The following is a 1,098,559-nucleotide window of genomic DNA, read 5'->3' as shown; positions in this document are numbered from 1 at the left end:
AAATGCCTGTAAAATAGTTTAAAAGCTCGTCAGTCTGTCTGAAACCTGTCAGTTTAACACTGGAGCCCATTTAAATAGCAGAAATTCTTGGGGAGTTATTGGCCATTTATAAGTCACCTGCCCATTTTATGGCCCCATGAAAATATCAATGGTGCTGCATTGTTGGGTGGTTTTGGGTTGGGTTTTTTGTTTGGTTTTTTTGGGTTGTTCTTTTTTCCTCATTTATTTATTTGTTTATTTATTTTCATTTTAGGCGATTTTGGGTTTATATGTGAGGTTGTTCTCCCAGCTGTCTTCCCTAGTCTTGCCTGGAGTGAAAGCTGGGTGAGTCCCTATCTCATGATCAGTATTCTTCGTGGACTCTTAGGCCATGTAGAGATTAGGAAACACTGATTTAGCAAAAGAGGGATGTTATTACCCTCTTGGTATGTTTCCTAAAACCATTTATGCAGCAGGAATGAGTGGTCTATATCTCTATGTGATAGTTAAACCCAGAGAAGAGAAACTTGGTTGAGCATATTGCAGCATTTTAAGTAACTGATTGAGTAACCAAAACCATTTGTCATTCCATGAATTAATGTAGATTTGGTCTGAAGAGCTGGGAAAGAAGAAGAAAATTTTGGAGGAAAATAGTACTTCCTTTTTATAAACTTATGGAAAAGATATGGCAATAAGAAATTTAACTCCTTATATTGAAGCTCAGTCTGACAAAGCACAGAAAATATTCTTCTAGGCACTGATTTAAGACTGTTCTCTTGCTTTCTACCAGAGAAGCACATTCTGGTGACACTGAAGGGTTGTTAAAAGGATTCAATGGATTCCTTTAAGTGTCTTAGGATAAACCTCATGCCCAGAAGGCAAACATCTCACTCTTCTTTTCTTTTCCACTCCTCTATATATGACATGTCACTCTGTTTATTGTGAAGAAATGTGTTTATTTTTATGTAGTGCGTGACCAAATGACCAGTTAGATATGTTGTATTAGCAGCTCTTGGAGAGGTAACACTTGCTTTTAAGTTTGCTGTGGCAGCACAGCTGTTGGGCCATAAAACATAATTGGAAAGTGAGTCACTTACCATTTTTTGAGATTCATCCCTCTACAGCATGAACAGAGCCACAGCCAGTGTGTGGACGTGCCTCAGAAAGGAGAATATCTAAGACTTGCTGTGTTGTTCTTATTTATGTAAAGGTAAAAATTTGCATAACATGCTTTTTGTAAGCAGCCATGTGAGATCCTTGGAGCAGTGTGTCTTATGGCTTTCACTGGTTAGGAGTGAATAAAGGTCTTCAGTGGAAAAAATTGACATTACAATGATATCCTATGTTGTGATCAAGTCCCTTGACATTTGTAACTCAATATAGAGATATTTCTTCATCTCCATGAAGAGAACTGGTATAAGAACACGTAAGAAGGTGTGTGATTCCATGGAATCATAATCACCTGTTCTGCACATTCACAGAACTGGTCAACATTTCTGACTTTTCAAACCCCTTGCCTGAAAAAGGATATATACTTTACAAAGAAGTAAAAGTAACTTTTCCCCATCCTTTGACTACCTTTCTGATAAATATTTTATGCTCAGTTCAGTGTCATTCCGCTTGCAGCCTTTGTGGTTTGCTGTGTTAAAAATATGGATTATATGGCACACCATGGTCTCAGGATTTTGAAATGTAATGGATAGTTTTAGATCATTTGTAGTGAAAATTAAATTTGTCAAATCCTGTTGTGGTTCTAGGATTAAAAATATGCTGTAGATAGGCTTAGCACTAGTCCTGATGTAATCACATTAAAACATTACTATCTCATTATACCAAGTGAGTCACTGGACTAGATGGAATATTTGTACTCTTTTGATCTACAGACTGTGCTTAACCAACACAAACACTGAAGTCACATTGCAAAGTACTGGACAAGGTTGTCAGCTGTCTGATTTTGCTGATATTCTTTCTAAGTATTTGCATATCAAAAATACTTAAATTATAATGCTATGATTGCTTCCATAAATATTTCCCATTTTTAGGTTAGAACATAATCATTTTAGTTCTTTTCCTCCTAAAGTTGAGTCCTGAATATGAGGTGTGCAGTTCTATCCTGGGTCTCTCTTTAGGTATCAGCAAGGTCTGTATTTTATGATTTGTGTCATTGAAGTCAGAGCATCTTGTTCCTCTAAGATCACTTTCATAATATATTCCCAACAGTGTCACATATTTTATAAAGAAAGATGTGTTCTTATGAATTAGTGATCTGTCAAAATTTCTGGCTGTTTTGATAAGCAAGTTTGCATAATAGAAAACAATACCAGTAGAAATACTAAGGATTTGTGTTTTATTTTAATTGGAAGTTTGATTATGAGTTTGTATATGTTCAATTTGATTTGCAACATGGCAGGATTTTTAACTTTGTGTGCTTTTTTTCTGGACTGTCAACAAACAGATATGCACACACACACAAAAATAAATTCCTAGAATGGATTCCTGCATGAAAACTTGAGAATCCATTGTTTCATTGTGCATAAAATTGCAGATTTTTAAACTAATATCATTAATTGCTTAAATAATACTTAGCAGTATTTTTTGCTTACTGCATGCTAAACATAATTCATCATTTGAATTAGAGTTTATAGTTAATACTGAGTAATTAAAAGCACAGTATCTAGTCTCTGTGCAAACAGTCACCCCACAGGTTACAGCAATGTCAGCACTTTTTATGAACTAACTTCATGGCATTAAAAAAACATGGAAAAATGGTTTGGATTTGTTTCCCTTTTTAAATAACTTTTTTTTTTTAATCATCTTTATTTCTCAGACAATGATGCTGTCTTCACCACCCCTTGTTTAGCTGTTGTCTCTGATTTAGTGTTATATCTGTGTATATAGGTCTGTTTCCATAGCAGAATTCTCACATCATATTGTGCCTCTCTCAGATATTCAGGGGAAAAGAAACAGCATGTATAGGCAAGACATAATAAGGAAGACATTTGATGTTTATCTTACCTTGCCCTACCTTGTTTCAGAGGCTTTCCCTGCTGGAGAGGAAGTTCTGGGTGGGAAAATAAGGGTTCTTCTGGAGAATAGGAACCTTTAAAATAACTGTATTCACAAGCTCTTCTGTTTGGCTTCTGCTCATCCAGTGCCTGAATCCATCCAGTTGAATACTGTCACATGTCAAAGCTTAAACATAAATAAATAACTATCTAAATAAAATAACAGCAGCTGAATTATTCCGAAGTCTTTCCCTAAATAACTGAAGAAAAATGAAAGATGATTCAACTTAGGCAAGCTGCAGTCTTCTCACAGACACTGTGTGAGTAGAATAAGAAAAAAATGATTGAGGAAATTATTCACTGTAAATTATTTTTGTAGTTCTAATGATGGGATAATCATCCAATGCGGTGTTTTGAGTTAATGTTGGAACAGCATCATTTGATTAATCTACTTTTTCTTTTTTTTCCTGTCAGTATTTCCTAAAGGAGAAAATGCTTTTTCATTTATACAAAGAATGTGTTGGGTCAATCACTGCACACTGTTGTTTGCCCTAGATTAAGGAAATTAATTTTCATATTCTAGGTATGATAATTCCTGGAGGCTTTTTTTCAATTGAAAAAAAAATCAAGCCATCTGCACCATGTATTTTATGATATTGTATGATAGTACAACAAATACATACAAACTTGAGCTGTGGATTTTTCTACCCTTCTTCAAACTGAGTTTGAGTATGTGTACACAGCAGATATGACTATAATTAATGCACATTTAGCCATCTTTAATTACCTGGCTTGGGCAAGACAAGAAATTTCACTAGATAAAATGCTGCACGGACTAATGATCTAAACTGTGCATTGCCATGGCTAGATCACTTTCAGGATCATTTTTTTAAAGCCAGACAAGGTCTCATGGTCTATTTTATGGACTGTGATCACAATAATTTCTCCTAAACTCATGACATGCTGCTGAACTTTTTGATAGGGAATTTTTTTATCTTTAACCATAAGGCACAAGTTAGTTTTGAATTACTTAAAACTGAAGTTGCTTGAAACAATTTTAATGTAAAGATTTTCAAAACAGAAAAGACAAGTTATTTTTGCTTAGACAAGAAGATTTAGCTTCAGTTTCATTTTGCCTATTTGATTCAGACTTCCAGAAGCATGATTTTTCTATAGTTTCAGTGTGAACTATTTGGATACTTCTGTTCACATTGGAACGGTGGATATCAGTGTAGATTGAACTAAAAAGTATTTGAGCCATTTTCAGTTCTACTTGCCCAGCATGTCATTAGGTCAAGATTTATGGAAGGTTAATTTTGATTTGCAAGATTAAGCTAAGAATTTTGATCAAGGTTGTGTTATAGGACCTAGTAATAAAAGAAAAAACAACAAAGTTAGACACAGGGATTTGTGCTTCTTGCACCATCCCAATCTAAATATGACCAATTATCCTAGAGCAAGCTACCAAGAAAAAGTTTTCTTGTAGCTGAAGGGTTGGAAAGACAGAGTTCTCTTAGGAATGAATTATTTGCCACAGGATAAAATTCTGAAAACTGAATTTGATAACACAGTCCATGATAGATCCTTACCTACGTTTGCATTGGCAAGGCTGCCATTGTCAAATAAGCATTCAGTGTTTAAAGTCTTTCATTACCACAGACATTCTCATGACAGTCAATAAAGATCACATTTCCTCCAAACAGTAACATACTATAGCAGTATTCTTGTTTTGGGGTTTTTACATACCTTCAATTTACTTCAAATTCAGTGCTTACTTAATGGAAGTCTTCCCACAATTCAAGCAAATTGCAATTCTTTTGTTCGTTAGTTTGGGTGGGTTTTTTTAAATCAGTTCTTTTAAAATCAGTTTTCATCTACTATTTCCTGTTACATAAACCATCCACTGAGAAATGCTGAAAAATCTTTTCCTGCAATTCTTCCCAAGACTTCACTGGTGTGCATCTGCAGTGGTTCGGCTTCTCCAATGGGTGCAGCTCCGGCCAGCCCTGCCGCCACTACATCCAGGGGCCACTTTGCCAGAGGCGTGGGCAAACTCGACCACGGTGCGGATAGTGCGCAGAATAGAGAGGCGGGACTCTCAGGGTGTGCAACCAAGGGGTGCGTGTTCCCAAGGCAGCGCTCCGGAGAGAGACACTGGCCTCGAGATGGCACGGCTCTTTATTGAGTGGGTTACAGGGGTGGGATTGCGTGGGACCAATCACAACCTTCAACCAAGGTATAATGAGGGAATGCACAACTTTTGAACCAATAATAAGTAACTTGGGGAGGAGGAATACATGATGAGGGGGTGGGGAAGTTATATAACTTAAAGATTGACACTTAACAGAAAGGTGGTAAACAACTATTATGGGATAGGGTTACCAGGACAACCAAGGTTTTGGCGGGAAAGTCTGGGGGAGGGAGAGAAGGGGAGAGGGAGAGGAAAGGAGAGAAGGAGAGGGAAGGAGAGGCCATCTTAAACAATAGTAATAATTACAAAATTATAAAACACAAATTATAAAACCAAACTGGAGCAGTGAAAACCCAATTGGAATTGAATTTAAGCACCACCACATGCATCAAATGTGGAGGTCTTTTGGAAAACGTCCTGATCCCTTTGCTCAGCCTGGCAGAAAAATGCCACTCAGGATAGAGCAGATGAAAGAATTCTTGATAGGGGCACTTGAGAAACACGTGGAAGGGAAACACTGTGACTGACATGCCTGAGGGAAAGTGAGCAGTGACAGACTGAAACGACTGTCATGACCAAGCAGAATCAATTCCTGCTCAATATTGCTGGGGTTGGAGACAGCCTTTCCTCATGCCACAGTCTGCACTGTTGCTGCTGATGTTTGAGGATCATTACTGCATAGAAACAATTATTGACATCAAAGAGTGAGGGAGAAATTATTATGGAGACACCTTAAGGTGGATTTTTGTTGTTTTCTGTGCAGAGTAAGATATGTAAGGCTTTTGAACAAACAAACTATTTGAGGTTTTATTTCCCACAGGAGTTTCAAGGCCCTTGGGTACCTGTTCTCTCTGTACAATAAACCTCCAAGATTACTGGTCATAGTGTTATTAATGTTACATTTATCCTCTAGTAGTTAGAGCCATCCTAATTCTCTGCCGCAACTTATTGCTATCTTCTCCCCCGTTGTTCTGATTGTTTCATTATTCTCCATCTCATCAGTTATTTGTTGACATGGTATTGGACTGGCTGAGTCCTGGCTTAAAGCACAGGATTTTTTTAAAGGACTGTACATTCTGTGTTCAGGGATGTGTCCAGGGATGTGTCCAGAAATAAAACTTCTGAAAAGCCCATACCCAAATCACCATCCATTAAAGTATAAGCAGACACTCAACCACAATATCTGACCCATGTTCTAACTCTGCTAATACTTGTTAGAAACACCCATCATTCCTAAAGGTATGAAAATTAGCAAAATGTGGCTAATTTTTACCTGTGAGAGGTATGAAGCTACAGGAAACTCCTCAATTACACAGTTTTTGTGGTTTTGTTTTTGGTTTTAATTTGGTTGGCTGCTTTCATTTTACAGTTTTCTTCATGTAAGCTGTGCTGTGAAATTAATGAAGACTTTAAAAAAATTCCACTTTCATTCGAGAAACCATGCACTTTTTAAGTACCACTGGAAATCTGTTCCCTATGTTGTTTCTTTCTGTATTTTTACAAACAGAAACTTAAATAAGGGCAGTATCAGGCAACCTGGAAGCTCAGATTGTGACATGATGTGATGGACCTTTGACTGTACACATTCAAGGTAGCAAAAGCTCTTAACAAATATTTAAGTGTTAGAAAGTAAAATAAAGTTGAGGCAAAGCAACAGAAGAGTAGAAATAAATACTTCTGAGTAAGTAATCTAATCTTTCACACTATATGGACACATAAGGATACAAAAAAGATAGGACAGATTTAGTGCTTGTGAATTTGCAGGTTGCAAATACTCGGAGCAGCTTCTGGATGGAGAACCTGAGCCCCTGGTAAGGAAAAAACTCTGCCAAACTCAGCCTTGGTGTCCTTGGTGGGGCTGGGGTGGAGACGAAATGAGTCTCCCATGAGTGTTGTACTGGCCCCACCAGGTAAATCTGAGAGAGGTGGAAGGAGGAGTGCAGGTTAGAACTGACCTTTCCCAGATTAATTACCAGCTCCTGAACTTCATTATGTTTCATCCACCATTCTCCATTGTTAATTCCCTGTACAACACGGTTTAATGCATATGTACCTGTCAGTCTGATTTTGTAGGAATTAATTAATAGCAGATGCATGTATGAATTTTAACATTTTTGCTGTTGTTTACCACATATATTTTACTTTGTACTGGGAGATCCTGGCTTAGAATACCCTTCCATATATGGTGTATTATATAATGATGTATTCCCTGTCAATCCAAATTAAAACTCCCCTGCACATATATATCTACATATGAAAAAAAAGAGAAAAAATTAAAATGTAACACTTATTAGAAATTTACACAAGAGGGTTTCTAAAATTATTTTTCCTACAGAAATTGGGTTCAAATTAAATGTCAAATATAATTTGATGTTAGAACTTTGAAATATATGATAGTCTTTAGAGAAAATCTAAGCACTCAGTCCTCCCAGCCAAATTGTTATTTGCATAATAGTGAGCTATAAGGTTATATATCATTATGTGGCAGAATGCCAGACCATAATCTGCACAGTAAAGCTACTGAAAAGCTCAATCTGAAAAGCATTCATCTTACAAAGGACTCTGCGTCTTCTATAAAATATGAAGCATATTGACTTTTTTTTTTCCTTGAGCAAACAGAGCACTGCAATCTATTTCCAGCATTCTTCTTGTTTGGCTGTGGTAGACACAAATGTAAAATGAATGTTGACATATTTGTTTAACACCCCTGAACAGATTAAACTGCTTCAGAACTTCTTCTGTAATCAGCCTTGAACAATATAAACAGTCACATCCCTGGATAGATTAAATTGTTTCAAAAGTTCTTCATTAATCAGCCAAGGAAAGTGAGATAAAACAAACCCCAAACCAGCATCCTTTGTCAGATATGCTGGGTTCACCTTCTGATAATATTAAATTTCACCATGGGGTATCTTTAGTCATATATGTATGTAGTTAGGACACTATTTTTAAATATTATTATCTAAAAAGTCCTAATTCCTGACAGATTCTCTGAATGAATGAATTCAGAAATAGCTATTATCTATGATTGGTTGTGAGAGGGAGGGGGCTTGTTTGTTTGTTTGTTTGTTTGTAGGGTGTTTTGTTTGTTTGTGGCTTTGGGGTTTTTTGTTTTTTCTTTTTTTTTTTGTTTGTTTGTTTGTTTGTTTTGGTTTTTTAAGAATTTAGTTTTATTTTCTTAATCTGTCTCACACTTACTTGACACTAAGAATTCTTCAGGAACTATAGTAGGAATTGCCCTTGTACACAATTATATTCATGTAATAAAGTTATTCCCATTTCAGCACAGCTATTTTGATTCATGCATTTAAGAAAATGACCTATAGGCAGAAATAAAAATTTCACAAACATGGGCAAGTTTGTCAATCATGATTGTTTAGGGCCAAAGTGTTTTGAACTTACTCTGGGCATTGATCATGCTGATATTTAGAGTTTACCTGAAGTCAGATACACATATTGAACAGGCAACACACATTGGACTCAACTCTCTTTTTAACAATTCAACATAAGGCTAATTTCCAAAGACAGAATTGCCTCCACATACCCTAAAAACCTTTGAAATTTAATGTTTCAGGTACTGGGAATTAATGTAGCTGAGAATGAAGGCAACGAAGAATGAATCCAATCCTAGCAAGTCACTGTTGCCAGGAGTTGTTGGTATTTCTTAAAAATGAACTCACTTGTTTTTGAAACAATAATCTGATACAACACTACTGACATCCAAAGGCAATTTCAACTGAAACTCAACAGTGGGACCTCTGAGCTGTATAAAATATGCAGCAACTTTTACATCAGTTTATTAGGTATGTAAAAAAGTTTTACCACCAAGCACATCATAGTTGAAAATTTTTCTTACAGGTCACTTAGGTAATTTTTATTAATGATAATTCATTTAAAGATTTATAAATTTTAGTATTTGTCATGCTTTTGATTGTTTTTCTCCAAACATCAGAACTGATATTTAAAGATATTCTGAGATAATAAAGCTTCTATAAATTCAAAACAGTAATCTCCTAAACAAAACCAAGAAACTGGATGAAAATTACAGAATCCAAAAATATATAATTACACATTTAAGGCAAAACCATGAAAGGTTATTTGAATAATTTCAGCAAAATTCCTTGTTTATAAGTATTACCTTGAGCTTAACTTTCAGAATTTTTTCAGAGATTTGTAGAACCTCTAAGCACTGCTAATTTCTTATTACATTCACTTTAAATTTTAATATAACATTTTTACATTAATATCATTAATGTCTAATTTTTATTAGGAAATATAATAAAATCATAAGAATATTTTCTTATTAAAAATTCCTTATGCTCTGTATTCTTCTAAATATTAAAAAAATGATTCAGAGGTGAAATGCCTGAATGCATGTGTTTTCTAGAGAACCAGGGCTCTGCTCTTGTGAGGGAAGACTCACAAATATTCCTAGGAAGGATTCTTGTTTATTGGCATTAATTAAAATAAACAAACCACCCTCTGCACTGACAGGGATATAAGTTCTAGTATTAGGATAAAAAATTATCACATCTTGCAATATTTTACTGATTTTTTTTGGTCTCAAAGGTCCAAAAGTGGTTTATTATGTTCATAAATGTGTTTTGTAAATGGTGAATAAATATCTTAAGGCAGACACCTTTGAACTGCTTTAGAAGGCAACAAATTAAATTATAAAGGATAAATAGTACATTAACTGGATAAACTAAAGAAACATATGTAGGAAAGATCATAACAAAGGAAGGTATCTCAAACTGACCTTTCAGAAACTTTTAAACTTCACTAGTAGATTACATTTCAAAAAGTCTGGTTATTGATTTCTATCAAATGACATTCTCACCATTATATAACTCTAAAATGCACTAAAAATGTGCACAAATGAGTGAAAAAAAGAGACACAGAAATCCACACATTCTGGCCTTGGTGAAAACAGCAGCAGTGCTCTGCAGAGGGGCCTTTTCTGAAGTGGCTTTTGGATAAAAAGTAAATTCTCATCAAGAAGTATTTTTTTAGGTCACTTCTAAGCAAGTGGGACTAGGGCTTTCTAGGAGCTTTGTCTTAGACAAAATAAATTTCCCAGTAACTTCTCATATCATGTTCCTATTTTGATGCTGAGTGAAAAAGAAAAAAAACAGGTTTTAGTTTTGTCTCAGCTCTGAACCCTGGTCATCTTATGTAATCCAATGATTTGTGTAAATTTAATTCTTTAGTGATTTGCATTCCTTTTTCACTTGGGTGTTATATATGCCACTTTCCTACTTTTCCTCAGAGGCCTCTTATTCCCTCCTTTTTCAAGGAGACAGTTCTGAATACACTTCAAAAACATATTTAAGCTCTGTGATTTAAATATGCATGGAGTATATGCACATAACTCCTTTTCAGAAGACAGGTAAGGTGATGAATTCTCAAATTCAAACCACTTTTTAATAAATGCTATTAGCAATTAGTGATTACTAATTAGTAATTAGAGGCCAAAACAACTTCAATCACTACACGTAAGAGTTTGAATCTTTGAGCTCAGTGAGTTTATGGCCAGTAAAATACCCCCAGATAAAAGCAGCACTCAGGAAATCAGATATTAGGAACCTGCCAGGTTCCTGAGTGCCCTTTGCCTGCTGCAGAATATAAATGCTCCCACATGTATTACAATTCTGGATGCAAACAGAGTGTGGGTGATGGTGCCCTCGGACAGGACAGTGTGTGAGATCTCAGCCAGAGTGACCAGCACAGGCTGGGAGGTTCCTGCCTGTGTTCCTTCTCTCTCAAACTCTGCTTGCCACTACCGGGAACAATCTGGTGACCCAGCAATGCCCTGGCAGTGCAGGAGAAACCCCTGTGAACTCCAGACTTTTATTATTATTATAATTAGCATCCTGAAGTAAAGACAATTCATTTAAAAGCAGTTTTTCTAGTTGAAGCACTGTGAAATACAGAGGTGACACCTGGTACAGGACGTCTTCTGACTATCACTTGTAAAGTAGATGAATGTCAGAGTTCATTATATGGCTGTTACATTTCAGTGAACTTTCTTTCAATAATCAATTCCAGTCCTGCAGATTTGGAGAGTCTGTCCTATTAGATCTAAATTAAATGCACCTCTGTGAACTTTCATTAAGAGCTTTTGTTTTACCTTTCCTCCCTTTGAGATGTGGTAACAGTACAACTGATGATTCTTCTTACTGCCACTGGATGCACAGGGTCTTGTTCACCTCATCCTTCTAATTGCAGTTGTTTTACAATGAGAACTTCTGCTTAAAAAAGCAGTAATCAAGCCCAAATCCCAACATTTCTAATATATGCTGCCCAAGTAGGAGTTTTTTTCTTTGAATTTCTAATTAAAAACCTTTCAGTGAACAACAGCTTGAGTCTGAAGCTGTCAGGTCCTTGTCCTTGATACATACAGGGGGGGAAACTATAAAAAAGCCAGAGAGAAGATTTTACTTTTAAAGAAGCTCCATTTTCTTGAGACATTTGTATTCCAATATTACTCTCTCTTTCTCATGGGAGCACAGCTCTACTCTTCAAATGAAAAAGAAATAATAAAACACATCAGGAAGAGTGGACCTCAGACCTACTCCTTCTCTCCTTCTCTTGGACTGTTATTTCCATATAGAAAGCTACTCTAATGGGACACTTGTAAATGGCAGGGAATTTAGCCCTTGTGGAGTCTTCTCCAGAAATTGGATTTTTGCTTAAGCAAACAGCAAACCATTCAGCAGGGGAAAAGCTATTTATTTGGCTGCCTGTTGAAGAGCCTCACAAAAATACAATTCAGTCTGCTGTGATTGGGGAAGTCAGTCCACTATGCACTGAAAAAAGAATCATTTTGCCTCACTTGGATGTTGAAACAATCTTTTAAGTGCAGTGAAAATTAATGTGAGATCAGTCCAAATTTTAAAATTTATTTAAAACAGAAATCATGTTATGATTTATCATTTATTTAAAACAGTAATGCATTTATCATTGGTTGGTAACTTAATAACAACCAGCAGTTGTCACTAAGAACAGATTTCACTAATGGCCATCAAAACTTCGCTTTTGCTTGTGCTTCTAGGTATCTGTCTAGTTTAGGGAGAAACTAAAACTCTAGGCAAATGGAAAGAAAATCAGGATGTTTTCTTCTTGTTTAGGCTTCTCCCTTTAATGCTCCACAGCCCTTCAGCTGAAAGATGCCATCAATATGAATGGTTGCCTCTAATTTGGACACTTTGTGCCCTTTTAATCTGTACCAAATAATTCATTTTTTAGTAGGAAATAGTTCCACCAGGGACATGAATCAGTTCTCTCTGCTGGACGTGGGTACCTGGCCATTGACAAGCAGAGCTCTCCTGTCCAGGGCAGTCTCTGTGTTTGTCACTTCCCAAAGCCAGATCTTGCTCACATGAAAACTTCCTGCAGAGATGAATCTGCAGGAATTGCCATAAGTTTGTTGGACATGAGTGGAAGCCACATCAGATGAAATCTCACTTTTCTTCTATAAACTTCAGTTTTCTATTTAATATTTTCTAAGCCTACTGACTGAAAGTTCTATGTAATCATCTAATTTTTTAGTGGCCCTAAAAGCTGTATTTTCAAAAAGTCTGTTGTTCCACATATTATTTTAATTTCAGAAACGTTATGTAAAAAGAGCTATTTTGTCCTTTTTCTTATGTTAATAATTAATGCTCATGCATTTTGTTCCAAAAGCAGATTTACAGAGTGAATGACAAAAATCTCATTTTCTCTCCAAATCTCCTCCACCAGTTGCATTCCACCCATATTTATTCCTACAGCAATAAGAATCCATGACAAGCTTTAGGGAATTATTTGGATTGGAAGAAGGAAACAGTTTAATGGGGAGGAAGAATGGCAGGAGAAGGATGGAAATGGCTGAGAATTCTTAGAGTGAATGGTTCTATTGTGATATTTAAGTGCTGCTTCAATTAGGGCTAAGTGAATCCTCACAACAAGGGAAACTGGCCTTTGCAGTTTTAACTGGGAGGCAGGTGATGATTAATTCTTTGGCATCTTTCTGTTCAGTCAGATATAGAATTGACTCAAGTGCTTTATAGAAGACGAAATAGCTCAGTGAATTAGGCTTCCTCTCCATTATGGAGTGAAAAAAATGTCATTAACAGAACTCCAGAGTGAAAGTCACCGTATTTGAGAGTTCTCTAAGCACTCAGTTCATGTTCATTCAGGAATTATTCACACGCTAGGGATGAACATTAAATTGTGGTCTTGAAACTTTTAAGCAGCGTGTGATTTCATGATGATGTTTTTCAATTACACATAATAGGATAGCTGTGAACTCTCCTATCTCTTCACCTTTTAGTATTTATAGATATGCTTCCCATAAATTAAACCATTCACAATCACATACAACAATTTATTTCACTAACTCTTCATATGCTCCTATGTAGCTATTAATATGCTTCCTTAGTCCTGATTTTAACTACTGGATTTGCTTTAACAGTTCCTGTTTTGTATTAGTTCCAGCATGTTGAGGCTGCATATAAATGTAGTAGGAAAATATCTTACTATCACAGTTCTCTGTGTATTTTGAATGTGGAGAATGTGTATGGTATCTTTATCAGTCTTTGTATAGCCGTAATTAATACCTGAATATATGCAAGAATCTGTAGGTGGAAAAGTCTTTGTGCAGCAGTGGCTGCAAAATCCCAGTTGCTTGGTAAATATCAAATCACAATGGCTGCACATAAGAAGGGAAAGCAGTATTTTTTTGAAGTAAATATCTGAATGTTGGTGGGTTTAAGGGGTGAGATACATTACTGTAAACAGACTGGAGGGAAGTCTGGGTAGTTCATGGCTGTGCTGTGTCTGCTGAGGATGCCCAGGTGATCCAGAGCCCAGGGCACTTGTTTGCTCCGAGTTTCCAGCTGACCAGGGCAGGAGTGATGAGCTCCTCACCTTGACCAGCAATGCCTCTTTGGCTCTGGTTTCACAGGCAGCAGCACAGGCTGAACGTTTGCAGGATGTTTACTGAACTACAGGGTGAATTCTGTTGGAATAAATGGAATGCTAGAAAGTTTAAAAAAAGCTGTAAGAACCAGGGGTTTTTTTTAAACACAGTAGACTGTGTTTTAAAACACAGTTGTAAAATTAAAGTGGCAAAGTCTCCATTTTATTAAGCAAAAGTAATTTGAAAATGCTGATTTTCTGTCTCTGTGGAAATCTCTATGCTGAGTTTGTGATACGTCTTTATTATGATACATAGTTTATATATAAAAACAGTATATAATGAAAAAAAAAAGTATCATTTTGGAGTGTTTTTAATTAACATCTTCTGATAATTTAAACACTTCCTGTGCTTATGCCAAATATGTTAATACCACAAAGATTTTCTTCTAATAACAGTAACTATAACTGAGTGTAAATGCATATGAATTCTCAATGGCACTGGGGGGCAAAATGCTCCAAAGGGACAGTAAATGTCTGTATTTTGTATTTTAGGGGAACAGCGGTGCAATTACTGTACAACCCTCACTTACCAACCATTTTAACATCAGTTTAATGTGTGTGGCAGTTCTCCCAGGATGACCTTGATGCTGTGCTGAGTGTTTTGCATTTTTTATCAGGCTCACGCAGATACAAAGAAATGTAATCCCACTTAATGGGATATTATATCCAAACCTTATTTAACATTTTATAAATTGTATTTATATAAAAGTTCCATCTATTTACAGTGTATTAAGCAAAATCCCTTTAGCTGGACCAGAGCACTTTTCCTAGTGCTCTGTGCATCTGATCACTTATTAGTTTGTACATGGAGAGATGCTATTTAAAGTCTTACAAACTCCCTTGAAGTAAATTGTACCCTCCAGCTAAACCTGACACAGTGCAAATAACACATACAGAATTCTGTGCAGTCTTCAGTGGCAAACTGCTGTTTCTGAGATCCCTCAGTGGCATCCCCAGCCTCAGCTGTGTGAGCCAAACTTTTGTGCTTTGGTACCTTTGAAAACTTCAAATGCTCTACAATGCTATCAGGGCAGTGGAGGAGCTGATCTCAAAGTCCACTATTAAAACTTCCCTCAAGGACATTTTCATTAGAACTTTGTACATGGACAGTTCAAAAGACTCGGCTATTGATTTTTGTTCAGAAATCCTCTCTCTCTTCTTGTTTTGTTCAACATTTTGACAGAATTTCAAACCCCACAAACTGGGCAGCAGTAGATTCCAGCTAGGATTTTATGCTGTTCATTTGATTTCTTCAGGCCACATCCTTCCTGTGTCCTTGTCAACACTACAAGGAGAGGAGCCGTCTTAGAAGATTTCCTAAAAGGCAGAAGCAATTTCACAGCAATCTAAAAAAAAAATCTGACCTTTCCACATACAGAAAATCTCTCTTAAGTAAATAACCTTTTTAGCTGTAAAATTTTGCTGAGACATTCATTTATCAAAACCATAGATAAAAATCACTCCATGTTTATCTCCTCACCATTAAAAAATTGCATTAAAAAGAAACTACCACCAATGAAAGTAGACTGTAGTAAAATACTTCTAGCAAACAAAATATTTTTTATAAGATTGAACTGTTGATTTAGAGTTCATGAAGTTGGAAGATGAGCAATTAATTATTACCATCTGCACTTCCTCTCCTTAGCCCTATTATCATTTTCATGGACACTGTGTAATGAGGTTCATTTAGCCTCAACTGCATTTCCGGGATATATAGTAGTTCAAAATTAATAGGATTTATGAAGAAGTTAATGAATGAGCAGTGTAATTATTCCTGTTTAAAGAAAAGCATGATCTACTTGATCTTTATTAAAGGTATTGCAGGTCTTTAATTGCTCAGTGCTTACATCTTACATTGATAGTTGACAAGGCTGATATTCCCTCTCCTTTCACTTGATTTCACTGAAGACATTTTGATATAACAAAAAATTCAAGATAAATCCTTTTCTGAGATGGAGCTAACCAGCCCTCTGTTGTTAAGAGGTTTCTTAAAGATTTTTACAGTGGTTTCTTTTTGTCTTTTCACATATCTACTCTGTTCTATTTTACTTTATTTTCATCTGTATCATCCTTCTTTATAAGACTTCTGAATTCCTAAGCTCTCAGACTTCAGAAGAACATTTAAATGAGTACTTACCATCACAAAGTGTATCTCTTATTCACCAAGACAAGTAAGCACAGTTAATTTCCTGAATGTACTTAAATCTTTATTCTCCAGACAGAACATCTCCACACACAGATGAGTTAGCCAGTATATAAATATAGTATATAGTATCAAGTATATTCAGAATATTAAAAATAATATTTTCATTAGCCTGTTGTTTTATGGGATTGAACCCCTCTGTCGAACCAATGTAATTTTACATAAGGAAGAGGAGCTTGTCATGTCATTCAGATTTCAGTATTTCAGCATTTTCTAATGTTTTGTTATTAAAACATTTCTTTGCAGAGTTTGGCTTCTGTTTTGGTTATGGTGTGAAAGTGGGAGGTCACCTGGACAATGAAATTTGAATTCTTCTCACAGCAGTACCAAGTGCATAGATCCCCAATTTAGTAACTTCTCGTAGTGAATAGATTACTGTGCTCACTTACTTTTGGATGTTCTGCTACCAGTCTATTCTTTTAGTATTTTTATAAATAATCCTTTAAAAGGTTGTATAAAACTATTGTTTCTCAAATCTCAGCTAGGCTACAGTCTCTCAAACACAAGAGGAAAACACAGTGTATATAAAGAGGAATCTTCAGCCCCAGTAGTGGTACTGAAGTTATTTTGCCAAGGCTAAAAGAGGAGATCAAAAGACACTGATCTGTTAAAAGACAGACCCTAAATAAATTGATGTATTTTTACAATGACAAGAAGGAGCTTATGATATGTTAGTGAAAAAGCTAGCAAGCCATGAAGTCTGATTCCGAGGCAGATACAGCGTGAGAGCTTTGTGAAAACCTGAGCTGCAGATCTGCACTGCACAAAATTGAGGTCAACCACACACATTTTGCAATCGGGGCCACTTGAATCTGAAATACAAAATGGTGAAATCCTCTTTCTGCTCCCACTTTCAGAAATAAGCTCCAAGATTTCCTCCTTGTCTGTGGTTTTGTCGTGGTGTTTCAGTGGCTCATTATGCAGTTCTTGCCTTCCCCTCCTGGCAGAGGGGCTCTGGAGTGGTTAAAGAGAGGCCAGCCAGGAGGGTCTGTTCTCCAGACACCCTTTCAGATAGCAGGAGAGATGGATGTTTTCCTGTTTCTCTGATTATTCAGTGGGTCTTTCCTAGCTGGCATTTTACCTCAATTTGTGGCATCAGTTGCCTCAGCGACACTGTGTAAAGCTGCTGCTGATCCTTGAATTCACAGCCTGCATTTTCTTCTTTAAGTGACCACACCTGTGAAGCTCACCATACAAGGCTTTTAAAGCTTTTCTCCTGTATTAAGAGTGTGCTGAAGAGATTGATCTAATTCAGAGTTAATGCAGACTTCTTCCTCTCTTCTCAATAAAAGCATTTTGCTTAGAGGAAGAGGCACTATGGAGGGTAAATCATTCGCATGAATATCCTCATTACCTGCAATGAGTTATGTTTCACAGAATATTCTGTGTTAGAAGGGCCCTACTAGGATCACCACAGTCCAATTCCTGGCCCTGCACAGGACAGCTCAAGAATCACACTTTGTGTCTGAGAGTTGTCCCAGCTCTTGGTTCTGTCTGTTTGTCAAAGTTCTGGTGTGTTCTGTGGGAAAAACAAACCAACAAACTAAACCAACTTGGGGCACTTCACAATTTTATAATTTGATCATTAATATTCAGGAAATCCATTTTCTCCCTGTACAGCTCACTGTTCCATCTCAGATTGAAATCTCATTGCAAAACTTAGAAACTTTTCAAAAATTTACTTTTTTTTTTTTTTTTCTTTATTTTTCCCCCCTAAGAACTGGTGAAGGATAAATAAAGACTTATTTACAAAACTCTATCTCTTCTCCAAACAATTAAATTACTTATCTTTTCAGAAATGCTTTACTATTTGAAGATAACAAAACCTTCAAATAGTAAAATGTTCATATTTATTACTGAAGGTAAATGTCTTTAAATTTCAGACTTGTCTTTACATTTCTAATTAATTGTGAAATCCTGTTTTCCATGTGAAAAACTAAGACAAATATTCTAGTTATCCAAGAGAGTGATACATTTATAGTTATGGCACATTGATTTATTAGGAACTATAAAATACCCTGTCCTGTTCTTTCCCACTGTTACCTGTTTTGTGCTCTTGATAAACACAGAAGTGGTTTAACAGAGGATTATTTGTCTTACTTCTCATGCTCACAGATAGTTGTGGAAGTTTATGGGAACAGGCTTTGGTTAATGGACTCTTGGCACCCAGCTGACACCAGCTGTGCCCCAGGCAGCTCCATGCTCATGTCATCTCTCTGGTACAGCTTTATCCTTGCACACATACACAAAGTCAGTCACAAAGTTTTTCTGTGTGGAAGGACGTTGGAATGAAAAGATTTTGTTGAACTTAATCTAATTATAGTCCTGCTGGATTTTATGTCCTCCCACAATATCTGGGGAGCTTTCTCTTAGTCTCTGATCAAGGAGTTCTGAAATGTTCTGTCTAAATATTACACTTTGGTGTGCACATTAGCATGGTGTAGATATAACACACACCCTCCTGTGCATATGAACATACACATCTCTTGCCATTAAAGATGAGAAAAGCTGAAAAAAATCCCCACCCCACCAGAAAAACCCATCCATCAGGTGACAACTTGTGCAGAGAGCTGTGAAGTCATCAAAGCAGTAACAAATGGCTGTAAAAATACCATATGATTCCTCTTCCTGCCTCCTTGGTGGGAACAGAACTGATGCAGAACCATTGGGCTGCAAACCAAGAAAGTGAGTAAACAAATTCCACTTCCAAATGGAACTCAGATTTGAGAAAATGCTATCAGGAAGAATCAAGTGTGGGAGAATGGAACAGAATTGTTTAGAAGGAAAAAAGGGCAACCCAGAAAGAAAAAAAATATATAAACAACAAAAACAGAGACGCAAAAATTGAGAGTATTAAGTGACATGATCCACGACTTTATTGAGATGCTTTCTTACGAGTTTAACTCCACTGATTTCCATGAAGCTGAACTGGTAAAATGCTAGTGATTTTTAAGGAGCTGGAGTAAAATTATACTACTCAAGCAATTTGGACAAATGAGTTAAAAGCTTGTAACAATAGGGGTGTCTTAAGAGGAGCAAATATTGCTCTCAACAGGAGTGTAAATAAGTCTTACTTGGTTTAATATTATCTTTCTTCAGCATTCCAGACAGTGAAAATACTAGAAACTAGTTTTTTCACTTGTTTCAAAAGATTTTATTTCAGCTTAGAAGTCAATGAAAAAATTCCATTGACTGCACAGGCATTAGCTCAGGCTCAGATAAAAGAGGGGATGATGAGCAGATTTTTCTCCCTTCACTTACTGGGTGAGCAAATAAGCTCCATACAGTCATCCACTGTTTGCTAATGTTGATTTGTTTACTTCACAAATTGGCTTCTAAAGCCTGGCAATGCTTCATTGCTGCCTCTCAATTCAACCAGGTTATCAGGATCTTCACCTTATAGATTCCATCTGCATCAGCTCATGAGCCCTTTTTGGTTATTCTCTACCTAATTTCAGGTTTCAGCTATTAGTTCTAATTATATTGTTTAGCAAAAGCTTATATTCTTTTATACGGTCTTAAATCTGGACAGAGGTCTAAATTCCAATATTTGGACTGTATGCTGACCTGGATTACTTAACTTATTCCAGCAATTGTGCTTGTTATTGATCAGAAGAGTCCAGCATTTAAAGGAACAAGCAGTGTTTTAATGCACAGTGAATTTGCATACAGGTGGAATATAAGAAGGCAGAGATGTGATGAAATAGCTGGGACTGAAAACAGGTTGTCTCTTTGAAGGAACCTATTTGAGATTTGGACATTTGGCCATGCCTGTCTTTTAATCCATTCACCAAGCTGAACATTTTTAATGGTGCCCAAAACAAGGTAAGAGGCAATGGGCACAAACTGAAACAGAAGAGGTTCCCTCAGAACAGAAGGAAAACCTTTTAAACTGAGGGTGACTGAGCACAGGTGGCCTGGAGAGGTTATGGAGTCCCTATCTTTGGAGATATTCAAAAACCATCTGGTCACTATCCTGCTCAGACTAATCTAAATTACCCTCTTTGAGCAAAGACATAGGGAAATGATGATTTCCAGATGTCTCTGCCGACCTTGACCATTTTGTGATACTGTAAATAATAATAGTCATACTTTTATAATATTTCTGTTTATGTTTTACAACTTAGAAACAAGCTTGATAATTCTTTAATGAAGAAAGTGCTAAATAAACTTAGGAGTCTTTCCTACCTTAAATCTACAGAGAAGAAAAACCATCCATAAAGACAATTTTCTGCTTTGCAAAAATCAATTAAGAATTATGAGCATCACTGTGTGGATGAGGAAATTCAGCTGAAAGGCGTGATTTCCTCAATGTTCCTGACAGTGACAGGAGCACCACCAGTCTGCCACTGGTTTGGTGGCTTAAACGGAAAGTGGTGATTTCAGAGGCTGCTCTGTGCACCGTTTAAATGAGTTGGGGTGCTTTGGAACACATTTACAGCCTTCACTCAGTCCCCTGGTTGTTAAGGTGTTAGTGGACTCTTAATCTTGTGATCCTGCAGTGCTCTATGCATGTTCTAATCACCTTGCCCTTAGAACTTTCTTTCCAGCTCCTAAATTACCAATCTTTTGGTTAAGCCGTTGATTTTTCAGCTTTTGATCTCCTAAATTTCTCATCTATTTTCTGTTTCCACTTTACCCTTTTGAATTCATTCTGTTGCTTCTCTCATTTGACACTGTAATATTTTTTGTGTCATTATCTTCCCTTCAACTTCTTTCCCTGAACTGTTTGGCCCAGGAAACCAAAGAGTTTGCTGTTTAATCCACTGTGTTCAGTTCCTTCCATTTCATGTGTGACAAGCAGTTCTTAGCAGTCACCTGTTAAATCACACACAGTTCTGGTGGGAGCGCACATAACCCTTTCCATTAGCAAAAACTTGATATACGGAGCTCAAATGTGATGGAGTCAGAGCAGCTCACATGAATCCCAGCAAATCGAGTCCCTTATCTTCTGAAATAAAAGCTTTTTGTTCCTAACAAAAATACTGACTCTGAGACCAGTGAGAGAAGCCCTTCTCAGAGACATTAACGTTAAAAACTTAATAATTTTTAAAATAGCACCAGTAAAAGGACAATTTGATTATAATGGTTGAAGTTCTATATGAGTCTCTCTAAGTTTGTAGAAGTGTTAAAAAATGTCCCATTGACAAGATTTCAGATTGGCTTCAAGATCAGAAAAATGTGTTTTTTCTTTCCTTTTGCCTTGAAGTAATGAAAGTGAAAGAAATGGCATTTTCCAGACTCCTTTATATCTAGGAACTTATTTAAATTAAAAAAATTAAAAATGAAAGGCACAATATTTGTGCATTTAATCTAATATTCACTAGCTGTTGACATTACAGTTCCCTGTGCAATCATATACAATTTCAATTAATAGTTTTAATTAAGTGCTGTTATAACCTTCAATCTTCTTTTCCACTTTTGCTGTTCCAGTCCTCAGTGATAGATCATTCTCAACTCTCTTTATTATTCTCCTTTCTCCTCCATTTAAATTTTTGCTGATGAATTTTTGTATTTGCTGTTAATGTTGTTTTCTTTTTATCCTACTTTAGTCCTTTTGTTAGAGATACTGCATTCCACAAGTTGTGTTCTTGTTCTTTGCCTTTTTTTTTGTATGTGCTGTTTTATTTCTACACCTCTGTTTATTTTCAAACATGCTCCAAATACGTGTATTTATTTTAATGACATTAAAATAATTGTGTTTATTGTGTACAAAAGGGTCGAAAAATGAGGGGGTTTTCATAAGTTTTGTTTGGTTTTTTGTTTGTTTTTACAACAAAACCTGCAATTTCTGCCTAAGAAAAAATTATGATCTCTTTTTTTGTAAAAGAAAAAATTGTATGTGTGTTCAATGCCTATCCTGGGCATCACTGTGTGACTGGTAAATTTTGAATTGCTGAACAATTCTAGCACATTTGAAAAAAAAAAAAAAAAAAAAAAAAAAAAAAAAAAAAAGTCAAAGGCAGTGGGTTTAAACATAATTTGTGCAAATTAAGCTCATCAGTTGAAACTTGGTTAATGCCCCTGTGGTAGAACACTGCCGTGCCAGTGAGGCTGATTTTGAACACCACCCTTCCTTAGCTCTGCTGCTCATACTTGTAAGCCCTTATAGGACATTTGAGCAGGATATAAGTGCAGATATAAATATTTCCCTGTGAGGAGGGCAGAGGGAAAGCCCCTGCTCCCAGTGCAGCCACAGGGAATGCAGCCAGACCCAGCACTCAGGGGGAGCAAACCAAGGCTTGTCCCCTGCTGCTTCCTCAAGAGCTTTTATTAGTGGGCAGAGATGGCAGCACTTACGTTGTTTTCTCACCAGAAGAAATTGTTCTCATCTTCTCAATAGAGACTGTGAATGTACAGCTGCTTTGCCAAGCTGAGCCACAAAAGTTCTTTTTTCTTTACTAAAGGAATCATTCCCGACACACCACATTCATTATTTTCCCTGCATAATGCAAAATTTAAAAATTGTCGTGGGTTTGTTTTTTGGGATTTCTTTTGGGGGGGGGGGGGGGGTGTGAATGGACCTTACATTTTGCAGTTTGTTTTTTTTTTTTTTTTTTTTTTATTTTATTTTATTTTTTTTTTTTGTTTTTTTTTTTTTTTTTTTAATGGCAATTTACACTGACTTTTTGGCTTTTTTCACAGTTTAAAAACTCAAGTATGATTTTTGTACAAATGTGATTAGATGTTATTTAAGATAAAAGCTGGATGTTTAATTTAGCAAGAAATTCATGTTCTTATAATGCATTCTGGGATAGACATTTTAGAACATCACCAACTTTCTGGATCATATCTGCTGTTTTCACTTAATTGCATGTCATGTAAGAATATCCACAACATTGAAAATTGTTCTTTGTCTTTTTTTCTTTTCATTTCTTCATCTAACTTACAAAGGAATTTTTTATCTATTCCTCACTTCCATAAACTTATCCTTCAATATCTTCCCAGTTAGTGAAATTAAAATAGCCCCATTTTATACATCATACCTATGTAGAAAATAGAACTGCAAAAGGTGTAAAGAAGTCAAAAGGTTGTCTCTCCATCTTCCTGTGGTAAAACAAGATTATCTAAATCTGTGATAATTATGTGACAAATATTTTGTCTAATTTGGCATTTAAAACCTTCAGTGTGTATTTCCTCATTTGTTCCTCCTAACCTACAGGATCTTAGGCTTCCTTAGCTAGATGCTATATTTCATATAATTTGTGCAGTTTGTCAGTGTTCTGTATGACAACCTGATCTTTTAACATGTTTGTGGTTCCTCCCTGTTTGCTCAAAGCTTTCAAAGAGCATTCCTTCTGTTCCCTCAATCAGCCAGAAAAAAATATTTCCACTCATCTACTGAATTCTACTCCATGCACGTTTCTCTTTACAGCTAAGCTCTAAGTGTGGTTTTTCAACCAGTTCTACCCTCAACTTTTCACAATTTCACAATTTTCTGTCTCTACAGTTAACTTCTGAAATGGCACATGAGGTAGTGTGACAAGACTTAATAAAGCAGAATATATGATATTTACTATGTGTCTCCTATGCAGACAGTTTTCTCACAGAAGGTAATTACCTCTCAGAATTTACTTAAGCAGGTTCCTTCTCCCTCCTCTGCTGCTGAACTTACACTTCCTTGTTCCCAAGTGGTGCTTCTGAGCTAACAGCCCCCTTTATTCTCAAACAACCAGAGAAAACCTGTGAGCACTTGTAGAAGGGCACAGGAGTAAGAAAGAGGCAAAAAATCCCTTCTGTCTGGGGATGTAAAATTGAAGCTTTTGTGTACCCTCTGTGAAAATGTTCCACGTAAGTGACATGTGAGGAGTCCAGGCTGCCTGAGCCTCTGTGAGCTTGGGACAGAGAGCAGGGCAGCTGTGCAGTCACTGTGATGTTGAACTGATCCCATTTAGGGGAGCTTGGTGCTCCCAGACTGCAGAGTTAAAGTGTCCACTGGTTACTCCTCTTTTCTAGTGGCACAATTGGAGCTAGCAGTGCTGCCAGGCAACTGTGTAGATTAGAGTATAAATGTGGGATATTGGTCTCCTCCTCTTTTATTCCATGTGTCATTTAATGACACCATATTTTATTTTATTTCATTTCATTTCATTTCATTTTAACTTATTTTCTGGTAAGCTTGTCATCACAGGGTTTTTTAAGTGCAAGCAGTCAGTCTTCTGCCTTAACATCCTTTTCCATCTTTTATAATTTTTGATGCCAGTTGTTGCATATATGTAAAAACCTTGTAAAAGAAAGGCCTTATAAATGGTGGCTTAGGCCTGTTATTTTAGCTAAGTGGAGCTGAATTTACAGCTAGCCTGTCAAGTTCCCATAAGAAAGAATCAGAGGAATGAGGATCACTTTGCATAACAATCTATTCTTGTTAAGAAAAATAAGTTGCACCTGCAAAACCTAAAATTCTATTCCATGAGAACCTGCAAAGAGAATATGTAAACACCCCTGTCAAGAAAGTCTTAGCAGGTATAAACACAAGCACCTTCTAACCAATGAATGGAGTAGCAGGAAAGTTACTACCAATTGGAGTTAATCACATCTTTGAAAACTGTACAAAAATGGGCTGTAACATTAAAGATTGGCTTTTCTGCGTGCAGAAACAAGAGTCCCATCTGATGGTGTTGCAGCAGCCAGTCTCACAAGCCCATTTGACAGGAGAACTCACCCTTGGACTGTAGCTGGATTGTGCCCAGACAGCACAGACTAGGGATTATAAGAATTACAACTAACAGAAATGTTATATTTCCCATTTCTTTGCTTTTGGGATTAATACAGTGATAAACTCATTTTCTGTTTGATGAATGAGAAGATTAATTTATAAGCAGTATGGCTGGAATCCCTTCTCTTCAAAATATTGGGGGTGGTAACATGCCCAGTTAGCATTATTCACTACTGAAAACTTGAACTTGGAATTTCAAGTTCAGCTATAATTTTTCAATAAATTAGTTGGGTGAAAAGCTGTTTGATGATTAAATATTATTGCTGTTTTAGTGAGCTACAAAACACAATGGTCAGAAATGTTTAAAAATAAACTTAGAAACCTTTAAACATATAGCAAAGGGATGACATTGGCAAAGGCTGTCAATAAATGAAACACTGATTTAAACAACCCTGGGACTCATTTGTCTTTCTGGACACTTAATAAAGTCTAAACATTAGAACAGAACTAACTGTGAACTAGTAGTGACACGTTTCCAGGTTACTCACAGTAGTGTCTATAGACAGTTGATTCACTGAACTAAATTTCAGAGGTGGTTTGAAATCTTTTCAACCAAAAACTGGAGGAATGGCTTTTCCCTCTAAAAATAAATTCAGGTACAATAAAGTTGGGGGTTTTTTTTCTAACTAACACTGAATATTGTGATGAGTATGATTTGCAAATTCTGTTCAGACTTCTTCTTCTCTTAAATAAATTCTAAAAACAGAAATAGTAAAGCAAAATTTCCCAGCTTGATTTAGTTTTTCCATTTCCATATTCTGTAAAAAATTTATGTAGTTTTTTTACAGACAACATACTTACTTTAGGCTATGAAATTTATATTTAGTCTGCTTTTGGCTAAATTATTGAGGTCACAATAGCTTTTTAATGTTCATCAGAGGTTTCCCAAGACAATAATATGAACCATTCTGAAAATCTGCATATGGAACTTCCCAAATTTTGGACTTTTTATTGGAACAAAATGCTAAAAGATTTGATAGCTGAAGTCTGATAAAAGCATTTTCTGGTTTTAATGTTTTTTGTATCCTCCTGATAAATATGTTCCTGATGTCTGTTTACAAAACTATTAACTGTCTTTTCATCTAGTATCTTGATATAATAACCAGAATGAAATAAATCCTACACAGGAATCCACACTGTGTCTAAATCCAGGCAGGACCCTGCAATCACTCACAGTAAATTGGTGCAGTCCTAACAATTCTGAATTAAAATTCTGAACCATAATGTAAGCCCAGCTGAAACAAGAACTTGTCTTTATGAACTCCTTTCTAATTCTCAATGGGATTTTTTTTGGATAATTAGAGAAAATTTAACTGTGGTTTGAGTGGATACTTATAGATTTAGCCTGTATACCTTACATGTGCTATCATGTTGCTCTAAGCTTTTTGCTTTAATCTCCCTGCAGCGGAGATTCTCACACAGCTTTATGTAAACTATGTATATATTTAGAACTTACCTATTTTGTTTGCATATTTGTCCTCTGGGAGGAGAAATATGATTGATGGTGATGTTCACTAACGAAGTCAAAGAGGTGGCAACCTCTGTAGCCAATCTTTTGCCTTCTGATCAAAGTGTATATAAGATGGAGTAAAAAAATTAAAATAGAGCTTCCCTGCCTGACCTTCTGCTGCCTGCCTCGTCCTCTGTGTGTCCAAAATAGCAACATCATTAGATTTTTTTTCATTTAAAAATGTATTTAATTAATAGATTTTTTTTGGGGGGAAAAGGTAGCATCTCCAGAATTAAACATCCTAGCTATAACCATATCCCAATGTGTGGTCCATGATCTGCAGATGTCAGAATATTTATTATAAGTAGAGGGAAGGGCTGTGTGTGTTTGGGATCTGCTGTCTCCAAGCCTTGCTCAGGTGCAGGCACCTCAGTAGCCCTGCTTTGGTCAGATCACTGCAGGACTTTTCAATCAATTCTTAGGAACTGATTACTATTTCAAAATACCACTTGGTCTTTTTCAACATGATAATGACGTAAAGGTGAGTCTCTCTTTTCTGTCAGCTGGAAACAACACATTTCCTTGGTTCTAGTAAGTTTGCATTGCTCTCTTTCACTTTCTTTCTCTGCATTCTGAATGCTCAGCCATCAGCAGAGTGCAAACTGGAAGTGCAGGCTTGGTTTTAATTTGCAATATATACTGAGGTGTTCTATTTAAAGAAAACAGTTGATTTCTTTGTCCTGACCATTTTTTCTGGCCAGAAATTTATTTTGATAAGTCACAAAAGTTCAGCAAAGAAAAGACAAAGGGTTTAGGCAAGAAGTCTCCCGGTCATAAAGTTTTCATTTTCTTTCCATCCTTTCTTATGAAAATTTGGTATTCATAAAGTTTTACATTTGTACTGAAAAAGAAGTTAATTAATGAAATTATTTGACAACCCTTCAATTTTTCCCAGCCCCTGTTACATCCAGAATGGTGACCGTCATCATGGTGCTTCACTGGTAAAACCAAAAATCCCTGTTACTACAGAACAACTCAGGTGTTACTCAGTGAAACATTGTCTTCTGCAAGGGCTACCTACTGGCAGGCAGGATAATGACAGGAAACAGTTTTCCTAATAGAAAATAGGATAATTTGAAGAAAATAAATAAGGTTTAGCAAACAACAGACACAAAACAAAAGAAAACAAAAAGGCTGAAATTATGGTATTGAATATTTGTCAAGCTGTTTATAAGCAGCTCATACAGAGATTCCAAAGGTAATGTCAGCCCACTCCAGCATTGACCAGTGATTCAATATGTGTTTTGTTTAAAAGAGTGATTAGCTTGAATCTTTGCTGTTTCAGTTTTGTGTTGTTAGTAAGCAGACGAAAATTTATTTTTAGAAAAATCACTCGTTAGTGACAAGAGTAATCTGTACTAGAATTTCTTGCTCAATTTAAAGTTATCATGACAACTGGTTATATTGGTAATATTTATGTAACATAGTGCAGCATTTAGTTTTAGGAAGGCTTGATCATCACAGAAGATTTAAAATGGGAGTATTACAGTAACAAGACAGAAATACAGTAACAAATACAATAACAAGAAATTTTAGTTACCTGTAATGACACATCAGCCAGCAGATTGCCTAAATACCTTTCAAAAACAGCTCTGGTAATTTGTTTTTCCTGCTTTGAGACAAATACCTTTTTTGTCTGCACAACACGTGAAGGATTGAGAAGCCAAATGTCCATTTCTCTGTGGAAAATAAGCAAAACAACTAAAGAAGAAAAACAAATCTATCTCCAAATCTTTTTGCATAATTCTTGCCAAATTCAAAGTCCTGGAAATACAAAAAAAAAAAAAAAAAAACCCTATAATAAATCTAGTGTAGTGATTGGAAGTACATTGTGCAGAACAGCATGAGATCTGAGGGTAATTTAAATAAGGTTAATATTGTGGTGGTTAAAACAGCATGTGAAAGTTGTTTGCTGTAGCTTATGTCCTGTTTTCATTCTCTTGCCATGCCAAGTCAATTCTCCTGATGAACATAACTGAGAAGTTATTTGTGCCAGTATTCACAATTTCTTACAACAGAAACTAAGTGCCAGTTCTTCTTGAATATGAAGAGAAATAATTCATAATGCCTTTGTCAGATTATTGGAATACATACATATGTATTATAGCAGGGAGTGTAGTTGCAAAAATTGAAAAATTGTCATAAGTACCAAGAGACTCATAAATGTCAGGAAGAAAATTCAATTGTCTCCAGCATTCAGATTTGAGAAAACCCACAGCAAATTTGCCATCATGCCTAGAGATCAAAGGGTGTCTTTGTCATTCTTCAGAATTAATCACAGGATCTTGACACACTTCTAAAATAATTCTATAAAAAGAGTGAAACTTTGCCAAAATTTTACATTGAAACATTACAAGCTTGAATTTAAACTTTAACTGTCATTGCAGGGAAGTTGAATGGGATTTAACCATGTCAGGAGATTGATTGACTGATTGGCTTGACAGTGCCTGGCCAGTATCGGGATAACAAAATATGTCTGTCACAAAAAGTTATAATAGAAAAGAGAGAAGACAAGATGAGGAGGCTGAGGTAGAATAAATACTGTAGCTGGGATGAATAGAATTCTAGACCCAGAGGAGTCTTCTAGGTGATTTGGTGTGGTATGGTTTTTGGTGTAATCATAAGAGTTGCTCCCGTGCAGGGAAGGAAATTTTGAAAAAAATTAATATATAAAGGGAACAATGTTGGAGAAAAGAGAATATGTAAAATGACCTTAAGATAGTCAATAGAGAGATCAAAGAGCAATCAGAAAACCTTTGCAAGAGAAAGTTCATTCAGGAGCAGAGACATTTCTCTTTACAGCCATAGTTTTGTAAATTATAAACCTGTTGATAGAAAAAAAAAAAAGTATTTTTCTCTAATACCACAAATAACAAGCTATGGTATGCCAACAACATACCATAATAATAATTATTAACATTTTTCATATCATTAAAATAAAATTTCCTCAAGTATTGAATCAATATATTTTGAAACAAGGCACAGTCCTGAAAATGGAAGTATATTATAGATAGCTTATGATCACAACTAGAGGTAAAACATAGTGATTTCTCTATTTACTGGATTATTGGCTGAGCTCTTGTTTCAGCAAAACACATTAATTCATCCTTTACTTGCAATTTCAGGGGGTGTTTTGGTGTTTTCTGGTTTATTTTGTTTTTGAGAGAAAGGGAGAGAGCAAGCACATCTTTGTTGTCTGTGACCTGGTGAACGAAATGGGCAGGACACAAACCAGCTCCGTGCTATTTGCATCCTCAGTCTGAAGCGCTGTGAATTGTTCTTGGTAACATGAATAGCAAATGAAAAAAGATCACAATTATTGTTAGAATTATCACTAGATGTTTCTCATCTTTTAGAATTCACAGCTGTAACCTTAGTGTTCTCCTTTTCTCTTGTGTTTTAAGGAATAAAAGTGATACCAACGACAACTCCCACTTCTTTGGGTTCCAAGCCTTGCTTACCCTTACTGTGTTACTGATATTTTTTCCCCACAACCATACAAAGATGTTCACATGCATAATGAAAGGATAATTATAAACTTCACATAGAATTTTGGTTTCTAAGGCTAAGTATTTTCAGAGCCAGGAGGTACTTTGAGTGCTTTATGATTACATTTACCAACAGCATGACAACATACACTTCAGTGTATTCAAAGGAAAACATAATCAGGTAGCCAAAGGACGACAATTATCTTTCATACTAATTGGCAAGTTCCTTTTAACCTTTAATTAACTGTGAATTTTCAATAGGTCTGAATACTCTTGTTAGGTTTCTTGCTGGTAGAAGGTCACAGAAATATCTTTTCTCTTGATTGCACAGATGCAGTATAAATAAAATATAGGTGCAGATACAATATATAAGGTCATAATCCTCATCTGCACTTTGAAGTGCATAAAGTATGAAAATCTTACACTGCTGAAAGCACTGGTGGTGCCAGGAGTTTTTACTTGTAGCTTCAAAAGAAATTTCAAATGGATTTTGCATTCTCAGTTTGTTTCTCTTGGCACATTTTTGATACAATCAGCAGCAGTTACTTGAAAGGCTCAGAAGTGATTAGCATAGAGCCTAATACACTTTCTTTAGATGCCGTCCTAGAGAATATTCCCTGCAGAGCAGAGGTTAAGATGCACAGAAGAAACAAAACGCTGCTCTCCTGAGTGCTCAGTTATTCAGCATTCTGAGACTGCTTCCTTCAGGACGTGCTGGTCCCTTTTGGTGGGTGGTTCATTAGCAAAACCACTAGAAATGCTGCATTTTCCAAGGATTTCTCTACCATATTATCTCTGCAGCCAGATATTTCACAGTGCAGTGTGTTCTTGTGTATTTGTCATGTAGACTGATGTATTCTAAATAAATAAAACATCTAGGAAATTGTGGCTAGAAAAATGTGTTAGAAAGGAAAAGGTTTGGATCACAACCCCTTGTGACAAGTTTTGCAGGGGTACAGGCAGTACAAGCAAGACCTCAGCCCAGTCCAGTCACATGGCTCACATTGATTTGTTTCCTGATTAAATAAAACAGGTAACAAAGCAATCTACATTGTGTGTGGGATGAGTAGTTTCTTGTTTCCAGCCTTGGGCAGCTTCCAGCTAAAAGCCAATGGGGAATCCTGGCACTGGTTTCTGAGTCCACAGGATCCACCTTGCCTTGGGACCAGGTTTTTCTCTTCTTTGTGCATTTTCCTTTCATGTTCTAGATGCAGCTGACTGCATTTAACTCTCTCTGTTACTGGTAAATACTGATAGAACTAATTTTTATAGAATTTTAAACCTTTTTTTCTGGTCAAATGCTACCTCTGAGATGCCTTTTTTCTCGTTTGGAGCATCATTCACATGTGCATTTTTTGTTATTTTGCACCAAATTGTTTTTAGTATCCCATTAGAGCAACCAGGTGAGCAGAGCTTCGCATTAGTGGATTTTCTGATTACTTGAGTCATAAGGAAGAAAGAGAAAATGTACAGTCTGTTACCCAAATTGCTGTTCTTAACAGAATCACCCAGATATTTGCGGGGGCAGGAGAGCCTGTCCAGTGTAAAAACAGCAGAATGCTATTCTGAAAAAGAAAAATTAGAAGTCAGGATAACCTTGGCTTCCTCTTGTCTTTCTAAACACATCCAAGTTTTACCTCCTCTTAGTCTGATCTCAGATACTGTGTGCATAACCTAGTAGAATTAACTGATGAAGCCCTTTCACCTCACTATATATGATAAAAACCTATTTCCATACAGAAAGAACATTTGCTAGGCAGTACAAGAAACTGGTTCCTAAATTGCTGTTGTGGAAAAATTGGAACTACATTCCTACTACATGCTGAACTATGTCAGTGGCAGTGTTAAAAAATCATTTTAAGGAATGAAGATTTTTGTAGGCTATTTTGGTTTTGCAAAGTATCATAATAACACTATAAATCGATGGAGGGTTGTTTTTTTATTTAATTCTGATAATGTCTTATCAACAATAGAGAGACTTTTTTTTTTTTTTAATAAAATAGGCTTGTACCAACATTTGAACTTGTCTGTGTAGTGTGAAAAACATAGATCTTACCAAATCTCGTATTACTGAGTGTATGCTACTTTTGTTTAAAATATGGTTTACTCAGAAATTCATAATGGACTGTTCATGATGAGTTTTCCTTTGGAATCAAGGCTATTTTTTGGAAATTATTTCCTATACTAAGGGACAAAAGGCTCACAAAGGTCATCTGTGGAATCTGTATCTCAGACCTGCTAAAATAAAGTGATGACACCTGATGCTGTTTGTCATCACCAGCATGTGAATGCCGGCAGCATTCACAAAGGTAATAGACGTGGAGCAGTCCCAGCAGAGACATACGTTGGGATATAAAGAAAAAAGTGATTCTATCAAGGGAAATACAACCTGTTACAAAATTACACCCTGAGTGAATTTTGCTCATAGGTGAATGAAGCTCTATGCCTTGCAAATAGCATATCTTCTCAGCAGTGGATTCGGAAGGAACAGTCATTCTCACTGGAACCCTGGAGAGGGGAAAATAAAACATTTTCAGAAATTGCTAAATTTGCTTTCCTGGATTTCATGTGATACTACAAGCCAGATCATTTTGGCTGTTCTCACATTGTGATTGTCTTTCCTTACGAGTAGTTCCACTAAAAATATAAGATTATTCACTTAGGCAAAAACCCTTTTCAAATTTCCAGACAGATATACAAGTCGGAAGAATTTGTCACCACTTACCAGCATTATTTAACATTCTTTCCCTTAAAAAGAGTGTAAGATGCTTTAGGATCCTGACTACTGAGTTGTAACCAACACGAACCTCTTTATCAGCAGTTGTAGTTGTTTCTCAGACTAACAGGGATGGTGAACAAAGCCCTCTTGCCGTGTCCCAGGCAGTGGGGGCTGATTGCTGTGGAGGCTCAGTGGAGCACGAGTGTGGCTGGAAGAGCTCTGCACTGGCCCTGAGAGAAAAGGTTTTCCTGACCTCTGTGTCAGCCTGTGTGGGGGTGCTGATTCTACTGCTTTGCTGTGTTTGAAAGGCTCAAACTATGGCTGGAATACCCAGCACACTTTGTCCCCAGACATTTGGGAAAATGGGACTGTATAGAACAAGTTCATTCACTTCCATGAACAGGAATTATCTGCCCCTTAGTAAATTCTTACAAGGAAATAAAGCATACTTCCTTGAGGGACTGATGAGCTGTGCTTCTAATGATAAATACTGTTTGTATGGATCTGAGAACTAAGAATTTCATTTGTAACCCTGACTCGTGATATTATTATTTTACATGACAAAAAATAGGTCAAATTTTTTACTTTCGTCAAATTTCAAGTTGTAAAAACCATCATTTATCTCAAAAGTAGTTGTACTTATGAAATCAAAGAGATGTCCATAAGCAAAGTGTAATACAGCCTAAAGGAAAGAACTGGATCTAATGTAGCAATTAGACTGATTTCATGACACCTCATTGGGGGTAAAAAGAAAAGAAACCCTTAAAAATGAAAGATTCATGTTTTAAAATGTTGCTTTTACCTTTCTCTTTTGGAGAAGTGATTATACTTTTGCTGCAGGAAGCATCAAACACCAGGTCAAAAAACACCAGGAGGCTGGGTTTGCTTTTCTTCTAGTCTGTTTGTAAGGGTTTGAGTGTTGTGAACTAATCAAGTGATCATTAGAGCTGTTTTCTTTGCACGTCACTGTAAAATAGTGGCTAAGAGTGCTGCAAAATGCAGGTGCAATCTGAAAATTAATGACTTCTAAGGATTGGCAGTGATGGTTTGTGTGGCTGTGTTTGCTTGTGCCTGTGTTCATCTGCTTTGTTACAGCTTGCTGTCTGTGTCAGAGGAGTTCTCCCTCATTGCTTCATTTTCAAAGAATCCTCTCAGTCAAAGTAGAACTCGATTTTCTTTGGTAGGAGCCCATTTCTGTTATGTAAAAGTAGCTATTGTCCTGAAGGAAAAAATAACTTAAAGATACTAATTGCTGGATGGGAAGTACCTTTATTTTAGCAAAGAACATTTTCTTCTTCACAGGTATTTCTTATACATGAAGATAAAACTGGACCAGTTTTCCCACAGTTACTTGAATCTCAGATGGTTGATCAAATCTGAGGCATAAATCACTGTATTTTTGGATTTCTATTCTAAATCATCAGTTCTAGAAAGCCCAGTACAATTTCAAACCCTAGAATTTGTTACAAAGAGCCAAGTCTGATTGTTCACTTTTATGTCATGAGGCTGCTGTTGGAAAGGTTCCCATGGGAAGTGTCAGTGCAGGGACAGGGACACAAGGGAGGGACATTGCCCCAAACACCCTGAACCAGTCTCTGGCCCTGACAGTACTCTCAAACTCTCAAACTGTGCAAAACATCTCTTTGTAAAGGTGCCAAATTATCCCTACAGTCTGAGGATTTTACTGACCACTATTTAAGCACACCAGGACATGGAATTCATGAGCTTTTTCTTTATTATCCCATCTGCCCATGCTTTAACCACAGGTCCCTTCCTTTCCTGCAGCCTTGCAAGCACTGGGACCTCTTGTCAGCAGCTGAGCCTGGCAGTCACTGAAGTTTTCACCCAAACTCAATATTGTGCTTGTAATAAGCAAACACAAAGCACAGAAGTCGTTGGAGGAAACGAGATGTTGACATGTTCAATTTCTGATAAAAATGAGCTGCTTGTTTATAACAATGACCAACAATATTTGGAGGAGACTGAGTGTAACTGTATATTTTGGAGGTTATGAAGTTCTGCTAAATTTTCCTAAGCTCAAAGGTAGACAGAAAGGTCAGAAGCATTGCCAAATGGCTTTTCTTCTCCTTCACAAGCGCTGAGAACTTGGAGAAATAGACAGGATTCATTCTTCTGCTTTCATTGTACAGTTTTTGCAAATGGAAGCTTTGGTACAAATAGTCAGGAAACGAATGAATTAAATGTCTTTTATAACATACACCTACTGTAGCCAGTAATGCTAATAATTCAAAATAAAGTATAAGCATCTTAGATCGAACAGGCAAATAAATCTGAATAATCCTGAACCTGACTATCTTCCATACCTGTTTGCTGCAGCGTTGTGGTCTTCTACATCATAAGTGGCTTGCTGCTTTTGGGGTTCTTTTGTTTGTTTGTTTTATTTTTGTTTTGTTTTTCTTTTTTCCTCCAATAGTGCAAAATGGTAGGACACCATACAATATTTTCTCATGTTTTCAAAATTTCAAGGTTGTGCATTTTTGCAACTTCACCTGAACCTCCACATGCATCCCATTGCTTGGAATTCCTGATTGAGGGTAAACATGATTTCATTTCTTCCAGGGTTGCTCGTCACAGGTGAGAGTATATAAATGCTACTTCTCAGCAGAGCACAGGAACTTGATAACAATAATGAACAGTTAAAGCTGGTCGGACACAGTTTAGTTTGGTCTCACTTTCCATTTGTAGCTGTAGTAAATCTCCCAGCAAAGGCCAGTGATGGCAGAATATTATAAAAGTTTAAAAGATTTGTTTGCATAAAGACCAAAATCAGAGACTTTGGGTGTTATGACCTCCTCAAGAGTTTCCTTTTGATATTTCATTTCTTCCCATCTACAGACAATTTTGAACCAACACAAGGGACACTTTTTTCTTGCACTGTTTTCTCACTGTCATTAGGCAGTACAAAAAGCTGTCAGGTGGTTTGACCATCAGAACTCCACTGCTTTTGAGAGTGTTACTAATATATTTGTCTATATCTTGTTGACATAATGGTGTTTATCTAAGTGCTTTGAATGCCTTTTCCCCTCCCACCATCAATTTAGGTTGTAAGTGCTTTGGTGCCAGAACTGCCTGTGTCTATATGTTTGTATAATGCCTATAGATTAGAGGAAAAGCCATTATATTATCTAGGCATTTCTCAGCCTCATATGACTTGCCAGGAGAGTGAAAATCTCTGAGCATATTCTCTTAAACAGGTACTTGCAAACATCATTTAAAAAGTTCAAAGCAGGCTAAGGTATGGCAGAAATGTCAGGGTGTTTATGCCATCATTCTTCTCTAATTTGTGAATTAGAAACACTTTGTTGGGAAGAATAAGCTTCCAAAACCTTATAAATGAAAAGATCTTCAGTTGGCTTGCCAAAAAAAAAAAAAAAAAAAAAAAAAAGCTTTCAGCTGTATCGAATTTTACAAAGAAAATGAAAAGAAAATGCAGAGACAGGAGAGCACACTAGTGCAGCCTTTGAACGTGTAATGGTGCTGGTGCCAGACTTCCCTACCTCTGAGTGCCAAGCTGGCACTTGCTGTAATCCTCCCCTTTCCTAGCATTGCACTCAGCAGTCAGAAAAACCTGGAATGAGTGGAAAGTGTTGATTTATCTCTGGGGAAATCCGATGCCAACATTCAAAAAGAGGATAAAGAGGATGAAATTAGACGGGAAAAACAGAAGAAGAAAAAGGAAAGGGGAATAGGAAAGAGAGGGAAAGGATAAAATGGGATATAAAACAGATACAAATGAGTTCAAAAGCATTTGAAAAAGAAATAACAGAAAATAATATTTACTGTGGAAGTAATAAAATTAAAGGTTTGCCATCAGTTCTACTGTGCATAAAATTGCATCTTGTCTCATAGTCATTTTCCATTGTGAGTACTTTCGTAGAAAGCAAAGATTCCCTTGCCAGAACTTCCCCATTAAGTTACACCCTGGGTGACCCAAGCAAAAGACTTGTTTTTTTTGTAAAACATCTGTTAGAATGATGTTTTACCAGGCATCAGACACAGTTTAAAGAGTCAAGAAGAAAGAGTAAAATGAAAACAAGGCACACACAAACAAAACAAAAATAAAACCAAAAATACCCTTGAATGAAAAAGGCAGAGGTTGTTCCTACCTAAATATGATCACCAAGGCCAAATGGACGTGCAAGAAGAGTCATGTTTGGATGACAGGGATTGATTGTCCCTGGGCATGTGGTTAGCACAGCAAATATTTCCCAAAATAGGACAGACAGAAATAGGATTTGTCCTGGGGTGCCACGTTATTGTTTAGTGGGACAGGGAAAAACCTTCTGAAAGAACATCTCACTCTCCTCCACATCTTAGCACTCACACTTGTATGTGAGGAGGCCAAGGGCAAGTTCACAGAAATTATCTGCAATACCTGGCTATTGTTTAGCTGGGTAATAAATTCACTTATCAATCTTTTTCCCTTCCTGAGTGGTCAAAGCTTGTTTTTGAAAAAAAGGAAATACTTCTATTATATACCAAAATAAATGTAGGGGAAATTTATTTCCTGGGTTTCTCAAAGAGTTATGTTATGCCTTAAAAAATCATATTTTATGTTCTGCAATAATCAGATTTCAAGATGCAGTGTATTTTTATAGTCTTCATTCATAATAACTCAGAATTCAACCATCTCCTTACTAAGTAAAGGGTGGCATCCCCCACTATGTATTTTAACACCTCCCCATCTGTGGGTGAAACTGTGCAATGTTTTTGAACAAATACTGAATAAACTGATACTCAAAATAAGAATGAACATCTTGGATAACATGTTATATATATTTATATAATTATTACTAACAAAAGATTCATTGGTCATTTCAGCATTTTGTTGGAGGAAAAAAGATTACAAAAACTTAAAGATTACTAAAAATATTTTCTGAAATGGAAGATTAAACAAAAAACAAAAAACAAACAAACAAAAGCAACATAGAGTTCCTAAGGGGAAAAAAAAAAAAAGATATTTTAATAAAAATCAGCTTTCTGTGCAGATAGTGAGGATTTTGATCTGATTTTAAAAATCTAATTAAGAAATCAGTGTGAAATTGTGTGTCCAATGTCCTGTCCTTTGCAGAATCCTCCTCCCCTGACTTTGAATAATGCTGAGGGTACCTGCCTGGGAATTCATAATTTAAAATGATTTGGTGATTTGCTGTTACTTATTTTGGAAGAAAATGCTCCCCAGGTATGAACTAGAGAAGAAGGATAGCAGAGATGAATTGTGTATGCAGCTCTGGAATTGTTCAAATTCAGCAGCAGCCTGAGCTAAAAATGATTACACATCTGGTGGACTGGGAGCTGCATGGTAGGAAACGTTAGTTTAATTTATAGAATTAATAAGCATGTGCATAAGTGCAATTTTAAAAGTGATAAAATGGTTCCTTTTGTGGTAGAAAGAGAAAAAAATCTATATTGGATATGTTACTGCAAATTAATCAAGACAATCAATTTTTTTAGTAAGTACAAATAAGATAGGTGCAAAAATGACAGGAAACATTTCAAATCAGAAGGTTCTAAGCTACGTGATAATTTTGTGTCCTTGTAAAATAGGAAGATACCACAACTGCTTTCCTCTTTATTTTCATTATTTCATTCCTTGTGGGCAAAATTCATGCAATTTACAGAAATAATAGGACTGTCCCTCAATGAAAGTTCTGATTTCTTGCAAAGTAATGCAAGGTCAGGAACAGAAATTATTGCTAAAGGAGAGGGTAAATTGTTTAGAATAGCATTTTGTTGCAGGAAAAATCTGCTTTCTTAATGAAGACTATTTTTATCTCAGGAAGATCGCACAATCTCCTCTGCTATGGTATCTGTAAGATTTTACATGATGTAGTTCTTAGTGCTCCATTGCTTTTTCTTTTACCAAATTTCTGTTCAAGAGTCACTGCACTATGATACTTAGAAATTCAAATTTTAATTCTTGGCAGGTGGCTGTTATTAGAAAAGAGGAAGAGGGAAAGGACAGGGAAAAAAACTTCTTGTAGTTGGAGATTTTCTGCAACTGTTCCATTTGACGAAGGAAGTGGTTACAGGTGATTGAAATAGTTCACTCTTGGCAGGAAATCTGTAATATTCCTGTGGCTTTCTGCATGCAGATGACAAGCTGCTGCCAGCTGTACAGCTCTGCCTGCTGCAGCTTCGGGGACTTCTGTGATTTCCATCCATTCAAATTGGTCCAAACCACTGAACTTATTCCCAGCTCCAGCGTTTGTAGAGCCAGACCAATTTGCCTTTATCACAACAGAGTTGCCGAAGGCTTTGTGAATTACAAGCTGTTTCTCATGTTTATTGATGGACTGATATTTGGGGAAGGACCAAAATAATAATAGTAAAAAAAGTACAGTTCATTTCCATTGGAATTGATTTCTTTCTTTCTTTCTTTCTGTCTTGCTTTTTACCTTCCAATTTTCCTTTCCCAATTTTTTTGGGGGGTAGTAGGAGGATGAGGAGACGTGCAGAGCTCAGTTTCTAAATGTGAGACCTCTGGGAGAAGGAACTGAAGTAATTGAATCGGATTAGACAAGCCAGCAGAACAAAGTCACATTCCATGAGGTTTTTCCAGCATTGAGTAGATGAATAGTAATTATTAAAGGATTAGTGCAAGTGTAAGATGTGGTCCACTCTGAATACTCTTCACCATATATAAACAAAAGCAATATGTAATATGTGCTATTTAAGCTTCTTTTTATCTGTAATAGATTTCTTTTAAGGCTGCAAGAACTTGAAAAAATCCTGCATGGTGAGTAAGCACTCTTACTGTTTTTTCAATAAAGAATTAAACCCTCTAAGCTTCAACTCTAAAGAGATTCTAAAGAGAGCTTAATTAAAGATACTTACTCTTGCTTTAAATTATGTCTACTCTCATTCTGACGGCTTTTGGTGGTTTTTTTTTTTTTTTTTTTCTTTTTTTTTTTTTTTTTTTTTTTTTTCTTTTGAAGTACATCAGTGAAGTAGAGGGAATATTTAAAAGCCACAGGTGGTATTTTTTGTGGTTTATGGGTGGTTTTTTTTGGGGGGGGGTTGTTTGGTTAGGGTTTTGTTGGCTGGTTGGTTGGTTTTTTGGGGTTTTTTTTTGGTTGGTTTTTTTTTTTTTTTTTGGTAGTTTCTTAGCTCTTATGGATTCACAATTATACTCATTTTTGGCCACAACTTTAAAAGTGACTTGCAAAGCTAATTTTAAACTAGATTTAAACCCCATTTTTGTAGATTTTCTGTATTCTTACTGTTGAAATGAGGACATTAGCCTGTAGTCTCAAAAACCCTTTAAAAAAAAACCAAACTGGGTTTTTCATTTCAAGTTTTATCTCCCAGTGCATTGTAAAGATGCCTTTAGATGCATTATCTGAGAGTACCACACGTATCAGAAGAATTATGCTTTACAACAGCTGTAGTTCCTGGGTGATTTTTCTGGAGAACCATGAAATAGCAGAGTAGGAGATGAATAAAGATGAGGTTATGGCTGTGATTCCTTGTTCCTACTTCATTTTGGAAAATATTGCAAATAGTTTTCTATATTCAGGATTGGATTGCTTTTATTCCCAAAAGACCCCTGCTCTTGGTATTTTTTCCACATATTTCATTTAATACAATTTTTTTGTTGTGGTTTCAGTTTCCCCCCTTTCTCTATATCATGAGATAAAAGAAATGAAGAGTAGATCAACCACCAGTTGATCACATTGTGGATTCACTGAGAATAACAGGAATTTATGGCTGAAGCAGAAAAAAAAACATTTGTCTTCCTGGAAATTTATTCAGGCCCTGCTCTTGGGAAATTCCATTGTCCTAACCTTTATATATGTTGTCATTTGGGCAATTCCAGGTGCTAGATCTAGAGGGTGAAGAACACTATTCTTTCTTTATTTATTTTATTTTTAACCTTCTTTAAGGCCAAATTTGTTGGTTTTGCTTCATTTTGAGCCAGGTAATCCCCACAGCTCTTTCTATTGTTTGTAATTGCTGTGTAGGATTGCATGGATTAAGGGTTGTGAATTTTTCAAGAATGTCTTCCTACAGAGTCTGAGGTTCTGTGGATACTCAGTTTTATGGACCCCAGAGGGCTGCAATCAGGGAATAAACATTGGGGCAGGATTGATGGACAGGAGGCAAAATCATGATTAGAGGGTTTGAAGACAAAACCAGAGACCAAGATATGGGAAGGGGAGATCCAGTCACTCAGAAAAGATTTGAAGATTTAAAATAAGACCTCTTACCATTAAAAAATTGCAATCTTCCTTCCTAGAAAGCATAAAATTTGGTCAGCCTGTGGAAACCACCTGCATTAATGGAGTGGGATGGAAGAGAGGATGGCCTTCCTACAAGGAACTGAGGAGGGGCACTGGGCCAGCTTCTCACACTTGCAGGGTGGGTACTAAATTCGAGGTCTCTTGAGCTTTCAGTAAACTCTAGGGAACATCTGTGCTGGTTGATAGACTGATAAGGCAAATGAGATTTGATTTCTTCTGCCTGGGAAAAAAGCTAGCCCTGAAATAAACAACCTACAGAACTAAAGAAATGACACACACAGAGAGAAGTGTCAGTGGTATGATTTGTGGTTTAGGTGTTTAGGTGTGCACACCTCTCAGGCAGAAGAACAGTCACCAGGAGCTCAAAGGAGTAAAGATTTGCTGCTGTTGTGGCACAGCCAGGAAGGGCATTTCCCGGGGCTGAGGGTGGGGTCATTGCCTGTCCTGGCAGAGTCACAGGCACAATATGAAACCACTATTACCACACTAAACCTTTCATTTGTGATCTCTTCGTGCCACTTCTGATGAGCAAAGGTCTAAGGCATAAAATATTTCTGCCAACTCGTCTTTGATCAAGAGATGTTTCTGCTGTCTGTATGGATCAGACTTTTGCTGTAATTGGCCTCACCAATTTTGTTCACACTTCAACTGTGAGGAATATGTAGCTCACCAGTAACAGGCTGTCTTGTGTTGATAACAAGCTTTTTTAATAAATCACTCAACCTTCCTATAATAATAAGACTTTCTGCTGTGTTTTCTTCTCAAAAGTAAAGAGAAAAAATAATTCTGCCACCTGGATTGTCGTTTTCTTGTCTGTCTTATTTTCATTCTTTTGTTGCATGACATGGTGCAATGTACACAATAAGACAGAAAGGAAATCTGCTGCTTTTCTTTATTTTGTGTTTTTCACGGCACACTACTTTTGTTCCAAAAGTCACAGAACCAAAGATATACTCAACTGGAGGACATGAGAAGAGAGATGAGGTGTGCAGATATGACCAGGAAAGCAAACAAAACAATGCCAGGCAAAACCCAGAGGAACAAGCTGTTTAAATGTTCAACTTCAAATTTTACACTTGTAGTAAGTAATAATCTATTGAAAATGGTCCAGTTTTAACTTCTTACAATTTTTAAACTAAGCTTTAAATTTTAGGATTTAAAACAATTACAAGAAGTCAGTTAGGGAAGATGTAAGAATACTCATGTGAGGTTTTCAATCAATTCAGTGGGCCTTGGATAAAACCCTGAGACACTGGACTGTCTGACAGGCCTTCTTCAAACACTAATCAGCTGTGACATCATGGTTCTATAATGCAGGTGCCTGCTGTCTCCTTTCCTAATGTTTAATTTTCACAGAGAATAAGGCTGAGAGGTTCCTGAAGACCAAAGACATTATCATATTCTCTATATATAATAAATATTGGGTTGAAAGGTGTTGTGCAATAGAAGACATTTTAGTATGGAGAAGAGGACAAGGTGTTCTGCCTGGGAAGAACAGGAGCAGCCTGTGGAGACCAACTGCATTCCTAGAGCAGGATGGAAAAGAGGATGGATGGCCTTGTCACAAGGAGCTGAGGGATTTAGGCCAACCTCTCACTGTGATGGTCACTTGTCATTAACCATCACAGACTTGAAGTATAATCACTTTTGATTATCAACTTTCTGAATTGTCCTTCATGTTGAAGCTGAAGCTTATCATGCCCTAAGCCAGGAAGAAGCCCCAGTTACTTTCCTGAAAATTTGAACCTGTTTATATGTACAATTCCACATGTGTACCCAGCCTCCTGTAGTCAGAGAGGTGTCTCTATGGTCTCTACTCTGGTTTTTAACTAAAATTAAAATGGTTTTTTGAAAGGAAATGTGTACAAAAGTTATATCACATAAGCACCAGAGGATCCAGATGAGGAAAATTTTAAAGGCAGGTACATCTGGCATTATCTTAAAGCTAAGAACCATATTTTCAAAGACAGGTAGGCACTGAGATTTTGAACATCTTACAGACACATAAATCCAGAAAGAGAGGCTTTAAAAAAATCCCCCTAGGCATTATTTGCCTGCTTAAAGGGCACTGAAAGTCAAGCTTTAGAAAATATGGGCTGTGGATACATTTTAAATCTTTCTCTTTTCCTTTCAAATTACTTTTCCCGTATCTTAGTAGATCTAGAATTACATAAAGTATGTGGCTACTACAATCTTAGACATAATGCTGAACACATTTCTTTATCTGTTGAATTTTAGTAGTGTCCAGAAATAGAGTCAAATTTCTTCTCTTCCTGCAAACAGCATCTAACAAGTCCAGCACCCTCCCATTGCTCAGCATATGTGCACCACACCTTTCACCAAGAGCTGCTCTTGTTTCCCTCCTCTGAGTATGTCTGCAACATTCCCAATTAAAATCTTCATCCCTTCCCTAATCAAGATTATGATCAGCTTCTTTTTCTCATTTTAAAAAGGATGTGAAAGCTTTCCTTCAAATCATTCTCTCTCAGATGCAAATAGTCATTTCTCCTTGTCTCACGGAGAAGTTCATGCTCTGGATCTAAAAAGGAACATGACAACATGAGTGCAAAGCCTGGAGCTGAGGCTGCCTTTGAAGAGGTTGTTTTTCTATAGGACTGCCTGGGTTAGCCATCAATGGTCAGGTGGCTTTTATGAAGGATCCAACTCCAAAATACACTAGGTGAGTTTGCACATTTTGCATTATCTCCAATCTCTGCTCTTCTGCATGGAGTAACTTTAAATACAGCAAATTTCATATTAAAATGGCTGAACACACACTTATTCTTTATCATTATTTTATTCAGCACACTTACAAAAACATACAAACATCCAATAACCTTTGGAAGATGTGATCTGTCTCTGTGAGTGAGATAACTGAATAGTAACAATTTTTAAATAGAAAACCTATAATTCAGCCTACCTGGCATCAAATCATACCAGACTGTTGCTCTTTAAGGAATATGCTACATCAGTAACAGCATTACTGGATGATAGGAAAAAGACTGTAATATTTATTTAGGTTGCAACAACAAAGCACATTTGGGGATCATTTGCTGGAGCACAAAGAAGATGGATAAAAATCAATATTGCATGTTGCCTACATAGCTATTTCATTCTCCAATTGTCAACAAGCAATAAATTGGTGCTAGAATTAGAATTCTGACATATCATTAATCAGAGGAGTAAATATGAAACAGCTTGATGAACCTTGGTATAAGAAACACAATTTGAAATAAAAAGTCATCCCACATGTGTCATTTCTTGCTAGGGCTTTATATAATTCAGCAAATTGTATCATAAATTTTGGCAAAAGGGACACTGGAGCTGTCAACTTAATTTTTTTAAAGGGAAAAGCTCAAAAGACAATATTAGTTCCATGTCACACAGAGTAATCCTGCCTTTTCTACTCTCTTATGGATTTAAATATTGTTTTCAGTAATGAGGGTGCAATCCTAGGAGAGTAGGTATGCACCTAATTTGGTACTTTAGAGTTACAGTATTTTATATCTGGTTTGATAGAGTTCTCTGATCCATCTTGATTTCTCTTTGGAATCCCCATAGCCGTTGTTTGCTCAGCCAGCTTTAGTCAGTATATTAATGAACTTCTATCAGTAATGAATTTGTTCCACTGAAGACAAACAGGAATTTTGCTGTCACCCTCCCCAGAGGCAAGGTTGGACTCATTTGTTGATGGTAGTCATACCATCACAGGCATCTTTGGAGTTTGTGCCAACATTCCAGCATTGCCTTTTAAAAAGAAGAAAAAAAAAATCTGTGTCTTGGCCAGCAGATTTTTTTTTTTTTTTTTTTTTTTTTTTTTTTTTTTTTTTTTTTCATTAGCATTTAGGTTGTATTCATGTTCAGCCCTTGTCTCTCAGGATTTGCTCTTCTCTATGATGAGTAATGAGCAGTACCTCTAATTCCACATTCTGATACTGAATAAAAAATGCTGTTCCCCACCAGGTGCTGTGGCACTGTAGACTTCCAGGACAAGGGCATCTCAAGGGACATCTCAAGAGCAGGAGCCACTCATGAGGTGTCCTTTCACTTTGATCTTGCTGTAGATCAAGATTAATGGGTTTAACAACAGAAGCTGCAGTTCAAATTGACAGTGCAAAACTTTTCCATCTCCTCTGCTACCAGAAAAAATAAAATAACACCTTTTCTATGTTCCTTTCCTAGACACCACAGGTTTCCACTTACTGCACATCTAGAGCAACTCTGCTCCTCTGCCATGCTCTGTAAGGAAAAGGGGGAAGAGCAGCACTGGAGGCAGGGGATGGGGAGTGCAGCCCAAATCCCACTCCTTTTCCTCTTGCTGCACTGGGATCCTGCTCAGGCTCAGGACAGCTGAGCTCTGCTGCCTGCAGGATGGGCAGGGCAGGGGTTGGGGCTTAGCAGGGCAAACAGGGGGCAAGGAAGGAAGATTGCAGGGCAAGAGGTTGGCACTGTAGGTGCTGTGGTAACACAGCATCAACATTTCCATGTTCCTTGTCTGCTGCGCCTGCAGAACGTTTTAGATGTCTAGATTTGCCATGTATCTCCTGCAGCAGTTTGATCATCCAACAGTATCTGCTCCTTGCTTGAAACACAGAATGGCTTTTTTGTGTCCATAGCCTACAGGAAGGGAAGAAATGGCAAGGTTCAAATTTCCTGTGTGCAGACTGTCCAGCCAGCAGTGTGTGTTGGCCACAGCCAGTAGCCTTTCTCTTAGTGGGGCTTTGCTTTTTTTTGGAGGAAGAAAAGTCTTAATAGCTTTTTTAACTTGAAAAACAAATCAAAGCCAACACCATCATGCTAGGGAAAAATAAGTCAAGACATGTAAAAAATTAGGCAGACCAAGAAAATACATTAGCAGTCATGTGTGAATCCTTCGGCCTAGGAAAAGGTAAATATTCATTGTTATGAGACTGTCATTAGTTGGATGATATTAATCACAGTTTTGGTTTTTTTTCTGGGAGTGATACATGGGTAATAAAGATGACATCAGGATCAAGTTTTTTGATGTGAAGATCTAGTGTAGAGGTAAAGCCCCTACAGTCTGCACTCTACCAACTGCAGTCTGATTTGAAAGGTTTGTGCCTGTGTAGCACCTGCCCCTACAGTGGCTGTGCTCACCTGCCTGTGGTAGGTGACAAACAGGAGTGTTTGTTGTCACCAGACTTGCTAAATCATACAAGGCCAGTGCTGTGATAATTCCCCCCTGTGTTTCTGCCATGGTGGGGCTGGTATTGGAGGGAATGGATGTTTGCTGTGGGGATGTGGCCGTTGTCAGGCTTAGCTGGAGTTTTCAGTGCCTCAGAGAGTTTTAGTTGTGCCTCTCTTCTGGGGTGGCCTTTAAGCCCAATTATTTGTGTGTGAGCATTAACTCTGTCACAGAGCAGTGTTTCCATCCTTGTGTGGTTCTGAAATAATCCTGTAATCCTTTCACATTCAAAGCTGTTACATAATGTGGGCCAAGTAAGTGCATGGTGTGGACTTTTGTCCTGTGTCACTGACACACTGAGCACTTAAACATCACACTGCTTTGTTGGAAAATCAAGGCATTAAAGAAGCAAAAAGTTGCATGAATTTAAAATAAGTCTTTGTAATTACCTGCATTTCAGGAACCAGATATATCCCAAATCTTCATATTTGGTCTAACCAAGCAAGATGTTCCTTGCTGTTTGTCTCAAAGCAGGGCAGACAATATTCTGGCTGGGGCAAGCTATACTACAAGTAAAATAAACATATTCTAGGCTGCCTGGATGCTCATTTTAACTCTCAGTAACTCTGAATATGTGTGTGGTCCAGAATAGTCTGCCCCTAGGTTATGTATATAAGTGTTCCTTGTGAGGTGTTGCTTTCATTAGCAGACAAACAATGCCATAAAGTTAAGAGTCACAGTTAACCTTTTAGCTTATGTAGCCAATTTTCCTGTTTCTTGTTTCACAAGCAAGGTATGTGCTCACAGACACCTCCAAGGCTGAAAGGAGAAGAGTGAGAACCAGTGAATGTTGTGAATCTTCTCAGTGTAACAGTTTCCAAAACACCTGCATTAATCAGGGTTGAATGGACCTAGTGTGAAAAATGGCTGAGCTGCTCAGTCTTTCTATTTTATGTGATTAATACAGAAAAGCTGTTTGGGGAGAAAGAAAACATATCTTTTGAATTTCTAGTCTTGAATAATTTTTTTGACAAAAATTCAAAGTATCAACAGATTCTGAAATGTAGAATGCATTAGTTGTGCAAAAAGCAGGGTTGTCTGTTTGAGGAAGGGCACCAGGATTTCACCAGCATTTCTTTCCTGTTTATGGAGATAGTGTTAAGCCTCTAATACAAGAACCAAGAAATCTAACCAAATGACTCAAAAGTGTGTGATCAACTTTACCTGATCTCTCAAAAATCTTAAGTTGCTGCATCTTAAACAGTTGTGTTTATAGGACTCTCTGCTCTTCTAACTGCCAAATAAATAAGGCAGCTTCTGTGCAAAAACTTGCTTCACTGGATTATCAATGACTTAAATTTGTGCTAATTTGCTCAACTGAGAACCAAGCTGAATAAATCTTTTTGGATTTTTCATGTCTTCAGTGTTAACATGGTTCAGCTGCTTCTGGAGTCTGAAACTGCCCATCGAATGATATTTTATGTTGGTTGGTGATCAGAGAATTTCCACAAGCAGAAATGTGACAGTCTGACAATATTTCTTTTCCCACTAAACATTAGCTCCTCAATTTGCAAAATAGGCTTTATTTCTTTTTATTAATTTCTAAATAAAGTCTGCCAAAGAGTATATAAATCCACTAGTCTGGACAAACAGTTGTGAGAGTTCCTGGGATTCAGTAGCAGATAACTGGTGGTTCTCAGACCTTGAAGGGCTTTTTTTCACCATGAGGTCTGAATGCAGCAGATACTTGTTTTTCCGACAGGAACAGAAGAGTAAAATTTCACAATAACTAATTATTGGTGAAATACAGATGGATAAATCCATACTGCCTGGATCTCTTTCACCCAAGGTACGTGTGGAAAGCCGTTGTCTAAATACAAAAGTCATACTAGTCTTGACTCTGTGACAAAATCCATCTTTCATTTTGGAATTTGTTCTGATTAAATATTAAATGTCAGCTCAGCTTTGATTTGTTCTGTTGACTAAACAGAAGAGTCCTCACCCTCCCTGTGTGAAATTCAGTCTGCCTTGGATTGAGGGAAATACCGGGTTCATTTGCTTTTAATAAGAAATTAAAGAACAACAAATACCTTATGGCTTAAGCTGAGAAATTGAGTAAGCAACTATAATCATGAAATAATTTAGTTTGGAAGTGGTCTCAGTCGCTCATCTTGACCAACCCTTACTCAGATAAGGCCCAAAGCACCCAGATCATGATCAACAAGGCTTTGCTTGGGTGCTATTGTGGCGGGGGATGTGATTTACATGTTTTATTCTCACAGGCAACTTGAGAAATCTTAAGAGCTCATGCTAACTTTTTAACTATGGATCAGAAAAGCAGATATTTTATTTGAGCCATTTATTAGTTTATGCATCTACTTGCAATGAAAAACTAAAATAATTTGGGGGAATAATTCCAGACAGATTCAAAATGCCAGTAACCTTCATCAAATTTAGTATTTGCTGAGGGTTTTTCCCCTTGTCTATTGGCCTCTCCAATGTGTTTTGCTTTTAAGATATTGGAGGATTAATCCAGCATATCTCTCTAGCTTTGCTCTCTGTGATCTCATAGGATAAACTTCGAATTAATTCCTCATACCCTTTCTGATAGAAAAGATAAGCCTTTAGATAAAATGTTATTTCAGTTGCTGTCTTATCCGGATGTTTGAGCTGCCAGTTAAATTGTAAATTAAAGGCTCAAAACTCTGGATTATGGACTCCAGCTTCATTATTAATGAAAAAATATGCTCTTTTCACAGTTTGTCATTTTTCCATCTTCCAAGAAAGTCAGAAAATATGTTGAGTCTTTCCACTCTCCTGTTTAAACAAACAAAAACAAAAAACAAAAAAAGAAAAACAAACAAACAAAAAAAATATATATACAGTGATACAATTCTGCCTTTGGAAAATGCAGCTTCTACCATAAATAACTGATTTGTACCTATTTTGTCCACCTAAATTCCTGGCCTGTGGAAAAGTGAAGTTACTTCCATAAGGCACTTCTTGCTTTGGAATAAAGAAAATCAGAATCGGGTTTCCCTTTTTATACCACCCTGCAAAGTTTGTGTCACAAATTTTCATGTGACAAACCCTTCCTCATTGGCATTTACCTCTGAATGCAGCCTGTCTGTTTGGCCACTTCCATTGACTCATTTTTCCATTCACACAGGGGAGATTTGTCTCAGTCATGACTTCATACTTATACATTAAGTCAATTAAATGATTAAATAACAACTCACCATACAATGTCAAAAGTATTGATTTTATTGGGCATCCCTACAAGTACAGCCATTCTTTATACAATGCTACATGTACTTACAGTTCTTATTTATGTGAAGTCTTTGTGCAGTTTTATTTTAGATTTTAAGAGGGAAATGTCATAAGAGAAGTGAATTATTGTAAGATCTGTGTGATGTTGATTGGTTCAGATAAAAGCTCTGGCTCTTTTTGTGGTATTATTTCTGGTCATAGCATATACAAGAGGAAAAGCTTATGGATGTGAAAAAATAAGTATTGAGAGATAGAAAAATAAAAAACAAAAGAAAGAAACAAAACCAAAAACAACAGGATAATATTTATCAACTTGATAGGCTTTATGTTCAGGATAACATGACAGGTAGGCAGGCCAATTCAGTAAGGTTAGGAAGTGACTAGCTAAGAAAATGGGAATTTTAACAATTCAGTGCTATGTGTGTATCTTCGTATTTTATCTCTTTACAAATGCTCAGTTCTCCAAAGCCTGTTCCAGTTGTTCTTTAAGGGCAGTGCTCCCATGAGGCAGAATGCACACTGGCCTTCTCTGCAGGGCCAGAGCTGTGTTCCCTCAGCTCACCCCAGCTGGACCATCCTGTCAGCTCACAGTCTTCAGCCTCAGAAACGGGCTTTGCTGCCTGCTGGTTCCATCCTGTGGTGCAGCCCACATGTATTTGCATTTTTTGTATCCTTTGTGTGTTAACTGACCTTGCAAATGGTGTTGTCACCCTTTGCTTGCAGAGGGCTGAGTATGGGAGCCAGATTCCCTTACAGGTTGGGGCTGTATTTAGTGAGGTGCTTTAGGACACTTTGGAATCAAAAGCATTATCAGTATGTACATTATTAATGTCAGAAAAAGTACTTTATAATAGAGTACAGGGTATATTGATGAATGTAACATCATTACTGCATTATTAGTAAAGAGCTGTGAATAGAATATGACAGGACAAAACCTGAAAGAAAATGTCTCTCATTTATTGGACATCCCCTTTTACAAAGTTTCTCTGTTTTCTGTTGCACAGCACATAACCACCTTGAGCCAAGGGAACTGTGGTGAGAAAGACTGAGGATCCTTTATTCATTGTGCAGGGCAAAAAAAAGAGACAGAGGTGTTGCTTCCTGTGTACAGAAAATGAGTATGCTGAAAGCAATTGCAGAAAGGAATCGTGAAAATGAGGCTGCTTTGAGAAACAGTCAGAGTAAACAAAAAAGACGAGGAGTGCTTTAACAGTTTATCTTTGTGGGAAAGTAGTAATAGTTCTTACGCAGTCCTACAGGAGACCTATTTTCTATTCTTAACTATTACAAGTTCAGTGTCTCTATTAATTATCCTCTGTGCTCCATTTTAAAGGCTATGAAAAACATTTATCTACCTTCCTAAAGCTCCAAAGCACGCTGTCTTTTAAACATTGCTTCTTTAGAGGGTTTTCATCTTCAGTGTTCAAAAATAACCAGTTAGTATACATTGCACCCATCTAAATAGAAAGATAAATTATTCTCTTGGTTAAGTCACAAATTTATGGGAGCCAAAGGTACTGCTGTGAGCAGTTGTGCACAACTCCACTTGTTCAGTGATTGCTGCCAGGGTGGGTGCCCTCAGGCACTCCTGCAGACTCCAGCCCTCAGGTTTTGTTCCTCCCAGGTTTCTCTCTTTGCCTCCATTTTAATAAAGACTATCTCCAGCTGTCCAGTTATTCAGGCAATTGAGTTACAGGAGATTTGCAAACTTTTTGGGTTCTTTTCATTTGTGTTGATCCATACTTCTTTCTTCTGGCATCTGCTTAAATCATAACTGTGGTAGGCCACGAAATTTACCACTTGCATACTAATCTTTCCTTAGATTTTCTGCTCTCTCTTTCTTTGTATTAAATGCAGATGCATGGATTCAAGGAGGAAAAGTTCTTCAATTGTGGTCTCACACCTCCAGATAATCAGTCACTCTGATGTGATCCATCCTTTTGACTATTATAGCTTACAAAACAGCGTAAAATAATCATGAGAGAGGATTTTTGTTTTCCATGGGTTAATGTCAGATGGAGTACAAATTGTGGTCTGGATTAAGATTATCTAACATCTCTGCTGTTTAGAAGAAATCCTAAATTATTCATTCAGAGTTCTCAGAATTAGAACCACATTCTCTTGTCAAAGGCCAAGGGCTAGTGAGAAGGATGTTGACTTTTTTGACTTTTTTTTTTTCATTGCACTGCTCATAAAATTTTGATTTTCCACAAAAAAAAAAAAAAAAACACTTTTCTACATAAGAACAACTTGAGTCAGTAGCAAGAACCTTTATAACACACAGCAAGCTGTGTCCACACTGGTTTTGGGGATTTCTTTCTGCAGTTTAAGATTTTATGTCAGGCACACCAGACAGCAGCTTTTGACGTGTTTTTTTTGTCCTATCGGTTTTTTGGTTTTGCTCCAGTAGCTGTAATTTACACAACAAGGGGTGTATATTATTATATTCACCACCAAGATAGAAGGAAACTTTGTGATCAGAACACATCTAACAGTGAGATGCCCTGAGTTTGTTGCCAGAGGTCTTTGTCAAGGATGCTCTTTTTCTTTTAAAGTAAAAATAGGTAGAATAAGTAAATAAAGTGACAATGTGCGTCCCTAGAGGAAGTATGAGTTGCTTCAGAATGAACAAAGCTGATATACTTAAGACCAAATCGTGCAAATTCTTGTTTCTGCTCTATTAAAACTGCTGCATTGTGATTAGAAAGAAAATAATGATTTAGGTAGGGCTGAAAAAGCTGATTAATTAATCCTCTCTGTTATTATTGTTATTGTAAAAAATGTAAGTCTATTCATTAGAAATTCAGGCTTTGATCACAGGAACCTGTCCTTTCATCTGAAAAATTTAGCCCATGAGTTTTTCAGTTGGGATTCTTTTCACATTGTGCCTTAAAAAATCCAGTATGTTACTCTCTTGTTAATTACTGTCTTGTCCAACTAATCTGTTCATTCCAGGGGGATTGAAGGGGAGAGTAACTGCTTGTCACTGCACTAAAAGCAACTCTCTAGTTTTTAAAGACTAAATAGATAGGAGTTTATGTGTCTTAGTCCATTAAATATTTAGTTTCTTAAAAACTTTGGCTTCATAGTACCCCGTTTTGTTGCACTATGAGGATCAACTTGAAAAATTATATAATTGATTCACCAATAATATCAGATGACTGACATACCTTTGCTTGCTAAAAAAAAAAAAATATATGAAAGAAAAAAAAGTGGACACTCAAAAATAAGGATCTGGATTCAGAAAATACTTGAAATAAAGAACAAGTATTTTCTTTCTGGTATTCCCACTTAGTGAATATATAGCAGTAAAACCTATTTCTGAGAGTGTTTTTGTCCAATATAGTCCTTATCTCTATAGAAGAGACCTGAGCAAGAAACTGTGCAATCCCAGGTTTCATGCACTCACCCTCACCTACTCTTCCCTCTCCCAAGTCACCTTTTATTCTTCCCATAGTGACAGTGTTCTGTACAAATGAGTTTTCCTTCTCTATTAAACTGATTCAAGTGGCCACCAGTACTACAGGGAGAGCCCCAAGTCATTGGGAAAGTTGTTTAAATAAACTCCACCTGTATGTAACAGATCCAGGAATTCCCAGAAGCCAGGCTGGGCACCTCCTTCACCTGTTTATTTGGCTGAAGCTGAGCTGGGATCCCACTGCCATGGAATAATGCCATAACTGCCATGGTTTTAGCAGAGCTGCTGGGCAGATGAGAAAGAAGCAGTTCCCAAAACCAGTCACCTTTCATGTTGTCTGTCTTGTCAAGGAGGAGCTAGATAGTTCTGACTCCATAAGATTGGAAGTTTGATTGTTGGATTAAATGTGCTGGAGAAAGCTGTAAAAAAAAATCATTTTTAAAAAGCCATACTGAATACAGAAGTTGAATAAAGAAGGAGGAAACACAACTCTGGAAATCAAATTAAATCATTTAATACAAATTATTTCTCACCCTCCTGTAGGCAGCCGCCTTGATGCTTGCAGCGTATTTGCATCTGTTTCAATCATAAAACTGACAGATTATTTTTCCTCTTCTGGAATGTTTTCCCAAATGGGCAGCAGGTGAAATAAACATTGTCATTACAGGCACAGGAATCAAAGGATGAGCTCCCAGCTCTGAACCAGCCCCACATTCCTGTCCTCTCCTATTCAAGAGTCCAAAGGTCACTGGCAGTACCAGGCTTATAAGGCACTGATGAATGTTTCATTTCTCTGTTACTTGGAGAAAACTTTACCATCTGTGTGCATGAAGAGAGAAAAAGACTTTTAAAGAAGCATTCAGAAAAGAGAACTCTTGCCGTCTTGATTAAATGTGAAGTCTTTTCAAAAAAACAGTTGTGTCCAGTTCTATACACTTCAAATTCTCTTAAATATTTCTTGATGCTGGTTGTGCAGGTCTATAAAAAGTATCTTTGCTGTTGGTCATAAAATATTTTTGCTTCTTTACAGAAAATATGTGTGAAAAATATTGCACTCATTTTTATCTAAAGTAAATATTAAACCCTTTATTTCAAAGGGAAATGATAAGCAATTTCTGGTTTAATTTTAACATTAGAAAATTAAAATCTGTATTTCAAGAATAAAATTACTTTGGAATGAACTTTGGGCAGAATCAATTTAAAGACTTCTAATGACTCTCATAGGTTTTGGACTGGGTCTGAAGAAGATAAATTATGAACCTACCTTCTTCTTCTCTCTCTAGGAACTCATGAGATCCTACCATCAGAGTGTAAATCTCAAAGGAACAGCTTGCTGCTGTGTTTATTTATCACCTCCTAAAGTTCATTGTAGTTCTTGGGGGAATCAGTTTAATTACAACAGTAAATACTGTTCTAAATTTTTTCACTCCATGATGAAAAAGTATGTAGCCATAATTACAGTCTGTGCATAGCATGTTTTGTCTCTGATTTACTTGTTTTCCAAAAAGCCATTTTCATGTGCTAATATTGCAGCAGGAGCAGCATCACATAGGCCACTCGAACAGCCAGGGCTCAGCACAAGGCTGGAGTCAGTGCAGAGCTTGCATTCTAAATAAACTCTGCCATAATTGTAACAATCAAAAAATGTGAAATCAAGGCAACAGGAACAGGGTTTTCAATTGTCACCCACCTGCACTGCTGAGCACGCACTGTTTGTGGCCTCCTCCTGGAGGTGACTTACATTATCCAGGGGCGGAAGGAAGGAGTGGAGACTGAAAGATCTGTGGCTTCTGCAGCCTTTCTCTTTTTAAACAAAGTGGTCTGAAGGTTTCCCAACTGCTTCACTGAACACAGTTTGTTGTGAAAAACAGTCACTTCTTTGTTTTTCTCCTTCTTTTTATTGCCATGCCATGTGCTTGCAGCGATGGCTTAAGCACTTAGCTGGAGGTGTGGAATCCAGTCCCTCAAGAGTGTGGAGAGGGAACAGAGTTTTGGGGGGATGCATGGTGGGTGGCTCTTGGAAAAAGAGGGCTGTGAGTCATATCTTGAAAACTTGATATTACAGGAGAGGTGGGCAGCCTGCTTTTATTCTGACTTTAATAACATCAGGGACAACTTACTCTTCACTCTTAATTGAAGTTCTCCTCCTGCAGGAGTTCAAAAAGAGCTTAGCAGGCTTGTGAGAATAAATGATTGTCTAACTGTCAAATAGCACAGACCACCTTGATTTTGTTGCTGCCAGGTCATCCAAAAGTGCCAGTGCTCCATAAAAGAATCAATCCTGTGAAAGCACTAGATGTCTGTTAATAGATTTTTTTTTCTCTCTCTCAAATAGAATTGGTTTTCTGTTGGTCTAAGGAGAGATTTCTCATGGATTCCCAACTATCATACTGATAAAATTAAAGCTGCACTAATTCACAGAAGTATAGCAACATATGAAGATGAAGGCTTTTCAAATTAAATCTTAGATCCAATCATTTGATGAACCAGAACATATTATCTTAAGCAGTAGCTGGTAAACTGATAGTAACATAGAGGAGGAAATCCTGGCACCATCCCATGAAATCTCTAATGTGTGTCAGAGAGACAGGCACAGGGAGATTTTTTTCCTTAATAAGTCATAAGGGTTATTTAATCTGCTCTTCTATACAGAACAAAGTATTTTTTAATATATTTACCAAATAAGTATATTAATATATTTTAGTCCCTTAGTTGAGGTGTAAATTAAATTCAGGGGTGAAGGAACACTTTGAAAGTTTCTTGGTGTGAGGTTTCTAAATGTCCCACTGAGAGCAGGTCTATAGATACAGAGCACAACATATAACACAGATTATTGTGCTCTGCTGATCATTGTTAAAAATACTTCATGGAAATAAGTCAGTTAAAATTAACTTATTTTGCTTGTGAAAGTCTTAAGTTTCACCAGGAAATACAGAATAAATCTTTTCTAGGAAAGAAAAACTGGAAGAGATCATAATATGTCTGATACCTTAGCATTATCCTTTCTGAAAAATACATCTGCTGTTTTATAAAACCACTAAATTAAATCCCATTTTCAGATAAAGATATTGAAATATTTTAGTATCTTTTTATGGAAGTAGTTGAATATAAGTTTAGTAAATATTTTGCATGTTTATATTGAACTCATTAAGCATTTTAGGTTTGGAGAAATATTTAATTTGCTGTCACAACATGTAGGACTAAAAGCGTGGGTTACTTACTATCACATTTTGGCAGAGAGGAGTAACATCTTTTCCTATATATACTGCATCATTAATTTTGAATTCAACATTTTTGGTCTGAGATATTTATTCAAAATTTTTCAATTATATTCTTAAAATAATGTCACATTCTTTGCTTAAAATTGATGTAATTTTTTTCATTGATAAGTCTTAAAAACAGTGAAAGAAACAATGTATATAGTTCAGCCACTATTTTAAACATGGCAACCAAAATAGAATTTTTCATTTTTTTCTTTTAAATTAGCTCTGGAGGAAAATATCTCATTGGAAGGTATTAGCAAAATAGATCTGACTAATGTCCTTATATTGTAAGCTGTAGATCTATATATCTATAATTACTTTTTTTGTCCTGATTTCAATCTAAGTACAGGCAGTTATAGGAGGGTGTGATGATTATCATGTTATTTATGCGGTGCAGGAGTTTCCATGGTCCCTTGAGAGATTTTGATCTCATTTTCCTGCTGGATAAAACTCCTGTTTTACTGCATGAGCAATTCTGAGATTCAGGGAGTCAATAGAACTCTGCTTCCCCAGGATATTCAGATCAACTTTCCCTCTTGGTTAATCCCTGAGGCAGAGAGCATGTCACCTCCAGCATCCAGAGAGACAGACTGCTTTATAATCAAGCTGTGTGCATCAACATCAGGCTCTGCAGAGCTGAAATTAGGAATGAGGGACAGAGCACGGGTATGTTTTAGGGTGTTTAGAGTCATATACTGATATATTCTTAGGCTAAATGGAAGGATCATACCTGTGATTTTGCTTTTCTCACCCAGGAGCACCAGATGTCATCATGAGCCTCCAGCACAAGCCCTTTTTCCAAGCACCTCACAGGCTACGAGGAAATAATTTCATACATCATAATTAGAGGGCTGATCTTGTCACATGCAAGTTCCAATTCATCTTCTGGGGCCTGCACGTAGCTCATATATCCTAAATCAATGCTCTCCTATCTTTTGATGCTTTCTGATTACACAGAAATGCTCTTTTTTTTTCTCCCACATCTTCTTCTCCCCTAGTAAATGGCTCTAGGGCACATCATTGAGGGTAGGGGCTTCACCAAGCTCTAATCACTGGCTGGTGTTCTACTGTTACTACTTTGTACATTCTCATCTTCAGTTTCCAGGCAGGTCACTGGAGCTCTGCTTGGCAAGTCAGTTTTGAAAAGAATGGAAATGATCATGTTTTAATAAGAGATGTATTAATTACAGATTCTGGCAAATAACTATTTACAAAATCTCCTCAGTGTGTTTTCACCACATCAGGAATTAATGTCAGGTGAAGACTTTTGTCTTCATGAAATGCTTGGCTCATGATTGGCACAGGCATTGAGTCAGAGACTGAAATAGCTCAGGACTCTACACAAGGAAGTGTGTTAAAAATAAATAAAAATATGAGCATTTGTAAAGAACAGGGACCTGGTTTTCTCTTCCTGTCTAAATTTGTAATCCTGCACTGAGCTAAGCTGTATTTAACAGCCTGAGAATTGGAATTAATGAGCAGTGCTGAACTCTAGCAGGTAAATCCTCCAGGGCTGCCATGACTCTGCAGAGGCCTTAATTATGAGAGTTCTTTGGTTTGGGATTTTGTTTTTGTTAGTTTGTTTTTTGTCTTGTTTTGTTTTTTGTACTGCCACCAAACAACTTGGAAAGGAGGCTTTCTAAACACAAAGAACAAAAGTGTAGTCCCTTAGCTTGCCATTTCTTTGCTAACTGTTATTTTGATATTGGAATTTAAGCTTGCCAAGCATTCTTAATGACAAAAATGGAACAGAATGAGGGATGTGTCAGCCCAGTTCAAAGTTTTTGCTGCTTTCCTAAGCAAAGGCAATTTAGAAGGCAGATGGAAGTTTTAAGGAGAGCAGGTTTAAGGGTTGTGTGGGGGCTGTTTACAGCAATATACAGGGAAACCAGCTTTTTGTTCTCTCTAAATGAGGTATGTGAAAGTCAAGGCTGTGACTAAGACTGCACAGTTGGCTACAGCAAGAATGGCTTGTTGAATTTGATTTTCTTGGGATTGTTGCTTACTCCCATTTTTATCACCACAGCGTCTTTGTAATTTTTCTCAAAGGTTGGGTATGAGAACATAATGCTCTTTGTGGAGTAATTAGGGTGCTCATATAACACAAGCAAACATGCCTCACTGCTGGAAACCTCTCCTTTAGAAATTATTTAGAGGGAATTTGCTCTCAGAGCCTTATAGAACAGCTCAGTGTAACAGAGGAGAGATTCCCATCCCACACAGAGGGCTGTTGTGAATGACTACAGCCTTTAAAGGGAGATTTACTTCACTCTGCACTTCAAAACTTAAGCAGGATCTGCTGAGTAAAGATTAAGCCATATAAATTGAAGTGGTTGGATTTTGTGTGAGATGATTTCCGTGGTAGACTTCGCCTGCTTTTACTTTGCATTAGAAGATGTGCAATTAGAAGCACTAAAAGCTACTAAAGAGGGGGTTGGACATAACATATATCACTCATACTCTCCCGCAATGGGAAGATGGGATGTATTTTTTCCAGCTCTAACAAATAATTCTCAGTACCATTTTGCTGCTTTTCACATGTTTTATTTTACAGTGTTTGTGTCTTGTCCAGGTACAACTTCCCACACTCACAAAAAAAGCCTGATGCCATTTCATTTTCAAACTTTGCAGTACAAGATGTCAAGGGTAAAGTCTGTAGCTAAAGGTGTTAGGACAAATCCACCCTGCAGCTTTATCTTTGGGAGCTCCACGTTCCTGTCTCACAGTTTCTGTGTGCACACACACCTTTGCAGTCAGGAGCCTCCTGTATATTTATGTTGCTTAAGATTCTCCCAGAGAAAGGCTTTTATGACCTTTCTGGGAGAAGCTTGAGGAGCTCTGTTGTTTGCAGAAGACTTTTGAAATTGAGCCATACAGTCAGAGCATTGCCTCTCTTTGTCCTGAGATTCCAGTCAGGTTTAGCTGAGGTATAAAGAGGGAGTTATCTGAGAAATTGCAGAACATGCATTTAAGCCTTCCAGGCTCTTTCCATTGCCAGAAGAATTTACTACTGGCAAAACCAGGACTAAATGGAAGGAAATGGGATAGAGATCTGAACCCATCACCTCCAGTAATCTGAGCAGGTTGGGTGAGGGTGTGATGCTCTCTGCACATAGAAAGTTCTGCTGAGCAGGAGCATTAGCAGTAACTGAGCCCTCCAACAAACAAACACTGTTATTTCTTCCTCCAGCTTTTGAGATCATCAAGATTATATTGACCCAATATAATATAGCAGTTTAAAATCCCATATAATTATATTATTGTCTCTGCTGGATTTGCTTTCAAATTAATTCTACTCAATGTTGTGGCAAATTAATTTTGGAAAGTCATTAGAAGCATCAAAGTAATCCCATTGTAAATCAGTTTGTTGCTGCTATATGAGCCAAAACCTCAAAATAATAAAAATAAAAAAATAGTTGTGAAGACATTAGTAACAGTAGCTGAAGGGTTAATTAGCCTTTAATTGAGTCATTACTTGACCAGACCAATTATAAGCCTATTCAGTGTGTGCCATTTACACAAGTTTTCCCTGATTTTTTCCTAAGGTAATAGGCCTAGCAGTTAGCTGGCTGCTGCTCCTGCTATGCTTCGGCAGCTGTCATTTTGACATATTTTCTGCTTTCTTTAGAAGAGAGAGGTTGATTGAATGTGAGAAAAGTGGAACTTTGACAGGCTGTCAGAATCCCTTGCAGCACAAACCTACCTGCCAGCTAACTTGCTTCAGGTTTATTTCAAAGAAGGTTTCCAGCACACAAACTTCTATTACTAGCCCAAGAAGGTCCTAAATAGGTTGCTTCCATTTTCTCAAAAATCTAAATTACATAATTTTCACTTCGAATTGGTTTAAATTTTGGGAATTACAAGTATGTCAGAGAAAGAAAAAACAAAATCAAATTCCCTTTCCCCTGTCCGTATGCAAAGGCCTAGGTGGATGAAACACATGCTGTTCTTTACATTCTTTCTTGGTTTTATTATTTTTTTTTGTAATCAGCTATTTGCCCTAAACCATGAGCAGCCTTCTGAAATTCTGAATTCCCTTCATGAAGTGGTCAGGAGTAAACATGCTGTAAATGATTATTCCTTATTAGGGGCTCAGGCTGGGAGGAGGTGCAGCTGCTGGTGCTAATGGAACCAAGCTGTTATAATTAATAGCAAACAACTAACTACCCACACAACACAGTCACCCCCTGACTCCCCCAGCCAGGCTGTTGGGGCAACCCCCAGAGCACTGCTGCTGTCCTCACAGCACCCAGTTAAGGGCTTGGAAAGCCCCTCTGGGTGATCTTTGCTTTCTGAGGCAGAAATGTGTGTCCCCGAGTTCTTCATCTGCAGGGAGCAGCTGCTGCCCTCTCAGCTCCTGTTTGAGTCACAGCCCTGGGTGATGCCAGCGTGGGCTGCTGGCCCTGGGCTGATTCTGTGAGCTCTCAGCATCCTCTGATTATCTGTTCCTGCAGGTGTGACGGGGCCACTGCTCTACAGGGTTAAATTAGCCCTGGGAAATATTCACACTGCATCTTCTCGGCAGGGGCTTTCCAATTCCTTGGCATGGAGTTTTCTGATAACTGTGCCTCCACCTGAATCAATAAATACCTGCAGAAATGATTCACTCAATTCACAAATGAGTGCTCTTTATAAAAGCAAAAAGAAAATAGAAATAAAATGATCTAAAGGAAAGAGACTTCTCATCATGCTGATCATACTGAGAAATGTGTTTATATTGTCATTTTCACTTTGCTTGGTGGCTTGCATGGAGGAGGTTAGGGTCAGATAATCCATCTGCATTATCAAGTGCCTTTTGAGGCACATCCATAACATGTGCCAGCTTTGGTATTTGCATTTACCTGTTTGCTGAATGCAGGTTCTTTTGCCAATGTGCAGGCAGGAATGGAGTTTTACCTATGAAAATCTTTCCTACAGTGATGAAATCAAACCTTACATTCTACTGTGGCCCAAAATATGATAATGTCATATACCATCTCTTCTGGAGCAGATCTGCTGTTCCTGCCAAAGAACTCCCAAAGCTGTGTCACTGAAGGGTGTGCCTAACCAGAGTCTCAGCTACCTCAAAGTCTCTGTCTCCTAATCACTGAAGGAAGTTTATGGAACTATTTAAAACTACATAGTAGCAGAATGGTGCAAAAGACAAAGTTTAGTGCAATGTAATTGACTGAGATACAAAGTGAGTTCCATGCCTGAGAGACAACCTGAGCGCACAGCAAACACACACCACACTTCCCAGCCCTCACCCTTTGACTCCAGTGGTTTTCCAGTACAATTATCCAAATCACTCTTCATTAAAACACTCAGACTTCCAAAACTGAGCACACGTTATGCAGCACCACCAGACACTATTACTCAAACAGGTAAGGCACAGCAATGAGAAGTCTTCCTCAAGACAATCCAGAATTTGCTTTTAGTAGGTCATCTTGCCTGCCTTTCTGCTTTTTTATCCACAGCCTTTACCACTGTACATAATAATTAGTCAAAAATGAAAAGATTGGGATTATTCAAACTGTGATTACCCAGTTAATCACTGGAAAACCAGAAATAACTTAGAAGTCCACTCTGTCCTGGGATTCCTTTCCACGCAGACATTAACAGAAAAAGAGTGGAAAATTTTGGAGCCTGGTAGACAATTATGTGGTCTCATTGCTCGAAAGGAAGAGTTCAGAAACACATTGTAGGGATTTCACTGTCAGAATAACTGAGACTTTTTATCTCATCTGGAGTGAAGAAAGTTTGCTGGAAATCTCATCAGAGCTCTAAGATCTAAAAGTTATATGCTTGCTACCTTTAAAAGTAAAACATGGCATTGGAAAGCAAGCTAGAAGTCCTGACTGTAACTCCAGTCCAGTTTTTCTGAAAGCAGGAAGGTGATGGATTAATGGTTAATGGTTATTGTTCACAAAGAATCTCTTAGATTTATACGTTCAGAGAATCTGATAATTCAGCCCAATTCAAGATTTCAAATAATGCTGCTCTACAAAGATGTTATTAGAAAAATTAATAATTAATAATTAATAATTAATAATAATCTATGTATTACTTTTCCATAGGAAAGATCTTTTCCTTTCCAGAGATATATTGCTCATGACATATAAAAAGTCATTTCTAGAAATAGATTTCCATAGACGTTTGTTTTTCCTCATATTTCTTTACTTATTTGACCACACTTTTATCATTTTTACTTAACAAATTTATGAGTTAGGAATAATTTCTGCTTAAGATATGCTTTGGACAAGCATGCAGTTGGTAAGATTTGCACATGAATCTATCTGTATGCAGAAAACCGTGTGCTATTCTGTGTAAAATATTCAAGGCAATATGAGGAGTGTGAGAATTCATACACAGTTTTGTTTGAATGCTAATAAATCATGGAATCACTTTGTTTTCTGGCCACAGGGACTTGCCACATAGGAAATATTCACTTCAACACACAAGAGTACCTTGTGCACAATTTTCCATCCCTCCTCAAATCATTGGCATTTGGGTAAAGAGCAGACATGTCCTCAGTGGCAAAGGAAAAGGAGTTTTCAAAGCATGTGCAGAGTACTTATCCTCCCATCCTTCAATTTGATGATGATAGTAATAATTGTTTAATTTTAATTTTATTACTCTTACAGTGATAGCTATAAAATCTTTGTGGTTTTGGCTGAAAAGGACAAATGTTCACGTGTCTGAGAGCACACAGAGTACTCAAGCTTCTGATTGCAAGTTAATTAATATTAGATTGGGTATCTGTACATTGCATTCAGGTTTATATGTTTAGTTGTATATTAGTACATGTGTTTGTGTCTGTAGAAATGTACACACACATATTTATATTTGCACTTATGCTAAATATTTATGTACATTTGGTTGGGTGCATTAATATGTACATATATATGCAGATATGGTTCTATTCCTTCCTGAAATCCTGTACTGTATTCATACTTTTACCAGAATCTTCCTCTAAGGCACTTTCTAAACTACATGCATTGAGGTAAGGAAGAGGATGGTCCTGCCAGGCAGTGTTTTGAAGTGGAAATGAGAAAGAGCTAATTTTCTTCACAACAGTAGGCACAACCAAAGACCTATCAATACAGTACAGGAGAGGCAGAGGAGGCAGAAACATGCTTTCATGTGAAATCGAAGTTGTCTAAGAATATCACTGTTGAAATCTTTAACATACTCCCTCTCTACAAAAAAAAAAAAAAAAAAAAAAAAAAAAAAAAAAAAAAAAGGGAAAGTGACAAGCCTATCTTTTTCTTTTCCAGTTCAATGACAAAAATCTTCTTTAAACTGACTCTACTACAGGGTAGCCATCTTACTTTGGAACAAAAAATGCTGTTTGTCACATTGGCCCTCTACTCCAAAGCACAAAAACACACAGACAAACCAATCCTCCTGGAAAAAAGGTCCATAATTATTATGGTACACCACCCTTCTTTCCAGGCCAAGGGCCAGCCTTTTAAAGGTAGGACTATTATTTCTCAATAGAGCAGAAAAATGTTTATAGAACCTTCAAGCTGAAAATGCCATGAGAACATTCTGGGCAGTCAAGACAGGGACCATGGAGGCAGGTTCACACCAGCTGCTGTTTCACTGTCCTTTGTGCTTCAGCAAGACCTGCTGGGAATTAAATCAGTGCTTTTGAAAGGAAACACTCTTCACTGTCCACCTGTGGCAGCACTTCAGCATCACCAGGGGCTGCAAGACCCTTGTCGAGTGCAAGGCTGAAAAGGCAAAATAGTATTTTCCAGCACAGTTTGTCCCTCACAGTAATGAAAGGAATTATTTTCCTTTTTGGATTGAAGTGAATAAACTAGAACAAACAGAGATTAAAATGCACGTCTTTGGTAACAGAGTAAAGACATTTACATACTGCACTTATAAACACCTATGAGGATCTACTTGATAGCACCTGGATGTTTGCAAAAGAAGAATAATTTGAAAGTATAGAAGAAAAAAACTTTTTATATAATTTCTTGTGGAAAAATCATTCTGGTGAAGATTCTAATCACAATAATCCTCTTTCACATATTTCATTTGTTCATCCTGAATGAGGGACTGGTTGAATTCTAAGGCCATTTCAGATTTGACAATGTGCCACAGAGTGGAGGAAAACAAGCAGCAAAGCCAAGGCAGCACACTTGTCATCCCTCCCCTCACAGGAAAGATAGTAAAGTAAACTTGGTTTCTTTTTCCTCACAGCCAATTTTCCTGTTCTGTGCAGAGCTGTTACACTGGTGTTGTGTTTCAGTTTTCTCCAAGCATATATCATGCTGTTTTAATTCTAATTACATGCATTTTCAGTAAAATAACAAATGGTTAATTTTCTTAATTAGCTTTGATATTTTAGCTTCCACATTGGTCTTTCAATATTTCATGCATATTTCGGTTGGGAAGTGATATAGTTCTATATTTCATATACATAAAACAATGTACATTTTTAATTTTTTTTTTTCTTATTTCATACTTAGACATGAACTTTTCATTTAAATGATGCAAGCCTATTTTTTTTTCTCACTTTTCTTCCCTCCTTAATGGTTATTAAGGAATAATTACTCTTTCCAGGGCTGTTACAGGAATAATTACAATAATGATTGAAATGATGGTTTGTGGTACACTAGTGTGAATGATACTTAGAGGCTGTTATTCATTTTCCTGGTTTAAGTCATTGTCTAGTACTTATCTAATAATTCTGACCTCAAGAAACTTCTACAATCATCTTACTGCAAATCTTGGCTCCCCAGAAGAGGAAACATTTCACAAACAGTGGTGTTGTCTGGAACAAAAATCAACAACAAACCCCCACAAACAAACATACAAAGCTTAAAAACAATCTGAGTGTTGTGACCTCAGCCCAAGCAGGCAGTGGGTTATGGTGGGTCTAAAAGGCTTGACAGGAGGTTCTCAGCTGTGGGTATTGGGGTTTCATTGCCCATCATGTTGGCACTTCTTTGGGGTCGATATGGAGACTTCTCTTTGTGCCAAATGAGCAGAATGCTCAGGATTGAGAAGATAGAAATTCATCTATCAAATACTATCATGGCTTATAGCTATTTTTTTGCTCTATGAAACATAATTTTTATAAGCTTCCCATTGCATAGAGATACACAAAATTAACAAAAAACACTTTATTTAAAGGGAAACACATTTGTATTAAAGAATGTGTTTGCATTTGTTTGTAGCAGCTGATAGCATCTGGGTATTTTCTATCAGCTCCCCAAAACTGAGGGGTTAGACCATTACCATGACCCTCCCTTAGGCAGACAGAACAGCCCTGGCTCACAGAGATGCTGCTTTTACAGAAGCTCTTCCATAACTTCTAATCCTGCCCTGGAGAGTGTCAGTGTAAATCCAGATTGGGAGGTGACAGCACTAAGATGAGAAATAAGAATCTACTTCTCTATTTATTTTTAACTAAAAAAAAAAAAAAAAAAATTGTGTATTTCTGGTCAGTTTAGTTACCATGAAGAGCTTTGTGTCTGCTGCTGGCTTGTGATTTAATTTCTTCTCCAGAGACTTATCTGCAAAAGTTTAATAATATTTTTATCATTGAGATTTAGTGTTATGATGTTGATGATAGAAATAGTAAACCAATAAACATGTGAGGCATAATGGGTTAATGCTTCTTAAGCATAGAGAAGGTCATAAAAGGAGGACATTGGAAAAGTAAAGTACAAAATAGTTTTGTTTTATGTTATTTTATGATTATTATTTTCTAAAACTAGGATAACCACTATATATATATAGATATAGATATATGAGGCAGGGAATTCTGTGTGAGGTGTTATACAGCACATTATATGTTCCTTACACAGAAATTCTCACATTCTTTGTGTTCTCAACCTGTAAAATATTTAGTTCCTGGGTAGTTCATTAATGCTTACAAATATGTTTTTGTGTTTGTCCCAAATCTGTAATATTGCAAAATCATGCCATCCTGGCATAAGACTCATGGTTTCTGCTTCAAATTTCTTTGTGGGAAAGAAAATAAAGAGTTCAGTGCAATTCACTCATAGCTGCATTAACCACTTCCTGACTGACAAATTCAATCAAAGTATTTCAGTGAAACACTTAAGCACATATACAGCATTGATATTTTGATGCACTAGCTTTATTCATCAGCCTGCCCCAATAAATAACCACACTCAGCAATTTTTCCTCATTCAACATGACCAAGAAATTTCTCAAGGAAACAGTACTTTGATCTCCATTGCTTGTGTTAGGCAGACAAAGTAGAAGTGATAGATAGATACAAATAGATGATAGATAATTGATAGAGAGATGATAGATGATAGATTAGCTACATGGATAGGTAGATAGCTGATAGCTGATAGATTAGATAGATAGATAGATGATAGATAGACAGATGACAGATACATGAGAAATACATGATAGATAGATAAATAGATAATTGATAGATGATAGATACACAATAGATAGTAGATAGATAGATAGATAGATAGATAGATAGATAGATAATAAATAGATAGATAGATACCTGTATTGTCAACTATTATTTGAGTCCTGGGTGGAGGGGAGCACCTTTTGCAATATGTCATTTACTGTTTTATAAAAACAGAAGTGTCACTGCCTGAGTTCAGATTAGGAAACTCAACCTGTCGTGTGTGTGATTTTTTTTTTTTTACAAAACTCTCCCTTTGCCCTACAACCTGAGTTTTTATGTGGTTTTATATTATTTTTTTCAATCAATAAAACTTCAGAGCCTTGCCTCCTCGTAGAGATCTAAGGTTAAGTTCCACACACTTTTTCTAAACAAAATCCCACAAAAGGCTCCCTGAGGACAGCTATTGATTAGGGCCCTGATGTTTGTCTCTATTACGTGGGGGATGAGTGCACTAAACACCTGGAAGTGCAGCCAGGCAGTTTCCTAAAGGGAAGGGCAGCACCTGGAAATGGTCAACCCCCAGGAACAGAAAGTGAGGTGAGAAGCTTGTCTCTTGTTAGGAACAGCAGGAATGGTGTAGAGTTAAAAAGGAGGAAAGGAAAGAAGTTGTTGTTGGATGTTGTTGTGTGAGCAGTTACTGTAGCAGTAACAGGGCAGGTGATGGAGCAGCAGATGCAGAGGAGAAATGGAGCAAAGGAGCTCCAGTGGAGGGATGGAGTGTGGCTGCCAGGCTGGGCTGTGGGACACTGGAGCAGGTTCACAATTCTCCCCCTTTGCTTTGGTCACATCATGGGGCCCTGATTCACACTCCCAGTGCCACTCTGCCAAATGCTCTTAGAGGAATATTTTCCTAGATATCATCAGTTGCCTGGACTCTGGACTATACAGTTCTTGTCTGGTCAAAGAGCCCATCAATGCACAGGCTTTTGGGCAACCGCCAAAACAGACACTAGACAGCTCAGGAATCATTGGGTCTTCCATAATCACCTCTGCCCCTTTGGCCATGGCTGGAGGACAAAGGGTTTCCAGCTGTCAGTTTATGTGTATTAACTGTATTATATACACTGTGTTTTGTTTTCACCTTTTTGGAATCTCTGGGAACTTCTGACAGGATTATAAAATGGAAAAGCAAGGATTACACACATCCTGAAAAATCAAATGATGGATATAGATTGCACTTTTAAATTGTCATCACATAAGTCTATTTTCAAAAAAAATATACAAGCTAGAAAAAGTGAAGCATTCCCCAACTACTCATGTGCCAAATATTTTTTAGTTTGCTTTTGTAGCCCTAGACTAAGCACCTAAATTAACTTCTGTAAAAAACCTGTTGCCTTTTCCTCCTAAATACACTTCTTTTCCAAAAGCTGAAATGAGAAAATGGATGTGGATATAGAGACAGAGTAAGAAAAGAATCCCAAGGAGATCCTGACCCTGTAATCTTTGATACTGCAGCCCAGCATGTTAACTTTAGGCCACTGTATCACATTGTGCAGAAGTGTAAGTTTAAATGCCAATGAACTCTGCAGATTTTCCAGTCTTTCACAGGTACAGAAACACCTGTACCAAACATATTTGTGTTAATCATTAAATAACCATCACAGGGTCCTTAATAACTGAGCTGTGCTACCTGAGCTACCCAGTGGAAATCCAGTGGGGGCAATAATTTTTACTTGTCTTTACACTGAAATGACATTTATGCTGAAGGATGAACAAACTTTAAGGCTTGTGACAATTTCAAATGTGCAGCACTTTTCTGAGAAGAGCATCTCAAAACCTGGCTCAAAAGTCTGGGTTCTATTTCCGCAGGCTGGTAAAAGAGTGACTTTGAGTGCCAACACAAATCAGGATGCTCCTATTATAACTCGGTTTATCTCTGACTTTTTCTCTCTGTAAATGGACAATGACTATGTTGGCAGCATTGCAAAATGCTCTGTGTGTGTATGTATCTATTTAAAGCAAATGAACGCATTCCATTTTTCTCACAAGGACTATTTTAAAATGTTTTGCATATTCAATCACCTCTATCTTTACAATAACATCAGCAGTGTGCTACAAAGACACTTCAGGGAAGGAAAAGTAGATTTTTAATAGTAGTGTATCACCTGCCATCTGGACACACTTAACACATGGTGAGATGTAAAGATTCAGCCATTTGTGGAATTTTATCCCAGAGCTCACTTTCAATCAGGTAAAGTCATGTCTAGGCAGGCACAGATGTTGTATGTACATAATGCAGTTCATTTAATTTATTGCCTACTTGTGTTAGACTAACTCTGCGCTGGGATTAGTGCAGAGCCACAGTGCTCTGCTGGGTGAACTAGTGACATTCCAGTTCAAAGGAGAGTGATCCATGCCATCCCCAGCGCATGGCAGCATGTATTTAAGAGCTTCAGCAAGGTGGAATATTCCCACTGATCCAGACCATGGTCATAGGAATGGAACAGTAATTTTGTTTATCATCTACCCATTGTGTGCATTGTGCTAAAAAATCCATAGTAGTGTCATCAGACTTTTCCACAAAATGAATATTGCAATTCTGGTGATTCTTCCTGTGTATTGCAGACCAGTGTGGATGTTTCCTATTCTTTCTGCCCATATCCTGCCTGTGGGCCCAGAGTGCACATCCTACTTTCTGTACCAGCTCTAGAATATATGATCCTGAAAACGTGGATGGAATCATGTGTGACATACACAGCTTTAACAGGAGACATGGCAGAGTGCTGCAAAAAATCCAAAATCTAAGTACAGTCTGAGGTGTTCTTTACCAGTTTGTTTAATTTACAGTTACATTTATGGAGGCAGCCATATTTATATGGCTCAAATTTCTCTGTAAATTCACCACATCCTTCTGTGTATTCATGTGTCTCTTTTTCCTACTCAGAAACACTCAAATTCTTCATTGTTTTTTTCTTTGTGTAAAAACGTAACTCTCCTCCTCATATTTTTGGAATACACATTCAGGCAGCAAAAGCAACCAATGACATAGATTACAATGATATAGCCAGGCACCCTGACTGATCCATAGATGTCCCTCTGTGATACTGATTTGTCACTATTTAGCAGAGATTAGATAGATAGATAGATAGATAGATAGATAGATAGACAGACAGACAGACACATAGGTGTGGCAGCTCCCATGCTCTGTCCTGAACCTGTATTCCCTGCCAGCACCACAAAACCCCACTCATATTTCACATATGCAGGATGGGATTGGTGAGGAAAAGCTGAAGGATGTATTTTGAAGATATCAGTGCTGACCATTGTCGCAATAGGACACAAAATAAAGATACCTGACTCCAGTCAGAAGGCAGCAGAAATCAGAAGGTTTATTTGCAATCCATTCAGCCCTTTTATAACACACTGTGCTAAAGGCGCGTTATTGGTCCGTAGCACTGACACCTCTCCATTGGCTCAGTAACAGAAATAGCAAACAACACCTGTTGGTGTGGGAAAGGAATATTGTTTACACAAGGTTGTTTTGGGAAAAAGAAAACTGTTGAAAAGTTTCCCTTGGGAAGAGCTCAGCAATTCTCAGGTTCAGAAAATATGGGTCCACAGACCTCCAGCTGGAGGATTAGGGTTGCCCACCATGGGGTCATGGCATGGGAGCTGTGCTCGTGCAGGTGACAGAGGGAAAGCAGGGAGGAGGCTCAGTGCCTCTGCAGGTACAAGAGGGACAGTAGGAGAACTGCAAAAGGCTGGCAGAGGTAGACCAGTCGGTTTCTGCTCTCCATTGGCAGATGGCACTAAAACATTTCACTCAGTTCTGTCCACGCCCAATCTGGTTTTGTTCTAGGGGAGCTGTAATCCTCCCGAGCCCACCATCTGTCACCCACCCTGCCATACGCATGAGGAGGTAGGCATGGACATCCTCCAGGGAAAGATGGTGACATCCATTTCCAGAACAGGGCTGCTATTCCCCACAACTGGGGATACTGAAATGTGCTAAAAATTCAGTGTTCCCCATCTACACATAGCATCTCTGCTGTACATCCTGTAGCTCAGGAAAGAGAGCTGTCTACTGCTTGGCCATTTCATTGATCCCCAAAAGGCTGGATGTTGTCTGGAATATGCCACTCAAAAGTTGACATTTAAAGTGTAAATTTAGCATTTGTCAAAATTTGCAGTCTGTATGTGATATCTTCCCTAGGAATATATTGCTCTTACAAAATTTTTCCTAATGCCAAAATACCCTTGGTTACCTCTAACAATAGCAAGCTTATCTTCCTTTCTATTTCTGCAGCTAGAGAAGGTCCTCATGAGTTTCTGCACAATAGAACATTGCACCTCCTTATTTCCCTGTTGAAGATGACATTCCTTCTTCTTGCCTTTGCTACACATTCAGGCTGCCTTTCATATATTAGAAGCTGTGTAAACAAGGCAAGTGGTAGAGAGTTTTGTGCATTACACATGAAGGTCAACAGCAAATGAAACAAGGGTTTGCAAGGTGTAATGGGGAAGCAAGTTTCAAATATTACTTGGAGTGATGACAGTCAGCCACCAGGATAAAACATCATCTCTCAAACTCCTAGGAAATTAGTGTATTTGTCCTTTTTTGTACTTGTTTCAGATTTCATGGCTGCCCATGCTGTCTTGCCCCACAGGATATTAAATAATAACAGTCTTCAGGCAGCAAAGAGAAGAACTAATTGTCATTATTCTTCTACTTCATCACTGCTGCTGTAATTGGAAGTTATCTCCTTATAATTGCATCTGTAGTGAATAGTAATTATAATTCTTATCATTAGCTTTTTCTTTTAATTAGTTTTTTTCCCTTATAAAATAATATTTTGTACTAGTTCTTGTCTGACTTAAGGGCACAAAGATGGTCACTCTATTGGCACTGTAGTCGCTGTGTTGTTAATTGCAAAGGTGGATTTTGCACAGCTCACAGTAAACCTGTGACATGAGCAGTAAAATGGAGTCAGGGAACAGCTGGAGAATATGAGCTGTGAATAGGAGAGCAGAGCTTTCATTTTAATCCTTCCTTAGTCTGTACGTGGAGTGCTGAACATAGAGGCTGAGTATTACTACTGAGTAGAGCTTTGAAACTAATTTAGATCAAACTGAATCAGTTAAAAGAACCAAAAAAGCAAGCTTGCCAGCTTTTACTCCAATCAAACAGATAGGTGTTTTTAAAGCTATATTTTTACACCAGCTTTTTGGCATATTTAAGTATGGGAGCAAACGTTTTATCAACAGAGTATAACCTATATGGAGGAAAGGATTCCTGAGCTCTCTCTGGAGTGTTTTTGCCCAGGTGAGAGTGGAAGTCTCATCTCTTTCCCAATAGCTCCATTTTGTTACCAAAAAAAATGTTCATTTCGTTTTTAAAATATTAATATTCTAGAATTGTACAGCATGATGCAAAAGAGAGGTGGACTATGAAGTTTTATGAGCTTCCCTTCCTTATACATCACATAAGCATGAGGCTCTCATGTGTCTGCTCACAAACTGAGAAAATGCTGATAGCTTTAGCAAATAATAAAGCATATTCTGACTGCCAAGTCTAAATTTAATTTGAGCTGTAAATATTCATTAAATACTATATTACTGTATGTTTGTGTGCTACCAGTATATTTTATAACATTCATTTGCAGGTCTAAACTGCAGTGTAGGATTGGGCTTGCAGCACCCAGATGAGTGAATACTGGTTATTCTGCAAATCATTTTTCTGATCTAATTTTTAGACCAGGCAGTAGGAGTATCTGTAGCTGCAAACACATGGTGGAAGGGTCTGCAGTGCACAATCAGCTCCATAAGCACATTCCACAGATTGTGATTGACAATATCTGCAGAATCTGGTCCCACTGTACCTCCTGCTATATTGTTGCTCAGTAGCTAAAACTACTATATGTGGGTTTTTTCAGCCTTTTTTTTTTAACCATCACTTTGAATCAGATGTGCTAGAAATCTCTCCTTCTCTTCATTTTTCAGCCTAGACTTAGTATTGTGCACATTCTTAAGACTTTGAAAAATCCTAATTTTCATCTGACACATAGCTTCTCCCAGCTCCAAAATTCTGGCACTATAAATTTGATCAAAACTTCTTTTTATTAGCAGGGTGTACTATATATAGATAGAACATATGTTTGACATTTTTATAGCAAAACACAGCCCATGTGTGTAGAAAATGGCATTATGAGTCAACTTACCTGTTTATTTACCTCTATGTTTTTTCCTTTAAAAAGTAAAAGAATTGACAGATGCAGAAGTTTAATTAAGAGGAAGCTATTTTGGCTTTCTGTTCACAAAAGAGAAAAATATATGAAACTACAAAACTTTGGCTTTTGAAATGGCACGATTTAACCCTTATATGAAAACTCTCTATATCTCCAACCCCTATTTATACACAGAGAGAGAAGTTTCCACTTGTTGGATGAAATCCTGCGTGCCAAGATGCAGCCTTTAGGGAATTTTTAACAATGAGTTATAAAACCCCAGGGAATGGGGATTTATAAGAGAAATGCTGACACAACCTTAACTAAAGTGGTGCAAAAAGCAAGGATACAATATAATTAAAACAACAGAAGCCGAGAATAGTGCTGCCTGTCAGTATCTGAGCAGGTCTCCTTGACAAGTTCTCTGATTTTTAGCTTTACAGCTTTAACAGCATCAACTGGTTTTTTCAAGGGTGATTTGTTGATTTGCTTTGTGGGGTTTTTTTCCTTCTTTTAACAGATGTATTAGAAAGAGTTTTATAAAACTGCAGCAGAAGGCAAAACAGCAGTGAAATGATTGAAGATGTGCATTTGAATCAGTTTGGTTTATAGGGATTACTTAGACTATATGAAAATCCGTGAAGGTCATAATGACATTTATGTCATTCTAAAACTGATGTGTGCTACTTTTCATTCCCTTTATACACTGAGCAATAAAAAATTTTAAACATACTGTTGAATTAAAAAGTAGTTGTTTTCAGCTTTTAGTGCAAAACAAACTTCTAAGGAAACATATTATGTAATCAAAAGTCACACCTTTTGGAACTAAATAACATTTTAAACTATGTTGCAATTTCACCACAATTAAATCCAAAAACCTACTCCAACAAATTAATGTGTCATTCCTACTAGCAAACATTTATGGGTGAGCTTTAAGCATTTAAAAAAAAAATGCTGAAGACTCCTATTCAGTGTTACTCCTGACTGAAGTCTGAGAGGCAGAAAAAGAAGTGGCTTCCATTCCATCTATGCCATCTACAACATTTCTCTTTAAAAGAATGACTTTTTAAAAATTTATTTTATTTTTATAGGCAGATCTATATTAAAAATTTGTCAGTATAAATGAATGCTACATTATAGTTTTCAGTAGGTATCTGATTTTTAATAGTCAAACATCTTGTCACATGGATTCCAAAATCAAATTAGTTGTATTCCTAAATTACCAAAATGAGAGCACACTCACTGAGGGGAGAAAATCAAGCTGAGATTCACAGATTTCCAACTCAAAGAACTGTGGACAACAGTGAAAATATACACTTGGTGTATATTGAAGGGCCCCTTATTAACGGAGGGTGGTTCACAAAGCATTTTGTCCTGTGCTAATTTATGCTGATGTGCTCTTCTGATTCTGTCCTACTAGTTATTCTATATAAACAGATTCCTTCTCCCATCTTGTAATCATAGATATATTTTAATAGATTCAATAAATTTAGTTTGTTCTAATTCCTTAATCCTTATTCTTTGAATAAGTGGAAGTCAAGTTTTACAGCTCTTGTTTAACCAGTGGCCTTTGAGCTGTGTGGCTTTGACCATCACAGCCTTGCAAAATCACAGCTGGCAGATATCAGTGATTATGCTTCTTTTCAAATATTACAATGGCTCCAGTTAAGTCTGAAGGTCCAAATAAATATATATCCATGGTTTGATATTGTGAAAGCTACATCCTTTGATCCTTATTGCTTTGAGTTGTCCCTGCAGATCCAGAGCAATATTTCACTCAAAGGACTGGTTGTGGCTACCAGAGGAACAAGGGATAGTTACCCAAAATATCCAAAATACCAGTTTTGTGTCACCCTCACCTCTTTAACACAAATGTAAAGCTCTGCCTACAAAATAGCTCCTTTGCTGGGTAAGTGAGAGAGAAAAGTAATTACTCCCAGTTCAAAATGACTGAAAATCAAGACAAACTTACTAAAGAGAAATATATTGCTCATGCTGTTTGCCTTAATGCTAATAAACCAGTTTTGGTGGTTTCCCCAGCAATTAGAAGCCTTTTCTAAAATACATTCCTAAATACTTATGTAAAAGAAGCACACACAGTATGGAATATATTTATTAACTAACTTTTAACTTCAAAGCTTTCCATTTTTACATAATTTCACCAGCAGAAGAAATTTTTTTTCAAAATATCCCTCTGAACTGTGTTTGGGCCTCTTAAAAAAATACAGCAATTGGAATGGATCAGCAGTTGGTAAAATTAGTCTAAAGTAACTGTTTATTCAGTGTGGCTCCAGTGTAATCCTAAAGCTTTAAAGAATTTCAAAACCTCACAAAATATAATTTTATCCTGAAGATATTAATTACTGTGGGGATAAATGTTATCAGTAAAATTCCTAACCCACAGATGGTGCAGCTGGAATGGGGATCAATCAGCAGAGGTCAAATTTCAGTAAATTGTGTCTCAGATTACATAAGGAATCACTGGACACTTGAAAACTAGACAGATTTCCAAGATTCAAGAGTTCATATTCCTATTTTAGGCTTTATTGGGATGCTTTTATACACCAACAAAATGATCCATGGCCAGATACTTTTATTAAAGTTATTAAGAGCATTCCTAAGGAGGTTTTGACATTTTTCAGATATTTTGTTAAGCCAGGAGAATTTTCCTAGTTCCATCCACGCATTGCCGCTAGAATAACACCCTTTTAAACACTCACACTGTGGCATAGTGGCATTTTTCTCTCGCTTAGCTCAAAGCTTTTCCTAGAACTCAGAGGAAAAAAAAATCTGCAAAGCAAATGTAGAACCTTGTTAGCAGCAAATATATTGATTTAAACATACATGCCGGGTTACATGGAAATTTCTGCTGTGAAATAGGAGCTCACAGCAAATTTGGAACATTTCAGTCTATGGACCAATATAAGGACTGCTGTTAGGGCTGATGTATCATAGAATGGAGTGGTCCCAGAGTACTGACACTCTTGAGCCAGAATTAGATAATCAGACTGTGATTTTTTGTCTCCACACCATGGTATTATGTTATGCAGGTGCATCAATGACTGTAAAGGTCTAGTTTGAAATTAAAAGTAACTTTTTTTTTTTTTTTTTTTTTTTTTTTTTTTTTGTATCTGGGTGTTCAAATGCAGTGGAACATTGTCTTTGAGACAGCTTGGTTACAGCTAGATGTTTTCTCTTCCCAAAAGAGATTTGAGATGCATTCATTACCTGGGCAGTGCTCATACAATGAAGAGGAAGATTCATTTTGGTAAGGGTTAGACATTTTTAACTAACACAAGAGGGTTTGTGTTATCTACCCCTGCTGTCCAAGTTTTCTGGGTATATCCTGGAGTGTTCATTTTCCTGCCACTGAAATATCTGGGGATTTGTGTGTTTCTCAAAGCAAAAATCTGTTTATATCTGTATTTATCCAGCATGGCTTGTAAATGTTCTCCTCAAATCGTTGACAGAGAACTTTGACAGAGTTCATGAATTTAAGCGGGTGGAATGGGAGTCAAGGTAAGGCAGGAGAAAGATCTGGAGATGATGGAATCCAACAGATGATGACACTCAGCAAAGGAGATGGGCTTCCCAAGGAAAGAGAAACAAAACCAAGGGCTTCTACTGCAGTTCTGAAGGAAAGGACCTGTTTGTTATAAATAGAAAGTGCTTCTCTGGGCACTGTGGTGGCTCAGAAAGTGCAGCCACTGAACTATACTGAAAACTTTTCTCTTATTTGAGGAAAACAGAGCAGGCTGTAAGGGACATTTCTGAATATCCTACTGCTTAATAGCAAAGTAGAACTGAAAATTGTAAAGATGGGAGAAAAAGATGAGAAAATAATGAACATTTTTCTATGTGTACATTGGAACAGATTAAGGTATGCTTTCAGGGACAGGGAAAACTGGAACACTTTTGATTTCAATCCTCTTTGTTTTGCTATATGCTTTTTTTCACATATATTGGTGGTCTTTCACTGCAATTTGGTTCATAATGCTCACATTACCATGATAGCTTAAACTGGCTTCAGTGAAGTTTGTATTTGTACAAGGTCACTGAACAAGGACAGGAAAAAACAATTAAAGGAGTGAAAATAATGAGGAAAAAAAGACTCTGAGAGCTTTGGAAGAGCTGTTACATTTCATAAAGATAAAAAGAGTCCCTCAATAAGCATTAGCCAAATGATCTTAAATTATTATAATGTGCTGAGCAAATAGTGTGCCAAAATACTGTACATGTATTGCTGGATAAATCAGATGCATTTAAAATCCCTCAGTATAATGCATCTCATTTTTTATCATAAATGCCTTAGTCCTCATCTCTCCCTGTGACTGGTAAGGGAGACTCAAACAGTCAAAGAGGAAATGTTTCATTTCTATTGCACAGAGAGCAGGTGAGGCACAACTATTTCAGGTGGAATATTCTATGCTGCTGCTTGAAGATGTTACGGCATTAATGCATCTTATCAGGGCAGCTGGCTAGAATACATGAATCCCCCTAATCCAGCTATTGAAAACTCTGTTCAAGGTGTACTGTATTATATTCTCATCAAAAATAAGCCCAAAAAATCTGAACAAAATCAAACCAAAACAAAACAAACCAAAACAAACCAAAAAAACTGAAACAAACCAACCAACAAAAAAAAATCCAACCAACCAAACAAACAAACAAAAAGCCAAACTACCCCATTACATCTTACAGTTAAGCACTTCAGAGGCATTTACAACCTAGAAAGAAATGATGAGAGTCTTCCCCGTTTTAAATGCACTTGGATGATTGGAATTCAAAATAACTGGCTGTTACCTCACAGTTTCTTAGATTTTCTGCTAAGGATTAAATAGAGGTTCACCCAAGGCCAATACAGGGTCACCCAAGTGGTTAATGTGACACTGATGTGACACACAGTCCCCAAAGTGGTGCAATGGCAGAGCTCTCCCCACTGCCAGCAGCCAGCACAAAATAATACCTCAGTCAATAGAAAACCTTGTTTTTGAGTGTCTGTAGGTCTGGTTCACCAACTGCTTTGTAGCAGTTTGGCCACATTGGGGGATCCTGATCCAACTGACCCCAACAGCTTTTTGTGTCTCTTACAACAGGGGTTCCAATTTGTTTTTCCACTTAAGTCGATATGAAGTCAGAAAGGCAAATGCATCCCTGGGTATAAATGATGGTGCCTGTCAAAACAGGCTCTATCACCATTACAAGTAAGAGTAAATCAGAGCAGTCCCCAGGATGTCATAATTTATGCTGGTGACATTTACCTTAGGTGGCTGGGGATTATCATATACCAAAAAGTCACATTTTCCGCCAATTTACATCACGTTAATCGTAGCTCAGCTAAACATAAAGATCCAGATTCAGATTTCAGTAGCATGTCATATCAGCTACCAAACATAAACCCAAAATCAGTTGCTATGGCTTCCAGCATTGACTGGTTCATCTGTGTTCAAATATTCTGATTCAAGGAAAGGGCTTTTTTAGAAATCAATTAGACCTTATCTATAAAACAATGTGGAAAGTCAGATTTAAAATAATTTGAAACTTCCTGGAAGTAAATAAAAGCTTAAGTCCAGCAAATCATTAGTTTATCTTCAAATTTAATAACTGTATCCAACACTGCATAAGTGACTTAAGAGCATTAGGGTTCTTAGCGTCTGTAAACTGCATTGTTGGGACTTGATTTTAAATATTTATAAGTCTACTATTAAGAACAAATCATTTTCTCAATCTATTTCACTAACAGAAATTATTTATAAGTATATCATTAATTATTTATATTTTCCTGGTATTATATTTACATTAATAATTAAATGCATCTAATTATTAAATCATATAAATAAGATTTCATTTCACTGATAAGTTGAAGTGCAAACAGCAGCTCCATCACTGACTGTAAACATTTGAAATGAGATACTCTTCAGTACCAAGCCCTTGTACATGTTAGGAGTCATGACACCAAACTGCTGAGGTAACTTCTCTCTCACTGTCTGTGGCACATTTTTGCTGTTCCTGTGACAGGTTTTGGGTTCTCCCAAGCAGATTGAGCTTTGTCCACCTCTCACAGGCATTACAGGTATTCAGTGTCCCCACAGTGACCTCACCTACCTCTGTGCTGTCTAATGACCGTTCCCCTTTGTAGGGCAATTGATTCACACGCCAGGGACCTCAGCCATCTCCTCATTAAAATTTGCAGAGTGTCCACAACTCAGTAGGATGTGTTGTCACAACAGGATAGGAAATAAAGATGCCTGACTCCAGTCAGAAGGCAGCAGAAATCAGAAGGTTTATTTGCAATCCATTCAGCCCTTTTATAACACACTGTGCTAAAGGCGCGTTATTGGTCCGTAGCACTGACACCTCTCCATTGGCTCAGTAACAGAAATAGCAAACAACACCTGTTGGTGTGGGAAAGGAATATTGTTTACACAAGGTTGTTTTGGGAAAAAGAAAACTGTTGAAAAGTTTTCCCTTGGGAAGAGCTCAGAAATTCTCAAGCTCAGAAAATATCAGGTCCACAATGTGTAACACTTCACCTTATTCCCAGGAGTGGTAACTCATCTCAAGGGACACTTTGATTTCTCCAATGCCCAAGATGTCCATTTCTGCAGGTCCCCAGCAGGATCAGCAGCAGCATCTCCAAGCCACAGCAGGGTGAGGATTGTGCTCCCTGCTACACATGATGACACAGTTAACAAGTGACTGATTTCTCATTCAGTGTTGTCTTATACAAAATATAATTCTATGATGAGTAAAATTTAACCTGCTTCAGCCCCTGATTCTGACAAAGTTAGTCTAGGTTCAAAAGCCTATCATTAGTCTATGTGAAGTCTTTTGGTGATTACAGTTCTTCAGCATAAACCTTCAGCTGACACAGTCCCACTGCTATTTCTGGTCTTTCCATTATCAGGGATTACTCATTTCTAGGGATAATGTGCAGGGGCCCATATGTGCAACTTTTTTGGCAGACAGACACAAAATCTTTGCATCTTTTGAATATGTGGAATGGCTATTTTCTGGCATTATTTGCTGGCATTGGAAGCAAATCAGCCTTTTGAACTTGGCACCTGAAGAACTCAGGTCTGGACTAATGAAATATGCTTTTAAAGATTTTTATGGTCCTCCTGGAAGCATTCATAAGAGGTCTTTTCAACTTTCCTTTCTCTTTATGAAGTGCCCTTGGGTATAGCCTAATTAATCATAGGCTAAAACTTCCTAGTAAATTACAAATAGTGTAGATTTTCCAAATGGTATTTTCTGTTGTTCATAGCAAGTAAACATCTGTTATAAATAGCTGCCCATAGTTGAAGGCAGACATAAAATGTTCATAAATGTTTATTATACACTCCATGTTTTCAGTACCAGCTTGATATTTTCTCCTCAGGTCTTTATTTCTTAATGTAATCCTGAAATCTTCAGTTACCTTCTCTCATCATGGTTTCTTTATTCTTTTAACCTATTTCCAGCCATGCTGGTTTATTGCAAAATAAAAATAAGAATAATGTCAATGATTTCCCACACAAATACACCCAAGAGAACACTTTAGGACAATTTGAAGTACAATGAGAAAGAGCTGAGGTGATGTCAATTTATATGAACTTTTAATTTGAGGCTAATACTAGAAGCAAATCATAATCTTCAAGGTGAAGAAGTACATTAGCTTCCTAATTAAGCTGCCTTTACCTCACCAATGAAAGTGACATTAATTAGTTAACATGCTTGTTTATCATTGTTTCCAATGCTATACAATCTGAATATTTATTTTCAAGAGATGATGCACTAGCATAGTATTCAAACAATGAAGAACATGCCATTGGCAGAAGAAAAAAAATCTAAGAAAGCTTCTCTATGTGTCTTACATTAGCATAGATTTTAAAAGCCATCCAGAACCCTATAGAAATGAGCTGGCAGCAAGTCTTCCCAGTTTTCTGTAGCAATGCATCTGCAATGACCCTTACTAAGCTCATTTATAACTAACTCAGATGCATCTGCATGAGCTGTAAGTGCTGCATGAATTTGAAATACATACCTGAGCTTTTTTGTATAGCCAAACTCTGTGAGATGGTGTCATATTAATCTATATGCTTGCTTGTTGATTATGGGCCTACTAGGTGTAAATAAAAGTATTTGGGTTTGCACTGTTCAAAATAAAGTTATGGAATCACAGAATGGTTTGGGCTGGAAGGGACCTAAAAAATCATCTAATTCCAACCACTGCCATGGGCAGGGATATTTTCCACTATTCCAGGTTTCTCCAAGCCTTGTCCAACCTGGCTCTGAACACTCCCAGGGATCCAGGGGCAGCCACAGCTTCTCTGGGCACCCTGTGCCAGGGCCTCCCACCCTCCCAGGGAAGGACTTTTTTCCTAATATCCAATCTAATCCCACTGTCAGTTTGAAGCCTTTGCCCCTTGTTCTGTCACTACACACCCCTGCAGTGAGTCCCTCTCCATCTTTCTAACACCCTTTGCTTTAGGTAATTGTTCCACATCGCTTTACATCGACCCCAGCCTTGCTTCCCTGTCAGTGTTTGGATATGTCAAATGCTAAAGCCACAAACGTGTGTATAAAATATTTTAAAGCTGGGTACAAGGGCAGAAAAAGCAGCAGCAGATTGGAACCTGTGCTCTCTTGTCAATAGAGATTTTGCTTCTCTGAACTCTCGTCCAATTTTCAATTAAAATTTAATGCTCTTTAGCATGATTAGGCAAGAATTTTAATCATAAGGCTGATTGACCTACATGTCTGAAAGGCTGAAAAATGCCACCTTACACAAATTTCCTCTGATTACAATTCGTGGTGGAACCAGTTATTTGGAAATGGAGTTGTGCAGACTCTGGGCACAAGGGTTTCAACAAGTGGCTTTCAAAGTTCATTGAAGCACTAGAGACAACTTATGTCATCTTAAAGAAGCGTGCAGTATTACCAAACTGTGCTCAGCTGCCAGAACACTTGTAGGGTTTCTAAGCTTTTTTTATAACTGAGGCAGGGCAGTTCATGATTTTCTGGTGGTTTTGTTTGTGTGTTTTGAGGTTTGAGCTTTGTGGGTTTTAGGGAAATTGATGGAGTAAATTTTAAACTGCAAAAATCCTGAGGGTGGCATTGGATCCTGATCAAGTCTTGGTCTGAGGATAATGAGATAAGATAAAGTTAATTCTTAGTAGGATATTAGTGGTGCAATATTGTGTACACTCAGATTTATCAATAATAAACATAGATGTGAAAATGGAAAAATATTTTGAAGCTCCAGCCAAAAGGGAAGCACTGAAACTCTTCCAGACAGTGTAGAGTGTCAAGTGTAATATAATAGAACTACAAAATTAATGAATTAAAAAATTAAAACTTGTGACCTTTTTCCTTGTGTGTTGCATGTTCTGGTATCCTCAAGACAGGGATGCTGAGACTCTCAGGTGTCATTTGTTGATTGTTGCAGGTCCTGAATTGATATTGACATTAACTTAATCTGTGCTTGAGGGGTTCAGCTTGGAAACTTAACATGGCTACAAAGAGATGCTGAAGGGATGCACTAACATGCCTAGAGATACTAAGAAATCTCATAAGTGATTAATTCATAAACCTTCCTTTGCTCAGGATTAAAATGGTCACTGGAATTGTTTCCCAGAAGAAAAATTTTCCCCCACGTCAAATTGGATTTGGGATGAGTAGGAATGAAAGTTTGCCTTTTTCTGTAGCTTGAGAGCACTTATGTGGATAACCTGAATGTTTTTTCCTTTAACAAATTCTTAGCTGTTGTAAGGACAGGGAAATCCATCACTGTGTTTAACAGCCCTTTTCCCCTACATTTGTGCCATGGGATCACAAGCCTGTTGAAGAACCCTGCAGGAGCTGCGGGAAGTATGGGATGAGGGCTGCTGGCTCATTCTTGTCAAATCACCTTTTCCTGGATGGCTAAATTCTCTGTCCAGTGGACCCCTTTCCATCCAAATCTTTCTGTGCTCTAGTATCCATGTCTGTAAGAAAGCCCACGGTGCAAATTCTCCATCGTTTTTAGATTCAGAGATCCACTATTAATGTAAATATTGTAAGGGATGTGCTGCTGATACTCCTGTGTGCAGATATCCTGACTTGGTGGGTTGTTTTTTTTTCTTTTATACTGATAGATATCCACTTCCAAAAGGGGTAAAAAATTGGCTTTTTCCAAGTATTTTTTATTCCTACTAAACATTAAGCAAATATAGTCATCTAAATATCTTTTTTAATGTCAAGAGTTCCATGAGTAGTAGTAGCTGGTCTAGATCTCATTATTTTATCTATTGAGTTATAGTTGTTTCTCTCACAAAATATGCCATTTTATCATTGAGACAAAATATCATCAACTAATCTGTAAATCTTCTCACCTTTCTTTTTACTACAAGTAATTAATCTATATCATTAGAAAACTTCAGCTCTTCCCCAGGCTGAACATATTGAACAGCACAGTCCTCAGCACAGTTCTCTGAAGGATTTGCCTGTAAAAACTGGCTATTTATTATCATGTCAGGGTATTTATCTGCAATATAATAGGGTATTTAATCCATGCAATAACTTTATATAAAATGTGTATATATTTATATATATATATGTGCATGTTATATATATTTATTTTTTAATTTATGTATAACATAAAATCATAGAATATTAAGTGGTTGGAATGGACCTTTAAGATTATCTAGTCCCAAGCATGGACATCTCCCACTAGGCTGGTCCAAGCCCTGCCCAGCCTGGCCTCCAACACTGCCAGGCTTTGTGCAGGTAATTTTACATATTAGAACATGGCTTTGCCTAGAAAAGTTAAGAGGTAAATAATGGGCCTCCTTCTGCCAGCTGAAAACAATGAATGAGAATTTGCAGTGTTTGAGTGGACAGGTAAAACTTTCTTCTGTACCTTGGGTGCATTTTTACCTTTGGTGGTCATGGCAGAGTTGCCCATGGGCACTGGAGTGTTACAGGGCATGCAGGATGTGCTCATCCATAGGCAAGGCTCTGAGCAGTTCTCTGAATTCCTTCTGTATACCTCAGGGCTCATGGAGCAATCCCAGTGGAAAAAAAAAAAAAAAAAAAAAAAAAACAACAAAAAAAAAAAAAACCCAGTCAAAAAATCACCAAGCTGGTTTGATATACCCTGTGCTATTTCTGTGAGCTGATAAGACTCTCCTTGGCTCCAGGAGGCTTTTGATCTATGGTGAGCCCAGTCTGACTGAGATTCAGAGTGCTTGGCCCCTGAGACATGAGAACCACTTTGTCATTTTCTTTCATTCCAGCCTTGCACCTGGAGGACAATTCCTCAAAATCACACAATCTATAAGGTTAATCTGGTTGTATCTGTATGAATATTTCACATGATACAGCACCTGTGCTTCCCTTTTAATCTCAAAGTTTCCCAGCTGTTTTAAACAATTGAAATCAGTCTTTAAAATTAAAAGCAGCTATGACACAAGCCCACATAAGATGACCCAGAAGTCAGTCTGAGTTTCATTGAGTTTCAGTGCTTGTGAGCTCAGGTGAAAGGAGGAGGCACAGGGCTGTCAGCATCCCAAAACAGATCCTGGTGTCTCCCCTCGCTCTGCTCCCAGTCAGGGGAGTTTCCTGGCTGCTCTCACCACAAATTCTCAGGGTGTGGCTGCTCAGGGACCAGCCAAGAGCCACCACCCCACAGCTCTTGGTGTTTCACTCGGTCCAGCTTTCCTGCCTGTGTGCCAACAGCAGCTCCTGCCTCCTCCTTTCACATAATTATAGTAAAACAACTCACTTCATACCCCATCCCCTCCCCTGCTTCCTCCCTCCATGCTCCATCCCAAAGACCATTTTGACCCTGACCTGCCTTAGCATGAAAATACATTTATTTTGCATATAATATTAGGGGCCTTCATCCCAGACAATGTTCCAGCTGTGTGAATCCCTGCCCAGGTGTCAGACATGAACTCACTCATTGGTGAGAAGGCAAGGGTCAGCAGGCACATGCAGAAAAATGCAACATGAAGCAATAAAACAACAGTCCTCCACATCATAAACAGGGATTTTATTTTTTTTAATGAGACCTAATAAAACCTGCAAACTAACTGATTCTTGGGTCTGTGCCTTGTTCCACCTTATTTACTTATTGGCAAATGTGAGAGCCAAAAAGTTGATTCTTTTCTGTTGACAGTAGCAGCATGCATCTTGCCAAGATTTTACTACATCAAAAATATATTTTAAAATTTGGGACTGTACAATTCAACTTCTAATCTGTTAGTTTATGTTTGCATAGACTCTCTTTACTACCATAAGGAGAAAGATTTATTTCACTGGAGGACGGAAAACTGTGTTTCTGTGAAATCCAACTGCATGTAAATGAGAAAACAGCTCCTCAGGAACTGCATCCTCTCATGTGGTTAATCAGGTGTGGAAGTTTTCCAAAAATATTTTAGAGGCACTGCTGTAAATTCAGAATAGAAATGGAAAATAATTTCCATTTCATTTTGGTGAGGAAAAAGAAGAAAAAGTTTTATTTGAATATTCTTAATATTATCAGAAAATTCAATACTTTCTCCATTTAAAAGAAAATCAAGTCAGGTACAGGCTACAAAGAGTTGGTTACTTTGCCATGAAGAGCACAGGGGAGCCCTGGCTGTGTGAGGCCCATAGAGGTTACAGGGAAGGCAGTGACAAGAGTGAAAATTGTTTGTGGTTGGGCAGGAGATCAATAAGGATCCCAGCCAGCCCCTCTCAGGTGCACGATAACACTGACGAGAGAGGAGTGACTGCAGCTTTTGTCTAAAGAATAACTTGTGCGCTGCACCAGGGCTCAATCTTGTGCTGCTGAATCTCCTCCTGAGGAGCCTGACCCAGTCCCACTGCCTGCTTCTAACAAATCATTTAGTAACTTCTTGTGTAAAGTGAGTTATTCCCTTTTCTGTGGCTTTACAACCAAAATCTCTTTAGTCAAAAGGTGTTGGCATTGAGCACTTGCAATCTCCTGTCCACCACATTTGACCTGAGTTTCCCAGTTTGAAATCAGTGTTCCCAGAGAGCAGCTACTTCTTCGGATGAAACAGATTTAAACCAGGAAATACCAATACATGGATTGCCTTATCTACATCTGACATTCCTGTCACTTCCCGACGTCGCCGTGATTTAACCTTGCCATCATCTGTTCTCTTCAGGAAGAAATTACAGCCCATTCCTCCTCTGATCTGTCAGCTTGGAGCAGCTGGCAACTTGTCAGCAGCCCTTCTGCAGATGGACATTTCACTGCTGAGAGACAATAGCCCAGCAATCTGTACGTACTCAGCCTTGACAAAATGACTTCATCATCAGTGGCCAAGGACTTCCTTTTCCCAGCGCTGTTCCCTCTGAGGATTTTTGCAGATTCATTGCTCACCTGCCTTCCCTTAATCCAGGATCTCTTGAGCAATCCTCCCCGTTATAAAGAATGAGCTCTAAGTGATGGAACAGGCTGCGCACAAAGATCAGGGGAAACAAGGCGACATCCTGTCCTAGATAGCTGAGGAAGTGGGAGTCTTAATAAAACAAGAACGTAGGTGGTGTATGCAAATCTTAATGAAATTTGTGATTTAAAATCACAACATTTTTTTAAATGTGGGTTTCCAAGTCTCATTAACTTTGAAAAAGAGGATTCATATTCTATTTAACTAGACTTCACATTGAGCCACTTTTCATTTACAGCATATTCCTAAAGGTAGAAGCAGCAGGGAGATGAAATGACTTCATTCACTGGAATTACAACTTCTTTTATATAAAACATTAATCATTTTATATATGACAACCTTATGCTTAATGTTGCTAGAATACTTCTCATAAAACATTATTTTGTGAGTGCATAGACTCCCCTACTGAGCACACAACAGCTTTCAGTGGATGTGCTAATCCAGTTTGAATATATGTATTATTTAATCTTCATTAAGATGCTGAAGTCTATACAATGTTAATTATTCATTTCTCATGTTCCTTGCACTTTATCGCAATTCATAATTTTCTTAATGAAAATGTAGTTTTTAATTATAACTGTAAAATTTGGATGAAACCTGCCTGGTAAGCATAAGCAGAAATTTCTTTTAGTTTTGCTAAGATTTCAGTATAGTATGAGAAGGGGAAATTCACCAAAATGTTGACAAAAGGGTGGCAAAAAATGAATGAACAACATTCAACCAAATATTCAACCAAGCAACATTGCCCCATCCCTCAGCACAGGCCACAGCAGTTCCAAGGATCACCAAGGACCCTTCTACTCACATTTGCTACATGGGAATCTAGATCCTGAGAGCACAGGGTGAATTTTAATCCAGTGCTCCTGCCTCCTTTCCATCAGCACCAGAATGTGGTAAGGTTCTGCAGGTAGAGTCAGGCATGTTTGTTTGAAAAGGTTTCCAGCAGGATGAGAAGACTGTCACACTACAGACAAACAAAAAAGGCTAAGTAGAATCAAAAGAAGCCATTATAGTTTCAACATCATTAAAGGAAATGTATTAAAACAGATGAAAAAAATTAGCGGAGAAATAGAAGAAAACAGGTACTGTGGGTTACTTTGAACAGAGATGAGGAGTAGAAATCATGTCTTTTTTCTAATATCGCAGGAAACAACTTACAGTAACAATTTTGAACTACTGCAGATTTTGATACAGAATAGTTTTTAAACTACAGCTAAGTGTCAAATTACAAATGCTCAACATGCTGGACTGACAGAGAGTGCATTTCATTGACTATTTATACAACATGGCAGAATAGTATATTCTGGCTTCTGTGAGGTTTGTTTCATTTTGAATATCTGTATTTTTAAGTGGCAAAGTACTCAAAAATGACCAGAGGGAGTGCAGTACCAGAGATGTGTACGTTAGCAGACAAATCATAGATGTGCGCCCTCTTTTCCTTCTTTCTGAGGTTCTGCAGGAATAAACTCAGAAATACTTACTTAGGCTTCATATTAGTATCCAGGGAAAACTAAAACATTTATGTCTCATAAAGGAAACCTCCGTGTCTTGGCTGCAAACCTTTGCCATGCCAGATTTAAACAAACTTTTGATGAAAGCTACTTGTGGAACCACCAGGGAGGAAATCACATCCTTTTAGCCTGAAAGATATCTTGACAAATATGAACCGCCACACGAGATTTGATATGAGCTGCAACTGCCACCCCTCATCTCTCTGGAATGCCATAGTTCAGTAGCTACACACCTTTGGTCAAATGCTCTGTGGCAGATCCCAGAGGAGTCAAGGAATATACCCTTTCTCATTAGTTATGTAGTCGTGAAATGACCTTTAGAATAATAAAAATTCTAATGGAAAAAAAAATATGTCTTGGGATATATTTTTGTCTATGTCTTGGGATATATTTTCCCACCTAGAATCTGACACCTCAGCTTTGGCTTTCAGAGCTACTCATGATCCTACTCATGATCCAAATCCCTAAATGGGCAAAATAACCTTGTTTATGAAGGTGCTTGTTCTCCCCTGCTCACCCGGGACTGGCTGAGCCAAACAACTCCCTTGGTCACTGTTGCCAGTCACCAAGGATGAGCTGTGTATGTGGGAAATAGTCAGGCAGGTGCATTTGTCATTTTCCTGAGTGGCAGTTAGAAGTGTCACCCTGCCAGACTGTCCCTCTTGCTGGGATTCATTTCCCCATGAGATCTCTGCTGCATTAATCTAAAATTGAACTTTATCACCTCCATGATGTTTTAAGAGTGGGAGATCATTACCTAAAATTCTTTGACCTCTTTGTTGCGACAAATGTCATGTCTCCATCCCCTATAGCCATTTTACGTTGCAATTTTACACATGTGAGAGGTGGTGGCTCACGAGATTTTACACACCCGGTTGTAATCTCTTGCAGAGATGATGTATTAGTTCTTTGCTCAGTTGTGTCTTGTTTATTTCCAAGTATTTCCATAAGAGGAAAGAAAGGTACCCTGCATTATAGGATGTATGATGGATGTGGCTGGAATATGTAATTTTAGAACCTCTTTTCATAGGGGTATTAATGGTTAATATTCTTCATTTTGGAGGTTTTTGAAAAAATATCGTCATTCCTTTGGTGCTGCAGACTTTCATAAAGCTGTTGTGACATTTAAGAAATTAGCTGTGAATAAATCAAGGATCCTCTGTGGAAGTGCAGAGCAATTGGGACTGTAGTTCTCATAAGCAAATAGCAATCACGGATGTTATTGCTTGGACTGGTTGATTTAGTGGAGAGATTTTTGGCTTATGTGTTATATCTGAACTATTCTGAGCACTGAGTGATTTTTAAAGTTAATATAAAAGCTAAAAATAAGTGTTTTAGTGCATTCCACTTTTTCTATGTTCTAGAAAACTTGTTTTATCTTAAGAGAGTTTGCAGTCCAAGAACACAATCACTCAAAAGAAATCTGTAGTAGCAGAGGAATTCTCTCTCCAGTTTGAAAGTACTTGTATTTAGAGAGAGGGGGAGAGAGGAGAGAGAATGCTTGTTACCATCCAATTTACTGACAAGGATGTGCAACCTAGACAAAAGGGTGCATTTCACTAATTTTCATCTTAAAGTTTTAAAATCTTTTTTTGTATGTCTTCCTTAGAACATAGTACTACTATACTACAGTTCCCACATATGCTTAAGAGGCAAATTTAAAATGCATTTTAAATGTTTCTTTAACTAAACCATTTTGTTTCTTCTTTAAAATTCATCACTTGCATATACCCTTTTCAAAGATATCTCCAATTTGCTTTTAAATAGGAATTATTTTTCTCCTGGCTGTCTAGCACAGCCTCACTGCACTGACCTGACCATGGTTCACTAAGAAATCACAGTGTCTTATATGAGAAATAACTAAGTCCCAAATCCCCCAAAAGGATTTATTTTTATATCATATTCAAGTGCTCTATCATCTGAGACTAGCATTAGCTAAGCTTCTATTGTTTTACTTAGAGTCACACTTGATAGCCATATTTTAGTCTCTAAAAAACTATAAAATAAAGCTCAAATATTTAAAACAGTGCTACTAAAAAATATATGAGTTCACAGAAACTGAAGGGTTTACGCCAAAAAGTTTCATGAGTCTCAAAGAAATAGTATTTCCTTAATTAAGCTTTTAAAAGCTTTTAAAATATTTATTTATTTATTGACAAATACATATTTTTCTCCTGCTAAAAAAAGTAAAGTAAAAACTATACTGAATTATGTTGAGATAAACCATTGAAAGCAAAGGTTGCATGATGAGGCTTCTGCAGTCTGTGCTGTTTTGCTTCAACAAGTACATGCTTTACTTCTCTGAAGTCCATTGATTTAAAAATACCCAAAAAATATTTGAGAAAAGATTGTGATGTATTTCAATTGCTTTTCATCTTTCTGTTTGTATTTAATCTTTAATGCGGAATGATTGATTGACAGTTGAGTTCTACACTAAAATCCTGCATTCCTCTGAGGTATTGGTTCAGCTGTAATTTGGAGCTGTCCCAGGAGAGGCAGTTCAATATTCCTATCTACTGGAACCCTGAAATAACCTGATAATGTCTGCTTTGTGGCGTGGTGTGTGCAGTGCAGCATCGTGCTGCTACCCAGATACTTGAGGGATTTTCTGTATGGATTTGAAATCCACCCTGTCTGAGGAAAGTTGCAATGCAGGAGTGCTGCACTCGTTATCTTGGAAGAGCATTGGCAGTGCTGCAGAGGGGTGTGGGCAACAGACTGGCCAAGAAAGAACAGAAACAGCAAGGCTGGGAGCAAAATGGCTCCCTGCTTTTTCAAAAATAAATTATAAAGATGATTCAGAGAGAAAAGGAATTGAATCATCCTATCACTGCTCATGGTGATAAGACAGTCTTGCAAATAGGCCAAGAGAAGCACAGTGGCAATCATGACAAACTACATAAAAATGCCAGTTGTGTTCAACTCTCCAGACTACTGTCCAGGAGGTGGGACAAAGCCAGGTGGAGATTTGCTTAAAAGCCTTTTTAATAGAGAGGTTTGACTTGGCATTAAAGACTTTGTTAACTGAAGGGAATGATGAAATAATTCATGCTCGTTTTAGTAACATGAATAATTTGTAGAAGGCTCACTTTAAAATACATTAAAATAACCTATATCTGCACAGTCACATACTACATATGTCTCCCCTACTCCATTTGGAAATCTGTGTATAACCAGGAGTATAATTTGAAATTTGGTGTCCCTGAAATGTAGTCACCCAGATGTACACCCAAAGTGAGAATATCAGATCACTGCTCTTGGTCAGACCAGTACAGAACACACACATACAAGGGTCAGCTCAGTGCAGGCCAAAGCATTTTGTTTATCCAGGTCTAAATGGAAAGTAGAGACATTTGATGCAAAGGGTCAGCATCTGTGTTGGAGGGTTTCCTCAGACCAGTTTGATTCTGTGAGCAGAACTGCCAGCATCACTTCAGGTGTCCTCCCAGCATTCCACGCATTCTGCTTTTTCTCTGCAGCACAAACGTAAGAGTGAAACCAGGAATAATTTGGAGACAAACCTCAAAAGCAACCCTTTGAAACAAACTTCTGACATCAGCACTCACCAAATTAAATCATTTCTGGTTGACCACAGATGAGGGTGCTGGGAAGGTTCAACATGAGCTGTGAACTCTGGAGTTTGTCCTGTGCTCAAAACACAAGGCTTTCTTCCTTGTTACAGAGTTAAAATTTGGCAGAAGTTTTAGCGGCACAAAAGGGAAATGCTTTCAGGAGAACACACACCCAGAATGGGTGCTCCAAACCTAAGGAGCACTATTTAAACATGACGTGAGAATGCCTCTTAAAACATTTCTTTGATGAAAGGAATTCACAATACAGATAACCTAATGGAGTCTTATTCCCAAATGAAGGGCAGTTACACTGACATTTGAAAAGGGACAAATCTCCCTTTGGCTTTGTTTGTAGCTAGAAATAACTTGAGTTACTACAAGGCAATTTCAACTGCCAGTTCCACAACTGGAACTCCACTGATGTCAAAGAATGTGGCTGTTGCATCTCTGTTCTCATGCAATTTTGCAAACTACTTTTTCCTAGAAAAGAGAGTTGAAACATTTGAAAATACACCAGTATTCAGTTTTATTTTCAATCCTTTTTTTTTTTTTTTTTTTTTTTTTTTGGTCAGGTATGAGTACTCTTTGTAAACAATTTATAGAGTTCTCACTTCCATCAGCTTCTGCTCAGCAGGTATTTGTTTTCAACAATGACTTGAACTTTAATAAGGTCACACCCATACTTTGTACTGTGTTGCTCCCAGAGATGAAAATTTAGGATTAAAATAGCAAAGCAAATCACAGGATTTTTAACTGCCATCCAGAAGCAAACTTAAAGTTTTGTTAGAATGCTTTCTGTGATTTTTTTTTTTTTTTTTTTTTTTTTTTTTTTTTTTTTTTTTTTTTGTTAAAAAGAAAGCGATGCTTTGCTTTGATTTCCTTAACACTGTTCTTTTATTCCAGATCTTCCTGTATTTACTTTTTTTTTTTTCCTGTTCTTTTGGTGTGCTTTCTTTGTGGAGCAGGATATTGGGTTCTTTAGGAATGTGCAAATTGGAAGAGCATTTATACACTGCATTTTCTCTGAACATCTACCTGGATTCCAAAACCCTGCCAGCTGTGCAGTGTTTTGCACAGTGCAAGTTACAGCCACATGCTCACTGTGCTTCAGCATTGCTGGCAAAATTATTTTGTTAACATTAATATAACCATTAGATTTAGCATCCTGTTAAAAATAGCTGTCACTGCCTGGTTCTGAACCACAAGAGCCACACTGATACCTGATTAAGTGAGGCAAATTCATAGACTTCAACTTCTCTGCAGTTTTTACCCACTGAAATGAAGGTCCAAATAAGTACTTGCATCTTCTTTGGAAGTACTCTTGGTATTTAACCCAGCAAAACCTGACTGAAATTGTCAGGGAAATTGGTTTGTATTCTTTTTAGGGAGTTTGAATAACTTCTTTACCATAATTAATCATTAAGTTCCTACTGATAAAGATAAATTATGCATGTACCTGGAAGTAGAAAATGTAGCCAAAAAGTAAACAACAATTTAAAAATATTTGTGTGTCTTTTCTTGGTTTTGTTGGTTTGGGTTTTTTGTTTTATGTTTGATTTGGTTTGGGGGTTTGTTTGTTTGTTTGTTTGTTTATTTGTTTTAACAAGTATCTGGTTTGTATTAACAATTGAAACCATCTTTTGGAGGTTACTGTATGTGATTGCCTGTTTGGAGTAAACTGTGTAGCAGAATGATGCTGGAATATGCTATTAGAAACATATTTCTAAAATTATAATATTTCTCAGTGTTTGCTAATGAAAATGAACTAAATACTCAATACTGAGTACTCCGTAACACTGAACTAATACTAAATGCCATCTGATGTTACATCTGCACTGAAAACAATAGTATTACTGTTAATACTACTAACACATATTGATAGGTGAGTAATTGAGCAGTTAACTGGAACATATGGTTGGTGCCATTAAAAGTGTCCTGTTTCGATGCCAAAAAGTTCTTGCGTGCAGAACAATTGTGAACAATCGATTGTGGCCACCCCCAAAGGAGCCAGCTGATGGTGAAAGCTCCTGTGCCTCTCTCAGCTGCCTTGACTGAAGGATGGTTCATTGGTGGGAATGGGTCTGACACTCCTAAAAATCTTCTCTACTTCTGTGGAGTGATGTTGGGGTGTGTGCAGGGCTCTGAAATTGCTCATTTGGAGCATCACTTTTCTAGCAGGTCTGGCTGTTCCCTGCCCAGCCCAAAGTCTCTGCAGCAGCTGAGGCACTGCTGGAGTTTGGTGTTTTGGGGTTCCCTGGTTTGTGGGCAGTGATGTGTGAGCTGCTGGAATGTCTCAGGAAGAGGCTGTGGCCTAGGGGATTTCTCCAGCAGGCTGCAAATGAAGCCCTGCTTGGTCCAGTGCTGTGCTGCCTGCGTGTGTATGTGTAAATTGGCTCTGCTGGAGAGCTGAGCCCGGGCACTGGAGGGGCACTTCTGGGGCTGTGAGGTTTAACCATGAGGATGGGTTAGATATGATGGACTTGCACTGAGGTACAGGTGCTACATATGAAAAAATATGAGCCTGGCTAGATTTACCCAGTGGTAATTTATGATGTTTGTTTCTCCTTTGTTTCAACTTTCCCCTATTCTCAGCTTACCCTTCCTGATAATGTCATTTTTAGGAACACAAACAGACTTAGATGTGTGGTTTCCAGAGCAAGCATAAATTTAAATCAAAGGTGAGGAGTTGTCTTTAAATCACCAGAAAGGAATTCTTCAATGTCTAATATATATATATATATATATATGTTTGGTTGTTTTTTTTTTTTTGCAATGAAGATATGCATGACCATAAGACAGGTTAAGATCTTTAATTTAACATGGAAACGAACTAAAAAGAGGACATTTTACTCTCACTGATTTTGCATTGAATAATTACATTTTAATGAATTAACTGCATTTCATAGACTTTAAATGAATGTGAAACTAATAACTGAACCCTTGCCACATGGTATTCTCATTGTGGGCTCAAAGTGAGACTCTCTTACCTACAAATTACATTCTCAGTTTCAGTGGTGAAAGGAAGCTGCTTACAATAACAAAAATTACAATCAGGTTTAATAGTTAAATCCATACAGGGTGCTGTTGTTTGATGTGTTCTATGTACTCTCAGTTGCATCTCTGTTTCTAAGGACCAGAGTAATTTGGAAACAATCAGGAAAACTTTTAGGTAGCCCTGTTCAATTTGGACTGTTCTGCCCCTAGAAACTTTCTGGTGTATGATGGCATTGTGGACTTTTTGCCAGGGTATGGGGAAGCTCCAGGTTTGATATCAGAACATTGTTCGAAGTACTTGGTTTGGGGGCCTTAAACTAAAAAAAAATAATAGGAGAAACTTTAGAGTGATGCACTCCTTTTGCCAGGAGACTGTTGAACTCTGATTGCAACTGCTTTCATAATAGAGTGTATTTATATGAGAAATACTTTGTGTGGTTACAATTTGACTTCTGTAAAACAGCTTGCACAAGCAGAGAGTTGGGAACGGCTCAATATCCACTGCTGATACTTGATTTTACAATTTCCTGGGTTTGCCTTGCTCTCTGAGTCACCAGACTTTCAGCTTTGCTTAGAGTTATCCACAGACACATATAGGTTAAAAATTAAGTCATCTTCCTGATTTTCATAAATTGTGGCATTAAGTTTTGCTAGGTGCAGTTGAAAGTATTCTAGTCTTTCATAAATTTCATACTAATAATGGGTGGTGTGATTGATTAATTTCCTTTTGAAGGGACGTGTTTGTGATTTTGGGTTGGATTGTTTTGTTTGCATTTGTTTTTACATTTTACTGCAAGTTATGCAAAGCCTTGTTTGAAAGCAAGCATCACAAAACATCTGGTAAAATTCACCCAGTTTGTGCTGACTCATTCTCTGTGTTATTGAGAATACTAAGTGGCCAGAAAGGAAACATGAATGAGAATGATAAGATTCAGTTTGCAGATGCTTATATTGATCATGTCTGATAAAATCTTGTATTAAACGGCTTTCATGGTCTTTGATTTTTAAACTCAGTGGCACATCTCTATCTCTTTTACAAGATCTAAATTAATCTACTTATTAGGGAGTTTAGAAAAATGCAAGTTACATTACAGAAATAATCATATGGCTCTGGTATTTATTTTTCTCATTACCAAACAAATCTCAAACATGGTAATGCTGTACCACAGGAACATAGGTAGTTCCTGACGTTTTTATCTCCAGGGAGCTTGACTATTAACCTAATTGCCTGGCTACTTAGAATGTGGAGGGGAAGAAAGGGATTTGAGACACCAACCCATAGTTTAAAGTTCTTTATAAATAAGAAGGTTGCAATTAACAATACACACTTTTAATAAGCTCTTAAATGTCTTGGGGCTATATAAATAGCTCTGCTCTGATGTATAAGTACCTCTCAAATAATTAAAAATGTAGCTATAGGTGCAATCTCTCACTCTTCCAAATGAGTTTCTTTTTTTTTTCCTCCTGCCTACTATCAGCTTGTAGCAACTTTGTCAGTAGAGTTCAGCAGGCTCATTATTTGTGTTTCAGAGGAGGAATTATTTAGGGAAAGCTAATTTAAAGGAATGAGTTCTGCAATTAGAAATGAAAGATTTGTATTTCATTCCATCCCAGTTTTTGAAGTTCCCTTTGTTGCAGTTGTACACTTTCATGTGTAAATTGCTTTGATAGGTTTGAGATAAGATTCATGTCAACCTTTCTAAGCCATTTCAGAAAAGTGTCTCAGGTTTTGTGAAAGACAACTTGTCAGGTTGCCGCTGCCCTGAAGCTTGGATTTGAATTACTGAGTATCTTTATGAACCAACTCACATTAATTAATCATTGGAAAATATATTCATGAATACTTGATACATTCACAGTGATTTCATGTTTAGCACTTAGTTTAACAAAACCTTATGGAAAGAAGCAGCATCCTGAATATCAAACTGACGCTGTGTTAACATCAAGCCATTGCTAAAAGCTCATGGATTGCTGAGGGTTGTCTCACAGATTCATGTTCAGTTTATGCCTTTGAAGGACAATAATCTTGAATCTTGAAGGATCCCCCCTTTACAAAAGGGTGTAACTTACTGTTTCAGAACTTGCCAGGGTAAAGAAAGAAAGCTCAGAGTCTTGCTGATTTTAAGTGGCAAAGGAGAGTTTATTTTGAGATGAGCTTAAAGATGTGCACTAATGAGATGCAGGAGTTACAGTAAGGGGCCTTAATTATTAAGAAATGTACTGACCTGAAATAGTTATATTTTTAGTAACAGGAGACTGTTATATAATGGTTATATCAGCAAACATTTTTATTTTAATTTTCTTCATATTCTTCAGTGACTTATTTTTATGTAAAGAGGAGCTTACAGGGCTCCTTCTCCTCCTTCCTTCTTTTCTTACTGATTTTCTCTGCTACTTAATGGGAAACTATTAGAACCTCCAAAAATTCTTAATAGCAATGCAGAAAGCCTAATAAGGTTATTCCCTCAACTTTCTTTGCAATGCTAACAAAAAAATTATGGGAGACCAATTACATTTGATCTCTTCTCACACCCTGGGGTGATCTCCTTGGCATGATTGGTGTCTGTTAAGCCTTCAGCATCTGAGGAGAATTCTGGAAAACATTCATGTCAGCAGAGATATTCCTCTCCTCACACATGTCATTCTGTTATTTTAGTGTGTACATATTGGTATGTAATAGGCATCAGTGACTAGGGGGTTCATCATCTGAAATACAGACATGGATCTGTTCAGACTGCAATATTCTCCAAAGGCAATAGGTATGACCTGTGAATATTTCATAGTGGAAGCATTGTTTTGGTGGTGGTTTGTTGTTTGATTTTTTGCGGGCTTTGGTGTTTTTTTTAACTAAAAAACAACCAACCAACCAACAAAAAACCAAGGGAAAAAAAAAAAAAAAAAAAAAAAAAAAAAAAAAAAAAAAAAAAACACAAAAACAAATAAAAATTGCTAGATAACATAATCTACCTTTAGTAAATTTCCCCTGTAGTCAAATTTGGTAAGTGACCTGAACTTCCATAATTCCTGGACAACAATCAGCAAGTACATGTCATGTTATTGCTGATGTTTGCTCCTTGCTCACTGTACACATGTAACACTTGGGATCATAAATGAAAGTTAGAAGCAAACACTTTTAGGGCCAGGATCCACTAAAACAAATACAATCCATGACAAACCCCAGCATATGTGCATGTAGCCAGAAAAGATAAGCTTTAACCACTGTCTTAGAAATCTAAATAAATTTTGGTCAAACTTTTTAACTGTCATTCATTATGAGAGATGTCCTTCATTTTGGAGCTGCTTTCACCTCTGGCCCACAAGCATTTGAAATTGGCTCACTGTGGCCGTTGTAATTATTTATGGGAGGAAAACTAAATCATGGAGCTGAGAAGTTCTAAAGTGTTATTGTTGGGAAAGGACAATATTAGTACATCAGTTAGAAGTGTTTTGGGTTGTGAAGCTTTTCTCATTAGGTTGCTTTCTCTTTTCAATCACTGGGTTTAACAGCTTAAAGTTTATAAATGGTAATAGAGAAATCCTGTTCACTCAATGAAGAGTGCATTTGAATTCTGACTCTGTACTAATGTTTCATTATGTGACTCCATTTTATATTAATTTCCAGTAACTGCACTTTCAGTTTCAAAATTGAAACTTGAAAAATTGTGACAAAATGTAGGCAGCAAGTATGTTCTGAGTATAATACAGTTGGCATCAAATTGCTATTTATGTATGAAGATCAAACATTCTGTAAATGAGTTTTTTCTTAATTGGTTTTCACCAAATTGATATATGGTTAACTAATCTTTCATCTATCACTAAGCAGTACTTCTGTTGTATTCAATCTTTTTAGTATATGTGAGCATGTATATTTATATTGTTTTGAAAGATTTGATAAAAACATATGGGGAAAAAAATGTATGTCGACATTTGCATGACCCCAGTTTTGATATTTAATTGAACTTCTTTGTGCAAGACCATGGGCTCTGTGTGAAATTCCTGCCCCTCAATTTCTGGTCTCCCTTTTTTCCTCCACTATAAGAATAAACATCTGTATCATGATTTAGCAAATGTGTAATTTGGCAACTTGGTGTGAAAGAATACTATGAATTTATTTTTGGAGAAGCATTGCTCTAAAAAGTTTCAGTCAATGAACAGGTTCAAGTACTTAAAATAAATAACTCTTCTAAGTATATATGACAAAATTTTTCTGTATGGTATATGAATGTCCAGAGGCATAACTCTCTCCTGTAAACATTAGAATCTGTGGCTTTAAGTGTACTTTTCCCCAAGAAATTATTTCCCAATATTCACTGTCACCGTATATGGTAGAAGTATTTATGAAACTTAGTTAATTTGTCAAGACTTTCCAAACTGCTCCTGGTTCCCTGGTTGGCTAAAATAAATATGGATGGGCATGGCTGGGTGGAATTGGAGGATGTGAGCTTCCTCAGCAGTGACCTTCACAAAAATGTGGAGAGGAAATTCTTCATACATAGTCTGCCTTTACCAGGTAAAGGTGTTTTGGGGATTTTACAGGCTCTGGACATTTGCAAGTTCCTACGAAACACAATAAACAGAAAATCCTAGCATTTCTGGGGAGAGAACAATTAATATAGTGGTGGCACCCAGACCATGTAATATTTGGAATTGTTTGGGGAAAAAAAAAAAGTGGGCAATCATGTAGGCTAAAATCTGTGGGCTGTTGAAAGGATCTGCAATCCCAGCTCAGGTGGTCATGACTCCCATTTGTGTTTACTACAGCTAAAATTCAGTGGTGATGCTGTTCATCTGCAGCCTAGTATTGTTCAAGTTAATAAAAGTCATTATTTAATTCATTATGTGAACTGTAGATAATGATTTGTAACTATAGTGACCCCCAGCAAAGGAGTTCCAAACCACTGCAAAGGAGCAGGGAAAAGTGTGTGAGAATTCTGTGGTGGGTCTGATGAGAAACTATCCCTTAGATCCTGCTGGCACAAATTATTTTACTCATCTGAAAAACCACAGTGCAGAGACCAAAGTTGAATGGAAATGGTGCTTGTATAAAAATAAAAGCTCAAACCACTTTGCACTTCAATTTAATTTAGTTACAGACATATATATATGTCTTCTTTAGGGCTTTTTTTGTTTTGTTTTGTGTTTTTGTTTGTTTGTTTGTTTCATTTTTGTTTTGTTTTGTTTTGTTTTTTTCTTTTTCTGACCAGAGAAACAGAAGCAGCTTAGAGAGTTGTGCAACACCTTCTGTATCTGGTGATTGCTGAAAAACGTCAAGATAGGATTTCATTTAGCTAACTAATATAGCACACACAAACAGATAATCAACTTTAATTCCTGATATGAGTGTCTCCTAACACATTCTAACTGTGGAAAAGAGACACCATCCTGCCAAAAGTGTGTCTGACAGTTTCCTCTATTTAACAATGGGTAATGCTGTAAGTTTTCCTGTATCAAAGGGAACATGTCATTTGCCCTGCTGTGTAGCATTATGAATGGCATTTAGTTTAGAGTTTTCTGTCTTTTGTAACATTCTCAAGTGATTTAATTTGCTCAGTGCAAAGTGAGAAACGCTATCATGACAGAAAGTTGTATATTTAAGTGGCAGATTTCTTCTTGCATCAAGGTCTCAGTGGGGGTTTTGGAAGAGAGTTCCAAAATATTCTGTTTCATGTAAAATACCATCATTTGTAATCATCAATGTTGACTAAAATAATGTAATCAGGAGTGAGGGCCACTCACAGTATATTTTATTTCTATAATGCAAATGATGAAGTTAGTATTATGGTAAGCCTTGTCATAGAAGTGGCTCTGCAGAACCATGAAAAATGTGCTGAAAAATCATGGGAAGATGGTAACTAACTTGATATTATCAGCCCATTCTTTGGTCCATTTTCGTCCATTCATGTTTTTCTTTTTCCTCACAGCACCAGTTATTTAAATGAAATAAATTCTCTTTCCCTGGTATCAGTCTTGGGAAGCTGTTGAAAATAGGAGCATTTAAAAAACTAAATTTTGTTGTTAAACATGGGGAGGTGCTGTTTCTTGTAGTCTTAATTCTCATTAAATGGGAGGGTTTCTGGTGGCTTGCTGCTATTTCTCCAAGCTATTTCCTTGTTTTCTACCTGGAAGAAAGTTGAGGCAGATATAAACATGCATATTGATATTGCTCTAAGTTTACTGGAGAAATTCCTGATATTCATTGTAAAACAAAGTAAGGCTACACGTCCAGGACATGCTTTTACTATGTATAAAGCATTCTGCAGTTCAAAGAATGATGACGGAAATCAACCCATTTGTTGATGGATAAGTTCCTACACTCCAGGAGGAATTTCCAACAGCAGTTGAGTATCTGAAGGGTCCTTTACTGTCCCTGCAAATATAAACATATGCACCTCATATGCATGACTGCTATTGAATATAGTATTTGTGATTGAGTTATGACAACTTATAGATTCAGAAAAATTCTGTAAATTCTGGCAGCAAAGAAAATGGAAAGCTTTTGTGTTTTAAAGTATTCAAACTGTCCTTTTCAAAATGCTCTGCTATTGTTTCAAAAGTCCTCAAATGCATGTTGGTGTTTCTGCATGTTTCAGTATCCAGTGGGAAGAGAGTTACCTAATAATTACCCAGTGGTATTTATTCTTCTGTCTAAAAAGGAATTTTTAAATGTGATAAAGCTTGGGATTGATTTAGGTCATTAGTATTTAAGCTTTATTAAATAGTATTTCAATATTTTAAGAGTACAGAACATATTTTTTACCCTAAATGTACATGCTTGTTTTCTGAAATGTCAAATATCTCTGCCACTCTGGGGGAAAAAAAAATCAAATTTCTATTAAGATATGCTGAATGAGTGTCCCTGTTCCCAAGCAACGCCCTTCACTGGTGTTTGCATTACTTCAGTCTGTTTCTAAGAGACAGTCATGCACACATTGATTGCAAGTACATGTATGACAAAATGTTTTCATTAGTGTGCTCTCAGGATTTCACATTTGACGTGATAGGAAACAGCACTTTGCATCAGGCACATGGTGCTTTCCTTTTCCCTTAACCTACAAGAAAGGAGACACACCTGCAGTGAAACTGCTCCTACCTGTACATACAGTACAATAATTCTCCTTCCTTCCTCTCCATAGTATCCATTCTATGTGTCCTTTTGTTCTTCTGCTCCTGTTTTCTTCAAAAATGTGTCCAAATTATCCAGCAGGGCCTGCCTATATTGGCCACTGCATCCCCTTGAAAGTTTGGAGATCCTCAGAGGTTTATCTGTGCTCAGCTGGAAGAGGATTTACCTCTACACCTGAGGATGTTCATGGATAACAACACTGCTGCAACAGATCTGGCTGCATTCTGAAATGAAGAAACCCTGAAAGACACCATTTGGGAGTATTGCACTTTTGTTGAGTATTTTAAGCCATATCTTGATTCTGTTCTCATATGTATTTCTAAAGCCCCCAGAGCCTCCTTCAATCTTTGTTCAGCAAAACAAAGTTTGTCGATTTTGTGCCAATGGCATGAGAAGACATCCCCTCCATCAATGACAGGATCTTTTAGAATGTTCATCTGCAACTGTCATGAATTTCAGTCACTGAGATACAGAACCATGTACTTCAGCAGTGCCTGCAAATCCAGGGTACAAGAGTTGGAGTTGTGCATTTCAGCAATGACATCTCTGTGCACGTCTGGCTTCCTGGGATTGCCAGAAACACAATTTCAGCTTCACCATTCTGAGTTTGAAAGACCTGGGATAGGAGCACAGCCAGTTGTTCATGTTCAGAGGTTTCATGTTCAGGTTTACTAACAGAAATTAGCCTTCCCTGTAGGACAGGGGCCCTAACTGGAGAGTTTACAGGGTTTTAAACTGGGTTTCATGTGGAACTGTAGGTTTGAACATACTTGTAAATCTTTCCATTTGGCTGGCAGAAGAAATACTTCCTTATATGTAAAGAGAGAAAAATCCTTAGTCAGAAAAGACTAAGCATTCAAGATAAAACATAAGCCTAGATGAAAACACTTATCTCATAAAGTGAGATATCTCAAAAATATCTGAAGATATATAAAGAGAGATATTGGCTAAAAAGACCCATGAAAATAGTCCTTAGTGTACCCCACCTCCCTCAAGCAGTAAGAATTGTCCTGAGGAAGTGATAGTTTGTTAAGTTCTTCCTTCTAAGTATTCACAGTAAATACTTTTTCTCTGATTCTTGTGATAGGGTTGTCCATTGTGTAAATTTAAAGGAAAAACCAAATTATATTATACCTTGCTAGAAGAGAAAAATAAATATAGACCAGAAAACATAATAATAGTGATGGAATTAAATCTGCATATCCTGGAAATGCAGATGGACTCTGCAGCTGTAGAGCAGCACAGGGTAAGAAGAAGAGAAGAAAAGATCAGAGAAAGATTGTAAATGTTACCTCTGAGTTTGTGCAAAGTTAGCTAAACCAAAATCAGTTACCCACAATACAGAGTAAAATGAAAAGTCTTTCAGGTTTAAGGGGAAAAAAAGCCAAAAATTCTTGTCTTTTTTTCTTGCCCATCTCTGGCCCACTTTCAGCTGAGTGGGAATATTTTTTTTTGATCCTGAACACCCAAATATTTGCAGTTCAGCAGCTACAGGCCAAGTTCCACACTGCAGCCCTGGCTTCCCTCACACACAGATCCACTTTCACATCCAGCTACCCTTAAAGTGCTCAGTGTCACCAGCAAGATTTCGAGGGCTGCAGGTTCAGCTCTCAGGCTCTGTACAAGCTGTTCCACAGTTTTGCTGTCAACGATAACAGATTTCAAAGGACAGTTTTCAGGAATACATAATGCCTGCTTTTCCTTCCCTAGTGATCTTTATTTGGAATGTATTTCTTTCATAGTGTTGATATTTAATTACAAATATGAATGCCTTTATGGGTATATACTACAGAGCAAAATTTTAATTATTCCTAACTAAAATTAGGAGTAGTTAGATATTATTAAGAAATAGTTCTGTTGGAAATACAGTCAAAGGATTTCAGCTTCTTTTTCTGTTTTTCTGCTTTCTTTTGTATGAAAATTATAACACTGATTTTCTCTGTTCTCAGTTCCTTCTTTGAAAGAAAAATCAGCAGCAGACTGGGCTTAGGGGTTCATCCAATGCTTTCTCAGCTGTGGGCATTCACTTTAAGTGTTAAGATGTAGAGGAACTGATTTAATTTCGTACATAGGTGGTGGTTTTAAATTTGCCAAATCTGAACCTTGTAGCATATGGTCCTCCACTCCTGTGTAGACCTAATTGATATTTGACATTCATGGCAGGCAGGGTTCCTGCATCCACCCAGCAGTGTGGAATACCAGCTGTTAGTGTGGATTTACTGCCTTGTTACAATCCTGGCCTCTGAGGGAGGAGAGGAAGAGGAGAAGGGGATGGAGATGTGCTTTGCTCAGAGTTTTTTTGGTTTTTTTGGTCTTTTATCTTGAGTACTATACTATTTAGCTTCTTAGGAATATATAATAGCCAATAAATACCTTTTTAGGTTGATTTGAAGAGTGTTTCTGAAGGGGGGAAAAAAGTTAGAATGGAATTAAACATTACTACAACATTATTTACAGCTAAAGAAATACCTACACTGAGATATTTAAAGAAATTAATTTTAGACCCAAATTTAATATATAACATGCATATTTTGGCATACAGCTAAGAATGAATGAGTAAGAAGACATGAGTAATCAGCATAAAAATAGATGTATTTGCAGATATTGCTTCAAGGAAATTAATAAAAATGAGAAAGCAGCAGCTGCAGTCTTTAACAATCATTTCCCCCACCTTGTTTCCTTTTTTTCCTTGACTGTAATGGGGAGAGGAGATGAGTCCTATGGTGTAGCTCCCCTCCCATACATGACATTCATGTATTTAGCATCACGGATCTGCCTATTTTCCTCATGTCATAGGGTAATAAATAAATGAGAAATGGAGGGTGGGGTTACTCTCCCAGTCTTTAAAGAAGTTGTTTTTATCTCTCTCACATTCATACAATTTCCTTTTGTTTCTCTGTTTTATGTCATTTCCAAATATGCAATGCCTTGCCACCTTTGTCCCAGTAATAACTGTGAGCAATGTACTTTATTATGTACTAAGGGCTGAATAATAATAAAAAAGAGTTTTGTTTTCAAAGGTGAATCAGCTCTCTATTAATAGTTTGAGATATTTTATAGTTATAACTAATATATCAGCTGTATGTACAAGGACTGACCTCTGAACTATTTCTTCCCAAAGCCAGTGAAAATGTCATTTTCTCATTAAGAAAGTTGCTGTGTGAAATGAGAGATCAAACAAATTAATTTAAAAGGCATATGACATCTGGGAAGAGAGACATTTAATCATTTGTTCCATGACTCAGAAGTGCAGACAGCTGCTTTTGCAATATTTTTTCGCAAAATATCTAAATATACTCAGGTAAAAGCATTCAGAGAATGCAATTTACCTGCTAAAGCTAGAGAGGGGGAAATGAGGGAATTTATTGTGGAGTTACAGTCAGTCTGTTCACTTAGCCAGGCCCTCTCTGCTCTCAGGTGTGGAGTGTCACTGGAGAAGGGAGAAATCTTGAGAATAAGAGAGAGGCAGAACATTCATGTGAGTTCTAAAATAATATTTAGAGTTATTTGGCTTTCCCCTTCATGCTCCTTGTATGGGTTTGTTTATTTATTATAAAGTTGGCTTTTTGCAAATACTGGAATGAATACTATATGTATAATTGTACCGTATTGTGTTTTGTTAATCAAGTTTAGAAAGGTGATGACTGTATTTTCTGATTGTGACATAGTGTGAATAGTGGAAAGACTAGGGTTTTTCTTTGTGACATCTGAGCTGACCACGCCGAGAATTTTGGGGGAAGGATCTTTACCTTATGGCCCTGCATGAAGGCTGCTGGATTTCTGGGGGTTTTTTATCAAAATAAAAACAACCAAAAACCTCAAGAAGAAAATTTATGAGACTCATGTTACCAGACTGAGTGGAGCCACCCACAAATATATCTACTAAATAAGATGATTGAAAAGACACAGCAATCCCTAAATATCAAAGTCTGAAAGAGTAAAAAGTGTGCTGCTGGCTGACTTTATTCCAGGCACCCTCTGCCAAGAAACTTTTGCTTTTTGTCTCCTAATTGTCTATTTTTATTTTTTATTAAACTTATAAATTTTTAAAAGAGAGCAGAACTCGTTTTTCACACTGTGCAAAGGCAAGAAATCTACCCCTACTCTCCTTCCCCTAGTGTTTTATATGATAGAGGAAATAGGAGGTTGGTATTAGGCAGCTGGACCAACTGGAAGGAGATTTCTTCATGCATCAGGCATGGTTCTGTATGAATTCTAACCATGCAGATCAAATTCCTACTGAATTCCTGACCTACTCCTTTGACTTCACTAGGATTTAGCTTGAATCCTGGGTGAAAAGGATGTTTCAAGGGTGACAGCTGTGCTAAATAGCTTTCTCATTCAAATTTCACAGGTAATGACCCTTAACAATACTGAGAATGTGTGTGCGTACATGTTTACATGATCCCAGACAGACACTTGTTCACTGAAATGTTTGGCAGCTCAGGAGATTTGAAGAAGATGCCATTGGAATAGCTTGCAGTTAAGGAACCATTTTGACTTCCATGAAAATCTCTCTTTCCCTAACTGTTTCATGGTTTTAAAGCAGGTACATGCTGTATAGATCGTGGGGGTGTGCAGGTGGGGTTTTTGGTATTGTGAGAAAACATGTGTTGATCATGTAACTCTGTAGGACAGCAGGCAACTATGGGACAACGTGTCTAATGGAATTAAATTTGGACTCTTTCTCACTTCTATATCTCTATCATTAGATGTGCATGATGAGAAATTGCACTGCAGGACAGCTCTCATGAAAATTCAGATGGCTGGCAGGTGATTCACAGATAGTTGTAAGCACAAGTGATTTGAAAACAGCAGGTGAACTTCCCTTACAGCAGTTTGCCAAACAAATTTGTTGAGAATAAATTCCTATTAGAGTTGGTTAAAGATTCTGAGAATTTATCTGGGATTGTCCTGATGTTGTGTTAAATCATGATTAATAAGATCTCAGTTTTAGAAGAGCATATGAAATTTCTCATACAATCTAAGCAAGGCACTCATTAGTAAATGAAAATGAGAAGAAATATGTAGCCTTTCTCATATGCTGACATTCCCACTTTGGATGGAATCCAAGTGAATATTGTGGCAATGTAACTTATTTTAGCTTTGTTGCCAGGTGAAAACGATTGGCTTGAAATCAGATTAAGTATTTATTTGTACTGAGACAAAAAAAGCCATAGTTTTGGATGAATACTTGTTAGTGACCAATAAACCTCAGCTGAGACCTCCAAGGTACATTTCTCCCTGTGAGGGACGCAGAGAGACCAACCTATAACTGTTCTTCTTTATTCAGGTATACAACCCACTCAGTCAGGTTTGTGATACTAGTGCAGATCTGTCTTTGAGCCAGCACTGAATAACAGTTAAATGCTGAAGGGTCAGAGCAGCATCTTCTATATAGCTAGATGTCCTAGCTGAGTTTTGTTGTAAATGGGAAAAACAATGTCTGCCTGTCTGCTGAAAACCACAGGCACGTTGCAAAGAACTAGCCCAAAGCAAATCAAAATCACTGGATGAATTGCTGAAGAAATAGGATTATAATAAATGACAAGAGAATCTTATGTTAAATGAAAGTATCAACGGATTATTAATCCTTTTTAATAATGAAAACACCAGCACAAATCAAAGCATTTAACTAAATAATTCAGTTAATGGATTAGTTATTTCTGTCACTGATGTCAAATATGTGAACAGATTACCTGTTTTGCATTTAATAGATTGTGACTTTTTTTGAAGTAAAAAAAGAGTGCTTACTGCCTTCAAGATCTTGATTATGATGCAAGTGCAGCAGTGTGTACATTTTAATGACTTACACAGCAGAAAAACTGTCGAATCTCACAACAACAAAACATGTCTCCACAATGATGAGAGAATTCAGTCTCCAGTTCCAGATGAGATTTTAAGCTCTGGCTGAAGGAACATGAAGTTTGAATGACAAATCAAAGAAAGCAATGCTTAAAGCAAAGAGGAGATTGTAGGTAACAGGCTATAGAGAAAAGCCACATTCAAATGAAACAAAACACATATGATTGAAGAGGGCAGATAAAGGAAGACTACAAGAGAAGAGAGGAGCAGGTCAGATACAACGAGTTATGGGAGACCTTGAGAAAAGAGATCAGAGAGGACATTAAAAAATAGATTGTCAACATCATATGGGGTACTCTCAAATGAGAGAGCTACAAGAGGATAAGCAGCTTTTGATGTGGAGGTACCAGCAGATGTTCTTTCAGAAAGACAATGATTACACAGTGTGCAGAGAGAGATGGAAAAGGAGCCCCACAGAGTGCTGAAGAGTGTCACCAGCGACTTTTTGCATATAGCACTAGAAATACTCAGTGCAAGCATCATTGCTGGCTTCCCATTAGAAATGAAAGGTGTGAGGAATAGCTTCCTGTCTTTTCCTTTTTTCTCTTCTCCCTGTTTCTTCTTGCCACTTTATAGGATATTAAAAGAAATAGAGTTAAGTCAGTTCATACCACAAAGGCTGAAAAAAGCACTTAAAAATGCCTGAAAGTAACACAAAGGACTGACAAAATCTGGCTCTCAACATACAGAAGACCTTGTTAGAGATTGTAATATGGGTCACTTTCAAAGAGATGCAGCTGTGTTGCATGAGCAAAATAAGTTTCCCAGGAAGGGCAGCTGGCAGCTTCACAGCTTCATTGAGGACATTTTCAAAGCAAGTAAAAGTAGCTTTGTGTTGCATTCACAGAAGTAAAGAATAGTTTGGGTAGGAAGGGACCTTTTAAAAGTCATCCCATCCAACCTCCCTGCCATGAGCAGAGAAATCTTCAGCTGGCTCACGTTGCTCAGAGCACCATCCAGCCTGACTCTGAGTATTTTCAGAGGTGGGGCAGCCACAGCCTTTCAGGGTAAACTCTGGGCCAGTGTTTTACCACCCTTCTTCCTTATATTTAATCTAGATCAACCCTCTATTATTCAAGACCATTACCCCTCTTCCTGGTGTGTCAGGCTGTGCTAAAATGTCTGTCCCTGACTGAGTACAGAAAGCTCCCTGGAGTCTTCTCTTCTCCAGGGTCAACAACCCCAGTTCTGTCTCCATGAGAGAGGTGCTCCATCCCTCTGATCATTTTCATGGCCTTCTCTGGACCCATTTCCAAAGGCCCATGTCCTTTTCATGGTGGGGACCCCAGAGATGGATGCAATAATCCAGATGGGGTCTTGACTGCAACTGTAAGGTGTATTATAAAGGGCTTTTTGTCAATGTCTCTTAGTAGAGTTGAGAGCAGTAAATAACTGCTCTGTCTCCAGCATTTATGATTCAGTTTAGCCAGATGAGTGCTTTGTGTTCTGCAACATAATTATGGGGTGTAGTTGCAAGGGGAGAAAAAATAGAACAGAATCAATGACTAAACTTTAAAAAAATCAAGTATTTCAAAGGCAGATACCACCTGGCACCTGGGTGTCAGAGTACCACTTAGAATATAGTGGCTTTAATTACTTTTTCAAACCTTTATGAGAGTAGTGAGCTATGAAAAAAAGAAATCTCTTGGTGAAAAAGTTAGTTTGCATTTTGTATTTTTTTTTAATATGAGTAATATGAGTAACATAGGAGTAGATATAATGAATATATGAGTGTATATATAACTTCATATATATAAAGTTAGTTATATAATGTTATATATTTAAAGTTAGTTTGCATGTCTTAATTTTTTAAAAGGCAATTAGCTTTTTCTATATGAGTAATATGAGTAACATAGGAGTATATATAATGAGTATATGAGTGTACATGTAATGAATATATATATATGGAAGTAACATGGGTTTTACTTTAGTTTGTAGAGGTTCCTAGGGTCAGGCAGGAACATTATTGATGAATTTCTTGAATTGTTGGATCACGTTACAAATTAAGTCTTGAAGTATCTCCAGTTATATATGACCAATTTTTAGCATTTTTTAGCATTTTTTGTGGAATATAGTAATTGTATAATTTTTTAATGTGGAGTTTATAATAATTTTAGAAAAGTCATAAGCAATTTTCTTAGTAAATCTGAAGTATAGAGATCACAGTGAGAAAATAATGTTTCTATCATTCTGTGTTGTCTTTTCCTGAAAGAGATGAAACCCTCAAATCAGACTGAAGCTTTTTTCTTACCAATATCTTCTATTTCTCTTGAAGAGGCATGGATTAGTCCATTTTCAAGGTGAAAGAAAAGAAGCAAAATTAAGGTACAAAAGGTTGTATAGGAACTCTGATAGAGTGCTGGGAACAGAACTTGGAGTTACATGACACATGTTTAATCCAGTAGACGACACTGCCTTGTGGGAATTGCTTAAAATCTCTTTACTTAGCTAGACCAAGTGTAAAATCCAGCTAATAAAGCTTAACTACCCTTGTAAAATGCTCTGAGGCCTACATAGGAAAAAGCACTGTGTGACTACAAAGCCAAGACAAGGCTGAGTTTTTTCCTTCCAATGATGAGTAAATAGGAAGAAAGATCTGAGCGATTTAGTATGACCCAGGGAGTAGTTACTGACTATGAAGCTGGAAGATGTCAGTGATGATTTCAAATGTATTTTTCCTGGGAGGAGAGCTGTCTGGACTGCATGTGCAGGTATTTTAGGCGATGAAGATGTGCATTTTTTTAAGTTATGAGTGACCAGAATAGCAGCTCTTATAACTTATGAATGAGTTGGGCCAGCATTACCTAGTCCTTCTGGAATTTAATACCACTATTATATATTGCTGAAGGTGTCCCTTTTAGAACAAAAGAAAAATTGAATAAAGGCAGCTTCTAAGGCTGTAAAGCTTTGCTTCCTCAGAAAGGCTTGTTGAAGGTGAATGTTGCTCCCTACCAGAAAGGGGATGCTTCACCCATCACACCATACACATTTGAGAATTAAAACAAGGTAATAAATTGGTAGTATCTCCAGAAATTTCACACTAGTGTCATGGTTTAACATAATTTAGTTTTTAGCTAAGGAAAAAAATCCATGAGCTGCAGAAGTGGTTCCCTGTAAGGACCTTGGCAGCTTCCTTTGGACCTGACAAAACCAACCAGCTGGCTAGTTTTGAGTACTGACATCCTGTTAAACCACTGAAAGCTGAACACGCCTCTGTGAGATTCATCTTTAAAAACTAAGTCTGAGGAAAGCTTTCTTGCTTCTATGTAGGAACTCTGCAGGTCTGAGATATTCTAGAAAAGCGTGGTTTTATTACAAGGGTCGTGGGTAAAGAGGGCTTTGCCTTCAGCCACCAGCCTGGGCTGAAGTGAAGCCCTAAAAGAGAAAGGGAGAGAGAGAGAGGGTATGAGGTAAGGGAGGTAAGAGCAAGAGGTAAGAGTAAGAGCAAGAGAGAGAGGACCTTATTACAATACATTATATCTCCTTTTGTGTTGAATATTCTAATTTACAGTGACCAACCGGTGCAAGATACAAAACTTACAAACTTTGCATGCAGCCTATGAGAACTATTATATTACCATATCATCGTATATTCTAAACTCTAAAGACTACTTTTCTTATCTACCTTTTCCCTGATGCCTTGGCAGGGTGGAGAGGGGCTACATCCTTGGGTCCTTTTGTTTTCTTTCCTTCAACCTGATTCCAGCTAATCACCGTCTTCCTGCCTGCCATGATCACATCTCAAAGCTGCCCTTCATTTCTATTTCACTCACAGGTTTTACATCTCCAGTATTTCTTACTAGACAATCATATCCGCAAGGCCTTCCTATCCCATCTTTCCCAACATTTCTGGCCTTTGAACAGGTATCTAGATGCTGGCTGGACTTAGCAGGGCTGGGATGTGCCCTACTCTGCTGCAGGGCAAGGCCGGGCACGGTGCAGATGAAGGTCTCTTGCTGCTGAGTTTTGCCAGCAACAGCCAGGCAGGTGGAGGAGAAGCCATCAGCCCATGGTGTGCTGCTGCTGCTGCTGCTGCTGCTGCTGCTGCTGCTGCTGCTGCTGCTGCTGCTGCTGCTGCTGCTGCTGCTGCTGAGTCCTAGCCTGGCTGCTGACATCCCAGCTGCCCAGCCCCAGTGCAGTGTGGCCATAAAATATCTTCCACTGCAAACAGCTCCGGACGCTGCCTGGCAGAGATGGAGTGACCAACAGTGAGGGGTAAATTCCTGATGCAAGGCCCGGGTAAGATTAACTTTGTCAGCGCTGTAAAACTCCCTAAAACAGATGAAACTTACAGACATCAATCCTCTCTCGAGTCAGAGGAAAGGAAAAGGTCAAGATACGTGAAGAGAACAACACAGAGACACCAAAGTCAGTGAAGAAGGAGGAGCCAAAGTCCAGAGAGAGAAGAAAGAGGAGATGCTTCCTAGGAGCTGGAGTTCTTTTGTAAGGCCATGGTGATGGACTGTGATACACTAGAATATCCCTGGAACTCATGAAAAGCGTAGGGGGGTCAGAGTGTTCAAACTGTAGACATGAGGAAAGGTACACATGCTGAAGCAAGCAGATGTTGAAGTGATCCAAAGAGAAGGTTGAATAGAGAGAGACAAGAGTGATGAAGACCCTTTGCCTCCAGGGAAGAACAAGACCTCTGTTCCCAGAGATGATCTTAGAGATACATGAAGAGAACCTTTGCTTCTGAACCGCTCATCCTTAAAAATTTATCCCATTGGCCAAAGATTGAGCCTTCAAAAACAGTTGTGGGAAAGCCATAAATCGAGGGGTGGGACTTTCACAAGGCAAACAGATTTCCATCTCCCAGGCGACTGATTCACTGTGACAGTCAAGCAACAAGAGAATTGTTTCTTGTGGAGAAGTCTCCATGGCATGGTAAGAGAGACTCCTTTCCCTAAGAGAACTGAAGAAAAACTATTTTGGAGATGGTAAATTGACTGAAAGTCCCAGGCTTTGTCTCTTTACTTTGTCAGGGGGAAAGAAAAGAGGAGGTGGTGGGAGGAGAAATGTTCTGAAGGTTTATTCTGATTTATTTTTTTGGGGTTTTTTTCTGTTTGGTTTGGTTTTTTTTTAAATTCCGTTAATAAAGTTTTCTTTACACCCTTTAAAATTTGGAGCCTGCTTTTCTCCCCTCCTAATCCTTATCTTGTAGCAGAAAGTGAGTAAATAATTCTAGTGGGTTCACCAGTGTTTTGGCCAGCATTAGACCCACTACATTAATTGGTGCATTGGCCAGGAAACTCAGATTGGCAAACCAAGACCACACAACTAGGCACAAAATTATTCCTATTAAATTATTACATATTCGTCATACACAGGAAAATGACCTCAAAGAATACTCTTTACTTTGGGTTTGGTGTAACATAATACACTGTGGTAAATGATATGTTGTAGAGACTGAAAAGATAAGGAAACAAAATCCCTAATCCAGATACAGCAAATTTAGATAATCATCAGGTAAACTCTTATCTCAAACTCAACAGTACATTTCTCCTGTGTTAATGAAAATATTTCATTTCCTCTCCTCATGTCTGTTTATAGTCTTCCAATTACTCCACTGCAATAAGCACACCTTATCCACAGGCTTCAGAAGATCACCTTTAGCTCCCAGCATGTTGCTTAAAGAAAGCAGTGAATGGTAGTGCATTAATAAGAGAAAAAATGTGTTATGACATGTATTTCTCTTTTGAAAATGTGTGAAAAAATTGTATACAGTACCACTGAAAATAGAGGATATAGGGTTGGCAAGCTTTGAAGAATTGTTAAAATGTGACACTTGTAGCACATATAATAACAGAACACAGAAACTTTGTGGGATTTTTAGTTTCAATTGAATGTTAGTCGTAGATTTTTGTCTCCTTATTTTTATTCTATTTGGCTAACAAAAAAAAAAAAAAAAAAAAAAAAAAAAAAAAAAAAAAAAAAAAAAGGCTTGTAAGGAAAATGCAGGAACTAAAAGCCTAAGAGAATAATACTTTTTGCCTATGTAGCAATAGAAAAAGCAGTTTTTAATATGCATATCTGCTTACACAGATATTCATATCCCGATGTAATTGAAAATCTTGTTTTACCTCTAAATTAAATATCAGCAAAGCACTAATCATACCAGTGAATTCAGCACATTTTCTGTTACCAGATTGGAATACCATCACATAACTGGGCTAAGATTTATGTAGTGTGTGACATTGAGAATATTTTCCAAAGGAGTATCACATCTCATTTGAGACAATGATGTAGACCTGGAATCTACACCTAAGGTCAAGTGGTGTGAATTTCTTACTCTTTAAGCAAAGTTTCACAGGCTTAGAACTGATTCATTTTCTGCCCACCTCCTCAGTTACTAACAATCTGATCCTCATGTGACTGGTCACAGTATAATCTGTGTTCTGTAATTTAAAACTGCTGTACCTTTAATCATCCTGTAATTTGAAAATTACCCTGTACCTGCAGATGGTACTGTAAAGGAACTGAATGCTGAACGTGGTTGTGTAGACAGTCTACTTATTACTCTGTTTTCTTAATCCTTCCTCTCCAATTATGAAATATAATCCTATTTGAATTTTCCATTCCAGTTTTAGAGATGTCTTATCATGTACAATCAGCATTTTATCAATTAATAGTTTATGACTAGTAAATGACATTTGATCTTTTATCTCTAAAAAAGGTAAAACTAGAAATAGAATTGCAAACAGTATTGGAAAATATTATTCTAATTGTTGATGAAGGTGTGTCACCATTTACCACTTTGTTTTTTTTTAAGAGTAAAACCACATGCAAGTGGTTGTTCTGCTTTGTGGAACATTGATAAAAGAAAAAGATTGTGCTTGGCAGATATTTTGTGCTATCCATTACTTTATGTCACAATTGTAAGTCACTGAATAAGGTGATTGTAGCTACTACTGCCCTCTTTAACGACAACCCCTTTCACAATAATTTTGCTGTAATACAGTATTGTCAGGAAATGCAATATGCTTTACCTTCGTGAGAAAACCTTTCTAATTGGAATTGCTGGACCCTGACTGACTTGTCACAGTTATATTCAGGGTGAAGGTGAATTCTTTAAGAAGTCTGATTGGGAAAATTAGACCATGCCTTCTCTGAAAGGGGATACATTCATATGCAAGATCTTTCTGCTTGAATTTTTTTTTTTTTTTTTAATTTTTTTTTTTTTTTTGTCTTCTACTATGTGAGGAGAACAATGGGCAGGGAGCAGGGGGGAAAGAGGCAGACGATGGCCTTTGAATAGTCTGACATGTTACAACTTAGCATTTAAAATACAGGAAAGGTGAACAAGCACTCTTGTGCTGGAAGAGTTAATAGATATCTCAAACTTGGGAACAGGTGGGGGAATTGCAGCTAAAGCCATTGAGCTTAATGAGAGTTAGTCATGCATTCTGATTGTTCAGATATTGGATGAGAGACCTGCAAGGCAAGTGCTTTTCCTGAGCCCCTGAAGTCAGGATAATAAATAGAAACAAATCATCTTCTAGTAATTAGCAGACATGTATATAAAGAATTCATGACAAAAAACCCATGACAGTTCCATTGCAGTGTAGGTAAACCATCACTGAGACACCCATCTGTCTACTTCATAGTACTGCTGCTATTATTATTTAGGAATTCTGGCAGCTGGTCTCTAATGTTTTCCTAAAATATGAATGAATCAAAGGAAAATCAGCTCAACAGGAATTATGTGGGTTATGCTGTGGTGGTGGAGGGTAGGCAGGAAGAGAAGCAAGGCTCAGACTTAGCTTTGCCTACCTCAGGTTTCTCACACAATGAGTATCATTAAAGATGCAATGTATAGACTGTGTTGATTTAATAGCACAAACAGATTATGGAACCTGTGATATACAGGAGGTCTCTGAAGACAGTGGAAAACTCCTTGAAATTAGTAGGTCAATTACTTTACATGTGGATATTGTCAGAAAAAAAAATAGTTGACCTTAAATGATGTGTAGATTATGCTCCTATGGTTATTGGCCAGAATAACTTTCATCTAAAGCCTTCAAAGCATTGATCAGCCAAATTTTTATGTTGGGCTCAGGCTCCTAATTTACATATTTAATTCCTGGCAGATTTCTCTCAGTAATTCGTGCATATGCAACTGTAAGCATTTTAATATGTTCTATCATTATAATGTAAAACAACCAGATCCTTGCTTTTTAAGGATGTCTTTCATTGATTTCTAGGAGCCTTAAATGACAGCTTACTGCAAAGCTAAATAAAATACTTGCCGTGATATACTGTTGTTTGCATTACATCATATTCAGAAAGTTGGTCTCAGAAGACCAGCTCTCAATGACAGAAGAATAAGTGTTACCTCATTTAAAAAGATGCTTCGTACATAGACGCTGCTGGCTTGGTTGTTACTCTTGCTTTGTGTAATAGAGAGTGAGCTTTTACAAGATCTGGCTCAAAAAGATTTATTTAGGCTACCAAACTATTATTATTTTTGATTTCAAGAGTAATGGTAAATGGGGAAAAACCAGTTGTTAAAACTCAAACTGAAATGTAAGCCTCGTTGGTTGTTGAAAGTACAACTGAAATCTTTGCTGATGCACTATGTAACTCTCGTGTTCTTAAGAAGGGGTTTCTTATGGCAGAGTTGAAGGAAATGGAAAAACATAAAATCAAAAATAAATTACTAGATATTAAATAGTTTTTATTGCCAAATCAGCAACACACACAGCTAATGGAAAATATTTTTTGCAGACAGATGGGATAGTCAGATCCCAGGAGCATAAATATGAAGTATCTGTTAAGATTCTTTTTTATACATTTGCATATAAATATAAACATCATTAGTAGGGGCTAATTGCCCTGTAGGAACTACAACATGAGCATTAGAATCTTCAGGATTGCTGTTTTTTGTTGGTTTTTGAGGGGGGTTAAGTATCTCCATTACCCATCATGTTCAGTATTGCATGGCTGCAACGGATAATTACGACCATTAAGAATCTCAATCACAAAATCAAAACCATTTGGACTGACTTCCAGGGCCGCCCAGCACAGTAAGTAACCATTGTTTTGCTCATGAATATTCATAAGGGTACTTTGATTTGACTTCCACAGTAGGGGGCTTGTAAAAAGCTCATCCACAGATTAGCCTCGACTGAAGATTCAACATCCAAGGTAACAAGATATCATACATGATGAAAGGCTTTGTAAAAGCAATGCATAAAGCCGGCATTTAGGTATTGCAGCTCCTCAGAAGAAAAACAGGAAAAGGGATTTCAAATATTTAGGCTTTTCAGTTTTAGTGACAGAAAAGGTCAAGGATCTACACTGTGATAGGCTTGGTTAATGTGGCAAGTTTCTGGGCAAAGAGCAGTTGAGTCATCAGTGATGGATGCTGTGGACTCGTATATAAGATTTGGGAGTCTGTAGGGTGCATGACAAAGACAGTGGTATTAGCACAGCAGTGTCAGTCAAAAAAACCTACAGGTGTTTCAAATATTGCTGTGTTGTTTCACACTTGAGAACTTGAATGGTGTTTGATTCAGTCTTAAGTTTAGACAAACCCTTGTTGACATTTAAAAAGCCCAACCAACCAAATGAAAACCCCATATTCATGACATTCAGCTAATCTTTGTTGCTCTGGAACAGAAGTGTTAAAATATGTATTAGAAAGAATACAAAAAAATCCATCTGGAAGCCTTCCCAATTTAAAAAACATGCAAATGCAATATTATCTAAAAATTAAGTGCTCTTTGTTGGAGTATCTGCATAACATAACACTTAGGAAGCTTTTACCATTCCATGACCTACACACTGTGGGATTTGGGAGCCATTGATTATTGCATGGAATGGTCTGTCAGGCAATCATGACTGATTATGCTGGTTTTTGTTTCATTCATCTGTCCATTTTCCAACTCCCCTGTCTTTCTCTGCTTCTCTATTTTTCTGTTCAGTACTCCTGGCCATTCTTTCCCTGTCAAATGCTGAACACTTCCTGATATTGCTTTAGAAAAGATCATTGGGGTTGAAGAACTGGGAGCTTTGGCCAGCCGTGTTATTTTCATGCAGATCCTCCTCATCCCATGCAACCTGCCCAGTGCCACATAGTGAATTCTTTCCCCACCTTCCAGTGCTGCTTAACACTCTGGCCTCTAACCCTGTGAAACTGGAACTTTGTGGTTCAAATATGTACCAAGTCAGGGAAAGAACTTCCAGCAGTCAAAGAGCAAAGATGAGAGCTTTGACTGCCTGGATAGGGAGGCAGATGCACAAACTGCCTGTAAACCTCATTCAGGGAGCCCAGCCCAGTCGGGCTGCACTGCTGTGGGAGCTGAATAAACACTGGGAGAGGTGACGAGCTGCTCATGTTAAAGGATATCATTCTCACAGTGATATTACAAGTCCCCCTTGAAAATTTCTATTGGAAATCAGCAGTTGTAACTATAGATGGTATTAAAATGTGTAGCAGCTTCTCTGACTGGCACAGCAGATAACACTTAAAATGGAGCAAAACATGTTTATATAAGTGTTGATAAGGTGTATATCTGCAGCAGCAAGGGGCTGAATTGCTGATTAGGAAGAGTACTCCTGGTCTTTAAGCACAGTGAGACTAATTCCTGTGAAAGTATAAAGCTTCTGTCTTCACTGGAATAGTACAAGGGGGGAAGTCCTTCAGTCTCATCCACTGCAGTAATTGGCAAGAGACACTCCTGCTCTCCTGACAGTGTGAAGTTCAAAGAAACTTCAGCGTTAATTGGATGTGCTTCATCCATTCATGAGCTTGAGTATATGCCAAATGAACTACATCACGTACTGCTCTATGTATAGGGGATGACAGCCCCTCTTTTTGTGGAAGGGCATTGAATAATGTGGATCTGAATAACCTGGAAAATCTGTTTTAAAGTTGGGGTATGCCATGATTAAAACCAAGGAAAATGTGAGGGGTTTGTTGGTTGGTTTTTTTTGTTTGTTTGTTTGTTTGTTTGCTTGTTTGTTTTTTTAATTCAGAACTTTTAATCACTCTGTGTCCAAAATTATTCTTTTTGTAAGGATATAGCTAATGGGTCCTTCATATGGCAAACTCAGCAGATTTTCATTTTGTGAGCATATGTGAGAAACCATTAATACACGTAGTGCTGTTTGAAACAGGAGTGTCTGCTTACAGCTGTTACTAACCACTCCTTTTAGTGTCTGTACTAAAATATAGCCTTAAAGGCAATTCAGCCCATACTTGACCATCAGCCTTACAATTTCCTCCACTGTTATAATAGTAAGAAAATATTATTCAAGCACATGGCAGCTGTGTGTAGAAAAATACAGAAAAGAGAGCAGGAAAGAAATAAAACCAGAATGAGCTTAGAGCACTATCAGTGACCATAGGTTTAAAAAGTATATTTTTAATAGGTTAAATGTATCTTATAAAAACATTTCAAAACAACCTGCTGCTTCAGCATCCTTTAATGGCAGAACATTACAGAACAGAAAACAATCAGCAGCCTGATTGTTTATCAGTTATCCAGTCTTGATTTGCAAAGTTCCCTTTTGCTGCTGTGACTTTTGTCCCTGCCAGCTCTGGGGCTTTTAGCTAAAACCAAGGCAGGGCAGTGAAGAAGCAAAACGTGAATGTCAGATCAGGCTATTAATGTGTAAGTTAGGGACTAAAATATGTATAACTGCGCACACAGGTTAGAAATTCTCCACTCGTAGCTCAGAAATGTACCAAACACTTGATGCAGGTATTCTGAAGATTTTATAACATAAAAGTCATATGTAAGAGAACAACTAGTTAAGTTCTTTTCCCTTTGTATTCTGTAATCTGATTTCAGAGATTTGGTAATGTCAAAACAAGTTAGACTTCTATATCAAAACAAACAATACAGTATATATTGCTATTGATATGTATAAACATTATTCTCTATTTTAAAATAGTGATTTAATATAATGTACTGAAATGGACTTTTTTTCTTGCTGCATCAGCACTATATTCCTGAAAAATTTGTTCCAATAATGCAGATTTCATGCAAAAACACTCCACTGAGAAAATTTGGCTTATTCTCAGCGTTATTTCATTCTCAGTGCCATCTAGAATCATCAGTTTGTCATGTGCAAGTGCAGGGACATAGCACACAGCATCGTGTACCTCTTCAAGTCACAGCAAATTGATCAAATTTTTGCCCTGCCGGAGCTCTAAGTGGATTAGGGAAAGTGGATTAGGTGGTCAGAAATGACTTTTTTTTAAGTGTTCACACATTGCATTGCAGATGTGCAGATGTCAAAGCAACTATTTAGTCTGGAAGTAGTTTGTTTGATAAAATGAAATGTGAATGAGAGTTCATGGAAGGTAGTTCTAATATATATGGTTGGGAGGGAAGAGGATTTTCCAGCCGTTTCCTGATGCCCCATTTCTCCAGCCTCAGCCTGGTCTCCCAGTGGTGCTGTAAAACCACTGGATCAAGGCTGCTCACTAAAATCTAGACTGGGAGCTTTAATGGAGAAAAGGCTTAGCTGAAGTATTTCTTCACAGTTCTTGTTTATTGCAAAGGTTTTGAAATTGAGGATTTAATTTAATTGATTTTTTTAAGAGGTATGCTTGTTGATAATTGTCACCCACCATTATAATGTATCCCACCATTAAAAATGCACAATATTTTGGGGGTAAACATCCCTTCTTTTATTTTTTCTTCTGCCTTTGTTGCAAATCTTGACAATCACATTGAAATATATGGTGAAAGGATTGTGGAATCAGTAAGATTTAAATATGCTATCCTATTAATTCCATAAGTGGAATTTAAAGGAGATTGCATGATATCTCCTGGATGGTTCAGGTCCTGTTAAGTGTTCAACAAAATGATTTTTGTTTTGCTACTCACCATTACCCTTTGACCACCTTAAAATTACTGTAAAAATTCAAATGCTCCCAATTTTCAAGATACGCTCTGAGTGAAAATTCTGTATCTTGGCAACCAGGAAGGGACAATTATTCTTTGGAAAAAGTCATCCTATCTGCCAAGATGAATTTATTATCATAATTGTTGCAAGGATATGTGAGTTTATCTCTTCTTTGACTCTCTTTACTGTAGGAGATATCCCAATTCATTGATATTGAAATTGGTGAAGTGGGTTTAATTCAATTCAAAGAAATTCATGTCTGGTGGTATAGAAGAGCTCTTTATACCATTTAAGATTTCTCATGCTTAGAGAAAAACAATGATGAATTTAAGCAATCTTGACTCACGATTGCTCTCTATCAAATATGAACAGCTTGGCATTTGTAATTTTTTAAATGTTGCAGACATACAACTCCCCCCAGTAAAAAGGAAAGAGATTTAATGCAAAGAACCTTCTACTTACAATGGACAGCTGCAATTGCCTAAGAAAACAGTTAAATAGCAGTGTCTTTCCTTTTTCTTTTCTAAGTCTTCAGTCTTAAAATTTAAATTATACAAGGAAATATTAGTTCTTTGTATCATTGTTCATTTAAATGCAGGACATGAACTTGAAGCAGAAAAGATACGGGGATATGTGAAAGTGAATCTGAACTTCTGAATTACATTAGAGAGGTTTAAATTCTTCTTTGAAGGATGAAGACAGAAGCAGATTTAGGCCTGTAAGATTAGCCACAGGAAATCATCAGCTAAATTAATAAGTAATTTGAGAATGAATGAATGGAATAGTAGAATTTTAAGAAGAGGCATTTGCTGATTAGCTTAGGTTTACACTGGAAATAAAAAGCTCTTTTCAGGTCACACCATAATGTGACCTTTTCATGGTGCTGATGTAAATCCAAGATGAATACAGGGGAACATGGCCCAGAACAAAAGCACAGACAGCTCTGGGCCCTCCCACACCAAGATCTCTGCATTTCTCTGCTGCTTTGGGTTGGGTTATCACTTACCATGGAGAGAGCAGTTCCAGTAAGGGAAGCAGGACAGCAAAACTCAATTGTGTTTTCTTCTTCCTACCCATTTAGGATATTTTTAAACTGGGTTTAAGCTATCAAAGATGTGGTGAATACAGAAGAGTTTTGTCTGACTGGAAATCTTCTGGGTTTTCTCAGCTGAGCATTTCACAGCTTTGAGACCATTTCAAGCATTACAAAAGTGGGAGGAGAAGCTCCCTGGCAGAGCAGGAGCCTTCAGGGGAGGATGGGAGTGCTGGAAGTGTCACAGGGGGTCCCCAGGGCAGGCAGGACAGCACCTCCTGCCACTGCTACTGCCCCTCCCCAGCCCTGCCCTGTCCTGCAGGTAACCCCCAGCCTCAGCTGCTGGAAACTCAGCTCTGCAAACAATCTCAGCTAAATAAATTGCAAAACTTATTTCGTATGCAAATTAATTTCAATCAATTTCCAAATTGAACTCAATCAAATTACTTCTTTCAGTATTCCATACCTGTCACTTGCCATCTCCCCATGTCGCCTACATCTTGTGCTCTGAGCAGGTGACTGTAAACAGGAACTGGATTTAAATACATCAGTGAGGCTGGCAGTGTCAAGATGGCTCCTTACCCAACCCTGCTCAAACTTTTAAATTAAAACATATTATTTGGTGATTTTCGTGAGTGTTTTCTTTCCAGTAAGATACTTGTATTTGGAAACAAAAACAAAACCAAACCAAACCAAACCAAACCAAACCAAACCAAACAAAAAAAAAAAAAAAAAAAAAAAAAAAAAAAAAAAAAAAAACACCACACCTGAACACAAACCCACTAATTTTATGTGAAAAGAAATAGAGATAAAATTCTGTGTTTTTACTTAATTTTTAAAATATACATTTGGATGTAATCAGGAGTTAAATAGCAAAATATGCAATAGTTTAATTCATGTAATAGAAAAAAACATTTTTAAAACTTATAGGAGATTTCTTTTCAGGTATGATGACTATCATGAGTTGAAAATAGTGGTTTATTTATTTGTTTTGTTTCAGGTTTAATAGTGAATCCAGGTATGAGACTTTATACTCCTTTTGTAATGAAAACTCATTGTAAAAATGAAAATTAGGCCAAGGGTGTGGTGCTCAGGTCCTCAAAATCAGACATACAAAAAAGAGTTGCTTTTGTCTCTGCTTAACTCCCTTGAAAGCTCAGCTCCTGCTTAGATGTTAGAGCCTTATAGGTGTGAAACTTCATCTGTCATCAGGATTGATAAAAACACAATTAAGTGTGTTCTTTTAAACAGTTCTTACTTTGGTGCCCCAGCATTTATCTAAATCTCCTGTAATATGGCCAGTGTTACCACTAAGGTGTGTGTGTCCCCATAGTCATCATGAGGGAGTTTAATGACCAACATTTACAATATTTTCAGTAATGACATTTACAAATATTTCCTCAGTCACTTGAAAGGAAAAGGAAATCTTGTGTGAAAACGCCAAGAGCTCTAAACTGAGAGTGTTGCTCTTTGTCACTCCAACCAGAATTTCCTTCAGCCATTAGCTTTTCTCTCATAAATGGAACAACAACGAAACAGAAGTGTACATACATAAACACCCATGCCTCTTTTTTTGTATTGCTAAAGTCTGTTGTGGCTGGGACTACTGATTATTTCATGGTAGCAGGAAATATTAAGGATATACTGGTAGGATATACAGGAAATATTAAGGAAATATTCAGACCTGACATTACAACCTTTATAATGTATCTACTCCCATTTCTGTACTTATATTACAGTGTAGCTCTTTGTGTATGTGTGACTGAAACAAAAATTCAAACCAGTGACTCACTGTCATGGAATAGGTTACTGGATTATTAATATTTTAACATTTTCCTTCGGCAAATATGAAAGCAATTGTAGCTAAGTGTAGGACTTAGTAGGAATAAACTGCTCCTGGGTACAAGTCAGGTGATTGTTGTCTGATTCAGTAGCATTATTTTAAGAGTAATGTATCAAAGGAGGGAATAATATTTCTTATCTTCTAATAAGACCTTTCTATATGAGTCACATTTGATAAAAGTCTCTTTGAGAAAAAGATCAAGTTCATTTTAAATAATCATGATTTGCATATTCCTATTATGACAGCTGCATTATTCTGAAAAGTGTGCTGTGCTATATCTATGACTTCTGAAAACAAAAAAGGTGAATTTCAGACTGTAAAAAAAAAAAAAATCAGAACAAATGTTCTCAGCATGTAATTAGGCCATGCATATCATGAACATTGTTCTTGTGACTGTTTTTATAATTTTTACATAGTTATTTCAGAAAGGTTAAAAATTATGCATGCAGTCTTTATTATATTACACACATAATTTGGAAAAAAGCATTTCTCTGCACTAAAAATAATAAAGAAATACATTCATTGTGTTGAGAAATTTATTTCTTGAGCCTCAAATAATTTAATTCCTTTTTATTCTATGCAAAAAGTAATTTTCTCCTAGGGGAAAATTATTGCTTAACTACTGTTATGTATTCACTGGCAGTCTTAGCCACTCAGCCAAAGATAGTTCTGAAAAGGAAGTAGAGAAAGCTGGTTGAAATGAAATCCTTAAACTAAATATGAAAAATAGAAGACTTAAGGTTTTATGTGCTTCTTTCACAAAGAATCCATAATGTTCCTGACATTAGAAAATCATTTAAAACAGAACTGCAGTAACTTTATCACTGTCCTATCATGGTTGCTTTAATGTATTTTAATGTAATGACCATTTAGATGTTTGTTTCAGTGAGAACTTTTATTCATTCCTAGGATAGGCATTTTTTTTTTAAAAAAAAGGGTTCTTGGCAGGAATGAAGAGATTCATTTTACATGCTTTTACCTGTTATTTACTTTGCTTTTGTTCTTGTTGGATTAGGTTGATAACTGGAGCATGGAGAGGGGGGCTGGTTTTGAGTAGAAACAATTTTCACAGCTCGTGTACCAGGAGTACCAGTCATGGCAGGCCTGGAATATTCACCCCCTCCAGCTGCTCATTCCTGGTCATGGAGAAGACATTTAAACAGACCAGTAAGGGTCATACTGATTAGCCTTTGGAATTTTCCAGCTATTTATTGCCAGCTTTGTTGTATTTCCATCAGGCTGTAGAGTTAAATTGAACTTTCAAAGAACCTCTGGATTATTGCTCAAACACTTGAGCTGAGTGCAAGTCATTGATTTCTTCCTCATTCCTTCCACCAGAACATGAGAGATGAGGTTTCTTTCCACCTGTGAAGGATCTCTGAGGGGGTGGGTTACCAGAGAAACCATTCCCAAGGATCAGGATTTAACATGGGGATTCCAGTATGCTTGTGTATAATACTGATGGGATTTATATGAGCAGTAGGTGTATCTGAGCAGTATCTTCAAGACAGAAATTCTGTCAGTTCAGGCAAAGAAAAATGAGATGTTTGTGCATTAATATATGGAGTATCTTCAGGACAGGATAGTAGCATGCTATGCTACTGTACAGTAGTATGTGTGTAAACCAATGGAGTCCTGGTGCTGGAACAGAGGCAACAGGGCATGGTTCTCATAGAAGATAGAAATAACAGGTGAGATGGAAACATTAATGGTTTGCCAGACTTAATCACTGCTATACTGTGCATGAAAAAGGAGACAATCTCTTTTATTACTAATATACTCTATAGAAAGGCCAAAAAAGTTGAGGTAAGCAAAAAACCCAACTGTTTTGAAACCTGATAAGTATAGGTATTGTTACTGTAGGTATTGATTATAGTTGAGATGGAAATAATCTACACTTAATGAGCCTTTTTTTCTATCTCTGTAACAAAGAAAAATATATATTTTTAAATTATTATTAGTATACTGGTTCCCAAAGTGAACCCTTATTCTCCAATCCTGTTCAGTGCTGAAGAGGCTGCCTGGATAAACAGACTTCATCCTGTCATGAAATCATAATATGCATTATGACATTATATTTTGTTGTCATGGAAGCAGTTGCAGTGATATTCCTGATTCTGATGTGAATCTTAACAAGTCTTTTACCAGCCATCAAGTTTCCATCTGAGGGCCAGGTTCTTGCCTGTGTTATGCATTTCCCTTCAGAGAGCCTGTCAGTCATTCATTACCAGGTCGCGTATCTGATGGAAACCAGCAATCCCACTAACCTTCACAGCCTTACACGCTTTCTCTTCTCATTACCATGTTGAGGTGACGAGAAAAGGCAGCAAAAGAAGCTTCTGCCATTAGCACAGGTGTTTTGTGGCCAGACAGATTTCAGGGAATGATCTTGCACGTTGAACTACAGAGAAATTGCGGCGAATCCTTGGGTTTGTGAGACTCAGAATAGAGTGGTTTGTGCATTCTCATTGTTGTTATTTACAAAATAGAGGTGTTGCACACACAGCAAAAATTGGATTTGCTTCCGTTATAGGCACTGCTGAATCTTTGTTCTCTCTCCACTGGCTCTGTTGCAGAGCTTCTTTGCTATAGAGTAGGTGAAAAGACAGACTTCTCAACTCCCAGTATTCAGTGCGCATTTGCAGTTTTCTCTTGGTTTGGTTTACAAGAAGAAATCTACCAGTAAAGACAAATCTTGAATATCTCTGCCTTTCCAAATGCTTCTCCTCGTTATGCCTCTGCATTTCATATGGCTGTACAAGTGCAACTGGGAAAGCAAGGTTGGCTGTCCCATTCTCAGGGCTGTTAAGGCATTCTGTTCTGAAGAATAGCATGGATACACTCCTGTTCACACAGTTCATTAATGTTACTGGGATGTCTGTGAGTGCCAGGCTTTGGCTATGTCTTATTGACTGCCCCAGCTAACCTCATTCTGTCAATCTGCTCCCAGCACCAACACAGAGCTGTTCTTGGCAGATGGCACAGAGCACGATTGTGAGAATGTGCTATCCCCCTGCTGACCCTGTGCACCAGTAGGAGTTCTGCTTAAATAATTCATGGCAAACTAACAGGGATTTCTCTTCCAATTTATTTTATTGTTTAGTCCAGGAAGCTATTGACGTATCGAGGTGTTCAAGCCTTTAACGTGCATCCAGAGAAGCCATTAGAATATTGGGACCACACACAGCTCTTGTGGAGCAGTAACAGTTGGTTTAGATGGCCGGATAAATTCAGTTTGCAGAATCATGTTTAATGGAGTCTGACTCCCCCTGGAATCCTGGGAGTCTGTACCTACCTTCAGACAAGACCAGGAAGGTTGGTAGAGTTTAGGCCCAGTAAATGTAAATTGTTTCATTACAGGGCTGTGTCATTCATTCATCATGGTGATCTCAGCTGAGGTGTGGCTGCATTTTTTGCTGTTTGAGAAAATGAAAAAATAGAAACAGTTATTTATATTTTTGGAGGTTCGACTGTCAAAATATTTTGGCAATACAGGATGAATTATTATTGTTCTGCTGGGTTTTTTAGTTTGAGAAAATGTAAACATTTTGCATACTGAAGGAAATGCATAGATGGAAAAGGCAAAGATGTTTTAATATCACTTTCAGACAAGAATAAATCCAGGTGTTATAAAAAAATCCACCAAAAAAACAGCATAGCACTTAAACATATGTTGGATTCATTTTAAAGGCAGTAGGTATTCCACAGGTGTCCTGTTTATTTAAATCCTAATTTCACAAATTAATAGATGTATAACTATGTGAAAGCCAAAGCCTAGGCCAGGTCAAAACTATAAAAAAATTAAGTATGATGAGAAGTTTGTACTGGATGTGCTGGCCAAGGAATCACTGAGCACAGTAACAGAACTGAGCTTTACCCATGAGAGCTTATTTCATCCAGAAGAGATGATTTCACTTCATGATTCTGTGTGTGCCTTATGGAAGAAGATTAATTCCAGCCAGCAGTGTGTGGGCAGGACAGCACACTCCTACTGCTGTACTACCCAGTACTTCCACTGCAGTATCTCCACCAGTGCAGTCCCTCTGAAGGCTTCAAAAATTGGGTTCACTGATGCTTAGGTCTCCTGGTGATCTGTAAAGAAAGAATTTTATCTATCTGTGCAATGATCTTTTCAAAACCCCATGCACTGCTTGTTCTTGACACTTGTAATATGGGGACTGAAGTACAATCTCTTTACTATTGATGAATTTTCTCCCTCTATGGCCAGGCATTGAAGCTCTAGCTTTTCTATTAAGCTGCAGGCAGCTGAGAATTTGAGATATAATATAAGATGCAATTTTTGGAACCAGAAAATGTGTTTAGCTTTATCATGTGATAACCCTTAAATATAATAGGTGCAGGGGAGTGTAACCATCATCTAAGAAACAACTTGCTGAAACAAAAGTTAGTTTTATTCCTGAAAGAATGGATTTTGGCATTGTCACCCCTCTTGGCTCCAAAGGTGTTCATCACACTTTCCCTCATATGTTTAGGTTATTAATTAGATTGATTTTTTTTTCCTAACACATATTTTGCTTCTCTTTAGTATCTGAAGAATGGCTATTATGAATAAATGTGTTTTTTCCAATGAAATCACTTTGTCCAATGAAAGATGTTATTTATTTCTGCATTTTTTTTTCTGCACTCAAATCATCATAGCTACAACAACACACCGACTCCAATTACTTCAGTGCAAGGATGTAGTCAAAATGCTTTATTGGACATCTGTCTTAAAGCTAGAAATGTAAAATTCTTTATACTTTCCTGGTTTGGATCAACCCAGAAATAGTTATATTCATATAACATGTAAAATTACTAAGTTTTATAATTAAAGATGAAGAAAGCAATGCTATCAAAGGCACTGAATTTTAACTGTATCTTTTACTTGTATTAATGATAAACTCACCACAGCACTTTAAGTGTTTCATTCTTTCTGCCATTTGAAATTCAAGCTAAAATCTTACAAATATATTGTGCCTCTTTTTTTAATCCATACAGAACTGAGATGCATTCTCTGTTAGGAATATCAAAGTGACCAAAAGTAGCAGTTTACACCTAAATATTAAAGTCATATGACAGTTTAAATACAGGTAATTATTTTGCACAAGCTTGCTGTTACAGTGGGATGCAGAGTGTAGCTATATTCCCACAATTACAGTCACATAGAAACTCACTTGTTGCTCACATTTTCATCCCATAATGTTACATGGAGGAATTGTTGAATGTACCATCATGAAGACAGAGCAACCACAAAAGTAGCCCCCAAGTTAAAGCTTTAAATTATCAAATTCCCAATACAAATTACAGCTCACTAAAATGTAATCCTGTGATTTCCAAGGTCAGGTTCCTTCCCCCGCCCCCCCGCCCTTACCATTTCCAACTTCTACAATTGGAAATAATAACTTCTACAGGATGAAATAATAATTCATGTCCTCCACAGACTAAACAGATTTATTAAGAATAAGATGTACTGAAGGAATGTAGGCCTTCAACCTGTAATCTTTAAAAAGATTGTGGCTTGATGAGTGTTTAACACAACCACAACATTTGAACATTTTGAATCCGCATCATCCTTTTGGTATTCAGAGTGGTAGTGATGTAACAGGAGATGTTCAGGGGGAATAAAGGCACTGTATCTACTCGGAAGTAGAAAAGCAGATAAACTGCACCCTTGAGAGGCAATGAAACACATGCTAGGGCAGAATAAATGTGCTTTGGAAAGGGTACAGCATACACTTCCCCCTTTCTCATTGTCCCATTTGTCTTTCTACAATGCCTCTTTGTGAAGGAGGAGGAAAAAAAGTAGGTTTTTTTAAAGCTGGTTTCCCCTTTACAGCATAGAGGTTTTATGGGTAAAATGAAGCACAGAAAGAGATACAGTGACAGCAGCCAAAGGCACTTTGTATTGCATTTAGCAATGTTATATATTTTTAAAATAAAGAACTTGAAAGCTTTTGGAGTGAACAGTAAAGGCTGTTATTAAGACAGGTGATCATCTGTCATCAAAAAGGGTTTGTTTCTTTGCCTGACACCTTCCTCGGGGGTCTTCTCACACATGAGATCTTTTTATAAGAGTAAAAGAAGTTTGTCACAGCTGCACAAGGTCCTTGAGAAGGCCCACAGCCTGAGAGCTGACTGAACTGCTCCTCTCATGCCTTCCTTTTCCATTCCCAAAGGTCAGAGGTAATTTTCATTAACCAGTAAAGTCTTTCCTGGTATAATAGAAGTCCCCAGTGTGGGGTTCCCTCTGGAAGTTTCTCATGGTGGCTGCTGTGGATTGCTGTGCCTGGTGGATTGTCAGCCCTGTCAGTGCTTGTGTTCAGCCATCCTGACCTGCACCTTCCCTCTCCCCAGTGCACCCTGGCCCTGTCAGGAAACACAGGAGCTTTGTCTGTCTCTGATACATTAGTCACAAGGAATCATCAGTAGTAGAAATGGTTGTAAGGAGTAGCTCTTATGGAAATAATTTGATTGTCATTTTGAACACTTTGGATTCCTCATTTACTTATATTTAATTGTGAAAATGCTTTTATTGCAAGCAATTGGTAATAGACTATTGTGCCACAGTAGATTTTTCACTTTTATTCAAATTTTACTGTAGTACAGCTAAACCAGGCTGACATTTTATTTTAACTTCCTAAATGAACTCAGAGTACCCATTATTTAGAACTGCTTAGAGAACTTGATAGCACTGGGAGCATTACCAGTGATTTTTAATCTAGAGTATAAATCTAGCAGCCTAGACTTCAGAAATAATTCAAATGAACAAATATGATACTACAGAACAGAGCTGCCTGAGGTACAGCACGGAAGTTTAAATAAAGAGACATCCTTATCTTGAAACCCAGTAACTAAAAAAAATTAATAAAATCACACCCCAAAATGTAGTAGTAGTTCCATGATCTGCCCTTGATTAGCTTATTTTAGTAGTTTTACTATTCTATAGTAGTTATACATAAATATATGTATTTATATACTGTGACTTCGTTGGACTTTATTGAAAAATATTTGGGGTTAATATTAATGATTTTGTTAATTTTAAAGATAAGTAAGGCTACTGGAAATTTATGAGTAAATTAACAGAAATTCAATATAAAGGAATAAAAATATCTGTAGTTAATTTATAAGTTATCTGTAGTTAATAAGGAAGAAAGTGGATTTAATTTCTCTTTAATTTTGATTGGCCAGTATTTTAGCTATCTTGCAGGAGAAAACCACTAGACAAGAAAGAAGTATATAAAGTCAAAATAAAAACATGATTACTGGTGGTTATACATGTGGACATTTATAAAGAGCTTAATTGAATAGGATGATTTTTCTCCCTCGAATAATGTAAACTACCAACCAACCATATGCAATTTGAACTTGTGTTTGCTATGAAAAGAAACTCTCTATTTCACACTTCTCAGTCAAATCAAAGCCTGGCTATCTGAACCAAACATGTTTCACCCTGTATGTACATATGAAGACAAACGGGATCACATCCAAAACAACGTGGGCTCTCCCCATTTTTTCAGTTGGAATAGGGGCATGAAAGGGTTAAGGGGCCTGACATTTAAGAGCTGTTTTGTGACACCTCTGGATTGCCAAAAAGACTCCCAGGCATTTTTCAGAGAAGATTCCTCTTCCACCAACCTGAGACAGAATCCAGGTCCCACTGAGAGTGTGAGGCTTCAGCCACCTTCCCCTGTGCTTCCCTTTCCTGTCCTGTCTCACATATCTGCTTTCCTGACATCCTCTCTTCTATTACCTTTTTTTTAGAAAAAGTCAGATTCACCTTACCAAAACTGTTTCCATACCCTCTTTTGACCAGACAGGAGTTATAAGCCCTGTTACAAACAGTCCTGAGCGAGTATGGATTTGCCATTCTCAAGGAACTGACAAGACCTTATGGTCTGTCTGTCTTTGCCCAGGAGGTTTGTCAGGAAATGAGAGACAGGTCTGAAAGCATGAGCTGCTGTCTTGTTTTTCCTTTTCTCATCCTTGTTCTATTGTTTTTCTGGGTTTGACATCAGTGAAAGACAGCTCTACCTCAATTTTAGTGTTTTTTTTTTTTCTCTTGAAAAATGACAGCTATTATTATCTTCCATCTCAAAAGCAGAAATAGATTTTATAGAATTTCTCTCTATTAAAGGAGCAAGGGAAAAAGAATCAGTGCCAAAAATAAAATCAATTTGTTGTTGCTTTGGTACTTAAAATACTACTGTTGCCTTTTCATCTGTATTCTTAAAAAAAGGTTGATTGCACTTTAAATGGAAACTCTTTACCACAGAGTTAATTCAACTGAAATCTATAAACTCAAAATCCTGCATTTTATTGAATTTTTTTTATGATACCGTGGAAAGGATCATCTTCATGATGGTGACTCTAATCCACCAAAATCAGCACAATGTGTGCCCATACAAGCCATCTGAAATGCTGAGAAGTTGCTGAGAACCTGAGAATAAATACTGACTTGTCCAAGAGACAACTTGCTTTTCAGTTATTAATCAGAAGATGTAGGTTTGCATGGTGACTTGGCAAATCACCATTACATAGAATTTTAAGTTTGCTGGCACAAAAAAAAAAAAAAAAAAAAAAAAAAAAACCAACTCCAATAAACCAAACAAAAACAAAACAAAACAAATAAAAACTAAACCAAACCAAACCAAACCAAACCAAAAAAAAAAAAAAAAAAAAAAAAAAGCAAAGCTGGGGCTTTCTCATTAGTGAAGAGCAGCTGGAAGGAAAGCAGGCATTGCAATGAGAGGCCATGGATAAACCTGTACATCTTTAACAGGGAATGCCATGCCATGCTCAGGGTTTTCTTCCTACAAATGATGCAACCCTGCAACCACAGCAGTCTGAAAAAGTTCTCAAAAGGAGTTGCTTGCACATTTCACAGGTATCACTCCCACTAAACCTTTCAGGGTACACCAGAAATGCATTTCTGCACAAAGCAGTTTGACTTTTTCCTTGTCCCCAACATCACACCTGGTGGTCCTGACTAGAGTTATGCCTAGAGTAGGACATTTTAAAAGAAATGGAATTTGCAAACAGGAGCCATTTGATGAAAAGATATATTTAAAAATCAGCCATATACTTTAGGCATTGAGTGAAGCAATAAATGTTACGTGTTGAGTGTATAATTACACTGAGAACTGTAGAGCTTTGAACACTTGGGTGTATTGAATACATCCTATGATTGTTATGGAGAACAATATTAAATATGTGATAAAACCAATCTCCAGGAGGAATCCCTCCACAGAGCATATTTCCACCTTTGCACAGTAGGTTTGTGTTGGAAGGCACAAGGCTGGAGCTGACCCAGTCTCCTTACACAGCCTTTTCTGAGCAGAGATGGTGATTTACTGTCAACACTTGAGTGCATTAAAATAATTTTTTCTTAATCTTCATGATAAATCGAACTAGTCACTGGTAAACTCAGATCTCTTATAGGGGATTTTCATAATTTTGTCATCTGAAGTGTATTTGTCTTAGAAAATATAGTAATACCTTCAGGTCAGAATAAGACTGCAGAAAGTGAAAGCTGTCAGCTCAAATAAAATGTAGATAGTAAACAAATAAAAATACAAATGCAAACTAGAGATCTGTACGTTTTAAAAAACTTTACTTTTATTTCAGTTGACATTTTGCTGAATGTCACTAAGAGTGAATAAACAAGCTAATGAGGTTTTAGCTAAATCTCTGCAAACAAGTTGTGAGTTTGGAAAAAAAAATATTGCTCATGCCTTAATCCCTGACTTCCTATTTTGGGACTGTTCAAGTGTCCCCTGGTTTGCAGTGATGCATTCATTCGACATGTGACCAGCATCAAAGGCATGAAATTCTGATTAACCATTTTTTTGGCACCTCACCTCTTCCAGTTTGAACTTGGAATCTCCTCCATGCACAGACCGCTAATGAGGAAATCCTTGCTTATGAATTCAATGCAGAATGAGAGAATTTTTTTTTCCTTTGCATAATGTTTGCTTTGAAGTCAGACAGTCCAAGAAAGTGATTGATCTCACCCAAGTTCATAACTTTTTCAAAGTACAGCCGATATCATTAAATTTTAATTAACCCTTTGAGCTCCTTCTATGATGTAAAGATGAGGAAACATCAAAGGCTTGTGTATTAGAGCAACACTGAAATCTTTTGAGCTGGCTTAGCCTTATTGAAGAAATCTAAGCTGCAAAATATTCCAGTTCCATAGTCAGCTCAGTTCTAGTTACTGCCCTGCTCGGTGTTAGGAGAGGCAGAGTAATTGTTACATCCTGAGCTTGGGCTATTTATATACTGTCAAACTAAACCCATCTTCCTGGAAATGTTTCTCCTTCTACTTTTAGTAGCCTATCTTAAAGAAAATGAATAGAAAATACAACCTTATTCTTTCTCCATTCCTTTGTGCTTGCTTTAGCTATTATAATCCTGGTTAGTTGTTTTAGGATTTAATAGGGATTAAATGATCTTCCATTGAAAAAATTTATCAAGGCCCCATGCTTTAAAATTCATCCTATGCACTTCCTGTTCTTGACAGGACAATTTCAGTTCAGAGGAAGCTTCACAGACTCCTAACTCCAAACCCCCTCACTTATGTGTGTAGGGACCTGCAGAAGGCTTTGAGAGGACCTGTGCTCTCAGGGCAAAGCCCAAGTTTGCCTCTGTGCTGTGAAATTATTTATACTACTGTGGAGTAGATCTGAAAGTATTCTGAACCACCTGCACATTGTGGTAAATAAATCCTCAGAGCACAGAGTGGGAATAAGGAGGTTTTTGCTGTGGAGGTCAAAAGACAAGACCTGGATGGATGGAGGAGCACTCTGCTCTCTTGATACCACAAATGCCTGGGATGCAGAGAGCAAGGGGAGAGAGGGGGAAAGAAGATAAGTAAATACTTCCCAGATTCCGCAAATGAGGCAAAAGGAAAGGTCAGGAAATGGACACTTTCTGCTGGATATGTCAGCCTTTGATCCATGTCCTGCTGATTCTCTTAAGGAAATTGGTTGTTAGAAGAAAAATAAGTCTGTTCTTCCTTTCTGGTCCTTTCATTAATAGTGATTATGGTAGAATGAATGTTTGATATGTAAAGAAAATGCTGGTGAAAAAAAAAAAGCATTATTTGTGATCATTTGTGATCGTTCCTAGAGAAATGGATATGTTTGATTGGGAGTTGGAGCATGTTAGGTCAGTCTGGGGAATTTCAAAAGAGAATCACTTGTCACTCTGAGGAGGGAGGTTGCTTGACAATATTGTGTATTGCATTTGCATTTCATGTTTAATGTTAAATGTGAAATGCCACATTCATATTTAATATATAGTGTATATTTAGTGTCCATTATAATTGTAGTGTCCATTTAGTATACATCTGTGCGGGGAAAAAAGTGATAAGCAGAGCACAGTTTTTCTTGTCTATCCCTGGAACATCCAGCACATGTTAAATGAGTGCAAATTCTTAGTTGGGAGGGTATTTTTTTTTGTGTTTTCAGCTACACCTGCTATCACAAGTGTATCAGTTTTTCCTGGATGGATTACATGGGCTTTTCTGTTGCCTGAGACAGCAAAAAATGAAATTAAGGCAACTGTTTCAGTGTTACTCTACTTCAAGAGCAGGAGACCTAATTTAGCTTGATCAAAATAGGATCAATTAAACCAATATATCAGAAGCAGGGATTAAAAATTTCCAAAGGTTTGTTTAGCTGAGGCAGAGCATTCCTCTACCACTTTCTAAGGTGACAAGAAGGTAGGTAATGAAAGGATTACTAAAATTATTTTCCTACCTGTCATCCCTAAATCTGCTTTAGGATTACAGAAAAGAACAGCACTGAATCTGTTTTCTCATGCATGAACAAAAGTGAAGTTGTGACATCTGGTAAATATGGAGCGAAAACAAACAAGTGAAAATGGAGAATTTGTAAGAAACGGTTTCCTTAAAAAGCCAAAATGTTCCGAGTCATCCCAGTGGCCTATATGCACACACATGTGTCACCTATTTCCTGGCAGAAAAAGAGAGACAGCAGATAGATTTGATAGATAAAGCTACATCATATTAAAGAAAATATTCAGCTGTTCAATACTGTGGCTGCTGCACACCCAGTTTCCTAAACACTTTTCTTAGAGGGGTGCCCAAATGTCAGTGAGCCAATGAGCTCAAGTAGCACCTGTCAGTGAAAGCATTAGGATGGATAATGCTACAAATAAGAGACACAGAATATCAGAAATGGTTTATTTTTGCTTCTTTTCATTGCTTTTATTTCATGAGTTCAGCACTCCTGTTTGGACAAGAGGAGATGCTTGGTGTTTGTTTGGGGGCTGGATTGGGTTTTTTTATTGGTTTGGGAAGACTGGGGAAAGGAGGCCGAGTTTTTTGATATTTGTTTAATTTTTAACCAGCAAATATTCCAGATACTCATTGCTGGCTTTCCTCTTGCTATTAATGCAGATGTGGCTGGTAAGCTGAAGTAGTAACAAAATCTGTTATTCTACCACGTACATAGTCACATAGTGCACCTTCATTTTTTATTCTTGGCTTGTATTTGCATTTTATATTTTTCCTGACTTTAAGCAACTTCTTGATCCTTAAGAAATTAGTGTGTGACTTTGTGAGCTGTTTATAGATTTAGAAGGCTGCAGGCTTCCAGACAACATGCAAATATTATGAGGACAGAGTCTATGTGTAAATAGGAGCTATTTTAGTTCCCTCTGATGGAGTACTTCAACAGAAGAGACTGAATTCAAGCAGACTCTATTTAGAAAACAATTTTGCCCTTGAGAAGGTGTAGAGACTTCAAAAAAGACAGGAAGTAAGCAGACCTCATTACAGTGATATGAATTACACTTATATCAGATTGGCTGGAAAACAAATGTCTGCGTTTGCATTTTGCTGCTCTTGTGCATTCCAGTGATCACGCGCTGCATTAACATTGCAACTGAACTGCTGCAAAGCAATTTGTGTACAGTCCAAATAATCAGGGATCCTCCATCTAGCTAATGGCAGCATTAGTCACACAATTCCAAACTTCATGGATTAAGAAGCATTGCTGGATCTAGAGGAATATTTATGCAATTAAAATGTTCAGATGTCAGTCACTGAAGGGCTAATCATTGAAGTTGTGCAGTTCATTTTTTGTGTGGCATTCAGTGCTATTCTTCCTAAAGATATTTGTATTTGATTTAAAGTAATTAAATGCCTTGATAATAGCTTAAATACAAGGGGCAGCTTAGCTGCATATGACTGCAAGGGTTGTGAATATGCCTTGTCCCCTAAATTTTTTTTTTTGATTATTCATTTGGTAAGGAAAAGGTGAAATTTTAAGTGTCATAACATTTATTGTGGTGGTCTCCATCCATTTATACTTCTGACCACCATCACACTCAAAGTGGTTTTGTCAGACTCCAAGGGAGAATCAGCTACCACGTCAAAGATTCTTTCCTATAAAATTTTTAGAAATTTAAAGAGTATCTGGATTTAAGCAGTTCTTTGTCCACACAAGCTACAGCCGCACAAGGCTCTTTCCCATGAATCCATTAAGATGCTACAAACGAAGCAGCAAAACACAACCTAACAATCTTTTTCAGCCTTGCATGTCCACTGCTCCCTGAGGGTCCTGCCTTGGGGCCTCTTGGCTCAGAGCCCCAAACAGTCATTTTCCTGTTTCCAGTTTTGTCAGACTAATTTTGCTCTGAACCTGTCTTCAAGGCCACATTGCCTACAGAAATCTTCCCTGCAGCTTTGTCTAAGTGATATTCTTCCTTGTTGTGTTGTACCTGTTGTTGATTGCTCTCCTGTTTCACCAAGAGGTGGTTGCATTTTAATGGCAGGTTTCATGATGCTTTGATGCAGCAGAGCAGCAGACAGAGTCTGCAAAGCAGTTAGCTTGAATCTCAGTTTGAAACATCATATTAAGAGTATTTACAGCTCATGTTTAACTGAAAGACATAACAGAAACCTAAGACAATTTTAAAGGCAATTACTTTAAATGAATTACTGATTATGTCTAACTGACATTCTAGTTTCCTGAAAATGTCACAAGGCTCTAAATTTTAAAGAAAGAAAAAAGAAAACTGAATTTACAGCGTGACATGTTCTTTTTTTTTTTTTTTTTTTTTTTTTTTTTTCTGTAATAGTGAAAGAGCAAAATCAAAATATGTGAAAAAGAAGAATGATAAGACTACAGGATAAATATTTCACAAGTTACATAAACAGTTGCTAGATGGGTGATCTGCTCATATTTTATGCCTTGTAATAAATTTTTTGTTAGATGGCTTCTCACCAATAGAAGCAAAATGACAATAGGAAAAATTGCAGAGGACTAATTCATCTGCTGTTATGAGTGCATTGCTTTTTCCAGAGTTGTATGAAATGTACCCCTTAGTTAAAGGGATAATATTAAAGATCAGTTACTCAGTGTGAGAATAGCATAATTACCAGGCAGGCCTCTCTGTCAGCCTTGTGGGGGCAGAAATGCTGCTGCTTCTTGCAAATGCAATTTAGTGTGGATTAAATGGGAATAAAAAAAGCTTTAACAGTATCGCTGTACTTTTACCATAGAAATGCTGTGTCATAAACCACAGCTAACACTGAAGCACACAACTAAATATTCTCCTTGGGCTACTTATTTTCTCTTTAAAACCTGGTGTTAAAGCAACTTTTGTTTTACTTGCAGTTGCTCTCAAGTGTCAGTAAATATGATTAGTATATAACAGAGAAATCAGCACCATTCCCTGACAGCCTGCCCATTATCCACGAGGCACTCAGGGCTCTGAGCTACCAATGTTTGTGCTTCTCTTGCTGGCACTGCAGGGCTTGCAAGGACTGCAGGATCAGGCAGGGACCAGCCCTGCTGACAGGGGTAATAAACACTTAGAGCAGAGCCACTGAAGGGACCCTCACTGGCTGCTGACTGAGCACAGAATTGCTGATGAGAGATGTTTGGGAGCTGCTTTATTTCTGTGGACAAAATGAATCTTCAGGATTAATTTTTATTTGTGCTTGTATATAGTTATGAAGTGATACGACTGCTTGGTTTATTCAAACATATATTTTTCATTTCTGATATGTTTAATTTTTTTTGTTTTTTTAATCCAAACCCACAAAGAGTGATACTGAGCTCGAGATACCTGTTGCTGGGCAGAACACAACATTTGGGTATTCAATTGACAAGGCACCCAGCTACCCACTTGAGAGCATAGTCCATATGGGAAGGGGAGAAGAAATCAGTTTTACATTTCCTGCCCTGTAAGGGAGAGAAATTAACTCCATGTGAATTTTGGCAGTATTTTAATGGTCTTCTAAAGGCTTACTGAGGACAACACAATGTGATGGAAGTATCAGAGTTGTTTTATATATTTTTAATATCTTTGAAAACAAAAGAATGGGTTGGGGTTTTTTTGGAGCTGAATGGAAGTCTGAAGAGTTTACCACTTAGAACTAGTCAAGGGGGAAAAGGCAGTTAGCTAAAATGCAAGAATTTCTGAAAAGGCAACTTCTCTTCTGGCATTACTGGCTTCAAATGATGTGTCCTCTGAGAGGAGCTTAGTTTGATGTAGCCACTTTGATAAAAGCTGAATAGAATATGAAAGAAAAAATAAAAAACAATTCTGAAGTTTTGAAGGTGTGCTGCAAAGGCTTCCCTTTTTATTGTTTTTTTGTTGTTGTTGTTGTTTTTTTGGTGTGGTGGGGTTTTTTTGTGATCCTGTTTTATTTTTCATATGAAAAGCACCTACATTTCTTTTCAAGTATTATTTCAAGAATTCAAAATCCATTGACCAAATGATATTAAAGATTAGGATTCCAACAGGTGGACATGTTCCTTAGGATGTTGTCGAAAGCTCAGCCTCTGACCTTTTTCATCTCATTAGAGATATGTATTTATTTACTGTAGATTGCCTAGTTAACTTTGGATTATGTATCTTGTAAAGCTGTGCTGCACAGAACTCAGGGCAAGTAAAACAAAACCTGTGGTGGTGCTCATGGGCACTCTCATTCCTGGCCAGGCCAGTTGAAGGGGGCACTGCTGGATTCCCAAGTGCTGGGCAGGATGTTTTCATATAAAGAGACACATATTTATGTATTAATTTCTGCACTACTGCAATTGATGTAGTTCTGATTAAATGCCCTAAAATCTCTTCCAAAACCCAACTGTTCTAATTACACTTATCTAATATTTGGGAAAGCCTAGTTACAAAACTGAGGTAACTGTTTAAAGGACACTTTCACCATAGGTGAGCTCAGCCTGCACTGGCACTGTTGCCCCATAGCCCAGCTGCACTTACTCTGATCAGTTTTAGGCACAAACCCAGCTCACTTAGCTGGAAAACCTTATCCTGGTCTATGTGGAAAAAGCAAAGTCCATGCAAAGCAGTCTCCAGTTTTTCATAATTACAGTAGCTGCTTATCCAAAGGGCAAACTGTCCACAGAAGATGCAGATCAAATGTTCTCTCATCCAATTGACATTTAACTTTATATTTTAGCAACTATGCTCTTTCCATATGATTCATTTTTATATGACATGTACACAAAAAAAATAAAAATACATTTTTGTAAGCCACCAATATTCTGCTGCCTTAGAAATGCTTAGAGAGAGGAGATTGAAGCAAATCTAACAACAAAATCAAAAGATCTGAACCACATTCATCCATAATGGCATTTTTTGCAATTTTTCCCCACAAAATAAAATTGAGCGCAGAGCTGTCAGGCTTTGTATATTTGTCAGTTTAAGAGCCAACAAATAGGAGAGCTTAGAAAAAAATCAGTAATTAATTTGAAAATTGTCATATCCAATGAAATATAGTAATAAGGACTAAACAGTTCTAAAAAGTTTCTGGCAAACTTTGAATGAACAGCCCTTCCTCCAACAGTGCCTGTAATATATAAAAATGTCTTTAGAAAAGCTTCCTTATTTATGGGGGTTTTTTTCTGTAGTTTAGTTCATTAGCTGCCACGTAAAGAACATTGCCTGTGTCTTGCTAACAGATTCAGCTCTTTAGCTATCAGCATGCCACATTCCCAGAGTTTCTGATTTTTGGCTTATCTTTTTTACTGACAGTGACTGTAATCATAGAATAATGCAATGGTTTGGGTCGCAAGATCCAATGTAATATGCAAACCAGCTTAGTTGTGCTTAATGTCTGTAGGTTTGTGTATGCATACTTGGTGAGGATACAGAACAAACCTGATACTTAGCTCCATTCAGGATAAATTCATTAAAACCAAGAAGTATCTTCCTCTTCTCTTACAGGACAAACAAACAGTCTTTTTATTTTACCTCATTTATTCTTGCTCAGGCTAGAAGAACCTGTTACAATTAATAGAATTGACCAAAAGAGAAGTTTTGTTAATGGGTGTGATATAGGCTTTAAATTTTTTTTTGCAGTTTCTGGTAAATCTGTATCTAAGTACTTGAAGTATTGTTGAAAACCTCAGAGCAGAACTTCTTTAGTGACAATGAGTTATTGTAACTGGTATCAGCCTGGGAGCTGATGCCATGAAAAGTGACGATGACTTGAGGATTAGAAGTAAGGAAATGGCTCAAACAATAAGAAATTATAAAACTGAGCACAGGCATCGCCCTTTTGTGAGCAGCTTCCCTTCAACTTCACTAAGAACTTTGTTGCTTTTAAAATGTTTCACAAAAACATAGTGAAAAAGTTTTCCTTTTGCACCCCAAATTGTTTGATGTTAATTTTAACATTTATTCCCAGGAGACTGCAAGGTTCCTGGTAGGGTAAACTAAGCAGCACCACCTCACTGAGTCTTTGTGTGCTGTTGTTCCTCTTGAGCCAAAAACTTTCTAGCAATGGGTGATCTTTTTTTGCTACAGTTTTTGAACAGCAGACAGGAATTTACTGGGGAGATTAAAGAAGTAGTCCTGTCTCGTTCCTCCCATTAGCATTGCAGAACATGGAACATGCTCATAGTCACACAAAGTCATTTCTCAATACCTGAATCACTATCACAGCAAGGTTCTGGTTTATCGCTAGAAGTCTTAGATGCTCTGGTAATACAAATAATAACTACACAAAAATTGTATCTTTTATTAAATGTCATTCTAAATAGACACTTCAATTAAGTAAGGAATAAGGAAAGGCATCTTTCATCTTCTTCCTTATATTGCTGGTAAAATGCAAACCACAGTTTAAAGAGTAGAACTGAATATGTCAATCTTTCATATCACCATCCTGCTCAAGTGATTCTAGAAATGACTGTTTAAATTAAGGAAATAGGTTTTACCTGTCACCCACCCCTAGACCTTCTTGCTGTTCCTATAGATTTTTTCTTTTGCTTTTTCACTATACACTTGATTGAAAAACCAACTGTGTTTCTGCCTTTTTATATTCCAGGATTCTTTGACTCTTTACAAATGCCAGCAGTCACACAGCTGTGAAAGAATCTTTTGATATTCACTTTTTTTTTTTTTTAATATAGAATTCAAATTTATTTTCATTCTATCTTTCATGCCTCTCAAGCTTTAAATCCTGTGGAGAAAAAAATATAGATGTGAACACAGAAGAAAAAAAATAACTAGTTTGAACTTAAGACTGTAGCCAACTCAAGCAGTGAGAATTATTTCGTTTCAGCAGAGGTGTGTGTGCATCTGTGATGAGGGAGATGGATGAAAGGAGATGAAAGTGGAGGGAGAAGATCTATGTATGTACATGTGTCACAATGTGCATGTATTTTTATATATATTCTTCAGAATGCACATAAACTCATAGCCCATATGAAACATGATATAAATAACACAATGGGAGACATTAGGTAAAACTAATAATTTGACTTTGGTCCTCTAGATCTGCAAGGCATTTGTGCTTAAAAAAAAAAAGGAGTAGCTACAACTGTTTCTATTTTTTTCTATACTTTCAGATTCCTAACCTTTGATCATTTCCCTGACCTGTGAGTTGTTTTCCCTGTGGTTTTGAAGATGTCTCTCTCAGGCTTACAGCTCCTAACTGGTGACTATTTTGGGGAAAGGAGCTCTTTTTTTTAATAATCTTTCTGTCTATGCTGACTTGAAGTCCAGTTTCCAATTTCTAGAGCACAATGATGCTTTTTAAGGAATGGAGTTGATACTGATTTACAGCAAGTTACTGTAAGGTAATAGAAGAGTTTTGACCACTCCCATTTTAAGAGCAGTATAAGTTGAATTCATCACTATAGAATCACATCTACAACATTACACAAAATCTACTGGCTGTACTTTCCAACACACAAACTTGCCATGCTATTTAGACCTTTATACTCATTGAAACTTGTAATTTAAAGAGTAAAAAGCACTCCAGTTTCATATCACTATGTTTCAGGATTTTACCAGCATAGAAGTTTTCCCAAATGAGTATTTCAGGTGACAGATGACTTTGTTGTGCCCCTTCCAAACAGCATCAGTGTCCAGTGCTCTGCTGAGGATTTTCTAGCAAAGGCACTGTTATGATCCCATTATTGAGAAATGCCTTTGTCCAAATTAAGATAGTCATAGACAATGAGGAAATTATGACTGGGTATGGTATTTCTTTAATACTAATTCATCTGTGTTTTATTTGGAAACAGCATCAAATTGTCCCAGGTACATTGTCAGCTTGAAGGGAAACATAGGAGATGTATTACTTTTCTTAACTGAGGATTCAGGTTTGTATCAATTCTTTTAAGCCACCCAAGAGGAGTAGAAAGGGGAGATGGAACCTAGAACAGCTTCTGAGAATGGAACAAAAATGGCAAGAACATCTTTGCACTGAAAAATATTTAGTGATGCACATAAGATGTTTCTACAGGCATTTCTATGGCTACGTGGAACAGTGTAAGGAAATGGGTGTGCACCAGGAGTGGGAAGTTATATTTCTGGAGGGGCTGATATAACACACAGAGCTTATCCCACAAAATGATATTGAGTCTTTTACAGCAAGGACTAAGTGTTACTCTACCTTTGATTGCAAAATATGCATTAAAAGAGAGAAATTATTAAAAGATCGAAATCATTTTCCAGGCAAGTGACTCTGTGCACTGTAACACTACAATTCTTTAAAAGCACTTTAAGGAGGGATATTAAATTAATGGTTTGAGAAAACAGTGGTTTTGTCTGGGGTTGGAAAGAGCCTAATTTCCTAAGTGCAATCCTTCAGTGATTCCAGCATCAATAACATGGTTTGTCACCTCCTGCAAATAAAAATAATTAAATTGTTCTTGGAGTATGCAGAGTTAATCTGAGATTTTCAATCTCTATGGGCACTGAAAGAAGTCATGTTTGCTGTGATAATACTACTAGTCAAAGGAAATAAGTGTAAGCATATAAAATCTGACACTAAAAATCCAAATTTTTATTGCTATAACTTGTAGGAAAACTCTTAGCAGGTCACATATGAAACGGAATATTACCGTGAGAAATGACCACTCACTATAAAATTTTAAAGCTTTATTAACCCTTAACACAACAAAGGGAGTGAATAAGGAGAAAGAGCCAGGTCTGGGTGCTGAGCTGCAGCCAGAGGCTTGTCCACAAAATGGCAGCTCTGCCTTTCATACCCCTGGTGCTGCATTAACCAAATATTCATGGTCATAAACAGTCCTTATAGGTCCCTGGCCCCTCCTGAAGTCTCCCAGTCGACTCTTCTTTGCCTTCCATTGCTGGAAACCTTCTTGCAGCTTGAATGGAGGTGAGATGATGTCATGGCAAATCCCCCCAGGGACAAGCTGGAACAGTCTGTGTTGGGAAGCTGTGACTGCCCCACCCCTGGAAGTGTTTAAGGTCAGGTTGGATGTTTAGTAGAACAACATTTTTTGAACAATTGACCAATTTGTCAGATTTTGAATTTTAAAGGTTTTTTTCCACAATTGATCAGAAGGGGTAAGTGCTATTTATTCTTTCAGAGTTCAGATGTAGATCACACCCAAACCTGCACTGGCTGAAAGTGCCAGCTGAGTACACGTCCCCAGCATCTGCCTTGGGTGAAAGAACTATGAATTTCTTAGCAGTGGGATGATACATGAAACAAGACTTCTCTGCTTTTGTGATGGCTGATATTTCAAAGTCTGCTGATGTCATTCCTTTAGAAATTGAATTCCAGGCACGTTGAATTCTGAGGGGGTATAAACTTGGTGGTATAATTGGGATTCTCTCGAGGTATTGCAGTGGACTTTGAGCCAGGACAGTTCCCTACAGCAGGGAAATAATGCACATACTGAGAGGATTTCAAGAGAGCAGACAATATAAAACATAAGACGTTTCAAGAAGCAAAAAGTAAAAAATGCATGGAATCTTATTTGTCAATTTTGCTATGTGCAAATGTATATGAACATTATATGCATTTTTACCTAATGTCTTGCTGAAGCCAAAATGAATGTTAAGTCATTGTGACAGAAGATGCCCTAGTAGATAGCATAGAAGCACTTTAAAACTTCTTAAAAATTCTGAAGCAATAGAAGAATCTGTTACCCTTTAGTCACCAGTACCTCCTGGTTGTATAATACATGGTTAAGTACAACATGACTAAGAAATACCTTTCTTGTCTAAAATATTTGTCTGATCCATCCTTTCCAGCTGTCTGCTATCTTATCTTTTGACCCCTCAGTCACACTGCTAATAGGATTTCTATAAACCAGCACAGCAGTGAACTTCATAGCTCAACAGATTAGTTCATGTGCTTTCATCTCTGGAACCTGGTTCAAGCTCAGTACTGACCAAGTGTACCATAATCCTCCTTTGGGCAGTCTCACTGAAAAAGGGAGTATGGACTATGCTATCTTCTAGAACTCAGCTGGAAGCTGGACCCCATGCAAGTGTCATTGCCTAACTTGGACATACTTTTTTTTTTTTTTTTTTTTTTTTTTTTTTTTTTTTTTTTTTTTTTTTAAGGTATCAGGCAAGCTTTGCAATGAATTTGTGTTTTCTGAGTGTCTACAGACACTAACTACAGTCTATCAGAAATTAACAGACCTACCAAAAAAATTACGGTTTCAAAACCTTTTCATTTTGAAATCTAATGAAATCCAACTATTAGAAATGTTAGCCAGGACAAACATTCCAAAGGATGGTGCTGCTTGATTTCAAATTTAAATTCTTTTATTTTTAAACTTTACTACTGAAAGCAAATGTAATTGTATTTATAAAAAAAGTAAAGTCTCAAATTGTCAAATCACAAGTCAAGTCACGACTCAAGTTGTTATGTTTAGCCAATTACAGTATAGCCAGGAAGGGTGTGGATAAGATTTGAGAAATGTGGCTGGATTCCTTCATTGCTGGTTTCAATAGCCCAGAGAACAGAGATGGACTTTTATTGTTTTGGTGGATCCCAAGATCTCCTGTCAGGGTTTTGATACCATTGCAGCACAGGCCAGGGTAAGGAGGAAGCTCCTTGCCCATTGCTGTATTGTGTCCAGGGTAAACAGTTTGGCAGCTCTTTGCAGAAAGATGAGTTCATTGAATACAACACTTTTTGCACAAAACCAGCAGTGCTTAGGACAGGTCAGCTGTGAGCAGCTACTGACAGGAGCCAGGATGTGATCTCTGCAGAGAAGGAATTTTTCCTGAGGCAAGTGCCCATAAGTGGGGCAGTGCACTTGTCTACCATTGTGAGATACGAGGTAAACAGAGCTGGTTTTCAGTTTCTTCGTGAATCTTAGGAGAAAATAATATTTTCCAGGGTTGTTGTTGTTTTGTTGTTTTTTTTTTAAATGCTGCTATCTTTCCGTGCTCTCCTGAATAGGAGACTGGAAATATAAATATCCTGCACCTAGTTCTTAGTAATGTAGAATTCACTTTATTTTTATTTTTATTTTTTCCCACACTGTCATGATAATAATGGTAGTACTTGGATTTTTTTTTTAAATAAAAGATAAAATACGAATAAAGCATTATATAACTTCTCTTCCTCTATATACAAGGGCTAGTTATTTATACAATGACTTCAGAAAAGCTGTTTCAGTTCCAGCTTTAAATGTTAATGCTAGTCTAGTGATCTGGCTCTGCAAGCTGTTCAATAGGCCAGTTCTGCATCTGTTGGAATAGACAGAATCCTGCATGGAGATAGGAACTTCACACATATGGATACCTTTGCAGAGCACAGATAGCAAGTCTTGCAAAGGTTATCCTTGCCAAATGTTCTTGTATTTATTGTGACAGTGTCTTTGTTGAATTCATTGAATGCAACTTCTCTTCCACCATCCATTTGATTTGCAAATGAATTCTTTTTGACTGTATTCACACCCCTTCTGTATTTGCTTTCCAACAGTATTCCAGCAAATTACTTTACTGGCAGGCACACTTCAGGAGCCAGCCAATTTTAAGTATTGCAAGAATATTCACAAAACCCAAAATTCTCATTCATAACTTCACACAGAGTTTTAAGATGAGCCTAATCTCAAAAAAGATAATCAGTGTATCACTGAGAATGAACAGTTCTTGGAACTTATGTTCATGGTCAAAACAGCTAAACTTGGAGTGTCAAATTACTGTTATCAATGGCCTGGGTATATGCTACAGATCAAGAATCATGGGTAGAAATGAAATTTATAATTATCTGAAGAATTATTTACAATATCTAAAGAGAACATCTGAAAAGAAAATATTTGCTTAAATTATTCCCATTTATCTGCTTGAACCGAATGTGTCAGAAAACAGTAAAAATGGACAGCACATTTACAGAGATCCTTATATTTCTTTCTTTTGTACTGGATAAAAGAACACATTGTTTAATAGTCAATGACCACTGGGTTCTGGGTGTTATATTACAGTTTTGTTGCTTCTTCAATTCACTATGTTTCTACTGTATCCAGACGTGAAGACTTGAATAGAAAAACATTGCCTGTTTCGTTAAATAGTTGAATATGCCTTCCACAGTCATTGATGTGACTCAAAATTAAACAGTGCAGTTATTTCCACTTTCAAGAACACTTTGCTTTGTGTGGAAATGCAGCAAAGACAAAATACTGTTCCAGGGGGTACTTGCAACAAGCAACAGCCACGAGTATGTGCATACAGCTCTGCTTAATCTGTGGAGGCCAAAATTCTTTAGTATCATTCACATTAGATTTTTTTTTTTTTTTTTTAAGGAAAATATATCTGGACATACGTATTTAATTTTTATTTTGAACATTTTCTGGTTCCTGTCCAACTTTCCCCTTTATCTCCTGCATACCAGCTTCCAGGTATCTGTCTCCTGACGGTAGAGATGTGTGGAGGATTAGTGCCTTGATTGGCAGGTTGGCTAACATTACAGTTCTGTTCATATGGAGCTTTCCTTCAAGTTCTAAAAAACTACCACAGGCAGCCCGGGAAAAAATTCTGTTTCCCTTGTTGCCAAACAGCACATACAACTCTAAATTCAAAGTGCAGTCTGAATTGGGATATCTTTATATAGTTCACATATCAATACAGATAGAATTATGGATAAAATAATAATTTTTGTCTTCCTGTTCAACAGCTCAGAGGAAAGGCAAGGTGTAACTCACAGGAATGACAAAGGAGCTTTGGGTCATCGATTGTATCTTATACCACTAAATGAATAGAGCAGAGTCTTTCTCCAATATATAGAAACAGGAACACTGTTTTTTAATGTCTAATCTATTCTATAACACTGTCTGTGTGTGGCTACAGATACATGAGATGTAGAGGGAGGGACAAGCTATTTAGGGCTGGGCTTGCCCGTGTCTTCTACATTATACCTTTTAAACATGATCCAATACTATCGAAGAAACTCTGTGTGAAATAGGAGTTAAATATTATGGGAAGCCATCATGAACAAAGCTTTTAGGATTATTTCCTTTTCATAAGCCACACTTTCTTTGCTCCCCAGAGGGAGACTTGCCAAAATTCTGATGACTGTCAGACTTCACACATTTCCAGACTTTTCCACACATCCGTGCCAGCCAGGCACTGACTCCACTCAGGCCAGGGAACAATTGACACAGCAGTGCTCCTCTAACATTTCCCCAACAACACAGGAGTGTCCCTGTAATATATGAAAATTCTTTGAAGGAATATTTCGAGGGCAAAACTGTTTCTTTACAAACTGATGGGAACAGGATGTACAATAGTCTGGCTGTAGTATGATTGAAAAGGACTTTGTGGTTTGTATCTGACTTGCAGGTGAATTATGAGTGCCTTGTTTTTGTGCAAATGAACCCATTTAACGTCGAGCTAAAAACAAGGATTGTCACTAAGGTCTGCAGACTGATTCTGATGTCAGGGCTAAAATACTGACAGTACTATGTGATTATGAGAGCACTTCAGAATCAGTGGCTTGTGTTCTGTTATTTGGATCAGAAACAAAAAGTACTGCTTGGTACAAAAAACAGTCCACAAGTCTAAATTTATCCTGTCTGTAATACCATTGCATTTCCTACTGTACAACTTCAACACAGCTGTCCCTAACTTAAATCACATCTACTACATCCTGTTTTCTATTTTAGGTCTTAAAATTAGAAAATGCCATCTCCCCTGTGCATTGTGTTCAAGAGAATAAGATAATTTCATCACACTTCTCCATGGAGGGTATTTTTAAAAAAAATTTTTTTAAAAAATATTTTTGGTTTTCCTCACATCAAAAGTATTCTGTAAGCCTTATACTAAAATACAAGGACAAAAGGAAAAAAAATAGAAAATTTATAATCTGTGAGGATCTAAGGGACTTAGGTAATTTGTTGTTTCTTAGTGTGCCTTCAACCATATTAATTTCTAACAATTTCACTGTAATTGCATTAGTTTCCATACTATTTCTTACTTTTGTGCAGTTATTTTTAGCTTTATGATCTCTATAGCTTTTCTGCTGGTATCTCCCTTATCAGACAGAGTTCTCAAGTTGAATAAAGTGGGAAAGTCAACAGAGCTTCTGTTCTGACTTTATTTTAAACAGTCTGTTGCTATTCACTTTTGAGTTTCCTTGTGGGGAGAAAACTTCTGCAGTTTAGATGATGCTATTTTGAGGTCTTTCACTTGAATCTCACTGCTGGCTAATTTGTAGGAGTTCAAGGAGGACTGCATATTATTTATACACTTTATGTTGTCAGAAGCCTGCCTTAATTTGTAAGACTGATAACTGAAATAAACCCAGATCCAAAGTGGAAAGTGGTTCTTTTAACAGAGACTCCCTTAGGAGTTGCTTGTAGGAAAATTCCATTAACCTTATCTTTGCAATGTCTTTTCCAAATTGCTTTTTTGCAGGTGGCAATTGCAGTCAAGCTCTTTGTGAGTGAGAGGTTCTAACACAGCTTTGGCCACGAAAGCCCTGTGCCTCTTGCACCTCATATCATTGACTCCTGATTGTTGTTTCTATCAGCTCTGCTGCTCACTCAGGATTCACCTTAAAGGTCTCCTTTAGGACAAGGAGAGTAATTCAAGAAACAAAGGCACCTCATTGAGCAACAAGTTTTCTTATTCTCAAACCTGTTTGGATGTGAGCCACTACCATTCTGAGTGGTTAAGTGATTTCTCAAATATGTTGCAGGAGGGAAAATTGTATCAAAATATTTGATATGCTTAGATTGCAAAATGAGCAGAAAAGAATCTAAAAATCGCATAAGCTGCATCTAAAAATCATCTTAACTGCGACTTCAGCTGGAATGAATGCACACACAACCCTCCTCCATCAAATCAAATCCAGACTTATTAAGTTATTAATATTTGATTAATTTGAGTGACCTTTATGCACTTTTGGTGCCTTCTGCAATCTGCAAATTGTGAAGTGACTGCAACTTTATTTTGGTCCCCTAAGAGATGATCCACAGTCCCTCTCAACAACTTAATCAGATCTGTCATTCAGGACTACAGGGGGAAGCATTGCTGGTAGGAAACTGAAAACTTGTAAAATATCGCAGCAGTCCAAAGTATTCCCTCGCTAATTGTCCTAATTAAATTGTTGTGCAAAAATTGGCAAGTGATTTAAATCCCAAGGGAAGATTTGCTGGGTTTTTTCTGAGCTAGTCCCACCAATAGCTGACCCTTAGAGCACTCATAAATCAGAATCTTGCATGAGGGGCCATTTAAGATTTCTTGTTTTGAAATTGCATCAAATAATTGATCAGAAATTGTAACTGGGATTATAGAACAAGATCAGAAATTAAATTTAGCAAATAATTGCAAAAATAATTGAAGTTATAAATCCTGAAAACTAAGAAAAAATTCCTTTTACTGCCCGGAGGGATGGGACTGGTGGCTCTGATTAGGATTAACACTAGGAGATGGGGAAATAAAGAGAACAGAGCAGTTTTAGATTGATTTACAATTATGACATATAACCTATTTCAAGAAAGAAAACAAAACTTTACAAACCTGTGTAAAGGTAGAATTTAAGATAAAAACTGTTATTTCCATTTCAAAGACTGCAATTTCTGAGAAGTGCTTTGATCATTTATAAATGGTCAACCAGGAAAACCTTGGGTGTCACACCAGGTCTTTGAGGTTCTTGTCTGAGCACCTCGTGTGTGGCTGCTGAGGTATTTGCTGAGCATAATGTTTGTCCATTAATTAAGATACATTTAAATGGATTTAATTCCTAGTTATAGGGAGGCAAAATAATATGTTTTTAGCAATTCTTATTTTCTTCATTAAAAAATTATCTCTGCTTCCGGCCACTTTTGAAAAACAAAAATGCTGCAAATGTAGCAATTTTAATTTTTTTAAAAAAACATTTCCTTGGGTTCTGTTAGCAGAGATCTAATCCTATTGCTGCTGAAAGCTCGAGGACTCTGACTGCTTTTGTGAATGAGGAGTAATTTGGGCTCACTGCTATAGATCCATGGAACACAGAGACTGTGTCAGTCTGCTCAGCACTGGCGAATTGTTTGGATTTATTTTAAAACAGTCTGAGGAAAATTCATCCTGTGTGTTAATCAAATGTTCTTAGAATTACGTATACATAAAAAACCCACTCCAGAAGACAAAGTGAGAACACAGATATTGTACAAAGCATAGTACAAATCAGTTTTTCTCCCACTTTATTCCCCATGGACTGATAGACATCAGGTGGCTTTCTGCCATTATTGAGTTTAGGGGCAAAATTATAAATTAATCTTATGGATATAGAAAAATAAAACAACCTCAAACCCTAGCACAGACTGTTCAGTGACACAGTGTCACCATTTATTCTCAAAATTATTTCCATTCCCTTTCTTTCATCTGTCACCAATTTTTACAGTTTCAGGCTTGTTTATTTGACTTGGTGTGTAACTTGTTAAAGCACTCTAACTACTCTTAATATTTTTTATTTATAGAAGTTTAACTGAAATTGAATCAGTGAAATTCAAGCTAAATATTAATAGCTTCCTGAACCATTTTTAGTGACACTTTCTAAAAAAGAGTAAGGAACAATTAGTATATCCTTGATAAAGCCACATTTGCAGAGAGAAAACTGTTCTTTCAAAGCATGAAACTGTTCTCATCTCACAAATGCTTATTTAACTACATCTGGTTCCATGTAATTTGAAACTAGGATGAAATCCAGAGGGTGCACCACGTACCAGAATTTCTGCATGGCTGCTCCTGTGCAGTTAACAAGGTTGGGCAGCTCTGTCTATAATTCATGGCTACTCAGAGGGTATCCTGGGTCTTCAAGCACAGCTTCATCGTGCAGAATTCAGATTTAGGGTTTGGTGTGGGGAACGCAGTGCTCAGTTCACCTCTGGGCTGCTGTGGTGCTGTGAACAGAGCAGGTTTCATGTTGCTGATGGAAGAAGTAAACAAGTGTAACTAAAGATCTTGATGAGAGTAGCCCTTGGCCTCCAGAGGTGATCTGAGTTGTAAACATGACGTTGTTGGAGGATGTTGCGATTAATAACGCCGCCTGCAAAAGAAAAATCTTGTGGCAGAAGAAATCTGAAACAAATAGGACGTGTCAGGATACATATTAAATATGTATTAAATGGGCTAATTTCTCATTCCTGTAATTGAAATGCTTATGGAGAATCTAATTAACCTTTCAAACGCTGATTCCCGAGTATTTTTGGCATCGAGAGCTATTTCTTGAGGAAAACATCAGATGCCAGCACCAAAACGTTTTGTTCTCTATTTATTTCATCTATCTCTCTGGAATAGCTTCAATTGAGTGTCAGAAATTAAATAATATGCTGTGCTTGTGGCTGTGCCCTGACCCAGCAGATTTCACTGCCACACCTTTGCCGAAGGGTCCTGAGGGCCTTTGGCCATTTGGAAGAGAGGGGTGGATTGGGTTGAGTTGTTTCTAGTTTTTTATCTGCCGTTTGCTGTTCTTTGGAGCATCACTAAACTGCAGAAGCTGAGTCAGCCCAGTCCCAGCACCTTGGTGCCACGGAGCCCAGGTTCCCTGGGTGTCCCCAGTCCTGTGGGAAGGGAGAAGCACCAGAGCTGGGAATGACCTGCCTGTGCTGCAGAGGGGCTTGTAGCTCACTTTTTCCTCTCCCTTTTCACTGTTAGTGAACAGTCATTTATATATGTATAGATAAGAATTGACAATATTAAATTATTTATATATTATGTATTATATTGGTATTTTATTATATCAGTATTACATTGCATAATATATAGTATAGATATAATTAATATACAATAATAATAATATATAATACAGAAATGTATTATAATGATTACACAATATACAATATTGCATATTAATTATACAAATAATATACAATATACAAAAGGTAACTTCATCTTGCTTTTACTTCTCTACAATAGAATGCCAGACAATTGTCAGCAATACAATAAGATGCTGAGCTCCAAGGTCTGGGTTTCCCTGAGTTCTGATGGATGTTTATGATTTAATGTAGGTGGGAAGTCAGGTAAGAGCTGCATTTCAAAAGAATTCATTACCGTTAAGGTCATGAATAGTCATAGGTGAGTTTAATATACCCCAGGTTTCCTTCCTGTGCTGCATAGAGGAGAAAATAAGTTCTACCTTGTTAGAAGCATTCAAATATGTAATTTCAAAATATTTGCTATTTTGCAGAACTTATCAACTAAAAAATACTTGATTTGGCCTAAATTTAGTGAGGCAAAGCCTCAAATCAAAAGGAAGGAGATTACCAAACCTTCCAGAGGCTTCCATCTCTTTCACTATAGGACTGTGTGCTTGGAGGAAAAGCCAGTCCTCAGGATCTCTTGGCACTTCAGTGGTTAAATTGTCCCTTTGGATCTTGCAGAACAGTATCAGTCATCTCATGTTAAGGGAAAAAAATGTCTAATCTTTGACAGAAATGAATTACCTCATATGGGACAGTCACATTTTGTCTGATGCTTGTTGTCAGCTTTCACTGGGAGATGAGGAACTAAGAAATAGATTTCATCAAGTTCTGAGATGAGAGGAAATGAAATCTTAGCAAAGAAAACAAGTTATGCCTCCAAAATGGATTGTACAAGCAAAAAGATCTATCAGGTGAAAACTGAATGTTAAAATAATTTGCCCAGAGATGACTTATGCAGTGCTGGAGAGACAGAAAAAGGTGAAGGGCCCTAATATTCCTAGTTTATCAAAGGCCTGTTTAAGTCATCTGAGTTCGCTGCTTGTCATTTTTTGCTGTCCTTGTTCTGTTGTGGTTTAGTTTTGTTTTTAATCCCCTGTAGGTATTTGCCAATGCTACACTTTTATAAAGCTCAAATGAGTTTCCTGTTCACTTCTCCCATCAATCTGTGACATAAATTTAATGATTATGCTGTAGTATATCCAGCTTTGCATGTAGTTCCACTCTGATGATCTCTTTTTTCAGAGCATTTCCTGTGTCACTAAGAAAGGGAAACTTGGAATCTGTCTCCTGGCAGATCAATAGTTCAGGTGCACTGAGATGTGGTCTTTTTCCAGAACTCATTTTAGGCAGAGTGGAAAAACAGAAAAATGGACAGGTCTCTGCTAATTTGGTCTGATCCAAAAATGTCAGTTTACAGAAGCTTTCTCATTACCTTCCTGCCACTGTCTCTTCTCCTAGTAATAATTTCCACTCTTTCAGCCATAAGGCCAGTCAAATGTAATTAAACAAAAAACCTAAACTGATTTATTAAGATTAAAAAATTATTATAATTGTACTGCATTTAGTTTCTATTTTTCTGCTTCACTTCACCACTTCTTGATAAAGTGTTTTTTGGCTCTTCTGTGACCTCTGAAAAATGGAGCAAAATGGAGGCTGGGACTTGATTCAGAGAAGTTGGTGATACATTATCCCAGTTCAACAAATACCAAATCTGTGAATAAAATGTAGCACTTCTGTGGCTGAGACTCTGTCTTCTTAAATGTGAAATATATTCTATAAGGCAAAGCCAGAGTTAAAAACATCACAAGAAGTTAGTGCTTGTACATTTTTCTAAATGTGTCATTCTAATACCCAGTAAATAAGATGGGTTTTCATTGTGGTCTGTCCCCACAATGTGAAACTCTAAATTGAGTAGAACTGTTGTTCTTGTATGGTTGGTTGGTTTGTTTTTCTATCAGGTGTGAAGTTTGTACTTTAAATGAAAAAAAGAAGCCTGATAAGAGACATAGACTGGAGTTATGTGGATTTGATGTGAATTAGAGTTCAGGGGGTTTTGTTTAAGTTCTGGACATAAATCCAAAATTATAACTAATACTCATTTATTGTTTTGCTGCTTTTAAGGTTTTATTTTGCTAAAAGTGGGCTTGGTATCACATTAGTTATTTTCTGCTCAAATTATGTAACACTAACAGAAAATGCACATACTCAGGAAGTTAATTTTTCTCTCTCCTAAAACAGGACTGGAGTCATTGAATGACCTTGGTGTTTTCAGTCAGCTGGACACAGAGGAATAAAAGCATGGATAACATTAGTGGTTGTCCTGGTTTACTGACTGTTCTCTTCCCTGAAGGGAACAGGTGCTTCTGGCTGAAATGTCAGAGTAGAAGTGAGTGGTTAAAATTGCTACTTTTTTGCTTTTTACTTGCAAACAATTTTCAGGATTATTGCTCATCAAGACAGAAGTAATTTGGATTTATTTGTAGGCTAAATAAAGCAAATAAGACTGTTTCCACCAAGATTGCCAGGTATTAAAACAAAACACAGAAGTTACATCATAGTTTGCAATTTTTTAAGTGTAACTCCCACTGCAGGAAAAAGTCACCATTTAAAATAATTGTGCATAACTCCTAAAATGTAAATCAGAGTCATTCATGTTGAAACCAGTGCTGTGCTTGAATCCAGGTGAACTATATTGTAAACCAGCTCTGTGCTGTATTCAGGTCCTGCTATCAGATGGGTGTTTTGGTGCCTGTAAATATCTGACTGGTTTTAGGAAGACCTGCAGCGTATTTGAGGTTCTTGGTCGTGTTGTCACGGGGCATTGATCCTTATTGCATCTGAAAACATTGATCTTCAGAAGAGGTTCTCTCAGTCCAGCCTGTGGAAAAAGAAATTTCTCATTGTCATAGTTGGCTACTCCTGTCCATTAGGGCACAAAAAATACATGAAATAAAGATCTTTGGACTGTACACGGTCCTGTGATTTTTGCAGTTAATGGAGATTGTTCTGGTTTACTTTGTTTTTCCATCTTGCCTCCTGGGTCATTTAGGGCTTGAGAAGGTTTTTTTCCCATGTTTCTGTGGTGAGCATTCTCTTGTGCTGTCTGTGTAGGTAGGAACGTTCACCTCCTGATGCTTTATGGGTGTTTCATTATCTGATGTTCACTGTCTTTTCACGCTCCCAACACCTGTCAGACACACCTTGTAATAGGAAGGAACAGTGTAAAGGATATGTTTGAATCTGCACTTGTTTGGCCTCCTGCTTGTGCCCTGTCATTGACAAGCAATTATACCTGTGCAGCTGCTGCAATATCCCCTGGGCATAAAACCTGATTGAGCTGTGCTTCTCTTTTTCTGCATAAACACAATAAATATAATAAACACCAAATATTTTTACCACAGAAGTTTTCACAAGTGGCAGGGTCTGTAGAAAGTGCTAAAGAGCTCAGACTGGGGACGATTAGCAGAGAATGTGGATGGGTGGTTCCAGTTCTGCTCTCTGAGCTCTGCACACTCCAAACAGTGAATTGCTGCTGACTGCAGGGACTGTGATACTGCAGAAGCTGCACAAAACACTCCTTCAGGCAGTGTCTGGTGCAGTGAGAAATGCTGGTAAGTGGTGGAGTAAATCAAAAGGATTTTATTTTTGAAACTATTACAGAGCACGTCCTGGATAAATTTAGCCATTAGCAGATGACATCTGTAAAATCTGATGGGGTAATATCTGTGCCCAGTTTGCAACTGTTTAGGAAGAGTGGGCTGAAAGCCACCAAACTGTTTGTTAGGTTCCTCCAACTGCCAGGCAGCTGAGGAGAAAACCAAAGGAAAGGAATTCTGGTACTCGTCAAGTGAGAGGAATGCCAAATGAAAAAGTGAGAGCTGAATGAATTGCAGATTCTGAAACTAAAATGTTGAGTAGCTCAAGTGTTTGAAATGAGTAAAAAACTTGGGTGTTTTGATAACACTCATGGAGGAGACCCTGTAATTAATGTAGTTACCCTGAGCAGCTCTTGTAACTCAAGCTAGCACACGGATGCAACGTGGGTTTTCTGTGTTGCATTTGAAATATTTGTCCATATTACCCACACTGCAACTCTGAATGAGGATTGGAGTGTTGCTCTGCATGTCTGCGTAACAAGACTCTCTCAGGCCCTTGTATTTAAAGGCAGAATTATTATTTTAAGCCAGTCTGGAAGACTGAAATCCATAAAAGCCATTAGACTGATTATCATCCTGTAACACTGTCAAAAATCATGTTAATTGGTGAGCGCAAGCCATCCTCTGCTAACAGCTTTTCTCTTTAATTGAATTTTTGCCAAATCGGTGTCATTGAGACTCTCTAATGGACATTTTTGCTCCTGGGGTGTTTTTTTGCTTAGATGTATGGAGTAGGACTGTGTTTTATTGTGTATTATTTTTCTGCTTGACAAAGATTGAAAGTTTTCAAGTGATTAGCATGACTGCTGGTAGCAATTGAGAAACGGATACCCAGAAAATTGTCATCAATGGTGTTACTCCTCTGATGTCAGTGTCCTGTAGTGTCTGGATGCTTTTTTTTTCTTTTATTTTGCATTTTGGGGCAGAGATAGGTGAGGAAGGTAATCAGTTGCCCAGCTGTGCCTCCCTTCTCTGCAACTAAAAGAGGTGTTCCTCAAGCAAATACATCATAATCCTTAGATCAAATTTGCTGCATCTGCATCTGCTGGGTTTTGTTTGGTGTTTTGTATGAGGGATTTGTTGGTTTCTTTCTTTGTTTGGTTTTTTGTTTGTTTGTTTGTTTGTTTTCAAGTGGTTTATCTTATCAACTGCTTTAATCTGAACCTTTTGCAGGTAGATCCCAAAGACATAGATTTTGGGATAGCTGGAGCACATTCTGTCACTACTTTCAATATCAAGTTATTTTCCCCATCTTTGAAGGGTTTTTGGCCATACTTTTGAGAGCTGACTTACTTTGTGGGTCATTTGTTCTATGATCTGGAGGTACAGCATCTCCTGTCTGTGCTTCATACCCTTGGTTGGAAATGCTGTTATCTCTATACAACTTTTTGCTCCTAAGATGGCCAAACAAAAGAGGATCTCTTTGGAATACTTTGCATTTTCCTTCATTTCCGCCAGATTTTCCTAAAAGCCTCTGGAAATCATTACTTTCACTGGATGGATTTACAGTGTAGATCAATCCCATTGGACACAGGTCTGCTTTCACTTGCCAGGTAGCTCTTGCTTTTGTTTGTTTGTTTTTTGGTTCATTTATATAAATTCCAGGAGTGGGAATTGATTACCCCTTCAGGAGAGATTACATATGAATGTGGAGGGACAATTAATGGTTATAGCGGTAAATGTCTGCCATTTTAATTCCAGTACTTGCAAAAAAACCCTCCAATATCTAGAGATGTATGGCCTGGAGAAAAATATGCTCTCAGATAAAGATGTGGAAATTATTTATGTTGATGTTTCAGTCCTTTACTTGAAACAGATACAAAAAAAGAAGTATACAGACTTTTCAGGAAATAAAACTTAAAATTTATTCTGTTTTGATTTTGCAGGATATGTAGGTATTTAATTTTTGTTATTGTGAATTAGATATAGTTAGATGATAATTATTTTGTCAAATTTTATATTTTTTTTTCTCTTCTGGTCCATGTCAATGCCTTTAGCTGTAGACTTTTGAGCTAGAAGTAGCATCAAGTGACCTCATGTAGTAAATCCTGCATATCTTTTAAAACTGGGGATAGAGTCTTTTTAAAGAGGACAAGACCAATTTAACACTAATTTTAATACCTGTCACTTAATTTAATTATAGTGAAACCCAGCTCTATGCTATTGCGGATTGTCCCTTTTCAGACCTTCTGTAAATTAGGCGTGGGATATTATTATTATTATTATTCTACTGGTTTCAGTATCCCTAATTATTTTCTTCCTGAGACAAAGAGTACCCATAGGTGCTTTCTGAAACTAAAAATAAAATAACAACTTTGGAAAGTTTCTAAAAGACAAAAAAGTTTATTTCATGCCTGTTTAAATAAATAAATGCCACCACATGGCTTTTATTAAAGATCTTACTGTAGCTGTAATGTGTTCATCATGCAGGTGTTCACTCTCCAGAACGGTGCTGATTTGTCCTCTTTGTTGCCTTTTTTAAGGTGATGACCTGCTGAATGCTTTCCTTGCTGATAACAATGTTTTCCTGCAGAGTTTAGTGGGATGTAAATTCTGTTGTACCCAATGCTGGCACCATCTTTTTGGTAAACTGGCATTTGTATGAGGGATGCCTCGTGCAGAAAAATAAGGCCACATTTCTGAATGTGAAATAAGGTGGTTGGATTCCTATTGTTGACTAAATATGTGCATTTATTATATATGAATAACAAAGCAGAAATTATCTTTTTTTTTTTCCTCTTACTGGATACTTCAGGACAGAAAAACACAAATTCCTGTACAAAACTGTGTATTTATTTGGGATAAAACACACAGAAAACATTTGACTTAATGGAGGGTCTGTGAAACTGCCTAAAAAGGCTTTGAAATGTGTTTTTAGACCCTATGCATTTTTTTCTGAAATTGTTTTTATGATTAAAAAGTAGTTTCAACTACTCAAGCTAATGTAATGCTAACTTTTACACTATTTTTGTTGCAAACTAGCTAATTACTCATCAGAAGAGTTAAAATAGCTCCTATCTATCCATTTTAGCTCAATATTTAAGTGACTGAACTAAATGAATGAAATGAACCAGTTGGTGTATCATGCTACTTTCTTTAAGCACTTCCTGATCTTGATTCAATTATATAATTAAGCAATGATTTTCATTATCACGATGATAAAATATAAATATTGTAAGTTCTACAAGCATAATTTTACTGTGTGACAAGCTGGTGTTTTGTAACAAGAAAGAATTTGTGTTTATTGTAGTAAATAAGAACATTTCCAAAGAGCAAGGGAGCCGTGCTGTGTTACTGAAAGTTGCACCAGTGTCACTTAGCCAGTCCTGAAGGAACTGTGAACAAGCCCAGAGAGTCAGAGCAGCTGCATCAAACAAACTGCTCCAAGTCATTGGCTCCCTGCTGCACAAATAGGTGTCAAACCTAACGCTTAAAACGTGCTGGGTACAACCAGTGACAGATCCAAACTGTGCACAGAAGGTGATGGAATTGTATCTTTTACTGCCTGTTGGTGTGTGTTGTGTCAGTTGCTGATACATGTGTTAAATATTATCTTTTAGTCTTGTCTTGGTTTCTCCTAAGCCACTTTTGTCAGTCTGCAGATTTGCTTTCCTTTAACTGGTTATTGGTGAGGTTTCTGTGGCCAGTGCTGGGTCTATGCCACATTTCCTGCCCTGATGCCTTGGGAAGGCTGACGTGAAACAGAGACTGGACAGAGCTGGAGAGTAAAGTAGGGATTTATTGAAAGGCCTCCAGGATACACCTTGGGCAGGACAAGAGCCTGACCAGGGCTACGCCCAAGGTGGACCCAAAATGGACAAACGGTCACGAGGTCTCACATTTTTATAAGTTTTGGTACATTTGCATTTTGGCGTTTAATTGTCCAATTCCAGCTCCAGGCTGTGAGGTCCCATCCTTCTTGTTCCTCCCTTTGTGCTTTTAGGCCTGAAAGTTGTCCTTGGTGTGCAGCAGGAAAAGGATTTGTTTTGTGTCCCTGCTCTGTGCAGAGCTGAGGGACACTGACTGTGAGCTCAAAACTGCACCCCTGGGCAGCACAGAACCTGAAATACATGAAAGCTCAAACTTAAGGCATCAGTTGCAATGGCATCACTAATCATAAAGGAGATATATTTACATCTGTTAGAGTTGTGTGCTTGGAAGTTTTTTCATCAATCTGTTAATGAACAATTATGAACATTTCTTTAAAGAATTCTTTAAATTTCTTTAAAGACCTCTAAGACAAATTGATTTTGCAGAACTTTCCAGCAGCTCTGAGTCTCCCTCAACTTTTATCACTACAAAAGATTTGCAAGTCTACTGGCAATTAAAATTATACAAAATGTATTTTCGAATGCACCTACTCTTGGCAGACTTTTGACTATTTTGCAGGTAGTGTTTTGTGAATACCTTCTATTAAGCAACTACCTGTGTTCAATAGCAAAAGAGATTTTGAATGTTTCACAGCAGGTGAAATGATTTAACCTAGAGCAGAGTAATTGCTTTTCTTAAAAAGGGCACTCACCTTTCCTGTGGACTTTTTTGCCAAATATAATTGTGGCTGTTAAAACGCAAAGCAGTTTTTAATTTTTTTTAAACAAAATTACATTCCTGAAACTAAAAGAACAGAGTGATCCTTTTGAGCGTAATAATTCAATCCCCAGTGTGTAAATGGCATTGACACTCAAGAAAAAGGCAAAGTTGAATGTGTATGGTTGTAACCGTTTTTCCCACTAATCACTTTCATTTTATCAAACAGCTGAAGAAGATTTAATTGTAGTCCCTTTAAAAAACAATTGTTCTGCTTTACTTGCCACTGCTGTCCCTCCATCTGCAAGAGGGCCCTGAGCAATCACTTTCATGACTTGAACATTTTCTTCCTGCACACACAGGCAAAACAAGAAGTAGCACTGAAGTCTGTTAGCATTTATGGAAACGTTTGTCACCAGAGACAACTTGGAGGGTGCCGTAACTTTGAATTGCAGCCTGCTGGGAAATTACACACGCTGGGCAAACCCCAGCTTGGCCAGGATTTCAGCAAAGCTCTGGAAAAGCAGTGTATATGTGCACTTCTGGATTGTGCTGGCTTGTGACTGAGTTCAGCTAAAAGCTTTTTTTTGTTTTGTTTTTGAAATTAGCTTTTCCCCAATCGAGTTTCCCTCTTAGCTTTCTCTGACCACTTCTGGTGGTTCTTAGTGCCTGTGCCAATATGTGAGACACTGGAGAGAAGTGCCATTTGTGATGTTTTTTCCTGAAGCTGAACCACTCTAACTTAGAAACCAGTAAGTGAAAAGAGAGTTAAAAAAAAGATATGGACAGTAAAGAATACACTGTATTGAAAGACGCCATAAATTCACAGCCACCAACTCTCCTTGTGCAGCCCTTTAGCCAGGAAATGTTGCAAACATAGCATAACTTACAAGGGGCAGAACATAGAGATTGGATCTCTTATATAATTCTGAGTCTAAAAATGTAATTAGGTCTATCTTTAAAGGCAGTTAATTTTCAAAGACTACTGGTTTTTTGGGGGTTTTTTTGTTTGTTTGTTTTTTAAGTATAGTAACAGGAAAAAATCTTAAAGGTATTTTTCTATCATTTTTGGACTTTTTGCATAAATCCTACGGACTGCTCACATAAATATATCTACAGACTGATGATTTTTAGTTATTCCAATGATGGTGCAATGTCTTATTTTTCAAAATCATATGATACATTTCACACCACTTTTTCCAGCTGTGTGTTTCTCGTGGTTTTGGGTTTGGCATGACTGAGACTAAACAGTGTCCAGACTCTGTCACCTGCTTTTCCTGTCATGGTGCCCTTAAGCTTTCAACATTCATGTAAAGGCCTGAAGTATCCTGGTGGAATTTGTGAAAATTTAAAACTTCACTGAGCACCTGGCAGCAAGTTAAGCTTTAGATGTTTCTCTTAAATGTGTTGGATACATATCTGATGACTTCCAAACAATCCAAAAAGGATAACAAGAGTCTGTCATTAGAGGACACGAAAGAAATACACTCACCCATCAGGTTGTGAGACAAAAAAGAAAGAGAGAAAGTTTATTTTGGTTTGGGGTTTAAATAGGGTTTGGAATTTGATCAAGGACTGGGGGACAAGAGTAACACCTCTCTGACCCCAGTGGTCAACTTAGAAATCTATCAATTTATTCTTCTCTCTGGAAAGGAATGTATTATTTACTAAACATCACTCTTTGTTTTTCTTACAATTCGTGAGAAAGCTTCAGCCTAAGAATGAAAACATCAGAAGGCTGAAAAATCAGGGTGACAAGAGTCTTCAATAAAATAGTGATAAGAAAGTGGGAGCAGACAATCCTAAATGCATTTCAAAAAGCCTAAGGAATCTTACTATGTCTAGGGTAAAATACAAGCAAGGAAAGAAAAAGAAAAATGTGCTTTTGAAAAGGATGACTCTGATCCATGAGTTATCTTCATGAACTCAGCAGAACAGTTATCCTCCCAGCACCCAGAAAATCGTCACTTCTGCTGTTTCTACCTTGCAATATTACATAAGTGCAGATTTAAAACATGAAAACTATTCACAGTTGTGCAAATACATCCAGAGTTTTTTTCAGACCTCTATCAAAGCTAAAAATGTTAAAACTGTGAAGTGTTCACTGGTTCTTTTTAATGAAAAATGAAATTAAAGAGAACTTTGGTTTTTTAGGCTAAGAATTTTCTTTTAACCTGACTTACCTGCCAGAAAGTAACCCCCTCTCTGTGAGTTGGTTTGTTTAGGCTGGTTTTAAAGTGCTCAGAGAGACCAAGTAAAAACAGGTATTTTGGACTATGAAATGGTTATTTAGTCTGAAATATGTCATAAGAATGTGTCATAAGAATATGTCATATTGGCAAAGGTAGTAGGCTGAGAATTTGTACCATCACACGTGTGAAATGATTGTCCTTTGCTGCTCCTTAGAACAGATGAATACCAATGTTGTTCAGTTGCTTTTTCCCAGTTCTCTGCTTTTCTTCATTAGGAGTTTTATGCTCTTCCTTGGGAACACTTTTCTTGAGCAACTAAATACTGCATTCTCAGTAGCTGCAATTTTCTGTGTGGCTTTAGTGGTCTTGCATTTCCTTGTTTGACACAACTGAACGGCTGTCTGGACTTTATTTCATACACAATTCTAACTTTTCTAAATTCACTATTCTCCATGCATTTGTCTTCTTTACCACGACCAGCCTTCAAAGCAATAATTTTTCTAGCCCATATTGCTGGCAATAGGAAAATTATGTTTTTCTAGTTGCTGGCTTAAAAGGATTTCCCATAAAACAGTATTTCAGATACTTACCAAGTCTTAAATAATGAACAGGGGGTTGAGGGTTCTTTTGTTCATGTAGGGGATAATAAAAAACAAGGCTTAGTAGAATCTGCATGAAAGTCACACCTTTTTAGTCTGGAGAGAGATTTCTAGCTAGATTTGTCTGAGTCTTATTTAAATCTGCATGTCTTCGGCTTCATGAATGTGGGTTTTTTGATAATTGCTTTGTTAGTCCTCTGACACTGAGTGACAGTACTTTTCAGTGCTTGACAGCCAAATCCATTGGCACACGACAGTCCTCATACACAGTGAGGTGTTTTCTTTCTGCCTGGTGACAGTAAGAGCTTTCAAGTTGACAGAGGGGGGCTAAGATGCCTTCACAAGTGAGAAGAAAGCTGAGAGAGGATGAGGAGGTTCTCTGTCAAAATAAAAGCATTCATTTAGTTCATCCTTCCAGCGTAATGAAATAAAGGGAAGATCTGATAGCTGCACGTTAAAACAAAATTTTATTTATGTGTTGCTTATGGAAAAATTATCACTAAATTTATTAGCAGGGTCCTCATGACTAGAAAATTTTTGCAGTAAGTGTAACAAATATTTCTTTTTCAGTGAGGTGATGAATGGTTTGATGTATAAAGAGAATATTTACATGTGAAGAGTATTGCAGTACATTCTGACAACTCATCTGTTAATTATTTTTTCTCAAGAAATAATTAGTATGGAATGTGTTTATTTAGGGTTTTTTTGTATTTTTTTTTTTTTTAATTTAAATCAAGATGAGTTTGAGAGTCTTATACAGTTTACAGTAACTCAAGGAATTTGCTGCTTGCATTTTAAATGCTGTGGACACTTTCCCATTATAAAATAATGATTTGATTAGTAAAAATTTCTGTAATTAATTCAAGGCATTCTTAGAACCTGAGTGGATAGAAGGCAAAAGGATGCCTGCACTAATGCTGTGCTTGCTGTATCCACGAGGGCAGTAGTATTAACTGGTCTTCTGTCTTCGGGGAAGCAGAGGGGACCAAAACAACCAAAGAACAAAAACCCAAACTAAGCCCTTGCTGAGCTCAGTCAGTCGGCAGTTAATTAACCATCAGGAAAAACTGTTTAATGAATGAGAAGATGAGTGGTTTATGTGATCAAAGGCAGGTGGGTTATTATGGATGGATGTTGCTGATTGCTGGCAATTTGTCTGTGCCTGGATCTTCTGCATGGATATTCATGGGAATGTCCCTTCTCTTCTGCCTTCGCAACTGGATTCCATTGCAGCAAGATTGCATTTGCATTTGTTCTTTATGTTCATGGTTGTTCTGATGCCTTAAGTTTGAGCTTTCATGTATTTCAGGTTCTGTGCTGCCCAGGGGTGCAGCTCTGAGCTCACAGTCAGTGTCACTCAGCTCTGCACACAGCAGGGACACAAAACAAATCCTTTTCCTGCTGCACACCAAGGACAACTTTCAGGCCCAAAAGCACAAACAAGGGTGGCTGAAGGAAGGAACAAGAAGGATGGGACCTCACAACCTGGAGCTGGAATTGGACAATTAAACCTCAATGTGCAAATGTACCAAAACTTATAAAAAAGTGAGACATTGTGACCAGAGGTCCATTTTGTGACCATTTTGGGTCCCCCTTGGGTGTAGCCCTGGCCAGGCCCTGTCCTGCCTAAGGTGTATCCTGGAGGCCTTTCAATAAATATCTACTTTATTCTCCAGCTCTGTCCAGTCTCTGTTTCAGGTCAGCCTTCCCAAGGCATCAATTCTCTCTTCCTGCCAAAATGCAAGGATTTAGGTGTTTGGGAGGCTGCAGCCTCAGTTATTGCTGGGCTCTAGGACCCAGGGATGCTCCTGAGGTTCAGTCTCCCTGTGATGGTCACTCCCTTGGCAATGTCCCTTTCAGGAAACACATCTGGAACAGGGGCCTGAGAGTGACCCCAAACCCAGGGCAGGTCATCCCTGCTCCAGTGCCAACTAATGCAATGCTGGTGGCACAGGACAAGGATGAGTTACAAGGACATTTCACCCACAACAGCTGGTGCACCACCTCCTCCTTTTAGTTCTAATGAGGAGGTTTCAGAAAAAAAAAAAGCCTATGTGTTTTTAGTGTGTGTAACATCTCTGTTTTACAATATTCCCCTAAAGTAAATGAATGCTCTTCTGAAATTAGTTTCATATTAAATCTATTTGTGTGCTTATGTTAAGGCCTGATAACTGACTTTTTTCTGACTAGAGTGCTGTTTTTCTCACAAGATATAGTCTTTAAATAATTTTGGTGTCATCCACCATCACAGTATTTTACAGCTCTAAGTTTCATACTGCAGTTCTTAGTACACCTGCACCACTTGTGCAGGAAATATTTTGGTGAGCAGTTTAAAGTCAGGCTTTTCTTTTTGTCTGTTTTATAAAACCTGTTTTGGGTCAGTTAATACCAGTCTTGATTTTGAAAACCTAGTTCATCCCAAGAAAATAATGGGTGACTTGAAAATTGAAATTTAGAAGCTCTGAATCTGTGAGTGCTTAGTGTTTTACTCTTTTGAAACACTTGAAAACTTTGAAGAGCACATGGGCATCAAATAAAAACATTAATCATTTTTTATGCCACATTCCAACTTAAATACTTGTTTTTCACATTTGTATCCATTTTGTTGCCTCTCAACCCGAAACTCACACTTTTCCTTTTATTTCCTGCTTTATTTCAAGTTTAGTTAAGTCTCACATGTTGCTCTGTCAGTTGCAGTTACTTCAATAGCACAGTAGTTGTTCCTGAAAATAGTGGAAATATTACCTGCTGAATGTTAGCAGAGCATGAACTAGTATTTTAAACAAATCATGTTGAAGAGAACCTAAACCAGTTTAAACTGATTCGAAAGGCAGCAATAACACATTTTAGACACTGTCACAGTGATAACTTCAGTAAATGTACGACGTTTCTTTGCTGCTTAAAAAAATAAATCTCTGTATGCTGCCAGCATGCAAGTTTAAAAAAGGCTTAATTTTTCTATTGCTCTCAATTATGTAATTAAGCCTTCAGATTGAATCATTTTAAATGGGGGTTTTTTTTGGTGATTTAATATTCTATAGAGTTTCTGTCTGTTCCCAAGACATCTTCAGTGAAAACATAACATTTCTTAAGATTGAATGAAAGTCCCTTGGAATGGTGCAATCTCTCCAGGTGATGTGCTCATGTCTTTCTGAAAACACTAAGTTGAAGAGTGAGTTTTAAAAGTGTTGTTGTGCAAGTTGATTATTCTTCATGTTCTTAGGCTTATTTGGGTTCCACTACAAGCACATGGGATTCTATGGAAATGTGTGATTTCCTCAGGGTCATTTAAAAGAAATTATCTCATTCTTACCTCTCTCTTTTTTTTTTTATTAACCACATAACACTGACATAAAGATTTTGAGCTTCAAAGTGTCCAGCACATTCTATCTTTGACAGTGTGGTTTATTTTTAATTGCATTTTAAGAAAGAAATGGCCCTACAACATCTAGCCTTATGCATTATATCAATTATCTTGGTGGAAGAAACACATAAAATACATTTAATTATAGGTCATAACCCAGCAAATCATAAAAATCCTGTTCTGAAGTAAATTGTTGCCACTAATTAGCTTTCCTGTTTGCCACTGCTAAAATAAATTCATGTCTTGTTATTGTTGGTTATTTTAGTGAATCCAAAAGGCATAAAATACTGATGTGTCCAATCACTGTGTAGTTTGATAACACTCAAGAATATATAAATGGAAATCTGTGTTTAATAGCTTTAAATATATTATGATGAGGTTTATTGTATTTTACTTTAAATTTAATTCATTTTAAACTTCTCTTGAATCCAGCAAGAAATGTGCTATTTTAAGTTCTGATTTTCAGTTTGATTTTTTGTTGGGCTACTTTTTTCTTTTTTCTTTTTTTTTCAGTAAAAGTATTTCCAAGAGGTTTGCACACTGCTGTGTGGGTTTGAACAGCAAAACTGAGATGTTTAATCAAGGAATGAAAGTGTTCATAATCAAGTGTAAGACCTTTGACGTAATAAACCACAAGGGTCCAAAGCAGAAGAAATGAACTAAATTTTCACCACGTATCAGGGACAATGGTTTGGCAAACAATGTGGAGAAAATCCCAACTACTGTCCACAGAGTTTCACTAATTTCAGTCTTTTTATCTGCAGAAAAACTTTTGAAAGTGCTGAACTCTCTTACTACCTAATTAATATCTAATTTAAATTAAATTTTAAGATTATGTAGGAGTTTGTTGCTGGTTTATCTAGGAAAGAGAACATAGCATGGAGGGATGTTGTCACATTAATAATCATATATTTTTTAAAAAGTGAAAAATCAGCCCTCTTTTCTCTCCCCATCCTTCATGTCAAATAGTAATCAGAAAATACTGAAGCATCTTTTTTTAAAAAACTTTTTGGTACTATGCTGTTAAGGTCAGAAAGAAAAAAGAGGATGAGAAGTTGAATCAATTGCTACTGTGAAGTAAAATACAGCACAGTTATGCCAAAGGGAAATGATAAGCAACATTTTAGGCTAGGCAATAGGTAGCATGATTTTTATTGTTAAATACCAAAAGCATTTTAAAGAGAAGAAGTGGGCAGGGGGCTCTGTGATAGACAAGGTGAGGATGTGAATAGAGGCAATGGGACTGACTTACAAGTTGTGCAGAAAGTTCTGTAACATCTGTTGAGTCATGGAGAACACTCTTCAAATTCTTGCCTTTGAACAATTGATACTGCAGTGTCCAAACATTGCTGAACCTGGAATGTGTTCCCGGTTTTATCTTGTCTATCTGGAGCATACAGACATTGCTGTGATTAAGAGGCCTTAAAAACTTGCACTGGAGATGCTGATTACAGAATAGAACCTGGAGGAGAATCTAAAAAATTTTTGTTTTTCCTAATGGACACAACAGATGAGTTCAGTGTCTCTTACTTCAGGGGAAAAAAATAAAAATGGAAGATGAGAAAGTTCAGGATGAGAAATTCCAGAGCAGTGCACATGAAGTGCTAAACCAGCCCTTACAGGATTACAGGTACTTTCTTAGGAAAAATTCTTTGTTGATCCACATAGGAAATCCAGTACTGAGGGACTAGAAGGAGCAGAAACAGGTCAGAGAGACATCACCATCTTTAACATGGATTAAAACCTGGAGGTATGATTAGTACTGTCCAGGTAACTTTGGGGATTTAATGTCCCGAGAGGTATTGTCACCTTGAGGACAATGAGTTCATAATTCAAAGAGCTGATCAGTATACTGAATGCAAAGTTTCTGAGAGTACCAAAATAACATCAGGGTGGTATTATATGAAGTTATATTCCCTCGAGGAAATGGCTGGAACAAGTGAGATCATCATGCTGAATAAAGCAGCAGCAAGGTGGGGCTGGGACTCACCAGGGAAAATCGGCAATTGTACGGAAGTGCAGAGGAGAAAGCACAGCAACAGATACATATATATGAGTTATTTAAGATGTTAATTGCATTTTTAATAGGTAAGGGAAATTGAGTCTGATTGATATGGAAGTTAAAGCAAGGAAGCATGGATAAGCGATCTCGTTAAGTGGGTGTATGATGGTAATGAAGGCAGGAAGGGGAGGGCTTTTGAGAGGGAGGGCTGGATTCCAACAAAACCTTGCTAGGCAATTATGAACTTGGTAAACTTGGAATTGAATTTGTAAGTTTGATTTAAATACAAGAATAAAAGAAATATTAAATATAAGAATAAAAAAATAATAAAAATAGAATCAAAAAAGAATAAAAAGAATGCTGCTGGTGGCCGCATCATGTAGCTAGGCTAACTGATGAATTTGCCCAAGAAATCAGAGCAATGCTCTGTCTTCTGTTCATGAATCTGACTGGGCACTGCCTCCCTAAAATTAACTAACTCCAGCTTTCCCTGTAAAATTGGCACAGGATTACTATTACAAGCAATAGGTGTTAATACATGAGGTTTGAAAACTAACAAGATCTCTAAGGTTAATTTTCATACTGTATATTTGAAATTTCTCTCATACGGTTTTCCTTCATGTAACAAGGACAAACAACCCTTTACACTGGAGACTACATGCTCCAGGAAAATAGTTTCTTGTTCCCAAGTCTTTGGAGAAAAAGACCAGTCTTTTACTGGAGTTGTTTGATGGAATATTATAGGAAAAAAAACCCCAAACATGTAATAGTATCAATTGTTTTACTCACAGGCAAAACAGATAAATGAAAATTACCCAAAAACACTGTCACATGGTGGATTGTTTGTTTGTTGTTGGATTATTTTCTCTCTGAAGTGAATGAAAGCAAATTAAGGGCTAATTTAGGATGGGAATAAAATCACTTAAAATTAGTGAGGCACACATGCTCTGAGATCTTCTCAATGACATTCTCTAGGTAGAAATCACTGAATTATTTAAGAAAAATATTATTAAAAAGAAAAAAGAGAAAAGTGCAGCCTTACTCTATATGAACATTTAGTTCTGATGTTAGAATATTAGTAACAGGGTACTGCAAGTCATTTGAAAAACTCCATATCTGAGACAATATGCAGACAATTTTGTTTTGCAGGTTTATGTGCTTAAAGCACCTGAGAAGCTGTGTTAGATACTGATAGGATTCCAAATTTAAAGTCTAAAGGGAATTGAAGACAATATCATTTGCTAGGCATGAGTAGATAAGTATTTTAGAATGCTGTGAAACTTGGAATTTTCTGATCTTATGTGAGTGTCCTTCAGAGAAAGCAAATGCTAGTTTTAGAGTAATAGCCAAATACAACTTGAATCCAATCAGAAAAAGCATTCGTTTTACTGAAGTCTTCAAATGATTGCTTAATGATAACAACTGAATGAGTTTCCAGCCCATAATCCAGGTTATGTAATGTATTGAAGATTTTCTGAGTTCTCTAAATGTATTTGTTACCACTGTTTATCCTCAGATTCATATCCAGTGTGGGCTGCAGCAAATCAGTCAATTAGGAGTGGTGGGTGGGGAGATGTCTCGGGGATTAAGGCACTCAGATATCTGTTTGTAAATCAGACAAATAAATAAAGAAAGGCAGTTGCCAGGATCTGTGGTTACCTAGATACTGGGCACTGTGACTCAGAAGCTTTTGATCTTTTATCACTCCATAGAAGTTTTTCTTCTGAGTTTGAAAATATCTGCTTTTCACTTTTAATACTTCATAAGATATTTATTTTCTGATAAGAACTACAGAAAATAATAACATAATATTAGTGCGTGTGTTGAACACTCTAGTCATTATAAAATCTATTTCTTTTTCTTTTGAGAATTTCCCAGGCCTTCCATTATTTTCTTAATCTCTACTTGAAATGGGATTTTTGTCCAATAAGAATAAACTTAAGTAAAACCTATATGTGTATTCATACAATACCACAATATTAATCTTTTGGTTCTTGCCATTAAAATAGCACTGTAATGTGTCCAGCAAGAAGCTTTGATTACTGCATATGCAGAATGAGCAGAAGAATTTGAGGCAAACTTAAAAGATACAGCCATATTTTCTGCTGGAAGTTTTTTCTCACTGACTGTAAAGAATACAAGAATTAGAGAGGAAGTAATATAAGAGGGAGCAAAAGTTGCAAAAATCTGCTGGAAGATAATAAATACTGAAATTAGTATGGTTTATATACCTTGAGTCAGGTTGCGTTCTAAAAATGACATGTCAGTTTTCTCTTAAATATTCAAGCCACATTTTAGCTCCTTGTCCCAAAATATATGATTATATCAAGTAGATGTATTTATATATGAACATTAAGGAAAAAATCATGGTTGATTTATGTTGTTTTTTATCATCTTAGCTGTAGCTGCCAAGCTGAACAAGACTTTCCTTTTATGAACTACCCTGTACCTTGTTTTGATATCCTGCATGGCTGAAACATTTAGAGCCAGTCAGTGCCCTGACTGGGGTTCTGAATGTCATTGAAAAGTGTTATACAATTGCAAATCCTAATGGTATTTCTCATATTTGATAGACTTGCCTTTTTATATAATTGTTCTAATATTGTTCTTGGCACTGCTCTTTCCATATGGGAGCCCAGGAGAACATGGCCAGCAACAGTTAAACCAATGACAACAGGAATTGTCTCCATCAATATCAAAGCTAACAGGAATTCCTTCCTCTATTTATTGAGACATTTTGTATCAGGTTTACCTCTTCCACCGGGCAAAATAAAAGGGTAATGCGAAAAAGGAAACAATTGCAGCATAGTGAAACTGATTTATGCGCTAGGAAGGAACTGCATTTCAAATGTAAGAATAGCTGTAACAATAACCCAGTGAAGGTAACTGGAGAGTCTCTTGAAGTAATTGTCTCTCAAAGCTCCAGCAATTAAGTACTTCTGGATCAAAATACTGTTTGCAAAATATTACTAAATTACTATATGAACCGAAATGTTCCAAACTTTAATACAGTGAACTGTGTGTATGTTTATTTTAGTAAACACTATTTGGTCATTCAAATTAACTAGGGGAAAAACCTTTTCCCTTGTTTGATCCAGTGGAGTTTCTAGTTTCCACTTTTAAGATAGTCAAGTATTCTGAAAAGGTGCATTTTGTGGGGAGGTGGACAAGACAGGTTGGACTTCTCAACCAGCTTAGTTGTGAGTCTTTTATGTTAAATTCCAGAGAAATATTTTGAAAGTTACTGACTTTGCAGGTTAGCTAATTTCACAAAATTTCAATTTGAAGACTGTAACTGCATGATTCTTCTACTGTGGGGAAAAATGCAGAATACTCCAGTGAACCTCCAGCTTGTATTTGTTAGTTGGGATGGTTAGTGACCTCTTCTATCAGTTTGCTGCAGTGAGAACTACAGACTTCTTTACAAATCTTCCTGTGGTCTATTATTCTCATTACTTCATAAGAAAATCTTCAAATTCTGATTGAAATGTTTGGGAAAATCCTAAATAGGGCTCCAATAGTCCCTTAATTGTCATATATGTCAGGTAATAGTGCCTTGTAAAATTCTGCCTGCAGAAGTGTGCCAAACATCATTTAGTTGTTAATTGCAGAGCATTCATGTCAAACTGTTCTTCATATTTCAACCTTTAATTTCTTTTGGCATCTGATTTGACACCTGATTTATTATCAATTGTTCTCTGTGGCGTGTGCGTACTTTGATATGTGATGACTGTGTTAAGTCAGACCTGTTAACTTTAGCCCAAGGCACCACTTGCCTGTTCTGTGCCATCTTGCAATCTTTTGTAACGTTTATTTGGAGAACAGAGGATTTACAGAAATCTATGACTAATCTTTCCAGTTTCAAAAGCCCATAATTTTCAGACTACTGCTTTCCTTCTAGGCTTGTATTTATTGCCTGGAAAGACAGACTGGTGGAGGAATGAATGGGAATGGGCTTGTCTGTGGCCTTCACTGGCTTTATTCACTCTGCCCTGACCTGGAAAGGACAGGCCCTTCATATGTTCAAAATTATCAATTAAGTGTGAAAGCATCATGCAGTGGTTTCACACAATAAACATCCCAGCTATGCAGCCTTTCATACTGAATTAAGACTGGGGAAAAGAGTCTTGTATTTCATGAAGCATATTTCATAAGGAAGTCATGATCTTGTACTCCCTGCTGGGAGGTACAAAATCATGGCTGAATTATGAATAGAAAGTCTGGACCAAATGGAATGCACTGGGAAATGTTTGCAGACATTAAAAATTTCATGTTATTTAGTGTGAGCTGAGAAACACTCCATAATTACTGACAGGTGGCCTGGAATAGGACACTAAAATTTCCTATGTAATTGTACATTGATGATACATTATGTGTATCCAGTTTGATTTTAGCATCAAGTCATCACATAATTATATATAAAGATTCTTTACAAGATACCTGTTATTTCTTCAGGATCCATTACAGTCCATCAGACAAAATACCAGTTCTGCTTTTTAAACTATCCATTATAATATTAGGATTTTTAAAATAAGGGTTGTTTACCCAATAGATTGTGAAGATTTTTTTAGAATAACTGTAAATAGATGGTTTGCTCCTAGTTAGGGAATTCTGAGATAGCGTAGTGGGTGTTGCGATTTTTTGCGACAGACAAAAATTCTGTGTGTCTTCGGGCTTGGGAAGGTTCAGTTAATAGAGTATTTATCTTGATTTTTATCAATAAGTAAAATACAGAGCACCTGCAGCCATCTGCATGCGAAAAATTTCTCTAAATGCAGAGACAGGAGTCATCCTGAAAGTCGAGTGAGCCCAGTGAAGTCCAACAAAAGATCAGGAATATGATCAGAATAAACATGAAGTGAAAAAGTTTTACAAGTGTTTGCAGCAAATTTAGGAATAAGTGACAAAAGATTGGTGTTGAGGTCATAGAGCATATTACTGGATATGGCATCCCCTTTTATATGTGGTAATTTTATTCGCTGAATGATTTGGAAAAGACTATGTTTTAACTTTAATGAGTCGCTATGAAGTTGAAATTACTTGCCAACACATTCATGTGTTTCAGTTGTTTTTTACACTGCATTTTACATGAGGGGAAATTGCAAATAGTAAATGTCAAGGATTCACTCGGGGCATTACAATTTCAGAGGCATGAAGCTAATACATATTTGTCTCATTACTGTCACCAGATTGAAGTTAGTCCATGGATGGCAAGAGCTCATAACTCATAGGAGACACAGTTACAAATGACCTGTGGGAGGTCACAGATATCGCAACTTCCTAAATTCACATTGCAGACGTGTTGTTAATAAGAAATGAGGTGCATGTTGTTCATCATATTTGACAAAGCCTGTTCTCACTGAAAAAGAGGTGAAGGGATTTTTTTTTTTGCTTTTCAGTCTCAGTTGATCACATCGTTGTAGATAATAATACATGGAAGAAGGAAGGCAGTGCCATCCTTTCAGTGATTTACTGAAGTCACCTGTGATCTTGCTGTATTAATACAATTGATACATTGTCCTATATAATTGGCCTGCTGATATTTCTCTTAAGTATCTCTGTAGTGCTGAAGGGCAATGAGTATTGTACGGGGGCTTTTAAATATGATTTGTATGAAGAGGTGTTTTATATTCTTCCCTGGCTCCAAAAAGTGGTGTAGAACTCACTGTAGCAATTCACAGTGGGCACATCTGAGCAACACAGCGTGTTAGCTTAATCAAGTTAGCACAGAGAGGCTGAAGAGCATTTTTAAGGTGTAATTCTGTGTCTGAAATGAACTGGGTAGGACTTTAACTGAGTTTTTCCAGTGTTTCACATAGTTATTAACTGAAGCTAAATGCTTTGCTTGTTTAGAATAATCAACAAGTTGTAGGATGGTATAACCTGGCTATATTTGCTTCACCTATTAAGACTGTGTGGGTTTAGGACTTATTTTTGATTATTGTGGAATAATCTGTGCTCTAGATTAAACACCCTCAAGCAGATGGTTAAGTTGCTGTTTAATGTGTACATCTGCACACTGGAACTGCTTGCCTGCCTATCGAATGGGGAAAGCTACAGTTAATGTATTAAATCATTTGCCTGACAACTGCGTTGTCTTTCTCTGTAATTCTGGGTGCAATTTCAGGTGTCAGCTTTGATTCATAAAGCCACACATGGTTTGATTCATAAAGCCATAGAGGAGTGTCTGATAGACTGCTGCTCTTCCTATTTGTGAGAAAGGTGTGACACTGGGTATGGATTAATCTCTTCAGTCACTTGGTGCACAAAGGACTGCGGGTGATAGAAGTGCTGTTTGGTGGGAGGGTGTCTAAGAAGCAAAAAGAAATAAATACTATTCACTGACAGCTATCAAACAGGTGTTTTAGCTCATTAGTTTAAAATATATTCTTTTTTCTGTTTGTCTGACTAAAGCGAATCTCAGCAGTTCAAGGAATCACAGAGGTTTCGAAATGAGAAACCATTGAGGACTGAAAAATATTTTCTTCACATTTTCAACAGAGTGTTTTTGCCTCTCTGGTAATATACTCTGAAAGCATGTCTTCAATGTGAGGTGTTTATATAAACAGCAACAATGATTTGAAACATTCTGGAGTGGAGTTTGTAGCTCTTTAAAACAGTTGTTGAAAACAAAACCCTGGAGAAACTTCATTGCATACACAAAGAATTTCCAGACATGGAAATAACTTGAATTGGCATTTTTTCTGCTCACCAAGTTTTCAGTAAATGAAGAAAAAGAAGAGGCAGCACAGAAAAAAGCATCACTGACAATTGGCAAGTAGATTGAGTGAAGAAAAACTGGGGAAAACTAAGAATATATGCTGAGTCTGAGAATCTACTAACTGGATTCTGAGATTGTGGAGTTATCCAAAACTCCAAATAGATTCATTCACCAATAGATTTGTTTCCTTAAGATGGGAATTCTAGGTTGTTTTGCATCCCTGATTTTCTAATTCATGACAATAGGAAGGGTGATTGGTGTGGGTTCCTGATAACTGGGAGGGGAAAAAAGAAAACATTCCCCTTTTCAGAAGGCCAAGAGGAGGATCTGAGGAGGCATTTGCACCTGCAGGAGGGAGCAGCCACCAGTCCCCTAGGCCTGATTGTCCTGGTCAGCCTGATATCTCTCTGAGGCTACTCCTGAAGTTCTCCTGCTGCCCCAAGGCTTTTGGCAAGGTGTGTCCTCACAGCCACAATGGACAGGTATGGTTGGTGTTAAGGACTGCCAGGTATGTGGAAAACTGGCAGGACTTGTGGACACAGAGTTGGCAGCTGGTCGGTAGCAGCAGCATCTTGCAATAGTAGCACCAGTGCTGATAAAAATCTTTATTAACAACTGGACTGATGAGAATGAACAGGGTATTCTGCTAGTCTGAGTGGGACTAAATCCAGAATAATAGTCTCACTACAAAGCAATGCTGCTACTCAACAAGATGCAGAGATGGTGTGAAAGAAGTCTTGGGAAGTACAGGAGCAGCCAGTGCATCTGGGGTGGGGTAACACCTCACAGGGGCTGGAGCCAGCAGACTCCACAACAGCTCTGCAGGGCAGGACATGTGGGGTGTCCTGGTGGACACTGAATTGGGCAAGACTCCAGGCTGCCTTTGTGGCAAAGGCCAGCTCTGGGCTGGGCTGTGTTCACAGAGAGTGTGAGCAGCAGGGCTGGGAAAGAGACCTGTGGGCACATCTGGAGTCTCCAGGGGTGCAGGCTGGGCTTCCCCAGTACAAGAAATAAATAAATGAGTGCGCTGGTGGAAGTCTGACAGAGGCCTGAGAGCCACTAGAATGTGGGCTGGAGCAAATCACTTATTAGGAATGGCTGTGCATTGAGTCCATTGATTTACAGAGATGTGAGGAGAGCCCTTTTGCTCAAAAACTCCAAACAAGGTAAACCAAATTCAACCAAAAAACCAAAACCTCACAGAAATAATACAAAAAAAAAAAAAAAAAAAAAAAAAAAAAAAAAAAAACCCACAACAAACATCTTCACAATTAAAAAAACCCCAAAACCTCACACAAAAACTCCTCCAAAATAAAACATGCTTTGTTCCCCTCCCCTCTAAACCCTCAGTCTCAAGAATAAAGACTCTGAATACTTACAGAGGAAAGTATGTCCATTACAAAAATTTCCAAAGTAATTTGGGTCTTTTTAAACTAGAGCAGTTCTTTCCTTACAGATGGGAAAGGCGACCTTTAAAACAGGCTTTATTGCTAAGATAACATATTGTATCTCTTTGTGCTTACATGGCAGTCAGGGGATTTTTTAGCATATAACATTCTTTTAGTCACTTCATCTCTGCAAATTAGCTAGCTTTGGAAATTAAATCTGAGTTAAACTGGTCTCTCCCAGATTTAAGTGTCTTGATTCAGAATATTTTGGGTTTGGTTGTGGGATTTTTTTTATTTTTTTTTTTCTTTTTCAGAAAAGGAAATAGGGGACCTTGATTGTGTCTAATGACAACCATTTTGTGTAAAGAAAAAGTTGACATTTATGCAAAAATACGAACTGCAAGAATGAATTCCATGTACCTTATCAAACCAAACAAACCCACCCTGTAGGTTTTGTAGAGTCTCAGAGCTCACAGCAAATACAAAGATAAATGGCCTAACACCTGATATAAACATGACTGTCAAGAATGAAGTTCAGTGTCATCCTTTCTGTAATTAATTCTTCCTTATATTGTAATGTTGCTTCCTGATGATAGCTTGGACAGAAGATCAGTCATTCTAATTTTTTCAGGAAGGCAGCATAATAAAATAACTATAATGTGATGATAATCTGTGAAATACAGTAGGAAATAAATGAGTTCTGTGGACAGAATTAGTCTGATGTTTTCCCCTCACCTGTTGTCTGTGTGCTGTCTCTCCTTTATTGGAAGACAGAGTGGCCAATTTCCTAGTTCAGGTGCACAGCTATAAGTAGCTTTTCATGTGCTTACCTTGGTAAGTAAACAGCAGTTTTCATTCAAACTATCAGCAGTTTGAGTATTTCTGGGTGATATGCAAATGATGCCTGTGACATGTTTTAGGAAATAATTTTCCTACCTACCAGGCAATTCCAGTCTGACATGTAGGCGACACACACTGTGCTGCTTTTGCCAGCTTTGTATATAACATGAGAACTCTGGAGTATTTTTATTGCTAAGGAAAGGCACTATTGGCCAATTCCTATTCCATTGACTCTTCTTGTTACAAGAGCAGTTTCAGACTGATGAGTCACTATTCATTTTGTTTGAAGCTTTGCATGTATATATTTTTTTACTATCTCATGTGTCAGCTAAAAATAACTCTCTTGCAGAAATGACAGAATAAATTTTATGAGGAAATAAAGTCTACTGCTCTGAACATGTCACTTGAGGCAAAAACAGTTGCTTATGTTGGCTGGAATGCTACTCTGATGTTTTTAAATAACTTCATTAGTCAATAAGATTCAGTTTAATTATTTAAGTGACAAAAAAATGAGTTTGGTACTTGCATGTATCCACTGTTTACTCTTTGTAGACTATTTATATTAGAGCTGAGAGCACTTACAAAACCCCATTTGGCTGGCAAAATACCTTTTTATTTACAAAACCAGAAGCTTTTAGCCACTGCAAGATTTCCAATGCTCCCTGCTGGGATCCCATGCTCACATTTTTTTGCCAGCAGGCACCACTTTCGGTTCATGGGAACCTGCTGTCACTAAAAGAGATTTTCCTTAGGTGTCTTTCCTTTTTATTGCAGCATCTGAGGAGACTGGTCCTTAGGAGAATCCTCCTTTTTGTCTTTCTGAAAAGCAGTCTGATATTCACTGTGCACATCTTTTGCTTGGACTGACATCTTTCAGTCACAGTCACCTAGAATTGTTTAGGTGGAAGAAAAGTTTGAGCTCATTTAGCCCAGTTGCCAACTCAGCACTGCCAAGTCACCACTAAACTACATCCCCCGGTGCCACATCTTCACATCTCTTAAACACCTCCAGGGGTGCTGACTCCACTGCTTTGCTGTTCAGTCTGTTCCAATGCCTGACCACCCTTTGAGTGAAGTTTTTCCTAATATCCAACCTAAACCTCCCCTGGTGCAACTAGAGGCTATTTCCTTTTGTCCTGTCACTTGTTACTTTCTTTTGGCTCTGGTAATACTGACATGATAAATAGGGGATATTGCTGGCCCAGGCTTGATGATAGAAGACAGATTCTGGTCTCTTTAGATTGATCCTTTGAATAGCTTCTACTGCTCCATCTTCCTTTAGACTGGAATGCAGGAACTTGTGTAGCTCCTGATGATTTAAAAATCATTGTGGCATTCATACTCTGTCCATGTGAGACAGTGGATCACTACAATGGAGCTTTTCTTCCATATACTGTGTTGAGAAGCCTGAACCCATTCCTTGTAGTTCTATTTCTCTTTTTGCAAAGCATTGTCAGGAGGAATCATGATTTCATCTTCTGATTCTCTGTGGTCATCCCTATGAGATTAAAAGGGCATTGCATAATAAAGTAACAGCAATAGAGCTGTTTCTTCTTTTTTACTTCTGCTTTGAGTAAGCTGGTACTTCAAAGAGTACACCATCTGCCTCATTTCAGAGATACTTGCTTCAAAGCTAGCCACATTTAACAAAAAGGCAGGTAGGAAAGACCCTCTAACACCCATTTCTGTTCTAAAAAGGGAGGAAAAAGCCCAACAACAATCTCTGGTTGAGTAGTTAGATTCTTTAGTAGAAACATGAAGTGCGTGGCACAGTGATACTTTTTAATAATATATCAGAAAAGAAGATATGCAGTTTCATCTTCTTGTCCAACAGATCATTTCTTTGATCAATTCTCTAGGCAAATTCTTTGTCTAAAAACAAAACATTATCAAGGAAAAGGCTTCATCCTAGAGACTAGGGTAGGTGTTTAACTGTGTTTAACTTCAGACTTCCCAGGCTGCAAACTGCACTTGATAGAACTGCGTGTGTTTTATGCCAAGCTCAGAAGAGTTGAGGCTCATGGTTTGCCATTTTCTCACTGTGAGAAATCAGACCTGATTCTGGCAGCAACTGACAGAAGGAGAGGACACAGTCTTAATCTGCGCCAAAGGAAATATAGGTTGGATATCAGGGAAAAGTTCTTTAGAGAAAGGGTGATACAGTACTAGAATGATCTGCCTGGGGAGGTGATGGAGTCACCATCCCTGGTGTGTTTAAAAAAAGACTGGATGTGTCACTCAGTCCCAGGGTTTAGTTGAGGTTGGGGTTGGGTTGGACTTGATGATCCTGGAGGTCTCTTCCAACCTGGTGATTCTGATTCTGATTCTGATATTGATTCTGATTCTGATTCTGTGTGCAGCACATCATGAAGTGCCTTCTTTGGCCCAGGAGGTTTGTTTTCTGCAGCTGGATCTTCAGTCAGGAGCCAAACTATTGATGAATTATCCAGAAAGTAAATTGTGTATGAGTTATGCACTGTGTTTTCATGCAGATGCATTGATTGACATAGCCTTAAAGGTATCTCCCCTTACTCATGAAAAGGAATAATCATACATTGTAGTGATTGTAGTTTAAATCCAGATCATGTTCTGTAGTACTGCAATGCTGATAGCTACAAGTTTGTTGCTTGTTACTTTTTTTTCTCCCAGCAGATTTAGCATAAACTTATTTACCTAATGGCTCTGATAGCAAAGTTCAGTTTATTCTTATTTAGCTTTTGACTATTCATAGTGTATTTTTCTGGTTTTTAAAGATTTATGAAAGAGAAATTTCTGCTTCCTGTATAGTCCAAGTGCTGCTCTTGGGGATAAATCAATTTATTTGCAGAGTTCTCATGCTGTGTAGTGTCATGCTATCAATCTGGTCCTGCTAGTATCAAGTGCTAGAACCAGAGTTCAAGAAAATTTGATAATTAACTGGCACTTCTGTGAGTGACTTTTACTTGGATAACAGAATTAAGAATTTTATCAATTCATGGTAAAAGTTTACAGCACGTCATCACGTTTCCTGAGATTACTGTGTTTAATAGCGTTTAGGATAAACAATGATATTTAAATTGAAGGTTGCCTTAGTTGGTTAATACACCTTGCAACTGACAAATACTTTTTAGTCTCATTGAGAATTGTGATTTTAGAAAATTTTTGCTTTATGTGGATTTTCATTTTTTCATCAAATTTGAATAACTTTAAAAGGGGCCTGCAATTTCTAACCACTTACAGGATTTTGTTTGCATCTCAGTTTATTTTTTTTCCAGACTTCTACCAATGTTTTCTACAGATATAAAAAATGCTTGAGAAGATAGTGAAGAAGTTGGAGTAGGAGTAAATAATCTAAATGTATCTTTTAGGAAGTGAATTCATCACTACTCTTTAATATTCTATTTTAGAAATCAAATCAGAAATCCTGAAAAACAAATATTCTGTCCCTCTTCACATCGGCTGTTAGTGGCTTTTCACCCTGACCTCATTGTGCAATTCAGTTTTGTTTTGTTGTCCCTTGGATTTGAAACCTCTTAATAGCATTCAACTGGAATCTTTTTGCTGCAGCTGAAGACAGCCCATAATTACTTGGACATGCATAAATGTGCCTAATGATTATCCAATGGGCTTTTCACCACTCTTACAGGGCTTTCACATAAGCTGTCTGTTCAGCTGGTGCAAGACAATCTGGCTAGATATTGTTGAGAGGTTTACTGAAGTCAAGACGTGACATTTCCTGTTTTCCTTTTAGCCACCAGGTTTGTGTTGAAGGAAGTCAGACTGAGCTGTCTAACAACTGATTTGCTCTCAGGAAAATTGTGTTGGTGGCTATTCATCTCATGGTTAATCTGCAAGTGCTTATAAATAGTCAGTTTAATATATGTGTTCGATCAGTTTGCCCAGGGCTGAGGCACAGCTGAGTGGTCTGTAATTGGTCTGTAATTCTGACTTGTCTTTGCTTTCCTTTGCCCTAATCTCTTTAGAAACAGGAAATAAAAACCCTATCTTAAACAAAAATGGTGGTTTTAGAGAAGGGCCATAAGAGCACAACAGCCATATGATTTCTGTCAGGAATAAAACTATGAGAGGATGTCCTCTGAACAAACACAAACACCCAGCAGCATTAGCTCTCCAGCTGCACTTGGCACTTCAGAAATCCTTGTGTATCAGCACAGAAGAATTATTTCTGAGTGTATCATATAATAAAAGGTATGTTTTCCTCAAGAGGATGTTAAAGACTGTAGGATGCTGAGGAGAAGTTCTAGGTCATTGGAGAAAGTCCAACCTGCACATTTCTGCAGCCATTATATGACTCCTCAAAATGTTGTTATTAGTGGGAGTACACCCATGCTGAGAAGAGTTCCTGTGTACAGCTGCGATGTTCCAGGTAGGGAATTGTCTTGTCAATAAAGCATTGCAGGTTCTGACACAGCCTCAGCTCAAACAAGCTTAGTACCTCCTTCACTTGATTTCAGTGTAATTACAGCAGACAAAAAGTCAGTCTGCCTTAGTTATAGTGCGGTATTTGTACACTTTCATCCTTCAGAGGTAATTCCACGCCGTACAGGATGTAAAATGTAAGAATAACAACTTTTGAGACACTTAAATACTGTAAATAATACTGGTTTTAAACATTTCTTCTGTAGTTCATGCTCAGAAATATTACTCTTTTTGTGTTAAGCTGGCTTTAGGTGGTTATAAAAAAAAAAATACTACCCCCATGGTATAACTAGTCAAAAATATTTATGGCAGCAGTTTTGCTGTGTTATGGGAATTAGTGCAATGACCTGATGAAATGTCAGTCTTGAAGTTGCCTAATGCAGCCACAACTGCTGCTTGTAAAACAGTTTAGCTGGTGGAATATTTTAGGCACTGTTTTGTCCAAATCTTGGTTTTTTTCCAAATGATGATGCTAAAAGGGCTACTCTGTTTGCCTGCTGTTTTATTTCCTGTGAAGTACATTTATACAGTGAACCTATGAATAAGGGCCTCAAACTGTACCTGGTTCAACTTCAAGATGTTAAGATTTATCATTAGTGCCATTAGGGATACACTTTGAGCAGAAAAACAAAGCTTGTTATTGAAAACTATTTTATAAAGCAAATTAACATAAGTCAATTGATCTCTTATTAGGATTAGTTGTAGTCTTTTGGAGTACTGAGCTCTTTTTCAAATTAATTGCCACATCTATGGCCATCCTGCCACAGAAGTATAAAAGAAGTAGCTAAAAAATGTGAATTTCCTCTCTGGGTATCAGGTAGATTCGATGTAATGCCCTGTGAACTATTTCAGAATGCTCCCTGCAAAATCTTAGTGTGACAAGGTGTCAGTTTTGACAGATCAGTGGTGAAGATTGCAGACTTGAATTAATAAAGGTCAGAATCGTCAACAGGAAGAGATGCCTGGTGGCATGTCAGCAAGCACTCAGACATGGCAGTGAAACTGCTGATACAGGAGAGAAAATGGAGACTTTGGGGACAGGCTGGGTCTTCTGCAATGGTAAATGCATTTTGCAATTTTATAGTTCTCTCAAAACTGACCGAGTTTTAATAGTTTAGGTAAAGCAAAAGAATGGCAAGTGTCTTGACATTTGAAAAAGTTGTGTTGTTCTCTGAGTAAAATGAACTCTTCTCTCCCCCCATGCATTTTGTCATGAAAAAAACACATTTATCTGCTGAGTGAATGTTAATGGCATGTGGCAATATGAAATAAATGAACTATCAGGTGCAGGCCTAATTTTCTTTCTTTAATCCCATACTTTGTATAAATACGTGGCCATTCATCTGATTTTTTGCCTCAAGTAAGTGTTTATTTGCCTACCTGTCTGCCCATCAGTCTGGCTAATATGCAACCTTTCAGTGCGGGCCAAACACTAAAAACTTTGTAAAAAGGTTAGGGAAGAGGAAGGATCACTTCTAAGAAAATAAAGGGCTCAGCTGTAGGGCAGTGCTCTTAGGGACATTGATCAGTGCCTGCATGAAGTGGTTGAATGCACCATTAGCAAGTTTGCTGATGTGGGAACAACGAGGTGCTGGTGACTCTTGAGGGAGGAACTGCCTTGTAGAGGATCTCAGGAGCTCAGGGAATCAGGCCTGCCTCTTCAACAATGGCAGCCTGCTCAGCCCTGAGTCACTCAGGCAGCTGGAGATGATCCTTGTTCCAACCAAGATATTCTGGTCTATTCCATTCTGAAATTAATGCATTGACACCCATGGGTGGGATAAATTAGATATGGAAAGTAAGTGCACTATCACACACTGGGAAAAGAGCAGTTCTCTAAACAGTTCTGTTAAAACCAAGACACCTGAGTCATAGTAAAGGCACCGGTTGCTTGGGTGAGGTGATGTGATACACCGATGGAATGTGATCAGAGAGAAAAGACAAGAGTCATTGCATACATTTTCCTTCATTCTGATATCATTCCTAGATTTGAATACATGATTATTAATGTATTGAGTGGGGTTTGCATGTGACAGAACTCCTTTTGTTAAATGCCACGAGCAGGTGACATTTGACAGTCTGAACCCTGACATAGTATCAGTCTTATTTTTAAAGTATAAAATTTGCTTCAGGCCATTATCTCCCTCTTTACTGTTACCCATTGCATAAAACTAATTGAGATTTAGCATTGCAGTTGGATGTTTTGCTCACATTATATATCCCTTCATTTACTTTGTCATTATTTTTCCTCCCATTTATCCTCAGGTTTATATTTTTAAATGCTTTTCTGGTGAATACACAGATAGTGAGGTATTTAACTTAGTTCAGAGAAAACATGTAAATGTGCTGAATGGTAATTTGGGGAATTCTTTAATGTCTATGTGCACATGTGTGCTGGTGTTTAATTATGGCTTAATACAGTGGAAATTCAGTAATGGAAAATGGTTGTGCCTTAAAAGAATCGTTGCTGCTCCAAAAGAACAAGAGGTTCTCTTTAGAGATTTAGATCTATTTTAAATTCTCTTTTTAGCAAGTGCTTTAATGAGTAGTGTCATCTTTCTTAAGTTATTCTTAAGGGACATTGCTCCATGTAAAGTCTTATTTGACTGTAGTGGAGGACTGGACAGTTGCCAGACCTCTGTGCTGTGTAGTTTGCTGGCTGAAACCAAAGAGATTCTCATTCTTAAACACCATAGGCAGTACAAATAAAGATTAGAAGCCTGAATTTTCTGCATAAAACTAATTTGTGTACATTTGGATTCTGCATCAGCCATGGTTGTGAAGCCCCTTTGTGTCTTTCAGAAAACAATCCTCCGAAATCAGAATTATGATTTCTGATTTGTCCAATTTGTGTGAGAAATCTGGGTTGAAGAAGCAACTGAATTCAGGACTTTATGACATTTTACAGGTGTGTGGACTTGTGGATTGTCATTCTTCTCAAAGAAGCAGGGTAACTGGAAGATTAATCTTGTGCCTGTGGAGGTTTACAGATGAGTTCTGTTCATTTCAGTGCTGCTGGTCCATAATGCAAGTGCTTAAATTTGCAATTAGTTAAATTGATCCCTGGTCTCTTGGTTTCAAGCTTGTACTGCAGTGTTAGATATTCAATCACAAAAGGAATGAATGATTTATGGTGTTTCATTAACTAAATCTTAGTTTAACAGTGCAAAAGTCAAGAGTGTTTGTTGCAAAATTTCTGTTCACAGAAGCAGATATAAGTTTCTCACTCATGCACTAGCAAAATGAACACTGATGTCAGTGAGTTTTGTGTTATGCTGAAAGGTAAAATTTAGTGCAGACCTTTGATGTGATCTCTGCCTGTCTATTCATACAGGACACCTGGACTGAAATGAAGCATCTGAAAATGAAGAATTTTTTAAAAGTCATAGAAAAACCAACTCTTGTAAAACTGCATGTTACCTGAACCAGGTGTTTTCCAGCAGAAATCTATTATTGTAGTGACTTCCAGGCAGTTGCTACACGCTTTGAAATATAAAACTTAACCACTGAATATATCATTGTTTGAACTAATTAATATCCAGTTTCCTGGATAAGGAGGTTTATTTACCAAGGGGATTTGGTATGACACAGTGTCTGCTGCTGGCTGAAAGTGATTGTGCCTGGTATGGATTCTGTGCAGTTTCCATCCTCTTCATGCTGTTCAGTGGAAATAAAATTGTCTTGCAGTAGCTGTGAGGGAAACATGGTTTTCATGTCCAGCTGCTCTCCACTTGCCAAAATCCAAGTGTGTTAAGTACTGCAAATGTGTAGTAAAGTCCTTCAGACTTTCAGAAATTAATAAGTGATGTATGCCAAAAATTGTTGCTAACCTTTCAGTGCATTATAAACTACATACAGATTTTTAAATGTTCTCCATCTTTATCCAGTAGGTAAAAAGGGCAGACTAGGTGATTTAATTCATGCTTTTTGGAATTGAGAATAAGGATATTGCAGATTTTCCTGAAGCCTTCTGCTTACATAGAGGATTTTCATATTGGAGGCAGTGCTCTTGGAAAAAATAAATAAGAATTTGTTTGGAGTGGAAGATCTCCACTTTGCATTTGACACAAAATTGTTAGCTACTCAAGAAGTTGAAAAATGGGAGTGAGTATAGATAACAACTACTCTATTACGTGATTAGAAATGTGTATGGAATCAGTTTGTCCCCCTGTTTGTGTGCAAACCATGTGAGTCCTGCTGTTTTATTAATCCAGGAATATTGCACCAGGGACAATGGACAATTATTCAGGGACAATGTCCACGTGTTGCTTTTTCTTTGGTTATACAGAAAAAAGACCTGAACCACTTAATATGACTTGCAGCTGTATTCAGTGTGATCGTGGGCCTTAGAGCTTCCAAATTATCTTTAAGACACAATTTAGAAGGAACGTGGATCTGAGAGAGCCTAAATTTACTGGTTAAGCAGGGGATTGTGTGCGTGTTGTTTGTTGCTCTGGGTTTGTAAATTAAACCTTAACACAGTTGTGACTGTGTTTGTTCCCCTTGGCTATTCAAGGCTTCTGTTTGATGAGCACTTGAGCTAATGAAAAAATGTTTCCTTCAGTTGTTATTTTGTCCACCCGGACTTTCAGCAGAAGAGGAAACTGGTGGAACAGTTTAATTCAAATGCAGGCAAGGAGAGGAGCTGAGAGGAGCAGGATACTGAATGAGGTGTGTGTTGAGGGGAGAGGAGCAAATTAAGAGGAGAGGAATGAGGGTTAATTGGAAAAGGGAATATAGATGGAAAGCACATGGAATAGCACAGACTGACCTGCTTTTTAAGCTTTGGCCTGCTCATTTATTAGGAATATATTTGTGTTTCTAAACCATCAGTTTCATGTGAGCAGTGCATTTTGTACCACCCTTATTGATTCCACCTTTATTTCACACCAAGAGGGAAGAAAGGTGGTGGCTCAAATGGTTTTTTCTCAGGCTGATTTGTTCAGTCCTTGCTGATGAACTAATTATCAACATCACTCTGCAGAGAATTATTTTTATTTGGAGGTATGCTTGTATTGAATGCTGTGGGAAGAAGGGGTATATTAAAAAAGACAGATTTAAGAGAAAATAAAGATCCCTACTATTCCAGTGTCAGATATCCTGAGGAATGTTTCTTATAGCTGTGCATTACAAAGCAGCTCTTCTTCAATATTTTTGCTCTTATCCTCTTTCACAGGATGAAGTGGATATCAGACTATTTCTAATTTATTTTTCCAACATTACCAGATTAAGATTGCAGGAACACCTTTAAACTCCTTTTGATGGTTGATTTTAGAGTTTGTGTCTTTAAATTGTCTCCTTTGTTTTCCTGGTCAGAGAGTGTCAGACCCAGGGAGTGCAGGTGACAGTGCCTTGCCCTGGTGGCATTTAATTTGTCCTTCAGGCCATTATAAGGAGAGCTGAAGCCTCTTCCTTAAATGCTTCTCAATAAGGGAACAAGAGATGTTCAAGGGCAAGTAGAACATTAGGTTTGCTTTCCAGAGGTTATGTGGACAAAAAATAGAACGTGATTTTTACACAAAAAGGGGACCGAAAATTGTGAGTTTTAATGAAAATTAGGTTATTTTCTGGGGAAAATTGACATTTCTCTTCATAGTCTTGCTGTTATGCATTGTTAAAGGTACAGAAATTAAATAAAGGCTGTCTTTCAGTCTCCATTCATCACTGTATATTGCCAATGACCAATGTAGTTTATTCCTTCTTTCTGACTTTGTCTTTGCATTATAAACCCAGTTCTGTGCCAGGTAAAGTGCTGGGGAGGGCCAGACTTTCCCTATAGAACCCGTCCTTTCTTTCTTGTCTATTCTCCCATTCTCCCTTTAAACAGAGCAAAAGACTACTCCTAATCCAGTAGTAAAGTTGGTGAATTAATTGCTCCATTGTGAACATACATAAGGGTTCATCTTGACATTGGAATGATTCCAGTAATTTTACATTATATTTAAAAGGCATACAATACCATTTCTCTGATTGATGATAGCTGTTAGAAGTAGATGCAAACTATCCTAGGTGTTCTGTTTTATTCTTTCTCTAAGTCATTGCCAACATGATTATAGTTTCTTCAAAGAAATAAAGTTATACTAAAAGTAAAAAGTTTTACTCAGATTAGATACATTTTGTCTCTTATTTAATTTGTCTTACACCTCGCAATAAATGGTAATTTTATGCTTTAATGCTTTTGAAGAATAACACCAGACTACAGCTCTATCTCATCCCTCTGAAGAATTGAGAAGCAAAGCATTCTACAGAACTGGAAACAAAGCAAAACAGTTTCCAAGGATTTCCCTTTTTATAAACATTGCTCAGTGGACAGTACTCTGCACGGAGGAGTCACAAGAGAGGTATCTATTTTCCAGAATATATATTAAACCAATTCTCAAGAACAAGGCTTTAAAATATTCAGATTTACGCTGTGGTTATGCTGCTAAATGACTAATCCATTCAAGTGTAAAGTGGCAGGGAGGGAAAACAGGAAAACACCATTTTCAGAAGATTTCTACTTCATAGGTCACCATCTCTTCTTATTTTTAAGATCATCCATAGCACTGTGCAGGAATTGAAAATTGTTCCCCAGTTTGTGGATGCTATTCTATAAGCTGCTTTGTTAAAGATTACTGATGCAGTACTGGACAGGAAAGAAAGCAGAGGATTTATGAGAAGCTGCTTTTCTACAGCAGTTCAGAGTTGGAGAGAGAAAGAATCAAGATAGGAGAGAGCCCACAGATTTTAAAAGATAAGTTGAATCTTGGAGAGATGTTTTAAAGGAGGTATGGAGGTCAGATGTGCGGATCCGGTAGGAAGTTTAAATCCAAGAAGTCTTTTATTAGGGAACGGAGGCTTCCAGGTGAGACAGGTTCCTGCAGACTGCAAACTATGGGAGGGATTTGTCTCGTTTCTTTTCTCCATGTTCTGTTTCTAATGGGGAAGGTGATGGAGTGGGTTTGAAAGAGGGAGAGCTCTGAATCTCTGGTGTTCTGTCTCAGGCTCTTAAGAGAGCAAGACTTCATTCATCTACACCTGAGCCAGGCTTATTGATGTGTGGTGTTTGCAGTGTGGACCCAGAGTGACTCAGAGAATTGCAGAACACTTCTTCCTTTTTCTCTCCTGCGTTGTGGATTCCAAGACTGGCTTAAGGCAGACTGAAAACTGTGAGGAGTCTTCCTGATAATGAAAGAGAGGGACAGCAATGTGGGCTATATTTTTTGATATCTGTGCAAAGAAAACATCTCCTTGCTTTTCTTAATGCTCATATAATCTAAACGAAAGGATTTTTTTTCTTTTAAAAATGCAATATTAAAAAAAAAGAGAGTAGTATTTCCATTAGTTCTCCAACTGCAGTGATAGATTCTGTTGAAGGAGCCTTTAAACCACCTGTATATATCCCTTGTTTTTAATTAAAATGCCATGTTATTGTAAAGAAATCCATTGAATGCAGCTGTAACTACATTGCTGGGTGTTGGTAATTCTGCAAACATAGTTCTGGAATATGGTTCCACTGTTCAATTGCACCCAGATATGGTGGTGGCTGGTTGAGGGTCTGGAGCTGGGACATAGAGGAATTATGCAAATATTCAGGTAAATAAAAAGAGGCAAAACTTACATTAATTAGTTTTGAATTTTTTATTTTTCTAAACACTAACCACCAGTCTTCCAATATTTTTACTTGGTTTTTTGATGTTAGTTTTTTTTGTTTTTAAATAAATTTGAATTAACCTCCTAATTACCTCAGGGTAATTACTTTCAGGGTGTTTGGGGGGTTTTTTTGTTCTGTGTTTTTAGGTAAAGCTGCATTAGAACAGTCTCCATTTTGGAATATGTGGACAAAGAAAAGGCAAAGAATTTGAATGCTAGGAGGTTAACAGTAGGAGTAGGAGAAACTTGAGCTAATTTAAAGTGTGTGTGTGAAGTTCAAAGTTGTACAACTGGAGAAGGCACTCCTTGTCAGAGTGGGAATGAAGTGATATTTCTGTGTTATGCAGTTTATTTGAAAAATAATTTTCATATTTCAGCTGTGGGATTGAGGGTCTTAAACTGTCACTCACTGCCAGTGTGCTGATCTGCTGTGTTACAGCTCTTTCAAGCTCTTGAATTCCTTCCCTTGTTTAAATGATAAAAGGACTTGTGCAATAATTGAGTTTGTGTAAAGGGAATATAAATCAAATGCATGATACCTGCCCAAAGTACAGCTACATTTTGGAGGAAAGAGGAAAATTAGCTTGAATATTTTAATGGTTTCAAAGGTTGTCAAGGATTAATTCCTAATCAGGTATTCTGATAGAAAAAAAAAAAAAAAAAAAAAAAAAAAAAAAAAGAGAAAATAAAAGAAGGGAGTCTGGCCACCTCTGGGACCATGCTTTCTAGATTTAAAGAGATACTGAGTTGGTAATGTTTTGCCATTTCATCAGACCTTTGAACTCCTGTGCCTCTTCCATCATTTAGCCAACTTGCACAGAAGGCCTTCGCACAAAATTTCCATGTTGAATAGGTCATGGTTGTTACTCTTGGCTGTCCATTTGCAGTAGCTAATGCAGATATTGTGTTTTAATAAAGCAAATTAAAAAGGAAAAAAAAATCCTTCCATTCCATCCAAAATGGCAGTGCTATTAAAGCTGTGCCATATGCCATCATTATTTTGAATCAGAAATCATATTCACTGCACAATGTTTAAGCAGAAGACTGTAAAATTGTCTTGCCATGTTGAGCAGGGCTGCTGGCAAGGCTCTGTGACCCATCTGGAGTGCTGCAGGCTCGTGTGAGGCTGGATCCCAATGCTTCAGTGGAAAATAGGAGCTGGAGAGCTTTGGGAACTGTGTGTGTACAACAATGCATCCCTGTGGGTACCAGGATGTATATACAGCAATGTATATAAAGTATAGCAGAGATACATCACACAAGCAAGAATTCTGAGGGCAAAGAATCTGTAGGTTCAGAAACTTCTTTGGGCTTTTAAAAGGTTTTTATATTTCTTTTTTCCCCTTTGGAATAGGAGTAGGATCATATTTATGATACTTAAGTATATATTTACTTTTAATATTTATTTATTTTTCTAAACAAATTCTCCTTTGGGGGAGGTTGGTTTTATTCTTTAAACATTTGCTTTCTGCTCTTTTCTTTAGACCTGCCATGCTTAAGAATGTTGATTAATTTTTTTTTTTTTTTCATTAAGCAAGAGCTTTGGCTCCATGTTGGTAAAGTGGAACTAACAACACAAAATAAGTTAGAGTTTTTCCTCTGCTTGTGGTGCTATGATTAAGTGACCTCCTTTCTACCTGAGATTGTTGGCATTTGGTTGGTTTGTTTTTTTTTGTTTCCAGCCACTTATCACCACAGTACCTTTCATCTAGGTCTGGTTTCTGTCATGACAGTCCAGAATGCACTGGTGCCCCACTGCTTCCTGTCCTCAGACAGGTAATCCCAAAACCTCATTCTTGTGAGATACAGTTTTAATCTACCATGGGAATGGGAATGTTAGGAGAACTCCCCCTCATCTGACTCTGTCCTTTGTGGGCTAGAGCACCCCATTTCCTTATTCCATTGAGTTTCTTGAGTGTGGGGTGCCCTCCTCAGTGCAGGTACCTAACAGCCTGATTGCACCAGCTAGTGTCTTCAATATTCTGCATTTCTGCATTTTGTTTTATGGGGTTTTTGTTCTAACACAAAAAGAGAGCATTCGATCTTTGAGAAGGTAGATGTTGCTTCTCTGTGGTTGGGGGCACCGTGTACAACCCCAGAGAGGTTTCACTGGAAAATCAGATGTGTTGTTACCCATCCTCCTTAAGAGAGGAACTTACAGGAAAAGCTGGCAGGAGTTGAAACATAATCAGGTAGCTTATTTAAGAGTAGATTTCAGGAGGGAGAGATGTCAGGTTCTGTTCCCAAATGTTGCTAAGTAAAGCTGCTGGTGAGCTTTGCCCCTTTTTGTGCTGCTCTGTTCACAAGAGGAAGGAGATGGTGATCAATAGGAGGCCTGGAGCTGCTGAAGAAAAGGACCTGTGGGAAGAATTTTTCTATGGGTTTGTTAACCTGGATTTGTTGGCATGTGTGGAGCTGGACACTGATGGACGACTTTAGTCCTTCAGTGTAGTAAACTGACTTTGCAGGTGCACTCTGTGTTTGAGCTGAGCCTTCTGACCCACAAAGCTCTTCCTTGTTTCTTATAGCATTTTCACTTGACATTACCTAGATGGCAAAATCAATATAAAGGTATTTTGTCTGCTCCTCATCCCACTTCCCGTGTGTTTCATTCGTGTCAGGAAAGCTTCCCATTTAGGCTGCTTGTCACACACTTGCTGGCAATGTTTGTCTGATCTTGTACATTAATTAGTACTGGCAGGAATGAGGAGTGTACAGGAGAGGAGACATGACCCAAAAATGTGTTTAAGTCATGTTCTCTCCTGGGATGCCTGTTCTTGCAAGTATATCTTAAAGCCATCTGTGTCTAGTTCCACGGCTTATCCACAAACTCAGTGGGCTCAAGCAAGAGGATTAATAATGGCTATTACACCACCACAATAGGAATTTCTGGTTACCTAAAAGCTTTAACTTCCTTTATTAACTCCTTTAAACTTTATATTTTAGTATCTGTTTGCTTTGTTAGAATTTTCCCTTACAGCCACCAATGCTGTATCCATAGACATCATTTTGTCAGGGCTTTTGGAAAAGCAGGTTTACTCTGTCTGCTGTCAGCTGCTCTCTGCTTAAGTATTGAGTAGCTGATGCCCTGAAAACGTGAACACTACTGATGCTGCCACTAAAAGGAACAAAATTTAAAAAAAAAAAAAAAAAAAAAAAAAAAAAAAAAAAAAAACAGAAAAATAATAAGTGTGGCTCTCTATGTTTGACTGCTTCTATGCCTAGCCATGGACATAGAGGTCGAATATAGGTTGGCTGGTCAGTACAAATAAAATACCACAAAAACCCTTGGAACTTAATCACAAGCCCTAGATTTTTTTAACAGGCACTGTGATCCCTCACAGTTTGTTTGCATTTCTTGAATCAGGACCTGAAACACCAAATCACAATAAAGATTTAACACTAAATGGATATTAGTTGTAGAAAGATGTCTACTGTAGAAAGGGATTCCATAGAGAGATGAGTTATCATGAGGTGTAAAGAGAAAGAAAGTGTAATTTAATATGATACAAAACAGCTTTTTATAAAGCTTTGACTATTGTTTCTGTTGTAGCTTAGCTCTTCCAAAACTACACAGAGCAATCCTAAGACTTGGAGAAGATCAATATTGTGTAAAGCTATTTCTATCCTCATCAGAACAAAAATCATTTCCACAGCCTTTGCTGAATGAATATCTAAGGGATCCCACATTAGAAATGATTCTGCTCATGTGCTGTGTGTGTAACAAAACCTCCTGTACTATTGTAAGGTCTCTTAGTCAAAGCTGGAGACTATATGGCTTCAGCCTCAGGGGTTTGGTAATTTAAAAGTCATTTGTGACATTTCACTTTTGAGATGAGAGGCATTTTTATATCTGTTAGTTAGACTTTCAGTCCTGTTTTCCTTTATTTTTTTGTTCTAAAATCCCTTTTTTGTCTTAGCTGTGCTACATGAAAGAATTGATGTAGGTAATAAACCTGACCTAGTTCTAGTCTTAAAAACTGCAACTGACAGTAACTTGTTAGGGAGTTTGATCTCCTGTGAACTAATCAAGGCTTAGGTGGTAGCCTCTATGGGAAGTAGGTGGTATCATAAAAATTCCCCAACAGGTAACTTTATAAATTGGAATGAAAAGTCGTAAGGAAAATGTCTGCAGAAATGCTTTCTTAGATGGCAGGGAACTGATATCTTTCTGACATACACAAAGACACGCAGTGGAAATACATCAGAGGCACAGGCATCCTTCAGTTTCTTAGCAAAAAAACAGAAATAATTATCAGCTTCAAATTATCAGTGATCCAGAAGGGAATGTATAGGTGTTAGTCAGGCTGTTCTTACTGAGCAGGAGAGGAGGGAGATTCCAGCTTACAAGGTACTCAATGACTAAAGCTCACATCAAGAATGAGGATCATTTAATTGGCAAGTTTCAACACCTGACACAGGCTTTCTAAACCAGGAAGAACTGCTGCAGTGAGAGCACACGTGTCATTTATAAGGAGTTCACCTGCTAACTATTATTGACCAGTGAACTAAGGAGCTCGCTGTCTTCTCTGTTGAATTATGATTTAAAGGGAAACATCAAACTCCAGAGATAAAAATCATCATGTCCTACTGACACTAGAGATGCACATCAGTTACTTGGTGTAGGATATAGCACCCATGGCAGTCAAACACTGCTTTCATACACAGATTTGCATTGTTCCAAAGCAAAATCACCCAAACTGGCGTGGCAGTTTGCAGGGTTGGAGGAATGCTGCTGATGCCCATGGGGCTGTGTCTGTAGTGAAATAGGCTGTGCAAGCTCAAAATAATCAGCAAAGGGCTTGGTTGTGGCAGTACAAGGGAAGGCATTTCTGGTTCTCTGCCTTCCTGGGCACACGTGGAGTGCAGAGGATGCAGTGCCAGTGCTTTGCATGCCTGAGTGAGTAAAGATTCATTTCTGTGTCATCTCACACATGCTGTAACCAGTGAACGTGCTAGATATGAGCAGAGCAGTGGTTCCAGGGCTGGGGCAGATTTCTTCCACTACCCAAGAAAACTGTAGTGTCATTATGCTTAATTTGAAAATGAAATAAAATAAAATTACTAATCTCTTTGGCTGGGCCTATCCATGCTTTCCTTGGGTTACTGATGTGAAAAGGACAACTCCAACTTGATTCCTATATCACATTTTGTGTATTGTTTAGTTTGAACATCAAGTTCATGTAGTTTTGGCCAAAACTCTAATGGCATGGATATCTGAATTTTAATGAAATTTATTAGTGGGAAACAGTGCATTTCAATGTTTGCTTCCTCAGGTTTCCAAATGGTGCAATAAGCCTCTAAATCTCAACCACATGTGGGCCCTATCAGAAGCTCATTGTGATCAGAGAAGATACCACCATGGGCTCCAGCAGGCCTGGTGTGATCAAGGGGGATAGCACAGCTCCCATCAGACTGTATTTCTTGTCCTTTCTGGGGAAGGTACAGCTAATGCATCCTAAATTACTAAAACTTTGCTTAGTGTAAATTCCATAAACCAGAAGAAAAAAAAGGATAAATAACACAAATTTTGCAGTGAAGACAACTGTGTTATTAAGACTGGTGACCTTTTTTTTTTCCTCTGAAATATATTCCAGATAAAAAGTTTTAGAGAATACGTTCATTCTCTCTGTGGCATTTATTTATGCAATAATGCATACAAAGCAATCTTTAACTATCACTGTATAGGATATCAAGTTATCTTTAATTATCACTACAGAATGGTTGCAAAATCAAATACTGTTGGCAATCAACATTCATTATACAATAGCATGATTGCATCTGTTCATATTACTAGATAAGCAGGGAAAATCAAAACAGTGTCTGATACATCCACTAAAACTGTCGGAGCAAAATATTGTATCTAACTCTCTTAATATATCTCAGTGACTTTCATCTGATTAAAGTCCAAAGATACATAACCACAGATGCAAATTTTCTAGTGCCTCAGAAATTAAATACTGTTATATTTCAACAGCCTGGATAGCTGGAACCATACTCCAGCTGACATGATTACAGGCACAGTATAAACTTATGATAGAGAGCTGTCTAAATCTCTGAGGCCGCAGGTGCAGGATTACAGCAAAGCCCATTGAAACATACAGCTTTCTGCCTAAATGCACGAGTGTGAAATTAATTAGGCAGTTGATCACATAATAAAAGTATGATGGATAATCTAATGGAAACTACCGGCTCAAAGTCAATAACAAACTTGATTCTTTTATTAGATGCAGCTGATTTTCAATTCCTCTATTTACAGGATTTTGTGCTTAATAGAAGACTTAATTTTATTTTTTTTTTTTTAAATGAGAACTTAGTGTATTTATCTCTGTTGGAAACTATAATGTGTAAGCAATGTAGAATTTGTAGATAGACATATCTGTAAGTAAATCTCTAAGATACTTGGCTGAAAAGCACATCAAAGTGCAGTGAAATAATGAGACAGGCTCCAGCTGTTGGATTCCAACAGCTTTTGATTTGTGCTCTAGTAGAAGCTCTAGGTTTTGATTCTCTGTTGATTATTTCCATGGTACTGGAGATGATTTGAGCATTATTTAAAAAATAGGCAGTATATAGCAAACAAAGTTGAGTTTGCAAACTGCATTTGAAAGGATATTTTGCTTCCTGATATGTTATTGCTTCTTATTCCTGTGCTCTCCATAACCAGCACCCCTTGTTAATAAAGTCCTTTTAAAATACATACATGGAAGATTTTACAAAAATAATAGGTAAGGTCATCAGATAATGGTGTGAACAAAAACTCCAGGAATGTCACTTTGCAGGCAGCTTTGCTATTTCCCTCTTGTGTAGAGAGGCTATTGTGGAAATTGTTTTTTCAGAGCTTTTTGAGGCTTTGCAAATCTTACCATGAGGCTGATCCTGTCAAGGAATTATTACCAGTAGAAAGCAAATACCATTAAAGAACTTTGGAGGCCTTGTAGAGGCCATGGGTTTAGAGTGAAATACATTGATCATACTGCTGTGTGAATGTGCTCATGGCACTGTGCAGATGAAGATCATGCTCTAGAGCAAATTAAAATAATCTGAACAGGTGATTGTCTGAGTTAAATTCCTCCTGATTTTTGTTTAGAATGACAGGCTAAAACTCAGGACACTTCAGGGAAAGTGTCGATTCTCAGTTGTTTCTAGGATTAAGGTTTACATCTGTTTCTACTGTAAATTTTAGGGGTCATTTATAATATTGGTGATGGATTACATGAAGGCTGTGGCTTGTTATTGGAATGACTGAATTCAATCAAGTATACTGGAAAATGTTTATGATTTTTAAAGTTTGCTCTTTTTCTGATGCAATTGGATATCTAAAGGTATGGGGATGTTTCCCTACAGTTTAGCCAAAGCTACTTAAAAAGGTATTAAGAAGCAAATCCTTTTTTTTTAATGTAACCTGGTGTTTCTGTTGAAATGGATTTCTTATTAGAGTAGGTTTTCTCATAGGTTTTGAACTTTACTTACAAGATGATATCACAGTGGGCAAACTACAAATGCTATTTAATAGTAGCAGGTGGCTATATTTGATATGCCTGATTCAAGCATTCCCTTCAGAACAAGTCCATTGTAATTTCAGTATCAAATATAGAAGCAGTCCAAGGAGCAGGAGTGAAAACACACTTACTGAATCTTGCATTATATATATAGCAGTCTGGAAAACCTTTCTAATAGGGATTGAAGGTGCTCACTATCATCTATTAGTTCATTCTCTGAGGGCAGTTTGAATCTGGTCAATCTAAACAGATATTTAGTCCAGGCATCCATGCCCTGTGTCCATGTGCTAGTTTGCTAACTAGGCTCTAATTTTCTCTGGTTGTGCATTAAAAGAGAAGAGTTGACTGTTAAAACACTTTGTGTGGGCTTTGAGCCCATTTGGAAGGGAACTATTGAATTGATATTCCAAGAGGTCTTGGATAGATGAATCCCTAATTTCTGCTGGGTTTAGACCTGTACAAGACTTGAAACTCTGAGGTCCTGCCTAAAGCTCAGGAATGAGTGATGCAGAAGTATGTGTCTAAAACTTTGGGAAATTTTGAAAACAAATGATGGATGGAGGTGAGAGTAAGCAGGTCTTTCTAAGACTAGTACTTGGGAATACACCTCTGCTACAGATCCTTCTATTTTGAGATGTGTTTAAACAGTGTGCTGTAAATATATTTGTAATGGTAAGAGAAGATTAAATCTACACCCTTCAATCCTTACATTCTTTAGTTTCCATGTGTGGTGCTGATTTATTATTTATTTTCTTGTAAATGTCTGACTTAAATATCCTAGAAAGAAGTCTTCACTTGATAGTAGGGCTTGTCTCTGCAATTTTACTTATTTTTCTTTTAATCTTTGTAATATTACTGTTTCCTTCTGAAATGTAAATTATGATGAGGCTAAGAAAGAGGTGAAGTCACATTTACTCAGAAGCCATTTACTCAGATTTAAAAAGAGCTCGTCAATCTACCTGTTGGGGTCTAGTACCAGTAAGACTCAAAAGAGTAAACTTTTATTTGTACATTTGCAAATTCATCCAGAAATTTTAAGAAACTGATTTTTAAATATTTAGAAGATCGTTCCTGTGGCAGTGTGTGCAGCTGAGGGGACAAGAAATAGGTGGCATAGGTTAGATTCTACAGATCTTTGGTTTGGGTCTTTGACAATGGCATGTGAACAAAACTTTCTCCCCCTGTGAAAACAAAGTGTTTCCTGGCTGCCACTCTCCAGTCCAGCAGCACAGTTACTGTTTGGGGTGGCAGCCAGGACCTCACTCTTTTTCTTATGGCAACAGTGAGGTTGAGAAGAATCTTGCTGTTTCATACAGTTGCATCATTCTGTTACACCCAAGTCTGAAAACAAAAATCCTTCAAAAGAGCAGTGCTATGAGTAAAAAAATAACCACTGAAAAAGTACATCAAGCTCATGCCTGTGCCATTATTTAATCATTTGAAACCCCTAAACAAGGACACCACAAGCCATTGACAACATTCAAAGTCAGAACAATCTTTGTGCCAGTGAGGAGAAGCTGTCAAAACAGGTCACAAATGTGTTTTTAAACTAATAGTACAGAAATTGAGTTTGAGGTTTAAATTCCTGATGTTAAAGGTTAAAACTGATCATCTATGCACTTTTAATTTAGTTTACCTTGAAAGAAATGGATCATCTGTATCTCTAAGTTCCATTGACAACCTATGAAGGAAGCAGTGGGAGCCGCCACACTTGTGCTAAGCATGTTTTGGCACCAAGATTTGTAGGAATGGATTTCCAAACAGCATCAAATTGCACTGAATATTAAGATGAAAATAATGAATATGCTGCTGTGTTATGCCCACTGAACACTTTGAGGGCTAGTGTAGGTATACAGCTTTTGTTCTCTAAACTAGTATTTGGTTTGATATTTGCAGATATTGTTGCTTCCATATATGGTGTGTAAATGCTAAGTGCAGCACCTGTGAGAAGTGACTAAAACATTAGGATACATGACATCTTCAGAGTATGGTAAATGCAATAGGAGGTGATGAATACATCACTGAACATCAGTGTAGGAATAGAATGCCATTTTCAAGATCAAAGTATTTATCAGGAGAAATCAAAACAAAGCAAATGACTGGGCTGGATACATAGCAAAACAATAAACTACTTTTTATTAAAAAGAGCTAAATGAATCATATTTATGCCTTATCTTTAATAATTGAGAGCACCAAGACTGAGGATTTGTGTTCTGGGAGTTCTAACTAGTCAGTAAGATCAGCTCTAACACTCTCATTTTAAAGATGGTCAATAAAATTAAATTTTAATGAGTGGCAATAAAAGGTAATACTTTCCATAGGAGGAAATGAAACACTAGCCTGAAGCTTTTGCTGTCTGTCATCAGCTTCAGTAGTGTGTTCTGTTCCCTCTTTCCTCTTTCCTCAAAGTATGATGATACTACAGTGATTTTAGGAAATGAAAATACCTTTAAGAGTACACTTTGTCCAAGCTGTCTTTTTGGCCGAATAATGGTGTTTCTATTGCTTTCATGATGCTTTTCCTGAGAAATACTTCTTTGTTAGTAATACCATATGCCATTTCAAGGTTCTGACATTTTCCTGCTTAATTCCTACATTGAATGAGGATTGGCTGGCTGAAGAATAAATATGGATGAATTAAAAGTGTTAAAACACAGGCATGTACCTCTGAGAAAAATTGTACTGGCTTTTCCAAAAGAAAAACCCTGAAAGCTAGTGGCCCGTCAAGGATTAATAAAAAAACAAGTAAGTTTTATGAGGGACATGAGGAGAGCAGAAGGGGAAGAAAAGAGAGAGGAGGAGAAAGGAGTGGCAACTTGCATCATTAAACTGGTAAACGGCCCTAGAATGTCAGCCTCCCTACTATCAGCAATGATTGGAATTAATCCAGGAACTCAGAATGGATCTGTAAATGTGTCTTCAATTGTAGCCTTTGGCATAGATTTACATGCTCAGTCCCTTGGGCACTGAATTTCATTTCCCCATTTGCTAAATGAGAACAATTTATCCTAAATCAACGATAATCAGAGTAAACACTATTATTAATTTATTGTTTCCAGACTAGAAAAAAAAAAAACCAGTAAAATGAAGCTCTCTTACTTTTATCAGTGCTTTCCCTACCCCTTTTGCCCTGAGGATCCTATTAGCAGAAAGCAGAGCAACTCTGTTTCATCAGAAATAAATTATGCCTCACTTTTTTAATGTAACTACTGAAGGGTTGTAAAGATTAGAAATACGTTTGAACCCACTATCACTTGATGTTGTTTTCCTTGATGTTCTGAGCTTCTTTAGGGGAATGAAACAACATGTTCTTCTGAAAGCCAAGAGCAGAGCTTTTTTTAAAAGAACACCAGCACAGATTTTGGGTTGATGGGAAATAATTTTGATTCTATACAGCAATATTTAAAGTAATACATAAGCAGTCTGAAACAGAGCTGTCATCATTCCTGGCATGTATAAGAGACAGAATGTTTGCAGGGCAAATAGGTGACAGAACCTGTCACCCTCATTTTTTAAATGATTAGGAAACTGTAATTCCTCAGAAAGAGTAGACTAATTCTCACTTTCTTCACAAAGGAGCCAAGGATGAAAAAACACCTTTAATTAATAAACACTGCTGGCACTACTTTGGTAACAAGCTGCTGTAAATGAAATTCTTAATTGCCTCTGAACATAGTATTGTATACAAACTCTTGTTACTCTTTAAGTGCTGGTCTTTTTTGTTGCTATTTTACATTTTTGTAGGAAGTAAAAGTAGCTTTGTCAACCTCCTTTCCATTTGTGGGGATCGCTGAGGTTAAAAATTCACCCAAAATGTTCTCTCATGATAGCTAGAAGAGACAGCCCTCAGTGCAAGGTAAATCCAAGCTAGATTAAGCTCTGTATGATGCTCCTGTTATTGAACCCAGGCTTTAACTCTCTAATGAAATTTTACAATGAAGAAAAATACTTTTAAAAAGTAATGACTTACAAAATAAATATATAAGAACAATAGATTTGTATATTTAAGATTTTGGTGCAAAGTGTTTTGGACTGTTCTACAAAGCTGTGCAAATAGTTATTTTTTTATTGTAGGATGTATTCTGAGATGATTTATTTTCTTAGATTAATCTTAAAATTAACTTTTCTTGGTTGTAACTGTCAAAGACTCCTTGACATAGGCAGGAGCTGCATCGTCTGGATTGGTGAAGAAAACACCAGAGAGAACCAGGATAAGGGTGTTTTGGCTCTGTGCAGTCACAATGCTTTAACATTTGAATTCTCAGAACTTTTATTCCCATTATTGGGAGTTTTGGAAATGCAAAGCTGTAAATGTTGGTAATTTGTGAAGCATTCCTGCATTGGCACTGTAGGAAAAGGCATCCAGCTCCATTCCTGCTTAGGGACTGAAAAGACAATGAAGAGGATGGGAGAAACAGGTGATGTCTTACATAGACATCTTCAGACCTACTGCAATGATTTTGATTATCGGAAAACTTTCATCAGGTTGTAGAATATTATTCAACTTTTTTTTTATTTTTAATTATGTCACATTTAAATACTCATGAAAAATGCTGAATTTGGGATCCATTAACTTAAACCTGATGGTGGCACCTAAAATAAACATTCCTGTTTTCTTCTTTTCAGGATTACTGAATGAGTGAATATACAGCAGTCTTGAAAAGAGCAGATGAAGACACTGGTAAGTAGCAAGACACTTTTCAATCCTGAGTACAAAAGGAAAACATGTTTGGAATGGTTATCCTTTCTTGGTTTGGTGCTCTGAGCAGTTCCACAAAAGTTATTTCAGCTGTTTAGCATAAAGCCTCTGGGATGCACTCAGTGCCCACCCAGACATGAGCATCCTGGGTGTATTTTGTCTGGGAATTTTTCTGTGTGGAGATTGGGCTTAGATGCAAAATGGATTATGAGGTTCAGCCTTTGCAGAAGGAGACCCTTGCACTCGGTAATAAAATCTGACACATGGGTTTAGAAGAGGATCAACAAGTATGAAGATGTAGCACTATAGATTTTTCCCAAACTATTGGGGGAAACTTAATTAAAGAAAAAAAAAAAAAAAAAAAAAAAAAAAAAAAAAAAAAAAAAAGGCATGGAATTTAAGGACACTTTCAGTTTAAATTTATTGGATGAATATTCTTCTGGCACAAAAGACATCCTTGCCAGCCAAGAGATCCAGTAGCTTCTTGTTTGTAAATGTCACCCATTAAGAGTATTTCCCAGTAACAGGACTTGGGAGTGGACATCCAGGCTCCCAGGCAAATCCCTGCCTCTTGCACCTCCCTTTAGGTGCTGCCTAATTGCTCTGAATCAGCACACAGACTGGAGGAGTGCTGCTCATTTTTATTCCAAATGAAGTGCTTTGGACAAAGTAGAGCAGATGCAGCCCCTCTGAATTCCCACAACAGATGGAAGAAGCAATTCTATTGCAGAATATTCTGGGAATGTTGAGTTATGACAGATTTGGCTTTAAATCCCTCCTTTCAGGTAGACAGAATAAGCTTTTAAAAGTTATTCTCCAATAATCTGGAAGCAGCTTTTTGACCCTTGGCCTTATAAGGTGAGGTGGGTGCACCCCAGTGTTTGATAGATTGCTGTTTGTTCAAAATATGTAATATTTCCTAATAAGAAAATAGTATCTTAATGGGACATTTTACACTCTGATGGTCAGAACCTAAACTTCTCGAATGTGAGGAAAGAGATAAATAACTATTGAGGTCAGAACACCATGACCTTTCTTTACCTTTGAAAAAGAGCTTGTTTGAAACTCCAAGGTATGTGGGACTGATATTTCCTTATGTTTATTATTCTATGCTTAACCTTTGAGGTTCATATTTTTGTTCTTTTTTTAAAATTTCTTTTTCTAACTATTCTAAAATTTAATATGGTAGTGTGACAGCTCTTGAATGCACAATCTATCATATCCAGAAATTAATTAAAAGGAAAAGTACATAAATGGCTACAGAAAGGAATGCGTGAACATCTTGTCCAAGATGGTTTAAGGTGCAGTTTCAAGGTCAGCGAGGACCATTCTGGGTCTGTGTTGCAGTCAGAGCAGCAGCTTTGATTTCCTCACCTCTGACCCCATATTTCTCCTTCCTACTTACCCTGGCAATTGCAAGGGTACAGAAACCCAGTCAGAGAAGAAAACAAACACCACTAAAACCCCCAACTGGCTCCCCCTCCTCTTCCCGTGACAACCCTGTCCTTCAGAAGGCACAAGAACATTTTTGCTGCAGGAGCAGGTTTGAATGTGATGTTGCTGTGCAGTTCTGCAGGTGGAATTGTCAGTGCAAGGGGGAGCAGCACAGGAACAGCAGCTTTAGGTACTTTTTTGGGTACTTTTTAGGTACTTTTTTGAGCCTGCGGGGGAGCCGCTTCTGAAAATGCTCAAGGCAGCAAAATCCAGAGAGCTTTTCCATGACTGAGAATAAATTTAAAATTATGGTATAAATGTTATTTCACAAGGTTCTATGATTCAGCTTCCTATAAGATAAAATTTTAGTTTTATCTTTAACCAGCAGTACGTATGGTTATAAACAGTGGTCTCCCTTTGGTGAGTGGCACTGAGTGCTGCAGATATCATTAGGTGCAATTTCACCCAATCAGTCATTTCTTAAAGTGAGTCAGTGTCATAAAGGTGGCTCGAGGTTTCTAGGAATCCTCACATTTAATGTTTATAAGCAGAAATAAAAAGGTACAGTTCAGATACTTTATTAGCACTTCAAATTTTACTTGCACTTTGGAAATTTGTATGTCTGATATTTATGTTGAAATACATTTGCATGTCTGATACTGTTATGTTTTAACACATTTGCATAAAAGGAGATTTAGAATTGTCTTTGTGATGTTGCTACAAATTCTTTGTCTGAAGAAATCCATGAGCAGCATGAAGATTCAAGAACTGTGGACCTAAAAATAAATACAAAAGGCAATGATCACAACCTACACATGGTGCCTAGCAGGGAAAAGTTTGTAACCCAGAAAATGTGCAGAACCATTCGTGTTATTCAAGGTCATCACAGTAAAGATAGCAAGTAAATTTCAGAGTTATCTTTAAGATTATTAGGACTGCTGGAAAATCAAGCCCTGACATTATCTACATAAGGAATAAATATGGTTAAATAGGAGTCAAACAGGTTTGTGACAGCTCTTATTTAAAATAGTTTTTTCATTACATAACTCTTCTCTTAATCCATGAATCAAAGATTAACACAGGAAAAAGAAATGTATATTACATGTATATTACAAAATACTTGCTATAGCTTAATTTCATGAGAAGTAGAAACTTAAAAAAGAAACATTCAGGGAATTATTAAAGTTTCTAGCAACTACCTGCCTTATAAGTTACCATAGTCTAAAAGAGTAGTCAAAGACTTCATTTAAAATTAAAGAAAGAAGAAAGAAATATAATAACTTTTAAATATAAATCTTATTTTGTAAACAGCTCTTACTGTATTGCAGATTCTTTTCAGTATAGTCAATGGCAAAATGCATTTATTACTAACTTACAATTTATTTATTTTAATAATTAGTTGGTAAGATCCAGCAAACTCCTGGGGAGTTCTGTCATGAAGAATTTTTAAATATAAGATCCACAGGTGTTTACAGCTGAATCACTCCCAATGTAGATCAGTCAAGTTTTAATAAAATGGTGGTGATAAAATTATCTACAGAAAGAAAAGAATATTTCAGCTTAAAATACATTTTAGAATAACCTGAACAAGGTACAGAATTTGTAAACCTAAATTAAAATTAAACCTAAATTGAAATTAAATGTGCAACCCACATCCCAGGTAACCCTTGTGACGAACGTGGATAGAATGATTATGCTTTGTGATGTCCTAAATGCATGGAAATTACATTGTACGTAATAAATGCCTGGAAAAATCATTTCCAGTTTTCAACTAATGGCCAAGCTTATAAACTTCATATTTAGAGGCTTTAAATGCACAGGAATATTTGACAGTTGCAATTGAAACAACTTACTATTCATTCTCAACTTAAAAAAAAAAAAAAAATCTGTCATATGAGAAATTTTTTTCCAGTAGTTGTATTTGCACAAACTGCTAGAAGGTAGTTTTTCTGTGTAAATCCAGAGTGGGGAATGGAAGACAGAAAGGAAAATTGGCTTTAGGAGAAAGGATGGTATCCTAGCCAACCACATCATGCATGACAAGGGCATGATAGCTCATCATGACAAGGAGTTAGAGAAAAGTGCAGTAATTTAGTGTAATCATATGTTTAGAGAAACATAATAAGTAAAAGGACTAATGAATGCAGGTAACACGGGTTTGTCTCCTGTGCTTGTCAGGGTCCTGTAAGTGAGTAAGTGTCATTTTGCTATGTGATAATAATACATCTTCTCCTTTATGCTTTCTGTCTTAACTATGTGAAACTCCATGCTCATAAGGTCAAAAGCTAATGCATATTGTGTGTGTGAACAGTAACCTATTCCAATGAGTGTATTTATCTTAGTTGCTTAAATAGCTGCAGTGCCACATCCTCCTGATCATCACTGGTGACTCCTGGCACTCGTCCTGTAACCACTGCATAACAACAGCCACTGAATTTGGTGTCCATGTAACCCAACCATGTCTTCTGCACATCTGATAGCTCTCGGGGATTAATAGTGTGCTTTCCTTGGAAATAGCTGGGCTGAAACTATGCTATCATTTGGGCACTATATTTGCATGCATATTATTTTCTATAATCTAAATAATTTCTATAGAAAGAGGGTGTGGAGTTGCTTGTTTTCAGCAAAATTGAGTCACATATTGTTGAGAAATTCTCTTCCTATTCCAGCCTCTCAGTAGAAAATCACTTTCTACATAAAGTCTAACAGTCAAAATGCAATAATTTCAAATTTTTTTGCCTTGAAAATGAGGAATAAATACTGGCAAAGTCAGTCTGTCAGCTAAATAAGCCTATACAGCATATTCCTTAAAAATGTAAATGTTACTTTAGAGCTTGGACTCGAGATTCAGATTCACCTGTGTAAGGACATGGTTTCTCTGAAAAGAATTCTTCTCATACAAGTTTTTCAAAACAGTGCTAATACTTTGTGTCTGGCAAGAAATGTATTAAACAGCCAACTAGCCTTTATTTGAAATTTTCTCCTCCAAAACTGAATAAAACAAAAGAAATATAGTCAAATGGAACTGAATTTTTTAAAACATTTTTCTTGTTCTGTTAGGGCAATCTCAGAAAGTCTGAGAGAATACAAACATGTTTCATCTCCAGTTTCATTCAATCTGTTTTCACTTTTTTTGACAATTCAAGATGGGTATTTGAGAATTTAACGTCAGTTCTTTCTTTTTTAACTCTCCCTTTCTTTCCAACTGTGCGCACTTATTTTATATATATGTCATTTCACACTTGTATTTTTCACTTACTCTGCTGGGAAAAGCAGGATAGTAAGACTGATGTTCACTTTCTGAAACGTGTTTTTCTTTCAGTTCTGTTTCCCTAAGGGGGTTAAAAGAAGGGAAATATAAAATGCTAAATTGGAAAATTTAGGCTTTTTACTGCCAATACAGAACAAAATGCTTGAAAGGGATGGGGGAAATCCAGGTTCCATTTTTCTGAATAAAGCAAGTTATCACCGAATCTCTATTTTGAAAAAAAAAAAGAAAACAATTGTCTTTTTCTTAGAAGAGAATGTTTAATAATACAAACTGGTTTTCTTCATGATGTTAGTGTGTAAAAAGTGGATGGACTCATGTTGTGACTCTTTTAGTGTGAAAAATCAGCTGTTAAAACACAATTTATACCTCTGCACTTAAATTACATCCATTGTGATTCTGTACAGCAATCTTTGAGGCAACATAGGCTGCAGCTCCTAGTTTATAGTGAAATTAATCTTCCCACTGTTAATGTAATTGTTTGCTCTGAAAAGTAAGACCCAAACTAACTCTTGGAGCTTGGTGGCTGAACAGATGTTTCCATGAGCTGTGTACTCAGTGCTGCAGTAGAGGGTGGACTTCAATCAGACACTTGTACAGCGAATTTCAGCCTATTTGGTTCATTGTGGCTGGTGGTGATTTCAAGATACAGAGCAGCCATGAGTTGCTCACTGAGCTGTTCCCTCAGTGACAAATATTCCTCTGCAACAGCACCTGATGCAGTGCCTGTGCTGGATCAAGGCACAGGGTGTCATTTCAGATATCCAGGGTCACAGGCTGATCATGGGGGAATGTCTGTAGTGGTTTGAAAGCAAAACAAGTGAGACACTCCAAGTCAGAAATACAATTTAATAGGAAGAAGAAAAAAAAAAGGTAAAATAAAATAAATGCAATAACACAAAGGAGCACTGACAGAGTCAGAACACAACCTGAGCAGGGTGGTGGGAGCAGTCCAGGTGAGGGGCTCTTCCTGAAGCAGTGATCCTGTAGAAAGGTCTGGTAGCTCTGCTCCTCTGGGAATCCAGTGGGTAAGGGCTACTTGTTCTGTCCCAAATCCCAGATTCTATCCAGGTGGGAATGCTTGGCTCCTCCCCCTGGGCGGAGCATCTCCCAATGGGATGAGGAGTCGTGCAGTGAGTCCTTGATGGCCCATTAAACAGAGAGAGCTCCTGGAGGGAGTTCCCTGTGAGTCATGGGCAAGGCATTGATGGGCCATGAGCAGAAGAGCCCAAAGGAGGGGCCTGGGAAACAGTGCCCCACCTGGTTCCAACAGCTCATGGAGATGGTGATAGAATAAACACTTTGTGTACATCCTACACTGCAACCCAGGACAATGGCAAACATCGTGCCCTGCCCTCCTGAGTAGCCCATCCCCTGTTGGTGCCCACAGGACAGAGAGTGCTGGGGATTTAATTAGCATGGTCAGTTTGATAACCAAGATGCCTTGGCAAGAACAAAGAGAAAATTGGGTCAAGATTGGCAACGGGAAAGAAGATTGAATCAACTTCTTCAAGCAAGAGATGTTGCAAAATGTATAAGTTCGTTTGTGTGATGTTTTAATTAATCATTGTAGTAAAAATTTACCAGTCTTCCTAGAATGGTATATAAGCACATGTAGCTCACAGTAAATTCAGATTCTGATCATCAGTCAGTCGTCCCTGTCCCTCTCTCAATCATTGATAATCCCCTCAGGCAGGCCTCTCTCCTTGGCCAGTTCACAATCTCCAAAGTTCTATTTGATATTTATTTAATGCCTGCATAGGACCATTTGCATGCCACTTCCCTCCCTTTTGGTTTATTCCCTCTAACCAGCTCACTCCAGCCATACACAGAATTTCTCTGGACAATGTGTTACCTCCTTTGGGCTGCCTCACATTCTGTATGACTACACACAGCGTGTTCCTGGTCCTCACCATCCACAACACTCTGTAACCATAGATACCCTGCACAATTCTAACAGGAACCTTCAAGGCTCCACATTTGCTCATGTAAATATTTTGATGAAAAGAGTGATTATATTTTTAGATCAAGGCTTCAACAAGAATATTAGTTTAAAACGTTGATTAAGAGAAGTAAAAGCATGTGCTCAGCAGTGTGTATCCCTAAGAGTAGAGGATGAAGTTGAATCTAAGATTCACAACTATTGCATGTTAGCATGAAGTGCTACTGAAAGATACTTTATTTTCATATTAGTGATCTCTCAAGGCTTGATCCAAGGTCTCTTGCAATGAAGATAAGACTTTCCATTGATTTTAATTTGCTTTGAAACATAGATCTTTTATAGTTTTAATTAATGACTTCAAAATTGTGTATTACACAATTTGTAAAGTCCTCAGGATTAATTCAAATTCAAAATATTATTGTTATATCCTATTCCAGTCTTATGCAGCATCCAGATCAACTACTTTGAAGGTATTCCACTGGAGAAATATTTGAACAGGTTTCTTTGAAGGGAGAAAAAAAATCCCATAGTTATTATGACAATATTTTTGATTTAATGTTGTCCTTAACCTCATTAGGACTTTTTTTATAACCTTCTTGTTTATTCTTTTTTTTTTTTTTTTTTTTTTTAAGCAGAAGTTCTGTCTTTGTATATGGCTATTAAAATCATACATTTTCAGGAGTAAATAAATTTAGGAGAACAGAAATGCATAATGCAGCACCCTTTTATCAAGGGCATATACCACACACCAGATGGAAAACAAACTGTGTTTACACCATTACCACTATCGCCACTGACACTACGAGATCTACAATATGTTATAGCAGCAGCTCCATTAACCTTGCTAGTTCTGTTACAGTTGTCTGGTACTTTGCCCAATCTGTGTTTGTTGTCAGCAAATGGATCAAATTAGGAGATTTTCATTCTGTTTAATGACCTTTTTCCTCCTTTCTCAATTTAGGCCATAGTTCATTCAAAATTGTTCTACTATTGCTCTGTAAAATATTGCAGATACATGGCTCTGGATCTGTCTGCTACTCCTCATGTAAATTGTGCCATCTTACCTCAGAGGTGAAACTTCGGAACAGCCATGGACAGCAAATGTGCTGTGAAAACACCAGTCCCACCTGGTGGGTGGTTGGTGATGTTCCCTGCTGAGGCTGCTGACCTTTATGAGCAGCATTAGGACACACTGATGTCCTTCAGTGCAGGCTTCCCCTCAGGACCTTTTGCTTTTCAAATGAGAGCAAACCTCACCACTCCTACTGCTGTTTTTAATGCAGTCATACTGACTCGTTTGACAACTTGGGAAGTGAGTGGGAATGTTTTATTTTGCTCAAATGAGTCACCTGGAAGAGGGATCCTGTTGCTCTGGCCTCGATGCCCTCCCTCCAGTCTAGGGAAACGATGCTCAGTCCCCAACCTGTGCCTGTCCCTGGAGAGGCACCTCACACCGTGCCATGATCAGCTGAGCTCAGCAGCATCCACTGCAGGCCATATGTTCCCACCCTGTGTTTGTGCTGCAGGAATTCACACGCAGCCACATGACAACCCAAGCCTGTGAACTGCTCCAGCCCAAACAGAACTGCTTGCTGCTGCTGTGAGTTTTGGCTGGATACATTTCCCACCTCGCTGTGTGGCTACAAGAGCACTTCCACCACAAGGGAGAACAGAGCCAAGTGGCTTTGTGTGCTGAGAAGAGCACAGGCACTCTCCTCCCTAATGATGCTTACCAGATTAAACTGATTGTGGGCTAAGATGTTATGTTAGCTAGAAAATTAGAGTGCCTCAGGAAGTCATTTTCAATTAGACTGTTATTTGGAATAAGGTGATGTCCTCCCTACACCTGCTGGCAGACACCTCAGCCCTTCCTTAGCATTCTTTATTTTTTCTTCCCTTGGCAGTTCAGTTCATTAAAATCATAAAGGAAACAAAGCTGTAGGGGTAGGAAAATTATATCAAAGACTGAGACAGAGGTAACCTGATACTGGCTTTGTGCAACCTCCCTTCCACTTCTTCCTGTTGTGTGAGCAGTGCTGAGCAGGCAGTTGTGATTTAGATAACACTCCTTGCCACAGCAAGCTGAATAACCTGCTGACCTTCAGTTCTATTGTGATACACAGGGTTCATTTTCTCTCAGCTAAAAGCAACTTATACTGAAGGGAAAATAAGGCCTGCTTCTCACTTTGGACAAGATTTAAGGCATCACATCAGCAGTCAGGCAGACGGAAATGGTTGGGGGTTTTCTACTGTATAAAACATGGTAAACTTAAAAGTTGGGATTGTTTTGGTACCCTTATATTGACCCACATCTTGCATGGAGAAAAAAAAGGTTATATGAGAAATTATGTGAGAAATAATGAAGGAAAAAGAATTTTAAGACTTTTAACTTTTCGGCAGCCTTTATTTTTAGTCAGGTTTAGTTCATGGGTGTGCTATTAGTAGTGTAATGTAGGTGCACCAATAAACTAAGAATAGCTTGTGCAAATTCTCTTTGAGGTTAATCTGTGGGTCAGAAATAAAATCATTGCAGTTTTGCATTTTTCTGGTATTTTCTGGAAAGATTTTTAAAGACTGCACCATGTTGGGAGAAAGCTTATCCTTCCATCTCTGCACTAAATCAATCACTAAACTGTGTATTTCTAATGAAGGAAGGGTATACTCTTCCAAGTAAAGAAGATTTTGATCTGCTCTTGAGAATTAGCAAAGACAAAGGGCTGAGCAGGGATTTTATTCAAGACTGCATTAAATGAAATATCTAATAACAACAACATAGTATGCACCTTTCTTCTTCATGGTAATTCTCAAAATATTTACAATTATTTATTTACTATAGCAAGTAGCATTTATTCTAATGTATTGGTATGAGGCACATTGCCTTCCATGTTTTCTTTCAAGATGAGAAATAATATTTCTGCCCATATATTGCTCCTTCTGAATTTATCACAACTATTTTCAAAAATATTTTTCTACCTGAAATTTCTCTGCATAGGCACAGTATATCTGCTGTCTGAGATTTCTTTTGTGTTTACTACTGGAGTTGGCTTCTCTGTCAAAGCAGATGAAGCCAAACAGTCATGGAACAGTTTTGGAAGGCTCCATGTGATCTGTCATATTTCCCTTTAACAGACTGCAGCATGAGAGTGAGACATGGGATCTCCTGTCACAGCAGAGATGGGGCTTTTCTGCATATCTGATAATAAAAGAGGTCACTTTTTAAACATCTTACCTTTTAGTAAATGGTTTAAGAGAAGCACTGGTGAGCCATCATTCATTCAAGCCTGCTATAGACAGCTCCTTGTAACAAGACAAGAGGGAAGCCCAAATTGATAACTGAGTTCTATCCATATCACTTGTGTATTCATTCCTTCCTGTACTTTGCCTGCAGTGTTTCTGAAAGATAATATAATGATAATATGAGAAGTGGATAGGAAGAACTGTTTAGACATAATGAGAAATAAGATATCCTAAAGTAGAATCTATCTGTTTCTCTTTTTCACTAACACTCTTGACATGATATGCTTCTAGAGGTTTTATTAAGAGCATGGTTTTATCTATAATGTGTGTGGGTAGATATGTAGAGGAGCAAGAGAAGGGAAGGAATAACAAAAGAGAATGAAACTAACAGGCTGTGAGTAGATACCAAGCTCTTGTGAAAGCATCAGTCAGGATGGGAAATGATAATCTTTCTTAACAAACAGAAAAACTGAACACGAATGCCCATGGACAAATAAAGAGTGACCCTGGTTGCTCCAGCACAGTTTGGTGTTGTATCTTTGTGAGGCTCCTGCTCCTTTGGCCATTCATTAGAGCAGTAAGTTTCTGTGCAGAGTATTTGGTTTTAATCAGATGTTCCTGCAGTTATGTTTGTGGGCACAGACCCAGAATCATGCAGAAAGGGCAGCAGTGCATGGACTTCATTGTTGTCCTGTCCTGTCCTGTCCTTTATGCTTTTAGAACATCTTAATTCCATTATTGGAATCCTGTCTTTATAGATATGCAACTTAAATCTATTCACTTCTTAGTAGCCTAAAAAGTAAATTCAGCCTATTCTTCAAAAGATTTGTTGGTTCTCAGAGTGTTACATATACACTATTGCTTCACAGCAGAGTGGTTTGGGTCTCAGGTGACACTAATTTTTGCCAGATTTGTTGCAACTTCCTATTCAATATCTTAACCCAATTTTCTGAGTGTTTAAATGCTAATCAAGGTTGTAGCTGGCAGGGGTGAATAGTGACAGGGATGAATAAAGCCATGGACACAAGGCTGCAGTGTGATTTAACTCATCTGAGTGTACTCATCCTCTCACTAAATCTAATCTCTTTCACTAAAGTCTGTAATAATTTGGAATCCTAATAACTACAGATCAAAATGTGTTTCAAAAGATAAATTCTATAGGTTTGTCTCATTTGTATTAAATTGTGCTGTTTTGTAGCTGAAAATCTATAGAAATTCCTGCAAGGCATTAATTGACTGAAATACAGAGCTTCACCCAGAGGAATGTAACCTATTGCTAGTGTTTCTAGGCACTTCTTAAAAATAAATAATATTAATGAGAAAAAATAAATATTTGTATTGCTTCTTCTGATTGTTTTGGTTTTAACAGTTCAATCTTAAAATCTATACAAAAAAAAAATATTTACTCTTACTAAAATACAACTGAAGAGGTGCAGCAGTACTTATAGGACCTGGGTAATGACAGCAGCAGCTTTTCATGACATCTGTTTGGTAGGCTTCAGAATGACCTTGTCAAAGTTAAAAGCTCATAGCATTCATATTTTTTTATAGCATTATGATTCTGCATAACAGTGCTAAAAACAAAACCACAGTATAATTATGCTGTCAATCAAGCTGCCAGAAAAGGCATTTTCCACTAGCTTTGCACCTACTAAACTGTAAATAATTTATAAAATTAGAAGTCAAGACTAAGTGGAGGCATTTTGGGTCTAGTTAAGCACTTGTCAGAGCTCTGTGCTTCAAGTGACCCCACACACTGAGCTCTGGGTTCTTACTTCTCTCCTGTGAGTGTGAAAATGGTCATTTGTCCTTGTACTGCTGTGCATGCACCTAATAAAAATACCAAGCTGTTAATAGAGCTGTGAACAGGTGTACAGTGGATGTTGTAATGATGTTTTATTCATTTGAATTTCCAGCCCATTTAGTCTCATCCAATGAACAACAAAAATATTTTCTTCATTATCTCCAATTAATGTAAATGTCAAATATTTGAATATATTATCACACTGATAATTCAGTACACTGGTTGATTTGTGGAGTATTTGCATTTAAGTGACAATTAAAACAAGGAGAAAAATAATCCAGAAGGGATGTTCTTATCTGTTGTCATGTTCTTACAGAGATGTTGGACTTGCTTCTCTGAGATCTTTTGCCTGTGGTTAACAAGTTATTTAAAGCCTTTGGGCTTACCATTGTTTGTATCTGGTATTTTAAAAAATGGTAGTAATTTTTTTTCAAATTATTAATTATTTGATATAGTAATATAGTATTATTTAATATAGTAATTATTTCAAAACAAGGGTTTAATGGCTATTCATTGTTCTGTTCAGCTGGGTTGGTGTTAATTTCCTCTCTGGTAACTGGTGCAGGCCTGATCGTGTTTTACACCGCAATGACACAGACTCTGAGATTCAGAGTAGATGACTCCTTTATTTTTGGGATGTGTCTCCCTTTTATACTATTTTAAACAGACCTATTTGATTGGTGAAACAGAGGCAAACCTCTTCACTCACATTGGTCAGACCAGAGGGACATCAAGAAGTCCCTCCTAGGAAAAGGAATGAATAACAAAGTTACAGTTACAAAAACATTTCTCCTGTTTACAGAAAATTCCCTGGGAAAAGAATTTCAGAAAACCAAAACACTCAGGCACGGAACCAGGACTACACAGGGCTGTGCTCTGGAATTCCTGGGAGATACCACAGGGCTGTTGGAGCTGCTGCTGGGCAGTGCTGGCACAGCCAGGGACTCTTCATCTTCCCCTGCTGCCCTGGCAGGGAGCAGCACAGGGAGCTGGGACAGCTGCCCTCAGCCCACCCCAGGGATGCTCCAGACATCTCCACAGTGTCCTGCTGAGCACTAAAACTGGGGACAGCTGGCCAGGGGTGGTGACCCACTGATCAGGGCATTGCTTAGAGGGTGGTGAGCGATCCCATTGGGCATCATTTAGTTTGTATATTCTTTTATCATTATTACTGTTTTCCCTTCCTCTTCTGTCCTGTTAAACTGTCTTTATCCTGACCCACGAGTTTTGCCTTTTCCCTGATTCTCTCCTCTTCTCTCAGTGGGAAGGGAGTGAATGGCTCTGTGGGGCTCTGTCTGCTGCCAGCTTAAACCACAGCACACTTTAAAATTCACTTGACAGATACTAATCTCTCACAACAGAGCTGTTCTGAGGGCAGAAGTCTGCTTTATGGATATATAAAACCAAATGTGCTCTGACAGGATGGAGGCAATAAAATAATTATCATGTGTTTATCTTTCAATAGCTCTCTCTCCTTTAACTTCTCTTGTGCTCATTTGTGACTCAGTCTGTCCTGCCCACTCGATTCTGGTGCTGCACAAGCAGGGAGGGGGCAGGTGGCACCTGAACCTGCGCCTGCAGGAGTAGGACTCTGCTGCTTTCAGGAGAACGCTGCTGGGAAGTTCTGCTTCCCAGCACAGCACACCTGGGACATTAGAAGCAATAAAATAATTATTGCACTCTCATGCTTAATTATTTAGCACCCCTAAAACTTCTGTCACTTGATTTGATTGGCAGATTGTTTACTGGGATTCTTACCAGTGTTTGGAGCCTAAATTCTTTCTATTTTTTTCCACTTTTTTTTCTCTTGTAGAGGTAAATTTTATATGAATTCCATACATGCAGAGAATAATTTCAAATCGCCTTTTCCCACATGAAGAAAATATGAAGCAAAAATAAATCAGGAATCCACGCAAACTACAGTTCATTATCACACCCTCTACATGGAAGGACTCATGTGGTCATAGCACATTTTCTCCAAGTTTTACATAAAATCAAAATCTGCTCTGTTGACAATATTGGACATGCTTAGTCTACTATTACTAACACTAGTGCGAGTCTCTATGGAAAGTTCTTAATTGTTGAAGAACCACAGAAACACTCAATAGCATTTCCTTCCTTCCCTCTACTTGTAAGAACTAAATATTAGTGGTGTTTCACCAAAAAAGAGGTTGTTGCCCTTTGTGCTGCTCAGCTGTATTTTTAGGAGTGAGTGTTAATTGCAGCATACCAAGATTGCGGTGTGCAAATCCATCCACTTCTGTTCCTTCTCTAAGAATTTAATTTTTATTATAATACATCACATTCTGTACCTTTTTAGACTAGTGAAGCCAAAAGACCTGCAGGTAGGATATGGTGCTTGTATTTTATTTTCTCTCACAAACCACAATTAGTTATTAGTTTACAGTAACTGGAATTCCAGATTTTTTGCAAAAAATGTCAGCCTCTTAATTGTCTACTCTTTTTTTCTGGTGATCCTCCTCTAATGCTGGGCTGTATAGTCTCCTCTGAGATTATCATGTTAGAGTTTGAGAAGGAACAAAATTGTACCTTCCCTCAGCATCATGGGAACAAAATAATTCGGGAAGATGGGAGAGTTCCAAGAGAACTGGATGTCTAGAGCACAGGGGGTGTTGCAAGAGCATCGGGACCATAGTTAGTTTAGCTTGTGCTAACTGAAATAACATGGTAAGTTGGGGCATAAATTCTAGGTCTGGCATTCAGAAGATGGCAGAAGTGGCTTAGTACCTCTGATTCACAAGATAAAATGAAACTGAAATATTAGGTAGGGAGAAATAGTGATAGATATGTAGATGGGAAAATATTTAGACTTTTTGCATACTTTTTGTATGAGTTGAGTGCTGTGAGAAATAATAAAAGGTTAATGTTTCTCTCCTTCTAAAGAAACTCCTCATCACTGTGATCTGACTTTAAAGCTGCTTTTGTTATGCCTACAGTGGTTCAAATCAAACTTCTGAATTTTTAGGGTTGCTTTGATTTTTTTCTGTTACCTTTGCAACATCATCAACATTCAGAGAACCAAATAATGATCCAGCAAGGTGTAAAGTAGTTGGCATTATTAATAAATCTAAAAGAGAAGGGACCTGAAGGGGAGCAGAGAGAGGATTCTTGGGAAGAGCATGCTTAAAGTTATTCCATTTCTGTAGCTGAGGTCGCAGGGGACTGTCTTGTGTGGTAAAGCTTTCATGCTTTATGATCACACAGAAAATTTAATCCCACTCTGGTTAAAAATGCCAGCTTCATGCCACTGCAGAAGGAAACATACAGCTTATGAATTTGCAGAATAAATACAAGAAGAAAATATTACAAAATGTGTTCAAGAAGGCTAACAGATTTTTATTATAAGTTCATAGTGAAAACATTGATAACAGATGAAATTTACTGGGTAAAACTATGCAAATAAAGAAATGGGTCAGAACTGTGAGAAGATCAAGTAATCTACTGTATTGCTTAAAGACCAGTTCTCATCAAAAAAGCTTTATACAATCCTCATTATGGTGTAAAGTATAGAAGACAAGATACTCTAGTAGAATAGGAATGAAATTTAGATGCAGTAGGTAAAATCAGAGATAGCACAAACTGGAAATAATGAAGGAACCTGTACACGTGAGCAAAGCTTTCTGGGACAAGGTATTTTAAGTTACAGAGAAGCTTTCTCTAACAACTTCCTCAAAAACTGTATCATGGTAAATTAAATGTATAATAAATATTAATTTTTTACCTGCAGACTACCCTGAATTTCAGAGGAGGGAAGGAAAACAGGAAAAAAATCCCAACACTTTAATTCTACAGGAGCCAGCAGGGGAGGGAAAGGTGAGGTCCAGGGGTTTTTTTAACCAAGAAGTTTCACTTAATTGCCTTCCCTTTGGTTTTGCTGAAGTCTTGGCATTTATAACTCCTCAAGTCACTGCTGTGTCGGGCACTGCCACCGCCTGGGCTTCTCTTTACTGCTGGGGAGGTGGGGGCACAAATCCATGTAAGCTGCTGCCCTGCTTCCCTCTCCTGTCACCGTCTCTTGAGGTGCTTTATGAAATAAGAGTTATTTTATGACAGTAAAAGCAAAAATGCTTCCATTTCATGGTTGTTTTGAGTCAGTCTTTTTATGTTCAATCCCTTTTATCCACGCTGTTCTGTGTCACTATCTTGGCAGTTGTTCGGCTTTGGGTCAGGGAAGCGTCTCAAGAGACTGCAGTTCAAGTGTGCCCAAAAAAGGAAAGGAAGGTTTTTTAATATAAGTGAAAACCTTTTTTTTCTTTATTTTTTGCCTGACTTAATATAAACTTTGAATCCAGGACATCACATGATTCAATTTCAAATTTCAGTGGCAAGTTGGATTTTTTTCCCTCAAAACAAGTTAATTGATCTATCCCTAGTTGAAAGTTATTTGTTATTCCCAAATTCTCTGTTGGTTTTAAATGTCCAAATGATTTTCTCAGAATCTTTGGCATTTAGGGATATGTGTAAATAATTGGTAATAAAAGGAAAAGATTGCAGTGGGTAAAGGGAATTAAATATCTTCCCATTTCATTCAGGGAATATATCATAAAGAAGATACTTAACCAGAGTTTTTAGAGTACTCTTATATGCATCCAACAAGTTAATCTCATTTCCCTGCAGTCATCATAACTAACTTCTATCAATGAATTTAGTGATTAGGACTACACCATACCTGACAAGCCTTCCCATGCACAATAATGTAAATTTTGGGAATTCATGGTTCAGAATTCACCTGGTGGAATTCAAACATGATGAGTGTCAAAACTTCAACACATAGTAATTTTTTGTAATTATGGACTATCATTTAAGTTATATTTTTACATCTAATCTGTGAATAAGGTTGGTTATTTCTGATCATTTGTAGTGCAACACAGAGATACAGTTAAAGGAAAAATAAAGAATGTATTTGAAAATAAACTAGGAAAATGTCAGTTCAAATTGTAATTTACCAATGAGTATCCAAAAAACCCCCAAACCCTGAACAAGAGCAGGAAAAAGCAAGGATGCTTTACAAATATCTTTCCCTTTGTAGTTTCCTTAGAAGAAATAGCAAATGTTCAACTCCAATGTATTTTAAGTAATTGATGAAGAACAATTTTCCTGGCAATTACTTTTAATGTCTATATCTCAGAGGATAATAATATTTGAGCCCCAGGCCGTGCAATTGTATCTTCTGCTGTCTGCATTAGAAATAATGCTTAGATTCATGTGCTTAATTCTCTAGTCCTTGCTCTCTTTGTAGCATTCTGCATCACAGCAAAAATATATTTGAATAAGTATGTTCCCTTTTTTCTAAAGTTATTTTAGAGTAACTGTGCTGTAGTATGTGTAGGGAGATAAACTAATCATAACATTGTGTGTGGTGCTAAAGGGCAACAGAAGTGTGCCTGAGTGGAGACAGATAAGCTTGTGCAGCTTTGAGAATTTTTAAAGCCACCATGTTTTGGACTTTTTTTGAAAAAATGTTAAAAAATTATTTCTGGCTTGCCCCTGAAAATGCTGCATTAATGAGATCACATGCAGCAGGAAGCTCAGATCTGAGCTGAGAAGCAAAAAAGATGGTATGATTTGCTCAAAATTCCTTTAACATCTTTTTTGTGTTAATGATTGAATGGCATGTGAGGGAATGGAGCCTCTATGGTGCATTTCTACAGCTCTGTACTCAGCAGCCAGGCCAACTCCAAGCCTGTTCAGTGATCCTTGCAAATTAGGGCTGCTTTAGGGATGTGACATGTCCCCATGGGCACCCCAGCAGATGAGAGCAGTTGGGAAGTAATAAGGCTCTGCCATTCAGGATCAGTGATTTATGACCCCAGAAATAATGCAGAGACTAACTGAAATCAGCCTTTCTACATACCATAATAATAACAAACACAATGGACACTTTGCTTAATATCAGTAGGTGTGCTTCTGTTTCTTGCAACAGCTTCCAGGAGGTGCAAGCCCAGGTTAACAGACAGACAATCAGCAGCCTCTTGGATTTTTTGTGGGTTTTTTTTTGTTGTTGTTGGGGTTTTTTTGGTTTTGTTTTTTTGTTTGTTTGGTTTTTTTGTTTTGTTTTTGGTTTTTTTGTTGTTGTTGGGTTTTTTGAGGTTTTTGTTGTTGTTGTTTGTTTGTTTGTTTGGGTTTTTTTTTGTTTTGTTTTGTTGGTTGTTTTTGATTTTGTTTTTTTTGTGGGTTTTTGGTTTTGGTTTTTGTTGTTGTTGTTGTTTGGGGTGGTTTTTTTTTTGGTGGTTTTTTTTGTGTTTTTTTTTTTTTTTTCTTTTTTTTTTTTTTTTTTTTTAAGGAGAATTTCTTTTTTCAGTTTGCACAAATGAGGCAGCTGCAGGCATCCAGAGCCATGCACACAGACATGGATAACATCCATGGGTGTGCACTGCTCTGCTTGTAAAAAACTTGCAACGAGGGCTTTGGTTATAAAGCTGACAAAACACTGTGGTTTTATATTATTTTACACAGACCAATTTGATTGGTGAAACAAAGACAAACCTCTTCAATCACATTGGTCAGAGCAGAGGGACATCAAGAAGTCCCTCCTAGGAAAAGGAATAACATACATACAGTTACAAAAACATTTCTCCTCTTTACAGAAAATTCCTTGGGAGAAGGAATTACATGTAACCATGGTCTGTTAGAGGAACTTTATCTATTGCACTGTGTGCCTGCTCACATCAGGACAAAACTTCATGGATTAACAGAACCAGCGGTGTTCAGGCTCATCAGGGTTTGTGGTTTTTTTGTGCTTTGGGAAGGCTATAAATGAAGAGTTAATTGAACAACAACAAAATAAGTATCAAGACAATCCCACAACCTATTTTTTGATAATTGTTTCTTCTCTTAAGAGAACATTACCTCTCTCACAGATGGTCAGAGTGATGCATTTGGGGAAATCAGCCAAACTTGGCTTTTTTCCTGGTTGCTCTGCTTAGTAACTGCAGCGTTTAACCCCAGAAGTATTATTTAACTTTGCTCCAGATACCGTTTTAATCAAAAGTACTTGACTTCACAGTTGGAAAACTCTTCTTAAGGTCTCTGAACACGATTTCTTTTTTTTTTCCTTTTTTATTTTTCTCTTTTTTAAAAATGTTTTTGACTTATGGAAACAAACTCTGCCAAAGAAAACTTTACTTACTTTCAAATCACTTGAAAAGGGATTCTTGAAATTGACTGGTAAAAAGGTTTAATGAATCAGGTTTGTCATATTAGTCGTATTAGTCCTAATGGCATATTAGTAGGAGCTGATTTTGCAATAGTCAAATCAGTGCTGTGGAGAAAAAAAAATATTTATTTTTACCTCATACATTGGCATGCATAGGAAGATTAAATAGTTGGGACACTCATGTGAAGCTGGGTGGTTTGACTGTTAGGATGAGAACATCCTCTAGGACTAAAATCCAAGACTTTGCCTCTCTTTTCTCTCTCCATCTTGTGAATCAGGCAGAAGAAAGGAGCTGTACATCTCACCTGTCCTTTTTCCTCCATCAAGGTCAGAAGCTTCCACAAAGGTTATACAGATACTATGTTTAGACATGAAACTGCAACTGAAACAATGATGTTTGGCTATGGCAGCTCATTCAGTGCAAGCTGAGCTCCTGTGGGATGGATGGAAAATCACCCTTCATTACTCTTGGGAAGAGCTCCTGTGATATTTCAGATGACCTGTAGTTTCGGTTTCTTACCCCATTGCTGTTCTGTGCCTTGAAGGCAGAGTTTCTTCACAGAGAAGTTTGATCTTTTGCCAGTCACTACCTTTGTGGAGATTATTCCCTTTCTCACAGTTCCTGGGTGAGCTGGGCTCCCATGCTGCAGGATGATTTGGGTTTGGCTCCACTATCTCAGCACATTCCTCTAAATAGACTTTTTTTTTTTTTTTTTTTTTTTTTTATCTCTCTCTACTTTTATCTTTGCTGTCTGTCTTTTTGTCCAAGCAAAATTTTATTTGTATGATAAGCATGAGTGTACCAGCCCACCTCTGGCACAGCTAGAAATTTCATTTATTTCCAACTCTGCTTTGCCTCCCCTCCACGGAGCTGAGATTAAGCTGGTTCCCACACTGTCACTCTGCAGCACAGGCAAGGATAGGGGGTCTAGAAAGACAGAAAACACTTGAGCCAGAAATTATTTTTTAAGAAATATTTTGCTCAGCTAAAACTATATTTATTTTTTTAAATATATTAAAGATTATTGTTTTTAAAATGCTAAAGATCAGCTGATTAATAAATCTCTCACCAAGAAAAGGAATTTTAAAAATGAACAAATAAAACCCCCATATTGATCCTCATAGTCATAGTCATCTACCAGGTGCAGTTAGGGCTGCTTGTATTAACTCTTCAAGTACCTTTGTACACATCCATCATTCTTCCAGAAAGAGAAAAGTTTCCTCAGAGAACTGTATTCCTTTCTGAGCACTCCACACTGTGGACAGGTCTCCTTTACCAGCACAGGTTGAAGCAACCTTTCCCACATGGCACGTTATCACTCTTACAGTTGACAGCAGAGCTTTTCCTGTTTGTTCTCACTAATCTATTTGAGTACAAAGATCTGGTTTAGAGCAAGTGAGCTCTTTGTAAACTGCTTAAAATAACCTGTGTGTTACAGGTTAGGGGGTTATGGAACACAGAGACGAGCAGTTTTCTGGCAAATGCAAAGGAGTGTTATTCTGATTTGGAGTGGCAAGACAAGTGTCTGTCCCACTGGAAAAGCCACTTGCCTGGCTGCTCATCTGTTAACACCTCTGCTGGAAATTATCCAGGACTTACTGGGGGAAAAGATTGTTTGTTTGTTTATTTAGTGTGGTGAAAAAGGATCTTATAACTGTCCATCAGCTAAAGAAATTCAATCTATTTAGATGTGCTAGAGAGGAAGTTTCTGATGCAAGTGTATATTTTGCTAAGGCATCCAAATATTAAAAGAAAATAGCCTGGTTTAATGGATTAAAAATAAATACTTCATTGTAGAGGTGTTTCTTAATGTTAAGCTGCTTGGTTTATTTCAGAGTAGCTGTAAAATATCAATGCATTATAGTTTGGGATTTGTCCATAATGAACAATCATGTTAACTTCTAATTTTTATATCTCTAAAAAAACCCACAGAAACAAATAAGTTCTATTAATTGCTTTTATTCAATTCCAATTATAATGATAGTATTTAATACCAGCTTACTAAAGGCCAGTACAAGTTACTTATTACCTACTTAGAGGACTTGTTCAGCTTTCTATTTATTGTTTGATGTTAACCAGAAGCGGTGCCTATTTGAAGAAGAAAGATTATTTCTGTCCCTTTACACATTGATATCATTCCATCAATATCTCTAAATCTCATGGAAATGTTTAGAGTGTAGTCAGTAATGTGCTGGAGAGTAACTGCTGTGAGCAGTCAAATGCTGCCCTGCAGACCCGATATCTTCTGAGCCTGAGAATTGCTGAGCTCTTTCCAAGCTTTCCAACTTTTCAACAGTTTTCTTTTCCCCAAAACAACCTTGTGTAAACAATATTCCTTTCCCATAACAACAGGTGTTTGCTATTTCTGTTCTTTAGGAGAGGTGTCAGTCCTATGGACCAGTAACGTGCTTTTGGCACAGCATGTTATAAAAGGGCTGAATGAATTGTAAATAAATTTTCTGATTTCTGCTGCCTCCTGACTGGAGTCAGGCACCTTTATTTCGTGTCCTATTGTGACAGTGCACTGCCCTAAAGTGACACCTGTGTGTCCCTGTGTCCTGGCATGGGGCTGGCCAGGACTTACAGACCAGGGAGAGAGCTGTGAATGAGGGTGGGAGGCTTGTTCTGAGGGAATGTTGAGTCACTGGGTAATTTCTGCAGGAAAGGGGATCATGGAAATGCGCAGTGGCAGCTGGTGGCACCAACAGCACTCCTGAACTTGGAATCCAGGTGTTGTGTCCAAATGGTCCTGCTGTGCTCCAGAGACTGTTCAGTGACTGCAGAGTGACCCAGCCTTGTTATCCAGATGTGGAGACTCTTTCCCCTGTGTCCTTGTGGGACTTTGTGGTGTTGATTCTCTTACCTCTCCTCCAGATGTAGCTCTCCCAGTTTGCCTCTCTGTCATACAAATTCTTTTTGAGCTCCTTCCTCTGCCTTGGAGTCTTTCAGGCTCCTGCCACAAGTCATAGTTGCTTCTGGTTCCAGTCTCCAGTGCTTTTAAAAAAGACAATTTTTGGGAGTAAGCTGGAAAAACCAGCTTACCAGGACCTCCATAATCAGAAACAATTGGCTAAAGATTTTTACAGAAAACTCATGGAGCTTGACAAATCTGCACACAGGCAGCTCTCTAAGAATTCTTTTGTTTATTGTGGGGTTTTTTCTCTTAGTAAAATGGCTTAAATAGTTTCACCACATCAGATTGCCTCGTTGCTTCAAGAATCTTTGTCCATGCCCTCTGGTAGCTGTATTGTGGAAAACACATTTATGTTTTGTCAAAGGAAAAAAAAAAACTAAACTAACAAAATAAATACTATGTATCAATAATGTGTATTCAGCTTCTTTTCAGTTAGGGATCTTTGTTTTCAAACTAAGGACAGTTGAGCTTTCTTACATTCAAGTCACAATTTTTCAAAGAAACCAAGGCAGCTCTTGTATTGTCTCAAGGTTGAACAACCTTGGAGAAGAAAAAAAGTGAAATGTGAAATTCTCTTACCTTTTCTACGCATTTTTCTTTTTTACAAAAATAATAGAAAAATTCATAAAGAAATTTAAATCTCCTCAAGCTGCATATCAAAGCACTTTTGGTCTGAATATAAGAACAAAAGTATGAAAAACTACTTTTTTTTTTCTAAACACAGATTTTAATTAGGAAGAAGGCCTGAGCCAGACTGTTTTTTTCAGGTCTGCACCAAACCAAGAGTTTAATTAGTCCAGAAAAAATCGAGAACTTGACATGCTCTATCAGGATTAAAGAGGCAAAGGCAAGGGGAATAGTCAGACACATTAGAAAACAGTTTTTTGTCAGCTAGGGGAATACCGTTAATCCATTTGTCAGACAGCATACATATACTACTCTCCAAGGCATTAACTAATTGTTCCTACATTAAAAATATTTTCTTATATAAGTTACGAATAAAAGGAACTTCTTTTATTCTCCTTTGGTTGCCTTTTTTTAATTTTTTTTTTTTTTTTTTTTTTTTTTTTTTAATCACAGTTTATTCAGTTGTGTTTTTACATATGTATTTAGCAGGTCAGTTGGATTCCAGATGATCCTCAGAGGTCCCTTGCAACCCCAACTGTTCTGTGATCTACTTTGTCAAATATTTCTGCCAGATTTTGGCAGATTGCCTTCACTAATAACATTAATTTACTATGTCATGTAACATACTTTGTTTACTATTTCATGTCTTTAAAAAAAATTGTCATGCAGTTCTATTTTCTTCAGTAACTGTCAGAAAATAGTAACTGAAATGAGTTTGTAATCAGTCCTCGTTGGGAGGCTGAGCAGAATACTGGAGTGGTCCATATGTCTCAGAGGTTCAGGTTGCAGTTTTCTTAATTAACTGCTGCTCAGCTTTTAAAGGGTAGCATCTCTAACACAGAGTAAAAATTAGTGTGATGTGAAATGATTCCTGTGCCATACTGCTGTACCTTGTGGGTTTGTTTGGAGTTTTTACGTCTGTTTTTAAGCTTGGTGAGTTACCATTTTAAATCAGCATGGGCACTGCCTGTTTTGCCATTGTGGTGCAGGTTTAATTTAGACAGTGAGAGTTGCCTGCTCATTCTTTAACAAATGAATAGAAACCTTTGTTTGCAAACATAACATTTTCTTCTGCATCTGTCCAATATATAAATTCCCACCAGCAAAATAAAAACTCTCCTACGATCCATCTGAGGGCTGCACTGATGGAGGTGCTCTGCAGCCCTTTGCAGTGTCAGCCCAGGGAGCTGGAGCAGCTCCCTCACCCTTTGGAGCTGCAGTCTGTCTGACTGATGAAGAGGTGTTGCACTCACATCTTTGGTTCAGCTGGATAGCAGCTCTGATGATTGGCAGGAGTGAGATAGCAAGGACAATGGTTGCTACAACATCTTCAGCCCCTCCTGACATTGGAAATAGGATGTTTCCTTCCTGTGCTCCAGCTTAGCCAGTGGTGCCTGTTAATGGATGATATCTTCGTCCTGACACCAACCAAGAGCATAAAGTGTTAGAGAGAAGAAATGTGCTAAATATAATCTGCAGACCCAATGTCAACTACATCTTCTGTCATCACCATTGAAAATACAGAAGTTCAGGATGTGATTTGTTTTTCCAGGTAGGAAATGCCCATGTTCTGTAGGATTTTAAAGTTTTATCCTACATCCTTTTGCTTTAAAAGAAGCAGACTTCATGTAAAGTCAGAGACTGTAAAGTTGTGACTTGCAGTCAGAGATCAAATAATTTCTTAGCAAATATGAGTAATATTAATTACAGAGTTCAAAGGTTCACCCAATTTAGAGTAGAAATATTGAGAATTAAGAAAGTTCCTTGGTTACTGAATTTGTAATGAGAAATGGTAGGAACTATCCTTAAAATTTGTATATGCAGGGAAAGCTGGAAAGACATTCACATAGCTGTGTGTTTGCAACATGGGGGTTTAGAAATAGGTCCAGAAATGGAAAATGGCAGGTATATATTTATATGGGCAGACTCAGGGTAAAAGAGGAAGTTTTGTCTACAGAAAAAAGTGTCTTAATTTATCCCATTTTGCTTCTTGGAAGGGCCAATAATTGCATATCTGCTGTCTTAGGTGTGTGTATGTACAACTGCAATCTGAAATGCTGCGTATTTTAAGAATAAAATAAAAAAGAGCAAACTGCACTCATTTGCTATAAATTAGCAGGGGAAAAAATTGTCCTGTAAACCACATATCGACACTGTTTTTTCTACGAGTCTTTTCTATATGTTTAATATGAGAACATTCAAGGGACAGCTCCTCAGTAAAGCCACATCACTTTACATTTGACCCTGGGAAGGCAGTGAATTATGGCAATAAGGTTTAGCATATTTTTGTCTTGTGGACTGAGACAGGGAAGGGGATTTCAACATGTCACATGAAACAAGCATTTCTCCTTAGTTCTTCCTGCTAAACGGAGTTACAAATGTAGAGGAGGCTGGATAATTGTTTTTCATCTCAGAAGAGGTAGGAAAGCTGTATGTGGTGACAACAGCAGTTTGACCTTTCTTCTTGCCAATCCAAACCTGTGATACCTGAGCACCCAAAACATGTCAGAGAAGGCTTTGTGCCACCTCCAAGCTCAGTTGCAGAGTGCAGCACCTGGAGTGACAGTGCTGAATGTCCTGCTGCACATAGGAGTGTCCATGGGGGGTGTTCATGGGGTGGAGCAGCAGATGTGCTTTACATTTCCATCCTGCCTCTGGTGCTACAGCAAAGCATATTCAGTAATTGTATTCTTACTGGGCCACTCGATAAATTGTAGTAGACTGCTTGTCTCGTCTCAATTCCTTTGGTAGTATTTTCCTCCCTGCACATCTATCTAGCTGTGTTTAAGAACTGGCTTCTACTTTATCTCCATTTGGTCCAGGATGACAAACTATTAATTCACTGGGTAAGCTGCTATTCAGTACAAAGAAATTGCTCTTAGTTCCTCGTGCACTCTGGCACAGGATTCCTGCACTGTGGAAGGGATCACAGAGTTTCCTGTGTGCAGGTACTTTGGGATTACCAACAATTTCTCCATGATGTCCAAAATTATTTGAAGATTTTGCCCACCTATTTTGTGTCTGAGCAGCTGACTGAGAGAGGCTGTGCTGCTGTGGGAAAAAGCTGCAGCTCCCTTATGGAGGCTGTTTATTCCCTGCTGTCCTGCCTGGGAGGTGAGTTTGGGTTTAGGGCAAGTCAGCTCTCAGAGGTGATGGAAGCTTTTGGGATGATGATGTCTGGCATTTTTACTGGTGGTGAGCTTCAAATGTGTCTGATCCAACCAGACTGAGGCCACTGCTGACTGAAATTTATGGAGCCAGTGGGAGAGAATTTCTGTAGGCAGATTTTAATGTTGAGATTTTGATGTTAACCCATCTTGAATTACACCTATTTGACAGGAGCAAGATGTGCAAAGAGACAAGAAATTCTTTCATCTTTATGTGCTGTAACCAAACTAAGCACAATACAGATGTAGGAACTGCCTGCAAATACTGTCAGATACAATTAACTTTCTTTGTAAGGAGTTAACATAGCTAACAGTGAGGTTCAAAGCTCCTGAAGAAGGCCAATGCAGTTTGGAAAGGAAAGACCTTTTTTTCTTTTTTTTTTTCTTTTTTTTTTTTTTTTTTTTTTTTTTTTTTTTTTTTTTTTGACAAAATAACATGGTGTTTGGCAGTTCCTTGTGGTAATGTTTTTCATTCTAAAGATGGAGTATCAGTTTCTTTGTCTAGCCAAGTGCCCCTGCCTCATACCAGAGAGGCAGAGTTTGACGTGAAACATCTCTAATTTGAAGACACCCTATCATAAAAGATGAAAACTTCCTGAATTTCATGTTGCTTCCCAGTTATCCTAAGAGCCTGTAAAAGTCATGACCTCGCTACTTAGAAGTAACTAAACAATTCTGTAGCGTATTTCATAACAAAAATTCTGTTTGCCAGCTTTTGCCATGGCTGTGTTTCTATTTTCACCTTGCTTTAGTTTTTATTATTATTATTATTATTATTATTATTATTTTCCCATTGCTCTTTAAGTGATGTACCTCTCTGCACCTTCAGATTTAAGCCAGTAAGGTAAAGCACACTGGAATTTAACTGTTCTTACTGAGTATGCTGTATACTGAGTATATTCTGCTCTGAAAGAAGAGCAAAAGTGATGTGCCAACTGTCTTGGCAGGCCTCTCTCAGCCAGGTGTGATTGCAGGTGGATACACATTTTCTGTCTGGAAGAATGTATCTGCCCAATATTAAATGGAACTAGGAGATACTAAATCATATGGAAAGTTTCAGCCACTTCTATTATGGTCCAATCACATGCAAGGCAAAAATGAAATACCATTTGAAAGAAACAATAACTACTCTGTTTTCAAATTCAATTACCTTTCCAAATGTATGTAAAATAGAATATACCTATGGGAAACAAAGCTGAAACTAGTGTGCTTGATTATTATACCACCAACACTTCCCGTGGCTTTTTATACCCAGCTCCCAAAGTGTAACATTCTGATTTTTAAATGAGCTAACCAGATATACATGCAAGACAGGCAACTTCTCTGTAAATGATCATATCATAGGAATCCTTATCCCATCTGCTCTCTCTCCCTGCAGCTGCCCTTTGTTTCCTGCTATTCCTGTCACGCAGTCCTGAAGAACCCACCACTGTTCACATAGCCCTTACTCGTCTGAGTAATCCACTTGAAGGCTTAGATATATTTCTGAAGGCTTTAGCTTTTAAATCTTGACTGCTGGGAAGAACAGCTTTTGGGGTTTGCTTTTTGGTGCCTTTTTTTTTTTATTTCTTTGGCTCTTTAAAAAATTTTGTTTAATGAGCTCACTATTGATAATATTAAGAGCAATGCATAAAGGGTTGCTCAGCATAAGGCTTTTTTTACTTCAGGCACGTTGTCTTTGTGGTGTCTCACGTAAGTTATAAGGATTTCCTTTGCTTCTTCTCTTTATATAGCACATAGTGCAATTAAGGACTCGGTACAAATAAAGAGGTTGAGGCGTATTTTAGAATTTATTGCATTTATTAAAGTATTCCAAACTCCCAACTTTTAAATAGAGCGATATCAATTTCAGATATTTAAGGGGATAAGTACCTATTGAGGATTTAGGGTAAGGTTGATTGAGGAAGTAAATCTACTTTCCAAATGTCTACAAAGAAAAATCAAACGAGAAATTCAGTATCAAAAACATCAAAGACAATAATGCAGTTGCTTTCATCTCCAGTGTGTGCTTGCACTTCAAAGAAAAGCAAAATGCTCACCCTTCCGCCAGTACCCCCGAAGGAGGATGAGCCTATAGTTGAAGATAAGTCTCCATCACTTCTTTGAGAGAACAGGGGAAATAGAAGTAAAATTTTGCACAGAAAAATAACAGCTTTATCGTATTTCTTTCTCTGTAATGGTTGTATCACAAGATGCTTCTCATACTCAAGAATCCTCTTGTTTCATTAAGGTATGCAAGTAATGCTGTACCCTTAAAACCCTGCTCTTCCCTCAAAAACTTTATTTTCTTTATCTCTCAAATGTAAGGATAAGGTGGTGTTCTCCGAGGTAATGTTCCTCATCCTAATTATCACTTCTGCAAAATGTGCTGACTGCACACAATTGAACATGTATATTTACTCACTCACATCCTCACATACTTTTTATCTTGGAATTGATGATGCTAGATTTAATTCTGTAAAGTCACTTTGTATTAACTGCTGTGTGAGGGGCATGCTCAGTAATTCTGGCAATGTGAGGAGAGAGAGAGAGGTGAATCAAACTGTAATGCCTGTCTAAACAGTTTGCTGTGAAAGCAGCAAATTTTAGGGCTGGCCATGTTATGGAAATTCATGCATGTAATGATTCCCCAAATCCAGATATGTGATTCAGCACTCTTGATTGTCAGTGAAAACATGTTCCCAAAACAATCCCTGGAAATTAAAAGGGAAAAAAAATCAGGACATTTTCCTTCTGTACTCTCTTTGGAGTTTTTTTATTTTTCAGGCAGAGGTTATTGCTAAAGATATGCAGTAAACTGAAAGCATGAAAATATCATAACTTTTATTTCTTTGAGTGAGAACAGGTTTAAAATGGTTGTTGAAATGAGACTAAATCCAGTTTTGGCTTTTTCTCCATGCTGCTTTAGCTCAGTTTCAAAGCTATCACTGATCAGGAAGCTTGACAGGCACAGTGTTTGCAAATCCTCACCAATGAGCAGTAACAAGATTTAAAAGTGAAAACTCTGAAGAGAGGTATTTTGCTCAGTCAGCTTTATAAATTCAGTTATTTAACCATCTGCAAGCTAGGCTTATTTTATTTTTTTCTATCAGATATAAATCCTACCCAAATAGGAGCGTCAGAGCCTAGTGAATATCATCACACAAAATAATTGTCCACACATTCACAGTTGTTTCATGACATACCAATCAGCTGAAAAGGAGTTCATAGCACAGTAAACTGAACAGGTTCACTTTTAAATGAAGATTCATACAAATAGAAAAAATTTGGAAGTAATTTTAGTGGGAAATGTGTCTTTGACCTTTTTTTTCTTGTATCTGTGGCAATGAATAGAAGTTTAATCACCAGGAGCAACCATTCTCCTTGCAGAATGTACATGGCCTGAACTGAAACCTTGTGGTCTGTCTGAGTCCAGTGAGCTACAAACAAGCTGGCAATTTCCAGGACTTAATGACAGTCATAAACAGGCCTTTAAGCACACTAGGGCTCCTGTGTTATATTTAAGTCACTGGTAGATTTTAGTGTTTTGGCAATGAATAACCTATTTAATTTCTTTTCCCCAGAGAACATTCCTCGGTTAGGGATCCAGGAGATTTTCTCTCAGTTTCCAGTATCATTCCCCTAAGTGTGGTGCCATTTCTGAGAAAAGGAAGAGTGGAATACAGATGAGAATTGATGCAAACTCCTATAATGGTGCTGCCCTGTTTTGTTGGGCACTCTTGCTGTTGTGTGAATGCATGGATATGTACATGTATTTAATAATAATCAGTATTTCTCACAAGATTAATCATAATGACCAACTGTCATGGTGGCATCATTTCAAGCAGCAGCTTGAAATGTTATTTCTGTGCCTGTTTGGACCTCTTCATTTGGAAGAGAAAGGGAATCTGTTGTTTCCTTTTCCACAAACTTGCTGCTTGTGGATTTTGTTCTGTGATTTTTTCTAGTCTCCACTGCACAGGTGAGATGATGGGATGTCTCAGTTTGGATGCTGTAGCTTTATGTTATTGTAATTAACAATATATTCTAGTTGGAATATATTCTAGTAGAAGGGGGTTTTTCAGCACCAGTCCATATGGTAAATGTGTAACTAGCTGGAGAATTACCGTAAGACTGAGGTATTTGGTAAAAGACAACAGGTCATCTAGAATGCCACTGAATGATGAACAGTAATAGAAAATTTAATGTCACTTGTTACACTGTTGTAACCAGTTCAAATGTGAACATTTACCAATAGATTTTTCTGCAGCTGTGTTACGGATCTGTTGGGTTATTTGCCCGAAATTTTCTGGTGCAGAGTTATGGATTTCTGAATGTGTCAAAATCAAGAAGGAGAATGCTATTTATGTCCTTACACAGTGGTCTGAATTTTCTCCACATCCTATGAGCTAGTTCTTGTTTATTCAATTATATTGTTAAAAATGTTAATTTCTATGCTTTAAAAATGACCTTTTAAATCAAGCCTTGATCTCATGCTATTCAGGTATTTATACAAATGTGCATTTTTCTGTGTATGTGTGTATTTATATGAAATATGTATATTAGCTATGCATATATCCAGGTGTTTCATATGTGTGTGGTGAAATACCTGATAGGTATATGAAGATATTTTATCTTAGAACAAGAGTGCCTGTGCTGGTTACAGTTTGATCCTGCTGTGAGGGTAGGCAAAATAAATGCGTTTTTTCTTGTTTCTTCCTCTGTTGGATGAATGTACTTTTTTGGATATGCTTTCAGAAACATAATGACACAGTTATGGCATTCTTCCTTCACGTCTGGAGCAAATTGATGACAGTCTGTCAAGTCTATCCTCAGCACTTCCAACTTCCAAAAAACGATAGTTTGGTGGGGTTTTTTGGTATTTTGGTTTTTTTGTGACAGGAATACAAAATCACTCTCATCCACCAGAGATGTTTTTATTTTTGAAGAACAGTCATAATCTGCTGGTTTTCTCTTCAAAGGATGAGTAATTTTGATACTTGCAATCCCGTGTGTTCAGTGAATACACAAGTGTGTTTGGAAATGTGGAGCACCACGCAAAGTCCTGTTCTTTCCTAGAAAATATGAAATCACTTATGCTTCCTGTGCAGAAGCAAGGACCTGTCACCCAGCCCACAATGGACGATGAGGGGAAAGGCACCAATGGGTGCAGGGTGGGTGTCTGGAGCCAGTAGTGCCCAGAAGTGTCCCCAGTGTCCCCAGCAGTGCCAGGTCCCTGGGCAGGCTGTTCCCAGCCCTTGGCTGAGTGCAGGTCCTGGATTTTGTTCAGCTCTTTGAATATCTAGAAAGAGAAGAAAGCAGAAAAACAAACCTCAGCCTTGAGAAACCCTGGCTTTCTTAGAGAAGTGATGAAAGAGCTGAAACATAATTCTGTTTTCTGAAAACAGAAAATTTATATCTTTGTTAATTAAAATCAAGCTGTCTCTGCACCAGCCATGAGACATTTATCTTTCTTGAATATCTGAATAACTACATTTAGAAAGCATGATGGTAGAGGTAATATTAAAGACATTAGATTTCCCATTTTTATTTGTTGTTAAAGTACTTTGGAGGAACATAATGTTTTGTAGCTTATCAGTGTGCAAAAGAGACTACCACAGTGAAATATAAATTTATTGCTTTCCACTGAGCAGTTTGTGCATGCAATGAGTAAAAAAAAAAAAAAAAAAAAAAAAAAAAAAAAGTCTAGTAGATACTTCACAGAATGCACAAATCTTGCCATTGTAGTTTCAAAAGCAAATGTGGAATTTGAGTGAGAGTCAATCATCACATTATTTAAACATTTTATTTTTTCCTGTGAATATTGAGTTGTTCTGGCATTTTAGTAATGCAAAACAGATGAAATCCTTTAAGGAGTTGCTGGCTGACACAAAAGCTTTTATTGTTTAAAAAAAAAAAAGTTAATCTCTTCAAAATGTTATTTTGTTGACAAAGTTACTTGCAATAATTAAGAAATTTAAATGAGTCACTCCCAGAGCTGTAACAATTGGGTATTATGGTTTCACAAGAAATAAGTGTTTCAGATATTAAATGTTCATATTGTGGCATAAAAAAATGCTTTGAGTCTTAAGAGTAGCTTATCTTCCAGTGGAATTAGCTGAGAACAATGAGCAGTGACTCTGATTCCACATTATTATTGGGAGATGGAAGTGTCTGGGGCTCCCTGTGCCACATCTCTGAGACAATCTGGTCCCTCGGTCTGATCAGGGATTCCTTTGAGCTCTGTGGAAAATCGAGCCTTCAGACTACTGCAGAAACATTAGAGACTTTTCTTTGAAATATTGTGCACTAAAAGCCAAGTCCATGTCTAAAGCAAATAAAGATAAAAATTCCTGTTGATTCCATCTATGCTTGATCATTCTGCTGTTTGCATTTCGGGGATTTTTCTGTTGCTCTTACAGAGACCAGTGTTAATCCCTCAGCAATTTTGCCCTGTGATTAAGTCAAAAGGTTTAAACTATTACAACTTCATTATGTATTTTTACACAAACGTTTCTGATTGCTTGAAATAGGAGGGTAAATTCAGAATAAAACTCCAGGGACTCACCTTATTTGGGGTTTTGTTTCTTTTTTAGTAAAGTCCAATATGATTGATTAATCTTCTTTTTCTTATCTCCTACATTTGTTCATGTAGCACCTATGAGAGGAGTCATGGTGTCTGTTGAAATAAATGGGCCTATAGAGCATGAGGTTAAATTCAATTCTTCTTGTGACTATGATTTTTGTGAGACTAATTGCAAAGGTCATGATTTTCCTTTGTCAGGGAGCCCCAGCTAAGGATGTCTTTGTTCTGAGCCCTTGGAAATGCCCCATACACATCCCTTTGGTCTTTATTACTGTTGCCTTGAAGCAATGCACTGCCTCACAGCAGAGTCAGGCACTGTATGAGAAAATAGCTTGTCATTTGGACAGAAAATATCGATTATTAGTTACAAGGAAAACTGGAAGATGATGTTTTTAATCTTGGCTTAAGTACATCAGGAGTTAAGAAAATACATTAATGCCCAACATAAGCAGGTACAGCATTTTATTTTTAATTTTACACACTTGTATCTTGAAAGAACAAGTATTTTCTAACTCATGTCCTACAAGCTAAGAAGGCAAACTAAACAAATGTAATTTAAAATTAGTGTATTAGATTTTCTACAAGAGTTTTAAAGGTGTTCTGCTATGGGCAGATTAAATTTGCAATGTTAAATTGAAAATTATTCACCTTTTGAATATACATATGCTATAGCTATAAAAACCTAGTATGAAAATGTATTACATGTGTAACCTTGATTAAGTCAGATTGTCCTTTGCAGGGGGATAGCAAATATTTTATTTGTCTTTAAAACTGTATTCCTCCCTGTTTAAATAATCCCCTGTCTCTGCATGAATGCCTGCACGTTAATGTTTAAATATGTTTAAATGTCAGTTATCTGGCATTAGAAAAAAACCTCATTAATGCCAGATATTAAGCAATTATCATGGCAGGGGAACTAAGGTTTACAAACACATTTCTGCATTCATTTATGATTTACTTGCAATCTTGATTTTATGCATATTAAAGCACAAATTAAAACAGGTGACAAATACTTAACATCAGTTTTTTAAAGGACAGAGAAAATAGACTTATCATTTACTTTAAAAATATATCATTTCAGTGACTGGAATGATTCTTAGGAATCTGGGAGACTGACACTTTGATTCTGCCCTAGAGCAGACTCATCCTCTTGGTCCTGAGCTTCCTTTGTGCACTGCAGCTCCCTGTTGGATATTCTGGTTTCCTCCTGTGATCCAGCAAATGGAGCTGACAGCTCTGATGTGTATGGGCTTAGCAATGGGCTCGGGTGCCACAGCCACCAGATCTGTTCTCTGGTGCAGGCAGACATTGGGGAAGGTTCACCCTGCCTGGTGCCTTTTGTCCTCAACCATGTGGCATTTTGTGTGTTTCAGCCTTTTGGGGAATAAAGGCTTTGGGCAGTGAAATAAAGCATGGTGTGTATAAATATGGGCTTAGGAGAATGCAAAACGAATTTACATTTTTTTACATTAGTCAGGACTTTTTGTTCATATTTGTTCAGTTTGTTGTCAGACTGGGAGATGTCAAAGCAAGACTTGGATAAAACAGTGGTGCTGTTGACTTCCCTTTCACTTTCAGTTTCCCAGGTGGTGCAACAGCTTTAAAACATGCCCTGAAGAATGGTTTCTTCATTTGCTGCTATTTTCCAGGGAGTTCAGCTCCCCCGAAACGATTTGTTTTGGTGCCTGAGAGACAACTTAGGACTTCTGGATACTGGAACCTGAGCTTTGTGCAGTAAGCAGTTGCACTGTGGCCGTGCCCTGGTGTGGGCAGGCAGAGGCAAAGCTGGGCTTTAATCCTGGAATATCCTGGATTCCCTCAAGTGCCTCTCAAGAGGGGTCGTGTCCCCATCCCGAGGGAGCAAACAGAACCCCTAAGGGCGCAGGCAGGTGAGCCAGCCCTGCAGTCCTGCTCCCTTGGGCCAGGGAGAGCAGCAGGAGCAGGAAAGGCAGGAAATTGCCCTTTTGGTGTTGGGGTGAAGTGCGTTGACTCCAGCTTGTGGAACAACAGGGAATTCACAGCACTGGGGGCTGAGGAAGAGACAAGCTGGACTGTGAGCACAGAGTTTAACATCAGTAAAACGTCTAGAGCTTATCTAACAATATTAAATTATCAAAAATATCCAGTAACTATTTCGAGGTTAAAGTCTACACACCCAGACAAGAGCTAAATTTTGTAGTTATTTATTGTCTGGGATTATTTTCATGAGAAGTAGTCTTATTTAAAAATAATGCATTTCTTTGCAGTTTGTGCCTATCTCAGGAGCTAAAGTCATTGGTAATGTTTGATTCTTTAGACAGAGGCACTAGAAACAAGTCATACTAGAAAACTGCTAAGCACAAAAGGCCTCTAATTCTGGTATTCCCAGATACTTTTAGTAAGTTTGCCTTAGCTGCGGTTTTAATTTAGCATTAACAAAGGGTTTTGTGATGTTTTATATGCTGTAATCTAATATTCAGCCTGTGATTTCATTCACAACTACTATACATTTAAATCTCAGTTTGGAAAGTAGATACCGCAGGAGAATAGTCTTCGAAAAATCTAAATTATCAGTTACGAGCCGATGTGAAACTTACAGTATTGAAACATCTTCTGAAATATGCATTAGAGAATCTTTAAAGAGATCATACAAAATTCATCAAAACCCACTTTTCAGAAGCAGCTACTTTTTCATCACGGTTCTACATGTCACTAGTTGTGGTTCCAAATTTTTTCAGGCATTTACATATAAACAAAATTCTGTATATGCACACACACACACAGCTCTCACTAAGTTGTATATGGGGAAAGAAAGCAGCTGTGCTGCTCTTGAGGTTTGGAAGCCTTTGGTGAAATATCTAAACTCGGAGTGTCTGGAGTTTGGGGATTGTGCAGGAACTTATTTCTGCAACACCTCGCTGTGTTTCAGCAGCAGATGGGGCAAATACAGCTAAGAATTTTGCTAATGGCCATCCATACTTGAGAGGTACAAATGTACTTTTCTACCTTCCATATATTTTTAATATTTTTTAACTCTTTCCTTGCTGGGACTCCTGTACAAGAACAGGTTGCTCCTTCAGTCAAATGCTCGAGAATGTCACAGCATCTGACCTTACCCGTGGTGCTCACAATTTTGGGGCATTTGTGCATCTATTTTGCTCATCCTTCTGTTTACTGTGCTGCCTCCATGTTTGTCTGGATTTCACCAATTTCTACCCTGCTGAGCAATTCATATCTGCTGAGACCATGTTACTCCTGTACATTGGGCCTGTGTGGCCCTTTAGCTGTGCATGTGTAAGAAACCCAACATCTGCCTTAAAAAGAAGACCAGAGAAGGAAGTATGGTAAAAAAATATTTTTTTAAGTCTCTCTCTTAAATGTCACTTTGCAAATTATGTGCTAATTATACATTTTTAGCTAACATAAAATATCTAAGCTTTTACTGCAAGGAACTTGACATTTAGGCACTTGTCCAGGAGACAGAGTGCCCAGATAGACATTAACTGAAATATCTATCAGAACCTAAACATCCTCAGCTAATTCATTATCTCAAAGCAACCTGTCCTGCAGCCAGAACAGACAGAAAGGGAAATTTTGACCAGCTTCTTTTTTCTGAATCGTTATAAAATTATTTTGACTCCTCTTGTTCCTCCCTAAAGCATTTAAATAACTCTCTAGTTGGTAAGTATTTTATTTCATGTAATAAATCCCTTTCCACATGTTGAATTGTATTTCCTTACACAGCATACCATTTCTAGTGAACCAAATTTTGAGAGCACCATGTCTAGCTTAGAATTAAAGGAAGAGTTTCATCTTGGGTCAGTTCTGTGCAGTATCAAGCACAGACAGCTGATATTTAAAACAAACAAACAGGGAGGGAGATTCCCAAAAAATCCTGTCTTGGTTTGATAAAACCACTGTGGATTCATCTGCATTGGCCTTTTCCTGAGGCCATAAAGGGAGAGGGTGTTTTCAGACAGGGTCTTTCAGACATTCCATGGGTGCTGGGGAGATTTGATTGCCCCCTTCCAGACTTGTGATTATTTTAGCACTGGCATGATTCTGAAGGACTGTAACATATTTTCCTTTGTTAACCTTTCTTATTCCACTGGATTATTTGGTCAGAGTCAAGAGACTTAAGATGATGGGTTTTACTCCTATGATTTGCCAACCCTTAGAACTGGTGTGGTGCCAGGTTCACTCTGAGCTGTCATTGGGCAAGTGTGTTCCAGCTACATCCACCTGTTTGTGCTCTGGCTGCCAGGACAGTGATTGCTTGTCAATTTGGCATCTTTGCCAGCACTAAATCCACTTTTTTTTTCTTTTTCTTTTTTTTTCTTTTTTTCCTCTCTTTTTTGGGGGAGAAAGGTAATTAGCGTTGGTAGCATCACAATTGTGTTTTATGGATTTTCAACAATATCAGGACAGGCAGGCTTTACACAGTGGCTTGTTGAATTATCTTTTTCTGTGTGTTTGAGTGAACACATGGATATTTCAGGTGGTACTTGTAACTATAAATCAGCAGATCTCAGCTGAAGGCACTCTGTCTTTTGTTAATTGGCTAAAGCTGTTAAAGGTAATCAATTCCTGCCTTCAGTTTGTCCCAATCTATGCTATTGCTTAGCTCACACAAAAACATTTGATCACATGTAGAGGCCTTTTGTTGGTTTGTTTTACCCAAACAATAGTGTTAACAGAAAGAAATAAAATCAGTAGCTGATCAAGACAGGTTTATCTATAACCTTTGTCATTAACAAATTAATATGAAGTAAGTTTGCTTGATTGTGCGAACATAAAACAGAATAAAGTCAATTAACTAATAACATGCATAAGGCATATCAGCCTGCCACTGTGTATTCTTTAGCACTGTGATTTGATGTGTGCCTTAGTACTAGTTTTGTTTGGATTTTCTGTTCTAGAAAACTTGATGGTCCTGTCAGCTTAGCTTTCAGATTGTTGTGGATTATGTCTGGGCCCAGTTTCTGGGGAGTTCTGCTTGTCACAAGTGCACTTAGCACTAGAAAGCAAAGGGATTGCACTTTCTGCAGGCTGTAGGTCTTGCTAATGGGTAGAGTATGAATTTCCCTGGCACAGTGCACCTCTGTGTGCTCCTTCATCACAGGTGAAGTCAGGCAGCAGACAGGGCAGGGGCCTTTTCTTCTGCCTTCATATTGTTAGTGCTGGGAGAGGGAAAAAAAGAGATGGCACCGAAGCAAGGGAATAATTAAACTGAATTTTCAGTGTATACAGGTTCTTCAAATGGACAGTTCTTTAACATACATTTCAGCAGGTCAGAGTTACAGGAAATGGATTGTTAATTTCTAGTTCTAATTACAATTCTGCAGAGATTTTCTTTTTTCCTCTCTGCAGACTCTCCCAAGCTTCCCACTGCAGTCCCTTTCCAAGCAAGAAAGAGGGTTCAGTGAGGAGCATTGGGACTAAGCAAGGGATATGTCCCCATTCTCAGGGGACACATTTCCCCAGGAAACAGCAAAATGTGTGTGTTACTTGCCCAGCTATAAACTTAGGCAAGCCTTGTAAATTGAGACTCTTCTGATACAAACCAATTTCTAATTCACTCTTTAAAATGTTTTTCACCATAACTGGTACTCTCCAGGTTTGATGCAAATTAACCAATTTTAGTCTTTCTAATCCTTTTTTATCATCTAGTAGATAAAACTCTACGAAGTTGCACATTTTTCATCATGGAGGAAAACAGAGGGCAGAGTTTAAGGCTGTAGTGTTACACGTCAGAATGGGCAAATCAATATTGTATGGCAGCTGGGACAGGCTGCACCTCTCAGCACCCAATTCTAAATAATTATCTTCCAGGAAACTCTAGGATTTTACTCTAAGAGAAAGGAGGACTTCTAGGAGTTCTAGAAGTTGTCCTCTTGATACCTGCCAGCTTTTTTAACTGTGAAAAAAGACAATTTAAGTCTTTTCCAGCAATACATTAGCCAATTTCAGGTAATTAGAGCTCTTGCCCTGGAGCTGGCTGGCTAATTTGTATTGGGCCAAAGAAAGAAAAAGGGAAAGGAATTTCATGGGATGCTTTTTCATTAGGCTCTTCTTATGGTCATGATACCTTTCTGCTGCCTCTCCATGGAGTTTGTCCCTCCCTGCAGATCCCAGTGCTGCAGGAGGTGCCCTGTGGGTGGTGTTGGAGGGCTCAGCTCCTCATGGGGGACACAATCCTGAACACAGGAAATCCTGAACACACCACTCTCCTCATCCCTCCCAAAAAACAGAGGTGCAAGGAGGACTTGGAAAAGGGAAATCACTGATGCAATGCAGCCATGGAGCCCCTGAGGTGTTAAATTCAGCCCTACAGGGGCTCTGTAGGAACACCCAGAGGAAAATGTGTCACTGGCATGTGAAGCCAGAAGCCTCACTCAGTCTCCTGAGGTGTTTGGCTTGTCTGCCTTCAAGTGTAGGCAAGTGTAGGCAAGTCTGACATTTTCATTGCCATGATACTCTTTTCAGCTCAAATGCTTTCTGAGGACATCAACAAAGGACAGGCTGCCATGACTCCAGGCCAGAATTGGTAGCTGGGATGGAGAAGGGAGAGCTAGAAATCTTACACTGCTCAGAGCAGTGGCATCCACCTTCTTATCTGACTAAAATAAATATCATGTTCAATTTGTGATTATTATTATTATTATTATTATTATTACCAAGAATACCACCTGCTGAGTAAGGGGATAAGTACCTCAAAGAAGCGGTGTGTAGCTCTGGTTCCATGCCTGAGGTGTTTTGGTTTCCTGAAATTCTTTTCCCAAGGAATTTTCTGTAATCAAGAGAAGTGTTTTTGTAACTGTACCTTTGTTATTCATTCCTTTTCCTAGGAGGGACTTCTTCTTGATGTCCCTCTGTTCTGACCAATGTGATTGAAAAGGTTTGTCTGTGTGTCACCAATCAAATTGGTCTGTGTAAAACAGTATAAAAGAGTCATCTTCAGCCTTCTGAGACTCAGAGTCTATGTTGTTGTGGTGTAAAACAGTGTCAGCAGTGCCCTGCCAGTGTCACCTTCGAGCAGAAGAGGGAGGTACATGAGTATGCACACATTTATTTTAGAGAGACACAAAGCCCAGTGAGAACTGGGGGGAACAGCACATGCTACAGATGTGCCCAAATGAGTATCAGGATGCATTAACTTAGTGCACTATTAATTTATTATATTTTGAAATAATAGTATAAAATAAACATAATTTCATCTTGCACATGAACTCTGAATTATGTTGTGTGGGTCATTCCAAAGGACAGAAGTGATCTTAGTCTGAACTACCACCACTAAACACTATAAATATGCCTAATGTCTGGTGTAATTACCACACTGCTATTTCTGTTCTGTGCTGAAATCAGAGTTGCCCTTCAGCTTTTGCACTACCAATTATCAAGATAAAATATGAAGTTGAATAATGTAAGTGGAATATAGCAAATAAAATAATAGTAAGAATCCAGTCCATATGGGGTTATTGGATGTATAGTGAACAGTGCAGCATGATCCTGCAGCATAAGCACTGTTATGCTGCCTGCTCAAATATTTGGAATTCATGGTGACAACACTTAAAATTAGGAAGGTTAATGACTAAACTGATTAGCAACAAAGAAGGCATTTGCAAACAAGTGAGTTATAGTCATTGCTATACAGTAAAACCTCTGAAAAACCCTTCATATCTTCAAAGAACTCTTTTCTGAAAAAGTGTCTTGACTGATCATAACAGGAAGCTCTGTCATGATTTTTCACCTTATGGAGCCTTTGGAAATGGACCCAGATGGATGGGCATGAAAGATGGTGATTTGGTCACTTTACACAAGCTGGTGTAGCAACATTTGAGGAAAAATGAAATGTGATTTTGAGTGAACACTGGTAGTGTGATTCAAGTCATATTTGGCCACCACCTTTGAAAGCTGAATGACCTGCTGCTTTATTTACTTACTCTTGGACAGAAAAATGTAAAGTCAAAGTCTGATCCATTAACCTCATGCAAACTGCACCCTGGCAGCTGCTCCTTATGAGCAGGGCATGTGAAAATAGAGAAAAATTCTCAGGCTGGACTGAACAGGCCTTTGTAGATGTGAAATATAGTAATGCATTCCTGAGGGAAGTTTACCACTGCCTGGAGGACAGGGATGCCTATCCCTTGTTAGGGATTGTAGCATAAATTTATTGCTTTCCCATCTGGATGCATTGACCTGGTGCAGTTTTTAATTTATTCTTATGTGCAAAGCCTGGTAACAACTGTAGGCATTACCAGTGAAAGGAGAAAAAAAGAAAAATCTCCAGAGTTGTCAGCCTTTGAAACATAAAGGAATTAAATTTAAAGGAGTGCAGTCTCATTATTGCATCTAAATTTTCTAAATGCCTCTATCCATTCCTTTCTGAGCCGGGATTTTTCTGTGTCTCATGCCTAATGATATTCAGAATTTATAGCAATATTTTCTGCTTCAGCCCTTGCATTTGTTGTGAGATTCCTGTTTCTCTAAGGAGGTCCTGCCTCACTGCTGTGCAGGGTCAGAACTCTGCATCACACTGTTCTGCAGGAAACCAGCCAGCAGAGTGTCAGGCACTCACAGGTACCCCACCTGCCAACTTGTATATTGGAATTGTTCCTGTTCAATACCATCAATTTAGTTCAGATATCTTCTGTAAAATAATACCTAGAAGCTGACCAGAAAATTCCGAGGGTGTTGCCAAGATCAGATCCCTATCTGCATACTTGTCCTTAAAACACATGGAAATAAAGACAGAGACCTGCAGCCCAGCTGCACTCTATAATGATGGAGTTTGCAGGGTACAGTGCTGATCAAGTTGGAATTGGCATCTACTTTGTCATGTTGGAAAGCAACTGAGGGAAGATTTGCTTTTGAAGATTTCTTGTAAAGAAATGGAACTCTCTTTTGAGCCAGTATGTTTTATATCTTCTCAATTTTCTTATGTGGGATCACTGCCATAGGTCTCAAGACCTTTATGTTAATTTATCTTTAGACATATTAAAAAAGCATTCATCCACATGATTTAGTTAGTTCAAAAAGAAAAAAAAAATAAGTGAAGACAAATACCTGGCTGTAGATACTGAGTAACATTTAAATCGATTGTAGGCTATTAAAGCTCATTGGTTCATCAAGGGTAAAAAAAATGTTAACAACTGAACTAGTGCTCATTCCCCTAGTCCTGATTTGTGTTCATAAGCATGAATACAGATGAATGGAATTAGGAGCAATACTATTTTCAAAGTATTTCAAATAATTTTCAAGTGGGGATTTCAACCTTAAATTTACAAAAAAAGTCTTTGGAGCAACACTGGTTTGGCTGATACTCGTTTTTTTAAAAAAATAACTCATCCATTTAGACACAAAGTATTGAAAACTTCTTTTCAAGAGATATTCAAGAGAATGTATTTTAGAGAATTTCAGTTTCACAGAGTTATATTTGATGCCATAAGTTAACTTCCATGATACATCTGGAGTTACTTCAGTGTAGTTCAATGTGGAACCATCTGTTAAAAGAGCAGCTCATTTCACTGAACCTCTGCTGTGCTCTGCTCCCTCTCATTGCCCCCCTGTGTCTGTGCTGAGGCTGTGTCCCCATGGCTGTACCTCCTCCTCCAGCTTCTCTTTTTCTCTTATTGACAAATCCACATATATTTCCTGCCTATTTTAGCTGCTGTTTACTTGGCAGAGAACTTGGATGGAAGTTGTCTTTGCCTTCATGAGTGTTAGCTCAGAACAACAGCAGGTTTTGCCCTGACTGCTCTCACTTGTGCCACCTTGACCCCACTCGCTGCTCCACATCCAGAAACTGTTTAGAAGTGTAAAGTAGATTTCTTTCAAAGGAAATAAATTCTGAAAATTCTTTCCACGGGGGCACAAAATGCATCTCAGCCCATAAAAGAAAAGTCCAAACAAATAACTGGCCCCTTCTGTACTTCTCAGATGTTTATTTAAGGATGGCAGCAGGGCACAAGGCTGAATGCATCCCAGAATAAGACATGGGAAGTACATACAGAGCACATGCAGGAACCTCAGCTACCAGCTGCTGCAACAATTGATTGCATCAAATGACTTGTTAATATAGATTAAAGTCTTAGTTGCTCACAGTGGTGGATATTTAAAAATCCATCATTCCAAATCACATTGATGGCTAAGGACCATTTGCCTTGCAGACCTGGGTTAAGGATGTTAGCACTCAATTACAGCACTAGAGAAGGTAGAGTCTGGCTGGCTGTAATGGCTTTTCACTGTTCTGATTGGTACAAGTCATGGCTTCCTCAAACAAAAGATTTTTCTGCTCATCTAGATTCCATAATTACAATAATTCTAAATTGAAAGCAGACATTGAGATCACTTTTATTATTTATGCTATTTTACAATATAGAGGCTTTTGCTCCTCCTTGGTCAATTTGTTGTGCAAATACATAAGAGGATGGTAGTTTTCCTCCCCCAGAGATTATAGAGTCTGTTCCCATTTTCTGATTCCTTGTTCCATCCTTGTATCCCTGTGACAACCAGACAGAGTACATTGTTTGAATTTTTACTAGAGTGAGGCTGGAGATGGGCTGGACAGCAATGAAGCTTTGCCAGCATCTACAGACCATTAGCATAAATTCTAGAAAATAGCTGAGTTCAAAGTCTGAGTCTGAGAAAATTGATGTGCATGATTCCAAGTACTATTTTCACACAGAAATACAAATGTTGAATATGCATGTGCAAGAGAAAGATTTTACTTATTCCAGAAATCTGGCTAAGACATTATTCCCACCAGGACATATGATCATTGAAAGAAAATGGAAAAGCATGGAAGCACCAGCTGTTTGTGAATGAATCAGATTTGGCCTGGTTAAAATCTGAGATGAATCAAATATGGTTTTGTTAGGATGATAAAGACTGATGAATTGAGCAAGGTTTAGAAACCCTCTAAGGATTTCTCTGAAGGCAGTGCCTGGCCAGTAAAAGTACCTATGCTGTTAAATAAATATGGAATCATTATTGGGCTATTTGCTTGTTCACCTTCAAGTTAAAGACTCTTTATCAGTTTCCTGCTGGCATCACCCTACAGAGTCCTATCAAAAGCAAATACCCTGAGCCTGACAGTCTCAGGCAGGAGGTCGGCAGTCTGTGTGTGCATGTGAGACCATGTGCAGTGCCTGTGTGCAGTGCAGGCTGTGTTTACCAAACTGAATTGTCTCTGCTTTGCTCAACTTCATTTTCAAGAGGAATTTGGATATCTTAAGTATGTGTTATATAAACACAAAAAATATTTTATGTAGGAGAAGGTTGCTTCTCTGACATTAGAGCTACTGTGTGAATTGTGTGCAAGTTGAATTTTCCAAGTAAATGTTTATGGCTTGTTTTAAAATGGGGGAAAAGGTCCCATTTATAACTACAGTGCTACTCTAAAATGCTTGTTTTAGCATTGGATACACAGCAGTGCATGATGGCTGGTGAGAAAAATAGGTGCAGTATTCTGTGTTTGTACTGTCACCTGCAGAAGGTTCAAGTGAAGAAGGAAGATCCTGTAATGTGACTTCAAGTTTACAAATAAATGAAAAAAAAAAAAAAAAACTGTTTTACAAACTGAAATTTTGTCAGCCATTAAATGAACAGTTTAGGGTGTACTTAGTGCACATGTTTAATTTACATGGGAGCATATTAGCAAGCACAGGTAAATATCTACGTGTAGATTTAGAATATCATGGCAGTATGATATAATACATGATATGGTATATATGATGTACTTTGTAGTACCACTGACACTTGGCATTTGCTGTTTTCAGCAGAAGTATTTCTAGTGTTCCAAACATTTGGAAGAATTCTGGCAGTGGGGAAATGCTGTCACTCCCAGTGATTTTAATGTCATACATTCAAAGAAGAATAACCCAGAAGCTGAAAAGTAGAAGCCTAAAGTTAACAAAAACCAACCTAATATGGAACTTTTAAAGAGCCTTTCTGAGGGCACCCACTCCACGTTATACCTCTGCCTCAAACTAAAATTGCACTTGGGTTGACTTTCTGCAAATCAAAGATGCTTTCTATTTAATTTCATTCAAATGTTTAGCTATGCTTCATTGTTACCACATTAGACAGCAAACACAAATCCAATAAAATATAAACCTTGCTTTCATTAAGTTGAAAGCAACTTGCTTGTTCAAAGTCTTTGAGATTGACTCTTTTAGAAAATAGTTTATTCTCAAAGGTAAGCAACCTTGGTCAACTTGAAGTGCTACTTAATCCCGTGGGAGTGATTGATTTTTTTTTTTTTTTCTTAGTCCACTGTCATGCAAATCATGAATTTACTTGATTCTGAGTTTATTTACTTAGATTAAGACAAAAGGTTGCTGGTAGCAGTTGTCTCTTTTCAAGGAGAAAAACACCACTACTGTAGTACTAATATTGCAATGTTGTCCTTCTCATGTTAATTGATGCTTTTAAATAGCAGTAATTAAAAGACTGTGTTCTTCCAAGTGTGTACTCACTCTGAAAACTGCAATTGTCATTTGAGAGGTAAGATGGTACAGATGATTTAGGTCACAACATCTAACACCAGTATGTTTAGGTAAATTTAGATTATTTCGAAATATAAGGGCAAGGTTGAGCATGACCTTAAGTGTAATACAGGCTTGATCATTACCAGAATTCTTTCCAATGACAAAACACTGTAGTTTTATTAAATGAGGGAAGCTGTTAGAAAAATGAGAGTTTGCATCTGTCTGTGCTGCTCAGAGTCCTCTGGTCCTGAGGCACTCCAGAGTCTGTCGATTTTGGTACAATAAAGCATCCAAGGAAAGCTTCTGGACTTGGGTGGGTGTCAGTGACTGAGCAGGTCTCAGACCTTACCCTGCTGTGCAGCACTGAGGGAGCCAAAATATGCCAGGTGTGTGTGGATGAGCCCAGGATGGTGAGTGCACCCTCACTTCCCTGTAACCTGCTGCTCATGTCTTGTCTTGTACAGGTTTGGGCAGTCAAGGATTTGAGTATGTTGTCTGTTGAGTCTGTGGGCTATATTTTGAGCCAAATGCTGTGCTTAGCATTTAGCTTTATTTTGCCTTGGCATGGTCACAGGGTAGAGTACACAGTCCCTCCCCAGTCCTATGGAATTCTCCATTTGAAGTCTGGTCACAATGTTAGACTTGGTATTGTCCCAGCTGGTACAGTGTGATGTATTTTAAAGTCTATTTTACTGGTAACCATGAGAGTTTTGTTTCCATGTTCCTTCAAATATTTACACACTTAGCTTTCTTTATACAAAGAAAGTTCAATAGTTTTATTTGCATTTAATAGAAAAAATGAAACAAGAACATAAAATTCTCTGCTCTGTTGGCCTGGGGGAGTCTTGTGAGCCACTAGGAAATTTACAGGATGAGATTGAGAAAGGCAAATTATTTACATCTCTAACCTCACTCCCTCCCTCCTCCTCTCTCTCTGAGCCTGTACCTGTGCCAGAAACTTTTTGTTTCCATAAAATGGAAAGATTGATTGACCCAGGCCAAGAATTGCCTATCTACTACAGGTTGCATGTGCACAAACCATACCAGAATTCATCACAGGTAAATTCTTGGTGGTATTTCCTGAGCTTGTATTTGGAGGAACAGGAAATAGGGAAAAGCTGGGGGAAAAAAAAAAAAAATATATATATATACATATGCTGTAAAAAAAAAAAAAGGTTTTTAATTTTTTTTAATGTTTTAGTCAAGTGGGCTCTTTCTGATTTTCTTTTAGAATTACACTATGAAGATGGCCAGACTTTGCTTTGGCCTCTGAAGAAAGATGGTTTTGCCTTCAAGCTTTTGAGCTGTCCCCACCAAAGAGACACTTCTTCTAGGGGTCAGAAATAATGGAAAAAACTAGGAACTAAAATCTTTTACTTTAATAGTGCCTTTTGACTGTAACATGAAAAACAAGCTTTTTGTTCCACCAGTCATTCATAATAGTCTTTTATTAGGTTTACTAGAAGAGTTTTATCATTTTTTTTCTGAAAAATGGGCAGCCACTCTGACATAAATCAAAATCTTTTTGCTACTGCTTTCCAAATGGATTATTTCAAATACTCCGATATAATACAAAGCATTTCAGAAAATGTGAATCATGTTATTTACAATGATAAGCACAAGAAAATAAAAGGATAAGATCAACTGGTGGGGTTTGTATTACCAATTTTTATTTTATTTTTGAGTTATTAATGGAAAATAGGGTTAGTGATTAGTGTTATATAATAAATGCTTATTAAAGTAATTTCCATGAAAGAATCCATAGTTCTGTTATTGCAGTATGGAAAATACACATAGTAATTATTGAATTGAAAGAGGTTTTGATTTTTGTTTAGGTTTTTTTTTCTAGTGAAAGCCTGAAAGAGTATAACTTTCAGGTTGGCTGAAGCATTTTAACTGGTATGAACTGGCTTGAGCTGTCTCAAACAATAATAAATGACATTGCTAGAAGACAACCATGGTAAATTGTTTGCTGCACTGCTATGCAGGTTACTGTTCCTTTGCCCCCCCCTCCTCCATGATCTCAATACTAATGACAGTAAGGGAATAAATGAAACTATTTCTCCAGAGTACGTCTAATTATGTTGGATTTTATGTCCAGGAAAATTAAGATATAATAGTACGTCAGCAGAACTGAGCCTGATACCACAAAGACAGTTTTGTTAGTATTGATCTCAGACTTGTTTGCAGTGGATTGGGGTGAAGGGAGAAATTGAATGAGTAAGTCCAGATTAGCACTGCTTAGCACTTTGTATTTATTAGAGTGGTAAACCACTGGAGTTGTAATTACTGGTCTGCATTACAAATTGCACCATTTTTATTCCTTGGGACTCGCACGTTTCGGTGAGAAGTCTGGGAAATTATTTTTTAATGTGCTTGTTAGCACAGCTGTCTGAATGCTTGGCTTCCATTACCAGTGACATCAGAGACTGTGCTCCCATCCAGGAGTGCTGGGCAGTGCATTTACCAGAGGTAAATTCCCTGCTCTGGGGGACTCGTGGATGTCTTTGAGCACACAAATGTGCTTCACAAATCTTCCTTCCTTGCTTCCTGAATTTTGAGAAAGTCACAAATATATTCTTACCCAGCCTCGTCCTTCCAGGTAACTAGAAGTCAGTGGGATTCACTGTCCTTCATGCACTGATAACTTCTATTTTAAAAGCATTTATGTAAAACTGGTAGAGATATATTTGAGAACCCAGAATCCAGCATGTTGCATCAAAAAACAGGGTGATAACTGACAGCTTTAGAAACTGTCTAAATTTAGACATCTGCAAATCGTGACATAATACTTTCTTTTCCACCTCTGACAACCCAGTATTAAAGTGCTTAAACTTGCAGCCCCATCCACCAGCCAGTTCTCACCTCCAGCAGTTTCCTGCAAACAGACTCCTCTAACACACAGAGTTCTGAGCAACACTGCTTTTTGTTTCTTTTTTTCATAAAACAACTTACTTACTGCTTATTTTTAACAGAAGCACTGCCTGGTTTCTTCATACATTTCCGTATTTTCTCATCTTCTTTTACTCAGTGCTCCTGTTGCAGAATAACTTTTTTTCACAGAGGATTTGTTCATAGGAAAAAAAATAAAATTTCTTGTAACAGCAATCATCTTTCTGTTTATTTCACTTCAGTCTAGGACAGGGTCATGTGGTTATACTCTGTGGCTCCGAAGAACAGAAGATGTTCACTAAAAGAGCTCTCCTGTGATGAAGTAGCAGAAACTGTGACTTTAACACAACACTGAGTTGTATTTCTTTAGGTATTATTTAGAGACAAGAATAACATAGTCGTGCCTGCAGACATGCACACCTCACCAGCAGTCATGGGTTTGATTCCATTTGAAGCTGAAACTCTCCTCTCTTTTCACGTTATAATGTAGGATGTCTGTTGGTTTCCTGCACTGTAAGAGCAGTTGACTTCCCTTATGTTTGGCTTATAAGATCTTTGGAACTATATTTTACACTCTGTGTAGGCATGACAATAAAGAGGCTTCTTCTTGTAACTGAACAGAGCTCAAATAGGGAGAGAAGGGAATAGTGTGTTTCTGTGTACTGCTCCCTTAATTAGGGCTCCAACCACAAGTGGGAGTCAGCAGAGGTCATTCCATTAGTTTTACTTTCCCAAGTTTTTTTCATACAATTAGATGGGTGAAGAATTATTTCTTAAGGAAAAATGAAATCCAAGATGCTCAAAACTAAGGGGTAGGTTCTGATAACAGTCAGGCAAGCTACTCCATCCAAATCTGGTCTTAAGCCTTGCCTCCTTCAGAATTCAGGACATTTCAAAATAGCTGTAGAAAAACAGTCTGTGTCATGTCAGCTGCTTCTTGATCAGTACAAAGTGACTGCAAACCAAAAATTCTTCATGCTTTGTTTTCCTGAGGTGTGGAGAAGTTCAGTTGTCTCCCATTATACCAGAACTCACAGAACCACGGATTCCCCCAGGCTGGAAAGTCCTCAGGGGGCCTGTAGTCCCACGTTCTGCTCAAAACAAAGTCAGTGCCGAATTCAGATCAGGTTGTTTGGGACCCTGTCAAGCTGACAACACCTTCAGGGACTGGGATTCCACAACCTTGCCTTTAAACCTGCTCCAGTGCTTTCTTACCCTCACAGTGAGCACTGTGCTGCTGGAATCTCCCCTGGTTCATGTTTTAGCCATTGTCTCATGGTGCAGCTCTGTGCAGGCTCAGGCTCCACTGTGACCTCCCCATGGGGGCTGGCAGATTGCTCTTCAGTGTTCTCAAACCTTTTCTTTTCCTGCCTAACCAGCCCTCTTCCCTCAGCCTCTCAGTTTAGGTCATGTCCTTCTACTCTCTCAAAAAAAGTTGAGAGATTATTTTTAGCCTTATTATTATTATTTTAGTTTCTAAATTGCAAAAAACTCCCATCAGCTCTTTTTTCCAGAAGACTCATAATCAGTGCAGTTCAGAAAGAAACTACACAAAACAAAGATGATCTTTTCCTTGTAAGTCACTTGAAATCTCCCAGCTGGGTCACCCTGCTGGAGTGTGAGATGAGTTGTGGTATTAAAATAGCAGAAGTGGAGCAGAAAGCTCAGACAGTGGTACAGCTGCCTCTCCTCTGCTCCGTGTCCCTGGAAGTGCACTGCCAGCTACCCAGGGCTATGAAGGAGTTTTAAAAACACTTTTTCCTTTTGTCATTCAGCAAAGATAAGGAAAACAAGGAAACAGAGTTGTGGGCTGGGCAGCAGAAGCAAGGTTTGAAGAGCAGAGCCAGGTGCATGCACTGTCATCCTGGTTTGGAAGGTTTGGGTCAGGCCCTGGTGCTCACACCTCTGAGTGTCTGAGTCTTTCTTGCTGCATGGAATGAAGACTTCATTTTCATCTATGTAGGCTAAGAAAGGGATAAGTATTGGACAGGAAAAAATATTTAAGAATATTGAAATTTTAAAAAAAAACCTCTTGGGGAAAAAATGGTATTTTTAAGACTTTAGGTCTTTATTTCTGTGATTGAGCATTCTGTCCTCTCTAAATTTCACTTTATAACAAAATAGGTAAGTAATGGTGAAATTAAAAATTAAAAAAAAAGAACCTTCAATATTTTTAAGGTATTTGATGATGCTTTAGCATTTTTCATGCTTTTTATGATGAATTGAAACAATCTCACAATATGTCTTTATTTTGATGTAACCAGATCTTTCAGTGAAAATTTGTTATCATTTCCTAACAGGCTTGATTCAGGAGAACAACTGAAATACAAGTCTATTGTTTTCATTGTATTTCATACAGAATTTCTAATAGTTCCATAATATATTGCAAATTTATTACCATGTAATCTCTGCAGGAATCGGGCAAGCAATATTCCTCCAGGTAGAGCACTTTATAGGCAGGTTGTCAACCACTGAAAAATAACAAGTTGACAATAGTTTGAAAAAGGATACCAAGCTAATGGAGCAGTGGCAAAAAAACTTGAGTTGTTAAAAGCATGATATATGAGAGAAGGGAAGAATGGGCAGAACAGTGTAACATGAAAAATGAATGGGCATTTCATTACAGAGGACTTCCCTCTTGTTTTCAAACACCTTGCTGCTTGCAGAATCCTGTGTGAATACTGAAAGTGGTTTGTTGGCAGCAGCCAGCTGTGTCAGATGCTTATATCTTCTCTAAGCAAGAAATTTGTATTGATGTGTCTTCCGTAAGTTTCCAAATTGCAGAGCCACGGTAAATAAAATGTCATTTCCTGAATAAATTAGGATTTTTTGCTATCATCTGAATTACTAATGTCATCCTGTGTAATGTAATGTTTCTGCCTCTCCTGAGGCAACCTCTTCAATTTTGCTTACACCTGTGGTTTAATATAGGACAGAAGGTCTTCCAAAGACTGATGCTCCCAGTGGAACACTGCTGATTTTCAAGAAAAGGCTTGAGAATTATTTTAGTGTTTCTAGGTAAACCTCCAGGTCTTCTGGTTTTTAATTTGAACAGGCCTGAACACATTTTGACGTGCAGGTATCAGCTCCCACTGGGAGCTGCTTTTGTTTTATAGCTCATACTCTTCACCTTCTAACCTCACAGAAGACAACTAAAATTGGTTTAATTTTCTTTGCTTAGCTTGCTTGACTGCTCCAGTGCTCACAAGTGGTTTGATGTAAAGTTATCTATCCCCTCTCTTGCTAGAATGAGATAAGTTCCATATCACATAGAGATCAATGGAACATTATAATGAATGATTTGGGAAAATAGTTGCAAGAGAGCTTTTTAAGGGTTGAAGTTGTGTTTTTCATCTGATGTATTTCATCTCACCACAGTTAGTACTTTTATGTGGAGCTTGTCCAGAACTATTCAGAATTTCTTCTTGAGGCCATATTGATATTTTCTTGTGAACACCATTTCTTTATCTGGGGTCCAAACTCTCTATTTATGTCAAAAAATACATGAAATGCATCAATCAAAACTGGTGTGCAAAACAGTTTAAGCAAATGAGTAATAATGATCTTTTATTCACTTAAACACCACGCAGTTCTATTTTAGACCAGGGAAAAGCTGAACAGTGACACAGAAGCACATTGGATGTGTGCTTGAGAACTGCAGCTTTTCACAGAAACATTCATCTCAATAACTTATCAAATACACTAAGTATTAACACTGAGCAATCATGCAGCAAATCAAAGACTTGCATTTCGATGGAATGAATTTTAAAGTAGATATCTCTTTGAGAAAAGTAGTACAAGTAAGATCCTGAGAAATTCTGTTACAAAAAAAAAATTAATTAAAACTGAGTTAAATTTTCCAAGGAGAGTGCTACTTGGCCAAAAGGTAAAATTTTGAGTTTTCCTTTACTATAAAAGGTTTCATATACTATACAACATTTTTTACCAGTCTTTATATTTTTTTCTCCTTAAATTATAAATTTAACTTTCTAAAGAAGGAAAGATTTGACTATAAAAGCATTTTATCTGGAATTCAAGTAGTCATTTCCTGCCAAGGCAAAACACTTTCATGACAATTTTGCTGATCAGAAATTTGGGGGAAATAATTTTAGTTTTATCCATGATAAAACCTCAACCAAATAAAAAAAATTTTTAAAAAAAGTGGTTAATAACACTGCAAAAGCATTATTTGCACATCTCTCAGAGTGATCAGAAGTCTCAGCATTTCAGAGGAACTCAGTGCAATGCAGTACAGTTGGGTAGGCAATCACTCTGAGAACAGGCTGGATTTTAAAGCTCCCAGAGTTAATGTCTACAGACCCAGGTAAATCCTGTTTATACTCTCAGGTGACGAGGCAGATCAGACAGATTGTATACAGAGACCTTTCTGAGTCCTGCATTTAACTGGTTGGCAAAAATTGCTTTCTTGGAAAGACTCCTGGTAATTGTAGGGGTTCTGAAACAAAGCAAAATGAGGTGATTAGAAAAACACTTCAGAATAAGATGATGATTGAAACTGAGTTTAGTCACACAAATATTCACAGTAATAGAGTTGTGTGGTTTTAATTGTTATGTAATCAAATATATTTAAATAATGTTTTATATTACAGCTGACTTCTATTGGTAGAGTTGTGTCAGCATTACTGGTTTTTTTGTTTGGGTTTCTTTTCAATGGAAATATTGACATGCCCAGGAACTCCTAAAGAAATGCTGCTGTTTCCAGTGGGTATGTAAAGGAATGAGCTTTATAAACTCATGTATTCCAAGAAATCCATGTACTGCTTTGAGCACATGGAGAATACTGGCAGATTTATTTGATGGCCAGCATTGCACCCAAGATAAACTATAAACTTGCATATCAGCCTTGCTGGGAATGCTGTTGTGTGAATCCTACTGCAGTTCAAGGGTGTCTGTGGTTGGTATCATTGGGAAAAGGGTCTGTGCTGGATAAAATACAGTTGAACATTCAGAGTTCTGCTATTTGGTTCCTAACTTTGTTATTTGGGCACCCTCTTCTCCTGGCTTTCCATGTCCTAAGGTAGGAATGCTGACATTTGTCATGGGCTTTGAGATTCAGAGCTGGAAGATGCTACCCAGGAGGAAGGTCCCATTCAAAGGCTGACAGACCTGATACATATCTTCACTGCAGAGTTGGACAGGGATGGTGGCATCAGAGAAATGAAGTCAAAGTTAAAAACATTTGTACCAACATTCTGCTTAGCAGAATGTTGCATTAAGGATTGTAGCTGATTTCCAAATTTAAAATGCATTTATTTCTGAAAGGTTTTCACAAAATGAGATGTTTATCTCCTTGCAACTTTTTTTATCCACATCTTGAGCCAACTCAAATATCAAGAAAAAAAAAAGACATAAAATATTGCATGCTGAGCTTCCAGTGACATAATTCTTAAGATTTTTAAAAAATTACTGCAAAGATCAGTCCAAATTGTAAAAATGACAGCTGCGTGAGTAAACATTTCCTCACTTTTTTTAAGAAAGCTCTGAAACTTAGATATGCAAATGAGTTAGGTCTTTTGAAAAAAATAGTCATTTGGAGAAAGGATCCCTGCTTAGAGCTCTCCTGAGTCACCAGGAGCTGTTTTGTCCATCACAGTGTAGATTATATATGAAAGCCATAGTAAAGCTGTATCATCTTTCTGAGTCTTTGCCCATTCTTTTTGCTTTCACCTGAAGATTTTCTGTTTCTGTTGATTCTTCACGTTTAGTTTCTGCAAGTATATAAAAAAAAAAGTGAGATGTCACCACAGTTTTTTATAAAAGCTGTTAAAGAGCTTTTTAAAGAGTTTCATCTCTTGGAGAGTTTTGATTGAGCGTCTTTGAACCTTTACTATTGCAAAATAGACCTTGAAATCTTGCTGGGGTTTTGAGTCATTTGAAGGAATTGTTCCACTGGGTTGAAAATATCACTGTTGTCAGACTCTTGGTCCAAGAGAAAAAAAACTTTTTCATGATCATCAAAATGAAGACTTCCTTAGAAACTTCACCGAGGGAGTAGTTTCATTACATTTTTTTTCTTTTTACTAGAACTGGGCTCTATTCTGTCTGATTGGTGTCAGTAGCTACTGTTTTAAAAAAGGCTTTCACTTAAATAATATTAAAAAATTATTCATTTCACAATTGCAATGCAACTTACATCCATTTGTTTTCCCTAAGAATTGTTAGAATCCGTCATAAGCCTCTCTGTTCCTCAATCAGTAATGCCCAATTCCGAAAATTTTGTTTTCCTCCACAGCTCTTTTATTTTTAGCAGGACAACCCTGAGGACTTTTGATTATAAGATCTTCTGACTACAACTTATGAGCTTAATAGCCATCATGCCATATTTATGGTCTTATATCACACTTCAGGGAAAGCTGCTGTGGCATGATTGCTGCGTTTGTTTGCAGCAGCCAAAGCCCCGGAGACGTCAGCGTTTAGCTGTGCCCTGAAATTGCTGAAGTGTGTTGTTCCACCAGGCTGGGTGGCCAACACAGCAACTCCAATAACAAATGGCTCTGGCTTTTTGGTGGGGAAGGAACAGCACGGGCATTGTGCTAAGGTTGCCTTCTGACTATTAGACAGTAATTTCTGAGGGAAAGAGCCTGCTGTTCTCTCACTTCTGAAATGAAACATGAGTATAACCTGGAATGAACCCGTGTCTTATGTTTTTATTCATTGTTTGTTGACCCTGTGGTCAACCCTCTTGTCACTATGATTAATCATTCAGACTCCTGTTGTCCAAATTCGAGCCTTTTCTGAAAGAGAAAATGGGGAGTGGAAGGAAATAAAACAAAGTATTAATGAAAGAAAATGGGTTAAACTTTGACATGATAATTTATACTTGGGCTAGCAAACCAACAGGAGTGCTCTTGTATGTGAGTGATTAATAGCTGCAATGGTTGCACGTGTGACAAGTGATTAATAAAGTTTGTGATTAAAAAAAGTCCTTCCTTTTCTTTTCCTTAAGTGTGCAAATCTTGGAACTCCACTTCTGTCTGCACAGTGGTTCAATTACAATGCAGACCGATTTGTAATTCAGATGTCACTCTCCATTACTCATGCAAAAGTCTTCAAAATAGAGTTCACTTGATCTGTTAAGTACTGAAGAACTGGGAAATTGAGCATGTCCCCAAAAGGCTTTCTAGTCTACAGGGAAAAAATGTCTGAGATGCAGCAGTTGCTTCATGTAACCTATCAATATGGAATTTATTACATATAAAACCAGTATTCTATTACTGTACAAACTAGTTACTAGATGCAAATTGAAGGTCTTGAATTGAATCTGTATTTCATACTTAGAGCAATAACTTGCATTAAATCTCAAACCTATCCAGATACAGCTGTGGTTTTATGTTTTTTCTTTCCCAGAAGTTAGATCATGCTGTGAAGAGGTACATAATCTGAATGGAAATAATTCAGAGTAGTAAACATGACAGCTTCAACCAAGTGCTGCTTATTAAATCCATACTTTCCCTTCTCCAAAAGTTAACAGCATTAGATGAAAATTTGCAAAAATTTGTTTACAACACCTCCTGCTAAATGACGTCTTTCAGAGCTCATTTGCAAATGCATCACATAGCAGGCCCCAGACTGCTCAAACTGTCACAGAATAATTAAATGGGTGTGTGGAGATGTAATTACACAGGAAGGTAAGAATGGCAGCAGTGATTCAGACCGAAGGTTCAGTTTGCTCTGTAGCCACTCTCCCAGCAGTGGGTGGAAGGGAGCAGATGCCTGGGGAAACAAGATTGAGGAGGAAATGATGTTTTGTGTATTATACTTCCCTGGTTTCTGGTAATCTGGAGCTTCCAGAGCTAGAATTTGAATTTACACCATCAAGTTTGATAGCTACCAATATATCATGAAGTCACATAAGCACTTTTTTTAAACCCATTTTTATTTTGTCCCCCATGACATTCCATGGCAGTTCCCTTTACAATTTCAAATATGAATTGCATGTTTTACCGTTTTAAACTTGCTGTGTGAGCATTTCTTTGCCGTTCTCCTAGTTCCTATTTCATGAGGGATGGTGAATAACCTTTTTTATGTTCTGTTTACTGTGCATGATTTTGTAGACCTGTTTCATATTTCCCTTAGGTCACCTATTTCAAGATGAAAACTTTCAGTCACTTCATCTTTTCTCCCATGAAATCTGTGGCACACATTCTAAACATCTTATTTAAGATGGGGATCAGTATCTGAAATAGATCCATCATGGATTTACACTGCAGTGTAATGATGCTTTTAGGGTTCATTCCAAATTTGTTTCTTAATAATTCCCGACATTCTTTTTGGCTGCCCCTGAGCCCAGAACTGGCATTTCCAAAGCATCATGTAAAAGGACTGCAAATTGCTTTCTTTAGCAATGCCTAGTGCACAAAATTTGAGAGGATTGCCGTATTAGTTTTGTTTCTTTGATTATTTTTAATGGTTTATACTTATTTAATAGTTTTCAGCATTTTCATCTTCTAGTATTTTACACAAATGTCAGTAAAATGAGGGTTAATAATTTTATGTGTCCCCACTTGGGTGCCATACTTATTTTCCTTCTCTACAGATATACACTGCTTATCAGGAAAAAGAAAATTTAATCTAAGGCTCCTTACAGTGCCCCCTTTGGCTTGTGTAATCTGCAATTTAGGGCTGCAGATTTACAGGCTTTACACTTTTCTTGAAGTCTAATAAGGCTGGACTGATGGATTGGCACAAAAGCAATATTAAAGGCCTGTTTCTTGAAATACCACCTCAGCTTATCATAATTTGTTGCAGCGACATGAAGTGAGATTTGTCTTTCATGCTCTTACAGATTAAAGTGCACAGAGAAAACAACACTTGTTCTAAAGTGACAAAGCAAGTGTTGTTGAAAAAATTGTATGAAAGCTACCAAATTTTATTCCTTTATAGGCATTAATGTAATATGGGAGGAAAAAAAAACCTCATCAAAAAAACTCCCTGAATGATGGTAATGTAATTGCTAGATTTGGGTGGTGATTTTTGGAACAATATTTGTTTTATTTGTTCACAGCTATGTTCTGGTTGCCCTGAAAGATTTCTTCAAATTATTTATGACCAGCAAAAATTACCTTTGACAGGACAAGACACTTAGGTTGGCGGGAAGACGGAACATTTTGTTTAATTTTTTTTATAATTTTAGAAGTGTGAAATTATTAAATTGAGGAAGTGAAGCCTAGGAAGAAGAGACTGGCATTGTTCTCAGTGTTCCCTGCTGGTTCAGGTCATTGTCTCTCTGGGAAAGTGAATAGTAGTCTATAATTGGAAATATCTTTCAGAAGAAAGGGAAGGACACAAGTTTGAGTCAGTATTCCAGTTTTTAAACTAAATACGAGCGTCAGCAAAAGCATTTGAGAGAAGCACACACTATAACATTTGAGAGTAGTGTGAGCTCGCTTGATATTTCATCAATAAATTTCTAATATTTGGCTGTGGGATATTTTTCTTCTTCAAACCAGTTTCTGTCCTAAAACATGACTTCCAAAACACAGCCTTGCATACTTTTCAGAATGAAGTAGAAGTTTTTGATGCTTTGACCATTAAAATATTATTTGATATTTATTGTTCAATGTCCCATTAAGCTTGGGATAAAATGGTCAGTACTCAGAGAATGTAGACTCATGAGGGCCTTTGGTTTGTGTGTTGAAAACTCCACAGAAGTTGACACCATTGTGTCTCTAGATTCAGATTTCTCCTCTGCCAGGAGCAGCCTGGCTCATTATTTTTTCAGAAATTATCTCCAAGCAAGTTGTGAAGTGGTATTAAACCCTCTATGGGTCTGTAGGTCTGTGGGCTCTTTGGGATGTGCAACCACTGACAGCGACTGCTGGAGAAACAGAGAAGGGTCCCTTCCTTTCCCTGCAGTTGCATTTTGATTTACAGCATTTCTTTAAAACAGAAAATTGCTGGGACTATTTCTATCTAAATAAATAAACACGTCTCAGTGTACTCACAGAGACCACAGTATTTACATTTAGCTGTTGATATTTTAATTAACAATTTAAGCATGTTGTTTGCCCTGCAAGTTCAGTGGGAAAAACTCTACAAATAAACAGCAGCTCCCTCTTGGACAATCACTCTGTAAATGAGCTTACTTTGTCAATAAGGCGCATGCCTATCAGCCCCTCCACGGCAGCAGGGGGCAAGGATGTTCATTTACTTAAGCAGTAGGTTATACTATTAGTGTGTGTGATTGCTGTTAATTAGAATATGTGTAGATGTCTCAGAGCTGCACAGTTTGTAATATAAAACCTTTAAGCGTTTAGGCTATTAATGAAGTCAATAAATGGTCCTATTAGGAGACTTTTTTTTTTCTGTTTTTATTACTTCCTGTCTGTTTTGCTGTTATTTATTATAATAATAGAATGGAAGTCAAAATATAGCCAAGGGTTATATAGAAACAGTAAGGCAGGGTTTTTACCTTGGGGAAGGGAGTGTAAGTACCAATGTTTACCCTGTAAGTCTGAAACAGGAATACATGGATAGTTCAGCTATGAATTTTAACTGACTTCCATCATGTCCATTTGATATTCAATTCAGTGTTAAAATATGCTTTTCATATCCCTTTGATTTGAAATAATTCAAACATTTGCTTAGTTTTCTAAATCCACCATAAATGTTCTCACACTTCCTTGTAAACAAGGTTACATGAATATATATATTTGAAAGATCAGAGTGTATGAATATGCATTTATAATTTTAATTTTAAAACCAAATATCTATAGCAAATCCTGAATTAATATCTTGGCTGTGCTGTGCTATTAGCTACATATAACGTCTCTCTGACATCAGCAGCAGGGTCGATTCAAACTCTTGTCACAGTGAACAGGACTTTCAAATGGATAATCTAAAGACAAGTTTCTATTTACACGGAAAAAGATCAGTTGATGGGAAATACTGTCCTACAAAAATAAATAATAGATTTTTATATGAAAACCCATACATTAGCTGAAAGCAAAGTCATAGCATTAGAAGTCTTCCATCTTAATCATGATACCATAACACCAGTCAGAATTTTGTCTGTCTAATGCCCATACAGAAGGAAATCCAGGCAGTGCAATGGGTATCTGGGCTGGCAAGACAGAGACACTTTCCTAAGCTCATGGTGGTTCAGGATTTCTAAGTGAGCTTGGAGGTACCTGCCCACACTCTGCCTGACTGTAATTGGAGGGGGAATGGGACATTGCCCAGCTTTCTGAGGCTGCACTCAATCCCCTTGCCTATGCCATTGATGAGACATTTAAATAAATTTAATATTCCAACACAGACCCCTGAGGGTCACCCCTTGTCACTGATCCCCATTGAGCCAATGACCAATGGCTCCAGCTGTGCCTTGGCCTTCCTCACCCCATCCCCAACAAACACATCCCTCTACTCTTTCCAGGATTCCTGTCCCTGCTTCCACTGCCTGCGAATTTGCTTCTTGCTCTTTAGTTTCTTGCCCTCCTTGCACGATTTCTTGTGCTCTGTGGAAAGCATCATTAAAGATCTGCCAGCTCAGCTCTGCTCCTTCTCCCTGAAGGCCTCCTCTTGACTCTACTCATCCAAGAGCTGGAAGTTTGCTTCCCTGAAATTCAGAGTCCTGAGTTAACTCTTTGTCTGGCCAGTGTCCCTAAGGACTGCAGACTCCACCATTGTGGGTCACTGATGCCTTCAGTGGGCTTTAATGGTCAGCTTGGCAGTACTGGGTTAATGGCTGCACTCAATGATCTTTTCCAGTCTAAATGATTCTGTGATTCCATGAAATGTCTCCCAGAAGCTGCTTTCACCAGAGTCCTTTTGGAATTTTCAGCCAGTGCCAGGAGCAGCAGCAGATGTGTTTGCAGAGGAAGTTCTCCAGCCATCAGCAGATTTGATGAGCTTGTACTTTGGCTGAGCTGCTGCAAAAAATGCTGGGCAGGGCTTCAAAGCCATATTGTGGAATTTGCAAGATAAATAGGACCTTGTTGAGCTCAGGAAATGCAACTAAATTTAAGAAGATGATCACTAAAATTTCCTAGAGCTAGAGTTGAAAGTCCCTCCTTCAGACCTTGTCTTGAGACAGAGTGCTCAGAAGTTGAAAAAACATGACCAGTGTGAGACCAAAAAATAAATTAAACACTGTAAGCTATCAGTGCCCTGGAATGACTTTTTAATTTTTTTACATCTGTATTCATGGCCATTTTTCATTTCAACAAAAACAAAAGAATGCTTTTCAAGACTTGTATTCTGAAACACTATACATTGTGATAGACTCTGTTCAAGCATAAGGTTAATTTAGTTACAAACTTCACATTAAATTGAACTGAATTGTTGGTGAGGTGCAGAATGGCAAAATTTAGGTAGTTTCTGAAAATACTTTTCATTATACATTTTTCTTTGCAACTTTTCAGTCAATATGATCTGCAAAGAAGACTTTAGATTATGCATTGTAGGTAGTCCAGCTATACCTACCCACATCATTATAGCATTGATCATGATCTCTTCAGAAGAGATGGGTTTATACTTTCTAGGATGAGTGGAGAAATGATTTTTGCATGGATCAGTGCAGATCTCAATAACTGTCATAAGGCTTTTTCTGCTTTATGCAGCAGATGCAGGGACTGTTCTGACAACGTAAGAAAAAAACTGATTATTTGAAACTCTTCTAGCAAATCTTCTAAGAACAAATTTCTCGTTACGTTTTCTTTATCAAAAAACCTGAACATGTGGGAGTTGACACAGAGACTGCAGAAATTTGGCACAAAAGTCTAGTTTACCCGTTAAAACAGGTACAGATTGCTTGATTACAACAGTAAGTGAAAGAGTGTTTTGTGGGCTTATTGATAACTAAAAATCATAGGAAAAGCAGCTTTGTGAATTTGCACAACAATTTAATTCTGCTTTTAATTTCAGAGGAGAATGACATTCTGTTTGAAAAGGAAGTTTGGTATGGTTCTTCTGTGGGTATCCATTCTCCATGAGTTGTGGTTCCATGGAAACAGTGATGTGCATGGAGAAGCCACCAAAACAAAACAAAAAATAAACAGTGTGCCCAGGCTGTGAAATGCCCCTCCCAATGCTTGTGCAGCGTTATTAAATGGATGAGAAATGGTCAACTTAATTGTCTACTTAATTATTTTCAATACAGCAATGTAACTCTATTAGAAATGTTTGTACTAAACACAGATTGCTTGAACTTTGACAGTGTACTAGCAGCTTATAATTTTATCTTTGAAAAACTGCCATCTGTATGCAAATATAAGGAAAAATGTGGATGCTTGCTCCTATTCAGTTTTGCAGCTCAGTTCAGGCATTTTCCAAGGAGGTATGCTGTACATGAGAGAGTTTCAAGACCAAATGAGATGTAGCCAAATTTCCACTCACTTCCTGGCAGAATAAGTCCAAAACTACAGAAGAGGCTTGATTTTATCAATCCTGAATATGGGCTCTTCAACTTGTGATCTCTCCACCTTCACACAGACCAGTGCTCAGAGGGCAGAGAGGAACAGAGGAAAAAGGATCTGTAGGTTTATTTTGCTACACCTTAAATGAGCAACTGGGTAAGGGGTATCAGAATTTCTTTAGTTCTATTGGAGTTTTGGGTCAGGTCTTCTAGACTATAAATAATATAAATATATGTATATGGATAGTTCTGCTTTGTCAGTACAGTCACCACATTGTAGGATTTGGAGATCACTTCATAATAATCAGTAAAACAATTATATTTATTTGTTGCTTTTTATATCAACTTTCCTTGGAAGTTAAGAATTCTTATTTTTCAGTCTGCTTTCTCTCTGTCTATTTTTGGGGCCCTGAGGGTTTCATTGGTATCAGTATTGAAGATCATCAGAGGAACAGGGTTTGAATATGTCTAGTTTATTTTTTTCATAAGCCTGTTGCAAGGCTTTGCATCAAATATTTTTTAACCTATAGTAAAAAAATGCTGGTGACAAAGAGCTTAAAGTCCCAGATACTATTATTTATTTCTACATTCCATTTTATCTAAATTATTTCAGTGGCCTATCCATGGTATGCCTATGCATTTCTGTATTTAAGCACTAAGTAGGTTGTTATCATCCTGATGCACATAAACATACAATATGGATTTCATTTCAAGATAATTTGTAAACAAACATGTACAAAGTACATAAAAGTCCTTGGAATATAATGTTCCACAAAGTCAACAAAAGAGTTTATAATAGTTTTAATCAGTGTAGTATATGGCAGTAATACAACACAATTTTGTGTAATGTAGAAGCATGCTTTTCCCTCTGTTAATTTTGTTACCAAAACCCACTTGTGATGACTATCAGCTCTCTTATATGTTGGTTATTGTGCAATGCTAAGTTAACTGGAGGTGGATAAAATCAGTTCTGAAAAACCCATTTTCAGATGAAGCCATTAAGTTATGCTGATACTGATCACTGCACTCTTTTCTAAGGTAAAAACGTCTCTGGTCTTGCAATGCTAAAAGTACCTTAAAGGCGCTCATTGGTGGGAGAGGGAGGATGAAACCTTCCCATTGCATTCCACCAATATTTACATCAAAAGTATAATCAAACCCTAAAGACAGTGATATTGCAGCTGAATTTTAGACTGCATAAAGTTTTTATGTGTCATAGCACAGAGAGACTGGAGACTTGGGTTGACAATTGAAACAATATGAGGAAGCCAATTTTCATGAAGTACTGAGTACTTTTTCTCTGTATTCTTATTTGAATGAGTTCAAGATCAGCACACAAATCCTAAAGCAACATCAGTGCTGAAATTTCTGTCCATAACACATGAACATAGCAGTGATGATGTTCAACCCTGTTTCAGAAGGACACAACAACCTTGAGAGATAAATTCATTTGTGATTCTCACTAGTACTAAGTTTTGGCGAGTGGATTAGTCACAGACAAACTTCCACCTGTCTGTAGCCTCTGACTTTGAGGCTTACTGCTGTTTCTTTTGTGATTGTCACAGGAAAATTCTAGATCAGATATTTTTGTACCTTGTAAGCCACTGCCTTTGGGTGCAACAAGCCAAGTCATACTAATTACAATTGCTGCAGTGTAATACCAGGCCCTGTTGTTTGTTCCTAATGCACCCTGCAGCCTAAACCCTGTGTTTCAATTCTCTTAAAAGCACTGACTTTTGGCAGCACCAAATCGGGAAAGGATTAAAAAGAGTACAATATGTAATTCCTGGTTGGTTTTGATATATTTTTTTTTTTTACATAGAGGAGGTAACAGATACTTCTGGATTGTCAGGCCTATCAGACTAGGGAGAAATTAATTCTGGGGAAAGGGTTTCTTAAAAGCACGAAGCAACTTGTATACACAGAGATTGATTTGTAGAGCTTGCAGGCCTGCTTTACTTCAGCTCCATTGAACTGTCTCCAGGTATGACATTTTAATGTTCTTGACAGAGAAATGAGGGCTGATGGGAATGTAAATATCTTGGAAGAAATAGGAGTTGTAACAATTACAGAGTAGATGTGAGAGGTGGAAGTGCTTTCTGTCAGGAAACCCTACTGCAGAGGGGCAGCACCCCAGGATTGCTGTTCTCCTGGTGCCTCTCATTGTACTGAGACATAGAAATGGAAATGATTAGGCAAGACTTAGCGTCAGCATCTCAAGTATAGTTATGAGCAACTACCTCATCATGAAAATGTCTATTTAGATTTCAGAACTGGTCTTGATACTGTTTAACGTCTTTTTACAGTGCATGCAACGTGTCATTCAGGTTTTTAGTGTTCTGATTTCAGCTATGTGAAAGTGCTGAAGGTAGAAACAGAGCACAGTCACAAAGATTAGGGTACTTTTCCAACCCCTAGTAAGAATTATGCTTAATGTGGTCTCTGACCACTGTGGTTCTCAGTGACTATATACCACTAAATTCTGACAGGAATAAGATTTTTAAGAGTAAATTAATTATTCTTAGGGATTACTAATGACAAGAGAAAAAAAAGATTTGTCATTGGAAATGTCAAGTGGAGAAACTGGGTCGTTTGTTGAGCTAAATCTAGTAACCAGACCCAGACTTATTTTTCAGATGGTATAGAAGATTATTGTGTATCAAAAGAAAAATCATGAAAAAGAGGCAGTGATGGCAGGGGTGCCTGTTACAAAAGTTATCACCTTCTGACTTAGAAGGCTGATTTTATTTCTACATTATTGTGCAGTCTTGTCTATCTGGTCTGTAACATCAGTAGAGAAGTATGTCTCTTCTTCCTCATTGATCATCCCTGATATATGGATGAACACCTTCTTCCTGTAAATCCTTCTGAAGTGTTGCACACTGGCTTCACCCCATTGTTAGAAAGCTGGCGTGGTGCCTTTGAGTTGGGATCTAAAACTTATCAAGAATGTGCTCCCCTCGGATCTTTAATGTACTTTGTGAGGGGCCCTTTTTATGGTATCTAATGATCTGTCCCACAAACGCACTGAATGCTGTCATCAGTCCCTTCAAGCTGCTCCTTATTCACTTTCCCTCTCCCTCTAAGGAACAGTTGAGTGGGAATATTTGAATCCAGCAAGAAAAGTGCTCCCTGTGTGAGTAACCTTTTTCAAACCTGGGAGAGGGATGATTTCTCTGAGACACCAGTCAGCAGATCCTGCTTATGCAAAGCACAGTCTTGGTGGTCACATTCCCCTCACTGAGGTATTGCTGCCTTTGAAAATTCCAGACAGGCACTCCAGCACCGAGACAGAGAGCACAGAATTTCATTTCTTGTGTTCTCTGATGTTGTATCTATACTATGACCTGTCAGGATCATACAGGGATTTCACAGAAGTCATGGTCTCTAGGAGGTTTTAGCCAACAAATAGGTTTTATTCTTGCAGTTGTGCAAAACATTTAGCATGCTAACCATAGCAATAAATAAAGCATAAAAAACTCAGAAGTGGACAGCAGCAATGCTGTAACAATCCCATTTTCCTCCCAAAATTAAAGATAAGAAAGCTAAGTCTCTATGCTTAATGCAGAGAGAGTTAAAAGTTTCAGTCTTAATTCTGATTTTCTGTTTGAAGTAAAAGATGTAATTTATTCAGTTCTAAGGTTTTTTCTTTAAAAGGGGGACAAAAGGAACTTCTATAAAGTTTTCAGCTGTTGTAGCAAGAAGAGTAGAGGGATTTCCAGGTATCAGCAGCTGTCTGTGTAGTTATTTCCACCTCTTGACTAGAGCAGTCAAAAAAGTGATGCTCAATAATCAGATCATGGTAAAGTTTCTTAATTTGTACAACTCTTCAAATTAATCCCTGTTTTGCAAACTGGCTACTGACCAGCCCAACAAAGACACACAGGAGAACAAAATCCACCAACACAGAGGACTGAAATGGCAGTGTCCTTTCTGTGCAGGAGCTGTTGGCTTAACTGATGATCTGCAGTTATGATCTGACAAAGCTCAGTCACCGAGTGAAGAAATGCTTGTCCTATAACAAAGCCCTGGGGACTGTAACTGGCACCATTTTAAGCCTGAGAAAATAATTTCAAATTTGGAGTAGAAGGACACAGTATTACTGTTCCTGCATTCCTCTGGTTTGCCACTATTGGTGGTCTTTTTGAAGAAAAAGGGCTGCAGTTCTCAAATTTGACAGAGGATGTTGCAACTGCTAAATATTTATGCCCATGTACTGCCACACAGTTGGCTACACACCCATGGATCACTGATACTACATTTACATTCAAGCATGGGTTAAATTTGTTAGATTTAAACTGCTGAAAGGACAACATTTTTTCTAATAGCAAAATAAATCTAAGAGTATCTCCCTGATGGCTGCAAGGCAGTTTTTGTTCTTTTGCCTTAGGAGTGGTAACAGCTGAATTGAAGTCAGTCAGCTCAAATGCGAAAATACACCATTATGGATGTAATTTCTTTCTAAGTGCTGGATACATAAATGGATTAGCTAACAAAGATGATTAAGTGTGGTTTTGGATGCCAGTCTACATATTCTGATGTGCAGCTCGGTCAACAAAGGAAAAAAAAAAAGAGAGATAAAAAAGGGAGAGGCTTTAGCCCCTTAGGCAAAGCTAATGTTGATGCTAATTAATTCAATGGACCTTGGATGAGGCCTGCTTTCCTCAGGGAGGTATTTGTCCTCATTCTTCACTCCTGGAATTTGTATCTTTCTGTCACTATGAACAAAGTTACCTTTAAAAAGTCATCTATGAATATAATCACGGTGACTGACTTTTATCTTAACCCTGTAGGTCAACAGTATAAAAAATAAGAGCATTCAGATTCAGGTCTCTTTGACCTTTTCAGACTCCATGAATCTGCTTAATTTTTTTTTTTTTTTTACGGCTGAAAATCATTTTTCTGGAGAAGAAAAAACCCAATTATTGCGGAATAGATCTATTAATAGAATGTGTTTGCTGAAAATGGGAATATCACCCTTTAATTACCATTGTCAAAAGAAGATTATTTAACTGCATTGCATTATCTCCACGTCGTTTTACCCCCCACAATATTATGGACAACTTTGTTATTTGTTAACAAAATATTACAGGGAAAGTAACCTGGCAGGAGTTATTCTGGGGGATTAGTGTGTTTCCTTAGTCGGTTCACTCCTGCAGCAGATTCTCAGCTGTAAATGTTTTTTCCTGCCTTCACTGTTGCACCTGGAATTGTGCTGTAGCTCAAAGCTGTTTCCTGTTCATTTGAATTTCCATTAGATGATACAATTAGCTGGTTGGTGCACCCTTGTTAGCCAGATAGATTATTTCCATTTGGATTCAATGATTCCGCTGAAAGCTCATGAAAATGCAGATTGAGAGGCTTAGCAGCTGAAATAAATAAATGGAAGTAAAGCTATGTGGCCGATCCATCACGCACCTCAGACTGGCCTTGCAGCTCTCTCAGGCAGTGCTGTCCCAGCTCGAGAAGGTTCTCAGTCACATTTAGTCACATCTTGTCACAGACACGGCCAATCCTTGGGCAATCCAGTTCTGCTCAGTGCTCCAGCCAGACGAAAAGCCCCGCGGTACCAAAGGGAACTGTGTGCCTTGTTAGCTGCTGATTTAGTGTCTCTAAATTCTAAAGCTACTGCACAACACTGTAATTACCTAGCCAGGTATATTTGATAGTATAATCTCATGTTTTCTTAAGGCTCTCACGAAAGATTTTGTTCCTTTAGCTAATTGACTGTGCACATTCAAGCCATGATTATCACAGAAGTAGCTTGTATACAACTCCCGAGTTGCATTGGGTTTCACTAAGTGTTGGGGGAGGTTCATTCCTTTTCTGAAAAGAGCCTCACAATAGAAATGTCTAAAACTACTTTAATAAGTAACTGTGTGTCTCCCAAGAGTGCTCATTCCTTCTGCTGTCCATTGGTTACTCTGCAGCACATTCAACACCAAATACAGATGATTAATAAAATCATATCCATTAAGTATTAGAAGTAAGAAGCTGTGAGCAAATACTGTAGGATTTGCTGATTCTCTTTGCTGTTCCCCAACTTCAGCACACAGGAGAAAATGCAGAGTGGGGAAAGCTGCACTCCAGCCTCCACTTCCCACTGTAAATGTGCTCGAACAGCTCTGGGTGATGGAGGGAGTCTCCAGTGGAAGCTGCTCCCCTCATCATCCTCACCAACCCCAACGTTGCATCCTCAGGGTCGCTCCTCTGGGGGCTGCTCACAGTCACAGGGGAGGCAACAAAAGCAAAGAGCTGTAACAGAGCTAAGATAAATCGTAGTCAGTTCTGATTTATTCTCATTTCCTGGCGTTTTTCATGACCCGAGGCCATTCTGGGGTGTGCCAGCAGGCAGCGGTGGCTCAGCAGTCCCTGTGTCACAGCACGAAGATGCCAACACCATCACAGGCTCTCCAGGAGCCAGGGGCCATTGAGGTATAAAAGCTATTAGAAATCCATGTGTGTGTGTGTGTATTTGTGCTCTGACTAATCCAGATTTAGATTTGGTCTCTGGAGCTGTTCTAGAAATTGAAACTCAAGTCATTAATACATAGTGCTGATAACACAGTGACTAAATTAATTTGTGAATTTATGTTGAGTAAATAAATAAATAGAACAGTAAGCCTTACCAAAGGGGAAAACCTAATAAAACCAAAGCCTCCCAATGTATGGGGACTCTTGTTTTAGCCACTCTTCTTCATAATGTTTCTCTCAAGTGTGAAGGAGAGGATCATCCAACTGATTGGATTAATAATAAATTTCCTTGATGCATTAATGGAAGGAGAAGTTACATACTAGGAGCAGGCAGAGAAAAATTTCATTCAGTCATTAATACCTCCAAAGATCAGTTCTGAGATAGGATCCTAAATAGTTGGGTTTTTACCTAAGGATATGATCGTATTTATTTATGTATTTTAGTAAAATTCTGAGTACACAATTCCATGTTTGCTTTGAGCATGTATTACTGATATTGGGGCAGGGAATTTCATTGCATTAGTTTGACTGCATTGAGGAAGGCAAAGCTTTTTGGTAATGAAAGATGGTTTTTTTTTTCTTTCAAGCACCTTTATCAGAACTTCCAACAAAAGCGGTATTACAGTTATAATCCTTGTCTACATGATTTATCTTAAAACCAAACAAAGGAACAAGAAACTTTGTGCTCAATTTCTGAGAATTTTTATGTCTTAAAAGAAGAAAAAAAGTAAGAGTCTTGTAGCCATGTAATGTGACTGAGAGGAGCAGGAGTGAAAGGAGCTGCCTCTTGCCTGCAGAGTGAGGATGGATGAGCAGAGTCAGAAATTAATTCTATGGGGTGGGGGTGGCTCTGTCTCACTGGCTCCCTCAGCCAAACCAGCACCTTTGTGGGCCCCCACTGGCATCCCCTCCTCAGACCTGCCAGTTCCAGAAAGAGAAAAACCAAAAAGGGTTTGTTCTGGTGCCTTGTGTCATCACTGCTGTTTTAGAGAAGAGCCTGTCACAGAGGGGAATTGCAAAGATACTTTCACTCTTATTACATATGTTTTTACTGAACTTACAAAGCTGCCAAACCAACTACTTCACTGAGCCCTGGAACTGTGTGTGAGCATGTGTGCACACAGCTTTTCCCCTTACAGATGCTGTTTTCCTTATGCCAGAAAGACGGTACAGCTGCTGCGTTGCCATTTTTTTATCACTTCACTTTTTCAAGTGTCTTCTTCCTTCTAAGCATGGGGTGGGGGAAAATGGCATTTCTAAATATATTCAGTAAGGATTTCTATTTGAATCTAATAGCTATTTATATGTATTCCCAAAAGATGCTATTGTGTGTAAGGCAAAATACCAGAGGTGATGAAGACAGGTATTGATTAACACCCCCAAAAAGGCTGGAAGGAAACAGCAGGAGCTGTCCAGCTGAAATCAGGCCAGCTCCTGCACAGTGTTCTCATTTTCATCACTGCTGCTGCTCTTTCCTTCACTTTTTTTTTCCTTAAATTTGTGTCTTGCACAGAATAGAATAGTGATGTTTGGGAATTAATCTCTGATAGATCTTACAAGCTGTTATAGGTAGCCCTTCCTGGTTGCAATATTATTCTAGTCTAAAGATAGAGGTGGAACTGGAAGAGATGGGTCTGAGATCTTAATCACTCTCATTTTGCTCTTATATTATCATGTCTTTTAAAAATTTTTGGTGATAATTGTTGTGATTTTTTATTATGTTATACTTTGGCACAGTCTCCAAGTGTTGGCAATTCCACTTCCATGTTCATAGCCTTATCAATTGAATGCATTTTGATCTCTATCTCTGTAACAAAAGGAATTAATTTTGTAGTGTGATTGTTTTATTTCCCCTTCATCATGTTAGAGCTGCTGAGCAGAAGATGTAGAACAAGTCAAGAAACAAGAAAGGTAAAACTTAAACTTTTATAGTTGTGTAGTTAGAAAAGAATTCAATAAGGAAAAAATTCTGGGTCTGACTACAAGACAGTCTTTTCACAGAAAACCCTGGAGTTATGGCCTGTGTGCATTGCTGTAACAAAGGTCCAAAACAGGCTGAGGCTCTTGGGGAAGCCTGGATTTCTCTTTCCTACCCTGTTTCCTGCTCTTGCCATTTGCAGGTCAAAACAACAGCAAAGCCAGACTATGTGTTCCCAAAAATGCAGGTGTGCATGAACGTACAACTCATTCACTGTCGCCCTGATCACTTTTAGCCTTCTGACGTTTGCATTTTTGCAGTGGAGTTTCTCACAGATTTTCATATAAAGAAAGTGATGTTATTACAACTGTCCTTCTTGTTTTTCACTCCTCTCTTGAGGAGGGACAATTGATGGACTTCTAGTTTAACCAGTGTGGTTGGAGAGGTGGCAACCTCATCCTCCAATCCATGGTCATTGTCCAAAATCTGTATAAACAGAAGGAGAAAAACAAACCTCTCTCTCTTTACCCTGATGACTTGACTGCGCGTGTATCGTTCATTTTATGTCGTATAGCGACAATTCACATGCTTCAATACAAGATTAACACAGAGCATTCATTGCCTTTGTGGCCACCTAGAGCACCTACAGGAACATCAAAAACACGAACAGGCCTACTCCTTGTCTCCAAACTCTCTCTATCTTGATGCACAGCCACTCTTATATTTGCAAAGCCCTCAAACCTTGGCTATAAATCCACCTAGAACTGTTGCCCTGATTATTGGCTTCCCTATCTCCAGCCTGGGTTGTTTCTTTTCAGTTTCTGGATTATTCCTACTTGCCAGCTACTGCAGCTTGATTGAAGTTCTCATTTCTCATGTCTTAAGCCCTGCACTGGGCCTTGAGTCCTCACAGAATCCAAACCCAGAACCCAAGCCCAGTTTATCCTGTCTCCAGTCTCACATCTTTCTAGGAGTTACTGCTGAGTGAAACGTCAAGTTTGCTCATGAATCACACATAAGCAGAGAGCAAAGTCACACAGAAAATGGGTGGATGGACTTTCACAAGACTACAGTTATTAGGGACAGGGCTTGCTAGAGAACTCTACTGAACAGCTTGTTTGTTTGCTATCAGCCTTTCTTTTTCTCTTTTCTTTTTATATTAAACCTCCTTTCCACTTCTTGTGCTTGTTTCTCCCCAGTTGCCTTGATTCCTTCTCATGTTCCCAAGAGCTGTTTAAAACAGCCCACAAATTGTGCAGGGTCCCACAGCCAGCCCTGCACTAAAATCAGTCATTGCTATGACACAGTAATTCACCCCTTCTTATCTTCAGGACTTGGAATGGTTCCCTCAACAGCCCATCATTCAGGAACAGCAGAGTTCTGTCTTTGGTATTGTCTTCACTATCTCCTTGTTGTTAGAGTTTGTGTTTCTGACGGTGATTTATTGCCTTTTCTGTCTCTTGTCGTTGCTTTTATGCTAAATAGCCTTTAACCAGGTACCCAGTCAAGCCCAATGTCTTTACTTGCCAGGTTGTCTTGTTGATGCAGCAGCAATTTAGTATCAATTCACATTTCATCTGTTCTTTAAATTCCAAACCAAAGCCAAAGGGAAATCATAAATCTGGATGTATGATGAACCCTGGCCAAGATGACAGAAATGTGTATGCCTGTTTCTGATATAAATTAGCCTTGTGTAATAATGCAGACTCAGTAGTAATTTCACTAAGGCACTTTATTACCCCCTACGTGTCACTGTGAGCCTGGCATGAGCATCTGGTAAGGAAGGAATAAAGCAGGATGCAATAACAAAATGCTCAGATTTCAAATGGGTTTGTGTGCATGACTGGACTGAGGTCAGGAGGAGCATCAGGCAGTGTGTGAGTTCCTGTTCCTGTGAGCCCAGGGCTGGGAGCCGTTTGTGGGATGGAGGGTTCCCTTCCTTGCTTTGTACAGCACAGGATTTGGTGCCAGGAATAATGCAGTATTCAACAGTAGCTTTGTATTCCTGCAGTGCTGGTGGCTCCCTTGCCACAAGGACCAAAATGCAGGATCACAGAGTGGTTCAGCTGAAGAGGAAAGGAAATGGGTTTGAATGTAAGGAGAGTGGCAAGATGGAAGGAATGGCGCAAGTGGTTTAGGTGCAGTGGGAAGCTTTTCAGTTCAAGGTCATAAATATGAATCTTTCCCGAGCTGGCAGTGACCAAAAGCCCAAACTATCTGAAAGCAACATCACCCAGTAATGACAGAGATTGGAAGCAAGAGAATAGAAAGGCATGAAAAGCTTTTGAATGTGCCCTTGTGGGCTAATACTGTTACACCAGTGAATAAGTCTCTTGAAGGCTGCGAGTCTGTGGCCATTTATCTGGTAGGCTTGCTATTCATCTCCTTTGAGTGTAGTGTAAATGTACTGTATTAGGGTCATGATGAGAGCAAACCTAAAACGTTTAAATATTAGAAACGAGTTAGCCAGCTATCCAGCAGGAAAGTACGAGCCAAACACAAAGAAAGCAGGGAAACAAAAGGTAACATTTGGAAAGAGGTGTCTGCACCGGGACTTGTGATCTTTCGACCAAGTCTGCTAAGGAGGGACTGTTTGATGCTCTGTAAGACAGCTTTTCTCTTGCAAAATGCAGATAGGATATTCAGTATTCTTTTCGAAAGTCTTCTGTCTGCTTGCAAAATATTTTATGGATACAAAAAGCAAGAATGTACAGAAACAAAATCATGTCTAGATTACTCAAAAGTTTAAAATGTTGATAACAGGAATTTTTCATAGAAGTGACTAAGGATAATTTCTGCTGCTTCTATTTCTGAAGTCTGAAGAAGGAAGTACTGAGAGTACAGAAAGTAGAAAAAAGGGGTTGGAATACAAGACTTGGAGTGTATTTTAGTTTTGACATAGGTAAAATTATCAAAATTATCTTGCCTTAATATCTCCAAAGACAAAATGAGATCAGGTTGAGGAGCTTGCAAGGAGAGCTGGCAAACCCCAGGCATTTGTTCATAGTTCACCATTGAAACAACATCTCTCATCTCTGCCTGTGCTGAGGGTCTGAAATCTGAGTCCAAATCCAGGTAACAGTTTGACTTTCAGAGTTTGTTTCTTTAGTAGAAACAGGAAAGTCAAGTCTACTCCCAGTTGTACTTTATGGAAGTATAAAATCCATATATAAAAAAGGAGGTAGGTCTTCCTGCCTGCCCTACTGCTTTCTTGCCTTTCACCAGAAAAGGAAAAAAAACCACCACCTTTAATAAAAAGTAAAACCCCCTAATTCATAGCCAGTGTTGAACAGGAACATTTTTCTAATCTTGAAAAGGATGGGAGAATTTCTCAGATGTGAAGTTGTAATCATAAAGGATTGGTAAAGCTTAGCTGTAATCCAACAGTATATAGCTTGGTTAAAACCCATTTAAATAAGCAAGGTGTATCACTGCTGATGGGAAAAAGGATGAGAGATTCTCTTCCCAATTGTGTGTTTCAGTATCTTTCAAAAACTTCAAAACAATTTTCAGAATTTTGTTGTGTGGATTCCTTGCTGTATTCCTTAGGGTACATCTTCTTTGGAGATGCATGCAACCTGTATTTCCTATTCTGTTTTCTGGACAGCAGCTTCACTAAGCTTTGAAAAGAGGATGTTAGCATTTTTTAAAGCCTTTTTTCTCCTTTTTTATTATATGAATCAGTGTTCTTGAAGGAGTCAAAGTTCAATCCTCCTGCTGCATTACAATGCCTTTCAGTCTAATATTAGAGAGCGAGTCCCATTTTACTTTGTAATACGGGGCTTCACTTCGGCATTAATTTCATTGGGAAAGCAGCTGCACTTATATTAGATTCCTTTAAAGCAAAATGGAAAATATACATTTATCAAATGACTTTCTTCCAGTAATGCTGCAGCAGTCTTTATTGCATCAAAGTTGTCAGCAATCAGCTCATCTCTCTGAATAAAGGGGTGCCAAATCACAATTTGTACAGAATAAGCAATGCACAAATTCTGTGGTAGGGGGACAGACAGACAGACACTGTCTCAGCCTGTACAAATGATGTGTTTATTTATGCTCATATCACACAAATTTGGGGAATATTTCCTACAGGTATGCAGAAAGTGACATCACATATTTAAAAATCACGCATTTGAAATTGTTTAGCCTAACAGACAAATAACATCTTATTACAAATTAAAGATCTTAAAATCAGCCTTTACAGCTTAATCTTTCTCTCCTGAGATTTTCTTTTTGTCTTCCAATGTGCTATTTAATGACTTTCATTTTTATCAGTTTCACAGTCCAGTTCAACACAGTTTTTACTGTCTGTCTCTGTAATCAGACTAACATTTAAACTGAATTTTTGTTTTGGAGAGTTTTTTTGTGTTGCTTGAGAAAATGCTAGGTTCAATTGAAATGTTAATGCAATTATAAATTTTTATGTTTAATTGTAACTATTCTGTATATCCATTTTTAAGATAAGAAAATATTGATATAGTATTCTTTGGTTATGCAGAGACACTAGAGTTAGCCACTTGATTATTCTCTTTTGACATGAAATAAAGGATACTTCAGCATTTATCAGAGTTGGTTCTATGGTTTAAATATAACAAACAAATTAAATATGAAGGACATAGACTTGTTGGAGTCCAGAAGAGGCTATGGAGATGCTCAGAGGGCTGGAGCCCCTCTGCTCTGGATACAGGCTGGGATTGTTCAGTTTGGAGAAGAGAAGGCTCTGGAGAGACCCTGGAGCATTTTTCAGTGCCTAAAGGGGCTCCAAGAGAGCTGGAAAGGAACTTTGGACAAAGATATTTAGTGACAGGGAAAGGGAGAATGGCTTTAACAGGAACCTGAGGAGGTTTGGCTTAGATATGAGGAGAAATTCCTCCCTGTGAGGATGGGAGGCCCTGGCACAGGTTGCCCAGAGAAGCAGTGGCTGCCCCTGGATCCCTGGAAATGTCCAAAGCCAGGTTGGACAAGGCTTGGAGAAACCTGGGCTAGAGGAAGCTGTCCCTGCCCATGGCAGTGGTGGAATGGGATGAGCTGTAAGGTCCCTTCCAATCCAAAGAGTTCCAGGATTATAGGAACTTCAGCGACACCTACTCTTGTAGAAATTGGGATGTAAGGTTAGGCAGTGGAGGTGGAAAGGAGGGAAGATATTTTTAGTTATTCCTGATATTAAGGTTTCTAACCCTGCCTATTGCACAAACACAGATTATCAGATCATTATACATTTATGGCAAAATCAATCTTAAAGTGTCAAATTAAATTTGAAATTTGGATAGTATCCTCAGCATGATTTTTACCCCATTTATTTAAAAATAACAGTATCACTTCATTTTCTGAGATAAAATGATCCCAGGAAAATTACACATGATAAATAGTAACAGATTGGAAAGGGAGAGGGGAGATCTCTCCTCTTCCACACTTTACCTACCTGTCAACCAAGATCCAGCCTGACCTGGAGAATAATTCAAATATTGGTGAATATGTTATCCTATAATAAACTAAATGAATCAAAGTAACAACAAACATGTTGTAATCATCTGGTTTCAAATTCTAGTACCCTGAGTATGTCTCTTCTGTGCTCACAGTAGGTATAGACAGCTGGTAGGGACAGACACCCCCAGTAAGACATCACTGGAATCAATGGAATTACTCTACTTGGAAAGCTCAACAACTCCACTGGCCTAGGTCTCTTTCATCTCTGTAGAGCTGAGAATCTTGATATCTTCAGTTTAATGTGTGCTGGCTGAGCCTTGCAGCAAAACACTCAGGGTTTGCAGCAGCAATCAGGAAACCCCACAATTAGGGTAAAGCTCCATTGCCAGCTGCCTTCTGGGTTGTCACACGCAGATGCAGCAAATAGCATACACTGGTTTTTTACTGGGTGGTGTAAATGAGCAGAAAGGCAGGCCAGAATTCATCGAAGCTATGGTAATTCTGTTCCCAAACTTACACTTTCCCAAAATTGTTATGCAAACCTTCAGCTAGAGCTTCTTCCTCAATGAGTTCCAAAACCTAGAAATTAAAAGGAAGAAAACTATCAACCCCCCCACAAAAACCCCAACTCCTTTAGTCACAGTTGTGTGAGACTGACTGATCTAAATGATCTTACCTCCCTGGGGAAGTATCTCTTTCTTTAATTAAGAGCACAGCCACTTGTCTGACATACTGGTATCTAGGAATTCTCTTGGACATGTCCATCAGCAGGATGAGGGAGACAGTGTGTCTGTGTAATTCATTTGGGGTTTGCAAAGAGCAGCAATCACTTCTTAGATAATGCATTAAAAATCTCATGTGAATTATAAAAAACAGCAAATAACCAAGAATGCAATCATAACTATTATATAGAATATAGAGCACATGTTCTATATGAAATATATAGAACATATATATATGTATATGAACATACATATATATATATACAAAATACACATCTATATATAAAGTATATACAATCATAAAATATCCTGAGTTGGAAGGGACACACAAAGTGGACATATGTGTATATATTTATATTTATATTTATATTTATATTCAGTTAGAGTTGTGATTATAATTATAGATATATTTATGTTTATATTTATATAAATTTATATTTAGTTAGAGTTAGAGATGTGGTTATCGTTTTATATATATATGTATGTTTATATTTATATATAAAAATATATAGGGGAGGTGTCCATATATATGTGTTTGTGTATGAAATCTTAGGCTTTTTCTTTCACCATGAAATTGCTTCAAGGATTTTCCAGGGTTCAGGGATGCAAGGTTGGTGTGCCTGTTTGTTCCACAGAGAACAACTGTATGCTATTATGATACTGAAATGCCATTGGAGCAGGCTTCAGTCAGGTACAACCAGGCCAAATTACCCTGGAATCAAGGAGTGCATTTTCCACTGACCCGTGTCCATGTCACTGAAGCAGTCAAACAAAGTAGAAAGATGTATCATGTTTCTCTGAATGAGTATGTAAATAAATTGGGAGATTCAGTCTGGTTGTTAGCTAGATGTTTACAAAAAGAGAAATGGAAATTAATAATCTAATTAATTTGAGTGTCTTCAAAATATAGGTGAATTAAGAACTGATTTGCCTCTTGTTTGAAAATATGTGGATCTTCCCCTGCTAAAGCTCCCTAAGGCATGACTATATTAACCTCAGATTTCAGGTTTCTAAAAGCACTCTCTCAGCAGTGATGAGAACAGCTGAAATCTTACACAACCCCTACTCTTGCCAGCCTTGGTCTAGAAAAACCCAGAATAACTTTAGCCAATGAATTAATGACTTTTGAGGTTTCTTTTTGCTTTTGTCTGTCTTGCCCATTTCCCCAGCCCCACTCAGTCACCTCACTGAGAACTGAGCTCAGAGGGATGGTTGGGGTGCCACTTGGAAATCAAATTGCCACCCCTTTTGGATAATGCAGGTGGGTTCCCTGCATCCCTCATGGGCAGAAAGATCCCTTTGCCAAGTCTAACGTCTCTCCAAGCCCTCCCAGACTCCCTGTGCCTGCACTCTGACAGCAAATCTATCCCAGTAATTCACTTGGCAGACAAATGCCATGGCACAGCTCCTCTCTTATTTGGGTGGCTAGACACAGACACAAAGGACGCGCTGTCCCTGGGGTCAGGCTGGGACAGCTGTCCCTGCTGTCCCCTCCTCATGCCCACTCTGGGACTGTGTCACTGCACTGCTCAGCAAAAGCTGTGTCACCAACCCTGTGTCACCAGCTCTGTGTCACCAACCCTGTGTCACCAAGAGCCCTACAGGAGCTCTTAGGACAGAAGTTAACTCCAGCCCACGATCTCTGTTACTTTACTCTGTGTGAAGATAACTCACATCAAAGGAATGTTTTAGCTGTGCTTTATTCTGCACCATAGCTCAGACTCCTCACACTTCAGTGTTAGACCAGCTTACAAATGCCTGCTTTCTTTTCCAGTGCTTTTAGTAGAAAAATATAATTTCATACCAAGATTTCTAGTCACGGCAGATTTTGTGTTCTCTGGTTTAAGGAAGAACTCTGAGGCTTGTTTTACATTCCTGAGCAGTAAAAAGTAGTTTTTACATGAAGAACTAAAAATAAGCAAATCAAGAAATTACAGAAACTTTGAATCCAGGCCTGCAGAGCCTGTGTTTCAGATAACTAATTTTTAGGTACAATTTTTTGGCAATTCTCTGCAAGTTTTGAGCTTTATGTGGAATTGGGGGCATAGTGCTGTCTTAGGTGCCAGATCTGTAGGTTGTTAGATGCAACTGAATACTATTAATTGTTTTAGAATTGGGCACAGCAAATTTGTGCTTATTAAGTTAGAAACTAAAAGGAAAAAATCAAGCAGTTACTCTGCCAGCTGATTATTGTGTTAGAAGTACAATCTATGCTTATTAAGTGATTATTCAATAATATGATGATAACTGAAGGAAAATACGGGTAATTTTATTTACCTGTGTGTTTCACTCTCTCTTGGCAAAAATTATACAAGTGTAGAGGTTGAAGATTCTGAGTCAAATTTCTAATAAGCCATAACTGCTACTCACAGTGACATTTTCCCCCCACTGGGAATCATGTCATGCATGTTTCCTTTTTTGAAGAAAAAAGTAGAAGGTTACAACAACTCCTTATGATTTTCTGCAAGTTACTATGCATTTATTATGATCATGACACTGAAGTCTGTACTCTTTTTTGACATGAGAGGAAAAAATGTAAGTAAAATGCTGCTTTCATAAGTTTTAAAACCAGAATTCCCACAGCATTGCACAGTTAGGTCTTACATTAAGCATTTATGGCAGCTACAAATTCACAGCATGGTTTTTGAGGCAGCAAAAAACCAGAATGAGTCCAATTGACATTTTACAGTCAGAACAAAGGTTTGAAAATGTACAGCTTATACATAACTACTTATGCATTACATATTGGCCCCTTAAAATAGAACTAAACTCAGTATCGCCCCTTCATGCAGTTAATTATTAGTAAATTAAGTCCTTCAATCATTCTGAATGCTGAAGAACATTCAATTATATAGTGCTTGCTAATTGGTGGCCAAAATCTGCCTTAATTTACACTCAGGAGTCAGTGATGTCCAGGAGGTTGTGGGCAGAGTGAGAGGGCAGAGTCTGGCCCTCTGAATAATGGATAAAGTAGAACAAAAGCAAAGAGCTCATTTGGAATGTCAGTGTGGATGTGCAGAGCCCTGTGTACAGGAGTGCACACCTCCAGGAGCTCAGAGCTGTGCAGCACTGTGACAGAGAGAGGAGGAAAACTCACTCCACTTCAGGGCCTTTCTTGAATAAAAATGATTTGTATGGATGTTCTGCAGTTTTGCTGTGAGCCTTGGGGAATGCCTTTGATGCACTTGATTAGGGAACAAGATCTCAACCTTGTAGACTCAGTAAGATCTTCACATGTTTAAATACAGATAATTAGTCTCAGTTCTCTCCTTTTTTCTTTCCTATTTTTTTAAACTTTCATCCTCATGATTTTGGTTTGAGTGGGTATTTTTTCCCCTTTCTTCCCCTATTCATTGATTATAAATATTTATTTAAATGCCAGCACAGTGCCTTGTTCCTAATTTATGCAATATAAATGACCATGGTTAATTTTTATTTTGGAAAAAAAGTTGATCCCTATTTTTAAAAGGATTTTAATAGGGAGTAGAAAACTCCTTCACATCTCTCAGTGCAGTGGAGTGAAATGCAGAGATGCTCAGTGGAGCTCCAAGCATGCTGACATGGAAATATCCCCCTGAGCTCAGGGGCAGCCTGGACAAGGTGGGAGGTGTTGCTCATCTGCACAAAGGATGGGCTTCTGCTGGGCTCCAGCCCTGCTGCAAGATCAGCAGGAGGAATTTGCTGTGCTGTGCTCAGCTCATGGCACAGCTCCCAGGGATGTGCTGGAAGCAAGATGAGGAGGAGATTGATGCCTTGGGAAGGCTGAACTGAAACAGAGACTGCACAGAGCTGGAGAACAAAGTAGGGGTTTATTGAAAGGCCTCCAGGATACACCTTGGGCAGGTCAGGGCCTGGCCAGGGCTACACCCAAGGTGGACCCAAAATGGTCACAAAATGGACAAATGGTCACAAAGTCTCACATTTTTATAAGTTTTGGTGCATTTGCATATTGGGGTTTAATGGCCCAATTCCAGCTTCAGTTTGTGAGATCCCATCCTTCTTGCTCTTCTCTTCAGCCCACCCTTGTTTGTGCTTTTGGGCCTGAAAGTTGTCCTTGGTGTTCATCAGGAAAAGGATTTGTTTTGTCTCCCTGGTCTGTGCAGAGCTGAGTGACACTGACTGTGAGCTCAGAACTGCACCCCTGGGCAGCACAGAGCCTTCAAATTCTCAGACTTGAGGCATCAGAATCAGGGGGAGCAGTTACCCTGGCCACAGCCAACAGGATGGATACAACCATTTCAAATGTCTGGAAAAGGTGTGATGACCCCTGGGGTTCAGGATCTCATCATCTGTTGGAACTCTGGGCACTGAGAATTTCAGAGTTTCTGTGCTGACAGGCACTGACCCCCAAGAAAACACTGCATTGAGCCGAGGCCTTGGAAAAAGCTTCCAAAACTGAGTAATATCACTGGGATTGTGGGTGTGGAATTTGAATAGAAGTGTGTGATATCACAGGGTGGAAAACTTAGAGCTTAAGGTTTTAGAATACAGTGATATACATAAAGCAAGATGGAGGTTTTAGGGCAGAGGCTGAGTTCTTCTTTTTCACCTTCTTCTTCATGGGTCTGGGTGGGATTTCGTAATTAGATAAGAAGAGTCCACATTGCAGGCCACGTGTGGTTGGTTATTGGGTTAAAAGTAAAAATAATTTAAATGTCATTTCTTAATTAGATAATTTATTTTTAAAAGGCCTTGTAGAAAAAGAGATAGAAACCATTTTTACTTAGATAACTGGAAGTGCTGTAGAACTCACGGTTTGTGATACTAATATAAGTAAGAATTAATAAACATCTAAGTCCAAACACTAAATACCATCTTGAGCATTTAATCCCAACTCTGGCCAAAAGAAGATAAATGCAGCAATTATCCATCATGCTTTGGCCTGTGGACTTATTTTATTTTGTGATTCTTTGCTGTCTTAAAAGATGGCGTATTCTGCTAAATCAGCATGAATTTAGCTTTGGAGCTGGGTAAATACGTGTGGCTGAGCCATTTTTTCCTACCATCATGGATGAAAGCTTGATTTTGAGCCTTATTGAACACAGTTTTGCTCTGATTATGCAGCTCTAAAGAGGCATTGGTCCAAGGTAAATGTTGGTCAAAGTGTATTCCACCGTATCTGGAAAATATTCCAGTAGTTTTAATTCTCTCTCTGTTGGCGGAGTTATTATTGACTGGGTCAAATTATTTACCTAAGGATTTATTCATTTTCCATATCTGTAAATAAATTCCCTTTCTCAGACAGGTGTTGCAAAGACAATTCACCTGCTTATCTCATGGACTTCAAACCTAATGTGATATAAGCAGGATATTTTAGTCTGTTTGCTGGTTTTCAGGAAGTGCCCATTTTGTGTATGGAAGGAAGAGGATCACAGACTCAGAATCTGGCATGCTGCTGTGTGAGAAACTTTTTATGAAGCCATGTGAGAATGATTTTGTAGGCACTGCACACTCTGCTAATTCTATGTCAGGTCATTATACAGTGAATGTAACAGGAATTCACTGTGTATATTTGTCCAAATTCTTGGTGCTGTTCTAGCGCTGAGGTGTCAAAAGCACAGCTCAGTGTCTTACCTTTAATCACTCTGCTGTGGCACAGGCTAAAAGGAAACACACCCTTCCTCCCCCCAGAAACAAGGAAAACTGCTATTTGTGTTCTGCTCTGGTGCACCAGTTCAAAATGGCTTTCTGTCTCGCTCCACTGGTTTCTTGGAGGTGGGGATTGATCTGAGAATCTCTTGCATGATATGTTTGAAATATTTATCTGAGGTTGAACTGTCAGGTGATGTCCAAGTCATTCATTACTAGGCAGCAGAGGGAGGCTGTGCTGTCAGGGAGTTTCCATTTTCATAACACACAGCTCTGTGGGTTTGTGTGCAGCGTGGTCTGTGCTTTAATGAACTTGGCAATGGGAGGAGATCATTGCAAGGTGTTTGATTTAAATGCTGAAAATTGCAATCTGAAGGTAACAGTAAATGATACCCAAACAGTATCTGTAATACTCAGGGTCTTTGCTTTCTTACTTCCAGATCCACAATTGTTCTTAGATTTTATTTTATTTTTTCTTTTCTTCTTTTCCTCTTGCCTGAAGATTTTTTAGTCTCTAAATGTGTCAGTGACTGGCTTGCAACCCAGTATAATTGGTACCTGGTAAATGACCTGTGTTTTGTTTCTTGATCTGAATCCTGCCTGATCTACCTGAGCTGAGTGAAACATGCCTTCAGGGTGCTGCAAAGTTTGCCATGATCAAAGAACTCAGGGCTTTTCTCACGATGTACCCAGGCACCAATAAACACTTGTCTTACCTCCTACAAACTGTAAGTCGAGTTTTGCTGCAGATTATTAGTATGAAATAAACCATGGGATGAAATCAGACATGTCATTTTTCCTGTTGTGCTCCTTCTCTTGTGCCAACATTATGCCATCATACAATGCTGCAGTGATATATACAGCCAAGCATGAAAGGTTTCATTATATTTTAGATTCCAGGGCGTGACAGACATTTTTACATTATACAAACTACCTAAAATTGTAGTTCTTAAACGTTTTCATTGTCTGAAAGGCAAATCTTGTAACTGTGGGATAGGAGTGTTATCTTTAGGTCAAATTACTGTGTGTTGAAGCATGACCCAATTTTCAGTTTAATGTGAATCCTATTTCTGGTTGTGCAAAAAAAATATAAGAAATACCCATTGACTGTGAGGTGCTTATTTCAGTTTTATTAAAGAGTTGCTGATTGCAAGTTATGGGATGCTATAAAATTGAAACTGCCTTATTTAAAAGCATTCTCTCTTGTGCAATGAGATAAGGTTGATTTTGTAGCTGTGTAGATATTGTGTGAGGTTATTTAGATAGTAGTTCTTCATCTGCAGATATTTTCTGTTCTTTCCCTTAAATAAAAGTCCTGACACTTTTGCATTTCGACAGTTAATCTTTAATTCTTCCCCATACCAATTAACTGCAAGCTATTAGAGAAACAATAAGCCATGAATCATCAGCTACAAGTAGCCAGAGTTTAACAGTCAAGAAATTGAGCATTTCTTAATCTTATATACCCTCAGCATCAAAGTGAATAAATCTAAGGTTAAAAAGAAAGGCTATCTCATTCCCCACTGCTTTAGGGAACAACATCTTTCTTTCTCTCTTGTTCGTCTGCCAATACAACACAAAAAAGGAAGGACCTGATTCTGTGATCCTTGATTTGTACAAGAAGCTTTTATTTCTATATCAGCCACACCAAGTAGGGTATAATATTAATAGACATTATCCACAGTACACAAAATTCATGAGAACAAACACCCTACTTCTGTAAACTTCAAGTTCTTTGGAGAATCCTCTCAAAAATGAATACTCCCTTTTCAAGGGTGTTATGTGAGGCAGTACAGCTATTCAATTAAGAGCCTTTGAATCCTATAAAAGCTTGTATTCTGCCTAACTAGGAACACATAAATATCTTCAGCTTTCTCAGAGTTACTCTTCTGTCAGAAGTTAAGCTGGGGGTTTGTGGATGTTGCTGGATCAGAGCCAGACCCTCCTGCATCTTGCAGAACAAAGTTGTGAGATCAAAAGGCTGAAGATGTGTCTGTGGTTAGAACTGCATGGGCACTGGGCTGCTTCATCTTAAACCTTTTGAAAATGATTGGTTAGTGCAGTGCTCCCTAAATACTGTCAGCAGCTACAGAAGGGTCTGTAGAGAGAATCGTTCAGGTCATAATCAGAATTAAAACAGTTGTCACCTGCTAAACACAATTGGAGCCTGGGCATTCACAGAAAGCCAGCTGTTTCTGCAGCAAGGGGCTGCATTTCACACAGGGCAAATGCATCTGGGAGAGTTTCACTAATGGGGTGTCTGTGAGTCAGGATTCCTGCACAGCCTGGCAAAGCATTTCACCCTAATAGGGCTCCTGCGATGGAGCTGAATTTCAGATCACTGGGAATGCTCTGCCTGCTTGGAACATTAAAATTCTGAGTGAAGCAGGCTCAGATTTGGATTTCTGCACCTGCTGATGAGATTGGTAAGCAGAGATAGGCTGGAATATTCTGGAGAATATTTCTCTGTGCAAAAACACATCCTCATCAGAAGTGACAGTCTGAAGGAGAAAGGAGTAAATGAAAAAGACTGTCTCAAACCTAAATTTGGAAATATTCTCAATCGCTGAAAGATATTGTACAAATGCTTTGAAGAAGCCTCACATCTGTCAAAATGATCTATTTTGTTGGTTATTTAAATATTTGATGGGAGGTGGCTTAATTCAGAGTAATTTCTTATTTCATAATCCATTCTTAATTTCCTAATTGGCATATTTTACAGATGTCTATGCAAACACTAACAAAATATTCACTCCAACACTGCAGTACAAGATTGAATTTAGTAGCTGGAGTAGCCAAGGAATATCATCAAGCAGCATCCATCTAGATACTTCATAAAGAAATGGTAAAACTTTTAATTCTGTGTGGTTTATATATTTTTAGTTTTGATAGTAAGAGTTTCAGACAACTGTAGTGTTACTGCACCCAAGGCCAGTGCTGGTTACTTACCATTGTCTTTCCTTTCTCAGCCATTTTTAGCATAATTCTAGGAAATTCTGGTACTATTTCCTTGCTCAGGTGTTCCACAAAAAACCCCCCATATTTAATCCAAAACCCACAGGAATCGATAAAATTCTGCTATCCTTCTTTTTTCCATGCAGTTTTGTGCCAAAGGAATTTCCACTATACCACCAAAGCTTCTAAAGTGTTTAAATAAATTAAATAGAAGAATTAATCAAATTCTATTCTGTATCATTAGGAGTAATGAATAACTAAAACTCCTACTCTGTTGGAGATGCAGAACTGTTTAATTCAAATTTCAGTGTCAACAATGCTGATATAAGGGAAACAAGTAAAAAATGTTAAAGGACTTGTTAAGGATATAGTTGTACAAAGATAAAAGTAAATGTTGAGATAGATACAATTTTATCTGCATTAAATCACTAATTTACTATCACATTAGACACGAACCAGAATGAAAATGTTTTCTTCTATCAGAATGAGTGCAATCAGGCCGGGAAGGGGCCTGAAAAATTCTACTGGACTCTCCATGATCTGAGGGCAGAATGCCCAGTCTGATATCTCCTTTCAGTGAAATTTCCTCACAATTGATATGTTTTCAAGAAGTCTATCAATGTGAAAGAACAAAGGCTTCTTTTAATCGAGAAGCCTCAATGATCTATTTCTTCAGCTTTCTTTGAGAATATCTGTAATCACTTCTACTTCAAAACTTGTCAGTGGTTATTGGGAGGGAGTTTCTGTTTATTTAAAGTCAAGGAAGCTTTGAAAGGAGTTGAAAAGAGGAGTGACAAGGTGGTGTGAAGGGTTTGAAGCAATCTGTATTTATAGGAATTCTCCCTTTGCAATGCAAATCCAGTGGGAAGGAGTGGGCTGTTACTTTCATGTTTAGGGTACAGATTCTCCCAGGCCAGTGATTTCTATAAGCAGGAATTCAAGCAGCTCATGCTGCTGTCTGTCTCTACTGCAACTTTTTTAGTTCAGTACCCTGAGAACCTTGTCCATGCACTCCAAGCTCTCTCTATTACACCCTGATTCCCAAAACAGCATGAACACAAAATACAGCAGAGCACCATTCCTTTTCTTTTCCTGTCTGTACGGAAATAGCAGACTGTGGTTGGTATCGGGAGATATTGGAAAAGAGGCAAGAATAAATCATATAAAGGGGTACAGAAATAGTCAATGTGGTTGTCTGTGTACTTTTAAATTTTGGAAGGATAATTCCTTCCCAGAAAAGGGAGGAGGAGCTGGAGAAATGAGTCCTTCAGGAGGTTGTGAGGACATTGCTGAAGCCCTCAGATAACATTTGGAAACACATTGAGAACTGAGCTGGGAACTTCCAGTCTTGGCTAAGAGACGCTACGTTTTGAGTCAAAACAGTAAAAACCCTTTTCCACCTCACTTTAGAGGGAGCTGCCATCAAAACTACAAATGATGGTACTAGCAGGCTTTTAATGGGGATTTATAGAATAAATGAAGGGCACATAAAACAATACTACAGACTGATTTGGAGTTACCAGCAGTTTATAAAATGTTGATTCCCTCATTTCAGTCCTTTGCCTTTCTGAGCAATGGGCTTATTCTTTGTCAAACTGTGAAACTGAACTACTTTTTAAAATCTCAAATCGGTATTTTATTTATCTGTAGTTTCACTTTTGTGTGGGAAAGTCAAAAAACAAACTCTAGTGAAATACTTTCCCCTCTTTAAAATCTATAATTATAAGAACTTTGTATTTCATTTCTCCTGGAAGTTGAATAACAATAACACTCCTCTAAAAGCATTTACATTTGAAAGAACAGTCTTGAAATTTTGATGCCCATTTCATACACCTTTATGTTGCTTCGCGTATCTGTCTCTCAGGTCAGCTCAGCGTCCGGCTGGACCACCCTGCTAGCTCTGATACACTCAACAGTACCTTCGCGTGGGTTTTTGGCTCCGCAGTCCTTTGCCTTAGCTGTCTCGGCCGTGGTTAGAAAGAGGGGACACTCCAGGCTCAGGGAGAAAAGGTTTTATTCGGGTAACTCAGGGAGCAGCCCCTGGTTCCAGGCCTGTGCCTCTGGGGAGTGACCCCGGGCCTCGGTTACAGGGGGTTTTTGTTCCCCCAAATCTCAGGGGTGGACACCAGTTACAGAGACCAATCACACAAAACCAGGTGGGTAGGGTCAAAATGCAATACACAACATTAACAAATCAGGTGAATTTGGGATGTGGTCCTGTGAGACCCACCAATCCCTGTCAGACACCTCTCCTGAAGGTTTTGGGGCCTGGGGGATGGTGGACATGTGGGGGAGAAGTACAATGGGATGGGGGAAAACACAATAGGACGATCGAAACCCAGGGCAGAGGATTAGAGTTGTCTTGGCAACTCTTATCAACCTCTGATAAGCACATTCCAAGACAGTAGCTTTACCTGGCTAGGGTTAAAGTCCAATTTACATCAAACCTACAACTAAGAAACTTATGATACTATTCCAGCACCCCCACACCTCCCCCTTTTTCTTTTATTTGTGTCACTGGTCTGGAGTGTATATATCTGATTCACACTCGCTGCTGGAGTCAGAGTCCGGTGGGAATTCGATGGCAGGTGTCACTGAATGCACTGGGGGGGCGGTAGTGGGGAAAATTGCATTCATGATCAGGCTTTTGACCAAACCAGAAGCAATGGCTACAATCAAGATGATGAACAGAAACAACTGTCCGGTTTTGATCCACGAGCTGGCGATGTTAGAGAGTCCAACACCTTTAAAGAGGTTATCAAACCAGTCCCCTGTTTCTTGTTTGATGGACTCGACCATTCCTCGCAGCTGCTGGATTGATGTTTTGATGATCTCAGCCTTAGATGACAAAACTCAGCAAAAAAGGGTTAGTTAAACAACCATCGAAAACACTCCTCTGGGGGAAACAGCTCTTCTGCTTCCCCTTCATGACAGAAAACCCAGGAGGGAAGAGTAATTGGGCTGGGAGGACTTGCCTCTGGGCCCGCATCCTCCTCCTCCTTTTTCCTCCTTCTCCAGGAGGCCACAGTGACCTGGGGTACTTTCATTTCTGAACCCTTGGGAACATAGGGTCTCACATTTCTGGAGGGGATCCACCGCAAACCGGTGGGAGTGGAGACACAGGCGTATCCGCGTCCCCAGGTTACTAAATCATGGGGACCCTGTATTTTCAACGTTTCTGGATCCTTGACAAGGACCTTTGGCCTTTCCCGGGGCTCCAACTGTGAGCTCCCACGGAAATGCCTTGTCACCGGCGGGTTCATGGTTTCAAAGGAACAGTTAAGAAAATTTAACGTGAACAAGGCACGGGCTAATCTTACAGACGGTGGCTCAATCTTGAGAATCGGTTGCTGTTGGCTGAGGACTCTTTTGAGGTTCTGGTGAGTCCTTTCTACAATCGCCTGGCCTGTCGGAGAGTGGGGGATCCCAGTTTTGTGTTCCACTCCCCATTGTTGCAGAAAACTGCAGAATTCTTTGGACCTGTATGCTGGACCATTGTCTGTTTTCAGGGACTTTGGGATGCCCAGGACAGAGAAAGCCTGGATGAGATGCTTGATAGCATCCCCAGCCTTCTCCCCTGTGTGGGCAGAAGCAAAAACCGCTCCTGAGAATGTGTCCACAGAGACGTGCACGTATTTCTGCCTCCCAAAGGGGGCAAAGTGCGTGACGTCTGTCTGCCACACTTCACAACTGGACAAACCACGGGGATTCACGCCTGTGGGCATGGATGGGATGGCATACCTGTGACATTGCGGACAGCCAGTCACAATCGCTTTGGCCTGGTCACGGGTTAAGTTAAACTGCCTGACCAGACCTGGCGCGTTTTGATGGTGAAGCTGATGACTGATTCTGGCTTGCTCAAAACGGTTTGGCAGAGGGGCTACCTCCACAGGGGCAGCGAGAGCATCGGCTCTCCTGTTCCCCTCTGCTATGAAACCTGGGAGCTCTGTATGCGACCTGGTGTGCATCACATAAAAGGGTTGCTTTCTGTGGGAAATCAGTTTGACCAGCTTGGAAAGCAACTTAAATAGAGTGACATTGGAAACCTCCTGCAGCACAGAATGTTCTGCTCTAGAAACTATCCCTGCAACATAACTTGAATCTGTTACCAAATTGAAAGGTCCAGGGAACGTCTCAAATGCTCTAACGACTGCGGCCAGCTCGGCAACCTGAGGTGATCCTTCCACCTCAACCACCTCTGATTCCCACCTCTGGGTGAGGGGGTCCCGCCAAGTCATAACTGATTTGTGGGACTTTCCGGACGCGTCAGTGAAGACGGTTAGAGCCTTAAGAGGCTCCTTGCTTTGGACACTTTTTAATTCCAATCGAAATTGGGCATCCGAATTGAAAATTTTGTGGGCAGGCCGATGAATAGAAATTTGACCAGGGTAGTTATCTAGGGCAAACTGCAGCGCTTCGTTCTCTTGAAGCAGATGCTCTAGCATAGCTTTTGTAATTTGACCAGATTTCAATTTGATTGGCATGTGAATGCACTCGAAGTCACAACCAGCCAGTTCCCTAAGGCGCATTCTGGCTTTCCTAATCAGGTCAGCCATCAATTCTTGTGGCTTTGTCATTCTTTTGGTCCTGTGGTGGCTCAGAAAGACCCACTCTATAATAGAGAGAGGATCTTCTTTGCTTTGGACCTCCCTTGATTTTTTGAGGGTTTTGTTGTTCCACTGAAAAATCATCCCATGGAGATGTGGCAGCTTTCCTAAGATGATGAAACGAAAAGGCAGGTCAGGTTTGCATCTGTTGGCCTGTCTGATGGACAATGCATGTTGAATGTTATCCAGTGCAATTTTTGCCTCTGGGGTGAGGGCCCTGGGTGAACTCAGTTCAGCTCCCCCTTTTAACAAATTGAAAAGGGGGGCCAGGTCTTCGGTAGAAAGGCCTAGCCAAGGTCTCACCCAATTCAGAGCTCCACACAGCTGATGGACATCTGCAAGGGTCTGAATTTGGGTTTTGATTTCCAATTTTTGAGGAACAATAGTCCTCTTCCCAATTTCCAGCCCTAGGTATTTCCAGGGTGGCATCTTTTGAATTTTGGATTCCTGTAGTTCAAAACCTGCACCAACTAGTGCAGCCACGGTGAGGTCAAGGGCATGTGCCAACAGGTCATCTGTTGGTGCAGAGATCAACACGTCATCGAAGTAATGTTGGATTATCACTTGGGGCACCGCTGCACGCACAGGTGCAAGCAGGGAAGCAACATACCTTTGACAGATCACTGGCGAAACTTTTAGACCCTGCGGAAGGACTCTCCACTGATACCTCTTTCGTGGAGCTTCTCGGTTCAAGGTGGGCACTGAGAATGCAAACCTTGGGGCATCATCAGGATGGAGGGGAATGTGAAAGAAACAGTCCTTTATGTCAATTACAGTCAAACTCCAGTTTTCGGGGAGCATGCTTGGGGCAGGCATCCCTGGTTGTAGGGATCCCATGTCCTCAATTACCTCATTAATTTTGCGGAGGTCATGGAGGAGCCTCCACCTGGTCTTATCTGCTTTCTGAATGACAAACACTGGAGAGTTCCACGGTGAAGTGGTCTCTTCAATGTGGCCCTTTTTCAGCTGTTCTTCCACAAGCTCATTGAGCGCCTTTAACTTCTGTTTAGAAAGTGGCCACTGCTCTATCCAGATTGGTTCATCTGACAGCCAATTCAGTTTCTGTATAGGGCGCTCCTCAGTGACCACTGCCTGAAAAACCTTTGGAGGGTCAGGAATGTTAATCGTGACTCCCCATTGGGACATCAAATCTCTTCCCCACAGAGGTTCATCAAAATCCAAAACAAATGGGCGTAGCGTGGCTATTTGCCCGTTTGGCCCTTCAATTGTCACTGCCTTTTTTGACTGCTTGGCTAGTTGCAAGCCTCCAATACCATTTACATGTTTGGCAATGTCCTGCAGTTCCCAATGTGATGGCCACATCCTTTCTGGGACGACCGTCACATCAGCAGCTGTGTCCCAAGCTCCTTTAAGGAGTTTGGATTCCCCACTCATAGAAAGCTTACAGAAATCTTTTGGCCTGTTTGGGCCTATCTTTTTTACCACAGCGACAGTGGTGTCTTTGTCGCTTTCTCCTTTGCCACTCTCTGTGGCACTTTCCTCTGGACTTGCTTTTACTGCAAGTCCTTGCACTGCAGGGATGGCCTGGGCAATAATTTGCCCTTTTGGTAGGAAGGTGGGTGGGTTTTCACTGCGGAGCCACACAACAAATCGCTCTGGGTCAGTTGTGATTGTCCCAGGGGCGATCTGTATGTCTGAGGGGGTGAACTTACAGTCCCCAATGACCACAAATTTTGTCTCCACCATGTGCCACGTGCCGGGTTCCTTTGAGACCATGGCTGTTTGCCACTGACTGTCCCGCAGGTGAAGAGGCTCAGCCAACTGGAGCTTAAATGGCTCATACCTATCCGCTGTTGTCAAGGATCCTGATGGCTCAGGCAATACTATGTGCCTCGGTTTCCCTTGTTTTGTCGGGTCCTGTGAAGAGAGAGACAAATCTGATTTAGGTGACCTTTTTTCTTTTTGGGTTGTTTGGGCTGCCCGATTGGGATCGTCACGCTGGGCAGTTCCGCGCTCTTGAATCAGTTTTTTGACACCCTGGTGTTCTTTTTGTTCTCCCTCCCCTCATGTTCCCTTTCCTGTTTTAAGAAATTGTCAAATTGTCCCTTCAATGGACACTGATTGATCCAGTGACCGCTTTTTCCACACAGAAAACACTGGCTGTTAGTGCGTGCAGGAGCGTTCTTCTTGTGTGGTTCTGGTGTTTTAGGTGTTTCCACAGCCGCAGCGGTGATTTTCTGGCGCGTTTTCCCCTCTCTAAGGGCTGGTTTTCTGCAGCGTGGGACGACGGCACTGACGGCTTGTAGCATCTCCTTGAGAGGAGGTGTCGAGCCTGGTTCTCTGGGTATCAGATTTATTGCAGCAGTGCACTCCTCGTTCGCATGAGAGAAAGCCAACTGCTGAATCACTTGTTTCTGTGCCTCCTCTCCATTAAATTGCTGTTCCACAGCTGAAGCAAGTCGCTCCACAAATTTGACATAGGGTTCTTGTGGTTCCTGAAAAATGTCTAAGTAATATTGTGAGGGGCCATCGGGCCGCATTTTCAGAAAGGCTTTGCATGCTTGATTAGCTACAAACTCAAGGACATTTTGGGGAATGTTGGTAGCCTGGTCTGCGGCTGCTTTCCAATCCCCTTCCCCTAACAGGTGGTTTAGGGTAATAGGATTGCCTGCATTATCAGTTGCTGTGGTTGGGTCCTCTAGCAAACCTGGCAATGCAGCTTTCAGCAGTTTTCTCCAAGTGACCTCCCATAGCTCAAATTCCATTTTGCTTGAGAGGCACTTGAAAATCTGCTTCAAATCAAAAGGTACAACTGTGATTCCACCAAAAGAAGTAAATAACAAGCCTTCGAAATAAGGACTATGTCTGCCATACTCCTTTAATGCCTTCATGAGGTCTTTAACAAGCGTCTGTGACAACGCTTTCCAGGTGGCTACCGTGGTTCCTTGCCCCCTGCTTCTTCGGTATGTCACCGGAGTAACTGTGGGTACCCCATCTGCATTGGCATTCCCGAGCTCCTGCTTCTCTCCCTCCCGGACCCCAGCCGCTGCCTCAGGTTCCCAGTGGTAAGCTGGGGGCTGCTCCCAGCCTGCCTGTGGCACGGGCGGCTGTGGCCGTTGAAAGCTTGGAAAGGCATTTCCCGAAAAAGGTGCAGTCGGGGACACCGTGTTCCCGAGTGGGGGGTAGGGCGGGGGCGGTGCCGGTGGGGCTCCCCCTGTGGGAGGTGGCTGCGGGGGGGCGGGCTGGGGCAGGGGCGGCGCCTCGCTCGCGCCGTGGGGGGGCGGCAGGAACGCGGGCTGGGGCAGGGGCGGCGCCTCGCTCACGCCGTGGGGGGGAGGGAAGGGGCTCCACGGCGCTGTGGGGTGCTGCTGCGGCGGGGGGAGAAAGGGAGGGGGGGCCACGGAGTCCGGTCTTTTCAGCCACTGTCCCGGGAACCCGGCAAAAGCGGCTGCAGCGCCGGCATTCGGTGGGGGGAGGGGAGCGGGCGGCTGCGTTTCCGGGAAGGGCGCCGGCAGCCCGGGCAGGGGAGGAGGGGCAGTCGGCAGCCCCGACGGGGGAGGGGGGGCTGGCAGTGCCGGCGGGGGAGGGGGGGCCGGCAGCGCCGGCGGCAGCGGCGAGCCCCACGCTGTTGGGGTTTTGCCCTGATCCCCTCCCGGTCCCAGGGGCAGGGGTGGGGGAGGTGGGGGGTGCAGGGCTTTTTCGGGACCACAAGGCTCGGGATAAATCGGTTCCGGAAAAGCAGGCTGAGGAAAAAGGGGGTGGGGTGGATAAGGAGTCTTCCCGGAGGAAGGAACCGCCCACTCCGGGGGCGGGGCGGGCAGGGGGAAGGTTCTGGGCGGAGTTGGGGCGGTGCCCTCACAGTAGGAGTGGGGTAAACCCCACCCCTGGCTCTGAGGGGGCGTGGGAAGGGGCGGGGGAAGGGGCGTGGGAAGGGGCGTGGGGAGGGGCGGGGGAAGGGGCGGGGGAAGGCCTTGTGAGGAAAAAGGGGGCGGGTACAGGGAGGGGCCAGTAGGAGGGGGCTGAAAGGGATTCTGGGAACAAGAAGGGGGAAGGGCACCAAGAGGCTGCACCTCGTGGCTGTCGCCATTATGGAGGCCTTTTCCTTTGTTCTCTGGGGAGGGGGGGGTCTCCGGGTCTCCCTTCGGGGGTTTCTCACAGCCGTTTTCGCTGCCGGACCCACCCGGGCTAGTTGGAGACTGGCGGTTTTCCTCGGCGAATGAGAAACGGACTCTGGGTTTGTTGGCTGGGGAAATCGGGGGGGTAGTGGGGGGGGTTTGGGCGTTCTGGCCAGCCAGACTGCCCCGGGAGCCCCGAACAGCCCGGCCGTGGCTGCGGGGCGCGGGGGACCCAGGAATTCTCAAAATGCTCGGAGAGGGGGATCCCCGGGGGGCCGGAGCATTTTTTAAAATACCTGGGGGGGTTTTGGGGGTTTTAGGAGACTTGGGGGGCTTGGGTGATTTCGGGGAGGGGAGAAGGGGAGACCTGGGGGGTTTAGGAGATTTCGGGGAGGCAGGGGGATGGGACCGGGGGGGCTGGGGGGACTTGGGAGAGGCAGGGGGAGGAGGATGGGGGGAAGGGACTGAGAGAACGCTCTGAGAGAATGCAACTTTGTTATCTTGCATTCCTGTGATCTCTTCTAAGGCAGCTTTTATTTGCCACGGCCAGAATGCAAATTTTGCAGCCAGGACGTCTCCTGACTTCCCTAATTTTTCCAACTTTTTAGAAGCATTTTCCCAGAACCAAATGCTGTTCACTTGGTCCGAATTAACATTCGGAAAATGCAAAAACAAATACCTAATAAACTTTTTCAGTTCCTTTTTTGAGTATTTAACTTTGGCAACAATTAAAACTCCAATTAAACTTTTAAAAACCTCTTTCTGGGTGGTGTTTAGTCCGTTTCCCATTCCGACTAGCTGTTATCCTTTTCCACCACCCCTTCCCAGCAAAACCACCCCCCAAATCCCTGTGGGCGTCCTTTCCTAGGGGTAAGGGCTTCCTTCGGGTGGACCCCCGGTCCCCCCCTGTCCCGTCCCTCCTAGGGTTCCCTGAGGCTTCCCAAGCCTCTGTGGTGAGTATCCTCCCCTCCCTTAGAGGAAATATACTCACCAAGCCCTCGGGACACTGGAGACGTTGCTGGGGCAACCACACGCCGGAAGGGACTCCTCTGGGCAGGAGCTGTTCCCTTCTCCCACCAGGGGTGCTTTTTTAGCAACCCCAGTGGCTCCGTGAGATGCTGAAGACCTCGGGACACGACAAGGCGACGTCCTCTCAGAAGGTCTCTGGGTCACAGGGTCCGAGTCTTTCTCGGCCCTCCGTGTCAGCTCCCACGGCACAGCGGGTCAAAAGGCGTCTGCAGGCCCCACAGTTGGCGCGCCAATCTGTTGCTTCGCGTATCTGTCTCTCAGGTCAGCTCAGCGTCCGGCTGGACCACCCTGCTAGCTCTGATACACTCAACAGTACCTTCGCGTGGGTTTTTGGCTCCGCAGTCCTTTGCCTTAGCTGTCTCGGCCGTGGTTAGAAAGAGGGGACACTCCAGGCTCAGGGAGAAAAGGTTTTATTCGGGTAACTCAGGGAGCAGCCCCTGGTTCCAGGCCTGTGCCTCTGGGGAGTGACCCCGGGCCTCGGTTACAGGGGGTTTTTGTTCCCCCAAATCTCAGGGGTGGACACCAGTTACAGAGACCAATCACACAAAACCAGGTGGGTAGGGTCAAAATGCAATACACAACATTAACAAATCAGGTGAATTTGGGATGTGGTCCTGTGAGACCCACCAATCCCTGTCAGACACCTCTCCTGAAGGTTTTGGGGCCTGGGGGATGGTGGACATGTGGGGGAGAAGTACAATGGGATGGGGGAAAACACAATAGGACGATCGAAACCCAGGGCAGAGGATTAGAGTTGTCTTGGCAACTCTTATCAACCTCTGATAAGCACATTCCAAGACAGTAGCTTTACCTGGCTAGGGTTAAAGTCCAATTTACATCAAACCTACAACTAAGAAACTTATGATACTATTCCAGCACCCCCACACCTTTACATCTCAAAGAACCCTGAATTTTAACTTAAAAGTCAATTTTAATCAGAATCTCTTCCACCATTATGGTTATTGTTATTTTTCTTTTTTATATATTTGAGGATAGTTATATATGTACATATGGTTCTTTCCTGCATGTATAAAACAATTGAAACCTTGATATATTCCTTGGTGGTTTTTGGGGTTTTGTTGGGGTTTTTTTGAGTTACACTTTCATTTCTAAAAATTTTTATCAGATTTTTCAGCTCTCCACTGGCCATAACAACCTAGACAGTATCTTCAAACTTTTTAAGGGGCAGAAACAGTATTCAGCTAGAGAATTACTCTGTGGCTTGGCAATTGGGAATTCTTTTGTTTGGTGGGGGCTTTTTGTGTGTTTGTTTTTTCTGATTATTTTTTCTTGTTTGCTATTTATGAAAAAGTTTTTAAAGTTGCATGGATTTTTTTGGCTATTACTTTTTGCAAGGAAAGTCCTTTATTTAGGGAAAATAATTCCCTAACCTTAAACTAATACCCTTTTTGTGTGGTGAGGACCTTCATCTTAATTCCCCAACTAATGCCATATTTACACTGGGTTTTTTTGGTTGTGTTTTTTTTTTTTTTTTTTTTTTTTAATGCTTACTGCATTCTATTGACATAAAATACCAATTTACTGAATTGTTGACTCTGGGGTATTACTTTGGTCACACAAGAATTTCTGTTCTTCAATTGTGGGATTCAACATCTTGTGGTTATGCAGTTAGAAATTACATTTTAAAAACCAAATGCAATTACACTTTTCATCAAAACCGATATTTCAACTTTTAGGACTTTCTGAAGAGTGGTGATGAGTAGTTGGCCTGAGATGCAGCTGCCCACTGCTGTTTAAGGACAAGAAAAGCTTTAGCCCTTGTGTTTTGGAAATAGACTTTTCTGGTTTCATTAGAAGCTGATATGTAGTAATACTCCAACAGTTCCAAAAGAATTGTGCCCCCTTCCCTTCTCCTGGAGTTACACAAAGTGGGATTGTGCTTGTCACTAAATAAGCACTTACATATTCTCTACCTTCCAGACTACCAGGAAATTCTAATAATGTTGTAGTAAATAAAGAGTAATGCAAGAGTTTCCGCATCATGGAAGCAAATATGAAATTGGTCTCATGGGATGTTCTCCTGATGCAGTCTGTCCAATCCAAGCTTTCAACATCTGAAATGTTATATGCAGAAAAAACATCAGATATTTAGTTAAGAAAAAACCCAAAAAACAAACCAACAAAAATAAAAACCCTTCAACAACCAAATACAATGGACACGGTTGTATTTTCCATGGCAGTTACTGCAGCAATGCCTGATTTAGTAAGTCCTATAGAATTAGGATTTAGCAATATGGTTTGGCAAACACAGTATAATGCCATTTAAATCTCTCCCTTGTCTCCCCAGAATCATCTTATTATAAAGTAGAACCATGAGTGGCATTACAAGGTAAATATCACCACATTCCATCAGCAGCTCCCCAAGCCTAAGCTCCAATATATGAACAAAGCTGAAAATGAAGAACTGGTTTTCAGTTCTGTTTAAAAAGCTGTGCTGGTTTTGGCTGGGGTACTTTGTAGCCAGCTGGGGTTCAACCACAACAAAAACAAACAAAATGAAAAAAAGACAAACAGAAAGGAATGTAAATGTGCAGTCAGAAGGGATTCTGCAGTTGTCATCCCTGGAACCAGCCGACTCCCACTGTGCCCCAGCACATATAAAGCTTTCTTCTTGCTGTCTTTCATTAAGTCCAGTTCACTGCCTTTTTTTCCTTCTGCCTTCTTCAGTGTTTTCTATGTTTTTTTCTGTTCTGCTGTTTCTAAAACAGCCCCTCAAATAGCGGAAGATGAGCAAATTGGCCTAGTTGTGAGAAAAAGTTGTTGAAAAACAGGGGGGGTGGAAATTTTTTCTGATGACTTTCCCAAAAGGAATGTCCTATTCCTGTTCCCAGAGGGTATCATTACATCATTGTCGTGTGAATTAGCACCTACTGTTCTCAGTGGGGAATTCACATCTTCTCACTCTGGCTTCTTTACCATCTGGCATTGGTTACACAGGTAACTTTTGACTATTTTGGTTATTTTCTGAGCAGGCATAATGTTTATAAATCACCTGTGCAGCATCTTCAAAGTAAAGCTGAGATTGAAAAGCAGTGCATTATCCCAAACTGTTGCTCTTGCCATACTGGTAAAGGAACATTTCTGAATCTTTGGGAAATGCTGCTGAGAGAGAAGGGCACCCACTCTAGTGAATGCTCTTAGCATTTCTTACCCTTTGTTGCTGTCTAACATTTGAAATAGCAAAAGTAATCAGGAGAAAAGAAAACATTTAATTTATATATGTGCATAATTCTGACCTTACAGAGGGGATTTAGAATTTAACCACATTCAGGACTATGAGAACTCAAGGGCAAAGCCTACCCTCCAGTTTATACAGCTGAAAACTCCAAAATACATTTCAGACTGCTTTGTACTCTCATATCAAAGCCTGAAAACACAGTGAAGTACTTGAATTTTGGTCTCTGGGGAGCACTGCTCTGCAGTCTGGGGTCCTGCACCACTTTCCAGTGATGTCTTTAGTGTGAAAGCATTTGCAAGGAGGGACTGGGTGTGGAGAGGAAGGAGAGACAGTGGGCTGTGAACACACAGACAAGAATACACTGACATAGGAGGTGACAGACTGGTGTTTCAGTCCTGGGCTCTGGCTCAGACATTTGGTGGATATGGCTCTTATCAGCAGCAAAAACTAAATAGTTCTCCCAAAGCTGAATCCTACAGTCAAGAACTAGTAACTTCCATGTTGTTTTACTCACAGTAACTGTGAATCTTGGTCAGGACCGTCAATAATGGAAATCAGTGTAGATCTACCAGGTTCAGCAGAGGGTTTAGATTCCCATCTTAGCTGTGTATTATTGGAACTGGACACACATTGGTAGACTTGCAGCCTTTTTGCAGCAATAAAGTTTGTAGTAGAAAGAAATGGAACTAACATATAAGTCATGGTAAGTTTTAATCCTGTGCTGTTTCTTTTTAGAAGTGGTTCACTCACTCTCATAATCACAGTGTATTATGTTGCTGCTTTACAATCACTCTCCAAATGCAAATCACTTCATTGGTTCCTTAGTGACAGCAAGCCCTGACAGCAGTAGGCACTTGGAATATGCCAGTAAGATTTTAACTGCTTTGAAATGGTTGCAAGGGACACTTGGGAGAGTTTTGGGAGATTACAATCAAGGCATTCCATCAGAGTGCCTTATTTCCACCACCAGCCCATATGCAATGAGCTAATAAGTGATTACTCACTTTGTGTCTTTATATTTGAGGACTAGGTAGAACATTTCATTCAGTGAACAATGATTGTATCTTCTCAAGGCATATGTGGCTCATTAATATTAATGAAGCTTGCACGTATTCATCTAAAAAGGGCTTATATCCTACATAATCACTATTTATCTAGGCAAATTTAGCTTCATCATTTTCTATTTACTAAAAATAAGTCCTGTGCAGTTGATTTATAACATCTTCCTGTTTTGTGTTGGGAATAGTTATCGTTGTCTCGATGCCTGGGAATGTGTAAGCACCTTGTGCTCACTTAAGGGAAGGAAGCCAAATGTGAGTCCAGACAAAGCATGTCCATTTGGCAGCTGTCCATCTGCCACGTGGGGAATCTATGGACAAGGAAGGTAAAGCGTGGTGTAAAATGCCAAGCACAGGGTTGCAGCAGGGATCAGAAGGGAGCAAATGCTATTCAGAGCTCTTTCCACACAAGGGCTTCTGACAAACCTGTTCCTTTCATTCCAGCTGAACTGTTGGCTCAACAAGCTGAGTTTCCCTTTAATCACTCAGAAATTATATTTGTAAAGAAGAAATGAGAAAGGGAACTCTGCCTTCACAGTACTGAAATGTGTTCACTGACATCACAATAATTTTTCCGAGTTCTTTTCACCAGTTCCATTAAAAAGTCATGCACTTAAAATGCTGCCTTTTTGAAACGAAGCTGAATATCAGCCAACTTTCAGAGATAACTGTAGCAGAAAATGAAATAGTGATGGGAATTTTTGAAACTTGGTGAGATGGCCATACCTGTAGCTCATGGCCCACAGTGAAAGCCATCTCTAAAGGTGAGGATATTCATAGCAACAGTCCAGTATTTGGGAATTGCAGTGAATAATTAGGTGAATCTCAGCTTCTGTGCAGTGTCCTGGGAAAAAGAATGCAGGTAATCCTTGGGGTGTACATAAAGGGAGGCTAAGTTCCAGAGGGATAAAATGTTGGTTCTGTACCTTATTTTTCTGACTCTGAATAATTTTATTCATTATTTCATGCCTCTGCTGCCAATATATAAAAGGGATATAATATACTGAAATTTAACCCATCCTGTTTCTTGAAGTTCTGGAGTTTCTGAGAGTGCAGCTCTGGGATATTCTACTCTTTCTTAATATATCCTTTTTAAGCAGGTGGCAAAGCTACTGTAGTCCCTGAGCATGAGAGGCTGCAAATAGAATTTCTCTTTCAAATTTAAAAGAAGACCTCTGATCATCTGCTATTATTTTACTCTTCAAATAAACTCCTTTTATTCCTCACCTGTGTAATCCTTTGTTACTTTGTGAATAGAGTCTGACAAAAACGTGCAGTCTCTTGGATGAGTTGCTTTGCCTCTGGGTTAGTCAGCTTCCAAGTCTACCAGGTTTCCGTATCATGGGCTAATTTATACCATTCCTGATTATCCCAACCTGAGGCCATTCTTTCAGGGACAAAGGCTCTCCCAGCAGCTCAACTAGCACAATTTTAAATGCCTTCTAGCCTTTTGGAGCATTCTGCTTGTTATAGGCTACTTGGTTGAATTCCAGATATCTTTTAAGTCCAGCTAAAGTAGTTTTAGCTGTCTTTCACACAGAGACATTTCTCAGTTCACACAATTTTGCCTTTTATTTAGGTAACATTTCTTTACTATGCCCATCTTTGCTAATTACCAGATTTTATTCTGTGAGTTTATGCCCTTCTAGTTCTGTAAACCAATGCCCCCTTGTATTAGTGTTCCTTTTGGATAAACCATTCATTATGTTACAAGCATAAAGACCAGAAATCAAGCCTTACATGCTCCCAAATGCCCTCGGTGTTCAAGTGTTCAAGCTTTCCTTTAATACAGTTTGACAGCTGGAGACAATTCCCTTGGTCCTGATCTTTGTCCTAGCCTATTCTTTAATATTCTTCTATAGATTTTATTGTCTGATTCTCCATTAGGCATCTCTAAGAGCACTTTTTGATACTCTCAGAACCTGGTGCTGGGATGTCCTGGTGCTCAGCTTGTAGATCTGTACCCCCTGATGTTGGGAACCCCTCATTCTTCCCCAACAATTTTGGAATCACTCTCGGCTTGAGGTAGCTTCAAGTTGAGTTCAAACAAAAAAAGTTTCTCGCGGTATCCAAAATGTTTGTGACAAATGTTTGAGACAAATGTTTGTGATGTGCAGAAGTTAAAAACATAAAATAAGAAAAGCAATATATCCTTTTATTTAAAACCACGATTTTCTTACCCCAAAATTACACTAGAAAGTGTTCTTTGTGTTTATCCAAGGGTTTTCTTCACACTACTATGGCAGGGATAAAGAAAAAGACAAAAATAGCTGTTCTTGTGACACCTGCCATTGTATTTCAAGCAATGTGATGAAGAGGAGAAGTCTAACACACCTTTTGAAGAGGATATTTCCTTGTGAGATAAGTTTTCTTGTCTTTGGTGTTCATTTTCCAGTTGTGAAAATAGAACTCAGTCTCTGCTGAATGATTTCAGCAGAAAAATCTCATGTTTTCCTTCAAGTGTTCAAACTTGCTTATGGATTTCTTTCTAGTTTGTCCCAAGCAATCACAGACATTTTATTTCTCATATATTTATACTGGTTTTATTTATTGCTTTGGTGTAGACTGTGATGCTTTTCTCTTGGCCAAACCTTCCTGTACTGTTTCTTTCTTGAATAAATGTTAAAAGAAATGTATGAAGGATGATTTTTAATTACAAAAGTGCTTTGAAAAGATTTTTTTTTACCTGTATAATTAGAAGACATTTTAAAAGAAAATTTTCCAGTCAATTAGTCCCTAGTGAAGCTCAATTTGTTTTACAAATTAACCTTTCCTTAAAATAACAGGATGATTTAATGCAAGAGTTATTCTGTTTCTTTCAGTCTGTACTGAGTTCTCTCTTCCACAGATGTACATCCCTCCAAAGTCAATAGCAGATACAATTTAAGTTAATAGGGTTTTGTTCCCTAAAGCTTGTATGTTGACTATGGAACACTGGAATACTAAAGCTGTTTCTAGAACTTTGAGTTGAGCTCTGGCTCAGAAAAAAAAAGTGTTTAATCTTGTTGGTGAATACTGCCCATGCATATTGGTGGCTGTAACAGCTCAGATAACAATTTATTTATTGAAAGGGAACATGTGATGCTCCTTCTGCATCCCACTGTGGCTGTGTGATGGTATGCAGGGGGGAAATTGGGGAAGGACAGTGGTGTCCCACCTCTGCTCTGCCAAGGTGCCTGTGTGGTTCACTTCAGCTGTTTTTAATGCTGGAATACTGCTGAGAACTAAATCTGGAAGAAAACCCTGGGGAAAAACTGATTTAGTTGTGTACTTTAGAAAATATGGCACGTATGAAAAGAACTGGGACTCTGACTGGTTTGCACATCTCTCCTGTCCTTAGGAAGGAATGTAGATGGACAAACACATCTTTCCTAAAGGCTTATTACTCTATGCTATGAGCAGAGGTGATGGTTGTAGGCAACCTGAATTCAGCTGGAGTTCTGCTACCTGCAGGGAAAATACTGACTGAGCTGGATATTGAAAGCACCTCAGGAGGCTGGGGTAAGGAAGCCAGTCTGTGTATTACTCCCAAGCTATTCTGAAGACAAAACCACAGCTAAGAGTTTTGTTTTAAATTATCCCTTCCTGCAGCCAGTGATAATTTTGAAGTGCCTTAGAACAGGAGCTGGCCTTTTTATTCATTTATTTTTTGATTGCAATGTTAAGCCAGATTTAGGCATAGCTATGAGCAAGTTTTATTGAAGTGAGAAGTCTGGGGTGGCTGGGTAGTTAAGTGGACTTATTCAGAGAGAGTCCTGCACAAAATCAGTGATTGGAGCACTTTTTTCCTTGATCCAGTCTCCTACTGGCATTAGCTGATGCTATGAAAGAAAAAAAATGCTGGTTAATGAGATTTTTGAGAGGTGGTTCAACCTGAAACCAGCAGAAGTATTGCAGAAAGGAGTGATCACAATGTAAAATAGTTACCTGATGCACACAGTGATGCCTGTTGTCTTAGAGATGTATATTGCCTGTGCCCTGGGCTCTGCACCACACTCACCTTGCCTGAGATTTCCTGTGGCCCATCAGCCTGATGATTTGGTGCAGCATTCACATAATGTGCCTGTCTGCTGTGGTGTGCAGCACTCAGAGCTCCCTGGCTCTTGCCCCAGCCTGTGACATCAGTAAAGTGCAGAGTGTGTCTGTGCACTGCCCTGTTCTCTGCTCTGTGCTCAGCCCGGTGTGGATCACTCTTGGACACACCTGGCACTCACAGCCTGGGGCCAGGTCATCCTCAGGAGGGATGTGGCAGCACTTCAGGGGAAATAGGGAATAGTTGCAAGGGTGTGCAATACATCTGGCTAATGATCTTATCTCCCCTGGGGGATCTTTTCCAATATCTTTTAAAAAGTTTGATCATTCACATTCAAGGGGGGAAGCAGAGGAACAAATACAGTGCCTGTCTCTGTTAAAGTGCCCAGACTTCCCCAGCTCCCTGTTTCCATTAGAAACTGCAGCTCTTTCAGTGCTGTGTCCATTTTGTTTAGGAATAAGTGCACTTTCAGATTTTCTGCTCAGGGCCAAATAAGCTCTTCTGTGTAAGGACTGCAGTAAGTGGTGCTCCCTTGTTTCCACCCTTCTGGACTGAGGTGACTTCACATGCTACGTGTGGGCTGTTATTGCTGGGTCAGTGCAAGGTTAGATACCTCACCATGGTTAACAGCAGTAATTTTTCAAAAAATGAATTTACCACGGTGGTCAAAAATAAAACAGCATGCAATATTGTAATTTGTCCCACCAAAACATGCAGTTTTAAATGAAGAAAAAATATGTCAGTAATGAATTATAGCTGATTTAGGTGACACCAGTAGAAATTTGAGAAAAGTTTTATTATGTTCTAATTCTTCTATGTTCATTCCTCAGTGCAAGTACTATACTTGGAACTAATTTTCATTTATTACACATTTCATAATACTATTAGTCTGATTAATTAATGCATAATACATCCTGGAGACTAATTTGTTTACTCCTAGAGGGCTCATTAGGAGTTGCTATATGAATGTGAGATTAGATTTTAAAGTGAGCCACCTTCTAAAGATTGAATCATATGTCTGCTTTGCAGTAAACTGGTAAATGAAAATCTGGTAATCTATATCCCTCATTGAGATGCAGAAGCGTGTTAAAAGTTTACTGAAGCTAGACACGTAGCTGGGCATTTCTCACAGTTAAAAAATACCTATTTCCTTATCACAGGTACAGCTTTACATATTTTGAGTTGAAATACTGATTTATTAGGACAATTTGTCACTCCTGTGGATCTGAATGCAGTAGCACAAGCATTTTTATTTTGCATTTAAATGCATGCAGTATTCTCTTAGGGCTTCAACTTTGTTATTTTACTTTTTAATGATGTTGTCTCACCAAAATGAATGGGTTAAACTCTGCACTGAAGTTCAGCATTCACCAAATACAGTAAGGTTTGGTCCAGTTCCCTCGAGTGCTGCGAGTCAGTCTAGATTTTGTTGCCCATTGCTGTAAACAAATGTCATATTGTTATAAGGTTTTGTCCAAATGACTTAACAGGAACTGTCATTTTTAAACCTTTTTTTTTTTTTTTTTTTTTTTTTTTTGTCCTAGAATGAATTCTGAATGTTTTGTAATACTGGTGCAAGCAGTATGAGAGGACTGAGTATCAGTACAGAGTCAGCTATGGCTTCTCTGGGAGTATACATACTTATGTAATTATTTATAAGTTCCATATACATCTGTCTTGGTTTATCTATATTATGTACATACATTAACAAAAATGCCTTATTCATTGGTACCCATCTAGTTCTGAACCAGCCATTAAAGCTGTTTTCATTCTTTCTGTTTTCTGTTACTCTTTCAAGTAGAACAGATCAATGCTTTTACAAAAGCTTTGTTTTAAGCCATGTTCTCCACAGACAGTTGATTTACAAATATTCTGAAGTCATTTATGGTCAAAGTTCCAGAAAAAAAAATCATTATGTCTTTTATTTCCAAAACTTAGATTGGAAAACTTACCAGTCAAGTTTATGTAATGACAGTTTTTATTGTCTGTTAACTATGCCTTTCTTATTGTGAAAAAACTCCCCTTTTCACAATATTGGGAACCTTATTTTTGAGCTCTGCCTTGATTAGGAGAATGTGAATCCACAACATGAAGAAAGTGAGTTACCTGAGCTTTTCTTTCATCCCCCTGCACAAAGAGTTCAAGCTAAAATAGCAATAACCTACAAAATCTGAGTTGTGATTTAACTGTCTTTATTCTTCTTTCAGGAAGAATATTTGCATTCTTCTTTATGCTACTGTGAAATCACAGATGTCCTGAAGTTTTTAGGTGGTGTCCCATTCTTTCTTTTCAGCTTTTTTCTTCTCCTCACAAAACCTTTCATCTCACTGAATAGAAATGATCTTCAAGTCAGTCTTTAGACTGAAATCTTAGCCCTGCTGAAGGAATTAGATTTGTTATTTATTTTAGAGCCTGGATTCTGAGTGTTAGCCTTTTGTTGGTTATAAAAAGTTCCGCGCATTTGTGCCTTTGGATGATTTTGTGGATGCTTACCAGAAATATCTGTTGTTTATGGCCAGTCAAGGCAGTCTATGTTCTGCATCATCCCAGAAGACCAGCACAGTGCTTCACTTGTTTGTTCTGTGTTCCAGTAAATATGATGTTTGGATTTGAAAGGACTTCACCTTGCGATGGGCTAAGTGTCCTTGGGCAGGTGCACACACAAAGCAGGAGCACATCTTTTGCTGGCTGCTTGTTGTGGTAGTTGAATACACTGTGTAAATCCTTGGCACCAGGACTTTGTCCTTGTGCTTGAAACAAAATGAAAGTCTTTCTTGAATTATGGAAAATGGAATTGCTCACTAATAGCTCTCAGCCTTATCAAGGTGAAGATGAAATAGAGTTTCCCATCACAGAAATGATAGCACAAATGCTTTTTGCTTACATGGTTTCTCTTTCTAGGTTTTGGGACAGAAATGTGTTGAAAAACTAACTGTATCTCTCTAAATTATCACCATCCTCCTAAACCCCATGGTGAGGTAGATTTCCTTCTCCAGCAGAGGTTCTGCAATAGCCAATAAACAAGCAGTTCTGAATTGAAATTGCCATTATAATATACATAACCTGTACATACAATATTGTCAACACTGTTTTATTTCAATGGTTATATCTTAAGTCAATTTATATACGTCAATGAAAATACTGGTATATTTTATTTAAAACTCCTATTTTTAGTGTATTTACTATTTAAAACTCCCTGAATTACACGCTACTTATAGACATATATCACTGAAAATTGGGTAGACAATAATCAATGTTTCTGGAATGTCACTGCACTCAAATTAGTGGTCAATTTAAAAGAAAAAGACCTCTTAAGAATTGTCCTATGTTTACTCCTCTGAGCCTTTTGAGTAATTCTGGGGACATTCCAAGAGACACCTGCACTGGATATAGGGCTGGTGTGGTAAGGAATAAGCTGATTGCCCTATTACTTAAGCTGATTACCCAATTCAAAACCTTTTGCTCACAAAATTCCCTTATTTCTTACCATCTGTAAACTCCAGCTTCAGTGACAGAGAAATACAAAGCCACCTCTACACCAGGGTTTGAATTTCTACTTTGCTGCTGGTGTTGTATACAAATGATCTTGATTTATGCTACCAATTAAGTTTGAGCCCAGGTTTTTGCCCTTGTGATGCATTGGCAGCTGCCCAGTGAGCACATCAAGAGGCTCTTTAGGTGTCAGGGTGGGCGTTGTGGAGAGAAGCATTTCTTGGATACCTCTCCTTGACAACACTGTCGGAAACACTTAGAGTTAAACCTTGATCCCTGGAATGCTGCAGAGTTTTGTTTTTTTGCTTCAGTGGGAAGAGAATGTGGCCCTGAAAGCAGTTAGTGGAGTGCCCAGGACAAGCTAATTTGTTTTGCTAACACAGTTCGGCTTTGTTAGAAAACACTTTTCAGAAAGAATTAAACTTCCCTCTGGTATGGACAGGATTAATGAAACTTCCTTCAGAGCCCATCAGCACCATTCATTTATAATCTACCAGAGCCACTGGTGTCTAGTGACAGGAGACACTGTCCAGTCCTTGTGGAAACCAGTAGGATCTGCTGTGCCAGTGGGTAAGCAAAGCTGACAAGCTGAGACATCTTGAGAGCTCTTTTGCAACAGCAGGTATTTTATGTGATTCAGAACAGGGCAAGCAAAGCTTGTCTTGATGAGTTTCCAGCATCTGTCCTTATCTGTTACTCCACAGGGCTGAGTAAAGTGTTTTACCTCAGCAATACCTCTGCCTGGAAGTTCAAGTAATGACTCTGGGAATCTCTCTTGCGTGACAGTTTTAAAGAAATGAATTCTTTATTATTAAGCACTTGTTTCCAAACTGCCTGAAACCATGTACAGAATACGCAAAGCATCTGACTGTCCTTCAGCAGTGTTGATTAAAGCTTAGATTATTTCAGCTCCTTAGAACAATTTGTCGTGCCATTGATATTCTCCTGACAGAGACCAGTGCTCATGTACAGAGAGCAGCTCCAACATCATCCAGAAGGTTTTGTGTTCAGCACTCAGCACTCTGTGCTGGGCTCCTTGCAAACCATCAAGAAAGAAGGGAAAATTCAGCACTTTTCCTTTTATTTTACCAGATTACAGTCTTTTAAAAAATTACATTGTCAGTAATTATCAACCAAGGAATGTTCTGCTGTGGTTTTGGGAAGCAGATATTTGTGGGTCACCTGAAAACACGTTCTGATGAGCTGCAGGTTTTACAGAGGTGTTTGCCTCTCTTGCCAGGGGTGGGCTGGGGTAGTCAGCACCAGCTGGAGCAGGAATGTACCTGTGTGCTCACTGAGCAATGTGCATTGCTTGGAAAAAGTGCAATTTACAGGGACCTGGGAATCTTTGACCTGCAGAACCGAAAGTTCCATCAGCAAGGGAGAATACTGGGGCATAAGACATTTCTGGCAATTCCTGACCCTTTGCATTGCTCAGAGTCATATTTCTGTATATTTTGTGTTGCTTACATTTGCCATAGAGACATATAATAACTAGTTATCGGGTTTTGTTTCACTTTTTAATTCCAATTCGTATTCGAACACCCACCACAAATTTGAATTTTTTCCAATATCATAGCTAAGAGAAAGGCCTGAGATGTAAATAGAGGCCAGCATTGCAGGATATTTTTTTCCTTATGAATATTGCTGGTGGAAAGTTTATTCTCCAGTTAACTCCTTAGAAGCTTGTCCAGTATTTCCAGACTAGCACAAGCTGAGAAGTTGTATTCATCATTTGAGATGAACAGTGATTAACCAGAACGAGGAAGAGTTGGAACAATTTTTAATGAAGTATATTTAACAAATTTGGAATTTCGGTTTGATATTAAGGCAAGGCATGGTATTATATGGTGTTGAAAAGCACCCTTTTCTTATGGGATGGAGGTTCAGAAGCATTTATCACCAAGGAGGGAGTGTCCATGTACGGCACTGGCCCATGGGATCAACTTAAAGGCACTGGAATTCTAAATTATACAACTGACTTAGAAATCCATGGTCAGTAATCTGCCAACAATGCCTTTATTTTAAAGATCACCTGTGCAGCTGATAGAATGTGTTTCCAAAGGAAAACTACTCTTTGTTTTTATGACACAGAGTGCACAGTAAGTTGTAATGAGCATGTGCACAGTAAACATTTAATTTCACTAAGCTTCCATAAGCATAATACAGGATGAATTCATAGTCAGCACTACCTCTGGCTGATTTCAGATATGTTGCACCAGAATAAAAAGACTTGATGTTTTCAATAGCAAGACAACTTGGGTCACACATTCAGCATTGCAATGGAAAAAAAAACTGTCTGTCCTCTCCTGTGTTTTCCAAGCTGTCCATTCATTTCAGCCTCTTGCTCTCTGCCACTACAAGCATTTGTGCAGCTGTGCCATGAAAGGGATAAGGGAGTTAATCCAGATAAAAAAATAATCTAGTATCATCTAATTTTGGAAAGCTTTCCTTTATTCATTTATCCTTCTTAATAGTAGCGAGACTTTAAAAAAACATTGTCAAAAGCAACAGTGTTCTTCTCCTAAGTGTAGCCATAAATGCTCTTATAGCAAAGGCATTGAATTTGGGCTCTTTCTGCACACAAAGCAGATTTTTTTCTGTGTTCTAGGGCACTTGTATGACATTATATTAGAAAACCTATTGTTTAAATCATCACTTGGCTTCTTGTCCTAGTTCACTTCACATCATGTCAGTTTGTCAGCAGTTGGCTTTTACTCCCACAACGGTTTCTAAAAGTCTGAACATATCAGTGTTCAATAAACTGCTGCAGGTGAGGTTCTGTGGAGCACAGCTGGGGTTCCCTGGCTGCACTGGCAGTGCCTGGGCTGGGTGCCCAGCCAGGGGCAGGCACTGCCTTCACAGCATTTGGGCTCTCCTTTGCTGTTTGCCTCAAATCTGATCATCTCATGAAATTTCCTGTGGAGTTATTCTGGGTTTAATTCATTTAATATTCTCAATTCACTGAGCTGCCTCAGGACAGTTTCACCCAGAGAAGAAGACAGTGAGCTGCCACTCTGTCCAGTGCTGGGGCCACAGGGGTGTCTGTGGTGGGAAGCAGAGTCACAGAAGGATGCTGGAAATTCAGGAGGGTTTGTACCAGCTCCAGTGAGGGGTCAGTGCCCTGCAGGGCTGTGCTCACTCTGCCTGGGCAGTCCTTGGGTGATGCTTTGGAAGGCTGACCTGAAACAGAGACTGCACAGAGCTGGAGAATAAGGAAGGTATTTATTGAAAGGGCTCCAGGATACACCTTGGGCAGGACAAGGCTGCACCCAGTCCACTACAAACAGCCACACACAAATGGCTGACAGGTCACAAGATCTCACATTTTTATAAGTTTTGGTCCATTTGCATATTGGGGTTTAGTTGTCCAATTCCAGCTCCAGGTTGTGAGGTCTCATCCTTCTTGTTCCTCCCATTCAGCCCACCCTTGTTTGTGCTTTTGGACCTGAAAGTTGTCCTTGGTCTTCAGCAGGAAAAGGATTTGTTTTGTCTCTCTCCCTGAAGAGAGCTGAGTGACACTGAATGCGAGGCTCAGAAATACATCCCTAGGCAGCACAGAATCTGCAAATATGGAAGTTAAAGCTTTAGGTATCATGGGAAGTCCCTGTGCCTTGCTCCTGTGATGGCCAGTCCAAAAATCAGGCACCATCCCTGAGCTCTGAACTGAGTGCAGGTTTGAGCCTCTGCCTGCCCTGAAACTGCAGAGCTCTAACAGGTGAATTGCTATGGCAATTACAGGAAAAAATTCAGTCTGATGTTATGTAAATCACTGACAGGAGGTGTCACCCTGACTGACTGAGGCCACAGAAACACGGCCATCTACACCAATAAGAACAAAATCTTCTCTCTAATCTTGCAGTCCATGTACTAAATTAAGATGAACTCCAAGTGGTGGACTAATGAGAATCATGACTTACATGTTTCTTTTAATTTAAAACCAAAATAATTGGTTGGATCTGAGTTATTGCTTGATTTGCATAGTTTAATGTGTGTTATAAATTAAAACCTTTTTTTTTAATTTTAAATTTATTGAAGTTTTTTTCACTCCCTGTACTTAATACTTTCACCTCTTTCCCAGGCTGCCTTCTCTTTGTCATTGTGAGCATTGCACAAGGACAGCTTCAGACAAGAAATATTCCCAGCTTTAAACAAGACTGCTTAAAAGTCTTCTTTGGGGAAAAAAACATACATAGAACATGATCCTTAGTAATCACATTAGCAGGAGACTACAGTCACTTCTTTTCACCTTGGCAAATTAGGATTTCCTTAGCATGCTTTTAATTTCCGAAGCTTGTCTTAATGAATACTCCAATCTCAGTAGGAAAAAATGGGAGAAATGTTGTCAGAAGATGTTGATTACACTCAGCAGTAAGTGTGCATTTGACAATAATATTTTGTTTTAACACAGGTGAACTGTAGATAGTGAGGTACCAAGGGAAAAAAAAAAAAAAAGAGTAAAAAACGTGATTCTGTAGGGGATGATCTTTCTAAAGATTTTTGCATTTAAGAAATGTGAAGGAAGGCTGTAATTTTGCTTATCAACTGGGTCAATAATCCATTCATGAAATTTTTTCCTATTTCTTTTACTTTGATGTTGATTTAGAGGGAAGATGACAAGAGAAAAAGAAGAAGAACAGGGTACAGAATGAAAGTCACTTTTTCATCACTACAAAACAGTAAAATAGTAATTTTTTCTGCCTGTTGATAGAGTAACAATCCTTGAATATTCAAAAAAATTTCAAAAATGGAAACATAACAGAGAATCTTCATGCTTTCATTTTTCTGAAATATATGATTTATATAAAACTGTCACAATTTTTTTTCATGGTGAAATACAAGGCTTATTCTAATAAAAGAAAAAAAGAAAGAAAAATTCTTCTCTTTAGAGGGAGCCAAACTAGGTTTGTATTTTTTACTGGCATAACAATTTTTAAAGCAAACTTCCCTCCATTTGTCCGTGTTTCCTGTGTGTGCCAGGAAGGCCCCAGGAGGATACGAGAACTTAGCTGAGATTTTCAGAAATAACTAATTATTTTATTTTCTTTATTTGCCAGACATTGAAAATCACATACGAAAACACCTTGATGCCCCAAATGATATTTTTTAGGTTCTTTTTTATTTCTCTTGCCTCCAATGTGAAAGTTTTTCAGAAACTTTCTGCCTGTCAGTTTGCACAGCCAGATCCAGCTTCTTAAACCAGGTAAGAGGATTTCTCAGCTGACAGTTTTAGTTGGTATCATTCTCCAGAGCAGTAGCTTTCTTCATGTTCGTGAGGATCAAAGCTGGCAGGACTAGACTTTAACGTCACAGAGATGTTTTCCAGCTGCATAAAGTGCAGGGAAAGGGGTGAAAATGGAAAGTGTGCTGGACATCACCAGACTCCTCACAACCCTGCTGTGGGTTAAGCCCTTTCTCTAATAATTTCCAGCGTCTGGGGTTGTCGCTAGATTGACATGAAAGGACCACATTGAGTTGGTCCAGTTGTGAGAACAAGAAAGAAGGATGTTTATTTGGGATTAGGGTTTAAATAGTTTTTGGAGTTTGATCATTGACTGGGCCATGAGGTTGACACCTCTTTGACCCCACTGGCCAAATTAGAAGTCCATCAATTGTCCCTCCCCCAGGAAGGAATGCACAGTTTACAAAACATCACTTCTTGTTTATGTTACATGTGTGAGAACTCCAGTACAGAAATGTAAAACATCAGAAAGCTGAAAAAATCAGGGTGACATGGGGTGATAATTTAGTAGCGATTTTCAGAAAGTGCTGCTTCCCAAATCCCTAGTGCTGCTCTCTGGAATTGTAACCTGTGGAGCTAAATGGGGAGAGCATCCCATTGCTCTTCGTTAATTCTGAGTTTCCTCAAATGATCTTTAGAAGTGTTTGGGTGCCCAGTGCTGAAGGGTCGCTGCTCACGTAGCAGTGCCAGGTCTCATTTTCTGCTGTTTTGCTTCTACTAGTAAATCACCCTTACTACAGATTGAGGTAAAGTTATTATTCATAAAATTAGAAACCAGATCTTTGAAAGAGCTGCTAGATAGGACATGCAAGACACGCAGTTAAACTGTGTTTATCCAAAAACTGAATTTAAGAGGCCTCTCTCTGTCTTTATCGAGTTTGGACCTTAGAGACAAACACATCCCCCCTCTGGTGAGGCTTTGTCACAGTACACAGACACCTTGCACCCCCAGGTGTGTTCAGAGGAGAAAATGACACCTCAGCCACGCTGTGCTAAACTTCACATCCTCTGTATTTCTTACGTGCCTTTGTTACATTTCACTTTGCTGATTAACCTTTTCTCCTTCCTCCCATTTTCAATCCTTTAAAGATTTTCTGAATCTTTATTTCAGTGAGAAAGGTTCATTCCTTTTCCCTCTGTTTTCCCCCTCCTGGGAGTGCTCAAAGCCCAGGAGCACGTTCAGTTGCAATATTGCATCTGTAGGCAGATGTGGAGCAGGATCAGTGATTAATTGCTGTTGGGCTAATGGCTTTGCAGTGGCTTAGCCAGCTGTGCAGCAGTGCCCTCTGCTCAGGGCTGGGGAGTGCTGAACCAAGTCCCTCTACATACCATTTGTAATTTCTTTGCCATGTTTTTCATATTAACATTTGGAATTAGTAGTAAGTTCAGGTCTGCTCACAAACATGCCCTGCAGATGCAGAGATACAGACATTTAACTGCTATGGTGTTCTGGAATGAGGGCTGGGAGGAATGTTAGACTGTTAAGAGCTTGTTTGGACACTACAGCTGGTAAAAACACTTAGCTTTACACAAAGGGAAAATAGAAATCAGAAGTGCTTTCTCTCTATGAGTATTTCATTTGGAGCTTACCTCAGAGAAATGTGGAAAGTCAAAATAGAGACGCTGCAAAAATAAAAATAAATGCTATTTCAATTAGATACTGTGCCAGTCTTTCCAAAAAGCTTCTTTTTGAAAACTCTCCCTTTCCAAAATGGGAGTTTTGCTGAAAACCCAGATACAAGGTGAAGGACAGACTGAAGCATGCAGCCTGCTGATCCAATGCTTCAGTGAGAACAGATGGTATTCTGAAACAGTCCATTTGTGATCATTCCATAATAAAGATTAAAGTTGCATATTCCCCAGCAGAGGTGCCATGGGCAGCTTGCCAACTCACGAGCAAGTTCTTGGCCCTCCTCTTCCAGCATTTGACTCCTTTTTGTTTTTTTCCTCTTATCTGAATCATACAATTTTCCAATGATAAATCTTCCTATAAAAAGTCAAGATAATGAAAAGGTTTTATATTCCCATTATTTTCCTGTGATAATAGTCTATTAAGTACAGTGGGAAATAGTTTTATTGTTGCAGTCCATAATCTCACAGTAGTGTTTTTAGTCATACACGTGTTGGAGCTTTCTCTGTTTCCAAGGTGTGTGAGGTTGATAATTAGACAATGAATGCAGGCCATTCTCTCACTGAATGTGTCCTTGTGAGCTCAGGGCTGTGGGGGTGTTGTAACAAGGCAGCATCTGTAAGTGACATTCCAATCACAGTTGGGAGTCAGATATAATTTATTTTTTTTTTTAAGTTGGCTGCAAAATGTTATTTTACTGGTCACAGTGGAGCTCTACCCTGCCAGGCCGTGGAGTAGCAGACAACCCTCTGATAACCTGGGATAGCAACACTGAAAGTATTTTACACTGCTCACAACTACCAGGTATACAGGTATTGCATCACACTTCTTAGCTTAGTGTAATGTGAATTTTGATGATACATTTCCTGTAAAATTGATAAGTGCCTTTTCAGAGGTCCATTCTTTTATGTTATTTTTTTAATTTTATTTTATTTTTCATGTAACTATGCTATGTCAGTTTCAGGACACTGTCCATATGTCATCTTATTGGTTTACATTTGAAATATATATGCATATTTATATACATGTATATAAATATACCTATATATACATATATACATATATGTGTGTATTATATATGTTATTACATAAGTTATATAATATCACATATAACTTATATTATGTATATAAGTTTTAAAAGCAGGGCTAGACCTCTGAATGCCCATACTAGTGTTTTACAATAATGCATGAACACATAGATATTCATGCCCTGCACATTGTTTTCTATTGCTAGATGGGAAACTAGAATTTTTCTTTTCCAGTGTAAACTTTGGCCTCCTCATGCTTCTTTCCTGCTTTTCTTTCTTGTATTTTTAAACCACTGTTAAATTATAGAAAGGCAGAAAGTATTGTACTGCAGGATCTTTAGTGTTATGCTAGCAGATAGCAGCGTTCCCACTTACTGGGTTTGGCATTCTCCTTTTTTTCTCTGTTCCTCTGTCTGAAAACATTTGCTTTTGGACATAAATGTAGTCACGTTGGTATCACATGAAATTTTAAGTATGGCAATATGGTTTGTGTAATTCCCAGAGGAGTGTGCTGTGTCTAGAGCCAGCAGTGATCTAAACAACTGAAGCCTGGGTGGGAGCGTGTCTTTGGAAATAACATGTAAATGTAAATAGTTTGACACCAGGTCTTTGGTGAATTTAAAATCAGGTAAGGGCAGTGGCAGATGTGTAGTAGAAGAAGGTCTGAAATGGTTGAAATGGTTTATACCTTCTGAGATTTTTAGTCCTGCATGTTTGACTTAGAGAGGGGGGTAGAGAGGGAGTTACTGATGGCAGCAGCAAAATAAATGGAATGCAATAAATAAAGATGTAATAAATGTGGACAGATGACTGTCCACTCCTTCACCTGCTGCTGGGGGGGAATGTGATGCTGTGACATGTTCCATACCTCTGTTTTGAAATTAGTCCAGTTACTCAAAAGAGAGACTACTTGACTATCTGTATTTAATCTGGGGAGTGGAGAGTTGTCCTGTTCTGGGAGGAGGGAAGGGAACTTTCCCCATTAGAAATAATTTTCTCATGGCCATGCAAAGCAATCGCTTCTGTTCTCACACTCAGGCAGAGTCAGAGAAAGGCTGTAAGACCATCAGAATACACAAAGTGGCAAGACTAAGGAGCAAGAAAAACACTACAGAAATTCTTACTTATATGTTTGGTTTATTAATTTAATCTTTTTTTCCTCTCTCTCCCTTAGTTAGTAATTCAGTTCTATCTCTCTTTTTTTGGCTGATTCATAATTTATATCCTGGCTTATGACAGGTTTGGATCTTTTTCTTGCTGTACACTTTTCAGCTGCTGAGCAGTAGCAGATGTAAAAGTGATACAGACAACGGGAAGAGCTGCTCCTCCCTGGGTTTAGCAATCACTTAGGCAAACGTTTACATAAAGAGTACCTGCATTTCTTCTGAGGGTTGGATCTCTACATAAAACCAAGGCTGGAATTTCGCTGTGCCTTGAAGTAGACACTGTTTAGCTACATTAAACAAAGTGTTTGCCAGGAGCCCGGTGTGAAGCTTTCCCCCTGTGCCTGTGTTCTCCCGACTGCAGGGATGTGAGGAGCTGAAAGCAAAGGATCTGCCTGGGAAGGGCAGAGCCGAGCTGGCAGTGGGAGATGTCCTTTGGGCAGTCACCGAGAGCACTGAACAGAAACTACAAATAGAAGGGTTTTGTTGCCTTCCTGTTTTACACTGTTTGAGTGTTAGTTACTGCAGGACGAGTGGCAGTATGGGCAAGACGTTCCCCATTGCCTCTTTCTTGTGAGAGCTGTTAAACAGCTTTTTGAATGTGCCTGCCACATTCTTGGTTTGTTTTCCTTTAACTTGGGCTTGTTTCTCTCATCCCTTGATTTCATGACTACTGTGAGATCACTCTGTGCAAAATGATTTTATAAATGGAGGTGGTTCTTCAGCTGATGTAAATCAGCCTTTAATGTTCTGGGGGTTTGACTGATTTCCATCACTTTATGATTCAGTGTTTACCTCCAGGCTTAACATTTAAAAACCAAAGATTTAAGTTGCAACCATTTCACACTGGTTTACAAAACAAATATTTTGAATCAACAGTCTTTGCTCCTAATTTAGGGGTAAACTTTTCAGTCACATCCAGGCAAGTGACAACAGTGTTATTGATCATTTTCTTTTGCACAGCTTTTAATTCTCGAAGTTGCTTTAAAGCAGAAGCACTTTCAAGAAGCACAGTGTTTGCTGCTTCATGCCTTTGGCCGCTGCAGCTAATTACCAAAATGTGCATTAAAAAAAGCATTTCTGTGCTCATCATCCTTTCCTGTCTGTGATTCATTCCAGGTTGCCACAATCAAGCATTTGCAGCATCACAGCTCGTTACGGAGTAAGTGGGTTTGATGTCACACAATCATTGTTTTCTTCCTGTGCCTGTAGCTGAGAAGGAACAGACTGTGATTAGGAGGGAAGTTGCTTCTGTGATGCACAGGCACACGTGAGGGCTCAGAAATCAGAAGTGAATAAAGAAGAGAATAGACAAAAATAAATAATTTAAAATAGAATTGTTCAAAGAGGCAATTTAAAGGCAATGACTGAAAAAAAAATATTCAAATGTGATGTTATATGAAAGATAAAAGGCAATTTGTGCACCTAGGATATATTTGTCCTGAAGAGATGAAGCAGGATTTAGAGTATTTATACCCAACTTGAATTAGTTGACAACTTCACTAAGGAATATTTTGTTGACTTAAAGAGATTGAACTCCAGCGCTGGGGAAGTGCAAACACAAATCCAAGAGTTAACACATAAGAAATCATAGCACAAGTCTCAAAACCTCGTTGTGTTTTCAGAGGTCCCTCCCTGCTAATCCTCTTTCCTGCTGGGTTGGTGCAGGTGCTTGTTGAGTGGCATCATAACCACCCTGTTCCATTCCCAGCTATAATGTGACTACTAACGCAAATACTGTTTTTTTCAGAACCCTGTGAGAATTATATTATTCTTATCAGTGTTAGATGTCCAAATATTAACTTTGAAAATGTCAGAAGATACACATGGTGACTATGATTTAATGATGCTGAGAAGCCATAACATATTTTGAATATAAAACTTTAAGTTTGTTTTGATTAATGCCAGCTCCTATTGAATATGCACTAATCTTTTTAACAGCAATTTTGCCAGTGTTGTTGTCAAATGACAGCGACTTTTAATTTAAATAGTTTCTTTTTGCATTCATTATTTTACTTTTCCTTTCAAGACAGTTGATTTCCATGGAAAACAAAACAAAAACTCCCAGGCCAAACCAAAGAGTTGGAATCATGCTAAGCCTTTTTGGACAGGTTTTAGGACAATTGGTAGCACTAATAAAGAACACGAGGAAGTTCTCCAATATTTTGCACACCAGCTGGAAGTTCATCAAGCTGTGTCCTTTTGATTCCAAAACACTAAGGAGAGATGTACTGCATTTTACAATCAGTTAATTGGGCTCATGGTACAAGGCTGAAGCCTTGTCAGCACTCTGAGAACTGCCTCTCCAAATGGAGTTTAGGCCAGATTCCAGACCTGATGTTCCTGGGAAGGTCACCAGATGATTTCCATGTGCCACAGGCTGGGGCTCACCAGCAGAAAGGCTGTGGCTCAGTGGGCCCCTCTGTAGTTTGTGTTCCTGCTGTGGCTCCTTCATTCCTTGTTTTGATTCCCAGCTCCTGTGACAGGGAGGATGAGCTGCACTGTAAGTAGTTGTTTGTTCAGGGTAACATCTGTTATGTCCAGAATTACATGGTGAAGCCTCAACAAGTAAGAAATGAGAAAAATTTCCACATCCAATTTGTGTGTACTAGTATATTATATCACACAAAATAACAAAAAACCCACCACCACCAGCAATTAGAATGATAATTAGTTTCCCCAGCTGTGCAGGGGGATTGGGTATTTAAGGCATTAAAAAGCAGGGGAACATAGACACAGTCAGTCAAAATCTGCTGTTGATCAGTGTCCCTAGGATGTGCATTTTTACTACTGGATCCAGTCCCAGAATTCTTTGGCTCTGTTTTGTATAATGTAGAGAACTTTCTCTGGTCCTTGCTGCCTTACAGCATCCCAGCTGTGGCTGGGCTCCCACTGCAGGAGCTCTGGGAACACCATTCTGGGGTGTCTGAGTGGGGCAGGGCTGGTGCAGGTCCCTGAGGTGCTGCCTTGCCAATGAAGCCATCAGGATCTATTTTGTGTCCTACCCCTGCTCTTACAAGATGCTGGAATTGCAGCCCATGTGGGGTCCTGGCAGCCAGCTGGAGTTTTCCCTGTGGGTTCTGATTTGTGGTGGGCTGTAAGGTGGGAGCCTGCAGAGGGGGAAGTGGAGGGTGCAGCAGGTACTGAACAGCAACACAGACTGGCAGGAATACAAATCAGCTCAAAGTTAGACCTGGAGAGAATCTTGAAAGTGATAGAGACGAACTCTATAAAAATTCACGTTATGTTTCAGAGAGGTTCTTTGAAACTCATTCCTGTGTGGAGCATATATTGTTAACACTCCACGGTGAGAGCCAAAGCAGAAATATATAGACTTAAAATAATTCTTCTGAGGTCAAATTAAAAGATTTCTCAAGCTCCTCAACTAATCACACACTCATTTATTAAAATCTATTTAAAGCATTCCATTGTTCTCTATAAATATTAATGTTTATTTTAATAAGTGCTTTACAGGTTTATTTCAATTGTATCTAAAACCCTCCAGTGGCTAGAAAACTTTGTATTCAAGTCCAGCAGTACAGGCAAATCCAGAATATATTTCTAAGATGTGGTAGCACACTCACTAATACTGTTATTAATGACAGCTCTTTTTGTTGTTGTTTTTGATTGCCACAGGAGAACACAGGAGCTTGCAGCTGGGATTCTTTGAAGCAACATTCCATTCCTCAGGGAGCTGTTATTTCTATAAAAACAATGAAATCAGTTAGCATAGGTAATAAAATAATTATACTAATTTATTTTGGCTATTAAGTGTTGAATCCCCTCAGCTAATCATCCACTTGAAGCTGTTACTCAAACTGCCCTGGTTGCTTTTGCCTCGAGGTTAAACATCATGAATTCTTATTCACGGATAGATCTATTTTTAATAAATTCCTGCAATGCTTTTCTTCTAGTTCTAATTTGAGAACTATTTCTTCTAGTTCTAATTTGAGCATTATCAATAACCTGAGGTAATGTTACTCATACTGTTGTTGGGATGGTCACAACACACAGAGTGACACAAAAAGTTCAGAAGGTTCCTTTCTTATGGCCCCATGCTGTCTTTTATACAGTTTTTACAAACTGAGGGCAACCTCTAATTGGTCAATAGCTTTCTTGTTTATTACTCTATTGGTTATTAAAAGGTATTTTACTCATTCATCAAATCTATCTATTCTAGGATTGTTCACATATTCTCTTTACTGATTCTCATGGGAGAAATCCCCTGTTATTACAAGTGCACTGATTTTTCACCCTCAGAATGGATTGTTGTGGTAATAGAACTTCTCATTCTCAAAACAGCTTCACATGGGAACTTACAAATTGCTTGTTAGCTGCACTTAGAAGAAATGACAGGGCAGCTTTTTACTCTGTTCCTACACATAACTAGTAAAGGATATTTCCCACTGTCCCACCGAAGGCATCAGTTATTTCTTGACTTGTTTGTATCTGGTTACAAACGTACTTGAGGCTCACCTGCTTCCAGTTCCAGGAAAAGCTGGTTGCTCACAGAGGAGAATTTATTCCTGGGGTGTTGGGGAAACCATCTCTGAGCTGGCTCAACTTCCTTCCACAGAAGGGCACCTCTTCCAGAGCAGGAGGAGCCCAATACTTGCTGTGCTGAAACCAATACAAATTGTTCTCTTTGATTAATTCAAACTTTTTTTAAATTGTGTGTGGTTGTGGCTCCCAATAAGCCCTTTAAATGACCAAATCAAAACAAAGGTCAATTTCTGCCTTAGCTCAGAAAATGTTGTTAGTCTTGGTAAGAGAAAAACTCTAGGTCTGTCTTTATTTTATAAGGCAAGAGTCCAGGGAATCTGTAAAAACTCTGATTCCATCTCCCCTTTACAGAATGCCTAATTATTCAGAGATATCAGGATTTGATCCTTCAGAATGGTATTGCTAAAGTACAATTGAATAAATTAATCATTTTATAAACTGACAACATTCAAACTCTGTCATGTCTAGAGAAGACCTAATTTTGTATGATTTACCATCTTTTCCCCTGTACTGACTCCAGTACTCTTGTCCTCAGTGAAGGAATTATGATTGTCTTTGGACACTTTGTGTGACATGGATGAACACATGTATACATAGAAGTGAGATACTATCAACCTCTCTGTGAATGTATGAATGTAAAATCATTTGAAATCAGTCAAAACTCTTCCAAAGACTTCATGAAGCATGAAGTCCATGTCCAGCAGGAGGTATTAACATGACCAAATTCAAGAGTGGGAATGGTTCCAGCAAGGTTTGCCCTCATGTAAAGCAATCTCATTCCTTTTCTCCAAGTCAGAGCCTTACAAGCATATGAAAAAATGAAAAATGTCTGTAGCAGCAATCTATATTGAAGCTGGGGCTGAAGTGGTAATTTTTAGCTGCTTTACTACTGTATTTTATCAGTCAGGCCACAAAAAGCAACAGTTCCTAAAGTAGTAAATCCCCTCAAAGAACAAAGTTGAATTTTTACATAAGTGAAAGAGAGATCCTAAGATTTGGGCAATCCAGAGTGGGGTTTCTTAGGTGGATGTGCTTCATTGTGATCATAAGGTTTAGGAAAGGTGTTTGGGATGGCAACTGTTGTGCTTTTCTGTTTGCTTTTTTGTTTGTTTGGATTTTGCCTCATAATGTTTAATAGCAGTGTCTGTTTTCAGGCAGTTTCACTGTTTGGTCCTCCTGGGAAGTGCTGGGGCAATCTTTCCTTCTAGAGGCCTCTGAATCTAAAAAAAAGCCCATTGTGCACTTTTAGTTAATTAAATGTAAATAAGCAAGAGGTAAGATTTATTGGAAAAATAATAAAAAATAACCCCTCTTCTAGTAATTACTCTGCTTCAAAAAATGAAAAGTTAAGGTCTAATTGGATAAATACAGGTGTGATTAAATTACAGAAATATTCGTAACTTATTCGACTTCACTGGGATTAATGACAAGTTAAACATGTGTACAATTGTTCATTGCTTCAAAGTATAAACTAGTTACTTTAATAGTTTACAAAATGCTTTCCATATTGTATTATTTGTAATTTTGTTGGCTAGAAAAGTGCAGGTTTTTATTTCCTCCGCAGTAGCAATACAACTGGGAGGAGAAAAGTTAATCATACATTATGCCACGGTTTTTCTTAAAGTCTCTGCTGTGGAGATTATTTGATTATTGAGCATCAAAGCTTTCACATGCATAAAGAAAAATGCTTGAAAATGAACTCAAAATATTCTATGGGGGAAATAAATAAGATTACAAAGCGGGCTTGTTTAGAGGTTGAACTTTGTAAAGACAGTTTCATGTTGTCAAACAGCTTGCTAATGGTTTTGAATGCTTTTGTTCATCAGTAGATAATTCAAGGTTTTCATTAAATCTTAGACCTTTATTTTCTGTTTTGACAAAAGTAGGCAATAGGAAAGTAAGTAGTACAAAAATAAGAATTTTCAGGTCAGGGAGTGTGTTCGTGTGGTGGCTAATTCATGAATATCACTGTACAAAATCTTACATTAAATAAAATTAGAACCAAGGCTCTAAGCTCACAGTCAAACAGTGCCCACAGACTTTTTCAGTCACCATGAAGCTTTTCCTCTCTTAAAGTGCAGCAAAACCCATTCATTTAAAAGACAGAAAAAAATTCTGTAAGTAATGGATTTAACACACTGGATAACCTTTTCATTAGACAATTATGTGTTTCAGTCCATGGGATATGAAGAGTATATTTTTTGTAGCATGTTTTCAGATGTCAATGACCCTATTTCATGGAATATAAGTCACACTGTGAATTTAAAGATCTGAAGAAAATCAATAGATGAGACATTGAAGACTCTTATATCAACTGAAAATATTTTTTGCCTTTTTTTTTTCTCTTTCTTTTTTAATTTATTTGCTGAAAGCTCAACTCAAACATCAAAAAATCATTGAAAGACTTGGATAATAATTACTAGAGTCTTGGATTCTACTGTAAAGAGCTTTTGTGTCCTCAAAGTATTTGATGTCCTAATCCACTAGGTACAATACCTTTGGGTAAGACACCAGGAGTGTGAGAGAGAGTTAATCCATGGAGGAATAATAAGTATTGCTCTACATCAATATTGAAAATCTTCTCTTACCTCCACAATCGATAAAATCCAACCTGTACAGACAAAATCCACACGAAACCAATCAATTAAGAGAATTACATTTTTAATAATGTGTGTGTGCATTTGGTGTTAATAACAGAGGAGACTTTTTCACAGCTATGCCTTTTGTTACAGCTTTAACCAGAGCTGAGAAAATTGGGCCATCCTTCAGCATCCTTCTCCCCAGCCACCATCCCTTCATGTCTGTGTTAAACAATCACCTTGTCCTTTCTCTCACCTTTCCCACGGACTTGCAGGTCCAGTGTGGGACACCCAAAATTTTAAGAGCCAGCCCCATTCCCAGGAGTGCATGATTAGGCATCTAAACACACGTTTCTCAGGAAAAAAAAAAAAGCCTGGATCAGCATATGCACTGATTATATGTAATCCAACAGGTTTAATCCTGAAAAAAAAGATGCCATTTATGAACACTTTAGTGATTTTAGGGATAATATTTTATATTCTCTTATTAAAGATATTTAGGAATTGCTCAGAGTCAGAGCTCTCTGCTTATTTCTCTCCAGTGCATGGATATAAACTGTGAAAGTCACTTGGATAGTGGAGCATGAGAGGAAGTGAAGAACACAACAGTGGAACAACAGCCCCAATCAAACTATCGTAGATTTCAAGGACACTTACCCTGCTACTTACTGAGAATTAATAATCATTTAACCTTTTTAAATGAACAAAACACCAGAAAAAATGGCAATTCTTAATGCAATATAAATTTAAACAGAAAATTAAGAAAAATCAAGCAGTGCAGGTTTACAAAGTAAATATTTATCAAACATTATTTGTTCAATTTGTTTCTAATCAAGTAGAATTGTGCACAAAAAATTGTAAGAATTTATCTGCAGGCTATAGTCAACTTAATACTGCACATGAGGGTGATTATGCATCTCCAAAATTGCTGATGAGGTAATTAAAAAAGTAAAAAAAAACTAAAAAAAAACAATCATAAGTTTCAGACTGACTTGGCAGCATTTTGACTCAAATAATTTGCCTGGACTTTTCTTGTTTTCCTCTAGTTCGAAGCATCAATTCATATTTGACTTTCAGCTTTAATGCAGTACAGGAATTTGGTTTGGTTGACAGAGTGCCATCCTCCCTGCAGGGACTTTAGAGAGTCTCTAGGAGGTTTTCTGGAAAGCCTTGAGAGGTCCAGGCAGGGCCTGATGCTGCTCCACAGCCCGTGCTGGGAACTGTGTGGGAACAAGGATTGCCATAAAGCAGTTGTAAGATACACACAGTTCTGTGGACTCAGACTCGGTATTTTCTGAGCCTGAGAATTGCTAGTGCTTCTCAAGGGAAACTTTTCAACAGTTTTTCCTTTTTCCCAAAACAACCTTGTGTAAACAATATTCCTTTCCTGATGCTGTAGTACACTACAATGACACAAAGACTCCAACCTCAGAAGGCTGAAAAAGTGGCTCCTTTATTCTGAGAAAATGTGTCACCTTTTATACCATTCTACACAGACTAATTTGATTGGTGACAAGAAAACAAACCCCTTCAATCACGTTGTTCAGACCAGAGGGACATCAAGAAGAAGTCCCTCCTAGGGAAAGAAGGTAAACATTTTTGCCGTTACCAAAACATGTCTCTTGTTTACAGAAAATTCCCTGGGAAAGGAATTTCAGAAACCAAAACATGTCAGCCATGAACCAGGGCTCCACTTTCCCAACACAACAGGTGCTATTTGCTATTTCTGTTACTGAGCCAATGGAGAGGTGTCAGTCCTATGGACCAATAACGTGCCTTTAGCACAGTGTGTTATAAAAGGGCTGAATGGATTGTAAATAAACCTTCTTATTTCTGCTGCTTCCTGACTGGAGTCAGGCATCTTTATTTTGTGTCCTGTTGTGACACAGTTCAGTGCTGCACATTCCTCTAGCTGAGAATTCATCATGCAAAACCTCATTTTGAGCTCCAAGTGGGAGAATGGGATATAAAGCTGCCCAAGATTTGTGACAAGAACAATGTGAGCATCAGACAGATGTGGATTACATTGGGAAAGAACATCTCAGGTAGGTCTGTGACTGTGAAATCTGTGACCAAGGAACATGAAAAGACCTCCTTAAGGCCAGAGCAGGACTTGGCTCTCCCATGCACCACCTCTACACCTCACCTCTCACACAACACTTCCTAAATCTTACATGCCCAAGTTGCCCACTTATGCTTATTTAGTTGGTCTAATAAGATCTGGATACTTTTCAGTATTGATTGGTGGAAGTGTGGCTTAGTGGCAGAATAATTACTTTTTTTAATCTTGGAACTGCCAGCCCTTACTAATCTAAACTGAAATTCAGCTTCTTCGATTAAGGCCTGCCATTACTAATTGTTTTTAAATGTTGCTTGGATGGTTCCAGTTCAAAAAGTTTAGTTTTCTGGCAATATCTTATAGTTCTACACTCAGTAATTCATTAAAACTCCATGTTCTGAGGCATGACCAAAGCAAGGAAGGGGAAGGTGATGGAAAATCCTGGAACAAAAGCTGGGTCTTGGAAAATAACTTTCAGAAAATAGCAGCTTAATGACTTCCTGTGCTGCACATGAGCTGCACCTTTATGTCCATCCATTCTTTGCATTAAACTGATGCATGTCTGATGGCAAGCAGGGCTGAGCCTGCCTGCCAGGCTCACATCTACTCATGCAGCTCTGGAGGAAAGGTCAGGTGAGGATAATATGTCAAAAGGGTGTAATTAAGATTCAGAAAGATTAATACCTGTGGTATTTAGTGAAATTGCCTTCTAGTGGAATGCTCATCTATTACTTTGATATTTAACATTTCTGCTGTTAAAATGTTAGTGCTTGTAAAAAGTACAAAATTGGCAGCAGATGTTTGGTTTATACACTCCTCTATTCCAAAAGGGAACCCTGTAGGGGAAGAAATCAGGTTGGGTTTTTTTAACCTGGAACTTCTCTGTGTAACTCTTTCATTATTTCCACTACAAATTTGTATTTGATAAGGTTGTTTAAATTATGTCAATCAGTTTGACAGGTGGTGCCAATTTGGGAGGGCAGAGGAGAACATTCCACTAAGAGTAGCTGAGATATGTGGAATGCTCCCCAGTGAAATGAAAATGATACATCTGTAGGATGAAGAGGAATAAATGTATTTAATTCAACATTAAGAGAAAGATCTTTTCAACATGATTCAGCACATACTTAATACATAATTGAAAGCAGATGAGGAGCCTCACTGGAGTTTGTGGTATGTAGGAGCTACAGTTCCTCTAACTATTCCAGCTACTACACAAACACATAAAAGATGGCACACTTCCCAAAAAGTTCATTTAAGGTGAGAAGAATAGTGCAAACTGATAACCCAAAGGAATTAAGGTTAAAATAGTAACTAGACAGATACGAATATAATAAAGGCATAACTTTTTCTTTTCCTTACTCATTATGAACATCCAAAGTGGGTCTTTTTTTCTTTTACACATTTCCTTTAAGTCTAAAATATATGCACAGTACACTGCTGAAAATTTTAGCACAACAAATTGGAATGAAAACGGGCACAATTTTCCTGAATTCTTTAAAAAAAAATCCATTTTTTAAATCTTTAGTTTCTAAAATAAATGGAAATTTTGCTTTATGGAGAAGTAGGTCCTGTAAGACATTTACATGAATCATACTTGTACAGATGAAGCCGATAATTAAGTGAGTCATATGTAGAGAACTTTTACATTTAATCAGTAAAACTTCTACATGACTTTGCTACAAGTAAAACAAGTCAAGGTTTAGAGTCCTGGCAGAACTAAATACACTGCATTGCTTGTTGTGACACAACATGTCCAGCCATTAAACTAAAAACTTCCCATTCGTATAAAAATAGGATTTAAATTGCATTCAAAGCAATGGAATTCAGACCTGTCACTGACATCACCACTGGAGCAAGTCATGTAAGAATTTACAAGAAAGCCCAAAATATCTGCAGTTCTGGAAGAAGTATAATTACTGTGTCATAGCACTATTTCATGCATTTAATCGTGGGAGCATTTTATTTACAAAAGTTCAAATATGTTTAGTTAATGTGATGAACAGTGTATGTCTATCTGTCCTGGCCTGAACCTGACTGTATTTCAGCTGAGCACAGAAGGGTATTCAACTGTTTCAGGATATTTCTGTTTTAAAGGAACTTTCCTTAGATATATTCTAAAGATTTGGGAAGATCTCTGTACTCAACAAAATAATTTATCTATTGGTAGGATTTTAATTCTTTTTTTATTCTAGGAGGAAGTGTTCAGCCTTCTCAAATTGACAGTTTTTAAAATCTCTTGTTATTCTGAAAGCTGGATAAAACTATGATAATTACTTCCCACAATCACATTATAAGTCACAACAATACATTTTGTAAGCAGCTAGGATGGATACAAGTTGGACAAAGTGATGTAGGAATTCAGAAGACAGCATCTCTAGGAGATTTTAAATAAATTCATTGGGTAGCTTACTGGAGGTTTCACTGTGTAAATCTGGTGGTTGAATATTATGTAATAATGTTTTTTTTCTCTGATCATTGAAAACAGATGTGAAAACAGAAACCAAAAAAATTACTTTGATGTCTTGTAAGACTCTGACAGAGATAATAACTTTGTATTCATATAAAAGACAAGGTTATCCCTCAGGCTGTTTTGAGAAAAGTGTGCCATTTGTTCACAATTATGCTGTAAGGACTCAGGGGTCACAAATATGGTGTTCTTTGGGGTTCCATGTTTGTTCTTTGGGGCTTTTTCTTATTTGAATATGTGGACTTACTGACTCTACTCAATTCACAGAACATTTTGTGGGGTCACAGCTGAAGGGCTTTGCTGCTTTGTGCAATTGCTGTGGTTGTTATATTCCTTTATTCCTCCATATCTTCACGTGGTTCTTGCTGTAACCTGCAATTCTCCTGCCCATGTTGGCAGCTGCAGTGTAACCCAGGAACTGCTCTCCCCATCACTGGTTTGTGACTGCACTTTAAAAAGTGGAATATATTTAGGGCTGCCTGCAGACCCACAGCTGGTGCTTTCACAGAAGTCCTCCTCAGACCACGATTTAGTTGGCATGACTCATGAAAAGTTTCCATCACTGTTTAGCATCACTGAGTTGTGTGTAACTACCAGGCACTGCCTTGTTTAAAATGCATGGAAATTATATATTCATCTTTTATGGCTTACTGGAAGAAATGTAAAAAAAAAAAAAAATGGGAATTAGGACTAGCAGAAGAGTAAAAGGAAAGAGAGTAAGCTGAGAAAGGGGAGAGATGAAAGTTTGTTTGCAGTAACAGGTGTGCTGTTCAGGATTCTTTCAGCTGGGTGTAGTGGAGTGTTGTGACTACAGAAGCTCTGATGGAGATCGTGGCTGAGTGGGGAGAAGTGGAAAAATATCTTGTGTGGGGTGGGATGGGGGATCAGCTCCAGCTGGAAAGGGACAAGGCAACTGTTAGAGCTCAAAGGAAATTTCAGTTGATGGGTGCTGAGGATTCAAGGAGGGTTAAAGGATTTGCAGTCCTTCTTACTGCCATTTATACTGGTGATTTTGGAACAGAGGGAAGATAAAAGGACGGGGCTGCAGCCTGGAAGAGGTTCTGGGCTCAGCATCACCCCCAGGGGTAAAAGGTCAGACATATCTTTTCCTTTCTGCTGTTGGACAGCAAGGAAATGTTGGAGCTGAGCCTTTCTGCTCTAGACACAGCACTCTGCTACTCTGGAACTGCCAAATACATACAGTAAAGCAAATTATTAAAAAACCTTGTTGAATACTACTTTAATTTGTCAGCATCTGATGGCAGAAGATAAATGTTCAGTGCCATAAAAAACTCATTTTTAACAATAAAGTAGACTGGACAAAGCAGCTAAAACACAGAATTTTAAAACTCATTCAGTCTTCACTCAAGCAGAATAGCCAATGAAGAGGGGAGTTCAGTAAGGATTGAGAGAGCAGTAAAAATGCCTTTAGTGAAGTCTCTCTAGGAAGTAGTTAAAATATAAACTCAAACCAGTATTTAATGGCCAGATATTTGCAGAACAAGGATAAATTCTGTAAGTACACCTGCTGGGATAATGGATTCGTTCACCCCTCCTTTTTATGCAGAAACAAGAAATAGAAATACTAGCCCAGGCATCTTATCTATTTAGAGTCAGAGATGCTTTACCTGCACACACCCAGGTTTTCTGTGTATGCAGCAACTACTCTTTGAATTATGTGAGTACTTGCTGGTTTCTCATTACTTCTGTTATCCACTTAATTAACTAGTTGTGTCTCTTAGCTCGTTATAAACTTTTTTTTCTTTTTTTTTCTTTTTTTTTTTTTTATTTTTGTGGCAACAAAGGCAATTGCATTGAAGACTTGAGAGGCAAGCAGAGGATTTTTGTCACTCATGAAGGCACGATGTGCCTTTGTAAACTGCAGGTATCAAAGCAGTTTTTCTGTTCTGTTTGGACACAGAGCGTAGTAACAGGGGGATAAGAGGCAGCTGTGCTTCAGACCACATGAGGTAATTTGCAGACACATTTTAATTGCCTTTTAGAGAGCATGAAGGAGTTCCAAATAGTCTAATGAGTTCCAGCAAACACCTGTGAAATGCTTTTAGCCCACCATGTAAAACAGAAATTAAGGAAGAAATAAAGCACAAATCCAGCATGTATGTCCTAATGGAGGTTAGGGAGAAAAAATGGATTTTCTTAAGTATTCACCACATTCTCTAAGACAGAAAAAAGAAGACTACAAACCGTTCTATAAATTCACACCAACAAAAAGCTAAAGAGACAAATTTCAGGAAATGGTCTTTGTAGATCAGTTAATATATGAGCCTTAGGAGCAGAGGCTCGTTTGAGGTTGAATTATAAATGGTTTCAATGCATAACTCTATTTTTAAGGATTATGTTGTAACTCAGCAAAGCAATTATGGTCTGTCTTAACTTCACTTGTAAAGGACTGTACCTGCTTAAACCAGAGGTGTTCTGGAGTGCTTTTGCTCCTTTGGGGCTTAAAAATAGCAGTGGAATCTCATTGCAAAGATCCTGCAAATGACTTAACATTAATCATATTTATGTCTATGTAATGTTCTGTATACATCTATTTCTGTTGGAATAAGGGGTTGAAAACCTCTGGTGATAGTGCTTTTGTTGTTTGTGTTCTATATTTTAACAGTTTAATGGAAATAGTACATGAAATCCTCAATGAAGTAGATCCTTTAGTTGGAGACTTGAATAACACAAGTTATTTACGCTTCTTATGCTTCAGCTGTATGAAATACAACTTATCACCCCATCAAGAGTGCCATGAGGTTTTGAATGGAAAAGATGAGAGATTTTTCCAAGTTGATTTTTCAAAAAAAAATTTAAGAAGTTTAGAAAGAAATATTCCAAACCCTACACAGTTATAAGCCTTATAGGAGGGAGAGATTGTGGACGCTGTTGTGTTGTGGCATGTCTTCCAAAATCTATAATGGGAGGATTTGCAGAAGGAAATTTTCTAAAATTTTTCTCTTTGACATTTAAAAAACGTCAAACAGTAACTCCTTTTTGCCCCCAAGAAATCCAGCAAGTTAATGGAAATTATATAAGTTGTACATTAAACATACTGTAAAAGTATATCAATTTGACAAGAAAAAGTGAATGTTTAATACTTGTCATTTGATCATTTGAACTTGCAAGGCTGATTTGTGGCATGCAATAATGCTTTCCTAGGCCTCTTTGGAGATGTTTCACTTCCCACATGATGAAAATGCTGAATGTTTGGTTTTATAGGGAAAGGAAGGAAAGTTTGCTGTTTGAATGACATGAATGAAATGACAGTTCATCTCTGGAATGAGACATTGTGCTCTAAGGCTGCTGTATCATTACTTCCTCAGCAATGAAAAATTCCATTAAAAATAATCTTTATCACACACTTTGTCGTAACTTCTTCCTCACTGGCAAGGACAAAACTCTTTAGGGCACATGAGTTGAAAGGAAAATTTTATGTGTACAGTGCAGGCTGTTGCTTAGCAGAGATATCAAACTGAGGGAGAAAGTGTGGAATATCCATTCCTCTCTTCTGGTTAATCCTTCAGGATTAATGTCCTCTGTTTTTCAGATGAAGTTCAGACATGAGTAGGAGATAAAGTAATCCATTTTTCATTTCCACAATAGAGACAGACTTGAGGGAAAAAATTCCCTATCAAGTACAAATTACACAATGCCTTCCATTTGGAATTTTTCATGGAATTGCAGAAGTTTTCCCCAGTTGTCCCAAAGGGACAGGTGACTATGATTCTTCCGAGCTCATCTCCTGGCCAGCTCTGCTCTTCAGAGACCATATAAAGGAGTTATTTCTTTGGGTCCAGATTTCAGACAGAGACGTGACCTCGCTTGGAAGAAAAGGAGTGGACTCACATTTGGTGTTACTTAGGAAGGTGTTTATTTAGGGCAAAGCCCTGGTGTCAGAGTGAGTGAGAGTGTGAGTGAGGATTTTGGGCTCTTACCTCCCCTTAAGTACAGGGGTGTTACTGATGGAAATGAGGGGGAGTGATTTAGGTACAGGGGCATTGACATGGCCATTTTGGGGCAAAAGGGGTGGGAGGATACCTGAAGCCTTGGCTGAACCACCTGGCTTTGCCAGAGCCATCAAGTGCCAGTGCGTGTCCATTGATAAGATACAATAGAAGGTGCAATAGACTGGGACAGGCTATTGAGGGGGTACAATGGGGAGGGAGAGGCCTATTGAGGGGGATAATGACAGGGACTAAGGAAAGGAGGGTGGGTGTAGGAACAAACTATTACAGAAACTCAATAATAAAAATCATACAGAACTTTAGAAATCTCAAAATGCAGGTTGCAACAGGTGGCATTGAGGTGGTGTGAGCACAGGAGCTGCTGCAGCACAGAGCCAGCAGCTGCCCCACACTGCCCCAAACTCTTGGGGTGAGGGACACAGGGCCTGAATGAAGGACATGACCACTGAACAGAAATGATCATTAAAGTTCCTGCAGTCAGGAAAAATCCATCATGAAGCTGCAGAAAACTGAAGGTGAGCCTCTGCACCTCAGGTGTTAATACTTCCAATAAAACTTAGAAAAGTCTCACAAAAAATATGTATTTCTTTTAGAAGTAAAGTGCTACATCCTCTTTTGCATATAAAAAGGTCTCTAAATTTAAGAGTGAGCAAGGCCTCTTACTTTTGTGGGAAGAGAACAAGATTTGTATTGACCAGCAGAGATGATTAACAGTGTAGGAGCCCTGTGGTCATACAAAGGAATTGAGGAATAAGAAGTTCTTCAATTATATTGAACTCAAGGAATCTTTAAGTTAATAAAATTCTTTTAAAATTCTGTTTGTGAGAAAACTCAGTGTTTTATAGTGAGTAACTTTTTTGAGACATTTTGAAAGAGAACAGTAAATCTGCATAATTTAGATTCTGTTTCATTTCAGTATAAAGTAATAGTAAAAGATATTTCTTTTACTATTACATTTTTAATATGTTGTGGTTTACTTGTTAATATAATTGTTAATTAGTATTATATGTCCTATTTTATAATACTTCCAAGTTATTCCTGCTCAGCATTTGAGTCCTTTGATAAAGTTCATTTCAACCTGATTTTCTATGGTGTTTGCAAAAATACTGCCAATGATTTAATCATAAAATCCACATTGAGCTGTAAGTTGCAAATAATAAAGTAACATGGTAATAAAGATCTGCCCAAGAACATTGCACATCATTGAAGTCAAGGCTTTGCAAGGTCTGTATTTTAAAAACAAATAAACTTCACTAGAAATAATAACGGACAGGATTAATTAACATTTTCATACTCATTCTATCCACATCCACCTCAGTTTCATTTTTCTTTCATTTTTATCTACTCAGTGTGTTCTTTTTCTCCTCTCCTTCCTTCATTCTCTGTGCTTTGAACAGATTCTTGTGTATGAAGACTGTTCTCTTTGTTCTGGATTAAAAATTGAGGAACTCTCATGAAAGATTCCTCTCTTTCATCCAAGCATTTCTTTTGTTTACCCCCTCCTCCTCTTTTGGCAGGTCTGAACATCTTTCACCAGCCTTCTCCAGATTTTGTAAAGCATCAGAGCACACTTAGCTCCAGCCACACCTCTTCATATCTCTGAGAATTTTCATCTTCTTGCTCTTATGTACCTTTAAAAGGGCTAAATAATGCAAGAGCATTAAAAATCAGTAAAACCATTATTCAGAATTTCATTATCCAAGTATTTGAGATAGGCAGGTTTGGGAGGCAGTGAGACTCTGCTTGTTTTTATTAATTAAATAAATAGGTATCTTTATTTCCTGGTATCTTTTAGAAACGAGTGTTTCATCTCATTATCATCATAAATACACTGCAGTATTACCAAGCACCACTCAGAAACATGACATCCCTGTGATAATGGCATTACCACTCTCCAGGATGGCCTGAGGAGTTCCCTGCAGCCAGAGTGTGCTGGAATTCTAAGGAAAGCTTTCCTTTGGTCTGTGTTTGCCAATAAATCCTCCTTCTATGGGGTGACTTTTGAATTGTTTCCTTTAAGGTGTCCATGCTCAGTACTTGGAGAGTCCTAAAGAGATTTGAGGGCTTTTTAAACAAAAAGGGTTGATATCTCCTAGTCATGTTTGTGAATAAAAATAGGAAGTTTATTTTGAAACTCAAGCTTTCCTTTAGTTTTTCTCTGAAATTACAGTAGAATCTCTGTCAAAGTTACAGTACTCTGTAACAGAGAGAGTCCTAATTTCAGAAAGAGGTTGTCAATGCTGGCTCTCTGTGGACTGTGAAATTCAGCCAGGAAAAAACTTTAGGCTGATAAACATTTGATAGGTATTGCCCAGGCTGAAGAATTTCTATGCTGGGAGCCTGGTCCAGCAATTCTTGCTCTGGTCCAACCAAGTAGCAAATGTACCTGTCCTACTGCTCAGGACTCAGGGAAAGGAGAGATAATTTGGGAGGAAAGGATACTTTCTGTTAAAATAAGAGCTGAAGAAAGAAAAACTCAGCATTCAGAAAGCCCAGTAAAATCTTAAGTAATCAAACTTAGGGGAAATAATCAAGGACTAAGAAAAAAAGCTTCAAAATACCTTACACTTATTTGCCAAAATTCATAGCAGCAAAGGGTTTGTAGCATTTGGGTCTTACAATATTTATGTCATTGTAGGGGGTAGAAAATGAAAAAATAGGTGGAAAAACATAATGAAAAGTGGTAGCCTGTTTTTGTTCCATGTACTAATGTACAGTTGCCGGGGATGGGTGCACAAAGCCAGAGCTGGGAAGAGAGGAGGGAGGTGTTAAATTATCTAATACTGAAGGTTGATCTAAATAATACAGGTTGATCTAAACCCAGCATGCTCTATATATGCATCGTTAAACAGGATAGAAATACCTGTGTGTAGCTGTGCATAATTGCAAATAGCTGTAGCACCATCCAGAAGTTTATCTCCAAAGAAGGTACAGGTAAAAGCATTTTAGAATCAAAATTATATCATCCTTCGTGAAATTTCTGATTGTGTTAAAGTAAGAAAGTTCTGTTACTTATTATGAAAATGCCTTGCTTTTCCATTTGCTTCATTATTGTGCCCTACATACTACAGAGTTGTCCCAAAATAAATATTAATAGAGTGTAATAGGTAAGAAGAAAAGAAGGATTTGCCCTGCTTTGTTAAGGCAAAGGATTCCCTGGCTAGATCTCCTCTGGCTAGAATGGATTGTTCTTTCCAGGGTTAAAGCCTGGCATCAAAGAAGAGCCTGTGTCCATAGCAAAGACAGGGGAGCTGAGTGAATTGAGTGAGGGACTGCCCAGGGTGTCAGCAGAAATCTGACAGTTTGGCACAGGCTTAGAGAGGGAGAAAGGCAGAAAATGAACAGGAGCCATCTGCTGCTCTTTGCCATGGACGAAACAAACCGGTGTGAGTGATGACCATCCCTGCTGGCCTTTTCTGCTCGTACCTTTTGTCTCCTTAATTTATATTTATATTTTTGAGTTAGTTACATTTTTCCCTGAGGACTCCTGTCACTGCAAACCCACCACAGGTTCCTGGGAGAAAACCCTCACGGACGGCAAAGTGCTACTGGAAGTTGTTGTCACAGACACTGTGGGGAAGATCCTGTGGATGCCAAAACCCCAACTGAGACACTGTCACAGACATGAGTGGAAACCAGACAGGTGCATTCTTGCCTCAGGAAGGGCTTGGATCACACAGACCTTGGCTGAGCACAGGAGTGTCAGAATTACACTAAAATGGAACCAGGGAGAGAGGGGCAGATGAGAGAGAAGCTGCTGTTATACAGCCAGTCATAATTAGGAAAGGGACATAAATATAAATATAAATATGAATATGAATTACTGTTCATCATCTTAAGTAAAGAGTTCAATCATCTGACTTTTTAAAAAGCAACATGTTTTTCCATTGAAATCCATTTCTATCACAAAAATTCATAATGTTCATAACAAAAATCTGGGATGTGAACCTTCTGCCTCTACATTTTTTGTTTAAACATGCAGTCACTCAGAACAGAGTAAATATTACTAAATGCTCCTAGTGAGAGCAGAGTAAACAAAGGGCAAATATTTAGAAATGTTTCATGTCTTTATCATGACTGTTTTTTACCTCTGCATTAAATGTTAAAAGTCACAGTAAATCTCTAGCACAACGCATGGTGAGTTTTATTTTAATCAAGGTAGAAAATGTGAGCTTTCTAAATTACAGAGATAATATTGTAAAAAGTTTGTGAAAGTAGGCTGCTGTAGGGTTTGAATTGGAGTCAGACCTCTGCTGCTGCCCTTCCACCATCAAACATTTGGAATGTATCATTAGGAATTTATGAAAAATTAACCCAAACCAAAATATCATCTTACACTGTCCTAAATAGGAGCCTCCTACTTGTAGGGTCTTTATTTGTATAAAATTAGCCGTCCACATATAGTCCTGTACCCACCATTGATTACCTAATTACACAATCACTCCATCAGTAAATCAGCACAACATCTGTGACCCTCCATGTCACTGCAGTCCCCCCTGTGATTCCCCAGGAGCTTTGCTGAGGCGGTTCTGCTGACATAATATATTCATTATCCATTAGATCTGGCACACGCTCTGCAGTGCTCAATTACAACACAATCGAGCGCAGGGCCCAGTGTCAGCCCATGTAATGACTTTCTGATTATCTGTCTTTAAATGATGAATGAAATGAAAATGTACTATTCAAACCCAATGGAAGATTGCCCGAGATGCTAAATGAAAATTTTACATACACGCTTTGTGGAAGGAGGGATGGGGTTAGAGGGCAAGGGTTTGCCTCACTTCGGAAAATAAAAGGTAGAAATCTTTTCTTAAGCCACCATAAAACCACCTGGTAAAAGTGTGCTGCTTTTAAAGGTGTGGTCTTGTGCCCATGTATTTTCTGACCATCTCAGATGTTTTCAGTCTCACAGTAACTCACTGGAAAGCTCTAAATTTCAACAATCTTTTTCAATTTTGTATTTTCTTTTTTGTTGGAAATATTTAATTGCTAGGGTCAACTCTGGGTTTAAGAAAATTTCTTTACATTGAAGTTTATTATGGACTTCCTGTGGAAGGAGTAATTTCTGATTAATTTTTTTAATTATATGAGTTATGCTAAATACTCAGTACTTCTGCACTGTAAAATATATTTCTATGTGGAATTCATCATTTTATAGCTTATTCTTAAAGACATCTTTGGGGGCAGCAGACCTGGCCTCCATTTTATCTTCAGATAACAAGATAAAAGATGTTCACCTTTATGATGAACATCTGTACTGCTGTGGAGTGCTGTAAAACCTGAGATAACCAATAAAGTAGATCACTGCCAGATGTGGTTTCTTACACAATTTCCTAAAATCCCAACTTCAAACAGTATGTAATCAAGTCTCATAGAGTAGGCTGTTACCTCATTAACACCACTTATCAATGTGGGAAATAATATTTTAACTGAACAGAATACCTCTAAGTAAACTACAACAAAATGAGAGGTATCTGTATATGCCAGGATTATAAATAGATGGGAGATTTGTGAGCAATCTGCTGTTCAAACAATTATGAAGCAGATGTTTGATGGTACAGTCATTTCTGTCTCTGTTTACATCTTCACTTATTTTGGTTATAATTGAAAATCCCATAAAGCCACATGTTGGAGTGCTCTTTGACTCTTGCTTAAATTAGAGCTTCCCATTTTACACCCTTCAGTCAGACCCTTCACATTTTTGAGTGGTGTGCAAGTTTGATGGGAAATGTAGCTCTGCTTTTTCAACCACAATGTGATCTGTGGAAGGGTTAATTTTTTTTTGCCAGAATACCATGGAACTTGTTTAAGGCTTTTCAAGTGCATCCACATATGTTTATTAACATCCTGATATCTCCATTCCAGTAGTATTTTTAATGCTAAATTATTTTCAACTGACACACACTGTAGACAAATTAATTTTGCTTCTTGTAAATCTTGTGTGCACATTCTAAGTATACACTGAGTGAGCAAATGCAATACCCAAATTTATGCTGTACAAAAACAAAGAAATGCAGTGGCACCCTCTGGAATTGGAAACAATGTCCAGTTCAGTAATAAAACTTGTGCTGTAGAGCAGCTGAAATAAATTTGGGTTTAGAAATATTGTCCTGTTTGGAGAGCTTGAGGGAAGGAATCAAAAGAAATGGTGTGTAGCTTACTGGTTCTTTATGATTTTTGTCAAATTTATGATTAAATTCCAGATGGAAATGAATTTGTGTTGAAAGTGGCATCACTAACTGAAAAACCTCCCAAAGGCTTCATTGCACTCAGGTGTGTGTTTGGGGGTGAGTCAGCCCATTCCAGAAGCAGAAACACTGAAAATATTTGTAGGCCCTTAAGAACTCAAAACCTTCTATTTTCCCCAGGCCCTAGGGTCTCATTTTGAGTAGATGTTCTATAATAAGCTTTCTGATAAAATACAGAGAAATATGCCAAGATAACGTGAGGTAGAGAGATGGTGTCAACAGAAAAAGAGACATTCATCCCTTACAAATACATTAGTTTAATCTAAACCAAGGGACTGCGTTGCTCTGGGCTGGTCTCAGGAATCCAGATGGATAATACAACCCCATGGAAGGAAATTGTGGACTCTATTAAATAGAAAGAGAAGACCTCCTGGTGAAATAACTTTAATAAATGCATTACTATTTTTCATCCTGCTCATACTATTTTAATCGTCATCAGAGAACTGTCCTATGCCTCTCTTATTTTGGCTTTTAAGAAACCAAGGGCTAATTTTTTTAGAAGCCAGTAAATTCTTTCAGTTGAATAATGTTTTGCCAGATGGTAAAAAAAATTCCTGCATGGAAATTTTTATTTTGAATGATAAAGATGTTTCCACCAAATTTATAGTACAGTCCTGTCCCCCATTAAAAAAAATAAAAATTCCCATGCTTTACTATTTTTACTTCTTTGTAGAACCCAAAACGTATGAAAGGCTGAAATGCCTGACAAGTAATTCTTGTTTTCTTCATTTAATTTTCTCTACTCTTTCCTCATTGGATATAATCCCCAGCAGCTCTGGAGATTTGTAGTATCAGGTAACAAAGCTGGGATAATGCAGCAGAGCACAAACCCTGGGCTGTTCCTTAAAAAGAGGATAGAGATGACCTCTGGAAGAATAATGCAATTTAGTGCTGCTCCACTGGATTTACTCCTGTTTGTGCTTGTTAGCGTTAGAAGGCAAAAAGCCAGATAGCAAGGAGAAAGAAAATGTGAGGAAAGTCAAATAAAGGTAAATGCTCAGGAAGATTGTAGTAATTTTATAACCTTCATATTAGATGAGAAAATCTGCAAGTTTACAAATTAAGTGGCATAAATACACATAAATACACATAAAATAATTATGAATTATAATTATATTGAAGGCTAATTATAGTATCTCTTTCTTCTGTAAATCAGGTGCTGATCTTCTGTAAATAACTCTAGTGAAATCTGATGAACAACATACATTTAGTATTTGTTAATATTTTAATGTTAGACAATTAGAATACAGATCAGAATTTTGTCATTCCTAGGAATTTTTTTCCTTGGTTCCTTTTTTCCTTTTCTTTCTTTCTTTCTTTCTTTCTTTCTTTCTTTCTTTCTTTCTTTCTTTCTTTCTTTCTTTCTTTCTTTCTTTCTTTCTTTCTTTCTCTCTCTCTTTCTTTCTCTCTCTCTTTCTTTCTCTCTCTCTTTCTCTCCTTCCTTCCTTCCTTCCTTCCTTCCTTCCTTCCTTCCTTCCTTCCTTCCTTCCTTCCTTCCACTTGACACTGGAGCTTTCCCTCCCTGGGCCAGGGGCTCTCCCAGCCTCTCTGGTTGCTGTGCCAGTGTCCAGCCAGTGGATAGAGAAATTCCATAGAGTGAACTGAAGAAATTTCACATACGTGGGAATTTCCATGTCAAGCCCAAGGGCTTTGGGGTGATGGGGAGTGAATGGAGTGCAGAGAGAGGCAGGACTTTCCTGCCCTCCTGGTGCTGACACTGTACCCACAAAAGAGCTCAAGGTGTCACCTTTGCTCTAAAGGAAGCCATCCAATGCTTGGATTAATCCTGGCCTGGGATACAACCCCCCTTGGGCTTGGAATTACCTCAAGTGATTTACAGCTCACGCTGAAAGGCTCCATTATATTCCCAGGCTTTGTTAGTGTCGTGGGCTGGATGATTTAGGATGGAGGCCATCAGAGGTTATTGTGTTGTCTGGATAACGTGAGGAGATTTCTGCTTGTGTTTCCCACTCATGTAGTTTTCTCAACCTTTTATCTGCAGGGCATATAGACTGAACTTTCAGGAAAGAGAGAAAAAAGAAATCCATTGTGGCAACCTGGTGGAAATGAGAGTGATCTTTCAATGGTCAGTTGTTATTTGCCTCTATTTTGTTTAATCAGGCACATGTAGAAATATACCACAGGTGTGTGTATATATATGTGATGCTGTGCAGGCAGTGAGGCTGAGAAGCACAGCCTGCAAGGACACTCTGAAAAGCTTAAGACGTCTGCTTTCCATGATCTCAACTACAGCTGCTCAAAGATGCTACAGTCTGAAAAAGAGTTTTTAGTTTCCCATGAGTAGCTAGAACATGGTGTTGATGCATTTCAGTGGTATTGGACATCATCTGCCAGCCCTATTATTCTCCTTGCTAGCGATAAAAAATATTTATACAAGTAAAAACTACAACTGTAAGGCTTATTTCTGGTCTTTGCTAGAATAGTGGTGTGTCCATTCCTGATCCATGTGTGTGTACACATTTGAGTAAACCCAGAAAAATGCAGAGGTGCTTGCCAAAGGAGTTTAAGCTTCTACTAAAATACACACAGATAGTGCTGGGAAGCAAACAGGCTTTTAATGAGAAAACTTCTTTTGCTACTAAATGGAAATAGAGTTTCAAGTCTCTTAGTAAAAATAACTTATAATCTCAAGCCTCTTATGGTATTAAACAGTAATATAAACACTCAACAACTGGAAGGCCAATGTTCTTGCAAGCCATGTGGGGTTTGTGAGTGTCTGTAGTTAATAGTTTTTCTCAGCAATGAGCACATTTCAAAGCCAGGTTTAAAACATTGGGCAATCGAGTCCAACCTTTCCTCCCATTTTCAGATTTGATCACTGTTTCCCTTCAGATAAATGACAAATACAAGAGGGCCAAATAAAGTTTTCCAGTTTCAGTTATGATCTTTTAGAACAGTGCCTTATAATTTGATAAAAACACAAAGCATAACATGCCTCAAGAGCTTATATAAACTCAATGAAGTTGGGCTTCTGTTTTCAAGGTAGCAGAGATTCCAGCCTCTCTCACTTGGTTGTCAGGTTTTGATTGACAATGATTTTCCTACAGTTATCCCCTGCTTCAAAATACCATGGGAAGGATATTATGCATTCCCAACCTGTCAGCTTTGGCTGCCTTACAGAGTGTTCAATTATGCTCTAATCGAATAGCTGCCCAGTGTAGGCCACATAATGACTTCCTGATTATCTGACTTTAAATGATAAATGAAATGAATACGTAACATTCTTTTCAAACACAGGATAGTCACTGAGCCAAATGAAAACTGATTTTGTGCCCTTTTGTCTGAAAAAAACAGAATTATATTTTACTGCAATTCCATTCAACAAGTTGTTCTGTGGCTTGTTTTGCCTTCATTAAGATAAACAGGGAATGAGTTTTCTAGGAAAATGCTGGTCTTTTTGTTTTCAAACAGATGCTGAAGGTGCTAGAGGCTGTTTTGATTGTTCTCCTTCCTCTCTTTACATTGACTTGTTACAAAGAGCAAGGTCAGATTGATATGATCAGTTCCTATTGGGAATATTTCAATACTTGCTGGCACTGCAACAAGTCTGTTTCAAGTAATGTTGTATAGACAACATTAAGGTCTGCATAAATTATTTAGTGGCAATAGTGCTAGATGTTTTTCATTTCCAGTCTGTGGTATTAGTGCTAAGCAACCAACAGAGCATTTGAAATCAAATAAACCTCTACCACCTCACTGGGAGAGCACACATTTATTATGCTGAAGTCAAAGGCTTGCCAGGGAGGTTCTTCAGCCTCTTTAGCCAACAGCCCATGATGGGCAGCTTTCTGAAGCACTTCAGCTTAGTTTTAGATATGATTGATTGTGTCAAACTTATTTGTGAAAAGTTGCCCTGACACAAAGACTTGATATAAAGTAGCCTCTGATTTTTGATCACAGTCTGACACTTGGGGCTTCTCTACCACTAGGAATATCATGTGATGCAATAGAGAAAAATAATATTTACATGAAGTTGAGCTCATTTTGAACTTTCTTAACTGAATAAAGCCTGGCAGCCCAGGCCCAACTTGTCAATGAAAGATGCACTTTGACCCCATTCTGAGCAATCCATCCCTAAGATCAGCTCCTGAATTTGCATTCTTTCTGATTTTCAGCCTAATGTGAAGATGCGACAGCCAAGTAAAATTCTCCAACTTGGCTGCTGCAGAATGGTCTTTTTAGTGCAATAGTTTTACAATTTTGTTCTTCTTAGGCAGATCATGTCCAGGAGTAGGATCTCAAGGGCCACTTAATTCTTGAAAATGCTCTAGTGATTGAAATATTTGAGAGAAACAACCCCTCTTCAGCAGTGTTTTGGGAACGACCCTTTCCCTGATGTGTAATGGAGGGATTGCTGATGATCCAGTCATGGCTGTGTGACACACACAGTGTGTCTCTGTGGCAGAGAGGGTGACAGAGGAGGCTGCACACCCCCCTCACCTGCTGGCATTTCAGTCCCAGGTGTGCCAGGCATGACCACGGGGGCTGACTTGAGCAGGAGGTCATTTCTGCAACTACCTGCAGAACTACCAACATTTCTGAACCACCTGTTGGATGTTTACATTGCCACCCCAAGGTTGATGTTTACATATTGCATGCTTTAAAATATAACATAGTTCATGCACTGTTGCATCTTTATGTCATAAGAGGAGCAGTGACTCGAGGAAGAATATTTTCTGGGAGGGAAGAGCTCAGGGTCCATGTCCATAGTGTGAGAGCCTGCAAGAGCAGAGTGAGGCAGAAGAATCTATCAGGCAGAGAGTCTGTGGATCTTGGCAATAACTTCTTCAAGTCAGCAGCCTGCCAATAAGAGATGATACTCCAGCTCATCTTAACTGCCTTCCTGTGCTATACAGCCCTGTTAGAGTCTGCAAAGTTAATTCAGCTTTATCCCTGTCATTTTTACTCAATTACTCTCTGTATTCCCATTCCTAGGGTTGGTAATATGTTTTACCAAATATGAGAATTGAATTACGTAAAGAAAATTATTTAATGTTTGAAAAAAATCTTGTTGCTTGGTAGGTTGTGATTCAGGAGATCACAAATATTTTCTCCTGTAACTTGAAAGAGACTAAAGTGATTTTATATTAGGTATAAAATAGCATCTATTTTGAAATGAAATAAGTATTCCAGGGTTCTGGAAATACATGGGGTTTCTAATTAAACTTCTTGGGGCTACATTGTAACAATGCCTCTAGCTACTACCTCACAGCTGGAGCACACAACACAGGTGAAACTAAGGGGTACCCGAGCTCTTGCACAGTTAAAGTACTTTCAGCTGCCCAAGTTCACTTGATTTTTGCACTGCTGTGCTTGTGATTCTTTAAATTAGCTACAGCTGAGCTGGCTGCAGCTAATGAATCTCTGCTGTGAGTGTTGTTATTTCCTTAGTACATCCAAAGGAAGACGGAGGAGATTTCTGGGTTTTGATCAGGTAAGGTAGTGTTTATAAATACAACAAATAGCATTTAATTAGCTAAAATGTATCTTTTTTTTCATTTTATTTTCTTCTAATTTATCTTTTGTGGTCTTTCTGCGCTAATTGTTATGATGCCAAACTGAGGTAATTATAGTGTGTGTCTGTAGTGCTGCAGGTACAATTCTCAGTTACAATGCAGGCAGACTAGTTCACTGTTCCTACCTCCTGCACTCTGCACCTCAGCACAATCAACCAGCTGAGTGTTTGCCCTGGTTATTTGGGTTTTTGTTGTTGTTGTTTTCTGTCCTTTTCTACTCTTTTATGTAGCTGCTGCATTCATTTTTGCCGTGCTTGAGATGCTTACTCAGAAGTGATGTCTGTATGTCACACTAATACAGGCACACTTTACCTAATTCTCTGAAATTCAGTAAAGGAGAAAGAAATATATGTAATTTAAAAGCTATTTTGAAAAACTAAATAATGTGAAATTAAGAAAGAAAGCTAAATCATGTGTTTCTTACTTTGTATCTTGTAAACACTTAGAGTGAGAAAAATTATAAATACAATTCTGAATATATTGTTTATTAAACAGATGAGGAGAATAGGAAAGCAATCAAAGATGCATTCTGTCTCTCTTCAAAAGTTGTTGTGGGAACAATGTGCCAATATATTTAGCCATACTTTATGAACTGTACTATTCTCTCTCTTTTACTTTCATTCCTCCCCATATCAGCCACGTAGCCTCATGCACAGGTATTGCTGGTTAATTCTTAAAGAGGGAAATCCAGCTAAATTAAATCTTTCTGTTCTGAACTCAGGCAATAGAAGAGGAGTTCTTTTATAAAGTGTTGGAGCTAAAGTGGAACATCCAATAGAAAGAAGGATAAAAGGTGGCAGCAGAAACACCTCTAACAGTCTCTGACCCCAGTTTTGCAGTGTGACAATCTCAGCTAGACCAGCATGGTCGTATTGTCCTTCCAAGTTGTGTAACATTTTGTTGGGCCCTAGAAATACTGGGTCACGATGGTGTGCAAACAGTTCATCGTGACCAGTATGAACACAAAACCAGAAAATCTTTTCTGAACCTCTAATAGATTAATGTGTGCCCCAATTATATTAATCAGGTAGGCAACCTGAGATAAATTTTTCATTTTTGAAGTCTGATTGCACAAGAAGCACAGTTGGTACAGACAGAACAGAATGGAAGCATCAGTAAAGGGAAAGGTGACCTGTTGTTAATTCCCCGGAATGAAGGTGTGTTGCTCCTTGATTATCAACAGTGAGAGATCAGAGAGGATGGCTCTTTTAAGAGGATAGTTTTCCTTTTATTGACTCTCCGAACTCAGATGAGTTCAGTTAAATATATAACTTAGGGTTGTGTCTGTGTGGAGGACTCAGGAATATTGCTGGGGTATGTGGCATGATGACCAATAGAGCTGTGTGGCAAGTTGTGCATTTCTCATTGTATCAAGATTGTTTCCTGTCAGGTTCAGTTGCTCCATGAAAAATTCAGGCACGAGCAGGAGTCCTGTGAGCTCACAGCAGCACTCCTTGAAGGCTCCTTCTGGCCTGCAGCAGTTTTCCCAGCAATTAGCAGGTGTTTAATTTTTCATGTTTGTTTTTGGTTGTTTTTTTCTTTAGTATTGGTTACTCTGTAGTAACGTGGTGATGCCTTGGGAAGGCTGACCTGAAACAGAGACTGAACAGAGCTAGAGAATAAAGTAGGGATTTATTGAAAGGCCTCCAGGATACACCTTGGGCAGGACAGGGCTTCATGTTTTTCAGATTCTGTGCTGCCCAGGGGTGAGTTCTGAGCTCACAGTCAGTGTCACTCAGCTCTGCACAGAGCAGGGACACAAAGCAAATCCTTTTCCTGCTGCACACCAAGGACAACTTTCAGGCCCAAAAGCACAAAGGGAGGAACAAGAAGGATGAGACCTCACAGCCTGAAGCTGTAATTGGACAATTAAACCCCAATATGCAAATGCACCAAAACTTATAAAAATGTAAGATCTCATGACCTATCAGCCATTTTGTAACCAAAAAAATTTTACACCACCTTGGGTGTAGCCCTGGTCAGGCTCTTGTCCTGCCCAAGGTGTATCCTGGAGGCCTTTCAATAAATCCCTACTTTATTCTCCAGCTCTGTGCAGTATCTGTTTCAGGTCATCCTTCCCAAGGCATCATATGCAATTGAGGATCATGAGATTGCAGCGAGTGTTTGAAGCTCATCAGCTGGACACAGAGCCTGGGGCAGTGGGGCTGCTCTGGGGGGCTGCTCCCCACCACTCCAGCCTGCCCACCATGTGCAGCTGCCAGAGGATTCCCTATGCACAGGGAAATGTTAAAATGACCTTGCACTGGAGTGGTGTTTAAAATCTTCTCTTTCATGTTGAATAAATGGGAGGGGGGGAAGGATGGGTCAGATGCTGTACAATGACAATTAGGATAATGGGTAACCTGTCATGCAAATGAGTCTAAAAGGCCTTTAATCATTGGGCCCGCAGGAGAAACGATCTGAATTTATAACTACTTGTTATAAATGCATTAAGAATAAATACTGGGAAAGGAAAAAGGACTATTTAACCTGAAGGAAAATGTGAATAAAAAACCTGGAAGGTACCATCTGGCCATGATCAAAGTGGATCTGTCCAGCTTACCAGGGATTGAGATTTGCCTTTGAAAAGTTCCATGGGGTCAGCAGAGCTGACTTATTTCAAGGCAGAATGATGGCAGCTGGCAAAGACTGTAAGAATGGGGGTAATTGCAGTAGCAAAGGATTGTCCAGTTACCCAGAATCTTTTCCAGACTGTTTCATCTTTTCCCTTATAAAATGATGCATCCAAGTCAAGACATTCTACCTCCTTTCATAACACAGAAGTGTAACCTTGCAGAATTAAATGCGGTGGGAGAGTAGTGGGTGGCATCTTTGGGAGCAGAGAGGGGCTATAAATAATCATTACTGCCTTATGAAGCTCAAAGGACTTAAGAAAGAAGAATGAGCTGAAATAATTACTTTTTTTTCTTTAAGCCCTGTCAATGTTGACATTTGACATAAGGTAGGGGAAGGGCCGTGAGCAAAACATAATGATTTTAAGCAGCAGCAAAATAAATTTCATTGCACAACAATGTTAAATGTATATTGTCTCATCATGTGTTAATGGTACCTTAACTACTGAGAGTAAGTAGGACAGCCACTAGACACTGTTTTTGAAAAAGGTAAGTGTGGCTTAATGAAGTTTTGTGTTTGAATATTGTAGAAATTTTATCTGAAGCCAATGCTAGTTGCTGGTTGCCTTTACCTTGTAATAAAAAGTTATCCACCTTGTCCCCTTTGCACACTAAGCCATCACTTACCTGTACTCCTCTGGCTGTGCTCTATGTAGACACCAGCTGTCAGATCAAATCAAATTCTTTTCCTTTATTCTGATGGTCATTTGAAAAATGTGTATTCAAGAATATGTTTTTGATTACAATGCTGTACATAATAATTACACTTGGAAGCAATTTGTCCAGGAAGGCACATGAGCTGTGAGGCAGTTGCATCAGCAGTTGACATTCTTTTAATGTGCATTAAATCATCCATGAAAAATGTTCTACTTAAAAATCAAAGGGAAGATATAGTTGATCTTATGTGGGATATGAGAGTATCTGAATAACATAGAATTATTACTTTTTAAAAAAATTCTGAAATTTTCAACCGTGTATGCTTTTGTATCCTGTCTGACTTAGCAAAGTTTGAGGGCTCTGATTATTTCATTACCAACTTCTATTTTGATTATTGGGAATGAAAACCAATTAAGGTGGGAAATTCAGCTGGGCTATAGATATTGAAGACTTTCTAGGCAACCAAAAGTAAATCTTCCAAAGCTGAATATATATATAGTTTACCTTAAAGACAGTTTTTCAGAGAATGAGATGTCATCTTGCAGTCCTTTATATTTACTGAGAAAAGGGAGGATATTCAAACACACAGAAAAGAACCCTAAAAGTCACTGTAGTTTCTGAATTTCAAATTAGGAGGAAGGGAAGAGTTAAGTCAACAAAGCCATTTGGTGTTTGTTTTCTCAACAAAATGGCAGCAATGTACAGGTAGATTGTACAAAGGAAGTCTGAGCTTTGTGTTGTTTGTCTGCAGATTTCAGAACAGGAGATGTGATTTAACACTGAAATATTTTCTTACCTGCTCCTTCCAACCCTCCAGCCCCCGCCCCCTCCCTTTTTCTGGATGTACGTGATAAATGGCAGATTCTCCCTGATGATATTCCTGTGGTACTCTGAAATAATTCTGCAGACATGGTAAAAGCTTTTAGAGACTGTAAAACTGATTATCTCTTCTGTAGCTCTTTTCATCTTCAAAGCACTTACCAACATTAACTAATTAATCCTCACAGCATCCCTCTGAATTAGATATCATTGCCATTATACAGATGGAGGAATTGAAGCAAACACTTTGTGAGTAGCTCCTGAGCACCAAGACATTTGTGACAGAGATGGAATTAGAATGCACAGACCTGCATGTCATTCTCTGGCTGAACTGCCCCACCATTCCTCTCTTGAGAAATGTACCTATAGGGATTGGTTATACACTTCTGTTAATGAAACTTTGTTAGGAATGGCTTTGATGGGAAATTTATCTATATTCAGTCAGACTATTGTCTTTTTAAATCCCCTTCTGCAATGTTTTCTGACTGGTGAAAGATTTGCTGAAAGATAAATCTCTCCTGTAGGATCACTGTCTGCTGATTGCAAACTCCAAAATTAAAGAGTAAGTGATTGTGGTGTTTAGGCGGGAAGCAGAAATTGGAAAACAAGCCTCATTCCTCTAGTCTGAATTTAGTGGCTTGTTTATCAAAGTACTTAGTATCATACAATTTAAACTTTAAAACATGCAAATTTACACTGTTGCTTTAATGAAATAACCTACACCATAGAGGGCTTGAGTTTTGAAAGTCCAGAGGACTGACAGAAGTTTCAGGTGTGGCTGAGAACTCTCCCATTTTAGGGGCGTGCTTTTTAACCATCTCGGGGGCTGATGAGCACTTATCTGCCTTTCTTTGATGTTGTGCAGCCCTTGCCTTTGAGGGGTTGTTTGCCAGAGCAGCTCCCGAGGTGCAGAGCGAGCACAGGGGTTGGTGAGCAGAAATTGGGGTTGCTGGTGCCAGGCTCCAGCTCTCTTTGGTCCCCACTGCTGGGGCTGCTCCTCAGCAGGGTGGGGGGATCGCTCTGCTCCTGTGGGAGCAAAGGGAGCAGCTCTGAGCAGCCCAGGCTGGGGGCTCAGGTGCTGTCAGTAAATACTGCTCAAAGTTCAGCAGACGTGCTCTTAAATTAATATTTAACCAGATTACTACATTTTGTCTGCTTCATTAATTTTTTATTAATTTATGAAAATGCTGTTGATGGAAGGAATATTGACGGTGTGTTTTTTGTTCTGGATGCTGGGCTTTTTTAATATCTTCTGGTAAATGGAAACTTGTCTTCCTTGTGAACACAAACCATCTAACAAGCCATATGGGGCAAATGCTCTAATAAGACAACAATTATTAGGGCATGATGCATTAATGTTTTATGTTGTTCATAACTCAGCTTTAAGAGATTAATAATGGAGATGTGAGGGGAATGCTGTCTTAAGTGTTTATGATTATGTTAATATTAAGACATAGTGTAGGAGAGAAAATTGCTTTCAGGTAGTTACTTCTATTGTTTGTAGAGAGAGTGTTGTGGAGGAAATATTCTTTCTGTCTTCTTCCAATAATTCTTAAGCAGTTCTGCTGAACTGGAGTTACAGGAGCAATTTGCCATGACTACAAATCTATGAGAACCTCTCATAACTTAACTTTCTTTTAAAAAATAATTCCAAAGTTCCAGAGCTGAAACTCTTTACCCCCGAATTATTGGGGAGTAAGACTTCCAGAACTTCAATGAATTTTGGAAATTTCAGAGTTTTTCTTTCTATATCTGGAACAAATCCTAATGGCTTAGAACTCTGTTATGATCTTACCTGTGCATTTGCATTTAGCCCTTGCACTCAGATTGACAAAGCCACTTATGGATAAACAGTTGTCCTTTCAAAAGGCAGAGAAGAATGCTTGGAAAGTTTGGAGGCAGCATTTAATTTACAAGGATTGGTTGAACAAACGTAGTAAGGAGAAGGGGGCGGGGGGGGGGGAGGGAAGAGATGAGTGCATTTCGTAAAGCTGTTTAATTGTGTGCAAAAAAAAAAAATAAATCTGAATGCAGTTATTTTTTCTTAGCTTTTTTTAAATTTAAGCAATCGCTGAATGTTCTCCTTTCTTCAAAAAGTCACCAAAACAAAAGTGCTTTTTGTGGGAGAAGAGAATTCTTTGCTATGTATTAGCAACCAACACACTTCAAAGTGATGGTGTGTCATTTTGTTGCTGTAGGTAGAATAAACATGTGGTACTCACACCTTTATGGAGCAATTCTGTCTGACCCTCCTCTGTCACAGAGTAATTGTAGCTGTGTGGTCTTCACTTGGCTCCATTCTTCTCTGTTGAATTTTTGCTCTCTGCACCTTCTCTTCAAGCCTTTGTCCTATTTTCTGATCAGAACCTGAACCCTGTAACAGCTGAGTTGAGCTTATAAGATGCTGAAGGGAGATAGAAGTTGTGCAATACGAGCTCACTTATGCAGAATTGCTCCTACTCCCAGCACACCACAAAGTTCTTTGTGTCTCTCTGCTGCTCTCGAGTGCCTGCACAGGGACTGTCACTGCTTCCCCCCAAAGTGTGAAACACACCACTGGTTATCACAGCCCAGCAGGCAGGGGACAGATATTTCCAAACAGCTCTGCTGCACCCTTATCTCAATGGCACTAATATTATCCCCTGCCAAAACAGACATGATATATTGAAGTATCTGTAACCCTTACAGGATCTCTGCATATTCCTTGAATTTAGCCTGCAGCAAGTCTGTCATCCATGGTGATCCTGATGTTGCAAAAGGCAGCTTAAAAATATCATCAGGGCATTGGTGCTGACTTAAAAGCAGCATAGGCACTACTGACCTGTGAATTGAGACATGTCCATTAAAATAGGCTGCCTGCTTTTCCTCCTTCCCTACTGCTTCTTTATGTGCTGGTAGTAGTCCCCTGTCCTGTTTGCAATCCTCTGTCAGATAGAGGTGGAGTTCAGATCAAAGCCACAAAACAGCCATAATCATAGCTAGGGTATCTAATTTTTACATAATTAACAATAGTTAAGAAAATAGATTCCAGTCCACAAAATTCTGTTTAAGTTTTGAGAAAACTTTCTTTATTTTTGCTAGCTGGTTTAAACCTAACACCATCATGTAGGAAAAAGGACAAGTCGAATACTGGAAACCTTTTTATGTTTTATTATCTACAATATTTGTGTACAGCAGTGCTCAATTACACCACAACAGTGCAGAGATCCAATCTTCACAATGTAATGACTTCCTGATGATCTGTCTTTAAATGATAAATGAAAAGAATATACTGCCTTCTAGCTGCATATACAACAAAGTTTATTGCCACCCCAAATTGCCTTTTATTCCTTGGGTGAGTGGGGAGGTGTAGAAGGAAGGTTGAAACCAGACTTTTTCCTAACCTGTCCTCAGGTTATATTTTTGGAATATATTTCCAGTGTTTTCCAATCTCCCTGAAACACATCTCCCTGAAATTCAAAGAGGGAAAGTGGCTGTAGGGAGGGTTAATCTTGGGATTTTACAGAAGAGTTTAGATCAAATCAAAACCCTCGGCTACTGGTGAGCCACAGGTTCTCCTTGATCATGTAAGTCCTTCCATCACCCTCTCCAGCACAGCACTTCTGAAATGCAGAAATCTGTCACTTCTGAGATAAAGCCACTAATCCACCTCTCTCCTTGACACATTCTCTGTTCAGTGGGCAGATTTCTTATATGGATATTTTCTGTCACTTTTGCCAGTACTACCTCTGTGTCATAAGCTGATGGCTTTAACCAGTGATTTTCTGTTTTTCAGACTTGACGCAGAAATCCAAACACCTCTCTGTGAAGTGTTTTCAGAGTTTATCCCCTGCTGAAAGTCTCCTCAAGGTAATGGTTGTGAATGACAGCAGGCGTATTGTAAGTTAAATTTTTGAAAAGTGTTTCTTGTTCATCCAAAGAGCTTGTGAATTCTATAGTCTGTGTTATTCCTCTGAGTATCAGCATCAGTCTTGCTACTCAAATATCTATAATTGTCCTTGGTCTGATTATTTTGGGGTAATTTTTAATCACACTTTCACTTTCCACGCTGTTGTGCAAGTTTTGCAATTTCATTACTCTGTGCCATCTTTTCCTCTTTTGCAATCACCCTATCTCTACATTCTGCCTGATTTTTTTCTCTCTGAAAAGTCAACTTGATTATTGCCTTTAACTGCTCTTAATTTTTTTGCCATGTCTGCTCAAGTATTTGGTGCTCGTTGCTATGAACTTATGCACTTTACTTTCGAAATATGTCTCAGTCTAGTTTCAGTGTGATTTTTATATAAAGTCATTGTGGAGATGTCAAAAGGATTTCCAGTGCAATGGTTCCTTTTGGATTCTTTAGTGGAAGGTTTATATATTCAAATCTTTAAGATTGTGTCTGTGTACATATATGTGAATTCATATGAATACCCACTTCTGTATGTGTGTATAAAAATATATGTGTACACATATATACTCTATATACAATATATACACCTGCAACTTTCACTGTCATGGTGAAAAGAAACCATATACATATGCCCATATCAGTGAGTGAAGCTCTCTTTTGAGAAGAGAGGACATTGTGATGACTGTAAGGTTCCTTATAATCTATTGATCTGCTTCCTGAGCTGTGGTGATAGTTTTGTGCTCTGCAGAATGAACAATATCCGTTGTATTAGAGGCTGCAGTCATAGGGGTTTGAGATTCCCACTGACGCTGGCAGCAGTCTGCTTGCCTCCTCTCGGGCTTCTTTTGTCAGGAAGTCCTATGATTTGGGAAAATAAAAATGTATGTGTTACTCCTGGTGCTTTGGCTCCCTGGTGAAAATTCAAGACCTGGGATGTAATCAGGAGTCTTTTGAAGTGCTTGCATTGATGGCTGTGACTGGCTTAGGTCTGGGTGCAGCAGGCTGGACAATTGCTCACCCTGCCTCACCAGTTTGTAGTCTGCTCTTGTAAGGAATGACTGAGGATGGGGTTTCTCTCTCTTCTTGTGGCCCTCCTAGCATTTCTTAATTATTTATTTCTCTAGGTGTTTAGAGGCCTGTTTTACAATGTGGTTCTTTCTCACAGCAGCAAGATCTTGTCAGCAGAAGATTATGGCAAGTATAAACTGGTGACAGGAGGGGTTGTTGTGTCTGTCTGCAGCTTCCCTTCCCACTTGCAAGTCAGAGATGTACTATTTCTGAATTTTGAGTCAACAACACTCAAGTGAGTTAAAGGCTTAAAAAGTTAAGATTATAGCTAGATGTATAGAAGCAATTTATATTAATTAAGATTTTAGCCAGAAGAGTAGCAGATTTTAGCCAGAACCAATGTAGGATAGTTAATTATTACCAGATGTAGTTAGTTAAAGTAAGACTATATATCCCTTGCTTGACTTAGTTGTGTTTGTAGAAGGAGACAAGAAAGATGAGCCATTGTGAAGATGAAAAAACCGTAGCTACTACACCTGGGCCCCAAAACCACTTGGAACCAAGCAGGAGAGTTTGCACTATGCCCAAGAGACCAGAGAGTCTGCCAACCACAACAAACAGGAAAAGTTTACTTCAAGAAAGGCACTTTGACTTTATCCTTCAAGACCCATTTCCAGACCCACCAACTCAATTTGAGCAAAGGATTGGCAGGCCTGAAAGGATTTTGGGTTCATTTTAATATTAAATGGTGGTATGTGGAGTCAGGTGATAAATATGTGTGAGCATATGAGATAATTGAATAGAAAGCAGGAGCACTGTGATGTTTGCACAGGTCTTTGTGAGGTTACTCCCTGTGTGATATATACATATCACTTTCTAACTTCAGCTAGTTGTAGAGTCTTTGTCCTTGCTTGATTTGCTTCATAAGGATGCTACTTTTATGATTTCACTGTTTGGATTAAAGACGATGGCAGGGTTGCTTGTATGTGCAGGTTACACAGAAGTGCCAGGTAAAAAATCTGTAGCACAATACATGGCACAGCCAGGCAAAATGTTCTGTTAGAAAAATTTAGACTGATAATTCTGGGAAAGTAGTAATCAAATTGGAGAAAATTAACTGACTTGTCAGGGGGAAGATGGGGTCAGAAACTTAGCGAAATGTAAGAGTTACACAAATTGACAATGGCAACTCCTAACCCTGTCACTTGGCATGTTTCATTTGGTCACTGTCTGTTGTCCTGTTTCCTTATCCCCATGACTGTCAGCCTCTGGTCCCAAAGGCTCTGGCATTTGTGATGCTAATGCACCACAACCTGTAAGCAAGTTGTTGGATCTGATCTCTCACTCTCTTACCTGAAAGGTCATCAGCCTCTAAGCAGGTCTCAGATATTCAAGTGCACTTTTCAGCTATGAACGCCGGTTTTGTGCATTAATTATTCAGCACTGATAAGAAAGGGAGAAAAACAACTTGGGGAAATTGATGTTTGTATCATAGGTCATCCATTCGATTGTGTTAATTATATTTATTCCTTCAGATCCCTAAATGAATTGGTCAGATTGTTCAAGCAGACAAAAATTTGAAATAGAGTTCCACTACTAGTTTTTTATGATAAGTGTATTAAATCCAGATGTGCCCCAAACAGCTGGACTAGAATATACAGTAGCAATTCACAGGAGATATTTTTACACACTGTGTATCAATGGGGTGCATTAATCCAGTTTCTCATGAGACAGTAATTACACTTAATAAAAATGTAACATAAATTTCAGCAATTCAAAGCCACATTCTCTGTGGGTTTTTTGTTGAGATTCATAGGCGAGCTCATGGTTTATGCAAAATTGTAACTTCACACCTTCCTTCTGCTTGGGAATTCTTTCTCTTCATCTAAAGTATCATTAAATGTGATCAATTCCATCTGGAACTGATACTTGAGTTTCAATCCCAGGGTTATTTGGGTTGTTTAGGTCCACAAACAACCTTGGAGGTCAGTTGAGGAAGAGATATTGGGTAGCCAGTTTCTTTTGTCTCTAAAAGTTTCCACTGCTTCTGCCTTGGTTTGCTGGCTCGTATAATGCAAAAAAGAACACTTCCAGAAGTGCATATTTGTGGAACTGCTTTAGAAACTTAAAGTACATTGTTTCAGAAACTATGGTAAAATAGCAGAAAATAATTTAAATACAACTGCAAATATTGAAGTTGGTACCTAGAGGGATTATAAACTAGGATTTTGCCAATCATGAATAAAAACCAAAGCTCCTGTAATTGCTGGTGTCCTGTGAAAACACTGGATGGAGAGAATAAAGAATTACGCAAGTAATTTGGGCTTCTCAGTAGTAATTGATATTTACTCACTAGTGGTGTTGGGGCTGTTCTTTTTAGGTTTTTGTGGGGTTTGTATTTTTGGTTTTGGTTGGGTTTTTTTTCTCAGATACATCAAATAGACTGTTTTACGATGACCTTCATCTAACACTGCTTGGTTGTGTAGGTTCTATGATAAAGCATTTGTGGGGGTCTTTCCTCCTCAGAGCTCTTTTCTTGTCTATAAGTCTTTCAGAAAATATCTTATTTCAGTTTAGTTCCTTCAAGTGTATGACCATTGTAGCACTTTCAAGAAATTTTGACGAGAATACTTCACAGCCAGCTACAACTATTTATAAACTTGAGGTTGTCTTTGATCCCGAATCAACTTTCAATTACCATTTTAGTTATGCTGGGGGAAAAAAAAGATTTTATCATATCCAGGATACAGCAAACTTGGGACGATGGAGTTATTTTAAGGCTTGTGGCACTAATTATAACTAACTCATTACCATACATTGTTGCTGGCACTCCACAATACTTGTTTATACAGAACTTGTCTGGCCGTTTACCATGTTCTAGTATTGGTTCTTTCTTTAGTAATAGATGACTTGCTTGATTACTTGAGTTGTGCTTTTTAATAATTGCTAAGATTTGGCTATTGAATACTGTCAGATTTTCCTTTTTGTAAATGTTAATTGGAGAGGGTAAGGCAGTAGTAGTTTTGGTTTTTTTAAATTTAGCTGCCTGGTGTTCCTCTTGCTCACTGAGTAAACAACAAAAAAATCCAACTTTATATTTTAACTTCCCCTATTTTAATCTTTTCATCAGTGCAGAGAAATTAATTGAAATAGTTGTTGTCCTCTCCAGCATCACATCCTGTATTTTAATGCCAAATACGTTCTTATGCCAATGTCTTTAGCAAAACAGAAAAGGGGGCTGTCCCTGAAGCAGAATACTGAGCACTGGTTTTATTTTTTACCATTGAGCCAATGGACATCTTAAAAATGTTTTTGAGGAATAGAATCCCTGTGACTCCTGTGGCAAAGCCTGCAGTGATTATCACAGCAGGCACTCCATTAAGAGACAACGTTCTCACATTAAAGTGGAATCTCCAAACTCTTCACTTTTCTTCCTGCAGTTTTCTTATGCAATAGTGATGTATCTTTTTCATGTCAGTAGAATGGGAACTTTATGATCAAAGGTGGCATTCACTTAATGTTAGTCTCTGTCTTAAGCATAAAGAGAAGAGACCTGAAGTAGAAAATGAAAGTACTGTGATGGTACTGTAATCTCTCAAGGTGTTAATCAGAAAGTGCCAGCAGAACCCTTGAAAGAGCAAAATGCAAAAAAAGCAAATAGAGAGTTGTGTAAAAGTACCAGAGGAAAGGTTGTGGGATATTTCATGTTCCTATTTTAACTTCAGGGTAGATTTTTGGGAAAAGGTCTTAGGGCAACATTGCTTTGCCAGTTATGTTGGATCAGTAGCTGTACATCTGCATTTAGAGCCCAAGTTCCTGAACACACCCATTCTTCACCTGCTGATCTAGGAAGTATCTGGGATGAGTGCTAAGCAAAAACAGAAATAAAATTATGTTAGTTGCACAGCAACTTCAGTGTATTTTTGCAGATGTAGAGAAGGGCAGGGGGTTGTGTATTTCTTAATCCAGCCAGTAACTTTCACGTGCTTAGAAAGGACATTTTAAATAAAATGGAAAAGCATTATATTCTTAATGCAATATTTAAGGTTATTTGCATTTTAATTCTTTTTTTAGAAAGCTGCAAGTTTTCTCTAGCAGTATTTACATATTTGGATATAAATGCCTTAATACATAAAATCCTTCTCACTTTCTACAAACTGAAGAGTAAACTCTGTTGTAATTATTTGCTCAAAAATCTTCTATGTATAGCTTGGCTGCAAGGCTGGTCATACCCAGAGTTCTTTAGGGAATGTTTACATAAATAGTTTGCTCGCATATCTATTTATAAACACGATTTGTGCAAATGCTGAAATAAATATTTGTTTTCCCTTACAGTATTACTATTTCTATTTGAATTACTAGAAGAATAATTAATGTGTAAATATCCTTTAGCTCATACAGCATAACTTTATACCTTCAAATTTTAGTTTCAAGTGAATAACCTTCAGTCAGTGTGGTTTCTTTAAATGTCTAAAAGCTATAGATTTTTGCTTACACCTTGGCCAAAAATGAATGGAAAAGTGACACATGACTGATGCTCCCATATGCAATTATGTTCTTGCCAGTGGAAGAAACCAATAGAAACAGGGAAATGCACCCCAGAGCTGTAGAGAAGTCATTGTTTTTTTGGGTGAGGATCCTGTGATTTATCCAAGAGCAGTTGTACTGTGGCACAGTGTGGCTTTGAGAGACAGCTCATCATAATCTCTGGGGCCATGACCTAACAGATTAAATAGAACGATGAGTTTGTGTTGTCAGAGCAATTCTGTCTAGAGGACAAAACATTTTATTTAGAGGGTAGATTGATGGGATTAAAGCTTTGCGTTTATTTCCTTTACACACTCAAATTTACTGTAAGTTGTTTTTTATTAAACCAGACGCTGGATTGCCAAAGGAATTATTTTAGGACAGATGATTTCATTTAAAAGAATATTGAAGGATCAAAACCCTAAGAATTTATTAGTAAACTCAGTCCCTGCCATTCCTTTGCACAAAAGCAACTTAATCTTTTCTTATTTCATATTTATTTTAACGTGCAGACTATTTCAAAGAATTGGAGGCATGTAATTCTGTCTCTTTATTCCTTTTCAGCACTAAATAAACTTGGAATGCTGCAAGGTATTGGAATAATCAAAAATTGAAATAATTCTTAAGTCTGTTTTCTTTAAATGCTTTTGAAAAATGGCACAAATAAATAGTATATATTATTTATCATCTCTTTACGTAGCTACACAGCTCTTCAGGATAAACAGATGAATACACATGAAAGCCTTTTCACAAATTTAATTCCTCGCTGTAAGAAAATTACCTAAATGTTTAAATAACCACTTTACACAGAGAGCTTTTTCATTGTCTTTCCCTTTCCTGTAGTTCTCAGCAGGTGTTTAAATGTTTTTTTTTTTTTTTTTTGCTTCAGACTATCAGTGTAAAGGAATACCAAAAAATGTGTTAGTTTTAGATAATTCAAAATTCCCTTTGCTCAGCTTCTTAGTTCGTAGTTATCTGTACGAATTAGAAATCTATTACTGAGTGTTCATTTTTCACCCAAATCTATTCACCAAGCATCAAAACTCATCAGTGAGATGGAGTAATGCCATTTAATTAGTCTTTGATATACAGTTAAATTAGGTCTTAATAAGGGGTAGTGCATCCTAAAATCAATTATCTCGCTTCTCTTAATAAGAGCAACTAATTAGTAGGTAAATCGCCACAGTTCCCCTTTTATCCTACAGGTTTTACAATCTTGTGGAAGAGATTAGGCTGAGGAAATTACTCCCTGGTAGCTCTGAGAAATTTTAGGGCATACCTTAGAAAATGTTTTTTCTAAATGAATTGCAAAACAGAAAAGAAACAAAAGAGAAATAGGAAAAAAACCCGACTTAATTTCTTGATAATTTTGCCCAAATTGCTTTTGTGAGGACCAAAACAAACACAAACGAGCTCTTGCCCTGCCTGGTGCACCCTATTCATGTACAGTGAGTTTCTGCCCTGGCATTTCTTCCAATGCAGTTATCAGCTATCCAAAATATCTATTTTCTTCATGGAGATCTGTCCAGCTGTAAACAAGGGATACTTTGTGGGCTTTAGGTACAGTCTTTACGAAATATGGTTTTATGTGGAGAATGGCTTTCTTTTAGGTGGAGAATCAGAATTCCAAAGCTGAAAATTATTGCCACACCATACAAAAGTGGCACAATGCTCATGGAAAAAAACGGGTTTTATCCACAGGTACCAAATTTTTTAATGTGTTTTAAGCAAAAAAGTGTTGCATTTGAAATTCCAGGCTTTTAGTTAAGACTTACAGCTTCCTCAAATGAAAATTTCTTCCATTTTTTAACTCTGTTCTCAATTACAACCACCGAACTGCTGGGAGATACTCATGGATAAAGGAGAGTTTTTTCAAGATGCTCAGGTTTTCTCCACCAGACCTGTCTGTCTCACATTGCTACTGGACTGCTGACTTTGATGGCCTCTAATTTCATCCAGTCATGTATGCCAATACACAGTATATTGCTATGGATTTGTCAATTTTGATGGTGCCTTGTTGATGTTTTGCTCTCGAAACATGGTGTCATTCTCTTTCCTTGGATTTTTTTTCCCCATGGTCAAAAGTTTGAAGGGAACTCAAGGACACACTTGTGATTAATCAACAAATGCAGAGGCTGTTCTTCATTCTTTTTCTGCTGCTGCTACTACATCCTGCATATACTAGTCCCTTCACACTAAACTTCCTTGCCAAGCATGTCAGAGAGATTTTATAACTGTGAAAGTGTGATGTTATTGCTTCAGTTTCCCTTATGCTTATTGTTGCAGCTTTTCTAGACACTTTCTGGTGTTAGTCATTAATGACAACACAGTGCCCCGGTTTAGAGAGTGAGAGGTTGCCGTCTGTTCTTTGTTTCTCCTCCCTGCTGCATTACTCATACTTTTTGTGGAAGGAAATGTTCTGCAAGCAACCATTCCTCCTTGAGACTTGGTGAGACAATGTAGGTTTTGACATCTATTTCTGATTCATCCCAGCAACTCAGTTCATGACCTCAATAGCACCAGAAGCTGGGAGAAGCAGCCCTCCTGTTGGACTTTGAGCTGGTCTGGGACAGGCAGTGAGAGTGGTGAATATCTCTGGCTCTCCAGACAGTGGCATTTGCAGCAGCATCTTTGATGTTATGGCAGTGATCTCCTTGTTGGTGATCAGCTTAACAGCAGAGAACACTGAACAAAACGTGTCCAATTTCCTTCTGTGTTCCCTGCATACAAGCACAGAATCTGTACACAAAATATTCCTAAGCCCTGATAGAGTGTAGATACCCAAATCTGTGCTCCATATCGTAATAGAGTATAGATGCCCATACCTGTGCTCCATACCCTAATAGAGTGTAGGTGCCTGTATCTGTGCTCCATCCCTAATGGAGTGTAGGCAGCAGTATCTGTGTCCCATACATGTGTTAATGAAATCAGCACAAACAGCCTGAGCATTCACAGAAAATACCTGTGGGTAGTGGGATGAGAGGGGCGGGACAACACTTAACAAAAACACTACTTTAGACTTCCTTTGGTACCTCAGCCAAGTTCTCAAGCCTTTTTATATCTTCTGACCCTCTCAGCAGTGGAAAATTCAGGATGGGGTGGAGATTTTCATAATCTACTATCCAGTCTAGGTGCAATTTAAGCATCATACTTCTACTGCTGACCTCGTGTTAAGAGGACTGAAAGAAATAAAATTAATTCATAGTGTGGCTTTGTGGCTGTGTTTTCTATGTATATGTGGGTGTCAAGATTCTGGATGGACACTAGTGGCAAATTTTAAGCTATTTAAAAAGCATATACTTTTTTAGTTTTTTGTTTAATTGAAATTGGAATGGTAGATTAAAATCATGGAATGGTTTAAAAAATTATTTATTAAAAATTATTTAGTTCCAACCCCTCTGCCATTGGCAGGGACACATTCCACTAAAAGTTAGACTAAAGTTGTAATTAGTAATGGAAAACTGTAGGCAGTTGGGTGGGAAAGCTGTTAAGCTCATTCCTCCCATTCTTGTTTGTATGCTGAATTTAGCATGTATGCAAATTCTCTTTAAAAAGTAGAAAAAGTCAACGTGCTTCAAAGTACAGCTGGAGAATGTAAAATATCAGCAATCCTTTCCCTGATCTCTGCAGATTAGATATGGTTCAGAATGGGTACTCAAAGGTCCTCACCTCCCACTCCTCCTTTTCCCCAGCTGTGCATTTTCTCTGAAGGCCAAGGTGGAGCCCAAGGGGGTCACTGGAGCTGAGCTGGGTTTCAGAGCCAGCTGTGCCCCCACACCTCTGAAGGGACTTTCTATTACAGTATTTTCTGAATTGCAGAAATAGGTTTGGATCAAACCACTGTCACAACAAGTATTAACGAGCTGTTTGAGTTAACAGAACGTAATTTTACAGAGTGAAAATGAATGTTAATTGCTAGGTTTTTTCAATTTATTGTGTAGCCCTCACAAAATTATTGTACCAGTTTTATGTTGTCTTTTGGATCTCACTCCTTTTTCTGTTTAGAGTGAACCTGGTTCAGATAGGAGTCTGTTCTTGAAAAATTTTGGTGGCATGCTAGTTTGAGAGAGTATCTAAGTCAGTATGTTTGCTCTTAAGTGAGATTCATTTTTCCCAAATGAGGACTAGGTGAAGAGAAATAAAAGATAACTTTTTCTTCTTGTCTGCTCCCTATTTTAATAGCAATGCATCTTTTCCCTGCCAAAGGGCATGGTGCAGTTGTGAAATCACCAGGCAGGACAAAAGGTCATCTCCAAAGGCCCTCTGTTTGTGTCTCCTCTGCCAGATTTTGTTGCACGACCCACAACTCTGTGAAGTGACCTGGGTTCTCCTCTTTGATCATATTTGTAAATCGCTGGAGCGGTTTTATGTAAAACTGAAAAAAACCCAGCTAAAATCAGCAACCTATGCTCGGTGTCAGGAATTATCAGCTGGGCAGGTCTGTTCTGCTCCCTGTCATCCTGTCTCCTCAAAGGAGCGAGCTCGGACATTTTGCTGCTGTCATGATTTACATCTGCAGCCTGCAAACAACAGCACCGAGAGCTGTTTGACAAGTGGCAGCTTCCCTGGTAAACAAATCAGGGATGCACTTAGAGTGATTAACAGGGACTGCCAGCGATTGAGGTGGGGTTGGTGCCTGGGACTGTTTGCCCTAAGCAGAGTTTCCTCTTTAGGACCAGTGGAAGAATGAAGAAACAAACAAAAAAATTACCTGGCTGCAGGTGTAATACTTGTGTAGGGTTCATATTCAGTTAGTAGTTTGTATGAAATTATTGCTGGTATTTGACCCACTGGCATTCTGTGGGTGTTATTGCAAAATCTGAGACCAGGGATCTCTATTGAATAAGATTTTTCTGAGGCAGCCAGTTGTTCTGTTGGGTAAGTAAAGGAAAGGAAATGTCAACCTGACAAAAGCCCTTTGCTGCAGTTACAGCTGGGACTTGGTGCACAAGGAGGAGGAATGGGCAACTTTGATACTGGGTGACAAACTTGCCCATGGGTACTTATTTTTATCCTGTCTTTGAATATTTGCAATATGATTTTTTTATGCATTCCAACACTTAATGTTCATGTAAGTGTTGTCTGCTGTGATCTTGAGGCAACTTTTCAGAGCTTCACCCCTGGGGTCAGAGGCCTGTTTTAAGAGCAATGCTTTGACATAAAAAACCATACAGGTGCTAAAGCAAAAATAAATTTGAATCACTAGGACAAAATCTCCCTGACATTAAGATGAGATGATCACTGTAGCAGTTGTTTATCCTGAACTGTTCAGAATGCTACTCTAACCTATAATTCAAATTACAATGTTATTTAAAACCACCAGACCTCTTCATGGCCAGAGACCAGTGAGTTTCCTGTCCTTTTCCATATCTGATTTGTTTAATCCTGCAGCAGTGCAAAGTGTGTGCAAAATACCACCAAAGAAGAAACACTGTGCAAGTATTTAAAAATAGCTTTCTGTTGCTATAAAGCCCTACACAGAGGAACTGGTGACAGAAATAACCTGTATGGCTGCATCCTGGTGTTCATTATTCATGAAGGGTTGTTAGTTCATCTAGAAATGTTCTTTGCTGGGTTTGCTGCTTCCCCACACATGCCTGTGTGATTTGTCTTCCTATTCCATATCTTCTCCTCAGTGACAGTGAGTTGTGCTGATTTAAAGGCTAAGATTGAGATCAGAACCAAAAGGCATCACAGGTTGAATGTTTTTATGTATTCATCTTTTCAGGAAGAATTTGATTCCTGTCCTCCCTCTCTTCTTTCAGATAAAGCATTCTACCCTCTCTGGGAGTCTGGGGAAAAACAAAAATGTCAGCAGCTGTTCAACAAATTATAAATTTCACCCAAATTTAAAATTTAATTTAAAATATTGAACCTTGACTTTTTAAATGCTAGAAAGTTTGATGTTTCTACATGAACTTGAATTTGCTTTCCACATTGATAGATGGCTATAAATATTCTTTACTCCATTGTCTGTTATTCATTTTATGTTTCATCTCTGTGCTTTGGGTAAACAGAACCCCCTAAAACAGTAACTGAAGAGTAACTTTCACATCCTGCTGCTTCCTTGCTATTGCAAGTATTTCATTCCTTGGTGGGTTTTTTTTTTCCTATTGTTTCTCACTTTCCTATTGTTTCTCTCAGATCTACAGTTTGTCTTCTCTTTTCCTTCTTCTTTTAATTTTCCCCTTTTTCCTCTCAATTTCTCTTTAATTCTACAGCCCTCAAGACACACCCCTGTACTAACATGAATATGAAGCAATGCCCTTCTCTATTCCCTTTCCTGCTGCAAGCCCTGGGGATTTGCCCCTCTCCAGAGGGAAAGCTCATTACAACCTGAGCCAAGGGCAGCATGTAGCAGTCAGAGTAAATTCAAACCTCTGCTCAGCCCCTCTGGCTCTCGCTCTGGGGAGGGTAATTTTGCCAACACTCTGCTTTACTCAGTGAAATATTAACACTTTGCCACACTGCTCAAGCTCCTTGGCATCAGGGAGTAGGATGGAGGATGGCACAGGGCAAAGCTGGGAAGGGAGGTGGCTGTGGCAATTCTCAGGTTGTTTTTCCACTCTCAGCAGCCTTTTCCCTGAGCAAGTGTGTGCTCTACCTGTGGCTGCAGCTGTGACACAGCTGGGTAAATGTGTAAATAGTAATTGACTCATCTTGACCCATTGTTCCATTTCAGAAACAGGTTATTTAACAAATGAATGTCAAATGCTTTCCCTTAATTCATGAATTGCACTGCTACTGCCTGGGAAGTGTTATGACTCTGAAGTTTGAGTTTTATAACAGAATCATTGTGAGTGTGTTACCATCCATTACGGCCCTGATAAATCCTGGCTCAATACTACACACTCACACAGGAATTTTAGATTATCAGGTTTATTTCTTTTGGAAACAACATTAAGGATGTGTTGTACATTGTCCAGTCTCATTTCATGCCACCAGGACAGTGAAAATGCTCTGTACAATTCCAATTCTTATTTCAGCCTGAATGTTACCCCCACTGTTGTGGTGCCTTTAGACTTGCATTTACAGAGAAACACTTATCAGGATAAGTAATTTATTCAGCACTTTTCACTTCACATTATGGTTATATTATCTGAAGACAGAATTACATAATGCACTCTCAGATATGAATATGGATTGTTTTGCTGCAAAGTGTGTGTGTGATTTGCCATCAGATATGGGAAATGCAAAAACAAATGTAGAAGGGCAAACATATCAGACATAGAGCTTTTATCTTGCTAAAGAGTTCAGAAGAAAAAGTTATTTTTGTTATTGTAATTCATGTTCTTATTTTGCTATGTTTCCATTTCAGTCAGTGGCCAATTTTATGATCCAAGCACTGAACGTGTGCAGAGTTTTCTAAATGACATGTGTTTAGAACTTGATGCTCATTCTCCTTTCATGAAGACCTCACAAAGCTACGAAGGATCAGCAGGTTCTGGGCCGTTTTCACAGGGAGAAGTCTCACATCAGAAGTTGTTTCCCTTTCCCAGCCTGTGGGGCCTCTCCCTCAGCCTGTGTCACCATGAGCTCTGAGAGGTGTTTTGCTGCCATTGATTTCACATTAGCTGCACGACAGTAATACTTTAAGCTTTCTAGGCTCCTGCTTTTTTTTTATCTTTTGAGTACAGATGCAGATTACACATCTCTCCCTTCTCTTGTGCTTACAGCCTGCTGCAGAGGAGGGGGGTGCACACTTCAACCAGTCATGAGCTAAAAGCTCCTGTCACAGCAAAGAACTTTTTCACCTGTCTGTATATACACAAACTCAGAGAGGAAATACTTTGGTCTTCCAAAAGCTCTGATGACTTTGAATCATTTATTTGCTGAAGCTCTTTGTGTCTATCTGTCCTGCATTGCATTTTTAATTTTGAGGGCACTCTGGTAACAAGGAATCTGTCATCACTGTGGGTGTCTGCGGTTCCTGTGTGATGAAGGGATGTTGTTTATTCCTGTTATTCTTTAGGCTATCATTGTGTTTAAAGAGGTTTTTACCCAAAGGGGGACTACAGTCTCATATTATAAGGCTCATTTGGGTCCTGATCCAAGGGAAATTATTATTCAGATGCTCTAGAGAACTGACAGATGTGACAGTATTGCTGTCCTCACTTGAACAAAGTAATTTTCATATATTTGCCCCCTGACCTTTGTCTTTATCATTAGTGTTGGATTTATCCTTGCCAGCTGCCCTGTCTGGACTTCTCAGCTTCTTTTAAATGTTGCTTGACATTTTGTCCATTCCTTAACCAAGTCTGAAAGGTCAGGGACTACTAACATATTTAAGGTAATATTCTCCATATTTTTGGGTCAGAATCTTTCCTCCTTTCCTGTTTTAAAGTGCAGGATTTAGTGAGACAAAATCAGATACTGCCTCAGCACAGATAATCCTGTGTACTCAAATAGGAAACAAATGATTGAACTATAAGAGGTATGAAATCATGATTTGAATACTAGAGATTTATTTCCTTTCAGCTGTTTGAGACATAGGTGTTCACATTTCCATTTCATTCTTCACAACCATGATAACAAAACAACTTCTGTTTCTATCGTGCCAGTTTCAATCTTGCACAGCTGTTGTGTAGGAGAGTCTAAGAAATAAACCCATCCATTTTTTGCACTTTCAATACCCTTTCGTGGAACAGGAAGCAGGTTCTGTCCTGCACTAGGTTGTGGATTTTGTTTGTTTTACAAAATTAACAACATAGGCAGATTTGTGTCTTGAGTAAATTTGTACATTCATTCTAAAGTTACCTCTTGTTTAGATGAGAATTCCTTGATTTTTAAAAAATTATTTCCATTTTTTACTCAAAAATTAAGCACAAATCTACTTCTTTTATTGTCTATGGGGTCTATATTCAGCTTAGAAATGCAAATAGCATTATGAATAAAAGTAAGAGAAATTATATTTACTATAATATCTTAAACACAACATTATTCTTACTATTTGTCTAAGACATTTATGTAAAACCTGAATATTCAAAATAATTTAGCCATATTTCTTCTGTTTATTGGTCTAGAACGAAATAATCTTTAATTGAGGTACTTAATTTAAATATCTCACCTTTAAAAATCAATTAAAGTCAATTACTACTGTTTGCTGGTAGGGTTATTTTTGATGATTGGTTGAATTTCAGCATCCTTGATAACTATTCAAAAGAATTCTGCCCATTTTAACCTGCTAAATTTTATGCACAGGTCTACATATGATTTTATTTTCTGTGTATTCCGTTGTGGAATAAAGTAACAAACCACAAAAGAGAAGCAGCATTTCTCCAATAATTTTAATGTCATGGCAGGTTTCTTTCACAGTTTTCCTGCAGAAAGTCCTAATAGTTCAGGTCTATAACTTAGATAACTTCAGGTCTATAAAATGGTCCTTTCCTATGCAGGCCTTGCAGTTTCAGATTAGATTGTCAGAGGAAGGATATGAGGGACTGAGTATTTGCAGTGTGGTCATTGCCCATAGGATGTGGGAAGATTCCTTCATTATTCAGTACACAATTTGTAGGAAATTGCTGAATTAATGTCCATTAGCAAATAACAGATTTTGAATCTGTAGCTCTCTTCATCAGATATATCAAGCTTTTTATCAGTCTCATAAGGAAACAGATATATGATATTCACGCTGAATTTTTTTTAATATCTTTTCATAGATTAGTTTGGTTTAGGTTGTTTGTTTTTTTTTTTTTTTATGAGGTAGGAATATTCTACAGTGTAAATCTAAATATGGAGACAAAATTATGCTGAACAATGAGGAACAGTATCTCTCATGTCACTGTAATGAAAGCAACAATAAATTCTACTTGCCCCTTCTGACTGGCTGTAATTACAGCATTGGCTGCAGTTCATTTGAAGAAAATTGTTTTGGGTGTTTTACCAATACAAATTATGACAAAAATATTTATGGAACTACTTAAGCAGCTTGTCAAAAATGTGCTTCCTCTGATAAAGAGAAAGAAACACCATTACAGAGTTCACATGGTGATTTTTAGGCTCTTCCTTTTCAGCATCCCTGTTCAGGAATTTAAAAAAAAACCTCCAACAAAAAGCTTATTTGTTGCTTTATCTTGTTGAAAGATTATCTTAGTAAAAATTCATAATGAGCATAAGAAAGTTCATCAGGGGAAAATGGGAACTCATATACCTGAGAGGAAATGACTGTGGAGTAACAGCACTGGGAGACCTTGAGGCAAAAGTGGGAGAACAAATGAGATGTTGATCTGCACTGAGATAGCTCAGAAGTGGTCACTGCTACCACGAGCAGCACATATAAAATGTTCTCAGTGTGGGGCAGGGGAAAAACCCTTTCAGCATGAGCTCATGAAATAATAAACTCAAGATACCACATTACTGATAAGTCTGATCAATTATAATCTGCTTAGAGAAAAGCACAGGTGATAAGGGAGCCTGAATCAGATTTAGGGAAAAACAATGCTTGGGAAATAGCAGCTTCATTTGACATTTTAAGGGATGTATTGTTCATCTACTCAACTACCCTGCAATAAAACGACAAGCTTTGTTATTGCAGCATGAAGATGCTGAAGGCCACGATTTTCTAAACTTTACAGGCAGACTGTTTCTTTGAGATGTGTAAGATGAGCTGCACGATATATTCCGTTTTCAGAGTGCAGTTACGTGCACAAGTATCTTCACAGTTTTACTTTGGTGTTTTTAAAGGGATTAAATATACATTTAATGTTGACTATCCAGGTGACTTACCTGGTTTTATTCAGAAGAGAGTAAATGGAAACCACAATGAAGGCGACTTAGATCACACACACACACATAGATATTTTACATGCCTACATGCAAATTAAACTAATGATCATTCTTCCTACGTGTCATAGTTATTTTTTTTCTTGTTGGAAATCAAATTTTTCAAAGTGCCCAGGGAACTAAATCCTCCAAAAGAAACAGGCACAAACAAACTCTTAAACTTGAATCCATAAAAATAAAAAATTGCAATAATTACATCAGTGAGAGTATTTTGAATTTCCTAATAAAGAGTTTAAAATACAAGGGCAACAGGCACAGTGGTTATCCAGAAAATAAAATATTTCTACAATCTTTTATCAGCAATCTCTTGAAGGTAACATTGATTTTTCTATGCTATTAACAAGAAGATTTAATCTCTTGGCACCATCTCTGGTAACTTGTTGGGCATTTCATCAAGCAATAGATATAAAAGTGAATCTATTTGACTCATTTTTTCATGTCCATGTTTGACACACTCTTTGAGTTGCCTAGTGCTGTTTTATTAATTATGTTCATTGTAATCCAGCAGCAGCAAACAGAAAGCAGATTCAGAGGGAATTCAGTTTCAGCTGGAGTACCATAAGCTGTTAGGTAACTGAAAACAACAGAGTTCAGGAAACATTAAAAATGTAGCTGTCAATTCAAGCTCTGTTCATCACAGGAAAATGCAGACTAATGAAACTGAGAGAAATGATGACGAATACGAGCGTATCCATTTTAGAAGTCGTCCAGAAAAGCTCCCACTCAATAATTTCAGGAGTGATTGAAAAGAGTATGTATGGTTCAGCAGAAATGAAGGTGGTGGTAGCATTGTTTGGATAATTGGTAATGTCAGGTATGAGGGCACTGGATATAGAAGAGGCTGTAAGCATGAACTATACCTTTGAAATTTTTTTCTCAATCAATGCTCCTGAAAAGTAAAAGGAAATGAAAATCTTAAGAAAAAGAAAGTATGAAAAGCCCCATTATATTATGTGAGAATATATTCTTGTATAAAAAACTTGTCACACAAGCAGAAGGGTACAGGTCTGCTTTCTCTGCTGAAGTGATGTGCAAAGCTGTTAGGTTAACCAGTAAGCAGAAGAGTTTATAGAAATCAGTACAGATATAGGTGTTTCTTTCAAAAATACTTGTTCAAAACAAGCTTGTTATATAAAACAGACTTGTTAGGAACAGAGGAACTGTTAGCCAGGCTTTGTCAGAAAAGGACCAAGACAGCAAATAAACTCTGTGTTCACACCATGCTTTGTCTAGAGTTTGAATTTACACTTTTTAAAATTGTGAATTCTAAAAGTATAGAAGAAAAGGCACTTCCAGCAAACACTGGGAATAAAGATCCAAATACTATCTTTACAGTTTTTATTGTATCTTTCACACTGAAATGTGTCGAATCAGTTGTAAAACTAACACTCTCATTCTGACCTTTCTTCTTTCACCTAGTGTTTTTCTGTCTCTGCTGTGTTTCACTGACTTTTTTTCAATATTCATCATAGCCAAAACACAAAGAAGTCAGTTAATATCTCAGCACTCCTCCCTTTTCTTCCTCACTCCTTTCAAAAAGACAATTCTTGTTCAGATCTGCAAGCCAGGTTGGGACTTGTCCTTTTGCCTGTTAAGTCAAAATCTCTCAGTATCTCCCTCAATAAAATGTAGCTGATTTGCTTCATCTTCATGGACATCACCTGTACTGCTACACCATTCTTTGCCTTGGTTCCTCTTCAGTCTCTAATAAAGGCAACAAATTACTTGTCTGACCTGGAAATTTATTATCTCAGTTATTCAGATCTTAAACTGTGTGACAGCAAACCCATCCTCAATTCTATGTTGTTCATGTAATTTTTTTTCCCATTAACCTGCCCCATGTTCCTGCATGAAACTTTTTTAGTTAGTTCTTTTTTGTTCCTGAAGTTTTGTCCATTGTCTTCTCTTTTTGAGCCTCTTGGTATAAAGGACCACTTCTTTTGAATCTTTGGACAATACCACCCAGATTTAATGTAGATAAACAGTTGAGGATCAGTTCCAGTCTCAACAGATCTGGTGCCTTTGCCACTTTAAGATAGAAATGTGAAGGACATTGTCTCCTTATAGAAAGTCTCTCTGTTCTGCACAGAAGTGTTTTGGGATAGCAAAACAAGTCCTGAGTACCAACTTTCCATTTCTCATTTCTATGCCACTGCAGTGGATTTCATCTTTTTTCAGTGTAGCCATTAAACCTCTGGGAAAAAAAAAAAAAAAAAAAAAAAAAAAAAAAAAAAAAAAAAAAAAAAAAAAATAGAGCAACCCAAACTGATAATTTGCACATTTACCAAAATGAAAGATATAAAATCTATGCAGATTGAAATTGGATAAATCAGTTTCAGAATTTCCAATGAGAGCAAAGGAATGGCAGAAGACTGCATTTAAGTCATCCAGAAAGCCTGCTTTTATCTAGCAGTTTGAGGGACAATGAAGGAAAAATTCAACATCCTTTTGTCCCATTCCATTGACCCAGAGATGCTCTAGTTAGCTTTACTTTCTTATAGTTTTTAGCTGTTATATCCATTTTGATTACTTTATGAAAGAGGTAAGGATAAGATGTGTGGGCTCAAACAGGTAAGGTTTGGCTTGTGGCTGTTGAGGAAAGAATTTGGGTGTGGGATCAACAATTTCCACCTTCCTTTCTTTGAGGTTGGGATTCACATGCGTGCACACTCCCCTGTCATCTTCCACACCAAGCCCAAGGGGTCTTAAACAATATTTTAGGTAACATACTAAGCATTTAATTTTCTTTAGAAGAACTCAATTATGCTAGAAATTAATAATTAAAAATTATAAATAGAATAAAGAAGAAAACATGAATATTGTGTCCTACGGCGACATTTTTCAGCATGATGTGTGGGGAATTAGGTGCAAAAATCCCATTTATGTTAATGGATCCTGCGTGTCTAATTCCTCATATAGTACAGTGCAAATTTACCCCCTGGTGTCTCTGATGGTACAGAGGGCCAGCACAGAGGGGGAGAAGAATGATTTATTTGATGATCTGTCAATCATAATGGCAACCACAGAAAATTGCAAAGCTGATTTTAACCTCTCTAGAAACAGCTAGTTAGACCATATGCTTTTTTTCTCTTGCCAGATGTCATCATTCATCAATTTCTCATTAAGGAAATGGCACTAAAAAATATTAAAGGGATATAGCTTTGTCTTTTTTTTTTTTCCTTTTTTTTTTTTTTTCCCAATGTCCAGAAAATCAAACAGTAATACCCAGGATGAGGTAACCTGTTTCAGCAGTAGAAGTACTCTATGCCTTGCAAGTTTTGCAACTACAGCTCAGCCTGAAGTGCTTAAACCTGTTGTGTTGTTTATTAAAAAGGTTTTACATGTTTACAATATTTCCATACTCAGAGATCATTTTTTAAAAATCTCTTTATTCTGATGACCCTTAATCCTGCAGAGTAATCTAGATATTCAGGGTATCATCTGAAGTTTGTATTTTCTTTCTGTGTCACTGGCCTGGAGTTCACCGATACCTACTTGAGCTCATTTAACCCATGTGGATAATAGGGGTCTCCTCTGCCTGCTGCTCTGTGTTTGGTATTTTAAAATGAACCAACCAAAACCAAAAATCACTGACAGGTAACAAAGATGTTAACATCAGAATAAGACATTATTTGTTCTTATTGTCTTGAAGGCTATCAAGAGTCAGTGTACAAAGAAAGCTTTATAGCTATGTAAGTTCTCATTTTTACTTCTGCACTGGTTAATTTTAAATATACCTAAATAGGGGCGTTTCCCTTTTTCCTTTTCCTTTTTTTTTTTTTTTTTGTTTTGTTTTGTTTTGTTTTTTGTTTTGTTTTGTTTTAAATATGTGCTTAAAACATCATGGAGAGCCACAGGACATCATTTTCCAAATATGACATACCCTCACTTCTAAATAACATCAACATGTTGTAAGAGTTTGGTAGGCTGCCGTTAAACAGCTGTTTTGTTATTAATATTTTATTGCCCTACATTTTCTAAGATATTTTGACACTAGCTATTATTTCAAATGCAGCTTTTCTTGGAGTTTTTAATGGTTTGTGTATATCTCTAGACAGTTTCAAGATCTTGAAGCTGTCATAACATGTTAAGTAGGCAAATCAGCTAACACAGTAGTTTCAAGAAAGATAATTTTCTTTGCATAACTTCAATCTGCATCATTTTGCATGACTTATTAACAGGAGCTGACTCATTGACAAACAAGGCATATAGCTTATGGAATCGAGAATGGTTCAGAGTGAATGTCTTCAAAAAGCTGAGCACTGATCAAAATTCTGAATTTTCTCTTGCTGACAGACAGTTCAGAATGTGCAGAGGCTGCTCGTGGTTAAGATTGCATTGGAAAGCTTTCCACGAGTATCTTACAGTTTTGATCTATATAAAATGTTTATCTTTACAACTGTCAGGACTTTATGCATGCAGCCTCACTCAGTATGTGAAATCTAAATTGCTCAGGGCCATATATGGAACTATGGTTGCTCCAACATTTTAATTTTCTTCTTTTCCTTCATTTACTCCTTCCATTCCTGGAGTAAGAGGGACAGTGCAGGTCAGAAGAATGGCAAAAATAGAGAGTTGTGACTGTTTTTTCCTTATAACCAGATCCTGTGCATGTGTTGAAAACTGTACGCTGTCATTGTGCTGCATCGCGATTAACCTGTGCCCTCCTGCCTGCCACCCTTCCCAGCCTGGGAGAGGATTCACAGCCTGTCAGAGCTGCAGGCTCAGTCTCTTCCAAACACTGCTGATTGCTCTGACTCTGTGTAGTGATGGGGTTTCTGATATGAACTGCTATCACAAGGCAGAAGGCCAAATTCTGTTTGTTTAGGAGCTCGTGTTAGACAAAACATCTGTCCTGGAGGTGAAAGGATTAATGCTTTATCTACTGAAGCAGGCCTCAGCCTTACCTTTTTCATAAAATGAATCACAAACCAGTAAAGACTGAATAGTGTTTTCACTTCTTGTGCTTTATAACAAAACAAAAGTTAGCAAGAACTATTGCTGTTCTTTTCTGGCTGGTTGTTTGTCAGGTGCTGTGATAGCGACTTCAGAAGAGTAACTGACTCCTGTCTCCACTCCAGCAGATGGTGGTTGTTTTGAAGCTTCATACCAAGCTCTGGGAGCAACTATCCTAAATCTGTGCTTGAGAGTTCTCATGAAAAGCAAAGAAAAAGCTGCCTGCATCCTTTGAGTGCAATTAAGAAGGTAGAAGTTGATGCTAAGTATTGGTCCTTTTTCAAGTAAAAGTCTGTATTCATTTCAAAGAAAATGTGAAGAAGTAAAGTCTTGAGGATTGAATTTTTAACAAATAAAGGTTTTGATATTTAAATCTTTCTAACTGTCATTTTGCTTAGTAGAAAGGAAGCAGCTCTTTTCACTTATTCTAAATAAGATTTATCAAGAGGACTGAAGTTTGAAAACAAAAATAAATATATATTTGATTTTTTAAATATTTGAAGAAATAATATGACTTAAACTACCTACATGATGACACTTTGACTGAAGAGAGGTTATCTGTTTTATGTGTATACATTACAAGAATACACCGAGAGCCAAATTTCTCTCTGCTGTCTGGGTGCAGTGCACTGCCCCAGTGACACAAAAACCAGCCCTTTGGATGTTGAGCAACTGAAGGGTTTCTGGTTATCAAAGTTCTGTGCAAGCCCTGTAGCAGAAAGCATTCTTCAAGCAGCAGAAGAGTGATTATGGCACTGATGCCTTTAAGTTTTTGCTTTCATGTTTTTCAGGGGTGTAGAGGTGCAGTTCTGAGCCTCACATTCAGTGTCACTCAGCTCTGCACAGGGTAGGTGGGCAAAACAAGTTCTTTTCCTGCTAAAGACCAAGGACAACTTTCATGCCTAAAAGCACAAACAGAGGTGGCTGAAGGGAGGAACAAGGATGAGACTTCACAGCCTGAAACTGGAATTGGACAATCAAACCCCAATATGCAAATGGACCAAAACTTATAAAAGTGTGAGACCTCATGACCACTCAGTCATTTTGTGACCATTTTAGGTCCACCTTGGGTGTAGCCCTGGTCCAGCCCAAGGTGTATCCTAAAGGCTTTTCAATAAATCCCTACTTTATTCTCCAGCTCTGTGCAGTCTCTGTGTCAGGTCAGCCTTCCCAAGGCACCAGCACTGCCCTGTCAGTGCTCCCAGGGGCAGAGAGGGCCCTGCAGCCATCAGCCACTACAGCAGGTGTGTCTGGGCTGGCTCCAGCCCTCCCCAGGGCTGTGCCCAGCTCAGCCTGCTCTGCAGTCCCACTGCCTGACCCTAGGAAGGCTGAGGACTCACCTGTGTGCTGAGGATGGGAAATGGGAGTCATAAAACTGGGAAAACTCTGATGTGGACATCCAGAGTCACAGCTGAGGTTCTGAGGGTCTGCAGAAGCAGCTGAGGTACAAGTTCTGAGAGGCAGCATTGGGCTGCTCCTGTGCCCAGCTGCAGCAGGGGGGTCTCACCTGAGCAGGGACCACCAGCCTGGCTTGATGTGTGAGGTATGATGTGTTATTCTGTTCTGGAGTATGACTGTTACCATGTAGTTTGTCTGCCTCCAAAAAACTGTTTGGCTTTTATTTCGTGCCCCTGCATTTTTATTATGGTTTGTATTAAAGGTGAGTAGGATGTCTGCTATCTTTTTGATCCTTGAGCATTTTATGAATTAAGTCATTATTAAATGGGGTAGGCAAGAAGAGAGAAAAGGAGAAGCAGCACAGTTTACTTAAAAGTAACTTGTCAGGCTCATTTAGAAACCTTGACCAGGCTCTTAATAATCCACTTACAGGCATTGCATGTTGGCTCAGTGGAGTAGTTGTGCAGCCTGTTAGCCCCCCTGTTCCTAAGGAACCCCAGCAGTGCTTCATTCTGGTGTTGAGAGATAAGCACCTGCATTTTGATTTATTTCTCTCTTGTTCTCATAAGTGGGGATAAAACCCTCAAGTTTCCAATGGCTGTCAGCAGACCAGTTAAAGGCTTTCTGCCTGAATACTGGGACAGAAAAGACTCCAGTTACTCGTGTTTCCTCTCTGTGAGATGTTTATAGGAATAGAAAATTCATCTGAATTTTATTTCATGAAATTCATAAATCAACTGCCTCATTAAAACAATTTCTGAAAATTGGGAGGGGAAAAAAAAAGGAGTAATAGCAGCAGAGTGCTCTTTTCTTCTCCTGGAATTAGATGTGCAGGGCAGATGAGCATCTCACAGATATATATGCAGCAGTCTATAGAATGAGGAACAGTAGACTTTAAGCACTGCTATGTAATTTTGATGCCCCATTCATTCCACCTGCTGGCCATGCCCCACACCTAGAAATGCATCATCTCTACACAGACATTAAAGCAGAATCAATATGAAGCAAATAAAATGGCCATTTTCATCCTTTATCCCAGCTCTTTTCCGTTCTGACTAATTTCAATGAATCACTTCTGAAATCACTTCTGAAATTATGTTCTTGAAAGCAAGAAAAATTTTTCCTCTCATATTATTTTCAGAAGTCCATTGTTCTGAGGAGGTGGAAGACTCAAAATGCTGTAAAAGAAAATACCACACCACAAGTTGTACAGAGGTGTAATAACCTTGATTGATTATGTTTTTTCTTTTAATGCATTTTAGCTAGAGATACAGGGACCTGGAGCATAAGGATTACTTGATATTCTATCATCAATGACTTTTGAGAAACTTTGAATAAATATATCTATTCCTGCTATCCATCTGGACCATTTTGTGATATGAATTACTTTCGACTGGAGATTTGAGTTTTAAAAAGTACTTTGAGGTGAGAAATCCATATGCCAAGGGTGATGAAGCATTCTATTCTCATAAATAATGTAGGCATTTTTGTGGCTTGTTTACAGAGTAGTAGATGCCCATTCACACTGGTCATTTTATCTGAGGGTCATGATCACCAGAAGTGTTCCAAGCACTTATGAAGTGTTAGCTGCAGACAAGAGCAATTCATTTCCTCCTGTGTCAGCAGTGGTTTAATTCCTCTAAGGAGAGGAGAGAAAAACACTGGAAATGTTTACTATTTTTAATTACTCTCTGCAGCTGAGTTACTCATAGGTGGAACAGTACAAATATGAGTGGACTGACTTAGAGCCGTGTTTTGCTGCCTTTTTTGGATTCACATAAAGACAAACCAAAATGGGAAACAGCGAAGGAACCTGGACACACCATGGTTTTTAACAGGGCCATGTTTTGAGACACTTTCTGAACACATCACCTTCAGTCATTGCTTTAGTACCATGAGCTGCTCCAGCCTTCTGTTTCTGTTCTGGGGATTGAGCCCCTGTGGCTGTGACCTGTCCCTGGTGATCTCTGCAGTCCCTTCCAGGATTATCACATACTGCCAGAGCCCTGGCTCCCTCATGAGCAGGGGGACTAGCTCAAATGTTGACTCCAGATTCATCATGAGCAGAGGGACTGTCTCAAATGTTGACTCCAGGTCCCAGCGCACACCACCTTAGATTAAGTGATTATTGGGGTGGCCAGGCCTGGAACAGTCCTGCCTTTACTTTTTTCTGCTTTTAAACTGTTTTTTTACCCTTTCTTGTCTAGTGACAATCTAGTGTCAGGATGTGGAGGGAATGTAGGGCACAGATATAATCAAAAATTGCTGGAGAGAGAGGCTGTGTGATGAGGATGGTGAACTAGATCACTGTGTGTTTGTAAAAGCACAGAAGTAGCCCAAGGGAAGGGCACAAACAGTCAGGGAGGGTGTTCTGGTGGAATCCTCGCTTAAATTGACCAAAACCACTGTGCAATCTCATGCTCAGCATGTCAGTCCTCATATGCATCAGCACAATTCTTTCTTGGGGACTCAAGGGTAATGCAAGGACAGAGCTGAGGTTTGCCTCTTAAGGAGCTGAATATCATTTCACACTATCCAGTGTTTAATTACCACCTGCAGATGAACATTTTCCAATAAAGAGCCCAGGAATGAGCTGCAATCCCAGCCTTGTACACAGTGAGTGCATTGCTTAGAGAAGCAAAGCTGTTATGGACAGAGAGCACGAATCCCCTGGGAAAATGAATCTCAGGCTAAACTGTAAGCTACAAGAATAAACCAGCAAAGCTGATTTGGGTCAATGTTGGAAATAAATAAATAAATCTTCATTTCTAATTTGCATGAGGGAATAATTAAAAAAAATTAAAAAGATGAGGCAGAGATGCAATATAATATCTTGGGATTATAAAATAAAATAAAATACACAATGGATATTCATCTAAAATTTTGCTTGCATAAGGTGATTCGGTGCTGTGTAATCCCTTCCAACCCACATAATGTAACTTTGGAAATATCATACACAGCTAAGATATGTAGGTTAATATTCAAATCTCCTATATATGTTCAAATCATGCATTTAATTGAGAATATGGTAAAGTCCTCTTTTATTTTTTCTTTTTTTTCCTTTTTTTTTTTTTTTAAACAAAGCAAGCAAACAGTCTTTGAAGGAATCTAGGGATGTGTGATACAAATAAAAGTGTGGATTTAAATGTCCCTCCACTGCAAGAGACATACTGTTCTTTTCAAGTCTCTTTGTGGATTAATCTTTGAAGGACAATATGAAAAATTTTATTTTTTTAATGCTTTATTTTCATCCTAAATTAACTTCTTCTTCTCTAACTCCTCTTGACTATTGAATGAACCCAAGGGTAAAATGCAGATTCTGTTTTAATCTTATTTTGCATAATACATTTGCACATTATGAGTCATGGTACCCAGAAGGAAAGAAGCAATGTTCAATTATATAATTCTGGAATTCTTTCTGCTAACTTTAATATTTTGATTCTCTTCATTTGTAGGATGTTAACAACAAGGCCATATTTTGAGATATGTGTTGACTAATAGGCACTTTTACTTTGAAGAATACCGGTGTGAAGTGTTTGTGGACTTTCAAAAATGCTGTGAAACTTTGGTTTATTTTTGTTGCAGCCAGATAACACAAATGACATGATGTGTGTGTCACCCTGATTTTTCAGCCTTCTGATGTTTTTACATTTCTGTACTGGAGTTCTCACGCTTGTAACATAAACAGAAACTAATGTTTTGTAAACAATACATTCCTTTCCAAGGAGAAAGACAAATTAATAGACTTCTAGTTTGACCAGTGGAGTCAGAAAAGTGTCAACCTCGTCCCCCAATCGCTGGTCAAAATCCAAACCCTATTTAAACCGCAAACCAAAATAAAATTCCTTCTTTTCTCATTTCTCAACCCAACAGACGAGAGTAGTTTTTTGTGTCTGTCTAGTAACGTGTGTGTTTTAAACAAAATTGTGCCTGAATATACATATTTGTTGTGCATGAGATCTCTGTGGCAGGCAAGATTTCTTGATACAGATAAGGTAGATCTTTGGTTTAATCAGATTTTGAAGAAGCACAAGAAAGTTTGAAGCTGTATAAATGCTTCTCTTTAAAGCTTCCCATATTTCAGAATACCCAGTGCTGGTTAAGCGCCTTCACTGCAATATTTGCCAGCAGCAGGTGCAGAATGGTGCTCAGCCTGTGCTGGGGGCTCAGTGTGTCTGGGGCCTCACATGCTCCTTCTTTGGCAGCATCAATGCAAAGACTGATGTGGCTGGTGGGATCCAAGACAGGTTGCTGAGATTGGGAATTCAGTCCAGTTCACTCTGCATGTGAAAAAGCTGACTCTGTAAAAGGGGGAGAATTTGCCCAAAATGGTCTGGGTTCTTCATGCATGTCCGTGCCTAAGTTTAAATGTGTTTCTTTCAAGCACTAAAACTGAAAAATCTGAATTTTGTTCTGTTTCTTGCTGCATTTGGTGAGTGTTCTCTATATTAAGGTTACAAACAGTTTTGAACAACTCTAACAACCTTGAAGGAGTAGCTCTGAAACACTTTGCTGAATGGAATCCTTTGTCTCTGGGGTTCTCTCACACACAAGGGGGTGTATGTGTATAAAAATTAAAAAGAATCATTTGGCACAGTATGCTGCATTTCAATTTAGCAAGGATCTAAAGAGTTACTGCAGTCTGATTTATTGTAGAGGCTCTGAAAAACGAGGTTTATATTGTCCTGAGCTGTTTCAATGGTGTTGCTGGCATGACACTATAATCCAAAGGACAGAATATCAATCAAGCCAGGATGTACAGGAATGTAAACAAGCTTTAGAAAAAGCATCCAACAGTTTGTTAAATAGACCACAACAAAACACGTCCATTATCATTGCAAAAATAGCTCTGAACTTAGTATGTCTAATTATCTGAGTAGCTTGGAAAAAACATAATTAATCCATCAGCAGTATAGGATATTCTAATTCGGATACTGGGTGGTGAGTTTTGTCATTATGCATATTTTTGTCAATATATTGGCATCTCCTAAAGATGAATAAATATAACATTTTTAATTTTTTTTTTCCTCATGGTATTATTCTGAAAGAGTTTAGGAATGTAGTCCAAATCCCAAGATATCTTTTGTTTTATTAATATCAAATGTTCTTTTTATTTAGTATTGAGAAAAGATATTTTTCTTTTCATTAATCTAATATTGTTGCCATTTTGGTCAGCCACCTCAGATTGTTTTGCTGCCTCACCTGTCACACCTTTGTATTGGATGCTTCAAAGTAATATATTTTGTTTACATTTCAATCATGCTGAGGGAGCCCACAGATGCTCCAGTGCTTTGTGCAGGGCTACCCAGTGCAGTGCTGGTTTCTGTGGAATGTGAGTTCTGTTATGAGGAGTTGACTGTGCTCCTTTGCAAAATCAGGGGGAATGTGCAGGAATTGACCCTCCAGCTGGTTAACCCAGCTCTGAGGTCTCTGGGTAGTTGCAGGGGAGCAAGGGTGAAGCTCTTGAGTCACTGTGGCATCTTCACCAGGGTCAGTTAATGCAGCTCTCTCTGAGAAGGTCTGGTGTCTTTTCAGATTTTATAGGGCTTCCAGAAACAGAAATTGTTCATTGGATTTATATATACACACCCATTAAGCCTCTTTGTAAGTCCTTTTAAATCTAGTTTGGATTCCAGGTGGTACATTTCTTCCCACTTTCTGCCTGCTCTCTTTTCATACAGATACTACTGAAACACACTGATCTCTTAAAACACAAACAAATATCTTTGGAGTTTGCAAATCAAATAATATTGGGGAAGAAATCAATATTTATGTTTCTCCCAGTTACAAAAGATGTCAGTCAAACCAATGCTGGAAACTAGTTTCAGGAACTTTCTCCTATTTCTGTTTTATTCTCTACCCCGTACTTTGCCTCTACCATATTGAATTATTGAATCTCAGTTCTCTGATGGCACTGAATAAGCACAAGTGAAAGTGTTACAGAAGTTTATGCAGATGTTGGTGTAAATATATTATCATTCACTTCACATTTGGCATTCATGGCTTCAGTTTGGCTCCCCACCTCTGTACACTTCCATCCTCTGATACGGCTGGCTCTGCCCTGCTTCCCCTGAGATGTGCAAATTCCAGAGCCCTCGGATAATGGATAGACAGTTCAACAGAGCAGCAGCTCCACAAGACTCAGCCTTTCCAAAATTAGCCAGCCATGGAGCTGTGTGTGGTGATGACACTTCATCTCAGCAAAGTGTTTTCCTAGTGGTTTACAGCTCTCATATCAGTAGGAGCCTTATCTAATTGCTCTGTTCACAGTATCTGCATGCGTATTTTTTTTTTTCACCCAAATACTTCACTAATGGCCAGTCCCTCTGCTTCTCAGTACTGAGACAACTGCACACTTCTGCCCTTTGCTGCCTGTCAGATTTGTTTCCCTGGGAGCTCCCTGGATGTTGTGTGTGAGATATCTTCAAGTCACAAACCTCTGAGAGGACTGTGAATTTGTTGAGGGCATTAACATTAAATCAAGCTTTTAAAATTTTATTATATCAGGAGAGTTCTTTCTTCTTTTCCTTTTATTTCCTTTCCTTTTTTCCTTTTCCATATGCCCTTTTCTGTCCCCTCTCCCCTCCTTTTTTTTTTTTTTTTCCCCTCTTTTTTTCCTATTTTGTTTTTGCTTTTCCAGAAATAGTATCCTTCTTTGAATTTCTGACATATCCTTTTTTTGGTCATTGTCAGTATGACAAGGGTGATCACAGAGCAGAAACCTGTACTGTGAACTGAGCAGAGAAGTTAAATAACTTTCTTCATAATGAAGCAAATCTTGGGTGTTGTTTTTTTTTTATTTCCAGTACTCTCTTAATAACTGTGTTTAAGTTAGCCTGAATTTTGGAATAGAAACACATGTATTCCACTGAATATTCTCCTGAGGGATTTGAGTCTGATCTCCACTGATGATATTCTCAGTGCATTATCTGACTCTTGTTTCAGCCTGTGGGTGATGTCCTGGCCCCAAAGCAATTAATTCAGGCACACAGCATTTTGATTTTTGGTTTGTGAAATACGTGTGTTCTGCTCATAGCCAGCTTTGTCAAACTCCCTCCAAAATCTGTATTTCATCCTGCATGGATACATCAATTGCAAGGTCTCGCTGCATTTCCAGTGTTGGTTTTCTGTAAGCCTAAAGAATTCAGGAAGGTTTGGGGTGTTTGGTTTTAGTTTTGGATATATCAGTTGTAGGCTACATGGTGAAAGTGCATACAATGGTCATTGTTTTCATTTCTTATCTCGTTTTGAGACAGCGACGTCCCGTCTAAAAAGTACCATAAATACAAACTGCACGTGCCAATTTGGTAATGCTGTGATGGCAAACAGGGTATTTGTGTGGCAAAAATCACAGGGCTTCGTGACTTCTTTAATGGCCAAGATGTCTATTTGTTCCCATCTTGACTACAAGAGGACTTTAATTCAGCTCAGTCTGCTTCCTACAAACTTTATTTTATGTAAACCCTGTTCCATGTCAGCAGCCCTGCTCTTGCCAGCCCCTCATGCACAGTGTGCCTCCTGTGCAGAGAAATAACCTGGGTGGGCACCAGTGCCCCCAGTCCTGATCATGAGCCATTTTTCCCTTTTTAGGCTCTTGGCATTTTTATTACAAAAGTTCAAATTGTATCTCATTAATTTCCCTTTCTTGATCAGCTGTCCAGCCTTTGATTCACTTTGTGGAATTCCCTCCTTGGTCTCAGGCAGCACCTGGACAGAGTCAGCTCCAGGCCCTGTTCCCACAACCTTGAGCCCAGCTCTGACTTTCAGAGCTTCTCACTAGAATTAGAACCAAAAACTGTTTGTGTAAAACCTGCAGATGTAAAGTATGGACCTGGAGGTGTTTTGTTTAAATGCTAAAAAATCTCAACTCCTTTCCTCTGAATGAGTGTTGTACCATATAACCTGTGCCCAAAAAGGTGATAAACCTCTTTGAAGAGGCAGATTTATTATTGAGGGAAAATGTACTGATATTAAATGTGGGGATGAGAATCCCCAGTACTGTGGGACTGATGGAGAATGGAAAAAAGCCTTTGGCAACCTTTTCAAAAATAACAATCAAAGTTAAAAGTGCATGGTTTTTCCCCAGTGATCTGATCCATGGCAGCAGTTGAAGATTGTGCAAGTGAATCTTTTAATCTAGATGGTGGATGAATGATGAAAATTTGATTTGATTATACTTCATTTCGGAGAATGAGTCACTAGTCCAACTATGAAAGCTCCTTTTTTTTGTCTGGCAGTTTAAATTGAGGAATATGTAGGCTAAAATGTCAGCCTTTGCAGAGTCACAGATAATGCACAGGAAGTCTATAGGAGACTGTTCCCAGATGCTGCTTGACTCTTCATTTTCTAATCGGAGAAGTTCCTTTATTGTGTGCTTGGATAGTAACTGAACAGAGATTTCAAGCAAGAAGGAAGCAAACTAAGTTCTGTTCTTGCCTTTTTGAAATATATTTGATATTAAGTTATTCTTGCCTTTTGTGTAGACATGGTGTAGCAGGTCTTCTGCATTTCAAATACTGTAAGATTCATGGAAAACAATATTACAGGCTTCGGAGAGGTGGTTTTTTTTGTTTTTCTTTTTTTCTTTTTTTCCTTGAATGACAGGGACAGGATTTCAGCTTGTAGTAAAACAAGAAAAAATGGTTAAAGGAATATTTATACCACTAGATATTTTAAAGGAAAATCTGAAATTCCACAAGTTCTTTTTGAGTCCTAACAGTACATTTTTTTACTGGTAGCTTGGTAAATGTAACAATGATACTGACTATTCCAATATATTTTCAAGAGGCATTCAGTATTGTTTACATTAAAATAATTTGGTAAATTAATTCTTCATGCCATGACTGATCAAGGCAAAAAAATACTGAGTATAAAAGTTTTGAGAAAAGGTCCCATTAACAATGACTTTAGAATAAAATCTCAGGACTCTATTAGTATTTATATTAATTTTTCACTAGAAATATTGATAATATAGCATGTACAAGAAACAGAACATTTTTTTTACTTTTTAAAACCAAAACAATAATAAACAAGCAATACAAAAGGGTTGTTTTTAAATATCAACAAAGGTCTTAAACAATCTAGTCTAAATATGTACTATGCATTATTTTATTAATCCTTACTGTTAAAGAATTTGTTTGAACATTACTTAAATTGGTATCACCTGCAAGGTAAAACTATATTATTCCTGAGGATAACAATATTTTTTTTTTGCTATCCCACTGTATGTGTAAGCTTCCATGAGACCAGTGTTTAGATACTTCTTTTTCTGTTATCTAACAAAATTAAAATAACTAAATATCAAAGGAAAAAAATGGCCGTGGGGTGGAATGTAGATCTCACTGTTCTGTGATTTTGCACATAACTTGTCTCCAGGGCTGGAAAGGGGTCTTGGCAATAGGATTTTACACCTCTGGAGAGCACTGATAGCAGGGCTTTCGTCTTCTCTGTTTAAATAAAATGTAGTGTGTGAGCAAACATAGAGCAAAACAAACTGGGGTGAAGGAGGAGAAGGGAGTGACAGGAGGGGCCCAGAGGTCCTGATGGGATCTGGGGGATGTTTCCCGAATAACTGAGTGCACCTTCATTTTACCCAGCAACAGGAGCAGTTTGTTACAGCCTTTCCCCCACATTTCCTGATTAGCTGTTCATGCAATGATTTGCACAGAATGAGGAGGGCTGGAATTCTCTCTCACCTTTCCTTCACAGTGGGTCTTTAAGCACGGCTGCAGTTAGCAGAGGATTGTAAATCAATATGTTATTACTCCCCTTATGGTGTGTTCTGCTTTCTGCTGCTCTCTGAGTGCAGACATTCAGGCATTGTAACTATCTGGTAAGATTGCATTGAAATCTGCACAATGCCTGGGTCCACACTTCACAGAGCTGCTCACAGGCACTTGTTGCCGTTCTGTTGTGCAAAGAGGAACCACATGAGCGTGGTGTTGTGATATTTTTTTTTCACAAAAGCATATTTTGCTATTCAGTGTAGGCTTTTTATACCCAGTAATTATGTCAAAAGCATTCATTTAGTGTTATCCTGATTTTCAGAGCTGCTGAACACAGTCATTTTTGCACTGAAGAGAATGAGCTGGTTTTGTTATCTTCAAAAGTATGGCCAGACAGGCACAGGGGAGTGATCCTGCTGCACCACAGTGAGTTTTTTACTCAGATTTTGCTTTTTGCAGTTCATAAGGGGCTCTTGCTGGCTGATGTCAGCTGTCCTGGAGGAAGATTTGAGCAGTGATCAGTTTCCTAACTGCATTCTCTAAATTATTTGCATCTGGGTAGAAGAAATCTTTGCTCTCTCTAAATATTCTGCAAGACTTGGTTTAAAATCAGGTATTGTCAGAGTTGTTAAAGTTTAAATACCCTCAGGTGAAAAAGCACCATTTCTCTCTCCACTTCATGTCCAATCACACAGCATTTACTTAGGGGTAAAAAAAAAAAAAAAAAAAAAAAAAACACCAAACCTAAAGCCCTAATTAAAAAAAAAAAAAAGTATTCTCCAGAAAACAAAGAAACTGTCTGCATTATCCCTAATTACAGACTGTCTACTTTGAAAACCACCCAGAAAAATATCACACTAGAATTACAGGGAAAGCAGTCCTCATTATCTCTCTTAGGAAATTAAAGAAATAGCAGTTTGCACAAAAATGTACAAATTTAAGGGGCATTTAAAATGGATCAAAAAGGGAGAAGCCAACCAATTTCCTTTATATTGCTATATTTAGAAATTAAAGAAAATGAGAAAAAAAATTATTTACTTTTATGAAACCATATTTCACTTTCTAAAGTGACTTTTATAAAAAAAATCTCTGCTGTGTAAAGGCTGAGTTGGTGAATTCTCAGAGTTCTCATGCATTGAAACCAGTGGACCCTGGAATTTGGGATCACTGCTGGTTCTGGAAAAGAACTGCTCTGTGCATGATTAGAAGATCCTGCTCCTGTTTTACACTCAGAGATTTGATGTTTGCCTGCTCTGGGACTGTGTTCAGTCATGGGAATAAAGGAAATAAAACCCTAGGAAAAAAAAGCCCAAAAGACTGAAAAATTAATAATTTAAATTAGAAGGACTGTTTAATTAGGACATTTTTATTATTGATTTTTTTTTGGCAGCTCTTCTTTAATTGTGATGCTTAGAAACACTTCAGACTGTTCATCTTTTGATCAACAAATTTTCCTAGGAAAACAAGAAATGCAGGCAGTTCTTCAGAAGAATTTAAAAAGCATTGTGTTCCAAGAAAACAAAATTAACACACCCTTACCCCCAAATATTAGTCAGGTAAAAGTAGAACAGCCAGCAAACACAGGTGATATAAACATAGATTTCATTCTATTGCTTTATAGACTGTTGTTTAAAGACAATTTAATGATGAAATAAATTTGTTTCAATTTTTCTGAAGACTTAGCTTTCAAGCATTTGTAATTTCCTTTGCTATGATGTAATTCTCAAAAAGGAATAATTGTAAACTCTTTTTTCTTTTAATTTTTTACACAGCAGATACAGATATGTTTGTTTAGGAATGTAGTTGCTGAATTTGGGCTCTTTATATTAAATGCCAGGAGGTTTTCTGATTTTCAAGCAACAAGCTTATTCAAAATTTGAGCAAACACTTCTCCAGTGTAATAAAGGATGTGCAAATAATGCAAGGGTAATTCAATATATATTTGTCTCTAGCAGCGACACTGAAGACTCTCTAGTCAGCACAGCCTCAAGTGTGTACATCTGTGATTTTTAACTTTTCATCATTTTACTTCCAATTTTTTAGCCAGTTCTTCCCTCCCCCTTCTTTTTCTCCATTAAGAAATAAGATCTTATTGAAAAGTCACCTTTCCTGTGGGTTCCCCGGGGTTATTTGGTCATAACAAGTAATATTGTAATTTCTGTTGAGGCTCTTTAGAGCTAATGAAAATTATCAACATGTCGCACAGCTGCATTTCAGTTTTGTTTGTCAAAGACCAGAACAGAATTGATTTTATAAATAGATACTAAATGTGAGCACAGAATATGCATACTGATGAGCTTGTGATAAAACTTTGTTTAGAAATACTTTTACAATTTACCCATGAAGAGGGAAAAAAAATTATATGTCAAACAGAACAATATAAAGCAATTTTTTATAAAGTCATTTATGCAACTGCATATCCTTCACAATTTATCTTCCATAAGTGTTTTGTTTTGTTTTTTTTCTTTATGCTCCTTGATGAGATAAAAGAAGGTTTTGTGTGTAGTAGAAAGGAATCACATGCTTGGAAAATAGAACATCTTATTTGACTGTGGCACAGATTCACTGAGTCCGACAGGAGTTTTTTAGATAAAGTTAGTTAAAATCAAATTGATCTGGGCACCCTTTCCCTACTTGAAGTCACTTGAAGTGAATGGATAATTCCTACTGCTTGTAGAATGATTAAATTTCTATTAAGCAACAGAGGAGGAGGAGCAGGGTTCTAGCCAAGCCTGGTTTCCAACACACTCTTCACCTTACAGACCTGCTGATCTTCTTGGTGTAACTTTCAGGTGTGTCTTTGGGATTATCCAAATTCATCTGCTGCAGTGACCTGGAAATATTTTCTCTCCAAACTTATTCCAATAATAAGACTATATGATTGTTAAAATAGAAAAGCTGCTTGGGTGGTGATATTGTGGCACTGGTTAACAGAGCTGTTTGTGTTGAGGAAAAAGAAGCAAATACCAGATATAAAGCGCTCTTTCCATCAAAGCTGAAATGTGTTTTGCTGTTTTGAATTAGGGAGCAGGTGTATGCCCACTAAGTGTCATCCAGCTGCCAAGGTACGACCTCAGTGAATACATAAAATATGAGTTTGGGCAAACTGTGCAGATGATGGAGCTGTAAAGTGGCTGGAATTGGAGGTGTCACTCTCGAGAGCTCGTGCACTCCAGCTAATGCTGGGTGGCCTCTGAAGCCTGCCTGACATTAAAAAGGTTGTTGTCTAAATCTCTGGTTCTAATAACCACTCTGGCTTGTGGTGTTTGGAAAATAATGTTTGTGCCACAAAACAGCTGAGGGTAGCTCTGAAAAAATAAACGTCATGGATGGGAAAGGAAAAAGCTGCTTAAATTCCCAGGTATTGGCCATTTGTACTGAGCATAACCAGCATGGCTGGTGTTGTTAAAAAGAGCAACAAGAGCAAAAACTGATATATTTAAAACACTGATCAGAACTGAAATAACCTTTGCAACATGCTTAAATGTTGAACTAAAATAAAAATAATTTTGCTGGGGTTTTTTGTTTGTTTGTTTGTTTTTTGTTTTTGTTTTGTTTTAAAAATTATTGTGTCTTCCCGTTAGTTTTCATATTATATCAAGAACAGTCAGTGATTAATTTTCCTTTAAGTTATAGATTGCCAGCTGTATCTCACCAAGAGGTTATTTTGTCACTGCTGTGCTTTGTACCCTTAAAGTGATTTAACTTTTTAGTAAGCACTCAAAAATAGTATGCATGGCTGAAAATTTTTGATTCAGCCATTCTGCAGAAGTGAGCATCATCCTTGGCTTTGATTTTGACAGATTAATACTTCTGCCTCCATCTCTCTAAATATAAAGTTGACAACATAGCTGATAGATTGGTCCTTTTCTTAAGTCTGCTCCTAAAACCTCATCGCTAGCTATGAATTTATGTCTTGTACAAAATTAATATGTAGAACAATGGCTGGCAGAGCATGATTCAGACTTAGGTCCTTAGTTTCTTTGGAGAGATAAAATGCATCTTTTATTTTTGAAGGAAAGGTATTTTTAAGTGTTTATCTGAATTCTCTAGTTTTGAGAATCTCGTTCTCAGTAGTTTAGGCCTGGGAGTGAGGGTAAATAGATGTACTGATGCAAATTCATGGTTTGGTTTCAAATTGGATTGGTCCTTGTAATTCTGTGCCACACATTTAACAGAAGGTGCCTTATACAAATTACATCTTGTTCAAAATGTAGCTGCCAGAATATTAATTTGAACAAAATATTCACAACCCACATTTTTTCCAACTTCTGGATCTTTTGCTGAATTTTCCAATCTGTTGATTCTGTGCTTCTCTGTATTTCCTGATTAACTGGCAAGTTTTTGAAAAAAAGCCATCTTAGGGATTCCTTGTGTTCTTCTGAACCCAGGCTGGTTCCTGGCTCTTTTGTCATGTCTTTTGCAAATCTGCTCGTTAGTCCAGCACATACAAATGAGTGGTCTGACTGTGTTTATTTGTGAGTTATTTCATTTCCATACAGACTGCATCAGTTCATCCTGGCTGATGCACAGGAGGTTTTTCCAGCCTCACTTAACTAGACCTGAGAGCCTGCCTTGGCTTTTCTGAGGGACTGAAGTGCTTTCAAGCGTGACTTTCACACCTGAGCTGGACGTGGCCCCTCTTCCACATCCTCAGCAGTGCTGGAGAAGAGCTCTGGGTGCAGACCAGGAGCTGCATCCTCCCTCCCCCTCTGGCCAGGCTTTGGGGTCACACCCCTGACTCGTGGGGGGCTGTTTGAGGATAACCTGAAAGAGTAGAGAGGAGGTTAGAGCTAAAGAATAATGTGTAAGCACCTGTCACAGGCTGGCAGAGGCAGCCTTCCATGGCAAGGGAACAGGAGATAGAACAGAGCTGTGAGGTCTGTGGGGTGGAGTGGGATGGGATGCAGGGATGGGATGGGGTGGGATGGGATGGGGTGCATGGATGGGATGGGGTGGGATGGGATGCAGGGATGGGATGCAGGGATGCAGGGATTCAGTGATGGGATTGGATAATGGGATGGGATGGCATGGCATGGGATGCAGGGATGCAAGGATGGGGTGTGGCTCCTACCTCATGTCTGTGTCCAGCCTCTCACAGCCTCTCACAAAACAGACTTTTAAACCAGTTGCAAAGTTGAAGATTACTTTAAGGGATATTAATACACTGGTTTGATTGTATTTGGATTGCTTCCTAAGGAGAAAATGTTATTTATATTATAACTGTCAGAGAATGGAAGAAGAATTGCCTTAACAAACGCATTACTTCCATGTGTTTATAGATCCAGACTCCCTTAGGGAATGCTGCCAAAGATGATATTCCTCACATTTGGTTTGTGTGTTGCATCTTACAGTAGAAAAATACATGTGGTAAAGGCATTATTATCCTCATAAATGAGGTCTTGATTAAAAAGAAAATTTATACATGTCCTTAAATCTCACTGAGGCCGGGGGGAGCATAAAAATAAGCTGAAAATTAAGTATATGTTCAGCATCTTTAATAACTTGACTATATTCTATCTCTGGGTCCAGAATTTTAGAAAATGTATTTTTGAAATTATTCAGATGTGGTGCAGTGTATTTATGAAATAAACATCCTTTTTCTTTCTTTTTTTTTTTTTTTTCCTATGTTTGTGTTTGTTTGAGGTTATTTTCACAATATACTGATTTCACAGGTTAGATTTAGCAATATGAAAGACTAAGTCTTTTACTGTGGTTTAATGGTGTCATAGTTTTAAAAAAGAATAGAAAGTAAATGTAAAGCAGTCCTGTTTTTAATCTCACTTTCAGGATAAGACATTTCCAGTGTAATCAAGGATAGCAGATTCTGGGTTACTCATTGGGCAAACCCTGTGTGCTTGCAGAGCTTTAGCTGTGGTACCTTAGGAAGAGGCTGCTCCAGTGCTCCCATCAGGACGGGGCTCATGGCTCTTAGAGCTGGCATGGAGCTCAGTGCCCAGGCCCTTGGCTTTAATTTTCTTTTAGAGTTCATTTCTGAGAAGGAATTTTCCATAAAAGACATGGCGGGAATGGCAGTGGCTGCTAAAGTTGAAGCTTCACGTTTTAGTCTCATGAAATCTTGATGTTGTTTTCTAAGGTGCCATAAAATCCAATGTCCTATTGAAGTCATTTTCCACTATGAGGTGAAGAGTAGGTTAAGGAAATATAGACAAAGAAATATTTATGAAATATATATTTTAGAAATATATATAAAATATATATTTTATAACATATAGTTCTGAAATATTTCTTACATACTTGGTCTTTCCACATTGTTTAAATATGCTCTCTCTATGCTTAATTAAAATTCTTAAGTCAAAATCTAAAAAAAATTTGGAAATGTGTCCTGCTCAGACGTAGAAAATGGCCAATGGAGTACAAACATGTGCTCACAACACACACTGACTCAATTCTTTTCTCTGCTAATACATTAAATTATATAAAACTTAAGGAAATACTATGACATTTGAAGCCTGGATTTAGTAAACTCGGACTGAGGAAAGGTGTTAGAGATTCTTGAGGAGGAGCAGGGGAGGCTGGCAGCTTTCTGCAGCTCGGTGCTGGTGTGGTGTTCCTTCCACAGCTGGGAATAAAGGAGCCCTTTGCTGCCCTCTCATTGGGAGGCAATTATCTATAACTGCTTAAAACAGGAGCAGGACTAGGACTGGATGGCATTGTCTCCATCCATCTTCCCTAGTGCACTTTACCTTATTTCATTGAGGGAATCACCATAAACATCAGTACAAGTTACAGAGAAATGTCTTTTGGGCCAGCAGTGCTCTAGTACTGCACTCCAAAGGTGAAATTTATTAATTTGCTGTAATACTGCACTTAAAAGGTGAGTAAAGTCCCCACAGTGCTGGGGGCTTTAGGGAGGACAGAAATGTACCATGAAGTCCTGTGGGCCTGATATTTCTGGGTTTGAGAAGTTTTTTCCTTGGGAAAAATTTAGCAGCTGCTAGTAGGCTAAAATCTCTCAGACACAGAAATATCAGGCCCACAAAGTCCTGCAAAGTAAAAAAAGAGAGACTTCAGGCAGCTCTTACATTTAGGAATGGAAGGTGTGGTTGTGAGCCTGAGTCTGCAGGAGGAAGGCAGATGTCTTCTCTTGGTCTATGGTATGAAGTGTGTTTCAAACCACTTGGAGCTGCTAACTGATAAATAAACAGCTTTCACTGGAAGCTTTTCAGGTGAATTTTTGGATTGTGTATAACAAGCAATGAAAATCTCGTAACACCGGAATGCAAAAAGCAATGTACCTTATCAGCTTTTGTGAAAAATAAACCATATTACATGTATTTACACTAATGGTATAATTAGACATTCAAATTACAGTATGTAAATACTTAGTAATCAGCTGAAATTTGCTTTGAAAAACAAGATAATTCCCTCAACACAGGCTACCTTAAAAGAATGTTAAGTTAGGAGAAACCCCACGAAAGTACAATGAGAAAATTAGCCTGCAGTAATCAAAACCTCAATAACAGGGGAGCAATGTGTAATTCCATCATTTCCTTTTGTGTGCAGCTATTTTTAATGATTCGAAGCCTAATCAGGTGATGTGCTGAGCACAGTGAAATAAATAGGAGTTCTCAAGGATCTGTAAAGCTAAAGCCTGGCTTACTCTAAGGATTTGCCTTATTCCACTAAAAAAGGAATCTCTCTTTTCCCTTGGGGAAACCTCTTGCTCTTCAGAAGATGTCTTGGAAGATACACAGAGTGAGGAGTTGGATGTGGCAATGAGCCACACAGTGAAACTACAGCCAAACATAACTTTAAAAGGCAGTCCCAGGCCCAGGGAGTTTTGCTGAATTAGCAGAACGTGTAGTATTTGTTATGGTTACTCCATCTCCACCTAAAGCTGTTCTAGATACAGAGCGTAAATAAAAACACTTCTCCCTGTGGAATGTTCCCCTTTCAGCGTGAAATAATCGAGCATCATTTTTGTAAATTGCTGGTTGTTGTTTTTGACTGACATGTTTACTCAGATAAAGTAACAGTTTTTCCTCAAAGAAATCTACTTAGTGTCTAGATGACATAAACATGGGGAGGGAGGTTGTGGAAGAAAGAATTCCCAAGAGCTCTTTACAGTTCTGCCTAGTTCTCTTTCAGGCTTACAGCCTTATTTAATGTTTTTCTTTCCCTAGTACTGCCTCAGTTACAGTCTATGTTTTCCTGTATCTGGAAAAAAGTGCATTTGTTGAGTGTGGGACTTGTGTTTGCTTGGGCAAAAACACCTTCTTGCTGTGTGGACTGAAGCTCATGAATCAATTATAGCCTGCACTGCTGCTGGTTTTGCTGGCTGACATGAGTGGATGTGAAAAGCCACACACTTTGCTTGACACTGATCTTTGCAACTCTGGCTTGCTTTACTTTTCTAAACGTGGCCCTTGTGGTGGGGAAATGAGCAGTGAGGGGCTGCAGTCTCCTGACACAAGTCAGCGTGGCTCTCAAGTGAGAAAATGTTCTTCAGGGCTGCTGATTCAGAAAATGATGGCTGAACCCTGTGTGCTGACACTTCTTCACTTCTGTGGTATGACAGGAAATGCAGAGAGTGAAGGGCTGAGAGACTTTGGAGATGATGAGAATTTTGGGAAAGAGTGAGGGAGGTGAGAGTGTCATGAGTTGTACCCCCAAGCCAAGTTTTCTTAGCAGATGGGAGGCTTTTAAAATTTAGTTCAGAATTACAATTAAATCTGAAGCAGCAATAAAAAAGCCAGTACAGCAACAGCACTAATGCTTTACTAAAATGATGACATGGTTGTATAACCAGTATTATTAATTTATACTCAGAAAAAAAAAAATAATATAATAACTATTGATGGTTAAAATCTTATTCTTCTTGGTCCCCAATACCCAAGTGGAGATATTTTCTTTCTGTGACAAAACTGGAAGATCTTGGATTATTTACCAGGCAGGGAACAACCATATTTTCCTTTCTGGCTATCCACAGTAGGTATGAGAGCCAGTAAATAGAGTTCTCAGGTCTGTCATCTCACTGCCTGGATCACTGAGGAGCCCCTGGCAGGTGCTGCAGCCAAGTGGGGTTTCCAGCCACCCAAGGACAGTGCCAGGGCATGGCTGGCTTTCCCAAACATGAAGTGTGCTGCTAAGGACATTTAGCAGGTGTGAGAGTTGCTGCCTTACACAGAAGGAGGATGGTGAGTGGATCAGCATCATCCCCTGGCTGCAGTGAGAGCCTGGAGCAGCTGCTCAGCCCCAGCTCCAGCCCCTCTGTGAGCCTGGACTGTGCCTTTGCCCTGGCACCTGCATTTCTGGGTGCTGAGCATCTGCTTGTGAAAGAGTACGAGATTATGTGCAGTAGCAACTTGGAAATGTTGAATCCTGGTCCTCTTGACCAGCTCCAGGCAGACTGCTCCTGCAGGCTGTGTGCTTGCAGGTTATTTATCCTAAAGCCTGACTTGGGTAAATTCACTGGTAAATTGAAGTAATCCGAGCATGGCAAGAGAACATCCTTTGTAATCCAAATGTGTGATCAGGATAACCATGAATATGCTTTGCACTGAATACATAAAGCAGCAGCTTAGAACACAGGGTTGCTGCAAAGGCAGGCATGGTGAGCAGCTTGTGGACTGCAGCTGGTGGGCTCCAGCAGTCACTCAGAGGGTACCACTGTCTCTGTACTGCATTGCAAAGTTATTTTGATTTGCTACCTCAGTGAAGGAAACCTTGATGAAAATCAACAAGTGACTTCTGGAAAGACTCTGGGCAGTGCTGTGATCCAAGATAACATGCAGAGGCTGGCAAGACTGAGTGGTTCCTCTTAAAACAGTGTAGTCATTACTACTGATTAAGATGCTAAAAGAATTTCTTTGACATTCCTGATATTTGGATTATTCTATCCATTTTTATTCACTAACTCTAAAAACAGATACCTGACTTTATAAAACCGTAGGATTTCCATGCAACAGATTCATGGTGGCATCTGTGGAATTTTGGGCAGTTTCCCAGTTTTTCTAGGCAAACAATGAATTGTCAGGCTCTAAAAGAAAGAACTACAGTCAAGAATTATAATAACCAAACAAATCCATAAGGATTTCCAGGAAACAACAATTGAACCCACCAGTCAAGATGGCAATGGCTTTAAAAAAAAAACTTCATTCCAAGATGGGCAAAATTCCCAGCATGGCAGCAACAGTTTCTCCAGTAACTCAGTTAAAGGCAATTTAGATCATTTACTCTGAGACAAAAGAGCATATCTGAACACACCATAGTCCAGGTACAAACCAAAAATAATGTCAGCTCTAAAATCCAGTGTAAGACTTCAGTGCTGTGCTCTTGCATACAGTGATTTTGTTTTTATGCCACCAGCCATCATGTATCCAAACTGCAGGCTCCTTACTTCATTACCCACTGGAAATACACACAGGAAAATACTCTCACAGTTGTCAAAGATTAATTTAAAATTACTAGCAGTTCAACAGCCAAAACTTGCCATAATGATCTATTTCTGTATAAAACAGGACTTTCTGGAAGTGTTCATTTTTTACCATTACATATTATCTTATCATGTCAATGAAGATAATGGTTCTGCGTAGTTTTCCCTTATCTGAGGGGATATATTTGATCAAAAAACTCTTTAAGCATTCTTATGTTAACACCCTCTGTCTAAAGGGAAACTGATAGCTTAGATTTCCTATGAGAGCTTATCATTGACCCCAATACACGGACATTTAGTCATGGCTTTCCCTTGAGCCTTGCTTATTTTTAATAGAACCAGAAGCTTCAAATCACAGCAATTTGAAAAATCTGATTCTCCTTCTTGTAATTGAAGATGTCTTGTCATCTGTGGGTTTGGACAAACGCTGTGCATGGCTTGTGTTCAGAGCAGCTCAGTGAAAAGCAGTGTCATTAATATTTGTCCCAGCCCTGCTGCTCTGTTTCCTCTTGTTGTTCCTTGTGTACGAAGCTGTCAGTGCTGCTGCTGACATCCTTCTTCGGGGAGACTTGATTAACATCACTGAGTTATTGGGAAGTGCTCAATTAGCAGAGTCTCACTCCTGGTGCTGACACCTGCTAAGCCTCCTGTGCTTTAAGGACAATATTCCTGCAGGACTTTTCAGGCCACGTGTTCGTGAGGCAGAGGAGGAGGGCAACAAGGAATTCTGATGTGTCTTTGGTGGGACCTGGCCAGGACACAGTGACAGGCATGGGGAAGGGGAGCCTGAAGGGATGTGAACATCCCAGGCACTTCAGTGGGTCAGAGGGACAGCAAGCCATGGATAAATAAAAGAGAATGAATGGGAGCCAAGTGCTTTGTCCTTAGGTTTCAGCTCAGTCTTTGGTATCTCCTCTTTTGTCCATGATAAATGATGATACCAAAAGATTTTTTGCTTTCCACTAAGTTCAAGCCCACTGTGCAAACCAATTTATTTCACTGTGAAGTGAAATTTCAGGATTTCAATTTCATGGACACAGCTATAAAGTGTCTAAGTGACACAGCTATAAACTGCCACTAAGAATTTGCGACTGTTATTTGTACTAATTAATAATCCCTTTCTGTGTCATTGTGTGCCAGTATTTCAATGCAAAATATTGCTTCTCAATTTCCCTTTATTAACCACACCCTGAATTCATTCTAAGCAAACAAAAAGGCCGGATTACTCCGGAATGCAGTCTCTGTCAAACTGTCAAGCACTTACAGGAAGAGAGCAATTAAGCCAAGCTGGAAGCAGTTTGAAGGCAGTCTCTGATGGGCAAAGGATCTCTCCCAGACCTTTGGCTGGCCATCAGATGTTAACACAGTGCAAGCATCTTCTTTATGGTTTTGAGAATGCATTTTCTTTCCGTGCTTCTTGGAGGTGTTCATCACCTGTTATCTGATCCTCCATCTCAGGAGGTACCTGGTTCTTACATTGTTGTTCTTTTCCAAATTCTGTATTATAGAATGCATGAACGTAGCTTGTCATGCCTGGATAAGGGAAACAGAGTATTTGGAATTAATTATTTCCAGTTTTAGTTGTTTTCAAAGCACTGAATATATTCTTTTTTTTTTCCCTGGTGTCTGAGTAACTCTTATTAGCCCAGACTTGGGAGAGCCACTAACTGCTTTTTTGTGTGGGTGGCACAGACTCCCTTCAGTAGCATTTGTTACTAGAAAGTACTTGGAACTTGAAGAAAGTCACTTTTCTTGGCACTGTTAAAAATAAAATGAATAAAAATAAAGGCTTTCAAGCATGTTCAGCTCATCAAAATATTAGCTTTGTTTTGATTTTGGTAATTTCCAAATGCATGAATGTGAGATGTGTGCTGTTTGGTGCAGCTGCAGTGACAAATTGAGATTGGCATGAAGGGTTTCAGCTCTGCAGCACCTTCCCTTGTGCCATGGCAGCCCAGCTGCCCTGAGCCCCTCCCTGGTGTCCCCAAGTCTCCCTGAGGCCACCATCCCTCCTGCCCTGGATGGACTTGATATTTTCTGAGCCTAAGAATTGCTGAGCTCTTCCCAAGGGAAACTTTCCAACAGTTTTCTTTCTCCCAAAACAACCTTGTGTAAACAATATCCTTTTCCATACCAGCAGGTGCTGTTTGCTATTTCTGTTACTGAGCCAATGGAGAGATGTCAGTCCTACGGACCAATAACGTGCCTTTAGCACAGCGTGTTATAAAAGGGCTGAATGGATTGTAAATAAACCTTCTGATTTCTATTGCACTCTGACTGGAGTCAGGCATCTTTATTTCCTGTCCTGTTGTGGCAGCCCTGGGGTTCCTTGAGTGCCCCCCTGGAGCCCCAGGCTGTGGGTTTGGCTCAGCTGGGAGCTGAGTGAGCAGCCCAGTCACAATCCCAGACTGAGGAGGAGCACAGCCATTGTAGTCCATCCTGAGAGACAGGAAAGTCCAGCCTGAGAGACAGGACAGTACAAATATCTCCCCCCTAGAGCTTTACCCTGAGGGTCTGAAGAGCAGCTGCTCCAGGAGGCATTCCTGACTGCACAGCCTGGACCCAGCCCTGCTCTCAAAGCCAGAGATCACATATTTTAGAGCTGTTGGGGCATTAAAATCATATAGATACATCCTGTAACTGTTGGGGTATCCCACGTGTTCTCTTGTGGTTGGGATGAAGGGAAGGTAAGGCACAGTGGCTCATATGGTGAATTACATTTGCACTTCTCTAACTGGAAAATGTGACACTGTGCTCAGGAAAAAAAAAATCTAAGGCTTTGAAATCAAAGGTGTGTTTTAACTTGTATTATGTATGACTGATTTCTCTTGTCCACTTCATACTTGATTTTCATCTTTCTCACTCATGTTGAACTTCCTGGTTTAAAATTTTAGGATTCATCCTCTACTGTGAGGTACTACATCTCCCTCTAATAATCTGTCATTTTCCAAACTGATTTTTCTTCCTTCTTTTTTCATTACAGTGCAGCACTGTTACTTTGCTGACCATATCTTTGGTTTCTCCCCATTCTTTTTTCTTCACTTCCATGTCTATGCCCAATGTTCTTTAACACACTCTCACCTTGTTTAATTGCTATTCCTTCTGAACTCTTCCAATTCTCACCTCCCTATTCTGAGTCCCATATTTCATCTGTGCCAATTTTTATTACTGTCACTTCTATCCGTGTCTCCCTCAAGCTCCCATCACCCTTTGTGTTAAGGCAAACTAATGATCAGGTGGGAAGTGTATCTGCTCTTTCATTTTTCCTTCTTTCAACACCCCTATGATGAATCCTGCCCTCTCTGATTGGCCCATGCAGTGATGATTGAGCTGTTGCTCAGACTTTCCCCCTGTCTTTCCACTGGCATGAGATGGAACTTCAAACCCTGAGAGCATCCAGCCCCGTCAGGAGCATGGGAGGCAGTAATTTACAAAGTGCATGTGTCTCAGGCACTTCCCCAAGTTATGAATGCAGAAAATGCTCTGTAGGACTCACTAATGAATCAGGATACAGCAGTGCCACTGCATTACGTAATCCTGCATCCCTCGAGATGAATGAATTATGGATACAAAACCATTATCACTTCCTCTTGGCAACATTTTCACTCTCTGTCAAGCTGTTTACCTGTGACTTGTTGGCAGTGCTTTATTTCCTTTCTCCCCCAGTATATTGCAAAGCTCCTGGAAGCTTTGTATTTGTATTATTTTTGTAGAGTTGCTTTAATTATTTTTCCCCTGAATTCCCTCTCCCTTTGCTATTACACCTTTAACATCTTAAAGCTTATATTTATTGTTTTATTCATTTGAATAATTTTAGTTCCATGAACGAGAAGTATCATATACTGCAAAGTGTTTTCAAAAGCACTAAGAAGTAAAATTGATAATACCAAGGTTCTACTGTATTTAGATTGGACTTTCTAATGTGGAAAATTCAAAAGTTCAGAGAGACCACAAGGAAAACTGCCTTTGTCAAAGTCTGGGTACCTAATCAGAAATATGAACATGTGGTGCAGGCCTCCTTTAAAATTCTGATTGTGACACTGGAAGAAAAACTTTATGAAAATGCAACTTCTCTTATTAATAAGCAAAGTAATTTTTTACATCTCCAACTAAGATTTGAGACTTTTTTATTTGAATGCAAATGTCCTCTCTTTCTGATCAAAAGGCCTATATGCCCTTCCCATGTGTGAAGTTCCTTTAATGGCATCTTTTCAAATATATCATAGTGCATATTCAGTATAATTTATAAATAATGTGGTGTCTTAGGTCAAAGCATCTTATAACATTGCATTCAGAAATGGGGATATGCAATCTTCAAGGCTCTGCTCCTGCAGAGGCAGGCACCATATTAATCTCCTTTTGGTTTTCATTTTCACTCTTACTTCTCTTTATAATCCACTTTCACAAGTGGGGTAACTAAAGTGAACAGAGAATATTGAAAGGAATGAGGGACTTGTCTTTACAAACAAACTGTGGGTCTGCTAGTAGATGAAACTGGCACTGAGAGATAAAAGAAACAATGGGAAGGATTCCACTGATTGATAAATGGAATGAGAGAAATTTGTCTTTACAAATGAACTGTAGGTCTGCTGATGAATAAAATTGGATACTGAGAGATGAAAGAAACAATGGGAAGAACCATAAATTCCATAGGAATTCCACTGATTGACACAAGAAAAAGAAATGGTGGGGGTATACATCAGAAGGGGGCATTAGGTGTTTCAGGAAGTCTGTACCTCTCAAGTACCTCAGCCAGTGGGGAAAGAGAGGGAAATGTGGCTGGGAAATTGGGATAAAAAGGAGGCTGCATCCTCTAAAAATTTGAGAGACCCCAGGGGAAATGCCCCATGGCTTCTCCCTTTATTTGAATAAAGTTACAGGACTCTTTCTCCTTTTTGGACATAAACCTCAGATGTTTGTGGATTAATTTTCCTGACAATGAGAATATGCCTTTAAAGTGCCCTGTGAATTGATTTCTATTAAAGCTGCCAGTGTAGGAATGGAGCAGTGAAACTGGCACAAAGTCAAATAGGAGATAGAGAGAGAGAGATTAATTCATTTTCTGTCACTACTGAGAGCAGAGTTCAAACCAATCCAAGGAGATAAAGAAGACTTTTTGCATGTGTGCTTAGTATGTGCAGTTGTCAGCAGTGAGGTGCTTCAGAGTGCTCTGCCCCAGCTCTGGGTTCAGAGAAGTGTCACAGCCCTGAGCACGAGGCTGGGCTTTGGGAGCAGCCCAGGACAGCAGCAGGGGATGAGTGAAGGAGCCACTGGAAGGGCCTGATTAAGGGATGCTGCACCAGAGACAAGCTGCCCCTTCCAATCCAATGGAAACTAACACTTCTTAACCAAATAGAAATGACAAAATGCGTTTGGTAGTTCTCTAGAAATGTTTGTAACACCTGTAGAAAGCAATAGAATAATTTTTAACTTTTTAAACCATGAGTTATATTTCTGTAATATTATTAAATCAATTTATTAAAGCTTTAGAAAAAAAAGAGATCTAGAGGTGTAATATTCTACTATTTTCCATTTTCTTCTGTGGAATATTGAAATAAAGGCTGAGGGCAAGTTGTACTCTTTTTAGCCGCAGTAAAATGGCAGTTTAGAAGAAAAAAAGTGGAGGATATGTCATCAGGATTTAACTGGATGGCAGGAGTAGCAGGTGAGCTTTTCTGCAGCAAAACAAAGGAGATGAGGCCATGCTTTTTAATTATGGCAGTATAAGCATGGACACTTTGTGCAACACCTACACAAGATGTAATCTCTAATGACAAATACCTCTAATACTCTGAGGAAATTTAGTTCAGTGCTGTTTCCACAAAGATGCTATTCTCTGAATTTATGTGGAAACTTCCCAGAACAGTTATTTTGGTTATAATAAAAACTGAGGCAAGAAAAATCTGATTTTTCTGGTGAGCCATAGCAGTAACTGGGTCTGTAGAGCAACGGAACTGGACTGTCACAGCACAGCAGCACAGCTGTCATCAGTGGTCTGTGGGAAGATTGCCTGATTTGTCTCCATGTTCTAAACCCAAAGATTCCAGTTCTTTAAAAGCCCTGTAAGCACAATCAGTATCTTTCATACTAGTTTTGCATGTTGCAGACATGAAATCACAAAAAAAGACAAATCTTGCAATATTGCTATTGCAGAAAAAGGTGTGAGTTTTTTATCTGCTAACTGGTTAATGGAGAGCTGTAGCTGTACTTTGCTTGAGCTCAGCTAAGGAGGCTGTGACTGGGCCAAGGACCCAGCGAAGCTCCCAGAACAGGGAACAAGGACATGATTTAGTCAAAAGGCATCACTTGGATCCCTCCTGGCTTTATTCTAAATACCTCTGCTCCTCTATTGTTTTCCTCTTCTTTTTGTTATATTCTTGGATGATCCTTTGCCTGGGTTCATGGAAGATTCTTTACAAAGTCTTTCTGGGATTACTTTGCTCTTTTAACAAGAAATGTCATACTGGGTCAAACAAGTTCAGCAGTGGCTCTGTGTAGGTATTTCTTCTCAGCATTTTGCCTGTAGGGTTTTTTTTTTTTTTTTTTTTCTCTCCATCTGTTAATTATATGTAGTGACTTATGAAGGATTATATTAAAACATTTAAAATAATTGGTATGATGAGGCTGCCAATAGGCACCATTATCACCAACAGGTGATGATTTTCTGCTTTGTCCCTTCTGATTGGGGATATTGCAGGGTAAGTCCAGCAATGGGAAAAGGAATGCTCATTAGGTTAAAGAAATGCTGGACTCGATTCATTTCTTAGGCACCATATCTTGACTGGTTTCACAGAATCACTCCTCATTTATATCAGTGTAATGCAGGAGAAAATAATTTTCTTAAACTGTACTATTGTATATGATTAATCTTGTGTTTTATCAGCCTAAAATGTATATATAGTATTTTTCATATTGATCTACATATCCTTCAAATCATAATCATGTATTTAAACTAAAATATTACCTGTTGTAACAGAGTAGTGGGTTTTTTTTATTCTGTAGGCTTCTTCATTATGTGATTTGGTCTTTGTCCTTTCTGTTTCCTGCAAGACTTGAGATTTTAAATATATATATAGATTTTTCAAATTCCTTGAGCAAAGGATTTTGTCCTCAATATACATCAGGAATTCTGATTGATGAGAGTTGAGTTGAGGTCTTGAAAATGTGTGGTCTAATATGCTGGAAAAGAAAGAATTTAATATAAATGTAGTTAAATGAAAATATTATTGTAATTTTCTGAAAGATTTTTTTTTTTCTCAACAGGGACAGATTAGAAGGACAATTTTGTGCAATTTTCTTAAAATTCTGAACTTGGTGCAAAATGTAAAAATTACATTTGTGGATAAGTAATTAAAAACTATTTAACATATTTCCTTACGAAGAAGCAGAAATGTTTATGGTTGGAGGAGTGGGTGGGACCTTATAGCTGTGGCAGAAAGCCTGAGAAATAGCAGGCACGTGGAAAGAGGGTTCAAAAATTGTCCTTCTGGAGCCCAGATAGATTGTTCTGGAGAGAAACCCTGAAGCCTCTGTGTGCACATCAATATCTGCCCAGATTATCAAGGAGCTGAAGAGTGGGAGCAGCCCAGTGCTGTATCAGACAGCGCCAGTCAGTCCTTTATTCAGCTCCCCTTTTTCAGTAGCAGAGCAGGTTCTATATTGGTGCTCCATTCACACACGACCTTCATGTCCTGAAGGATCAGGTTACCTTGTGTTGAACTTGAATTTACCCTTGAGGCTGGCCCTGCTTTCACTGAAGGTCTCAACCAGATGATTTCCAGAGGTTCTTTGTAGTCTGAATTATTCTGTATGATAATATGATGCAGAGGCTTGTTAATCAGCCTCTGTTGCCCATTTCTACAGGCAGCATAATTATTAAGGTGCAACGTCCCACTCAGGAGCTGAGTACATAATGAAAAACTAGTGATTAATTCACAAATTCTGTCTGAGATACAAATTGCAATATTGCTGTGTGTTTTTATTGTACAGATGTTCCCAAATACTGCTCGTGTTTGATGAAAAAGGTCTCCTGATCCTAAAAACACCCTAAATTTTAGCATAGTTACTAAACAGAAAGTGTACAGCAGCCTTGACCTTAGGCTGTTTATTATTTAATCCCATGCTTTAAAAAAAATAATCATATAACAGCAGTGACTGACAACTGAAAAGCAAGCATCCACAGTTTGTAAAATCATAAGCAATTTATAAGAGTGACGAAAGAAGGATACATTTGATTACTGTAATTAATGCTTTTTACCACAGAGCTTCAACAGCTACAGGGCAGAAAAGGAAAGAAGCTGTATTTAGGGTGAGGGTGCACAGAATCAGTGTACTGCACTTAAGTCCTCCAAAACTGTCTTCCTTATTCTTCTCTCCACCAAAAAACCCACAAAAAAACCCACCAAAAAAAAAAAAAAATCACACAACCCCACAAATAAGAAGCCCTGAGAAAGATTTTGGGGCATCTTTGGCATAATAAAGCTGTAGCTGCATTAAGAGAGTAAAATTACAGGAAGGAGGACTGGACATAAGGGGTGAATGTGAAGGAAGAGTCAGAGAGGTAAAGGCTCTAAATGAGGTACCATTAGTAAACCCTGTAAAAGGCAGGAAGGACATGCTTTTAAAATACATAAGAGGCCAGGGAATAACCAAAGGAATTGTCAGTCCTCTGCTTAAGAGAAATGTAAGTAGGAGAAATGAGGTATGTAGAGAGCTGAAAAGCTTAATAGCTATTTTGCCTTAGCCCTTCACTAAAATGATTGTAGTTAAAGGCTTAATGTGCTATCAGTAGTAACAGAGGTGAGATGGAATCAGGAAGGAACAGGTTAAAAAGTGCTTACCAATTTAACATGGAACACATTAAAATAATCTCTGGAGAGCCAGACAAAATTCTCCCTGGAGTGAGGTAGCATCAGTATCAAAGCCACTGGCAATTTAATTAGTGGATTCATGGAGGGGAGGGAATTTCAGGGGGGCTGGAAATGAATGTCATTGAATGAAATCAGGCAGGTATAAAATCCTCAAACTCAAATTTCACTTTTTCAATTCAGATCTGTAGACCCCAAGGAATACCCTGTGTTCTGCTCATTGTTCAGAGTGTGCATGGCCCTGCCTGGGCAGCCTGTGAACCTGTTCAGTTCTATTCAGTATTTCCTTTGGCAGTGGTCACTGCGTGGCCACCAGCCAGCCCTGCTGCCTGTGGGGACTCCTTCTGCAGAGACCTGGGCTGGGAGTGCCAAATGTGACACTCTATCATTTCCCACAACACTGACTCAGCCTCCCAGCCACCAGCAGCATGAGCTGGTTGATAATTCACATTATTTTTTAAAGTTGAGGGACTCAGCAATATTGTGCTAAACACACATGAAGAGGAAGCATGAAATCACTGTGCTTGCTGTCCAATCTTTTCTTTATAATTATTTCATAAGCTGCCATCTGTAATTAAGTTTAAAATGTCAGTGGTTCCATGGCATAGTGGTGTCATTGATAATAACATGTACACAATTATATAATCCTTTCTATTGGGAAACATTAAAAAATCATGGCTGGAAATGCATAATTTTTTAAAAAAAATTTTTTTTATTTATTTTTTTTTTTTTTTCAAAAAAAATTTTGCATAATGCATAATTTATTTTTTTTAAGAGCAGATAAAACAGAAATTTCAGTGGAGTTCTCTAACTGCGTATTCTTATTTTTGTTTTCATTTCTTTTTTCATTTTCTGTTTCTGCTAACAGGATATCTTTGAAACTAAAATATTTCTGGTTTTTCTCTATTAAACAGTCCTCCTCAGATAGGTCAGATACCCATTTTAGGCCAAGAAAGCAAACAACAGCAGTGGGCAGTTATGGTTTTGTTTTCAGAATAACACATGGGTCATTTCCTCTGGGAAAATTTGTCCAGATAGTTCAGTCACCTGTTTACACCCTTTCCAGTTTTCATGATGTGGAGGAGGTTATCCAAACCTCCCCTTTCTTTGGGGGCAGCTTATGCAACCGAGCACACGATTCTTCTGGCCCCTTAGGCTGTCACTGTTAAAATGTTCCATCAAAGCTGAAAACAGCTGCATATCAAGCCCTGGCAGGGGCATAGCAGCAGCTCAAAAATGTTGTTGGCCCTCCTCAGAATAAAAGAGCATGTTCAATAAAAGGAAAATGACAGATTTCTCCAGGCCCTCCTCTCCCCTGGGGCCCCTGTGGGAAGTCTGCTGTGCAGGAGTGGTTCTCACTCCATGGGCAAATCAGAGCGTTTGCAAATTCTGATCAGCAAAGCACAAGAGGAATGAAGTGCAACTTGCTTCACCCTATTTCTGTGAAAGATGATGTAAATAGTGCTGGGTTTATACAATATACATAGCATGCATAATTACCATATATGTAATGGTATGGATGGGTGTATATATGTATTTGTACAGAGTAAATCACTGCCGGCCTTTGTTGTTTCAGTTTCATATAATTTCATCACACTTCACTCTTCCCCTTCCTTCCCACCCTCCAAGCTGCTGGCCAAGACCATTTGTTTTCATCTTACCCACCTTTGAGGCCACATATTGTCACATCCCTGAGTTGTGATTCTGCTTGTAAATGGGAGAGTTGATGCATCCTGTCCAAATAACACGGGCAAAGCTCTCTCTTCTAGGCTGTCTCTGGTGACTTCTCAGTCTCATGTCCTCTGCTCAGCAGTTATTTCTGAAAGTCTCTCATTCTGTTTGTAAGCCCATCTGGGATTAGGCATTATGTTAACACAGTCCTGTGTGTGCCAAAGCCTTTGGAATTTCTCTGTAAATGATACAACAGATCCTCAGCTGTAGAGCAGCACCTTGGGAGTGGGTGGGGTGCACTCATGGTATGGAGGCTGTGCCATTACCAGGCTGCTGTTCACTGTCCTCAAAAAGCTGTGGTGAATGTGGGAAGTTCTTCATTGCAGTAAAAAACAAATACTACATCTGATTCAGGAAAGGCAAGGAGGGTACTCCAGGGAGAATCTGGGTGTCCTAGTGGAAAAGAAATTGACTAAAAGACAACTTAGCTCTCCTCTTAAAGGGGAAATTTGTTAGATCAGGTCAAGGTGACCTTCTAACCTTAACATTTTTGTGATTTTTTTATTTCTCTGGCTTGGGTAGGTATAGGATTCCCAGCTCTGGCCTCACAAGCTCATCCATCTTTATGTCCTTGTCCAGGAGCACTCCCAGAGCTGTGCGTGCACCAGGTGCTGGGGAGGTCTCTGATTTGTTCCTGGCTGCCAGAAGGGCTCTGGGCTCCATGGAGATGGCGTCAGGAATGTGCCTGTGGTCTGGCTTATCTGTATGGCTGTGCTGAGGGTGCTGGAAAAGCCTGTGGCATTTTCTGTCACCAGCGCATAGAAAAAATGTGCTCCTTCAAGGGGACCTTGAGACAGAGCAGGGTGGTGCTCACCCAGGAGCTGCTCTGGTTGCCAGAGCTCTAATTCCTGTTTGCCATCACCATAAATTGTGGTTGTAGCCATTTGGTGTTTATGGGCCCTTGTGCTGTGTCACAGGGGCTGGGTTCCAGGAGGCATTTGGGCTCAGCCTGTTTAATGTGTGCTGATATTTCTGCCAGCACTAAGCCATGTTGGACTAACATTACAAAATACCTGGGAGTTGTGCTCACCTGTTTTTTAAGGAGGTAAAAGCAAGAGGGCTCTTACATCCACAATATATATGGGACATTAGATGTATGAGTTACATGCAGCATGATAACAATTTCCCTGGAGACACCATGGGTGACAGTGAGGGCAGGGTGGTCTGAAGATAAGGACTATCTGCTATCTTGGCATGAAATATTAGTAGCAAACATTCAACATGGTTTGGTTTCTGTACTTTATTTCAGAAGCAGAATTAAATTGGTTTTGTTGCATTAAAACAAATAAGTAACCCTGTCAATGGTTGCACTTTATATAACTTTTTTAGATGGTGAACCATGTCAGCAAGGACAGATCATTTTAAGAAGCTGCCTTAAAGAAAGAGCAGAAAAAGAAACCTTTGTAATTATAAACCCTGGTTATGCAAGGTAGTCAGATATGGGGTTTTGGCTTGGGTTGTTGTTTCTCTTTTAAGATGACTTGTTTAGAAGTCCAGGTGTTAAAATGGAGGATTTTCACTCAGCATTTAAAATTAAATCGACCATCTGATTCCTGGTTGTGTAGTGCTCTGCCTGCAGTCTTTAGACTGAGCTTGTTCAGCTGTGCAGCAGCATTACTGTTTGCTCTTTGGGGCTTTGAACCTCACTGCTGCCCCTCCTCATTTTGCCATCATAAAATTCAAAACACTTGACGAGGAAAAGGACTTCACAGACTACAGCACAATCCTGCCTCCCCAACATCAAAGTGAGGACAGACTGTGAGATGAGCCATCCTGACCAACATGAAACAGGACTTTGACATTGTAATGCATTGACATCACTCTCGTTTAATCTTTTTTTCTCTTTTTTCTCTCTTCTTTTTCTTTTTTTTTTTTTTTAATTTATCTAGGACAGTAAAAAGAGGATATCCTAAGGACATTTTACAACATATACAACCTGTAACTAGCAGTGGTGTAAGATGCTTTTTCTTTAAAAACAGAATCAAATCTATCAAACAATCTAAGGGAATCGCATATAGGACCCAATGAGGTGAAGGCTACTTGCTGGCCACTAAAATTGATTTATTATACCAGTTTACAGCAAATAAATAGCATTTGATCCTGGTAAAACACTGAAAACATGAAAAAACATGAGCTTTATAGGGTACATCCAATAAATTCAACTCTTGCATAAAAATCATCTTTAATAATGACAAAAAAATTAAAATCCTCTTCTTTGCTATTCTAAATTCATCTTCAGGAAGCTAATGAATTATTACTGAAAAATATAGATCCTTAAATATAAGTTGGAAAAAAGTTATTGGAATCATATTATTGCTATAGGACAGTGGAGTTATTTAGAACCTGGGAAATGCCTGTGTTTGACCTGGGGTTCATGAAAGGCAGACGTTTACACACTCAGGAAAACTGTGAAGTGCTTTGTGCAGTAAATATCACAATGTCTTATTACCTGAAGATTACCACAAGTTTTCTATTAGGATAAGAGCTCTTTGCTAAATGCTAAAGTATTTGAATTACTGCACTGAAATACCTGTTGTTGTAATTATTCAACAGACAAATACTCAAAAATCTTTATCCTCAGGGTGACACTAACAGTCTACATGTTACATCTTGAAAGTGTCAAATTAATAAGAGTAAAATACTGAAAGAAAAAAAATTAAAAGCATGAAGAAAGAAAACCTAAAGCATGTTGGGGTATTTTCCAATGCTATCTGCAGCATAGCATGATGTGCTGTTTAGGCTCAGTAAGCAGGGCTGTAAATGAAAATTAAGTAATTGCTGCTGAGGAAAAAACACAAAATTTTAGGATTATTGTAGTTCTAGTGTTTTGACTTTTTTAACATGTAAGGAATAAGTTAAATGAGCATATGTCTCACTGACAGTACATCTTTGAGCTAAATTCTGTATTTATGGACATAATTTATTTATGAAATATTGCACAGAATATATTGATGAAAATAGTATGACCAGCATTATACTTATCTGATTAATAGATGATTATATTTTATTTCTGTAGGCTCCCCTTTTTTTTCATTAAACAAATATTTATCGATGACTAAAATAGAAGTTTCTTTTAAATACAATACAGTTTGCTGTGTATGGAATGTGAAGTCAAAACTTCACAGGAAAATATCAGCCCTTTAAATAATAATGTAAATAAAAATGTAAATAGCCTGCAAAAGTCAGCTTGAACATAAGTCAGTACAATTCATATCAGTGACTGAACTTGTTTTGTTCCTTTTTTCTTGACTTCTTTGTCTCTGGATGCATGAGAACATCCCTAGCACTGTTGTGATAAGTAATTATCTGTTGAATCATTTAGGGCTTGTGCAGTGAAGGTGGCACAGAGTGTACACCCCTGGCAGAACTGATAGGGAATGCTGGAGAGAAATAAGGCATTGCACAAAAGTAATAATATTTATGCTCTAGGTTTTTGGTTTGTTGTTTGTTTTCTTTGTGAGAAGCAGCTGCCTTTATCTCATCATCTCATAATCAGAACATTTATTTTGTATTATTCTGGGCTGTGACTTTTACACAGTGCTGTGCATTATGACAGGATGAAAAATATACATTAAAAGGATATGAAAATAAGATAAAAAAGTGTTTGAATTGTTAGTAAATACAGAAGAGGATCCTGCACCTCCTGCCCTCTCTGATGTAGGCACAAGTAAGCAAGTCCTGCTACATTTTTCAAGTGTGCTGAGGGTGTGCACGGAGAGAAGAGGAGAATGCTGATGTGCAGATAAGTGGTCACTGCTTTTGCTTTAGAAAGGACTTGGAACAAGCAAAGGAGGAAAGTCTTTTCCTGCAGCAATGCAGTGAAATCTGTTGTTGCTATGGTCTCAACTGGGTGCCTGGAAGCACTGATGTACATGTGAAATGTTTTCATATCACAAGCATATTAGCAATTGACTTGATACCAAGCACAGAAAAAGAAACCCATACTGTTCATGCATATCCTTGTTTTCTGCTTTTTTTGTATGCTGGTGTAAAGTGAGGGTGTTGTTGGCAGCCAGTTTGATGTCAGGTCTTTCTGTGATTCTTTCTTCATGCTCATCAGGGTGCCCACAGACTAAAGCCATCCAGCATGAAGAGATTCTTCACATCACAGTTGCAGAAGCAAAGTGCTTCTTGCCAGGCACAGAAAATACCAACAAACATTACATATTCACATTTCCCTTTTGTTGTTTAATAAGGGAAAGGTGTCCTGGTGATTGCTCAGCCATCAAGCAGGAAAAATCACAACTCCTTTTCTTCTGTTTTTGCTCTTTTGTCAACACAGAGTCTCCTTCCCTCAGCTGCTGCTGTAAACTATAGAGAGCCTATGGAGAGTCTCAATGGGAGACAGAATGGGGAAACAGGAAATTGCCCAGCTCAGTCACCAGTCACAAATGAAGGCTCTTCTCCTCTTGGCTGCATGTGGGTTCCTTTGTCAGCCAGAATTGTTTCCCTGATGTTCAGAGGCCTGTTTATATATTTGGGATACATCTCTTTCTTCAAACACTCTGCTGTAAGATTTATTATTGAGTTGTGTGTGTGCATGCACACACATGGATGTCCCCCCTGGTCTTTTTTTAGGGTTGTTTGGCTGTGGCAGCTCCCACCCCAGAGGTGTGGGGGTACAGGGCACTGTTCTGCAGTGGGGGCTGCCCTTGGAATAACCAACTCATGGAGGGTGTGTGTAAATAAAAATATTTGCCTCAAAGTCAGATTTGCTTGATTTTAGTGCTGCCACCCTCTCCTTCTCACTATTTGTACTGAGAGTTTCTCCTTGTCGAGAGATAGAAAATTTGTCCTCCTTTTTTTTTGTTTTGTTTTGTTTTTGTTTTCTTTTATCCTTTTCATGATGACAGAATCCAGATCACAGCAAAATATTGATGGAAATTCCTCCTTCTTTAGGCTTGAAATATCTTTATTAATCTTTGGGTCTACTAACTTACTCTGTCTGCCAGCATGAATTTGGCTCAGTTCCTTACATGACACTAAACCACTGCTAAACTACTGTTACTGTCCTAATCCTTTTTTGTATGTCAGTAGTTGCAATAAACCAGCCTGAAATACCATCATTAAACCAGCCTGAGATACTGAAATATCATCAGTATTCATAAATATTAATAATTTCTATTCTGGAGGGGGGGTGGGGGTGTTTGTTTGGTTTTGGTGGTGGTTTTTTTGTTGTTGCTGTTTTGGGTTTGGTTTTTGTGGGTGCATTTTTTGGTTTGGTGTTTTTGTTTTTAGTTTGTTTGGTTTTGAGTCTTTTGGATTTTTTGGGAGTTTTCAGGGGCGATTTTTTTTTTTTGTTTATAATAAGAAAGAATGGAAATTGAAATAAGTATGAAGCCTTCTCATTATTTTGGACAGTTCTGTTCTCATCCTTTGTGCTCATCTCAGTGGTAGGTGTGCACTTTTACTGCTTACAGAAGTGAACTGCAGTGTGCTGCAAATATATATACACACATAGGTATACATGTATATATATTCTTTCCTTCAAACAGACTCCATCTTCAAAGGGCCTTGTCTTTTCAGGCACTTGCTTGTTTTCCAAGTATTTTGAGGTTAATTTTTTTCTTACAGATAGAAAATTGTAGATGTAGAAAATCAGGCAGTGTTTCAACAGTGCTGTTTATGGAGACTAACCCAGTGTTTTACCAAATATCCACTTCTATGTCTCCTTAAATGTGTAAGTTGGGCCCAGCCTCCATTGCTGGCAGATCCTTTAGAAAATATTACATCTTAATGCTTGTCAAAACACTCTCATACTTGGACTTCTTTAGTAAATATACTATATTAAATATATTCTACAGTATACAGATAAAATTTAACTTTTTGGTAGCACCTGTAACAGAAGTATCTAGGAAAAATATAAGAAACATACAGATGAATGCTCAGGCAGTTAACTAGTGCCTTTTTTCTCAGATTGAAGTTATTTTGCCAGTACATTCTGATAGTAATTTTGTTTAATATGTTGATTTAGAAAGTATTTATACAAAGCTCATATATATTAATTTATATTTAGGGTACTGGGAACAATCCTTATGTAGCTCCATACTAGACCACATTGTGATTTCTGTTTTCATTATAAGATATGAATTTATATGACTGGCTGCTCTGGGAAGTTCTGGTAAGAGTTTTCTAATATATTGCTTGGCAAAATAATCATACTGTATTGAATGAATTCATACATTAGCATGACTCACATACAAGGCTGAACAGTTGCACAGTTAAGCCAGCCACTTCCAGTAAATAGAATGCAAAATCTCATGTTTATTTTAATTTTATTTACTGTATTGCATATGCATATTTTCATGTTTTTCCAAGTAAACATGATTACTCCCCCTGCCTGCACCACTCTAATTGGAAGATAGGAGTGGCAGATGGCTGAAAAACAACTTTCTCCAGTGGAGTTGTATTTTTCAGAAACTATATATCTTTTAGAAAGCAGGTCCCTATATATAAGTTTGGAAAGGTAACACTGAAAACCTGCCTGGTAGAAAACAGTTAAAGCTGTTTGACCAGAAGGTCTGGTCAAAATATAATTGTTTTTCACATAATTTTCTATTTAAAGAAAAGAAAATTAAAATGCTACCTGAAAAAGAAATATTAAGAGAGAAATTCAAGCGCAGAATATCAACACATTTGGAGTCTTTGAAACTGTCCTTTTCACTTTAGGAAATAATTTAAGTCTTGTTGAAAGTGCTTTTCATATCACTGTCTGCAAAGAGGATTTTTATTTCAGATACTGGATTAAAATCTAAATTTTTTCAGGATACAGAATTACTGAATCTCTTTCAACTCTCTTCAATATCTTAAGATTTCTGATTTAGAAAATTATTGTAGAATTTATCTTAACCTTTGGATGCTCCTCTTTGCATTGAATGGAGCACACAGGGTTCACAAGCATCTCCAAACACCCAGTTTTGCAGTCCACTCTCCTGTACAAGGTGGGATCTTTGTCATCATCCCCTCCCACCTGCCCTGAGAGCTCTGGGTCAGTATCTGCAATTCCCCAGATTAGGACTTGGACTGTAAAATTATATTGTGTGCTGAGTGTAGCTCATGGGAGGGTGAATCAGGGTGAGAGAGAAGTCACCACAGAGCACATCAGCTTTCCTTCTCTGGGATTACAGCCATGCAGATTCATGTTTAGTGTTTTAGTTGTGATAGTTGAGGCAAAGAGCAGTAAGGAGGTGACTTCTCACCCTCTGAGAAGCCTCTCATTACCCTCTGGTGGGATCCTTGCATATCATTCCTCTAATGGACATTCCCTGCTGTGCTGAATAGCAAGCTTGTTAAATAAGATTACACACAAACACAGGACAAGTGGGATTTATTCTGGTTTTTTTTTTTTTTTTTTAAGTGATAAGTAGGGAGAATCTTTTGCTGTAGTGTGTGTTAGAAAAGCATTGTGGAGTTTCACACAGTCCCTAATGGATGGGGAGGTGCAAAACAACACTGCAGCAGGGGATTTTGGAACATTCAGGGAAGGAAAGGTTTCTGGGGTTAAGGTGTCATTGCTGGGGTTTAGAAACTTGCATTTTTGTCTCCAATCAGGGTCTTGTTTTTTCAGCTGAAGTTGCAGCTAATTTGGGGCAGTGAGTGTTATCAAAATCTTGGGTTGTTTAAACTTGCTTCTTCTTCATTTACCTTTTGCTATAAAATCTGACATCTTGTAGGATTTTTTTTTAATCCATCACTATCTAACCTAATAATAGCACCACATGATATTTTGGGCTGGCTGGGACCTCAAGAGGCTGCAAGTCCAAACCACCTGTTGGAGCAGGGGCACCTCTCAGGTCAGCCCAGGCTCTGGGGTTAAAAACCTTCAAGGACAGGGACAGCACAGCTCCTTCAGTGCCTGAGCACCCTGTGACCCCACCAGCTTCTCCACAGTGGAGCAGAGCACAGTCTGAACCTTGCTGGAGGTAACTTGAGTTACAGGGTCACCTCCCAGATCTCAAACATTATTTAAGAGAACATTTGTATCAGGAAAAAGAATATGGAGGTGAGAGTAACAGAGTTTGATAAGAACATACCACATAACAATGAAATCTGTCTGTAAGGGATCAGTTTGCAGTGTGGTTGTTTCACTTGAGCTTAATTCTGCTGGAGTTATTCAGATCACCTGGAGTATCCAGATCACCTCTGTAATGAAGTTTCACTCAGATGATTAGTCCTGGAAAATGTGAAAAACAGGGGCAGAAGGGAAAACACATTCTCTGAAGTAAACATCTTAACCAGTAAATCAGCTGCTTACCCCATCCTTCACGGCAGGGACTCTGATGGGGTTTCTTGGTGGATTTTGAGTGACTGACAACTTTCAAGCCGTTTCTTATCAGCAAAATTAGGAAGAGCTCAGTAGTCCCTAAAGGAATTTGTACTAAGGACTGCTAACTTTTGTAAAGCATTAGGACAGTTGGGGAAAGAGGAAGAAGAGTTACAAGCAGTCTAAGAACTATGCAAACAAAATTATGAGTGAGAAGTTATTTTCATGCTAAGCATATTAAAATTATTTAGGATATGCTTATAACCTCATCTTAACATTTTTTTTGTGTGTTATCCTATTTTTTTTTTCATGAAAATGGATGGAAAACTTTCTTATAGCAGAGTGTGCACTAGAAATAAAACTAGTTGGAGGTATCAGTCCTTAACTCCAAGTCCCAAAATTCACTCTGGGTGATTTATGAGCAGTTGCTGCAAACTCTTCCTGGGGGTCATCACTGCTGCAGCCCCAGTGCCAGGGCAGTTGTCCACACTCCCCTCTCAGCAGCCAATGCTTCTGTATTTCTTTCATTTTCAGACGTATTAAAAATTTATCACAAACATTTAAAGGAGAAAAATGCATTGACTTTTCTGAAAGCAATTTGTTAATTAACATCAAAGGGATGAAATTTGCCTTGCATTGCCTGGTGAGTGGCATTCTTCCATCCTCCTGGTTGCCATGGGGATGAAGGAAACTCTTGTTCCGGGTCACTCCTAAATTTGCACATGAAAGCATTAGAGATTACTCCTGTCTAATCAAGTTATATGGAAAAGTTTAAAGGGAGGTACAATGTTTTACAGCCAGCAACCTTCAACAGAATAAAACACAATAGCTGCGAAAAAGGATTATCTCCTGCTTTTAAAAATATACTAGGAAAGTTCAAAATGGTATGAAAGCTTTTTTAGCCAAACATCTTGACATTTTTTTAATGCTATTTTACAAATGAGAAATGTAGAATAACATTTCTAATAGAGAATTAGTGTATGCATTGCCCAACTCTAGGGCTGGATTCAGCATAATGAAGAAGGGATGTGCTATGCATTCATTAAATGATTTTACTTTTGAACTTCAGATTCTTCTGTGTCAAAGTCCTTGATATTGTCACATCAGTATTGAGTACAAAAAAAAAATTGTTCCTCTGAGTATGAACTAAAATCTCAAAAGCAAAGAAGTCAGAACTGACACCAAACTTCCATGGCAGAGAAAATGGGGTTTTGTCCGAGCTTGTATTTTATTTTTATGTGTGGATCAGTGGGGTTTTTTCTCCTTTTTTGTTTGTTTGTTTGTTTCTTGTTTTTTGTTGTTGTTTCTGTTTATTTGTTTTAGGGGTATTATTTTATTTTTATTTATTCTTTGATGTTTATTACTTGTGGGTTCCAAATAACATGGCAATCATTTAAATGCTTTCTAAATGGAAAAGTGTAAAGCTTTAACAGCAATTCTGTAAACAGCTCCATTACAGAGCAGAACATGAAGGTACCTTAATTTTGAATATTTATGATTTAATGGTACTGCTCAGAGACCACAACTGAAGAAACATGATGAGTTCTTCAAGTTATCTTTTAAATTCAATATAAACAAGCATATAGTGTCCTTAATTATATATGAGGATACTCTTGCTATAAAATAGCATTGTTGTCATGGAAGCAATCAAGACTCAGCAACAAGGAAACTGTGTTTGATTGACCAAGGCTGGTTTTAACAATACAGTGAAAAAATATCCATTTTAAAGTGACTGCTGAAGAAATGGATATGCTTAAACATTGGCTTATTTTTCAGTACTAGACTGGTATTTTTCACTGGTAAACCAAAATACAAGATATTTTTGTTGTGGTATAAATAAGTACCACAAAAATACAGAAGGAGACTGTGCCTACCCACACATCCTCACTGAGGAGGGCTGAGCTGCAGCAGCAGGACTGAGTTACACATCCATGTTTGCCTGGGTGTGAGGAAGAGCCAATTAAGGATGTGTTAGTTATGTACACTCAGTAATCTTCATTTTTTATAATCCCATACTACCAGGAGATTCACATCTAAACCTCTTGATTCTCTTTCTGATGTTTGCTTCCCAATTTGAGATTTTTATGTGTGATTCTCCCCCCATTACTTTCTTATGGAGCAGGAATATGCTTATTTTCCAGAGCAGTCAATCTGATCTATTTGTCTGATCCATGACCTAGGTCCAAAAACTATTTGAATTTAGAGAGCTCTTCTGTTCTTCATCTTATTGGCTATTTTTAAGCTGGGTTTCTTTGTGGAATGGCTGTTCTTTGTATAAAAGTGGCCCTAACCACTTAGAAGCAAAGATATTGTGACATGAGTTGGCATATTTTCTGTTCTTCATTTTGGAAGTGTTTTGTCTACACCAGGAACAAAAGTGATACAGTGATTTTAGCTGACCAATTGCACATCATGAATAATGCAGAGTGAAATGAATAACTCATCAGGAACTCTGATGCTGAGATCTGTTCTCACCCAGGGTCCACTAATTGTGATCTGAATCATATAAAGTAGTGTGCTTATAAATGTGTTGTGAACAGAAAAAAGAATACAATCTCAAGCAGTATATTCAATAATTTTCCCAGCTTCAGTCACAACTTTTCATTTAAATTCAAAATCTTGTCCTTATTCTGTGCCCTATTTTGATCTGAAATGATAGAATTAATTTTTTTCCTTATTCAGCATTTAAGAACCATCCATTTCCCAATTCAGCTTTACAGCAAATCCCACTGTTGGTTACTTTTTAAACACACAAGCAAAACTACTTCATGAAAATGTATCAGAAGGACTAGATATTTACTGTGATTTTTCTCCCTTTCTCTGAGTTGCTGAAGGGAGGAAAAGAGAAAAACATGTTACGTTCCCTTTAGCCCTTTTCACATCCTTGAAATACACAATTTTATGTAATAAGCAATCGGCAATTCTCAGAAAAAATCTGTGGTTGTGAATGATGAATAACCATTGCATCACGTTGCATTTTCATTTTTATTTTCAAATTGTGATTCTACACTCAAAACTGAGTATAGAATGGATGTATTGATAATTTAATAGGAGATGAAAAGAGGGGTTTTTCTTTTCTTTTCTTTTAAATCAGTGCAAGTAAGAAAGAATGGTTACTTAAGGAATTATTTATTTTAGAAGATGCATTGTTAAGGAATGGAACCTGAGCAGCTTGCTAAACACATAGAGAGCAGAAGAGATGGAAAAGTGACTGAGAAGAAAGATGGGGTTTAAAAAGCAAGGAACAGAAAGCTGCCAGCTGAGGGCCCAGGTGTCCCTTCAAAGGAACTTCCAGACCTGGGTTTTGGGATTCTCATGTGGGAGAATGAGCACATCCCAAATTCCAGCTCCCTTCTTGCCTCCTGTGCCCTTTTCCATAATATCAGGATGTGGTGAGGTTGCTGAGAGGTGGGGGTGGCCTTTTGGGGACAGTTCACAGCAGGCAGCAGTGGCTGATGCCTTCAGGGACTGCCCAGGAATGGGTGGGGTTGAGCAGGTTCCTGCAGTGATCACCAGGAGTGTCAGTGCTTGGCTCCCCTGGCACTGAACTTGGGTGATCAATACATTTCTCTTCTCACAGAAATCGCTTGAAACATTTTAAGCTCCTTTCACCCCTCTTTGCTCATATTCAGAGCAATTTTCACAATGTCAGAGTTTCACAGAATCACAAGAGGAGTGAGAGCAAGTGGAGATGTTGTTTTTGCCCTGAACAGCCCCTGGTCCAGCTGGAGCAGCTCAGGGGGGTTCCCTCCATCCTCCCCACACTTGTCCCAGCCTGAGCAGAAAACGAAGTCAGACCAGTAATGTTCAGGGGCCTCGGTGACAGTGGCAGGCAGAAATGTGAGCATTTCTACTTAGTCAACATTGTTTTAAAGCTGGCACAGGTTTGCAGCAATGGGAAAGTTCATTCCTAACAGGCAAGGGCTGGCATCCCAAGCCTCAGGCTACAGTGAGATATAATTAACACCCTTTGACTCCCTCAGAAGGGAGTACAAAGCCATCTGAGCTGGGGAGGCTGGAAAACCCGGGTTCTGTTGCAGCTGAGATCTTCAAGGCTGAGGAACTTTGCTGAGAGAGTGAAGTCAGCACTGCTGCTTGATCTCTCCTGCTGATAATCTGGATATTGGGGACTGGGACTGTGGGATCTCCCACTAGCCTAAAAAACACCTTTTCCCTATTATTAACTAAATCATTAGAAGAATAAAAATGTGACATGTTAATATGAAATGCATGAGAACCTTCACAGTTATTTAAATTAGTTTTGATCCTCCTAAAAGGAAAAAAAATATAAAAAGGCATAAAAAAATTTGAAACAGTACTGTCTTGCAGCGTGAAATCTTTCTGGCATTGGTGAAGCAGGCTGTGTTCCACCTCTCCCAGTACTCATTGTTTTTTTCCAGATTTGTTACAGTAATATTGCTTTTCCCAGCACTATATTGTTGTGATAAACGCGCGCGTGTTTTCATCAGCCCTGAGTTTTGGCTTCAAGGAATCGATTCACGCTGGTATTTTTCACAAATAAGCCATTATAAGGACTTCTGAGAGAGAAAATAATTTCAGCTTTCAAAATGAATTGGCTGCCGAGATCAGGAGCTGGAAATGTCAGGTGTTGCACCTGCAGTTACCTTGGACTTTCAGGGTCATGAGCAGGCTCAGAAGTGAGAAAGAGCTTCCCTTCTAAAGGTGCTGGAATTCCTGAGAGTTCTTACCATTTCTGATTTATTTCTGGTGGTTATTTTAGGACAGATTCTTTAGCTTCTGAAAATATTTTATATGCTGTTTAATTGCTACAAATAGAATATAACTTGGCTGTTTGTTTGATTTCTCTAAAAATTGATGAATTTTGTGAGACGTGCAAGTGTTTCCAAAATACTCAGAAAAATGGATCATTCTCTAGTAGCTCCTTACCTTCTGAAACACTTATTTGCTTGCCAAAAATCAGGTGGAGTGTCCAGTTTTCTAGAGGTTTAATGGAATATAATCACTAACGATTTGCTAATTTTTTCTCCTAAGTGTTTGGTCATATGTCAGGCTGTGAGAATTAAATGGAAACAGAAATACAAGGGAATACTGTGAAGTAACAACTGTTGCTACACTACCGACATACACGTCCATACAGCATGTGTTGAGTTTGCTGTCTCTGAATTTCCTGGCAGGTTCCATATTTCAGTTATTTTGCTTTCCTTAGTTCATTGATCTGAAAAAGTAGAAGTAAAACTTCCACATTTACATAGTAGGGAACAAGAATCATAAGTTGCAAAATACTGCATTAACTTTTGAGTTCCTGCTAGGTATCAAATATACACACATCATTTCAGAGGCATCCCCCAGGTTTCTGTTCTATGAACACTTCTCAACTCATTCCAAATGAAAGTGACTGGAAGTACACTCGTGAATAATAATATAAAATATAGTATTAAGAGTTAATCCCATTAAATCTCCATCAGAGTCTGTAATTCTACCCATTTGTCATTCATGCAAAAGGAGATTTTTCAGGCACAGCTTTTAAAATGCCTCAGGTTCGTTTTACACTCTTCCTTAGCTCATAGGCTCAGAATAAAGAAGGGAAAGTGCTGGTAATGTAGACAGAAATGAAATGTGTTTGTTTCTCTCAGCTTTTTTTTTGTTCTGCGTGGCTCACAAACTGCTGTGTACTTGGCACTAAATCCACATGAGAAAGTAGAGTTATATTGTGAAATGGCAGCAGTTACTGCAGCATGGTTTCAGGACAAACTCACAGCTGTCAGCTTTTGGATCAGTCAAGTGTGGAGTTAGTGCAGGGAAAATGTTTAGCCTCAAGAGGGAGAAAGCCAGCTGCCATGTCCATTAGCACCCTTTGTTGACCATCCAAGAACACCAGCAGCATCCAAGGCTGCTCTGTCCCAGCTCTCTTTGCTGGAGGAAATTATTGGAAGATGCCCAGTAAGTGAGCAGAGAATGGCATGGGTGGAAATGAGGCAGAGGTGGAAATGCATTTATATTTTGAGGTATAGATTGTTTGATTCTTTGGGCATCCTCAAGTGAGATTTAATTTGTACCTGTCCTTTCAAAGAGAAAGGAATTGTTGGAACACAAGACAAGAGCAGAGAGCCCCTTTGCCCTGCATGGCAAATGCAGAAAGAACAGCCCCCTCCAAAGGATAATCAACGGAATGTGCTAATGTTTGAGCCAGCACTTTCAAAATCCTCAATTAATTTTGGGGCTGAGGAGATTGGGTGCTCAATCTGAGCACTCCAGCTGCACTTGAATTATCTGAGAGCATAGATGCTTGGGATCTCCTAAAATGAGAACCCAGCTGTTTCTGGTTGATAAGTCTAAAATTAGTAATCACTTTTGTCAATTTTATTTTAAATTAAAAATTAAGTGCTTTCATTCATTATTTGTATTACATCACAGCACTTGGGAGCCCAGTCACAAATCAGGACACTGCATCATTCAGTACATACAGGCAAAGAACAAAAGATTGTTCATGTCCCAGAGATCTTTCAGTTTAATGATAAGACTCTTTATAGAAAAGTAAAGAGTACAAGGATACACAAGACCTGACTCATCAGGATTGTTTAGGCATAACCAGCAGCCTAACCGGTGGTAATCTCATCCTTTGTAAAATTCTGTTGTCATAGTTTTGGGGGTTTTTGTGGGTTTGTTTTTGTTTTAAAGGAAAAAAATTAGGGGAAGATTGAAAAGAACCAAACCAGTAGCTCTTTTGGATTCCATGTCAAGATGTGCATCTCTCATCCCATTCACACATTGCTGCAGTTGATATTATATATATGATTATATACATAATTATATATATATAATATAACTGCACAGTTATATGATATATGATATGTCATATATGATATATCCATCCCTGCAATGGGTGCATTCAATTTCAATATGCGACCAGTTGTTCTTTTGCTAAACTTTTAACAGTTTGGTGGGGGTTTTGGGGTTTGTTTTGTTTTGTTTTTTGTTTTTTTTCCTTCAATTCTTCCCTTCTTCTTCTTCTTATTCTGGCACTATAATCAACAGATGAAGCATTACTTTTGTATAGATTATAGTTATTGAGTTGAATAATAACATAAGGCAAGACAGAGAAATTGCTGTTGATGTCCAGATAAACATTGCTCAATGGCAAGTCTCAACTTGAAAAGTAAAGAGAAGTTAAGTGCTAAGGAGAAAAGGGTACAGCTGACACTGTGATCAAAACTCACATATTAATGCAGTGCATTTGTATTCTGTACTACTTTCCTCTGGAGACTGTTTGTGTGTGTGTGTGTGTGCATAGAGTTGTGTTTTCCTGGGTTGTGTGGATGGATGAAAACAAAACATACAGGGAAATATCGGAGCACTTTGTTCTCCTTTTGTGTAGTGTTGCTATTATTCCCCAACTAATTCTTGTTATAAAACTGGAGCATTGTATTTCAATCTGGGAAAAAAAGAAAAGCCATTGTTTAAAAAACAATGTAGAGGCAGGAATTTGAGTCATGGCAGAACACTGTAAACACAAAAGATGAAATCCTCAGCAGGTTCCTGGAGTGTGGTTGTGTCGAGTCTCCTCAGCAGTGATGGTGAATCCTCACTGCTCTAAGTACATACTAGATAAAGAGTATTTATCTGTGCACTTATAACAAAAGGAGAAATCGTATTGACAATGTGGACAAAGAATTTTGGAGAGTTGTTTACAGTTTGCTGGAGTAGAAGAATAGTACAAAAGCTACTATACTATACAAAAGTGTATACTCACCGTTTCTTCATCATTTTTACTTTTCAATTAATTTTTATTTATGAGACCAAGCCAAAATTCTGAATCTGATCATCATATTTGGATGAGAGGAGGAAACAGATGTGAATTTTAGCATTCAGATATGTCCTAGCTATCTGACTGGCTCTCTGCTGGCTATTTTTTATGGTTTTAATCACTTCCTCAAGTACATGACACATTCTTGATCTGGGCCACCAACATTTTTCCATCTTGGCACAAAGCAATAAGGAATTATTTCACTGTGTAGGTGCAGGTGCAATGTGGAATTATCCTGAGTGCTCAGGCTTTCTAATTCAAATGAGACAATCATAGAAGGTTGTACAAACCCACTAATGGCCGAGAACACCCCTGAAATATCCATGTAAACATCCTACAAGAAATGTTCTCACACTGACCCCAAAGGCACTTTAATAAATCTGAAAGTTTCTTGTCTAGCTCAGTTTAAAATATTATCTTTACTTCAGACTTTCTTGTCTTCTGCAGGACCCTCTAGCCCTGAAAAGCTTTCTTATCCTCCTACACTCCATATTCAGCTTGCTCTTGATTACAGTTATTTCACCCCTGTAAGAATTCTACTTCCAAAAATACATATAAAAGCTTTTATTTCTCTGCTATTCAGCAGAAAATAACCACAGCATGGAGGCCACAGAGAACTGTGGATCCTGTTTCCTGCCTGCATTAAACAGCAGAGAACTGAGGCCATCAGGCCATTTCCATGCACCTCTGTGTGCCTCTCCTCTGGAGACCTGACATGGAGCTTTCTGTCTCTAATAAGTTCTTCCAGTTCATTTACAAAATCTGGTTTCCACACTCCAAAACAACATTTTGTCTGATTATTTAGAAATGTCTTTCACAATCACTTCCAGTGAAGGTCTTGTCCTGTCAGGAGAAAAGAGAAACAGGAAAAATGCAGCTCTGGCTTTAAATCCCAATCCTAAACAAGAGGGCATAATAATTTAAAAATCATTTTCTTCTAGATTATCAAGGCTTTACTTCCAGTTATCGCTGGGGAATCTTGAGCCAGTCTTAAAAAAACATTTTCAGGAAGATTCAGCAGTGTCTGATCTGGTCAGTTCCCAGAACTTCCAGAGGAAATAGTAATCCTCATGGTTCTCCATTCATGGGGAAGGGGACAAAGGAGACAATAGAGCAAACTGCCAAAAGGCCAGCCTTATTTATTTGAACTTTTTTTTTTCCTTTTTCCTTCAGGAATTAGAATTCTTACATTATCTTTAGCTGGTAAGGCAAGAAGGGGCAGTGTTAGAGGATCTCTTAGCTTAGCTGAAAGAAGATATCCCACAACCTTGATTTCCAGAGAGGGGTTATTATTATAAATAAAACAAGTCCTCTGAAAAGAAAGGTAAACAACAGGACAGTGTATCACTAGTTAGATACAGCTTTAGTGGTTTTTATTTCCCATTAGGTGATTTGGGTACACTTTAATGGAATTAAACCTAAATATTTATTCTGGAGGTGCTGTCAAAATAACAAATGTGAGGAGAATAAAATTGCAAGAAAATGTTGCCATGCTCCTGTTAATTAATGGTTTTACAAAGTAGAGACATAATAAGTGGGTGTGAAAGGGGGGGTGTTTGACCATTCCACCACCCCTTACAGCAAACCTACCTCTTTTAAAATTTTTAATCTATTGACATGTTGCAGCAGGAAAATCGAAGTGTCTTATTTCTCTATGGATTTGAATTTTCAGCAATTTCCTACTAACAGAGGGAATTTTTTCCCTCAGCATGGATGTTGATCATCACTGCAGCCCAGGTTTGAGCACAAGCTTGATTTGTAAAATTAACATCTTAATACAGAAAAAATTTTGTTTGACATCATTTGGTTTTTCATGCATGATTGTTAAATGTTCCCAGTTAGTCTCCCCTGCAACATCCTAAAGAGCTGTCCTTTTGCACAGCTGAATATCAGCTTTTCCTGGCTCTTTATTCACTCAACAGCCCTGCCCCAGCTGACAGAGTCCTCTCACAGCCCCTTCTCTGGTCTGTGGGTCACAAATTAACACCAGAACCTCCACAGGGCAAAGGAGGCTGATGGATGAGGCTCCCTCTGGGTTCCACTTTTCTGGATGCTTTGTTCATCACTTTGATGGAGTTAGAGATGTGATTTTGTGTCAGACAGGTCATGTAATCTGATTTCTGCATGTTTGCACGGAGTAGGTCTTTATCTAATTATTCCTGTATAGGAGGAATAACTTGTTTTTTCATGGTTAGTGTATTTTGGAAATCCATTCAGTCTGGGTTTAAAGATTTTAGGAAATGAGAATGTAAAAATTCATTTGGTCTTTTTTTTCCAGTGATTAGTTGATGTTAATGTAACATGTCATTGGAGTAGAAAAAGAGAAAAAAGATTCTGACATGACTATAACAGGAAAATTCTCAGCTTTAGAAATAGGAGATATTTCATTTGTTTAATTTTCCTCCTATTTATGAGTTACTAGAAATTTTTTGATAATCTGAATTGGAATTGGAGTAGGTTCTAGTAATAAATTCCATTAACTATTCTATTTACTATCTGAATTAAATAACATCAGAAGAAGAGTCTGTTGGTTTGTTTTCAGGTTTTTTTGTATATTATTTTAAGATTTTTTCATTTTTGTTCTCTGTAAAGGAAGTGATAGAACTAAGTGATAACTGTGGGGTTTTTTTGAATTTTTTACAGTCTTGTAGACATGTTTTTCAGTAAAAGGGTGAACACATAAACCAACACAAGATGTATATTTAGGAAACAGCAGTTACTGCAGAGCAGAGTCCTCTGAGATTTCAAAATCTAAGTGGGTGTTTCAAGCAATGTTTAGGTTTTGAACTAAGACTGCACAGGATGAATTTCACTGCCAGAAATGTGGAATTCCAAGAGGAACTCCAGTGCACATCTAGGAGTGTTTACTAAATAAGATTTTTTTTAAAGCTTTATTGTGTCATTCACAATTTAAAGACAAGCAATCAAAAACAACCCACAGTATCAGAAGAGTTTATTGCCTTAAATTTCATGATGTTTTCTTTACAAACTGTTGGTTTCTTTTTTTCATTAGAGTGAAAAAAACATTATGTATTCCCCTAATTCAAAACTTGTGAGACCACACAACTCTGTGGATTTTCTTCATCTTCTCATATTTTAATAATTTTCTTGCTGCAGTAGAGAGGATGGTAATAGAATGGGAACAACATTCTGGGAAAAACATCTAAAATTTCAAATGGTGGTAGAAAACCCCCGAGGAAAAAATATTTCCATCACAAAGTGTTCTCTTTTCAAGGAATCTTTGAAGTCTGTCATAGGACTCCACATTCAAAAATCTCCCTTCTTTGTTTCTTTTTTAAATTAATCATTTGAACATTTTTGGGGGCTTCAAATGTTTACTGGTGATTATTAAGACACTGAAATACCGAAAAAGACTCATGAGGCTGCATATTTACCCTCATAGCCTTTTTATATTTTATTTTGACAAACCATCAATTGGAATTTTTAATTCAAACTATTCTCAAATGTTGCAGCATTTTTTACACAGTATATTATCAAAGTATCGAGTCCTTTGATAAGGGTAATTAAAGATGCCAAGTTTGTTTCCTTAGCCCTGAGTCTGCAATTGCTTCGTCTTTCCTTCTCTTCATTACTGACTTCAGCTCTCTCTAGTTCTTCCCAGCAAAGCCAAAGGCAACTAAATGGGGGGATATTTATATCAGAATTTATGATAAACAATTGTTTTGGAATAGATAATAAAGCAATGAATGCACTGTAGAAAGTGCAATCACAGATTTTAAAAAGTCTACATTGATTATTGATGAGAGTTGTCTGATTAGAACAAGAGTCTTATTTGTCCTTTATATGGGATGATGGAAGAAATAATAAGAGCATTCCCTATTTTTCAGGAAAAAATATTTGAATAAGTTATATGAAATGATTCTTCAAAAAGAAATTAAATGTAGTAGAGAATTTGTGCATTTTAATGAAGCTTAAATGTAGGTTTTGTGATGTTTCACAAACTCAAACCTGCCACAGAGAAAGTGGTTGTTTTGAAAGAAATTATGCTTGGAATTAGAACTCAAATGTTATCCTTCTGAGATCATTTTCCCTGTCCTTAAGCTGGCACTGTATAAATTGGGTTTTTTAGTTTTTGTAGCCAGGGAATAAGGAATTCTCTAACATTCTGTAATTGTCTTGGTTTCACAACATAATACCAGTTTGTGTCACACACCCTGGCTGATCCTTTTCATTTTTATTCTCTTTGAGAGTGCTGGAACATGTTGGGCCCTGGAACTTGCCATTGGAATACATCCTAACAGAAATTTCAGTTCACAGAGCAGGGTCCTCTTTATTTCAGATTTGTGTAGCAGCGAACAAATTACAAGTATTTTAATAAAGGCAGCAGTGATAGCTGAGGAATAAGGTTTAGACTGAGTGTCTGTGCCAGGGAGTACATTAGTGAAAAATAAAAGCATGTGAAATGCCATGCTACTGACATGAGCTGATTATGATAATGCCTTAGTACAAATTTTTGAAAATCAGATACTGTAAAAATATACCATTAACTTTATGTTAATAAAATATTTTGCTTGATGCCTTTTAAATTATTCATTTGAAGTAGTCTAAAAATATAAAAGAACTCTTATTATCATTCAATTTACATGATTACTTTAAGTTCACTTTTTTGGTTTAACATAAACAGAGTATAAAATCCCCATCAAGGTTTTAGATATTTAAAAATGTATCATTTTTATGCAAAAATTGGAGCCTGTTAGGATGTTAGGGTTGTCATTAGTATAAATATAACTCCAATTTCTGATTTGAAACTATTTTACACATAGAAATTACTGCGTTTGCTGATTTGTCTCATTATTTCTACTTTGATTATTCATCTACTCTTTTGAAAAACACAGTTTTACAAAATAAAAGCTAAAAATCCATAAACTGACTTAATATTGCTCTGAGCCTTTCTTGTCAGTAGCACAGGAATCAAGGCAGCCAGGGAGGAGACATTGGGCTTATTGAATATGGGAGTTGTTATTTTCTAGGTGAGCTGAGCTGTCTGTGACCAGTGGCATCAATCCAAGTGTGGCTGGGGCACACAAGGACTCACCAAAAATTTCAAGTGGGGCAGGAATCCTTTTAATTTTTGACAAGGAAGACCCCATCAGCCATAGCAGGAAGGCTGAGAGACCTCTCTGCATTATCTGCTGGTGGCTGAAATTTGGGGCAGGTGTTGCCTGAGCCTCTGCTCTCTCTGCCTGTGTGAGATCACAGAATCAAACAACTTTCTGACATTCAGCATCGCTGTTTTTCCTAAAATTGGTGACAGCTTCTAGAGGCTCAAATGATTTGTTGTTGTTGTTGTTCTCCTTTCTATTTGACTGTGGAGTCTATTTCCTTTGGCTATCAGGACTATTTTAACAGCACAGACTTGTCCTCAGACTCCTGAGTGTGACTTGTCCATCTTCAGGAACACTCAGTCCCTCAAACACCAAAACTCCCCCTCTGTGAGACCCCCAGGCTCAGCGAGGGCTGGGAAAAGGATGGTGGTGGCAAAAGCCAAGTCTGAGCACTCAGTCCTGCAGTGATGGAGAGAATTTCATTTGGGACTTCCTGCGGAGAGCTGCGTGCACAGAGGCTGCGAGGCTGGGGAGATAAACCTTGGCCCTGGAAGGCGGCCACGGAATGAATCAGGCACAGCTTTGCAGCCATTCACGGGGGATACGGCCTGAAATCAACTCACCCTGCTCTGCCATCAGCCAGCATATGCAGGGGATTCTCACAGCTGCTGTGCTCGAGCCTTGTTTGTTGTGGGAGGTCACAGAAAATAGATGGTTTCATTTCTTATTTCTGAGAGTCATCTCTGTTTTCTGTGCTACAGACTTAATCCCCACCAAAGCCACTCTGGCTGAGAAACACTAGACAGTGTTATTTCCCTCTGATTAGCACTTTTTCCCAAATGGTTGTTTAATCTCCATATCTAGGTTAATTTGAAATAGCAACTGAGAATGTAGAGACTTCCAAGAAGGAAGGAAATATATTGTACTGCTTTGCTAAGAAATTATCTTCACAAAGTAAAAGCAGTGTGATGAGGTGTTCATATTAAAAGGCACTTTCCAGGCCTGCTACCATTCACTGTATCAGAATTTACAGACAGCAAAAATGTAATAATTCCTAAAGGGAGGTTCAGAAGTAAGTTAATATCATATATGAGTCACTGAAACTGATAAAGCCTGTCAGGGGATCTTTTCTTTCTTTAAACTTAGAAATCATCTTGTAGTGCATCATATCAGATCATGTCAGCCAAACAGGGACATGGTCCAGTGATGGCCTTGCGGGGTTAACATTTGGGCTTGGTGATCTTAAAGGCCTTTTCCAACCTAAGGGGTACTATGATTGTTCACTGTTACACCAGTTTGGATCCATCAGGAATTTTTTTTTAAAAATTGACATCATAGGGGGAAAAAAACCAAACATACCTTTAGCAGAGGAATTCAATACCTATTTCCACGTTCAGTTTTCATCCTGATTGTACAACTGTCTTGGCCAAAAGTAAAAAATGCTAAATTTGGTGCTTGTACAGCACATAACCCTACTAGCTGGAGAGAAAGCAGGGTGTTATGCAACAAAGAGTGATTTTACTTTGTACATTATCTTCTAGCTTCAGGGGCTTCTTAAAGTTTAATTTAGTTTCTTTTTTAGCTCTTATTTTCTTTGCTCTTTTTTTCTCCTTTTCTTTTTGGTCAGCTCTCACAGGGCTCACGCCAAGGTGTGAAATGCTCAGCATTGTTTTGCAGCAGTATTTGTCTCTCTGGGAGGAATCGGAGTTTGTTTCACTGGCAACTCTGAAATCACCTCTGGGTCTGTCATGTGGTTAAGCTGCAGATGGTTTGCATGAGTTGCTTGTTTGAACTGCATGAAATGTCCCTCCGGACTCTGCTGTGATTCTGAGGAATATATGCACTATCAGTCACATGAAAACCAATCCATGTTTCACTTTTCTGTGACATTAATCCTCACTAGCCATAGGTCTGCTTGGACAGTTCAGCTGAGGGGGGAGGCACCGGTGGGAAGGCAGAGGAAGCTCTAACAAACCTTTCCCTGGGTTAACCTCGGGAGATCCCACTGCAGATAGCCAGGGATGGATGGGGAAGGAAATTCTCACACAGAGGTTGATGTCAAATATCGCATTGGAAAGGAAACTTCTTTCTCCCTCAATGGATTGCCAGTACAAGGAGGTTTCAGATAAATACAATAAGTAGTTTTCTCCTTTGCAGTACCTTTTAAAGGAGGATTTCTCTTTTTCAGAGTATGAAACAGATGCTGTGGCGGTCAGGCTGCTTTCCTTCAGCACTGCAACATTTTCAGACTCAGCCATGCTTGATGTGAAAGCCACAGGCAAAGCTGCAGCTTTTGCTGTTGATGGTTTGTCACTCATCGAGTTTCCCTGGCACAATTTGTGTATGTGCAAATACAACGTCTTGTCATGCCGCGAGATATTTTAAATGTCAAAAAACCCTGGTTACCCTTTTCAGCAGCAGAGGATTACAATCCTTGCAAGGCATCATGGTTCAAAAAGAGATTACACAGCAGCTGGAACAATAGTAATGTTTCACATTGAAAATATGGAATATATTGAGGAGGGGAGGTTATTTGTGAATTTAGGGCTCATGAAAAGTGTTCAGTTATCATTTCAGGGGTTTCGTCTCTAATTATTGTTAACCTAAAACACCAGCACAGTGTGATTAGAGGCAGCAGGGCAATGTTTCTGAAAAGTTTATTCACCATTTAAATACTGAATTAGTACACTTTCAAATATTCTCATTATGTAAAATATGGACCACTTTGGAATGTCTGGAGAGAAATTCCAGAAGGGAAACACCTTGAGCGCTTAGTCCTTCTGAAAATCTCCCAATTACTCTTATCAAACTTCAAAAATTGCAAAATCTGAAGTTGTATTGCTCAGAATCATTATTTAGCTGGCTCACCAATTTTCAAATTAAATATATTCTATGCTATTTCAAAAATGCTGATTAATATTTTAATTAATCAGAGGCTGTCACTCTACCTGAATATTGGAATCCCACTAAAATGGGATATTTAATTTGAAATAACATGAATTGATGGTGGGAACAGGAGGACAGAAGGTTAGACTGGACAAACTCTGGGTAAATAAGGTGATAGCTGAACTACAAACTTATCTGAGGTTAATTAGACGTGGAATTGTCAATCTTGAGTTGTAGATGAGATACAGAAGTGTTTTACTAATGAGTTGATTTTAAGAAGTAACAGCTTTGGTGCGAAAAACTGGAAGCCAGCCTTGTTGCAATGGCTTTCCTACTGGCTTTCCCACCTTAAAATATTACTTTCATCCTGTGGCACAGCACTGGAATTGCAAGACTGAGAGCTGCACTTCTCCTCTTTCTCATGCAAGATCCAACCCGATGCACCAGCTGTGTGTGTCACAAGGCAAGCTGTGCTCAGCTCTCAGACCTCTGGGAAGTTCTGGTGACAATGTGACACTGTGGGCTCTGCAAATTACAGCGTGCAAACCTGGCACCTTCCCTCTTGCCTCTTTCTCTTCCAGGAAGTTGCAAACTAAAGAGAAAAGAAGAGCTTCTGTTTCCTTGTGAAGTAAAAGTTCCTAACCTGAGCTGTTTAATTTGTGAAAGGGGCATGGGGGTTGCTTTGACATGTTAAATTTTGTGTTCTTGGGGAGTCACTGTGTGTAAAGGCAGAGCTGGGATATGGGCTGGGGAGTGTCACAGCATCTAGGAAAGTCTCAGCACCTGTGTCTGTCCCAGCACCTGGGAATATCCCAGCGACTGTGAGTGTCCCAGCAGCTGCTCCCCATGGGGTGGCCTGGGGCTGGAGCAGTGCTCACAGCTCACTCTGCTCTCAGAGTCTGGAACTCTTTGCCCATGGCAGGTTTGTTTTATTTGTGTGGAAATTGCTCGGCCCTGACATTTGTGGTATGATTGTTGCTCTGGTCGCATCCTTCTCTGATTCATTGATCTGTGCTTTCTTTTCTGCTAACAAGGTATTGCATCCTCATTTATAAACCCTTGAAATTAGCAAAAGTTGTCACCATAATATTTTGGTTTAAACTGGGGATTTACAAATTGCTGAAAGGTCATCATGCCTGTAGGAAAAAAATGTGCTCTGGCTGCCAGTCCTGGCAGGGCTCATCCAAAAGGAGAGGCACCTCCCATGCAAGCCTAAAGTGTGGGCTCATGTTCTGAATTTGTGTTCTGAATTTTACCCTTAGCAGGGTTGGAAAAAATATCAGATTTGACAAAGAGCTGCCTTGCATAGTGCTGGAGAGTGTAGGTTTGATGCCATCCCACACTCTTTGGGGTGTGAAATATGCTGGGAAATTATCCCACACTACCTGTGATCAGCTGGGGAGTCTCCTGTGCTGTGCTACCACTAGACCAAGCCTAGGCAGGTCTGCCCTGAGGGAGGAGCCCTGTACTCCCCTCCTCTGCACCAGACAGAAAGGTAGAAAAGCAGATGATGTAGAAATTAAACTAGCAGTTTATCTGTCTAAAATACATTAAATATGATTTTAGAGATAATATTGAATAATATTAAATATAGCAGTAAATCCCAAATCAGTTTTTATTTTATAAAGAATTGGTTTGCAGAAGTTTTACAGATGCAGATCAAGGTGGCAGTAGCCAATTTTTTTTTCATTTCAGCACTCGTAAAGTTTAGTGGCAACTTTTGAAAATGTTTTGGGAGCTGTAGTCCTTCTCCCAGTTGATACATGTCAGAACTACCAAGCACAATGACAGATGTATTGTGTTCATATTTGCCAAGGAGAGAAGCAGAAAAGCGCTCAACAGTGAGTGAATGATTTCCATGCTAAATCCCAGGCATTATCCTTCACTTCATTTGGAGAAGTGAAATTTCTCACTCAGAAGGGACCAGGCTGTTGGGACTTACAAAATCTGTGCTGATCATGATGATAACAGACTGTGCAATACATGGAAAAATATTTTGCCAAAAGCTTCGCTAGCAAAAAGTTTTGCTTCATTTATAAATTTCAGACCTAAGACACTACTAATGGTCTCCTCAGAAAAGAGATCCTGACTGAACTATAATATGGATTTCTTCAGATAACACAGAGGGTTAAGACAGCAGGAGAAAAGAGAAGTTTTACAGGAACTCTTTATTTATTAACCAGGGCACATAGCTGGAAATGGAAATGGATCAGACAAGCTGGCAGATCATCAAGGATCATAGAGAAGTTTAATGGGGTTTGCCATTTTTCTATAGGATTCTGTCTCCCAACTATTGAGAAGTAGTTGTTGATAGCTGCCATAAAGGAAGAGTCACTCCCCAAGCAGCAGAAATTAACAGCAGTGTGCAGAAAATATCAGAATTCATTTTGGATATCAAGAAGTAAGAATAACAAAAAACAAGCATGAATGTATGAATAAAAACTTCTTCTTGCTCTTTAAAAAACAAAACAAAACAAAAAAAACTTTTAGAGACACTTGGAATGTAGAGAATAATAGATGTGCTGTTTGGATGTAAAATATTCTAAAAGGCATTTTCATCATCTTGGAGTCACTTTGGTAGCTCTGTCCCCTTTTGGAGAATTCTGGCTGCAAACAGGATTGTCCTTTTTTCAGATCCTCATTCCTCCAGAAAGAATACCTATTAATATTTTCAGTCATATTTATAAGTTGCCAACTCTCACAAATGGGTGTTTCAATGTCCCTCAAAAGGGAGGCGTGGGGACGCCCCACCACACCTACACAAAACCTGCTGGTGTTTGAATTTCCACAGGACATTCTTTTACAAATTACAGAGTCATAAAATGTCTCACTTATTGTAGGTTGGGTCTCTGAATGTATCATGGCTACTCCTAGTGTAATGTATTTTCTGCTGTAAATAAGATTCTGCTTACAAAGCCTGGCCCCCAGAAAACTTCAGTAAACAATGGACTGTCTCCTTTTGAAAAATATTTAGCTACAGAAGAAAAAAAAAAGGACAATAGATATCTGCTTGCTTTTCAGGTTTTTTTACCTTTCCTTTCTTCCTTTCTTTCTTAAACTCTGAATTTCTCATGGTTTATTCTTCATCCACCCCTAATATACTTCCATATTTTAATTCATTTAAGGCTACTAAAATTACTGACTTGCACAATGTTCGGAATTTTTAGCTGAACACAGTGAGCAAAAGTCTCTGCTTGAATACATAACTGAACACATACTGCTAAACCAGCAGCACTCAGCTGAGTGTAATAGCCAAATATGACTTGTGCAGTCACAGTTCATGAAGTCTTGTTCATTTGATGAGGAAACCTCCATCATGAACTTAATGCAAGAGGAATCTAGGCTGTTTAACATTACGAGTCCCTTAAATGCACTTTGAAGCAGCCTCTGATTCTTTAACTGTTTTCCAACCTGCACTAGACTCGAATCGTTGCACTCACATGTGTTCAGTTTTTGGTTAGTATTTTCACTCAACAAATATGGATTTGGCTTATGTACATAGCACAGAAACTGCTTACCATTTATGTTCTTTTTGACCTTTTTTTTTTTCAATTTGAAACTCTTAAGTCTGTTGAGGAAGAAAACTTACTTAATATGGGCAGAGTTACTTCAATTTAATTTTCTATTGTCATCTAGTTGCCTGCAAATCCATTTAGCAGGTTAACTGTTACATCAACCTTTTAAACAGATATATGTATGCTCTGTGTGTGTGTTGAGACAAGAATGGAAGTCCTCATCCCTGTTCTTAGAGAACTTGTATAAATCTTCATCCAACTCAAATGGCCAAATTTCTCACATGAAACCTTCTGCAATCTCTAAGTTCCTCTGTAAAATGTCAAAATTATATTTCTTACCAGAATTTTTTTTTTTTTTGCTGATCCAAGTCAGAATCTCAGATACTGATCCTTAATAAAAGGGCACTAAAAAATTCATGTTATTAAAATATCGTGACTTTGGAGGGGGTGATTATTTTAATGAGGAGAAGCAGAACTATCCCCTGCCTCCAAGTTTAGTTTACAGACTCTCTTTAGATGAAGTATTCTGCTCTGTTAAAAAAGATCATTTTCTGGAAAATGTAGGAAGGAAAGAAAATGGTCAAAACCCCAGCTACTATTATCTGGGTACCTACAGCGAGGAATCAAATTCCTGTGAGTGCCCAAGTTTTTATTAAAACTGCTAATGTCTTTTCTATTTAGATGCACATAAAATAAACAGCACATCAAATTTAATACATATATATAATCAATGATCTGAGATAAACTGTAGCCTTTATTCCAAATTTATAAGCATTATTCTCATTTATAATTGTATCCTCCATTGTAAGGCAAACACAATAGGAATTCTCATATTATTAAAAAAAAAAAAAAAAAAAGATATCAGATCTAGGGAACAATTATTCACTGTAGTTTCCTGTAATCTTCCAGAATCTTTTTCTTTTTGTGCAGATACTCCCTTATAAGTACATTAATAAAGAGTAAATCTAAACAAGATAAGAAGAGAAAATTAGAAGCCTTCTCAATACATTTTCTTCCCCACAGCAGGAATTACAAAATTATTTTGTTTCTTTTTTCCAGTTCTTTGCTGTTGCCCAGCCAACACCTGAGGGATCACGAACAAACCTGGGAGTAAGTAATTAAAATTCAAAGCTCCAGCATTCAGATAGTTTTTACACTTTCTTTTGCTTCCAAATAGCAAGGAATTTTCCAGACAAGCTTTTAATTAACAGGTGAGTTTAATTGATATGTGAGTTTTCTTTAAATGGAAAGGATCTCAGTGAGAAGTGTGGCAGGACTCTTTCATACTCTCAGTTTAAGACTGTTGGTTTGTTTGCACGTTGATGAATGTTTTCTTTAGTGAATAAATAAAACTGCAAATAACAAGTATTGGAAAGAGCTGAGGCAAAGTTAACTCAAATTATGCTGATTTTCATAGCACCTCCTCAAAGGAAACTCTAGCTTAGCTCTACCTGACAGAGATTAGCCTGTGGTCTGGAATAAGCAGCAAGGGATGGAAATTCATAGGCACCATAAGCAATCTGTTGTGATTAAATGAAGTTTAGGTGATTTCCTTGGGTTGGATCTAATTTCACTAAAGTTTGCCATCTAAAACACAGGTGACCACTGGATTTGTGTTCCAGCAAGTGGAGATTCAGAGTGTTGTTGAATCCACCTGAAAATAACCAGAGCCACATTCCATATGTGGCCAAAAACCTGGCTGCAGTGTGCCTTTGTACCTATAAGGATTAATTTCTTTGGAATTAAACATGAGCAGGGATTGCTACAGCAATGTTGTAGTCAAACACATAAAATTTGAGGTTCAGACAGGAACTTGAGAACTCAGCCACCCATCTAATTACCAAAACACCCATCCCTGTGCACTGACCAGCCAGTGAACACGCCTGTCCTTTCTTCTCAGACAGATGGTGCTTTCAGCATGCTGTAAGGTCACCAAATTCAAGCTGTTACAAACCAAAAAGCAGTTCCAAAGTAGTGCAGCTCTCACAGAGCTGGCTTTGCCAAGCAGCCCACTCTGCTGTAGTGTGGAGGAGCTGGTGCACGGGGCACAGTGGTGGCAGAATGTCACCGAGCGTCCGGGAGCCTGATCTAAGTCACTGCTTGGGACTGATCCAAGCATTGCAGAGCAAAGGCTTAAAGCCACCTTTAACTTCCCAGGAGTTGAATTTGGCATCGTAATTCCAACCCAAAGAGCTGGCTCAAAGCTTTATGAAATCGTAGAATATGTGAAAGCAAGCTGTGAAGATTTAATCCAGATAATATCACAGTGGTATAACGATGGGCTGGGGTAGCAACTGGGAGATTTGGCAGGGGCTGCGTTGCAAAATGGCCAGCATTTCCTTCTTCAGGATTATTATTTCTTTGTTAAAATAAAGGATAGGTTGTTAAAACAAATATTTTCAAAGTATTTCACCGTATAGTGAACAGTGAGCACTGCTGTACACTGAGAAACAAATTAATGAATCAAACATTGCAGCACTATCCACAGGGGCTCGTTTAAAAGCAAATGCATGACAGAGCTGGAAACCAGCTTAAATGCAAATGAGCGAATGTGATGAAATCTGTAATGTTTGATTCATTAATTTGTCTCTCATCGTACAGCAGTGATCATTGTTTAGCATGTGCTGCTAATGAAAGACCTTTACAGGCAGGGATTTCCAAATTTATAGATGGGCTTTACTTTAACAGAGGAGTTCTGTCACAAAATCCTTGATGGCCATGAGATTCCTGCATCTGTACTAATTAGTTTTTTAAAAAAAGAATTTAATATATATATTGGCTTTCCTATTATGCAGGCTAGCAGATGGAAAGAAGGAGAGCCAGCATTATCTGGTTCTCTAGTTTTCAAAGGCCACCAGCAGCTAATATGTTATAGTTTAAAGGAGGAAAATACTGGAAAAAAAAATCCCAGCTATGAGATGAAAATAAATCCCTCCTCACAGTCTTTAGGAACAATTAGTTTACAGATTTTAATCTACTGATGAAACAAGACTGAATCCTCAAAAGGGGTGGAGGAGGGTGGTCAGTGTTTTTTCCCTTTTATTAAAGTTAAGCCATGAAATGTCAGTCTGACCGATACAATGGTAATATATATTTAGTCTTGAACAGCAGTGACATCAGCCTCTATTTATCTGCTCCTTAACTCTCAGCCTGTAGCTCTGATTCCCTTCTCAGTCCTTCACATGACTCCAAATTGGGGCAGCTAGGACAGAAAAGTATTATCAAAGTAAACAGCCACTCTAAAGTGTATCTTGAAATGTATCACTTTGGGTTCCAATGGCAAACAAAATCCTACCCCAGCCTCAGCACTTGCAGCCTTGCCTGCAGAAATTTGTACAGGTCCCTTCCTGTTGGTTTTTCCACTTTGCTGGGATTCATCAGTGTGATGATGGCTTTGGTTGGTAAGGATTACCACGTGGCCTTTTGAGAGTTGGGTGGCCCCAACCTCCCAGCACACCAGGAGAAAAGAAAGAAGTCCTTTGTAGCATATCAGCAGCACAGAATAAAAAAAAAATTGGCTTGGTTAGGAACCACATTTCCAAGATTCCTGTTCCAAATCCAAACAACATGCACCAGGCCAATCTGTCTATTTATTTCCATTCTGTATTTACAGTGCAGTGACATTTAGGCAAGTACAGTGCTAATTGCCTTGCAGGTACCTCCTGGTATTGACATCTGCAATTAATCACTAAGCAGGCAACTCTTGATTCAAACATTCCGATTTTGATCACGTCGCCATAGAAATGTGATATATTTACCAGCTTCTCAAGACCTTTTATTTTTCTTTTTTTCTGACAGGACAGTTTCTGTTCTCTTGGCTTTTCCTGAGATTGCAAACTAAGATGTCAAATATTGTCTGCTACAAAACAGCTAGGTCTTGGGGGCAGCTGGGCAGGGTTGTAATGTCATTAGTAATGACATGTAAAGGTTTTTCTGTGAAAATGACTGTCTAAATAGAAAATCTGGTTCTGCTGTAAACAAGATTTGGTTTTTACAGCTTGCTATATACAGGAGCAAAACAATACATGCTTTTTCAATGGTTACCAAAATTATTTGAAAAAGAGGATTGAAATAGGCATTTAGAAGTGTATGAATTGTGATAAATATTTTCTCAGTGAAAGTTTTCTGAAGCCCACTGTCTGAAAATCTTCTGTCTTTTCCTTTGTTGGCTGCCAACAAAAGAAAAGACATCCACTTGCAAAGATATCAAAAAGTAAATTCCATGAAAATTCCATCTCTGTTTCCATATAGCATTAAACTTCAATCTTTTTTTTTGCCTAAATCTCTTTTTCTGTGTACAGTTTTTCACGCTACCCAGTTATTTTTCAGCTTCCTCAACACCATTTAAACTCCATTTCTCCACCCTATCTTCCTGCAGACCAACAGCCCTATGTATTCTGTCAGGATTCAAAATTATCTTGAAATTTCTAAGAAGAAAACTTTTAGTCCATTAGTAGCTAGTTCTGTTCTTCTAAAGCCAGTGGCAAAAAATCCTCCTCATGAACCACGACACAAGAATACTACAGTGTATTTTACATGAAACCATAGCTTTACCTGCTGTTTTCCTTTAATCCAGTTAAATTTTTATTTTGTAGCTGTTTCTGACCTTAGAAAACTGATATTTCATGTAATAGCTGCATCTTCTACCCTTGAACAACTATGACATTTAATTACCTTCTATTGCATGCTCCTCTTTTGAATGTATTGTTTCCTATTGTCTGCAATTAGAAATCCAGCCTGGAGTGGGCTTTCCACCCACGGCACAGGGATTGTGTGGCTTCTCCCTGACGTGTTGGCTGTGCCTTCTCTGCCTGGGCTGGGAGCAGGGTGAAGCAGGGCTGGGCAGAGGAGCTGTTGTGTCTTCCAGCCTGGGAGGGAAGTGCAGGTGCTGCCAGAGATCCAATGAGGAGTGCAGGGATAGAGAGCAGGCTCAGGAGGTGACTGGAGGCAGTCAGGGTGCTGAAATATTTATTGTCTGTAATCACCAAAGTGATTCCACAGCATTGGCATCAAAGGGTTAACAGAGTTACAGCAGGGACAAAGAATAAGTTGATCTTGGTCTTAGCAGGATTTTTTTTTGTCTCTCTTCTTTTGTATTTTTTGTATTATTCATTTCTGTCCATTATAGTAAATTCTTTGAAGTCCTACCTACCACACTTCTTTTTTCCTCAAAAACAGTTTTTGCTTGTTTTGAAATTCACAGTTCCATTGTGGCTCTTATGTTGATAAAGCATTCTCTCATGGTTATGTTTATTTCCATTTGTGGATCTATTGCTTCTCTCCTGAATGTTGTTCCATTTCTTAGCAGCCTCTTTTCACCATCTCTTTTAGCATGTCCAATCCTTTACATCAGTCTTTTGGAGGGTTTAATTCCTCAATTCTTCCTCTGATGGTATCAGACCTGTTTATGTTACCAGGCACAGCCAAAGAATTATAACTTGTATGCCCTGTTCCGCTTCATGCACATGTTTATTAGGGAGCTGGTAATGCTGTAAGAAGTTGCAGTAGCCACTGCCTGATGCAGTGTACAAAATTTACAGTGTAGTAATTCAAAAATGTGTTATCTCAAAAGAAGGTTGTTCTTAAGAACTTTGATTCAAGCTACAGCAGGTTGGTTTAGCTAGTTAGAGAAAACTTTTTAAACTTTCTTCTCTTTGCTTATTTTAGGTATTGTAGAAACTTTACAAATCAAAATGTGTTATTGCTAAACAAGTGAACTATTTCACAAGCCACTAGAGATATTATTTCAGCATTATACAAAGTGTTTCCACTGAACAACAAAAGGTTGCACTTTTCTCTTTAGTGAAATTCTATTTTAATGTTATGTGAAGTAGCTTTCAAAAGGGACAGTCACTACTCCTAGTCCACAGTCTATGTCCAAGGACATTTTTAGTTTTTTCAAGTGTTTATGAAATAGCTTTGTGGTTTATTCAGAGGCACAAGAAAACAATTGGAGATAAAGAAAGAAACTTGAAATTAATTTAAAAGTTATGATTACTTAAAAGCGTTTCCAAGGCACTGATCCACATGTTCAATATCTTGGAAGACACCTGGGATGGTGTGAAGACTGTGACATGATGTGGTTACTGCATCACCCCAGAGTGACCCACAGGAGCAGAGAGGCACAGGGGGATCTCTGAGCCCAGGAGTGGGTGTCCCTGCCTCAGAGCCCAGGAATGATTCCTGGGATGTGGTGTGCTGTGTACAGCACTGTCAGGCTGCCCCTGGGCCCTGCCTGCTGTAAAAGGGATTCTGTAATGCTGTTCCTCAGGGTCCCAAGTGGCAGAGCAGGTTTATTGGTTTTATTCTTGTCATTCTTCTTAAGGATTCTGCACTAAACTGTTGTAGTTGATATCATATCATTTTGCACTCCAATAAAAGCTTCAGAGGGCTTCAAGTACCTTTACCATGTTATCTAAAGTTTTTCATACCTTGTCTATGTAGCAATCCTATGGGCAGCTCCCCACAGCTCTGGTTCTTTCCCTCCTTCTTCTCTCTTCCTTCTGCAGTCCCAGCTCACTGCTCCCTGTCCCAGCACAGCCACCTAACCCTGACTGTCCCTTGCACAGTGGCTCACCTTATCTGTCCCTCACATGATCTCCTGTCCTTTCCTCCTCACAGCACAGCCAGGACACTCCAACTCACTCACTCTTTTATCACAGCCAGCTGTGAGGGCAAGGCTGTTCCCACTCTTTGGTAATTAACACAGCTGCAATATATTGGAGGCAGGATTGCCTCTAGCACTATCTCTATCTTCCCACGCTAAACAGACATACTTTGGTATGTGAAGAAAGGTTGAATGGGTAGTTTTCTAGGAGCGTAAATAAAACTGGAACTTTTTTTTTAATTTAAAAAGGGGTTGTTATTGTTTAATTGGAGCTGACCTGTGAAAGGTGATGAGTAACATCTGAACTCTAGTGAGGAATTCTGCTGCCATGACCACCTTCTCCCCATCCATGAGCCTTGACATAAGGATAAAAATCTTTGCCCTGCAGTAGTCCAGCACTGGAGCAGGTTTCCCAGGGAGGCTGTGAGTGTCCATCCCTTCATTCTTCCAAGCCTGGAATGACCCCTGTGTTGAGCTCAGGGTTGGGATTCCCTTGGTCTCATCCAGCCTCAGTTGTTCTTGTCCCCTCTGTTTGTAACCCCACACATTGTTGGTGCTGCCTTTTCCAGGCAGGAGCTGTTCAGAAATACCAGCACTGCTTGACTCATAGCCAGCACCTTCCCATGAATGAATGTCCAGGTATCTCTGAGAGGTGACACGGGTGGTTTGGAGAATAACTGGGACAGAATGAGCTGAAAGCACTTGTTAAAGGTCACCCATGCAGGCAGTTGTGACAGCCAACACATCTGCTGCTCCCCAGTGCTGCTCCCTTCATCCATGGCACACTCCTGTGTGACTGTAGAGGTGCAGGGGCTGGCTGGAGGAGTCTCCCTGAGCCACATGCCATCATGATGGAGACCCAAAAGGAGAGCAGCTTCTGAAGCATCATCCTGTGACTTCTCAGCAGGGCTGAGTGGTTTTGGGGTCCCTCTTCTGGGCTGGCTACTGTTCTCTAATAACATGAGCCCACTGCACCACCCTCAGATCTGTGTCCTGGACTGCCTGATGCCATTCCATGAGAGGGGCAATGTATTTTTGTGTTCCTACAATACAGAAGTTATGAGATGTTTTTAGATTATATTTTACATTAAAACTTTTGAGAAAACGTGGAACCCCCAGTATTAAAGCTCTCCTGTCTGTCAGAGGAAGCACAGGAGCCAGTACAGGTCTCTGAACCAGTCATCTGAAAAGGCTACACTGCACAGCAAACCCCTCCAAGTGGAGTTCACTGTGAAGTACATAAAACTAGATGAGCTGGTAGCACCTTATCACAGTATCCTTAGTGCCTTCATGATATTTCAGGAGAGCCCACAGGAGCTACCCTGGGACTGTCCCCAAACTGAGTGTGTGCTCACACCAAGCGTTACAGTGAGTTATGTTTGGTGTGTGGTGCTTCTTAGCAGCAGATTCCACCCTTTGTGTAAGTTATGGGTGTTATTAGCAACAGAAATTGATCCCCTGAAAGCAGCAGGACATGAACAGATCAGTTCTGAAGACTCATTACCAGGGTAAGCGAATACAATATATTATGTTTTGTAATGGATTCTCTTATTTAATTTTTAAGTACCACATGGGTTGATCAATCAAACAGCACTAGTACTGTCCATTTTCCTCTTGGGTAAAATTTAATTTAATATTTGTGAAGAATTTTTAAGAAATTAAGAAACGTTAAAGACATTGTAGAGAAAAATCTCAGAGACTTTCCAGTTAGTTAATTGGTCTTTCTTTAGATCTGAGTTTCCCCTCTTTGTGTTGTAAAACACAGGACTAAACCAATTTGGTGTTTAATCCCTAGAATATGCTGTGAACCTCACCTGTCTGTTTTTGTGTCAGTGCTTACTTGACTATGACTACAGATGGGAAAAATTGAATGGTAATAAGTCTCTTGCTTCTATTCAATATGCGATTTTCCGATGGTTTATGCTATTTCCATATATACATTTGCCGAGAACCAGTCTTTAAAATTACTTTTTACTTATCTTTGCGACTCTAAACTTTGAAGTAATACTTCAATGACAGCTGAACTGAGACATTGTAGCAGGCTCTGAAGAGACCTCTTGGTATTCTGTGCCATGCTAAAGAACTCCTTTGCTCTTGAAAGTTTTATCATGTAGGAGGCCATTAAAGTTACGAGTTTTGGGCTGGCAGGAATAAATCCTGCCCCGTGCTGATGATGTCATTACAGCGGTCAATAAAATACACGGGAGCAAACGCTGTTCGTGTTACTGAGATCAGCTAACCAAATCAGGATACACGAGCAATTAACTCTTTAATTAAGATGAATGGATGACATTAGCCCTCCTTAAACCCTGCTCGTCAGCATTTACAAATAGAAAAAGACGGATGTCTCCTTCCCCAGAAATCTGGCTTTTATTTTTCATTCTTTGACAGCGCCTCATTCTTTCCACTTTGTAAACAAATTCGCTGATGAACACTGCCAACCACAGAGATTTAAACAGCTCTGTTCAATCAGGGCTATTGCTCAGAGGTGATGTATATGGATTTAATTTATTTTCTTGGCAAGTTGCATTGAATCTATGTTTCTAATTAAGAAAAAATAAAGGGCTTCTGATGCCCAAATATATAAGATCATATGAATTCAATCAGCAGGACATGTTAGAGGCCACATAATTAAGCACTATGAAACTTCTTGCCTTTGAAGTGGGTTATTATTTCTGACAAAGGTGTGTGTGTAAAGTGAAGGAATAAAATCTCAGTTCTCTGTTCCTGAAAATCAGAATAATCTGTCTGGAAGAAGATAGATTACCTCTCCCTACTTTTAATGCATATATTGCAGTATATTTTCAGAAACATTCAAATTTCCCAATGATTGAAATGTTATTGCCCTTTTGTTTTCCAAAAAAATTGTAGGTTTCCCACTAATAAAGTCAATTTATTGCTCCTTTGTATTTTAATGATATACAGTTCATGCATAAATTCTGGAAAGGAATAGTCTTTTTTCCTGCTACCTGTATTCAAATAGGACACTCTCACATGTGGGACTCAGACTGGAATCAACATAACTGTTGAAAATAAGAATTTATTAGTATTTGCACTAAAATCCCATGTGTGTATAATGTCTTCAGGTACAACTGTTATCTGTATTGATGTTACTGTTGATGATTTCTGTGAAGCAGAATTTTGTGAGGCAACATTAGGATATTGCTTTCTACTTCTGCAACAAGTTCTTTGTTCAGAGTCAGAAATGCTGAGCATGTATTTAAAACCCAACTTCTCTGAAGAACAGAAAGTCTGTTGATATTTCCTCCCACTGTTGCATTGTCAACTGGGAAAAAACTCCCAAGTTCTTGTTTCAGGTGCAGCAGTGTAGGGTGCAGCAAAAAACCAGAAAAGTTCTTCCTTAAACATAGATTTTCACATTTTTGTTTGCTTAACAACAGTTAAGAATAATTTCATTTTCAGCTTTCATGTACACTTACCCACACATATAAAAACAGCAGTCCAAAATGTCTTGAAATGCATCATCTCTCTGTCCTGAGATGGAGCTATAGCCTCTGCTGGTGCCAGGTGCATGGAATAATTCAGATAATTTCCTGTGATGTTCTGTTAGCCACAAACCCCATCCAGTGCATAATTCTTATGAGATGATTTGCCAAGAATGTTTTAGGATTTTTTTTTAATTAAAAAAAAAAAAAAACCTAGTTTGAGAAGGTGGAGAGGTGTATATAGGAATGAAGATGGAAGTAGAAGGATTGATCATAACAACATGTAACTGTACCAGGATGTAGATAAGTTGGTGGCACTCACTGTCCTGGTGGCTTTATACCAGAGGAACTTCCCATTCCTGGTCCAGATGCATCCAGAACTGGCTTTAACTTTGCTTAGCTTGATCCAGCAAAGCAGAATTGAATTTTTGCCCCAATTTAAACAGAAAGGCACAGTAGTAGCACAATATTCTTGATGCCCTTTTCTGGTTCAAAACCTGTGGAGCCCTTTATGAAATGATCCCTTGACAGGCTGCACATAGTGAGGGACATAGGGGAAGGACAAGACTGGAGGAGCAATGGTGTCATTTCCTCTGTGTACACAGCGATTCCCATCTCTTCTGGGGTTATGGTTTGCCCAGCAGCCTCCCCTGCAGTGCAGCCACTAACCTGCCTAGGCAAGCTCTGGCTCCAGTGCTCTTCCTGCTGCGTGGCTGCTGCCATGCAAGACTGGAAGGTGGGGACATAATCCCTGCAAGCTATTTTTGCCATGCTGTCCTCATGGCACAAGGCCTGGGAGGACCTGTGGTATATTTCTGACTTTGTGCTTGCCATAGCCCAAGGCAGTGGCCCAGCAGTGCTGTCTGCAGCAGGACTGTCTCACCCACCATCAAAACACCCTCACCAGCAGCTTGTAGCTCTTCCCTGAAAATAGAAGGTGCAAAACTTCCCTACTCAGCGATCCTGACACAGGGAAATGTGGTGGAAATGGTGAGGAGATCAGCGGAGGAGGTGGATGATGACAGGGAAAAAGCCATCTGTGTTTCAAGCAGATTTTTTGGATTCCTGACAGAAAATGGAATAATGCAGCTATTTGAACTGCCCCATGATTGTCTTACCCACTAGTCCAGTCAAATGAGATATTCTTTCAAAAACCTCCAGATGATAAAAAAACCTACACGAACAGAGAAAGGATTTTGAAGGGCACAAACCCAAACTACACAGATTTTATAAGTGAACTCTTGCAGTTATTAAAATGTTTTGGCTCCGTAACAGGATAGAAATGTGCAGTTTTGCCAAAAGCTGGAAGGGGGGCCTGTGTGGAGGTGACAGTGTCACTGTCAGAGCTGGGGGAGCAGTTTGGCACAGGGGCTGCTGACGTGGGCAGAGCTGCACACACGTCTGTCTGCTCTGGGGGGTGTGCTGGGCACAGGAGCCTCACACGCTCCTGGGACTCCTTTTGCTGGGCTGTTGGAATCCATACTGATGGATTTGCTAGCAAGCTTTTCAAAACGAGCACTGGAAACAACATTTCATGAGTATCAGTAGCTTTTCAGTGTGGCGGTATGATGACTTTTCATAGTTTTAATGCTTATTCATAGTTAAACTTTTCACCAAATTTCCACGTTTGGATCACAATTTCCATCATTGTGAGTTTGGATGGCTTGAGATGTGGGATGTGAGGGTGCTTTTAGCCTCCAAGTCAGCCTCCCCTGGGGGTATCCCTGTGGGTGAGTGCCTGTCCAGTGCTGCCAGGTTGGAAGGATGCCCAGGTGCCATGGCTGTGGTTATCTGTGTCCATTCCTGCCCTTATCACAGCAGGCTCAGAGAGAAACCCCAGCCAGGACACGCAGCACAGGCTGGGCACAGCACAGGCTGCTTCCTGACAGGTAGGTATGGGCACAGCCTGGGACTCCTGCCACCTCTGTGTGCTCCCTGTCACCTCTGGGTGCCCCATTGTCATCCCTGTGTGCTCCCTGTCACCTCTGGGTGCTCCATTGCCACCTCTGGGTGCTCCATTGCCACCTCTGAGTGCTCCCTGTCACCTCTGGTGCTCCCTGTCACCTCTGTGTGCTCCCTGTCACCTCTGGGTGTTCCATTGTCACCTCCGTGTGCTCCCTGTCACCTCTGGGTGCTCCCCTGCTGCTGCCCACCTGCAGCACCAACATGGATCTGGATAAACTAATTCTCTGTAGTTGTGACTTTGCTTTGAATACAAGTGTTGGTCACTGCTTCTAGCAACAGCCACACCTTCAAGGTGAGTTCGAAGCCTTTGGCCTCCACATGCACATAATCCTGTCCCCAAAGTGATGCTGGCCTGGGATGAAGTCCTAAAGAAGAATTTAGTCCTTTGCTGTCTCAATCTGACATCATTCAGCTCTTTGAAATCTTAATAGAAAAAACATTGGAAATTTCATAGGGAATCTCTCCATAACAGAAAATCATTGATGACAATTAAAGATGGGTATGGGACTATAAAAGCCCAAGAAGCTGGGAAGTGAACCTGTTCAGACATTAATATAACTTATGCATCAGTTTTTAAAAGAAATTGGCAATTCTATTGCAGTCTAAGGCAGGAGTTTAAATTATTGTTAGATATACCTAAGCCTACGTTTCCCTATAGAGATGTAGATACAAAAATATTTTTGAATTCGTATATTTGTATATGTGGCTATAGGGAAAAGAAACTGAACTGTTCAAATTTTGCATCCAGCTGGTTGGGAAATTATTGTTCATGGAAAGGCAGCTCTGACCATTTATATATTTGTAAAAAAGTGAAGTGGTGCTGTTTAAAAATGTAAGAGGAAATAAAGATGGAAGACATGAAATAAATAAAAAGTCCATAGTGGAAATGGAGAATAATCAGAAAGAAAGTTGATTACTTCATTTTACAACTGACAATTCAGTGAAGTTTCTGTTTTAATATTATGTGCAAGCCAAACTGCCAGGTTTTATTTATCATCTGCTATAACTCTAGCTCTGGTCCAGGGTACTGGAAAACCTCTCTTGTAGAGTTTTACCTCTTTAACCTCAAATGAAAACTGGCATTCCATCTGGATAGTGTCCAATGTGTCACATTTTGGTAGTCATCAACCAGCTCGCCTTATAAATCAAGAGCACTGATTAAATAATCAAGATTTTTGAAATGCCTTGAGGGAGCTGTACGTTTTTTGCATCAGTGATTAGTATTCAGTGGCAATACTGAAATCTATTTGAGCTGCAGCTATAAAACTGCATTTTGCATACTAGGCATAATCAGAGAGATTATATTCAGAAAGTGTGCTTCCCCTAAGACAGCAGAAGGTTATGACTTTTGCCACGGCTCCATTGTTAGTTTAAGTGAGCTTTGTCCTTCCTGTTGTTCAGCCCTTCATTCACCAGAATAAAATCTTTTCTGCAGCTGTGGACTGGGAAAATGAAAACTTTAGGTAATAACTTTCATAGGGCAGCTGGTTAAAGAAAACTGTAGCCCCTGAATAGAAAGCAATTTTAATTAAAGATCTTTTTAGTTATTAAAGCTTAGTTTATATTGTGTCATTTCTTTTATTGTTGCAAGTTAGCATTTTGTCATTTAAATCATTCCCCCAAATCACATATTACTGGCAACAAGAGGGGCTGCAGTTTACAAAAGAGACAATAGTTATTGGCTGCAAGAGAGACTGGCTAAGAAATAAGTTATTGTTCATATCAAAAAATAGAATCTAAGCATTACATTCAGTAATGAACTTGTAAGAAGTACAGCAATATGAATCAAAAAAATGCTTTCCTGAAAACCCATGCTCAGGTTGTGCAAAACTTTGCAGGTTGTGTCAGTGGTTTCTGCCTCTCTCCCCCTCTCTAAAGGGTGGGTCCTGCCCCTCTGGGCACCTGCTGGCAGCTGAGTGAGAGAGCAGCTTGCCCCAAAGGCAGCAGTGACAACTGAGCTGAGTCCAGGCTGAGCTGCCTGGGAGCTCAAGGCTGTTGTCCACATGTAGAACCTGCCTGGGCAAAGCTGAGCATGCCATACCCTCCCTTCCTGCAGGTTCATCTTCCTAGCTCCCAGACACAAGGGTTTTAGCAGAGTGAAAGTGTATTTTTTACCCTTAGGATGGGCTGGAGAGCGTTCCCTGGACAGTGCTGTATCTCCCCAGGCTTGTTAGGATAGCATGTCGTGGTGTTAAAAGATTATATTTAAATTACCTTCACCTCAAACATTTAAAAAGTAAAAAAACCCAACCCAAGGCCTTGCAAGTGTCAAATGAATGTTTGTGCCTTGATGTGGAGCTTTGCCATACATAGATCCCTACATCCCATGTAACCTTGCAGTGAGGTGTAAGAATAATTAACACAGTCTGCATAAGTGGGATAATGCATGCTCCTCCTCACTGGCCTGGAGGTTATTGGAGATGATGGTGCACAATGATTTGGAAGGGGAAATGGCATTATGATTTGGGGCTGATCTGTGTCCCTTCCTAGCCCTGCCTTTGATGGATGCTCTGACAGCTCCCTGTATCAATTTGGAGCCCATTGGAGGCAATGGTATCAGTACAATGCCCATCCTGCCTACCAACAAATCTCCAGACCTGAAAACAGGGGGAGTTTGGTGTCACTGCCTCAGTTAGCCTTAGAAAGATAGTAACTTCTCCTGCAAGTTTTGCTTGTACCCTTGATTTACCATGACTACATCAATACCTTCATCTGCTTCATCTGCTAAAACCAGAGGAAATGGAGAGCCTGAGTTCATGGTCTTTTCACTCAAGTTACTCCTATACTCCAGTTCTACTCCTACACTGAAGTTCTGCCATGATGTCGAGGGGGATTCAAGCTTTATTCCACAAGTGAGAAAAGGTACCCGGAGTATTCTGGTCTGTAGCACAGGATATTTTTCCTTTCAGCTTTCATGTCTCTGCACTGGCTCTGTGCTCGATGTTAAATGGTTTCTGGCATAAATGCAGTTGGTGAGGAGAGGGATCTGCAGGGTGAAGGAATGGGATGAGGGCTCCATGCAGGGGGAGGATCTGCAGGGTGAATGGAATGGGCTCCATGGCCCCATTCTCAGGCAGGGATAGATTTCCTCAGAGCCAAAGCAGGCAGGCTGGGAGCTGGCTCTGCCCAGGGCTGTCACCTCCCCTGTGAGCAGGGGCTGCCTGTGAGGTGCTGACTTGGGCATGCTGAGGATCAAGTTAAACAGGTTCACATCAAAACCCGGCCCTCCTGTCCAGTGAAATCCTTACAAATCAGGTGGAAGTCCTTCCCTGAATGCAGCCTTTGGGCAGAAAGCACTATGGCACACACTGCTCCAAATGGGAGACTCAAAGCAGGTGAAGTATCATCAGATTCCTCCACAATGAAAGGAAGTGCTGGAAGATGTTGCTGCATTGTTTTGATAAACACATGAAAACATTGTTACAGACACACACAAAAAGCAGAAAAAGCTTAGGAGAAAAGTGTGGCTCCTAAAAACCCTCCCTTTTCTTTGTCCCATGATAGGAGTGACGTTACCAAATAAGCTCAGTTGTGGTCAAAATCATAGTCACTAAGATCCATTTTCTAGAGTACTCAAGCAGAAGCTGATCTTAGGTGAGGGGGAAAAAAGGATTAGGATGTAAATATTAATGATATTAAAATTATTAGATATTGTGTAATTTAAAACACACATTATATTTTTCTAGGGCAGATTCATAGCTAATTCCACTGGCACGTATTGTGTTAGAGTATGTGGAATTAGATCTCTGCATGTTCCAATTCAGTGCTTCTTCATTTCATACAGTAAATTGGAGATTAAAGATGTTTGACCCTCTCAGAGCATTGTTTTGGTGTTTGATGAATAAATGTCCTTCAAGTGCTCTGTTTGTTGGTTATCTGATACTGATGCAGACTTTGCTTGTCTTACTTTTTAAGACAGAAACATTTTTACCCTCTCCATTTCACCCTAATATAAAAATAAATAGCACACCTTGTGAGAACTTCAGCTACTTACTTTTTAAGTTCATTATTATTCAGTGCTGTTAACTTCCAAGCTACGGCAGTTACCAATTTACTGTTAATCAGCACACGATTTTCTAGTGTGGCTAAATCCTCCTGGTCTTTATTTTCCTAAAATTAATACTATACAATAATTTGTCATTGACCCTTGTTTCACGTCTTTCCTTCACTTGATTTCATCCTGTTGCCATCAAGCAATATGGACCAATAGCTTTTAAGGGGTTTTTTTGGTTCTTTATATATATATATATATATATATATATATATATATATATATATATATATTTTTTTTTTTTTTTTTTTTTTTTTTTTTTTTTTTTTTTTTTTTTGGGTCAAGCTTTACAGATTTGTCATTTAACTATTTTGCAATGCCACTTTTCTACACAGTTGGTTTCATTCAGTAGATCCCCTCTCTCCCTTGCTGCTTTGCCTGGAAATGTTTTTCTCTTGTTTTTATGGCTGTGATCAGCTGCTTTTCAAGTGTTTCCATGGGCTCCCAGTTCAAGCCTCCTATTTCACCTGGAATACATGCACTTCTCATTGGCTTTATTTGGATGTCTTTAATAAAGACCTAATGACTTTTTTTTTTCCTTCCCCAATCTGTGATATTTTCATTCTTTAGCTTTGAGTTACATCTTGGTATATGCAAGAGGTAAAGTACATGGGCAGATAGGATTCTTAACAGAAGGATAGGAAGGCAGTTTTGTGGTTTGGTAGAAAAATCAACTTTAGAGATGTAATGGCTCATGTGCTGGGTACAAAACATTACTAGTTGATCTCAGGAAAATTCTCTGCTAAGGTTTGTGAATGTTTTGGTGGGAGTGAGCAGGCAATACTGAGCAGAGCCCATTGAGGTGGGTATTTTAATTTGTGTGCCTCTTAGCTTAATACAGAACATTAAATTACTCTGCTGAATAATTAGGCATTTGTCAAGGAAAGTAGATACTTATAGATGGTTTGCTATGTTTCATTCTCTCCACCACAGATATGCTTACTACTCTATTGTTTAGCATGGAAAAAGTTCTCTGTATTCATCTATTCAGTCATGCACCTGAAATCTCATTCCCTTTGTGTCTGTACGTAAACATTTGACTCCAATTTTCTTAATTATTTTTTAGCTGTAAGTTCTCATAATGCAGTAACAGTGTGTTTTAGTTTATGTATTATTGTGAGTAAATGTTATCCTTGTGGGATCTGGAGCACTGTGGCCAGTTCTGGGCTCTCCAGTACTAAAGAGATCTGGAGGTACTGGAGAGAGTCCAGCAAAGGACCACGAAGGTGCTGAAGGACCTGAATCATCTCCGCAGGAGAGCTGGGACTGTTCAGCCACCCAGCCTGCCAAAGGGAGTGTTGGGGCTCTCAGGAATGTGTGGGAATTCCACAAGGGAGGCTGTGAGGAGGATGGAGCCAGGGTTCCTTCAGTGGTCCTCCAGTGCCAGCCCCAGAGGCAATGGGCACAAAGGGAAACTCAGGAGGCTCTGTGCTGTCCTGGGAGTGTGACACAGCCCTGGAGCAGGCTCTGTGCTGTCCTGGGAGTGTGACACAGCCCTGGAGCAGGCTCTGTGCTGTCCTGGCAGTGTGACAGCCCTGGAGCAAGGTCTCTCCTGCCCTGTGATGTCACTGATCCCAGGAGCAGAGTCCCTGCAGGGGCCTGGGGTGGCCACTCCTGGAGACATTCAGGAGTTGTCTGGGTGTGGTCCTGGGCAGCAGCTCTGAGATGGCCTTGCTTGAGCAGGGAGAAGATGATCCCCAGATGTTCCTGCTGGTGTCTTGGGAAGGCTGAAGAGAAATAGAGACTGCACAGACCTGGAGAATAAAGCAGATATTTATTGAAAGGCCTTTAGGGTACACCTTGGGCAGGACAAGAGCCTGACCACAGCTACACCCAAGGTGGACTAAGAATGGTGAGAAAATGGACCCCTTGTCATGAGATCTTACATTTTTATCAGTTTTGGTCCATTTGCATATTGGGGTTTAATTGTCCAATTACAGCTTCAGGTTGTGAGGTCCTGCCAACCTCAGCCAGTCTCAGATTCTCTGTGATTGTGATGACAATGATCAAACTGACCAGACATCAGTAAATGCAGTGAAAAGAGCCACCTTTATGCTGACATGCATGGCTGTGTTGGGTACCTGCAACTCCCAGTAAAATATGGCCACACTGCAGCAGTTAATTTAATAAAACACCAGTGGCTAAAATAGCATTGCTAAAATGAACATAAGGGATGTGATGCATTGTAGCTAAGAGCATACAAAAGTCTTTCAGTGGTATCTAAATGTTTCTTGTTTTCTCCCCTGATACTAGGGAAGCAGAGAGGCAGTAATAAACAGGATTTGAAAGAGTTGAAAAGGAAAATGACAAGAATAAGTGGTCTGAGTTTTTTTAAGTGTTTTACCTATTGATAGTTACTTGTAAAGAATTATCTAAGAAATAATATATTCAGCAAGTAACATAAGTAATGGAATTATACAAGGATCAAGTACTGTTTCATCAAGGGTTGAACTCCATGCCCACTGAATGCAATAGCCAGACTCTCATGGGCTTTAGATCAAACATCAAATAAAACAGTTTGATTAGTGCTGTTTGACCAGTATCACTGCAAGTCTGTGTGAACTTAGCCTCATGCTGTGTTTCCAGCATATTTATAATGATTCTAACGTAATGCTGACATGCTGTGGAACTTCAGACTAATAAACTCCGTGTATGTCAGTTTTAATTAATGAAAAAGCCCTTTGGCTCTTTTTTTAAACATTGGTGGATGTTTGTGTCTCTTTTCCAATTCACATGATATGAATCTTTATCACCTTGCAAACTAATGTTCTCCACACTAACCTGACAGGGTGAGCTGTACATGGGATGTAAAGGGATGTGTCTTGTCACAAATGCAGCTGCTCAGGGCAGGTACAATTCCCAGCCACTCAACCCCTGGCAGAATGAGGAGAAAACTCTGCAGGTTGTACATGGACAGTAGCACTGCCCACACCTCTGCAGCTCACACCTGTAGGAGGGAAAACAACCCCAATAACTGATAAAGTTTATAGGTTTGCAGTGATAGAAGCCTAAAGTTCAGCTGTGTGCTCCAGCCTGGGCAGGAGCTGCTCTGGCAGCACTGTCTGAAGTGGTGGAAGGTTTTTGTCTGTGAGAGTCCTTCCAGCAGCCAAACACTGCAGTGACATGTATCAGGGCATCTCCTGCATTCCTGCATTTCCTGCATTTCCTGCATTCCTGTAGTTTCTCCACGTGGAGAGGAAGGATCACTCACCTCTCTCTCACAACAACTGCACTCCAGCTGGCACACACTGCTCGAGCTGAACAATTCTGACAAGTATTTATAATAAGCTATTGCAGCTGTTCCAGCTCATTCTTTGCTTTTGTGTACCAGATTTTGCATTTAGTATTTTCTTTTATGATTTCATCTGTTATAGGAGCGAGATTACTCACAGATTCACTCCAAATAGTAACAACAAATTATCCTACCATTAACAGAGTTGTCTTATGTTTCTACTAGTAATGAAATATTTTTCCACAATTTAGGCTACATAAAGTGGAATAAACAGATATTCTGCTATTCCTTGATGGCCTTGCTTCTTCTCTGTAGGAGGCAGTGAGTCTTTCATTTCAGCTTGCTGTCCTCAAAGTTCATGCTATTTGGAGGCAAAGCTGTGGATGACAAACTACAAAGCTGACAGGAAAACATGCAAGGTTGATATATAAAACAAGCCACACTGCTCGTGCTTTGACTGCCATCACTGCTTTCAGGAAAATAAATAATACTGCCTCAGTCTAAGGCTCCTTAAGAGTTTCTTCAGCTTCCATGGGGAATATTGCAATTTCTTTCAGTCTAAATTTGGAACCTAAGGGCTCAGTTTTCTAAAACAAATTCAGAAAAGAACTATTTTCTTTTTTTTTTCCCCCAACCAAATTCATAGAAGAAAATAAGCTTGTATAACTTGTTCCCAAATTGAACAAAGCTAACAGAAATTGATGGTCCCTTTCATGAACTGTGAAAAATGCTGTGGATATTTCTCTGGTTTAACAACCGAGTGAAAACATTCTCTGTTCACCACTTCCTCTGCAAATTTTGCTGCAAGCACCAACAACTTTACACCAAGAAGACCCAAAGGAATTTTCCATCAAAGCAAAGCTGTGCATCACATGAGCAGGTGAAAATGTGATGGGGAAAGGTGTGATGTCTCTGTAAACTTAACCCATGCCAGCCTTCATCTAATGTGCAGCATTTTGCTTGATTTTCAAATTCCTGTGAATTTAGTAATTGAACATTATTCTTGTGGGAAAGTGAGTATTTGGCATTCATGTACATAATTATATGCTAATATATCCTTAAGAAAAAATAATCAGAATTCATCTTGTCTGTTAACATGCTTCAAATTGTGCATGTAATAGAAATGGATATTTAAAACATCTTTATTTCATTATCTCATTTATTATATTGTAGGTTGGCAACTAATTAGTATAGATATTTGAAGTTACAGATCGAGGGAACTAAATTAGCACACTATAATATAATTAATCAGAGAAAACTTTTATTCAGCAGCTAATCTATCAGCTACTTTGCTTCTTGTTGATACTCATAACTTTGATTAAGATTTTCAGTACTTTATTTAACATCATAGCTTGTTAATCTAAAATTCAGTGAAGTATCTACAATCTCTGAATAACATTCCTGGAAAAACTTGCAATGAAAAGCCTCCTGGTGCTCGACCTCATAGAAATTGGCTGTAGAGGCCACCAAGGGCGATCATGTGCCAACGGCCCCTTGGCAAAGGATGCCTCAGGGTATCAGACATGCTTTTCATTTTTGCCCTCCCCTCTAGTTATCTGTCACAATAGGACACAAAATAAAGATGCCTGACTCCAGTCAGAAAGCAGCAGAAATCAGAAGGTTTATTTACAATCCATTCAGCCCTTTTATAACACGCTGTGCTAAAGGCACGTTATTGGTCCATAGCACTGACACTGCTCCCATTGGCTCAGTAACAGAAGTAGCAAACAACACCTGTTGTAATGGGAAAGGAATATTGTTTACATGAGGTCGTTTTGGGAAAAACTGTTGAAAAGGTTCTCTTGAGAAGAGCTAGCTCTTCTCGAGCTCAGAAAATATTGAGTCCGCAGTTCTCCTCCTGTGCTTTCACATGTGCCAGCCATGAAGTGTTACAGCCACAGCTGAACGTGCTGGAAGAAAGCAGTGCTCCAAATCAGCACCAAGGTTCTTGCTTTAGAAACCTCCAGCACAGACAGAAACCCACAGAGGGCAGAGCTGGTGGTTTGTGAGCACTCCTGAAGTGCAACTTGTGCCTTAGAGCAGGGCAGGGTCTGTGCAGGTACTGGGCTCAATGGGGCTGGGGGATTCCTTACTTTCCTCCTGGAATTGCCATGCTCTTCCTGTCCTTTCATCTACCTACTGAGAGGCAAAAAATGCATGGTAAGATGTCAGAACTCAAAATTAATTATCCCTTCATAAAGTTCAGAAGAATTGTCCTGAGCTTCTGTCCTAGGTGAGTGATTGAGTACATCACTGGACAAGGGAAGGGCTGCAGATGATATTTACAGATATATATATATATATATATATATTTATCTGGACTTCTCTAAAGCCTCTGGAACACTCCTCAACTTCTTGAACAAATGAAACTGAAGCTACTATTCCAGAAGCAAGACTTACCTTGCCTATTTTCATTGCTAGTATAATTGTAAAGGCTTATTAAACTGTGAAACGAAACCTGTAAATGCCTAATCTGTACATTTTATAATCTGTAGGATTTTATCCAGTCAAATGGTTCCTACTTGCAACTTTCAACGTATGAATAAAATATCTGAGCAGCCCTTTGGAAATGCCAAGTGAACAGAATAACAGGGTATTGACCAGTCACTTGGAAACACTGCTTAGTCCATTTACTAAACGTTACAATATTTGAGTTGTTTTTACTGTAACATGGCGTTATTTAGAATATGCCAACAGAAAATGACTATTTTTAAAACCGTACTTTTTACTGGGGCAACGTATTGGTAAACTTCTAAAATTCCTAGTTTTTTGTTTCCCTGAGTCTTGTGTGAGTCTTTGGTGCATTTTGGCACACATGTAACCTGTATTCATACATTAACTGTGTATTTATGTTTGATAGTTATTTACAATTCATGCCTCACTGGTCATTTATATAATTTCACTTATCCTATCAGCCAGCCTTGACATTATCACATGACTCCAATTCGTTATTGACTAATGAACAGCAAATAGGTGAAGACTAAGCAAAGCAAATACCTTTTTAATAATAACAAACCAGAAACTGACAGAGTAGCAATAAAATATGTATAGCAAACACTTTCTTTTAACCAAAATCCCCTGTATGGGATGTTTGCAAATGTCATTGGACAGATTGCCTGCTAAAGCAATATTTCTGGCTCAAATAATGATATTAATACAATTGAACATGGATATCTGTTATAGGACACCATAACTCTTCAGAAAGTAAAACCAGTTTTCCTGACTTTTTTTTACCAAGGGGCTGTTATGCTTTCTGGGATATATTTGAAGGCTCTTTTCACCCAAATATCATTATATTCTGTTTAATTAAAGAAGAAAGTAGGAAATGTCATACAAATAGCTGTTGTATACTGGTGAGCAGCTTCAAGTATCTTTCAGGATTTTATTTTGAAAATTCAATAATGAGGAAAAGCTGTTGAGACCTAACATGCAAAACATTAGGAAGAGTAGAAGGATATACATTATGCATATATATAGTATATTGTATATTGTGTATTTTATATATATATTTGTATATATATAATGCAAAATTTTCCATTCTGTATATTTAGATGGATTTTTAGCTGTATTGTGTTATCAATAATTAATATTTGATATTACAAGTTTGTATGACACAGATTTCTTTAAACACCCATTTTTTAATGTGCATATGAAATAAAATGCACATATGTGGAACAGTAGGCTCTGCTAGGCTGCAATACTTTATATTATTAATATAATATAATATAATATAATATAATATAATATAATATAATATAATATATAGAATATAGAATAAAATTATTATATTATTACATTATTATATGGTATAGTTAGGTCTCCAGGATATTTATACTGTAATTTACTAGTTTTCATTTTTCCTTAATGTTGCTGGAAAGTAAAAAGCCAACTGCATCACTTTATGAAGTACACAATAAATGTCCATTTTACAGAACTGAACTCTGAACTCCGGTGTTACATCATGACACAGTTGATTTCTTTGTAAAAATTTGACTTGAATGGAGATCATCTGTAAATCATCATGAGTCAACACATTGATGGGCTTCTCCTCATGGAAATTCCCAGTGACATCAGCAGCCCCTCCTTAGTGAGAGCTGTGATGTGGATGTCAGCACAGTGCCAGCTCCCGGTCTCCGAAAAAACCCACAGTTTTTTGATGTTACAGTTCCAGCTCCTGGGACTTTCCTGTTCCAGCTCTTTTATTGGTGCAGAGAAGCTGCACTGGTAATACCAATGGTGGGAAACAGTGAACAAAAATGCACTTTATGCCTTCCCATTAGGAAATTAATATGCCTGTTCTCCTCCTTAGGCCTTCATCTTGCCATGAAATTAAAAACATGCAAGTCATAACTCTACTTAAACACATTTTTACTGACATCATTCATGGCCAAACGCTATCAGTAACCACGCACAGGTATCATTACTGTGTATGGTCTCTTACAAATAAATCAATAGTGGTGGAGGAATTAGAGACCTGCAGCAGGAGCAGGGTTTCACACAATCACCTGCTGAGGGCCAAAGGGGATCATTACACTGTGTAACCTGACCTTCTCTGCAGCATATCCTGTCATTTCATCCATTTACTCTGTTCTCAGCCCAATAACTTATGTTTGACTAACACAGCTCTCTTCTATTTGCCTTTATATTGAGTTTCTTGGCCAAAAATCCATTACCATTTTAGTCAGGTCTGCCAGCACCTGAAAGAACTTTGGAGGGTTTCTCGTGCTCTATCAGAAACCTGCCACTGGGAACGTGGGACCCAGTTCCTTTTAGCAGCAGTGATCATCCTCCAGTTCTGCAGCAGGCCATGGTCAGTGGTGTTTGTGTCAGGCTTTGGGATTCTTCTGAGTGAAATATGCATCAAAATATATTACTGCCTGCCCTAGTTTCTTGTTTGCAGGGTTTTTTTTAGGAAGTATTAACCATTTTTTAAGTAATTGGTCACATTAGCCAAAACCCAATGGTTCTGCAATTTTTAAAAGAAACATTATATACTCAAAACACATTCTGTCACCATACAGAGCCTTCCTCCCAATCTTTTTTTTTTTTAATTTTATGCAATTCATAACAACATCTGACAGGGTCTTGCTGGCATCAGATGAATTGAGAAGGATTTTTAAACAGGAAAGGGAGATTTGGGCAAGCACAGATTTGGACTGTGTGGTTGTTGCTACTGAGGTGGACATTGCCAGCATTCTTCAGCCTCCCAGATGAGCACTGGCTCATTAAATCACTCTGGTTTGTTTAAAACAGCCATCTCCTCCAGGCTGTTAGAGAATTGCATTCCCAGAATTTATTGTTTGTCTGTGGTGAACTCCTCTTTAATATGTATTTAGGAGAAATGTCTTTACATCACAGTCTTCTTCTTTTTTTTTTTTCCTCCCCCAGAGGAAATTTTAGGCCAAATAAAAATATATTTGATCATCGATACATAAAGTTAAACTATTTCAGTAAATTTGATTCCTGTAATATGTTCCTTAAGGTATTCCTTATATATGTGTGTGTATATATATATCTCATATATGTATGTGTGTATATATATATATAAAATATATATATAAAATATATATAAGGAAAATATATGTATATATATAAGGTATTCCTTATATATTCCATATATATATATCCTTATATATATATTATTCCTTAATCCCATTAAAAAACCCACAAAATAATAAAGCAAAGAGCAGATATCCCTCTCAGAGATCTCCTTGTAACTGAAGAGAGGAGGCTTTTATCTTGCTGGCTGGCTTAGAGCTGCTCTTTACTCTCTGTAAAGGTAATGAAGACTCGAAAATACAGCTGGATCTCTGAAATGAGGAGTCTCACTCCCTTCCTCAGAGTGCAGTTTGTGTTCCTGCAGACACCTCAGCCCGCTGGGTGAGACCTGTGGGGAGGTTGTTTGTGGATGCAGGGGCAGATCCCAGCCCCAGCTGCAGGAAACACACTGAAAGCACAAAATTAACCCCACAGACTGGCCTTTTTCCTGAATCCTTTACACCTCATTCAACAGTGGTAGAATATTTCCAACAGCAATAAGGAAAACGATGGCACCTTCATGCACAGACTGGGAAAGGTTTTACCTCCACAGATGAGCACGAGAGCTTTAAAATTAGAGTGGAAAATTAATTGGAGGGGAGCTAAGAGTTTGTGAGCACTGCTCACACCTGCCATCACTTCTGAGCAGTTGTTTTGTCACTGATTTAAAGGTGATCGTGCCTTTTTGGCAAACCTACTGCTATTCTTAATAAATTCATGGTACAAAGTATGGGAAGTACAGAAATGTTTATAATGAGCAGCAAAAATGAGGGATTTTATTAGGCTGTGTAACTATTGCTCCTGATTATTTTTAATTGGTGAAATAACAAATTCCTAGTTTATTTCTTTAATGTTTTGGCCTAATAACTGCAGGACTTTTTATGAAACATCCCTTTTGGATGCAGCTAAAGGCTTTTCCAGTGGTTTTGTACAGTAAATTTTAAATTAATCTCTGGTATGAGTTCAGAGAATCACAGAATCATCACATACATATTTGGGTGGGAAGAGGCCTTTAAAGGTCATCTAGGCCAACCCCCTGCCCTGAGCAGGGACACCTTCAACTAGAGTAGACTGTGTAGTTAATATCCATCTCTAGCAGTGGACTTATGAGTCTCCAGTAATGTGGTGCTGGGTTTTTACAGCTTTTTGTGTGATTTTTCAAATGAAATAATATTTTTCAACCAGTTCCCAAACACCAGTTCACATAGAAGCAATTGCATTATTATGCTATATATTATATACCTTTTATATAACACCTGATATACTGAGAGCAGCTGTCTCCAACAATCTGAGAAACAACTAATTGATTTAGTTATCTTTTTTAATTAAATGTATCACTGGGAAGTCAGACCTAATGAGTTACTTCTTCAAATTATTTTCCCTTCTCATACTGTTAGAATATTTATACAGAATTCTGTATATTTTCTTGCATCTAAATGAGACCATTCTTATTCATAACCTATTTAATATGAAAAACTATCCTCTGAAATTGATTCTAGTATAAAAAGGTGTACATGTGCACTGATATCCTTTCCTTGAGCAAAGCAGAAATTACCTTATTAATCATATTCAATTGTTATGGGTCTCCACTTTGAAAGAAGTTAGCCCTTATAGAAAACTGGGCTTCACAGGAATAAATGCCTCTAAAAAGATTTTCCTGGCAGGGAAAAACCACAACTGCCATACTCCAAAAAGATTTTGGTAGACCCAAGAAGAATGGATTTGTATCTGGAAAAAAAAAAAAAAACAAACTGACCTGAAACCCTTAAAAACAAACAAACAAAGAAACACACACACACACACACACACACACACACACACAAAAAAAAAAAAAAAAAAAAAAAAAAAAAAAAAAAAAAAAAAAAAAAACCACCAAAGATTAATCTCTTACTTTACCCAGTTAATCTATACAAATGCAGAAAAAGTTTTTTGGGCAGAGGCATTACAAAGCTCAGGAGTCCTATCCCTAAAGCACTGGCATCTGGTTTTAGTCAACTGTCGAGAACCACTTTAATTTAAATTCATTAATTTATTCACCAGTCCTTTGAAAGTGTCCTAGGATTTTCCTGTAGAAGTGCTCATTCTGAGGGAAGTAATGCATTAATTTGGAATTCATATGAATATTAGTCTGCTTATATTTTCTTAGCAGAACAGAAGTATTAGAAATAGCCAAAAAACCATCAAGCCATGTCATCAACTCTCCCTCTTCTAAAGAATAAAATTAACAGAAAATAACAGACACCCAGATATTTTGTTCCTATTTATTAACTCAGACCACCCTGCAACTCTTTACTGAAGTAATGACTGAGAACAAATTTCTAGTTTAATGAATGTAAGAAGGATGTTTAAAGAAAAAAATAAATATATTTGCTATCTCTTTTGTTTTGTGGCTTTATAAAATAGCAATAGGTTTGCTGGTTTGTCAGTGTTCACCCTCCAGACTGGCTCCTCCTGCATGGCCAAATTCAGCCCTTGGGTCAATGATACGGATTCTTCCAAGTGAGGAGATTGCTCAGTGGTTTGGAGCTGCTCTCAGCTATGCTGACCTGTTTCCAGCTTCATGGGATGTTTAAGCTGGAGACTAAAACATCTTATTGGATGGTGACACAGACAAAAATAATCACAGGAAAAATCCTATTATCAGATACATATTTTTAGTAATGAGAGAGCAGGATGTAGTCATGCAAGATGCTTAATCTCAAGGCCAACAACTCTTCAAATCACAATACAGTCGTAATATTTTCCATTTCCAAACAATGAGCAATCAAACATTAGCTAATTAAATGCTTTCAGTGGTGAAAGAAAATATAAAAATACATGAAATTATCAAATAAAAAACCAAGTGACTAATTTGTCAGCCGCAGCATCACTTTACAAATAGCAGCAGCCAAGTTATCCCTACACTGCATATCAATCAATTTTACTTTTTACAGCTGATAAGATATTCTCTAATTAAATTATGTTTTAATTGCCTTTGACTTTCAATGCAAGGAAAATGACAATATGCTTTCCATGAAAGTACTCCCTACTCATTTCTGTATGCTGTGACTGTCATTATGCAGTTAGCAGTTGTTCTGTAGCAGTATCAAGACTCCACATTTTCTCCTGAAACTGGGAGCCTTAAATAAATGTGATTTAGAAAAGGTTATTTTCTATATGCTAATATAATTCTTTTAATTGTTGCAAACACTGAGATCTGCCTACTTATAGTCTATTGCCATTCTCAGAGTTTTTCAAACAGCATCTCCAGAACCATTTGATCCCATGTGTGACTGCATTTACAATGAGAGTGCCAGTCCTGGAAAACACAACCTCCCAGTTTTCACACTGACTTACTTACTAATTACCTTTCAAAATATTTGGTTTTTATAAGCCTACCACGAAGTGCATAGATCGAAATCATACTGCTGCTTTATGATATGATAATTAGGTTAATTATAGCACAGAAATGTGTGTCAGGGAGAACGTGCCAGAATTAGGGCAGGCAGGAGCCCCGGCTCAGCCTCAGTCCTGCACAAGGACACAAGGGCTGCACTGGCAAACAGAACAGGCCCCAGAGGTCAGGGAGAACCAGCACCCTTCTCTCAGCGTCTCCTCTGCATCTGCAAAGCAAAGAGGGGGGAAAGAAGGACCAAATGTCTTGATAGTTCTCACTCTTCAATTCCGAACATACAGGAGTGGTTTGGGTGAAGGCATTTCGGATGATTCAAACCAGACTTCATCTTAATTCAGCTGAGAAGGAAAGGAAGGTAAGCAAGCTGCAAACAGACACTGCTGCAAGATACAAAAGCAAAGCCAGAAAAACAATAAAGAAGAGAGAACTTTCTCTGGGCTTCGAGATAAGCAGACAGAAGGAAATTTTGAAGTGCAGCCATACTGCATTTAGTTTGCTCTCTTACCCAAAAATTAATTTCTACACCAGTTACAAAGAAAACATCACCTCAAGGCTGTACATGAAGGCTTTGGTCACTCTGTGACACCATTACTCAACCTTTCATATTCACTTGTTGCCATATGGACTCAAAAGATTCTCCTTATGCTTGACTTAAAAATAAAGTCAGAAATGCTGCAGTTGTATTTTCCAGCCATTCCTCCAGTGAGCAGATAATGATACAGCCAGTGCTGAGATATTTGATGTAAGTAGTGGACATTTCAGTCACTGCATGAGTCCTTAATCTCCCTAGGATCCACAGGAAGAAAATTATTTGATATGATAGCGTTTGATATTACAAGTTGTATTTAACATTTCAAGGCTCATTTGAATCAGCTCAGCTCAGTGAACTGCTAAAGCAGACAGGACAACACATCCTGTCCTGAGGAGAAACCTATAGATGTGTTTAGTAGCCTAAAGGTATATTACAAAAAAATGAGTTGCTGAAGATGATTAGGCCCAAAATTTTATTGGTGCTGCTCATTTCAGCTGTGATTTGAAAGCCAGGCCTGGTGCATTACAGCACCAAGGGTGGATGGATCAGCAGCAGAAAACACACCTGAGCTCTCTGTGGTGCGCTGGGAGCTTCTCATGACAGAAATTCTGCTATGCCCCACAAATACCTGTAGAGCACAAGTTAGTGAAATTTCATATTGATGCAAAAATACTGTATCATAACTCTATATCCTGATTTCTTTCCCCCTGTGGTAATCCATTAGGATGCTAGAAAACTTGAGTTTTTAGTAGTGATATGCAGTAATATCTGCTTCCTGTGCCTTGGCTGCAAAACACCCCCTGTAAGCATTCAGCCAGGTTTCTACCCACAGCAAATAAATTAATAAGGATGTTTAGTCCTACCCACGTTAACACAGTGTTTTGCGGCCTCAGTATAAAATAGAAACAAAGAATAATTTCAGGGTTGTGTATTTTGTGGTACATTGAGGGTGGAATCCTAAACAGAAGGTTTTATGCCATTAGAAATTGTGTATTTGTACTTTTCAAAGAGCTTGGCTTCTTAGCACAGCACTCACACTTTCCAAGTGCTTTCTGCAGGTCTCTAAAAAGTGTGTGATAAAGGAGAGACAACCCTAAGGCTTCTCTTGGCTGGCCCATTCTCAGTGACCCAGAGGGACACATTTTGCCAGGGGATTGTTTCTGTCAGCAGGCCTGAAGGGTTAAACTTGCATTTTTATTTTCTAGAGACCAGACAGCTTTGGACAAGACATTTATTTCTGCTGGTGGTAAGAAGTGATGGCAAAGAAAGACAGGATACCATGTGCACATTTCCTTCTCATGGTGTTTCTTGGAGAGACAACATGAGTAAGGGGGTCTAAAAATCAAATTTTCACTAAATTCAAGAGAAAAAAAAGAGATTTTTTTTTACAGGAAGTCAAAATTTTTTGACTGACAATATTTTACTGCCTGATGTATAAGCTTGTATTTGTAGAATGAACAATTCTACCCAAGAGTGGTGCCTCTTAGGAAGCACAAAAGGATATGGTGATCCATCACCCAGTTCCTGCAGGAGAAGGTCTGCTGCAGGCTCTGAGAAGTCAGTAAAATTCTCTCCGTTAATTCCAATCAATTGTGGGTCATGCTCTAGATTTATAATAATTACATTTAAAGGGTTGTGATTAAAAACAAGCCCCAGGTTTTATAAATACAATGGGAATTAACACATACCTTACAAGATCTTTCACAAATGCAGTCAATGTGCATGGGTTTAATTTTTTTAGATGTGGAGTTTTTTTCTTTTTAGGAAATAATCACAATCCAGAGGAAAAGGTTGCAATCTACAGGAAGCTGGTAGGTCAAATTTTAAAATTATATAAATGCCAGTACAATTAGAGAGAAAAAAATGTAAGCAGTAAGGTAATGAAACTTGCATTTACTGGATATTCAGAGAATATGCAAAATCATTTAAATTTACATACTGAGGGGGTGAAAATGTGGTTTAGCAGAGGCAATTAACATGAGAAAGTAAGACAGATGCTGTGCAAATAATTCATAATGAATAATTTCTTTGCTCCATTATGTGTTTGCAAGTTTTCCAAACAAACTAGTTTTTCTGATGTATATGTTCAAACTGTTTGCTGAATAATATCTATGCATAATTTTTTATGTAATTCATTCATAAGCAGAACTTTTTGAATATTCAAGCTCTTTTTGAATGGGTATGTAGGTTGTGCAACACATTTCTCTTTTCCAATTGGAGAAACATGACTTATAGGTTCTGCTATGAATAATCACAATATTTAACAATATTTGCTTCATTATTTTACCAAACATTCCTGCTAGTAAACTCATTTGTTAAGATAATCATGGAAAAGGAGATGCAAACAAAAGCAAATAAATTAGTCTGGCATCCTCTCTTTTCTTTCTCACTTGAGAAAAATAATTTGCACTGTCCATAATTCTGTTTGTCTTTCATTAAAATATAGGAGGAAGCTGAAAATGCAAAATCATGGTCTTAGGCTTGGGTTTCCTGTGGCTGTGGAGTCACACAAGGCACAGAGTGCCAGCCCAGCCCTTGGGAGCTGGGGCTGCCTTGGCCCCTGCCCTGAGGGGCAGCACCTCTGCCTGTCCCTCCTGGCACAGCTGAATCCACTTCCTTTCTGGGAATCCACTTCCCTTCCATGAAATCCAATTCCCTTCCATGGAATCTACATCCTTTTCATGGAATCCGCGTCCCTTCCAGGTAATTCACTTTCCTTCCATGAAATCCACTTTCCTTCCAGGGAATCCTCATTCCTTCAATGGAATCTGCATCCCTTCCATGGAATCACATCCCTTCCATGGAATCCACATCCCCTCCATGGAATCTTCATCCCTTCCAGGGAATGCATTTCCCTTTCAGGGAATCTTCCCCCCTTCAGCATCCAAATGAGCGTTTGGAGCTCCATGTCCAGGGCATAAAGGAAAGGCTCCCACAGGAAGCTAATGAAGATGAATACACTGTTTGTTGGCAGGCAAGGTGATTAATTGCCAGAGGCAAGCTTAATTATGCCAGGAGTAACAACGGGGTCAGGGACAGACACAAGTTTTGTGTGGCCCATTGTTGGACATGTTTTTGAACATGAATGAATTAGTGTGGATTGTGTCTTCTTACATAACAGTCACATATTCTTAATTGTATTTAGAGTTGTATTTATTTGGAACACTGGAAAAGTCAGGTTTTTTGTAAATGAAGCAGGTCATCAGATCTGAGAGTCTGCCGCATTCTCGGGACAAATTGTGTATAATGAACTCAAAGATGAGTGAATTCCAGTTCCAGAATTTTGTTAGCAATGTAAAGACTTCATTTGATTCTCTAGATCTAATTTTATTTTGTACATGTTTTTATACTGAATATATTATATTTCAAAGTTTCTATTTCAGTTTACTATTTCAATAGCTATAATTAGGAGAGAAGTGATATTGGTATAAGTAAAATAAGTCTCAGGTTCCTCAAGAGACAGTGAATTTTTAGTTTTCTTTTTGAGGTACCTTTATATCCCACGGATACACTCTCATTGAGGATCTGACAGTCTCAGCTTACACCTTCTTTTTTTCCTGAAATCAGAAATTAGCCTGGAAATACCTTATGAGAGGAACAGTACAAAGGATCCCATGCACCTTTTAAATACTAACAAGACAGGAGAATGCAGAGAACACATAAACACAGTTCCACAAATGTCAGTTCTGCAAAAGTGTATAGAAGAATAAACTTGCTTAGCAAGTCCTCATGTTGGAGAGGGTTAACCAGCATTTACAAATTCCTTTGGAGGCAATGAAATGATGGCTTTAATGAGCACAGACAACTAAACTGTTTGAAAATACAGAAAAATTACAGTGAAGTGACATTAAATCTAGAAGGAAATTGTAGATCACTAAGTTGGCAGATTTTATATGGCAAACATGACATTTTTCAAAATGAGATGTATGTATTAAAATAAGAAAGGAACAGAAAAGAAAACACACATTAAACTAATCTTGTTGAGTAAATATTCTCTTTATTCCTTAGATTACTTGCATTCTCTGCCCCTTTTCAGCACTTTAAATTTCAACTTTATAAAACATCCAGACATAATAAACCCTTCATTTCAGTTTTGGTTTATTCTTTCCTATTTATCTACAGTTAAAAAAATCACGTTTTAGCATTTAGGAATTTCATTAGTGATTATCGGTATTTTTGTAACCTCAAAACAGACATTGTAGTTTATACATCCCTGAAAACATATATCCTGCTCAAACTTCCCATCCTTCTATGGCCACCTTAATTTCTTTTTTGTACTGCAGGAGCTCATGCTGGTAGAAGTGATAAATGGACGCGTTTCTTTGCATTATACATATTTACAGCAAGTAAACTGTGTCTCCCATATCACTTTATAAATCTATTGCCCAGCGCTGCTATAGCCAATGCATTAAATATTGGGCTTCTCGGGGACTGCTCAGTGCAGTTTAACACAACAGATAATGAAAGGAGATCAGGCATGAAAAGTCCCTCTTTATCTTGCACCTTTCGTCACACAAAGTAGCTGATAACAGCTAAGTTCATCATCCCTCTTTCACAGAGTATTCAGGAAATCAGGCACTTAAACCACGACCTTCACAGAGAGAGGACTGTGTCATCCTCTTAGTCAGGAGCAAAAAAAAAAAAAAAAAAAAGGGCTCTGATCCTGAATGGAGTTGTTGGATTTTGTCAGAAGATAAATTAAGCAGCTGAATACTTTCGTGTGCTTGCATGGAACTTCTTTTCAAGGAAATACTTTGCATTAAAAGAAAAGAGGGCATAAGGAGGCATAGAACATAAAAGTTAGCAATGAAAGATGGGGCAAATTTAGGGACAAACGGAGCAAAAGTAAAATTAACTAACAGCTTCCTTAAAGACTCATCTCTGATATTTAATTATTTTTATTAAAAATGCTGTGCAATGACAAAAAAGCTCATGCTACCTGTTGGGGGAAAAAAAAAAAAAAAAAAAAAAAGTTATCCCAATTCTGAAAATGTATGCTGGTTTATGATTATCTAGTATTTTTCATTCTCTTGATAGTTCTTGTGTACTACGAAAATGAGAAAAAAATTTGTTCTATTATATTTCATAATGGCAAGTGAGCCTATGAAAGCTAAAATATCCACCGATCTGTGAAAGTATTTTTTAACAAATTCTGCTTTCCCTCCCTCTAATTCCTCCCTCAGTGTCCAGAGTGATCTGATTTAAAAGGAACAAATTCTGTTGGTGAGGTTTCCATTGGCAGTTCATACAGGGGTAGACGTGCATCACTCAGAAGGCAAACTGCAACAACTGCATGTCTTGTTTTATATATGGGTATTTCTAGCTTTACCCTTTGTTGGCTTTTTTTTTTTTTTTTTTTTTTTTTTTTTTTTTTTTTTTTTTGGTGGGAGCAGTTTCAGGCTTTGTTGTTTTATTATTTGTGGTGGGTTTTTTGGGTTTAGTTTGGTTTGGTTCGGGTTTTTTTGGTTGGTTGGTTGGTTGGTTGGGTTTTCGTTTGGTTGGGTTTTTCTGTTCTCATCATTGTATCCCCAGTCATTCCTTGCATTTTAACATGCAGCTTCCAGCAGATGATTTGTCTGTACCAGTTCACAGGCTCACTGCTGAATACTGCAAACTTAACATTGCTTTTGAGGCAGGCTTCAAATCTTGGACTGACTGAAGTAATTTCAGTCTTATGTAAAATAGCTACTTCATCCTTTATACCTTCCTACTTGTTTTTTGTTTTTTTTTTTTTTTTCCTTTCCCTGTATTTTATTCCAGATATATTATTCTACCACTTCTTGTGGCTAAACCAATTTAAGTGACCTTTCACTTACATTAGGTACTAGAACTGTCTGTGTGTGGTGCCATTTACCTAAAACCAGCCTCATTCCACCTCGTGCAGAGTGTGTGTCTGTGGGGTACCTCATCCACAACAACACCCCTTCATGCAGAGCTGGGCTAAAACCACTCCTGACATCAGAAATAAATGTTTATTTTATCCTTACCTTACCTTGTCAGTGAACAAGGTGACACTTGAACATTGTTACTGCCCAGAACACCTCCTGATCTCCGTGAATTTTATCATAATCACCTGCTGGTGTTTTCTCCCACTCTCAAAAAGCAAAGGCATTTCTATATACAGACAAGTACACAAAGCAAATAGTCTTTCTTAACGTAATGGCTACAACATCTCAGTAATTGCAGCAGGAATACAAGTGAGTGTTCATCCTCTGTGGTGTCAGAGCCATTAAAATGGCTGAGAATTAACACTGCAATTACACTCAGACAGGAGCTTGCAAAGCCAGACTGAGGAGTAGTTAACAACTGTATCTTCCATTTATGTTACAACAGCAACAACAATACAGATTTCAGCGTTTGGGAACTGGCATCTACAAAGTCATTAGAAACCAGTATGACTCCAGTAACTGGGTGGGCCAGAGGAAGGTAAGAGATTCTTACCTGATTATCTGGGTCCTGATTCAGAGTAAGAATGGCTCTGATATTTATGTCTTTAGTTTAACATTTGTATTAGTGGTTTAGGATTATCACATAAGTATTCTTAGCACAGAAACCTCTGTGGAAGCAGTGCATCCTACCAACTCTTCAACAGTGACACTTAATTTTAACACCCACAATGTGTTTTTTCCTGAGAGCTGGACAATTTAAACACAAAAATTCTTCTCAGTGACCGGTGAATTCTCCTCTTGGTCAGCCAGGTGAGCAAAGACTCATCATTTGTTTCCAGCTGGTGCTAATCCACTTTACGCTTGGTTGACAGCCACATTCTTCCAAACTCCTTGCAACTATTTGTGGTCAGCTATAGGGAAAAAAGAGGTCAGGTGTGTAAGATCAGTTTCTTGTACACAGAACACACACCACAGCACATGGTGCTGTTCTGGTGAGTTTGGCACCCACGAGGGATGGCTGTGCTTACCGAACGTGCTCATCTGCAGACAGCAATTCCTCAAAGAACAACAGTGTTCCATGTCTGTAAAAGTCTTCACATTTTCTTAACTTTCCACTGAGCAGGGAGAAAGACTTTCCACCTTTTTTTTCCCTCTTCTTCTTCTTCCAAAACTGCAGCCTTGTTGATGGCTGTGCACTGGTGAGAGAAGCTCAAGCACATAGCAAGTGGCTTTCTACCTGCTCAGTGCTTCCATTTGAGCCACTTCAAAGACATGCTATCATTCTTACAAGGTGGATGGGCTGCCTATAAAAGGGAAAAAAAAAAAAAAAAAAAGGCTAAAGAGATTAAAGAGACTGGAAACTACCTGAAAATACTGGTGCAATTCAACACCTTTCTTTTCTTTTTGTTTGATGAATTACACGCAGGTTCTGGCAATATTTAGGAGGTGACACAAACTCCCTTATTGCGATGTCAAATATACACCACACTTACTGAGTTACCAAATATGGTAATTCCAGTGTGTTAAAATTCTTTATTATGCCACTCCTTCTCTGCTAGGTGCTCACTGCATGATACACAGCTGCTTCTCCCATACCATGGTGGGGTTACTTCCTTGGAACACAGAAATATTTACATGTGTATTTTTATTTTTATTTCATTATTTCTTACTATGTAATTGCAGACATAGGATTAAGAATGAAAATTGAACATTTAAATCAGGTGCAGTTACATGACTGACTAATGATATTGCAGTATATGTAATAAATGTAGGAAATTGTACCAATTAATTAAAATAATCCTCTTTACAACACATTAAAACATTTGAGAGGCATTGTTCAGGAAGATAAGCTCTCTCTTTATTCTGAAGAGTCCTATGCTGCTACAATGGATCATTGCATTTCACAATTAGCAGCTTACAGGGTTGGAAAAAATTACGATTATCAGCTGGAGTGACCTCTTGTGTGATGCCAGCCAGTGAACTTCCCCCAGGTAACCATTCCATCCATCCCATAACTTACACTTGAGATGCAATACAACTTTCAGACCGATCCTAGTTTGAGTCTAAGCAAGACCAGAATGCTCATTCCATAGGTAAAATGTTCCTACTACTAACAAGCTGCACTTCTAAAATTTCACCCTCATTGTAGAATATATTTATATAGCATCAGCTTCCAGAAATCCTTTTATCATGCCTGTTTTGATCAGGCTATAGCAGTGTGCGTGGTGGAGCACCTACATACTAATAGAGAAATAATGATCTATAGGGACACACTGAAAAATCAGCAGTTCCAGGTTGGAAAATTCAAACGTGTGCTTAAAAGGCAAGGGGACAAGCATCCAGCAGTTACCACCAGTAAACTGCTAATCTTTCTTGTTGCCTCTTTTTTCCTTTCCTTTCAAATCACTCTGAAGGTCAATTTTTCAAAGAAGTGTGAAAAGAGAGAGCCATGGCCCTTGTGAAAGTGGACAAGATGCTCTGGTGTCAGCAGGCTCTGTAAGTGACAAGGCAATTCTGAGAGCCCCTGAAGGCACTGAGGACTGGAGCTGGTGACATGTGCAGGCTCCAGGCTGTGCCTTTGCAGCAGCTCAGCCATGGAGCAGTGGCTGATGAGCCCGTGGGGCAGTGACACAGCTGCAGTCCCACTCCTCAGGCACCTTAATAAAAGCTGAAGAAATACACTTATATTCACTTCAGATTCACTGCTTGGAACTTAGTATTGAAGGTAGGCACCATGCACGCTCTTTCCTCCAAAGAACTAAATGGAGCTAATGTATTTAAAATGTGCTAAAGGAGGAGTAGCCTGTGGTCACCATTTACTGACTAATCCAGTAGTTAGAGACCTAACCCAAGAAATTCGGTGTTTGGGTTGTTCTCTGCAGCCTCATGCATATTTACTCCCACTCCCAGGAGAATATCCTTATCTGCAGATTAAAGGATGGGAACAAACCTGTCTTCCATTGAAGCTGTGCAACCACATCTAAAGGAATCCAAGATCAATTTAAACAGAGAACAAGAGGAAGAGAAAGGTGCCCTGTCTTCTGTTAGGACACTCACTTTAGAGAGAAGACACAGTTATCTTTCTAAAACCTACATTAATTTTCTCTCATATACTCTGGATTTACATAGTTAACATTAATCCTGAATGTGGACACAAAGCCAGCATTCCCACATTGGTCTTACTGCCTGAAATGTAACTTGTGGTTATTTTTGTTTTGGTACTCCCTGGCACCCATCCACTCCCAGCTGTCATCTTCACTAACACATAACAGTGAAAGCATGTACTCGGTTATTCACCAGGACAAACTAATGCTGCTTATTGTAAACTGCCTCTCAGAAGACAATCCCCCAGCCTGAAATGTCACCTGTGTTCTTTTCCACTCGATGCCTGACCTGGACTTCACCAGCTCTGTTGAACAAATGAGGCCACCTAACCAAGGCAAGGGGATTGGTCTGAACCATTAACCCATATCCATCATAATTGACCAATGACAAACACTTGCTGCATGGCATTTAATAAGCCAATTGCTTGTTCTCTCTCAAATCACTGGTCTGTTTAAGTAGCTTTGTAATATTCTGCACGCCACTCCAACGAGGTGACGGGTTCCAAATATCTTTAGACTGTATGAGCCGAATGAATTCTGATTTTTGTTAATGTGCCTAATCATCATAAGCATCAAGGCAAATGCTTTATGGACAGCTATTACAGACTTTCCATTACCTTTTCACTGACATCTGCATCCATCAAAACATAGTTTGACAAGATCTGCTTCCAAGTTCAGTGTAATTCTGTCTTTCTTTCCTGACAGGGACAACTCATTACTTAACTGCAATAAGCATTCTCTAGCATTCATTTTTGCAATCTAGTTCATTTTCAAGCAGAAATATTATTTTCAGTAAAATGATTGTCACAATACATCTGTACACAAGTTTCTCTGCAGAATCAACACATCACCACACACACATTAAAATCTTGACCACAGCTTTAGAGACAAGGACACATCTCGAAATCTGTGAAATGCCATGGGAAAAGATGAGGCCAGGGAGAAGATGTGGTTCTGTGGATCTTCACTCCTGTGAATAGATGCAGTCCTCAAGTATTGCATGTAATTTACCAAGCTCTACCATTATGCTCTGCTCTCCTCTTTTCTCAATTAACCTTGAAAAGCTGAGAGATGCTGCCCTGCTGGTTTCTGGATTGCCCCTTAAAACTCCTGCTCCTTGTTGACAGTTACAAAACTACAGCTGCAGTTGGAAAATTAACTCTGCTGTAGTTTCTCTCTAATCAGAAATTTACAGTGCACTTTCCCCAAGTACAGTGAACCCAATGTGCTCCAGTTTACTGCATTTCTCTACAGAGATTTTCTATGCTATGGAATATAGTCATGAGGTTGATCTGTGGCACTGTTAGCCCTGCATTGCCCCTGTGCAAGGCTCCTTTTCACTGCTGTTTCTGACTCCTGGCTCATTTCAGTTGCTACTTTCCTCCTGGCCTTGCCAAGACTATGTACAAAGTTTTGCAGGTTGCCATCAGCCTGTGCCTTGTACTTTGTCACTTTCTTGTTTTTGATCTACTTCGCTTTAACACTCCTGGTTTTGGTGCCATCGGTGGTCTGACAGATGTGTAGCAATATGGAGGGAGAAATTAAAGGTTCCAAAGGTTCTTAATTAAAGGTTCTTAATTAAAGAAATTAAGGAGAAATTAAAAATAATAGTCAACATTTAATTATTTCAGAGAAAAGATAAATATTCTGTGCACAATTTGGGAGCAGCATTATATACAACGGGATGCTTGAGGCTAAAGCAATTCTGCTCTGCAGAAGTGACAACAGTTGTTGCAACGGTTCTAACTTGTGGCAAAACGATGGAAGCGATTTTTTAACAATTCCTTTTCCCCCCCACCTTGCCCAGATTTTGTTGTTGCCTCCGCTCATTCCTCGGGCTGCGCAGAGGGGGCCGCGGGAAGGGACCCTCCATCCCCTCCCGGCCCGCACGGCCCCGACGGCGCGAGGAGCATCCTGACGCCGGAGCCCCGGGGCGTCCCCGCCTCCCGCGGCTCTGCGGCAGCGCCCGGCCGGGGCAGCCGCCCGCTGTGCGCGGGGACGGTCAAAGCAACAAGGACACGCTGGCGGCGGCGGCGGTGCTGCCGCTCCCATCCTCATCCCAGCCCTGTCCGCATCCCCGTCCCTGTCCCCGTCCCCGTCCCCGCTCGGCCGCCCCCCGCGCCGCCGCCGCGCGCTCCCGGCAGAGCGCGCGCCCGCGCGCCCGGCGCGGCCATTGGCTGCTGCGCGCGCGGCGCCCGCGGGGAGGGGCGCGCGCGCGCGGGGGTGTCGGGGCCGCGGGTGCGCGCCCGGCAGCGCGCGCTCCCCCCATCCCGCCCGGCGCGCGCCCCGTCCCCGAGCCCCGCGCGCGCTCCCCCCGCGGCCGCGGCTCCCGCGCTCCCCGGGGGCGGCGCGAGGCTGCGGCGCTGCTGCTGCTGCTTCTCCTGATCCTGCTGCTGCTGCTGCTGCTGCCCGGTGCCTCTGCTGCTGCCCGGGGCTTCTCCTGCTGCCCGGGGCTTCTCCTGCTGCCCGGGGCTTCTCCTGCTGCCCGGGGCTCCTTCCTCCCAGCTCTCCTGCTGCCCGGCGCTGCCTCTTCCCGGCGCTCCGCTCGTGGCGGGAGGGACGGGACGCGCAGCGAGAGCAGAGCGAAGGCGGGGAAGGGCAGGGAAGGAAGGAAAGAAGGAAGGAAGGGGTGTCCCCTCCTCACTGAAGGAATCCGCACCGGTGCGAAGTTATCGCCCAGAGACGGTGAGAGGCGCTCGGGCTGCTCAACCTGCCGCCGCCGCCGCTGCCGGTAAATGCTCTTCACTTCTGACTTGCCGCCGTGCCCGGGGCTCTCTCCGCTCCGCTCCCCGCCCGGCGGAGCCGCAGCGCTCGGGGCTCCGCGGCCCCGCCATCCCCGCGCTGCCAGCGCGCCCGCGGAGTTGCCAAGTTGCGCTGTGTGCTGCGTGTGCTGTGTGTGCTGTGTGTGCTGTGTGTGTGTGTCACAGCCGGGCGGGTGCCGAGCCGCGGGATTCAGCACTTGGAGAGGTCATTAGTTGCATGAGTTCCAGGGAAAGGAGGATTCTCTCTGTGCCTCTGCAATAACTGCCGCTGCTGCCTTTTCTGCCCGTTCATCCTCATCCTTAACCGCTGGTATTTCATGTATTTTCACGGTGTTTTAATGTTGTCTTTGGGGTTTTTTTTAAGCTGCTGGGTTTTAATGTATTTATTTACTTTCTTTTCCCCCTTTTCTTCCGAGATCGTAGTACTATGTTATTTTTTTATTTCTCCAGTGTTTGCCAACAGTGTGGGAAGGTATCGCTGATTCACAAACTATTGTCACAGTGCGTCTCGGTTAGGAACAGGCAGCAATAGGGGAAGGCAGGCATTTGTATTCCGAAAGGGAATTAAAAAAAATAAAATAAAAATGCTGCTTTGCATCATTGCTGCAGATTTGCGGGGAGCACTGAGGGCCGGTGGTATTTTGTTGTTTGTGAAGGTAGTAAACACAGAAGCGCTTTGGTGTTTCACACGGAGCCCTGCGATTGAGCTGTTGGGGAATCGCTGTGGATAATAAATTGGCGGCGGTGGAGGCAGGGATTGCTGGCATGTCTCACATCCCCGCTCAGACAGTGTGTGTACCGGCGTGTGCTGACACCGGAGCGGCCCCGCCGCACCTGCCCTGGAGTGGCACTTCCCCAGGAGACTGGTTTGTCTCCTGCAGACACCCAGCCTGGCATTTAACTGCCCAGTGGGTGCGAATTGAGCTCTGAACTCTCTGCCTTTGAACCAGACTCCTTTTTCAACACTTCTTGTTAGGATGCTTGTGTAAACATCCGTTTGTAGCAGTTTTGGGAGATTTAATAGCACTGATGTCTTAATATATGCTTTTATGTCGTTTTTTTCCACTTCATGCTTAAGTGTTGTGTACTTCTGAAACAGCTCGGAATGTAATGGCAAGTCTTGTCTCTGTGTGTGTGTGTGTGTGTCTGTGTGCATAAATATTTGAATATGTACATATAATGTTTGGCTTGTACTTGTTTAAATTTACAGAATCATGTCTTATGTGGACGAAACAGGTATTATAACAGAATTAAAATGCAGGAACACAGTATTAAAGGAGACTTTGTTTGTAAGGTTGAGTTGTGTAGTTAGATTATGTAAGATCAAAGACATTCCAAATGCATATGTCCTAGAGAAGTAAAGTCTAGAAGTAGCAGCATTCTAGCAATTTGAGAATAAAAAGCTTTGCTGTAACAATACAGAATGCAGGCTGTCAATAAGTCTCTGTAGCCATCCAGCATCCTCACAGGGCACTTCATGGAACGCTGCTTAAAATCCGTTGTGATTAAACCAGAGCCTCTGTTAAGGGCAGGGTTGATGAAAGGGTATCATCACCTGTTAGTTCGGTTACTTTAGGTAACGGGAATAGTTTACAGTGGTTGTACAGACTGAAAAGTTTGTCTTCAAACTTCAGAGGAATTGAGAAAGGCGGTTCTTTCCTTAAGATGTTTGTATCTGACATTCAGCTGGTTCAGAACCACTGTACAGAATAATGACTGGTACTTTTCTGAAGTCAGTTTTTACAAGGGGATGACAACCTAACGATCAGCAACATTTCTTGCTTTGTCAACATTTAAAATATATACAAACAATGTCTTTGAGCATCATTTTCCTGTGCCTTGGCAAATCAGTGACCAGGCTGATGATTAATTTGGCTTGGCCCATATGCTGAGGTTTCTAGTTGCTGAGTAATAAATAAAAACTAGTCTTACATTACACCCATATAGATTGTGTGGTATTCAAAAAGCCAACTGTGAGGTCTGAGCTTTAATTCATTTTGAGAGGGAAAACTTTTCTAGCACTGCCTTCTTAGTGTCCTGGCAATGCCTGACAACTCAAATAAGTAATTTTTAATCCAATTATTAACATGCTTTCAGCATGTTTCTTAAAGAAGTTTTGGTCCAGATAATGTTTGAATTTTTATTCTGCTTTTTAAAAAAAGCATTTCTACTAAGACAGTCTCATAGGAAACAATAACATTTTAGTTCTCTACATGCTTATTTTTTATAGGGATAATTAAAATAATGGTCTTTCTGTGTCATTAGATTTCAACTGCTTGTGTAGCATGGGGAGAATTAACACATGAACATCCCTAGTAATGTTTTCCTGTAATTAAACTGAACTATATTTTCACTTTCAATATTTCACACTAAAAGTCAAAGCTGCAGGGAAGAATTGAGGAGGCACTTTCTCTTGTTAGGTCACAGGGATTACCAGTGGTTATTGATTTGAAGGGGCTAATAGTTGCATTTCATTGCCTTTTTAAAGAACAGTTTTATTTCTGATATATATATATATACACATCAACTTTTCATATATGGATGTGGTTTTGGTATTTTCCTGTCAAATACTGACATTTCTGTTTCTGCAGTCAGAGAAAATTTCCTATGAACAGTTTTACATTAGAGTAAGTCATGGTGTCAACTGTATTAGTGATTGTGTGCTTATAATTATTTAGAGCACCATAGAAAAGGGAAAATGTTGAGTTCAATCAAGGTCAATGTCTAGACTTTCTTGCCTGAGAGGTCAAGCTGAACTGAAGGTCAAATTAGATGGAGACAAAGCTCCAGCCACTATTAGAGTACTCAAGTCAATATACCAATGTTTGGAAAGCTGTTTTGTGTTTGTTTGCAGTTTACTGTGAATTTAATCCCTCAATCCTTAATGTTTTGGGCAAAAGATGCACATAGGAGCACCACTGAAGTCCATGCCTAAAGATAAGACCAAAAAATTATTGGACTGATCCTTTAAACAATAATATTCTTTTTTATAAATGGATAGCTCTAAAAAGTTTGCCCTTCCCTGCCCTGGATCTGTAATAGAAAATACAACCTTACAATATAAATTAAATTCATTTCTACTAAACTAATTAAGATAAGAGATGTTTTAGTCCTGCCTTGCTCTTTCAGAAGGTTAATATTTAATGGAAATGGCAAGTTTTTTCCCAGGCGCTTTTTTTTTAACTATGCTTTACTTACAATTTCACAAGATCCTTATCAGGAAGAACAGTTTTATGTAACACTTACTGTGCTACAACAGAAAGGAAGGTTTTGCTGCTACTCAGAACGAGTAGAAGTGGTCCCCACTTTGTGACCGGAGGTGTCACATCCCAGAGCCTTCATGCCAACTGACAGTGACTCATCTTTATAATTTCCTCCTGCACAAAGCAGCTCCTGCTCAGAGTGCTTTTAGTGATGTACAAAATGACTCTGGCTGTGTCACACTGTTCCAGCCACAGGCTGGACCAGCTTTGTATCCTGCTCGTGTCTGCAGCCTCCAGGAGCCTCGAGTTCTCCTGCTCCTGTCTGAGAGTGGCTGAGCTGAGCAGCTGCAATCCTGCAATCCAGCCTGCCCTGAGCCACACACGGATTGGGAAGAGACTTGGGGCCACTCTCTGTTAGCTCAGTTTTGTGTCACAATTATTGGTCTTGTGTTGGGATCCCATAGTGCTAGTGAAGTTCAAATACATTGTTTTAAATCCACCTGGCTGACTAACTCAATATAATCAGACAGACTTTTCGGATAAGCAGGAAGCATGCTAAGCTTAGATATTATTCAGTTTTTATTATTTTTTAAATAGGTTCTTTTTAGTTGAATTGATTGACGTTCAGTGCCAAATAGTAATAAATTGTCTACTTTCATCTTTATTGCTGAGCATTAATAACCCAGTAGTCATCCAGACAGGGATGCAATTATAAGATTTTTAGTGACAAGCTGCACAACATTGGATTACAAACTTTTTCTGTTTAGCTGAGCAGGTTGTGAATGGATACATGGTGCACACACTGTATTACACCAGTGGCTGTATTCAGACCCATTCTGGGCAATGGTTTGGGAAACAACTGATCTTGTCATGTCTTTTTCCTTCCCTCAGTAACAGGTTTTGTAGAAGATACATTTCATTCTCTGATGAATGGAAATTAAGTTTCCATTGAAATAATGGAAATATTCCATGGAAATAATGGAAATTAAGTTTCACTGAGGTGGGGTGGTTTGGCTTTGGGGATATTTTAGTTTTGTGTTTGTTTGCTTTGAGTTTTTTTTTTTTGTTTTGTTTTTGTTTTTGTTTTTGTTTTTGTGTTTTTTTTTTTTTTTTTTTTTTTTTTTTTTTTTTTTTGTTTTTTTGTTTTTAACTATAATACAACGCAATATAGCAAAATTAAGAACAGAGTATCACCCTTTTTGGTTTTGGATAATAGGGTCTTCATTCTGTTTTTGTTCTGAAGAGATTTCTTAGCCAAAACACATTTAGGCAAAATATTAACTATTTTATTTAATGGTAATAGTAACCATTAGAACCAATAGTAACCATTCAGAACTATAAACATGTGTTAAAATAGTATAAAATACATGAATAGATACTCTTGAAGGATTTTCTTAGTAGTTTTGGGCACCCTGCCTTCAGCTTTAGCACTAGCCTTTAAAACTTTGGATTGGTCTCAGTTCTCCAGATTTATCTGTTGTTTCTCAGCCCACACAGACAAGGAAAACACCAGGGCTTATTCACAGGGGTGATGCAAGGCTATCTAAAATCCTTAGTGAGCACATCAGTGAAACACTCGGGGATAGAAATAGCTCCTGGGTCCAGTCTCGGTGGAGATGGCACGTGAGGAACATGGGCAGGCAGCAGTGGAAGGCCAGGCTTGGACCTCTGTCAGGAAGAGGCACCTGAGCAATGTTTTCATCTCAGGTGCTGCCTGGGGGGAGCAGTTTTCTTCCAGGTGTTCTTTGAGGGGAGCAGTGAAAGGGACAGAAACAAAATTATCTTCTGCTGCTTATCCTGGGCCATGTCAGGGCACAGAGATAGGAGTCAGTGTAAGTTTTTTGAACCACAGCCTGAAAGACCCAGGGAAGTTTTTTCCACCAGTGTGCAGATGGACAGAAGCAGATCCTGTCTCCAGGTGAGGGCTTCTGTGCCTCCTGGGGACTTAGAGGTGTGTTCCCTTAATTCTGAACAGGGTTGTATCCTTTTTTTTTTCTTACTATTGTTTTTTGGCCATGATTTTTAGGAAAGTCACTTCTCCTAAACAATTGAGTTTGGAGTGCTGTTTCTGCGGTGGTTTTGAGTGGCTCTGTACAGTGTTGTCAGCTGCATTGTAGCAAACTATCTTGTATTAAGTTTAAGAGGTGTGGATGACTATATTTAAGTGGAAACTATAAAAATCCTTTTATGAAGCCATTGTGTAGGAGTGTAGGGCTTAGATGTAAAACAGCAAAATACAGGAAGTCCTACTTAATATAAATAATAGATTTTTCTGAGTGTAATTGCCTAGTGACTTTTCTAATCTCTAAAAAAAGGAGAATAAATTATCATAATAGTGTGCTCCAAAACTGTACCACATACTAAACCAATGGTAAGCACCTTTTCCAACAATGACAACAACAGCAAAAAAGTTTAATATTTAGAAAAGCAGAATACCAGATATTGAAATATAACAATGACTCTGGAGAGAAGCTTTCTGATCTTGAAAATAAGGTTCACTTTACTTGCCAGTGTTTCGGGAAATACTGTGTTTGATTCAGATTCTGGAGGAAAAAATGAGTCAATTGAAATAAAGTAAATATTAAATTCATCCTAGTATATAAAAATACATTCCCTAGAGAGAAGTGCTGTACACTTTGTGCTTGCCACTTTAAATGAATTTTCTGAACCAAATAAAGCAAGCGATTTGCAGTTCTGCTGTCATTGTGTATATACCTAATTGACCATTACTAGAGAATTAGCCATTTAAAAAAAAATAGATATTTTTCATCCTAGTTCCCAACTGTAGATGCTGTAGGGTTGGATGTGCACGTGCAGGCTCTTGGTGCATTTGGTTTTGGGTCTGTTCTCTGGGAAATTCAGAAAGTCTTGGTCCTTCAGGAGGTAGTAAGAGCCTAGTCTGGAACACAGACTTTTCTCTTATGGGGTGTTTTCCAGGGTGGGCATTTCTCCTAACTTTTCTCCATGTACTTTTGACACAGAGAAAATATTTTCACTTTGTCTATGGTTTTTGAGAGAGTGAGCTCTGGTTGGTGTGCTTGTTTTCCATAAGAACATCCACAAAAATAAGCCCTGAAAGGATAGGAACATAATTTTCTCTCCTATTTCAACAGAGCTAACTGAGCATTAAAATAAAAAGGATTATTTTTGGGTCTCGCAAAAAAGATTTTTGTCAGACCCCTTCCAAACAGGGTAAAGTTTTAGGCAGATCTTATTTTATAGAAGAATTTTTGAATGAGTTGAAACTTCATACATTTAACTACAGCTTTGAGTAAACACAAAAGTACCATGGAAGTGGATCAGCATTTTTAATAATCTTGTAACAGTTTGATTTGCTTATGGTGTTTCTATAGCATGTACAGTGACCTAAAACATGATTGAGTTTATGCAAACATACATGTGACATATGGAGCTATCAATGAAGATACAAAAAATTCCCACAGTGAATGGCTTTGATCAGTTCCTTCTGTTTTGGGAACCTGTGGCCTAAATATCACTTAAAGAACATGCAAAAACTACAGCAAGGAAAGCTGTAAATTGCTATTGAGAGTGAGGCAATACAGAGCAGGCTTTTAAAGAAAGTTTACTCTTTAAAGATGAGCAGCTGCCAATAAGACAATGAAAAAATCCTGTTAGTTGCACTCTTAAGTTCAGTTCTTAATGTCCTTCTGGACTTGGTCTTGGATCTCTGGATGTGGAAAATCCTTGAGAAAACCCCCCAAAAAACTGTATAAAAGTATTTCTGTTAAGTCACCTGAAATAATTGCATCTGTTTGGTAGTTGATTCTTTTCAGAAAAGATTTATGAGAAGTAGACTGTCAGGTAGATTATGAATAATCTAGAAAGCAAGGACAGTAATAAAGATTTGTGTATAGCCTTGGCTGTAAGAGGAACTAAACCTTTTTTAGTTTTTGCAGAGAAGTCAGCTGGCCTTGCTTCTCTCCCAGCACAGAGACTAGCCTAAGTCTCCTCCTTTTCCCTGTCTCTCCAGCTGCTGGTTGTAGGCACAGAGCAGCCTGAGAAAAAGTCTTTCAGTGCAGTGCTAAATTTGGAGGTCACAGCTTTATTAAGCAATTCTGAAGTATGTGGTATTGCAGTGCAAATCCTAGCTGACACCAATGGCCTCAGCTGTGGAGTAAAGGAATAAGCTGTGCAGCTTGTCTTTTCTTTCAGCTTTTCTACCTGCTAAGGAATGCTGACTGAAATCCAGAACATTGTCACCTTCTTTCCTCTGTGCAACATACCTGAGGCTGAGAGGTGACACCAGAGTGGAGCTGCACATAACATATTTCAGATTCATGGCAGTGGTCAGGACCAGTGCTGAAGCACAATTTGCTTCAGCATTTTTCTAGGCTATCAAAGCCTCAATTATTTTTAGTATTCCTTATAAAGCAGGCCCTCTTAAAGGTGGAAATAGTACATGGTACTTTGTGTCACCATTGCAGGGCAAAGGAGAGGCACAATGTGGGTATCCAAAATGCCTTGCACAGGAGAAAGGCTTAGATAGCAAATCCTCCATGGATTGCTGTCGTAACTCTCTTCCCCCTGCTCCTTTCAGATCATTCCCCAGCAAGGTGCTACTCCTTTCTCCAGCAGCCTGCCTGTAAACAGCAGTCTCTTTCCTCCGGGGCATGAAGAAGGGGAGAAGGAGAAAAATACAGGGAATGAAGTAACCTGACTAAAGCTCAGCTGCTCTGGGGTGTGTCCCTCTCTCTCAGAGTGCACTGGGGGCCTGGGGCTCCAGCACTGGGTTGCTGTTCCTGGGTGAACACCTACAAGACCCCAAGCCCTGTGCCTGCCCTGCAGCAGTGGGGGGAAGAGCTGGCAGCTCCTCCTGGTAGTGTGTCCCTTGTTGTGAGGATTAGTAACTAATGAGTTGAATGAGAGAGACCTTTCCCTTGGCTTTCACAAGCAGATGTCACTGCTGGAGAGAAGAAGTGGTGAGAGGTGAGGAGAACCTGTGGATTGCCTGTGGAGTATTTATTCTTCTATTGAAGCTCTAATTACCTTACTACAACTCTTCTTCCATCTCTCCAGTAATCCCAGGGGCCTCTGCAAGTTCCTCTAGTTCAACTGGCATTCTGTATCAGCTACCTCCAGGCTTAAACTGCCTTTCTTTTTCCTTTAAAGGAGCAGGAATCACTTCCCTCTGTGTTTCTTAGTCCAAAATATAAGCCCTTAATAGATTTCTCTTTTACAGAGCAGCTTATGCATTACCTCCACACCTGTCACTCTGCCCATAACCTTCACTGACTGTGAATGTTGGAGTTAATACATTGTCATGTCTGTAAATCTTGTGTTGCAAGATTAAAATTTACAGTTGTCCCCCAGTTACCGTAAGGCCAGCTTCCAGATGACCTTTTCCCACACAAGGATACTGGGATGGAGAGATTTGTGTCATTCTCTTCACCTCAGCACTCTTCTTGGGGAAAGTCAGGATTTGGAGTCTGTTGATACTCCCCACATCGATGGCCATTCCCTACTTTCCTGGTGGTTCCTTGCAAAGGAGACAGCCTTTCCCATTCCTCTGCTCTTGCAGAAGAGAAGCACTATGAAGTGTGGGGTTTAGATCCTTTATAAAGCTGCTATGATTGCTGCTTTGTTCTGCCTCCATTTGCCAAAGGTTTTCCATCTAGCCCTGGATACAAAAGAGTCTCTGATTATTGAAAATTTCCTGGCCCCTGGAAAAAAGTGTTAGAAGTCTGATGTATAGTCAGACTGGGTTAGTCCTTGTCAGATGAAACCTGGTGGGTATTCAAAAAGTATTTAAGCAGCTTTTATGAAAATAAGTAATTCATCCTATGTATTATAGAATAGGAGGGTCTTTAAATTTGCAATATAAAATACTTGGATAAAATGACAATTAAGCTTGAATTGGGTACATTTGACTATTAGGGTCTGATCCTGAAAATAGTCATTATTGCAGTGCTGTTCAAATGACTGTGCATGAGAAAGGATCACTTGCTTAGGGCAGCCTCTACTGGAACACGTTTTCCCTATTGTTGTCCATTTGCAGTTTAGTTTAATAGATACATTTGAAAGAAGAACTCTTCTAAGATGGTTAGATGCCACTTCAATTTTGCTAATGAAATGCTGTGTTGTACTTAGTAGACCCTTATATTGCCACAGCAGAACCTGTCATTTATAGCTAGTAGGTATTATTTTCAAACTAAGCAGAAACAAACATACATGAGCTTGAACTTGTGGTAGTTGAAGTTAATTTATGCCTTTGAGTAATTCCAGTGACTTGGGATCAAACCTTGCTTATCCATGCTGCACTTTTAGCTGGGTAGGGAGGCTCACTTCTTGTTTCTAGGTGATTTTCTTTAAAGAAAAACAACAACAAATGAGGCTTGGCACCACACATTGCATAAAGAATTGCTGAGGTTAAAGGAAAACATGCTCAATACTTGGTTTGAGATTGCTTTCCATTAGGGCGGTGTGAGCAGAAGTGAAACCAGGGGCTCTCATGGTAGTTCAGGAGCAACTATGTGTTACTCCATCTGTGTCTTGCCTTGTTTGCAGGAGAGGATTCTGGCAGGCATGGCAGATGGAGGCTCTATGGCTGGTGTGCTGTTTCCTGGGTCCGGATAGTAAACTAGCAAAAATGTGCTTTAAAAATCTCTTCCTGTCTTCCTTATATCACTTATCTACTCTACATTTAAGTCCTGCACAGCTGGATGTAAAGCTCCAGGATCTAAGCTCCATAACCAAGGGTTATCTGACTTAGCTCAGTATGTTCATGAATATTTTGGACTGTAATTCCCCAAATTTCTTATGAATGTGTCTGTCTGTGTCAGAAATCATGGTCAGCATATTCCTGTGTATTTTAACATAATACTTGCTGTGTCAGGTGGTTGGGTTATTTATTTTCTGTGTCAGGTGGTGGTCATTTATGCCATGACCCTAAAAGGAATCTCTTTGGTTAGATGGGGGTACTTTTTTTCCCTTCCACTTTCCTTTCTCTCTTATCCCTACTCTGCCCTCCTCAGCCATGGCATTGCTGGGGAAAGTTTTACAAGTATATTTTAAAGTTTGGAGTTGACTGATTATCTTACTGCCAGAAGTTGTATGTTTGCTTGGTGCCATTTCCTCTGTTGTGTATGAATTTGTGTCCATTACCAGTAGATTATAGCTAAATGCTGAATGTTAGGAATTCATGTTTATTCCCACTTTGATTACTTGGAAGTCCACAGAGCTGTTTATTCAACTTCTCTACTTAGCAATTGTTTAACATCCCAGTTTGCTCACATAGTAAATCTGTAATAGCTTTTTGTATTATGGAAAACAATCCTTCCTTGAGTAAGGAAACAGTGCTGCAGGATAAGCTAATGCACTGAAAAATAAGTTTATTCTCCACTTAGAAAAAGGGCTGTTGCAGTCCTGCAGATAAGGGTCTGCATCTGTTGCCACTGAACAGCAGACAAAATTCTGCTGGTCTGTTCACACACTCAGCTCACAAACTGTGCTGTCCTTCCAGCCCTGACCTAGTAGGTGCATTTGGGAACTGGATTTATTGCCTGAAATATATCAGTTTTGTGGAAGGATGTGTGCCTTTGGGTTTGCTAATGACTCACCTTTTGCAATTGCAATTTTTTTTTGTTTGGTTTTTAATTGTGAATGTTTTGATTAGAAAGTGTTTTGGAAGATGATAGAAGTTGGATGATGTTCTAGTAGTGTAGGAGGGAAAAAAATTAATCCAATTTTTAATTTCAGATAAACAGCTTCATTATAGAGGCTATCTTCTCTCTTTGTGATTAGTCTGAACGTGGACAAGAGTCTTTTGAAAAAAAAAACAAACAACTGAGCTGGCTGTATTATTTTGGAAGTAAGTGGCAGCAAGATGGTCCATTCACTGATTGCTTTTAGCACCTTATGGAACCATATTCTTCTTTCAATTACCAGGGCTCATGTTTGGTTGAATAATGTTTAGCCCTTTTCTGCCAAATTCCTTTAGTGAGCAGGGTTGGATGTACCTCCCTGCTGACCAGGACTGTACCCTACACCTGTGCCTCCCCCAAATTAAAACTGGGTGGCAGCACTAAAATCCCACAGTGTCACCTTGTTTCCCATGTCCTTGTCATCTCTGAAGTCCTATGTTGACTAAAAGCTGAAATTCTAGAATACAAGAGCTGAGCTTTTCTTAACTCCTGGGATATGCCTGACAAGGAATATTTCAGTCTTCTCCAACTTAATCCATTATCCCCCTGAGTAATGGAATACAGTCGCTCACAGTGGAGTATGGTGTCTCAATGGGAAGCTTGTTTTTGGGAAAACGGAGTAAGTTGGATCTTGGAGCTGCCTGCTTTTCTTAAGTGGTTTATTTATAGCTGTCTCTGAGTCTGTTGCCTGTAAGTTATCAAAGACTTTGCAAAATGAATTTGCAGTTTCATTGCAGAGTAGCTTCTTTCACCATGAGACAGACTTTTTCTCCCCCTCCTCTTTCCTGTGTTACAGTTAAGGCTCGTTTTCAGGACACTCATCTTCTCTCCTGAGTGTCATGACTTGCAGTGGCAGAGACATTATCCCTACATGGATGTATAGCCAGCAAAGGAATGCTTAACCTGGTTGTTCTCCCAGCTCCCCCAGCTACCATTTCACAGCTTTTGCCTACTGTTCACTACAGTCTTGAGGTCCACAGGACTTCTCCTCAGACCCTATTGTCCTTCTTTTCCCACTTCCTTGCAGGAATTCCAGCCCAGAAAGATTATTTGTTCTTTACCCCAGCTGACAGAGTTGTTCAGTCCATGTACCCTTTGAACAACCCTGGTCACTGTGGGACTTCCTTAAAGCTTTCACCAAGTGAGACTGAGGTTAAAAATTAAGAGAAAACAAACCCCAAACCCCAAATCCCATTTCGAATGATAACAATAGCCAAGCACGGTGTATCTGCAGTGGCTGTGAAATCCTCACCATTACTGATATTACAGTACAGACTAGCCAGCCATCCATCTGGGATGATAGCATTACCATTGATACTGCCCTGCATGAAGGGGACAGATTAGACAACTTTGCAGTGGGCATCTCTCCCAGCTGTATTTTTCTGCAATGTACTGGACTAGAAGTTCATAATAGAAATAGGTAGATTTTAACAGATGTCTACCAAAAACCCTCTGACTTTTTTCAAGGTGTGTTTCTTAGAAATCAAAAGTATTTCTCAAGTGACTGGACTGGAATTTTGAGTGAGGACAGCAGAAAACATAGATAGTTAGAGAAGGGTAAAAAATTTTGTTCCTGGATACAAAAATCCTTGCAATGACAAGGTAGGATATTGTGTTGTTTCCATTAAAAAGTTTTTTTCCTTTTCAGGCTTCCTATCTAAGCAAGCCCTTTCTGTATGGAAAGGAGCTAAGACTGTGAGAAAGCTGTTTTACTGAGCTGTTCTGATCATGCTGCAGCAGCCTTTCTAACTACATAGCTGAAATCCTGCAGTAATAAGTATCTGTATATTCCAGGCAATTCATTTGGCATCATGTATCCTAAGAACAGCGTCCAAATAGCTGCTGAAACTTCACCAAGTGCCCTGCAAAGACAATGACAGTGTCCTTATCTGGTGACAGACCTGATGTGAGAAACAAAAGCTCAGAAAAGCAGATCATGATTTACATCATACAGAGACACTGTGAGGAGAGGATAATAGAGCAAGGTCTTCATGGTAGTCCCTGGAACGCACATGAAATGGACCAAGATGAAAGATTTAAGCTGTTATAGCTTTGTGAGGGAATGCCCTGCCTCTCTCCTTGTTTCCCTGTATTGCATCTTTTTAAAAGTGGAAATAGGTGCCCTCTGTGACTATCACTGTATCAGTACTGCAGAACAGCTCCTTGAACTCTGAATTCCTCTGAGGTATCCCCACATGCCCTAGATACTGCTGAGGCTTTCCCTAGAAAACAAAATGGCTCAGGAAAAATGACTGATTATCCAGGCTGGCATAACCTTCCCACATACTTTTCAAATATAAATTACAGTGGAATTAGCAAGTAAAATATTGGATATTGTCTCTTTTAATGCTGTCCTTTGAAATTAATGGTAATGATGATTCCCCAGTTTGGAGTACATGGTAGTGGCTTTCTAGTGACTAATTGCCTCAGTCAGTAATGTAATAGATTTCTGCAACATGATAACGAAGGAAATTCTAATGAAGGTTAGATAGCAAATGGCTACTGAATTGTTAGTTTAAAAAATCTGTCAAAACGTGTAATAATTTCTTCAGGTTTTGTTAGGAAGACTTTTTCACCCCTGGTGACAGAGCTGTGATCATTAAAGGTATTTCAGTGATTTTGTGGAAACTAGACCTATTCTGTCAGGCTCTGGAAGAAGGGAATTAATGCTGCTTAGCTTGATGCATGATGTTGAAGTCCAGCTGGGTTTTCAGACTTGTTAGGGGAGAGGCATTTTTAAAGCTGGCAGTGCAGGCAGGGCTGTGAAGTCTCATTGTGCTGTTTTACAGCACAGCCATCGTGGATGGCGAGATGCAAGGGAACAGATCGCTGTGGAAAGACAAATGTTTCCCGCTACGTGCCTTCACTGGAGATGACTAAATCAGCACCTTAGTGATGCAAGAATACCTGACTTCTAGACACTTTTGGCTTTGCAAGTTTGTAGGGTTTTTTGGTTTGCAATGTTGTGGGCTGTTACAGCAGTGGGATTCTGCAGGGGGTAGTGGTAGTGTTGATTTGGATTAATGGATGAGGCTTTTCATGTTCAGGCAAAGGACTTTTACAAGGACATTGGAAGGAATGTCTCATGTCTTGTAAACAATCTTGGAAATGCATTTCTAAACTGTGGCTAAAATCAAATGTGTTATTGTAGAATATTTTTTCCTCATTTGCATTTGTGAATCATTCATCTGTTTATCATCAGCTGGTGGTATTTCTGTAGTAAGTGAGTTTCCATTAGAAAACTCACACTGAAACTGCCTTTTCCTGTGAATCAGTAGTTTAGAGTGAAGGTAATACTGCAAAAGTATATTTCAAGTGAAGACTTGATCAGCAATCCTACATAAACCCCTTGCTTCTCAGAATGTGTTCTGAAAAAGCAAACACCATGTAGGCTGTTACTTTGTTTTTGTGCTGAGATAAATTTGTTTGGCTTTTGGAAGGCTATGCATGTCTACATATGATCTCCTTCAAAAAGAAGTGGGTGTGGGAAGTTTCTGATTATTGGTTCTGTGAAGATGGAAGAGTCTCAAATTTGTGTTAAGAGGAGGTACTAGCTATAAGATTATTATTGAATTAAATAATTCCTATCATGTCTGTTGAGCTTTTTAATACTAAAATATTGTTGCCTGTTTTGAGATTGGTATCTGAAAACTGGAAAGGAATACAGATACTTTCTTTTTAAAAAAAACAACTCTAAGTCTTCATCAGATACTAAGAGACTTCTTATGGTTGTTTTTAAAAAATCATTTTTATTCATTGTATTGGAAAAGGGGGTTATGCCTTCTTTCCAGATACAAAACAAAATCACAATATAGTACAAAGTACAGTATAGTACTTGATTGTACTACATGTGCAAAATATTGTTTTAAGATTAGATTTTTTCAAATTAAAAATAAATCAGGTTAGAACTACCGCAGAAAAAATATCTGTGTACTTCATTATGTTTCATTTAGCAATATGTTTCATTTTGCTCTAGCAAAACTAGGCAAATGAATACATGCAGTCTGCAAGTCTCAAATAATTTCACTATGTTAGAGAATTTAGAAGAAACTCTTAAAGCTTTATTAAGTTAGTGGCTCATTTTCTAAAACATTTCTCCCTTTAATTTGCTTCTCTGTTACACTTTCTACAATATGCGTTTTTGGGGCAAAACCCATCTGAACAGATTTCTCATACATCTTCAGCGTAGCGATTATTTCTGTGCAGTGACTGTTAAATCCTTGATTATGCTGTGGGAAAAATGTAATAAAGTTGCCTGTTCCTTTTCTGAGAAGGAATAGCTGTTGTGCTCTTAATACATTTGGTGTGGCACTTATGGAGCTTCCCGAGGTGAGATGTAAAGCAGGAAATTTATATATTGTTTAGCTGCTGCACTGAAGGTTACAAATTCATTTGCTTGTTGCAGCTATGCAGAGTGACAGGAATGCAGGTTAGAGGGCACAGAGTTAATGGTCCTGCTGGCTCTGAATTGGTTATGGTCCTAATCTCTGTGATTTTTCTTGTCTGTGATGCAGAAAACTAGAGAACGTGTTTTGTCTGTTGAGCAGTTCACGCTGCTGCCTGATGACCACGGCATGTCAAAACCTATTGCATAACATGCTGTTGTTATCTAATATTTACCTTTTGCTGGTGCAGCACTAGCCAGGCCTGGCTGTGGGCAGAAGTGCTTGGGTCAGTTCTGGGCAGCACCAGGAGTCACTTCAGCTCAGTCTCTGCTGCCTTTATCATGCCCTTGATACGAGAAATGGTTCTGTCCTGCAGGTGGGGAGGTAGTGAGACAGACCCTGCTCGGTCTGTGGTGACAATCACAGAGTCACTCACGTTGGACGAGACCTCCACAGCCATCGAGTCCAGCCTTTGGCTGATCCCCACCCTGTCAACCAGAGCAGAGCATTGAGTGCCAGGTCTGGTTATTCCTTGAACATCTCCAGGGCTGGGGACTCCCCCTCCTCCCTGGGCCACCCATTCCAAGGCCTGACCAGCCTTGCAGAGAACAAATTCTTCCTCATGTCCAACTGGAACTTCTTCTGGCACAGCTTGAAGCCACTTCTCCTTGTCCTGCTGATGGTTCCCTGGGAGCAGAATGGGAAGGTGCCCCCTGAGCCTCCTTTTCTCCAGGCTGAGCCCCCACAGCTCCCTCAGCTGCTCCTCATGTACTTAATCACTAAAGCAGAAGTACTAAGTGAATGGATTATGCTGATTCAGAAGGGCAGGAATTCTTAGATTCGGTATTGGGGTGAGCTGTTTTCTCCTCTCCCTTGAAGCAGTGATGCTGTTTTATTGTTTCATTGGCAGGGTACCCAGTGTGAGAAACTAAAAGAGTGGATGCCGATTCCTAAGAACAGAATTTTCATTTTGTAATCTGTGACAAGATGACAGAACATGAGAAAACATGATGGCCTTTCTCCCTCAGACATATCTATCAGTCTGGGGGTGAATGCACAGCCCGTGACAGCAGCCTGTGCAGATAAAGTACATGTGATGATTGGATACACAGGGATATGCCTGGCCATCTCCAAATTACATGCATAATCTATTGTGGGGGAACTTTTTAAACCCAAGTTTTTCCTGCACAGTTTATGAACTTTCATGCTTGATCTCAATCTGCTGGCACTTTGAATTCTAGGCTTGTCCAAGCTGTATGGAATGGTGAAACAAGGTTTATTTCATTATTCTCATTGCCATGTTCTCTGTTAGTGGACTTCTCATTTGTTGTGTGTGCTTGGAAGTGGAATATTGAAGCCCAGATAGTTGCACCCTAAAACCTTCCCACAGCTGGAAATTCAGGCTCCCCCTTAGCCATGATTTCTCTCTCACAAAGGATGTGGTGAGTGTAGCAAATGCCATGAATGAATTTAAAAATCTCATCTCACCTGCAGCCGACTCTTTTGATAGATCTGAAGAAAATAAGGTATTCCTTTATCCTGGACACGTGAAAGTATCATCTAGATCATCTAAAATTTGCATAGTAAGCACATCATTTCAGGGGAGCTTGGTAATAAAAGTGTGTGGTTTATCACCTTGGTTAAAGGTGATACAGTTCAGAAACAAGAAGTACAAGAAATAGGAATTCTGTCTGTGATTCAGACTGCAAGTACTATGGATTTCTTTCATTTTTTCACAGTTCACAGAAAATATATTCTCAAAGAGACTGTATTTTATAATACTAAAAAAAAAGAAAAACTGCCATAGCTATATTGGATTTTTAAGTCAGCTTTGATTCCTGCCCTGCTGAATAGAAATGGGCAGTCTGATGTGGAGTCTTCAGAATGCTTCACAAGTGACGGTCAAACACCTGGTGTTACATCGAAATTTATGGCAAATAGCTCTGCCTCACACAAGTGCTCATTATTCCACCAAAGAACCTGGGTTTGGTACCGTCTCTTATGCAGAATTGTTGAGATACATAAGAAGAAGCTTCTCTTTCATATTTCCTTCCCAGTATTTCAGACAGATTATGGAGAAGCTAACGTTTCATGGTCTTGGTGCACTTTCTGTTGCAGGAGATTTGAATGATTGCATCCCCATCTGGTCATTTGATGGGAACATTCTGAAGCTTTAACAGTCTGTTTAGATTCGATGACATTTCACAGCTTGGAGAGATCTTCCCCAGCATTACTGTGCTGTCTGATTGAGTCTGCATTTACCAGAGATTACAGTTGTGATTATATAACCAAGAGATGCAGGCAGATAGATAAAGATGAAAATCCTTTGTATTATTTGGCTTTGATTTTGTTTTGTTGTGGGTTGTTTTGTTTCGCTTTTCCCTCACAGATTGGAGTTGAATGTAGGAACTTGAGAGAAAGAACTAGAACACAGACTAGAGAAAAGAAGACAGTAAATTGCAGTTGGAAACCATATAAATCAGGGGTTTTGAGAAGTGCATTGCCTTTAATATATGCTATATATATAGATATATAAATATATATGTTTGTGTATGTGCCTACACACATTTGTGGAAAAGCTTACAATGCAGATGCCCTTGCTGTGATTTAAGAATTTTTTTTTTTCCCCTACAAAATGTTCTTTGTTAAGTGTTCATTTTTATCTGACCATTTTTTATTTGGGTGACGATGGTAGTGGTAAGTAGCTGTTTTGCAGTAGAAGAATTCAAACTTCATTAGGAAAACACAAAGCTATCTTCTTTGCCATCTTATTCTTTATGGAAGCAGGATTTTATACACAGCCCCATTAATTACAATTAACTATAGCATTCTAATTTGTTGACTTTATTTATTCAGAACTCTATTAGTGTTAAACAATTAATGGTAAGTTGAACTTTAAAGTGGATAAGAACGTCATTCTAAGCTGTAATAGCTTAGTGGATGAGCATATTGTCCTAAATTGGCTTAGCCGCATCGTTCAATGCTTGTTGTATACAGACTGTGTAATTATATGATGACTGAATGCTATTAAACCTATCTCTCTTTTAGGTGCACGTCATGATATCTTAGCAAATGTTCCTAAAACTTCCAGTTATGAAAAAATGTTGTTGTTAGCACTGTCTTTAAATGTTCACTGGATTAATTCTAGATCAATTTGCAAAAATATACAGGTCAGAGGATTTAACTTATTCCCTAAATCTGGTTTTGCAGGTGTGTTTACTGTTTGGCAGCATTGCTTTCCAGTTGTGCTGGGAGAAAAATTATTTTACCATTTGCTCAATAGCTTTATTCTTTTTCTATACGCTTTCACTTCCATAGGATTTGCATTTGTAACACGTTTTTCCATTTAACGTGCTTTATATTATTGTAGGAAATGGAGAAGAAAAATCGCCAAGCTGTTTAAAAATTCAAATAAATACTTGTTTGTCCTGTGAGTTACATTTGAATTCATTTTTTTTCCCCCAAACTGCTAAGTGCAGTGAGAACACAATCCATTGATGAAGTAATCAGTTTTCTAAAATAAAAATATGCTAGCACACACAGTTTAAAATAAATGTCTGTAGGAAGGATATTTTCTCTTTGCATTTGCATTAATGTGCGTGGGAAGGATATTTTCTCCTTACTTTCGCATTACAACCAGATGCACACACACACTCAGACACAGCTATTTATCTCTCTGTATTTATAAATATAGGCAACTCCTTTCAAGCCGTAGTAAGGCAGTGTGTGTGTAGTGGGAGCAGTCCAAGGCAGAAATAGTGTGACTGAAAACAGCTGTTGCATCCTGGTTCCCCCACTTGCTCCCAGGAGAAATAAAACGTTGCTTATCTCCAGACAGTAGTTGATTATTTTCTCCTACGCCCTGCCTGGCTGTTAGCGGGCTCGGGGACGAGATGAGGCAGACTCACAGCACCACATGCTCTGCTTAACTCCGGGAGAGGGAATTGTGCCCTTTGCAGGCTCTTCTTCCCCGTCAGCCAGCCAGCAGTGGCCTACACAGGAGAGTGACTAATTCGTGCTCTCTGACCTTCTGCATGTAAAACAAGCAATATTATCATCCTCATTTGCACTCCTTTATTATTTGCTCCAGCGATAACATCGGAGGTTCGCAGATGGATTTGAAGTGCCGCTGTCCTGGGTTCTGCCTGTGCAGGAATTGCAGCTTGCCCAGGAGGATGAGGGATGATGTAAACAGATTCCCAAGGGATCCTGGGCTCAGGTGTGCTCCCTGCAGCCCTGCTGCATGCCCAGTGCTGCTGTGCTTCCCTCCTGCTCTCCAGCAGCACTGGCTGCTCCCCTGTCCCCCAGGGTGCCAGCACCCCCCAGGGCTCCTGCACAGGCACAGTCAGCTCTGGTTTACCTTTAGCTTACCCTGTGCAATATCACCTACTAGGGAGTTAGGAGGTGTCTTACCTCCTGCCTCATTGCATAGACTGCCACAGCCTTGGGAGGGGATTATTTGGTGTTTAACCCACTATCTTCAAATCACCTTTAGCTCAGGTCAGGCAAGGGACAAAATGCTGACTGAAAGCAGTCAGTGTCCAATCAAAACAACAGCAAAATGTTGCTGCAAAGAGTGTAGATGAGAAGATTCTTAATCAGTTTTTAACTAAATGATCTCAGGAAGTTCTCCCTCACCTTCCAGCTGTCATCTGTCCTGTAGGTTTTCCTGGCCATCTTTCCTTTTGCACAGAAAAACTTGGTGAAACACAGCATTTACTGCCTATCCTGTTTGTCCTTGGCCTGAAAGGAGAAAGTTGTTTTCTTTCTCTCCAAAACTGGTTTATTTCTCATACCAGAAAACAGTGCAGCTGTTCCTGTAAATTAATGGGTTTTGTCACTTTCTGGAAGCTCCCTGTCTGTTACTCATGTTGTGTTCCCTGTACTTACCTGCCTGTTGGTGACTCCTCCGGTCCCCTTTTGGTGATTCAGTGTTTGTTTCCCAGCATGAACTCTGTTGTTGTTTTTTTCTTCCTGAACTTAGGATTTCTCTGTCTTCATCCTTAAACAAGCATAGTTGATATAAATGTCAAAAGGAGGTGAGTGTAGGTGGCTCCAGATTGAGAAGAGCACCGTGGTAATCACCATTCTGTGAACACCAGGGGCTTGGAGCAATTGACCTCCATCATCACAATTTCAGAGTACAGAAACACAGGGTTTCAGAGGCAAGGCAGAAGCACAAAACAGTAGGTCTAAATTAATTGCCATTTTAAATGACACCTTTCCAAATTTTCTTTTGACTCTGGCCCTCCCTAGCCTTTGTTGAGCAGCTCTCCAGAGCCCCGTATCAGTATGACTAAGGATGCTGAACATCATCTTTATCAGATCACATTGTCTTGAACAGATCACCCTTACCATGAGTGCACTTACACTCCATTTTCAGTGGTCTATCAAGAGCATCTTCATTAAGAAACCATTTTATATCAAGATTTTAGTGTGTTTTTCTCTTTGCCTATTTACAATTGGCACAACAGCTCTGCTTTTCTCTTTTGACATATATGGCATATTATATAAGAAGTTAACTCCTGAAGCTCAAGTTGGGCTGGTTTTGCCACATCACAAGTATTTTGTGGTCCAAGGCTGTGCTGATCCTTAGTCAGCTTGTGAGTTTTCCCTGTGGATTCAGATTTGGAGGAAAAGGCAGGCTAGATGTGGCATCATGACCCCACACTCCTTTATTGCATAAGAGGGAAAACTAAGCATGTGTGTTCAGAGGGAACAGATGTGGACAGTTAATTCTGTTGCCCTGACCAAGTGATTAAGGGAATTAAACCTGGCCCATTCCATTATGCTGAGTGTCCTTACACCCACTCCTGTTTAGAAGCAAAATGCTGCTTAAAGTGAAGAGTTATTGAAAAGCAGAGCACAAAACAAACATTATCAATCACACAAGTGACATCTAACCTGTGTGCCTAAACACATGCCTTGATGAATATGAGATTTCATTGCTGTGATCCATTGAATTAGACTTTTCAAAAAAAAGAATAGAGCGAGACACCCATTTGAGTTGTGCTTTGTGATTAGACTTCATGAAAATTGCATCTATTAAAAAGGAGTAGGGGAGTAAATGCACACAAAAATTACAGTGTGTTTTCTTTTTAGTGTTAAGATATATTTTGATACTGGTTTTAAAGAGTATTGCTCTATGCTTTTCTATCAAGTTTTGCCCTAGGGTGATGGTTTAGAATTTTTAATTTAACTTTGTCTGTCATGACAAATGTTGAGAACTAGACAGGTGGGAAACTGTGAAGTTGGTTTGAGAGGGAATTGTCAAGTACCTTCACTTCAGTGGATTTAGCAAACCAAATTTTACCAGTATACCATTGATTCTGCTTGCTGAATAAAAGCACAGTGTTATCTGTAAAATATGGCCATGCTAATAATTTGTAATTTTTCATAATTAAAGGGCCATAATATTCCAGAACTGCTCTCCTGTAATATTAATAGATGATTAAAGATGGGCTGCAACCTTGCACTTCAAGCTTTGACTTCAATTTGTATAATGTGGTGAATATAAAAGGAAGGGTTGCCAGCAGCTTGACTGGCTTTTCAAAACCTGAGGTGTTTTTAGCTAAACCCTAAATTCAGGTAACTGTGTAACTCATGAAGTGCTCTTATTTATTAGGATAGAAAATTGACATTGTCAGCCAAAAATAGATGAAAGGCAGGAAAAGGGTGAAAGTGGATGGCAGGTAAGTTCAGCAGCAGTTCTTTATAAAGACTTTTACCTCTTCCCTCAGAAGGGAGAGCGCTGTGATGTTTCTGCCATGCCACACCCTTGGACATACATTATGCTGTGTAGCCACCCCAGGCAGGTGGGTGATCAAGAAATGTGGTGGATCAAGGAAATGGCCTCTCTTACTTGGACTCAAAATCTGTGAGGATGCACAACCACTGTCATGTCTTCACCCTGTCTTCAAAGCCTCCTGCCTGTAGGTGAGGGCAGCAAAAGATAGATATCCTATTCTCTCTGTTCTTCACACTCTCTGCTTCTCTCAAGGAAATATTGGAGTTCAGCCCTATGACTTTCTGAAGCCGTAGCTGCAGCATAAAAAATAAATTGCGAAACCTCCCACATGTTTCTGAACAAGAGCTGTGAAACTTGTCTTTGGCAGTTGTTTCATTCTAATACTCATCAATATCCTGAGCTAAAGGAGACGTTCTGGAACTGCCCATAGAATGAGGACAGGGATGTTGTAGCTGTTAACTCCCTGAACTCTTAACTAAGTGGTGTCATTGAAGTTCTGTGGCTGGAAATGTTGGCGTTTGAATTTTACAGAAACTGATAGCTTAGACCACTGCTCACTAGGGAAGCATGTTCAAGTGTATTTTTCAAGTGTTGATGCATTAGACTTCTTAATTTTATGGTCCTGTGACTGAATGTAATTAATACTTTTAAATTAATTTAAAGCAACATACTTAGCATTCTGTATTAGTAGGAATTAATGCTAGTACCTGAGCAGAGTTACCTTGCAAATATTTGGTTTTGTTGCTGCTGTTTGTAAACAAAATGAAAGCCTTTTATTTGAAATGGAAAGAAAATACTTGGTTTTTCAAAACTAAACTAAGTCTAATTAGAGTATTTGAAGAGGAACTATATTTCAGGATTAAGGAACTAAAACTAATTTTTATTTTCCATGCTTGTAATATGCTGCAGAGTAGTTAATGTCAGACACATTTTTGTCAAGATATTGAACTTTGTTGGTTCTCTTTTACCATGGAGGTACCTTCAGCCTCAGTTTTTGGGCATATCTTAGACCAGTTGTTCTCATCATAGCTTTTGAGCTCTTCAAGGTGCAGTGGTATTTTTCAGTCTTTGAATAAAAGGTGTTTCTATACAAATTTTAACTTTACGTATCAGGAACAATTGTATCCTAACATAGTTGGGCTTTCACTGACTTTGGGGCTCATTTGCTTTGATTCTGGCTGTCCTTTATTTCTGCAAGCTTTGCAGCATCACAGATATTCTTACATAATCTTTCAGCCTGCTGCTTGCAGAGAAAAACTGGTAGGGGAAGACTGAATTTAATAATGATGAATGGAAGTACAATGAGCTGTTCCTCTTTGTTCTTAGTTGGAAGATTTGTGAACCTGAATCAGCTCTTCTCTACTCCTCCTCCTTCTTGCCAGTGCTGCACCCATGCCTGGAACAAAGTAGAGAACCCCTGGAATTTCCTCCTCTGGGCCATGAAGGAGTGGCTCCTGACCCCTCCACGGGCACAGGAGTTGTCCAGGGAATTGATTAGAATAGAAAAAAAAATTGAAGTGAGATTCAGAAGTGTAGCCCTGGTTTCTTGCCTGAGATATTTTGGTTTTCTGAAATTCTTTTCCCAAGGAATTTTCTGTAAACAAGAGAAGTGGTTTTGTACCTATGTTATTCATTCCTTTCCTAGGAGAGATTTCTTCTTGATGTCCCTCTAGTCTGACCAGTGTAATTGAAGGGTTTGCCTTTTTGCCACCAATCAAATTGGTCTGTGTAAAATAGTATATAAGGGAGACACATCCCAAAAATAAAGGAGTCATTTTCAGCCTTCTGAAGCTCAGAGTCTGTGTCGTTGTAGTGTAAAACAGTGTCACAGAAGTATGACTTTTGTTTTTCTAACCTGTAAAGCAGCATGGACTTTTTTTCCTTTCTCCTTGTGCAGACTTTTAGGAGCTATTCTTGGTTTCTAACTGAGCAGGATGACCCAGTAATCCCAACAGTGGCCAAAGGGGCACATCTCTTCCAGTGTCCTCCTCTGGGCAGGTGGGAGTGCTGGTGAAGCTGTGTGTGGTGATTAGTGTGGAAGGACAGAGAGGTTGGAAAGGTGCATTTATGTGTGTGCCCACGTATTTATTTCTGATAACATGAGCTGTCATGGAAAAGGTACAATAAATTCTGGGAGATTTTGGCTTAATTACCAGGTTTTTCTGGTTTCAGGACAAATTCACTTTGAAGTGTCCAGCTGATGTTGCACACGGGTGGTCTCTCCTAACTTTTAGCTGCTGTCTTTTGCCACACAACTGTTGGTGTGTTCTATTAATCTTGCAGTCATTGCCCTTCTGGTGGAATGCTGTTAGGTTTGTATCCTGCAGGATTTTGGAAAGAGCGGCAGAAGGAAAGACAAAATGCAAAGTTAGATGAACAAGATGAAAGAAGAGTCTTGGATCAAATGCTGCAATAGCAAGCAGCATTTTCTTTTTAAGTCATCCTAAGTCAAACACAAGGTAGAAATACCTGGGATACTTCTTGTCTAATAAACTAAACTGTGAAACCACTGTGGATCTATTCATCTGCAGCAAAGGATCCTCTCTGCTGGTTATTGTTACTATACTGGGGAAAGGAAGGAAAAAGAAAAGAGAAAATGCTTCATTTTTTTTCACTGCTGTCATCACTCATCCTAATGAGGACAAAAAAGGTTACCTCTACTAGGAGCATGATGCTTTCATGTACTCTGAAACCCACCTGTTCACTTCTTAATGAGGATGTGAGGTTTGGAGATACTATGATCGTGTTAGGTTATTTCTGAAATACATTACACAAGAAATAACTGTCAGCTGCCTATTTGGTAACCAAGACTTTAAATTCAGACATCTTGTGAAATGCTCTTGAAATAAATTTTGAAATCCTTTATTCTTACTGGTTTAGACCTTGTCAAGTGTCAGGCAACAGCAGTATTTGAGTCTTGGGGGCTTACAAGTTGCATTTTATGCAAACAGTTTTCAGCATCTGCACATATAATATGCAGTATATATGTATGTATATGTAAATAAATACTCAGATCAGCATCGTGGTTTGAATTTAGAGAAGATGTGACATCTATGAGCTTACAGAGATTATTAGTAGGATGAAACAGTTTTTCATAAGATATTTTGACACATCTGACCCATAAATTTCACCCGGTGTTCTGCTTCTGAGTTTGTGTATATGCCTTGGAGTTGAAGTGTCATCACCATCCTGTGTTTTACAGCTGGGCTGTAAAGGGGAGTCTGAAATTATTAACATGAGTAGGATATAGTTTTATTTTGAGACTGAAAGCTGTGGGTGAATTTAGAGAGGCTTTTTTTTTTTCTCCTTGGAAGTTAGGGCATACTGCACACCATATTTCATACAAAACAAGACATACAGCTTGTTTTTATCTTGCACCTGTGTGTTACTCCACTTGCTGCTAAGCGTGGAAAACATAAGAAGTCTATCTGTAAACTTCAGTGGTTAAACCCGTCTTGAATCTGATAGAAACAATTTGTTACAACCTCATTTGTGGTCACTGGAATCCTACAACGGTGAAAATACTAGCTTTGGAGCTTTGTCAGTAATCATAAAGGTAATCAGCTTTCTCAAGTTCTGCATGAACATCTTTAGGCACAAGGATGTTTTGCTCCACCTCTCTCCATTCTGTTCATGTTTTTGCTCCTGTTAAAAGCTGCACACATAGGCAGCAGATCCTCTGCAGGCTGCTATCAGATCATTTCAGCACTTCAGGGGAAAACCCAGCACTTGGACTTCCTCAAGCACTTTTACATAGAGCAAATTTGAGCTGGGACCAATTAGTATCTTTGTGTCTGTAGGTCATTTAGATTAGGCAGTTCACAGTTGCTTCCAGTGTTTATAGTTTTGTTTCATTTAATTAGTCTGCTTTAAAACTTGACCTTATGACTTCCAGTGAAACACAAGGGTTTTTTCAGCTTACTTGATAACAGATAGATCTGGCTGTTCACACAGCATGTGGGGGTTTGTTTGTTTGCTTTTTTTGGTTACTTACATGGTGTATGATAAGAAACCAGCTTGCCTGGGAGGCACAGGTTTACAGTAGCAATCAATTGTTTCCTCTAACACAACACAGTTAAACTTGATGGAAGAATTGCTTAAGTTGATTTGTGCTGAATAGCTGTCTGTTGTCAAAAATTCATTATGGTCATTGGCCTGCTAATAAAAGTAGCTCATAGAGCAAAGTAATTTGGAGTTAGAGGAGCAGATGTAGGCTCATTAGTGTCAAGGAGTCCACCATCAGGAGTTCAAGCTGAGTAATGATTAGCCAATGGAAAGCATGACTTAAAATCTTAACATTCTTTTAACCCTTGCACATACACATCTTTTGAGGGCCAGATTGACTTGCTAATTTACAAAGCAGTCTGTGTGTATCAGACTGCTTGAAAATCTGCTCAAGAGGTGGCAGGTGGGGTTAGTGGAAATTCAGAGACCAAGTTAATGCTCAGTGTGGAGAGGGGAAAGTGGGGGCACATCATCCTGCCCCCTCCTCCCCCATTTTATCAAGGATTGGGAGGGGGATTCATGATCTTTGTCCCTTGAATTTTTCCGAGGTCCCTAAGTAGTGCCATGGGCTTCACCCTAACTCTGAAAGTAATCTGTCTGTGTGCTTTCATGTTCTTTTATGTTTCATTTGAAGGGAGTAGAAGGAATTGTGGTGACTCGGCAAGATTTGGCTGTTACAGTGTTGCAAATCTGCCCTTGCTGTGACTGCTAGCATTTAACAGATTTTTAGGCTGATTTGAGATTCTTCACCTGATGCTTCTGGTACAGGAGTTCTTCTGTTGCCTCTTGAGTCTTTTATGAGCTATCCAGCACTGAGAAAGAGGCACACCCGCTAGTGCTGGGGCTGCCACCACTTTGCTCTTCTGTGATGCAACAACTTTGCTGGGACCTTGGAATAAGAAGAAAAAGATTGCAACACTGCCATAGTCTGCTCCAGAGGGTGCACAGTTCCACCAGTGAGTGAGTCGTGGTGTTGGTCTATGTGGGACAAGTTAAAGGACCATGGCATAATACCCATAATTTTTTAGTCATTCAGTTGTGTCTAGACCCGGACATCAGCTTGGAATCACTGAATGAAGAAGCACATGAAGATTTCTAATATTCCTGCAGCATATTCCCTCAGGTCATTATAGAAGGATTAGTGTTACATAAAGATCTTCATAATAAAAATTCATATTCTGATGAAAAATAGATTGTGTTTGTGAGAAACGACCTCTCACTTTAAAATTTCAAAGGTTTATTAAACCTTAACAAGTACAACAAATGACTGAATAAGGAAAAAGGGAAAAAGAGCAGCACTGGGAGAACACAGAACTAAACCGCCCTGTGCTCACCCACAAAATGGCTGCTCCGCCTTTTATACCCCTGGGGGTTGCAGCAGGTAACCCTGGCCCCGCCCAGAGCCTGCCAATCAACTCTTCCTCGCTATTCCATTGGTGGAGAGTGTGGTCTTGCCATTTGATTGGAGGTCAGGTGTTGCCATAGTGACAGGCAGGCCTCCCCAATGCCCCAACTGCCAAGGCCATCTCCTGATAACGATACAAGAGAAGGGGAAAGGGAGAATAAATCACAATAAAATGACTACACATCGATAAAACTTCTCTTTACACATAATATTAATCTCTTAATTGCAAGAGCCAGCCATCATATTACCCATCTATAACATGTTAACAACGTGAAACTACTGGAAGAGAATCATACACAATATATTAGAGAAGTGTAACATTTTGTCCTTCAACTTATTTTCCTTCCTGCTGTGTAGTTTTTGTTCACTTTCACAGAAGTATTTCCTGTATCTGGTAGATAAATGAAATGTTTGATAGGTATGCATTGGACAGAAATGCTTCTACTTGTGAAACATCAGCGTAGCTGTATCTTCTCATCTGCCTTTTAACTGTGATTTAGCTGAGAGCTGAGGCACAGTCCTTTCCATTAATCAGCACTGAATCAACTCTGCAAGCTTTATACTCAGATTTTAGTGGAGAAACCTTTATTTTTAAGCTTGCCAAACTCCACCCCTGAATTTTCTTTCTCTTGTAGGAGTTGATAACATCACTTAACACCTCAGGACAATTGGAACACTATTTCTAGTGGTGATTTAAGTGATAGTGATAATCTCTCTTCCTCTAGACAGACAGAATGCTCTAAGCTTAGGTCTGCACATAGAAGTGTAAAGAATATTTCAACTGCATTGTTTGGAAATATGTGTCTATTGTTTAATTTTTTTTCTTCTCTAAGGATTTAATACAGCTTTTCTATGAATAGAAGGTTGTTTGGGGTTTGTTATCCAGGCTATAAAGACAGAGAGGGGCACAGCAATGGGAGGTTTATTTGGTGGTGGTTGAAAATGGAAATTATCACCATTCCCATTATTAGAAAACTGCAAAATGAAACTTCTAATATAGAGCAAAATACATTTACAAAAAAAAAATCTCTGGACTACAAATTAGATAAATATTCAGTTTAATTGTAGATGGAATTTAAGGTCACATTTTGGAGAAAAACATTATGCTTTAGCTCAAAGATCTTATAAATAACTATGATTTCCTCCCTTTCACTTAACTATATGTCTGTATTTATCAATGTAAGTGCAAATATCTTATTTTTAATTAACTTTCTTGCAGAAATTATGTTTTAGCCACGTTTATGTTCCCATGTGGTTGCCTTTTTGTGCTTGTTATGCCACTTCTGTGACAACCACCTACACTGATTTATGATAAACAAAAATACTTACTATTAGGTGATGGTTTTGCAAGAAGTGTCTTTTCTTCAGTCTACTTTATCACTGTGTTGCTACTTAATTTTGCCTTTCAAAAAGCCCATTTGTTGGCACAGAATAAAACTGTCGTGAGCACAGACAGTGAAAAGCATCTCTGAAAAAATAAGGCAGATCTTGCTCTTTTCCACCTGGGTAGTGAGAGCATCACCCATCCCATTCCACTGGTCACAGCTCTAAGGGTGTAACAGGGTGGAAGTTCTATAGGAAAAGCAGACCACAATTTTCATTTTTTCTTGTTTTGACTTTTAGGTAGGCAGTGTGGGAAATGTTAAGGAGGAGAAATCATGGGTCACTGGAGAAATTCCTGTAATAGGATTTTGTGATGCGATATGAAGAAGTATAAATCCATCATCTGCCAGGCATAACAAAAATTGGAAGATAAAATTAACTAGTAAGACATTGCTTTATTCTCTCTTCTTTTTTTAATAATTTTTCAATTGTCATCCCAGGCTCTTCTGGCTTACACATCATAAGCTGTTAAATAAAATGAAGAATAGCATTAATGTACACTATTATTACAATGCGAAGTAATATTTGGCTCAATAAATGAACTGTTATCTGTCACAGAATCTGTCAAAGATAGGGACAAATGTTTTTCGCCTACTGGTCTGTGTATGGTGCTCTAAAGAGAATTTCAAATACCCATGTGCCCAAATTTTTAATTCTCTATTTACATGTCTGAATTAGTAAAATAAAAGAAAAATAAAAAGTAGGAGCACATTAGTATTTTAAAGATATTTTTATAGAATAAGTATAGAATCAGCACTCAATCAGGCTAGAATTCTATATTCAATTTTCCTTTATTAAAGCAGGGAGATCTGTGTAAATCACAGCCAGATACTCAATTTACCCCTGAAATCCATATGCTCTGTGTTACCTGCTGAAGCTGCAGGGCTGTCTGTGGTGTGTGCCTTGCCTGAGCCATTTTATTCAGTCCCCATCCCTGCTGTGCTCAGCTCGGGGCTGCTGGGCAGGGGGAACAGGAGCCCTTGGCAAGGGCACACAGACATCACAGAATCCTGCACAGTTTGAGTGGAGGCCTATCTTTAGGGATCCTGCACCTTGCACCACAACCAGACTGCTCAGTAATCAAAAGGGCTGTGGAGTGGGTTTGCCTTGAGGAGTTGGAGGGTTTCCTATGAGAAAGACTTTATTTGGTGCCTGACTGGCACACCTGGTGGATAAGCTGGGAACACGCTTCTGGTCATCTAAAATCTGTCTGTGTTTGGAGTATTGATAAGTGTCGTTGTAGGACACAAAAGAAAAATGAGAGACTCCAAATATTTCAGAAGGCAAAGAGCACAGAAAAAAGGCTTTTATTGTCCAATTCTTCCTACCTTTTATGAGGTGTTCCCATACAGACTGAACATGGTTGGTGAATAGGAACAACACCTCTTTAATGCCATGGGTTAAACCAGAGAAACAGCAAAACACCACCTGGAGAAAGGTTGTTTTGAGAAAGGAGAGTTGTTTGCCAAGATTGTTTTGAGAAGAAACTTTCTTGGGAAATTTTTCCTTGGGAAAAAGTTAGCAGCTGCCAGTAGGCTAAAATCTCTCAGTCCCAGAAATATCAGGCCCACAAATAAGCTTTTAGAAAAACCGTGCTGTGGCAGTGCAGGCTGAGGTGTAATGTCACAAATGTGACAGTCAGTGCCACTTTCTCAGGCTTGAGGGGATGGGGCTGTGACTCATTCCTTGAGCTCGAGGCTGTGGCTGCTGCAGCCACTGCTGGGATCACCTTGCCTGTGCTAGGAGCTTCTAGGGCTGGGGAGGCAGTGGTTTGGCACTATGGAGCTCCTTGAGGATCAGTTTCTGTTATTTGTTTGAGGAGGATGCTGTGGTGGTGTCTCCAAAGCAAACAGCCCTGGATTTGAATAATTTAAAGTCAGTACCAGCAAACTGCAAGCAAATGCTGATGGAATTATTTCCAGCATTCCTGGTCCTAGGAAAACATCCATTACAAATCTCTGGCTGTCCACCATGAAGAAAGGACAGAACTGGGAGAAGTTGGGACAGGAAGTCATTGGCTTCCACTTTACATTACAGTAAGATACACTGGCTGTGTCTTACTACAACAGTGGACTTGTTTAGGATCATACAAAAAGCTTTATTTTTCTCAGTTTCTTCCTTCTCTTAGCAGTCTCGGTAATACTTTCCTGAATAATTTTATGCTTGTCAGTTGTACTGTGCTGCTCTTTCATTAACAGAGAAATGAATATTATCCTTGCTACAAAAAGAGCTGAAGTCTTATATGGGTCATAAATCCTGTTGCAGTTTCTGGAATTCAGACCTGCTTGTCAGATCAAAGCGTTTAAATTCTGCCAAGGTACTTTTTCTTAACTTTGACTTTGTTTTTGCCAAGGGTGCATATATAGCATAGTCATCCAAGACTGTTTGGATATTCTCTCACTAAATATTGGCAGAGATCCACGTTAGCTGATATTTACATATTTGTATTTAAATGTTGGCGATAATATGTCTTGTTCTGTTAACCTTTCTGCTAACTACAGTGATAGGTTTGTATTTTAGCGTTGCTTTTACTTTACACCTTATTCAGCTTGTGACGTTTATTTTAAACAAATCCTTTCTTTGGTTCAGCGGCACTGCAAGTGTATATACAAAGTTACATTAAAAAATATATATCTTTATATATGTATCTATATCAACTAGTTAGGTTTGCACAGTGCAGTAAGACCCATGGAAGTTAATTCTCACCTCTAAAACAGAAGGGGCCTCTAGAGCTGTTTTAAAGACACAAGTTTATTTGCACTCTTCTTTCCTCCACTCAGAGGTCTTTCTGAATTAGTTTGGATAGTGCTTTCTGAGGAAAGACTGGGATTTTTAATATTATTTCTGTGAGCACTAATTTTTTCATAATTAAAGTATTTTATTATTTGATTCCAAATGCTGTTTTCCTCTTGACATTAAAAGGGACGAAGTAATCTCCAAATGAAGGAAAAAACCTGTAATTTGAAGTTTATATTCAATTCGCTTCACACTGTTATGAATTTTTACTTTTTCCTTTGGTGCAAAAAAAAATAAAAATATAATACTTAATTACAGTTAAAGACAAGATTAACTTCTCTCCCCGTGATTCAGACACTGGTCCTACTATCCTGACCCCTCATTAAGGTGCTTTTCTTAGACCTACTCACAGACAGAGCAGTGGTATCAGTTCTTGGGCTATTGCTGGATGATCAGGTAGCTGTGATTGCCAAGAAAGTTTGATTTTTAATTTATAAAAAATAAAATAAATTCTTTCTTGGTTGGTCATGTTTCCATAACAGGCAGCAGCTACTGGAGGGTCTTTTTCCAAGGCATCATTTGAGGTGCTCCAGAAGAATAAGATGTTGGAGTAGCTCTGGCTACTACTGAGGATCTTGCCCACTGCATTGCTTCATCTGTGTGTGTTTCTCCAGCCCTGGAGTTTATTCTTCATAGAACTTCCAGCTGGTGGCACCTGAATGCCTTCACCTCTCCTACTTTTCTCTGTGTTTTACTTCTTTAAAAGTCCTTTGATTAAGAGATCCCAAAGTTCAGAGTGTGCTGCAAGCTCTTTCCTTCCCCTTGTGGAGGGATCTGTTGGTCCCTTGGGGAGGAGGATGCAACTCAGTCACATTTGGAGACCTGGTGTAAAATGTTTTCTGGCTCTGAAGTAGCTCTGATCTATTGCCTTTTATGTGTAATATAATTATTTACACAAATATTTTGAAGTTAGCTAAAAAAGAAAGGTTAGAAAGTAAATAGATTATTTATGATTAATAATTCTGCCCTGTATGTAAATTGTAGAAGAATATTGACATCTGTTAGTGAGGTAGCAAGGTAACAAGTGATATAAATGAGCATAACAGCATTATAGCAATGCTTATTTGGAAGTTGTGGTAGCATGAACAGACTTTTTTAAGAGTGAAGCATTTTTCCTGAGGAGCTAAGAGGGATGACCAGAATTCTTTGGGATTTAAATTAGGTATCTCACTATTTTTGTTAACATAGTGTGCCCAGTTCCACTATGATAGTTTATCATACACTTCTGTGGTGCTGAATATTTTTTCTCTGAGCCTCAGCCTTGAAACATGGGTTGTGCTGTTATAATTTTCATTATAAATGATTTTATAGAGCTGCTGATATTCACTAATGAAAAATCAAATTCTCGAATATCCACAAAATTATGTTTAATTTACACATCTTTTATATATTCCTGTCAAATTAATACCTATACATTAATGGGTTCATGAATGACATCAAAAAGAAATCTTCTATTTGGATATTTTACATTCCTAGAGTTTTACTTTGTATTCTTCTCTACATTAACCTTGTTAAAAGCATTGAACTTGTGCATAACAGTCCTATTACTGCACTGAAATTCTGTTACTAAGTATTACATGTCTATTTGCCTTAGAGAAGTTGAACTGCTACCTGTAGGTAGCTTTTGAGGCTGAATTTGCTGAGTACCTATGTCTACAGCAGTGAACCAATGCACAGCCCTCAGCCGTGTAATTTTAGAATTTGGTGTCTTAATAAGATCAAATGAGTAATTACACACAGCTCAGCCTGCTGCCTTCACTCATGTTGAGTTGCAGTCTACACTGGGATTGATTATAGGGGAGGGAAGTGCAGTGCAACATTAAGAGAGTTGGTGTGTTTTAGGGTCTTTGTTTCAAAAATCAACAGCTCTGGGTAATGAAACTTGCTTGTAACTATTATAAACAACCAAATTAATCAAATATGGTATTTTTTTCTTTAATACTTAATAATGTTTTGACATAAAAGTCTTTGTGCTGTTCTTTTGCTGAGCTGGAGGTGTGTTATCGTTCTCTGGAGAGGTGGCAAACAACAGCTTTGGCTCTGACCCAGAGCAGTTGGATTTGTAGATTGGGGGTTTCAATAGCCAAGTTCTGTTACCAGGGTCACTGACCCTGTGGTCAGAGGTACAGAGCAGGGCTGAATGGGCTGGGATGGCTGGGTTTGTCACCTTATTTCCAGATGGAATGACACCTGAGCTGTGTTGCTGGAGTTTTGGCAGATGCACAACCCTTGGGACAGTGGGTACCCACAGCCAAGGTGTTTGATCCATGGCAGCTCTCTGAACATCTCCCTGCCTTCTCTGGGCTCTGGACTTCAGCAGAGTTCAGGTGTTCACTTTGGTGAATTGTCACAGCAGTACAGAATGAAATACAGTGGCAGGAAATGGGTGAATGGCACTGAAAAGCAGTATTTGAATGTCGTTCAGCATCTGAAATTCAGAAAAATGTGGAACATTCAGACTCTTACAGAAATTGTTGCTGAGTTACCATAGTCTATAAAGATAACTAAGGATATCAAAATCCTATAGTTGCCTCTGTAAAGGCAGAATCCAAAAAGTTTGGTCAGAAACAGAAAAGGATCTCTTTTGTCTACAGTGGAATTAAATTTGAAAAGCATTCTTCTGTATCTTAATATCCTCAGAATTTTTTTAAAAAAGGTCATTAACTATGCTTTATCTGCACTTGCACCATGACCTCATCTTACTGTGTCTGTCTCAGTTCTGGAGAGGACATGGCATGTTCATGGTAAGGACATGGTTAATGTCAAGGACATGGTAACATCAGATATTAATTCTAATACTCTCCATGTCTGCTTCTTTAGAGAAATCTTCTGTTCTGGAGACAGACTTGCAATAACTGCAGGTTGAACATCCAGACATCAGTGCTGGGAAGGATACTGTGAATCTTTCAAAAGACTCATTTACAAAGAAATAAGCAATAGGGATGTAATTCTCAGTATGTGCAGCTTTACAGGAAATGAATCATGAGCAAGCTTAATTTCAGTATTTAAAGAAGTTCAAAGGTTTGGCTGACAAAGGTGAAGGTGTAGCTCTAACAACCCTTTTAGAAAGACAGTTCTTTGCATTCCATGACATTCCAGCTTGAAAAATAGCACTGCCCTGTATCAGTGAAGCACAAGTTAAAAGGATTAAGAACTGGCCAACTGACAAACCTAAAAAATTAGTCATAATAATAGAGTGCAGCTCCATAGGGATCAGCACTGTGCCTGACACCATTTAACAGTTTCAGCATTGATCTGGAGTACATGGAACTGTGGTAAAATTTGCAAATGACTCAAAGATTACCAAAGCGGTAAATAATGAGGTCAGGGAGTAATACAGAATTATCTGTACTGATCCTGCCTGTATGCAGCCATAATTCTGATTCAGTCAGATGCTAAGCTTTACAGCTAAGCAGAAAAGGCATTTTAAGTGATGCTAATAAGAAGTGAAATAATGAGAAACTTCAGGACTCAGGAATGACAGATCAGCAGAAGTTTTATCTGACTGCAAGAAAGGGCCCAAACCGTCCTTACCTGGGTAGGCAGAGAAATGGGGAGTGCTGGACTGACCTGTGAGCATTGGGATCAAGTACCAAAGGAAATGGTGTCATCCATCTCTCTGAATCTTTACATCTAGAGTAGGAGTTTTGCCATTGCCTAACATGGATTCTTGGCCTCAAACCAGGAGTCATCAAATGCCACAGCATGTACAGGAACTAGAATTGCCCCTTGACCTTGAACTGGAACTATAAAAAGTGCAAAGTTGACTCACAAAATTGTTTGACAGACTTCTCTTGAGAAGCTGTTGTATCTAATGGGAAATTACTTGTCCCTTTAATTTAAGGTTGAAGCTTTATTTTTAGGCTCCACTTAAATGCGCCTTTTCCCACATACTAAATTTAGACAAATTAAATTGTCATTTTTTCTGGCACAATAACATGCTGGTCTAGAATGCTGGGCATTTTTTTGTTGCTTGTTTTTCCTTTTAGCTTTGAGGCAAAATGTGTATACGAATTAAAGGCTTCCCATGATGAGAGATGTTTTTCATATGCTTTTGTAACTTGTGATAAGAAGACATTTTGGCCTATGAATAAAACTGACTTTTGGCATAGAGAGTGAACTTCTTTCAAGACATGGAAAGTAGGAATATTTATTTCAAAATGTTTTAAGAGCAGATTTAGAGTTGAAACCTGAACACCTGTTGTCAGGCTTATACTAATCACCTGTGAACTTCTAAGTAGGGTGACAGAGTGCTGTGTTGTGGTGCTCACCTTCTTAAGGATCTTCACAGGGACTGGAAATTCTGTTGTGGCAGCGCTGGAAATGTGGAGGCTCTTGCCACTCTTTTCCAAGAGGTTTTGTGGTGGCAGATATCTCAGTATTTTACTTTTGCCTTGCGCTTTTTGTGCCTCAGCCCCTACACGGAGCCTTCCCATCAGTGGGGACGGAGCAGCATCATAGAGGGAGTGACAAATCCCTCTGAGGTGGGCTCAGCCTCAGAGCACTCACTGTGTGCAAATGAGAACTGCCTGCTGGGGAGTGCAGACCAGAACCCCTGTGCTTCCCCCTCTGCTCACAGCTGCTCTCCCCAGTGTCCTTCAGGCTCTTGGCCCCTCAGGTTGCTCAGAACTGGGCGGCATTTGTGTCCCATAAATAAGAAACTGCCAACTTCACTTGCCAAGAGGTTACATTTTCTCCTCTAGTCAGTGAAATATTTCAAGAATGATTCAGACTTGGATGTAGGTTAAGGAAATATTCTTTAGAAGTTTTACAAGAAGTGTAAGTGCCTATGGCTTGTCTGCCTTTAAACTCCTAACATTTGTGTTACCATTCCATCCACTATAAAAAGTTTTCTATAAAGTAGTATTTTTAGATATTAAAGATGAACTGATCTCATCTCCGACTTGAAAATTTTTTTGTAGTCATTGAATAAAGCAAAAAAATCAAGGCTGTTTTATTCACCTTTCTACATGTTTTGTTTTGTTGTGAGCTTTTTTGAAGTGTGGCCTGGATTTTTTGTTTCCCAGTCCTGACAAAATTTTAATTTGCTTTTTAAGTTAAATTGCAATGTTCTTTCAAATCACCTTCCAAAAGAAGGTTTCGTTAGAAAGCAGCTATCCAGAGCACCTGTGTGTGGCAGTGGTGTCTGTGGAAGGAGGGAATATCAGGATGGGAGAGATGCTTTCTGTTTTTCTTGTGAGTTAATTTTAATCTTTGCTATATTTCCATTAAATGTGACGATTTGAGCTGCTATAAAAAAAAGAAAAAAATGTGTTCATGTATTGCAAGACAGCAATGAGGGTGTCCTGCTGCTGAAACTATAGGTGGAGTATTGCAAGGTCATTACCTCGATAGCCTTTAAATGGAGTGCATGGTAATAAGATGTCCTTTGTTTTCTATAGACTGCACAAAAAACCTGTTGGAATCCATAGGAGTGACAGGGCAAACACATGATGAGGTTAGTATTATGTTCAGAAGAACAGTAAAAAAAATACATTCCCTCAGGAAAATTGGAGTTGCATAGTGTGAGATTGTAATACAGCCATGAAAGACCAGAGCCAAGTAGGAATTTTCTGCTCTCATTGAATAAGGCTCTACAGATCTTTTATCTTGATTCAGGCTCAGACATATGGTTATTATGCTGACTCACTTGGTAGTCGTGTGATGTGAGCCCTATTAACATGAACCCAGACTTGTAAAAACACTTGAGCTTTTCTTTAAGGTAAGGGGGAACTTAGGACAAAGAATTTGATAACAACAAAGCACCAACGCTAGAATGAATGTGTAGAATTGGGTGGCAAAGGTCAGAAGAATATTCTTGCTTCTCTTGTATGAATTAGGGCAAAAAGAAAAATCTTGGAAATAGGGCACTGGGAAATATGTCTTTGAGAAGAGGTTATTTTTATGGTATTCCAGTAAAGAACATGAAGTAAATCTTGCTTGGAGTGTCAAACACAGCAGCACGGAGGTGCTTGGAGTGTAGTCTGAGAAATTTGTAAAATTCACACCCAAAGTAGGGCCTTGAAGGCCAAGTACACCTGAACAGCTGAAAGTAAAGCACACAGCATGAGTATGAGGAAAGAGGAAGTTCTTTATTTCACACGTGGTGACCCCAAGATGAAGAAGGCAGATGAGCTCACACAGCAGAGTTGTGCTGCTGCAGAATGTGCTCCAGCTTACAGTTCTAACCAGTGAATCTTGTCAAAACCCAGAACCTCACTATTTTAATACAAGTCATTGCTTTTATCAATGGGAAAAGGAGAATATTCAGATTTTTGGAAACTTTTTCTTAAGACCATGAAAGATTCAGTCTTTGCATGATTCCCTTCATAACTTCAACCCCTGCCACACACACACCCCCGTGCAATGCTTTGAGGTGGTATAAAATCCTCATGCTGAACATGAGCATTTGACTATTGCACCAAATCGGGGCTGATCAAAAAATGCACAACAGTGCATTTTACCAGCCAGCACCATTCTCTGGGGTTTAGGAGGTGACATCAGTGGGTTTTGCACTGGACTTTTACCCATTAACCTGTCTCTGTATGAGGAATGCCACTGGTTAACTGGGACTTGGGGCATGCTTGAATGGCATTGATGGCTGGAGACTTGCTGTTGGAGGGGAGGGTTTTAAGGGCAAGAAATAGCAAGCAAAAGCAAGTAATAGTTGCAGTTCTACCAGTCATACACCATTAGATAACATGGCCAACTCCAGCCAAGCAGAAATGATAGCATCATACAAAAATAGGACTGGAGATGACTCTAACAGGGACTCTGGTTTGTTTCTTGCCTGAGGACAAGATTCAGTCTCTTAATGGCATTGGCATCAGGTATTTGGCTAAGCCACTTTTAAAGGCCCCAAATGGATGGTCAATTTATGAAACCTCTGTCCCACCTATCATTCTCTATCATTAAAAAGTATTTCATAACCTCAACCTTTACTTAGGTTTGTAAAATTTGCATGCTGCTGCTGGCTTCATGAATATGAATAAACCTCTTCCTTTTCTTTTTACTTTTGCATTATCTGCAGTTGAAAGTGTTTTATCTTATCCCATTCCCTTCTTCTACCACATCAACTCCTCTTTAGACTACACAATCGAGATTTTTTCATTCTGGTTTTATGTAGGTCATGTTTTGTCTGATTATCTTTGTGGCATTCTTCTGGACCTTGTCTGGCTTTCTTAGTTCTTGAAGTGCAAAGCTGCAAATTGTGCAGAACTGTGACTGAGCAGAGCTGGAAGGATTATTTCAGTCTGTTTTCTTGTTTATACAGCCCTATATAAATATAAACATTATATATATTTCGAGAGGGAGGAACAGCATGATATTGTTGATTCATGTGCAGCTTGTGATCTGCCGCAGCCAACAGCTTTTTTCCTTACTGCAGAATTACTTGTTTCTCATCTGTTTGTGTGCAGTTGAGTATTTTTGCATAAAGGAAAAATCATTTTCTCACTGTCATGGGTTCTTTTCTTCTGAAACATTTTGTCCATGTGCCAAGATGAATTTTAATTTGAAGCCTGTCCTGAGGAGTGCACCGCCTCCTCATCTCTATGTTGCTTCTAGATTGAAATACTCCATTTCATTCTGTATCATACTAGAATAGTTTAGTTCAGAAGGCTGTTTGTGCAAGCCCTTGCTGCAGCTGCTCAGTGAAGGTGTTTATTGTGCTAGATCCAGCACACATCCCTACAGATCTTGACACAATGCGTTGTATTTGGCCTGTGACCCCTTGAAGTATTCCGGAAATAGTTTTCTCCCTTTTCCCTGTACTTGTCTAACTCAACTGTGCTTCACTACCTTGGTCAGCTTGTCCCTTCTGTTGTCAGAGAAGGACATCAGTCCTTGTAGATGAAAAGATTTTTTTAAAATACCTGAATGGGCAAAAGAGTTGGATTTTTTGGGGGGTCAAACTGTGGGATTTTCAGAGGAAAAACACTTTAATTTCTCAGTACAGGGTTAAACAAAAGCTTTAGGTAGTCCATGTAAGCATTAACTGGCCCCTACCTGGAGGTTTTTAATCTGGCTTTTCCTTGAAGCAATACCTGGTTGTGAGTTGCATATTGTCAGGACATGGCTTTACTATTTATAATATAAAGTAATTCCAGCTGCATCTGCCCCTAAGTTGGGAGAATTCAGCTGCCTTCAGACTGCCAGGCTTTGACATTATGGGAAGAAGGGGCATTTGGGAAAAGTGTAGTATTGGTAATAGTTGTTGCCATAAATCCCCTGTTTTGATCAAATGCCGATCATCTTGAGGTAGATGGAGCTGCCTGATGAGCAGCTGGGTTGGGGCTCAGAGTTCTGAGTTCTGTGGGAGGTGTGTCAAGGGGAGAGGGAGGCAGAGCTGGGGTGAGGGAGCTGCAGTGGGGATAACCCAGCAGGGAGAGGTTCTGCAGCTCTATCCTGCAGGAATAATGATCAAATAGGGTCAGTGCCTGGATGGAGAAAAGCCTTGGCCATTGTGCTGTGGTGGGCTGGGTCAGGGCCTGGGTTAGGATTTGGTCCTGAGGCTGTGAGAGACTGTGGGACAGGTTCTGATGGGGACATTTGGCTGGATAAGCAAACTCATTTAAAATTAGAATTACAGATTTCTTTAACAAAGACCAAGTTAGAGCTACTTAATGGATTAAACCAATGTCTACTGCTGTACTTTTTTGGTACAAAATGTTCTGTGTGCTAAGCATGCAAAAGGAGCTTAATGGCAAGGTTTGATTTTTTTATTTTTTTAAAACTTTTTAATAAGGTGTGATTCATCTTTGCTATTCTCTAGTCTAATTAAAGATTAAAAATCCACCACAGAATAAAATTGTAACATCATTCTACAGTTGCATAATTTTGTAGCAGTTAAAAAGCATCGTTTCCAGTTCCTCTGCTACAAGTAAAGAATGTGGATGAGCTTGGGTATCCTGTACTGCCCCACGTTACAGCCTGCAGTGCTCATACTTTGCTCAGATCAAATTCCCTGGTGATATTGCTGCCCTCATCTTATGTTCAAGACAAGGGGACTTGATGGAAAAGATTTTCAGTAACTCGGGAAGTTTGGAATCAGGAAAAGCACAGACATTTATCATGTATATTCCTGTGTGCTCAGAAAAAAATGGGTGTTTTTCTTTTCTGGAGAGCTGGTACATTGTTTGTGATGTGAGGTGATAGATACTGCCTTGTTACCCGGTGATTTCACTGGGAAACAGAAGGCAGAAGTACCAAGACCTTTCCCAGTAATATCTGCAGATTTAGCAAAGCTCACTCATGGTGTGTTTAGGGGTGGGGGAGGAATGCTGAGGAGAGAAAAGCTAAAGTGCCCTAGTGAAAATTATTAGTCTTTACAGGCTGTATCTTTCACTGAAAGACTGTTCTGAGAAACTTAGCTGTGTTCTGTGTGTGGAGTTCTGTTCTAGCATGGTGTTTTAAGAAATCCTTCCTTGCTAATACTAAAATAAAAAAAAAAAATGTTGGAGAAGGACATCAGTCCTTGTAGATGAAAAGATTTTTTTTAAATACCTGAATGGGAAAAGAGCTGGATTTTTTTTTTTAATCTGGTTACAGGATAGCAGTGTTTATCATTCAGCCAACCAGAGGGCCTTTCTACAGACATCCTAACAAAAAGCCCTAATAATATTTTTAAAGCAGATTAGAAATAATCTTCCTGCATGACCTTGCCTCAGTGACCTCCTGGTGTGCTGCTTTCCAGTTGGGCTGTGCAGTAAAAGCAGCGTTTTGCTGCTGAGCAGGGAGTGTGAGAGGTGGAAATGTTGTGCCTTGATGTTCCCTGCTCAGCACAGAGCTGTAGTTCTGGTTTTGTGCCTGAGGTGTTTTGGTTTTCTGAAATTCTTTTTCCCAGGGAATTTTCTGTAAACAGGAGAAGTATTTTTGTAACTGTACCTATGTTTACATTCCTTTCCCTAGGAGGGACTTCTTCTCGATGTCCCTCTGGTCTGACCAATGTGAGTGAAGAGGTTTGTCTTTGTGTCACCAATCCAATTGGTCTGTGTAGAATAGTATAAAAGGGAGACACATTCCAAAAATAAAGGAGTAATTTTCAGCCTTCTGAAGTCAGAGACCATGTTGTTGTGGTGTACAACAGCGTGATCTGGACAGAAAATTCCCTGGGAAAAGAATTTCAGAGAACCAAAACACCTCAGGCACAAACCAGGGCTACACGGAGCCTCCTGCTCGCTGTGACACTCGGGGAGATAATGACACGCTGGGTGACACTGCAGCACACAGCAGCAAGAGAGAAAAGCACAAGACGGAGCATCTTCAAAACTTCTTTTTGCTTTAATTTGATCTCAATGTATAATTATTTAGTATGATTCCCTTGTTTACCAAGTAATTACAGCTTTAAAATCTGTTTGGGTTAGCATTTAGCTTCTCTCCATCCAAGGGGATCATAATATAGATGGAATATGTATTAGCCTGTTCTTGTGAGCAAAAGTAATTAAAAATATATCTTTATTATTTCTCAGTATGATAGCAACCTATAATAAATTTTGAAATTAGCTGTTCAAACAAAATTTCCAAGTAATGTGCTTCTCTTCCTTTGCATATAGAAAATTAAGTCAAACCTCTTTAGTTTTACAAGATTTTAATTAAATTAAGGGCTTCTAAAATGACATAGATTACAGAAGTGAAGCATGAGTGGTTTAGTACTGGGAAAAAAAAGTCTTGACACCAAAATTTAAACAGTGTAACACAAACATTAAAGTGGCCTTCAACAATGACTTGAGGATTAGAACTGTGGATATCAAGAATTAAAGGATTTTAAAGGAATAATCTTTCTGTTTTGATTATTACAAGCTAGTACTGATATATTTGACCTAGGGAAAAGCTTTTCCCTTTAGCTATGTGCCATCTAATAGCTTTTATTGTTGTTCTCATTATAAAGAGAATGTCTGTAAATGAGTGCTTGAATGTTTGCTATTTTTCTCATCTGTGGTAACACTGGGAGATAAATACAGAAAAGTAATTATTATTCCAACTTAATAATACAAGGTTGTTTTTAATGCACACACTTCCTAGATTGCAGTAGATGAAGATTTGTCTTCTAAAATTCTGATTGCTGTGAATCATCTTTTGAGGCTTCAAAGATGGTTTATGATACATAGACAAAGCAGAAGACACTTAATAGTGTTCTGACTTACACTGCAAGTAACTGAAGGAAGATTCACAGATAATTCTTATCTTTCTAAGCTCCTATATTATGTGGAACCCTGACATTCTTAAACTGACAGTCATTGTTTTACATTTACATTAGGCTTTTTGAAGTATTTTATTAACCCATACCTGTATATTCAGACATACAGCCACGCTGTAGGAGAAAATTCTAAATATAAATTCTAAAGATTTTTTTCTTAATAGCCTGGAAAATTCATGAGGTCTGTTTGTGGACTTAAAAACTGAATGAGAATTTGATACTTGAGTTACAATTCTGAAGAGTCTGAGCAAAGAAAGTGTGTGGTGTTCAAGAAATCATGATAAAATGCCAAATATTTTTATTTCTCTAATACTCTTAGGTTTTGTCTTGTTTGTTTCCCTTAAAAAATCCCCAAACAGTAATATTTTTGCTACCTTTATGAAAGTGTTTTCTCTGAAATATACATAGATGGAGAAATATTTAAAAGGACAGTGTTTTTGTTGTATGACATATTGAATTATAGGTATTCCAGAAGTATTTTGTGCAATCCTAATGTTTTGGCAGAACTGGAATATTGATAAATCATTTCAGGTTCTTGTATTTCTACATATACAGTAATTGGTAAAAAGCTTGGAAATGGAAAAAATTAAGAATTTACATTGTACATAGCTTTGCCCTTTTTTTCCCCTCCTAAGTATATGCTTAAAATGTTATTATTGCTGCCTCCTTTCTGTACTTGGCCTTCCAAAAAAACCTGAAATTGAATATCAGATATTTTCCATGTTCTGCCTGTTATGAAAGGATTTTGGAGTGTACCTTGAGCAGGGCAAATTTCAGCATAAACCTGAGCCAGTGTCACCTTTACTAACTTATTTAAACTACAGATCAAGATAAGACCAGCTTAATTTGAAGGCTAGTTTTGACTGACCATTACCAAAAATGAACTGAAATTGTTTGCTCAGTCACAGATAATGTATTTTGAGTTTCCTGTAGCTTCATGTCACACTCATGCACTTACAGATATTCAAGCAGCTCTACAGTGTAAGCACAAGATATTCAGGTCAGCAGGTTTGCCTGCAGAAAGTTGGGTATTTTGGCTCAGGACACAGCGTGGTGGTCGGGGCTTGGTGCAGAGGTGGATTCAGTGGTGCCCTTGGACCTGGCCATGATCCTCCAGGGTTCAGCCATCCCTGTGCCCCAGGGTGTGCAGGACTGCAGAGAAGGGGCTCTGAGGGCCCCTTGTGTCACCATAGGACACCAAATAAAGAAGTTTGACTCCAGTCAAAAGGCAAAAGTCAAAATCAGAAGGTTTATTTACAATCCATTCAGCCCTTTTATAACACGCTGCGCTAAAGGCACGTTATTGGTCCATAGCACTGACACCTCTCCATTGGCTCGGTAACAGAAATAGCAAACAACACCTGCTGTTATGGGAAAGGAATATTGTTTACACAAGGTTGTTTTGGGAAAAAGAAAACTGTTGAAAAGTTTTCCTTGGGAAGTGTTGTGCTGTGCATTTTGGGGTATTCCAAAGTTCTGTATGTTTTAGTTTTAGTTTTGTAATGGTTTATCCCTACACCCCCCTCCCCAATCCCCTGTGGTCTTTCCCTGATAACAGATCTTGTCAATCACTGCCACCCCACCCTGAGCCTGAAAAGTTCTAGTGAGGCTTCAGGGTGACTCAGATAGGTGTCAAGTTCCCACTCCCCTTTCTGTCCATAGATGGTCCTGCCAATTGTCCCCTGTCCTTGGTCACTTCCCCCATCCCCAGGATGGGTTCTGGGTATCTCCTTGCCCGGGAGACACCCCTGCTACTTAATGGGCAACCTGAGCCCCTGACAGTTCACTCTTCTGGTGGATTTTGGGGTTGAATAACTCTGTCTGCTTCCCACATGAGAGTCTTTCTTCTTCCAAGCCATAACCACGTTTCAGTCTGAGGTTCAGACCCAGCAAACACCAAAGGTCCAAGGCTGTACCCTCCATATGCAGACTGGTGAGAGAGCCAGCCAGTAAAGCTGCACTGGACACCAGCAGGGAAGAGCTCAGCAATTCTCAGGCTCAGAAAATATCAAGCCCACACCTTTGGACAGAGGAGCATCTTCACACAGCCCCTGAGGGTCCCCCCGGGGCTTGGACTGTGCAGAGAAGAGGGATGTTTCCCCTTGGCCAGGTGCAGCCAGGGTTGGTGGTCACTGTCATCAACCAGTCCATGCTCTTGCAAACTGTGACCCAAGTGCTAGAGATTTTAGATGGGTGCATTATTGAGTCTTTGTGGCGTGTGTTTTTTTTTAAATTTTGGAAAGAGCTTTTTTTACTTTTTTTTCCTCCCCATAAAGGGGGCTGTATCTGATGGAAAAAAACCCCAACTTTTACTTGAATATTTACTTGAATAAGATTTAGTAAAGCAGTAATTGTTTCTAGTGAGGCAGCAGTTAAAAATATCCTTGGGGTTTTGTTTGTTTGTTTGTTGGTTTGTTTGGGGTTTTTTTTGGTTTTTTTCCTTTTCTCCCTTGGTGGGAGGTAGCACAGACATGGGCATTTAATTGTTCTATTTACTGGTTATGCAGTACCCAGAGAAGAGGAGTGTTCAGTAGCTCTGTTTATTCTGTGCTTCCCCCTCCTCTGTCCTCTCTAATGATATTCAGGCTGTGGAGGGGTTGAAATATCATCCTCATATCTGAAGACAAATTTACATTTCACTCCAAACACCTTAATTTAATGAAGGTATTATGCTGTTGGTGGGTACTTAATTATGCTAGAGGCAGAGCTGAAATTTAATACTGTTCCACATGCAGGGAAGATTTACTAGTAGCTTATTTTCAAAAGTCCTCTAAAAGACTAATGCTTATGCAGTCTACTCTTGTGTTTTAAAGCAGATTAGAATAACCCAAACTTTCATAAATAAAATTTCATTTTAATTGCTCAATGAAGATAATGTATGTCTTTTTAGATTATGGGTTTTTGAGGAGATATCTGGATTAGCTGGCTCTGCAGTAATGATCAATGCAACATTTGCTGCCCTTAGCATCTAAACCTTGATGATTTACACCTAAACAAATGTAATCATTCAGGACAAGAAATGCTGTACATTCTCATCTTATGTATAAATCAAGGTGGCAATTTGAAAGTTATTGCAGAGCACACCTGTTGGTTTCTCTGTCACAGTTCCTCTCACACAGCAGAAATCTGCCTTTGCAGTCTCAGTCTACCATGTTCTTTCTAGTAAGAGGACACTTCTGTGAGGCATCATTTCTCAGCTTTGAGTCACAGCACCTTCTTTTCTCAGTCTATGGGTACCAGTGTGCTGGCTGCTGGAGGGGACTGTCACTGTGATGGGACATTTCTGAGAGCCTGAGGCTCCAGGAAAAGTCAGACAAGCATTATTTATGTACAAGTCCTAGGAAATCTCTTCAATGACAGTGAGAACCAGTCAGTAATTAGGAATAGCAGTAAAGCACTGTCAGGCCAGGCTGGCTGTGAGGTTGCTCAGTTTGAAATGCCTATGCTGGAGGGCTCTGTCCATAGCCAAAGCTGTCACTGCTCCACCACTGCTCTGCAAACACAATTTGTGCAGATCAAGCCCAGCTTATCTGTCTTTGTGGGTCAGTCTGCTGTGGCACAGCTGTTCTGGCTGGAGGTCAGTCCCACCCAGCTGCAGTCTGAGGGTCACTCAGCTCTGGCCTTCAGGGAGTTGCAGGCTGGATGTCACTGATGTGTATCTCCTGTGTTTATACACCTACACCGAGGTGGGTTTGCTTGTGGCTGTCTGGAGGGGTGTCTGGGTCCAGGGGAAACAGAATGGCTTTGAATATGCTGCAATACACAGATTAAATTGACACAGGACAGTAATGGGAAAATACAAGCTGGAATGTTGATGGGAGATGCCATAGTAGGTTTTATTGATGACAGAAGCAGTGTAACTGAGAACTCAGTGAAACAATAATATCAGCTAGTAATTTTATCTTAATTACAACCAACAATTTCCGTCCAGTGCATCAAGATACTGTACTGGGGTTTTGAGTTTTTTACTGCTGCTACTCTGTTGCCCAGGCAGTGAGATGTCTTGCCTGTTTGCTTTGCTTTGTTCAACTAAACTTGACAGAACTGTTTCTTCAGTTCATACTTTTTCTAATGAAGCATTTAAAACAAAATCTGGTGCCATTTTGGGGGGTACATTTTTTATTCAAAGCCATCATCTCATTTAAATGTGTGACAGTTTCATGCCTGATAACTTTCCTAGCACTAATTCCTTTTCACTGAGAACCTAAAATGACAGTTCCTGAGTCCTAGATGTCCTGTTTCTTGTCACTGGGCAAGAGAATTAGACTGAGTGACTTCAGCTGGGGAAACATCTGCTGTAGTTCTGAGCTGATTGCTGGCTTTTGGCTACCTCAGCTGTAAATCATTCTGTAGTTAAAAGAATCCATTTTGGAGTTTCTGAAGATAAGTCCTTACAGCAGCACCAAGTGTTAGAGCAGGGATCTTTTTAAAAGATGAGAAAAAACTTTCGAGCAATTTTGGATATGCTTCACTATTACTGGAACTGTTTATATTTGGGGGATTTCTTGATAGAAGGAATTTTTCAGTACAGCAGAACTTGGAGTCAGTGTTTCTGACCTCACAGTGAGTTTGGTACAGCAAGGGAGGTGCTATCTCATTTGGGCTGCTTGCCCCTTACTTAAAAACATCTTTACTTTCTGCCTTCAAGTAGTTGGGGAAGGAAACAAGTTCAGCAGATGTCTGGCTGTTGCTCCAAAGCTGAAGGCACATTCTGTGTGTGTTTCAGCTCCAAGAAGCCCTGCAGCAAGGCAGGTTTGTCCCAGGGGGGCTGAGGGTGTCCCCACTGTGCAGGGACAACAGCTGAGGACAGGGGACAAGGGACAGTGCAGGGTGAAGCATGTCCTGTCAGTGCCCTGCCAGTGGAGTCTGGGTGTGCTCCCCATCACAAAGTGCTGTGAATAGCAGGGATGTGGCTGTGCTGTGCAGGAGGAGTAGAAGGTTGCCTGATGGCATGTCTTGCTTTTCAGACTGATTTAATGCTTTTGCCATAATAACCAAAAGACTTAAGCAAACAGCTTTGATGTTTAATTCCTCCTTTGCTTTGAGACAACCTGTCGTTGTCTCTGGGCTTCCAGCACATTTTACTTTGAAACAAAAGAAATTAAAATCCTAAAGAGACTTAGTCTGGTATACTTTTCTTTCCTATGAAGCATATCCCTTATGTAAACAGCTTAGGTGAGGAGCATGTTATATTGGAGTTGGGACCTCAGCAATTACACTGGAGAAGTGGCAAGTCTCAAAAACAATATTATGTACATGATCAGCCTCGTAAACAGCGAGCTCAGGATTCTGGCTCTGTGTTGCAGTTAAGCATCTCTGACAAATCAGGGCTGCAGAGCCAGTGTGCCACTAGTGGAGGAGAAAAGACATCAGCACATGGAGGGAATGCTGCAGAGAGCACGGATCTGATGAGTTTGGAAGAAAAGGAAAGGTGGTTTATAAGCTGAAGGGACAGAGTAGCCAGCTATTTATTTTGCCAGCTAAGAGATGTGCCATTTGCCAACCATGAATGTTATCTACAAATCTGGACAAATATAGAAATGGAATGATTTTAACCAGTCACAAAAGTGAGATGAAAGTGCTGAGGTAATCCCTATTTAAAACTGCATTTTGGTATATTTTTTGTAAATATTAGTATTGTACAGATTGCTGGAGCATGTGGCATGTTTGTTTGCTTGCCACTCGTCTAAAGCAGCATACTCTTCAAAACATTAACAGCATATTCCTCTTGAGTTTTTAACTGTCATAAAAATGTTTCTGAGCAGTTTAAAACAGGGAATGAAACAACTGCAAGATGTAATCTCTGTCCTGTTTAGAGGAAGCAGAAAGGAAAATAACTTTAGTCACATTTCCCTGCAGATGTTCCACTTCACTATTATATGATATGGTGCACAAGAGATGCTTATGCAAGTGATATTTGACAGTGCCACCTATTGCTAGAAAAGCAGAACTCAAATATTTTTTGTTATGAGCATGCCTAAATTGAGCAGAAAAATGAATTAATCTTTTCATTATTTCAAGGTCATTTAGCTATGTAGATATAAGCTTGCCATTGTCTCTGAAATGGACTGCACTTTTCAAAACTGGATTTATCACACAGTTGCATCAGATAGTGAAATAAATTTCTGTTCCAGAAAACTTGCACTTATTGGCACGTGGTTGAATGGCAGTGACTGTATTTTAGTTAAATCTATTAAGCCTGATTGTTCCTCCCCTTTTAATTAATGACAGAAGATTGATCCTTAAAATCCTCAGATTGCTTTAGATTCAGCAAAACATGGGAAGTTAGTTTTTTCCAGCACTTAGAGTTTATGTTAATGTGAAGAGAATAAAATATTTTTTAACATGCTTCCAGAATTTCTATGAAAAGTAACTGGCTAATGATGAAAATTCTTTGAAGACAAAGACTTAATGATCTGGAGGCATCCTAATATTTCGTATCCTTTATCAGGTCTTTCAGTTAGCAAGCATGAAAGCTGATTTCTCTACCTGCCTTTTCAAGGATGGTATTTATTTTATTATAGAAGTCTAACTAATGCTAATGGTAGGAGTAATGAAAGATTTATAGGGACAGCCTGAGATCAATTTTAAGTTTTAATTGTGGGTTTTTATTACTGTTCCTTCTTACTGCCTCAGTCCTGTTTCTCATCTCTATTAGAAAGACATTGAACTGTCAACTTCCTCCCCATTTTTGGCTTGTAATTTTTAATGGAAAGAAAAAAAAAATTCTCTGTGTCGTTGGGTGTTTTTTGGTTTTTTTAATGGATCTAAATGGCAAGGTAAGAGCAGGAGAAAAAATGGAGGAGGTTGGGAACAATTTGCTCTTTCTCAGGTCCAGGCAGATATCTCTGAGGAGTTCATTGCTGCTTCACATAACTAATATTCTTTGGCTGAAGCTGTCCTCCTTCCTCAAAGCCAGACCAGTCTTCTGTTACTCCTGCTGAGCTTCTGAAGAACTGGGTTCCTGCAAAGCTTGAGGGAATCAAAGGAAGAAGCTCTCGAGTATATAGGTGTCTGTAGATTCAGAGAAGGTTCAGAAGGAAAAAATAAAGTATCACCTACCCATCTCCTGACCATAGAAAAATGGTGTGGAGAAATCTGACTTCATCATCCTCGTGAAGTTCAGGGCTGAAATCTAATTTAGCCAAAGTGAAAATGGCTTACTTATTTCATGGGTGAATTTTTGTGTGCTCTCTTTTCTTGAATCCCCTCTGCAGTCGGTTCCTATACATTTAATCTTCTGCTTTATCGTTGTAGCTCCCTGCTCTCTGGGTGTTCTTTAGCATCTCTCCACCTCTTTGGTCATTCTCCTGTTCATTCACCTGCCTCTCCCCCATCCATAGAACTGGAGCATCTGAGCCAAGCCAACAGACCCTCAATTCTTGCTGCGAGGTCTAAACCCCCTTTATAACTTTCCTTTGTGCAGATTCTGTAGATGTTAAAAGGAAAACGACTTTCAGCAGTTAAATGAGGTGTGTTCGGAGAGCTCTGTGTGCTGTCTGGTGATGGAGTTTCCTGTTCAGACGTGGCACAGTGTGCAGGCAGAGGCAGAGGACGCGGGTTCGGGGCCAGCAGAGGGCACTTCAGCCTGGAATGGGAATGTGCTCAGGGCTTTGCCTCCAAATCCCGCCGGATTGGCTACCTTGGATTAGAAATGAGATTTTTTCTTTTAAATGTTAATGAGAACCATTATTGGTATTTCTGTCGTGATTGGCGCTTTGTTGGCATTGTCTCCTACAAACTATCTGTTGTACAGTGGAAGAATTTGGGACTTAGAGGAGAAAAAAATGTTCCCCATTTAGTTTAAGGTGCGACTTTACTGAAAGAAATGTCACCTCTGTTGTGACCTTGTATCATCCGAAATTGAACATAATGGTGGATGTTACAACCATCCTTGAAAAAATTTTTCCCCAATGTAAAGCTTCTAATTTTTTTTTAGTTGTGATTTGATTTATTATTTTAATTAAAAAGCAGCTGAAATTGGAGAGCACTGCAACCTACTAACTGATTTTTGTGGATGACGGTGTAAGTTACCTAACAACAAATCACAATCTATTTCTCCTTCCAGTCCGGTGCCAATATTGTTATCTTGTAATACAATACTAACAGATGATTATAGCTGCCATTAATGCATTTAACAGGAGATGACAAATTTTATTATGATAAGAATCCCCTCGTGCTCTTTCATTTGCCCCGGTGTAAATCAGAAGTCACTGCCTTGGATTGAAAAGATTTGTTCTTGTGTAAGAGCTTACTGGTGTAAATGAGGATAGTCAAGCCTGACATGTGGTGATGTACCAAATTATATTACAGGATATTTAAATTCTGTCTCCCACTGTGAACAGCAGGATACCGTTTTTATCCTTCCTGTTGAATGCAGAATCACTTTTCCATTTATAAATTGAGCCTGAACAGAGAGCTCTTGGTATTGGCTGTTCCTCTGTTACTCCACATGCAGAGTATATTGAGACACCTGTTCATTCTTGTAAGGCAAACAACAAACAAACCAAAATACTTTCCTAAAAACAAATTGTTCTGTGATTAGTGGAACTAATGAAGCTTCACTGCCTGCAGGTTTCTGTTCTTTATCCCCAATCCCCACAGCAAGCCTCCCACCAGAAATCTTTACTAGTTTATCTTCACTCATATTTCATGGGATCTTCCCTTTGTCCTTTCTGCCCTGCAGTAACTCTGGTTGCTGTGTCCCTCCACCCTGTAAACCTTCCTGCAGGACCTTCTTCCTCAGGTGCTCCTGCCCTGTCACCATCCCTGCGGTGGTGGGTGGGAGCTGCTCAGGGAGCCAATTACAGCCTCAGGTATCTGAGGGGAGGATAATTCAAGTCTCTTGTTTTACTGCCTGACAGGTTTTCCCAGCACTCTGGGGAATTTAATATCTTCAAGGTGATTGCCCTCTGTTAAATTTCATAAAAATGGACCTGCAGATATGAAAAGTGGTTTTGTTCCCTACCCTTGTTCTGGTGATTGGTCTTTGTGACGAATTTTGGTTTTGTTAAACTGCTGCTCTTTTTCTGTCGTTTTCTCTTGTTTTGCAAATCAAGTGCAGTGGTTACCAGTGATGTTGTTGATTGGTTATAAAGCAAGCACAGATCAGGAAAGTAGAGTTTAGCTCCTTATTATTTTTTAAGGGAATGTTTGCAACTTAATATCTTGTAGCTCTGGCACTTGTGGACCATGTGATATCATTGCCCTTAGGCATCCCAAGAAGAAAAGTGGAAGATGAATGCCGAACATTTTGCCTGGAAGGAACTTCTAGAGTCCTACCTGTTCCTTGTACTTCAGAATCCCCTCTGGAGTTGTAGTCTGGCTCCCTGCTGGAGCAGGATGCTCAGGACACGTCCAGTTGGGTTTGGAGTATCTCCAGAGGTGGAGACACCACAGCCTCTCTGGGTGACCAGGTCCAGTGTTGGAACACCTGTACCCCTGGTTCTATCCCTGAGGTGTTCTGGTTTTCTGAAATTCTTTTCTGAAGGAATTTTCTGTAAACAGGAGAGATGATTTTGTAACTGTACCTTTGTTTTTCATTCCTTTTCCTAGGAGGGACTTCTTGATGTCCCTCTGCTCTGACCAATGTGAGTGAAGAGGTTTGTCTTTGTTTCACCAATCAAATTGGTCGGTGTAAAATAATATAAAAGGGAGACACATCCCAAAAGTAAAGGAGTCATTTTCAGCCTTCTGAATCTCGGAGTCTGTGTCGTTGTGGTGTAAAACAGTGTCAGACACCTGTGCTGGAGAGCAGAGCTTGGGTGCTGTCTCTGTGCCCCACTGCTCCTTGTCCTGTCCCTGAGCTCTGTGCAGGTGCACCCTCCCTCCAGGTGTGTGTGCTTCTGTTGGCAGATTTTGGTACCCAGAGCTACATAAGGCACCATGTTGGATTTTTTTTTTTCTTTTTAATCGTGTTACAAATGGTCAGCCACTCTGTTTTTAAAATCTTGTATTTTATTATTTTTTTCTTTTTTTTCATCAGCAATATTTGTTTGGATTTCTAAACACCTAGGTGCAGCTCACTGTATTCTTTTCTAAACCAAGTATTTTTTAAAGGGCCATTTGAAACTCTGTACGTTGAAATTTAGGTACTAATTACATTTTCCAGGGGTTTATTACCCAGCAGTTGAGCTGCCCTTGTATGTATGGGCATTTAAGATTTTTCATTGTAAAGGGGAAACCATTCAAACGTCTTGCCTATTATTGTGTCAGCAAAGCCAGGAGCAATCGGTGTCCTTTTAAGCTCTGCTTTATTCAGTGGCTATGTATAGATTCACTGTCTTAGCTTTTAATACTTGAAAATCCTATCTGAATGTATTTCTGCTCACTTCAGTGCTGTTCAGAGTATTCAAATACCAATACTCTTAAGTGAGGCCTTTAAGCTCGTTCAGTGCATTGAGTCTTCTCATGCACTGTATTTTTTATCAATATATGTGTAATGAAAACACCTGCAGGTTTTAAATTTGTCCTGTTTGCTCAGTGCAGAGTGATAGAGATGGCTGGGAGCAGAAGACTTACACCAAATCTCCTGGTGGAGATCAAATTTTCTCTTTGTGTTACTTTCCCAAAGGCTTATTAAAAAAACAAACCAAAATCCCCCAAACAAACAAAACAACCAAACAAAAGTATCTTGAGAAATATATATTTTTTAGATGAAACAGATTTTTAGATTACAACAGTTACCATATAAACATACTGAAAATAATAGTTCTGCAGATAAACTACAGTCAGTAGTTGGATGCTGGCAAAGAAGGTGCATGTGGCTCTTCAGGGATTAATGAATTCATATAATTATTTCTGTAACTGAGGGACTAATGATAAGCCATAAGCATTTACACATGGCACGTTTTATTGCTGTGTTGTGTCAAGGCCCTGAGCTGAGGAGTTGACAGCTATTGTAAGAGATGACGACAACAAAGAGAATCTACGTAGACAAAGTAAATCTATCTTTAAACTACAATTTATAAAAGTATGTTGACTTTAGTCTTATGATAAATAACCCTTATCTAAAAGACAATTGGCAAAGTGCTGCTTAATTCTCTGTGTATTGGGCACTGCTTGCTTTGAGATCATTTTGGAAGGGATAGCCCATACAAAGGTCAGATTTTTTATTGTAATTTTGAGGGGTTTTAATTAACTGTGAAGGCTCTTGCCTTTTCTCTTGCATAGGTGAGAGGTGATAGGACTTGAAAAAAACTTAAACTATTTTAGGATTTCAAAAGGCTTTTTGTATTTATGTGCATCATTCTATAAAAGTAATTGGATAAAAAGACCCAATATTGGATAAAAAGACCCAATAAAAATAGGTAAGAATTTCTCTAAACTGCTTAATGAAGCCTAATAGAAATCTGAATTTCAGATCACATTAGGGTTCTCATATGCTCTAATTTCAGATGACAGCTCTGGCTTGCCATGCAGTTGGCCTTTTATTTTGTGTCACGAATTAACCAACCGTGTGTTCTTATGCCACTGTTTTATTAGAGCTACACTTAAAGATGGGAAGATTTCATTACAGTGGTTATGTTACAAGTTACAGTAGAGGGAATAAAGGCAGTTTCAGTCCATATTCAGATATGGATAAATATAGAGGAATGAAAAATTCCTTCTAGTTTTCCACACTTCCTAATCATATGGGGGGTGCAAAATGCAGTTGCTGCTCATTAGCAGCGACGTATCAACACCAAGGGGCTGTGCTGCTCCTGCATCTGCTTCTGCTAATGGCTGACCAGTCCTGGATGACGCACAGAATATAGTCATAGTTCTTGAAAATGTGTACTTTTTGTGACACTATCTAAAACAGTGTCTGCAGGCTGTAGTTGAAGAAATGAGATCTACTAAAAACACGAAAGAGCAAAAAGCAACTGTGAACTTTGCAGGGCTTTTTATTGGTGGATTTTTTTTGTTTGCGTGTTTATTTTTTTGTTTGTTTGTTTCTTTTTTAATTTGCTGTTTACTGAAGTGGATTAACATCTCATAATGCCTCTTTTTCAGTGCTGTGGCTTGATTCTGTGTCTTTGAATCACACTGTCTTGTGGGTCTAAATACATTAGGTAATACGTAGGGCTTGATGTTGGATTAGCATTAAGCTTAGGGAAAGGTGAAAATATAACTTCTTGTCTTCATTTGCCAGTGCAGGAGGCATTATCAAAATGAGGTGTTAGTTACCCGCCAAATCATTCCTGTCTGTCTCTGTCTGGAGTTAGAGAGATGCCAAAGGGACTGGAAATAGGAGATGGGCTGCACTGATCGATGGCCCTAAGTGGATGCCTGGGGACAGGACAAGAGGCAGCCAGGATTGAAATGCCACTTAGGCTTTCCCAGGCTCGCAGCCCCTTTGGTCCAGGGACTTTCAGGGCTGGATGTGGCCTTGGCCTCTTGGGAAGCCTCAGTGGGGCTCTCCAAGGAGCTTTCTTGCCATTGCTTCAATCCTTGTAAACCTGCGGCCTCCCCAGCATTCCCTAACAAATGTGCATTTGCTGTGAAAAAAATTGTCTCTTTTAAGGAGGGGAGAAAAAAAAGGAAAAATAAAAAGAATTTTGAACTAGAGTGCGGCTAGTTCTGTTTATGTCTCCTGGTTCTTGTATGAAAGGAGTTGGGAAGGTCAGGATAACATGCCTTGTGGCTTTCTCTGTGGTGTCCTTTCCTCGGAGTGGTGGGATGTGGGCAAAGGGAAGTAAATTCAGTGCCTTGTGCAGTTTGCTGTTTTCAGGCTCTCCCAGGTGGGAGGAGGCAGTGCTGCCCTGGGGCAGAATCCTTCCTGCAGCACCCAGGCAGGGGAGGGGAAGGTGCTGGCTGGTGTATTGATGTGTGGTGCTGCTCCTCCTCTGATCTAATCCAACACAACGGGACTTGGCCCGTTAGTGTAAGGGCTGAACCCCAGTGCTGTGGTGTTGTGCTGGTCTGGGCAGTTTGCAGGATACCCTCCTGTGCAAGACTGCATCAAGCCAGAGGCATCTTACCCATGCTTTCAAATGTCTGCAGCAACTCAGTTTAGCTGCCCTTCACATACAGAAAGGAATGTGTATTTATACACAGTTATGTCTCTGAATGAGAGAGACTCTCCTGAAGTAACTTTATTCATCCCTTTTAAAGAGACAATATACTGCTTATCTGAGTAAGCCTGTAAATAATAATGCTTATCCACAGACAGTGGTTGGAATTGCAATTACTATTGATTTTTCATAAAATACTGTTGGAATAGTTCTTCATTTAGTGGAATGTTAAGCTTTGCTTATATCCAGTCCCCATTACACTTGTACTTCAGTGGTGCCTGGTGATGGTGCTGTGGATAGGTGCAGAGTTTCCTATATTCCCTCTGGAGAATGCTTCCCAATGCTGCCCCAGGTGCTCCACTGTGGAGTCTGGTGCAGTGTAAGGAAGGGAAGACCAGGACTGGACTTGCAGGGTGTTTTATGATTCAAGGCTGCAAATCCATGCCCGACTGCTGCTCCAGCAGCACTAAAGGACCGATACAGCTCCTCTCCCTGCCCTGCTGATACTCCTTTCACTGGTAGTCCCAGTTCCTTTCATCCTCTGGTGAGCTGTGTTTGGCCTAATGAGATCATTCACCTTGTCTACTCCCTCTCCTCCTCTCCTGGTGTTTGCTTTTTCACCCTGTGGCTGTCTCTTGCTAGTTCTGGTTACCATGATGCTCATCTTAGAAGCTTTCCAGTAGTTCTGAAGTTCATGGTACTCTGGCATTTTCACTGTGACTTTTACTCTTTTCTCTGTTTTATGCTTCTTAATTGGGAACTCTCAGTATGAAGTAATGGTAAATACAGTTATATTTATTTTCACACTTACAAGTGAAGCTCCTGATTAATTTCTTCTGGTTGGCTGTTTAATTTCTTCTTCTCTACTTGGCTGTTTGTTTCTATCATTTCTTTGAATCCCCTGGACTCAGTGGAGGCTCTGTGAGTTGTGATGTTTAGGTGTGCATGGATACAAAGACTTTGCACCTTTCAGTAATTACTGAGGTTTATGCTGTGGTCTGTACTCTGCTGAGACATTGATTAATGTTTTGGTTAGCTGAGCTATTTAAAAAGGAAATTTAAACCAAAACTCAGTATCAGGAGAGATTCTCCATGGTTTTCTCCTTGGCTGTAGAGCTTGGGGACTTTACTGGGTCAGCAGCCGAGGGTGTTCTGTGCTGCTCCCCTGCCCAGTGCCAGGGTGCCTTTTATGCATCTCACTCAGACATTTTCCTTCCTCCTTCCAACACCTTTTTTTTTCCTCCTGAGAAATTAATGAATTCTTCATTGTTGGCCTCTTCTTTACTCTCCAAATTATTGATGGATGTTTCCTGTTTACACAATGCTTTTTCAGTCCTTTGTTTTGTTAGTAAACAAGCAGTATTATTTGTAGATGTTAAATACACACCATACCTGCTCTGAAAAAACACTAAAAACTTTCCTTTCAGATATATATATATATTTTAAAATATATAGGAAAATATTTACTATAGTAATTTCTCCTCTAGAGGGTTTTTTTTTGTGCCTTTTTCTTTCAGGTTCTTCCTCTTGCAGTTTTAGGAACTCCTGATACCCTTGAACAGGACAGAGTCTTTGAAGTTTGTTGTCCAGGGATTTTAATCTATCCAAAACTCTGTTTGTAACTAGACATAGGCCATGGATGAGCCCCCCAGCAGTGGTGGTGAGTGATGCAGTTTTCAGTGAGCACAATTTTGCTTTGTTAGTGCCAGCTGTCCAGATTTGTTGGTGCAAAGGCTTCTTCCCACAGTTGCTGCTTGTTCAACACCATCTTTACTATTTTCCCATCGTAGCAACTTTAATTGCTTTGTGAAATCATGGTCATCTTCATGTTGGGATGGCCATGGTGCTTCCCTTCAGCTTCTGCAATGCTTTCCTCCTGGTCCTGGGGATAGGTATTTCAGTAGATATGTCAGACTGGTATATTTCTCATTTTTACTGCTTTTCTTTTTACTTGGATTAAGTTGCTGTGTCTCTGAAGATGTTACAAAGTTACTCCTGTGGTGTATTGGGGTTTTTATTCTGCTGTGATTCAGCTGCAATTTCTGCTCTCTGCCTCTTAAAGCAGTGATCTTTTCTTTTTTGTTGCTATCATTCCCATTCTTGCTGACTTTATTCAAAATTTCTCTTGAAAATATAAATTGTTGTCTTCAACTATTACTAATATTCATTAGAAAAAATATTTAAGCAAGACATTTGGAAATATATCAGTTATGAAGTACAAAACTTACATACTTGAGAAATCTATAATGTCTTCCTTTTTGTAATTTCATTTTTTTGTTCTACAGCTGCAATATATTGAAAAAACTTATGTTTATAATTTCATGGCTGTTAAAAGCTTTATTATTATTTTTCATTACCCAGAATTCAGTTAATTTCCATTTACTAATCTACCAGTCTCTCATATCTTCTGCTGACTAATAGGAAGAAAAAATACTTTTTCTTTCAAGATTGCCCTACAGCTTATAAACCCAATTTCCATTATATGTATTGGTGCAAGATGAGGAAAAACATATTTTGAAAGTTTTACTCCTTTTTATCAAGGACGCTATGTTATGATCACTATCACTTTAAGTAATTGGCACTTATGTTAAATATCAACTGAATAGAAATTTTAGATATTCCCTGATTGGTTGGAATGCTCAAAATTTTATAAATCATTATATATTTATATATAAGTTTATGTAAGTTTCTGGAGAATGATAACTGTATACATTGAATATAAAGTATGCACTGTGCATACCAGGTGGGTTGACATGAAAAGATTAGATTTTGTTTTTGAATACTGTGTACCAGTTTTTCTTGCAAATCATCTCTCTGCAAGCATCCCTCTGTCTTTATTGAAACACTGGCTACATTGCAAGACAATTATTCAAGTTACCAAAAAAAGAGGGGTGTATGAGATTGGAGCAGTGAGAAAAGTCCAGGACTTAATAGCCAAAACACAGATCTTTAATTTTCATTTGTCCTGGCCTTTGGGTGCAGTTGCAGGATGATCTCTTTTCTTCAGAGCCATTGGTGCAGTCTCAGAACAAATCAGTCTTGGGAAGCCATGCAGGGTGGTGTTTGTAAGATCAGTGCTGTGGGTTTGGTTTGGGATTTTTTCCTGCTGAGATCCATGACACAGGTTGTTCAGGAGAGGAATACAATATAATAGTTTGTGTTGTTTGGCACCAGAGCTATACCATCAGCTGTCAGCTCCTGCTCAGGACATCCCTGTGTGTGTCCCCACTCCTGCCCCATGCACCGACACTGCCTCCTCACATGGCAACACACTGGGCCAGAGGGGGGAACTGCTGCAGGCTAAAACTGTGCCAGGAGGAGACCAAAGGAACAGGGATGTTTTGGTGAGGTGCTCAGTGAGTGACCATCAGCTCCTGTGCAGGCTGAGAGGATCCAGGTGTTGCACAGCTGGGTGAGGAGTGAGCTGGTGGGAGCAGTGGTGCGTCTCCAGCCTGAACACAAAGCTGGTGGCTGCTGCTGCTGCTGTGTTCCTGTGGCTGAGCCTTGAGGAGAGAGGGGAACTGGAATTGCTGTGTCCCACAGCTGGTGACAGATTTCTGCATTGGCATGGCCAGTAAACGTGCACTTGTCCCTTATTTACTGGATATGTAAAAATGCTCATCACTCTGAGCTTACAGGTGAAGGCACCCAGACCTGTCCTGCAGCCTGCAAAGTGCTGTGTGATGCCAAATGCGAAGGAAATTTGGCATGTGATATTCACAGACACTTCTCCCATCTTCTGGTGCCAAGATCTCAGCCAATTAAAGCAGAGCAGTGTCCTTTGGGGAGTGGTGAGCAGGGAAGTGGTGAGCAGGGAGGGGCTGGCGCTGAGCAGCAGCAGGGTGAACTAGGGAGGCTGCCTGGCCTGGGGCCAGCAGTGTCAAAAATGAGCAGGAAATTGATTTAGTGAAGCTCTGAGTACCTTGTGCTAAATGATCTATTGACTAAAAAAAAAAAAAAAAAAAAAAGAAATAAAAATTAAAAATACTACTAATAAAACACAACATAGAGTGTGTACCAACCAGGACAAATTGTCTGTGTTATGTAGATTTTGCTGTTCCCTGGCTTTTAGATGCTTGCAGCTGTGATATTTCATTTCTATCATTACTCTGTGTGTAATCTATAACCTTCATCTAAGAAACACGACTCATTAATTAATCATTACCAAGGGCAAGACATGCAGCAGCATCAAGTGTGCCAAATCCTCTCTCAAAGTTTTTAAGTGTCTGACTGCTCGTAGATAGCATCTCAGCAATGCTGGCAGATTACTCTAAAGGACCAGATCTTGCAGCACGTACGAAATTTATGGGTTTTTATATCAGTTCTTCCAGTGGCACTCCAAGTCATTTTCAACTCTGCCTTGCATTTGTTTAACCCTCTTCATGCTGCTGCTCTGAGCCCTGCTGCTGTGGTTCCCAGCACTGCTGGGGATGGCAGCAGGGACATGAGGGTGGCAGTGGTGTAGACGGGCAGCCCTGGAGTTGTTAATACTCATGAGTGACTCACTGGCATTGATGTGAAATTATGGACATGGGCAAATTCTGCTGCCCTGGAGTTGTTAATGCTCATGTGTGCCTCATTGGCATTGATGTGTGTTGGAGCTCAGGGCATCCCTTTGGGTGCCCTGGATGGTCACAGACCTCAGTAGAGAGGCCTGGGACCTGAGAAAGAGGGTCTGGGGTCTGTGCAGGGGGGTTTGCCTGGCACAGAGCCCAGGAAGACACAGGCTTGGATTTTGGTTCATGTGAAAGAACATCCAACACAGAGAAGAGTCACAAGTGTCACAGATGCAAGTCACAAATTTGTAACAGATAGTAGTGTAGTTTATCGCCGTGTAGAAGATTTTGTTGTTTTGGGATTTTTAGAATGTAGGTGCAAGGGGACAAGATGGAGGAATTAGGGTGGAACTCTGAGTTCTTCTTCTCCCTTGACATCCATCTTCTGCAGTGATGTGGGCACAAGATAGTTTCAGTGGATTGGGTCAAAGTAGAAATGACTCTTCTAGTATAGGTGATAGACATTGGCACGAAATGGTAAATAACATCCACGTAGTTATCTGAATAAAAGCAGAGTGACCTCCCATCACGAGAGAGTCACATCATGTCCAAGCTGCTGTGAACACCTTGGCCAGACACAGAAATTTGTAAGATAAGAATTAATAAACAACGCGAGAAACCAAGCAAACCAAGACCTTGAGACTCCACATCATTCTCATGCCGAGCCCAGACTCAGACCCAAAACCTTCAGAGGTCAGAGAGGGAAAAACACTCCCTCAAACCCACTCGAACCACCAGCCTTGGAATCTCGGGCAGAGAAAACCATAAAACCCAAGAGATGTGGAGAGGTATTATGGACATGGGCAAACTCTGCTGCAGTGGGGTGGCCACTGTGGCTTCTCTTCTGAGAAACAGTGCACTTTTTAAACAGTGCAATTTTTATGCTGGTTGTTTAGTACCTGCCAAAATTATTTTTAAAGGATCTGGTATTATTCTAAGAGATGTGTGAAAGGAACTGTAGACCTGGTTCCATGCCTGAAGCGTTTTGGTTTTCTGAAATTCTTTTCCCAGAGAATTTTTTGTAAACAAGATAAATGTTTTTGTAACTGTACCTATGTTATTCATTCCTTTTCCTAGGAAAAACTTCTTGATGTCCCTCTAGTTTGACCAATATAATTGAAGAAGTTTGCCTTTGTTTCCCCAATCAAATTGGTCTGTGTAAAATAGTATGAAAAGGAGACACATCCCAAAAATAAAGGAGTAATTTTCAGCTTTCTGAATCTCAGAGTATATGGCATTGTGGTGTAAAACAGCATCAAGGAACAACTTCATTCCCTTTGGCTTTGCTCCTTTTCTTGCTTGTTTGTAAATACTGGTTGATGTTTACAAACACTTCTCCCCTGCTCTCTCACAGAAAGCTACTTCAAGGCAAAAAAGTATTAGAATCTGTCAGACTGTATTTTTAGTCAGTCTTGGTAACAAGTACTTTATTGACAACTCTGTAATGAAACATGAAACTTGTTTTGATTTTTATTAATTAATTTACTACATGGATTTGTGATGATTTTTCCGTGTTTGACTTGTTTGGATTTTGTTTGGTGGTGGCTTCTTTTTCTTTTCTTTTTAATTGTGGCCATGTGTCCTTCTGTCAGCCAACAGCTCCCTGTGATCAGTTTGAAAAGCCTGGGTGAGGTGGGTTCTGCTGAGGTTTAAAGATGTTTCTTGATGAGGTAGATTTTAGCTCTCACAAATTACTCATTGTTTTCCTGGGTGGCTTATCAGTGTCTGTATCTCTGTAACCCAACTCTGCTCTTACGGATCTTGCTGTTCCAAATCCAGCAGCTCCTGAAATGGTGATACACAAACAGGGAAGGTATAAAAGAATTAACACTCATAAGCAAATGCTGTAAATGGCACAGAATTACCAAAGCAAGAGGTAGGTATTAGAAGTGTAATTTGCACTTAGGCATAGTTTGATAGGATTGCACAAAAGGAAGTAAGCATAATAGTGAAAATAAGGAGATTATGAAAGTAAAGACTGCATCCCAAACCCTAATTAGTGAGGTTATCTGCATTTCAGCTTTCACATTTGCTCATTAAAAGCACTGGGGGTTTTTTTTCACCTTGATTCATATTCTTAGAAAATCTTATGCCAAGATTCTGGCCATAAAGACTTTTACATGATGCTAATGTTCAATGCGTCCAATTCTTTGTGTCCCAGGACACTTATTTTAAAAATTGGTGCTTTATGGAAAGCTGTTGGCCTGAAACACAGTTATGCCTATTCATTTCCAGGGAGATAAACCTCAGCAGTTAAACACTGCTAGTACATCAAGCTTCTTTTTTTAATCAAAAATAAGTCCCATTAATTTAAATTCAGTGAAAGCCATGGATAAAGCACTGTTAAATACTTCCAATGTTAAAAGAAAGTAGCCTAAAAGTTTAATGCATAACAGTAAACAGCATTACCATGCCTTTAAATGTTTTTGTACATACTGATGATTAAACATTTGGCTCCAATATTGATGTTCAACATGTCTGTTCCCCCCTCCAGCCTGTGAGGATTTTGTATTTTTTGAGTGGGATGCCATCAACTATTTGAATTTCTTTGGCAGAATGACCAGTCACTTCCTCCATAGCTTCTTGTTGTTCAGTTTCATAATACAAGGTGAAATATATGTTTCTTTCAAACCATCTTATATATGATTTTGGCTCTGCCTGGATCGTTTCATTGACCAGGTGGAAGTTGCTGAGGCTATGGACTTATTAAGTAATACTTGTTTTTCCAGCAATACTTTTGTGGATAATAGAAATTCTGAAGCAAATGTGGGGATCAACAGGTATTAGAAGGCATTGCATACTGAGAAAGAAAATAATAAATTGACAGAGAAAGCAACAAATGGTCTGTGAAGTGGTGACATCTAAGACTATTTTAATTTGAACTTTTTTGTAATAAAAATGCCCAGTGGAAAAAGTGTCATGATGTTAAAGTTTTGAGAAATGCTGCTTAAGATCATCATCTCTTTTTTGTTCTTTTGAACCGAGTAGGGAAGATACGGTCCCCTCTTATTTACTAGTTCAGCAATGTAAAAATTAAATTACTAAGCAATCTCTGTGCTTGAGTTTCTGCATTTGGGACAGGGAGGAGGGACAATAGGCGTATGGGAAGAGGAATCTAAAAAGTTTTTTTCTTACATCTCGTGTGGCTCCTTTTGGTGGTTAAAAACTGAGAGAGAGAAATACCAAAACACTCTTAAAGCCTTTGCTTACTGTTAGGATTGTACAAGGTGGTTTTGTTTGTTTGTTTGTTTGTTTGTTTTTTCTGAAAATTATACTTGTTTCTTTCTGACAGATCCATCTTGCCTTTCCCTGCCCAGTGCAGTAAGAATTGCCTCTCCCCTGATGAGCTAAAGACACGAGCCCTGGGGACTGCGGGACGGAGGCTGCCGACCTCCCGGTCAGTGAGTACCCACAACTGGAGTTCTGGGCTGCTTCCCTACAGATGTGTTTGTATTGTTGGCCAAAGTGCTTCCATCTATCCTTGAAAAGTGCCTGGGAAGATCTCTGCAGGAAAGTGTTTTTGTAGAGGAAAGCAATTTGTCTCAGCACTTTCCTGTAAAGTATCTACTTCAGTCTTTTCCAGCCCAACTGAATTACTTCAGAGGGCCCCACTGAAAGAAATATGCCTTTTTCCTGTCTGCCTGCACCTTCATTTGTGGGCATTGCTCATCCTGACAAATTCAGGATCAAATGAGGGTGTTAGGAATTTATTGCTCTTGGCATCAAAATAATTTTCCTTCACTCAGATGAGCCTTTTGTTGATTGTGAACACAACAAAAACTATTTAGTCTGTATGACTGGCTGCATATTCTATATCTCAGTATAGACAATATTTGTCATGCAGAGAAAAGACAGAGCAGAAACTTTTTCTTTATCTGTTCTTTCGTGGTTTCTCTTAACTGCTGGTCAGAATGCTCACAAGACACCTTACAATTAATTACTGTTGTACACATGCTCTGGGAATTCAGGTAATTATATAAAGTCCCACACTTATCCCAGTGTGTCCAGCAGTGGAAATGGGCTGCCCTGCTTTGGGGTAGCTGAAGAGTGAAGGGAACATAGCCTTCAGTTGATAGGTTCCTATCAGAAAAAAAAAACCCAACAAAACCAAAACAAACTTACGTTCAGAAAAAAGAAAATCTGGTGGGAATGTGCCAGTTTCTAAATTTCTTTGTATTGTTTTACAAGTCTAAGTCTCATGGCAGTTTTCTGCCAGTTCTGTACAGTTAGAAATATGAAACGGGATTCCTGAGTCTGTTTTGACTATTATAAATGTATCTATCTAGTCTATGTGTAAGTTATTTGTATATGCTTTGTGTATATGTTCCTGTATTTAAGGGATCTTCATGGCCCATCTTTAAGTAGTTAAAGAGCAGACTGGCAAGTACTTCCCATACCAAATTCTGGGAGAAGATAGTGGTGCAGAAGCTCTCACTTTTGCCCTGTATCACAGCAGCAGTTTGCCAGAGAAAGGTTGCAGAAGTAGGTCCTTGGTGAAAATTTTAAAACACCTGATAGCTCAATCTCAAATCCCCTACTGTAGTCTTGGTTTGTTTGTTTTTGCGGTCTGTTTTTTAAAATAACACCAAGTGATCCCTCAGGGTCAGACAGCAAGTCAGTAGGAAAGCCAAACATGAAACCAAATTCATAATTCCCTGCAGTAATTGAGGTTGAGAACATGCCTGCTTAAACTTTCATAATGGTGGCTACATCCTGTGCATTACTTATTTTCATTGCTCTGGAAAATGTTGAGGCCAGGAAGGATTTTCAGGTACTGAAGGGAAACTTTTTCTTACTGCTCTCCCTCATGTGTCTGGGGGAGTTTGCTCTGAGTTTGGTTTGAGTCAAGACACAGGCTGGGACATGGAGCTCAGTGGTGTTTGTGAGGAGCAGAGCTTTCAATCCCTGGCAATGAAATACTTGCTTTAGAGGATCCCCAGCAGCTCCTCCAGCTGAGAGAGGGCTCCTCACAGGGCCCCAGGACAGGGGAGGAGCACAAGCACCACAAGATCAGTGTGGTGCATCAGCTGATTTGGGGTTTGGGAGCTGTTCTGTACATGCCATGGGAGTTTCCCTTAGCTGCAGGTTTGGGCTTGGGGGTTTGCCCTGGGTTCTGTCCCAGGGGCTGGTGACATCGCTTGTTTTCAGCTGCTGTAGGTTCTGTTGTCAGCTTTGCAGTTTTGAGCTGGTACTGTCTGTTCTTTATTTCACTCCTAAACTTGTGTTCCTGTGGATTTCCTGGTGTGGTGAAGAAGTGCTGGTAACTTCCCAGTTAATTCCTTTTTGTCTGGTTTGCCCAGCACTTCAGCACTGCCTGTTTCTGCTTTTTGTTCTTTATGCATCTGTCAAAAACTCCATTCCCAAACAACTATGGAGACTCATTTCCCTCCATTGTGCCCTTCTGCAGCATCCTCTGTTCTTCAGAGGCTGTGACATCAATATTTCAGCATATTTGTTAGGTTTGCTTCTTTTTTTTAATTTGCTTTCTTTTCAACAAAGGCTGCTATCATCCCATCATGGTGGATCAAAGCCTTTAGAAAGTAACTACCTTAGAGGGAAAAGAAGTTTAACTTCTTGAACAAAACCCTTCTGGACTTATCCTCAAGAGAGGACTGAGTTTCTTAGCTTTATGCATCTTGACAGGAAATTTGCGTCTTGTGAGGGAGTTGGAAGAAAACAGCCTCTTCATCACTGCCAACTTCTGTGCTCTTCTTAGTTCCAGGTCTGGAGGATGCAAATTTTTTGGCATTTTTAGTGCTGCCATTCTGAAAAAAAAGAGCATATTCTGTATGGTTTGAAAACCTTCTGTAAATTCCCATTGGTATGAAGTCAAAACTCCTTGAGTTAATTGCTGGAGAGACTCTGTTTTTACTGTCAGACTTGGATGCCTCTGCCACGTTGGGTTTATTAGTTTGCAACGATTCTGAGAGGGAACAAATGTTAACTAATAACGTGTTCTTAAGTATTTGTATCTTTTATTTCTTAGGCAGCAAACTCCCAACCAGAGCTCGATAAGTTAAATATTAGCACTCAGAAATGGAGCCACAAAGCCAATGCAACTTCTGTTATTGATTTTTCTCCTGAGTAACTCTTTTGGCAGCAAAGGCAGATTTCCATCCTGTGTAAGCATCAAACTTACTTAGAGTAAATTACTCTCAATTATAAACTAAGCAATAAATCAGCATTGCTACAGTGTTTTCCTCCCATTCCTCACCCCATACCTGAAGTGTGTATCCCAAATAAGAAACAATGCATCAAAAAATAGATTTAATTTTATTTTTAAATAATTACAGAAAAATGGATGCTGTCCTGGAATTACCAGCAATAATTAAGCCTGATGAAAGATCAAGGATATACAATTAAAATAGGTCATTGTAATGTGATAATTACAGATGTAGAATTAAAGTGTTGCCCATGCTTTTGTAAATTATGCCATATCATCAAGTACCAGCTTTTTTACATTCTTTCTTTGTTATGAAATTCAGTAAGATATTAATGGGGACTACCACTTTTAGGAGTGGTTTTAAATTTATCAGGACATATGCCCACACATTGGCCTTAGCACTGCAAGCATATTTGTTGGGAGAGAAATTTATTTGGCAGCATTCTTAAAGACATAAGATTTGATATGAGAAGATGAAGCACTGCCATTTCTCAAGGAGCATGAGCAGATGAGAATTTGAATATTATTTTGGATAAATTCAGGTCTCTGTCAGATGTATGGAAGATGGGAATAATTCAAGCAATAAGTCCAGGATAATTACAAAAATAAATTACTGTATCTTAAAACATTTTAATGGACTCTGGATATGAGTGTTCAGACTGAGAAGGATATAGTGAGGAAAAACTAACTATATAAGAATGCCAAATTATCACTAAAGGTCAAGTAAAAATGTACTGGAAAAGATAGCTGGGTGTTTGAAGTCCTGTTGTTTGGTTTGTTTGGGTTTTTTTTTTGTTTTTTTTTTTTTTTTTTTTTTTTTTTGACTGACTACTATGTAGCATACAAAGTTGAGAGTTGATAAATAGATGCTGATAATATTTGTTACTTTATGAGAATTCTCTTGGAGTCAGGTACAAATATTAACAATAATCTGCATTCTGTGCCACATCATTGTATAATTCATATATTCTTCAAATACTTCAGTGGGATATGAGATTTTGTGTGAAAAAGGACATTGTATAATTCATATATTTTTCATAAACTTGAGTGGGATATGAACTTCTGTGTGAAAAAGGCTCTGTGGGGAAAAATATTTGAGCTTTGACCCTTGATTTTTCTAACTAAATTTTAATATATGTCGTAGTTTTAAAGAGAAAACTCAACTTTTGCCTTCTATGAGAATGTGGGACTGTGGGTGAAAGGGTGGGGAAAAATGCTGGAGATACTCAGGCTGGCCTGGAGTGGCAGCTTGGGGGAGATGTTAGGAAAACTAACATTTATATTAGTTATTCATATATGTTTGAATGCTTCTTAAAGTCAGACTGAAGGGGACAGATCTTGCCTAGAAACTCCAGAAGTGACATTCTGGGGCTGTCCTTAGAGAGCCCAAAGAAAACATGCTCATGACAGATTGTTCCCTATGAAATAGTCCGTGTAACCTGCTCCAAGCACTGAATAGGGGTATCTGACAGGAAGGGAAATGTAAAATCCTGTCTGTGCTGCAGTAATCTGCAAAAAAACCCTTTATTTATGGTTTTATCCCTTCCTTCCTGTACTAAAAACTCAGCATTGGCAATTCTAGATTTTTGTGCAACTCATTCTGCAGTCTTCCTGGAAACTTGGTGGAGTTTCAAAAGATGTTGTGTGTGTTTGAGAATGATGCAGCCTTTCTTGTTTGATGATGAATCCTGGGTTGAATTATTTCAGAGCTACCTTGTGAAAAGGGAAAGGTTCTCAGTCAGCATCTGTCCTGGAAGAAACCCTCTGTCTGTAATTGCTTCGTGACTGGAGTTTGAGGTGGTGTGACTGTGTAGGTGTCTGATAAATGTTTTTGGTGCAATGGAACACACATATGAAGAATGAGTGGATAAAGCTGCATTTCAGTTCCATTCATTGCAGAGCAGGCTGGTGCCTTTGCCTTCATCAACAGCTTATTTTTGTGTACTTAATGAAAAAAGAAAAAAAGAAGAAATCTTTATGAGAAGGGAATATTGGTAAATAGATGGCTTCTTTCAGGTTTTTCCTTTGCTTTTGATTGCACTGTTTGTGTTTCTAGAAGCAGCAGGTACAAATGAAAAATACAGTTAGAAAATACAGTCCAATTGTGAATCAGCCTGAAATTAAATCACAAGTTAACTTCTAGTCAGCAACCTGTATTTGCTTGGATAGGAGCTTCAAAAATCAGGTGTGATAGCAAGAAAACAGAAGGAGTAGATAAAAAACTAAACTGCCATCACAGTGAGAATCAGGATGTTCAGCATTCCCAGATGTTATTGTATGGGAAGCACCACGCCAGCAGTACTGACAGCTGTGTGTGCTGGGGCTGGGACATCAACCAGGGACAGGGAGCCTGAGGAGCAGCTCAGGTGTCACCCTGGAGATGGCTGCTGTGACTGCAGGAGGGGACAGACAGGGTGAGCAGGACACCTTGCAGGCTAAATCAGTTCTGCACACTGGGGAGGCCTCCAAGGGTGCTAAGGATGCCCCAGAGGAGCAGGGCAGGAGGGCCTGGGAGAGGCACAGGGCTGTGCTGAACTGCTCTGGGCCATTCCAGGGGCTCTGGGGGCCAGGTTCATCCACAGCACACACAGTTCTTGTTCTGCACTCTTATTCTGCCTTTGAACTTGAAGCTATGTGCAGGGAAGGTTGTGCTTTGCTACAACCTGTTGTCTTCCATGAACAACAACCTGTTGTTGTCATCAAGCTTTATTTACTCTTGATGTCACTGGACCTTCTACAACTTGCATTTACATAAATATGTCTCACAATGTTGGCACCTTTACAGTGACCTGAGATGGGAAAACAGCATGATTGCGATTGTCTTACGTGATCTACTCTAGAAAATCAAAATATACCTAGGGATGAGTTTCATCAAATTAATTTAGAATTATAAACTCAATGTAACTGGATTTTTATTTGAATTTACCTTGCACCTGCCCACCTATTTTACTGGCAGATGGGTCTAACCTTACCTTTTTGAGCATGTACAGCAGAAGCAGCTTTGCTTCATGCAGATCCTCACTGACCCAGCTTTTTATACCCCCTGGCAAGCTGCTCTGTGCTTGTACAACACCAGGTTAATTACAGCCCTGTGAACGTGTGCATTAAAGCAATCTGCCTACTGCTAGAGAGAAATTTTGTTATTTTGCTTTACAAGACTGCATTTTCTTATTTTCAATATTAGCTTTGTCACAACTGTCATGGGGCACATTTCACGGACAGTTGAAGTTTCCCTCACTTTAGCAGAAATCCAGTTTCTTATGCAGATACCCAATTTTGGGGATGAGTATCTGCAGCTACTCAAGACACAGAGATGCTGGTGAATGTGTCTAGGCATCTTCATTTGTTGTGCTGTGTTGTCTCTGAATAAATATGCAGAATATCTGGCAGTTGAGCAGCCACAATACAAAAGGAGAAACACACTGGTGTTTTGTTATGTGATAGCTGCCTGTGCCACTGATAATAAAGCTCATAGTTCAACCCAAGTGGAAGGAATTTTTCTTTTTAAAAGAATATTCTAAATATTTGACTTATCTCTCTCTTTTTTTTTGGTAGATCTCCTTAGCAACAGAAACAGATGTTTCTTTTCTCTTAGTCATTACATTCAAAGAAAGTAGCTGCTTCAAAAATAAAGAAAGCAATTTCTATGAATTGGGTAGCTATTAATTATTGCCAAGATGTTTTGGGATGATAATAAGATATGCAACAATTGGCTTTTTTCTTTAATTGAAATATAGCTATCTAGGTAACCTGTGCTGGTTAGGTGAGCTATAATCTACCTGCTCTTATAGTGCAGTTGTGTGATAAAGACAAGAGTGAGCTTGAATATTTCTGGTTTCTTGAGGAGATACATACTATTAATGTGCACCTAATGTTTTATTAATTCATGACTTCAAAGCAAGTCGGTGAAGAGTTTGCCTTGAAGACAAAGAACTAAATATTCATGGCCTTACAAATATATATTTTTGTATGTCAACTTACAATATGAAATGGTATTTTTAATTTTAAACATGGACTTTGTTTTACAGTGACGCTCTTTTTCAAATTACTGTCTATTTTTTCTCTGGATTTTGACTGTACAATTTTAAGCTTTTCCTTGGGTTTCAAAAGGGTTTACTGATCTGTGATCTTCATCTGTATGGGCACAAGTGCTTTCCTAATTCTCAAAAAATTGGCACATTTAGATGAGATTTAGAGAGAAATGAGTTAGGACTGCAGGATCAGGTTAGGGACTGGTCTCTGTAAGCCAGACAAAGAGTTACCTCTGAAATTTGGAGAGAAGGACTTTTGCTGCTCCCCTAGTCCTCAGTGATCCTCATTCAAGATAACTGCATGTGCATGGACCCACATATGTGCTTGAAAACCAGGGCAAAAAATGAACCTTCATTCCTGATAGTGTTAGTCTGTTTGGTTCATCACATGGAGGTTTAGTAGCAGTGTTGAGTGGAGGAAAACAGTTGTTCAGATGGGTGAAATTGGGAAGGCTTAACCTCAACTGGAGCTAAACTGAGTGCTCTTTTTTTACAAGCACATTCTCCTGCAGCACACACATCTGCAGCAGGAAAAAGAAAACAAAGCCTTTGACATGAACTTACTCCAAGAACCAACAAAACTCAGAGAAGGAGAAGCTGAAGAAGATCTGTGTTATGCCACAACCTTTAATCACATTTGTACTCTCCCTGATGCTTTCCTTTTTCTTTGTCTCTCTCCAACCCTGAAAATAATAATTCTGATTGGGACTCCTTTTATGTCGGTGGCAAAAATGGTTTTGAAAAGCTTTACCAAAGAACCATCTGGAACACATATGAGGGCCAAGAACAGTGAGAAGGAACTTCCTCCATGGCAGAGCTGATGAGCTGGGAGGAGCAGTGAGCACTAAACCCTGGCTGTAATCCTTTTACCTGGCCAGCACATCACACAGGTGGACAGGCTGCCCAAAGGCTGTTTCCTTGGGAGTTCTAGGGAGAAGGCCATACTGCCTCTTAGGTTTTGCTGAAGCAGTGCTGGAACCATCTGCATTCCAGTTAGATGTGCAGAGTAATCAAAAGTACAGATATGAAACCATCCCTGATTCCCTCAGTAAGTGCAGAATCTTTGTGTTTGCTGTATGCTGGAGGAGGGGCTGGTTACCACAGCTCCTCAGTGAGGAGAGGGCTGCAGGAATTTGGGCTAAGCAGCATGATTTGGGCAGGGCTGAATTTTAGGGAAAATGGGCACTGCTGTCTGTTCACCCCAGTGGACCTTCTGTGTCTGGGTGAGGAGTGAAGGTATCTCATGGGAGGACCTCAGAAGGGAAGGCTTTCATCAGTTGTGGCCAGGGACAGGGTTCCAAAAATGACAGTAATTTTTGTTGCAGGGAAGAATCTTAGAAAAGAACAAGACCTTGGTGTGTAGGCAGGGAGCAGCCTGCAATGGGTGTCTGCTTGTCTGTGGGCAGTCCTTGCCTGCTGCTGGCTGCTGAAGTGAGATAGGTGTTATTCCTACTCAGTGTGGAGTTTACTCAGTTTATTGTAGGTGAAACAAATATTGGCACTATAAAATAAGAGCAGCTAAATGAAATCTTACTGCCAGTGTCATCTTCTGAAAGTGAAATTTAGATGGGTATATCAGGTATATGAACTCTTCCAGCCTTTGGTTCATTGGGTTACTGCTGACTCTCTCCTAGCTGAATTCTTGAAGTAAGAGGCCTTTTCTGGGGAGCAGGAGATGGTGCAAAATCTTTCATGATAGCTGCAGATAAGGCAGTGAGGAAGCCTTTTGCCACTTGGAGAAATAATAATCATCAGTTTGGCTCTGTGCAAGATGCCCTGTTCTTGTAGCAGTGCCTGAAAGTTGGTGACCACAAAGTGGCAAAGGACTAAGTTGGTTTGTGATAAGAGCAGGAATTTCACTTCCCTGGTGTCTCCTTAACTGATCATCCAGCCATTTCAAATATTTCCCTCGGCGCCAGTTGCCTTGGTGTTTCCTGGATTTTGGAAAATCATTGCTTACATAATGGTGCTCTCTTGGAATAAATGTGGATCATTTCTACAGGGTGTTTTAGAGGAAATTGCAGATTTCTTTTGTCCTCTCTGTTTATTTCATATGTAAGCTGTCTGTTACTGTCCACAGATTTACTTACTTGCATAAGAGGGCATTTAGAAGAAAATGACTAATTTTCTCATCATTAAATTGGACTAGAAAATAACAAAGTGCTCTCAATGTCTACACAGTTCCATGGACACAGCTTTTCCAGTGCTCCTATAGCAAATGGGGCCTTTTAAACTTTCCTGGTAAATCACCCCTTAAGGTAAAATAGCTGATCGTTCTGCAGCTCTTTGTGATGTCTGTCCACAAGTTATTTTTAAAGACAGACTTGTCATGAAGAATACTTCTTTGATATAGGAAGAATGAACTCCACTCAGTTTAATGCTAATGAGAATACGACATGTAAAGTCAGTATTTTGAATTATATGTGAGAATATAGGGGTTAAATATACATTTTAATTGGGCTGAATATTCATAATATCTGTTGAGGGGTTTTTTCTGCATGAAAAATATGTGAACGTAATTTGTTGAATCAATATTCTTGACAGGACTGTTTCATCTGTGGTTTGTGTGTGGTTTGCCAGGGGCTGTGAGAGGATTGTTTTGGTTAGTTTGTTTGTTCTTAGTCTGACTTTAACAAAAAATCTGAATTATTTGCCTTGGGTTGGTTGTGTCACAAAGTTAAGCAGGCTCTTTGATGGCACTGTATAGAGTATGGTGACACAGTACTCCTGGAATAAAAGAAAATATATCACAAAGAAAGCAACGAAGAGTAATTGTATTCAAATGTTTGGCAACAACCATTTTAAGACTTCATAGTTACTTTAAGCTGAGGGTAAATTTTCAGTAAAAATGTTGCATACATTGGAATCACAGAACCCAAAATTAGGAAACGAGTTTAATTTTTTAATTTTACTGTCATGATTATTAATTATGGTGACTGACCCTAATCATGCACATATCAACACTGAAGACCAAATTTCAATATATATTCCAGATATACTCCTAAAAACATTACTATTTTAAATAAGCTTGTAATATAAACACCTTCACAGAACCTACTGTTGTGTGGGATTCATTGTGCTCTCTAGAGAATCTGTGGAAAAATGCTTTTCATCCACCAAAGGAAATAGGAAATTTGACAACATGCATTTGTCTACAAAATGTGAAGCAATATCTGATGAAATATGCTTTGTCAATAAAATAAATTGCCAAAAAAAATGTAATCCTTCCTCAAAATACGTTTAGCCTACACAGTGAAATAAGCCACTTCCACAAAGTGCATTTGGTTGTTTGAATTATTTTGATTTGCTGTCTATCAGAATCTGTAGGTAGTGTCTTGTCTTTTTTTTCTTGTCAGACACTGTATATCAGCTTTTTTTTATTACATATAGATAAAATACATTTAATTTGAGGGTAGACATTAGATAGGACAGCTATATGTATGTATATATATGTACACATATGTATGGAGTTGGTTATAAATTTAAAGGACACTTGGAGTCTGTTAAAAAGAAATGTGTTTGGCTAAACACAGATTTATTGCTAAGCTTTTGCATCTCAGGAAAAAAAATACACAGTACTACAATTGGATAGGATATTGCAGGTCTTTCTTAAGGCTTCTTCACCTTAAGTACAAATATTTTCCCAGTTGTGTCACAAGAAACATAGATAGAAACGTGTTTATTTTTATCATATGTAACAAAGTAGAAATTACTTTTGATATGGTATTTAACGTACAATGAATTAGCAGCTCTATAACTGTGCAATGCATGTTTATATAGAAACGGGTGAATTGGGGCACTGACATCACCTGGACATTGTGCAGTGCCCCAGGAAGTGTGTCTCCCTCCTTTCTCCTTCCAGCCAGGATGCTTCTGGAGGTAACTTTGTGTGGAGTGGGACTGCCTGAATGAAATAATAATGTAATAATTGTTGAGATGTTTTCACACTAATTTTGGAGGGTGTTATTATTATTCCTGTCCCTTGAGCTCCATGTTTCTGAGCTGGCACAATGATAATACATTGTAAAATCCACATGAGCGTGGGGCATCAGAAAGATGTGACAGAAAGCTCACTGGGCAAGCAGCAGACTCATCTATAGGACATATAGGAGCTGTTTTTCTCTGAACAGCTTAATCACTGAAATGAGAGACAAGCCCAAGTACCTGAGGATAACTTGAGTAAATGTCAGAGCTGTTGCATTTGCCTCTATTTTAGTGTAAATCAGGATTGCTCACTCCTTCCTCATGTGATTTAACACAGTAAATCTTCATGAGAGCTGCCTGAAAATTAATGGCAGTTGTAGAAGAAACTACGTAATAGGGCTTTAAATGATGGTTTTGAATTATGTATCATTTAATATTTCATTACATAATTGTATATAGCACAACTAATGGAATACCAATTAAAAAAAGAAGTAGTTATTTTTAAAATGTAGTTATTGAACATCAATCCTTTCTTTTTGCTTCAGCTTGTCAGTGCACCAGTGATTAAATTACAATTACTCTTCCCCCTAATAAATTTCACAGTTTAAATACCCTGAATAACATTGTTTTACATGAGTTTGGGAGACAGGGGTGCTGCCAGAGATTGGGACTACAAAATTGGTATTGAGGGATTTTTAGTGTATGAGACAGCAAGGTTTCTGAATTGGTATTTTCTGCATCTCTTCAACCTAGATTTTGAACTTTTTCACTATGTCTGCTGACTTTGATGAAAGGCTAAGAGATCTCAGAGATAACTAATTCCCTGCAAGCTGGCAGAGAATTTTAAATGCTTGTATTATGGGAACCTGTCAGAAGAGAGAACAGATTTCAAAATCTCAGCTCTAAAAAGTGTCCATTGGTGAATGCAGCTGGGAGGGCACCAAAGTCAATCAATCAACCCCAGACAAATACATTATATATCTGATCAGCAACTGAATTTCATCACTTCCACTGCTCACAGAATTAATAGCTTTGTTGAGAAATTAGCTGTGCATGGTTTCATCACAGAGGGTTAAAAATATATATAGTGTTTGGGTTTTGTGGGTTTTTTTTTTTTGTAGTTTGCACATATTGCTAGAAAATTTAGTAAAAAGCAAGATCTCACTTTAAATGGCTATTTTGAGTCTTCATGAAAAATTAATATAAATAGTGGGGAAAATTAAGTGAAAATGTGTATGGACCTGATAAAATTTGGTGAGGTTGTAGTGTAACTGTAGATAATTCCATATCCAGTCTCTGAGGTCGTCTCTTGCAGACTCTGCTGTATGTCTGCCCTTGGATGAAGAAATAAAAGTATCAAATTCTTTCCCATTATACTGAAATTGATTAGAGATAAACAATATTGAGTTTAATTAGTTTGAAGGAAGCCTAATAATTGGAAGGCAAAAATGACTGCTATTTCAATCCCGGTGTTCAAAGTGTACAGAAAATGCTGGAATTTTCTCTAGGTTAACATTGTGTTTAAGCATTCTAGTTGTTTCACAAAGAGAAAGGAAATGTGCCTGTTCATTTGGGTTTATTCGTAAGGTGGTATTACAGACAGAAAAATGGATGCACTTCAGGAATAAAATGCCCTCCATAAATTTTTAAAGTACATTTCTAAAATCTTGAAATGACGAATATTAAAACAGCTTTATACACACTGTGTTAGTGTTTCGTAGCAGCTGGCTAAAGTGATGGCAACCAATATTTTTATCCTTAATTTTACTGGTCCTGTGTCATTCTGTGTTAATGTGCTGTCCCAAGGATTTGAGTGTCTTTTGATTCCCCCTTGCAGCAGTTCCTTACACTTAAGTTATATTCTTTGGAGGAATGAACCAGCCTATTTCTCCGTGATACCCAGTGATATCATCTGTTGATCAGTGATAACAACTGCATGAAGAGCAGTCTTTAGAGCTGCTGGCCCTGAGCATCACTGCTGCAGAGCACAAAAAAGCAATGAGGGCATGGTGGTAGCTGTGGGCTCCCATTTAGCCTTGTGCTCCTGCCTTGTGTCACCTGCTCTCTTCCTCCATCGTCACCAACACCAAACCTCTTCAGGTCCCCTCTCACTAACAGGAGGATAACCTGACTTACAAATATTGGTTGCCAAGTGAACCAGGATCTTACTTGCCATTAAAAATTAGTAAATTAATGATTTTGTCTATAGCATGATAAGAATAATAACATTTCTAGATGGGATTGTATTAAACTCTGCAGGTAATTTACTGAAAACCTGTTCTCAAAGACTTGCAAAGGATTTTGGCATTCAGAGGTACTCTGCATGCACTTCTGTTGGGTTTTTAGTGCAATTTTTTTAATTATTTGACATGCCAGAGTGATTTCTGTCAATTTTAGTTTTCAGTGCAGCTTCTCTGTGCTTTATGACACAGCCTCTTTCCTAGAGCTGGTAGCCAGCTCCTTTAATCTGAGCTTTTCACTGTGGAGGCTTTGCAGCTTCTTCAGCCATGAACTGTTGACACGGAGGAGCTGCTGCTGTGGAACAAGGCTGTGTTTGCTCCTCAGGAGTGAGAAAATTATTGCCTGACATGGAAAGTGCCTTAAACTGGAGTTTTTGGTGTGCACTTGAAATTTCCTTCTTTCCTTTGACTGTGACATTTTTTGTCCCAGAATTTGTCAGGGACCAGTGGTCCTCGATGTGATGAAACTTAGTGCTTTGGTTTCCTCTCTGAATAAATACTGGATACTTCCAGTGTCCATTGTGGCCTCAGGAATCATATCCCATCAAAGTGGGAGAGTGATAATACACACCTTTGGAATTTCTGTCTTTCTGTAGTGCAGGTTTGGGTTTGTTTGTTTGTTTTAAATGCTGGGGTGTACTTTGATGCCCATGTTTTCAAATGGCTGCTTTTTAATTTCCCTTCTGTGTGACTGTGGCTGTGTAGGAAGGGAGCCCAGGGAGCAGAATTCATTGCAGAATTCCCCTGACTTCCCTTATTCCTCAGTACTGTCAGCATTGATTGGGAAGAGTTACCAAAACCAGGAATTACAGACATAACAATCAAAACAGTTCCATTTTCAGTCTTTCTTTGCCAGTCATGGGGGCTCCTGCTACATTGGAATAAAATTTTATGATAGTTTTCTTAATATAAACCTTACAGTATGTGTTGAAGACAGAATGTTAGAACTGGAATTTTGAGACAATTTGGTTTGTTTCTTTTTATATCAATATTCTTTATGAAAAATGTTGGCTTAAAAGTTGAGGAAAATGTATAATATTTGTGAAGATCAAATGATTCTTGATAGCACAGGGAAGATTCATTTCTTGGGAAGGGTAACTGCAGTCTGAATCCATAACTTAGAAAGATGAATCATTTGGAAAAGAAAGTCATAATAAACGTTCATTTAATTAGTTTTGCAGAAAAAAAAATATAGCAAGAAACGTTGACATTAAAAGAAGTATAATTTTAAATTAAGCTCTAAATGAGAATTGCTGTATTGATAAGTTCAACAAAAGCAACTGTCTAAGGAGGCTTCAAAAAGCAATGTGTACAATTTGTCAGAGTGAAATAGCTTTGTGCAAACATCTATTTTGGCAAATTATTGAAGTGAGCATTATGAATGCTTTTTTGAATGGAATGATATGCAAGCCTTCATCTAGGAGTTAATATATCACCTGGAAAAAGGACCAGTTATCTCTATGCAATTTTCAACAGTGTGAGTATAATTGCAGAAAGACCAAAATACAGCCTTCAAATTAAGGCAGGGAGCTTACAAGAAAAATTAAACAACCAGAATATAAATGGATTAGCAGAAGAGATGAACTTAAATATATAGGAATAAAAATTATCTCACATGAGATTGCTTACTATGTGAGTTTTACATTGATATGATATTATTATGTACTGATTGGTACATGAACATACTTAATTTTTTTTAAATAAATTTGGTCTGAAGGATTTCCATTGACCTTATGTACTGAGATGTTGCATCTTGTATTCTTTTAATGTGAGGTCGTAGAAGCACTGCAATGCAAGCCTGCAGTTGAATCCTTGAGAAAGCAATCTGTTAATTGTGTCTTTTAAATGTTTTATTATCAAAACCTACCAAAGAACATAAATATTTCCAATGCTTGCTGTTCTGATCCATTTTGTTTTAAAGACATTTGGTGTGGGCCTGATATTTCTGGGTCTGAGAGATTTCAGCCTGCTGGCAGCTGCTGACTTTTTCCCAAGGAAAAATTTCTCAAGAAAGTTTCTTCTCAAAACAATCTTGGCAAACAACTCCCCTTTCTCAAAACAACCTTTCTCCAGGTGGTGTTTTGCTGTTTCTCTGGTTTAACCAATGGGATCAGAAAGGTGTTGTTCCTATTCACCAACCATGTTCAGTCTGTATGGGAACACCTTATAAAAGGTAGTAAGAATTGGACAATAAAGCCTTTTTTCTGTGCTCTTTGCCTTCTGAAATATTTGGAGTCTTTCTTTCGTGTCCTACAGCGACAGTTTGGTTTGTGTAGGGAGAGTCCAAGTGATGTCACATTCAGGTGCAACTTCTCAGTTTGCATCTCTTGTTCAAAAAGAAACATTTCCAACTCAAAATAAAATTCCTTCTAGTATGGATAATTAAGCTCATGGCTGCAAACGACAGATGCTCCACCAAACCAAGACATTTTGTGTCTGAACTCTTGCCACAGGAAAGGGGAGCAGTGCAATAACACCTGCCCTGTGCAATGGAAGCGAAGGTGGTGTTTGAAGTCTTGAAAGCAGCAGAGACGTGAAATAGTTATTGACGTGAATGAGTAATTGATTGATCAGGTAATAACTATCCTAATTTAAACCTGACAAGGAAATTGATAATTGATATTGTTAAATCTGCTCTAATGAGGCAGAAAGGAGATGGAAGAAAGGCGAGAGTGCTGTGAGTCTGGTGTGAGAGTGGCTGTGATAAACAAATGCAGTGTGGGATGACTGGGAAACAATGGGACACGATTAAAGGTACAATTTTCTAGTCGTTTTTTAGACTGTAGGCATTATGTCCAGCATACACAATGGAGGAAAATGAGGGAAATTACTGAAACTAGGAAAACATGGCATTATGCTGTATTTGCAGAGAGTCTGCATGTGCCCTACATTGTTATTACATCCTAATTATTTTAAATGAGCTCTATAAAAGCATTATGTCATTCCTAAATTCTTGGTGAGTTTAAGCATCTGGGTTCTGATTTTCTTTGTTTTGTACGTTTTTGTTTGTTTTTTTTTTCTCACATTAGACACATAGGATTTGCAAATAATTAATAGATTTACTGCTTTTAAAATGTTAGTGTGTAATTTCCACTTCTAGGTAAGTTCTTGCACAGAACTGTATGTGGAAGAGAGCATGAAAACAACAATAACCTGAATTCACAGATTATTTCTTTTTGCTTAAATTATTGGTGGTTAACTGTCAAAATGCCACAGAAAAGAAGGTAAAAGTTACTGCTTCTTCCTGTTGTTTAATATATGCTTGTAATTTGGTAGCCTGCTCTCCAGGGTAATTAAAGATGTAGTTTATTCCCAGAATTCTGAGGGAAAAGATCAGAAACATTTCACTGAAGGACCAGACTATGTGCATTAGCCTCTAAGTATAGGGAAATAAGTTTATGGCTTGTAATAATTGTGATAATCATTGTGCTTGGGTAACTAAGAACCCTTTATTGATCATGTTAATTATTAACAGCTATCGAAGGTGCATTCTAAAAATGTTCACAAAATTAATCTACTGTACCAAGTTTTTATTTTCTGGGTTTCTTAATGAAAGTAATTTAAGCAATATTCAAGTTCAAATCAAATATAATTTGAATTATTAAAAAAAAAAGTACTCAATTGCATAAGTTTAAGACTAAAGAGTCTGTGCTACATCAGAAATTGTGCACAGATAGCAAAAAGAAAAGGAGCAGCAGTCCTAATTAGGATGATCTTGTATCCCATGTGGTTAGAATTTTTTTTTGACCCCAATGTAAATTCCAATTGCTTGAAACTGAAGTTTTGTGTGTTTCTAAAATTAACCAAAGCTAAACTGTGTTTTTCTAAGATAGAGTATTTAACATGTTATCACGCTACATTTTTTGGTAACCATTGCTCTGGAAAAATGAGGATTTTGAGTGGTTTTTATAGGGTGCTCCACTGGGGCTCAATGCAATTAAGAAACATCACTGTGATACAGATCACACTTGATTATAATAGTGGCCATTATGGAGGCAGAGAATGCTAAAAATAAAGTAGTTAAGCACCAACCTTACGTTCATAGTAGAAAGAACAAATACCATGAAAGCAGTATGTATCAACAGTATATTGAAAAATCATTTGATAATCAGGAAAATATGCTCTGATGGCAAAGTTACTCAAGATCTTTGTGTGCCACAGAACTTAATAATTTGGACTACAGAAGTCTTACTATTTTGGGGGAGTTTCATATAGAAATTTGTGTGCAAGAGGACTTGGGCTTTCTACTGCTTCTTTAACTGAACCCAGTGAGTGCAACTGTAGAATGAGGTATATCTGAACTTTAATGGAAATCTTGTTTCAAGAGAAAAAGAGGATGCTCTAATGAAAGTGGACCAACTCAAGTGAGGAGGCACATGCTCAAATATGCACATTATTGGAAATTACATGAATGAGGAAAAAAATTATGGTGATATATGAGTTGCTTCTGTCATCTCTTGGTCTGAAATGATTTTCTTTTATCAATGCATTTTTTCAGAGATAATGACATCTCCTGAACCAATCAGTTCCTATTGCCAGTGGCACTCAGCTCCTGTTAGCACCCTGTGGAACCATCAGATCAGATCAAGTGAATTAATCTGTGACCTGCCTGGTAAAGGACAGCAGCATTTATCATCTCTGAGCTCATCCCTCACAGCAGCACTGCCAGGGCTGCACTCCCTGCTCAGCAGAGCACTTCTCACCCAGTGAATGATCTTGAAGGGCCATGTCTGCATCCGTTGTGTCATGTTTAGCTTTTTAGAGCATGTGGTAATGAGGGCTGCGCACAAGTGGCACAGCAAAACAGACTGGTTTGGTTTTTACATTTGGAACATCCTGTTGGAACACAGAATTTTAGAACTGGAGGTGAGAAAATTCAGGCTGTAAATAAAAAGACATCTTGCAAGACTCAAGAGCAGGAAGAAAAGAAAATACAAAACATGTACCCCAACAAACTACAGAATTTTCTGAATATGGTATAAAATACCATAGGCGAGTTACTTAAGGACGCAGACTTGACATGGACTTGAAAAGACCATGACTTTTCCAGTTAGGAAAATGTAATATTCATTCTGCTTAACCTTGTAGCTGGGGCACTTTTAAGAGCAGAGGAAAAGGGATGCTTATTTAAGGATGTTTGTCCTTGGGTCTTAATGTGTGAAGCTCTTGGTCTGTGCTCTTTTCCTTGCTTCAGCCTGACCTTTCCTCTCCTCACCTCTAAATTTTACACTGACTTCCTCTACATTTGATAAAATCCTAAAGACAGATAAAATCTGCCAGAGATGCTGTAACCTCGAGGGAGGGCTGGAATTATTTTCCCCAGGTGTGCAAAATGGAAAATTGACTGGAATTTTGTGCCCATTCTCTCTGTTTCCTCTCATGACTTTTCTTTGGGTGGCTCTGGTGAGGCGTCCTGTCTGTGGCAGAGATTCCAGATGTGCTGAGCTCAGGACTGCCCCTGGGTCAGCATCCGCAGGGTGCAGGCAGGTACTGCCACTTCAGAATCTACCTGAGGAGCCTTGCGGACCAGGAGCAAGTCTGAGTTGTTGGAAGGGTGTGTATCAACAGGTAAAAAAAAAAAAATAATCCTGAGATTTAACCACATCCTATCCATTCAGTGTATATTTCTTTTGAATGATTCCTTGGTAGAAAGGCTCCCTCATCCACAGGATCCCTGGAATGAAGCCTGCTTTCCTGAATTATAAGCTCTCACTTTATTTTTTTTTTCTCCTTTTTCTCGTTTTCCTTATGGTTGGAGCATTTATTAGATTTCCCTCAAAGGAAATGCCTGACTTTTCATAACTGGAGGAGAAGAATCAAGTCTAATGTGATTATTGTTGTAGGAAGATCTGTGATTGTAAAAGTCTTAAGTACCATTTGTCCTTTAATGGTCTGCTTCTCTTAGGGATTTTCTTTTAAAAAATAAAATAAAATATAAAAATAACAAAAAAATGCTTTCATGAGTGTGCATAAGTGTCAAAGAAATCAAACTATCCTGTAATTTGTCTCATATAGCATAGAATTCAGCTATAATATAACTAGCTGATTAAAACTACACTTTTTGATAGAAATTTTAACATTTGAAATATAATGTCAGAAGATAAAAGATGAGAAAAACCTGAGATAAAGTTACTTGGTTTTGAGTTAGGGTTTTGTTTTGTTTTGTTTTGTTGTGTTTTTTCGTTAAGCTTTTGGCTTGTTCCAGCTGGACTGTGGAACAGTGAGAAAGAGGAATGGATTTCTCCGGCATCTGTTATGCCTGTGCTTTTTCCTTTTACAGATCTCATTTAGTGTCAGTGTCTGCCTTTGATTGTATATATTTCTTAACTGACATGATTTGTTTCAGTCTGGTGGCTAATTTAGTCTTTGTATTTCAGTCCTCCTTCCTTCCTCAGGAGCAGTTTGGTTGTCTGTGTGGTGGCTCTGCGGATATGAAGGATGGGTGCAATCTGCAGCTTTTGCAGGGTGCTCTTGTACCTCATGGATTAATGCCCATCTGTGATACAGGTGACTCAGCACTGACATCTCTCTTGACCACTAATGATATCTCACAGGGTTGTTTTTGTAGCAATACCTGTCCATATAATGATTTAATTATGTTTTTTGTCAAGGTCTGTCCGTCAAGTGATTTGCTGCTCTAATATCAATCATTTGAATACTAGTTCAGTACCTTCTAAGTGGATAGTGTCAAAGTATCAGACTTGTAATCAAGCTGAATTGAGCAAATTATCAAATTGTCAAGTCACTCTATCAAGGGGCACGTGCAGTTCAGTTGAAAAACCCCTCAACTTTTATGGCATAGCCTTTAAACAATTCATGTGCTTTCTCAGATTCCTGTGTTTATGTGTGGTTGTGGGTTTTTTTAAGACAATCTCTGACATTTTTAAGCTTTTTATCAGGGCTCTTAGCAGGCTGATGATCGTATGACTTGCCATTTCCAGGGGTATGTTTTCACCCTCAGTTGCCAGGTGCAGAGGGATAAGAAATAAAAGAAATAGTTTTTATTTGCATTTATCTCTTGCTCTCATTTCAGTGATCCATGAAACACTGTCTTGGTGTAGCTGTAGCCAGAATTTAACCAAGTATTCAAGAAAGTGCTTCAAAGCTGGTGGAGATGGCTGTATTCTAGGAAACCCTGGCACATGGTCCTGGGTTTGCTTTCTGCAGGATGCTGCTCTGTTCATCAGTTAACTGTTGTTCAGATACTGAATAGAGTTTGATATCAAGACTGGCAGTAATTGTGGTTGTAATGAATGGCTCAATGATTTTCAGTGGGCTGATGCTGTATGGGAAAATAATAATGCAAACAAATTGAGAAAAAATACTGCCTCAACTTCAACGAAGGCAGTTACTGTCATAGTTAAAAGAGCCAAATGGAGCTCATTTATTTTGTGAGAACTTGAGAAAGGACATTCTTGGCAAAGCGGTGGCTTTCCCTATGCTGATAATGGCCATTGAAAAGCCTTGCATTGAGACACACGTATGAGTCCTTTTTTGGCCAAAATAGAAACAGTGCAGGTAATTTAGTGAAACCAAAATGAACTTTTTCCTTTTGTTCGTGATGTTCTTACACCTTTATTAAAAATAATTGTTTCTTCAGTAGTATACATAGCTTGAATTAAGCTTCATGCCCATGGTGTTGAGAGGGATTCATTTTGTGTGTATTGTTTTGCAGTTTGGTAGTAGTTCATTCCTCATGTGCTGCAAGAAAATAGATAATCTTAGATGGTGTAGATTTGGCTTAAAGTTAAGTATTTTGGAGCTTTGATTCATGGCATTAATACTTCCTTAATTTTTCTAAGCCTTCTTGATGCAGCTAAGCAGGCAGAGAATGAAGGCTGTAAATATCAATTCTGTATTCACAGCAGGATTTCCTTGTCCCTAGCACAGGGTTTAAAGGAACCTATATATCAAAGAATTTGCATGTATAAAGGCAACTCTCAACTTTTTTTAAAATGCATTTTGCACTTTAAATCATATTCTAGTTCTTAGTTTGACATTTCAACCCCATGATCCATATCTTGGGCAATGCCAGAAGTCACTCAGTGCAAGCTGAATGGAAGGACAGGATTGTGCCTGGAGATGTCTGTGCTCTTCTCTTCACCAGTGCTAATGGGTAGTTGCTCCTTTGATTGCTGTTTTCCCCTCTGTCCTGTTCAGCATCACTTCTGGGTGTGGATGCACTGGACTGTGCTCAGCCTTTTGCAGTCAGATGTTTGCAGTGGTTTTGGTTAAATGTTAAATGTCACCAAGCGTGACACGTCCAAGGGGCAGTGTTCAGAACCTGCTGTTGAATCCAGTCACATAATCAATCCTTACTTTATTAGTATGAACTCAAATTAATAATAAACTGAGTTAATTGATGTATTGTCCAATACTGTTGTTTAAATGGCCATATTATTGACATACTTAATAAATCTTGTGACTATAATTGTGTGTTTGATTTTGCTTTGATATGACTGGGTTCATTTGTAGAGCCATTTCATGACACAAACAATGCATATGTTTGTGAACCTCAGTCTATAATATGTGTATTCTCAGACGTGGTCAGTTGGCGTTTAAATGGTCCTTAGATTGTCTCCTCCCAGTTAAGGAGTAACAATTTCAAGTTTCCTGGCCCCCTGTGTATCTTTATGGAAATAAGAGCAGCAGGATGCATTGTTTGGAACACCTCTGCCATTGCTGAGTTGCTGAAGCATGTCCTGACACCATTGATTAATACAGAATTGACTTCTGTCTTCTTTCTGCTACTTGGTGAGTTTGAATTAGAATATGCTAATATATCTTTGTACTGATTTCTTATAAATGGAATCCTGCAGCAAAGAAAACACCAATTGCATGGTCAAATGGGAGGAATGGTTAAATAAAGGAGAAGGCATCTAGGTAGCAGGCCTGAATCAAGTAGGAGCTGCTGACTTTTTAAAGGATTAATGGAGTCTGATTTTTGCCCCATCTCTGTTGAGGAAGTCAAACAAATCCTCTTGCTGCAACAATCAAGCAGTGGTGACATTGAAACTGAAAACCATCTCTCTAACTAACTTTATCTAAACTGACTCTCTTGCTATGACTGGTTTGTGAGTCAAGTGAGCAAAATCTTCATTATTTCTGTTACATTTTATGAATTGACCAATCCATATATCTTCCTCAACTTAAACCACATGTTGAGACAAATTAACTTAACCAAAAAGGTTCAAGAAGGAAGGAAAGAAGACTACATGAAATAAAATAGCTTCTCTATTTGAGCAGCATGCAGAATGAATTCTCCCTTATCTTATCATCAGGTATTTGTGCCATTTACAAATGCAAAATGACTGTGGGGATTGCTACACAAAATGGCATGAAGTCCTGCATTTGAAATAATATTACTTTTTATTTTTTCTTATGGAAACATTCTTGTACTTTAGAGGAACACATTAATTTTCCCATTTTCAGTGCTGGGTGTACATGGCCACGGACTCCCAGGAACTCAGGAGTGCCAGATTCCTGACTCTGTCCTCTGAAAGCAGAACAGATATTCTGCTCTGCTGGTTTTCAGCAGTAGGCACAAAACCCAGACATTGTAACGTGGCCAGGGGAGCACAAAGCCTTCACTGACCATATGGCCCTCTGGGGACCTGACTGTTTTCCTCTTGATTCCGTACCCCACTCCAGTGCTTGTCACTCCATAAATTAACCCACCTTTTCTCAAGCTCTTCCAACTATGTTTGTTCCAAGTTTGGAGAAGAATTCTGATAAGGATGTGTATTTTGTGAGGCCTGCTTCCTTCCATGATTCAGAGCTTGCTGGCACCTCTTTAAAAGAAGGATCAAGTAGAAGCCCTCCGGCACATCCTGCCAAACCTTTGATGGCACTGTCTGTCACAATCCTGGAGCACACTGACATCCCTTTAAAGTGGGCCAGGAACAGAATCCCACACCTGCTCCCTCCCGGTGCTAGTCGCTCTCACACAGTGACACGCTCCTTCCCTGGCAGCAGTGGCTCCTGCTAGCATTAAAAATTTACCTGGGGCACTTGCTCTGAATGTCTCTGGTTGTTTGAACATGACTTTTGAAGCTCCTTTTACCTCATGGCTCAGGAACCGAAGAGCATTTCTGTTATCCTGAGAGAAAGTGAAGGGTGCTTTGCCTGCTGTTTAGCTTGAGTCTGGAGTTAGTGATTCTATAGGTTCTTCTGCTGGATATTTTTATTAATGAATTTTTGTTGCATCTCTTCCGATTTGAAGACTGATAATTTGCCAGTTAACTTACCATCGAACAGAATATTGTTGTAATATTACTTTGAGTGCCACTCCTGCTGTTTTCTGAAATAAAGCAGAGTTTAGGAGTCTGTGACCTGCAGCCTGGGAATGGCTGGATGGCAAGAGGGGCCAAAATCACAGGAGTTTGCTCAACATGGTGTATTGGTGGCATCCTGTCGTCTGGATTGGGGGTTATCTTGTGCCTCAGCGTCTGTATTGAGGCAGATCTCTCACTTGGATGGAAAAATAAGTTTTTATCATGTGACTGTAGATTTCAGAATGGCTTGAATTACTCTGTACTTTTAAAATATGAAACTCTACCAAAGCATCAAAACGCCATTGGAGATTTACTCTCTGAATTTCCAATCCTCCTCTATGACTGTCTTTTTCTTTGCTTTCCCCCATGCCCTCCCTGACATCAAGTCACAGTTCTCAGGTCTGTGAAGTGTTGGTGTCCCAGCTCAGGCAGTGCTGGGTGGGTGCTGTCCCCTCCAGGTGAGGCCAGGCTGTGCTGGGGCACAGTGAGGACAGACAGGCAGTATTCTGGTGTCCAGTGCAGATTTACCAGGAGCTCTCTCAGGTCAGAATATGGAGGGTACAGCCTTGGACCTTTGGTGTTTGCTGGGTCTGAACTTCAGACTGAAACGTGGTTATGGCTTGGAAGAAGAAAGACTCTCATGTGGGAAGCAGATAGGTTTATTCAACCCCAAAATCCACCAGAAGAGTGAACTGTCAGGGGCTCAGGTTGTCCATTAGGTACCAGGGGTGTCTCCTGGGCAGGGAGATATCCAGAACCCATCCTGGGAATGGGGGAAGTGACCAAGGATGGGGGACAATTGGCAGGGCCATCTCTGGACAGAAAGGGGAGTGGGAACTTGACACCTCACTAGAAGCCTCACTAGAACTTTTCAGGCTTAGGGTGGCAGTGATTGACAAGATCTGTTATCAGGGAAAGACCACAGGGGATTGGGGATGGGGTGTTTAGGGATAAACCATCACAAAATTAAAAACGAATCGCACAGAATTTTAGAAAACCCCAAAAAGCACGCTGCAACAAGACAGCTCTTTGCTCAGCCCTGTTCCTGCCCTGCCTGTCACCAACACCAAACACTGGACAGTTGTCCTTGGAATCTGCTGGCAAACACCATTTTTAATAATAAGAAAATGAGCACCATTTTTAAAGCACCAGTGACTAGGAGCTCTCCAAAACACTGCTAATGCAATTGCTGTTTTCAAAGCACATTTTCTCTCTTCAGCCTTCCTTTCTTTCATGGGTGAACCCAAGGAGGGTGGAAGTTAAGGCAGCGTTGATTGCTCATGCTCTGGGGAGACGTTAGATTTTAAAACTGAGGATAGTTCTCTTCCCTAAACTGCTATTTGGATACACCTATTTACCTTCACCAAGTACTTTAATGAGATATGCATTATATTTTATTTTTTTCTTAATGCAAGAAATCTCTCTGGCATAATTAGAAACACAGTTACACTTCCTGCTGTGGCTTTGGAAAAAGTTGTAAGCATTGCTTACCTAATGGAAATTGGCAGCCCTTCTGTTGCTGTATTTTCAGCCTGTTTTACTTTAAGTCTAACCAAAAATAAAATTGAGGTATTTTCAGGCTGTTTTACTTTGAGTCAAACTGAAAGTAAATTTGAGGTATTTTCCTAAAAACATTCAAACCTTCTACTACTGAAAAGATGAAACTTTAGCTGAATTTCAACAGCCTCACATTTATATGAATAGATTCTTCTTTGAAATTGAGGGTTTGATCCATTCTTTCTTATAAAAAAGTTAGTTAAAAAAGAAAAAGGAAAAAATAAATCTTGCTTTAAAGGATTATGATTCTGAGAAGAGCATAGGTTAGCAACTTGTATTCAAATATACTGATTTTCTAAGGGTCATGAGTTTTCTCATTAAAAATTAAATTTATTTCATCATTCACTACTGCTGTGTCTAAGGTTTTCTCATTTTATTGAAGAAATGTCTGCATGTGAGTGAGGGTTTGTATGCAGATTTTGCATGTGTAGGTACCTCATTCTGTTAGAAACAACTTTGCATGGAAATGTTCAAGAGCTTTTTTTTTTTTTCTTGTTCTTTCTGGAGAACAAGTTACAATCAAATGTGCTTCTTAGTATGTGTGTGTCATGCATTATCTCATACTACAAAGGTTATATCTAATTTTTTTTATTATTATTCCACCACACCCCCCCCAAATGGATTTCAGGGAGCATGGGTTTTCTTGGTAGACACAATGACCCAATTTGGAGCCTTATAGATATATAGATATAAAGAAAATAGTGGGTATCATTGTAGCCACAACATGAACTCATTTTCAATCCTGGGAAGTTCCTGTGCATGCTGAATGAAGATTGAGGTGTGTGGTGGTGTCTCTTTAAGGTTATTGTGAGGAGTAAGGACATATGAAAATGATTCACCAGGACTGAGCTTGTCTCCAGGTTCCTGTAACAGGGAGATGATCTCAATCTGCCTTCATGCTGTTAAAATGATTCATAAGCCTCCCAGCAATCTCAAATGATGGAGTATTATTGCACCCTCTTAAAGTTGGGCACTGAGATAATTTGGCTGATGCTGGAGCAGGAATGTACCATCACCCCTGTGGCTCAACTTTCATTGAATAAATATGGCACACTGCTGCTTCTGTTCTCCTTGGGTGTGGAGGAACAATTAACATGTCAGAAAAGAAGAATCACAGAATGTTCTGGCTCCTTCCTGGAAAAGTGCAATTCCACACTGAGCTGCATTTTTGAAGTTACTGAGCAAGATTCAAGGTTTTATCTCCAGAATATCAGAGGAAGTCAGACTTATGCTTCATATGGAAAGATGTTACTGAAGTTGGAAGAACTTTATCACTGTGTTGCTTTAGCACTATCATATGTCTTAACAGGACACATTTTTATTGCTAGGGGTAAACAGGATCTGCAATATGGCAATATGATTACAGCAGTGGAGTTGTAAAGAAAAAGGGCTTTTGTGTAGATGTAGATAGCTATGATCGTGATTTCTTTTTCTTTTTTAGTTAAACAAAAAAACTTATCAACTGTCCACAATAACTCAGGGAGAACTGTTTATGAGCTGAAGATTTCCCTTCTGTTTGGTTGTAGGAGTGATACTATGAGAGATATTGAAAGCTTTTTAAAACTTGATTACAAAATGGCATACTTTTGGTCTTCTTACATTATGACCTTAATTGAAATGATAACTTCTTCCTGTGTTTTTTCATTTGTTTGTTTGTTTTGTTTTGTTAACTCCCTTACTGATGCTGTTTTACTATAACCACACAGACTCCAAGTTTTAGAAGGTTGAAAATGACTCCTTTATTTTTGGGATGTGTCTCCCTTTTATACTATTTTATACAGACCAATTTGATTGGTGACAAAAAGACAAACCTCTTCAATTATATTGGTCAGACCAAAGGGACATCAAAAATCCCTCCTAGGAAAAGGAATTAATAACATAACATATGTAGAGTTTACAAAACATCATTTCTGTTTACAGAAAATTCTCTGGGAAAAGAATTTCAGACAATGAAAACATCTCAGGCACAAAACCAGGGCTACATACCTACCTTCATTTGTTGAGGGGGCTTTGCTGGTGTGTCCCGCAGTGTGAAAAGGTTATGGTGAAACACAACTATTTCAAATTTCTAGTCCATAGTCTGAAATTTGCATGAGAAACGCTGTGAGTGGACTCATTAGGTGATGCTATTGAGAAACTGTTGCTAATTTTTGAGCAGATGTTTTCTGACTGGCAAATACATTTCTAAGAACAATGTGGAAATTTAGATTTGGTGTAACGTGAAATCAGTAGAAAGCAACTGCTACAATTTCTTATGCTCCAAGTGAGAATGAAGAGTGAGTGATTGGGGTTTTTTTGGGTTGTTTGATTTCATTCTAACGTAGATACAGTTTGCCAAAGTCAAAATAGTGATTGGAAGTTGAGCAGTAGTGGATGAGAAGCAAGTGTATGTTCATGTTAGTAAGTGTTTTGCAAAAGGCAAGTGGATTAGTGTAGTTTTCATAAATGAAATCTATTTGCAAATAAAGTGGTTGTGTTACTATTTTGTAAAAAAGATCAGAAATTAAAAATCTTAGAATTTGAAAAAAGGCAAGAATAGGCCACAGGCTGCAGCTAATAACTCTGCCACGTATTGAAATAATTGTGCAAAATGCTAACAATACCTTATTTAACAGAGCAGCAGTCTTGTCAGACAGCAATTCAAGTGGAGTTTGTGGAACTGTAGCATACTCTCATCTTTGATAACACCTCTCTGTCTTGAAGCATACTTTCTAAGTCATCTAGTTCAAAGGCAGTTCTCTTCTGAAATACATGACAGGATGTCTTTTACCTTTGCTTCTGCTTGTGTTTAACCCAGAGGACTCTGAGAATCATAATTTCTATAAATCAGAGCATACATTTTAACAGTAAGATGATTTGCATCTACCTTGAGAAAGATTTGTTACTTTTTAAGGGCTTCCTTAGTGCAAGTGCAGCTGTGAGTTGCCCTTGTTTGGGGCTGCCTGTTGTTCCCTGCTCCTGATGCAGCTGAAGTGCTCAGTGCCACAGAGAGAGGAGAGATAGACATGCCCTTAGTTTATATTGTGCTGTCACTGAAAAAAAACAAGATAAATGTGTGCCTTTGTGCTGATAAGGAAGTGTCCATAGCATGTACTCAATCTTTTAACTTGACTGCTGTGATGTACCCTGCTTATTAGGTCTCACCCTTCCTCTGGCCTGAGTGCAGTTCTGAAATCCAGTAGTTTTGCCTAAGACAAATCAGGTAATTCTGAACTACTGCAGCAATTCCATACCTTTACCTTCTGTTTTGTGAGAAATATTTCCTCTAGTACCCTGTTTCAGTCTCAGGAAGAACAGGAGATTATACAATCACACTGGATAAAAAATTGCTTCATCTCCTTTCAGCAGCATCCCTTTCTGCATCGTGTGCATGGTAACATTTGTGTTCTGGAGCCTTCAAAATACAAAGTGTCTGGAGTTTCTTCCCTTCAATCACAGTGACCGTGTACTTCTTTTTATCTGATTAGCAGTTTCTGACAGTCCTGTCTGTCTGAAATTTAGCCTGAAAACTCCCAGCCTCAGAACTGTGCCTGAAAATGCCATGTTTTGAAGGAGTCAAGGTTTTGCCTCTCAATTTCTAGATGAATGTAGTTTCCTAAGAGCTTCCTTTCGAGTCTCATCAGAAATTTCTGCATCACTGGATTTTTGACTTACGTATTTCCCACCCTTGATTGCTTGGAGGGCAATTCTTGCAGCTGCTGGCACTGATTGGTTTCTAAATATAGGGAAATCTTGCTGCAGGAAATTTTGAGACAGATCTGATAAAAGAAAAGGTGAGAAACTGTGTTATCAGAAAGTGGTGGTTGAAGGTCAGTTTTATGCAGGCTTCTGTAATTTATCTAGCTGCTACAACTTGAATGAGAAATTAAATTTACCCTTTTCTGGGCAGATCTCGAGTAATCAGTCTGTGGGTGAGGAATTAGACCAGATTTGTAGAATTAGTATTTACCTTTTCACTTTTGATTAAGGTGGACTGCTAAGTGGCATTGGAATTCCTCTGGGATTCACATGGTGAGTAAAATCAGGGATGTGGCTTTTCCCTTTCCCCCACAGGACCTGGCAGGGTTGTTTGTCACCTCACACTGGCTTTCAGCGTGGACCCTGCGTCCCCTGTTCTCATTCTCCACAGAAATTTAGCTCTGCATTAGTCAATCATTTACAACTTTTTCCTCAGAGTTCTCCACCAGTCAAAGTCACTGCCTTTGCAGTAAATGTCTGTGGGACTCCATCGCAGAGATGTTTAATTAAATGAAAAATTATTACTTCAGTGTGATAATTTTACAAACTTTAGTGCAGGAGAAAATCTTCTGCTTTCACCCCAGTGACTGTTGCACCTCATGCGAAACAGTGGCTGCTTCTCCCTCTTCCAGAGGTCTTGTTTTGCAAAAGAGGCAGACATCATTTATTATCAAAGAATAGATCACAATTAAATTCAGATAGTTTATATATATAGAAAACCACAACAGTTAAACAGGAGTTATTTTATCCATGTCACAGCTTGGGAGCTTGATTACAATTACTCTGTACTTAACCATGAAGCATCATCACATTATTTGTCTGGTACCATAGAAATACAAAAAAAATATAAGATTATCTGAACATAGGAGGACAGGAAAATGTTCAAGAGAGAGTAAGCCTATTGCATGAGGACTAGAACCTTCTCACTCCTGGGCACAGGAACTGGGAAAGCAGTATTTTCTTCTGCTCCCTGCTCTAAGGGACACGGAACAGTTCACATCTGGATTTTCAAACACACAGACTTCAAATGAGGAGCCTCGAAGCAGCTTCCTGTGTAATTAACCACTTCTGGGGAGCATTACAGAAAGATCATTTTAAGGGCTTAGAATGTAGTGCAGTGTGAATTGGTGCTCAGGACAATTGTACAGAAAGGCTGCATTAATCACAAAGAGGTGTCCACTCTCTGGAAGATGACTGCAAAGAGAACTGGAAGATGTATATAATCCTGAGCACTGAGCAGCTGCTACTGCTATAACAGCAAAAAACCCAGGCCCCGGGTTGGCTTTGGGTTTGAATGGTAAAGCTTGAAATTTGCTATCATTTGATTAGAAATGAACTTTTAAGAATTTTGATACCTGTTACCTGTTAGTTGCTACTAAGGAAGAGTAAAGCTAGGTTTTATGAAATTATTGCAATGTTTTATGACACTCTTGGGGAATATTCAAATGTCATCTTTCACTAACTTGTTTGTTTCCTGCCTTTAAATATAATTTTCTCTTTGAAGGATATTGCAGTCTATTTCACATTGTAACTTAAATGTTAATTCTTTATTTTATAGTTCCCTTTATTGTCAGTTATATGCTTTATTTTAAAAGCCTATTTCAGTCCTTAATGCAGTTTCATTTGTTGGACAGTAAGGTACATTCTGTCTTTAAAAAAATGTAATATCCTCATAATTAAAGTAATTATAGACTAGAGGAGCAAGATTCATGGGAATGGTATTATCCAGGGTGTTTTCTGCCCCAAATGTCTGTCTTTGTCCATTTATACTGTTATCTAGAGCAATAAAAGAATCCTCACATTTGCAAGGAAAAGGATGAAGAAGGTGTGTCAGTGTGTCCATAAATACAGGCGTGTATATCAGATAAACTAGTGACAAGCCTCGTGAATAAACTTCTGAGTAAAACCTAAATTCAAACAGTTGTAAGTACTACCATTATTTCCTTTACTTTGCCTTTTATCTTCCTTTTCTCATCACGTGCTAGAAATGTTCTGTATCCAATAGCAGATCTTGATCATTTATTATTAGCTAAAACTCTTTAATGTCCTCAGTGTTTCTCAGGACTGTGAAAGGAATGCAACCATCTCTGATTAGTCACAATTTTGGTCAGCTTCCCTTTCTGTCAATTTTTCCTAAAGCACCATGCAGTCCTTTCTGTGTATTTTTCCACCCCCAGAGCGGTGTTCCCTTTTCTGCTGCAAAGATCAATGCCAGAAGCCTGATGCTCACGAGCAATCCTATTATAGCAAACCAGTATTCACACACACACTGCGAGGAAACACTTCAGTAAAGAAACAGATTTAAGTTTAAAGCTTGCAAAGGATTACCACATACAGCATAGAAAAATCTTTTTTTTTTTTTTTAAATAATTACAAGTATCATAAAATTATCCCTTTAATGTGATTTAAGCACATCTTTGTGTCTGTAATAAGTATACATTTAATTTTGATGAGCTACTTGCAAATGAATTTACGACTGCTAGAAATGAGGATGCTTTTTTCAGTCACTTGTGTCAATTGCAGGGTAATTGGCTGGTTCTTCAGAGGACTTGTGGGAAAAGCATTGGAGTACTGTCAGCATTTGACTATGCTGTTTTATTTCCTTACTGTAAAGTACCCATAATTCAGCATAAGTTGCAGGCTCTAACCACAAAGATTATTTTATGCTAAAGAGCCTCTAAAAGCAAGGTCAAAATGCTGCCATGTGGACTGGGTGGAAATGTCAGCTACAACCTGTGTAAAGGCTGGAGAAGAGAGTGAAATGAAATGCATGCTGAACAGAACCTCTTAGTGCATGTCGTGTGCTCATGTTGCTCGAATGAATGCATTAATCAATGAGAATGTACATATGAACTCAAATGGAGCTCTATTTTTGCTGGCTCTTGTGCTGCTCTGTGAAAGTGATGGTTGATACAGCTGAAAAGGCAAAGTTGTGCATCTCATCTTTAAACCCAGATGAGTTGCTTCAAGACAGGCAGCTCTCAAAAACCTCGAGGTGGTGGCTGTTTGTGTGCATGCAGTGCAGCAGGAGCATTTTGGGGAAAGCTCCCAAAAATACTCCTATTTTCATCTAAGCTGTTGTATCTGGTGGAGGCAGGGGATGTGTATGTTGCAGATAACAAAGTGTCAGCGTGAATTTTTGTCCCTACTTATATGTGTTTAGGACAGATCATTGATGTTATTTTAATAAAGCCTTGTGTGTTCTGTTACAAATCCTGTGGTACAATCTGCTCTGGAAGAATATGAAATGGTTGGATAAACGTGGGTACTTGAAAATAATCTTTCTTCCATTCTGATTTTGAGATGAATACTGTTAAATAAGGCTTTCATTTAGCTGTGAGTTAATTTGGGGCAAACTCCTGCACTTAATATTTAGTAAATGGAAATGAAGGTGTCTCATGCTGATTGATTTTATTTTGCTCATATATTTTGGCCATTGCTCAAGCTGTGGCATTTTTGATACCAGCTAATTAGGTTCATTCTGAGTAGATGGACAGCCCAAGTGACTCAGCAGGGCAGAGTTAAATTACTTCTGTCCATCCTGCTAGGCTTGTTAGCAAGTCATGAATATCTTGATTATTTTCCCCCTTTTATTATTTGCTGTATTTCAGTGTTTTCTTCTTGTGAGTCATGGGCTAAAAATTAGCCTACAAGAAGGTTTTAGATACGTTGAGGGTGATTATCTTTCTCCTTTGAAATATCCCACAAACTGGCCCTGAAGGTTAGTGGAGAGGTGGGTTAGTGAGCTGAAGAGTGGCAGCTCTGTGCTAAAAATTCTGCAAAACTTTCCTATGTGAAGACCAGTGATATAATTAATTTACCTCAGAATAAATCCTGTATTTCATAACTGGTTTAAAAAATGAAATGTTAGAGAGCTGTTAACCTTGTGAGATCTTTGAGAATTAGAATCCTTTGGAACCAGGCAAAGGTGCAAAAGGCAGAGGATTTCACAGGATGGCACGATTTTGTCTCTGTTAGTCACTGCAGGAGCAGAGCTGGTACTACTGGGAGCACAGGGAAATAGATGCATCTCAGGGACAAAATGTTTTTCTATTAAACACAACCATAGTTTACATAGACAAACTGGTCTCACAAACCAAACAGTAAAAGCCATGCTCCTAATTTCTTTCTCAGGAGAGGCTTTTATGATTTTGCATTGTATTTTTCTTTAGCATTCATCTAAAGTACTTCCAGTACCTAGGACACTAATTGTTCAATAAGCAGCACCTGTTCTAAATGAATACCCCTCCAAGAATATTTGCTTTTATTTACCATTTCTTCCTGGATCTTGATAACTAGCTCGTCAGGCTGTTTGCTAAGCAATCTCTTTGATTCTCCCATGTATTACATTAAATATCAGTTGGGTAAGAAAAGCTGCAGTGCTGCCCCAGGGGTTTGCTGAGGTATCTGAGATCTCAGCTTGTTGGTGGGCCATGGTAACAGTGGCAGAGGCTTCTGACTCTGAATTTCCTGCTCACATTAATTAGGCAGAGATGTGAGTTTAGCAGGAGCAAAATGAGTCAGTGCTGGTCCTCAGCACACAGCTCCCTGTGAAAAATCTCATTCTGCTGCTGGGCTCTTAGCATACCAAAGAATATTTTTTCTTTTGAGTTGAAATTGTTCTGGTTTTTCAAGTATGACTCAGTAAATTTCCAAAGCAGATGTGCCTGGTACTCACCCATCCAGGCCTATCTGTAACCAGCATTTGCATAACGTCTGCACGTTCAAGGCCTGCTTGATGATCTTTTAAGATGATGAGGGGTTTTATTTTAAACTAAATATAAAGCCACTTTGAACTATGAGCATAAAATATTTAATCAAACTGTAATGCCTGGTGTGATAGATTCTGCAGGCGTAAGACACATTTGCATGGATGCTGGTTTATGTTCACAGGTGGAAATTTATTTAAACTTAATGTTGTTTGCTTGAAAAGACGGCTGGGCTTTTTTTCAGGGAAGTTTTTTTAAAAATGTATTTTTTTGATAATTTCTCTCTGTGAATATTAACTATTTCCAGAACCCTAACTTAAAGAATCTTCAGTTGAAAGTACCTTTTCAACATTCCTAGCACATGGGTAAGTGCTGTGGGTGCACATCTGCTTTGGACCCCCCTGGTTATATGGCACAGTTTCCTACCAACTGCCCAACTAATGGATTTAATGTTATTAATCCTCCAATGCTACACTTCTGGCTTACTCAGGGGTAGATCTTCCTCCTGTTTTTAAGAGGAGATTGTGAAGAGGGAAAGATGTGTGGACAGAATTGCAATGCAAATAAAGATTTGGACAGCATAAATAACAAAACTGTGAATACAGAAATCAAAATGGCCACTCTGTACCCACATTGCAGAGTGGAAATATTGTCTTTATTATATATGGAGCAATGTATTTAGGAAACAATAACACATAACTGCAATCATTGCTTTATTTTTCTTCGGTTTATTTATCTCAGCTAACACTGAATGGGTTGTTATCCCCCACAATTTTCTTTGTTCTAGCAGGATTGATTAATTCTGATGAAATATTACTCAGCCTAATTTCAGTAGTCAGCTTCTGGTAATTGCTTTGGTTACTAAATACCTGACATGAACTTTTTGTTTCCCAAATGGATTAGATTATCTAAGCACTGGGTTCCCTGTGGGCATTGAATTTTTCAGCTCATTTCCATCTGGGTTTTAATGCTTTTGTAACAATGAAAAAAGTTGGTTGAACTGAAAATGATTGATATGACTAAAAAGTTGTCTGAACCTTGGAGGGTTTTTTAGTGTTATTTTTTAATTTTTTTTCCCCTCTAACTTCTTACATGGCTGTACGAGAAATGCCTTCTAGACTTAATGAAGGAAAAGTGAAGCTCTACTTCTTATCATATTAATACAGTTTGGGGGTTCCCAAGAGAGAATTTCTCATTTGTCTCAAGGTGATTTTTTGTGTTGTACTTAAGTTGTCTGAATGATAAATAGTGCCCTACGTAAGTTGCTGGCTGTATGTGTAACAACGAGTAATACTGCATTTGAAAGTTTTCTGATAAACTGCAATCCAATTTTGCATGGAAAAGCTAAGATGAATTTTAACCACTTTTCACTGAAATTTCATCAGTCAATCTGGACTTATTAGGAAAGGAAAAATTATTCATTTAAACCTTCAGTGATTAGAGACTGACAAGATTATTTTATCAGAATCACTATTTTCAAGCAAAGGTACAAATTATCTAATTTATTTACCATATTTTAAAAAAATTCTATATAAATACCTGTTAGATACAGATACATTGGCATGCATATAGGTGCATACACAGCAATATATATATGGTTTTATACAAAATTCTGCATTGTTTAGCATTGTAAGGAGATCTTGAGATTAATTCTGAATTGCTTGCTAACTAACATTAGCATGCTTATTTCTCTCAAAATTTTTTTAGATAATTTTGTTATTTGCATTGATTCCACTTAAGAAGATGGTGGGTAGAATGTTACTGGCTTAGCTTCACCTGCAGCACAGTTCATCCTCAGCCAGACCATGGCACCCAATCCCACATATAAACTGATAACATCTATAAACGTGTATATGACACACGTGGGTTTGCAGGGGCTCCAAAGAAAGCTGCTCCTGCTTCCTGCACTGACTTGGATGGACAATTTAATAGTTTGCTCATAAACTGAGAGTTCTGCATGTGAGTAAATGATAAAACACTCTCTCAAGCTCTGAAAGCACACCATAGGAAACATTAAGCAGGTTAAAATGGACAGAACTGTTTCATGTGTGCAATATCAAAATACATTTCCCAGAGCTAAATCCAGGAAGAGAAGGAACACAGTGGCTGTTTTATACAACACTTAGCCAAAGAGCTGGCATGAAAAATAACTTCCACTTTATTTCCCATCGTGTTGCAATGGGGTCTGTGTCCTGAAAGTGAATAAATGTGATGTCTGTATTAAAAATAATGACTATGGGCATGAAGAAAATCATCTGAGCCTATTCTTTGTTACCCCCATGCAATAATTACATCATTACCATTTTGCAATATTTTTACTTGTAGTTACATTTAGTTTTCTAGATTACTTCACTCACCAATTGCCCTGAGTAACTAGAAAAGAAATTGTATTAGTAAGACTAAATTCTGAATATGTTCAGGGTAGAAACACCTGATAATGAAGATGTCTTACAGGATTGTTGAGTGTCAAGAAAGGTGTTTGTTCCGTTATCTTACAGAAACCTTTGCTTATGTCCTGACAGTGGCTGGCAGGAGCTCTGGTGCTGTGGGGAGAGCTGAGCTTGGGAAAGCCTTCAGTGAAACCATTCAGCTCTGTGCCCTGGCTGCTACACCTGGGACCTGGAGCAGTTCCTGCTCCTCCAGCCAAGCCCTGCAGGCTGATTCACAGGCTGGCAGTGCCAAGGGCAGGCTCCTGCAGGGTTTGGATCAGGCAGGGTGGACAGGGATGTGCTCAGACATCACCCATGCTCAGGAGCAGTGGGGCCCCTTGGCCTCCCCAGCCTTTGAAGAGCTCACCATCTGCTCTGCTGTCTGCAGATAAGAGTGTGTCTGCTCCTTGGCCTGGGCAGGAGAAGGGGCTGCAGGTGAAAAGCCTGAAACCCGTTGCATCCCCAGAGGCAGCTTCAAGGGGAACCTCACGGGATTTAGGTGTGCTTGCAGGCAAAGTTGGAAAAGGGAAGGGTGACAAGATGCAGGTTACGGATTTGGTGATGTGGGAGGAAGAAAGAAGATTCAAAGGGGAAATGACAGCTCCTGTAAGTGGTGAGAGCAGAGATGCAAATTTACATGGTGTCTTTCCAACCAAATTGGGTAGTTTTAGGGCCTCTGGAGTTAATTGCTGTTATTTCCATGGTGTTATGTAAACTGCTTTGGCATTTGTCTGCCTCAGTCTCCAAATGAATCATTTACTTTTTCCACCTGCTGCTATCACCTATTTAACTCTTCTGCTTCCAATTTCATGCTTACATCACTTCCACTTTTAATTCTTTATTAGCTTGCACCATTTTAGAGAAACTCAAAAGAAGTTTCTGATTTCAAGCTCCAAATAGTCTGTGGGAATATAAAACACACATTATGTGTCACTTTTCAAGGACACACTGTACAAGTGGCTTGCTGTAATCTGTTCTAGGATGCTTAAATTTTAAAAGGCACAAGATTTTGATAGCTGATTTTGTTTCTGTGTGTGACTATTTATATTTTTAGCGCATTTGATAAAGTACCATTACACAACCGCCTCTTGGCTCTGGTGTAAGGCTTTGTACCAATGTTTTTAATGCTTTGCAATGTGATTATGTAGCAATCTCTAGGTGTATTCAAAAGCAGGTTCCCTTTCTACTGCGATAGCTAAGTCATCTCCACCTTTGTATCCTCTACCTGACAGACCCTGACTCAAGTTTAAAACACTTGTCCTAATTTCTGAAACTTTTCTTCTAAACTGTATTTAAAACTTTCTGTTTTTAACATCCTCCTCTTTTCTTCTTTGCTGACTTTGTTCCAGTCTTCATCTTATGTCTGACCCACTTAAGTGCCTGTGACTTTCCCATTCTACTGCCTATAATTGAAGCTGTTTACTTTGCTTTGTGCCCAAAATACCCCTGTCTCTTCAGATCTGTTTTCAGACAGCAAGAACCCTCTTTGCTTGTAAGTCAGATTCTCCCACAGAGAACTTGTCACTGCCACAGCCCAGTGGCCGTGCTGAAATCACCTGCACCTGATTTCCAACAGCCCAGTTTGTGCTGAAACAGAAATTCTTTCATCTTCCCTGCCTCAAATGACCAAATCTGTCACTTCATGACAATTTTTTTTTTTTGGTCTTAATAAACAAACCCCATAATTTAGCAGATTGTTTTGTTTAATGACATTTGCAGCAAGGTAGCAACTGCGGGGCAGGAATAGGAGGGGGATTTTCACACAACTCTCCTCGCCTTCTAAGTCCATCACTGTGTTTTAGCCTATTCTCCCAGTGGGAAAGTGTGAAGTGTAAGTGCAGGCAGCAGAGCTGAGCTGGAATGTCCTGCAGAGATTCACTATCACAAAGGGTAATGCTGCTTTATCGATCCTTTCCATGCCGACTCCCACTGCTGTGTTAAGCCTGTAGCAAGTGCAACCTTTACAAAACAAGATCAAGAGATATGCTTTACCATTTAAGTTGAATACTGGCTTTAAAATAGGATAAAAGGATGTTTCTTAGGTGTGACATATTGTTGGCATTTTAGTGTATACATGATAAAAAAATCCACAGAGTGGAAATTTGCATTTATTGGAATAATTCTTTATTTTTTTGAGCCCTAGATCTGTGAATGCAAGTGATAGGGCCAGTAACTTTATATAAAGTATAACTTAGGAAAGGAAAACTATTTTTAACTTTGACCAGACAGCTTTCCTAGAGAATTCAAATTCCCATTTCTCCTCATATTCTGCAATATATTACAAAGTCATAATTTTGTTACTTATACTCTAGGAGTGAAAAAATACTGTCTAAAATTTAACAAAGACCAACACCCATTTTTTTGTAAATATTTTTGTGTTATTGCCAATTCTCTGCTGTACCCAATTCCATTTCAGCAGCAGTTGCCAAAGATGTTGATAACATTTTTCACTAGAGCTTGGTTAAAGCATTAGCTCTAACCCCAGGCTTTCAAAAGAGTGCTGGAGGACTTTTGGTTTTGCAGTGCAGATTCTTGTTTCCAGTGTTGGCCTGTACTTATGAAGAAATATATTCATGTAATAGACCTTAATTTCTATTTTGAAATTCAGCAGTAAAACATGGAGTGATGTAGATCTGCCCATGCTCTGTGTCTTACTGGACTGCATTTTATCTTCAGGTGACTGAGGCAGAGCTGGGGCCATTAAAAAAGCAAATGAAAGAGGGAGATTGTTCTGTTCATGTTCTAGCAGTGGAGTTTAGTTGTCTCCAGCCCAGCCCCTGGAACCAAAGGCCCTTTGTCCTTGAGTGCAGTGCCCAGGCTCAGCTTTGCAGACCTTTCCAGCTGTGGAAGGAGCTCTTCTGCAGCTTGGCCTTGAGGGAAACCTGAGCACCTTCTGCTAAAAGTTTTTATCTTAAAGTTATTGCAGTGACTGATTTAAAGAGAATGACCTCATCCACCAAAACCAATAACAGCAATGTTAAAAAAGAAAAAAAAAATCTAAAAAATCTCAAACAAAAACAAACAAAAAGCCCAAACACCACAAAAAAAAAAAAAAAAAAAAAAAAAAAAAAAAAAAACCAAAAAAAACCCCCCAAAAAACCACAAGAAACCTAAAAAGAACCAAACTAAAAACAAACCAGAAAACCCAAACACCAAACCAAAACACTCAAACAAACAAAACTCTCAACCAAAAAAAACCTCACCAAACCTAGATACCAACACATCTTTATTTCTTCATTATTTCTTCTTTATTTCTTCTTCTTTCCTTACTACAGTTGGGTCAGCACTTGTGCTCTTTAGCAAGGTCCAAACAAGTAATATGTGACCTGTATTATAAGAAAGTTGTGGATTTTCTGTATTCATGTTATGGAAGCAAAATTACAAAGGCTGCTGGGAAATTCAAAGGTTGGAATAAAACTCTGGTGATCTCAGTCATTTCTGTCTGTTGTGATTAACCTTGCTTGTCACATAGAGGATTTATCCAGAGGAGGAACTCAGCGATGAATTAGGAAGAATTTGGAAGCAAACTTGAGTCAGGAGTAAGAGCAAACACCTGTCAGGAAACCCTGTCTCACCCCCTCAGCATGGTTCCACCTTAGAACCTTCTGCCTGAAAGTTTTTGTAATGAATAACATGAATAAACATTCAAATTCTTCATATTGAATTGTAGAGTTAATGAAATTAGTGAGGTGCGTTGATTGCAGGGCAGTGACCCTCTGAGCACATTGTCTGCACAGGTCACTATTTGTAATGTGAAACAACAAAATGCAAAGAGGTGATTGACTGTCACTGAAGTCAGGCTTAGCACCACACTGTTCTTTTTGTTTCATGTGATGCAGATATATTTTTAGAAAAAAAAAAAATTCTAGAGTAAATGAGTTGTTAAAAAAAATTCATTTTGAGGGCAAAACCCCCAGGTAATAGTATTTGATTCTATTATTTTGACTGTGAATTGATTAAAAAAAAAACAAAACTAACTCTGGTATGTACATGCCACATGAATGGAATGCACAGAGCTTAGAAAGTACAATGCTATGAAGTAACTGATAAATAAGAGCAGAATTCCCTATTTTCTTAAATATTTTTAACACAGTCCTGCAGCAATTGAGAGAAGTGTTACATTGTTTTAAAACTTTTGATCCTTTAATGCTAATGACACATTAAATCAGTACTGTAGTATCTAATTATTATTATAATATTGTTATATAGTATGAGCACAATAACATTACAATATTTTATTGCTATGTTTAAGTAAAGGGAAAAGCACACCTTAATAAAGTTCTCCCTTTTGTTTATGATCCAGATTCCATGTCTGATAAGTTCTAGCAGAATTAATTAAAGTCTGAGGATGAACTCAGACCTGGAAGGGTGGACTGGAGAGATACTGTCTCAAAATGCAACATGTAGCTGACAGATAAGTTCCTTGTTAATTTAATTAGTTGGAACTTTTTAAAGGTTGGTTGATAGCAAACATCAAAACCTCCCTTCAAAAAGGCAGCTGTCAAATATGGGTACTTAGGTGAGAAATGTTCCTGAGAATGTTCTCATTTTTACCAGTGTTTATAAACCATAGATGGCTGTTGTCCCTTTTCAGGTTTGTTTATCTTACTCTGCAGTGTAATCAAGAATATTTCCAGAGGGGAAAAAAAGGGGGATAAGGTGTTTGGATTGGCAAATTGCAACCAGGACAGTTGTTGTTGTTGCTAGTGTTTTATCAAAAAGTTGTGGGTAAAGCCAGCTAAAAGGATCATGCTGGTAAAGTAAAACTAAATAAATTAAAACCCTCAATGCTTTTCAAAGTTACTAAACTGTATTGAACCTTTGGATAAAAACACATTATGTGGTAGTTTTAACAAAAATCCTTAAATTGATGCCACCACATTAAAACCAGTCATACAGTACAGCATAGTCAAAATATGGTACAGTTTCTAAAATACAGGAATTCAGGCTTTAGGAAAAAAAGTACTGTGTTATTATGCCTGCATTTGGTAATGCACAGTAATGTGCAGTACTTTCCTGATCCCCTAGAACCTTTCACCAAGCCATTAGTTTTTCGTGTTGTTAGAGGAAAGCCACACACGAGTAGTTTTGATAATCCATGGCTGGAAATTATTCCCCCTTGCAGTACTTGGTGTGTTGTAGGTGTGCTGCAGTCACATCTTGTGCCCTTGGGCTGCCTTGTGGGAGGCAGTAGCTGGGAGTAAGGAGATGACACCAGGAACTCCATCCATCCTCTCCCCAGGCACATTGTTTCCCACCCTGTCCCCTCCCAGGTTTGCAAGGGGGATGCTGCAGTGGACAGTGTCACTTGTGAATGGGCAGGTACTGGTGCCAGTCCAGTAATCTGTGCTTCTGACCTTTCTGTCCTGGAAGACAGCTTCCCTAGTGAAGAGTATGGGCTGGGATGAGTAATTCCAGCAGACTGGAGGTAGCACATGTCCTACACATTAAGCAATTCTGTAGAACAGTTACTCCAAACCCATTGACAATGCTTCAGCTGTGTATTTAAGAAAGGGTGCACTTCTCATGGAACTGTTTACGGTTTGGTGCTTCATTTTTAATTAATACTCATTGCAAATAAATGGGGAGGTGGTAATCACTGGATCAATGGCATGCTTGTGTTTCAGGGAAGCATTCTGAATAATTATTCCATTCTGATATTCTGGTTAATTCAAGTTGGGCTTTTTCCATCTGGATTATTTATAGGTAGCACAAGGCACATCCTTTTGAGACGTTCCAGTCTATTGTGTATGTATTATGCTTTTATGCAGGAGTACAGTAATAGTCCTTTAAATTTAGGTAATAAAATTCTAGAGTCATGAGAGAATACTTGTATTGAGTACTTGTATTTCAATACAAAGAGTACTTGTATCTCAATAAAAAGTATTGAGAGAATACTTTGGGTTTTCTGATGTGGCTTTCAGAGAGGTGCTGTATGTGTTTGCATGTCAAGGATTGCAAAATATAGATAAGGTAAAAGAACTGATGTATGTGTAGACTTAAAGTTTGCCCTGACTCTGAGTCAAATTGCTTTTGAGATTTAGAAGGGGGGAAAAAACTTCCATATTATCATTTTTGCACAGCTTTGCTATTTGGTTCCATTAGGGATTGGAAATGTGGAAATATTATGGAGTAGTTGCTGTCAATCTGAGCAAAATTGAACTCTCATTAGCCTCTCTATCAGGTGAAATCTTAAACCAAGGTCTTGACCACTTGTGGTCATTAAAGAACTTGCTCACTGCTTACAGGAGTAAAGGTGTTAAATACAGTGTCTTGGACAAATTCCAGCCTGTGAAATTAGGTTTGGCCTAAATTCCCTACCAGTTTATGCTTTCCTTCTTGTTCTTAACTAAAGTGTAATAATGTTTTGAGTTAATGAATGGATCCTCACATGTGTCCTAAGCATATCTGCTTTTCAGTGACAGAAAAACTTTGATGATAGTGTATCTTAGACCTTAATGGAGTAATAGAAACTAAAAAGTTACAGCAATCTTAAGTGGAAACCACAGTGTCAAAGCTTTACTATGCACCAGTTTGGTCATATATTGCCAAAAATATATATGCTGTGTTAGGGGAATCAAAGTACCTCGAGTTCAGCTCCTTTTTTCTATAGCTCAGGTAAGCTGGATCTACAGGAAAAAGCAGCAGAAACATGCAATGAAACAGAGGTTTAAACGTGGAAGAGCAGAATCTCTGCAGTCAGGACCAGGAGAGTGGTGTAATGTGCTCCTGATGAGCACAAGGGAAGAGCTGTCTCATTTCAGGGTTTTAGAAACGTACCAAACCTGTGTGCTCAAGCATCTCCTTGCACTTCAGGCATGGGCACTGTGCCAGGGTATTGCAGAGTAAGTCAGGCTGTTTCCACAAGTGACCTGCTCTGCCGTGACTCACTGAGCTTGTTCTTAGGTTGGCTCTTATTTTTTTGTCATTTATGGACAAACTATTGAATATCTTCATGGAATACAAGTAATCACACAGTAATATCAGACTTTTGATGCAGCATATTTACACCATTCCATCTTCCCTTAGTTTGAATGTCTCTTTCAATTAGTTATCTAGGATGTTTCTCTATTTTTTACCTTTTTCCTTTTTTTAATAGTAATATCCTAATTTTTCATACACTGCCTGTTTTCTACGTCTACCCAAGTACTTTTTAGTTCAGGCTATTTTAGCCTTTGAATTATGTATACTCAGCTTGTCAGTCAGGGCAGCTCTAGCAACATTTTTGTAGAAATTACTTCTCTAAGTCTTTTCCTCAAAGACATATTTCTGCTACATTAGAATCTGCTTTGAAATCCTATGAGAATACACTATAGAACCAGACAGCAAGCACATAGATAAGTAAAAAATTGTATATGAGCATCTGTTGTTAATAGTAGTAATTTTGTAATACTGCTAGGAATCCAAACGATTGTTCCTCACATGTTTACAAAATTTCATTCATTTCCTTCTTAATCTTTTTTTAATTTTGAAATATTTGTTTCCAAACATACCTTATAGAGAACATACATTTTCTTCAATATGTTATTGTTCTCCCCATCTCTTTTTACATGATAACTTGGTAAAGCAAGTGAAAAGTAAGCCAGTATTATTGTGAGAGCTGTAAAGATACGGGATGGAGTATCTTATGATTTTTAAGTTGATTTAAAAGTATTCAGATATAAAATTGCCATTGTTTAATTTAACGTGAAATTTAATGTTTTAAAAAGCAGGGGAGACTGAAGTGGTTGGGGGTCTGAAGCATGGGAAGGAAAAAAGTCAATATCTGTTTTTTTGCTTGGCATGGGTGAACACATGTCATGACAGGTCCTGAGCTGGTTCTCCAGCCAAAGTGAGAAGTAATTGCTGCACTTTTATTGTACAGACACTCAGGTACTTGGCATGGATCCCAAAGAGACATCTCTGGGGAAAGCAGCAGTCAGCTCTCCTGAAATACAGTGAGAATTTCACTTTTCTGAGGGGTGACAGATAAACCCTTGAACCTCTGCCTCATTAGGAGTTCATTGTGATGGATCTCAAGGAGAATTGCATTCCCCTCTCATAGGATAAGTTGGGCATTATGCCCATGTCTTGGTAGACACAAAGCTGCTCTTGCTCTAACTGGTTTTAGAGAAAAATATTTTCTTAGTCATTTTCTTTGCTATTTGATAAGAAAAATAGCAAATACAGTGTAAGATTTAGGAAGTTGTGTGATGTTTAAAGCAGGCAGAATTTTTCTTGCTCAGCTCTCTGTTCATTCACGACAGCCATGACAGACTGTGCTGGGCTTCAGTCTGCAACTCAAAGAGCTGAAAATTTACCAGAGGAGGTTTGGCTCTGTGCCTCCAGGAGCTGTTGTGCTACCATTGATCTAAATCATGGTCTCTAAGCCAGGCAAATGAAAATACTCACAAGTATTTTTTCAGGTATTTTCAGAAACCAGACCTTTTACACATACACAAGTGTATGTGTATATATGTATTAGTGATTAATTAATCAATTTTTAATAACTGCCTTCTGATATATTTTTGTTCAGTTCTCTGCTGCAAGAAGAAATCTATTTTTTCATTTAAAATTCGAAACTATATTCAGCAATTTCTTTGTTTCTTCATGCTGCAATCCAGCTAACTAGCTCCAAGTTGAAATCATATTGCTTTTCCTCATTTTCTACCTTAAATCTGCTTTAGACAGATTTTCACATAGGAATGTCCAGCACATCTAAAAGCAGGGACATATGTTGGATGTTTAATGTAAGGTAGATATAAAGTGAAAATAGCCTCCAATATGTTAAATATTTACTCTTTTGTTATCATGTAAACACATGAAGATAATAAATAGTAGTGTTACAATGTAGGAATAATACTTGCTGTGCATGTAGATGTAAATGCATTTTTATTAATTAAATTTTAATAAATTTAATGTCCAGTGTTCAGTAAATAATTTGCCACATTCTTGAGAGTAGTTAATAGCCCTGCTAGCTAAATTAGGACTATTAACTGATTTAGATTTCAAGAAATAGTTAAATGTGTATGTGATGGCACCACTGGTAAAATAATCTGGCAATCAGTTGAACACATTAAAGGATACATTCAATACCTGGTGTAGCTATTGGATAACTAAACAAATTTGTGAAAATCTGGGACTAAGTCACGAGGAGAAGTGATAGTAGAGGCCAACCTTCCTGGGGATATTCGTGGGGGCAAAGCCAGCAAAAGTGGTGGGCTAGAAGGCAAAATAGAAAAAATTTTGGCACAGGGAAAAGTGAGTGCCGTGAAACACAGCTGTGAAAATATTCTGTCTTCAATCCTGGTTTGAGGGGCCAGATACAAGGGGTAGGATCTGTCTGTGTGGGAGGTTGTGCTGACTCTGCTGCTCAGCCTTGGTGGTTGAAGATTTGTATTTGGCTGTACAACTGTGCAGCCTCAAATCTGCTGAAATGGAGGCACCTCTCAGCTTTCCTGTGCAGAAAAATTCTCCTTGAGGCAGAGATCCCAAAGTTCAAGTAACTAAAGTTAACTAGAAAGTTCCACTAGACACAAACACCCACACTCCACCCTACCCTCAATTCTCTATATTTCTGTAGTGATTGACAAAGGTGTTACTTTATTTCACTTTTAAAAATAGTGGAAGCTGAAGAATAAGGGTTATGTCTTGGTTCTGTTACAACATCTGCTGACTAGGAAGCCTCTTTTCCATTGAGATGCTTTGACTGATTTGGGAAATATGGCTCAAAAATTGTGTGAAATAGCTTGTCAGCATCAGAGTAGTGAGTCCCAAGTCTTCATTTCTTGATTGCACATATTGGACAAGGGTACAGCAGGCTGACAATGATTTTACTGCAGAAGTGGCAATAATGATTGGTTAATTTTAAACACATTTAAATCATCATTAAAAAATGGAATTTTTATTTTCCTCACAATCGGTGTTTTCTCATCAAAATCTGAAAATGGAAATTACACAGGGTAGAGGGGTGCTGTTCTTGATAGCCAGTCTGTAGGAGAGTGGAGGTTTGTGGACTGTGGATGGATGGACCAAGAAGAGCTTAAAACATGGCTGAGTTGCAAAACCCCACAGGCAAAGGTGGTAAAGCCAACTGACATAAAATTTCTAGGAATTCTTAAATGCTAAGTATGTCTGTTAATGGAAATGTCTTCACAACACGTGTATTGTCTCTTCCAAGGTTTCACAACAGAGACTTGATTTCACTACTGTGAAATTCAATGCCAATACTGTGGCAATTCAGAAGGAAACAGAGTAAGGATCCAAAGTTCCTTAAAGTTTTGCAGGAGGTGCTGGAGTGTCATGATTTCCATCAGATGAAGCATTTATCATCATCTTGTTTTCATGAGGGGTTTGGTTGGTTTGTCCTTCCAGTGTGAATTTGGGTTGGGTTTTTTTTTCTGATGCGTAGAGCTGCTGGTGCACCATTTATATACCTGTAATACCTGAGTGGCCCATGTTGCTTTATCTTCCTTTCCTGCTAATTTCCACTGACTTACACTTAAATGTTGACAAAATATGAAGTATTGTTGGATCAGAATTTCTGAGATAAATCAGTTATTTTGGGATTAGAAAGTCAGGTATAGCTGGTGCTTTGCTGCCAGGCCTGTGGAGCTTTGTGTCTTTTCATTGACATGCTTATGAAATAGAACCAAACGTGTGGAAACTTGTAATTAGTCTTTTTCCTCTATGCTAAACAAGTGTTGCTGTTGCCTTTTAAGGGAGTGTAGTTTCTTGCTGCCCTGGGGGCACAGGGGAAGGATGGAAGGAGTCAGTGGTCAGGCAAAGGCTGGTGGTCGGTTGATACCAGATGTCACCTTTGGAAGACTGAGACTGGTGAACTACTCCAAAAAGGCCTAAAAGTGGCAGCCATTGGGAAGTGTAAGCTATGTGCTTACAATGAGGTGCATAAAACATAAAGCAATATTAGTTTGTATTGTCACTGCTTTACAAACTACTTTGTCATAGCCACCCCGAGCTCCAGGAGAGAGCCCGTGGTCCCAGCTGCCTCATTGATCATATGCCACTAGTTGTTGCAGCACACACAATTGAATTGCTTTTCCCTCAGGGAAACAGTGTCTCCAGGTGTGCTAATAATAAAATTAATAGCTTAGAGAAACTGCTTGCCACAGCAGCTGTGGCTTTACAATGAGAGGATCGATTCCAGTGTTTAACTGTCCTAATTCCACAGTGGATACCCGGCTCAGCCACCGCTGAGATACGTTCAGCCTCACAGTTAATCAATACATCCCTGATTTAAAACAAAGAGCCAAGATTCAGGATTAGAAGTCTTTCTGAATAAAAAGATGTAGGTTAAAACTGTCAACACCCTTCAACTATCATCTTAACATAAAAAGTTCGGAGTGCTTCAGCTAGTGCCTCCACGGGAAGTGGATGTGATTCTACTGACTGTATCCCACTCATTTGGTGAAGCATTAGCTTGTAAATATTAGGATGTAAAATGGCACTTAAATCGTCTTGACCTGCCATTTTGTAGAGCTTCATGAATTCTGATTGTAATTGATAATATTACTTTAGTGTGAATAATGCGTGTAGTCATACACCGTAGTTATTACTGTCATGGAGCGCTGCTGTCAGTAGCCACAGATTTGACTGCCAGCAATGTGTCTTGAGGGGCACAAATGCTTCTCATATTGGATTTTGAGAAGATCCTGATTCTGAGTGCTTATAAATGTCAAGGTTTAGCCTGTGTATGAAAGAAAATATGCATTTTTATAAGTTGATAGTGGAAAGTGAAAGAGCATTAAACATTATTGGATATGGGGCTGAAATTTCAGTGACAGCTTCTTAGTTGCAAGAGAAATGAGAAAGACATCGAAAATCACAGCTTGTTTTCTAAAGTTAGGTAGGGTTTGTTTGTTTGTTTTTATTAAACTTGCAATTTGGGCTGATCATAGCCTTTATTGTTCCTTGTCTTGCTTATGTCCTTAGATGACAACAGTTCCACCACAATTTAGCACAGCGAGGAAGGGAGCTCTGAGACATTTCTGTCAGCCATTAAATTCTGCAGTTCCCTGCAGAGGGAAAGTAAATTCTCCTTTCCTCTCCCCTGGAGTTCAGTGAAAGGAATCAAAATCACCCCTCCCTATTGCATTCGATACCACCAGAAGAGTTTGGCTTCATTTGATTCTTGCAAATTTAGGAAATAAAAAGCTAACCATAAGAAGAAGTTTGAAAGTGATGCCCTAATCTAGTGGAGGCTTTGTAGGCAATGGGGAATTGGAGGTGGTACCAGACCTGGAAAAAAAAATCAAGCAGTTACGGAAGGAAAGACTTCTAAACAAATACATGTGTTAAAATGCTGTTCATACCCTAGCATAACCAGACCAAAATCAAGCCTCTGTGGTGTGTTTCTGAGGCAGATAACTTTAGATGGTTGCTGAGAGATACTGGTAGGAATGGAGGCAGACCTTTGTGGTTTTAATTGTTTGATTAAATAAATCTATTAGGGAAGGTGTTCTTTGAGTTACTTAAATGCATTGCTGGACACAGGCTTCCAATGGGGAAGCTCTTAAAGGTGCAAAAATTTGTTAAGCAGCAATCAAGTTTTCCCTAAATGGGGAACATGGCCTGCTGAGAATGAGCCTGTGTGGTGTTTTTCTGAGGCAGCAACATTGGATGGTTGCTGAGGGATATTGGTGTGCTGTGGCATCATCTCCCAAAAGATCTCACCAGCACTGTCAAAGTTCAGCCACTGTCCTTGGCAATAAAGAGACTTGGCAGGGAAAGGTGACAGGGATGAGAAGACCCAATAAAAAAAATTGGAAAGGGGCTTCAGCCACCTCCAGTTTACACCAGTGGGTAAAGCATTGCTTGTATGGATATGGGGAGCATCAACACTGAAGAAGTGCTGGTGGTTTTTGCAGGCCTGAGGTGTGCACAGTGCTCTTTGTCTCAGACACGTTGGTTTTTGCCCTGTGACTCTGGCCTTTATTTGCATTGCTTGTTCTGACAGATGTGGGAGAGGTCTGCACTTCTATTTTTATCAAGCATATTTTGGTGACTTTGCTTTATATTAAATTGCTTTAATTTTTTCAGCCTCTTAATGAATTAAACAAAGTCCAGAAGTTAAATGTCTCAGGATAACTAGTTTCAAGAGACTATCCAGGGCCAGGTCTAGATCTCTAATTAGTTGGGTTTTTTCTTTTCTTCTCTGTGTCCCAGTACCACACACACTTTATACACAAAGGTTGAGGGCAAGAGATAAAGAAAAATGTCAAGCAGCAACCAACTTTTCCCTAAATAGGGAGCGTGGCCTAATTGGGAGGGTGGGCAGGCTGAGAATGAGCCTGTGTGGCTCTTTCTGAGGCAGCAACTTTAGAAGATTTCTGGGATATATTGGTGGGAATGAAGGCAGACCCTTGTGGTTTTGATTGTTTGAATAAATAAATTTGTGAGGAAAAAATGTGCTTTGAGTTCCTTGGATACGCTGCTGGACACAGGCTCCCAATGGGGAAGCTCTTAAAGGTGCAAATTAGAGTTTGGTCTGTTGCTTCAATGCATTTGCAAGTAGTGGGGCTGAGAGTCTGGGAAGCGTTAGGAGATCTGTAGGATTGTGTTCTGGAAGGAATCCAAGAAATTGGTTTCATCTGAAGAACAGAGTTCAGATGGGAGATTAAAGAAATCATGTCTCTGCTGCTGCATGAGGCTGCCCATCTGAACGAGAAGTCTGCGTGAGGGGAGAAGCATAGAGGTCTCACAGAGATTTTTTAATTTTTTTTCCAGTTGGTGTCATTGCAGGAGAAGTTTTCCACTGATCTGTGGGAAATTTGGACTGCATTTCCAGTCTTTTCTCAACAGCTGTGAGCATTCAGCCCTTTATTTACTAAAAACTTTAATTTTCAAGAGATGAGTGTATGCTGCAGTGAATTTTTTTCTAAAGCTGTTTCAGGTAAAGCATATCCTTCCAACATACAAGTTGCTTCCTCACTTCAGGTTATATGGATTTTTATTAAACTGTAATATTATTGTTAAACCTCCTAAGATATTATTAAATCTGTTAAACCTTCTAGTGTGAGAGTCAGTTTTGCATAAGAAAAGTGGTCATATGGCAGTAGTGCCAATCCATGGCATTGGCCTAACTGGTTTTTGTTCCATTAGTCATTAATTTTTTTATGGTGCTTTAAAATGTATTCAGCTATAAGAGAACTAGTTTTAAAAGCTTCAGAGAAGCATCAGTAACTGACTAATAAGGAGACATAATTTAGTTTTCATTAATATTATACTTACTAGATTAAAACAATGAATTTTGATTAAATAGACTTGTATAAGAAGTCATTTTGATTAAGACACTCTCTTCATATAATGGATGTTGGTTCCATGTAGAGTAATGGATGAAAATTGCTGCTAGGAAAAAAGAAAAGAAAAGAAAAAAAAATGTATAGGAAGAGATGAAGGCAAAGGTTTTCCTCCATGGCTTGCCAATACTCACAAACTTGATTTAACAATTCTTTTGTCTGCTTTCAATTTTATGGAATTAAGAGTTGGCTTAGAGTAATGAAGTAGATTTAATTTTTTAAAGAACATCTTTAGGTGTTTTACTTTAGGCCTAGTAATATTTTTTATTTTTTCAAAAATAAATTTCAGCTAACCTGGAGGATTTTAATATTATGGTGTGGTCTTGAAAGATGCTAATTTAAAATTAAAATGTTTTTAAATTTAAAATGTGATTTAAAACCACAAAAAAATCTGAGGAGTTTCATTGGTACATTAGGATTGAGTATGTTTGTATGTAAATAAGAACCAATTTGTGGATGTGCTTGTAAGCTGGTTTCAAGGAAAGGCCCACAAACACAGATACACATATGTAATAAACCCTGTCAGAACTCTCTGTGCATCAAACCCTTGAATGTCTGTGGTGGAGCTGGTGTGGGGCTGGCTGGTGATGGGCTGGGCTGCAGGGGCAGGTCAAGGGTGTCTGGAGGGTCCCTTTAGGTCCTTTCCATAGGATTGAGGAACTCCAATGTTCCTTAGCTGAGTTCTGTTTCTGATGATTTAGATTGAGATGCTGGATTGAAATTCAGAGTCTGGGTCTTTGCAAAGCTGGGGGTTCAGCTCTCTCCTCTGGAATGAGGAGAAGGCAGCAGCTCTGTGGGAAGTGTTTTCCATCTCTTTGTACCCCCTCTGCATTCCCAGGGCCTTGGCTGGGGCAGCACAGAGGGGCCCTATCTGGAGAAAGTTCCTTTTAAATGACCATTATTGCTGCTGTGCTGACATAATCTGTGCCAGCCAAATTCAGTGCTAAAGCCCTGCTGAAACTAAATAAACTTTCATAAGGGGCAAGGCATGTTTTCTTTAACCCTTGGGCTATCTCCTTGATAAATTTCAAAGGTTTGCTGTGAGCAACAGAGGCGTTAGTACTTCCTAAGTATCTTGTAAAATATGAAGCTAAGCCTTGAATTAAGTTGTTAAGCTTTGTGCAAGTCATTTTACCAATCCCTCCTGTAGCATCCTAGCATAACTTCCCAAAATTGAAAGTTTGGGGTTGTGATGGCATTAAAAAGATAGTGCCACACAAGTGCAAATCCCTGTCTTTGATTTTTATTTTGATAATTTATTTAGCAATAACCTAAGTGGTATTTTGGTGTGGAAGAACAACTGTGTTGTATAAAAGCAGAGTATTTTATTTCATTTATAGGTTTGGGCTCTAGGAAGAAGGTGTTGCCAGGGATTAAGTGTAATCAAATTCCAACTCTCATCTCTTAAAAAGTAAACCAACAAATGAATGAAGGACAGAAAATATTTTCAGTCATTTCTACAATGTGTGGCTTTGTGTTGCATTGGAAATGCCAATAAGCTACAGTTTCAGAACAAAAGCATGGAAAAGAAATGTAAGTTCACAATAATTCAAAGGCCATGGTCTTTATTATCCTTTTAATGAATAGATGAATTACACTGCAATTTTATAAGCCTTCTGTGAATATTTTCTTTTCTGACACAATGACTGTTTATTCTCACTTGACTTCAATGAAATTATATGAGAGGTAAATGTAATTGTTGGTTACAATCTGAAATACTTTTTGATCAGTGTTGTCACTTTACTTTTCCTGTTGTTCAAACCCATCTTGCTGGAGAATATAAGGCTATAATACTTTTATAGGGTTTTAAACTTTTTTTCTTCCTGCTGTATTTTTCATCTTCCACTGGAGAGCCAGAACTTAGAGAAGGAGGATCTTCTCAAATCTTCTCTCCATCCCTAATATCTTTGCCAATTGTTATTCTGTTAGTCTGTCTTAGTTATTTTCTGGCATATACTAATCCTATTGCTTGATTGCACATCAGAGCTTTTGTCCATTAGAATTAAAGGATGTGCAATTCATTCTGTACTGGATACTTACAGGAGAAGCAGCACTGCCAGCGTGGATGCTCAAAGGGCAGAGATCAAAACTATTAAGTGTTGCTGCACTGAGTGACTGGAAGAGTCTTTCTTAGGCAGTTACAGAAAGTCTGTAAAAATAATTTTGAAAGAACAGTGTTATTTGTTAGATAATGTACAAAAGATAAGGCTGGCATGTATTTTCATACATAGATTCCCTAGACTCATGTGGGACATAAGCCCCTTAGGAAGGGAAAACAATTAATGTAGAAGCTTTAGGTCATAAATGTGAAATAAACCCTCTATCATTAATACCAGGTGATGTCAATCACTTTTCTCTTGCAAATAATCTCTATAAATAGAGCAATTACTACATAAGCAGTCAATTATGAACTATTGCATTGTGAAAAAAAACCCACAGTACATTGGCTTGCTGTCATTTCCAGTAAGGCTTTAACCTTTTACTAAAAACTAAGTAAGTGATTATGATTCAGTGGGAAGGACCTAGAAGAGCTGTTAAAAGAGAAGAAGAAAGTGGTGTTGCATAAAATCCCTTGCACAGGATGTAGGAATCCCAGTGTTCCTTAGCTGAGTTCTGTTCCCGATGATTTGGATTGAGATGCTGCATTGAAATGCAGAGCCTGGGTCTTTGCAGGGCCACAGGGGCCGCAATTACTGTTTGAGCTGTGAGAGGAAATGAGGTTTTTGGGAAAAATGTTCAGCTGCAGTTGAGTTCCTCAAGCCTTCATTCAGCAGGGTGCACAACACCAGGTGTTACAGGATTGACACAGCAGATGTGGGTTGTTTACAAACCTCTTTTTGTTGTTCCTGAATAAACTTTCCTCACATGCCTTAGAAGAATTCAGGTAGTCACTGAGTTACTGAGTTATGGACTACAGCTTCAGAAATTTGCACTCTTGTGTGCAAATGTTCATATGATACACTAAAACACCACCCTATTATTTAATGTTTCTGTTTCTTATTTGGGGTAAGTAGTGTCAGGGTAAGTAGTTCTTCCTGTGCTCCAGTGACACAATTGATTTCTTCTCACTGAGTTGTAGAATTAGGTGCAACCAGTGTGTATACTGGAAACACTCAGACTCTGGCATTGTTGAGAATTCTGTAGATACAGTTGGACACCACAGTGTTCCCATTCTGCACTAGAAATGGCCAGAATAAATAGAATGTTTAGATATTAAAATGTGGAGTGGTGTCTCTACTACCTGGAAAGAAGGAGAATGTGATACACACCTAGAACATCAAATCACCCTCCTAGAAAGGAAGGGTAAGGTCAGTTAGATACAAAAACTGGAGCCTCCACCAATGTGTTTGCAACCAGACTCAAGAAGTTTTGGACAAATTTATTAATTATAGTGAGGGAGCAGCCACATGTTCCTACTTTCATGTACAAGTCTCTTTGCTGTGATTTTGTGGCCTCCTAATCAACCGCTCTGCTTTTTTATTGAGTTGGGACTCTGTCCATTGCAGCCAGCACTCTGTAATAATACATTAAATGTCTGTGCATCATTAGTAAACCTGGGAAGAGAGATCTGACACCTCTTCATACATAATCAGTGATTCTTGGGTCCTTAAATGTCTGTTTCACAGCAAAAACAAGTATTTTGTTCCTATATTAATATTACAGAAAGATTTCTTCTGCCTCTCTGTTTGGGGGTGTGTTTAAATATGAAAGAAACCTCACTGTAGTATGTACATACACTGTGTAATATATAAGTAGTGCTCCCTGTGGAATAAGTTATCTATAACTGGCATGGTTTGTTTAGTGATTACTGTGCTGAAATTCTCCCTGCCAGCTCTGTGTCATCAGTGCTTTTGCAGGAGGCTGAGTTGCCTCACCTGGAAAAACTTTTGGAATTGTAGTTCAAGTGACTGTGGGAATCAAACAAGTTTTCCTTCTAGAAATAAACATTGTACAAAGTGAGACACGTTCCCAAAATTCCGTCTAGGAAAAGAGCTGTAACCTTTGTTTATCTGTACTAGCTGCAAATAATTGTAACTACTCCATGGTGAACATGTAGCTTGTTAGAAGCACTAGCATTTAACGGGATCAAATGATTAAAGTGAGCTCTTCAATCAAATACATCTGGAGACTAAAACAGGCTTTGGAGATACATACCTCAAACAGGAGGTAATTCTGTCTCTGAGATGCAGAGAAAAGCGAGATCAGGACCTACAGAGGAGTCAGAAATTGTGCAATCCCCGAGCATGGGGTGTAGTACTGCAGTTGCCTCCTGTTTTGGGAGCTGTTTCACATAACACTGCTCTGCTAGAACACAGGTTTATGAATAGGAAATTTAATTTTGAGACCTTTCGTGTATAAGGAATGAAGTTCTGAAGGGGTGAAAGTAAAGGAGAAAAAGAGATGTGTTTGTTGTTTAAATTATTATTCAAAATGTTGGAGTTGGTTGTTTTGAAAAATGCCTGGAGTGGATGAGATGCAGAGAAGTGGTTGGTGTTTAATTACACAGGACTGCCACCTAGCATCAGCTCACAGCTCTGAGCAGCAGCAGCCTTACAGCAGCAGCACTCACAGCTTTCCACTGAAATTCATTTTTTCTTTCCAACCTTGTTATTGGAGTATAAATGTCTCTGCTAAAAAAAGACAGCTCTTACATGGTAAACCTCTGATATTAACATTGAAAGCTTTTTAATTCAGACAAATGGAAACAGGGCTAGTAAAAGCTTTTTTGTTAAACAGATATAATTATATTACAGCTAATATTAATGGTTTCCAAGTTTGTCTAGGTAGATGCCACGTTAATAAATGTTACTATTTCAGCAGCTCTTAAAAAATCGGATTCTGCATTTAGTAGTGTTACTAAACTACTACTACTACTACTACTACTACTACTACTACTACTGTTAGTAGTGTTCTTTCAAATTCAAGCATTAACTGGAAAATGAAGAAACCTCTTCATGGCATTAGTGTACACACCCCAGATTTACATATTCCTAAAAGGAACAATATCTGTGGGATCATGATAAAGAGGGCCACAATAATCAAGTAGTCAATTCTGTATGTGGCAGCAATTAAATATTTTATGTTTGGAAATTTGTGAGATTTGTGAGGACAAATCTCACAAATTAGGATACTAACAAATAAACTTTCAATCAAATATCCTTTTAGTCTGAGTATGAATTAATCCTTCATATTTCTCTGAAGTGCAGTGTGAAGCCAGGACCCCAATCAAAAAGCTGCTTTACCTGAATGATTTGTTAGTGCTTTGTTCTATTTTCTTACATTTTATAGTAAGTAAAATGTTAAAAAAAAAATCTTAGAAATACCAAAATATTGCATTTAGATTGATTTTGTATTTAATGAGTCCTTTATAGGATGTAATACCAAGTGTTAATCAATAGACATGCCAGAATAACTTCCAATACAACCTTGTAGAGTTTTTAAAATTAATTCTTATTAAAATTATTGACTTGTTGTGACTTACTGGGGTTGCAACTGGAGCAGTTTTTCATCCTAATTAGGAGGTTAGGTTCCACTACTCAAACTGCAGATAATAGTGTAATGATTGTCATCTGGAAACATAAAAATCAATGTGAGATACTATCAAAATCTGCCAACTGTCACAAATTATGGAAATTGCTCACGGTTTTAAAAACACTGCTAAACAGTGTTTCTTTTTATTCTTTATAACATATTCAGGCACAGCTACTCAAGAGAGTCTCTATTAACATAAAGCAAGTGGTGCTCAGATGGTTATGGCCACCTCTTCATCTGTGATGTAATATACAAATATTTTATGAGAGATATGGAATAGTCTTCCTTTTACTGTATTAAAAATCAAATATCTTATTACAAAATTACATAGCAGGATTGTATTGTAGTTAACACTGCTCTGTTTTCTGGTCAATTATATCTGTTGATGCAGTAAAGAAATTGGAATGTAAAGATAATGGCCACACACATTTTCCTCACTGGTAACACCAGGAGAACTGGAAAATTTTAGGTCATTCTATAGATATATATTCCATCTTTTCTTTTACAGTCTTCACACTGCAATGTCAAGGGGCAGAAATGAGAGAAAGAGAAAAAAAGAATGTTAGTTGTCACTGGGGCTGTGCTTCAGTTCGAGGTTATTTATAGTGGTTTTGTTTTTAATATTTGATGTACACAGATCTTTCCTTCTCAGTCAGGTGTAACTGAAAACTCCTCTGCTATAATTGCCTTTGGAGGTCTATGGGAGGTTATAAAAACAGGATACGTTTGATTAGTCCTTTATAAATCACTAGGTGTTTTCCCATTCTATCTGCCCTGCCTGCAGAATTTATTCTCCCATTTTCTTATGTTCATAATGACAAAAATAGTGTTCTTCATTTGAATGTTAGTATATGTCATGTGTAAGGGGAAATGAGGAGCAAAACCTTTGGATTCAAACGGAAACTAAGCTGATGCTTGCAGGCAAATACTCACCAGCTTGCCTGGTTGGTCCTTGTCTCTTTGGAAGTACCTTAAAGCAGCTCATTGCAAGTTTTGTGATGAGGCACCACAAGTTCTGGGTCCAAATCTTGTATCTTATTTTTCCTTTCTGCTTTGTCATCTGTGTGCAGGTTGAATTGCTGACAATCCTCCATAAAAGTACTTTAAAATAATGTAGAGATTTAGAGATTAAAAAAACCACAAAATCACAGGTACTGAGGGAGGTGGCGTTCATTATCAGGGACATGGAGATTTTATTATTCACCATGACTCAGAAATTTAGAATCAACTGATTTGTAATGTGTGCTCTGATGAGTTGACTGAAATTTTAAGTGGTGTATTTAAATTTTAATGCAAACAAAATTTTGACAAAACCAAGACTTTTACCAGTGTGCAGCTTTGTGTTTTCACTGAAAAACAGCTTTGAAAATCATGATTCTGCCCCTGCTTGGGGCAGAAACTGGCAGAATCTCCAACTCATGAAAATCAACATATCTCCATCAGCTTAGTGGAGGTGAAGAGATCTATGGGAGTTGCAGAGATAATCATCATTATCTTTCTGTGAAGAAGATAAAACTGGTTTTAAAGATCTACCCAGTAGATTATGACATTATTTGAAAAATGTTTATTAACCTTGCACTGTTAAACAGAAAATAGCTTCTGGTATCTATCTGATCTATGAGGAGGTAAGATTTAAAACACTTGGGAGGGAAACAATAAACAGCTGTGCCCATGGTGAGCTTTGGAGAACATTCAGCTTTGTCCACATCTGGATTCAAACCTGCATGTTGTCTGGGTGAACTCAGTGGTCAGAAACTCTTTGAGTTGCTCAGATAGTGAACCAGACTTTGTTGGAAGAAAGCCTCTTCCTCAGCAGCAGTGCTATATTTCAAAATGCAAGTCTCATTAAATTCTTTCTGATATAAAACAAAGAAAATTGTGAGTACAATAATTAGAAGCATAGTAACCAGCACAAGCTGCTTTTCTCCATTAAAGTGTCAAATTCAATCCTCAATGTGAAAACAAAGCAAAATATAATTTTAGTGAAATGTTTGGGGAAAAAAGGGGAAATATTTTTTTGTTTGCAGACTCCTTAGAAGCAATTAAGCATTAGCTCTGTCAAATACTGAATTTTAGGTGAATTCAGTTTCAATTATGTGAACTATACATTCTTTGAAATTTGCCTAAAAAGAAAGTGGCTGCACATGTTTTGAAAGCATTCTAGTAATGCCTAACACCTTCCAAAGTACCTTTCAAGCAGTGAAATACATATTCAGCACATCTGTGTTCCTACAAGACTTGCAGTAATAATCAGATTGGTTAACTATACTTGTTTTTTGTTCTTTCTGAAGATTGATTTTAATGTTTTAATCGATTTGAGGCAGATGAACTCAGTTGTGTGTAAAATCTTATTTATTTGGGGACAAAAGGGAATTGAGTTTTGATAGAAAAAAAACTACCTTCTAGAGAGGAAAAGTCTTAGACTTCACATTTTAAGGCATGTTCAGCATTCTTAGAAATTCATCATTTTGGTCAGCATTACTCATTGGATATGGAATTTACTCTATTTTAGTGCATTTTGGATCCAGGATTGCAGTTATGAGTGTTGAAAAGTATTGTAGAAACAGGGATAGTGTATTAGTTATTTTTCTTTCATCAATCCATTTCTTCAATTGACTTTTCCTGCCTAGTAATGATTACTTCAAAGAGCTGCATATAAATGCACACAGTAGAAACTCATTAATTTTCAGTAATTTTGGAAATGCACATGAGGAATAGATGAATTCTGAAAATCTGTGTTATTGTCCCACGCTGGATTCATTTATAAGGAGAATTGTAGATCGTTGCAAATGCACTGCATCTAGAATTTGTGAAATCAAGACAAACAGGGAGAACAGTTTCTAGAAGTGCAGACAGGTTTGGAGAACACTCAAAATTAAGAAGTTTTGTGCTCTGGCGCAAAAATGGGTCATAATCAAGTAGCTGAGACCCCCAAAATGTTAATGAGGTTCTGATTACAAACAGGGAAAAAGAAAGTCTTGTAATCTTGTCAGTTCACTGCTCTGAAATGTGTGCATCATACTCTGACCTTTATTCGTTGTGGATTTTTAAACTCAATTATTTTATTTATTTTAAGTCTTTTAGTTTTACCTGCTGCACTACCTGGGCACTTCGTACCTATCTGCCCTTGGGCTATGTTTTGGGCACCTCCTGTGTCACTGGTTTTGTTACACACACCCTGCTCTGGAGCAGAACTCTGCCCCGAAGATTTGTCCATTGCTATTACTTTGTTTTTACTGTCTCAGGTTCTCATGTGAATCACAGAGGTTTGGTTTAACTGTGGAGCTTGAGCACAGAGTCTGTAATCTCGTGTGTGTGTGCGCTTTAGCAGAAATTTTGGGAGTTTTTCATGATATGACACTTTTCCTAGTTAAATTCCTAGTGGGAATGATAAGGAAATCTGCTTTTGGTCCCTCTGATAAATGATGTTATTTAGCAAAGTGAGGATTAGCCTGGTTCTACATAGATAAGTAGACCTATCCCAAGACTTATCTAATTTCTGGAATTCTTAGGAAGTATGGACAAATCTATAGAAAGACATAACTTTTTAAAACATTCTGATTCTTCATTAAACAAAATCTAATTAACTGATATGTCACAATTTCATGTTGAATTACAATTTTTAAGTCACATATATTTGAAGCCCTGATCTTACCATCTGTCTGGTGATGCACTTGCACTGTATCAGAACTAACATTAGTGCAGTCTAAATGGAGGCACAGCACTAGGGACAGTTTGTATTTCCTTCTTATCACTCACAACTCAATTTCTAAATGGGACATTTCCTAATTCTGCAGTCTTGATTATTGGAAAATATTCCAGCAGCCTCATGTAAGTTTTTTATACTGACTATAAAAAAACATTTCAGATGGATAAATGCCTTTGAGAAAGTCACATATCTATGATTTTTTTTCACCTGTGCAAAAGAGAGGAGAAACATTGCTTGTTCAGGCTAGAATTTCTAAGCTGCTTTCAACATTTCAGCCAGCCCATCTGGACAACTGAGGATTCCATCAAGATATTATGGAAGTGTATAGACTTCCCTGAATATATTTCTAGGAAATGAGATACAAGCAGTTTATTTTATGTTTAGGAATCACTCTTTTCAGTTAAAGGTTATTCCAGTTCCATAAATTCAGTTGCAGATGAGGTTATTGCAGGTCATTCTCTTGAGGAGTTGCCCCAAGCATTGAGATCTGTGTGTTAAGAATCTCTCCTTCGCAGATCTTCTAATATATAAATGTTACCATCAGTTCAGAATTGCAGAGATAACCCCAATGCATAAGCTGCTCTTAAGAAATTTATTTCTTTTCCCTTTAGTCTTTTTTTCATTTTATTATTTTAGTTCAGGATTATGCTATCAGGCTTCTTAAAAAATGTATTCAAAATTGAAGCTGAAAGTTGCCCAGAAGTTGTAAACTAAAACTAAATAATTCAAAAAATATATATTACATGAACAAGGGTTCATGCAAACTGCTTTGTTTCTTTGACAATATTTTTATGAGAATTATAAAAGGGCCTTAATGCCAAGTAAATAAATAGCATGTTTATTTATTGAAGAGAATACACATTGCAGAAGTTCAAGGAAAAGAATTTGTGAGTTATGTATGTGTAACAGATTTTGACTAAAACTTACTTTTCAATCAAAATTGTGAATCTGGGCAATCTTGTTAAATCGCTGAAGTTTGATTTCTGTTCCCAGTACTTAACTCTTAGTGTACTTGCTCAGTCTGGGGATTTCTTTTTTCTTATCTTGCATCTCAGGAAATGGGAATGAAACTGGACAGCTCAGTGATGTAAATGGAAATCTTTTGCTCCTATGGTAGCTGAAATTAAAAATAATGAATCACATATCTTTAATGCTGTTAGAATTGAAATCAATATTAATGGTTTAAACACATGCTCAGTTTGTTGTTGGTTGTTTAATTTTGCTTTTTTTTCCCACTCTAATTGAACAAATACTTGTTTTCTTTTTCTGTTTGCAGTTCCAGCTGCTTGTCAAAGCACAGAACTCTTGTCTGTAGGAAGCTGTCTGGTTCAGGGAGTGCTTTTTCCTGGAGGTGCAGGAATTACTGATGGAGGGGGTGTTCACTGCTGCTGCCTAATGCTCTGCACTGCATGGCTTTTCTATCACCTGTTACTCTGTGTTAGTGCAGAGGAACGAGCCTTGTCAAGGGTCATTGTCCTGCTTGAATCTCCATGGGAGTGCTGGAAGAGATGTCACTGACCCAACACCCAAATACACTTATCAGTCCTGCTCTTTTTTGGATAAGAGACTCTTTCTGGGAAGTATGAGGGACCACCACCTCCCCCTGCCGTGGTCTGAGCTCACAGACCCACCCTCCTGGGAGCTGCCTGTCACAGTCCCCACCACTGCTTGTGCACAACCAGCTTCTGTAGAGCAACATGTGCATATCAGTGATAATGGCAGCAAGGAAGGGATTTCTTTTCTCTCCTATACCTCTAATTTTTTATTTTAATAATTCATGAAAGTTTTCATGCAAGTTAGAATTCACGGAGGTAATTTGGGCAACTGAGTAAATTGGTAATGGGTATATAGATCATTTTACTTTAGGTCATTGTGTGTCTTGATATTGACCTAAAATTACAATCTGATGGCTCTTAATGTATATGAAAAGCTTTATCAGATATCTTTTCAGTTCAGTTTGCTAGTAAATTAGATTACAACTGTTCATAGTTTATTGATTTCAGTTCAGGATAATAAAGCATTTATAGTATTTGTTTCCAGTTTCCTTCCTGCTCTGAGAGGCAGAGATACAGGAGACTCTTCTTCCCACTGCCTGTGTGGGAGAATGACCTATTGCACCAGGGGAGGCTTTAAACAGCAGGGCTGCTGCTCTTTGCTCTCCTCTGCCTCAGTAACTTCTGTATCAATAGGGGATTGCAGTGCTGGGCTTGGGGAAGAGAAGCAGCTCTCTAAAGGGTGGAGCATTAGTAAAACCGCTGGTGGAAGGTGCAGTGGGATGTTACTTAGAGCACACTTTGTCCAGGGGACTGAGGTGCAGCTGTGGCTGCTGCCAGAGCCAGATGTGTGTGGGGGTGAGTTCATAAGCTTGGAAATACAGTGTGGAATTCTGGATAGCCCAGCAGGGATGGGAACTTGGGCCACAAATGGGGAAGCTACAAAGAAGGTGGTTAATTAGGACATTTTATTGACTCCGCACATCTCAACAACTACCAGCACTAATTCACATAATGGATATCTGTAAAATATTCCTTCTTTCACAGTTTGTGCTGGCCAGCTGCTCTCTCTCTAGTCCCAGGCCTAGTAGCTCATGCTCACCACAACCCTGCTTTGACTTAAATACAGCAGGAAGGAAACATTAACTGCGCCCACCAGCCCAGCTGAGACAAAATGCCAGCTGATTTTAGCTCCTATTGGCTAAAATCAGTGAGCCTTTTGAAGTTTGGCAGACAAGATTGTACAGGAAAAGAGAACATCACTAACTTCTGTGGAGTTGTGGGTTCACACCTACTGTCTGTGCCATACTCAGCAATGGAAGTAGAAATGGAAGGATTTTGTTAGTAAACCAGTATAACAATTTAAGTTTTGATTTCCCTTTTTTTATTCTGTTTTACAAGTCTTTAGATTTCCAGACAGAATAATGTACCATATGCCTGTGTATCACACTCAGATCTCAAGTTGGTCATTGGCCATATAGCTATAGGATAGGCCCAGATGAATGCTATGCTTCCTGGGGCTCCAAACAAAAGACAAAATCTTCAGTGAAAAGAGAATAGGCCTTGTATTGATTTACATGACACAGGAATGCGGCTCTGGCTGCTGGAGAGGTGAGTGTTAGAGGTTACAATTCCTTCTCATGTGTTGTTTTCTTTCGATTTATGGTAGTGTCATCACAACATATGGCAGAGTTGTTTTCTTTTGGGTTTGTTTTCACATTTTTAAGGGACTGTTTCAAAGTCAACACTGTCAAATGACATGTTTGGAAATGTATGAGCTTGCAGTAGGGCCCTGGGAATTGTGATAGAGCTTGTGCTTCTTACTTCTGTTAAATTGTGCTTTTAGTTCCTGCGCGTTTTCTTCACTCCAGAACTGTATTCCCTCACAGGTGTGTGCTGTGAAACTGCAGAAGGAACAAAGCCCATTCATTTTCCCTGGCACACCACACACACACACACACTGGGGTGTCATCAGTGTGACTGCAGCAGGACCCCACTGCAGTGGTGTCTGCTCCTCTGTGTGTGCAGACACAATGCTGCCTCTGCCTTATTGTGCTCTTCAAGCTCAGCATTCAGGTTTAAACCTGCAAGCTCAGATGATTTTTTAATGTTAAAAACCTCTGACTTTTTAAGCCTGCATGCTTAGCTCTACAAAGCTTGCCTTGTGTTTTTCCAAAATAAATAGTTCTTTTGGTTCTTCCTGCTTTTTAATGGTTATGGAACTTTTCCTAAATGAAGAACGTCATAGTCCCAGATCACTGAGGCTGGAAAGGACCTCTGGAGCTCACCTAATCCAAGTGTCAGTGTTGAACTAAGATTGGGTTGCTATGAGCTTTGTGTAGTTGAGTCTTGAAAATGAGCAGAATTCCCCAGCCCCTGCAGCAACCTCTACAGTGCATGTTTGCCCCCAGAGTGATTTTTACTTACTCCATTTCCATTCAGAATTTCCTGTACCTCATTTTGCGCTGGTGGTTTCTCACTGCCCTTTGGTTGCCCCCAGTAAAGCCCCATCTTTCTTTTCTCCATGGCTCACAGGAACAGCAAGGTCATTGCTGGCCATTTCTGATATTAAACAAGTCCAGTTCCTTCATCTCTCCACATAGATCCCATGTTCCAGGCCCTTGAGACACTGGCATCCTTCCCTGGACTTGCTCCAAATCGTGAGCATCTTTCTTGTTTTGTGTGAGAAGAACTCAGTGCAGTATTATTGCCATCTGTAAAGAACTGCTAAAAATAATGGTACTAAGAGATCTTTTACCTTGGTAGGTAATACAGAATTGGAACAAAGAGAGCATTTTAAGGCTTGTGTTTAACTTACAACAAGTTGGTTATGACCATAGAGAATTCTGGTTTCACAAGGTAAATTTTGTTAAACTGAGTTATTAATTTTGTTCTCTGTACTGAACATCTCACCCTTACAAAAAGAACTGACTAAGCTTTGGACCTCTCGTTAATTTTCTGTTTTGAAAAATAAAGCTATAAACTTGTTTAATCTGTCCAATATCTTTGGAGTATAGGCAATTTTAAACCACTATCAATTTCATATACTGCGGATAGAGATCAGGATGTCTGTATAGGTGTACAGATACAAGAAATACTTAGTTTAAAAATGTCTTCATTGAAGTGATAAATTTTATTTTGCAAGAGTCAATGATACAACTGGATGTGGTAGGTGAAACTGAATTTGCTTTAAATTTGCTTTAAATGCTTCTTGCCAGGTTCCCTTAGGTTTGGTCTCTGTCCTTGTCACAGAGTGCTGATGGCTTTGCCTGGGAAGTTCAGCCTCGGCCATCAGAGAATGTTGGGATCCCTGTGCTGGATGTGCGGCAATCCAGGCAGCAGATGGCAAAATTGTGGGGGCTGGCTTCAATGCAGGGAGCTTAGGCTCGTGAAGAAATTAGACACTGCAGCTTGGTTATTGTTCAATCTGTGAAAGGGCAACAGAGAGAAAGGACCAAATGGATTTTGCAAAGATTCCATGCACTTTTAAGAGCATTTCTTAACTTGTTTCTCCTTCCTGACTTTTCTTGCTGGGTGCAACTCTGGCACAGATGGTGAATAGGAGATGGTTGTTTGCATTTCTCATGTGGTGGCTCATCTGAGATGTCCCTACGTGAGCTCCCCTGTTCTGGGCTGGTGCAGCTTCAGCCCTCCCTGTCCCAACCCTCGCTGTCCCAACCCTCGCTGTCCCCAACCCTCGCTGTCCCCAACCCTCCCTGTCCCCAACCCTCGCTGTCCCCAACCCTCCCTGTCCCAACCCTCCCTGTCCCCAACCCTCCCTTGTCCCCAACCCTCGCTGTCCTCGGCTACCTTCAGGCACATCCTGCAGGGTGTTGGATGAGGATCTCATCCAGGGCTCAGGAGGCAGGATGGGTTTCTCTGTGCCAGCTCAGCCCCTGAGCAGCGACTGCTGGCACAGTGACACGGAGGAAAGCCCTCATCCACCAGTGAATGCCAGGCTTTCCTTAGAGACACCCACAGCCAGGAGCCAGGGAGCAGGACTATGGTCCTGTGTGAGAAATCTGCAGGAGGAAGCTGCAGTATGAGAGGGAATATTAGAGTATTAGAGTACATTCTGTCCTGAATGATTAGGTAGATAACAGAAGATAATGTCTGCTGAGGCGTGTGGCCTTTTCTCCAGAGAGATTTTCCTCCGGAGGGATTGGGGCATTTTTCTTCATGATTTGAGATGGAGCAGAGGATGTAGTGATGTCTGCACAGTGCCTGTACAATATTATGGGGTATTTGCTGCTTTTTGTGATCTTGGATTAGTTGGTTTTCTAGAAATGTGTTTTTCTTGACTGAGGTTATTAAAAAAAATCCATTAATCAAGATAACGCTCTGTGTCCTCTTCTGCTATGGTAATACAGGAGTAAACCTTGCACTGTAGATTTGGATGGACCAGTTTTTCAGGGTAGAAAACATTTCAGTTCCATCCCTGATGACTCCCTCATGTGTGGACTCTGGAAATTCACTTCAGATATGTTGAGTTACAGCTGGTCATTTTTTATAATGGTTGTGTTCATTGTATCCTTCACTGCAAGGTTTAATTAATTTCTATAAAGCAATTAATTTTCCCTTATTGAAAGGTGAACAACACTTGTTAGCTGAGAATCTTCCAGTGTAGCTTTCTCACTTCATTATGCAAAGTTTCATCGCTGGCTGAGGCGATCTAGAATTTAAAATGTTTCAGCAAATACTTGTGTGGAGGCTGTTGAGATATAATGCCATCCATTTTGTGTGCCTTATCATGATGTTCTGTTGTTTTCCATTCCTATTTCTTTTTTCTTTTAACTTTTTCTTTGCTTACCTTGAACCTTTTAAACAAAGAATCCCTTCAGGAAGCTGTTATTTCTGATAAAATCTGTGTGTTTACAAAGGTGGAGAATTCACAAGGAATAAGGCTACCAGTTTACACAAATAGAAACACTCACTTTTTTCTTCTTTTTTTTTTCCCTTTTTTCTTTGCCTTTGTTTTTCTCTGATAGAGTGTCTGAGCTTAGCTGAGTGAGCTATTCACATGTGTAATTTGGAATAGCTTTAGTGAAATTCTACTAAATACTATTAGGCATTTTAAAATACTGTTGATTTTTCTTACCCTATAAGTTTATACAGCCTCAACGGTGGTCTCTAGTAAAGCTTTGTACAATAAAATATTATAGATTGATCCCGCTAGCAGGGAGAAGTGTATTAAAGCCTCCTGTTAATAAGCAAATGAAAATTGTTGGTATCAAACTGAGGCAAGAGAGGTTCTGTGGAAGCTTTAAAGAAAGAAAGGGACTGTTTCTTAGACAGAATGAGAGAAAATGATGTAAGTGTAAAGAGAAAAGCAGGTGGTGTTCTTGACTGAAATGATAAAAAAAAAAGTACCTAAACCTGTAAGTGCTTGCATGATTTCTACATTTGAAGAGTTTTAAGAATAGTCTTGTAGAGGTTTGAAAATAGCTGAGAAACTTCTTCAGCAACATGATCATCTCACAGTGGGATGAGGTGTGCACAGGAGCTTTGCTGATCTCAGATTCTGGCAGAGTTCCCCCACACGGTGAATTCATCTGTAAACAAGAAGTGAAAGGCACATTCCTGGTGTTTCTCTCTTGGCTGATCTTGTACCCAGTGGCACAGGTTTTGCTGCTGCCAGCAGGAGTGGAGGTGCCCAATGGATGTAGAATTGTGGAGTGTTTCAGCATAAGGAAGTGAAAAATAATTTCAAAGGAACTGTCTTAAAATTCTTGGCATTAGACCTGCTTGGGTGCAAGAAAGGAAAAGTCTCTTGATATTACATTTCTCCAACTTGATAGCACAGTCAAATATTTGAAATCAAAATCCCTGAGTCTGCTAGGGAAGCGCCATGCCCAGGAGCTCCCAGAGACAGCCGATGTATTAGCGTGGGTGGGAAGGGAAGGCTCATGGATATGGACACCATTCAAGTGCTCCATGGAAACTCTGGGCATAAATAAAAAATTTAAAAGGTAAAGGAGCCTGACAAGAGGACAGAAAATACTGGTGAATAATTAAATGAACTAATGACTAAGTGTTGGTGAAAGCAAAACAGAGGAGGAGTGTTTGGAGCACAACTTATGCTCCAACTAGTATGGTGCCTTGGCTCTATTGTTGGCAAGGTTGAAAATCCCATGAAGTTAATTAAAGACAGCATTTTATCTAGGATTAGAATGAAAAAAATGCACCACCTGTAGACAATTAAATAAAACAAGTTGTCACTCCTTGTATGGCCATTTAGATCTGTCTCACTTCTATAAATGTGGATCAGTTTGATCAAGGACTTAATCAAAAATTATTTAGACAATTACTCCCTGTTTCAAAAGTGTTCTCTAGTGATAGGAAACTGTTATACAGAATCATTAAAGCATGCTTAACAGCATTGTCTTAATCACACAATGATAAATTATTCTACCTTTCTTCATTAATAGCAGTTTAGCAGTAGATAATATTATTGTTTATTCTTCCTAGGCAGTAAAAGAGTAACAGTGTTCTTTAGGCAATTACTTCTAGCAAACTTAGTCTTTTGAAGTAGCCAGTTTGTATTTGATCTTTAAATCATTTTGTGAACTTGTTCAGCTACACTAATTTTACATAATTAAATTGGATTGAGACCTTGGCTTTTTGTGTTGTTTTATTGTGGCTTGATTTTATTTATTTGTTTATTTATTTTAAACCCAACTGCATAGAGTGATGGAAGAATGTAGATAACAATTATACTGAGAGCAGGAAACTGAGCACTGGAACCTGGGGTTCTAAATGTGCAGCAAACTCACTTTGTGACCTCAGGTGGGATCTTGCCTTCATGATGTTTAACCTTTGCTGTAGAATAAGAATAATACAGATTTAGCTCTTGTGGCTACTCAAAAGCCTAATAAATATCTGTAAACAGCTTTGAGTTAGTAGTGGAAATATGTTATCCTTTGGTAAAATCTCTTTTTTTTCTTTTTCTGGAATGGGGGATAGTTAAGGCCTCACCCAGAAAAGAAGGAAATTTCCACTCTCCAACAGGAAAGACTTGAAAACTTTGCATGGTTTTGCCTCTGTATATCTGGGAAGAAAAGATGTGATTTCAGCCTCCTATATAACTACTAATGCTCTGCTTACTACCACTTTGGGGAAATTATTAGCCTTTCACTGAGAAATGAGCTTTTCTCACCTCTGAGTGACAGTGACACAGTGTCCTCATGGCTGCTGTAGGATGGGAATCAACAGGACAGTTGATGATGTCTCTTGATGATCAGCTCCTGAATTGTGTACTATCCCAATAAGATTTTAGTGAATTTCAAATAATTTTCAAGAAAAATCAACTAAATATTCTCTGTGGGCTGCTGAGGCACTATGTGAATATTGTTTGTGAAGTTTGCTATTTCTCATGCTCTCGGAGAAGGAAAAGCATTTGGTTTGTAGCAGCTGAACACAAAGACTTGGGTGGTTCATGCCTGCCCTGCTCTGCCTCAGACTGGGACACTGCAGGTGCTTTGCTGATAATGAAATTTTACTGGTGTGGTTTCCAAATCCGTGGTGCTCCCCAGCTTGTGCATAAACGAGAAGCCACATTTAAGGACATTTATGACTTTGTACCTGAATTTGTCTGGCAGCTTTTTCAGCGACCTCTGAGAAGGAAACTCCCTGTTTGGCCTTGGTGTCAGCTGTGGTTGTGAGTCCCTTTGGGACAGGGATGAGTCTGGGCTCACATCCACCAACCTTCCCTGCCCAATGGAAATGGGAATAAATTCAGGGGAGAATAAGGGGTTAATCTTTAGCAGTCAGTGGATGATGGGACACTCTTGGAGAACTGTCTCATAGCTCCTGGGCTTTTCACCAGTTCTGGATGGCATGTTGTTTTCTTAATAGAATGCTACTTTCACAATAGATTTAAGCAGTTCTGGGATTTATAAGAAGTTCCTGGAGTACAGAAATCTCCAAAGGTAGTATAGAAATAAAAACATGTATATTTAAACAGATAAAAATATGTATATGGGATAAATATTTAGCTCAGTGCTTGATTTTGTTATTGTGTATAAAATTTTGACTGCCCTTAGCCTGAAAATACTTCCTAGAGCTTTTTATTTATTAAAAGGAAAAAATAAAACAGGTTTTGTCTGCAGTAAAGCAGAACACAGAATGCCTATAAGCATTGTGTGTTTTATATTACTTAACTTGAGTCATTCATCACAACTGCTCTGACATAGCTGTTCACCATGTCATAATAAATATAGCTAATTTTCAACTTAATATAGAGTGCCCCACTAGAACGAAAATTCACTATTTGGACAGAAAAAAAAAAAAAGAAATAAAAAATTCAGAAGAACAATTTATCAATGAAAAATTAGGCTACACCAAACAGACTGTCCAAATATATTTCTGTTTTTGGTGCAGATCAAAACCAGCATACTTGACATCAATATTACTTCATCTTACAAAGTGCACATATTGTGGTGTTCTTAGTAGTAGTGTTTAGTTGAAAATTTCATTTTATTCATTACCTCTTTTTTTAATAGACAGAGTGGATCCAGAAGTAGAGATGTACTTTTTCACTGATATTAAAATCAGAAATAAATACAACAGTTAAATAACCATTTTAGGGTTTTTTGCCTGAAAATTTGTACAGCACAAAAGCTGAATAGTTGCATTTTCTCATTTCAAGAATAGTCTTTGCATAAAATAACGAACAGCATTTGAATCTCTGAATCACAAGCTTATTTCCAATTGCTGCTCCTGAAAAGGAGTCCAGGCTTTTAAAAGACCTTTTTTTTTTTTTTTTTTTTTTTTTTTAACGAACACATTGGTACATGGTGTGCTACTTATTTTAAATTAAAAAAAAGGGGGAAAAAAAAGAAAAAAGACTGTTTCCAACACTGTCTGCACTATTGCAATGTTTTGATTTAGTTATGCCAGGTGATGTGGGGGCACAGTATAAACGTGAAGTTCTTTGTTTCCCATGAACTTCCAAGTGATCCCTGGGCTCTGTGTGGTGTGAGTGGCAGTTCTAATGGCCCTGCACACTGTAATCATGTCAGGATCATTACAAAATGCAGCAAACAAGCCCATGACTTGAGTTAGAGAAATGTATGAATCACCTTTAAATTTACAGAGTTTTAGCATAAGCTTCACTAAGCCATGAAAATTCATTCTGAGCCCTCCCTCCATGGCTCCTATTGATTTGGCTGTGCTAACACAAAAAGGAGTGGTCAGGTTTTTTTAAACCCCCTAAACAAAAATCTATTTTTCATTTCTCTTCTCCTCAGCTTTTTCTTCTTTTGTCCTCTCTGTTCTTTTTTCCCCCTTGTCTGTGTTGTCCCTGCAGGATCTGCAGTGTTCCAATGCCCTTTTGCACTGCCCATAGTTATATTTTGGCTCTCATTCCCACTGCCAAAGTTATGTTCAGGTGCACAGTTGGTTTACAGAACCAGAATAAATCCTCTGCTGGGTGAATAGTGAGTCAGAAGTGTATCACACATGTGTAACTGGGGGCACTGGGATCTGTGTACATCAGCAGCAAATACAGCCTGAGCTGTTCATTGCTTTAGGTTGATTGCTGTGGTCCAGATCTGCTGGGACTGTATTCCTGTGAAACTTGACCAGCCCTTTAGCAGGCCATTACAAATAATTAATATTTTCTGAATAAACACCTTTCTCAGAAAGTTAGACAGAGCTCCTGTGTTTCTGAAATGATTAAACCAAAACTAGATGAGAAAAGCAGTTGAAGTCACTTGTTAGTGGTTGTGCTGCTCTGAAGTGTAAGTGGGTCAGAATGAGCTGTATTAGTTAAATCCTTTGAAACAAAAGAAATTATTAAATCAGTTATGATTTAGGTCAATTACTCAAAATAAACCATTCACAGAGTGCCCTTGAGACAGGCAAGTCAAAGAGTATCAGGAGCTCTGAACTCGAATTGCATCTCACCATTATTCTCTCAGCAAAACTATCACACCTCACCTTTCCAGGAATACAAACCATAAAGATTTCACTGTCTAACAGGAAAGGTGTTCAGCACTGAATCTCATCAGTATTTCATCTACTTAACATAAGCATGAAAAAAAAATGCGAAACAGATTTTCTAGGAGTGTTTCACACCTTAATTCACTGTGTTTTAAGGCATGTGTGGTGATGTCTAAATTTTGAGAATGGTTTGAGCATGATGCTCTGGAGCTGGTTTTTGCCTGGCTGCTTTAAGTTCAAAGAAATCCCCAAAGCACAGGTGAGGAGGAGAGAAGTATCTCTGAGAATATTTTGTTGTGTTCAGGTAGATGTATTTAGTCTCAGATGCTTGGCATTTGTCCTCATGTAATGGAAAAATAAGGAAAACTAAAACTAAAACTACTCTAATAAATATGAGAATTACATTGAACAAAAATTCCAGTAAAAATGTTATAATTTTATTGATAGCATTTGAAGGACCTACTAAAATTAGTAAAGTTCAAGAAATTTTTAATAGTCTGGTATCATAAAAATCAAGTTATTCACCAAACTATTCTGATGTCTGAGTCTTATAACAAGATTTTCCTTGTGTGAAAGATCAAAGTGAAGATTTTGGGACATTTCTACATTTATTTTCTTATGTTAGCCAGAGTTCCTGTTGCTCAGACATTGTGCTTCATGTTCTGCATGTGCAGATGGCTGAGGAATATTTCCAGGCACGGTCAGCAGTGGAACACTGCCTTACCATTTCCTTTTATTTTTGTATCTGTAGGGGAATTGCACAAAACTCTACAAAAGAATGGTTATTGAGGGAACAATTTCAAAAACTCTTGTCTGCCTAAGAAGATGCTTTAATAGGCTAATGTCCTGGAAATACTCAGAAGTTTTATCTCAGTCACAGTAAATCCTTCTTTTAACCACAGTAACAAGGAATTAAATGTTCTTTCAGGAACAATAGAAATCAGGCCAGACAGCTTTAAGTTTAGCAGTCATAAAAACAAAAAGCTGTTTGTTTGTCTGAACTGACAGACAATATAGAATTCATATGGAATGACAGGCTTTTGTGTTGAATAGCAGCATGAGGACTCCCAGAGTGTAATTAGCAGGTTTTGCTCAATGCTGTAGTGTCTATGTCTGTTTCTGTGTTTATAATTGTGATATATTGATATCTGAATTTGATGAGAGAATATTAATATGGGATCAAAGAGCCAGGCATTGTTAATCTAAATGATCATATATCTCCTGAAACTTCAAGAAACTGTTTGTGCCTCCAGTGTTAATGTGCTTTACAGTTAATGTGCTTTCCAGTTTAATCAATATCACAGGACCAAAGAACTGAACTAAAAAATTCAGATATGGAGGAGTCAGCTTAGCCATGTTATGTTCAGAGAGCTGAGAAACAGGAACGTGGATTGAATCTTTCTTTCTCTTTAATCTGAAGTTATAAAACAAACCTTGACAGTTTCAAGTGCCAAATGTCTCTGCTTTTGTTTTGGCTTTTCTGTATGTGTTGTTTTGTGACTTTTTTTTCCCTTCTGAAATGTTAAAAATAAATGAAAAAGAAGGAAAAAAGTGAGCATGTTTACACTTCTTATTCCTCACAGATTGCAGAATACCTGTGGGTGGCTTAAAGCAGCTGTTTCTCGTGGTTACCTAACTTTCTTCTTTAAAACGCAGAAAGAAAAAAAAAACCTAAAAAACCAAAAACCACAACAAGGCTAAATGTCAAATCTAAATGAAGGCAAGAAACCTTTTCTCTAGGTCACCAGCTCCTCTGGCCAAGTACATTTATTCTCTCTTAGGGCCATAATCTGTTTTAAAAAGCAATGATTTAGCCAATACTTGTGCCAGTTCTGTGACCTCTTCCCCTGCAGGTGCAAACAACTACCACAATGAAAGGCTTGGCTGCCTTCTTAGTGTTTTATCATCTTCTGCTGCAGTTTGTTCCTTTGGTGGCACAAGGAATCACTGCTGAAATGCTTTGGTGGTTCAGGCAAAGCTTCTGGCCTGGGCATGTTCTGCTGGCTGGGCTTGGCAGGGGGAGCCTGCACTAAGGGGGGACAGGGGCAAAGAAAAGCTCTTCAGCTGTCCCAGCTAAATTCTTGTTCGTTCACCTCCTTAGCCATGTAGAGAAAAGCAAGATGTTCTGTTCCAATTTTTGCTTATTAGCAAATGTGAGTATTTTTTTTAATGTGGGAAGATTTAATTTCCAGCAAAAAAAATTTTTGTCATGATATTTCTCAGGACTAGCACAGACTTGAGCATAGCATGCCATGAGAGAAAGACATACATACTAATACAACTGGAAATAATTAGTACCCCAGTGGGTAGGGTGTTTGTGCTTTTACTGTATTTCTTTCTTTCTACAGTAGCTTTCATTTTGCAGTTTTTGTATGCTAACGATGCATATATTAAAGTCTATATGCCACAGTAAGGGTGCCCTAATTAAGCACACTGTAAGAAACTCTATGGTCCATTGAACAAGGAGAGATTTAGACAGTTTTCAAGAGCTCCAAGTGCTGGGTTGGATAAACTGGTCATCTTGAGGGGTGGTGAAGAAGCTCATTCAGTCGCGTTCTGGGGTGCACAAGAGCAGCCAAACCCCAAAGTGTGCTCAGACACAGCCATGCAGGGATGTCAGGGTTGGGACAGACCTCTGGAGAGACCTTGTCCACCTTCAGAGCAGGGCCTTGGATTTCTGTTAGCCAGGGGCAATAAAATCAGTTGCTGCTGCTTGTGAACACATTGTTAAAAGACAATGTACAGCTCTGTAATGCATTAATGCTGAATAGGAATAATCTCCCCTTTGGAACTCTCCTGCATGCTTTAGTCTTAATTGCAAGCCATCCTGCAGGAAGAATGGGAAATAATTAAAGCTGGTTTGAGTCTACTTTCCTTCTGTTGCACAACAGAAACAAATATTGTTCTGTCAGTTCTGCGTTGTTACCAGAGTTCATTCAAAAATCAAAAGATGACAGTGTTTTTGTTTTATCATTATTTTTTTCAACCCTTGGATGATGTGATAATTTAGATAGAATGCAATTATTCTACAGCATTTATTTTTTTTTCTCCCTACCCATTCAGGTCAATTATTTCAATTTCTAGAGGATGCATCATGTGGGGCCTCCCTTTTCTTCCCGATCTGCGCCGCATTGTTCTTCAAGGACAAGTCAGAGAAAGCAGAATAAAACAAAACCCAGTGGCAGCATCACTTACTCTTTTTGTCATCCTTTCATGTTGTTAGGTGACAGTGAGTGACCCCAAGCAGAAGAGTGGCTCTCCTGGAAGCCCCGTGCCTGGCTGGGAACCATGGACATCAAGGACAGGAGGCACCGCTCGCTGACCAGGGGCCGCTGCGGGAAGCAGTGCCGCTACACGAGCTCCTCGCTGGACAGTGAGGACTGCAGGGTGCCCACACAGAAATCCTACAGCTCCAGTGAGACCCTGAAGGCCTATGACCACGACACCAGGATGCACTACGGGAACAGAGTGTCTGACCTGGTGCACAGGGAGTCGGACGAGTTTCCAAGGCAAGGTATGTTTAAAGTCAGAGCTGGCTTCTTATACAGTAATCCTTGGTGGGCAGTCTGCTCCTTGTTAAAGAGGTTTTAATGGAAGAGCTCTAGGAGAATGGATATTATCTTACCATTATTCCCACTGCTTTGTGCTAAATTCGAAGAGTGCTAAAGAGCACTGCTTTGTGCTAAATTTCTCAGAGTTCTGGTACTTTTGAAATCCACAATTTGTAAATGAGGCAAACCAAGATTCCCTGATCAAAACATTTGATAGACACAAATGCCCTGTCCCTTAACCAGAGGATGTCTTTTGCACAGATCTGGGGGTTAGCCAATGTGCTAACTTGGTATCCTGTTTCCTAGGTTAATTTTGGAAATGATAATGGCATTTTCACCTAAACGTGTCTTTCTTTAACACAGAATCTGTACTGATAATACAACTAAAACACAGTTATGGTAAAAACCCATATGGCCAACATACATTCATTATTCATCAGGTGCCTTGGATTTCCTTTCCTGTTTTTGAATGCTGTGTAACTGAACTGTGGGAATGGGAGTGCTGGTTCCTCTGGCTTCATTTTGTCACTGCTCACCCATATTGCTCACCCTTGACTTCATAAAAACTGAAAGGAGAAAACCCATCTAATTCCTTTTGTAATTGGCTGTAATTCAGCATTGCAGCCTACAACTGATATTCGAAATAACCTGCCTGTGTGAACTTGTAAGTTAGGAGAATTAATCTCTTATTTTATAAAATGGTGCCTGCTATGTCCAATGGATTAATGAATTAAAAATTTAAATGGTTTTCCTTGAAAAACCTGTAAATGTGCGCTGTACACATGTAGTTTTATTCTCATTTGTGTATTTGCTTGTCTCAAGAACTTGTAAGCCTCTGTGCTGAAACCATTAGTGAACACTGCTTCATAGGAACTGTGTTTAGTTATCTGGTTTACTTGTCCAAACAGCCAGGGGTTAAATTTGCATTCAATCAACAATTAGATTTGAATTAAAAGCCTTGACTCAGTGTTAGTTGAAGAATCAGATATGGTTCATACCAGCTAAGATACAGGCAGGTTTGATGGATAAATTTATGGGTTTTGTGCCCTTCTCAATGGAATGCAAATCATGTGGTACATAATTTCAATGTACCATAATTTAAATGCAGAAACTCTTCTGGTTTGTAGATGTGCTTGTTAACAGCATGTCATAGTTCTCTGCTACACATTCCTAATGTGGTGGCTCAGGGACTGGGAAGTTATCACACTTGTGGAAATCCTTCAGTGGAAGGTCATTTCTTACAGCTGATATCATGTCACACATCTTGTTTAAAACATTCTGACAGCAGCCACAATGTCTGTCTTCACCTTTAAATCAAACTAATAATTAGTGTCGATAATTAAGCTCTTGTCTAGTCCCTTGTTTCTCTCACATGTGTCTGCAGACATATGGGAGTGTTTGCTCTGTGCTTCTCTGTCCAACACCCAGTTCTGTTTTCTGGGGTAGTCTCTGTTCTTGGAGGGTGTTTGCCCAGAGGTGTTTAGGATGAAGCATCAAAGTTCACCTCGAATGTCAGAGCTGCTGGGGCCATTTTCACTGCAGTTTGTTCTACTTTACTGTACAGGAGTCATCTAAATATTACTTTTCCCTATCGGGATGATTGATGCTTCAGCTCAAGTGCCTCATTTTAGTTTGCAGGTCATTATTCAGCATTCCATAATGGTCTTTTCCTCTTGATTACTGATTTGAAAACTGTTCATCCTCCCTCTGCTCCTAATGTCTTCTTGTCTGCCCTCTTTACAAAGTGGAATGCAAATTGTTGGTAACTGAATTGAAACACTCAGATTTTTTTTTCTTATTGTTATTTTTGCCCCTACTAGTCTGTGTTGTTGTGTCTAAATAAATAGTGTTTATTTTAGAGAGTCAAAGTCATTTTTTGTTAGATAATGAGCAGCAACTCCTTATTTTCCTGCTTTTGTTAAGTTTAGAAAGCAATTTTTTTAGAAAATAAGTCTCTATGATGATTCTTTGCATCTGAAAGCCGGATATCTTTCTAATTGAATGGTTTTACTGACATGAAATTTGAGATAGTGTGACAGGCAGATCTAGATTAAGATTTGGTAGCTGTTCTCACTTTCTATATTAACATTAGGTAGATAAAAATGTGGTCCATATAGTAGAAAGTTCTGTTCATTACATCTTGTGCATGCAGTTTCCAGCTGCAGGCATCTAGGCATTTATACATTTAAATTCATCCTAACTTTGAGTGGGTGTTATGATGGGATTAAATTCTGTACGAAATAAACATCCTTAAAATAAATAGTCTTCAGACATTTTTTTTTCTTCTAGTAGAAAAAAGCTTGACATTTTTTAAAGGAATTGCAGGTATTTTCCTCAGTATTTTGTCTCTTCTATTAGAAAAGCTGCAAACTTTTGACTTACTGCAAAATATTTGGTTTGACCGTGGCCCTGGAACTGCTCACAGCTGTTTTTGAGCTGCTGCCTGTTGTACATTACTGGATTGGAAAATCTGTTAAGACAAAGTTCAATTCATTCTGCTTTTGTTTATCATGTTTGTCAGTGAAATGCTAATAACAAAACCTATATTCAGAGCTCAGAAATCTGATACAGTTCTTGCTGGGTTGCTTCAGTATTTTCCTGGGAGGGAAGAAGGTTGTTCAGACTTAGGAAAAGGTTTTAAGTGTTCCCAGTGACTGATGAGCTGCTGCTTAGAGGCCGCAGCTGCTCTGACAGTGCTTGGGCTGACCAGACTTTCTCTCCCTGCTCATATTCCCAATAACACCAAGATGAGATCTTTGATCATCTTGTCATCAAACCTGAGTCATCCTCAACTCCTCTGTTAAAATTAATGTATCCCTTCCAAATCCAGCTGAGTTTTGGCAATTACAGTTTTAATACTTCTCTCCAGGACCTGTGACCTTTTGGAAATGAAATGTTTTGAAACATAGATTTGGATTAAAGAAATTAAATAAAACTTTTTTCTCATATTCTGCCTAGAGTGGGAGCACATTTTAACTTTCACTTTGTCATGCAAAGGAAGGAGTGGCATTCTGCAGTCTGTTGATTCTTCATTATATCTGTATGCTTACACAATCAGAGGAAATTCAAGGTAGAGGCAAGAGGGCAGATTCTTTAACATGGAATCAGATGTAAAGCGGCTTGTGTGGGAAAAGGCCTCAAGGCAACTTTCCTCTTCTAGCCAGTACATATGGAACCTCCACTTCTCCTGAATCAACCTTACTTTGGTATTAATGATGACCTGAGAGAAACACGATCCCAGGGTAAAATATTGATTAGTGTGAGACAGTTGCCTTCAATTTTCCCTGTCTAGAAAGCATGGTCATATTGAGAAATAAAAAAATATAATTCGTGGAGCTTATTTAATAAAGGAAAGATGCTGAATAAAACCTCCCTCCCTTACCCTCTCCCTCCCCAAATCATAAAAGATGATAAGGTTCTTATTAAGTGATTTAAAAACATGAAAGCACTTTTCATCTGTGCTTTCATCTGTGTTGAAGTTGTTAATAATGGAGCAATGTAGCAGCATTACTAGACTAGCAAATAAATAAAAGTACAAACCTTTAGAGCAGCCTTCTGTCAGTATGCTTTCAAGAAAGGAAAAGCTAAGAAAGTCAAATGCAAACCTAACATTCCTCCTCTGATTTATACTCTAATATCAGTCAAGTGCCATTTCGAGTTGTAATAACAAGATGATCTGATAAACAGGAATTAAACCAAAACTTTGTGTATGTTAGATCTCAGTCACAATAAAAACCAGAAGAAAATATATTTAGAAGTGGATTTTCAGGGAGACATCATGGGATTGACTTTTGGTCTTTGGGGTATTTTTTTTTTTAAACATGCACAGATTGTTTTCTCTTGGTATTTTGTGGATTTGGGCTTTTGTTGGGTTTTTTTGTTTGTTTGTTTTGATTTTTTTTGGGGGGGGGGTTGGGTTTTTTGTTTGTTTTTGGTTTGGGTTTGTAATGTTTGGAGGCTTAATTTTGTTTGTGTGCTTGTTTTGTTTTGATTTCATTTTTCCTTCCGAGCAGGAGGCCCTCTGATTTGCAAATGATAGTTTAAATCAGTTGTGATAATCTCTTCCTTTTCACTTCCCGTATGTTCCCCTTCCCTCTTATTTTCTTGGCATGTCACCATTTTACATCTTCATCCATTGTGAGTATCTTTGCTGTGTGTGGCTGGGTGCTCAGACCTGACCACTGAGGGTGAGAGTGTCTGACCTGACTCACTGAATAAAAGCTCATCTTCGTCTCCTCTCACCTGCTGGACCAGCTGTGATGCTGCTGAGAACTCCAGTAATAATTCATGACACCAGTGCTGGCAAACGCAGCACTGTTCTAATATTAATGTGTATTTGTAGAATAAACAACAGCCAGACATAATATGAGAATTCTCTGTACAACACGCAGTTTCTCTCAGGGAATAACTTTTTATTCTTGGCAGTTTCCCACAACTGATCATTATTAAAAATCAGCATTTGTTTACAGTTTAAATTAGACACTCAGAGTGCAGGGACTTCTGATGCAAATATATAAGTATATATAGACTTATGCTTCTTTTTTTTTTACTTTTTTGATCTTTTATTTAGCTTTCAAAAAGAGCTTCTATGTTTTCTGCTTCTTTACTGGACTACTCATTAGCTGATGATTAAGTTAAACTAGGTTCTATTTTTTTTAACCATTTGCAAAGTTACCTGCACATTGTGTATGCCAGATATAAAAGGATAACCTCTAAAAACTAGATGTTATCAACATGTAGTAAACACACACACTGAATAAAAGAAAAAAATTAAAATTCTCAAGTCTACCCTAAAATAGGCTTTGTAACCATTTTCATGCAAATACCTTTTCAGAAGAACTTCAAAATTAATAGGAGATATGCTTTCTGTACTTCATAGTTTCAAATTTCTATCAAGCAAAAAGATCCTGTCCTTCATCAAAAGGTGTGTTTGCTCGTCCTGTAGTGCTGGAGTCTGACTGAGTGCTGAAGAAAACCTTTCCTTTGTGTACTTTTTTCCCTCCTCGTCCTTTTACTCTGCTATGTAATAGAATTGTAAGACTTTGGATACTGAAAATAATAATTTCTGATCTTATAAACCCTTCTCCATTTTCTCATACACATGTGAGCAAATACTCTTCTAAGAAGTTTGTTTGCACACATCTGTGGATGCTTTTTCTCATATTGAAATCTACTGTAAAGGGAAATAATGTACTTCATGGAGATGAAATCAGTTTTATTTTTAAAAAATATTTTAAATGAAAATAATTTTTGACTAATTCAAATAATGAAAATGGCTAACATTGAGCAAATCTTGCAAATTTGTTCAACCTTCTATGTCTTCTTGTCTTCCAAAGGATCTACAGTTCAACTGATATTTTTTAGGCTCTGGTTTTCAGCAAGAAGTGTTTGCAAGGGAGGCTGATTACTTCTGAGTTCTCAAGCTGATGGAGATAGATTCTTTTCTAACTCACCTGTTAACACTGAAATGTCAGATTTAAAAAACTTTTGCATTTGATCTGGATTTGAATTTGGCATCTCTGTCCTTGCATCTGAGGCATGTTCCAGAAAATAAGTTTTTACCTGTAGTCCTGAACTTGCTTTAGTGAATATCATTTTGTTTCTGTGTACTTGGGAATCTATCTAAAGCTTTTTTCTGATAAAGAGCATTTAGGCCATTTTCCTTCTCCTCCTCTTTTCTCATTATACAGGAAGAAAGAACTATTTAAATAAAACAGAGTTCAGCAAATATTTAACATACAAGAGCATTTATTTTGGATTATACTTTGTTGAACTCTCCAACACCACATGTTTTTAAGGTCTGCATCTTCAGAAAAAAAAAAAAAAAGGAAAGGATTAGATATTTGTATTTCAGTGGAGTGTGTGGAAGATGGGTTAAGCACCAGAGAGTATTCACTGCTCTAATGCACGAGTCAGTTTTCAGTTCAAGTGCATTGGGACCAGGGTTTAGGTGAGTTTTTGTTTACTCTGTAATTGTCTTTGCTGCTTTATTTTTTCCTCCCGTGTTCTTTTGAAATGTCTTACTACTGGGGACTAAATTCTAGACTCAGTGGACAGCTGGTTGATCCATGGTGATGATTGCTCTGTTTATATTTCCTCTGGCCTCCCTGTTTGTTCTCCTAATACCTCCAATGTATTAGGTGATTTTTAGAAGCTTTTAAAATATTGTGGCTGGATCCAAATGCACACATTTCACATAGTAAGAAAAACATAAGCAAAGTTTCAAACAAATAAAAACACCACCCAAAGCTCATCATCTTCCTTAGAGAACTGTGGGGGTTTTGGAGTTCAGTCCAAGTGCTGATGACCAATTCATTTAAAGGCTATAAATCAATAGCAAAACAAAAAGATAAGGAGGTATAATTGGGTAAGAAGGGCCCAGCATTTGTTCTGGCACTTGTTTTATATTATTTGTCTCTGGATTCAGAGTTCCAGGTCAGAGGATGTGCAGTTACCTTCCTTGGCCTGCTATTGGGTTCCTCATTAACTTTCATGAGACTCTTTCTACATTGATCCCAGTAAACTTTCCTTGAATTAAGCACATTCTCAAGTTGTGGAAACATCAGCAGACCGAAAATCCATGATTTCCACTGATGGGCAATGCCTGTGGGAGCTCAGCCTCCACGTAAAAAGCAGATGACAGCTTCTCTCTGGGCTTTGGAAACTGGCTTCAGTTTTAGCCACTAGGTCTGGTGATGCTCTTTTCTGTGTTATTGGAACACCCATAGTACCCAGGGTTTTTCTGTACAGATTTAATTAGATGCTGCAGTTCAGTCAGTTGTCTGTTCTGTGAACTGTCTGTCAATCTAAGTAGAGTTCTTCAAGCATCTGCCTGTATAATGTCATCTTCTGTTGTGAATTTTGACTTGGTGGTGGTTTCTCAACCCTTTCCTACATTTCAGTTTGTCTGTAATGGAAGTGAAGTATGCCATGGCAATGCCCTGTATGCCCCAGTGACGTAGGTAAAGACAAGTTGTAGACACAGTGATTTGTATAAAGGTGGTTCTTTGACACTATTTCATGTTTGTAAATCCAACTTCAAATTATCTTTTGCTGGTAGCAGTCAGTTCCTGTTGAAGTGCTGATCCTTTAAGGTTCCAAAATGGTTTCAGAGACTAGATAGCTGATTAGACAAAATAGCATGCAGATATCTTTATATATTGCCTTTTTTTTTTTTTTTTAATATGAGTGCTTAGCTGGAAGTGACTACAGTGAATGCAGAAGTACATGTCTGTGAATGTAGACCATATTGGAAACAGAGATTTACTGTCCCGAAGTGTAATGCTTACTCAGCCATCTGATGAGATTTGAGCACTAAACAGTTTGAGAGGGATGCATAAAGCTGTTTTATTACAAGATGCTGTTATGAATTGTAGCAGCTTTCCTTATGCTATGCTGCTGTTGCCAAACAAGTTGCATGGATGTAAGCAGTTTTATTTGTAATTACTTGCTTACATTTCCTTAGAATAGTTGGGTTATAGCTGTTTGTGATTCCTGCTCCTCCACTGGTGGCAATCTCTACATCCTGTTTAATTCAGAATGAAAAGAGATCTTTTTTTAAACTGTTGGGAGAAAAGCCTCTCTGAGGAATGCTGCTGCTAATATGGGAGGTGGAGTGGGGCTCAGATGTTTGTGTGTGTGGCAGAAACTTGTCAAAATGGATGCAGAAAGCTCAAAAAACTACTTGGCTGTTTCTTCATAATTCAGTGAAAAGTAGAAATCTCATTTTAGCTGAATTTGAGCAAGTCCAGAAAATGGAGAAATAAATCACTCACCTAAAGAAATGCTATGGAAAATACAGTAGTTAAGACCTACACTTTTTCCTAAACTTTAGTCAAAACCTGGATGTTACAAACTGAATTTAACACTTGAAACTGTTCTTGACAGAGCAGTGAAGGCAGTTCCTGTTTTCTTGCTTGAGTGTAGCTACAATTGCTTTTGATGATGCTGCTGGACTCTGTTTTCCTTAAGACAGTCAAATGTGTTCCTTATAACAATCCTTATAACTGCTTTCACAAAGTAAGATAGTTGTTTGAAGAAGATTGCAAGAGAAGAACATGTCTCTTCAGTGTAGTTTGTCCAGTGCAATTTGGAATATCCAATCTTGGTCTTCTGTTGATTGCCATGCAAGATTCTTCCTCAGCTTTAAAAAAACAAATTTACTTGGAAGAACTTATCAGTATCTGTCTGTTTTATCCCTAGCATTGCTCCTTCTTTGCATGTTCTGAGCCCAGGTGTGCCTTGCCAATCCTACTATTTTTAGACATCTTTTAGCTCCCTGTCCATCACTCTCATGTTCTTTCTTTCCTTATTGCCTCATTAATCCACTCTTGAGTTTGGAGTCTTGGTAGTTGCTGTTTGCTGTGTTTCTTCTCTTGGCATGTTTTTCCCAAGTATTCGTGTGTCATCTAGACCTTATAGGGATTTTCTTGTGCAAGGGGATGGCACCGAGCACTGCAGCTGAGGGGTTTTGTTTTGCAGTTCCACCACCATTTGTAGAATTTAAAGAAATGTCTAAAGCCAAGGAAATTTGAGCAGCTGGCTAACATCAGCTGTACTTTTGCACTGTTCCATGTGAAAACCACAGAATAGCTTGTGGTCAGTTTTTACCTAGAAGTGAGCAAGTTGTCCGCTGTCTGTGGAAAGAAGTGGAAGATTTGATTATGAAATTGATATTCATAATCATATTTGATTTTATAAATGTAAAGGCTCAGTTGCAGATGACTCAGTTCAGTACAACTTTGTCTTCTCAAATACATTAATCAATTCCATTTGTTTAAATACTAAAGTAAAAATTACCAGTATTTTAGGTTTTGCTACTTAGGCCAGAAGCAATGTTAGTCAGATAATTTAAAAAAAAAAAGATCATCAATTAGAACAAATTGCGTAAATGTTATTCCTTCAAGCAAACGGCCACTCTGTGGTAGCTGGTCTAGAACTGTATATTCACTTTTTAAAATTACTTCCAGTGGAGTACTGTGTTTTAAGGATGGCAGTTGATGATGATACATTAAACATTATAAACATAATAATAATTTTTCAACATAAAATTTATGTTGTTAGAGTACCAAAAAAAACTTTTTATAGATGGTAGTTAGTTTGACTTCATAGCAATATCTGACTTTCTTTTGAAGTTTTTCTGTCCCTGAGATAGGCATTTGAATGATATTGAAGAAAAGCTAAAATGGTACTTGGTCTCTGTGGGTAAAGTATTACCTTTGACTAAAATTATTTACGATATGCTAAAACTTTACTACACAAAAAGTGATAATCTGGGCTTTATTCTTGCTTAAGTAATCTTACCAAAGACTTAGAGAGGTGGAAAGAGTAATATTAGTTGCATAGTTTCTCTTTCTGAGGTGTTGGGGTTTAGTTTCTAGTGTGTCTGCTAAACTTGCTGCAAATATATTTTGACACTAATACTGAAGTCATTATAGCAAATAAAATTTTGTGTATGACTAGGCAACTAAGTGTGTGTGCTCCTATTAAGTTTGTTTCTAAATTCTTACAAAAATAAAACTCATAAGGCATTATTACCTTATGCGCTTCAAGCACTGAATTTATAAAGTAGGTAGTTAATAATATGAGGAATGATATATCACAGCTGTAATGCCATGTCTTCCAAAGTTAATGAATACTTACAGTTTTCATAATGAAAAATTAAAATAAGGTTAAAGTGGTTTATAAGACTGCCTACAGATCCAGCAGAAGTCTAATTAGAAGAAAGAACATTAAATTTGAGGGACTTAGAAATATATATTACCTAGTTATATATGGACTAAAATCCTGCACTTGTATTTAGAATTGCTCAAATGTGGACAATTCAACCAGAACACAGCACAGAAAAATGAAATGTTATTTGCTCTCTGAAATCACTGTGTACACAACAGATTATGGGTTTAGATGTCTTCAGTACTTCAGTTACGTGAGTCTCTCTTGTTGACTCAGTGCAACAATCTCTCATCCGTGTTTGCCCGTTTCTTTACCATTCCTGGGGTAAGATGAACCTTGGTGCTTGTTTTCCTATTACCAAACGTAATGGAGCTCTTGTTACTGTGCCATGGCAGGTCTGGGGCAGCTGCCACAGAGCAACACAAATGAGAGGCTGCTTTTGCATACCAAGGGCTGCTTGAGAGATCCCACTGCCCACAGCTGCTTGCTTGGGAGAGATGGTGCTGCACAGCTGAGACTCAGCTGGATTTGTGAAATTACCCCCAAAGAAAGCCTTGAACTTCCCTAGTGATGTTCAGAGCCCAAGAAGCTGCTGTGCTGTGTTCCTGTGTTGGGGCAGGGTGTGGCTCTGCTGGAAGAGGACAAACTGCCTTCTCTTCCCACAGGTGTTTGCCCAGGCAGGAGCCTGGGGAGGCTGACAATGTAAAAACTGAGATGATGTTGTCATACTGCGCTTCCCTGAACTTGTTCTTGCATTTTGTGTAATGCAGAATGACTGTAATTGAGAGTATCTTTGGGATAAGTTGCCTTTGTGGTTATCAAATATGTCAGCTGTGCTTTTTATGTTTATATGTCGGGTTTGTAACTCTTATAAGCTATTACTGCATGACAGACTCCTCCATCTTAATTTCAGCCTCTTAAATTCATTTTCTTCTTTCCTTTCTTTTGACAGCATAACAATATTACACCTTGATCCCAGGATATCAGTCCCACACGGGGTTTGCTGTGTGAGGCTTTTTGTGGCCATCACTACATGAGCAGAATTGTCCTTGTTAGCAAAATTCCTCTGAAGTATTGTTTTAGAGTGAAGTTTTCTTGATGTCTCTCTTTTCCCATTATGTCTACAGCTTGCAAAAGCATAATGGAATAGAATTTACCTAGTTTTTCTCCAGTATCTCTTTTACTCCTTAAGATCTTAGTATCCAATTTAAGAAAATGTACCTCAAAAGCTATTTCAGAAGTGTGGCAACTTATCCTCTTAACCACATAGGTGTGATATTTATAAAACAGAAACTTTGGCATTTTAAGATGTGATGATGATCTGTAGAGCAAGAAGGCAAAGGAAGTACTGGAATAAATAGAATTACTTGACAGAATAAAGAAACCTGAAAATATGAGGTAATTTTTTACAGATCTAACATTGTGGTTTAAAATATACAAATGTTTTATTGTTTAGTAGTACGGATTCACTTACTGAATTTAAAGTATCCATTTGCTCAGCTGTGAATAGTGGAGAATAAGGACTTAATTTAGATTCAATTTTTTCCCTGAAAATCATGATTTTTCTTAATATAGCATGGGTTTGAGTTCTAACTTAATTTAAATTTAATCTAATTATTTTAATTATCCCAGCATCATGGTTTTTTATCCTCATTGTGTGGGAAATCAAGGCACAGAGGAGCCTCAGAACCTTGTGCATGCCGAGAATACAGGGTTCGACCTGAGACTTTGATAAAGGCTTCCAAATTTAGAGACCATAAGTAAGAATGTAGGTTTGGAGTTTAAGCAGAGACATATTAAGCTGGGTAGTGGAAAGTTTTGAGGTTTTAAAGTTAAGATATAGAGGTAATTATAAAGGTAATAAGAAGTTTTAAGGTGTAGTTCTGAAGGATCGTTTGTCTCTATATGATTGGATAAAATTGCCCCCATTGTGGCAGAACATGTGGTACAGTTTAATTAGCCATTGGTGAGAAAGTTAAAACAATAACTGTGGCAGTAGATTTTTGGCTAATAAACCTTTAAATACCCATGTAACCTGTAGTCTTGTGGCCACTGACTCTGAACTCCTAGTGCATGAGGTGAAGATGTTCTCACTCTGTGAGGCTGAGGCAATAAATCATGTTTTAAGATGTCTCCCAGTGGTCCCATCTCTCATAATATCCCAAAATCATTGTTTAAGCTGTAATTGGAACAGGTCACGTTTGATAATCCTTTTCATACAATGGTTTGGGTTGGAGGGGACATCAAACCATCAAAACTATCTCATTCCCAGCCCCCTGCCATGGGCAGGGACACCTCCACCAGATCCATCCAGCCTGGCCCTGGAAATTCCCATGGAAGGGAACCACAGCCCCTCTGGGCAGCCTTTCCATTGAGAAGAAAAGAGGGAGTGACCATTTCAGACAGTAAAGAAAATACAGTTCTTAGTGCATTTGTCAGGCATAGGAAAGGTTTGTTTACATGTGTTTGCACCAGGGATCTGCAAACAAATAAATGGGTCAAAGTGATAGAGATTTACCTTAGATCCTCCTCAGGTGATGGGAATAATGTGCTGTAAGAGAGGAGTTACAGTTGCATATAAAAAAATGCTGTTACAGAAATGCGCAGTAAATTTCCACAAGTGATTAAATAAATTAAGCTCCTGGACACGTTTATGGTACTGTTTTCAAAACAGGAATTAAAATCTATGTCTCTGGAGGTTGTATGACTACTTAGCAAGGAAACAGACTCAAAGTTATTGGTGGCATCAGTGAATAACAAATATGCCTTTTTTAAACAAGATGTATTGTACCTCATATGTTTACTACATTTAGTCCAGCAGGATAATTTACTTAATGCTCTGCAACATTCCTGGGGGAAGAAAAAAAAAAGAAAAAGAAGCCAAATTGTTTGGCCTGAATTCATCTTGCTCATATGTAAGAAAATGACTAAAGTAAGTAGTTCATTTATTGTTTGTTCTTGTAAGAGAACGTCTTGCAGACATGATGGGTCTCAAAGAACTTTATCACTTCAGATTTCCAGACAGAGGGTGAAGTTGAGCTAAATCTCTGCACAAACTTTATCTCTCTGCAGCCTTTTACTGAAGGTATTTTTCTGTTGTCAGCAGCTCCAAGAGCAGAGTTCTGTGCTTTGGTTCTGCATTTGGTCTTTGCACAAACCTCCCTGTGAAAAAACCAAAGGAAATCTTTTAGCAGAGTGAGCACCTAAAGGACAAAGTAGACCCTGTTGCATAAGAGGGAAAACTGTGTTTTCTTATAATTTAACTCCCTGTTCCCCTTAAAACTCCTGTTCTATTTAACTCCTGTTCCACTTAAAAACCTTTTTGTAGGGACTATCTTAAATTTCTTATGACTCCAGGTTGTAAATTAACATACGGCGTAATCTGAAATGCAGATGAGGGGAGAGAGGGCACTTGTGGAAAGTGGCTTCTTGTCTTACTGTCAAGGAGACTGTTATGCTTGAAGTTTTATATTTCTGCTGAAATGCATAGATATTTTTGGATATGCAGGTGGTAGAGTGTGTCTGACAAATTTTCTGGTTGGTTTTTTTTTTTTTTTTTCTCTCAATGAATTCTGTGCAAGAGTCTTGGCAAAATATTTTGAATGCATTTGTGTTTTTTTCCCTTTTTTCTCTATATTCACTATTCAATTTTTTCTGATTTTTTTTATCTCAGTGGTCCTTTTTTACAGACTTTTAATCTGTGCAGAATGGTACTGGTAAATAAAGACTCATAAAATCACAGAAAAAAGAAATAAACCTAGTGAATTTAATAGAAGTGACCATATCTTCTGTGTTGAAAAGGTAAAGTGCATTTTCAATTATGAGGATTGATGTGGAAGAGAGTTGCCATGATAAAGAGAAGATGAACAAGGCTGGTCAGGAGCAATGCTGAAAGAGGCTAAAGAAAAAAGGTGTCAGTGTGGACTTTAGGGTGCTAATTCTGGCAGAGGCAGCAAGAAGAGAAAGCACTAGCAGAACTTGTGGAACAGGCTCTTATCTAAATTAATACTGAGATATTAAAAAAAGTGTGCTGAGGTACCTGAGTTTACTGGGGGCAGAGTGTGTGGTGCTTTATTCACTGCTCTTAAGCTCAGGCCATCCTGAACACACCAGGCAGTGTTTGCACAGCCCTGGATGAATTTGGAATTGTGTTTGTGGGGTCATTTTTGCCCACCTGCATTTTCTTTTATTTCCTCACAGTCTGTATTTGTCATGTGTGTGACCAAACTCCGAGAGACTGGAGCTTGAAGTGCTGTGCTGATGCAGGGCCTAGAGCCTATTTTAATTCTTTTTCTTTCTAATAATTACCCCTAAATAATTAATTGCCACGGTATATCTGAGTTCTCAGTACAAAGCTGTCACTTTGTTTTTTAGCATTTTCATTATGACATCATTAATGCTTGATTACAATGCTTGATTTTGACCACCAGTACTTCCCATGGATTTGAATTCTCAGTTCTCCTGTGTTGGGGCTGTGTTAAAGCAAATATCATTTTCCTAATGGGAAGTGAAATTTCACATCAGCAGGACAAGCATGTGCTGAGCTTGGCTTTATTTCTTCCATAAGAATGTAATATTTTATTATTATAGATAATGTCATATATATACATATCATAGTTTTATGTATGTAATTTCATTTTCTATTTATTTTATATAGACATTGTTCTTCCCTTCAGAAAGCAAATGTTATTGTAATTTTTGACAATGGGCATTTATTTAGTAAGAAAATAAATTTTACTTTCAGAGCTTTTCAATTAGAAAAGAAGAAAAGCAAACTGATTATTATGAACTATAAAATTATTCAGCACTGAATACCAGTAGATAATCCAGGGCACATTTTTTTCATCTATTTAACAGGCCTCTAAATTATAATGAACTTGTCTTGATGTGCATGTTAATTTGTGATGAAAGGTGGTAAATGAGAAGTTACCCAAGATTTAAAGTCTAAGAAAAACAACTTGAAATGCCTCTATTTCATCTTTTATGTAGCTAGAAATGATATAAAATGGAAGAAGACAGAGGTGAAATGCTTAAGAATGAAAAATGTATAGATTTTAAGTAATTCATATGGGTTTTTTCCTGAAGAAAACAAAAGCTAAGATTATATATGTCATGCTGATGTACCAAATCCTATTTAAGTAATTGAGATGTTTGGATTTTGGTATTTTTTGTCTTACTCTAACTCACATATTATGCCAGTGGGATAAATGATTTTGGTTCATTCCCATTTTACAGACAAAGTGCATGAGAAAAAAGATTAAGTGAGTTGCTCAGGGGCATGAATAACATTGTGAGCTGAAAAAGGCAAGAAAAATCTTTGCACTTTGATTAGTAATCCATTTTTATTTATATTAGCTAATATTTCCACTCTTGGTTGGTTTCCCTTTCTGTTGTCTGTGTTTTTAACTAATCAGAAATTATTTTTCAAACTTCTCTGATTAGTAAAACTTCAAGCCATCCATAAAAAGGGAGAGTTCAAATTCAGTTAATTCCATGTGTCTTGTTTCCATCTAATTTTTTGGTGTTTCTGGAAAATACATATTGCCTTTATCCATCACAAAAACTGTAATAATAATTTAAAAAAATAAAGATTAGAGTGCTTTTTTTGTTGTTACAAAATAGAATTTAAAAATATGAAGGTGAAGTCAAAGACATGCTTTTACTGGGTTTTATTAACATAGGAATTACTCCTGTTCAAGCAGCTTTATTAATACAATTTATTCAAAAAAGTTGTCTGAAACTGCTGGATTGGGGAGAACAAAAGACAGTCAAAGAAATAGGAAAGGTAGGCATCAAGGGACACAATAGTGGAGGCTCAGTGAGGGCTGGCACACCTTAGATAGGAGTTGTGAAATAAATGGCAGAAGAGGAGAAATGAGCTGAATTTGCACAAACTTCTAGGAGTAAGTCATCTAACTCTGACTTCAAGTGTGAATAACATCTCAGAAGTCAGTGATAACCATGTCTTTCATTGAGAATCCAGGTTTATTATCTCCCTGGGGTGACTCCTAGAGAAATGTCAGTAGTATTTGACTGAGCATGTTTGGGACTCTGCCTTGTTGGCTAAACCCAGGTCTCTCTATGGAGGATCTTTTCCAGAGACAGAATTTTTTATTGATCCTCGGAGTGTTGCTCTGAAAACTGACCACAGGCTTCATGGCAGTGGTACAGCCTTACTCCTTTGGTGCCAGGGGATCTAATTATAAATCACTTTTCCATTGGGAAAAGGCCACAGGTGGAGTGCAGCCCCTGAGCAGTGCATGGACCGCTTTGTTCCACTAAGAGAGAAAAGGGACAAACGTTCACCATGAGATGGGCATGGCCCCCTTCACACTGGGAATGTGCAGCACAAGGTTTGCAGCCACTCTTGGCCTGTTATCAGAGGAATTTTTGTCATAATAGTCTAGTTCCTTCATGGTTCAAGTGCACAAGAAATATTTCTGTTTGGAGTGTGCTGTTGTGGTCACTTGAGTCTTTCTAATACTGTTACTGATAACAACTTAGATTTCTTGTACCAGTATAATTTGCAGTTCCATGAGCAATTTTTATAGTGCCTAGTAAAAAAAATGAAGTAGCTAAGTCTTCTAGATGGGTTTATTCAGACTGTAATATCCTTCTAAGCACTGTAAATCTTTCATTGCATTAATTAAAAAAAACTGTAACAAGATCAGTTTCTGGTTTTCTGAAATTCAGGGTACATCTCCCTGTCAAAAATAAGCATTCCTTTAAGAAAATTATGGAGCCAACCTTGATTTAAAACATGAAGTAAAATTACAGGCTTTGAGTTTGTTGTCCTTTGGTCAATAATCTTCCTTTCTTCTGATCTGTAACACAGAGGGTAATGGTAGGAATTTCTTCTCTGTGTGCGATACTTCAGTATATTCACAAAGCATGATTTAGTTTAAACATGGGCTAAATATGCATGTATGGATTATATGTGTGGTGGCCAGCCTGGTCTGTTTGTGGAGAGGAGTTTCCTTATCCATCCATTTATATTGAGAATGCAAGAAAATAGGAGTTATCCTCAGGTAACTTTGCAGCACAGGATAAAGTCTTTAGAATTCATGAAACTTTAGAAAAAATGCATGCAAGAAGTATTTTAAAATCCAGGTAATTTGAAATATTCATGGTTAAACTAAACAACCCCATTCCTATATAATCTGATTAATTTAAAAATATGTTTGTAAAATTCAAAACATTTTACATGTGGACAGTGCTTGTAATTATCAGTGTCACCTAGAAAATTAAAGTATAGGTGTATCTAAATGAAGACACCAAGGAAAAAAAATCATATGGATTTAAAATAGTAGTTGAACTGCATTAATTCACTCTTATTCATTATTTTAGTGACCTTACTTCAGTTTCATTAGTTGAATTTTTGGAAGCCGTTACATCAAAGTAAAAGCTATTACATTTCTAAAAATCAGCATTTGTGTAGGTATACTTAGGAGTTTAATCTTCGCTTTTTTAACTTTTTGGGGTTTGTGCAGTTAAATTGTAACGCAGACACAAGCACAGATAATTCAGGTTATAGAGATCCCAGTGTCAGGCATTACAAGGCACCCATTCTGTGCACAATCCCAGCAGAATTCAGACTCCCATTCCCAGTAACAGTCGTGGCTGCAAATGATGTTCAGCTTCAGAACATTGGTGTCACAAGGATGGGGGCAAATATTTGTTCAGGTGCTTGCAAATAATGATGAAATATATTCTGAGTAACTAAGTGTCCAATATATAATCACCTTAATGGCCATGCTCTATGAAGGGTAATATTATCCTGAATTTTTCAGAATACTCTGAATATTTTTTTTGTGACATTTAATGGTTTTTTTTTTCTATTCAGAACATATGTAACAAAACCAAGAAATGTAAGCCAACTTCTTTATCGTGCCCATTACATTGTAACTTCTCTCCATTAATTTTTCTTCTAGCCTGAAAAAACAGGCTTGTTGCTCTTTCAGTTTGGAGGTGCCATTAACAAATTTAGTCCAAGGGTCACTGCCTATTCCAGTTCCTGCATGAGGCAGAAGGAATCAAGGTACATCTGATCCAGTCCTACATCACTTAGCACTGTGTGCAATGCAGTTGTAGGTTCACAGCAGCCATGAGCTTGTTCTTCCCCAGGCAGGAAACTGTCCCAGGGAAGGTCAGGCTGTGGTAGGGAGGATGCAGAAGTCAAGTTTATTGTTTAATACTGACCTCTCTCCCTCTTCTGTCTTGAACCATCCCCTTCATGATGTGTGGTATCATGTAAGTGCTGTGTTGTGGCTCATGTTTTATGAACCAAAAGACTGGAATTAGATAACTGCTTTTTTCCCAGCATTTCTTATGCTGGAATTGTCTTTTCCTTGTGTTTGCAGCTTTCTGATGCACAAGGCAAGGGCTGTTTCAGTCCTGATGAACGTGATGGAGCTGTTCACAAAGGGATTGTTTCTACACCATGCTGCCTTTAAAATGTATGCATAACATGCTGCTGGTTTGGAATTCAGCCTAAACATGACCTTGAGTAAATGGTTAATCTGAGTAAAAATTATTCTAATGGATATTTTTTTCATACCAGGGTTTCTTTTAATTCTAAAGCAGGAGGGAAGGTTTACACAGTGCTTGGTAACTTTCCTCCCCCACTTGAGAGGATTGCAGGTTAAGTGGGAATGGAGCCAACTCCCAGTTTCATGTCCTTGCAATTTCAGCTGGACTGTTCCTGTCAGGTTATAGCAGATATTGTCATACGTAAATGGATTCAAATCAAATAGAAATTACTTTAGATTTTTTTATATGAGTGTAATTCACCAAGCTGAGTCCTTATAAAATCCTATTAAATTCTGAAGTCTTTTTTTTAACATGTACTGAATACATAGAGCATTGCAAGCCTTCTTTTTTTTATAATGGGAAAATGTTTGGGGAGATAAAACCATAAGCTGTAACTCATCAAACGCTTGCAGACGAGGATTTTGTTTCCTAGTTGATTCACCTCCCTGTCCTTTTTTAAGCTTGAAAAATCACTTAGAGGTGGCTTGAGAGTAGAATATGGCTCATTGATAGGGAGGATTCCATGGAATTTATGGTGGGAAACTGAAAATGTGCTTCAACAAGTGAGGAAAAACAAGGGGAGTAAGGAGAGGTGTGGGAGCAGATATGTTTTTACTTGGGTCCATCCAACCGTTAATAAGCTCAGATTTGAGTCCTACTGGACTTTAATTAATAGCCCTCTGCTGGGAAACACAGGCTCTCTAAACCAGTGGTGAGGAATTCCAAAAAAAAAGAGCTAATCTGACAAGTATTATCTCTACAGGCATACAGAGAAATAAATGCTTTGTTGTAAGAAACACACCGTAACTGATCTGTGACCTCCCTGGCTAAAGCAACAGCCTAGGGAGGTTATTTTTGACTCTCAAAATGAGTGCTTGTGTTATCATTGCTGCTTACTGTGCTGCAGCTCACGAGGCTTGTTTCCTAATGTCCTTTTACCTGTAGAAGAAACGGATTAAGCTATTCTTGAAGTCAACTTCATAGAATGAAACAGATACCATGCTCTGGAATTTCATAGTGTTACCAGGGTTTGCCTGTACTGGGAAAAAATCAGAATACTTGGTAATTTTGTCTTGATGAAATCTCTGCCACTGAGGCTTGACTAGTAAACCCATAATATTTTATTTTTTGTAACTGAAGATGGTGTTCTGGTTGCCTGGCTTTACAGCTAAAGTAAGGCAGGACTCTGGGTAGGCTACATTGACTATAACTGTATCATGCAAATGAGCTGAGGGGAATTTACCCCTATATGCTTATTCTTTTACAATACCTTTAAAATTCTTTTAAGAGGAGCAAAGATTGAATTTATTCTATTAAGAAATTGCGTGGTGTATTTTCTCTTTGTGCTTTCTTTTTGCAGAATATTTTTTCCCTGTGCTTTTTCATATTTAGAACCTGTCTGAGTTGGACATGGAAGCCTAAAGGTTTTTCTGACAAATTGCTGAGGTCTATTAATTTGTATGGTTCGTTTGTGCTCTCCATAGTCAAACTGAATTTTCTGGTGCATACTTTGGTTGTGTAGGAAATGCAGTTCTATTTTAAAGTGATATCTAGTCCCTGTAATATTTTTTTTTCTATCAGTGTCAATGTATTTGGAAGACTGAGTCCCTGTAAGGTTGAAAAGAGTCACTTCAGGAAATAAAACTAAATTGTATGTGAGGATTTTGTGAAGAGAAGCTACAGTGGCTGGTGAAGGCTCTTACAGGAGTACTGAGGGGAGGAGAGGAGCTGTTTAATGCCAACTCTTCCTGTAGCCTGTCAATTTATTCATGCAGTGGACCTTGCAAGCCCAATCCACAGATGCTATTTTCTGCTCCTTACTGAATAAAACTCAGTGCTGGGTCCTGAGTGTAAAGATTAATTAGTCAGTGAGTGTTAAAGGTCTGTTAAAGCCATTATGGCGTGTGTCCACAGAGACAAATAGGGGCTATAAAACACTGTGTTCGAAACCTAATTTTACATGTGTATTTTTCATTAATAATAATGATGGTAGTAATAATTATGGTCTTTTCATTCTGAAAGCTCTCCAAGGACTAAATGCATAGTGCAGTGCATACTGTGTAGGAAGGATCATGCTTTCCATCACTGAAATGCAGGCTGTCAGAAGGCTGCCTTCGACTGATGGGGAGCTTAGGTTGTTGTTGGCCATTGCTCAGACAGCTGTGCAGTGCAGCTCCTCCAAGGAAGCTTCTCTGTCCACAACTAATTGTTTCCTGAGCTGAGGGTACTGGAAAATATGTGTCAAGTGTCAATGTTGAAAATGGCAATCAAAGAAATATATATATATAGTTATTTATGTTTTACTTGTTTTCTTTTTTTTTTTTTTTTTAGTTTGACTTCAAAAACATATTCTTCCATTTGATTGCCAGCTTTGAAATAAGCTTGGATTTACAACATTGTTGAATGTTTGGCTTTTTATCAGAAATTTTCAGCTAAGTTAATAATTTTTAGCAATTGGCATAGGTGGGAAGAATTTGTAAATATAAGCTTATGCATGAGTTGAAAATGTTCTTGCTCATTTCTCCGGACTAAACTGCAACTGTTCTGTGTGCACTGAGAATGAATGTCAGCATTACCAGCACCTTCAAAAATTAAATACTCCCCTTTGCATATTTTTCAGAGTTCTGTGGGGTTGAGTGACTTTTTTGTGTATATTTTTGGTATTTGGAACCAAAGCTGTAGGGAACTGAGATGAGTGAACCAGCTGATAGGGCCTATCACTCACAACCATTCCAGCATGCAAAGCTAGAATTGATTATAATGCTTGTAAAGGTATTTCTTCTTTTCTCAGAAAGAGGCTTAAGCAAGGAAGGAAGGGTTTATAAATGTTCCCAAAATTTGGGTTCGTTTCCCCCATTATGTCCAGCTATGGGGTCCTTGTTTGATACACAACACACAACCTTAATTTACAAAACCGACTATATATTTTTTCTATCCAGTTACAACTGAAAAAAGTTGTCAGCAGGATTGGAAGGGAACTTCTGGCTCTAGTTTGGGCTCTTGCTTTGTGCCGTGATTTCATCACAGTGCCACGTGTGAAAGATGCCAAGATGTAATAGATCAGAAATACAGAAGAAAAAAAAGATGGCATTTTCCGTTAAAAGCAATGGACTGTCAGGTCAGATTCCCATTGTTTTTCTCTGAATGCTTTCCAGACTTCTTGTTACACACTGACACCTTAGACAATTTTAAAAATCTGTTGGTTCTGTCCACAATGGAGGGGAGAATTCAGCAGTGTGTGCAAAAGTGTTTGGGGGCTTCTCCCTCTCTGTGGTTGTTTGACTCCTGCAGTGTTTAAGGGAAGCCTTGTTCCTTTAGGGGAGCAGTAAACTGTTGTTTCAGCCGTTGTGTTGATGTCAAACCCTGTGAGTACAGAAAAGAAATGGAAAGATGTTGATTTGTTGAACAGGCTTCCAGCATGAAGATGAGTGAATAGAAATGGATAGATATGATGACTGGTTTAGTGTCTATGTTACATGGAACTATGGAGAAGCAAGGCAAGGTTATTCCTGGAGAGAAGTTCAAGAGGGAGAAAGAAAAAGAAACAACTTAATGGCTCCTGCCATTTCTGTCTGCAAATGATAGATCACCAGGTATGTTTTGGAACCTCCATGGATAGTCATTCTAGAGGCTTTGAGAATTTAGTACTCTCACCAAAGAAATGGAATTAATCACTCACTTTAGCAACGTATTTTTATTAGCCAGTGAATGAATGAAGTCAAAGGGCTAATAGATGTAGTGAGCAGAGCACTTGCTTTTCAGCTGCAGGTCAAGCAGCAATTGCAGATCTCTGAGGAGCTCCTTTCCCAGAGACAACTTGGTTTCAGTTTGCTGAAGTGACTGTCAGAGCCAAGGGTGTGAGTGGCAGCTGTGCTTGTTCACCTCATCACAGTCCCTAATGCTGCCTGAAACCCATTCCAAACATTTCACATCTTCTAATGAAAGCTCAGTAACTCTGGTGTCATCTCTTAAAGTATAGAAGCATGCTTTATTCTAAGATAGTTATCATCAAAAAAAAGTATTTATTTTTGGGTCTAGTTCATTTTTGGAGTAATTTTACTGGTACGTGTAATATTGATTTTTTAGGAATTGTGAGGGCTGCAGAAGGTCTTGTGAAGACTGAGTAATTCAGAATATTTTAGATGCCTTTATTTGCCTTTCATTTGGCAGTCCATCAACACTACACTATTAAAATTGATACATGTGTTAAAATTAATACTTGAGTGTGACTGTTATTTCAGATATGTGTCAAGGTACTTGGCCATAATTTCCTACTTCTGTGTATGGTAATGATTCTTCACAAATATTCAAAATAGTTACAAACAGTTGCGATTTGGGCAAAAAAACCTTAATTTACATAAGGCAATCCATAATCAAAAATTGCAAATTGGGAGAATGCCTGTTTTTAGTCCTAACCTTTGATTTAGTTCTGGGCTTTTTCAAGCACTTGCCCATTTTGCTTGATATTTGTTATAATTCATGTGGTTGTATTTTGATGTAAATCTTTATGATTACCAGTGATTAGAGAAGCCAGTGCAGGCCATTAAGATGTCTGAGGAGGAAGAGTGCTTGCAATGAGCAGGGACAAAACGTGTCTGCAATTTGCAAACAAAAAGTAACAACAGCAAAAGTTTTAAACAAGAAACCTTTCAGAGGGAAAAAACAATGTCTGAGTAATCTCAGTGACCAAGGACTGAGAAGAGGCAACGATGTTTGTTGTAGATGGAGGGCAATACCACATTGTGTTTTTTTCATCTTCTTAAGCTTCTAAATCTCCCTTTCAGCCTTTTGCTGCAAAATTAGACTTTAATGTTTCATTATTTACATGCAATATGAATTCAGTCCTCTTAATAGTTAGTCTTCTCTCCACTTCATTGTTTTACTGTGTGCTTTTTGTAGATATTAGCCTTTCATTTTTATTGGCAAAATAATAAAAAAAAATTGAGTGCATTTTGAGCACCACAAATTAAGCTAATTTTTTACTGTTGCCTTTTAAATCTTAATGATGTATGTGTTATTGTATAAATCATGTGAATGGCTCATGTATAACACTAATAATAGCATTACCACTAACAAAAGAAAGCCAAGTTGTGAGTGGTGGATCTTGTATACTTTCTGTATGATTATGTCATAGGGAGTAGAGAGTAACAAAAGCCAGTAACGATGGATAATTTAATGCATACAGCATGGCTAGCAAATCAAGTGCCAGAAGTTGCATCTTAATTTGGGCAGATATTTTCTGGATTCCTTCTAAAAACCTCCACAAAAACCACAAATGCAGGTTGTGAATATAACATTGTAGGGTAGCAATTTATTGCACTATAATTTTGTTTATGGCACTACTGATCAGCAGTTTCACTGTGGTGGCTTAAAGCTTGACTTTTATTGGAATAGACATTTTGTGGAATAGCAATGACCAACAATTACATAGTTTTGTCATTTTCATATGGGTATCATTTATTAACAGCAATATCCAAATTAGCATTTCAGAGGCTGTTCAGGCTAGATGGTTTTAACTGCTCCTTCTCACATGAAAGTCTTAATTTCCTTCACAGCACGGACCTGTGAACTGTAGGAAATGACTGTGGGGTCTGTACCTGATAAATCTGCCTTCTAATGAGGGTCATGGCAATGTGGGGCTGCTGGGGAGGGAGTGTCCCAGGCAGCCCCCTCTGCTCTGGCCCCAGGTGTGGCGTGTCCAGAGGGCAGAGCTGGGCAGGAGGGGCTGTGCCAGCAGGGCAGAAGGTGCTTCAGCTCCTTGTGCCAGTACCCAGTGTCCTGGTTTAGAAAGACAGGTGTCTGCCAGGGAAGGCTGGAGCTTCCCTTGGAATAGAGGATGTAAACCCCCTCCCTCTGAATTATTGTAATTTTGCAATTAAGGGGACTTTCAGGCAAAGATATGAAGATATGGGAATAGGAATAACAGTTCTTTACTAGGTATATTAAAAATACAAATGTAGTCGTACAGAAGAAGAAAAAAAAAAAAAAAAAAAAAAAAAAAAAAAAAAAAAAAAAAGCAAACAAGGAAAAAAAAGTCCTAGAAACGCTACCATAGTCAGAATACAACCTGACACCCTGTTGGTCAGGGTGCTGGATGCAATCCAGTCAAGTCCTTCTGCAGTGACAGATGTGGTTCTGATGGAGCAGAGATGATCCTGTAGAAGGGTGTAGTTTCTCTCTGAAGGTCCAGTGATGGTGAGATGGGTCTGGTCTCCCTCTGGGAATCCAGCACAAACAGGCTGTGCTGCTGTTCTGAATGCCAGGTTTGATCCAGGTGGGAGTGCTGGGCTCCTCCCCCTGGGTGGAGCATCTCCCCATGGGATGATGGAATTGTATCAGCCCTGCAGTGAGCCTGGGTGGCCCATGGACAGCAGAGATCCCCTGGAGGGAGGATGGGTCCTAGAAGGGATAAGAACCCTGCCCCAGCTGGTTTGAACAGCTGCGCATTGACAGCAGACACTGCTCCCTGCCCCCCAGAGTTATGAGGAAAGGGTTATGCAAGAGATAAAGAAAACCACCTCCTCAGCCAGTTTCAAAGGATGGAAAACTGAATACAGATTTTTGGTTACATATTGCAACCCAGGACACCCTGGGAAGGGAAGGTGGCAGGCTCCAAGGTGGAGCAGCCCAAGGCACAAGGGCTCACCTGTTCCTGGTGAAGCTCCTCCAGGAACCAAGTGTTCCTGCCTGGGTGGGGATGGAGCTGCTGCTGCCCAGGCTCACAGAGAGGCCCTGGGGGTGAGCACAGGACAGAACCCCGCTCAGCACGAGCCCTTGTGGCTCTGGGGACTCTCCTTTGTGTTCCTGTGTCACTGTGTCCGTGATAATGAGATAGAAGGGACATCTCGGATTTGGCCTCCTTTAACAGGGTTAGGTGCTGGGGCTTTGGAGTCAATCTTTGACACATGTCACAGCTGTTAAGGTATGTATTAATACAAAATAATACATTTGTGTAGTGTTCAACTTTCCTGGAGCTGTCTATCAGAAAGTTCTGAAGTGGATTTCTTTAAAGACTCCCTGTCTCCTGAGGAAAAGGGGATAAGGCAGTGTGTCCCTGGACAGGATCTATGACTCATTATGTCAATCAAATTCCACTTCAGAGGGGAATAAAGAGATTTGTATCTCAAAGCTGTGCATAACGACTTCTTGGCTTTTCATTTCATATTTATGAGCGGTTTACTTTGAAGTGTTTATCAGGCAATACGCAGAAACATGAGAGAGCATTGCCTGAAACCATGTTCAAGTGTCTAATCTGTTAAATGCTTGCTGAGCAGGCTAGTTCATCAGTGTATGCAATGCAAAAAAGAGAGGAAAAAAATAAACTTTCTGGGGTTTTGAAGCAGAATCTTTATATTAACAATATAAAAAGGATTAATAATGCCAAGCATTTTGAAATAAATGTAATATATGAAACTTACAAAAGTTGGTTATGTTCTGTGTTAAGTAGATAAATAGTTCTTTGCTTGAAAGGAACCTTGACAGTACTTAATACCAAAACTATACAGTGCCACATCTGCTCTTAAGATGGGAATATACAGTATCCACAGGATTCTCACTGCTAATTTTGAAGCCTTGAGACATTCATAAGCACAGGCTGGTGTAGGTTTCTTTTTCCCCTCCAAAAAGGGCATTTCCTGATAACAGGAATGTTAAAAGCTGATTTTAAAAAAAAGCAGTGGCATTAGTCTGCAATGGAAAGAAATAGAGCAGTATTACCCATTTGCTGTGTGCTGTGCCTGCAGTGGGGCTCTGAAGAGGTGAGTATTGTTAAATAGGTCAAAAATTAAACCCCATAATTTTAGGTGAAATGGAAACCAAATAGCAATGTTCTTCTCATTTTCCTTTAGCTCCAGTGGGTTAGTTAGAAGAGCCCATGTGCCTCGTGGTGCTTATTCCAGTTACCTGTTCATATATTTTCTGCTACCTGTGCTTTAAAGTCAGGCTGGATGTGACTGGTCCAGGAGCTGTGTGAGGGTCAGGCTTTACTAATTCTGGCTGGATGTGACTGCTCCAGGGAATTGTGTGGGGTGGAGGCAGAGCCACTGCAGCCCCAGCCTGCAAACCCCCCTGGCAGTTCTGATGTGCACGAGGGCAGGGCAGTGGTTACCTGGGTGTGCCTGAGCTCCATGATTTCTATCCATGTTATCCTGCATTGAATTTGAGCTTGGAAGTGAAGTTGTTTTCTGTTTTCAAACATGTTCTTACATATTAGTAATATTAAGAAGGATCAACAGGAATATCACTATTTTGGTTTGTGATTTTTACCAAAAATTCTTTAAACAAAAGAAGTATCTTTTCCTCCTACAAAGAACTTATTTGAACTTGAATATCTTGATTTGTGGGTTCCTACTTTGGACTTCTTAAAGTTATCCCTAAAATAATTTAGATGACCACAGCTAATCTCAACTGTACACTTCGGATTATTTTAGCTATAGATTTCTGCTGTGACTTTCCAGGTCAGAAATCCTTGGAAACTTTTGGATTGTTCACTTTTCTGGATGGAGGGTTCTCTCCTCAGGCTTTCCTGTTCAATGATGAAATTATTCTCTCCTTGTTCCTATATCCATGCACATTGTTCACAAAATTCTCAGTTTAAAATAAAGAAACAAAATAAAAAACTGTGCAAAAAAAGACCCCAAAGCCCTCTAAAACTTATTCTGTGTTCAGTTCCCATAACAAAAGTAAGTTGTAGGAGAACTTATATCCAAGGGTAGTTTTGTGACATGTATGCCTGTTCTCTGAAGTCTTTAAAGAGATAACAAAAAAGAAAACAGAACAAGCAAATGCCTTTGAGAACCATAAATCTGCAATTTAAATAGAGGTGCTGGCAAGCCTTAATATGCTCAGCCACATCAGAGTTCATCAGTGTGAAAGTGATGGATAAATCTGAGTACCCAGAGCCTGTCACGGTGGCTTAAGCCACCTGAAGCCACCAGCCAGATCAGCTCTGTGCCCTGTCACACTGGTAATTAAGAACAGAGTTTTTTCCAATGAGACAGTGGCTACAAGGCCACAGGCAAGAGATGTCCAGCAGCACCAGACAGTGCTGCTGTCAGTATTCACGTCATGGGTGAAGAGTCTGGGAGCAGAATGGACGAGCTCTCATCCTGCCAGCAGCAGAGAGAAGAGGGTTTTCCCCATCCCTGTCCTCCAGTGCTGTCTTTACATCCTCCACACTCTCTTTCAAAGATTTTAGGTTCAGAACTGCTTGCTGCTTGTGACTCCCATATAACCAAAAGGGAATTATGTGAACTAGCCTAAAACGCTTCCTTGCAAAATGCTGGTAGACTGAAAAGTGTGAACTGGTGGGAGGATTAATAAATAATCCAATCTAATCTCCCTCTCACTAAATCCGAAGGGGTCTATAATTGGAGTCTGCAAACTCAAAAATAATAATGATGATGATGATAAATAAAAATAATAATGTAATCGTATGATGCCTAGGCATACTTGACCTTTATCAGTGAGATGTGAATTTATCATTTCACCTGATCTGCAGAGCACTTATGAAGCAAGTAAAGGCACTTAGCAATTGAGATGACGTGTGTGTTAAAAATAGTCAGATAACACAGCCTGCACAGTAACTCTCTTTCAAACCAACTGAATTTTGGTCTGATTTTGTAGTATTTGGTGTATTATCTCTTAAAAGTAATGCCTCACAAAGATTTTGGGGTTACGCTGAATTTTTTTTTTTTTATGCAGAGTTCAGTGACAGACAAGTGCAGTATTTTTTTTTAATTACAACTGGTTCTTGTGTAGAATATTTGATCTAGTAGGGGAAAATCATTCTTTTTAAAGTCAGTTTGTGAAAATCAAGGTCAACATTTCCCCATACATAAAAGATTATTTGACAAAATTGTTGTTCTAGCTGAGATATCTTGATAATTCCCCTTCAGAGGATTGCCACTGCCACCTGTTAAACTTAATGCAAAGTGATGGTATGAGCTTGACTCACTCTTTGGCACACTTGCATGTCCCTCTATTATTAACCAATAAAGTCAGTGTTGGCAGACCTTCAAATCTGAGACAAAAGTGAGAGGGAAGGGACAATAAAAGTGCAACAACTGGCCCTATTGTTCCAATGGAGTTTTCTCCCTTGGTACCTGATTATAAGATATTTATCTTTTACTCCAAAATTATAGTGTTCAAATTATTTTAATTTCATTATTCTCCAAATTTGGCATGAAGTTTATGTGGATTTTTTATGTGACTTTCAATTGATGTTCTCAGTTTAAAATGGAGGGGTTTTTTTGGGAGGGACCTCTTTATTTTAGGTGAATTATTTTCTCAGTCCTCAAAGTCATTTATATTGGTCTACTGATGGCACTCCTAGTAGGATTAGAAATGCAGAGTTAAAGGCTGGCATCTCTGTCATTTCTAAAACCTGTTAGGAGCAACATCATTCAGAATATAAACACAAGTTCTCAGCCAAATAATGCTTTAAACTTTTTATTCCACTGTACAGGTTACAATTTACCATTATTTCTAAGTGACATGGTATTTACAGTGAAGAAGCACCTTGTGACTAAAGAGCTGACAGCTGCTAGTGCTCAGAAATCTTTATATGTGCCTGGGGACCTTCATAAAATATAGAGTGTGCGTGTTCCTAGCTTGTGAAGCAAGGTATAGAGAAATAATTAGAGTTTTGTCTGTGTTGACAGCTGATTCAGGTTTTTTGAGAGTTCCCAATTAAACAGTTATGGAAGTATGAAAGCTTATTACCAGTGACTTCTGCTGTTTCTTGAGAGCACAGTTTATTTATCAAATCATGACCAGCAGTTTACTTTTTTTTTTTCCCCTTTTTAAATCTTGATTTAAGAGTATAAAAATGAGAAAAAAGGCTTTTCATTAATTCAGCAAAGTATCAACAGCTCGTTTATCCACTTGTTGTTTACTACAGATTTTTGTAGAACTTTTGCTAAATAATTGAACTCAGTTTAATGTATCAGTGAAGATAAACAGCCATACAGTGAATTTATCAAAAAAGTACCTTATACATGTATGTAGAAGGAGTCAACTGGAAACCAAGGAGAACTCACTGTCCTTTCCTGACATGATTGAAAATATTTTAACAACCAGAGCCCTAGACCTTCTGCACTAAGACTAGAAAGAAAATGACATTTTTTTACTGGTGAAAACTGACTTTAAATTCCGTGGGACCATGGTGTAATTATTGTACTACTTTGTGCCAAATGAGCCTAAGTGTGCATTGCAAACACATAATGTCAATATAGATACGAAATGGTAGCTCTCCTCTATCAGGATTGCACTTCATTCTTCCCTTATATTATCTTTAAAACTGACTACTCTTCCAAGTTTGCGTTTTCCATGGAGCTGCTGTTGTTATTCTTTCATAGGAAAATACTCTGGTTGTGTGACAGGAGATAGTATCAGGTGTTGAGCAGGTTGGTTAACATAAAAAAGCAAAATGAAAGTAATTCTTTCTGTGTTTTTTATGCTAGCTATCACTTTAAGTACACAGAGATTCCTAATCTTTTCCTGTGTTTCTGTGATGGATTTTATTTAGAAATTCACTCTCTTTTAAGAGAAAACAGGCATTTAACAATATTATTCCACAATTTGATCCATTTTGGGGCTGGGAATAGAAAATATGGACTCTAACTCTTTTTCATAAAATTCTATTTTAAAATTTCAAACAAAAAAACCACCCCTAACACCATCTCCAAAACCCACTATCACTTTGATGGCATTTGGACCAGGGCTGGGGTGTTTACAAGGACTTTATGATTTGCCACAAGGCTTCACATTCTTCTCTTTCTCTGCTGCTTGTAAAGGAAAATGTAACAGGAGCTGAATTTTATTCTCTGGGGGTTGCTTTGTTTGGAGACTGGACAGGGAGTATCTGAGTGGTTCTAAGATGGATGCTGGAGAAAATCCCTCCTGTTGCCTTCAGTAACTGTTGTGTTGGTTAAACCAAGGTGTCTCCAGCTTTGAATAGGAGATTCCAAGTGGGGGAGTCTTTCCCCTCTATCTGTCTGTGCATCTCTGCTGAAATAAGTAAATCTCCAGATTTACTGGAGGCTGAGTGCAGAATTGCTGGGATGTCTCAGGTGTGTCCAGGAGGTGCTGCTGGCCCAGGGGTCAGCTCTGAGCAGGGCTTCCCCCAGTGTTCTGCTGCCACACACAGAATAATAGGGGAGGCTCAGCCCAGAGTTTCCTCTTTGCTGGCACTTAATCAGCAAGGAGGAGGAGAAGGAGGAGAAGTGCCCCCAGGGAGAGCACAGAAGGGTGAAGCACAGAGGAGAGCAGAGCAATTGCTTACAGAATTGCATGCATCTATCTCCTTCAGGTTTGAGAATGGACAGTTGGTAGGAGTAGCACATCCCGTTGTAATAAATGAAGCTGTACTCCTTTTACTATTCCTCAGAGCTTGGAAAAGTTGGAAAGATTGGCTAAGAAAGTAAAGTGTTAGCCTGAAGAGTTGCACTTCAATGTGGGGTAGATAATAAAGAGTCATGTTTGCTGCCTAGCTCCATCCTCTTGTCTTCTCAAATCTGATTTTGTCTTTAATCAACATCAGCACTTGAGGAGAAAGCCATAAATGGGTACTTCTCTCTAAGCCAGCATATCATCAAAATCAGGCTCATGACCATGAGGTGATGCCAGAAATGTGGCTGATGGGATGGAGTGGGAAGGCCCTGACTGTGTTAGAGCTACTCAGCAATAGCTGAACCCTCACAGCCCCATACCAGTGGAGTGGAGAAAATCAACTCTATCCCAGCCAAAAGGGCATGGGCATGCCCAGCCTGGGCATCTCAGAGTCAGAAAGGAGCAAGGCAGATCATAAAACAGTGTTAAACAATTCTCCTGTCATTGATGGGAGAAGCTAGGAAATGAACTTTACATTCAAACCACGCATTGCAACGTGCACAAACATTTCTGTTTGCTGCTTCTAGTCAGTTCACTGCACAAGGGGCCATAGCAGACTGAATTTATAAAGAATTGAGCAAAATTAAGTGTGCATCAGAGATTTTTAAAAAGAGAGTCCTCTTCCATAGATTGGACCTAAATTGTGGTAGTCCTGCCAGTAAAATCATTATAGCTCTGAATATAAAAAGAAAAAAGGGAAAGGGTGGAATGTCTTAAATAGATATAGTTTTGTTATTTTTACTTTCTATAATTGATTGTACTAACAAAGACTGTGAGTGATATTTATCCTTTTGATTTTAGACTTAGCCCAGTCTTGAACTTGATGTCGTGTTGAAGGCACATTTATCTTATCTGTGCATTACTGGTTTCAGAGATCTTCCTCTGAGGCATCTTGTAGTGATCACAGCTGGATTAGATTAATCTTCAGAAGGGCAATTCATGCAGTTTGTGATCACCCAAATGAGACCTCTGCCTAGGGGTTAGGTGAAAGTAACCTTTGCTTAAATGGTGATGCTTTCTAGGCTTAGCAGGGATAATGAGTACAGCAGTACATCACTGAATTCAGCGCACTGTTAGTAAGTGTTTATATCCTAAATAACTGAAACAGTAAATTTCTGTACAAGGAAGTGCACTAAAGAGATAATAGAAGTAATGTCCTCATTTAAGGGAAAACATCTATTCTATTGAGAGACTATTCACAGCGTGTAGATTATGGGCAATGATGATCAAGTACATAACATTATATTACACTGCTAAACTAGAATACTGCTGGTCTGGTTTTGTGTGAGACATTATGTACACTCTAAGGGAGCAGCTGGGTTTAACTGCCTTCCTTTAATGAAAATCGTCTAGTGGTTTCTGCAGGAGGGGATGAAGGGACTGAGGGTGGAGACCACTAAACTCTGTTTCATGTGAAAAAGCAAAAACCTTGTGACTTTCTATTTTTGGTGCTGTGTTCTCCAAGGAAAAGGAGTTTCTTTCTTTTGCACCGATAAGGATCTGATGTTATTTATCTCTTTTAGTGTCTCCAGCAAGGTAGTAGATGCTACAAGAATCTGAAAAAAGCTTTCGGTGTGCAAGAGGGGATTCTGCCTGGACATTTCAGTCCTGCTTTGCCAGTGGCATTTCAGGGAGGGGCAGTTCAGTGCAAGCCCCAGGTGTAAGGGCTGCTGTCTCACACTGCAGGAAGCCACCCTCGTGCTGGCAGTGCAGTTTGGCTTGTGGGGCAGCCAGAAGCTGTGTGGGCACACAGCAGGGCAGTCTGAGTGGCCAGGGCATGGCAAGCAGTGGGACTGTTGCCTTTGCTTGTCCCCTACAAGGGCTATGCCTGAGCTCCCCACATCACTTAGAGCTGTGAGGATGATACTCCTTGAAGGAGACACTAAACCTTGACCCCAGGCCAGGCTGTGCCTGCCTTTCCTCTCACCAGTCCATAAGTGCTGCAGTTTGTGCTGGCACTAGGGCAAGGAGGGCTGAGTTGTTCTTGCTGAACTTTGTCATCAGAATTCCACACGGAGTATTCTGGCAGGCTGAGTAGATATGAAATGATCGAGGTACTTTTTCATCTTTTGTGAGAACTATATTTATCTGCAAAGTAATAGCAGGGTGCCCAAAGGAGGGCAGGCAGGCTGGGGAAGGGCTTTGAGGGGAAGCCATGTGAGGAGCTGCTGAGGGCACTTGGTCTGTACAACTGGAGAGGAGGAGAATGAGGAGAGACCTCATTCAACAGGGTATAGAAGGTTCCCATTCTGGGGAGGGGAAGAAGAGGGGCAGACACTGATCTCTGCTCTGTGGTGACAGTGACAGGATCCGAGGGAATGGCCTGAAGTTGTGTCAGGGGAGGTTTAGGTTGGATATTGGAAAAACAATCTTTATCCAGAGGATGGTTGGGCACAGGAACAAGGTCCCCAGGGAAGAGGTCACAGAACCTCCTGACACAGTTCAGGAGGTGTTTGGACAATGCTCCCAGGCACAGGATGTGATGGTTGGGCTGTCCTGGGCAGGGCCAGGAGTCGGAATCAATGATCCTATTCCAACTCAACTTACTCTATGAATTACTGGACAAATTATTTCTGTGCATCCAGACATTATTTATCCTCTACATGAATATACAAGAGTGGTCTACTGGTGGCATTAGTACCTTAATGTGCAATAATGGCTGAGTAAATGAGAGAAGAGTATGTTAGTGGAAGCAGTTCAGTGTCATTCAGGACATGTGGGCAGTTTCATTTTAGGAAAACAAGGCATGCAGGAGAACATGGTCCAGAATAAGTAAAGATCTAGAGAATTTAACTGTAGTATTTCCATCTTCCTTTTCTTCAGATTTTACAGTAAATTAAGGACTATGAAGATATCAGGAATTATAGAGATAATTTTCTATATTTCCGGATGTAAAATACATATCTGAAAACCTCTTTTTATATTTTTATGTATGTAGATGTGAAAAAAAAAAAAGATTATCCAAGGACAAGTTATTCTGCCATTATATGCTCCCTTACAGAAAAGTCTCAAATAATATTTTGCAGAAGCAAATGCCAAAAGTTAGTGTAAAAAGCTAATTTAAAATCTACTGGCAAAGAACATGTCTTTACTAGACAGGGAAATTTCTAGAATATTTCATGTCTACCATTAGGTCATAAGATTATAAAGGGATTTCTGAGAAGCAGCGTAGAAAATCCTTTCCCAGAGGTTCAGGGGCTGATTCCATTTGTGCTCTTGATATGATCCACTTCTCAATTTTTTAAAATTTGATCAGTTACTAGAAAATGCCAAGTTCCCAGATAATCAAACTCAAATGGGTGAATGAGTTTTGTGAATAGTGTGTTTCAGTGCCTATACCATTTTCCTCAGACAAAGTAAGAACAGGATGCTAATCAAAGTGAAATCATCTGGGCTTGTAAGGGCTGTTAAAATCCACAGAATATCATCAAAATGTTTTACTGTGTATGTACAACAGCTTAATTAAGCTAATATAGTCATAATTTATGTGTATTTATAGACATGCCACCAGCAAACAAGGAAATTTGAAAAACTGCATTTTCATGATGAGTTTAGTAATTTTAACATGTATCTAATGTCAACATGTACTCTACTTGGGGTGGGCTACTAAGATTCAGTTCAGTCCATTTTTTATATTAATTTTGCTTTGATTTTGATCTTTTTATTAATAAGTCTAAGGTTAGTTTGCTAATATAGTGGAAGCAAAACTCTAATCAATCAAACTGTTTTTGTTAAATGTCTTCTACTGAAATTGCACATGATTAAAGTTTACATTTTCCTTAAAAGTAGCTTTATCTGTCATGCTAGAACTCTTCACTTATTACAAAAAAAAACCAAAACAAATGAAGTGCCCTTGAGAAGCTGATTTTTAGGACAGTTGAGTTCCCTGCTTTTGACTAAACCACTAAACGTCTAATTACTACATTAAATATGAGCAGGCAGGTAAAATATGCTCCTAACTAGAAGGGTTTGGGTTAATTTGGTGTTGATGAAAGCTTTTTTCATGTCAGCCTTTTTATATTCTTTTTACACATTGCCACTAAATGCTCCATTCCTTGAGAATCATTGCCTGGTGAGAATTCTTCACCTGGTGCAGTGGTGATGGTGTCACTGTGGGGCTGTTTGAGCCCAGGGTGACAGAGCCACACCCAAGCCTGGGCATTGTGTGCTGAGGACATGGGTCAGACTAATCTGAGAAAGAAGTTCTAATAATTTAACAAAAAATATAGTTACCTTCTTTATTAATAGAAGACACGTATTTGCGTGTTTTATTTAGTGTATGAACTTCCATTGTTTAGTTTTATTCTGACAAATATATAGAGGAAGAGGAGAAAATATAAATCAATAATATTTGGACAAATAAAACTACTGGTTTAGAAACACAGAGCACAGAGCTGGTTTCCCTGTGAATGAAGAAATTAGTTAAATAATTGGCAGTTATATTGCCAGCAACTTCAGTCAGTTTTTTGTTTTTAGCCCAATAAAATGAAGCTCAAATTACTTTGCTTTTCAAAATCTTTGAAAGCCTTAGAGACCAGTGAATATTTCCCTTTATTTTTTTTTTTTTTTACTGCCCTGTTCATTACTGTAGGAAACATGTACATAAGCAGAAATCAGGCAGCAACTCTGGTCTTTGTGGGAACCCTGGGGGACTCTGTGTGCTTTAAAAATGTATAAGATTTTGTCCACTGAGTCGTTATTAACTGCTGGAGATCATGTGTTTTGACATTGTCTCAGAAAGTTTTGCCTTTAAACCAAATGACCTCTGATTCTGGTATTGATGCATTCTTTCTTCTGGAATTTTGGGGGAAAAGAAAGCAGTTACAATGTAAGGTCTGTCTTGGTTTCTTTAGCAGATATTAAATTACCAGTTGCACCAAATGTAAATATTAAATTGGTGACGAAGTTCCATGGTACCTCAGTGATGGATTTGTATTCTCTCACTATCTCTGTGAAAGACTTGTGTATATGAAAATGAGCTTCATTAAAAAAAAAAAAAATCTCTTTTTGAGTAATCAGATGCATTACTTCAAAGCTCATACTCTGTCCTGCAAATGTGAGGTTACATACACACTAAAGCAGGTCGTGTCATTAGCACTTGTCATGTGGTTTATGTTAATCACACACCTAAGTTACGTTGCAATAGGACATGAAATAAAGATGCCTGACTCCAGTCAGAAGGCAGTAGAAATCAGAAGGTTTATTTACAATCCATTCAGCCCTTTTATAACACACTGTGCTAAAGGCACGTTGTTGGTCCATAGGACTGACACCTCTCCATTGGCTCAGTAACAGAAATAGCAAACAACACCTGCTGGTATGGGAAAGGAATATTGTTTCCACAAGGTTGTTTTGGGAAAAAGAAAACCTTTGAAAAGTTTCCTTTGGGAAGAGCTCAGTAATTTTCAGGCTCAGAAAATATTGAGCTCACATAGTTACTAATTATTTGAGGCCAAAAAGGTAGCCTAAAATTTAGACCTGTCCTACCTTTTTTTTGTATATTTCATCCATTTTAGATACTTTCAGTATTTTCAAGGTTAAGTCTTGCTAGACCAGTGCACCAGAGATTTCTGTAAGTAATTCACAGAATCACAGAATGTGTAGCTTGGAAGAGACCTTTAAGATCATCAAGTCCAACCCAGTCCTAACACCTCAACTAGACCATGGCATCGAGTGCCACATCCAGTTTTGTTTAAACACATCCAGGGATGGTGACTCCACTACCTTCCTGGGCAGACTATTCCAGTAGTTAATCAGTCTTTCTGTGAAAAACTTCTTCCTAATATCCAACCTATATTTCCCCTGAAACATCTTAAGGCTGTGTCCTCTGACACTAGGGTATACAGCAGAACTGAGCAAAATTTTAAAAGTCCTGATATTTTCAAGCTGAAAACAAATCCCTAAGCTTTTAAAATTACTTCACTTTATATTTTTTCCCTTGTCCTCGTAGGCACCAACTTCACCCTGGCGGAGCTGGGCATCTGCGAGCCGTCCCCGCACCGCAGCGGGTACTGCTCGGACATGGGCATCCTGCACCAGGGCTACTCGCTGAGCGCTGGCTCCGACAACGACTCGGACACGGAGGGCGGCGTGTCCCCAGAGCACGCCATCCGCCTCTGGGGCAGGGGCATCAAATCCAGGAGGAGCTCCGGCCTCTCCAGCCGCGAGAACTCGGCCCTCACGCTCACTGACTCCGACAACGACAACAAGTCGGACGAGGAAAACGGTAGGCTTTGTCTGTAGCCCTGGTTTTGTGCCTGGGGTGTTTTGGTTTTATGAAATTCTGGAAGTCTTTTCCCAGGGAATTTTCTGTAAAAAAGAGACACATTTGTATAACTGTACTATGTTTACATTCCTTCCCTAGGAGGGACTTCTTCTTGATGTCCCTCTGGTCTGACCAATGGGATTGAAGAGGTTTGACTTTGTTTCACCAATCAAATTGGTCTGTGTAGAATAGCATTAAAAAGGGAGACGCATCCCAAAAATAAAGGAGTAATTTTCAGCCTTCTGAGGTCAGAGTCTTGTGTCACTTTTTCCTTCAGTTATTCCTAACCTCATAAGGGTGTGAGCATGCTTTAAAATACCAGTCTGCTTTCAAAGGTGAAGTTTGTGCTTTCTCAGTTTGACTAAGGCTGGTTTTTAGATGCGTTTTGGGATTTCTTAGGTCCATTTTGGGATTTCTTAGATGTGTTTTGGGAATTTTTAGATGTGTTTTGGGATTTTTTTAGATGCGTTTTGGGATTTTTTAGCATCACTATCAGGAAACAATTATGTGCGCCTTTATATGATAGATGTTGTTTGATCTTAGAATTTACTTTTCATGGTGTAATCTGTCACAGAAGTTTGTGCTCCGAGTATCTTAAATTAAACTTAATCATGAGAAGCAGAAAGAAATTTCCAAAGAGAAATAGTTTTTATATGTGATTTTTCTACACAGCTTGAAGTAATATTAATAATCCGCAATGTGCTGGTAGCTGTAACAATGATGTTAATTCGTAACAATCAGATTTAATTTCAGGTATTTTTTTCCATGGTTTTGAAGTTCTAAAAACAATTCTTTTCCTCTTTTATTACTGGTATTGGGGCGCTTTTGGAAAGCAAATCTATGCATCAGGCTGAGGCAGAACACTTGTGTTTAGTGTTGTTTAAAGTCACAGAAATGAGACTTCGGGCACAGCACCAATCACTTGTGACCAAACATCCTGACAGTGGTAGTGACCTGTGTTCAGCACTGTCCTCTCAGGTGCACATGTCCAAATTCAGATTATTTGTATGAATCGCCCTAAAATTCTTACCTGAGGAATTTTCTGGACTCACATAGGTTTAAACAGAACCCAAGAGGGAAAATAATAAAAAAGGATTTGCAGGAATTTGTCCTCCATCCTATAGCGTAATGAAAGTGCAAACTCATCTTAGTTAAAATAGGAATAATGGGGTTTGGATCTTGTTGTGAGGAGGTGGTGAAGAGGAACCTCCCTAATATTATCAACCCTCACAGCAACTGTTTCCAGCAGCTGATACCAGCTCTCTGCTTAGCATATTGGGGTCAAATTCTGTTTGATACCTGTCGGGTGCCTCTCAGAAGAGGATTTTTGTAGGTGCTTATTTTGGGCTTCTCTCTGTACTCACTGCCAGTTGTCTTGGCTTCGCAAAACGAGTGTGCCAGGTTCTGAAAACACAAGCAACTGCTTGTCAAAGCAAACAGGGCAAAATTACAGTTTATATGTTGATAGAAAGAAGTTCAGCAAAGTGCAATTGATTTTGTTTGTAACAGCAGTCTTTTTTTTGTTGATTTAAATTGAATCTTCAAGTAATATATCCTCTCCATAGGCATTAGCAGGATACATTTCTTCATCAAAACTAGGGAGGGAACGTGCATTTACTAATAGTGGTTTGTACAAGGAAGCCCATGTTTTAAAAAGAATCAGTGACTGGTTAATTGATTTTTCCTTTTAATGATACCGTTCACAGAAAATATGACAACTTCCATTGATTTTAGTACCATTTTGTTAAAGCTTCTGAGTGTAATTTCAAATTAAAAAAAACCCTGACTAATAGAATTTTGACATTATGGAATGACTTGGCATCAGTGCTGTACCAGAATTCACTTCTGTGCAGGTAGTTGTCTCCATTTCTGTGGCAGCAGTGTGTCACACCTTTTGTCTAAGAAAACATAATCTCAGAACCCACTTTTATACACACAGTCACAGAGTGATAAGAGAATGAGTCTGTTCACTTGTTTTCCATTTTCCTCATAATAAGTGAATTATTATGTAATTGGAAATACAAGGCAGTGAATCCATTTTTCGTGTTTCTAACAAGGAATAGGAGAAAGAACAACATGATCAAACAGCAAGCAAGTTCTAAACCAGTATGTGGAATTCATTTTGGGTTTCTCTGAGAAGGGTTTCTGTGTGTTTGGTTGTTTTAAAAAAACATCACGCAAGTATGAAGCAACTGTTGTGTACACAGAGGTGCTAACTTCAGTAAACTTTTTAGCCTTACTCTCTCACAAATCCTGGTTAGCTCAAAAATCAATGCTTCTTCACATCACTGATTTTATGAAGTTTTGGGATACATTATCATATAGATTGACAGTTGCCCCACTGGTTCAGCACCACAGTGTGGACACTTACAAAACCATCATTAATTTCTCACACTTGTGCCCAGCAGTGGTTTCCTACATAATAAACACTGTGTCCTTCAGAAGCAGATCAATAACCTGCTAGGTGTTCATCTTGAGAGGAAGTAACAAGAATCTATATTTCAAGAGAAATTTGTACTCTGATACAGTTTCGTATTTGCAGGATACCAGCAAAAAGCAAGACATTACTTGGTATGGAGACTTTACCCATTTATGCCCAGCAATATTAGAGGGAACTCATGATGCTTACACCTCTGAATTTATTGAAAGTACTGTTAAAGCTTTTTCTCCAAAACAGCTCAAGTGTTATGAAAGAGTAGTTCAACTCTAAAAGATGATTATTTTTTAAATATTGAGATGCTATCACAATTTAAACTTTAAAAAAAAACCCAAACAAACCATACCTCTCACAATTTTTTTGTGTCAATAAATCTATTTTGTCGTTTTGTCATCTCCAAGTAGCACAGAGGAAGCTTAATTTCTAAAAATTGCTCCCATTCAAATCCATTCACAGAGCTTGTGACCATTTTCTGCGCTTGTAGATTTAGTATGATTTAATTTTATCATAAACCAGAATGCTGTGAACCTTGAAATATTAGCAGGCTTGGAATGCTTATAGATAAATTGAAATAATGGAAACTCATTAAGTTCCATGTTTTACTGGGTATACTGAAATTCTTCCTAACAAAAAACTGTACTGATATTTTAAAAACACTTGTATTTTCAGAAGTCTGGTTAGTCTCTAAATTCTTACTGTATCTTGTAGTTTTTGCTGCTGTCTAGATGTGGCGATCTCTTCTTTAGACAGATCAATTCTGAATTTGTAACACAAATCTGTCATCTCATTGTTACTCAACGTGATGTGCTGGGTTGTGAGATTTAAGTAAACTAACTTTTTTTTTTTTTTTTTTTTTTTGATGCATACAAATGTAAAAGGCCAGTTAGAAATACAGATCACCTCTGATGTCATGTGCCAGCTTTGTGAGGACAGAAGGTGTGAGCTCTAGGGGATACAGCACTGTTCCTGAAAGCTTATTTTTATTTGGATTAAATCTTGTAACTATTTATTCCGAAACATCATGGCAAACTTCTCAAAAGGATTTTTTTTCATCAGTTGCCATGTTCTTTTCTAAGCCTATGCTATTTCTATTTCCAGAGTAAAGCTTATGGGCTGGTCATGTTTAGGTAGTGACCTTGAAGCAACTTCTTTTTCAGGGTTAGTTTCTCCTGGGATTTTTTTTGGGGGGGGTTTGTTTGTTTGGTTTTGGTTTTTGGGGAGTTTTGGGTGTTTTTTTTTTAAGTTGAACTGAAAATTATGTTGTTCTTAAGAATATAAAAAATTGTAAAATAAAGTTTAAAAAATCCATGAAAACATAATGATAAGGAGCATTTATTTACAGAATCTTTTTGCAACGTATCTGCAATTTTCTCTTTTCCTGGCTGCACTGTTCTTGAGTGACCAGTTATAGGCTGTGAGGAAAGCAGTGAAATTCAAGTGACATGAGGCAGATGGGAGTGAAAAGCTGCATGGACCAGTAACAGAGAAGAGAAAAGATAATCTGAGGTAGAGGAAAGGAAAATGGAAAAGTAGGATGTAAACTCAGGCAAATCTTGGTTTGAGAGCTGAAATGAAATTGTTGGCTCAAAGTGAACCCAGAAGGAGGGGTTTTAGTTTGATGTGAATCTAGAGCCTGGTAGTTCTGTTGTAAAAGAGAAAATTTAGAAATGGTGTTGGTGACTTTTTTCTTTTTTTTTTTTTTTTTGGTAGAAGGTTGTTCCCTTGACATTTTATCTTCTTGTACCATTATTCTATATAATGGATAGATAATGTCACTGGTAGAATGGGACATAACATAAAATGTTTATCACGAGATTTCTCTTCTGATATTATAATAGCACACACTTGAGATGTTTCTGGTTTACATTTGTGTGTCAGAAAAGGAAAAAAAAAAGCATCTTGATGGAGGAAAAGAATTGCCAGGACTGAAGCCACATTATTAAAATAATGTCAGATCAAAAAAAATATTATCAAGGCATGCTTTTATCTTAGTAGCTGCAATTCTGAGCTGAAAAGCAAGAGTAGAATGAATGGGGAGGAATAAAGCAATCCCAAACTTCAGCAGAACAAGGGAGAGTTCAAGGTCGTGCTGTGGTAATCTGGGCATGTTTTAAGGAAATGCACCACAAAACACTGTGGTTGTGGCAGCTCTTTGTACATAATGCCTATGAGAAGCAAAACATTTTGCTCCTAAGAACCATTTCTGTGTTGATAGCCCAGCTTGGGAGGGGTGTGGAAATGGAGCTTTATTGGAATGAGCCTGGGGAGTCCTGGCAGGGAACCCTGTAGGGCCTCTTCTTTTCCTCACTTCACCTTTTCTTCCTGGAGAAAATCTTCTGTTCTTCACCGACTCCAGCCCCAGGTGTGACAATTCCAGTCAGGTGGAAGGGTGCTGTAGGAGCTGCACTGGTATTTCAAGTTCAATATCCAGCAGTGTTTGCTATTTTAGACATACTGGTGACAGTGACTTTTATTATTCTTTCCATGTTGCTTTGGTGGTGGTTTTTACTGAAGTAATTAAAAGTTGAATATCAGACAATACCTGGTGTGCATATTACTTACTAAATGAAAGAGTGCCATGAATAAAGAAAAAAAAGTGGGAAAAATTAGAAGGTAAAATATGAAAAACTGTATTTGTGTTGTACTTCTGGTTGAATGAAAAATTAAATAAATTATATTTTTCTTTTCTTTTTTCCGGGCTACGAAGTTTTCAATTGTGATTTCCTATAGTAACTTCCCAAATGCATATGTAAATTTTAAAATCAAAACATGACCCCACCTCATAATTCAAACTGACCTCACAGTTTATCCTTGTTTCAAAATTTTATGAGCAGTATAATCTGAGCTCTTCCTGGGATGTTGTTAAATAGCAAACTCAGAATTACAATAGAAAAGATGTTATTGCATCAGAGGAGTTTACAAAAAGGCACCAGACACATGACAGCCAAGGAGTTTTTCTTACTTTTACTGTTGTAATTTTGACATGTTGTTATCAATATTTCATTTTTAATTTTTTTTTCAGCTTTCTATTTCACACTTCATAATTTGCAGGAAAGATTATAGCAACACTGTGGTTCTACTCTTGAGACTATTTTGGGTTTGTCGTACGCATGTTAATGTCTCTGAGTTGTAAGGGAGTAGAAAGTAGGAGCTTTTTATGTTGTTGATCCCAGAATTCTGTTTGGGTTAAACAAGTGGGAGATGAAGCTCACTTCCTAGAGTTCCACACCACGAAATACTCACTTTCACCAACAGGGGATACTTTCTTTGTTAATAAAAAGGGATGTTTTGGCAGTGGTGATGCAGTTGGAGCAGATCTGTATCGTCTTCAGCTTTGTATGTGGGAAATAAAACATGCCCTCATAATTTTGGGATAGAATATCGATATTTTGGGTGCAAGGAGCAGCAGGGAGGGCACAGACCTGCTCTGTATATCACAGTGGAGTGCTGGTTTCTGCAGGGAGAACTGTCTGGGAATGTTGTGCCTGTTTCTCTCCTGGAGCGCCCCAGGTAGCCTGGAAACAACAGGAGGAGCTGATCTGAACGAGGGGAGAGGAAGAGCTGTCACAGTTGTGCGATCTGCTGGGAGCTGAGAAAGTGGCCAGATGGTCCCAAGGAAATGATGGGATTTAAATGAAATGTCATACACTCAGAAAATGGCACCGCACACGTCACACATCTCCGAGGCTCCTGCAGGAGCAGAGCTGGGGAGGTTAGCTCCTGCATGGGCAGACTTCAGCTCTTCTTTAGGAAGGCTTGTAAAGTACTTTGTAAATGACAAATTTAGAAAGTCATTAAGCGCAGTATCAAAGCTCAGTTTCTTAAGTGGATCCAATTTTGATGTGCTCTCAAAACCTGAGGGCACTTCTGATAGGAAGTGGTTTCCTAATGAGGGAATTGACTAGCAGGGATGACTTTTAAAGACTTAACTACACATAAACTCAATTTGGTCCAGGTAAATGGCTTATGTATTCAGTGCAGAGGGAGTCTAGATGATGGGGTTAAGGACAAGAAATGGATATGTAGTACTGGTAAACTTTAAAGCCTTGTGTAAGACAGGAATATGAAATGACAGTATTAAAAAGCTTACACATTTGTTGCAATTTTAATATAACCCAGCAAGACTGCAGTGTAGGTTGGGAGGATGATGTGATGAATTACTGCTACACTGTCTGGTATATAGTGAAAGAGCTCAATAAATACTATCTGGAGCAGAGTGCTTGATGATATTCTAGAGATTAAGGATGGAGATGTGGCAAGACAGCTCTGCTTTGGTGGCCTAAAAGGGTAAACCCAAATGCCATCTTGACATTTAGTTGCTCACAGCTGACATTCAGCCCATGGGCAGCCATTAGATTTTCCATTCAGATCCGTGTTGACCTGAGAGATGTGCATCAGGATCTTGGGTTTCATCCTCCCAGGGATACAGGTGTTTCTAGCACTCAGGATTATAGGAGGAGTGGATGAAATGCTAAAATAAACAAGTAGAAAACCCAACACAAGTCCACAAAAACCCCAAACCAAACCAAAAAATCCTCTTGTATATGGTGGGGTGAGGTCTTACACCATGGATGTCTGTGCTGTTCTTCCCTTTTCATGACAGGCAGGGCTTCAGCACCTGTAAAATTTTCCATTGTCTCTAAAGTGACTCCAGTCCCACATTCTGTGCCCTGCTCTGGCACAGCATCATTGGGCTTTTTGTCCATATCCCACAGGAGGGCCTGCTGAAGCTGTATCCTGTTTGTAGTCTTTCTCTTCATGGTGTTTTTTTTGGATAATATGAATGCCCCCTCATAATTGAATGAACTAAGGCAATCAGGGATTGAGAGTGAGGAACTGGAGTCCGATATTTAGCCAGGAAACTGAGGAAAACAGAAATATGGGCTATCAGGAAAATACTGCAGCAGCTGGGTTCATAAACTGCTGAGGCTGGCTGGGATCTTCCTTTTTCCTGAATTCTAAGGAAAGAGCTTTTGCCTGCAGCTGTATCTACATCACTGTGTGAAGGTCACAACATGGAGAGCTTTTAAAAAAACCCTCTCAAAATAACCGCAAGATTTTTCAATTATTATTTAATCATGAGCCTTTCCATCTAGTAGAGAGAAATGATGAAACTATGTTTAACAAGAACTCCATTACAGCACATTATTCAGTTTGTCAATTATTAGTTTCATAAAAGAAAACTTAGATGATATAGGTCACCCAGGTAAGCAAGCAGCAGTGCCTTTGTTCAAACCATAACTGAGTTAGAATAATGCCTTTTTATTCTTTTCTATAAAAGAGATGTGTGTCTGATAAAGTCAATCCAGCTTGGTGCTAAATGCATTGTGTGTGGCTGATGAATGATAAAACCTTTGCAGGAAGGTCTGCAGGTTTGTCTGTACTTGGTGTTTAACTAAATTTATTAACGTGAAACAAAACCTATGTATTTTACATTTCCCTTGTAAACTGAAGCACAGATCACAGGAACCCATACTCTGACTTTATTTTGTCTTGCCTTTCAAGATGAGAAATTTTGCCCAAAGCTTCCTCTGAATTCGTCACACCAGAGACTGCAACCTTTCCTCTGTATGTCATCCCACTATTAATAATCTCCCTAATTACAAAGACTTGCATACTTCACTGATTAGTGCATAATTACGTCAAGGTACACACTGCTTTTTCTAGTCAATACTTCATTTATAGAGCTCAGTCTAGCCAGTGAGCTCAGGTGGTGCAGGGAATGCCTACTCTGACATGTGTAAAGTGACATGTCGATGGCTGGTTTATGTGTCATTATATTTTCTAAATGTTTCATGGGATGTGCTTTGTGTTTACTCTGCACACTCTTCTTTTCAAGGGATCTGGCAGCTTGGAGAAGGCAATGGATTTGAATTGATTGCAAATGTGATGTTGACGTGTAGGGTTCTACTCAGGTAAAGGTAGAATTCCTCTTCAGCTGGAAAATGGATAGGAAATGGTGCCTTACCCCTGTTAGTGCCAAAGGTTTCATATGTATATATTAGAATAAACAGAGCTTTGTGAAAACTAAATTATCCCATAGCTTATGAGTTTCAAAAGAGATTATTCATTTTTTTATTCTCTTTTATTATAAAACTTTTTTTCATTTAGTTCTTAAGTACTAAGTCATAAAAGATGCTTCCTAAGTTTCATTCCTTAGGTGAAAGGAGATAAAAATCTCCTTTTTGATGTTATTGGTGCTTGGGGTTTTTGTTTGGGAGGTTTTTATCCAAAACGGCTTTTTTTGGTGACTTTTTGCAGAAGCTCCTGTCAGAATTGAATGGCTTCTGTCATATACTATAGGAGCAACCTGAAAATTAACGTTTTTCTATGCTTTTAATTTCCTTATATTTCACACAGGTTAAAGGCAACTTTCTGCTTAATTTAAGCTTTTACAAGTTCCATACACTCTCCTTCCTTGGCAGTGATAAGGGAAGCACTTTTATCTATTTGTTCAGGCTCTCTGTAGCATTTGAAATCGCTGACTCTCTTCTCGGCACTCTTCCTGTAAGAAGCTCAGGGGATGATTGGCCATGATTCAGGAAGGCTGAAGCTCTGCCTCTCAAATCAAGTGAGAGATTTCTTATGAGCAGCTGTTTGTCCACTTGCCTGTGTAGTCTTTGGCTCACAGACCTCTCATCAAAGTTCTTCAACACCTCAAAAGCTGTTGGTAGCACCACAGAGACCATGCTGAAATCTCAACCATCTGTGAACAAGACACACTATCTCTGGTAGAACTAGAGGGCCATTTTTTCAATTTATATTTCATCTATATCATGGTTAAAGAACATCAGATTAGGCTTAATCCATAAAAGAAAGATGTGATGATACTGGGGAGATGGAAGTACCTTGAAGAACTTTCCTTTTCCTAAAGTTACCTGCTCTCAAAGGCTTGTTATCATTTTTCTTAAAGCTAACTCACTACAGTTTTCAGCTTGCAGTAGGAATCCTGTCCATGTAACAGAGTTAGGTGAAGAAGTAGCTTCAAATGTTTTTCCCAGCCCAAATAATTGACCCCATTATGTGCTTCTGTTTGTTTCCAGATGGTTCTTGTGCTAAAGCTACTGATTGTTGGAAGAGGCGCTGCTTCTATATGGCACCACTCCTTTTAGATGTGTAAGGAAACGGCAAGAGAAGTGACTTTGCCAAGAAAACTGGCAAAAGGGCTCTGTGTAGATTGAAGCAGTAGTTGAAACAACCCAGTGCTAAAACAGGGCTGTTTTCCTGGTCTCCATTTGAGTTTCTTACATTTCATCAGCACCACTTCCACTGTAGTGGTGTACAAACTCATTTCTGACAGTGAGAATAACCACAAGTTTCTGGGTGCTTAGTATTGTGCAGCACAACAGCACAGGTGGAGGAGGAAGAGGCAGTCCTCTGTGTGAATGAAGTCCCAGAAGAGGGTGTAGCTAGTTCAGAATAAGTTGCTAGTATATTCCGTGCTGGCTCCTGGAGGCACCTGCCCTAATACTGAACATGTGTAAGATCCTGAGGCTTGTATGTACTGTTTGTTCATTAGTCTGTGCTTGCATAGTCCATCTGTGCTCAGGTCTGAAAGAGAGATTTACACAAGCTGGACTCTAAGAAACAGTTGATTCCTGGAATGTATCACAAGTGTAGTTCATCCCCAGAGCATATCAGACTGTATTTAGATGCAATACCAACTCATATTTATACCTTCTGTCCTTTGATATTTTCTTTGGGCTCCCAAATACATAATGCAGCAATCTGGGTAAAGGAAATAAAGATATGAACTTATCAAGCTTGATTTCCTATAGGCTGAGATGGAAGAAGACACTTTGGTTTTTTAGTTTTCACTTTATTAAGAAACAGGCTAGTATTATTGAGAGCCTTCAAATAGCATCTCTCCGGGTCAGATCTTGCAGCTGAGCAGCTATTCAGTGGGAAGGATGACTTCTGTGGTTTCTGAAGTTGTTATAAATATCTCAGGAATTGCTGACTGTTCAAGTCATTCAGGCTTTTCAGTGGCACGTTGCTGATAGGGAGAAGATCATCACTGAGGGTGAAATTTGCCTGAAAGTCCAAGGAGCCCATGGAAACCGAAACTTCTTTGCCATGTTTGCCCTCTTCAAACTGAGATACCATCTTGTAAAAAGGCATAATATCATTGCACTACAGCAACATGCCTGTAGGCAAGGCACAATATGTGAGCATCATTTGTTTGCTCAGAGCCATGACTGTCATTCAGAAATATTGAAAGGTAGCAGTTGGGTTTTTTCACACAAATGGTTAAGGGACTTTTCTCAACATCAAATTAGTGTTCAAGAGTGAAAATATAGCTTCTGTTTCCTCAGATGCTGAGTTGTAAGAATGAGTAATTGTGATTCCTGGAGGAATTTATTTTGTTTTTTAGCTTGAGTGGCACTAGATAAATAGGTTTATCAGTTTTCCACAGAACACTTATATTTAGTAAACTTGAAATGAGATGAATTACAGTGAAGTTGCTCCTCTTTCCAGTTTTCTTTAGGAGGGGAATTATTTTAAGGAGTTGTGTGCTATTTATACCTCCCACATAATGCTATACCCTCAAGCTGTTTTACACAGTGTGGCTATGGACAAAACAAGGGAATGGCTGTAATTGCTTAATTGACTGGAGTTTGTCTTTTTTAGTTCTTTTTTTCTTTTTTTTTCTATTTAAACTTCTTTTTCTCAGTGAAATAGGACATCACTGACTCTTGTGTTAACAAGTTGTTTCTGATCAATTTTGTCAGTGCACAAAAAGTGTGGGGAAGGATTAGGTCAAGGTTAGGGCTCTGACCAGAGAGGCAAAGGAAAGAGGAGCCCAAGGAAGTTCCAGGTTTGGGGCAGCCAATGGAACACCACATCTGTGAGGGAAGCAGGAATCTGCCATCCAAACCAACTCTGCTCACCATGTGTGCTGGATGTGCTGCTCTTCAAAAGCAACCCAGAGCAGTTCAGAGAATAAGTTCTGAAAGTTAATCTGTATATAAATGCTGGTGTTCACTTTAAAACCCCATTAAGTACAGCAAACTTTCCAAGCTGTATTTCTGTAGCTAATAATATATGTAAATCAGTTCATTTTCTTCTTTCACAGAGTCCTCTACATTTTCAGTATTAAATAGTGAAATAATAATCCTTATGTGCCCAGTCCTGTCAATATATCCCTGGGCAGCTTCTCAAAGACTCCTTGAGTCTCAATCATCTATATTCATTTGCCAGTTCTAATTTTCTGGATAATTACTGCATATTTCAAGACCACTTCTGTTGTGATACTTAGCCAGATTTAATTCTTTCAGATACTTTATTTCTTAACCTATAATTTGACTTCCCTGAGAGTTTTTGAAGATGGGTATGCATATTCAGTTCAGCCCTAAATTTTGGGATTGAATCACACTCCAAGTGTGTCCTCTGTGTCAATCAGGACACCCTGTCCTGTCCCCTGAAGATTCTGTTTGTGGACTAAATGTCCTTTCACAGGAATAAGGACACTCTGTACATAGTGGAGCCCACTGTCAGCTCTTGTGGGTGACAGAGTGCCATCTAATCTTTCCAAATGAAGATTTCTATTAATTTAAAGCAGAATTTCTCATATGTTTTCACTTTTTTTGTGTGTGGTTTGAATTAATTAATTACATTTTACTTTTCTAGGTAGCGGGACAGATGAAGACAGTCAAATGTGATTACAATTATGTGGGGGTTTTGGGTTTTTTTTAAGGAAAATGTGACAAATGTGATAAATGTTAAGAGGCTGACCTATAAGCACAGCAGGCAGACATTAATAATCAGTGTTTTCTGTGTTATCATCAGTCCAGCTGTTTTGCTAAAGATGCTGAGAAAACACTCTGAGTAGAGCCAGTACTGCAGTGCTTCAGCCTGAAGACTGGAGCTGAGGGGGAGGATTTGGGCAGAATTCTGAGGACTTCACAGTCAACATCATGAAAATAAACAATTCTACATGGTGAAGAGTAAAGGAGGTAGAGCAGGCATCACTATGCTTTTTCTGGCTTTGGTCAGTTCCCTGATATTTTATATTAAAGGGTTTTTTTCTAGCTTTTTTTTTTTAACTGATACTTTTCACCATCTTTTTCCCCCATCATTTTCAATCTTGGTAAAAATATTATGGCATTTGCCTGTCTTTGTCTGAAAGATAATTTATTCCACTTTCCTACATTTTTTCTAATGTAACATAGTGCCTTGAGCTGAAGACATTAATGTGGTTCCAGATAATCTCCTAGTCTTGTTTGACACGTGATGGCTTAAAAGCACTCTTTATGAAGCAGAATATTACAGTATTAATGTGCAAAGTGGGGGTTATTCTCTTCCTCTTCATCTGATGAATTCTTTGCATGGTTTAAAACAAATGGAGGAACAGATCATCTTACAGAAATAATGATAATCCTGGAAAAATTATCTGAAGAAATCAATATTTTTCTTTTCCTGATTTTTGTCCCTCCTTGTTTAAGTCTAGTTCGTGAAGTAATGGAATGTTAAAAATGCTTCAGATCACTTCTGTGGTGATAAATTTTGACACACTTTCAAATATTGGTTTCATCTATTTCCTTTTTGTTAGTCTTCTTGTGCCATATGTACTGCAATATACTCTCATTTTTTTCTTAGCTTGAAAGAGATGTTGCTATTTTTTTCTACAAACAAAATCTTTTCAAACCATTTTAAATGTGATTTGAAGTATTTCTTGAGTTTCGCTGTTACGTCTCAGAGGAGTAGAACATATGTGGCAAGTTCTCCAGAAAGAACCTCTCAGAAGAACATATTAAAGATGAAATATAAGGATTTTTAGATCAAAAGGATAATGATTTTTTTAAATCTTTACCATGTGATAAATTAATCAGCAGGTATTATAAAGATGTACAAACTTGCACAAGGAGAGGGAAGAGAAGGAAGACGGTGACTTTGAAATTAGTGCAGACACAGAGCTGAGGCACTGTCAGGAGCTGGTTGTGAACCAACAGACAGAACTGTAACATATGCACTTGTTAGAAACCTGAGCTGTGTCACTATGAGCACCACGAGATAAACTGGTATGAGCTCGAAGCCCTCATTTCATCAGCTCTTGCATTGTGTTTGCAGAAGTGCAAATGACATTCTGCACCTCTGTTTGCAAGGTATTTGCAGGGTGCTGTGCCATGAAGAACTCGGGAGTGGTGCAGGGGCTTTCAGAAACCTTTGGTGCCTCTCAGACCCTCCTGGTGCTGTGGGCTGAGCTGGGGAAGATGGTTCTACCTTCCTGTGATTCCTCTAAAGAGCACAAACCTAAAATGATGCTTAAAGCTGCCAGTAATCAGCTAATGTACACCAGTATGAACCAAAGTTGTGCATTTCTGACAGGAATTCTAACAGACTTGACTCTATAACTGTGAAAAAAAATTGCTATTTAATAAAAGCCCAACAGATTTTCAGAGCAGCTAGACATATGTATCTAAAAGAAATGCTGGACCAAAACACCTCACACTATGATAATTTGTTTCAGATTTCATATGTGAGCATGTTGGGTGACTCATTCATGCTTTAAATGCAGTTGTGAGTGCATTTATCATTTGGCTGGTTAATATTTTTTGCACTAGAATACAAACATGGTGAAACCTGTTCTAACAGATCAGCTGTAAGACAAGCCAGCAGCAGGAAAGGAGAGTGCATTGGAGATTCTGACATCAGATTTGTAGATAAGCCATGCCTATAGTCCCAAAACAAAAATACACTGTAATTAAATTTATAGTCTTTATTACAGTCTATCTAATTTTTAAAGATCTATTTTACTTATTTATGGAGGGCTGAATTCCACAAGTCTGTGAGCTGTTATGATGTTATGTTATAAGCACAATAGGTTGTAATCAAGTTTAGTAAATCTCAACATTCAAAGGAATTCTTCAAGAATTAGAAACTAAGACCTTGGTTCTGCAAGTCCATGTAAGCTTAAATGATTCAGAGAACAATTTCATTATTATGATTGATTAATAATAATGAAGAAAAGTTCTGGCTTGCCTGCATAGAAACTGTGAATTTATGGCAATGTTACAAAAATCTGATGGTTGTATGTCTGGAACCTGGAATAAGCCTGCACAGCTCTAGCAGTGCTCGGTGTATCTGAGTGAAGTCCATACTCCATTTATTTGGGCACAATAAGCACTCACCATTTTGGGGAATGGCTGCAAACCTGATGTAGTTTGTTCTGTATCCTGATGGTCTGAAAATACTGACTTATCTTTTCAAGAGTTTCAGAAGTCTGAGGCATTAAAATGTCAGAGGCATTATTTTTTATAGCCTCTTTCTTATCTAATTGAAACATAAAGTCCAGTAAGTGAATTGTGATAATTTTGTACAGGAGCTTCTATGAAAGCTCCATCCCATTAGGTAAATGTGTTTTAGCTGCTGTTACTGAGGTGCTAATAGAGAGCCCTTGCCAAGCAGCCCTTTTTAGCAATAGCTAAAATTGCTAAATTTACATGAACTTAAACAGCTAAAATCATGTATGTTGAACAATCCCTTGATTTCTGCTTCATAATCTGAATAAATCATTTGGAAGGAAAATAATCTCATGGTAATTTTGTTACCTAAGGATTGCTGGTCACCCAGGTGTGCACTGACATGTAACAGGCAGCACCTGATCTGCCCTCCCAGCCCTGCCTGAATCACATCTAAGGTGGTGTCTCATGAGCCTCTGAGAATTCCTGCTGTCAGTGGGGACAGGAGCCACTGAGGAGCTCTGCCTTCCCTCTTGCACCCCACTCCTCTCAGTTTTTCCTGCTTCTTGTCCTCCCCCAAAAGCAAGGATCTCATCTCCTCCTTGCATAACACATCTTCCTTTTGACCATGTTCCTCTGGACATCTTGGCTGCTTGTTTTGCAACTCTTATCTGTCAGATTTTGGTTCTCACATGTTTTCCTGTGTCCTGTTTGTCCAACTGTGTCACAGCTCTGCTTTGGCCCCTGTGGGGTCATTATATTATCAATGTACTTAATTGAACTGTGTTACAAAATTCTTCAGTCTAATTGCTGTTGGTGCTTCTTGGAAAGTTAAATGTGAAAAAGTGTTTCTGTGCTGTTGGCACCTTGTGCTGGTTTATCCAGAGCTGCTCTGGCAGAAGGCAGGCAGCCTGCCTGAGGGATACAGCAGCCTCTGCTCTGGCTGGGCTGTCCCAGGACAAAAGGAAAAAGAAAAACTTAAAATGCCCTTTTAAAAACTATTCATATTAAATCTTTACAACCTTTATAGAACCAATTTCTGTCTATGGTGTCCAGAAAAGGGAGTGTCACAGAGATGGCGGCCAGAGGCACAGGGGACAGCATCACATGGAACTTTCACTGCTTGAGGGGCACAGGCTCGGTTAGGAGTGAGGGCTGAGTTAGGAGCCAAAGCTTGGTAAGGAAGGATTGTGTTAGGAGCCAGGGCTGGGTTTGGAAGGATTGGATTAGGAGTCAGGGCTGAGTTAGGAGTCCATCTCTCACTCAAAAATGTTTTGATTAATACTGTGATTGATACAGCAGGCAAATGTAGCAATAAATCATAGGACTTTGGTAATGTACATTGGAATCGAGTGCTGAAACCTGGTTTGGTGGTTTTTTGGATTTTATTTTGTTTTTTGTGGTTTTACCGCTTGTGGATTTCTGCCATGCCCATCACTGTATATCTGGTTTATTTTTGGTCAGCTCTGTTCTCAAGTGCTGAACACAACGTGCCCCAGAGCCCCAGCTGAGGCTGCCTGTGATTTGGGGGCAGTGGTGCTCACCTGTGAGGCAGCAATGCTGAGTTATCCCCGTGGCTGAGCAGGGGCCATTAGTGCATTGATTGCTGCTCCTGGCTGCTCTCCCGCCTCATGCCAGGTTTGAAACTGATTCTCAGAGACTGAGGAAGGAGATGCACAATCTGTACATTTATCAGTGGGAATGAAAGGATCGTTTTTGTTCAGACACAGGTGAGTTACTGCTTGTGTGGGCTTGAAGGCTACTGGCGAAAAAGATTTCCATAGAAAATAACCAGACAGGAAAAATGAGCTGGGCTTCTGAGGAGCTGAAGTATAAAATATGCAAATTACAAGATTTTGGCATACTGTCAGACTTAGACTTTTTCCCTTGATATACAGAATTTGTGTGACCTGCTCAGTCAAGCATCCTATTTCCAATAGATTTTTACAATGAAATTTGCAAGTGGTTTCCTTTTTTTTATTTTCTCTTCTTTTAGTGTGAGCGTTTTCTCACAGAAATTCCAGGTCCAGTTTGGAGCGTTGTGTTATGCTTTAGACATCTGTGTCCTTAAAACTTGAGTGAAAATACAAGATGCCTATTTGAATAACACGGTGTCACCAACAGAGCTTGAAAGTGATGTGAGAGGTGATGGTGCTTCCTTATGCTGCTCTCATCACACATCATGTAGTACATTCGGGCACGTATGTGGGTAGCTCTTTGAAAAAGAATAATAAACAGGTCCAAGATGTGATGTCAGATCTAGTTAATCAGTGTAATAGAAATACATTACCCTAAATCTTGGTTAGGAAAATAGTAATCAAAGTCTTGAGTTTCTTTTCATTTGGAGAGACAGATGGCATATCTGCTTAACGGCAAATATCCAAAAGAATTTTTTTTTAAATCCTATCTTTCAAAACATGGCAATCAGAATCATCTTGGAGAGGAACTATTAAATTTAATAAGCCATATGTTCAGTGAATTTACTTATTTTGTTCAAAGATGTAGACATAGAATTCACCTCTGTGTCCTTTTGTGTAAATTAACTGCCTTATTCTATGCTACACAATTAAGGTATTTAACAAAGTTCCAAATGTGCAACGTATTATTAGCCAAACACAGCTACTAGTTTTCATGTTGCTGAAATAAATGCATTTAGGTGAACAGTCTGCAGTTTACTAGAATTCCCTCTGTGGAGTTCAGCGTGTTTGAAGATCAGATTGACTGGCAGCTTCCTTGGTATACATAAAACAGATCTAAAATTATTTCAAATAGAAATTCTCTGAGGATTCTATCATCTTTGCCGTTCTGTTGTACTGAAGATGCAGATGTGCCAGACTGTTCTGCAGGATTATAAATGCATTATTGAAACCCTAATACACTCTCTAACAAATATATGCAGTGCAAGAGGTTTTCTTAGCCATCTTGTACCCACTCATTTTATTTATTTCATGTAATTGGCATGTTGTTCTGCTTTTATAGCTTGTTAAAATGAGATGTGAAAATGGCTGTAGCTAATGGCTGCTGGAAATCTTTTCCCATGGTAGGAAGGAGGGAAAAAAAAAGGCATTGCAGATTTTAAAGCACAGAGCTCTCCCAGTGAGAAGCAAAGATTAAAAAAGATGGATATAATGCATTGCTGTGTGTGGTAGAAGTGAGTTTTAATGACCTTGAATCCATAAATGAACATTGCAGACCATGTCCAAGCCCTGAAGTGGCATTTTGTGGTAGGGGCACTGCCTGGGGCAGGGCTGCCCCGGGCTGTGGGGCTGACACTGGCACAGCTGTGCTGCTAGGGAAGGGGGGTTTATTTCCTTCTGCACAGAAAATAATAAGAGAATACGTAGAATGAGGTGTGAATTTCTTCCTTTCCAAAGTGCAGGACTTGGCTCCAAGAAACTTAGAGAAGGTAAACTGTGGGCAGACATCAGCTCCTCCTTCCCTGGAGTCAGGGCATTCCATAAATTAACATGGTTTTATTCTGATATAGCAATGAACTGTGGGAGTCTGACCAGATAGAAATCCATGTGAATGTCCAGTATATGCATCACTAGGTTTAAAGCTTTGTTTTTCTCCTTGTCTACACTGTAGATACTGTCACACCATTTTATGTTATTTGAATTGCTGTCAGGGGAGGCACACAGTCCGTCCTGTGGTTCTTAAACATTTATTTTTTAAAACCACTTTAGTGGCTTTAGAAAATAAAAATTAAAATTACAGTGCTGCACACCATGATTTTAAATGGTGTGCAATTTTTTCCAAAAGTCTTTAGCAGCTCTTGGAACTTGAAAATATTTTAGTTTCAGGATTGGACCTGAGAAAGTGGAGGACAGCAGAGGAATTTTGGTGCATCAATAGTCTTCTCTATTACTAAGGGCATTGCATTGTCACACTATATTTAGTGAAATGGGCAAACTATCTTTATATTTCCACTTGATCTAGCAACCTGGATTTAGATCTAGGAACCTGTGGTTTGTTCCCTGGAAAGACATTAAATTGTAAATAGAAATAAAACCAAAATTTCCTCTTAAAAAAAGCATGTCTTGCAGAGCACTTGTTTTCTGGATTATACACTTATACTTCTCATGCAAGAAAAAATTTATTTGGATACCTAAAAAACAAATAAGACTTTTTCCATTATTAAAACATTTTTATGTTTTCATATTATTTTAATTAAAACATTATTATTAATGCTGGGAAAGGGCTTGAGTTTTGTTCTGTATATCCACATCCTTTTTTTTTTTTTTTTTTTTTTTAATCATTTCAGTGTAGCATTAGATTTCTATACAATAGCATAGCACCTCTAGATGTGTTCCAGAGAATGATCAACTGTTGTGTGCCCGTTCCCATGTGAAATATTGGTAAGATGAAGTATATCAAACACATTTATCTGCTGCAAATCAGTTTGTCTCAGAAAAGACTCAGTTAAATTATATAGAGCCTAATTTTTCTACTGATACACCTTCTGAATTTTATCTGATATACTGTATTTTTCTTCCCCAATAGGTCAAATGAATCATCCTTTACTTTCTCTTTTAGAACGGACAGTAAAAGTAAATTCAGCACATTCCATTTGTGTATAACCGGAGTGATTTACTGCACGGCTGAATATAAAATCATAAAACTTACAGGACATGGTTAATACATAACCATCAAAATAACAGAGTGCAATTCTAAATTTATGAGGCTGAACTTAACACTGAATATCAAATAAGAACCACATTGATTTCTGTAGCGCATGGCTTAAAAACACATTAGGTGGCATAACTGCAAGACAGTACATTGATTTAAGCGTAAAATGCATAGCACTCAATACTTCACCACCTAACGTTTCCCAGTAATGAACAAAGCTGTTGTATATTGATGAAAGGAAAATTATTTGTTTTGTTAGATTATGGTACTCGAGCAGATGCCTTCCTTTTAGGCTGGGTTGGCACAATTGGGATCACTCTTAGTAACAAGTGACACCGGACACCCGAACGAGAGGGTACACGGTGAACTCTGCATAATGTGTTTAAAGAAATATGTATTTGGTCTGGACTTAATGTAAGTCTGAATTCAGGCACCCTCATTTCAGGGAGGGTAGTTTGGCAGGTACAGAAGATTAATTGTGTTTTGGAGGCCTCTAATTGCCTTTAAAATGTTAAACATTTGCCTTCTTGAATCATGGCCAGAGAGTAAGTCTATAAATCTCTATCACCCTTCCTCAATGAGTTTTGCCAAAATTAACTCTATTTACATCAGGAAACACACTTTTTTTGCCGTATTTTAGGCCCCAATACACAAACTGTCTCAGCAAGTGAAGAGTTTCATTGACTTTAGTCTAAGGTCTCCAAAACATAAATTGAATTGACATTGGCGTTTCCTCTAGATTTAGTCTTAAGTAAAAAATTCCGTGTGGGGGTTGAAACTGGGTCTTTTGAGCATGATTTCCTCATAATGCACTGTATCCAGCGTGGTATCCTTGTTCTTTTTAATGCTCCAATAGTGCAAATGGGACTTGAAGCAGCTCAGCCAGAAGCTTCAGGTGAGAGTGGTCCTGGGCTGTGCTGGGAGAGAGAACAGCCAGGGAACAGTGCAGTGAGCTCTGCCCTTAGTGTCTTGTGTGAGGGAGTGCTGCTCATCAGCCTGTGAGACAGGACAGCAAAAACACCTTGCTCTTGAAGGATTTCACTATTTAGAACATCCAGGTGTGTCTGTTAGCTCCAGCTGTGCACACACACACTGGTGTGTTTTGGGTTCCCTGTACAAAGTGTGGCTACTCCCACAGTCTGTGGCCTCTGGCAGGATGTGCCCTTTGGGGTGAGTGCATTTCATGGCTGAAGTGAGCAGATATCAGCTCCAAATCTGTGTTGCACATTCAGAACATTCACACGGTGCTGTGTTGGTTGTGAATGTTTTAGAAGACAAATTGGATGCAGTTGCATCCTAGTCTTGCTTACATTTTGGGTTACTTTTTTTTTTATCCTGCAAAGTTTAAGTATTAGTCTTCATGACATGCAAAACGGTCTGAGGTATTGGAGAATAATGTTTTAATCATCATTGACATTTTCAGAGAAGATTAAAATTTAATAAAATTAATTGTCTATTTTTGAATGGCTCACTTTGCAGTTAATCACACACCTTTAGCTTCCACTGCAGATGGGTATTTCTTTTCTGCAGTGTTTTTTTACCTTGAAACTCACCTGTAATTCTGATAATTGATTAAGTTGTTGGTTATAATTTTTTCTTCAAATTAATGGAATGTAATTTTAAGTTATGCTTAGTGTGAAATAAACTGCTTTTTTCATCTTGTTGAAAGAACCTTTTCTAAATCGGTACAAATATTTTTTCTTTCCCTTTTAAAGGAAAATCTCCAACAGACTACAAGAATATCTTACTGGGGTTATATTTAATGGCAAGTATAGAATACATTGTTTTCACTGCTGTGCATCTCTAGTAATATAATTTGAAGTGCTAGGGCCCTTTGCATCCATTTCTGAATCTATTATTAGTTGATTAAATTAACTGGCTGGATCAGTACAGTGAGAAGAGACACAGTAATGATATTACAGAATTAGTATGCTATGATGAATTGTCAGGAAAAGTAACTGTGACAGCCCTGTGGCCATATGCACTTAGCCATGCAATTTATAGTCATTTGAAAAGCCAAGGACTTTTCAGTTTTGGTTAGGAAATTTGTTCTTGCTTTTGACAGAAGTTGAGGGATATGTGTGTCTCCAACAAGAGGGGGTTTACAGTGCCAACGTGAAAAGAAACCAAAGGCTCTCCTCAACTGCTAGCATTTGGGTAATTTACAAAGAACAAGCTTCAAAAAAGGATGATTTTTATTGTAGCTGTGCCAGTTCTTTTAAATAGATCATAATATGATAGTGCATAGTATATAATAGTGTGGTTCCTTTACAGTTGTAGAAAATAGTATTGCTTAGGGTAAGGTAAAAGTGAATGCAATCTTGTATCACAATTTCAGTAGTTATGGAGCACCACAAATTTTGGTACAGCAGCAATAGGGCCTTTTTAGGAGGACAGTAAATACAGCTGGGTTTTATTCTTGCAACTGATTTGAGGCTATTTAAAATGCTTTATTTTGTCTTTATGCAAGTATTTGTAAGTAAAATAAAGATTGCCAAACATCATCAAAATTACTGGTAGTTACTAGGTAATCACCATGTAAGAGTTGACTCATGGCCAATGCTCCAGCAATTCCCACTCTTTTCAGCTTGCCCTGCTTAGTTGCTGGACACTTGGAATTTAAATTTAAAATCTTGCTATTTTCACATTTACCATATTGTATGTTGGCTGTCTCTGTAATACTCTTAACCATCAAAGCCAATTACACAAATATATTTTCAAAGTAGTAACAGGCAGAGCCTGAATATAAAAGCAAGTGGACTAAGACAAAAGGCAGCTGATGGTGTAGTTAACACATTCTTTTTGTGAGCCTAATAAATGGTATATCAGCAGTACTATGGATCTGTAATCTTTGCTGAAAATCACTAGAATTCTTGTTGAACTATATGAAGTGGAGTGTTAAGTCTTTCTTCTTAATATTGGTTATGTCAGTTCAAACTTTTGTAAAGAAAAGGAAAATATGAAATAGGTTTTTGGTAGTTCAGTGACAGGCTGTAAGAGGAATTTTAATCTCACAGGAAGCCACTGAACAAGTGTCGATCCCTGCTGGGACCTCTTCCTGGTGTGTGGGTGCTGAGATGATCCTTGAGCCTGCTCTGTTTGCTGCCTGGTGCCCTGAGAGCAGAGCTGCTCCTGTCCTTGTCCCTGCTCCAGCAGATTTCCCTCAGAGCACGCTGCTTTAGGCTGTGGGAGGAAATACGATCTTGCATTTTCATAAAATAATTTCACTTTCTAATTTTAATTAGAGAAACATTTTCCCAGCTGCAGTCTGAGGCTGACCCCTAAAGGTTACTTGGTCCATGGGTATGACATAGCAGTTTATACACATGATCCCATCAATTCCACTCCTCTCTTCCTCTGCTTTGCTTTGTCACTAGAAAGTTTCTCTTAGTGTTTGAGATTTCTACCACAGTTGAAGGCCACTCTTCCTTGTTTGTTTTTTAATGAATAATGGATTTTTCCTTCTGTGTAAAATACTCTCTCTTAATTTATTAATTTGTAATCTTGCATTTGAGTTATATTAATTTTTCAGAGTTAATACAATAAGCAAAACATGTAGCAATAATACATTCAGAAAAATAATGGCCTCATCACTGTTTTTGGTAACAAGAACCTGCAGCAGTTTTTTTATTTTACTGGTAGAAGTCTTACTATTAATAAAGAGTTAAATACTGCTGTTAATACTGGTGTTAAGTAAGAAAATAATTTCTACAGTTCCTCAGTTTAAGCAAATACTCCCTTGACATCAAAGTAAAATATCTCAAGTACTTAAAAAATTAAATGTTAGTAGCTTAAATACTTAATTTTGTAAACCTAGATAAAGGTATTTTCAAGTAACAAAATGTATTGTTAGGTCTCTGTATTTGTATGGACTGACTTGAACAGAATCTTCGTTGAAGTTGTAACCTAATACTAATAATGGTGGTAGCTGGGGTTTTGTTTTGTGTTTTGCCTTTACCTTTATCATAGATCTATTTAAACCCATAGTCTGGTAAGGTAATAATTACTTACCATAATTACTGCATTTATCTCTTTGGATATTGATCAGCCCATGTTTCAGTGAGATTTTTGGTCTCATGATTTTATTTTTTGCATTTTGTGAGCTCTGTACTGTTACCTGTGTGCAGCCTCTGTAATAAACACTGCAGTCACATAGTCTAATCTTCCTGATCTATGTATTCATAACAATTAGTACTAAGTTACTCTCATGCTAATTTGCAACGGTAAGCTCTGAGTGTTGAGAAAAATCCCTAACCAGCCAACAAAAAAAACCAAACAAAAAACCCCTTCCCCCACAGCACGGTATAACAGACAAGGTAGTATTTCTTTTGAGTTGTTCTTTTTGCCACATTTACAGCATCATTATTTTAAAATACTTTTCTTGGTGTTACTATAGAAGCAGCTTCTGAGAATAGATGATCAAAAGTTGCCCTTGCAGGCTGCTGTTGGTCTCAGTGGGTGTTAGTGAGCGTAAGGCTGGAACCAAAATTTAAGCTGAGTAAAATTGAGGAGAGGCCTGAGATGAAAATAATTTTAATTTTTACTTGTCCTGCTTTTTATAGCAGGGAATTTTACAGTTAGGGTGTTTGTTTTGGGGTCATGTTACACTTGGGTGAACTGAAGGGATTAAACTTTGGTTCTCATCTCTGATTCACCCAATATAGAGGTAGATAAGCTTTTAGGATCTTGAGTGTGCACACAGAAGTGCTTTTGTAGTGTGTAGTCAGACTTTGGAGTATTTGTGTTTGGCAGTAACTTTTCATAGACAGAGATCACCATCTGGGAAAGAGCAACACATTATTTTGTTTCAAAATAAAACAAAAAAGAGCTTTGTTCACAGAAGCTATTTGGGATATGGACAATTCAGGAAGCTGTGGTGCTGTGACAGGCATCTGCTCCCTGCTGATGGATATCAGGTGCCACGACCCAGCAAAGAGCCTCTCCAGTGCCTGGACCACTGTGCTAAACACTCCTCAGAAATAACAGCGAGTTCAGGACGCTCTGAAAAAAAATATTGCCCAGGATATTTTGTCACCGTGTTCTGTATTTGGAATCTAAAGAGCACTTAAACCTGATGATGGTTGCTCTGGAGAGTCCACTCTTGCTGCCCGTGGAAATGAATGCCTTTGATGTCCGTGCACTGCAGAGAGACGCAGTGAGCAGCTAAATGCCTTAATGCATTCTGCCACCGAGCGATCTAAAAGCTTCCATGTGCATCGTGCAGCTTGTGCAGGAAGGTTTTCACTGTCAGCAAAGCAAAATGAATGCCTTTAGCTTTAAAGTTTAAATGCCTCGCTCAGCAGGGAGCCCAGAGAGATTTGTTCAACTGAAATGAGCTTATAATAAGGCTTTCATCCTAAGATAAGTAAGGACAACATTCAGGAGCTCTGTACTCCCTCACCAGAAAATACAAATAGCTTTCTCTATGTGTTATGATGCTGTTATTGTCTTTCATGTGATATGTTGCAATTCATGCTAATAGACATTTTCCATCCTGGGCTGCAGTAACGCCATGTTGTAGCTACATCACATCTAGATGTTCGAAAAAATAAGAGTTGCAGCTCACATATTAATTGGTTTGTTTATTTTAGCCCCCAGAAATGAGCGCTGGGATAATATCTACAGAAGGATTTGCAGTAGCAAGGTATTTTAAACCATTTAATTATGCTCAAACTTTACAGAGAGGTTCAAAATGCATTTAGAGAGATTCATAGCAAAAGAAAATCCATCACTGGCTATTAGACATGAAACACCTCTCCAGGCTTAGGCAGCCCCAGAGTTGCAGATTGCTTGAGGCTGAGAGTTGTGTGGGAGCTTTCCCTGTGCTTGCTGCTGCTGGAGATAAGGAACTGGGCAGGTCTGACCTGGTGTGGCTGTTTGTGTATTCTCACGCCTGGATCTGCTGATTTCCTACCCCACCCCAGTCATAATTATTCCTTCTTCAATCAAGAGGCACTGTTTGATCTGCAGGTTTCAGCTGGGATCATTAAAATAGCACTTATGGCTCGAGCCTCTGTCCACTCTTCTTTTCGTGTGGTGTTTGTTACAGGCTTTCTGAGTCCCTAATAAGCTGTTAACAAGCTGTCAATTATAGTGCTCATGCAAATTAGTGAGATAGACAGTGAGGGGCTGATGTGTACAGTATGCTATCTCAGAGGAGGTAAACTGAACCCTTCTAATTTTCATCACTGTCCTTGCAAAGCTGTCTTCATAACAGCTATAAAACATTCATCTTGTCTTTTCCTTTTTATCATGTTTACAAATTGAATGTAGTAGTTAAATATCAATTATTACAGGTCATATTTTGTGTTAAATACCAGGCATCTAAAAATAGAACAATGACATTTAGATCCCAAGGACTTCAATGAATCTGTCTTCATGCTGGTTTAAATGTCTTATTTACAATTTGCTGGGTTTCTGGGTTCACCAGAATCATCCTGCTTTCATTTCCACCACTGCCTTTGTATTTCCTATTCACTTGTTTTCATTATATCACTTTTTTGCTTGAAAATCCATTATTTCTTGGATTCTTTTTAACTCTTCCCCAAGGACTGTAAGCCAGGTACAAGTCTCTATATGCCAGTCATCAAAACTTCTCTGGCTGCTTATTATTTTTTTTTTCCAAGTAATTCTCAGAAGTGAAGTCTCATAGCTCATGCTCCTTATCTTGGTCAGGGCTCCCTCAGGAGCATACCATAAACCTAATCTCTTTCAAATTCTCCATCAAAATATCAACATAAATTTATTTGTGTCCCCTTGGTATCCATTAACTCTTGGAATACTCACCCAAAGTCATTTCATACCCTGTGTTACTCCACTTGGCTGTGTAAGCACAGATCATTTTGACCTTACTAGTTCCAGTTAAAATTCAAATGCTTCTGGTTTGTGCTTACTACTGCAATTTTTTTTTATCTGTTTTGAGGAAGTGGAACAAAGTAGCAATTGGTTGACTTTGCTGTTTGACCGGTGAAAGTGAAATTACTGATGGAGTACAAGTATCCAACATCTGACTGTGATGTTTAGCAAGATTTCAATTTAATAAAACGACTGGAAGATTTTAAAGAGTCACATAGAAAAAAACCCCTACTTCTCTGGTGAATTTTAAAGCTAAAATTATCATCAAAAGACTCCTCATTTGTGAGTTTCTCTTAAGTACATGTGTAATCATAACTGAGGAGGGGAAAAGGTGGGTTACCTGGGTTATCCAGTTGTGAGTGGAATTAAGTCCATGTCTGATTGTTCTCATCTCAAGTGGAAGTGTAAAAATTTTAGGCTTTTGGCACTTCACAGATAATTATGTTTTAGGGGGGACTGCATAAATAAATCAGATTTCAAAAGGCACGGTTCCATTCTGGGTTTGAAAGGTCCTTTTGAACAGACAGTTCTATTTGTGGGCTCACACTGGAGCTATGTGGATCCTTTTATTTAGTTATACTTTAAAAAGGCAATTGATATCCTGGGCTTAAGTCTGTGTTTGGGAACCACAGACTTTTAGGGGGAGGAAGGGCTAGAGATCATCTAGAGGTCACTGTCTTCTTCAGAAAGTCCTTTTTTTTCCTCCTACCACATGTCCCCCAGCACTGCACAGACTGACTGAGCCCCCAGCAGGGTGACTGCAGTGGAAGGGCCTCAGCACCTCAGTGACAGAATGCTCTGGTCACCTTGACTCCAACCTGCCAACAGCTGTGGGACAGCTGGATCACAATGGAGTCATCATCTTCCAGCCTGTAGTATTTGGCTCTTGAATTTCAAATATTTGAACCCAGCCTAGGAGTGCATAGGCATTAATTTAACTAGAGTTAAATACTCTTAACTGAGTGTTCTGCAGAAATTGAGTGGGTTATGTGCCTGCCGACGTGATTCTGCTGCATTAATATCAAGGACTGTTTTTCTTCTGTGAGCTGAATGGAATCAGGATCAAGAGCTAAGTAAAGTTAAACAGGCATTCATATTCATTCAGGAGCAGTACAAAATATGCATTCAAGTTGGTGCCATAATTTTCGTGTGATATCTGGTAAGCTTATTACTTAGCAAGAGCTATTAGATGAAGTTGGGCTCACAATTACAAGGAGACCCAATCAGGCTTTTGCTTCACAGAGCATGGATGACTGTAGGAAGCTGATTAGGATATTTGTAGGATATTAGTGGGAGGCTGAGGAGTTGTCATTCCCTTTTCTGAAAAGATGGATTTATTCAAAAAGCTATCTAATTGGATAGATAATTGATTAACTGAGAAATTATATTTTCAACAAAAAGCTGTCACCAGTCTGATAAAAAGCTTGTCCTTTACAGATTTTTTGGAATATAGGGACAGATGTCTTCCAGTGATCATTTCCCAGCTGGAAGTCTAAGAAACAAAAGAGTTGTAAGAGCATCATACTGTCAGGATGTGTTCAAAATTACTCTTTTTTTTTTTTTTTTTTTTTTTTTTTTTTTTTTTTTTTTTTATAGTCAACAACAACTGGCTGCAGCATCTGGCATTACTGTAGAGTTTTAGAATTGTTAATTCTACCAACTTTAGGTTGGAATAGCATTACAGACTGAAAACAACACAGTTTCTCATTGCTTTTCTTTTTTCTCAAAAACCTGTTTTATTGGTTCCAAATGTGTGTTTTGTAGTTAAAACAGGAGCCTCAGAGTTACTGATTGAATGCTTTGGGGCAACTGAAGGAGCCAGATATGATGATGGAAATATGAATTCTGTGTCTCTTCTCATCCCTGGTGGCTGCAGCCCCTGAGGAGCTGCTCAGAGATCAGTGGCAGTGCTTTGCCCTTCTCTGACAGAGCTGCACACAACAGGAACAGCTTCAGCTTCAACTCCTTCAGTGTTCTCTGAACACCCTGAAAGGCTTTCTTCAATCCTCATGGCCATGGGGTTTGGGCTGGGCTGTGGGTTTGGGTTTTAAGGTGCTGATTTCAAAGGTTTCTGACCCTGCCAATGATTAAGATCTGTCTGTAATGCACGACAGAATGGAATTCAGTCTATGACTGGGTAGGCCTTCTATATTTCACAAAAATAAAAGAAACTAAATAATACTTTTTTTGGGGAATTCTACTTCTCTTTTGAATAATCCAGTCTCCAGTCCTGTTTATGATGAGTCTCTGGGGTCTCGTGCTTCATATTCTTATGTTCTGTGTTACTGTGGTACCTGGCTGCTTTTCATGCATATGCTAATTCCCATTTCACACCCAGCCATCAAATGCGTGTATAGTTCAAGGCACAAATTGAAAGGCCAGATTTGAAAGTTAGGTTTGATTTTATTTTTTTTTTCTTTTTCTCCTGTTAAACCATCAGAGTTAATTTAAAATTTCACACATAGAGTCTGAATGCCTTGCTGTAAATCAAAAATAGCTGCCTTCAAATGAGCAAAGTTGTGATTGGAGATTAAGATAAGTAATAGAAAACATAAAGAATGTTCTGAAAAAATGGATGTTATAGAATCTGCCTCTAACTTCATGCAGAAAACTACTTGGCTTTTAAGACATTAAGAAAAAAAATACAAAGGTAACTTGACAACATTGAGAGTTTAACATGTTTTACACTTCTTGAAAATGGACTAAATCAGCTGTGCTAAATATACTTGTTAGTATTCAATTTATTTCCCAGTGTCTTGGAGGAACCATGCTAATGTTTGGACTTCTTAGTTTGTTTTGATTTCATAGCAGGAAATTGTATCCACGTAAGTGAGCATGCACTGAACAGCAATAAATCATTATTTCTCATATGACCAATATCAGCAGGAATCTCATACACTTCTCTGCTGGAGTTGATTTCTAAATTCATTGAATAATTATTGGTGCTGCTTTTCATATGTGACAAACATTCTTCTCTCTGACTCTGTTAAGTCTTACAGCGATGTTCACACACAACCCAACACACAAAGATTCTTATTTTTGGGATGTGCTAAAAGAAAGAATAAGGAACCCACATACATTTTAAAATAACATCTTAGGATGTACTGGGAACTTTGTACTATGCAGTTTAAGAAAAAAAAAAAAAATCTGACTCAGATGATTTTAATAACTTTTTAAACGTTGTGGTTTATCAAAATGCAGATATTTTATTGAAATGTTAATATTCATGTAATATCATGAGCTGTTTCTGTCATGAAAAATAATGTTGTCAATTTTAAATTATCATAACAAAAACGCAGTGATACAGGGTAAAGTGTCTCTACTGAATGCCAAATTCGGTGAAGCTCTCAAGGTTTTAGCAACAATTATGCAGATGGGAATGATCAATGGCTGCGTGGAACTTTATCTTTTGCTGTAGATCTAACACCAATTGTATCAGTGTCTTTTGGAGAAGTGCAATTGTTCTCATAATCCGGATCAGAAAAGCAATCTGAATTCCAGCTGGGCCGTATGTCTGTGGGATTATGTTCACAAAGCAGGGATGGGGAACTGGCGGGGGGGTTTGGAGCTGGGGCTGAGGAGGCTGAACTCACCCACATCTCAGGGATGTTCATTCACTTCAGCACCATCAGCACCACTGATCTGCTACCAGCTGAACTGGGGAAAAGTGATTGGTTCTCAAAATAAAATCAAAAGGACAGTTCTTCACAATTTAGAAGTAGATCTATTATAAATGTTGGTTAAGTCCATAACATCTTTGCCTGTCAGAACAGTGCAACAAATTACTGTTTCATTAATCAAAGGGTTAATTGAATTTTTAAATAAAACACTTCAGAAGTTCTTCTCTATGGAAGTGAGACATCAATTCACTAGAGAGGAGAAATCCTTTAATAGCCTGTAATTTAAATAGTTTTCCACCAAAATGAATTTATTGGGTATTGATTGGCTCCCAACTCAGTTTTAATACTGATTAAATATTACAACTTCATTTCAACACATCTGCTAGTTCTTTTTTTTTCCCTTCCCTTCCTTTTTTTTTCTCTTTTCTCTCCTATGAAAACCTGGGTAATTGGGTTCAATTAATTTTTGAAGTCATGTTTAGGATAAGATAGGTTCAGTGAGAAAAGCCAGTCTATTTGCAATGACTTTCCTTTCTTCCTTGTGAAAGTTCCCTTCTTAGCCCATGGCTTATGCCTTCCCACCAGAGAAAGCAGCAATTCTTCACACATTTCCTCTTCTAGAAGCTGCTTCACTTAAAACAATCAAATGTTTTCCCATGTATTTGCCATGTTATCTTTTGCTGCTCTCAAAGCCAAATCCTTTGAAAGCAAAGTTTAATTTTCTCAGGGCTCTTTAACAGTTTTAAATTTCAGGATTTTAAATTGGCTTCCATGAACTGAAATGTTGTGGAGTTGATTTATCATCAGTTAATGTGTTTCCCTCCCAGGTGACGGAGGTGGGATGTTTCAGGCAGTGCTGCTCCCTGGGCTTTTTTCCCCTCTCTGTGTGGCCTGTGTTCTGGCATCACCTGTCCATGTTCAACTAATTCATCAAAAATAACAGAAATAAATCTTATTTTATTTCTCAGATTATTTAGTGAATTTCTAGATGACTTCTTAGTCACACTTCGGGAATGAAGAGAGAAAAGAGAAGCTATATACATATATATGTTATATACATCCCCACAGGTGCACACCTGTCAGCCTCAGACAAGTTGTATCACTTAGAAGACTTGAAAGTTGACTTTGCCCTGGTGTCTCCTGAAGCAGCAATGCCTGCAGTGCCCAAAAGGAGGGGTTTGGTCCCCTCTCTGCAGAGCCAGACAGCACAGGCTGTACTGCAGGAGCTGGAGAGCTCCTGGTGATGTCCAGGCAAGGACAGCAGTGATGGGGCTTAGTGACATGTCTGAGAAATGAGATTGACGTGGAGACTGAGGGCTTTGGTCCGGCTGGGGAGCCATCCTGGTACACAGAGGATGTGTCTGCTTCCTCAAGCTTTCTTTGTGCAAATGCAGCCTCATTTGAAGCCCTACTTTGGCTGTATTATCATGGAACTGAACTTCTTTCTCTTTTTTTTTTTTTTTTTTAATCATCTGTAGAAGGCATGGAGGTATTTATTAAGAAAAGCTGTAATTATTAAAACATTAATTAAATGACAGTTTAGAGTATTTGCTTTTGATGGTCTGTTAGGTTAATAATGACTCAGAATGAATGTTGTTGTTTGTTCCTTGAGCATTCAGCATAATGGGATTTTTTTTTTCCTTTAGGTGTTCAGACTCCAAGATACACTTCTCATATTGGAGGGTGGTTAAGGCTTGTGGTACAGGTAAAATAACTCCTAAATGGAAACTGTGACATAAGTTTTGTTCCTTTTGCCTACAAATGATTGACCCTTTCAGCCTGGCTCAGTGTTGCACTCCCCTGGAATGCTGAGGGTGCATGGACAGGTGGTCGGTGGTACCCACAGCACCTCAGGGCTGCCTGAGAAGGTGGCTGAGGCAGCTAACAAAGCCCAGAGCTAAAATCAGATTGAAAGGTTCAGCTTTAGTGCTGAACAGCAGTGTTTGACACCTTTAAGAGCTGTCATTCTGTGTTGACATATTCAACAAAATCCTCTTGGGTCTGGATAGTATGTGAAACTTAAGGTAGCACTTCTGGTTGTGCTCACAAAGAGGTTTTTAAACATCCACACTTTAGTACAGTTATGCAGGAAGGTTTTAAAAATCTTCAGATATGTGAAACGTGCATCTGCTGCTGCCCACGGTACGTTGGTGACCCCATGCTGTGAGAAACTCCTAGCTGTATCATTTTGATAGATCTAATTAAAGTATCAGCAATTCAAATAAAATTAGCTTATATATATATCTTATACCTGTGCTTTTTTTGTTGCTTTTTTGCCTACATTTACGTGAGTCTTCATTTCTATTTTCCATGTAATATGTTATACCTCAGTGATGTGTTGGAAAGTGCTCTGAAATAAAAGGTCACCATAATTTCCATTACCCTACAAGTGTCCCTAAAGAGAACCACCCTTCCCAGTCAAGGTCTGCTGCTCCTTATCCCTTTGGTCTCACAGTCACTGATGAAGAGTTGCAGGGGTTTTGTTTCATTTTTCTGAGGGAATGAATATTTACATTTCCCTTTCCTCCGTGCGGGCAGATAAACACGCAGGATGGCATTTCTTATCTCCTTCACATAGCGCCGGATTGCAGACACTCAGTGTTCCTGGGATGTTCAGGTTTGTGATACTTTTGGAAATACATTTGGCAGCATTTCTTCGTACATCTTTCCCAGGAACAGCTGCAGCTTCTTTGCCTGTTGTGTTTTCCTTCTGTGATGGGTTGCAGTCAAGTGTAGTTATGGGAGATGGCTGCTTCCGCTTATGAGTGTTGGAGCCAAGCAAGTTTTGGCTAAGTTTTTGCTCTTCTTTCTTCTTTCTCTTTTCTTGTCATTCTCTCCTCTCTTGTATTTTGGCACTGTGCTGTGGGAGCAATAGCTTCAGCAAATTTGCTACAGGGGAAAAGGCAGAAGCTGCCATTACTGAGTATTACACAGTTAATACTGATGGAGTTTTTCTGACAGTAAAGAGCATTTCAGATGTTAAATCTGCTCTGCAGTTTTAGAAATATTTGTGGTTTGCATGGATGCCGAGGGTCTTTTTCATGCCCTGTTTTCTGAGGGTAGGACTAGGGGCCATGTGGTGGATGCAGAAGGATGGGACCTGTCAGCTCAGTGTGTTTGGCAGGTTCCTTTCCTCACAGGGTGCCACATTCCCTGGAAGGAGAGGGAGTCAGGAGTGAGTGTGGTGTTCTGGAGGGCTGCAGGTGGAGCCCAGCTCTCCTCAGGGTGCTGGTGAGGAGAGGAGCTGCTGAGCTGAGTGCCTGAGCTCAGCATGGACTACCAGTGACCTTCAGGAGGGGCAGGGTTTGATGGCTGGGTGTGGTGCCTGACATTTAGGGCAGTGTCAAGGTTGGAGGCAGGCAGAGCTGCAGCTGGTGACTGCAGTCCCTGCTCAAAGGATGCTAAACTCAAAATGTAATATCTGCTGCTTGTAGCTCTGGCTGTGTGTTAACCAGCCATGTGTAAACCAGGATGATGACCTTCACAAAACCCTCAGCCATTACTTAATTCAAACAAACTAAATGTTCGACCACTCACAAATATCGCAGAGGTTGAACGGGTGAAAAGGAAGATCAGAAGCTTCATGTGTATATAGAAATCACCAAGTTTAGAATTGTAATGGTATTCAAATGATTAGTTTACATCCAGATGGAAAGTTAGTTTTTTTATGCATAAAGTTACTGTGACATAGCATTTTATGCCCAAAGGCACAGATGTGACAGGTAACACCAGGTTTATGGGGTTTGCGATTGCTAGGTCTGTTGGTTTTGGTTTTGTATTTTCTCACTTAAAATATACATCACAATAATAATAATAATAATAATAATAATAATAATGTCTTTATCAGTTACTAGGTTGTCTTCATCTTGCTCCATTTTTTCATTTGGATGAATTAAGAAATCCAGGCAAGTTCTTTCTGTTGCTTATCTAGTACACTCACTATGTATATATATATATATTTAAATGTACTGTACCAGCAGATAAGAAATCAAGCTCAAGCTCACCTTCTGGTTCAGATTTAATGGTTTACGTCAAGGTAAAATTTTCACAGTACTTAAGTGAGATTTTTTACATGCCATCAGATGCAGACAGGAATTTCAGACTCCCACTAAAATTGATCTGTTTCCAGAATGAACATTGCCAAATCATGTAGGTGCTTCAGAGCATTTTACCCTGTTCCTTCCCATGCTTCATTGTTTGTGTGCAGTGACTTGCTTGAATAAATCTCTTTCTGTGGATTCTTCTTTTATCCAGAAAGATCTGTCAGAGGTCTCTCTCTTGTCCTGTATCATTATTACAGACCATCTTCCCTCTTCTCTGCATAACCTAAGTGGGGAATACCTCCCCAAAACCATGTCTCCAAAGCAGTTTGGGTCTATCCCAGCAGCCCTGTGTAAGCTCTCCCTTCTTTAACCCATCTCTTCAATGGGGCAGAGCCAGCAGCTTTTTCTCCTCTGTACCCAGGACTCACCTCCCTCTCTGACCAGTGCAGGCTGAACTGGACCCGTGGCTCTGGTCCCTCCCTCCAGGCAGCCCCTGAATCACCCAGGGAGGGATGAGCCCTGGGCTAGTGGCTCAGACAGGCTGGATTTGGGCTTTGTCCAGGGGGGAAGAGCAGGAGGTTCTGCCTGCCAGCCCTTATGGCAAACCTCGTGGGAGGGGGAGGCAGAGGCTGGGGGGAATTACTCTTTATACTCACAGGCTTTTTAAGCTGTGCAGATGTTACACTGCCCAGTGACTGCACACTGCAACTGAGAGTGATGGAGACCACCTAAATTTAAACCAGCAGCTTCCATGTACCTGCATGACTTGTGAAGATTTTGGCAATGTAGATTAGGTGATTAGGTAATGGCTTGTAGTCTTTTTTTTTTTTCCTAGGGTAGAATTAAAAATTTGTCCCTGATGTCCTCTTCCTTCTTCCATTTTTATTCAAGTAATTCAATTAATTAAACAAATTGTACTTCTTAAAATAGAATTTTACAGATTAACAGTTCTCTGCAACTAAATTTTAGTAAACATTAAATATCTTCTGGCTTCACAAAACTAGGAGCCTAAAGATAAGCAAGTATCTTGAAAAGCCTCACAGTATTTAGGAGTCCTTACATTTTTAGCAAGCTCTTTTCACTATAATCGGTAAGCTGCATTCTGCCTTTGATTTACTTTCCCTAACTACATTGATTTCCGTAGCTTAATATATATTTAATTTGTAAGGATGTGATTGCAACTAATACTACAGAGCTTTTAAAGGACAATAAATTCCACACTATGTTTTATAGATTTTTTTATTATTTTTTCTACTCCAAATATTTTAACCATTGAGGAAGGTATAATCTATCTCATTGTTAGATTCCCATGCATTTTTTATTTATTGCAATTTAGGTTGCATTGAGATGGAGTAGTGTGCTAACATTTTCCATTCTGCTTTCCAAAGTAGTTCTCTATTGGTAAACTGTTATCTGATTTATGAACTAATTTTTAAGGGAAATTCAGGCAGATACACAGTTCTTGGAGTTCCTTATCACTCAGTTTACTCCTATATTTGGGTGTACAGCTGATGTGGCTCATCCTTGCAGGGAAGGAGAGAAAAACTGCAGAATACCTGAAAAAAAAAAATAATTTGTCCTTTAGGTTGTTTGGGATGTAACCTATAATAAACTTTTTGGTTTATTCCTAAATCTAACAATGGACAGAGATGAGTGAAAGCAAGTGTTGGAACTAGACTATCCAGGAGAACTGTAACTGGTGTGGGTATCCAAGGTCATTCCAGAATTCTGCACATGTTGATTGCTTTTGTACCTCTCTGTTTTCCTTGGGGTCATCATGAAGTCTCAATTACCTCAGCTCTACCTTGTAATGCTCATTTTCAGATTTGATGATTTAAGCCGTGGTGGATTTAACAAATGCTGTGGGTACTGCAGGATATAATGACAATTTTATAGAATTGTACTGAAATTTGCATTTTGTAATTCAGGTGTTTTAGCAATAAGATAACATATGCCTTAGATTGTAGATTCCCACTGTATGGGAATTTGTACAGCTGTGTTGATTAATAGTGTTGACATAGGCTGTGTCTTTCCCTAAGAAAGGATCACCAAAATAAAGTTAAATCTGACAGTAAGAGAGAGTTCCCAACTGGAGGAGTGAGAAGGAAGCTTGAAAGGAGGAGGTTTGTGATTTAGCTCCACTAACGATTATTTGGATTTAGGAAAAGAGAGGAGGAAGTTACTCTAAGCAGAGGGGCTTCACATGACAAATATACTAGATCAGTTATTGCCAAGTATGGGATGGAAAACGAAGAAAAAAAGGAAAAGTGGCTTAGAAATTTCTTTTCCAGTCTCTGCTTATCAACACAAAACATCTGCTTCAGCAGTACCAGCTCCCACTAACACCGAGCACCGACACGGGGAAGCTGCTGCTCACACCAACACCCCCTGAGCTGCACTGCAGGGATTTGTGGTGTGTGCCTGAGGTGTGGGATGCTGCAGGTTAAACTGCAAATGGCTCCAGTGAACTTGGATCAGCATCACATATGGAAATTAGCGTTGGCACTATTAATTTTTGTTTGTTATAGTCTTAATGTTGCTAAGCTACAGAAGGAAATGGATCACGCTGAGGAAGTCTACAAGTTGCTGACTGTTTGCACAGAATCTTTTAAATATTACACTAATCCTGTGCTGTAGCTTAGCTTTTATTTAGTGTAAATAAAGTGGGTACTTTATGAAAAGCCACCATCTTAGTTTTAAAATATTCCTGTCTTTACTTGTTATGAGAATACTTCTACCTATAAATAGAGAAACAGCTTTGCTTAGATCAGCTGCTTCATCAGAGGAGTTCTTGGTCAGACATGTACAGGCCTGAATATGATCAGCTCCTCTGTAGTGCCAAAGAACAATACAGTTTTATTTAAGGCTTGCACAAGCTTTCATTTATAGCTAAATAAAGGAATTTTACAGGCAACACAGCCCAGGTTCAAACCCACAAATAAATACAAGTGAACTATGTCATGTTAATAATATTGCTTCCTAAGATGAAGTGCTTAACTTAACTCCCCCTATGAATTCCCAGGGCAGACACGGATTGTTAGAGCTTGAAATACAGAAGGTGAGTGCTTATGGTTTCTTAGGCTGATGGAGCAGCCAAAAGAAGAAAAGTGAAATGTTGACCTCAGGGTGGAATAGAAGCAATCTATGGATGCTTATTTCCTCTGCATCTCTCTCCCCCTCTCCCACCTTAGCATATCTTTTGATACTTTAGAAAAACTAAAAAGGGCAGGTTGATTTTTTTTTTTTCTTGCATTGACCATAAATTTAGCTGATTTGCATGATGACCCAAGCTCATTTGATGTTGAAGACTGAAAACATTTTAGGGAGGAGGTAAAGACAGACTTTTGATGTTTCTGTTTTTTCTTAATCCTCATGTTATGAACGCTTTAGGAAAGCATTACAGAGTCTTACTATAGAGAGCAGAATTTGTCATATGATAGTAAACAAGTATCAGTGTTTTAGAGTAGCAGTAAATGCATCAAATCTGTGAAGTAAGTTTGTTGTTTATACTTCTGAAAAAAAGTAACATTAGAGCCTGAAAGTATAGTACTTGTTCTGAAAATCTCTTACTGTTCTCCAGTCAGAATTTACAGCTCTCCTGCACTGCGGGGACCTGTGTCTTTGTATGTTTCTGTTGCCTCAGCTTGTTTGGCAGTGCCTTACTTTAGAGGACACGGAGTGTTTTGAACAGTCACAGAATTTTCACCTGCGTTTTCTGAATGAGTTTCCTCGTTGTCTTAGAACTGTTACAAAGTCTAATGAAATAGAGATGATTGTGTTAAACTCTATAAAAGTGTCGTTATCAGGCTTTAATTTTATATGTTGCATCAAATATATGGGTTTCATTTCAGAGCACATTAGAGGAGATACTTAGATGGTGTCTCCTCCAGAAGTAATTAAAATTATACTTAGTGTTAAAATGGTATATTAATTATTTCTAGGTGAGGTACTTCCTTCTGAAATGCATTCATTCTTTTTAGCAGTGGAAAGCTTATACTCAGCAAATAAGGACTTTGAGTAAACTGAGTATTTATCATATAGCAAAGTATTACAAATCAATTATTTAAACCATTGTTCTATTTCAATTCTATGAATATAATATCTTCCCAGGTGATTTATTTTGGAGATGCTTAGACATGCCATTCACTATCCCATGGGAGCTGGATTCAGAAATCAATTTGTGGCTCTTAAATATTAGATAATTTTAATTTCCTAGAAGGAATAAGAACCCATATGTGCTAACAAATACATAGGTGAAGAGTCCTTGATGCTAAGGATGCAGAAAACCAGTCCATGGTTAGCACATGAGACAGTTCAGTCAGAGCCAGTAATGAACCCACTACACACATGGAGTGGTTTCAATTACAGCTTTATGTGAGCAGACGGCATGGTGCCAGAAACAAAAGATTGAAACAATTTAAATGCTTCTCTTCATGGTTCAGATACTTGAGCCTCAGGTTTCTGTTCCCTTATTAATGTTCACTTTTATCTGTGCAGAACTCAGGCTTGGAAAATAGGAATTCACTGCTTGAATATGTAGAATGTCATCTTGTTAAAGGACGCTGTAGTATGATCTGGTAATATATCACTTAGTTAATTATTTGCTGTTTGATAGTTGCCTTCAAGGTTTATGTGCTCAAGGTCAAGAACTATATCTAGAAATTGCTAATTTGTCCCAGTCAAAATTAGAGAAGTTCTTCTAATAGACAGTTAGCAAAATAAAGGTCGCCGTCCCCTCTTCATGTAATTACTCAGCAGTTAAATCACTTACACCTCCAGCAGTGTCATCTTCTTCGCCACCTCCACAACCTGAGGGAGGGAGGGAGGCAACTTCTTGTGCCTGCGGAAAACTGCAGCCCCTGTTCCTCTTGTTGAAGGTGTCTCAGTGCCCCGTGCTCTCCGGGAAAGGGGAGCAATCACTGTTCCAGTGTGTGAGGTGCCCAAGCAGCCCTGGGTGCTGCCCTGCCAGGCTGGGCTCACCCTGGGCAGTGGGAGCTGCTCACTGCACTGCTCTGGGATGGCTGATGGGAAAGCCTGGAACTGCAAGGCTTGGCAGGCTCTGTGCCATGAACCATCAGCTTCTGCAGGCTTCTGCCTCCCTGGGTGTGATGGGACACTCAGGTTGCAGAGCAAGTGTTTTTTGGCAATGCCAAGCACTTTGGGGAGGAGACTGTGCAGGGGCACCTGTCCTGGGCTGCCCAGCTGTGGACCTGATATTTCTGGGTCTGAGAGATTTCAGCCTGCTGGCAGCTGCTAACTTTTTCCCAAGGAAAATTTTCTTAAGAAATTTTCTTCTCAAAACAACTCTCCTTTCTCAAAACAATCTTTCTGCAGGTGGTGTTTTCTGTTTCTCCAGTTTAACCCATGGCATTAAAGAGGTGTCGCTCCTATTCACCAACCATGTCAAGTCTGTATGGGAACACCTTATAAAAGGTAGTAAGAATTGGACAATAAAGCCTTTTTTCTGTGTTCTTTGCCTTCTGAAATATTTGGAGTCTTTCTTTTGTGTCCTACAGCAACGCAGCAAAGAGGGACATGGTGGCATTCTGTTGTGCAGGTCTGTGCTGTGGCCCTCTGCTCCCTTCATCTCTGTGACAGAGCCAAGGGCTCAGCAAGGGAAAGAGAATTAATCACTTTATAAGTGCTCTGAGATGTTTTCTAAAGACTTTGAGCACACTTTTAATGGAAGCAAGGCTTTCTAATAGCCTCAATATATTTATTTTTTTAAAACAGGCATAATAGATTTTCAGTTGTAAAGCTTATTAAAATGGAAGAATAATATAGTCAGGTTTCCAATTGCTGCTACGCTAAGTTATTATTGTAACAATTAAGCAAAGTAGGAATTGTAGAGTATTTAGTACTTTTCTTCCAGTGAAATCCTTTAATGTAACTGAAGGTATGTAGCTGCAAGCAGAAGGTTTGCCTTGATGTGTAAGTTGGTAGTTGGTAAAACTTATTTGCTTTGTACAGTTAAAGCAAATTAATAAAAAAGATATTGGAAAGGTAATTATCTATTTGTATACCTGTATTAGCATTTTACAACAGCAGTTGCTTAATAAAATAAGTTATCTTGATGCTTAATAAGTCCAGTGATACATATTTTCTTTAAAAAGTTAGATTGTATTCCATCCAACTAATTTTGTCAGACACCCAGAGTTGTTTCTGTTTAACTGTCACCATTCTAAAGGACTTGTTCAGGATTTTCTAGGAGTCACTCCTTTTTGCCATTCCAACTTGCATTTTGTGGTCTGTATTGCACTGCTTTGGCTTCCCACTCAGGAAGATTTGCCTGCCAACCGTGACCTATCTCACATAATCATTTGACATTCTTGAGCCAGCCTTCCTGGCTGGATGCATCTTAACTCCATATCAAATGGTTCTTGCTGCCAAAAAGAATTTGGGTTTTTTTAAAATACTTCCTCCCTCCCCCCCAAAACAGCAGTAAAATGTCATAAATGCCTGGATAAATATGAGTGTGGGGATGTAGTCTATTGTAAATAGTAATGCTGCCAAAAATAGCATCATCTTTTTAATATCTGATCTCCATTTTATTAACCTTGCAACAGAATTCCTTGTCTTTAATATTGCTGTTCTTTTCTTTCTTCTTTTTTTTTTTTTTGTAAGACCAGACCACAACCCGACATCTAATTTTTTTCAGTCTTAATTTCTTGTTCTCTAGTTAATCACAATTATTTATTCAAATCATGGTGGTTGCTTCCTTAAGCTTATTGTCTCTGTCTTCTAAATTGACATTTGTCATTATTAAGTACTGCAACTTCAATTTGATATGAATTTTCATACACTGAAATGGAGGATTGGTATAAGAACTCTGGTTCATCTTTGATAATTTAAACTAAATCCAACTACTTTTTTCTTGTTCTGATATGTAAAATATAAAATATAAAATATAAAATAAGTCATTTAAATACATGGTTCTTTTTTTTCCATAAAACACTTCTGACTTCTGGAAAAGGTTGGGAGTGAAAATATATAAGTGAACTGAATTTTGGAGGTCCATGTGGAATGTGAAATGTGTTTGGAATTAAGGCTTACACCTTCATATCAAGCTTATGTCTAAACTTGCTGCAGTAACCTTCCTTTCACAGTATTTATCACAGTCAGGCAAAAAAGTTCTGCATAAAACACGCATTTCTCAGTTTAACTTTAGGGGAAAAATTACTTTTACTTTATAAAGTAAAACATCGGTTTAATTTTTACTAGAAATATCAAATTAAGATAAAATGGATTCATCTGTACTTCCTAAAACAAGAGAGGGAAATAACAGAGAAACAAGTCTCTTTGTTCTGTGTGAAAGAGAATACTTAATCACACATCAGCACAGAATTAAAAAACATAGCAATACATGAAAGTCTTCTTTTTTTCTTCACTGAACAAATTAATTGCCGGCAATGAAAAAGAACTACAAAGTGCTGTTTAAAAATAAAAAATACATATCTTAAATTTAATAAACAGGAGCTAACGCAGTTAAAATGAAGCTCCAAAAATCAACTAGAAACTGGCAATTGGTTTTGGGTCTCATCAGCTTGAAATACATATCAAACAACTTTCTTATAAAGAAAATTTGAACGAGTAATTCTACATGCACAATCTTCTGAGACAGACTCAGCATAAAAGCTGCTGTATAAATGTCAAATGGACACTCTTCCAGCTTAATTCATTCATAGCTGAAATCTGGCCAAACTGGAGGTCTGAAGCCAACTAATAATATTCCTTGTGATGTTCCTCACAATATTGTTGTTGTGCCTTTGTAAAATAGGTAGGAATAATCTCCAGTGTTCACGAGGAAGTAGCATTTGTCTATTGCTGGATATGCTGACAAGTGTAGAAAGAGGATGAAGGGAAGAAATGATTACCAACAGTGTGAGAAGGATGCAGGATAATTACCTCCCTACCCCCTTCTACTGACCTACAGGACAGCAGTATGTTGCACAAATATAAAGGATATAAGCTTATCTTGCAGCTGGAGGTCTCTAAGAAATTGCAACATTTATGCTGTGTAGTTGTATCCTTCTGCCTTTTTTGGGGGGTAGAATGACCTTAAACATATTTGATGAATAATCACCGAAGTTAATTCTGTCCTGCAGATCCATTCATTCAAGTCTGCTTGTAAAAAAATAGCAGTTGGGTTTTTAAGATCGCCACTATAAAATACAAAATGTTTTCACAAAAGGCAGGAGCATGGACAGGGCTGAAAAAGTTTCATCAGGAAAAAAAATCCTTCAAAATTCCTGATGAACATGTGGCTTGGACGTGCTTTACACCTCCAACTTCCCAATAATGAGAGGAGAGGTGTAGCTGGGGCAAGGCTGGACTTGGAAGAATCAAATGTAAAATAACCCAAGGGAGAGCAGGGAGTTGATCTAACTTATGGAGATGAAAATTAGAATTGAGTATTGAAATTTTTTAGAACTTATCCTGATTTCTGTGTCTTACTGATTAAACTGGGACTAAGTTGTTGGTCATATTTGTCTTCTGGTTGTATTCAAATGTAGAAAACATCTTTCAATAACAATAATGTCTGAGATCCACATAAAAAGAATTCGAGCTGCTGCAAATTTCCCCCTAAACACATAATAGAGAAATGTACATTTAATTGGCTTTCTCTCTTTTTTTTAGCACTTTTTGTGGCTTCAATGCTTATCTCTAGCATGGTCCTGGTATTTTTAGAAGCATAGTAAGGGGGTTTTTACTCACTGTCATACAACTCATGGTTCATCACACTGCAATAGATCAGAATAGATCAGATCTAGCTGCATGACTAAAATTTTGTGCCAGGTTGGCCTGTCTGAGATGGCAGTTTAATTGTCCTGAACCACCTTCATACTTGAAGATAGTAGTTTATTAAAGGGGGAAAAAAATATAGCAAAATGGAGCCTTGTGTATTGCTCACAGGCTGGATGACTAATGGGGATCCATCTTTCTATTTTAATCTGTTTCTCTTCACTGAGCAACACCCATCACCTCTCCAAAGTGTGTGTGTTTTTGTGGTCTTCAGTCAATACTACTTATAACAAATCAAAATTTTGCTCTGTGGTTTAGTTTCAAGTATTTGTTTTAAGCCAGCAAGTGGGTTGGTTCTGCCTTCCACCAGTGAGGGCTGGTAGCAACTGATGAGAAACAGATTGGATTACTGCTTAATGATGACGTCTTCAAAAGCCCTGGAGTGACTGAGGAAGATAAGTCCCAGGGAAAATCAATGGACTCAGGCTCTGGAGACAGTTAGGTGAGAAGAAAATGTTTCTGTAATGACCTAAATGGTCGCTCTCTCTCATGGTCTCTCAGTTATAATATACAAGAGAGAATGGGTCTGTGTAAAAATATCCACCATCTCTGACCATTTTAAGGCTGTTAAAAGTCTGAGTGCTAGATGTTTATCTGATTACTATCTCCTGCTCTTACCTAACTTCAGCAGCAATGGACTAAAGCGTTTCTAAAGTAGAAATTGCAGGAAAAATAAACAGTCCAAGCCCCCATAACAAATCAAAAAAAACATCCCTTCAATAGGAGTAGTGGTGACAAAGAATAAAATATGTACTTAAAACCATACATGTTATTGTCTAGTTCTTTGGTTTCTTGGTTTTACCACCTTTAAAAGGTTGGGGGTTAGTTCTGGTGTTTATTTTAGACATTTATACATTTGGTATTTGTTCACATCATACCAAAGGACATGATTTGCTCTTACAATTTGCCAGGCATCACAGACTTCTTATTTCTAGGTGGTGGTTTTCAGTTCACTCCCCTTAATCATTTATATGGTTCTTAGGTTGGTTTTCTGTGAACTCTTAGAGGAATTCATTGTTCTCCTTCTTGGCCTATTAAATATCAAGAATAAATATTTACTGTTACTGGGCTGATGGCACAGCATTCAGATAATGAGAAGGAGGAGGAGGAAGGGAATTCCAGTCCTGATAATATTTTTCAAGAGATAAATTAAAGTTTTTCAGGAGATAAATGATCAGTCATGTGTACAGTGCTGGACAGTGGTGCCAGGGTTGTGTACCCTTGATGTTTATCTCTGCCTCATGAGGTTTCTTAAGCCACACTCCTGTGTTACAGAAATTGAACAAATAATGGCTTAGAACCTTATTTTCTGCCCTCTTATCATGTGGTACAGCACAGGAACTGTTTCTAGTCTTCCATGTTCTCCAAATTTATGCCTTTTCCTTGGTTTATATCCTGATACCATGTTGAATTCCTGTCATCCACCTGTTGGATATTTGAAGTCAGGGGTTTTAAGCCTACATTTGAACTCATCCTGTGAGGTTTTTCTTCCATTGCAATTACCCAGGAAAGTTCTGTGGGCAGATAAAAGATAAATCCATCGGTTTCTCCATAGGATTAGAAACAAGAAGATGGGGCCCTGGCTGAGGAAGCAGCTCCACTGGAATACTGGATTTGCATAAGAAGAAATGCCCGTACAATGGCAGTGGTCCCTGCGGTGTGGTGGTTAAAGAGCCTCCAAAATGATGAGTGAATTTTCTTGCCGCAGTGTCACTCGGATCCCTTCGGATGAGCCCTTGTGTTACAGACTGGAGAGGGCGACAGAGATCCGGGAAGAGATTTGTCCAGACTGCCTTAGGCTGGCTGGGAGCTGGTCTGGAATTCTAGCTGAGTGTGCTGCTGCTGCTCAGAGCATCTTCTTTCTTTGCACCAGACCAGCTCTGTGACAGGAGGAGAAACTTGTACGTTCTGATAGTGTTTTGTGTGTTGTTGTGCTGAACGTTTTGAACTGATGCTTCTAACAACAGGGGAAAGTGTGAGCAGCCTCAGAGATCCAACTGAAGGGCTTGATGCATAAAAGTAAATCTTATCTTAATTGCAGCTTGCTTGTCAAGGATGGATGCTTGAAATAGAATATTCAGTGGCTTTTCAGGTGTCTTCTTTTTTGTCTAGCTTGGTGCATTGCCCTCCTTTTTCCTTTTGTTATGAATTCAAATTCTACTGGGATAGGAATTGTGGAGAACATTGTGACTAATTTCATGATCTTGCCAGCAGAAATCATTCCATGTCCTTACCAAGGGATGAAAGCATCATAATCTGTGATTTTAGTCAATGTATCAAGTCATCTGGCTACCTGAGTATTAGCTATGATAAACTTGCTGTGACTGCACTCTTGTCCTTCTATAACATTTTAAATGCTGTTGTAATAAAGGTGAATGAAGGTACAAAAATGGGCCCAAAAGTGGATAACAACTTTGATGATTTTTTTTTCAAAGAAATGCTTAAGACTTTTCTTTCTGTGTTAAAAATAACATTTTTATTTTAAGTTTGAGGAGACAAACTTGTTTTTGTATGACTGTAGTCTACCCTTTTAGAAATAAAAGATAACTCTGGAGAAACACTTCTGGTAAAAGTAGGGATTCCTCTTAGATGGGGAGTACAAAAGCCAACATATGTTGACATGTAATGATTCATTTGAATGACCAATTTTCTTAATAGTTTTTTGATTTTCATTTTTTTTCCCAAAGATCACAAAATGAATAATAGGTTGATCCAGGTTGCATTCATATTGCAGTCTAATTTTGCATTATATATTCTCCAGTGTCAAAGAGCTAAAAGTTCAAATTGGACTCATTTGTATTATCAAGTCAGGGGTGGGGAACTGTAAATTATTCACCTCCACTAAGGAGACCAGAATCATAAATCTGTTCAAAGGAAAGTGAAGAAAGGTTTCTAACATGTCTGGAAGATACTAATTCATATCATGATTTCAGTAGGTGGAGTTGACAGCCAAAAGCAGTTTTCAGGTTAAGGCTAGATATCCACTCACCATTCACATTATTTTCACTGGTATTAGCAAGAGGCTGATTTCTTTCAAAGTAAATTACCCTAAAATTCTATTTTTGCTGGAAATATGGACAAACTGGTTAAATTTAACAAGAGAAGCAGTATGGACACTCCGTGGGTGTGAGGATGTGCTGTGATCCAGAGCAGATCCTCTGGAATGGTGTTCCCTATGGTTCTCATCTGTCACAGTGATCAGGCACCTTTCTGGGCTTTGTGGTAGATATAAAGAATATCTGTTGGGAGAGTAATAAGAGGATGAGTCTTATTTTGACAGTTCATACATCCTTTTAAAAACACCTGATGTGTGTGTGGAACAGGAGAAATGAATTCAAACCACAGTTTGTGTCTGTTTTCCTTCATTTCCCTTGAAACATTTATCCTATTTTGTCATCATTTAAACATGAGTTAAATGCTCTGCATTCTTGAAAATCAAGCAAGCGAAGCATGCAGATTTGTTTCTCACCATGTACATTTTCTGACCAACTGTCATCAACACATTTAAACTGTGCTTCATGTTGGATTGAATTAGAGATTATATTCATGCATAGCACTGGGATCAGTTAGGCTGATCAGTTATTCTCAGCTCAAATTTTCTTAAAAGTTTTGGAAAATTCTGTTGATTAAATGCAGAAAACTCAGAGGAAAAAAATGGTCATTTTCTCTTAGACCACATGTGGATATTATAGAGTCGTCCAAAGCCATGTAGAGAAGATAATTAACAAAATAATAAATTCTGAAATAAAAACAAAGCAAAAAATACCTCATTTTTTTTTCCTAAGATGAAGTGAGCTATGAATTTATTCTTACACACGTGATATTTTAAATGCCTGCCTATTCAGCTTTCTGTGAGTCACTTAACTGTTCCGTTCCAGCTTTGAATATCAATAATGACAAGTTTCCTGACATCTGGGTTAAGGTGAAGCTATTGTATCTGTCAGTTAACCTCTTTTTTGTCAGCCTGCCATGCTGATAATTTTGTATATGTGGCACAGTCATTAAGGTATTCACTGTCCTCTGGCAGAATGAAAATTTAGGTTTCCCATTCAGTATGAAGACATTTTTTATTTTCTATGCAAAATCTGTATGCTAATCTAATTCTAATACATAAACTGTATCCTGAGCTGTCCAGTGGAGGCAGAGAAAACATTCTCCCTTCCTCATGAGTAATGTAAATTTTGCAAACTTTATTGGTAAGTACAGCAATAACTAATTATTGAGCAGATATTATCATGCAACGTTCATTTCAGTGACAATATTAATGAGAAAGAGAAGCTGTGAATGCCGTAAGTTTATTGTGAGGAATTTCATAAACATATAAAATACTCATGTCACTTTATACTTGTTTTCAACATATTTCACTTCCTTACAGCTTGCATAATAAATTAGTGACTTTTAAATGTGTTCTCCCATTGCTCGTGGCATCGTGTAGGTTATTTGGTTTAAAGTAATTATGCTTCATCACAGATTTATGTTCCAGTCAGAGACTCAAACCCTGTTGAGCTCTATGGTGTATGAATGATTGCAGATTTTCAAAAGAGGAGAGTTTTTGAAGGTGTCTGTGCGTTAAGTTAAATTTTTGAATTAATAGGAACATCAAAGCTCCAGCATCTGGGTCAGAGAAGGACCTCCACGGAACTGCTGTTTGAAGCCTTTCATTCTTGACCTCCAGGACTGCAATAAACTTTTAAATAATTTTCAAGGACACTTCAGATGCTCTGTCAATTAAACTGCCATGCCAGCCGTTTTCCTGTTGGCCTGTAGCCACCATTTAATACAGTCATTAAAATTTAGTTTTAGGAGATATTGTATGACACATGAAGTGTTTTCATCAAATGAATTTCCTACAAAAAAAAAAAAAAAAAAAAAAACCACAACCAAAATTACTGTGATCATCTAAAGGAGCATTTTAAGAGAATACACTTCTTGGTGACACTGTGGTTTGTAATCAGCACATAGGTGGAATATTATGAAATAAACAATGATCTCAGAAGGATATGTTATACTAAAAGACCCCACCAAACTAAAAATTAAAAATCTAATAGTGAATTCTCTTGCCATCCTAGAAATCCTCATGTAGAGCATGCAGTGCTGTGGACACACTGAAGACTCAGTTGTTTTGAGATGTATTTCCAATATTGCAGAGCAGAATATTGTGATGAAACCAGAATTCTTTCTTCTGGAGGAAACTTTTGGAGGTGCTGTGTGCAGCAGGATAGAAGGCAGCACTATCTCACTGCTCTTTCAAGAGATGATAATGACCAAAGAAGAAAGGAGGACTTCAGTGCTATTCCTTCTTCTGTGACTCTTGTGAACATCAAGGATATTTTTAAACCTTTTTATTTCTTTTTGCCCCTTGTCTGAGTTGAAGGGTGGCAGCACCAGCAGTGGTATCTGCTGTCCACAAGAACATGTTGGGCTATAAGACATTGGTGTGTTAATTAGTTCAGGGCCCTTCAGTGGCCTGTGCTGTGCCTCTGCAGTCTGCTGGTGTTGGCTGTGGTTATGATGTCTTGGAGTGCTCCCTAGAACAGAGACTAGAGAGAGTTAAAAGAATGAAGTGTGTATTTATTAAAGACCTTGGGCAGTCAAAAGCCTGGCAGAGGCTACATCCAAGATGGACAATGGTCATGAGTTTCTCAGACAGAGATAAGTTTGGTCTGTTTGCATATCAGAGGTTATTTGTCTAATTACACCTTCAGGTAATGAAGTCACATTCCCCCAATTTGCTTCCACCCAATTCACTTTTGTTTGTGTTTCTCATGGCCTGGGGCTGTGATGGTGCCCTTGGTCCTCAGGCCTGGCAGGATTGTTCTGTCTGACCGAACTGTGAGCAGAGCTGACTGACGCTGCTGTGGAGTTCAGAGTTATAAACTAGTGCAGTGCAGGGTCTGAAAAATAGAAAATCTGAAACTTAAGGCATCATTTAAAGGCTCTCAAACACATCTGCTAAGGGAGCTGAAGTGCTGGTTCCTCTCACAGGAGCTCTCTGTGAGTGTAATACCTCTTCAGCTCACCTCTGGCACCAGGTAAGAGTCCTTCACCTTCAGTTCAGACATTGATGGCACTAACAAATAGAGATGGGGAGACAGCTGATAACATGCCAGTAAAGTTACCTGGGCTCTGTTTTCAGCAGAAAGGGAGTTTTATTAAGGTTCCATGTTGCTTGGGCAGATAGTTTGATTTAAAAAGAGACAGACATGATAATGTCCGGAAGAGTGGGAGTGGTAGGATGGCACACACAGATTAGAGAATCTTTCAGCACCTGGTCCTCTTGAAGGGAAAAAAACCCTAAAACAACAAAATAAACAAACCCCAGCAAACCAAACAGACCCTCCATAACATTGTCATTGTCTTGTTTTCGAAGTTTGGCCTTTATTTCTGGCCACAATTGACAGCCTGTATGAAGAGAATTCTTTGAAGCTTGCACTCTGCCTTATGATCTTGATATAGTTCTTCTGTTCAGCTGCATGTGTGTGTTTATGAAGGCCACAGTTTCTAAAGTTTAAAACTGAAATCAATAAAGCTATTTCCTTGGTCCTGAAATAACAGCAGCTGATATCCCGTTCATTTGGGAATGGAAATCTTCCTTCCCTTCTGGCTTTATGGGAGCTTTAGGGGACTCTTGAGTGGTGTATCCCATCATGCTGATCTCCTCAGATGGCCTTCAGAGTTCAGGCCCCATGTTTTATTCCCTGTATCTCACATTCCATTTGTTGTGCAGGATAGCAGAGGTTATACAGTCAAGTTACCAGGAATTGTATCAGGTTGTGCATTGTCTCCTTCCCTCCGTTTCCTGCCCACTGAGGCTCAGATACCTGGATCTTACCTTCTGGAGTAAATGCAACCTTCTGTCATTAGCCACACAGCAGAAAATCTGCTTTACTCTGGATACTGCAGAATTATTTTTGTTTTATTTTATTTTTGGTCTGCTGCTCGGTCATTGACTTGGTTGATTTTCAAAGACAATATGGAGGAGGGTGGCTTTGTCCATATGTATGTATTTATTATTGCAGGCATTAATCTCTTGCTTTGTATAGTTCAGTTCACACCAGCCTGCCTCTCCCTGAAGTTATCTTTCCTTAAGAGATCAGGCTCTGCAATCTGCTGCTTATTGCATCCTCAAAAGCGTCATATAAATTCCAGTCAGGGACATTGTACTCTAGTTAAGGGACTGAGAGGATCGTAAGGAAAAATGAGAGGTATAGCAAATGTGTTTCCAATCTCTGTAGTATATATAATAGAAGGTTTTATTCTGCAATTGTCAGAGAGGATCTCATTAGAGCTCAGACTTTCCTGTTCCTGAAAAAGTTCTCATGTCAGGCACTTTAAAGGGAAGAGTTCACAGAGTTAAGATTTAAGGGCATGGGCTCCCTTCTAATACAGGGAACTGTGATCACAATGGACTGAAAAGTTCATAAGCTGTTTTGAAGGCAGTAGTAATATGTACAGTTTGCTTTATTCAGAAGCTCCTTCATGATGCAAGTGCACCTGCAGAGCTGCAGAAGGAAAGAAATTTTCCATTCCATTGTCATCTGCTACCTCCAAAGGCAGCGGCCTAAAAATAATGGACTGGATCAGCTTTAACCTGATGGGTTTTTTGGTGTCTTTTTTCATAAACTTTCCAAGGTGAGCTGGAAGGTTTAGGAACACAAACCCCTCGATTTGTGTAGCCCAGTGTAGGGGAGTGTCAGTCTTTGAGGTGTCCAGAGCAGTCCCTGTGCTGAGTCAGAGCTCCTCTCCAGCTGGGGGTCTGTGCTCTGCTCCTGCAGCAGGGCAAGGCTTCCCCAGCCTGCCTGAACTCTGCTGCCCTGCACCACCCTGTATGCTGCAAGTGTTAATGAGGTTATGTGTTTTATAAAACCAGCAAAAGCTAACAGAGAAATCTGAATTAGCCATGTTTGGATTGGTTGTTCTAAGCCTGACAACCAGAATAAATCAATTGTCCCCCAGAATCTGTCTCTCCAGCAGTGTTTTAAAGAGAAACAGGTGTCCCCAAACAGGACAGGTTTGAGTTCTTAAAACACATACTGAAATGGAAGTCAATTTAATAAATGGATATATAAACCAAGAAAGGGAAATGATGGTTGGAGTTTCTGGCCCAAGTTCAAGAAGGCTTCGAACTTTGAAAATTGCATTTTTCAATTTTTATCATTTTATTCTGCAATTTTTTCTTGCTTTCCTTTTATGTTCCTTGTCCCTTCTATTGACCTGCTGAAATGGTTTAATCATAATTTTTTCCCTTTTTATTGAAAAGCCCAAATGAAAGGGTTTTCCTTTTTAAAGCCCTTCTACTTTTTAATATTTAGAATTTTTAAAGTTCCTTGTCCCAAAGCAAAATATCCTGGTGGGTGCATGTCTGTTTAGAGGGAAGATACTTTATGCTGGTGCTGTTGTTTGGAATTGGCTCACATCATAACACAGTAAAATATAAGTGAGTAAGCTGAGTAGCTGGGCCTTTTCCTTTAGTTTGGCTGTTCTTCCAAAAAATCATTAAAACATCATTTTTCTCCTTGCAATAGGCAACCTATTATCAATATGGTGCTTATTTTTCTAAACTAAAAATAAAAAAACCCAACATACTTTTCTGATATGCATTTGAACTGTTCTTTCAGGTTTTACACATATTCATGTTGATGATCTTGTTAAACCTTTTCAACAAATTACCATTATGGAAAAAAGCAAAAAAAGAAATCAGAGCCCAAACCATGAGATTGGTCAGCTTTGGGGAGGCCCAGCTCGAGCCTGAAGTAGTGAACACTCACCATATGTTTGATTTTAAGGAACATTTTGATAGTTTCCTATGATAATTTCCTAAATGTATTTATTTTAGTTCACAGATGGGTATCATATTTAGCCAGTGTGAGAACAATCTTTGAAAAATCTGTTGCTTTTTAGAATCAAATTTCTGAACTTGAAATATACTGACAATTCATCCAGCAGAATCCTGGAAGCTGATCCTGGTAGATTAGGTCACCCTGTTCTAATATGGAAAATAGTTTTAAAATTCCCAATTCAGTGTATTTTGGGATAATGATTAAATGCTGCTTAGGCTTATAGTAATGCATCCAATTATTTACTTGGAGATCTCTTCCATGTTCCTTTTAACTGCAGGATGAAGCCATTATTGTAATAATTTCTGAAGTTCTAAAAGACAATTTTCACTTATTTCACTCATTTATTTTAATTCCCATTTCATGCTGTAGTCCCCTCAGAACAAAAACATAATGCTTTGTGTTGGAGGAATGAGCTGATCTGAGTTGGTTTATGGTCACAGCCACTGAGGTGGATTTTCTTGAAAATGCAAAATAATATGACATAAGACAAGCTTAGCTTGGGTTAGAAAGCAAATAATTGCTTCTGTCATCTAGATGGCATAAAAACTGGAGACTGGAGCTGGAGCAGATCCTCTGCCCATGTCCCATAAACGTATGACCCTACTGGGAAATGTGCTGTTTCTGGTATAGGGGTGGCAGTGGCTGGGTGAGCTGGGCACCTCTGCTGGCAGCTTTCCCCATGGAAAGTGTCTGCAGAGATATTTAATTTCCTATACAGACAGAGGATATAAAGATCTTTCTTGCTCCACAATACTGCATGAACTGAGTCTTGAGTAACTTCATCATTTTAGCTAAAGAAATGAAGGCTTGGAGTGTTGCTGTAAACGTTGGCTTGGTCAGCAAGTGTCAGACTCATTGCTGTTGGAAAAGGACTGTGGGAAAGGACTAAAGCCAGAGAGAAGAGCCTGGACAGGGACCAGGATTGACATTTGGGCTTGATGATATAATGAGACTTTAATAAGCCAGTAACAGGCAGTCTCACAAAATGAAATGAGCAAAGATTGCAAACACAGAGATCAGTTCCTTGGATCTTAAATACAGAAATTGTACTAATCTGTATTGATAAAAATTAATTGCTTATTTTATATGGTCCAGATGTAATTTTAGATGAAGATAACATTTCCTAATAAGGCAACATAGCCTTTCAAATTTCAAGCCTTGTGAACTGTTGCAGCCACGGCTTTGGGAGAGCTGGAGCACAAATTCTGTTCCTTCTTCATTCACTCTGGCTTTCCCCTGCCCTCTCCCTCTCATGTGCTGCCTGTGCCCTTTCTGCTTTGATTCCATTTGTTCTGAACTGCTTTCTGGCTCTGGGGTCACTGTATTTAGGCCTGAGTTTAAAGTCTCAGTATTGATGTTTTATGTTACAGTGTTTTGATGGCCATATCAGGCCTCCAGAAACTTCTTTTTTCAAATTTAAGTTCAGTAAACTGACTTAACTGGAGGACATGTATAAGTATGCACAGGTTTATGGTTGGAATTTTGCTCTGCAGAGCCAGGTTTATTCAGTCCCTTGAAAGACAGCAATACTGGAATCCTTCCCCAGAACAAATCAATGTCACACAGTCTTCAATCAGCAGAAATAAGGAAAATAAAAAAGTGAAACTTTTGAAATAACTTGCCATTTCTTGCCTCTTAGTTTCTGAAGGTGTCATTTCAGATCATTGTAATGTTATTTTATCATAGGATTTTTACTGTGAAATGTATAGAAGGACTACAGTGTGAGTTGTTAATTACTAATTTTTAATAATGCTTGATTTTTTGTTTTGTTTTGTTTTTTCTCCCCAAGTACCAAGTCTTCTAATTCACGTCTTGTTTGCTCTGATTTTAGTTTATCTGGACAATATAACTAATGGGATCGCAGGTAAACATAGTCCTGAAAAAAATGAACTGGTCTTTTAAAGCAAACAACCAAAAAATCCCACAAAAATAACCCTGTCCAAAATTCAGGTGTTAATTTATAGCAAACAGGTCTGAGGGATACAACAAACAGATGCCCTACACAGATCACTGAAGATCCTTTTTCCTCTCTGTTGCTCAGCTTCAATTTTCTGTGAAGTCACTGTTGCACTTCTTTTCTGATTGCCCTGGTATTTTAAGCTTTCTGCCAAAATAGGTGCTAAAGATCTTTTGTAGAACAGAATGTGAAAGAAAAATAACACTTCGAGGTACACTAAAGAAGAAAAAAGATCATAGCCCACACTTTCTACTGGGCTTGAGAAAACTCTTTTCTGTGCACATTAACCTCAGTGCACCCTGTGTGTGCTGTGCACGTGAGTGAGCTCTTTTGGAAGGCAGGCACATGAACACCTCTGAGTTTGTGTGTTTCCTACATGTGTAAAAGCTGTATCTAAAAAACAGGAAGGAGATATCTAAAAAAAAAAAACCAACCTAAAAGTTACTTTAATTTGGTTTATGACATTTTATTCCAAAATTAGTGTAAAAAAAATGCATTTTCTTAGTCACGCATTTATTTGACAGCTCTAAGACATCTTCACCTTGAAATAGTACAGGTGTGTCAAGGAAAAATAGGGATTTTGAAAGATTTATTTTTTTTTTTAATTTATGGATTTATTGTGTACTTGTTTTTTTTCTGAAAACCTCATAGACTAAACTGACTTCATCAAACAAATTGAGAGAAAAAAAAATAAAATAAAAGCGTATGAAAAAAGAAGTGATGTGACACATGAGTTTTACCAGTGGGAGGAGAGCTGTTCTAAGTCACTGTTTCCGCAAAGGCTTTTTGCTGTTTTTCACCCTTTTATATCACAAAATCACAGAATCACTGGGTTAGAAGAGACCTCCAAGATCATCGAGTCCAATCCAGCCCAACGCCTCAACCAGACCATGGCACTGAGTGCCACATCCAGGCTTTGTTTAAACACATCCAAGGATGGTGACTCCATCATGGTAGATCATTCTAGTACTTTATCACCCTTTCTGTGAAAAGCTTTATCCTGATATCCAACCTATATTGCCCTTGGCACAGCTCAAGTCTGTGTCCTCTCGTTCTGTCAGTGCTGCCTGGAGAAAGAGACCAACCCCACCTGAGCACAGCCACCTTTCAGGGAGCTGTAGAGAGTGACAAGGTCACCTCTGAGTCTCCTTTTCTCCAGGCTGAACACCTCCAGCTCCCTCAGTCGTTCCTCACAGGGTTTGTGTTCCCAGCCCCTCACCAGCCTCGTGGCCTCCTCTGGACGTGCTCAAGGGTCTGAATGTCCTTCCTAAACTGAGGGGCCAGAACTGGACACAGCACTCAATGTCCTTCCTAAACTGGGACACCCAGAACTGGACACAGCACTCAATGTCCATCCTAAACTGAGGGGCCAGAGCTGGACACAGCACTCAATGTCCTTCCTAAACTGAGACACCCAGAACTGGACACAGCACTCAAGGTGTGGCCTCACCAGTGCAGAGCACAGGGGCAGAATGACCTCCCTGCTCCTGCTGGCCACACCATTCCTGATCCAGGCCAGGATCCATTGGCCTTTATGGCCACCAGGGCACACTGCTGGCTCGTGTCCAGCTCCTGTCCCCAGCACCCCCAGGTCCCTTTCCTCCTGGGGACTGTCCAGCCACTGTCCCCAGCCTGTAGCATTGCGGGGGGTTATTGTGGCCAAAATTCAGGACTGGGTACTTGGACTTGTCCAGCATCACAGGTGTTCCTGTCAGTGCTGTAACCAGCAGCCTCCAGCACAATAAAGCTGATTGGTGACTGGAGGTAGGAGCAATAATCAACCAATGGCAGGAAGAACATGTTTTAATGATGTTAAAAGTGAAGAATATATAAAACTGGGTAGCTCAATGGCTGTGGTCACAAATACATCTCATGCTGCTGTTTTCCTTGCTTTCTTTTGTTTTTGTTGAAAACTCAGCATTGTTTCTTCTTATTAATGTGAAATAACTGGAATAACTTTCATATCACCGTTCACCATTCCCACTTGACTTGACATTTTCGTAGTTCAGATGAGGCTCTAATTACTTTCCTGAGCTCTGCTGGCTCTAATGATGTCCATTCTATAAATGAGATTTGAGCACGGCTGCCATGCTAAACAGTATACTTGTACATAATTACAAAAAACCCACAAAAAACAACTGCCCTGAGAATTAATAGTTAGCATTCTAATCAAAAAAAGAATCAAAAATACATTTTTATAACAAGTACATTTGCCTTGATAGAATTTTTCCCCCTTTGAAGCTTGATTATTTTGCTGACATCCCTGTTTGACCCTTTGTCTTAAGGTGATAGTGATTCAGAAAACTGCTAATGTGATAACTCAGTTTCCTGTTGACATTACATTTGCCTTTGACAGCATAAGCTGAGGACCTGCAGAAAGAAGGCCCTGAGCACTGCAGAGGTAAAGGTCCATCTGGCCCTATGGAAAAAAAAGCCTAAAAATTAGTATAGACAAAATAGGCAAAATATTAAATAAAAAAATAAAAATACGATCGTCCTGCACATTTATTTTTTCAGTAATTTTTACACTTTTGTTTCAGTTCTTTTTCATGCTCTACTAAATGATGTTTTGAGGAAAGACACCAAAAGATATTTTTACTGTACAACTAAATGTGGGAAGAATCTAAGTGGCAGAGAATGCTCCTGGAGAGAAAATGAGAGAATAGATGCTCCATCTGTGAGGATTTTCTTGTTTGCCACAGCACTCTGTCAGGCCTTTTTATTTCTGATGGTCTGTGTTTGTAAACTGGTAACTTGCTGCAAATCGTTCAGATGGAGCAAAGGACCCTTTAGCCAATATTTGTTTCCAAACAGCGAGAGCTGATGGGGAACATGTTGGTGACCTTTGGTGGCTCCTGGAAATGCAGAAACTGAGAGTGCAGTGAGTGGCAAAGGCACTTTGGGGTATGGAGGGAATGTGTGACAGCCTGTGCTCCCAGCAGCTGAGCTGCAGGACGCCTGCAGTGATGACATCTCCTGCTCCCTCTGGGGTTGTGCAGGAGGAGTTGAATGCAGAACTCTTCCTTGGAGTGAGCTGTGTGAAACTCAGCTCAGCTCTCACACAGGCTGGGCAATGGGGGTCCCCCTTCCAGACTGGTGGGAGATGTTGTATGAGCAGCTCTGTGGTGGTTGCTGAACATGGGATCAATCCAGCAGACTAATCACGTTATTCTCTGGGATGTGAGTTTTCCTCTGGTGTAAGACTGTATGCATACACAAACACATACATGTGAGTCTATAGTGGGGCAATATATATAATATATACAGTATGTAGTGGGGTAATAGACTGGCCCTGCAATCACAAATGAATCCTGTAAAAACTGATTTTCTTCAGATCACAAGATCAGAGAAAACAGAAACTCAAAGTTCAGAAATCACATTCCCTTTCCAGTTCCCAGTGATATTAGTCAATAAGAGATTAATAGTGGAAACATCTAGCTGGGTGTAGGTTTCCTCCATAGATTTGGCTGCCCATGGATCTTTTGCCTCAGAATGTCTCAGTTTACATTGTAGAAGAGGAGTTGGATCATATGTGTAATGATAGGAGTAAAAAACTGGGTCTTGCTTCAGCAGAATCAATGCCAAAAATTGACTGTTTTAAATTGGAATTCCCAGCCTGAGGAAAAGCTCCCATGTGAGGAGAACCTAGCATGGGGGAATGCTGGAGATTTTACATTCCCATTGACATGGAGACTTTGGCAATCCTCAGGGTCGAGGAGTGGGGAAGAACCTTCAAACTGCAGAGTCCACATAAAAAAATAACTGGTGTGAGTATTGTGTGGGGTGAACCTAAACCTGAGACCCCTTCTGTCTACATCAGCACTCTGAATTTCAGTCTAATTAATGACTTTGGGCTTGAATGGCTGTGATTCGGTAGAATTGGGGTATCAATTGGCACCTCACCATTTGAGTGGTGCTGAAGGTATGGCAATGTTGAGACAGCCCTTAGCTTGAAATGGTAAGAAATGTTTCTTTGTAAAGACAGAGACGGACTCGGAGATAATTTATGTGTTTGTTTAATGGAAAAAAAACCAAAGCATTTTTAACAGCTAGTGAATTACTGCCTTGTTTAGAAGCACAATTGTTTTTTACATCCTCTGCCTGGGCATGGCAACAGCTTCACCCAATGATATTTATATGTTAATAAAATAGTGGAAGAATAAAACAAAGACAAGAGTGCATTTTTAACTTATATTGCTTGTATTAGATCCTGCTTACAGACAGTTAATGGCTTTTCCTCCTCTTCAGTTTTATACATTGAAAAATAGTTTCAAGAATAATAAGAAAGCTTCCTAATTTTTTTTTTCAGTAAGTTATGTTCACCTTTTAAAAAAATACTCTGTAATTTGTTAATCTCCTTTCCCTGCCAAACTGGTTGTCTTATTCAACAATAAATTGAATACAAATCTTCCCCCAGGCAGAGAGACAGAATACCAACCCCTGAAAGTCTGGCAGCTTAATTGACATTTGGTGGTAGCCTTAGGCACAAGTTAATTTCTACCCTGTTTATATATACACATATACTTTTCATAAAGCATGCAGGCAGCACTGCAGATAAATTAAGAGTAATTCATATTGTAGTTCCCAGGTACACACTTGTTGAGCTGACATGGAGCCATTTCATTTTATGAGTGAAGGAGTTCCTCACAATTAACCAAATCTGTCAGCCTTGCAGGAACAGTGTGTTTCCAGGCAGCTGGGTGAGGTTTGCACAGCACTATTTTTATTCAATTGCCATCAAGTGAATACAGCAATCTTGGGAAATGAAGCTGAGGGTTTCAGACCTTATTCCCAGAAGATGTCCCACCTACCTGAATGCTGCTGTTCATGACTAAGAAATACCAGACAGGCTCTTGAGGCAAGTGTAAACCTTATTTGTAAAATAAGTTCTATTTGTGCCTAACTCAAGTAAGTGCTAGGAAAGCCTCCTTAAAAATGCATAATACACAGTCAGGTAAGAATGGCAATATCAGGGCATTCAAAGTTAAGTGGAGGATTTATTTAAATTATTTAAACTAATTTTTAATTATGATCTATCTCCTTTGCCTATGTAAACTGAAGTCAGGGAAGGAAGTCTAAAGTCCAGTAGTAAAACCTGAGACTTTGCAAAGCAATTGTCTTGCTGAGTTCCAGCTGTGGAGTTGGTCCATGTCAATTTTTGTACCAGTGCTTCATCCTATTGTGATGAAAGTTCTGGTTTGTAAGGCTAATCCACTGGAGCTGTTTGATTATACCTATCAGTGCTATAGGCAGAGAAAGTGTTTATAAAACTAAAAATGTAAAGTGCAGTATTGAAATAGATGTGCCCAGCTACAAAAACTGTACCAGTCACCCTGAGAGCCATTGGGGTTTTTTTCAGTCAGTGAGACTCGGTGTGCTTCTGAGTATGGGGACAATGGCAGGGGAAAAAAATTTGTTCAAGTATTTTAGTGTGCATACCATTGACAATCACATTCTTAAGAGACAAGCAAGCAACAGCTTTGAATTGCTCTCATTCTTTGAGTGAACTTACTTTTTCTTTGATTTCACAATACATATTGCCTTATTTTGAAAAAATTCTATGTGAAGAAACTGTTTTGATGATACAAGTCATCGGTGAAAATTCTTTAGTAAAGAATTCGTGGGGTTTGGGCATTTTTGAACTATTCAGGAATGACAAGAGGCAGGTATTGCAGGAACCCTGTAGGAGCAGCACTTTTACTCTGACACAGCCACAAAGCTGGAAATCTGCTTGATGATCAGAGCTGCAAAAGTAGCAAATAATTCCTAGAGACTTGCTGTAGGTAGAGTCAGGAAATGGGGATGTGCTCAAAGCATGTTTGGCAGCAATTGGGATTTAAGGGTCTCCTGCTGAGGGCAGTGGGACCAGGTGTTGTTCCCACACAGCATCAGGATCTCAGGGGTGAAGTGGCAACTGCACCACTGCAGCAACTCACTCAAAGTTCTCCTTTAGTGCTCACCTTCTGTAGCACTCATACTCTGATTGTGAGGGTGTTCATCAGCATACCTTTGACTGGCCCTGCTTAAAGATGGAAAGGGAAAGAGCTCTCTGAAGTGGCAGTGATGAAAAGAGGAGTCAGGCAGTTCCCCAGCTGTGTCCCAGCTCTCACAGCATCCAGCCTTGGACAGAAAGAGCAGGGGGGCACAGAGAGGTCACTCCTCTGAGCTGGGGGTGTCACTGGGGCTCAGGGCTCCTCACTGATGCTGTCCCCAAGAGAAGGAGCCAGCAGTGCCTGTGACAGGGCCCAGGACACCCGAGAGGTGCCCACAGCAAACCACCCGCAGGTGATCCACACAGCCCTCTGTGTGCTCCGCTGCTAAAATTAACTTTGTGGATAATTTATTACATACTTGTCTCCTGAATAAATTACACATACAAATGAAGACAGAAAAACTCTAACAAGTGTTTCTTTTGGCTCTGGCAAACAGGCATGTGTGAATCTCTTATCAAATATCTCACAGACTGTTCTATTTAGCAACTCCTGGTTGTGAACAAGTGATTCATTCTTGTAGCTCTTGTCTTTTTAGTACAAACATTAAATACTCTTTCACTTCCATGACAATTTAGAATTTATCTATTATATTTGGCATGTCAAAACCAACCCTGATTTATAAAAACATATCAGAATTTAGTTTCAATGAAACTGTAGCTGTGGTTAAAAATTCACAGTTATTTTGCTTTCATTTAGTGTATTTTGCAACTTTCCCATGTATCTTTAACATAAAGATCTTACATTATGTTGTAAATATGCTACATGTTTCCTAAGGTGTTTTCCCCCAGTTTCTGCAGTTTTTTCTCAAGGAGGAATTTTGAGGTGTTTTTGTGGTGTTTTGTCCCGTCTTACAAATACTCCTGTAGGTTTCTTAAATGTAAATAATGGCAAAGGAACCAAATGAAATGAACTTTGGAATTGCCACTGTACTGAATGCACCATTGATTTTGTATTAAGCTACACATGTACATTTTACAATACTGCATCAGTCAATAGTTTGTTTTTTTTTTTTCTTAATTTAACTTTTTCCAAAATCTTATTTATCATAGGTATTCATGTGCTGTCCTTAGGTTTGCTTTAACTCCTTGGGGCTGCACTAGGTCTGTCATCAAAATGATGAGAAACACGCTGGGAATGCCCAAAATTCTAAAAGTAGATACAAGATTGGATCCCTTTCTATGCTGAAAACTTGAGGTGCTTTTTTTTCTGGAAGATATTTAAAATTCTTTAATTTTATTTTTTTTTTTCCTTGAATTGTGGTAGCCTTTGGCCGGTTCAGGTGTTTGGGCTCCTTTCCAGGTGTGTCAGGCTGCTGCTGTTCCCTCCTACTCTCTCATTTTGACATCAAGATGATTTTTTGCCTTTTCTTTTATATACCTTTTATATAACTTTTATGTATCCTCAGTATTCTTAGCATGAATATTTGTAATTCCTTAAGTCTGATAACTTAACATAACCCTAATATTTTGTTAGGTTAACAGACCAAACATCCTAAAGACAAAAACCTTACACTGTCATGGGAAACCAAGGCCCCCTGTAGAACATAACCCATAAACCTTTAGCCCATCCAGGGGAGAATTCCTCAAATGGGAGAATAAACACACCATTTATCCAGGCCCTTCCATTGGGGCATCCTTGTTAGATATACTGATTTGTAAGGTTTATAAATTGTATATGTGATCTGTTGTGTGTGTCCATTGCAGCACATCCCACCTTGGTCAAATAGCACCATAAAGATCCTTATTAAAATACCCAGGTAAAAAAAAACCTTATCCTTTAGCTGTGCCTGGCTCTCAATTTTTTAAGACCAGCAAAAGGCATCAATTTCAGTCCAAAATGTGAAAAATCACAGGGAGCTTTCAAAAAACAAAAAAAAAAAAACAAAAAAACAAAAAAACAAAAAAAAAAAAAAAAAAACACCCTTTAAAAATAATGGATTCATTCAGATTCTTGCTGTGGCAAATACATGAAGTTAATGGTTGGTTTCCACCAGTAATTATACTGTTAATGGAGCAGAGCAAAAACACCTCAGCTTACACAAGTGGAGCAAATGACCTCAGTTTTAACAATGCTGATGCTCCTAAAGCACCTCGTGCCTTTTTTTCTTTTTTTGGTTTTTCTTTTTTTTTTGGTGAGTGGGAGAAAAATGCATTTTATTTTGAGTTTCTCATTTCAATATACATTTTATAGCTTAATTCACAAGCAGAGGAGGAGTAGATAGTACATGATAAATAATTGCAGGTATTCAAAGTAAATGTTTTTAGGAAAAAATTGTAGTATTTTTGGGAAAATATGTTATGTTTCAGTCTATGCAGAAAACCTGAAATTTCAACTTTTTAAATCATGCTTAAAAGGAATTTCATGCGTTAATTATCTACAGTATCATTTTGTTAGTACCACCTATATTCAAAGGGAAATATTGTAATTACATAGCCAATACATCATTCTTTTATAACATGTTCTCAATTACAGTGGATTTATACCATTTCTTTTCAGACTTACTAGCAGTTGGTAAAGATTCCCTAATTTGCTACGTAGTAAATGTGCTATATAACATCCTCTCTCTACTGGAATTTCATAAAGGAAAAAAAAAAAAACAAAAGTGAAAAAAAAAGGTTTTTATAATGAAGAGGTTTCTATGTGCTCTTCTAGTGGAGTGGGGGAGACTGGCAGTCTAAAAAAATCCAATTATGTGTAATTTGTGTTATTGCTAATATAACTGTTATGAGTAGGATTTGAAGCTGAGTCCATGCAGAATGCTACAGTAAAATACAGTTAATACACTTCTGTGAGAAAAGTATTCCAACAGTTTAAACTACGCTGACGTTCATAATCATAAAGTTTCTAATAAAAGAGGGTTCAGTGGGATAAAATTTCCTGAGCAGGAGTTTGTATAATATTTAGAAGTAGGGATTTGTCTGCTGAGGAATTCATGAAGCTTCTTCTACGGTGTGGTTGTACTTCTCAAATTCATGGTAATCCACAAGTGTAGAACCAGCTAGGATTTTAATAAGACACATAATACCAGGATTAAACATTGCTAGATTCCTCAAGCAATGCATTTTCAAAAACAAATCAAAGGTAACCATCTGGTAAAATTTCTAGTCAACATAACAATGGCTGTGATCTGTCAATCTTGGTGTGTTGTTTTTCTTTTCCTTTTTTTCATGTTAATTTAAAGATTATGTAGATTTAGGTAGCCAACGTTCTCCTTTCTTGTTGTAAGAAGGAAGGGTTCTTTTTTAACATGGGGGGCTGGGGTATCAACCCTGTTCCTAAAAATTTCCTAGCCCAAATCTTGATGGAGTTGTTCTCTGTCTGTAGAGCTCTGTGTGTTTTGTCTTCCTTTGGGATACACAGCTTTACAAAATACTAGTGCAAAAGCTGCCATAAAAATTGTGCAGTTTGAGGGTAGAGAAATCAAACAGCCCAGTGTTGGAGAGATCTGAGCTAACACATCCAGCTTTTCACAGAGGCACAGCATATCTTGTGTACCTATATGATGTGTTTCTCAAGTGTCAACATTTAAGACACTTGAAACATTTATTTTGGTCCCTTTTTAATGTTACAGTAAGCACGAAAACTGTAATGTTTGTCTTAACTGCTGAGGCTGGTCAAAGGAGGCACAAGCAATTGTGCCTTTGATTTCAGTGTTATGTTTTTTATTTGGAATTGTTCTATTATTTTGACCAAGGGTTATGCACAGTTGTCATAGAAACATGCTAAGGCAGTTATCCTGAATAATTTTCAGGAATGGTCTCAGTTTCATGCATGTAGCATTTCTATCAGGCATCATAATGGAGAAATAAAAAGTTCAGGCAAGGAAACACTAGAAGTTATGCACTTCTTTTCCTCCTGAAATTCTGCTTGCTCACTTTTTCCTCCTAAATAAGGTAAAAAACTCCCACTGAGAGTTCCTGCCTGCAGAATGCTTTCTCTCTCCAGGAGCTCTCTAGGCAGGAGGCACGAGGCCACAAACATTGGCACACTCACTGCCTGTATGGAGGGAGCCTTATATAAACCAGATTGAGAATACACTTTAAAGCCTCACAACTTCTGCTCAAGTTCTTCATACTCTGTGAACATTAATACCATTTTCTCTTTAGATTTGGCATGGGGTTTGTTGAAAATGTTGCCCAAACAAAGCTGGGGCAATCTCTGTCCCTGCAGGCACCTGGTGGAGCCCTGGGCAGGGCTGTGCTGACCCCAGCAGCAGCAGCAGCTCTTGGGAGGTTATCTCTGCAGGGCCCTCTAACCTGACTGGTCCTGCGGTTCTCTTATCTCAGCTCAGTCAGTGGAAAAGGAAGTAAAAGGAGGATTAAGTATTAACAATAAAATAAATCAGGACCCAAATCAGCTGGAAGTATTTCTATTCTTTTACAGTACTCTTGTGTTAATTAATTGTTGTGTGCCTGGTGAGATCTTCCCAGTTCTATCAACTTAAATTCAAAATTGTTCCTTCTCCAGGTGCTTCTCTGTCATCTTGATGAACAAAATTTTTATGTGAAATTGGTGACCTCTGCTTTTCTACTAATCTGTATTTCCTTAGTTGAGATTATTGTTGGACTTGCACATACTTTCCTTGGTCTGTACTTTTCTTTTTCTGCTGTGCCATAGGGGTTTTTTGAATGAATAATACTGCTTTGCAATTCCTAGTCAAGTGTCTTTATTTTACCTTTTAGAAGTCTATTCCATCATACAAAACTAGCAACAATGGGCTTTTTGGTCATGCCTAAAGACTGCGCTGGGGAATCTGCTGACATCCTGAAGTGTCTTCTCTCTCTTTAGAGACCTTCTCTCTCAAGGTTTCAGAGGCAAAGAAAATAGATTTGCACAGGACTTAACCCTGTACCCTCCTATTTGAGACAACTCCATTTCCTTTACTAAGAGAAATCAAAGAAACAAATTTCCCAATGGAGTAAGATCCCCCTTCACAAACAGCTGGTGGGGTTTTTTTTGATTGTTGGGGTTTTCTTTAGTTGTGAGCACAGTGATCTATTACAGCTGTTGCAACCATCCCACAAGCTTTCCCAGCCCCTCTGGCCTGTCCAGAGCACTGCTCTTGAAGATGGATTCTTTACTCCCCAGAAGATATCAACATTACCCATCTCACGGCCATGCCTTGGTAACTGAATGTCCTTGAGCTTCTGCCACTCTGGCCCTTCGGGGAGGTGCCAGGTGTGGGCTGGCACTGAGGGGCTCAGGGAGAGCTCCAGCAGTTCTCCAGGATCTCTTACCTGCATTTTGCACAGTTATTGTTCACATTTAATCACAAACTCTGTGATGCTGACATGGTGTGCTGGATGGTGTTACTTACCACGTCTTGGTGTGAAATGAATCCATTACAAATCACTTAAGTGTATAGACCATGTAATTTGTTTTCTATTCTTGTTATCAGTTCAGGGAAAAAAAAAAAAGGACTCAGGCAAAAATGTCACAGAAAATGTGTTGTTGTTAATGGCATTGCTGTCTAGGTATAGGAACTGGGAAAATTACTGATACTGGTGAATTTAATGTCTTATGGGATGATGTGTGCCTGACAGGTATGTCAGGAATGGAGCATCAGCAATGGAGCTCTGGTTTCCAGCATTTGTTCTTGAGTTACCCTGTTGTACCTATGAAAAAAAGCTGAAACATGGACAAGCAGGAGTGGTAGTGGAGCAAGGAGAAAGTGAAGAACAGAAAAGCAAAGGATTTAGAAGATTGGCAGAGAAAATATCAGTGTGAACAGGCACAGAATAGAGAGAGAGATAAGGCAGAAAAGGAATGTGGTCGTGAGGCTGTTGAAGGAAGGATTTATCTCACCAAAAGGAATACAGTTTGTCAGTCTGTATTTGCTAAAGCTCATTCAGTATTCGTGATGAGGTATGGAAATAATAGTAGAGGGAAGAGGAACACTTAGAGTGTGAGACTTTTCCTTTCAGCTGTGTTTATTTAAATGAATGGGAAACCCTGCCATGTGGTAGACTTCTCAGACGAGCTTCTTACGAATTACTTAGTACTCCATAACTTAGTACTGATGCAGTAATTCTTTCTCTAACAGCAATTATTTGTATGTATGGAAGTGTCAGCAGCTTGTGATGTATTACAGGCTGGTGTAGTGTGCTGCTAATAGAAGTTAGTCTGCCAAATTAGCGAGGCAGAGCAGTAGGAGAACTGGTGTGACCTATTTCTGCATTTCTTATGGGAATTCAGAGGAATAGCTGTAAGAGAATCTTAGACCCCAGCATTGCTTTCATAATCATCTCCCAAGCAGTGGGATACATAAGATACCAGCTCACATGGGAAGGGAACAATAAACAGGATTTGTGTGTGTCACTTGTAACTGTAGCTGTCGGGAATATTCTTTCTGATTTCATTTCTGCTTCTCATTTTCATGAGATTAAGTTGTTGTTAATATGTTGACAGCTACTGCTTTATTTATTTTACTGTAGTATTGATGGTACAAATTTCATCTCTCCTTCATTGTCTGCGTTGTCTGGAGTGAAAACAGTATTTTGTGGGAGACCTTTTTTTGTGTAATGTATTTCTGCATGGATTTCAGGCCATATGACTGAAAAAGTATCTGCTTATGTAGTCTAATAGAAACTTTCATAGATGGAAACCAAAGTAATAATAAGGTAATAACTGAATATACTGCTACTGCTGTAGCTTTTGAAGGTGTTGAGTTCAGTTGCAAAATGCTAATAAAGTACAATACTACTAGAGGTTTACAGATTTTAGAAAGCAAAGCCAAGCCAGGTGGAATTGTGCAGCAGGATTGTCTCTTGCTTTTTTATTCTGCAATTTTCCAGGACTTTTATTTTTTCCCCTTTTCCTGTTGCAGGCTTCAGAGTAGTCAGTACTGTAGGTGGAGGTCTTGTGGCAAATCTCTGACAATTTTTGTGTGTTTCTGATGCTTTGTTGTGATAGAGAAATGAATCAGGAAAGGGAAAATTCTTTGGGATTATTATGGGGTGAAAATAAATTTGAAAAACATTCTAAGCATCTCGTAATTAATCGGGAACTCAAAAATAGCTGGAGAAAATGCCTTCCAATCTCCACATGATTAAATAATCCTTAATGAGAAGTAGGTCCTGCGTTAGACACTATGTCTGGCTAATTGAAGAAATGATTTCTGAATACACTCCAGAGCACAGGAATGAGCGAGTGTGGCCTATGCATGGAGATGTTTGCCTTTTGCTGGTATTTAGGAGTTGCTAAATGAATCCTATTTAACTGGCTGTGCACAGCCAAAATAGTGTTGTGGTAATTGTAGTCTATAACTTGAGGGGGTTATTCTGCTTCAGTGTAAAATTTTAAAGTTCAATGTATTTTTTGACTTTTTTCCCCACAGATCATTGTTGCTGTGATTAATTCATTATGGCTACTTAGATATGTAGAATCTAAAAACTACACAACATTGATTTTCCTTTTTGTTATGTTTCATGGATATGAAGCTTGTCTTAAAGCCACAGGATGAAAACTCATGTGCATTCTGAAGGATAAAATATTTCTTTAGCCTAGTAGTGAGCAACAGTGACCAAAGGCTCCAATACAGCACAGAAGTGTAGAACTCCTGAAGTTTGACAAATCTGGGAAACACCCCCAAATACAATCTCTGGTTGAAATTGAGATTTTATTTTTCTTCCATGTCCGTACTTTTGATGAGAAGGAATTGCCTTTGGGTTTCCTTTCTCCTTGGTTTTTTAGTTTAACTGAATTCCACTTCCTTATTTCCCTCCACGACTGTGTGGATTGGAGCACACAGAGTGTACAGAAGTACAAGACTGGGAGTGGTTTGGTCATTTCTGTGTTCGTGTCACTGTGGCTCCCCAGTAACCAAAACCCTGGAGCTGTCAGGGAGACAATGGCTGGGCAGCAAATCCTCACAAGTCACAAACTGGAGGGAATGTTTTGAACACGAGTGTGTCTCTTTGCCTGTCATTTGACCAGTAGTTTCCTCTGGGGAAAGTCCTTGATCTGGTACCAAAATGTGAGGTTGAAGAGGAGAAGCAGTCATCTTCCTCTGTGAGGGCTGGGATGATCACTGAGAGTTACAGAGTGCAATCACCAAGACCACTGCAGGTACTGGATTCAGAACATTTGCACTAGTTCTTAATAATAAATTAAGACGTATTGGAAAAACCATCACAAAGGTTAAGAAAAATTCATAACCACCACAGGCTGTCTGGTATTTCCCTGTTGGAAGAGAATGCAGGGGTGAGGTTGAGAGTTTAATATCACACAAGCAGAGGTTAAACCAAGATGCTTATTAAAATAGAATATAATTAACCTGTTGCAACAATGTGAGAATGTAGCCTTACGGAAAGCAAAATACTGTAACACAAAACAAGGCAAGAGAGCAAAACAAAGCCTTGCAGATCCAGGGGAATGTGGTGCCCGTGTTTGTCAGGAGGGAAATTGGGCAGCACAGCTATTTTACTTTCCTTCATGAAATTGGTGGTTGGTACCAGAGGTCACATTCCAGAACTGCATGCGCAGAAGGAAGAAAAGAGCAGCATCACCTTCGAGGTGCTGCCTTCCCTTGCCTGGAGGGGAACAAGCTCCTGGTGTTAATTACCTGTTAATGTGCAAAGATTCTTCCTAGAAGGAGGAATTGCCAGGCCTGTGTGACTATTCATTTCTCATGCACAAGAGGAAGCCCCTTTGGAGCAGCTGAAAAGGCAGCCCGAAGAGGGAGTTTCCATCACTGAAGGGGTGTCTGGGATTCTGACCCAGCTTCCTCTGCCCTGCAGCCAATTTTCAGTTCTGGCTGCCTCCTTTCCTGCCCTCATCACCTTCTAGTCTTCCCTTGGCCTGTTAATGCTGGTACTTCTCAAGCTTTCATCCTTTGGCTTTTCATAGTTCTATCCCTCTTGCATGAACTTGTGCTCTTGCTCAGAGCAGTGGCCAGCAATGCTGTGTCCTGTTCCTGCTCTCCTGTGCTGTTCCCCATGACTCCAGCAGGGCTGTGTCCTGTTCCTGGTGTCCTGTGCTGTTCCCCATGACTCCAGCAGGGCTGTGTCCTGTTCCTGCTCTGCTCTCCTGTGCTGTTCCCCGTGACTCCAGCAGGGCTGTGTCCTGTTCCTGCTCTGGTGTCCTGTGCTGTTCCCCATGACTCCAACAGGGCTGTGTCCTGTTCCTGCTCTGGTGTCCTGTGCTGTTCCCCATGACTCCAGCAGGGCTGTGTCCTGTTCCTGCTCTGCTCTCCTGTGCTGTTCCCCATGACTCCAGCAGGGCTGTGTCCTGTTCCTGCTCTGCTCTCCTGTGCTGTTCCCCATGACTCCAGCAGGGCTGGGCTGGGCATGAGGTGCCCCGGCACAGGCAGGTAGGGGGTTCTTTGTTGTGGTTGTGCTGGTCTTTGTTTTCATTGTCTGTACATACAGATGCTGGCTGTTTCTCTGAGGTGAGTATCCCCTAGCAGAGAAGGGGCAGCAGGTGGTTTTGTGCCTCTTCTTTCAAGGAAACCTCTCCTTTATACAGTTCTAATGTTGCCTGGTGCTAACAAAATACTCTGATGAACATGCATAGCAATCGAAGCAACCATTAATGTACTAATTACCTGGTATTTTTATTGACATGCAAAGCAGTGCCTGTAGTTCCTCTCACCTTCACACATCAACAGATTTCAGTTACCATTTTTCCAGTCCAGCTCTCATACACATGGAAGTGTGAAGTACAAGCAGTGCTTTTTGAGAGTGTTGAAAAGGTTTTCCTTCAGGGATCCCAGAATAATAGGGGCACTCAGTGTTTCTCAGTCCTCATTTGAATGTAGTTTTTGCAAGTGTTTCATTTCAAAAAGTTCTTACTGATCCATGGAAATAAACGTGGGTACTCTATCCAGGTTCTTCTGGTACTGGTTGCTCAGATTACTTCAAAGTATGTAAACCTGGTATTTTGCATGAACTGGGGACTGTAGGAAGTATGAACCAACCAGCTGTAATTTCATAATAAGGCTGCTTTCTATTCTGAAGTGTTTTGGCAAACACTAATTTAGTTTGAAAAATAAATAAATAAACAAAAAATAATCAAGCAACTGATTTCCTGATATCAAAATTGCTTCCTATAACAAGAGTCAAGGATTCTCTTGAATACAAGGGACTTTAACGATGTCTGGCTTGGTATTAAGATAAGTGTTTATATTCAAATGCAGAAAGAAGAGTTGCTCTTAAAGCTGCCGGTTTAATGGTTTTGTCTAATTGAATTCTTGTTTAATTCTTAGGATGAAGAAGTGATTGGCTTAGGTTAATTCAGAAATCGTGCAAAAGTTACTCTTTGAAACCATTTTAGGATTTTATTTTCACATTGCTAATTAGCATTTTGAACACTATACATGCTCTTGATTCTAAATGAACTAAAAAAATGAATGCTGAGTTAAATTTGCTTAAATTTGGGCCTGCACCTGTTTAATCATTCAGTCAGAAGATGTGCATGGGTTTTACTGCATTTAAAATCACTGCTTGATTATTAATACTATTAAATTGCTGGTAAAACATAGCAAGTTGCTAGAAACCCTTTCAGAAGGTATTATTTGATCTTTAAAAAAATGGAGTTAAGTAAAAGAAGTCAGGATTGAATTCTGCTCACTTAATTTCAGTGCAGGGAAGCCTGATACAAGTTTCAGGTGGAAGCATTGCTGCCCATGTCTGAGGAAGTTTCTAATACCATGAGAAATCACTGGTGATAAAGTTTCTAGTACAGAACCAAGAGCAAGGAAAGGACAGTAAGATGGTAACTTTAATTACGTGTATAAATTAAACTCTTTGCAGAGTCCTGTGATTGAAACTCATTACTCTAACTTTATTGTTTGTTGTGAGTGTAAACTACAACCCAATTAAATCTGAAAGGATGGTTTGATAGATGCTCACAGTCTGTGGCTTTTGGAAGGGAAAAAACCCCGTCAAACAGTTCAAGATAGTCTTGTTGGCTGTGCTTTTGAGTCTCTAACCCAAAACCAGTTAATGGACTGAAGGCTGCAGCAGGAAAAAAAGAATTCTGTATGGGATGTACTGAAGTCTTCAAGAAGTACTGTCTCATTTTTCCTGTCTGCATGGAATTCTGCTGTGTGTTTCCCTATGAGTGGGTATGACCTTCTCCAAGTGACACAGAAAATGAGTCATTTGGGATGTCACCAAACTGCACAATGAGCAGCATCAGGTCTTTCTGTGGCATAGGAGCAATGAAGCTCTGACCTACCCCAGTATCTTCTATCTGGTTGGACTGGCCATGCCATTCTTAGTTTTTTTTTTTTGGTTTTTTTTTTTTTTTTTTGGTGGTTTTTTTTTTTCTTTGGTTTTTTTTGGGTTGTTGTTTTTTTTTTTTTTTTTAGTATGTGGCTTTTTAATATTAGCTGCTGCAGAGTGATGCTGGCTTTGCTCTCAGCATGTTCATTACACCATTACTGAACAGGTAATGCTCAGTAATGGTGTAATGGCCACCTGGGTGGCTCCAGGGCCATATTACACCTTGTGAGGTCCCTGTTTGTACTATGGATAGGCAGGTCCTGCTCTCTGTGGATGAGGTATGGACTCTGCAGGTACAACATGGGGTTTTACATGAGTCATTTCTTTGAAAACATGCAAAGTGTTGTCAAAGCCTTTTATCAGAAATATTATGGGACACTGACATGGGCAGAGTGAGTTCATGCCTTCCTCTCTCTTTCTCAAACCTGTGCTTTTGCTGACACTGAACTTGTGCCTCATCAGTCTCAGTCATTAAGGTTGGTGGGAAATCACTTGAAAAAAGTTACCCTATTCCTTCACTAAATCCATTTCTAGTCTCCTGCTGGAGACTAATACCAATCCTTATGGTTAAAAAGCTATTTGAAGTCCAGATTTCCTTCTTGTTAGAAAAAAGCATTTCAAAAAATGTCTGTACTCAGTGATCAGTTGACATGGGATTGCAAACAAGGTCCTTCTTAGGATATGATGACCATATTTTGACCTTGATCTTTGTGTCAACTCAAAATATCCATCAAAAGAAGTTGCAGAAAGCTTCTCTAGTTTTAGCCTGCCAACAATAATTGAAAAATGTAATTTGTCCCTCTCCTGAATAACCTTGATACACCAACCATGTGTTCTATGCATGAGTTTTATTTGTGGAGGTTTGAATGCTGTATTAATTTGCTTGTGAAAGAAATAGTTGAGAAATAATGAACTCCAAATACTTCTACAATTGCAAAGTACTGCTGTGGCATGGACTTATCTATCATTGATAGGTGATAGATTGAGCTATCTTATCCAGTGTTGCCTTATCCATGGGCCATGGTGCCCTCAGGGGTGGACCTGTGGCTGCACAGACACAGCCATGGTGCCTTCAGGGATGGAGCTGGTGCTGCACAGACACAGCCATGGTGCCTTCAGGGATGGACCTGCTCTGCTCTGGGCTTGGCTGTAGCTACAGGAACGTGAGGGTGCCCCACTCCCAGCTGGTCACAGTCCCTTGGACAGGGGTTCACAAAGGAGTTCCAGCCTGGCCAGCACAGGCACAGCAGCAGTGCCCTGGCCACCTGCAGCCCAGGTGTGTGGCCATTGCTGTTATCAAAACATTCCCAGGCACAGCAGTGAGGTGATACAAGCAGGGCACAGCAGTGAGAGCAAAACACAGCTGATAACAAGCACTGGACTCTCACAGCCAAGCAAGAGAGCCCCATGGCAAGCACAGGAGCCTGCTGATTAACAGCCAGGCTGCAGTGACAGCTATAAATTCCACCTGCCTCATTCCAGTCAAATCTGTCATTATCTCAAATCCTTCGAGCACCACGTTGGGCACCAAAAAACGACTGTCATAGTTTAATCTCAAAAACTGAACCTCACACAGCTCTCTACACACTGGTGGATGGGGGAGAGGATGGGAAGGGTAAAAGAGGGAAAACTGGTGGTTTGAGATAAAAACAGTTCCATAGCAAAGGCAAAACCTGCATGAGAGCAAAGCAAAACAAGGAATTCATTCACCACTTCCTATGGGCAGGCAAGAAATTAATTCATCACTTCCCCAGCAGAGGAACAGCAGAGTCCCGCAACACATTGATGCCTTGGGAAGACAAACACTATCAACTGTAAACATCTCCACTTCCTTCTTTGGGAAGGTTTATACACTGAGCATGGTTCCCTCCAGTCTGGGGCACCCCTGTGGTCACTCAGGGTCAGTGTCCCAGCTGTGTCCCCTCCCAGCCCCTGGGCACCCCCAGGCTCCTCATTGCTGGCTGGGGTGAGGAGCAGGAAAGGCCTTGGCTCTGTGTGAGCTCTGCTCAGCAAAAAAGAAAAGATCCCTGTGTTACCAAACCATTTCCAGCACAGTCCAAAACACAGCCCATGCCACACTTATAGAAAATGAGCTTGACACCAGCCAAAGCTAGCACAGCCATTTATGAAAAGTGTTGCATTTTATTGCCTCTTTCCAGTCTGTAAACTTTCAAACAACTTCATTTATTTTTCTTCCAATCATGAACATCTCAGCCTCCTCAATAGATTCATTCCTCAATCCCATAATGTTAAGTGTATCATTTAAATAGTCTTTTAAAATATGCATTTATCCCAAGCTTATGGATGGGTTTACAGAGATGATCTTCCTCATATTCTAAACAGTCTCTGTTACCCACTGCATATTTTAAGGAATTAAATTCTCCTATATGGATTTGTTTATTTTTAGGTACATTTGGATATGTATTTAAAAGAAACGGTTCCTAGAAATAACAACAGAATTTATAGCATCTAGTAACCATAAACAGCTCAATATTCCAATTGTACATCCAAGAAACCTGAGAAATAAACATTTTAAGTGTTGTGCCTATTTATGACATTGCAGGAACGATGGCAATAATTGCAGCTAAATACAATAAAGGAGCCTGCCATGGCTATAAGGCAGCTGCAGTAGGAGTGATGGCCCTCAGTGCATGATGATACTTTTGGAAACAAAGCCCCACGTTTGTGTTTGGGTGTTAAGGTTTTCTAACTGATGTTAATGTAAGCCAGCAGAAAGGGCAGGACTGTGACAAACAACAGAGGCCCTTGCCCTGAGAGCATTTGCATTCCTCAGGCAGCCTGCTGAGCCCACGGAGGGCAGTCACACACAGGTCTGGTTTGCAGCAGGGTTCCCATGAGCTCTCATGGTCAGGCCCCAAGTCCAGCAGAGCCATTGATAGAATCGGGTTAAAATGATTTCTGAGGTAGCAGGACCTGAGAATGGGACATTGGCATCACTGCAACCAGGATGTTATTCCATGCTGTTGTTTTAACCAAATCAAGTATAACTTTGCTTATGGTAATGGGGGAGAAGGGAGGATGATGGTGATTCTTGGTAAAATACGTAGGCCTTGGGAATAAAGTTAGGTCAGGAGGATCTGTACCTGTATAATCATCAATACAATAAATGACATTATTGTTAATTGTAACATTAGTTTGATAGCTAAATATGAATATTCTCTTAAACCAGAATCTTAAGCAAGAATCAAGAGAATCATTGTTACAGATTTAGGCTTGGGTAGAATCAATGGAACAATGGGGTTTAATGATTAGCATGTATCCTTATGTAACAAGAAAAGTATAAAATTGTGTCCATTTTGAACATCTGGCAGAGTCAAGATCGGGGTCCTGGACCCCTGGCTCCCAGAGCTCTCAATAAAGTACCACATGCAGTCATTCCATGATTGTGTGTTCTTTCCTACCCTGACACCATGAGCCATACATTTGATACACTCATCTCCCCAGGCCTGTGCACACTGCAGGCTGAGCACACACCGTGCTGCTCAGGGTGCTCAGTGGGTCCATCACTCCCTGTGGGTCCATCACTCCCTGTGGGTCCCCTGGCCCAAAAGGTTCTCCTGGCACACATCCCTGTGGGTGCCCAGCCTGTGTCCTGTGGGGTCTGCACTGCCAGCACTGAGGAACACCAGCTTTCCTGACATGGTTAATGGCCACTGGGATAGAATTACCTTGGCAGCTGCCCCTCTTGCCTAAGGAAAGGTTGGGGTGTGACCTGTGTATGGTTTCTGAGCCCACTGTGGAAGAGCTGTGCTGTTTTCTGTCTGTTCGTGTATGAGCCAGGCAGGATTAGCTGAGCAGCAGCTTTAGGTTTGTCCTGCATATTCAGCTGTGAAAATGAGAAGCAAGAAACATCTGACACTTGGGAGGAAAAAAGAAAATATGAATCTCTGGAATCCTGCCTTCCTCTGAGAGAAGTAATTTCTTTAAGTAGTTTGAAAGTGTTTTAATACTTGTTTAATACGTATCTCTCGGAGTTTGTTCTCCTGTGTTACTCTTCTCAGTTTTCTAGGGCTGAGAAATTGTCCCTTCAATGGGAGTAGAGTAGAGCACATTAGTACAGACTTCACAGGCCTTGTGGAGCTTCTGTAACCCAAGTGAGAACTTGAAGTTGTTGCTAAATCCACAACATGCACTAATTAATGTACTGTAAAGTCAGTTGCTCCCTCAATTGACAGTTTTCCAGGAGGGAGGGAAGCAGGTAGAGAGGCCTGGTTTTGTTTGGTATTGGCTGTACACAGCTGTCTGTGCTGCTGTGCACCTGCAGCCACAGCCAAGTCCTATCTTTACCCACTGCACTGTTGAATCTCTTCCTTTACATTCTTGCTGTGTAACTTTTATTAGTCTTTTGTGCACACTTCTTCTTTAGAGTGCTGGAAAATAATGAAGTTGCTCTGATTTTGTTGCTGTGTGTGTGAGTGCTCTATCTAATCATGAAGCTGGTTCATCTTAATCTCCATTCTAAAAGGCCTTTTCTTTACAGCAACTACCCAAGGAAGACCTACATACAATCTCTATTGGAAGCTTTCACATTATTCCATTGCTTCATGAAGAATTTATTAATTTTAAAAAGTATGTCTAAGCAATGCATCAGTAATTTATGAAGCTTTCATCATCATTTTTGCAGACTGAGGGCATGTGGGAAATATCATTTGTGCCACTGGAATGATGCTCAGAAAACAAAAAATGAATACATCCACCAGGCTGTGTTACAGCTGTTTCCTCCTGCACCATTTTGGCTGCGCTTCAAATATGGAAATCCTCTGGATGCTATTTGTTCTTGTGACTGTAATATCTGCCCAAAATGAGAGGGGTGGTTTTTTACATCTTGTTGTGTGTTTTCCTTTATTTAAGGGCAAACTTTGGTGGACCATCTAGTGCAGAAGTAACTGGGACAGGGAACTCTGTGTATTTGCTAGTCTGTTGGCATTCTCACACTAATATCAATTCAACTTCTTTTCCCAAGTCACTGAAAGCCACACAAAATGTCCTGCATGGCCAGGTGAGGTTTGCTGGGCCTTGCTCTGGTCCAAGGAGACATTTATGGGGTCCCCGTTTCCCAGCTGAGCTGTTCAGCTCCCACCTGAACCTCTGAGACACAGCACAGTTATTTTGTGTGGAGGAAGGAAAGACAACACAGTTTTGATATCAATAGTAAATTAATCTCTCTGGCCTGGGACATACTGGTTTTTACAAGGTCAGCATCTGATGTGTTTGGGTAGAAGGTGTGTTTGTGCCATTTTCAGCTCTATTACAGTGAGCAAGGGAAGAAAAGCTAAAGATCCCCTTGAGACAATTAAACATTCCTCGTTAGTTAGTTGCCTGGATTAAGTCTTTGAAGGAATTGATTTATAGACATGCTCATTCACTGGTATTGCCAAGCAATCAACTTGAAAAAAAAATAAAAGAAAAATGTATATGGTCCTTTTTTGCTCTGGTTTTTCTTTTTTTGTGCTATGCAAGATGTTAAGATAATTTCCTTGAAGACCTGAGCATTCTGGACTTAATTGGGGAATTGGTAGGGTGTAAACTATTAAACCTCGTGCATTTTAATTTTAAAGGGCCATTGCACTACTATTGTAATTAAAATCTTTCAAAAATTTTGTTTCCAAACCTAAGGGGTTAACATTCAGTTCCTGATTATTTGGTGTTTACTACACAAAGGCTGTAACTTATGTGCAATAATTAGAAGGTTTATTGTTCTCCAACTGAAAATTTAGGCACTTGCTTTTCATTTACTGACATTTCTTTGGCAACACTGTCAAACTCCTACCTACTCTCTGTAGGCAAGTGATAAATATGCAACGTTTACAATAGAGCTATTTTAAAATATAACTTAAAAACGGTACCTATAGCAAACTAACACAGAAACTTCAGTGTTTACATGCACTGAGCCCAAGCTTCACTCCTGGAAACTTCTGTTGCTGAAGTCAGTAAGAACATATTCAACACATTTTCCATTAAGCTGGGAAAGAGCTTCCTTTCCTTTACTTCACCTTGACTCTGAGAAACAGAAACTTGGAAGAAGTTGTTGTTAGAGCAGGTTTCATTTGATTGCAAGACTGAAAAAAAGTCTGCATGAAAGCCATCTGTTGATAATTGAAACAGTAATATCTGTTCTTAACACTTCAGCTGGATTACACTAATAGAGATTTCGAGAGAACAGGCAGGTAGGCGAAACAGGTTTAGAAGCAGGGATATTTATCCAACTAAAGCAAGCTGGTAAAATATCAATGTTTATAATTCATTTTTTATACACTGAAATACAAATCCCAGTGAAAATAGAGCCCATGTTAGAAAGATATCATTAAAGCTTCTTTTATTTTCATCAAAATATGATACAGTTCTAATGGCTCATGTTTTCTGGCTGAGTGTGTGTAATGTACATGCCTTGAAAATGTCCAGGAATATCCATACAAAACCCAAAATACCCATTCAAGGTATTCTTCAATATCTTTTTAAAACATATGTTTTGCACTAGGTTTTAAAGAGCTGTACAAGTATCCACTTGGTATAGAAATCCCTAATTATACATTAAAAAGCTTAATAAGAGAAAAAATCTAAAAGTGCTTGGAGATGATCTTGTGTTCATGGCTGAATGAATATCCTTGGCACCAGTGATCTTCAGTTCACTGAAAGGGGAAATCAGGAGCGCTGAATAATTAGCTAAAGGTGCTCTGCAGGTTATAGATTGAATGCCTGTGATACAGATTTACCCACTGCCTGTGTTGTATTGTTCATGAGCATTGCAAATAAGTCATACAAATAGTACTTTTAGTGCAGAAAGTGTGTGCAGGGCACAGGTTTTCTGCATCATTAATTATTTTGATTGTGATTGGGAGAGGTGGGTGTGTGGAATAATTTAGAGGCATTCATCCCGATGTACCCTGGTTTTTTCCAGTTTCTTATGGTTGTGGGGTTTTTTTTCTTCTAAAGAAAGACCAGAGTATATGGCCAAGGAAAATGAAACTCTAGTCACCTTTCCCACCACCTACATGTATGCTTTAAGCTATAATAATAGAGGCGTTTTCTGTGTGGGCTGGTACTTCACTCTAAGTCAGGGTAGTTCCATTATATTTGTACTTACCAAGGCGTTGGTGCACACATTTTAGTTTAGATCCTTTCTCTGGCTGCAGGGAATGCAAACTGGAATTTCAACACGCTTTCTCTTTCAATTGCTTGTTCCCTTCTTTTAATACAATTTTCGAACTTCCCGATTTTCTTAATTAGGCTTTGCCAAGTTCCATCTAGCTTTTAAAGTTATAATAGCAGGGAGAAAAGTAAAAATGCACAGGAAAGTTTTTTATAAGCTTATCTAAATATGGAGAAATTTAATTTGACATAGTTCTAAAAATGTGTAAATCTATCCAGAAGAAATACAGAACGAAAAAACTCTGACAGAAAATAATATGAAGTGTACAGTATCAAGGTTAAAGGCTTGATGAAAGGATTAAAATACTCCTAGGGGTATTTTGTAGGCACTTGTCCTCTGTTTATGAGTTCTGCTCTTGAGAAATGCACTCCAGGTTTACCCCTGCTAGGGAATATTTTGTGTTGCAGCTGATGTTTTCATTTCTATATCCACAGGATTTACATTCCCACGTACATGCAAATGTATCACACACACACATTCTTTTCACATGTCCACATGAGCATCAGAAGATCACAGTTTCCCCCACAAATAATGTGACTACATGTCGCTAGAGGACACGAAATGAAGGCCACGCACGCAGTCAGTAGTTAGGGCAAAGAAGAGAGCTTGATCTTGGTTTATATCAATTCTGGACAAGGACCAGGGATTGGAGGAGGAGGTTGTCACCTCTTCGACCCCACTGGTCAAACTAGAAGTCCATCAGTTGTTCCTCTTCCAGAGAGGAAGGATAAAACAAAGAGAACACTTTCCAAAACATCACTTTTGTTTACATGAAAATCTGTGAGAAACTCCACTACAAAAAATGCAAACATCAGAAGGATGAAAAAAGATCAGGGCGACAACTACATTTTATATATGAGGACCTTCTGACATTTTGGGTTCCAAACCTGGCATTCTGGATTTTTACACTTCCTAGGTCCCTTGAAGGCCACAGCCAGTCAAGCCAGTACCACTGTCAGTCTGGCTTTCCCGAGGCTGTCTCTTATTCAGACTTTCTGGAGGTTCTCACCTGGCCTTTCACACATTCTCTGGAGTTCCCTCATTGTTGGGCCATTTTACCTTCTCTTTTTCAGGAAAATAACTAAAACCTTGTCCCTCTCTACTGAAAACTAGCAGAGCCCAGTTGATCAGGCTGTTCTGCATTTTTATACAAGACTACAGATCCTCATTCTGTGTTAGAAACCATGTATCTGGTGTTGTCAGATGTTGCCTATTGGTTCTGCAATGGACTTTATGAAGTGACTGATGCTCTGTTTGTTGTTCTCATTCCTACACCTGATATTTTCAAGGTAGCCCTTGCAGAAAGGAATAGCTCCTTCCCTTTGTCAATGCCCTGGCATTTCTCATCAGCTTCCAATGCCAGAAACCCAAGTGGATGTTGCTTCTAAGGCTGAGCTAAAGAAATCCTCTGTGTAGAAGTAATTCTCTATGCTCACTTTTTGGAGTTTAAAAAGTAAACAGCATATGTCCAAAAGTGTGTGGGAGGCGAAAAATGCATGTGCTTAACAACTTGTGTGCTTCACAAAGCATGGAGCAGGGAGCTGCAGAACACAGTGCTGCTCCTGATAGCATGTGCTTGACAGGAGGAGAATAGCCTTAATGAAGTGTGGGCATCATTAACAGCCTAATGAAATTATACTGAAAGAGTTAATTCATATAAAGCAAATGTCTTTTTTTCCCCCAAACATATTATTTCTGTGTATTTTACACATGGGTTTGTGTCTGATGCAGTCCTCCTGCTAAAGATCCACTCCTGTATTTACATTCAGGCTTGACTTGAAGCTCACAGATACCAAAACAAATGCTGTCACAAAACCGGGGATATGTGCAAGTGCTCATTTGTAGCAGGTATAGAGATGTAATTTTTCTTTTTCCTCACCCTCTCCTTTGGTTTGATCATGTGAGGAAAACCAAAGAGCAAGTGGTGTGGTGTCAGTTTGGGAGACCACTTTCACTCCTCTTCATTCCCCCCATACCCCCAGATGTTCTCCTTTTAGCAATGCCCAGGTTTAATTTTAAGCCAGCAATTTTGTTATCAGTCAGAGAAAACTTTTCTGAGATACAAGGCTTGCAAGAATATTTTTTTTCCCCAAAAATTACTTTATTCCTAAATACCAATCACAGAATATCTTTGCTTATTATCCTTTAAGGCCGTTGGAGAGGCTCTGTGCGAGTGCCATGGTCGGGGTGATTTGGGTGCTCCTGTGCTGTGATAAGGATGCTTTCAGCTCCTCTTTTGGGAAGGTCTCAGAGCACACGTCAGCAAGCCCACACAGAGGCTCTGAGCCATCTGCTGCTCACACCGGAGGAGATGGAGACTGGGGGCTGGATTAGGTGCTCGGTGGAGATTTTTCTGCCGTATTTACTGTCGCACAGCCGAGCACATCATTAGGAAATTTGCATGTGGCGGCAGCAGGAGCCGGACGGAGCAAAGGCGAGGATGATGAATGCCCCTTTGAACCATCCAGCCCCACCCCTGGGGCTTGTGCGAAGCCTCTCCCGCAGCCCTCGAGGTCACCCGTGCCTTACAAAGCCTGACTTAATGGCTCCCCGCACCGCATTCGCTTGCTGTACATTAATGAGGATTTTTTAGTTGTGTCCCTGCTTTTTGTCTCTTTTAAGACTACTTTCAGTGTTTTAGCATCATGTTCAAAAGGCTAGTCAGACTTGTGTGCTCGCAGCCTCATTAAAATTCTGTTCTGCACATCCTCTGACTCACACTTTATAATCTATCAGAACACCTGTTTTCTTTACAATGGCCACAAGGCAGCTCAAAACACTGTGGTATTTAGCATTTAATAATGAGCACAAGATATGTATTTTTTGACACTTAAAATTTCCTTTAGAAAAGTGTATGGAAAAAAATTCTGGTGTGAATGAATTATCTGAGTTTTCTCGTCCTCCCTCCCTTCCTCCCCATGTTTCGTTATTTGAATTTTGACAAAACTCAGTAATTCTGTGGCAAATGGAGAACTCCCGCATGACATTGGGCAGTGGTCATGAGGAACTGTGGTGGAATCTAGGGAGCAATCTCTTTCCCTACAATATTAGCATTTTTTAAATTTCTTGGGGCAGGAAGTGATTGAGATTTGTATCTACATTTAAATAAGAGCCCCTCACAAGCAGTACATTGTAACTCTACCCCTATGAGGATGCTTAGAAGCTTAAGTATATAAGTTAACATCTGTCTCTTTATCATTCCATTACTTAAATCAATAGTGGGCATTGCAAACAATTTTTCTTTTAGTTACAGGCTTTTAGAATTGTAGTATTTAGCTTAATATTAGCCATTTGATACAGAAGCTGTTTGAGGGCTCAGCATGGGGTGAAAAATATGATCTCAAAGGGCAAAAGCCTGTCACTGTTATGTAAGTGAAGAATCATTTCCCAGTGCATATGAAATTCTCTATCTTTAGTGCTCTAATAGAGGACATACTGCAAGTTGATTATTGTAATCCTACAGTGTTATCTCATCAGTGAGTGGATTAAGGGAGTTCTTTCTGCTGAGGGGTCAGAATAAACATTTTCATTTACTCCCTGCTGTGTCACAGACAAATAGAGGTGTTATCTAAGAACATTTTGCCACACATGCTAAACATAAGTACAGTAATGTATCAGTGATTCTTCTTCCAGCTTTCCAGTGTCATATGGAATAGAATGGTTGCTGGCAGTGAAGTCAAGAAATGGTCATGTATTATCATGCGTAGTGCAGAAGGTTGTATTCCTCTCTAATAAATTATCTCACCTTGGTTTGGGTTAGTAAAGTTCCAGGTGTGGGATACTGCATGTCATTTTTAGCAGGAAAGTGAGTTCAGGGCCTCAGCTGGTCCAAGAATCAAGGGTGTTGTAAAGTATTTTAAAGGAGTGAGTTCAAAAGATAGGAAAATAAATGTGCAGGTGTAGGAGATCATTATCACAGGCAGATTTAAGATGCTGCCTGTTGGAGAACGACGTTTCCAAGGAATCCTGTGCTTAAGAAGGCACTGTGCATAACTTGTGTATCCCATATACTCTTCCAGGGAATTTTCATTATATCCATAAGGAGTAGTGATTTTTCTTTACCTGATAAACATTGCTCTTTTTGGAAGCTGCTGCTCCCAGGATGAAACCTCCTTCTCTGAACAAAACTATCTCTGGGTACATTTCAGTAGAGGAGCAGTTCTTGGTAAGGCAGCAGCCGAATTGTGTGTGGCATCAGAGCACTGGGAGGATCAAGGGTGGCAGCAAAAGCAGAGGGAGAACCAGTATCACATGAAAGGAAAAGACCTGGAGGTGCCTAATGCAGAGGGTTCCTGAGCCTCGTAAAGCAGATGTCAGCTTAGCTCTGGTCTGAATCACTCAGTAGGTACTGCAGGTATTTTATAAATGGAAGAACTCCTCTCTTAGGTGACTACGGAGTTGTTAGCTTCCAGTAATTCTTAGAATGGATTTCTTTCCCTATATGGCTTGTATATCTGAAAGATATTTTAAAAATAAATGGGTAATTTTCATGGACAATACATAGAGGAAAAAAGGCAACAGAACACAAAATTGCTGGGGAACAGTGCCAAGATTCCATAACCTGCAGAGTGTATACCTTTATTTCTTCAAACAGTGCGAAATAGAGGATAGATGTCTTGATACATGGCAAATAAAGTATACAAAGACAAAACAACTGAGCTCAAAATTGTGTCTCTATAGAGGAAGAAATCTTGAGCAAATTCTCCTCTTTGTGGAAGGTACAGGACCATGACATTTCCCTTCTGAGGTGCCTGTTGAACCTCATCACCTCCCTTCCCTGCCAGCAGAGACCTGCACGATGATCAATTCCAGCAAGGCTGGGGCAGGACCTCCCTGCTCAGCTCCCACCCCTCTTCTCCCTCCTGCCTCCCGTGACAGTTCTGGAGCTGTGCAGGTGAAATTGCACAGGTGGGGTTCCCACATCGGGTCATAAATGACACTCAGATTGGGATTTCTTTGTCTTTGTTTGGTTCGTTCGGGGATTTTTGGAGGGGGCGTTTTGTTTGGTTTTTTGTTCATTTGGTTTGGGTTTTTTTGAGGCTGGAGCAGTTCCCCAGAGTCAGCTGCTCAGCCCCTGTGTTTGCAGTTGTGTCTGAGTGGGGGAGAGCTGGCAGGCCGGGCAGGGATGAGTGGGTGTGAGAGGAGGAGGGCAGGATCTGTTTACACTGGGTTCAGCACTAGCAGGAATTACAGCATGGAACTGCACTCTCAGCAGACAATTTGATTACTGAGGCACTGCTCCAAGCACATGATTTATCCACGTAGCTCAGAACAGATAGGAACAGAGCCAGTGTGCTAATGCAAAGTAAGAGTTTCAAATAGAGCTTAATCAGATGTGACAAAATAGAATGAAATATAGACAGAATTAAACAAAACGTGAGTGTTGTATAAAAGAGTGAACTTAAACCACTAAACAGAACAAAACATAAAATACTGGTTACACGACACACTAAAATCTGTTTGAATGTGGTTTGCCACATGACAGGTTTCATTATATCATTCATTTGACAAAAACAAAGAAGTTTTCTCCAGAGCCTAAGAGCAGGAGTATAAGCAAGGTCACTGTGTATTAGATTTGCTAGTGCAGCAGAGCATGGCCGTGCCTGCTGGGGCTGGGGAAGCTCTGAGGACATCACACACATGCTCCTGGGTGAGTGCTCAGGCTCCAGCAGTGGCTGGCACAAGTTTGCTGGGTAACTTCTGATGCAGGAATCAAAACTTCACCTAAGCCGATCCAGCTGCCAGCTCTTGGTCTTTCCAGTTCCTATCAGAGAAATGCTTATGGAGTACTGTGTTGGCATAAAACAAACCTTGTCAAGATTTCTCTGTGTGAGATTTATGCAGAGTGAAATAAAAGTGTGACATGGACACCTGATGCGTGAGTCTTCTGTATGAAGCATGACACTTGGCAGGAGAGGCAGTGCTGAGCTGTGCAGACCTGCCAACTCGCACTCATTTGGAGTGACTCAGGCATTTTTTCCTGTTGGTTGTGCACAAATATCCAGCTACACGGTTCCTGAATTTGGAGGGGGAATTTATGCAATGAAAGACTTTCCTGAAGTATTTTTTTTTAACAGTGCTTCTTTAGACATATGTTTTCCTTCTGTTCTTTAATCACAGTTAGCCTTTCAAAACAAAATCTATATGGATTTTGAACATGAGTAAGTAAATGAATACATTCTGCTTTTGTCTCCTTGTCTCACAGAAGCACAAGATGATTTGGATCATCGTTTTTTGTTAAAGCTCACTGTTTCACTGGGGAACAGGAGACCTAACCTGAACTCCAGGTTAGCAAGTTTTGGCTATGGGAAAAAGAGAAAAACAACCAGATGTAAAGTCAGGAATTTATTGTTAATGTAACATAGCAGGCTAATCCAAAAAATTACTGTTAGGCCACATGCAGCTGCTACAGAAAAAGGAGGAAAAGGAGAGGGGAGAAAGCCATTACACAAAAAGGCTCAATAAATCAAAAAGTAATAAAAGTTATAAATTTAAAGTTGTTGCATACACTACTGAGCACCTACCCCTCCCTTCCTCACGTTATGCTGCACTCCCACAGCCCCTGGGTGTGAGGGGTTTCAGGAGGAAGGTTTTGGTGGGCCATTCCTGTTACAGGAGGGGTATAGCACTGCTGGCAAGGGGACATCCTTCTCTTTGCCTGGGAAAAGCACAGTGGTGCTGTTGGGGGGTTTTCATCCTTCTCACCTCAGGAATGTTTGGGACTCACATAAGGTTTCTGACGTGTTCCTGCACCTTGCTCCTTCTCCACAGATGTGCAGCTCTGTGCAATGGCTGTGTTTGCTGTGTGGGCAGTGTCTCCTGTGTGTCACAGACTGTTCACTGTTTTCTTCCTCACCCTTAAATCCCCTTCTGCCCTTCCCAGGCCTGCACCCGTGGCACCTTCACAGTGCTGGTGTTTCCCCTGTCACCCTGTTCTCTCTCGCTGCAGTCAGACCTGTGCTGCAGTGTCACTGCAGGGTCAGAAATGTGAAATTCTGCCCACACTGACCACTCATCATCACATTTTCTTTAAAAATTGTGGTTATTTCATGTGACTACACAAAGCTGAGGACAAGTAACACCAATTAGGCTTAGAACAGCCCTTGGATATTAAACAAAGTCATCATTAGAGCTAAAAGCAAAGCTCCAGTGAGGCAGGACAAGGCTGGCATGGCCAGAGGCACAGGATGTTGGGTACCACACAAACACTGCCAGAGCCTCTTCTACCCAAACAGGTCAGCAAGAGTTCTGCTGTCTGCTTCCCACAGAATTGTCCTTTGCTTCTGCCTTCCCTGTGTGCACTTATTTATACTCATGGGGGGCTCATATCCACCTGATAGGATAAAACAGCCTCACAACTCCATTGAATTCAACTGTGGGAGATTTTTGAGGAGATGGAAAGTGAATGCATGTGTTTTCTTAAACTCAAATAATTTCTGAATGGAGGCTGACATTAATCCTTTGGGTGCACTGAATGTAAAAAACAGTAAAGGAAAAGGAAGTTTGAAATAGCGAAAATGCCGTGAAAAATTGCTATTGATCACCAGAGTGACTCTTTCAAAATCTATCACACAGAAGTTACAAAAGGAAAATCAGTCATGTTAGAAGAAGCAGTATGTCAATACAGCTGTATTTTAGAGTCCTGATGCTGCCAGAACTGCTTTGCACCATTGGTAACAGTATCTGCAGCCAGGTTGGCACTGATGCTTTAGGGGCCAATCTTTGTCATGCAACTTATTCCCATGGGAATCTTACTGTTAGGTTAGGAGTTCAATGGGACCAGTCAAGCTTCTCTTTCTGTTAGTCCTATGTCATTAGACTAGGTAAAAATTTCTTTTTTTTACTACATATGTATATATAATATGTAAATTATTAAGGTGAAAAATTGAAGCTATTGGAGAGCTATTGCTGGCAGCATGAGGATTTATACAGTTGACCATTTTTATTTAGATTAGATTTCAGAAAGGAATTCCTCCCTGTGAGGGTGGGGAGGCCCTGGCACAGGGTGCCCAGAGAAGCTGTGGCTGCCCTGGATTTCTGGAGGTGTCCACAGCCAGGCTGGACAGGGCTTGGAGCCCCCTGGGATAGTGGAAGGTGTCCCTGCCATAGCAGGGGTGGAATGGGATGGGATTTAAGGACCCTTCCAACCCAAACCATGCTGGGATTCCATGATATGAATGTATGTGACTTCAATCAGTTGTTTTATTTTTCTCCAGAGCAGTTCCTAGCACTGACCTTCACCTGAGTGTGACAGGATAGAACAGACTCACAGCCCCACTGAGTGAAACTCTGTGAGCTCAGTCTCAGGCACAGCTGCACCATAACGGGGGCACAAGGATTTGCTTCATTTCCTGTGAACAAACTTTCTGATTTTTTTAATTTGTTGGGGTTTTTGGGGTTTTTTTTTATTGTTGTTGTTGTTTGTTTGTTTTTTAACACATCCTCCATTTGATCCATTAGGAGGAACATTAAAGCAGAATGTTCAGCTCATTAAGTTTCAGTCATGCAAGACTTTCATTCTCAGAATAAAAGCTTATGCAGTTGGAAATATTTGAAAAAAAAAAAAAAAAAAGAGAACGTAGAAACTTGAACGGTTCCAAGGTACAATGGAATTGTGTGAAAGACTAAAATTCATTTGATAAAAAATAGCAGGTTCCATGTGCCAGGAAACATTAGGAGAGCATGCAAATGCAATTGGGTTTTCAGGCTTTTCACCAAGGTGTGGAAAGATCTGTAGCTACGTGAACCCAGGCTATTAAATACTTTTAATACCTGCTGTTATTCTTTGACAGGTGTATAAAATCAGTCTTCTGACAAATTCTTCTCCATTTTATGTTTTGATAAAAAGTTCAGTAATTAAACTTTGCCAATGAATGTCAAATTTCAGTTCGTGAAAGAGAGAGAAAATGCAGAAACAATCATTTATTACACAATATAATGCCATTTCATTTTCATGGAAAGTGAGTTTCATTATCTTAGAACTAAAGCTATTACTCTTTCTCTAGACATTTCAACGAAGAAATGTTTAGTCATAACAGAAACTGTTTCAAAAAATTGTTTTTATTTTAAGGAAGGCTTTTTCTTCTCCTCTGATTTTCTTGATTTTCTTTAGCACAATCTCCCTGCTAAATAGGTGAAGCATAAGAAGTTTGCTTTTCTAGAGATTCAGTTAATTTAGTATCTTGCAAGGAAATAGCAGAAATAGCACAGAAAGTGGTGAGATGCTGAGGTACCAGACAAGCCTTTTCCTAAGCATAGAGATTATGGTTCAGAAAATGACTTATAAAAAATTCATTTTAATTAGTGGATTTTTTTTTAAGCCATACAGTGAGGCTGATTAGCCCTACACTACAATTCCATACATTTGTGCTTTAAGAGTGTCAAGAAGGCAGTTGAAATTAAAAGAATTAGATACTGAATATTAAATATTTTTTCATATATTAATAAAATATCCTTAACAGGTTGTAAGACCAGTGTGAAACAGAGGAATACAAAGGTGCAGATTATTAGTATGCCACATATGAATGATGGAGGTTTTCTTTGAAGTTACCTATTTAAAAAAAGAGGGCTTGTTGCTTGAGCTACATGTGCTCTGAAAATAGATACATTCCTGCCCTTCCAAGACTTCTCATGGTTTTGCATAAGCAAAGGTAGCTTGAAGGAGAGTCTGATTTGTCCCTTGATCATCCTTGGTAAAAATGTTTCTTACAGACAGCTTTAGGACAGCAGCTCCTACTCCACTGATGTCACAGTAGATACATTTTAGGGATGAGATAGGATCAATTATTTTAGGACCATAATGATTTCTGCAAAAAACAGCAACCTGTGCTTACCTCAGCCTGCACATGTGCTTGATGTGACTTCTCACTGAACTATGGCAAAACTTTCATCACAAATATGCTAGTATGGACATTTTTGGTTATTTTGTACTGCTTCAAAATGCCCAGAGATTCAGTTCAGTTTTAGAAGGGATGTTTGAACCAGAATCTTGTGGGAATGATCCTCATTGTGTCCAAAGCAGTGAAAAACTGGATTTTATCTGTTCTCAGTATCAGTTGTACATCTCTGCACACAGCAGCTTGTTCAAGTTGAGTGACTATTGCAGTCTTTTTGTTTCTAACAACTTACCCATTTGTCCAAGTACCTAAACTTTCTTGCCTTTTTTCTCCCTGGCAGATGCACCATAAATACTGTATTTGTGAGACGTTTGACTCTAACCAGTCATTTATTTTACAGATCAAAGAAACAAATATGTTGCAATTCTTTTTTTCCTTCACACTGTCAGCAGAGCATGAATAGATTAATATGTACAGAACTCAGAAATGTAAAGTTTAATTATTTACAAGCATTTTAGCTCATGTTAATTGGCAGCTGAGTGCAAACCCTTTGTTGCCCAGCGAAACAAGTCTTGACTCCACAAGAACAGTGATTGCACTTAATCATCCAAGGACAGAACTTGGTGACTGCTGTCACTTCTGTCATGGACTGGGAAGGGGAATGATTCCTGAGGCAAAGCTGGGGAAGGTTTACCATGTGTAAGGGAGTGTTTTATAGGAACTCTGGAACTCTTGGTGTACCAAAAAACCCCACTGACACACAGATGTGCTGTGCCATGTCACATCCAGCTGTCTCAGCTGGTGTTCTGCTCTCTGCAATCCCAGGAAAGCAGTCACAGTCTGTCCCAGGCTTCTGTCCACCTCCATGGACCACCCGGGTGCAGCCGCAATCAGAACCTTGTATCCCTGTAGCTGTCTGTAACCACGGGCATCTTCAGGGTCACAAAAGCAAAATGTGTCAGCATGTGCTGGAAATTAACCCGTAATGCTTGTCAGGGAGGGAACAGTAATTAAAGGTAGAAGGTGCAGCCATTGTGGCTGATGTTGATATGTTTACATCAGCAAACAAACAAATTGAAATGAAATCAGAATTTGCCCCTGAACATCAGTGTGAATCATATTGTGATGCTTTAATTATTTGAAGTTAGATAAAAGTATCAAGCTAATGTGAAGTGTAAATTACTGTCTCAGGATAAATAGACATTGAAGAGCTTATTCTTCTGGTGAATACATGAGAAATGAAAAGCACAGTGTATTGGTAGAAAAGGCGGTTTCTATTTCAGAAACACCTTTGGGACTGATGAATTGCCTAACTTCAATCTGAAATGAAGAAATTTCATTGAAAAAAGTGAAACGCAAAATTGTAGCTTCACTTGTCATGTATTATCTTGCCTGTGTCTGTTTTATTCTTCTTCTGAGAACTTGCCTTTTATTATCATTTTAATCACCTTGATGGGTGTTATTAGAATCACAAAATGTCAGCCTGGGGAAAGTGATAATCTCGTCATTATTTTGTTTCAATGTCACCTTTGTCAATTCATGCTGAGCTACTATTGAAAATTGTGATGTCAATCCTGTGATTAGATGCCAGGTGTGATGTGGCCAGTATTTACAGTGCTTCAGTATTCCTATCTGGAATTAGTTTCTTCATCAGGAATTATTCCCCTTAATTATTTTTCCTTTGTATTTTTTTCTTAGATCTTAATATTCTGATAGATAAATAGTTTTGTCTCATTAAATGACACAGGTAATTCTCCCTGGCAGTTTGGAACAATTTTCTGTGCATGATCACAGGCAGATATTGTTCAAACACCTCTAATATGTATTTAGAAGTTACTTTTCAAGACCTTATTCTATTTTAATAATTCTAGTATTCCAAAACCTTTCCTGGAAATGACCATCACAGACAATAATTTGATGTTCTCAGTATCTGCTTAAGAAAAAAAGCTATTTCATCATTTGTATTTTATTTGGGATATATTTGAAATAAGTTTAGTAAATTATTCAGAAATGTAAAGTATTACCCAATAGAGTTTTGCATTCTTCGTTTCAGTGCATTAAAGATAAACTATTAAAAAGAGGGGCCCAGTTAATGCAGCATAAAGATGATGCATGAAATGTGACATCTCTTTAACATTGAGAGAAAACAACTACCCTCCATTGAGTGCTTTACAGCTAATGCAAAATATTGACACAGCCCTATTATAGCAAACAATAGGCTGCTTTCAGGAGGAGAATTTTATAGAAGGGGTAGTTTCATGTGATCTTATTAATATTTATGAAATATGATAACAGAAAAAAGGGAATTGGGATAGCGCTGCTATCTTTATAGACCCTATCCATTTCAGCTTCAAAATGTTTTTCATTTCACACATCAGACACTAATTAGCAAATATCTAATTAGTGTTAGAAGAGTAATCGCTCATGGGAGTTGTTGAGGCTTTGAGCTTTCATGCATGCAAAAATAGTGCCACTTTAGGTACATTTGTTGAGGTACAGTAACTTTAACTTTTATTTTTCTCTGAACTGCGTGAATTAAAATAAAAAAGCAAAATTAAGCTCCAATAATTGGGGGTGGGAAAATGAATGCATTCATAAAGAGTGAGGCAAGATACAGAAAAATTAAAATTTAGGTATTTTGAAACTTCTGCAGATGCTAGTAAATTCACTAGACCAAACAGAATATAATATTAATTTGATTTGATTCCACTTTCCCGGAAAGACTATGTGTAGTGTTCCTCTTTACAAAGCAGAGAACTGTATATACCCCAAATGAGTGGAACACACAGCACAGCCAAGGATACAATAATCAAAATAGTATTGGTATTCCACTGTTTTTAACTTTTATAGTTCAAGTGTGTCATGGTGATAAGTTTCTTGTTATGAATATTAATTATTAAGTTATGTGGGTTTTATTTTGCATTTTCTTTTATGAGAGACACAAATTCTATATGAACAGAATCTACCTTAGCAGTTATTTTGTCACAGAGCGGATAAATGCATCTTAGCTGGAAACAGAGTGTTCAGTACAGAGCATTGTGCTTCTGTCAGCATCAAAATTACAAATGTGAGGGAGGAAATAAAACCAACTATTTTTCACATCTGGTTTTAGCAACACTTCTGAGTTCACTCTAAAATAATACAAGCAGGAGCTTGATTTTGAAAGTAGACAGACTGTAGGAAATGTATGAAAATAATATTAACGATAAAATATTTAGATACTGTTTAAATATGCAGCAAAACATTGAGAAATGCTGGAGGACTGAAGAATTAGTCTTTTTTGATTCTGCCAAATTTGATAGTACAACCCCTTTTGCTCAACTTCTTGAAAATGTAATGTCTGTCTGTCGAATCTGAGTTGCATTCTAATTCATATTCATAAACATTTTTCAATAACTGTTTACTATCAGTTTAATTTTAAAGATAATGTGGGTTCAAACTGTAGCTTTTAGATGGAGAAAAAGCAATTCTTCTGTGATCGCCACCAAATTGATTTCCATTTCAGTGGAAATGGCTTGTCCTGAAGTTTCAACTGTCCTCAGCAGAATGTTTCCCCCTAATGATGCAATATTTACACACTATCAGATTGTCATACTCTCCAGAATCTGCTTCCTAAATATTAGAGAAATGGAATAGTCTATTTTGTTGAAGGAGCCAAATGGAAAACAGATGTAAATAAACAGCATAAAGGCTGGATGTATTTAATTTTTCTCCTGTTCAGGCAGCCAGATCTGCCTGGGGTTAACCCCTATATCCCAAATTTATTAATAAAGCCACCAGTTGGTCAACAATACACGAGGAGTGACTATCAACTGTTTGATCAAGTGTCAGCTTTTGAAAAATCTTACCCATCGTGTTGCTGAGCAAAGTATTTATTCCCCAGACTCAATCACAGTCAACTCTTAATTACAGGGGTTTTTTTACCTTTTGTTGGTTTCTGTCTTAGCTTCTTTTAAAGCCACTGTGAATTGCTAAACTTGGGTTACTGAGTACAGCTGAAATTTTTGAACATATGGATGAAAGCTGAGTGTGACAAACAGTGCTTAGATTATTGTGCGAGGACTTAATAGAGATGTTGGGGGCAGAAAAAAAAAATTTATGAAAGAGACCTCTGGAAAATGAAGGAGATGGTATTCCTGTGCACTGAATCTGTGAAAATGGAAAAATGAGTGTGTTTTATAGAAGTTTCCATGCGTGGCTTAACAGGATTATTGAAAATGGACTGATTTACACTGGTATGGTCTGCTGATGTTCCTTGGAACTTAAGGGGGCATATCAGCACATTCTTCTCATCATCACAATGCTGCTCAAAACAGTTTTCCTAATGGCACTTCTCCATACATTGTGACTTTTCTAATTCCAACCGTTGTTTACAGTGATGATGCTCAGCCCTGACACAGCTCAGAAATGTGTTTTCCTGGGAATGGTTACAGCCACCAGCCTCAGTTACAGATGAGAACATTAAAGAAGAGGCAGGCAAATTACTTGAAGCAAATTTGACTATACAAAATTCTTTTCCAAACCCCAGTCTGCTTCTCTGTTCACTTGTCCTCGCTAACGTGCCAGAAATGAGAGTCATACTAAAATATTAAAGCATCTACTGCTAGGTTTAGGTAAAAAAACAATCTTACTTTAGAGGTTTTTCCTTGTTTTAAGGTTGTAGTGGTCAAGAATTGCTATAAAACAGAATACATAATGCTTTTAGCATTTTGATTTTTTTAAAATATGTATTTAAATTTATTAGGTGCTGAAAAAATTCAACACAGGAAGGTTTTCTTCTGTTGAATAGCAATTTTCTTGTTAGGTCATGGGGTTTATTCTTATGTGCCTTTAAATATGGGAGGAGTCTTTTATTTCTTTTGACTTCCTCACGTTTGTCAGAGCAGGGCAGGTTTTGTCTGGACAAGAATTTTGTCGTGTAACTTGTGGAGAGTGTCTGTGTTAAAATTCCCCTGAGACATGAAAGAGGAAGCAGCTGATAGCAGGAATGCTGCAGGACTCTGGCTTTCTTCTTTCCTCAAAGACTGAGCTCATCACCTCTCTGTCAGTCTGAGTGTCCTAATTTATAGCTCAACACCTGTAGGCTTTATTCCTGCTCCCCTCCCAAGGAACTGACAGGGAAAATGCAGGAGCAGCCCCTCCATGGGTACAAGGGAGACTGAGGCACTGCTCTTACCCTCTCTTCAGAGGATCTCCAAAATGCCTTCAGTGGATCCATTCCTTTGTGCCATCTTTTAATTTCTTTCAGTCCAGAGCTGTTATTTCATTTTAAACCCTTTTTTTGTGGGTTTTTTTTTTGTTTGTTTGTTTGTTTTTTGGGTTTTTTTTTCTAATCAACATGAGGTGTGCTCCATGTATCCAGACTTCTTGGTCTGTATGGACTTGATGTAGAATAAGAAGCAAAATGAAAATAGTGAAAATTCTGGAATTGTCACACTGGGCAAAACAAAAATAATGAGAAGGAATACCTTCATTAGTGATGTTTTTCAGTATTTTTAAGATTTCTGTGAAGTCAAGCAGATGGAATCAGGCTTGTAAACATCAATTTATGGAGTATTTTGCAGGTATTTAACGTTGGTCTTGAGCAGTTGATAGTATTTCCACACAGCCTAATTAGCAAGGTCAAAAATCAAAGATATATCTATAAAGCAACAGTGACCAGATCATAAATGTGAATAAGCAGATTCTTGATATCCCATAATGGTTTACTGCTTGTGGAAAAACTTAATCTCATTTTATTTAATGTTCCCCTTATTGTAAAGATATACTAAAAAATAATGTTTTGTGCTTGATGTAGTGACATAGTTCAGACATTTAAAGCCATTCCTTTGGGGTCTTTATTTATTGTATTTCTTATATTTACATTATGTTAACCTTGTGGTTTAACCTCTCTCTGTTAAAGAAAATTACTCTGTGGCAGCGTTTCCATAAATTTTAAGACCTTTATTTAAGTCACTTCAGGGCATGGCTTCACCAGAGAAAGAAACTTCATCATTTCTTAACTCAACTTTTTGGGTTCGATTCTTGAGAAAGTTGGTTTTGAATAATCTGAATGTACTTAGACATTTTGTACTCTGTGAATGTTAAAGGAAAAAAAAATCTTCAATGTAAAATGTTTTCTCTTCCAAAATTCATGGAGGTGTCATTAAGGTTATTCAGCTTGTGGAAATTATGTGTTGTAATGTTACGTCTTAGTAAAATAAAAAAAAATTAAAAATGGGACACATTCCAAATTAAGAAAAAACTGGATCTTTTGATCCAACCCAAATGCTTCTTTGAAAAAGAGTTAAAACTCAGTTGGGGTCATGAAATAACAGGTGTCTACTTATTGAAGGTGATAAACTTGATAAGGAAACTGGAGCAGATGAATGTTGTCACTGGGGAAGCATGTTTGCCCTTTTCAAAAGCACAGATTTTCAGTCTGGAACCAATTGCAGAAATACCTTGGCTTGCCATGAGATGTAGATCACAACTAGAACAGGTAAATGCAAATTGTATAAGCATATAAATCAGAGTGTGATTTTAAGTACCCTTAAATGAATTAGATTTGTCTCATAATATTCCTATTAAGCAGGTAAATATCACTGATCCTCATTATTTAGAGATCAGGTGGTATTAGCAAACACACATTATATTTCTGCAACAGTTTCCAGCTCGTCAGTAAGGATCATTTTGAAATCAGTTGTGAGGAGTTCTCAATCTCCCATGTAATTAAATCTCTTTATTTTCTATTTCCTTGTCTGTAAAGTGAGAACAGTAATACTTTGTGCAAATTCGAGGCAGGAATTTACGGAACAGTTTTTGCTGCTCTTGAGATCCCAAATGGATGTGGCCAACTGTGTGGGGCTGTTTTGAGGAGAAATTCTCCCTGTATAAAACTTCCGTGTATAACCCACTGAAATCACCAAAATGGTTTGATGGTGACTGAATCCCAAAGCTTTCTAGGATTGTAGTGACTGTGCTGGCAGCACCAGCTTTAGTTAATCTATAGTTATTTCAGTTTCTTCTACAATCAATACAGAACCACTATTAAAGTACATATGGAGTATGACAGTATAATCAGCATACAAAAATTTGTATTTAAAACATGCAGAACAAAATAAAAAAATCTTCGGTTCATATTTATCCATAGGATAATTAGATTTGCAGGAATTTATTTGGGTTTCAGGAGCCTACCTTATTTATTTCTCTCATGTAAATGAATGCTTTTCACATACAGCATCAAATAAAGCCCCCTTAGAATGTAATGACAATATATCGATTTGGTTATCCCTGGATGTGTTTACTTGCTTGATCAGAAGCACAACCAGGTGGTACCATCTTCTTACAGCAATTTTACTTCCCTTTCAATGAGCATGGCTCACTTGAAGTTTGTGAAAGGCATATCCATATGGAATTCATAGGATTTCATGTTGTGATGCAGCAAGGAGACTTGCTAGAAATTGCCTGTTTCAGGCTGATGATGCAAAACTAGACATCTGTTAAATTAACATCTATCTAGCATTTTTTGCCTTTCAGTCAAATGCATTAAAAAAATTTAAATGTTTTTTAGCTGTCAAAACAATCTGTCACAAGATATTTATTTTTTTTGTATAATGGGTTACTTAAGGAAAGCAGCATATGGTTGAGTAACTGCACCTATGCTGCAGCTTCCCCAGCTCTGCACTACCTGTGAACTGCTGGAAGATGCACAGGCTTAAATGATTCATCTTTAAAATTGAAATTAAAAAGCAGAACTTTATACTTCTCAACCTGTTGTATCACTTTATAATTTATGTTTCAAATAAAAAACAAACCTAATTTTGGTAAAGATACCTTAGAAAATGTTGCCCTGCCTTTTTGTCTTAGAGCAGTCCTTAGGATGATAAGTACATCGCGCAATAAATCACAGTGGGAACAAGCCTGCATTCACCTACAGGTTTGTTTCTTTCCTTAATTTAAGCTATTCATTACTTCTCACGTAAAGGAGGATATAATAAGGCATTAGCAATTACAATTATGCATAATTTTAATAAAAACCTGTAATAACAGGTCCTAATAATGACCAGCACCAAAAAGCCTTTAATGCAATATATAGCGCTGCATTGTACAGGGTTCCCATTCATCAAACCACGGCCTGTGTGTGTTGGTGACATTCTGGGACTGCTTTTATGTGCCCCTTTCAGTCATGTAGCCATGTGCCCTGCAAGAATGGCACTGAGATTTTTCCAGATTAAATTCACAGTGAAGTCCAGGCCTCACTGAAGTCAATGGGTCTGCTTCCTGCAAGCCAGTGAAACCTGAACTGACTGCTTGCATCAGGATTTTCTGGTGGATAGGCACACTGGAAGTCCAACGTTAAAGCTGTTTAAATTGTTTCTTTCAGAATTTATTTGTATATGTTTCTTCTACTCAAGTTTTGATTTGTGTATGCTTGAAAAACAGGGATTTGTTTTGCTTTTCTCAGTCCCGCGGCACATAAAGCATGTGTGAATATGATGTTTTGCTCTGGGAATAGGCAGCAGCTTTGCAGAGGGGTGAGATTGGAAGTTCTGAGGATGTGCTGTACTTCACCCCTGGGGAGATGAGAAATGTGTCACCCACACCACTACAGCCCTTCAGGGAGCATCTTGTGTTCATTCATGGTTTAGTTTGGATTTAGCTCCAAGGCAGGCAGAGTATTGTGTAAAAATATTGCAGTAAGTCACTGTATTTCATTATCTGTTAACACAGAACTGTCCATTCCCCCAGAAGGAGCTCTGTGGCCTCCAGTGTCACTGTGGTGTTTTCAGAGAGGCAGATTGGAATGTGGAGAACATATGGGGACATAGACTATGGAAATCATTCACTTAAATGTCACTTCTGTCTTAGCTTTGTCATCTAATTTTAATATTTTGAATGCCATGAATCTGTTTGATTGTAGCTCGCTTTACAGTGAATTGTGAATTGTATTTCTTACTACTGACTGCAGTGGAAATACATCCATGTAAATTATAATTATGTGGGATTTTTAAAAACTAGTTATTTTGGATTTTGTTTGACAAACACGCTGTGTCTGCTACAGGTGCAGAAACTTTTCTAGGGTTTTCAGAGGAGTTTAGAAACAAGTTTGCTCTAGTAAAGATTTGATTACAGTGAGATAAATGGTTCTAGTATGGAAATTCTGCAAATGTTAAATGATTGCATTGTAAGCTAGTGAACATTGCTAGAGCCTTGCGGACTCCAGTGGAGATTATTGCATTTTAGGATTTTGGCATGTGGGAATAAAAAACCCCATCCAGCCCAGTGAGCAGCAGTACCCTCTGCTCCTCCACACCTGCTCAGAGTTTCCTCCTTTCCCCTCCCTCCTCCTGCCCCAGCTCTGTAGCAGGAGCAGATCTGATGGAAGAGGCAATTCTTGGCTTGTGGCAGAGCCCTCCTGGCTGTAGGGGGCTGCTCTCTACTCATTTGAGGGAGCTTGTGAAACTTTCAGGCGTTTCAGAGCTTTGAGATTCACACAAGATTGTGCGTACCCAGCTGACTGAGTATTTCAAGGAAGGCCTGACAGAGAAGAAGATTTCCTCAGAGACACAGGAAGAATGTACCAATGTTAATGTTTGACTGCTAGACCCAGTGGTCTAGAAACTAGAACTTTGTTTTTCCTCTTTATTGTTGCTGTTCTGTCTATTCTTTATGAGTCATGAGATACTTTGAATACAGGATAACTTTAAAGTGTTGATATTTTTAGTCAGACTGTCAGTCTGAAGCATGAGCCTTGCCTTTTCTGGGCAAAGGTGTACTGGCAATAATCTTTATTACAGGTGACAATAATCACTACAGCCTCAGGGCTGTACTGCAGGTCCACTACAGGAGCAGGAAATGCAGATGTAACAGGTTGGGTTTTCCTACACTGCTTAATAAAATGAGACCTGGGCTTTAGTTTGATATGCTAATAGCAGTCCCTTTTGTTTGTGAGGGAAATCCTTAACATGCTGCAGAGCCTCCTTCTGGTCTGGCACGCCCTAAGCTAATCAATGGTAAGTTGATCCCAAATATCCCACCATGGCAGTCAGAGTGAAGAGTCACTCAGAGTCTGCACTTACCCTTCTCCTCCCTGGGCTGCTGTTGTCATCCTGCTTTTCTCTCATCCTCCCCTGGAAGCCTCACTCTGTATGTGCCTTCCTCTGCCCATTCCCCTCTCCTCTGCAGGAGGAACACCCTGTCCAGAAGGGGTTTCTAAAATTTCCTCTGGGAAATGGGTGGTGTGGGGGTTTCCCCAGTTTGGAATTGAGACCCCCTGTCATTCCCTCCTGGCAGGCAATGGAGGGGTTTGTGCTGGCCCTGGTTGTGCTGGCCCAGTAAAAGCCATGCAGGCAGCACAGCCTGAGAACCTCCAGGCTTAGATACCAAAAATCTGAAGAGTAAGAAAATGGTTTTTAAGTGCTTTTTTTGCCTTAAAATGTGTTCTTGGCTTTCCCTTTATCTCTCTCTTCTTTTTTCTTTTTCTTAAATGAATACTGTTCTGAAGAAGCAGATTTTGGGAGCATTGTGCTGGGAACAAAAGGATTCTTTCAAAGACTTGTTGCTCAATCTTGTTTACAGGATTTTTCTTTTCCTGAAGCCTTCTAAATTCTTCTCAATTATTCTCTTCCCTAATGTATTCATATTTGCTGGAATAAAACTTGCTCTATTTTGAGGAGGACTGCACCGAGTGCAGTTGTTCCCAGTGTTTTCTGGGCGAAATGTTCACTGAGAAAACTGGCAATGATATTTTTTCCCCAGATCTCTCTGTGCCCTTCCATTCTCACCACGACTCCTGCTGCTTTCTCTATCCTTCCCCTGTGTCAGGACTGCTGCAGCCACTCCCTTGGCTGGTTCTGCTGGGGCTGCTGCTGCTGCTTCCCCCTGGAGCTCCCAGCCCTGCCTGGGCCAGCCACTCCCAGTGAAGTCTGAATGATTGAGGTTGACCCTAAACTTGGCCTTGTGAGCATTTTTTCCTTCCAGCATTTCCTGTTCCAGCATAATTTCCACGTGTTATGACTTCTGAGGTGCCCTGCCTTTCCTGCCAGGTGTGTCACATCTGGAACAATTGCACTTGTCCATGTGGCATTAATAATAATTATGATCATAATCATCTTTGGGAATATATTAATGTTGTTTTCTTACATATGCATTAGGTTAACACTTAGCTAAATAATCATAATTAGCAACTTGAAAAATTTGTGCAAGTATTAGTTATTAAACCCTTAAATGAGTCCTGTGAGGTATCATTACCACCATTATACAAACTGAAAAAATTGACCACATCAAAGATAATTGTCTTTCCCAAGACCCAGCAATGAATCTCAAACTGAGATGTGATTTGATCTCCAAGGCTCTGTTTCAGCCATGGATTTTGCATGCTTTAAAACACTGACTCCCAGGAGTTCAATGCAACTTGTCTGAACAATAAAAAAATATATTGTTTATATTCTATTTTCTAGTCTTCATAGAAGAAATAAGTCAGTACTAGCCCTGTGTTTTTTCGGGGATCCTTACTGCAAATAAAAAAATATTTCTGGGGGATTTGGGATGGCTTCTGTATAACTCTATTAGTAGTTGTAACCTTAGGTGTTGTTTTCAACTTTGAAATAGAATTACTGAAGCAAGATATTACCTGAAAAATGACAAGCTCTGTTAGAATGCTGTTGAAAGTTAACCCAAATGGCACAGAAATGTCATACATAGCTGATTATAATCATGCTTCTGTGTGGAATGTTATTTTTGTCTATTGCTCTGGTCTGTTTATAACCATTAAGAAGGGAATTATGCACAGTAATGCGTCTAGATTCCAAGGAAGTTATTTGGCCTGTACATTATGATTTTTATTTGTTGCTTGGCTGCAGGACAGCATATGGAGTCATTATCCACTTAATAACCGAAATAGATGCAACCTCCCTTCCCCCTGGTGAGCGTGGGGATGGGAGGAGGCAGCATCTGTCACCTGTGCAGTCAGACTGAGAGGGGCAGGTCACCCAGGGCTCCCATCTCTGCCTTTTCCAAGAAGGGTTCTTTGCTTGTCGCTTTTTCTGTGGGTTTGTTATTATTTTCCTTCCTGCAGTATCAGTTTGCTGGGAAGGTGCAGGCACTGCTGTGGGAATGTCTCTCTGCACTGGCACAGAGCTCACTCCTGCCTGCCCTGTGTGGCCCAGCACTGTGCAGGGACACCGGGCATGTTTGGGTTCTGGGAAACTGGTGTGCCCAAGTATGAAACATGCAGCTGGGGAGAGGAGTCTGATGTGCTTTGGGGCCACAGAGGAACTAGCTAAGATTCCAAGCAAGTGATTTGCTTTCAGACTGAAATAGTCACATCTTGAGTGTGGTCTTTGTAGCCAGAGCAAAAGTATTTCCATGTTTGCATATTGTTCTTTGGAATATGTACTGATTCTGCATGTCCCTGTCTCCCTCTGTTGTTCAATTTCCTACTCTTTTTTGTGTACTTTTTCATGGATTTTTTTGGTCTTGCTGAATTGTAATTGAGTCGCTAATAGGGTAAATAAATTTTAATCAGGTTTTTTTTTATTATTATAACTCAATTTAAAATGTTCAGCTCAGACTCATGTAAAAAGGGGCTTTTTTTTTTTTTTTTTTTTCATTCAGCAGCAGTGTAGCTAAAAATTCACTGGAATCCTGTGTTTAAAATTGTTACTCGAAAGTGAAAACTATGGTCCTTAATTGCTCACATTACCAGCAGCCATCAGCTGTGCTCACTTTGGGTTTTATGCATGAGCTAAGCCCATAGTTTATACCTGGGTCTCGGAGAAAATAAAGGATGTGTTTCTCCAGGCACCTCCAGCATCAGCCTTGTCACGCTGATGACTGTGGCGAGACAGACTGGCCATTAGTGCCGGCCCTTTGGCATCTCTGTTTGGCCGGCGAGCCCGGGCGGGCTGCTCGGGTATTCCGGGCACAGAGCAGGATCTGCTATCGCAGGGTCTGCGTCCGGCTGAGCTGTGTGTGTGCTCAGGCGCTCTCAGCTCTGCTCTGTATCATCACACCGCGCTCCCCTCTCCTCTGACCTTCCCTCGGCAGGTGCTGCCCGGAGCCCTCGGGCTGCAGCATCGCCCCGACCCGGGGCTGGCCCAGGGGTGCCGAGGGTGCCCGGGGCGTTCCCGGGCTCGGCCCTGCCTCTGCCCCGGCCCGGGCTCTCATTCCCTCCGCTTCCAGAGAGCAGCCGTGTGCCCGAGCCCCGGCCGGGGGGTCCTGGCCGAGCCCCGCCCGCCCCGAGCGCCCCAGGTGTGGATCGGCCGTGCTGGGGCAGCGCCCGCGCATCTCCATCCCGGGCATCCCCGCCCCGCGCATCTCCATCCCGGGCGTCTCCATCCCGGGCGTCTCCATCCCGGGCATCTCCATCCCGGGCATCTCCATCCCGGGCATCCCCGCCCCGCGCATCTCCATCCCGGGCATCCCCATCCCGGGCATCTCCATCCCGGGCATCCCCGCCCCGCGCATCTCCATCCCGGGCATCCCCATCCCGGGCATCTCCATCCCGGGCATCCCCGCCCCGCGCATCTCCATCCCGGGCGTCTCCATCCCGGGCATCTCCATCCCGGGCATCCCCGCCCCGCGCATCTCCATCCCGGGCATCCCCATCCCGGGCATCTCCATCCCGGGCATCCCCGCCCCGCGCATCTCCATCCCGGGCATCTCCATCCCGGGCATCTCCATCCCGGGCATCTCCCATCCCGGGCATCTCCCATCCCGCGCATCTCCACCCCGCGCATCTCCACCCCGCGCATCTCCATCCCGCGCATCTCCATCCCGCATATCTCCCGCCCCGAGCATCTCCGCCCCGCGCATCTCTCGTCCTGCGCAGCGCGGCCGCAGGTCCGGCCCGTGCCGGTGCCGGGAGAGATGAGATGGGTCAGGGCGGGCAGCGGGAGCGGCTCCCTCCGGCCGGGGCTCAGCGGGGCACGGATGGCCTCGGGGGCCGGGCTGCTCGGGCAGCTGCTGGGGCAGCTCCAGGGGAAAAGAAAAGCGAGTACAGCAACAACGCTCCTTCCCTTCCCCCAAAAAACCAACAAACCAAACCAACCAACAAAAAACCTCCTCAACTGGAAGGCGTGCGCTTGCCCGCGGGAGGGGGATTGAAACCAGATGATCTTTAAGGTCACTTTCAACCCAAACCATTCTGTGATTTAAAAAAAAAAAAAAAAAAAAAAAAAAGAAAAAAAAAAAAAAAGAAAAAAAAAAAAAACCACCCACAGCCAGAGCTAAACTCGCAATTTCTGTCTTCTCGCTTTTCTCCCCGGCTGCAGCCGGGCTGGGCAGGGGCAGAGGGAGCACTGGGCCCCTGTGTCCCACACACCTTTGTGTGCAGAGAGGTCTGTGTGCAAAGAGCCCGAGCCTTGAGCGAGTGCTGCACTAGAGATTAATGTCCCCGAGTGAAACCATCCCTTAGTGTGGATGCCACCTGTCCAGCTGAGTGCTGAACTCGGTTTTAATGGTTTTGGGGGCCATGCACTGTGTTTGCAGCCCTATAGCTCCAGCAGCGGCATCCCCCTCATGTGCTGCTTTAGTAAATATCTGATGTCATAACAAACCTTGTAACTGTTGCAGGGTCAGTGAGTGGTGCAGCTCTGCTCCAGCAGGCTCGGCTCCCTGCTGGCCCTCATGGCAGAGGAGGGTCACTGGCTACCCTGAGCACTCATCTGGGTGAGAGGAGGTTTCTCAGTGTGACCCAGCAGAGTGTGTGGCTGTTTGGCTGATTCCACGGGCTGCTCTGACCAGGTGAAGCCCTTCAGGTGGAACTGCAGGTACCTGCCCTGCAGGTGCCAGGGCTGTGTGCCTGGGCAGGGTCTGAGAGGAGGCAGGGGCTGCCTGCAGCCTCCTGATGGACACCTGGGCAGTGGGAAGGGCCGTGGTTTCCCTGCCCAGGTGTCCCTGCTTAGTGCTGGTTGCTGTCTGTGGTTCCGCTGGGGGAGGCACAGTAATGGGGCACACACAGGTGTTGGCACTTTCCAGCTCTCCATTCCCCACCTGGGCCTCCCCAGAGTTGCTCTGTGCAGTCCAAATGCCTCTGGGTCACCATCACAGCCAGAGTTATACCAGGGTGCTGTGAGGCTCCAGAAATGCAGGGCTGTGTCTGCTGGTTTTCTGTCAGTGTCATTTCAATACTTTAAGTAAGAAAAATACTTGTCTTTTGTGTTGGGTGGCTTATGCAGGACTAAAACTTTCCTCCTACTATCTTCATGGTACATATTTGTTTTATCTTGTGGACTTCAAGCATCAGCAGGTGTTGAAAGTATTTATAAAACATCCTTTCATTGTTCTTAAAGGACTTCTTGAAAAGCATAAAGAAATATTTCCATTCTGGTGAATACCAGAAGAGGTGTTGGAACTATTTAAGCCTTGGATCAGACATTCCTTATGATGTTACAATGAGTTTGGCTAATTCTTAACGCACTGAGAAGCATTTTGAAAATGAAATTCACAGTACTATGTGCTTCTTCACATTTTGTTTCTTTGTCATGAACATGTATTGGTGATGACAATTAATAGTCTGTGAATTTGGCTGACAGCAAACCTGTTAGCTGAAACAGAAGCTAGGTGCTAGAGTAGAGATAAGGGCAACAGAATGCTGATTTTATGTTTTATGATTTATGCTTTGTCTGGCTTCACTCTCATATCCTTTGTGCTGAAAACCCCAAACCAGCAGCAGCATGGTATTGCTTTACATTATTATAGTTACTTTGAAACCTTAATCAGCAGAAAAATCTATAATGAATGAGGTTATATAAAATTTCATCAGGGATCCAAGTGTTTCTTCATTGAGCTCAACAAGTACAGTTTAAATGGAGAAATATGGAGAGGGGAAAAAAAACCAAAACCAAACAGGAGGTTCAGGGAAAGAGGAAATGGAGGTTATTACACAATTTGAACACTATAAGATTGTCTGTCTGCTTTGTTGTTTGGGCTTGTGTGTTTGGGATTGTTGTGTTTTTTCGGTTTTGGATTTTTTTACAAAATTGTGCCCCTTAACTGTTGTGCTTTTGGCGTGCATTTTGGTGAGCACTTTCTGGTATGTAGTGACTCTGTCATGTAGTTAATATCTATTCCTGAGAGGGTTTTTTTAGGTATTCAGTACCTGAAGTTGTACCATTTTATCCCAGATGTCATCAGTAAGGCTGAGGTAATTGTAAAAGAGCGTTGGCTGGTAAGCAAAGTTTTGAATTGCGGCCGTGATTGTCACAGGAGAGAGCACGTCAAAAATGACAATGCCTGGAATAAACTGGCTGGGTGAAAAATAGTAAAAGTAAAAATAGTTCTCTCTTCTTTTTGTGTTAATTACTTTTTCACTTTGTCAGAAACTGTTTGTGGGAAAGCTTTTTGCTTTAATGAGTCTGTCTTCATAAAGTTGAAGAACATTTCAAATAACAGCCAGATAGTTCTGAACAGCCCATGCTCTTAGTCAGCTGTATGAACGATGTGGCACAGCCTCAATTGAGTTTCCATGGAATCAAAATATGTATATTCTAAAGAAAAAAAACTCCAGGGAAAAAAAAGAAGAATGTTGTTATTAAATTTGGATCATTCTAAATACAGCATATTAATTATTATTGATAATTTTAAGAGAAAGAATATCTCTAAAAAGCCATATCTTGCTCTTTATAATCTTAACCAGTTGCATTTCAGAACTGTGAAACAGTTATCCTAAAACCAGACCTAAAATGTGCATTTAAAGATTTTTTTTTACATTTTAATCATCTGTAATATAATGTCAGTGTAATGTCACTTTTTATAGCATTTTTAATATGCATATGCTTTTTTAACATTTCTATCAATTTTTAACAATTTACTTAAAATACAATATTTTAAAGTTCTCAAGAGTCAGTCATGTCAAACTCTTGCTGTTTTGAACATTCTGATCAGCACTTCGCATTTACCAATTTTATTTTCTTTTTCTTTTGCTTCAGTGTGCACTTTCCTAGTGCTGTGATAGGGATAAAGGCAGCAACAGCTGCTGTGGTTCATACCACAGGTTCACCAAAAACAGTATCCTATGTCTGATGAGAGCTGAGGAAATGCCAAATGAAAGATGCTTTTTTTGCCATGCCAACACTCGGTGGTGGTGGAATTTTCCTCCATGTGCTCTACCAAAACAGATTGGGGGAGAAAACCAAACTTTCCTGAACCTGCCTCCTCCCCCCTTTTTCTTATCAACTCATTGGCTTGAGTCATAGTCTGGATGCAGCATGAAAGTGTTTAATAAAAGAAGCTCCTGAGTCATGTGGTGAGTAGGACTGTGTGTGTGGGGATCATGCAGTGGGTTTTGTACCCTGTTGTTGTGGCATTGCTGCTTTAGCAGCCCCTGCACTGTTCCTGCTCATCACAGCTCTGGGGTACCTGTGCAGGAGTGGAAGTCTTCCAGGTTCTCAGGGGGTCTTTGAGCTGTAAACTCAGAGGGCTTGACAATTTTGGTTTATAAGATAAGTGGGGTTTTAGGTGTTATGTTATGGTTGACAAGTCCTCTTGATCGTTACATGGAACAACTTGAAGCAGTTAATGAGTTGTCAGGTGTTATTAATAGGGTGTAGACCTAATCCTGTCAGACCTCTGTGCTATAAATATAGTGGAAAAGTGGAGTTCTGGTTCAAAAATTGTGGATCAGAGCACAAGTAAACAGGAGCAAGTTTTAAAAAAGTAAAACCTTTGTTGCCATTTTTTACTTCCTCTGTAGTGTCCTGTATTAGAGATAGAGAGATATTTTTCTCTTTTCATCTCTTAATTTTACTCTGAAAGTAAAAAGTTATTAATTTCCCAGCCTCCATTTTTTTGGTCATCTCTTGCAGTTTTTTGGCATCCTTGGCTCGTGGCACAGATAAAACTTGGCTCCAGCAAGGCAGCAGGTCTTTGGATCCTGACATAAAAGCAAACAATTTTAAAAGGTTTATAGATTTGGTTCTGTGCTTCCACATTATCAAGGAAATGTGCTTGTGTCAAGATCAGCTCACAAAAAAAGAAGAGTTTTTTGATTACCCTGGTTGTTAGGCAGTGACAGCAGTGGCCTTTTAATTTGTTGACATCCTTCTGCTTTTTGCCATCTGTATCATAGGTGTAGCAAAGCACTGTCTATAGAGGCTGGAATTGAATTCACAGCAGAAATAATCTCAGAATAGAAGTCAGCCTGAATATAGGTCAAGTTAGTGCATAGGAAACCAACACATCTTCAAAGCTGTGGCTCAGAGAATGCTCAAGGGTATACTTAAGGCATGAATGTTGCATATTAATTCAGGGGACTGGGCAGTAAAACCAGGCTTTGTTCAGTTTCTACGTGTGTTGCCCTGTAGTCTGACATAAATCGTGCACTCAGTGAAGCCTTGTGCTCTGTTGTCTCAGCGTAGATTTGTATTTCATGTTGAGAACTTAAATTACCTAGTTGTGAAGAAAATGCTTTAGGAGCCTCACGGTGCTCTCCTGGAAGCCAGCCTTTGTCTTTGCAAGCAGAACGTGCCTGCAGAGCATGGAGGAGCTCTCAGCCCGTGGCAGGAAGAAATCAGGCACATCTGAACCTTGTAGGTAAATTATTCTTTCCATCCCTGATGTTAATTGAGACACAGGAGGTTCACGTGAACTGGCTGCTGTTCAGGCACAGATGAAAGTAATCGCTTTACTGCTGGTTTAAAAAATTTAAATCTTCTATGGAAGATACTTCAGGAGTTGTTTGAGGTACTGAGGAGACTTGAAGGCCTTAGCATGGGACTGTAACTGAAGGAAAATTTTAACTGGAAATGTATGAAGCAGACGACAAGTTGGTCCACAAAAGTCTGACTCTTGAAATGTCGTTTTCCTCTCTGCGTGTTGAAATGTGTATTCCTCTGTGGTTTTGCAAATAAATACAGGGGTGGGGTGGAATTACATGTCCTTTGAAAATTTTGTACCCAAATAGTCAAGAACATACTGATTATCTCCTATTTTAGTACTTTAGCAGAATTTATAGAAGTACTGATTTCCATTCATTCATGAAATGATTGGTTTCAAAACATATTAACACTTATTTTTATGGAACAGAGAAAACTAGAAATTAACTATGTAAATAAAATAATGACTTAGGTATTAGTTATTATCACTTACTGAGTTGACAATGATAGGAATCAAAGATTATTTTCAGTGGCCATTAAGAAATCTGCGTGAGTCATTCCAAGCTGCTTTTGCTGGGGTTTTCTTTTTGTTTCCTTCTCAGAACACTTGGCTATCCCTTCTATCATGTAACACAGGCAGTTGAAGATCAATTTGCTCAACCATGCATATAGTGAGTAAGGTTGTACTGTTTGGACCAAATGGAGGTCATAAACCGTTTTAATTTATAATGATGCTATCACATGTATTCAGTTATGCTCAAAAAGCAGCATTTAAGTGGTTTTATTATTCATACCAGCAATAGCATCACAGTTTTTGTTCACTCTGCCAGGATGTTGTAACTTAGGCTTGTGCAAGGTCTTTATTTTGTGCCTCTCACCAGTAAAATTATGTCTGATCCTGATGTTTCTTTTACCACACCAACTGCATTTCTCACTGTAGATTGGGTGCTGGGAAGTTAAGTATAGGCAATATAAGACACAGGGGATTTTCTTGTATGCTCTGCCCCCCTTCTAGCCCTTGTGCTCCTCCTGTATTCCCTCTGAGCAGTGAACAGATCTATTCTAGGGAATGGAGGCTGAGGAGAGATGAAGAGCCACACTGTGCCCTTATAATTTTATAGTGCTTGTGGTGTTAGAGATCCAAAGGTATTATTGAAACAGGGCTTTGGGAGAAAAAGGTGGTACATTTTATTAAACCAACAGATGTAACTGAAAGAAATAAAGCCCAGATGCTCTGAGAGACAGTCTGTCTTCAGGTCTGAAACAGAATAAAAAAACCCAAAAGGCTGGAAAAATTAATTTTGTGTTTGTGTCACCCAACTAGGTAATTGGCAAAGAAATTCTTTGCTAGATGTAAAATATAGAAGGGTATTGAAGGGAGAAAGTGGTCATTGGTCCTTCTGCATAACCAGAGCCTTTCCTTCAGCTCCAAGGACTTGCAGTCAATGAGTGTTTCTGGCCAGTTGTCCCTGTGAGAGGTGTGAGTATTTTCACAGTCATTTACCACTTTATTTCCCCACCATGTGCTGTGGGATGCTCCATGTTCTCAAAGTCCCTGTGTTTTCCTGAGAGAGGGTTGTAGGGGATGGGGCTGGATTCAGCAGCACTGAAACAACACACTGTGCTTGGTGAATGTTCTAAAATTGTTCTGCTGCTCTAGGAGTGTGGGGTCACGGAGGATGTGTTTGCATGTGGACTAAAACACACAGGAGAACAATCCACATTTCTAGCAGAGTAGACAAGCACGGTATCAAGAGGTTTTCTGTGATTAAACTTAAACTTGGCTTCCTCAGGTAAGATTGAGGGGAAAGCTCTGGTTTAGTTATTTTCTCTGTAATGGTGAAAGTATAAGAAAAGGACTGGAAATCAGCTATTTATATCTCTGCACAAAATGGCATTGCTAGTAGGTTTCTGTGTGTAGTTATTTTGTAATGTTCACTGCTGTGGTGCTGGTGTGCTCCTGGAGTACTGCTTGAGGAAGCTGAAGTGGAAGCACATTTACCAGCAGTAAAATACAGTTTTCTCACTCATGTTCATCAAAGCCTCGCCTGTCTTATGGAAATGTGGCTGATTTATAGACTAACTTCCATAGGAGAATGACTTGCCTTGCTCACTGGAGCTCTAAGAAGTCAAGCAGTTCAGTGTCCAAACACTTTTAGTTCAAACACAAGGTCAGTTCTTGTAGAAAACAATTTATTTTCTTCAATGTATAAGCTCAGGCTTTGTTTTAGCCAGCAGTCTTATGTCTGTCATGAAAACAAACAAGCTGCATCCATGTTTTCAAGTGTTTTGTTGACCTTGGATGCAAATGCAGCCATTTGATTGCATTGTGAATTTGTAGATAGGCCTGTGAAAATGAATAAATACTTCTAGAAGTATGTATGCATATAAATACTTCCAGAAGTGTGTTTTTGCATTTCCTGAAAGTTGTTGTCATGGATATAATCTAGTACATTGTAAGAGAGGTGGAAACTTCTTATCAGGACTCGCATGAGACAAGCAATTTACCAGTAAGGGTGAGAAAATACACAATGAATGGGAAACAGGGAAGATCTCTCCCCTAATTGTTCCTGTTGCTCATTTTAAGTGTGCACAGGCCAGGAGCTTTTTACAGCACTTGGGACTTATTTTTGCTTGTTTTCTTTTCAAAAGGTGATGAGGCAGTTCCTTTAGAGTATTTATTAATAATACTCTGGGAAAAAAATGCAATAACTAAACTCATGGATCTCTGTTTCTCCCTCATTTTTGTCCCCCTGAAATTTCAAGTGGGGTTAATTTCCATAAAACAAAAGGCCTTTAAAATATAGTGTAAGGGATCCACTGGACTCCTTACAGTAGCAGAGCATGAAGGAATTCCTGATCCATCACACAAATTGCTTTGTATTGGGTCAGCTAATGATGCATTGATACAAATACAGAGAGATTTAAAAGCCCGTTGTTCTCATTAATGTTTTTGTCCTTATGGTAACTTTGGGTTCACATGATGAAGACTATTTAAGAAGGTTAGTGAATCTGATTTTAATGGATCCATATTCAAGTTAGTGGATTCCCAGTCCCCAGGGTACAAAAAATAAGAGGTGAAATGCTGAAGCAATCACAAATTTATCAATAGTTTGGGGTTTGCAAGTTTAAAAAGTTGTTTTGCAAGTGTTGCTATACAGATATGGAAATTGGTTTCCGTCTGTCCAGAGCTTACTGTGATTGTTTTTGATGAGATTTTGGAGGCAAACATTCATAGAAAAACATCGATTCTTGTAAGTTTTGTGGTATAATAATGATATAGAATTACCTGGGGTTGACACTGACCCCTGATTCCCTGATAATCATTTGTGAATTCATCTTTATAATCTCCTCTGGAAGTGGAAAACCCTTACAAAAGAGGATACCAAGTTACATTGTTGAAAGCTGTTATGTTGTTAAAGCTGTTGAAATGTTCTTTTAGGCCACCTGAGCACCTTCAGAGCCAGGTGTCAGAATGTAGCACTGTGTGACCTGCATGAGCTACCACACTGTTCTGCACAGTCCAGAGCTAGATCCAGATTTCCAGAATCTGAACTTACTGACATTCTTTCCTTTTCCCTAATGCAATTGGGGTGGTAGGAGCTGATAGCCCAAACAGGGTCCTGCAGCAAAGAAAATACCTCTTTCTCAAGGTTTGTTCCTATTGCATGTTGGCTCCAGGTAAATCCGAGTGTGGTTGTGGGCTTGTGTTAGTTCTGCAGAAAAGAACTTTTGGGCCAGCTGAGCAATTGGCATAAAGCCCATTTGCCTTGACCATGAAAAGGGAGAAGGTATGAACAAAACAAATCACAGGAGCTGCCCTGGTGTTAGGGGAAAAAACTTCCAGCCAACCAAAGACCCAAACAATCCACACACATCCCACTCCCATCTTGCACGAAAATGAGCCCCACCTGTATGAGGACTGAATGTGTGGATACCTAGATGGATAGGAATTCAAAATTAAATTAGAAATTTGATTTCAAATTTTCATTTTAGTTTGTAATTGCTTCTTTAAAACATTGGAAATATGAATGTATCTCTGATGCATTCCTTTAAAAATGTTACTTCTGGGTCAAGTTTCTTCTTCTCCTACACTTAGAGCAACTTCATCTAGAAATTCCAGGCTAAATCAAGTGTCTGTAATACCTTTTCTTAAAACCAGATTTATCAGCACTAATATGTTTTGTTGCTATGATATCTCAGTTATCAACATTAAACATTTGTTCACCCATTTGTTTATCAGTGGCAGTTTGTTAGTAGTTATAAGTAGAAATCCATCTGCCAGTTAAACTATATTGTAAATTAATGTAGAAATTAGCAGTTCCTGTATTTTGGGGGGTAGGGGGAGGCGTCTGTCCTAATGAATATAAGAAGTTAATTGCACAGAAATGCACCTCCAGAGGATGGTCGGGGGGCACCTCAGGTGTGCTGCACACAAGTGCGTGCCAGGCAGGCACAAACAGGCACACACTGTGATTATCTCAGCTTTCAAACCTGGAAGAGACAAGGATGTGTTGCTAAATGAGAGAGGCAGTATGTCATGCTCGCCGAGATAAAAACAGAAGCTGCCAGACACTTTGGCTTTATTCTGCGAATTCTTTGCTTCAAAACTCTCCTCTTTTATTCCGGCTTATTCTGCCTCCCATCCTCATTCTCCCTCCTTCCTTCGCTGCTGTGGCGATCCCTCTCTCATTGTTCTCTCCCTCTTGCCCGTCTTTGATGCACATACGTTGTCACATTTCATTGACTCTCCCCTCTCCTCTGTTCTTACACTCACGCCTAGTGGTGCTTCAGCCAGAGCTCGCAGCCTCTCCGCCGAGTTTTAGTCATGTGTGAAGCTCAGTTTGATCGAGCGCTCCTTTTCTGCCTTTTCACTCTCGCCAAAGATTAAAAAGGTGGCGTCACATCGCTCCCCGGCTTTCTCCCGCAGGAGGGACTTAAAAGGGACAACAAAAACTAATCACTTTCAATAAGCGTTTTCTCGCGGACAAAAAAAAAGAAAAAAAAAAAAAAAAAAAAAAAAAAAAAAAAAAAAAAAAAAAAAGAAGGGGGACTTGGCTGTGCAATTCGAGGCCGGTGCTAAGGATTGGGAAGGCTGGAGGATGCTTCATACTGCTAACAAGGGAAGGAAGCCTTCAGCTGAGGCAGGTAAGAAGTGTCTGGATGCGAGTGTTTTATGGAGTGCTCGGTGGGAACGGGGGTTTTCAGCCTCCTGGAACTGCAGCGACAGGCAGCAGCGGTGTTGTATCAGATTCCTTTTGTTTAAGATGTAAAGTCTGTGCCATAAATTGAATTAGAGATGGGGTTCTGAGGACGCTGTATTCACAATGACTGCTTGTTTTTATTCCCCCCCCCCCCTTTCCTCCGTGTATCAAAATAAATCGAGAGCCAGCGTTTGTGAAAGCTGGACTTCACTTAAGGTTAAATTCAGTGCTGAAATCTCAGTGTAAGGGAAGCTTTAGAGTCCTAGAGCCCTCGGGGAGCTTGTATTCTGCAATTTGATTGCAACAGCTCGATTAAAAAAATAATTTACTTATTTACTATTTATTGTGTAAGGTAAAATCCAGCATTGAGTTTAGGTCTAGGTGAATATGGTTTGTTTGCCTGGCATATTGTCAGATGAATAGCTCTACCCTTTTAGGCACACTGTAAAACCTATTTCGTGTTTATGTTTTGTAAATTGAGATTAAGTAGCATCCTGAATGAAATACGTGACTAAAACTCATAAAATGCATCTGTGTTTAGTAAAGCAATCACCAAATTAGAATAATGGATTTATGTCAGTTGTCAAATGGAGTTAACTCTGAAAGTGCTGTCCACAAGTGCACTTGGATTACAATAAAGGGCTTTCTGTTTAACAGTTATTGAGAGGAGCTAATTTATCAGGCAAAGCCTATGAACTTAAGTCTTGTGATAATATATAATTCTATAGCCTAAAGGGTTTGTGGCTTTGGGAAACGTGCCCTTTTCTTCTCCATAAAAACACATTGAGGTTTTATAGGGATTTCAATGGCAAAAATAATTTTACTAAGTGCCTTTTATTCACAACTGGAATATTTAACTATTGGGACGCCTGTTCCTGGTTGTCACTGGCTTTGGTGCCTTTTTTTCTCTCCCTGCATTTTCCAGTTGCTCTCTCTATCAGCAAACTGCCTCAAAACAGGAGGGAGGGATTGTGAGCAGCGGTGCTGCTCTGAATTTCATTGTCACAGCGAAGAGTGAGCAAGCAGCCAAGGATAGTTAGAGCATTATTAGGGCTCTGGAAGAAGGCAAATACTGCTGTAGTGATGAGAGTTATTTGTAAAGTGGAGCCCTTGCCGGCTGGCTCTGAGCAGAGCTGGGAAAAGCTAACTTGGTGAGCTGTCACAGAGCAAACATCGCTCCACAGGCAGAATGTCGTGGTGCAGACCTCCAGAGGAGCACCCTGCGGGGTGAAATGAATGTGTTTACTGGGGAACTTTGGTGTTTGGGCGAGTTCCCCGCGGTGCTGGGTGCTGCCTGCAGCCGCCCCAGTGCGCAGTGCCCGTCCCTGGCGGCTCCAGCAGCGCCGGGTGTGTTTGCAGGGGCTGCTGGACCGAACAGGCACCACAGCTGGGACACAGAGCCCCCTCCAGCCGTGCTCCTGCCCCCAGTGACAGTTCATCACACACTCTCATCCTCATACAAAGGGACAGATTTTTTTATTATTTTTTTTATTTATTTTTAATTTTTTATTATTATTATTATTTGGTAAATGTTTCACTCTTTTGCTATGGATATATATTTTTTTTACTCTTTAACTAAGTTTTACTTCTAACTTGTTTATTTTTTGCCGTTGGAATTGCCACTCCAGCTCTGTCTCACCTTTCTATGTGTTCTTCCAAGTTCGTTTTATGCTTCAGTCCTGCTTAAGCACATGTTGGATCAAACCGAAATTAGGAGTAATTTCTCTGACAAAAATGGTTGTAATGTGGTACTTTAAGTGGTATTTTGTGGCTTCAGTAAAGTATATCTGGGGATAAATGGTAGATGAATTCTGGTAGGAATTAGTCATGGGGACTTTGGTCCCTGGGATGTGGCAGCAAAGGGGAAGGTTGAAGCTGAGCCACCCTGATGAGCTTGAGCCCAGAACGCAGGACCTGAATTGCAGAGCATTTATCTCTGATTTTGGCATTTGCTAACTCTGCCCTACTGGATGTTAAATGGGTGATTAATAGAAATAGCAGCATTTTACTGATGTTCCAGTAGATGTTGCTGGAGAGCAAAGTTAAGATTACTTCATCTAGAGAAAGAAATGCAGTGAGATTACAAAAACCAAAAAGGAAAACCTCAAGGCTGTTGGTAGTTCCATAATATGAGACCAATAATTTTTACATTGTTATTGTGGTTGCTATTCCATCTGAAAACCTGAAGGGACACATGTGCTGAAATGAGGCACCGTGTGTGGTGTGGTTTTTTTGTGGTTTTTGGTTTTGTTTTTTTTTTTTTTTTTTTAGGTTTTTAGTTTTTACTTTACCTCTTCAAATTTTATCACTATTATTACCATTGTTTGATCTGTGTTTTCTTAGAAGAAGGGCTGAAAGAATATTCATAAAAGTTAGGTTTGGTTTTTTTTTTTTTTTAAATAGAGCCACAAAATACAGATGTTTAATTGTAAATTAAGAAAATAAATGCATGGCACCTCAAAATTAGAGTTCTAGTACAGTGAAGTTCCTTTCCTTTGAGAACAGCAAGAGCTTACCAAATCAACACATAAAAGACAAAAAAACCCTCTTAATTTGTACATTATTTTATGTGTACTTATTTTATCTATTAACAATTGTGAGTTACCATTTTCTTACATGATTAAATTCTGAGAGAAGCCCTATGTGATGAGCCTCAGATCAATAAATCGTAAGCACCTAATGGCAAATGTGTGAACAGAGAACTGTGATGTTCTTTGCTAAAACTACTGTTTTAATTAATCTGATAAAATGATAGAGCGGTCCCAAAGGAGTGGAGGATTTTAGTATACAGGCACTAACTGATGCAATTTCAGGCAACCACTGACCTCTATCTGTGGGAATATTTATTTTTGGAGATGATCATCAACCGTGACTGATTTCAAATTCAAACCCCCTAATGTGTGTTGTGGTTCTTTAATCCTAGCTTTTCATGTAAAGCAGGATAAACATGCAAAACTTGGGCTAGTCATGGTAAAAATGTGATCGCTCTGTGTGCAACTGGTTTGTGCCTATTTGTACCTTAAATAAAAAAGAAAAAAAAAATTGAAGACCTTTTAGAGAAGAGATTTCAGTTTTTAGAATTGAAATTACTATCTCTGAATTTTATAGTACATAGGAGCCTGCCTTTATTTTCTTTGCTACTTAATGTGTAAGAAAATTTCAACTTCTGCTTATTATTGGAAAAAAATGCAGATAGAAAAATGTGACAGAAAACTCTACTGTCTTCTCTCATGTAATTAGCATTGTAGGCTATTCATTTATTGTGGCTTAGATTTAGTATTTTTATGGGTTCTTGCAGATGCATGGCCATAATGTCTTTAATCTAACAAGCTTTAGGTTGGTTGGGTTTTTTCCCCCCATATAAGTTTGCTCTTGCTAGTAGGAATTTCCTTGATGTTCTGCTTCTTTAATTTATTGCTCAATTTGTGCATGCACACAACTGTGTACATAAGGTAATTCCTTAACCTTCAGAAAACTCTGTGCACTCCATATGCAGAAGAAGTGAAACCTTTCATGAGTATAATTTAGGAAATGTTATGTATTTATTGAATGGGCATGTAGTTTTTGTTTTCAAACTCTGTAGTTCCCACTATTTTGGAGACCATTATCCACAGCCATTGAATGTCGTGTGTCTCAGTTGGCCATGGCCAAAAAGTTCCTGAGCAGTTTTACATTCTGAAAATTCTGTCATTCAGAAAAAGAAGCCTGACTGTTTGCAGGGAGAACATCACCAGAATTATGTTCTCATACCTTCCTCACTCTCAGACTTGTCAATTCAATGAAATGGTACATAATTTAGTTTAAAAGATTGTAATATGTCACCAGTTCCTAAAGAGAATTCCCTGTTGAAAACATTGACAAATTCAGTTTAAAGGCTTATGACACAATATAGCCCTAAGGAATAAACTTTTATCTTTGTATTCCTCAGTTCTCAAAGTCATGAAGAGAAAAGCAAGCATACTTGTATACTGGAATTTTATTTAGGACAACACTCCTGAAAGCTCAGAACAGGGTCAATAATTCTGGCCACAATTGAGTTTAGTGCCATATTTTTAGGTAGCAGCAACAGTGTATTTCTAGATTTGTCTCTGGGTGCTTATTTATGTTAAAACAACAAAAATCTGAGTCCATGTATTTAAATTTAAGCCCATTAGAAATTTAAGAATACTTACCTAGTCTCACATTATGGGAAGTGAGGAGGAATATATGTCTACAAGTCTGCAGTAAGTTATTGAAATATAAAGCTGGGATGTGGACATAGGAAAATGTGCTGCAGATAATAGTAATTTAATGACTTATTTTGTGAGGCTTGCATCTGTATCAGAGACTGTGTGAGTACCATCAAATAGGTAAATAAAAATATGAAAAAAAGTAATTTTAAAAACTAGAAATAGGATTTGGCAATGAAGTTATCTTAAGAATCTCCTAAAGGAAGCCATGGTTGCATATATTTTCATCATTTATGATGCAATAACTCAAAGTATGGGATGTAAGTTCTTTTAGCTGTACTGTGTAGAATATATTTAGCTAGCACAGTTCTTACTCTATGCATGCAATTTTTGAAGATATGGAGCTCAGTTGCTATCTATAGCTTATATTGATTTAATAAAATTCAACCTGTAGCTCATAGCTGATGCCAAATCAAATAACATTTGTATTCTTGTTATCACATGAAATATGATTATAGCATGGTAAAACACTGCATTAGAGGGCTTTATCCCCCTCCCCTCAAAATTAAATTATTTTTAAAAAGCAAAATATATATTTAGAGAAAGCTTTTTTGAAGTAGGATGTTTTCAGATTGTTCTCCTAAACTTATCATTGTCTGTGAGATTTCAGGAATAAAATCGTTTGAAAGTGTCTTGTATGTTGGCCTTCTCTATAAAACATTGGAAGTGTTAGAAAACCAATGTATGTTGTCCAGGAATTTTGTTATGAAACCGAATACTGAATATTTTCAGCTGGAGAATGTGCCTTTGAAATGTCCCCTGTTAATTTTGTACATATTTGTGGTAATGCCTCTTATTCTACTTGACCACACAGTACCAAGAGCCAAGTAATGGCTCCTAATGATGTCAGTTATCCTAACATTGTTAGGGAAGAACACAGTCTCTTCTGTTCCCCTCATTTCTCTTTGTTACTGGATTAATGTCTATTTTGAATAGATTTTAGTTGACAAATTCAACTCTTTCAGTCCTTTCTGTTTGGCCTAAATGTCAAACCCAACAGAGGCTTTTGTAGAGGTGTTTTTCCCTGGCAGCAGAATGGAGACAAGGAGTCAGCTGCAAGATGTTTTCATGTGGTGGGGAACAAGTGTTATACTGAGCTGGAGGAGACTGGTCTCATCTCCCCACATACAATAATGTCTATTTTTCAGTAGCTCAGTGTGTCTGACCTGTAGCACTCCCTCCCCAGCAGATATTAATGCTAAATGAAGCCTGGTTTATCTCAGGATTTATATTGATATTCATAGTTGTACCCTAATTCTGTACATAACTGGCAAGGCGTGGTGTGTTTGTGTTGGAAGGAAACAAAGAGAAGAGGGGGGAAAGAATAGCAAGAGATTTCTGCAGGAAAGAAAATTTTTCTGAGAACAGTGTGGGATTAAAGTCAAAACTGTAACATCAGATACTGAATGCAGATTTCTCTTAAAGTCAACCTATTGTACTATTGCTCTGGTATGTGTGTATGGGCATAAATAATGTATATGTGCTATACATATATACATGCAGTCTCTAGAGGTCAGTAGAATGTAAGGAATGGACAGATGTTCAGGTTTCTAATATGAGACTTTGAGATGCAGCATATCAGTTGTTGCAACCTAGAAAAGATGAATATGTTTCTAATGAAATTTGGAAGTGAAGCAATTAATCAGAGTTAACAAAGAGCTGAATGGAGGGGAATCGTGCCTGTCGTGTTGCGGAAATGAGTGTAAATTATTTGTTTTGGGCAAATTCCTGATAAAAGCTCATTTGCGTTCTGAGAAACTTGACAGAGGTCCAAACCATGATTATTGTATTATAGCTCATTACATTGCACCTCCTTGCTACCTTTGCTGAGAGGATCTTATAGAATGACTGAAATAAAATTTAAAATGGTGTTTTGAGACAGCACGTGTCAAATGCAAAGCAAATCAGGAATCCAGTGTGGGCAATGTATTTTCTCTTCTTATTTACCCTGTTAGTCATGACTAGCCTTAAGAAATTAATTGTTGTATCCTCGTTCACCACCTAACAAGAAATCTTCTGAACTATCTGATCACTTGTGGTTAAAGGTTCTGATGTCTTTGTAAAAGCTGTTTTCACACAATCACAGGATCATTTAGGCTGCAGAAAACCTCTAATATAATGGAGTCCAACCCATGACTGATCTCACCCTGTCAACCAGCCCAGAGCACTCAGTGCCACACCCAGTTATTTCCTGAACACCTCCAGGGATGGGGACTGCTCCACCTCCCTGGGCAGCCCCTTCCAATGCCTGACAGCCCTTTATGTGAGAAAATTCTTCTTCATGTCCAACCTAAACCTCCCCCAGTGCAGCTTGAGGCCAATTCTCCTTGTCCTGTTGATGGATCCCTGGGATCATACCCTGACCCCCACCCCTGGTGTCCCCCTCTGTCAGGGAGTTGTGCAGAGCCAGAGGGTCCCCCCTGAGCCTCCTTTCCTCCAGGATAAACAGCCCCAGCTCCCTCACATGGCTGACTCTCCAGACCCTTCTGCAGCTCCATTTCCCTCTCTGGATGTGCTCCAGCACTACATTATCCAGACTCAACAGAAATCCTGACTCCAGAGTCAGGCTGAGTCACAATGACACATATGTATTGTATTGTAAACAATGTCGTTAGATTTAAGTGGAGTTAGATGTTAAATTTATAGATTTATCTATATAAAGATCCTTAGAAATGATTGGTTCATATGTTCTCTGTTTCTCTCCCTAAAGAGGCTTTTTGGGTGGTATTTGACATCTTTCTTCTGTTCATGTTGTAGTTCTGCTTTGCAGTATAAAATATTGATAGGACAATTCCTGTCATGGAATTAGTTAGATCGTCTATTCCCTTTTTACTTGCCTTCTGGTTATTTTTGTTAGTTTGCCTGGAAGCTATGCTTCAAAAATCTCTGTGATCTCCCAAGATATTCTGGAAGGCATCTTTCAAAGTAGTTTACAAAACTTGTTTTAATAGTGAGCTAAACAGAGTCAATTACTCTGCAGGAGTGATTGCAGGAATCACTCTGGTTTACTTTTCCCACTGTTCTTTGAATGTATTGAAAACTTACTTAAAGCATTAGATATGACAAAATGAAGTTGTGAAAGTGGATTTCAAACTTCAGTGTATCTACTTTTGAAGAAATAGGAAAACTACCAGCTCAGTTTGTATCAAATTTATGCTTTTAACATAACATTGTGGTGGTAATAAAAGATGTACTTGGATTCATTATTAATACATCGGGATGAATAGTGACTATGCATTGATGTTAATGAAGTCTAGTAGTTCTCCACACACACAGCACATGAAACTTTGAAGATCAGCCTGGTTCTGGTGTGTGAAGTTGCAATATCTGATTATATGAAAACATCACCTCTGTAGATGGTGAAGAAACTGGATTCCTCAATTTGAAATGAGGCCTTTGGGTTTAGTTGTTTTGTGATGATGTATTTTATTTTGCTTTCCTGTTGTTTGTTCAATTAGGCACAAAATAATAATATTATAATGCCAGTGGTCCATATTTTTAAGATACAGTGGCTCTTACTTACCTGACTGAGAACTGTGTTAGCATTTGTGAAGACAAAACTGAGTTTCAGAAGTATCATTTCTAAAAAAAGTCTGTTTTCATCAGGATTTTTTTCCCCCCCTTTATGACGTGGAAGCAAAAGAATAGTGAAGAGGTGGGGATTAGATGTAGCAGCACTAATGGTGGATGTGTTTCTTTGGTTTCAGGAAACGTGAGGACTGGATTGTTCTTTGTATTCCCAGTCAGTTACATAAGGGAATGGGTAATGACTGGATACAACAAAAATACAGATAAGATGGTTCTTTTTAAAAATGACATTTCCTTTCAAAAATATATAAACCAGTGTTTTAAAGAATAATAAACAGCAGGCAGCGTTAGTTTGTGTTGTGCATCCTATGTTTCAAGGCATGATGTTAGAAAATGGTGAATTCTTTTGAGTTTACAGCCCACTAGGTAATCCAGTTGTAGATAATCATAATATTAAAGAATTGTCTATGTAATCATCTATGATTCTGGAGACTTTGACTTCATTACTCAGTTGGTCCCATAGTTCTTTGTTGAGTATTTTATTTCTTTGTGAGAAGAGTTGTATGCATAGAAAACAGGACAAAAGTTCTTGGCTTCCACAACAAACACCACAAAATTCTGAAATATGTGCAGACTTGAGTAACCATGAGATCTGGATATAGAGAAATATGACATGACAGTAATAACCAGTATCACTGTAAAATTACAAATTATTTCAATTTAAGTGATTTCATTTTTCTACACACATTTTTAAAGTCTGTCACCATAAGCTGTTGACTTCATCTTGAATGCATTCTGCAGTCTTGACAGTTGAGGATTTGTTAATACTAAAGCAGTAATTGTTGGCTTTGAAGAGGGATCCAGCATCTTCAGCAGGAGCTTATTAAACTGTAAAATATGGATTGCCTTTACCCTAATGGCCTCTGAATCCTATTACCATCCCATTAGAGAGTGTGGGATTTTAGTAATTCTGTTGTTGTTTTCAGTGGGCAGCAAGTACAATGGGGAAGGGCAGGGGTTAATGCAATTCATCTCCTGTAATAGTGTAACAGGGAGTCCTTTATCATTCCATGGGAGTCTTTCCCTTCCTGCAGGGACAGTGTCTGCAACCAGAACTAGTGCCCCACACCCAAAACCCCACCAAAACCCGTTGAGATTTCCTTCATTAGCTTCACTTTGTAAAAACAATAGAAGTTGCTAAATAAGTGCCAAGTAGGCTATGGTTCAGGAGAGGTTTCAGTTGCTATCATTGTGCCAAGAGGTATACTGAAAAACCTTCAGACAAGATCATTATATTTTTAATTATTTAATTTCATCAATGCCATAATATTTCTGAGTGGTTCCCAAAAATATGAAAGCACCTTATTCCTTCTCCTGTAAATTTAGTGTGAAAATTGTAGACCAAAATGTAAAGCAAACGAGAAGAAAACAAGTGATGTAAAGAGTAATAGTGAAACTTTTGTACATGAAATGATGATTGCTTATTTTGATCTGTACAAGCTACCTCCAAGATAGTAAGCTTACTAGAGGAATAATTTCTTCAAAGTTTACACTAGAAAGGAATGTGCAGCATGAGCAGTTACTGAGAGGGAGTAGAAGAAGTCAGGTACAGGGGTTTGTCTGCCTTCAGTCATGCACGAGGCCAGTATGTAACTTTTTCAGCACCAGGTATGATTTTTTCCCCCCCCAGGTGTTCTATTGAGATTGATTTGACAGCTAAATTCCAAATGCTAGAGGCAACTTGCTTCTGACTTAAGAACAGGATCAAAAAGGGGAAGATTTCAAACAGATATGGCAGGATGAGCTGAGAGGGACTTGTCAGGGTAACTTTTCAGATAAATCATATCTGATACACTGGTGTGCATATCCTATTGAGTTGAGGTTAGTTTGATTCATGAGATGCTTCTAGCTAATAATTTTCTTTTCAAATGGAGATAAAATGGATTGTTAGTCAGAGCTGTTACTTTACGTTATTTATTTATTTAAGAAATTAGAAGATGTTTGTATGGATTGGAGACTTCATAACCAGTTTTCCTTTGTTTTCTTCGGCGTTTGTATTTAGTTCAACTGTAGTGTTGCCTATAAATACAACACTTGGCTTTCTTTATTATGAATAAGCAGGATCTTGTGTGCAGTGACAAGTGCCAGAGCAGAATCTGATAGAAGAGAGAGATGGGCAACTACTGCTTGAAGCATGACGAGTTAAATGTCATGTAAGCAGCTTTTTATGTCCTACCTGTACTTATTTATGCCTTTTGCATGTTTGGCAACAGAGCCCAAGAAAGCAAAAGAGAGACATCTTTATAGAAGGAGGATCTTTGGGATCTTCATCATCAGTTCCTCTTTGCACTCTTACCTCATTAAGTTTGTGGGTCCTCACAGTTGTTGCACTCCCACATTTGCTCATGTGTGGCCAGATCTATTTTCTCACACTGGTAGTGCTTGGTCTTGGAGAGAATTGGTTACCTCCTGATCTTCCTGCATTCATTCCTTCCCAAAATGGAGCATCACAATTGCTTCCCCTTCCCACGAGTGCTGGAAAGAGAGAGCCTGAATTCATCTGCTGTGGGAGTTTGCACATAGATAATCTGCTCTCTTAAACTGGAAAATCAGGGACCAGTAACCCAGTTTCTTTCCTGTGGAATAGATAGGTTCTCTTTTACAGGCAGTGAAATTTAAATGCCGTGCAGTCTGCTGTACAAGTAGGTCAGTGTTATAGCTGGAACCAAGTCAACTGATTTGTCAGAAAGCTATTTTCCCTCCTGAAAGCACCCTCTTCTTGACCCTGCGTTGGGTAGAGTCCATGTAGGTCAGTCTGGTTCTGTTAAGTGCTGAACAAGTCTGTGGGAAGGTAGGATCTGCTTCCTTGAGTTAATAATCTAATTATAGCCTTGCTTACAGAACTCTGTAGTATCTAAATATTTTAAGGGTTTTCTTCTTGTTTATGAACAAACTGAAACAGGATTTTACTAGAAGAAATGTGCTTACTTTAGGAAACAGCTTTGTTCTACAAAAGCTCAGAGTGAATCTTTGTTTGAATCAGTAGGACCTGGGTGATAACAGTAAAATGAGGGAGGATCTATTGCTTTCTTTAATTTAGGTTTTATTTAAGGTAAAGCCTTTCAGAACACAGTAAATAAAAAAAATCAGAAAATAACTCTACTGGTATAAATCCTAATTAATTTACAGACTCTGCATAAAAATGATGGGGATCAATAAAAAAGGTTTGACCATAAAGGTGTTCTAAAAAAATCATTTCAATCACGAAATGTAACCAAGGGCAGTGTTGCAGTACTTCTGTTCACACTTTTGTGTGGATGGGGGAAATGTGCATTATGACCATCAGAGGAGAAGGGGAGTTTGACTGCATTGTGCAGGTGCAGAGCACAGTGTGTGCTGGAGTGAACCAGGACCAGCTGAAAGGCTCATTTTTTCCAGGGCTGTAACGTCCAGGAGTGATGTGAGTTATCTCCTGCTGCTGCCTTCAGCCTTGCTCTGTTTGGTTTGTGTTTTGTGTCTCCAGCAGGGTGGAGCAGCCACTCTGGTCACTTGAGATGTCTCAGTAGACTTGTGTGGTTTGCTTCCTCTACAACCAAGTTTTAATTTGAAAACCTTATTTGATATTGGATTATGTTTTGTGGTGCTACAGCTTGTTAGGAATATACTTACTAGAAGGCCTTTTTTTTTCAGAAGGCCTCTCATTACAAGTTTTGTTTCAAACCTACACTGTCATATTTTGTTTATATGCTTTTAAAGTGCTGACTTAGAATACATTATATACTGGGAAGTGCTGGCATGGATTTATGAGTTTTGGGGGTTGTTTTTCAAGTACAAGTTTTAAGTATGTTGTAATTAAACTATATAAAGAAACTCAAACTTTAAAACAATTAAGTGTATTTTAGTTTGCTTTTTGCATCTGAAAGCTGAGCTTGTACTGTAAGTGCTAAAATTAATCTGCCATCAAAATCTTATTGTTTAAACATTTGACATATGCCAGAGAGGTGGAGAGGGGAAACAATAAACAAATAAGACATTTGTGCCAAGGAGCTGCATTTTAAATTAGCAAACATTGGTGTCTCATCCCAAATAAGAGAGCAGAATCTAATATAGCATGCAGTATTTTCATTTTAATCTGTAAAATAAAAATGAGGAAACACTCAGCACGGGTGGAAGTAGCCAAACAGAGAGGTTAAGAATTGCTTTGTCAGGAATGAAATAAATATGATGCAGGTTTAGTGGTCAGTTGTTAAACCTTGGACTAAATAACTTAAGTGAAATGTTGCAATTTAGTTTCTGTAAGGTAATGAAAGAGTGTACCTGACTATTGAAGATCATTGGCCTAATTAATAATTGTTCTTTTGAATTGAAATTTGTTTCTCTCTGGTCTCAGTAACATTTTATTGTACTTTAAATTGGCTCAAAAGGAAGATTGAAATCTAAACAAGCAGGCTAGTCCTTTCAAACCCCCCGGAAATATTTGATTGCTGGAAGGGCCTTCCTGCAGCTGATGTGATTTTTTTCTGTACACTTCTGTTACCAAACAGTTCTTTAGTTCAATGACAGAAATAGAGTCTTTCCAGGTGTGGATTCAGTTGCCCGGATTTGAATGAAGGGTGGAGGCCCCAAATGCTGTGGACAGCAGGACTGTGACCTCTGCCTGCAGTTACATTTCTGGGGCTGGACTGTGTGTGCCTGGTTGAGTCATTTTGTCTGCAATGGACGTGAGAGCTGAGCAAGATGATCTGGTTTAGATTGGATCACAGGTTTGCTCTTGGTCACGTTGGAAATAACTTCCTTACACAGACTGATTTGGGAAGAACAGAGCCTTGTTATGCAAAGGAAGGTAACATGAAAGGTTGAGCTTATTATCTAAGAGACCCCCTGTAAATTAATTCTTGCTTTCAGTATTTTTTATCCTGCCATACCACATGGGGGAAAAGCCAATAAGATAATTGAGTCAGGATTATCTTTGTGCTAGCTGTAAGCCAGCAGAAATTTCTGTTATTTTCCTGAGAAGGTGTGCTAAGGTTAACATCAGGAGGCCCAGGATTGAAAGGTGTCATCCTGCTCCTGCCTCCCACCCCCCACTGGTTTAACCAGCAGGGACTGCAGCTTCACATTGATCTGTTGAAAACTCCAACCTGAAAAGTTGGAGAGATCTCTTCCCAGGGATGTTTATTTGAAATCGATGTTTTGAGGGCAGAAAAATCATCTGCCAACCTACAATTCTATTAATAAATAAGAAATGGTGATAGTTCTTGAGTTTTTTTGTGTGTTGGTGACCAGCTAACAATCTTTTTACCAAAACATGCAAAAACCTCCTAAACTCAGGTTAACTGACCAGTGTGAATGGATCTTTTAGATAATTTGGCAAAGAACACCAGTCTCTGTTGATGTGTTTCCATGTCAGGCTCCAATGATTTTACACAGGATATCCCTTTGCAGATTATTGGAGCTTTAGCACTGTTTATCAGCCATACTTATCCCAAGTGCAACTTGTTTGATTTCTTGCTTAAAATTTCTCATGAGCTTGTGTAAGCAGAAGCCTTTCTGGCCTCAGAGTGGGATTTTCATTATTTTTATATCATTCACAATGTTCTGAATTCATTCTGGCTTGTGTAATGCAATATCCTTTTTGCAGAGTAGAAGTGCTTCCTATGCAATCTCAGCATTGTGTTCCAAACCCATGCTCTGCTGCAGGTTTTGTACAATGTGTTTGCAATACCTGTATATTAAACTAGAGCTCCCCAGATATCAATAATTCTGTGTGGTGGCACATGTAGAGTGTTTTAATATTTATTCCTTCGCTGCCTTCTGATGGAAAATAACCCCTTTCAACTACATTAACAAAAAGCCTGTCTGCATCAGAAGTTCTGCTTTTTTAATGAAAACATTGGGTTGAATTTGTATTCCAGTAACTCTGGTATTTGAGAGACAAAAGTGATACTGAATGAAGCAAAGTATCTGATCCAGAGAGAAGGTTTGACTATTCCAGATGCTTCTGATTGTGAAATCCAGACATTGCACAGACTTTTATCCAGTGCCAATGTTCTGACCATCAGAAAGTGAAAGAGCCACTGTTGGCTTCCTCACTATAATCTTTCTACCCACTCCCTCAAAGTATATCTTAAGTACAAATACTGCTGTTCCTAATATATAATTGTAAAGCAATGTTCCGATGTGTTCCTTTTACTTCCTTAACAAAATTGTCAGCATGAGTTGTATTAACCACTTACAGAGTCCCTCTGTATTTATATGGATAAAGTGGTACATAGAAATTAGAAACCAGATTTATAAAATGAGAACTGGAGGAACTGGCAATTCCTTTTCAGTCTGAAGCCTGCTAATTCAGAGTGATTATTCTGATCAGCACTACATGGAGTTAAATCCCTCTCTGGATGTTTGCATTTTCATTCTTCATTGCAATTTTGAATGCACCTTTCAACGAGTAGAGAATTAATTTGTTCTTTTGTGTGTGTGTGCATTGGGATGATATATAGTCTCATTTTCCCAGTGTCCCACTTTCAGACTGTGAAAGAATGGGATGTACCAGTGGCTGGTTTGATACCACGAAAAGGAAGAGCTGCAGCTCTATTGGCACTGCACTAAATTGGAAGGGAAGGTGCTCTTTGTGTAGCAGAGGTGTGTTCTGGTCCATGTTGGCATTTTTGGATGTGTGGGACTTTGCCTCCAGGAAATGCTGTGCTGGCTTTTCCCTCAGGTCCAGGTTAAAAGTTGGGAGCAGTGGTGAAGTCACTGCAGTACATTTGTACTGCTGCCAGTTTCAATGTGATATGTTGTGTCTTAGCTCACAGATATAATCCTGATAAAAGATCTATTCCTTGTCTCTGTGACACAGTTTAGGAATAGAGAAAAAGCAAACAAGCACCAAACATGGGCATTCTTTTGCTCTGCAGCAGAACTGTGGATTTTGGCATGTTGTGGTTGTAGGGAAAAATCTTCATCTTGTGTCTGAAACTAAGATCTAAAGGGATCTTTTTGCTCTTTGTTTTTATGTAGCTGTTTTTCACACTCCAATCCATTGACAACACTTTCCCGTGCATCCAGCAAACTGTTGGACCTTGCTTTTATGTGTGAGTAAAGTGGGTTTCACCTTGAAACAATAAACACATTAGGAATTGTCTGTTTAGGAAAATGTATGCTTCTAAGGTTTTGGGAGTTTTGTTCAAGGTCTTTAACATCAAATTAGTGAAAATAAAAGGTATATTAAAATCATTAGAGAGAGTGAGTTCCTGCTTTTACGTGAGCTCAATTTTCTCCTGTGCTAAGTCTCCTGGGATCTGTAGACACTCAGTGCCAAGATAACATTGGCACCATTTTCTTATTGCCATGGTGATCTTCAGCTCTGCTGAATACTCAAGGGAGACTATGGTATTTTAAAGCAAGTAGAATTTTGGTAATTAAAAAGGCTGGAAGGAAGGATCTTTCTAAATTTTGCCAGCTTGGGTAAATAAGGATAATGAATTATGTCTGAATAGAGAAGTTATTAGTCTGCTTTACTTGATGTGTACAGAGTGTTAGTCGAGTAAAAAGGCTCTGAGGTCACAGTGGGGCAGGTGGGATCTCAGTGTCCATCAGGGCTCAGTGTCTGAGCTGGGCTCTGGGGCTTTTCCCCGGAGCAGCAGCAGAGGAACAACGCTGCCCTTTGGGGGAGTGGGGCTGGCAGGAGCTGCTCCTCCTGCTTGTCCTCTGCAATGGGAATTCAGGCACCAATACATTCCAGAAGATTTTCAAATTAGAGCTCTTGCTCAGAAATTGGACCCCCTCTTTGTACACTGTTTTATTAGGTGCCAGTTTTACACTTTACCACTGGCAGTGGATTTTGGATTTTTCAGGCTCTCCATTGTTTCTCCATCATGGCCCAGTTTTCATTTCTCTCTGGCTACAGGATGAGTCAGCATTTGGGATTGTTTTATGTTTGTTCATTACTCTGACATTCCCTCCACTTCTTTTTTTTTTTTTTTTTTTTTTTTTTTTTTTTTTTTTTTTTTTTTTTTTCCCTTCTTTCTCTTTTATGACCCTTTCAAGCTCACCAGTCAGTGCACAGAGGCAGTGTAAAGCATGCAGACAGGAGGGATAGTGAGACACCTGTTACACTGATGCTGTGAGGTCAAAAAAGTTAAAAAATATTTGTACTAGCACAATTTCAGCCCTTTATTTCAGGTGAAATTTAGCCCTTCAGCCACAGTAGCCAATTTTGCAAGGCTGTGCATTGTCTTGAACACTTCTGCAAAATATACTTTTGTCAAGCAAATAAGCATTTAAAATGAAACCTGAATTTTTTTGTGTTAAATTAGGATATTTTGTCAGAAATACAAATTACTGTATCATTTCTATGTAACTCTGTCCATCCATATGCTTTTGCCCATTGTTATCTCTTAATACTGCTTGTGATTTGGGGCATTCTTAAATACTTTTTTCATAATATATATGATTTAAGTTTTTAAGTTGTGAAGTAGAAAAAGCAGGCTGGATTCTCCTTCAGTGTACAGTTTAGTCGTGGCACGCCTGAACGCTGCCCATTCTTAAATGTTAAAAGATATTTCAGCCCATTTTATATGTTAAAAAACAATTTCCTTATCAAGCCAGATTTTGAGGCTTGCTGAAGCAAGCTGCCCTGGTGACTTAAGAAATGTATAAATGTGGTTCTTGCAAAACAGGATCAGTGTGCAGTCCCATATTGATATTGTGAGATGGTGAAGAAAACTTCTTTGAAAGATCTGGGATTCAACAGGAAATTTATATTTGCTGTCCAAAGTGTACACGTGTATTTACTGTTTCTCTTATTTGGATGTGTCCTCAAAAATATCTGTATCCAGGGGACAGACTTGTAGTTCCTTCAGTGGTCTCCAGGCTGGAGCTCTGGATCTGCATTGCTGCTGTGGAAGTAAAGCTTTGGCAGCTTTGCACAATCCCCAACACAGGCAGCTAATGAAAAAAACAAAAAACCGAAAACAAACTAGTGGCATTCTGGGGGCAATAGAAAACAGGTGTTGTGCATGTGTACAGACACCCACCCCGCTCCCCCAGTTCCTCTGGAGCCTCCAGATCCTCAGTGGATGCTGCTGCCTCATCCCAGCCTATGCCAAGATGTGTAACACCCCAGCTCCTCTGCTGAAGGGGTAGGTGGATTTGGACAGCTCTGTATCAATTTCTGAGGACACACAGTCACTTTCCCCAAATGGTTCAGTCTCTAATTAGTGGGCACAGAGCCCTGCCAAGAAATGTATTTCTGGCAGAGCTCCACTTCACTGAGTGGGTCAGGATTTGGCTGATTTTTATTGCTGTGCTCTATATGTGATTGATTTTGTTCGGCTGAATGTAATCCCCTGGTCTGTTTGTTTTGTCACATCAGCATATGTAAATTGAATCTTTGATGGGGTAATCTTTACAGGGCTTTTTTTTGGTGGGAATTCAGTTTTGTGGTGGTTTTATGTATTTTCAAATATTTTAATGGAAGCATCCATTTAGGTAAATTAGAAACTTAACAGCTTTTTTACTCACTTGCATTGGGGTTTTTATTATTTAAAGACCATAGTTTGTCTATGCTCTAAATTTACCTTCTTTTAAAAAGGATAAACCCATTACTTGCCTGGCTCTGAGCAAGGATTACAGGAAATAAACAAGCCCAAGTCTCTATCTAGTTATTTTTAGCTTAACTATACTACTTTTCTTCTTAGTTCAGTTCCAGATGAGATGAGAACTGCAAATAGCCTAAATTAGTCTGTAGCATTTATATCTTGTTAGGTTTCCTGCTTTGGAAAATATGCAGGAAAATGATTATACGTGGTATTCATCTAGAGGCTGATGAGTTTGTTATAATTATGAAGGTAGATGTAATGAGATGAAAACATCTTTCTTTAGGCTCTCTGAGGAATTCCTTCTTTCCATACTGCTGTTGGGTTAACTGTTTTCTAACCAAAGTGTTCCTCAGCATTCACTTCTCATATTTTGGGGTTTCCTCAGTTCCTGTTTAGGAGATTGATTGATTGGCAGCTCTGCCATTAGCATTTATAGGTGATAACTAATTAAATTCTACATGCACATGAGTGGATAATAAAGACCCCTTCGCATCTCATTTATTAACACAAATCTCCAGTGTAATTATCATTTTACCATTATTTAGCATGCTTAATAACTCTTTGTTGAGTAATTTTCTAGTTCCTTCTAAAAGACACTGAGATACAAGTGTATCTAAAATCTTCATCTTGCACAAAGTTATAATAATTCGGGGTTTGGTTTATGCTTCCTTTTATCTTTTGGAAAAAAAATCTTTGGGTTTTATCAGCTCAAAGTTTTTCAAATAACAGGGAATAGTGTCAGCAAGGAACTAATGAGAATGGGACTATGAATATTTACTGTTTGAGGAGTGCTGAGTTTGCTTGATATCGCTGTCAGAGCAGATTAGAAATTGCTCTTTTTATTTTGTTTGTTTTGATGATGATTTTTGTTTATGTGGTGGTAATATATTATTTTTGTTTCAAGGCTGTGTCCAAAGCCCTCCTTTCCCCAAAGGATTCTATCTGTACATTTTTTCCATATGCTTTTATTTATGTGTTAGTAACATGTATGTGTATATTTACATGCATTTGTCCAAATAGAATCTGTGCAAGTGCTTATCTTTGAGAACTGGTTATGATACCCTTCTTTGCATGTGAAGAGAGCTCTGGACAGATTAAACTGAGATTGGCCAGATTTTTCCTTCAGTGATTGATTAACTTGTAGCATTTTTATTATATGACTTGTCTGGGTGTATATATATTTTTCTAGAAATGCCTCCTGTTAATGTAACTTCACAAAAGTTTAGTTGCCGTTTATGTGGCAATATCAATTTCTGAGAAACTGGGAGTATCTTCCTGTTATTCTTGTTTTTCATTTGTACTGTACCCATAGAAATAATAGTTTTTGGACAGTCATACACTGAATATTTTGGTGTGAACTTTTATGACAGCAGAAGTTTCACTCAGGATTGCAGTTTAACTCTCTTGTAATGTGGTGGTATTCAAGATTTCAACGTAAGTAACAGCACAAGTTTTTCCTTCGCAAGAAGCTGTCTTTCCCCTTAACTGTAATCCCTGACTCTGCTGTCACAGTTTGCTAAAGCTTCACATAAACTTGACCTAGAATAGCATTTTTTTTCACAAGCTTAATTGTGCAGATATTTAGTCATTATTCACCTTTTATGAATATAGTAATGCCAAGCCACATTTTGCAGCCAAACACAGGCCTTCTGGCACAGGAGTCATGTTTACATTTTTGACAGCATGTTGAGATCACCACCTGATCCAAATGTTTATTTAAGAAATTGTCAAAAGGAAAGCAGATCTTTAAAGAGAGTGAGATGTCCTGGTGGGTTTTTAACATGCTCTGTATGAGACTGCCTTTCTTGGGCTAGACCAATTTCTAACTAAAGGTAAGCTAAAATCTTTTGGTGCCCAATTGAAACATAAGAGTTCACAGTTTACCTTAGGTTAGAAATTGATCTAACTAAAGATATAAATAACGTCTACCTTTTTTGGTTTCTTGACTTTCCAGCATCCTTCTTCCTTAATCCTTGGGTCTCTCTTGATGTGATGTGATGATTTGCTATAGAAAAATGGAGAGGGCAGTTTTTCTGTAGTGACTAAAGCAGGAAATGTGTATTTGCTTTTCAGTCATAGAGTAAATGTCCACTCAGGCTAGGGACAGTAAATTTACAGGTTTTGTCAAACAGCTCTCTGCAGTTTAGGATGGGAGTGACTTTGCAGTAGTGGAGCTTTCTCAGCTCTTGTCAGTTCTTACAGAGCTCTGGGGAAATGCACAGCAAAAAGCCATGTAGCATCAACATTTGTACACTGGATTCTCCCTTTCATCTTTGCAATCCTTGAGAACAGAAGTAATTGCCAATAGGATTGGGGTGGATGCAGCTGTGAGAGTAACTTAGGGCAGGGCTGCCCACCCCACCTGAGGCTGCCCACCTCAGGTTTTTGTAGTGGGCAGAAGATGAGTGTGGTTTGATTTCTCTCGTTTTCAGCTATTACAGCCACTTTCTGCCTGTGTGTCTTAGGGGATAAGATGTATCTCATCTTTTATCTCAAATGGTATTTTCTTACAGGCTTTGGGTTTTGGCAGCAAATACTCAAGATCTAGGAAGGAGATGTGGGCAAGTGTGCTGATTTGTATTCTGCCTCATGGACTAACTTATGTTTCTTGAAGTGAAAGAGTGACTTACATATTGCATTCTGCCTTGGTCTGTACTGCTATTCAGGAAGCTGTTATTTGTTACTTCACAAATGCCTTTGGTATAACCTTCCTCTCACATAGTGCCTTGAACTCCTCAGCTAATTTTTGCAAATTCTTTAGTCACTGAAGACTCCGTTTTTATGAGTAACTTGAAAATAAAGAACTTATTTTCAAAAGGTGTAAGCATCTAAATCTTGCTGCTGTGATAGTATTTTGAGTGTTGGTGCAAAAAAACAAAAGGAAGGTAATAAAAAAGGAATTTGAGGATGCCAAGGCTCCTAAACTGCAAAACAAACAAAAGTTTTTTAATATGGTTTTAGATGTAATTAGTGAAGAAAAAGTTACTAATTTTCTACGTTTTGAATGGTAGAGAGTAAGGGTCCTACTTTTCTCTGGTTTTCTTTATGTTTTGTTTTTGGAAGCTCTAGTTTATCCAAAATTTCATGATGATAACAGGGATATCTTGTAGATATGTCAGTCTGGTCTTTTAATAATTTGTTCAGTTCTGTTCTGTCTATATGTTTTAAGGTGTTCTGTTGACAAAAGTCCTTGGAATGTTAAATAATTCTTAGATTATGTCTTGTGAGAACCTGTCAAGAAGGGGTTTTTAGTAAACCTGTGTCTCTGAAACTCCCAATTTGTGTCGATACCCAACTGGGAAGCTTTTGCTTCCACATGCTTTCATTTCCATCTTTCCATTTAGCCTTTAGTAACGCAGACATTTTGCAGGAACTCTTAAGGACTGCTGGAAATAAACTAAATGCCTTGAAGCTTGGGCCATTCCCACCAGCAGTGAGGATGAAAATCTCATGGTGGAGTTCTCTTGTGGCTGCCAAAGTGACCTTGGTGGGTGGAAAGATGACGGAGTGCTGTGGCTGCTGTGGCTGACAGCAGCGCGATAGCGGCACGCTTGACAAATCGCCAGCATTAAAATGGGGGGCACTTTCGGCAGCGCCGGCGTCCCAATCCATCAGTCCTGATTACTACACAAACGTCAGCCCTGGCACAGAGCACATTTGTCAGGGGGAGTAAAAAGCAGTTGTTAGTAGGAGCGCTCCCTGTCACGGTAATGGACTGAGGCTGGCGGCGCTGACTCGCGGGAACCGGCGCCTTTGCAAACCAGGACTTGCAGAAAACACTTTATTTACACTGTACAGTGGGGTAATTAAATAGGCAGGGTTAGAAACTTTGCATAGGGATGATGGAAAAGTTTCTTGAGTGCTCGAGGCTACCTGAAGAGTATCAGAAACACTTGTGTTGTATAGAATGACTAAATGCAGCAGGGGATCAAAATGCATTATTGTAAAAATTCTTTGAAATGCCTAATTCAGATGAGTTCAGCTTTGGCTTTTCTTAATGCTAGTGAAGGAACTATACAATAGTAATTCAGTCAGAAATAGAATTGTAGAGTTGGATATGGATTGGTATTTTCAATCATAGCTACTTAATTGTGCATCTTTCATAGGGGTGGTAGATGTGCATAACTGAGGAATTCTATGGAAAGATCATCATTTAGAGTAAAAGAAATCATTGTATTTAGTGGTCTGCACATCGAATAGCTGATTTTGTTATTGAAGAGAGTAGGACTGTCCCATAAAGGAACAGCGTTACTCTAGTGTGACTTCTGTATTGTAAAACTGATATTCCTAACAGCTTGTCAGAAACAAAATTGTTGTCATTTTTGCTCACTGATTAGTCAGTATTGAGTGGATAATAGATTTAAAAAACCTTCAGATAATTATTCCAGAAATAATGAGTCATTTAAGTTCAAATGTGTTTATATTTGATTTGTTTGGAGTTTTTTTAAGGGAATCAGTACATTTGTTAATGCTAATACAGTTTTCAACACAGCTTTTCTGTAGAAGAATTTTTATTTATTTATTTCAGATCTTTTGTCTTGACTTGGAAAAGAATGCAAAATATGTGATAGAGAGTACCTCACAGTGAATGAATAAAAATACTGTTGCAATTGAGGGAACTTAAAATAATTCAATTGCTCTTTTTTTTTTTTTTTTTTTTTTTTTTTCTTCCCATGTGGAGTTTTTGTGATCTGTTTTTTTCAGAAGTTTCACCTACCAGTTGTCCTACCCTAATTAATACCAATTAAAAAAAACAAAGCCTTTTGCCAAACAGTGAAATGCTGAAAAGATGGCCCAGGAAAAGGCTGCATTTGATTTCTCAGTTGCACTTAGGTACATTTTAGTTATTATTTTACTTTTTAGGTGATGATTAAGCTTGGATTCATCAAAAAAAAAAGAGAAAGAATTCATTTGCAGTGCTGGAAATATGAATGTTTTTTTGGCTCTCTGAGATACTTCTGACTTTGTTTTGTGAGTTAGAGTTCAGTATGCAGAAGTCAGTATATACATCTTTCAATGTTTTGAGTTAAACCTCCATTCTGCTAAATAGAAATTGAGTTTCTTACAAGGCTTAAAAAGCTGGGAGTTCTCTTGTCCCTCCTCCAGCATTTAGTTTACATTTACGTTACATTTTAGATCATTTGAGTGCAGTATTGCTGCCAAGTTGAAACAATGGAGAGATGGGTTTGAAATACAGGATGGGTTTGAAACAAAGAATTCTTCTTTGGGATCTCTGAACACCTCCTGGATTAGCAATAAATGTCTCAAGTGTGTTACCTGGGCACCTTGTTGCTTCATTCCTTGACATTCTTTGTGCTTAGGGAAGTATTAGGGTGTTTATCCTCACTGTCATAATGAAATTAAGGATGGATTAGTAGGATCAAATCTTTTCTTAGAAGGGTGGTTGCAGTATGTTTCAAAGTGTAATGCTGTGTTCTTGGATACTGAGATCACATTCAAACACTGTTGTAAACCTTTCTTACATCTGCAGACATGTGCCAGCAATTCCTTTCTGAACCTGCAAACACCTTTTTGTGAGTGTTACTAGAAAGATCCCATTCAAATCAGATTTTGGGTAAAATTGGTTACTGAAGAATATTTTTAACCTGAGGAATTAAATGAAAGATTATCTAGATATAATATCTTGCTGTGCATGAAAACGTTGATTTCTGTGCTTTTGTATTGATGAAACAGTGGCTTGAGGAGATAAACATTCCTTCCATCATTATGGCTTTACTGCTTTGCCATTCCCTTTTTTTTTCCTGCTCAATGGACATAATCAGTTGTATCTGTATTTCCATGAACAGCTGTAGGCCATGCATAGTTCACCAAGATTGCTAAAGACTGGGTCTGTTATTTATTATTGGAATTTGACACAATTGAGAATATCTGACATAAAATGTTCCCAGAGTTAATCCAAATCTCCGGTCAGCTCTTTGAATTTGATCTTCTTCCAAACCAGACTTAAAAGTCAGATTGTTTTCAAGTTTTCTGAAAAATGGAAGTTTCCATTACATTTTCTTTTGAAATCGTACCAATTTGGGTAAGAAATGGAATCCCCAACAGTTTCCTGACTTCTCAGCATGACTCCTGAGCAGTCCCTCAGGTTTTTAGGGGAGCCAGAGCCTTAGGAAGGTAGGTGGAGTTTGCAACCTGTGGGCATTTTCTGGAGGGTTTTTTTTTTTTCTGTTAAGACAGCATGGAACAATTTGTAAGGGGAATTCTGGCAGGCTCTCATGGGCTCTGTTGGAAATCATGAACTGTGACAGCTGCGTTTTCCAGCCACCTCTGATCTTCTCCAGTGAGCTCCCCTAACTATGTTTTTACTGCATCCCAGTGCAGATTGGGATACAGGGATCTGTGAGGAATGGCTAACTTAGTGATGGCTCTGTGCACTGTTCAGGAAGGCCTGAGGTTTATGGATTACAGCATCATTATGTCCCACAAGTTAATAGGAGAGGGGTGTGATCAATAGAGCTTTCCAGGGCTTTGGAGGTAAATGCAGTAGTGCAGCACAGGAGCAGGATCTCAGTGTGTACCTTGGATTTGGGGCATGACAAGTCCTGCTCTGGCAGGTAAAGGGATGATCCCAAAACACGGGATACTCAGAACTTTTATGCTACAGCAGTGGGAGGGATCTTCACCTATTTATCCCAAAATCAAAACCCCACAAATTAAGTTTCTTAAAACTGAAATGAAAAAAAGTGAATTAACTTATTCCCCAGCAAGACAATTTATAATCCCACCATTGCTCCTACAAAAGATAGCTCAACAAAAGCATAAAAATACCCATTAAAGAGCAGAAAATCTTCTAAAGCATTTGAAAAAAGTAGCAATAAAGAAAAAAAACCCCAACATTGTACAGTCTATAACAAACAAATACAAAACCTGTTATAAAAACAACCCTGACACAAACAAGAAAATTATATTAGAAGTAACAAAAACAAGAAAATCTCCCAGGAAATTATTAGCAAATAGATTTTTGCTGAAATGCCACGCAAAGAAAAATACAAATATATACTAATCTTAGTTGATACTTTCAGTGAATAGCCTCAAACTTAACCCTGTCACACCAACACAACAACAAAAAAGTAGTGAAAATGTTCTTCAATCATACAGTTCCAAGATTTAAAGTTCCTTTGAGCATATCATCAAATAAGAAAACATGTTTTGTGGCGACAGTAATCAGAGATATGAACAGAGTTCTAAGACTTACCTGGGACCTAAAGACACCATACAGGCCCCAGGCAAGTAGCAAAATTAAATATGTGAACAGAACTTTTAAAACCCAAATTAATTAAATCTGTCAAAAAACTTCCACAGGTTCAAACCTTGTTTTTGTAAGAGTCCACAGGCAAAAAACAACAACATATTTCCTATAAAATAGTATATGGCAGAACTTTTCTGCTGCAGCAATGGGAGGAATCTTTACCTACAATCCTTTGTGTTAATGAAGACACTTGTCTTATTAATTATTGCACTTTGTCTTATTAATGATTATTTTATTTATATGTAGTTATTGTTGCTTGCATACTTCAGCCACTTTGCATGTGCTTGATGTATTTGCATACTCATCATAGAATGCAAATAGGATCATCCATTTGCACATGGTTTATGTGGATAAATGTTTTCATTAAATTATCTCTCTGGTACAACCAGCAATAGTGTGCTAAAAAGTGAGAGGCTGCCTTCATCTGAATGTCAAAAATGGAAGTTTAGACTCAGCTGATCTTTCTTACCCTAAATCTATATGTGTGTCTACTTTTTCAGGCTTTCCTATTTGTATTAAAATTGCAAGGAGACAGGACAATACTGAATGTGTCAGAGTTCACTGCTCAAAATCAATATGTTGTAAGGGACAAGCCCTTTTTTTCATATACTCTATTTTGAACAAATATTAGTAGAATCATAAAAATTTACACACTTATGTTTGTACATAACTTTGCTGTTCATTTGAAAAGAACATCCCTTTCTTGCAGGTCTCCTTTTTTTTGTTTGTTTGGAGAATTGACTGGTCCTTTACCTTGCCAGTGCACTTCTCTTTTTGTAGAGGCTGCCAGAAAGGAGTGAAACAATGGACACTCTCACTGTCACAAATCCTCCTTAGGTTTTGGTGAGAAATACCACTTGCATATCTTCAGAATTTCATGCTGTGCTCAAAATATTCCACAAAAAGCTATTAAACCAGGCAGGGAGAAAAATTCATAAAACATTCCAACCATCAAGAATATTCTCTAAACCATTTACATGCTTATCCTTAGTCACACTGTATTTTGCCATGTCTCTCAGCAGTGTAAGTTTGTATTTTATATGAACATGGTGAATTAAGGAAATTAATAATGCTTGCTTTTCCTTGCACAGGTTGACCTCTCTGATCAGATAATAGTAAGATTTTACTTCAAGGGGATGAAGAAATAAATACTTTATTTATCTGTACTTTAAATTGTGTGTGTATGAAAGAATTCTCTCAATAAATTCAAAGCTGAGTGACAATTTTGCTCCATACCATTCCAGTTCAACCTTTGTAGTGTATTTTGTTAAAAAAACAGCCAGAGGAGGCAAAGAGATCTTCAGACATGACAATTGCTTGAAGTGGTGTTTGCAGTGATGGAAAAGACAGCAGTTCCCCTAGGAAAGAAAAACAACCTTACAGTTATTTTATTTTCTGTATGTACACATCTGAACAGCTGTAGAGGAGCTGGAGTTGGGAATCATCACTTTTGTTGATGTTTGTTTTGTCTTTTATTTATCTCTGTGTCTTCCAAGGCTGCTGCTAACTTGTGAGTATCTTTGGGGTTTGGTTTGTTTATTTTAATGAGATAATGTGGAACTTTTTACTTTTTTTTTTTCCCCTGTGAAATAAAAGAGAATATTCTAGACCAAGTGAAATTAAATTTGGCTTGATTATTGAGTTATTAAATATTTTCCTCATCATTCCTGTGCTGTAGAATCATGGAACAGCCATGTCCCTAAGCCAGCAGTGTGTCCTTGTGGCCAAGGAGACCCATCCTGGGGTGCAAGAGCAGAGCAGTGCCAGAGCTCAGGGGGGTCATCTTGCCCCTCTCCTCTGCCCTGCTGAGGCCTCACCTGGGATATTTTGTCCACCTTCAGTTCCCCAGTACATGGAGCTCCTGGAGCGGGTCCAGCAGGGAATTTCAGAGATGAATAATGGAGTGGAGCATCTCAGTTATGTAGAGAGGCTGAGAGAGTTGGATGTGTTTAGCCAGGACAAGAGATGGGAGTGGGAGGGGTTCTCATCCCTGGCTCTCAGTGTGTGCAGGGATTTAAAGGAGTCATTTGTGTCTGGGGGACCAAAGACTTAGACTAGATGCTTCTTCTTTGTTTTTTAATTTCACAAATTTACACCTCAAGCAATGACAGATGTTGCAAATGTGAAATTGAGAGGGTTGTTTGGCTTTGGTTCTGTTTGACATTTGATACACTAAGGAGAAATCAGGAATAAAAATAAGAGAGTTCAGCACAGGCCTCTCTCTGCATGAGCATTAACACAACAGGGTGATGGAAGTCTTTGCAGATGTGGCGTGTTTTATTGGGTTTGCAAACATCTAGGTAACCATATAAAAAATCAATTTTTCCGAACTGTCGGAATCCTCAATAGCTAAGTTAAATATGAATTAGATAGCACATAGGTTATGAATGGGGAGCTTTGGTACTAAAATCTTTTGATACCCTGTTGAAAGATAAGGGTTCACAGTTTGGTAAGAGCCAGTCTAAGGTGACTCACTGCCAGCTTGAAGTGGTGTGATGTGGGATGACTTCACTGTGAGACCAGAGTGGAGCAAGAGGGCTTCAGATTGACTCATCTGAGCCTGGGGACTCTGAAATGACACTCAATCCCCATGGATAAGATCCTTGACAGTGCAGTTTACATATTCCCTCCTAGTAATCTGAGAAGTAGCCATGACATTGGCTCCAGTGGGAGCTGCTTGGCAGCTTTCCCTGTGTGAGAGAGAGAGAGAAGGTGCTGCAATTAGACACAATAGGATGTGGAGCAGGAATACAGAGGAAAAGGCTGAATTTTATTAAATTGAATGTTTTCATCACCAGCTAAGCAACAGCCCCCATGTAACACTGTGAATTAATTGTGGAGGATATTTGTTGTTCTGCCACATGCTCGCTGTGTAAATACTGCTACCAGCAGTCCAGGCAGCTCTGTGTGCTGTTTAACATTGCTGTGAAATACAGGTGTGTGAAAAGGGCGCTGTAAAATTTCTGCTCCTTTTATTTCTCTCCTTGGTAATTTTTCTTTCTCTTTGAAGAGGAGAAAATAAGCTTGAGGCTCCTTGCTTTTCAAACCTGTGCACTGCACGCAGGTGTTCCATGTATCAAATCTCTGTTTTGAAGGGTTTGTAGGTTTTTGTTTGATTGCTTTGAGGTTTGTTTTGGTTTGGATTTTTTTTGGGGGGGAGGGGGCGGGGGGGGCTGGGTTGTTCTTACTTTAGGTGTAGAAAATTCTACAAAGGTGTTTGTAAATAGTGGTTCCCCTGATAGAACTCCTAAAAATACAACATGATTCATTATAAACACTGGAAATTATTTTCATGGTAGGAAAATAGAAATGACTTATTAGCTAATTGAGCATTTAAATATATTTGAAATTGGAGGGCTGGTAAAGCTGTGATAGGGACATCATTCCATGTGTGCTAAAATATTGTTTGGGGTTTGTGGCTTTGGGTTTTTATTTCTAATTTTTAAATACCAAGTTCATTTTCTAAAGTAGCATCTGCAGGGCAGGCCATGTATTTTTATGATGCTTATTTCAGTTCTCAGGCTTTATAACCCTACCCAAAGGCATGCTATACTAACCCAGAAATTCGCTTTTTATGTCTTGTTGTGTCTGAATAACTAAATGAGCCAATAATAGCCTGAAAGTACATCCAAGGTGAGCTTAGGGTTAGCAAGGTAATGGTGTCTTTGTATTTCACTTGAAAATTTTTGATTTGTGAATTAAGCACATAAATAGCAGCTGGGATGTTTTATAGCAGGAATTATGTGAGCTTGGAATGGGCAGGCTGGGTATAGAGCACAGTAGGGGCTTTACATCTGCTGCTGTCTTCTGGTGCAATAAGAAACGGGGCTCATCCTTCAGAGGAAGTGTCAGGTCTTAAACTTCCAAAGTAGCTCTCAAATTAGGCTTCTCTAGTGAAAAATAAATATAATTGAGTGCCTGATTCTGTGTGTGCGTGTTCTGAAGGCAGAGAGCATTATTTGCACAGGGCTAAGTGTAAATGGAGACTGACAGGTTTTTTTCTGTGTCCAGATGATGTTAACCAGGAGCAAGTTAGAATATATGGCAAACAGCACTGAGAGTTTTCAGCCTGCACTTGGGATACCATGGTTTGCATTATTTCTCTTATTTGCATGTTTAAATTGACTTCACTTTTCAGTCAGTCCCTTTTTCACTCCCTGAGAACATGGAGAAGGCTGTGCATGTGAAAAGTTGGTGGAATTGTCTCAGTTCCCTTCCACACCTGAAGTTCAGTTTATGGGATTTCTCATCCAGGCCCAGGTTACTGTTTGATCATCACAAAGAATTCTTAAATTTGTGACAAACAATATAATGTAAAACAAGAGCCCCTTAATACTGTTCTCTAAGTGTAGCTACAGATGTGGAAGGAAGATGTGCAATATTCCTGGAATGATGTCCTCTATGGCTTTTGGAAGGATTCATTCCTCTTCACTCGGTCTGTTTGCAAACAATCTAAAAAATGTGGCACATCATCTGTTTTCCTGTCATTTCCAAATAAGTTAGAGAGGTGCAGGGAATCAGGGATTGCTTCCCTTTTTATCACAGGTATTTATTAAGACTATGGCTTCTCTAGCAAGTCTCATTTTTCTTCATGTTTTTCTGAAACACTTTTTTTATGCTTTTCAGCTGGAAATCTCCACTGTAAGAACTGTCATAAATAATATTTATATCATAATCTAATATTGATACAGTTTTTTTAAATGTAGTGTAGCTTTGTGGTCTAAATGATTGAAACATGCAGCTGAATTTTATCCCCTTTGAGTTAGGTCAGATGTTTAGTTGTTGATTTACTGCGTGATTTCTGAAAGACTTAGTGACAGTTCTTAAAAACTTACAAAATAAAACTACATAGCACTGTCTCTTAGGATAACCAGCTCTCAGTTTATGGTCCTGAGGGATAAAAACCCTCTACAGCACCTTTCAGGAGTGACTTGTTAGTCCTCCATCAGGCCAGGCATCTTTCCATTGTCTTTTCACAATGAAGATTAAATTGCTGTAAAACATTTCATCTGGTAGACCGTGCTGAAATCCTTTCCAAGAGTGCCAAATCCCTTTTAGCTAAAGAAATAAATTTGAATTTGTTCTTAATTCGCTCATTACAAATTTATGTTGACTGTTCCTTATCATCATTTCTTATCTTCACAAAAGTCATGTTTGGCAATTGGTTCCATGTCATTTGATATCAGAGTTAAGCTGACAGGTCTATTAATTTCTTTTTCCTCCCCTTCTCCTCACTTTGCAAGGCAGGTATTGCTTCGTGTGCCTCTGGGATGCTTCATCCTCTCCAAGTGTTCTGAGATGATCACAAATTGGTTAGATATTTTTATATATATATATATTGGTTGTTTTCTCAAATATTTTCTCAAAAGCTGTAGGCTCAACTTTTGATGTTATTGGTGTGATGCCTAAATATTCTTTAGTCATTGATTTAAAGAAATTGTACAGAGTTTTTTTCTTTTAATTATATGTTCTAGTTATAATACAGTGCCTTTTTGAAGATAAAAGCAAAATCTCTGTTAAGAATTCATCCAGTTCTAGCACAACTTTGCTTCTTTTTTTCCTCCCTTATACTTACAGGGTTTTTTTTATTTTTCCTCTTCCTTACAGCTTCTGACTCATGTTGTGCTTTACATTTCTAATGATCAGGAATAAAAATACAGTGTATAATCTTATTCTGTTATTAACAGAATTAGCATAAAAAAACCCCACAAAGAAATCACGAAAAAATTAATATAGATGTTGTCAAGATCGAAAGGAGAAGTGTTTCTAACAATTAAAGTTCATAACACACAGCATGAATGTAGCAATTGTTCTGTTATGGCAGCTGACTCCATTTGATGTATATACAATTAAAACCCTGAAGAACTAATTTTTAAACATTCTTCACATATGTGAAATACTTTGCTATCCACAGTGCTTTTGTTTGGACTTGCGAAAAAGCTCTCATATATAGTAAAAGAACTTGAATGGAAAGAAATAAAGAGCAGAAAATTGTAATTTTATTTTTTTTAGCCGAGTGCCAAACGTGTGCATTTAATCCCCTTGTGATTAAAACGCTTAAAGGTGCACTTACCTTCCCGTGTGAGTATTCCCATTCTCTGAAATGAGGCTGCTTGTGCTTAAAACTTTTAGCAAGGCCATATGAAAGAACAGGTTTTGTGCATTGTTAACTAAATAGTACTGATGACTCCATTAAAAGGAACATGCATACAATATCTTTGAATTTATGCCCTTATTGCTCCCATTTTTCAAATTTGAAATATTGAAAGCAAGGTAAAGGTAAAGCTATCTGCAACCTTCAGAGTGCAGCAAAAGAAAAGAAGCCTCTCATCATAAATATCATTACCTCAATTGCATTTTTCCACCCAACTGGGTAATTTTGAAACTCTAACTCATGCAAAGGAGAGGAGTGAAGAAAGAAATCACACTTGGTCTGTTGTGCCAGCCATACCATAGTAGTTTTAAGGTTGTATTTTATCCACATCTACTCGCTGGTTTTTAAACCTTACATTTGTAATAAGGTTTTCATTGCGCTTCAGTGAAGTGTTGCAAGGGTCAGTTACCTGCCATACTGTACCTATTACGAGTTGAAGGTTTTAATCCTTCTTTAGGTTTTTTTTGCAAATGTATTGCCACTGTATACTTGTTGAGTTCCAGAGAGGCTTTGAGACATGATTATTATGTACTGAATAAGCATAAATTGTTGTCACATCCTATCAGAATAATATGTAGCATTGATTCTATACATGATCTTCCAGAATATTTACAAGGGAAATGTAAATCACCTCAGCTTGGTGTTGGTGGTATGTCTAGACTTTTTGTAAATGTATGCACTGAGTTCTTAATATGTCTTTTGAGGTCTATCAGTTGTTAGTAATTATTATGTAAGAATAGCAGTCCATGTCAAAGCTTATAAATCCAGTCTCTACACCTGCACTCTCCTGCAATAACTTTACACATATGAATATGTTGGTAATTTCCATGTGATTTTTTTTCCTTAATTATTATTTTGAGTTAATAATGTTGGAAATACTTAGTGTAAGTCTTGAAGTATCAGTGGCAAGAGAAGGCTCTGAGGAAGAAGATTATAGCAGACTTCTTTCATGTGGTTATGAGCACTGGAATGTTCTGTCCTTGTCTTAGTGTTCTTTTTATTACGTGTTCTAAAGTTTTGCCCCAACCCAGCCAACAGTGCTGTCTGATGCCTCACTAATGGCTCACTGATGCCTTGTGAGCTAGAGGACTGAGCTGGTAAGGTACTTTGGCTGCTTGCTAAAATAAAGTAATTTCTAGTAAGTTGTGGCTTCATATTAGGCAGTTAATTATATGTATGGATTACAGATCGCAGCATTAGCTTGGAAATATTAATGTCATTCTAAAAAGTTGCTTCATGACTGATGCAGACCTTCGAATTCTTAACATCTCTAAGTTAACTGGTGACAGCCCTGATGATAAATGTTGGGCACCAGATTGTAGTAATATCCATGGATGGCAGGGACAAGGAACTCTGCAGACCTGAGATATTCTAGAAACACGTAGTTTTATTGCAAGGGTCATGGGTAAAGAGGGCTTTGCCTTCAGCCACCAGCCTCAGCTGAAGCAAAGTCCTAAAGAGAGAAAGGGGAGAGAGAGATAGGGTGGATCTAAGGGGTAGAAACAGGGTAAGAGTAGGGGAAAGAGAGCAAGCAAGAGAGTAGGGGAAAAGAGGACAGAAAAAGCGTGGGGAAAAAGCAGGAGCAAGAGAGAGAGGGGAAGAGAGGGGAGAAGCAAGAGAGCCATCACCTTGTTACAATACATTCTATCTCTTTTTTTGTTGAATATTCTAATTTACAGTGACCAACCGGTGCAAGATACAAAACCTACAAACTTTGCATGCAGCCTATAAGAACTACTATATTACCATGTCATTTTATATTCTAAACTCTAAAGACTACTTTCTTATCTGTTTTCTCTGTGATGTCTTGGCAGAGTGGAAAGGCTCCATTCCTGACTCCTTTTGTTTTCCTGTCCTTCAACCCATCTTCAGCTCATCACCGTTTTCCTGCCTCCCATGCCTACATCTCAAAGCTAGCCTTCATTTCTATTTCACTCACAGGTTTTACATCTGCAGTATTTCTTACCATACAATCATATCCATAAGTCCTTCCTGTTCCATCTTTCCCAACACATGACTATTCGTTTTAGGGAACACAAACGCTGATGTTTAAATATGCCATAAAGGTGCACAGACTGTAAGACTGTGGTCATATTGGTGCTTACTTTCCTCATGCTCCCATAGTCAGTCACACCTGGAAATCTTTTGGGTCTTCTTGTTTTGCAATCTGAATTGTAGAAATCTGTCTTTGTTTAAGTATTCCAATGTCCAGCAGCTCGAGGTTAATAGCGTTATCCCATGTTCTTATCCAAAGCTTTAAATATTTTCCATCATGGCTTTGATTAGGGCATGGAAGTAGATATCTTTGAGTAGATGATCTTTCCAGCCCAAACCATTCTGTAGCTGGTTGTGTGAAAAGAGGCTCTTTCAGTTTTGGATCCTGATCTCATTTCTGTGAACAAAGCACATAGGACTGTCAGGAAAGTTCAGGGCAAGGAAAAAGGGCTTTGCTCTCTTAAAACAGGTTTGCTCCTTTATTTTTGGTGTCAACAATCAGAAATTCTTGCACACCTAACAGGAATCAACTGGGTGAAATAAAAGCACCATTTCTGCCATATGATTTTCATCCCAGGTAATCCTAAACAGGATGCAGTTCACAGAAGTACAAAAATGACCACGAAGTTGTATAGACACCTGTAAATCTTGTTCCTCTTTTGAGCCTACATCAGGTATTCTGTGGGGAAGCAACTTGCCATGCCTAGTGAGTTTTAGAATCATTGTGTCATTTGGAAGAGCTCAAATGCCACTAAGGAAATAAACAGGAAGAGGCACTTCAGAGAAGCAATATGGAATGGAAATGGGCTAAGAGGGTATAAATGTAATTAGCGAAACACATTTTCATGACTAGTAAAATTAGCACCCGTTTATACATGTTATACACTTGAACCCTTGTTGACACCTGAGGCTAGGAAAATATATCTGCTAATCAAAACATGTAATTATATCCTATGAAGCTGAAGTAATGCACCGAAGCCTTGCTCTTCGTGGTGTTAATGATTTGTGAAACTCATTTACCCAATCACCTCAGTTTGTCCTTTCTTGCTGTATTTCTGTTCCCCAAAATAGTGAGGTCAGGGACATTATAAAGCAATTAAGTATTAGATCTATGGAAGAGCGAGCATTGTGTAAATTGTTAGATGGTATTGATATTAGAGAAGAAGGTGCTCTCAATAGTGGGGATGAATTCTCTGGTTATAAAATAAGCAAAGCAAGATAAGTTATTAACTTGCTGGAGAACTGAAATTCCTGTGGAGCTGTAATGTACTGGAGTGGTTGGTAACTTGTAATTCCCCACTGGCATGACCTTACTTTGCTGTCTTCAGAGCCCCCATCTACATCTAATTGAAAAACATTATGGTCTGACACAAATATAAAGGGGGAAAAAAGTATAAATGATTAGGTTTTGTAGTGGTTTGGGTCCATACAAGAGAAGTACTGAGGAAAAAAGGGATATAAAAAATGTTTACTAAGTTTCATGATATGACAAGAGATAAATTTATTTTGGTTTGCAGCCCAATTGTAAAGTAGCATTGTGAAGATGTAAGAGATGAATCAACTTAATTTGGAAGAACAATTTATTTATTCTGGCAGTAGTGGTGTGTCACTTCAGTGAAAGGGATGCTGCCATGGCCATGGACATCTTGCAGCTTTTGGTTTATGTGGGTGGGTAGAAAAGGTTGGGAGGGGGGAAGGGGGCAAGAAGAATTTAGATAGAGTTTTTCATTCATGAATAAATACAACTTATTCACAATAGCATTAAAATCATCTTTAGTTCTTGCAGTTCAACAAAATCTTCAGGCTAGTTAAATTATAAAGATGATTGCAAAAGGGAGAAATGCTTCTGCTGTAGAACAGATGTTATCCATCTTGATTAAGCAGCTCTGGCAGGTAATTTTAAATAACCAGTCCTAAATACTCTTTTAAACCACTTTTGGTTTCTATATCTGGCTGTTTTAGATGAACCAAACAAGAAGAAAACAAGAAGAGTTTTTATAACAATGCTACTTTACCATTCTTCACTTGCACCAGTTTTATTGACATTCAATGGGGATGTTTACTTTCTATGAAAGCCAAGATAATTAAAATTTAAAACTGAATAAACATAGTATCCATAATGTTTATTAATCATGAGGTTCTGTGAAGAACAGTGTAGTATAAAAGTGCATTAACTAGTACAGATACATTAGCATATGTAGTATTAAGAGATTTGTTAGAAAACTGGAAATGAGCAGAAAATTTACTGCTTCTAATATTTGAAGGTAAATTAATTCAATGTATCATAGTTCTGTTGATATCTTCCTTTGCACCCTAATTTCATGTTAGAGAAACTGTGGCAGTATTTGCATGTTGTATTTGCTATATGCAATGTAGTTACTGTCCTAAATTTCCCATTTAGCTGCATTGATCTCATAGTTTTAGGTGAACACACATGGAATATCATAGACATTTTGAAAAAAACCCACAATTTAAGTCAACAAAATTTATTTTAAAAAATTGCTGTGCCTACCTTGAGATAAGATTGGAGAGTCTAAAAAAGCTTTCTTATAAATAGAACTGGTATGGCAATATATAATTCTGCATTGAATCTGTACAGAAGACATCTAATGCAGGAATGGAATGTTCTGTTAATTATTATTGTGCATCTACTGGAATTGCTGTAGGTGTTCTTTCAGTATGTTCTATTTGTGATGGGATATCTGGTAACTCTTCTAAGTTGTAACATTTATGGTAGAAGCTATTTCAATATTGAGACGACTGTAGTTCCCCATTTAAAGTCCTTAGGTATAATTTTTGAGTATGAATTTAAAACTTTCTGTCTCTGTATACACTGCTTACCTCAAACCAGTGTAATGGAATCTGAATACCTGTGCAAGGAGTGGACTGCATGGACATTCAGAATCCAGAAACACTACCAGAGGAATTAGGGGAAAAGGAGTGGAAGCTCAATCACAGACCTTGAGTTCTCTTCAGAGTGAATTGTTGCCTGGGCTGCACTACTCACACCTTAACACAGCGAGGATTGTTCATGCTTAGTGACATTTAAATTTAACATTTTTCCTTGCTTTATCAATTTATATTACCCAGTCATGCAAGAACTTATTTTTTTAGGGAGGTTGTTTTTGCACTCTGTTCTGAAGATTAAAAGAGCAAAGTGTCCAACACACAGCTTTAATCCCCTCAGTTCTGTGCCCATGTTGTGCTTAATGAAGCCTTTTTGTAACTGAAGTGCCTGATTTTCCTCCTGGAGTCAGGAGAGAGTGGGAGATGCTTTTAGATATTTTCCAGAGGAAGACCATTCTGTCATGAATTCACTCATTTAAAATAGGTAGACAAGACTTCCCTCTGAACACATCTGAGGAGTGCTTATTTCTCTCCCCTGACTGCAGAGAATAGCTTTGGCTTCTCTGTAAAGAATCTGGCCATGGCCTAAGTGCCTAATTTAGGTAAAGAAGATCCCACCTATATGGGTTTTTAATGAATTCTGGGCATGTTGACCAGTAAATAACAGCTTAACAGGGTTTTGTCAGTGTTAGATGGTGAAAGGAAAGGTCATAAAGATGAACTTTGAGATATTTGTTTGTGAAAGGGCTGCTTCAGCTGTGACATTGCTCTCCTGAACCTTCCAGAAGTGATGTTTCACCTTTAGTTGTCCCTTTCTGTGAACTATTGCTATCAGTGTGATTTGCCTGGTGGCCTCCGTGTACCAGATGATATCTAGGGTTTGTCATGGCTGACAAATAGGATTTGATATGTGGAAATTTAAATAGTTCTAAATGTTTGTCATGGAGTACAACCCCCAAGTCGTTGGGAGGGACTAGTTAAGATGTCAGTGCCCTTGGATGCTCCATCAATGTTCATGTGAATCGTATCATGATACCCTGCTGGTGAAACTCTTACATCCAGAGGTGAACTAGTGAATTTACAACTTCCTCTGTGGAACAGAGGTTCTGCTTTGTCATAATTCCAAGCTCTGTTTGCTGTCTCCCTCAGAAGAGTGCTGGTTTTACAGCTCAGTGCTTCTCTGTGTTGGAACAGGGTCAGCAGCTCTATGGATTTTCTCAGTGATAAACATGACTGCATCCAGGAAAGACCTGGGTTTAAATTCTATTTTCTAAACCACACCTTTGCTCCCAGATGATTGAATACAGCTCTTGACCACGGGTGACTGGTGGCATGTTTAATGTCCCAAGTTAATGACCCAACCTGCATCAGAGGTGTTGTGATAAAAGCAATGACAATTGTGGGATCACTGCTGGGCTGAGGCACAGTCTGTCCACTTTGAGAAAACAGGTTTTCTAATGACTCTTCACTTGACTCATCTCCTCCTGCCTTTGTGTCATCTTCTCCAATTTGGCAGATATTATCCAAGTTGAAAGCGGAAAATTATTTTTTCTGACTGATGTAACTTGGTCCTATGGCTAGTACTAAAAAAGAAAGTCTAAAAAAATATTACTGGCATGTGAAAATTCTTATTATGTTCTTAAGTTTATCTCTTGTCATGTTTTTACATCAGCTGGCAAAGTGTGCAGTATTTTATACATGAGCATGCTTTCCTTCCATCCTAATGCACTTTTTGGATCTGCTGAACAACAGGGATGTGTTCAGGATTTGTGCCCTGCACAATGAGAGGGCAGGAGTTGGTACAGAGACTGCCATGGCAGCAGTGCAAGGAAAGGAAATAAAACCTCTGGACAGGGCCAGCCCCCTCCCCTCCCACATTCTAAACAGGCCCTTAGTGTTTGGACAATACCCAATCCTTGACCTGAAAAGATGTGTGATGTGTCCAGTTTTTGGGGTATTTTTACCTTGGAAGAATAAAATGCTTAGCTGCACCTATTACAGTCTAAATGTATTTCTTCAGGACAGTCCTCTGATTCTTGGTCCTCAGAGCTTTTGAGTTGGTTTTTTCCCAGGTCTAACAGAATTGTAACTAGTTGTGTTCTCTCACCTTCTTGTCTGTCTTTTCACATCTTTTACTCCAGCTTTTCCTGAAGGTTTTGTAGTTTGTTGCTCCATTAAATGCAAGCACGGAGTGTGCAGTGGAAAACTGTGAACATGAGGTAGTTTTTGTAGGAACATCTTAACTTGAGTCCTGGATCTCTGTTTACACCTAAGGTCATTCTTGTGTTATTTGTATCTTTTGTCTCCGACTTCTTCCTGTGCTCCTGCTCTTGCCTCCAGCTCTGCTTCTCATCTCTCATGCTGGGATTGGCAATGAGACGCTGTGCTAAGGCAGTTTGATGGCTCCTTTTCATATCCTAATGATTTTTCTCTCATTTTTGAGATTACTCTGACCCATTTATTGCTTTGTTCTTCTTAATATGACATTTATGGACAATGATGGACACTTAAAAAATGGACAACAGTTGAAAATTTTCAAATGTCAGCCTGTTTCAAATACTATTTAACACTTCTAAAGTTCAAGACACTACTTGGCCTTTTCTTGCTTCCTCTTTAATGAAGACTGAAACTTCTTCATTCTGCTCCCAAAAGCAGAAGCATTTGATGTAGATTAACACTGACTCTACTTTTCAGACACCCTTCATCCCACAACAGACCATGTATGGGATCAAATGGCATCATTTTGATGAACTAAAATATTTGGAGATAAGCTGTCTGTGAACTGTCTTATGCTTTTGGCATTTCCATGGTAATATATGTGGAGGAGGAGAAATCTGACTTATACATGTTTTCCCAGTCATGATTTGTCATTATAAGTGAAGATTCTTTTAGGTAATGTAGTCAACACAATTAAAGCTAAAAGCCAAGTTTGGCATAATCCCAGTTTTAGCCTTTTGGAAATATCATTTTTACAGAGTGAGATTACACGAAGCTCTTAATTGCCAGGATTTATAAGAAAACACCTCAGTATGCACTGATATTTCACTATATACACAAATAATTGTGTATGGTGCCATAATGTGTGTGTGTGTGTGTGTGTGTGTGTGTGTGTGTGTGTGTGTGACAGAGGGCTGAGTATTTTCTGGAATTTTTTGTGGGAAGTCTGGAGATTCTGTGCAACAGCACTGTCTTGTGCCATGGTTTAGATGGCTTTTATCTATCCACTAGAAGCTATTTCAGGATAAATTGACAACCTGCACTGTGTCTTTTTACTCAATCACCTCTGTGTGCCGAGTGCCAGTAGTGTTTTCAGAGCAGCACTTATGATAAGGAAAAAGCAGGCATAAAATGGGCTGCTGAGGATTTATTGGGAGGCCTCGTTGTGTTGATCAGGAGCTCTGCCAGCCCAGTGACTCCACTGCCTCTTGAGTGAACAGGTAGAGCCTTTTCTAGCCAGAGCATTTCTCCTCCTCAGAGATAAAAAGGGTGGAATGAACAGGCGCTGAGACAGCTTGTCACTGCTGAATCTTGTCCTGACAGCTGCCTTAGCAGAATGCATTTGATAAACTGTGATTGACAAAATACTTGAAAACTGCAGCTTAAAACTGAATTTCTGGAGAGTGTGAAAGTAGACAGGATAAAGTAAGAATAGTCTTGTGAGCACACAGAGCTGTCATCACGCACATAACTCTCTTTAAATTTGAAAAATAGAAAGCTTTAGGGAAACCTAGACTGTCCTAATATAATTATCAAGATCATTACTGAAACTGAGCCTTCATCTGCAGCTAGGTCCTTATGCAGTATTTTCTGCTTGTTTACTACACAAAATCTAGTGTTGTAATTTAATTCAGTGGTAGACAAGGGGCAAAACAAGCAAAAAGAAAATCATCTGTGGATTGCTGTGAACCTTTAGAGTCTGTACATAAATTTTGAAGTTTTATGGTCCATTTTCATCCTGAAGAAAGAATTGGCAACAGTGGACCAATCCACCAAGTGGATTCCCTTGACTTTACATCTGTGGTCTGAGAAAATGAGTTTCCACTTACTGCAAATTAAGCTCATCATTTCCCCAAAAGAAAACCCTTTTAATGCATCTTCTCCATGATTGGAAGCACTCAGAGGGCTCTTTTCTTATGTGGGTTTTCTGCTCTGTTTCAAATCAATGTAATCTCCTTAATAGCTTATATAAAATAATATATGTCATTGGACAAAACTCTGAAAATTAATTACATCACTCCTATGTAAACACTGGGATGATTTTCAAAGCGCTTCTGTAGTCTTATAAAACAGTCTATATAAAATAATATATGTCTTAATAGTCTACATAAAATAATATATGTCATTCCATAAAACTCTGAAAGTAATTACATCACTCCTGTATAAATACTGGGATGATTTTCAAAGCACTTCTGTGTATATTCGGTTACGAACAGGAGAAGGGGTCACTGCCAGTACTGCTGACTGCAGGGTGCAGTGGCAGGGAGCAGAGCACACACTCTGTTGGTTGTAGTCATTAAACTGCACTACCACTTGATGCATTTGTTGGTGTTTGTTCTATTTTTCATTTGCATTTAAATTCCTGTGAAGGAAAGATAAGATAGAGGTAAACAAATGATGCTTATTTGCTCTTCAGTTGAGCTCCTAGTAGACTTGTGACTTAGAGAAAGAAAACATTGGGGAAAAAATGCCTCAGCATCCTCTGCAAAGCATCACACCTCCATTCATTCTCCAGCAGATTTCAAAAGACACATCCCTCAGGTTTTAATGAAAACATAAATCAACAGGGAGTAACTAAAAATACACTTAAAGTTAACAGGAAACTAGGTCGATCACCACATGACTCAGTATTTGTAGCTTGGGTAAAATACATTGCAATGTTTTCCACATTGTAAATATCCTTCTGGTCCAAGAGAAAGTGTTTTCTGTGTTTATTTCCTATCCCTTTTGAGTCAGAGAGTGGAATGCTTTCTCTGTAACTGTGCACAGCATGAAGCTGTGATTGTTTGGGTGTGCCTGTCTTGTCCAGGGCAATTTTTCTGCTTTTTTCTGTACAAACTGGGCACCGAGGGCTCCATTCCATGGGGAAACAGATGAGAGTGTTTGTTGTCAGCCCATGTTGTGTGCAGAGGGAAGCAGCTGCCAGCATGTGTGAGGTAACATATGTTGTTACAGAAAAGAGCTGATTTTATCTGGGTTTTTTCTGAGTGTTACAGCCTCTTCCTGCACTTTGTTCTGTTCGTGGGGCAAACTTAATTTTGATGGGGAAACAGAAATGTACTGAAGTGACTGATTTCTGTATGGCAGTGTAGGAATTTCCTGAATAATCTCACAATGTGAATGGGAGCTGTGACAGTATGTGAAATGGATAAAGGAATTATGGTAGGCTTTGAATTGTCTATTAAGATTCAGGAAAGTTAAAGTACAACAGTGGACAATCCTGTGAAGGGATTATTACAATGCAATATTACATTGTAATATTACAATAACACAAACCAAACCCCTTCTTATAACAAAACTAGGAAGCAACGAGAAATTTATTTAAAGAAGAAACTAGAAAATACTGTCATTATTGTAAAAAGGTGTTGGAAGGTCCATAAACATTGAACAATATGTTGAATTCTCATTCTTTCATTTAAAGAATTATAGTGGTTTTTATGAATTAAAGAATTTTGCAGTTGAACTGCAGAAGGTTGGAGCCAGCAAGATGAGTTACCCAAAGTGTAGCTTATTTTCCTTTTGAGGCAAACTTTAATATTCTTTAGTGTAAAAACAACTGGTGACATGACTGGAGCCTCTGCTGCTGTGATTGACATAAAAAATGTGAAAAATGAATGATTGCTCACTGTCTTTTACCTGGATGGAAACTATTCAGCATGAAATTAGCAAATGGCAGATCTAAAACAAGCAAAAATCCACCTCATACGTTCAGGGTTTCTTGTCCCTGGACTTTGGAAATCCTAAGAGTTTACACTGGTTCAGAGCCAGACTTGAGGAACTGATGGGAAAAAAATCAACCAGAGCTGTTGAATAAAATTGTCAGGAAATTGGAGAGGCAAGCTCCTGGAGCTACAGAGGATATTCTCAAGTATTACTTTCATGTATTTATTCTAGTTTTATACTTTTCCCTGGGCTAGAGAAGTGATAAAATATCTTTGATAGATTCACTACAGGTTGTACTTACATTCTTTATCAAAGAGTTCTGAGAATAGTTTTGTTTCAAAGCTATAGGTGATCTCATTATAGAGGCTGAACAGATATTTGGTAAAGTTTGAGATAGAAATCTTGTTCTTCATATCTTTTTTCCCCAGGAAAAAACACAGTGAAGCAGTAAGCTTGTCTTCTCATGAGTTGTGTGTCAGTTCTTAGCTCTTCAAAATTGTTTACAGGCACAAATGACAAATAAGATGTTACCAACTAAATTACTTGAAAACTGTAATTTGATTTTTTTTTCCACTAGTAAAACTTGCTGTAGAAAGACAGGAGAGATCAGTAAGTAAAAGTAGGTTTAAAGGTGGTTGAGGCTCATCAATTAATTAACTTGCCATAGCAATTTAAAAACAAACAATAATTCTTAAGAGTGAAGAACATAAATGAATAATGAGGAAAGCAGATGCTGAAGTTATTACTTCAAGAGCTTTGTTTTGTTTTGTGAGTCGCTGCTATTGCTACAACACTGATCTCAATCACTTTCTTTGTATTTTAGAGGCTTTCTTGGTTTTAAATGAGCAATGAGCTACAGTGTTAGAGACAGGATGTTGTAGTGTCTGTGGAATATTCAGGTTGTTGGGAAAAATCAAGAGCAGCTACCTTTAATTTTTCCCTAATTCTACAAAAGGAGCAGGAAATTAGTATGGTCAGAAAACTGGTTGACTTATCCTTTCTTTACACTTTCAAGCTGAAAAATTTTTGCCCACAATAAGGAAAAAAAACATTTTTATGGAATTGCTTATAGGATTTAAACTAGTTTTAGTCTTCTCCATAAAGTTTTTATTCATGCAGTTTTGTCTGGTGCCACAAACGAGGAGAAAAGGCAGTGGGTGCCTTAATTGAAGTGTTGAGTGGTTTTGGTACAGTGCATGTGGTCTGCTCCACATTTTAAACTTTGTACCTGGCAGCTTCTGTTGTGAAATTTCATTCATGTGAATTTTGCCACCATATTTATGTAAGGATAACCAGTTTAGAGATATAATTTTGTTTTTAATAGGAGAGTTACTGATCTTTCCAGGTGTTAAGTTTTTGATCTCAAAACAGTCATTGTCACTGAGTAAAGTGTTGTTTGTGAGAGGCTTGCATGGAAGAGGTATTAAAGAAAGAAAAAGCAACTGTAAAGAACCTTCAGTCTGCTTGAATCTTTTCTTAATTTTTAAGAAGTTATTCCCATGAGAATTGTGACTTACATCTCCATGATTATTAAATCATGACTCATAGCTGGGTCATTGGTCTGTATGGGGCTGCTGAACCGTTCCTAACAGCACAAAGTAATCGTTCTGGAATTGACCTTTACTTCAAAAAGGAAAAGTAAAGCTGGAAGGAAAAAACGTTGGGAAGTTTCAACTATAGTTCTACTTTTTGTGTGAGTCAATGACCATGCTGAATTAAGAGGCAGTTATGAATATTTTAGATGTTAGGGCTTGGCTGTTCGGGGGAATTTGAGAAGATTTATCAAAATTACCAGATACGTAGTGGCATGATCTTAATGTGATATTGTGAAATTGATTGGCACTCCTACATAGACATAATCATTTGGACTTAATAGGGCTGATTTAATTCTTTTGGGAGATAAGACTAATAGAAATCATTTAATTTGACTTAAATAAATCTACTTGAAATTTAGGTTCAGTTAACTTTGACTTCATAGTTATAACAGACTTCTACACAAAGAAATAGACACATCTCTGCACTCTAAGTGCTGATCTGAATTATGCATGTCCCCGTGACTCTTGTGGTAGAAAGGCATCCCAATGCTTTTGGTATTCCATAGGAAATTAAAAAAAAAAGTGTAAGAATTTTTCATTTTAATTTCTGTGTTGTTGTGTAGATAAATACTTTCTTTATTCTCTGTTAAAGGCATGGATAGTGTCCTTGGAAAACCCAGCTCCTGTGCAGTAGATCTGTTGCTGGCCATACTGGTAACATTTAGGAAGTTTTAAATTGCAATGCAAGTCAGAACTTCTTCTGACTCTCATTTTCTAACCTTACCTTTAGGCTGAGGAGAGGGAAAATGGTGTGTTTGCTGTGGAGTTCACTGAAATAAAATATATTTTCAGATGTCCTTGAACTGCATTAGAGCATTTTCCTTTGTAGTGTTTGTCAATTGTGCAGGAATGCTGGGTGGTGTGTTAGCATATTATTTGTGGAAGTATACTCTTAAATATGTCTTGTGGGTGTTTTGCATTGGAGAATAATTGTGCTTGAGAGCTGCCAGTACACTCTGAAGGTAAAGCTTTTTTAAGCCTAATTGAGCTGTTGAATGCGCTTTGGAGGAGAGAGAACCGAACACAACTTTCACAAAGGATCAAACAAAACACTGGATGTAAAATGTGCAGTAGAACATAATAGAGTAATACAGCAGAGAGTAATTCTGCCAAGACAATATGGGAAAAGAAAAATTGTGTGGCCTTTTTGTTGCAGAACAGTTCTTATTCCTATACCTTTGTGCACGACTTTTGTATTACTGATTTTTTTCTAACTGGAGGTGGTGTGAGTAGAGGTTGAGTACTGCACTTTTTACATTTGCCCATCAGGCATGGTTTGAAGTATTAGGGTAAAATGTGAAGAAGAAAAATCCCTGTTTTTTGAGGGCAAAGTAGAATATTGAACTATCTGACACTGAGAGAATCTTCTATTGGTTGCTCCGGGGTATGTCCTGTTCCTCACTAACCATAACGAGCAATAATCCTTGAGCAAATAACAATGAAAATATACTGAGGTACCAACAGAGGAGAAACTCTGCTCACAGCAAGTGGTCAGTAAAGAGGAAATCAGAAACCTTTGGGGCAGGTCTCAGCCACACAGGTGTGACAGGAAAGGAGCAAGGGTTTATTACTGGATGGTTTTGTGTAAATGTAGGGAGGGAGGGAAAGCAGCTTGAGAAATTCAGGCTATTTATTTGTAAGGCTTTTTTTCAAGGCTTCTGAAGTGCTACTTTGTAAAAATAAACCAGCTTTTTATTGTATATTACTAGTAAAAATTGGGTTATGCCACTTTGATAAATAGGAGAGGAAAAATGAGAACAGAGCTTAGGAGGATATTTAGGCTCTGGTCATACTTAATGTTCCACAGTTATTTTCTAGATCAATGTTGACTGAGAGACATAAGACTTACGGGTGGAGGAAGCAAGTCTTATAAAATGTAAGGAAGTTTTCGTATGTACAAGAACCCCCAAACAACCTAACCATAAACAATGTGGTATCATCTTAAAGGGTGGAGCACATCTTACATGATTGGTTGCCAAACTGTTAGTGATGCCAATTAGAAAATGCTAAACAGCAAAATGCAGAATACCTGTGAGGTAATGAGACTGGGAATTTAAAGTGCATAGCAGGAAGCATCTATTTAAACTAGGAAGGGGAGAATTTCAAAGGAAGGAAACAACTGGGAGTGAAGAGAGAGAGAGGGGAGTGGTGCTTGTTCCTGGGTTGCTGATGGCAGTGAGGAGTTGCTAGGACAGCTCAAAATAGGGACTAGAACTAAGAACAAGGGGATATTTGGTGGACAGCCTCTTTCCCAGGACAAAGACATGTCCTGTGGGGCCCAGGTGTGCTCTGCACTGGGATCCTGAGGAGCAGAACCTCTGGCTGCTGGCGTCCAGAGGTGCCTCCCAGATGGGGGGGATGGATCTGCTCAGGGTGAAAGGTTCCCTGGGAGGCTGTTGGGCTGGGAGGGAATTTAGAGCAATATTTAAAATATGCAGAAGGCAAGGAGCTGGTCTGAACTCTGTGTTCCCTATGATAGAGCTGGGCAGGAATTGCAGTGGCTGCTGTCAGAAGGTGCTGCCAGGATTTGTCCTGGTGCCTAAAATCACCTCTGCCAGCTCTGGCTTTTGGCTGAAACTGGAGCTGGAGACAGCAAACCAAAAACTGCTGCTGCTCATCTTTGAAAGGCAAGGACAGAAAATAGGTTTCTTTCTCCCTGCCAGTTACTGTGGGAGGGGTTGTATTTTAAGGGAATGTATGGGAGGAGCACAGGAAATTCACACAGGTTTTACCTTTCCAGATATAACTGTGGTGTCTGATAGGGACTAAAATTAACTTAAAGTTCTATGGATTTACTTACAAAAGATTTTTTTCCTAATTTTTGGTAAAGCCAAAGATTGTAGGTCATAGTCTGCTCTATCCTGTCTGATAATTGCAAAATCCATTACCATCCCTTCAAGATGTTTTTTTATAAAAGACTGCACTAAATCTGAATAAAAGCCTAATAAGTAGATTAGTTAGAATAGTCCTCCTGAGGATGGTTGATTCCAAGTGTAGCTGCTAGAGATAACCCTAAATGCAATTAGGTTTAACTCCCTGTGAGTGTCAAAGGAAGGTAATACCCACGGAGACTTCCCTTCAGATGACACTATTTTAAAGTGTCTTAACATTTAAATATTCTTTCCTTTGAGCATTGGCAACATTTTTTTTTTAATTGTTGGAGAGATAGTTCTTGGTGTCTTGAGGTTTAGCCGTTAGTTTTAGGTGGTTCCCATAAAAAGAGGGATGGTTCAGCTTCCTTGGGTGAACAATTTGTTGTCCTCATCTGTGTCCTTTATAAGGATTAAATATCCCAAGGTGACCACAGACAGGTGAAAGAGAAAATAGCAGATTGAGTAACTTACACAAGCTTAAAGGGTAATGTGATAAAACATCAGTAAATGAATTGTTGATGAATTAATTCTGGTTTTTCTCATAAAAGAGAGATGAAAGCTAAAGCTTGTATTAAAACAGAAATAGAGACATTAAAGATTTTGTAACTTTGCGTATTATAGAATGGGATATAACAGAAATAGTATAATTGCAAACTGCTAAAATGGTTTAATTTAGCTGTAAGTACTGCAGAAGAATTTCATTGTATTTGAGTTCGGTTCCATTTTGACATAGAAAAAGAAAAGGAAAAAAGCTTAATGAAACAATTCCGTGACTTCCTCTTTGATATATTCCTGCATGTGGATGTGTTTAGTTATATTTAATTTCTCCCATTAAAAAAAATGAAAATAATATCAACTTTTAGTATTTTGTTCAGGGAAAAATTGCTGGTGATATCAAAACAAGAAATTTGCAAAAAAGTTTTATTTACCAGCATTTTTACATTGATATCCACAGTGCTTTGCCCTTCACATTTCTTTGCCTAACTTGTATTCTGTTCCTTGTATTATCTTCCTTGATAAGTGTTCCTGAAAATATTTTTTTTTCCTTCCTTGTTTTTAAAGCAAAAGTCTGGGACATCAAAATAAAGCTAAAAGTACCAAAAATGTCTTATAGTTGTACCTTATCAAAATTTAACTTCTTGTGTGGCAGGGAGACATTGAGCCCAGTTCAGTGAATTCTACCTGGTTTTTATTGTTTGTAACTTGTCCCTTGAAATTCTTTTTCCCCCCAAAGCCAGAGGTGTGAGACTCAGGAGCTGTCATTCTCTCACATTGTTCCACTTGAAGACAATTATTTTTGCTCCTAACAAATAGCTAATTTGTTGTCTAGCATGCAAAGTGATTTATTTTCTATTGTCTTGGTCAGCCTTTTTTTTATTTGTGTCAATGTGTTGCCTTTTTTTCTTTCCATATAATAAATTGCTGTGTTTACAGAGCACATTTTCACTGTTGATTTTTTTGAGTGTTGGGTGAAAGATTAAATTATTATCTTATAAATATTATGAAGGATTTGAACGTGAGATGCGACGAGTAAAATTATTTTCCAGTGAAAACTTACAGACAGTGAAAACAAGAATTAGTGACCATGCATTAATTACTGGGCTTCTTGTCTTGCTGGTTTTTGCAAGGAAAATCATGTAAATTAATAAAAATAGGTTTCAGGTTTCCTGTTTACTACATCTGAAAACTTTCTTGATGTTCTTATGAAATTCAATAATAAATTTCAATTGGCTTTGAGTTTTTCAAATGTAAGAGGACTCCCTGATTATGTCATGTTTTCAAAATCCAGGCTTATTTTAGTTATTTTCTTTTTAGTCTAGGAGAAAGTAGATACAAAAATATAGGGGGTTTTTTGTATGTATGTATTAAAATCTGTTTTCCTAAAGCTAGAGACTTTTTGAGACAAAAGAAAAAAAAATCTCCTTGCAACAATAGAGTTTCACTGGTTCTGAGTTGAGATGCAGCTGAATGGGCTTGATTATGTTAAGAGTCAATGTAAAAGTCATAATGCTGCTGCAATAAAAAGAAATTATTTATTACAGCTGAAAATATTCATTTTCCAAATGTATCTTAGGAGTCTGTTTTTAGGGAACAAAAATTACCCTTTAGAAGGATGTAATGATATGTATTTGACTATAGTAGTAATGGACAGTACACTGAAAATAAGTTAGTATGAACTTAAGCACCTCCTGTACAACCTGTATGGGAACTGCTGGCCTTTGGGTTAAGTTCTCCCCAAAGAGAGATTTCAGAGAGATTTTTATGCACTCAGGCCTTTTTTGTGGTTAATGATGCTGACAGTGGGTATATGGACTGCCTGCAAAGCAAGGCTGCACCAAACTACTGCTACTCAATCTGCCTTTTTATGTCATTGATAACAAGATAAAAGAATTCTTTATCTCTAGATAATGTGGAGTAATGTATTTTACTTACCATTGAGAAATGCTTTGGGTGGGAGGAGGTGAAACATTCTAGTGGCTGTGTTGCACCAAAGGTGAATGGAATGGAAGAAAAGAAGAGCCGTCTCTAAAATTCTATTTGTTTTATTTCATTTAGATTTTCACACACACCTTTCTGAGAAATTGAAAGACAGACAGACAAGCTGGCAGCAGCTGGCTGAGACAAAGAACTCTCTAATACGTAAGGTTTTTTATTTTGCTTAAACTGTATTCTTTGTAAACTTAGAACTTAGTTTAGAACTTGTGTGTTGTGCAATGCTTGTTCTGTGTATGTTCTGCTTGTTATGTGTTGTGAGATTTTGGTTGGTTGTTTTTTTTCTTCCTGGGTATTTATATTCTGTTGAATAAACCTGATCTCTACTACTGATTTCCATCTCATTGTTGAGTATTACCTTCCTGGTTGGATTGAACTGATTAAGGAGATTTTCACTGGGAGATGTGGCTGGGTGGTGAAGGAGCAGTTTTCCTGAGCTGATGTGGGGCTCATTCCATGAGAGGAGAACAACTCTAGTACATGGCAGAGATGACAGATCTGGATAGTCACTGGCATAATTTTAAATCAAGATGGTACCTGCACCTCTATTTTCACAAAGGGAATTGTATATGTTTTATTCCATTGGTAAAGGGTTAAATGGGACACAAGTTTCTTCACAGATTCTTCAGTCAGACTCTTGAGTGGAAGATTTGACTCTGTTCATCTTCAGTCTTGATCTGAATTTTTTTGATCTAAGACTATGAGATTCAGACACTCAGACTTGATGTGCCCCTGAAGTTTTGTATCTTCAGGGCTGTGCAAAACAATCAGTTGTGTTGGGGTTTATGGGTTTGTAGGGAATTGTGCAATGCTGGATGGGGTGGGTTTTTTTTGTTTGTGCTGCCCACACACGTTCACACTTGTGCTTCCCTGAGAGTACAACTCCTTTTTAACTTTTTTTTACTTTTTTTTACTTTTTTTACTTTTTTTACTTTTTTTACTTTTTTTACTTTTTTACTTTTTTTTACTTTTTTAAATTTTTTACATTTTTTACTTTTTTTTACTTTTTTACTTCCTGGGAGGAAGAGGATGTTTGGGGAAAAAAGCCTGCAAGGCACTTTTTTAGCAAAAGGAAAAATTGTCAGGCCATTGTAATATCAATCAAAAGACATCTGAAGGAATTTTACTACAACCATAATTATTCGGTGCCATCTTCCTCTTGATATTTCTTGTATTCAGAAATTGTTTTCATTCATTGGATATGTACACTTACACTAACTATAGTGTCAGCATGTGCCCTTGCTAAATTATCAAGGACTGTTTTTGGTAAAGCCTTTTGTCCTCAACTTGGCAAATTTTACCTTGTATTTGATTGCCTCATGAGATGTAAGATGGATTTTGTTATTTTCTTCCACTGCACCTCTGACCTAATGCATACATGAAAGTTGCCTTTCTGTTTGGGTTTTTTTTTTTTTTTTTAAGCACTTAAGTAAATGCTTTGCAGGATGAGGGCCCTAACCAGGAATAATACTCTGCTTGCTTAATATTCAAATGAGACCTAAACTGAAGTTTTCTCATCACCCTCATTTTCTGATGTACTTCTTTCCATAATTGCTTGATTTTTTTGTAAAAACTAGTGAATGGCATTATTCTTTGGATCTCAAACAGTATCTGGGCAAATACTCCAACAGTTTCTTAAATCAAATACTGGAAAGTGCTGAGCATTGACCATTTCCTAGTTAATGCAGTCCAAGAGTGTTCAGCGTGTTTTCAGACTGGAGATAAGGACTGTTTGTTGTGTTTCCATGCTTCTTAAAAAAGTGGGAGCCAGAGCTTTTGGTAATTAAATTTCCATAGTGCTGATGTACAATGCTAAAAACTGCCCAAGGTGGTGTGTGTATGCTTGGTAATAAAGATGAAATTAATAAAAAATGGAAATGATCCTGTACATATCTCTGCATTTCTGAAGCGTTCAGGATTATTGGTGTTGCAGGAGGATTTTGGGACAGGTGAAATGAGTGGGTTATGCTATTTAGGCTGTACTAAATCTCAAAGAATAATGCTTGAATGCATTTTCCAGGATCACAGAAAGGTTTTGCATAACAAATTGCATCCAGCTGAACAATGTCTTGCCACATTTGAAGTTTTGAGGCTTTTATAGAAACAAAATATTGTTTCTCTTTGGTTTATTCCTTTTTCCTTGCCACTTAATACTCTTCCCAATCCAAACAAATTTAATTGATATATTGCTTTCTGGTTTTGGTACTGGGTTTGTCTGGGGCTCTAGAAATTAAGAAAAATGTGAGAATGTGTTAATAACTATATCACAACTCAAAAATACTTGGTAGCATTAATGCTTGCTACTGGCTGGATTTAACATGCACTTAAGAATTAAAGTGAGACAACAGAAAAACTCAGTACCTTTTATGACTTCTATGAGTCTAATTTCTTGGACATGCTAAATCTGATCTGGGTAGTGAAATAGTTTGTTGAATGCTCTAAATGTGGTGAGAAAGGTGCTCTGAGCTTGTTGACCCAGATGTGCTGCCTGGTGATATCAGCCAAATCTTTGATGTTAATAATTCCAGGGACTTGACCAAAAGCAAGCTTTATCTCTGCTCCTTTTAAACGGTGCCACAGGATTTTTTACATCAATCTGGATGCTGCCAAAACCAGACAGATGGCACTAACCTTGGTTTAAAGCCTCAGCTGGCTGAGGATGCATCCAAAGGGTGTTGCAAAGCTTGCAGTGTGCATGTTGTGTCAACAGAAGAGGACTCTTTGTGTCACCACGGGTAGAGCCCTTAGATTTTGCATTTCAAAGGTACCCAGTCCTCATGTGTGCTCATCTAGAGCAGGGATTGCTTCCCAGTGCTCTGATAAATGATAGTTTTCTTCATCTGCTCTGCCTTTGCTTTGCTGAGGTCACAGATGCCACTGGTGCAGCCACAAAAAAGGAGGTGACATGATGAACATGGGTATTAGAATGGTCAGTGATTCAGAAATACAGGCAGAAGGATTGTCAGATCCATGTTCTGACTCTGGAAAAAAAGAGAATAAAAATGTCTTATAGAAAAATGTCTCCCCTCACTAGTGTTTGGAGTAGTCCTAAATCTCACCATTTCTGAGTACTCCTTTTTCTGGAAGAATTTTTTGTGGATTTAAAAAACTACAACAAACAACCCACCCCAACTTCCCCCCCCCCCTTCCCCCCTCAAAAAAAAAAAATCTAAAATCTATGTCAAAATAAGAATTTAGAATTGAAAAAAAAAAAATTCCAACAAACAAAATAACCAGACCAGCCCTGGCTTCTTTTCAGAGCTGTAAAATAATGTAACAAAATTCCAGTGATTTATCAAAATAATTAATGTTTTTTAAGCATTCCAGAAGTATGATGTTGAGTATATGTGTGTGTATATATATATATATATATAAAAAATATATATAAATGTAGAAGTGTGCTGCTTAGGGTACAATATGAATAGAACACTGAGAGGCCTCATTAAATGATACAGGCAAAAGGGTCAGCTCCTGGTACAGTGTGTGCAAGCCAACCCTGAACTGGAGTGCAGTAGGAGACTTGGCAGGAAGGGAGAAAGGACTGACTCAATCAAAATGCAGTGCATTTAAATTTACAGGAGATTTTTAGGTTCAAATTCTAGTGGATGTTCTTTCAAAACTCCACGAGCAAGACCTGGGTTTGTCATTGGATTTTAGCAGAGGTTTCTTTAAGCAGCCAAGTCTGGGTTGTGCAATTACTCCTCATGCAACGGTTTTTTAAGAAACTGTCACTAAGAGAACAGAAACTACACAGCCAAAAGTGGGTGATAAAATAAAATAGCAAAAATGTGGGGGATCCTGATGGAGAAGTAAAACCCTATTGCATAGGGGGGTCCTAGAAGAAAACAAGCTGACTGACAATTCTACCAGGTGCCTCTTCTAGGAGCAAAGTTACAGAATTTGTCTGAACAGCACCAGTATTAGAAATGAAGGATTTGAAATTTCCTTAAGAAACAGAAGAGGTTGAGTGGTGAAAGGCTGAGCTGCTGGTAAAACCCTCAATCACCTCAGGTTTATACAAATCGATCTCCTGTGTAATGCACCATGTCCTAAAAACTGGGAGCTACAAACAGAAGTCATTTTATTTTAAGGAGTTCTGTGACAGCTTATAAAAAATAGCTTTTCCACTTTTTGCATGAAGCTTCTACCTTAAAGATACTGATGAAATAGGTGACAATTTTTAACACAAGCAGTGACAAAATAAACACCATCTGCTAGTGTTGGCTTATTCCATAGTCTTCTCATGCTGGGTGATTTTATTTCACCTTTTTTCTGAAATAGTTAATGACACATCTGCTGTGTGGTGGAGGTGCATTTTTGGTGATTAAATGTGGACACAGGATCAGAGAAAACAGTAGCAAAACTTTTTCAGGAAACTGAAGAAAATATTAGTGCCATAAGGAGCTAACAAACTAACTGTGTTGATAGCTTTTCTTTTTTTATTTTGACCTGGTTTAGTGTTGGATCAAAAATTTCAAATTATATTTGTTCTTTCAAAATTCATATTTATCATGGAGAAATTCTCATTTGGCTTTTATTCTACCAAAGCAAAAACCTTGGCACTATGAAATTCATAGTCCTCCAAGCAAGCCTGGTTTTGTGACACATATGTGAGTCTGGGGATGTGGAGTCAGAGCAGGTTTGGGTGTCCTGGGGGATCAGGGTCAGATTTGGTTACACAGGAGAATGTATTTAAGGCAGCATAATGCACAGTGAGACCTGGAGGACAAAATAATGAGGTTTATCTCAAGGTCCAGTTCAATTCTGGACAAAATAAAAGTGCTCATACATAGAGAGCTGTTTGCTTGTATAGAGTATGGCTTTATCCTGTGTGAATCCATCTTCTCTCAAGTATCTTATCCTGTATGAATCCATGTCCCTCCCAAGCACCCTTGTAAGGCACAGTGTCCTTGGCTGAGTCCCTGGTTTAGGCAGACAAAGTTGTCATTCCTGATGTTGAGTGTCAGGCTTTGCTTTCCTCCCTTTGGCAGAGCTCGGTGCTCCTGTGGGTTTGAAAATCCCTTTGGTGTGTCCCCGAAGAGCATCTCTTCCCATCACCCCAGGATGTCCCAGTTCTCCCTTTTCAGTCAGCAAGGAGAATTCTTTGTGATGGGAATTCCGATTTAGCATTTTGCTGCAGAGGCATTAGCATAATGATCCACAAAAAATCCGAGCAATTAGGCTGTTAAACCTGTGTTTACTGTGCCAAATCGTACCTCCTTGTGTTCTTATCACTGGGAGTAGATTTTAATAAATCCAAAAAACTAAATGTCTGCAGCTCCGTGTGCATGGGTGGCTATTTATTTTTAATTTTTAAGATTTTAAGATTGAGATAGAAATTAAAGCCATGGAAAGTCTAGGGGAAAAAAAAGACCCCACATTTGGTTATGTTGTTCTCTGGTAGGTGAAAAACCAGGGTGGGACTGCAAGAGACATGAATTCTGTCTCTGTCTAAAAGTTTCAAGTGAAAACAAATTCATTGTCTTTCCTTCCTGCCACCAAGGTCTGTTTAATGGTATGAAATCCTTCTCCTCATTTTATGGTTTCATAAACCCACAAAAACTAAGTTATGTAAATAAAGCTGTATACAGTCCAAGAGGAAAATTACATCTGGGGAAAAAAATGCTATAAATATTTTTAAAAGGAATTGTCTAGGGGTTTTGTTTGATATTTTTTGTTTTGTTAAGCCTTGCTTTAGCTCCTGATGAACACTGGCTAAGGAAACATTGGTAGAAATGTACATAAGGTTAAACATCTGTACCTGTAGGTATTGTTATACTTTTGTTCAAACTTCATTCAATTTATTATTTTATTAATGAATGTGTAGAAGTGCCTGTGAAGCAATATGTCATTAATGTTAATTGTTCTGATAAAAGAAAAAAAGAGCAATCTGACTCTTGATTTTTTATCTTTACAGACTGCATAGTAATTAAAAATTGGAATGAGAATTCATGCAAGTTGCTCTAAATGTGCACCAAGTACATTCAATAGTGAATATTTGAAGTCATCCCATGTTCCTTAGCAATGATGAACAGATTTACATCCGTTAAATACTTATATTACAAACCTTTTGGCTTGACCTCATCTGTGTAAACATTTCATTTATGAATTATCAAACCCCTTTGAAAGACAGCCTTATGTACGTGTATTATCATTTATGTTAATATGAAGCATTTTTCAAGCTGCTGTGCATGAAGTAAGGGTGAAAATTCCCTTGCTTATTCATACCCATATGTATGCTGTGAAACTTGAATAAGGAGGGGGACAAAAAGGACTGATTTAAAATATAAATTATATACATATTTTTTATGCTCATGCCATATTTCCATAGTTTAGATTTACTTGAATCCAGTGTTAAAGGTAAAAGTGTGGCAAGTCAGAGCAGAGCTTTTTTGATCAATATCTATAGCTTGCTTTTCTAAAAACTCTTTTGTTTAGGTTAGGAACTGGAGGTGAAGGTGCTTTACTCCAAACTGGGTTTCAATCTGTGGCAAAACTTTTATAGTCTCTAACAGATTACATGTTATATTACAGGGTATCTTAAATATGGAGAAGCAATGAAGAAATTATGACTGCACATGATTTTAGACTAAGTTACTTGCAAACCCTTCTGCTTATTGAAGAATTTTACTTTGACAGTGGAAAACTGCACTCAGAAGTTGTCAGTGGAAGACCAAGAATTTTGATAGAAATGTAGTGGATGGTCTGATTGTATCTGAAGATTGAAATCTGTTTGGGGTAATAAGCAGAGGTGAAAAGCTGACTCACATAGGCCAAGTCTTGAAATCCATTTCCTTACTGAGGTGAGCTCAGTATTTGTAAGCAAGTTCAAAGCATTTGTCCTGTTGTTAAGACTTACAGACACAGCTGATAAAAGGTTTTCATGCTTCTTCAGAATTTATGTCCTTAAGCAGCATTGTTAGGAGTTAGTATATGATCCTGTATAATTTAGATTTTGGGTGATGGTTCATCAGCATGAATTTGCTTCAGAGATAGGGTTTTCTGTGGTGCTTGTGCTCAGAGTCTGCCCATGGTTGATTGTACTTGGTTCCTTTTTTATTTAGAATGAAAGCTTTGCTTTCTCAGTTAAAGTCTGTGCCTCAAATCCCACATGGCCGGAACTGCCTGGTCCCAATTAATGAAAATATTGAATGTGGTGGTAATGCCAGGAGGGCCCTGAAAGGGCTTACTGAAAATTACTGACATAATCCTTTTCTAAAATAAAGCGTGATTTTGATATGATTAAATAGCATGTGGAAGTGGGAAATTGAGTGCATTTTGGAAAAGTAAATGATCTGCAATGAGGGGAAAAAAAAATCAGGTGCCTTGTATCTCATTACAAACCAGAAATTTTCATCTCTTACTTATCCAGCCTACAAAATCTTCAGCCTTTGAGCACTGTAGAATATTCATTTTTAGGGCAAAACTGTATTGCCGCCCTCCCTTCCCTTTCTACTCAAAGGATAGTTGTTTATTCTTAGGATTAGTCGGAGATGTTGCCTCTGAGTTTGGATTCTGAATGTGACTTTGTGTATCCTGTGATGAGATCCCCATTTAGGTGAACATCTATTGGTTCTTTGTTCAGTAGTAAAAACAGCTTGTGCACCCTCCCTGACAGCCTCTTACCCAGCACAGGCTGAACAGCCACATGCTGAGATTGAGCAAGTGCCTGCTTTAGTCTCTAGAATTGACATTTTCAGAGTAATAAAAGGCATCTCTTCTTTTAGTCACCGTCACTCCTCATTCTCGCAGAAAGCCTTATCAAAATAACAGCCCTGCACTTGCAGTCAAACTTCTTATCTTGTACTCATGGCAGTGAGGATTGAATTCTTCCTTTTTGGATCTCAGATCTGGCTTCACCCTAGGCTGGTTTCTGAACATTGTCTGATTTAAATTTTGTAAAAAAGCATGTGAGCTCCACGTCTTACAGGCTGATATCAGCATTTTTGCAGCTTAAAGTGAGGGTTTGTATCAACAGATACAGGAGGAAATTGAGACTAAACCAGGAAATCAAGGCCACAAGTGTTTGTGCAGTAGGTGCAGTAAAGGCTCTAAGATGCAAATTCTGCAGAGGTAGAATTAGTATAAACATGTTTCAGGTAGATTTAAGAATAAGATAAGGATAGAATTAGATAAAGAAGACAGATAGGACTGATGTGTTTTGTATAGATTTCTTCATTTTCTGAGTCAGTTGTGTGATGTGCATTATTGGCATTCCATTTCAGGTGACTCAGAGTTTGTGGTGTTAGGAAGCAATGTCATGTCAGGCGTGTGCACTTCTCACAGTGGTTAATACAATGCTGCTGCTTAGATAATGAAGCAGAAATAATGTGAAAAGCACTGCAGATGTTAACAATTACAAAAAATAATAAATTATATTTGCCTTCCTTTACTGTGCTGTTCCAGATCCATCCTTCTAAATCTGTGGTGATAGAAGAAATCAAATTGCCTCGAAGTTAAGTGTGAAGGGGAAAGGATAGAAATATCTCTTAGGCGTGGATACAGAATCACAAATACTTAGGGAGATCTGTGTAGACAATATTGAAATCACTAAAAGTTTAAGCACCTGAGCTGCTTCATATGAATCAAGATATCTTCTTTCTATAAAACCAGCTGCTGCTGTTACACAATCTTTCTAACTCTGTTTTCCTCATCAAATTCATACAGAAGAACGTGGTTTTGTATGCTGAATATGTGCACGTAGTTGAATTCCTTGTTCAGCTTTTAATTATTTTAAATGAAGTTCTAAATTTGGTTCCCTGTCCAGGCTCATGCTTGTGACCATTGTTTTACATGACAATCAAATTAGCATTTAGAAATTTCCTTTTCCTTCATTGTTCTCAACATAGAAATACCTGCTTTAATTCTTCTTTAGTTCTTGCTTCTTTCTAACCTGAACGTGGTATTCAGCTGTGCTCTGTGAGCCTGTGCTGAGAGAAACCCTCCTTGCCTTAGAGCAGAGAAACACAGGAACCACTCTTGAAGTGGTTTCACTTAATGAAGTGAACAGAGTGACAGAGGAACACTTCTTTTAGTTGGAGGGCAATGTGTGACAGAATTTCAGGGTTTTTTTCAGATACATATGCAAAGAGTTCTATTCTTGTGTTATTTCTGATAGAAAAACATACAGAATGTAACTTTCTGAATTCCCAGAAAGACTTAAACTTTTGAACCTGATCTCTGTCAGCTTTTCTCTTTACTCCATAGTAACTGCATGCCTCCTTTTCCTCCGTATCTTGCATGTGGCAATTATTACTGTCAGAGACATAAGGTAATTAAGCTGAATTTCATATTGAGGGCTATGGGCTAAAATAAATAAACAATCTGATTTCATAATTGGCATCTCCATAAGCTCCAGCTATCAAAACTTGGGGTTATATTTTTTTTTCCCATGTCACCTTGCATTTTTCAGCTCCCCAGTTCCATCCCCTAGCTGGGTGCCCCATGGCAGAGCTCAGCTGCTGCTCGTGTGCAGGCAGTGTGTCCCCAGCACAGGTTTGGGAGTGTCAGCAAACGCTGGCTGTGGTTCAGTGCTCGGGTAATTCTCACTCATTAATTTGTGGAAGCACTGTTTGAACCCATCAGCTTCAACGTAAATCACTGCTCAGGCGTGAGGCACCAGAAGGTGCAATTAAAGAGGTAGTAAAATTAGATTGGGTTTAAACTGTTGCTTTTTCATAACTGAAGGATGCAAACACAAAGTTTTTCTTCTGTTATGGGAAGAGGTTACATGTCCAGAAATACACTGAGGTGTGTTATGCTGAGTGTGCTTCCTAAAGAGAGCAGGGTAGTTGAGAATTATAGTTTTTTCAAGCTCTTAACATTTCTGATGTGTTCTTTCAGTTCTTTGACGAATATTAAGAAAATATAGAATTCAAATCAGTTAGGCTCTTTCACAGGTACCTTGTTGAAGGTTGGATAGGAATAAACTCTGTGGCACTTCTTTGCTAGCTGAAAACTGGCATCCAGTGTGGTGTCGAAAAAAAACAAAAACAAATTCCATTAAAGAAAAGCTAAGTTATGGTTTTAGTGAATTTGCAATGTTAGATATGAGATGTGCATGTCCATTATGAATTGTTGATGCCCACCTCACCAATGACAGTGCTTGTCAGGGTAGTTCATCTGATCAAGGGCTGGTGCAGGGTGAGGAGATGTTGAGTGTTCCCAAATGCCCCTGGAAGGGCAGGCAAAGGGCTGAATCTGCTCTGCAGAACCAGCTCTGCTCTGCTGAGTGACCACACTGAGACACACAGTGTAAGTAATCTATGATAAACATACATGAGATATAATCTGAGTGCTAAATGTACTCCAACAGCTGTTTCAGTGTCATTCCTTCTTCAATAAACTGAAGAATTTGTTGAAAAGGACTGCAGCATATACCTTGTATTGGATTCTAATCAGCCAGTTAAGGCACTCAACAATTTGTACTCTAGAGCTGAAAATTAATCAAAAGTGAACAGAACTGTGTTGAAAGAAAACAGTTTCTATATTGATGGAAAGAGAACTGAGAGGTTGAGGTGTTTTGGAGGGGTTTTTTTGGTTGTTGTTTTGGTTTGGGTTTTTTTGATGTTGTATTTTGGGTTTTGTTTTGTTTTTCCCCCTGGGAATATCATATATATCATTCTTTAAGTTTAGTGCACAAGCAAAGCACATAAATCATTCTCCTGGATGCTTTTAAAGACAGCATCAGCCCTTCCTGGCTAGTGCTGCCTAAAGTAGCTTTATCTACACTGTTTATTTGGTGCTCCAGAAGCCCTGAAAGCATAGGATATCTGATCCTCAGGAGCCTTAACTACCTGCCAGATCTGGAGTTAATCCAAGATGTTTTATTCCTGCAACTGAGTCAGGATATGGTTTTTCTTGGCAGATTTTTTTTTTTTTTTTTTTTTTTTTTTTTTTTTTTTGTGAGTTTTGGGGTTTATTTATTGTTATTTTTTATTTTTCTGTGTTGCACTGAGGCATTCACACACTCAGGTGTGTTTTTGACTGTGTACTACAGTTTGAGCTTTCAAATATTCTCAGCAGATTTTTTTTTTTCTAGAATGTTGCTATTTATAATATTCCTATAAAATTGAGTTGGCTTTTGACAGTTTAATATGTTTTGTTAGAACTGTAACTTTAATTATCATTCTTCCAAATTTGTCTCTACTTCAACATCTGTAACCCTGGAGTTCCATAGCTTGGTGAGGTTGTTCAGTCTCACTTTTAATTTTCATCTTGGTGTATTATAAATTTTACCTGGCAAGTAATAGTAGGAGGGAGATCTTCAGGCACAGTGCACCTGCTGATCTGTGTTGGTGTAAGCAGCACATATTTCAGTCAAGTTATGTGACAAATTACTATTGCTTCATTTCTTTCTAAAGAAGAAAAAAAATCTGACCTCAAAGAAATGTCAGTATTACATTTACAGCTCCTTGTAAATGTAATAGTTCGTTTTAAAAAAATGCAAGATTTGCATTTAGATACCAATAGAAAATTGAGGACAGAATATTAGTTAATGTGCAAGAGTTGCTAAAAACATAATAAATGGAGAAGGAAGATCCTTATTTCTAAGTCACACTTTTCAAAGATATTTTATTAAGTGAAAATGGCATCTATTGCTTTTCTATATGCTCATAATCATGAATGCTTACATTTCCCTTCCCTCCCCTCCATGTCACACACAAATTGGGAGAATCAGGATTGCTAGCAGATTTTTTTGTTAGTGATAAGCGGTGACACTTCCTTTATGTTCATTAAAGGCTTTCTTCTGATGGAGATAAATAGATAAATGACATGCTTGGGGTTACCAGGAAGATGTGATTTTATCATTCAGTAAACAAGCTTTGAAACAGTGCTCCTGATCTCCAAGTAAGTTATGATCACTCCAGCTCTGACAAAGAGAAACTTTTGCTCCAATGCCTGAAGCTCTGACGCTGGAGTCACTTGAACACTGTGCTGTGCTGTCAGCTATTTTGGATAGATTTTGGTAAATAACGAATTCCTAAGTTCTAGAAATAATCTCCATTATTCACATCAGAGCACATTGCATAATTTGTCTGAACATAGGAACGCAGTGTACGTCGGGTAGAGATGATGGTTGCTGAAGTCTGCCTGTGTTCAGAGGACTCCCTGTGCTTGTGCCAGCAAAACGTGCACCCCTTATGTCATCAAAGCATGGGTGGGGGCTCTCAGCTCATCCCTGCCTCTTTCTGCTCCTATTTGAGGCATCAAAAATAGGTATCTGCAAAATGTTATTCAAGAATGGAGTGAGTGAGGGGTTAACCGTATGTAACTTAAAGATTGGCTTTCGAGGTCAGACCCTTGTACTGGATGACCTCAAGAGGTCCCTTTCAAACTTAATTGTTCTACAAGTCTGTATTAATAATCTCCCTGTGACATGGAAAGGAGATAATTAATTTGTGTGAGACCTGTAATTTGTTTCCTGAAATCCTAATAATCTTGACCTAAGTATAAGCACTTCTGTTACTGAGCTTGAGCTTTTTGAACCATTTTTGGAATTTCTCATCTATTCAGAACCCAGATCTTTGCTTGGTCCACTGTAACTGCTGCAGGTTATCCCAGCACTGGGAGTAGCAAAGAAGGACAGACCCACCATTCATAAATAAATCCCAAATTTAGAGTATTTCTCAGTGCTGATCTTCAAAATATCATCAAAAAACCTCATCTGATCCTAAGTGCTGTGCTGCACATGAGACAGCAGTACTGCAACTTCTGTATCAGTCAAAAATTAAACTGTCTGAGGATGCCAGGTGATAAACTACTGGTTTTTCCCAGATCCACAGGCTTTAAAGGCAGCACTGTTACAGAGCCTGTTGCTATTTGTAGCAAAAGGTTCACCGCCTCAGAATGTGATGTCAGTTCCATACATAAACAGGATTAAAAATACTAGAAATCACTCTGTAAGTAAGTAATTAAGGAGCTGTAAGTGTTCCCCTCCCTCCCACACTGTACTGGGGAAGATGAGCTGATGTTTGTGTGTGTGGCACATCCTCAGAACACGGGCAAGGTGCGAGGGAAGGTCAGCAGTGACAATTGCTGTACAGGCTGGCAGCCTGCCAGAGCGGGATCAAAATTTCAGCCCTGGAATGTTTTGTGTGAGTTTGCAATGGAGAGTTGGGTGCTGTGCCGAGTTTCACAAGACACTGACACAGCGTTTCCTTCCTTCTCTTTCCGTTCTGTGCCAGAGATGTGGCTGTACATACCTGGTTTATGAGGATTATGGCAAAGATTGCTAATTTCTTGTTATTTATCAGACAATAACAACACATAGCTGGTGAATTCTCCTGTTGGTGTCCCATCCAACATGCATGACCACTTTTGGGATATGTTACTGAAAAGATAAGTAGGTCTGGGGGAAATCAAGCCAAAATGTTTTTTTGCCTGTGTTCTTTTCCCTTGCATTAGGAAGGTTTTCCTAACTTTCAGGGAGGATTTGGTGTGGCTCTTCAGAACATATTTTATGGTTTCATTGTTATTCATAGCAATTTCTTTCCATTGAAATGAGTAGCTATGGTTACTGGATGGCTACTGCAGCCCCATGCAGGGAGCCTGGGAGAGGGGTTAATTGTTGGATGATGTATGTTTTCAAACTGGAGCAAGAATTCTCCAGCTTCTACTCTGAGCTCTTCTTGGGAGAATAAAATTTGATCACATAAGTTCCATGAGCCTGCCTGAAACAAGGGAATTGGGTTAAAGGTGGTGCTTTAATAATGATGTTAAGCCCTTTGTGAAGAGGCATGTATTCTCTTTCCATATTTCATTCCCTAGGCAAAAGGAAGTTGTTTTAGTCAACCCTGTCACAGTTGCAGGTTGCCATGAGAAATTGAAAACTTGCCCAAAATAATGGCATTAGTGGTTAGACTACAGTGGGCCAGAGCATTTGGGAGAACTCTGATTTGTCTTATGGGGAAAGGACTTGAGACAAAACTGAATTATGTGTCCATAAGACATTTCTCACTGCTTTTAAGCTTAAAAGATAAATTTGAATTTAAATTGTTAGGCCCATGGTCACCATAATCTAAAGCAGAACAGCTGTTATTCATCCTGTATGCAAAGGGTCTGGAATCAATCCTGTGAGCTCCTGTGTTCTGTCTCATATTTTGCCTACAGAGCCAGGAGATCGATTTAAAAATAAAATCAGGAATATTATGTAAACCACTAGGGCTCCTCTGCATTCCTTTGTGAGCAAAGCAGCAACAAACATCAGCACGCACACGGGGTGCCTGATAACAGCAGCTCTTTTCCAGGATTAATCGTGTTCTGCCATGGGGAGTGCAGGGCTGCAGGTCTGTGCCAGGCAGTTCTGTTGCTCCTGGTGGAAGGTGGCATCACATGGAAACATGGTCTACCAGAGACCTGACAGTGCCATGGCATTGTCTGGCTGCCAGAGCACCTTGTTGGAGCTGCAGGAGTCTACATTTAAATCAAGGAAATCATTAAGCTATTGCACCTTAGATCAGCAAATAATATCAGTGAACTTCGTATTTTTATAGTGTGCATGTACACTTCTACAAAATTCACAGTAATCGGGTTGTTCTAATGTTGTTTTTATACAGATCTCTATTTTTTATTGAAAAAAAAATCTTGAGTAGTTAGCATACATAATTAAATTCTTGTTCATTGATTACTAGCTATGAAACAGCAAAAGTAAACAATGAGATTTCTCCTAATGACTATCTGTTGATTTATTGGTAATCAGCAAAGCAAATATTTAAAAGTTTAATTGTTGATAAATAACCTACATTAAAGTTTTAATGCATCAATTGATGTGTAGTGTTTTGCTGCAGGCTGCCTGATCAATGCCTTTAATGTGTATTTAGGTTTTTAAACACATAGGGGATGATAAGGTAAGAAATTGAGGAAAGGAGATGCCCATATGCTGAAGGGACATAAATAAACTTGAGTTCAAGGGAGGGATGACTATTCAGAAGCAGAACATATTGGATGTGGGACATTTTGTCAAAGGTAACAGTTACAGCAGTTACTGAACACAAAACGCTGCCTGGGACAAATAATAGAAGAGTTTTTATGGTGTTAGAAAAATCTTCCCATTAACTGAACACAATATGCAGGAGCAAACATATGGATTGGTCTCATTAAGAACAAAGACATTTGTTTGAGATAAGCCTCAAAGGGAAGGAGAGAAGCGGCATTTCACTTTGGGAAAGACAAAAGAATAATGAGGTTAAATTAGAGCAACATCACATTATCACACCAGTGGAGTTCGGACAAAGACAGAGTACAATAGTCTCACTCTGTGTGGGGAAAAAAAAGAAAAAAGGATTGAGTGTTATAGACACAATAAAGTTTTGGTTGGTTGGTTTTCAGTGTTAGAAAGCTTTTCCCAGTTTGTTTGGTGCTGTCATTCTGTGCAGTTTGGGCACTCCTGGTTCCACAGTCAAGGCTGTCTCACACAATATCCAGAAGAAATCCTGGGCATTGAATGTAATGTTTCTCTTGCTCCTCTCATGAATTTGCTCTTCTTTTCCTTTTTCATGTTGATTGTCAAAGCCTGAGGGTAATCTTTGGTCCTGATTCTTGGAGCTGAACCCCTTGGCTTTACTTTGGTGAGCTGCGGGTGATTTTCCTTGCTGTTTTTTTAGTTACAGTAACTTGGGGCTGTTGGTAACCTGTGTGTCGAAATGTGTCCTGTTGTGGCTGAAATCCTATTTCTGAGCCTGACTGAAGGCAGTCACTGCATGTTCACACACTATATAGGGAATGAGAGTGCCTAGAGCAGTCTTTAAGTGGCATCATGCACATGGAGCACAAAATAAATAAAAAATTTGTGTGTTACCATCTGAATTTCCACTGGTGCTGACTTTGTGAGATCTGGTTATTCTGATGTTAGTAAATAAAGCAGGGAACAGAAGTAATAAAATGAAAATATAAAAGAAGTTTCCTGTGTTGGCTTTGTCTCCTTGCCTTCAGCAGGTCTGTGAGTGCTGTTCGGTGCTTGTAGGGGCACAGCAAGCCAGGATTGCTGTGTCTGATGTTAGACAGAATTTCTCACCCAGGTAGGCTGGTGCTTTTCACATTGATCCCTGAGTCAAGCAGACAGGTGCTCTTTGTCATCCTCGGGTTAAAACAAATAAATTAGTCTCAGCTTTTCCCTCAACTTGTGTTTTTTAGCTCCCTTGTCAACGAGTCTGAGTATCTCATGTGCTGTGTTCCTTTCTTTTTCTGAACTCTCCGGTTCACTTCTTTCCCTCCTGCTCCCCCACAGTTGTATTCCCCTGCATCTTAAATAGTTCATTTAAGAAGTAGCAGACTTACAGAGGAATTTTAATATGATCTCCCATTATGGAGATTTCAATCTGTTCCAGAATCACGATTCAATCTGTTAGCTAGATAAGAGTTTTAAGAAATTCTTTAGGCTTTGAGAACTTTGTAACAAAACGAAGCAGTTCAATATGCAGTTAGTAATAAAGTGTAATATTTACTGTAATGTAATGCCAAGGGAAGATATTGCTGAAATTGAGATAATAATTTAAAGGAGTCAAAGATATAACTTAAAAATTAAAAACAAATGAGTTATATTTAAGCCTTATAAGAAATATATGCCTTTAATATTAAAAAGAAAAGAGAGGAATGGAGGAAGGGAAATTAATTCTTTTAGTTCCTGAGAGTCCTGTGATGTGCAAAATCTCTTTCCTGCAGCTGGGATAAATGATGTAATACTATAATGCATAGTGTTGCCATATCATGCTGCATGCAGCAGGACTGGACTGTGCAAAATAAGGCAAAAATGACACCTGTGCAGCAGTGTGGGATCTACTGGCCTGACACTGTGACCATTAGGAATTATAAAACCGATTGTATTCATTCATTCATTTACAGAAGACAGTGAGATGTTTTGGGGGATGTAGTAAGTGCAGTAGGAGACTAATGAAGTCAAAATTTATCAGAAAAAGTTTCTAAAATAACTTCACTTTATCTTCTGCGATTATAGGATACAGTTCACATATGTTAGTGTTTGAATGTCCTAAATATGTGTTAAGAGGTGAACATTTGATCGTTTTTGTAGCTTCAGAATTAGTTGAATGCATGATTACACTGTCTCCAGCACACAAAGAGATTGATAAGACAGGTCAGATAAATAAACTTTATTAACCTCCTCTCAGTGTTAGGGTATTCACAGTCCCAGGAGTGACAGAGAGCCTGGAATCAGTCAGTTATGAAAATTTTGTTAAAAATTAAAACTTTTGGTAAGCTTCTAAAACAGGTTATTCCAGAAGGTATTTCTGAGGAAAGAAAGCAGGAATAAAAAATACCCACAAAGAAGGCTGAGTCCTGGTATCTGTAGCCAAGAACAATCACAAGCTGAGTGTAGCTGGTGAGTCAGAGTGGTAGTCTGGAAGGTGGGCACTTCAGAACAGGAAACCAACATTGGATCCTGACAGGGGGAAAAAAAGGAATTCAGCTCTTGAAGAGCATGTCTTCAGTGTGAGGCTGTCTTGGTTTTGAGCCTTAGGCCAGTCTGAAGTCACTCTGTCCTCTCTCATGTTTCTTTTTCTTTCAAGGGCATTGAGCCGGGTTATCTTCTGTTAAGTGGAATTATAAACTTCATCCCTTTTATTGATTCATGAGCAATATTTTGAAATATTGTGATTTCAGTTCAAGTGAGAAATGTTTTGATGACAGTGTTTGCCATCCTCCTTGTAACTCTGTCAGTGTCTATTGTGAGCTAGAAGGAAAAATGAGTAGTTGTGGCTGGGTCAGATAGCAGGAATTTACAGAGGACTCGCTGTTCTGTGTTGCATCCAACAAGGTCTGTCTTCCTTTGAAACAGGGATGACCTCTCTGACTGAATACCAAGGAAGTTCAAAACCCTCTAATTTTCCTTGAAATCTATTTTTATCATGAGCTGGGACAGACAAAGTTAAAAAGTACAAGACTGACAGTTCAGGAAGGATAAAATGTCTTTACTGAATTGTGCAGGTATTCTATAGCAGAGCCAAAAACTCTTCTGGTTTTCTGGGCTTCGTCACTTTTATTGTGTGCAGGAGGTTTCCAAGGGTTCTTTATTTATTCAATTGAATGCCTAAAAGAAATATAGTAATTAATGAAACCCACTGTAAAATCATACATAAAATTTCATTAGCATCAGGGACTGTTACTGTCACTGACAATATCATAATTATTGGGAGAAAAATATATATTTAACAAGGAGAAATTACTTCAAACCTGAATTCAGAAGCATATATAAACCATATATGTAAACATGTGTAGATGTAGATATACATATTAGAATTATTTGACATGAAACCAGGAACAGAACAAGGGTGTCTCTGGGTGGCTTAGATAAAATCCCTTTGCACGATTCACATTTTGAAGCTGAGCACTGACCTGTTCTCTAGAAGCACTTTAGAAGTTCTGAGAAAAATTAATACAATGCCCATTGTGTGTAATGCCCAAAGACTTCTGCAAGGTGTGCACAAAATCTGTTCAGCAGGTGTTAGTGCTGCACTCTTGCAAACGCTGTCTGCTGGTCTTAAGAAAAATGGTTGTAGTGACTCAACTACAGCAGCTGATGCACCATTTCTGTGTCTGTGCCAGATCCCCCTCGGTTTTTGAAAGTTCCCAACAGGGGCATGGGGAGAAAAAAAAAATAGAAGTAGGGAAGAAATACCTTTAACATTTGAAAGTTTTGCTGATTTTTTCCCAAGGTCTCCTACTGCAGAGAATAACAACATTAAAGAAGGTAGGGTGTTAAAGTATTTTCAGTGCTGCCCACGTGTCAATCATGTTGAGTCTTCTCAGTTTTTCACAGTTCTGTTTGTTTGAAGAAGATCAAATTTGCACTTTTTATACCATCCATCAACTGAAATGTACCCATTGATTCCAAAAAGGTATTTGACCCTGAAAAACCAATTACTTCTCCTCAAATCAAAAGACAAATGTGGAGGTGTTTCCATGAGTAAAACAGCATTTTAAAACATTATAAAGCAGAGATAGGAAGGTAGCAATAAAAACACTTTTTAAAAGACATATATTTTTAAGCACTTGTCAGAAACATGAACCTGGTGAGATGTGGAAATGTCAGACACATTACATGTGCAGGACGTGCATTTGGCATTTTGCTGTCAGCAGGGGAGTTCTTCTACAACTAATTCCTCAGGAACCACACGCTGAGTCTGTCTGCAGGGAGGAAGGAGGGCTAGGGGTAGCAGCATATATTGTTTATTTTGTGGAGGTGTATTAACAGGATTTTTTTTCTCTTTAAGAGAAGACCATGAGTTATGTCAGTCACGCTGTATGATAATTTTCTGGAGTTGGAATAAATTCCATATTTTATGCAAAACCTGAGTCAAGCTGCGGAGCTCACCAGTGCAGGTACAAATGGGCACTTTCTAGTACACTACATGAAATATTGATTAAAAATCCTATCTTGCAATTCACATGTGCTTAACAAGTATTATCTGTCGATGAGCAGATAGGCTCAGCAGGCTTTGGCAGGGGAGCCTGTGTGGCAGAGTTTTATTGGGGTGCTCTCAGACATAAGGAAGGGGTGCAGGGACTGATTTCTGGTTTTGCCATTTTAGTCACTTTCTCTGCTCTGCCCTGCACTCAGTTCTGGCAGATAACCCCTGTGTGCTGCAGTGTGGACATGAGCAGTGAGTGTTGGCCCCAGAACAGGTTCTGTCCCAGCAGGGCTATGGATGATGCTCCCATTGTTGATTCCAGCTGTGGCTGTTTAATTTGACACAGCTGTTACAGCACACAGCCTTAAGGGCATGGTGAGGGAAATGGGATTTTAGTATCACTGTCTGCCCAAAACCAAATATCCTGCAGGACAGTATCACATGAAAACAATATGTTAATGAATACACAGAATATAGGGCTAGTTACAATTTGTTTATACACTGTTTCCCATAGAGACTTACATAAATACACCCAAAATGCAAACAGTTATTATTTTTTTATCCTCTTTTAGGCTGTAAGCTCTAAATGATGGAATCAATATTGTCCAAATTTATCAGCAGTATTAAATAGAGAAGCAACAGTGAATGGAAATTCAGATTCATATCAAATACTTTCCTTATTGCATTTTTTCCAAGATTTTAATATTTATTATGGTTATATTATATTGTCATGCTTGCCACTGATAGGCAGGTTTTTTGTAACATGGTCAGAATACAATGAAAAAATAAGACCTAGTTCATAATCAGAAAAATTAGATATGGCATTTTAAATATTCCTTTGGTTCAGGTAAATGTGGTTTAAAAGCTTAACCTGCATGAGGAAAAATTACATAGACTTGAAAGTTTAAAAAAAAGTCTTTTTCAAGTTAGTGAGGTGTTCTGGTCCTAATTGTGCTCTCATTAAGACAGTGTTTTTCTTATGTGAATAAAATACAGTAATTGAGTACATCTTCTTGTTACAAATTCAGAGAGTGCAGAAACGGAAAGGAAAAAAATCCCTTTTTGTTTCTCTTTTTTTTTTTTTTTTTTTTTTCCCAGGATTAAGCCAAAAATTGTGATTACTGTGCATTACAGCATCACTGACATCAATTAGATGCAAATACACATTTACTCCAGCAGTAATCATTGTTTGACTTTTCATGTTCTGCAGCAGGACTGATTTTGCTGTACTTAGCCATAGTTAACTACATAGGGAAGATACAAGTAGGAGACAGTGAATTTTTTTTAATCTTGCAAAATAGTTCATTAGTAGATGAAGGAAAAATTCTTTCTTGCAGAAGTTTTTAAAGCATCTTTATGCAGATGCTTAAAGATGTGTAACTTACTGGACTGCTCATCATTGTCAAAGGAGCCTGTAAAAGCTGAATTATCCCCTGCTTCATTTGAGACAGCATCACTGCTCCATATTAGTGAAAATGTTTGACATTCTTTGTAAAGTCACCAGTGAATTGTCAGGCACTGATGTTCAGTGCGTGCTCTTGGTCCCTGTGCACCCACATTCCTGCTTCCACCTCTGCCACACCAGTGCGTGTGGAGAACAGCAGGGATTGGGGTGGGTTATTGGGCTGCTGTGTCAGCTCCCTCTGTGAGGCTCATTCTGCCATTCCCCTGAACATCCCTTGGGGTTGGTGAGTGCCAGGGCAGGATTCCCACACCCAGGACCCTCCTCCAGGATGTCTCTGTGCTTCATCTGTGCTGCCCTTCTTCCCACATTGGTGCTCTTGCTATCAAAGGGCTGCAGAGGACTCTGCCTTCTACAGCAGAGGTGACTCAAATATAAAGATGTATTTTATTTTTATCCAGACTGTTGCAGTCACAGATCTCTGAACACCTGAGCAAAGAGAAGTGCAGGGTGGTGAAACAGGACCACACACTCTGTGTAAAGCAGTCATTATTTGTAACCTTACTGTGGATTAGAATTGGAATTAATACTCCTGGGATTAATCTTAAGTTTTCTTAAATGGAAAACAGTAACAATTATTAATGCTTTTCATTTTTATGTCACGTGGGGGTGTAAAAGGGAATGATTCTGCCCAAATTTTGTCACTGCCTCTGAACAGAGAAGGACATGCAATGACACATAAGAGAAGATGGGGAAAAGATTTAGTAGTTACATTTTATAATACGAAATTGTCATTTCACTGTAATTTTTTCTTTAAATTGTAAGCTGCCTAATTTGGTTTGGTTTATAGTATTTCTTAAATGAAACCAAAGCACAATTGTAAGTAGTGCACTTACAGAGGAAAAAAAATTCACCAGCTGTAGTTCTTCAGTGTGCTTGGGGCTAGCCTGAGGACCTGACTGTGCCTTTGAACCGTACTTTGATTCCCACTCTGTCTATGGGGTTCAGAAATGAAAGTAATTTTGACCATTTAAACTTCTGGGTAGAGAGAAGTCTTTATTCTTTGGTGTTGTAAAAGAAGGAAGAGAATTTGATCATTTTGGGATGATTCCTGAAAATTTCAGTGACACTTCCAGATCCTCACAACTGTTCTGTCTGGGTGGTGAAGTTTTTCATTGGAATCTTAATATTTGTTACTATGTGCAAATATGCTTAGAGTAGTATTAAGAAATAAATGGTCATTTGTGGGGCTGGACTTTTTCAGTAGTTGGTTCTAGGGGTTTTTTGGTTCCTTATTTTTGAGAAAAACATCTAGATTTTCCTATCCTGATGCATCAGCATAGAAATGCACCTGTAGCTATATGCTGGTAATGGACACTGAGCACCAGTGAAGAGAAGGAATAAATGGAAAAGTCCTTTGAATCCTTTAATATTTAAAAGTAGTGTCATTTTCATGAAGCTCTCTGTAACTTTTCTGAATGATGGTCTGAGTCAGCTTTAATGGGATTTGAAGATGCGATTTCATGGTGCTCTAATTATTTCAATCCTCATTTTCAGACAATGTTTTATTAATGGCATTGTGTTAAAAGCCTGATAAGTTACTCTTAAGTGTTGCAGGAAGAGGGGCCTAATTAAAAAAAAAAAAAGAGAAATATTGTTCTCACTGAGGATTTCATGGGGGGTTGTTTTTCTTAGTGGGAAACATTACCATTTAAGACACTTGGTGTAAGAAAAGGAATTTCAGTGAGCACAACTTAACCCTAGTGCTTGATCCTTCACTTGCTCATGTTTATGTCTCAAGTTATTTAATAGAGTGCTGGAATGGCTGCTTTGTTCTTCCAACCTCGTGGTGGTTTTTCCTTCCTTACTTTTGTCTTTCTGCAACTTAGAATTTGCGGTATTGAGTTTACCAGCTGATCAGTAAATGTCAAACAAATCAAAGTGTTGCTGCCAGCAGAGCTATTGAAGAGCCACATTCTGAATGTGACTGTTTTTAATTGATTCCTGAGAGATCAAAATAGAAAGTGCCAGTGCAGGAGCATGAGGGATTCATGGAAACAGGCCCCAGCAGTCCAGCTTTTGTTCTCCAGGTACTCACTCGTGTCTCCTTACCTTGAGCGGATGTGAGTACCTGCTTATGCTCAAACATATAACCACCCCAAGAAGTGTTTAACATTGCAATATAGTTTTAATTTTGCAGAGAATTACCTTATCTCAAATCTGGGAAGGCATTTTGGGAGAACATTCTCTAAACTGAGAGGGGCAGACATTTAGCAGAGCAGCACCCATCCTTCAGAAACAGCAGGGGCATGCTGCAGGCTCAGAGCTACCAGCAGAAGGTGTCAGTGGTGTTCCTGCTCTTCCCTCTCCTGCATTTCCCCCTTCATCTCAGCGATGGCAGCTTCCTCTTTGCTCATCTGCTGGGATGAGAAGGATTGCATGTGCTACATGGGCCATGTTTCCTTCTCCTTGCCAAGCTGGAAGGGTTTTTTTGGTAGGCCAACTGTCAGCAGAACACTCTGGGATGTGGTGATGAGATTGCTGTGTTCCAGCCCCTGAGTGCCAAGTGCAGTCCCAGCAGTGCTGCCCAGCCAGAACTGTCCTGTGAGTCAGCCCTTCTGCAAAGTGTGGTGTAATTATGGCTCAGCAGAGAAACAGGGGCAACAAAAGGGTGGTATTTACTTTTCTTTACAAATAATGTCCTTTAAACTGATGGCAAATGGCTTCTGTGTTGTTGTTTTTTTCTAGTCCTTTCAAGTTTTAACTCCTCTGTTGGCTCTCTCTATTCTTTTTTCTCTTTTAAACTAGGCATGTAATTTTGTTTCTCCCAAGATTACAAAAATATTGGTCCTAGGAAGTTTCAATTTAAAAAGAAGAATTTTTGATCCTCCGTGCAAAATATGGTTTTCATGTTTTGTATCTCCACTTTGTAACCTGCCTGTAGACAGCAGATAACCACACAGTTCATCACAGCTTCCTCGCTACAAAAAATGGTCAAATCAATTTGAGCTAAAATACAACTTTTTGTATTTTGATGCTACTTCTCACTCTGATTTATCAGAACAGTAACATTTGCATGTCAGATGCAGAAAGATGATGATCCCAAAAATCAGGCTTACTCATCTGTGTAATCATTTTTGAGCATTTTCTAATCAGAGATGCCTTCTGCATTAGCATTGGTGATTTTCAGTTGCACTGATACATTTGTTCTGTATTTGTGATTAATAAGCTGCTTGGAATATTTTTCCACTTGACTGTGTGAGTTTTCACCTGTACAAAAAAAAAAAAAAAAAAAAAGAAGGGGCATTGTTATAGAGGCTCCAGAGTATGTCCTCTGCGTGTTTGTTCTTAGTGAGTTCATATTCCTGAAAAATACTTGGAAACTGTGAGTTTCTGAGGGTCTGTTTCACTACTCTTTGCTATTCTGGCCTCCACTTGCATACTGGGAGGGAATAATGCATATTTATGATTGCTGGATAAATGTTCATGCTCAGTGTGTCAATGGAGGGGTCTACCAATCCTGGGCTATTTTTGCTACAACTGACTGAAATGTGCATGCAAATAGATATGTAGATGAATTCTTCAGCTCCACAGTAAACATCCACAGTGAGCTTTAACTACTACAGGCATGGAATGATAAAGCTTTGGCAGAAGAATTTCACCCACAGCCTGAGATTCCCATCTTGGCACTTGTGCAGTGGCATGTGTGTGCCCAAATTCCAAAGGTGGTGGTGAAGGGAGCTGAGTTTGTATTTCCTGGGGTAGCAGAGCAGCCCTTTGTGTGCAGCCAACGTGCCTTCAGTGCTCAGCAGAGTTTGGCAATTATATAGATTTGAAAGTTGAAAGAAAAAAAAAAAAAGAAGGAAAAAAAAAAAAAAAAAAGTCGTTTTCAGGTTAGTGAGATGTTCTGGTCTTAATTTTTGCTCTCATTAAGACAGTGTTTTTCTTTTGGGAATAAAATACAGTAATTGAGTGCATCTTCTTGTTGTGAATCTAGAGAAGGCAACTGAATTCATGTGCCTGTTAAAGGCTTCCCCACAGAGGAAAACAATGGAATGAAAGAATGGCCTAAAAATACCCAGAGCAGTCACTAATATGCTCTGATACTGCCAGGGAGGTTACTGGGGAGGAAAAACCCTCGTGTTTCAGTGTATAATACTAGTAAGCATGCAAATTAGATGTTGGTGTTTTGTCTAGATGATTCTGTGGCTGTCATATTTCTTTCCATCAACAAGGTTAAAATATATGTACAGTTAAATAACAGATCTAAAAATAAGAAGAATTTTGAAGGGCAGGTTATGGACTAAGTCTGACAATATCAATGAGCCTATTTTCTATAAATGGATTATTTTTAGAGGCCTTTTAGTTTTACATCCTTAGGCTACACCCGCATCCCTTTTTTAAAAAGCCTTTTTGTGGAGTTTGGGGGATTGTAACACTGAGGCTTTCAAATAATCAGCCTCTTCTAGGAGTGGGAGCTTGAAGCAAAATACCAAATAAGGGGGTTAGTCATACTAACAGCACAGAACATATGTGACTCAGTAGATGTAAATAGCACCAGATTCAACAGGGTAATAAAGACTGGCATATGCTAATATATTAGAGATTAAAGGAGGTGGCACAAGTGACATGTGAAGGCAAATTACATTGTTCTGCCATTCTATAGGCTCCCAATAACCTCTGGCCCGAGGGCTTAAGATTCTTATTACTTGAGAATAAGGAAATAAAGACAGAATTAATCTTGTTTTAATTTGCACTAATATAAACGATATGCTGTTAATCAAAGTTAATCATCAGTAAAATAAGACAAGCACTTACAGAGTGATCCCTCCTGCATGCTTCATCTTGGGATGGCGTGGGAGAAATGCCCCTGCTTTGGTGTGCATCTCTGTCCATTAACTGCACAGGTAACTACTGGACTAATTATAATTAGGTAAGTATTTTTAAATTAGTTGAATCAGTAGAATCAGTTGAAGCTCATCCTAAACATCTGAGTTAAGATAGAGAAGTGTGTTTCATTTGGAATTCTCTCACAGGTTAATTGCTCTGCTCTGTCCTTTGGCATCAGTTGTCTTCTTGTCACTTTGCTTCTCCATGGAGGGCACTGGGAGGCCAGAGGTGCTAATTTTTCACTTCTGTCACTTGAAGGTTCTTTGGATTCATAGCCTAAATTTGGATATTCCCAAGACTTGTCTCTTTTATGCAGATATTCTCAGGAAACTGGATAAGAAAGAGTAGCCCTACTTGTAATCTTCTTTTGACTTAGCTTTTATGGTAAATAAGTTTAGCATTTGCAAACAAACAGTTTTCAAAGCAACAGCATTGCTAACCTAGAAATGGTTTTCTTAAAGCGAAGAATTAAAATACTTTCAGACAACAGCATTGATTGTGCTTGTCATATAAAAATTTTTTGAAACAAATCTTGACCACAGGAGCAGTATCTTGGTAGAACTTCAAGAAGTCCTGTGCTGGGGCACAGTCTCCACAGTTGTGCATCTCGAAAGGGCACTCAGGCTACTGCAGGAGAGTTCTTCTGAAGAAATCTTTTGAGGCTTGAAGACAACATAGATACACATAACAATTCTTGAGTTTATATGACAGTGCATCCTGAAGTTTAGCTGAGAATTCTTTGAATAAATGTTTCCAGTGCTTTAGGGCTGCTTTGTCTTTGAGGTGTTTCTGTATGGGAACTCAAATTGTGGTTATGGGCTCACAGTGGCTGCAAAGGCTCAGGTCACAGAATGGAGCTCTAAGAATTTCATAGAGCTAAAGGAAGTAGGCTGTAGTAGGGCTCCACTCAGCTCTTCCTTTCCCAGATTGTGGCTGGCAGTGATTTCTCCCAATGAGGGTCACTTTATCCATGCCTTTTTCAGCTGTCTTGGCAAACCCCATCCAGTGCTGTGCATCCTCACTCCCTGTGTGCCACAGCTCCTGGGCATCACCTTCATGGCTCTGCCCCAGGAGGTTCTGGGGGGCAATTCCCTGACTGCACCAAAGCCTACTCTCAGGAGTCCCAAACCTTTGCCAGTTGTCTTCCCAGGCTTTCTCAGAATCCCAAACTTCGTCATTTCAGGATCTTTTCAAACTGATATTTTGTCCAGTCAAGTGGTATTCCCTCCCTTTCTCATCCTTGCTCTTTCTCTGTAAATCAAGGGCCCTTTATTTCTGGTCATACACATCCTTCTGATCATGGTCATGTCACAGATTACTGAATTAACTTGAACTTCTTCCTTATTATTGCCCAAACTCTGCGCAGTAGCAGATAGACACCTGAGGAAGGTGTCTGAAGACCCTCCCTTAAGAGCAGGAATGGGCAAAATGCCTCTTATTTTCCCTCATATATGACTCCTCCACTTGCAGCTCCTCCTCCTTTACATTTATTTCAGTCTGTGTTGAGTGCTTGTACCCCTGGGGCTGTGTTAATATATTTACTGACAGCTGTGGTAACAATCGAGTTTTACAGATGTGCATGAGCACATATGCACGTATAACATTATACTGTATTACTTCAGTTTTTCATTTCCAGCCTTGTATTATCTATAAACAAACACACAGCTCACACTTAGTTGCTTGACAAATTTTAGTTGCAATTATAAAGCATAAATGTAATTGTCATACAGTCTTGGCTATGAAGTTTTAAGGCAGGTGTCAGGCACTGCTATTTTGCATTCCTTCCCTGCACCCAACCCAGCCATAGCTCTTGGGTTGGAAATGTGTATCAGAAACAGTGGCAGCATTTCCAAATGCTTCTGTGAAGTACAACTTGGAGAAGTTTTATCACTGGAAATTAAGCTTTGAGAGGAGAAATTGTATTTTATTTGAAAGTCTTTTAGTGCATTTAAGAGTCTGGAATAATTTTTTGCCGTTCAATAAAAATGAAATATCTGCTTTATAAACCTACTTCAGGGCTGGTTTTTTTGTTGTTGTTGTTTGTAGGTTGTTTTCTTTTCCCTCCCCAACATTCCCTTTGAAGCTTACCACTTGATAGATTAGCCTGGTGCTAAATAAAATGCCCCTTTCTTTATGTGTGGAAGCTTGGTAATTATTGCCAAAAGATTCTTAGTGGCTCGTAATATACATATAATCAGATTAGTCTTGAATTCTGTCTCAGCTGAGGCTGTAGGAGTAATCCAATTGGTGCTTGTTTACCTCTGCTTTCCCTGCTGCCCCCAAGGGTGCCCAGCAGCCCGGGAGGGAGGGCAGCAGGCTGTGCTCTGGTGATGCAGCAGTGGCTCCCTAGGACAGATATCACAGTTTCAGGGCTGCCCACCAGCTAACTGAGCTCTGTTGTGGTATGATAAAGTTTTAGGCAGGTCCAGATTTCTGGCAGGAGTGTGCTAGCAGGCGTGGAATAAAGAGAGTGGACTCTTGCTTGGGTTACCAGGCTTTATTGGTGCTTCAGCTGGACCTCTGGGCAAAAGACCCCTCCTGGTTTGGGTCTCCCCTTTTTACCTGGATGGGCGGTCCTCCAGAGAGGGGAATCCAGAACCAATAGCTAACAAGGAAGGGTGTGATCCAGAAAAGGGGAACTTAACAAAAGAATAAGGTGTTGCCCTCTCACCCAGACCAAATCCCAGGGCTTCCAGCTTTGAATCTTCCCAATCTAACCAGGTGATTGACAGTGTCTCTCAGGGAGGAGACCATCAGAGGGGAAGGGGAACCAGGAATAAACCATTTTTAAACAAATATAAAACGTAACAAAAACCATACAAAACTTAAGAAAATCCAATCATACACCACTACAAACAGAGAGCTAAAAGAGTAAAGTGTGTATTTATTAAAGGCCTTTCACAGATACACCTTGGGCAGTCAAAAGCCTGGCAGAGGCTACACCCAAATGGACAATGGTCACCAGAGATAAGTTTGGTCTGTTTGCACATCAGAGGTTAATTGTCTAATTACAGCTTCAGGGAAGGCTCATTCCCCCAGTTTGCTTCTACCCAATTCACTTTTGTTTGTGTTTCTCAGGACCTGAGGCTGCGATGGGGCCCTTGGTCCTCAGGCCTGGCAGGATTGTTCTGTCTGACCAAACTGTGGGCAGAGCTGACTGACACCGGTGTGGAGTTCAGAGTTATAAACTAGTTGTTGTGGTTTGAAAGCAAAATGAATGAGAGGCTCCAAGTCAGAAATATAATTTAATAAGAAGAAAGGTAAAAAGGTAAAAGTAAAATACAATAAATGCAATAACACAAAGGATCACTGACAGAGTCAGAACACACCCTGAGCAGGATGGTGGAAGCAGTCTAGGTGAGGTGCTCTTCCTGAAGCAGTGATCCTGTAGAAAGGTCTGGTAGCTCTGCTCCTCTGGGAATCCAGTGGGTAAGTGCTGCTTGCACTGTCCCACATACCAGCTTATATCCAGGTGGGAATGCTTGGCTCCTCCCCCTGGGCAGAGCATCTCACAATAGGATGAGGAGGGTGAAGTGGGTCCTTGATGGCCCATTAAACAGAGATAACTCCTGGAGGGAGTTACCTGTGAGTCATGGGCCAGGCGTTAATGGGCCATTAGCAGAAGAGGCAGGGGGCTTGGGAAAACACTGCCCCACCTGGTTTCAAAAGTTCATGAAGATGGTGATAGAATAAATGCTTTGTGTACATCCTACACTGCAACCCAGGACACTAGTGCAGTGCAGGGTCTGAAAAATAGAAAAGCTGAAACTTAAGGCAGCAGTGGGGCTGTGACCCTCTGGGGGAGATGTGAGCCCAACCCCAGAGAACTTGGTGTCTCTCTCAAAACTCCCAGGCCTGGCTGGGCAGTTCAGCTCTTGAGTGTCTCAGTTACAGTGAGAAACCCTTCCCAAAACTGGAAACGTCTGTCTGTCTCTGATCCCACGAGTCCATCAGTAGGATTTACAAATGCTGCTTTTCAAGGGAACAATGGTCAAATGTGTTGGTTTCAAACACTCCCCAGCAGAGATTGAACTGCTGGAGGTTTTGGACACTCTATGTGTGACATGGAAACCTGAGTAAAGACCAAATCCATGGCATCTTTGGGTTTTTCAATGTCCATTTTCAAAATGGACACTTTTACTGCTTTCCTGGGATTTGTGGTAATAATTAGGAGATTGAGGGGAACTCAAAGCTATAGCTTTTAAAGTATTTCATTTTCTTCTCCAACTCCTTCAAAGGAGTCCTAGACTTCATTGTATTTAAAAGAATTTAACAACTCATTTAGTAATTCTTTTGCATCTTGCACAGGCTTCATAATTTGTTACAGCCTCAGCTTCATCTATTGTAGCACAATGTTGGTTGGTTCAGGTGCTGATCTTATAATTAAATGAAATTAGGGTTACAGCAGTAGAAAGGCAGACAGGAAATAGCCATTTTGTTATGCTAGCATGTGTATATAATAGATTTAAATGTAAATATCCAGTCCTCATTAACAATTCAATCTGCCTTCAGTAATAATCAAATGTACATATATTTATTAAATGTAATATGTGTGAAATCCATGTGCATCAGTACATGTATACAGTGATGTTGAATGCCTTTTGAAACTTTCATGTTGGGCATCTGTTCCCATTACCTCAGGATTACATCTGAAGGAATATGTTTGTAAACTTGGTGTATTTTTTATAAATTTCCATTCTTTGTTAGTTTCTATGAAATTTTTAGTCAAAGAAGAGCTCTCTGGCTCTCAGAGTGTAACTGTGAAGTGTGATGATGTGGTTGGGGCAGGTTGGCCCAGTCCCCAAGGCACAGGTACAACAGAGGGTCTTTCAAGATTTTTGAAAAGCAAAAATCTTCACATCCCTATTTGTTATGAGTGCTTTAAGATTTTATTTATATATATATAAAATATATAAAGTTTTTAATTTTTCTTGAACAATAAGTTTTCAAACATGTCAATTTTTAGCTGGTACCAAGTGTTTGGCAGTGTAGAAACGAAGATCACGAAATGCAAAATTAAAATGTCATGGCAAATATCTGCTTCATTGTGTTTTGTGTCCATTAAGAGATAAAATGGGTCTTGTTCATAAGGATAAAGGGATTCATTGTTTCAGTTTACTTGTTCAGCAGATATCTGAAGCATTCTTTATAATACTTGAAGAGGGATATGTGGTTTTTTGTAGTAGAATTTGGGTTTTCAAACTTGGTTAGGCTTCTTGCATAATTTGAGGTTACTTAAATTGGATTTTTAAAAATGCAGAAATTTATATTCTGCCTATATGGACTGTATTTTAAAGATACCAGCACTTCAAAGGAAATTACTGCAAGGTACCAACCTGTATCCAGCCTAACAAAATTAGTTCAAGGTATCCTGGGGTAATGCTAAATGAAAATGGTATTTGTGTGTCAGAGCTCACAAAAAGTGGTTACTAATGTGTTGTTTCTTTTAGGAAAGATGTACAGGTATTTCCCTTTAGGTAGGAAGATAACAAACAGTATGACTCGATAGATGTTTGATTGAGATATTTTGGTGTAAGATTCCTGAAGATATGCTGATTTTCGGTCTGCTGGAACTGTGGTGTTTGACACGAGGGGTCTCTTTTAGCCATCCAAAATCTCTTTCTTCACTGCAGCACACATTAGGTCTCAGAACCAGTGACGTCTGCAAGAGTTCTGGATGTGGGAAGCATTTTGGGGATGGGGATGAGGAGTAACGTTCTGTGGTTGTTTTTTTTAATGAAGCCAGAGGGATGGAGAGATCTGCTTGATAATAAAGCTTAACTTCAGTGCCAGCTCCATGCTGTTACAGCATATTACAACACAGCAAGAAATGTGGCACAGATGTTGTGGCAGCCATATTTTACACCCTCCAAAAGGTCATGTCGCTTGTTATTACATTCAGAATCAATATTAAGTGAGCGTTCCAAATTTCAGCTGTCAGTTGAATTTATTGCCACAAACCAAGGCTGAAAGGTTTTCAACTGTGATTCCAGCAAGCTAACAAATTAATAATACAGAAGTGTGCGTGGTGGAGCAGGTGATCCATGTTCCAGCAGCAGAGGAAGTTTAATTGAAAATCACAGGAATCAGAGCTGAGATGTTCAGTCCGTTCGCTGAACCACGGGGGACGTGTGGTGTCTGCGAGGGCTCCTCTGATGGCCACTGGCAGGGAGGGTTTGCAAACAGAGTCATTTGTGTAATGCACACACTGCCTGTGAGTGTGGCACCTTTAGTGTCTGCCTTGGATAATATTTTCATCTCTGACATGTGGAGGTCATTTGCATGTTCCTGTGTTCTGTACACGTGTGACAATTCTGCCTTTTTGTCACTCTGGTGACAGCAGAAGGGAACAGGTCTGGGTGGGGATGGTGGTCAGTGGTGAGCCAGGAGAGCTGCAGCTTTGAAGGCTGGTGTTGTACCTGCATTTTCGCTTTCTCCAGGGTAAAGATAAATCCCAACACTTTTCAGAACAGAAACATTCCTGTTGTCCAGTGGGGATTGGCTTCTGGGCTGGGGTCTCGAGCACTTTAGTAGCCACAATGCTCACAAAATCTCCCTGGTTTGGTAGAGTGATAGAATTTTTTTAAGCTTCCAGGTGTTCTGTATTTCTGTTGCTGCTTTCAGTATCAGATGCTGAGAGATCAGAATGAAGAAAACCCCTTGCAGCCTGGAATGTCTCACTTGTTTTCAGTAGGTGTTGAAGTGACCTCAGCTTGATGAGCAGCACAGTTTTCGTCTGATCTTTCTCATTTTGTTCTTTCTTCCCTGTATTCAGATAGTTTCATTCTGCCAGTTTGCATTTGCTTAAAGACTTTTCTACAATATGTGCAGTACCTCTGTGGCTTTGTTGCTTTTGCTCCTTCTGTTCCAGAAATAGTGAATTTTGCTTCACAGATCTGTGAAGGCTTTTCCTCCATTTTAGAATACAACTGATCAAAATTACAGCTAATCTGCAGCAATTCTCTTGCATTTCACATAAATGTGACATTATTCATGCCACTTAATGTAAATTCTTCAGATAGAAGTTTGTGGTTCTTGAAGCTAAACATGTGAAAACAAGGAAAAATTGTAACGGAACTGTCAAATTGAAATGAAACCAATAAGAGAGACAACAAGATTTCACATCTGCCTTTTGTGTACTTTTTCCCCCCTCAAATTGGGAGCAGGGGGGTCATCTTTAAATTTTAAACTACTGTCTTTTCATTTGTGCTAATGCCAAGAAAAAAAGCAACAATGCAAAAGTGTAACTACTGTTGTACATTTCTGGCTTTAGGGACATAATCTCTTTTCTTAAAAATAATTGCCAGATATAGGGAAAGCTTATTATCAGTTTATTCTGTACAGAGTTTTGAGAAATAAGGGGTTAATATGAAGGAGATCAAAGACTGAAGGGGGGAGCAATGAGGCAAATGTATTCATATACCAAAGGTATTTTGCTGCACCACTGTGCACTGCTTTGGACAAAGCATAAATCATGGTTATTTAAAATTGACTGTGAGGTTCAGAGAGCTGATTGAAGTTACCCTCAGTGTTACATGGCTTACTGTTGCAAAACAGAGCTGGTTCCAGCCTTCCTGCTGCAGGGAAGATAATTTCTGTCCCTGCCACTGCCATTCTTATTCCTCTCATTGTTTCTGTTTCCTCAGTAACAACTATAGCTATTTGCATTTGTAATGGTCTTTTGAGACTACAAGCCCTGAAAGGATCAGGCATTTGTATGTACCTTCAGTTTTAGTGAAATGGCATTTTCAAATCTTTGTAAAAATCCACATGCTTGTTTTCTTCTAAAATGCAGAAAGGAAGCTATGGAGACATCAAGAGACAAATAGGCTTTGGGGTTTTCATCACAACACCCTTATAGAGATGAGAAATTTACTTCAGTGCTTAAGTTTAAATGGTGAAACTGTAGTAGCATAAACTGATTTCATCTAGTGCTATCACTTAAATCTAGATAAAAACTTCTTATGTCCTTTTCTCCTTCTGGGTACCTCAGTGCAGTAAATACATTAGATTGCATGGCAGCCAAAATCTGGTAGATTAAAATTTACAGATGGTAAAAGGCATGTCTCTTCATCTGCCAATGTGTGATTCAGATAGCACAAGCAGACTTCCATCCACTTGACCGCAATAGAGTTGGCACAGCCTTCCTCCTCACTCCCTTCTAGGGCCTGTTTGGGAAAGCAAAAGCAGTGATGCTTCTGTGAGAAGAGGAGTGTAGCTTTTAGATCTAAGGCCATTAAAAATACTCGAGAAGTATTTATAGGAAGATTAATTTTTGCATGTTTTGAATGCTGTGTTTGCCAGGAGAATGCATCGTGACTCGTTTGAATCACTGTCTTTCTTACAAGATAATACCATCTCCTAAGCAATTGACATGTCAGAATCTGAGGTCAGGTACCCATTAAAGTAGATAGAACATCTTAATTCCACTAAATTAAGTCAAAATTGTAGAGCTAAAACTGTAACAATGTAAAATAATTTCATTTGTGTGGCAGTTTGTAGAATGCACGTTAGCCCTATTAGAGTAAGCAGAGACAGTCGTGACATCCAGTTATGAAGCTATAAAAACAAAAGTTTGGTTGGTTTGGGTTTTTTTGTTTCATTGCTTAAGAAATTGATAATTTTGGTGGGAAACTTTCTTGCAGTGTGGGGTTTTTGCATGTTTAGGAAAAAGGTGTTCCTAAACACTGGAGTGTAAACATATGGATTATTATAGTTCCAAAGGATTCTGCACACCATAATGCATTCTTAGAGCCCTGAATTTCTTTTCACAAAGGTCAATTTTTCATCCTGCAACACACATCAGTCTCTGTGGTCTGATTTGTGTAAGGAATTGAGATTTCTAAGAGGCAGACTTTTATTTGATGGAGCCCAATGGGGTGCTTGTATCACGTAGAGCAGCCCTTATCAAGATTTAACAATCAGCATGCCACATGGAAAATTCAGAAGCACTTATTATACCACCTGTAAGATTTTGATTAGTTTAATTATAAATCACTCTTGTTCTGATTTTTACTTACTTACACACGGGCTGATTGCAGCTCACCACTAGTGTATGCAATACAGTGATATATTGCACTCTACATTCTGATAACCACTTTTGCAAAAAGACCTGTCTGCTTCCTTTGGACAATTACACATGTTGGTAATCTGCTCTTTCTGATTTTCTTTTTGTTACTTAAATAGCTCTGTGATAACAATGCATTTTTATTAGATCACAGGACCATGAGCAGGAAATCTTGAGAAAATGAGACTAAATTGAATTTAAAAGGCAAAAAACATGGGGCCTGTAGCATCTGCAGTCCTGATCATGTTGGATCTAGGAGTGGGAATCAGAGTCCTGAGTGCTTCCTCTCTTTGTAGAGTTGTTGGAGGCAGAAGTGTTCTCCTTCCTCCTGCCAGCCAGCTCTGCCTTCCTGCCTCTCCTCCTGTGTAGGAGAGCTCTTTGGTTAATCTTTGCCCTCACACTTGCCAAGCAAAACTCTCATTTCCACCTGTTTTTACACAGCCTCAAGGCCAGTAATTCTGCCCTTTGTGACAGAGTTTGGTAGTGAGTCCTTTACAGAAACCATTTGGACCGAAGATGGAATAAACAGTGGTGACACTGAATTGTCATTCCAGGAAATGCTGGGCTGGAGTCAGGAGTTGTGCATCAAAAGCTGGGTTTTTCTGTTCTCTTCTAAACTTTCTCTGAAGAGAATCCAGGTACTCTTTCCCACCCACCTCATTCTGGGAGCAGTTTGCTTTTATGGATTTCTCTGTGAGTTAAGGCTTTTACAGCCCAGACACCCATCGTTCTCAGTAGCACAGACTGCTCCACGATAGCTTTTCTTCAGGAATTCTGAGATTAAAGACAATCATTTCTTTAGGAAGACTTGATAAGTGTGGTCCTTATAAGTATGCTCAGATTTGCACTGGGCTTTCAAAGAGGGGAGTTTTCAGAAAAATTTTGTCATGTACTGCACACCCACAGGTTATGTCCCCAAAAGCCTGACAAAACAGATTAAAACCCCCACTCTTTTTCAGTAAATGTAATCACTTGTGATTCCTTTTTAATTAGAGTTTTTCATCTGTTTTGTGCTGGCAAGTTTGAGTGTTTAGGCTGCTCTGCTCTGAAACTTGTGTGTCTTGGAACCCTGTTCTCCTGCCATTGACTGGCATCATTCATTATTACAGCAGGTGGTGAAGGAACACCATCAATTTATGGAAACTTGTGAACTTTCTGGGTTACCCTGTAGCTAGTGCATATAAATGATTGAAAGAAAAAGTTTTAACTGGATGATGTCAATGTGGTGTTCTGGAAGTTCCCGTGTTACTATATTCCCATACTAATTTTGAATATTCAGAGGGGGTTCAATATTTTCAAGTTGTTTTGTTTTGTTTTGTTTTCTGTTTTCCCAAATTCACTCAATGTTTTCTCAACTAAATCACACAAACATTCTGCTTTTGACAGTTCAGCACTAGATATTCACCTCATTTCTTGAGGTGTTTATAGGCAGCACTCCATGCCAAGCTTCTAGCAGCCTGTGTTGTGGCAGTAGTAGTTCCGTTGCCAAAAAATTCACCACTGTCAGCCTGTCGAGAGCAAGATGAGACTGCTCATGGTTCCCTGTCTGCAGGAAAGTCAAATGTCAGAGATCACTGAGGGGATTTGGAAGGAGAAAGGAAAGCAAATGTCTTTTGTTTTTCAATTATAATTTCACAAGAAAAGGGTGTGAAGCAAGAAACTAGAAACAAATAATTAATTGAAAGTGCAGTTGTCTCTTCACGGGGGTGTAGCAATCTAGTGGAAGCTGTGACACTGCATCGAGAATGGTTGGTGACCATTGGTTGCAATTAAATAGAAAATGTAATAATGTGGCAGTAAAAATGTATACATATCTAATGTACAGGGAGAGGGAAGGAAATTATCAAAACCTCTAAGAAATGTCTGGGGAATAAAAAGGAAAAGAAATTAGGCTTGCTGCCAGTAATGTTATTATTCAGAGACAGTCCAAAATTCTTTCTGTCCCCAGATTGCATTAAAGGACTCATAAAAGCAATTAACATGTAGACTATTTTTCTAAGTCACTGGAATTTTCAGCATCTAATTACCCATTATGTAATAGCTGGAAGCCAGCAGATAATCTCAAATTGTTGATGCCCTAGGATAATTTAAAGTACTTTTGTAGTAGTTTGGTTTAAAAAAAGAAACAAAAACACAAACAAAAAAGCAACCAAAAGTTATTTTCTTTTTTTTTTCCCAAATGTATGGATATTCCTTTAACATGAATGTGTGCATTTGAAATCATTTAGTCTCAGGCTGAACATGAAATGATCCTGATTACATTGATGTTATTGGCTTTTGATCTTGTTCTTGTGAATTAGAACTGATGCCTTGTTGAAATGGACTGTGCCTAGAAAAGGATTAGGAAAAATCAGAGCTTGTTGAAGTGATATCAGAAATGATAGAAGGCAGCTGGGCAAAAATTATTCTGTCCAGTGCACTCTATTTAGGACCTGAAAGAAGGTAAGAGATGTCAGTGGGTTTTTCTTGCAGTAAGTTTTAACTTAGTTGGTATCATCATTATCACCTTGACTCTCTGATGACTTAAAAGAGAAAGAAATGATCTAATGACAAACTCCGTAAGTCAAAAAGGTAATTGAAATGATAAAACTAATTTTGTGATCTTTTTCAATACTCACTGTCTGATTTTCCAGCTTTCCACAGTATATTTTTTGTTATGAAGCTGTTACTCTCCATCCTTAATAAAACATCAATTTCTTGGTTTCATTTAAACAGCAGTTCTCATCTCAGTGCTGATAAAAAGGTTTTTTTAAATCACCTATAGTTTTTCATATTTTGGTTAGTGCTGCTATTGCCCTCATTCACTGAACAATTTAAACATATTATAGATTCCAAGATTTTAGTAAGTGCTTACATACTTGCTGAATAGGACTGAAAGCTGCACTTGCTTGTTAATTTATTACTTAAAAACCCCCTCATCCTGAATTGCCAAGAACTCTGTTTCTTGGCCTTGATGGGGGGTTTTTAGTGCAATATAATAATTTTATAAGTCCCCTTTTTTTGTTCCCCATTAAAATAATGCTTTCAAAGTAATAAAGATGAATGAGCCTGATAGTGGTAATTTCTTTTCTATTTAAATCCTTTTGTTTTCTTATTAGATTTCTGTCTAATAGAGTCCAGTGAAGAGGTTATGATGTCCAGAGATTAAGATGCTTGTCTGGGAGTCTAAAGCCATTTTCTGTCCATGTGTAAGGATCACTAATGGTGATGCATGTGGAGTGTTCCAGCACACCAGGGGTGTGGGGACCAGGAGCTGGGCTCAGAGATTCTGATGGATCCTTTAATTCAGCATATTCCAATTCTGTGAGGTGTTGCCCTGTGTTCTCAGGCATGAGAACAGTTGCTTTCAAATTCATGATAAGCATTGTTTTCATCGTTCTACAAGTGAAAAATCAGAGGCTTTCAAAGTCATGGCTAATGAGTAATCATTTATTGTAACACTTAGTCACTTTATATTTAAAACTTTGGCTTACTTTGGATACTAGCAGCCAGCTCATGAAATCAGCTGTTTCCTTGCTGCTTCTTACTTTTCTTCCATCTTCACACAACTGGACTCCCAAATGTCAGAATGCTAAAGGAAACTTCCCACTTCTAAAGTATCCTACAGGTGTGATGGCCCCTGCAGGAGGGGTCCAAAGAGCATCTTCAGCTTCCCCAAACTAATGATGTGTGAGCAGTGCAGTGCTGATAGTCAGTGCAGTGCTTTCCCTGCTGATCCACTGCAGGGCTGGTGGCTGTTGTGCACACTTTGTGTGGAGAAATACACTGAGAGGGCAGGTGCTTGAAGGAAAGAGGGGAATGTATTTGTCTTTGAAGATGTATTTGTGAAGTATGTCACAAAGGCCTAAGTGAATCATGGGACTATTCCAACTTCTCATTCAAGATAAGGGATAAGAAATAGTGTAAATATTGATTTATTATTTTAGTAATTATTTATTATTTTATTTATATATATTCTAGATATAATTTTATTTATATTCTTTTATTTACTTATTTCTTTTATAATTTATTATTATTTATTTTTTTATTTAAAACCACTGCTCCTGGAAGGTGTGATGCTCACACAGCTTGACTTACTGTTTTTTCATCACTTCTGCTTCATGAAGGTAGCTAAGATACAAGCTCCTGTGAGTGTTCCTCAGCTGTATGTTGCTTTCACCTCATGACCTTGAGAGTTGTTGTATTTTTTATTCATCCTGTGTATAGTACTAAGAGCTTTTCAGTGGCTGATCCCTGCCCTGGTGGGCTACATCAGACACAAGAACAACAAGGAGGAGGTTCCCAGACTACCTGGGAACATCTATAACTGACTTTCACTTTCATAGCAGAAGGTTTCAACAAGTTGATTTACCTGATTCTCCATCTCTTTGATTTTGATGGCTATGCTTTGTAAACAGTGAAAAGATAAATTAAAGAATAGGATTGTTTAAAAAAAAAAAACAAACCACAGCCATTGTGGCAAATAATGACAATCCAGTGGAAGAAATGACTATTCACTTTTCTGCCAGAATGTGAGTTGCTTTCTATGAAGCAGAATAATACCATTTTTTTTAAATATAAACTGCAGTTACAATATTGACAAAGAACATGGATTTGTGTTCCTCATTTGAAGCATTCTTATGAATATTACAGTAGTTCTAACACTTTTAATATTAAATTTCTTGAGTTGGATTGATTCAAGGTTGTCATAATGGTTTATGTTTTCAGGGTTTTGAGGGAAGCAGGGGAATTTAGCTTAGCATTTGCTACCGTTTATAAGTTCTAAAGATTTTATTAGTTCTAAAAGAAAATCCTAGTGATTCATTTTAAGCCTAGAACAGTAAACTTTCATATAATTAACAGTTAATTCAGAAATTAAATTAATTTCCATGTTTAAAACATGGGACTGTATCCAACTGCAAACATAACAGTAATTGTTCTGTGCCTTGCTGGGGCTGCAGGGTACTAGCAGAGGTTAATATATCTTAGTCACACACATTCACACTGACTATGATATTATTATCAAGGTGTACACTGAGCTGTGACCTGTTTAGGGGAGGCAGTGCTGCTCCTACCAAGAAGTAAAAAAAATTGATTAAAACAAGAAACTTGTACTTGAGCTGGAAGCTTGTAGTGCATATGACACCAAGTATGTAAGGAGAATGTTGAGATTAAATTTTGAGTTTGTAGAGGGAGGTTGCATTATGGAGGCAGTAAACATTCTGAGACGTAGACTGAAAAAGATGCAAAAAAAGAGAATAAATCCCTGGAAGCAAAATAAAATGCAGATTTGAGAAGGTTGGGAATTTCTGCATTATCCAAGTGCCACGTTTACGAGTTGCTCTCCATCTGTGAGCAGTGGATGCAGGATGCAGGTCAGCTCTGTGGCAGACAGCAGCTCTCAGGAACCAGTAATCCTCCCTGTCACTCTTTTCTAAACGCTATTGTTCATCTGAACTAAAATGGTGCTAAACTACAGCCTGACGGCATTTCAAATATAAAGATTATCAAAAGATCTTAAGCTAAAGACTGGGGAAGATTGACAAGTGCAAAAGCACACATCATTCAGGATTCGTTCCTCCAGGCGTTCACTCATAAACTATTTTCTATTAAAAGAATGAAACATAAGCTGACAACATGAAGACAGGAAATGGCACATGGGTAAGCACAACAAATGAAGCCAGAATTACAAAGGTACATACACATCAATAATGAGATTGAGAAGAGGTGTGGCAGTATTTCTGTATCATCTCAGAGGCCTCCAGTGAGAATATTTAGAATATTTATCAGCCTCTCTGTAAACAGATACAGAACCTGGCTTTTCTGAGTTTCAGGTCCTGATGGGGCTGTGACAGCCAGGAGGTTCTTCTGCTCTTTATCACAGTTTCACCTTGAGGGAGGTAGAGAAATGTTATATTTATCTGCGCAAATCTTCTGCAATGTCAGCGAACAGCAGGGTCAGTTAAATGCAAGTTTTGAGCAGAAAACAAGTTGCAGTCTAGTAGAGAGATTGAGGCCTGAATAGAATTTATTCATTGAATAAGAGGATGTGAGGGGATCAACAGGGTGACGAGTATCGTGTGAAAGGAGAAGCAGCTCTGTAAGGCAAAGCCAGTAACTGGGTCCAGTTTGGGTCGTTGTATCTCTGTGATTTGAATTCCTTGCTCAAGTCCCAAGCGCACAGGATGAGGGCTGTACTTCTGCCATCTGACCAGGATCAGGATTGCCTGCTAGATGTCCAGGAAGATCAGAGACTCTTGTGCAAGTGAAAAGCACTGTAATGATGGGCTATAATGTGCTCTCTAGGTGAAGTCCCAAATGATGCAAACCCTTGGCATTTGTAGATGCCCCAGATGCTGCTTGGACTCCACTGAAGCTTTTGGTTTAGCTTTGGGTTGTCTTTGAACTGCTTCAAGATTGGGAAGCTTTTGGTAATGGTGACTGTACCTTGCTTAAGCTGTCTTTATTTCAGAATGGTTTTACATGGGGCCAGAATCCTTTAACAGCTTCACACAAGTTTGAGGGTCTTACTTTGGAGAATCATTTGCTGATTGATGGGGAAAGAAAAGGCAAAGGAAGGGTTACCAGCAGAGGTTGGGCAGAGTGGGCACAGGCTGGATGTTTTGTGATGTCAGCTGTAGTCCACTTCTCTGTCAGCAACTGCTCCATGAGCTAAAGGAGTTGGAACTGAGGAGCTCAAGGTGATGCCTTCTAAGTGCAGCAGATCTTTTGTACTTCCACACAGCTGTGCTGACAGCACCACTGCAGAAATTGCCTGTGACTGTGAGCACCTCTGTGGAGGTGAGCAGGGTAAAATATGTGCATATTTCTCATGATCGCATTGCATTATAAAGTCTTCTAGAGAAAAGTATGCTCTGTGGATTTTTTAGGACATTTTGCCAAGATCTTTGAAGAAATGGGTAGCTCTGCTTTCTGTTTCCTTCCTGTCTTTCGACTAGAAATGTCTCTTATGTAGTACAGGCTTCAATTGGTAAAGCAGGGCTTCTCAAACAGCTCATTGTCAAAGGTTGAACTTTGATGATTAAAATCATCTAATCAAAATCCAAAGCTGTTTGCTTCTCCTAGAATACACAGGGTGAAATAAAATAATAGTGATTTTTCATGTTTTGTTTTGTTTTTTTCTAGTTATGACACTACTAACATTTTGTCATTAATACTTCTAATGAAAGTATTCGATATAGTGTTTACAAAGGGAATTTCCTCCTGGGGGAGCATTTCCATTATGAATTCACATACTTTTTATTATACTTCTAACAAATCCCTGCCATGCTAACTGAGTAAAAGAGCTGGGATTAAAATCAAGTAATCTCACCTCTTGTGCTACTCCTTAATTTAGGAAAAATCAGGAGCCCCAACAAGGCAGTAGAACTTCAATGCAGATCCAGTGAAATACCTGGTGCTCTGTGTTGCCTTCCCAGTGTAAGCTTTGTGCAGCTGGGCCCATGTCTTTCCCTGGTTTACAGCTTTGAATGTGTTTAATAATATATCTGGCTAGCCAAGAGTCCCTTTTTGAGTGTAAGACAGTCTCAATGTGAGTTTTTGCTCAACTATGTGACAAAATCCAATTGCATGGCTGCAGAAATAATGATATTATGTGCATCCTTGGAAAATTTGACGTAACAAGGTAAGTTACTTGCTCTCAATTGCTATTGTTGGAGGAAGTCACATTTCTTCCAGGATATTGTACAGCTTCTTTTATTATTATTATGACCACATGTATGTGTGTGTGTATATATATATATATATTTATGAAGTAAAAGTTGTCATTATGGAATAGTGTGATGTTAGTGTCAAACTATTATTAGGATAAATTATGAAGTTAATAAGCAACACAGCAGTAAAAGGATAGGAGTGGTCAGATCTCTTTGTTCTGCCATGGGGTGGGTTTGCATCCTTGACCTAGTCATTTTTGTTTTCTATACAAAACGAAGGTAGCAGAGTATACATACTAGAGTGATACAGAAATAGCAGCACTCAAAAGACTTTTAAAGGCAGAAACAGCCTCAGTATCTTTTAAAATAAAGATACTGCATTCTACTGTAAATCTTCAACTGAAGAGAGGAAAAACTGTTTTCTTTTTTAAATGGGCGAAGAAAAACAATTTTCCTTCCTGGTTAGATTTGGTTGGAAAGCTGTGAAACCTCATCAGTTGGATGAACTTTATGCTTTTGAGTAATAATGTACAATTTCTTTCTTCCTGTGCATTTGCAAGAGCTGCAACCAAAGGGCAAAATCAATACTTCTATCTAACATTAATTTGTTAATAATTATGTGGAAATACAAATTAAATCCAGCCTAAATAGCTTATTTTTCATTTTGCAGACATCTATCCCTTAGTGGTTTTTTTAAGACTTGTGGTGCACAGCGTGAGCGAGTTCTGCCTGTGTCAGCAGAGCAGCGACCTCGTCACTGGTGTGAAACTGAGTAATTGTTGGTTTGTTTATAGAACGTGGGTCTGTTTGCAGCTTTTCTGGCAGATATATATTGGCCTTGTTCTGCTTTGACCATAAAACCCCAGATAATTGTTGATAATGAGAAAACTACAGATCAGATGAGCCCCACCACACAGACACACACAAAAAGCAGCTGTTGTCATATGGATCTGTGAGTGCTGTTGTGTTGTGTCCTTGAGCCACAGAAAACAGGTTTGATACTTCAAACCTGTTTGAAGTGTATGAGGTTGGATTGACTCCTAGCTTTCATCATCCAACCAATAACTGCCTTTCAGTTATTCATAGTTTAGTTTGCATTACTGTCATGGTTTGAAAGCAAAACAAGTAAGTCAGAAATACAATTTAATAAGAAGAAAGGGAAAAAAAGTAAAATAAAATAAATGCAATAACACAAAGGATCACTGACAAAGTCAGAATACAACCTGAGCAGGATGGTGGAAGCAGTCCAGGTGAGGTGCTCTTCCTGAAGCAGTGATCCTGTAGAAAGGTCTGGTAGCTCTGGTCTTCTGGGAATCCAGTGGGTAAAGGCTCCCTGTGCTGTCCCAAATGCCAGCTTATATCCAGGTGGGAATGCTTGGCTCCTCCCCCTGGGCAGAGCATCTCCCAATGGGATGATGAGTCATGAAGTGGGTCCTTGATGGCCCCTTAAACAGAGATAACTCCTGGAGGGAGTTACCTGTGAGTCCTGGGCAAGGCATTGATGGACCATTAGCAGGAGAGCCAAAACACTGCCCCACCTGGTTCCAACAACCCATGAAGATGGTGATAGAATAAATATTTTGTGTACATCCTACACTGAAACCCAGGACAATTACTTTGAGCTTTCTGACTTCTGGAAAAGAAGTGGGATGGAAATTTGGGATATGGAGAGGTGTCCACACAGCTTATGTTGTGTTGGGGGTGTTTTCCTGTGAGAGATCACCAAGGCAGTGCCACCAAACTTAAATCAGAAGTTGTGCCATAAATTTATGGCTCACTGACGAGCCATGTTCATTGCAGCTGACTTTGGAAGCATCTTCCTACATCTCTACTCTTTAACATGCCTCACTGGCATGGCAGAACATGCTCTGTTCTGCACAAAAGCTGCACATGATATCCTCTAACAGAAACTTATTGTTAAGGGAGAATTTCAGGTTACTAAAATGGGCAAAACAGATGACACAAAAGACAGCAAATGGATCTGGCATGTCCAGGTGTAGGAATGCATCTCCCATGCCCAGCAGGTGCTTCCAAATAGGGAAAGAGTTTCAGTTTACCTTTAGACATTTTAAGAAGTTAAACTAGAAAGTTCTGTATTTTTCTCATTGTAATTGTCTCAGCACCAGCACAAGGGCATGGGTTGGGCTCTGAGAGTGTAAGTCAAAGCCTCTTGGTGATCTTATTGCCTGCAAGGCAAATTGTCCCTCCTAGAACATTCAGTATTTAGAAAGGAGCACTAAGGAGGTGGAAGGACTTTTTGGAGTGTCTTAGTAGGATGTCAGAGATTTCTCAGACACCTGTGTGCGGCTTTTTCGTTTGTTTTCTGTAATGTTTGTTACTTTGATATTTTTCTTTATTAAACCTTTTAATTTACAGAACACCTCGGAAGAGTAGTCTCGCTGGAATTGATTTTAGCCACTCCTTAGACTGGCCTTGTGTTAACCTATGTCATACAGGCTTTTCCTTCCCAGTTGTGCCATCTCCATTTAATTCTGACCACCATTAGCAAGGCTGTATGCAAACAGTGTAGCAATTAGTTTAAAAATAGTAAAAATAATAAAAAATCAGCAATTTCCTTCTTGGAAATCAGGTTTGAGACATTCTTTACAGGAGTGGCAGTGGTTACATTTATTCAGTGGTGGTTTGCAGAGGCATCTGGAGGAACACCACATTCCTCCTTCCAAGTTTCAGAGGATTTTGTGTGAGCAAAGTGCTCACATGGTATAACTTTAATTTACTTCAGTCAGCTTTACAGATACAGAATGAGATATCTAACTCTCAGGGGTGGTAAATATCTGCAGAAATGTGGCAAAGATAATTTATTGTTGTATCTTAATTAAAACTATAATTAACAAATAAACATTTTGCTAATAACATGCTAACAAATTTTCCGAAAGATAATATAATCACAGACTTGATTCCTATTTTTCCTTTACAGTCATGTGTTTCCATTGGCATAGATTAAAAGACTTGTAGAATTGGGTTTGAGTTTTTTATTTAATATTATCATAGTTAGAGTCTGGACCAGAATTTCTAATTAAAGATCTGAAAGTTTCCTGGACCTGGAGGAACTATTGGCTTTTTTTCTCTCTGGTGTGTGTTTTAAATCAGTAATAGATGTTCTGTCTGCAGCCCAAAGTCAGAATGCAGCCTTTTAACATACTTTGAACAGAAATAGCAGGAATGGGTATCTGTTCTGCACTATAGTAACTGTAGGAAGTATAAAAATAAAATATTTCAAAGTGGCTCAGTCAACTGACAATTGGAAATTAGCAGTCCTTTATAAAAATGGAAAGGGGTGTATTCTGAGATATTTTTACATAAATTATAATTTGAAACAGTAGAAGACTTGGATGAAATGGTGCATTTGTACAGTGCCTGCAAAAACAAGTTGATAAATCAAATTTTTTTCATAGTACAGTATTATCTGATTTTCACAGATTATTCCGTTTTAAAAATACGATTGTTCAATTAAGCCACTTAGAACTGTTTATTTTGAAAATCTTTTACATGTGTAAATGGCTTTGTGATTCTAAGCAAATTAGAGCTCTGGGAATGTAATGCATATTTATTAAATGTTTTGGCCTGTAGAAAATGTTTTCAAAGGCCTTGTTTTCCCACAACATTCTGAAAGCACACGCCAATAAAAGCAGCATCAGCCTCTGACTGTGTGAAGCTAAGGAAAGAAGTGACCTGGAGGAATTAGAGGAGGTGATAGAAGGACATATTTTGGCTGGCAAAGTCAGGGCTTCATGTTTAATTTACAGAAACATTAAACTTTTCATGTTTAATTGAAAGGAGCAGTAGAATGTTGGGATTTATAATCCCAGTGATGCTGTGTCAGAGCTGCACGGTGGTGGCAAGGCTGCTGCTCAGGCTGCAGATGCACAGAAACATTTTACTAAAAATGCCTTTTTTTTCTGTTTCTGAGAGGAAAAAAAAAAAAAGGGAAAACAGCTAAGGCAGCAACAACAAAAACAACACATTAGGCATGCACTACTAGTCTAGCTAATTCTAGCAGTGCTATTAGCAGACATTTAGGCAAATCTATTAACATTTAGCATCAGCACAAATGCATTCCGACTTTTCCTGGCAAAATGTGCACGGCTGTTCAAGGGAGAAAAAGGATATTGGGGCTGGTTTTTAGGTAGCACAGCCTAAATGGGGAAAGAGGGTTTAGGAAATTATGGCTTTGAAAAAGAAACTTGGCTCAACTCCAAGCTGTTGCTTTAAAAAGAAGAGAGATGTCCTAAAGAATAATGCTGATCAGGTGTTTGGTTGGAGTGTTCTGTGCATCACCACTGCTTTTAATTTTTAAACAGGTCTTCAGCTTGCAACTTTTCTATCTAAGTCTTCATTTTTTTATATATATTTGGAATTTGGGAATACCTTTTCCAGCTGTATATAAAGTATAGTTGTTTTTTTTTTTAACTGCATCCGTTGTGCAGTTCAAGTTAAAAATATGTTTTAAAAAGTTCCTTTTCCATACAGCACGACAGGCTGAATTGGTAGCTGCAGTAACTGTCTTGTTTTTGACAGTGACAAAGGGCAAATGCTTTATTAGAAGTCATAAAAATCTATAAAGTACACATATTATAATGTGATGCTGTAAACGGGAAAATTCTTCCTAATGCTAGCTGAGATGTTTTGTGGGTTGACTGACATCAAAAATTATATGAGAGAAAATGCTTCTTAAACTTTGCAATTAAAGGAAAATATTTTGGGAAAAAGTTGTTTTGAATTCTAAGTATTACAATTATTTTTTTAAGGGCTGAAGTGTGTATCTTTTAGTCCAGGACTCAACATTTTTTACATGGCTGGCTGTGAAGCCCTTAAAAATTTATCATAACTGATATTATATTTCCTGTTTAAAAAAAAATAAAACAAGCAAATCATCATTATCCAACTGTTGCTACTTTGTAACTGTTGCTATTTTAATAATTTCAGTTTGCATTTTGTTGGTGATCTTGTTCTGTGAGCTACACAAGTAGCCACTTGACATCAGGAAGGAGAATTTGCGAGCCAAAATAGAGGAGTCCCTGTGTTGCTGAGTTATTACAGATACTTCTGTTCCCTGCTCTCCTCAGTGGCTGTAAGTGGTGTTAATTCAGTGTGACCTCTTGGTCCGTTGGAGACCCCAGAGCTCCCAGGGACATCCATCCATAAATTTTGGTGCCTGCTCAGGCCCTTTTGGTTTTTTTCCAGCTGTGTAAAGCATTAATCTGTAGAGAAAAGATTTCTGACCAAGCATAGCCCACATTTTTGCTATAGTGAGAGTACTCTGTATTAATTTCTGCTATTTTTCTCTGTCTCCTACTCTCCAGTATGTGGGCAGGCCTGACTTTCCTCTTCATTTCAGTTCTAATCAGTGGAAGTGCAGCAAATGAAATAGTAAGTCTTGTCTGGGTTTTTGCTTTAGGAACAGGTGGTGTTGTAGGACTGTGCTGTTAGAATGTCTGGGCTCTACTATAGGAGAAAGTCCTGGATTTTGGCTGATTTTACAACTCCAGACTTCTGTATTCTCCTTTTCACCTTCACCACTGTGGTTTGCAAGTCTTTCCCCCACCCAGGAGCCCTTTGCATCCTTCAGCCCCGAGGAAAGTTTTGTGATTTGGGGAAAGCCAGGTCTCAGGGCTGTCACCTGGAGTGGCCAGGACAGGGGCATCCCTTTGGTGTTCTGTCACCATGTCCCACCAAGCCTTGGTGCCTGGTCCTCTCCCAGCCCTCCAGGTCAGCTGCAGGAGGAAGGGCTGGTACCCCCTGGGAAGGGAGCAGGGATGAGCTGGTGAGCCCATGGGGGTGTGAAATTCCCTGCAAGCACTGAGGGGTTCCAGGGTCACTGCCTGCTGGGAGGGGAGGAACTGCAGAGTTCTGATCTGCAGTGAGGGGCTGTGCCCTCCCTGCATCTCCAGTCACTGATTGCTCTCCAGATGAGATCTTGGCTTAGGTCCTTTGTCACCTTCTTGAACTTTTTTTACTAAAATTCTGTCTGACTCGTGGGTATAAGATGCTGTAGCCATTCTAATTTTTTTTTTTTTCAGTAAATCTACTGTTTTTCCTTGTTAGCTATTCAATTCCTCAAGCCATTGCTTTGTCTTATAATTTTTTAATAGTTTCTTCTCTTTCAGTGAGGAAGGCAAGAATCCCATTTATATGAACCAGATACTTTGTTATGCTAACACATATTTTGTACTTAACAAGTACAGATTTAAGTGATTATTTATATAAAACGTGTGAGAATAAATTCTTTCTCTGCCTGTCTCTTGAGACAGAAATTCACGATTCTGAATTTTTCTACATCTAGCAGCTAATGGTTTAATTTTTATTGGTGGCAGTTTAAATCCTGTCACTGCTCAAATGGCATTGACTGCTGTTACAAAAATACACAACCATCAAATTATCCCAGATTGTTGTTTTAAAAAAAAAGTAAAGAATCAAATACTTAATTTCTCAATTAGGTATTAATCTTGTAAAGTGAACTATTTAAATGTAAAAGAAGACTAAATAAACTATTCTTCTACAGAATCCTTCAGTGTATCTCAAAAGTCAAATTTGTTCTGCATTGCTAATGTTATATTTCTGGGTTTCAGAGGATTTGGGACCTTTTAAGCTGTCTTAAATTTTCTCTGCTCCTTTTTGACACATTTTGGGAAGGCATAATGAACTTCTGTTGAAGGCAGCACAATTTGAGTGTTCAGCAGTGTCAAGCATGGTGCCAGAAAGAGTGCAAAGTCTTTTAAGTGATCATAACAAAAGTTGATGTAGAAGTCCCCCCAAAGTTTTCTGAATTTTTTTTTGACACGTATTTCACACAGGAGCTGATTTTCTTCCAGCACGTCATAATGTATTTCAGGGATTGTTCTGACACCATCAGAGAGACCCCAGAAATTGAAGCCCCACCTTAGAGCATGGAATGAAGGTATTACTTGTTTTAAAACATTTGAAGAAGAGATGATTTTGGGGGAAAAGTCCTTATTCTAGTGAGAGGCAGTGCCTGCAGTCCTCCCCAGTCCCAACACCCCAACATGTGAGGTGACTGTGGGCAGAGGCAGCAGCAACTGGAGTTACCACAACATCAAAATGACTTTCAGCTGCTCATCTGAACCTGCTTGTTGTCTACAGGCAAAAAAAAGAAGAAAAAAAAAAAAGCTAAACCAGTAATTTTTCCTTTCTAAGATCTCAATGTATAAACTTTTAACCCCATGGAAAGTTTGAAATGTTGACTTGGTTCTGTTCTGCTCAGTCAGGACAGGACAGACACAGAGAGGGTGGTGTTATCCTGGGTTGGACCTGTCCTCATCAGGGTGCCCAGGCCCTAAGGAGATGTTCCTGGAGATGTTCTCCAGAATATCTTCCTGGAGAGGCCCTCAGATCCCCCTGAGGCATGGGGACAGTGCCCTCAGCAAGGGGCTGTGACTCTGTCACACCCCAAGTCCCCTGGGCAGCTGGCCCAGGTGAGCACTGAGGGTCATGGAGTAGTCCATGTCCATCAGTGTTCCTTCTTTTTGGGTCACCTTGCTCACAGTGACAGGGCAGTGTCTCACCTGTGCTATATCCTGGCTTTAATTGCTGTCCAGAAACAACAGCAATGAGCAGGTTAATGCAGAAAGGCATCCTTAGTTACTCCAGGTTGGGGAAAACTGTGAATGGACTTGTTCCAGGAAAATGGTGGATTTTTACCTGTTTGTGTAGATATTTAAATCTGAATGCTGCTCTGTTAGAGGCTGTCGAGGCTGATGGAACACACTGAGCTTTGACTTACATGAGAGGCAAACTCTGGCTGGATGCTACCAATCTAAATATCAGCACAGTTCTGCAATCACAGCTGGCAGCTTTTCCTCAGTGAGGTACCTGCACTACTAACCATAATATCACTGTAATAATAAAGCCTCTTCTCTGCCTGCTGTCTTTGAGCTGCCTGCTGTCCTGGTCTGTGCTGGTGGCAGAAGTCAAATATGCATGGCTAAGTTTGAATAATACTGGGCAATGAATGAGCTGGATACTATAAACATTTTCTGTCCTAATGATTTCTGTACATAGGAAGACCATAGCTATTGATGTAGTTGTTAATTACTTTGGGGTTTTTAAAGCCATACCAGGGGTATAGTTACTTTAACAAATCTTAATCAAGTCTTTCAGTGACAATATTGAATTTTAAAAGTAGTAGTTACTGGTTTGCAGCATGACTTCGTTAGTATACAGGAAAATCATTCCTTGGTGATTAACATCTATTCACATCTTGGAATGCATTATGGGCTCTAAATTATCATAGAAATTAATGCAATCTTCTTAAAAGGGTTTAAAATATGGTAATAGATACAGCATACCAGCACCTGCAGCTCAAGGTTCCAAAGTTATTTAAGTTGGATATAATTATATTTATTTTGCAAGCATCTAAATGAGGGGAGAATAAGACACAGAGTTTAATAAAAATTGAAAATATAGGCACTCGATTAGAGGTCAAGACTTCTAAAAATTCTCTTTTATTTAACCAAAATATTGCTATTCCTGATGCATATGAAACACTTTGTCCATTGTAAAGTTTGAAACCTGTAGCAGAATTGTGACATTCCTTGTACTGATTTCATACTAGTGAATTCAGCCAACTGGGTTTCCTGTCATATTCACCATTAAATCAAGGAGAAAAATTTATTACACAAGTTTAATTTTTCAAGGCTGCTGCTTCTCACCTGTGCACTGTGCTCATATTTATTTTTTTTTAAGGGTCATTTGCAGATTAATTTTCCAGCAGTCTAAAAGAACAGGATGCATGAAAAACAAAATAGGGCAATTGCTTGAAACTCAGTTTCTAGTTTCCTGTTGGAGTAGCAGGGAGCAAACAGTGGTACCTGAAAATGAGCAGGTACAATTAACCTGGGGCTGATGTCCTGTAGAGATGTGGTAGATGGATGCATAAGTAACTTGATCTAAACTTGATTTCAGCTTCCCTTCTGAAATTAAATTAACAGAGCTAGCCAAGAAATAATAGTGGGGTTTTATTGCAAGACAGTGATTATTTCGCCTGTGTGAAAGAAAAAAAAAAAACATACATATATATATGTGTGTGTGTGTGTATATATATATGTGTGTGTGTGTGTTTCTGTTAAATACTGTGGCATAATAAGTAAATAGCTCCTTACTCTGTATCGTCTTACTCTCTAGTTGTTTCATTGAGTGAATCCCTGCCTATCTTTAAGATAACAAGAAGACATGCTGACATTTGATGGCAGTGTTCATTGTGCATAAAGTGGAGCATGTACAGCACATTAAGTGCAGAGCTGGAATGCCAAGAGAGATTTACAGATAACAGAAATTAGCAGAAAATGCTTCTTATTACCAGTAGAGAGAAGCTGTATTTTAAATGACAGCCAGATGCTTGTTTACTGTGATTGTAATGTAATAGTAATACTCTGTTCTGTGGGCATGGCAGCCACTGAGGGCGTGGGGAATTCAGGGACACTTCATCACCAGCCTTTTTTCTTTTATTTTTACTTTTTCTGAAGTACAGTGATGCACTCCTGCTCATAGTGCAAACCAGTAAGAAGTAACATTAAAATGATAGCTGTTTAATGACAGGTTTTGGCTTTTGTGGAGGGAGTGTTGGTATATGTGCGTTTTGCTAGATGTAGTAGAGAAAAGTAAAATCTTTGCAGTATCATTAGATTATCATTCATAAGTACTTCTGTTTCAATTTTCTCAACATTTCCTTCAGCACTAGAGGCTTTTAAGCATCTGTTGATATTGTATGATGATCTTAATGAGATAGAAAAACAAGTGTTTTCTGCATAGGAATGAGTTCAGAATATTTTTGTCCCATTTGGAATGAAGTTTGAATTACAATATAGTCCTTATGTAGATCTCTTTGTCCAGCTGTAAAACTTGAGATTCACTTTAACTGTAAGTTGGAGACTAAAAATGAAAGAAGTAAAAGAGAAAAGGGAATAAAAATGAAGAGATTAAAAAATACCAACACACTTCATCCTACAACAGAACAAAAAACAAGGAAGGTCAATAAAGAGTGTAATTACTAATTCATTCAGAAATTGAAGTAATTTTTTTTAAAGCAAAACCGCTAAAACCAATAACTAACAGTTCATTAGGGCAATTTTACTAGTATTTGTATCTCTCTTAATTGGTTTTAACCTTTCCCTTTGCGTGGAGCTATTAAAAAATAAAAGGAGAGAATATTAAGAGAGACAGATTTATGTTAGCTCATGGTTTGCACCATTTTAATGAGGCCAAAGCAATAAAGAGTCTCAACAGATCCTGAGGTCTGGATGATGAATGGTTCTCTTCCACTGATGAATCACAGTGCCGTGCTTCAGTCTTTGAGTTGCTGTTTAAATATGAAAATATGAATTTCTACAGTTGAGAACTATTCTTGAATGATTTACTCTTTCTCAGGAATACGTGTGCAAATGTATTTGAATAAAAATCAAAGAAGTTTTTCTTCTTGGCAGGAGGAAGGTTGAAGTGGCTGGATTAGAGAAAATATTTTTAAGGTGTTGTTGATTTGGAAATAAATAAATAAAGCATATGCACATGTGTTCAAATACATTTACTCAGGTAGTTCAGGCATGTCTCCGGAAAATTGATCATTAATCAAATGTAGTAAAGTTACAGTGAGAACTCAGCAATTTGCAGCTGTGCTATTCCCTAATGCAAGGTTAAACATGTGGTGGATAAGTAAGTGCTAGTATTAGTGAAGTGTGGATAGTAATTATCACCAATTGATCTTTCCCTAATGGCTTCATTTGTTATTTGTTTTACTTTATTTGGTAGAAATCTATTGTGAATCAAGCTCAGAATTGAAAGATGATGCTTAGGATTTACCATTTCATGATCCTCAAGATTTCTTATTTTAGGCCTTGATTTTTCCGTTTTGGTCCATTTTATTGCCTTGAAAAATGTGTGAAATAGCAACCTGAAAGTGGGCAAGCAGTGATACCTCTGAATCACATCCACATATGCATTAAAGTTTCTATAGTGAGCTGCAGGATCTAAAAATGGAATTGGTAAACACATGTATGATTGCTGAGTGTATTCCTAAGGGAAACTGAAGTTGCTCAAGAAAGAAATATCACTCCTCTTCCACTTAGGAGCACTGAGAGAAACAAATCCCATGTAGTTACCTTCCCTTCACTCACAATTCATGTATCATTCACAAGGGAAAAAGCACCATCAAAATAAAATAAGTATTACTTTCTGTCACACACAGCTACATTGATGGTCTGAAAGTTTTATTAACAACTCACATTTATATATTTTTATGGTACTTTTAAAATAGTGAATTATGAACGATTGAAAAATACCCTCCAGCTTAATTGAGAACCATTATGTCTAGTAATTGCCAGTGATTTCAGAAACAGCCGTTGTTCTCTGGCCTATTAACGTAATTTGAATTTTTTATTGCACTTCATAATTATCTGTTGGAGTTAAAAAACAGGCCCATTTAGTGGAGTGTTTAAGAACAAAAGGCCCGAATGGGCTGGATTGTGATGTATTATTTCGATTAACCAACCTTGCTGGAACCGTTTTGTACATCAGTTTTTGATGGGGTCATGACTTCTGATAGAAGAGGAGGGTGGGCTCTCTAGATTTCATTTCACTAAGTGTAGGTAAAATGGCATCTTTTAAAATTGTCTTTGACTCTTTCTTACAAATCTACTCCATTTAGTCCTCAATCCAACTTTTATATACTCTCCATGAGAGCTGAGAGAAGCATTATTTCACTTAACAAATTTCATCTGTTGGCCGTGACAAGTCAGCAAGGACAGGAGAAATTTGGCCCCTTCTTAGTTCATAATAGTTTTAGATCGACACTTTTTTCTAGATGTGTGATTTGCAGTGAAAACAAGCTCCTCATCTATCACCCTTCTAGGTACTGCAATAAAAGAAATCATTGAAATCTGTGTTATTACTGGTTTTCACAACACATAACATACAGCATGCTCTCCCTTGTGATTGTAAAATCCTGCACTGGCTGGAAGATCCACTAGTTCCTATTTTTGTCAGCATCCTTTATAGAAATGGTTTTAAGCAGGTTTTTCTTTCTTGAGCCATTAGACCTCAAACCTTCAGGTAATCCTCTCAATTAGTCCCTGAGGCTGTAAAGAGACAGGAAAGTGAAGTTCTCCTAGCAGCTCAAATTGCAGGTTCTTGTTAAAGTTAAGGTTTTAAGCAATCTGGTATTGGAGGGGAAAAAAAAAAAAAAAGAGGGTAGAAACAAATAAAAGTCATGGACTCTTTTCTAATGGTAAGGATAGTGAAATATGTGATCACCTTTTCAGAGAGAATGGTAACTAACTCTGGAACCCTCTGGCAGTGAACACTGCTGCTCAATATTGAGCCTCTCTGTCTTACTGACTCCATCTTCATTCCCTAAAATCCATCAGACCTTGTGTTCAGCTTTTGTAGGGCCCAGTGGAAAGTCTGAGAAGATCTGGAGGATACAGGACAAGGGTCTGGGCAGGGAGGGGACAGGTTGTGAATTGCTCTGACCTGAGCCAGTTGCTTATTTTGGGCATTCAGTCAATAAATAACTCTACCCATCACCTGTTGCTTCCTTCTGTGGAAGAAACATCTTACATTGCCTTTAATATTCATAGTCAGAAAGCATATACCAGAAAATTGGTACAACTTTTTGGGGAAAAATCCTACTGATGAAAAGACAGGCTTTGCTGTGAGCCAAGAGAACACTTCCTAAGCTGGTGTAGGGAGTTGTTTGTTGTGTGAGAGTTTATTTTGGAGGAAATACTTTTCCAATAATTTGACTGAGTCCAGCTGTAAACCTGAATTCCAGACATGAGCTTTCTGCAAACTCTGAGTATCATCCATGTAGCTGAAAGGACTGGAAAAATCTCAATCATGGCATAATTTAGATTTCAAGAAGCCCAGAGCTTTCAGAAGATTTTTTTCTTGTTTTTTGTCTAGGTATGTTTATTAGATAGGTGCAGTGGAATGAAAGGGAAATTTCGTGATATGTAAGTGATCTCCTATCATTGAAAATTCTAAAATAAATGTTATATAAATGTGGTTCTTCGTGCTTTAGTGTAGGAGGCATCTTTTGGAAGACAGCAGGAAAATCACCCTTAATTAAAACTGGGAATCTGGAATTGTTCTATTACTTTTATGATAGTTTTTACTCTGGGCTCCTGGCTGTTGTTAGTGAACCAGATTTTACATCATATTGGTATAAATCAGGCTAACTGGTTTTGCCTTGCAGGACATACTTCTTAATACCTCCAACTTGCTGACTTATTGCTTTTTGGTTTGGGGGTTTTTTTGTCCCTTTGCTTAGTTTGTTTGTTTGTTTGTTTGTTTGTTTGTTTTAGTGATATCAATGTCAAGTAAAACATATAACTTCTTTCTCACAAGCAATGAGAATTTTTTCTGAAAATCACTCAAAGATCAACTCTTGGTAGTGTTGGGACCCCAGATATCCCAGTGTGGACACACATACACTTGTGTGTGTATGTCGATATTTGTATGTGTTTATATAACTTCCATACAGCTGGTATACCCCTAACTCCTGTATATTAACTGATTTTTGGGGATTTTTTTCACCTACTACTTGCAGCAGAGTAAAGGAAGATCCTTAAATTGGGGGCTGCCTACAGTACCCCTTGGGGAGGATAAGCAGCAGAGGTTTTTCCTTCCTAAGAGAAGGAAGGAACACTATTCTAAACCACTTAACATTTATTATTTTATAATTAATCTGGAGCATTCTTTACCCAAAAGATAGTGAAATGCATCCCATTTGAGTTGTAGCATTTGTTATTCTGGCGTAACATAAGGATTTTTTTAAATGCACTGCTCAGGATAGGACTGGTGATTGTGTATGCCTTGTAATACACTTGTTTTATTTTTTCACTTAGTCTCTGATTCTGTTTCAGGCATTTTATCTATTTCCTTCTGTGTGATGTAAATCAAGAAGATATTAGGTCCCATTAAAAAGTGCGAGCAAATGACCAGGGATCTTCTTGTCATTAAATTTTACAAGGTATTATTAATTACAGACAATTTTGGGAGTTATTGCAAATTTGTAAGTTGTTGACCAGGGAAGAAACTGAATATGTTTTTTTTTCTCTTTCAATGGCTATTCATTTTCTAACATAAAGAGAGTGATGTATTTACTCTCTTATTTGTACATATATAATATCTCTAAAATAATATATATTCTATGTATACTGACATATGTATGTGTGATTGAGCTTGTGAGGTTTTGAATGTCTGGGACTTTTTGTATCTTTTAGAATTAAGGGCAGGAGTGGATGATCTTACTAATAACAGTAACATACTCACTTTCTTTCTCTTTGTTATTAAAGGAATATGTCCTGTGTTACCCATAGGCGATTATGACTTTCGGGATCTTAGGGCTTGGTCTGACTTGCATTTTCCTTTGTTGCTCTTGTACATTGTTGAATTTAGCTTATGGAGATGTAATAAATAATGGTGTTATCCTTAATAAATCAATGTAGTTTTAGCACCTAAATGTAGTTGTAGCACCTAGCAGGTGTTGAATGGCTGTTCCAGCTCAGAAGAAAGTAGTTCTGTGTGCCACTGGTGTGAATTGTTGTGGGGTTAATTCTGCAGCCCATGGTGAACCTAAAAACTGAACCAGCATTGAGCACAGTAGAAAGGTTTTGTGGGTGTTATTTGTTAGTGTGCAGAGGCAAATTCAAAGTTTTAAAAATTTCAGGTGTTGCATATTGTGAGTGCATATTGTTCAGTTGTACACCTGTAAAATGATGTAATGCAAAGGATGTTCTTTTTGTCCTATTTCTCTTCCTTACTGCTTACAGGTGATGCCAAGGTAGTGCCAAAATTCGATGTGATGTGACCTGAGATTGTTCTGCCATTGTTTGTTTCATCTGGATGTGAGAGGGAAGCAGTTGGTGTGTTTAACATGGGACCAAGTTCTAAGTTGGGAGAACTGATTTTCTTCATGTATTTATTTGTAACACACAGCTATAAACACAGTAGTTGAGCTCCCTCTTATCTTAAAATAGCAGCATAGATGAATATTTGAAACATTTATCCAGAGTTAAGAAATTCAGACAAGAATTAGAAGCTGTTTTTCTGGTGTGGAGACCTGACTTCAAGGAAGGGTAAAAAAGAAACAATCCCAGATTATTTAAGTACTTTTTGGTGTTCTCTATCTCCATTGATAGCCTGGATTTTTGACAGCAAAAGCCTATACAGTTGCATGCAGTTCATCTTCCTTGACTGATTTCTCCATAAGCCTTCGGCTGAGTTTAGTTATGACTTATAGCTTGAGCATGGCATTTGGGAAAAACAGAAAAAGTAGTATAAATGTAAATGTGAAGAGCTACAGCTCATTCTGTTTTTGAAATTGTTGGTGTGAAAAGAACTCAACAGTGTTTTATTTAAACAAGGTCTGCTTCAACCTTGATTGACTTGCAGTAAATTGCCTGGTACGAGAGGCAAAAGGAAGTGGATAGAAAAATGGCAATCAACACCAAATGTTTCACATATTGATTGACAAGCACCAGAGATGTGCTAGAGTAAGATAAATTGGCTAACAGAGCCCATCTTGACAGCTCCTGAGATGGGAAAATTGTTCCTGTTAATTTGCTGCTGGGACCTTGTCATTTATGGGGATATATATTTGAGTGCCTTCTAATGGTGTAAACAAACTTTGGATTCCTAAGTAGCATATTTCAGCTTCAGTTGCTTTAATTTCTCTCTGTCCATGTATTTCTGGGCTGTAGTTTTAAAGTGCTTTAAGATTGAAAAGATGAGAGAAACTGTCATTATTTTAAAGATCCAGTTTGTGCTGCAATACAGAATGGTACATTCAAGCTATTCTGTAGCCTGTTTGATTTTCAGTGGGGTTTTTGCTTTACCAAAAAGCATGGAACAGAGCCCATTTGTTGCAGGGGAAGAACATGTATCTTTATTCCTTCATTCTGGCAACTCTAACTGTAACTATAATGAAAAGAATTCTTACCTTTTTAACACATCTAGTTTTGTGCTTCCAAATGCCTTTTAATCAGGTTACAGGTTATTTTAGTACTGCAGAATCAAGATCCATTTTTCATATAGTGGTCTTTCATGTCTGCAATTTCTTTTCATTAAAAGGAAATTTTAATTTCCTGTATTGGTCTCACGGAGTGCCATTAATTATGGCAATGCACAGCAGTGGTAAAATAATTAATGGTCTGATCGCTGTTGTGTTGCAGTCTGCCACTCATGTTTTATTTTGGTTAAATCTTTTCACATAAAGGGAAATTTGACATAAACCTTCTCACTTGAGAATAAATATTTTTCAGTTTTTGTGTAAGCAAAGTGAGCAGATTCCAGTGTTCAGCTAAGGTGTGGCCTTAGCTCTAGTTTACATGCTACTTCTTTATTTGAGTCTACTTCCCAAACATTGAACTAGAAATCACCTTTACAAAGACAGAAATATTCCAAACCTTTTTCAATACTAGATGAGAAGAAAATTTTATCTGCTTATTTGCAAGTGATGTGGTAGATTGTCTATAATCCCATGCTGGGGTACTGTGTGTATTCTTTACCATCTTCAGGGTATAGCTAGCTCTGCCAGGAGACATCAGAGAGATTTCAAAGGGTTAGTTAGGTCTAGCTCATCATAAGTGATGGTATTTCACTTCCCCTTAGATTTTAAACTGCGGTTTGGGTCCAGGCTGTATTCCTATGATGCCTTAAGTTTGAGTTTTCGTGTATTTCAGGTTTTGTGCTGCCCAGGGTTGTAGTTCTGAGCTTCATATTAAGTGTCAGTCAGCTCCCTTCATAGAGCAGGGACACAAAACAAATCCTTTTCCTGCTGGAGACCAAGGACAAATTTCAGGCCCAAACAACAGTGGACTCAGGGGAGGAACAAGAAGGATGGGACCTCACAACCTGCAGCTGGAATTGGACAATTAAACCCCAATATGCAAATGATCCAAAACTTATAAAAGTGTGAGACATGGTGACCATTTGTCCATTTTGTGACCATTTTGGGTCCACCTCGGGTGTAGCCCTGGTCAGGCCCTGTCCTGCCCAAGGTGTATCCTGGAGGCTTTTCAATAAATCCCTACTTTATTCTCCAGCTCTGTCCAGTCTCTGTTTCAGTTCAGCCTTCCCAAGGCATCACCTAGACCTGAGCACAGAGAATTATCCTGCCTTCAATGAGCACAGCAGCCTCGTATTCCAGTCAGGAAAAGACTGTGGCTGGGGAAGCTTCTCCCTCTTCAGAAGCTTTTCAGGACTTCAGAAAACTGCAGAAACCCTGGCTGTGCTGAAGGCAAAAATAGAGTTTGCCTATTGACTCATGTGGAGGTTTCACTGTGTTTTGCTGTTAAATGCTGGGATGGTGGTTCAATCTGGAAGGAGGAAATGTTACAGGTGTGGTAACTTCTGTAGGGGCACACATAGTTTATACTTCAGTCTTAAACAGTCTTAAACTTCTGCAGCACCTGGTAAATGTTTAAGGAAAAAGGATAGCTACCTGTCTTACTTAGTGCCATAAGACAGAGGGAAGTTAAATTCTGATATGCTTTTGTGCTTTGGAAAATCCTACCAGCGACAGAGGGGACTGAAAAGTCAAACTTTTCATTTGCTTGTGCACCCAAAGCTCCTGCTAAGTCAATATGGGGGGTGTAAAAAATGCAAGACTGGATGTTGAGAGAAGAAACCAGATGAAGCAAGGAAAATATAGATCTCAAGACTATGTCATTTAAGTTTAAACATCAAGAATAATGGAAGAACAATTCCTGATGCTGTTCTCACTGCATCTCCCTATCTCCCAGCACTAAAACACAAACATCTCTAGTGTGGCCCAGCAGTGGGATAGCACTAATTCAAAAGTGTGCTCACCACACATCTAGAAAACAAATAGCAACACCATATTTTAACTGTAGGTGGAACTAAGAAAAGCCGACTTTAATAGCCTGAAGCAGAATTAGCCAGAATATAGCACTGGCACATGATAGAGCAGATTTAAGCATATAATTTAAATTATTTGGCTATTTGCATAATGTGGATCATGTGAAGCCTTGTTTTCATTCCTCATTTTTCCTCCAGAAAATGGAGCTGCTCTTTTAGGAGGCTGCAAAGAGTTAACACAAATCCCATAATCATTACTTAACTCCCACCAGCTCTAGTACTAGCTATGCTCCACTCTCAGAGAGTTTGTTAAATAATTACAGGTTGGAGTTTTCTCGTGTTTGTTCAAGACAGTGTTATTTATCCCACCTATTAGCGATTCCAGGCACTTGAATCACCAAGTGTTGCAACGTTCCTGGAAATAAATTTCTCTAATAGACATAAAGCCAACGTTCAGGGGGATGTGAGGTAGAGAAAGGTGTGAGTGGTTGTTTAACAGTACTTAGAATTTCACTAAAATAAGGTGAAGGTAAACAGAAGGTGTTTGGATAGTGGAAACAAGTTTGTAGCCCAGTTTAGTCTGAACTCTGAATACAGATCAAACCAAGTGCTTCTAGATTGATCCGAGAGGGAAGATTTCACAGGGTGTGTGCTAATTACCTACCCAGGGCCTAATTACAGCCCCTTTGTTAGTGGAATTCCCTGACACGAATGTTTAGCTGATAAGATTGATAGTTTTTAAAAAGTTTTTAAAAGCTGCACATATTATTAAGTTACCATAAAGTTCACATATGGCTGTGGATCTTCCAATAAGTTTCTTCTAAATACATTCCTAATCTTAGAACGTTATTTTTGTCCCACAAGGCAGCTGATAAGTTACAATTTAATGTTAGTTACTGTTAGTTATAGTTAGTTCAGTAGAACCTTTTTTTAGGGGAGTTAAATTAATTCTGATTGGTGTGGGTTGTGCTCCCATGCATTTGTCTCTGTTTTTCCTGCCTGAATCAGAGGCAGGGTATTAGGATATTAGAGGAGACATTTTGACTTTATGAGTGATGGGAAAAAATCATTGAAACAAATTACTGTTTTCCAGCTATGAAGGTATCAAACATATGCCAAGTAATCAGCCTGCGAGTGTAATAGGTTCATGAAGGAAAAGGGTTTTCTAATCTTATTCACTGATGTTTTTCCCGAGACAGCAACAGCTTTTATAAAATGAGGCTTGTAACTTCTCATTACAGAATCTAATCTGCCCAGAAGACATTGAACAGCTGCAGAACCCTAACATCTTCTAGCTGTAAATTGCTTTTATTATTTATCTTTGTTTAACTAAAAAAGAAAGGGGCATCAGATGATTTAACAAGACAAGAATTAAGTGACATTAACTTTTGACAGCAGCAAATTATTCCTTTACATACTGAATTGGTTTAGATAATTCTGAAGTCATGACTGTCTACGTATTTTTAATATCCAAATTTCATACAACTGATACATTTTGTAGATGGATTGCTTAGAAAAATTAATTTAACTTTAGCACTGGAAGTCAGAAGTGATTGATTTCCAAGTTAGTCTCATTCTCCTGCAGAGTTTTTGCAATGATAATATCTTGCATTGGTACAGTGATTTCCATATTCAGAGATTACACATGCGCAGTGCTGCAGAAAATATTAATCACATACAGAGGTCAAATGGTTTAAGGGAGATAACAAAGCTTAAACGAGCTTCTGGAATGGATCTGTAATAAAAAAAACAGAGATCAGGACTTGCTGGTGGTTCTTCATCTCTCCCTTTTCTATTATCTACAGTTTTCAGACTGTATTCCTGGTTGTGCAGTAAATGGTTTTACTTCAGAGCAGAGGGAGAAGAAATATATTTAATATGAATCTATTTCAATGGTTTGTTGTTTTGTTTTTCTAACAAGTGTTGAGAAAGCTAAGCAAGATGTAGGGAGTTACTAATTTTGTTAAGTGGGAAAAACACAACCTGTGGTACTGAATTGCCTTTGCTGATTCACTGTTGTATAAATCACAGGTGATGATTTACTGTGTCTAAATCTCTCTTTTGCTGTTCTCTTTTAATTTTCTCAGGGCCATTCTCTCTGGTATGATGTGATGGCATCAGCTGCATCTTTAGTGTCCCTTACTGTCTGTTGTGATGCATAAAGTACCTTAACACATCAGAAAACAGGTTTGGGCTTTTAGAAAGGCCTTGTTTTCTCCTTTGACTTTTGTGAAATAGACTCTGTGAAAATCTTTTTCTTAGCTTGGCTGGTTTTGTGCCCGTTTGCTCTCAGAGATAGGAGCTTCAGGAGAGCTGGAAGTACCTTTCCTCAGCGATAACTCTCTGTCATCCAAATCCTGATTTATATCTTTATCTTTTGCTCTTCTGAATCCTGTTTGCCTTAGACGAAGTGCAGAAGTTTAAGCAAGAGGAAACAACTTGGTGCTGAAGAAAATAACCACAGACTGTCGGATTCCTTTTCCTCTTTTGCTCACAGGCTTCATTTGGGACTTTTGTTTTGTCCCTCCCCTTGAAGCTCGGTTTGTGGAGTCAGTGCTCTGTACAGCTGAGCATCTCTGCTGGCTCCTGGTAACTCTTGGCTGCTGTCCTGCCTCTCTCCCGGGCAGCACAGGGTGATTGGCTCAAGGGGGAAGAACTTTCTCTCCTGAGCAGAGCTTTGCCTGCTGGGGCTCTGCTGGCCCCCAGTGCATGGAAGCACAAATGCCATAAATGCCATTTTTTAGCTACAAAAATCATACATGCTGCTCCCCACCCTTGTCACTGAACTGTAGTAATTCACTAAGGAGGAAATATTTATGTTCCCTGTTCCAGTTAGGACAATAGGTATTTAATTTATTAAAAGTAATTCTGTTTAAGAGTGCCCAGGCCAGTGGTGAGCAGTGCTGTGCATACATATTAGGAGGGGATATTACTTTTTTTTTTTTTTTTTTTTTTTTTTTTTTTTTTTTTTTTTTTTTTTTTTCTTCTAGAAGGCAGTTTTTCTGGGGAGGAAGGAGAGAGTCTGGTGAATGTGCTGTACCTCAGGGAAGTTTCTCCTTCATCAACTGCCTGCTTAATTTATAGTGCTTTGCACTGCAAAAACGTGCATCTTACTTATCTAATTGTTTCCTGACGCATTTAGCAGCTTTTCTCACTCTTTAAAGTGAACTTAGCAACGCTGACAATGTAGGTGATTCAGTTTAGACTGACTTGAAACAAAGTGTGAATGTCTGAAGTGGAGGAGGGCTGTGAGCTGTTACAGGGTTCTGCCTGTGGTCGTTGTTCTGGTTCTGTCCAGCTTTCCTGATGGAAGGGAGCAAAGGAGGCAGAGATCTGATCCTTCTCTTCCATCACCTCTAGTTAATATCCCCCCAATTTCATTGCTAGATTGTCTTCTGTGTATAATTTTGATATAAATGAGCAATGCAGTAACTGCAGTTAATGATCCTGTCCATCATGTAAGTCACTAACATAATTTTATGTGATTTCTTTGCACGAGGTCCTATACTTTGTATTGGTGTAACATGAATATCAGCAGCTTCAATCAGTAAATGTCAAAATCTTAATTGCCAATTAAGTGTTTCACACAGTGTTTCTGATGCCATCAGTTATGGAGAAACAACTCTTCTGCTTTCACTCTTTGCTTCCTTAACTTCCTTGAACATTATATTAATGTCCTTACCTTATCATTAGTACTTGAACTCTGCTCCATCTTCCAAAGAGCTGTTTTTTTAAAAACACAGTTATCTTAAAGTTTCCCTTCTTTCTGCAATCTAACATGCCCAGGGAGACATTGGCTTGTGTGAATCTTTTCTCTCTGAGCCCTGGTCCTTATGGCCAGAGCTGTAGAGCAGAGAGGCTTTATGGATAGCAATATATGTGACTAATTATGTTATTGCATGTCGTTTATGTTTATTGGCTGCTTGACTGGCAGCCATCCTTAGAGAAGAACAGAACAGTTGTATCATAACCCCTTGATTGTGAAGATTAACAGTTGTTTAAAGCTTTGAAAGCTGATCTTGCTTATAAGAGCCTCTATATATAGGAAGATTTTCTGTTATAAGTGTAAGTTGTCAATGAAGATAGGCTGCTTAGGTATATGACATTCGTGCTGGAAATGCACAGGGTTGAAGAGTCTACACAGATGTTTGCTGCACATTTCTAATCTTAGAAGAGAATTCTGCTGATGGAAAAAGCTTGAGAATTCCATTACTGATACAATAAGCTTTGAAATCAGTATTTACCACCCCTGGGGCTCAGGTACTTTCTGATGACAGGAGTTACTGAAATGAGTAACTTAACAGTGTGAAATGGAAACACACAGGTTGTGATCTTCTCTCCTGGCCAAATTAAAGGCAAAATAGCTATTTAGGGAGTCTGGGTTCATCTTTAAACCTGTTAAAATAATGTATGGCTTTGGATATTAGGCATGTATATCTAGAGTTTGTGGGTAAATATACTTCAGTATATAAAAAGTATATCAATTATGCACACACATTTTGGAATGCAAATTTCCATGATTACTGCTTAAAATTGTTAAATTCCAGAGGGGTTTTTTGGTTCCCTGTTTCCTGTCATGCACCATGGTGTAATATAGAGTTCAGGGTTTTACATACACGTGGACTTTATTTATCTTATTTATCCACAAAACTCTACAGGTCCTTTAAAGGAGGAAGAAGACCAGAGAGTATGAGAAGTGTAACTCAAATATCCTTCAGTAACTGATGAGCAGCTTGCATCTCTTCTTTGATTGTGTCTCTTGTTTATGTATATTCATGCTGGGAGTGATTGCAGGCAGTCTTTTTTCCTTTGTATTTTTCTTTTTTGTCCTTCTGGTGCTGGTGTGGCCTTTCAGGCTAATAGCAGCTGAAGTATCTCTTTTCTCAATGTGTTATTGTGATTGAGATGAACAGGACTCTTCTCCCCTGTCTGAGCTTGAGACATGACCAGCTGTGAGCATGGCCTGATTTCTGAATGTAGGTTCTACAGCAGATTTTAAGCCTTAAGGACTTAAAGCATAGCAGTAATTGAGGAATGGTTTCATAAAAATTCCTGGGCTGGTGAAGGAACATGAGACTGATTTGAAAGGAAAATGGAATAAGAGGGTAAAGAAGGCCCTGGCAGACTGAGGTGCTGTGTGGTGTGGAACACCAAAGCAAGCCCAAGTCTGAATGAAGAGTTACCACGTTTTTTCCTTCACTCTAAAAAGGAAGATAAATGGTAGGAGAAAGGGGTGGGAGGAGAGGAAATTTGTTTTTTCTTCTTGGCTGCTTGCTTTTTGAAAAATGCCTTACAAATGCTGCATTCAGTATCTGTACTAATCTCTTTCATGTGTGAGTATGTGCAGTATGAACATGCCTATGAACAGATATTGGGACAAGAACGGATACAATTCCCTTTTGAAAATGTAACATATCAGCTTTAAGCCTGGTTCCCTTTCTAGCATTTGCATCTGTGTTTATATTTCTTTGACTGTTACACAATTACATTATTACTGTCACTGTAAGTATACATTACATAGGAGTCTGTCAATGCTCACCTAGATAAAAAACTTATTCAGAGAAGCTTTAATATATTACTATAAGAAGACAAATTGTAGGAAGTTCTATTATGATTTAACTTTTGAAAACAGCAGTGTAATAGGATATGATGTTATCGTGTGTCACAGCATTTGTATAGACTGTAGGGTATTGCAAATCCCATTGAGAAGCAATGGAAATTTAGAATATTTTAAAGATGTGGGGAGGCTCAAAATACGACTGTTGAGGTATCTGTAGGCACATGGATGGGTCTGACAAGGAGCTCAAGTGTACAGAACCTGTTCTTTTAAATGTTACATTGAACTTAGTTGACCAAGATGTTAATGTAATTATGAATCAAACTCCTCATTTCTCACTTAAGAGTGTTTAGTAACAAATAAATGTATTTGTATCATGCTCTTTATAGCCTGACTGCATCCCCACACTTTGGGACAAATCCACAAATTTCCTAAGGCAAAAAAGCCTTTCTCTTCCTGTTCAGTAATTTTTCAATTCATTTTCCAACAAATTTCACAAAAGGCTGGGTGTCCTAAGAGATGCTATGTGTTTCAGGAGCTGGGAGTGGAGAGAGAGAAGATGTTTGTTAAGAGTCCCTCAGAGAGGGTGAGGATGTGGTGGCAGTTTAATGTTTAGTAGATGCAAAAAAATCAACTTGATAGATCAAGAATGTTCCAACCACAAGAAAAGCCTGAGTTAAATTTGGCTGTTTATTAGGCAATCTGACCAGAGGATGGATTGGCAGTAGAATCTGTGGCTCACAGACATCCCTGTTTTGCCATTAGCCTGTGCTGGTGGGGCAGATCTTCCTCAGGAGCCAACTTCCCACCAAAATAATGCAACATTTTAACAGCTTCATGTCTTTGTTCCTCTCACCTACAAACAGAGCTGTAATAATTAGACATTTTGCCTTTTCTTCAGGGATTTGGGCTGTATTATTTCATGATGGTAACAATGTCATTAACATTCCTGACAAAAGAATTCTTAAGGTTTGAGGGTTTTTTAATTTCTCAATGTATTCTGCAAAAATGTACCTAAATTGCTCTAAAATACCATATGTAGTTTCCACAAAAAGAAAATTTTCTTCCTTCATCTCATACCCTCACACATCCAACAGTTTTATAGCATAGTAATATATTTCCATATGATACATGCAGTCAATGCAGATTTAGAATTTATAAAGCTGCTTCTTTCAACTCCACAGTGTTGAAGCAGAGCCAGAATATGTGAAAATTAAATGCACACAGTGGGCACGAGTGTCACGTTCCTGTCAGAGGTGTGTCAAACCTCAGCCTCTCTGCTTCTTTGCAACACATTGCAAAGAAATAATTAGAAGCTGGTCTTGCTCAATCACTTCCCTGGAATGTTTAGGATATTCATGGTAGTATTTCATAAGAATAGCATAATCACGAATAATAACAGTAATTATTCCTATCATCAATATTAGAATTATTTCCTCATAAATGCAAGTCCACAATTAAAATATTCAATGCATATTGAATTTTCTGTAGCATAAAGGATTGCAGGTGGGAGTTACTGTGGAGTAGCTTAAATTCGTTTCTGTCATATAATAACTTGGTCATTCAATCTTATCAGTTTATCCAGTGCTGAAAATATAATAACAAATAATCATAACAGTCACTTGCCTGTGTTCTGGTATTTATTTAATTTCAAAAGTTTTTGAAGGCAAGAAAACAGTTCATGCTATTTGCTGGTACCAGGCAGTGCAAAGCTGGCAGTTTTCAGTATCTCTGTGTGTCTTTGGTTGATTGCTTCATCCCAAATATAATTTATATGTGGGAGCTGTAAATTTTCATTTTCTGGTTTTCTTCCCCCCCATTTGGAATTTCATGTGTGATTCCATATATTTGCTTAATGGTACAAACTTCAGGGTACTTCATATGTGAGAGGTCCTGGATTCAACAAAATGAGGGTATAACTAGTGAGAAAATCAGTGTATATTCTCTGTTACTGTTTCTTTAAGAATGATGGAAATAAAGATACACCATTTTGTGTAGTTTTGCTGTGTTTTAACATTTGTAGCAGATCTCTGCCTTACAGACTTTGGCAGCATCACAAAGGTCATATTTTCTTACATTTAAATTATTCATGAAGAATTTCTTCAATGCACTAGATAAACTTGTAATGAAAAAAAAAAAAAAAAAAAAACACCCAAAAAAAAAAAAAAAAAACCACCACCACCCAAAACAAAAACCCTCAAAACCTGTCTTCATCTGTGTGCATTTGATGGAATGGATTAATGTAAAGTTATGGGAGTTCAGAAAAGAATAAAATACATAAGTATGAACATTTTTGTTGTTGCCTTGGTGTCACTGCTTTAGGTGACCGAGACCATATTGTTGCTGTGGGCTCAGATATTTCATACCCATTAAGGATTGGGCTCCAGGGTGGAATTAACCTGGCTGGGCAGGAAATTCTGCTCCTACAGCTCCAGTGAAGGAAGCAATGGGAGAGGAAGGACAGCAGGGCTGAGAGTTGCCAGCCCAGATCCCAGATTTAGCCCATCTCTGAAGTGGAATAATTGCCTTTCAGTCCTGCTGTCCCCTCCTGTGACATGTGTCAGTGGGATCTGGGAAGATCCACAGCATTTTAGGAAGAACCTTAGATTGAAGAAAGCCGTTGCATGGTTCTTTCATGCCTCTGTGAGATTCCTGTGCTGAAGCAATTTTCCTGGTTAAAAAAACCCCAAACAATCAGCCTTTTCCTATTATTTTAAGAGATTTACAGCTGTGATGTAATTTCAGGAAATGTGGTACAAAGGGACAGGCTGGCAGCAGTGGGGAGATTGAGGGGCTGTGCAGGGCAGTAATGGAACATAACCATGGACTGTTACCGTGCAATTACTCGGCTGGTGGGGTTTTTTTTCATTACATTCATTGCTGATCTTTGATCCCTGTGTCCTCTTTCCCAGGTCGTCCCATTCCACCTACATCCTCGTCCAGCCTTCTCCCATCTGCTCAGCTGCCCAGTTCTCATAATCCTCCACCAGTTAGCTGCCAGATGCCATTGCTAGACAGCAACACGTCCCATCAAATCATGGACACCAATCCTGATGAGGAGTTCTCCCCTAATTCATACCTGCTGAGAGCGTGTTCAGGGCCACAGCAGGCTTCCAGCAGTGGTAAGAAAATTGCAAACATATGGAGTTTGTTTGTGACATGTTTGTGCCAGTTTTGTGCGTTCTTTTTTAATGTGCAAATGTGTTCTTGCATCAGCAGAAAATTGAGAGCGTCTATGGAAATGGGGCAAAGAAAATCTTACTGGGTTGTTTAATGGAAAATTCCTGGAAACACAATCCATCATATATGGTGTTCCTTCATTTTACTGTGGAGAGATTTTTAGTTTGAAGTATGGTAGGAACTGTGTAAAAAATATTATTGAATTCTCGTCATCAGAGGGATTTATTTTTCAAAGTAGATTTCCTGCTCCTTGTTGCATCTGGTAGGAGAGAAATGTACACGCAATGGTTCTTTTTTCTGCATGGGCTAATCTAATATATCATTTGGTGATGAGGTTTTGTATATAAAAATGCATGTTGCCTCTGCCAGTCTGTGTCTGTTCTTGTTTCTGAATCTGTCTGCTTCTATACTTACAATGTCACATTTAACTAAGATCTGCTATTTTTCACCAAATTAATTCTTGTCTCTCAGGCCACTGTTTTAAAACATTTGCAGCTCTATCAGTCATGTAATCTGTAGTGCCTAAGGTTTTCTTTGTTCTTTTTTTCCTCTTTTTATTATTTTATTTTAATTTTTATTACTAGGTGCTGACTTTTCCTTTCGACAGCCAAAAAACTGAGGGAGGAAGATGCAATGCCTTTTTAGAAATAAAGACAAGTCAAAAGAAGCTATTCCAGCACCTTCTTTTTTTTTATTATAGATACATGTTGTGTGTTATTTAACTGAACACAATAGGTTTAGAGCCTCTGTGCAGTTTCTGGTCTGCCCAAGGGGTCTCTTTGCTCTGAGCAGCACTGGAGGTTCTGGGGTGCACAGAGCACACCTGAACACCTCCTCTTCAACAGGGGCTGGGGAAGGGTGAGCAGGGAGAAGAATTTGAACATTCAGAGTGGATGTTAGGGATAATTTTTCCCTGAACATTGGGTTAGAGCAGGTAGAAGCCTGTCCAGCCTCTGTCCTGGAGCTTTTTGAGAACACATTGGCTGAAATTTTGAGCTAGTCTGATCTCAGAGTTGCCTTGGAGTGGCAGGACACTGGACTGGGCACCTCCTGGGGCTCCTTCCATCCTGAGTCATCCTTTAACCCTGTTCAGGTGTGTTAAAATATAATTACACAAATAAAGAATAATTCAGAAATTGAGCATGCTTCCTTGCTCCTCGAGTGTATTGTTATGGAAAATATGATACCACTTTTGAGGGGTTTTTAGGGGATTTGGGGTGAACTGGGAGCTGCAGGCCTCAAAATCTGTGATGGGCATCTCTGTAGAAGCCACAGAAATGGGGAGGGGGTCAGGATTTTAGTGTGATTTATCTCTGAGTCACTGTGGTTTATGCCTTAGAAACATTCCAGAGGCCTTGGCAGGGCTCAGCCTTTTCTGAATAAGGGTGATCCAGCTGATTGAAGGGTCTTTGTGTTTTCAAAAGGGTCCCAGCAAAAAGTGTCACTAAATGCTCTCAAGGAAGCATTTCACCTAACACAGGGTTAGAGGGCAGGTTCCTGCATGGTGAGCAGTTATTTGGAAGTCAGGGAGCAGAAGGTGGAGCTCCCCAATGGATTTTCACAGGACATTTAAATACTCAGAGAAGATGATGGGGTTCTTAGGGTGCTAAGAATGAGATCAGCTTGTGAAGAATCACAAAAGCACCTGTGAGCCCATCTAACAGGGGAATAAAATGCCAGGGGACCTTAGGGCAGAGAAATGGAAAGGGATATTCAGGGGAAAAGCAGCTCTGCTCCCTGGGTTGGCAGTGGGTCATTACCTGTGTGCAGGGAGGAAGGCTTGTTTCCCCTCGGAGCTCAGGAACAGGGAATGTTCACAGCTGAAGAAAGGAATAAAGAGTGAGAGAACATTGCCTAAAGGGTGTGGTGGATCAAGCAGTTGATGAGATTTTAAAGGGAAATGGGAAAAGTAAATGGGAGAGGCATGAAATAAGGAGAAAAAAATCAAAGTCAGGGAATGTGAGCTAAAAAAAGAGACTTGGTGGATACTTGAGCACTTGGTAATTACAGCCACTGCTGGCACTGAGGGAACCAGCATGGCTTTTCTGAGGAAGCCAAATGAAGGAAGTGGCAGTAAAACAACATCAGAAATTTTGATGGGAGAGCTCTTTATGCTTAATTTTAAATCCTAATCACTGTTTCTTTGTATCCTTAAAAGCTTTGTGTTTGACAGTTGTTACTGTGGGCTGACCCAAGGAACCTTTTTGGCATTCTCTGATTGGCTTTGCTTTGTTCATTCTACATTTTAACACTTTTCCCCCCACATATCCCATTTATTTCTTTAATAAGCAGTCATATGGTATATAATGACTTTCAATTTTCAGGGTAAAAGATGCAGGTGTCCTTTTTTTATATTTTTTACCCTACACACATAATTGGTTGATCATCGTGGAGTGTTCTGTAGCATGACTCTTCTGGACTTAATGCATCCTCTGGAAAATAAGGAGCATTTCCTAGTGGTATCATTTTTTTCCTTTCGTTCTCACAATGTTTCTTTATAGAATTTATAAGGAAATATGACAGATTATGACTTATACATTAAATTGGAGAAAGTTACTACTTTTTGTGGCTTATTACTATCCTTGAAAGATTTTCAGAGTGACTTTTACCATCTACATGACAAAAGGTTGGCTCTGATAATGTTTTTTTTTTCTTTATTTTTCTTCTTAAATTTTTTTAATATATATATTTTTAGTTTATTTGGAAACCTAGCAACATAGATCCAGACGTTTGAGAGACAGTAATTAAATGTAAATATTTTCCTTAAATTTGGGCTTGGGTTAAAAAGGAAGATTTGTAAATGCTTATATGTAAGGCTTAGATCCCAGATAATCTTCAAGCATTCATAAATTTTTGCTAGCATTCTCTAACTTCTTCTTTAAATATTTCTGTCCTAGTCTTCAAAGTACATGCTGAATGTGAAGTATTTGCTTATTGTCTTCTATTAATTACACTGTAGCATCTTCCTCTTGTTTGTTTGATTGGATACTTCTCTTGCTCCAAGCTCTGTAAATACAGGGTGGCTCCTCAACAGGTTTAAGATGAAACTTTTTGGATAAGAGGAGCCACTTTATCCACGTGTGTTGCCCTGTGCCCTTCACAAGAGCCATGCTTAATATATATGGCAAAAAACCATTTGCCTGAAAAAATTACCTAATCAAATATTCTATCAAATGAGCAACCTATTGTTGATATTATGAAGGCCTTTAATCTACAATAAATCTTTGTTAGAACTCATCAGAACTCCCAGTTTGAGAGAAATGTGATTATAGCACTGTTAAAATGACATTACATCATCGGGGTGATTGGTTTATCATTTGGAGAAGCCACATCAATCATAACTAGCATAACCACACAGTAAATGAATTCAACCTTTCTACTGCAGAACAATGACACAATAATTGCTCAAAATCAGACTTGAAATGAAATCAGAAAATGCACTTTCTTTAAATATGATGTTAACCTAATGGAATATATTATTAAAAATCATGTTTGAGGAAGTTCTATGTAATTAAAAATCTGTGAAAATGTATTCCTTTTTTCTCTCATTAGAACCTGTTTCAGTTGCAGAATCATTTTCTATGCAACAAGATATTATGCTGCTTTTAATTGAACTCCCATCACTTACATTCCTCTGCTTGTATTTCTTAATATAATATGCAGCACAATTACATGTGATGAAGGACAAGAGGTTTTTGAAATCTGGTGCACCTGCTGATAGTATTTTGAAAAAACACAAACATTGTAGAAGGAAATGAGACCTTTTATCAATGAAAAGTTACTGGATTTTTTTTTCCTTTTAAAAGAAGGTCAGTTCCTGCCTTACCATTTCCTGAGATGGTTTCTTACAGCTAGCAGTAGGAATTGGTTTATTTCTTCTTCTCAGATGTATTTTATTTTTTTTTTCTTGTTAATATAAGGTGACTCAGCTTGTTGAAATGCCATTTTAATGGCTTCAATAAAAATACAATATAAGAGGCTGGTTTTTAACCTTATGTGAAAAAAATAGAGAGATTTTTGTTGTTTGCACCTTTGCCTTTACTAGAGAGGATTTGTTGGTATTAAACCAAATTTTGAACTCACAACACAAAGACAATTTGTTTGTTTATTTGTTCATTTTTCAGTCTGAGTAAAAGACACAGGATAAACCTACTCACACATAAGGTTTTCTTATAATGGATCCATAATTGGGCACATTCATCAGCTTCGAGCACTCTAACAATGAGAAAGGAGAAGCAGAATGATCTCTGCAGTGGTTTCATTTGGGGGAAAATTCCAAACTGTGCTTTAGATATTGTCATGATTGCTAAGAACTTGCTGAAGTTGAACTGGAAGGGGGATGGTACCCTTTTTTTTTTTTTTTCAGTGTTCGTGTGGGTTTTTGGCTCAGAAACAATGACACAAACCATTTGGCTCAATGTGACAATATCTGCCCACGGAGGGGTTTGGACGCTGCTTAGAAGACAGGGTTTGCTTTGATTTTTTCACAGGCAGTTTTTGGCAGCAAGGAGAGAAGAAAAAGAGAAGCAGATTGGCTTGAAGGAAATGATTGTTGTTCTTTAATGTTGTCAGTTACTTAGAGTTGAAATAAAGAATAAGACTCCTTTTGCTTATGAGCCTATTGTGTAGAAATATCATGTAAAATATCAATATTCATTCTATTCAGTATAAATATCTAGATGGATCTCCTGTGTTCCACAGATACTCCCTGTCTATGGAACTTCATTATTATTAATGTGTAATTACCACCACCTCCATGCAGTTTAATCTAGTTTGTAAAAATCTTTTCTGAAAGAAGCCAGAACTTTCATTAATGCACTGTAGCTGGAGGACTTATTTTAGATCCTCTGCTGGGAGTGCTTGGAAGTGTTTGTTTTATAGCCCTCTTACAATCTGGCATCAAATAAAGAAGTATTTCCAGTTTCTACTCTATAATGGAAACCAAAGTGCAGAAGTATTGTCATCTTTAAGAAATAAATGAATCCTGTAGAAAAATAATTACATCCCTTCAGATGATTAAGCATCACCCCTACTGAATGGAGACCTCAGTTTTCTGAACCTGTCAACCCACAGGACAGAAAATACATTGGCAGCCACAAAAATTGAGAATCCATGGCTTTAATTTTTTAGTTTATTTTTTTAAATCCTCATGAGCAATTGCCTTTGGTTTACTTTAGAGACTAAATAAAAGAGTTTGTTTAGCTCAGTAGGTGATGAGGGAAGAGCAGCAACAAGGGAGAAAAGGAATTGGAATCTTCCTCCCCTTATCAACAGTGCAGCTGGGGCCAGCAGAGGGGGTGTTGTTTTACTCTGCTGCTTGTTGTTTGTTTACTTTTGGGGTTTTGTTGTGCTTGATCTCTGTGCATCACTTCTGACATCAGGGAGGAACAATAATCAGAAAGAAAATTTTGGCTTCCTCCACCATCACTTTCCTGTTCTAACTGCTGTATAGGCTTAAGATTGCAGCAGCATCTTTCAGAAGAGTACATTGTAGAATTTGTCAATTTATGCTTAAGGCAACAACAGTTAAAATCAGTTAAAGTTCCAGGTTTGGGGTTTCTAAATTATTTCCTATTCTTTCCTGTAACTGTCTCCAAAAGGCAGCCCTGCATTGCATCTGTGTATACAATTCTCCTGAGAAAGGTTGCTTCTTACTCAATATATTCACAAGGAAATGCTATAGAGAACTTTCTTCTGATATTGTTTTACAGCAATGCAGAAAAAGGGTGGTAGATTGATCATTTTAATTTCTGCTTCCGAATTAAAAGTAAATTATGTGTTTGTTTCTGCTGTGGAGCCTGGCCTAGCTTTGAGGCTGTAAGCAAGAATGTCTTTGTACAAGTATTGTTTAAACAGTGTGTGGATGTAGCAGCACGGCCTTTAAATAAATAATCTTTTCCCAAATTTGTTTCTAATACTTAAATTCTCTAAATCCTTAATGACCAGTTACATTCTCATTCTGTTGCATCTCTTGAGCACTGAGTCTAATTTTAGAGCTTTGAAGTGGAATTAGAGATGGAGGGAACAGCATGAACAATGTTTTCCCCCTGAAACCAAAGGGTGGACTTTTTCTAAGGTATCAGCTCCATGTTGCTGCAACTATTACTGATATTATTGCTGCTGCTAATCTCTGTACCCTGTGTTGATGATGCCTGCAGATGTCTGAATTTCAGCCAGAAGATGTGATTCTGGATATTAAGATACTGCAGAAACATTCTATTTATTAATTTATGAATTCATAATAACGACAATCAAATCTCAAACAGAAGGTTCTGTGGTAATAAAAATGATAATGAATTACAAAAAGCTGTAGAATTGAGAACAGACTTGAATTCTGTTGTTTACTTTTTTTTTAAGCTCACCATGGATTTGAGAGTTGAAAGGTTGGAATTTTTTTAGCAGCTTTTGATTTTGATGTAAGGTTTGTAAATGTGTTGAACTGGGAACCCCTGTAGAAATAAAAGCCCCCCAGCAAAGCAGCTGCAGCAGCAAAATCTTCCCAATTTTCCATTTCTCTGTGCATTGCTGTTTTCTGACAGCTCCCCTGGTGGCTGGGACACAACTCAGGGGCTGTGGCCAGTCAGGACTTTTTTATTACCAATGCTTATTCTGTCTCGTGGCAGCTACTTAGAGATCACCAATAACTGGGGAACTTTGGAAAGCTTGTGAAGCTTTGGAACTTAAAGGCTGGATATTGTTGCTCTGTGTCATTGCACCAAGAAAATCAGTGCCAGACTTGGTACCTCGCTTGAAAATTGAAAGGCACTGAGGATACTGCAATTATAAGCAGAAAATATTTTTTTTTTTCTTGTCTTTCTTTCATATGCTGAGTCCTGATGCTGCTTGTGTGTTTTTCCTTTGTGAGTAGAAAAGGCCAAAGCTGTTCTTGCTAACGGTCTCTGCTCTAAGTTTTGCTGTGTGTGGGAAGAACTTTTCAGGCTTTCTAATAATTTTGTCTTTTGATACAGAGTTTTTTATCTTCTGAAATGCATCTCTCTTTCATTGGTAGTGGCACAGTCCTGACACCTTCCATAGTGGGTAATGCTGCTGTTTATGTGGAAAAGCAACATTTAGAAAACATTTCATATTTTTAGCTGCCTACCAACACAATTTGGTAGCTGACTGAAAGTGAGGAGTTGCACATATGCAAACTGTGCTTCATGGGCTACAAAGTAGAGAACCTAAAATTTAGGGTATCATTTTTTCTAAATATTTTGCAATATTTTTGTACAGAAGTTTCTGTGGCCTGGTTGGTTTTGTAATTGCAGAAAGTTTAATAACTTCCTTCTTTCTCCCTATAAATCCAAATAAGTGCCATTACAAACACTTGAAAGCAAGGAGACACTTTTCATCTGAGTCAATATCTTGTCTTATGGATTTTCTGATTTTGATATGCCACATACTTCTGGTTTATTTAAATGATAAATTGTGCATTTATCTAGTGCTTAATTATTACTCCTAGTTATAAAATTACATTAATGGATTTACAGTTTTGATACCTGTTTCTAATATGATTATAAATACTAGCACCTTATCAGGCAAACTGTAAATATATGTCATCTATTTATCACATTAACATCTCTAGAAACTGAGTTTGTCCTCATATAAAGCACAATGAAATCAATTAAAATTAGGACTTTTTTCCTTCAGAAGATACTCAGTCTTATTTTAAAAAATACAGGAGATGGGAAACTTCAGCACATCACTGGAGAAATTGATCAATGGTTACTAATTAACCTCAGTGCTTTTTTTTTTTTTCTTGCCCTATTAATGCCTGAGTCTTTGCCTGGCAGTTCTCCCATGCATGTCTGCCACATCCCTTCAGCATAAACAGAAAGAAATCTGGACTCTGTCATTTTACCCTGAATATTTTTCCCTTTGTGTTTCCCTGCCACAGCCCTGTTGCCCTCTGGGAGGACGTGCCCTAAAAGGGTTTGCACACACAGATTTAGTGGTGAGACCTCTGCTGAAAACAGAGCTCAGCCAACCAAAATATCCTTTCCTGTGACTTCCTAACCCAGCTCGTCAAATGCACAAGCCATATTGTGAAGAGGACTCCTGTGTCTTCATCACTGCCTCTTCTGCTGCTGAATGCTTCTGCAGCCCAGGATTTTGTCTTTCTTACAGCCCCAGCTTCAGCTGCCTTGTGCAGACACTGCTACAGTGGGAGTGTAATAAAAACCTGTGGTTCCTCCACTAAACAGTTGCTTTATTTTGGTGCAGGGTTACACAAACTTCTCCTGGAAGAAGCAGCAGATGCTGAGGTGGCCTGCACTCAGAGCTGGGTGTGGTGTTTGCTGGGGCTCTCTGTGATGCTCTTTGCTGACCCTGTCCCTGCCCTGGTGTGGCTGTGCACAGCTGACTCTGCAATGCCCCAAGGAGTCAGGAGCTCCAGTGCAGGTCTTGAACTGATCCAGTTGCTGTGGAGTTTGTAATTCCCACAATGTCTGAAACTATTATGGACTAAAACTACAGGTGATGGGTTATTCTTTTCTCATGGAAGCAAATCAACCAAACATTGCCTTTTTTGTTACATTGCACAAATGCATAATTTATGTTCCTGACAGATCGTTACACAGAGAGCCGAGGACTTTGAATGTTCATAGAAGTTAATTACTGGCCTCAGTAAATGCTAAATTTTCAGATTGATTCACATCAAGGCACGGAGGGAATCTTGTTCCATTTTGTCAGCTCCCAAAATGATTCCACAGCTCAGTCTGTCACATTCATAAATGAAGGAAATTTTGTCTCTTGCTCTGTTCAGTTTGTTTGGTATTTGTGTTTTCTTCCAGTCTGTAGCAACGCTTCACTTGCTCCCAGTTCCCCAGGTTGCTTTTATTGCAGTGACCTTTTCCACCCATGTAGGATGCTATTTGTCATTCCTCTCTCCTTGGATCCCTGCCTCTCCCCACCCAGGTGTTGCCTCACACATCTCTCCTGTACAATGGCTCCTTTCTGTCTAATGCACTTGGGCTGGGTGTCACAGGGCTGGAACAGTGGGATCTTCAGAAATTGAGCTTTTCTCTCCTTTTATTCGTGTCAGGGGTAATGATTTGTGAAATAAATAAATAAATGCACACCTACAAGCAGAACCACAGCAGCATCCCTACAATTGTAGTGGTAGCTGGTGCTTATCTGGCATAGTTTGGATCTGAAAAAAAAATCCCAGTGAATCAAAAGGAAGGAAAATTGGCAACTTGGCATGGAAATTGGATTGTTTTGAGAAGACTCCTTGTACCTGATGCTCTGCTAATTTAGGAGCAATAACTAGAACAGTGTAGAAAATGAGAATCACTTTTTATAAATGATAAAATATCATGTGTGGGCATAGAAGCCTATCTGCCCCAAACCCCTAAAAGTTGGAACTCTTACTGTGCTTCAGATTCTCAAAATCTGCAACAGAGGGATTGATTTGCTGTGAACTGCCATGCCCCAAAAACCCATTAGTAATAACAGAAAATTTCAGAATTGTCTGAATAATCTCTAAGGAAAAGGTTTCTGACCCTGTCATTTTGAAAGGTCCCTCTTGGTTTTCATGCCTGGAGAACAGTTGTTAGTATGGAATGAAATGGGAAGTCCCAACTGCAAATCTTCCTGAACTCAGAAATCTGGACTTTTAATATTGTGTAGTGAATTAATTAAATCTGTAATGTATATGACATGGTAATTATTTTGAGTTATACAAACAGCTTATTCTACTGGAATCAGCAGGAATTCTGTACACTGAACACCAAGCTAACTCCTCAGTTAAGTAATGAGGTGTGAAATGTTCTGCCTAACAAAGCAGTGTTGAGTGTGTTTGTTAATACTTTTCCCTGCAAACAGGTGGTTAATTGTTTTACTTGACAGAAACCTGTCAATTATAGGGACTAGCAAATATGGAAAGGTGTAAAATCTTTGTTAGCTTGTGAACTTCACGTTTCTGAAAGCATAATTTTAAAAAGTAAGATAATTGTACTAATTTATAAAAGTTGAGAGGAAGGAGTTTGGGGAGTTGAACCTCAAGTGGTAGAGGGTGGCTCTGAGTGATTCTCTCAGGGGCTGAGACTGGACAAATAAAACCTTTGTGACTCTGCCATGAAGATTCCATCAGCTCCTGGCACCTGCATTTCCAGCTCACCTGAAAAAACTTGCTGCAAAACCATAAAGGAGTAACGTGGAGGCCAAACAAAAACACCATTGGTAAGACTTATGAGGGATGAAAAGAAATTTGGACTTTTCCAATCAGAAAATTTGGTTAGGAAGAGCAATATGAGACACTTCATTCTACAGGAGAATGTGGTTTCACTCTGAGTTTCAACCTTTGTGTTTTACTTTTCAGTATGGGTAAATAAAGGAAAAACACTTAAATTGTCAAAATGAAAAGTGAAAATATTTGCTTAAAAGTGTTAAAAATGAAATAGTTCTGAATTTCAAAAACTAAATCTTATTGCTTCTGCATTTTCCCAGTCTGTCTCTTCATTCTCTATCTTTTTTCAGCTAAAAATGTAGCAAAATTCAATTAGATATTTCTGAATAGTTTGTCACCTTGTGGTCTGAAGCAGGCAATAGACAGAAACCAGTTAGAAAACAGCTATTTATTCTAAAATCCATGAAGTTAGTAGACATGTTAAGGCAAATCAGTTATACCTGTGAGTGCTACCTGCAGCTGGGGAAGATGATAAAAACAGGGTACCCTGAAAAACTGAAGAATTTCCAAGACTTAAATTTCCAGTTTGAGACTGACTTGAAATCATGATAAGTGTATGAGCAGGCTGAGAACTGGTGGTAGTGGTATTGCAGAAGGGCTGGTGAGGGACTGTCCTCACAAAACTAATCCAAGGAAAAGACTGGAGGCTGGCTGGGATTCACCTTGCCCAAGTGCCCTGGCAGCAGCCAAAGGCCAGCCCAGCTCCCAGGTGGGCTCCCACTCCTCCAGATGACTTACAGGAGAAAGGGAGATGATACAAATCACCAGCAGTTGTCACCCAGATGTACATAGATGGCCACAAAACTTAGTTCTTCCTTTGCTTTCCAACTACAGGCCAGTTCTAAATCTCTTTTTCCTTCTCTTTATTTCCTATTGTTGATGGCTGGAAGGATTCCACAGCTTTGATTCCTCAGCTCCTCTGAGATCGTGCCAGAAAGGCAAATGCATTAGAGACTCTTGTTTCAATTTCTTTTTTTGGAACAATTTCCATTAATATCCTGCTGTCACAAAGCAACTGGTGCTGTTTCACAGCTCTTTATCAAGGCAGTTTTATTCTGGGGAGCTCCAGCAATTGCTCATGGAGACCAGGAACCCCCCAGAGCTGCTGACTCTTCTGGGGAACACAGAGCAGACACGTTGGGTTCAGCTGGTGCCAACTGCCTCTTGTTTAACATTTACATGTCTTTGAGCAAATTAGTGCTGGTGGATCCTGCTGGATCAACATCCAGTGGTTTCTTCACAGCATAGTATAGAGTGGTGTTTTCAAATTTCCAAATTCCTAAGGGATATAGAGGCACAAATTCAAAATCTGTGTGGCTGGTGTGATGGTAGTTTGGTTTGGGGAGAAGGTTTGGTTTTTGTTTGAGAAGAAAAAACACCCCAATAAATCAAAAGGAATGGAAATTGGCAACTTGGCATGGAAATTGGATTGTTTTGAGAAGATTCCTTGTACCTGATGCTCTGCTAATTTAGGAGCAATAACTAGAACAGTTTAGAAGATGAGAATTACTTTATAAATGATAAAACATAATGTGTGGGCATAGAAGCCTATATGCACCAAAGCCCTTAAAGCTGGGACTCTTACTGTGCTGGTAGATCTTTCAAAATCTGCAAAAAGGGGACTCCTGGGGGTTTGTGTTGGGTTTTTGGGGGATGTTTGGATATCCACCTTTTTACTGAGAATCTTAAATTTTGAACTGCTTTTTAATAACTGATCTGTTAGGTTAATTTGATTAACAAAAAATGGTTATTAACAAAAAAGTCTGTCATCATAGGCTTATATTGAGAGGATCTATAGAAATACAACTGTTAGGTTTAAATCTGTGTAAAAATTTGGCTGTTGGATTACTTCCAATTTCCACAAAATGCTCTCAGCTGGTTTTATGAGAAAGCACATAAAAAGTTTGAGAAGCAAACTGGGGGAATGGGACTTCATTCCTGAAGCTGTAATTGGACTATTAACCTCTGATACGTAAATGAACCAAATTTATCTCTGTCTGAGGAACTCTGACCATTGTCCATCTTGGGTGTAACCTCTGCCAGGCTTTGTCTACCCAAGGTGTATTTTTGTGAAAGGGCTTCAATAAATACACATTTTATTCTTTTAGCTCTCTCTGGCCTCTCTTCTAGGGAGCCACTCCAAAGCATCAGTGGATGGGAGCAATGGGACCTTCCCACAGCAGCCCAGCCATCAGAGTGGCTCTCCTGCAGAAACTGCCCACTTCATATTCTCACATGATTTAATGCTTTCCTCCACCTTTGATTTGCATTTTGGGCATGACACATGGTTAACTTACTAATATAACAACAAGATGTGAATGCTGCTGAATGAATATCCCCACGAGTGAAGCTCACGGGGTGGAGAACATTCAGAGCAGACCCAGAGCAAATTGCTCAGAGGGGGAAGGAGCTGTGCCTGGGCTCTGCCTGCTCTGACAGGCTCCGTGGAATGAAAGGGAACTGATTTTCTTACAGCTCTCCCAGCTGCTTTTATTAATCTGTGTTATTAGATGATGGTTAAAGGCTCTCTAAAGATTTCTTATTTGCACCCTATTCATCAAAATTCACATAATGAAGCTGCTTGCCTGCTTTTATTTGTTCTTAAATCTTGTTTGAGCCTCTAACTCGGTGCCTTGTGCTACTTTTGGCACTTTTTCCTCTGTTTCACAATTACGAAATGTAAACCAATGGAAGGATTCTCCATAGCTGAATTCTCACTGCTGACCAAGGTGATATAAGGGTATTGAACCCACTCATATTTACAGGTGATGCATATGGATAGTTTTTGTGTTGTCTTGGTGCAAACCTTAGGATTTTTTTCTGAGAAATTATCACACCACCTTTTTTTAGCTGAAAGTGTTAAAAGCTTATTACAGAGTCTAAAAATGAATAGAGAAGCAAGCTTGCAATAGCAGATTTACTGACTGGTCCACTGCAAATATTATACATTAGTCAAGACAGAGACAGCATTATGAAGAAGTTTTTGAATTTAGGAACAAACTTCAGGTTCCTGCACTTCCACTGAGCTTGGTTGAATCCTATTCATGAGACATTAGAGATTCAATATTGAGGAATATTAAATCACCAGGGGAAAAAATGTTGAATTTTCTCAAAGATGAGACAAAAAAAAGGAATATAATGCTTTTGTTTTTAATGACAGCAAAGTTAGGTCCCTTTTTTGAATATTGGAAGAGGTCCAAAAAAGCCATTGGCACTTACTCTGGGAATACTTAAATATCAGTGGCTCAGAGCAACATAGAGTTCTGCTGTGTCATTATAGAGGATTGTTATGCCTCACATAGGCACCACTGTACTAATCAATTAAGCAGGAATTTGCATATAATTAAAGCTGCATTGCAAAGGTTTCTGGAAATAAAATTGTATCTCCACTTATGAACACAACACATACAAGGGAAAAAGTTTTGTGTAATCAAGCAAATTAAAATAGGAGTGGATTTCTAATTGAACTTGGAATATCCATGTTTCTTCTAGAAAAGTAATGGAATTTCCCAAGTGAAATTTACTGTTGTGGACACCAAATATGACATTGGCCATGTCATATGATGAATTCTACCTTTGGTTATCCTCTGGAGATATTAATGGAATATTCTGATAGCTGTCAGTGAAGCAGATATTGTTGTCCAATAGAAAAGGATGATCCTTAAGAAGAACAAGACAATTAACACCTGTGCTTGCATCTGTCACTGCTCCAGAAAATGGGTCCAGCAGAGGTGATGTGCAGTTAAATACATCAGTTTTGGTTTTGCTTCTTAAATCTTCAAAATCCTGAAACCATTACTCTTTAAAGTGATCATTACCTTAAACCTTTTATCTGTGATGTGATGGGAAATTTTGAAAGAATTGGGCAGAATTACATCATAGAAAACAAACCAAAAAAAACAACCAAACAAAAAGAAACAAAACAGAAAAACCACCCCCTTTATTTTATTAAACTGGTTGATTTTGATTTTTTTTATTATTTTTTTTCAAGATGAGTTGATTTTCAAATATGGTGGATTTTAGAGCACTGGTCTTATATATAGCCAATAGCTTAGGGAAGGATAAAAAGCTATTTATTTAGAATGCTCTTTTTCTAATGAGGAAAAGAAGCCAATCTCTCTTTTTAAACCAATAATGGGTATTTTTAACACCTTTGTTGAACTGTATCAGGGCTATTATAACGTTTGTTATCAGCAATATTTCATCAGCTATTATTCAATAGATATTTGCATTACTAGATGTGTTTGGTTATTGTGTATATCCATATCCTGGAAACTGTACAGTTTCTAGGTGATTTTCATGTAGAGCAAATATACATTTTCATGTATATACAAATATAATGTAATTTTCATGTATTATGAAATTATTATTATATGAAATATTATTATATTTCATGTCATTTTTATGGATATACATGAACATAACCCCCATGGTCATGTTCTCCTTCCCATCCATAGAGGTGCATAAATGCTGTTACTCAGAGTGGGAGAAACACGTTCCACTGCACAATTTATTTTTCCTGTATTTTGTCAGTGCCCAGCAGATGGTGGAGACTCTGTGTCTCAAGTTAATGGAAACAAAAATTGCATGAAAAATACTATGTCCAGAGAAATAAGTCACGTAAACTTAAAAGAGAAAAAAAAATCTATTAATATGAGCCAAGAAATGATGGAAAGGTGGGTGATGACAGACATTAGTGATGGCAGGACTTTGAGGCATTCTTAAAAATTATATTCTGTGCCAGATTTCTCATGACTTGCAGCTGTCATTTAATCACTCAAATCAGCTTTTAGAGTTTTAGAGGGTCAGAGGAGAGAGAGTTATAATTCATTTTGAAAATGTGCTCATTGTTCAGGCAATTGCTCTTAAAAAAACCTTACTCCACAGTATTGAATAAGCTGAGATTTGCAATTTTCAGATTTCTGCCTGAAATCATCTTTGGAGGAGTTTTGCTTAAGTCTTATGTTGCTCTTTATTGAGGGGAATAAGGAGTCACGTAAAGTTGTTCCCAGATCTTTTCATGTCAGAAATGATGTGAAAGCATTTTATACACACTTTATTTCCACTGTCTGATGTTGGCCAGAAATTATATCTTACACTTGGTAATATAACCTTGAAATTCATTAGTCTGGTAGCTGGGAAATGTACAGATGGTGGGGTTTGGCAAGCCAGGGAATTTGGTAAAGGTCTTCTCTGTTTGAAGTCAGTGATTTGATAGTTGATTTATTTATCACTGCTTTAGTGTAATTTAAATGAAAACTTAATTAAGCGAGCTTTGATTAAAATTCCATATGAAGAATGTAAATGGTAAATGATAATTGATCTCAGAATTGCTAAAGTATTGAAAATAACAGAATGTCTCCCATTACCTGTCTGGCTGCTTTTATTTTTTTTTTTTTTTTTTTTTTTTTTTAAGCAGTACCTCCCTAACTCCTCTGCTGTGTTTTTTCAGAAAGTAATTTTAGGTAATAGTGGTCTGTCCTACCAAATTATAGACTGGTTTAATTACAAGCAGCTCTTCAAAACCCCAGAGTGAACCTCAAATTTTCACAATTATATATATCACTTCTTAGGCATTTCTGCTGTTGTCATTTATCAGGGGCTTGAACTCCCTCAGCATCAATAAACAGAACCCAGTTTGTACATGGGGGGAGGTTGATATTTAGGTTTAATGATGGAAATGTGAGCAAGAGGCTTAAGGGTAGAGAGGCAAAGCCCTCGAGTTTATTAGAGAGGGAGGGGGAGCAGAAATAAGGAGATATTCTTTGGGGCAGTGAGGGGCTGAGTTAGAAATGGTGCAGAGTGAATTTGTAATGCATTTGACGTTTCCTCCAAGGCTCAATCACTGAGGAAAATCCTTGCTCAGAGTGAGCATTTAGTGGCACTTACATTTATAGCTGCAGTTGACTGAACCTGTACCAAGTGTAAATTATCTCTGCGTGTGCTGATGGGCCTGTCCACATCTGTCCATGCTCACAGGTGATAAGTATATAATGCAAAGTAGATATTTACATACTACAGACATGTATAAAAATGTGTGTAAGAAAAATGAAAGTGGAGAAGTCAGTTTGTTGGGCTTTTTTTTTTTTTTTTTTTTTAAATTAGGAAGTGTCTGGGTATTTTGGAAATTGTTCTGGACAAAGCAAGGAAAAGGGCATTATCTGTAATTAGAAATAATAATCTATAATTGTTTCATTTGCCATATTTCTGCAGTTCTGATTTAGTTGAACAATGTGATCATTATGCCACCAGTTTTCAATAGAGGTGTCACAATGAAAAATAATTGCAATATTCCACAATATTAACTGTACCCTAATTGCAAAAGTTTTGAAATATAATTACCATGAAAGCTAATGCGACAGGGAACATTAAGCATAATTAGTGTATTTTAAAAAAGGGGAAAACTGTTAGAAGCTTGTTATTGTCTCATAAGGTAGCTTCAAATTAGCTGGATGCAGAGCACTTTCATCTAGGTTTTCTATAATTTTGGTTATTAGCACAGACTGCAATAAATTTGTTTGACATAGCCCACACCTGCTAACCCTGCAGGAAGGAATTTCTAATGTGCACAGGACCCAGGTTTCTCATAGAATCTGTCACAATTTCCTGGGAGACAGCACTGAGTAAGACTTAGGGGAGGCTTCTCTGTGGGGTTGTTTATTGTCAGGTTTGGTTTTTTCATATACACAGTCAGCTATACTGCTCAGATTTCACTGTGTTTTAAGAAATTTTTCTGCAAAAGACTCATAAAAATGCTGTTACAAAACACTTTAAACAAAACATTCGTTACACATCAAAAATGTGTTCTGAAAAGGTATATCATATATTACTCATCTGTTTTCTCTACAGAACAACTACATGTTTTTACAAAGAGCCTAAATGTTCACCCATATAATTAGAATTTATTTTTTGAAGTAAAGAAAAACAATATATCTCACCACTTGTGTAGAAATGTTTTTGTGCCCAAATAGCGGGGGAGAGGATCCAAGCCATAAGAAGCAGTGCTGGCTTTCTGTGAGATGAAATTTTCTCTAAGAAACATCTCAGAGATTTTCCTCTGGATTTTGGGTAACATTTTGCAAGTGTTTTTCTGGTTTTGCTGTGTTTCAAAATGATTGAAGCTTATTTGGGAATAAGCTAAATACAAACAGAAATATACAGAGGAACACCATTACTTTCAGTGGACACTGTTTTAAGAAATGCTTCTGTTGCTTGTTCTTAAATTACTTTTATGCACTGAGGCTTTTTATAATCTTTATCTGTGGTTATTGCAGATATGTAATAGGTTTCTTATTAGAAGGAAATTATGTCATATATTAGATAAAGTTTTGGATTGGATACTGCAAATAACTTTTCCCTACAATCTTCTCAAATTAGCATCTGATGCTAATTTTTGAAGTGTAATTTATGAAAAAGTTTTGTTTTCAGTTTAACTCAAGTGACTTTTAATCTCTCCAGTGTCAATCAACAGCAAGTGCTCTAACATTGCTTCTAGAGCATTTAAGATCTTATGAAAACTTGTAAAAAAGGTTCTTGGGGGTTTTGTTTTTTGGTTTTTTTTTTGTTTGTTTTTGGTTTTTTTTGGTGGTGTTTTGTTGTTGTTGTTGTTGTTGTTGTTGTTGTTGGGGTTTTTTGGTGTTTTGTTTGTTTGTTGGTTGGTTGGTTGGTTGGTTTTGTTTGGGGTTTTTTTCCCACTCAAAAGTATTTCTTAATTAACTTAAGCCTTGGCAGAGGTTGTTTCTGTGGAAGTAATGGGAAGTTTAAAAGTGAGAAAAGGTGTGGAAATCCAAGTGATGTCTGTTGAGAGTATTATGGAAGTCAGGCATATGAAAGCAAGTAGGGAGAATAGAAACCTGTTTTTCCTTTCAAAAGGTTAAACTGATTCATTTATTTAGCCTAACCCCCTTTTCTCTCATTTTCTCTTCTAGAAGGGTGAGGTGGGTTTTTTTTAAAGTTCTGTCTACACTGTGGACATGGAAGTTTGCAGTTATCTCTGAGTAACCATTTGGTATTTGTGTTCTGGAGGTTAGAAAGCCTGACCAGAATTGTTCTAGGTGGGGAGCAATTCTCAGCCCTGCAGAGTTATCAAAGCAGGGGGCCAGGATCCAGGTGAGAAGTGGGAGTGTGTGATGTAACACTCAGAACTGATAGCCAGCCCACAGAAAAATTCAGTTAGGTAATATTAGGAAGCATGCTGTGTTCTCACTTGTATCAATTAAATTGACTTTAATAGAGCAGATTACAGTCTGTTCAGTGTTGTGCTTAAAGAAAGTTGCTCAGAGTTCATAACTTAGAGTAAAAGACAGCAAGAACCTGTCTAAGCTACAGAAGAGTGTGCTTACATTTTCTAAAAGGAAAAACATGGGCTGTAATGTGTAAGGCTGGAATACCTTTTGTCAGCGTCCAGAACATCCCCTTGGATGAGCTGGGACCCGAGAAAGGGGGTCTGAGCCCTGGACAGGGGGTGTGGAGCTGGTCCAGGGGGTTTGGAGACCTTGGCACAGAGCCCAGGAAAACGCCAGGTTTGATTTTAGTCCATGGGAGAGGCTTCCAACACTGAGAGAGGAATTACAAACCACAAAGGTATGAAAACAGTAGTTTAGCACAGCACAAGATGAAAAATTAAGAAGTTTTGGGGTTCTTAGAATAGAGGTAAGTGGGGGACAAAATGGAGGAATTAGGGTGGTGCCTTGAGTTCCTCTCCTTCTTCCTCCTCCATCTTCTGAGGTGGTGATGAAACAAAATAGTTTGAGAGGATTGGGTCAAAGTAGAAATGACCCTTCTAGTCCAGACACTGGGCATTGGTATGAAATTGTAAATAACAGACACGGAGTTATCTGTATAAGAGCAAAGCAACGTCCCATCAGTGGGCAGTCCTCTCATGTCCCAGCCACTGTCCCGACCTCATCTGGGAGCGGAGAAAATTCTGAGATATCAAATAATAAACATCACAAGAAACTTGAAAACAGAACCTTGAAGACTCTGCATTTTTCTTATGACGCACCTTGGGGCTTTTAGAGGGCCAAGGACTTTAAACAACCTGAATCTCGCGTGAGAAACCCAACTCGAGAAACTTTAACCCTTCATTTAACTGGAAACAACCCCATTTAGTTTTGTTTTATTTTATTTTACTGCTGTGACCTTTCCACAGTTTCCCTCAGCATGCAGAAATACAGCCCCGATTCAGAGGCTCCTCCCCACCTGCTCAGCCCCTGCTCCCTCCTGCCCAGGGATGCCTCAGCATGGAGATGCACCCTGGTCAACCAGTGGTGCTGACAAGCAGCCTCAGATCCAGCCTTTTCCAAAAGGCCCCTTTTCCAAGTGTCTCAGGAGTGATGCCTGCATTGAGAGTTTGGGTTTTTTTGGTTTTTTTCCTTTGGATTATTCACTAGAGCTGAGACTTATGGGCAAAACATTTCCTTCATTTGGCAGCACAAGCCCAGCCCTGCCTCAGCTCAAACTGAGCTCACTGCAGTGAGCAGCCACAGCTGAACCACCCTGTCCCTCCCAAAAAGGAGCTGACTGATGGCTCTTCCACAGAAGACTGACAGCTCTGACCTAAAATGCATTAATGTTTATAAAGCACCTCGTTCCCATCAGAGCGATGCACAGCTTTGTGGGGTTATACATGTAAGTGCAGCCTGCATGTGTCACCTGCCAAAATGCAGGACAGACTTGGCCAAAAATGATGTTTGGTAAAAAGAGTCTTTATGATTACTCAGAGAGTGCTGTAGGCAGCTGTGAAAGAGTTCATTCCTGTACAAAGGCTGTCACAGGCTCAGTTTGGTGTCTGATTTTCATCACTGGTTGCCATCAGCCCAACACCGAGCTGCCTTCCCTGTCCCTGGCTGAACAATGCTGCTGCTCTCCCACCCTTTGTGCCAGCTCCAGCAGCTCTGTGTTCCTGGATCATCAAAGCTCCTGCCTGGCAGCTGGGCCAGCCCGGGGATGGGTTTGGTCCCAAGGATTGGCAGGCTGATGTCACCCAGAGCATTCTGCTGTGTCACCTGCAACAGCAAGGGAAGGGCTGGGCCAGGAGGGCTCCACTGCCTCCTTTGGCAGCACTCTGGACTTGGTCACAAACAGCTGGAAAGCTGCACTCTTTGAGATATTTGTGTTAAATGAGGATCTAATGAGCTCTGCTTGGGATCCACAGTCAGTGTCTCCTCTGGAGAATGTTGTGCTGTGCTGAGGTGCTGCTGCTCCTCCTTCCTTGTCTTTTCATGTGTGACTCTGACCTGATTGTCCCTGCTGACCTCTCTGGAGCACATACCACACTATGCCTCTTGCTGCTCCTTCCTCTGAGGAACTCTGTGCTTTGCTCCATCTCTTCTGCAATTTGTCTTTCTGTGCTGGTTTTGTTTTTTCTTTCCTCTCACCTCCTTTTATTCTTCCTTTTTCCAGTTATCAGTAAATGGTTCAGTTCTTACTGCAGCCATGGCACAATCACAGGGCCTTCTGCCAGCAGGTACAGAATAGGAGAGATCACCCTTCTCAAGCCCCTTAGGCCTCTGCTTCCCTTTTAAAGATCAAATCTGATGTATTTCTTTTGCAAACAACGTTAAGCTATGTGCCAGACTTGCATTGATTCATTATTTAGTGCTTACTGTTAACTCCTTGGCTTAATTCCCCTGTTATTTATTATATAAAACATTATTTCATTAACTAGATTGAAACAGATGAGAGTGGAGAACAGAGCTCTGTCAGACAAATTTAAATGAGTATTCAATATCTAAAATCAAGCTTTAGATTTTCATGAATTAATCTCCATTTAAGCTCCTTGTTTTTGCCTTCACTCTTAAACATATATGCAACTATTCATGCATACAAAGCAACATGGGAATACTGAAAAGTGTAGAATTTTTCTTTTTAAATAGAGCATTTTTTAAGTAGAAAAGGCTTTTAATAGAAAAAGAACCTCACAACCACCACAACAAACATTTGTTCTTATTTCTGCTCAGCATATCAAGATGTGAGATGTACCTGTTGAAATTGTCTCTGAAAGTGAACATTCTGAATTGTGGTGCTTGGGGTTTGTGTTTTTGGAGGGATTGCTTTGGTGGGAGCCTCAGCCTGGGGAGCTGCTGTGCCTGTGGGAACACTCCCAGCACTTCTGAAGGTTCCTGCAATCTCTATTGGCGCATCTCTGGATAAAGGGAGAAAAATTTTGTTCTCAGGATACTTGGGGTGGCTTGTCAGTCTTTAACTCGCTGTACTTCAGCTTTGTCAATGGTTTGGAACAAAGGAAAATGGACTGATGGAAAGAAAAAAACACCTCAGGTCCGTGAGCCGGGCACCTACACCTGCCATTCCCCACAAAACCTTTGCCACTGGATCTCTTCAGTTCCTTTAGAGCTCATGGTGTGTCCCCCCCGCTTGTAGCAAAAGAAAAAATAGTCGTTTGAGTCTTCTACAATCTTCCCTTTCCTTTGTCCCTTTCCAGCATAGTTTCCAGAGAGGGTATTAAGATGACAAACCCAGCCTGCTTCACTCTCTTCATTGAGCAGAGGTGTTGCCTTTGTTAATTATTATGAGAATTAGTTTAGTTATTACCCTTAGCGCCTAAAACATACAGGTGCAAGGGAATAACTAATTTGTGTTCTGTCCTTCACAGTGTACAGGAATGCACCATCCCCTTCTCATTAAGATTTTCTACCTGTTTTTCATGTGGGTTTCAGGACATTTCCTGTTGGGATTTTCAGCCATAAATAGCTGTCCATTTTTTATTCCCACCAGCTGTGCATTTGAGGGGCAGGCAGCAAAGTTTATGAATCACTTCTCCCTGACAGATCACAACAGCCACAATATTCTGCCACATAGCCAACAGCAGCAAGTGAATGATATTAGCTCTTAACTCTCCAGAAAACTCTGTTCAGTAATTAAACATTAAGCCTCTGATGCCTATCATCATTCACTGCCAAGACCCTTCACAATCCAGGTTTGCTCTGTTCAGGTAATGATATTAGAGATGATCATTTATTCTGGAAATGTAGCTATCTGAGAAGAATGAATTTGCTGAGATCAGAATTTCATTTATGAGCTGGCTTTTCAAGTTTTCTACTGATGCTGACAGTCACCACGCACAAATATTTATTTAGTTAAAAAATACTCCGAATGTAGGATAATTGACAAAGAGTGATGAAAAGAACAATATTTAAAGCCGTGGCACCACTAGCAGTGTGTAATATAATGCAGAAATCTGCCTTCATTCAATAAGGACAAATGATCCAACAGCACTTCAAGCTTTGAGCATCACTTCCAAGTTAATCTGCTCTGCATTGGTGTCAACAAAAAATTGAGATCAACTCTCTAGCAAACAAAGCAGCTCTGGAAACTTCAAATAAAAATTCAAACTTGTAACACATACAGCACTGTTGACAGAAACTGTGAAGTCTGTTTTCCATCAGTGTATGTACATAGCTCATTTAATGTTATTGTGAAGAGAAATAATAAGAATAACCCCCAAATAAATTAATAGCTGTGTGTTGTTTGGGAGCGGCCACAGCTCCTGCTCACCAGCTGAAACTGTCACTCTCTGTGCACTGAGACTCATTTCCTATTTTACAACAAAATGGCCCAAGAACATAAAGCACACAGAACTTTAAAAGATCGGAAGCCTAAGCTGCAGACTCAAGGCTGGGGAGGCCTCTGATTTTCAGAGATAAGGCTGGCTGTGCCCAGGCTTTTACTCTGCAATGCACTGTGTCAGAAGCTGGAGCTCTGCTCTGCCCCCAGCCCCAGCAGCTTTTTGGCCAGCCTGGGAAGTGTCCCTGGGTAGCAGGGCACCCCTCCCACCCCTCTCCTGGTGGTCCTTTTCCAGCTTTGTTAGTTATTCAGTGCTTGTCTGTCTAATCCTAATCCTCACTTCCCTTGCTCATCTTCTAGTGATTCTTACAAAGTGACCTCCATCCTTTAATTTGTCTGGCTCTGTGTCAGGTTTTTTCTGTTTTGGTTTTTGTCTCACCTTTCTCAATAGTTTTTAGTCCTCCTTTCCTCTACTGGGAGCTCCAAATGTCTCTTTTGTCCCTTCTGTCAGGTCTTTCTGTCTTGTTTCTCTCAGAACCTTGCTGTGTTCCCTGGTTGTCTCCATCCCCTTGACTGACAGCTTCCCATTTCCCAGCTCCTCATCCTGCCTCAATCTGTTCTAGCTCTCAGTCCTTGGCTTCCTTCTTTCATGACTAATAAACACCAGGATCAGCCAGCCCGAGGTCCCCAGGCTCTGTGGATCCCCCACACCAGTGCCTCTCCCTGCTGCAGTGGATGGCTGAAGCTCTCTGAGGAGGAGCAGCACAATGTTAACCCTTTCCAGGCTGTCCTGCCCCTTCCATCACTGCTGCAGGTCTTTGTTGGTGATTTCATCACCACTCCCTATAGCAGAGACAGCCAGGGGAGGGTATGAGGCTGCTGCTGGTAGTTTCTCATTATTTTATTTGTATTTTTCCTCACATGCCTTGGACAATGTGGGTTTTGTGTGGGTTTGTTTTCTTGCCTGTGACAGGCAGGGTTTAGAGAGGGCAGAGAGGAAAGCCTGTCTTTGATCCTGGCAGCAACCATCTGCAGAGTGTTTGGAAATGTGGGATTTGGGAGGCAAAGTGAGGCTGTGGTGCCTGTGGACACCACAGGGATGCAGAAAACATTTCACCAGTGGTGGCTGCACCTCCATAGGCCTGGTCTGTGATGCTCAAACAGAATGTTCCTCTCTCCTGAGCACAGGCAAACCAGAACATCCCTCCTGCCTGCCAGAAAAAGCCCTTTGCCTGACACTTCCCAAAGCAAGACCAAGCCAGTTTTTTGTAGAATGATGACCAGGTTGTTCTTAGAAAGAAAAACAGAATAGTCAAGCAAGCAACACAGAAAAGATTATTAATAAATGGTGGAATTTGTAGTGTGTGGGGTGTATGTACAAATGGGAAATTGTCCAAAGAAATGGTAGATATGTAAATTAATATATTCCTTTGTCATTCAAATTCTTTTATCAGTTTTATTCATCTTTAGAAAAATGGCAGAGGAGCAGCTACATTGAAATTAATCTTTGTTTACATCTGTAAAAATAAAACAAGTATTAAAAAAATCCCTATGCAGAAAGTAATAGAATGCTTACAAAGTAAATAAATATTTTTGCTTGGAATGGTGATGAACAGATGCAGTATTTCAAACAGCTCTATTGCATATTTAAATCTTCTTTTTAATATATTTCTAGGGTAGAAGGAAAAATTAAAATATTGAAAATACAAAGAATCAGTGTTGTTTGTTTGTAAATAAAAATGAAGTTGACGTTACTAGAATAAAGAATAGTAGTGAATGGAAACCTTAGATTATAAGGCAGATTTGGCAGCTCATGTTTCTAAAAAGAATACTTGAAAGGAAAATATTATGTCTTTCATAAAATGAGATTAACACAGCTAATTTTTAATGCCCAAAAGTGAGATTGCCTTGCAAGATGTTAGATGTCAGGCAGTATAATTGCCTCATAACAGAGTTTCGAGCAGTAACTTTCCCCAGTTATAGAGAGCCTCCTGAAGGACTCAAACGCAGCAGCAGTAATGCCATATTTTATTAATCTAAAATTATTCACCTGATGTTTGGGGACTCTATTTCAAATAGGAATTGCATTTCAGACTTGAAGGAATAAATTGTACGCTCTCATTTTTTCCCCCACCTTCTCTCATCTCGAAATGTTTGAAGGCAAGAGTTTGAAATGTTAAAGCAAGGAGAGAGTGGAGCTGGCAGGGAGCTGTGCTGATAGCCACTGTTATCATCTATTATTGCAGTCTGGAGTGTGACTCTACCTCCAGGCACCTGGGATGGATCATTCTTGAAATGCACAAGGTGATAGAGCATCAGCTGTGTCACAGCTCTGTGGAGCTGGGCACGTCTGTATATGCACATTTTTTGGTTAATTTGGTTTTCTCATGGTTTTTGCTTGCACCAAAACCTTGTTGTTGACACGTGCATGGAACAACCCCAGACAGAGGCCAAAATCTTAAATGGGTTCTCTCCCAGTTTAGAGGCACTGTGAAAATCTTTTTGTGTAAACTGCTTTACAAACTGATTCCTACATGTAGCTCATGATAATTTCCTTCGTATTTGTGGCCTTTTTTCATTAAGTTAAATTTAAACTTCTTCCCATAACAAAATAAATGTTTGGTTCATCCAACAGTATCAGCTGGACTGTGACAAGTAAATCTTGGGTAGGTCCTTTAACTGATCTGTGTGACTGGTTATTAGGTCACCGTTTGGATGAAACTATTTGGGGTTTTTTTCACCAAGGCTAGAATAGGCATGAGATTATTTAAATGAGCTTTGAAACCTTATAGTTCATCTGGCAAACTGCTGTAGGGGACTAGAAAATGTGCAGGGAAAAGGCAGAGGAAATTCTGAAAGCAATTAGAGAACCCTTTTGACAGTTCATTCAGCAGATAAAAAGCCAGCTTCTTGTGAGAAAGGAAAGTATCTCCTGGCATTGGTTTGTGTCTTATGGACAGTTGTCTCATTAATATGCAAATGTAGAATGTAGAGGAAAGCATGTGTTGAGGCACTTGCAGATTATTCAAAATTAAAATAAAATTACCGGGAGTATAAATAAGATTTTTTTTTTCCCCTTCAAATCGGGCAGTCAAACTTTTTTTTTTTTTTAATGGCTCAGTATTTTACTTTACAATCTAGCTACTTCAGCCATCAATCCAGCGATCTGAATTTTTCCATATGCATATTCATGCGTGTGTTTACATATTTGTTTGTTTATTGCATCTGGTACTTGGGTAATGTGTAATTTCTATTTCTCCCTTTTGTCTGGGGGCCTCTCATATTACATTTAGATTGTATCCTTTATCATTCCAAATTGACGTTTATGCTTTTACTGCTATTGTTTGCCTAGCTCCTCTCCGGTAGGGATGAACGATTTGTTTTAATCTGTGTCACTTCCCTTATCTGGCCGTGCCCAGAGCTGCAGTCACTCCCACGGAGATTGTGTTGGGCACGGCGCTGCCCCCGCCCCAAATCCCGCCTGGATTAATTGCTTTTCCACCTCGTTTATACCAGCGCAGAGACAACGCTATGTGCGAGACCAGCTTTGACAAAAGGAGCGGTATGCCAGTGCCTATGAATAAATAAATCCCATTTACATAGAGGAGTGCTGTGGCAACAGAAGGGAAGTCGCAGAATGAAAGCTAATGATGGTTCAAAAACATTATTCCTTGTTCTTAGCAGGGAGCCCAGTGAAGTCCAGAGAGCTGCAGAGCACGGGCTGCTCTACAGGTGCTCTCTTGGTAAACAAGAGGGTTTGTTTTCTCCACTGACTGGCTTGAAAACTTTGCGGTATAAATGAGAATTAAACAACAATGTTTAAACTTCCAGCGGCCTCTGGAAGCTGTTATGCTTCCTGTGGATCCTTTGCTTTCTAATAATCATTTTAACAGTTTGTGTTCCATTCCTTCCCTCTATTCCTTCCCCTGTTCAGTTAAAAGCTGTGATGTCAAACAGTTTAGGAGGGAAGAAATAGTGGCATAATCTGTATGTGGTGGCAGATTTGGAGCTATAAGCAAAGGGCTGGAGCGAGTCAGTTTAATGCATGAAGTAATGAATCTCTCTCTGTTGGGAAGAGGAATAATGAGAGGAGTCAGAACAGGCTGGCAGAGAGCAGGCGTGGAAACTGGCTCTGCTGTTTCCATAGATCAGTTCAGGTGTGGAGGCTGATAATGGGAACCTAATAAAATAATCAGGGGTGAGCAGGGACGTAGAAATGAGATACTGAGGCACCTCCCTGCTCTCTTCTGCTGTTTACAGACCACTGCTGTGACCCCATGCAGAGCCCTCCAGTGCCTCCCTGACCCTTCTGTTTTGCTGCCATGCACCACAAGCTCCCCGTTGGTTACAAACTCTGATGGTGGCACACTCTGCCTCCTCGGGAGGGAAACAAGCTGCACCTTGCAGAAGAGCTTGGTGTGGGAGGAAAAAGCTGTTTGCATCCCTGTATATCCCAGGATAAATGCCAACTGATTACAAGGTGACAGTCACCAGCTTGGGAGGAAGCAGTACTGATGGATCTGTTTAGGAAGGAAGAAATCTGTGTCAAAATTTGAAGGAGTAATTGGAGAAATGTCATAAGGAAGTGCTGTGTGCATTTAAACTGTTTATTGAGTTACTGATTAGGGCAGTTATATGCCTATATATATGTATATATATATAAAGACAAACAAAGGTAACAATCACCTGCCTTGCTCATGTCCAGAAGCTCTACCAGTGTGAAACATCAAAGCAAGCAAATACATTTTGTGTGTTTCTTTCAGCAGTGTGTCTCAGTAGCAGTCTTTCCCACTTCCATCTCCTTCCCTTATTTTTATTTTTTTTCCCTTTTCTCATGTAACCATTATTGTTGGTTTTACTTTAAAAAAAAATACAGTTTTGGGGAGTACATGAGGTTTAGAAAGAACATCAGAAAGGAAATAGATTGTCCTTTTTCAGAGGTGTCCTGCTCTGTGGGGTGGGAGCAAAGGCAGCCCAGCAGTGTGCCTGTGCAGGCCTGACAGCAGACAGATAACTCAGGGACCACAAATAAATGATAAGCTATTTCTAGCTCTTATGGATCATGAGATTCTTTTTTTCTCTCCCACATCCCCCATAAAAGCTGAGGCAGGGAGCATGCCTATCTCTTCCAGCCTTCTCAAATGTGAATAAACAATGCCTGTAACACTGTAGCTCCTGAATTTTTGATCTTGAGAAGCTTTATTCTGTTTTTCCTATGCTATCTCCTTGACCAGCATCTTTGCTTGCAGTGCACTGGGCTCGTAATTGCTTGGAGTTAAAAAAATCAGATGTGTAAACTAATAATATTCGAAGAACAAATGTGTTCTAATTGTTTGTGAACTGGCTAGTAGGAGCATTGTGAATTACCAAGAAATGAGAACAGAAGAGTATTGTGTCTTTCACTGAAAAATTATGAAATATTAGAAAATTGAAGACAATGTATTATTGTTTATCACTTATGACAAAGATCAGTACTTAGGCTGTGCCTAAGTGATGCCTTTGTTATTATTTTGCTCTGATGATGCTGCAGTTCATTTGAGCAATATCTAGCAATAACTGGCTTGACTCACAAGTGAAAAAAATCATTATATAAAGCACAGTGGCTGGATTGAAGAGAAAGCTGCACCTTCTTTCAGTGCAGTTGATGTCCAGCTATAAACCGTGCTCAGAACATGGACACAGGACCCTGCATTTGGAGATGGAGATACCTCATTCCCTTGGACAACTTAGGGATGAACCAGAGGGAAACTGAGCCAGCAGATACCTGCAGTCACTGCAGAGCTCAGGAGTGTCCCAGGCTCTACCCTCTCCTCTGGGCTCTGGATCCTGACCATGCTGCCCACATGGGAAAGGCTGCAGGAGTTGGGAAACATCCAGGCAGGAACCTGATCCTGCACAGCAAGTGTGCACACAGCTCTTCACACTTAGGAAATTACACATTGGGCTTGATCAGCTGGTTATTGGAGCCTGGTGTTTGAATTTCCCACAGAGTTGTGGGTGTGTGCCAGTAGAGAAGTGTGCTCTGTGTGTTTTGGCAGCAGAGGTATCTCCCAAGAGAAACGCTGGGCAATGACTGCTGCAAGAACACCTGTCCTGAGCAGGAGCAGTGTACCTGACTGTCAGGTCTGAAACCACTGACTGTAATCCTGGCTGTGTCTGGGGAGTCAGTCACAAGCCACCTTTTGGCTACCTGACCTTTGGGCAGGTTTGTTTTTTTTTTTCTTTATTAGTCCAAGGCATATAAAAATATGGCCAAATTCTGTGCTTGTCATCCAATGCTGACATTACAGTGTGTGCCTGCTCCCTGCTGCCCTAGTCAGATGTGCACATGTATCTTCCTGAAACAACAGTGAAAGAATTCACCAAAGAGATTATTGACTGATTTTAAAACACTGACTTCACTCAGCTGAGACTTGAGCCACAAATATGTGTCTGCACACCTTGTAGTTTTTTCAACTCTTAGTTTTCTAACAGAGTAAGATTTCTTATCTGTATTCACATTGAGGCAGAGGGCAAACTTTTCAGGGCTGTAGTCAATAAGGAAATACTGAGATTGTGTTCTGTAAGGCCTAATTGCAAATGGAGAGCTCTCAGGGTTTCGGGGAACACATTTGTCTCTGGATCTCAGCAGGGTGTGTGTGAGGGTCCTCAGGAATTCTGTGTTTCCTCTGCTCCCAGAGAGCCCACCTCAGCTCTGTCTGCAGGGAGGACACTGGCAGCTTCCCAGGCTAAATGCTAATCTGGGTTTACAGACAGCAGTTGTGTTAAATAGATACTTTTCTGCTTGTTTCTTGAGGCTGAGCAGGAATGAGGCAGGATGGATGTGGGTAACACAGATCACCTTTCAGGCAGTGTGAGTCAATAACTCTGTGTCTCCCAGCTTGGCTCATTTCTGATGTTTGCACAAGGCATGTTGTAAGTGAGCCCCTGGTTGTCTTTCTCTCCTCTAACAGCATGCAGCACTTGATGTCACGGCAGAGCAGATACGCTACATTTTTATTTTCCTCCATTGTTATGCATTTAGAATGTTATCCTGGAATATTCACTGCATTACACTTTTTTGCTTGGTCTGCTCACAAAAATTCATCCTTCCACACCTTTTTCTTCTGTGTGTTGATTTCAGTAATCAGCATTTAGTAGAAGAATTTTAAGTTGCTTTTGCATTTGTCAACACTGAATTGCATCTTCTGTCTCCTCACCTGTTACATAACTCTGCTTCCCTTTGAAGGACTGCCTAGTGCATTGTATTTTAATTATTTTTAAGAAAATGTGGTTGCTTTTACACTTAGCAAGATTTCTTTCCTCTATATCTTCTCAGTTTTCAAGACCTTTTGTTAAGTATTCTCTACTAGACTTTTTCCATTCCTTAGATATTTTCCATATAAAATGTTGAATTCACTGCCAAGTTATTACCTTTTTCTTTGAGAGCTATCTATTCCTATTGTAAATTCCTGATCTACGTGTTTGAATCTAATTTTGTTTGGCATTACAGCTCATGTATCAATACAGAAGAGCTTCTTGATCTCCAAAATACCTACTTTTTCATTTTTTATATGCTAATGCATGTAATATAGCTCTGCCCTGTGATACTGTAGTGGTTTTTAATTAAGAAGTCCTTAATTCATATTCTTTGAGCAGCTTAGCCATCTTGTTCTCAAACTTGCTCAATATTCTTGGTTTTTACATTGTGTAGGCCTTTGACATCATCTCAAATTGGCAGTGCTATACCTGCTGTGTTCTCTGCTCTGGCTTAGTTTTGATGTCTCTTGAATTTGTCTTTATTTCTGCTACTATTAAAAAAAAAAAAAAAAAAAAAAAAAAAAAAAAAAAGAAAGGTGGATTTCTGAGTATAGGTGTTTAGGAATTCAATTAAAGTGTTAGCATCTGGTGGCTTTCCCTTTCCCCTGTCTCTCTGCTAAGGGAGAAGAAACATTTGCGCAAGTCATTGAAGTTAGTGATTGCAGTTGTCACATTACTTGATCATGGTATTGTTTCCTTATGATTAAATTCATTGGCTTGCTCATGCCCATCAAATATACAAATTTACAAACCCTGTATTTCTTGGCCTTCTGATTCAAGACCTGATTTGGAACCTGGAGTCCCTACTGGATATATTTTTCACAATATTTAACCTGATTTATTCGTGATGTGGAACAATCTCGTGCTGTTCCTTGCCTGTTTGACCTATCATTTACTGCTGCATCACCAGCACAAACAAAAGCTGATATTACCTCCAAGACCATGAAATATTTCTGTTCCAATCTACAATTTCTTCTCATAATGAAGCAATGGCAGTAACAAACCAGAGAAGAGATTGCATTCTCAGTTTGACACCAGAAGCTGTATCAGACTCTTTGCTTAAGTTTGCATTTTCTTTAACCAGTGAAGCCATACCTTGAAATACAGTTAGGTAAATTTAATTATTTTTGCCTGCTTCCTGTAATATTTCAAGATATGTGAAAATGAATCACAATGGGGGTTATCATCTGCTTTCCTAAAATCTATAAAGTTTATAATGGGTAGATATTGCTTTATTGCATTACGCAATTTATTATCCTCCGTTCACACTGTAAGTCCTTTTATTTCTTTCATTTTGGCTTGAAAAGCTCTGCCTAGCTTGAATTATTTTATTTAAACCTTACATTTTTGCTTTCATCAGAGTTATCATTATTTCTTTGTTCCCATTAAGAAGTTTAGATTGTTAACAGCTTGATTGACACCACCTATTTTGGGTGACGGACATGTGCAAATATAGTCCCCATCCAGAGAATCCTGTTTGGGATTGGATACAGCTGAGAAAGCTCAAGAAGCAGTTAAACTGTGGGGGCACGAAGCACTGAGTGCTGCAGTGAGTAGGATGGAAGTCCCAAACTCTCCTTACAGCTGCCATGAACTTAATATGAAATAATGTTCCAATTTCTTGAAGGCAAAATTGGAGATCCATACATGCAGCCTCTCTAGGAAGATAACTTTGGGAGAGAAGAAAAGGGAAGAAGAAATGTGTTTTTTCCACAGGGAATCTTTTATGTATAATGCCACAAAAAAAAAAAAAAAAAAAAAAAAAAAAAAACACCTGCAAGGAGACTTGCAGCCTACAGAGTGGAATTCTCTCTGATGGGAGCACAGCCCTTGAATGGGAACACAGATTGCACACTGGGAGAGAAGGAAACCAAGCAAATATTGATAATCCTCATCAGAAACATGCAGTCATGACCAAGTAAAACACTGAAGGCATATGTGCTGTTCATGGTTTGCCCCGTCGATGTAGGTTTTGCATTCAATTCTCAAGAAAATTTCTTTTACTAGCCAATTAGTTTTTATTTTATTTCTAGTGAAGATTTGCAATATTCATTACCAACATAAAAACAAAGATGCAGTGCACTGAAACAAACGGATGCTTTTTTATGCTTAGATTAAAACATTACTTGTAATTGTTTACAGTGAAATCTCCTTGCTGTCACACTGGTCTTAACAGGGTTATAAACTTTTAAGTTCTTAGAAGGAAATACAAAAGTATATTATCTTCTAGCTGTGGTGTAATCCACCATTAGTTACCCAAATATTGCTGCATTTATACTGTATCATGTACTTATCAAACATCTCCATGACTCCTTAACTATTTCCAAAACAAAAGAGTCATTATTTGCCCACTGTGAAAATAGCCTTGTGTTAGTGGCATTAGAAATCATTAGCTCTATTAAGTCCGTTATCAGCTCTGCGAGCAGCTGGAAATATCCTGCAGCTCAGGGGGACTCCAAAATGTTCCCCACTCATTATATTCTAGATCACTTTGTTTTCTTGTGTGCTGGAAACAGATTATAATCACATTCAGCCACAGGCAAAAATAGAAGCTGACAACAGTGGTAGAGGAAAAAAAAAAGATTTATGAAACTTTTCATTGCTTGGGGCAGTATTTTGAACATGATGGCAGTGTTGTCCCTTAGATAGTGAACAGTTCAGCTCTGTCTTTCTATCATCTTGGTGTTCTGTGTCTCAAAATGACAATTATCACACCATAAATACAGCCCAAAGCATTACAGATGTCTCTAAGCAGAATCCATATTAATTGTTAATGCATAAAAAAGAGATGGCTCAGTTTGTTAGCTTGGGAAATAACAGTCTGGTTTTTTACAAGTATAGAATAACATATAGAAATATTAATCTTGTCTTTTAATTTTTTGCTTTGAATAGGACTGACTCAAAAAAAATGGTATCTTGAAGTATTTGGGGTTAAAAGAATTCCTTTATTAGTCTTTGCTTCTTTGGGTGAGGCTGGCCCTCCAAACAGAATGTGTTAATTAGCAGAATTTAAATAATTTCTTGAACATGGATTAAGATTGTGACTTTGGTTTTTTCCCCTTACAGAAACATTGTTTGCAAAAATTGTTCCTTCTCAAGAAAGAAGAATAATTTATTTTTGCAAAAGCTACAGTGGTGAAAGAATAAGGATGTCTCCATGAAAGTATCTTTTTAATTTGCTGGTTTACAGGTACATAGCTAAAACCCCCTGAACTAGTACTGAGGTTTAAGGATATATCTTTGGAGCTTGCAGTAATGTCTCTGAACCAGGAAACAAGATGCTTTTACTGGGCTGAGGGGGAGCTTTACGTAACACGAACTGCTCACATCTGTAGAGCTGATCAAAAAGGAATGGATTTGTATCTGTAAGTAATTACAGATACAGATATGTCTACAACATTTGAGCTGGCTGTGTGTGATACAGCTCCCTGGGTGTGCCTCAAGTGGGAAGCAGAGTTCACCCTGCTCAGTGCTGCATTCCTCCTGCCCATGCACTTCCCTTGGCCTGTTCTTCACAGCTCTTCTGGTTGTTTCCCTCTCTTTTTACTACTCTAAATCTTGCCTAAAGAAAAATGCAACCATCTTGGAGCTCTGCACCATTTTATTTCCATCTTTTCCAGCTCTCCTGGTCTGCCCTTGTGGTTGTGTCCTTTTGTAGCTCTCTTTCACCTGAGGAAGGTGCAGCCAGTGGTTCCTGCACTGCTTTGGCCACATTCCTGCTTACTCCTCTTCTCCCTGTGCTGGCTCTGGGCTGAGAGGGCTCTACCTGCTCCAACAGCCCAGTCTGGCCCCACTAAGAGCCCCATGCAGGATTATTTGCTTCCCCTGCCCATCATTTGTTCCTATTTTTGTACATCAGAGCATTGCCCTGTGTGTAGCTGCATACCCAGTACCTGTGAATGTCCAGACACCTCTGTGTACCCAATACATTGCAATGTGATATGTATAAATCCCATCTCTTCAGAAATTCTGTTTTAGCTGTGCTCTCCTTTTTGTTGATCATCTGGGGTAAATTAGTGTGGGTCCAAATCAAACTGAATCTGTAACTCTCCCTGCTGTTTATGTGAAGAGCTGAAATCTGCATTACTTGAGTTTCTGTCTGAGCATCATCTGAAGTATTTATAACCAAGGCTCTAAAAATGTTACAAAGATAGTAGCATGCCATTTCTCTTTATGCAAAACCCACTCTGGTATGACATATCTGGAGCAGAGAAAAGGCTAACATGCTTATTTTGCCAGCTAACCTAAGTGAACAAATAGGTATGGAAAGATTGGAGTGGGAATTGTTATATTTTATGTGATCAATCAGGTTTTGAAGCAGGCTGAGAGTAATTTGGTGTTGTGCAGGTATGTCAGAATTCCTGCCAGTTAGACAAGATGTTTGAATCTTTGCAAGAATTGGAGAAACAATATTGAGCAGAATTATTTGATTAGGGAACAACCTGTTGTGTCTTTCTGCTTTCAGCTGTAGAGATACTTCACACACATGGGGAAATACAGGAAAGAGGATGGCACTAAGGGAGGAAAACTCCTACCAATTTTTTATCTAACTAGGAAGTAATTTTGTCCAAAATTAAGATGGAGCATCTGATTTTGTGTTTCTATGTCACAAAAAAATTATGGACCTTGATGGTATTTGAAAAGATTTCTCAAACATCTAGAACAAGGAATGCCAGTGAGTGGGGATTTCAGCAAATGCTACAGAAATGTTTCGGGGTTCTTTTTGGTGTAGATATATTTTAAGGACATTATCTTTAAAGAACACAGATCATACCAGTCACTGTGTATTTCAGCAGTGGAATTACAAGAGGTCCTTTGTGTTTCTGTGGGTGAGAGCTGGTTTATCAGTGGGTTTTTGTGTGACCAAGTGTTTAAGGTGGGTGATCTTGGAGGATGGAATGTAAGAGGTGAGGAGGCAAGGGGCAAATCTCCTGAACTATTGATGGCAGGACAGGGAAAGAATTAAAAATCACAAAAGGAGAAAAACCACAAGCTTAAAAAACTTCACAATCCTAAAAACAGTAGGTATGAGTAGTAGAGGGATGAGAAGGAAAGGAGCAATGGTATTTATGAGGAGTTTTTCAGACCCCCTCAGAGCTCTGGCCCCACCCCAGGCTGTTGGAGCAGAGTCTACTTTCTTTACATGTGATGCTTCAACTTCATAAAAAACATTGCACCAAAGTTCTGTCTCTTCCGTTTTCTCATTCCCTTTCCTTCTCTCCACCTCTGAAAGACTTCTTATGTCTCTAACATCATACAATTCCTTTTTTAGCACCTGCACCATCACAGCCTCAGAGGTGGAATATCCCTTCCCGCCTAGGGGGGCTTGTTGCTCACTGTGCAGATGGGCAGTGTTCATGTTCAGCACATCCTGCACAGGACCTGCTCACGTTCAGCACATCCTGCTCAGGACCTGCTCCTGCTGGGGAACCTTCCCAGGAATTACTGACCCAGTGTCCCCCTGGGGTCTGGGGCTTTGCTGTTTGATGGACAAGGGATGTGGGGCAGGAGCACAGTGTGACACAGTGACCAGGACATCCTCACCACTGGACTCTGTGCTCAGCTGTTGCCTTGTTTGGTACAAATAACACCTTTCCTTGAGTTTGAAGTTAATTTCTTTGTAGTCTGGTGCACCAGCACGAGGTGGCTGAGGCAGCTTCCATGTCACGATGTAGCTCCAAAGTACAATAAAGGCACCTCACCTGTGCCAGGAGCAGGGGGTGTGCAGCTTGCACCAGGCACACACTGCTACCCATAGTGCACCACCTTGCTCTTCACATCAGCCTGTCTTTGTCACTTGCTCCTAAATTTGACTCTGAGGCTGCTTTAGCAGCAGGTTCCCTCTGTTCTGAGGGTATTTTGCTGCCAAAACATACTTTTAATGAGAAGACCAGCTGTTCTCCCTCAGGACCAAGCTTCCACTTGCTCCTTAGTTTGCTTCTTAATTGTCTTATCACTGATGAATAATTTAATAATTCTTCTTCAGTATTTCATAAATTTAGAGTTTTGTGGAGTCTCGGTTAATAAAAATATAATGTACAGGAACTGAGAGTTGGTTCTCTTCCCTTCCATTTGTGGCACAGCTTGTCATATTTCCCTGAGCAGTGTCAAACAATATGCAGTTAAATTGAAACAGTGAAACCAGATCAAGATGTCTGTCAGCATCCTACACTGATGTGCAGTTTGAGTTTTATTCCAGACTATTTTATGATGCAGAAAATCTTCATGGATCAGTCTTCAAGTGTTAAGGATGATTGGTTTGCATGCCCTGTAGAGGGTAGTTTTTGCTCTTGTATTCCTCTTAAAATATACTAATTGGACATTAGCTTAAAAGCCTAAACCACCACAATGGGTGGGATTTGTGTTATTTATCATCGGAAAAATCTCTGATCAGCTGTGTGAGGTTTGTTTGGGGGTTTATGGTTTTTTCAACATCTATAAGAGGTCTGGAAGAACTGCATTTCTGGATCTTCGTCCTGTCTAGAAGTTTCCTCATTTGTTCCTGTTTACTGAGAGGTGTTATTGAAATATTCTGCTTTAAAGAAACAAGCAAACACCCCAACCAAACCTGACTGAAACAACAGTTAAACACGGGACACTTTCTGTTAGCACCCACTGGAGTTAATTTTTAGTTTTAGTGTTTTAGTTTGTTGTGACTGGAGAAACGTGTGAGGTGTGGAAGGGCTGTTGGAAGAAGAAAAAGGCCAGGGTTTGGTCGCGGAATTCCCTATGAGTTCTCTGCTCTCTGTTTCAGTTTGTCATGTAAAATTCTGATAACATCCTTTCCTTATTGGGCTTTGCTTGTGAAGCACATGAAAAGAACACCCAGCAGAGACTGTGGAGAACACCAAGTGTTGCCACTATTGTGACATTCTGGGTGCTGGCATTGATCATTTCCATGTGTGTGACAATGACTGCAATCACTTTTGAGAGATAAAAACTCCATACACTGAGGGTGTGTATGACTCTGACATTGCCAGAGTACAGCATTATTTGGTTTAAGATCCCTTTCTCTACCACGTTTAACTGTCCAATTTAATGTCTCCTCTCCCTTCCCATGTTTGTGAATATTTCTTTCAGATGCATTCATAGGAAATAAAATCATTTCTGTGTGGGCATCATATTCCTTTAAAATTATGTATAAGAAAATTCTAATTTTTAAGAATTGTGTTAAAAATTATATTTACTCCCGATTCAGGTGCCATGTGCATTTACCCACCTTCTAATAACCTTCTGAAAGTGCAGTCTGACTTTTTGTTATCAGAATAAATTCCCCCATTAGTGAAATTGTCTGAGTTGATAGATGAGTGTAAATTAAAATCCTTCACACATAACAGACACAAGAAAGTTATTAAAAATGAATGGATATCTTAATCTATTTTTTTTATTTGTAAGGTAACTGTTGGTGTGGAGAGTCACAGCTACCCAGCAGTAATAATTTAATCAGATAACTTTATTTTTTTAAGTAATTTGATTTTTGTTCATTCCATGATAAGTATGGACCCCTAGTAAGTATCCCACTACCTAAAACTATGGATATCTGTAATTCATTGGTAACAATATAACAAAAAATAACTTTCCCTTTAAACACAACACGTGTTTAGGGGGAAAAAAAATGCTTTTTGCTTTGGAATTTCTTGAGCTTGACAACACATCTGTTCCTGAATGTTCTTCTGGAAATGTGGTTCATAGAAGGTCCATGAAGAAAAGCCTTGATGTACTAAGTGTGTCTCTATGGAAGACTTAACACAGATTTTTCTGTCATATTAATTTAGAAATAGGAAGATTGTGTGCTGTCATTCTGTATCCTAGCTGTGATAGCAAATTAAAATAATTTTATTGGATTTTTCAAACATAGAATTGCAATTTAATAGCTGCTGTATTAGAAGTGTTGACAAATTAATGCAAATGGGCTCGTTCTTCTAGAGGGCTCAGTAGAGGTGGAAACAACGATGGGTCCCTGAGACTGCTTCAAACAGGTGGAGGGAGAGACTCTTGATCCAGGTGTATCAGACTGAATCTGATCCAAATTCACTGCTCCACACTGTCCAAGCATTACATGGTACACACCAGGGTGTCAGTGAGCTTCTGCTCTCGCTGATGATTCCTTGCTGACATGCATGTGGCCTATACAGGTATCACAGGATTGTCTAAAGCTTCATTTCTCTGTGGAAGGAACTTCTGTAAGAGCTCTTGGGACACAGTTATTTCATGTCCTTTTTCCCTTCTCTTCTGTTGACTCTTTCCTTGCCCCATGTCTCAAAGTTGAATTGTCTGATTGCAGAATGCTCATCTTTTCTCCTCTGCCATGACTTCACAAGCCAACTTCAGTGTCAAAAACTTTTTTTTCGAGGTCTGTGAGTTTGCTGAATTTCATGTATCATATTACAGTTTAACCTGCCCTGAACCTTTTCTGTCCAAGGGGTTCCAGCAATCCAAACTCAGGGTAAAGCAGAGATTTCAGGCACAGGTTTTGATCACAAAAAACTGCTAGCAATTTTTGCAGAGTGAAAGAGGTTTTACCCAAATTGCCATCTTGATATTTAGCTACTCGCTAGTCTCCTATGTCTTCGGTTGGATACAATATTGTGGTCATCCTCTTTTCCCATTTTTAAATTCTCCTTTAGTATTGCCACTGCCATGATTATCAATACAGCATGGCACTTGAGAGGTGGGATTTTTTTCACTCTCTTTTCACAGTATTAAACACCACTTAGTTCTGTGGCAGCCTCAGACATTCTGAAGGCAGAAACAGTATACAATGCAATTATGATAGCTGGTTTTTATACCTTAAGTAGGAAATGGAATCTCTTCCCTCCTCTCTCAATTAATATCATATTTCTGTGGCTTTTTACTTGAGTGGCTTTTACTTTGCATTGTTGGGCTCAGAAAAATAAAACCATGGCCTTGAGCTAAGGCAGGCCTGTAAAGCTGGTGCTGGTATGAGTAGCTGGGGTGAGGCTGTGCTTTCAGAAATGTGAATTCAGTGCAGGGGATGGGCAGGGCTGTGCTGCTCCCTCTCCCCTTGACACTGGGAACAAGCAGCATTGCTGAAAGGCATTTCAGTTCCCTGCCTTGTTCTGCTAGTGTGGGAACACTCCAGTGTTTGGTATCTGCCAGGATGATTACACAGCCTCTTCAGGCTGGGAATTGGATTGCCTTCCCCATGCTGGCAAGGGAAGAGCAGGGCAGATTGGAAGTGGCAGCCCAGGGCACAGGCTGCTCTGTGGTGGGGCTGGAGGAGCTGAGCAGAGGGTGGCAGGTAGCACAACCCCAGGAGAGGAGTGGGGATGGTGCCTCCTGTTTCACTAATTGTAACTGATTAAACAGGTGTATTTCATTTTTTTAAAAAATGGAAAAGATCCATAGCCTTGTTCTGAGAACCTCTTCAAGCTCATGTGATAGAGAATTGCATGGAGGTTTAGTGTCTTGGTGAGGATTAAGTCTTTGCAAGATGTTAATAATGCTGTTTAGAGAAGATAGTACTTGATTTTTCCACTTAGACAAAGTTTTCAATGGGCTGTTTCCTTTCTTCTGTGCTACAGAGGGAGCTTCTAGCTGAGGAGGTTTTTCCATGGTAAATGCAGCAGTGGTGAATGAAGTATTTGCTGCAGTGCTACTGAGAGAACTGCTGGCCAGCACAAGCTCCATGGGTGCCTCATCACGCTGCTGTTGCTCCCAGTTAATTTTCTGGTCTCCAAGCAGACTGGGAGCCAGCTGCAGGCAGGGTTGGAGCTGTTCCTGAGGCAGCTCTCACAGCTCCCAAAGCAGCACTGCCCTACCCCATCCCTGCCCTGCCCTGAGCCCTGCATCCCTGGGCAGGGCTGAGAGCATCCCTGGGCCTGGGCTTTGCTGAGCTCTGCTCACCCAGGGCCAAGGAGGCTGTGGGACCTGGGACCAGCCCCTGCACAGTCACATCAGGCGCTGCACTTTGAGAAGTTCCCAGTGAGAGAGGCCCATCATCCTCACAGCTGAAATCATCTTGTATTCATTTTTCTGTTTTACCATGTGTGACTGGGGGGTTGCAGTTGGGTTTTAGTTGTTTGTTGTCTCCTTTTCTTGCCCTTCACACACAAAAACTCTATTTAAAGAATTAAGATTTGCTGGGTTAATGTTGGCTCGTGTGCTGAGTGATAAACTGTGTGAGGGCTTTCATACAGCACTTTATGATAATCTGTATTTTATTCATTAACCCATGGTTTCACCTGAGTAACAGAATATTTTACTTGTAGCAGCTGAAGGTAACATCTCTGGTACCTTGAAAAGTCAGGAAACCTAAACAGGACTTCCTCTCTGAATGGTTTGTGACTTTCCTTTTTTAGTCCAATAACAACCAATAAAGAATTCAAATGAAACCTCACTGCCTGTGAAAGAAATGCCAGTCATGTAGTATTGCAGCTTGCAGTACCCTGGAGGCAGACAAATCCTTGTTTCTGTCTTGTACTTCCTTGTATCTTGCCTGCTCTTAAAAAGAGAAATAACCCATTGAAAATCCTGATCCGGTGCAACATGTACAGTGCATTATATTTGCTTTTCTTTACTCTAGAATTATTCAACATTCCTCTTACTTTTTACATATATTCCACACAAATTATTTTTACCTGTTGTACATGTTGGGAAACAGATGGTCCAGGCAGTAAATAACTGGCTTCCCAGGAGCTATGAAATTGAATTCTCCCAGGTAGCTCCTCCAGGAACCTTGTATTTATGGGTATATGTCAGTGAGCCTTCACATTAATGATGCTTATATATCAGTGTTTATTTCCATCATTTGATTATCAGTTGGTTCAGCCTAAAAGTAAAACTGGTTTTAATTATTATTTTCATGCTTTTTGAAGGCCAAAGGGATTATATTGTAAGCATTTTGAAAAAGAAAAAAAAAGGTCAAACCCTGAAAACCCATTGAAGAACATTATAGTAAGATATAACTTTTTATTTTCCTTTTAGACAAGAAAAATATTATATTTTTTTCTTAGTCCTGCTGTTGAACTGAAAAAAAAAAAAAAAAATCTAGATTGGTGTGCACTGTGCATTATAGTGAGTTGTCCTAAGGCAGTAGTATAAGATGGAATAAGAAAAAAATTCAGGAGTTGAAAAAGTTAGTGTTGCTGGGAAGAGATGATAATACTGCCTCAGAAACAGGGAAATGATGTGATGCTGAAAGCCTTGTTCAATATGTTTAGTTTCATTCATAGTTCAGCTGCCAAACTTCTCAGTGGTGTAACTTGACTTTACAGACTCTCCAAACAAGGGAAAGATTCCAAATCATTACTGTGCTGATGGACCATTACTTCTCTTAAAGATCTGCAGCAGTGAAAGGCTGATTTGTTAAAAAGCTCAGTTTTCTATTAGATCTTCTCTCTTACATGATTACTTTAGAAATTTATTTTGAGGGACTCCTTCTGGGATAAATTTTTTAGGAGGTTGGGTTTAACAAAAAAGGAGCATTTTGGACAATGTGCAATACGTTCTGTGATGCCTCTGAAATAATCCAGGTAGTGCATGGCATTAAACCACCTGTGACTGGAATTTCTTTTGCCCCTTGGAATCCAAATGTGTTCCAGCTCACTGGGTGATGCAAGATCTGAAATGCTGCTGAAGCAGCTTCAGGGATGACTTTCTATTGCACCTGACTCAAGACTCACAATGAATTATAAATTATGGCCCAGTTATTCTTATGTCATCATGACAATTTTCAGGGTCCCCTGTAGACCAGCCAGAAAAGCAGCAGTTTTCAGGCCATAATCTTACCAGGAAAATGTCATCAGGTTCCACTGCTGGCCTAAATATTTCTATTCAGAAATTTCTGTCTGTTGGTCAGAAAAATCTGTATCTTCATTTTCACTTTGGTGTGATTACAATGCTTCAAATCGTGTGGGCTCAGGCAAGAATTTGCCTGAGTCTTTAGACAGAGTCCAGCTCTTTCCCATTCTGCAGAGCCAGGACTAGAGAACAACATTTATCTTTCTGCACTAAAATGTTCCACAGTAATGATGACAGTAACAATGAACTTCATTGCTTAGAAATATAAATGCCTGCTCTTCTTTTTGGTTCTTCATACATCAGTGCCCTCTTCAAACAACAGTGTGAATAAAGCTCATGTACCTGAGCTGAAGAAGATAAATACATCCTTAAAGTCTCTGAAATACGTTGTATATTTATATCAGTATTGGGAAAATAAATTAAAAGTTTGATTGAAAAAGATGTGAGATGATTGTTTTTCAGTTAGAAAGAAGAAAATTCCAACTTCTCTGTGACTCATTTTTAAAATAGACAAAATTTGAAATGTGCCTACCTTTTCCTATTTGTGTAACATACACATATATACAGATATAAAGTACCACAGGACACTGAGTCTGCATGAAGCATTATTATTGAAGTGATGTGGTTTTGCCATTGACCAGACATTATTTCATGCAGCCCATGCACCTCATGCATCACATTTAAGTGATGTATTTCAACAAATATAATTAGTACATGGTGTCTCAGATAATACTATTTTGTAGGGCAGTGAGTTTTAACCTTTTTGCAGGTGACCCTCACTGAGAGAAGTGGTTAAATGACTCTAATCCCTTAGATTTGACTCCTGGTGGAGGGTCCTGTTTTGCCTTTGCTTGTATGACTGTGCACACTGGCTATTGTGGGCAAGCCATGAGGTATTTTTACTTTGGGGTTTTTTGGTTTGGTTTTGGTTGGTTTGTTTGTTTTTTCTTGATTTTGTTGTTTGGGTTTGGTTGGGGTTTTTTTGTCAGAGAAGCATTTAATTTTCTGCTGTAATATTGTGCTGGGGACATGGCTGCAATGCACTGGCAGACACTGATAAGTGACTTACTATTTCATATCACACATTTACTGAATTTTCAGTTTTGAAATGTACAGTCTGGGATGACAGCCAGTCATTCAACCTATTCTTGCCTCAAAGAGTTTAAAAAAACCAGGCAGACAAAAGAAGGAACACCTGGCAAATGTCTTGGATTTAAAACAACAAGAGAGAGAGGTAATGGTATCCACGGTTAGGAGTGAGATAACTTTCTTCTTTCCAGCATGTGTTGAAAACATTTTCAGAACATTGAGATGCTATTTAGCTACGGCCTTGCACAAAATAATGCAGAGAATGAGGCCAACAAACAGGAGAACTGAAGCAGAGAGAGCACAAAGCCCAGTGTGAGCTGCTGGGCAGGAGCCCTGGGCCCACCCTGCCAAGCTCACTGCAGGCTGGGCTGGGGACAGCAGCTCCTGTGACACTCTCACACTCCTGGGCTTTCTGCTCCCCCTGACTCAGAGTGATGGCAGCTGCCTGGGAAGATGAATTCAGCTTGGAAGGTGGCCCCGTGGTCCTGTGAAACACCCGTTAGTCATTGTGATGGCAGATGATGTGGTTTCCTTGAGAAAACAGCATGGCACAGGGATTTGAATAAAGATCCAGGAGTGCTGCAGACGAGGTTGCAAATGCTGGCTGACAAGGGCTGTCTCTGGGCTTTTTAATTATTTTCTTTCAATTCACCAGCTTCGGTTTGGGGAGTTTTTTTGTTCAGTATTTGCATTGTTTAAAGCATAAGGAAATAGTTGGGTCATTGTTCATTTCAGAAAAATAATACGTTTGGTTTTTTTTCTTTTAGTTCTTTTGTGAAAAGGAATGATGAGGAGGTGCAAATGTCTCTTTAGCATTTAATAATGTCATGGAGGATAATTCAGCACAACTAAGATACAATCTCCACTACTTTTTTGAGGTAGTATTGACAAAGAACTGGGATGCAGGGAAGCAATAGCTTTGCTTAGATTAGGGATGCTGCCTTTTCTGCTTTGTATTTCATCTCTGAGGTGGAAGATCAACTTGTTCTCCTCGGATCATTGTGTTCCTGGGATTTAGTGCATGAGTTAAGTGAGTGCACCAAAGCCTGGGAAGAGCTATGAAAAACAATCTGACCACGTTAAAGCATATCTGAATTTCCTTTTGTATTTTAGTCACCATTTGAATTGTAAAGAAGTGAGCAGTGATGTTTGGAAGATGTTCTCAGGAGCACTGGGCCATTGCTGATGTTCCTGTGGGACATCCAGGGGCTCTCTCAGCCCTGGGGCTGCCAGGCTGGGCCACAATAGCTCTGTTATCATGCCCAGGCTCTGTGCTAGCCTGGTTTGTTTAAATGTTTCCCCAGATAAAAGAATGAACTGAGCAAAATATTTTTTATTTTTCTTTTTTAGTATTTTGGTTCTGATTAAACCCAAATAAGTCAATTGGATAGCTTATGATTGCTTCAAAGCTACACAAATCAGAATTTGTATTCTTGGATTACTTAATTACAACACAATTTATCCTCACTCAGTTTCTAATTTGAAACGAGTGCTGCTGATATTCTTGACTGCAGTAAGATCTCTTGAAGAATCACATGTTGATTATGTGGACACCAGGCCATGATTTTGAAAATGCTCAGCACAATCAATGCCTGCTAAAATTGATTGGAATTAGATATCTCGTCTGTTTGTGAATTTAAATGAGAAATTTAAAAAAAAAAAAAAAATAAAAAGCCAAAGTGTGGAGAGTGCCAGTATTTCAGATTTCCAGGTCTCTGATTTTCACTATAGTTTTAAAAGACTTTTCCTTAAATCCTAAAGGTTTGGGCTTGTATAGTGTATCCTGGTGAAACAAGTAATTCAGCTAATAATTGAGAAAAGGCATCATTCCCTCAGTATTCTCGACCAGACCAATGCTGGCTACTGCTATATCAAAAATAAAATCTATTTCCTGATGTAAAAAGCCAGATGTACTCCATCAAGAGACTCGTGTTTAAGCTTCCAAATCAAAGGCAGTTTCCAGGGGGCCTGAGCGTGTCGTGCCGTGGGATCCATTGGGCCAACCCCTTTGGATTCTTTATTATGGGACAAGGGATTTACTCCTCTGAACTCCAGAGCTCAGCAAATAGGCAGGTACTGCTGGTGAAATTTTAATTTAGGCAAAGATGCTCATAAAGAAGTGCTCAGATGTTTGGATGTGAATCCAATTTTATATCCCTGGCAAGTCCAATGGTGTTCGGCTCCTGCTTTTGATTCATTTGAACAGGTTTATGAAGGAGCAGAGTATTAAGGTTTTATCTCTCTCATATATACATGAGTGTGTGCACGCTCCCCAGTTAGTACTTTTTATATATATAAGCTTTTATACATTTTAATAGAAACTATATAACATCTATATGATGTTAATATTGGTGTTTGTTTATTTTTCTAGATTAAGTGCCACATTTGTCTTGCACCGGATTTCAGAGTTTTTGCAACTGCAATGTGTGTTCAGTTACCTCTGCACAGCTCATTTTGCTAAGTATCCCCATTTACTGTGTGGGAACTGAATCTTCAGGCAGATTAAATAATTTGTGGTAATTTGATTTCAGCTCTTCCTTCCTTAATCTTACAGAAATACTGTTTATTCTCATTGATGTGCACTTGGCTCACTTTTAAAGAGCAGCCACCGTGATATTTTGGTGACAAGATTCAGAGTCTTTATTTAACTGTGGCTCTCAGAGCAAAATTGTTTTGTTATGTGGGTATGACTTTTTCATACTTATCCTTGAGAAGGAAAAGCTGCATCTAAATTAAGTTGAGAAAACATGAAGCACACCAATCTTTTGAAGTAACTATTAACACAAGGGCACATATTTGTATTTTATCACTCATAAATATTCACTTACTGAAATCCAAGCATGCTTTGTTTAAAGCCAGAACACAGGCTAGGAGAGTAATTCCAGTTAAGCTTCTGTGCACGTGGATATTGTCCAAACACATTTTCTTCCTGCTGTGTCTTGCTCTGCATGCTGTTGTGGAATGGCACAGGAGCTAGTATAGATTAGAGATTTGATGTTCTTGGGAGGTCCAAATGGGGGTTTTAAACATCAAATTTGATTGGCTAAATGGTCTCTTTTATGCTTAGATAAGACATAGCCAAGGATAGCGAGGAGAGCTGCACATATAACGGCCTTAAAATTGAGGATGTGCTCATGAAAGGTGACTTTGTATTTAAAGCAGTTGACATTCCCACAGGGTGCACGTTCGGGCAACAGACATTCAAAAAAGATAAAGAAACTGCTGTGTAGATTTAAGGCAACATGGGGAGGATGCAGAATTTATTATAATTCATTTCTTAAAGTTTCTTGTCAGAGGACAAGCTGTACTTGCCTTGTGTAAGTCCCAGCAAATCTGGCTCTGTTCCTCACCAGCCTATGCTTCCCCAAGCCCTCAGAAATGCTGGAGAAAAGGAACAGCCTCTCTCCAAAAGCGCTTGGGTTTAGGCTGTTATTTTTTGTCTTGGATTTATTTCCTTTTTTTTTTTTATTTTGGGTATTTTATAAATATCAGCCTTAATTAACTTACAGTAATTACCCAGTTCAGCAGCTTTCCTAGACTTCTTTGTTTCAAATGACAAAGATCAGTCTTGCTGCAAATGATGTTTTGTGATGTTTTCTTTTTATTATTTGATTCATTAAGTACAGAACTTGCTTCAGCTTCTGAAAACAAACATGCATCATTAGAATTATCATTTCTCTAATATTACTGATTAATGTTCACTAGAAAACATCTTGATACAATGTCTAAAGCATACAGTTCATGAGAGTGTTTTGTTTACTTTCTTTTACTCTTTTTATTAGACATAAATTGTTGCAATGTGTGGAATTGCACATGAACTTCTTTACTAGTCTGCATTTATGTTTAGAAAAGTGACAATGTTAGAATGACAACTGCTTATCAGATTTTCTTTTCATGTCCTGTTATTTTAATCCATATGCCTTAATGATTAGAAAAAAATATTTTTCAGTATCGATGCAAACATGTCAGTACTCAAAGAATAAGAAAAGTTGATATCCTTCTTTATAACTAAAAGATATCATCTGTCATTTTTTGAATGAAAAAGACTGAAAGAGTTGCATAATTTCCAGATCTTGCTGTGTGTTTGTGGCATTACTAAATAGACAAATACAGGCCAAATCCTGCTCACATGGAATAACATGAAAGATACCATCACTGCCGTGTTGCTCTTTTTCATATTTGAAGTTTAATCTTCTTGTGCTGCCACAAATCCTGTTCATTTGAAGATGATTGGTAAAATACAGTGAATGAAAGAAGATTGATTTCTCCGATTAAGTTTTATTGGGGCCTAAAGACCATATTCTCAAAAGCTATTTTTAATCCATTAAGGTTCATCTGCTCAAAGTCCCTGATAGAAACAGAGGGGGGTAAATTTCTTCTTGGTGGATGTAGGGAATGGTCAGGCTAGGCTGCTGTCCTGACTGCTCCCCTGAGGAGACTTTCTCCAGGGAGAATCTGTAAAGTATTTTAAAATTTAAAGAGAGTCTTTGTCAACGTGCCAGCTGTGCAGGCTGGAAGCAGTTTTGTGTTGCTGATCTGAAATAACCACTGATGTGATTTGCCCACACTTTGATGCCCACAGGTCCAAGAGGCACAGTCTCTTTTCCCTTGAAAACGCCGAGGAGAGCAGTGTCACCACACACATTTGTGATTTGTTTCTCTTTTTCTGTTTCAGGCCCTTCAAACCACCACAGCCAGTCAACGCTGAGGCCACCTCTCCCTCCTCCTCACAACCATTCCCTGTCCCATCATCATTCCTCTGCCAACTCCCTCAACAGGAACTCTCTCACCAACCGGCGGAACCAGATCCACGCACCCGCCCCAGCGCCCAACGACCTGGCCACCACCCCCGAGTCCGTGCAGCTCCAGGACAGCTGGGTGCTCAACAGCAACGTCCCCCTCGAGACCAGGTGGGTGACAGGCAGGGACACCCCAGGGGATGCCACTGACGGTCCTCCAAAGTGCACAGAGAAAACCTTTGGTTTGCGGGAGGTGGGGTTTGGTGTCCTTTGTGTCAAGGTGGGGTTTTCTGGCACAGCGTGGGGATGGAGTGGCATCAGAACACCCAGCAGCCCCAATCTGCTTTGCACTGGAAGGTGCACAGTGGATAAGGCTGCTCACATCTCATTTTAAAGCCTTTTATTCACTTGGACCTCCCTTGCATACACAACTCACGCGATTAGTACGGCGTATTTATATCACAGGCTCAGGGACAACTTACTTAGAATTCATATTGACTGTGCTGCTGAAAAATTATACATTTTGCTTTTCCTGAAGCAACAAACAGAGGCTCACTTGACATTATGCATTTTGGGAGACTCAGAGAAACAATCCGAGATTCATGACTGACAGTACTATAATTTTAATTTATACCTCATCCAGCATGCAAGTTCATTTTAATCTCTTCTGTACATGTTAACAGCTTGATGCCTGTGGGGCAAACAGCAGCATATAAATGAAAAGGTGCAGCACTTAGGCCTGACAGAGAAATAAATAAATAAATAAATGCCTGACACGCTGCTGGTCTAAATATTCTGGTTTGTTGTCATTTGGGGTACGGAATGTCAAACATATTTAACTTGCACTTTAAATAGCAGATTTGGCAGAGCTGATCTCTCAGAATTTAAAATTAGCCATTGTGGTGCTGGATAAAGTGCTTGGAATAGCAGGGTGGTGTTGCTTGCCCAGAGAGTGATAAACACAGCGAGCAGGTGGAGGAGCTGGGCTGCTGGGAGCACTGGCTGCTGCCAGGGTTTCAGCTGCTTGCTTGCCACAGCTTCTGGGATGTTATATTTGGTTTGCAGCCTCTCAGGACTTTAATTCTGCTCTGCTGGATCTTTGTGGCTACCCCAAGTAGTTACACCCCCATGCAGCCTCAGCCAAGCCCCTCCATTATTTGAATAAAGACTTCTGGTCTGGTTTGGAGCTCCGGGTTGGAGCTGACACTGAGGCTGTTGTTACTCAGTGGGGAATCAGTGGTGGGTTACAGCTCCTTGGGGAGCAAATGAGCCTGGAAAGGGCAGGGAGTCTGCGCCAGCCTGTGCTGGGCTGGGATGTGCACTGGGGCTGCCCTCACTTTGTCCTGCTCTGAAAGAATGGGAACGTGGCTGCCATGAAGAAGTGGAAAGCAAATTCAGGTTATCCAAAGATGAGATGGCAAAAAACGGAAAGGAAAGAGATTCTGCTTACTGGAGGTTTGGAGCTAACTTTGGCCAAAAAACCCCAGAAATGCTCAACTTGAAACTGCTGCTTCTGTGAGAACCTCTGCTATTTTAGAGAACTTAATTTGGACATCCTGAATTTGTTCTTTATTGCTAAGAATTACAAGATAGAAACACTGGTCCTGTTCAGCCCAGAGTGGTTCTTGCTGTGTGGTTCATTGCCCAGGATTAGCACCTACTTTTAATTCTGGTGTAGAATGGCCACCAGCTGTGCCTGGTCTGTCTTTTCCTGGAATTGTATGGAATTGTTTTTGGGTACAGCAATACCTGAAATGTGTTATTTCTGGAGGCTCAAGATTGTCCCAGTTTACCAACCACTCTACCTGGAGGGAATTCCTTAGGATATTCACAAAAGGATTTCTTTGCCATAATACTGGCACCCCTGAGCCACAGCAGTGGGCATTTGGCTGGAGTTTTTTTACTGTCTGATTTTGTACCTATTCCCAGCCAGAGGTGACTGTGAAAGCCATTACTGACCTTGGTTCTCTTTTTTCTTATCCTGCAACCTCTGGGAGTGTGTATGTACATGTTGATGACAAAAGGTTACCTTGTGAATACTGTTATTTTTGGATGCACGACAGTTAATTGGAGCTTTTTGGAAGACAGGTTTGTCACAGGCAAGCATTAAGCTATTAGAAAATGTCCTGGCAGAATTTCTGTGTTCCAAGACTATTCCAGAGCTGCTTCAGGATCGATTTTAGTTCTTTTCTGAAATTACACACCTGACAGGGCTTGATGATAAGTTTCATCACAAGAATATTAACTCAGAAGATGGCTGAAATTGATGCTTGTGAAATCACTGAGACTTTTAGAATTAGCCTGCAATTCTTTCACTTTAAAGCTGGTGTTTCATCTACATTCATACCAATATCCACCAAAAAAAAAAAAAAAAAGGTATATTTTTAGTAACTTTTTACTTCAGCCTTTACTTTAAATCTTTAGCTTGTGGCAAAACATTGACCCTTCTCATGCTGCCTCTTCACAGTGCACTACTCTAATTTTTTTATCTTGTTATCTGTTTATTAATCTCAGTAGAGGAGCGCTCAGGAGGCAAAGCCAGCACTGACAGCACCTGTTTTATCAAGAGAGGGTTTCATAACTCTTGGTTTTCATCTTTCAGTTACCTTCAGTAGATTCTGCTCTCAACTGAAAATGATGTGCAAGTGGTCATGTTACTGATTATGAAACAAAAAGTGGCACCTGAGCTGTCTGAAGGGAATGCTTTGTGTCAGCACTACAAAATTCAGATCACAATTTAGATTCCAGATGTCTCTTTATCTAACAGTACCAAGAGCTGAAACCATTGAATAATACAACACACGTCTGCATGTTGCTTTTTTTTTTTTTTCCTGGTAAGAATATTTTAACCTTCCCTTTGTTCCTTTGCTGGTTTAGGCAGTTTGGGCTAAATTCAGACTGTTTGGAGACATCGCATTTTCCAAATACATCCTTTCTTTATCTCTTGTTTCAATATTGATTGGAGGTTGTTAATCACATTTGGTTTATTTTCTTGGTGGTGTAAAGGCAGCTTTTACTGCTTGCACGTTTTCATTTGGCCTTTTCAGGCAAGTTTACCCAAATCTTTGTGTATCTTTTGTGGTGCTGGATTTGTTGTATGATTTTGTTTCGTTGTACTGCAGGAGCTCCTTGCTTCTAGTGGAGTTACAGGTCTGCAATATGTCTATGCAGAGTTCCTAATTGTACTTATTTAGAGTCAGGGAATGGTTTGGGTTGGAAGGAGCTTAAGGATCATGATGGGCAGGGACACCTTCCACTAGATCAAGTTGCTCAAAGCCCTGGCTAACCTGGCCTGGAACACTTGCAGTGATGTGTGCTTGATTTTAGTGTTCTTGTTCCTGCTTCAGGGAAACAAATGGGCTGTGCCTTCCCTGGTCTGCTGCTGCTTTATGGCTGCATCAGGCTCCCAGGCTGGCTACATAATCGTTCTGTTTGCTTTGAAATAAGGGTCTGTAATGGAAGGGTGAAATATCTCTAAGTAAGGACACAGTAATGCATGGCTGTAGCATTTTTATGGTGCTATTTTTATGGTTCATTTCTGCAGTATTTAGCTGCTTTACCTTTAGGCTCGGAGCTGCTGTTTAATGCTCTTTAACTTTTATTGTCCTCTTGCAGTCTCTTTCAAAGCATCTCCTCCTCCTCCTCCTAGCAAAGTGCCAGGTTCTACCTTCTCCAGTTGAGAGGTGCTCCTTTATTGCTGCTTTAATCATTGCTTCCCAAGGGGATGTGTGATGAAAACCTTGCCTTTGAACATCCCAGGGTGGGTCTCGTTCTTCCTGACAGCTGGAGAGGCAGCACTCTGCTTTAAAGCTGGGAATGCTTTGAGGGCACAGGGAGAAAGGAATGGCTTTGCAGGGGAGGGTCCTGTGGCTCCTCACACAGCAGGAACCCTCTGGGATGAGAACCCCACACAAGCACTGGGATGGCTGGTGAGGGAGGAGAACAGAGGAGCTTCCATGGATGGATGTTTCACTGAGACTGCCTGATTTACTAATGTCTCTTTCGGTACTTTATATTGATGTAAAATTAATTGTTACCATTATAACTAATAATACTTAATTCAGGAGGAAAGAAGGCTAGAATTAAATAGAAATTACTCTTATTCTTCAGTTCTCATAATTAGTCTCATAATTTGAAATATTTTCAGTCCAAATCTTTCAGTTGCAAAGATAATTTTGTATCTATGTCTGTAATTTCTTTGTGCTTGCTCAGGAGGATGTGATGCCAGGCTTTAAGGAAGACTGTAACATCCTAATGTTTCTTCTGTGTTTCAGGAGAAAGGATGGTGGCCACCTTTCTGGTGATTATGAAATAGGTTTTTTTAGATCTTGTGGGCTGTAGTGTAAGACCAGTTATCCAAATCTGAGGCCATTTGTCCCAAGTTCAGTTTAAAGGCTGAGAAATCTGAAAATTTAGCCTGAAAAGAATTCCTATGAACCTTAAAAAAAGCCTTCTTCAAAATATTTGCCTTTTCCTGGAAATCAAGCTGCATTTGTTACTTTGCCAGTCTGATTCCAGCACAGTCACTCTGGGTGAGCCTGAGGACAGCAATGAGAGATGAAAGGGTGGAGCAGCAACATGAGCTGTGTCCCTGTGTGCCCCATGCAGTGCTTGAACTCAAAGTCATGGGGTGTCACAGCTGAGAAACATCTGCACCCAGTGCTCCAGTGCAGGAATGAGCACAGTGCTCTGAGCCTGTGCACAGGCCAAGGCAGGAGAGGGGAAAGCCAAGAGTAGGGCACATGAGGAGAGCAATTTAAGAGTGGGGAAAAGCAGTATTAATTTTTTTAAGAAAGAAATTAAATATCTGAACTGCTGTTAATACCACATTCACACTTTGCACCATGCTCAGATGTCAAGATCATCTGCAGAAGTTCTGAACTCAATATGTAAACTTGAAGTTTCTGAATGTGTTGAAGTTCCAAGCTACAGCTGCTCTCTGCAATTGTCTGCCTATTTTCAATGATGTCTCAATATTTTGATATCTCTGCACATGATGCAAAATGTTCTGGAACAGAACAGTGAAACAAAATTTCCTTTCCTTTTGTTAATGCAATTTCCTAGGATATACTGGGCATAACAAACAACTACTTGGAACAGTGAAATGAGTCCTCAGTGTAATTTTGCTTTGTCTTTTGTGGCTTTCTCTTATTTACTTGCAGCTACAGGTACATGTGCTAGAGCAGATGTTACTCCTCTGAGGCTGAAGGCTGGGGCAAGAACTGAGTCCTTCATTCTCTTGTTCCTTCCTGCATGAGAAGGTTGCAGAAAGGTTCTGGGGACTTTCTAAATAATTTGAATCTGCATAGATAGACTCTGGACCTGTCTAAAAATCAAAAGTATTTTAAAGAGCCAAGGAAAGCACAGTCAAAAGCATCCCCAAGGACTTTAAACACATTTGGGCCATGTACTTGGAGGAATTCCAAAAGCACTGTAGAAAGGTCATTTTTAGCAGGCTACTGGAGTATCATTTTCATAACAAATATAGGCATGAACAGGAGAGAGAAGAGGGTGAAGGAAAACACTACAAAAGCAGGATACATAATGATGATTCAGAAAATCGATCTAGATGTACTCCCACTCACGTACACATAAGCTCAAAGAAGTTTTTACTGATTGCAGATAATTGCATGTTTTCATGATCTTGCTCATTTGCATTTTTAACTTCTCGGTTGTGCAGAGGGAACAGGCAGTGTGAGTGACTGCACAGGAAGAGACAGGCACGTTTAGGGTCTTTATAAAAAAAGTCTAGAATTATGTGATTTTTGTTCCTCTTTATTTAAGTTTACGTGTCGACTGATAAATTTCTCTGAGCCCTGAGTTTTATTATTCTGTTCTATGACTTACAGACTTGAAATAGCACTGTTAGTACTTTTTCTTTTTTTCTTGTTAAGTGAGTAGTTGAATTAAGAGATAGTGGAGAGCTTACATGTATGCCTTTTAAAATAGAAGTGTTTTGAAATTATGTTCATTAATTGATGTAGAAAGTTAAAACTTCATGGACCCATTGAAATGCAAAACACTGTTATCATAATCCTCACCACTGGAATAACAAATGGAGGCATTATTGCACTTCATCATTTGGCACTATGCAGCAACTGCTCAGAAACCTGTGGCAAAAAAAGACACAAGGTTTTCTGCTTTAGAAGAGAAAGTTCCTGTAGTTGAGTTGTTTCAGAGCTGCCTAAATGTTCCTGGATCTGCTGATTGATCCTGCAGCATTTTCATGTAAGTGCATGTGCAAACACCCTGATTTTTTGTGTTTGTGTCTGTAGCTGTGCCTGTTACTCTTTACCAGGCATTAACCAGCAGTTTGGTTGCTCTATTCCTGGGAAATAAACAGTAGTGCAAGAAGGAGATTCATAAATTCAAAGAGCAGAGCTGGCTATTGACTGGCTAACTCCCTCAAAAGCTAACTAGGATTCAAGCAGACAGGTTGAGTGAGTGGGCTCACACCTCTTGCAGAGTACCTGGAATCTTTCTGACCACAGAGCCACCAGTCAGGAAGGTGATGGGTGGCCCCTGGAGCTCCCTGGAGCTGCTGAGCTGCCATGAGCACATTCCCTTCTAGATTTTATGCCTTTCCAAGTTGGCATAAAGTTTGAGATGGTTCTCCATCTCACACCCTCGAGCTGCTCATGACCCCCAGTTCAGTCCTTCCCCTCTCTGTATTTTCCACTTTGCCTTTCTCCAGCCTCTCTCACAGCTCTGCAGTGTCACAGCTCTGAGCAGCCTGGGAGGGGGCAGTGCCTTGGGGACAAGCCAGAGCAGGGAGCACATGGTGAGAGCCCCCAGAGAACGCTCCAGGGGCCAGCTCACAGTGGGATTAGGGAGAGGGAAGGTTAGAAAAGTGTATCCAAGAGGATCTGAGTCCTGCAGATGAAGAGCAGGTGTCCTGTGGAGAGGTGCCCAACACAGAGCCATCGCTGTCACAGTGCAGGTGTTTTGCCTTTGTGCCTTTGTGAGCGATGCCTGCTTGGTTTTGTTTCATAATGTGACAGATCAAGTGCCCAAAGGTTGGCACCTGCCTTTCTGTACACCTCCCTGCCTGGCTGTCAGGCAGTGTTCAATTACTGAGCTTCACATGTCCAGCTGTGTCTTTGTTAGAGGGTGGCAGTGGTGGTGACGAGCCAGCCTGGTGTTCACAGCAGCCTCTGTGACACTGCTTTACACTCTGCTGTGTCAGAACACTCTGCCTGGGGATGTGAGGAGCCCAGCCTTCAAGGAATCATCAGCCTTTCAAGAGCTGAGGAAATATCTCTAAGTAAGGAATTGGAGCTGCTCTGGGTGCTGGAGGCTGCTGCAAGGATCAGGAGGTTACACTGGGTACAAGTGTGGTGCTGATACTGACGAGTGCATCCTGAATTACTGTTCCCACAGTGTCCTTAGTTTCTGCAGCAGTATCTGCAGCAGGCTGAAAAGAAATGAAATAATGTCATGAGGACTGTCCTGTTTCCACAAGTATTTGGGTGTGGGGGTGCACAGCACACAGGTGTGTAAAATGCCCAGTGGGTTTATGTACATGTATATAAAATGTTTAAATACGTGTATATACATGTATTTGAAAAAGCTTCCCACTGAAAAATCTGTCTTACTGAGTTTAGTCTGTGTATTTGACCTGACTGAGGCAATTTCTTGTATCTATACAATTTAAACACAAACAGATAACACCTGTTAAATTTTATTGCTGGCTTTAGAGTTCTGGGCACTCCAAAGGGTGGAAACTTCTGTGCAGTTTTACCACATCAGAGAGCCCTCAGCTGTGGAAATGTGGCTGATGGTCCCATGTTTTCTACAAGAACCTGAGAGAACATACAATTACATCTCATTTGGGGAGAGTCTGAGACACAGGTAACCAAAGCTGGTACCAGTCTACCCCTCAGAGTTCATTTTTTCATAACAGGGATAAGAACAGCTCATGGTTTTCTTCAGACTTGGCTTCTTTTTGTTTTCAAGTTAGAAATCTGCCATAAAACTTCACTGTGAATTTGGCAGCCACTTTGAGGCTTCCACTGACATAAAATGACTCATGGCTACTTTTTTTTTTTTTTTAAGACTTTGAAAACTGCAGAAGGTTTATATATATATATATATATCACAATGAAAGCCAGCATATTATGTTCTATATTCCTTTGTTTTCTGCTAAGAATAAATGTCCAATAAAATTATAGACAGATGTGATTTTACCACAGCTTGAAGATATTTTTAAGTCCTAGAATGACTAAATTGAGCTGTTACTATTCTCTTGGCATGTAGCTTTTCTATTTATTAATTACTATTAAAAACCCTATAAAATATAAAAAAGACAATTTAAGCATTACAATTCTCTGTATGCCTTTTTTTTTCATACAGAATAAGTTTAGGACAGTATGAGGAGGGAAAGAAGCAATTTATGTTAGAAAATGTCTTTTTCTTCTTTTCTATTACAGTTTTTGATCACCAAACCAATTTTTTTTCCTGCACTCATTCTTGCAGTGTGCTGCCATGACAATCTGTCCAGAAGGGAGGGGGGGGGGGGGGGAAAGCTGATTGTTCTCTCAAAGAATATGGAAGTTAATACAGTCTCTGTCAGACCACTGTTCCCTGAACACCAGAGCTCCTTTTGACCTATGGGAAAGCACATGCTGGGGAGAGCTCTGAATTAGTGAAGAAAGCAAAATACAGCTTTTTTCCATGTGCCATCAGTGCACAGAGCAGTGGTCAAATGTCCCCTCTCAAGCTCCAGATGTCACCTTTGGGACCCCACAGAGCAGCAGTGCTGAAAACAGAGGGGAACAATCCTGAATCCTGGAGAGGAGAGCACAGGGAGAGCTGCAGGGTTGACTTCTGCTCTGTGGGCAGCACCCAGCTCCTTCCACAGCTTTTCAAGGACACTGAAATTACAGAATCATCCTAGGCTGGCAACCGTATTTTGTGAGATTTTCAGTGTGGAATTGTCTTATTGATCCACAGAAATTAGGGAGACTGGGCTGAGGCTTTGCAAATTTATTCCCATGTTTTCAAAATAGAAAATTAGTCCTAGTCTAATTCAAGTTGCTAATCCTTAATTGTGAGGTAGAAAATGTGTTTTTCTTAATCATGTTTGATAGGTGAACAGGTAAGACAGAGAATACAATTTTTTAATTCTTATGTGGAGTGTATTTGAAATTAAGTGAACTGGTACAAATCAGATCATTTATTTTCATAAGCAGGCATTGTACAATGCTCCCAGCCTCACCACTGTGAGGCTGTAATTAATGTTGATAAATGCTCATGTTCTCTCTGTGCAGCTTCAGCCCACAGACAATTGGTTGTACCAGAGCATGTCAAATCTCACATAAAAATATGGCTATAGATCATTGGGTTTAGGGATAGAGTTGAGACAAGTCAATTTATTTCCATTAGTAGCTGAATCTAGTTTTAAAACTCTGGGGGTCCAAGTGTTCTGTCCATTATGTTCCCAATCTTTCTGCTGTGCTTTGCTGTGATTTAAGGTGTATCTGCTAATCTGGCCCCTTTTGGAATGCAGAGCCAGTTTTCCAAAGTGTCTTGGGGGATATTTAACACATCTTTAGTTAAATGTCTTTTTTACCTTTGGAAGGCAGAACTTGTTTACTTTCAGGTGGTGTGATGTCTTCTGATTGCGGCCACTTTGTCAGGGGTCCTCATATTGAGACAATGGACTTTCAGCTTTTGAAATGCACGGGTAGGACAAAATGTGACAAAATCAGGGTTTATCCAATGACATTCTTCCTTTTTGGCTTTGAGAATGACATCTCACATATCCTTTTCAGCTGGCTTTTTTTGCTTCTACCAAGCTCTGATTACTTTTAACAATATCATAGAGATCCTGTTTGCATGGATAAGTGTTTTGGTTTTCTTTATATACTTTATGTATCTCAAAGTGGATCACAGTGGAGCTACTTTTTGTTCTCCTTTTTTTGTCTTCTCACATGCAACAGGATATGATTGACATGTTCTGTTAAAGCATATCTAGATATTCATTAATTCAATTTTAATGGGAGCAGAGTTTCATTATATATCTGAGTTTACTTTAACAATGCTTTATATTAAAATTTCTGTTGGTGCTGTAGCTGCCTTCTCAGCTAAAGAGGACATAAAATTCCTGTGTTTAAAGGCATTTCAGATAAAGGCAGTTCCAAGGACTGTAATTTCCACTTTGGTTGTGAAAGGGCAGGGAAAGGGTAAGAACTGTCTGTTACAGACCCTTCTCTCCAGACCTAAGGGATTGTTCCTGCCGTGAAGACTCGGGAGAGGAAGGGATCCTGGGCTGGGGAGATGCAGAATCGGCCTGGATGAGAGAGGAGCTTTCCTGCCTGCCTTTGTCTCACTGGCTCTGCCTTCCCTCTGGCTTTCCCTTGTTCCTCATGCTCTGTGTCATTTCAGTCCCTGGATCTGATCATGGCAGTGGTCTTGTGCTCCCAACACTGGAGAGCAGCTAGAAAGGACCAAACCTGCTTCTGCTGACAAATCAGGTTCTACACAGACAGAAGGGGAAGAGTCAATAGATCTGCTGTGACACAACCAGCCCCATAACATCATTTTCTCATCAATTGCTTTAATTGAACACTCGCAAAGTAAAGAAACATTTAAAATCATATTCGAGACATCAGACTTTCATTATTTCTTGCTTTCTTTTAGCTGAAAGATGTTTTTCATAATTTAAAAGGCTGGTAATTTTAAAGGGAAGTCTTCTAGCATTTGCCTTTATTGCTTTTTCTCATGGATCACCTAAGATGTGCAGAAAAGAAAGAATTCTAACCTCTAATGTCCCTTACTGATAAAGAAAAAAGAAGGATGTCTTTGTTTTAAAAAAAACACAATATTTCTATTCAGTAACTGTTAGAATTAATCTGAGTTTGATTGCATACCTGAAGTCTCCAAAGCACAAAGAAAAGGTTTTGACAGTGGATATTGCCACTCTTTGTCTATTTTCTACAATAAACTAGATTTTGGTCACTGTTGAAAGGCCACTTGAAGTTAAAATTCAATAACCAAGGCAATGTCAAAGTGATTTTTCATGTTCATTAATAGAGTTTATGATTGATTCATTTAAAAAACCAAACCCCAGCATATTTTCAGAGGCTGTCTTCAAAAGGAAATGTTTAATCAGAAATTTGGGGAGCCTACTTAGCTTTCCTTTATTGTCTTTTACCTGTATGCAAGTTCTGTGCAATCTCTTACACTCTGGGTTTTATTTCAAAACAAATCTTTTTAAAAATGCCTTTAAAATCACTTCTGTAGAATAGGTATACACAAATCTATGCTTGACAGTAGTCACAGTCATGATGGTGGGCTGGAAAACATACTTGGGAAACACATCTCAGCCTCCAACTTCCAAATTGTTGTTGTCAAGTGAGTGACATGGATTTTAAAGCTCTAACAGGTGGTTTGAGAGTGACATACTGGATTGTATCTGAATAAAAATGTTAAACATATTTTACATTGGAAGTAAGACCTGGGTTATTTTAAGCTGTGATTTTGATTTTGGAGATTACTGAGTGTCTTGGTTCTGTTTGATTCCAAGAAGCACTTGTTTCTCAGAGCTGTCAAGGGAGAGGGTATGGAGCAAGTCTTCAGAGCTCTCTGTCTTAAACCAAGTGACTTTCTGTAGGACCACAGCCTTTATTCTGTGCTTCTCTTTTTATTGTTGACTGGGAACATGTTTGTAGTCAGTTCTGCCTGACTGTGAGAAGTTTATCTAAAGAAATCAGTCTTCCAGTTTGCTTTCTCCCTTTCCTCTGTCTGGAACGTGTTGACAGCATTTTCTGAGATTCATTAGAGTGTATTCTGTCCCTTCTTTTTTTCCTACCAAATGCATGGGCAGCTGAAATCCTGGTTTTATCTGCTGAGTCATGTGTTTTTGGTAATTGTCTGAGCTGTTCAAACCAAACCTGGGCATTGTTAAACCACAAAATCATGGTTAATTCTAATTCTGGCAAGATCTTTTCCTACAGGACTATGGGTTTTGTTCAGTATGTTCTTAGTGGTTTTGTTGGGAGCTTTTGCCAAGAGTGTAAATGAGGCTCAGAGTGTGGTTTTCTTAGAATATTTTTGGAGTGGTGTAATCCACAGGGAACTCCCAGAGACTTCATGGGTCATGCTGGTGTTTTAGCTAGTAAGTGGTCAAGTTGCATCTAATTACAGAAAAGATGAAGAAAGATATTCTGACACTGTATTTTAGTGCCAGTTGTTAAGATCTGGTAGCAAAAAAAAAAAAAAAAAAAAAAAAAGAGAGAGAGTTTTCATTTCCCTCTTTCTTCCTACAAAATCCTTTTTCCTTTTGGTTGAATTTACCAGGCTGAAGCAGCTGGAATGGTATAGGAGTGGGAGATATTCTGTCTTAACTATAAGACTTGCCATTTTCAACTCTGTTCCATTTTATGTTTTTCAGGCATTTCTTGTTTAAGACATCTTCTGGAACTACTCCTCTGTTCAGCAGCTCTTCCCCCGGTTACCCGCTGACCTCAGGAACGGTTTATACTCCACCTCCCCGACTGTTACCTAGAAATACATTCTCCAGGAATGCATTCAAGCTGAAAAAACCCTCCAAGTACTGTAGCTGGAAATGTGCTGCTTTATCTGCAATTGCTGCTGCAGTCCTGCTTGCCATCTTGCTGGCATATTTCATAGGTAAGGCTGTGTTTTCTCTCTCAAACCACGTGGCCGTGTCAGAAAATGGAAGTTCAGCAGATGAAAGGATGGTCAGAGTGTTCCATAAATGTGTGTTCTTAGTGAGCAAAGAATATTATTATTCCTTATGCTGATTAATGAGGAAAAATAAAATGTTCAAGTCACGTTCACTGTCGTAAGAGCAGTGGAAGCAAGAAATTGATTCAGAATTCTTAATGTGCAGTGTTAACTTTAGATGTCAGATATGCACATCTCCTAGATGGTCCAAACAGAGGGATTTAATGACTTTTTGATGTAGTGCCATATGTTTAAAAAGTATTTAGAAAAAAAAAGTGATAGGTGGTGAATTCACATAAGTAACAGAAGCTAGTGGCATTTGAATTCAAATATTACCATCACATGCTGCCTTTAGATAAAAACCACCAAAATAATTTTGATTACTAGTTCTCAGTCTATATTGGTCTGTGTACCTAAATGCTGGCGGTGTTAAATTTGAATCATTAGATGCTTCCTTTTGCATGCAGTTATTTTCTATATTCCACTCATCCTTAGCATTTTGTAAGGAAAAATATAGAAACTCTGAATCTTGTGTTTATTTCCCAGTTATATGTTGATGGTGACCACACTGTGTTCTAATCCTTTCTGTGTTATTTTTTTTTTTTTTTTGAGATGGTTTTAACATGTTGCTAAGATTCTGTCTTTCTTAATTTAAATAATTTAATTAATTTCTGACTTACTCCCCCTTCTCTGGTCACCTCTCATTCTCTGTTGTCGTAGAGGAGGATTTTTTTAGGTGTCTGTCAGTGTATTTTGTACCTTTTACAGTGCCTTTAACAATATGCTGATGACAGTGAAGTGCTGCACACTTTTTAGGTTCTCTGAGTAAATGGCAAAATTATGGTCGCTCGAGGATATCTTCTGTTAATACTTTCCAGACCTATTCTTTGTGGGATTTATTTCCTCTCTGAAACCATTCTCACATATAGCACTCAAAAGATCCATAAATATGTGCTGAATTTTCTCTTTTCTTTCTTTTTTTGATCCTATATAACCTGACTCTTCAGGATAGACACCGTTTTTTAAGAAAACCCCATTTTTCATACTAATGAGCTTCCATATGTGATTAATATATACAGGAGTAGGAGAGAACTGCCTGAGTATTCCTGCTGCCTGTTTAGTCCAGACCTACATCCCAGCACACTGAGTACTACAGCTCTAACCATCTTTCTGTATTTCCCCTGCAGAAAGCCTCAGAAGAATAACAAGCTTAGTTTGGTGTATAAATGAAAAGATTGGAAAGCACATAATTCATTGAAGTTGACAGTTATCATACAGCAGCTCCCTGTTAGAGTGATTATGCACAAGGGAAATGATATACTGCAAGTTGAACATTTTAATCATGTGCATAACTTTGAAGTGATGGATTATGAAATGTGGGGTTTTTTTCCTTGGTATTTAGGTTACTGTAATCTTAAGCAAAGCTTTGCAACGTGGTGATTGCTTTTTACACTTTCATATATAAGATGAGAGAATGTAAGGCAATGTATTGGCTCTTAATAATTGATGAATGATCTATCATTTCAAGTAAAGACACAACTGATCGATTTTGACAGAAGGTTTTGAGGTCTGCTTTCCTGTTGAAAGAATGATGAGCACAATAGAGTTGGTGGTGAACACAAGGCAGGGTTTAGGAGAGAGTGTTAGCTCAAGGTTTAAATAATGAGAAGTTACCTGACAAGCTTCATGCCATGCACAGGAAAGAATAAGTATATGTCACAGCCAGAAAATAGCTGAAATTAATCCTATGAATAAATTTGATAGATCCACTGTGGTCATAATTTAGAGTGATGGAAGTGAGAGAAAAGAGAAAACAAAAAAGCAGTGGTGTAGCCTTAGATGCATGAGACCAACAGAAAGGTAAGAGTGGAGTGCTTTAGGTAGGTCATTTATTAAATGAATTCCTTCACTCTCAGCAAAAAATCATACAATTCATTGCACATGACAAAGAGTAGGTGTAAGACCATCAGCTATAAACTAATCCTTGCTGTCCTCCAACAGTGTGACTTAAGGTGCTAAATCATCTCCTGATTTGAAAAAAGAAAAGGCTTTGCAGGTGCTGCTATTGTATTTCTGCCTTACATGTCCACAAAGAAAATTTCTTGCTCTCTACCATAGCAGAAGTTCCATCACTGGGGTTACATTATCTAAAAGTAAGAGTTATGGGGAAAAGTCATCAAAATTTGCAGCAAATGGTTCTGCTCTTTAGGTTTGTCAGTGTAACCTGGGCTGTGTGAACATGATTGTATCAATGCTGACCAAGACTCTTGCAAGACCAAATGCAAAAGGGAGTGATGGCAAATATGAGGTAAATTATATTGAAAGAGTACTTTGAAGTTCTCATACTCTTCAGGATTTCTAAATGGATTGCCCTATCATAAAAGAGATGGGAGAATTGATACAGATGGATCATTGAAAGCACGATGTCTGTGGGTTTAAACATGGGAGTTTGAGACTGCAAAAGATTCTGGCTTGCATGAAAAAAATTAAAAAGAGGGTGATTTAAAGAGAGAAGCAAAAATAAAATCTCATAACTGATAAAAAAGAAAAAACATTTTAAAAATTATTAGGCATTCCTATTGCCATTCCTCCAACACACAACTAAAAATACAATGAATGAAATTAAAAAGGCAGTGTGTTTAACGCTTTAAAAATAAATTCATGGTGCATAAATAACCTTTGGAACTTTTTGCTACACTACATAATTGATGTTAAATAAAGATACTACTGAGATTTTAAGTTAAACATTTGTCAAAACAATGGCAATATGCCTTGTTAGAAGGTAACTTCGGGTTTTATTTTCTCTTTTAAAATACATATAGATTGATGGTTTATATCATAATATGTCATCAAAGTCTGGCTATTTAGATAGACTCTTCCTTTACAGGCCAGTCAGTACCACTGTTATCTGAAATTTTCTAAATCTTCCTCTGCATACTACCCTGACTATTTGTGCAGAATAGGCTTGGTTCTGTGTGCAGACATTTTCCCATCTTAGACATCCTGGTCTGTGTCTGAATTCCTTTACACTGGAAGGGTTTTTGCAGAAACTTTTAACACAGATCAAATTCACCAGGTTGGAAATAAATCAGATGGCTTTTGGTCTTCTTGTTAAAGGACTAGACAGAGGGAAGAAGTGCAGATGGTGTGCATGGAAGAGCACTTTAAGATGTGGCCAATGGTTATAGTATTGTTAATAGTAGAGAATAGGAAAAAGTCACTTCAATTAACTTTTCCATTACCTGGTGTACACAAGGCTGTCTGCACATTTACAGCCAGGTTTGTCACTTCTCCCTGTTTCCTCAGTACCCAGATGTGAACAAAATGCAGAGTATTGGTTGCTGGTGTTGCACAACCTTTTGGTAAATTCCAGCATGCAAGATGGAAATAAAATTGTCCTGCAGTCCTCTCTGAGACTTGTGCCATTTCACAAAGCCCAGGAGCTATTCCTATTATCCAGGGGTGACATATGAAGAATGTAGAACCAGCCATTCAAATTAGGACATCCTGAAGATATTGGGCTGGTGGTAAAACCCAGTTACAAGAAAGTAATTTATAAAGTGTCAAAAGGAAAGCATATAGCACACATATTGTCTTTGTCAGAGTGTTCACTTCAGAGGTTAAGGGAGTGATGAAAGCATTTGTCATGTTAAATTAGTTTTTAGCTCTTTTGATTCATGCCAAAGTTGGGGGAGAAAAATATAAAAAAGAAGAAAGAAGGAGCGTAAAAAGAGTCACCTTGTATTTTTCACAAAGTAATTGCTGCCAAAGATAAATACCACATTTTTGTAAGCCCCTATGCTGCTCTGATTTCTGCCAATCTATCTTTGAGCATCAAAGAACATCTGACCATCAACATGTCAGTACATTAAAAATATGGTAATTTAAATATTTAGACTTTCCTGTGGGGAAAATAAAACACCCCAAACTGTTATTTCCTGTGGAAATTAGAAACTGTGATGGGTTTAAAGATGTTTTACTGGAAAATTGTGTCCTGATAGTCAACACTGAAATATTTAGATATTAATGCTATTTTACCTATTATCATATGCAAGAAGATACAAGAAAAATTAAAGAAAAATGACATAGACTATGAGAGCAGCATGCTTGCACCACACCTTTAGTGCTCACATTGCACATGAAAGTATTATTAGTCATTTATTCCTCAGTGTTATTTGACCTTAAAGACACATGAGGTTTAAGACAAATTTCAGGTTTCTGCGTAAACTTGAAATAATATATTCAATTTAGTGCTGCAGAAAGGACTGAATTACCAAAGGATCTGGCAGTTAATTAAGCAAATGAAAAATCTTTCTTTTAAAATTTGAAATTAGAACCTGAAAAATAGCTATTTACAGAACACAAGATATAGGGAAATAACTGGTTAATTTATGTCATTTCTCCTCTTGTACCACAGAAGGATTCCTTTGTGTGAGAGTCAGACAAAAAATCTATAAGGGTTTCTGATTTGGAAGTAGAAGTCTCATCTTTACTCTGCATCAAATATCTGCATATGGTACAGCTTGCATAAAATTTTATCCTTCAGGTGTTGGTATCAACTCATTTTCTTCCCACAAATGAATCATTTTTTTGCTAATGTAAGTGTTTGGATGAAGGTTGTTGTTCATTCATGTTTGTAAGTTCTTCCACTCCTAAGTCATCTTTTTGACTCTGATTCCATAGAGGAGTATTCATCAAAATCAGTTGCTGAAGTGCCTGTCTTATATACCCATTGATTTTTTTTTTCTCTCTGAGTTGTACTTTACAAACAGGAACTTCCATTTCATTTGATTTTTTAATATGTTGCATTTGCTTATTACTTGTGGAGTCAGAAAACCACAGCCTTTGTCTTGTCCAGACCTTGCTGAAATCAAATATGCTAGACATTTTGGAAAGCAAGACTGAAAAAGGGAAAATCATGCAAAGCTGGAACCTCTGAGAGGCAGAGGGCATCTGGCTGCCAATCACTGCGATCAGCTTCACTTGAAATCAATGTAAACCGAGGGAACGCTGCATCTTGCAAGATTAGCTGCTGACAGAAGGTTCTGTTCTTAAATTTGCATTGAAAATAGGTGTCAGTTAGGGGCAATAATTAAATTTTAGAATATGCCTGTCATATTTTAAATGTCACACATTCAATGATTCTTATTGACTGCTATCAGTCAATCTGAGTGAGAAAAGCGTGGTGGTAGCTCAGTGAGCTTGTCTGATGCTACCTCTGAGAAGTTTTAGTAAAAAGCATCTGGCTTCATTCCATTAAAAACTATGTGCTGGCATTGGGAATTTTGTTGCCCATGTCCAGGAAATTCAGATGTGGATTTTTAGCCTAGCAAGGCCCTTCCCTATTCCACAGTCCAAAGGTGTGAGAGATTCATTATGTTACCCCGACAGTTCTGGAGACAGGCTGCTCAATGCCTCAAAGAACAGGACTTTGACATGAAATTACTTGGGTATAGTTTTCCTGAGCTTTTCCTGAGTCGAAAGGAAAAGCTTGGTCTACAGATTTGTTCCAAGAAAAGCCCATGTACTGTTGTTTTGCCTGGCAGAGCTCTCAGGGAGGAGGATTTCAGTGTGAAGATTTCAGCCTCACAGCCTGGGCAGTTCTTTGTCTGTGGGACATTTTCATACCATGACACTGAACACTTGAAACTAGGGAGATATCAAAATGCTATCATGTGCTTAGCTTAGCTCTTGCAGTTAAAAACCTTTCTTGCTCAGCTACCAGGCTGAACATATCTGAAGCCTTTGCAGGAGACAGGGGACAGAGAGGACAGGGAATGTTTTCTTTCCTGTGTTACTGGAGTTGGGGACAGGGAGGATCACAGAATGTTTTCTTTCCTGGAGTTGTGTTTTCAGGGCACGTTTTGGGTTGTTAATGCAAATTGCACAGCACAGTCTAGGATGGGTCTGAGGAAACATTTTTCACACATGCTGGTAGTGCTCCCCAGGAGCTGTTAAAATATATTGCTTTGAAATTGAGTAAAGAAACACAACTGCCTGGCCAATGCTTGCTGTCCTGGCTGTGGCTGCACTGCTCAAAACATCTGCTTGGCCAGGGTTAGTGCCACAGAAATGAGCAGTGTGATGTGACAGGACAGAAATGGCCAACCCAGGTATTATAGAGAGATGCAGTTTACAATTAATAATTTATTAGTACAGCCGTTATTTAAATAACAGAAACTTTGGGGTCTTTTAGCTGCAAGAATGGCTTCCTCAGAGGTGCTTTCTCTTTTTTCTCTCAGTTGTGAAGTACAGGTTGTACTTCACATGCCCTTGCCATCCTCCCCATGCACAAACAAAAAAAATATGCTGGATTTCCTGATGGCTTTGTGACAGAGCCTATTCTCACTTTCATTAGTGCAAATACCTAATATTATGAATTTTTAGGGGTCCAGGATTTAATCCCAGAATCACAGCTATGAAGTCTTGTCAGGGCAAGAGATAGCAAAGATAAGTAGATGCAAAATGAGACTTGCAGGAAGTCAGGGGGAAAAATGATGAAAAAGCGTTGAGATATTTTAGTGAGACATGCTTTATAACCCAGCCCAACAAACTGAGATCAGGCCATTTTTCAGGGGAAGGGTAAGCATAAGGGATATTGAAGATTAAATTTTGCTAACATAATGCCAAGTCAGAGATACCTATCAAATAAAATAAACCTGTCGTCATTCTCTCCAAAAGTCAATGTTCAATATCAGTGTAAAATGTCTCATTTCTTCCTAGGGAAACATTGCTCTTTTAGCAGTTATTTAGATTGAGATCACTAGTTGATCATTTATAGATTAATTTATATTGATTATTTGTTGCTGTGTTTCTTTGTTGACTCACTGTGTTGTCTTGCACTTAGTGTGCTTATGGATTTTATTTATTTAAGTACAGCAGTACATATTTGCCTTTAGGAATAGCATTATTGCTCCAGGGGTTCATAGAGCAATATTGAAAGATTTGACATGGATTTTGTAAGTGTGGCTAATGTAGCTCTTAAAGCAGCATTATGAATGCCATGAAAAAAAACCCCACAAATGAAAAATACTTGTGTACTACAGAGACAAGAGAATATTCAAGGAATATTCAAGGAACTTGAACTGAAGGAAGACAAAATAAGAAATTGGAATTAAATTCAATTTGTGAAAATACTAAGACAAGGTAACAGAGAAGGGAACTTACGGAGCAAAAGAAGTTGAACAAATTGGAAGAGAAATTACATATTATAGAAAACTTTGCTCACCATATAATATAGTGGGATGAATTTATATCAGTGATTTAAAAGCTGTTTAAGATACAGCTTTCAGGTTGATTTCAGCTTTCGTTTATTCAGGGTTTGATTTTATGCAGTCTTGCTGCATCACACTTTGACCTGCCTTCTCTATGTCACTCCTCAGATCCCAGCCATCATATATATTCTGTATGTCCAGGAATCAAGTCATGGACTTGCCAAGGTCAGAGAGTTTGAACACCTAATACACCATATTTGGGTGATTTTGTGCCTTGTTATTAATTCCTTACAAGATAGCCTTGTAGCTATAAACAGGAAAAATGACATCTTCCCTGACAACCTGTCTGACCCCTGGGACAAATTTTGCACTCCAGATTTGAGGTTGCAAGGTTTTAGGATGATTTGTGTTGGAAGGGGCTTCTAGATGTCTCTTCTGCTCCAAATGGGTCATCTCTTATGTCCACTCTGCTCTTGAAGACAACCAAGGACAGAGATTACGTGTGGCTTCATCTTCTTCATGACCTGTGGGTTCCAACAGACTGCTTTCAATGGATAGAGGCAGAAAAAAGATTATTTTATTTATTAGAGTAATGTGCATAGGAAGTAGAGGTTCTTTTTTGGACTGGTGCATATGTATCTTATAGTCAGCAAACTGTCTCTTAATTTCTCATAATGGTTTCTAACATCAGAAGCTTGGATTACAATGCCAAAATGAAGAATGTAGTTGGTTAGAAAAATCGTGCTTTGACTTGTGTGTTGAGCAGATTTGATAATGAGAGAATCAGTATTGAACCCCACTGTGTGATTATGAAACATTGTTAATGTCTTTATCTTGGCTATTACTAAATAATTACTAGAAAAGACAAGCATTTGTATTAATGCAGTTCTTGAATGGAAAAGGAATTTCATTCTCTAAAGTTGATCTTACAGAACCTTACCTAAAACTGTAAATACGCTCTAGGTTTAGTTTGTTTTCTTCTCTGGGGTGTCCAGATTTATCCCTCTGTGTCACATTTAATTTTTAAAAGGTATTATACATAATGCATAAGAGTGCTGCAGTTAATTGAATTTCAAGCTTTATTTTAATTTGCTGGTTGGTTGATCAGCTGATTTCCTCCAACATTTTTCTTCCTAAGTACTTTCTGAGAAAAGCCACAGAACAGAAGCTGTGTTCACATCCTGCCATCCAGTGTGGCACAGCAGGTTCCTCATGTGCTGGGTGACAAAGTGTGTCTGTGGCACCTCTCTTGCCTTGCAGGAATCAGGAGCAGACAAGACTCTTGGAAAGGTCAGTCTGTTCCATGTGTGCTGCTCATCCCTACTGTTAACAGCTGTTTTCTTTAAATTTGGGTGGAGTGCACTATTCCTGCAGTTCTCTTTTGTATTTTCTGTATATTTGCATCTTCTTCTTTCAATTCACTGATTTCTCCTGCAAGAGGTTTCCTACATTCTGTGCAGCTGGCTTCAAATTTTAAATGTAGGGATCAGAGGGTGAGGAATGAGCTGAGGGTGCAGGAGCTGGTCAGAGGGCCCATCCATCCTGACTGTAGCAGAGTGCCAGGGACCCACTGCTGGTCATCAGGATCCCAACTTCACATAAACTGACTTAATTGTACTCACAGTGAGTCCAAAACCACCCTGCTATAACCAAGAGATTTCATTTCTCAATTAGGATCTTTTTGCTGCAGCTTTGACTCCTAAGTATGGAAGCCATGAAACTCCTCTGTAATTCCAGGGGAGTTTGTTCATTCCAAGGCAGATGGGTTGTCAACAAACTCAGGTTTTGCTCCTGACAGTTGGAATTGAAGTTGTGAGGGTAATATTTTCTTTTGCAGAAGGAACATACTCCTTCTGTCAGACTGTACTATCACTAGAGGATTTCTGCTTTCAGTTATTAAAGGCTTTAAAAGAGAGGTAAATAGTGCTTGATACGCTGAGAAAATTAATGAATGCTAGAAAAATGTCAGGAGTATATAGCAAGTATCTCAAGTTAATGTAAGAGTAGATACGAACTTATCTTTGCTGGTTTGTGGCAAATGGAAGAGGACCTCAGACTGAAAGAGAAGAGAAGCAATTTCACAGCAGGCACACTAACAATTACCAGAGGTGGGAAATGCAACACCAAAGCCCCACATACCTCATGGTGATGGGTCACTGTCCCTTTAGCATCCCAGCCTTTTCCCAGGAGAGACCTGGCCATGGTGGTAAGAATGTGGTGCAGAGCTGGGAGCTGAAAATAGAGAATCCTGTTCAAACTGACCACAAGGTAGCAGGGAGCAGCAAGAGAAAAGAGGTGCAATTCAGGCTCATATGATTTATTGAGCCAAAATTTTTTTATCTGTTTTTTCTTTCTTCATAGATATCCCTCTTTTCCATCTTGAGACTCAGTTATTCACTGAAATACAAAACTCCAACCACATGAAAAGAGTGCTTCCATAATGGAGTCTGCTCATTAAGAAAATCTCAGGGATCTGATTAGTCTTATTCTTGCAGGGGGAGTTTGACCTTTTTAAAAAACATTTTAATGTAATTTTATCTCTTATCATGTTGTCTTCATGGCCAAATCTGAACCTTATAAACATCAAAGTTCTTATACAAGCATTGAGGGATTTGGTGCTTGGTTCATGAAAAGTATTAGAGCCTCTTCCAACCAGAAGAATTTTTCTGCACCTCTGGAGGCTTCCTGAAAATCTTAAAACAAATAATAGAAAAATAGTGATTTAAAACCTAATTTCTAATACAAACCAGCTCTGGCTGTCTAGATGAAGAATAAGCTTCAATAAATGGGAGACAGATGCAGTCTCTTCAGTATGAAGAGTAGCGAGGATGCAGAAATAGAAATAGGTTTTTCATTACTTGAGGGATTATGCTTGGGCCAGAAATGCCAAATATTCTGTGGACCGCAGCTGCACTTTCAGCCTGCTGTTGTATTAGCTGGTAATAGTAAAACAATGATGTGCTGGTAGAGACAGCTATTTGTTCTCAGAAACACAGAAAAGTTGTTTTCCCTTTCTTTGCCTGGATTGCTATCTTGTCCTCCATGGCACGCCTTAAACTTCTGTCCTATTGCAGTAAATGGGCTACAAATTAAAATATACATTCTCCTTGAGCACCACCTGAGGATGCTCCTCCAGCTGCTGATGTGCTCTGTCAGCCAATTTTTTCTTCTGTCCTTGTGACACCCCTTAGACAATTCAGGGCTTGTTATTTCCTTGCACAACTGTGTCAGGGCAATTGCCTGAGCTGTGGGCAAGCACCATCCATTAGACCTGCAGCCAGGAAGGAAAGGGATTGCTGTCCCTGGGAGCAGGGAATTCAGAGATGCTCAGGAAAACAGCAGGATGCATCCTACTCCTTGATTGTTTTTCTGTCACTTGATCAGCACTGCCCAGTCTCGTATTAACAGAGAGACTGGAAATAGTTTTGTTTTCAGGATGTGCCTTGGTAGAGGATTTCACTCAGTCTCATCTGAGAATATTTGTAAAGGGGAATTACTTAAGTTAAAAAGCTGTGGTTTTCATCTTTTTAGATTTTTGCTTTTAGATCTCTGACAGAATGAGTTTTATCTTTTGCTTTAGGCCAAATAAAGGTTTAACAACATTTAACACCACTCTCTTCATCTTTAGATTTTTTTTCCCTGTCAAAAATCTATGAATTTTCTTTCTATAAACATCACCATGAAAGTGTTCTGCTTAACTCCATTTCCCCATGCTATGAAGCATTGTTTTAATATGTTGTTTGACTTTTTACAGTGAGCAATCATAAATCATTCATCTTTTCTCCCATATTTACCATTAGAAAACTGTAAACAGCTAGAACAGAAAAAGGCTTTTAAACACAGTGCAATTTGCTTAACATTGCTTTGGCACTCCTGGAGTACCAAATATAAAGCAGGAGAGTTTTCTCTGCTTGGGCTGCGTGTGCGTCTCAAAATGTGCAGTTTTCCTGTGTTGCCCATGATTTGAGAAGCCAATATTTAGTGCAGAATTCACTGTTTCAATGAATTTGGAATTCCTGGATACCATTTCAAAGCATTCAGCGTGCCAACCTGCATTTCAACTCGGGTCTGAAGGGGGAAACCTTCCAGTAGCTACTGTTAACAGAGTGGTGGAGTTTTGAGGTGAGTAGTTCCCAGTGCAGTGCAGCTGAGGGGTTCAGGTCACCAGGCAGGGCAGGCTTCTAGAACAATCCATGCAGCCCCCAGGTTCATTCTGGCACTGTTTTTCCAGTGCCTCAGAGTCAGGAAAATCATGAATGATGCTGCAAATCCTGCTCTGGCAGCTCTACTGCTGGGATGTTGGATTTCCAGTTTGCACAGTGGGTGCCTTTTCCTGGGACCTGAGACCAGTGTGGGTCCCTGGTGATGAATCATTTCCCAGGGATGGGGCAGCACAAGGGTTGCCCTCATAAAATCCATCTTACTTGTTACATTTTGAGCATGAAGCCTTATTCTGAGCACAGAGCTTTGCTTTCGCTGATAGAAAGGCTCAAAGCTCAGGGCCCAAAGTTTATTCCAGTTCTCTTAACATATTTCCATTCTTCAGCTGTAAGCTATCCTTTACATACTTTCAGCAGATTTTGTTTTAAATGCTCTCCATTAAGAGTTTCTGCTGAGTGCTACAACTTGCATACTCTGACAATCCCAGAGCAGTTTGCAAAAGAGGTAATGGCTGCATGTACTGCACACCTTGCTTTTTCTTGAGTATAGTGGTGACTCTGGAATTGTCAATATTTTTTATAGCTGTAAAAAGCAGTTTCCTTAGTTCAGTGTTCAGGGGTTTGACACGTGGGTAAAATACTGAATACAGTAGGTCACCAGTAAGCATCTACGTGAATGATTTAGCCAAAATTTGTGATTTTTCTTTTTTTTTAATTCAGTTGTACTGTGTGACCCCAAATCTTTCTTGTTTTCAGCAAGAAAAGTTTTTTATAATTTCTTGTAAGGCAAAACATCAAACTTCTTATACAATCATTGAGGGATTTGGTGCTTGGTTCATGAACAGTATTAAAGTCTTTTCCAACCAGAAGAATTTTTCTGCACAATTTTTCCTCAAACACCAAATGTTAAGATTTGGGAGTTTGGAGGTGGCAGAAATTCAGTCTTTCACTTTGCTTACTAATGTTGCTCATACAAATATACTAATGAAAAGGTTTCTCATCAGAGGGCAGGAGAATGGTTTTCACAGCAGTTTGGTTCTTTTCAACACTCACTCCTCAGCTGGCCTCAATTCCAGTGCTCAGGCTCATGGTACTGGTAGGTAAAGGGGAAGGTTTTCAATTGTGTGCAAGGGAACAGTGAATCTTTGTTTCCTTAGGCTGGAAACTGAAACCCAGTCATGTCTTTCCTTGGCCAAATGAAAACACCAATCCTAGATGCTTCCTCCTCACCTGCAGGGTCTGTCAGACTCTCTCTGGTCTCCTTCACTGGGGTATCCTTTGTTAGATATGATTTATGTCAACGTGCAATGTGTGCTCAGTCTTTAGGAAGTCTGAGATTTATCAGTGCCAGCTCTGGGCTGGGGGAGGCCTCTGAAATCCGTGAGTGTCACCTCCATGAAAATATCCCCTCTGTCAACTCAGGAACAGGAATCCTGCAGTCATTAATCCCTGGGTTTCAGCACTATAAATGCCCCACGTGCCATTTACCAACAGAGACATTATTGCTGAGCATGAAATGCCATTTCAGCTTGAACTCTCTGACTAGTCTGCAAAGATAAAGATAATGTTATTCTATGGTAGTTTTACCTTTCAAAGCTTTTTTCTAAATATAAGCAGTTTTTCCCTAAAGCCTTTTTGTGGAAGTCAAAGGTCTGGATTGAAATGGCAAGATCATAATAGAGTTTGGGCTGCAGATTATGAAAAGGCCAAATTTGTAGTAGACAGAATTATATTTTACATGTCTCCAGCTTGCTTACTGTGTTTATGTGCATTGATATGTACAAATTGAACCGATTTCTCTGTAGATTTTACTGATTTCTTTCACCTGCTTTTTGTTGCATGCTACTAGATGCTCTTAAGTCATATCCAGATAATACTTTGTGATGTACTAAAAATAAATAATATTACAATGAGCTGACAGAAACTCTGAAAAGATTTCCCCTACTTTTTTAGCTTGCTTATTTCATATATTTCTTCAGAGTTTTACCCCAGGCCCCTTCTTGAAAATTGTCCATGTGTACTGTTCTGAAGTTTGTTAGAAATGCATATGTCAATAAAGTCAGGAAGGGGAAAATTTATGATAGTTTGAACTTTTCTGCAGTGGGGGAGAAGTTTACAAAAATAGATATGACAGTAACTGGAAACAGTTTTATTTTCTTCTGTCCATTTTATGGTATCTTGAAGCATTCAGTATTTTGGAGGAATCTTGTACATATTGCCAGCAATACTTATAATGAATGATAAAATTATACTCTTTTATAAGCAGGAATGTTCCCCAGACCCTGTGTTACTGCAGGCTCAGTGCTGTGCTTTGGATCAGTTTGAGTGTGGCTTGAGAGTCACTCACTGAACACTAAATCCAGACTGTCCCAACAGATGTGCAGATCAGCTGGGGGTGCACAGAACCACCCTTCCCTGTGCTGGCTGGTGTGAAAGAGGGCAGCAGGGAAGGTCTTTAAGCACAAGATATTTAGGACAGAGCAGTTTGTCCCTCTAACTCTCACCTTGACAGAACAGGTTTAAAACCAGCCCGTGGCCAGGTCAAACTCAAGCTGAAAGAATTCTTGGACACCTGTGTAGCTTTGAAAGCAAGTTTGCTCTCTGTTCTCTGGCTGAAGGTCAGATGAGGCTCCTGTGAGCCAGGGGAGGGGGAAGGCAGGAGGCAATGCAGATTTTTCACTTGCTCATCCCTTAATGCAGGATCATCTGGCAGTGACCATCCTTTCCTGGCCGCCCTTGGCACGGGACCGGCGCCACCTCACCCTGTCTCCCTGGTACCATCAATCTGCTCCATGGGCTGGGATGCCATGCTAGGAAAACAAATAGCACTGCTGTCCCAGCCAAGGACCAACAGATGGGGAGAGTTCTGCTGTCCTCTCATGAAATCTAGCTAGAAAATTGATAACTAGCTTTCCTAACTTAAACTGAAGTAAGCCAGTCCCAGATCTACAAAAGGAATTCCGTGTACACTCCATAGTACTTGCCCTAGGTGGATAGATTTCTTTTAATGTTTTTTTTTCTTTCCTCTAGATTATATTTCCTTATAGGTGTTTTAATTCTTATCAGTCTGGACATCTTGATGACCCAGCTATTGCTATTTCTTTTAAGAAAATGCAGTTTTATTTATACCCTTTGATTTTATTGAGCAAAAGGCCACATTTCTGGTGCTCTCATAATTAAACAAAAGTTTGTGTAGAAACCAGTATTGTAAATTGTATTTTTCTTAAGAAAAAACCCAAAAAGAATAGCATCTGATTTAAGAGCAGTAAAAAATTTTGTAAGTTTTATTTATTTGTAAAGCGATAGCTGCTGTGATTGAAATTAAACATGGTATCATGCTGCTTCTGATTAATTCTAGCACAGAGGAGCCAAAAAAAATAACTTGATTTTTCTGTAAATAGGCTAAATTAGCATCTGGTAAATAATGATAGTTGGAGGAATTGAAAAGAAAGACAAAAGTTTTATTTTCTGCTCAATGAAATTACTTAGTCATTTTTTAAAAAATAACGCTTGAAGTTATGATTCACTGTTATGCAGAATTGAGATGAATAATAGTTAATGCTAATTTAGCTTAGAAGCATCTTACTGTGGGGAAAGTAAATGTTATTATTCCTGCACTCCAGATGGCTAAACTGGCTTTCAGTAATGTATATATTTTACATTACCGTAAAAAATGGATCTTGGGTCTGCTGGTTTTGAGTGTCTTTTGAGTAGCATCAGCCTCCATATTCTGGTATTTAAAAGTATCATAAGAACTGATTGTAAGGAAGAGCCCTGGGTTTCAGGAAGAAATCACAGCACAAGTGGTAACGTGTGATAGACAATTGGTGCCTATTGAGAGAGCAAAGCATGACAGGCAGTTCATGCCTGTTCCAAGTAGCTCAGGAGGAGAGATCTCAGTGTATGTGGATAATGAAGAGACTCCTTCAAGTGCTGGAAGGGTAACATGAGCTGCACTGCACTCACTTGCCAAAGAATCCTGCACGTTCCCATCATATTTGGAGCAACATGTTCAGTGTTTTCCCTTTTAGTAGATAAAGTCATTGTTTCTGGCAACATCTCAATACCTTTCCTTGGGAATAGTTAATGTTCTGTAGTTATTTTATTGAAGAACATCAGTTTATACTTTGTGAGTTCTGAAATTCTATTAAAACTTAAGAGGAGGGTCAGGAGAAGTTTGGAGATCTGTGTGTCAGAGTTCTTTTCCCATTGTCCTGCTCTGCCTAACCACTTGTTCCCAGCTCATTTGATTTTCCCAGGTAACCATGGAAGGAGAGGGCTGTAGCCTTGGGTGTTACCAAATCAATTAAAATCTTGCTCTGGCCCCTCAGGGTGCAGGACTTGCTCTCCAAGCACAACCTTCTCTATCCAGTTTAATTTCAGGACCAGAAGTTACTGTCCTGTGGGGCAAGGCATTGCTCTTCAGGCCATTTTCTGGGAAATTCTGCTTCCTGTGGAAATGCAGCTGTTCCTGCATCGTTTTCCTTCTGTAAGCTGAGCAGAGGGGAAGTAGAAGTCAGCCCTGCCAGCCCTGAGCTAGTTGTGCTGAGGGAAAAACAAAGCCTGTGGCCTTCAGTGAATTCCTGTTGCCAGAATATCAGGTGTGACACCCTTGGCCCACACTCACTGTTAAGTCATTTTTTAGTATTGTTTTAGCTGAGATAAAAGAGCAATTTCTTCAGAGTAGAAGTGAAGCTAAGCCACTTGAGGAACCTTTCAGTATTATTCAGACAATAAATGGCAAATACCAGGTTCCGGGGCCATCAGTCCAGTGTCTTTTATTTGCAAAAAGGTCAACTTAAAAAATAAAAAGAATTAAAGTGCAATCTAATATGGCAGAAGCTGTAAAAATAATACAATATTTTACAGTAATGCTCCGATGTGAAAGGAAGACGACAAGGTTTATTCTGTTTTCCATACAACAAAAGAACTTCACAGAACAAGGACAGAGAAAGGTGTGTTGTTTCTGTTCTCTGGTTTTCTTTTGGAGGCAACAGATCCCAACCCCCTAGTAAAGCTTTCAAAATTACTCTGCTTGAGCAGTAATCTGCTTTTTCCCACCTTTGGTTTATTCATCAATCTTCTAATGCTGATACTCCACACTCCTCCTTTCAGTGCTGTCAGGTGTAGGAGTAGTTGTACTTTGTGTTTGTGTTACTGCTAGTGGTGATAACGTGTTTTCTTATTTAAAAATCTGCAGGAATCTTCATTCTGATGCCAAGGAAAGCAATTTATACATTACTACTGGAAAAAAAATAATATTAGGCCTTGAAAAAGAAAGATAAAATACAATGAGATGTGAGTGTTAGCAGTACCTGTTTGAGTGTGATGTCGACAACTCTGTCAACATTCCCAAATTGCTTTTGAAAATTTTAATAATTGTTTTGTGGAGAAGACAGGGAATATTTTGATCTTGACAATACAATTGTGATTTCCTCCTAAACCTGATAGAAGTTAAACTGGAGAGACATTGCAAAGGTGCTTTAAATCACTTGTGTTTCTGTGATACAGATTAATAAAACTAGATTTATTTTTCTTGATTACTAGTGTTTGTAGAATTTTGTTCAGGTGTTTTTGGACAGCTTTTTATTATTTGATTTCTCTGTGGAATTAGTGTAAAAAGTACGTGTGTTCCTTGTTGATGTATATGAATGGAAACACAGCTGGGTATGTCTTATTTTAGTGCTTTGAAGATTGCTCTTTAAGTGCTCGTGTTCTGGTGCTGCAGCAAAGTTATGCAGTGTATTGTGCTGCTGAAAAATTCAATAGCTTCAATCTACAGCGTTTGTGTGCCTCTGCCTGAGCCTTTCTGCCAGTAGTTCTCATGTGCAGAGACAGTCAGAGTCCTCCTCCTTCCTCCCTCTCCTCATCCTCTCCCCAGGTTCCATAGATTCTGTCAGCTGTCTCCACAGCAGGTGTCTTATGGCAGATACAGTCCCAAAAAATGTGAACGAAGTAGCACATAATTTAATGATTGATTTACAAAGCGGGCGCTGAAGGGAAAAATGCTTCTCCCTGTGATACCACTACATCAGCAGCCTACACAAAAGTGTAGTACAGCCATCCACGAGGAAAATTTAAGGCAAAGCAAGGTAAGCAGCACGCTGTGGTTTGCAGCTGTGAGCTGGCAGAGGAGCAGAGGCAGTTTCTGTGCCTGAGCAATCCCAGGGTCTGGGATTCAACCATCCCTGCCCTCCCCAGCACACTGGGTTTGTACCTCTGCCACAGCCACTGTCCTTCACAGTGCTTGTGTCCAGAAAACTTCTTAGTTATGGCAAATTCATATAATTCTTCTAGAAAAGAAGAACTTATATTATTTTCATGCTTTATGACTTTGTGTCACCTCAGTCTCCAGGGTGCCAGTGCACCTGGGCAGTGCTGCTGGGCCCACTGAGAACTGTTCAGATTTGTGGCTGCAGCATTGTCAGTGTTTTTGATGAACCCAACATGAGGACATTTGAAGAGGAGCCATCACTAAAATTGTGTTTTGCACATCTGCTGCATTGATATTTGATTTGCTGAACATTTTGCACTCCTTCCCAGGTTTATTTTCCAGGGTTTGTTTACATTTCTGGAGTGGCAGGGCCCCCGTGTCTCCCACTGTTCTTGGGGAACAGGCAGCCTTTGGCAGGGCTTCAGGCAGTGCAGAGAAACCCAGACTGGGCCAGTGCCTTGGCAGGCAGGGGCTGAGCAGCAAGGGAGTCATCTTGGCTTAAAACTGCAGGAACTCAACCCACATTTCTTACTTCAGTCTCCCATCAATTGGACACAGCCCTGGTGACTCTGTGCTCTCTCGTGTCCACAGCTAGCAGTGGCTGTGCCTGCCTGGGCAGAGCTGAGCTGCTGCTTGGGAAAACTGCTCACCTGGGAAACTGCAGGCTGCTTCAGTGCAACCCAGTTTTCCATGCAGTATTAAGGATTGATTGCCATCTATGTAACACCTGGTTTGGCCTGGTGCAGACTAGCTTCAATGGCTTTCTATCAGTCCTTTTCCATTTTTCCATGGGGATTTAAGTTTCCTTTCCCCATCCTGCAGTGCAGCACCATTTTTGGCTCACACAATTGGGAGTTTCATTAAGGTTGGAAAAGGTCTCTAAAATCATTGAGTCCAACCCCCAGCCCAGCACTGCCACCAAGTCCCCAGGTGTCACAGCCACACTTCTTTTGTCAGGGTGGGATGGTCTCATATCAAGGCATGGTGTGTGTGCAGGACTCTGTTGGGCAGGGCTGCTCCCAGAGCATGAAGCCCAGAGCATGAAGCTGGTGCACTGACGGGAGGAGGCACAGGACACATCCTTTCCTGCAGCTCATTTTAGTGAAATCACTGTAAACCATGAAACCTGTGACAGGTGGCCATGGAACACTTCAGCTAGTGAGGGATGCTTTTCTTTTGGTATCTCCTGTAATGAAACCTTAATATCCTTGCCATTGAATTTACATGACAGATCGAGCAAATAGCCTAGAAAATGTTACCATTAATAAAGGAGTCCCGTAAGGACTGGGTGCAGATACAGGAAAATGTGCATTATGGCACCATTCAGCAGAATTTATTCTTGCAATTATGGCCCTCAGTGCTGGCACACCTATTCTTAAAAGTCAAGTCTGCATTTGTAGACTTCAGAGGCTTGTTTCCAGCATTCTCATATTGTAAGGATTGCTAAGTTGCTAAGATACAGGCAGAAAGGTAAGTTTATTTAATACATTTTGTTGAATAAATTTTATAAAATATGACTGTGATCTGTGGTTCACTAGGTTATATCTGAGGCTTTGCTCAAGTGGAATTGTCATGAAAAATAGTATGGACTTGATTCATGATTGCATTATTCCTCTTCCACACTGATACAGCTACATTGAAAATAATTGACTTAAACCAATGGGGCATGAAAAAGATGCAGGGATGGATTTGGCTCTGTTTCTCGAAATGAAATATGTGCCATTCTCTGTTCAGCATTTGCTGTACCTTAAGAAAAATCATAAGGCAAATTACATCAAATCACACTATTAAAGGAAGCAATTTCTTGCTCTGCGCAGTAGAACAGACCTGAAACATTTATGTGTTCAGAATTTTCTCAAAAGCACACTTTTTATCCTTGCCCTGTATTTAAAAATTGATAACCAAGGGGGAAAGCTGTTGAGTTATAAAAACAGGGGTTTTTATTGTAGTTGTGTCATCTTTTACTAAAACTTAATTGAACTCAAGGTTTGCATTTGCAAATGACCTTGACTGATGTTTTGCAATTTCAAGAATTTATGAGATGACTTAGGCTGTCTGGAATTTCAGAATCCCTTTATGGGACAAAACCTGTGTAACTCCTAGTGAGGACTCTGTATTTGAGGGTGACTCTTTCTGCCTCTCACGGGATGATTTTAGACTCTGTTTACAGAGAAAATCAGTACAGGAAAGCAGTTCAGAGAGAGGTGCAATGATCTTAGGAGTCTTGTTCTCACGTGTGGCTCAAAGAACCAGCTCACAAATTCTCTGGGCACACCTGGGTCACCAGGATTCTGCAACCAGTACCCCTTTATTGGCTACAGCTCTGGGAATAATCTGCACTCCACTGCTTTCTGCATATGGAGACTGGTTTATGTCACAGGGATTACACTGCTAGGTCTGTGGATGCTGCATCTCCCAAGCACTGAAATAGTCTCTGCAAGGGCAGAGATGGCTGGAGCACATGTGCTTGGGCACAGAATTCCCTGGCTCACACCACAGAGCTGCCTTGGAAAGAATAAATAATGTATTTCTGCCTGTCAGTCCTCTTTGCTCCCTCCTGTCTTCTTTCTCCCTGAAGGGAGGCTGCAGGCTTAGATTTTCTCCTTGATTCAAGTTTTTTTTAACTTTATTGGCTATTTCTGAATGCAAGAGGAGGGAAAAGAATGAGAGAATGATAACAGACCTTTAAGGGGCTGAAGATGAAAACCCTCAGTCTTAATTTCTCACCTTTAAGCCACTATTCATTTGCTTCTTGAGTCAACATTTTCCCAGAAGCATTAGTGACAAAAGCAGCTGTATGTGTGGATGTCCCCTTATGTCCCTTGGGTCTCATCCCAGCAGTGCCTCCCCAGATGTGGATCACACACTGCCTCGGGAGAGGGGCTGCTCACTGCACATCTGAAGTACAATCACAAGTTGATTGGAGGATGTGTTGTTCTTTCCAGCCAGTTCTTTACAGTTTATTCTTTAGGGATCTTTTAAAAGGCACAAATCATTGTCTTATGATTGCTATTCAGAGTAAGCTGCCTGGCTGTATCTGACAGTGCCCTTCCCCAGATTCCTTTTTTCTGTCTCCAGCTCCCTCACCAAGCTGTATGTTCCTGTGCATGTACTCAGGTAGGACAACAGAATGAGGAGAAGACGACAAAAATAATTTATCTCTTTAAGAATACTGATCCCCAGGTAGGGTAGTTCCTTGCACAAATAACATGGGTGCTATTAAAACCCACAGACACTGGTTATCTGCTCTGTGATTGCTCCAGGCAGGGTTGTCTCTACAGACACAGGACAAGGGAAGGACAGGAGGAGCACAACCACCTCCACAGAGTTCTTGCTTCTGGAGGGCTCTGCTTTCTCTGCCTGAGGCTCTGGCTTCTGATTTCATATTCAGCCAGGTATTTGTCCCAGTAGTTTTTCAGCTTGTACCTGTCCATCAGGCATATTTAGATGGCCCACGGCTGCTGGATGGGGAATTTGCTCTTTTGCCTCTGCTTGCTGGAAGAAGAATTGGATGGCATTAAGAGGCTTCAACCTGCTAGATGTTTGTTTCTGGGTTTCCTAATACACTTCTTATTAATGAGTTAATGTTCATCAAAGTCTGCTTTTTATCTCCACTCATGTAGATGCTTGAAAATAAACAAAACTCAGTGATCAATTTTAACCTGAAAAAAAAATACTATTTAAAAAATCATTTTAAATGGAGCTTCCCATTATTCCCAGTGCTATTGTGAGAATTGGGCTGAAAGCCATAGAGTTCCTTCCTTGCCAAAATGGAGTATAACCAAGTTTGCTTAGCAGGCCCTTCATGAGAGTCAGTCCTTACACTGAAAGCTCCTGTCCTGTCACCTGTTTTTAAATGCTTCAAATGTAGGAAGCCTGCTGCAGGTGGTATCAGTAGTTTTACTGATCTGAGGCCTTGGGCAAATTCATTTGAATTGCTTTGAAACAGCATATTCAAAATTCAATAAAATAAGAGGGTCTGATGGTGCAGCTGCAGCATATCCCCTCCAGCTGGGTTAGCTGAGATGTTTCAAGGCCCTGGACTAGCAAAGCCGGGGTGTGATGTACAGATTATACAGAGAGCTGCCAGGGAAGAGGTTTTGGCAGGCTGAGTACAGCAATACCCCCTGCCAGAAGACTTGGGAGTGAGTAAGAGTGCCTTTCGTGCTCTGTGGCATCTTTTGCTGGCTTTACTAGCCAGAAATTTGTTGGTGCAATAGTGGCAGCAGGCCAGGGGGAGGGGGCTTGCCTCAAGGGTAAAGGGATGAAATGTAAGAAAAACAATAAACCCAAAAAGCTCCAGTTGTTTTGAAAGCAACTGGCTGTCCTGAATGCCTTGGTCTGGCTCCAAAATGAACTGTTCTGTGGGCGGGTTTTGTTAAACTGCATTCAGAAATCATATTTGCCCTTGGGCAGATACCCTTGCTTTTATGCTCACTAGGCAAGTCACATGCACTAAAATGGAATTCACATGGTGCTTTAGTCAAAAAGCTAATGTCAGTCATCCTACCTTTTATGCATATCCAGTCCCTTGGTTCTTTATGCCCATTTAAATATGCAGAAGTGCTTTTTATTATTACACTGCCTGTAAAGTATGGAGATATAGATATATAGGCCATGTAATTTATTGCAGTGTAGACTCTTCTCTGCATACGTTTTCATCACACAAATTAAAATCCTGGGCATAAAACATTTTGGTCGGTGGGTTCTGATTTTCTCACATTTCTGCTGCTAGACAGTGGAAGTAATTCCTTTATGAGCCGTGCATCCACGCTTTCCAAATGACTCCTTCAGCAGCAGTACATGGCTTATCTTTGTAGCATTGTAATGCCGGTATCCTCGTGAGCATCACAGTGCTGGCACAACCAGCACAGTGCCTAAAGGTGAGATAATCAGAGAATGCACGCAGGGACGTTATTGGAGCACCGTATCGTTGGACTGCACAGTGTGTCCCTCATTATTGAAAGGGCTACCATGAAATTTAATTTAGGATTTTACAGGCACATTTTGAATTGGAAATCTCTGTAATAACTTTCCCTTTGCTCAGCCTTTTAACTGTGAAATTCAGTTGGGGAGTTTTGAAGCAGCAGGTAGTGTCTCAGCACTCTAGAGGGATTTCGCCAGGATTCAGCTAAAGTGCTTGCAAGTGTCATTTCCATATTTAACTAATTTCAGTTTTTAATTAGCTCCATGTGAAAAATGAGAGTTCACGCTGAGCTAAGCTGTCAGCATAGAGGCTTGTTTCCTTTCTAGCCTCTCAGGACAATTACTGCAGCATCCCCTGGTTTTTTCAATGAGAGTGCTTAGCCACTGCACGCTCCGTCCCTCCATTGTTCCCTGCCAGGAGCCGGGGAGTGTGTTGTGTCTAGCTTGCTAAAATGGAGCAGAGAACTTCTGACAATATTTCAAATGCAAAATTGGTTCAGCAAAGGTTCAAAGAACTCGAGAGGTCTGGCTCTGAAGCATCCAGCAGCACGGAGCTTGCTGGCACTGTGCAGTCAGTGCCATTGTTCTGAGCTGCGTCTGATCCTTCCACATCCATCCCTGCTGCACTGGGCAGTGCTGCCTTCCAGCCACCACAGTGGGAGAGCAGCTTTTCCTGCTTTTCCGTGGGATTTCTGCAGCCCTCTGTGAACAGTGCAGTGTCCCAAAGGCCTGGGGACCTCCAGGAGAAAAGAAGTGCCTTTGTGTAAAATCCCACCATATGGGGTAGGCATGGAAACTTGGTGACCCTGAATCTGGGCTCACAACTTACCTGCGAGGACCTGAATGCAAGTGTTAAAATGGTTCTCAGGAACAAAGTGAGAGGTGCAGTTCATGTAAACTCTGCAAAGCCGTGGGATGTGAACAGATTTCTGAAATAACTTTATGAAGTGATAGCAATCCTGAGTTACATTTACATGCCAGTCATTGTTATTTTTGAAAGAACACAGTCATTAAATTTTTTTAATTACATTTAAATGGGAAAATTGGTGTAGATGTTACCTCAGGATAAGTTTTGAGTTGTTTATGTTTTTTTAAACCTCCTATAAGGTGAGATTTTTAAAGATTTATGAATAGGTTTGGTAGTATTTTCATTTTGGTTTATATCCTAGCAAAGTAGAGGTTGTGTGTATTTTATTCTTTACTAATTAGTATGGACAGCCACTTCCAGTAGGCAGAAGCAGATTTTCTCTATTAGACCATAAAATCAAATGCATCTTTTTCAAATCAGGATGGATGAGGGAAAAAAAAGTCTCAGCTGTGGTACTTTTTGTGTTCTTAATGTTCGTAGTGAAAGAAGAAGGAAAATACATTGCAGAAACTTGTCAGATACAGTGACACTGAGGAGTTCCTAGTCATTTTTCTTTTAAGATGCTGAGGATGTGCTTTGATACCTGCTTTCAAGCTGAAGCAAATTCTTGAAAGAAAAAAAAAAAAAAAAAGGAAAATAAATTTCATAGTGAAAAGTGAAGCTGAAATGCTAGATAGATTTTCAATACAGTTTAGGTTTTGGGGTTTCTTTAAAATATAGTATTTACTGTTTCATCCATCAAAGAAAAAAATATATATAATCTTGGTTTGATTGCCAGCCAACTGGGTGTAACAGACATGAAGAAGTAGAACTCGAGTGTTAGCAATGAAGTACCAGTGTATAGTTCTAGCTACCACATATATATTATTTTTTGGCCCTTGTAGTGTGAGTTATCTTCTCTTTGAAGGATAATTCCTGGTTATTTTATTGGTATTACTAGGTAAAGTTGTTAGATATATTATGATTGTATTAATTAACTCAGTTCTGCCTTACAAAGGGCATGTAATTGAAGGCAAAGGTTTCTGAGGGTGTGTAATCTAGCCTGTATTTTATTCTATACTTTAATTAGTTGTATACAGTGATGCATATGCTAATGCATTACAATTCACTCTGCAGTTTAAACCATTGAGGTTTTGATGGGGTGTGCTGCTGTTGCCTGTAGAAAACAGTCTTTTCAGGCACTGTTATGATACTCACAGTCTCAAATATTTTAAATAGAGGAGTTTTGAAGTGAAGCTCTCTGCACTGAAGTCAGTGACAATTTTGACCTTGGTTACAATGGGCCCTGACTTTAACCAGCTCTGAATGGGCTGATGAGGAGCATTCTGCATTGCTGACCTCAGACAGTGCAGAGGCTCCTGCAGCCCTTCGTGTGCAAGACAGAAAGCTTCATTAACGTGATCAGGTATCAGATGCTCTGTACATTAAACTGGTATCATTTTTCTGTTGTGGACAGCAGCTCCATCTGTACAGTGATTTCTGCAATCTCTGCAGTGATTAGTTTTGTTATACCAAGAAGATCAAATTGAGCTAGTCTTAAGACCCCATCTTCTAAAAAGGCAATTCGAGACATAAGAGATAAAGAAAATTAATACAAATATTAATATTTAAGTGTATATTATGATGTTCCTTACGTTAATCAGGATGTAGGTATGCAAATTAAATAAAAATGTTTTCCATTATTCATGGTCCACAGTGCTTGGAGTGGACATAGACTCTGGTGTGCTGTCATGGTGTCTCTTGGGGCCTCAGATGCACAGGCAAGCTCTCATTCCTGTATTGGCTGATGAAATTGTGTAACAGATGTTTTGGTGACGCAACTCACCATCGTATATGAACACACACAGAGGAATTCCTTGTGAAATGTCTATTGCTGCAGCCTGAAAACTTGCAACTCTGGCACTTCAAAAAGGCAGTGATCTGAAATGAAAATCCTGGCACCATGAAACCCTTCACTGATTTCTCATGTGCTTCCATATTGGTGTGATCACACAGAAATCCTGTCTTCACTTGCAGCTTGTATTCCCTTACCAGCTCTACAGTTCTAGAGGAGAAGGCACAGATGCCAGAGGGCCAGCTTTTAGTCTCTGAAAGCTATAAAATTTTCCTATAAAACTTGCTTTTCCTTTGAAGGCAACATGATCAAACTTCAAAAAGCTAAAAGACTGGAAATAGTTACAGTAAACCCATTATGGGAAATGATTAACAGGAATCATGTATGGACAATGGAAAAAAAAATCTCAAAAACAAAACTGAATTTGATAATTGCTTATTTCTTTCCAAATTACCACTAAAAAACAACCCAGACAAAAGAATATGAGTTACAAGGCTGTAACTGATTGACTATGTAAGATACTTATCAAATCTGTACATTTTATTTTCATAGGTTTCTGTTCTGGCTCAGTAGGGTGTCTAAATCACAATACATTAATAATGGCAGCCTTTCAAGGCTTATAGCAAGTCTCAATCTGCATGGATGCCAAATATAATCTGTGCCTTCATGTCAGTATCAAGATATGATTTAGGCTAGGTTTATATATACACCTTTTGAAGCACATTGTGAAAGAAATATAAACAGCTTATAGTGTTGGAAATGAATTAGACGCTTTGGGAGAAGAAATCGTGTTTTCTTTTCATCTTTGGATTTATTTCCTCTTTGTAACAAACTTTTAACTCCAATAATTACTTTGCGTAGAGAGTAAAACCTTAAACTTTTTCATTCATGCAGTGTTTTAAATTGTGATTTTATCAGGTGATTAAATTAAGCTATTCTGTATCATTCTGTAAATTAATAAATTAAGCTATTCTGTATCATTTCTATTAAGAATATACTTCATGATTAGAAATTACCTTTTTTGTACTGTGGACAGAAATTTGGCCATTCATAACAATGCAGTTTCGCTTCATTCAGTATATGCAAAGGAGTAATAAGGTAAAAAAAAAGAGTAATAAGGTAAAAGGTAAAAACTATTCTCTTACAGTGTGGCTAAGAGAGGTTGAGTCAAGGTCTGAATGCTTTGGAACAGTAAGATTATGAAAATCTTGTTCAACATGTTTGTAGAAATTAGAGCAGTTGCAGTTTCAGAAGATGAACGTAGTTGAATAAATGTTTGACATGATATCTCTTAGGTTTATGATCAGTATTAAAATAAAGCAGTTATTTTAATTCTTGTAAGTTCAGGCCTCAGTGATTTTCAAGGGTATATTTGTGTCTATATTCCTTGAAACACCAGTTTCAAGTCTCATCTAGGTTCTTCCTACTCTTGGAAACAGAATAAAGACAAGCTGGGTACTTTGTTCATGATAATGGTGTCTTTTAGGTGTGAAATTAAAATTGGATTCAATTTGCTTTGTATTAACATTGAATGCTCACAATTGCTCAAAAATAGAGCAAAATTGAGTTAAGAGCATCCCTTTCTGCTCTTCTAAGCCTGTTTCAAAAGTGGCAGTATTTTGGCAAGGCTGATAAAGTGGATATTGCATAAAGTGATCTGGGATCCTCCAGGCTGAAAGATGCTGTATTAGGCAAATAAAAAAAATATACACTTTTCTTATTAGTTACAGTCATCTAGTTCAGATGCAAGACCAAAAAGATTGCAGCCTTGACTCTTGAAATTGCCATGAGAAGCGAGTTCACGTTCCACAGTCTCAGGAACTGATTAATCGTGTGCCAGTTCCCTACGCTCTGTACAATCTAAGGCCTGTCATGAGAATAAATGAGCAGTGCATGGTATTCTGCTTCTCTTTTAAGGTCTTTGTCATGAGATTCCAGATTCTGAAGGCAGCACGCAGTGCTGTTACCCTTCTCGTGACAAAAAGATTGCTCAAAGTGGCACAAAATCAAAACATTTCAGTGAAGAGGAGTGAGAGGAGCAAAGTCGAGGCCTGAGCCAGGGATCCTTCTATCCCATCACTGTGGGGACTGGGGAACAAACAGCCCCCCAGGGTATAGCTCATGTTCCTGGGCTGGAACTCTGCTGGCCTGGCTTTATCCTGGGAATTGGGCACCACATCTTCACATCCTCCCCTTCTCCCTACCCACAAAGAAGCTGCAAGTGTGTGTGAGCTTTACAACTATTTTTGGAAGTCGAAAAACTGAAGATGGAAGTAGAGGAATGAACTTTCAAAGCATTGCATGGCAGATAAGCACACAAATCACATTACTCCTAATGGGATTTGTGGGTATATCTTTCATGCTGTGCTTTGAAAATCCATTCCATTCAGTTTATTGACGTACACAGGGAAATAAATCAGTCAGCTTGGAGGGGGGTGATCAATTTGAAAAAAAAAAACAAAAAACACCCAAAACTTTTTTTGGGTCCCCCTATTTCTTCTGTGTGAACACAGTGACAATGAAGCATCTTATAGACCCTCTTCAATCTTCTTTTCAATCTTTAATAACATTAATTCAAAAGAAAGCAATTAATTCCTATCAGAAGTTTTTCTGCTGCTGACAACAGCACAGTCACTCATAGATCCTTTATGGTATTTCTATAAAACGCTTCTTGGGCTGGGTGCTCTAAAGCAAACATCTTGTTCTAAACAGTTTATTCTCTAAAAGAGTTTACATGCTGAGGGTGAAATTATGCCTAAGGATTCCTTTCTTGTGTTTAATATAGTGTGAAGTCAGCTCTCCTTTCCATTGTGTTTCCCAATGGCTCCTGCCTTTCCCTGGTGAGCGGAAGGAGCGCGGCTGACACTGAGCTCATCCCTCCTCCACAGCAAGAACTGGCCAAAGCTGAGGGTCTGCCTCCTTTCCCTTGCTTCATCTCCCAGAAATCTAGGTGGTGGAATTCATATTTCCCATGTCTGTGTTTACAGGAATGCTCTGGGTGAGGGAAGCCCAGAGCTGGATTCTCTGTGCAGCATTGAGGAGGGCAGCAGGAATGGCAGCGTGAGATTCCTTACACTGATTTTTTTTATAAACAATCCTCAGGGCTTTCCTCCTGAAGCCAGAAAATACACTTTCTGTTTCAAAAGTTACAAAATGTTGCTGTTGTTGTTATTTTAAGTACAAAACTATTGCAGATGTCAGGCACAATTAACAAGAGTATAAACCTGTGGCTGGGTAACATATAGAACCTTGTATGTGGGTAACAATATGAGCTTAATTCAATTGATAGAGAAGTGGAAAAAAAAAACCATGCACCAAGATATAAAAACACACAGCAGTGCCATTATAGTTAATGGAATTTTCCATTTTCAGCATTATAAACTGCAAAAAGTGACTCTGAGAAGTGAGAGGTCTTGTTCAATGTTACGGGCAGGATAAATAAGACAGCAAAATGGTTCTTTATTTTGCTCTCTAGGTGCAATACAGGCAAGCCTATTGTTTTATTGAAAATAGTGATATCTGCAAATTCTTGAAGTTGTGGATTTTGATAATGCTTTATATGGAGTTCCCAAATGAACTTTTAATTTAAATTTACTACAAAAACGTTGTGCATAGCAAATAGCATACTGATGATTAAGATGAATTGCTGAGAATGAATGACCTTGAAAGTAAGCCATCTATTTGTTGTTGAGTTCTAATGGTCACAGTCAATAAGCAGGAGGTTTTGCATATATTTCACAAAAGAAGTATTAAATTTACATCAAATGATCTATTTTTGAAATGCTACTTTAACCTTGCCTACAAACAATTGAATGGGCACAAGTAGAAAAGGCAATATAATCAGGAATATATCCAAATGTTTTATATGAGCTCTGTAGGATTCTAAGTCATTAATATTAAAACACAAGTTCATAAACACCCTAAGTACTGGTAGTCCAGACAATGACGCATTTTTAGCTGATCTTTGATCTCTGCTATCAACCCTGTAAAAGTTAAATCCTTATCTGCTGTGTCCCTGAGATCTCCCACAAAATATTTTGAAAATGCATCTGTAATAATTATAACTGACTTTGCTGTGCTATTAATTAGAGTATTTACCATTGCACTGATGAATAGCTGCTCTGGGTTCACACACCTGCACAAAAGTTGTGGCATGTCAGCAATTGCCATTTATGTGCTGCATTCTCTGCCTAAAATCATGCTGCTTCTAGGAAACACTTTATGGCATGAAAATCCCGGGGGTTGCCTGTGATGAGTGGAACTAACCATTCCCTGGATTGCCAGGCCTGGGTGGAGAGGTGGGACACGCTGCAGCAACTTGAATCAAACACTTCAAGAAAGGCTGGCACTAGTGGACACACTCAGGGTGTTGTGTATGTGTAGCAGCAGCTGTGTGGGGTCAGATATAATTCAAATTATCCATTCATCTCCAGCACCCAAAAATGGTTATCTGGTAAGAAGGACAAATTATGCATGTACTTTGCCCTAGTCATTCTCTAACCTCTGGTCATTCTGTCTTTTCTGAGAGGAGGGGTGGTATAACAGTATTCCTTGACTTGTTTACCCTTCCCATAATGATTCAGTGTTTGACTTGAGATTATCATCTAACCCAAAATTTTCCTTCTGTTTGATATTAATCAGCTCACAAGTCTTTATTTTATACATGGAGTTAAAGTTACTCCTCTCCAGCATATTTTATTTTACGAGTTTGAACTTCATCTGCCAATTTCTGTCCCAGTTACTCAGTTATTTTATGTCCTTGTGCAGTTCTCGGTCAGGCCTCTTCTTGAATAATGCATTATCAGCAGCAGACTGTGCCCTCTTCCCTGCATGGCCTGTTTTCTATGATAGAATTTGGACTTTTTAAAACAGTACTTTAGACTTTCCTGCAGATAATACATCAAAAGTGGCAGATGTCCACCCAGCAAGCCATGTGGCTTTTGTTTTGTTTTAGAAAAAGGCGTGGGAATGTGATCAATTTCTGTGACATCTCTTGGATACCTCAGGAGAACTCTGGCATCCTTGTCACAGTCACACGAGGTATTCAAGGAAGAATAGAAAGTTCTGACACTTCTGAATTTTAGGAGAGACGTCATTGTTTCTCTAGCAAGGAAAGGTGCTACTTGCTCACATTGTTTATTTTAAGACTGCTCCTTTTAAGTAGCAAGACTCACATTCTTTGATAATGATATTTCAAGCACCTTAATATATGTTTAATGGGTGGATTTCAGGTTAGAGCTCCTGGGGACACTGTCCCTTTCTGCCAACAGCAGAATATGAAAGGGCATGGCTATAATTGTGAGCTTTCTTTGACACACCTTCCTCAGCCCTTGTCAGGGACTCCTATCCCATCCCAGCTTCATCCTGACAGTGCTTGTACTGCTCCTGCTGCAAATGTGGCTGAAGGCTGGCCAGCAAAATTATTGAGCAGAGGGTGGTGTCAGCCTCTGTAAATCATCTGTGATTTATTGAAATCTTTGTCTGGCATATGTGTTGCCAAGTGCAGTTTTTGTGGGAGAGGGCTTTTACAGATTGTCCCTAGAGGACTTTTACAGGTTTTTGTCCCCAGTGGTGACATACCTTGTACATAAAGGAACACGAGCAGTACTGCCCCTCCAACAAAGTCTCCCCATCCTCTGCTCAGTGCTTGTTAATTGTGAGGCACATTAGCAAAGTATCGATCTCAACTGAGATTTAGTTTAGCAAATTCTGATCATTTGTGTGTTTGTGAACTGTCTTTTAACCTCTTCAGATATGAGATGAGCTGGAAAAGGCTGCTTACTTCCCTTGTTAGAGTGACCAAGATTCCACGCTCCTCAGCCGAGCCCTGAAAGCCCTGCTTGGAGTCAACTGGAGTGTTTGCAGCACTGTACAAGTTTTTCCCATGCAGTTCCCCCATTGCTCTTTCCTGACTTTCAGCCCCCTGCTATTCCTGTCTCGGGCATCTCTTGAGGAGAGGTTGTCAGCTGTGATGGATTGTGCATTCTTTCTGTAATGGGGGCAAGTAATCACTGGGGAATAGGCCTAATGCACTCATTTCACTTGTGACTTGGGTTGAACTTGAACCTCTTTCTCCAGAGGAATAATAAAACTTTAAATTACTATGTTTCTAATCTTTTTAAGGAACTGTTATTTTATGAATAATAATTGAGATCAGTAAGATCAATTTCTGCTATTCCTCAAGTTCTGCTGCATGATTAAGAAGTAGTATCTAATAAAGGACCATGAGTCTCAGCTTAGTAAGATTTAATACAACTAAGCATGCAATAATGTTTAATTATTTTTAAATTTTTGGGGGAATACATTTATTCTTTTCAGGTTGTTTGGATACCCATCTATATGCACCCAGAAGTGCAAAACACTAAATATCTTTTGCTTCATACAATCATCATGGCGGGTTAAAACAATGTTCAGAGCATATGAAATAAAAAATAGATGTGCAGATATATCTTTGAATATAGATGCTATGAAATTATTATGCTAAGATTTATTAGGTACCTTTTAGTTTCGTCATGTCTGTGATTCATTAGACCTGGCTTGGAAATTAATTTGATGTTGCTGAAAAACTACATAATAAATAGCAAGAGTTGCATCATCGTTCACCTCATGAGTGGATGGAAAGGAAATTTGAACATTTCTGCTCCTATAACAAACACAATGGCCTTCAAACAGCAAATGTGCTTTTAGTGTATGTTTGTTCATGTTGTTCGTGATACAGTGGAGTGATTTCTTGTTCATATGAAAAGAGGTTGTCTTGCTCCAGACAAACACTGATGTATCCTGACAAAGTGAAGCCATAGTTTGATGGGTTCATTGTGGATGATGTTAATTCAGGGGTTAATAGGCATGAAATTGGAAATTTGGAAATGAAACTATGGAAACATTCTTAATTCTGTTGAATTGTATAATCTTACCATCTTTTGGAGTTGCTTAGGGAATACTGAATTTTCCAACAAGCAACCAGTGTGTGTTTTACAGACTCTAACTGGGAAGGTGCAGTAGGAATGGGGGAAATGATGGATCATTAGTCTGCACATTTCTCTCTTTGAGAAAGAATATCATCAAGTAAAGGGATAACTGAGAATCCTCATTCTGCTCTGCCTATTGGCAGACACTGAGCTGTTCTACTGGGAGATCTCCAGCTCACAAAGACACCAGAGGTCTCTCCTTTTAAAAGTACAAGGTCAAGAGTGACAAGAGCACAAAGGCAAGACAGAGAGCTTCCTGAGCTTGGAAACCATTGTCCTTTAGGGAATACTCTGACTGGAGTGGGCACTGGGTTCATGGCCAGAATGAGAGACCAGTGAAAGAGGACTGTGGGAACACTACTGAGTTTAGAGAATTTCAAGATAATTTGCATGTAAGTTTTATCAATTTCCTGTGGATTTGTGTGCCTTTTGGGACTACTTAAAACAATATGTGATTCACTCTAGCAACCTCTGTCTTATGTAAGTCTTAGACTGATCCTTGGCAGCTCTGCCACCTGGAGTGATGAACCAGGTCTGTGCTTTTGTTCTTGCTGGACATGCAGGTTTAGCTTCCAGGTGCTTTTGCTCTCTGTATGTGAATGGTGCTAGAGTGGGAGTGAGAGGCTGATTATTATTTTTGACCTAAATATCAAAGGTTTTCCTTCAAAATGTATTGTTTCTGAATTCTCCTGGTTTAGAGAATATAAATACACTATTCTGAATTACTAGATGTTAGTATTAAATGAACCTTATAAATTCTGACCAGCTCAGTGTTTGAAAATCAAGTATCAGAGAGAAGAACTTTGAAAATATGTTTAAATGTTGAGGGGGGGAAAGCAAACACACAAAAATAATACCTATAAGTGCTCTGCGAAATATAAATTGTGGATACACAAATGGTTGTTGGAGGGGAAAAAACCAAAGTCAGTTTCAAACTAGAAAAGAAAAGCAGAAAAATCAGCAAACAGGCACAAATTGACTAGCCCAAATTTCTCCTCTGAGACACACACACTCAACTTCTGCGTGGATCCCCACATTTCTAATTAAACAGGCTTCTCCTTATTCCTTTGCTGGAGGCATTTTGTTTGATTAACAGAAGGAAAGGTTAATCATATAAATTTGCCATCTCACGGCGTTGTGAGGCAGCAGAGAGGAGGCATCTCCTTGTTCCCCCTGCTCGCCTGCCATCAGCTCTGCTCAGCCCGTGCAGACACGGAGCTTTCCCCTCAGGCCCCTATGACACACTTTCGTGCACTCACTCCTGCTGCAAGGGGAGCCTTCCTGGTGTTTGTGACTGCAGCTGTCTTCCTGGAAGTCTGTGGATCACCTCATGGACGTGCGAGCTGTGAAGGAGATTCTGTCTCCGGGAGGGATGGAGCAGACCTGCAAATCCCTGCCCCGTTAGGAGGGAGCTCTAATTGCTCCTACCTAACATCCATCCATGATTAAAACACGGTTATTAATGAAACCATGGTGTGCTTGGAAGCAGATGGATAACAGGGTTTTTTTAATACCATGTTAATAAGATCTTTTATAATTCCTTGTCTGAATTTACCTGGTAATTATAAGGTAGCCACTATAATTTTCCTGGACAGACTATTAGTTATGATTTCTTTATCGCTCTGTTGTAAGGACTGGCTCACACTTGAAGCAGCAGGCTTTCATCTCTGCAAGTGACCTACATTTATGGTTACGCTCACAATAAAATAAAATACAAATGCAACTTTGAATAGACACACTGAGAGTGTAAAACACAAAAGTCTGATTCTCCTCTGTGACTTGTTTGCATTGTGGGGCTTTGAAATTCACTTAATCTTCATGCACTCTTGGCTTTCGGGGCTGGTCCAGCTGAATCTGGTGCCTGTGCAGGGTGTGGGAGTTGCTGGCAGCACAACCACACCCCGAGCTGCTCCTCTGCTTTCCCACCCTGGCACAGCTGCCCCTGCCCAGTGGGACACTTTGGATAAGCTGCACTTGGGTGGGGTTTGTGAATGATTTTTCAGTTTCATTTGCCATACTTAAAAAAAAATTAAAAATAAAAATTTGGTTGCCTGAGATTAGACTGAAAAAGCCTTTTAAAATGTTTGTTTTGGCAAGACAAATAAGTTGTTATTGAATAAATCATTTGATCGCACATAAATTTCTTGTCTATTTTCAGAAATAAATTTTGAGTAGTTTCTTTGCAAAATATGCTTTCCAGGTTCATGCCTGAAGTATATTTAACATACCAGAGCCGTTAAGACTTTTTTTGTTGTTTGTTTTTGTGAGGTATTTTGATATAATAGAAACAAAATTTGCAAATTCAACGTGAATATGAAATCTGGCAACTCCCCTCTACACATCAAATGTGTCCTGATTTTAGCTACTATTCTTAGACATCTGCTTAGGCCATAGGATGTCCAGGGGAAGATGGTTTTAGGAAAGATGTCTTGCTCCCCTGCTGCTTTTGTCAAAAATAAAGAGGTTAAACTCCGCATAGATTTCGTGCTGAGAGATTTTCAGGGCTTAGGATAGATGGATTCTGGGGGTGGGGGGTGCTTTTTGTTTTCTTGGGGCTTAGGAATGCACACATGAATCAGTCCCATCTAAATGGACTCCCTTGCATTCTTCGATCGTCTGGGTGGTAACTCCAGCACTGTAAATGGCAGATTCTGTGAGAAGTGTTTTGCCTCTCCTATCCCTAACATTTACACTTTGAACACTTAGTGTGTGGCCACTGATGGGCCATTTGTGGCCACTATAATCACTTTGAATTGGATGCAAAATATCTGTTAATCTCATGTGGATCTGACTCTGCAGAAGAGAACTATTCTAAGGGTGCCCACAATGATATTTCTTTTCCTGCCTGTAAATTGACAGTGAATCCTCTCAAACACCTTTTGACATACCTGGAAATGCTGCTCTCTGTGGTATGTAGGTTTACATACATCCTGTGTAGGCAGAAAGATGCAAAGAAAGGGAAAGAAGCAGCTTGGTGGGCTTTATCCCTCACCACTCTCCTGCGCGCCATGGGGATAATGTGATGAGAGTGTGCAGGTAGCTGTGTTTATACAAGGTGAAGATGCACATAAATCCACTGGCTGAATGATTCAGACCTGTCAAGTCTCATGCATTATGCACAGGACTTATTCAATTAGCCCTGCCACAGTGCCTATAACTCAGGCACTTGTGCGGGGCGTGCTTGGCCTTGCTGCCAGTGCTCAGCTCGTGCTCCAGGTGCAGCTTCACAGCCCCTGACGTGGCCACACCGACCTGCCTGGCACAGGGATGGCTGCAGAGCCCGTCCTGGGATGGCTGTGAGCAAGAAAACCTTCCCTGCCTAGGGCTGTGCGGGGCTTGGGGTCCAAAAACTGTCAGGTGAAAGGATTGGCACAGCCCTGGGTTGGTCAGGGAAGCTCCATCGACAGAATGAAGATAGAGGCTCTATAGTGGCTTCACACTGAGAGAGAGTAGGGGTAGGTTTGGTGTTGGGAATTCATCCCTCTGAGAGTGGTGAGGCCCTGGCACAGGTTGCCCAGATGAACTGGGGATGCTCCAGCCCTGGGAGGGTTCAAGGTGAGGCTGGACAAGGCTTGGATGGAGCAGCCTTGGTGTAGTGGGGGTGTCCCTGCCCACGGCAGGGGATTGGAACTGGATCATCTTCCAGGTTGCTTTCAGCCCAAACCATCCTGTGATTCTAGTACTCTAATGTATTGATTTAAATAAGTTGTACTAAACACAAAATAATTGCATTACCAACTCACTACTTTACACAGGGCTAAAACCAATTTTACAATCAACATATAAATTACCACCTATAATTTAAACTCGGAGCTGGTACTTGCAGCAAGTGCTTTTGTTTCCCTCGCACTGAAGTCGGGGGCGTCTGATGCCCAGAGTTGTGAGCATTTTGCCTTTTGTATTTCAGTGCCAGACAGATGTGTGTGAATCACCAGGGCTGGCTGTTGTTTACCTGGCATTCTGCGGGGGTGGGCCGGGGGGAGCGGGGTGTTTTCGTGCCGCTGTCGCCGCTTCTTCCAGCACGTCCCCATCCCTGCGGTCCTTGCGGCGGTGCGGCGGGGCTGGGGGTGTGCGGCCGCGCTGACCGGTGTCTGTGTCCCCTGTGTCCGCAGCCATGCACCTCCTGGGGCTCAACTGGCAGCTGCAGCCGGCCGAGGCTCCGACCTTCAACAACGGGCTGCGCCCGCCCGGCGAGGACGGCCCGCCCGCGCCCCCTGCCGGCAGAGGTGGGTCCGCGCCGCGCCCCGACCCGGCCCCAGCGGGCCCGGCCCGACCCGGCGGGCCCGAACCGCGCCGAAAACCCCAAACGCCGCATGAATCGCCCCAAAAAGCCCCCAAACGCCACCTGAACTGCCACAAACTTCCCCAAAATGCCACCTGAACTGCCTCAAACCGCCCCAAAACGCCACATGAACTGCCACAAACTTCCCCAAAACGCCGCATGAGCCGCCCCCAGAAAAGCCCCAAAACGCCACATGAACCGCCCCAAAAAGCCCCAAAACACCACATGAACTGCCACAAACCTCCCCAAACCGCCGCATGAACCGTCCTAAAAAGTCCCAAAATGCCACCTGAACCGCCACAAAGAGCCATCTGAATTGCCCCAAAACGCCACCTGAACCTCCACAAACCGCCCCAAAATGCCACCAGGACTGCCTCAAACTGCCCCGAAACACCACCAAACCGCCCCTAAATGCCACCAGAACCCCCACAAACTCCCCTAAACAACTTGCTGAGCTACCTCAAAATGCTGCTGAATCCCCCCAAATTGCCCCAAAATGCTGTCAAATTGCCTCAAAACTCCCCCAAAATGCCACCAAACCCCCCCAAGCTGCCCCAAAACGCTGCCAAAACACCCCAAAATGCCGCCCATCCCCTCCCGTGGCTCTCAGCACGCCCTGGCTCGGTGTGCTCGGTGCTTGTGCTGAATCCTGTGGTTTCTGGTTTATTGCTGATGAAGTTGTGCTGCTGCAGGTGCTGGGGAACCACTCACAGAATGTGCTGGGTTTATTGGTGTTCTTTTCCCAGGTATAGCTGAGATCTCAAAGAGAGGGGAGACTGAGGGAGCTGGGGCTGTTCAGCTTGGAGAGGTGACTGAGAGGGGACATCATTAGTTGTGTAAATACCTGCAGGGAGGGCTCAGAGCATGGACCAGGCTCTTCACTGTGGTTCCAGCCCATAGAACAGGAGGCAGCGGGCAGGAACTGGTGCCCTGGAAGCTCCACTGAACGTGAGGCAGGACTCCTGTGCAGTGACCAAGCACTGGCTCATATTGTCCCAGTCTCCTCACTGGGGGTATTCCAGAACCTTCAGGACACAGTCCTGTGCCCTGTGCTCTGGGATGAGCCTGCTGGAGCACATTACCCACTGTGATCCTTCCCACTTGACCCTGTCTTGATTCAGTAGAATTGCATTGTAGTGCTTGAGAGAAGTCAAGAACTGGCTTGCAGCCAGGACAGCATCCCTGTTTTTTCTTTCTCAGATGAATTGTAATAGCAAACACCAAGGACAGCAGAGTTTGACCCATGGTAAACAGTCTGTCCTGTGATATTAATGTGAGAAATTAGACAACAAATGGTTTCTTTTTCTCATAAAGAAAAAGTGTGTTCCAGAGGAGGATGACAAAGACATGGCAGTAGAAAGAAAAAATAAGTTAAACCTAGAACAAGAAATACTTTTCTTAGGCTGAGAAAACATGTTAAAACACAGAGAAGTTACATGTCACAGAAAGGATTTTAATCATTTAAATGGAATGCTTTTTACTGGTGAGGTTCAGGGGTTTTCTTTGCTGCATCACAGTAAGGTCTTCTCTGGTTATTACAAAAATTATGGGGGGAAGACAGAACAGAATGTCACAATTAAACAAAGCTCCTCCCACGCTTTAGTGTGCTGGGGTGGTGGAGAACATGACTGGAACAGGAGAAGTCTGAGCGCTTGATTTTTGTCAGCTGAAGAGTTCTGTCCAGAGGCTGAGCACTGTCCCACACTCAGGACCTGTGGTTCATGTTAAATTTGATAATTGCCAAAGCAACTGTTAGACCAAATGCTGACACAGGATACTCGTATTGGGAAGACAGTTAAACCAGAGCTGGGAAAGGAAACTGAGTTGTTCTTTTAGGAGCTTGATCATTTTATGGATTTGCTTGTGTTTTCAATCAATGGTGCTGCTGCTGCACCTCAGCTTCTCCATGTTTTCCATGGAGGGTCTAGTTTTGACTTCCTCCTTGTCATGAAATCCTACATCCTGATGGTGCCAAGAACCTGAACATTTTTAGACAAGTGTTCGTTGGTTTGGCTTTCATCTCTGACTGGCTGTAGGTCGAAGTGCATGAACAGCACGTCCCTAAGTGCAAGGCAGAATGTTTGCATTGCTGCTGAACTGCCTCCAGGTTGTGCACAGGTGAGAGACCCTGTGGTTTTGGGCAGGAACCCGAAGAGCTCAGGTCGGCAATTATGGTCATTTAGCAGACAACTGCAGGGCTTTAACACCTTTCCCAATTCCCTCCCTGCCGCTTTTTGTTGCCATCTCTGTGCAAATACAGGGCAGCAGGACTGCAGAATTGGAATGTGCTCATCTGCCTGGGGCACTTCAGCGCAAATTCTGGCAGTTTATCCCAGCCCCACTCTAATTAGCTTTGCACATTCGAAGAGGCCGAGATGCTGTTTTGGGAGTGGTAACCTCCTGTAGAGGAGACAAGGAGACAGAACTGCTGGTTATGTCTAAAATTGCTGCAGTTAGCTTTCCTCAGAGCATGTTGGAAAAGTTTACTTGTTCTTCTGACATTTTGTAAAAGGTTGCTGAAATGCTGATAACGTGGGGGAAGGAGGAAGAACAATATTTAGGCAAGTAATCTTCCACAGTGGAATAAAATGAATGACAGGTTTGGATGAACACAAGAAATATCGAAAAGACAAATTCTTAGAGCTGGAAAGGGTGAAAAGTTTTTCTACCTCACCTTTCTTTTTATTATGTCTAAGTTAATATTGCTATCCCAGCAGTTTTTAGGAAAGCCTCTGACAGCTTTTAACACAACAACCATTTCAGGGCTCTGGCTGTGGAGAGTGACCTTTCTATAATTGACATAACTCAGGATGAAGCCATTCTTTTCAAAACATGGGTCTCCCAAAGAAACCTTTAACCCCTAGTCTGAGAAGGGCCACTTAAACACAAGCTGTGCCTACTCAGCAAGCAAAGCATTTTAAAGTAGAGCAATTTGAAAGGAAAAAAAAAAAAAGAAGCAGGTATTCAATTTGATCTGCCTTTTCCTTATTAAGAGACTAAATTCTGGTAGGAAATAATAAAACTGCAATTTAAGAGGAATGTAAATTACTTTATTACTGCATTTTCCTATCTGAATGAAAACAAAATTCACTATTAAGATAACACAGTTTCAGGTTTTTTGTAATTACACACTACATCTCACTAATAGTGGGTATGTCTGAAAGGAGGAGGCGAGTGCAATGGGCAGAAAAATCCTCAGTGCTGCTTTAAAGCTGCAAGTGAAGTCCACCATGCTGTGAAAGTTGTGTTCAGCTAGGGATTTAAATTAAGAGACAAAAATTCCTTTCTTAATACAGATCATAAGGCAGTATCCCTTCATAGTGCATAAAACTACAAAAATTGATACTGCCTTAGAATTTCTACCAGGATGAGCTAGATTGTAATGACATTTTAAAAGCTTCCTGCGAAAGAAGCCCATTTTTCTTGTATGTATGTCTTATGTTGTATAAGGATAATGTTAGAATTTGGGTGTGATAAATCTAAATTAAGGGGGAAAGTAGGGGGAAAAGAAAAAAGGCATGTTTGGGAATAATTGCTCTTTCAAAAAGAAGTGAAATAGATGACCTTATGGGATTTTTCTGTGCATAAATTCTGTTAATCTATGCCAAAAGTTTTCTACATTTAAAATTATGTGGTGGGCTAGACACACATTTCCATAAAATCTGTGACTATGTGCTGTTTCCTTTCTAATTGACAGAATATACCATAAATTCAACTTTAATCATTTCAGAGGACACCTAAGATAACCTACAATTCATGTGGAAATATCCAAACTAACCCTAGATCTCCCATATAATGGTATCAGAGTTTGTTTTTTTTTGTTGAAGACATAATTGTCTTTGATGTGCTCACAAATTTAGCAAATTTTCTAGTAATTCAAAATTGACTTAGTGGGGGGTTTTTTTGTTGATTGTTTACTATAGTAATGTTCTAGAAAGCTGAAAAACACAGAAAGAGAATGTGATCTCTGATTCTAGAACCTCCCATGTTAAAAGAGACCAAAAGTAATTGTGGACAGTTGTGGAAAGGTCACTTTAGGTGCAATAAATACACTGACTATTTGGAAAAAATATGAATTTGTGTTTTGATGCTTACATAGTCCAGGGTTTGCTTCTCTTTGGATGAACCAACCTGATCCAAGTTCATGCTCAGTTTGAGGTCTTTCACAAAGTCTACCACAGTGTTTGTGGATTTCAGAAAGACTTTTTAAAAAATATTACAGTTATTAAAGTACTGAAGTGTCATGAAAAAATACTTGTTTCCAGATATCAAATTCAAAGATGCAAATATAATGTCAATAATGAAACTAAGAAAGTTTTAATTAGCTGTTAAATTTGGCACCATCTCAGTTGCTTGAGATGAGAGAGAGGAAAAACAGATTTCTACTGATGTAGCAGAAATTTCCCTTGGATGGATGTGGAAAGCTGAGCTCAGCAGTCATTGTGGAGCTGTACAGGTTGTCTCCAGCTCTCTCCCAATGATGTCGAGAGCTCTGCCAGATGCTGCAGCTGCGAGTCACATTTTGGTGTGCACAAATTGTTTTCTAATAGTTGGGATATTTTATTAGCAACGCAGCACACAGGCAATGCTAAAGGAGTAACAAAACTCGGGAATGGGAGGATCTGCCATCCTGGCAGAGGGATGAGCCGGGGTTTGGATGCAAACAGAGCAGCTCCTGACTCACTGCCTGAGGCACCAGAGCTACCCCCGGCTGTGCTGCTGCTGAAACCCACCCAGCACTGCAGGGAGATCTTTGTTGCCTTGTAAAAGATAAACTCATCCCTCATTAACAATGTAAACAACATGAATCTCTCGGTTTCTGCTGTTTCCTATCAGGCGCTTTGAAACAGACGATCAAAATGGAATAAGAGTCAATGTGTTTTAAATGTCATTCCTGTTACCTTCCTTCAGTTTAATCAAGACAAGCCATCATTTTCCAGGTGGATTAATCTTATTAAACGGCTAATGTAATGTAGATCTTAATTAACATGTTAGCAAGCAGAACTATTAAGATGGAGGCTATGAAGGCTTGCAGATGTGGTCTTCTGAAAATACACCAGACTCGAGGGCTGTCTCAGAAAAGCAAAGGATTTGGCTAAATTCAGCAGAAGAGGAGTTTTAGATTTGTGGATGTGTTAATAGTGATAGCATGAGTTGCTCTGTTCAGAGTTGGGTGATGAAGTTTGGTATATGCCATCAGAGATGACTGTTATCCTGATTTAGAAATCCATACTAGTATGTTGATGCTCTTTGTGAAATGCACTGAACCAACAGATCTTAATTTTACTTCAGTTATAATTTCCCTTTGATTCTAAAAACAATGACTCCTGTAAAGCCATGCTCACATGAATGTGAAGATGTGCCTAAATTTTTAGGTGTATCAGGTGTGTCGTGTTTTACTAAAGGCAAACTGCTTCATTTCACTGCCCCATTGATTGGGTGCAGCTGAGCCAGAGCTGGGGTCTTATGCAGTCACTCCCTTTGAAGATTTTCTTTCCTCTTGCCACATTATAAATTTGGGATGCTGACCAGACAACGCGAGGTTTTTGGTTTGTACCAGAAGCTGCTTTCCTGGGCTTTTGAAAGCTCATACCCTCAGAAGCTTCCTTCCTTCTTCCTTCCCAAAGCAGAGCTCATTGGCGCCTCAGCATCTGCAGCAGAGCTGAAGTTCAAATGTGCCCCAGCAGCTCCTCCAGACAAACTCTCATTGCCTGGCTTTTTAGCTCGTTGCAGCTGAGGGAATTTGTTTTTGCAGTAGCAGTCAATCTATTGTACACATTCCAGAAATAATCTGTTCTCACCTGAGTCCTAGGGCACTTAGGTGATAGTAGATAATTTGAAGTGCAAGTTCATATAGGGAGTTGTCAGTATGGTAACAGTGCATAGCACTGATTTCTCCACTGAAGGGATTTGTATAGAAAAGACATTTTCTACTTTATTTTATTTGCCTTTCCGGAACAATAAGACATGCCTGGTCATATAAGTAGCAAATTTACCTAAGGAAAAAAGTTAAACTGTCGTGGAGAACCATAGTAATTCTCACATGGCCTTTTTTGGCAAAAAGTCAGAGGAGTTTATTTTTATATTGAATGGTTCCCTTTACACAGCTGTACCATAAATTTCTCCAGAATTCCAAGTCATCTGTGAAAATCCCTGGCTATATAAAAAGAACAACAGAAAAATAAGCTAGATAAAAAGATAAGGTAAGCTATGTCTGTAGCAGTGATTTGTAAGAAATATAGAATTACAGGAAAAGAAGGTAAAGAGAATTTAAGCAACCCCGGTGGTATTTATTCCCTGTATTTAAATTGAGGTTTTTCCACATTAGCTTGGTAGTTCATTTCTGATCCATTGGAATGGTTATTGTGCTAGACATTTTTCAAGAGTGCTATCAAGATGCAATTTGCAGTCACCCCCGTGATAGAAGCACACAGTCACAGGACTGGAGTTAATTGCTATTTAAATGTAATGTCTGTAGTGTGACACTGCTGGTAGCCAGATTTCATTTTTATTTTTAATTTTAGCTACAGTGTAAGATACTGTAGTTATAAATAATCAAGTATATCTGGTTTCAGTGTAAATACAGCTCTGCCTCCATAGCTGACACTGCTTGACATCAGTTAAATTAAAGGCTGACTGGGCATGTCCCATCCTCTGCCACCTTGAATGTGACCTCCAGCTCACAGATGAGACCTGCTGACAACTTAGCAGGGGAAGTTTGCATTGCTGTTGTCATGGATTGCCTGTCTGATAGCTTCAAAGGCAAATACACTTGAATGCTAAAACAGTCTTTTCAAATGTATATGCCAAAATAGTAATTCAGCTGGGTAAATAAAACAGCAGTTTAAATGAATAAGTGTTATTTAGTTGATGAATATATGTTTGACTGAGTGATTGAAATGGCTCCCCTGGGTAAGATGAAGAAGTATGCTTTTAAAACTCTTTTGTAGATGTTTATAGAGAGAAAATGACAGGGAAAAAAAAAACAAGTATCTGTGGGGTTATGAGATAAGTATGAAACTTTACAACAGTCACCCACAACAGAGAGAATGATCTTAGGATTCATTTGTTCACAGCAGTATGAGTAGTTTGGGTTAGTCTTTCTTCACAGATTTGTCAGTTTGTCACATCTGTAACTTCACTTAAATGCAGTTGATGCTCTTTGAATGTGATCTGCAGTGGTCCATCCAACGGAAAAGCTTCTAAAAATAGCTGGAGGGGAGTGAGTCAGGTGGCAAGAGACATTCTCTGCATTAGGAGGTGAGGACTGAAGGGAGCTATAAAAAAAGCTTGAGTCTCTAGTGACAGGGTTTGCCAGTGAAGCTGTTAGTGCAGAAAAAGGCACTGCAGATACCAAAGCTAGCATTATGGTCTGCTTTTCAGGTTAAAAAAAAAATAAACTTTAGCCTATTAAACTAAGGTAGATTCGGTGGTCATATCTACCTTGCATTTCCTCTCTGTATTTGTATCTTGGGGAGGAAGGAACATGAAGAGGCCAGTGCTGAGACAACTCCTGTAATATTTATATTTACTGCTCTGCCTTCCTCATTTTTAAGATGAGAATTGTTAATAATTTTGTCATTGTTAATAATTCTGTTTTACAAGAAGGCATCTGAGAGCAGCAGGATCATGACCAACCCAAGTGCACTGGCATTATCAGAGCAAGGAGCAGAACCAAGATGCTATCACTGGTTTTGTGTCTCACACAAGCAAGGATAACTCAGGAGGAATTTATGAGAGCATGATTCAATAATGCAGAATCTTTAGAGTTTATTGATATCTTCTTGGACTTAAAACTTCATAAGTTGGTAGCTAAGCTTGCAAATATGAAACGTAGATTTTAAAGCATTTCTAAATTTTGTTATTACAGCATTGTAAGGTAGCGCCTTAAAAACAGGATGTCATGAATTAAATTCTTTAAAGCAAAAGGAAAGGATCCTTTCAGCATGCCAGAGGTGAGGCAGCAGCTGTTCCTTGCAGATGTGGCACAGGCTGGGTATGGAGCGTGCTGCACTAGAGAAACACAGACTAAAAAGAGTCACCCATCTGCCCCATTCTGTGCTGCAGCTTAAATATATCTCAGTCACTTGTGAGGGTTGATCATCTAACCTGCTCTTAAAGTGCTCTGCTGTGGTGAACCCCTGTCACAATTCCCTTCCCAGGGAGATTTTCCTAAGATGTTCCAGGAGGAGTGGTTTGGAGAGCTAAAAACCAGGTCATTGTGTTGTAGAGCAAAATAAAAGTGCATCTGTGGAGAGATGTTTCCAAGGATAATATCAAACTGAACACAATCATTTCAGTATTGGGAACCTGAATCATGTCTCTAGGCTCAGTAATAACTACAAATTTAATTGCCGTATCTGCGGTTTTCACCAATTTTTATTTCACCATGATGACTTCAACATTTTGATGAGAAATACGAAGGAAGAGTCTTCTTCTAGTATTTTTGTGGGGGGGAAGTCTGACATCCAATATAATTTTTTGCCTTTGTATGCTGAAGTAGTATGAATGTAACTCTGTTTCTCCTGATGGCTGAAATTTTATCATTTTAGCTTAATTGGTGTATTTGAGGATCCTTGAGTCCTGAAAAATGCCCTTTCCCAGAGAGAAATGCAAAGCAGAATTTTGGATATCCAAAGGAAGCTGAGGCTTAATTTATCCAGAAATACTAAAACTCGATCCTCCATTAGAATTAAATTTATCTGTAAAGTTACAATTCTAGAGAATATATGCATAGTTAGCAAAAGCCATTGACAATTTTGGAGTTGCTTTAATAGCCAGTGAAACTGTAACTGCCAGCAGAGACTGTTGTGGCTTTACCATTCACATGCTCCATACATTTGCTGCATAGATAATAATAGATAATATTAATAATATTAATAATAGATAATAATAATTATTGTTATTATTATTGTTGTTATTATTATTATTCCTGGAAACAGCTTTTTCTTTGTCTGGTTGGCTATGAATATATTGCTCCTGAAGAACAATGTTCTTTAGAGTATGACAAGGAGCCTTTTGCAGGTTAGATGCAGTTGATGTTCATTAAAGGATGCTCAATCTGCTTCCAAAGAAAGTGTTTACAGAACGCTTTTTAATAATATTGCAAAGGTATTCATCATTTATTACCATATGTTGGAATTGTGAGGTAAATGTGATGTTTTTAAAGGAGGTGAAGGTGCCTGCAGTCTTTTGCTGATTTCCCAGCTCTGCCAGTGATTACAGCATAACATGCCATAGATGATTTTTGGTGTGTTCTCTGCCCCAATTTTCCTCTCCACATGGGTGGGTAAGAACTAATTTAAATTCTAGTGAGATGGTGCCTGCCTTCATTGAGATAGGAACCTTGAGATATCCTCTGCTGCAGTAATCTATTAGAAATGAAATCCTACAGTTTCCATGAAGCAGGATGTGTTTGGATCTGGTTGCTCTCTGTGCTTCTGGTGGCTCTAAGGGCACATTGCTTGACACTCTCAGCTATTTTTCCTTTCTTTGCAGCCTCTGGTTGCAGCTTCTTCTGCTTTCTCTTTCTTTGTTAGTGCTGTGATGTTATTGTAGACCCATTAACATAGAAAATGAAAAAACAATACAAGTTGCCAAAAACTGTATAGCAGTTGGTATTCAGAGCATTCTTTTACCATTTCAAAACACTGCCAACATAGTATCTGTTTCATTATGTACAAGTGTAAGTGCTGCTAACACAGATAATTTAGAATCTATAATTGAAACCGTGCTTTTGCAGCTCTCTCAATTAAAGATAGTCAAGACAGAAAAGCTGTTATGTACTTACCTGCTGGAATTATATGTTGTTCTGTGCCATCCCATTACATTCATACAGTGCTAGAATATATTTCAGAAGTAACTTACCATTTATTGAAAATAGCATTCCACCACGGCAGAAAAACCCCCATGAAGTAAACACTGAGCTTTTTACAAATGCTCTCAGGTTGTATCATATGTATCACAGCCATCCAGTCTGTGGTAGTAGTGGTATTAGTGATACCTTTAAATTTCTGTGATTGTTAACAGATACTTTCTGTGGTTTTCTGGTTTATTATAGTGTCTGTTTTAAGAATTTTTAAATGGATTTCTCACCATGTTGTTTGGGAATACAGAATCAAACGTTGCTGCATATTGTAGCTTAAAAATACTGCTAACTCCATGTTCTGCACTCCATGTTTAAAATATGTGTAGCCTCAGAACCTGTTCAGTTGAGAACAGAAGGGATTTGCACCATATTTTAGTAGTTGACTATTTCATGGGCTGAAAGCCAGAGCGCTCAACCAGAAAGGTCTTGTATCTTGTCTTCAATAATGCATGCTGAAAAACCAACAAATGATGGATTTTAACTAACCACAGCACGAGGGGAAAAGACTTGTAGATAGACCCTGCTTCAGGCAGAGGGAACTTCAAAGGCACTGCACTGGGTTGCGCTAACTCTGTTTCAAGGAGAAGATGCATGTTAGAGTACAGAAATTGTCCTCTAAACTCTTTTGTGTGCATTTCATTTCTTCTGTCAACTCTCTTGTCTGTGACCTAAAGTCTATTGGACTACTTTAGTGAAGAAAACAGTGGTAATAAAAATTTGTAGTCAGTTCATTTATATTGAAGTTACTCTTCAAGTCACCTTTCTGGCAATTTTTTATACCCCACTTGTGTACAAGATGCAACTGAAAAGAGCACAGGGAGATTCACAGTGCTTAATTGAGTCTCTGCTGTTGCTGTTTGATCAGTGAGGAGCAATCACAGAATTAAAGGGTTTAAGGGATGAGAAGATTGCTGATACTCCCCAGAAAAAAAAGGGTTTGCAGAGTTCTTGCTTCAAATGTAAAGGTCAAATTCTTACATACTGAATAAAACAGCAGGCAGATTGCATCAGAATAAGAAAGTTACAGTTTGATTTAAGAGGTGTCACTGCCACTGATGTTCATCTTGAATGAATAAAACTACCTGTATTAAAACCAGTTATCTCATATGATTTCTATTTGCTTCTGTTTTGTAGGACCATGGGTCACTAGGAATAGCAGCATAGATAGTGGAGAAACAGAAGTTGGCCACAGGGTCACCCAGGAGGTGCCCCCTGGAGTTTTTTGGAGGTCTCAGATCCATATCAGCCAGCCACAGTTCCTGAAGTTCAACATATCCTTAGGGAAGGATGCTCTTTTTGGTGTTTATATAAGAAGAGGACTCCCACCATCACATGCCCAGGTACTTTATCAATGTGTTTGTTGGCTTTGAATGTCAGAATGCAAAATCTAGGTCATCTTTGTAAGGTTCATGTTGGAGTTTACAGAATTCAAGTTTAGGGATTTCCTGAATTCCTTCATTTGTGATATTTGAACCACCCTCATTTTAACATTTTTTGGTTGTCACATACTTCAACAATATATTTATAAAAGAAGTAATTATGTCCTTGCCATTCAAACAAGGTTTTTAAATCTTGGCGTGAATTGGGATAAAACTATCCGGTTATCTGTGAGACAAAAATGATGAGCTGAGGAACAAAATCTTTGATTAGACTTGGGAGTAAAAGAGTGAGGAGGTTGACATTGGTTTATTACTTCTGCTTCTAAGAACTTGTGCAGAAGGAGCTTTGGCTCTGCAAAATTGATCAGCTTACTGTGGTAAGCTGTTTTCCAGTGGTCTGTGAGTTACTGGATGGGTGGGTTTGACTGGGAAGAAATGAGGATCAGCAGTGCACAGCCCAAGCAGGGGAGGACAAGTGGTCAGTTTTCCATGTTAGCATAAGGTGTTCTGAAATTTTTTGCAAGGACTAAAAAAATTGGGAAATTGCAGAGGGCTGGTGACTGATTTTCAGTCATTTCCAGTCATCCAGACAACAGAAAACATATATCTTCAGAGAATATGTTCCAGGGTGGGAGCCTTTCTTAAGAATGTTTTGATTCTGGCTGTAAGGCTTCATTCAATATGCTGTCTTGAAGGTGAAATTATGTCTGTGCATCTTCAGCTGTTCCACTGAGGTAATGGCATAATTCATTGCACATGTCTCATTTAATTCAGAATTTTAGTGCTCGCTTTCCCTATCCTATCATGAATAAAATGGCAATTTAGTTGAGGAAAACAAATAAAAGTATAAATCATTAAATGAAAATTACTTAGGGCAACCAAAGCTCCAAAGCAATCATCAAAGTTTGCTATAAATACAGGTTAATTTTAATTTTTTGACTAAGACATGAGGGAGGTATGCCTGTATCTTTTACAAGAAATCCAATTGGAAGTAGCTCATAGTACAAATTTATTTTTTTTTTTAATTCAGGATGAACTTTATGTTGCAGTATGATCAGATGTGTTTGTTCTAGTTTTCATTATGATGTTCTCATCTGAGAAGGCTCTGATCAGGCAGAGTTTTTTTTCTTTCACTCCACCTCACATGGATAGAATAGAAATTTTGTGACCTTTCTGTTAAATTAAATAATGAGAAACATCATCTGTGTTTCCTCTTGAGCTGGATTCCTCCTCAGGGGATCTGTTTTCCAGTCTTCAGAGGAAGCAGTTCTAAACCTCTTCATAAGTGGGGTTAATGAAATCTGCTGTATATAAACTAATGTAGATCTGGTCTGAATCTGCAATATAAACCAGCATAAACCTTCCCACATTCAGGCAGGGTCCTGGTGCTTGTTGACAGGGTGCTACAGCTGGAGATTCCATGGCATTTTTGCCCAGCAATCAAAATGCAGTCAAGCTGCTACCAAGAGAAATTTTTTTAGTGTAAGAAAGGCAAGCTGTTACAGACCTGACTTAGTGAAAAGAAGCCTTGTTCTGACAGAAAGGAGCACAATACTTTTGTATGAATGAAAACAGTCTGAAGTTGACACCAGATGATATTTTAAAATTGAAATTTAAAATCCTTGTTTCTGTAGGTTAGGGACATGAGCTCTAAAGCAGTGAACAGCTTGACAGTTCATCACTGATCAGTGCTCATATGTCAAGCTGAGTAAAATCCTTTGTGGGAACAAGTCAATAATCAGCAAATTAGGTACATGATTAACCTGAGACAACAAGATGCAGTTCCTGTCTGAGAGCCCTGCTGAGATTTAACCTTCTCAGTATTACTGTTTAGCAAATATTCCAAATGCCTGGTTTAGTCAGTCAAACTGATGTAGCTGTGAAGTTGTCTGGATGCAGCCTGTGTGCCACAAGCATGGGGAGTGGAGCTCTGGAGGAGAGGCAAAAAGGCAGTTTTGAGTGGCAAGCAGAGTACAAACAGGAATGCAGTGCTTTTGGACAAAATCCCTCCAACCTGTGTAGTGCTATGCAGAAATAACAAAGTGCACACTGCAGGCTTGAATGGTCAGTAGGAATTTAGTAGAAGAGAGGCATATTAATAGAATTGACAATGTATAGAAAACCAACTAGTGTCAAATAATGCATGAAGTGACTCTGCAGAGCTTACAGCAATTATGGTGTTGCTACATGCTGGTAGCACGTTCCAAATGATGCATGAAATGAGGGAACCTGAGAGGAACTTCACTGGAATATCTGGAGAAGGCAGTGTGTGGAGCTGGATTGTTTTCATTTCCATCAGTGTGCTTTATACTTATAAATTTTTCATGTCAAAATGAAAACTGTTTTCATTCAGAACAGGGAATGGCTTTATTTGATTAAAAAAAAAACTTGAAGAGCAGGAGAGCATCAGTGTTCCCTTGGTTTTTAGCAGGAGCTCAAACACTTTTGGGTGCTCTGAGCACCTCAGATTGTCCTGATGGCCTGAGCAGGTTGGCTCCTGACACATCCAAATGTGGGAACAAACCGGTTGGTTGGCTGCCATCGTGGGTGTCAGATGTTTTGTGGCTGTATTTTAATGAATAATTACCAACTGGATTTTATGAAGAACTAATTTTAGAGCGCTTTGCAAACAAGTTTCCCTGCCATATGTTTTCCTGGCTGCTTAGATCCTACAGGGCTTTGGCATAAAGGCAAATGCTCCCCACCATGCCAAGCGTGCTCCCCTTCTTCTGTTGAACATTACTTACTGAGATAAGAGCTCTAAGCCATCTTTCTTTCCAATTCCTAATCTCAAAAACTCTTAGGCATTTTGTGGAGGCATGCAAATTGTTTCAAATCTAAGAAAATCCCTAAAGATTATGGTGGTTCTCTGCATTTCCAGTCCTGAGTCCTCTCTCTGCTTTGCAGTGGTCACAAGTGACTCCCATCCCCTGAGTGGGACTGAGCTCGGTGGGTCTGTGCAGTGGTGGAGCCACAACCCTGGGTATAAAGTTCCCAAACTGTTTTGCTCACTCCCCATGGTTACAGGAAAAATAAAGTCTTTATTAGCCTATGAATAAAATGCATCAGAGGGTAGAAAGCCCTGAATGGGGAAATTATAAAAACAAATTGCCCAGAAAGAACTTAGCATGAGATTTTAGGTTTGTAAATAAAAGTAAGCAGTAGGATTTCGGTGTGCTGGGTAGTAAAAAATAAACAAACTCACCGAGAGAGTGAATTTGGAATTTGTTTAGCGATGTAGGCTGGCAAGTCACTTGCTTATATTGAGCTTTAATCATAGTAAGTACTCCCTGCTGCAAAATTGAACTCTGATGATGTAGTCATTTGGGATTTCTGCTGCATGTTGTTCCTGGGCTCTTTTAGCCATTTTTATGTGATTTTCAGTATGCAGCCATGAAATATGGAGGATCATAAAAAAAGAAAACAGAAAAGCCAAAAGTCAGTGAAACTTCCAAATTACTTCAGAGATTTAATTTGGTTTGACATGTCCATTCCCTAATTCATGTGATTTAGTGGCCTCTTCCTTAGCAGTTGTGTGTGTGTGTTACATTACGAATTCCATAGTTGCTTTTTAATGATCATGAAATTACTTGCTTCCTTTTCCTAGATGGGTCTTCTAATCTATTCATATATGCCAATAAGTAGCTTTAAAGCAAGAGTGATATCTTCAGCACAACATTATGTAGAAGTAATTAATCATGCAAGGGTGGTAAATCAGAAAATCAACCGGGCCATGAAAAGCAAAATGATGATTCAGCCAAGCATGTGAAGAAATCTTATCTGCTTATGAGTTCACAGTGTCATCTTGGTGACCCTTCAGTCAGGAATTTTCAATTTTGGGGCACATATACCTAGTCTGTACTGGCATATTAAGATTAATATACCCAGGGGATCACCAGCAGATGCATTAACTTTCTTCTTTTTTTTTTGTTTTCCCTCAGTCCTGAGAAATACAAAGAGGGATAAAAACGTATTATTATTTTCTGTATCACTTTGCACCGATATTCAGCATTCACAGAGTTGTCCAGATTTGATCATTTTGCTTTTGCCTGGGCATTAAATTATTTGTCACAGTTCGATTAAAGAGGGGCGACACCAGTCCTGGCTGTACTAAAGCTGAAATCGTTGTGCCAAGGGACCTGCCCTCACTAGGTCACACACCATCATCGTGAAAAGAGATTCTGCAGCTAAAACTGCTTCAAGCAGTTTCAGGCTGAAAACTCTTCCCCTTCGATCTGGCCAACTGCTGAGCCTTCTCCACTATATGAGGTAGAATCAGCATCAAACAGAGGGAGGCAGAGGAACCTGCCAGCACAAGCAGAGACGAACAGCATGTTGCCAGTGAGAAATGTCAGCTTTTATTGCTGCTTCCTCAGTTGACCCTTTGTGAACAATTGCTCTGAAGAGCACAATTTCTTTTTCCCAAGATGTTGCCCAAGTAATAACATTTCCCAAGGAGGTGATGAGCCTGTCCTTAACCTCTGACTGTTAGACAATGGGCTTTAGCAATCTTTTCAAATGCCATTGATTTCAGAGATAGATGTATGTGTGTTTGGCACCTCACATATGCTGAAAGTTACTGGCATGCCAGAATTCTCTACATCTTTGGCATGCTTTGCATGAATTTTGTTAATTTATCTGATTTACCTTTCCCTGTAAGAATCATATGAGGAAAAAGGCTCAAGTGGAGGGCAGTCTGATATTGAATGAAACTCTTTGTTCCAGTTCTCTTATTTTGTCCTTCGTTTAAAAGCATAGAAAAATAGAGTGACTAATGCACTTACTGTGATGATAGTTCTCAGTATTAGTAGATTGGGGCTCAAATTCCTCTGAGTCATGGATTTCCTTTGTGGAAAGTCTACAGGTCAGTGTGAGTTCCACATGTTTATTAGGAAGACAATAGTTCTTCCAGACATCTCCCTTTGTTGTAAGGCTGAGCATACCAGAGCTCTATATTGCTGGTGCATAAGAGGTTTTCAGCTAGAAAGGTGAGGGTTTATACCCCAGTTTTGGAGAGATGTGATGGCACTAGAGTGTAAAATTTGTCTGTCTCTTCCACTAGAAGGGAGAATCTTCATTATTTTATCACATATTGTGAATAATTTACTATGGTTCACAGTTAATGAGTGGAATACAGTGTGCAGGACAGCCTTCTCTGGATGTTTATTCTGTTTAGGAGGGAAGGTTACAGTTTCCTGTTTAAACTGAAAGCAAGGGAAGGTGGATGTTTTCTCATGGCTATTGTGGGCACAGCCTGGAAGTGTTAGAGATAACAGAGGGAAATGTAATGAAGCTACTGGCAAGCAAGCACATACTATTACTGTATTTTATTGAACACATACATCTTTCTTTAGACATGTCTATCTATCTCTATCTACTCCTACACAGATAAATGTGTCTAAAACAAGATGTGTTTTCATAGGGGACTTGTTATACAGCTATCAAAAGATTAGATATATTGTTTTTGGTGTTTCTTAAGGGCTTCCCTTAGATAGGGGCTATGAGATCTACTCAGTTGAGCTTGAGAGCTCCAGAATCACAGACATTAAAGACAGAAAAAAAGTCTATTAGGACAGCTAGCTCAGCTGCTTTGTTATGCAGAGTTATTCCCTGTTGTAGACTAACCAATATTTCTTCCAGTCCTGTTTAATTGTGGCATCTCCATTGGGAGGCTATTTGCTGAGCTTAATAGATGGGAAGCTTATCTGACATTCATCTTAAATTTCTTTCTTTCTTTTTTTAGTTTCATGCTATTAATGGTGCCATCGCTCTTATGCTCTAAATAATCACTTGCTCTGTTTGATCCCTTTTCCAAAGATTAATGCAATGTTCTACCTTATTTGGAAGCCATCCAAACAAATTCTCAATTTTCCTTAATATAAGTTCAATTCTCTTATTTGTGTTATTCCTTTCCATGCTCCCTCTGGTTTTTGTATCACACTTGCCCTGATTGTTCCTCATACAACCTCAGGTAAGCAACCTTTACTCTGTGATGTAAAACTTGTGCAGTGTATTTTTATCTGGTGATGGGTTACATTAGACAAACACATTTCCTGTCTGTGCTATTCCTGTTTCACATTCTGAGGGCTTCCATTCAATACGTCTGGAGTTACACCTCAGGTGTCAGTTCCTGTTGCAAAAAGAATTTATTATTGCACGCGATGTCTTAGAAAAGGGTGTGGGTCTCCTGGGTCTCTGAAAGCTGTGTAGGAAGCAAAAATTAATGGGTCAAATAGTAGATTTCAAATCGTTTCTCAAAAACCATCCTGTCAATTTGTACATTTTATGATCACCTATGCAGAGGAAAGATGCATAGTTCTAGGTCACTGTTTGAGAAAGAATAAAAGCCACAGAATCTCTTTATGTTCCATGGTCAGCTAGTAAATGTTAGTTTCAAATTTCTTCCAGAAATACAACAAGGTAGAGGAGAAAATAAGGTCAGATCAGATTCTGAGCTGAAACATTCTGTATTCAGCTCTGTTTGTTTGGGGTTTTGTTTGTTTCTGTCCTCTTTTTTTTTTTTTTTTTTTTCCCTTGGTTTTGTTTTTCTTTCCTCCCTGCAGTATGACTTCATGGAACGTTTGGATGGCAAAGAGAAGTGGAGTGTGGTGGAGTCCCCTCGAGAACGCCGGAGCATCCAGACCCTCGTGCAGAATGAGGCTGTGTTTGTGCAGTTCCTGGACGTGGGTTTGTGGCACCTGGCCTTCTACAATGATGGCAAGGACAAGGAGGTGGTCTCCTTCAGCACAGTCATTTTGGGTAGGTGTTTCCACCAATTGGGCATTTTTCCTTTCTGTTTATACCCTCTCTTTCCCAAAGGTGTAATACTTTCCTGCAGTCCTCAGTATTTGGCCTGTTTGTCTTTATGCATTTTTTTTGACACTACCCTGGCAAAGAGTCAGTAACGAGATGTGCTGACTTTAATTCACTCATTTCTCTCTTAATATTTTAGCATTCCCATAGATCTCGAGTTTAGTTTTGGAAAACAAGGCTCAGAAAAGTTCAGTGTGGTTTGAAGCATTCCCCAGCTGATATTCCTCTCCCTTATCTCTGTCATTTTGATACTTCTTATTTGCTTCTCTGAAGAAGCTTCTTTACACTCAGGTGGAATAGTATCCAACAGGAGAGCTGTTTAATCTTAGTGGAAAGACAGCTCAAGAAACAGATACCTGCAAATGAGATTATTGTTTGCAGCCACCCTAGAGATTAATTGAGCCAGTTAATTAGCTGTATGTTGTTTTACAGCTTATGACTCACCTAATAGTGAATCATCTCCTCAACGTGGTGGAAGAACATCCAGCTGCAGTTTTGTTAGAATAGGATTACATTCAGTTGAAAATCAAACTGAGTGTAAATTCTCCAAGCTTTATTAGATTTGTTGACCTTTGAAGCTCTAAATGAACTTTGCTGACTATCTTTTCACAGTGACATAATAAATTCTGGGGTATTGTGTGTGCTATTCTGTCCTGACTGGTGAAGTCTTAAATGGCACTGTGTTGTATAAATCTGTAATTCCTCTCAGCTTAGGGAAGCTGTAAAAAGTAAAAATGAGGTTTTAGATTTGATGGAAAACAGTCAGAGGTGTTTTCTAGTCTTGCCTTATTAATAATATGCATATTGGTTTTTTTTTTTTTTTTCCTTTTACATTCGTATAACATTTAGTTTGTTGTCCTAAGTCCCACAGGGTGTGGGCAGATAATCAATACTGTCATTAAGTACAAACATAATTGTTTCTGTTACCCTGAATTAAGATGAAAAAACACTTTTCTATTAATGTTGAAAAAAAAAATATAACTTTTTTCTGCATATTTCCCCATAGAAGGCTTTTTCCATTTCTCTAAAAACAACAGCATTTGCAGTTCTGTCTTGTTATGTCCCTGTTGTGCTTAGAAAACCTTAGGATATTATAAGCTGCCCTTTAAAGAGTTGCCTGGTCAAGGCTATAGCTTTCAAGAGCATCAAAGGTGTAATAGCCAGGTAGGCTACTTGATAGAGCAATGATAGTAATTGAAATGAAATCTGGAGAAAAATATAGTGTTTTATCTGGTTCTACACACACACACCTTGTATCAGATGCTTCATAATGAAAGGCTCTGAGACAGGTGAGCATCTCTCTGGTGTGGAAGAGGAGGAAGAATAACAAAAATTATGTTAACTCCCAGACAATACTAAATCTACCATGATTTTGAATACATAGAAAATGCTTTTGTGTGCCATGAAGCAAAATAATGAATAAATCTATAAACAAGCTTCTTCATTAGACAAATTGATATCTTTGAGCATTACATTTCAATTTTTCTTTTCATTGTTTACATGAATCATTTCAAGAGGCCAGGCTAATGACATCTCTTTGAAAATTTGCTTTAGACATTTTGTATTTGGTGCCCTGCAACTGTGAAATTAATTTAAAGTTCTACTTGAATCCTTTTCTCCTTTGCAGTTTAATTTGACAAATAAAAATACTGTCTATAGTTCTGCTAGTTCCAAATCCAAGTTTTCTTTTCTGTGTTATACAGCAGCTTGGTTTGGTGCCTGGGGCTAACAAAACCATTTAGTTTGGACCCACAGGTCCCACAACAACAGGGGGTGAGATAGTGAAGAGTAATACTCCAGTTAGATTTTCATTCCAATAATTCACTGCTGAAGATACGTTCCACTGAAATCCAACAGCTTTCAAATTAAAATCATTTTAAGAATTAATTTCAAAATTGGAATTTTTTTTTAGATTGTTATTATGCAAAGTAGTGTATGCTGTATTCAAATGATAACAGAAATTTTGGAAAATTAGTATTTTGGCACAGCTGAAATGTTATCAGACTGATCTGTCTACTCTTCTCACATTATTGAAGTCATCAACATTTCAGTCAGTCACTCTGATATTATAAACTCTGATATTAAACTTTGTCCTATTTTTTACAGAACTCTTCATCATCCTCTTGCACACCCACTTGCACCTTTTTAGGGTTTTTTGAAGTGTTGAGTAGATTTGCCAGAGCAAAAGAGCTCCTCTTTGTCATGTTCAGCAGATATTTTTGTCAGCTTAATTAATGAGGCTTTAAATGCCTGTAGAAGGGAAAGAAGACACAGCCCTTGGGATAATCAGTTTCCCATGGGGGAGTGGGTGAGCAAGAACAAAGTCTCATTGCCAAAGGGAGAGGGTTGATTTTCCTGAGGAGGAAGCATTGTGTTTGCTACACGATATAGACTCAAACGTGGCTGTAGAGGTCTTAAGAGGTCCTGCCTATTTTTGGAACTCTAGGATTTGAGCACTATCAGAACACTTTGGGTTCTAATAAAGCCCAGAACTTCCTGTGTGACATCAGTATGTCACTAGCTCTCTACACATCCTCCTGCTGTCATGAAAATCAGTGCATTCTGCTGCTCCTGAACCTTGTGGTGTTAACCTTGTCAAGGGTTGTGCTTCTAAGTATTGAGGACAAATAAAAATGGAGAAAAATTAAACAAAAAATCTGTACCAACCAATTAATGTGCCTGTGATGCTTTTAATTTCAGACTCAGTGCAAGACTGCCCACGTCATTGCCATGGGAATGGCGAGTGTGTATCAGGTGTCTGCCACTGTTTTCCAGGATTTCATGGAGCAGATTGTGCTAAAGGTATCATTTTCCCTATATTTACCAATAACCACAGCCTGTGTCTGTGATCTGCAGTGCCTGCTAGCTAGCTTGGGTCTGAGCTACATTCAAATAGAACAATTTGCTTCTTTTATTCTTAGATCTCAAGATAAATATGATCAAGAGGAAGTATTGCCACATTTCCAATGAGCTTGCATAGCTACAGCTTTTTTTTTTGTGCCAAAGGTAGTAGGCAGAAATGGCAGAAAATATTTATTTTCTGGAAAAGTAGATGAATTATCAATGCTTTCTTATAATCATTAGCTGGTCTGCAAGAAAAGACTGATTATCTTCATCAGTAGAGTGTAGTACATATTCTGGCTTGCCTGAGCCTTAACTTCTAGTACAAAGTATCTTTCTTGCATATAAAAGTATCTTTGACCAAAGGAACTTTGCCTTTTGTAGAAAAACAGGTAGGACCTGATAAAATCTTAACATTTTATCAGAATTATAATCAGAAAATAAAACATTTTCCATAGTATCAATTGTAAATTTGAACAACTAGAACTGGGATATACATTATTATTAAGGATTAAGTAGAAATCCAAATGACATCTACAGATTGGCAGTAAGTTTTTCTGAGAGTTTTGGATGGCAGTTGAAAGGAGAGGATTCAAGGAGGACCTCTTTAGTTTGTCCAGCCGATGTGCTGTTTAAATTCAGTGGCTTAATTGTATTCCCCTCTGCTCCTGAGCACACTCACAACATTTTACAGTTTGCTTCCTTCTTAGCTTGTGTGAGATTTAAGCACACTATCAATATCATGCTTACAATTATTTTCCAGGGGGTTGTTAGTGTTCCAAGGGGGAAAGCCTGGTGTTTGAAAGCTTTTTGAAATAACTTGAAGGGCTTTAGAAATTTGCTCATTTCTTCTTAGACCCCTGGTGCAGTCGTGAGGAGAGTTCACTGTCCCCCACCTCTGTCACTGCTGTAGCATCTCCGTGTGTCTATGAAATACTCCTTGAGTAGCTGCTGTAATTGTACTGGAGTGAGTAATTTCTGGGGTTTGTCTCCACATTTGGCTCTTGAAGGTGCCCCAGTACAAAAAAAAAAAAAAAAAAAAAAAAAAAAAAAAAAGAGACCCCAAGGGGCTGTAAAGCTGAGGCTGATATTTCAGCGCTCGCCCTGCTCATTTTACAGAACACTTCAAATAGTTGTTTGATTACCTGAGAAATTAAGACAGCTGGTAAATCTAGAGAGGAGATATCTGTATTGCACAAAGTAAATGGTGTGATAATGTGAGCTATAAATACAGACTGACAGCTCTGTGTATTTCTGTGGTGTTAACCTGTGAAAGTGTGCATGCAGTGACTGTGTGCTTCACTGCCACCCTTCACACATACATGGCCATTATATCAACTCATTTGCATTTTGAGTTGTGGAGCAATCCTGCATTGTCTACTGAACCTCTGTGTAGCACTGTATGCTGTGTTAGTGCTAGAAAATACTTCGTTCAGGCTGTGACAGATAAATAGCTTTTTTATAGGGTGCTTGTCAAACTGTATTTGTCAGGCTTCTCCTGCCCCTCAGTGCATTCCCTCTGCTTCCTGCTTTGTCCTTTCTGTGTTGTCTCTTTCCCCTCAAAAGCAGAAATGGTTTCATGGAAGCTTCCTTCAACTCTTGTACTGTTCTCTTGTCAGACATCATGGTATTTCTAAAGAACAAAGAAGTTTGAAAAGCTACACAAAATGAGAACAGGGGTGTGTTGACAGAACTGGTGTTTCTGTGCAGGAGCAGCTGCACAGCGTTACCCTCAGAGCTGGATGTGAGGATTTTTGCCTCACCTGGTTCATGCCTGTTCTCACAGCCACAGGTTTTTCTGCTTACTTGAATGCTCTTCATCTGTGAGAGTAGTTTCAGGACACAAATCAAAATTGGGATTCTATGCAGGGTAAAGCATGGTAAAATGAGATAGAGAATTACATCTTTTATATCATATTACATGTATGGACACGTGTTTAATCTACCGTAAGGTTAAATTTCTATTTGAACTGTCACAAGTATAGAAGGATAATGTTTTTGTTCAATTTGATTTTTTTCAATTATTATTTCCCTAGCAATGCATCTTTCAATATCTCATTTCTCCATCGTAAAATAACTTGAGGCAAGACTCAGATAGAGAAATGTGTGAACAAGCTCCTCAGATGGCTTTTAGAACTCGGTCCCTGCAGTAACAGCAGTCTGAGAGCTTCCCTTTGTGTGAACCCCAGGTCTGATAGATAGGAAATACATCCTTTATTCCACAAGTATCCTGTTCCAGGGCTGACCCTGAGGCCATCAGAGGCAGTGAGACATCAGGGGAGTTTCTGCAAACCATTTGGAGTGCACAGGGACCCTCCATCCACGTGGTTCTAAAAGATAAAAAAGAAGGAAAGCTGTGAGAGACAGCACAGATTTGACTTCAGATCCATTAGCTTTAAGAAAATACTGTGGAAATTATTGGAATGAGATGAACTTTTGGCCCAACCCACAGGCTGTAACACACTTTCATGCCTTGATTGAAATGGAACAAACTTCAGCCTCTCCAACACTCCCTGTGTGGGGTATTTCTCACTCTCATTCTGTGGGAATAGCTTATTATCAGGTGTTCAGTATCAGCAGATTTACTCCATTCTTGCCTAGGCAAGATTCCCTTTGGAGTTTAACCTTATTAAGGTTAAAGAATTTCATCTGACATACAAAAAAGGTAATGATACATTTTGATCTCATGGGGATAAGATATGGCATACAAAGAAAAAGAAAATCTGATAATCAAAGGATAATTCCATGCAGAGAAGTGTCCTGATAAAGCAAGTGTGTACAGTTAAAGCCAGTGGAAGATTTGCTGTGAATTGAACTGCACTGTGAGTAACCTCTTGTCCACAATTACGTCTACAAGTTATTGGTGAAAAGTGATGCTCTGGCTAAGGATCAATTAAAGAATCAGACCTACAACTGTGATTATCTTATTTTTTGGTGTGTTATCACCTTTTTCTGTTCATGTCTATTTTTCTGTTACCTCTATGGTACAACCACTGAAGTATATCAAGAAGTCCTTCTTGCTTAGAATTCTTGCTGTTCATTTCTGATGATAGTTTGGATTTTCAAGGTCTGTGGTGAACTTGCAGGCAAAGATCCTTCATCCTGCCTTTCACCACCTGGGAATGGAGTTCAGTGTTAAAATGAGTTGAGTTCCTAGAAGTGACTCAGACTTGGCTATAATTTCATTTCATCTCATAAGATATTTGAAGGGCAAGCAACTCTTCCGCTCCTTTAACAAAACCACTTCCAAAGACACTGTCAAATACTGTTTTGCAACTGGGAGCAGAGCCTCCTTAATTTTGCATTTTAAAATACTTGGATTTGCATCATAAGCACCTTCAGCTAATCTGAAAAGGTGAACAATGCACCATCACATCAGGTTTCTACATTGATATGATGAGCAAGGCCTGCTAAGAAATGGTGTCCAATTTGTAAAAGGACAAAACTGGAGTCAAGTAGCTTATGTCAACTGCCATGAAGTTGCCATTCAGCAGATACTTCTAGTTGATTATGCAATGTAATAAGAAACATGTTTAATATTTTAATCTAAATGAAATGAAGGCTTTGGGATTTTTTTAAAACCAGAAATTTGTGCAATGTTTGATCAGTTGACTTTTTAATCTAATTTTAAGAACTCTAATTATTCAGATTTATGTTATTCGCAATTTCTTTTCCTGTTCTCTTTGTGTGGGTTTTTCATTATTTTATTTTCATTCTGTTTGTTTTTGGCTTACTGGCAAAGGACGGCGCCACTTTAATAAGTATAAAAAGAAGGGTAGGTTTTTTAAAATTTCTTTTTATTTCTTTTGCAACACCTATTTAGTTTGAAATAGTTACAAAGCTGTAAAGTGTAGTCTCTTTTTAAATTTATTCTAATGGATTTGCTGTTTGCACCACAGTAAGAGTTCCTGCCATTGCCATTTTCTTTGTTACGTGTGGGCTATTAATCTCTGTATAAAAAATGTAAAAAGCTGACAATTATTAGGTAAGTAAGGTATAATTGCTAGAAGTAGCAACTCTTGCATTTTTTCAGTTGTTATCTAATTTCAGTTGTTTGAGACTCATCTTGCTCTGAGGCTTTTCAGAGGCTTCCTGCTTGGACAACAGTGCATAAAGTAATGTTTTTTCATCCATTGAATACACTGCTTGAAGCTGCTCTCATTGTGCCATGTCCAGATTGCTCCCAGTGGCACACAGTGTTCTGGAAATTATTGCAATGGGGACAACATGTAATTTTGGTGTTCCTCCTGCAGAATATCTCAGTGCTTGGTTCATTGCTGTAGAGCTCCTGGCCCACAGGAATGAATGATGTCCAGCACACACTGGTAATGTATAGGAGTGTACATTTCCCCTCCGTGTGAGTCAGGGAAACACTGTTTGCCATCATAACTTGGCTCAAAATTTTAGGAACTGAAATAGCTTAAGCAGACAGAAGCTGCCTGGACTCTGACGGAGAAGGTGAGGGGACACTGAATCCCCTTTTTCCTTTGCCTGTGCTGCGGATGGCCATGGCCTCACAGAAGAGATGGGAGCTGAGGTGAGGCAGCACTTTGGGCCTTCCATGGCACAGTCAGACGAAGGAATGGGTCCTGAGCTCTTAAAGTGACTCCCTCCAACTGCAGTAACAGGCTGAAGATCAGACAGGTGAGGGAGGGTGGGTCAAACATGGTGATGCCATCACCAGATGGGTTTGCAGAGCAAAGGGCTGCAGAGGAACAGCGCTGTAGGGAAAATGCCAGGTTTGTGGCATTATTGTCCTGAGCAATAATATAAGTAAAAGTCAACCTATTGTGGTTAATCCATGCAAAGCAAATCAATCAAAGCAGCACCTGACTCCAGGGATGTACCACCTCAATAGAAAGGGAATGAATGGGAACCAACTGACAGATATGAAGATGCAGGAAAAAATGGTGATAATGCAGTGTAATAAACACAGCAGCAGTGTGACTGTTGTCAGCTTGGGGAAACACTGTGGTAAAGGCAGTTTTATAGAAGGATGATGGGGCAGATAACATCTTGTGGATAATGGAAGACAAATGAGGCCTTTAGAGGCCTTTCCTATGACTAAGCATAGGAAACAGCTCAAAAAAAAAAGAAGCAGTTCTAAAATTTGACTTCCAAAAACATCCTATCCTAAGTCCTAGAAAGGTAGAAGTCAGAATTCAAGCAGTGAATGGTGCAGGGTGAAGGGGGTCTATAAATGAAGTTAGAGCATGAAGCTCATGTTCCATAAGATAAAAGTCCTGAAACAAGACTGGGAAAGAGGAGCCACACAGCTGAAGGTTAGGTTAGTAAATTAACAATGTGATTATTGAAGCAGTGTTGCACATAAACGTGACTGAAAAAGACTGAATTTATCAATGTGGAGAAAAACATGTTTATTTAATAGAGATTTTAATTACTGGAAACCAGGGCAGAATTCTGACCTAGAGATGCAATGCAGAAGAGTCTGTAAAAACTTTGTCAAAGCTTGAATGTGAAGCAAGAAAACAAGTCAAAAACAAAAATTCAGACTACGAACTTCAATGAAAGGTAGAATGATGGTATTTTCCACTTTGATAGAGCAAGAATGCAGGGTAGGACTGAGAAGAAATGAGATAGAGAAAAAAAGATAAATCAAAGAAGAAATAACTATTGGTAAGCATTTTATATGTTCATAATCATAGGATGTATCATCTTAAACTTACACTGTTGAAGGAAGAAGAAAAAGTGTGCTTTTCTCTCGAAATGCTGCATTCCTGACTTGTCACCCACACACATCTCACATCCTTTCTTGCAGTTGACAGAATTCAGCATGTTCAGCTTCTCTCTTTGTATCTCTTTCTGGGTGGGTTTGTTTTTGGGTTTTGTGTGTTTATGTGTGTCTGTGTGCCAACTTCTGTGCGTGCTGCAGCAGCAGCGCAGCCCTGGCTTGTCACTCAAATCTTCTCTCACAGTGGGTGGAAGCATCGTTTTGATACTTGAACAGACAAGGCTGTCTTTGGCAGTGTTCCCCTCCAGCAGTTCCCACCTCTCTGACTCAGTACCTTAAAATGCCTTTGTTATAAATTTTCTTCTCGTTTTCCCAGTCTCATATTTTATTAGCAGGCTATTTTCATTTCTTGCAAACTGATCATGTCCTCAGTTGCCTTCCAGTGATTTTTATGTACAGGGCAGCGATTGCCTGCCTACCCTTGTTTTTCTTAGTTTTATAGAACTGCATTACACTCTGAAAAGGGACTTGTGCCATTAACTCTGCCTAAAATTAATTACAGAATAAATAAATAGACATGCAGCCCATTTTGACAATGACTGACAGCCCTTGCTGTCTATCAGCTGCTAGCTTGCCTGCATGAAATGAGATGGTAGCTTTGATCCAGTGTCAGGTACACAAGGAGAGCCAGCACAAAATCCATCACTGCAACTCTTTCTAATTGGCAATTTAAAGAGGAGCCAAGGGCTGCAGGGGTCACAGACTGAATTCTCTCAGATGGTTTAGTGGCCATGGCTCCAGGAGGGGCTCAGGGCACCCAGGCAAGAGGAGCCATCATGTCTGGTCTGAGCTTCCCTCATCAATCCTCATGGATCCTCTTGGAGATTACAAGTAAGAGCAGGGGGCTGGAGGGTCTGCACTTTGGAATTCTGCAACAGATACCTTGTTAAATCTGTGCTACAACACAAGGCATTTAACAGGGTAACATTTCACTGCTGCTTAGGGATACGTTCCTGTCCCTCTGGTACCGTGTAGGTTGAACAGGAGGATTAGCAGCACTGAGATTGCTCCCTTTTCCTGCACCAGGCTGGAATTGGTGCTCATACCCTCTGCATTCTTTGTAAGAGAATATTTGCAAAGTTGAAACAGAGGCCAGGAGCTGCTTGGGAATACTTGAGAAAACAGAATTTAAGAATATAGGTTTGAACATGCGAAATATTAACTTTACATTGTTCTTAAAGTTTCTGTGGCTTCTGCTGATTCCAGCATTGAGTTTAGGGTTATGAAGAATTTATCTATAAATGATCTTGTCCTGAATAATTTTAAGTGGGGATTCTCCTGTTGTTTAGAAGCACGTACTTATTTCCTTTTATTATGGCTGGGCCTCTGCAGGGCAACAAAAATGCTTTAAATTTTTTTAAGAAATTTATTTAATGCTGTTAAATACACCTAATAGTTGCATCTCATGTAGCCATTTCTTAGCATTTTTTCTGTATTAAACCACCAGTAAACATACAGGCAACTTTGTGCATGTGAATCACATTGCCCTTTCATATGTTTCTGAATTCACGCTGCAGCCTATAAACTTGAAATTATGTATGATTCCTTTTCCCAATGAGCTTGTAGGATAGTGGTGCAACTAAGAAGGCAGATTTCTTCTGCAGGAGAAAATTTCAGACAAAGCTAAAAGGATTTAGAAAAAGAAAATGGGGAATACTGAGGAATTCAGTAATGAAGGAATAAGAAAATAATTGAGAGAAGTCACTGATGCCAGTGATGGACAAAACATGATAGGTGAAAAATGGACATGTAAGGAATTATAAGTCTCTGATTTCAGCAATCACTGAGGTATTTTTATGTGATCATTCACTGCCCCACCTGGAGAAACTTAGAGACCAAAGACAGCCACAGGCAGTAAGCACTGTAGCTGAGCTGGAACCAAATTTTGTTGGCTTAGTATTATAAGGAAGTTTGCTTTGCTTATGTCCAGGATGGAAAGCCCATGGAAACACAGTAAAATCTTATTAATGGATTTTTCTTCGACAGCATTATGTAATATTTTCATACTTAATAAAAACTGGGTACATTCATTTGATCTCTCACAGCTGCCTTTGAAGACTGCTGTATTATCAGTTACTTCTCTTTCTTCCCTTCTTATACATGTCCAGCACAAACACCTCTATTTGCACAAATATTTTCTGTTTCAATGGAGTTCCAATAAGTAGAATATTCCAAAAGGTTCTGAGTGCAGCAAGGAAGCGGACATCCATATAAATACACGCAGAACAAAAATCACTGAGCCGCTTAGTTCTGGCAAGCCAAAAATCTTTTCTCCTTCATAATTCTTCCTTTGGTGGCCAAGAATTTCTCTGCTCCCACTCTGCTCTGCTGAGCTGAGTTGTGTTCACTGTGCTGTATGCCTTGTAATTTGTTTTTGTGCTTAATTGGTTAGCTTATCTAATTGTGTTGCAATCTACATTTTGGTTTTACTTTGATTTGTCTCCCTGGAATTGTAGTGGTGTTTGTTTATTTTATTAAGTTCTAAGTGTTCATCTTGGCAGTTGTGTTGGGATCATCTTGGAGTCCTTGTGATGATGGTAAATGTCATTGAAGTGACTATGATTAAGTAGTATTGTAAATCACATTCTAGAAATGCAGCTGTTGTCAGACATCCTTAGACATTTGCTATCCCTGAATAACAGAAACAGCCCTGAATCATAGCTTCAGATTTCATCATGCATGACTTTTTCACACCTATACTATATCTGGATTTTAAACTGTAATTTAGATTATTTTTCTATATTTAGTCCTTACTTCAGTAAGATTAAATTCAGTTGTCATCCCCCTTCACTTTCTCAAACAAACAAAAAAAATCTCTAATTCAAATGTAGAAAAATGTTTAAGTATCTGCAGCTAATGTGGAACTTTGCAGTTAAACATCTTATGATTTAACTTTTCTGGTAAATTTAACAAGGCAAACAATAGTAATAAAAAAAGAGACAAAACCAGCCTGAATTATAAATACCCTGAACGCAGCAGCCTGTGGGTGCAGTCCTGCATCAACTCCACTGCTGTTTAGCCAGAGCTAAGCCACTACCAGAGGAGCAATAGTTTTTACAGCATTCACTGGGAATGGTGTAAAACTTACCAAAAATACTTGAAGAAACATTTCACTTTTTTTTATTCTTTCTTCTAGAAGTGTAAGTGATTTCGTGCTGTTAGTGCTTTTCTGTTAGGGAGCACAACACTTATGTTTGGAAGGGAATTTCTGGTATTTGATGTTTGTCCTTACTGCTGCTTTTTGTGAGCTTGAAGCATCATCTCTTTGATTCTTCACTGACTCTTTCCACTGAGATAGCAACTGAAACCTCTGAAATAGTTTCGTTTTTCCTTCCTCCGCAGTTTTCCTAGTGATGAAGTTATCAAAACATAGGAATGAATATCTCCATGCTTGTCTATGACAGTAGCTGATTTCAACATCTGTTGGTTTCCATCTGTTGGTAGGAAGTAAAACTTGTTTCTCTGCGTGGTCTTGTGTCAACTTCACTGCTTATATCTAAAGCAGGAATTTCACAGCTCTGATTCTGTGTTACTCACAGAAAAAGAGTTGGTTTGGTTGCTTTGGGTTTTTTCCTTCTTTTTCAAAGGCATAAAATAAGTGGCAAACTGATCGGTCTCATTCTCTGTGGTAAATCAGAACCAGAACAAGCGAACTTCCATTTCCTTGAATGCATTGATGCAGTGAAATAGAGATTGAACTGTGCTGCTCCTTAACGATGCAGCAGAGAGGGAGAACCTGATCTGGACTGACTGCAAATCCCATTCCTCTACTCTGTGGGAACTGCAGACTGCCCTTAGCACAGGCAGTGACCGTGGCAGAGCTTCTGCCATGGTGGAGAAAGAAACAACCAGGCTGACCAAGAGTTGAATCCAGAATGTACTGACAGGACAAAGTCCTCAAGACATTTGGCTCCTGGCACAGGTAGCTGATTTGTCAAGTGTCAGTGCACTCAAACATCCTCTTGTGTCTCCATCTCCAATTTGTAGTTTGTTTTATGTCACTTGAAATTCTTTTTATGTGCAGCCATGACTTCTCTAGTGAGACAGAACAGTGGACTTTTTCTCTCCACCTGAAGCACTCCAATATCTGAGATCTTTGTTGATGGTTATTGAGATTGAGATAGAGAGCTCATCTTCACAAAAGCAGTAATGGGGCTTCAGTCCTCTCAAGCCACCATTAAAATAGTTCTGAGGTGTTTGATATTGGCTTAGTTTTGATTTCCTTGTTCTTATGGGCTGCATTGTTATTGTTAGTGAAAATATTATAGGGGTTAAATAATTGAGCAAAATTTACTTGTACCAGCAGAGCAACCTCAAAAAAAGTGTTGTGTTTCTGGAAACTGGTGCTGGTATGGGAAGACACATTTGTATTTCTTAAATAGATTTTTTTGTAACAGTTGTTAAGCAAAGCAATTATCTAATGGAAATAGATACTTTGTACAATGGTAGAGGACAGAACAGCAAGTGTTTTCTTTTTGAAGGATAGGCTCACACTGAAGGTGTGAGACAAAATACGACCTTGGTGCTAAATCTGGGCCAAAGCAAAAGTTTGCTGAGTGTTCAGAAGAATGTAAATATTAATTGTGCAGTTAGTGCTGTCCAGTCACTTCTATAAAAACCATGCCATTCTTTTTGTAGAACAGCTTAAGTACTTATCGATTGAGACCTCCTATAACTCCAGAAATGGAGGCATCCCCATATCTCTCCAGGTATTCTAAATGAATTGAATTAATCATAGGCTTAAAAGTCTCTAGTGATCTTTGTTAAGTTTCCTGGGTTTAATTAAAACATCTGTGCAGTTTTAATTTATCGATTCATCCAACTCATATGTCATGTTTTTAACACACCCCAGCATGCTCTGCATCATTTTTAACCCGATTTCCACTTAACTAAAGCAATTAAATTCACCCCGGATTAATTAAAGCATCCATACTTTAGTGCTTAAGTCAGCGTGTGCTGCTTTCCCCAAATGGTTTCTGAATGTCAGAGATTTGACACACCTGATGGGTTTTTTGTCCTTCTGGAAATTCTTCTGTGGGTTTCCTCCTCACTTGCTGCAGTTTGGCAGAGCTTGGGAGCTTGGTAGGGCTGGCTTTGGGCAGCTGAAGTAGGAAGAGCAGAGCTTGGCTGCTGTGGGAGACATTCCCTCTGGATGGTGACCTGGTGCCTGCCAGGGCAGAGCAGCACTCGTGTTAAACCCTTTAAATTAGCTCTGTGTTCTCTAGTCAAAGCAAACAGTGCCATGAAGTAACTAGTAAACCACTTCATGTCAGTGACAGTTTTTCATAGTTGTTCATTCTCCTGCTTCTGGGTGAATTTCTAGGTGACTTCTGCTTGGTAGAGCAACCTAAAAGACATTGTAGATCTTTTTAATTGTCACTGTTCTTAAGAACGTTTCAGCCTGATGGGAGTTAGTGAATTTAGTGATCTCTGAAGAGCTGCCAGTCTAGTCAAACACCATTCTGCCTGACTGCACACAGTAGGTTTGTGAGGCACAAAGAGCAGGTAAGAGAAAACACTCTTGGATTCATTCAGTCTCCCATTCCAGAATGATTTTCCTGGACCTGATTTTGCTAGGGGTGGAGCAGCTTCTCACAAGGAAAATAGTATAAAATTAGTGTAAACTAGTAAAAGAAAAACAACAAAAACAATGAAGTGGTCTCAGAAGTTATTTCATATTTTCATACCCACCAATGAACTTCAGTAAAAACTAATAGGTTTGCAGACAAGTAGTGAAATGTGCTGCCAACTGATTAAAGTAGGGTTAAACAGGAAATATGAAGGGAAGCGTTGTCAAACAAAACCATTGTATTTTCAGACTACAACTAAGTAGATTTATATGTCTTCTGATTTTTAGAAATTTCTGTGGGCAAATACTTGATGTAACAAGGGACATGATAATTGCAGGCAAATATTTGGTGTAATACAAGACATATAATAAAACAAGGGATGTCTCAGTACTTTTTTGTTTATAATATTAATGTAAATTCTAGAGCCAACATTTTTGAATCAAGTTGACAGCAATTAATTTTTTTAATAACTGGGCTGATTTTCTAAAATGCAAATGCTTTCAGATCCTTTGGGTATAGTGATTTTGTTGATTTTAAACCATTTAGATTAAGATAATTCATACAAAAATAGGTATGACTTCATTTTAAGAAAACAGAAACTTGATTGTAACTTTTGCAGTGAATCTAAAATTATTTGGGCTTTGGTAGACAGTTGTAGGATTAAACTCTTACATCAGTGAAACACATCTTCACCTGATTACTTATTAATCTAATTTTTCCATTGAAGAGAAATTAATATGTGTAGTCTAAATCTACATATGCATCACCAATATGAAAACCAAAAAGAGAAAAATGCCAGTACAGTGTGACTCTGTTCTCATCTATCAGGTTAGGTACCAGGCAGTTGTACACAACATTTGTCTTGGCTCTTTCCTCTATTTCTGCTCCAGCTTGGGGCTGACCTGGAGTGCATTTATAGGCTTCAGATTAGACTGTCAAAAACTGGAATCCATCTTTATATGTTGGCAAAATCATGCATAATCTCTCAGCAGTAGCAGCCTAATCTCTGCTAAAAGGAAGTCCAAGTGTGAGATATTACAGTCTGAATTAATTATCCCCTGGAGGAACAGCACCCAGAAGGGTCGCTGGTATGGCTCAGTGCTAAGAAGTTTGACCTACATCTGTCTTCAGTTCAGTTCCTGGTGGTCAGTGAAAAAAAGAACAGAACAACTTCAGTTTCATTATGTAAATGTGGATTTCGCTCCTTTATATAACAAGGAATTTGTGTGATTCCATGTCCAAAGAGCATAGCAAGACTGCCCAAATCAGTTCAGTGAATTTTTGTGACTGAAATTTACTTCCTCCTCCTAAACAGGAGCACCCACAAATGAAATAAATATTTTTCTTAGGTGGGGCAGAATTCTGTACAGTTCAACAAGGGCTGAACATATCTTACATAGGAGTTTAAATAGTGTCTCTTCAGAATGTTTTTTTCTGGATGTGTTTATTTGTTTAGAGGGAAGTAAAGCTGTAATGGCTGAGACCAAAATTCCTTTCACCCAGAAATTCAGCTACGATGGTGACTTACAGATAGTTGAGAGAGAGTAAAAATTTTATTTGTCTTTGTTGCTTCTCCATTAAATTCTTCTGGTGCCAGAGATAGTGTGTTAGGACTTTCTAAAACAGATGAAGCCTCTTTGTGTTCAGTATCCCTTGCAGATTTTCATTCCATGAATTTGCAGAAATTCTATGATCTATTACAGAATGTTCTTCCATGAGTTTTAACTTGTCAATTAATCTTGTTAAAATTGTTTGATGGAACAGTCAGCAGTACTCAGGCACAGCAGATGATTTCCAAGTGCTCTTTTAGTTCAGTCTTAAGCTCACACTTGAACACTCAGTCCTGATTTTCTGTATTATTTACATGGTGAACAAACAGCCAAGCTCATCTCTTTTGCACACCGGCTTGTGGTAAGAAGAATGTGGTTTCTATGCAAGATTTGGGCTTGCAAGTATTATGGATACAACCATTCTATCCCTTACCCAAATCCACCCCTTGGTGCAGTTTTGTCATGGGCATCTCACCACAAAACTCTGTGGTACACACATTAAAAAATTTGATGGGACCAAAAATTATATTCTTCCTCTGCCATGTTTGAAAATTTACATCTGAATGTAAAGCTGAGCTGCTTGCAAAATGAGAATAATATGAGGGCATTGCTTTTGGCCTGGTCCAGGACAGGGAAGCATCGTAGATACAAATTCAAAAACCTTTCCAGTCTGCATGTATTTGTGCCCAGAGACTCAAATAACTTTGAAGAGAAATATACCAATTTGTCTTTTTATGAGGAGGAAGTGCAAAAAGTCTGCAGTAGAGAACTGACAGCCTAGATCCTGGTGGTACAGGACTCTCTCTGCACCAGGGTAATGTTTGCTCTACAGCAAGAGAAACCAAGCCAGAACTCTGCCTATTTGGAGCTTCAGTAGCAGGGGAAGGCCTGTCAACCCAGCAGCTGTGTAACTAACCCAAGTTCTTCAACAGCCTCCAAGAGTTTGTCTCCTCAGATATCCTTTGCTGGTTTCTTGCCATATTCTAGAAGAACTGCTCTGGTGAGTATGTGTGTGTGAGCACTGGAAGGGGGAGCGTGCAAGGAGTGTGTGCACAGGCTGCAGCTGGGGCACCCATGGAGTGTCACTGGAAAAAATGGTGGCTTTGGATGCCAGACCCTTTGGGCATTAGCCCTGGGCATCTCCTCTCCTCATCTGTGTGTAACAGGCTGTGACCAGATCACCTTTCCTCATGCATCGTAACATGAACATAACTCCAAAATATCCTTTAGAGAGAGAACTTTTACAGGGATGTTAGGCTTGTCTTTCCAGCTCAATTGATGTTCTCAAATGTGTGCAACCCACAGGACTCAGAGGTCTGTAGTGTTTGTTCATCAGCTGATCCCCATGTTAAAAACTTCATCTGATTTTGTTCATATACCATTAAAGGGCATAATCCCATAACCAAAGAATGCTGAGGGCTAAGAGCTGTTGTGCTTATCCAGACCTCACTCAGGATATGTACCCTTGGGCCTGAGTTGCCTGAGTGTTGTCATAACTACTCCTGAACACCTCTGTGCACTTTTTGCCAGTGCTGGTGTGAGATATGCAATCAATCTCTCCACAGAAATGAGATGGAACTTGGGTGTTCCATTACATAAACCACCTTCCTTCACATTGCTTCAACAGACTTTGTGCAATCAGTTCTGTCCTGGAGCAGGGGCTGTCCACTTCACACGGGGAAACACAAGCAGTCATAGATAACAAGAACTCCAGAATATTTTTGAGGAGTTTGCACATCAGCTGAAGCTGCCAGGTCATAAAATGAGGGTAGACTGGTTTAGGTCTCATCCTACAGCAATATGATCTAGGAAATAGGCACAGCAGAATTCTTTTTTAGGCTAGCTGCTCCTGTTCTCTATAGAAAAGCAGCTTGATTGTCTCTCTTCCTCACACAGGACAGACTATAAACCCATAGCAAAATAAAAAAAGCAGTCATGAAGAATGACATGCTTATTACAGCAGTGGCAAGCCAGCTTCTTATAATAACCTGGACCTTCTTGCATTCTTGCTTACATGTTTCTCCTGCAATCTCACTGACATGGCAGTCTTGAAAATGCTAAAATTTGTCCCAGAATCTCTGTCATTTTTCTTACTCTCAAAGTGATATTCCTATAGCTTGCACAATAACTCCAGCAGAGGGTTGTAGATTAAACTGTGGCTTTAAATTGTGAGTGTCATAATCTTAACTGTACCCGCTTCATCCCTAAGGTTAAGTGACAGATTCTCTTGTTTGTCCAGAGTCAGTTCTGGTGTCACTGGCACCGTGACCGCCCTGGCAAACCCTGAAGGCAGATTGCTGCTCAACTTAGAGACAAGCTTCACAAGGACTGAATAGATCCATGACCCACAGCGAGACCTCTGACCTGATAGAAACATGAAGAGAGGAATGAAAAGCTGTGACATGGCTTTCAGCTTTTCTTAAATTCCTGAAGCACCATAGCAGAGTCAGGCAGCACTAAAAAGCTGCTGAGGGAGCTCTTTAGCCCAGGACCCAGCACCATCCAGTAACCTTTCTTCTGCCATGCCAGGCTCTGGTATCCCAGAAGCTGAACCCTGCAAATGCAGGTCAAAAGCAGGAGCTAAGAATGACTTACCTACAGCTAAGTTCCAGATAGCAGATACACCTCACCTTTAGCTGGACTGCAGTTACCCACTGCTTAATGAGACTGAGGGGCAAAGCAAGAAGAGAAGGGATCTTACAGCAGGTCTAGACCACTCTAGCTAGGTCTAGACTGGTCACAGTTAAGTGGCTTGGATGTTTTTGTTGTTTTGGTTTTCTCCTTTTATTTATTTTTTAAAATGGTTTATTTCTGCTCAGTCCCTCTTTCAAGGGAATGTGCTGTTTAAATTGAGTTATTGTCTTTATTTGAGTTTTCATGCCAGAGGAGAGGTTTTACAGAACAGAAATCCTTTCAGGAGTTGAGTCATATGTTGATCTGTAAAACAACAAAACAAAAAGAGCTGTCCTTCACTTGCGTCCAGCTGGTGACTCAGCTTTAAGTTTTTGTCCTTATAACTACTTGAACAAATGTGGTTTGTCAAAAAACCTGCCTAAAACCTATTAGACTGTCCAAAGAAACTGCCTAATGCCCACGGATTCATTTAGCCTTCCTGAGACCTTTCCATGCAGCTTTATCACAGTGTGGTGAGGAATTGGGTGGGCAGAAGCAAGTGTGTCCTAGTGCAGCTGGGGAATCCACAGGGAGAAACCACCAGCTCTGACAGCTCTGAGCCTCTGCAGTGGCATGGAAACATGCAGAGAATTTGCATCCAGCAATATTTACTTCCTTCTGTGGTGGACTTGAGCAAAGGGACTGCAGACTTGGCCGCCACATAAAGGAACTGAGGGGTGCCTTGTCCTAGAGAGAGAGATTTTTTGTTAGAGTTCCAAATAAAAGACTAGTGTCTGTACAATATTTCAGGGTGTGCAAGATGTCACCAAGCTGCCACTCATGATCACTCCAGGACTTAAGGACAGGCTGCCTTCTGATCACTTACCCAAAATCCTCTACACCCTGAGAGAGCAGGACTGAAATTATTACCTTTCTTATATTGCTTTGAGAAAATGTATCCGTGTCAGCCCAAAACAAGCTTTTAAATTGCAGTGAAGTTGAGAGTTGTGGACAAAGGAATTGTGCCCTCAGGTCTTCATAGCCAAAAAAGTGGGAGTGGTGCCAGGTTGATCCCTTTCCTTCTGGCTCACCTGGTGACCTGCAGGAGCAGTAGCTGCACACCTGGGCAGGGAAAGGCTGTGCTGGGAACTGAGCCAGGCAGCAGGAATTGTCATACAGCATTCAAGCTGCTCTTAGTCCAGTGTGTGATACATCATGGAAAGGTGTTTGATGCTGAGGGGCAAAAAGATGTAAGATAGACTGTCCTGGAGTGGAGTGGGGGGGCAATTTGTCTATGTGGTATTTCAATATAGCTGGCTCTGTAAAGCTGGTCTGAAACCAGCTGCTGAAAGCAAAACCAATAGAAATTTAGCATAAACCTTTTCACTGAACTCAGTAAAGCACTTGTGAACATGTATCACATCTGAAATTAAAATGTTGCTGATGGAAATTATATTTTATTCAAATTTCTGTTCATTTTTGCAGTGCCTAAGAAAGCAACTGGACAAAACTTATAGTAAAAGAGAACGCCAGGAATGCAGTAGAATGAAGTCCTCTTGCTACCAAAGGATGAATAATATGGATCTAAGGCATAGGAGCAGTAACAAACCCCAAACTTCAGCATACTGACTTTGATACTGTTCTACAGTAGAAGAAAAATAAGCCAAAAATATTATTATATTACATGCAGCCCATGTATCTTTAGTCTTAATTGAAATAATTCTCAGTACTCTAAATTTTAGCTAACGTTTCAGGTTAGAAATCTGAATTTTATTTTTTCTGATCAATTTTTTTCCCGTATCAAGTAAGAAAATTCATTAAAAAATCTATCCTGAAATGTGTTTTTGCAGCAGATCAATGGGACAGCTGAGATTAATAAGGATTGCAGGACTGAACAATGGAGAAGTTGAATAACTGGACCATTGCACATTTCTTTGTAGGAAATCAATTACCTGGGTTCTTCTTGATCATTCGGGTTAAGGGGATAATAGAAGCCAAGAAGACATTAGGACCTTTTAATGATTAATAGTAGCTTTTGAGTATATTTTTGGCACTGTAAAACCGGGTGTTCATTTCTAATTACTTTGAAAAGGGGAAAGACAGCGAAATACTTTTCCGTCTTTATCAAACTGCATCAGAGAGAAGAGCACAAAAGTTATCTGAGCTTTTCTCAAAGACTCACTTCATTACTCCCATTTTCTGTTATTTCTCTGTTATTATTTCCATTTCTCTGGCCAGTGACCACACACCCAGGCTTTGACAGGCATGGAAGTTCACAGATTTCCATGTTGCCAAGGGAGACATGAGCACATAGGAGTGAATATGACTTAGTGAAACATTTATATGCACCTGGGTTTTAATCAACCACTTGTTTCTCTCCATTGCTCTGCATATGTACAACATCTCATTCCTGGCACCCAAGACCTACTGGCTACTTTTATTATTCATAGGCTTAACTTCATTTGCATAAATGAATATTTGCTCAGAATGTCTTACCCTCTTGAATACTACAGTGGTGAGGGGTAAGATTTAATGGTGCTTTCTTGCCAATACACACAGGGTAAAAGCTGTCACTGGGATTCAGGGAAATAAGGTTTAGCAGGGACTGTGGTGGCAAGGTACATTTGTAGTAGCTGAAAGCTTGTACCATTCTTGTGTTCAGGATTGTTACACTGAAAACCAAAGGCTCTAAAAAAGTTTGGGGACATTACATCAAATAAGTGTTATGGTGGAGGAAAGATGCCATATAATGAGCTTTTGTGGGGACTGAATGTTTTGTGTTCTATCTGTGAAAATCAGATGTTACCTAGAGAAACACAGCAGAGTAATGTCAAACTCAAACCTGTTCACATAACCTGATCAGTTATCCCAAACATTATCAGTATTCTCCAAAGTATAGGAGTTGTTTTCTCAGAATGCCCAACACAAATGTGCTTTATTAAATAGCAATCAAATTATTTGTTTGGGAAATGAAAAACTGAACCACTACGAATCATCTCAGATTTTTTTCCCCCAGTAAATGAATGTATTTGAGTATAAGTGTTTGATAGTGGATTTTTAATGCACTTTGATATGCATGACCCTGTATGTTGTTTCTCTTTCGTTCCTTTTTCCAGCTGCCTGCCCAGTCCTGTGCAGTGGCAATGGTCAGTACTCCAAAGGCACCTGCTTGTGCTACAGTGGCTGGAAAGGTGCAGAATGTGACGTGCCCACCAGCCAGTGTATTGACCCCTCCTGTGGAGGTCATGGTTCCTGCATCGAAGGGAACTGTGTCTGTTCTGTGGGCTATAAAGGAGAGAACTGTGAGGAAGGTAGGATATTTATTTTCTCTGCTTATTAGTTTGTTTTTTGGGTTTTGGAGTTATTTAATGGCTAGGGAAGAAGGAAAGAATAGAATAAAAATCTAAGCATAAAACTGCTATAGCAGGTAAAAGAGGATTAAAATGTAATCTATCACAAGTTTACTGATCTATCAGAGTTCAGACAAAATTTCAGGCCTTCTGTATACATTGCTTTGCAATATTAAGTGTCTGCCACAAGTAAACCTGAATAATTCCTTTGTTGAAGAACAAAGAAAAATCTTTTCTTATGGATTATGTTTACCAAACAATTTAGATGTGAAATTCAGAGGAAAAAGGAGCAGTGGTAGACAAAATTGTATAGCTTAAACTTCACACAAAGCACATATCAATCACTATTAAGAGAGGAACTGATTAAAAATATTTTAAAGACTTGGATTTCCATGTTACTCAAGACTCAATGTGGGATAAATTACTCCTGTTGGCCATGTCACATGGGATTAAGAAAAGGTAGATGGCACACAGGAACAATAACTGTCCTTTAAATGCAGAAAAACTTCTCATGCTGGAAGTGTCCAATTCCTTGAGTATGTAGAATGAACAAATTTTTAAAAATAACCCATGCAAAATGTGATCGTAGATTAAGCTCAATACTGGTCGTATCCACAGAGTTTTCTGTTAGAATGCACAATGTAAATTAGACTTCTTTTCTTTTTAAAATACATTACTGTGATCCAGAGTTTCTTAATCCTCCAAACAGAGAAGCAGCCTGAGTATCGAAGTGATAGGGCTGGGATGTCGTGCTGTTAGGACTGAGGAGTCTCTCTGGATCATTCTGAATGGGTTGCAGAGCTGTATTGATACTGTGACTATCGTTTTTTATCTTACCCTATAGTAAACAGCTGTCTCTCCCATCAGAAAACAAAGGGAAGAAAACTGTGGATAAACAAACCATTAAGGGTTTTATTCTCAGGACCAGACATCACCTTTAGGACAAGATCTTGCATTAGTCCGAGTGAATTTGTGGTAAAAGGAAAAAAAAACCAAACCAAGGATTCTCAGTGGTGGGATTGCAATTCTTTGCTCAGTTCATTCCTGTCACCTTCTTCCACTAAATCCTCTCAATGCTGGTTATTAGAGCTTTTCTCCAGATTTCAGTTGAAGCCAAGGGTTTTTGCATTGTTTTTAATGGGTTACATTTTAAACTATATCCAAAAAATGCTGTAATGTCATTTTTTCCCCTTAGAATTGATAGTTCTCAGTTCACCCTGAGTGTATGATTCTAGGAGATATTCAAATATTATCTGAAATGACTTGCTTTAACTATCATTCTCATCAAAATCAATGACAGAAAAGACTGTCTTTAACATGCCCTACAGCACCCAATCTATTCCCAAGGAATGCAGAACCTCTCTTTCTGGTACTAACTGCAATTGTTTGCTTGGTCTCATTGAGTTTTATGCATTTCATCGTATTTTCTGTTGTTGTATAGATGCTTGTGTTATTAGAGAGATTATACTAGGTAGCCTAAAATGATCTTTGTTTCAATTAATTCAGGAAATTTTACCTTGCAAGCCATTCCCCCCTCACTTTGATTGCAATTTCCTTGATTGTACTTGCACGGAATTCTCTCTCTGCTTTCAGTTCTCTAGAATGGCTGTGGGCCATGGATCCCCATGGATCTATCTACCCTGGATCCCCAAACTCCTGTAAGAGAAATAGGCTCCTGTAGTGCTTAACCCATCTTATCCTCAGGTGAATGTTTGGAATGGTGACGCAAAGACATCAGCAGCTCCAGAGGAGTTTATAGAAAAGGCCAGTGCAGGCCTTTTTGCAAAGGTGTTGTGTTAACTCCTGCCAAAATTGGGAACACAACAAAACCATCAGTCAACAGAGCTTTTTGGGAGGTGAATGGCTATGTGAGATGAAAGGATATACATTATTTAATCAACACTGTGCTTGGAAAGACTTGTTTCTTCCTAAAAAGATAAATGGGTTACAAAGGCAGGAGGTATCGATTGCAAACTTGGAGGGGGCCAATAACATGACAAGAAAAGTTAAAGTAACCTTTTGCATATATGATTGGGCAATAAATAAGTCAATGAATTAATTTGGAAATAAATAAAAATCAACCACCATGTTTCTACTCTAAAATGCCGTTTCTTTTGTACATATTTCTCACATTAATTCAAGTGCTATGGGAGAAAAGGGTACACTATGAATTGGTGTCTCTCTAATTAATCATCTAGTCTTAGTTAAAATTTTTGCATTAATAGAAATTTTACACTTTTAATGGAAGAATGATAGAAATAGTATTTCTGTATTTATATATAATACATGAAATCCCCTCTATTGATTTGAACTTCCAAAAGGAATGGCAAAGGTTGATTCATTTGCCATTTTCCAACTAGGATATTGAATTAAAATAAGTGGGTCAGCAATTTTTTTTTCTTCCCAATAGCTTTTTATTTCTGATATTCATCATGGTTATATTGTTCAAACAATTTACCTGAAATGAAAGTGACACCAAAATCAATAATTTTGATGCACAATTTTTGCAGCATAAACACTGTTTTTCTATTAACAAATTTGCACAGAAGATGAAGTGGGGTATTTGTCAGGCTTCATTCAGCCTGCTTTGTGGGGGACACAAGTGAAATTGCCAAATTAGGTTAAGTTAAGGGTGGTTTTCTTGTCACTTTCCTGGTCGAGTCATTTTTCAATGACATTTAACTTCGTAAGTGTAATTCATGGCTCTTTGGGGACTTCATGGTACATATTGTTCAGAAAACTCCTTGACCTCCTTTTTTGTCCTTAAGGATATAAATTGCTTTCAGTACCTTTTTTTGTCAAATCTACAGAGGGCCCAATACTAAATGAGCTCTAATGATCTGAGCTGCCAGGGGGCTGTGAGTTCCAAGCCTCACGTACTTGCTAAGGCGCATTCTCCTTTGTTTAAACACCAAAGATGGTCCATTTATAAATCCCGGTTAAACACCATTGTAAACCCTGCTACACCTCAGGGCCAGAACCTCTGCAGCACAAGTCAGTGCAGTTCTGTTGCAGGTAATCACATTATGCTAATTTCAGCAGTGAGGATCTGGCCCGAGATGATAACTCTGAGCGTGTATTAAAATAGAACGAGATTGGAGCTCAGAGTAAAAACTCTCCTCAGTTTGAACTTTGAAAGCTACTACTTACCCAGATGATAGAACAAAACAGCTGTAAAGCACATTTGTCTAGAACAAAGGGCAAAGGTGTTTAGTGTGCTATCCTGTAAAACAAGGGAGATTGGGGGCTATGGGGCATTGATAGGCTCATTCTGAAGAAATAAATCAGAGGTGCATGAGCACTGTAATTCGGGATAGAGGGAAGACAGTTAATTTATGTAGCAGAAGGTGGTGTTTTTCATATGCTCCACGTTCCTTTCATTAGTGCTTTCATTTGAGAAGGAAGATGATACATTCCTGACAAGGAGAGTACGTTATGACTTATCATTATCTCCTAAAGTTAGCTGTCCTATAACCATGTTATACACGTATTACCCTTCTACATTTTCTGTTAAATATATATTCTAAAAAAAACCAGAATAGACCAAATGTAGGGGTGAAGTAACCTTCATCCTTAAAGCAGATTGACCTAAGTTTTTGTGTACTTCTTTTTTCAGTCAGACTATTTTATCACAGCTCTGTGTCCGTTGAGTTCAACAGAAATTCTATAAAAGATGCATTGTAAACTTCAGACAGGTTATAATTTGGCTAAGCACAAAGAAGAAGTAACAATACAGGACAAGCATCTGTGTAATTTGATACAGTTTATGAATTTATCAACTTTGAGGTGAACCACAAACCAATCTCAGTTTATCTATAAATATGAAATTGCATTAAAATATTTTCATGTCAAATTAACTCAGCTTTAAATCTTAAAGAAAAAAAGAAAAAGCAAACCCAAAATGATAGCAAATGTCATCATTAAAATGAAAATCTTGTAAGAAATTTTACAGTCGTTTATTCCTGTTGAATTCTATACTACTGTATTCTGATAACTCATTTTATTGCATCTCTAAATGTGCCTGTGTCAATCCTCTGCCTGTATCTAATCTATATCTAATCTTGCTTTAAATGTTCTGCAACTAAATAAAATAGTTTGGCAAGGCTCTCTGTTTATAGAAAAGTTGAGATTCGAAAGAGCAAGTATTGTTCTCATCAGGTGGAGTGAAAATGTCTCTGCCTTAATTTAGAAGGATCAGTTTGGAAAAGATGAGAGATAAATCACTTTCATTATAAACTCAGATCTTCCTGGAGCAGTGAGAGAGAATGCAAATCATTCTTGGTCCTGCTTTTGTGAGCTAATATACACCAGTCATGAGATGAATTCAAGTTATTTAAGACATGAATTTGACCTTGGCCTTCAATTCCACAGCAAAAGACATTTGGTAAAGCCTCCATGTGGGTATTGGCAGTAAAGCATAGTATTGTTATACAGATTCATCATGTAAGATTAAAATTTGGAAACTCATAATGTTACTGATAAAGTTTATTTGAAAGACAGCTTGTAACATTCCATTATGGGACTGAAATAGCAACTGGAATTTAATTGCATCATTTTCCCTCATAAGTATTTTCACTTTGTTGTTTCTGGGTTGAAATCTATATCTGTATCTGATTTTACTTCTTTAAGAGAAACAATCTGCTGATTTAGAATATGGGTTGAAGTAACCAGGGCTCTCAGTTTCACAGCTCAGCTACTAATGGACCATGGATCAAACACTCAGAAGTGCCTGAATGATTAGGAGTCTAAATGAAGCTGAAAGCCACTGACATTTTGACTTCCGTGTACTTGAAGTGGCTGTCCTAATGTTCAAACAATGCTCTAAAATTTCAAAAGTAATAATAACAGGTTTTATAAAAATAGTCTGAATAAAAATAATTTAAAACTGCAAATTATTAACTTACTTTGTAATTGAAATACAGTACATGAGTCATTGGAGCTTCAATGGATTTCAGAAGAAATGTCTCCAGGTTTATGTGTGGAACTCTGACTATATATATATTTAAGTGCTATTTTTAAGCCTTCATGCTTCTCCACCACAGCATTCCTGCAGTAAACTGTCATTGCAGAGTCAAACCCTACTTGATTTATTTAATGTAAAATGTGAATTACTTCCCTTTCCCATTCTCAGACCAGGTATTAGTATGACTTGGAGAACTACCTCAATTTGCTTTATTGACAACGCACTTTTCAGAGCGCATTTTTCAAACATTCCCTCGTGTGAAGTGACCCCTCTGTGCATGGCTTTTCTGTCCCCTCCTGCAGTGGATTGCCTGGACCCGACTTGCTCCAACCACGGGGTGTGTGTGAACGGGGAATGTCTCTGCAGCCCGGGCTGGGGCGGGGTGAACTGCGAGCTGCCCCGCGCCCAGTGCCCCGACCAGTGCAGCGGGCACGGCTCCTACCTGGCCGACACGGGGCTCTGCACCTGTGACCCCAACTGGATGGGCCCCGACTGCTCCGTTGGTAAGAAAAACAGGTTTTTCTCATTCTGCAACCATATTGCTATTTTGTTAAAGTGTGTGGCAAGTTTGAGATGCAGTCATCATTACCTATGGCAAGTTTGAGACGTAGTAATAACATGATTGTGCTCCTTTAATTTTGTTGGGAAGAAGTGTGTGTATACCTCTGTATATATATATATCATGGCACTCTTAATTTGGGGCTATGAGGTGGGTGCAGGTTAGAAGCTTGTGTTTCGGGGCTCTGAGGTGGGTACAGGTTAGGAGTTTGTGTTTTGGTGCTCTGAAGTGTGTCGCTATTTCGGACACACAAAGGACAAGGCAGGCAGCAGAAAGTCAAGCAGGAAGGCTCTATTTTAATTTTCTGACTTTATCTTATATACACTTTGATTAGAGGGCAAAGGATTGGCTATGCAGGTTTCCACCTCATGGACCTCGTTGGTGAACATCACCATCAATCGTATTTCTCCTCTCAGAGGACAAATATGTAAACAAAAGTAGATAAGTTCTAAATATACATATAGTTTACATCAAGCTGTGTGAGAATCTCCACTGCAGGGATTCAAACACTCGAAAGCAAGAAAATTTAGGGCGACAGAGGTGGGTGCAGGTTAGAAGTTTGTGTTTTGGGGCTCTGAGGTGGGTTGGGTGCAGGTTGGGAGTTTGTGTTTTGTTCTAACACTGATTCTCTTTTAGACTGAAAAAGTTACGTAAGTGTACTTCTGTTCCCAGCTGTAAATTAAAATGTCCGTCATTTATGGGAAAAAAAACACAGGGAATTTTGTTTTTACATTGTCAGTTGGACCTTGAGATGGTGCTGTAGATCAAAACCAGGTCTCTCAAAACAATATTTACATTTTTCACAGTTATTCAGTTATTTCCTAAGGTTAATCAGCTGGAATACCCCACCAGTGATATGAATATCCAGATGTGTTTTCTGCTTCATGGATAAGCAGTCAGAAAAATTCAAGAATGAGAATTTCACTGGTACTTTCTTTGGTGATGCATGGGGCAAAAGACCCTTTTGCTTATCTACAACTTCAGCTGGCAGAGAGCAGTAAAATTTTTGGAGTGAGACACTGGATAACTGACCGTGTTAGTAATAGGAATCCAAAATCTCTCCTTGGAAAGTGACTTTTACCCATCATTGTCAATGACCCTGAATTGCGGCCATTCTCTGCCAAATGAGTTTTAGGTGAGTTTCAGTCTCCATTCTTAGCAAATCAATATCTGTCAAAATCACGAGGTCCAGGTTTCAGTAAAGCAGAGCCACCTGCTCCCCTCCTTTGCTGTTGGGGACAGCACCTGTGACACATGTTTGTATCTGCGTGGAGGATGCAGCTCTGCAGCTCTGTCCAGCCTACATTAGCAGATTTTTTAAACTGTTTCCTTGGGTTGGTTACCTAGAACAGAGGCTAGACAAGGTTAAGAGAATAAAAGTGGGTGTTTATTAAAGGCCTTCTATAGATACACCTTGGGCAGTCAAAAGCCTCTGAGAAGCTACACCCAAGATGGACAATGGTCACAAGCTTTTTAGACAGAAGTAAGTTTGGTCTATTTCTGTATCAGGGTTTTATCCTCCAATTACAGCTTCAGGTAATGAAGTCATTTACCCCCAGTTTGCTCCCCCCAAATTCACTTTTGTTTATACTTTTGGAGCCTGAGGCTGTAAGGTGTCCTTGAGTTCCAGGCCCAGAGGAACTGCTTAATTGTAGACAGTAGACACCTTATATGGAGTTTAGAGTTATGTGCTAATGCAGTACAAGATTTGAAAAACATAAAGGCTAAAATTTCAAGGCATCAAAACGACTTCCAATTCAGTTCGCTTTTCAACAAAAACTAAATGCCGGCTTCCATCCGGAGGTGAGCAGGCCAGCTTTGGAGGGGCTGCAGCTTTGAGCAGAGGCCTTGCTGCAGCCCTCCCTTGGCTGGAGGCTGGCTGTGACTGCTGTTCTCTCTCCTAGAAGTGTGCTCCGTGGACTGTGGCACCCACGGCGTGTGCATCGGCGGGGCCTGTCGCTGCGAGGAGGGCTGGACGGGAGCGGGCTGTGACCAGCGTGTGTGCCACCCCCGCTGCACGGAGCACGGGACTTGTAAAGATGGGAAGTGTGAATGCAGAGAGGGCTGGAATGGGGAGCACTGCACCATTGGTAGGCAAACGACAGGCACCGAAACAGGCACATATTGCTTTCTTTTCATAAATCGTAGAGACATAGTTGCTGTTCGTGGGCTGTAATGGGCTGTTCCCTTAAGGACCCAAGTGCTCTCAGGTATTAACCCTGGCTCAGTTGGGGGAAATGCAGATAGGCTCTTGGAACCATTTCAAATCAGTGACAAACTGGTTTATAGAGAAGAAAATAAAACAAAAACAAAAACAAAAATAAAAACAAGCAAAAAAAAAAAAAACCCACAAGAACAAATTCCACATTAGTAAGTAAAGATGCAACAAATGGTACCGTGTGTGATATCAACAAATACAACACATGGTACTATGGATGATGTCTCAGTATCATCCAAGCCTGAATGATTTTCAAACATAACTAAGCATTCCTTTGTGTGAATGGACTCTTTTTTAATTTCCCTGCCTGATGCATCAGCTCTCCTGCTGTTATACATCCCATGTGAAACACACCCCTAGCAGCAGCAGCACCCGGAGCAGGGCTGGAGTGCAGGGGGAATGTGTGTCCCTGGTGGAGCAGGAGCAGCTCCTGCCATCCCCTGTGCTGTACTGGGACAGTGGCCCTGCTGTTTACACAGAGACAATGCCAGCATGGGGGGACCTGTCAGCTGCTGTGAGCCCGTTCCCTGAGAGCCTGCAGCTCACTGCAGCATCAGCATCATAATCTCAGCTGGGCTCCATCAGCCTGGGAAGTTCAAAAAGGTCATCCTTACACAAAGCAGTGATGTTCTATCCTCTCAATTGCCATGCTTGAAAATTTACTCTGAAGAGGAATTAATTGCTCCTCAGTGAAGTTCTTCATTTTGTCTCTACAAGCACTGTCAGGCAGTCTATTTGGATTGTTTTAAAAAGTTACTCAAAACAAAGGAAAAAACTGTTATTTTCTCTGAGCTATAATCAAAAAAAGGGAAATTCTCAGTGATCACATCCCTTCTGAACAGTCTGAGCAGATTCATCTGAAACAAGACTATCCCATCTACTGAGACTGTGAGGTTCAGGCAAGTGTGCTTTTCTCCAGAGAATTTTGGAGAACTGTGAAGTATTACCTTAGAAGAAATCTGGTGGGCCCAAATCCAAAGTCATGTTGTTTTCATTATCTTAAGGTGGTGAATTTAAAAAATAAATGACTAGGCCACTTGAGATTTTCATGGCAATCAGGGACCCTAATGGGACAGTCCTATTACAAGTGAATTGTTATTTCTTTACTTAAACGTATGGTGAGATTTTTGCATCCCTCAAGCTGTTTTTCTTTTTCATTCCCCTCTGGTTTCTCTTTGGATGTACAAACCATTTCCAATACACACGTGAGTTGGAAACTAAAAGTATACTCCTATTGGAGAGAGTAAATAAAAAATAAAAAAAGATACATCTTTTCAGGGCATATCTTTGATGTTGTGGTGCTGCATGCTTCCGCCACACTGTGCTAATATGATTTAAATCAAAGCTTTTATGACTGAACACTTTGTGACCAGCACAGATGCAGAGTGTTTTTTTCATAATTGCTTTCAGACTTCCATCATATCAACATACCTCTGCTAGATCAATCCAGGCATTTTGTTTTCAAAGTTCTTCCCAGATCTTTACAAAATGCCTGGTATGTAATTTTTTCACTAAATTCTGTAATAATTGCTTATTTCAGAAGTCGATGCTTCGCACAAAATTTGTTTTGCTTTATAATCTCTTAGTAATGTGCCGATGTTTAGAAGTAATTAGTGTATGTAAAGTCTTCATTACTGTGCAGACAAAAAGATGCCTCTTACTAAGATCTCAAAATTGCAAGCTGAACTAGTGAACTCTGAAGTGAGATTTTAAGTCTAATTTTCAGAGCTTTGAACTAGATATCTTCCTTATTATTGATGTATGTAATCAATTCTTTCCAGAGGAAGGGTGATAATTCTAAAGTGATTAAAATATCGTAAGCTTTTTTTTGTTTGGTATGTATTACACAGATTTCCTTGAAACTTAATGTGGTCCTGCCTGTGGCAAAGATGAGACTAGTGCAAAAAATCCAGGTATGCCCTTCTAGTTGTCATAGATGAAATTTGTGCAGTCAGAAGTTGTCTGTTGCATGCAGACAGATATTCTTGTGACAGGCCTGTATTAGTATGAATTTTCACATGGTCATGTCCTGAGGCCATTTACAAAGCACAAAGGCTGATGCCAGGAATGGGATTGAGTTCAGAGGGACAACTCAGTGTCACCCCACTGGTTCGTGTTGCATGGAGCTGAAACACAGAGTTCAGAGGAAAATGATGGTAAAAGTGATTTTTGGCAGTATTGGTATGAAATTTCTAGAAGTTACCACTGGAAAATTTGTGCTTAGAGTGAATTGATACTTTGGTACAACAATGAGTTGCTTAAGATGTTTTAAACGTTTGTGTGAAGAATTAAAGTGCACTTGAATTTTACAGAAACTCACTGTCATTTGGAGTACTGCCTTTATGAGTTCTTTTGCAGCTGAATGTTTGACACACCAGTTAATGTCAGAATTACTGAGGAGTGTCCACCTAAAGAGGTGCCACAGTCCTTTTTGGAAGGTACCTGACAGACTGCACAGTCTGTTTGTCCTAAGGCAGAAAATGCAAATCCTGTAGGAGAGGTTATTTGCTTGCAATTTCTGTCTTTGCTACACCTAGTGTGAAATGAAGTCAGCAGAAAAACTTGCTTTGATTCCAGTGACTTTAGGCCAAGTCCACTCAGAACAAATTGATCTGTGAGGAAAAAAAGGAGATTTTTGTATACAAAGCATTTTCTTTTGTTTGTGTTTCTTTACTAGTTTCTTTGTGCTATAGTGGAAAAGAAATCATCATAGCAAGCTGCAGGTATCCAATTTGATTCAGGATATTTTATTCTATTTAATATCAAATTAGGCTTTAATAGATGCTTGACAGAATGCACACTCCTTGCCGTTTCATTGCTGAGTATCTAAGCTCAAAAGTTTTAATAGAACTGCATTTTTTCTCTCTGAATTACCTGGTTTAAGAAAAGCACTCAGAAAATCCTCCCAGAACAGCAGTGTGAGCTCAGTGTTAGCACAGTGTTTGTGCAAAGCAGCTTTTGCCTGTGTGCGGTAGAATTATGTGTAAGAATCAATGCAAATACACATGCATGCAGTTCCAAGTTACACAGATTTTGATAAATCTATATCCAAATAATATAAAAGTGAAAGGAGTCAGTGTCTGGTCTTGCTCAGCTGCTGTTGGAAGCAGAGCAGAACTTCAGTTCACTTTGCTGCTTCAGGTAAGAAAAGAAATTGCTTACTGGAGTGGTGATAAAGAAAATTAATCTTTTCCCAGTGCAAAAATAGACCTGTCAGGATATGTTTATTAAGTGATTACTATTCATTGATTGCAATTATGGAGGAAGTTATAACTAAATAATAGAGGGTAATCTAGATGAAAAAAATATTGGAAAACTAATAACAAAGTGAAAGAAAGGTATAGAAGTTGTTAATCTTGAACCCATTTCATGACAGAAATTTAAGATGGAGGATTTAGCTTTTCCTTGAATCATCTGAATGTTGTTAAAGCATGCTGTTATAAAACAGATCTGTTACTTTCACTGAAAATAATATCTGGATGTTTAAAACTGTTGTTTTTAAAGGCTTGCAGAGGATGTTCTGCATATAAACTGTCAAGATAGTATTCCAAGGACAGTGTGATATATATGGAGATCTTATGAAACAGTCAGAAATACCATTTTAAAAGTGTAATTCCATCTGTAATTCATATCCCTGGAGCATGGACTCTTAAGTTATTGGTAAAAATCTCACTGGGAGACCAGTGAAAGCAGGGTTTAATCCTAGATATTTACAAGTAAAATTTAAATGTCTGCAAATGGATCTTTTAAGGTGAGCTCTGAGCAGAAGGTAGAGTTCACCTTAGAGGAGGTTTTCTTTGTGGCTGACTGTCATATTCCCAAGCCTTGCTCTTGTCTGCTCATGTTCTCCATTAGATGTAGGTTAAGCACTCATTTTCAGACAGAAAGTGGGGAAAATTGTACTCAGGGCTATTTGGTAATATGAATACTCGGCTGCAGATTTTGATCCAGACAGTTCTTATATTTTATGTTCTTTTTAAATTTTTTTTTAATGCAAATGAGCTATACCCCTGGTACAGACATTGAAGCTGATCCTCCACCTGCCTGCCTGGCAAAACACGAGCAGGTGATGAGTCCATCTCTTCAGGCTCTGCTTAGGTTCATTCGGCTTAGAAAAGACCCTCAAGATCATCAAGTCCAGCCATAAACCTCACACTGCTCTGGCCTTGGTGCTGCTTTCTGAAATCTAACTCCAGAGTTGGGGATCAGCAACTTTCCCCCACTGAGCCCTTGGCCTTTGTACTAAACCTCTCAAAATTGTAGAACAAGTTCCTCAGTAAAGAAAGGGTTTAGGAATCTGCATTAGCTCTGTATCTTATCTTCTATGTTTTCAAGGCCTTGACTAAAGCAGAAAGGTTTGAAAAAAGCTAGGATTCAGTCACCTATGTGGTAGAAAATAACCTAATATTTTCAGATGCATAAAAATGTACAGGAAAAAGAAAGAACTCCATGTCCAGTACAATTAAGAAGTTTAAATTACAATAGAAGATATCTGTCTTAGGAAAAAAACATGTTAGCAGTAAAGGAAAACCTGAAGGAGGTTGTCCAAGCAAGTTGTGAATTCCTCATCAATGGAGTTTTTAATGACCATGTAGAAAACACTTGTGAGGAATAACAGAGGTAATTCATCCTACCCTGGGCAGCAGGCTCACCAGAAACCATTGAACTCTATGAGCTCTCTTCCAGCCTCCTTTTAAATGAGCTTAAGAGGAAACATTCCTTCTAAGGACTTTATTTTTAATGGCCTACCTTAGGAGTTGGACTGAAATTCCCGTTGAGAATCCAATGCCACTGTTGGAAGTAGAATTGAGAATTTATCCAACCAGGGAGACTTACCTATGTGTTCTGTATTTGCAGAACAATGGGTTGTCAATGTGGATGTTGAGACACTCAGAAACAACCAAACTAACCCACACCCAGTAGGTAAATAGTTTAAATACTCTCCCTTTAAAGATGAACACTCTGTAGACCACATTCCACCTCTGGTTCCAATAAAAATTGTTTACTAAAATCTTTTTCCCCTGAGTGTTTTGGGAGGACCTTTCCAGCTTTTAAACATGTTTATATTTTCTATCAGCTGGATGGAATACCACAGGTAAAGTGTAAAGATTTGGTTCTTTACCTTATGGACTCAATAATAAGTAGAAACATTAATAATGGGGCATTGTGTTATCTTTGGATACAGCAAGATATTTTTGTCCCATGATAATGCTCTTCGTGTCAAGATTTTTTTTTCTTCTACTACTGATTTCTCTTGTTGTAATTACAATGGTAATGATTCAAAGATGAGGCAATTTTCAAGAGAGATGGAAAGTGTGTGGGAGGAGGCAGTGGAAAGCCATCGTATCTGACAAAGAGCAATTTAGAAGGAGCTAGATATATTAGACTTCTCCAATGGATTTCTAACTTAAAATTAATCTGTAACAGTTTATAATCTATCAAGGCATAAAAAACCCTCTAACCACGATGACAGGAATTCAGATTGCATGCTCTGAGGAGGGAGGAACACATTTTTTTTCATTTTATTTGAAAAATGCATAGAATATTTAGGTCATGACCACTTCTCATTACTGCTGATATAGAAATATGTTGGTAATATATATATGATGACATGACCAAAAATGTTCGAGATGTTGGCTGTTCCTGAATGTGCAGATTCCAGTTCATCACCCGTATCACATATTTATCCCACTGTTTTTACACTGGAAGCAGATTTCTCGTGATGCAGCCTTTTGAGTACATGATGCCAAGCATTCATTGGGATTTGAATTGTTCTCCCTGTACCTCTTCAGCAAAACAGAGGAGCAGCAGTTATCTCATGGGGCAACCTGAGAGATTCTCTATTATTTCTGTCACTCACTGCACATCATTCACATTTTCACTTCCATCATTCAAACACAGAGAGACTCAAAAGGTAGAAATCTTCCTTACAGGGTGGCATTTTCAAAATATATGCTATGTCATGTTACATTTTATAACCAAAGCCAAGGAAATGTACTCATAACTTAGATAAATAAATGCTCGTCTAGACCAACATCTCTGTGCTTCAGTAAAGGTGTGAGTTCCTGGTAAATAAATATCTGGTAAATAAATTTCTTCCTGGAAATCTGATGCTTCTTATCTATCCCAGCTATGTTTGCTATTGAGGTGCTTTGTTGGTTGCCTCATCTTCGTCATCTTTTATTTCACCTCCAAAACTTCTGAATAAAATCTCTTGGCTGTAGAGTCTCCAGATTCCAGACTATGTAGATCGCTTTTGCTTGGGATTTCTGCTCCTGGTTTGTAATTTTGCAAATTCTTATACCAAAAACTGAAATACACCAGCTACTTTTGTGGATCAGGGATGAGTAAGCTTCCTAAATAATTTCTGTAGCACTAAGGAATCCAGAACTATAATATGCATCCACTGAATTTTATCATAGCTGAGCAAGGTAGCTGATTATGACTACTTGGAAGGAAGTATTCTGTGTGGAGATTTATGTATAGTGAGTGTGGTTTGTCTTTCAAGGAGTTTAGAAACAGAATTCCTTTTTGTTTGCAGAATTTACAGGGGGCAGCTGGGGATCTTTTTTGGCTTAAAGGCAAGCTTATTCATGAGGAAGAACTTTCCTGTTTGCATTCTTTGCTGAGGGCTTCCTGTAAATGATTGAAACATGTCACAGTTCAGTGTCAGAACAGTTGAGTAGCTTTTTTCTTTCCCTTTTTACAGGATATTTGCGGAACATGACCTTATTTCTTTTCCTTTCTAGCCCAAAAAATTTAATGAGTATGTTTTCAGCTAAACTTCCTGCATTTTGTCTGGTTCTTCAAAGGTGCACCCAGAAGATACTGGTGAATAGTTTCCCAAACTAAAACCACATCTCTTTTCTCTCCTTTTGGAGGGGCTTTTACATGAGTTATATTGATTTTCTGGCCAATTCTTGAACTCTTAAAAGACCACAAAAAGGGAGGGAGGGCAATCAATCAGGGAGCTGATCTAACTTTTGAAAGGGCAGAGCCGATTATGCTGTACATAGCAGCATTCCCAGAGTCAGACAATCTTCTCTTCTCCTGCAGATAATATTTTCTGTATTATTTTGTACCCCGTGGTGTCAAGCAGAGCTCCAGCAAGTGAGTGAATTACACAGTGTTGCTGGAAACAAAACAACAAAGGCACAAGAATGCTTGTGAGAGGTCAGTGGCATGGATTGTATAGATAGAAAGGTAGAGCTGGATCTTGAGAAATAGACACGTATATACATATATATATAATATTTATACTTACTAGGAAAGAAATACAAAAGAGAACAATACCTGTCCATCCTTTTGAGACCTGCTGTTCATATTCCTGTTAAAGATATCTTTTTCTTGATGACTTGCATTTTTGCTTATACATTCTCAAGGTATCATTCTTGCATCTTCAGGATCAGTTTCACATAATCTTCCATGCTTGAAGATGCAAATGAAGTCAAATGTGTTTTGCCTGACTGCTGCAAACTCTGTGGAATAATATTTCAGATGCAAAGCTTTGCAAAGGTCTGGAGTTTTTTTACCAGCTTCTTGCCAATTTAGTATCAAATTAACAGTAGGATGCATTAGAAGTTAGAGACTTGTCTTCCTGAGATATTTAATGCTTTTGAAATTCTCTACTCAATATTTTCTTAGTTTAATGTTGTATTAAAAATATTAATGTCAGAAATAAAAAGGGAAAAAATGGTCTCTGTAGCACCTCTGAGGTGTCAGCTCAGGATTTTGCTGTGTGATCTATTTAGGGCTTCGGGGGAAAATGAAACTATTGAAAGCCTTCTCTTGAAGCTGTCAGTTCTCTCTTGTGCAGTAACTACTCACTGAGGATGAATACACGCTGATGCTGAATATTGATACATCCTTCTTTCACTAAAAGCCCTTACTTAGACAGTTTTTTAACAGATCTTAAGGAATGAATATGGGGACTTGTTCAGGGCACAAGTTACGAGGTATCATGGGCCATTTTTATTGAAGAAAGTTTTTACAAAATTTATGTTATCCAGCTCTTTTCTCTTGTTCCTTCTTTCTTTCCATCCCTGTTCTGACCTGCTTATGAAATGCTCAGTAGGATAATGATGCTTCTGGAGATTATTCCTGTGTGTAGCCTCAGCTTATTTAATTTTACATATAGCTTTTCTATACATATAAAAAGAAGCAAAGTTTGCTGTCCAACAGAAATCATCATATAATACAATGTATCTCATTTGCCCAAAGAAATTACAAATATAATTTTGGTTACTGGAATGTAAGAGCTAAATACAAACGTGAGTATTCCTAAAGGCACTTGGGTCTGATGTTTTAGTCCATGCTCATCTCTTCATGTTGAAAGTGAAAATAATTGGAATAATCCTGAGGTTGCTATTACCTGATTTATAGCTTCCATGAAATTGTGACCAACTGAGTAGATTTCTACAATTTCCAGCACATTCTCCTGTCGTGTTTGCAGTGATGTAGTGTTGATTGACATATTACTGTCCATCTCAGGCTGTCAGTTGTCTTCAGAACACATCCATGCTGGGATAGATGGAGACAAAGCAGTGTTGGTGTCTCATTAATCAGCACTCCAGAGCCATGCTGCTGAAAGCCAAAGGAAAAGCAGGACATGATCTATTGAGGTTGCTGTGTTTGTCATCATCCTCTCTCCATTCACTAACGGGATTAGAGCAGAAAGGATTCATGGCCCAGCTATTCCCTGAGGATTTTCAGCTCTGAGAGCTGACCCTGAGCACTGCACACTTAAATATTTCACTCCAAAAAAGTACCTCTCTTAATCAGTTAAGCAGTTTTCATGGAAAAGTAGCAAGTTTGCTTTCACAAAGGCTTTGCTGTGACATGGATCAAAACATTATCCTTAATGAAAATTTAGGCAGGGGAGACATGGCTGTCTGCTTATGCACATAAAGATTTTCTCCCTCTTGCTCTACTGCACTTAAAAGATATTTTACTCCTGCCTTACTGTGCTCAGCCAGTTGTGTGGGCCAGGGGTGCTGTCTGACATCTGGGATGGATTTTCTTGTGGTGGCTCTCTGGTTTTTGGGAGCTGGGCAACAAGCCCCAGATGTTCAAGTGTCAAACAGTCTCTGGGTTCTCTCAAACGTGGTTTGCAAAGCAGCCTCCGAGTCCTGCCCAGCTCACAGGCACTTCCTCTGTTCCACAGTGCCTCCTCAAAGGCCATGGGTGTCCTACATTCTGGAACTAGGGAGACATAATTTTGACAAAAAAACATCTAAGTTTATTCCTTTTTTCCTACTTCCACGGTATTTTTAGTTTCTATTTGCAGTTTTTAACAGTCCAGTGCAAAGCAGGTTGATCAAACTCAGCATCAATAGACTGTAGCCTGCTTTTAAAATGCTGTAAAACAAGATACCATCAAAATAGCTGCAATAAAAGGTTTAGATATTTCTTTTTAAATGTTATGGCTTGATTAGGGTAGATTAAACTACATGAGCTAATAGTTAATTGTTCATATATTTGAAAAGTATAAACACTTCTAACATCTCAGTATATTTTTACATGAACCCATATAAAGATTAATTTTTTTCTCTGTTCAGTTATAAAATTTTAGATTAGTATTTTTTAGGTAGATGTTGACATACTAAAGTTATTCAAGTTATTATTTGAAAAATACGTAATATTCATAATTCATCTAGACCATATATGTTCTCATTTTCCTTCAAATAGTTTTTCATGGCGTTGAACAACTGAGCTGAAGAACCACAGTGCATCAAGGTGCAGTCCCTGTTCTGAAGGGAATTAGTAGGGATAATAACTTTGGTATGCAAGAGGTAAATGTAATGGTGTCATTGTGATTAAAACCATTCTTTTTAATTAAGAACTAAATCAGTTTGTAGTGGAAAATATTACTAGGTTGCTAGTTTGTGATTTTAGTTTAGAAGCAATATTAAGAGGACAATTATCCAAAAGCACAAATTAACCAAAAAAAAACAAACCAAAAACTGTTTAGGAATAGCAATTTTTTTGCCTGGATCATGGTGGTTTATTGATTCTGAAAGGAGTGCTTCTTCAAATACTGTGATTTTCCAATTGTTAGGAATGAAAAGGCATTGCTGAGTTTCTTGTGGAAGGACCTCCTCAAGAATAGCACTGAAGCTATTTTTGTAAATTCAGCATGTACAAACACAAACCCCTAAATGTCCCAGAAGATGCTGATTCTCCTAAAAACAAAGACACATTAGTACAGATGAGAGAACTGACTTTTTGTTTTAACCACTGGGAATTCCAGAGAGCAGAACTCAGTCCCTAATGTAGCACGTTTTTAGCCATCCACTTTTTAGCAGTTTAAATATAAACTGATCTAACTACTTTCCATTTCACAAAGCAAGGCGAGATGTGTGTATGCTGGGTTACAGAACACTCATCTCCCAAACTAAGAATTAGCATTATAGCATTCAGTCCTACAGTGGAAGACAGTGTGCTCAGAATTAAGCAGTTCTATAAAAAGGGTGTTTCTCTTCCCCTTCTGTATTTTATTTTTAAATTGTAGAATCCCTTGCATTTGGACCATAAAGGTATTACTGTAAGCAGGAAACCATGAATCATTATTTGTTGTTGATAAGTGAATGAATTTGTTAAAATGTTTGCAGTTTCTGATTAATCCTTACCTTTTTTTTTTTTTTTTTTCAAGAGTAGTTTTATAACAGTACAGGAAAAGCAGTAGCAATGTTCCTTTTCTTCTTTCAAAAACAATTGAAAAGATGTTTTAGATTTAAGACAGAAAATGACTGCATAGGAATTTGTTAGGATTCTGAAATGAAGGTGAACATTCATTGCTAAGAGCTGAATCAGGGTGGGGGGAGTAGTGTGACACAATTTTAGATACAATTCATCTTTTCATTGGCTTGGGAATGGGGTAAAACTGCTTTTTTTGTTACTGTCTCCCTTGGATCATTATTAATTGATTCTTTATCATGAAACCAATCCATATATATCTTCCTAGTGTCCTGTGAATGCTTGAAACTTTTTTTTTCCTCCAAAATAAGTCAGAAATATTGATTTAGAAAAGAGAAAGCCTGCCATATTTAGAGAACAGGGTATCAAAGTCAAGGTCACCCTATTTGTGAAGGCTGAATGGACATAGGCTGATTTCTCATTGGAATCTTCTTGTACATTCCAAAACAATTTTGATTGCTTGTATGCTGAGGGAAAAAGTGAATTAAAATCACTCAGACCTATCCTTAATTACAAACAGTCGTTCATCTACTTAATGAAAAGGGTTAGTTAGCAATTAAATTCACGCAGCAGACTTTTTGGGTATACTGAAATGTCTCCTAAAATTGCAAATATTTCCATTCCACATAAAAGGCTTTTAAAATACAATTAAGACGATGCTTATTACAATCTAATTATATCCCCATTCCTTTCAATCTTTCAAACACGAAGAATGTGTGTCAAATACTTTGACCAGTATTTGTGTTTCTAGTTACCATGAAATTCCTAAGATCCTCATAAACTAATTTAAAAGCATCTACTGCATGGAAATTTTAAAGTATAAGATGCTTTGTAAAGGGAAATATTTACTGAGCAGAACTGGGGACATTTAACATGTGTGCCTTCCATTGAAGACTGCATCTATTTCCTCAACTTTTATAGTTACAGTTTCCCCTACTTGTTAAGGATTTTTGTCAGAATTTATGAGATTAAACACTGCAGTTGCAAAAATTCTTAGCAAGTTGTATATAATGTTTCTGATTTCTGAAGTGAACATTCCTATTGATACTAAATGGGAGATTTAATAAAGTTATTTGCAGAATATGCCCCCAGATCTTAATTATTTATTTTCTGTATTTTAATGCTTGAGATAAAAATGTAATGAAATGTGAGGAGGCATGTCACTCAAAAGTGAACAAATGACAGTGAAGTGAAAAGGAAAATGTCAGGTCTCATTAGTATTGCTTCTGAATTTTTGTCCTGTGACTAAAGATTATAGTTTTATTAAAGATGAACTTCCACCGGGCTACTGCTACTGATCCCTTACTTGGATTAGGTAATTTCAGCCCAGCCTAGGAAATAATTACAATTAGTAAGTGGTTTCCTTCAGAGTGAGAAGCAGGTGAGCATGCTGGAGAACCCACACAAAAAAAATCTTATGTTGACAGATTTGTAGCTTGAGGAGCAAGGCTGTGTCACTGAACTGCAGGAGAGCTTTTCCAGTGAGTGACACCGTTAAAAGGGATTTTTGCAGAAACTTCCTGAGTGCTTACAGCAGTTATTAGAGTAAATTGGATCTGCACTGTGCCTGATTAAGCATATTCCCACAGACGTGTTTACCATGAGAACCAGAGCTGTCCCCAAGTTCACTTTGCTTGATTGTGATCCGTGAGATCTCACAGAGCCAAACTGCATCCAACCCCAGGAACATTCTGGTGCTGCAAAGTGTTCCCTGGCCAGCTGCTCGTGGCACACCAGTGGGACCTGCTGGAAATCAGCTCCAGCCCAGGCAGGATTGTCTTGGTGCTGAGCAATGGAAAAGGGCTGCACAATGCTCAGGTTCACAGCTCTGAACAAATGGTCATTAGCTAAAGGAAAGCCTAATTAATATGCTTCTAATATGCTCCTTGAAAGCTGGTGGCAGTTGAGCTATAAGTAATGGACAATGATACCATACCCCCTGAAATTATGGGAAACAGGCAGAGTGGGGTAACCTAAATTATGATTTTATTTGAATGCTGAGGATCAATAATGCTGGTCTCATATTCTGATATCATTCCCCTGGAACATTTCTACGAAAAGTAATAACCTGGATAGAAAAGAAAAATTTGTTTGTTTATGTTTAGAGATACTATGAGATACTCACATTGTATCTTCAGCATTGCAAAGAAAGAGTTAATTATGCAAAGCTCTAGCAAGTTGTCTTTTAGATGTCCCTTGCATAGACCATAGATTTTCTTCATCATCATTATTACTATTAATATTCTTCCTGGAAGTTCCTTTTAACCAATCTTTGTTTCTGCTTTTCCTTGTTCTGTTGCTTTTTTCTTTTTTTTTTTTTAACTAAAGCAAATATCCTGACAATACATAGCTCTGTACTTTTTTGCTTGACATGAATCAGTGAATGAAGTTTATTAATTCAATATACTGATTGTCCTGGTCACACAATCTAGAGTGGTCTCTAGATTTCTTGGCTGCATCTCCCATTCCCTTACCTTGTGCTTCTGGAAAAGACTCTGGAAAACTGTAAGAAGTGACAACTTGCCTGCCCTGGGATGGCTTGAAATCTGTCAAATAGAGATGCAAGGCAATCAAGTTAAAAGTCTCATTGGTGCTTCTGATGGCTTCTACAGAGAAATGGAAAATAAATGCTCTGCCCAGCAGCAGAAAGACTTAAGTATTCGTTCCAGAGAATTAAGGACACTTCTAGTGAGACGAGGGGAGGAGCAGAGCCGTCAGTTGCCGGGTAGTAAATATGTTTAATGTAAAGCAAGCAGAGCTTAAAGAGCTCGTTTCTCTTCCAAATTTCTTCCAAGTGCAGATTAAATACTCTTGGCTTTCTTAGGGGTGAGATGGAGAAGATGATCTCTCTTGTAGATCAAAATCACTTTCACAGATTTATTTAGTGTATAAATATCAAAGCAACTGGCTCTATCTGAAGGATTATGAGGTTTCTTCCTTCACCACATAGACAGATAAAAAAAGGAACAAAAAGAGAACTGTTTTATGCATGCAGGATTTAAACCAGTTCATTTGTGAACACTACATTTTTATCTCTGTAGCTTTTATTAGTTATTTGTGCAGTTGGTAGATAAAAAAATTGGAAAATTGTATGATATTCATGAGGCTTATGGATATTGACAAGGGATGCAGAACAGAGCCTTGCACTTTAGAATTAAAGGGATGTTTATAAAGTATATTTTACTTACTGAAATATTCATCCTTTATCCTATATCTGCCAAACAACTCAGCATACACAAATATTCACATAACTCAGAATACATTGCTTATCTATTTTAATTTCTTTTGCATACACTGCCCATGTGGTAGAATACTGCTCCTAGGTCATGAGCATTATTTAATACTTTATATTTGTGTATATTCAAGCTCCATAAATTCTAGCCTTAACAAACATGTGAGATATATTTATTTCAATATTCGAATACCCATTATTTTTGGTCACTTGCAATCATATTTTAATGTCATGAAGATTTAGGATTGCTGCAAGCCAGAAGGCATATGAGAAGCATTCAGTGCATTGCTACTATTTTTCATTCCAAACTATTCAACAATACTTCATAAAACTTCTGGTCTTTTCTCTGGCACTTTCTTTGGGTTTTTCTTTTGGACAACTGGATGTCTGAAGTCCAAACCCATGCAGTGTGCAGCTATTTAATGGAATTGATGTGATTAATACTTTAAGAAGATCAGCTGCAAAATATAATGCTCATCTAAATAGTGCTTTTCATCCTGAAGGGATTCCAAATTTGAGGGACAGAAGGTACTAATCTGCCACACAGTAATAGAGGACACTGCCTACTTCTGTTAAGGCTCATATTTATTCTTCTGTTAGAGATAACCTGCACACTTACACAGGATCAGCATTTGCATACCTGAAAGTTAATTGCTAAATTATAAATTCTATGCAGGCATTAATATCTAATGAATAGCAAGCAATTCTGTTTTAATAATGCCTGGGAAAACTGGGATTCCCTGCCCTAAAATTATGAAATATAAAGCTCTAAAACCGAAGGTTCCATAGATAATTCAGTTTAGAAGGGATGTCAGCAGGTCAACTGGTCCAACCTCTCTCCTTTGAAGCAGGGTGGTTTTGAGGTCAGACACCAGACTCGGGCCCACAGATTTTAGGGCAGACTCCCTACAACCCCCCTACAGGCTGTTACCTCTCAGTGCCCTTGCTGTGCATCCTCTGCAGTGTATTGAGCTGCTTAAGCAGTTTATAACATCTGCTTGTTCTCACTGCAGCTCCCTACTTGTGTATTCCTCTGTGTGTGCTCAAATCCCATTCCCTCACATTACTGAATTCAAACTGAATTTGAAATACTGATGAAAACTACTATTAAGTAGCACTGGCAGAAGGGGAGCAGTTCTGTTTGGTCATTCTAAATGCTAACTTGGCTTACTGGGCATTTTGATTGACTTAAACTCTTCAATTTTTTGTATGTTAAAGGAGTTATGGTCAAAGAAATGCAATTAGCATTTGGAGAAAAAGCGTGTAACGTGATTTTTATTTTTTATCTTATGTGAAGGTTCTCATCTAAGGAGGAAAGGAATTCATTCCTCCTCTATGCAATATGGGGAGGATTTGTGAAGTGGAAAAGGTATTTGAAGCTAATTATTGAACTGAGAATGTCTTCCTACAAAATTCCTAAATTGCATTAAGTCTAGATTACATTGTAATTAGGTTAGATATTCTTTCAAACATGAATTCAGTGTTTTGCTTGTTGCCCTTCAATTGACTGAATTTACACATCCTGTCTTAACGGTCACTTTATCATTACATTGCCACAAAACTATTTAAATAGATGTTATTTTAGAGATAAATTCAGCTTGAGAAAGCTTCTTTCTCAGAAAGGATATTACATATTACAAAGGATGATGCCAGTGCTTGTATGTGATATCAGAAACATTAATACAATAAAAGATTATGGTTGTGGTAGTAGTTTTATGAATGCAATTTCACCTGGAATTATATTCTAAATGGATTTTGTTACAGTAAGATTAATTTGAAAGACCCAGCTATCTTAAATACAAATTTTACTGGATCTTTTATGTATCTTTTTATTGGGTATATGAATAGGAGTTGGATGTGAGTCTTGTTTGAAAAGAATACACTGTGTAACTCAAATGTGCTAGTAGGGTCAAATTTTAGCTCCTGCTCAGAATTTCAGCAAATAACCTGCTTGGCCTCTGGAAGGAACCGTGTGGCTCTGCTGCAGTTTTGGGGCTGCAGCAGTTTCTTAACTAATAGTTCACATAACTTCTTTGCTCATGCTGCTGCTCAACTGGAACATCACCTGATCATGAGCACAGAATTGGGTTCTGTGCAGGAGGAGAGGTGTCTTTGTGTTCACATTAACAATTTGGGGGTACAGGGAGAACCCTGCCTGGCTGTCACACAGCACCTGACGTTCAGCATTGCAGAGGCCTCTCAGTCCAATGACTGACCTTCCCATAGGGCAGCCTCCCTTCCTTCTGGAAACTGTCTATAACAAGCCCAAATTCTGTCTATAAGGAGCCCAATCCCTTGTTAACAAGGCATGAAGCTCTTGCACCCTGGGGTTCTCTTCAATCTCAAATTTTTGTGACATATATTGCAACATGAGTTTCTCTCTCTTTATGTTAGTGTCTGTGCATCTCTGTATCTCCTTTTTTTATTCTTTTCTTCAAAAAGATGCAAGTTATTTTACTTGAGATTCTATTTTTTATAGCAGCATTTCCTTTTTGTGTGATTTTACTTCTCTTCTAAACAGCACACATTTTTTTCTTCTATTTCTCTGCTTTGTTTGGAGAATTGGATGTTCCCTGAGTTCCTGCCCTTATGTGCAAAAGATTGGAATTGCAGAGCTAGATAGTAGACAGAACTTAGGAGGAAATTCTGTTATCACAGAATCACTAGGTTGGAAGAGACCTTCAAGATCATCAAGTCTAGCCTACACCCTTACATCTCAACTAAATCATGACATGTGTTTCTACATACATATCCCAAGCAATTTAAGAAATCTTACTTAAAATTCCTATTTGTTTGTTGTTGCAGTACCCCTCTTATTAGAGAATAAAAATGAGCCGAGGCACAGACTTATTAAACACAGCATAAAAAGGGTCCTGGTTTATTCCTCTTCACAGCTTAATCACCTTAACCCCAACTATCCCCTGACTCTGGCTGCAGCAAGCTCCTACTTTGGGTTTCTCTTGAAGCCTCTGACTGCTGGCTTTACCCAGCTAGACTATGACTGCAGCCCCAGACTCATCTCACAGCAGTGATTTTCTCTCCCCAGGATCCTTCTTCTTCATGGTTCTCTCCTTCATGCTCCTTAAGGCTCCTCTTCCATGATAATTCTCCCCTTACCAGCTCACCTCTCTTTTATCTCACTCATCCTTATTGGACACAGCTGTGACTCATTGGGGTGAGGCTGGATTGGGTAATTAACACAGCTGTCACTTATCAGTGGTGAGGTCACCAGTATTCCCTTCTCCTACTGTTTGTCTGCCCAGGAACTATTGGAGTGGAAGATTTCAGTGCTCTAAACATACCTTATGGTCCTTATTTTTTTCAGCCTGTTCAATAAATACAATTGTAGATGGGCCAGTCTGTAGTTCTAACTCAGGCACATATTCATCTGCACAGCACATTTGCAAGTAGATATTTATTCTTCTTTGTTTGATGTGTAGCTTAAAGAAATGTTTAGGGTGTTGAGTAGTTTTTAACAAAATGTTTTCTCTAAAAAAAAAAAAAAATAATAAAGGATAAAAAGAAGCAGCAGGGCAGCCAGTCAGAGCATGCTGATGACAAACACTTGAGTGCCACAGAGAAGCTCCTGCTCTCCCTGAGCCCTCTGTGGAAAGCAGCAGCTCTGCTGTGCTACGTGAGCAGTGACACTGGGCTTTGTGCTGCACTGAGAGCCTGTGTTCATTCCCAGCAATTTGTCAATCAGTGTCACTGCCCTGCTTCAGAGCCCTGGGCTGGAGCCTCTGCATGGCTCCAGCCTGTTCTGGAACTGTCGAAACTCACTCGCAGGGGCCTCACCTCTCACTCAACCAACACTCTATTTCATTGACATGTGTTTTGTTCCTTGTTTGGGGTTTATTTCAGTTGAAGTATTACTCTGTAGAAAATGACTTGTGCATGTGCCTACCATAACACTGTGTCATTTTTATTTGTATGCCCTTTCTTTGGCTTTAACTAAGCCCTGCAGGCTTTGGAATTGAAGGATTAAAAAATAACAATAGCAAATAAAAAGCATAATTTTATTTTCAGTGTTGCTAGGTACCTCATTCTATGTACCTCATTTATTATTTGCTAGATAGCTGTAGGCATACCAAGCAGCTCACCAAAGGAATGAATAGAAGATATGAAAACAGTGATTATCCTCTAAAATCCAAATTAAACAGGCTATTGTCATTACCGCTTTTATGTCATTTCTCTAAATTCTTTAGGTGCCATCATATCCCAGACTACTTTTATTTGCTGCAGTTCTGTAATTAACAGCTGTAATGAGAAGAGGAGGATTGAAATGTAATTTAAATATTCCCCTTGAAACTCGTGTGCATCCTGTGAGTGAGGAAACACTGTGCTGTAGAACATACTCTTTACTGCAGGGCTTCTTCACCCACAGGACCACCTGGTCCAGCCTCAGCTGAAGTCACTGGAAAGGCTCCAGTGACTGCCAGCAGGCTTTGGATCAGGATGTGTGAAATGAGGTCATGTGGAAAGATAAACACGAGATATCATATTCCAGACTGTAGCTGTGCCCATGTGCACTAAATGGGGAGAGCTGCTGGGAACCCACTCTGCTGGAAGATGCTGTTTGGAGAATAAATGGCTGATGGCATAGCATCAGAAGGACTCAAAAGACAGAACTCTTGATTTACTTCTATTTTTCCATGTACAAACTGAGCAGAGGCTAAAAGCATAATGCTTTTTTCTAAGTGGTTCTGAGATACCACTTAGATTTTTTCCCCCCCCCCTTCATTTCTCTTATTCTCTTTTTTCTTTTAAGTATACTAAGAGACTGCCTCTTCCATCAGAGATGGGAAACTTAAAAGAGCAAAGTTTCTCTAACTTCTCTTTCCTTGGCTGCCTTTTCTCTTCCCTTTATTGCAGAAAGATTTGCCCCACCATAAATGGGAATTCTGATGATTCTGACTGAAATCACAAATTCTTTGGGCAGACTTTATGTTTTAATTTACTTAAAATGTTTGTTTTGGAGTTTAAAGTAGTTTCTGCAATGGAAAATCTATATATGTGTGGGAAGGTGGACACGTGTACTTGTATACCTAAAGTTTGGGAATGACAGAGTAAAAAGGAACTCTGTGCAGAATTTATCCAAAATTGGATTAGAATTCTCGATGTACTGCCTCGATACTGGAAATTAATTTGCAAGTTCAAAAATGAACTAATGCCCTTAATCTCAGAATAATTTCACTGTAGATGAAACCTGGGAGTATTCTCTTGTAAATATATCCAGCACCCTCCATTTTTGGACCAAGCACAGTCCATATTACGGTTTTTGCTTTCATAGTGATTCTGACTCTGATATCTCTCATATGCTCATTACAGATTCCTGATGCAACACTGGAAAATGCTCTGATATCTTTCTTGCTGTTTTAATTGTGAATTCATATGTACCTGTAAAGCTCCCAACTTCCAGTTCCACAGGCAAGCTGGAGATAGAGGAGAGACGCTGCATTAGTGTTTCACCTTTAGCAGCAGCTAGAAAAGTGTGAGACACTCAAACTGCTGTTGCCTGTACTCTGCCTGTTCTGTGAATAAATAGGTTGTCAATCTAGCACTTTAAGCAAGCACTTTCTTCTTTTTTAACCTTGCTTCTTGACATTTTCCATTAAGCATACTGTAATGGAAAAGATGAGGAGAATTTCTCTACACACCAGGAATAGCAACCTGTCTGCTTAGCACGAAGGGCCCTTTTCTGTGTGGTGACTGAGAGCTCCATCCCACGCTGGATTGCTTCTTGAGATGAGATGCTGATAGCCCTTCCCTCTGTGCCTGTGGCTGCCTGGCTCTGGGAGAATTCCCCAGCTAGCCAGGAGGCAGCACACTGCTGAGTGTGGCTGCAGAATGAGGGCAGGCTCTGCCAAAGCACTGAGCCCTGGGTGTGCTTCCTGCAGTGAGTCTGGCCAGCAAAGGCCATCTGTCCAGATGTGCCACTGAGCCTTGGCTGAGGCTCTGAGGGCTCCTCCAGCAGGCACTTTGTCACCTTGTCCACTCTCCTTGATGGCCACCAAGCCCATGAGAGATGTGGAAATCCTGTGTGGGCAGATGATGCTCATCAGTAATAATAGCTGCTCACATGCACTGGTAGGAAGATTTAAATTGAGATATTCAGTGCAATTCCTAAATATAAGCCTTTTTTAGAAGAAAACTGCTATTACTACATCATAATGGAGCTCTGTTTTCTGGTTGGTCTAAGAGACTGGAATGCTGTATAGATACTTGCTTGAAGAAAGGCAAAACCAGAAATCCATATATGCACATAGACATATACAGAGATATAACCATGCAAAATACCTAATTAATTGTTCATTACTTAAGGCTGTTTCAAAGCTAATTCATCATTAACTTAATAGATCTTTTAAGGAAGACGTTACTGTCCAAGCTCTTGGATCCTATTGTAGTGTACTGCTGTTCATTCCCTTCCTTCTGATATTTATGCTATTCAAACACCAGGTCTGTCTTTGGAAGGCTGCAGTTAAATGAGCTCTGTGGAGGTAGCATCGTGTTTCCTAGCAACACCATGTCTGTGGCAGTGATGCTGCCTTTCCTCTCTTCTCTAAACGCAAAGTCATGTCCATTAATCCCCAGCTGCACTTAAAACTTTTCAGGGATTTTGCTAGCTCCCTACTGTTCATGTTTTCATCTTGCTTATACGCTGCAAGGCAAACTGCTTCAGTGATTTAATTCTCATCGGTGCCTCGGTATCAAACCAACCGCGTGGGTATAGTCACAATTACTATTTGTTTTTCATTTAAAACAAATAATTCGTCCTACAGCATGGTGCCTCCCCTCAGACATTATCATTTTGGTCATTCAAACAACCTGACAAATGAAAGAGATAAACTACATGTCTCATAAATCTATTACCTGTGCTACAAAAGTAACAGATTTTTTTAAGCTAAGATATGTAGTGAAAAATAACCCTAAATTTAAGTGAAAGGGGCTTTTTTAGTACATAACAATACTGAAATAAAACTTATAGGACTTGTTTCTATCTGCTGACAGCTTTCTGTGTAACATGAACTGAATAGTCTTTGACCTGTTGTGACACCAGCTGTGTGAGTTCCAGGGATATCACTTTGTTGTATGGCAAACTCCTGCAGCATTGTGATAATGAGTCTGGGGTCAGAAAAACTGCTCTCTGACTTCACCTGGCTACAGCCAAGGCAGCTGGGAGGAGCAGGAAGAGGCAAACTCAGAGCTGTGGCTTTCTGAACAGGTTTATAAAAGCAGAAAACTATTGTCAGGCAACACAACCTTCTCCTCCTGCTCAGACTCATGAAGAGGTGCTGTGAGCTTGGCTGCAGGTCTCAAATGTTCTGTCACCTCACAGACAAATACTCATTCTTGTGTGGATTGGGAGTTGATGGATTTGGTTGTATGTACCAAGGCTGCAGTTTGGTTTTCTTACCTTTTTTCATAATGAATATTCAGTAAGATACAATGGTGTCTCCTGAGACTCATTTAATTCCAGGAAAAAGGAGTTGAGGTATTCTATCACCTATGGACATTTGTTAGAACATGTAAGCAGCTTAGCTAATTAATATTTTTGTTCCTAATTTGGCTCTTGCTATACAAGAAGTCATGTCATATTCATAGTCAATTCAAAACATACATCTTTGGGGGGATCTTTTGGCCTCTTCTAATATGTTTTTCAGAGAGTGTAGGATGTGACACCAAAATATATGTAAACATAATGTTAAATAGGTAGGTATTCTGAAATTGCCATCAATGAAGGAAAATATTGTCAAAAGTATTTATTTAAACTTTGTGTTTAGACACGTTCTGGAGAACGATGCAACACTCAGTAAAAAAGTCCTCTGAGCATTGACGAGGTCGTTGAAGATGTTCTCCCTCATTTGTACATACCTATAGTGGGAAAAATAAGAGACAGATCTTCTGTCAGCAGAATGTCATTTCTATCAGCTCAGGGTCTGGACTTTTAGAGGGTTCTTAAAACGTGTTACAGCAGGTAGGGCTCCTCCTCCCTTCGGTGTGAGCTGGATCCCCATTTCTCCAGCGTGTCCCCTTCCCTACCGAGCCTTTTTGTCTGCACAGTAAGGCGGGCTGAGCGCCGCGGGGTGGGGGTGCCCGGGGCTCACCTTGTCCCTTTGTCCCCCCAGATGGCTGCCCGGACCTGTGCAACGGCAACGGGAGGTGCACGCTGGGCCAGAACAGCTGGCAGTGCGTCTGCCAGAGCGGCTGGAGGGGCCCGGGCTGCAGCGTGGCCATGGAAACCGCCTGCGCCGACAGCAAGGACAACGAGGGAGGTGAGCCGGGCCCGGGGGCCCTGCCCCGCACAGCGGCTGTGCTGGCGGTTCTCTCCAGCACAGGACAGGGAGCTGTGCCGTGCGGGACACGCAGGGAGCCCGGCGGGAGGCTGTGCCGGCCCCAGAGCGGAGCGGAGCAGAGCAGAGCTGCCTCCTGCGGGCACCGCGGTGCCGGGGGAGCTCCCCGTGTGCCCTCGGAGCGGCCAGAGAGCCACAGTGCGGGCCTCGTCCTGTCCCTGCCCTGTGCTCTGCTCTGCACAGCCCGTCCGGCTGTCCTTTGGTGTCCCACAGCCCCTGTCGGGATGTCTATTGCTGTCCCACCGCCCCTGTCGGGATGTCCCTTGGGGCCGTGCTCTCCTGTGCGCACCCTGTCAGACGGTCCCCTGCTTTCCTACAGCCCCTGCCGGCCTGTCCCTTGCTGCCTTACAGCCCCTCTCAGGGTGTCCCTTGCTCTCCCACAGCCCCTGCCCGCCTGTCCCTTGCCGTCCCACAGCCCCTGTCCTCTGCTGTCGCAGTGCCCAGTTCCCGTGGCGGGCTCTGCAGGGCTGGCTGGGCTGTGCTCAATGGGTGTAGGCTCAGGGGCTGACATCCCTGCTCTGTTTTCCCTGCCCTTCATCAGCCACGTCTCTATTAAATACAGGGTGTCAGTTGTGTTTCCCTTCAGAGATGTTTTTCTGGTTTTGTAGAGCCCTGCGTGGTGGCCTGAAAGCAGTTCTGAGATGTTTGTTTTCTAAATAAGATTGGTTGATTTGCTCCTTCAATTAAGGAACTTTCTTATTCCTTTCAGTATAGTGTCTTTAGTAAGTCACATAGATTATTTTTCATGTGCTTCTGCTATAAACCAAGCATCAGACACAGCTTTTTTCCTTGAGACTCCTTCCCTTTTCTTTAATCTAAATCAGTAATTAATCTAGAGAAAACATCCGCTGTTTGCTGATTAATAAATATTTTATAAATGTATTTCCTAAAACTACAAAGCAACATTGGGCTTTATCAAGGGTAAAATTATCATTAGGCTGAGTGCTTTAATTTTATGTAAGATTTCAAGGTTTAGAAACTCTAAGTCCCAAACTGAGAAACAGGTGTATTTGGGTTTGATTACATGACATTAACTACACCTGAATATCATCAACTAGTTTTAATTTGTCTGTTAGTTTTTGGCTTCACAAACTCAGTGTTTACAAATGTGTTTTAGAAGTTCTAAAGCTGATTCAGTTTCAGAGATCTAAAACTTGCTTTATAGCTGTTACTGAATTGTAAAGAGCAGAATCTAACTGCCAGAGATTTAATTGGCATTTAAGTATACAACAAAACCCACTAAACTTGTGTTAATATTCAGTGTAAGAAACAAAAAAGTAAAATGCTTAGGTTTGCAGGTTTTACGTGCTTTGAAGATTATAAAGGGAAATTTGAAAACGGATGTATTATTAGAATTTCCTCAAAGAAAGAAAAAAACATTGGAAATGTTATTAGAAAAAGTAGAATAAGAAGTTTATTTATCTATCCAGGACATTATTTTGCACTTGTAAAACAGACACACAAGCAGGGGAAAAATGGCCACTGACACTATTCAGCTGCTCATCCTAATGAAAAATAGTAGAAATATAAAACTTATTCAAGGAAGGCAAACAGGAGCTCCTCAGAGGCAAAGAATACAGAGAGAATTGCCATACAACAGATACATAATATTGTCTATTAATAATTAATGCAGAATTGTATATTTCATTATCATGCAAGTTGCACGGATTTTGGTTTACCACAGTAAACCTGAAAGAAAATTACTTGGACTAGCTGAAGGCTGGAAAGGTTTAGGGAAGAACTCTTCAGATCTTCTCAGTGTTTGCATTTTAAGTAATTTTTTTCCAGAGACTAGAGAGGTTACTGGTCATGGTTTCCTGTGAGTGTAAACAGTTTGAAAATCCAAGCTTGATCCAAGATCCAAACAACCTGAGAAGTCCCTTTGACCCTCATGTTTTCACATGGGGTGTTTTTGACAAAGGCAGAAATTAATCTCTTGTCTTCTGACCCTTTGCTCAGCACTTAATTCAATGATCATTCCTGCCCTTAATAGCCTCATCCTTATTAATTCCCACAGAATGTTTGTATAAGAGAGCTCAGGTGCTGTTCAACACCTGTTCAGCTGCTGTTTCTGCACAAGCTTTCCAGGCATTCCTAAAAACCAGAGGCACTTTGAGCTTTTGTGTTTCCTACACACAGCCCCCCACAGGCTGTGCCACTGCAGCACTCCCAGTCTCTCTCCTGCCTTGGTGGTTTGTGCTGCTGCAGTTTGCTCAGTTATATTTTGGGGTTCAGATTTCTCTGAGATGTCCTGGGGTCCTGTCCCATGTGCACTGCGAGGACAGGGGCATTGTCCTGACCACCAGTTCACAGGAACTACAACAAAGCTCTAAAATTAATATGTTAATTGGTTAATGATAAATATGTCAGAATACAGTCCTGCCTTTGCCTAAGATGTGCTGCTCTGCATATGTCTGCTTCACTACACACCTGGCCAGGACTCTGTGCTCTGAGCTCTGTGTTTATAGAGGAGTTTGCAGGACTGGAGAGGCTGGAAGGGATGTGTGTTCTGCGCTTCAAGCTGCACCTCTATGTAATTGTGACTCTGTGTATAAAGGAACAGATAAAATTAAGTTTTCTCATTAGACAAAGCTGAGAATTGTACTATGGGAATCAGTATTAAGATCCAGCTAGTTACCAGAACCCCAAGTTTCACATAAAATGCAACTTTATTGGAAGTTAAAGAAATTGCCTCTCCTCCCAGTCACTCGTTTCATTTGAAACTCAGCTGAGTTTATTTGCAGCAAAGTGTTGAACTCATTTGCTGCTCCATTACCAACATTGCTCTGTTAACATAAGCAAGTAGTTCTGGGGTAGTACAGAACACACAAGCTGTTCTTCTGGAAGGCAGTAAGGTAGCTAAAAATACTTCTTTTTTTGCCTAAATGAAGTCTTCTCTGGACAGTTGAGCCTCCTTCCTTTGTGTCCATCTCTGCATGTTGTTAAAATACAATTCCTTCATCATGTCACTGAAAGGGAGCTATCATTTCCTGTCTTCTGTGGCAGCAGATTTAACATCTTTTGGAGCTTTTTCCCTGTTCAGCCATTCTTATTGCAATTGTATCTCACAATCAGATTCAAAGGCCTTGGGCCAAGTCTTCATTTTATGGATGTCAAGGAGAGCATTGCCACTGACTCCAGAGGGTTTCCCATTTGTCCTGCTTTGTCTTATTATCTGCCACAATGCAAACTCCATACCATAGTTCAAAAAGAGAAAAATGAAACATTATACTTAATATTTTCTTTCCATTTTAGATTAATGTCCTTTAGTTGGCTTATTCCTACAAGAGGCAGATGAGTCCCCCTCTCTTTTCGACTTACAAATCTTCATTTTAAATGAGATGTCAGTGTGGATTACTGGCGCAAATAAAATGTGATTCCAGAGCAGCGAGAGGAGAGAGTCTCCAAAGCTGCTTTCTCCTCTTAGGGCTGTTCAGGGTGAGTGATCTGAGGTAACACTGGGAAATTCACCTGCTTTTGTCCTTACCATCACATTTCAAATCAAGATACGGGCTTAACTAGATATTTATCCTGGAAGTGCCTAAGGCCAGGCTGGAAGGGCTTGGAGCAACCTGGGCTGGTGGAAGGTGTCCCTGCCTGTGACAGGGGGCTGGGACTGGATGAGCTTTATGGTCCCTTCCAACCCAAACCAGCCTGTGGTTCTATGACTCATTTTGAACTTGTTTAGGGTTACTATGGTGCATAGGCTACTTTACTAAAAAAAAACTCTTATTTATCTTTTGGGGGGTTCTTTGTTGGGGAGGGGTTTTTGGGGTATTTGTTGTTTTTTTTGGTTTGGTTTTTTTGGGTTTTTTTTCTTTCTTATTGTTGTTTTGTTTTGTTTTGTTTTTCATTTCTTAGTGATGACAAAGCCTAACTGAAAAGTAAGGGGATTCTGTCATTGACTCGCTTTTAGGATCTCTCTAAATTGGAAAGTGCTTCTGTTTTCCAGACCATGTTTGGATTACATAATTTGCACACTGTGGCTTCTTCTAAAGCTAATATCTTCCCTTAATCAGTCCCTCAGTAATCTAATCATTATTAAGCATCTTTTGGAGGGATTAGAAATAGCTTTATTTTAAGACCTGTAATTGTGATTACAATATAAAATCCCCCTAATAGACACGTATAGCCCATTTAATTCACCATGGCTTTATTTTAGGAAATGAAGGCATTACTGATGATATTTTGAGGAATGGGAGAGGATATGCTACTTTTTACTTTCCTATTTCTTTTGGTGTATTGCATAAGGAAATCATTACCGTGGCTGTTAATACCCATCGTTTTGAAATAACTACTTTATAATAATTTGCTTGTTCCTAAATAGAAAAATGTTTTTAGTATCTCAAAGCAGTCTCCTTAAATTACGTATGTTTAACTAAATTTCACCTTAGACTTTGCAGTGACTCCAGCTGTGTGATACAGTGGGATACACAGCAAAATTCTTTCCTAAAGTATAGTTTCATTAAATGTTGGATGCAGTTAATATCCATCACATTTGAGGAATCTTTCTCCTGAGTGTCTTGGGATAATTTGGGAGAGAGATTTAAGAATCCTGTCCTCTGCAGAGGCAGCCTTGGCACAAGCCCATATTGCCCACTGGGGTTGCTCTTTCTTGGCTTTTCCTTCTTTCTCTCCTCTCCCACCTTTTGCATCTGTTCAAATTTACTCGTTTTTAGAGTTTTTATTGGCAAGATAGTTAAATTATGTCATCTCAGAGAAAGAAAAAGAGGAAATAAGCAAAATTCTGCTAAATTTTGATCAGGATGGAGAGGACAGGTGCAGGCAGGTTTAAAAATATTTTTAAAAAGCTTAAATGCAATCACTGCTTCTGTCACATCCCAGATCACATTTCTCCTCACAATGTAATTATCTGGACTAAAATTGGTAGGAGAAGGAAAGGAAGCAACCCATAGCAGTATAGAATACTAAGCCAAATAGAAATGAGAATTTTCTTATTTGTTATGCAAAGTAGCACATTCTTTTTAAAATACATTTTAATTTCTTTTCCACTTGGCTTTCCAAAGAGAGGTGTGCATCTCTCAGAAGGCAAATTTTGCCCTTCAGTTTGTTACTCTGTATCTTTAACCCCACCAGGAAGTAAAGTTGGTGGTAATTCTGTTTGGCACAATAGATTAAAGATAATGAATTAGAGAAAGCTAACTATCTGCTCCAGTAGGAAATCTCTTCAATTCACAAGAAAACTGCATTTCTAGTGAAGTTCACTGTCAGGACAGTACACTTGACTGATTGAAAGGCTGTTTATTTGAGTTGTCTTAGAAAACTCATCTCTGAAATTAGACAGAAGGAAAATAGAAAGAAAAAAGAAGTGTCTTCCTGCAATAAACATTTAGAAAAAATTGCTTTTAGAAAATTACAAATCCTGTGACTTGATACAGCATCAGGCTCGTGACATTTAAGATAATACAAGTATTTCACAGCACAAAAGCAAATCATGTAATTTAGCTTGCCTCAACAAGCATTGCCTCAGCAGGGGTCTCTAATTCAGCACAGACAAAAGATTTTATGAAGTTCTCAATATAAATACCCAGAACACTCTTGGCACAGAAAATACCTTCCCGGAGCCTGTACAATAGTCAGTTGTGGAACATTAAGTGCAATCAGGAGTTGAAATCTCTAATGGATGGGGGCCAGAGAAAGCCACGTGGGCTCGGGTATAAAATCTGTGTCAAAAGTAGGCACTCAGAGTTTGACAGGAGCTAATGAGTGGGCTTGGATGTGATTGTGTTACAGCTTCATGTCAGCCTCTAATCGCCTTTACACACATTAGCCAGCTTATCCTTCCCCGTCCCTCGTGGGATGTGGTGCTGCAGTAACTCACTCTCACAACTGGGGAGAAGAGAAAGCAAGAAGCTCAGAGCCTGCAGATTCCATGGTTTGAAAAGGCACCAGCATCCCTGTAGGTGTCCATGTACACTGGAGCTGGGCAAACATTTTTGTTTCAGGGTTGTTCTCACTTTGCAGCCCTTTGGGTCAGCCTGTCTCTGAGCAAGGAGTGGTTTGGAGTTAGACCATCAGTTGTCTGTAGGTTCTGAGGCACCCCCAAGCTGGAGCTGCACCTGCAGTAGGTTCCTGCAGCTGGGGCTCTCAGGAATGAGGCTTTTCCTGCCTGCCAGAGCTCCGGGCAGCACAGGGATCCTGAGTGGGCCAGGGAAGTGGGGCTGGTGCTTCAGCATTCTCCTCCTCCAGGTTACTGTAAAACCCTTGAGGAGGGTTTTGGGTATTTGAAGGCACAACTCATCTCCAGGTTCTTTCTACTTTACCACAATTTGGGATTTACAATCCAGCTTGTCCTGAAGGGCAGTTTGGGTTACAAAAATACTCTATTGTGCTCACAGTTATATACAAAAGGCAGTGTTATAATGAATGTCCAGATAGTTTACAGGGTGTCTTCAAAGGGCTGGAGCAGGAATAGAACCATTTTCTTTCTTGTTAGCACCAGGAACTTCTGAGGAATTATTTTGAATGATACATGCCAATATAGATAACAGTAATTAGCTCAAGCTACAAAAGTGTGAAAATTTGGGTTAAATATTAGATAAACTTCCTGGTAATAAGATATACTGTGCTGTGGCATAGCCTGCCTGTGGAAGCAGTTTTGCATGCAATTTTAGAGCTCAATTAATATATTTCTGTGTTGGCAGAGAAGGCCTACTCTTTTGATAATCTGATAGAGCATCTCTAATTCTTTCACCTTGGGTATATTAATACTGCACATAATTAAAATCGGTTCATGATAAATTAACTAATTTGCCCTTAGAGTGATCAAAGACCCTTTTGCCCTCAGGGTTCTTAGTAGCTGCTGTTCCCCCCCCTTCCCCACCTCCATTTTAATCATCAGTGTGAAATGTTTATTGGAAAAAGAAAAATTTCCAGGAATTAGGCTCTGAAAGTCCCCAGCTCCTGCAGCTAGTGAAGTGTAAGGATGCCCTCTGCTGAGCGTGGGCTCAGGAGTTTTGGGTTGGAAACTGAATTGTCCCTTGCTGGGTATGGAAAGCATTGGCTCAGCAAGATGGGTGTCAGGTCAAAGTTGACTCATTCTGATGTGCATCATGAATTGAACCTGCAGGTACTTGAAGAAGTGTGGAAACTGTAGATAGTTTACTCATTGAGATTTTAAACCCAAGCATCAACTTTCTGCAGAAAGGTGAAGCACCTTTCTCATTCTGCAATCCAGTAACCTGGACATGGTGAGAAACACATTCAGTGGCACTGGAACACTGATGCTGAGAGATTCTAAATACATTAGAACCATAATGTGGTAAAATAGATCACTCTTCCTCCTGAGAGCTTTTTTAGTCCTTCTAATGATGGTCAAGAGGAACACAATCATAAGGCAGTCATAAATAGGGCAGGCATGGGTAGGTTAATCTACTTTCAAGTATTTCTTTGAAGCTTTCTCTATGCTGTATACTGAAGTCTGCCAAAAAGCTTGTGGAACAGTTCACAGAAGGTTGAGAAATGTGTGGATCCATTAGCCAAGTGAACTCTTCAAGAGGGATACCATGTCATTTGCTTCATTTCTGCAAAGATTAAGGAATTCAGAAAAACCATGAACAGCAATGGAGAGCTAATCCTGTGCTGCCAGTTTAAATCAGATCAAAATTTCCTATTTCACTCATGTCAGTTAAGGCCAAGTCAGGACTTGTGTTGGTCTCAAATTGTTGGAGGAAGTTCAGCCCCATCTTAGCTCCCCCTCCAGTCTCTTCCCTTTAGCATACAAAGAGGTCATCAGAGAGGTCACTGCCCACTTGAAACTCAGCCGTATGTGCAGTGAAAAGCAGCAATGTTTTGGTGAGGCGAATGGTGACGGTTTGTCATTGAATTAACCACATAAATAATTCAGAATACCTGAGGAAATTTGGAGGATGATAAGCTCTGAAATATATATTAAAACCCAAAGAACTGAATTCTTAATTAAAATTCATGCTAATAGCAGAATTTTCTTTTACAGAAGGTACTTTTTTCCTAGCTCTGGTTTTAATCAGCTGAGTCTAATGCAAATAAATGATTCTGTAACAATTTACTTCATATATAACAGTACAATATGGCTGTGGGTGGAAATGGGCTGAGAGAAACCTCATGAAGTGCAAGGTCCTGCAGCTGAGGAGGCACAACCCCAGGCACAAATGGATGCTGGGAGACACTTCTTTGTCCAGTGGCTGAGCACTGGAGCAGGTGCCCAGTGAGGCTGTGGAGTTCCCATCCTAGCAGGCATTTCAAAAGCTGTGTGGGCAACCTGGGCAACCAGCACCTGGTAGTCTTGCTTGAGCAGGGGGCTGGACCTGATCACCCCCAGGGGTCCTTGCCAATCTCAGCCATTCTCTGATAATAGTCCAGATAGCAAATTAGGCAAATGTGAGCTAAAACAGATATATTCTGACAGTAACCACTACTCTTTCATGTATGTAGTCAGAGATTTCAGAGCAACAAAGTCAATAAGAGTAGCAGCTGTGGATAATGAGCAGCACAGTGGTGTCTAAGCCTTTGATACCAAGCAGCAGTGCCCAGGGCCTGGCTGTGTGTGTGCTGAACAGACCCAGACCTCACTGCTGCTGTTCCAATAAGCTGGATCAGCTAGTTCACTTAAGGTAAAAAAATCCTAAATCCTGAATCTTGCCATCTGAGAATAAATTACTGCAGGGGAATATGGCCATGTAAGTAATAATGTTCTAAAAAGTACATTGTGTTATGCTTTATGCCTGTCTTTTCTAAATATTGTTGTAAGCATCTGAGTCTGATTTCCCCAGAACTGCAGCAAAACCTTCTTACATGGAAGGAATCACAGGCAGGTTTTTCCCTGCTGTTGAATGGAGAGGTTCCCAGCCTCCCAGGTCCTGAACTGGCAATTCAGAGCAGTTTGATTGCCTGCTTGATTGTTTGTGAGATAACGGTGAGATTGGCAGTGGCAGGGTAATTTACTGAAGATTGCAATGTCAGACAATATCCAAGGGGGCTCGTGAGCATAAAGATGTGATTGGCATGACTGACAGGAGCCTGAGGGATTGATATGCCCATTCCAAGTTCATGGTGTCATCCCAAGTGTTTGGCTACAGCATCCCATAATCAGCTGCATGATGAGGTCATCACAGGCAGAATCGATGCTCACCTCTAATAACACGTATAGCCAAAATATGATGAAGCTTGAACAGGTAAATGTAAATTTGTCAGAGGGAGTAATTTATATCCTGTGGTTTGCCTCTGCCATGTTTAGTGTGTTGATAGGATTTTCTTGCCTGGTGGTCATCTGAGTAACAGAACTGAGTGGACTAAACAGCGGGCAAGGCTCAGTTCATGGTTGTAGAGGTCTCACAGACTGGGAAAGAAGCTGAGAAATTCTCAGAGCTTAATAGGAAAACTGCCCTGAGTTATACCCTGGAGCTAATGATGTCCTCAGAGCGATTACATAAAGTGGGGAGAAAATGAACTGCAGCAAAACAGAAAGTTCCTGCAGCCTCGTTGGAGAGGATTTCAAGAGGAATGGAGCTCTTAATGTGAATAGGCGAGTGACCTTAAAGCAACATATAGCTCTCACAACAAGGTACTTTGTCTGACTTAAATCTCCTTGGAGGCCTGAATGAAACATTGTCAGCATACCTTGGCAATTTTGTTTTTAAATCAGGTCAGGCACAGTCATTTCAGGCAGGCACAATGGGTTGGAAATACAAGGCTAATTGTAAAATAAGAACGTTTTTTATAGTTTTAGATTGTTGTTTTTTTTCCTTTAGGTTGTTTTTCCAGTTATGTCTGTGCTGGTCTGTTGTGCACTTAAAAATCCTGAAAATGCATGAGTCATGATCTTAACCTAAGGTACTTTTGTCTGCTTCCCCACTGGAATGCTCTCTCTTGTGTATGATTTTCAGTGTATGCCCAGGTCATATTTGTATTCAAAAATCAGATTGATACACTTTCGGAAGTTTTACAGACATAAGTAAATTGCAGATTGATTCTTGCCAGAGTAGATGAAAAAATGTTTCTAAATTGTTAGAGATTATAGTATTTTAAAGCAAATGGTTATTAATTTCTAAATCATAATAGAACTCCATTGAGGGAACATATTTCAGTTAAATAATTATACCAAATGAAGAGATGATGATAGAATCATTACTGTATGTGCTACAATTGTTTATTATCAAAGTATACAGGTTGATCTCCCCCTTGGTTCCCTTTTAATTTCTGGTGTTAAAATTCTGGGTTTTTTTCTTAAAAATGCAACTTAGGAAATATTTTTGATGGACAATCTAATCTGTAATATATGCACACAAGTTGTGAGCCAGGTATCCATAGGTGAGAGTTCCAGCAGCCCTTCCCTGGGAACTGCCAAAATGGCTACAGTGTAATTGGTATTTTACTTAGGAAATTATAACTTTATCATCCCCATCTCCTCTCAGCTCCTCAAACAGAGCAAAAGAAATCAAACAGCATAATTCTCAAGACAAAAAAAAAAAAAAAAAAAAAAACAAGCAGCCAAACAAGCAAATAACCTAAACAAAAATCTTTTATTGCTTCTACTTCCTCTTGCCTAATTTCAGCCCCTGACCGATTTCTTGGGATTTATTAGCATCTAACCCTGGTTTACATAAATTGTCGTGCTTTTTAAGCAGTGGGCTCAAAAGCATCATCCTCATGGCACTATTGACTGGATTACCAGATTTAGGGCAGAGGGATGATGTGAAGAGTGAACTTCAACAGTTTTTCCAGTGCCTTAAGCTTTCCATGGGTGTTGCTATAGGACATGAAATAAATGATATGCACACAGTCAGATCTTCAGGGCAAAAAGGGAAGTTTATTTTCTACTTCAATTTATATAGATTTTGGACAATTATCATGGATTAGAGGATGAAGGTTGACACCTCTCCAACTCCACTAGTTAAACTAGAAGTCTATCAATTGTCCCTCCTCGAGAGAGGTATGAAAAACAATCACTTTTTTTACATGAAAATCCATGAGGAACTCCACTACAAAAATGCAAACATCAGAAGGCTGAAAAAGACCAGGGCGACACATGGCTATTATAGCTCCACATCTGTGTGCTGGATCTCAGTGCCTGTTGCCTTTCAGATGGGCTGGTGGACTGCCTGGACCCCGACTGCTGCCTGCAGGCCACGTGCCAGAACAGCCTGTTGTGCCGGGGCTCGCGGGACCCGCTGGACATCATCCAGCAGAGCCACGCTGGAGCGCCCACCGTCAAATCCTTCTACGACCGCATCAAGCTGCTGGTGGGGAAGGACAGCACCCACATCATCCCCGGGGAAAACCCCTTCAACAGCAGGTGAGAAAACCCCTGAAACAGCAGGGGAGAAAATCCCTGCAACAGCAGGTAGCACCTGGGAACGTGACCCCTGCTCGGTGTGGTTGCTGTATTTAGTGATTTTATTTGTGTTTTAACAGGAGATGTGCAGACCTGGTTCCATACCTGAGGTGTTTTGGTTTTCTGAAATTCTTTTCCCAGGGAATTTTCTGTAAACAGGAGAAATGTTTTTGTAATTGTACCTATGTTTTTCATTCTTTTTCCTAGGAGGGACTTCTTCTTGATGTCCCTCTGGTCTGACCAATGTGATTGAAGAGGTTTGCCTTTGTTTCACCAATCGAATTGGTCTGTGTAATATAGTATAAAAAAAATACACATCCCAAAAACAAAAGAGTCATTTTCAGCCTTCTGAATCTCAGACTCTGTGTTGTTGTGGTGTAAAACAATGTCAGAGGTGCTTTCAGGTGCTTCATCTCAGGCATTGATCACACTGAGGCGACACTGTTGCAATTTATGTTGTGGCCTCTGTTTTATATCTCTGAGTTTTATTAGCATTTTAACATTCTGGCAATGCCCAGAAGAAGGTTTCTTCCACTGAGTAGGAGCTTCTGAGGTTTATGTTTTATATAGACTGCAGTCAAGAGAAAGGGAAAACACAAACTGGTTTCCAGTTAATTTTTAATATAGTGCCATTAACACAAATTTCAATAATGGAATAGCATTTCAAATAATTTTAAAGATCCATTGATTTATGGAGTTTTATTATTTATTCCTTGCATAAAACCATTTTGCTTATGACATTGATCCACCTGACTAGGTTTTCTTTTTTCTTGTTTTTTTTCTTTTTCTGTGCTTGTTTTCTAAGATTATTAATTATATATTTGCAATGAATCTAAAAGCCAGCACATCATTAATTGATATTTGATGCCATTATATGCTTACAAGGAGATTGGTATTTATCAATATTATATAAATAGGTCTCCGTGGAAAGATGCTAAGAAATTGATAAGTATATTGATTATATTCGTATCAACAAAGTTAAAACTGAAGAAAGAGCTTCATTTGAGATATCACCCAAAAGATTGCACTTCATTACAGGAAACTGTTTTCTCAGTCAGGATCCTATTACAGGCTTAGTGAGTGATGTACAACATGTCCCTAAATATTTGTCTGTGAAAGGAGGATCATCATGTTCCTGGATACACCAGGGAGGTTCCTATTGCATTCACCCCTGTGCTGCACACAATCATGTCCATATTCCACCAGAAAACCCCTGTTGGATCCTACTCTATGTAATACAGATTTTATGCTATTCTATAAAATACTCCATGCATACACATATGGAGTTGTTCCAAAAAGTAGAAAAAGAAATTGTTCTGTTTTCACCTAGATTTGTCGTGATTTTTCATTTTAGTCCTGGAAGTGTTTAGGGCCAGGTTGGACAGGGATTGGAGCAGTGGAAAATGACCCTGCCCATAGCAGGGGGTTGGAACAAAATGGTATTTAAGGTCCTTTCAAACCCATTCTATGTTTCCATGAATTAGTGCTCCAGACTAAACAGGAGCTGAGCATTTCAATCCTGAGGCTCCTTAAAAATAAAACCTCATTGGAAACTTTAGACTTTTTTTAAAATGTTCCTCATGGTAGGAATCTTAGTTCTGCTATATTCATCTGAACTACACTGCAGATTTTAACATATCTTTGCAAATGACCTATTAATGATGTTAGAATTGTTAAGTTTCGAAGGTACTCCTGATAGTTCTATAGCTCAGCTGTTATATTTGGTACCAATCTTAGGCAAATCTAATGCATAGTGTCAAACTGTAAGTTTTAGGACTGATGGGTTTTTCTTTTAAAAGTGCCACAAAGTTCAACTCTCAACTTTTCCGTGTACTGAAGCTGCCATGGTCTCAAAAAGTAGCTCCTGTGTTTGTTTGCTTAGCTCAGTCTGTCATTCCATTGAAAGACATGAAAAATGGCAGAAAATAATGGTTTGGGGTTTTTTTCCAGTCTTAGTATAAGAAAAAAAGTTATTTCCTACTCTGCTAAAGCAATAAATAACAAAATTTATGACTGCAAAATAGGTAAATCTCAAAATGTTTTTTTTCTGTGCAGAAACAAGATGAAATGAAGTTTTCAGGGGGAAAAAAAGTTATGTGTTTTTACACATTTAAATTCCTCAGTAAAAAAACAAATTCTTGTATCAGTTCAATTTGTCCGTTATACTTTTAAAAGATTACTGAAGAAAGGTGATTATTGTATGTGTGACTATTAGTCAACATTGCTTCTTCTAAATCCACATTTTAGCTCATTCTAATATCCATTGTGTTCCTTATTTAGAATTTTAGAAATAAAAAGGAATATTGTTGACAAAAATATTTTTATTCAAATGATTTCCTGAAATATTAAAATTGAGGGTAGAAAAAATTAAGTCATGGGCATTATTAGTTTTCTTATGCCATCTGACAATTTCTTTCTTTCTGCACAGTTTCCCTAGAGAAGCTTGAGTGACTTTTTTCCTGCAACTATTTCTATGTGTTTGTCACATAAAATAATTCAAGCAAAATGAATAATGCCAAGACAATTATCTTGGTCCAATGTGTTCCCAAGCAGATTTTTCTCAACAGGTTTCAATTTCTATTAAATTCCATATGCTGTTATAAAGTTTTGGTTTTGCAAATTAAAAATTGACCTGAAGGGTCAAGAAGTGCTTGAAAGTCCTAAAAGAAAAGTAACAGAAATGGCTCGTTTTTATTAATTAGATTTTTTAATGTAATATTGAAGAAAATATTGCACCCTGTTTGGAGTAAAAATATGAGAAAATAGTTGCTAAGTAGCCAATATTAGTTAGAAATGTACATCACAGCCCCTGAACATCGCAGAGTTGGCAGAAAAAGACCTGCAAACAATCCCTGGTGTGACTGATGAAAGGAGCTGTTCTCTGCCAGGGGCCCTCCCAGAGCCCAGCACAGTTTGTCAGTGTCCAGCAAAGCTCAGCCCAGGTTAATCCCCTGTCCAGCTCAGCCTGGGGCCAGGCATTCCTGGTTCAGGGTAGCCTGGAGCCTGCTGAGCTTTGGGAGCGGCCCCAGCCCTGCTGGGAAGGGGCTCTTCATTCCCTGTCAGCAGAGCAGAGCTGGTGTGTCATGCTGGAAGCACAGACTGATGAATGTATAAATCTTTTCACCCATAAATACAACAAGGTGCAATTTTACAATCCCTGAGATTATGAGTTAAGAGGACTTCACTCTCTCCCTGTTTTCACCTTCTCCAGTTTTCCCATTTCCAGTGTAGCATTGGAAGCCATCTACAAAGAGCTTTTCCTTTTCCACTGCCCTTTTAGCAAACAGCTTCCCCCTGCTCAGATCTGCTTCTCTCAGGGAAAGGAAGGGAAAGGAGCCAGGGGCTGGAAACTCCTCACCAGCTGGGAGCAGCAGCACTTTGTGCCTGCTGTGCACTTAGCGGCAGCAAAGCACTTGCCAAAGAGAAAAAACTGACTGTGCCTCTTAGAGGAATAGCTCATCTTCATCTCCCAAAGCTGCTTATCCTACTGGCCAAAGAAATGCTTTGTCTTGCCTGTGTGTAGAGCTGGACTTTAAACCAAATCCTCCTTTTGGCAAAGTGCAAGCAAGGGTTCCAAATCAGGCCAGAATGCAGCGTACACACATCAGTCATTCCCTAATATGAGGAAATTTGCACCTTGATGTGAAGAATTGGTCATATAAAACAGAGATGTGGCATTGCACCATATTTGCCAAGTGTGTTGGGCACCCACTTGTGTGGTGTTGTACCCTGTAGGGAGGTTTTGGAGTTTCAGTGTGGCTGCAGGGGAACAGCTTTGACCTGGCTGAATGTGAGGGAGCTTTGCACTCTGCAAAGCCTCCTTAGACAATGAGGCAAACCCTTGTTAGCCAAGACACTGTCTATCATTCTGTGTACACTTCTCACTGCATACACAAGCATTTTCTTGATTTAGGTGTATAGAGGGAGCTGGGAAATATTGTGGTCCCTCAGTATTGTAAAAACCTTTGGAGTAAACTGTATGTAGAGTAAATGAGGTACAAGTGTTCTACTACTTCACTTATAAACGACATAAATTCCCTTTTGTAATTAGCTATAATACCTTTAATTCTCTTTCTTTTTCAGTCTTGTGTCTCTCATAAGGGGCCAAGTGGTGACTACAGATGGGACTCCTCTAGTTGGGGTCAACGTGTCGTTTGTCAAGTATCCAAAGTACGGCTACACCATCACTCGCCAGGATGGCACGTGAGTGTCCCTGCCTCACTGAGCCCCTGTTTGCTCTGGAGTGTCTTGGCTGATTAACAGATGGTGTGATCTAATGGAACCATGTGGTACCAGGCATTGCCTTCCTCCCAGGGCAAAGAGCTATTAAGTAAACACAAAAGTAATTTTTCACGCGGCATTTTGAATACTAACTGCATGTAAATACGAACAGGCTGACTTCTGATAATGACGTGGTAGCAGGCAGACTCCTTTCAAATAAATTGCTCTGTATCTATGAAAACATTTGCAGGCTACAGCAATATCCAGCTGAGACAAGAAATATTTTATTTTAAAATGCAGAGCAGGCTAGCACTTCTAGGAAAAAAAAAGAAAGCATCATTATAGAATAGTATATTTTGTTAAAATTTCCCTACTGCTTCTCTTTGCTTTTGAAGAGACACTCTCTTTTGAGTTTCTTCAGGGTAGAATGTAATCAAAATATTCTAATTGAATATATTTAGACAATTTCCTGCTGTGCAAAAAAGTGCTTTTTCCCCCTTGTATCAGCTTATTTGAAATGCACACAAATTCAGATAAACAAAAGTCATTGTGTCATGGTTTATCTGGTTTACTGGCTGTGGTAACTAAAACAGTCTATCTGACACAGACATTGTAAGCATTTGCCATTTTATCTTGATCTTGCATAAAAACAATGAAATTGATATAATTAATAGGAGTGAACTGAACTACAGGGATTATTTAAGTTCCATATTTTCCAGAATATTAATGTTATAATAAAAATATAATATTGATTTCAGTGGTTTAAAACTGCACTAAATGGTGAGTTGAACTATATTTAAATCTGCATAGATTATTGATGTCATTGAGTAATTTGTTACATTGCCAGCATTTACATAAAACAACTGATACCTGCTTCTGTTGTCAGAACAACCTGGAAGCATTCCTCACTTAAGCCAAGTTCCAAATGCCTGTGCAGCTCCACATTACTGCTGTGATTTTGTAGGGGGTTGGGAGTAAACACCTAATTTTTCTGAAAAATGATGGATCAGTTGTCTTGGGGACAGGAATTCTTACTTGTAGAACACTTCTCATTACTGTTCTCTTACTGCCATGTGTCCCATTCTATACTTGATGGACAGGATCTTTTAGGAAAGGGGTAATTCAGTGTCCAGCTCAGAATGCACTTGGCTTCTCTGCTGTTTCTATATAAAGGTGACTTGTAATAATAAAGGAGGTGGTTTGTTTGTTGACTATTTAAAAATTATTTAATACAGAATTTGTAATACTATCGTAATGAGCTTTGTCCAGGTAACTTAAAATCATTGCTTGTCTTCAATGGTTTTCAGCTGTTTAGTTGCCAGAGGTTCACATTCTATTGTTGATCATTGGAACCATGACATTTAAAACACAGTCATGGTCTGCTCACTCTCCCCACCTCTGGTGGTGTGGGGAGAAAATCACAAGGGTAAAAGTAAGAAAAATCTTGCACTGAGATTAAAACAGTTTAATAACTGGAATAATAATTATTAAAATTTTAATGAAAAGGAAAACAACAGAAAGATAAATTAGTTCCCAGCCAGGTTCTGAGCAGCTTTCCCCCTAGTCTGTATAATGAGAATGGCACTGTATGATCTGGGATATCCCTTGGGTCCAGCTGTGTCCCCTCCCAGCCCCCATTCTGCTCTCTGGTGGGATGGGGTGAGGAAGAGGAAAGTGTGAGCACTTTCCTGAGTTTGTGTAAGCACTGCTCTGCTGTAATAAAAGCATCCCTGTGTTATCAACATTATTCTCATTCTGAATCCAAAACTCAGCACTCTGCCAGCTAATGGGAAGAAAATTAACTCTATCCCAGCCAAAACTAGACCAATACCCATCACCGTTGGCATGCCTCTGTAGATGTCTCATTAGCCAGGAATGTTATTACTGGAATTACTCAGTCTTGTCACTTCTAAAGGCCACACTTTCCTAGGTTTGACTTGGTTGCAAATGGTGGAGCATCCCTGACGCTGCACTTTGAACGGGCCCCGTTTATGAGCCAGGAAAGGACAGTGTGGCTGCCATGGAACAGCTTCTATGCCATGGACACGCTTGTGATGAAGACAGAGGAGAACTCCATTCCCAGCTGTGATCTCAGTGGGTTTGTCCGTCCTGATCCCGTCATCATTTCATCGCCGCTTTCAACTTTCTTCAGTGACGCTCCCAGCCGCAATCCCATTGTGCCAGAAACCCAGGTAAGAACAGTGGGAGTGAAAAGGGTACAGGAATCAGTGCTCAGGTGGCAGTTCTGACCTGAGCCAGGGCCACCATGTGTCCCCTGCGATTGCTGCTGCAAATGTCTCTGCAGAGCTGTGTTTGTTCTGACAGGTGCCAGGTTTTCTAATGGGGGCTGCAGGAGATATCCCAGGTCTATGTCACCCAGACACATTTAAATTTGATTACCTTGCACCCTCCTATTATCATACAACATATCAAGTATATCTGTGTATTTCAGTTGCCAGCTTAGGTTTTTCAAGAGAATTATGCAAAGGCTTGGCATGTGGTGCTGACCACAGACTGTTTCCTTATTTCTTACTTAGGACAAAGGGAAACTCTATGGGTGCTATTTTTTCACTGCTGTATTCAGTTAGGCTTTATACTGTTAGTGGAAGTTGTGGATTCCTATGATATTTCTTATGTTTCCCTTGCATATAACTTGCAGCAAAAATGCTTGAGCTTATTTGCCCTTTTGCCAGCAGTGGGCTCTTCAAAAGATGTGTACACAGACAGCAAAAAATTATTTGTCAGAAATGTCAGCTGAACTGTATTGGTTTGAGGACATCCACTCCCAGTAAGAGAAAGGCGTAAGTTCATAAGAATACACAGGGTGATACATAAAAAACCCAAAATCATTAATGTGAAGTGTTTGATCTCTTTCCTACCCAGGTTCTTCATGAAGAAATTGAGATCCCTGGCTCTAGTATAAAGCTCAGCTACCTGAGTTCCCGCACTGCTGGATACAAATCCTTGCTGAAGATCATCATGACTCAGACACTTGTGCCACTGAACCTGATCAAAGTTCATTTGATGGTAGCAGTAGAAGGGCATTTGTTCCAAAAGTCATTTCAGGCGTCTCCCAACTTGGCATATACATTTATCTGGGACAAAACAGATGCCTATGGTCAGAAGGTTTATGGGTTGTCAGATGCTGTAGGTAAGTCAGCATATACAAGTTCCAGAACTTTCGAAGTAACAACTGTAATTCTAAATTAGAATTCTAAATAAGAAAGCTGCCTTATGGAGGAGCAAATGTAGACTGAAGAGTTTTTGTCTCCCTGACACAATTTATCTTTGTATTACGGTTCTTTTACACATTAAAGATTATATTCAGAGAGTCTAAACTCTATGAACATGCCTGGATTTCCTCCTCAGTACCTGACTTAGAAGGTTTAGACCAGGCAATAGCAAAAACTGGCCACAGGAACTTAGGTGAAACCTAAGCCATCATTACAATTTCATTTTCTTTAGTTATAAAATGATCCTCGTGCTGGACTGGCTGGCAGTCTGCAGTGCATTTGGGTTTTCACACATGCCCTTATGTAGTCTCTTGTGGTATAACACATTTGAAATGAAAATGCTGTTCCTCTAATGCTGTTCAGTCTTGTAGTTCTACAGCTATTTTTAGTTAGCTTGGTTCTAGTGGGTGGGAAGCAGAGTGATCATTTTAATATTTTTCAGTTTTCATTGACTGTCTGAATAATTTTGATACAACAGGGTTAAAAATGAGCATCAGAGCTGTGCCAGTGTGGAAAGAGTGGCTTTTTTTTTTTTAATCTTAATTTTTTTCTATATTTTCTAAATTATTCTTTGTCATAGCTTTTCTTTCTTATGTTCTTGCATGGGATATTGCTTTCCTGTGTAATGCTTACTGTGCAATTTTGCTTATATGCACACAAAGTTTTCACTGCCCTTAGGTACATGGTATGTAAAATGAATACACTAAATAAATGCTGTGAACATCTGGCAAATTAAGAATTTATCTTGTCCTGCTATCTGATTTTTTTAATTATTTAATATAATTTTACTATATTTTAAAAATTTTATTTCTCACTTTCCTCTCAGCAAACCCATCACTTCCCAGTGTGAGCTATTAAAATAGAAGTGATCAGATCCCAGCAGAGTACATGTGAATGAAGTTTCAAATTTGTGTCTAGTCAAAGAGCTGAATATAATATTGTAGAATAAAAGTGAGGAATATAATCACTCCATCTTCTTGAGGGGGCTGGGGTACTGGAATACTCAATGACTTGAATGTGCTCTGGACATTTAATTCAGTGTTTGCTCAGCAAGTATATTACATTTTATTTTATTTTATTTTATTTCAGTGTCTGTGGGTTTTGAATATGAAACTTGCCCCAGTCTCATTTTATGGGAGAAGAGGACAGCACTGCTGCAAGGATTTGAACTGGATCCTTCAAACTTAGGAGGATGGTCTCTGGATAAACATCATGTACTTAATGTCAAGAGTGGTGAGTTAGTTCATTCCATGTATTTGCTGTCCTATATGGAGTTTTTATTTGCATTATTATCACTTCCAAAAATGTGATTTCTCCACTCTTTTTGTTGCATCTTTAGCTTAGTAAGGTATGAGGCATATTTCAGTTGTCAGAAAAATTTTGTAGAATTTCAACAGATTTTTTACTGTTCTGCACAGCCTGAATTTCTTAAAGTTCTAATCTTTATCCTCTATTCTATTTTTCATTTATTCTCCTGTAATATCTTTCAGTCTTCCCTGTTTTTCTCATCTTAACCACATCTGTCCCTGTCTCCTTTTGCCTCCGTTTCCCCATAACCTGAGATGGAGCATACAAGGAGTATGAGTCTGTGACAAGACACTGAGTCTCCTTTGTCTTTCTCATTAGTCACCTCTTTGTTTTTCCTCACATTTTGTCTTTCCATATCCTAAGCTGAATCTTCCTGATCCTTGTATTTTACCAACAATTCTTTGGGAGCTGAATACTCAGCATGCATTTTATTTGTTCCCTGCAAAATGTTGTTTGCAGCCTTCCTGCTGATCATTACCAAATAACAAAGTGTATTTCTGCTTAACAAATCTCAAGTATTGTTCAGAATTGGCAAGATCAGGCTATTTGAACTCATTTCCAGTGCTGAGCAGGGATACACATTTGGGTAGTACTTGCCAACAGAGAGTGTTGCCACCAGTGGGGAGCCAGTTATGTTAGGGTCATACAACTTCATTCCTACAAGAGCATGAGGCTGAAAGTTTCCAGCCAGATTTCCACAGTTTTTGATGACACAGAATATGGTCACACTGTCAGAAAATTCACTCCCTTCTTGGAGCAGGGGTCTGCTCTTTGAACAAATATTTTCAAGATAAATCCTATCTTGCAGGTATTTTCTTGAAGTCTAATAGAGATCTGTACCATCAGCTTCCCTCTTGCCTTTTATCATTGATCCTTAGCAGCCCTTCTGGGAGCTTCATCTTTCTCCTATCTTTTCATTTTCTGAGCTATCATCTTCTCTGGTGCCTCCATTTCTCATTTTTCATTTTCCATTAAAAAAGTGTGAAAGACTGAGAGGCGGAAAGAGAACAGTAAGGTTGGCACAGAATTCCAAGCAAAACATGATACAGGAAACTGGAGTGAGACACAAATAAGGAACAGCTCTTCTCCACCCACTCAGAAACCATCTAAACCACAGCCCCAGGCCAGAGCTGTGGCAGAGTTTTCTTTCATAACGAATACTGAAGGACTCTGAGTGTAGGTTTGGGTCTGTGGATGTGTATGTGTGTGGGTTTTAGCACTGAATCTCCATTACACCTTTATTTTTACTACTGTGAAATCCTTCTGCTCTTTTTGCACCACTGAAAAACCAAATGCCAGAGTTGTTCCAATGTACAGTCCTTAAAAGCAGCTGTTGAAAAGAAAACAGCCTGAAGTCCCCTGCAATGAACAGTGGTAATAACCACTTCTTCTCCTCTCTGTTCTTAGGTATATTGCACAAAGGCAACGGAGAAAATCAGTTTCTCACCCAGCAGCCGGCTGTGATAACCAGCATTATGGGGAACGGGCGCCGCAGAAGCATATCCTGTCCGAGCTGCAATGGTCTGGCAGAAGGAAATAAGCTCTTGGCCCCTGTAGCACTAGCAGTGGGTATTGATGGAAGTCTCTTTGTTGGGGATTTTAACTATATCCGGCGTATCTTCCCCTCCAGGAATGTCACGAGCATACTGGAGCTGAGGTAAGGCTTAACCTTGGCACTTCGCTTCTGGAGCCTGTGCTCAAATCAGCCTTTGCCATTACTTTTTATAATTTTGAAAAACATTGTCACTTTCAACCTATTTAAATTCCAGTGGAGAAATGGGGCACAGAAATGCATAGTTCAAAGTCTGTAACTTACCAGAGCAGTGACTAAACTGAAGGACTTAAGAGTACAAATTAACTTGAAAAGACAAACCATCTCTTTCCGTCTCATTAGTGATCACTGATTCAGTCCTCCCTCAGTGCATCTTTTAGTTTTGTTTGAAAAGTCTGGAACTGACTGCCCTTAGGTACTGAGCCACAGTGACAGGCAGAGGTGTAACAGTCTCGTGAGGTCAGAGGGAAGGTTCTCCTGCCAGTGGTTTTGAGATCCACTTTCACATTTCTTCTCTATGCTTCTGAGTCTATTTCTGTAGGTTGACAAGTGCAGTTCAGGTTGACATACAGAGTCATTTTGCATCATCAGAACTCTTTTTTAAGATTGTAACTCTTTCCCCCTGTCCTGTTTTCCCCCTCCAAGCTTAAGATTTGATCGCTTAATAAGGGAAGGCATGAGTGTAGAATGTACCACTTCACCCATTTCTGTTCCATCTCCTTTTTTCATTCTTCTAGGAGAGGCAAGAGCTATTGCTTCAAATCCTAACTCATGTAACTGGACCTTATACTTAAAGCACCACTGAGTGTTTGCAGAAAAATTAGGAAAAACACCATGCCCAGGCTGCCTACTGCCTCTCCTGGAGCCCACTCAGGCAGTAGCACTGGTGCTCCTGGAAATTGGATATAGCTGCAAAGTGCATTGAATGAATTTAGGTCACAAGCCTTTTTTTAATGATATGACCAATAACCAATTCCTCTGCTTCCACATTTAGTTTTTAATTAGTGGGAAAAAGTGCAAAATGATTGGACTGTTAAAGAATAGGAGGCCTAGCTCTATTTTACACCTCTCTTCCATTCATGTCATTCTGTTGATGTCACTATTGTGAATTCTGATTCTATAGAAAAGAAAAGAGATCTGATTCAGGCCAATTCAACTCTGAAATCACTCTCTGACACCTACCTCATACACCATCAGGCTGCCTCATTATATATATTTTTTTTAAAAGTCATGGATCATCCAGTGCTTTCTGCTAGCAGCTCAGTTTAAACCACAGAAGGTAGCTGGCATGGAAGTGTGACCTGCTATAAATATTTATATCAATATGCACTATAACTCTGCATTATATAGAATATGCTAATTATTTTTTTTCTAAGTTGTTCAGATCTTTTTAGTAAATAGGACTACAGCTTTAGAGGTGAAGAGAAACATTTTCAGATTAGGATGCTTCTTATAATGCATTTTTATGCACCTCACTTACCAATATCAGCCAACGACAGTTTCTTAGCCCACCTTATGTCTGATGAAAATGTTGCCTCAAAATTTACAACAGTATTAGTGTGAGTACTTTGCTTTCCCTCTCTGTGAGAGAGACTGAGAGGGAACTTGGGTTTTCATCATGTGTGAGGGAAAATTGGATGGAAAGGACATCAGTAAAGAAATAGAAGACGGATTTTTATCTGCTGTTGTCCACTCCTCCTTTATGAAAGTCCATTTTCCATAGTATAATTTCTTTAGCAATTAACAATGAAGGTTATGCATTGTGAGTGCTGTTGGACAGCTGCAAAGGACTTGACATACAGATTTTTAGGATTTACAGACTTTAGGATTACATTATGATGTCCTTTACCCCCCGTTCCTCTAAAGGGAATTAAGGTCCATTCCAGTAAACATAATCTATAGCAGTAATTGTGATTCATTGCTCATCTTGAAATCTGCATGAGTTACACGGGTAAGAGTTTGAAGATTTGAGCCATTTAAGTGTGAATGAGAGCAGAGTCTTCAGCTCATATCAAGTAGTCTGGATGACATCCACGAATACTACAAACCAAATACATCGCTTTGTTTAGATCTCATAGCTGATGTAATTTTGGTTTCACACAAGCCCCTATAAATCTTGAGTGCCTTTCTATGTCAGACTCTCCCAGTGTGCATATTTCTTTCGCACTGTCCTTTGTGAAGGTGCCTGGTTGGAATGGCCAGCAGGAATTTGGGCTCCAGCATTGCATATGGGGCTTTACACTGGGGCTGCAAGTTGGGGGCTGTGCCTGGAGTGCTGCAGCTCAGGAGTCACAAACCTCTCTGCTCTCTTCAGTGCAAATTCCTAAATGGAAATTACATCAACACAGTGAAATGCTGTGTGAGAGGAGAATGTGTCCACTTTCTTGTGGGAAGTGGAGAGCACTTTTCCTTTGGCTTTGTATCTGTGCAGTAAGCTGTGGATCAGTTAATGCAGTTTATCTCCCATTGTACAGTACCTTACTGCTCGTCTCGAAGGGGCTTCTTTACCCCAACATTGGCTTTGATAGGCTTAAACAGACACCAAGGAGCATCCAAACTTGCTTTAAGCAATTATTTTAGAGACTGGGAGAAGAGAAAAAACAACCTGCAGAGTAAAATTTGTCTAGAAACAGCCTGTTGGAAAACTATTTTGATTAAAGAGGTTGCCTCCAACTGGCAGACAGTATCCAAAACCAGTGCTTCCCCCTGCCCAGTTCTGTATTCAGAGAACTGCCAGTTTCTCTCACTCCTAGCCCCCAGGCTACATGTGTTTCCATGTGAAAATTCTTTCAGTGGTTCAGAAAGTTTCCTAAATATGAAGGGAGGGGGGTGGGGGCAAGGGTATCCTATAGGGAATTAGCTTGCAGCTCTATCCCTCCCAGTCACTCTTCATCTGTAAAGTAAGCTAAGGCTAGTGCTGAAAAGAGATATCTTCTCCTGTGTCCTTTTGTAAAATAAAACAAATACTATGTTTGCTTTACCATCTATTCTTCAGCTAACTGTTTGTTCTTTTTTCTTCTGTTCCCTTTCTATAAAGAAATAAAGAGTTTAAACATAGGTAAGACATGAGCTCTTTCCCATATAATTTGATATGGTTTGTTTGCTTCATTGTGTTTGCTTTTTGTGTTGTGCTTCTTGTGTAATGTTATGTTCTTCATGTACCATATATAGAAACATTTTATGTGCTAATTGTGTGTTATGAATATGATAAGCATTAGCAATTACAAAATGCAGTCAAAAAGCAGCCAATAAGTTCTGACAGTAATTAGAAATTTCTAGTAGAATGCAAGTATAATGAACCCCAAGCTAACTTCTAGATAAACATCTCTCCCTGCTGTCTATAATTGGTCAAAATGGTCAAGGTAAACTACAACAGCATTTTCACAAATGCCAGAAAGGTTCACAAAGGCACTAATGACTGCATATAGGTCAAAAATTCATTTTATGGTCATTAATGATTTTCTGAACCTGCTGTCCTTTGCCATAATTTAGTTTATATTTCTTTTGTCAAACACATTTAATAGCCAACCTGTGGGGCTGGCTGTGTGCAACCACTAGAAGCAGTCACTGTGAGGTTCAGGAGGGAGGCATAACCCCCCTGGATTTTAAGAGGAGAGCACTAGGTCTTCTGGATGGCTGCAGCATAGGAAACACTTGTGCCTCCTTTCATGCCACACCTGGGACAGGGAAGGTGTTCACCCTGGAGAAAATCAAGGGCAACAACAAGAAGAGCTCTTGTAAACTTTCATAGTGTCCTTGCATTAAAACCACAATTTCCATTTCTGTGATACAAATTGATACACTATATGGTCTGGACTAAACAGGATCATTTCTCATTAACAGTATATTTTAACATAATAACACCCCTAACTATTCTTGTCTGGGTGAATTCATTCACAATTTGCTAATGATTATTGGTGATGCTGGAAGCTCCTCATTTGCTTCAACTAAGCCTAGTTTGTTTATCATCTGCTTAGAGATTTGCTCTGGACAGCTTCTCTTTTGGTTAAACTTAAAGAAAAGCTGCTGTTGAAAAATAATTTGATGCACCTGTGAGAAGAACAGGGGGAATGAGCTGCCCTTGCTGCCAGGCCCAGGCTCCCTCAGAGAGCAGAGTGAGGCTGCAGGTGGTGGTGACCTTGGGGGGCTGGAGGCACAGACATTATTGGCAGAGGCCTCTGAGCAACACTGAATGCCATGGAAAATCTTTTAAAACAAGGTACAATCCTTGGCCTCCTATAATTCAAGTGAAAGATTGCAACAGTGTGGAAAAAAGAGAGGCAGAGGTCTTTAATTGCTCAGATGGCAGTTTGAGAAATATTGAATACTCATTTATAGAACAAATTCGTGTTTGAGGTAATAGTCTCATCGATTCTTTGGGAGCACAGTGAGTGCATGTTACCTTCCAGCAGTCATTTTCTGCCAGACTCCCTCAAAAATTTGTTTAGAGTCTTTCACTATCTGTTCCCTTACCTAGTTCAGGAGAGAGTAAAAGGAGTATGGAACAGGTCTGCAGCTCCAGTGAGCTGTTCTCTGACCTGGAACTGAAGCTTGTGACTGACTCCCTGGCACAGCTGCCCTGGGGGAGATTGCAGAGGAGAAAGGCAGGGTGAGCTCCATGGATGCACCATGACTGCAGGAGAGGAGAGGGAAATATCCCATGTTCTGCCATTGCTCTTTACCCTGACTCATGTCTTATCCCATCCTGGTAGCAGGGCACACCTAGGGCTGGCTGAGGGCACAGGGGAGGCAGGGATGGGCACAGGCTGGCAAAATCATGTGTGAAAACAAGAGAGACCCTTCCATTCCTGCAGGATGGCTGCTGCTCCCCAGGGCACTGTGTGAGCTGCTGTCACCACTGTGTCCAGCAGGACCCTCGCTTCCAGGTGCAAGCAGCAGTGTCTGTGCCCAGCTCCAGTCTGTGCCCAGCTCCTGTCTGTGCCTTCCCCAGGTCCTTGTTTGGCCAAAATGGGGGCTGTGTCTTGTTTCAGAAGGGCCATGCAAAAGGCACCAGCTGCAGGGCAGCCTTGAGCAAAGTTTGGGTGTATTTGTGAAGTACAGCACAAGGCCAATCCCACAGCAGAGTGTGTTCTTCACTGTAAGGGGAAAGCAAGGTGGGAGAACAGAGCAGAGTTTCAAAGTAAAGATAAACATGCAGGTGCTTGTATGGCTCAGATACCTGAGACTGGAGGAATCTCCAAAGTGGAAAGAACTATTTTTCTATGTTGCTAAGAAGATTGAGCATTATTTTGGAGGGATGAGAAGGAATGTGATAAGGGTGTAGTGAAGAGGTGCAGTCTGCTGCTGAAGATAAGGAGAGGAACTCGAGGAATAATGAGATTGTGCTCTAATCTCAAGCATGTCACTAGTTTCCCTGCATAACTTTGTCTACACCACTTAACCTCTCTGTGCCTCAGTTTCCTCCTCTGTAAAATGGGTGCTACACCCATCTTTTTCAAGTACTCTGAGATCCATGCATGAAATAAACCTGCCAAGTATTTTTTTTTGTTTATTGTATTCCTTCATCTCTAATTTCTACACTCCTAGACTTCAGCAGATGGTATTGCCTCTGCCTACTGAATTGCAATCCAACCAATCTCCTTCCTACTTTCTATAGTCTTAGAAAAAAACATTATTGACCTAAACCCATGGCATGTCAAAGACTGGCATAGAGGAAAATAACTGTAGAAAGTGATATTTTGGGGCCTCCTCATTCCTTCAAATCTGGTCATGACCACAGTTATCTTGGCGTGCCAATGGATCCATCTGCCATTGTGGATTTATTATAGTTTCAGCGATTTTGAGCGAGAAATGGCTTATGTCCATCATAACCTACCTCTGTGTATCCTCACTCTTGGAGATGGGCACTTTGGCCACATGAAACTAGGAGTGTGGATATTTGGAGGCAAATATCTCTGGTTACTGGTAAGTAACCTTCATTTTTTTTCTTCCTGTCTTCATTTGTCTTCTATGCTTTGAAACCACCATTGACCTTATTTACGTTCACCCATAGGCTCCAAAGGCTGGAAAATTCACATCATGCTTAAAATCCAAATAAACTGAGCAAAACTAGCCAGGAAAGATTTTGAAAATATTTCTGCACTGCAGTTCTGTGTGTGTGAATGTATATATATTGTGAAGATTGACATTTCTCAATTTGCAGATGATTTGCTAAAGTAGTTCCAAAATGTGACAAGCTGTCAAAAAACATATATTTCAGAAGAGAAGTAGCTTTCCATATGAGCGCCCATTCCAATCACAAACTGAGGACCAGTTTTTCAATAACAGAAGGTTTGGAGTTAAAGTCAGACACTTGAGGTCTCTGGTTTTAGTTATATAACCAACTTCATCTGCTGCAAATGAGATTCTTGATAAGAATGAATGAGAACAAATTTGCTTTAGAAATAAATTTGTTATGCCTCTGCCTCCTATTTATACAAGACCTCACAAATCTTGCGGCATAATCTAAGTAACTCAGAAGCTCATTCTTTGATCTTACTCCTATGACTTCTGCTTCCAAAGGAAGTTAAACAAGGTAGCAGGGAGGGGGGAAACAGATAAGCCAAAGAGAATTGACCTGGAGCAGAGCTAAAGGGCTAAAGAGATCAAGAGGAAAGACTGCTGTGCAGCTCTGGCTTATTGGGCTCTGCTGTGCAAGGTTCAGTGCAGAAGGATGAGTGAGATTTAAAATTACAATCCCTCTGAACACTGACCAGGCCCTAATCAAGTCAGGTCCCCAGGTGATGGTCCTTCAGACCTCACCTCTGTACGAAGGTGTCAGACTTTCTTTCCAGATCTTTCTGTGCCTGATGAGTATCCAAGCTCTGAAAGCCTGTGAAGTTTCTAGACTGCTCAGCTGTTTCTGTTTTATGCTTTCTTTCTCTCTAAAGCAACAATCCCGCTCATAAATACTATCTGGCCGTGGACCCTGTTTCAGGCTCCCTCTACGTGTCGGACACCAATAGCCGACGGATTTACAAAGTCAAGTCCCTCACGGGCACGAAGGACCTTGCTGGTAACTCTGAAGTGGTGGCAGGGACAGGAGAGCAGTGCCTGCCCTTTGACGAAGCCAGATGTGGGGATGGAGGGAAGGCAGTGGACGCAACCCTCATGAGCCCTCGAGGTAAAGGAGGAAAAGAAGCCGGAGAAAATGACTGCGTGCAGCTAGGCTGGATGTGGAAATAATTATCTGGCAATTAAATCACTTCTTGCTCGGTGATTTTTATTCTGGGCTTTAATTACAGTGGATTGGCAAGTGTTCGTGCTTTGTTTAGTTAAAGCAAACTTTATTACCCCAGCACTGAGTGCTGCAAAAGGAGAACAGAACACAAATTAGCAGGGTACCGCTCACTCCAAGAAGCAAGCATGTAAACTGGGAAACTGATTACTGTTTGAGATGCAGTCTTTGGGGAGAGAAATTGCTTGCTGTGGCTTTTCTCTGAGGTTTTCCTCCATGTATCTCCTTTTCCTTCAGAGTCAGAGAAGAAAATAGAAGGCTTTTTGCCCTTTCCATTTTCTCATTTTTGAAAAAAAAAGTTTTCAAGATGATACAGAGATTTGGAGACTTGTTTCTTTTTAAGGCTTTTTTTTTTTTCCTCTATTGTTTCATCTTAATTGTGAGGATGAAATAATCAGGTGTATTGCCATGTATTTCAAACATATTTAGGTTTTTTCAGTGGCTGAAAATAACTAGATGATCATAAAGGTACACAAAAATTTTAAGTCCGGGTTCTTTGTATAGGAAGTAGTTTCAGTTAACATGTAGAAATTAAAAAGATGAAGCCGTATCTATCTTCTGTCACTGCCCAGTGGGTTGAGCATTGCAACCATTTGAAGACAGAATTTTTTTTAGTTTAATTTTTTATTTTCAGCCTGAGAAATGGACAAGGCAGTGCACCAAATCAAAGCAGGAAAGGCAAGTGAGAAAAAGGCTGCCCTCCTTCCCAACGGGCAGCAGCATCCGTCTGTTCCTCTGAGGGAGCACCCTTCCATTCTGTGCCTTTCCTCTTTAAGGACTCACAGCATGACAGGCATTGAACCATCCCTTTTTTTTTTAGGCTGGCAACCCCTGCGTCTTCATCTGGAAACACCAGATGTTCTTTCTGTATTTTTACTGCAACAGGTCAAAGAATTGAAAAAAATCCAGAAATAATACAACGTCCTCCTAGTTTTCAAAAATTTTTGAAGGTATTTTAGAAGATTTCTAAAAATTCTTCATCCTCATTATATTCTTCAGAGGAAGAAAGCAATGCCTCAAATTTCTGAGTAAAATTATGAGATAATTTTTTACCTGGGTTTATGTAATATATCAGAGAGTTTGAATCTAGAAATAAGCTGACGCATTCTGCTGGGTCTTCAGCATGTTTGGGATTTCTGTGGCTTTCTTTAAAGCTCTGAAGGATAAACCTGCTTGCTGCCATTACTTTGGCAGAACTGTGGGTTGTTGGAGGGTTCCAGGACCTGTGCGCAGGTTGGGAGGGAGGAAGGAACAGGGGAAGTGAATAAATTTCACCATCTTGCAAACAAGACAAAGCCTGCCTTGAAGCCAAGAGCCTCACTGCTGCACTGGATTTTATTTTTGCAGGAATTGCAGTGGATAAGTATGGACTCATGTATTTTGTTGATGCCACTATGATTAGAAAAGTGGATCAGAATGGAATTATATCAACCCTGCTGGGCTCCAATGACCTAACTGCTGTTCGACCTCTCAGCTGTGATTCCAGCATGGATGTCACCCAGGTAGATTCTTACTGCATTTATTTTCCTCTCTGCCTTAGAAGAGATGGGCATCTATTTTGGATGACTGCCTGGCCACTTAAGAAACACATTATGCAGCACAAGATGATAACATATTTGATTGGTTACTGAAATGGGTGAACCATCCTTTTTACTGTGGCTAACACAGTTTATTTATGCAACTATAGAGAAATAAGGTTGAGATAATGGGAGTTATTGCCTTAATTGCCTGTTTTTCTGTAATTATTGTAGAGCTTCCACAATGTAGCATCCATTCTTGCACAGAAACACAATTAGCCAAAGTTACAACTGCACGTAGCTTTAATATTTCCAAAAAACAAAAGCATTGTTTGAAATAGTTGCCATTCATGACTTGGTTTCATGATTTACGCTGATAAACCCCTCACTGATTTGCTGTTGTTACACGTGGAATTTTAAACACTAAGAGTGTACTTTTCAGTTTCGAGTTTTACAGTAATAATTTGTGCAACTCATAGGTACGGCTGGAGTGGCCTACTGATCTCGCTGTCAATCCCATGGACAACTCCCTTTATGTCCTAGAGAACAATGTTATTTTACGGATCACAGAAAACCATCAAGTTAGCATTATTGCTGGACGCCCCATGCACTGCCAGGTTCCTGGTATAGACTACTCTCTTAGCAAACTGGCTATTCATTCTGCACTTGAATCAGCCAGTGCCATTGCCATCTCACACACAGGAGTTCTTTACATCAGTGAGACAGATGAAAAAAAAATTAATCGGCTACGCCAGGTAACTACCAATGGAGAAATATGCCTTCTTGCAGGGGCAGCTTCAGACTGTGATTGCAAAAATGATGTCAACTGTAATTGCTATGCTGGGGATGATGGGTATGCCACTGATGCCATCTTAAATTCACCATCTTCCTTAGCTGTGGCCCCAGATGGTACCATCTACATAGCTGATCTCGGAAATATCCGCATTAGGGCTGTCAGTAAAAACAGGCCCATTCTTAATTCCTTTAACCAATATGAAGCTGCATCTCCAGGAGAACAGGAGCTGTATGTCTTCAATGCTGATGGGATTCACCAGTACACTCTGAGCCTCGTTACCGGGGAATACTTGTACAATTTCACCTATAGCAGCGATAACGATGTCACGGAGGTGATGGACAACAACGGCAACTCCTTGAAGGTGCGCCGGGATGCCAGTGGGATGCCCCGCCATCTCCTGATGCCGGATAATCAGATTGTCACCCTGGCTGTTGGCACTAATGGTGGACTCAAGTTGGTCTCGACACAGACCCTGGAGCTCGGATTAATGACATATAATGGAAACAGTGGTCTCTTAGCAACGAAGAGTGATGAAACAGGATGGACAACATTTTATGAGTAAGAATGTTTTTGGATATATTAAGCGTACATTTATTTTTCAAATGGTAGCAAGTAGGCCCTAGACTGACCCTGCTGCAATTTGTTGTAGGTTTTTCACTGATACTGAGCAAGGCCGTTGCACCTCAGTCCAGGGCAATGCTGGAAATGGTTAAGTGCCTTTGTGATGGCCTCAGTCGTGCTGGGTCCTTTGGGTGGGTGCTGATCCCCCTAAATCCCTGCCTGGGGTTTGAGTTTGGGGCAGCTCATCCCTGCCCAGCACAAAGGACTGTGTGCCATGGCCAGAACCCTGGCTTAGTTAAGCTGCTGTTCATGGCCAACACGGCTGCCCAGAGCCCACAGCCAGAGCAGCCCAGTACTGCCCCTGCAGCTCCCACAGAGCTGCCTCTCTCTAGGAACCCTCATGCTGCAGCTTCTTTCGGAACTCAAATTATCTCTCTTTCTGTTCAGCCTCATATATTACTCATGGTTGTTAAAATGTTGATTAACTTCAATGATTGTTCATTCCTGAGACAAGTGAGGAAATTAGATCCCCAGCTATCTGTCAGACCCCTGGTGTAACTTCCATAATTTGTAGATAACCCAAAAGCACACTGGTGTTCACGAGCATATAGATTACACAGACAGAACTTCCTCTTTAAATGAAATTCATCTGAAGAGATAAGACTCAAAAGTATGCTAAAAATCTAGAAAAACTAGTCCAATTTTTACTAATACTTATCCTATTCTTACTAGTTTTATTGCCATTTTTTTATCAAAACAATTTTAAAAAGAGAAGCTAAATGACATATTGAAAAATATATTTAAGTATGGCAAGTATGATATATGAAAAATATATTTAAGTATGGCGAGCCATATATTTTGTGTGACTTAGTTAATGATTAAAAGTATCATTCTCCAAATCAGCAGGTCGAAAATAGGAATAAGGCTTTATATTTCATTTTAAATGGCAGGCTTATTTTCAAGGTGGCAGAGCAGCAAAGGCGCTCACCTCTTAGTTTATTGATGCATTCAGCTTGGCCACCTGTTTTCTCTGTGCAGAGAAAACGCAGGGAATGCAGGAATAGAAGGAGCAGCGCTCAGTGCGCTCGGAGCGCCTGCCCGGCACAGCAGGGATGCTGCAGTCGGTTCCCGTCGGAAGGAAAGCAGTGCCCTCTCGTGGGGCCCTCCGTGCCCAGCCTCTCACTCCTCTCCTCCAGCCTGGGGCTTCGCCTGGGGAGGGGCTCATTTGTCCTTAATATTTTTCAAAAATTATCTCTTTGCCACAAATTCGTTACACAAATAGTTCAGTTATGTGACCGCACGAAGGTATTACCTGCTCATCATAAGCTCAAGTAAAAGCTCACTGGACTAGACAGAATAAAATTTCGTATTATTGCTGATGAGCTGTGGATGCCATTCTAGGAAGGGTTTTTTTGTTTTTTGGGGTTTTTTTTTGTCAATAGGTAGCTTAAGATGCAGTCATATAAATTAGTTATTTCTCAAAACACCAGAAATTAATTATAGAAAACTAAATAGCAAAGTAATTTAAGACTCTATGTGAAAATCCATAAAACATTAAAAAATGTCATCATAAAGTTACTGGTTACAAAACTGGTGCAATTGGTGTCTGAGTCACACCAAGTGCTAAGTTAACATGGTCTATTAGAAAAAAAATATTATGATTCCTGAGGAAATACAGAAAGTATGGGGCTTTGGTGTCTTACTGAGATCAGCTGAAAATATAATTTAATGTGTACATTGTGCTGCAGATTTTTTTCCAAGATCATATAAGAAAAGATGCACAACCTTTGCCTCAGCTCAGTGGAAGTTAAATACTGTATTTAGATCTAAATATTGCAGCCTGAGGTACTGTCTTAGATAATTAGCAACTTTGATGAGGCAGCAGAAACTTATTTCTCCCAGATTTGTACATACATTCTCATAAGGATAGAGCCCATAGATGGGAGAACCACAAAGACATTATTTAAATTGAATATATAAACAAACCTAAACCATCACAGTCCACAGTCATTCAGTACTGGTTTCTGGTTTCTGTTTCTTCCCTGAAACAGCTCCTAAGAGAAAATTCTGTATTCATCATTTTGCAATTTTTTGGTAGCTATAACTTAATATCAATTGAAGATAAAAGAAGTGTTCAGCCAATGAGAGTTTATAAGGACCACAAAATAGTTTTCTGAGCAGTTACATTCATGCATTCATACAGACATAATCAGCACTCAAAATTGTTAATATGGCAGCAGAACTGGAAAAGAACAGAGGTCTTTTAAATGGTAAAACACTACACGAGCTAAAGTTCTTATGAAAAATTTATGTCAGTGCATTATATATCAACCAGACGCTGAAGTGCCCTGTTATCTTATTGGGTATATTCCTCTTATTTATCTGAAAGTTTACCCTGAAAATGCTCTCAGAATTAAATTTGTACAGTTAATCTAGGTGTACATGTGCATGTGCAGAGAGTTGCAGACACAAGCTGCTTTGTGTGTGCACACTCCATACGTGAATTCTATAGATAGCATCTGTGCACGTGCATGCAGCTCATTTGCAGTAGGAACAGCCAAGGCTCTTCAATAATAGAACAGCTACCAGCAGGCTCACATGGGGTAATTTAAGCTTGGCTTGGGCATGAAGCACAGATCTTTGAAGCAGTTCCCAGTGGTATTCCTCTTGGTCTAGGGAGCATCCTGAGAGAATGCTGCAGGTTTTTTTCTTGAATCAGTTTTAAAAGGGAGAAAAAACAGGGCTGTATGTAAATGTGTGTGGATCTGTGCCTTGCCCAGCTCTGTGTACAGTCAGAAGCTGCTGTTCCTCCTCTCTGCAGTGCTGGATGTGGCTCTGTCCTTCCTGCTCCACCCACGAGCTGTCAGGAGCGCGACTCAAACCTGAGACTGGGATGCTGGTCATAAAAATTGCCTGAGGAGCAGAGTGGCCAGGGGACAGCAGCCCTCAGGGCACTGTCACAAGGCCGCTGAAGGGATGCACAAATGCTTGTAGCTACCTGAGAAGGTGCCAAGTGCTCAGCTGTGTCCCAGGGATGAGGCTGAGCTATAGGTGTGGTCATGGGCAGCTCAGAGCCACCAGGCTGGCAGAGACAGCCACCAGCTTTGTGCCTGGTGTCACTCAGAGCTGTCCTGGGAAACCTTTGCCTGCTGCCAGGGGGGCCTTGGTCACAGTCGGCAAAGACTTGGTGAGGTAGCAATAGGGAGATGGTTTTTGTTGGTTTTTAAGATACTGGGATAAAGAGAATTTGTTTTCCCTTGTAATTTTATGAGTAGAAAATCTTGGGATGAAACCTTACTTTAACTGAAGTCAGTAACAAAAACTCAGGAATTTCAGTATACTCAGAGCCCACCTCATTTGAAAATGTAAAGGTTGCTTTGTCAGACCTGATTCATCCAGGCTGGTGCTGTGTCACAGACTGCAGTAGGTAGAGACTGCTTCTCTAGAAGCAGAAGACACCAGGTCAATTAATATATTTTTCATTGTAAATTTTGGATTTTTACTTCATTAGGCCCAGGTTCATGACGTGAAGAAGATAAATACATAATAATTTAATTAATATATAGTTTATTCTTATTATTCAGATAATGTCTGGGTGTTTTATTCTACAGAGCACTTGCTCTTACATAATACATAATTTTAAAAATCAGGAATATGTCACTTAAATTTTGTGGTACATAAAAGGTTTCTGTTATATTAATTTTAATTTTTTTTACCTTTAAGGTATTTTTTAAAATAAGATTTTATTTTGATACAATGGAGAATGTAGAAATGCCTTCTTTATATATTGGTATTACTGTGTGTATATATCATTTAAGTAGTGAATTTTTTATATATCCAACTCATAATCTAAATAGTCTGCAGATCTTTAAGGAGAGACTTTTGTATGTGTTTTGTTAAGTGTATCCATCACTTCCTTATAAACTCTTTTAATCTCTACTGTTGCTGCTTTCAAAGCTGTGAGCAGCACTGGGGAACCCACCCTATGGCAGGGGTAAAACAGTCATTTCTTGAAATAGCACTGGAATATTTTCATTTTTCTGCTTCAATCTCTGTACATCCACATCCATATTTACTTTTTAGACTGCACTTACACTTTGAATAGAGATTTCCAGTGAGTAGCCCACAGCAATCCCCAGGAATTTTTCCTAGGTTAATTAAAAACCCAGCAGTGTGAATGAAGAGTTTAAATTAATGTCTCATTTGCATTGCCTAAAATATATTTGCTGATGGGGAATTTCACCAGCCATTTTTCTGGAAGTTCACCAAGTGCTGCAGAGTCACACTGGAGACACTCATGGTTTTTTCTAGTTTGTCCTAAATAACATTGTCTGTGCTGTAAGATTTGACATCCAAGTGTTCTCTTCATCACTCTGCTCATCATGGAACACACCACATACAGACTCTTAAGGGGCCTTATTAACCTTTAAGATTTTTGAAATTGTCCATTTTTTGTACTTTTTCTTTTCCCCTGCAAGACAGATGCTTGGCTGGATCAAGTTCTTCCTTTAGCTATTCTTTTGGAGTGCTTTTCAATATTTCATTTGTGAAGACCTTTATTAAGACTTAACTGAACCCACTTTCACAGATTGTCTCAACATATTATCTTTTTTTTCAGTATTTTGCTGATATGAAAATGTATATATAAATATATGTATCTGTGGAGAGAAACTAGTGATTTTATTGAGAAAAATCATGCTGCTTGATCTTTGATCCTGAACTACTTAAATGAACACAATGTATTATTGGTCCCTTTTAGGTCGCATGATGCTTTGTTTTATCGGTTTCCTTCTTTGCCTAATACTTCCATTGGTTCTGGTAAGGCTTGTTGCTCCACAGGTGATTTTTTCCTTCCTCCCCAATATTCAGTTGAATGGATGAAACCATTTGCAATGGATTTGAAAGTCATATATTATGTTCATTTTAACTGAGGAGCTAATTTCTGTCTTAATTTTTTAGATATGCTGTACAGTTCAGGTGGCCTAGTCTGAGGTTTCTGAGTGTTTTAATTGTAAGGCCGTGTTGAAAGCTCTGATTTTTTTCATCTTTACAGCTAACCACAGCCTACAATGAACTGAGCTACCTCCACGATACTAAACATGCTCCTCTTCTCTTCTGTTACTCTCAGGCAGTGCAGTGGATTTACCAGTTCTCTTCCAGGCTTCCTGCTCCCTGCATCTCTACATTCCAAGGATGACCAGTTGGTTTCAATCTCTACCTAAACTTTTCCCTTTATCTACACAGGACATTTTTTCTTGCCTTTCTGCTCTCTAGAAGCTGGTGAGAGACTCTTCCATGAGCAGAGAACTGCAGCAAGCAGAGTGTCAGACTGGAATGCTGATTTTGTTTCAGGTCCCCATTTTTCGTCCCTAAGATCCAAGGGATTGCTTCTTTAGCAAATGTATGCACACAACTAGAGCATACTGCAGAAAAGGGGGAAAGGGTATGATTTGATTTCCAGCAGCATTCCATCTTTCCCCTCAGCTCAGGCTTTATATCTCTAAAGAAATTTAACTCAATAAAATAATGGAAAACTTTTTTTTTATTTTTTTTCCCCCTTTCTTTTTTCCCTTTTTTTTTTTTTTCTCTTTTTTTTAATCTTTATGCCTCTGGAGCATTTAACTCACTTTCTAAGGTCCATTCTGAGTGCTGACTGCTGCCCTTTGTGCAACTCCAAACTCTATCCTGTGCTTTTCATCTTTCATCTTTATGAGCCGAAATACTGACCCCAAAATGCAGTTCAATACCACAGATAAGACCTAAATGAAATTATTATGTTGTCAAGATTATGTCTTTTTTAATACTTTATGACAAGTTTATTCCTTGATATGTCACTCAAGACCATACTTAGTTTCCACTAAGTATTCAAAAGCAAATGTGCAGGTTATGCAATTGTTTATTGCAGTGTCCATCAGAAGTCCACTTCCTTAGAGTGAAATGCAACTATTAAAATGCAGACTAATTTACTAGTTATAATTGTTTGAGCCAAATATCACTCCGTATATTCATAATAATTTAATTAATTTAACAATTTAAAATATGCTAGCCTGCATTTGCACCCATGTAGTTGAGATCAGTATCTAAAAAATATTATTTCATCATTATAGACTCTTTCAAGAACAGAGAAATAGACCTGGCCAGGATGTTCTTGAAAATCTGTTTCAGTCTGGGTTTTTTTGCACAAATGTGGTGCATTATTAATACATTGGGTATTGAAATGAACATATATCCTCATGCTTTTTTGCTCTCACTAACTTTTCTATTAGCTATGATCATGAAGGGCGTCTGACCAATGTAACACGTCCCACTGGAGTGGTAACTAGCCTTCATCGAGAAATGGAAAAGTCTATTACCATCGACATTGAGAATTCTAATCGGGATGACGATGTCACGGTCATCACAAATCTCTCCTCTGTGGAGGCTTCCTATACAGTTGTTCAAGGTACCAAAGCACACTTCTCAGCACACCTCCTAACCACACACACAGCCTGAGAAAGCAGTTCCTAACGATTCGTGTCATTAGTACACTTTAGGAGCAGGGGGAAACCATGTAAGGTTGGCAAGAAAAACTCCCATAAAGCTTAATTCCTAAAATGACAGGTCTTCAGGACAGGTAAGAGCCATTTCGCAGCCCTGCTTTGTGTCAAGTACAGATGGTCACTATCTGCTGGGGAAAGTTAGTCCTGCCACTGCCTCCTGGGTCAGGGTCACTTCATCCACTTGCATATTTCTCTGTACTTCCCTGCAGAATTGGTTCTGATTTCTGTACCACAGTGATGCAACCTGACTGCTGGATGTGGCTGCTGGGGGAGATCCTTCTGGAGATGCTCAGGAAGCTTTCTAGTAGCAGAAATCTTCTAAATTTATACACTGCCATTAATTGCAGTGTAGAACAATCAGGGCAGTGGATGCTGTGGTGCCAGAGATGGCCCTTCCAAGAACAGTGTTACAGCCTGAGTGTGGCAGGAGACAGCAGCAACACAGGTTCAGAGTTTGTGTAGAGCATTCCAGCACCACCCAGGCATTGTATCTGATGAAGTCAGTTATCAAAGATAGATTGAAAGGGATTTGGTGAGTGATGGGGCTTTTTAATTAAGATATAATGTCACTGGAATGAGAATATCATCATCAAACAACAGTCTCCTCCTGACATAAATGTCAACATTTATAGACTATTATACCGTGACAGGTCTGGTTACAAAGACTTAATTTCTCTTACACCAGATGATTAATTACGTAGATGCTGTCCTTCTGTCAGGCAAATATTGATGTGTTGCTGACAGCTGCACACTCTGGCACTCCATCCTGGATGAGAGGGAGCTTGCCTGTGTCAAACAGCTGGAGAACTGCATGGCCAGAGAAGCACGGGGTTGTTTCTGTAACTCTTCTCTGGGTGTGCACATCAGGCCAGTGTGGTTCTGGTGCGGAGGCAGGACAGGGAGCCACTGTGGCTGCCAGCTTGCACTGCTGGAGCCTCACACCTTGAGGGTTTAAAGCCACGCTGTAATTCTGTACAAGGCCTCTGCTTGGAGACAGTTTTTAAACAGAGGGAAACAAAACAGAAGAGGCACTTACTTCTTCCTACTTACAAAGAGTCCAGCAATCATCTTCTTTTTCTTTTTGTCCTGGAGTTTAATGCTTTGTTGTTTATCCAGCAGTTCAGTTTTCAGGAGTTTTTGTTCATATCAGAAATAAATTACGTGGTTCAACACATATCACTGTGCATTTTGATTCACAATTAAGACTGAAAGGAAAACATAATGAAATAAACACAGTATCTCTCTGCAGGCTCACTGTTACACTACTGTTCTTTACATGAATCAGTAACATCTGTAATTTCCACCATAGTACCACGTAAATGGTAATTGCAGGCTGACTTCATTTAACATCAACAGGAGTGCAATAAAAAAACCAATCAAATTAAGCTATATGTTTTCTTTATGACTGGAGTAGCTAAATTATTTTCTTTTCATTATTGCTGTAGATCAAGTGAGGAACAGCTACCAGCTCTGTAATAATGGTACTTTGAGAGTGATGTATGCCAATGGCATGAGCATTAGCTTTCACAGCGAACCTCATGTCCTGGCTGGGACTGTGACTCCCACCATAGGACGATGTAATATTTCTCTACCCATGGAAAATGGTTTAAACTCAATTGAATGGCGCCTGAGGAAGGAGCAGATTAAAGGCAAAGTGACGGTGTTTGGAAGAAAGCTCAGGGTAAGTAGAACCTGTTGCTACAATAATCACCTTCTCCTCTTTGGGCAGAAAATTCATTTTTTATTTTGAAGGACATCACTTGTACTTTTTAAAAATGTACAGCTCTGGGATTGTCTTTGGTGTGACACTGAGAGCTCAGATGGCTGCATGGGATTATCTGCTGCAATCAGCTATAGACCTTTGTTACTACAAGGATTCCAAAAGAGATTGGTAAAAATACCTAGAATATTACAGAATCACAGAATCATCAATGTTCAAAGAGACCTTCAGGATTATTTAGTCCAATCATTACCCCAGCCCCATCGTAATTGCCCCAAACCATATCCCCAAATGCCATATCCCAATGGCTCTTGAGCACATCCAGAGATGGTGACTCCACCACCTTCTTGGGCAACCTACTCCAGTGCATGAACACTCTTTCAGTGAAAGAAGTTTTTCAAATATCTGATCTGAACCTCCGCTGGTGCAACTTCAGGCCATTTCCTCTTGTCCTTTCATTTGAGATATGGCAGAAGAGACTGACCCCAAACTTGCTAACTCCTTTCAGGGACTTGTAGAGAGCAATTAGGTTCCCCCAAACCAACTTTTCTGCAGATTAAACACCTCAGCTCCCTCAGCCACTCCTCAAAAGATGTATTCTAGGGCCTCCCACAGCTTCACTGCCCTGTTGCTGCAAAACACTCTGCCTCTCAAGAGGGTGGGAATCTGAGCACTCACCACTTGTAAAACTGCCAGAGAAGACTTAACCCAGCTAGTGCTGAGGAGCAAACACAACTACAGCATCCTGCTGCTGTAAGATCCCCCTACAGACTCACTGGGACAGGCATATTGTGTTTATTCCCTTTCCCAAATGGCACAATTGGAAAATAATTGCCATAATTACAAAATCGTAGGCACAGGAAAGGAAGACAGTCAGGTCATATAACCCATCCCCTGCCAAATTAAAGATCTGCTGCAGCTGGTTTAATCCCATTCTGTGCTTTGCTGGCCTGATTTTCACTGATTTTTTTGACTGGACTACTTCAGTATGTGCAGTTTTGAAAGGGATTTGAGATGCTGGGCAGAAAGTAAATGTAGTGCTGATCAAGTCCTCATTCTTTTAGCAATTCTTTCAACATCACTGAACACAAGATACAGTTCAGTGTGCTCAAGATCACATAGTAAATGCAATATATGTAAGCAATTGTGTAGTGATTTACAAAAAAAAAAAAAAACTTGGATGTTAATTTTTTATATTTTCCTATTGCTTAGCATCTAATTCCCAGTGTTGAGTTAACATATCTTTCCTTATTCTCACAGATGCTCAGAATGTACTTGTTGGGGAGAGGGGGAAGGTTAGACAAAAAAAAAAAAATTGAAGGAGATTAGCAGCTAATCCTTAATGACTAAATTTCATGGCTGTGTAATTGATTTTTGATGTGTTGACCTGCAGCAGTTGATTGGAAGTGGAAAATAGATCAGCTCTGCATTTTGACTAGGTGTTGTTCAAAATAAAAATAAATAGGATGCTGAAATGAAATCGCAGTAATCCTAATTCTCAATACTAAAAATTTAATAGAGGTACTTGTGGTAATTAGCTGAAGTTAAACACATCTTAGTGCTGAAACCTTCCCTGAGATAGGTTTTCTTGCATCATGTTTATGCAAATCAAAACAATGCTTTATCTAGCAACACCTCAACATTTAATTGTCTGGTGTTAGTTCCTGTAACAATAATCACATACCCATTTAGCTCTTTTAAATGAAAATCACTATGAGATTATCACAGGTTGAGTGGACTGAAAATGAAATTTGAAAACGAGGGAGAAAGCATAGAATGTATTTGCATCTCATTTATTCTAATTCATCTTTATAAATTGTTCAGTGAACGAAGCAGAGCAAGTGTGTTGGAATGCTGTGGGGAGCAGGTGACAGGCGGGGGTAGCTGTGGCACATAGTGACACAGAGCAGGGCACTGTGCAGAGCTGACAGAGCACCAGGGCCACCTCCTGGAGCCCCAGTTCACAAGCTGTGTGACTGGAGGGGTGGGCATTCTTTGTGATTCACCTCTTAGCTGAGTGCTTCGCCTCACAGTACTCTGAGGAATATTTGCTGGAGCCCATGCCCCTGTGCTTCAGTAGTGAAGGTGGAGACAGACCTTTTTTTACATCTTGTTGTGATAGGACAAGGTGTGGCAGTTTTATCCAAAGGAGGGTAGATTTAAAGTAGTCATACAGAAGTTTTTCATGGTGATGTGGTGAGGCACTGGCACAGGTTGCTCAGAGGGGAGGTAGATGCCCCATTCCTGGAATCATTGAAGGTGAGGCTGGCAGGGCTCTGCACAGCCTGTTCCTGTTGATGATGTCCCTGCTCAGTGCAGAGGGGTGGTACTGGGTGATTCACAGGTCCCTTCCAACCCAAAGTCTTGGCAGATTGTGTGAGCCCTCACACAGCAATGCTGCCTGAGCCCAGGCTCTGCCCATCCATGCTTTAGGCACATCCCATGCACACGTGTTAGAATCTGCACACCTGCCTGGGCACATCTCATGAACCTGAGAAAGGAACTGCCCTTCACCTTTACCTTACCCCACTCACAGTTTGATGCACCACACGTTCAGTGTCTTGCTGCAGTTTCAGATAAAGTCCTGATAAAATTCCCATCTGAAGAGTTTTTATTATGGTGCAGCATCATGTAAGTGATTTCTGTGGCCAGACCTTTCCAAGGCACAAAGGGCTTGTCCCTACAGCCACTTCAGCAGCAGCCCAGGGAAAACCAGGTGTGAGTAGTGAACAAAAGAGAAAGGGCTTGTTGAGTAATCTGCAGTCATGACTTGTGACTGCTCTTGGTGTTCCCAGGAAGGGTGGGAATTAGTCAGCCTGTTTGGGTTTCTATATAATTAATATGATACTGCAATTACAGTCTCAGATTTTACTTATTTTACAAATGCAAATGAAGGTACTGAATTGTCCAAGCAGGTGATGTTCATGTGTGCATCTCCAGGTGATATTTGCGTGTGTGCACAGTTCTTGGGTGTGTTATCATTTTTAAAGCCTCGCTAATTTTTGTTTTCTATGGCAAAATCAAATAACTATTACAATGCTTTTGAGAAAAGAGAGGATACCTGAAGTCAGACTTTCTTTCATGCAAATTGCTGTTGCAGTTACTGTAATGGAGGGAACAAACCCCAGAAATCCTGACTGGTTTGTGAAGCTTCAGAAGTTACAAAAAACCAAAATGAACAAACCCCCCAAAGCTAAAAATTCAGTTAATAATCTTTCTGAAAGGCTTTTTTTTTTCTTTTTAGAAAATCTCCCCACCATTAAGAAATTGAGCTATTTCAGTCATACACTAACCCTTTAATTCTATTGCTAAATGGTTTTGGGAGGTCAAAGCTCTTTTCTGCTGATAAAAAGGGGGGTTTTTATACCTCTGCCAGCAGGGTTGATCCTACAAAACAAGAGTAACCAGTTGAGAAACTACTGACGTTGAATTTGGCTTCCCTGGCTTTATTTTCATTGCAATGGGAGAGCAGAATATGACTTGTTTTGCCCCAAGGTGTTTTAAGAAAAAATCTCTGTCTTTTCTATGAATCACAGGGAAGTTGTTGCTGGGATAACCTTTGGGAAAACCTACAGAAAAGAGCTTTTTTTTCCCTAGTAATTGCCCACTGAGGAAATGCAAACTGTTAAAGAGATTAATTTCATTAATGGAAAAAATTAGGATAATGAGCGATAATTTGAAATAATTATTTCTTTACAAACACAAAACTGTATTAATTTTAAATGTGTCTGTATAACTGAATTTCTACTGAGTTGGTTGGGGTGGGAATTGGGTTTACCCCTGCCAGTGAATATATCTCAGAATAACTTTTATGTCCTCAAGAAAGGCTCAGGGTTAATTTACATATTGTTTGATGTACAGTTTAATTTTGGATAAGAGGAAACGTTGCATTATCAAAGCCACTGTAAAATATAGGCTTAAGAACAAATTCCCAGAAATTGATGAATACTTTTTAAGTAGTGATTGCTCTGAAATTATATCTAATTCAAAACCTTCTACTTTATTAATGATACATCTACAATTAAATTACTTAAGAAGCTTTATCAGGTTACAGCATTAGCCTGAATTCTATGGCTTCCCCCCAGTGAATATATTTTGGTATCTCTCATTATAGCACTCTCACTAGAAGCCTCCCCTTTTGACATTCTTATTCTCCTTTGCCTCTGTTTTGCTCTTTTATTTAAAATAAATAAAGCTGGCACTAAAACACTTCATGCTGTACTTTGAACGAAAATTGTAACAAAAAAAGAGGCGGAAAAAAGAAAAATATTTAACCTAATTATTCATCACCTTTGCTTTCAGCACTTGAAGTCCATCTTTCCCAGCCTGTAGGATAAGGATTTTAAGATCCCAAGTGAAGGATCTGTTGAATATTGGGAAAATAAATGAAAAAAACAGTTAATGAATGAATTCTAAGCAGGGTGTTGTAATTATAGAGGCCAAGTGGCTAAACCTCAATAAAGACACAAAAATTTCTTCTGTTGTTCTTAGAGTGGTTGTAGGAAAAAGGCAAAAAATTTGATGGTGGAAGTACAAAAATAAAAGAAAAATAGTAGGAAGTAGAAATATAGAATAAGTAGAAAAATATTTCGTGCAAAATAATTTGTTTCTCTGCACTTTAAGACCTCAGTGTGCAGCATGTCTGTCTGTTGTGACCATAATGGAAGCTTTTACTGTAGGATATCATCTCTCATATTGCAGTGAGACAGGAAATACCCCAGTGAGACTCAACAATATTTGAATACACTACCAAGTAGATAGCAAAATCGAGTTAACAGGAACCCCACACTTTTCACAAAGGATTTCCCTGTTGGGCAATCCTATTTCCCCAATCCTATTATATTTCCTATATAACCCAGAGGGGTGGCGTGCCCCCCGTGCCCTGAGCGCAGCCCCGTTCCCTCCCGCAGGTGCACGGCAGGAACCTGCTTTCCATCGACTACGACCGCAACATCCGCACGGAGAAGATCTACGACGACCACCGCAAGTTCACGCTGCGCATCATCTACGACCAGCTGGGCCGGCCCTTCCTGTGGCTGCCCAGCAGCGGCCTGGCTGCCGTCAACGTCTCCTATTTCCTCAACGGGCGCCTGGCGGGGCTGCAGCGTGGGGCCATGAGCGAGAGGACCGACATCGACAAGCAGGGCAGGGTCGTGTCGCGCATGTTCGCCGACGGGAAGGTCTGGAGCTACACCTACCTGGAAAACGTAGGTGGTGGTGGCGTCGTGTTGTCGCCCTGATTTTTTTCAGCCTTCTGATGTTTTATATTTTTTGTACTGGAGCTCTCGCGGATGTGACATATACAAGAAGTGATGTTTTGTAAACTGTGCATTCCTTCCTGGGGGAGGGACAAGTGGATAGACTTCTAAGTTGGCCAGTGGGGTCAAAGAGGTGTCAACCTTGTGGCCCAGTCAGTGATCAAACTCCAAAAACTATTTAAACCCTAATCCCAAATAAACGTCCTTCTTTCTCATTCTCACAACCGGACGCTGTGAGTGTAGCTTTTCGTGTCAGTCTGGTGACACTACGTCTCCTCCTGGCACAAGCTGCAAAGACACAAAGTTCTGTTTGGCTCCGTGACACCTAAATCACGCACATAAACTAGCTAAGATTTGATGTATCCCAGCTGTTAACCATCCCCAGTCTCAAAACTACTTATTTTTCAATTAGTCAACTGAATATGACTCATTCTTAATGGGAAATATTTTGTTTGTGGTTTCTGTCTTTTGATATTTTCCTGCCATAGAATGGCAATAAATTAACACAATGAATTGTGTTTAATTAAGCCCAAAAATGCATGACTAAACCTGACAAAAGGTTCATGTAGAATCAGGTAATTCATCTCTAATTGTTACTTACTAAATGAAAGTATGGTAGTGCATTTTTACTTAGCCTAATTAGCACACTTCAGTCATAAAAGTATCTTAAATACTGCATAACTGCATATTGTTTTCCCTTTCCCTTCTTGTAAGTAAACCAGAGCTGATGTTCTCTGCTTAGTTTCTCACATATTTCACAGTAACAGTTGTAAATTACAACTACTGGCAGAAAGATAAATCAAGTCATTTATCTAACTCCTCTGCATCCCCCAGGAAAAAAAAAGGAAAAATAAAAAAAAAGTCCTCCTACAGGGAGGACAGCTCATAGGTTGCTAACCTACACTTTCTGTGGAGTGTCAGCATATTGATTTCCAAGGAGCAGATCCTCTCATCTGGCAACCTGACAATATTCCTGAGCAGCTCCATGCCCCTGACTAATATATCTGATTCTCTTTGTACTCATTTAACATTAGTGCCTCTCCAGTAAACTTTCCTTTTCCTGAGAATTCCCTTTCTCAGGCCACATGCTGACAGCTGCTAACCGTGTGTTGTTGTTGTTGTTTTCCCTGCAGTCGATGGTGCTGCTGCTGCAGAGTCAGCGCCAGTACATCTTTGAGTATGACTCGTCAGAGCGCCTGCACGCCGTCACCATGCCCAGCGTGGCCCGGCACAGCATGTCCACCCACACCTCTGTGGGCTACATCAGGAACATCTACAACCCCCCCGAGAGCAACGCCTCCGTCATCTTTGATTACAGCGATGATGGGAGGATTCTGAAAACAGCGTTTTTGGGCACCGGCCGACAAGTCTTCTACAAGTATGGAAAGCTGTCCAAGCTGTCTGAGATTGTTTATGACAGCACGGCAGTTACCTTTGGGTATGACGAAACTACGGGTGTCCTAAAAATGGTGAATTTGCAAAGTGGAGGATTTTCTTGTACGATTCGCTATCGGAAAATTGGCCCTCTTGTTGACAAACAAATCTACAGGTTCTCTGAAGAAGGAATGGTTAATGCAAGGTTTGATTATACGTATCATGACAACAGCTTCAGAATCGCAAGCATTAAACCCATCATAAGTGAGACGCCTCTCCCAGTTGACCTTTACCGTTACGATGAGATTTCTGGCAAAGTAGAGCATTTTGGCAAATTTGGAGTTATTTATTATGATATAAACCAAATTATCACCACAGCAGTTATGACGCTGAGCAAGCACTTTGACACCCACGGGCGCATTAAGGAAGTGCAGTACGAAATGTTCCGGTCCCTGATGTACTGGATGACCGTGCAGTACGACAGCATGGGAAGGGTGACCAAAAGAGAGCTCAAACTGGGTCCCTACGCCAACACCACCAAGTACACCTATGACTATGACGGAGATGGGCAATTGCAGAGTGTGGCAGTCAATGACAGGCCCACCTGGCGCTACAGCTATGACCTGAACGGGAACCTCCACCTCTTGAATCCTGGAAACAGCGTCCGGTTGATGCCACTGCGCTACGACCTCAGGGACAGGATCACACGCCTGGGGGACATCCCCTACAAGATTGATGACGACGGGTTCCTGTGGCAGAGGGGCGCAGATGTGTTTGAGTACAACTCCAAAGGGCTCCTGACAAGAGCTTACAACAAAGCAAATGGGTGGAGTGTTCAGTACCGCTACGACGGACTGGGCCGGAGGGCTTCCTGCAAGACCAACCTGGGGCATCATCTACAGTACTTTTATGCTGATCTTCACAATCCAACAAGGGTAACTCATGTCTATAATCATTCCAACTCCGAAATTACCTCTTTGTACTACGATCTGCAAGGGCACCTCTTTGCAATGGAGAGCAGCAGTGGGGAAGAGTATTACGTGGCCTCTGATAACACGGGCACTCCATTAGCCGTGTTCAGCATCAATGGCCTCATGATCAAGCAGCTCCAGTACACAGCCTATGGAGAGATCTATTACGACTCTAACCCAGATTTCCAGCTGGTCATTGGGTTCCATGGAGGGCTGTATGACCCTTTAACCAAACTCGTGCATTTTACCCAAAGGGACTACGATGTCCTGGCTGGGCGCTGGACATCTCCTGATTACACCATCTGGAAAAAAGTTGGCAACGAACCCGCTCCTTTCAATCTATACATGTTCAAGAGTAACAACCCTCTCAGCAATGAACTGGATCTAAAGAATTATGTAACAGGTGAGACTTCTTCACATTTATAATATATAACACTACAGCTTGGAAGCTGATTTGGGAAAGAAATCCAGCTTCTTCTTACGAGCCCTTTGCCCAATCCTCACATCAAGTTTGGGCCATCTTCCTCTTTTGGTTATGAAAAGAACTGGATATTTCTGATTCCTTGGTACTGCTCTTCCTTGAATGAAGGGCTCTAAGGGAGAAGCCATCATGAATTATGGAGGGAAAAAAAATAAATATAAGTTTGCCTGAATATAAAATTTCAGCACAGCTGTAGTGCTCTTCCGTCTGAACTAGTACTGTATAAAGAAGTGTTCATTCTAATTCTGTATCAAGAAAAGTGAAGTCATGTATAGGATTCACTGGAAGGTTGGTTCAGAAGCACAAACCAGAACTGCTCAAATCTCTTTCTTTCAGGGCTACTTTCAAAATTAACTATTGACTGAGCCCATGGGCACATTATGAATTAGCACCAAGAATGGATTTAATTAGACCTCTTTTTCCTATTTAACTTTTAATATGCAAACAGTCTTTAGTCTTTAAAATTAAATCCTTGATGTTTTTTAAGATTATTTCATCCTGAAAGACTAATAAACGTTATGGATTGTGTAGAGCAAAGAAACAAAAGTAGTTTTGATCACATATGTTAGAATTGGGTAAAACTTGTAACCCTTTTTTAATTAGCAATAATTTTTCACTTAGTAACATCACACAGTACTTGAACTAGCTGCTGGCATTTTCTAAAAGGAAAGGTAATTAATATGTCTTCAGGAAAAGCTTTTTTTCAGAATTGAATATGCAGTACACAATAATTAGAGTAGTGATACCATTTTTAAAAAGGAATGATCCTAATTTTAGCAGTAATTTGACTTTCAAGAAAAGTCTGCATTTCCTTCAAAGAAAATCATAGCACGTTTCATTAGTACATTGCAACCTAACAGTAGGTGTAACACACCACAGGTTCTAGTGGAGCAACTTTGCAATTAGGAGATAATGTGATTTGTGTCTGATAGTGTGAAAATACTGGTAACTAAAATTACCTCGTTGTTCTAAATTCAACAAAAGTCCTATTTTCATCCACAACCCTTTGATTTTCAGCATCATCTTATTGTGTTTTGCTACATTCTGTAATTGTATTTATTTAATTTATCCATCCACTAGATGATATTTAATAAGATAAATTGCATTTAAGGACAACACTGACCTTGTAGTCTGTAAAAATACTTAATGGGTGATACAAATATTTGTTGCTGTAGGACTGAAAAGATAATCTTTAGCAAGAAGTGATTATGGCGGCACCTTTGTTGTCATAGTTAAAAAAAAAAAAAAAACACCAAAAAAAAAAAAAAAAAAAAAAAAAATAAAATAAAATAAAATAAAATAAAAAAAAAAAAAAAAAAAAAAAAAAAAAAAAAAAAAAAAAAAAACACCAAAAAACCTCTCCCCCAGAGTCCATTCTTACTGTTAACCCCTGACACTGCTTTATTCACAGGTTGTGCTGAAAACAAATTCCTGTAGAGAGTGCAGTGCTGCAAAGCACATTAGCTCAGCAAAATAGTAACTGTTTTGTATATAGGTGCTCCTCTGGTTTCTGTGGAATTAGAGCAGCTGAAATGAATTGTTCGGGAGATACCATTTGACCATAAAATAAAATTGAAACCTTATAAGGACCAGTAACCCTGTGCTGTCCAAAGGTTCAGGAAAAATACAGTAGGCACTGTGTGATGGGGATGGATACAGATACCTCGTAGAGGCAGAGTATTTTACTATTTATTTTAGAGTCAGAATTGACAAGAAAAAAAAAAAAAAGACTTTTGGGGAAAACAGGCTTTGCAACAACTCAGCTCACAGAAGTGGCAGTAATAGCATCAGGAGCCAGTGTGGGCCAGTGAGGAGAGATGGCCACTAGGAAAAAGAGGAGAGATTTTTAAGCAAAAGTTATCATGAAAACAGGGATGTTTCTGTGTCAAATGGAGTCATGGACTCCTTTTTTGTTAAAAGAGTTATCATTTGGATAACTAAAATACATCACTAGTTCTTAATACTTGCTGAGTAAGAATTACTATTATTAACTTAGTTACTCAGCTTTTACAGCTAGATCTGAGGACAGAGTTTTTGTGGTTGAACCCACATCTGGAACTTGCTGAGGCTCACCTCAGAGCTGAGCTGTAATCCTCCCACACAGCTCCTACTTTCCCTGGAGGGATGGGCAGGATATTCTAAATTTAGACATCTGATTTACAAATCTAGCTTCTCACTGCTTTTAGTGGAGCCTCCTGAGACCTGATGACAGCTGATAGAAGTAGGACATAGAAGAGAAGCCATGTCTTTCCCCAAAGGACTTTGAAGATGTTTTTAGAGTGTTAACCTAATAAAATATCATTATATAATACAGTTTATAGGTTACATAGAGTAGCCACATCTGACAGAAGGTGTCAGAAATGGAACAAGTACTGCATACTGTAAAATGTTTGGATAATTCATGTGCTCTAATGAAAAAGAATGGAAGAGCTGGTATATCCCTGATTAATTATTTAGGGTCAATTTAACATACTGTTTCCTGTGCCTGTTCATGGTGGATTGCTACAGTTCTGTAAAGTTTCACACTATAATATTAATTGTGACTTCAGTTGCTACTTCAAATTAAGAATGTCAAAGATGGATTTCCTAAATTTTTTTTATTTCCTCTATTTGTTCAATACATGTGTTTCTGACTTAGCTGGTCTCTTTTGATTTTTAGATGTCAAGAGCTGGTTGGTGATGTTTGGATTTCAGCTTAGCAACATCATTCCTGGTTTCCCTAGAGCAAAAATGTACTTTGTGTCACCACCATACGAGCTGTCTGAGAGTCAAGCGTGTGAAAATGGACAGGTAGGCAGAAAGATTAAATTACTTTTCTGGACAAATTTGCCCCACTCTATGGATAGAATCACTGGCTCTTCTGTAGTCACAGCAGAAGGCCAAGCACTTAATTCAGTGTAAAGTGAAGTGAATATAGCTACATTTTATACTAATGAACATATGCCTTTCTTGCCAGCCTTCGTTGTTATCACAATTACAGTGTCATTAGTTTGTCTTTTATTGAGTTATTCCTTGATTAACAAGTTGTAACTCGATTAACTTGATTAGCAATGACAAAGGGAGACTTTGTCAGGGTAATTTATCATCTGTTGTACCTTTGGTAAAACCATCCTAATAACGTGTTGCAATAAACTTAGGTTGGTATTTGGTTTACTGGTAAAAAAGGAGTTTGCTTCTCACCCTGTTAGAGGATTTCTTACCACAATTTCTCATTTTTCTAGTTAGAGGTTTTGATTTGCTACTCCATTTAACTTCAGTTACAGCATTCGTACTTACTTGTCAGGTTAAGGGTGAACAACAGTATATGGGTTTAACTTTCATAATAAATTTCAACCCATTTAATAAACTTCAGAAGAGTACTAGGCCAATTCCAAACCTACTCTTTTCTAGGGTTACTTCATCTTTTTAGTAATACAATAGAAATAATCATATAAACCTAAACATACCACTTCCTCAGGCTTCTAAGTCATTTGAGAGTCTAAACCCCCTCTTCAGGAATTGCTTTGGTGCTTTTGGGCCCAAATTTCATCTATTTTCAAAAAAGCTTATATTCATAAGCATTTTAGCTATAATAGTGGTTGAAATCTCTGGGAAAACATGTCCACAGGTTAAATGCCACCTTTTAATACATTGATACTCTTTGTTTTCAGCTCTGATTAAAATTGTGCTAGACTTGGGCCTTTCTTATTCATTATATGATTGGCCAAAATTGAAATGCATGGTGCATATATGCTACAGAAGGGGATGAGAAGCATTTAGTTGGTCTTACAGATGGCAAAATAATTTGCTGAATGAGTATTTACCTGATTCTAAACAAGAAATGGATGGATGGATGGATGGATGGATGGATGGAGGGATGGATGGATGGATGGATGGATGGATGGATGGATGGATAACTATGGGTGGTCTTTTGTAGTCTAGAATTTTTCCCTGCATGTCTTTCCTTTCAAAAAGTAAAGCGAAGATCATTATTGGTCTTTGAAATGAGTATGTTCAGATCTGCATCTTCTTTGGTATTTTCCTTTGTTTTGTTTTGCTTTCCCCAGCTAATTACAGGAGTGCAGCAGACGACAGAACGACACAACCAGGCTTTCATGGCTCTGGAGGGACAGGTGATATCTAAAAGGTTACATGCCAAAATCAGAGAAAAAGCGGGCCACTGGTTTGCCACGAGCACTCCCATCGTGGGCAAAGGCATCATGTTTGCCGTGAAGGAAGGCCGTGTCACCACCGGTGTCTCCAGCATAGCTACGGAGGACAGCAGGAAGATCGCTTCGGTCCTGAACGGCGCCCACTACCTGGAGAAGATGCACTACAGCATCGAGGGCAGGGACACCCACTACTTCGTCAAGGTGGGCTCAGCCGACAGCGACCTGGTCACCCTGGCCATGACCAGCGGGAGGAAGGTGCTGGACAGCGGCATCAACGTCACGGTGTCCCAGCCCACGCTGGTGGTCAGCGGCAGGACTCGAAGGTTTACGAACGTTGAGTTCCAGCACTCCACGCTGCTGATGAACATCCGCTACGGGCTGACGGCCGAGGCGCTGGACGAGGAGAAGGCGCGGGTGCTGGACCAGGCCCGGCAGCGCGCCCTGGCCGCCGCCTGGGCCAAGGAGCAGCAGAAGGCGCGGGACGGGCGCGAGGGCAGCCGCGTATGGACGGACGGAGAGAGGCAGCAGCTCCTCAGCACGGGAAGGGTTCAAGGTTACGAGGGATATTATGTCCTGCCCGTGGAGCAGTACCCAGAGCTAGCAGACAGTAGCAGCAACATCCAGTTTTTAAGACAGAATGAAATGGGAAAGAGGTAACAAATTAACCTGCTGTCATCCTTTGCTGGATGAATCAGTAGTCGTAACTGTTATCTCCTCTCCTAAGGAGATGAAGACCTAAATGGGGGCACTAGGCTGAGCTACTCTGGGATAGTAAAGTGGCAAAAAAGCTCATATTTTTTGAGTTAAATGCTACTGTTCAAGTGATTAAAAACCACATCCTGAAGTGGACTAAAGCCAGACTGAAAACTCTTAACCGTACAAATTAAAAAGTACCCCTGAAATATTACCCACTTGTTCTGGGTCTAAAGAAAAACAAAAAGAAGGCCTCGTATTGTATTACCTCACTCCATTCACACGTGAGCAAACTAAGAAATCCAAGTGGGCCACTTTCACTAACCAGCTGATGAAACACAGATGATTCAGACTGCTTGTTTGATAAATATCCAAGAGGTTTTCATTTAAAGCAAAATACAGATGCATTTAAAACATGACTTTGGGGTGATTTGTGTGTAGCAACTGGAGGACAAATGAAATGCAAGTGAGAGCGCACTGGAAATAGGAAAGGAAAATATATTTAAAAGTAACAAAACCACACTTGCACTCTGACCCTCCACTTGTCTGGCCTGAAGCTTAACTTATTCAAAGAGGGCAGAGTGTAAAGTTACATTCAAAATGGTGGCTATAAATCACTACAGATAAATTTCATACTCTGTTTGTCTTTGAAGATTTCCATTGTGGACAGTATAACACAGTTACAGGGTGTAGTCTGTTTAGATTCAGTAGTTTGTTGGTATCAGTTCCAGTAGAGCTGTGGGCATTGTGTTACACTATTGCAAATGGGCACCACGTCAGATCACCCTGTACATACATCAGCCAGAAGGCACAATCACTGTTTCAGATTTAAAAATTATTAGTGTGTTTGTTTGGTCGAGAAACTGAGACAATCACATTACGGTCACCACAAAAAAAAAAAAAAAAAAAAAAAGAAAAAAAAAGTCTAATAAGAACTTTGGTACAAGAACTTTTTTGTAATATACATGTATGAATTGTTCATTGAGTTTTTATATTAATTTTAATTTGCTGCTAAGCAAAGACTAGAGACAGGCAAAGATAATTTATGGCAAAGTGTTTAAATTGTTTATACATAAATAAAGTCTCTAAAACTCCTGTGAATTAGTTGTCTTCCATTGCAAAATCTTGTAAAAGCGATTTTTGTCTGGCTGTTTCTAATGCACACAGCATTTTGTATGTGGAAATGACTTCCTGTGGTTCCATGGATCCTGCAGGGTCCTGCTGGTCCTTTGATCTCTGGGCAAGCAAAGTCCTTCACACACATCACCCAAAAATCTGCTTAGGACACAGGAGAAAATTGATAAATGCTTTAGAAATGTCCTCTCTGCACCCCGTGACTAGCAGCCCTCAAACTGCCGTGTTTCAATTCTGGAATTAGTTTAATTGCACTGAAGTAACCTCTAAACAGTTTGAAAATGTAGTAACATAATATTAAATGGAACATGCAAGGCTGTGCTGTGAGCCAGGAAGTCTCCATGAAATCTGTCGTCTTTGGGAGATTGCTTATTTCTACCACATTTAAAAATGGGAGGTAAGATCAAAGACCCTCTCCTAAGCAAACAGTCACTCCTGGTGATGATAAAAGGGAGCCATCCATCACCCAGAGCCCTGCCGCTTTTATCTCATTTAAGAATGTAGCTGGGGAGCTCTACTTAATTTTGAGAACAGTTTTGCTTTTGGGGTTGCAAATGAGGTTTTTAATGATTCATGATAGCAACAGAGATGCTTGAATTGATTATGGGCATAAATTCACTCCAGGGCATTTTTAGAGCTGAACAGCTCAGTGCCTGTGTGGTGCAACACCTGGTGCACTCAGAAAGCACATTTAATTTTTCTGTGCAAATGAGAGCCACCCAGCTCTGCCTGGGAGTTACACCTACCTGTGCACCCCATGGACACCCCCAGCCCTCTTATCCTCTGAAGAGGAAGTCTGGCTGCATTTTCAGATGAAGTCTTGATTGCCCATCACTGCAGGTGTTTTTCTTTGCTGAAGGACTTGGAGTGCTGTTACATTAATATTTTGTTCTTTACAAGTGAAATCTCTTAAGGAAGTGAGTTTTTTAATGGGGGAATGAAACATGAAATCACAAAGTGGAGACACTTTGCGTTATTGCGGTTTGCCTGGATTACCTGGCCCTGTCCTGGTAAGCTGCTTAGCTCATTTTTTGGGAAAGAATTTTTCTTGCAGTTTGAGAAGGTTGAAACGAGAACCTGTCACACAGTCCCCAGTGTCCTTCATTCTGTTACCATTCTCCTAAAGCTGAAACTCTTTAGAACTGGAGACTCTGCTACTTCAAAAGAGAACTCAGTTAAGCTAAAAGGGAAGCTTTGAATATTAATGAC

General features: G+C 38.9%; 1 protein-coding gene and 1 long non-coding RNA gene across 7 annotated transcripts; one reads left to right on the top strand and one right to left on the bottom strand.

Moving 5' to 3' along the window:
* Positions 1-610,833: 610,833 nt before the first annotated feature.
* Positions 610,834-1,097,371, top strand: TENM2 (teneurin transmembrane protein 2; the record flags this gene model as incomplete). 6 transcript variants are annotated; one of them, XM_083871599.1, is made up of 30 exons in its annotated part: positions 610,834-611,059; positions 647,638-647,913; positions 807,854-807,937; positions 876,491-876,700; positions 924,299-924,533; positions 936,757-936,995; positions 973,349-973,462; positions 984,521-984,726; positions 991,329-991,524; positions 994,279-994,380; positions 1,013,021-1,013,215; positions 1,018,520-1,018,720; positions 1,020,681-1,020,866; positions 1,043,048-1,043,194; positions 1,054,355-1,054,565; positions 1,058,688-1,058,807; positions 1,060,756-1,061,017; positions 1,061,709-1,061,976; positions 1,063,148-1,063,291; positions 1,064,774-1,065,023; positions 1,067,956-1,067,976; positions 1,071,809-1,072,041; positions 1,073,503-1,073,657; positions 1,074,152-1,075,026; positions 1,081,296-1,081,471; positions 1,083,014-1,083,249; positions 1,088,199-1,088,495; positions 1,089,680-1,091,294; positions 1,094,032-1,094,162; positions 1,095,419-1,097,371. In XM_083871599.1, 30 exons carry the CDS (start codon positions 610,834-610,836, stop codon positions 1,096,178-1,096,180), a joined length of 8,373 nt encoding a protein of 2,790 aa, XP_083727725.1. In that variant the 3' UTR covers positions 1,096,181-1,097,371. The 6 variants fall into 6 exon arrangements, with proteins under 6 accessions (XP_083727725.1, XP_083727724.1, XP_083727727.1 ...); XM_083871598.1 differs by having other exon boundaries at positions 1,020,681-1,020,893; XM_083871601.1 differs by lacking the exon at positions 807,854-807,937.
* LOC310915041 lies at positions 808,677-809,039 on the bottom strand. The gene is made up of 2 exons (XR_014591140.1): positions 808,795-809,039; positions 808,677-808,747 (listed from the first exon to the last, which is right to left on the bottom strand). It is a non-coding gene; the product is annotated as an uncharacterized lncRNA (long non-coding RNA).
* Positions 1,097,372-1,098,559: the final 1,188 nt, after the last annotated feature.

The sequence above is a fragment of the Zosterops lateralis genome, assembly GCF_965231275.1.
Source record: "Zosterops lateralis genome assembly, chromosome: 14".
Lineage (NCBI taxonomy): Eukaryota > Metazoa > Chordata > Aves > Passeriformes > Zosteropidae > Zosterops > Zosterops lateralis.
The sequence above is the reverse complement of the archived record's forward strand: the minus strand, read 5'-3'. Positions and strand labels throughout refer to the sequence as shown.